Below are 1153433 nucleotides of genomic sequence, written 5' to 3'. Positions count from 1 at the left end.
GTGTATAACTACAGTTAATAACAACTAGTGTGAAAAGTGATATCTTACTCAGTAATATTTAATTAGACTTGAAAATAGCAAGTTACCACCAACATGTAGAATAAATCCTATCTAAGGAATAAGGAGGCTGTACCCACATTCTTGGTTTTTCAGTGACTTATAAGGTGATGCTGCACAAATAATATAACCACTCAAGGCTTCTCTTTCCTTATCTATCAGTTATAACACTTATTCTACTCTCTAAAATACAGAACAAAGGCTTGAACGAACTCACGTCTGTACGAGTGCTTTAATGAAACGTCACATATTACTTTACCTTGACACACATCTTTTAAAATCCACTAATTCTTCACATTTTTCAAAGTGGAAAAAATCAGGAAACAGGAGGTTAAAAATAGAAGAGGTATCTTCCAAGAGGCTGGAAAGGGTCCTAGGGGCCAAACAGCCAAGTGGGATTTACTCTGAGGCAGGCTGACTGTGGCATGTGTTAATTTTCTTAAACTTTAAGAACCCACTAACTTCAGCTAATAATGTCTGGGATTACAGCACCCAAAATGTCAAGATCACTGTATTCGCCTGTCTATTGGCCTTTGTCACATTTTCGCACCCTACATGATATTTGGCAAAATCCTTCCTGACTTTCTCCTTTAGGTGTCATTCTCAAGAATGTGAAGTTATACTGCAAAATGTGCAGCCTGAAGAATCAGAGGTTAGAGGCAAAAATCTCTATCCTGCTAATAGAGTTTCAAACGGAAGGACTCGCCAGTCCCTCTGAGATTTTGTTTTATGTAAATGTTCCTACCTCCTGGAGAGTCCTCCCTTATGACTTTGCTAGAAAGGCCATATATTTCCAGATTTCATTTAGGGAAAGCATTTGTTCATTCAGGGAAAGAGAAAAACGAATTCTCTGAGGCACACTGACATTGATGAGAAATAAAGCCAGAGCCCAACAAGGAGGCGAGACCAGGGGAACTCCAGCAAAGTAGAATGAAAGTCACAAGATGTTTTAACTGCATACAAGGAAAAGGGTGGAACCTTCTGAGAAACGGATCCACCTACTGGAAACTTCTCATGAACTGTATTTTTTAGGGACAGAGGAAGTAAGAGGAGGTTTTCTCTGGAGAGACAGCCTCTAGGGTCTTCAGAGCCAAACTTTTGGCCCAGTCTTTCTGGGTAAAGAGGGTTAAGTCTGTGTGAAGCAGCATCAACTGGCTGGAAAACTATTTGACCTTCACTGGATCGTCAGTCATTCTTTTGCTTGAGTGGCTGAATGAAGAGTATGTCATTCTGTCATAGCAAAAATCTGGAGAAGGGGAAAAAAATTAAATCGATCCTCTTCATCTCAGAAAGGCTTAGTTTCATTGGCATCTAACTGACACAAACACTCTTTGCTAGGTTTCTGTTTGCTGATAGTAATTAAATATTCCTGTCTCTGACTTCACAGCCAAATGCCCTGGCTGATGACGAGGACAGTATGCTCCACTTTTAAAGGACAGAGTTGGAAATTTGCTTATTCTAAATGCCTCTGATTATAGACATGTATATGTATGTCTGGGTTCTCTCTCTTTCTCTTTCTAAAATCTATTCCACTCACCAGATGCAAGAAAATCTTAACAAAACAATAAAATCTATAATGTGCACTACATTGACATTTGTAGTCCTATATTAGCTGTTAATTAGAGCTTATCCATAGACTAATCTGGATTTCAAATGAATAATTTTAGCAGTTTATGAACTTACACATTTTTAGTCATTTATTAAGAAAAATTAATTAAAAAGAAAGAAAAGAGAGGATAGCAAGGCAAGTAAGAGATCTAGATGACAAGGACTATTATAATTTTGCCACAAATTTTTCCAACTGAGAGACCTTGATTGCCTTGCCTTTGTCTGTTTGCTGGCTTGTTTCTGTTTGTACTTCACCACCTCCCTGAAGTAAGATGGCAATGAAATGGTGCTGTGACTGACCACAGTTTTTTTCCCAGACAATGGTAAGATATGGAGACTTTCCTCCCTTAAGAAAAGAGTGAATAGCAATTGTCTTGTGTGCCTTTCAATAACTAGTAAGATTAACCCCAGAGAAACCTCCTGTAGCCGAGACATTGATTGTTCTTTCTCATCTGGGCCAGAGTCTATTTGAGGAGACTCAGCCCCATCTTGAAAAGGGAAGGGGGTAAGGTAGAGGTCAGGAGTTAGGCAGTCTCATTTTCTTCTTTAGAATTCCTGTGCTCAGGACAGGTCTCTCCACACAGTCTAGCTGGGAATTGGGGCCATCACCCAGAGACTTTAGAACCTAAAAATGCTTTATTTAGAGACTTATATACTTTAGAGAGTTTTGCTTTTTATTTCTTGCTTCAGCTTACCTGAAGGACTCCATTCTGCTTTGCGACAATTGATCAAACAACAGTCTTCTTACGTTATCCAAAAAATGAGTGTCTGAAATGAAGCAGCAGACATCCAAGGAATATCTTGAATAATTCTAGGTGCTAGATAAATGAAATTAAGATTGTCAGGGGCTCAAAAATGAGTCTTTTCTTTTTCCCTCTTATTTTCCTTTTGTTATCTTGATTTATACAATTTGAGAAACTTTTTCATTACGATAGAAGGTATGTGAAGTAGACGGTTGGAACAGCCAAAGTCTCTTTTAGAGCATCTTTCTTGTCAATATTCAAATAAAAACATTTATGAGGACCTTTTAAGGTTTTAGGGTTCTTGTTAACTTTAGAAGTTAGAGCAATGTGAATTGATAATATAAACATGCACAATTTAAGTCACTGTGTTAAGAAGATTTGGGATTTGGTCTGAGTTGGGAAGTAATCAGTATATATAAAAAAGGACAGGGGAGTTGTGTATGCAGTCCTTTCCCTTTGCTAAGATAGCCACAGAGCTAAATCATCTAGATATGACCTCTTTCTTACCTGCTGACCTCATAAATAGATTTGTATTTATCAGGCAAAGTTTTGTTCACATCTATGCTTATATGTATAATATCTTATCTCTGATCTTCACCACAACCCTGAAAGTTGATATTCATCAAGTTAGATTGCAAAACTTGGACACAGCTTATAAGTGACCCATGTTGCTTTGAAGTCAGTATTATTCCAATGTACCTTGCTACTAATACATAATGATGTGGCATGGAAGTAAACATATGTGTTTAAAGAATGGCAAGGACTCCATGGGGGCTAGGTTGAGCGTACATGTTGAGGAGCAGCCAAGTTAACTTTGAACAGTTGGTTTAGAGTCAGTTAAGGAAGCTCTTCAAATATAAGAGGTGAAGAATGAACTCTATTCTGAAGGCCACAGAAGATCATTGAAGTAGGACCATAGTGTGAATACTACTGAGATTATAAAGAATATAAATATTTCACCATAACTTTCATTTTTCATACATAGGCACCTATGTAGAGCCAATAATATAACAATTACTAGTCAATAACACATGAAATACCACATGGAATTCAGTCATACATCTTTTTACTAGACTAATTAAAAAGTAAACTAGGAGCCACAATCAGTTCTATTCATGGGTTAGACTTCACTGATCCATTTTGATGCCAGAGGAAGGATTTGAACCTAAGATCTTCTCATTTCTAGACACTCATTAAACAATTATACCTTAAGTACTAGCCATGTGCAGCAAACATATGTTAAGTACCTGCTATTCACAACGAATTTATATTGAACACAAGCTATGAAACTGGATGCTTTATAGATATCAAGAAATGTAAAATAATGCCTCTCTTTCAAAATGCTTAAAATCTTGCTGCAGGGATTAGACTTAGTCATTTGAAAACTTCATTAATAATAAAAGAACAATAGAGTTTCACTAGTAAAAATATAAGGAAATACATAATTATGTAGCAAGTAATGGTTCAGATAATATTAACTAAATTGCCCCCTATAGCAAATTATCTCCCATGTTCAAAGGGAAGATTCCATATACCTGTTAAGGATGTCAGAATGTTAAATGCATAAACTTTGCAGACATTTCGAATTGGATGCTTAAAGTGTTTCTTACCAATATATTGCAATTACATGAAACCAAATCTGAAAAAGTATACATCGACCTGGTGAGTTCCAAGTGAAAAGAATGTTAATTTTTTATTTAGGCACTGACTATAACTATCAGATAACAAAGGAAATGATTCATGGAAATGAAAGAGATGACAGGGTCCTACCACTGTGACTTCGTAACCACACCATAAATCAAGAGTAAAAGTCCTCAATGAAGTAAACCCATAGTCTCCTCTAGAAGACTTCTTATTACTCTTTTTGCTCTTTAGTTCCATGTTTTTTGAAGTCGTTTTCATCTGATGACAGCTACTTGGGAGGCTGAGGCAGGAGAATAGCTTGAACCCAAGAGGTGGAGGTTGCAGTGAGCTGAAATCGTGCCATTGCACTCCAGCCTGGGCAACAAGAGTGAATCTCTGTCTCAAACAACAACAACAACAACAACAACAACATACACTCCTACTGATATTTGGACCTATTCCCTAGCCATAATGGACTCTGAGAAGTGTTCATTTCTTCCTCTGGTTTCTGCTTCAAGTTCAGTGTATCCATTTTGATTGACGTCACCCCTTCCTGGATCTCACATCTGTCCATGACATGTGCCTGTGTAAGCCAGCTCATCTTCCACCTAGGCAGTAAGGTCATCACTGTATCCATGGTGGAGCAACCACTTTACCAAAGGAAGCATCTCACCAATGAATAAACCACTCCCAACCACCTCCTCTGCAGAAAAGAAAAGAATGTCATCCAAGTCATCTCCCATTTCAAATCTAAATCTAGCTCTATGTATTGGATTAGAAGGTAGCTATATATTATGAGGGGCATTAGAGATGTACTCACATCCCTAAATAATCTGCAAAAGTGTGCTTCCCTGCACTCAGAAGTCCATGCATTAGTAACCCTTGCATAAGACACAGATTTAAATGCAAATGTTCTCCCTATAGAGAGACATCCCTGCACATTAGCAACTTCATTTTTTGGTTGACATAAAACCTACAATTAGATGTCTCCTGTAAGCTAGATAATTTTTAACAGGATTGAAAAATCAGGAAAGAAAATGTGACCAACACTATTGCTTGGGAGAAAAGAGCTTATTTGGGAGGAATAAGGAAATTTGTCAGGGTTCACAAGATGGTTAATAGCCGTCTGGGAAGGGAGGCATTTGTTGTTGCTGTTGTTGTTGTTGTTGTTGTTAAAATGGAGTCTCACTCTGTCGCCCAGGCAGGAGTCCAGTGGTGAGATCTCCGCTCACTGCAAGCTCCACCTCCCAGGTTCACGCCATTCTCCTGCCTCAGCCTCCGGAATAGGTGGGACTACAGGTGCCTGCCACCATGCCTGGCTAGTTTTTTTTTGTATTTTTTTTTTCTTTTTAGTAGAGACAGGGTTTCACCGTGTTAGCCATGAAGGTCTCGATCTCCTGACCTCGTGATACTCTGCCTCAGCCTCCTAAAGTTCTGGGATTACAGGCGTGAGACACTGCGCCTGACTGGGAGGCATTTTTATTTTTTATTTTTTGACTTTTATTTTAAGTTCAAGGGTACATGTGCAGGTTTGTTACATAGGTAAACTTGTGTCATGGGAATTTGTTGTACAGATTATTTCATCACCTAGGTATTAGTACCCATTAGTTATTTTTCCTGATCATCTCCCTCGTCCCACCCTCCACCCTCCAATAAGCCCCAGTATCTATGTGTCCATGTGTTGTCATCATTTAGCTCCAATTTATAAGTGAGGACATGTGGTATTTGGTTTTCTGTTCCTGTGTTAGTTTGCTAAGAATACTAGCCTACAGCTCCATCCATATCCCTGCAAAGGACATAATCTCATTCTTTTTTATGGCTGCATAGTATTTCATGGTGTCTATGTACCAAATTTTCTTTATCCAGTCTATCACTGATGGCATTTAGGTTGATTCCATGTCTTTGCTATTGTGAATAGTGTTGCAATGAACATATGTGTACATGTGTCTTTATAATAGAATGATTTATATTCCTTTAGATATATATCCAGTAATGGGATTGCTGGGTCAAATGGTATTTCTGCCTCTAGGTCTTTGGGGAATCACCACACTATCTTCTACAATGGTTGAAGTAATTTACACTCCCCCCATCAGTGTATAAGTGTTCGTTTTTCTCCATAACCTTCCCATCATCTGTTATTTTTTAACTTTTTAATAATAGACATTCTGACTTGTGTGAGGTAATATCTCACTGTGGTTTTGAGTTGCGTTTCTCCAATGATCACTGATGTGGAGCCTTCTCTATATGATTGTTGGCTAAATGTATGTTTTCTTTTGAAAAGCATTCATGTTCTTTGCCCACTTTTTAATGGGGTTGTTTGTTTTTTTCTTTTAAATTTGTTTAAGTTTCATATAGATGCCAGATATTACGTCTTTGTTGAATGTATAGTTCGCAAAATTTTTCTCCCATTCTGTAGTTTAGACAAACTCTATTGGATAGTTTCTTTTATTGTGCAGAAGTTTTTTAGTTTCCATACATCAACCACAGTCAAGCTGAGAGCCAAATCAGGAATAAACTCTCATTCACAATTGACACACACACACACACACACACACACAACCTAGGAATGCAGCTAACTTAGGATGTGAAAGATCTCTACAAAGAGAACTACAAACTACTACTCAAAGAAATCAGAGATGACATAAACAAATGGAAAAACATTCCATGCTCATGGATACAAAGAATCAATATCACTAAAACGCCCAAATTGCCTGAAGCAATTTATAGATTCAATGCTATGCTTATTAAACTACCCTTGACATTCTTCACAGAATATGAAAAAACTATTTTAAAATTCATATGGAACCAAAAAAATAAATAAAAGCCTGAATAGCCAATGCAATCCCGTGTAAAAAGAGCAAAGCTAGAGGCACAACACTAACCAACTTCAAGCTATACTATAGAGCTTTAGTAACCAAAACAGCATGATACTGTTACAAAAACAGGCACAGAAACCAATGGAACAGAATGGAGAACCCAGAAATAAGACCACAAACTTACAACTATCTGATCTTTGACAAACGTGACAAAAACAAGCAATGAGGAAAGGATTCCCTATTCAATAAATGGTGCTGAGATAATGGGCTAGTCATATGCAGAAGATTAAAACTGGACCCCTTCCTCATACCATGTACCAAAATTAACTCAAGATGGATGAAAGACTTAAATGTAAAAACCAAAACTATAAAAGCCCTGGAAGACAAACTAGGCAACACCATTCAGGACTTAGGCATGGGCAAAGATTTTATGAAGAAGATGCCAAAAGCAATTGCAACAAAACTAAAAATTGACAATTGGAATCTAATTATAATAAACTAAACAGGTTCTGCACAGGAAAAGAAACTATCAACAGGGAGGCATTTTTAAATGGAAGTTTTCATTACTGTGAAGACCCAACATTTTTTTTTTTTTTTTTTTTTTTTTTTGTATTCTACAATCTGGCCAATGGCTAGGCTATAAAGTTTACCTAAGATACTGGAGATTTTATTGAATTTGAAGACAGTTGAGCAACTGTGCCTCTTTCATTTTATCTACCCTTCTAAAGGTTAAGAATATTTAGTTATTTCTAGATTTTAGATATTATCCCTGCATTAACACCATTAACAGGACGCATGTGGTCCCATCAGTGCAGATGGAACTCACTGAAGTTCATGACCCTGCTATGGATAAGTGTTAGTTAAAGGATTCAGACCTAAGTCTGCCTCTTTATTTTAATTCATTATGTAAATCCTGAAACACTTCTTCAGATATATTCCAACTCTTCTTTATGTTGTAATCTATATGATAATGCCATGAAAATCCCATCAATAATTCTATCCTGCTCCATTCTTTGGTGATTTACAAACTGATGGTACCTACTCTGTCAGAAGACACTTCACTCCAGCTATCAACAAATACATCAATTTTTAAGGTGGTTGAGTTGCATGTCTCTATTACCTGTCAGCCAACAAAAAGTGTGACTATGTTAATATATGCCAGTGAAAGAATATAAGAGCGAGGATATTACCCTAACCATTAAATTCACCAATAATTTATTGAACTAATTTGTGCATAACACTGACCTAAATGATGCATTTGATTGTTAATGGAAGGGAGGGAGGCTTAATGATAGTTGCCATTTACTTCATTACAAGAATTTTAGAAAATTTATCTTATTTAAGAATTTCAGCACCATGTGAAACACAAATTATCCTAGATATACTTTTTAAGACGAGGAAACCAAGGCTTAGTAAGAAAAACTTTTATCAAGGCCACATGAATATCTAGTGTTGAAGCTGCAATTTAAACCAGTTCCATGTCTCTGAAGCCAGCACTTGACACTTAACCCTCTAGTATATTACTCGCTAAATAGCCCTCTTAGTACTGCCACAGAGCAAATGTCCTCCTAATCAGACTTGAGAGCCATCTTTGACATGGTAAAAATAGGTAGAAAGATGAAGCCTATTTTATTTTATTTTATTTTATTTTATTTTATTTTATTTTTATAGATGGAGTCTCGCTTTGTCGCCCAGGCTTGAGTGCAGTGGTGCGATCTCGGCTCACGGCAAGCTCCACCTTGCAAGTTCACGCCATTCTCCTGCCTCAGCCTCCCAAGTAGCTGGGACTACAGGCACCCACCACCATGCCCGGCTAATTTTTTTTTTTTTTTTTTTTTTGTATTTTTAGTAGAGACAGGGTTACATTGTGTTAGCCAGGATGGTCTCGATCTCCTGACCTCGTGATCTGCCCGCCTCAGCCTCCCAAAGTGCTGGGATTATAGGCGTGAGCCACCACGCCCAGCCGCCTCTTTCTTACAGCTTTTGTTTTTTGACTAGCAAGATCAGTGGGTAGCACATTAACCCAAGCCATATTGCTTTCTAACCGATTGTCAGGAAAGAGGAATTGGTCAGCAAGCTCAGTCACAAGGTGAGGTTTAATAACTTGTTAATACAAATCGACATAGCATCTGAATTTCTTGCAGCTATAGCCTTCTCTCTTCTATGCTCCCTTTGCCCAACCCACTGCTCCCAGTATCACACTCAGGTTAAGCAAGTATCTATGGCTTGCCTGCCTTAAATTCTATTTTATTACCCTCCCAGTTCACTCTTCTTACCCTCCTATTGAGGCCACGCTGGGAACCTTGGCCTGTATATCTTGGATATACAGGTATATATAGATATATAGATATGCCTGACTGGTTGTTAGCAGCTCTTCCAAGTAAAGCAGTGTTTCTCACTACATTAGAACCATTAAGGAAAATTGTTGTCTCCCTCTCTACCATTCATTACCTTTTCCACTCTGATTGCTAATCCTGGGTTGGATTGTAGTTTTCTATAATATGACAAAATTTGAGAGCCAAATTCTAAGAGATTCTAGTCTTCATATATCTTGCTGTAAAGTGTGATTACACCATGACTAGAAGAAATCTTGTAACCCTAGCATGTTTATGTCTGATTATATTACCCATCAAGTGGAAAAATTCACTTTGCAATCTGTAAGTTTCCTGTGAATACAGATTATGTCTGTCTTGTTTGCTAGTGTAACTTGAAAGGCACTTATAGGGCATGGCACATATTAAGTGCCCTACAAATATTTGTTTGATTTAAATCAATGGCTGGAAGACTGAACAGATGGAGCAATGGATGAATGACATGCTTGTTGGCTGAGCTAGCTTATTTCTTCTTCCCCACAACACATACCTGTTCCATATGATAGTAATAACCCTAAACTCCTCCTGAGCCTTGCAATTATGGCCTTATTATATCACATCAGGCCAGTCTATTTCCCAAGATACCTGGATAAAATGTATATGAATGATACTATGGACTAGCAGAGTTTTAGACAACCTAAGTGATATATCAAGTTCTCCTATCACTCCTCTTTATCTCCTGGGAAAGTGAGTTTGTTGTGTTACGCAACATAGTTATCAAAGTGGCAAACACATCACATATTTTCTTATCACAATTTTAATTACTTTTGTTTGCTTGCCTTTGCCTTTTCCATTGAAAGCCTTTATTCATATTGACCCACTTCAATTTTGCTTAGTTTATAAATCCCGGTGAAATTTTAGCTAGAAGTGGCATGGCCATAACTGAAGTATATATTCATAAGTAACAATATGGGTAAGAACATGCCTTTGGTTTTTATGATAGTTTTTGAATCAGATTTTCAATGACTTAAAAGTTTTCTTAAAATGTGTACCATATGCCTATATTTTTTTGACATTTATAAAGAAGGTTATTCTACGCCTGAGCTCTTTGGTTATCTCACTACTAGAGAATATGAGGCAGAGAACACTTACTGCAAAGAAAGTGTTCTTTTATAGCATCCTTTAGTATGCATTATAGCTCTGAAAGAAATAGAAGCCAAGATTTCCAAATGTATTAGTTTCCCAAAGTTATCACTCAACAATGTTTGACACAGTGGAGGCAATAGGTAAAGTTAGTACAGTCCTTGTTAAACCCTGGGTTTAATGATTTTTTTAGGACATTCGTATTAAAATGGGATCGTTAAGAATATACTGCCATTCCAGCAGCATAAAAAATGCATACAATAAGTTCACACAATGCATACCAATAATGACTCAACAAAATAAACGGCAAAATGAAACCAGCATTGCTCACAGTGTGTTTAAAATAACCTTTAGGCATTTGATGAGTTTTACTGGTAACCATTTGGTGGCAAACTACTCAGTGTAAAAGAACAGTTTAAAAGCTAATAGGAAAAATCTGGCATTAATAACCCAGTAGATTACGGTGAGAACAATAGTGAAGTTACTGTAGAAAGCAATGTATCTAGATAATTAAAGTTAAGCCATTTTGGTTCTACAGCAGTAAAAGATATGCCTGCTGGGAACATGAGAGACCCCATATGCAAAGCTGACTCTAAAAGTAAAAAGTTGGCTTCCTGGTTACACAAGTAGGTTGAAATAGAGTGTGAAGCAAGGCAGAGAAGTGTGGAGCAAGGCAGAGAAGTGTGGAGCAAGGCAGAGAAGTGTAGGCAGATCACTGGGATTCATTAATTATCCTGTCTCAGCTTTATTTTTCCTTCACTCAAAAGGTTATTACTATCATTCTATGCTTAAATTATGTTGGTAAACACTAAACCTCCCTCTTAATCTGTGCCCGAATTATGAATAAACAACTTAAATGTGCAAAAGACCTTGGAAATGCATGCCAAGATAAACTATAGATAGAATTATCCATAGCTTGAAATTAAAGTTAAAACCCTAGTGCAGTTACTTTGTCGAGATATCTGAGAATAGGCCAGTAGCATTTTTGTTTTTCCATTCTCAGTATGCATAATAATGAAGCAAATGTTAATAACACTTTCGTGATGCAGAGTGATTAATAAGCAATTAGGTCTTGCATCTAAATGATTTTGTTGGCAGTCTTGGATATGCGTTTCTTGGAAGTCTACTGTTGTCTGATACTGATTCTAATAACTAGTGTAAAATTTTTTTAAAAAAAAATTATAGGATTGTATTAATAGCTAAACCATAACAAGAGTGGGTCTGGGCTCAGGCAATGCACAGAATATGATCAGGGATGTTCAGGTATCAATGTAGAAGACACATTTGAAAGCTACCTCATCATTGATATGCAAAAAGGCCAGTTGTGGGATCATCCTATTTGTTTTATTCTATTTATTATTTTAAATTTTTAAAATTTGCAGTATTTTGTGTTTTGTGTTATGTTTTCCATCATTTTAATCTTGTCAAAAATCGAGACAAAATATTAAATCTAAAGACAAAATAAAAAAATCTAAATCTATTTTGAACACGTTTTAAATGGAACCCTTGAACTCTATATTTAAAAATAAAAAGTCAAGTATTTTTTATTCTACCTCATCTAAGCATGCCTTTAAAATGCTGAATTCAGGCTGGATGTTGTGGCTTACACCTATAATCCCAGCACTTTGAGAGGCCAAGGCAGGTGGATCGCTTGAGCCCAGGAGTTCTAGACCAGTTTGGGTGAAATGGTGAAACCTCACCTCTACAAAAAATACAAAGATTAGCTGGATGTGATGGCCTGTGCCTGAAGTTTCAGCTAGTTGGGAGGCTGAGGTGAGAGGATCAATTAAGCCCAGGAAGTCGTGGCTGCCATGAGCCATGAGCGCACCACTGCACTCTAGCTTGGGAAACAGGGCGAGATCCTGTCTCAAAAAAATATAAAAGTAATAAAAATAAAATCCTGAATTCAAAATTTGTTTAAGACTCAATAATTTCTTATACATGAAGACTACATGAAACTTTTCAGTGTGTATTATTCACATTTAGTATTTTACTGAGTAATCACAACAACTTTATGACGTTGTATAACAAAGATGAGCTCCTGTGGGCTGATAAAGAAATCAAAGTCCAGGGAGTTCAGCAAACTTCTTCAAATAGAAAGTTTAGGTCTTGGACACAGAAACTCTGCATGTTTGAATTAAACACAGCATCAGCTGTCATGATATAAAGGAAATTTTGAGTTCGGGTAATAAGACTCTTAGAATTTCACAAAATAGCTACTGAAAGTGTTCCAAACAAAAGAGTCGGGAATTTGGGCACCACCACCACCGCATATACCCAGCAAACCCAGATCATTCAAGGGAGGAGGCAGGAGGGGCATTTGCTCTGCTTCACTTCAACAAATGACCCTGAATTTGGATTCGCAATATAAACTTTCAATATTTTTATACATTGAATTATTAGCAAGGGGAAAATGTTATTATCTCCTGAATGATATTCCCAAATATACCAAAATTTATTTTATATTCTAGAAACCATCTCCCAAAAAACAACAAATGGCAGAAGAAGTAGGAGGGGGACAGATGGGGAGAGAGCAGAAGAGGGAGCAGGAAGAAGAGGAAAGAACTTCCATTCCCCACTGTGCTCCTGAAATTTTTAGTCACAGACTTAGCATCATGATGCTCTTCAGATTCAATTTAGTGTGGTTTGATTATTAGTACAGAGCACCCAGAATGAGCTATGCTAGACGGCAACAGTATGTAAGGATCACTTCCTGATACCTTCTTCCCTCTTTTATTCCTGGCTCATGACTTTGCTTTCTTAAAGCAAGAAGTATCTGCAACAATGGGGAGGGGGAAGATGCTAGACGGGAAAAGAAGAAGAAAGTAGCCTGATTGCAGCTTCGCTTTGTGAATTCAAGAAGTGTGTGTTTGAAAAATGAAGGTGCATAAGTTAGTGTAGCTCCAGGGCGCCAGCTTCCCTAGTGTTAGCATAGCTGACACACTGACAGTTTATATGGAATTTATGTGCCTATTTCCTCTGCTTTTTATGGGAAAACATGTTGTTACCTTACAGCTGCCCACATCACATGCCGCCAATCCGCCTCTGAGCCATAGAGCACCTTTCTCGAGGAAACATACATACATCAAGGGCTTATGTATTTTTTACAATGTTGTAAGGGGAAAATAATAAAATATGGGTTATTGTGTACACCATTCCATGGTTTAATTTTTTTTTATTTCACTGGCTTAATTGACTCTGACCATTTTTATTGCCCTTTTCCCCACCTCATCTCGCCATTTTAATTGTTTATGTGTTTGTGTACAATTGGATCGCATCTGGAAAAGGACAGGAGCTGTAACCACAACTTAAAAGCCAATTGCAGAGCTTTAAAAAGTAAATAAAGCATTTAAGCTGCCACATCAGTAGGAAGATATATGCAGATGTAAAAGAAGGAAATGTACGTTTTAGAGTGAAATGCTTAAAAATCAGCTCCTCTTTTCAATCACCTGCAGGAGCCCTGGATCCTTTGTGCTCTCTGACTGGTGGAAGGCAGTACACAAGGAAGCACGGCAGGGGTCTCGCTCTGCCTCTTCCCTTCCACTCCATGGGCCAGAAGCTCTGCATGGGCTAGAAGCAGAACCTTCACCCGAGCATACTTCAGAGGCAGGTCGTTCATGGCCGAAGGCCTGGGGTCACTCTCACCTATTGCCTTGCACTACTATCTTGCCCAGACTCTCAATGCCTGTGGCAGTTGTTTCAGGACACATCTCGTTTTTCTATTTAGCCTCTATTCTTATTTTTTGAATGACCTGATAGGAGAAAAATAAGCTATTTATGCCAATTTACATTTCCCACAGTCTTCTACACTTCCAAATAGAACCTCATTGCTATAAATCAATCTTTAATTAGGAAGTGAAGAATGTAATGCAATGAGAGAAAAATAATGGGGATAGATTAATGAATCCAAATCACACAAGGCAACTTCTTTGCAATACAGGGGACCAACTGGTTCTGTACCCTTCAACAGGCAGTAAATGGAAATACGGTTCAACATTTATCTTGCCAGCTGTCCTCAAACTTGTCTTCCCAGGTTTCTCAGGATACCCCTGCTTTGGGGCATGTTATTAGACAACAAACTGTGAAGGAAATTTTCACTTAAAGGGGAAAGATAATGTATGTGAAACTTAGCCTTCTGGTGAGTAGGTTGGACCCTAAATGATGTTAAGAATTCTCTCATTTCTCAAGCCTATGTATGTGTATATGTGTGTGTGTGAGAGTGGTGTGGTGTGGTGTGGTGTGTGTGTTTGTGTGTTTAGGTACATCTTGAACATTCCTGCTTGAAAATCTTATAGTCAGTGCTCTGATGCTTTTACATTGGCTAAGGCAGATAGATGCTTTAGCTCTGAATATTGTACCCCTCCACCAAACTACCTTTTGAAATAAAAAATATTTTCCAAGTATATAGAAAAAACTGTCATAACCTAAAATGCTGGCCCCAGAAGGATTGCCTTGTAGTAGTGAGAGGCACACAATCAGCACCTCCTGCAATCTGCCTGCTGATATTTCCTTTCCTCTCAGGGTTCCTGGTGAATTATGGAAAAATCAATGACGTCTTCTTGCGTCTTTTTCTCCTCCTTGTAATGCTTTATCCCCCAGAATGACACATCGCCTTCCTTTAGTACTCTGTAGCAAAACTGAGACAGAGCTAGACTATTTAACTAACACATTTAAAAAGGATCTGCAATAACAAAGCAAACCCAATTTTATGAATTAATTTGCCTGCTTGCCAAGATGCAGGTTATTCATCTTTGTATTCATTCCACCTGGGGCTGGTCCCTCCTGTAACTCCTAACCTGCCTCCACATAGCAGAGGCCCTGTTTAACCCTGCCTGTTGAAAACTCTCAAAGTCCAGGTCAAGAAAAGTCAAGAAGTCAAGATAGTTTACTTCAAATACATGAGATTCTATCATGTGGGATTTAAATTTGACTTGCTCTGTGCAGTTCTGGTGTGTGAAATTATGACCAATGACGGTGACATGAAGAAAAAGCTCAGCCCAGGATAAGTAAGAATCCTCTAATGAGCAGCTCTGGCTTACAATGGAATGAGATGCTTTTTGAGACAAGGAGTCTGAAGTAGAGCTTGGAAGAACAACAAAGACATAGACACTCGCATTTAAGGGCTGGAATGATTTTAAGTTGCCTATAGAGCAACCACCCTATTTATCTGAAGGTCTATGACTCTATCACGGTCTCAATTTAATGTTAAGATTCTTAAAGAAAGGTTTCCAAAGTAGAGGCCCGACACTGATTTAACTCACCCTCCTGTTAGGTAGAGATGGCATTTGCCAAATTCTAGATCTGCACGAATGTCTAAGGTGGGATAAATTCTGGAAAGGATGAGATTACCTGCAACACATAAGTCTTTGTGATATCACAGACAGCAGGGTGGTATTTGTTCTCTCTTGCAGTTATTTAGATAATGTTTCGGATAAGTTTTCAGTTTGGTTTTATCTATTATTGCTTTTAGGTTTCATGTATGCTTATCCTATTTATAAAAGGGTTGTATATGTCCTGCCTCACAGCTCTCTTAGCATTGTTTCCGAGGGATAGAAATATATTATGCATTTTTCTTGTCCTTCAGTTGTTCCTCCAGACCAGGAATATACACGAGAAGAAATAAGACAAATGTAATCTGCTCTCATGCAAACCTGAATTTATTTAAAATGAAAAGCCAAAGAGATCAGAAAGTCTGTGTACCAAAATTTGTACAGTGTCACCTGACTCTGACATAGAAAAACAAATAGGAAAAAACTTCAACTTCTCGCAATGGGTAATGTAATAAACAAGAAGAGTATGGTTTACAGTATGCATATGTGTATATGTCTATGTGCGTGTGTGTGTGTTTCTACTTTCATTGAAAGGAGCATTTGAAAAGCCACCCATTTTGATAGATGTTTTTCCTATATCCCCTAAATTTATTCTAAATAGAAAAACAATAAAAACACAGCAAGACTGGCCTGAGAGCAATGTTAGAGAGTTTTCAATTCAACTCCCTCATTTTATTGATGGGGCACTTGAAGTCACGGGGACGGGGTGGTAAAACGTCTTGTCCACAGTTGCACGTCTCTTTAATGGCAGAACCAATACTTTGCAGCAGTTTATTGCTCTTACCATCATAGCACCTTTTAGGCAAACCACTGACGAATTGTCCAACGGCTTGAGTGATTGGGGGTTTAATAAGATTGCTATTGAAGTTGATTTTGTGCATCAACCATAGTGAATCATGTGTTTTAAGACACAGAGAGCCGCACCTAAAATGTTTCTTTTCTTTTCTTTCTTTCTTTTTTTAACAGAGATGAGGTCTCTCTATGTCGCCCAGGCTGGTCTCAAACTCCTGGACTCAAGCAATACTCCTGCTTTGGTTTCTTAAAGTGTTGGGATTACAGGCATCAGTCACTGCACCCAGCTGAAAGTTGCTTTTCATAGTTATGCTAATGTACATGAAACTGACATGAAGCTCACTATGTTTTTGGTAGAAATTGAGCCTTAAGGACTACTGATACGACAAAATATCTGACATTTATTGAATGCTTGCCCTGCGCATCTCACTTCTGAGTATTTTCATATATTAACCCTAGATAATCCTTAATAGAGAACAACAATGTTATTACCATAAATATTCTACTTCACAGAATAAGGAAACAGACTCAGGATTGTGCCCAATTTCACAGTTCGTAAGACTGGAAACAGAATTTTAGTGTAGGCAATACTACTCCAGGAGCTGCTTTTCTTAACTACCAAACTATTTTGTCCCCCTGCAGAACTAGCATATTATGGATGGTTACCTATGTTGTGTGAAATAAAAAGAGATAACAGTTACAGAATGTCCTTTCTTTGTCTTCATCAGTTCCTGAACTTTCTAGTGAATCTAGGCAGTATTCTCAGCAGGCCTGTGTGTGTGTGTGTGCATGCGCATGTATGTATGTGTGGTGTTCACATAGGTTACATAAGAAAAGTACTATAATATTTAAGTTTATTACCATTACATGGTTCGTTGTCACTTTGGAAAAAGAGAACTCTAAAAAAGGCACTCAGGATGGGTAATGTTTTGAAATGTGTTTGGTGGAAGCACTGGAAAAATCTAGCTTCTAAAAGAATTCATCTAGAGTCCAAGTAAGATAAATTATGCTAGTAAGAAGCTTCAGAAATTTAGGGGAAAAAAGAGAAAGAAGTAGGATTCCAGAGTGAAAGAAAACAAAAACAAACAAACAAAGCAAGAAAGAAGATGCAAGGAGTTGGCAAATATATACAATACATATGCTTGCAAATATATGGGTATTACAATATGTATGCCTGTATAACTGGCTTCATAATTTATGTTCCTATATACAGTTGTTTAACTCTTAGAACTGAAATTATAGCACACATGTCCACTCCTCCTATCCTTTATTAACTGAAGTCCCATTTTATGTTCAGTGCCTCTTCAGTCTTTTCATTAAGTTTCCTGTACCCTGATTCAGGTTATTAGACCTTTACTTCTAGATTGGTGCACTAGGTTAGATATTATTACATGAATTTGTCTTTTGAACACTGCCCCTTTTTTTATTCCAATCCCTCTTATTCCATTTTAATCAAGCCATTTGCTAGTTTAAATGTCTTCTTTAAGTTTCTACCTTTTAAAGCACAAAACTGTTTATCCTAGCGTTCAAGTTCACCCACAGTCTAACCTGAACCTAACTATACAACCTGCTACTACTTTGACAGGTCCAGTCAAATGGATCCATTGGCCACTCACAGAATGTGCTCTATCTTCCTATTTCTGAAACTTTATGCCTGGCATCTCCTCCACTTAGAATTTCCTCCCCTATTTCTGACTTCTAAATCCTAACCCTTCTCAAGGTCCAGCTGGTCTGCCACCTACTTCTGAAAGTTTTCATTGTTATATCAGAAAAATAGTTTATAGTGAATTCTAAGAGATCTTTACTAACACAATGCCAATTGTGTGCTTCCCTGAATTATAGTTATTTATATGTAAGTTAAGAATATTCAATAGTGACTCAATCAATGTCTTCAAACCCCCTTTATTGCTGACACATTTTTCATAAGCGTAAATCATAATATGTTCCACTCCAATCCTGTCTCTAGAAATGTACCTGAAATTAGGCTTCATACACATAAGAAGTTCTAAATGAAGCTCTGATAAATGAATACATGATAAATGTTTCATGATCTGTCCACTTGCTGGCTTTCTGACTCCATCTTTTCCTGGTCTCTCCTATACTTATAACAGTGGAGGGAGGCTCAGCATACTGACTCAATTTTGCCTCTGAACAGCACAATCCCCCATTCCCTGCACCATGCCAGCAGTAATATCTTTTAGGTTAAAAGTTTCTGTTTAACTTTGCCTGTAGACCAGCTAATTATAGAAGGAATTTAGTTTGTAGTTCAGCTTTAAGACAAAATAATAGTCCCTTTCTCAAAACTAATTCCTGAGGAGATAAGGAAATGTATAAACAAATAATAGGATTCTGTTAAAAGCTAACAGGAACACCATGACCTGATCTACTTCATCCCAACCAAAGTCAACTGACGAAGAACAAAGAAGTGTTACAACCTCTTTGAATCTTCACTGGTGCCCAGATGTCTGTGGTCTTAGGGCAGCTTTTAGCCTCAATTCTCTCTTCTTCTCCCTTCCCTGAACATGAAAAGGAATCTGAAGTTAACACTTACTAACTTAAGATGGTCCTTTAGGATGCTATTCTGTCATCTTCTTGGTTGGCTGGCTCTCTAAATGAAGTTGCTTTCCTTGCCTAAAACCTTGTCTGTCAACTTACTGGCTGTCATGGGGGTAGTAGTGCAAGATGGGACTCAGTTACATATGCACTACTAGTAACTATGTGATATGGTTTGGCTGTGTCCCTACCCAAATTGCATCTTGAATTGTAGCTCCCATAATTCCCACATGTGTGGGAGGGACCCGGTGGGAGATAATTGAATCATGGGGGTGGTTTCCCTTATACTGTTCTCCTGGTAGTGAATAAGTCTCACGAGATCTGATGGTTTTATAAGTGGTTCCCCTTTTAGCTTGGCTCTCATTCTCTCTTGCCTGCCACCATGTAAGATGTGACTTTCGCCTTCCACTATGACTGTGAGGCCTCCCTGGCCACATGGAACTGTGAGTCCATTAACCCTCTTTTTCTTTATAAGTCACCCAGTCTTGGGTATGTCTTTACCAGCAGCATGAGAATGGACTAATAGACCATGCTTCCTTTGTGATTCCTCAAAACTTCAAGAACAGGCTCCCTCAGAGTTTTGCTCTTGTTGGAATGCTTTTCCCATGAATATCAGCCAGACTCATTCTTCCAGTGAAAGTAGGCCTCTACTCAAATGTTACTTGATTATAAAGGCCTTCTTTGACCACCTTATATAAAATTCTAGTGTTTTCACATCATTCCTGCAATTTCCCTAGCCCTGCTTTGTTTTCTTTATCCACTTGTCATCACCTAACATTTTATTCATTCATGTATTTGTTTATGGTCTGTCTTTCCCCATCTGAAACTAAATTCCATGAGAACATGGAATTTGTTTTACTCATGGAAAGCATGCCCAAGATCTAGCAGGATCTTGATTAATATCTTTTGAATCAATAAAGGAGTGAATTATTTAGTAGTTAATGTTTTGTTGGTTTTAACAGGACGTGAATTAAAGAGAATGCTGAAAGCATCACTACACCCTAATCAAGACAATTTTAAATAAAACTATAAAGCAAAGCCATATATTATACTTTAGATATGTTACCTTAATATATAGATAAAGAAGTTTGACTCAACAGTATTGAGCCAAGTTTGATCCATTCTCTGGACCCAGCTGCCAGTTTGTAGGAAATTCTGAGGACAGAGGAACATGTTGAACTGTATCAAGAGTCTCCTCTCAGCAGCAGGCAGAACATGGGGGAGTCTCTATAGGTCAAACACCCAAGAGTTTTCAGCAGATAAATTATAAAGACAAGAAGAGGCTGAAAGGAGAACTTGTAGACAAAAAGAGACATATTACGTTTAAATATAGGCAAGATAAGCTAATTTAGAGATTCACACTTGGGTGGTACACTAGAAAGCAACACATGGAGGTGATTACTATGAAAGTCAGAAAAGACACTACTTGTGGCAGAAGGGAAGGGTGAGTTAGGACACAGTCCATGGACAGACTTCTAGGGTAGGTAGTTTCATTTTTTTGACCTGGGTGGTAAGTCAGAAGAACTTGCCTTACAGTGAGAAACTAAGCTATATCTTGTGTGTGTATATATGTGTGTGTTTGTATGTATAAAAAATGAAACCTATTTTGAAGCAAAGTAAGGAAACAAAAAGCTTGGTGCCAAAGTAAAGGGTCTGTACTTCAAAATTTCAACTTATTCTCCTGCGCTATTTGCTCCATGTGTACTGTCTGGTGCCTGTGTCCTGTTATCTGCCATGAATGCATTGAACAATGCATTTGATGAATTCTGGAACTTAATCCCTCTGCCTCACTAATTCTACCCATCCTCATCTCTCTTTCACTTTCTACTTTCCCACTGAATTCCAGAATCAGTCTGTATGCTCAATGACTTGTCACTTGCTGCTTGTGTAGCCCTAAGAAAATCACTTTCTAATTTCCTTATTAAGAAGAAAAGACGGGAGGGAAGGGAAGGGAAGGGAAAGGAAGGGAAGGGAAGGGAAGGGAAGGGGAAAATGAGGAGAGAAGAAAGAGGAAGGAGAGAGGAAAGAAAGAAAAAATAATTAATTTGTATTGTGCATTTGCCCACAGCTCTACCTTGAGTGAAAGAGAGAGTGAGTTGGGTGTTAATGAAGATTCTGTTTATTCATTTATTTTCCAAATGCAGGAAACATTGGTCCTCAAACAGCTTTAGGGATAATTAAAGCAATGATGAAATATATTGATTGATTCCAAATTTTCTCACAGGAGTGATTAATTGCATTTTGGACTTTGAAAAATTCCAAAGGAGATTGCGAGAGAAGAGAATCTTGATCCTGGGCTGTGTAAGGCATTTTTTTTTTTTTTCTGCTTCTCCTTTCTTACCGTTATTAAAATTGCAGCTATGGATACACACAGAAAGGAAGAATGTGCCCAGTGCTTAAGAATATTTAAAGAAAGACCCCCACCATGTCACTGCACATCAGTGGACATGTCACAATGTGCTAGAGATGCCCAATCAATAGTTTACAAAGAAAACAATCAATATATGAATACTACAGAAGCCCACAGCCAGAGTACCTTATGGAAATGTTGGCAGTTTCTCTAATGGTGTAAAGTGATGTGATTGGGATTTTTTTGCTTCTTTGGCAACTGCAATAGAATGATTTAATTTAATATGGTCATGATCTTAAGAACACAAAGAAAAGAATTAATTTTTCCTCCTAGGGAACTACGGCTCTGGGAGCTCCTTTGGCCCATTTCCTTGGCCTGAGGGGTACATGATGGGGTTCATCCCCAAAGCTGGCAGCCTCTATGTGGCTAGGCAGCAGAAACCCTCTGATGCAGGGCAGGCGAGTCCCATAACAGGGGCTTAGACCAAGAGGGTTCTTGGTTTCTCCCAGGAAAGAATTCAGGGATGAGCTGGTGGTGTTAGCAACTTTGACTGGAGCAGCAGTAAGGAGCAGCAGCAAGGAGCAGCAGCAAGGAGCAGCAGCAGAGACACCTCTCCTTGGGGAGCAGAGCTACGCCATAGGCAGTGTGCCCAGAATAGCAGCTCAGAGGCGGTTCTGCTGTCTTATTTACACTCACTTTTAATTACCTGCAAATTAGGGGGTGGTTTATGCATAAATTTCTAGGAAGAGTCGTAAGTTCGGGGTCATGGGGTCACTGCCATGGAAAAGGGTGGTAACTTCTGGGAGTTGCCATAGCAGTGGCAAACTGACATGGCACACGGGTGGGGTATGTCTTATGAAAAGCTGCTTCTGCCAGCATTGTTTTAGCTGGTCCTCAATTTGCTCTGATGTCTGAGCCCCACCTCCAGAGTAGAGTCCTGCTTTGTTTTCTACCTCACCGTGTCCTCTGTATGATAGGAGCAGTAACTAATATTAATCATGTGTACTAAGAATTCTAGGCACTGAGCTAAGGCCTCAGATTTACTCTCCACCATCCTCTGCAGGAGACTGTACCATAACTACCATAATTAGATAAAGACACATAGGTTTAGAGGGCTTAGGAGACTGCCCTCAGCCAGAAAGACAGGAGATGGAGTTTTCAATCCAGTAGAACATTTCAAAGTCCATGCTTTCAAAAGCAAACGCCTCACTATTCATAGTTCTACCAAAATTGCACATTATTCCTCAGGTCATCGAACATCACAGGGTGAAATCTTAAAATATTAGCTTTGTGATAACACTGAAGGGGGCAAGATGAAGGGGAAATTCCATAACATCTTGTATTAGAAACCTGGATTTCAAGTCAAGGTATACACATTCACGGGCTCTGAGATCTAAAACAAGTTTCTTATTCTCTCTGGGCCACAGTTTCCTCATCTGTAAAAGAGATACTTATCTGATACCTTTTAGGTACAAAGGTGGAATAACAAATGTGAAAGCTTATAATATACTCTTAAGGGTCATGTGAATATAAGTTGTTGTCTATGAAAAGGAAACTGAGACCTAGAAATATTAACTGGCTTGCCCAGAGCCACAGAACTGGTTAGATGGTTAAGGCCTGAACTAAAAAGTCAAATCTCTTGACACACATTTGTAAACTTTTACTCAACAAGCATGCCAAAACTAAATTGAATTAATAGCTATTAGTCTTGAGGCTATTATAGGTAAAATAGTAATTTTTAACACTGTGCTTGGCACACTGTAGTTAATAAATGTAAGATATTATAATAACTATTATTACCTCATCTTAGCATTGTTCGGAAAAAGAAATTAGATGAGAAATAGAAAAATATTCTTTAAATAATAATATGCTTTACTAATAGTGTCAGGCAAAGTTAGGAGATTGTGCTCAGTATCTTGTTCGAATTTAACAACTTCTGACTTAATCACTTATGTTGAGTCCAGAATTGTTTGGCCATGATACTATCAGAAAGAGAGCAATTAATTCCTTCTGCAAAGGGAATTACCTTCCGGTCCAACCCAATTTTTAATTTGAGTATGTATCATAACCCCAATCAATGCAGACTTCCAATCTCTTCTTCCTCAGTAGCCAGTGTAGGTTTAAAAGCCTTTAAAGGAAATTCAACTATTTTCACCTGTGTTTGTTGTAACTGTAATCACATCTCTCTCTATTTGGGACTCGGAGAGAGGGTGCAGTGCCAGTAATCCTTTTGTTTGCAACCTAAGCTATGTGCTTCTTCAATGGATCCTTGAGCTAGAGGCCGTTTCCAGGGGTGAAGTGAATGAATCATTCCATAAGGACATCCACTCACACTCTACCTGCTTCAATTGCCCTCAATTTTGTACAGCTGAAGCTGGGTCAAATAAACAACTGGGTAGGCACAGGTATGGATGTGTGGTAGAAAATGGGCAGGAAAATAGGAATTAGCAGTACAATTAGGGTAAAGGCTGTTCTCATTATTTTAGATGCGGGTATTGACAAGCACAGAGCTACAATGTACCGTTAGTCCTTTTAAAGAACTTGCCACATCCTCATGAAGTTCCCTATAGTAATTTGATATCCTTATCTCTCACTCCTGGTATAGACCCCAAAACTGCAACCAGGGTTCAATTGTGTCTTGGGGGCTCACCTCTCTCTGCTGCCCCTTGCTGCACCTGAGCTCCAAATAGCTGCCGAACTTCTTATGAATCAGAAACACATGGGTCTCAATCAATTGGCCTGACTCCTCTCTCTGTAGCAGATGTGTTTCCTCTGTTTAGCCTGCACAAAACAAAAGCCGATATTGGTCCCATGGCTCCTCCATAGTCAGGAGATGGCCACACAGCTGGGTGAAGCCAATGACAGCCTCTCCCTAGAGCTGAGGGCTTTTTCCACTTGTTTTCTTTTTTAATTTGTCGACCTAAGCTGTCTCCCTGCCTTTTGAAAAGGACGTAAGAAGTCTGAGCCCAGGAGCTTCCCACCAGTAGTGCCTGCCAGGAGCTGAAAGGACCAATTAGCAGGGTCCCCTATCTGGGATTTCTCCTCCTCTGGCTGACTTGCTGGGGACTCATAAATTACCCATGCTGAGGCAGACGCCAAGACCCTGGACACTTGCTCACAGCTCTTCAGACACCACAAACTGAACAGGAGCTTCCCTGTGAGAGGGCCTGCGGGACTTTCACTAAACTTGCCTCAGTGGGAAATCAGTGGTTAACTAGGTCATAGGCAGTTGATGAAATCTCTAAAGGGAGTGAGTGTGCTAGGGACTGGCTTTCTTTAGAAGAGTTTATTCTTTAGTCAAGGAGGGAGGGTTGTAAGAAGCTATAAAAGGGGCCAATGCTTTAAGAAAGAAAGAAGAAAGGGAAGAGAGGAGGGAAGTGGGTGAGGGAAGAATACAGGAAGGGAAATTCTACATTTTAGCTGCTTCTCAAAATAAACAGAGATATTTGGGTGACTTGAGATATTAGGACCTGATATTCATATTAGAGTCTGAATGGGCAAGAATTTAGATATGTAAGTTTACAAGCAACCACCTTATATGTTATTTCCTTTCATTGTGATGGACATAAACTGGGACATAGTTGAACATAAGTCCTCTTGTTAAGAATTATATATATATACACACACATATAGAGACAGATTATATATATAGATAATATAGATAAATGTGTGTGTGTGTGTATATATACATACACACACACACACACACACACACACACACACATATGTATTTTAAACACCAAACTTTTGTATTGGTCTATTTCCTCAAGTAAAAGATTGAGGAATGTTTTCCCAACATCCTTTGTGTTCTCACTAGTAAAATATTAGTTTTCTTTGTATATGTACCTCAAACTTAATTTATTTAAAAACAACCTTCCCATCCTCTCCCTCACTCACTGCTCTGTGGGTCAGTCCCTGACCTAGGGGCATCAAGGACTTCTCCTTCCCATTCTATCCAGTCATGAGTCACATTCTGCCAAATCCATGCCTATAATGCCCTGCATATTTGTACTCTGAGTGCTTGTGGCCAGACCCTCATTTCTACTGGGTGGGATGGCTCAGACTGTCGTAATTGGCCTTACTGCTACTGGCTTGCCTCCTTTTCTGTCTTTGCTACAAACTACTGTCATAGGTCTCATTCTAAAATACCCTCAGACAACTAACAAGTATGGAATATAATCATTAATCACCGATTAGTCATTCAGGGCCTTCTACACCTAGACCAGCTTTCCCACCTTGTCTGGATGTCTCCCTTTACCCCACAAACTGCCTAATTCAGCCACAGTGGGCGTACAGTACACTGCATTTCTTTATTTCATGCTCTGCCCACTCGCTGCATTGCCTTTCCTATTATCTTTACTTCTCTCATGCAGACATCTATAAAAGATGATTTTAGATTTGCACAAAGGCAAATGTGACCTCTTGTGTCTCACCTCTTCCATCCACTGCTGAAGCACCATATCCCCAAGATAAATTTCCTGAACACTCAAATTCAAAATATTCCATTCCAACCCTTTCATTTGATTATGTTTTAGTTGTAACCATGCTATAGATCTGTTCTGTCTGGTACAGTAGCCACTAATCACAGGTTCCTACTGAGCTCTTGTAATGTGGCTAGTCCAAATTGAAATATACTACAAGGGTAAAATGCAGACTGGATTATTATGACTTAATATTTTAAAAATTAAAATATATTAACCATTTTATATTGATTACATAGTAAAATGATAATATTTTAGAAGATAATTTGGATTTATTTGTCAAAATAAAATGTATTATTGAAATCAATATCACTTGTTTCTTTTCACCCTTCTAATGTGACTGCTAGAACATTTAAAATTAGATATGTGGCTAAAGTATGCTTCCACTGGACAAAGCTGCTATAGAACATTTTACATGTCATCTTACATTAATGTGTTGGCTTCCTTCCCCAGTAGATTGTAAACCACAGGAAGGCAAGAAGCAGGTTATTCTGTTTCATCCACAGTAGTTGCATATGTCAGGAACTCAACAGAAATTATTTGAATGAAATTCCAGATGGAGGTAGGGTGTTTTAGTCCATTCTCACATGGCTATAAAGAACACTACCTGTGCCAGGCCTGGTGGCTCACGCCTGTAATCCCAGCACTTTGGGAGGCCGAGGTGGGAGAATCACCTGAGGTCAGCAGATCAAGACCAGCCTGGCCAACATGGTAAAGCCCTGTCTCTCCAAAAATACAAAAATTAGCTGGGCATGGTGGCTGCACCCATAATCCCAGCTACCTGGGATGCTGAGGCAGGAGGATGACTTGAACCCAGGAGGCAGAGGAGGTTGCAGTGAGCTGATAAGGTGCCATTGCACTCCAACCTGGGCAACAGAGGGTGACTCCGTCTCAAAAAAAAAAAAAAAAAAAGCTACCTGAAACTGAGTAATTATAAGGAAATACATGTAATCGACTCAGTTTCATAGGCTTAACAGGAAGCATGGGTAGGAGGCCTCAGGAAACTTAAAATCATGGTGGAAGGTGAAGGGGAAGCCGGCACCTGCTTCACAAGGAGGCAGAAAGGCGTGCAAGCAGGGGAAATGCCAGAAGCTTATAAAACCATCAGATCTCCTAGGAATTCACTCACTATCACAAGAACAGCATGGAGAAAACTGCCCTCATGATCCAATCACTTCCCTCCCTTGACACGTGGAGATTACAACTCCCTCCCTCAACACCCATGGATTACAATTCCAGATAAGGTTTGGACGGGGATGCAGAGCCAAACCATATCATGGGGCCTTTGCCTTTTTTAAACATTTTGGTCTTTAATAAGTTTGCTTGTTATTTGTAATTTCTTTTCTGTTCGTTTCTTTCTATTGGATTTTTTTTTTTTTGGTCCTTTTTTGTTTATTTGCAAAAGTAATTTGTATATTCTAGATACACATTTTACATACTTACGATGCAAAGCATCTCCTCTCTGTTTATGAATTGCCTTATATTCTCTTGTTAAAAGAGAGTTTGTTATGGACAAGAAATTTAAGTTTAATGCAATCGAATTTATTGACTTTTCTTTTATAATTTGTTGTCATTTTGAGTGCTATTTAGAAAACACATTATACCTATCCTGAGTCATAAAAATATTTGTCTTTATTTCTTTCTAAAATGTTTAAAATTTGACTATCAGATTTAATTTATTGATCTATCCTGAACTAATTTTTAAGATGGTGTGTTCTTTTTTTAAAAAAAATTTAGTATTGCTATGCCACCTCTATAATATCAAATTTAGTGCTGTATTTCCAGTAGATAAAAGCAGACTTCACCTACCTAGGAGCTCCTATGAGGGCAAGATAGAACGGTTTGGATAGTTCTTTTTGACAAGTAAAAATACAGAGGCTCAGCTTCTATTTGGAGAGAAGATTTAACAACTCCAGGATCAACCCAGTGGATTTTAGATTTGCACAAAGGCAAATGTGACCTCTTGCGTCTCCACATCTTACATTCAGACTGCAAGCAACCTTAAACCCTCCTTATATAATTTCAAGAATTCTAACAGTGATAGCTTCCTTATTGTCTGTTACCATTGTTTCTCAACTGTGTTTTCACTGTTACTAGGGACTTCTACAAGATAACTAAGGATAGAGGCAAAGAGAGAAAAATAGCCTTTCATCTACATGAGACAAGCCAAAAAACTATGTGGAGCTGGTAGATGGGCATATTTTGTGGGTAGAAGATACAGAAACAATTAATCCCTTACCTGTTTTCTAGAAGTTTAACAAAAAGAATTCTTTCAAAAGTTGAAAACTATATTTTTAAATACAAAAATACAGATAAATATAAAATACAAAAATATAAATTATACATATATCAATCATTATTCTAAAACTAAAATTGTACTGTTTGTACTTATTATGTATTTGTATATTATTAATATATTATGGGTATTTTTCCATGCCATAAAATATTCTTTGTGCATAAATTATTAAAGATTGTTCCATTCTATGAATGTTCCAATTCTCTTTTTGATTGGGTTTTAGTTTATTTTTTTTCCTCTCAGAGTTTTTGTCATTGTAAGTAACAATAAAAGTATATGTACATTTTAAACAGATTTTGGTTATATCATGATATTTCCTTAGAACAACTTCTGTAAGTGGAGTGATTTGATTAAAGGAAATGTACATTATAAAATCTTTGATACACGCAAGCTAGAGTAAATATATAGACTCATTTTAGTAAAAAAGCATTTTTTTGCATTTTATTCTTGTTCCAGAATGATGAACTCAACATATTTTCTGTCATATGGCAGAGATTGAAAGATTATATCTTTCTTCCTTTACTGTATGAATTGTAATGATTTGGGATCTGTGTTCCAAGGAATAGTGAACTCTATTGAAAAATAATGCAAAGAGAACAGGATTTAAGGAGAAGGTCAAAGAAATCAACAGCACTTGAGAGGGAAAGAGAGAAATGTCAAATAAAAAACAATTCCAGGCTGGGGTGTGGTGGCTTATGCCTATAACATCAACTCTTTGGGAGGCCAAGACAGCAAGATCCCTTGAAGCTAGGAGTTTGAGACCAGCCTGTGCAACAAAGCAATAAAGCAGGACCCTATCTCTACAATAAAAAATACCAAATAAACAAATGCATTAGGCGCTGTGGGACACTTGTATTCCCAGCTATTCAGAAGACTGAGCCCAGAGGATCCTTTGAGTACAGGAGTTCAGAGGCTGCAGTGAGCTATGATTGTACCACCGCTCTTCAGCCTGAGTGACAGAGTAAGACAAGGGAGGGGGGAAGGGAAGGAAGGAAGGAAAGAAGGAAAGAAGGATGGAAGGAAAGAAGGAAGGAAGGAAGGAAGGAAGGAGGGAGGGAGGGAGGGAGGAAGGGAGGGAGGAAGGAAGGAAGGAAGGAAGGAAGAAAAGAAAAGAGGGAGAGAGGGAGGGAAGAAACAAGGCTACAGGACAGTGGGATAAAAGGTGGTAGGATGATGGGACAATAAATCAGAGAAAGTTTTAAATACAAAAGGGTGAGGGGATTTCTTAACCATTTACTCCTTTATAAGAGCACAGGACTCAAGTAAAATTTAACCCTTTAAGAAGAAAGGACTTTTCTAAAACAAAATGATTAGAGAATGGTGAGATAAGTGAATAGGAGAACAAATAGGTTCCCTGAGAGAATGGACACTGATCCTCATCATCCCTAATTTGAGGCAGAGCCCACAGGAGCTGTAGTGATGACCCCCTGGAACAAAGAGGTTGCTAGGTCATCTCTGGTACACTGTCCCAGCACTATGGGATATGTCTCCTGACTTTGCCCACTGATACGGGTTGGCTGTGTCCCCACCCAAATCTCATCTTGAATTGTAGCTCCCACAATTTCCACGTGTTGTAGGAGAGACTCAGTGGGAGGTAATCGAATCATAGGGGTGAATCTTTCTTGTGCTGTTCCTGTGGTGGTGAATAAGTCTCATGAGTTCTGATGGTTTTATAAGGGAGTGTTTCCCTGCACACGCCCTCTCCTTGCTTGCTGCCATCCATGTAAGACTTGCCTTCTGCCATGATTGTGAGGCCTCCCAAGCCATGTGAAACTTCTTCCTCCTTGCCTTCTGCCATGATTGTGAGGCCTCCCAAGCCATGTGAAATGGTGAGTCCATTAAATCTCTTTCTGTAAAAATTACCCAGTCTCAGGTATGTCTTTATTAGCAGTGTGAAAACAGACTAATACACCTACAATCATCTACTTCTGCAACAGAAGTGAACAAGAGGGAAGCCTGCCTTGCCACAAGACTTACTTGTTCTTTCTGAATCTGTAGACCCCACAAAGCCTAACTTCTAGTTAAACAGACAGACATCCATGTATACAGGCTAACAAGTAGACATACAAGTAAATGAGCAGAATATGATCAGGAGCAAATAATTAGGACATCACAGTAGAAAGTAAGAAGGGTGCCTTTTTTAGATAGACTAAAGATCAGTTAGGGAGAGATTATCAAAGGAGGTGATGTTTAGGCTGAAGTCTTAGGGATGAGCAGAGCTGAATCAGGTAGAGAACAGCATTCCAGGTAACTGATGGACACTGAAGCCCCCAGGAAGGCAGAAACAGCCCAGCATTTGATGGAGGAACAGGCTAGTGCAGGGCATTGAGTAAGCAAGATGGCTAAGACCTGAGGCATGAGGATGAGTTTAGTTCATATATCTAAGTGTACAAGAAGTGGTCAAATACAGTCATGCATGCATAACAACATTTTGGTCAAATAACTGCATGTACAGCAGTGGGTCCATAAGATTATAATGGAGCTGAAAATATTCTATTGCCTATATGATGTTGTAGCCATCCTAAAGTCATAGTACAACATATTACTCATGTGTTTGTGGTGATGCAGTTGTAAAGAAACCTACTGCCTCAACAGTAGAATAAAAGTCCAGCACATACAATTATGTATTGTCCATACTATTTAATAATGGTAATAAACAACTATGCTACTGGTTTATGTATTTACTAAACTATAATTTTTACTGATATTTTAGAGTATACTCTTTCTACTTATTTTCATTTTTAAAGTTAACTACAAAGCAGCCTCAGGCATTTCTTCAGGAAGTATTCTATAGGAAGGTATTGTTATCACAGGAGATGGCAACTCCATGCCTGGTACTGCCCCTGGAGGCCCTCCCAGTGGGATCAGATGTGGAGGGAGAAGACAGTAATATTGATGATCCTGACCCTGTATAGCCCTAAGCTAATGTGTGTGTTTGTGTCTTCATTTGGGGAGGTTTTTGTTTGTTTGTTTGTTTGTTTGTTTACGTTAGTCTCACTGTCAACCAGATTGGAGTGCGGTGATGCAATCATAGTTCATTGCATACTCAAACTCCTGGGCTCAAGCCATCCTCCTGCTTTAGCCTCCCAAGTGACTGAGACTACAGGTGTGTGCCACTATGCCCTGCTAATTAAAATGTTTTTTTTTGTTTTGTAGAGATGAAGTCTTGTTATGTTGCCCAGGCTGGTCTCCAACTCCTGGACTCAAATGATCCTTCCACCTTGGCCTCCCAAAGCACTGGGATTACAAACATAAACTCCCATGCCCAGTTGTCTTCATTTTAAACAAAAAAGTTTAAAAAGTAAAAATTTAATAATAATTTTAAAAACTCAAAAAGCTTCTAGAATGAGGATACAAAGACATAAAATATTTTTGTACAGTTCTACAATGTTTGTGTTGTGTTATTACCAACGTACTAAAAAGTTAAAAAAAAATAAGTTTCTAAAAGGAATAAGTTGCAGTAAACTAAAATTAATTTGGTGTTGAAGAAATAAATTTTATATAACTTTAGGGTAGCCCAAGTGTACAGTGTTGATAAAGTCTACAGTAGTGTGCACTTACGTCCTACGTCTTCACAGTCTCACCACTCACTGACTCACTCTGAGCAACTTCTGGTCCTGTCAGCTCCATTCACAGTAAGGGCCCTATAAAGGTATACCAAATTTTATCATTGATGTCGTGTTTGTAGTGCACATTTTCTATGTGTAGATAGGTTTATATAGGTTTAGATACACAAATATTAGCATTGTGTTACAATTGCCTACAATATTCAGTACAGTAGGATGTTGTACAGGTTTGTAACCTAGGAGCCATATGCTACAACTTATAGCCTAGGTGCATAGCAGGCTATACTAGCTGGGTTGCACTACTCTATAATGTTCACAGGAGGACAATATCTTCTAACAACATATTTCTCAGAATATATCCCCATTGTTAAGCAACATATGACTAGTAATTGCATTTTTAAATGAAAGCGTTATATAATTTGTAGTTGCCTTCTAATGATGTTTCCAGCTGCCTGTGTCGGGTACAAATTGCAGGGTGACAAAGATAGAAGTGGAAGGTACTAGGAGAACAGAGATGATGGTTGCTTGAGTAACAATTAATATCTTCATGTCTCCATCATGTTGTTTTAATTGTTCTATCTTTTTATTACTTTAATGCCTAATGTCTAAGCCTCTCACTATTCTTTTTAAAAAATATTGGATATTTTTAGTTATTTTATTTTGGGAATAAATTTAATAATTACTTTATTACAGTTCATATCACCTAATAGTCATGGAGATTTTGAGCAGAATTACATTAAATCTTTAAATTACTTTGTAGATAATTCCGATATGTAGAATATTAAAATGAGTTTTTCCAACCATCAGGAATAGATATCTTCATTTACTAATTTTTAAAATAATGTAATTTTTGGTAGTTTATCATTGACATCCTAGACAAAAATTTTTTTTGCATTTATTTCCAGGTATTTTATATTTTAAGCGATTCTTGCAAATTACATTTTCTCTTTATATTTTCTAATACCATAACTTGGTATAAAGAAAACATACAGATGTTTTTGTATGTTGTTATTTTTAATGTTTTTCAAATTACTTTTATTGGATTTTCCAAATGGGTAATCACCTCATTTATCAATATTTATAAATGTCTCTCTAATTTTCCATTTTATCTTATTTTTCATCTTTCAACTTTTATTGCATTCTTATTTAATTTTATTTTATGTATTGATTGATTAGCTTTTTTATTCTGGATTCAGGGGTACATATCCCAGTTTGTTATATAGGTAAATTCAGTCTCATGTGGGTTTTGTGTACAGATTATTTTGTCACCCATGTAATAAGCATATTTCTCAATAGGTAGAATAGGTAGTTTTTCAAATACCACCTTTTACCTACCTTCCACACTCAAGTAGGCCCTGGTATCTGTTATTCCCTTCTTTGTGTCCATATGTACTCAATGTTTAGCTTCCACTTACAAATGAGAACATGAGGTATTTGGTTTTCTGTTCCTGTATTAGTTTGCTTAGAATAAAGGCTTCCAGATCTATCCATGTTTGCTGCAAAGGACATGATCTCATTCTTTTTTATGATTGCACAATATTCCATTGTGTATATGTACCACATTTTCTTTATTCAGTCTATACCATTGATGGATTGATGGGCATTTAGGTAGATTTCATATCCAGATTTTCAGTTTGAAATGTTTGCTATTATAATGAATGTGAATCAATATGCATGCATGTGTCTTTATGTTAAAAGGATTTATATTTCTTTAGGTATATACCAAATAATGGGATTGCTGAGTCAAATGGTAATTCTATTTAATTCATAATGGCTGAACTAATTTACATTTCTACCAGCAGTGTATAAGCATTCCCTTTTCTCCACAACCTCACCAGCATCTGTTGTTTTCTGACTTTTTAGTAATTGAATGGTATGAGATAGTATCTTATTGTGGTTTTGATTTGCATTTGTCTAATAGTTATGTTGAACATTTTTTCATATGCTTTTTGGCTGCATGTATGTCTTCTTTTCAAAAGTGTCTTTTAATGTCCTTTGCCTACTTTTTAATGGGGTTGTTTGTTTTATGATTGTAAATTTGTTTAAGTTCCTTAGATTCTGGATGTTAGACCTTCAGATAGATAGTTTGCAAATATTTTCTCCCATTCAGGTTATTTACTCTGCTGATAGTTTCTTTTGCTGTACAGAAGTTCTTAGTTTAATTAGGTCCCTGTATTAGTCAGGGTTCTCTAGAGGGATGGAACTAATAGAATAGATGTATATATAAAGGGAAGTTTATTAAGGAGTATTGACTCACATCATCACAAGGTGAGGTTCATTTACAATAGGCCGTCTGCAAACTGAGGAGCAAGGAAGCCAGTCTGAGTCCCAAAGGGGAAGAACTTGGAGTCCAGTGTTTGAGGACAGGAAGCATCCAGCACAGGAGAAAGATGTAGGTCGAGAGACTATGTCTCTCTAGACTTTTCAGGTTCTTCTGCCTGCTTTTATTCTGGCCACACTGGCAGCTGATTAGATCGTATCCACCCAGATTGAAGGTGAGTCTGCCTTTCCCAGTCCACTGATTCAAATGTTCATCTCTTTTGGCAACACCCTCACAAACACACCCAGGGACAATACTTTGCATCCTTCAATACAATCAAGTTGATACTCAATATCAACCACCACAGTTCCATTTGTCAATTTTTATTTTTATTGCAATTTCTTTTGAACATCTTTATCCTGAAGTCTTTTTCCAGTCCTATGTCCAGAATGGTATTTTCTAAGTTATCTTGCAGGATGTTTATGGGTATCGGTTTTAGATTTCAGTCTTTAATCCATCTTGAGTTAATTTTTGTATATGGTGTAAGGTAGGGTGCAGTTTCAATCTTCTAGATATGACTAGTGAGTTATCCCAGCATCGTTTATTGAATAAAGAGTCCTTTCCCCATTGCTTGTCTTTGTCAGCTTTGTGAAGATCAGATGGTTGTAGGTGTGTGGTGTTATTTCTGGGCTCTCCTTTCTGCTCCATTGGTCTATGTGTCTGTTTTTGTACCAATACCATGTTGTTTGGGTTACTGCAGTTTTGTAGCATATTTTGAAGTCAGATAATATGATTTCTTCAGCATTGTTCTTTTTGCTTAAGATTGCTTTGGCCATTTGGGATCTTTTTTGGTTCCAGATAAATTTTAAAATAGTTGTTTTTTTTCTAATTCTGTGAAGAATGTCATTGGTAGTTTGATAGGAATAGCATTGACTCTGTAAATTGCTTTGGTTAGTATGACCATTTTAACAATGTTGATTCTTCCTCTCTCTGAGCATGGAATATTTACTATTTGTGTCATCTCCAATTTATTTGAGCAGTGTTTTGTGATTCTGATTGTAGATGCCTTTTACCTCCTTGATTAACTGTATTACTAGGTATGGTATTCTTTCTGTGGCTATTGAGAATGGGATTGCATTCCTGATGGGGATCTCAGGTTAGGTGGTATTGGTGTATGAGAATGCTACTGATTTTTGCACATTGATTTTGTATCCTGAAACTTTGCTGAAGTTGTATATCAGATCAAGGAGCTTTTGTACAGGGACTGAGTAGTTTTCTAAATATAGAATCATATCGTCTGCAAACAGGGATAGTTTGACTTCCTTTCTTCATATTTGGATGCCTTTATTTCATTCTCTTGCATTCTCATTTTAAAGAGTAGTTTTTTAAATGTGGTAAGAGCTTCCACCATTGTGTGTGATGTTGATTCTTGATTTAAAACAAATATCATTTTTAGGAAATATTTTATTTTCATTTCACTAAGCATTTCTTCATTAATATTAAGCTCAGGTTATTTTCATTTGCATTAACATTTAGACATGAATTTTAATTATAGCTGTTTAAAAACATCTTTCATTTATCTAGTTTGAGGTTAATGTTATATTAACATAATGAATTAAAAGTTTTTATCTTCTAATATCACACAAAAGTTACCTTTTTTGTGAAAGTTAGAAATAACTTACTCATGGAGACATTTAAGTTAGCTAACATTTTAGAAAGTGATGATTTGAAAGATTTTTCCATTTCTTTTGTAATTTTCCACTACCAAAATTTTCTATTTGTACCTGGGTCTATTATAATTTTTTTGAAAATTATTAATTTTCTCCATATATTCAAATATAATGGTATATATTTTTTCCATTCTGTTATTATTTTCATTTCATTATCTCTCCATCTGTTTATTTCTCTGGCTATATTTTAATATTTATGTTCTTATATTTTTATTACTTATGTTATTCAGAATTTTGCCTCTGTTTTCAAAGAAACTACACTAATATATTACCTTTAGCTTTTCTGCTTTCTTAGTTATTACTTTTTTATTTTTAGCTTCATCCCATTTTTATCAAAAATTTCAAAAGTGCATACTTTGATTAAATAATTGTTTAGAGAAATGTTTTATACTTCTTCATGTAGTTGCACTTTTTCTTTTTTAACTTTCACTATTTATTTTAAGCTGTGTTTTAATTGAATCTCTGCATAAGATTCAGATGATCTGTGGGTCTTTATATTCTACCCAAAATAGAAAGTTTTCAAGTATATATGACATCAATTTATAATTTTAATTTTGTCTCCTTAATCTGTTAAAGACTGAAGGTTGTATTAAAATTTCCAACTATAACAGTTTTTACCATATATATTTTACTTATTTTATAGTAGAATGATAATCCCATGGTAAACTGTACCCTGAATTTTAGAGATTTTTTTTTTTAACGCGGGATGATTCCCCCAGATGTCTACACAACTCATATTTGTATAGAGATCACTGCTTATTTTCCCTTCTTTCCTTCCTTCCTTTCTCCTTTCCTCCCTCTCTCCTTCCCTCCCTCCCTCCCTCCCTCCCTCCCTCCCTCCCTCCCTCCCTCCCTCTCTCTCTCCCTCCCTCCCTCCCTCCCTCCCTCCCTTCCTTCCTTCTTTCCTTCCTCCCTCCCTCCCTCCCTCCCTGCCTTCCTTCTTCTCACCTTTCTTTCTGTCTTCTATTCTCAAGGTATGCTTTCCTTTCTGCACCTTCTGAATCTCTTAGTTTAGGCATGTACTTTTCAAAGCTTTATTTTATTATATTAATCTGAAAGCTACGGTCTAAAAAATCGGTTGAAATTCTTATTAACTGTATTGTCCAAACGGGTATTTTTAGTTTACATCATATGTTTAACGCTTGTTATGCATTCTTGCTATGTTCTTGATTTTCTATCTTTTGCTAAATGAACTGTATTTTACCTCCATATTCTGTTTCCTGCCCAGAATTTTGGAAGTACACATTTTACTTTAAATTCTACTTGTAGCTATTTTCAAGTTTTGAAAGATAAATATGTACTTTATCGTGTTTTTCTCTATTATCAATTTGTCTTACTGATATTGACTGTTAGCATTTATTTAAAATATAGAAGCATGAGATTTACCAAAAACTCTTACAAGTTATGATGGTTTTCCCCATAAGATGTCAAACCATACTAAAAAGTTCAATGACTTGAAAAATAGGATTCTATTGTGGAATACATATCTAACTGGTGGGAAGCAGGAACAAATTAAGAAACAGCCTCAGGAGTTCAAGAGAATTAAGTAGATAAGGATGCTATCATTTCAAATAGGAGAAAAAAATGATGAATTATCCAATAAACGATATTGAGGGAGATAATTATTTTTTCCACACAACATGTAGATGAGGGAGATAATTATATATTTGGGAAAAAAATGTTAAGTCTAGGCACTATATCAGCAGCATATATTCTAATGAAATAAGACAAGTTGACAAATAAGATGATTCCAATCATTTCTAAGAACACAAAAGAAACTAAAAGGATGGAGAGGGGGACCAAGTTAGGGATAGTGGGGAATTTCAATAGGACGGCTCCAAAAGATTTTTTAGCAAAAAATCAGGAAATCGAGATACTTAGGAGAAACCTATCATATACAATTTGGGAAGTATATTCTAGGCCTAGGATCCATAAGTGCAAAGACCCTGCAGTAGAAATGGGCACAGGAGGCTTGACTACTGAATGAAGGCCAGTTTTGCTAAAGCTGAGGGAAAAAAGTGAAGACCAGAAAATTAAAGTCGAATTAAAACAACAGTAATTTTAAAGCCATATTGGCAAAATTTACTTCATAGCTAATACCCAGTTTGGCAGGCATGTGGGAAAGCAATCACTGTTATAAATTCTTAGCTAGATTGTAGATTGGTAAAATCTACTTGGTGAACAATGGACTACATCCATCCAAATATGGAAATGTATATCTCTTCGCTTAAGTAGCCCTTCTTCTTAACCTTTATCTGACAGAAAAACTCACACAAATAAGCAAAAGTATATCTATTGCCACATTTGTAATACCAAAAAATGGAGACAGGTATGTTATGGTGCAAACAGTACAGTGGAAAGCAAGAAGACTGTTAGAATAATTAGAGAGATCTACCTATATGTATTAACCCGGAAATCTTCCCACCGTACATTTGTAGTTCTTGTTTTTCTTTATTTAAAATTGACTTTCGCCATGTACCTTTAAGTGGAAAAAGATTACAGGAACAGTAATACTATGCTCAATTGTCACTGAAAAATATTTATTTTATTATATATAAATATATATGCAATATTGTATATTTATGTATGAATTTGACAGTGAAGCAAGTCTAGAAATCTAAAATCAATAGGTGCTATAACAAAGACACAAGTTTTCTCTTTCATATTTTGAGTGTTATTTCTGACTTTTTAAAAATTATACTTTAAGTTCTAGGGTACATGTACACAACATGCAGGTTTGCTACATAGGTATACATGCACCACGTTGGTGTGCTGCACCCATTAACTCGTCATTTACGTTAGGTATATCTCCTAATGCTATCCCTTCCCCCTCCCCCTCCCCACAATAGGACCTGGTGTGTGATGTTCCCCTTCCTGTGTCCAAGTGATCTCATTGTTAAATTCCCTCCTACGAGTGAGAACATGCGGTGTTTGTTTTTCTGTTCTTGTGATAGTTTGCTGAGAATAATGGTTTCCAGCTGCATCCATGTGCCTACAAAGGACACGAACTCATTCTTTTTTTATGGCTGCATAGTATTCCATGGTGTATATGTGCCACATTTTCTTAATCCAGTCTGTCACTGATGGACATTTGGGTTGATTCCAAGTCTTTGCTATTGTGAATAGTGCCGCAATAAACATACGTGTGCATGTGTCTTTATAGCAGCGTTACTTATAATCCTTTGGGTATATACCCAGTAATTGGACGGCTGGGTCAAATGGTATTTCTAGTTCTAGATCCTTGAGGAATCACCACACTGTCTTCCACAATGATTGAACTAGTTTACAGTCGCACCAACAGTGTAAAAGTGTTCCTATTTCTCCATATCCTCTCCAGTACCTGTTGTTTCCTGATTTTTTAATGATTACCATTCTAATTGGTGTGAGATGGTATCTCATTGTGGTTTTGATTTGCATTTCTCTGGTGGTGAATGATGATGAGCATTTTTTCATATGTCTGTTGGCTGTATGAATGTCTTCTTTTGAGAAGAGTCTGTTCATATCCTTTGCCCACTTTTTGATGGGGCTGTTTGTTTTTTTCTTGTAAATTTGATTGAGTTCTTTGTAGGTTCTGGATATTAGCCCTTTGTCAGATGAGTAGACTGCAAAAATTTTCTCCCATTCTGTCGGTTGCCTGTTCACTCTGATGGTAGTTTCTTTTGCTGTGCAGAAGCTCTTTAGTTTAATTAGATCCCATTTGTCAATTTTGGCTTTTGTTGCCATTGCTTTTGGTGTTTTAGACTGAAGTCCTTGCCCAGGCCTATGTCCTGAATGATATTACCTAGGTTTTCTTCTAGGATTTCTATGGTTTTAGGTCTAACATTTAAGTCTCTAATCCATCTTGAATTAATTTTCATATAAGGAGTAAGGAAAGGATCCAGTTTCAGCTTTCTACTTATGGCTAGCCAATTTTCCAAGAACCATTTATTAAATAGGGAATCCTTTCCCCATTTCTTGTTTTTGTCAGGGTTGTCAAAGATCAGATGGCTGTAGATGTGTGGTATTATTTCTGAGGGCTCTGTCCTGTTCCATTGGTCTATATCTCTGTTTTGGTACCAGTACCATGCTGTTTTGGTTACTGTAGCCTTGTAGTCTGACTTCTGTGTTACAAAGATTCCTCATTGTCCCAAAGTCCTTAATTGAGGCCTAGAGTTTGCCCACATTTGGAGGGAGCAGTGCCATCTCACTCTGTGGGTGGGTACTGACTACTCTCAGAATTTGCCTCTCAGGTGCTAAGATGAGTGATTGATTGGCGTGCATTCCTACTGTCAGTTAAAAACCTGAGGTGTGTGGAAAGGAGGGCACATCTGTGTATAGGAAGGTCTTAATTGTGTTATTTCTTCTTCCAGAAACCAGCTTTATTTGGTAGCTGAGTTTCATTTAAAAAGTCATCAAACTATATTATTGTCAGATAATAAGCCTTTAGGGAGAAAGCAAGGTAGCCCCTATGGTATGGTTTCATCGTTAGCATGTTCCCCACCCCACCAAGGACTGAGCTTAATCATTCTTCTTTTTAGTGAATAAAATATCTTTCTTAGAAAAGCAAAGTTTCTCTAAATTTGTGTCTGAAAAGGTTGTTTTTTGTTTGTGTGAGGAGAAAAACTTTTTGTTTTCATGTATCTTCAATTAGCTTTTGGATCCTAGAGTAAGATTTCATTTAGCATTTAATGGCAGTGCACAGTTAAAACATTCTTAAGTGATTATAAGGAAGTGCAACAAAGCATTATGTTCAGAACTTTCACTGTCAACTTCTCAGAATGGACAACTCCCATCTCCATTACCCCCCTATTACCAAAAGAAAAAAAATAAGAGTAAAAAACAAAGTGTATTGCTATAAATACCACTTTCATTTCTTTTATCAGATAATCTTCACTTCCAGGTAAATGGCAATTGGTTTTATTCACTCAGTCAACAAGGAATAAAGCAGAAAGGGTCTGCAGTTTTTAATAACACTATTTTAGGCAAACTGGAGATGTATCACACCCCAAAGCTCACCAGCTCATACATCCTGTTTGCTGCTGTATCATTTTAAATAAGCAAGGATCTTCATAAACTTCTTGTATATGTTTTGCTCAGCTTCCTGTTGTATCTACTCTAAGCCTATTAAATTTGCCTGTTTTTTTTTTTTTTCTTTTTTTTGACACAGTCTCACTCTGTGACTCAGGATGGAGTGCACTGGCGTGATCTCTACTCATTGCAACATCCACCTCCCAGGTTCAAGAAATTCTCGTGCCTCAACCTCCTGAGTAGCTAGACTCCAGGCATGTGCCATAACGCCTGGCTAATTTTTGTATTTTTAGTAGAGGCAAGGTTTTGCCATGTTGGCGAGGCTGGTCTGGAACTACTACCTCAAGTGATCCACCTGCCTCAGCCTCCCAGTGTGCTGGGATTGCAGGCATGAGCCACCGTGCCTGGCCTTAAATTTATCTAACAGTCCTGCAAACACTCCTTCACACTTGCCATTTCTATGTCTTTATTCAGGCTTTACGTCACTGTCAGAGTGCTCACCTTTTTATCTTCCACTTAAATGAATCCTTCCCATTTATCAAGGTCTTCTCAATATTCGTCTGCATATTGAAGCATGATTCACGTCTTTATTCACCTTCCTTTCACTTTAATTTGTGCAGCACTTAGTTTATACTATATTATTCCAATGAGTAATCATATATTGTCATTTTATGTTGTTCAACTTTCCTTGCCATCACAGACTGTGAGTTCTACCAATGTACAGATAATACACCTTGGGAATTCTCTCCGGAAAAAAAGACACAAGGTATACATTTATTAATAAATAGCAGAGACCTTAATTGATTACCTAATTCATTCCAGAAAATGATGGCTCCTCAAGTATGGCTACTGCAGTGACTCTGCTGGTAGATGAGTGCACCAGTGTAGTAGTCACTGCAACAGCCGTGCTTGAGGACTATGGGGACTGCTCAAGTCAGGTCACCTGGGGACTTTTGAAATCATACGTAACCCCTGTGTCCTCTCATTCTTCCTCTATGTCTCCACTGTGTCAATCTGATGACTCTCCTTAGGAGGACATTCTTTGCGGGAATCATCAACACAGTGATGGAAATGTGTCATTGCCTTCTATGTGGTAGAGCATAAAGAAGGTTTAACCACCCAGCTAAAGCACAGAACACGTGAAGCAGAGTAATGGTATAAATATATGAAGGCTATTTTGTTTCCTTAATGAGAAATTCTTACCTGTGGCGAATCTGGAAACATGATACGCCAAATTATAGAAGGCCCTGGATAACATGTGAGCATTCTGCTTACATTTTTACAAAATACATCTTGCTTTGGACCTTGGCTTTTTTCATGGAAGAAATATTAAAAATATATCTTTGAGATTTCCATATTAATGTTTAAAAATTATGTTATTTTACTACTTCACACTTATTAGGTGTTATTTTCAGGAAAGTGGGAAATAATTGTTGGCTAAACAGTGAAGAAGTCAGAAATTTTGTATACTGTTCGTAGAAATGTAAAATGGTGCAGTCACTGTGGAAAACTGGTGATTCCTTTAAAGGTTAAACATAGAATTACTGTATGATCGATAAATTGCACTTCTTGATGTATACCCAAAAGAATTGAAAGCAGAGACTCTAGATATTTGTACACCCATGCTCATGGTCACATTACTCATAATAACCAAAAGATGGAAGAAACTCAAGTGTCTATGAGATGAATGGATAAGCACAGTGTGGTATAAACATATAATGGAATATTATTCAGCCTGAGAAAATGAATGAAATTCTAACTCATGAAACAAAATAAATGAACTTTCAAAACATGCTAAGTGAAATAAAATAGACTTAAAAGGGCAAATATTGTATGGCTCCATTGATCTGAGGTACCCAGAATACACAAACTCATACAGACAGACAGTAAAATGAAAGGTTACTTGGGGTTGGGGAAATGAGGGGTAGAGAATTATTGCATAGGGGCTAGAGAGTTTCTGTTTGGGATAATAAAACATTTCTGGAAATGTATAGTAGCGATGATTGCACACATTGTGAATGACCTAAATGCCCCTGAATTTGTACACTTTAAATAGTTTAAGTATGTTTTACTACAATAAAACAAATATCTATTTTTAAAAATGTCTTATGGATTCTATAGGACTAAGTTGGGTGTTCTTACTTGTTTATTTTTTGTTTTATTTTTGTTGTTATTTTTGTTCCAACTGTGCCTACCCCAGAATGATTTTATAGGTCATATTTATTTCTATTTGTGTCTTCTAAGTTCCCATGCATGAAAAACTTAGTCCTTTAGTCTGCCCATCTGCCTCCATCAAATGTTCTCACATGGCAATCTCTATCATACTATTGCCTCACTTTTCTACGGTGTGGCTACAATACTCCTTCACTCCTAACCACACTCCAGATGTTCAATTTAATGAAGTGGCTACCTCAGACACATGCAAACCGAAAAGAATTGCATTATAATTAGGAATCTGATTATATTGCAAATGAAATGAGACTCTGTACTGTTGCTTTCTCATAAAATATATGTTTCTACTTAATTCAATCAAGGTTTCATAGGTTTAACTATATTTCCTCATTTTAATCTTATCTCACTGTTGACAACCAAGCTGTATTGAGTCTGTGAGTTTATATTTTAAGGTAATTATTTTCATTCCAATAAGTCTTCTTCTCCGTAATTATCTAACTAATGAAGAGGTGGATCTTCAACTCAGACAAGTCTATTCAGATTACATTGTCTGACAATCTGACCAACAACTTTATGCTACCTATTTCTGTGTTTCTCAGGTAAATACTTATCATTCATTCTCAGGTAACATTAACCATTCTAATCAGTTCCAGTATTTTCTCTTGTAACTAGAAGCTAAAGTGATTATGCTTTTGGCCTAGTTACCCCAGAAACGTCTCTTCAATGACTGTCTAAAGGTTCTTTATACTTCGTAGAATTTTCCAGACTTCTATCCATTTTCTAGAAAAGAAATTGAGTCAATGTTCTCTTATCATAATCAATATATTTATTTTATTCACCATTGTTAAACACCATTTTAAATCTTATAGCAGAAGCAAACTGATTAGAAAGTCAAATTTATTGCATAACAACAAATTTGACTTCAGTTACGCAGCTATTTGCCCATAGTGTTAACTTCGAAATTTCATTAACTCAATGTGACTCCAAGGAGTAAATATTAAGCCAATACATGTTGATAGTAAAAGCTTTTAAGATCTCCTTGCAATAAATGAAAACTTTTATTGTGACAGGAGAGCACATTACCATCAGCCATAGACACATTATCTGAGGAGGGGGTATAATGAAGAAGGAAAGGGAAGAATTTCAATTAAATAAATCAGTCATCACAAATTAAACAACAATAACAGTAAAACATAAGTCTGCAATTTGTTTCATTAGGTATATGAAACATAAACTCTATCCCAAAGGCTCTTAAAACATAGTGGGGGAGATAAAACAATGAGAACAAGCGGGTTGCCCTTTTTCATTGCTGTGGGGTTCACAGAAGAAAGCTCTGAGAGAGTCAAGGCCCAGAAATGGCTTTGCTAAATTGTTAGGTACTCCAGCATCATCAAGATGGATAGGATTGGATTAATGCAGAGGAGGGTGTAACACCCAAGAAAGGGAAAGATCCGCAGCATATGGGGGCTGTGGCAGATCTGATGTGACTGGAGGTGATTAAGACCATCAGGCTGATAGGAGGAATTGATACTAAATAGAGTTATCAGTGACTCAGATGTAGTGAAGTGACTTGTGCAGACAACTTGTGCAGAAAGCCTGTATATGGCTTTGAAGTCCAAAAGATCAAACTCTGTGTTTGAGCAGGGGAGGCACCATTTTTAGGGTACACTTTTGGAGAACAAATCTGCTGGCAGCAAGAAAATATTTTGAAGAGAGAGACTATGGAAGACAACAGAAAGAGGAAAGAGAAGAAGTAAGGATGCCTAGTGTGACCTCATCGCCATGACTTTCCTGGTGGGGTGGAGTAGATGGAGAAAAGTACATCAGGTTTGCAATTTTGTGTATGTGGTGGGTAAAGCATTTTGTCCCCGTTTTTTTTTTTCCATACCTTGATATTTCATAAACTAGGATTTATGGCCAGATTCAGTGGCTCACGCCTATAATCCCAGCCCTTTGGGAAGCTGAGACGGGTGGACAACTTGAGCCCAGGACTTAAAGACCAGCCTGAGCAATAAAGTGAAACCTTGTTTCTGCAAGAACTAAAATAAAAAAATTAACCCGGCATGTGCCTATGGTTCCAGCTACATAGGAGGCTGAAACGGGGATATCACTTGAGCCTAGGAGGTCAATGCTGCAGTGAGCCATGATTGAGACATTGCTCTTCACTCTGGGTGACAGAGTGAGACTCTGTCTCAAAAAAAGAAAAACAGGATATGTATTAGTTTGCATTAGTTCATTTTCACACTGCTGATAAGGCATACCTGAGAGTGGGCAATTTACAATACAAAGAGGTTTATTGGACTTACAGTTTCATGTGGCTGGGGAGGCCTCAAGATCATGGCAGAAGGTGAAAGGCAAGAAAGATCAAGCCATGTCTTACATGGATGGTGGCAGGCAAAAAGAGAGCTTGTGCAGGGAAACTCCCGTTTTTAAAACCATCAGATCTTGTGAGACTCATTCACTATCACGAGAGCAGCACATAAAAGACCTGCCTTCATAATTCAGTCACCTTCCACTGGGTTCCTCCCATGACATTTAGGAATTATAAGAGTTATAATTCAAGATTAAGATTTGGTTGGAGACACAGCAAAACCATATCAGGATATATTATATTTTCCAATGGGGAAGTTCTTGAAGGTTAAGATCTATGGCTAAATAATGCTTTGAACTTTCCTTGTTTATTTTTGTTAGTCTATTTTTCAATTTATTGTAAGTATAAATAAAAATTTTTAAAAGTACAAATAATCCTTTACATTTTTAAGACGTGTAAAATTAAGTCAAAGAAATATTTTAAAATAACAACAATAATATAATAGCTAACATCTATTGATGTTAACTATGTACCATCTAATATTCTAAGCATTTTCCTCGTAAAATCTTATTTAATTAGTACAAAAATCTCTGTGAGATAAGTACTATTATTGTTCCTACTTTATAGGTGAAGAAACCAAGACACAGAAAGAATGAATATGTAAAAGATGTCAGAACTAGGAAGTGATGGAATCAGGAAGAGAGCCTGGACAGCCTGCCTTATGACTCACAGGTCATCTGGCCACAAAAGCAATAGGAAACAAAATCCAAGATCAAACCGCAAAGCATAGGTACTCCATTAATCAATAACAATAAGAGGAATAATTGGGATGCTATACAGTCCTTTACAAACTATTTTACCAACATATTGTTGCTTGAGATTTGCACCACTTAAGAGGAGAAACTGAAGCACCGAGGAGAACTGAGTAAGACTACTTGATAGAATCCTCTCAAAGCATTGAGTTTAAGCTTGAAGTTATTTCAGTGCTTCAATACTCTTCCACTTTACTTAGCATACACACAATTACCACCAAAATTTAGCAAGTAACATAAAAAATGTGAAATGTTCCCAAAGACAGAAAAGTCACCAGCAATCAAAACTGAAAGGAATGTCAAAACTAACAAATAGCACCTGCAGAAAATGAATAAATTGGGTACTTATAATGCTTTATTATTTTGAATTATGGCACCACTAACTGAGCTAGGAAGGGTTTTTTTCTGATTATTGTATCTTTAAAAACATGAATTCCATCTTGACTGCCTCTTTAAATAAGATTAATTCATAGCTTTCCCAATTTAATTGCTTTATCTGTTTTGGTCCATTAGATTCTATTGGAGAATATAGTTTTTATGATAAATTAAATTCTAGGGTTTTATTTTGACATCTAAGTTAATTTTTAATTCTGGAAAAAGTTCTGCTCTATGCAATTTAGTTCTTTCAGAAGTGCTGAAAAAAATGAGAGTTGCATCATTGTAAGTTTTCTATAAAACAGGTATTTCACAACCAGCCTGGCTGGATTTTCTTTGTTTTTTCTTAGGCCTTAGCCACTCCAATGAAAGCCTTCTTTGAGGGATGCTTGCATATTAGCTTTTCCTACAATTTTCAAAGAACAATTTCATCACAGGAAATTGAGTGTTTGGTACATGCCTGCCTGTCAGGAAGGATTGAATCTCTGATATAGTTTGGATGTTTATCCCCTCCAAATTTCATGTTGTATTTGACCATCAATGTTGGAGTTGGGGCTTGGTGGCAGGTGTTTGGAGCATGAGAATGGATCCTTCCTTAATGACAGTCCTCATGATAACGAGTGGAATCTTACTCTTGGTTTCCATGAGACTTGATTGTTGAAAGAGTCTGATACCTTCTCTACTCTCTTTCCTCCTCTCTTGCCATGTGATGCCTGCTGTCCTTTCCCTTCTTCTATGAGAGGAAGCTTCCTGAAGCCTTCACCAAAAGCAGATGTTGGCAGCATGCCTCTTCTAGAGTCTGCAGAACCGTGAGCCAAATAAAACACTTTTCTTTACAAAGTATCCAACCTCAGGCATTCCTCTGTAGCAATGCAAATAGACTAAGACAATGTCCATGCTGCTTTCACTTGAGCAAATAAAAATGCATTTGAAATTTCCATATAGGCCATTGTCTATGAATTAGTCTGGGTTTGGCCATGGCCACGGAATCAGAGCCACTCTAACAATTAGAGGGATGAACAAACTTAATATAGGAATCAGGGCTAACACATATGTTAAAAAAACAAAGCAGGGAGAATGAAGGTCCAGAAGGCTGGAGAAACAGTCCTCCCACTAGCACTAGCCAATATACAATTTTGACATATAATAGAAGCTTAATAAATATTTGAGGGATAAATGAAGACTGGATTTCAATTAACATTTTTTTTTTTTTTTTCAAAAGAAAGGCAGAAATATATCTTTAGGCTGAGAGTAAACTCCTCGCTCCTTGTCATGGATAGTTCCCCAATGCTAGGTAAGAGCATCACAGTTAGTGGTTAGATACCTGATCAAGAGTGCTTTACAGAGGTCTCAAACCAAAAACTTAACTTTGAAACATTAGGAACTAGGAAAAGAAGGACAAACTAAACCCAAGCAAGTGAAAAAAGGAAATAAAAAAATAATAGAGCAGGATAAACAAACTATAACATAGAAAAATTGATAGAGAAAATAATAAACTCAAAAGTTGATGTTTTTGAAAAGATCAACGTAATGGATAAACTTTTAGCTACATACGATTAAGAAAAAAAAGGCCTGGCACAGTGACTCTAACAGAGTTTCTCTTGCCTTCTTTTGGGCAGCACTGTTTCGTAGAGCCACTACTAAAATTCAGAGCAGGCCAGAAGAGCAAATGATAAACTTTCTCTAATAAAAACAAAGGAGAAGGCCTGGCGCGGTGGCTGATGCCTGTAATCCCAACACTTTGGGAGGCTGAGGTGGGCAGATCACGAGGTCAGGAGGTCGAGTCCATACTGGCTAACACTGTGAAACCTCGTTTACTAAAAATACAAAAAATTAGCTGGACACGATGGCACACACCTGTAGTCCCAGCTACTTGGGAGGCCGAGGTAGGAGAATTGCTTGAACCCGGGAGGCAGAGGTTGCAGTGAGCCAAGATCGTGCCACTGCACTCCAGCCTTGACGACAGAGCAAGACTCCATCTAAAAAAAAATAATAATAAAATAAAATAAAATAAAAAACTAAGGGAAAAATAAGACAAAAGACACAAATTACTAAAATCAGAGAGGAAAATGGGAACATTACTACCAGTTCTAGAGAAATAAAAAGGGGTTATAAGGTAGTAATGTGAACAATTACAGGCCAGCAGATTGGATAACTTGGATGAAATGAACAAATTCCTAACAAATTCTAAATCAGAAATAAATAAAAACTATGAATATAGCTATAATGAGTGAAAAGAATGAATCAGTAATTACAAATCTCCTGACACAGAAAAGCCATGGACCTGTTAGATTTACCAGTTAATTTTCCAAACATTTAAAGAACTAACACCAATCCTTCTCAACTGTTTCAAAAATATGATGAGGAGGAAACACTTTTTGATTTATTTGATGAGGCCAACATTAACCATGATACCAAAGAGGCTATAAGAGAAAGTCAACATGCCTTATTCATATTGATTTTTAAAATTCTCAACCACATTAATTCTCTAGCAAACTTAATTAAGCATTAAAGGGATTATACATTATGACCTAGCAGAATTTATTCTTGGAATGCAGGGATGAGTCAACATAGAAAAATCAATTAATGTAACATATCACATTAACAGAATGAAAGGAAGGAATCATATGATCATCTCTAATAATGCAGAAAAGGCATCTGAAAACATGTAACATCATTTTTTTTCATTAAAACACTTAACAAGAAAGGAGTAAAGGAAAACTACTTCAACATAACAAAAGCCATATATGAAAAGCCCCGAGCAAATCTCACACAAAATAGTTAAAGATTGAAAGCTTTTCCTGTAAAATCAAAAGCAAGACAAGAATAACCACTTTTACCACTGCTATGCAATATAGTACTAGAAGTTCTAGCCAGGGCATTTAGGCAAGAAATATCTCTCTCTCTCTCTCTCTCTCTCTCTCTCTCTCTCTCTCTCTCTCACACACACACACACACACACATACACACACACCTGTTAGAACTAATAAATTCAGCAAAGTATCAGAATACAAAATCAACATTCAAAGATCAATTGCATTTTATACACTAACAATGAGCAATCTGAGACAATGAAATTATAATAACAATTCCATTTACAGTAGCATCAAAAAGAAAAAAAGCTTAGAAATTAACAGTGGAGGTGAAGGACCACCATATACTGCTAAAAGAAATATAAAAAGACATAAATAAATGAAAATACATCCCATGTTCATGAACTGGAAGACCTAATATTGTTAAGAAGCCAATAGCACCCAAAGTTATTTACAGATTTAATGCAGTCCTTATCAAAACCGCCATGATTTTTTTTTTTTTTGCAGAAATATAAAACTTATCCAAAAATCAATATGGAATCTCAAGGGATCTCAAATAGCCAAAACAATCTTGAAGCAGAAGAACAAAACTGGAGGACTAAAACTTCCTAATTTTAAGACTTACTACAAACCTAAAGTAACTAAAACAGTGTGGTATTGACATAAAGACAGAAATATAGACCAATGGTATAAAAAAAAAAGCCTGGAAATAAATGCTCACATATATGGTCAAATGATTTATGACAAGAATGCCAAGACCATTCTATGGAGAAAAGGAAATCTTTTTAGCAAATGGAGCTGGGAAAAACTGGATATTCACATACAAAAGATTGAAGTCAAACTCTTCCCTCACATTATATGCAAAAACTAAATTAAAATGAATCAAAGACCTAAATGTATAATTATATAACCGCTAGAAAGAAAACACAGGAAAAAGGCTTCATAACATTAGATTCAATTATTTTTTGAATATGACATAGTGAATTTTTTTTGAATATGAGACCAAATAAATAGGCAATAAAGGAAAAAATAGATAAATTGGACTTATGAATTTTTAAGTGTGCATAAAAATGCTATCAATATAGTAAACAGGCAACTTATAGAATGAGAGCAAATATTTGCACATTATGTATCTGATGGAGGATTATAATTGAGAATAGGTAGAGAACTCCTAAAATACAACAACAAAGAAATAAATGACCAGATTCAAAAATGGGTAAAAGACTTGAGTAGACATTTCTCCAAGGAAATGTCTCAGCATCCCCAAGGAAGGATGCTCAACATTAGAGAAATGCAAATAAGAAACTGCAACAAGATACCACCACACACCCATCAGGATAGCTACTACTGGGTGAAAAAAAGTAAAAACAAAATAATAATAAGTTAAGGCAAAGTTATAGAGTATTTGAAACCTTTGGGCATTGTTAGTTGAAAGTAAAATGGTAGAACCACTGTAGAAAGCAGTATAGCAATTCTTCAAAAAGTTAAAAGTAGAATTAACACATGATCCAGAAATTGCTCTTCGGGGTTTATACCCAAAGTAATTTAAAGAATATGCAAAGAGATATTTGAATACAAATGATTACAGTAGTATTTATTTATGATAGCTAAAATGTAGAAGTACTCAAGTATCTATAGTATGGATGAAAATGTAAAATGTAGGCTGAGGTATGAGAGAATTGGGAGTTACTGTTTAATGAGTACAGAGTTTCAGTTTTACAAGATAAAAAAATTCGGCAATAGATGGTGGTGATGGTTACTCGACATTATGAATATTTAAAATCACCAAATTGTACACTAAAAATGGTTAACATGGCAAATTTTATGTTGTGTATATTTTTGCACAAATAAAAAAGTGGGAAAGAATCTTCTATGACATCTGAAAAATGTCACCAAGGAAGAAATTTCCTGTGTTTTCAATATTGATGGAACTGGCAAATTTTGGAAAAGCATGCATGGTATAATATCATTATAAGAACTATATAACTAGTTCTAAATCTTGGAAGACTGACTCATATTCCTATTTGATAGAAACATTTCTGAGGACACTAGGTTTAAAACTTTTTTGTAGTCACCTTGAGTATTCAAACAGCTCTTCAAAAACTCATCTTTTTAACCCAATAGACATTTAATCCTATACTAAGTTATGGGTTATTTTAAATTGTTGTCTTGAGTTATTATTCCCTTGTACAATCAATTAACTTTGCATAGGGGTGATATTTTTTCCTTTAAGAACTTAAGTAACTTGAAGTTAGGAATAAAATGTAATAACATTTATTTGATACTGGGTTTCGTCCAGTCCAATTCAATACATAACAAGTAGTCAAGATATATCTTTAAGTCAATTCTTGATTATTTAACTTATCTCAATCAAGTAAATGGTTTAGTGACTAGTGTGTGTTCAGCACTGTTCTATGTGCTGTTGGATGACAAATCTATGCCTGCTCCAGCATATTTGGAGAAAGAAGAGTGATGTCGCAAGGTTTCTCATCAAACACAAGGAGGTATTTAGAAATGTCTACAGTGCTTTTGGTTTTCACAGTGATGGGGCACATTGAAGCCATTAAATGCTAGAAATTTAGGGATGATCAATATCCTGCAATATGTGGGACAGTCCCACAAAAGCAAGAATTATGTTGTCCAAAATGGTGGTAGCACTCTTAGTTGAGAAACCCTGGCTGGGTATTGTGGGAATTAGTTAGAGTTATACTTTTTCATGCTGAAAAAGTAGGTTGTTATCCTTTAGACAATGGGAGCTATCAAGTGTCTTTAAGCATGGGAGAGACTTGATTAGCTTTTGATTTTAGAAAGGAAACTGAACATGTATAGGCAGAAATAAGACACAGGAAGACCACATGGTGGGTAATGTCAGTAGTGCAGCTAAGGAGTTGTTTCTTGTTTCTCGTCTTGGTGTAGCTCTGCCCAGGGCATTGTAAGACATAAAATCATCAATTTTTTTTTTTAAATAGGCAAGAAGAAGAGATTCCAGCAGAAGTGGCAAACCCATCTTTAAGCACATTTGCATGCCCAGGTGATGGGACATGCTAATTGGATTATTGTAATTGGACTAACCCTTAAAGCTAGGAATATGGTCAATCTTAAACCCACTAGCTGAGAATAGAGTGATCTTCTATGGGAATTCAGTGTTCTTTCAGATATACCGAAGAAAGAGGAATAGGAACACACAATAAGTATGTATATACAATGGGGAAATACATAAAATAGTTGTAAAATAGTATGTAAAAGTATACATGGGAATGTGGAAACTTGTTCTTCCAAAAGCTATTGGAAATCTTGCAATACTTAGCATAGAATCAAATAGGTAGTGAATCTCCAGTAAAAACCTGCTCAATTGTACTGTGGCAGGTGTAATACATCTTAATTTTATCTTCTGCAAAAGAAATACCTAAAATTGCTTATCAATTGATTGACTGCATACAATATTTTGAGATATCTATGTAACCAACAACGTACTAAACATTCTGTTCCCTGCAGAGAAATCATAATAGCAAAGGTATTTATATACTAGATAAAAAGATAAAAATGAAACATATGAAGAAAGAGAAAAATCTAGTAATTAATTGAAGACATTTAATGACAAGGATGAAAGCATTTCAGAGAAGAATGGTTGACATAAACTGGTGTAGTCAGTAAAGCCTTTGTGGAAGACAACAGCCTGGAAGAACAGAAGGAAGTTGGGTAAAAGGGTAAAGAATTGGGGCAAGCAAATGAGACTTAAACAAATTGGGTCAAAATGGTGATGTAGGCCTAGTGTCAACTTTGGTATTTACTTCTCTGCGATTGATCCTTTTTGGTCTCTGATCTCTAGATTTCTGATCTATGAATGCAACTAAAGATGTTTATCTTACAGGACTGCTATGAAGATTAACTGAGATGGTATGTGTCACAGCTGCTGGAAATGTACTCAGAATGCGTGCTCAGATATTCTCAATCATTCGTTCATTCTTGGAATGAGAACTTATAACTTTCACTGTGACAAGTCAAAACCGTGAAATGTGATTTTTAAGGGACCTAAGGATCACCTCTGACCATTTCAGCCTCCTCTAGCCATACAGCTGAGCTGCCCACACTGCAGGACTGGATGCGGCTTTATTAGAAAACGTATTTCATTTCATACTGTTTCCACCTCTATTCACAAAACACTGGGGAAAAGAAACCTGTTCTCACTACTCCACAGACACTGCCTGCCATTGCCCAGGTTCCTACATGGAAACCTCTGGTTAGAAATAGGCCCCCTTTCATCACCAAGGAGAAGGAGGCCCCCATTCTTCTTCACCAAGTGTCTTTCATTAGGTTCTTGAGAAAACCACAGGAATCAATGTTATGATGCCAGAGATGACTAAAATAAAATTCAGGACTGGAACTTCCATTGTATATCCTGATTCTTTCACTTGACAAAAATTATTGACAAGTCATTGGAATGTCTGTTTGTAAGACTTGTTTCCTTCTTTCAGTTGAATAATGTATTTTCTATTTTTCAAACATTTTTATAAGCTTTTCAAAGAATGATTTTATTATTTTTTTCAAGCAGTATATTATATATAAGTTCCCAAATTCAGGTAAATGTCCTTATTTTCCTTCTGTCTGAATTCCCTTTATAGACTCAGTTTTCCTTTTCTCTTTCTTTGGTACTTCACTCTCTGCCTTCCAGTCCTCACTCCATATGCCCTATTTCTTTCCATTTGTTGGTTTAATTTTCTGTGGTAGTTTGATTCATCTCTGGTTGATCCCAGTCAACATAAGAAAGATGGCAGCAGAGTTAGGATTGGACCAAATTCTAGAGACCGGCACTGTTCTTCAGTCGGAGCAGGTGCACGGAAGCCAGAGGGATGCTCCGAGCTGGCAGAGCCAGCAGCTCTCTCAGCGTCAAGGTAGCTGCTGCTGCCTTACTCAGAGCTCGTTACGTTAAATGGAAGTCAGCTTTAAACATTCATTCAGATCGATTTATTCAAAGGTGTTTAAGGTTCAGCTGAGTTTATTACTACAGATGTGGTTGGGGCCCTTACAGTTTAGCATAATGTTTCATCAGTTGTAGTTCCAAATACACCCATGTGGTGTCCGATGACAGGGGTACAGGGGTCTTTTATAGCAAAACAGAGATTGCCGGAGAAGGTTTGCTAGAGAACTTGTTTCCATAATACTCCGAGGGGGTTAACGTTTATGAAGAATTTAAATCTTTCCTCTTGGCTTGAATTATCTTTTTTTTTCTTTTTACCCATCCCTGTCTCCAAAGAAAGCAATAAGCCTGTCAAAGGAGGAATTAATTAAGCAAATCAATCAGTCAGTTTTATTAAGGAATTACAAAACCCAAGTGGAGCATTAATTATTCAGATAATGGGATATCTCTGAGCCTTTCTTTTCAATTATTGATAAGCTGCTATCTATCATTCAAACTGCTTTAGTACTGATTTAGCTGTGAATGAAGCCAGGTCATTCAGCCAGAGCATATGCTAGTTATGAGCAGTGCTGGGAGGCTGAGGATATAGGAACTTGCTGGGGTACTGTGTCCACCCAGTGTGAATACAAACAATAACTATCACGAGGCACAGACTGGGCTACACTGCAGATATCTCAGTAAAAGTCTCACCTCACTGGCATGACCCACCTGATTAAAAATGTGCACTGAGGCAATGAAGTCAGGGACTTCTTTTCCTTTACCAAATTTACATTTTTTGTTGGCCTTGTAAGAATGGCTACCAAGCAAAGTAACACTTCTAATAAACCGAATGCTGTTGTTTTACAGCTAAGAACAATTTTTTAAATGGCCCTGTTTTTACATCTGCAGAAACTTTAGATTTTTCCCCTCCAACATCGGGGGCAAAATATTTCCTTCAACCTCAGAAATATCTGAAACACTCCTTGTTTTAGTGTTTATACATACATCGATATGAATAGATATATACAGACGTAAGATTAAAGGTTCTGCTCAAATCTTTTCTAATTTGTATTAGGAGTTCTATCAATTATTCTCTCTCATCAAAGATTTATTTAGTACTTACTAGGTGCTGAATCCTGATCATGTAAAGACTGAGATTACAAGGCACTCATGGTGCTATGACAAAGGCATATACTAATACAAGATTTATTTTATTTTAATCATACAAACCATCAGTCTCTCACAAGGAAATTTAAGATAAGCAGAACCAAAGATCTCAGTGTGGCACAGAAGATCACAGTAATGAGTAAAATAAACAGATAATTTGTTCCTCATAAATCATAGAAGAAAATGTATAAAACCCAAAAGGTCCACCAAAATGTTAAAGAAATGCTCACGGAATAAAATGATATATGGCTAGCACTAGGGCAAAGGGAAGAGTTTCTGGGCAGAGCTTGAGAGCTTAGTAACAATCCTGACTCTTTATATCACTAATGGCTTAGTTTTGGGCTCACTGGCCACAGATAGATACATTTCTTAAGCTCTGTGCTCAAGCCAAATTTTGAAACATTAACAATATATCTCAATACTTAGAAAATTCAGGAGTCAGCAGCAGCTTATTGGAAAACTGTTAAGCAACACTGTAAAACTACCTACTTCCAAGTTGTATCTCCCTCCCCTGAACTCTTATAGCACTTTACATTACTCATATCCCACTTAACATATCCTGTGGATGTTCAGTCAAAGGCTTTAAGCCTGACACCATATTAAAAGCTCCTTGAGGCAACACCAAAAACACGAGCCATCAACTAAAACCTTGATTAATTAAAATTCATAAAATTAAAAATGCTTGCTCTGTAAAAAAACACAATTCACAGAATAAAAAGATCAAAGTCAAAGATAGGGATAAAATATTTGCAAATTGCATAACAATAAAAAGTTACATCTAAGATAGCTAAAGAATTATCAAAACTCAAAAGTAAAAAACAATTAATTAAAATGGCTAAAAGGTTTGAACATACACTTCACCAAAGAAGACATATAAATGACAAATATGCACATGAAAAGATGTTCACAATCATTAATCATTAGTAAATGCAAATTAGAACCATAATGAAATACTACATACCTACTAGAATGGACAACACTTTATTTATTTATTTATTTTTTGGACAACACTTTAAATCTGACAGTACCAAATAAATATGCAGAGCAACTGGAATTCTCATACGTTGCTAGTGGAAATACATAATGGCAAAACTACTCTGGAAAATAGTTTGGTAGTTTCCTGTATAATCAAACTTACACTTTTCATATGATCCAGCAATTTCGCTCATTACCCAAGAGTATTAAAGACATGTTCACATAGAAACTTGTAAATGAATGTTCATAGCAGTTTTATTTGTAATTGCTTAAAACTGGAAACAACTCCAATGTTTTTCAACAGATGAATAGATAAAGACAATCTGGCATGACCATTCAATGGAATACTACTTATCAATAGAGTGCATTGAGCTGTTTATACATGCAGTAATACAGAAAAATCTCAAAAGCATTATGCTAAGTAAAAGAAAAACAGTCAAATCATGCATATTGTATATTCTATAAGTATAAAATTCTGGAAAATGCAAAACTATAGGAATAGTTTTGTACATATTGTTGGCAGCCGAGGTTTAGGGGTGGAGATAAGGTTTGTCAACAAAGGAGCAGCATAAGGGAATATTAAGCAGGAGGATGAAATTCTTCTGTATATTGATTGTGATTGTGGTTACATGACTATTCATTTGTAAAAACTCAAAACTCTACACAAAAAAGAGTAAAGTTTACTATGTGAAAACTGAAAAATATATTTTGAGAAAAGAGCTTCTTGAGTGTGGGAACTGTGCTATATTCACTCTTGTAGATGTCAGAGTATAAGTATTAAGATATAGAGATGGTAATAGATTAACTCACATTTATTGAGTAAAACATACTATAGTTCAAACTTGAAACTTCCACAATTGTTCATAAATAATAGATAAAAGTTGGAATAAATTGATTTAGAATATTATGATTCTGCAAATAGTGATTTTTAAAAAAGATTTTATGTAAGTCCTGGTAACCGGATCTTTCTGCAAGAAATGCTCTTAATAGTGAACCAGACATCATGATAAAACAAGCTTGCCTTTATATTACTTTTAGTACAGTTCTTGACTCAGCACAACTCAGCACTTGACTGACAAACAAGAAAAGGCAAATACTTGTTGAACATTTGGGTTTTGCAAGGAATTTTAATAAATTTTGAACTATTTCCTAATTTGCTCTTTAAGCAACAATTACCCAAGTTACACAACTGTTAATGGGGAGAAACATAACTCAGCTGAGATCTTACTGGTTCTAGTCCCTGTCCTGTCCGTTAATCAAAGCACTTTATATCAGTAACCAGACATGGAAAGCAGCAGGAGGGAAAAAGAAAAGCAAGACATCGAGATGAATCAGGAATCAGGGATAAATCCCAGAAATTATAGTGAATTTTGAGCTGCTACTCTGAACCCAGAAAAGAGGTGAGGATTCATATGCCAGGGATTGATTATTATGCCAGGGCCAGAAGGAAGAAGGAGCATATATTAGGGAGTAAGGAGAGGGGAAAAAATCTTTTGCAGACGAGCTAGTATTTAAAGCATATCAATATTAGATGGCAGAGGAAGACAAAGTTCCAAATGTTTAATGTGTTCCTATTACATACCAGACCTTCTGGTGAGCAATAGGGCCAAAAGATAAATGAGATAGTGTCAGCCTTTAAGGAGCATAGAACCAAGTAGAGGGAGACCGCAGGGTTTGTGGCTCCTTTATTTTTTAATTAAAGCATACCAAAATATGCTGCAATAGTTGTAGGCACCAGATACAGAGTGGTCCTAACAAAAGGAACGGCCACATCTATTTGAAGGATTTAGTGAAGCCTTCAGGGAGGGAAGGATGTTGTCATAGTCTCAAAAGACGAGTTGATTAGCCAGATGGCCAGAAAAAAATGGAGATGGTACTAACATTCCAGGAAGAAGGGATAGAGGGATTAAAGTGTGAAGCTGATACTGGCATGGTATGTGTGAGGATATGAAAGACATTCAAGAGGATTAGGTCATGAGATTTGAGCCAAGAGTCTATGGAAATAAGATTAAAGTTATGGGCAGGTGCACATCATAGTGACCTTTGTTTTAGTCATGGCAAGAAAATTTGACTTTATTTAGTAACTACTTGAAATTTTTGGAGGCTTCTTCAAAGAAGCATAGTGTAATCAGACTTGCAATTTAGAAAGGTGTGGCAAATAGACTTAAGGATTGCAAAACTGGAGTATGAAATCTAGTTAGCACACTACTGCTATTCCTTCAGTCACCAGACAATGAAAGTCTTCTAGGTGAAGAAGATGGATTAATATTAATACTCATCCCCTTTGCTCTTCTCCTCTCCTAAACACCTCTCTAAAGTACAATGTTTTAAAGAAGCAATACAAAATGTAACTAACAACAAAAAATATTATGAGTAGAATCGTCAGTTCGAAAGAAATGTCGACCACCTGACCAACATGGTGAATCCCCATCTCTACTAAAAATACAAAAATTAGCTGGGCATAGTGGAGGGTGCCTATAATCCTAGCTACTCTGGAGGCAGAGGCAGGAGAATAGCTTGAACCTGGGGGGCGGAGATTGCAGTGAGCCAAGATTGTGCCACTTCACTCCAGCCTGGGCGAAGGGGTGAAACTCCATCTCAAAAAAAAAAAAAAAAAAAAAAAAAGAGAGAGAGAGAGAGAAAGAAAAAGTAAAAGACAGAAATAAATGAAATATCTTTAAACTTTTAGAAGCTGGAAAATAGACAGAGGAGAAGTAACTGATACTAAAGAACAGAAAATATCATGGTTTGAGAGCACATAAAAAAATTAAGAGCAAGAAGAAAGCTATTTATTTTGTTTCTGTAGTGCCCCAAAATGTGCCAAATTCAAGTGAAGTTTGAATATAAAAGAGTTTGCCTCCTGCTCCCTCACCTGGTTTCTTCTGCAAGCACTAGGCTTGTATACATGTTTTTCCCCTCTTCCTGATTTTCCATCCCAACATTTTGACACATTTTGTAGTGACTATAGTGGTTCTTTGCTTGTGGTGACTCCTTTTAAATATTTATTCAATGAATCAGAGTCATAAACCATTCATCTCTCACTATACTCAGCCACCTTCAGAGCACCTAATTTGAATTATCAGATCATCTGACTGCTATGTTAAAATACTGCTACGTGGTAGACATCATGCTGGGTTGATTAAAATAATTCAAATTTAATATGGAAAGGATTTGGGGAACACCACCTGTAATCCCATTCAGAGTTGAGTTGCACAATTATCAGGTAGGTTATGTGATTTCCTCAGCCTGAGCACTATGTGACAGGGAGGCTATGGTGCTTTGATGGCTTCCTGGTAGAACACCTCCCACATCACACAGAACTCAAGTGTATGTGTTTTCTTTCCTAGCCTATTTTTCATTTCTCACCTCTGTCTCTAATGATAGACCAACAGCAATGCCTTTAATACGGAATTTGGGTTTCATAAATAAATTTGAAAAAGAACTTAAAAGTGTTAAAGAATTGGGTGGAGAGGTGTCACATTGTGATTCTGACCTTTTGGTTAGAAAATGACTTCTGCATCTGTTTCCCCCACTTCACCACTAAGACATTATAAGCCTAAGAGAACAGTATGCCAACCCCAGTAGCACTGTTAAACTCTCTTGTCTTCCCAGCTTTGACATGAAGTGGTCCTCTGACTTACTCATTTTGCCTCTTGCCTCTGACTTCTCCAGTTGACCTGATATTACTCTTCCTCCCCAACAGTATTGAATTCAGCTCTGACTGCAGAAAGAGCTATTGTATTCAGGGGGAAAGGATAAAGAGGACAGACCACTTGGCCCTTGTTCTGAACTTAAATATTCTCGGCAGAGCAGTGGAGCCTTTTGAAAGCTCTGTCTGTTGGTGTTCTAGGTCTGGATTCCTCATTTCCTTCTCTGTTTGAGATGTGAGGATGAGGGGAATCTTGGCATTTGGATGCTTTCCAATGCCAATTTTTTTGTCAAAAGCTGGCTCCCCAAATATTACCAACACAACCTCTGAATAAGAAAAAAACCAAATTAATTGCTTATTATTGTAAGGGAGAACACCACTTTGCAAAGCTTTGTCAGCGTCTTGCAGAGAGAAGATAAGGTTAAAAACTATTGATTTTAGGCAAATATTTCCAAGTTGGAGTTTGACTGCATTTGGATAAGGAGTGTAATAAAACAGTCCAGGATTTGTGGAAATAGCATGGTGAATATTTTGAATTAGGAATTAAAATAATTGGAGAGCACAAAGTGTTGATGTTTTCCATTGAAGAACTGTGAGTCTATCAGGAAGTTCCTGTAATGAGCAATCAAAATATTTGCCCAGGCAAGAGACTTTAGAAAGAATAAGGCCATGCTAATGGAGACAGAGCAATAAGCAAGACAAGCTAACAGAGACAGAAAAATGGCACAGTCATGCTATTGTAGATGATAAAATGTGGTTTCGGTTCTCAGTGCCCAGGCAGAGTGTGGAGATCTACGGCTTTGGCTCTCATTGTCACCACAGTGTCTGTCAGTGTTTTCTGATTATTTTGCCCATTTATTTTTGAACTTTATTAATTATCTCACAATGAAATCATGCTCATTTATTCCACTCAGGGGGATTGAAGATATTGATATTTGATGGGCTTAAGTTTGAATTCAGGGCCTGCCATTTCCTAGCACTGTGACCTTGGTTGAGTTACTTCATCTCTCAGAGCCTCAGCTTTTTTGTCTGTAAATTGGGTGTCTTAGTCTGTTCCTGCTGCTATAACAAAATACCTCAGACTGAATAATTTATATAACAGAATAGTGTTGTTTTCAGTTCTGGAGGCTGGAAAGTTCAAGATCAATTCTCCTACAGATTTGGTTTCTGGGCAAGCTTGCTCTCTTTTTGAAATATGATGCCTTATTACTGCTTCCTTCCGTGATTAAAGAAGGCAAGAGCACTCACTTGAGACTCTTCTATAAGTACCCTAATCCCATTTATGACAGTGGAGCCCTCATGATCGAATTATATCTCAAAGGCCCCACCTTTTAACTGTATTAGGTATAGTTATAGGGTCCGTCATATAAATTGGAGAGGATACTAGCTTTCAGACTTCAGTATTGGGATAATGTTACTTACCTCAAAGAACAGTAGTTCAGATCGAGAGTAAGATTTCACAGCGTTGTGATCTCTTTGATAATGCTATGTGTATGCATTTTAACTGGGTTTTCTGTCCTGACTTTGTTTATTGTCTAAGTCCTCATTTTTGGACAATCATTTCCCTGAAAAATTGGCTACATTTTTATTTTTCACTCTCAAGTTTTGCTGCATTTCCAAGGCACTGACAATTTTGCATGAACATTTGATGTATTATTTGGCCCAACCTTCTGAAATTTATGCAGCCTTAAGCATGGTGAGTTGGAAAGATCACTGGAATTGAAGTCAGAAGTTCTTGACTTAATCCTTAACTCAGCTACCAACTCCCTCTGTGACCTTGGGCTAGGATAGCCAGGCTGAAATTTGGCTCATTTAGACCCCTAGTTCTAAATCTGACCCTGCTGAGTGTTTGGACTTTGAAGTACTTCTCTGAAGAGCCATATACTCATCTGAACAGCTTGCCAACAATTTCGTGGAGTTTCCTGACATATCTCCATGGAACTCTCAGACTTTTCAGAGCTTGGTTGGAAAACAACTGCAATGAAATCATAGCATCGAATTAACAAAACTCATTTTTTTAATCTACTCATTTATCCCACAAATATTTACTTTTGATAAGTGCCAAGCTTAATAAGAAGTCAATAGAAATGATCCTAGGGATAGAAGATAATAATTTCTTTGACTTAGAAGTCTTGTGATTCCAACATCCTTAAAATGAAAAGAAACCCTGTCTCCCATTCTACCCTACCCCCAACGCACACACACACTCCACCACCACCAAACCTGCCAAGCTTCATAAGTTCCTCCATCTCTGCACTGCTTGTTCATTAAGAGGGTGCCCCTTCAGCAGCACTGGGGCCAGGCTTCAGCTGCTCAGTCATTCTCAATTTGTCTCAGCCATATTATTTCGCCTACCAGCCATTTCAGAGCACGTCTATGCCTTCCTTCCATCGTTACTCCATCTCATTTATTTTTTAGTATTTTCTCAACAGTTCCTCCAGACGCTCTCATTAAGTGCTGGGCTAATTAACCTCCTGTTTCTGAGCAGTGGTGCTGTGGTGAGCTGCCTGGCCCTGCAGGAGGGCTCCCTGCTGCATGGGAGGAAGTCGGCCCAGCTCCAGTCTGCTCACACACCTGCAATGGCTCACAACCGGACCTGGCACCTACTTAGCAAGGTTGTTTTTGTTTTTTCATTTTTTTTTTTCCAAAACTGATGTTCTTTATTCCAGACAAGCATACACCATGGCCCCAGCCACCCTCACTCACTGACAATATTAGTGATTGAAATCTCTCAGCCCCAGAAACCAGAGGTCTCTATTAACGTTGCAGACATGTTTTCCATGCTGCAGACTCAGTAGGCACTTAGCAGCTCCTCTCCAAGATGCTCTGGTTCATGGTTAAGAGCAGCTGATACAGCCAGTACCACAGAGAGCCTGCACAGAATCAAAAGCTAGGGATCACTGGATTCTCCTGGAACTCTGAAGTATGCAAAATGACATGTCACCACTATGGCTTTTCCTCCCCATTTTTATATCCAAGCGAAAATACATTTGAATTTCTTCTCCTAGATTCCTAGCATAAGGGTCATGGTTGATGGAACAACTGTTCAATTCTGAACCCCACATTTATAGGAAGGAGAGCAGTAAAATAAACTATCTCCCTGACCTATTCCATCTATAGCCAAGAGAGGAATTTAGTATTTTGTCCATCCTTGGCTGAGTCTTTCTAGGTTGGGATAATTGATGAACCACTTTTTATTCATACATCTTTGTGTATCCTGTGGACAAACTTTTTTTTTTTTTTTCTGTAATAGCACTGTAAGTTATTAGATGCTCTCTAGTTTTTCTTCCTTGCTCTAAATAACATTAGTGCACCACTTTATAGTTAGCAAAACACTTTCAAGCCTGTCATCTTATTTATTCCTCAGTTGGATGAATGTATTAGCATCATCTGACATTCAGAAAGACTTGCACAAAGCCACCCAAATGAAAACGAGAACACCAGAAAAGAAAGGAGAGAAACTTAACCGCTTAAATCTCTGGAGGCTCCTCAGGCCTGTTAGGTTTAGCCCTGATGTTACCTCCCTCCATGCCCAACCCTTTTCTTCTCTCCCTCTCACCTCCACATTCTGCAGACCTCTCCCTTCTACCTCTACCCTCTCATTGATTCCCTGACCCCCCTTTCCCAGAGCATGGCACAAACATTTTCAAGGCATAAGTTTATTTACACATATGGCAATTTTCTTAGTGTCCTACGTCTGATACATGTCAAAGCTATTCTTCACCAGGTTTCTAATAAAAGCAGGGCAAAGCTTGATTAACACTATTGTTGAGGAACCACTTGAGAAATGATATGCATGACAGATTCATATCATTTCTACTTACATACTTTGCTCTTATTACAGCTAATAAAGCTAGTGTTGTTTTGATGTAAAAGTAGTATCCTCCCAATTCCTGCTCCGGTTGCTTCTCCAAGCTTTTCTAGCTGCACTTTTGACTAAGGGAGGTAGACTCAAATCTCATTGCTCGAAGCCCTCAGCTTCTCTCAGGACTCCTGAAAGTAGAACAAAGGAAATCAGGTTTTACAGCTAGAGAGCAATGGAGCAGGGAGTCAAGCCGTGTTTTCCGACTCTGTATGCCTCCTGTGTGACTCTGTGAAAGTCACTAAACCCAACCTGACCTCAGTCATCTCACAAGTCAATTGAGAAGATAAGCTAATATGATTTCAGAATTTGCTTCTAGCAATGAAATTTTACAATTTTATTTCATAAGGTAGAGAACGTTTTTTTTCCTCCCATTGAGCCAAAGTTCGCTCCCTTTTTACCAATTGATACAAAAAGTCAGCTTTCCCCCTTCTTCACACAATAGTTGCCTTGAGTGATCAGGGCAACTTCCACTTTTTCTGAAGTTGTCTTCTCCTAAGGCTAATTAATGTCCCAGCAATGTATATGGCTTGGTTCTGATACCTTTTGTTAACATTTTGAATAGCTTTAACATGTCTAATTAAATAGAGTATGACTTTTTGGGTAGGATGTTCTTTATAGAAAGTGCAATTACAGCCTATGGGCTGTTTTCTTTTTTTTCTTTTTTCTTTTCTTTTTTTTTTTTTTTTGAGATGGAGTCTTGCTCTGTTGCCCAGGCTGGAGTGCAGTGGCATGATGTCCACTCACTGCAAGCTCCACCTTCCAGGTTCACGCCATTCTCCTGCCTCAGCCTCCCGAGTAGCTGGGACTACAGGCACCCGCCACCACGCCCGGCTAATGTGTTTTTTTTTTTTTTTTTTTTGTATTATTAGTAGAGATGGCATTTCACCATGTTAGCCAGGATGATCTCGATCTCCTAACCTTGTGATCTGCCCACCTTGGCCTCCCAAAGTTCTGGGATTACAGGCATGAGCCACTGTGCCAGGCCTTCTTTTCTTCCTTTGTAATGTTACTTTTCCTTCTAGAAGACTATTTTTTTCCCCCGATGACATTAGAAGCACAATATATGCACCATCAGTCAATCTATGCTATGGTGTCTCTGGCCTCCTGGGGTTCCAGGTGGAGGTGTCCCCAACCTCAGATGCTGACTGCAGATCCCTGGGCAATACTGCTGATGTGTCAGACACTGTTGAAATGCTTTTCCTTCTTAAATGTTTAATAGAACAATGTGAAGTATCTCATATTTCCACCATAGGTGAAAACTGGAGGATGAGCTTGCCCAAGCCCCACAGATAATTTCACTCCAAATCTCAAGTTTTAACCATTAGACTATAAAAAGGGGTGAGGAGGTCATAAGGAAACACAAAATAGATTCCAATGTAGGATAACAATATCTCTGATTCCAACATAAATAATTGAAAATATCTCAATTCTTAGCTGAAATATTAAGGAAGGACTGAGCACATGGCTTGTAGTAAAAAGATGAAGCAGAGGTGCTTTTGATTATGATGAGGATGAAGGATTAAGAACATATAAACTGCTTTCAGCATGCTAACTTCTGCAAGCCTCAGAGTGGTTTCTAGTTGAGCAGGTAGAAATATGGATGTGGAGCGACTCTGTGGATCAATACCCTGGTTTTCCTCCCACCATGCTATCTGCTAATCTCAAGCCTCTTGCCCGTCGCCCGACTTCGAAATGCCTGAGTACCCGGCATTCTGCACACAACGCTCAGCTCTTTTGTATCCACAGTCTCTTCCCAAATGTCCTTCAGCCAGGACTAAAATCAGCCCTCTTAGTCTTGGAAACTGGAGACCAGAATTTGGGAGTCCTATAGCCTAATTAGTCATGGATGCCTCATTTTCTTTTTTCTTGTTTGCTACGGAAACTCCAACTCTTAATTTGCTACCTTTTATTAAGATGCAACTATTTGTCAGAGAGTAACATTAACTAAGTTTTTAATTGTCAATATGTTGGTTTGAATGTATTTACCCAGGTCCTTTCTTGAAATAAGCCAGTACAAGGACAAAGCTCAGCCAACATATAATGCATCATCTCAAATGTGCAGGTCTTGATGGGATGCCTCAGGAAACCAGGAAGCAGCATGAGAGAGACATGAGAAGGAGAGGAGAAGCAGATTATGGGGCCAGGAAGAAAACTGAGGGTGTAAACTCATATTAAATATCTCTGAGCAGCTACTATGTTGAGCACCCTCTGGAGCTTACCTCATTTGATCTTCACAAAAATTCTACCACATAAATATCGTTACCCATATGTCATATGTTATGGTAGAAACATTCTCAGAGAGTTTAGTTAATAGACCCCAAGTCAGCCAATCAAGGATGATGCAGAAATTTAAATCTGAATTTTCCTCCATAGCCCAAGATCTTTTTCACATACGAACTTTTCTTCCTAGTAAGGACAATGCCTAGTACTTGTAAGTAATATTTTAAATGGACGTGAAGGCTATTAGATGTTATCAGATTGTACTACGTCAACCTGTAAACCACAGCTGCATCACTGTATTGGCAGACTGATCTTTGGTACATTGTGAAGTCAGAAGAGCTGTTGGCAAAGTTTCCCTTTTCTTTCCTCCTTGCCCTAGGTGTCCACTGCTCTCCTTTCCCTTACATAAATCCGTGTGCAGTTCCCTTTTTGGCAGTGTGGTTTTCTATTCTCTCCCCACAGCTTCCCCCTAAAATCTGATATCCTCTGCACCCAGACGTTGTGGGAAGCTGGACAACCACTGCCATATTGAACGACAGTTGCGAATGGAGAGTGGCATATTTTTTAGGTGTGCTGGGTTTATACAAATAAAACCTGAAAATTGCTTGTTTTAAATGAAAAAAGAATTTAAAGCAGAATTTTCATTTTAATAGGGATTGGAATGTAAAGTGAAAGGAATACAGCTTAGAAAGCAAGTTTTGAGTGAGAGATTCACCATGGCATTTCAAGATCCCTAAGACCATGCCATCGAAGCATGCAGTTAGCTCTTGGGTTAAATTTTGATTCTTAAATATGCTTCATTGCATTATAGAAAATATAACTTATCTTTTACCCTTTTAGACATTGTTTTCAAATGTTGTCATAATCTGAAAAATAGGTTTCCTAAAGAATAAAAGATAGGTTTTTATTTTCCCCATCTTCAGCATTAGAACCTTGACCACCTCATCCATGCTCTGGTGCAGATGACTGTATTCAGAGGAGCTGCAGCAAAAGTTTGACCCCACATCTTTATGTTACTTCACTTTCTTCTCAGTTCATGCAAAGGACCCATATCCATAGCTATGTGGACTATTATTTTTTCTTCAATCAGTATTTTCACAGCAAGCTTGATTCTGGCAGCCATCCACAATAGAATCATCTGAGACTGGCTGCATACCAAGCCCCTTGGAACTTTGGTCTGCACCTAGGGAGAGGATCACTCTGGGGTTAATGCTCACTTGGCAAGTTGACCTTGAGTAAATTATTTAACCTTTCTGTGACACAATTTCTTCATCTATAAAATAGAGGCATTAATAGCATGAAGCTCATAAGGTTGAGGATTAAACACAATAATTCAATATAAAGAGCTTTTTATAGCACCTAGTACATATTCTATATTCAATTAATGTTAGTTATTAATACAATACACTCTTCTTCACTCATCTTTCTTCCTTGTCAAAACACTCCTTAACTCTCAGAAGGAAGGGAAGACACCTTCTTTCAGGAACTATAAATATTTTCAGAAGTTTCTTGTCCCAATATCTGCTTATTATAAAATAAATGAATAAATGAAAACTAAAAAGTCATTATAAGCTATCGGCCTAATATTTGTTTTATAATTTACATGCTGTGGAACATCTCACTGGTCACTTAGAGCGACTTTAGCTAGCAGGATAGAATTCTCTTTCAAGTTATAGACCAAATTGATGGGGTCATAGTAGGTAACTATCTGGTCGACCTCAAAAGTAAGCTAAATGAAACAGTTTTAGGCTCTATATGGACACTTGTAGCAATGACAGTATCTCACTCTGAATGAGCAGCTCATTGTTTAAGACTTGAGAGACACCATTGCCACTTAACTCAACTAAATTGTGATGACTACTTTTGGATATGAATTAAGCTACTACAATAAACACTACTTTACACATTTACTATGTGTACCCTTTGGGAAAGAACTAGGCAGTGCAGTTTTAGTTTTACCTGACCACTTCAACTTTGCAAGATCCTAACCTGGAAAATTCCCTCCAATGTTATATATGTTATATGACACGTCTAACTCTTGGGATTGGAAGTGATCTAATAATCTCATTACACTAAAGTGTTAAGGGCATCATGTATTAGTGTTACTAGAAGGAATTACTGTTTAAATGAGGAGTCTGTACAGGTCAGTGGTTAATCAAAAGCAGCGAAGATTGATAAACTTTCAGATATCAGTAGGTGAGATATTTGAAGAGAGGAAAATACTTGGCATCCACCAAATCGCACCACTTAAATGACTCCTTCTGTATATAAAGGTTTTTTGTAACTACTTATTTGTTCACACAAAAGTCTTTGATGAGAAGTTACTACTTGCAAGTTAGAGGTTCTGGTGCAATAACCAAGACAAGCAAGGAAGACATTTAACAATAAATTAAAGAATTACTGTAAGTTACAAAGTATAATGAGTATGTGACAGGACATGAAGGAGTTTGGAGAGTGAGGGAAGGCTTACTTGAAGGTTTTCTACTAAGTCTTGGTAGACATTATACATAAAAGCGAGTTTCACAAGGGAGAGGAAAAAGCACTTCAAGAAGATGGACTAACACTTGCGACGGTCCTAAAGTGAGACAAGAATCATTTCTACAAAGCATTGAGAGGTTGGTATAAATAAAACATACGGGGTGGGGGAAAAAGTTAATGAAATAGGAAACTAACAGAGCCCACAGGCTAAATTTGTTTATAAACTATGGTCAATGGTAGCCCCAGGAATATTTGAAACAATGGAGTAATCGGATTACATATGTGCCTTTAGAAAGCACTCTCTGGCTTCATTGTAAGGAATGGGCAGAAAGAAGGGAATAAATGGGGGAGAGACCACACAGGAAGCTATGGCGTCTTCCCGGGGAGTTTGAACCAGAGTAGAGGTTATAAATGGAGAGGAGCTGAAGGGTTTGAGAGATGGTCCCACGGTAAGAATTAATAAGATGTTGCATTTGATTTTATAAGAAAGCTGAGGGCAAAGGAGATGTCAGGAATAGCCCTCGATTCTTTGCTTGCTTAGCTGGATGAATGACGATGCCATCTGCAGAGGCAGAATTGTCTGGAAACTCCCGGTGTTTCTTCTTCAAGATGACTCTGAGTTTGTACTCTGATCACTTCTTCTGCTTTGCCACATTTTAATTATGGGCAAAATATAGAATGGGAAAACCACAAAAACGTAACTTGGAAACAAATAAAGGAAATATTTCCACAATCCAGAAATAAAAATCGAAAATAAGGTCTAATTTGTTAAAAAAAAATAATTTAAAAGGAGGGGCTAAACCTGAAGGTCATCTTTTAAACCCCAGATTTAAAAACAGGTGGTGGTGGCCAGGGATTCTGCCTTTCTGGGCAAAGGAGACCAAAAACACTGCATTTTGGAAAGTGACTGAATTCAGGCTCTTTGTTTGAAAGTACAGGACAACTTTACCACATTCATGAAAATAGGCTACATGAAACAGCTTTGACTATTAAAATCTGATTTCTATTAAGAGAAATGAAAACCATTTTGCTTACCTATAGAAAATGTTTATAGCTGCTTTACAGGTAATTGCCGAAAAATTGAATCACACCAAATAACTCTCAATTGTGAAATAGATAAGCAAGCCGTAGTCCATTCATACAGTGAAATATTGCTTAACAATAAAAAGGACTAAACTATTGACACATGCCACTACATGCATAACATTCGAATACATGATGCCAAGCAAGGAATCCAGATTCAAAAGGCTGCATACTTTATGATTTCATGTATATGACATTCTGAAAAAGGCACAACTACAAGAATGGAGAATACATCAGCGGTTCCCAGGGGCTGAATGGTAGAAATGGGAAGAGGATGTGAAGGATGTCACTACAAAAGGTAGCACAGGGGAATTTTGTACATGATGTGTTGATGAGGAATGTTGATAGAGCTGTTTTGTTTCTTGGTTATAGTGGTGATTTCAGGATTCCATGCATTTGTCAGAATCTTGACTGTACACCAAAAACAAGAAATTTTGTTCTATGTTTACTTAAAAATGAATAAAAAGTAAACCTAGATTATGATTCTCAGAATGAGGTGCATAAAGGCACGGACATAAAGGCTATACCAGGAACTGAGTCAAGACACACACTTGCTCTGCAGCTGGATCTGCAAAGGTTTTAACGCCATCACCAGGCATGACACGGTGCTTGCACTTATGAGACCTGGATCTTGAAACTAGTGGAGGTAGTTGCAAAACCACTAGGAGTGAGAGATGAGCACTGAATGGAAAGAGAACTAGAGAAAAATAATCTCCACACAACATACACCTATAACCCCAAATTTCAAAGCAAATGAAAAAATAAAATACCAAGTAAGAAAGTCAAAAGAAAAAAAAAACTCACTAGAAAAACGATTTTCTCATTTAAAACTAATGTTGTAGTGAGATGAAGGATTTAAGATAATTATGTTTTACATGATTAAAGACATAACTGATAAAATAACTATTTTAGAAGAAGAAATTATTTTTACAATGGGCTATAATAAAATATATGTGGATGTATAAAAGAAACAACTAGAAATTCTTGCATGATCAAATATTCCTATTGATATAAATATTTTATTGGTAATGGTAATTCAAGATGGGCTGCAATCATAATTGTGGTACAATAATAATACTTAGAGTTGGAAAGAATATTTTTAAAAATCCATTCCCAAAATGCAGCAGAGAGAGACAAACAGGTAAAATGAGGCTAAGATATTATAACAAGGAAAAAAATCCATTTCACTCACAAATTCAGATGCAAAACTTCTAGACAAAATATTATCCAACTGAATCCACTATCATGGAGCAAGCATAATTGCCAATGTGGGTTTATTTTAGAAATGCATATTAATAGATTAAAAGGGAATATCCATATAATTGTTTCAATAATTTCATAAAACACTTAACAAAATTAAATATAAACTAATGTTAAAAATTTCCAGCAAACTAGAAGAGAGCAAAATTCGCTATCATTAAAAAATGTGCATTATTAGCATTATTTTAAACAGGAAATGTTAGAAGAATGAGGAATGAGATTATGCACCCACTTTTATCAATTCAGCTCCTTGACTTTGTATGGGAGATCCTAGCTAGTGTGATTGAAACAAAACAAAAAGCTTAAAGTTCAGAAAAGAATAATCAAAATCTCATTAATGTAAATGATATGAGACTTTATATTAAAAATTTAAAGAAACTATGAATAAATTTTAGAATCATACCGGAGTTTAGCAAGATGGCTAGATAATAAGATAACCAAACAGAAGTCAGTTGCATTTTCATACTCCAGAAAATATAATTTAAAAGAAGACAATATTGTAAAAGAGCACCAAGTAACCAAGAATGAATCTAACAAAAGATAAGCAAACCTGTACTTAGAAAATTATATTTTATTTATTTATAGTCATTAAAGAAAGCCTGAAGAAGTGAAGAGATATTGTGTTCAAAGAAGGAAAAGATTAGTATTGTAATATTGTCAATCATTTATATGTATGAAATAATAAGAGCCAAAAATAACCAAGACTCTTTTGAAAAAGAGTAAGGAGAGGACTGGCACTATCCAACACCAAGTCTTATTGTAAACCTATAGAAATAAGTCCATAAAGCACTGGCATAGGCAGAAACAAATTGACAAAAGAAGTGAAGTTACAGCCCCATAATTGACTCATGCATTAACGAAAAAAGTGGCCTGGCATACAAATGGACAGCCATGGCCCTACAGCATTTATTAAATGGAGTTTTTCAAAATTGTCTACACACTAAAAAAACTGTTTTTGGATTTCCCACCTAATATCATACGCAAAATAATCATCTGTAGATGTGTGAGTATGTATTTAAAGGTGACCTCCAAAACAGCTCATGTGTCAAAGAGGAAATTGTAGCAATGTAAATTATAAAATATTTAGAATTGAATGATAATAAAAGCATGATGTAATCAAATCTGGGAGTTACAACTAACACAGGACTAGTTGGAAAGTTAGCTTTCTAGACAGTAATTTAGAAAGAAAAAGAAATTAAAGATTGGAAGTAAATGATTTATGTTGAATTTAGATGCTGTAGAAAAAAACAATTAAAAAAAGATAAAGGAAACAAAACAATGAAGAACATCAAATTAAAGAAAATAATATAAAAATTAGTGAAAGTAAAGGCAATTTTTAGGACTATCTCAGCAAGTCTGATTTAAAAAATACAGAAAGATTGAGAAGGGAGATAAAGAAAGAGGAAATATGTCTATAAATTAGGATTAGAAAAGAGAATAAAAATACAAACGTAGTAAGGATTTTGAAAATCAAAAGAGTGATACATAATTCAGATACAATAAATAGTTTTCTAAGACAATATATAGATTACCAAAGTATCTCAATAAAAATTTAATAACCATTAAAACATATACATGGTAGTAAAATTTCCTCTCTTTCAAAAGAAAACCAATTATAGATTAATATACAGTCAAATTTTGCCAAATTCTTAAATAACCAAATAATGTTATTTTCTGAATGTTTCAGTCTAGGACTCGTGATTAAGTTTACCAACTCCTTTTCCAAAGTTAGTTTCACTTTAATTCTAAAATTATCAAGGGCAAGTATAAGAAACAACAATTGCAGGCCAACTGTATTGATGAAAATATTGACCAATTTATAAAATACAGCAAACCAATTTTAGCATCAGTTTCATGCATTGTTTATCCTAGGAATGCAATGATTGTTTAAAGCAGAAAACTTATTAAAGTAATCCTAATGTAATTCAGCTTATTAATAATTAAAAGAAAAAAGAGCCTGGTGCGGTGGCTCACGCCTGTAATCCCAGCACTTTGGGAGGCCGAGACGGGCGGATCACGAGGTCAGGAGATCGAGACCATCCTGGCTAACACGGTGAAACCCCATCTCTACTAAAAAATACAAAAAACTAGCCGGGCGAGGCGGCGGGCGCCTGTAGTCCCAGTACTCGGGAGGCTGAGGCGGAGAATGGCGTAAACCCGGGAGGCGGAGCTTGCAGTGAGCTGAGATCCGGCCACTGCACTCCAGCCCGGGTGACAGAGCCAGACTCCGTCTCAAAAAAAAAAAAGAAAAGAAAAAGAAAAAAACAAGATCTTCTCATAATACTTATTTCCTGGTAAAATCAGAAAAACATTTCATTTAATTTTACATATGTCTATGATAAAACACTCAGCTAACAGAAGCTTCAGGTTTCTAAAGTTCACAAAGAGTACTGTATTCGATTTTTTTAAGAGCTGCTGTAACAAATTGTGACAAAGATACTGGCTTAAAACCATACACCTTTATTATCTTACAGTTTTTTGTGTTAAAAGTTTGGTACAGGTCTCACTGGGCTGAAATCAAGTTGTTGACATGGGTGTGTTTCTTCTAGAAGCTTTAGGGGAATATCTGCATTGCATTTTTTAGTTGCTAGAGGCTGCCCCTTTTCCTTTAGCATATGGCTCCTTCTTCCATCTTCAATGTCAGTACTGGCTAGTTAAGTCCTCACACTCCATCGCTCTTATCTTCTCTTCTAACTCCCTTTTCCACTTACAAAGACTCTTGTGATAACATTAGTCCCCTCTGGATAATCCAGGATAATGTATCTATTTTAAATTCATTTTAAGGTTAGTAATCTTAATTCTGCTGGTAACTTTAATTCTCTTTTTCCATGTATTTTAGTATATGCACAGCTTCTGAAGATTAGAATGTGAATATCTCTGGGAGGCCATTATTCTTCCTACCACAAGTACATGTGAGTTAGGTTTGTTTTCTGCAAAGAACAATCAAAATCCTAACAGAAAGGGCTTACATAAGAGAATCCTCACTTGTTCCATGCTGTGAGAAGCAGCAGTTCAGGATCGTATGGCAACACAAGCATGACATCAGAGTCTCCAGCCTCTTCTACTTTTCTGTTGCATAATCTTTGATGCAAAAGATGGCTGCTCCTCCTAGAGGCATCATATTTGCATTCTAGGAAAGAAGAATGTGGAAGAGGGGAGGGCCAGTGCCTATGTCAGGAATGCAAAAAGCTTTCCCAGAAACCTTAAATTTGCATGTCATTATCTAGCACTGGTCTTTTAGCTGCAATGGAGTTTGAAAAAGTCAGATTTTTAAAAAATCTGGGCATAGTGCTGCCCTTTTCAAAATCAATTACCTATTAGTAAGATGGAAGGGGGGTAATGAATACTGCATAGGAAACTAGCAGTGTCAGCTACTGAATAACTATCATCATATTTAATGGTGATATTTTAGAAGCATTTCAATTCGAGTCACAGATAAAGTGGAGATGTCGACTATCACTTCTTCTATTCATTCTTTTGGAGTTTCCAATCAACGTAATACCAAGAAAAATTAATAGAAAGTATAAGAAAAGAAAGCAGAAAATCACTGAAGATGGGCATATTGTCAGTAGGATACCATAAATTATTTAGCAAGGATTTTTAGGTACCTAGATGATATCCACATAATGTTATAGTTGAATGTATGGGTACATGAATAGAGATGTAAATTTGAATCGTAAGGGAACAATGGCTCACACCTGTAATCCCAGGACTTTGGGAAGCCGAGGCGGTGGATCACCTGAGGTCAGGAGTTCGAGACTAGCCTGATCAACATGGTGAAACCCCCTCTCTACTAAAAATACAAAAATTAGCCAGGCGTGGTGGCACATGCCTGTAATCCCAGCTACTTGGGAGGCCGAGGCAGGAGGATCTCTTGAACCCGGGAGAGAGAGGTTGCAGTGAGCCGAGATTGCGCCATTGCACTCCAACCTGGGAAACAAGAGCAAAACTCCATCTCAGAAAAAAAAAAAAAAAAAGAAAGAAAGAAAAAAAGAAAAGAAAAGAAAAGAAAAATCTCTGTAATCAAGTACAATTGCCTGGTGATAGAGAATAAGGTTAAACAGAGGGGAGGAGTTAAGACTGAACATTAAAGAATTACAATATTTAAAGACAAAACTAAGAAATGTCCAGAGAAGTAGAAGTAAATACCAAAAATACAGAGAAGTATGGTGTTGATGTCAATGACAAGAAGAAAGTTTCCAGGGGAAGAAGCTAAAAATGTTTCATTTTGCTGAGAAGAACAAAGAAGAAAAAAGAAGAAAGAAGGTAAAGTTGACTTTATGATATGGTAGGCTTTGATGACCAAGGCATATAGAGGAATGGTGGCAATTTTTATGTGAGCCTGATGAAAATGAGCTCAAGAGTTCATGGGGTCACAATAGTCAAGAAATGGAAGCAACCTAAATGTCCTTGGATAGATGATGGGCTGAAGGGTAAAGAAGATAGGATACATACATACAGTGAAATAGGCACTATTCAGATGTACAAAAGAAGGACATTCTGGAATATATGGCAACATGGGTAAGCCTTGAAGACAATATGCTAAGTGAAATAAGCAAGTCATACACACATACACACACATACACAAAACCAAATACTGCAAGAAGCCACTTATATGAGGTATCTAATAAAACACAGTAATGGAATCAAGTATTGGAATGGTAGTTTCCAGGTGCTGCAGAGAGGAAAATGGGCAGTTACTAATCAATGGACATAAAGTTTCAGTCAAGCAAGATGAATAAGTCCTACAGATTGCTTATACAACATTGTACTTAAAGTCAACAATAATATTTGGCACTTAAAAATTTGAGTATAGATCACATGTTAAGTCTTCTGACCATAGTAAAATAAAATACAGTTCAAGGGAAATAGAGACATTGAAACAGCATACAAAATCTTTAGAAAATTTTAATTTTCATGTAAGCAGAAATATAGGGCAATATTGGGGAGTGGGAATGGGGGTGGAGTTGACAGTGTAATTTTATTTATGAGAGACTAGAGTTTGTTAACTGCTAATTGGGATGATCCTATAAAAGAGTCTTGTAGAAGTTCCAATGAAGGGATTGGTGAGCAGAAATATATCGTTCCTAACTATCTAGAAAGGAATTGGTATTAAAATAAGATGGATAACTCGCCTTTTTAAACAAGTTATAGAGATAAAAGAATGGGTGTAGATAGAAAGATGAAAAGACACAAGAGTTTCCATATGACGGCTTCAATTTTCCCTGTGAAGAATAAGATCATCTGCTGAGAATTGACAGGGGCAGATGGGGAGAGCCAGAAGATTAATGAAAATGGAATAGGTTTGAAATAGCCATTGTAAATATTGGAAAGAAATTGACCAGATCAACATACTAGAATTATTGGATAGTCCTGTTATTGGAACTCAGCTGAGGTTGGCAATCATAAATTCACAATGGAATCACACTGCTATGTGCTATTTTTCCAGGAAAACATGATATTTCCTGGCAATAGTTTCATCCAAGGTTTAGATTTGTCCCAGATAAAAGCAATATAGAACAGAGGGTCAGAAGGATTTAGCATTTATGTAAGGTTTAATTGTAATATTGGGTCAAGCAATCTAAGCTGCATAGGAAGGAGAGTGACAGCAGATTTAAATCCCATGGATAGCAAAACAAATAGGGGTGAAAGCTGCAGGTCTGAACATTCATGGTAGAATTGTTTGAACAAACAAGCTGGAAAGATGGAAAATTCAGGCCAGAGAGTAGTAACTTTGAACTAGTCATTTTAAAAGTAAAATCATTTCAATATTAAGGCAAAGAGCTGGAAATAATATTTAGAAGATAATTTGAGACTATGAAGAAATACGCTGCTCATAGAGTAAACATCCCAAAGAGGAAAATAATAATTTAGGGTTGGAGTCAAGGAAAGCAATACAGAACATTTGGGCAAGATGGTGCAGTTTATAACGTGGAATGAAAACAAGGTGAACTCATCCCTCAGATATTGACCAGTAAGCATTGAGCATTGGGCAATGCCATGAAATGTGGATCTCTACTAGCCACAGTCATGAACTGAATCATGGTATGGGATCCTTTTCTATATTCACAGAATGTTCCACAAATCTTCAAATAGTACTCCCTCTGGAATGACTTGGTTCATCTCAATGATAAGTGACATCTTCTGTTATTCATCAATTTCCTAAGCAACCTAGACATACAAAACTGGGGAGCACAAATTATGCTGAGTGATAGCATGATAAAATGATTCGAGGTTGTAAGTTTGGCTCCAGAGCCAGCCTTTGACACACGAGAATTTTGGGTGCAGTTTTCTTCCACCAACTCCTCCTCCCACTTATCCATCCCACCTCCATGCACGCACAATTGACTTGTTTATCCTGACTCTTGGTTTTTCAGACCTTACCCTGTTGCCTCTCAGAAGCCTGAAAGCAGACCACAATGCTCTAGGCTCTATCCTCTTTGGTGTTCAAACCCACCAAAAGGTGACAATCTGTTTAGATTCTCATTCCTTTTGGTTCTTGTTGGTGACTGATTGGCTAGTCGGTCAAAACAATTTATGCAGATGCAGAAATGGCTGAAGGTAGCATGGTGCATTGTAATGTCCTTGTAACCAATTCTTCACTCAGGTTATCAGAGCTTTAGTCTCAAAGAGTGATTAATGGTATGAGTTTCAAGCACTGTGTAAAAGACAGTTGGAGTCTCTTTTCCAGAAAGAAAATACTTATAAGTATTTCTCAAGTTTATTATTTAATTCATGCAACAGCTGAGAGTCTATTATATCTGTTACATCCCAGACATTGCTTAAGGTTCTGGCCATAAGAAATGCCTAGGTCACTGACCCACACCTTAAATAATTTATAGTCTGGGAAGAGACAGATGCGTAACAAAAATTTTAGGGTAATAGCTGCTACAACAGAAATCTGTAAGTGTGCAAAAGAGACATAAAAGAGAAAGGGCAAATCCTCATTGTCTTATTTCCTCTGGGAACATGTTTCAATAATGATCCTTTCTCTTCTGTTTACTTTTTGTTTCTTCTCTACTGATCCTTTCTAGTCATCCTGTAACTCAAGTCCATTTCATCTAAAAACAAAATAAAATAAAACAAGAACCTATTATTAACTCTGGATATCCTTCCATTTTTATGTTTCTCCTTTATAGCCTTCTTAGCAAAAATGTTCGTAAATTAGGTTGCATATTGTAACTACCTGGGGAAGGGGACTCATGCCTGGACTTCACTCCACAGAAATTCTGTTTATTTGATCTGGGAAGTGGGCATCAGAATTTTTAATGTCTCCCAGGTATATTCTAATATGAATGAGCCAAGAATGAGAGCTGCCATTCTAAAGGACGGTAAGACTGATCACTCCCACATATGTACAGTGCAGGACATATTAAGCACTCAATAAATGACTATTACCATTGCATTAATCAATAAATACGAGTGTGCTTTGAGTGCATGGGTGTCACATTCTAGTTAACAGAAAACTGGTAGACAGATTTGCCTGACTGAGGTGGAAATGACTTAGTATTTACCAGCTATTCCAAATTTGTTTCATCTTCAAACTGTTGACAGCCAAAAGGCAAGACTCTTGGCACTCAGTTTCTCCATCTATAAAATGGGAAAAATCACTTATTCTGAATCATGGGGTTGGTTAGAGGATTAATTAACTCATCTTTGTAAAATGCTCTGCAGAGGGGCAAAAAAAAAAAAAAATCTATAAGAGCTAAGGATTATAGTCTCTCTGAAGCATCTATAATTTGTAGAGACTTTTATAGCCTGTCTGGTCAGTGAAGCCTGTAGTTTGGAGCCTTACTTTTCCTTCAATTCTTTAGAGCACAGACTCTGGTTAAACTCATTGGACTTTACTTAGCCCTCAGGAAAATGACTATAAACTTGTTGCTGTCGAAAATGTCCACGATATTTGCTCTTTACACTCTGAGCGAATGTTCAATTCTATGTGTTCCCCAAATGCCATCTTTTATGCCTTTTCTTGAGAAAGAGGGTGGTTGAAGTGAAGAAGAAGGGTAAATGGGACCCCCCTCCCTTAAACCTATCCATCAGTTGGATGATGTGTTTGGCAACTAAACTGGATCTTTACCTATTTTCTTGAAGGATTTTCTAGTAGCTGCTTTCATACCCCATTTCAGTAATATTTAATGTTGCCTCGTCTTTCCATTGTGCTCAAAGGTCTTCGTAAGGACACTGAAATAAAAACGATGATTCCTGGCATCTGCACAGAGTGAAGCAAGAGAATGTTACAAATGAGAAAATAGAGCTGGGGTCTGCTTTCTTTCTTTTGGCAAAAAACCTGCTATAGAAACTAATGTAGATGAGGGGGCACTGAGCCATATATAAGTGAGTAATTATCTACTGTTACAGGCCTTATTATCTCTCCAAATGTTTGCTAAAATTCTGTTGGGCAGCCATCTGGACCCAGAGATTTACCCGTGGATAGAGAGTAGATTGTTGTTTTAACTTGAGATAGGAAAATCTCTTTAATTCTTTTCTGTCATCTTCTGTTAAATAATTTAAGTGAATGTCTCTTACACAGCTCTCTGTGAGTCCTCAGAGTAACTGGATTCAGTGTGATAAACTCATATAAAATATTTCTTGAAAGTTTTTTTTTTCCCTTTTCCCCCACCAGAGAATCCAAGGACAGTTTGCCATCTGTTGTAAGAATTTCATTAATGCACCTATTTTCTCTTCATTTTTGCAAGAGTGGTCAGTCCAAATAATTTGTAGCCCTCTCCTGTTATGGGAAGGATTCGCTGCCCAGAAGCGTCACCCCATCACAGCTAAGTCCCTGCTCTCTCATTATGGCTTTCTCTCAGGTGGCTTTGTTAGCTCAGAACAACAAAGCCTAGGTCCCAAAGCCTGGTTGGGTATCAATAATTTAACAACATGTCATAGACAACAGTGAACCATGCTGCTAGGGTTGAAATATTCCTAGGGCTCGCTATCTATTATGCTGGGTTTTCTCACTGTGCAGTGAATGGAGTACAGGTGGGCCCAGCATTTTCCCAATTCAGAAACTTACAAGATAAGATAATGGCACAGGGGAGGGTTTATTTGCATTACAAAAGATTCCCTGATTTACCAAAGGGTTCACATTGGATCTTCTTTAAATTAAGAGCTCCTTTCCAGCAATGAAATATTTATAGGCTTAATTTTGTTTGGCGCTTTCATGATAACACTCCCCAAAAACTGCCTTATTCAGACAAGATGACCCTCCTTCAGACTTGACTGGTCAAAAGTCTGTGCAAAAAAATACTTGAAACATAATATTCAAAACACAGAACTTTTACTTCATATTTTCTTTTGGTCTAGATTTCACCACAGTCTGGTACATATAAGTGTAGCTTAGAGTCTGCTGCACCTGATTTGAACACTGACTCCAAATTCTCACTGTCTCACTTAGACACATGACCCAGTTACTCCCCATAGTGCCAGATAAAATGCCCAGGTACCAAAAGCCTCAGGCATCAATGCAGAACGTTCTGTTCTAGTAGTTACATTTAGGAGACAGAGGAAGGTTTACAGTGCAGTCCCATAGCACAAAACCGGATAGATACCCAGACATAGTTATATAATTCCTAAAGTCCCTATCCAAGCATCACAGGTCCTCTCCTGTCTGTCCTTCTCAGCAAGTGCCTAAGCTTAGGACCTGTTCTTCATCCTCCTGGAGTTTGTCGCCTCTGTTGCCACCTAAATTATGCAGAGAATTCTGCCCTGCTCAGTCCAGCTTCTGCTTCCCTACTGTCAGCCATCACTGTGTTTAGCTAAGAACCATCTCCCCAGTTACTAGAAACTCTCAGTATATACCTTCTGCTCTTTTTCTTTTATACAATGGTTTTGTTTGTTTGTTTGTTTTAGCTAAATTATCCACCTTCACTAGAAAAGTTTACTCTCTTTGAGACTGGCCTGCTGCCAGATATCAAAGAGGTCAAGCCCAAGTTTGGAGCATGACACGGGGCCATTCACCATAAATCATCAGAACGGTTTGAACACGGGGCAATTATAAATGCCCAGGAAAGCCAGAGAATCATCACACAACTGTTTCTTACACTGTCTGAGTAGTTCACACCAGATCGAGTCAGAGTGATTGAGAACCTCCTCTCCCCTCCTCAGGATGGACTAGATTGGCCCCCTGATCATAGGGGTTTCCATCAATCATGGGTTGTGGTTCTGCACAGGAATTTTGCTAAGAAGGGCTTGAGAACTAAGTGAGGAATGTGAGGGATCAAGGGTCAGATTTAGGAAGCAGAGGGTGCTCCTTTCCTCCTGCTTTTCTTACTAGGATTTATCTGGAGCTCTCTTCTCCTATAACTATCTTTGTGTTGTGGGTCTCCATTGTTATCCATAAGGGCATCTTTGCTGCTCTCCCTGGCATTCACCCTCTAAGTCCCTTGGATGTCATGGCCACAGAAATCTCACTAAAGTACCACTTCCATCCCAGCATTTCACCTGCTCAAAAACCTGCACTGCTACTTATGTTCCTGCATCAGTTATAAAAGGCATGCCCGTAAAATTTATTGCCCAAACCAGGACATATTTGAGAGTAAAAAAGGTGCACTTAATATTTATGTCAAGACCATAGGTGTAAATGGAAAATGCCTCATGTAACAGGGATATATGGTCACCTTAAACATAATCTCCCTACCTTGTGTTTGAGACTATGTTTCCATACTACTTATCAATCTAATCTTATTCCAAAGGTCAGAGCACTACTACAATACTAAAAATAATAGCAGCAATGGCAACCATAATACTAGCAACCAGTCATGAGTTCTCTTCTGTATACCAAGCACTGTGTCTCAGTGACATATACTTTTTCACTTTCCACATTCTTACGAGATCAGGTGCCATTTTTGCCATTTTACAAATGGGTAAACTGAAATAAAGAGGTTTAAATACTTGACTAAGGTCATGCAGCTGGTAAATGGCGCCCCTGAAATTTAAGTCCAGGATAGTTTGACCCTACGCTTACCACTGTTTGCCAAACCATCTCCTTACTTTTTGTTGTTGTTGTTGAGATGGAGTTTCACTCTTGTTGCCCAGGCTGGAGTGCGGTGCTGCAATTTCGGCTCACTGCAACCTCTGCCTCCCAGGTTCAAGTGATTCTCCTGCCTCAGCCTCCCAAGTAGATGGGACTACAGGCACCTGCCACCACGCCTGGCTAATTTGTGTATATTTAGTAGAGACAAGGTTTCACCATGTTGGCCAGGCTGGTCTCGAACTCCTGACCTCAGGTCATCTGCTCGCCTCAGCCTCCCAAAGTGCTGGGATTACAGGTGTGAGCTGCTGTGCCCGGCCCACCTCCTTACATTTTTAAAGTACTTTGTAAAGCACATAAAGAATATTTAGGATTACAACGGATGGAATGTTCTCCTAGTCTGGATGTGGTCTCCCCCATAATGCTGAATGGCTGAATTAACATTACCTAGCTCCTTCCCACCCTTTCATCTTTGCTTATGCTGTTATCTCTAAATTTATTGCCCTTCTATGTTTTTCGTGTCGATCCATGGTCAGTCCATCTGGCAAAGCCCAGTTTAATTTCACACCTTCTGTGAAACCATAGCTGGCTACTCAATTGACATTAATCCCTCCCACCTGTATCCTCTTAGCCTAATTATCCTTCGTATAGTACACAAATTTGCAATAAATTAAAAAATTTCCTTTTCAGTTCTCTAATGATTTTTTGTTTGTTATTCTTCTCTCCCTAACCTGTATGCAAATCCATCAAAGACAGGGAACTTCCTAGAACAAAATTTAACTTGAAATTTGGCCAGATAAATATAGTTTAGACATTTTTTTAAACAAATTCAGTTAAGAGATTAAATAACTCATCCAAAATTCATATAAAAAATGCCCTAAAAAGATTGTTTAATATTTTTTCTACCAAAAAATGAGATATTCCTAGTAGCATTATTAAGACACTTTGAAATAAGATTTTTGTTTAAGTGACTGGACACATACTAAAACAATTATCTTAAAATAAAATACTCTTGCTTTTTAAATAAATATATCCAACTGGTTTGAATGGTCTCACCTTGTGATGAGGAAAAGGAAACTTCAACATTTTCCTCACACCTGTAATGGGAAAAGCACAATATCCTGCTGCCTGGATCAGAAAAACCAGGAAGAATCCCAGGGATGTTCTGTAGTCTCAAATTCACTAGAAACTTATTTGGGGGGAACAAAAAGGAAACTGGTCTCAAAATAGCTGTGTTGACTACATTGCCCCAACAATAATGCATTGAAATTCCCGATGAGACTGAACAATAGCTAAACCATCAGTTTCACTCTGGCTTCATTCCTTTTGCTAATGAATTGGTTTGAATTTCCCTGGCCATACTGAGGTCATCTGCCAGCCTGTGACTGATGATTCTAGGTGGGGAAATAACTCAGTAAGTACTACTCAGATAGCCAGCAATCTGCTCCCATTGTCCCCAGGCCCAAGGCAGTGTGCAAGCCCTGGCTTCATGGAGTGATGGCTTTGGACCTGGTGAAATAGGCACTGGGCACATCACTTTCCAAAAATTATCAGAGAGCTCTGATGGAGAAAGAAGGCACTAAAGGACCAGGAGTCATTCTCAAATACAGACAATACAGGATATTACGGTCACTAATGTGCAAAAGATTATACCAGTAGGAAATCTTATGGGCTATTTGCAAAACACTTCCCTGAGTTACTCTGCAGGATCAGCCGGTGAAAAATTACAAAATTAGCCAAGGTGCTTTTTTTTATTTTTCTTTTGTTCCAGCATTCTTGGTACACTTCTGATGCCTAAAGTCCTTATGCTCCTCACTGTTCTTCCTCTAACACTCTATTGTTTCTCAAAATAATAATAATAGCAAACATCTAGACATTGCTTATTATGTTCCAGGAACTACACTTTTCATAGAACACCTCTTTGATCCTTACAAATTCACCTTGAAATTGGCTACAGTTTTTATCTTGACTTGAAGTTGCTGACACATTTTCCCAGAGATACAGAACTAGTTAAATGGCAGAACTGGGTTGTAAAGCCAGGCACGGCCACCCGAGTCCTGAATTTCGGCAGCCACATAAAGCATATGCCCAATTCACTCATGCAGCTATTTTTCCACCAAGAAGGAATGTGGTTTAAGAAACTAGTTTACTCTGAGATTACAGACTTAACCAATCCCCTTCCCAAGGTTGCTCATACTTAAAGAAATCTCAGAATAGAAACATTTCATGTGTGTCTAGTAAAATGTCATCCCAATGGTAGGTAAGATTTTTCTGAGTATAAGACTAGTCTTTTTTTTTTTTTTTAACTTTAAGTTCTGGGATACATGTGCTGAACGCGCAGGTTTGTTATATAGGTATACATGTGCCATGGTGGTTTGCTGCATCTATCAACTCATCATCTATGTTTTAAGCCCCACATGCATTAGGTATTTGTCCCAATGCTCTCCCTCCCCTTGCCCCCTACCCCCGACAGGCCCCAGTGTGTGATGTTTCCCTCCCTGTGCCCATGTGTTTGCATTGTTCAACTCCCACTTATGAGTGAGAACATGCAGTGTTTGGTTTTCTGTCCCTGTGTTTGTTTGCTGAGAATAATGGTTTCCAGCTTCATCCATGTCCCTGCAAAGGACATGAACTCATTTTTTTATGGCTGTATAGTATTCCATGGTGTATGTGCCACATTTTCTTTATCCAGTCTATCACTGATGGGCATTTGGGTTGGTTCCAAGTCTTTGCTATTGTAAACAGTGCTGCAGTAATCATACGTGTGCATGTGTCTTTATAGCAGAATGATTTATAATCTTTTGGGTATATAACCATTAATGAGATTGCTGGGTCAAATGAAGACCTGTCTTCTTAATCAGCCTGTGAATTATAATAGAACAAATTTAACCTCTATGGATCACAGGACTAGAGCAGTTGGTGCTCTTCTGAGTTGCCCAGAAGCTTCAAAGGCTGAAATAGATTATTTCTTTATCTTTGGATTCAAATCTTCATTATTTGAGTTCTTGTACATGTATTCCTCCCCTCCACATAGCCAGAAACCACCTTTTTAATTTATAAAAAAAATTCCTCTAGTTCGAGACTCATTATTTTCTTAATGTAAGTCCTGATCAATTATATATTTTTTCTTCTTTGAATCAATTATATATTTCTTCTTTGAATTTGCCATACATACATGACTTATAGCCTATAGATGATTCTTATACTTGAGTAATTCTATCATGCTCTTCTCTGGTAAATGTGTTTATGTTTTACTTTCCGACAAAACTCAAATGTGTTTATGTCTTACTTTCTGATAAAAGTTTCTCAGTGAATGGAAAAGCAGAGAGTTATCAATATTTGTGAGTATTTCTAGCACAAACTAAATATGAAGAAGCTTCTTAAATGAGATAATGTATAGGAACCACTTATGAGTGGCTGGCATATAGAATGTGTTTACACACACACACACATGCACACACACACATTACGTTACATTATGTACCTCTCCCTTCTTTTACCTTAAAAAAACACTTTTGGCTAAACAAACAAAAAACTAGTCTTTCTATAGTTAAATTCAAACATATATTTAGTGAAATTAAGAATTGTGTTTGCCTTAAAATCCTATGTATAACCAGGAACCGAACAGATGTTGAAAGACCTGGTCTCAGGCACATATTCCTTCGCTTCAAATAAGATGCCTCTTGATTTAAGGAGAGCAACTCCTGGGAGTCTAATTCCATCAGTAGGCTAGTCTCATCATGCAATCTCGACACATTTGAGGAATGCAGACCAAGATAATCAACTATCCTCACTTGGGCCACCATCACCTTTGAGATCAGCGGAGCCTGTCTCATTGCAATTCGCCAGAGCAAGTCTGCTCAGAAAGCATCTGGCAGGACAGCCTAATTAAGTATTTACCCTGGCAGCCAAACTAGCTCTTTCAGAATCATTATTGTTTCTCAAACAACTAAAATTAATTTCTTTAAGTGAATAGAGAAAAGATATTTTAAAACAACCTTATATGGGTAGAATATTTGAATTATCACAATTGTTAGCTATTTTTAAATTCTATTAATTAATATTATTTTATCTCCAACATATGTTCTTGTTTTTATGGAACTGTTCTCGTGACTGGTCTGGGATAAAATGTCATCAGTAGCCTCTGGCAAGTAGAGATTTCACATCTGGGTAACTTCACCTGTCCTTACTTTATAATGCATGAGCACCGGTCTGACACTCTGGAGTTCTTCCATTGCCATGCCAGCAGGTAAAGTGGGCGAGGGAGAATCTATGTTGAAGTCTTATGACACAACGGCCCAGATTTTTAAATGGGCATAAAGAAGGGGGAGGGGTCCTTGGGTTTATGTGAAAATCCTCTCTCAAGCAAGACCTTTTTAATAACATAACTAAATATGTCAACATATTAAAATATTTTTAAAGAAATAACTAGATATACAAGTTAATATCTTTCTTGCTCATTCCTGAAGTATGTCCTGTCACTGTTGATTTGTTACATTTTTCTTTGAAATTCGGGGCTTTGGTGCATCTACCTAACTAGCACATAATTATTTTTATTTATGATTTCTCATTGGCAATAGAACTTCAAAAAACAGTGTTACTAGAAATGAGGGTGTATTCACTTACAGCAATATGTGGCAAACCAGATGCTTTCCAACACTTGAAAAGGACATTAGACTAGCAAGTCACAGTAGAAAACAAAGCAATTATTTAAAATATATTTCATCTAGTTCATATATTTTTTGACATCAGGTACTTTTGTATGCTGGTTTTGCTAAGAGATTGGAAATAAAAATAACCATTCTTTTTATTGCAGTGTTATTACTCAGGTGTTAAGGTCAAATTTAACTGTCTCCATTAAAATCTTTTTTTCTTCTTCTTCAAATAAGTACTTTGGCTTAATCAATGGAGTCCCATGTTTACTCTCACCTATGTTTGCAAATTATAACCATTCTAAAACTACACATAAACTGTTTATATGCGTTTCCCACTTCAATAAAGCCTCCCACTCTCATATCACACCCTAAACTTTGACTCAACAGTAATGTCATTTCCTCCAAAATTTCACCAGTATTCCTATTTAATGAATCCCTCACACATTTATACCACTATCTCCAGCCAACAATCCATCAACATTGGTCCCTAATTCATAGCCCATCACTCTTTCATTATCAAAGACCCATTTTTTTGTCTTCTCTCCTTCCCCAGCTTAGACTCCAGAGTCAATTTCTTACTCATTCCCTTGCCCTCCGGTCTCTCCTTGGTGAACCTCCTTTTCTCAACTATCCCACGTGTCCTCTAAAGCTATGGAACATGGATTGGGAAAAATATGAGAATGCTGATTGCTTTCACTTTAAGTTTATAACAGTCCATCTCCTGTGGGGTCTTAAAATGTTTCTGCAGTCTTTCTATATATCCCTAGTTCCTCCACTCTCCAAATCTGCTCTAGAATACCTTCACAACTTTTCCTTTTTTCTCAAACTTTTAACATATCTTCACCCTCCTTACTCTGTTGATGACTTCGACTTTCATTTCTGTGAGAACACAAAGAAATCAGAAGAGAGTAACATCCTCATCGCCAATTACCAAACCCACCAATATATCTCCATTCTCATTTTACAATGCTTTTCTTTTGTTATAGTGGCTAAATTTTTCTTACCTTCACTGAGAGCCAAATATTCCTCTCCCACACTGGATCCCATCGTCTCTAAAATACTCAAAGGGTTTTATTCCTGTAACTTTACTTGTCCCTCTTTAACTGCATCATCAATCACTCCACTGTTTGTTCTCATCAGTGTAAGTACTAGTTGTAACACCTCTCATTTTAACAATTTCTGTGAACCTTCATTTCACTCACACATGTTTCTGCTCTCATTGTAGGAAAAAACTGCTGGAGATAGTTGCTTATACCCATTCTTTTCATTTCTTAAACTCCAATTTTATCTTTGAAGCCATACCAGTCAAGTTTTCATCCAGTCACTCCAATGACACTGTTCTTGTGAAGTAACCAAAAACCTCCATGTGGTTGAATCCATTAGCGAATTCTCAGTTCTACCCTTCCTCTACTCTGTAGCAGCATTTGGCAAAGTTAATCATTCCCTCATCCTTGAAACAATGTATTCACTTGGCTTTTGAGATAGCTTCCCCTCTGGTTATACATCCTAACTCTACATCCTAACTCTACAACACCTAGGCTGATTTGTCTTCATCTTCTGAACTGGTGTTAGACTTCTATTGTCTCGCCTTGTCTTGTCTTGTCTTGTCTGGTCTTGTCTTCTTTTCTGAATTATCACTTTGTGCATTGGAGTGCCACCAAGTTCATAGTTTTAAGAATAATCTGGGCTGGGTGCGGTGGCTCACGCCTATAATCCCAGCACTTTTGGAGGCCGAGGCGGGCGCATCACGGAGTCAGGAGATTGAGACCATCCTGGCTAACATGGTGAAACCCCATTACACCCTCTCTACTAAAATTACAAAAATTTAGCCAGGCATGGTGGCTGGCGTCTGTAGTCCCAGCTACTTGGGAGGCTGAGGCAGGAGAATGGTGTGAACCGAGATGGTGCCACTGCACTCCAGCCTGGGTGACAGAGCGAGATTCCGTCTCAAAAAAGAAAAGCAAAAAAAAAAAAAAAAAAAGAATATTTTGTCAACTAACACTTTCACATTTTCACACTGATATTTCTTTTCTTTTTTTCTTTTTATTATACTTTAAGTTCTAGGGTACATGTGCACAACATGCAGGTTTGTTACATATGTATACATGTGCCATGTTGGTGTACTATACCCATCAACTTGTCAGCACCCATCAACTCGTCATTTACATCAGTTATAACTCCCAATGCCATCCCTCCCCCCTCCCCCCTCCCCATAATAGGCCCCGGTGTGTGATGTTCCCCTTCCCATGTCCAAGTGATCTCATTGTTTAATTCCCACCTATGAGTGAGAACATGTGGTGTTTGGTTTTCTGTTCTTGTGAAAGTTTGCCGAGAATGATGATTTCCAGCTGCACCCATGTCCCTACAAAGGACACAAACTCATCCTTTTTTATGGCTACATAGTATTCCATGGTGTATATATGCCACATTTTCTTAATCCAGTCTGTCACTGATGGACATTTGGGTTGATTCCAAGTCTTTGCTATTGTGAATAGTGACACAATAAGCATACGTGTTCATGTGTCTTTATAGCCGCATGATTTATAATCCTTTGGGTATATACCCAGTAATGCAATGGCTGGGTCATATGGTATTTCTAGTTCTAGATCCTTGAGGAATCGCCATACTGTTTTCCACAATGGTTGAACTAGTTTACAATCCCACCAACAGTGTAAAAGTGTTCCTATTTCTCCACATCCTCTCCAGCACCTGTTGTTTCCTGACTTTTTAATGATTGCCATTCTAAGTGGTGTGAGATGGTATCTCATTGTGGTTTTGATTTGCATTTCTCTGATGGCCAGTGATGATGAGCATTTTTTCATGTGTCTGTTGGCTGTATGAATGTCTTCTTTTGAGAAATGTCTGTTCCTATCCTTTGCCCACTTTTTGATGGGGTTGTTTGTTTTTTTCTTGTAAATTTGTTTGAGTTCTTTGTGGGTTCTGGATATTAGCCCTTTGTCTGATGAGTAGATTGCAAAAATTTTCTCCCATGCTGTAGCGTGCCTGTTCACTCTGATGGTAGTTTCTTTTGCTGTGCAGAAGCTCTTTAGTTTAATTAGATCCCGTTTGTCAATTTTGGCTTTTGTTGCCGTTGCTTTTGGTGTTTTAGACATGAAGTCCTTACCCATGCCTATGTCCTGAATGGTATTACCTAGGTTTTCTTCTAGGGTTTTTATGGTATTAGGTCAAACATTTAAGTCTCTAATCCATCTTGAATTAATTTTCATATAAGGAGTAAGGAAAGGATCCAATTTCAGCTTTCTGCTTATGGCTAGCCAATTTTCCCAGTACCATTTATTAAATAGGGAATCCTTTCCCCATTTCTTGTTTTTGTCAGGTTTGTCAAAGATTAGATGGCTGTAGATGTGTGGTATTATTTCTGAGGGCTCTGTTCTGTTCCATTGGTCTGTATTTGTGTTTTCGTACCAGTACCATGCTGTTTTGGTTACTGTAACCTTGTAGTATAGTTTGAAGTCAGGTAGCGTGATGTCTCCAGCTTTGTTCTTTTGACTTAGGATTGTCTTGGCAATGCAGGGTCTTTTTTGGTTCCACGTGAACTTTAAAGCAGTTTTTCCAATTCTGTGAAGAAAGTCATTAGTAGCTTGATGGGGATGGCATTGAATCTATAAATTACCTTGGGCAGTATGGCCATTTTCACGATATTGATTCTTCCTGTCCATGAGCATGGTATGTTCTTCCATTTGTTTGTGTCCTCTTTTATTTCACTGAGCAGTGGTTAGTAGTTCTCCTTGAAGAGGTCCTTTACATCCCTTGTAAGCTGGATTCCTAGGTATTTTATTCTTTTTGAAGCAATTGTGAATGGAAGTTCCTTCAAGATTTGGCTCTCTGTCTGTTACTGGTGTATAAGAATGCTTGTGATTTTTGCACATTAATTTTGTATCCTGAGATTTTGCTGAAGTTTCTTATCAGCTTAAGGAGATTTTGGGCTGAGACCATGGGGTTTTCTAAATATACAATCATGTCATCTGCAAACAGGAACAATTTGACTTCTTCTTTTCCTAACTGAATACCCTTGATTTCTTTCTCTTGCCTGATTGCGCTAGCCAGAACTTCCAACACTATGTTGAATAGGAGTGGTGAGAGAGGGCATCTCTCTCTTGTGCCAGTTTTCAAAGGGAATGCTTCCAGTTTTTGCCCATTCAGTATGATATTGGCTGTGGGTTTGTCATAAATAGCTCTTATTATTTTGAGATACGTTCCATCAATACCAAATTTATTGAGAGTTTTTAGCATGAAGGGCTGTTGAATTTTGTCAAAGGCCTTTTCTGCATCTATTGAGATAATCATGTGGTTTTTGTCTTTGGTTCTGTTTATATGCTGGATTACGTTTATTGATTTGCATATGTTGAACCAGCCTTGCATCCCAGGGATGAAGCCCACTTGATCATGGTGGATAAGCTTTTTGATAAAAAAGCTTTTTGGTGAATAAGCTTTTTGATGGTGGATAAGCTGGATTTGGTTTGCCAGTATTTTATTGAGGATTTTTGCATCGATGTTCATCAGAGGTATTGGTCTAAAATTCTCTTTTTTTGTTGTGTCTCTGCCAGGTTTTGGTATCAGGATGATGTTGGCCTCATAAAATGAGTTAGGGAGGATTCCCTCTTTTTCTATTGATTGGAATAGTTTCAGAAGGAATGGTACCAGCTCCTCCTGGTACCTATTAATTATTGCCTCAATTTCAGAGCCTGCTATTGGTCTATTCAGGGATTCAACTTCTTCCTGGTTTATTCTTGGGAGAGTATAAGTGCCCAGGAAATTATCCATTTCTTCTAGGTTTTCTAGTTTATTTGCGTAGAGGTATTTATAGTATTCTCTGATGGTAGTTTGTATTTCTGTGGGGTCGGTGGTGATATCCCCTTTATCATTTTTTATTACATCTATTTGATTCTTCTCTCTTTTCTTCTTTATTAGTCTTGCTAGCAGTCTATCAATTTTGTTGATCTTTTAAAAAACCAGCTCCTGGATTCATTGATTTTTTGAAGGTTTTTTTGTGTCTCTATCTCCTTTAGTTCTGCTCTAATCTTAGTTATTTCTTGCCTTCTGCTAGCTTTTGAATGTGTTTGCTCTTGCTTCTCTAGTTCTTTTCATTGTGATGTTAGGGTGTCAATTTTAGATCTTTCCAACTTTCTCTTGTGGTCATTTAGTGCTATAAATTTCCCTCTATACACTGCTTTAAATGTGTCCCAGAGATTCCAATATGCTGTATCTTTGTTCTCATTGGTTTCAAAGAACATCTTTATTTCTGCCTTCATTTCGTTATGTACCCAGTAGTCATTCAGGTGCAGGTTGTTCAGTTTCCATGTAGTTGAGCTGTTTTGATTGAGTTTCTTAGTCCTGAGTTCTAGTTTGATTGCACTGTGGTCTCAGAGACAGTTTGTTATAATTTCTTTTCTTTTACATTTGCTGAGGAGTGCTTTACTTCCAACTATGTTGTCTATTTTGGAATAAGTGTGATGTGGCGCTGAGAAGAAAGTATAATCTGTTAATTTGGGGTGGAGAGTTCTGTAGATGTCTATTAGGTCTGCTTGGCACAGAGTTGAGTTCAATTCCTGGATATCCTTGTTAACTTTCTGTCTCGCTGATCTGTCTAATGTTGACAGTGGCGTGTTGAAGTCTCCCATTATTATTGTATGGGAGTCTAAGTCTCTTTGTAAGTCTCTAAGGACTTGCTTTATGAATCTGGGTGCTCCTGTATTGGGTGCATATATATTTAGGATAGTTAGCTCTTCCTGTTGAATTGATCCCTTTACCATTATGTAATGGCCTTCTTTGTCTCTTTTGATCTTTAATGGTTTAAAGTCTGTTTTATTGCAACCCCTGCTTTTTTTTTTTTGTTCTCCATTTGCTTGGTAGATCTTCCTCCATCCCTTTATTTTGAGCCTTCATGTATCTCTGCACTTGAGCAGGCAGTCTGTCTATTCTCCGATCTCAACATCTGTGCTGGGAGAACCACTGCTCTCTTCAAAGCTGCCAGACAGGGACTTTTACATCTGCAGACATTTCTGCTGCTTTTTGTTTAGCTGTGCCCTGTCCCCAGAGATGGAGTCTACAGAGACAGGCAGGCCCCCTTGAGCTGCAGTGCGCTCCACCCAGTTTGAGCTTCCAGGTGGCTTTGTTTACCTACTTAAGCCTCAGCAATGGCAGGCGCCCCTCCCCCAGTCTCGCTGCTGCCTTGCAGTTAGATCACAGACTGCTGTGCTAGCAACCAGGGAGACTCCGTGGGCGTGGGACCCTCCTGTCCAGGTGTGGGCTATAATCTCCTGGTGTGCCATTTGCTAAGACCCTTGGTAAAGCTCAGTATTAGGGTGGGAGTTACCCGATTTTCGACGTATTGTGTGTCTCAGTTTCCCTTGGCTAGGAAAAGGGATTCCCTTCCCCCTTGCACTTCCCAGGTGAGGTGATGCCTCGCCCTGCTTCACCTCTCACTGGTCGGGCTGCACCAGCTGACCAGCACCGATTGTCCGGCACCCCCCAGTGAGATGAACCTGGTACCTCAGTTGAAAATGTAGAAATCACCCATCCTCTGTGTCGCTCGCGCTGGGAGCTGGAGGCTGGAGCTGCTCCTATACGGCCATCTTGCTCCGGGATGACACACACTGATATTTCTAACCTTAGCTTTTCTAGAGTTGAATGAAAAATAGACATCAAGCCAAACTAATAGTTAAATACAGAAGTCTTGAGGCCTCTTTTTACCACCTCACACTCCAATCTAAATGTAGTTCTTTCCCATTTTCACAAATTCAGTTAGTTCTAAAGTTAAGTGTCATTCATGACTTCCCTCTTTACCTCACATCATCATCCCAAACAATATTACACAATCATTTGTTTATTTTCTTCTTTGTAGTCTATAAACCCCATCAGGTCAGGAGATTTTTCTTAGCTCATTCACCGTTGCATGGCAGTGCATAGAACAGTCTCTGTCACCTGGTAGTAAATACTGTTTGTTTGTTTGTTTTTTTCAGTAAATGAGTGAATGAATGGTTTCTTCTCATCTCTGAAAAGCTTTGTTTTGCAAGTTGTAGTTGAACATCATTCTGTTATAGTTTAAGATGTATTAATTTTCACTGTATGTGTTTTTATTTAGCATATATCCACATAATCTGGCAGTTGATCATGCAGCATTGAGTGTTATTATACAGGTGCTTTACATATATGGAGTTTTATCCCATCTAAAATATAAAGTTCCTTGTGGGAAGAAACCACACCTACATTCCTGTCTCTCTTAGTTTCTTACGTTGTGTTTAGCACGTAAGAACTAAAGAAGCACAGTTCTTCTAAGGCATTAAAAACTACTTATGATTATTTCTGATCCTGAGTTATATTCTCTAGGATCTCTAGGGAATATTTCTCTAATCTTATTTGAAATATTACCAATATTTTACTTTTGTATTTTACTTTGCCCCAAAACAAAGTAAAGGAATAACTTTTCTTTGCTTGTTTCTGGGACAAAGTTTATGCACACAGAGGCCATAAAAGACACCAGCCACAAACAACAGCAATGATTCAAAAGTTATTCTGATAAAAAATGATTGAGTGAGGTGCAACATTAAATAAGAGTATTTTCATATCTCATTAGTACTTCTAGGATGTTGAATTCTGATTATAAGTGAAATATATGAATTTAACATTTGAGATTATAGAAAACAACAACTGGAAGTCATTCTGAGAGAAAAATATCTGCTCTGGATAGCTAATGTGTGAGGGTCTTTTTGATATACTTAGTGCACCTTTTCATCCAATCTTCAGGCCAACTGGGTGAGTAGAAGGGGAAGTTAGATCATATTGTGTGAGAGATCAAAAAAGGGAGGACCAAGGCAGAGGGAAGTCCAGTCATATGGAGAGAAGAATCACGATTGTCTATACCAGTGGATTTGCGTCAAGTAGCAAACTCCTGTAGATACCACCAAGGAAGACATAACTGAGAAAAAACTAATTAACCAGTCCCCAGTTTACATTAATCATATTAGAATAAGAAACCAAATCATGTGTATACTCTTCTTCCATGAATGTTCGAACCTGTACCACCGTATATTTCTAGAGAACAGTCTGAAAACTTTTCTCTTCATAACCTCTCCCCTCCTCCTCTTTTTTTTTTTTTTTTTTTGGTTAGGGTTTGTCTGACAGCATTGCACATAGAAGTCTCCTAGTGAAGCATGAATAATACCAAAGCTTCCCTTTTAGCAAAAGAGGCAGTCATTGGAGAAGTATAACCATCTCTGCTTGCGGCTTTGATAATTGTTGGGAGGTGGAGCACTGAAGTACGATATTCATGCATTTCCATCATCACATCCAATCCTCGAAAGTTTTTACTTTTTTGCTTTGGTGAAGAGTGTGTTTGTGTGTCACCCCTCACGAATTTCCAATTCATATAGCGGTTTCTTATGTCTTTTAAATGTCTTTCCATTTTTTTGTCCTTAACTTCATTTCTCCTGTTAAGAACATTTCCTAAACTAATTCAATTGATTCCTAATCTGTTATTATTCTAATTTTCACACAGTCACTAAAGTGCTCTTTCTAAAATGCATGTGACCCAGCTAATCTCTGTTTACAGGCTTTTGTGAATCTCCATCACTCATAGAGAAAATTCTGTGGCCTCTAGCATGACACTGTAGGTCCTCAAATGGCATGGCTCCAGTCTATCTTCCCAGTTCCATCTAATGAACTAATGAACTACTACTCATCCGTAAATGACTTATGATCTAATTATACTAACCCACTTGTAGTTTCTTGGCCTTAGCATGCTCTCTCTCCTCTGCCCCATGTATTTCATTACCTCTGCAATACCTCCTGTGTGAAGTCTTCTCTGGAAGCTCCAGGCAGTCATATTTTCATACCAGATCCTATACAAAACACCTACCACATTGATGAGTGTGTTTTGCTTTTGAATTACCTGACTCTTTAACTAAACTGTCAACTCTTTTTTTTTTTTTTTTTTTTTTTTTTTTTGAGACGGAGTCTCGTTCTGTCGCCCAGGCTGAAGTGCAGTGGCGCGATCTTGGCTCACTTAAACTGTCAACTCTTAAGGCCAATAAAATATCTGGCTTATCTCTGGTCCCCTAACACTCAGAACATGAAGATAGGAAAGAGTTAAATGAGGAAAGAAGGTAAAACATGATTTTCTGTGTACATTGTATTCAATGTACATGATGTATGTTGTATTCTTTATATAGTATCTTATTTAATGTTTACCAGAGATGATATAGTCATTATTGTCCCCAGTTTATAAAATGGGGAAACTATATCTTGAAAAAAGGGTAAATAAGTTGTCAAATAAACCATTAACAAAGCAAATTCTCAAACTTACGTAAGTTTGTCTTACATTCGTTTTATGGTCCCACTGTTCCTCCCAATAAGCATACAAAGCATTCATTAAATAAATGAACTAATGATTTTTCAAGCTAAAATTAAGTTGTTATTGTAGTTGTTTCTCTCTCTTTCTCTCTCTCCAGTCATAGATGGGAACTTTGCTCTTTGGCAAAAACTGACTCTTAAAGCAAAAATCTGTATGTTGCTTGCTCTCTGAAATTTATGTGGCAAGAATTTCTGATTTTTGCTGTGGAAATTCCTTCTTCTTTTGATCAATTTATCTTTCTTCAAAACATAAGGCAAGGCACATAGCTAATTTTCAAAGTGAACCAGTGTGATGACTACATCTACATGAAATAAAACAGACAATTTTTAGTAAACCCTTACTTTCCTTAATGTATACCTTAGAGTGTCTGTAGTAACTTTCTGGATTTGAGATATCTAGAAAGTATTTCCCAATGGAATAAGACTGCTTCTTCAAAAAGCATATTCTGCACTAATTTATTGGAATTATGGAAGTATGTTTGTTTACTAGAGTTAAAATTCAGTTGTTGCTACAACCATGTGGACAGGTCACCAGATATCTGAGCTTAAACTGAATTGTTTTGAAACAGTAAAAAATAAGTTGGACATAATGATGTTTCAAATTGATAAAAGATGAAAAGTCTATGCAAAATATGTAAGAATAGCATATGCAATTGATATTTTATGTCAATATTTTGCTATATCATATAAATATTTTTGATCAAAAGGTTTTATCATGTATGTTTAGTTGAAATGTATCAACTCTCTATATATTTCTTGTTAATCTTCGTCTGTTTATTCACTTATCCTTAATTGTTTGAGTTTCTCACTTATCCAACCTAGTTCTAGTTTTTTCCCTACATAATAATTATGTAAATGTTATAAAAGTCATTGATTATCACCCTAACAAATTTAAACTTTTTTCTATAGACTGTTGTTTCAAGCAGGAAATTAATTTTGGTAGGTGGGAACAAAAGTATTTCATGATCCTCTCTTCTGCAAGTTACAAATCAAATTGAAAAAAAAGACAGGAGTCAAATATTATAGATGAACCTGTATCCATTTTATATTTGACACATTGGATGAGAGAATGTGGCTCACATGGGTGGCCATAAGCAGGCTTCCTACTACTTTCCCTTCTTGTCCAGAGCTCAAGTCAGCCCACCCCAGGAGGAATATTTGTCTTCAGGGTTTGATACACTTATCTAAAATTACTGTCCTTTACACTGGTGTGATTACCAATTTATTTATTCAACAAATATTGAGAACCTACTATGTGCCAGGTTCCAGATGCCGTAGATACTGTGTGAATCAAACAAACTAATTCCACTTAACGTTTCTAAATGCAGGAGAACAGAAACTGGTTAAGTCTATGCAAGCCTGCAGCTGGCCAGATCTTAAAATGGGAAAAAGAAAGGTCTGAGATGTAGGCTCTCTTCTTTTCTTTTCTCCTTTCTTTTTTTCTTTTCTTTTTCTGTTTCTTTCTTCTTTTTTTTTTGGACAAAGTCTTACTCTGTCGCTCAGGCTGGAGTGCAGTGGCATGATCTCAGCTTACCACAACCTCCACCTCCTGGGTTCAAGTGATTCTCCTGCCTCAGCCTCCCAAGTAGCTGGGATTACAGATGTGTGCCAATATGCCAAGCTAAATTTTTTTTTTTTAAGTAGAGACAAGGTTTTACCATGTTGGTCAGTCTGGTTTCGAACTCCTGACCTCAGGTGATTCACCGCCCCCTGCCTTGGCCTCCCAAAGTGCCAGCATTACAGGCGTGAGCCACCACACCTGGCCAGCTCTTACTTTCACCAGTCATTGAACCATTCCATATCCACCTTCAGGGAGGAGTGAGTGAGAGGATGTGAGGAAAAAGGCTGACATGTTTTTTATATGACATTCTCTCCTGGCGACCATAAGTTCCTTCCACAACATGGAAGAAGGAATATGATCAGCTTTGTGATTTAGAAAGATAGTCCTATTGGAAGTATAAAAGATAAAGAGAAGAGGGACATGCTAGTCTCAATGCCTTTTGCAAAAATCTTCTTAAATTTTTTTGGGCAAGTTGCCTTAATGATGAATGCACGATAACTATAACATGAAGAAACGCCTGTCTAGAACACAGTGCTGAAATCAAGATTAATAAATACAGCATTATCTCCAATTCCCTTTGCATAATCACCTCTCTGGTACACTAGACATTGTTTCTAGAATTGCTTGAGAATGTAAATATATTATTATATTAAGAGGCCATATCTTTACACTGCAATCACTAGAATATATGATAGAAATAATGAACAGAATTTGCAGTGAGATTTTTTATCAATGCTGAATTTTCCCCTGCTTTATGATTTTCTATTGAAAATTAGAATAACTGCCAGAGACCTTGCAATTTTACTTAGTCACAATAAATGCAGTTGCTCTTTCTGTGGTATGGTTCTCATACATCTTAAATTGTGAGACTGTTTTGTAAATACCTTTCTAAATCACTGGCACAGTTTGTTCTCATGTCTGCAAAAACTGTAAGAAAAATATTTTTCTTATACAAAACCACCATTCTCTTTAATTTGCATGAACTTTAAACAAATATTTGGGCCTGGTGCTGTGCACCCCTAGTTGCAGTTACTCAGGAGGTTGAAGCAGGAGGATTACTGAGCCCAGGAATTTAAGGGAGGAGTGTGCTGTGATAGCTTCTGTGAATAGCCACTGCACTCCAGCCTGGGCAACATATAGACACCCTGCCTCTAAATAAATAAACAAATAATAGGCTTTTTTTGGTTTTAGATTTATGGAAAATTGAGCAGAATGTACAGTTGCCTTATAGTCTTTAATCCCTTCTCCTGCTTCTTCTGCTTTTCTAGTATTAATATCACACGTTGTTGTGGTACATATGTTATAATTGATAAATTGATATTGGTACACTATTATTAATTCTAGTCTATCATTTAATTAATTCACTTTTTGCATTTTACATTCTACAGATTTTGGCAAACATATAATATAATGACATGTATCCAACTTTGTAGTATCATATAGGATACTTTCATTGCCCTAAATACTTCCTTCAATCTGCTTATCTCTCCCTCCCTCTCCCCAGACCTCTGGCAACCACTGATCTTTTTTTTTTTTTTTTTTTTTTTTTGATATTGAGTCTCACTCTGCCACCCAGGCTAGAGTGCAGTGGGGCAACCTTGGCTCATTGCAACCTCTGCCTCCTGGATTCAAGCAATTCTCCTGCCTCAGCCTCCCGAGTAGCTAGGACGACAGGCACACGCCACTACGCCCAGCTAATTTTTTTGTATTTTTAGTAGAGATGGGGTTTCACCGTGTTGCCCAGGCTGGTCTTGACTTCCTGACCTCAGATAATCCACCTGCCTTGGCCTCCCAAAGTGCTGGCATTACAGGCATGAGCCTCTGCACCTGGCTGATCTTTTGACTGTCTCTGTAGCCTTGCCTCTTCCTGAATGTCTTATATTTGGAACCATATAGAATGTAGCCTTTTCACATTGACTTCTTTCACTTAGCCACCTGCATTTAAGTTTCTTCCATGTCTTTTGATGGGTTGATAGCTCATTTATTTCTGTTGCTGAATAATATTCCATAGTATATATGTACTACAGTTGGTTTATGCACTAACCCATGGAAGTAAATCTTGGCTACTTCCAAGTTTTGGAAATTATGTGCACTGTTGATATAAATATTTGCATGCATGTTTTAAATTCATTTGGATACAAGTGTATACTTTTAAAGCTCAAGAAAGAAGAACTTAATTTTTGAAATAGTGTATCTCCATTATTTCAACTGATTGAATATCATTTGTATGCATGAAATATTTTGGAGATGGCATTATAGTTCTATATGTTTTTGACCGTAAGAGCTTTTATCTGCTGATTATCTCCTCCATTTACCCATACCTCACTATGCTTCCTAAGGTCTCAGCCCTGGTGCTTGCCTATCCATATATTTCTTACACCATCTTCACTTTATCCTTTCTACTAGTTCCTGGCTAAGCTTTGTTTTTATATTTAAAAAAATTGCAGGAGATCAGAAACATAAATTTACTGAGTTGGGGACTGTGGCATAATTAGCTCCCTCTTGGTTCATCCGTAAGTCAGCTTTCCTTTTATCTAATCCCAGTTAAACAATTGTTAATACGTGAGTTGGGTCAGGTGAATGAGCAACATTCCCTTAACCAGTTAAGAAAAAACAAGCTGATTGGGATACACTACTGGAACATGGTTGAGCTGTGGTGAATGGAGGGAGGGAGTTGAGTTTTGAAGCATTAAAAATGATAGCAGTGACAGCATTCTTGGAAAGCAGTTCTACCAGCACAGATAGTTTTGTCTAATTTGACCCACAAACTGGCCTTTCTTTCCATGAAAACCATTTGTTCTTGAGTAGTCAATGAATGATTCCGGACAAAGTAGAGCTTCATCAAAACATTGCAATATACTCTGCATCTGTGGAGTGCCATATTTTGCCTTTTCTTTTCTATTTGTTTTGCAATCTCTTTTTTTTTCCACAACAAACTTCTAAGAAAGGGAATGAGGGCACGATTCCCATTTTATGGGTGAGGAAACTGAAACATACAAAGGTTCAATGCCACCATGCCTAATGCCACCTGGGTAATTATGGGAAAACAAGAAGACAAAATCTGGTGTTCTGGACTCTTAGCCCTATGTACTCTCTTCTATAACATGCTGCCTTCGCAACTGTGGTCATTAGTCTGTGGCTGAGATTGTGATGGTGTCATGTCAGTGGAGCCAGAGCAACAAATTTAATGACACAGCTGGGAAAACTTAAAAGCCTGCCCTTGGCTGGGTCATAAGTGGAGGTTAATACAATGGTGTCATTACAGACTTTTGCCCGCCTCCCAAAACCACAGCACAGTTCAAGAGAATCAAAAAGGTTCCATTGGGGGTTGGCTCAGGTCTGAATGAGCAGCCGAGGTCAGAATGGAAATGTGGAATAGACAGGGAACTGTTGAGTCCAATGCAAAGTTCAAAACTGCTCAGTGAATCCCACATGACCCAAAGTCTACCTTCGCCTGCCAATTAAAAGATCATCCTCAGTTAGAGTTTAAATTAAGGCAGCATGCTGCTTCTTGCGCTAAAGATCTGGTGATTTAATGCAACTCATTTCTAAATCAATCCTTTTCAAAGTAATATGCTTGAAACAAGGCTCTATTACCTGTCCAAACTATTTTTAAAAATATTCCCACTGCAACTGAATACAACACTCCAAGGTCCCGTTGCACACTTCACACCCCCTACTGTGTACTATACCTTTAATTTCATAATATATGCAGTCTTAAATTCAACATTTATTTTTAACACCTATATTTTAATGAAACATGAAATATAAAATGAAACTCCAGACTGCCTTGTATGAGCACGAAGAAAAATCCTAATTACCTGTTTCAAAAGTGTGAAGCACTTTCTAATTTTCCACCAGCCAGTTTCCTTAGACAGCACCTAGTATTATAACTATTTATGCCAATTGTGCTATTTCATGCATAAAATTACCGCGTTATTGTTGGAATAGATGCCAGAGAGATATCTAAGCAGGGTGCAATCACTTCAGTTTCTATCAAATTGGGCTCCTGAAAGGTATCATAAATTTTATTAGAAGGCAAGGGGCTAATGGCAGCCAATCAGTGTTAATGCTGATAAAATTGCTGTATTTTACATTATAAAAACCAGATGATATTTTTGTCAGAGGGCCACCTTTTGTTTTATTAAGAATGCATCATGAAAACTATATTGTAATCACAGAAGATACTTAGGAAAGCTGCCTCCCTTCCTCAGGATGTGGGGGTGACATTCCTCTTGGGGTGCTCTGGCTAGCGGTTGGTGAGGCAGCCTTTGCTCTTGGCTGTCTGATGAATGGTAGCATGAAATGAAGCAATGCAAAATGCATCCCTCACACTATGGGTACCGTAACTCAATTGCATGCAGCTTTATTCTCTTAGGGTCCACTCTTTGGGAAACAAATATTAATGTTCCACTGTTCCCAGGTCCTTTATTGTGCTATAAAAAAATTGTTTTCGATTAACCTGCCAATTGAATCTGGAGAGCTAGGTGGTTTTTAAGACTCCCTCGCTTCTTCCTGAGGCACCACAGTAAAGAGTGGCAGATTATGATGATATTGAAACAGAAAAGAAGAAAGTTTGGTGCAGAGTTCAGGCCCTTTGATACAGTCCTGAGTTGCATTTTATCAATAGTAACAATAATTTCCATAAGTTGAAGGCTCAAATGTGCGACCTTGGGCAAATCAATTCCTCTCTCCAAGTCTTCTGTGTCCTTATTTCTGAAATGATGGTATAAAACGCTGTAGTCTCTAAGGCACCTTACACACACGCACACACGCGCACGCACACACACACACACCCGTGGGGAAATAACTTGTTATCTTACCTTTGCTTCTATTGGCAACTCCTTACTTGAACTGATATCTGGGAGAACTGCTAATGTTATCAGACTTGAGGAAGCACAGGTTGAATGATCTGGACTTTTGCTGCTCCATTTCAGAGAGAAAAAGCTAGACAGTGTAACTCTCTATGGTCAGCAACTAGCAACAATAAAAATAGATTAAATAATCATTCAAATGCTCTTTCAGACACCCAAAAACTTAGCACACAGGAGTTTTCTCTCCCTAGTTTCTAACAACTACATCAAGCATAAAGTGCAATCTAACTCTCAATTACAGTAGGACTTGTGTTATCTTGTGTTCAATCAGATATAAATACTTCAAGGAAAAAGACCTATTTTGTACTTCGTTTGAATACCCTTATTGCTCAACACTAAGCAGTCACTCATAAGTGACTTCAGAACTCAGTGGTTAGTGGTAAGTGGTTGACAGAACATGAAGAAACCATCAGTTGGCTTATATGATTGAGCACACTGGATTAAGCTAACTGTTTGTTAGAGGATAGTAGGCAGACGTGTTTAAAACTATGTCTTCGATTTCTATTCCCATTAGACTGTCACCATAAATCCACTTTTTTAAAAGTAAATTTCATGTTTGTTTGCTTCTCTTTAGGTTGATTCTGATGCTTCCCCGAAGAACCATTGATGGCTGCCTCTTCCGCGGTATCACAACCCACCTACTGGAGCTAATAATTATAACTATGTTACAAGTATTTCTAGAAGCTTGGGGGCATGCCTTACCAAAATAAACACATATTAATGTGACTAAACAATATATTAGTGTTTATGTAAATCAAGTTACACACGTTATATGCCGTAATAAATTACCAAGGCTCTGTGACTAATGACTATAATTTTGTAGTAACCAGACAGGGGTGCCATATATGATTGGGCAGTTTGTGTGCCACACCAGAGTAAAGCCAGGACAGTGAGTGGTGAGTCACCAAGCTGTGCATCTGGTGTGAGTGAGTAATTATCAGAAAGACACTGCACCTTTTTATTCTCAAGAAAGCATTTCCCACTCTCCCGGCCATGTACCCACAGGGAGAAACCATGTTTTTCAATTCACACAAAGGGGTTATAAACATACCAGTAACAACTAAACCAAATGATTTTAAAATTCCACTAAGAACCTCGTATGTGCTGAATCCCAACTAATCCTTAATTCAGTCCGTTTCTACAAAGCAACAGAAGCTATAATCTGAGAAATTTTAGATTTCCTGAAAACAGTTCCCAGACCCCATATCCCACTGATACCAAATGAAATCAAGCCAAGCAAGACAATTTTTACTTGGATTACCTGAGGAGGGGATAAAGATTGGAACAGATCCACAAATAAATGCTCAGAAACAAACGAAACAATGAGTTAAGAGACCAGGAGAAAGCCAGGCCTGCACCTACCAACCTGCATGTGCGACGGAGAAGCACAATGTTCTCATTATGTACATCATATGGTTGCCCCATTTTCAGATGTCTTAATGGCCTTGGAAGATTATTCCATTAGGGTTTCCTTAATTATTTTCACAGTTACTGTCACCTTTGCACCTGGCCTCTGAGTAGTTTGAAAATAGGGTATGAATGATGCTGAGATGCATTAACTATAGCTGAGCAATTACACCATTCAACCAGAATATAAAGGTAATTCAAAGTAATGAATCCTTAGCTATGTATATGACAGAAGAATTGCTTCTTCTCTATAGTCTTTCAGTCAGCCAGTTAATACTCATGTAATACAGGTTATTAGAACTAGTTATTTTCAAGGGGAGTTAAAAAAGCCAGGACATGTTCCAAAGCTAGACATTGTTATATATCACTTTTTTTGTATTTCATTTAAAATAGCCAAATAATAAAAGTTAAGTATGTTTAATTACCTAATCAACCTTGTGTGTGGCATGTAATTATGACCCTTGCCTCATGTCTAAATCACACCCTGTTCCTAAGCCCCGCCACCATCCCTCATACTATTCTTGAACCCCACACCATCCCTGAAAGTGATCACTTTTTATCCCAATTCTAGGCCACTTTCTATCTCAAACTGCCTCCCTAAGATTTAATGTTTGCTTTTAAACCAAATTAAAATGTACCTGAAATCAAAACAGAGGCTTCAAAATGCCATGTGATCAACATAACCTGGTCCCTCAAGTTGTTTAAAATACTGTTGGGAGATTAAGCCCATTAAAAATCTAACAACAAAATCTTAACAAATATTGCCCTCACAGAGTTGTCAGAAGCTGATAACTATGGCTAATATTAAATAAATGGATCTGTTAAGTGATCCAGGAGGTTTTCCCAGGAGGGACCCAGGAGGTGTGCGTGTGCTTTCTCAAGTTTTATTTCTAATTGAAAATGCCTTCTGAAATTTGTTGACACTAAGATGAGAAACCCTAAAGAAAGAAATCTTAGCATGGACTGTGATCAGTGTGATGTGAGAAAGTTTCTTATGTCAAGAAGGTTAGGTGCCCAGGTTTCCCGACAACAAATATTCTCAATAATCTATCTCACTCTTTCAGAATCTGTTAGTTCATTTTGCATTGTTATGAAGAAATACCTGAGGCTGGGTAATTTATAAAGAAAAAGCTATATGTGACCCACAATTTTGCAGACTGTACTAGAAGCATGACACCAGCATCTGCTTCTGGTTAGGCCTTAGAACGTTTACAATCATACCAAAAGTAGAGGGAGAGCCAAGGGTGTCGTACGGCCAGAGGAAACGAGAGAGAGGGAAGGGGTGCCACGCTGTTTTTTAACAACCAGATTTTCTGGTAACTCATGACCATGGGGAATGCATGAATCCATTCATGAGGGATCCACCCCCATAACCCAAACATCTCACAGTAGACTCTACTTCCAATACCGGGGATCACATTTTAACATGAGATTTGGAGGGGCCAAAATATCCAAACTGTGTCAGAATCCAAACATGGGCTGTTTGATTACATGGAAAATTGACCAGGTTGCCTTATTGCTCATGAAACTCTTTTATATCCATCCTACAGAGAGATGACTCATGGGTCAAATGAAATTCAGATCCAAGCTCTGGAGAGTGTGTGGGGATGTGTGAAAAGACTTGGCAAGTTGAACACACGGGTAAATGGAAGAACATAAAGGGGCTTTGCTTCTATTGTTTGGTAGTGATTGTTTTGGATACTGGTGTAAATTTTTCAGTTTGGAAATTGAGTAGTAATAAAGTCTCCTTGGGGTAGAAAGTTAAGAAAGAGAAGAATAAAGTGGGAACACGTAGGTCAGAGGACAGAAGCCTGCGAGTTTTACTTTTCTTGATAAACAAAGGGAATTCAAGTAAAATTGTAGTAAGAGAGTCGTGTGATTAAAGTGGGTTTATGGAAACAAAACTGGATACTTGGACAGATTATGTGGATGTGGATGATGACACACAGCATATTTATGTAGCCTGCAGCTAGTCCTTCTATAAAATTATTTTGTGATCTCATAAAATCTCAGTGGTAACAATAACATATTATTTGAATCCTCAATGGGCCAAAAGTTTCATGATTCCATCCACATGCTGATTACATGAAACCTTGGTAATATACCCATGGTCAATATATCCTAAAGTCTGGATTGATTTATAACCTTGCAGTCTATTTGTACCCATTTAATATCTTTTATATAAAATCAGACACCCTGTGTTGTCTCTGATGCTGTATCTAAAGAGTTGAAAGAAGAGGAGTTAGGCCACAGGAGTCTTTTTGGAGAGAGAATATAATGCAAGAGATCAGTAAAGCAATAAAAGGGTCTGACTGTCCCTCTCCTAGTATATGAAATTCAGTTAAAAATATAACACCAAGATTTTTTAATAAAGGGATAGAAGCTTGTGGCTCCTGTCATTGAAAGTTCTAGTGCCAGATGAATCTTTACAATTCAGATCTTGGGGAGGAGGAGGAGGGATATGGGGGAAAAAATGAATAAATCTCTACAATTTGACAAGTGACTGATCTTTGCCTTGTTAACTGGCTATGCAAAGATTTTAGTAAATTCTTCTGTCATTCCCAATTTCTCTTATTCATGAGAATTTTATGATATTTAAATGACACAATGAAAGGTAATCCTATATTTGCTTTGCAGAGCATTTTAAGACGTGCAGTCAGAGTGTATAATGTAGTCCTGTTTCCACCACTGTGCAAAGACGAAATTGTATAATCAACTCCAAATCGGGGGAGAAAAACATATGGTATTATTTTCATTGTTTCAGAATATAGTAACACGGATAACACAATAGTCCTTATACTTAGAGCTGTTTTCAGCCAAAATACCTAAAATGCATGAATTGCTGCAATCTCTTGGCCCCCTTTCTCTCTTCATGTCTGCAACCCTATCTCTATCTGCCTTTTTTCCCTTGTCTCTGTGCCTGCTATTTTTGTCTCCCTCTCCCTTCTCCGTGTCTTTCTTCGTGTTGGTTTCCCTCTTCTCCAGTTCATCCCCCTCTCCACATTCCGACCTCAATAGACACTTCCCCCTTTGCTGCCCTGAGTCTTCATAGTTTTCCTAACATGAAAAAGGAAAATAAGTGCCTTTGCTTAGATGCTTAGTTTGCATTTCCTTCCAATGTACTTTCAGAAAACTCCAAACAAAATCAAGAATTTCAATCCAAACTCAAGGGAAAAATTGCAATAAAGTGGTACAAATTAGAGCAGGGATGAGAAAAAGAAATATTGTCAAGTTCCTGGAATATTTTAAAACATTATTACTGTAGGGAATGGATGAAGACACTAGTTTTAAGCAACTGATGCAATTTTGATCAATAATTGAAGTTGAATAATTCTAAAAAAGGACTATTAGCTCACAGATTGAAGTGCCCATTTGGGATCAGAGAGGCCTCAAAGTATGGGATCAGACCGACTTCACTTCAACCCTCCCCTGTTATTTCTGGCTATATGTCCTGAAGCTACTTATTTATCATCTCTAAGCCTTGGTTTACTTACAAAAACAAAACAGAAAATAATACTATGGTAGCTGAACTAAGATAATGTAAGTAAAGTGCTTAGCACCACTCTGAAACATAATACATGTTCAAACATGTTAGTCATTATCATCATCATTATGGTTTTCTTCATTTTTATTGGCTACAAGAATAACAATTTCCACATTAAATATTTACTCTCATAAAGACAATTATACATTTAGAGCTCCATGTTCTCTTCTTTTATGAAAGTTTAGTAAGTTTAGTAAGTTCTTACTTTGATTTAATTTTTATTTGTATAAAACATATATGTACAAAGTTAAATAATCCGAGTACATATGTACAAAGTTTAATAAGCAATGTTTCTCAAAAATTGTGAAAAAATAACAGTATTTAGGCTTATCCATTTGCACTCTAAATTCTCATTTCCAGAAGTAATTCTCTTTATTTTCCAATGTTACATTTTTTCTGAATTTTCTTCTCTCCCTATGCCTAACTAATGTGTTTATTCTATTTTTTTTTTTTCAGGTTTTATTATCTGTTTAGTTCCTACTGTGGAAGATGAGAATCTCGCTCTCTTTGTAATTTCCCCACAGAAACACACACATTTCTACTTTTCTCATCCCCTCAATAGTCTATGACAATTTTTGTTAAATGAATAGTCTGCATTTGTATAATTATTACTGGATAAATACTACTTACAGTGGAACCCATTTTGTATATGATTAGATATTCTTTCTTGTAGAACTTTATGTCTATCCGGGAGTTAATACTTCTCTGATTATTTTCAGTTTCTTAATGTCCTGTATACCTGTTACTAATTTATGCTGAACTCTCCAACAGAAACTGAAATCTCCTCTTTCTATGTTTGAACACATCAGGTATTCTACAAGTTTCTTTTCTTATTTATGTATAATCCTCCTAGTGCTTTCCATCTTCCTACGCTAGTCTAAACTGGTTGTTCTCTAGGCTGGTGGCAGTGTTATCATCCTGATATTCCCATTCACCATCAGCCTGGGAATTCTGTTGGTTTTTCTCCTGTATGGGCTCCTCTATTTCCCGATATTTTAAGTTAAAAACTTGGTGTCAACCCTAATTTTCATGAGTATATTTATGCAATAGCTTTTCAGGAAAAAATACAAAAAAGCAAAAATTTTTTCTCGTGATTTTTCTTACTTGAAAATATATTTATTTCATGGGCCAGCCAACTATGGGCTGTAGGCTAAAATCCTCCCATTTGAGTGAATAATGTTTTATTAGAATACAATTACACCCATTTGTTTACTTATTACATATTATGCCACAATAGAAGATTTGAGAAATTGCAATAAAGAACATTTAGATGATAAAGCCTACAATATTTATTATCTGGGCCTTTACAGAGCAAATATTTGCTAATACTTGCTTTATTCTATATTCACACAAAATTGTTAATTTTGCTAGATATAGAATTTTAAAGGGCTTTTAAAAAATCTTCTAGCCTCCTCAGTGAATGTTTAATAGCACTACAACATTCTGATTCCTAATCCTTTATATAAAAACTGTTATTTTGTTTATTTTTGGAAGCTTCTGAAACCTTCTCCTTGTTCTTGGTATGAACACTTGTTCTTCTAATGCAATAAACACAGGATGAACCCATTCAGTATAAAATCAAAAGTGTATGTGATAATTTTTTATCTTCCTTTTTTTTTTCTCTTTTTCTGAACCAAATAGTCAAAGTATAGGTCTCCTAGACTAAATTAAAATCTTTTTCAGTCACATGAAAGCTGAAATAATTTATCACCAACAGAACTTCATTATAAGTAATGTTAAGAAAACTTATCCAGGAGGAGGGAAAATGATGTCAAACAGAAATACTAATCTCTATACAGGAATGAATAGCATCAGAAATCTAACTACATAAATCAATATGCAAATGTTTTTCTTAATATTTAAACCATTTTATAAGATATAACGAAGTTTCTTGTATAAACAAAAATGACAATAATGTAAAATAAAGCATAATGCATAGCCCTAGTATGAAAACTGAGAGGTTTATAACAATATAAAATCCATGACCATAACACAGAAACTGAGATGTGAGAAAGATAGATATATTATTGTAACATTCTAGTACTATTTGTGAATTATACAATACCTTTTGAAGAGCATCTGTGATAGATTAAAATATATTCTCTGAAAACTAACACAACCACCAAAATAACAGAACAAAGAATAATAAATAACAAGCCAACAATGACAGTAAAGTAAATCATCATTCAATAATGGAAAAGAGGTCAGAGAAAGAGGAAAAGGAAAGAAAGAACACATGGGACAAATAGAACACAAAAAGCAAAATTGGAGATCAATAATCACGTTACATGTAAATGTTCTAAACACCCAAATTGGAAATGAGAGTTTGTGAAATTAGATTTAAAAGAAAGAAGGAAAGACTCACCTATATGCTATTTATAAGAAGTGTATTCTAAATTAAAGGAGGAAATAGGTTAAAAGTAAAAGAATGGGATAAGATATACCAAACTAACACTATTAAAAAATACTCTGGAGTAGTTGTATTTACATAAAATAAATTAGATTTTGGGGAAAAGAGTATTACTAGGGTTTAATATCATATTTATAATGACAACGATTGTAAATATTTATATATCTAAAAACAGAGCTCAGAAAATTCATGAAGCAAAACTAATACAATCACAAGGAGAAATAAAAATCCATATAATTAGAAATTTTAATACCTCTCTGTCCTGATTGGTAAAACAAGTGGACAGAAAACCAGTAAATATATAGAAAACCGGTAAGTATATAGAACAACACAGTCAAGACACCTGACCAAATGATATTTATAGGACACTCTACTGAACAACAGAATAATAGGCATTATTTTCCAGTGCACATGGAGCATTTACCAAAATGTATATTATTCTAATCTTAATACATTTAAAAGGATTTAAGTCACACACAAAAATGTTCTTAGATTACAACGAAATTAAATTAGAATTAAATAACAGAATGATATCTGGAAAATCTTTTCAAATATTTGAAAACTAATTAATACACATCTTAATAGCCTATGTATCAGAGAAGAAAGTCAAAGGGGAAATGAGGAAGTATTTTCAATTGAATGCAAATAGAAAGACGTGAGAATTTGTATAATGCCAGTAAAGCAGTACTTAGGGGAAAATTTGTAGCACTAAATGCCTACATAAGAAAAGAGAAAAACATCAGATCAATGATCTCATCCCTCACCTTAAAAAAACAGAAAAAGAAGTAAAAATAAATGCAGATTAAAAAGAATAAAGGAAATAATAAAGATCAGAGCAGAAAGCAGTGAAAGAGGAAGATTAGAGAAACAAATGAAACTAAAAACTGTTGTGTTTGTGTATTTTGAGATACATAAAGGTTTATAAATTCTTCCAGATGCAACAGGAAAAAGTAGAGACAAATTACTACAAATACCAGGAATGACATAAGTGATTTCACAAGAGTTTCTATAGGTACCAAAATCCCACAAAAAGATTGCATGAAAGAATACTATACACACACACACACACACACACACACACACACACACACACACAAATAGGATCATACTGTTATTGCTAAACACAATTTTAGCAAATAAAATTCTTCTCTCTCTTTGTCTCTCTCACACACACGTTTGTTTAGTGTTAAAACAAATTTGGAATTCCTGAAATAACTCTCATTTGGATATGATAATATTGTATATTTGTGTGTATATGGTGTGTATACACATACCATATTTATATATATAATATAGATACACACACCATATATATACACACACACACATATATATGTAGCACTATACTATATATACTATTCTGTATGTTATATACACACACCATACACACACACACAGACGTACACACACACACACACACAATATTATCATGACCAAGTGGGGTTTATTTCAGAAATTCCACATTTGTTTTAGCACCAAAGAATCAATTAATGAAATCCACCATAATAAGAAAATAAGAAAAATAACATGATCATATCAGTAGCCACTGAAAAAAGCATGTGGCAAAATCTATTTCTGATTAAAACTGTCGGCAAACTAGGAATAGAATGGAATTTCCTCAAGCTAATGAAAAGCATCTACTGTAAGCCTACAGTGAACACGATAGTTAGTGGTTAAAGACTAAATACTTCTCCCTAAGATTAGGAATGTGATAAGGAAGTTCCCTCTCACCACCTTTATTCAACGTTATACTGAAGGTTCTAGCTAGTTCAATACAGCAAGAATAAGGTATGAAAGGCATCCAGATTGACACAGAAGACATAAAACTGTCTTAACTTGCACACAACATTGTCATTTACATAGAAACTTCAATGATATCTCAAAAGAACAACTAGAATAAGTGAGTTTAGCAATGTTAAATGATACAACATCAATATGTAAAAATCAATTGTGTTTTCATTTACTAGTTACAAACTATCAACATTGAAATATAAAATAAAAACATTTATTATAACATAAAATATAAATACTTAGAAATAATGCTGACGAGACATGTATGCTGAAAATTTTAAAAAAAGCTAAGATAAGTTAACCTAAATAAGTGGAAATATATACCATGTTTATGGGTCAGATGAACGAATAATGTTAGGATGTAAATTTTCCTTAAATTGTTCTATAGATTCAATGCAATCCCAATCAAAATCCCAGCAGGGATTTTTAGAAAATAGAAAGCTGATCTAAAATTCATATGGAAATGCAAAAGACCTAGAATGCCCAAAAGAAGTTTTAAAAGAAGACTGAACTTAAAGGACTAACATTTCTTGATTTTAAAACATGTTATAAAGCCACAATAATCAAGACAGTGGGGTTTTGGCATCAAGAGAGCTAAATAGTCCAATGGAACACAGCCTACAATTCAAACTGCACATATCTATAAAAGGAAGTTTTTGACAAAGGTGCAAAGATCGTACAGTAGAAAGAGATCATCTTTTCAACGAATCAAGGTAGAACAAATGGATATTTACATGCAAAAATAAAATGATGTACTTGGATCCATAACTCTAATTAGCTAAAAATGTATTATAAACTTAAATGTGCAACTTAAAGTTTTAAAACTTCCTGAAGTAAACACAAGAAAAAGCCTTTGTGATCCTGGCTTAGGGGACGGTTTCTTAAATATGACAGCAAAAGTGCAATCCAGAAAAGTTAATAAATTCAACTTCATCAAAGTTAAAAACTTTTGCTGTGTTAAAAACTGGGAGAAAATATTTTTAAATCTTATCCCTGATAAAGGTTCATATCAAAAATTATATAGAACTCTGAAAAAATTATAAGAAGAAAACAAAAAAAGTTATTTTTAAAAATAAGCAAAATATTTAAGGAGGTATTTCAAAAAAGATATATGGATGATAAACATGTGAAAAATGCTCTGCATCATTAGTTACTAAGGAAATAAATTTTAATGTATTTCTACATGCTTATTAGAAATGCTAATATTAAAAGGACTCATCATTTCCAGTGTTGTATGGATATGGAACAAGTAGAACTCTCATACACCATTGGTAGATGTCTAAAATGGTACTACTGCCTTAAAAAATAACTTAGTATTTCCCGAAGAGTTAAACATACATCTACCATTTAATCTAGCCATTCTGCCTCTTGGTATTTATGCAAGAGAAAATAAAAACAGATATCCATACAAAACTTTGTACATCAGTCTTCACAAAAGTTGTATTTTTAAGAGCCCAAAATGTGTAACAACCCAAGTATCCATCAACAGGTGACTGGATAAACAAATTGTGTTATAGCTATATTATAAAATACCACTCTACAATAAAAATGAGTAAACAATTGATAAATACAACATCTCCTTAAATAGCACAATAATTATACTGACTGAAGGAAGTTAGACAAGGAAGAGTTCATACTGTATAATTCTATTTAGATAAAACTCTAAAAATAAAAAATCAATTAATAGTGAAAAAAAAACCAAACAAAAAACAACAGACCAGCGATTGTGTGGGAATGATATGAGTATAGAGGAGAAGAAGTATAAAAGGGCATGAGGAAACTTCTAAGGGTGATAGATACGTTTCTTATTGTGATTGAGGTGATAGTTTAATGGATTCATACAAATGCCAAACTGCATACTTGAAATATGTGCAAGTTTTTTTATTTCAATTGTATAAAGTTGTCAATCTAAACAAAATACAAAAAAACTATATAGTGAAATGTTAACCTCCCATCTTTTTTCCTTAGCAACAGTTTCTTTCTCTTGAAGTAACCATTATTGCCAGTTTCTCAATGTTTCGTTGTATCTGTTTCTTCTCTGTTTTGGTCTCCTTTATCTTAAGATCTTCAAATGTCAAGTGATTCCTGATCATTTGTTCATACTGAAAGTCCAGCAGACATAGACACAGTTTGAGAAATGGTGAAATTTTGTTTAGGCTAGTTGGTCAGAGATACTATTTTTATTTATTTGTTTTTGTTTTCTTAGTAAATCTCAACTTTTTCTTACGAGAAATCCTGTTGTCTTTGGCTGGTGAGCATATCTAGAAGGCAACACTCAAATCTTACATCTGTATTGTGCAGGGATAGCTGTCAATGGCTTTGTAGAAACATGTAGATGTTATTGTTCATGGCAGGGTAATATGTTCCAGAGTGTTCTGCAAATAAGACAATGGGACACAGGAAATGTGTAGCTTATAAAGTCTTTTAGGCAATTTGACAATGTTTAACATCCCATATCAAGAAAATTACTATGACTTAAAAATATGAAAAATTATACATTAAATTGTTCATATCAATGCTTTCAAACTAACTACCTGAGAAACACAGACTCTTAATCCAAAGGTAAGATATTAGAAAAATTTCTGAAGCTCCTTTTGGACTTTCATTTGGACCCAAAAATACTTAGGAATATTCTCAATGCCCTAAATATGAATCATTTTGAGAAACAGGAAAAGGAGAATTAGATGAACATGAATATGATCAAGCTGAGGCTACAATTGTGACCTCAAAACAGGTGTCCTTTGAAAGTAGTGATACTTAAACACTGGTCCTGAAGAAAATTTTAAAAGAGAAGTTTCAAATGCATGTTGAATGTTGACAACCTCATAAGAATAAGTATATCTGCTCCCAGGATGACTACTTTGAAAGACAGCTCTCACTCAGATGTATAAATTTACATGTGTCAGCATGGGTGCGAGTAATTAGGAGGTTCAATTTATTCCTTTACAGATATACTTTGGATAAGTATAACAGGTGAGGTCAAGAAAGTTGCCCCTTTACTCACCTGCAAAAGCCTGTTAAGCTGGACTGCCTCCTGAGGATGTGTGGCTGATGACAGCAGAAGACAAGAAGGTTACTGCTTTGATAAATACCCCAAGGGTCTGCAAAATGGCAGTGCTGGGAGGCATGTGCCAAATCATGTTTGGCTTTGGCCCTATAACTTGTGAGTCTGTCAAGGACTCATCACGTCAATTGGTGGAAAATGGATTACTGTCATTCTTCAAGGCACGGCACATCATTCCCCATTGATTGGCATGCCAAATCCTTCACAAAGTAATGAGTCAGGGACGATTCAAATCATCATCCAACTGTCAGCTTGATTGCATAGCCCTCTATCAATGGGATTAAACTGGTGTGGCATCCAAAATGTAATGAAATGCATTACTTTACTTGAAAAGTTGACAAGTAGACAGGGATGCTGGACCCAGGAGGCCTAGGCATACAGAAAAAAATAATAATCATAAAAGTGGGGGAGTGAATTGATAGATAACATAAATACATTTTTTTTTCAGCCTCACAGGAGATGCTGTGACTAAAGGGAATTACTTTTCTCTTCAAAGAGAGTTTAAACTGAAAGGACATTGTAGAAAGGACATTATAGAAATCATCTAGTTGGTGCCTGTTCTTTAACAACAAAAAACAAACTCAAGTAAAGTGAGTCACTAATGTTAGTTAATGTGGAGAGAATGGGGATACAATAGAAATCATGTTCTTTGAAGGAAAAAAAAAAATAACATGGTTCTCTATCCTGATTCTTCAACCTACTAATTGTGTCATCGTAGGAAAGCTCCTTAGCCTTTGTCTCCTCGCCTTCAAAATGGGGATAATTATACTACATATATGACATACATCAATATTCATTGATACATGCAGATCACATACATCATATTACATGTATACAATGTATTTCATATATATCACAGTTAAAGAAGGATTAGGGGAGCAAAAGTATATATAAAATAACTCTTACATAGTAGCTATGTTTCTTACTAAAATTGAGACAATTAGGATACCGTATCAGTGTTTGCCAAGAAAAAAATGCTGCTGTGTGCTTAGTTCCTATGTAGCATACACACACAAAACAAAATCTATTGTAGAGACTCAAGCTGAATTTCTTATTTTTCTTCTGCCTTAGTGATCCCCATCACTTTATCTCAGGAAAAGGACCATCCCCTGGACAAACGTAACTCATGAACATTACTTAAGTTAATGCAGTTTAGGGAAATCATAAACCTTGCTAAGGTCATATACCCAGTAAGGGGTAGGGTTTTATTGATATGGCTCTAAAGTCATGAGCCCTTTTGCTCCTTGTGGTGATAATGTTCCTGGTTCTTCAGCAGCAGGGAACATTCTTCCAGTGTTTTTTAGCTCTTTCACTGGGAGCATGCTGGATCAAATATATAGTGTTGTATTCTTACAGTGGGTTGTGTTGCAAGAGGGTTGCCTTGCACGTAAATAGTCACTTAGGTGATTAAGTGAAACTTGTTCACACGTTGCTCCAACAACATTTGTTAAGGTACATTAAACTGATTAAAATTACATTATTTTAGATTTTAGAAAAAAAATGTTTTGGGGTAGGATTATTACATCTCTATCTTTATTAGCTAAGGCAATTATTTGACAACCTAAAAAACTAAGTATTTGAGAAATTGTTGGCATATTGGGTCCTGAATGGGAAGGTATCATTTTAGGAATAAAATCTCTTCCCAGTGTGGAGGCATCAAGACCAGGGTTGAAAATGTGATTCTAAGTGAAATATATTTAGATGTCTATTTCATTGTTAGAAGTTTCACTATATTTTCTGCCAGGTTCTTTACATATGGATTCTGTGCAAAGTTATGGAAACCGTATATTTAGAGTGGCATTGACAATTCATGGTGCATACAAAGAAGGGAAAGCGGCCTTTGATCAAACAAGTTGAAAAAATATTGCTCACTATGTCCCTTATAGCTCCAATACTTCCTAACATATTCAAGGATCTAAGAAGTCTTGTTGTGAAGAAACCTGTTTAACTTTATTCTCTCCAGCATTTCGACAGCGTCTTTGACAAGAGAAGTTCTTCACGTGTAGTATCCACCATAGCACCCAGAACAGAGCCTGACTAGGAGGGACTCAAGAAATAATGGGGGTAAGAATGTTGAGGAATTTCACAGTATATTCATGTCTAACAGTTGTTATACAGAAAAAGTCGGTTTGATGGTTATGTATTGTACTGTGGCAGGCACTGGGGAAAGAGTCTAAAACAATAAATATATGATATGCATTAGCCTTAAAGGAGTTTAGAGTTTAGTGGATGAGACAGAAATGTTCATAAATTACAAAATAGAGGCAGCACCACATAAATATTTAGAGCAATGGTTTTGGTCTCGGACAGAGCTGGGTTCAAGTTTCGATGCTGCCACTTGTTGGCTGGATGATCAAAAGTGAGTTATTTAGTCACTCGAAGGCTTCAGTCTTCCAACCAGGAAAATGAAGATAACAGTGTCACATATCTCACATGAATATTATTTGATGTAATGTATGCAAAGGAAAAGAACGGTATCTTATTTCACTATTCCCAGAACCATCTAATGTTGAAACATAGTCATTGCTCAAATATTTGTTTAGTGAATTAATGATGACTTAATTAATTATATATTTATAATTTCTATCTAGCACAGTGCCTTATATGGAGTAGGTACCTAAGGAAGTATTACTGAATAAATAAAACAATGAATCAGAGGGATTTTTGAAGCTCAGCTTGCACTTTCTCCTGTGTACATAACTTTCCTGCCCTGCCATTGCATTTGAAGTCATGTAAGGGTACATTTATAAATATCCACCATTTTCTATGCTCTCTGTGGCGGCTTTGTAATGTGCCAACTTGGATAGGCTGAACTTCATTTGCCATAAATAGTTTTCTAGTATGTCTCTGGCTAAAGTGAGCCAAAAAGAAATGTTCTTTCTTTTTCTTCTTCAACTTTTTTTTTTTTTTTTTTTTGAGTGGAGGGGGCAATATTGCAGGATGAAAGTAAAGGAGTAGCTACTTTGTACCTTATCCATGTTGTCATTTACTTTCTGGCTCTCCTCTGGATATAAGGTAGCAGACAGGCCTGCAGCTGCTTCATCTTCCCCTGGATTCTCCTTCCATTTCTCTGACTCCTGTCCAGATATTCATTTAGCTTCACGATGGACACCAACTTGACAGTCCCTATCAAGGTTAAAAGCAGCAAACATTGACATGAGTTTCAGTCTACTCTTGTGGGTTCCAGTTCAAATTGCATTCTAAACAGCCCATGTTTTCCCTTTAGTTAGGCAAACGTAGGGAAAAGTCTTCGTATCACATGCATGTCATTAGGGTCCTTAGGGCTCTTATTCTGCATGTCACTTCCCAACTGGAGGGGCAACAGGGCAGTGTAAAGCTCAACCCCAGACATGGGATATGGGATGTATTCCCAGCTCTCAATGTATCAACCCTTGGGGCATGAGTAAATCATGAATTTTGTGTTTCAGATTCTACTTTGTTCAATGGATGGTGTCCATTCTTCTCCTGCTTATACAACTACTGTAGAGATGAGCTATTACATGTAAAACCAATACACCTTGAAAAAATATATAAATCTCTAGTGTTTACAAATATTCAATATTATTTTGGCACTATTGCTATTATTCTTTTAAATCTATCATGTAGTGAGAACTTACTTTATACCATGCACCATACTGAGAGCACATTTCATTTTTCCATTTATTCCCTGTGGAATAGGCCTTACTGTCCCCATTACACATGTAAGAAAATGTTAGAAATGTTACTACCAATCCAGAGTTTATAGCCTACCCTATCTGCACAGCCAGAGTGCCTAGGCATTTCTTTATAACATGCAAAACACATAGAAAAACCGTGCAAATTTTGTTATTATGTGAACTATATGCATTAGTTGTACAATAGTTGTGCTATATGAAGTTGCTTACAAACCCTTTTATTAAATTGTATAATGATGCAATGCTGAATTTGAAAATTATTGCATATCACAAGATAGACCATTCAACTTCAGACAATGAAAATTGCCAAATCACTTGACTTACATCAGAAATTTTTCAGATTTAGGAAAGGTTACTGTGAACTGACAAAGTACTTCAAAGAATTCTCCCTGAGGCATTAACTATCTATCAGTCAAAAACTTTCAGTTGATATTTAAGAGTAGCTATTTAACTTCAAGTAGTATTATTTTAATTAGAGAAAATTGGAAGTGAACATCTGAATATGGTAAATAGTAAATGTGCATTAAATCATTTGCTATGTCTTTAGAAATGATAATAAGATTAATATTTTAAGTTTGGGTTTTGGAGATTAGCTTGTCATATTGATAGTATATCTGCAATTGACCAGAAGTGCTTCAGAAAAATATCAAGAAATAGAATGTGAAAAAGGCTTACATTTTGATTTAGATAATGAGGAAAAAGCTATTTGTGTAAAAGATACATACTCTTCTGGGTGAATATGGCTATGTGTAATGCGTGTATATTCTGAAGATATGCCGTGTGTGTGTGTGTTTATATATTTTACAGAAAAGCTATTATCAAATCAATATGTGTTTTATTATCAATGGTAACAGAGTTGAGGGAATTTGGTACATGTGTTTAAGCTGTTGTTAATTTTAAATCTTGCAAGTTCGAGCCAAGACTACAGATAGGTAAAAATATCCTAGGTAGGCAGTTCAAAGAAATGAACAATGTGGATCATTGAAAGCAGCTCAATCTGGTAAAAGATCTACTTCATTTTTCACATGAGGTCTAAGATTTCAGAAAATTTAAGTCAACTAAATTGTCAATAAGTTATCTCCATAAATGGTGAATCTAAAGGTAGAGCAATGATCTTTGATATTGAAGGGGAGATAAAGACAGGAGCTAAAGGGAGTAGGCTGAAATCATGAATTTTTAAAGATATTTACATAAGTGAGTTTTAGTAATAAAATGAAATTACAACTCTAGAAAAATTAGCAAGTTAGCAAATAAAAATATTGGGAAGTAATTGTAGCCATCAGAAGAATGAGTTATAGCCTAGGAAGATAAGTAAATATGTGAATTGGAAGCCTACGTAGAAAGAGAAACCAAAATTGAAAATTAGTATACAAAAGCACAAAGAAAAATATTAAGTATAAGTTAACACAAAAACACAGCAAATTATATACAGCACATGATGGTTGTTTAGACAATTCCTTTGTTAAAGTTCATGACTTTACAGCAAAAATAGGAGAAATAATGTATATACACATAAAATAAGACACATTTTAGGAAAAGCAATCTAGAATAAGATGAAATAAATAGATTCCTAATCAAAAATAGAAATTTTCATATATATATCTAATAAATAAATAAGTTCTAGCGAAATTGTGCTGTGACTAAGCAGTTATTGGTCTTTAGGGCAAGTATGTATATATTCTTCATTACACAACACTGGTATATACAGTTATGGTAATACAGAATGTACACGAGTAAAATTATGATAATGTAAATGTTGAAGTAGCCAACAGGAAGAAGTCACGTGAATGGAAAGCTCAGTCCTAATCTGTGATTAAATTCTAAGAACTATAAAATGTGTTTGGAAGTATGCTGCCTGCATTGCACAAGTTTCATACCTTATTATTATTCTCCATTGCATATGGTAGAACTTCCTCTGATTGTTTACAAACATTATCTTTCCAAACAAAGATTAGAAACTTTCTGGTGACTGAGAGCTTGGTGCCAGGACTAGAGAAAGTTCCATCCAGAATCAAATTTTTTGCCCACGGGGGATTTGGGTTCCAGTTCAAAGTAAGATGAGTTTGGAAACATGAAACACCACTTGCCCTTAGTGCCAGTATAAGGCCTGATGAGAAAAATGAAATATTTACTCCCATTTTATCATTTCGACCTACGTTTTAAAAATCTTTTTCCTTTCTAATTTCTAAGTCTCTTCCCTCCAACGCTTCTTAGCAAAGTTTCTTATATTGGAAAAATATACATAATTATTACCTTAAATTATGATAATAAAGCTCTCAAGTGGGATTTTTAACATTTTTCTAATTACAAAATTAAACTTTCCTTGTGAAAAGATCTCATCCATCACCAGCAAAAACTTGAGGTTTTACCGGAGAGAATAAGGGCTTTACATTGCCTGTGAAATCTCCACATTTGAACCACACTGAAGAACTCTCACATTCTCCAACTACTCCTTGATCCACTAGACATTGTTCTACAGTGCAAATGGCTACATGGCTAAAAGTTCCATGCCACGGTGGCACAAGAGCCGTGTGCAATGAGCATCCTCAAAACTCAGGCTTAAATGTTGCTAGTTTGGTGTGCCTGATAAATTTTTGAATTTAATCAAATACTACCTGTAGACCAGTCAAAATGTGAAATACATAGAAGGTCTTCCAATTAACGTTATTTCTTTTACACCCTGATCTCCCCGAGTCTGCAGAGGCCTTTCCATTGCACAGAAGCATGGTCCAAACAGCCTGGTAGTCTGGCTGCCTTTTTTTTTTTTTTTTTTAACCAGTATTTTAAACCTATTATTTGACCCATCTCCTCAAGGTTCTTCAACCTGTGACAGAGAATGTATGAGTAACTATTTTCAGGCCAGGCATTATGCGTAATAATGGCTTAATAAACCTTACCCTGATAATAATTTCCAGCCCAATAATAGAATAAAAGGGAGAAATAATACATTAGCTGTATGTAATTTGAGAATTTATTTTACGGCAGAGGTTCATGCAAATCATACCATACAGTCAGATATTTACATTGCTTATGTTTAAAGTTGGGTTAGGTTACATGTGCATACATAATCAAAGTGTACTCTTCAAAGTCACTTTGTATGTCCACAGCTGAAAAAAAATCCCTCTTTCCTTTGCCTGATGGATAAGAAACAGTGTGCTACATTTTTCTTAACTAAGGGTCTCACACATTGGCAATTTTGTCAACCTAGATGTAAACACCACTGCCACGTCCGAATCATAATAAATTTTGTTTACTGTAGTTAGACATTCGGTTTGCTTACATTTTAGTTAAAACAGCCAAAGATTTATCCTTCTGTCAGAGCCACTGCAAAATTGAGAGTCTTGTGCAAGTTGTAAGCTTTCTGCTTAATCTTCTGGAAACTTTTCCAATTTTCCTTTAATAACACCAGGAGGCCAGTGGTGTGCCACTTAAGGATGGAGGGGGAGGAGTTCTCCATCCTGAGTTTCCCTCCTTTGCTCAGTTGACAGGCGCCACAGAAATGAAATGCAGTAATATACATTAGCACTAACTTATACACCAAGCTGTCACCATCAGGTAAAATTGATCACAAATTACTGATTACTGAATCAAAAAAGTCATCAGTTATATTGTACTTGATTACTTTCTCATAAGAGGAATATATTACTGAATATGCTGAGATTACTCATGCATAAGAATTTGGAACTGACACTCCAGCAGCCCACACTCAAGAGGGAAGAAGAATTGTGCTGAGAAATTAGACTCTAAGTTCTATATAAAAATTATTTTAAACTGGTTCTTAAATTATGGCCAACGCCATAATGTCTACTTGAATAATTTTCAACTGTTTTATGGGGTGAAAGCTTCTTCATCACACATTCTTCTAGGAAGTACCATGGTCATGCTCATCAGCTACCCTCCATGGTAGGAAGTGCTCTAATATTGGTCAAGTTTACAGAATTAGGCTAATAGAGTTTATGGAAATTTTTCTAGGACAAGGTAAGAAATAAAACATCATTTTCTTTGTGATTTATTTTCTCCTTGAAGGCCTGTTTCGCACTTGATCTTAGCCAAAGGCCAAAAAGCAATTGAAGACCTGTTTTGATTTGTCTTACTCTTCTCTCTCCTCTCCTTTGCTATGATCACTTTAAGACTTACTGAAAACTGCCTCTCATCGAAAAGAGACCCTTCCGCCCTTGGAAAATCATATGGGCCAGACAAGAGTTCTAAGACAGATCTTAAGCAAAATATGTGAAAGAGATATTAGCATTCATACATTGTCTAATTAACTCACCTGGAACATGAAGCTGAAGTTTTCTTTTTTGATAAAGAGCACACATTTGCCCATATAGAGATAATTTTATCATTGCCAACTGATAGCAGCTGATTGAAATTCAGGCTCTGTGAAAGGAGGCTGAACATACAGAAGAAATGTAAAGTTAGGTTGACATCTTACACTTTACACCAAAATAAAATTTAGATGGGTAAGGAATGGGTTTTCCAAACAAACTCTGGCAAGATTTTTTCCAAACTGGGATATGCAGAGAGTCTCAAGGAGAAGCAGCAGTGTGGACAGGAGCATGAGAAATAAAAGAAAAAGCTGAAAACATCTTCCTAGATTGTTTATATTTTGCTAATTTGATACACTCACAGTCTGAAAACATTTAGGCCAATGTCTTATTTTTGTTTAAGTTCAGGCAGCATTATGCTTTTACCTTTAGGGAGTGATTTGCAATATCGTGTGTGTGTGTGTGTGTGTGTGTGTGTGTGTGTGTGTGTGTGTGTGTGTTTTGTGCCTATCAGCCCCATCCTCTTCACCACATCATCAGCACAGTTGGTGCTGTGTGAATACAGCTTACTCTGCTGGATTAACAGGACTCACTCCACTCCTGGTCGTGGTTTGCCAGTGATACTTAGTTCCTAGTGGTAGTCAGCTGGAGTCAACAAAAACTGGAAGCTACACAGGAGGGAGAAGATTAGGAAGCCTGTCTTCATCTCCTGGTATAAGTCTGGATGTACCCACAGCTATTGACCATATTTTTCATTGTCTATGCCCAAATTTTGTCAGTTTCCCCCAGTCATTGTTACCTTATCCCCAGCATTCTAACTGCATTGCAAGGTCATGCTATCAAAAGGATGGACACTCAAAGCCAAAGTTCCTTGCTGAATAGGCTTACTTCCTATAGATTCCTGATCCAATTCCATCCATATGTTTGGATTTCTCTGAATAAAGACACCAGCCATAAACGAACCCAAGTCAATACATGGCTTCAGAATATGGGTATTTGGGGTGGAATGCGGTGGTTCATGCCTGTAGTCCCAGCACATTGGGAGGCCGAGGCAGGCAGAACACTTGAGGCCAGAAGTTCAAGACCAACCTGGCCAAGATGATGAAACCCTGCCTCTACTAAAAATAACATAAATTAGCTGGACATAGTGGTGCATACCTGTAATCCCAGCTACTCAGGAGGCTGAGGTATGAGAATCACTTGAACGCGGGAGGCTGAGGTTGCAGTGAGCCAAGATCACGCCATTACACTCAAGTCTGAGTGACAGAGTGAGATCCCATCTCAAGGGAAAAAAAACCAATAATAATGATAAATAGGAAATGGGTATTTGGCTAACAGATTCTCCCTATTGGCTTCAGGTTTAGCACCATCTCCTTACGAATCATTACGGCATACTCTGTTCTGACTGAGAAACGAGTGTCCAGTACAACTGAGAATTTTACAATTTTGATATCTGTGAGACCTAAAGAACACATCTTTTCAGAGAGAACAGAGTCCCTTTTCAGATCACATGCCATTTGATGTTACAAAGAGAAAAATTAATAATTGTAACTTGATTGTTTATCTAATTCTTTAATGGTAGAGTTTGAAAGAAGACTCATTGTAGTTCAGAATGTTGGACTGTCTTCATGTAATTCATTATAAATATGTTCCAGACAGTGCTTTATGAAAAAAAAAATAACCCTAACCATTTAATCATCCCAGTTGGTTGTTTATAACAATAGGATATTTAATGCTATAGGACAGAAAACAAATGTCATGCAATGCAATTTTTTTTTTTGCGTGAGTTTTAGCCTTCAGTAAGATCTGACAAATATTGGCATTATATGTCACTAAAAAGTAAAAGATCATGCTCTGACCTTCAAGAATCCCCACAATATGTACATTATGTTGATGTGCCCTTTGTTTTTTCTATTTTGGTTTGCTTTGGCGGCCTCTGCAATTTCAGGATGAGGGAAGATTGTCTTACCGAATTTCAGATGTCATCATTTTAGCCAAGGAATTAACTAAAAGGAAAGTCTACTTCTTCCACTATTTATTTATTTTCCTCTGACACAGCTGGGAGTCAAGACATGTTGAAAAAGGCATAAGCCACAATATGGTCAGATGCTCATTTAGGGTGAGCCCAAAGTGACTTCACAAAAGCAAGTGTAAACTTTTCCAAAACAGTTTGGTTTTAAATTGAAGTCTCTTAAGAAGGAACCCATCTGAGAAGGTCAGAATTTGTGCTTCTTCCTTTTGAAAGGCCTTCCACTCAGATGTAAAAAATGTGCACCATCGTTAAGGGGTCAGTCACATTCCTCCTAATCCACAGAGACTTGCTCCCATCTCCCTTGCTGTATTCACTCACCTCCGCTTTCTTTAAACTCGTAATGTTCTTGTAATCTCCACTGTACATTTCATTATTTAATTATGTATTTCTTGTTATTGCATCATTGGTTTTGCCTCTAGCTAGAGGTCAAGAAAATTAAGATGAATGACCACATCTCTTTCTTATTACATGACATGGAACATGGTATATATACTCTTCATCTAATTCTTTTAATCAGCCTATGACCTAACTGCAGATTGGGTTTCAAAACAGACAGATAAGAAAATAAAATATAAATATTGTTAGGTCCCCACTTTCTCTTACAAAGTCAGATAATTTTCTTTCTTTTTTTTTTTTTTTTTTTTTTTTTTTTTTTTTTGAGACGGAGTCTCGCTCTGTCGCCCAGGCTGGAGTACAGTGGCCGGATCTCAGCTCACTGCAAGCTCCGCCTCCCGGGTTCACGCCATTCTCCTGCCTCAGCCTCCGGAATAGCTGGGACTACAGGCGCCCGCCACCTCGCCCGGCTAGTTTTTTGTATTTTTTAGTAGAGACGGGGTTTCACCGTGTTAGCCAGATAATTTTCTTTCTAATGTTAATCATGTATTTTTGCTTTTCAAAGCAAATTTATATTTACTATTATGATTGATCCTCATAAAAACTCTTGAAGATAAACAGAACTGGTGTCCATGTAGATATGAGCATGTGTTCATACTAAGTGGCAGAGTCTAGAACTCAAGACTCATAATTCCCAACTGATGTGCTTGACTCTAAATAACATTGGCATAGAGCTGGGTGCAATGGCTCATTCCTGTGATCTCAGCTACTTGGGAATCTGAGGTGGAAAGGTAGCTTGAGCCCAGGAGGTCAAGGCTGCAGTGAGCACTGTGATTATGCCATTGTAGTTCAACCTGGATGACACAGCATGACCCTGTCTCTTTGAAAACAAATTAGTCCTAAAAAACCATGGCATGACTTACTGCCCATTTACGAAAAATTGTGCCTTAGTTTTTGCCAGATAATGACATCGTTAAGACAATGTTACTAAAATGCAATGGAAAAAAGAGTTTCCATTAAGTTTGGCAGACCACAGAAAATGTTCCCCTCACATTTATAAGTGAAAAAGTAAATGGTTACACACAGCGTTAAAGTAGAATTACTGACAGAAAATTCAGTTGGGAGGCAGAAGTAAGAGAATTAGTCTCAATTCTATACATCTCCACTCTGGGCCTCCATAATCTCAAAGAAAATAAGGAGTAAATTTCAAGCATCCCTTCTAGCCTAGTACTTATGATTGACCTCTCTGTAACACTGATAATTAGGAGTAGTTTCTTTATTATTCAACTCTGTGATCCGTGTCTACTCTATTATTTGGTCATTGGCATGATACAATATTTGAGTAGAATTTGAATTGAGGCAGTATTTATTTTGAGTTCCCGGTATTGTTTACCTGGCTTACAGTTTAATTGTTTGGTTCATCTATTTATGCATATTTAAAGAGCTAACTGGTGATTATACTGTTTGTTTAAGAAGTCATGTTTCCTGGAGACATATGGCAAGTTCAATCTAGTGCTACTGAGAAAAAGAAATCCCCATTCCTTGTTAAAGTTTGACAGTGTCTTGATAAGTTGATATGTATTAAGCCCATATTCAATGCTCTATAACACTATCTGAGGCATGCTGAGAAATACAAATATAAGGAAAGGATCCTGCTCTCAAATGCTCAACAATCTTGCTAGGAAGTAAAACATGTAGACATGAATAATTTGCTGGCAACTCAAAGAAGTAAATAATAAATAACAAATTATTGGTATGTTTACTGTCAAATCATGTGCTGATAAATGTTTAACAACTGACTTTTTGGCAGGGGCTGAGGTAGGGACTGAATAACCAGATTAGGAGCATTTACCAATTTCCATGGTGTAAATATTCCTACACTGGTCAATTTCAAGTCACAAACCTGAGGTCGCTGGACAGAGTTGGGGACAGGTGCACACAACAGGCTTTGGCAAGCCAGTTCTAGCTGACTCCAACATGCCAGCACTCTTGTAGAAGTTTTGATCAAACAAAGATCTCAAGGGCCAAAGTGGTTAAGCCTCTTCTATGGAGGAATGTCTCTCATATCCGTATCTCTGAAGGACAATGGGATAAATAGGGGAGAGTTGATGTGAAAGAATTCCTGAAAGAGATGATGTAAGCAATGGTCTAAGTGTCCAATGACCAAGATAGGCTTCAAGAATAGAAATATGTCCATCAGAGCATTTATGGAGAATGATTTTAGACAGTAGGTAAAAAAAAAAAAAAATAGGAAAGAACTCTTCACTGATTTGGATTGTATCTTGTAAGTTTGCCTTTCCAAAGATGTGAACGATATTTGTGTCAAGGAAGAAAAATGAATAGTGAAAAATATCAAACCTATTTTCATTCAAAAATCAATTTGATGATTGTAAAAATTGTTATTTAAAAATATTTTGAAGTGAAAAATTCAAAATTTGTTTATAGAGAGCTCTGCAAATCACATGAAATCCCTGCATCACAAAATTACTCTGTGAAAAGAAAGTTTAAACCTCTCTTTAGCCAAAACACACTAAATTCTTGTAGTAGTTATATTCAGTACCACATTGGAGCCTTTAAAATTCTTTTTTTCCCAAAAAATAAATCCATGTTTTGCCCTAGAAGACTTTTAACTTCAGTCCTTCTTCACAGCAGAATCCACTGTTATAGCACTATTCCAAAATATTTCCATTCTTGTCAGTATCCCTGAAGATAAGGCTTTATTTTGATAATTCATGTGGTTGGATATCAAACAGCTGCCAGGATATCTACCGACATCTGCTGTTTAGTTTTTATCAGTTTGTCCCATCTGGCCTGCATTCAACAGGACCCAAATCAAGGCTGAACAAAATCACAGGACCTTCAAAAGCAATTTTACATTATTTTTGGAAGCATCAAGTATTCTTTCTCAGTTGTTAGAGCCACAGACTGTGTTGTCTATTGTCCTAGAGACAACTCTGAAACTTTTCAGATTAAACTTTTTAACACTATCCTCTCCATAAAACTTTAAAATTTCTAAACTACATGCTTAGTATTCATCTAAACTGGCTTTTATGTGGCTTAGAAACATCAAATATGTTAAAGAATAGTAAATTATTAGTATGCATAATTATTAAAGTATATGTTAATCATTAATTTAATCTATACAGATAGAGTCAAGAAAATTTCTTATCTTGGGAATTTCCAATTTCTTTCTAAGATTCCCTTGCATCTACCTCTGCTTCTCATTTGCATGTAGCAGGGGTCTACTAATATCCTCCTTCATGCCTCACATTCTAACTTGTTGTATATCTTCTCCCTCTGCCCACACTTATCAAGACAAGAAAAAGGACTAGGATTGTAAATATGGCATGTACCCTGTAACATAAAATTCCACTGTGCTTTTGACTCCACTATCTCTCAACTTCTCCTGACCTGATTCCTCTTCTGTGAGTCTTTCTAGCACATCTCCAGTTCCAGGGTCTCCCTTATGTTTAACACTGACCTGGCATTCTACCTACTAATGTGAAAATAAGATGCACGTTCTCATTTTAAAATGAAAATCGGTCACAAAGAAGGTAAATGATCTTCTCAAGGCCAAGTAGTGAATCAATGGCAGAACAAGGATGAAAACAGGAATATTTGTCTCAAAAAATCCCATTCTTCCAAGAACTTCCCAGATGCAGGCAGCAGCACAATATGTCTTTGCTAAAGAAGACTAGAAACATGTTATTTTAAAAAATAATTGCAATGTTTCCTTTAATTTCTAGGGGCACATGTGCACGTTGGTTATGTGGGCTTATTTTGTGATGCTGAAATTTGGAGTATGAATGATTCCACCACCCAAGTAGTCAGCATAGTACCCAATAGGTAATTTTTTAGCCCTTCCTCCCTCCTCCTCCTTCTCTGTTCCCTCTTGTAATCCCCAGTTTCTATTGTTTTTATCTTTATGTCCATGTGTACCCAATGCTCAGCTCCCACTTGTAAGTGAGAACATGTGGTATTTGGTTTTCTGTTCCTGTGTTAGTTCATTTAGGATAATGGCCTCTAGCTGCATCCATGTTGCCACAAGGACATGATTTCATCCTTTTTGATGGCTGCATAGTATTCCATGATGTATATATACCACATTTTCTTTATTCAGTCCATCATTGACGGGCACCTAGGTTGAGTCAATATCTTTGCTATTGTGAATAATGTTGTGATGAATGTATGAGTACATGCGTCTTTTTGGTAGAACTATTTATTTTCATTGAGTATATACCTAGTAATGGGATTCATGGGTTAAATGGTAGCTCTGTTTTAAGTTCTTTGAGAAATCTCCAAATTGCTTTCTACAGTGGCTGAACTAATTTACATTCCCATCAATAGTGTGTAAGTATTCTCTTTTCTTCACAGCCTCGCCAGCATCTGTTATTTTTTGACTTTTTAATAATAGCCATTCTGAATGGTGTGAGATGGTATCTCATTGTGGTTTTGTTCTTTATTTCAGCAAAAACTGTAGCTGAAAAATAAAAACTAATTGAGCATAAATGTATTATTTTATTCACATCCTTTTCTATAAAATCATGATGAAAATAAATAAATATATAGTTTGAAAAGAATAGCATTGTGGTTACATCCTCTCTTTTATTGTAGAATGTTTAACCACAGAATATTCATTTCCACTGTGTCTATATACTCAAGACTGAGAATTGAGATAATTCTCTACCCTAAATCCCTCTAAAGCAACTCCCACTTTCTTGTATTTGAAAAGTTTTATTATCTATACAATTTCAAGTGGATTTCTATAATTTCTTCTTCCACATTTTACCAATGGTTTAGTGGAACAAATAATCCTGTTTAAGTTGTCTGTAAATATTTAAAGGTGACGAGCAAATAATTGGTAGAATCAGGCTAACTGGTATCTGGTTTCTAATTCTTATCCTAGTAACATCCCTTCTAACACCACCTTGGGATACGCAGAACCCAGAAATTTGTTACCTAATTTCTCCAAACTCATTTCCAAGGTTTGCAAATGCCTCTTCCTCAGGTCTCTTCTTCCAAGAGCCAACCATAATTCCAGGGTGCACCTCATGTCCCCACTGGCCAAATGCTGTGAATGGGGTTTGGATATGCAGAATGAAGTGTCCACACATGTAAGCATGAACATGTGTAATGTAAACATCTGTAAAACATCTGTAATGCTGAACAGAACTGGGGTGGGAAGAACGGATCCTTGGACAAAGACTGAAAACCAGAGCCCATGGCCAGGTCTCCCACGCATCACTTCTGCATGGATCCAAGGAACCTGTGAATTCTACATTCCAATTTGATGGTCCTCCTGGTCTTTAATTTATTTACTAGTTTTTTATTGAGTTATATTTTTTTAATATTCAGATATGTGGTATGAAAACTTCCATTAGTGCGTGTTCACCAGCTCTGCAAGTGTTAGGTGTGGGTCGGCCTTTTCCCTCAACCCACAATGAATATAAATATGTCTGACAAGGAAATTTCAAGTGATTTGATTGATGTAGTCAAAAATGGACAAGAATTACTTACCTCAAAATAATAATTCTTTAAGAATTTTGTCTATACATTTAGGCAAAATTAAAATTTATGACCACAGAGAATTTTAAACTTCATTTTATTTTTCATTTCTGCAGTCAACACTGATCCATTTATTGATATGATGTGAAATTTCTATTTTGTTCATTCTATAGAGGCTCCAAAACAGAATAATTCTTAGTTCCTTTCTACTATGTCCATTCCAAAAGAGTAGCAAATTTAGCCTAGTTCTCCGTTTCTTTGTATAGAGCAATGGTATTTTTATTGAAATGAGAAATTTACATGCTCATTACAAAGTGCTTATTCTTGCTCAAAATAGCTTTGGCATAGTATTATGCAATATTTCTCCCCAAATATCAGGAAATGCTGAATTAACAGATCCAGTTTGGAGAATTTAGAGGTTGTGCCCAGTAACTTTACTATGTCTGTCAGGGAAGTCCCTCTCATCATTCTAGAGTAATTTCATCTTTGGTTGAGTGGAACTTTTGTAGCTTAATGGGTGATAATTTCCTCCTGTCAAACATCTCATGTTCTGCACGCCCCGCATCTGGCCTGTGTCACATAAAGAGGAGGGAATATAATTTTCCACCCACCTGTAGAAAACAGCTAAATTTTATTTCCTATGTGATTCCTAATACGCTGCCCCATGACAGGAATTCATTATCCACAGATGAAGTAATTATCCTCAAGAAGAGTGGAGTTGAAGCACATAAACTTTTGAGTCTGATAGGGATGGGTTTGAAGGCTGGCTCTCCCAACCCTTACATGCTATATGATCTCCAGAAAACTGCTTAATGTCTCAAAGTTTCAGATTTCTCTTTTATAAAGCAGAAATAATATACCTTTCTTTTAGAGTAATTGTGAGGATTAGATAAGACAACAGATATAAAGTTTCTGGCACCTGGTAGGCACTCAATAATTACCATTATTATTAGAGCATCTAAATAATTACCACCATGCTGCTCTGAGTATTTTACTATACCCATGACTTGTAAGTGAATGATTCCTATGTGACCCCAAGTCTTTTAATTCCAATGAGACACCTCCACTCAGATGTCTCAGAATTATCTCAATTCAATATGTGCAATATAAAACATCATCAGATTTAAAAAATTAATCCCCAAACTTCCTGAAATTAAAAAAGTAGATACTAGATACTCCCTGTTTCATTTTTTAAAGCAGTAATAAAGAAGGTGTGAAATTAAAAGTGAAAATTTCTCCCTTCCCTAGGCTCCTCTCGCATTCCTTCCTCAAATTCCCACAGCTAAGCATAGTAACAGTTTGGTATATTTCCTCAATGTCATGTTTTACTGCTCTTTCATTTTTCCAGTTTATGCTATTTATCACTAAATCCTTTCAAATGCCTCTCATGTCTGTTGCTGGTCCTCAGTTTCCCTTCTATTGACACTGCTCTAGGTCTTCATCATCACACATTAATCTAAACATCTACATCTCCTTGACACCTGATCCCTCTCATTATCCTTCTTCCTCCACTAACTTACTCTTCTGTTTAAGTTTTATTGCCTGCTGCATCCAGTAAGTAAACCAGGGTACCTGCTTTCAAGACCTTTTTGTATTTGTCCCCGTGTTTCTTCTTCACTTTGTATACTTTGATATCACATAGGTGGCAATTTTACATAAAGTGTATTTTTGTGCCTCAGATGCTTTGTTTATGTTGTTCTCTACTGTTATGAGTTGAAATCTGTTCCTCCATAATTTATCCTTTGAAGTTCTAACCCCCAGTACTTCTGATTGTAACCATTTTTGGAGACAAGGCCTTAACAGAGGTAACCGAGTGAAAATGAAGTAATTAAGGTGGGCCTTAGTCCACCATAACTATTGTCCTTATCAAAAAGGGAAATTTAGAGACAGACATCCATAGAGAAAGAACACCATGTGATCATCCAGGCAAAAATAGGGTGATGCATCTATGAGCCAAGGACCACCAAAGATGTCCAGCAAACACCAGAAGCTAAAAGAGAGACATAGAACAGATTTCCCTCACAGCATTTAGAAGGAATCAATCGTGCTGACACCTGGATCTTGGACTTCTAGCCCCAGAACTGTGAGAGAATAAACTTCTATTGTTAAAGTTACCCAGTCTGTTGTACTTTGTTATAAAAGATGTAGCAAATTATTGCACCACTCTTTCAAGTAATTGTACCTCTGCAAATGCTGAGTGTTGTACTCAAACTGAGGATATAATGAAGAAGTTGTTCCAGACCATACAAGCTGACGCTGACTTCTCTTCTCTGCCTTTTCACAGTGCCTAAGAGCTGTACCACGTTTATGACATTTAATCATGGAGGCAGATACTATCCACTCTATGTTTTAATATACAAAAGCTGTACCCCTTCATCTCTGCTTACAATAATCCTCAATTTTATTTTAAATGCAGAAAGTGTTTCCCTGATACCAGAAAATTATTGTAGATGTTTAACTCTTTTTTTTTTTTTTTTTTTTGAGGCAGAGTTTTATTCTTGTTGCCTAGGCTGGAGTCCAATGGCATGATCTCAGCTCACTGCAACCTCCGCCTTCTGGGTTCAATCAATTCTCCTAACTCAGCCTCCTGAGTAGGTGGGATTACAGACATATGGCACCATGCCCGGCTAATTTTGTATTTTTAGTAGAGACAGGGTTTCTCCATGTTGGTCAGACTGGTCTCGAACTCCTAACTTCAGATGATCTGCCTGCCTCGGCCTCCCAATTAACTCATTTTTAATAAATTCTTTTTTATTTGCCAGTGAGTTGACTAGAGACAGAACGTGAACCCTATATGATAGATAGGATATAAGGGCAAAACTTGGAAGATTTCTAGGGAGACTCTTGCTTTTCTGACAAGGGAGACAGATGTGGCTAATACTACCACCCTCCCTCTTCCTCTGGTTTTTAGTAAAGTATGCCTGGAACTACAGTAGCTATCTTATGACCCAGAAGCATCAAGGGTGAGAAAAAATGGCCAACATCCTAAGAATGGCACAGAGCACAAAGACTGTAAGTGCATGAGTCCTTGATGGCATGACTGACAGTCAAACTAATACTGGCAAACACAAATTTCCAGACTTCTTGTTACTTGAAGAAAATTACACTTTTTTTGGTTTCAGCCACTGTCATGAAAGCATGCCTAATTGACAATGTGCCATACGACTATTACATGAAGTATTTTATATGTCTTACTTACTAATAGTGGCTGGGACTTAACTTTTTCCTGGCATGTAGTAGATGCTTAGTAGATGAATATCAATGTTCTTTATGTCATGTTATATACTTTATGAAGCTGTTAACATCTAACCAATGCAGGCTTAATTATTTTGCCAAAACCCTGAGTACATATGGATAATCTAGCAAGAAAATGTTTTTATGATCTCAGCTCTGGTGGCCATTAGTAGTAGTCCCCAAATATTTCATAGTCCACCATACAGGCGCCATGGCAGAATTGCACTTGTCTACCCTATTTTAAATTAAGCATATGTATAGCACTTGCTTCAGCAAATATGAGTGGAAGTGACGTGTGTCACTTCCAGGCTTAAAAGCCAGTGCAGGATTTGTGACTATCTCTTTTGCTCTACCCTGGCAATGGCAGTGCTGCCAATGTGGGCTCCCTAGGAGCCTGGGTCCCAGGATAAAATGATATGAAGCAGAGCTCTTGGCTGACACCTGATGGACTTTTGATGTAAATGAAAGTTAACTTTGTTCTAAGCCACAGAGATTTTTGCTTCCCAGTAGTAACCTAGCCTGACTAGTATATAAAACAATCTTATCTTCTGAAACAAGATTGCAGGTTGATCTGAACACTAAAACCTCCTATGACCACCATTTTGGCTTCAGTGATCTGTGATTTAGGTCTTTTTCTATGCCTTTTATTAACATTCATATAGTTTTGTAATACTACATGGCTCTCACCCAGAATGGTTATGAATAATTTTATTAACCCAGGTCCTGCCCTCGAGGCACTTACAAGATCTATGGTGTCTTGAGTTTCTCTATAAATATTCAGTACATGCACAAACCACTGGCAAAATGTAAAGCAAAAACAGCATTAAAAGAAAAATTACCAAACACACTTGGAAACTGAAGATTTAAGGAAGGAAAAAATGGAGTAAACAATTTATTTTTCAACACTTTTAGCTTTCAATTCCATAAAACACTTTATTTTTATGTGTTACTGTAAGTGTTATTAATAGTCATATCTGAGTTCAGAGCACCTCATGGCAAAATTGCAAGGTCAGTAAGGTTTGTGTTATGGCCGCAAGCCTTGGCAGTAGGAACTGTTTCTCCATTTTCATAAAACTGCTTTCTCCAAACTCTATGCCCTGTTTCTAGTCTCTGTTTCTCCTAGTATCTTTTGCTCTTCCTTTATCAAAATCCAATCCAGGAACAAATATGTTATTCATGGCTTAAAATATATTATAATGGCAGATAATTTACATTTTGAATCTTTCCTGCAATCATGACTTGATGGGTTCTGTTACCATTTTAATGATCTAGAAGACTGATGATCTGGTAGAGATTAAATTGTAAGTGTTGTTGGACAAACTTGCTTCTTATCTCTGAAATCATATACTAGAGTTGCTTTATCCAACATATAAGTAATTAAGATTTCCTCACACTACACCAACCAGTGGACACCACAGTCATAACAATAACTAACAACATTCCTGAGTGCTGACTATGTGCTGGGCACTCTTCAGGGTATGTCCCATGAATTAATTTATTCAGTTCTGCCAACTATTCAATGGAATATATTACAATATTTGGCCCTTGTTACAAATCATTTAAGTAAATGTCCCAAGGTTGTGTGATTAGTATGATGCAAATATAGGGTTTAAATTTAGACAGTCTGGCTTCAGAGCCTCCCACCTCACTTCTCCTTCTTTCTACCTCTTTGTTATTTTAAGCATAGCTTAAATAGAGAACTGCTAGTCTGGCATTATCCATGAGGCTTCATCTAGGTGTACCTGGAAGATGAAAGGCAAGAGAAAGATTGTCTTTATTGCATTTTTTACTTCCCTACTCATCTCCTTACCCTTACACAGACATAAACATTTCAGGCTAGAATGTGTAGCACCAACTGCTCTACCATCTCCTTAGAGGCCCTGTTGGCATTTTGTATTGTTTCCACACCTGTTTTATTGGACTGAAGAATAAATTTAGTCCTTATCTTCACATTCATTGGCCAATTTCCTAACTGAGATTTAGCTACCTGCCTCTCTCCCTCTTGAAAGTCAGTTTTCTTGTTTTCCCATCCTATCACTAATTTTCCCAAATATGAAACAGAATATTCTGATTTGAGAATAATGCCTTACATTTGTGATTGGGCTATCCATGTCAGAATTTTTATTTTTACTGTTGAGAGTGGTGCTTATAGAATTCTCAAGATACAGAAGTTTGGAGTAGGTGGGATGATACCTTGAAGGGTTTTATGTATAACCATGATGGTCATAACATGGTTTAGAGAAAGACTGCAGGCTCTCTAAAGAAGACTTCTAGCCCTCTTACCTCCCACAACGATGTTATGACAGGGTGGGGCATACAATAAGAAGTCAATACATGCTATTGATTGACTTCTTAAATTCTTTGCAAAATTTTTTGAGGATTCTTTCTTCTTTAATTGTGGAACTCAAATTTATTTCAGGGAGAGTTAATTGTGTATTGGTCTGATTTATTTGCAATTTATTTTTTGAAGAAATTATTTGATGTCTAAGGGCCTTAAAAAAAAGAAGCCATTTCCTTTTGAACAATGAAATCACGTTTCACTGGCATAATTGGACTGGAACACAGACAGGCTCGAGTTTAGCTCTAAACTCAGAACCCATGAAGGTCGACTGGAAAAACGCAGTCGCCCGTCCCAGTCTTAAGTGGCACTTTTTTTTTTTTTTTTTTCAAATTGTGTCACAAACATGCATACAAAACAAGAGCTAAGTGTTACGGATTATAACCTAAAGCTTTCCAGCCCTGCCAGTTAGGAGAGAAAATCAAAGGAAACTTGTGACACTTCAATTTAACTTTCTCCGTTCACAGCGTGTAGGAGGATGAGGGGAAATCAGATAGATTTAAGGTATAGCCTACAATATGATCAAAAGAAAAAAAAATCTACTACCATGCTTTGCTTTCATTTCAGAGTCCTATCATTATGGTTACAGCCTGAACAAACAAAATCTGTCTAAGAAACATCTATTCTCATAACTACCTAATAAATCAGCAACAATAAAAGGTGTGTCCAGCTTACTGACCAATGTTCAGCAATTATATCAAGCTCTCTCACCTCGTACCTTCTTTGTTCAGCCGTCCGCACTTACCTAGTTCCTACTGCTTACAGCCCTGTCTTTATTGCCTCTGCCAACGCTATCTGGCAGGTGATTTTACTGGCCCTAAGAGCTCTGTGAATGCCATATTCATCCTTCGACTCTTCCTACTTCTGGGTCTGAGAAACTCTCCCCTAAATTCACAGTTGCCTATGTGATTGGCTTGTTTATTAGTTACCCAAAAGGATTTTCCTGATACCTAGCATGGAGAGATTCTACCGGACCAAAAGAGAAAGAAGCTATATGAAATGATAGAAAAGAGATAAGTCAATAGGATTAAAGAGACCTCTCAAGGAATTAAGTGGCAACACTGGCAGTAAGTGATTTCAGGGTAGACAAGTAGAACAAGTAGACAAGTAGACAAGTAGAAAGACTACACAAATAAAAATAAATGTGTATATATATACACACACATATAAAGATAGATGCATAGATATATGTATATATCTAAGTATGTATGTATGTATCTTATATACAAACATACATAGATGTATGTATATATCTTATATACAAACATACATAGATGTATGTATATATCTTATATACATTCTAGCCTGAAATGTTTATGTCTATCGAAGGGTAAGGAGATGAGTAGGGAAGTAAAAAATCCAATAAAGACAATCTTTCTCTTGCTTTTCATCTTCCAGGTACATCTAGGAGAAGCCTCACGGATAATGCCAGGCTAGCAGTTCTCTATTTAAGCTATGCTTAAAATAACAAAGAGGCAGAAAGAAGGAGAAGTGAAGTGGGTTGGCTCTGAAGCCAGACTGTCTTATATAGATGTATGTGTGTGTGTGTGTGTGTATATATATATATATATGTGTGTGTGTATATATATATAAAGATTGTTACCCTTAGGGGGGCCCTAATTTAATCTGGTCCAAATGTTTTATTTTATAGGTATTGATATTTATCCCCTAAAGTCAAGAGAATTAGTGAAGTTTATATAGTGAATTAGTGACAAAACTGAGGTTAAACCTAAAGTATCCTAAATTAAAGGCCAGAGTGCTTTTCTTTCCCAGTTCTCCAGGGATCCTTGTACCATTTTGTGCATTAAAGGGACTCTCTATATATTGAAGGTAGCAAACTAGGAAAGCAGAGATTGAGGGAGGAAGTAAAGAAGGAAGATAATGTATTCTGGATTCTTGAAGCAAAGAAGAAGTATTTAGATAATGCTGTGTTTTCTGGCATAGCAGGAAGTGGAGCGGAGTCAAACAGTGAAACAAGAAATACACACCAAGACTCATTCTTCAAATGCAAAAACCCAATAGGAACACACCTGGAAGCACAGGAGAAGATATCATCAAACAAAGTGGGGATGCTCCCAATCATGACTGAGAATGAAGGACAAGAATTAGGGAAGAACAAGACAAGACAAGAATTAGGACAAGAATCAGGAAAAGAAAACAGTTACATAAACCAAAAAACAAAAATATACCACAGTTGCTAAAGCAAAGTGACCAATTCTGTCTAGTGTGGCTTTTTGCACTTCTGGCCCATTGGAACAAGCCAGATCTTGCCCCACAATATTTGAAAAGTTGCTCATCACTTCATTTTCTGGACAACTTCAGAAAAGTAAGTGGAAGTTTAACAAAAATATGAATCAAAGCATGGGAAATCTGAAAAAGTATTCTGGTGTGCTGTGTTGCTTATGGTATTTCAAAAATGTAAGATGAAATTGTAGAATATCAAGTTCCTAAAGTTGCTTATAAGTGCAGATGAAAGTAAGAATCCTTCCACTGGACAGCATCTTGAAAACCTGCAGACATTTTTCTTTTTGCTATTTTTCTTTTATTACTATACTTTAAGTTCTGGAGTACATGTGCAGAACATGTAGGTTTGTTACATAGGTGTACATGTGCCATGGAGGTTTGCTGCACCCATCAACCCTTCATCTACATTACATATTTCTCCTAATGCTATCCCTCCCAACCCCCAACCCCTGACAGGCTCCAGTGTGTAATGTTCCTCTCCCTGTGTCCAAGTGTTCTCATTGTTCAACTCCCACTTATGAGTGAGAACATGTGGTGTTTGGTTTTCTGTTCTTGTGTAAGTTTGCTGAGAATGATGGTTTCCAGCTTCATCCATGTACCTGCAAAGGACATGAACTCATCCTTTTTATGGCTGCATAGTATTCCATGGTGTATATGTGCCACATTTTCTTTATCCAGTCTATCGTTGATGGGCATTCGGGTTGGTTCCAAGTCTTTGCTATTGTGAACAGTGCTGCAATAAATATACTTGTGCATGGGAGACATTTTTAAAATGAGGAAAGCAGAAAGAGCAATAGGAAACCAAACGTAATCATATGTGATGCCTATATAGTGCCCAGCCAATGGATGGCTCAATTTTGATGTGGTGCTGTGCACAAAGAAAACAAAAACAAAAACAAAAACAAACAAGAAAACCACACACACAAAAGCATCTGGCAAGCAAAATAACTTAAGAAAACAATTTAATGTTTATTATATTCCCTCATGAAAGTACTAAATGGAAAAATATTCATAATAAGGAGTAAAACATTTAAATCTTTCTCTCTCCATCAACTCTTGGGCTACGGTAGAGGCCCAAGGAATAAAAAGGGAAGAGAATTGCCACATGCTGCTCAGAGTGTCCAAGCTTGTCTGACACCCCCTAGCCTCAGTTTTCTATGATTCTAAACCACTGACTCTGCCCCTCGTGCCTCAGTGCTTCCCAGTCTCTGTAATTTAAATCCAAAAGCAACATACTTTCATCAAAGATCATCCATCACTCCAATCAACAACCTTTCAGCCTAACCATGCACTATAAACTTCACTCTTGCAGCTCACTGAAATTCTTGCTATTCTTCAGAACTTGACCTGGACACTCCCACATCATTGCCCCAAAATCTTCCCTTGGAATACCCTTCTGCCATTTTCCAGTTCTTAATAGTTTGCCTTAAATGCCATGCCTTTTCTGAAGGTGCACCTAGTGCCCCAGTCAAATCAAATTATCTCTCTTGTGTGGCTATCCACAGTGTGCTCCTACATTACAGGCTTATATATTTTTCATCTCATTCAAAAGAGACTTGTGGCACTTAGTAGCGCTATTTGTGAATATGCCTGCTTTCCCCACCAGGTTCTGAATTCCTCATGAAAACGGATGCAGCTTTATTTATCTAAAGCCTCTGTAAAATCCATTAAGTGCCCCTTGAAACAATTATGAACCTAAACAAAGTTTATTCTCTCGAATGACCTGGCCTTATCTTACCCAACTTACATTCTGTAATCTCCTGAGTGAATGGCAAGAGTTGTTTTGTTAAATGAAATTAATGCCATTAAGGTGAAATTAATTTGTTCATGGGAAAAAAATGTAGTCTCCAGGTTGTCTCCAAGCCAGTTGCCAATATTGGAGAACCACTATTTAACAATTACCAGTAAACTAGATCAGGACTGCCTAGAAGTTACCATCTGCTACCTTAGCATGGTCAAATCAGCATTTATTATGGATTTGGATGCATATAATGATTGTTTTCAGGTTAAATAAAGGAAGAAGAAAATGAAACAGAGTGGAAGAGAAGTAATCATGGTCAACAAATGATGCCTCCAAAGTAACATCAATATAATGTAATTAAAGGTCAAGAAGAAATCTTTTCATTCTGAATGTAGTTAAATTCCTTATCTCTTTGCTGGTTTGAAACATTTCATCAAACTTACACAGCAGCTATTCCCTGTGGGCCTTTACAGACACATAATAAATGTGAGGCTTGAAATTTCTGCTCTTTTGAGTTATTTTAAATACTTTTGGTTGTTTTGTGTGTAGGTGTAAGCAAGCATGCATGAACACACAGACACATGCATACACACGCACGCGCACACATACTCTGGAAAGAGCAGTGAACATTCAGTCAGAAACCAACACTGGCTCCACATCTAAACCTGACTCATTGGTGAAGTACCTTGCCTTCATGAATGAATGTCTCCTTATCTTTATAATTGGGACACTGAAAAAGATGATGTCTACATTCTTTTCTGATTTTTTAGATCTGTGGGTTCTATGCAAATGCACACCATTTAAGCAACTGCCTCATGTTGAACAGGAAAACATTTTTTTAAAATTACACCTAGTAAACTCTCTGGTAGAACCCTTAGGTTCCATGGATGGCCCTTACCCATGAAACTGTAAAAAGAGCAGGAGGAACGTCTGCTCCTCAATCACACAGGAAGTCTGATGTCTAATCTAGATCGGAATTCAGAGGATGCTATCTCTGGCCCTAAAATTAATCAGAGTCCATTGCTCTCAGCCATAAGATTAAAAGGAAGGATGTTTTAACTGAAACAATACTCTGATTTAATCTCATATCAGGGGTTGCCATACAATCTTATTTTGTCTTCTCTCAGTTTGGTTTCACACATGAAAAAGAAAGCCCTTGCAAAATGTGTGCAAATTGTTAAATGTCAGCTGAATGTCATTTTCCAAGTTTGGCACTAAAATAGGGCTCTCTGAAAATTGGCTGTCATCTGCTGAGACTTAAAGGAAAGATCTTTGAAAAGGTCCTGGGAGGCTTCATTTCCAGAGGTTTTTAAGGTCCCACATGAGCTGACTGCTTCCTCACGTAAGTCATTTCCCCGTGGTCTGCAATGTCGCAGTTCTTCCCGCCTCCGTGCCTTGGATTTTGTCACTCCCCTGCCCATGAATGCTCTCTCTTTGCACTCTGTCTATCCAAATGTGACAATTTCTCAAAGACAACGCTAAGGTACTTCCTCCGCAAAGCAGTGTTGACTTCTTCTGCCATACACAATCTTTCCACTCTACAACCTGACTGCCTGTATTTGAACCCTATACCAGTTGGTCCTGGTTTAGACTAGTACAAATCTACATAATGTTTGCATATTCTACGCTGTACCCATTTCTCTTGTCTTACTACTTGTTTGAAAATTCTTTAAGTAAAAACCCAATTTTATTCTACCATTTGTATTGTTCACCACAAAGCTGTTCATACAAGAGATGTTCCAACACACAATACTACTTCTATTTCATCTCCTGTTGTCCTCAAAAAGTAGAGAAATTTAAATGGGCTTGTTGCCTTTAAGGGTAGACTTACATAGCTGTTATTATTTTTTTAAGTTGATGGGTTACAGAGGCAGGGAATGAAGGCAAGTAATCAAATAATCAAGAGCAGAACTTACATGAGCATTTCAGCACAAAGCAACATTTGGACCTAAATTACCCCCCAAATTAAACTTACACTCCCTAGAAGCATTTTCTCATACCTTGACAACCTAGATAGAGCTACTACGGCTCACTGGGAAACGTAAATATCACCAATGCCCAAACTGAGTACCATTAGGGAATGAGGTGTGAACTGCCTAAGGACAGACACGAGTATCTGATGGCACTATACCCTCTCAAAATCCTGGGCATTTGTCTTACTGCCAGACTGACCTTCTCTTGAGAAATACAGTTATTTTTCTCTCATTGAGGTAGCTTAATCGGTGTGTTGACTCTTGTTTTTCTTCCAGGTAAATGGGACAGAGACAGATGAAGAAAAACACAGAGGGAGCTTTGATGAATCTATGCAATGTTTTATTGCTGATGCAGGCTGATTCCATACATTTCTGGAAATGTAACACTTTAGAAGAAGAGAGGGTGGGGTCCTGATTGAGTGAGGGGTGATGTAATAGAAGTTGATGCATCTTATCAGTAGTTGGGCAGACACACTTACTCTGCAGATGGACCTCGTCACATAGGAAAAATCAGATGACATAGAATAGAGCCTAATGTTTTCATTAAAGTGAGAAGAGACCTTTACTAGCCTAAGAAAAATGTCTTAACTAAAAAATAGATTTTTCAAAGACCACAGACAACAGCAAGGTAAAATGTGTTTGATTTATGGCAGGTTTAAAAGGTCTTCTTCCCACATGTGAGTCTAGAGCCACAGTAGGTGCCACAATAGGATGATAAATGAAGAAATAACTCAACAGGAAAGCAACAGGGCAGTGGGCTCTGGGGTAGTGACGGCTGCACCACTCAGCCTCAGAGTGGGATCTGAATGCTGAAGGTGAGCAACTATAGTGTGAGGTGGAAGAGGTAGATAAAGAAAAGAGGGTGACACTAGGAATCAGAAAGCTAGAATTTTTTCCCCAAGTTTCCCACTAATTTTTTGCATGACCTTGGAGGAAATCACTTTACCTTTCTCTGCCTGTACTTTTGCATCTCTGAGTGAGAATAACAAGAACATGTCCCACTACTCTCTGGGATGTTATAAAAAATAAAACACAATGTGATAATAGATGAACTAGTGCTTTGAAGAGCTCAAAAGCACCGCACAAATGTAAGGTATTAATTATGTTCTAAAGGTATCATTTCAGTGAGAGAGATAAAAAAAAAGGAGCATATTATTAAATTACATATTTGAAAAGATAAGAGACATATTGGGAGGGCTGCTTTCAAGAGATATTATAGAAGCTGGCATTCGATCTTCTAGACACCAGCCAATCCTCACACAAAAACACAGATCTGAGATGAGAAAGAAACAGGGGATGAATCGTGTATCAAGGTGAATTGCAGAAATGTACTGACAAAATAAAATTGGTGACTTACATAATGAGTATCAAAAATTAATAAGCATACAAAAGACTTAACATTACAAAGAAGAAAAGATAGAGGTTTAGGGTAAATTCAAAGCTACAAAATGAGCTTAAAAGGAAATTATTAAGAAGTACTTCTTCCTTCCCAAAGAAGGGGAGCAATAGAACAACACGTTGTGAAAAGCCAGGCCTTTAGGAAGTCCATCCTGCCAATGCCTGAGCAATAATTTCAGAAGATAACTACCCTCAGGACCAAGCAAAACAAATCATTTAGTAAATGACTTAGGCATTGGGCTTGGGGGAGATAAGAGAAGGAAAATCTGGGAAATTCTGCCCTTGTGGACACTAGAAAGAAAGGATGAGAATATAAAAAACAGTGAAGTGAGGCTTAATTGCTAAAGACAGGCTATGAACATTCTAGTTGGTTAGAAAAGAAATATAATGAGAGGGTTTGCTCTACAAGATATAAAAACATTTCTAGTCCTAAGATTCTAAAATTCTAAGAGCATTTTCTTTGCTAGAAATAACATTCAAAGACTTCTGCCTCCTGGCTCTTGAAAAAAGACTAAAAAACAACTCTAAAGAGGTGGAAGCTGTGTGCTTTGTATTCAGGAATACCAGGCCCAGCTAAGAGTGAGAGTTCATGTTGAAAACAAAGAGAAAGTAAGTGAAAGTCCATATACTGAAAACTGATGTCCCTATCCTAGCTTTCAGAACACTGGCAACCAGGCTTATATCCCCTCAAACTCATCTCTTTTATTACCTTCAGAAAAAGAGATTGGAAGATACTTTTGGGGGAAAATTCACAAATCCAAGAGGAAATGTATATGCATATATATAGATTTTGGCAGATAAGGCTCAAGACCTGCTTTGGAACTTACAGTTGAGTTCACTGCTAGTAAGGTTCATCTATACACAGTCTTGACAGCTGTAGATATGAGCAGATAGCCTGGAGTTACCAGCCAGCAGAGGACAGCCTTCACCAGAAAAGGTAAAGGCCAAAACCAAAACTCAACCAGAAAAAATTAAAGGAAATAGAAGATAGCAGAAAACTTCAGGTAGAAGAAAACTTTCTTTAAAAATCATTATAATTAACATTCTGAGAGGTTAAAAAAATAAAGTTGAACCCCCTTTGAAAGAAAAACAATGATTATGAAAAATTAGAGACATTGTCCAGGCATGGTAGCTCAAGCCTGTAATCTCAGCCGTTTGGGAGGCTGAGGTGAGAGAATTCCTTGAGCTCAGGAGTCCAAGACCAGGCTGGGCAAAATAGAAAGACCCCCATCTCTACAAAGTAAAAAAATTAGCCAGGCATGGTGGCACTAGCCTGTAAACCCAACTACATGGAAGGCTGAGGCAGGAGGGTCATTTGACCCTGAGAGGCCATGGCTACAGTGAACTATGATCACGCCACTGCACTTCAGCCTGGGTGACAGAACAAAACCTGGTCTCAAAAAATGCAAAGAAAAACAAAAAACAAAAAACAAAAAAACCGAGACATATATCAAAGGAAAGAGAGTAATATAATGAACCTTGCGTACTTCCCAGCTAGCTTTCAAAATTATCAATATATTGTCAATTTTTTTACCTCTAAAACATCACCTACTCTCTATCTCAGATTATTTGAAATAATTCCTAGATTAATAGCATGTCATCTATAAATATCTTATGATAAGTCTCTAAAAATTTAGTACTTTACAACGTACGTCACTACCACATAACTATCACACCAAAAATTATTATTATTATTTATATCATCAAAAAAATCAGTCAGATTTTGGATTTTGCTAATTGTATCACTTATTTCATTTCAGGTTATTTATGGGTTGCTCAAGTCAGGATTCAAATTGTGACATTAATATTTTCATCAGATTGACTAAACCCTTAATCTACAGGGTTCCTTTCCTTTCTCTCTTTCTCTCCCTTTTTACCTCCCTTGCAATTTATTTTGGCAGTTATTGGTTTATTTTCCTATAGAGTATTTCACAGTCTAGATTTTTCATCTCTGTGGTATCATTATTTCTGATAATTCTTTCTTTCTTTATTCCTGATAATTCTTATTAATTGCTAATTATATTTAGAGACTTAGTAAAACTTAGGTTCAATATTTAGGCAAGAATTTTCTGTAGTGGATTATAAGTATTTCAATCAGCAGGGACATATTGTCTGGTTGTCTATCTTTCTGTGACATTTTAAGCCTTGAAAATCATGCTTAATCACTAGAACTAAGTGTATTATTTCATTTAGGGTTACAGAATATTCTAATTCTATAATTCTTTCATCATTTTATTAACTGGAATACTTCTATGAAGAGAAACTTCTTTTTATCAAATATGTGTTCCCTGAGATACCTTTGCAGAAGAAAGGCATAATAAGTATTTCACTTTTACCTCTATTAATGAACTTTTACAATAATAAGTTGGTTCTCTAGCATTCTCTAAAATGATGAATGAGGTTTTTTATTCAAATATCATTATAAACACACAGAATTATATGTCATTAATTTGCAATCCTCAGTCACATTTGCTGTTGTTATCAGTGCTCAAAACCTCTTCCAGTTGGCCTCTGAGTTGATCTGACATAAGGTGGAAGTCTCTGCTTTTTGATTTGGTGAGGTGGTCCAGGCTCATCTTATACATTCCCAACCTCACACCTACATTCTTTTCACTCTCCAAAGTCATCTGGTTCTTTTCAGTGGAAAGTGGTATTTCAAAACCGTAATTCTTTTTCCTCATGTCAGCTCTTTTTTTTGCTTCTCAAGGATATTTAAAAATGTACTTATCCAGAATGTTTGGTTATTTGAGAGAGAGGATTGGCCCACATAACCTAGCCCACTATTCACACCAACTCATACTGAGACCTTTGCTAAATCCATTCACTGGCAAGTGCTTCCCCTGGTTATTTGCATGGCTTATTTCCCTAATTCTCTAAAGGTTTTGCTTAAAATTCAGATTCTCAATGAATAGTTCCCTGATTGTACAGAGTGCAAAGAAGTGAGTGTTGAATGAATGACTAAATAGTGCCTAAATAAAACACAAGGGAAGTTTGTTAAAAAGGAACACAGAAAGGTCAGAAAAAGAGATCTTAAAAAATTTAGGTATCATAACAAAATGAAGCATTCAGATTTATAAATCTAGAAGCACAGTTATCTAAACAGAAAGAAACAAACAAAAAATCTAATGATAAAGAATTATACAAAAGGGTTTTAAAACATCTTAGACATAAAGAATACTAGTTTCTAGAAAGTATTAAAAGAAAACATAGGAACAATTGAATGCCAGCATGATGGATTGAAATAAAGACTCCCATCAAAGCATATTATAACAAAATTTCACAACACTATGGACAAAGCGATGACCCTACAAGTGCTTATGCAGAGGCAAATGCGCTAATTAACACATAAGTTCAGGAGTTACAATGCCATCCGACTTCTCTGTAGTAACATACCTTTGCTAAATCTTGAGGAGAATGATTCTCAATCTAGAATATATTATTTATCAAGTGTAAGGAAGAGAATAAGGACATATTCAAACACAGATTCTCATGAAGACAGATTTCAGAATGACAGCAAGCATAGGAAACTATGAGCCTGAATAGTAGAGTAGGCTGAAGACTCACATGGAATATCTCCTAGCAGTTAAGAACAGAGGGAGAAAGAAGGGGGGAAAAGAGGAAAAGAGATCTTAAAAATTTAAAATATCATAACAAAATGAAAATTTCAGGTATCAATCCAGAAGCACAAATATTTAAAAACAAACAGACAAAAAACTACAAAACAGAAAAAGGACTACCTGACTCAGTTGAATTGATTGAAAGATTTCCACAACTTTCAGATTATTCGGCGATGAATCATTGATACATAAAAATGAAACAAATAAAAAAATTATTCAATACAAACAAAAATTTAAAGAGGATGTCAAAGAAAGGAAACAAAACTAGTATACCACATGACTCAGCAATGAGCAATGTTTAAAAAGTCATAACGAAGTAACTATTATACAATGATTTCAGAATTATGGCTTACTTACACTGGGAGAATTGGGAAAGAGAATAATAGTCTGGGCTGGTGTGTGTATACAAAGAGTAGTACATAAAAAAGTTCATTTTTGGAAAATGAGGGAGGCATCAGAAAATACTGTATTTAGCTGGAGATTTTAGAAATAACAGAATAAAAATGATATCTCTAAAAGTTAAAGTGAACACTAAAAGACACAGTTAAAACTGTTAAAAATATTACTTTGGGGAAGCAGAAAGTAGAGATGAGGAGACACTTTACTAACTAAGAAAAAAAAGCTATATGACTTTTTAAAAGTTTATTTATTTATTCATTTGTTAAGAAACAAGGCCTCACTCTGCTGCTCAGGCTGGAGTACAACGGTGCAATCATAGCTCACTGCAGCCTCGAACTCCTGGGCTGAAGCCAACCTCCTGCCTCAGCCACCAGAGTAGCTGGTACTACAAGCGTGTGCCACCATGCCCAGCTAATTTAAAACAAAAATTATTTTACAGATGAGGTCTTGCTATGTTGCCCAGGCTGGTTTCGAACTCCGGGCCTCAAGCTATCCTCCTGCCTCAGTCTCTAGAGTACATTGATCCTCCTGCCTCAATCTGTAGGTGTGAGCCATCACAACTGGTTCTTGGCTTTTTAAACTAGGTAAATGTACATCTTTAAAGAAAATGATTTTTAAATGTGTTTTAGAAAGTGAAAAGGTGTCTAAAGTGTGCATTAAGGAAATGAATTAGTCTGCTTATTAACGATTTACATAAGGTAAACACATGTTCTGTAGTCCAGGAGCAGGACGGTGACAGCTTGAACTACGTGGGACATGTGCACGCAGAGGTTTTCACATCTGAACTGATGTGTGCAGTTTCAAACACAGAAACTGAAATTTCTTGTTGGCTTGGATCCCCGGGTCTCTCTTGATCTTTCCAAAGAATAACTTACCAGTCAGGAGAAGTTCCTTACAGGTTCAGATGTCCCCAGAAAACGACTGAAACTTCTGGGACGTTGTCAATCTGGAGAGAAAAGTAGTGTACAATCATGAACACTGGGTATGGTGACACTGATTGAGACCAGGTCAGTGCAAGAAGTGATAGGCAAGTGCCAGGCCCATGACCCAGATTAAAACATAGATGTAAAACCCTTCCTATCATCCAAAAGGTAAACTCTTCCCCTTATATCTTTAGTCATTACCTCAACTTCCTCCCAAACTCTACCATGCATCCTCGTAACTCTTCTATGGTAACAAGAATGTAATGTTATAAAATCTCCTTCCCTTTATCCTTATTACACCATTTATGTATATTCAAAAAACTTGTCACCTAAGATGTTCCTCTAATTCTACATATTTAATATATTCTCTTTTTGCCTGCAAAAAACGCTATATAAAAATTATCTCCAAATATTCATGAGCATACATAGAAACCCTCAAAATGTACCTTTGTTATATATATATGTTATTGATATTCACGTTTCTTGGGTTTTAACACAAGAAAATACTCCCTTGGTAAGTACTCTTTCTCCTTTTTGCTGTCATCTTTAAAATCTTCTGGTCTTCTTAAAAAGTGGGGCCCACTTCTGCATTTATCCACATCCTTCTTGTCTACTAAGAACTATCCTTCAAAATTTCTATGAAAAACCTGAATAAAAATTATTACCTATTGAGAGTTTATCAGTAACAAAGGCAGTGCCATACATAAACTATATTGGGTAGAGGATTTCAGCAGCATGATAGAAGGAGATATTGTGAAGTCTCCTGCAATCCAACAAAGTCTACATGTCCAATGTGTCTGAATTTTCTCAGAAAGATGATTATGTTTTGGAATTAAAGAAGAGCATATTTTATAACATGCAATTTTTATGCATGCTAAGGGTGAGTATAAAACTCTCAGACTTTTATCTATAAACACATTTGAATGGTGGAAGGAAAAATAAATATAACTATCCCAGGTAACTAGGCAGGGGCAACTATTACCAAAGGGATAGGAACTTCAAGAGTTTGAGGATGTTGACCATAATTTGCATCCCAATGTTCACGCATGTCAGCCACAGTATAAAAAATCTGATTTCTGACATGGGTGGGAGCACATGCAGAAATTAAGTTACTGATTTCACATCTGTCATGCTGATATGTGGAGACCAGTGTCACGTGTCCAATCCTATAGTGACTATCTTGAGTCTGACCTCACAAGGACATCTGTGCTGATGCCCTTTCTTTATCCTCCTTTGCACATGGCCAAACTCAGGCTCAGCAACACAGAAGGCTAAAGGAATCAAACACATCTATTCACATATGGTGAATGACTGGCAGGGCTCAATGGACCCTTTGCATAGCTGTTTACAATTTATCAGTGAAAACAGAACCATAAACTATAATTTTTTGAGCTACTACCATATGGTAGGGACAGTTCTTTCAATGAATTGTTTAAACTCAAACATTGCCAAGTCAATTATTTCCCCCATTTTACAAGAGAGGTAACTGAGTCACAGGATCACCCAGCTAATAAATGGCACAGATAAGAATCACAGCCAGTTCTGCTCAGCTCAAAAGCTCACGCTGCGTCTACTGTGCTGGTCGCTTCTCACAACAAAGCACAATTTCTAACCTCAGTGACAGACTAGCGGAGAACATCATTTGGAAAAAGTGGCCCTCAAATCAGACCAAAGTGACAATTATGTAAACTGCCTTATGTGTAAGACTAGTCCTAGAGAAGAGGGTGTGTGCACATATGTAGATGTGAATGCATGTAAATACTGCAAATCCATGAGTGCATTGTATATATTAAACTTTACTATTCACTTAATAGATAATAATTTGGGGCTACTTTGTAGCATATTTAAAGCCCAACTCCCCAAATTTCCTTTACCTTTTCGTACCTTTTTATTGCTTTCACACTGTGAATGCAGCATGTGCAGACCCCTTGAGCTACCTAGATTAGTTATCTTCCTGCATAAATCCCTTAGACTTTGGACTGGGTATGGGATTTAATCCTGAGAGCCTAGAGCTAAAATAGTGAGAAAGAGATAATAAACAATAGTAAATAAAGAAAGAACAAAAATATGCCAATACAAGAAAGCAGCAATTTCTGCTTCTGCATTAACACCGTCCAAATTGGAAGCATTACCCTCCTTTAAAGTATTAATCAGCAGGGAGATTTTTAGAACTCAAAATTAATAAGATTTTTTTTCAACCTGACATAAAGAACAGTCTCCCCACCCCATGTTCATTTTGCTGACATTCGGTAACTTGATGGACATTAATAAATAGCCCAAAATGATTAACTCAGAGATTTCCAGACAAACTTGGCAGGACTTAAAGTACTGGGCTTTGGATGGGCAAGAAGAATATTAGACCTTCTGGGGTGTTATCCACCCAGTCAGAACATTTTACCATTCATCCGTCATTACTTATTTCCTCATTCCAACATGGCCACTTGCCATGACAGCCTGCCACGAGCCACCTGACAATCGTTTCCATACACATTGCACCTTTGGCAGGGAGACTGCCATTTTTGTTTAAGGCAGTTATTGGTCTCACATTTGCGATAATTTATCAAATGTCTTGCTGAAATTCTATTTTCTATGAGGGTATATAAAAGACTCATAGCATCTTTTCTCTATTTGGCGAAAATTAAAAGCTTTGAAATTTGGCCTCTTTCGAGAAGGAAGCTTAAGGCAAATCCATTCCTCATATCTTCTGAAGGGATTGGCATCACCCTCAGGGCTGTAGGGATTTCTGATGCCAAGGTTGGCATGCTGAATCGTTATTTTCTGTAATCTATTGCATTAAAATATGTAAAATTCTGACAGTTGCATTTGGAATTGGGTCGTAGTCTAACAGGCACTAGAGCACTCCTAAGTAAGTCACTCAACTTCCACCCCCACCATCTAATACATGATTGCTGTCAACTCATCTTGTACTAAGTGTGTCTAAATGCATGAATATAGAGAAGAAAAGCAAGAAAGGAGAGAGGTCTAGGCTAGGCATCAGGAGAGTGATAGGGCCCTCCAATAAAATGAAGATTGACCCATATTAGAGATGGGTTAACTGAGTCTAAGAAAAAGTAAATAATTACAAAATGATCACAAAAGTCAAAAGTGTCATGTTTCATATCAGCACTCTCTGGCTTCAAAGACTATCTTATGTCCACCTAGTGATGTGTAGGAAGAGAATATATACATTGTTCAGAGTAAATGTCAAGTCAAGAAATCTACATTTTTACACAATTGCTTGACATACAGTTGAAAAAGATTTAAAGACACCCTCCTCTTCACTGTCAATTTATGCTGAAAGAATGCATTTTCACACACACACACACACACACACACACACACACACACACACACACATATTCTAAGTACCAGATTAGTAACAGGGAGAAGCAGCATCACATAGCCACGTTGTATAACTAATGCAACAGAAATTAGCATTAAGGACAGTATAACTGAAGAAAAAGTTTTCTATAAGCATCAATTTATAAAGAATCAGGACACATACTAACAAAAACTTGACAGCCAATCTACTTTTAGAACATGGAAAGACATTTTCTTAATTTCAAGGGCACAGCCACGTTACTAAAACTGAAAATAGTAAAACTTCTATTCACTGCTATCCAATATAATCCACAAACGCGATCACAAATAAAATTTTAGATTTCGTAGCAGTCACATTAAAAAATTAAAAAGAAACAAGTAAAATTAATTTTAAGAATATGCTTTTATTAGCTTAATATGTCCAAAATACTATAAACTTCAAGACATAATCAATATATAAGTTGAATAAAATATTTTACATTTAAAAATAAATCTAGTCTGTATTTTATACTTTAAAGACATCTCAATTCAGATTAGGCACATTTCAAGTTCTCAGTAGCCACATTGAGCTAATGGCTACCATTGAAAAGCACAGCTCTTCACTCTATGCCATGAAAAAGAGATAGATGGGTCAGAATGCTATTTATTCTTTTCCTAATTGGTCCTTGGCTTATGAATAAAAGATCCAGACTAATTAGAAAACTGGGGAGTGGAAGAGAAGTAGAAGGGGCTGGGGAGAAGTTTCAAGGATAACTACAGGCAATGGCAATTGGCAACTTAATGACAGAAATAGTCCATTTACAAGTAAAATGCTGACATGGATGGGTGAGTGGGGGAGAGAAAACGAGAAACCTAGGAACCAGGGCTGCTTATAATGTGCAGATTTTCATATACCTAAGAGTATCAGTGAACTAGGCAGTGGAAAAAGTCAAAGAGCCTTGAATGACCATCTGTCTCCAAGAATAATAGAGTAGGAGCTAGGCACATGCCCTTGAGGCTGAAGTGTAGATCCCGGAAGAAGATTTGCCCCCTGCTCAAGTTGATAAAGCCATACCTTTGATTGACACGTATTTTGGTTGACAAAGATTTCTTTCCAGAAAGCAAAACAATAAAACAAAAAAACTGCACAGAAACAATAATAGCAATAATTTAAAAATAAAAACAACACTATAAATCAGTAGCAAAATAAAATATTTTTTTTAAAAAGTGGCATTGAGAACGTGAATTAGAAAAACCCTATGTATATGAAAGTGCTAAACTTTTCTTTTTAATAAAACAACAAAAAGTCAGAACAAAATATCAATATTTTCCCACGTTAGGAAAAATGTTTCTAAGCATAGAATTTATGAAAGAAAACCATTTGGGGGTGTGAGAAATAATCAATATGTTGGTATCAAAAATAGAACATCTCTGAAACTCAACAAACACCCTAAGCTAAATTAAAAACAAATGATGGGCCGGGCACTGTGGCTCACACCTGTCATCAGGTTCAGGAAATGTATCCTTTCTACAGGGTCTCCACCTTCCAAAGAGAAATCCAAGCCATGAAGGAGTTTTTGTTTTTTGTTTTTTTCTTGTTTGTTTCATTTTGGTTTTTTTCAGTCTGGATGTCTTTGTATCTAAGGTTGGGTAGTGGAAGACAAATTGTATCAAACTCTTAGACTTGTAGTTTAGAGACTCTGGTATCTTTCAATAAAAGAATTATCCTCTAGAATAAAACTTCTAAGAATAAAATAAGCAATAATTTCAGTTTAGTTCATTTAATTCATTCTTTGCTTGAGTCTTAGCCAAACACACAGATTACTTATTTGGCCAAAGTCTCAGGCTAAATAATTATTGTACTTTAATTGACTTCTTCCTGGACAGAGGCTGGATTCAAGTTATACTATTAATATTTACTTCTCAACTTCTAAGAATGTGTTCTTACTGAAATAGACATTCCAGTCAATTGCATACAGTTTGATTTTACTTATCTCAATCATTATTTTCATATCGCAGGGGTCCATTCCCTCTCTTTCATTTCTGTACCACTTGCATTCCCAACAACTCTTCCTCTTGGACATAGTTTTCTCTTTGTACCTAACTCTTTCACTTACTTCAGGGAATTGTATCTGTCTAGTATTTATCTCCTAAATGTGACCCACACTGCAACCTAAGGAGTCCTCAGCCTACATTAGAGTAAATAATCCAGGAAAAAGTCTTCTTCAAGGAAGTATCTCTATGCGGACACATGGCACATTTCCCTTTGGTTTGGGACACTGAGAAATGCCAAAATAAAATAACACTTTTATTTCTAGTAAATCCAGAGCCTAAACCTTACTGTTTGCCCATTTCCAGACACAAGTATCCTGTATGTTCTGCTGTTACAAAATCTTTTCCCCTGAACCAATCCTCTTTCAATTAGTTGCAAAGCAGATTTCAGAGGTATAATCCAAGCAACACCAGGGACCTAGCTGGGCACCCCAACCCTTGTAACTTGTTGATTCCTCAGGTGAACTTGAATTCTCTTCCTGAAGGTGAAATCTGTCTTCAGAGTCCACTGAGCCTTTTAGTCCCTTGAAAGTTCTTACAGTGTCTATAAAAATTTCTGCTCTTAACCTTTCTTGTGTTATAAAAAGCACAGCCACGTTCCTCATAACTATTTGATGTCTTATATAAAACCCTTTATAAAATAAAAAAAAAATCTCCCCAGATAGCCTCAAAAGAAAAGTTGCCCGCCGTTGTCTTAAAACGGCATGCTTATTTAATATCGGCATGAAGACAGAGTCAGTGCTCTGAATTCTGGACTGCCCATGCTGGCATTGAGGAGCACTGTTAAAACCTGCCAGTTGCTAAAATATCCCTTCTACTCCGTGGGGAGATAGTGTCAAGAGTAAAAGCCAGAAAGGGAAAATTTTGGCCGGCATCCAAATACAGTTGTAGAAAAGAAGGTTCTCTCTCCGACAGCATTCTGACATGCTTTCTTCAGTCTTGCCACGAAGTTGAAATCTTTCCTCAGGAGAGATGAGTGTATATATAAAGACAGCATGCACGTGGTGGGCTCAGGAATTTCAAACATGGCCCAGTCTGACATGAAGGAAGGAAAGGGAGAAGGGGTGGGGAAGAAATCGCTGAAGTTCCAGAAAGGCTTGTCAAAAAGTAAGCCATTTCAACAGGTTTGTCTTTGAAATATTTCTTCTGAGTGATTCTAATATAATTTGGACCCAATCCTTGTATGATTTTATATGAGGCTACTTGTTTGCTTGATTTCTGAAAGTCTGAATTTATCATATACATGAAGATATATGTGACATACATGATAAAAATAATTTTGCATTTATGCACTCATTAGAACACAACACATTAGTATCCAAAGAGCAGCTAAGATATACAGGCAAAATTTTAAAAGCACAACTAGAAGGAAGAAATGGGAAGGGATAATAGAAAAATATACAGAAAAATTCCTCCAACCTCAACTGGCAATGCCACTGTCACAGAGAAGACGATGGTAGGCCTTTGTTATCACTTGGCTTACAGAGTCTGTGAGGAGGAGGATGGCAGGAGGGTATGTCTGTGCGTGCACATGCCAACATATACAGGCAGAGAGGGCCTGGAGAGCCCTTCAAGCAAAATAAAACTTCAAAAAAGATACATATGCACCTATTTTCTACACTCAAGGCTATATCTCTACAGAGTAAAGAATACAAACTTGGCAATCATCTAAATAGTTTCATGAATAACTTTAATATTAATAGCAGGGAATGAGTATATTAGACCTTGACCAACGGTGTAGGTTTATTGAAGCTGTATTTATTTCATGTTTTCTTATGTTTTGAATTGTAAGAAAGGCCAGAGGTTCTAATCTTAAGGACCGTCTGAATAAATGTTAATAGGTAAGCAAAGAAACAGGCCATTGTATAATTGCTAAAAAATATTAAGAGTCAACTTCTAAATAAGCCTATGTAGCCACCAAAATCCACAATAAAAATATAAAGTGTCATTTTCTCGATTTGCCTATACAGTACATTTCTAATCTTGTCTTGATTCTTTCTCTGGCTAGTTGTTGATCTTCTTTATGGAAAACAACATTCCTCTGAATGTCAATTTCCTCACTGGTAAAATAGAAATAACAATAATACCTACTTCTTAGCGTTATGTGATTTCAAATGGTACAATGTGTGTATCTTTAGCAGACTATAAAATGCTGGACACATGTTGATCATCATGAATAGTAGTAATATCTCTGATCATTTCACCCACAAGATTGAAGAGAAGGGTTATTTCATAGTTTCTTAGATTTTAATCAGTTTCTAATGAACTCATTTCATGGTCATAAAATATTAGAACTGAACGAGATCTTAGATATCATTTCATGCAAACTTCCTCATTTTTAAGGACCACAGAGTTTGTGGCATCATGCTCAAAGTCAAACATCAACATGTATGGAATACAGATAGTTTTAGGATACATATATCTGGAATGCAGGCTATTGTGAGCTTGCTAAGTATTTTCTTTGACAAAATTCTCTGACTGTTTCGAAAATATTAGGTTAACAAATCTGGCCTTAAAGGAAATTTCTGTAAACTGAATTTTCTGTTTACCATTAGTTCTTATAATGCAATTTAGAAAAAAATGATCCCATGGGAACAGCAGCCGGAGACATCTTTTAAAGCTATAAATCCAATCCTCTCATACTCTTGCTTAAATCTTTCTATTGAACCTCTCTGGTCCTTATTATAAAAACCCCTCACCATCTTCTGCAAGGTTTATATGCTGTAATTCCTACTGGTATAGACAAATTCATCTCTAATGAAACACCTCCTTCACGATTACACTTTGACTATACCTGCCTTTTTTATTTTCCCCCGAAATCTGAGGTTTGGGCTGTGATTTTTCCCTATATCATTGTATGCCAAACCTTTTGTCAGCGTAAGCGTCATCTCCTTAAAGAGAAATTTGTGACTGCCCCAGTCTCTTACCTATTTCTCCTTATTTCACTCATGGTGCTCAGCCCATATGGAATGGTCTTGTTTAGGGATATTTTGCATGTTTCAGATCAGCCTCAGCCACTGGAACATAAGCTTTATTAGGGCAGCAATTATTCCGTTTCTTACACACCATTGAATCCCCAGTATTTAGCTAGACTAGCCAGGACTAGCTACACGTAATAGGCGGCACTTAATAATTAGTTGTTGGATGAAAGAACAAACGGATGAATGAATAGATAAATGAGTCCACCACTGTCACTTTTGATATGAAAGATGCTAAGATGATGATTAGGATTGCTTTCATAGTAGAATGCAATACTGACCCAATTAAAACACTTTGGCAACCAGGACTGTGTTGGAAGAATTCTGTGAGGAAGCGCTGGCACTTGATTGCAAGATGAAAGAACACCAAAGACAAACTTCACTGGCATCAGAATTTCACAGGAAAGTAGGCCTCAGTATCAGGTAGAGTCATTAATTGTATGAAAAATAAAAATGTTTCAAGCACTGTATTCTAGCTATATAGCATACAGGAGAGTTAAAAGGAAAAAAGATATGTAAGACACACTCTTTGACATAAATTTCAAATTTGCTTTGTGATATAAAGTATAAATGTAAAAGAAATTGTTTGAGAGTGAGTCAGATAGAACAGCTAATAGGTACTCTGAATTTAAGAGAGAAGTTTTACCAACTTGCACGCTGGTAAGGTTTTATTTTGAAGGAATGTTATTAAGTCATCTGCATTCATCATTTTGGGAAATAAGGGCTGTTTGGACCTCCTGATACTTATTTTATTCAGATACATAAAAGCAGAAGTGTTTATTTCCCTTTATTTCACCATATACAAATATACCCAGTGATTATCCAAAATGACAGTAGAAGCCATGTAGGTACAGGACACAGAGCTTGTTTGTGAAAAAACTGAGACATGGGTAATCTGTATGTTTTATGGCTCTTATATTACTTTTTGGGGTTTCCTATCTCCTGGTCCATTTGCAAATAACAGAAGGACTAAGGTGATCAGATGTGTTTAATTGTAGGTGACCAATTAACAGTATGAATGAGACCAGAATGATTTCCTAGCTAGAATATGAGTAAAACTAAGTCTCCTTACAGCTTTCTTCCAGTTGGTTATACTTCACATGTGATAAAGAAATAGTAACAGAGATGCAGTAGAGTATAATATTTTAGCCCTTTCCTCCAATATTATCTTGGCACATCTATCACAAATGGGGCTGGGTTGCACTGGAAGCTTCTGTCAGAGATCAAAGCTTCAGGTCTCAGAAACACTATATCTGGCAAAGGACAAGCATCCACAACTGTAGGGTCAGGGCCCAATTCTGCTGGCTTGGGTTCTGATGACCCTTTCACCTTTGCAATTCTGAGTCCTGCCTGCTAGATCTGGGTAAAATGTAGCTTGGTACAAAAGTAATTGCAGTTTTTGCCATTACACCAACCTAATACATAGTCTTCTTTACTTTGGCTCAGTTTTGTGAGCGAGCACTTTTCGTGGTATTATATATCAATGGTGTTCATCAAATATTTGGGTGGTTAGATAAATGAAGGAATGCTTGGATTTATTTGCAACCTGGCCTATAAATACATACAGTATCTGTCAGATCATTTTTTTTCCTAAGCTACAATCCCTCTTTGCTTTAGAAATCTGGGGAAATGTAGTTGAAACATAGGTATTGGAATGACTTGAGGCTTGGGTTTAATGCCTGCTCACCACTGCTAGCTTTGAGATCCTGAACAAAACCCAAAACCATTAATATCAATGAATCTCGGTCTCTCTATTTTTAAAAAGCAAGATCATACATTTACTTTCCCGTTAAGACCAATAAATGAGATGTTGCACATAACATACATTACTTTTCTTTTCCTGGCTATTTGACAGAATTTTTTTACTCCTTGGTCTTAAAATTGGACTTTTGTTTGTTGGTGGTTTGACTTTATTTTTGTTTTCCCAAATCTAAGATTGTATTAAAGTATCTGATGCTTTTATCTACACATGATATTGTCTTGCTATTTTTTTTTCTAACGCTGACCTCTGCTGGGGGCAGGAAGCCAGGCAAAGCACTGGAGTAGGGGAGTCATCTTATCCTACACCTTAATATATATAACAATATACTGCCTTTTGGTATAATACGTCATGAATAAATTTGAAAATGTGATTTTATTTATTTTCTATTATCTGCATTGTAACATTAATTGTGTAAAAAATATTCCCCCTCGTCACTGTTTACTGTTCTCTAAAATAAAACTGCAAAATTGGAAAGGTGGTTAAGCTATTTATTTTAAAGCTAAGACTCTCTCATCATTCATATCTTTCTCCAATTTCCATCGTTCTATGACTCAGGATCTTTCTCCTTATCACTGTAACACGGCACCCAGGCTTGGGGGCCGTGAAAAACCTCATCACTTCCTGGACAAGAGCATCGATATCTCTTAGCAGCAGAACTAGGTTGGACGGTTCATTATCTGAGGAGAGGGGAATCAGCACAACATTTAGAAATGCTACTGTGGCGGACTCCGTGCAAATCAAAGATTTGTGCAAATGATCACATTTCTACCACTCTCCTTCCCTCCATGGCACATTCTGCTCATTAATTCATTAGTCTTTATACCACCCTGCAGCGAAGGTAACTATTATTAGCTTGGGTTTTTAGATGGAGAAATAGAACTAAAGTACAATGAAGTTCAGCAACTTGCCCAAGATCACAGTGGGAGATGTTGTTGGGAGTGGGATCTGAGCCCAGGCATTTTGTCTCGCAAGTGCCTGCTCTAACACGGAGAAATCCCCCACCTACCCTGTCCATTAGCATAATGGTTAAGGGAAGCTGTCATTTTATTTCCTGGAGTTGCATTCACCTAAGCTGCTGAACTCTCCTGAACACACATACAGTTGAGTTGTTCTAACATTTACACTGCCAAACGTCTGCATAATTCCTCTCTTTTCCTTGCCTAGCTGTCAGCAGCTGCCCTGCCTGACAGAATGCAGCCACTTGGTCAGGAAAATATAATTTTGAAAAAAAAAAAAAAGTACTGTTACTTTTCAGCCCAGTGCTATGAAAGAAGCATGATATTGTCACCTAGTGAAACAACACATTTCCTTCTGAAAGGAAAGGCATATCATATTATTTTTACGCACTGGCCCTTTCTGCGCATCCTATCCCGAGGTGCAAATGACATTTTGGCTTATCACCACGATGCTGATGATGAAAATGATCTGACAGTCAAGATGTTTCACCTGATCAGCTTGTAACCCTTGATTTGATTTCAGGAGACCTGTAAAGATATAGATCAGAGAGGAAACCACTGGGGGCTGAGGGCCTGCCATGTGCCTACCACTGTGCTGGGCTCAATGATTGTCACAAAACTACAAGGTGGGTACTGCTGCTCTAGTTACATAGCTGGAAAAAAAGAAACTTTGAGAGGTGAACTAGCCCCAGATTGCTCAGCTACCAGCTGCAACCAAGATTTGAACCCACTTCTATCTAAATTACTCTAAATCATGTTGATATATATATACACACATATATATTCATATTTCATATATATTTTCATATATATATATAAAAAATAAGCAATAAGCATGTATCAATGATACTTACTTTTATTTCAGCTGAACTCACCTAATAGAATCTTTACTTCTGAAAGAGAAGGCCCTTGCATTGGAAATTATTTGCTGAGCATGAGCAGATGGCTGTGCTGGGTTATTGGGATTTTGTGGATGTGTACATAGTTGATTATCAGGTCAGACTGTAATAACTGTTATTCTTGAGGTAGAAGCAAAATGCACTAAAAGCGAGGTATCCCAGCCTAGGCTGCTGAGTAAATGAATCTAGAGGCTGGATATGTGGAAAGGAATTTAGGGTTTTGGTCTATTAGAATCAAGGTATCCAAGTAGACAAATGTGTATTCATTACCTACCAAGTGCCAAGCAATGTGACAGATCATCTCTCCATTCAGAGATGTTGAAACAGATCAGAGGGAGGAGGTGAGTTGTTCAAGTCACTAAGTTAGCTAGTGACCAAGCTAAGGCTGAGTCCATGTTGTCCTGACTTCTCAGCATAATTGTCACTGTGTCTCATGGTTCTGTCCTCTATAACACACCTAAATTTTCTGCACATCTGCCACCCAGTTAGAAACCGTTCTCCTTTCTCTATCTTTCCTCTTTGTTTCTCTGATAAGCATACTGTGAGAGGAAGGACAATTAGTCATTCCTGGACAATTGTTTTTAATTTCATATGTGAACTTGGGTGAAAAAGTTACTAAATGTAGTGATTTTCAGGATATTTATTTGAAAAACAGATTCAGAAACATTTGTACACCTATTTTACTATTTAGCATTTAGATATGAAGCAAGCACCATTGTAACTGCAACTCCAGTTAAGAAAATACAATAAGTCTTTTTCAGCACCTCAAAAGTTTCCATGTCACTCTTTCCTTTCCTGATAAAGGTAACCATTTTCCTGACATATCAAATAATATCCCCTATTTTTTTCTCACAATCCTAATATTGAACAAAACTGACAATATACCAAAAAACTTGTACAATGCAATTCTATTCATAAAAATCAAAATATGAAACTCTCTGGTTTAGAAGCATATATGAGGGTGGCAAAACTACAAAAAAATAAGAAGTGATGTTTTAAATAATGTAAATCAAAACCTGTCCTCTCTCTGTTATAGTTCATCAGCAACTTTTCATTACACATAAAATAAAATTGTATTTCCTTACCCTAACCCAGAAATGTGTGTGAAATCTGGCCCTGCCCACTTCTCTGACTTGACCTCAATGCATGCTCCCTGTCTAGTCTTTGCCTTCCAGAAACAACTTCAGACTGTTCCAAAAACAGAGCAAACTCACTGGTGCCCGGGGTCTTTCCCAGCCACATTCTGAGGACCTTCACATTGCTGGTACCTGTCACTCAGTTCTCAGTTTAATGTCTGTACCTAAGAGGGGTCCTCCCCCTCCACCTCCCATCTAAATTACCATCTATTCACCTTCCAATATTTTCATCATAACATTTATCATTACTTAATATTTTGTGTTTTGGTTATTACCTATTTTTTGGATTATGTCTGTGTAACTCCACTGGAACATAATTTTCATGAGGGAAAGGTCCACCTCTGTCTTGTCTGATGCTGTTTTCTTAGCAACAAAAACATTGCCTGACCCATAGTAGATGCTGAATAATGCCCGTTGAGAGAATAGTCAAAGAACAAATCGTTCCCTGCTTAGACTGCGATATGGTTAGGTTTTATGTCCCCACCCAAATCTCATCTTGAATTATAATCCCTGTAACCCCCATAATCTCCACATGTCAAGGGAGAGACCAGGTGGAGGTAATTGAATCATGGAGGTTGTTTCCCCTTTGCTATTCTCATTATAGTGAGTGAGTTCTCACAAGATCTGATGGTTTTATAAGAGGCTCTTTCCCCTTCACTTGGCACTTCTCCTTCCTGCTGCCTTGTGAAGAAGGTGGCTTGCTCTCACTTTGCCTTCCACCATAATTGTAAGTTTCCTGAGGTCTCCCCAGCCAGGCTGAACTGTGAGTCAATTAAACCTCTTTCCTTTGTAAATTACCCAGTCTTGAACAGTTTTTTATAGCAGCGTAAAAATAGACTAATACAGATGGGAATCAAACATCAAGAATACATACATGCTTCACAGAATTCTGAACTTTGGGCTGAGAGTTGGCCAGTGAGAAGAACCAGCCAGAGGAAGAGGATGAGGAACACTCTCTAAGAAACATTGCGCCAGAGGTGAGGCTGGGGCATGGAATCTCATCTTAGGATTCACAGGCAAGTAACGGATTCTACCTACTTTTTATAAGTCTCAATCCCACTCCCACCTTCTCGGTTATGGAAAGAAGCTTTTGATTATATCATCCCCTGCCCATTCTTTGTCTCCTCGCACAGCAATAACAGGGAACAGGGGGAGCTAAGGAATAGAAGAGGAATGTAAGAACTCAGTCCAGGCAAGCTGGGACTTTTGAAGACTCATCCTTCTCTGTGTCTGGTCCTAACTCATGCTGCAGCCGTCACCCAGCTGTGTTATCAATGGACCACAGGTCCTATTCAGGGTCAGGTGACCTTGTGAAGCAGAAATAATATGTCACAAAGATACAGTGTAACAAAAGATGCGTGCAAGGCTTGGCTGGCAAGCCAGCTTTTCTAAATAACATTCTGATTGCATTCGATGCCTCAGCAACCCCTCTATTCTTGCTGCCCAGGCACTCTGCAGCCAATATATGCACTGGATGATGAAAAGCCTGGGCACCCACTGGGCAAAAACCAAATCACATATCGGCAACATCGGCATAAGAGCATATAAAGCAATCCTGTTAAATATTTAGATGTGTAGGGCCCCAGAGCATGACACACACTCAACTAAAAATGTACTATTTTTAAAAACCAGGAAACTTGAGATTACAAACCAGTATAATATTGTGCCTTTAAAAGGAGAGTGAATATACGAAGGATTTGTTGCATATTGACCTATGGGATTTAAATCATCGCCACCAAATCACACGCTGGTCTGGGACTGGGCTCATTGAATCACAGAATTAATCCCATACATTTACATTTCACTTTTTTGTTACAAATCACTTTCACAAGCATTATGTTGTCTGATGCTTGAAACAAAAATCCATGGAGATAAGTTTGTTAGCAAGTTTATTTGATCCTTTACTCAGGACTAGGCACCAGATTATGCACTAGGAAACATACAAAGAATAATTCACAATTTGAGAAAGAGGACACATGTAGAAATAGACAGGTATTATCTCCTTGAGGGAAACTATAATGAAATAAGCGTCAGAAGCATATCTAAGATAAAAGTAGAGTTTAACAGCAAGAACAAGCATTCATCATATGACTGTTATCATCAAGAAACAGTCCCAGGTTTAGGCTTACAACTGACACCCTACACTGACACCCTGTATTTGTGCTCAGGGCACAAATGAAAAGATAGAACACTTCAATAGCAGAATAATTACAAGTACATTAATATAAGTAAGTGCCCACTGAGCAATCCAAATTATGAGCATGTAAGCATTTGGAAGAAGATAGGCTAAATAGAAGAATTGTAGAAGAATTGGGATTTGAGTTAATATTTGAAGGAAAGGTGATACAAGAATAGAAGTGTGAGTCTATGTTTCTGACAATGTGTTAAGGTGTTTTATTAGTTGAGGCTTACTTTTCACGAGGAGAACAATGTGAGTTTTCAAGGATTATAAAGCTAACCAGTTAGAACCCAAATACATTGACATCCCTGCTACAAAATGCTACCTCCAAATAAGTGACATGATCTGTTCATTGCAGAAATGATAGTCCCACTGACAAAGTAGGAAGCAAGAAATCTCCAGGGCAGGTAGGTGGAGATCCTGGATGAGGTATCTGAGCTGATTTAGAGCATCAATAGGAGTCAGCAAGAGAAGACACGGAATAAGGGGATTTCTGATGGAAGAAAGAAAAAAAAAATGAAAGAAGAAAGTCTTCCATGTGAAAAGCAGGGCACCTTCCTTTTGGTAGTAAGTACTATCCAGGCACTGAGCCCAGCAGGGTCTTCGTCTCTCTGCCTTTGTGGTAAGGTAAGGAAGGAAGGTCACAATGCACAGCCCACCACGAGTGAGTGCTGCAGGAATCCAGAAGCAATTGTCAGAACCCAGCAGAGGAAATTACAGCACAGGTCCTCCCATGGCCTTAACCACAGGGGCGAGCCCTGAGGACTGTGCTTGTGATGAGATCCCAAGGATGCTGCAGCTGGGAGCAGAGCTGGGGCCTCTGTGAGGCTCCTGTCCTCACTAGTCAGAACTCCCTGGGAAGGTCAGACACACTGACCCCACTGTGTCCTCCAGGCCACACACTTGATCACACTTACCTTGGACCAGAAGATGCTGCTCTTCAATTTCTAGTCAAGGTCAAAACAGAGGTTTAAGAATATCTGGGAACTGACAGCCAATAATGAAGATGAACTTGATATAAAACCTCAAGTATAAGTACATTTCTTCAGCCTTCTGTATTCTTCCTTTATCCTCTTTAATTTTCTTTGATGGTTCTTGAAGCTTTGGTCAAATAATTAAGGGTAAATATATTAGGTTTCATTGAACCACTTTTGTTCAAAGTTTAAAAATGACACTTATACTTCTCGAACTTCTCTTACTGAACCGGCTAAAGCAATGCTTTGAAGAAAGGGAATAGTCTGTAGCCATAGCTCACCACTAGGGACAATTACTCACCGAAACTTTCTTTGAAGAGAAACCCTCGGATGATCTCACCTCTTATGTTACTGATAAGACATTCAGAATAAAAAAAGTGAATAACTCATGTAAATAAATGTGACACTGTTATTTTTCCGCCATTGTAATGTCAGAGAAACAGTTACTAGATGGACACTAAGTACAAAAGATATAAAAATTAGGAAAAATCTGAGCAATCCATTCAGTTGAGCATCACTAAGTACATCAGAAGACACAGACCAGGGCACTAGATTTGCCACTTCTAAGTTGTGACTTTCTCAGAATCATCACTGTTTAATGTGGATAGCCTAATGGGAGCAGATCAATATGAAACGTGTATGCATGATCAGCGTGTGCTGAAGGTCTCCCACAACCACCAGTGTAGTTATCGCCAAGCTATTAAGCCACGGCCCCAGTGTGCCCAGACCCACACAGGAAAGCCAACTGACTGACAGATGGGGCTAGGTTAGTTTAAGACAAAGAGAAAACATAAAATTGTGTATTATTTTTACCTGCATGAAGAAAAACAACTTCTGAAATTGCCATTGTAGAAAATAATGTAACCATTTCTTCAGACTAGCTTTCATTTCTTTTTCTCTGTCTGAGGTTTTTCTGTAAATGGATTATTCAGGTAAGTAAAAAAGCAAAAATAAATAAATAAATAAATAAACAAACACTGCTACTGTTTTCAAATTACAGCAACTACCATGGCTGTTAGTAATCCTTGATCAGTGCTGCCACACTTCAGTAACAGTATCCCATACACTTCCTTCTTACCAGTAATCCTTAAAGTATGGGATGCATATATATGTATAATTTTTATCAGAGCCTTCAAAACTGCATTTATGAGAGAAGAAATCTGCTATATGAATTTGAGGTTTAGCTCTCCCGGCAAAAACACAGGAAAAAAAATAAATCTTAAAAAACAATTGTGACAGTATTGTTAAAAATATTGAATCCAGTTGACGTCCTTTCTTCTGCTTTTTTTTTCTCCAAGCACTGGGATAGGATACGGCTGTTGAGTCTGTCAACTGGAAAATCCTTCCTAAAGGGCAAAATGCCACATTATGGATCACAGTCAACCAAAAGGGGAAAAAATAAAGTAGAAAATTGTCCTCCAAGCTTATAAAAACCCACCTGCCTCCCATAACAAGGCAGGGCCATTCTTCACCACCTCCCATCCTGAAGACATTTAGAGGGTCATAATTTTCAATTCCTTTTTCTCTTATTCTTCTTTCTTTTTCTTGGTAGGAGGAGGCAGGTCTGAAAGAAGCTACTTGCTGAAGACTGAGAGAAGATGGCCTGAACTAATTCATCTTGTGACCTTTTAGTGCCTTCACACTAGGGTGATTTAATAGCACTTAATCTGTCAAAAATCTGAAGCTTTGTAATAACTGTATTTTAAACCAGTTTTTATGGAGCATTAGTGAAAGTCCTTTCAGTTTACAAAGAAAGAGAGAAAGAAGAGAGAAAACTTGCAATGTTTGTCCTCATTAAACTTCCAGAGACTCCCTACTGTATTCCTGGGCCATGCAGTGACTGACCCACAAGGCAGTCTTGTCCCTTAATTATAGGGTGTCCCAAGGAGGGCTGGACCATAACTGGCCTGACCAGAGTAGTGTAGGCTGGGTCATGCTGCTGACTTTGAAAATGAATTTCTTATTAAGAGCCACTGGAAAGAGGCATGGGCAAACTTCACACCACTGGGCCTTGTGACTCTTTTCAATCCAGAGTACTTTGTTGCAAACTGAAAGGTGTTGTGATTGGTTTGTCTTGGTGTGTGGTTTTTTCCAATATTAACAACCAATTCTCCAACACCAGTTGGGTGTCCAATAATTCAATTTAATTCTGACTTTATCTAATGAGAGTTATTGTTAGAACCCACAAGTTTAAGAGAGAAGTACCACAACACTGCCCTTACTTTGGATGCCAGCCACAAGTCCAGGTGACCAATACTTTCCCCCAGCTGACTACAAATTTGGGGGTTCCCATGATCCTTCCATAGGTTCGGTAGTTCACTAATGACTCACAGAATTCGGGGAAGTGTTTTACTTACGATTACTGGTTAATTAGAAAGGACACAACTCAGAAACAACCAAATGGAAAGACACATGGGGCAAAGTATAGGGCTGGGGGGCACAGAGCTGCCATTCCCTCTCTAAGTATGCCACCCTCTCAGCACCTCAATATGTTCACCAACCTAGAAACTCCTTAAATCCCATTGTTAAGAGTTTTTATAACCCAAACTCCAGCTCTCTTCTCCTCTCTGGAGTTCAGGGCATGAAGCTGAAATTTCCCAAACTCTAATCACCTGTTTGGTGTTTCTGGTGACCCGAACCATCCTGAAGCTATATAGCAGCACCTCCCTCAACCCCACCACCTGACTCTACTCAGGAGTATAAACTCACGTGTAGTGAAAGGATTAGAGGTTGGGAAATAAAATAAAATAAAATAAAATAAAATAAATATTTTATTTTACCACAGTCTGTGCAGTCTGAAAAAGCCAGGTTAGAAATGTTATCTTGAATGGACCTAAAATTTTACTTCTTAAAATAGTGCACTTAAATCCACCTTCTGTTCATGCTCCTGTTTGTCTCCTTGCCGTTAAGCCAGATTCTTGTTTCCATATCTGTTTAATACCATCTCTATCAACCATCTTCTAGGATTCGGTTTCAGCTCACCCTTCATCCCAGCCTTCTTTTCCTGACCTCCCAAACCTTACCACCTTTACCTCCCTTCCCCTTTTCTGAGTTCCTGTGTTACCTGGAATCTGCAACGTTAGCTTCATTCACATTAGATTGTCCCACTTGAATCATAACTTCTGTCTTGTTTGATGTCAAATTAGTAATAGATGGCACATTTAAGTCAGAATAAATTGAGGAAGATTTAATAGAATAATTATTTTAAAAAGTGGTGATCAGGTATGGGAAATCCAAAAGGACACCAAGGCTAGCAATGGTCCTGTTACCATTCCTAGGCCTGAAAAGATGGAGGAAGGAACTAGTGCCAGACCTGGACAAAGAGGGTTATACAGAGACAGATTCCTTTAAAGGTGTGATTTCTGCTAGAGAAATAGAATTAACCCCAGGTAATACCATAAAGGGGGATGAGGGAATGATTATCTCAAACCCATTCTCTAATTTCTCACTAGGGTTTGCCATTGGCTGAATCAAACACGGAACCATGGGCAAGTAAGCCCACTGATGAGTTCGTACAGGTCAGCCCCAAGGACAGAGAGAAGGCGGAGAGCAGCTCTGAAAGTACAGTATCACAGAATAGTTTAATAAACAATCTCTGAGGCATAGATGCAGAGGCCTATAGAAACTTCCCAAATCCAGATAGACTCTCTTCTATGGTTGTCATGCCCCAGTGCATCTTTGTATCCTCTGTCTGCCTGGAAAGCAGAAAGAAGCTCAGCAGAAGTTCAGCTTGCAACACCATATTTTCATATGACTTTCTTTCTTTCTTTTTTTTTTTTTTTTAGGGAAAGAGTCTTGCTCTATTCCCTGGGCTGGGATTTTAGGTATGTGCCACCACATCCAGACATTTCTAAAGAATTTTTGTAAAGATGGGGGTCTCACTAAGTTGCCCAGGCTGGTCTCAAACTCATGGCCTCAAGTGATCCTCCCATCTAGGCCTCCCAAATGATCTCTTCATTAACTGACATTTAGCACAAAGAGCCAAAGCAAAAGGGTCTATCAAGGATTTAAAGTAGCACACACAAAGGCCAGGGAACAATACTCTGCATGTCTTCTGTCTTTAAGATGCTTTTTCTCTTAGTTTCCACAAAGCTGCCTTCCATTTTTTCTCCTTCCTCACTGCAACTCCTGAGCTCTTCTGCTAGCTCCTTCTCCTTCATCTTTGGGCTCTTCTTTTTGTTGCTGTTTTGTTTTTTTAATTCTATATATATATTTTTTTTTCTTTCTTTTTTCTTGAGACAGAGTCTTACTCCCACCACCCAGGCTATAGTGCAGTGGCACAATCATGGCTCACTGCAGCTTCTATCTCCCAGGCTCAAGTAATCCTCCCACCTCAGCCTCCCGAGTAGCTGGGACTACAGTTGTGCACCACCATGCCCTGCTAATGTTTTGAACTTTTTGCGGACATGGAACCCCATGTCATCATATTGCCCAGGCTGGTCTCGAAACTGGGCTCAAGGGATCCTCCCACCTCGACTTCCCAAAGTGCTGGATTACAGACTTGAGCTACTGTACCATGCTACACTTTCTTTCTAAAAGAGGACTCAGTTGTCATGACTTTATTACAATGGATATACTTATACCATGGAAAATTTTTAAATCTCAAATCAGACCTTTGTGGTAAATTTGAAGCAAGTATATAAAGCTCCTGACCTAGTAGCTCTTGTTGAATGTCTCACATACATCTCAGGACTCATCTTTGCAAATAAACGAATTCTTCTTTTTTTTCCTAACTCATTTAACAGTAGCTCTAGACAGGGAGCTGTCCAAGCCAGAAGCGGGGGTCATATCGTGTCCTTCCTCCTATATCTCCCACCTGGAAACTATGCCAGATCCTGCAAACTCTCCCTTGCTCAGAGGATGCATATTTTTTCTATTCCAACACAGCTGTTTTCTCATTCAAACAAACAGCATCTCTCACCGAACTAGCAACTGACCTATCTTTCTGCTTCTTCTCTTTGTTCTCTGCAAATCACTGTCCTCACTGCTGGCAGAATGTGCATTTTAAAGGGCTAATCCAATTCTGTATTCTTCTTAAAGCCCTTTCCTGGCTTCCCCATGCACTTGGAATCAAATCCAAATTCCTTCCTCTGGTCTACAAGACCCTACATAATCCATGATCAGGCTCTGCCTTTCTCTCCAGACTAACCAGCCTGATTGGTCCCATAACACTCTATCTACTCTTCCCTCACTCTTTGACCTACCAAACTCATTCCTCTCAGAGAAGCTTCATTGTAGGTGCTGAATGTTCTTCCTGAAGAACATTATAGGTTGCAGTTCAATGTTACCTTCTCAGAAAATACATTTACTGATTGTTTCATGTAAAATAAATCTCTATCCTGTTGACTCTTAAATCTCCTACATGAGAAAATGGCTGTGTTGGAATAGAAAAAATTATGTATCCTCTGGGCAAGGGAAGATTTGCAGGATTTGGCAGAGTTTACAGGTGGAGAATAAAGAGGAAGATGGGGACAATATGACCCCTGCTTCTGACTTGGACAATTCCCTGGCTAGAGCTACTCTTAAATGGGTTAGGAAAAATGAAGAAGTAGTTTATTTGCAAAAACGAGTTCTGAGATGTATGTGACACATTCAACAAGAGCTACTAGGTCAGTAAGTTTCATTCTTTCAGAGCCTTGTCACTAACTGAAATTATGTAATTATCTGTTAATAATCTTCTCCGCTAGAAGGAGAATCCCTAGAAATCATCAGTCCTCACTGCCTAAGTAAAGGCTGGTGCATAATAGTTCCTGAATAAATAAATATGTCTTATTCTGAAATTAGTAGATGACTGAATAAAATAAGTCAGGAATAAAAGGAAGTCCTTTCTCTCTCTAGTATTTCTTTAATTCAATTAATTAAGCACCTGTCTATAATAACTTAGTATATATAGCTCATATAAAATATGTATTTTTCCCAAAAGTATTTCCAAATACAATGAAAGATTTTGAAGGCTGGATAATGTTTTATATAAATTTCAGTCCTTATGGCTTTCAGCATATTATTTGCAGCCTAAGTGTTGCTGAGTAAATATTTGTTGAATGAATAAGTGGAAGAATCAAATGGGAGGGAATGAAGGAACAAAGTACCTTTCTTTTCATGTGATAATAAACTCAGCATCCAAAATAAACAGCTCTAGCCAACAGCAGCTTGAACACATCTGCTCATGGCTACAATCTTCTTCATGCTTAATATTCTCCCCTGGTGTTCCTTATTTCTTTATCATTTTAGCCTTTGCACAAAATCCAAAGAAACAAAGAGGCACAACTTAAGCCCTCAGAGAAGCTTGGTTAAAGAGTAAGAAACAGAGGTAAGTGGTGGATATGATTTAAGACAGGTACTTCAGACTCCATAAATTTTCTCAGTCAGCATTAGAGCTGTTTAATATTTTATACAGCATTACTTGCCTAGGTGTGACATCCAGAAAACCTCATAAATGCATAAGCTTTCTCTTTTGATTTGTTTTTTTTCTCCTGGCGTTGGGGATGATTTTTGCCCAAACTACCTAAATTCTCCTTCTTCCCTTTGTACTTGTTCACCTCAATTATAAATATCTGCAGTTTTCTTTGATTACAGTTAAGAAAAATATTCTAGATCATTATCTTTGTTAATTTAAAGTAACACATGGAGATTACAACAGAGATAATTGCTTTATGCCACATGAACATGGGACGTCTGATGAGCCCTGCATTCATTTACTCATCCCTTAGTCAGGATCTACTGTACTAAGGGTGTCGAAATAGAAACAAAGATTAATAAAAACAGGTCTACCTGTATTTTCTTCTCATGACATGGGTGTTGGACAAAGATTTCAAACTGGATTTTAACACAACATCAAAGTCCAGTTTGTAAACTTGAGGCTTTCTTTTTCCCATAACCCACCCATATTCAACTCTATCCTATGTTCCATGCTGGTTTCTTACTGAGTGGGTGGAGTGTGTGTATATGGTAAGTGTACGTGTGTGTCTGTGTGTGTGTGCGTGCGCGTGTGTGTGTGTGCACGCATGTGTGTGTGTGTGTGTGTGTGTGAGAGAGAGAGAGAGAGAGAGAGAGAGAGAGAGAGAGACAGTTCTGCTTCCTACTGGACTTTAAGTTCCATTGAAAGAAGAGGTAATTCCTGCACATTTTACATACCTCCTGCATGTTTCCCAAATACAGTTTGGATATGTGGTAGGCACAAATAATTCTGTAACATTTCATTACATTTATATATTTTTGCAACTCAATTCAATTTGACTTCAAGCTTTCATTTGCCAAGTTTGGTGAGCTCCATTAGCAGCCACGTTCTATGCATCAATTTTACTCTCTGAGGTCCTCATAGGACCATGGGGTTTACAAAGTTTTGGAAATGAGGGCAATGCTCTGGTCATCAACCTAAGCTCTCAGTACTCACTGAAGGTTCTATTGCTAGTTGGACCTCACCGCAGGGCTGGCTATAGGCCCCCTTGTACTGTTCTATTAATTCTAGTACTTGTGATCATCCTCCATACGCATTCACCAGACCGAAGCATTTCCATCCAATAACCTGCTCCACCCTGTAAATGCTGCATGTAAGCAGGCCACATGCCTCTAGTAAAACAAATAAATCCCAGCTTTTTTTCCTCAATCTTAAGAAAGTCAGCCCTTGGAGATACTCTCCTCTGATACTCTAACATCTCCCCAGTAGTCCAGTCCCTACCTATTCATTCCAAAAATTACCTAACTGTTGGTTCTCAACCTTGTCAAGTCTAACACATCGATTTATGAGAAATGATACATTATTATTTGTAATAAATATTTTATAATGCTTCATTTTTATACTGAAATAAAATTCATAGCCTACTTGTTCACATGATTTCACATAAACCCATAATAAAGTTAAAAATTCAAAGATTTGCATTGACAAAAAGTTAGACTTGGTCAGATAGAGATGTAGAGAAATGCAAGATAACTCAGGAGAAAATACCTTGATTATGGTAAACTGTAGTGAAAAGATGGAAATATAGCATAGAACATAAAAGGCATAGAAGACACAGTAAGAGGCATACATGCTTTCAACTTGAGTCCCGGAAGAAGAGAAATAATATTGACAAGAAGTAACATTTGTGGAGAAAATAGCTGAGAATTTTCTAATACTGAAACACACACACACAAAAACACGTCACATAAAATTCAACAATTGCTACAAACCTCAAGAAAGATAAGTAAAAGAAATAAACCCTAAAAACATCATAGTAAACTGTTAAAGAAATAAAAAAGAAAAAGAAAAATCTTAAAAACATCTAGGCAAACGAACTCTACTACCTTCAAAGGAGCAACAGCCGATCTCTCTTTCTCTCAGAGAAAGAAAAGTCAAGAGAGAGTGAAATGATATCTTCAAGGTGGTGGAACAAATCCTAATAATTCATAACTCTATGTCCATTGGGGAAAAAATAATGCCCAAGAAATGACGGCCAAGTAAATAAATTTTCAGAGAACCGAGAGCTAATAGAGTTTGTCACTGTCAGTCTGCTCATAAATAAAATATTAAAAGCAGAAGGAGAATAATCCACCTTACAAGAAAAATTGCAACACATTAAACAGCTTAAATATATGGGAAATATACATTATATATATATATATATAATTTCTTTTCTCTGTGTGTATATGTGTATATATATTTGTATAATATGTATTGTACATAATATACAGTATGTAGGTCTTAGGTTGATGACCAGAACATTTCCCTCATTTACTAGACTTTGTAACCCCCTGGTCCTATCAGGACCTCAGAGAGTAGAACTGATGCGCAGAACATGGCTGTTAATGGATCTCACCAGACTTGTCCAATGAAAGCTTGCAGTCAAATTGACTTGAGTTGCAAATATATGTATATATTTAAACACACATACACATATACACATGTACATGTATATATACACACATATGTACATGTACACACACACACACAAAGAAACAGAAAAATGTATGAGAGAAATGTTGGTAACTGCCATCAGGGTCAAGAAAGCCCTAGAAATCAAGAACTCAACGGGCTTCTTGCTTGTCTTACAAAATGAATAAGAAAAATTGATTTTCATTTTTTTAGTTGACAATTGCATGATGAGAAAGAGAAAGAGAGAGAGAGATCACTTAATTTCTTATAAAGTTTCACAAATGATGGTTAAATACATAAAATAAAGCATTACTCTTGCATTCAAAGAGACTCAAGCCTGGAAGCAATAAATCACAGCCAAAAGTCACTGAAATAGAATAGAGAACAAGTGCCATACAAAGGTAATGAAAACAATTGCAAGTGGGATTAAAAAAAATAAAGGTCACTCTTATTTTTTGCTATATATATATATATATATATATATATATATATATACACACACACACACATACACACACATACACACACTCCCTGATTAGTCATAAGTATTTTTTAAATGTCACAAAAATGTTTCTAATACAATGTGAGAGACTAGAGTCAATGCTTTCATGTTCTCAAGTTGGAATATAATTGTGCACTGGTATCCTAACTATATAATTTTTACTTAAAACTTTATGCCACAAAGGTTCTTAGTATGAGGTTTGTTAAAATGGAGATCTTAGGTGCTACACAGAGATTCTGATTTGATTAATCTGGAGACTTATGCAGAAGTCTTCATTTTATAAGGGCAACAGAGAAGTTTGATGCAGGCAAAACTTAGGACTACACCTTTAGAAAGGCTTTTCTGAAGATACTTAGCATATTTATTCTGATAAGATGTATTTCCTAACTTAAATGAAGAGGGGTGGCTCCTCTCAGAAAAGCCAAGTATGTGGAGTGTAGAGAGAATCATCTATAGAGAATGGTTTACTTTAAGAAGGGAGGTGTGCATCTTCAGCCCTAATCTGGTGAGATGCCAGGCTCACTCTAGTATTGCTGAAGAGCAAAGTAAAAGGAGTCTATTTAGGGAATCAGTTCTTGGAGAGCTTCACATGTTGGGGCCTGTGAATATTGAAAGTTGTGCCTTCTTTTTTTTTTTTTTTTGTGATGGAGTTTCTCTCTTGTTGCCATCTGGAGTGCAATGGCACGATCTCAGCTCACTGCATCCTGTGCCTCCTGGGTTCAAGTGATTCTCCTGCCTCAGCCTCCCTGGTAGCTGGGATTACAACCTGTGCCTTCTTTTCTGCAGCAGTCTGAAGATGGGAAAAAGAGGGTGGAGGGTGCTATGCCAGTTTCCATTTGCCTGTAATGCATTCAAAATAATTCCTCTGTGGTTCCTGGAGCTGATTCTAAAGGGAGGCAGATCCAAAAAAACCCTAAGTTGGGAGTGGTGGGGCTGCCCGGGGAGCTATAGGCCAACCAAAACTAAGACCCGGTAGGAGTGCTACTGGGGACATGGATCGCTTCATAATAAAGTAAAAACAAGATAATACTCTGTGATCGAGATTCAGTAATAGGGAGGGCTAGGGTGAACTGGACCCTGCACCAAGGAAACTCATACGCCATCTGTGCATAAGTCTCCTCACTGGCAAAGAAAAACAGCCACTTACAGACACAGAACAAACTATAGAGAGACTGCTGTGATCTCCACACCTCTGAGTACGTGACCAACTTTGAAAGATCTCAGCCTCCCCATTCCCTTTACCCAGGTCCCACTCCAAAAAGAGGTAGGCCCAGAGTTGGTCAAGAAATGAAACTGGAGACCGTGCTCAGAAGGAAAGTCCCCCAGAGCCACAGTTCAAGTCTCTACTAATGGGAAGGTGAGGAAAAAAAGTCAAGACTGGGGATTAAAACCGTTCTGATTTAATTTTAATAACAAAGTGACGATGAAATTTTGGAATCTGCTTCCCAGAGGGAAGGGAGTTGAAACAGAGAAGAGTTGAAAGAAGTACGAGTTGGGTACCACTCAAGTGAAAATTCGAAATCTGAAAAGCTCCAAAATCGGAAACATTTTGAATGCCAACATGACACTCAAAAGAGATGCCCAATGAGGCATTTCAAATTTCTGATGTTTGGATCATCGGATTAGGAATGCTCAACCAGTAGGTATAACACAAATATTCCAAAATCCAAAAAAAATTCAAAATTCTAAACACCTTTGGTTCCAAGCATTTTGGATGAAAGATACTCAGCCTGCATTTGGATAAACAAAACCTTTTTAGTATTTGAAACTCCACTTAGCTGAGACTCCCCGATATATTGGTTCATAGCTGTTCAGTGGCAGAAGTGAGACTTAAAACTGACCTGAATCCCTCCCTCCAAGTGTCTGGACACTTTCAGGTCTCATTTTCTTCTTAGGCCTGAGTAATTCCTCTTATACTCATACCCCTTGTGATTTCAAAAAAAAAAAACTATCTTCAGCAGGTCCTGAGTGGAACCTGCCTTTTCTTTTGTTTTCATACTTGTTATCTGAGAAAGATCTTGAGCCTAAATTTCAAGAATACAACAGAGTCCATGAATTGGCAAAGTCTTGAAACACCACTGACTGCAACTGACACCAATTTGGAGCCATGGGATCACCAGATGACTGACCTTGGGTTTTCCAACACAGGCAAGGTTGGGCTAGGACTGGCTGTCCATCAACCTGGCTTTCTTTTCTCCTGCATTCCTCGGGGTGCTAAGAGCTGCCTTGCAGGTGGGGAGCAATTGCATTACCATAAGCCTCCAATTAGAGAGCCTCCCTGGCAGGCTGATCTGATTCCTTTCAAGAGCTACTGATGATGGCCAAGTTTTGCCACCGATCTGCATATTCACTTGCACAGAAGACACAACAAGTAGCAGAAAAGAGACATGGGAAAGGCATTCTGCTGAATGAATTTGGTACCTAAGGGTTGCTCACAGACCTACCTCCTAGATATGGGAAGGATTAGAAATTAGTAAGCATATCACTGTCCACTTTTACTGAGAAGACACTAATTCTCCCCTTTCTGAAACTACTTTGACTTAGGGATAATCAGAACCATCCGGGACATTTTTAGTTCTGTTGTTCCTAAGAAACTACTTGGAAGATCAGTGGGAGGACAGCCTAGCCTCTAGAAAACTAGTCATACTTCTCTATTCATCATTTTCCTAATACATAAAGAGCTAATACTGGAAATGTAGTCTCTACTGAAATAATAATAAGATCAGCATTTACTGAAAATTAAATAAAGTTTCTCTTCCAGTTCCAGCTATTTGATTCTAAAACTTAGATTCTACTATATCATAAACAAGAGTTTGTGTATAAATGTCTAAACACACATAAACCTACACACACTTTAATAAATACATACATGCTTTAATTATTTTTAATTATTAATTATATTTCATTATTAAATATTGCTCATTCATCACCTCATGTGTTTCAGTGCAATACAAGAAATACATATGAAGTGATGAATGAGGAATAACCCTTAATGTATATCACAGTAGGTAACAAATCATCCAAATTCAGATCAAGCAGTAGAAACTGGTATGTGTAAAGGTCAATGACAACATTTTCTATTTTATTTCCTTAAGTCCAAATATACCTGATGCAATAGTTAATCTAGAATAGTCAAGAACTTATCAAATCCCAGCCTTTAATAAATGTGTGCTTGAATGATATAAATCTTCCGTGAGCCCAGGGTCACTTTGATCCTTTTAGTGGCTCGTAAAGCAGCATGTAACCTCGTGCAGACAAAGGAGGCAGCCACCAAGTCAGAGGAGAGAGTTGCAGAAGGGTCTTTGAAGGGAAGAAAGGGATTTGGTTGATTCTCAGATTGCCTCCAATACTGAGACTGCAGTTTTCTACACTCGGTTTGGAAGAGAAAGACAATGAAAACTGGAAATTTTATAATTTGAACTCATCTTCTGATCCTACCCCATTGCTGTCTACAGGTTGGGGGTATGACATCAAATATTCAGTGTGGTGTTCTGATGCAATCAAATTCGTTGAATGGAGCTTAAGTGCCCCCTGAAGGATCGTCCACCTAAGGTCAGAAACTGAATGGTCAAAACAAAGGACTGTTGAGGGGGGATACACATGGCCTAAGCTATTCGGAAAGTGTTTTAGCAAAAAATGGTTTTCTCATTCATTTGCTGGTAACTAATTTGTTTGATACTTTTTTAATTTCTAAAACTTGAGGTAGGTGCAGTTTGTAAAAGTAAATCGTACTTTTACATTAAGGACTGGTTCAGATCTGAGCTGCCAGTTATCTGAGGAGACTGTGACACAGGCCAGTTAAGCAAAGGTCTAAACTGTCACACAGGCTGCTGGGAACCACACTCTCCTTGCTTACATGTAAATATGAGGTAAAGAAGCCATTTTTGCTTCCCAGAGCCCAGAGGAGGAATGATGAGATAGTGAATTTTAAAAGCCTTTTGTTGTTTTTTAGTAAAGACAGTGTATGAAGCCAGGGCATAAATATTATTGCTCTTCTTATTCTGATGCCTACTGAATAACACAGCCTTGCTGAAGGCGTGTTCTCTTAGTAAACTCCCTCTAGAGATTCCACCAAGGGTCTGATAGGTGAAAGGCCAGACTTTTCATTAGATAACCCCCAAGCAAGGTTGGAAAACATGTTTTTAATAAGATGAGACTTTTCCAGTCTAAGTTTTCAGTATGTTGACGTAGTTCCTCATATTGCAATTTCAGAATAAGTGCTTCTGGCAGGGCTGTAGCCTGCAAGTCTCCCTCTACTATTCTGGAAGAGGAACAGTGGTAAGCAGCATATCATCGCAAAGGCAGGATTCCTTCAGTCAAGGCAGGGTGAGGTGTCTAATGCTTCCGGCATATCTACTACCAGGCAAGACAAACTTGCTATGTTACTAACTTTTCTAAAACTGGATAAAAGTTGTTATTGATGTTTGTTTCTATCCATTGATTTAACCGTAATTTTTAAAAATATAATTATTTCAACAATTAAGTGGTTCTTGTCACCATTGCCTCGTGTAAGAACTAACATACAAACATGGAAAGAGATGAAGAGAGAGTCTCTATGTGGTGTATACATGGTTAGAAAAAATCATATGCTCATAATGCTTGTTTCATAAAATATCTAGAAAGCAGGAACTCTATGAATCCATGCATTTCACTGTATGCATTTTTAATTTTTATTGTAAAAATAAATATCCAAATAAGTGTGTAAGATTTATCAATAATCAGTGACTTATCACAAAATTAATGTGTTACCACCTCCCAGATAAAGAAAGCCCTCTCTGACCCCTTCCAATCATTACCCTGCTCTTCCAGTAACCACTAGCCTGGTTTAAAAGTAATCATATTAGTGTATTTTTTTCTAGGATTTGTCCTAAGCATGCATCTCTGAATACTATAGTTTGGGTTCATTTGAGTTTTGAAATTCATGTAACTGAAATTATTCTGTATGCATGGAATGCCTGCGTAAGTTCCCTTAGCCACCCTGTCTTCAGTTCTTCCAGAAGCGAAAGGGATACAACACAGATCAAAGTTTCAGGCATACCAAAATAGGTGTTTGCCATAAATCACATTGTTAGCATAAACAACATGGTGCAGCCGGAAGCCTCACATACACAAAACACTCTTATCACGCAGGAGGGGGTAAATGGAGTTAAATCTAAGGTCTTTGCACTTTCTGGGAAAAAGGTAAATTAAAAAATTAAAGATTTGGATAATTTCACTCCACAGATCCCTAAAACACCATTGCAATGAGAAAGACAGATACCTTGGTACTCTTTAGGAAGGTTGTGGCCAGGAGGGATTCTTACTTCAGTAGGGTAGTCTGTGAAAAATGGAGAGAGAGGGGCAGAAAGAGTATTGGTGGATGCCTATTTCTGTAGTCCAGGCAAGCCGATCCTCCCGGTCGGCTCATATTTTGGGTTTGGAATTTGATTTCTGGGTAAAAATATCAGGGCAAAGTCAATACGTGTTCTTGCAGTGTGTATCTGTGTGGGAATGTTGGAGCAGAGAGCATGCAGCGGGTGGGGGTTAGGAGGTATACATGGCTGCTGTCCAGTCAATGAGGACACCCAGAGGTCATCCTCTGAATCTATGAGCAAGGACAAAAGGAGTTGGCAAAGAACTCAACAGAATTTTCAGACCTATGCACCTAAATCATTGCTTCCTGCTGGAAGTTGTAGAATGTCAGGATAAGCATTATGAAGTAAATATTGTGCACAATGGGGAGGGAATTAGCTGTGCAATTCCCATTAATGCTAATGAGACTTTGGTGGTTAATTTCCCATGCCTTGTGCTGAATATTTGCCCCGATTAGTTATGTCAAGCTTGTGCCACACTCCAACCAAGTTTTCACTTTTGGGGAGGGGTGACAAGGGGAGTGGGTAAATTGTCCTCATCATTTCTTTTAAGTTCAGGTGGTGAAGGCAAGGCTGGAGTCATCTAATCTTATGTTTACTTCTTCGGATGAAAACCCTCTGAGAAGCTAGCATTTTGCCAAAACTTGTGAAATGCACAACCCCTTGGAAATCATTGTTTTCATTAGTAAGCTACCTGCTGGGGCATTCTCTTATAGGAGACGGGTTTATTTTAGCTTATTTATTTTACTCCAAAGAATAATTTCATCTCTATTCTCATTAGACCTACAGTTTGGTTTAACATCCCTATTACTTCCATGATGATGCTCCAGATAATAGGAAATTAGAGGAGATGTAGGAGTGATTTTTACAAGAGTACAATCAGATGGATCAGTCCATAATAAGCTTTGATTCTGTGTGCAAAATCGGGTTTTCTTTTTTGTTCCAAATAAATGTGTGTATCCCTCATTTAAGGTACCTCTCTCACACTTGCCTTCTATACTATATATATTTCTCATACTTTACCTACTGAAGTGTAAACTCCTGAAGAGTTGAAACTGTTTCATGTGCCTTCACATCTCCTACTAATATCAAGCAAAGCATTAGACACTTAGTTTACATTTACTAATGAATGAAAATATACACATACATAACAGATATAAGTATGGAGTAACATCAGATGGTGTCAATATCCAATAGAAATTCCCTTTAAATCAAATCTTAGAGTACATATAGCCACATTATACACATTTTCACAACTCCAAAAAATATGTTCTTATGAAAATTTATCTGGGAGTAATTTGTTAAAAAGGAAATAAGAGTGTGTTTGAAATAAAAATCAGAGTCAGAAATGAGGGAGGAAAGAAGAGACATTTTTGCAGTTCGCTTTTGGGAAAGATATATGGAAATGAGGAGAAATCAAATTCAACTTTTAAACTGGATTCAGATGGCTTTTGTGGAGTGAGGAGAGGCTAGCTTATCTATACACTACAAGGGCATAATACCACAATGGCAGGTCTTCTGTAACAAAGAGAGTGAGAACTATATAGCCCTGGGTGTTGAGGAAAGGAGGTGATGAATATAAACTCAAAGAGGCTGCCTTGAGGTTTTTAATATATCAAACCTCCCTGTTAACCCTCATAGTTCTTCTGTGGGAAGGAAGTAGGACTTGGTAGACATAAGAGAAAAACTTCTGGTCAAAAATCAGAAAGGAACTTTTAAATTTTAATTAAAAAACATGCAGGCAGAAAACTATAAAAGATTCTTCTTTATGCGTATTATCTGTAACAAAACAAAATACCCTTTAAGTGTTCCATTGAAACCTGAGGAAAGTCCGAAAACAACATTAATGAGTACAAGAAAATAAAACTAATAGCACAATATCTCATCTTATAAATGTAAGCTATTTAAAACGTCATGAATGCAGCCTTTAATCTTTACTCAGTAGATGCTCAATATATATGGACTGAATAAATGAGTAGATTGTCCCAAAGCATTACCACCCCTACACCGGTCTTGGAAGATATTAGATTTTCTGTTCTTCAAAAGTAGGTTAAGAAAAGTAATGTTCCTAAGAAGCAACTTCTGCCTGCCAGGAAAGAAGTATATCCATGTCCTAGCCATCGGACTTTCCTTTTTGTGTCATTGTGCATAAAATAATCTCAGTGTTTCCTGTGTTCCAAGCGATACTGTAATCATCTTATGGGTATTAACTCATTTAATCCTCCCAATCACCCTATGATGCTAATATTAATATTACCATTATTTTACAATTGTGGAAAATAAGGCATAGAGGGTCTTGATAATATCCCCAATGTCACTAGTCATTAAAAGGACCAGGATTTGAACCCCAGAAACCTGGTTCCACACCTTGCTTACGTTCTTTCCCTTTTTTCTTTCTTTTGTTTTTCTTTCCTTTTCTTTCTTTTTTCACAAAAAAATCTGTAATTTCTTTTTTCCCTTCCTTCCTTCCTTTCCTTTTCTTTCTTCCTTCCTTCCTCCCTCCCTCCCTTTCTTCCTTCCTTCCTTCCTTCTCTCTTTCTTTCTTTCTTTCTTTTTCTCTTTCTTTCTCTTCCTTCCTTCCCTCCCTCCTTCCCTCCCTCCCTCCTTCCTTCTTTCCTTCCTTCCTTCTTCTTTTCTCTTTTCTCTTTTCTTCTTTCTTTCTTTCTTTCTTTCTTTCTTTCTTTCTTTCTTTCTTTCTTTCTTTCTTTCTTTCTCTCTCTCTCTCTCTCTCTCTCTCTCTCTTTCTAACTTCATTGAGATGTAATTCACACACTGCTCTGGGCTTCGTTGTGCCTTCCTCCCAAATTCATGCGTTGAAGTTCAAACCCCCAGTACCTTAGAATGTGAGCATATTTGGAGATAAGGTATTTACTGAGGTGATTAAGTTAAAACTTAGGTCATTAGGGACAGCCAAAATTCAATATGACTAGTGTCCTTATAAGAATAAGAGAGGCCAGGTATGGTGGGTCACGCCTGTAATCCTAGCACTTTGAGAGGCTGAGGCGGGCAGATCACGATGTCAGGAGATCGAGACTGTTCTGGCTAACACGGTGAAACCTGGTCTCTACTAAAAATACAAAAAATTAGCCAGGCGTGGTGGCGCCCACATGTAGCCGCAGCTGCTCTGGAGGCTGAGGCAGGAGAATTGCTTGAACTCGGGAGGCAGAGGTTGCAGTGAGCGGAGTTTGCACCACTGCACTCCAGCCTGGGCGACAAAGCAAGACTCCGCCTCAAAAAAAAAAAAAAAAAGAAAAAAAAAAAGAAGTGATTTGGACACACATAAGTACAGAGGAAAGAGGATGTGAAGATACTGGAAGAATATGTCCATCTACAAGGCAAGGAGAGAAGCCTGGAACAGATTTTTTCCTCATAGCCTCAGAAGGAACCAACCCTGTTGACACTTTGATTTTGGACTTCCAGCCTCCAGAACTGTGAGAAAATTGATTTCTGTTGTTTAAGCTGTTCATTCTGCATCATTTCATTACAGCGGCCTTAACAAACTAGTACATATACCATACACTTTACCTAGTTAACTTTGCCTATTTAACATGGACAATAAGTGGTTTTTAGTATATTCACAAAGTTCTGCAGCCATCACCATAATGAATTTTAAAACATATGTCATCTCCTGAAAACTCCATACTCATTAGCTGACATTTCTCACACCTTGCCCCTGGCAACCACTAGTCTACTTTCTATCTCTGTGGATTGGCCTATTCCAGACATTTCATAAAAATTAAATCATATAACATGTGGCCTTTTGTGTGTGGCTTCTTTGACTTAGAGCCGACTTACTTGACCCCTATCTTACTGTACTATATTATTTTACTATCTTACCTCTTTATTCTTGTTTTAATCAATATATAATAATCCAACAATTACTCCTAATTCATATAAATTCTCGATAGCACTCTCAAACGGTACATTTTAAGATAAATTACTAAAACATATAACTACATGGAAGAATGGTGGTGAACTACAGTGAAAAAAATGCATTAAAAGGTAAAAATGCACTATAAAAATGAATTAATCTAGCCAGGTACAGTGGCCCATGCCTGTAATCCTAGCACTTTTGGAGGTTGAGGTAGGCAGATCACTTCAGGTCAGGAGTTCGAGATCAGCCTGACCAATATGGCGAAACCCCATCTCTACTAAAAATACAAAAATTAGCTGGGCATGGTGGTGGGTGCCTATAATTCCAGATCCTCGGGAGGTTGAGGCAGGAGAATTGCTTGAACCCAGGAGGCAGATGTTGTAGTAAGTTGAGATCATGCCACTGCACTCCAACCTGGATAACAGAGCAAGACTCCATCTTAAAAAAAAATTAATCTAGATAATATTGTTCCTTTTTCCTATGAATTATGCAAATAGTTCTGTCTGCATTTCTTTGGCCTTTAAATGTCTCCAAAGCATTTTTCCATGCCCCACTTTCTGTTCAACACATATCAATGATATAAACAAAAAAAAAAAGAGAGAGAGAGACATTTCAACCCACCATTTAAAAAGTCTTTCCAAGAGCCTCCTGGAAAAGAGAAACAAATGAAATACGTCGTTTATAGATCCTCAGGTTCACCTTGGGTAGCTCTGCCACTGCAACACTTCTATCCTCCAAAATCTAGCACTTAAAGATTAATAAGCATCCCAGCATAGAGGAAGTAAAGTAAGGCATTAGCTCTGTGGGTGTTTCTGGACTGGACATGAGGCAGAAGGAAATGAATGGTACCCTGATCCTCAGCGTTGGTTTCGATCCCATTGCATCAGCCTTGCATGAAGGAGCATTCAAATGTGATGGCGCTCCCAGGAAGAGCTCTGGTTGCTCACTGGATAAGCATGTTTCTGAAAACATGAGGTGAATTAGAGTGCACCTCGGAGGGACCTTGGGACCTGAATTGAAAGGGCTTCTGTAGTTTCAGGGGTCCACCAGGAAACTGAGGTCCATTCACCCTGCAATGTAGCAGAGATAGATAGGATAATTTTTAAAATTCATTTCAAAAGGGTAAATAGAAAGATATTGGTGTGTGGGAAAGAGAGACACAGATGGCCAGGTAATGTAGAGAATTCAACCATATTGCTTTGATTCAAACTTTCCCTTTTTTAAAAATACATAAATGCAAGTTCAAAAATGTGTATTGGAGCCGAGCCCCCCACCCCATCCCCACTATATACCTAGATCTGTGCTAGGTACTCAGTGAGTGTTTACACTAGCAAGGAGGCAGCAATGGAGCATACATACCCTAAGACAGGTTTCTTGTCATATGCAGATCACCATCTACTTGAAGGTGCCACTGCACACAAATGAATCAATGCACAAAATAGATGGTGCATGAACCAGAAATAAATTACATAGTTCAGATTGCACTGTTAAAGGGCTTCTTGCCTTTATCTTTATTTGTTATTGCCTCTAATTCACTTCCAAACATAGATTATAATATTCTCCTAAATATGTGCCTGTTTCAAAATTGTTTTCCTTAGATTATAAACAAACAACTGTACAGGGTCAAGTTTTTATTTTATTCGTGTTTAAATTTTAGAATCACCTCATCTGAGTGTGAAACTTGCACCTAGATTTAAAAAACTCCGTTAGGAGCCTGGGTTTGGTCACCGTGGATGAGGCATGTAGCCAGAGTGTTCTCATCTTATCTAGATACATAATAAAGTCATGGACATTAAATTCCACTAGCAAAAGTGTGGGGGAAGAAAAAGAAATCTAGAACACAAGATACAAAGTAAGGAACCATTGCTATTGTCATCATACAGCATCACATAGTTTATGTCCCAGAGTTTACAGGGATTAGATTTTGCCATCTTTATTACATAGAAAGAGTTTCCGAGTCCCACCCTCTAGAATTAGTATTAACTTTTCTAGTCCTCACTCTCAGGAAATGGCATAACCACTTAAGCAGCCAAATCTCTATTGGACATTTATTATATAACACTGTCCCATGTCAGAAACCAGGCCAGAGACAAACAGTTGAGAAAAGACTGTCCAAGAACTTGAGGACGATGGAGAAAACACCAACACATTCAATACAAATAGATAATAATTACATCAAAAGAGCAAGCCAGAGAAGGAGTGGAACCTTATAAGCTGGACAGTGGATCAGAGAAGGCTACAGAGAGAAGACAGATGAAATTTGACACTGACATTTGAAATGGTCAGGAGTCTTTCAGTCAACCAACAAAACCAGGAATTTATTGGTTGATGAAAACTCCAGGCATGGTGCTGATTTTAAGCATGCCTCAGTCCAAGTGCTCAAATAATGTTTTTCTCATTTTTTGTCACACTGTCTCCTGCCTGGTCTCAGCACTCCTTTCCTAGGAGTTTGTTTTCTTTCTCAGGCAACTCTTTTCACGGAAGAAAGAGGGCCACTTCCAGCTTCTGGTTTCTATCAGTCCTCACTGTTTGGAATCCCAGCAGCAAAGCATTTTTCCTCTCTGGTTTCTGTCCGTCTAATGGAATCTCGGTAGGACACCTATTGGCTCCGCATGGCTGGGAGCTCACCTTGTAGGCAGAGTACCATGGACAGAGGTGCCACAAGTATCAAATGCCCACCCCTGAGGCTGGGAGTGGCGAGGTAATATGAGTGACAGTCCTCTCGTAATCCATGAGATGGGGAAGAGCAGTCACCTAATAGAAATGAGAGTAGGTAGGTAGACATGAGCAATGACTGTCCCTGCATCTTCAACAACTGAAAAAGAATGTCCAGACAGAGAGAAGAGGTGGAAAGCTATAAAAATGTATTGATAATATATTAATTAAGTTTTACAGAAGGAAATGAGCATGGTACGTGTGTTTGGGGAGGAAAGGAGGATGTGGTATAATATATGCAGAATATATTGATTACAAAGCAAAGTCTAAGCATGGATATCATAACGTTTCTTCTTTCTCCCACTTTCCACTCCTCCTCTCTTTACAGGGTAAACCAAGCAACTCTTTGTGGAATGCCTGATGAGAACAAAAACTAATCTCATTGATCTGATATAAGATGTGATGCCAAACTTCGTGAGTTCATGTCCCAACTGTAGAGGCAATATATATACACATAGAAAGCTGTCTAACGATGGATGCTTACAGATTAACACACAACCAAGTCCAACATTCCAAAATAAATCTGCCTTTACAAGGCAGCCCCCGGGCTTGGGGTTGACACTTCAATATGAAGAAACCAGGTCCAGTGAGCTTCCCATAGGGGTCCCGCTAGACCAAAGTTGGCCTCAGATTGCAGCCTCTTCCTCACCCTGTGAAGGTCGGATTGTAGCTCAAAAGGAATCCTGGCGACATAAATTATGTAAAACAACCACTTCAGGGTGTTAAACTGAACTGAAGTCTGAATTTAACTGCCCAGCAAATCACTGAAAAGGGACTATAGCAATATCTTTAATAGATGATATAAATACTTGGGGCATAAAACTGCCTATTTTACTTATTTCTATTACAGCAATTCCCCTCCCCTCCAAGACCTGACTAGGACAGATAAACAGGCTACCAAGCTTCTGTTTTCTGGGTATGTGCATTTTTCCTAAGTTTACCACCATCTTCCACAACACCCAAACTTATTTGTTTGGGTTTTATCTGAGATTCATACCTGGGAGACCAGAAGCAGGGGACAAGACCTGCTGTTTTGGACAGGATACTTGGATTACTAAGGTTCGTAAATTCCAGTGTTGGGCACAGTTTCAGTCTGATATAAAGCCTGTCAAAATCTAGTCTGGTTCTATGTCATCCTTTAAGCTCCATATCCTTACTGCCCAACCCAATTCCCACCTCCTTTGATGACCCCTGAGCACATGAATCTGTCTTACCTCCTGTTGTGACAATGATGCCTGTGTGCTCATTTTCCATGTCTGCATCTTTTCTCTCAAGTTGAATGAGTAAAGGTTTCTCTGAATCAGAGACCACCTTTGATTTTCATTCTCCAGAGCACAGCAAAATGCCTTCAGAGGCAATATGAGGAGTTGGGGGGATCGGCAAGCAGAGTTTTGAAACCATAGAGTTTCAGGGATGAAACCACCTCTGCCACTATTTTTTTCTGCGCCACATTTGCTCCTTCTGTAAAATAAGGATAAAAATAAGGATAACTACCTAACTCCTAATTTTTAGAGTTAAAACAAAAGAGTAAATGTTTGCTTCTTTCTTGCTGTTCTTTTTCCTTTTTCTTTTCTTCATGCTCATCAGTGTACCTTCTGGATCCTTTGTGATTGTTGTTGACAGGTCCAGCTATTCATCCAAAACCTGGAGTCACACCTCACATCCTTTCTGCCTCTCAAATTCTACCAGCATTTCAAAGTCCAATTCAAGTTCTGATTTTCTCATTGTCTAACTCTTCTCACTGTTACTATTTTCTGTTGTCTCCAAGAGCCCTTTGTACTCTATTTTTCCCAATAGCTAAGTACTTACTAACTTTTTCACATTTGTTATTTTCTCATTCCCTTCAATCTCCTTGATAGCAGGGGTTACGCTTTTTTTTTTTTTTTTTTTTTTTTTTTTTGCCTTTTTTTGTGTGCCTCCTTATAAGTAGCGAAGTACTGGCCTATTAGTAGAAACAACATAAATAGGTGTTGATAACATAGACAAGAATGATGCTACAATCAATAATGTAGCAAGAAGAAAATGATCAATTATAACAGCAAGGCTACAAAAATCTGGTAGGAATCAAATAGTCTTCTAATACATTTTGCACATATTAACTTACTGAAATGAAGGCCTAAATGTATGTTTTTCAAAACTAATCACATAGGAAGGGGAGATAGTTGAATTACTTAAATTTCTCCAGAAGAAGCTTCTGTACAAAAAACATAACTTCTGAAGAAATTCAAGTGGTTCTAGTGGCAAGGCTACAATTAGAAAAAGCTTGCAGAGGTTGGATAATGTTATTTTCCTATAATATATGGTCTATCAATCAGCCAGAAAATGTGTAAAATATGACTAATTCCTCAGGGGCCACTTCTCCGGCTTAATTATGGTGTTTCTTGTGTTGCTGTGATCCCTCCCATCTGTGACCACATAGATAAGCACTTCTGTGGATACTTCTGCCTTCTTTGTGGTTTCCTGTGTGTGTGATTTTGTTTCTAACTAAATCTTAACTTTCTTTCAGAGAGAGACATTTTCCATCTTCAGAAAACCTAATACATACCTGAGAATGCATGCAACACATTTTTTCCATTAGACTCACTCAATTTCATCCATTCCAAATATCCCTGCGAAATCCAACTACATCTCCAAAGCCTGCTATCTTTCAGTAAGGAAACACATGACAGAGTGCCACTACAAACAGCAATTCCTTTTCTAAACTCCTCTAGGAAGTCAAACCATGTTGCACAGTAAAGCATAACAATTTGAAATCCTGAAATACAAAGCAAGGCTGCACACCCAGAAATGAGGTTCATCCCCCACACTGTGGCATCTGGTTACTAACAGAGGACTAATTTCTGTCCTTGGATGCCTGAGTACACCTCCTATTACACTGACTTAAATGAAAACCCCCAGGGGGGAACTTGACCCTAACGATTTATCTGACAGTATGGCCATATTAGATCCTTTCAAATCCTTTAATTTGCAAAAAGTCCCAAAGTCAGTGAACTAAACAATAGCAGCTCTCTCCCCATGCTGTGTAACTTGGGTGATATTTATGGACAGGGAAAAGTTCTGTGTTCAGCAATTTCCTAATCAAGTAAGAACAAATGGAGAAAGCAAATCCATGAAATAGGAAAGGGCAAGCCCACCGAGCTATGACTCAAAAGGTGGCAGAGAAAAGTTAGTGCCATTTGCTGCTGAACCTCCTGCACCAGTCAAAATGCATCCATCAGAGATGCTACAGAGGCTGGAACTTAGGGAAATGGCTGGACTATGTTTAAGCTAGAGCCGCGTGAAGCGTCCCTGTGGAAAAGGGCCCTGCAAATCAAAATGGGCCTGCATCTAACCTCAAATATCAATTGCATGTCTCACTGGATTCATTTTTTTAATAGAGTATAATTCATCATTGGCTGTTTCTGAGAATCTCACAAATTCCAATCCGACAAATCTTTTAAAAATACTTATTATTTGTATGTCAATACCCGGGAGAGACTGTGTAGAACCACCCAAACAGAAGAAACAATGGTCCCCATGAAAATGGAATATTCTAGGAGCTGGCTTTTGTTTGTGACGTTGCTGTTGCTTGTGCCTGCAGATGATGTGCCCTTCACTTGGAAGCCCATCTCTCTACTTTTCTGCCTTCAGCGGCTTTACATATGAAGTGCTTCAGGCCGATGAACCATGTTCTCTGTTGTTTTCCAAAAGCTCTTGCAAGACCCGGTTTCACACCATGAAATCCCCACTGCCAAGAAAATCTTCCCTGAAATATGACCGAACTGCCTCCATGCTGAATTTCCAATTTTTTCTTCTCTTCCTTTCATTCATAGGAAAGAGCATAACCCGTCTTCTTTTTATGACTCTATATTCACAGACTCGGACGTATGGAATCATACTTTTGAATCTATAACTGCAGAATTTCTCCACAGTGAGCACCAGAAGGTAAAACAATGGGAGAAAGTCAGTGCTCAAGGGATTGCAGAGTGGCTGCCTTTCCGCTCAGCTTCCTGCTGTTTCCCTCTTGGTGACCGGAAGTTTGGGTCATCTGCACAGCATCCAGTTCTCTCTTCCTCTGCAGCATTCTGGCAGTAGGGAAAGATTGGCCCCACAGACCCTACATTAGTTTCTTTTCCTCTTCTTCCATTTCGAGCAGTTTACAAAAGAGCTAAGACAAGTATGAGTTGTCTCTCATGAAAGGCAAAAACAATCTTAGAATAAAGCAAAGCTGTCAATGTCACACTGAACAGATTTTTAATTTTCTTTGAGACTTATATGCATGTATTTCAATTTTATGTAGATTACTTTGAAACCTATTTCTTCATCTCTTTTTCTCTTGTTGGCCCTAAAATCCCAACTCCAACATCCCTATCCTTAGACTTCTCTTTCTTAATTTCTTGATTTGATATGCTTATGAATCAGTACATTTTCTTGACAAGTTTCAGCAGTGCCAAGGTTTCTAGACTCTCCATGAAAAGATGTGTCTGATTTCCTACTGGCCTCAAATAATTAAAATAGGAACCAGGTGCAGTGGCTTATGCCTGTAATCCCATCACTTTGGGAGGCTGAGTTTGGAGGATTACTGGAGGCCAGGAGTCTGACAACAGCCTGGGCAACATAGTGAGACCCCATATCAACAAACAACAACAACAACAAAAAGCTGGATGTGGTGGTGCATGCTTGTAGTCCTGGCTACTAGGGTGGCTGAGGTGGGAGGATTAGTTGAGCCCAGGTGTTTGTGGTTACAATAAGTGATGATTATGCCACTACACTACAACCCGGCCAACAGAGGGAGGTCCTGTCTCTTAAAAAAGAATAGTAATAATAATAATACAAATAAAAATAAAATAAAATAAACTAGGCTATTACCCAAAACTTCCATGGTAATATCTAGTCTGCTACTCTACATGTTTGTTTTTATGGAGGGTTGTAAGTGGAAGCAAAGGGATTCAAAACATGGCTACCTTGGTGAAATAATCAGTCAGGTTTTCTGAAACCTCTAGACCAAAAATGCTTATGGAGATGGAGCACAGCATCTCCAGTGGACTTGGATCTAAGCAACAGTGAAGTTCAAATATGAAAGGTCCTGAAGTGAAAAATAGTGGTAGCAGTCACCCAAGATAAATGTTGGAGACTGGAAATGTTTAGATGATCTGGAAATCTAGACAATAGCAGAGCCAAAGATTCTCACTCATCCAAATATAAAGATCAATCTCATAAATTCCTAAAAAATTAAAACATATTGAAAAGAAAAACAGGAAAGGGTCTTAATTATAAGAATGTTTTAAAAAAATGTTTAAGGAGCTTGGTAATGGGAAAAATACAATAAAATAAGGTATTGTGATGAGGAAAATAGAAGCAAAGTCAGTTATGACCACAGACTAAAGTAAAGAGAAGCTGGTAAGTACTGAGCTATGGCTCCCCATGTTCATGACAAGAGCACTCCAGCCACCCAAGGTTCCTTCCCTCCTCCAGATTGCTCAAGTATCTCATGACCTGGAATCATGGTTAAGGATACTTGGTCACCAGGCTAAGGATAGCAATTTGCTACACTTCTTATCTCTGATTTTAGTGGCTGAACATTCTGACCAAGGCATGTGTGTCAAGGAAAGCTATGAACAGAATCATGACGGACATCTAAAAGAGTTCCACAGAACAACAGAAGCGTTTTCTAAAACAAAGGTTATACTATAGGACTAAAAGAGGTATTGTGATCCCTTGCTTCATCAGTTAAGGAATTGTCATGTTATAGCTGACAGCAGCTAAAACCCAGACGTATTCACAGGGTGAAGGATGGAGAACAGACTAGAATCAGAACATCCCACCACTCAGTGGAGGCCAGAAAGACTTCCCAGAATGCCACACTTCCCCATCTTAAGTGTGTGGCAAGAAGTCCTCCCAACATTTACAGAAACTTTAAAATCAATTAGTGTGTTGGCTTCTGAGAAGATATTGTAACCTGTCCAGAGTAATAAAGTCAGCAATGCGCAGCATTACTTTTCTCTATGAAGCGCTTGAATAAATAAGACATTTATAAAAACGAATGGAAAATCTGAAATGAATATCCCAAAAACCATGAAAAACGAAGCTAAAAGAAATTGAATTTTCTTTTGAGTCTCTAAGAGAGAGGCGGCAGTTGAGTATTTTTATACATAATTTATAAGGAAAATTGTCCCGTTCACTCAAGTATACACCGTATCAGTTTGTGGGAAAGATTAAGCAAGCTGTCTTCTTTTTAATTGAAATCAAATATAGGTGTGGAAGAAAATGAATTCTGACTGAGGCAGAATGCAATGAGTCACATGACCAAAGGCTTTCTGGAGTTTACATGAGAGTTTTGTATGTGAGTGTGTGTGTGTGCGCGTGTGTGTTTAACAGAGTAACTTTAACCTTATTTTACCTTCTTTATAGATTACTAATAAGAAAAGGCCCCAAAGTGAAATCCTACTTCATGCTAAAGCTTCCTGTTCTTATTTTCTTTCCATTCCAAGGAAAGGTGGGCCTTAGCAATACATTTCTCACTGGATGCCTATGATTTTGAATGGCATCAATAAAATACCCTGGGATGTTTATTATTGTTTCCTAAAATGTTATTATAAACTATTCAGTCCTTGGAATTTCTTACCCAAAGATAACTGTCTAAATTGTGAATACCCCCAGAAACACCACACTAACTCCTAGTAATGCAAGGTAACTCCCTCTAAGCATCAAAGTAAGAGGATTCAGGGAGGTTGGGCCGACAAAAAGAGAACAACTTTGGGCCAGGTGCAGTGGCTCATGCCTGTAATCCCAGCAATATGGGAAGCTGAAGCAGATGGATCACTTGAGGTCAGGAATTCAAGACCAGCCTGGCCAACATGGTAAAACCCCATGTGCACTAAAAATACAAAAACCAGCTGGGTGTGGTGGCAGGCACCTGTAATCTCAGCTACTCCTGAGGCTGAGGCAGGAGAATTGCTTGAAACTGGAAGGTAAAGGTTGCAGTGAGCCGAGATAACTCCATTGCACTCCAGCGTAGGTGACAGAGTGAGACTCTGTCTCAAAAAAAAAAAGAAAGAAAAAGAAAGAAAGAAAGAAAGAAAGAGAGAGAGAGAAAGAAAGAAAGAGAGAAAGAAAGAGAGAAAGAAAGAAAGAAAAAGAAAAAGAAAGAGAGAACAACTTTGGGGGAAAGCCCTAAGGCAGTGATGTCACAATTTTGCTACCAGGATCCGGGATAGGCCAAGAAGATGGATTCTAGCAATCCCTATAAGAAGCATTAATTATATTCTGTGTGTCTCTTTGCCTTGAGACCCCCTGTCATGACTTTTCCTCATCCCGAGAACATCATTCTGATACGCTTTGGATCACAGTGAGTTCCTCTAGCACCAGTGGCATGTAGGCGTTCACCTATGTACTGTTCTTATGTCACATGTTCCCTTGCCATTGTTTTCTGGGTATTCAGTATATTTTTGTTCTGGGCCCCAGTGTAACGGAAGAGCTAATGCATCTCTGTCTTCGAGAGCCCTACAGCAAATGCAACAAACCTACTCCTACTAAGCAGATTCAATATTAATAATACTAAAATGAAAAAACGGATGCAGTGCTTTAGTTTCCAGAAACCATTTATTTCTGTAATTGTTTACTTATATAAACTAAGAAGGAAATTAAGCAAGAAGGTATTATTATCCCAGGTTAACAGAGGAATAAATAACCATTGAAATAACAGCCACCACTAGCTAACTTTCGTAGAAAATTACACTATGTTAGACACTCTCTTAGGCAACCTTTTGAGTACATGATAATATTAACTAATTTAATAATTTCAACAGTGCTGTGATGGAGCTATTGTTATTATTCCCATTTTCTTAAGGAGAAAACTATAGCTTTAGGAATTTGAGCTACTTTCTCAAGATCACACAGGCAGTAGGTGGCAGAAATTGTCCCTTGAATCAAGTTCCATTGAATCAAAACTCAATTATCTTAAATACTGCTACTCTAAAGAAGTCTTAAAGTATAGATGTAATTGGTCTCAAGGTCATATTTCCTAAGTGGCAGGATATGGACTCCTTCTGTATCTAACTTTTTATCAAATGCAGTTTCAACACTACCTTGATATTTATGAAAATTCAGGCAATTTGGCTAAGGAGCAGAATGTTAAGGTACACTTGATCCTGTACCAAAACTTCAGCAAACACTAGTTCCTCACCTAGAGACTCTGCTTGACAGTGGAAATTTCCTATGGCTCTATTGGATGGCTTCAAGACATTCTATCTACAAGAAATGCAATGGATTTAATGGTATCCATTAAGCTTATGGTAATTTTAGCCTTTCCAACTTCTGGCAAAAGAACATACATTGTGAGCACAGGGTAAATTCCAATCTAAGGCTGCAATTTTGATCCTCCTATGTTATTAGCAGAGTGAGTCACTCTAAGCAGCAGTTACAGGGTACATTTTTTTCTGGTAACTTCTTAGAATATGACAATGAATGGATGTGAACCCGAGCACACTCAGATTTTAGAGTTCTACTCCTAAGTATTTAGACATGGCAACAATGTTAAGATCTGGTCATTTCCTTAATTATAATGGTTATTCTTCTTCATAGAATAGTTTTCCTTTTTCCAGTACATACATTTGGTTAAAGAAGAGAAAGCTGAATTAGATTTATATTTCTTACTTTAAAAATCAAGTCAACATATTTAACCAAATTGCCAAATGGGGTGCTGTGTTCTAGGTCTATGCTCGAATTTGAAGAATTGGTGAATAGAGAAAGTTTAGATCAGGAGCCTCCTCCCACTTGTGCAATGTTACTTTTATTTGTTCATAGGGAAGATATTTTTTGTACAGTTAAACCACAGGCTGTCAAGTGCTAGTTTGTACATTGTAGTCCAAGATTACTCCAAAATATGAAATTCATCTACATAGCACCAAAGAGAAGAGACGAGAAAGGAAATTATTTAATAAATTATATCAAATTATCTCAACTCCCTGGTCCAAATACAAAATTTGGAATGGTGAGTCTAGTGGTATGATATAAATTCACTTATAGAATTGGCTATTTTTTCTTAGATGAAATTCAGTGTTTGGTTATACTTTTCTGTCAGTAACATCATTCAATAAAATTCTATGAAAAAAACAAAGAAGAAAAAAAGCAGAGCTATTTATAGATGTAATATCAATGGCTCTTTAGGGCCTAACAGTATTTCTCAAAGTGTGACCCTAAAAACATTTACATTAAGAATCACCTGGTGGTGGCTGGTCACAGTGGCTCATGCTTGTAATGATAGCACTTTGGGAGGTCAAGGCAGGAGGATCACTTGAGTCCAGGGGTTTGAGACCAGCCTGGGCAATATGGTGAGACCTGATCTCTACAGAAAAACAAAAAAAAATTAGTCAGGTGTGGTGGCAGACACCTATAGTCCCAGCTACTCAGGAAGCTGAGATAGGATCACTTGAGCCTGGGAGTTCCAGGCTGCAGTGAGTTAGGATCATGCCACTGCACTCCAACCTGGACAACCTTTATGGGAACACCCTGACACCAACATTTGTGACATACTCTGTAAGTGATGGCTTTATATTATAGTTTGAGAATCACTGGTCAGGTTCCTAAGAAAGCTAGATATCTATGGAGCACAGAGAGGCAAAGGAGAGGGAAGGCCGCAGCAGCCACAGTGGAAGAGGAAGAAGGAAAGGCCTCCTGGCAAGAATTCCTCAGTTGTGTTAGCTCTGGTGTAACAGCTGGCCCAGGATCTTGGAGCCCTGTGAAAGGGGAGCCCCTCTGAGATAGGAACACAGGCCCAGGGAAGCTTTTGTCTTTGGGAGCATGGATGGTGAAAGGAAGAGAAGAGGAAGAGCAAGGTTATACTCTTTGCTCAGCTCTCCCCCTCCTGGGATTCCTCCCCAGGGAAGAGGTGAACTGCTTGTTTCCAAGAGAATGATTTTGAGACCAGGTAACTTGGGCCCTGCCCTGTATTTGGGGCTCTGGAAAGAGGTCAACTATCTGGTTTCCTGAATAACCTCTTATGGCCATTACCAGATGTACTCAGCAGCACGATAGGGTCAGTCAGAGGGAACAGGGTCAGCATGTGGAATGGTGCCCTGAGTTTCCTCTTTGCCTGTGAGTGGGGCATAGAAGGCAACTGAATGGAGAGCAGTGGCCTTGCCCTAAGCCCATCCTGGTTTGAGGCATCATTTCCTACCCGGGCAGCTGAGACCAAGACAGATAAAATGAGATAATGTATATAAAGCATTTATGAATGTGCTATTTTAAAAGTTAGCTAATAGTATAAAGTATGTGAAAGTGCTTTGGGACTCTATAAACTGAACAAATGAAGTGTATAGAATTAATAGAGAGAAGTTTGTAGTTCCAAGAAAATTTAAAATTGCTGTTCATCTACCGAGTTTACAGTGACTTCAGAATTGAGCTTCATAAACCCTAGCAGTTTCTCTGAAGTCCCCTCCTACTACTTCTTTTGTCCACTGTGGGGAGATGAGGCCCTAGGAGAGACTTCTCATCATCCACTTCACCTCTACTTTACCATCCTGTTGCTGATCCTACTTCTTACTATAATTTGTTTGATGAAAGTTTCTCAACAAAGAAAGTGTATGAAAAGTATTGTTCTCGAAGATAAAAAATGAAAAAGTCACCAAGACTTCAGTAAGAAAAGTAGTAATATTCTAAGATACATACCAAACATAGGCAGCCTTAAAACCCAGAGCTGTTGTCAGTCTTACCCATAATTTCTTTCCTATTTTATTTAATAATAAATGGAATTGGAATCTCAAACTATACCTCCATTGCATGCAATAGTTTATAATGCCATCAGCCCTCATCTGTTTCCAATAAAGAAAGGACACTGCATTGACTCCAAGAGTTTACAATAAAACCCACTGAATCCCTGGGTTCCCTAAGCACTGTCTTGTCACAAGCACAATGAATTGCCTCACAAAGCACTAATACTTTGAATTACTGTCAGCACCAATTCTTATCTTCTAGAAACTGATAAAACAATCAATAGAGGTTTTTTTGTGTGTATTTGTTTCCAAGGAGATAATGATGTGCTCAGGGTTATAGGGAAGGCTTCCTGGTCTCCAGAGAGGAGTAAGAACTATAAGACAAAAGCCGTGAGAAAAACCATTGGCTGTGCTTGCTATCCTTGGGTAATTTTTTCACCCTTCGTTCAAAAGTTCTCAATCTGTAAAGTGGGATAATAGTTGGCCCATTTTCCCAACACAGAGATAGGTCAAATATAAAATCTAGATTCATAGAAGACAAAAGGACCCTTAATTATTTAGATACCATTACTTTGTGATCTCAAATTAGCATCAACACTAGATTTTTATTATTCTCCACCACTGTATATTATAGTTATCCACTTACCTGTATCACCCCTATTCAAACATGATTCTGTTGAGATTCAGGGCGATGCCTTAATCATCTTTGTCTCCACAGCACCAAGAAGATAGCATCACATATCTTAGAGACTCATTTATTACTAATCATTTATTAAATGAATGAAAGAAGAAAATAAATTAATATATAGATTAATACATAAAGGTATTGAGCCATTTAAAATTCCACTCACACATCAGAGTTTTTATAAAATATCCACAAAATGGTCCCTAAGCCTTGAAACATGTGTACCAAGGAAGATGACCAGGATGGCTGGGGCAGATGTAGGAACAATGCCAAAAAGCATAACATTCCATTATTAATGGAGTCAAAGCTGCATATACTTGTTATTGGTAGTCATATCCTATTGTCATACCAAAATTAGGTAACGTCAGCCAGAACGCCCCAATATTTTCCACGTGTTATGAATTCATTTCAGTTCAGGTACCTTTTGATTCCAGAAGCAGAAGTATCTATGAGTCCATAACACATGTTGATATGTCAGCTTGGGCCCATTTTTAACTTTATATTGATATATGACATACATAGAAGAAAGTAAAAAATCAGGTGTCCAACTTGATGAATTTTCAATAGAACAACCCCAGTAACTAGTACCCAAATTAAAAAAAGAATAAAACATTACCAGCACCCTAGAAGCTCATTTTTTTGCCTTCTTCCTGTCACCATCCCAGCAAGTGCAAATGCAACCTGTATTCTGACATTGTGCATTAACTCAGCCTGTTTTCAAAAGGTGTACCCATGAAATAATATTGAGTGAATTCTGATGGCTTCTTTTATTCCCTTTTTTTTTCTCACTCTTCACCACCACCTTTTATTCTCATTACTGGTATAGTATTCCATTGTGTGAATACCCTATAACACAGTTATTCATGCTAGTGTTGATGAATGTTTGGGTAGTTTCTCATTTGGTGCCAGTAGCAATAGTGTGCTATAAACATCTTGTGCAGGTTTTTGTGGATATATGCTTAGTATTCTATTACACTCAATAGCTTTTTGAATCATAAATCTATTTCAGTCTTATCAGCTCCACCTCCAAACATATTCAAATCTATCCACCTCTGGCTTCCCTGCTCCCAAGTTAGTCTCAACAACCTCACCTCTGATTGTGGAATATGGCAATAAATCCTAACTCATCTCTGCTTTCATACTCCATGTAATCTGTTCTACACAGCCAGACATTGTTATTTTTTAAATAATGTAAATAAGATTATATCCCATGACTGCTTAAAACTCACCAGTGGTTTGTATATTTTTTATTAAAATAAAAGAAACACGCCCTAGCATGTCCTATAAGGCTCTATTCGAATGACCTCTGCCTACATCTGTGGATGGATTTTGAATATTTTGAATCGTTCTCTCTCTCCTCCTCACTCTGCTCCAGCCATGCTGGCTTTCTTGCAGGAATCGACTAGGCTAAATGTCTTCCTTCATTCTAATGCACCTGACCTAGAATCTTCACATAGCAAAATATTTTCCTTCATTCAGGACTCATATCAATGTTATCTCCTTCGAGAGACCTTCCCTGACCCTTCCTACCAATCTAAAACAGCGCCTCCCTCTAGGTCTTTTTCCATCTGGTTAAATGGAGCTCATTTCTCTGCCTAATGTGTCTGTTATCTATTTCCTTGCTTACTGACTCTCTTATTGTTTATAACAGTTTTATCGAGATGTAATTTACATACCATAAAATTCACCCTTTTAAAGTGTACAATTCAGTGGGTTTTAGTATATTCACAAAGCTGTACAAGCATCATCACTATTTAATTTCAGTACATTCCTATCCAAAAGAAACTCTGTACCCATTAGCAGTCACTCCCCATTCTCCTTCCCCTCAGCCCCTGGCAACCACTAACCTACTTTCTATTAGTATGAGATTGACTATTCTGGACATTTTATATAAACAGAAATATATAATATGTGCCTTTGTGTCTGACTTCTTTCACTTAGCATTATATTTTCAAGGTTCATCATGCTGTAGCACATAACAGTACTTCATTCTTTTCTTTTGTCAAATAATATTCCACTGTATAGATATATCACATTTTATTCAACCATTTTTCATTAGATGGACATTTGAGTTATTTCCTTTTCTGGCTATTCTACATAATGCTGCCATGAATGATTTTGTATACATTTTTCTATGAATGTAAGTTTTCATTTGTCTTGAGTATATATCCAGGTGTAGATGACTGTCTTTTGATATTAGAATAACATCTCATCTCTAGTAGCAGACAGTGCTGGCACTAGCATGTGGAAGGTACCCAACACATTTTGTTGAATTAATTAACCTAGGATCTCAAAGCAGGATTAACCAGAACTAATTAGCTTTTATAGTTCATCTTAAAAATATGGTATCACTTAGGCCTCAACTGCCTAATAAAAATGGGCCAGACGTGGTGGCTCATGCCTGTAATCTTAGCACTTTGGGAGGCTGAGGTGGGTGGATCACCTGAGGTCAGGTGACCAGCCTGGGCAACATGGTGAAACCTCATCTATGAAAAAATACAAAAATCTTCTGGGCATGATGACTGGTGCCTGTAATCCCAGCTACTTGAGAGGCTGAGGCAGGAGAATTTCTTGAATCCTGGAGGCAAAGGTTACAGTGAGCCGAGATTATGCCATTGCACTCCAGCCTGGGTGACAAAGCAAGACTCCATCTAAAAAAAAAAAAAAAAAAAAAAAATTCAAGGAAAAGCTAGTTTTTCCATGCTAGTTTTCACATTAATCAGCACATCCTGAGAATCGTGTGTTCAGAAGGATATTTAAACTTAAACACACGGTACAATTTGGAGGAGGGAGCAGATTCATGGGTAAAATAAAAATACAAAAGAAGAAAATTTAACTATGGCCACTTCTATAGATGAATTTGCTTGCAGGAACCTTGGTAAAGATTCTCTGAGACCAAACAAAAAAATTACTCTAGGCCAAACAGGTCACATCCTTTAGAATGCGCTGATCCAGTTGAGAAAATAAATGAAGCAACTGACTTTAAATATCTGGGGCTGCTGCTTATATCAAAACTGGAGTCAAATGTTTTTATCTTCATAACTGTGGGAATGTATCTCAAAATCCTCTTGGAACCACATTTATCTCTCAGCAAGATTGTTTAAGACCATCAAAGCACAAGAATTACCCCAGTGGAACCAGACCAATGGCCCATCCAGCCCAAGATCTTGCCTCTGAGAGTAGCCAGTGTGGAATAGTATTTAAAGAAAAAAAAAAAAAGTAAAAGTCCTTACTGAAATGCACCTAATTGTGCAATGTTAGAGCAGGGGGCTTGGAGCAATCTCTTCTGAGCCCAGCTGGTGACCAGCTTCTGCCCTGAAGCAGAAGGTCTGACGGCCCTTGTAAGACTTAGCCTGGCAAGTGTAACTGCCGGCTCCATTTCAGATCATGATTTCCTTCCCCTGGTGTCTTTAGAAAAGAAGGTTGGATATTTACCACCCAACAAGTTTGCTGCTATCACATTATGGTGGGCCATTAGAGTTAATCCATTAGCAAAGGGAGAAAGATCTTCAGGGAACTGGGGAGTTTAAGTTGAACATTGAGATAATTTGCTGCCACTTCTTCTAAAATAGTTATTTTATTCGTAGGCTTTTTTTTTTTTTTTTAAGAGAAATACTCTCTTCATTCTGCCTTGCTTGGATGTGTTCCCTTAAACAAAGCTGATATCTTCAGCTAACTGTCTGTGCATCATAAACAGGCCAGCTAGAACAGGCAAAGTAGTTAAGATTTGGAGCTGAATGGTTTCTCTTTAGCTTCCTGGCTGACACAATGCTTATATTTCCAGTCTTGATGAAAGAAAAGCAAATTATTCATTCATTAATTCTTCATTAAAAATTGAGTACACAGGCCAGGCACAGTGGCTCATGCCTGTAATTTCAGCACTTTGGAAGCCCGAGGCAGGCATATCGCTTCAGGCCAGGAGTTCGAGACCAGCCTGGCCAAAATAGTGAAATCCCATCTTTACTAAAAAAGAAATACAAAAATTAGCCGGGTGTGGTGGTGTGTGCCTGTGGTCCCAGCTGCTTGAGAGGCTGAGGCAGGAGAATAGCTGAAACCCGGGAGGCAGAGGCGGCAGTCAGCAGAGATTGTGCCAATGCACTCCAGCCTGGGCAACAGGGCAAAACTCCATCTGAAAAAAAATAAAAATAAATAAATAAATAAATAAGCACGCAGAGTTAGGCTAAACCCTGGGAGTACAATGGTGAAGGAAACAGATCCTCTGCTTGTAGTTACAGGGTTTCTATTATAGTGTGATGACCTGAAAAATAAATGTGAAGAGACAAATTAAAAATATATATACTTACAAATCAGAATGCAATTACATAATGGAAACAAAGAAGGCATTGAAATAAAAAGAATAATTCGGCAGCCAGGAGAGGGCTTTCACTTATGTTAGAGGTTTAAACAGAAATACTGCAATAGTGAGGAGTGAGCTCCAGCAGAGAGAAGCATGGACTGGGCTGTGAGGCTGCAATGAGGTTGGCATGCTCCTGAACTGGGCAACCACATATCTCACAAGAGCATTGTCTATGAAGAAGCAACGTGACATGAGAGTTTCAGCGATTTAGGCAAAGCCTATATATAGTCTTATATGTAATGAGAGAAAGTTTGAATTGTATTTTCATGCAATGGAGATGTTTAACTCTTGAGGCCACTATTTAACAAGTTAACAGTTACTAAATAAGTACTGACAATACAGTCAGGTTTCCCTAGGACCAGCTGACCAGACTGCAGAGCAAACCATGCATCTGACCCTTCTGAGGTTCTCTGGGTGTGGTCCTGCTAGAGAATGACCACGGGGTAAGGTGAAGACTGCTGAGTCCATACAGCTCCTTTATGTACCTGAGATCTTGATCTTTGACCTGGCTTGATATGCCGCCCTTCTGCTTGGCGTGACCCTTGAACTCGATCGATGTCTCTGTTGGATCTTGCATTTCATTCTCTTTGTTTAATTGTTTTCATTTTGTTCTGTTTTGTTTTGACAAAGTTTCATTCTTGTTGCCCAGACTGGAGTGCAGTGGCGCAATCTCAGCTCACTGCAACCTCCACTTTCTGGGTTCAAGCGATTATTAAACCTCAGACTCCCGAGTAGCTGGGATTACAGGCATGGGCCACCACGCCCAGCTAATTTGTATTTTTAGTAGAGATGGGGTTTCACCATGTTGGTCAGACTGATCTCAAACTCCTGACCTCAAGTGATCCTACTGCCTCGGCCTCCCAAAGTGCTAGGATTACAGGCATGGAGCCATCACACCCGGCCTTGTCTAATGTTTTAGCAAGGGTATCACTTCCCCAAATCGTTCTCCCTCATTATTAGCCACTTAATTTGGGGCACCTAATCCTGATGGGTAAACCCTTTTAACGCCGTGAAATCTGGCTTCCTCTCTGGGGTAATCAGTTACACCATGTGGAACACATCATTTTAAGCTTTGGAATTGTCAGGGAAAGTTGCATTGAGATAGAACCCAGGGTTAGAGATAACAATAAAAGAAGAAACTTCAGAGACTGGGAATTTGGCTAACAGCATGATAAAGTCAGGACAGCACTGATTGAGTGCTTACTAAGTGCCAAACTCTATGCTATAAACTTGATATGCATCAACTTATTTAATGCTTCCTAAAATTCTATAAGAAAATTTTCAATCCATGTTTTGCAGAAGAGAAAACTGTGGCACAGAAAGGAGATGTAAAATGTTCAAGGTAAAAAGATGTTGGAGCCAGGATTTGAACCAGAGAGTCTGATACTAGAGCCATTGTTTGTATACCCAGCAGTAGGGAAAGAGCATGGAATGAAAAGTTGGGCGACTTCGGTTCCAAGAGCAGTGCTGCTGACTCACTATGTGACATAGCGTCATGCACCCCACAGCTCTTTATAAAGAACATAAAAAATTCTGCTGATCTCCATTTCCCAGTGACTTGGGGATGTGTCTTCATAGTATGTATTGGGCACCCGTGAGCAACCATTGGCTATCTCTGCATATTTGGGAGGGAAGAGAAAAATCACACACAAACATTCACCAATCAAGTATTTAGGGAGTATTTGCATAATGCCAAACACTTTGTTAAACACAGGGAGAGACATGTCAGTAACTTAGAAGACATTCCATGTGTCCCAAAGGACTTGCAAAGTAATTGGCATAGTTAATGATGTAAAGCAGGATGAGGGATACCAATGATGAGAGATATAGAAGATCAAAAGAGACAGAAATTAATGCTACCTGGGATACGCAGTGGAAATAGCAGCAGGGCTGAGCCTCGGAAAAATGAACAGGCCTCAAACAAGTGTGGAGGAAAGCAAATTCTGATTTCCTTAATTAAAGAAAAAAAGAATTTACATGTATTATTACTTTCAGATTTCTGTTATCAAGTGACTGAGACCCAGAAAATAATTCAAAGTATACACACACACACACACACACACACACACACACAGGCTGCCCATGCTGTCTTATTTACTATTTGAATTATTAAACTAGCCTATTGCATACAAACATATTTCTCAGGGTTTAAAAGTTGGGAGTGGAGGCAGGAAATGGAGGGACGTAAAGCCACTCTGTGGTTTGTACATCAGGGCAGTTGTCTTTCAACTCACCAGAGGTGCATCAAAATCACCTAGGGAACTTTTTCCAGATATAGCTTCCTATATTCCACCTCAGGCTTGAAAAGATGAGCCTGGGAATAGGAAATAGATTTCTAGAAGATCCCAATGACCACAGCTCTAAGAAAGTGCTGTTCTATGAAACAATAGTGGGAGGTATGCCATAGAAGCCTGAAGACCCAAAAGACAAGAAATCAGAACCTGTCCTCATAGGAATGCCTCTCAAAGGAGTTTTGATTGGAAACAGGCAATATTTAGGAACTGAATTTTCAAAATTTGCAAAGCAGGAGAATGTCAGAGGCTATGGAAAACCGTATCTCCCCATCTTTCTGTCCTTCCATGTACCATACAAATATCAAATACAAACTGGTATATTCCAAACATCTAATTTCACATTCCAGGCTTCTAATTTCACATCTTTTAAAACAAGAAATCAGTCCTGGGTCCAATCATACAAAATCCTACAACAAAAGTCTAAAAAGTATAAAGGAAAAAACACATTTCCCGCCTTAAGGAACTTAGAAATGGGGCAGAAACTTTGAGTATATGAAATATTTAAATAACAATATAAGTGACTGAATGACACAGTAAATGGTTATCAGTATTGCTCTGTATCAAAGATCATAAAATGGTAGCCTATAAATCTCATTCACACATGTTTTGTTTAGCCTGAATGGTGTTTTAAAAATAAAAAATGAATTTCTATTTAAAAATTGGGAGTTTTCACCTATTGATCAAGAATGTTTAACTTCTCTTGAAAACGTTGAGGGCTCTGGCTTCATGCTGGGATCTGCCATCTTGTATGGTCACAGAGATGCTGAGTAGTGGTGGCAGTTCATTAACCAACCTTAGAGTATCCTGTTGGCCATAGTCTCCGCTACTTTTCCATGCTGTCCGATCCCACCTTCCTAACTCATTCTTGTTTCTTGCCTAGCCTCTGTAGGTATTTGTGTCTCTGTGCCTGGCTACACAAATTGAGAGGAAAGGGAAGGCATTATGTGTCAGAATGTTGAATCCCTGAAGGACAGGAATCTAGGTCTTGAAAGAGAATAAGGCACTGTGTAACTGGACTTTCGGTCAATGCAAAGAAATAGACCTTAATGTCATCATTCCCAAATAAGAAAATGTTTATTTCACCTATCCTATTTCTTCTTGAACTCATGTCAGCAGGATTCATTTACAGTCATTAAAGAATACAACCTAGGCCCGTCATGGTTGCTCATGCATGTAATCCTAGCACTTTGGGAAGCTGAGACAAGAGGATCATTTGAGCCCAGGAGTTTGAGATCAGCCTGGAAAACACAGCAAGATCTCATTTCTATAAGAAATTTTAAAATTAGCTGGAAGTGGTGGTGCATGCCTGTAGTCTCAGCTTCTCAGGAGGCTGAGACAGGAGGATCACTTGAGCCCAGGTGGTTGAGGCTGCAGTGAGCCATGACTGCACCACTGCTCTCCAGCCTGGATGACAGAGCAACTGTCTCTTTCCGAGCTTACAACTTTAAGAATTCAAGAAAGAAATAGAAATGCTTATGGAAATGTGTTCTGAGATTTGCCATCCTCTACACACTTGCATAAGTGAAGGGTACAGGCATTGTTAAAGGAGATGGCATTCATCCATCCAGAGAGTAAATGGTTGGGTAGAAAATGCTAATACTGAGACCTGACGCCCTGGAGAAATTTAGATTCACAGTGGGGAAAAATGGCCAGCAGGTGCGTACCCCTCTGTCAAGCCTTTAGAAAGGAACTGGGGAACAAGTAGCTCTCACAGGGCTTGAACTCTAAGACATAACTACTCTATTTGCTTTTGACAAAGTGTAATCTAATTGTAATCTAATGACCTCAAAGGGGACTCTTCGATGATTAAATTCAGGAGTCAAGAACCATGTACCTACTTTTTCCTTTTTGTTTCCAAACCCTAAAACTTAATGAGGTAAATTCAAGACCTTATGGAGGATTAGAGTTAAAAAAAAAAAAAAAAAAAAAAGCCTTAAAAATAAAGAAGAAAAGCCCAGATGGTCTGATCTGGACTTTTTAAAGTTGGCTGCAGACAGCATTGCTGAGGACCCAGCCATTATTTTTTAATCTCTCATTGACAAGGCAAAGCTTCCCTGCAGACTGGGATTTGGGACTTGTTATCTCCATTTTATTGGCCTCTTTGCCAAGAATAGCAGGGCCGATAAAACGCAGACTTCAGTCAGCAGGGAAAGAGGAATGGACACTGAGGCTCTGGGGACAGCAGAGAGCAGCCGCTCACATTCCCTGTGGAGTCGGGGAAGGTTGCTTATTTAGTATCTGGCAGTGAAAAAGAATAAAAGGAAAGAAGGGTTGGTGTGGTGCAGGAGAAAGAAGCTAAGACAAAAGAGACAGAGAGAGAGAGAGAGAGAAGGAAAACCAGAGGGAGAAAGAAAAGAAAGAGAAGGGAGAGAAAGTGGAAGGAGGAAACAGGAAGAATGCGGGGAGGAAGGGTAGAATAGCTTTACAAATGGAACAAAATTCTATCTCAGTTTTTTTTTTAGCTGCCTTTATTTGAAAGCAAATTATCAAGTGACACTGTAAGACAATTCTTCCTCATTTCTCCTTGTGATGTTTATAAAGAAAATTGGAGGGGCTTCCTATTACTCTTAGAATAAAGTATAAGACCTCTATATGTTTTACGAGGTACTGTAAACTTCCTCTCTAACCAATCGCACTAGACCTTTGTCACATAGTGTCCCCATGTGAAACCCCAACCTCTGAAATTCCATTAGTTTTTCACGTTAATTCTACCCATTCTTGCCTTTCTGCTTTATTTAAGACATTTCCTCTGCCTGGAACCCACTCCCATTCCTCTCCAATATGACTACATTGCTTTCAATGTCAAGCAGTGGGTTTCTTCTGAATGACTGAAGAGGGCTGGTCTTTCAGGACAATGAGATATTCTTCTGAAATGTATAGGCAAGCATTATCCTTGGATGTGGACAACATGCTTTGGGAACCAGAGAATTAAGAGAAAGGCCAGGAAATGGCGATGGGAGAAGGACTTGGGCAGGATATCTCTGAAACAATCTGTGAAATAAAGATAGGTCCGGAAGCAGAAAACATGTTGACCGTGCACAACCATAACTGACTCTAACTCTCTACACAAACGTTCTCCCTTGATCAGAGATGCAACTATGTGATAGCCACTTGTGTGACGGTGGTAGAAAATGAAAATAAAAATTGTATTTTCTATGCTTGGCCAGACTTCCTGCAAGACTATCTTGAGGACTCTGTTCATGGCTTATCCAGTAGCCTTTGCATTTTCCCAAGGAAGTGGCTCTGGGATATTCTCCTGGTCAGACGGTGCTTGTGAATCATCCATTGGAGGTTGCACAGTAAGTTCTAACTTGGCGTCTTGAAATCTGTAAGAGATGTCCCTCAAACCTCAAACACCTGCGACCATCTGTATTAGTCCGTTCTCATGGGGCTAACAAAGACATACCCAAGACAGGGTAATTTATAAAGGAAAGAGGTTTAATTGGCTCATAGTTCAGCATGGCTGAGGAGGCCTCAGAAAACTTACAAACATGGCAAAGGGGGAAGCAAACATGTCCTTCTTCACATGGTGGCAGCATGGAAAAGTGTCAAGCAAAAGGGGGAAAAGTCCCTAATAAAGCTATCAGATCTTGTGAGAACGCACTATCATGAGAAAAGCATGAGGGCAACTGCCCCCATGATTAAATTACCTCCCACCAGGCCTCTCTCAGAACATGTGAGGATTATGGGAGCTACAATTCAAGATGAGATTTCGGTGGGTACACAGCCAGATCATATCAGCATGTATAGGAGGCAGCAGCAAAACAGGGTCATCGGGCCTTAGGAAAAGTGGTCATCAGCAAAAATGGCAACAATCTTCTAAATCACAACCTGGAATATCCTGCTCTCCTGATGAACTAGCTCACCTGTTGAACTGTTCGTTAAAAACAATAAATCTGCTTTATTCAGTTTTCTAATCTCTTGGCTTTCTTTCTATCTGAACTCTCCTGTTTCTACTTTCCCCCAAACCTTCCTAGAGTCCATCGCTCCTCACTGTGCTGACCTGCTTGCAAAGAGCCCCAACTCCATCACTTCTTTTTCCCTCATTCACATTTTTCTCCCCAAATCCCAACCCTAGATAAACTGAATGCTCTTCTCTCCCCTTTTGCTCTCATAAATCATATAACTTGAAAGACAATTTACTATGAAATCATGATAACCAACTTCAAACATATATCCATCTTCACCTGCCATTCTCACTGCATTGCTCTACAATGCTCACTCTTTCATTCTCATCAAAAATTTCTTTGCTACTTGGGAGGGAGAAGTGGGAGCACTGCTTGAGGCCATCAGTTGGAGACCACCCTGGGCAGCATAGTGAGACATCATCTCTACAAAAACTAAAGAAACAATTAGCTGGGCATAGTGGTACATGCCTATAGTCCCAGTTACTCAGGAGGCTAAGGCAGGAGGATCTCTTGAGCCCAGGAGTTTGAGGCTGCTGTGAACTATGATCATGCCACTGCACACTGCACTCCAGCCTGGATGACAGAGCAAAATCTCATCTCTTTAAAAAAATGAGAGAGAGAGAGAGAGAGAGAGAGAGAGAGAGAGAGAGAGAGAGAAGAAGAAGAAGAAGAAGAAGAAGAAGAAGAAGAAGAAGAAGAAGAAGAAGAAGAAGAAGAAGAAGAAGAAGAAGAAGAAGAAGAAGAAGAAGAAGAAGAGGAGGAGGAAGGAGGGAAGAAGAAGAGAGATTAGTTTGTATTTCTCTTTTATTTTTAACCTCTTCTATATTTTGTTGAGCAAATTAGGGACCATCAGCCTGGAATTTTCACACATTCCCACATCCAAATCTTTCAACCTTCCAACATAATATCCAACATAAATATTCTTCTTGCCATTTTTTCCCTCTAACTCAGGTGATTAAGTGTCTTTCCTCTACCAAGGGAACTTGTCATATGTGCTCTGCATCACAAATCCCCTCACCTTCTCAAGGACTTTGCATTCTCAATTGTCCCCTTTCTCTCCTACATCAACTTCTCTCTTTTTACCAAATTGTTCACATTTGCCCTGCCTTCCTCACCACCCCTGGGTGTGGGGGACGGGGGGACAGTATGGGGCACATAAGGATAATCCTTCCTACATTTAAAAATAAAATAAAAATTAAATAATATCTGCCTCCCATAACTTTAGAGTTTCCTACAAACTACAGTACGTTTTCTTTGTTTTTCTTCTCAGGTGAACCTGTGAACAGAATTGTCTGACACACAGTGTCTACTTCTTTTTTATTATTTTTAGAGACAGGGTCTCACTCTGTCACCCAGGCTGGAGTGCAGTGGCACAATCATTGATCATAGCCACTGCAGCGTTGAACTCCTGGGCTCAAGTAATCCTCCCACCCCAGTTTCCCAACTAGCTGGGACTACAGGCATGCACCACCATGCCTGGCTAATTTTTCCTCTTTTTTTTTTTTTTTTTGTAAAGACAGGGTCTCCCTATGTTGCCCAAGGTGGCCTTGAACTCCGGGCCTCAATGGATACTTTCACTTCAACCTCCCAAAATGTTGGGACTACAAGTGTGAGCCTATAGTCCCACACCTGCCCATGCCTCCATTTTTTAAGCTCTTTTTCATTTTATAATCCACTCCAGTGTGACTTTTCTCCCTATCATTCCACTGAAACTGCTCCTTGTGGTGGCAGCATTGAACACAGCTCCTTATTCCTGTGTTTTTTCTCTCTTGACCTTCAAGACATCATCCTCCCATTGTTTTCCTCCCTCCTCCCTAGCTGTTCCTTCTATCTTTTATAGTTTTCTCTTCCTCTCCCTGACAGAAGAGTGTTGGAGTTCCTTCGGCACTTCACCCCCCTTTTCTATTTTTTCTAGACCCTTTTCCTTTATTCTCACAGTTTTAATTGACATTTATATTTTGATACTTCCCAAATTTATATCCTCAGTATGGGCTTCTCTGAGTTTCACACCCATATATCCTGCTGCCTACTTAACGTGTTTGAGACAGAATTTTTGATTTTATCCTAAAAATTGTTCTTTCCCCAGTCTTTCCCATCTCAGTAAATGGCATCACTATCCACACATTTTCTCAAGCCAGAAATCTTAGAGTGTGGCATTCCTCATCCCGCCCCCCTCTGAATTTACATCTGATGTTCCTTCCACAAAACTATACATTAAATCCTTTGAGCTCTCCTTATTCCCTCACCCAATATCCTCATCCCAGACACCATCATTTCTCCCAGAGCTACCATAAGAACCATCTTACAGGTCTCTCAATTCTTTTGTGGTATTTCAAATCCACATTTTCTCCACACACATTTTAAAGTTGCTCTTTAAAACAATATTAATTGTATCAGGCCACTCTCAAGATCAAAAGCTTTCAATAATTTCCCATTCCACTTTGAATCCAATGCAAATTCCCTATCATGACGCACACTATCCTTTTTATTGTCCGACTCTTATTGCATGCTACATTCCACTTTATCTTAAGAGTTTCATTCATGGAGCCCTCCATCCAGTTTTCCAAATATTCAATTATTCTTTAAGATCTCCACATCCGCCATTTTCTCAACTGGATATCTCTTCTAAATGGCTGCCTCTTTTCATCCATTCAGCTATAATCATTGCCTCCTTGGAGGTCTTCCTTTACCAATATATGTAATATGATAGTAATAGTTAACTGTACATTGTTCAACCAATACACAACTAAGTACTTTAAATTGATTATCCTATTTAATATTCTTAACAAACCTATAAGTAATGCATTATATAAAAAATTAAGGCATACAGCATACAGAAGTGAAATAACTTACTCAAAGACAACATAACTTATAAACAAAGGCTCTAGGATTCAAAACTAAATAACTCTAGAACCAAAATCTTAACCACTATAGTATATTAATTTATGTTTCCTCCTCTTATTTCTCACATTTTATAATGTCTAATTAAGCATTAATTCATTTACTTCATTTATTCATACAGCTAAAATTTATAAGGACCTACTATGTGTCAGGTCCTGTCCTAGGTAGAAAAGGCAAGATCTCCCACCTTGTGGGAACTGTGTCTAAATGGGGATGATTGACAGTAGCCAAAGAAACAAATTTATAAAATATGTGAGGCCAGGAACATGCTTTGAGATTCATGTGCCTGCTGTATTCCTGGTACATGAGAGACAAGTGCTTAATAATATTTTTATTAAATGTGAGTTTTGAGGAAGTCTTTGTTTGGTTTAAATATCAGAAGGAGAGTATTAGTTTTCTGTGGCTGCCATAACAAATTACCACAAACTAGGTAGCTTAAAGCATAAATGGAGTCTCTCACAGCTCTGGAGTCAAGAAGCCTGCAATCAAGATATGATCTGGACTGCACATCCTCTGGAGGCACTAAGGAAGAATCCAGTTCTTGCCTCTTCCAGCTTCTGGTGGCTATCTGCATTCCTTGGCTTGTGGCCACATCTTGCTCAGCTCAGCGTTCATGTCACCTTCTCCTCTGTGTTTCCGTGTTCCCCTCTTGCCTCTCTGTTAGAATGTCGCCTGTGATGGCATTAAGACCCACCTGAATAATTCAGCTAATATCATCACATCAAGACCTCAACTTAATTATCATTTTTTGCTGTATGAGGTATTCACAGGTTCTAGGGAGTAGGATGTGGACATATATTTTTTGCAACCACCATTCAGCCTACTTGAAAAAATATAGGTCTATCTGCTCTTGTAAAGGATTATCTCCCAGTGAGGTACTATGATCCTGTTTCCTCAACTGTCTACATTGTTGGAAATAAGTTCAGATCTTATCAAAACCCAGATTCACTTTTGAAACTATTAGAGAAGTGGTCTCAAACTCCAATGTATTTAAATATCATTTAAAAGTTTATAAAGTTTCTATTGGTACCTTTGTACCCAAAGATTGTAACTCTACAGTTGTCTGTTTGGCATTGCATTGTAACAAATACTCAGGTGATTCTGGTGCTGAAGATCACACCTTGTGGACAGTGCCCAAGAGAAAAATGTAAGATGGATTCAGACAGAGATCTCTAGAGATGACATCCATCTTTTACTATAAGATCAATAGGCCCAGACATTCTAGCTAACTCTTCAGGAAGTAAAGACTTGTTTCCTGAGCAGAATCTGAAATGGCTCCCATCTCTCAGGTACCTTAAGCACTTCGTTTCTTTGGGGACACACTGATGGCTTATTTCATTTTTTCTAGAGTATAACCAGTGAGAATGTATTCTTCTCAACTTTCTATGAGGCCTCTCTCAGGAACTTACCTTTTTTCTTCTCCCATCAGGTTGCGAATCTCAGGTGCATTTGAAGACCTACATGTAGGATGAAGGGCACAGCTTCCAAGAATTGTAGTGATAAATTTTGTGCTATTAGGTAAAGAGAGTATCATTTGTATCATTAAGCCAAATACATTATTTTATTTGGTTGTATAAGTGGACACAGTATCAAATGGTTTTTCAAGTGTCTGTCTTCAAGAGTCTTACACTGGTCCACTAATGCTATGTGAAACATTATCCTAATAATTTTTCTTGGAATAACAACCTCTTCTCTCCATGCAGGTAAAATGGGTGTATGATCTTGTCTAAGGTAAAGTACTTGCCTAACACCTTTAAAGTCATATTGTATGTCTATTTTCAAAAAGGAAATAAAGAAGCTTAAAAATTAAAAACATATAAATGAGATAATCAGTTTTTGTGTACATTTGTTTGCTTTTATAATTGCAGATAAATTAGGGATTAACTAGTTTGGAGAAATAACTCTTTAGGTTTATTAAATCCTCCCAAAGACATCAGAATTTCATTCAACCTAAAGATTGTTTTCCAAACTGTTACAGTCTTTTTTTCCATCCCCTTCAGTGGTTCCTCTGCTCATAGGCTCTAGTTCAGACAATGATGGAAAGTCCATCATAAACCACTAAAAAATGGAATAACCCACATATTTCAGGTGCTTCACAGAGCTCAGGTGAAGCTGTGCCTGCAGAGACACAGGTGTGTTCTCTATGCTGTAGAGTGAATCAATGTATACATAGGCTATTTTGGAAGTATTCCATAACCCAAATTCCTGTATGTCGATTTAAGTTTACATCCAGCTGGGTAAGCAGTTTACTAAATGGTGCTTGAAGAGATCTGATGGTGAGAATCTCCTCACTCCTCTGGCAAGGGCATGGAATAGCATCCTCCATTTCCCTCCACTACCTCCCATCAAGAAGCAGTCTGCTTATTATATATGATGACCTCTCTAAATTCTCTTTCAAAATTCTAAATCGTCATTTTGATTTGATTTATTCTGGCCTACACATATGGCAAGAGGCACACAGAATTTACTTTGGCACCACACATACCCTGATAAGAGTACTTTCATTCATTTACTTAGCAAATATTAGTTGAATATCTAGCATCTTTCAAGAATACAGCTGCCCCATGATTTACCTTTAAATAAATTGAAAGCCAGAGAGTTTATTTTTTCTTGGCTATACATTTATGTATTTATATTTGTATTAATACATACTGATAGAAAAGATTAATTTCAAATTTAATGTTAGCTATCAAATGTGTGGATGAAGTATATATTCACAGAGTTATTCAAAATGCTAGATATTAGCATCTTTAATTAAAAGTGTCTACTTTCACAATGGACATTAAAAATGAAAAGTGTGTTTTTATGGCCCTGTGGTTGAATTCATACCACAACATTTGGTATTTCACTCAAATAACCAAGTTAGGAAATGTTACCATGTGTTAGCAGCACTACCTCAGCAAGACCACAGACCTTAGTGAAACAAATATTTAAATTTCAGCACAGAGATATAGATTGATATTTTTTCATGCTGTAGCTAGTAGTTGTATTTGGTGATTAACTGCACGCTTCCTCTCTCTGTTTCTCACACACACACACACACACACACACACACACACACACACACACACACATACATCATGTGCCTATTATTTTCCCACAGATAACCAGAGGACAGATATTTGCCGTCAAGATAGCACAGGCTTTTGGAAGCTCAGCAAGGCAGTTTGTGTGATGCCTGTGATTCCATTTGTCACAGGAGACTTTATGAGGGAACAGAAGATACAACTTTGCTTCATTTTTCATTTCCTGTTATCTCTCAGATTTTGGTCTTCAGATGCTCTGTTTTCCTGTACCTCAACTGGAGTCGATGTTATCAGAGCACCACCTGCTACCACCGTTGCAGCTGAGGCTCTGTCAGCAGCTCCAGGAGGAGAGTGCTTCCTTCCAGAGCAGCTGAGAAGCTCCGTCTGGGCCAGAGCAAACCAAGTCCATGATGAGGTCTCCATATGCAGAGCAAAGTGAAAACACTCACTGATTAACTAAATAATTCTACCAGAGAAACATTCTTAGATTTGTAAAGCACTTTCCATTTTATGGAGAACTTTCCCATCTATATTTCACTGGATCTTCAGAGCAGCCTGTAAGACAACTGGGCTCGTACAATTATGCCCATTTGCACTTGAGTGGAGATCATGTTTTCCACATCCCCTGAATTTTGAAATGCCTAAGCTGTGGGGTGCAATTCAAGGATAAGTAACAGAGTCAGTGAGTCCGTGGTAAAGAAGTCAGGCCAAAGATACACAAGAAAAGGTAAATGGTTGCCGTGAGGCAGGAAGAAAAGAACAGTGAACTGCTGTGATTCAGCTATAATATGACTCTCAACATGGAGAAAGCTAAAGAACAGGAGAAAAGAATTAATGGGGAAAAGGAAGACAAAGCACATTACTTAGGAATTGTTGGAGGCATGCATTACGAGGAAGGACAGGAAGTTGATGGCAGTGGACTGTCCCAGCCTATTCTTCTCTGATGCCATTTCTTAGAGTTGGCTCCTCCAGGCTGGATCCTAACAAATCTTACATTGGCTTCTAGGTGCCATTCACTGTCCCCCTCCTTCTCTGAAAATTACTTTCCCCTTGGTCAGAGTTCTTTTGATTGGAGATTCTCACTGCCTCCCGAGACTGTAAAAACAGAGTGAGAGGAGGTGGTATGGGGTCTTGCCTAGTCCCGGTCTTGACAAACACATCTCTTCATCCTCCCATCACTGCTCCTCCTCAGAAACACAATCTTGCTCCCATATCCAGTGATAATTCTAACCTTGTTTTAAGATTGCTATTCAATGATATGCCTCAGTCAGATCATTGGGTCCCAGTCATTATTATATACCCATACCTCTGAATCATTTAGGACCGTGGCTCTGAATAATTCCTAACACTCCCAACAGTAACCATGTGAACCTGTAGCCTAAGGAGCTGGGATTCACCAACTACCAAGAAATGATCTCCTGGTGCTGGCTGCCTGCCAATCACCTCATCCACCAAAACTTTAAATGTCATCTGCTTGTCTTCTCCAACCTGATGTTTCTCCAGCTTGTTGGGAGACCTTCCCATTTGTTTTAAATCTCTCTAAAATAGATGTCTTGCTTGGATTGTACCCCATTGTTCTACGTTTTCAAGTATCTAGTTTTACCTACTCTAGTGGTACCTATAGCAAAATTCATTCTTACCAGCACTTATCTAACCTAAGTGGGACCTGGGCATCTAAGTTTTAATCTTACTTTTTCTAGTCTCCCCAGGCTCTTGGACTTAAGCTTTGTTATATCATATGAAGGTTATAGACCATCACCAGAGTGATTGGAAGAAAGTCAACATTTCAGAGAATATGTGCCACTAAATAGGTTAGGCCATGAGCAAGAAACAAGTAAGACCTGAAAAAAATGATCTTTTAAGAATCCATATTTGGCTGGGCGCAGTGGCTAACGCCTGTAATTCCAGCACTTTGGGAGGCTGAGGCGGGAGGATCACAAGGTCAGGAGATTGAGACCATCCTGGCTAACACGGTGAAACCCCATCTCTACTAAAAATACGAAAAATTAGCTGGGCGTGGTGGTGGGCACCTGTAGTCCCAGCTACTCAGGAGGCCGAGGCAGGAGAATGACGTGAGTCAGGGAGGCGAAGCCTTCAATGAGGCAAGATCGTACCATTGCTCTCCAGCCTGGGCAGCAGAGTGAGACTCCATCTCAAAAAAAAAAAAAAAAAATCCGTATTCATAGAGCCCTGAGAAACTACCCTACAGGTACAGGTGGGTAAAGTCTGGCAAAGGGTGTGACATGGGGCTCACTGGGATATCCTTCCATGCCTACGGTCTCCAGAAGTCTCAGTCCATGTGGCTGCTATAATAAAAACACTATAGACTGGGTGACTTACAAACTACAGAAATATATTACTCACAGTTCTGGGAATTCCAATGTCAAGGTGTCCTCCTGTGAGAGCTTGCTTCTTTGCTCATTAATAGCTATCTTCTTGCTATGCCCTCATGGTGGAAGGGAGGGAGGAGCTCTCTGGAGTCTCTTTTATAAGGACACTAATCCCATTAATGAGAGCTCCACTCCCGTAACCTAATGACCTCCCAAAGTCTCCACCTTCTAATAACATTGTATTGGGGGTTAGGATTTCAGATTGAATTTTGCACGGACATAAAAGCATTCAATCTATAGCAGCAGACTTCTGCAAGCTGTTAACATTTTGCTTCTTTGAAATGTATTGGTTCTATTATCACACATGCTACCCTCCAGTTGTACATAATAAAATTTATGACTAATTGTGGTTTGATGCACTACTGATACTAAAGATATTTGACAACTTGCTATAGAAAGGGCCCAAAAGGAATAATTCTTTAATGAAGCATTTTGCAAGGTGCTGAAGGCTATGGAATGATGATGAAGGAGAGATTATATGTATGGGTTGCACCCATGATAAGGCAAGAGGATGAAGAGAAAAAATATTTAGCACGGAGGAGCTATAATTGAACCTTCCACAGAAGTGACTATAACCATTAGAAGCTCCACTCTGTGATGGCTTTCACAAGATACCCTCCCTGAAACAGAAGGGCCTCTTGATTTCCAAAGTGTGCTATTTATTCCCTCCAGTTGCTTCATTCAAAATCATTCCTGGCTGGGAGCAGTGGCTCACGCCTGTAATCCCAGCACTTTGGAAGACCAAGGCAGGTGGATCACCTAAGATCAGGAGTTTGAGACCAACCTGTCCAACATGGTGAAACCCTGCCTCTACTAAAAATAAAAAAATTTAACTGGGTGTGGTGGCACGCGCCTGTAGTTCCAGCTACTCAGGAGGCTGAGGCAGGAGAATCTCTTGAACCCGGGAGGTAGAGGTTGCAATGAGCCGAGATAGCACCACTGCACAGTCTGGGTGAAAGAGTGACACTCCATCTCAAAAAAAAAGAGTTTTTTCTTGGAACTTCTGATAAGTTTAGAACTCTGGTGACTTAGAGCAACATTTTCCCAAGTGTGAAATGCTACAGATAATTTTAGGTGGTGCACGAGTTCGGCAAATAAAACTGAATCACATAGTGAGAAAGTTATTCCCTTTTCAATTCTCTTTTGATCCTTCTGATGACACCAAAGATAAATTCTCAGTCTGGAATTGTACATCTTTAACACCTCTCTAATGCTTGCTTTTCTCCTTTTTTAGCAAAGAAAGTACATGTTTGAAGCTCAGAGCCTTTGACAGGTAATATGTTTCCAGAAATTAATAATGTCTAGTTATATTGTATGTATTTTCATACTTACTGTCCTTTAATGGAAAATAATATTGGTCATATATTTGAGATAATGAAATTGAGATTTCTTTTAAAAATAAGTTTCTAAGTTAAAAAGAGTGAATATATTTAAGAAAAAAACTTTAATAGCTGATAGTACTATGTTATGTGGCAATAGACAATGGAAAGATATTAATGGTGATATGCAAATGACTAGTAGTCAACACCAGCTTGGGTCATACTCCCAACATTTTCACTGGGCTGCAGAATTCCTCTTTCTTATCATTCCTTACCTTTTTGCTATCCTTTTGCCCAACATAATATTTTAGCTGAAGTGCACCTTGATTGACTGGATGGCAAGCATACAACCTTCTAATGTTCATTCATTTCATGGTGGTACTACAAGTCTCACTAAAAGTTCAGATGTAGGCAAGGGAATGAGAAATTTAGTGAAGGGAAAGCCAGCATCCTCTGCCTTCAGCACGGGGGATGATAGAACAGGCATAAGGGAAAAAGCATGTCAACACAGGATGGGATATATATGCCCCTTGTAGCCTCCCCACCACCCTGCCCCTTAACGTCTCCTATTGCACAGGGGGACAGAGGGAGAGGAGAGGGAAACCATACACCAGGTATTTGGGTAATTGCTTTCTCAAAATGAAATGGCATCTTCTTTTTATTTCCCTTACTCTCGCCTAATAACACTAGCATATTATATTCCCCACACTGAAATCTGGGTATATAAATCTTTGCAGGCACAGTGAGGCCTTGTTGGGTTTGGCTGTTGTTTCTGAATAGAGTATAAGGGGACATAAAATGTAAGTGAATCAAGCCCTCAGCTAGCATTTAATTGATAAGAACTAAAGCTAATATTAGATAACAAATAAATGGTCTGTTGCACAGGCATTTAATTAAACACCAAATTAATGCAGTAATGACCTACTGGAACTAACAGCCAGGAATGCTTTACTGCACTCCAGCATCTGGACGCTTTCACCTTCCAGTCCCCCTCCTCCTTCCCCCGCCTCCACGGACAGATACATTATAAAGAAATACATTCACTCATAGCCCATGTCCTCATGTTTTCATGTCCCAACTCATCACATATAAGAATCTACTTTGCCCAAGAAAGCTTGACTATTTAGTTTACTCTCTACCTCATCTTTCCCATCATACGTCCCAAATCTCAGCACTTGAGACTATTTGAAACCCTAGTCTTGTAACCCTTGGCTGATTACATGCTGCCTTGAAGATTAATTGCAGTGTTTTAGTTAATGGTTTCAGGGAAGAGCATGCAAAATCATGAAGGAGAGTTGAGGAATCAATACGTGGCTTTGTCTGGACCTATCCAGGAGCTTTCAGTCATACAATAAAACACATAATTAGAACAGGAGATTAACTCCACTCAGATTTACTCAACTCACCCTTGTTGACTCATCTGGGCTGCAATCATACAAATCAACATCTTCATGTTGACTCATATGCACAAGTTAGAGATAAGCACTGGAGACATTTTGTGAACACCTTTTGCATACAGTGTCCACACACATCCATGTGAATGCTACGTCTTTCTTATGGTCCATGAGACTTTGCAGTTCCCTGCTGGACATGTGAACAGACCCTTTTCTTTTTCTTTTTTATTTTTTTATTATACTTTAAGTTTTAGGGTACATATGCACAACGTGCAGGTTTGTTACATGTGTATACATGTGTCATGTTGGTGTTCTGCACCTGTTAACTCGTCATTTATATTAGGAACAGACCCTTTTCAAAGATGTCCCTTAAGGGTTTCTATTTTCCTACACTCCAGTGTGACTTCAGTGAGAAGAAAGTGCTCTCTCTGTGCCAGCAGCCTTGCATCCATGCATCATTCCAATGCGGGGCTTTAAAAGTGAATGCAGGTGACTTTACTGGAACATTTCTACAGAATTCTTCAGCCCCATATGGCTTAATTCCTCCTGCTCTGAATGCTGAGAAAGCAAACCTGTACTGTGTGGCACATGCTATGCACTTACAAATTTGGAATCTGTATCCATAATTCCTGAGGCGAGGGATTCCTGTATCAAAGGAGTTTTCAATGAGTTTGGAATATTATTTTTCCTAAACTAGCACCCATCCCCTTCTCCAACATGATTGTAAATCAAACTGATTTTGACAAGCTGAGTTAAACCCTATTGACTCTAGAAGGACAATATAGAAAAATCTGTATTTATATCTATGTATCTAACATATACACGTATATTTTATATATATATATATATACACACACATATATATATATTTACAGGTTTTCATGTTAGATTTTCTTTCCTGCAGGATTCTCCTATATACCTTACCACACTCTACTCCTTTTACATCACAATATCTCTTCTAATCCCACCTTTACCCAATTCCCATCTCCATCGCCTTTATGGGACCCTCATTATCTCATCCTTCCTCAGAACTCCCCATGTATATCTCCTCATACGTACAGACCATTTCTGCCTCTGGAACTTGTGAGTCTGAAAGTCAATAGCAACTTCAATGAACTCTTTTAAGGTTTTGTTTTCTTTTGTAAGGAAACTGAAAAAAAAGTAAATCTCTAATGGTGAAGTTTCCTGAAAAATTCAAGGTGAATAGGGGAGATATCAGGGGCCTAGGGTAGAGCTTTCCTGCATCTTTTAATAACATCACACATGTTCCCCTTTCCATATAGGGTCAAGACTCTGTGGATGGGACAGATAGATTCAAGGGAATCTTATCCTACAACTTTTGGTACCATTTGCACCTGTAGTATGTATGAAGTCTTCTGAGTGACCTAGAATTTATAATAACAGCTCATATTTATTGAGGACTTACCGTGTGTAGGACACTGTTTTAACTTTGTGAGAAATGTATTTTAAAAAAAATCTATGTAATATTTCTGGATATTTGCCCAACATCTTGCTTTCTCATTAATGCATTAATCCTAAGATTTATTGTGCCATTAAATAGCTGACTAAAAGATTTCCCAAATTATTCTCCACATCAGTTGTTGTATGAAATACTCTTCTCACCCCTGTGAAATAAATTGGGCCGGTATAACTACCCCTTTTGAAATGAATGTGTTTTTTTTTGTTTGTTTGTTTGTTTGTTTGTTTTTTTGAGACGGAGTCTCGCTCTGTCACCCAGGCTGGAGTGCAGTGGCTGGATCTCAGCTCACTGCAAGCTCCGCCTCCCGGGTTCACGCCATTCTCCTGTCTCAGCCTCCCGAGTAGCTGGGACTACAGGCGCCTGCCACCTCGCCCGGCTAAGTTTTTGTATTTTTAGTAGAGACAGGGTTTCACTGTGTTACCCAGGATGGTCTCGATCTGCTGACCTCGTGATCCGCCCATCTCGGCCTCCCAAAGTGCTGGGATTACAGGCTTGAGCCACCGCGCCCGGCCGAAATGAATGTGTTAAACTCGGAGAAGTTGAAAAAATCACACAGCAATTTAGGGTTGGAACTAGAGAAGAAATCTGACTTTCAGAACAAGGTGTTTTTCATGATACCACGTTGTCCCTTTTCTTTACAGGCTGCTATGCACAGTGTTTAAATAAACTACCTGGGAAAAGGCAACCATGTAATAAACTTTAAAAATAAATAAAGAGATATTAAATTGTCTCCTCTAATTTTTGTTCTTCTGTCATATGTTTTATCCCGGGATAGCAAATTGTTTACAAGCAATTACAGTAATTAAGCATAAATACACCCCAGCGAGGCAAATATTATTATCCACTTTTTAACAGATGGGAAAGCAGAAGTAGAGAAAACTGGAATGACCTGCACAAGGCCAAACAGGGTGTCTGCTACAAAAAGACAGAGAGGGCCTGGAACCTCAGACACCCCAGCTTTATCCTCAGACTTCTAGATGGTCCACACTCTTTAAGGAGGTTTTGACATTTTAAAAAAAGAAAACAATAAATAAAGGATGAAGGTGGTTGGTGACAATGCCAGGGAGAGATATGGCAGAGGTAACAACGCCAACAGGGAAAAGGCTTGAAAGACGCGATGTGACATAGCCCAGTGCCTCAGAGATAGCTGAGACAAGGTCCAGGTTCATGTTCAGGCTTCTAGGTTTAGCAGCAACATTTATAAATAGAATATAATAGTCTACTCTCAGAAATAAGGTGGCCAAGCTTTTTTTTCCTTTACATGTTTAGAATGAGTCTGAGCCCATAAAATGAAGATTACTGGAACTACAGAATAAAACAATGTGGTCGTGATGAAGACACAATCACCCTTTCTGAAGGACTTTGGGATTTATGAGTCAAATGCAAAGTTGCATTAATATTAAGAAAATTACATCCATGGGAAAATGCTGAAAGACAAGAAGGCTAGCTTCTCATGCTGCATCTTTCTGCCCATTATCACATTTGACAAACAGATTGAATTCAAGCAGAAAGTGGACGGCCAAATGGAGTTAGACAGGATTGAAACAATGGCATTAAGAGTTAACAAAAATGCATTTGAAATGAAAAGTTACCAGACGAGGTTCATGTCACATTCCCGAAATCCAAAACAGTAAAGCCAAGACAAATACTTGTTTGATTTTTCTGTTGAAATATTTAGGAGATTTTTTCTATCCTATTTGTCATCACTTATCAATGTAAGATGGATTCGGCCTGCAATAAAACAGAGGGGATTTTAATATCTCCCTCAGACAGCTTTATGAAGTCGCATGTATAGGACAGAAAAGTATCCAGACACCCATTCCTGCAAAGAAGCAAAAAGTTATTTATGGCACTGGTTATTTCTAGGAAAACTTATACAGTCACCATATACCAACCACAAGAGAGTGAGAAAGAGAAAGAGAAGAGAGAGAGAGAATACAAGCTAGAGAGTACAGCACTTCATTGTCAAAGTTACTCATCTGCACACACCTCAGGACAGCATCTAGGCATCTCCAATTTTCTTAGAAGAGGCAAGAAGATATTGAGAAATGTATGCACCTTCTTGGAGAATTCTTCATACAAAAACATTTTGACCACGTTAGAACAAGCATGGAATATCACTGCCTATAATGAGATGATGTTAGTTGGTTCCAATAGATTCTGAAAGTTTGCTGAGGGAAAAATAACTTCAAATATTGGCTGAAATAGGCAATTCTAAGTCCTTTTTTATTGCGACTCTTACTCAGAATATTAAAAAATTATGTTTCTATTTCAGTGGTGCAGGTCTTTCCTCTCTGACTTCCACCATTCATGAGATATTTCTACATGAATCAGCTAATTTAGGAATAAAAAAGAATAGAGAGACAAACAAGACAGTTAAGCTGTATAGTTTATCACTAATTTAAAAATATTTCCACTCAATAATAAATCTTTAGATGTTAAATGAAAATGATCTCAAAGACCAAAATGTGAATAAGTAGGGCAAAGTAGGATGTTTAGAATAATAGAAATTGACTGTCAGTTCTTTTTTTTCTATTATTTTGCCGACTTGTAAACGTGGCTATTAAATTCAGCCGTGTGAATTCCAGTCAAACAAGGCCACCAGCCTGAATGAAGGGGTGAATGAATGAACGCACAAATGAATGAATTGCATGTAACTTATACCAATGTTCTATTTGCATTAGCTAGTCATTTTAGGAAATGTGATGTTTAAAATCTGAAGTTTTCTTATCCCTGTCTTAGACTGTTCAGTCATCCCACTCACAGGTGACATGTCAGTTGGTGGTGTGCAGACTGAGACATCATGCAATTCCATACAACATTCAGCTATGGTGTTGGTAGGCCAAAATGTCCCCACAGACTATTATCACTCACAAGTCTAGATTTAGGCTGGTTTTGATTTTCACTTTATATTCTACCCACCAAATAACTTCTGGGTAAGAGGATTCATCTGCCATTCAAAACATTGGACGCTGGTCTGGATAGCATCATTTTTCCCATTTTGAATACAAGTGCTTGATGAGTAATGGTGTTGCTGCCTTCCAACACACCGGAGAAGAACAGGCCCCTCTGGAAGCAATTAATAATCCTGGTGGTCAGTAGGTGAGCTATAGCTCCTGTTCTCAGACCTCTAATTCAACAATATGACCAAACATACCTGTTCTGTAGAGTTTGCAATCCACTGCGTGCTTAAAAGAGTACAGCCTGGTGAGGTAGTATTTAATGACCTCCCCAGCTGATGAATCTCTAAATTTTCAATATGACATTTGAGCAAAGTCACATTTGTACTCTGGAAATTTTTCCAGGTCCAGATTCTAGTTCACAGGTCAGTGAATCAGCTTTATTGGGTCTCAAATCTCTCTTGTACTTTCCTGCTTCTCCAAACACTCTATAATCATTAGAATCACATAGTGACATTATATACTTTATGGACAACAAATGAAAGAAACTACCTATAGCAAATTGCTAAACTATTTCTCTCAATCTCCCAATTTGACATCCAGAGGATTGAGGTATTGTAGGACAGGTGCCACTGGCTAGGTAATTATTAGGGTTTAATTAATTTATCTCTAAGCCAGCTGCCACATCCTCCTTCATTGGTCAGTATTTTAAACTTCCTTTAAATTCCTCCTGCCTTAAGCAGCAATAACAGGGATTTAGGGAAATAAAAATTAATGTTTAATTAGGAAAGAAATAGGATTTGTTTGTTTGTTTGTTTTCCTAATGGGAACACAAGACAAAAGCCCTTTGTATTTTTTTTTATAACTCATTATCTTTCCATTTTTGAAATGTGAGCATCAAGTGCATTTAGGATTCTAGTTTCTTTTATAGTTTTAGCAGTTCTCCCGCCTAGACAATATACTTCTCTCCCAACTTTGATGGAGAAAACATCAAGATGACTTTCAGTAATTAGCCAATGCATATGGATGGTTTGAGAATATTACACCTTTTCTCACATAGTAATAGTTCTTTCCAAGAAACGTGATACTAGTCACAAGCCCTGATACCCTAGATGGATGGACATTGCACCTAAGTGGATTCATGACTAACAGTGTCATGGCCCGCACACCTCAATTGAGAAAATAAGCCAAAAATACCCACCACAGAGAGTGGTCTGAATCCAACCCTGACACCCTCCACTACAGGTTGCAATGATTTTGCTGCTTAATGGGGAATCATCCAGGCTTCTCTTGATTTGGCTCCTGCCTCCACTTTGGTCTTACAGCTCAAGGTTTCTCAGTCCTACCTCTGTGTGCTAACACCACCAAACTGCACATAACCCACTGCTCCTCCAACATCCCTAAACACCCCCGCCCTGTACCCTCACATGTTCCATGCTGCTTCCACATCTCTGCTGTGTTGAACTGTCCCTTCAGTCTGGAATGTTCTAAGTGCGTTTCATTTAGGTAGTGATAATGCACATTGTGTGTGTTGCAATTTACAGTCCCTTACTAAACAAAGTTGATACAGAACTCCATGAGGTTTGCATTAAGAAACACTGAAAGCCTACTTTTTGATATAAAATTCAAGTTTCCATATCATATGGATCTATAATTCGAGAAGCAAACTTTTAATAAAAGGTTTCTTGAATATAAAATTCAAAATGAGCTTTCTCAGCTCATAGCTTTTTAGGAAGATTTGTTTGAAAATACCAAAAAAAAAAAAAAAAAAAAAAAAACCTCAACTGGAAGGTTATTAAACAATTATTTCTTCTGTCTAATCAATGCATTTAATAGGCAAATTGAAAAACACAGAGCCGAAAGCCATAGACTGTGCCCTCAAAAAGCTTAGTCTAGCTAAGATAAAATTCCCATTAATTGTAATGGGAAATTACATTATAAAATGGCAAACTTGAAGTGCCAAATGGATGACAGGCAATCAATGAGTGCAACTGGAAGAAATAGAAAAGAATTTAGGCATTCCTTAATGGAGGAACAGCGTCATCACAGATGAGGAAATGTTCCCCTGGTAGCCTTTTTGAAAGGAGTGTGGATAGGTTAATGAATTTAGAACACATCACTCTAACTAAGCAGAGGGAATGTGTTGGGAAACGGTGATGGTGAGTTTGGAAAGAAGAAACGCGACTGTCCCTGTTTATTTCATGCAGTGTCTCCTCATATTTTTCTATAAAATAAGACAGTACACACTGAAGATGATTTATAATTCCACTTTTGTCCAGCTTTGACCTCAAAATGCACCTTCTCAACAGCATGTGATTGCTTAGGCGTGTAACAACTGCATGTTCACTAGCTGATGACTCTGCTGCATCTGACCATCTCTAAGGGTTAAGTTGATTATTACCAAGCAACCTTAAGGGCTTAGCAGTCACAGCATAACAATTCATGGAGGAGGGAATAGCAACAACTTTTGCCCTTTGCATTTTTTCTTCTCTGTTTATGGGTTAGTTCAATTTACCATTAGTTTCCCCGAACTAATGTGCCTTCTCAGGGTACACTGAGACTAGCCACGTATTTCAAGTCCAGTTATGTTTTTGTTGGTCACCCCATCTTATTACCCAACTTTCTAAATTTCCAGGATGAGATAAAGCAAATATACATCAGAAACACAAACACTCAACTATACGTACATGGAGGAAAAAGAATGTCAGGTGAAGACTTTTGACTACTGGTTGAAAAAACTTAACTTAGAATCAGGAGCCCTCTATGAGCTAAATGTACTTTAAATTAAAGTCAATAAAATGCACTGTACTTTTCTGCAAATATTGACAACTAATAATCTTTAGTCACGTTCAAAATATGGACTGAATACAGAGCCAGTGAAAGTGAGTCAGCACCTATGGCATGATGTTCATGATCTGAATTATGGCTTAAATGTATAACTTTATATTTCCTAATGAGACAAAGAACAGGAAACTAACATCTGTAATGATGCATACTATTACTTAGTATCCAAAATAAAAATGGTCTTAGTTTTAATGCTACTCTTTTTTTGCTCTGAGATCCTTTTAAAATATTACATCATATTTCAAGATACTATATTTAAATTATTTTCTTAAAGTTTGTAACAGTTGGGCACAGAGGTGTGACTCTTAGAATTTTCTTTCCACTATCCCATTTTCCATTTTCCAGGAGTATTTCACATCTGCTTCTTAAGATTCCTTTTCAGTACACACTACAAAGACGTTCTTGAACTTGTCCACAGCTATTTCTAATTTGTCTGATCTTCATCAGTCAGTTTAAAGGGGCATAAAATGTCATCTGCCTCATCCGTCACTGTGTGTGTGTGTTAATGTATTTATCTGATTCACTTCCCCTGAGTCGTCTAAGCTTGATGCAGTTCTGAATCTTTCCCATCTCCTAATTTATTTCAGTCACTCCTCAGGTGTACTGGAGCTGAATTTTTCAGGTAGACTCATCTGAAAAGATGCCATGCTCTGGCAATTCTATAAGCAATTATCATCCTAATAGCTTGCAAATCCTGCATTGTATATTCACTGTTGGTCTACTGCCAGACAGAGGTCCATTTTTCCCTAAGCCCTTGACATAGTATTTTCAGAAGCCTTCCCAATGGAGGAGTTGTTTGACTCCTTTGGGATCGTTAGAAATAGTTAATGATGCTGTATCATCATAAGAGGTTGGTATGAACATTTGGTGGTAGTATGACCACAATTGCTACTACTGAAAATTTCAGCTCAACCTCCTACTGTAGCTGACATGGTGTAATGGAATGGTCAAACCTACTACTTTTCAGATAAGGCTAATATGGCTCAATACAGCGTCAAGAGAATCTTCTTCATCACCACCATCATCAAAATCTATTATGATCATAATTATTTCATCAGAATATAACATTTACTACAGGCTTATATCACTTAGAGTCTTACATTCGGTTTTATGCATACTAACGGGGGAGTGATATAATAAGATAAATATCAACTTAAAGTAGCAGATGTTGTTTCTCAAATGAGTAATATGATAGTGATTCTCGGACAGTAATGGAACAGTAAGAAAAGACACCAGGACTGTTGGGTGTTGGGAGCTGTTGGAATACCAGCTGGGCCTGAAAAGACAGGCATGAGTATGCATAGAGAAGATTGGAGAATGACCTGGTCAGTGGTGTGGCAGTCATTTTGTGCTGGGAATAATCTAGGCCAAATCAACTGATATGAAGGGCTCATGGAAAAGAATGTTGAAAATTAATACTGTATACTGAAAACTCAAGTCACAAAAGGTTTTGAATTGTGTGAACTTTTACTTTAGGCTAGAGGAGAAACTGAGAGCCACAACATTCCAAAGAGGCCCCTTGTCCAAAGACTACTATTTCCTTGGTATGATTGCTTTTCTATCCTGTGTCTCATTCAGTCTTTTATTTATTCATTCAGCAAAGGGTTCCTGACTGTGCACTATATGCCAGGAACCTTTCTATATGTCATACACACAGCAAGAAACAAAATACAAACTTCATTGTTCATTGTGGAGAATATTAGTTTGCTAGGTCTACTACAGCAAAATACCACAGACTGGGTGGCTTAAATAAAAGAAGTGTATTTTTTTTTTTTTTTTTTTTTTTTTTTTTTTTTTTTTACATTTCTGGAGACTACAAGTCCAAAGTCAAGGTGATAACTGGATTGATTTGCTCTGAGACTCCTCTCTTTGTCTTGCAGATGGCAGCCTTCTTGCTGCCTCATCACGATTGTCCTTTCTTGTGCATGTGCTCCCCTGGCGTGTCTCCATCTTTTAATAAGGACATCAGCCATATTCAATTAGGGCCCCCTCTAAAGGCTTCATTTTAACTTAGTCACCTCTCTAAAGACATTTTTTATAAATACTTTTACAGTCGGAATACTGGGGTCTGGAACTTCAACATATGAGTTGTGCAAGTGCATATTTCAGGCCACAATGTGTAGCTAACATTCTAGTGGGGAAAACAGATACCCACTCTCATAAAAATGAGCTCCTTGGGGGCCTCCTCGAGGGTTTCCCTATCACACTCACCATTCATGAACCCAGGAGTGGACATAGCTGATGCTCAGCCTGAGCTCCGTGTTACCTACACACGTATAACCCCTCTCCCACTTTCCTGGCACCATCCAGGCAAAGAGAAGGGGGCAGCAAGGACCTGTCTCTTCTATGATGTGCCTGTTGTGACTTAAATTCTCCAAATCCTTCTCGTAACCTGATTTCTCTTGACGATGATAAGGACAAAGAACCAACGCAGTGAGATTTGGCCTTAGATCCACATACCCCAGGAATGGTCCTGATCAGAAGGCTCAAATGAGAATATAAAAAGAAACAAAAATGCTTAGAAAAGAGATATACTGTGTGTAACTTGAATTTTCCAGTCTCAGCAGTCTGTGGGTAAAATAAGGTCACATTAATATTAATAATCAAATTGTCTGGCCTGCAGCCGCGCCTGCAAAACCACAGATTCTCATTCTTCATTCTCCTGGCCTACACCCCAAGGTCTTTGATTATCTCTCAGTTATTTCTTGGAGGCCCCAGGGTGAGTCTCACCTCATGTTTGTTCAAGAATAAGTACACATCTGTTCTTTCTAAGAGCCTTGTAGAAGTCCACTCACCGGGACATTTGGGGACAGCACTTCTCTAACACCACAGCTGATGATGCCTTCTGAGACAGCGCAGCTCCCTACCACTGTACCTCACCACTCCCTAGTTTCTGCCAAGTTTGGCCAGGCTGTCCCTTAAACTAATGCCCTTCTCCAACTTGGCTTGCCCTTCTTCACCTGGATACTCAGGCAATACTGCTATTGCCCCCAGTCTCAAATTCTGCTAAAAGTGACCCCTGGAAATGGAGAAATGATTCATTCCAGTCCCTGAATACAACCCGTCAACCATGCCAATTCATGAAAGCAGAAGACCCCACCAAGAGCGAGGCATGGTGGATCAGGCATAACTTGCTCTTACAACCAAACTTCACTTTGATCCACTGATATTAACCATACCATTTTCCATAGGAAAATAAATGTCATCATCATTCGTGAAGATGAACAACAATTATTTGAATAAATAATGGTAAAATTGATGAAAAACATCAAAATTACAGATCTAAAATTTCTGTGAATCCCAAGCAGGGTAAACACAAAAAGAACCACACCTAGACACATCAAAATCAAACTGCTGGAAACTGGAAATAATCATAAAAGCAGCCAGTGGGAAAAAGACACATTGCAGACAGGAGAACAGCAACGCAAAATGATGGCAAACTTATTATCAGAAACAATGAAACCCACAAGACAATGAAATGGCAGCTTTAAAGTGCTTTAAAAACAACACAAAACAGAAGAATCAACCCAGAATTCTCTATCCATTAAAAATAAGGATGAAATAAAGACATCTTCAGATATATAAAAGTTGAAAAATTTTATTGTAAGCATACCTCAATGACAAGTAATGCAATAGAGTTATTCATCCTGAATGCAAATAACATCAGATGGAAACTCAGATATATAGAAAGTTAGTAAAAGATAATAAATATGTGAGTAAATATAAAATGTTATCTTTTTTTCTTTTGCCAATTTCTTGAAAAGACAACTATTTACAGAAAAACTAGTGTTTAATGTGGGGTTTATAATGCATGTAGATGTAAAATATTTGACAATTATAACACGGAACATAGAGTGGGGGGACAGAATAAATGAAGTAATACTTCCATAAGATTTCCACATCTTACTTGAAGTGGTGTGGTATTAATTCTAAGTAGACCGTGACAAGTTGAGAAAACATATTATAATTCTCATCAACCACTTAAAAGACACAGAGGTATAGCTTAAAAGCTTGTAGACAAACAAAAAAGAAATACTATAAAAGATTATATTAAACTAAAAGAAGCCAAGAAAAAAGACAGGAATAGCAATAGATTAGTCAAATAGAAAACAAACAGCCAAACAATATCAACAACGACATGAAATATAGTGGACTAAACCCTCACCTCGGTTATATGGTTAAGTGATTTTTGGCAAAGTCTCAAAGACAATTCAATGAAGTCTTTTCAACAAATGGTACTTACACAATTTGAAAATACATGTGCCCCCGCCCCCAAAATAAGAGCATTATATCACATACAAAAATTAGCTAAAAATGAATTGTAGACCTAAAGGTAAAATATAAAAATATAAAACAATAAATCTTCCATCAAAAAATCATGACAGAAAATCCTTGTGACCTTAGTTTTAACAAAGATTTTTTTGCTTGCAATACCAAATGCACTATTCATAAAAGAAAATAAATGAATTAATTTGACCTCATCAAAATTCAAAATTTGTCCTCTTTGAAAGACACTATAAAGAAAATGAAAAGATGGTCAGGTGCAATGGCTCACACCTGTAATCCCAGCACTTTGGGAGGCCGAGGTGAGAGGATAGCTTGAGCCAAGAATTTGAGACTAGCCTTGGCAACACTGTGAAATCCATCTCTATTTAAAAATAAAATAATAATACAGGAAGTATTACGAGCCCAGGAGTATATACAGAAAGGATCACGAGCCCAGGAGGTCGAGGCTGCCGGGGGCCAAGATCATGCCATTGTGCTCCAGCCTGGGTGACAGAGCAAGACCCTGTTGAAAGGGAGGGAAGAGAAGGGAAGGGAAGGGAAGGGAAGGGAAGGGAAGGGAAGGGAAGGGAAGGGAAGGGAAGGAAGGAAGGAAGGAAGGAAGGAAGGAAGGAAGGAAGGAAGGAAGGAAGGAAGGAAGGATGAAAGGAAGGAAGGAAAGAAGGAAGGAAGGAAGAAAGAAAGGAAGGAAGGAAGGAAGGAAGGAAGGAAGGAAGGAAGGAAGGAAGGAAGCAAGGAAGGAAGGGAGGGGAAGGGAAGGGAAGTGAAAAGGAAGGAAGGAAGGAAAGGAAGGGAAGGGAAGGGAAAAAGAAGGAAGGAAGGAAAGAAAGGAAAGGAAGGGAAGGGAAGGGAAAAAGAAGAAAGAAAGGAAGGGAAGGGAAGGGAAGGGAAGGTCTTGTTGGGGCTAATGCAGATGGTCACCTTAAGTTGAAGCCAATGCACATTTACCATTCTGAAAATCCTGTGGCCCTTAGGAATTATGCTAAATCTCCTCTGCTTATACACTAGAAATGGAACAAGGAAACCTGAAAGACAGCAGATCTATTTACAAGATGGTTTACTAAATATTTTAAGCCTACTGTTGACACCCACTGCTCAGCAAAAAGATTATTTTCAGAATATTACTGTTCATTAACAATGTACCTGGTCACCAAAGAGCTCTGATAGAGATGTACAAGGAGATTAATGTTGTTTTTATACCTGCTAATACAACATGTATTCTGTAGCCCATAGATCAAGAGTAATTTTTACTTTCAAGTCTTATTTTTTAAGAAATAAATTTTATAAGGCTATAGCTGATACAGATAATGATTCTTCTGATGGAAATGGGCAAAGTAAACTGAAAGCCTCCTAGAAAGGATTCTCCATTCTTAATGGCATTCTAGGTGCCATTAAGAACATGTGTGATTTATGGGAAGAGGTAAAAATATCAACATTAACTGAAGTAAGTTGATACTAATCTTCGTGTATGATTTTAAGGGGGCTCAAGACTTCAATGGAGGAGGTCACTGCGGATATAGTGAAAATAGCAAGAGAACTAGAATTAGAAATAGAACCAAAAGATGTAACTGAATTGCTGCAATCTCATGATAAAACTTAAATGAATGAGGAGTTGCTTCTTATGGATGAGCAAAGAAAGTGGTTTCTTTAGATGGAGTCCACTCCTGGTGAACATGCTGTGAACATAGCTAAAACCACAGCAAATGATTTACAGTATTACACAAAGCAGCAACAGAGTTTGAGAAGATTGACTCCAATTTTGAAAGAAGTTTTATTGTGAGTAAAGTGCTATCAAACAGTGTCACATGCTACAGAGAAATCATTGGTGAAAGGAAGAGTCAATTGACACAGCAAATTTCATTTTTGTCTTATTTTAAGAAATTTCCACCGCCACTCCAACCTTCAGCAAACACCATCCTTATCAGTCAGCAACCATCAACAATGAGGCAAGACCCTTCACCAAAAGATATGACTTGCAGAAGGCTCAGATGATCATTAGCATTTTAGAAATGAAGTATTTTAAGTTAAGGTATGTACATCATTTTGGGGGGGTATAATGCTGTTGCACACTTTACAAACTGTGGTATAATATAAAGGGAACTTTTATATGCACTGGAAAACCAAACTATTTGTGTGACCCACCTTATTGTGATGATATTCACTTTATTATGGTCATCTGGAATAGAACCCATAATATCTCTAAGATATTCCTATTCTACTCAGCAATAAAAATGAATGAACTATTTATACACACAATAACATGAATGAATCTCAAAATACTCATGCAGAGTGAAAGATAGGCAAAAAATGTGCATGCTATATAATGCATTTGTAAAAAAATTTCTAGAAAACGCAAACTAATCTATAGTGACTGGAAGCAGATCAGTGTTTGCATGATAATGGAACAAGAATGGTACAGAAAAGAGTGGGAGGGAAGAATTATAAGGCCATAAGAAAATTTTGGGAGTGATAGATATTTTCCAAATCTGGATTGTAACCATGGTTTCATGGGTATATACATGTATCAAAACATCGAATTTTGTACCTTAATATGTGCAATAGCTATACTGCTTGCAAAAGCAGAAATATAAGCAACAGAAATGTTCATCAACAGTAAGACACATATTTTGTTTTATTAAATTTATTTACATGCAGCAATAACAATGTGAAAAAAGCCACAACTACATGCGACAATATGAATGAAACTTCAGAACACACTTAGAGTAAACATAGTAAATCATAGAAGCATAAACAATAACATTATTACAGTTGTCAAAATTGGAAATATAGCAAACTAGATGATATGTTGTTTTGGAGCACTTCCAAATGTTATTAAACAATAAAGAGAAAATCAAAGGTGAAACGACAACCACACAACTCAAGAGTAGTGGCTCTTCTGGGCAGGTGGAATGGAAATGGAACTAAGGAAGGGCACTCGGAGTGCTTCCAAAGGTAATTGTGATGTTTTATTTTTAAAATTGGGTAGTGACCAACCTGGGTGTTCCTTGGATTGTTATTCTTTATGCTGTAAAAATGGTTTGTATATATCCATTTTTAACTACTCAGTATTTAATGAAATATGTTGGGAAGCCTTAGAATACAAACACTCCATTTGTAAGGTAGACATTGTCAGATGGAATAAACAAAGCATGGCCGAGCATACACTGTCTAGAAAAGGTGAATTGAAAAATATATAGACTAAAGAGGTTGGAAGTACAAGAATTGGGGAGAAATCACAGAAAAAATAAGCATAAGAAAGCTGATGTGGCTACATTTCTACCAGTCAAAGTAGACTTCAAGAGTATCATCAACAACAAGGAGAAACATTTCACAGTAATCAGAGTCAGCTCAACAAATTTATGAGAAATAAGTGAAATAATCATCTGCAAAAGCCAAAGCAAACTGACTAAATAGTGGGGACCCTGAGTATATTCTTTGGTATCTCTGAAGTGGTGGCATGATAGGACTCTGGTTCTTGTCAACTTCATAGACCCTCATTTCAGTTCTGAATTCCCTTCTTCCAGAATTCTTTTACTTTCTATTCATAAACTTCTATCCTTTCCAAAGAGAGAGAGAAGAAAAAGAGAAAATCATCAACAACAATAACAGGAACAAAAAACAGCAAGAAATAAAAAGTAGGGTTATTAATAAAGCAATCAATGTTACACCTATTAACATTAATAATTCACAATGATGCCTCAATATTTTCTCAAATTCTAAAGACAAGTTGTTTAGGCTATAAACTTTTTATTTGTGGCTCTATTTGCAACTTGCTTTTTTGCTTAGCTATGTTTTCTCTATTTGATTTTGTTTGCACTTAAATCAGAAATACAAATATTGAACTTAAAAATAAATTGATACACGGTTGAGCCCATGTGTGATCAGAAAAATCAAAATCATTTTTCTTTTCAGACAAAAGTATTAAAATGAATTGCCATCCTGACTAACTGGAGACATTACAGTGACATGAGTAATATTCCAACTTGCTGCAAAAGGCTGCAGTGTTTGCTGATTACTCTATGGTAAGTGTGTCAGAAACAGAGCTTTGGGACAGATTTCATTTTCTAAAATTATTTGCACTCAGGAGGAGAAGCGGGCATCTTGATGACTGTGAAAGAATAAACAAAATATCTCAGGCAGCTGACACAGGCTGGAGACCAGCACAAACTACCAACTTTACGGGCCCTTGTCCATCCCTCCTTCTCTCTTAATTTACTTGTTGATTTATAGCATAAATTGATTTATTCCCTTTTTTCCCCAGCTTGTACTTCAGTTGTACAGAGTAGGAATATGTTTGCTAGTTCCTACTCCCTCAGGTAGGAGCTGCAGATCCACTTTGCCTGGGCTTGGTCACAGAGGGATCTCTGTACCCACAGGAATCTCCTTTCTTCAAGCTTTTATGACTGTGACAATCTGAAGGACTATAGGCTAGAGCTGGGGATGTTAGTAAAACATTAACATTATTTCTAGAGTGAAAATGTATTTATTCAGGCAGTGCATAACCATTGTTTAAATATTTTCTGACAGGTGAGGTATATAGGTTTGTGTGTATTTGTGTGATTTGCATAAACCACACACAAAAATTCATCACATCATTTAATGTTAGTACACACATGTGCTCACATATGGAGAGGAAGTTTAGCAATATAAATATTTTCACCATTCATCATTTCAACAAACACTGATTCATTAAATATTTATTGAGCATCTATGATATACTAGGCCATGAATTAGATACTATGGGAGCTACGAAGATGAATCAATCATAGACTATCCCCTAAGCAGCTTATTACCCAGGGTCAGAGATAAACCAAGGACTCGAAACTTTATTTCCAAATACAAAGTGATATATTCGACAAGAAGACAAAAAAAATTGCCAAGGGAGTCTTAGAGGGGGGAAACTAACTCTTCAAGTACAGACTGTGGAAGAATAACATCAAATAATGCTTTTAAATGGGCCAGATAACCTGGTCAGATTTTGATAGGGGCATGTGGTGCAGACAATAGTTACATTAAAGCAAACTTTGTGAACCAGAGCTGCAGAAATAAGAGAGTGGGGTGCATTGTCAAACAATGCATAAGCTTACAAAAAGGAGTCTTGAGATATGAAGTCTGTGATACAAGGGTTGCAGTAAATGTAATGGACAATGGAGAGTCATTCAAGGACTCTGAGTATGAAGATGACATGCACTGAGATGTGAGCTTCTTGTTTCATTTACTTTCAAACATCTCAGTACTCAGTAGAGAGCTATGCTCTTAGCAGATGTCCAATAAAGAATAGTAACATTTATAGTTTCCATTTATTGAGCTCTTATTATGTGCCTGACTCTTTTCTAAATACTTTAGATGTAGAACTTCATTTAATCCTCACTACAACCTTATGAGGTTTTTGACATAATTAGCTCTGTTTTATAGATGAAGTAATTGAGATGCAGCCTTTAAGTTAAAAACGTAACCAAGGTCACACAGCCTGTAGATAACAGAATGAGGACATAAGCCAAAGTCTCTACTAGGTTTCTCTATTCCTCAACAAACAAATATCTATCAAATAAATAAGGGCCTTAATACACTGAAGAGCAGAACATTACACTCTTTTATCATATGATTAAATGGCAGATGAAAGTAGACACAACCCACTGAACTAAATTACAGCTTTAGTTGTTACGTTCTCAGGGACATAAAAGAGGAACTGTTGGTTTGGGTCAGGTTTCTGCTGTCCTCAGGGGAATGTGACATGTGGTTTTGTCCCCGGTGCTACTGCCAGGCAGCAGCCATCAAGACCTGGCCACCCGTTATGATGTGGCTGCAGCATGTGTCATCCCGTGCTGGGCACTGTGCAGCTTTGAGAAAAACATGGCAGAATCTGCAAATGACCTTTGTGTGGAAAGGAGAGTAAAACAGAACCGCTGGGGTCCTCAGGATGTGTGAAATTGCCTCTTCTCCTGTAAGCAGAATCAAAATACTTCCTTACACTAGGATAATAAAATTATTCTGCAATTCGTTGAAGAGCTGGGAGAGGGAAGTGGGCAGGCTATCGAGTCATTTGAGGTTGGTCTACACCAGTCAGGCAAAGGGGAAATAATTATGTGCTCTTCATAATTATAAAGACAGCTTAGCTGTAATGTGTGAAGTTCCAAAAAGTCATCTTTGTCTTTGAGGTTAATTTTTCTCTTCCCAAATGATATAAATGCCTTAAATCTTTCTATGAAGACAAGGCCTTAGGGTTTCTGAAAAGTGACATCAATCCAGTCTGGAAGTACTTACTAAGCACTTATTATGAACCTGTCCAGGATCACCATGTAGGGCATTAGAAGACCATGAGGTAGCGTGTGAAGGGAAGAGAGTGTGCTTTGACACCAGATCAATCTCACTCCTGCCTTTAGTGGCTGAGGGGCCATGGTCCAGGCATTCCACTGGTCCGAGCTAATTTTTTTCATCTCTAACATAGGGACAGCAATAGCATCTATATAATTGGGAGGTGGTTGGTTGGTGAGATAACATAAATAAAAAAGTCTTATATAACCACTAAAGTACTCAATACATCCTAGTGTATGTCTGTGTGTGTGTGTGTGTGTGTGTGTGTGTGTTTCTAAGCATCAGTTGAAATATATTTCCAGTTAAGCTATTGCTGAAAATTTGTTTCTTTCACATTTACTCAGATTACAGAGCCAGGTCATCCGGGTTTAATATAATTCCAGATGCACTCATTTATAACACATTCATTGGTGGAATGGATTATCCTTTCTCAACTTTTAACAGAGTCAGAAGGATGAGTGAGTCAAAATTTCCCCAATTCTTTCTTACTCTTTTTGTGGGTTCATTGGAGAGGATAAGACTAAATACATAATAGTAAGGACACCAGAGTCTTTCGGGGAGTATTAGTTTAGAATTTTAGAATTAATTTGGATGAGATTACACAATAGGATGGCATTGTATAGTGATTCCACAGTTCTAGTTATATGTTTCTTTAAAACGTGTTTATGTATTAGTTTGCTGTTGCTGCTGTAACAAAGCACCACAAATGTAATCGTGCTTTCTTCTACAGTTCTGAAGGTCAGAAGTCTTATTGATCTAAAATAAAGGTGCAGGCAGGGGTGTGTTCCTTCTACAGCCTCTAAATGAGAATCATTTCCTTGCCTTACCTGGCTTCTAGAGGCTGCTCACCTTCCTTGGCTGGTGGCCAAAGCCAGCAATTACATCATCAATTTAGCCTCTGCATTTTTCTCTCCTGCCTTTTTCTTCCCCTAATAAAGATCACTGTGATTCCAGTGTGTCCACTCAGATAATACAAGATGATCTTGTCTCAAGATTCTTAAGTTAATCACGTCTGCAAAGTGCAAAGTCTATTTTGTCAAGTAAGGTAACAAGGGATTAACTAGTTTTTTTTTACTGCCGTTTAACAAATGTCCATTAAACAAATAGATACGTGGACATCTTTGAAGTCCATTGTTCTATTGGTAACAATTTCGTGTTGTTTTTCAGCCCTGACCTCCCTCTCCTGAGGCCAGCATTGTCACTGGGCCACAGAGATATCATATTAGCCTTTGAAATAACTCTAACCATGAGCAAAGTTGCTCACCTAGGAAAGGAAGTATTCTGAGGATGCTCAGTGGTGGAACAGGTTTGGTCCAGCTACGTAGGTTTGCAGAGCTGTTTCCCTTTGTATCTCAGCTAGGCAAGTCTTCACACTGGCTTTCTAAAAGCAGCCCCAATTCAGGCAGACATATAATACATTTTGAATTGTTCAGTTTGAGAATGTAGCCACCCCAAAGGACAGAGATGACAGTGACCTGTTGTCCTTCCAGAAAATCGGACTTGTGTGCAACACTGGTGCTCATTGAATATGGATTGTTTAATAAACCAGAATGGTCATGTTTCCTTCAGACATATTCCTATAACTGCAGCCAAAGAAAAATAGTGCTGAAGAAAAGGCTTTTATTATCTTTTATTTTACCCTCTAAAATCTAATTCGGAGCATGAGGAGAAATGTATGCACAGAGCCAAATTTCATGTTCATTAATGTAATTGGACATTAGTGCCGTAGCCACGTCCTCTCACTCAGCAGCGAAAATGACCCTCTTCCTGTATTATCATCAATAACGGCATGGTGATGGCCTGGCTGGGACTGACCAGACTGTAACAGAGCTCTCAGTCCCTTGGGCAACGGGATGATTTTTATTTACAGTGACAAGATGATCTTTACACTTGTTTCTCTTTGGACTGTACACACACAGCTCTATCCGTAAGCCAAAATACAGCCAGGCTGGCTCTTTCTGCCCTGCACTTTACTTAACTGACGAGGTGTCAGCATTAATTTCTTGACTGTTGGAAAGTCTCATCTCTCTTGCCCTAGGGATGTTTTCTTGACCTCTCTAGTCCTGTGATTGGAAGCGGTTTGGTCTTTTCTCATAAGCTCCAAACATTTTCTTTCTCTTCCATTGCAATTATTATCTCCTGTGACATTTACAAGGACCAGTACTGCTGTAGCTAGAGCTATAAACATACAAGAAGTCTCAGCGACCCAGAATTCTTTTCTGCTTGAACATGCCAGTTAATAACTTTAGGGGCTTTCAGCATGAATTTGTGATTGGAGCTCTCTAAATAAGTATGTAGCTTTAAAAGCAGTCTTTGTCAGTAGAAATTTTCGAGAATATGTTTGAAAAAATTGTAGTCAAGCATAGTTCTGTAAATAAAACATTTAATTATTCAACTCTACAACCCTCACATAATTATTGTTTTTTTTTTTCTTATAGCTGCATGAGGTTCACACAACAGCTGGAAATGGCTTTGCACTAGAGTTGATTTTGAGACCCAGGACAATGGTGAAAATAGTGCTGAGCTAGAAATGGGCTGAACCTGGACCACTAATGAGTTGTACCATCTTCAGTGACTCACCCACTTCCCTAGAACTCCATTTCCTTAATTTGCAAATAATAATAAGAGTTATAAGCTTAGTTCATCCAAAAGTTCTCTTCCAGCTCTAACATTTGGGAAATAAATAAATAACCACCCAGCACCTCTCAACCTTTATTAATATTTTTCTGTGGGAGTGCTGCTTGCTTGCAATAGATGAAGGATTAAGCAGAAGGCTACCCCTTTTGTGCTTAGTGCTGCTGACCTCAGTTCTCACATATTTTCACCACCTGACTGTAGACAAGAAGAACAAGCTGGAACCAGCAAGTGTTTGTCCTCTTCCATGGAGAGATTCATTCAGAGGCCCAGAGGTTTTGAAGCAAAGTAACAAGAGCACCCGGTAAGTCTCTATTTTCTAAGGTGGGTTCTCCAAGTTGCAATGATATCAGTTAACTGCTAGATGATTTTTAATATTCTGAAGAGATTTTGATTTTAAGTTTTGTACTTGGAGAGTGAAACTTGGTGTTCAAGCAAGAAAAACATTATTTGTCAAGGCCAATATAGCTATCCATTTTCAAAGTATCTGCTGAATTTCCCTGTCACTGCTTTATTTCTCTTAGGTTCTCCTGAAGTTAAAGCAGAAATTTGCCCATATCTGCTATCGGGAATTCACAACCAATAGAACTCACTCTGGTCCTTGGCCCCTTCTTCTGAGTGTTAATATTTGTTGTGTCCATTGCTCAGGCAATATAGATCCTGTCCCTTATGCAAGGCCCAATGAATCTCTGGTTTGCTTCCACTCTGACCCCAGCCTCTATGAACTCCATGCTATCATCTATAGCAGAAAGACATGCACCTTGCAATTTAACTTCTGATATACTTTCAAAATATTGCATTTTTTAAAAAATTCTTTTCCATTAGATTATGAAGGCATTGATAACAGACAACATACTGCACTCTTTCTAATTTGAAAATAGTAAGTGATCAATGAATATTTAATGGACACTCCATAATTTCTGCCATATGGGAGGGATAATTGTAGGTAAATATTTGTCGATATTGTTTTCAAAGTGGGATTCCTGAACCAGCGGCATCAGCATCATCTGGGACCTTGTTAGAAACAGATTCCCAGGTTTACTGATTCAGAGATTCTAGAGGTGTGACCAGCTCTGTGTTTCAGTAATTCTTCCAGATGATTTAAATGCATGTCAATATTTGAGAATCACCGTCGCAGGCCAATTTCTAAGTCTCAGAAGTCTATCTTCTGAGATAGACTTCTCAATACAATACAATTTTGTTACTTGTAACACATATGCAATGCATTTATTTATGTTTGCATTCATTAATACATTCATTATGTTGGTGGAAGTTTATTTATATGGATGCAATGTTTGCCACCCAGTCCCTCACCTGCGGTAGAGTGCACATAACAGAAATCAGTAAAGGTTTTTCTCCCCACAAAAGATCATTGCTTTTTATAAATGAAAAACATGACTAACATCATCTTGCTAGAAAGTTAATTTTTATTCACTCTCCTGTCGAATGTGGCTAAAGCCACCAAGATCCAATGCTCTTCTATGGATTACTGCGTGGAAACTGAGGTGGTTCGACTGACTTAGCTGGAGAGGTGGATGCTTCCTCTTCTCCTTTTAATCTTGAGATTTGTTCCCACCTGAGCACCCTGGAAAGAAGACATGACATGTGGTCACCTATAAAAAAAATCCCAATATATGATCAAAGTCCATTGTTCAGAAAATATTGAATTCTCTAGATTCATCCTAATGAGGAGTTGCATGTAGCCTTTATTACTTTATTTTATTTATTTATGCCTTTATTGTACAGATTATCTGGTTTCTGCCAGTGAATCTTTATTGATGTACTATTAGGGCCAATGACCCCGAAAAATGAATATAGTTACAAACTGAAAAGACCCTGAGAATGTGTGGGTTTAGATTTGTGTGTTTGTGCACGAACAAACATTATTAAGGACGACAGTGAAGAGAAAGATTGATTCCCCTAGAATACATCGCCAAGATTCCTGAGGGTTAATTACTTCTTTTGAGAAATTAGCTCCAATCTGTCACTGGCTTACTGACAGGCAGTGATTTCCTCTGGTAAACACCTGGAAGCAATTGCCTTCAGCTGCTTACCTGTGATTCCGGTATATATAGGAGTATACACAACATAGGAGTTTCTACTTAAAGTTATGCAAATTTATTAACTGGGCAAAGCACAAAATGCTCGAGAGATTTGAGAGGTTTCTACAAAAATCAAGGCATTAATTGATACAACATGTTTAAGTACTTTTCTACTCACCCCATGTTAAGCAGACAATAGACACCTTCTTCCCTGCCATTCTGGGAGCATGCCATGTAAACTGGGAGTGCAGACACAAGAGGCACAGGAAGGAGAAAAGGAAAAAAGGAAGAAAGGAAAGGTGGAAGGAAGGAAAGAAGGAAGAAAGGAAGGAGGGAAGGAAGGAAGGAAGGAAGCGAGTGAGGGAGGAAGGGAGGAGGGGAGGAAGGGAAGAAGGAAGGAAGGAAGGAAAGAAGGAAGAAAGGAAAGAAGGAAGAAAGGAAAGAAGGATGGAAAGAAAGAAGGATGGAAGGGAGGGAGGGAAGAAGGGAGGGAGGGAGGAAGGGAGGGAGTGAAGAAGGGAGGGAGGAAGGGAGGGAGTGAAGAAGGGAGGGAGTGAAGAAGGGAGGGAGTGAAGAAGGGAGGGAGGGAGGGAGGGAGGGAGGAAGGGAGGGAAAAAAAGAAGAAGGGAATACATGAGTAGAAGAAACTTAAAGGAAACAAAAATTAAAGAAATTGTATAGAAAGGGTTATATATAACACAGAAATTCAAAGAAAGAAGATTTTGCATAAGGTGAATAGATGGGTAAAATTTCCTAGAGCAGTGAGACTTGAGTTGGCCCTAAAGGAAGAATAGATGGCAGCAAAAGGAAAATGTTTTCTACCAAACAATGGCCTCTCCAATAATCTGTTCTCTTCTGAGTAGGCTGGAAAATTAGGAGAGCAGACACACACCTCTTTTATTTAAAGCATCCTGACTATTTAGCTCCTGTCAGTGAACAGATAAATTATATCACCATTTATTCCCAATCTCCCAGTGGATTCAATACTTCAGAAAGGACATTTTTACTGCAGGCAAATTAATCCATTCCTTTTTTAAAAATAATAGGTTTATATTGATATATTTAAGGAATCTGTCAATTCCTGCACAAACTGCCAAATCATGTGTGAAATTTAAAAATAGAGCTGAATACTTAAAACTCTTCAGACAGTAATAAATGGGCTTAGACTTGAAGACAGAAATATTAATACATGGAAGGCATGAAAACTAAGTTAACCAGATTTCCCTAATTTTGTGGATCTATATGGATTACAAACACTTTATGGAATGGAAACCATACATGGCTTTCCACCAATTATGCCATGACTGGCACAATGCACAATGAGAAAATTACATTTCTGTGATAACTAATACAGTTAGAAATGGCAAATAAGAAGTTAGGCAAAATTCTTTCTCTTCCATAGTGCTAGAAAACTATGGGACTCTACCTACTTCAGAAATAGCAGGTGTTTCAACATTTCTAAGATCCTTTGGTATAGAATTTAGCAAATTAGTACCTTTCACTATAGAATTTTAACTTGAATCCCATAAAGATGGTCAATATTATATTTCTTCCCTCTATCTATTCATTGTGAAGTCACTCCCTCCTCATTGCCTGGTCAATAAGATAGCAAGGAAATAGGATTTTAACTTAGAGTCTTAGTTTTTTACGAACAATAACTCATATTAATTTATAATTACTAGTATTAGCATAATTTATCTATTATATCAACTAATGTAAGAGTTATTAGATGCCACCTCTGTGCAAATCAAGAAATGGTTACACACGATCCTCAACTTCACAAGATTTAAAATTTAGTCTTGGAAAGTAGGTTAGTACTTATGAGACATGTTAAAAATACAAATGAAATTGAATAATAATTTGTGATCTAAAAGCTACAAATTATATTATAGATTAAAAAGTTAAGTGACTACATAAGAGCTTTAAAAGCAAGCATCTTTTGCAATGCTTTGAACATAGCACGCACTCATTGAATATGTGTTGAATGATAATACCAACAAAGATGCTAATGCAAAAGATATAACTTTTCTAAGTAAGCTAAAATGATCCAGGGAGGCCTCATTAAGGAAAAATGACCTAGACCTAGGAAGAACAGTTTTTTAACAAGTAGAAGTTAGAAAACAAACAAACAAACAAACAAAAAACGCCAAAATAGGAAGCATAGATGAGAGGAAAGAAGGGGAGTGAAGCCTTGGACCTGCACTGTCCAATTCCACAGCCACCAGTCAGATGTAGTTCATTTGGCCACATGAGCCACACTTCAAGTGCTCAATAGCTACTCTGGCTAGTGGCTACCATATTGGAGAGAGCAGATACAGAACCTGCACTTCTATCATTGCAGAAGGTTCCATTGGGCTGAGCTGGCTTAAACTCAAAAACACACTGAGAGAGAGAGTGTGTGTTGAGAGCAGGGAGAGTTGGATCTCTGTGAATCTATTTTCTTATCTATAAAGTAAGTAAGAAAATGATATAAACTTTGCCACTTACAGTTCCAAAATTCTGTGTCAACATATAAATTCAGCAAAGGAGAGTGAAAGTGAAATTTTAGAAAGAAGAATGAAAAGAGATTGTTGAGGGTACTTAACAAGGCTTGTATTCATCCTGTGGGCAATGATGAGACATCAGAGGCCTTTGAGGAGAGAATTGATAGTGTTGCTTTCATTTGCACTTTAAAATGTACCTTTCATTTATGTAACAGTTTTTGTCTCAACCCTCAGCTATCATTGAAAAATCTTATCTCCTTACTTTAAGCAATGATATGTTCCTAATTTCCAGATGTGTCAGTTGCATCCTCTGGGAAGCAGATACTTAGACTGAGCTAAGAGTATAAGCTATTTATTAGGGGACTAATACCTATGAAAGATAAAACAAAAGAGAAGACAGAACTAGGGAAAGCCTTCAGATTGTGATGCGCCTGTGAAAGAAAAGAGCAGTGAAAGAAGAATGGGGCAGGGAGAGAGCCTCAGATCATGATACACATCTGAGAAATTCTCAGCCAACTCAAGGGGGAGCTCAGAGCAAAGTTGGACCATTAAAGGGGTCCCTCTCTGGGCAGAAATAGCCAGGCCCTAGTACCTCTGCTGGGCTCAATTATTGGCTGGGTAGTATGTATGAGGAGAGTGGTCTTGGTTCAAAAAGGGAAGCAGATCCTGCTGGTGCTGCAACTCAAGGATGTTTGGTAACTGCACTCCTTGTAGTCGAGTGGTCAGTTCCGTAGGAAGTGGTATCTGAGTGGCACACCTCCATGGCTGCAACCCTGGCTTTCAATGCCAACAGGCCTCACAACTATTTCTCCATTCTGAAACCTCCCATTTGATTCTGTTTCGGTTCGTTCTTTCCCCCAGAACAGCAAAAGGCAGGACAGATTGAAAATAGGCTACTGTTAACAAAAGATGTGACATCAAAGAAGGAAAGGATCTTTTGGAGAATTCTCATGCCTGTGGTCCCTAAGCCATTCTTGTTAACTTGTGGTGAGCCAAAATTTTATACCCGTAACCTTTGCTCTGCTACTGGGAAGTCCTAGGTGGATTGTTATAAGGAGCAAAAAGTACATACGATGTGAAAACGGTTTAAAATTTAGTTATATAAAGGCATACCTCCTCTCTATTCACATTTATGTAATAAAGCCTTCCGTTTCCAGCAAAATGCCATAGCTTCCAAATATCCATTTCATTTGAACTGCTTTTTAGGTGATAGAGAATAACTCTTCCTCTTCCAGTTATCAAGGAAAGAAAAAAAAGTCACAAATATGCATTCCTAACATTACACCAAGGGTCCAACCTGGAAATTTTAATACATTCAGACTTTGGGCATTATAAACAAGTTCCCCAAACATAAATGAGATTGCACAGTATTTTTTGGTTGCCTTCTTTTACATAACATGAGTATCTTGAGATTCATCTACATTGCTGTGAATATCAATAATTCATTCTTTTTACTAATAAGTAGTATGCCATTATATGTTTTACTACAGTTTGTTTACCCATTTACTTATTGAAAAACACTTGATTTGTTTCCAGGTTTTGGCTAAACCTAAAAACAGGTGACTAATGACTAATGATGCTGACCATTTTTTTCACATACTTGTTTGCCATCCATTTATATTCTTTGATTAAAAAAAACTATCCAGATCTTGTTTTTATTTTTTAATTTGGTGGTTTTTTCCCTTATAATTGAAGGTTGAGAGTTATCACTTTATTCTGAATACAAATTCTTTATTAGATCTGTATTTTAAAACATTTTCTCCCAGTTCATGGCTTATCTTTTCATTCTATTATCAGTGTCTTTAAACATCAGAAATTCCTAATTTTGGTATACTTATTTTTATGTCATAAATTACGTTTTTAGTAACAAATCTAACCCAAGGTCTTGACAATTTTTTAGTATGTTGTCTTCTAGAAATTGTATCGTTTTAGGCTATACATTAGGTCTAAGATCCATTTGAGTTAATTTTTGCATAAGATATAAGGAGGTATAAATTAAAATTATATCTTTTCCTTTTTTCTTTTTTTCTTTATTTTTCTTTCTATTTTGCAATATCCCATTATGCCTTCATCCACTTGTTTTAAATGGATATCTACTTGTTTTAAAACCATTTACTAAAAAGGATAAACTTCTTCTACTGAATTGCTTTTGTAATTTTGTTGAAAAGCACATTAATATGTGTTTAGATGTATTTCTGGAATCTATATTCTGTTCCATTAAACTTCTTATCTATCTTTACTTCAATATCACCATGTATTGAACACTTTTGTTTCATTAGAAGTCTTGAAACAAGATAGTACTAGTCCTCCAACTTTATTCTTTTTTTCAGTTATTTGGGCTGTGCTGATTTAAACATTCAAATTAAACTGAATAAGAAAAATTTAAGAAATTACTGAAAAAATATGAATATATAGAGCAATTATAGCTCAATGATTTGTTTAAGAAACTTTTTTTTTTTTTTTGGAATATCAGTAATAACATGAAGAAGAGTTTTGTTATCAAAACCCATTGTGAAACTCTTCTTTAAGTGATGTAAACATATTTCCTTGCAGAAAGACTTCTCAGGACCTTTAACAGGGTAACACATGTTAGGACTCTCCAAGAAAAAGATCCAGTAAGCTGCATTTCACAAAGATCTTCCACTACTGGTGCTTTAATAATCTGATGAGACAACATTCCACAGAACTTCTTTAGGAAGCAGTTAGTAGACAACAGAGCGTCACACAACATATAGTTGCTGTTTCTGGAGAGCATCTAGTAGGATTAGCCCAGTGAGAGAGAGAGACTGAGCTGGGTAGAAAAGACAATTTGAGAGGAGCAGAAAAAGGAACAATAACTTAAGCTCTGGAAACAGGAAGTAGAACCTTTAGACACATGTTATATCTCTGGTTGTTTGTTCTATTTGCAGACAGATCATTCTGGCCTTTGTACCACAGGAGCAGGTCTCTTCTGGACACACTTCTCTGTGCCTCTGGCCTTGTCACTCTTTCCCTATCATTATGAGCCTAACAGGTTTGCACTGGATAATTCCTTAATTTTTCATTTTTCTTCTGTTTATCCTTCATACCTTCTCAACCCTCAGCTTCCATGGTGCTCCAATATGCTGTAAGGGTTGGGTTTAGAAGTGCACAGAGGATGATTTCCCGTTCAGGTATGGGGTGGGCTAGATTCTCCATCTTTGGCTTAGTGGCAGCTAAGTGAAGGGAAGCTTACATTGATCATAACTTTATATAAGTAAGAGAATGTCTTTAGTCTTTATCAGGTTCAAAGCAAAGTTACCCCAAGTAAGAGAAACAAGAAGGGATCATAAAATACCATGATATGGGGAGTGTTAGAAGCTCAGTCCAAGAAGGAATGGAAGAATTCAAAACTTTGAGCTTAACTGAGTCAGACAGATAATATTAAACACACAAAGGGAATATTAAGGGCTGTGAAATACTCAAGAGCTCATGCCCAGCCTAAAAGCATTTCATTTCATGTTGTAAAGCCCTCCTCTAGTGAAAAGAAAACACCTCCAATGGCTCACATCTCAGGTCAGAATTAAAAAGAGCTGGGCAACGAATCCGGTCAGAACCTTTACCATTCCATCCCATTCAATAAGCAGGCATTTATTAAGCAAGATCTGTGTCAAACACTAGGGATCTAATGTTAAATAAAACCCAATCCCCAACTGCAAATAGCTTACAATCTACTTGAGGGACAAATATCTGTCTGAGAAATTAAAGTGAGACTTCCAGATGAGATAACACTTGATGAGATTTTATATAACTAGGACTTACTTAGCCAATCAGATTTTAGTATTTAACAGCAGGTATGAGAATTGCTTTGCAGACAATGGGCTGTGATAACATTGTCCCATTCCTTGTGAGTGTTCCTATACTGCTTGTTTTGCTACAAAAATATCCTAAGAGCACATGAACACACACACACACACACACACACACACACACACACACGCTCACATGATCCAATAAATATCTAGGCTCCATTGGAAGTGTAGCAAGGAATACCAAACTTTACCTTTTTCATAATTTCTTCTATATCTAACCATGAAGCGCATGAGAAATGTGAATATCAAGAATGTGAAGTGCTTTTTTCTTTGACACCTTCAGAATCTAAACAAGACAATGAGTTTTGATATATTGGATAGTTATATCTATAAACAAAAAGTAGACTTGAAATTCATGATGGTTTGAGCACACCAAGATTAAATTGGATCTGACTTTTCTTATTCTTCCCATCCTTCTCTGCCTTTGACCTCCAATGCCATGAGGAATGTTCTGGACCCACGCTATTGGGAACAGAGTCACAGAAATGTCTCTGGACCCTTATAATGGCTAGTGAAATATTACTACCGTTCTGCTGAAGATATGGGCTTGTGAGGAGGGGTGGACTTGCCTGAGAACTTATTTTGTAACTAGAGCATCTTAATAGACATACAGGAATTACTGTTCTCCTCAACAGTCTCGGAAAAAATTGAGAAACCCTCATTCCCCTTGTTTGCCTCTTGTCCTCATGGATTTTGAGCAAACTTTTTGCTCTTGCCCTCCACTCAGGTAAAGTCTTGGCAACTCTGCTGCCATTTTGCCATCTTTTCACTTTGGTTTGGGGTTGGGGAGCAAATCCAAATTATAAGGATGTGTAAAAACAGAGCGTAGCATATTAGCATTTCCAGTGTACCACTCCGGGAATCTCAGCATTTTCAATATATATTTAAAATAACGGAGTGAGACAAGCTGCTGCCTTCCCTCAAAATTGCCAACGTATGCTCCGAGATCTCCTGCATTTTGCATTGTGTCAGTCTGTGTCAGAGGTTTCAGGAAAGGTAATATAGAAGATGAATGAAAGTCTATCATTGCAGTGCCAAGATGAAAAAGTGACAGCTCATAATGAAAAGAAAAATAGTTTCCATTTTGGGCCTCTGTAAGTAAGAAAGTGACAGAGTCTTGGGAACTGTGAGCCTGAAAAATGGTCCCTTTGACAGACATGCCTGTAAGTGAGAGGGCCCCGGATATAATACCACCTATAATAGAGGGAATAATGATTATTTTAGGCATTGCATGATTTTGAATAAATCCTTGACTACTCCCCAGAAAATGGAGTTGAAAGGAATCTAGCAAGAGTGGTGGGTTAATTTAAGGAATAAATGACCACTTTTTTTGTCTTTTATGCCTAAGTTGGTTAAATATATTTTTGTCAAAAATGACCAAAAGCCAATAGTATTAATAAAAAGAAATTTGCCTCCACAGAGATAAAAAATGCCACCCTAAAATTTTCCTTCAGGGTTTTGTTTCTTTGTGGCCAAATCTTTTAGAATTAAGTTCTAGATTGGCTATTGTAATCCAGTGTTTGCAAACTAATTGAATTGAACTAAATTCAAGCTGAGACAACAGTGTAAAATACTATATATTTTTAAGTTCAATTCCAAATTTCAAGATGCTTCGTATTATCTGAGAAACTATTTTCATTTTTCTTTAATAGCTGGTATTGCTTGGATGTAGCCTCAGATGTTAGCCCATTTGCAGCATTTACAATTACTTACTCTGCATAATTTCTGTATCCGTCTTAAAATAAATACAACCAGAAACACACTTCCAACTCATTTAACAAATGCTAGGTCAGTGGCTCTTCCCTGTACATTTGCTCTAGTGAGAGCACAGAGTATTGTATTGATTTCTTAAACTAGGCTATACAAAATCTATCTAAGAATTGGAGCTCCGAGAGTTTCCACTCTCTTGGTTTCAACCATCAACTAAAAGAAATAAATGATCACTAAAAAAAAGTGATTGCTACCCATTGAGAGCTCAAAGTGGAGCCTGAGGGAGAATGTGAATTTATTTATCACAAAGCCTTAGACCTGTAAGGAACTATAGTGGCCTCCAGCCTGGGCTCTGCTCAGCACTCCTGGTGGCAGGGAATTGGATGCTTCTCACACGTCTATTCCATTTCAGAGCAGCTCTAACTATCAAAAGAGCTTCTTGATTTCAAGTCCATATCAATCTTCCTCCAACAGGTGTGTTTTGTCCTGTCTGCCCCCCTGAAAATACAGAGAAAGGATCTATCTTTGTTCTGAAGAATAGCCATGTGCCTATTTGTTAGTAGATACGTTGTCCACCCTGGACAACCCTCTTACCAATCTTTTCCCCAAAGGAAAGTTGAGTTATAAAGATCACTGAGAGGAGCCACAAAGGAGAAAAGACACAGCTAGGCCGGGTGCAGTGGCTCACGCTTGTAATCCCAGCACTTTGGGAGGTTGAGGCCAGCAGATCATGAGGTCAGGAGATTGAGACCATCCTGGCTAACATGGTGAAATCCCATCTCTACTGAAAATACAAAAACAAAATTAGCCGGGCGAGTTGGCAGGCTCCTGTAGTCCCAGCTACTCAGGGGGCTGAGGCGGGAGAATGGCATGAACCCAGGAGGTGGAGCTGGCAGTGAACCGAGATAGCACCACTGCACTCCAGTCTGGGTGACAAAGACTCCGTCTCAAAAACAAACAAACAAACAACAAAACAAAACAAAACACAGCTCATGTCTTTCCTCAGTGTTCTCCCCATGCGTTGTTCCCTCCAACACTCATCGTGCTATGCAGTGACCATGTGCATATCCACGTGGTGGCCTTGGCCACAAAAGAGTGGAAAGCACAGGCTTTCTGAGGAATTGAGTTGCCATCCAGGTCAGCCTCTTGCAGTTTTTGTAGTCATAGGCCAATTATTTTACTTTCTGAGCTCCATCTGTAGAATGGCAATACTTTCAATCTGTTCCAGTTGCAAAAATTAAGTTAGTTAGAATGTATAAAACTCCTGGAAAATAGTCAGTATTCAATAAATAATAGTTCTTGTTTCCCCAAGGCTTATGGTTGAATTTTAGTTACCTTTGTTTTCTGGATAAATGGTGCATAATAGATACTCTGAAAATATTTGGGGAAATGCGAAGGGAGGAAGAGATGGAGGAAAGAGGTTTCAATTTGTTTCACAATGGGGATTGTGGAGACAGGGCAAAGTCATAGCGTATAAATGGGGCTCTCAGCTTTCTTTTATTTGGCTTTTAAATACACCATGTCCCTAAGTCACAGCAGTGTTGGGTGCTTGAATACAGTGTCTGGAATAATCACTGTGGTCCATCTTCCCAGAGACTACTTCTGAGCAAAAGTCAAAATAGGAAAGTTCATGAATAACACTGGAGAAAGTGTATTTTGGTATAATAAGTCTCAGAAAAATAAAGTCTAAAATTCTGACTTAGTACAAAGAAGCAGGTCCTGATGCTGAGATTTATTAGTAAAGGACAAACTGTCCAACTAAGTGCAGGCAGCTTCCGCTCTCAAAATAAAAGACCAGAATGGACAAAAGGCAGAGGAAGAGACTGTATTATTCTGGGAATAATGCAACTCTGAAAAGATGGTGAAGAGATGCCCTAATAGATCTTTCATTCCTCACACTCATTCACCAAGAACAAACAGCACAAAGAGAACCAGCATTTTCTCGGGGTGCTAAGAATAAGGAGAATAATTTCCTGCATGGAGCTTAATGTTAATCAAAGCAGTTTTTTTGTGCACTCATAAGGATATAATATGCAAAGGCACTGGCTTATGATTTTGAGAGGGAAAATGAGACAAGAACATGTCTCAAATACTTGATTTTTGCACTATAGTCTCCTGTCTGCCTCCTATTTGTTTACTCATCTCCAGCCAGTAAATTAGTTCTTGTACTCACCACTATGCACTCTGCTTTCATTGTTTAGAAATGAGAACCACCTTACCATCACAACCAGCACACACACACACACACACCCCCTTGTGTGTGTACACTCACACATGCACAAACTCCTTTCTATCAAAATTCAAATCACTTGCAAAGTGTGCCTCAGATTTAAATATCAGATCCTCTTCATAAACTTCTAACAGAATCAGTGAATTCTCAAAGCACAGATTGCCACTTCCATTGAGCATGACAGTCACAGGACAAGGTGCTTTATTTTAAGGAACCAACAATCAGATTGGTGAATGAAAACTTATTGAACACACACACACGCACACACACACGAGAGAACAGAGAGAGAAAGAGAGAGAGAGAGAGAGAATGAATGAATGAGAAAGAGAGAGCAAACTAGGCTTTTTCAAATGGATGGTAATGAATAAAAACACCATAAAAAAAGAGTTGTGTTGAGGGAGAGATGATGTCAGACTGAGGAGGGGGATAGGATTTCAACTGAACCTTAAAGCAAGGATCTGACTTAGATAAGCAAAGAGGAGAGGAAAGCAATTTCCTAGGTTTCTACTTGAACATTCTGCCCACAGACAGGGGAATTTCCTCTTGTTGATTCAATCAAGATAGACTCCATATTTAGCAGCCTTTCAGTGTAATGAATCATACCTGGTGGAGGCTCTCAAGACTCATATAGAATATCCAAAGCCGCACACATTGCTGCCTGCAGTTTCCAATTTAATCAAATGTATGGATTTGTATTTGTCTTGAATTTTACCCCTAGATGACAGCTTAAATGGTAAAATGGCAAGACTTGAACTCTGCCAATGAAAATCTAAATTGCTAAGCTTCAGCAGTGTGCCAGTTATTAATTAATTGCTTCTCGGCTGCAACCCCACCTTGTTTTTGTCTTACTTCATGATATTTAAGCTGTCAGCCTGCAAAGGACTTCATTTCCTTGTCAGCTGGACCAAGGAGGCTGGGTCTCACCCTCAGGAGTCCTCCTCTGAATTTCCAAGTTCCTTCTTGACCACTTTTTCTTCAGTTACTTTCTACAGTTGCCACCTCTGTTAGCCGCTAGAGCTCTTTTTCATCCCTTTTAGTAGTGAATTGCTTTTACATACTTATCAATCCTTCATATTAAGTTTTGCCTGGTCAAATTACTTGTGGGTTTCTGTTTTATAACTGAACCCTGACTAATAACAGAACTTGCTTTTCTTTAGGGGACAGCACCCTTCCTTTCATCTGTGAGATAGAGGTAAGTATGGAGGTAGTGATGAAGAGGAATGGGAGAGAGAAAGTTTTAGTCATTAGTATAATCCTGTAACCTCTTGGGCACGTTATTGGCTGGTATTAGAGATATTCTGTTGCTAATTCTAGCTGTGCCATCTATTCACCTGTTTGCTCTCAGATTCATTTTCTGCCCTTCTCCTTCTCTAGTGTGTTTCACAGGGGCTTATTCACAATTTTTGCAAACCAGTTTTTTACTAAGTTCAGTCAGTGGTGGTAAATGTTATGAAAGGAAAATGGAAAAATTCTGGTCACACCCCCAGCCTCACCACCTCATGCCCCAAGGCAGCCATTTTGAACATTGTGGCCTCTGCCCTTTGTGTCAACTCTTAGCGTAAGTTCAATTTTGGTCAGACAGCCCTGACCCTTAGTCTCTGATAATACCACCTTTCCCTTTGGTCTCTCCAGTCCTAGGGATAGTAGCATCTTCTTAGCATCTTCTTACAGCTAGTAGCCTGAAATAAATTTCTACTACTGACCTACCTGGTAGAAAGGCTCTGTTTTGCTAATTGCTAAGTAGAAAGGCTCTGTTTTGCTAATTGGACTCTGACTGATAATGCTATAGAGGTACCGCTCACATAATCTTTATCAATTCATATATTTGAAAGTTTTCTAATATAACCAAATACATTCTGTTTCTTACTTATCTAGATAGTATCATGGTTGTGACACTGACATTCAAAAGAAATGTCAATTTGTTTCTCATATAGGTCTCCTTTCTTCTTCTTTCTAGCTTCTTGTTTCAAGGATTGTGAAAATGAGTAAATAATGTAGTCGATAAGGGTGTCTTCATGAAATTCTACATCATCACAACACACCTTCATATGCTCAAAGAAAATAAAAATATATAAGAGTCTCCATTAAAGCCACTTTTGTCCTAACAAGTCTAGGTAATTGGGGCAAATACATTCCTTCCTCTTTCATTTATGCATCACTGGTCTAAATTCTCACCTAAGATATAAATTTAAAAAGGGAAAAAAAGAACTGGAAAAGAAGGAGAGTAGGTGGAGAAAGAGAACAATGACATCAACTAGAATTAATTGAATGTTATTCATATAAGTTCTTCCTTTAATTCACACAGGAAGCCATGAGTTGGATATGATTCTTATTCTCATTTTACAAATAAGATAACTGAGGCATAGAGATGTTAAATAGCTTGCCCAACGTTACACACTGGGTCAGTGTGGTCGACCTGGAGTTTGAATACAGGTCCGCCCAACTTTAAGGCCTAATTCATACACTTTGAAAGAGGACCAGAAAAAGGGAAAAGCCTGCGGCTGGAGAGAGAAAGTAAAGTCCTCAAAAGCCTTTATGGGTCATTGTGAAGGCCTAGACATGCAAAGATGAAATCCAGAAGGGAGAGTCCTGAAGGAGAGGAGGAGAGGCTGAGAGCAAATCCTGCCTACTTCCAATCTTTGTCTGGCTGCAGGTGGTAGGGAGAGAAGAGGTGAAGTGATAGCAATTGCACAGAAAACCTTCTGAACCGGAGAAGTGGTCACACGTGAGAAATGAGCTTGAACTCCAAAATGGCATCCACAAGGCCAAAGTGTCTTTTTAGCATATGCCATCCCCCTAATAGGCAGGTAATTGCTTCGGTACTCTGGTGGAGAGGAGCCTTCAGTTTGGGGTACCTTATTAAGATATTGACAGACCCTGGAGAGTTCAGAGAGGATCAGGGAGATGATTACAGGGGCTGGAGGGGTTGATTTATGAGGCAAAATGGAAAGACTGGTGCTGTTACCGCTTGGAAAAATGATAGCTAAGAGAGGCATAATGATATCTATAAATATTAGTAGGGCGGAAGCAGAGAGAAGAGAAGGGATTCATGTGCTACAGATGGAATACAATACCCTCTGTTTCCCTTTGCTGAACTGCCAGGAAAAACTTTCTGACAGCAATGTCATCAGAACGGCAGAAAAATCAGCCACAGGGGAAGGGGTGAAAGTGACAGCCCAGGAACACTGAAGACCGAGCTCCAGAAAAAATCAGTGTGTTGAAGTGCATCCTCTGCCCTAACTTAGGATTGGACTGGAGAGGCCATTGTAGAACAAGGAGGCATTGCAGAGTCCAGGGTTCATCTTGTTCTCCAACCTTCCTTCTCATCCATCCCCTTCACACCAGTCAGGTTTATGCATTGTGCCTTTGTTCAAACTTTCCCCTTACTGTAGAAACCTCCTTACTACTCTGAATCTACCCATTCTATGTCCACATGTAACGAAAGCCTCCAGTAACCATGGTACTGAGCTAAGGGGATGGATACAATGGCAAGGAGAAAATCATGATCTTCAAACTGATGGTTAGCTGGAAAGCCAGTCAAGTAATCACATAGGTAAATATAGTGTAATGAGTGGGATGATTGATGTAGGGCCAGAGTGTTCTGGAAATAAGGAGGGGAGATCCTGATACAGACTGAAGGCATGGAGTGATAATTGCCGAAATGTGACAATGTTAAACTTCACCTGAGCCATAAAAAGACAATGGTTAAGAAATCTCCCTACCCTTTCGTGTTCTGGGAAGCCAAAGCATCATCCTTTCCCCTATGACTTGGAAAAGACTTTTGGTCCACTCTTCTCACAACTCCCCATAAGATTCACAAACAACTCTCTTGTTTATCTGTGACAAAGCCAAACACAGACCTTTCTTATTTTGCCTGAACTTGCTGAAAGGTCAGACGCGGACCTTGCAGCTTCCTATTCTTCTCATGAATTAGTAGCTGAGGTTAAAAGTTGTCCCCATGAAAGTAGAAACATTTCGTGTTTGGTTGACTAACTGAGACTTTCCATTGCAAACCACCCCACCTGTAACTTGTCCACTCCTTTCTATAAAAATCTAAGACAAAGTCACACTGCTGAGGCACTCTGATCTTCAGATCTGAAAGGTTGTCCCTGTTGCAGTAACCTGAATAACATCAGTTTCCTTATTAATCTGATATTTATCTCTGACAAAAGAATCTGGAGTAGTGAGTTACAATTAAGGAAAGAAGAAGAGGAGGCATATGGAAGGGAGTCACACAGAAAGGAAGCAACTCATACACAGGCCTGGAGATGAGAAACAGAAGACTATGTTACTGCACTGCTGTGGCTGAAGTGGGAGAGGGGTAAGGTGAGGAATTAGACTGGGACAGGGCTAAAGGGTAAAGAGGAGATGGGTAAAGTGAGGAATTAGACTGGAGACGCATCTTTTGTCACAGAGCACGACCCTAGCCAAAAATCTTTCCTGACTTAGATTCTTTACTATAAAAATGAGGAAAATAATAATGAAGGAGGTCACGAGGGCCAAACTCTTGGCACGTGGTAGATGCTCAAGAACAAAGTGGCATTCTCAGGACAGTGCCTGGCATGTGGTGGATGGAGAAGTACTGCTTCCTAAATGGTTGGTGGACTGATGTTCCCATCTTACCTCCTACATTCAAGTGAATTATTGTAGCCAATTCTGTTGCCAAGTGTATTAGAAGCCAGTACAGATGTTATCTCTTGATGTCACATTGTGTAGGATGATAATTCCATCCTGCCTTAGGAGGCATCACCATAGTTTAAGCCTCTTTGAATAGAAACAAAAGCAGAGCATGTTTCACTGGAGAGCATAAACCCACAGTAAACTCTCAGAGCAGGTTGGTCAGATTGTGGACCTTAGAACCTGAGCAGGGCTGATGTAGTATGCAGACCCAAATGGTGCACACTGGATGTGATATGGCTCTGGTAAGCCTAACGATGCTGCAAAGCCAGCCCCAGTCCACCACACGGCCACTTGTGGCAGCCACAGTTTGTATGGACCGGTTCAGAGGGATAAAAATGCATTTCCCAAACCAACAGTACTCAATGCAACATATTTTTCACATGTTTAATGGAACAGAGATTTTTATTTTAACTGACATTTATGGGCATTATAGTGTTCTGTGGAGAGAGCAGAAACCTGGTGGGGAGAGATAGCAAGTATACGAATCATATTATTTTTATCATAAGATTAGTGTATTCTGTGTTTTCCTCCCTCAAGGCTCCTTTTTCCCCCTCCCAGCCTAGAAAAGCAAGTGATTATCTACGGAGGCTCCTACTATACAAAGCCCCAGCTTAGTTAACCCTTTCTCCATTGCAATCCAGGCACCAGAGATTCCATTATTTAATGCTAATATATTGTTTTCCCACTGCCTGGCTCTGAGAGATCCAGATTCTTGGCGCCACAGACTCAAGCATCAGCCAAAGCAATAAAGAGGAGACAATTCTTCATTATCATCCCTGGAAGCTACACAGTGACAATGAGGGTTCGCTAGTGTTTCTGTATACATTCAGAAAGCATATCCTAAAGTTGTGGTTTTAGTGACAATCAGCTTTAACTATTCTGGCCATCTTCTTCCCATGTTTTGCTTTTAAAAACTGGAGCAGCCAGGCTCACTGACTCATGCCTGTAATCCCAACACTTTGGGAAGCTGAGGCGGGCAGATCACGAGGTCAGGAGATTGAGACCATCCTGGCTAACACGGTGAAACCCCATCTCTACTAAAACTACAAACAAATAGCCCAGAGTGATGGCACACACCAGTAATCCCAGTTACTCGGGAGCTGAGGCAGGAGGATTGCTTGAACCCGGGAGGCGGAGGTTGCAGTGAGCCGAGATAGCGCCACTGCTCTCCAGCATGGGAGACAGAGAGAGACTCCATCTCAAAATAAATAAATAAATAAATAAATACATACATACATACATACATACATACATACATACATAAACAAACTGGGGCTTCCAGGAGGTCAACAGAGATAACAAATTTGAGAAGGAATAAGGGGTCTTTGAGACAAGTATGCCCTTTCCTAGTTCTCTTTTTCCCTTTTGTTCCCACTACACCCCAGATTAATCTCTTTTTCTTGTCTCCTCTTGTCCTGCCATCTCTGTTTCAACTGTTGTTTTTCTTCAGATGTAAGGAAAACCCTGGCTGTAAATCAAGGTTCTAATCCTTGCTGTAACCTTACCAAGCTGTATAAACGTGACTATGTCAATCAAGCAAGGCTGCAGTTCCCTCTCCTGTGGAAGTGGTCCTGAGACCTTTCCAGGTTCTCCACAGACTAAAATTCCATATGCTTCCTGTGTTCCTCAGTCTCCATGGCTTTAAAACCAATTCGTACACTGAGTAAGAACTTTTATGTCATTACTTCATTGCTGATAAGACAATGTAAAGTAATGTCCAAGTTTCTGGTGGTGCAATTGTCTTTGTAAATTGCATAATTCAATATGCATCTCAAAGTTTAATTTCTAAATAGTGTTTAGTATTTGCACAGCATAATTTGCTAAGCTTCCATGCAGCTGGCCAAACACACTGAGCTGACCATTCTCCTTGACATTGTAAATAAATGACAATTATGAATCAAAGAAATACGGACCAGTACTTGAAAAGCCCGGGGCAGTCCTGCTAGAGCAGTATCACATCTGTAGCAAAATCCAGATAAATGTTTCCTATGATGAGGACAGGCAAGGAAGTTTGTAAGACTAGGTTGGCACAAATGATAAAATCCCGTGGACACCCCATCCTCTCAGCCCTGTTCCCATCATATTCTGCTCTTTTTACACGAGTTTCAATCAGGATGTGGAGTCACAAAATATACTACCTGGCTCAGAAAACTGCAGAAAAGCAGCCTAAGTTCTTTTCAGCCTGGCTCTGATGCTTGAAAATTATACCTATTGGAACTTGTGAGCATATCACAGATGCTGAGCAGGTGAGCTTTAAAAAATGGAGTTTCATCTGAATAATCTGTCAGGCTACTGACAACAAAGAGCTATTTCTGACTGTAGCTGGAATGAGTGATTACTTTGATAACAAATTAAAACAAGCTTGGAAATTGGAAATTACCAGAATTAAGCTATCTCCAGTGAATGACTGAGCTCCCCACTTGAGTACATTTTCTTCTGTATTAGCCGTAAACATGAGCTCTTCATTAATAGAAATTGGCTCATTGCTACTAACCACAAGGGGAATCTATAGGATGTGTGGCACTAACTTCCAACCTGATCAAGAAGATAACTTGTTCTTAATGTGAGTGCTTTCTTGGGAACTTAAACATTCTTTATGTCCCCTTTGGCTTCTTGCATATGAAGCCAATTGTAATGTTCAACTTTTAAATGTTCAAATATTTTCTCTGCATGGGATGTCTATGACACCAAATAATTTCTGGATGATTACTGTTTTTAATAACCATCTAATTACCGTATTAATCAGAAATGTCCTTTTGGCTTATAGAAGGCACAAGGGACAGAGGTAAGAAACAAAGATATTCCTGTTGCAATCCACTTGTACAGAACTTCCAAGCTTCCTATTCAGATGATACAGAAATGTTGCTAAATTCTGGGCTCAATCTATGGTAAATAGAAGATGTTCCAGTCTTTTATTCAAAGCATTCCAACTAAATGGGTGTCTCATGACCTCCCAAACGCCTGTATGCCTTGAATACTTAATTGAATCACCCTTTTGTATTTTAACTTTATAAAGTGAAAAATGTTGTCACTTGGAGGAAATTTTATTCAGATATTTTCTGTTGACTGCTTTTTCTCCTGATCCCTGATCTATACATGATGACCTTATACAGCAATGAATCGGAGAGGTTAATATTCCAAATAGGCTGTGTTATTTCTTTGCGTTTATCTTAGCTTTACCAAGCTTCCATTTCATCAAATGACCCTTGCCACCTATTTAGCTAGTAAATTTTGTGTAAATCACAATAGACGTCTTCTCTGCTGCCCTCTCATCTCCTCCTCCCCTGGTGGTTTTTCTTGGAAGAGATGGAAATGCTAGTGATACCTGTCTCAGCTCTTATTCATCCCTCACTTACTTTTCTGGCAGGAGTGTGTGTGTGTGTGTGTGTGTGTGTGTGTGTGTGTGTGTGTGTATGTGTCTGTCTGTCTAAAGAAATAATGAAAAATAGCCAGAGAAAACTTTCTGAAGTCTTGGGAGTTTCATTAAAAGAATTGCACTGATTTTTTTTTTTTTTTTTTTTTTTTTGCATTTGATGAAATGGTAATTTTCCTGCTTCTCTTTCATACTGAGCTTGATGGACAGGCCCTTCTTTCATGTACAAATAATCTTTATGACCCTTGTAAGCAGGTCTGATGATACTCAGCTGAGTAATGTACCAGAACTGAAATTTCCATCTACTTGATGTTTTGCACAGGGGTTTTGATGAAGTCACTGTCACCTGCTATTAACTTAATATCAAGTCTTAATAGGGTCCCTTTCTCACCATCTCCACGCTGTTGGGGTCCAAATTAATTACAAAGTAAAAATTCTGCCACATAAATCCTCAATTCCCATGGAGGAAAAAAAAAGTTTCTAACCTCATTTGAAGGGCTCAGAGAGCAGCCTGTGCAAGAAAATTTGCCTTCAAGACACGTCTATAAAGTCTGTATACCAGTGCGAAAAACAGAGGACCCTGCAAAATGGGGCTTACTTCCTTCCGCTCAAGCGCTGTGTCTTCTTTCTTGGCATCTCATATTTATTCTCCTAAATTGTTTGACTCTTCACATAGTGCTCCAAGGTACTGAGCTATGGCTGGAGATAACAAAATCTTCCCTAAAAATAACCTATTCTGTAAGTTTCCAGTGTATCAAAAAGTATCAAATGAATATAGGATAAAATGAGCTAAATCTATTCCAATCCTTATGTTCTGTAAAAAGTTGTAAAAAATAAAAAATATAAGAATTTTTTTAAAAAAATTCTACTCAATAGTCATCTGGTATTACCTAAAATTTTGCTATCAGAAATAAATTTGTTATTAAATGATAACATCTCTAAAAGGTCAGGAGAAAGGATGAAGAGTTTGAAAGGATCAAAAGAACTTAATCTCTATTAGGCACGTAAAACTTCACATGAATTTGTTTAGGATATCACTGGGAGTGAAGACAGGGTGTCATGGTGTTTGGGAGAATATGGGGGCGAGGGTCATATATACAATAATAGTTGAAAAGATGGGAGGATCTTTCCAAAGGTATGGTAGAGCATGAAAGATAACTTTGCCTAGGTCACAATTCTGTCTGCAGATATCCAAGGGCAACAGAATAAAACAGGAGTAGGGGTAATATTAGTGTCTAAACATTGGAAAAATATGCAAAGAGAGATAATAATTAAAAGCTCAGATATACTTATACATTTCATTAATACACAGAACCCTTAACTTTAATTACTTATTAGACACTAAAAAACAGATTATTCATTTCACCCTTCCTAAAATCAAAAATTGTACTTTTGAAGCTTCCCTTAGATTCCATCGTATTCCTTTTGCTGTTTCTAGCCCCCAGGTTCCTGATTCCAGCTTACCACACCTGCAGCTCTTCTTTAGCTGCATTTATATACTTGGTTCCTAAAGCAAATTTGCCAGTTCAGGCAAACCTAAAAGTTTGTGTTCTCTAGGCTCTTAGCCAGCGAGTGAATACTAGGGCTACTCGAATATGAAAACCTGGCACCCTCACTTCCTGTGGAATGAACACAGAGGCATGACTTAAAATTCAGAATTTTCCTGGATCAGATTGAAGTTATCCTCCGCAGGTCCTTAGCTGAAATCTCAGCCTTGCTTGGCCTCTTTCCTTTTTCTGTGCTACTTCCCCACTTTCTTACTGGATTCTCTTTAAACAAAAATCATTTGCACACCATCTCAGAGCCTTCTTCTGGGTAACCCAACCATGACATGCCATTTCCAGATATATCCACCTGAAGGTCTGGACAAACTCGAATTTATCATGGCCAACACCAAATGCATCATCATGTCCCACTTACCACTTCCAATAATCATTCTTGTTAGGAATGTAACATTCTCATAGTTACTCAAGCACAGAGGTTTGGAGGAATGTGTAAATGTTTTCTTTTTACTCCATGATTTAACTAACACCGGTATTACATTTTACAGTTTACAAAACGTTTTCATTTACTTAATATAATTTGATTCTCAAAATAAACTTTGTAAATCTATAGGTTAGATTTGATCATCTCAGCCTCAAAGGGAGGTTTCAAAGGATAAAGAAAATTAAACAGTGAGTAAATTGAGTAATTGGTATGAGGACCTGTGCCTTTGACGTTGATTGACTACTTTTTAACAAAGCCAGATGTTCTTCCTTCAGGATATCTTTCAGATGCCTCTCTTTTTTTCTGTTTCTTTGATATAACCTTGGTTTAGACCCTTGCTATCCTTTCTCTGATTATAACAATTATCTCCTAAATGGTTACTCTACCTCTACTTCTCCTTGTTTTATGCCTGCATGCCCCTGCTAAATCACATCTCTTTCTCACTTTACTGTGATCTGGATCCTGCAGTCATTTCTAGGTTTAACTCTTGCTTGTCCCTTCTATCTAATTCTAGGGTTTATTTGTATACTGAATTATAGCATAGCTATACTCATGTACAGACATGAGTACCTTTAAGTGAGGTGATGCTATAACAAACATCTAATGTGAGTGTGTCACTGACTTAGAAACTGAATGATTAAAGGCAATAAAACTAATAAAGAAAAAGAAATTTAAAAGATTGGCCAGGCATGGTGGCTCACTTTGAGAGGCCAAGGCAGGCAGATCATGAGGTCAGGAGATTGAGATCCTTCTGACCAACATGGCGAAACCCTGTCTCTACTAAAAAATACAAAAATTAGCTGAGTGTGGTGGTACATGCCTGTAATCCCAGCTACTCGGGAGGCTGAGGCAGGAGAATTGCTTGAACCAGGGAGTATGGGGTTGCAGTGAGCCAAGATTATGCCACTGCAAAGTGGCTATGCATATTACGCAGTGAATAAACTTTGGTAGAACTGTTGCCTGCTAGAACTTGGACGTGAGATTACATGTCTAATTAGCTTATTGTACCGGGAGAAGAAGTTGAAAAACTGAGCTAGTACAGTTGACCATTGAACAATATGGGAGTTAGGGGAACCAACCTCTGTGCAGTCAAAGATCTGTGTACATCTTTTGACTCCTCTAGAACTTACCTACTAATGGTCAACTATTGACCAGAAGACTTACCAATAATGTAGTCAATTAACACGTATTTTGCATATTACATGTTACATGCTTTATATACTTTATTCTTACAATAAAGTAAGGTAGAGGAAAGAAACTGTTAAAATCATAAGGAGAAGAAAATATATTTGCTATTCATTAAATGGAAGTGGATCATCATAAAGGTCTTCATTTTCACTGTCTTCGTGTTGAGTAGGCTGAGGAGAAGGAAGAAGAAGAGGGGTTGGTCTTACTGCCTCCAAGGTTGGAGAGGTTGAAAAAAATCCTTTTATAAGTGGACCCATGCTATACAAATCCATATTGTTCAAAGGTCAACTGTAGTGTGTGTTGGAAAGGTGATTAGGCTTTAGTCAATAAAATGTTCACAGAAGCAATGAAGCTGCCTCTAGATCTGCACTGAAATTCACCCTATGCAGCCCTCTAGCTCTTTTCCTCTACAGGAACCTTGGAGATCCTGTGTAGAAGATAGCAGAATCTAGAGACAGTAGGACATTGGACCTCTAACTCAGTGCTAGAGGATAGTCTCCAAGAAAAACAAAAAAGGATCTACACAGGACTCTGAAATGAAAGAGAAGTAATCTGTTGTGTTAAGTTCTGAGACACTGGAGTTTATTTTTATACAAAGCATGCCCTAGAGTGTTGTGTTTGATAGCCCACGATGTCTACACCTTCAATTCCAGCACCTAGCACAGTGCTATGCATACAGCTAAATGTTCAATGCTTATTAAATCAAATAGAAACAAAAAAACTCATATTTGGAACTGATTTTAATGAGTAAAAAGTATACAGCCATTCATAGATACTAGTGCACAATTACTATATAAATAACATAAGAAATAAACATCAAGGAAGAAAATGGTAATTATGTTTAATATCTCAAAATCATTATTCTTAACAGCTATGAGTTGAATTGTTCAATTATAACAAAGTGAATAGAAAATAATAATTAGTTGAGACATTTTCAGAAGATACTCATCACAATGCCCCCAAATTGTTTTTTATTTACATAAACCATTAAGTAAGTGGATGAAATATATAGCTACACTCTTTATTACAAATTTATTGTTTTCTTAGTTAACACAATTAAAAAATCCTGGTGATTATTTATTTCCTCAGGGGGTAGAAAATATTAGTCAACAATTTTAGCAAACAGTTTAGAGCAAGGGAAATCAGGTTAACTGGGGTTTGTGACATTTACAGCACTAGAGCCTATGTTCACAAATGGCTTCTTCGCTTCTTCAATTGTTCTGGTCTATAGTGTCAGGTTCTGGTGGCCCCATCCACTGCATTAGTCAAGGTGAATTCCCTAAACATGACAAAGTCTGACACAGTGACAGTGTTGCAATCCATCACACACTGTGGATCACAAACTTTTAAAGTGGCTTTTAGAGACATAACCTTCCCCATCCTACTGGCCTCCACAGGTGCCAGTTTTGACTCAGCAGAATGTATCAGCCTCCTTCCCCAAGTCCCACTGCTGAGAATTCAAGGATCACTTGTAGTAAACTCAACCTAACACATTCTGGGCCACTATCATATGACGTCCCTCTACTCACACCCTCTGAGTGGCCTCTTCTCATTCCGTTCATATCCTCATGTCTATCTGGTTCATTTGTACCCATGTAATGAGATCATGGCTCTGTGTCAGTAGAATCTCTTCCAACTTCTCTTCAAGCTTCCCTGCTCAGCCTCTGGAACATTTAGAATTCACCCTTTTTCTGCTGCTTCCACTCATCCCATTCCTCCAACAGTATGACAGATCTCCAATCACTGCTGCAGCATACCTGTATAGAGCTGTCCAGAACCAATCCTGGCTCCAGAATGCTGATCCCCTGCCTCTGCTCAGACCTCCATTTAATCCTCTAACATTAAAATTCTTCATAGGCACACACCTGTGCCTCACATTCATGTCCTTTTTGATGTAGTTAAAGCAAATACTTAAAACACAGAACATCAAAGCCAGTCAAGAGGATGGAAATGGATGGGTCTACTTCTGAGCTGTCCCTTTCAGTGCCCCAAAGCAGAATCACTGTGTCAAGCAAGGTTTCTGCTACTCTCCTAAGACACTCTCCTAGGCCCAAATGCAGGAAACCCCAAGCCTCAGTCTTTCCTACATGTTTCCCACTCAGTCTCCAAATGCAACCCCTGTCCCACAAGATACTTGGTATTTCTTATGTAAACGGCATTAGAGAGGGGACAAGTGCGGAAATTATCTCAAAATTTGACTATTAGTAATAACAAAATACACATGAATCATCTTAGCAGAGAGATAAAGAATGATGCTATACCAATTTTGTACACAATTATTTATTCCAAGAATTAGGGAAGATAAAGAGGTAAATATTTTCCAGAATTTCTGGAAAACTGTCTCCATAAACAGCTGAGCGACTTCAGCCTAGGTAATTAGCCTGGGGGATTAACCTTAATGGACATAGCACATTACTAAAGCTCTGAAATGGTCTTAAATTTATTTCATCGTGCTTCCCATTTGTAAAAAGTTTATGTGCACATATCGCTCCTCTTTTATATTTAGAAATAATATCCAGATACTACTGTACAAATACATTATGTACACTATAAAATCCCCATAACAAATAGAAATTTTAAAGGATGAGATGAAAGAGAAAAGGAAAGAAGTGGAAAAAAAAAAAGAAACTCTCATATTTTCTCCTCTCCCAGTTGAGAGTCCTATACATTCCCTCAGTGACAGAAATCTCACTTTGGCAATGACTGTACTAAGAAAAGCATGTGGTAAGCTCACTAAAAGGATGAGTGGTATGACATGGTGAGGAAGAGACATAGGTGGGCAGAACTTTAAAGGCCTAGTTCTGAATTCCTGCTCATTAAATTTCTCTCTGCAGCTGGAAGATGCATTACTTGTGTCGTTATTTTATGAATATAAGACAGTGTATATTGTTATAGATGCCATGGACGGATCTATCGTCATAAAGAAACCTATGGGATAGTCAACATTTCCCAGTTGACTTTGTTCTCTGATTCTGTGGCCCGAATTGTTCTGGTCTGCTTTGCTTCCTTGAAGAATTCTTCCTCTCATTCCTTACAAAACTTCCTGCTTGTGGATCCATCTACAGGAATCCTTCTATGAGAAGATGTGGAGGTGTTTGAGGGAAGAGAAGACCCAAGTGCCTTGGCATTTTTGTTTCCGTATACTAGGCACCTACTAAAACCAGCTAAAGGGCATCGTGAGCTGTCCTTGACTCTCTAGAGCACAAATAGCATTTATCTCTGGGCAGCGGGCAGCGCCAACGCAGGTTTTTGTCAACCTGTCAATTTTTTTTTCCTTAAACAGAAAGCAGAGTTCAGTAAATAAAGATAAATGATTGTGCTCCTTCTCTGCAGACCCTGGAGCTAAACTGAACAGGCCTCTTATGGTTTGGCCCTGCTTCATTGACTGTTCAGACAGCCCAGTAATACGACAGATGTACCCAGCCGTTCCCTCTTCCCCGCTGTCCATTAGATTATGTTCATTTTGTCTGAGATGCCATTAGAAGTCTCAAGGTCAAAGAAGTCGCAAGGAAGAAAAGAGGATGACTAATTTTTTCCTGCAGCCCTTCATTGCCCGAAGAGCCTCCAGACAGGTGGGCTCCTGCTTTGTGAGGGGCACAAAGAGGGGGGCACCATGCAATTTAGTTGAAATAAAATGCAGGTGTGCAATTAACCCAGACACACTTCTGGCAACCAGCACGGCTTGGCATTGGAAGTTTTATTTGAATCAGGGGAGAATATTATTTGAGATATTTTCCTAAATGACAAATGAATGATTTACCTGCAGCAATGTGTTAAGGAAGAGTTTGTGGAGCAGAAAAGGCTTATATTTTCCTTTCTGTCTTGTCTTGCCTTTCCTCTTTCTTTCTTTCTTTCTTTCTTTCTTTCTTTCTTTCTTTCTTTCTTTCTTTCTTTCTTTCTTTCTTTCTTTCTCTCTCTTTCCTTTCTTCCTTCCTTCCTTCCTTTCTTTCTTTCTTTCTTTCTTTCTTTCTTTCTTTCTTTCTTTCTTTCTTTCTTTCTTTCTTTCTTTCTTTCTTTCTTTCTTTCTTTCTTTCTTTCTTTCTTTCTTTCTTTCTTTCTTTCTTTCTTTCTTTCTTTCTTTCTTTCTTTCTTTCTTTCTTTCTTTCTTTCTTTCTCCTTTCCTTCTTTTTCTTTCTTGAAAAAGTGGTAATAGTGTTTTGCTCCTAAACTGTTTCCCTTGGGATTTCTTGAGAATATCATGCAAATAGGGAATTTGTCCCTGCTTAGCAGCTATGATTATGCATGTAATGGTCCTTGAATTTATATAGTGTGTTATTCCTGAGCTCAAAGCACTTAACGCACACGGCCACATCATTAACACTTAGAGTCACAGAATGTGAAAACTGGAAGAGACTGTGAGGATTACCTGCTTCAACGCCTCCATAGACAGGAAAATACACAGTGCTGTTATATGGGGTCCTCTACTTGCTTTGTTCATGTGAGTCAGGTTATCCTTCTAAATAGGGATAGGGACTATATTGTCTTCATCTCTAAAAGCCCTCACAGCATCTAGTTTAAGCCTGAGTACAAGAGAATCAGAGAGCTGTGTGTACACTGGCAATTAGAATTATATAATCAAAAAGTTAGAAACTTAAACACCTAATCTCTTCAGAAATGTAAGAATTCTGCTCAATGCTTAGAAAGAGGCACAAAGAGAAAGTTATGTAAGAGGACTCCGAGTTCCATCACTATTAACAGATCCACTCTCATTTAATTTTTAAATATTTTGTGAGATGTGATATGAGAGTATTATTTGAAGAAAAGTTTTCCATTGCTTAGAAAATAAATTAGATAAATTTTTATATAGCACCCCAAGATTATCATATAACATTTCCTTAAGCAAGCCTATGAAAAACAACAGACTTTAATTCATATTTCACAACACCTTGTTGAGTTAGGGCCATGAAAGGCAACAGTATGTATGACACACCAGCAGAGTGACCACATGTAAGTTTGTGATGCTTTTGTTTCTATTCAATTGCATTCAACAATTAAGTATTGAGCGTTGTCTTGTGGTTTTCATTGTACTAGGCTGAAGGTTATGTTGAGAACAAAATACAACTCTATGAGCTTTTCAATTTATTTCAGCAGAGAAAACTCACGAAATCCATAAATGACCCTACTTTTAAGAATATGAATGTCAATAAGCACAGTTAAGAACATAAGAGAATTGTAAAATGACAAATCAGATGAAAAGAGGAAAAACTTGAATTGGAGCTTATTGGAGTTATAAGAGACCTTGTAGACCATTTCTTTAATGGATGAGTAAGCTGAGGCCCAAAGAAATAATGTGACTTGTCCACAATTGCCCAAGTCAGAGGAAACATAATTGATGCTGTTCCACATATCTCCTCAACCTCCAGTTTACTGTGCTTTTGTACATTGTGCTGTCTTCTCTAGACCAGGGAGAATTAGACTATTAGAAGAAATGAGGGTTAAAACCAGGAAAGGAGAGAGCAATTATCCTTCGATATAGTAGGAAGAACTAAGATACGGTGCTCTGTGGGCCATGGACCAAGATACCTGAGACAGGAAGGTCTTAGATTACATTTAGCAAGCAAACATTGAGTGAGTTCCCAGTAAAAAGCACCATGCTAGACTCAATGGGAGTGACAAAAAATAGATAATACAGTTTCTGAGCTTAAGGAACTCTCTAGAGTAGGGGGATGAGAAGTACTCAGAGATGTCTATAAATCTGATAGAGGGGCAATCACAATGCTTCAAAGGCTGACAGAATTTACATACAAATGACTGTCAAATCTCTTCTAGATTTATCTTCTGTGTTCCAGATCCATACATTCACCTGCCTGTTGGCATTCCCAACTGGATGTCTCATAATCTCCTCAGGGTCAAAAATTCAAAACTGAATTCATAACTCCCACCCCCCTGCATCTTCCATCTCCAATCCTCCTTCTGAGTTCCCATCTCAGCAACACGCTTTAGTTTTCCACCTTAGTAAGTGGCAACGCCACCCTGACACCACCTCCCATGTTACTCAAGCCAGAAACCTGGAGGTCATCCTTGACTCTTCCCATCCCTTCATGTTTTACATCCAGTCAGCTCTGAGTGGTTTCCTGTCTTAGATGGCTCTAAAAATTCAGGACTCAGTGCCAATGACCTAGTCCAAGACCCCATTATCTTCCTCCTGGATGATGGCATGAATGTACTAACTGCTATCTTTGCTTCCTAACTCTTCTCCTCTTCCAATTAAATATATAATATACACTCAAACATAAATGAACATTCTGTAACTCACATCTAGTTGTATCTTTCTTCTTACCATTGCTCTTAGCATTAAGTACAAAACTGCTTAACATCTTGCAAATCTTCTTTCCCATTTTTCCCCTGCTCATCTTCCCAATCTCATCTCCCACCGATTTTCTATCCCCTTACAATATCCCATCTTCTCCATTAATATTGGGTTCTCTTGACTCCTTCGTGTTGTCATATTTTCTTCCTTTTGTACATACTGTTTCCCTATCTGAATCCCTGTTACATCTTCCCACCCAGTCACACAGCCATACACACGAAAACAATGCAGACACGCATACACATTTCACATGGCTAGCTTCAACTCATCTTCAGATTTCAGCGTAAGCCTTACTTCTTTTAGAGTTTCCTTGACCCCCTAGACCTTGTTTCCATAATATTTTATTTGCTACCCTGTTTCTATAGCATTTTATTTGCTCCATCACAATATGTGCCTCACTTTATACTAATTTCTTAAATGTCTGTCTTCTCCATAGAACTGAAAGGTCTGACTTGTGCCTCAAATTGTCCCTGGTGCTTAGCACAAAACATGCACATGATACTTAATAAATATTGAATAAACGAATGATTACTCAATGATAACCAGAGAATTTAATCTGAGGCAAGCAAGTTCCAAGAGATAGAAAGGAGGACACTGTTTAAGTAAGAATTATGCATATTGGAAGCAATTTAAAAGGTCCTTAACCCAGCAGGATGGTGCCACGCCTGAATCAGACCACGGCTGAGATCGTCATTTTCCTAAGCATTAAATTCATTCACAAATGTTAATGGGTCTGAAAAAAATAATTACAATGGTAACAAATTAGGGGTCTGTTACACTAACTAACTTTTCTCTATTAACACAGAATTTACTCTGAAGAACAGAAAGAGCCAAGTGAGCAGATTTCATAATTGCAGAACTTTATTTTCACTTTGCTCTAACTTTCCCAGTGAAACAGAACATAAAGAAAGCTTTTCGCAAATGGATAATTACACACCACATCTCTGGATTATGAGATACTGTGTAACCTTTTCTCCTCCTTTTGTATTGTGATCCAGCACCATCATAGAGCTATTTTTGCCCTTATGGGGAAAGAAAGCACTTCAAGTCACTCTTTATGTCTACTAGCATGATTTCAGGTTTATTAACACATACCCACAAAATTTGTAATTTTTTGCAGTACCTGAAAAGATTATGTAGATCAGCTAACACAAACTTCTATTCTAAGAAGCTGAAACTAAGGTCAAGAAAAGTTAAACAACTCCTTGTAACTTGAAAATCCTGGAATAAGAGAAACTTACATCAAATGAACAGTAATGGCTGCCTTTGTAGAGACATGAAATAGAGTGTCAGCCTTAGGTGTGGGAAGAGAGGATATAGTGGAGACAGATGTCAAATCAAAAACAAATAAAAATAAATAGTAAAAGTGTACTTATTTAGCTCAGATGGCTTAAGACAAACCATTTATTTGACACTTAACCCCTGCACACACAGAAAAGTAAGTTACCATAATGTAAGGAGCACAGAAAACGGAATCATACAGACTTACCTCCAACCCAAAATGCATCCCAACCCCACAACTACAGAATTTCTCTTAGTGTATGCTCCGAGTACTCATCAAGCCCACCAATATATCATGTTTGGGCAACTCTGGCAATTATGTCCATTTTCATAACTTAAGTGTTCAGAACTTAATCATGCATGTGGGAAAAACCCCAGACAGCTCTGTAATGATGACTTTTCATATGGTTTCTTTTCCTGTCATCCAAGTGCTAAGAACTATCTATTTTGAGTCAGTTCAAATCCTTAGATTCAACACCCTGTCTCTCAAGCCCTTCGATTTGTATCTGGGTGATGGCTACCTGGATCATTGTGGGCAAATATGTGGTTCAATTGGTCATTTGAAGTGATACAGACCAAACAACAGGTTGACTACCTCTTATCTTTTCAACATGTATTGTTTAACCTCATTCATTTGAAAAGTTTTCCACAGTCAAGGAAATTAGTTCATATGTCTCACTAAACTCAAAAAACCAAACCCCGATCAAAGATTTTAGAAGATTCATCCATAGAATTCAAGGAATGAAAGATTCTTAAAGGATCTCTGTTTCATTCACCTGTTTAAGGAAATAACATGCATATTTTTTACAAAGTAATTCAACTTTGAAAACCTTTGATAAATCCACTGAAAAAACTCTTGCTAAAGTCAACAATGTCCTCTGTGTTGCTAAATGCAATGATCAAATGTTAAGCCTTGATCTGGCCCCTTCCATCAGTAGCATTTAAAACAGCTAACCACTCCCTTTTCTATGAAGCCCTTTCTTCTTTTGTCCTTTGCAACACTGCTCTTATTTCATCCTGGCACACTGGCTGCTCATTCTCATACTCCTTTTTGAATTTGTCTTCATTTACCAAACTTTAAACTTTGGGCTGCTCCGTCTAAGATTTTAGATATCTTTATTGTTTACACACATGCCCTGAGCAGTTTCATCCAAGTGTATGACTTCAGATATTATCTAAATGTTCTTGACTTCCATCTCATACCTCTATACTAAATTCCATAATCATATAACCAACTGCCTTCTCAAAATCTACAACTGGACAGCTAATAGGTATTGGACTTTAACCTGTATAAAGTAATAATACCGATTTTACCCCAACCCTGATCCTCCTGCTGCCTTCTCCATCTCTAAAAATGATTGTTGCATTTTTTCATGCACTCAGGTTAAAAACTTGAATTCAACATCTCATCCTCTCTTGAACTCATAACTTACCTCCAACTCAAAAGAAAATCCTATCATCTTCACTTTCAAAATAGAAAACAGAGTTTAGCCATTTTTCTGCCTCCAACACCTCAGTCCAAGCTATCATCATTCCTTAGCAAAAACATTGCCATAGCTTTTTAGTTGATCTCCCTATTTTTACCTATAGAAACTCAAATAATTTTTTTAAAAATTTAATTCTGATTATAACTGTCCTCTACTCAAATTCTTATAGGGGTTCCCCATTTTATCAGAGCAGAAGGTAAGTCTTCCCATGACCTATAAGGTTCTGCATAAGTGAGCTCCCCACTATCTCACTGGACAAATCTCTGACCTTTCTCTCCTTACCCTTCTGTAGCCACCATGGCTTTTCTGCTATTTTTCAAAGGTACTAAGCCTTCTCCTGCCTCGAAACTTTTCTCTTGTTATTTTTTTCCTGGACAAGAAAACAAATGTTTCTTCTCCACTTCTCTTCGTTTCTCCACTAATCTTTCCCCCAAAATAGCATGTCCTTATTCTGGGTTTTTCCTATCCTCATTTTTCTGTTATATTTATCTCCAGACCCTTGTCTCATCCAGTTTACTGCCTGTTATTTATGATCTATCTTTCCTCGTCGACCCCACTAGAAGTTAAGTTCCACATAAGCAAGAAATGTATTTTGTTCACCATCAATCCTCACTGCCTAGAATAGTACCTGGTGCATAGTAGGGAGACAATAAAATCATCATATTTGAATGAATAAATAAGTAAATAAATACATGGTAATTGTATCAAATAAGTGGTAAGCCTCAAAAAAAAAACATAGCTACTTTATAGTTGATGCTACAAAGACCCACAGGAATAGGGGCTCAAATTATTAGTCAAGATACCAGTGTTTTTTTTGTTTTTTTTTTTTTTGAGACGGAGTCTAGCTCTGTTGCCCAAGCTGGAGTGCAGTGGCCGGATCTCAGCTCACTGCAAGCCCCGCCTCCCGGGTTCACGCCAATCTCCTGCCTCAGCCTCCCGAGTAGCTGGGAGTACAGGCGCCCGCCACCTCGCCCGGCTAATTTTTTTTTTTTTGTATTTTAGTAGAGACGGGGTTTCACCGTGTTAGCCAGGATGGTCTCGATCTCCTGAACTCATGATCCGCCCGTCTCGGCCTCCCAAAGTGCTGGGATTACAGGCTTGAGCCACCGCGCCCGGCCGATACCAGTGTTATAATTTGAGGAAAGCTAAGCAAGTTATTCAGCACAAGAAAACCCCTTAAGTTGAGTGGTATTGGAACTTAATTTTTTGCCTAAATATTAAAGCCCCAGTGGAAAAAAAAAACAAAACTGTATCTCACTTACGAAGCCACAGGAGCAAAAACTGACACGTTGCCCCACATTCTAGTGACCTTAGCACTACTTATACCACAGTCAGGAAAAAAAAAAAAAGCCAGGGAGGCTGAAGCAGGAGAATGGCGTGAACTGGGGAGGCGGAGCTTGCAGTGAGCCCAGATCCAGTCACTGCACTCCAGCCTGGGCAACAGAGAAAGACTCTGTCTCAAAAAAAAAAAAAAAAAGAAAGAAAAATCTAGTTATAGTCCCCCAAACAAATGAAATCTTCAGCATTTTTCACAAATATGACTTTAGCAAAAAAAAAAAAAAAAAAAAAAGGAAAAAGAAAAAGAAGAAAAAAAGTTTTTTTCTGCTTTTTCAAAGCTGGTAATCTTGGTTAACTTTGTATTTATTTTTCTTTTAGATATTTCTGTCAGTTGATTTGGTGAGCAGGTTTTGCAATCTGATTCTCTTTATAAGTAAACATTTCCTTTTCTTTTCTCTGAGTCATCCTGTGACCAAGCTTTCCCTGAGAGTGGTATCACCATTAATCAATCATTCCTCTAAACCCCTCAGCACCCTGGTCAGTACTATACAATTTAGCACCTAATAATGTAACTTTGATGTTATTTGCTGTAATTTTATACATCCCTACCACAGCAGTTAGCACATTATGCTTCACATACTAGACATACAATAAATATTTGTTACTTTATAGGCACAATGGTATTATTTTACAAGTCCTGGATATGAAAGTTGAAAGAACCACATTTACATCCAGGGTGTGTTGCTCATTAGCTAGAAAATCTTGATCAGGCGGCTTAATCTCTCTACATTGAGTCTCTTTATCCATAAAAGGTAATAATGTCTCTCTCCCTTCACAGGGAGGAGAGTAGAGCACGTCATTCATGGGAAGCCCATAGAGCTGCAGCTTTTATATTGCAGATGATCTCTGCTGTTGGCTGGATCTGAATCCAAGTTAGTTTCCCGTAAGAGTGCAGCTTCTGGAGCCTGAGTTCACAATCCTTACCAGGTTGTAGAATCACCTGAAAGGACTTAAAAAAAATCACTGATTTCCAGGCCCCACCCCAGATTAATAGCTCCTTGGAGAAAAAATTCTAATCATGGGTAATTTTTCAAAATTGTCCAGGTGATTCTAACGTACAACCAAGATTGAGAATAGTATCTCTGAAGTAGTTCTGCCTAAATTCAGATCCCAGCTCCACCACTTATCTTTCATGCAACTTAAGGCAAGTAAATTAATCCCTCTAGGCTTCATTCTCTCAGTCTGTAAAATGGGGTTAACAATGGTACTTTTCTCACCAAGTTGTTATGAGGATTGAAAGAGATAATCCATGGAAGGTGCTTTGAATACCATCAAGGACACAGTTAGAGCTCAACAAATGAAAGCTAAGATTATTAATAAAAATCAGTTTCATATCATTCTCCTCAAGGGCAGGGACTATGCCTTATGTTCATGCCTCATCACAGAAATAAGACTGTATAACTAGTGCACACTCCATTCGTGCTTATGGATCAGTTAGAGCCTTCTTTCAGCTGTGTTACAATGCAAAACCATGCAGAGTAAAATCATAACCTAAACCATTATCCACTCACAGCTTGAAAAAACCAACTGGGCACCACTTACAGCAAAATATACACCTGGGGAAAAAATGGGAACAAGAGTATCACAAAGAAAAATTAGATAACATGCTACTTAAGTTTTGCTTTTAGCTGGTCTTTATAGGGAGCAAATATGAAGAAGAGGAAAGTCTGGGTTTTAACATATTTAAATTATGAAAAAGTGCAACTTGGAGGAATCTCAGTCTTTAAGATGAGAGAAATATCAACTGTGGGGTGGGAAAACCCTGGCAGCTTACCTGTACCTCTTTGACATAAAGATTGAGTATTCTATTACATAAATAAAGTATTAAAAAGACAACATTAAAAATCCAGTGGTCATTTGTGCTTCAATCTTCAGAGCAAAACTTATCAGAAGGATAAGCTGTAAAATGGCCAAATGTTTTCTTTATTATATTGGCACTTTATAAATTCAGAAAGCAGCACTTACCTCACATTATTTATTTTCCTTAGACAGTTCTAAGAAGAAAAATGTCAAATATTTATATTCTTGTTACTCTCTAGAATTTTCATTTGATATTCAATATGAAGAGTAATATGTGAAGATGGAAAATAATTTCTTTACCTATCTGACATAGTTTACTTTTATTACCCAAGCTCTTTATTGGAAATTTAATAATCTGCTTATAGCTTACCTTTTAATCTATGAACTTTGCATTTTGTTAATTCCCACATTAGCTATACAATATAGGGAGAGAGATTTTCAAAAAATGAGTTTGTAGTAACAACAACTAAGCTGACATACAGTGAATTGTTCTATTTGCTGGCATTTTTTTTATAGAAAAAAACATGACACTTGCTACATTATAGTAATGATGATGATTATTTCCAACATATTTAATAAAGTGCTTTAGATTTGAGTATTTCTATTAAATTAACCAGATGGTGATAGCACATAATTTCACCCAGAAATGTACATTAATTATTAACAATAAATGTAGGGCAAAACAACAGACTTCAGTAATATTACTGCGCATCTGCAAAGGAGATTGTTGGCGATTTGGAAATGCTAATTCTGTGATTAATCTTCCATTTGGCTACTGAGCAACATAAGTCATGCAAAAAAGAGTGCTAAGATTAATAATAGAGCATGCAGATTTGGATCTCAGACACCAGAAGGACACTTTGGTAGGCAGTAGAAACGTCTCACCAAAAAATATGTGTATCTTTGTCATAAAACAATTGAGAGAAAGTTGTGTTCTTTTGTCTTTATTTGAGGCATCTGGTCCTGGTAAAATAAAGGATACCTTTTCCTCCTTCTTTTCAAAGATCTCAAAACCATCATCCTACCACCTCTCTCTTTACAGAATTACTACTGTCATATAGCCTGAAATCGCTTTTCCATAACACAAAGAAAATTATCATCTACTGTTCCCAAACCACGGCATTTTGACATCTGGAATACAGCATGCAATTCTGGGCACTCCTCCTCAAGACAGACATAACATGATGAAAAAGTTCCAGATAATCGAGGGGACTGATTAAGGAGCTTCTGTGTGAGGACAGTTTAAAAGAAGAGGACTGAAGTCCATAAACCAAAACAGAAGGGAAATACAAGCAAAGTCTTTAACGCTAAAAATGATAATAGGTGAAATCTGTGTTGAATGAACAAGTCTCAGATGTTAAGGACACAAAGAATCAAAATAGAGTTCATATTGTTAGTCTTTTAAGATGGACATAACATGATCTACAGCTTAAAAACGTGGATTGGGGCAAATTTAAGAAAGTCTACTTTCTAGAACTTACTAAATTTGTAACCTAAGAAATAATATAAATTAAAAGTATAATTTTAGAAGTTTTAGTTTTAATCTCCAAAGAATACATCTATGAGTTATGAGCTGTTTTAGGAAAATGGTTGGCTAATGATAATAAATAATTTACTTTTATAAGGAAATAGGTGAACATGTTAGGCTCTGACAGTCAGTCATAAGAGATATTCCACAAAGTCTCTGTATTTCTTACTAAGGAGAAATCTTGATAATAATTACAATCAACCAAATTGATAAAACTATAGCTAAGCTGACTAATTTAAAGAGATAAAAGACTCAAATTGCTAATATCAGAAATAAAAGAACAGACATTACCACCATTCAGTAAAAAGATTTCAATGCCTATAAAAAGAATGATAAAGTAATATGAAGTACAATTTTATATCAACAGATTGAATGACCTACATAAAATGAATGAATTCATAGAAAGAGGAAAATATTAAAGCTAACTTAAGATGAAATAGAAAATCTGAATAGACCTATAACAAGTCAAGAAATTGAATTAGTCATCAGAAAGCTTCCCACAAAAAAAAAAAAAAAAAAAAACAAAGCCCACGACCGATGGTTTCACTGCTGAGTTTTACCAAACATTTAAAGAAGAATTAAGTGCAATCCATCACAAACTCTTGCAAAAATAGTATAGGAGGGAAAACATACTAACTCAAATTAAAGCCAGCATTATCCTGATATCTAAACCAAAGATATTGCAAAAAAAGAATACTGTAGATAAATATCCAATACAAATATAGATGCAAAAATTCTCAACAAAATACTATCAAACCAAAGCTAGCAATATATAAAAAAGCTTGTACCCTATCACCAAATAGTATTTGTCCCAAAATGCAACATTAGTTCACCGTATTAAAGTTAATCAATGTAATACAATTATATTGTAAAATTAATCAATGTCATCAATTTTATTTTAATATAATTAAAAAAACAAGATAATCTCAATAGACGCAGAAAAAGAAATTGAAAAAAATCCAACATTCTTTCATAACTTAAGAAAATAAAACTCAACAAACAGAAACAGAATAGGAATATCCTCACCTTGATAAATGACATCTACAAAATCCCACAGTCAACATCATACTTAATTGTGAAACACTGTAAACTTGTGATTGAAGATCAGCAACAAAATGGACATAAGAATGTCCATTTTCATCATTCTGTTCAACATTGTACTGAAGCTACTAGCTACTAGCCAGAAAAACAAGACAAGAAAATTAATAAAGGGAATTGAAAAGAAAGAAGTAAAGTTATCTCTATTTGCAAATGGCATATTCTTATTTATATAGAAAATTCTAAAGAATCCGCAATAGTAATAACACTTTTATATTAAAAAAACAAGTCCAACAAGGTTGCAGGATACAAGATCATATACAAAAATCAATTGTACTTCTATACATTGTCAATGAATAACCTAAAAGATAATTAAGAAAACAATTCAGTTTATAATAGTATCAAAAAATAAAATATTAGTAATAAATTTAACCAAAGAAGTTCAATACTTGCACATTAAAAACTATAAAACATTGATAAAAAGCATTAAAGTCCTAAGTGAATAGAACGACACCCATGTTCATGAATTGAAAGTCATAACAGTGTTAAGATGGCAAGCCTCCTCAAATTGATTTAGGGATTCATTGCAATCTCCATTACAATTGCAGCTTAATTTCTTGCAGAAATTGACAAGCTGATTATATAATTTATACTGGCCTTCAGGGATCCCAGAGAGCCAAAATAATTTTGGTAAAGAACAAAGTTGGAGGACACACATTTCCATATTTCAAAACCTTCTACAAAACCATGATAACTCATAGAATTTTATACCACCATAAAGATAGGCATCTAGATCAATGAAAAATAATTTAGAAATTACCCTGAAATAAACCCTGACATTTATGGTCAATGATTTTCAACAAGGGTGACAACACAATTCAATGGGGGAAAGAATAGTCTTTTCAAGAAAACAAAATGAACGACAACAACACAAAGAAGTTAGACATATACATAATATAGAAAAATTAACTCAAACTGGATCACAAATCTAAATGCAAGAGTTAAACTATAAAATAGTCAAAGAAAATGTAGGAGTAAATTTTTTGACCTTGAATTAGGCAATGACTTCTTTTATACGACACCAAGAGCATGAGAAACAAAACAAAACATACATAACTTGGACCTCATCAAAATGAAAAACTTTTGTGTGTGCTTCAAGGGACACCATGAAGAAAGTGCCACTATAACACAATGAATCACAGAAAGTATTTGCTAATCATATATCTGATAATGGTCTAATATACAGTTTCTATATAATGAATTAATATTTGGCAATCAAAAGGGATTAAGTATTGACACATGCTATATCATAAATTAACATTGAAAGCATTATACTAAGTTTATAAAAAGCAAAGACTAAAGTCTAAATAAAGTATAGTACCATTCATATGAAATATTCACAGTAAGCAAATCCATAGGGACAGGTGGTGGATTAGTAGTCACCAGTGCTGTGGGGATGGGACAATGAGGAGTGACTGTGAATAAATACAGGGTTTCTTTTTGGGATGATGTAAATGTTCTATAATTACATAGTGGTCATAGTTGTATAACACTGTGAATATACTAAAAACCACTGAACTGTACCCTGTAAAGTGGTGAATTTTATGGTATTTGAATTATATCTCAACTTTTAAAAATAATCTCATATTACTTATGCTGTTTTCTAAGTTCACTATTTCATGAGTACGAATAGAACTGGAATTCCTTTCAGACCGTCTATTACTACCACCACTTCCTCTTTAGGCAACTGGGAAAAAAGAGGCTTGTCCAAAGTCCAGCTCTCTGAAGTGGCCTGTCTCTAAAGGTGTCTGCTGCAATTGCTATAACCAATAAGAGTGACAATAATCACACCCAATTACAACTTTTTACATTAGGGACATTGAATAATAGAATTCCTGTATCATTGGTTACAAAACAGAAAATATTTTAAAGTGACATGATTTAAGACATAAAGACTTTAGAATATCTTCTGCCTGTATTCACTTTTCTTCTTATAAATTTTAGATATTCTAAGGGGAATGAAATGGCCCATATTGTGTTGTTTTGTGTTGTCATAGTATGGGTCATCAAATCTATTGGCTCATATAGCAAAACAGTTTCTTTGACTTGCTTTTAAAATTTTTCCTAGGGCTCCTGACAAGTGGCTATTAATACACAGTTCTTGAATAGAAAGGGTAATAGAAGGGAGGCAAAAGCTACAGTTATCCCAAAACACCTGTTAAAACAAAACTGTAGGCAATGTTAGGTTATCTGAGCCTGGTTAAGACACAGAAGTTACTTCTGTCACCTCTCACCCTTGCATCTGGCCCCCTCTCCCTGTTGTTCAGGGTTTAGTAAGGAAGTTCTGCTTATTGCTGGAGTGCTTGTACTAGAGACAGAAGAGTCAAGCCATGTATTACTTAAAAGACACTAAATTATGCTGCAATATTGGACAACCTTAAAATGTCAGTAGCTTAAAACAACAGTTTATGTCTTGTACATGCTACATGTCCATCACAGATGAGCAGAAGACTCCAATCATTATAATAACTCAGAATTACAGGCTGATAAAGATACTGTCTCAACTCATGGTTTCATGATCACAGGAACAAGATTTTAAAAAAAAAGAAAAGTGATCAAGCTTCCATTGACACCTAAAATTTGTTCTGAAGTCAGTTCTGCTCACATTCTACTGGTCAAATCAACTTTTGTGGGCAAAAAGAGTGAAATAATGTTCTTTGCAGCAACATGGATGCAGCTGGAGGCCATTACACTAAGCAAATTAACACAGAAACAGAAAACCAAATACTGCATTTTCTCACTTATAAGTGGAAGCTGAACATTGGGTCTGCACAGAAACACAGATGAGAAACAATAAACAGGAATTCCAAAAAATGGGAGGAGGGGGACAAAGGTTTAAAAACTACCTATCAAGTACTATATTCACTACTTGGGTGACAAGATCATTAGAAGCCAAACCTCAGCATCACACAATATATCCATGTAACAAGCCCGCATGTGTATCCCTTAATCTCAAATAAGATAATTTTTAAAAGAATATCAAAGATGTCTTTCTACTTTTGAGTGAAGCAAGCAGATTATAGACCAGTATATATGGTATGATCACATTAATATAGAGAAAACAACAAGAATAGTATGTTGTAGTAAAAGCTTAGATGAAAAAAAGGACTAAAATAAACAATTTTTTTAAAGTTTCAATGTCAAGAAGAGGAACAGATATTAATGAAGAATAACACTGGCTACCATGCCACTAAGAAGCCTACACAATATTTTTCTTAAGTCCTGCTCTGTCCAGTGGCCTAGACAGAAGTTCTAGCACTAACTTCCTTCCTCAAGGTCAGAAAATTAGTTGGTGATGATGCAAATGGGGATTGAGGTGACCACTTAATAAATGCTAAGCAAAAGTAAGAAACTACTGCCTTTTTAGTCATTTATTCAAAAAATGTATGTATGTGTACTATACTTCAGATACTCTCCACGTATCTTTAGCTGCACTAAAGATATTAGATAGTCAAATATCCCAAATGTGGTGTAGTAATGGTTGATTTTTTTAAAAAAATTCTCTAGTCAAGATAATCATGAGTTTTCTACATTGCTAGTCTTCTGGAGTTGAAGATAGAGGACTGTCTTCCTTAATTGCTAGAAAACCCCCATGATGTTTTATAATGCACATTGTCTTTGGACAAGAAACATCAGGAACAATGCAGGAAAAAGAGTAAGATAAGGACAAGGGGAAATTAATTAATATAAATGTTGATCTCTCTGAGGATAGTCAGCAGTTCAGTGAGTTGTGTTCTAAAAAGGAGGTAGGTTTTGTACTGGTTTGGCTGGAGAGACTTCTATTTTTTCCATCTATCCATCCAGTCAACTAACTAGTCATTCAAAATCTCACTGTGATATAGGCACTAAACTAGAAAAGGGACATTCAGTAGCTAAAGAAATAAGAAAGATATAAAAGTAGACATTGTAGGAGGAATCTAGCTAATTATTAAGCTAGGCATACGTAGATCTAAATAATAAATGCCTTACTGCATGACCATGTCAATAATTGGCAGCCAAAAAATGTCAAGCACTGTGCTTGCTGCCTTTTATACATTAACCCATTTAACCCTTACAGAATGTGAAATGGACATTATATTTTACAAATAATGAAACATGATTATTATGTAAGTTAAGTAACTTGAGATAGTGATTCAACTTGTAAGAGACAGAATATGGATTCTGATTCCAAAGACCATTATCTTTCTATCATTCCATGCTAGGCACAAAATTCCCCCATGCTGCAGGGCAGGCAAACCTAGCCAATCTGGAGTTCAATACAGAGCCATAATATTAGAAGGAAGAAGGAATGCTATGTAGTAAAAATGAGTCCATCATCCTATAGATTACCTAGCATAGAAGCACACCAGAAATCAGGTGCCACCAACCGGTCAGCCACCTAAAGGCACTGACACAAGCCTCTGCTTGTCCAGATCATCTCAGGAACTAAGTAGAGGTGATCTTGATGAAATAGGGGCATCATTAACTCCAGCTGAGGAATGTTGACACGGTGGTACTACAATTCCAGCTGAGAAACAGAGCTTGAGATATAAGTTATTCAGGGTCCATATAGCATGTTTTTATATTCTCAGGAGAAGCTGAATTTTTTTAACTGAAATGTCTTCCAATATTAAAAGGACCATCTACCTTTCTGTTCCCAACATAGAAACAATGCCTCTTCAAGCTGGCAGCCAATGAGTAAATACAAACCTATTTTATCTCGTTTCCTGGGTACAATAAACATTATTTAATTTGAAAACTTCTAATGAGGACAGCACACATCAGTGATACAGACAAACCATTGGATTGAGAACAGAAATACCAACATAGGCACAATCTCCTAATTTTCCCGTCTTTGGTGTACATTAGTTGGTTAATGGACTCAAGCCAGGATATCTACACAGACAAAACAAAGTGGATAATTGCACAATTATCTGATGAATTGAAACACCAAAGGAAGTGACTTTAGATAATTAAGATTTTGTTCTAAACTGCTGGAGCAGCTTTCTTTGGAGAAAAGTTGTGGAGACAGGAGTAGAAGTATGTTTGTGGATTTGCCTTTCACATTTGCACTGCATTTTAGAGCTGTGTAGAGAGACTTAGCAGAGCTAGGAGAGGGACCCAGTCTTTGAGCTATTTGCTGTAAGCTGCATGACTAGGAATGCCCCCTCTGCTGCCATTATTAGAAGCTGGTACATAAATAGAAATAAAACATGACCAAATCTTAGCCCTAGCACTTTCCTGTGAGCTTAGCGTTCATGATTTGAGAGAAAACCAGAACCCACCCTTTCGCAATCTGGGGTCCAAGCTTTGTGATTGCACTGATGCGATGTGCTAATACAGTGATAGGGTTCATCAGACAAGAATCCTTTGTTGGAGAAACACAGCCCCTTTCACGGTAAGATGGATGGAGGTAGGGAGAGCCGTTGTTGGGACCTAAGCTTTGTTATATGGCACTGGTCCATAACTAGTTTCCATGAGGCTTTGAAGGCAGCCAACTTCTTTGTAAGGGATCAGGCTTGGGTAGGTTAGCACTTATCTACAAGTATTATTACCCATGTTTGATAGATGAGAAAACTGAGACATAGAGAGAATGAATAGCTAGCTCAAAGACATATATTTAAAAAACAGGTAGATCCAGGGCCAAATCTGAAGTCTGTTTGACACCAAAATTGCTGTATTCTAATGACCTGGTATACCCTTAAAAATCTTATTTCCACAGAAATGAAAAGGAACTGTGTCTTTTAATTTATTACGTCCCTAAGGAATGTTTTCATGGGATAAGACAATAAGCTTAGTATGCTAAAATAGCATCCCTCTAATCCCATCATAGAGTATCTTGTCATGACTGGCTCATTGAACCACAATGATTCAAAATATTAAAAAGTGTAGCAGAGATTGTCCCTCAGAACTCAAGATAAGAATTAAGAATTGAAACCAGATAGAGATTATGGGATATGCTAACATTCTTATAGAAGGCAATTACTTGAATTATTTAAGTATACACAATCATATGTACATATTAGCTAAATATTCAAAATATATGAAAATATATATCTAACCATATTTTCATGGGTCAAAACAGATTGAACATTGATAATTCTATGTAATGAAACTGTATGCTTAAAGGGAAAATTTACGTATCTCATTCTCAAGGCAGTTTACAGGCAAGTTCAGCTCTGTGGATGCGGCCTTCACCAACACAGCCAAGATTCCTCAAAGTTTGCATACCCCTCCAAAACAAACAACGAAAGCCTAAACAAAAAAGATAACACATGACATTGTATTTATGCAACCCTTTAATAAAGACTTTTTGTATCTTCAATAACTAATAAGAAATCATATAACAAAAGTAGTGAAGGTAGTAGAGCTCAATATTAATTCTGAGAAAAAAGTTTTCTACCTTCTATGACTTCCTAGGGAGTAAAAGTAGCTCCAAATGGCACAAGTATATGTCTAGCACCAAGTATAATAAATATCAAAGTGCAAATACTTTATTTAAAATTGAGAAATGAAGGGTTATGAGTGATTATAATAACATAGGTCTTTTCATATAAAGGAGTCATGTTATAGAACTTCTACATTAAAATCTGCTTTCTAATAGCTCAGTAGTGCTCTCTTTGGTAAAATATGGGCAATGATTTCAGCAAAAATTAAAACATTCCTACTTGAAAAGCAAAGCAAGAAATGAATCACACATAAATTTCAAGAATGAGATGAAATTATGTGTCATATGTAATATGGAGTGGCAATACCAGGACACTAGACTGGGCAAGAATTACTATGAAAAATTGCCTGGTTTAAATAGCAATTAAGGATTTAATGGGTGAAAGTAATCAGGAATATGGGTGATCTAGCCAGTAAAGGAGCATTAAGTGGGTAATACAGTACTCAAAATATGCCCTGTGAATATTCATGAGTTGATCTTATTGTGACTTATCTACGTGGTGACATTTTCTAGTAGGAAAACATTTGACTATAAGAAAATAGCTCCTGAGCTTCTGAACAGTATAAAATTCATATTGTAAAGGAAGCAAAATGCAGTGCTATGCGTAAAGCTATGCGTAAATGACAGACAGTTAGATAAAATGCTGGAGAATAAGGACTTTGAGATCTGAAATGATGATTTACCAATTCAGGAAAATCCATGCAGTTTTTATGTTCTTTCCAATAAATAGAAAATACCTGAAAAGTGATTGGTTTAACAAGATAGAAATATCTTCCTGGCTTAGTTCTCAGCATTTTTGAGTATGCTTATTCACTTGAGATAATTGCTTTCATTAAAACATTTTTTAAAACTACAAAGAAGTTTCAGAATAGAAAAAAAGTTTAGGTCCAAAATAAGAAAAGTCAGCTCTTTGTTCTTGTGAAGCTACCTGGAAGGAAACAAACAAATAACAATAACAGCAACAGGAACAGCAACAAAAATCCATTCAGGGAATAAAGGATCAACTTAGTTAAATGATAATTTCAGAACCCCCAGTAGATATGGAAATCAGAAGAACTAAAATATGTGTGTGCAAGTGAAATGTTAGCTGCACTTAACTCATACAAAAGAACCTGCTGAGAAAATGCATTGAGTTTGACCTGAATTAGCCAGATGGGCTGTCTAAGGCTGTTTCTGCACATCACCAAATAGTAAGAGAAGATTAAATAAATACATATGTATTTTGTTGCCAAAGAATTTCTCATGAACAGACTGTCAACACTGTTTTGTTTTTTTTTTTAATATATATATATTTTGGCCCGCAACATAACCATCAGCCAAACTGAATGGATTTCCCATACACAGTTTTTTGTCTTTAGGTGGTAGCTGAGCATGGTTTCAGAATCTGCAGGAGGGTAATCCCCCTGCTTTGGTCTGTTCACAAACCCAATACCTGTTTCTGAAACTTCACCTTACAGAGATGATAATGGCTACTTTCTGGCATCACAAACATGAATACATTCAGCATCCAAGATTTAAACAAAGAAACACTTCTCCAGCTTCTTAATAGGAAGAAAAATATTGATTCTATCCTAATAAATTTTGCTCCTTTCAGCCACCAAAGTCCAAATTTTACCCATTCAGATTAACCAAACTTTGGGTTCACCCCAAGTTCTGTGCAGTTCCATGAGAAAAAGGAAGTGCACATTTTCCACCTCTGCTCTTTTTATCTGTAAGTTTGAGATATGCAGATCTCTAAAGTTAATGTGAAGATGAATTTAACTTAAATGTATTGAAACTTAACAAGAACTCCAAACATTCTTCATTTCCATCAAAAGTGAAATTTTTGGTCAGCTTGCTTCCTGGGGAAAAAAAAAGGACGTGATCACTAGGGAGATGGATACTTATAATTAATACACCCTGTGAATGTCAGCTTCAGCATAACTTTTCCCTCCACACTTGTCATGGTGTCGCATTCATCCTTGAGGGATCCATCAATTTACACAGAAGCATCAGGAGACCAGAAGGAAAGTTTGTCTTCATTTCTACCTTCCTTCCAAGGTTAACTACCATCGGATCACATTCAGACTAAAATAAGAAACACAAATTTTTTTTTTCCTAGGGTTTTAGTTCTTTAATGTAAAAAAGAAAAGAAAGAAAAATTAAGCCTAAAATGAGTGGGATGCATATTCATAAAGGTCAAAGCAATACTCAAGCTATTGCAGTGTTGGTGACCTTGAGCTATATCAACTTACTAACCTTGATCTGTAAAGGATCTGAAGAAATGTACGACAAAGATAGTGAATACTTGCAAATATAAAGATATATCTATACACCTCTACTTATTTAAAAAAAAAGTCTGTGTAGGCATACAATTATACAGGTATTGAACACAACAAAACAAGGACGGGGCTATGTCACTATACTGAAGATCACAGTCTAAGGAGTGAGTCTAAGAATGAATCTGATAGTCAAAAAATGTGAAAGGCAAACAGAAGCTGAGCAAAAGTCGATCTTCACTTGCTATCTTCTACCTTTTTATTTTTGTCCTCGAGCCTTACATCAGCTCTTTTCTTACTCTTGATTTGTATACAGCATTAAAAATCCTGTATACTATTTTTTTAAATATTACTTTTTTCAGCCTCAGTTTAGCCTGGGATTTATGTATCCTGGGATTTTTAAAAATAATTGTGTGGCTTTCTGTTGCATTTGTTCTTAGTCGTGTGTGTGTGTGTGTGTGTATGTGTGTGTGTGTGTGTGTGTGTGTTTTCTTCTATTTTTTTACGTTTGGGCTTCATCTGATTTTAAAACCAGCACAGTTACATTTTCTCTAAAAGAATCTTCATGCTCAGAATGTATAATCTTAATTTTATTTTTAAGTCTTTTCCATCTCCTCTTTACCCACACAACTTTCTCAGTGATGTTTGTTTAGTCAGTATCAAGATACTCTTTTAGTTCCTTCTCTGCTTTATTATTTTTCCATCTTTTTTCTCTAATTGTGCTTTCTCCTGTTCTTGATATTCCAACACCAGCAGCAATGGCTACAGCTGCTCTTCCTGGATCTGTCTTTGTCCTTGATGTGCTCTCTACCTTGGCAATATTATCCAGTTCCGTTTCTGCCTAGATACCCACCAGCAACTTAAAATTCTTATGTCCAAAACCTAGTTTACCAACCCTCTACCCAAATTATCTCCCCTTGTAGATGATCAAATATCTTTTGCAACTGGCATAAATAGCTCCAAAAAAATCAGGTTACAAATATGTTCAAATAGGGAGGATCGTAAAGAGCTCCAACATGCTTGCATAAAGAGAAATTCAGCATCTCTGTTTTAAGGTTCCCTTTTCCTACTGAATAGTTGAAAAATGCCCAAGGGTATTTAATGTCCAAAAACTGTATCATTCCAACTTGCACTCCCATTGGAATCTAATAAAACCTAATGCTGACATTATTTCTCTTGTTTATTTTGTTTGTACAGAAACCTAAAGTTAGGTATCTCCAAGCAAGTGTTTGTTGTAGCTTCGATCAGTAAGACAGAGAGATCTGGCATTGTGGAATCTCTAAGAGAGAATGAACTCACCTTCAGGTCTTTCTTTTGCCCTTTGACACCCCAGACATTCAGATGCATTATCAGTTAAGCATGAGAAATGTATGTGTGGTCTACTATGCCCTCTGAGTGATTCTATTTTTACTTTCACTTTGACCCGCCACATTTGGCACTTTCAGTTTTTCTTGCCTCTTTATTAGAAATTCCAGGATGCCATGATCCCTTTGTCCCAAGGTTTTTGTTACTCTTCTTAAAATCAAAAATAGCCCAGAATATCAGTTTCCTTTAACATCTCATAAAAATTAAATGATTACTACGTTATATTAAGTATGTAGTTTCTACTTTTAGCAAAATAAGTTATTCCACATATATGTATATCCAATATAGACATTCTATGATCTGTACTTGAAAATCATTTCCTACTTAATTATCTGCATGAGTTTTGCAGCATACTACTCCTACACCACTGATTCTTTGTTTTATTCCTCTTACTTTAGTTCAAATGCTCCCCATCATTTCTATCACTGCATTTTTATTGATTTTTTCAGTTATAGACATTTTGAAGCTATAAAACTTTTTCTCTTCTCTAAAAATTAAACTATCTTAAGAACAAATTATGTCCTTTCTTTCATAAATCTGGCCCTGCTAAGTCTCAACAGAAGCTTTGGCAATTATATTTTGTGTATGTGTGTTTAAATATAATCCTGGTTCTCTTCCCTGTGCCGCAAATAATTTATTTACTTTGAATTATCTACATTGTCTCAGATTAATCTTATCTCTGGTTTCCCTCATCAGTAACTTTTTAAAATTTAACTTAATGATACTTCATTCCCTCAACCATACTGGAATGCAGATAGTCTCCAAGTCCTTTTAATATTTTCTCTAGCAGAGGGTACAATTTCACTTGTAGCAGATTAAACTAGTATAAAACTTGGGGTAAAACAGACATCTTAAATATATGCTTTGCACATTCCTACAGCAGTCCTCTAGTTTCCAGTATTTACTGGAGTGTCAGATGAATTATATGTCTTCATTAACACCCTGTAAACATCACCTACAAATTTCCATGAAGATTTTCCTATTTCCAAGGCTTTGGGATGCAGATCCTAGGAAAATAGAAGGAGGGAGTTGTTCAACATATGCAATTTCTGGTTCCCTCTCCCCTTTTTAGGTTGCGATAACATAGTTTACCAGGCACTCAGGGCAGGATGTTTAGTCAAGTATTTACTTCAAGTTGTCAAAGGCAAGAGGCTAAGGAACAGATTAAATTTGTTGCACAAAGGAATGTTTTTACATAATCTAACTAGAAATTCCTTGAAAACAGACACATACTGTTAAAAACAATAACCACCACACAAACACACACAAAAATACTTGAACAGAAGACATTGGCTTCTTCTTCTACAACTTACCCCAGCATTTTCTCAAAGTGAATAGAACCATGGGCAAGTTTGCAACTAGGCATCTAAGATACGTTATCATGAGCAAGTTAAAGTCTGCAAGTCAAAATTCAAGTCTTCAAAGGTCTGAAGCAATCACCATGCCTATGGTTAAAGAAAATGTATATCTTGATTCTTGGAGATTAGATAAGCGAGACACTAACTCCAGTCACCACGCAGAAGAAGTGAGTGTTATTAACCCCAGGGTAAGGCTGACTTCCTCTTTGACATCTGATCTATCATATATGCTCTCTGCCTACTTGTAGATGTCTCAAGGCCTGAAAAACATACACCTAGGTAGGCCAGGGTACTGTTGCCCAGGCACATTCTGTCTATGGATAAGGTGGGCATAGAAATTTTATATCCCCAGAAATTTTGTATACAATTACTCCTTGTCATCAAGGGGATTTATGTCACTATTTGGTGAAATAAACAGCACACATAAAACAGAATTGCTACTGAAGTACTAGTTTTGAATAGGTTCAAAGAAAATGATGAAGGTGGTCTGACATAAACACAACAACAATAACAATAACATTTACTGAACACATTCTATATGCCAGACTTCATACTAAGTGTCTTATATCATTTATTTCTCACATTACACCTGTGAGTCAGATACTATCACTTCTTTTACTTACAGATCAGGAGAGCACATTAGATTAGATTACATGAAGTTAGGCAGGTAGTAAGAATTGGCACAAGTCCTGTAACCCAGAACAGTTGGACTCACAACTTGAACCCTCACGGACATCCTCAGCAGGATCCTAAAGGTAGACAGGTAGAGAGAATAGTAAAGCCTGTATTTTAAAAAAGCAGTGTCTATTAAAGGTCTATTACAATGTCTATTACAGGTCTCTATGTTGAAGCCTTCTTGATAGAAGGGTAAAATAGACATCTTAAATACATGCTTTATACATTCCTACAACAGTCCTTGTAATTTCCAGTATTTATTGGAGTGTCAGATGAATTGTAGATCCAGGCTTCTTGATAGAAGGCTTCAACATAGACCTGTAAATGCAGAATTTCATAAATTGTTGTCTTCCCCACAGATTCAGCATAAGGAATTGATAGAATTATTTCCCTCACGAGTCCAGCGGGTACTCCTTATCAGACAAACCTGAATTTAATCCTGGTCTTCATATTTCAGGATAAGACCTTTGAGAGGCCATTAAACTATTCTAAGCCTCAGTGTCCACATCTGCCAAATGGGCATAATAATAGCAAATAGGTCATAGGACTATCATGAGGATTAAGTATTTCCTACAGCACATTTAGCTCTGTGTCTAACATACAGCAATCACTCAATAAATACTAGTTATTTACACTGTGCAAGGCACTGTTTTAAGAATTAAAAAACACAAAGTAAGATACGAACCCTTACATTGTTTAAGTTGAGAAGGAGAATCGAGATGTGAATGGATACAGATAGAATGACATAGGAGAGTTGGTTCACCTTTTCCATGAAGGCTTCTAGTAATTTCAATCGAGCGAAGATTCTGTCCCTTCTTGGAATCTCATAGCATTCAGTAGGTATAACAATATGTTTATTTGTTATACCTGCAAAATGAAATATGTTCTGTGAAAACTGGGCCTGCCTCTCCTCTGAGCAGGTTACTGAGGAAAGCAGAAAACAGCATATCAAAAAGAAAAGCAGGTTTGATGCCAGAGAAGTTGCTACCCAGGGAGTGGAGGGAGATGAGAGAAGTTTAATGTTGCATCTACCAAGCTGGCACTGTTCCCCTGGGAATAGTCTCCAACGGGGAAGGGACAGAGTTAAACTAATTTAATTACATCAATTAGATTGGGGTATCCCAAATGCCTATAGTCCTCCTCCAAAATGAGAAATTTCAGAAGTTGGTTTGGAGTGACCTCTCTTCTATTTCCGCACACGTCTCCCTCCTTCTAGTGAACTCACCACTATATTTTTCCAGACACTCAATACCCTCACAGTCCTTTGTATAGAGAATACTTTTCAGTTTGCTTTCTTAGAGAGTTACTTGCACCAAACAACTTTTTGCTTTCTTACTAATTTCCTCTCACCCAACTGATTGTTTTCCAGATGCATTGAGCTATAATTGACAAATAAAAATGGTACATATTCAAGGTGTACAATGTGATGATTTGATATACATATATATTGTGTATTGATTATCACGATCAAATTAATCAACACATCCATTACCACACATAGTTACTACTGTGTGTGTATATATGATGAGGACACTTAGAAGGAGATGTTAGTCAAAGGATACAAGATTGTCTCACACGATTAACTGCATTTTTCAGTGTAGCGAGTGTCTGCTGTACATCAGAAGTGAAAGGATGTAATTAAACACATTTTTCTAAGGTATGAATGAGTGATGCCTTCTTGGTCTTGCCAGTATTACACATACTTTAAAAAAGGTATGCTTAAAATATATATGTTGAATCCTAGGGTATGTTTAGAATCTAAATTAAGCCGTAGTTTGTAGAAATCAAGCTCTTTTGTATGTTGAAGGGAAAATGAGATTTTAGGCAACGTGAGAGATTATAGAGTTTTTATGGCAATGTGGACAAGTATCCATTCTTGTGGCATGCTTGACCAAGAGCTTCTCTGTTTTATTGGGAAAGACCATCTTATAGAACACTGTTAAGTAATGCATGCATTTACAACTATAAGGAATCCTGGTTTGAAAATATTTGCCAATGGTGTTGAGTTTCCTTCTGGGAAGATGGTGACAATTCCAGAAAAAATTCAGCAACAAGAAGGCACAAGAACCAACGCCATTTGAATTGGTTTGACATAAAGAAAACCAGGTGGATGGAAAAATTCTGACTTTTCATCTCAGCTAGGGACTTACAGGCCCCCTGATGAAAAGGACTCAAGCCACAGCATTGAGGACTGCTCAATAAAGATGTTTTCCCAGTATGTGGCAGCAGTTAAAAAGCAAATAGGTTTCCGGGATATAACAAAAAGGGTTGGAAGATACAGTGGCACAATGAACAATGAAGGCTTTCTCTTCAGAAAGACTGGACGCCTGCCATCTTAGCACCTGAAAGCTATGAGGCAGGTTGAAAGAATCCTGAGCAATGCGTCGGAGACAGCTTGAAGTGAGGATGATCTATTTTGAATGTCTGGGAAGGCGAATTACTGGCAGTCAGATGGAAGGATTCACAATTATGAAAGCCATGGCAAAAGCTGATCAGATTCTGCTTTCTACTAGGCTTCATGCTTCAAAACAACCAGAGCTTCATTTTATTAAAATGCTCATCGCTGTCAGTTAAGGAGACAGGAGTCTGTTTGACAGCATTGCCTAAAAGGCATTGTTAGGGATGCTGGCAGGACTCTCAGGCCACCTGACCTAGACAGGGATCTTACTTATGCATCCTCATAGCACAGCCCTGGAAGCTAAACTACATTTCCAAGACAAGTCAGGCTGATTTCTAGATTAAATTCCCCTGTCCACTGCTGTGTGCTTCACCGAATGTGGTAAGCTGAGCGTGAACTTGAGCAAAGGGCTGTTGAGCAAATAAAGGCAGATAAAGAATGTTAAAAGGACTAAAAAAAATTATAAATTGCAAACTGTCAGATCATCCATAGCCTTAGCCAAGTCCAAATGGCTTCATTTCTCTTTTCTACCCTGGCCCTTCCGCTTGAGTCTCTCCCGCTGGTGTTTTTGGGATACAGTCCAGGCCATTATGAACAGATCCAGCAATGTGCAATGATCTTGAAGCTTGCAGAAAAGTTCGAGACTACTTAAATTACACCCCATTTATCTTTACCAGGGGATCTTGTAGTTCTGTCAAAAGTGTCTTTAGGCCCTGGTGAGCTAACTTGCCATAGTTCTACCATTTGGGAAAGATTTAGAGGTACAGCTCATAACAAATGCTGAGGATTTAGTATTTCTTTTTAGTTGAATCTTCTGTCTACTCCCATTTCAATGACTGGAACCTATTTCCTTCCATAAATTATGCCTATTTTCCCTTTGGTGTCTTTTCAGCTAGATATGAAAACATACCCCTTTGACAACCTTGACCTTCACCCAAACTTAAGAAGACTCCATACTCAACCAAGTCATTTATTAAATGTTTAATTGCCTGGGGTATAGGTGGTTCAGTTCCCCAAGTTTCTTCATATGATGTCTTTCCCTCTCCTATTAGCATTTAATAAAACAATGCTTTAGGGAAACTACTGGAGTTTCCAAGAAATCAAGTAAAAGAGTGTGTGGTGGTACGACAAGAACCCTGGATCTAGAGTCAGCGGAGTTGAACTGGACACCAAGCTCCACCCTTAGAAACTATATTTTTTTAGAAAATGTGTTTGGCTCAGCCTTGGTGTCTTCATCTGTGAAATGAGGATAATGTCCGCCCCCATGATGTTTGCTAACTACCTGATGTGATACACATCAGAGCTATTTCATCCAATGCCTTGTGTTGAGTAATTGATTTTTCCTGTTTCTCTTCCTTTGCTTCACTTTTTAACTTACTGCCTCTCCACTCTCATGCTCTACCTGTGTCATTCCCTCTCTTCCTTTCTTCCTTTCTTCCTTCCCTTTTCTGTAACCCACTATATCTGCCATGTTTCCCACCTGCCCCTTCTGCTCTTACCAGGGAGGTAATTAACATAGTCTACACATGCAGTGCACTTTCCTGTAGATTTTTTGCTTGCTTGTCCCTAGATCATGTCTACAATCACCTCTCCATTTTGGTGCTCCAAACATGTTCCAAATACCAAATGCTGTCTGTCCTTCAAAAGATTCTACCTCAGTTTTTCCTTCACCAGGACCTTGTCTGTTAATTCTACCCAAAGTTACTGTGTTTTTGTTGTTGTTTTTGTTGTTTGGTTGGTTGGTTTTTTTTTTTTTTTAATTTTACTCTACTTACTGTATTTTCCTTTAATATTTTATTCAGGTTCTGTCTATTTAGTTACATTCTAAGCATTCTAAGCTCTCAAATGGTGAGTTTGTATATCTTTTGCATTTCCTAAAGTACCTATTATATTTGTGGATATAGTTTAAGTTTTATATAAAATATGTTAAATGAATGGGGACTATTAGTCCAATTCTCTTAACTTTGGTTCTATTTATTTTAATAGCTCCCCTTACATTCCCAGGTGAAAAGAGTCTCTCATTCTCCTATAAGGGCTTCACTTCATAGGTCTATCATTGTCATGTCTCTGTTTCATAAGCATATATTTTACTGAAATGATTTTTCGAGAATAATTTTAAAAGGAAGTCAGGTGTGGTAGCTCACTCCTCTGAAATCTTAGCACTTTGGGAGGCCAAAGCTGGTAGATCGCTTGAGGTCAGGAGTTTGAGACCAGCCAACATGGCAAAACACTGTTTCTACTAAAAATAGAAAAATTAGCCAGTAGTGGTGGCAGTCGCCTGTTATCCCAGCTACTCAGGAGGCTGAGGCAGGAAAATCACTTGAACCTGGGAGGCGGAGGTTGCAGTGAGCCGAGATTGCGCCACTGCACTCCAGCCCTGGTCCAGTCTGGGCCACAGAGAGAGACTCTGAGTCAAAAAAAAAAAAAAAAAAAAGGAAAAGAAAAAAAAAACCACCTTCTGTATAAAATGACTGTTATTGTCTGTGGTTTTAATGTTAGGACACTATAATGTCCAGTGATATCTGGTAAATGTTTAATAGCCATCTTTCTGTAGAAAACAAAACAAAACAAAAAATTTCAAAACCTGATTTGTAATGTTTGCCAGTTCCCATGGTGTAAATTTTTCCATCATGGCTGATTTCAAGCTTCCAAAGTGATAACATAAAGCACAAAGAGAAGAGATGTGCACACTTAACCCCTTAATCCAGTGTGTGGCAACTCCAGCTCACTACTGAATATACTTCTATCTTTACTATGGGTGATTTTTTTCTGTTTTGGGATATTGTACAATCTTGTCTCTCCCAGGAGTCCTAAAATAGATTTATTCTGTAAATACCATTCAAATTGACAAATATAAACCAAAAACCATCAGGGACAAATTTGAACTTTCCACTTTAGGAAATTTGTCTTTGGAATTCCTTCCTAGGTTTCTTCAAGAGAGATGGACATGTTCCTTCTTCAGCGAACTTCAAGAGAACTTTTTTCCTAAAAAGGAGGCTGGCCAACTTTAGCTCATGGGCCATAGTATACCAATTTCTGCATAACATGAATATAGCCAAATTTAGTTATGATGAAGAATAGGAACTATCTCTCTTCATCTCCAGATCAAAGCTCATCTCTACAATCATAACATTGCTCTATTAGGTCCCTAATAGATGGTGCCATTTTTATAAGCATCTGTTAAAGGAGTAGAATTCACTAAGTGTTTCTTCTATGTTGAATAGGTGTTTGGCATATAGTTTTAACCTGGCACATTTGCACAAGCAAACACTGCATTTTTCATTCCATGTATTAGTCCTTGTTACTGAAAGTTCCTCCATCATGGCCAATTTCAAGCTTCCAACATGGTATCAACCAGCTAACAAAAATTCTGAAAATATGTGAGCTGATTCTCATGAGCTGAGACTCTAAGGCAAAAACAAGCCAGTTTCACCACATTACTGACCTAAGCGCACCTATAGTGGTACACATGGCAAAGTAAGTAAAGCATTGCTTCATTTCTCATATTCCATTCAGGCCATACTTTTGATCATTGGCCAAACTTTAAGGAACATTTGGATTGCATTCAAGGGTCCAAAATTCCAGTCTTCAAGATCTCCCATGGTTAGTTATAGGACTTTATGTCCATCCCTTAACCTTCTTTGTTAACAGCTTCTTCTTCTGAGGAAAAATAACTATAGCATATTTGAGGTGCTTTTCCGGCTCCAAGGTCCATTTTTCTAGTAGTCTAAGGATAGAGAAATGAGCTGTGCAACAGCAAGCTAGTAACTGCCTTTGGCATTTGTGTCAAGTCTTGCCATCTATAATATCTTCAAAGGCTATTTGAAACTCACCGAAAGACTCAATTGAAGTACAAATTGTCAATATATATTGGTCCATCAATTTGTTCTGTAGAAAATATTTCTAACTGGCATTCCACTCTCTTTCTGCTCACTTCTGCTGTCATTTCCATGACTCATTCCCAGTCAGGGCTGTTGTTTTGTTTCTCCCACTTAGACTCTCAGTGATAAAGAAAGACCTGGGAAATGGGTTTAATCAATTGCAGGAATCCATGTTACCAGCCCCCATTCCATCAGACGACTCACATGGATCTCAAAACATTTGGATCATTGCCTCTATCCTAAGTTTATATTTCTTACATACCTGGGTCTCCTTTGTCAGATAATTCTATTATTTAATATAATATGTACTAAGAGAGGTTTTTTTACACAATCAAATGTTTAAAATACTGGCTATCTCTAGCAAATATAGAGAAATTAGTTGTTTTTAGCAGAGTTGGCATCACTTTATATGACCTCTTTACTTGCCATATAGCAAACAACAACTTTGGACTAATGCAAATCAAGAACTCAACTCAGGCAACTACCCTCATACTGTTCACATCTCAAATGTGAGCACAAGCAGCAGGAAACTGGCCTGCTCTTTCTAATTACAATCATGATAAGAGTTTAGAACAAGTCTACTTAAAATCGTAAAACCTTTTGGTGCAAGATTGGTGTTTTATTTCATTGTGTATTCATATGATTAGGTTTATTTGACTGCTCAGATTTTAAAAATGCCTCTCATTGTCCAACATCTTCTTGTTTAGGATGCTATGAGAAGTAACCCATGTGCAATCACACAATGTCTAGTCCTCATGCAAATGACACAAGCATGAAAAACAAGATGATGGGAAAGGCTTATTTTCCTCCTCTCTAAAATTAATCTCTTCATTCCAGGGGGACAGCAAATCTCAGGTTCATATAAAAGTCCTTTAATTGGGTAGAATTTCTATGCAAAAACTAATGCTATTTGGACTAGCAGGCAAGTGCAATCCTCCATCTCACCAGGGAACCGCATTTTCCTGACCAAGCTGGGTCCCATTGGCAGAGGCAAAAAGTGTTCCAATTAGTGAGGCTGATTTTTTTCCCTATCACTCTTCTCTCATGTGCCACTGTGGGGTAAGTGAGGGTAGGCATGGGAAATTGCTTCAAGTCATTGATGGAAGAACCAACTGATTGACTGATATTGGGCTGAAACAATCTTTCTGTTCATCCATTGGTTTACTACTCATCAGGAAGCCAGGAGCACTGAAAGTGAGCCAAGCCTGTCAGATGTGCCACTGAGAACACTATTCTTTGCAGAATATTTTTGGATGCCAGATGCCAATCACTCATGGGACTTTGCTGCTCAATAAGAATTTCAGATGTGGACTTTAATTATAGTCAAGCAGAAAAAAGATGATGGAGGGAGCAGAAGCAGTTTTATTTTTAGCAAACCCAGCTCTTAGCCACCACAAACCCTGTGAATCTATTTTAGGGGCTTGTCATTGTTGTTCGGTGGTTTTCATCAATGTTGTTAAAAACTATCAGGTTTACAAATTTAAGGAGTTGATGGTCCTCACTCTAGGGAAACTCAGAGACATAATGGTCATATTTGGGAGGAGCCCTGATGCCCTAGCACTGACCTTACTGAGCCACTTCTAGGAGATACAGAGAAGTTGGAATTTCAAGAATCATCTGTTTGCTTTAAGGTCAGCCTCAAAATGCTTTTGGGAGAGAGAGAGAATTAGTCAAGTAGTCTACAACTGCATGAGAGACCTAAGTAGAAATTAAAGGACAGAAGAGTTCCGATTGTATTAACACTTTAATTTCTGTATGGACTCTTTCATGGACCAGTGATTTCTGCTGAAACAGACATTTGAGGATGAGGGAGTCAGAAAGGTATTAATACTGTTTGAACACAAACCTCACCCTAGGTAAGAAGAAGAGAGAGACTATTGTGAATGGCTCTTTCCTCAGGGATTTCACATATGAAATTTAAGAGCAACTTGTCAATAGGTAGAGATGTATAACATACATACTTCCACTACATCTTCAAGATATAATAGAAGTTTCACAGAAATGTTAACTGAGTTCAGCGAAATAGCAACCAATTAGATAGTGATATTTAAGAAGTTAGTTTTAAAAATATGGCTATGAGATGTCCCACCCCCACCCTGTACACACACACAAACTCCTTAGCTAGGAGCTAAAGCCTTCTTTTCAGACAATGAAGCAGCCATCAAAAGATAAAGATGCTTTGTTCTTGTTGTTGTTGTTTTGTTTTTATGGATAATTTTGTATTATCCATAGAAGACCTAAAGAGTATGTTAAGGGGTTAGAAGAACAATCAAATTCTATTATTTAAAAAAAATCCATTTGATACTGGACAAGGGCCACTCATAATACATGGAAAGGATCTCCTATAAAACCTCTTTCATGGTGTTTATTTAATTTTAGCTTTATAAAAAAAAGTTTAATTGACCAAGATTTAAAATGTCCAATGCGATGATTTGATATGTGTATACATATATAATATAATAATGATCAAAATCAAAATAATTAAACATCCATCACCACCTATTTTGTTCATTAAATCCCCAGAACATGCTCATATTATAACTGAAAATGTGTACACTTTGACCAATATCTCTCCATTTTCCCCACTTCCAAAAAAGTTGAACTCATAGAAGCCAAGGTTAGAACTATGGTTGTCAGAAGGTAATGACTCGATACTTACGAATTTTCAACCAACCAGCAAGAGATCCCCTCAGCCCATTACCATTTCCTGTGCACTGCAGCTCACTTTTTTTTTTTTAGCTTAATGTGTTATTTCTGTATTTATTAGATTCAATGTGCTGTCTCTAGATAGTCCCTCATCTTAAAAACCATGGTCTTCATAGGCCATGGATATTTACTAAACCAACAATTCTTTGAGGTTATTGCTTTGGAATTATGAAAAAATATATTACGAACAGAGGGAGAGCCTTGAAAAGCTTGTCATCAAGTGAGAGGGGGCAATTAATTTAGTGCAGGCTTCAAAACAAATGTAAAGACTCCCACAGCTTAATCCATGTTTACTATTTATTTTAATTCAAAAATGAAACATTGAACACTTACTGCATTTAATCCGTGCTGAATGATTCTGGGGATATAAAATAGACACAAGATATAGTACTTGCCATCTACTGTAATGTACGAGATTATAATATACTACAAATACAATTACATATAACTAAATGTCAAAATGAGTGGTTCAAGTAATATGTATTACATGAGATCAAATGATAGTGATACCAGTATGGGCTGAAGTATTAATAAAGATTTCAGAAACTTTATGGAGATAAGACAGTAATCTAGCTAATAGTATTAAGAATAGATAAGTTGGAAAACTTACCCTAAATAATAAACTTTTTGGACTGAATTATCTACTTTACCATGGTGATTTGATCACAAAAATGAGATATTTGCCAATAGATTTCAGATAGTAGCAAAAACCACTATTAATGAGATGGGTTTAAGTTTGAAGACATTTCATCATATTATAATGGTAATAGGCCAAGACGGCCTTTGCTAGAATGCCTTCTCAGTGCTACCTAAATAAGAGATACAGTTCCCTTTCGTGAATGGGTCACTGTCATCTGAGGTGACCATAATGCGGAGTCCAAGTTCCATGGCTTACCTTTTAGCTATGCCTGGGATAGTTTCTGTTCTCATCTATGTCCACATGAAGTGAGCAAAACCACTACCATCTGTTCAAAACAGTTACAGTCAGCTCACAGCAGTGAGTCCTAATGACATGTCTCGATCAATCCATCACAAGTATTCACCTTGGGATGTATAAGACAATCTTTATAAGTGGTGTGGAATGCAAAGAAGATTTAGACAAGACCTCTACCCTCAGGAGCTTACAATAGAATAGGAAATTAAGATATGTATACCTGAAAGCTAGCTAATTATATACAATGTGTTACTCGTGGACAGTGTCTAGGTTCTTGGCGACTTAAACAAAAAATGCACAAAGCAAGGAAAGAAAGAAGCAACAAAAGAAGAGATTTATTGAAGTTGAAAGTACACTCCGCAGTGTGGGAGCCGCCTGAGCACAGGGGCTTAAGGGAACCTTTACAGAATTGTCTGGGATTTAAATGCCCTTTAGAGGTTTCCCATTGGTTACTTGGTGTACACCCTATGTAGATAAAGTAGTGGCCTGCAATCAGTCTGATTGGTTGCAGAAGGCAACCAATCAGAGACTGAAGCGAAGTTACAAAATTACACTCCTATGCTAACGTCTGATTGGCTATAGAAAGCAACCAGTCAGGGATACTTTCAATTCTCCATCTGCCACGCAGAAAAAAGGTGGGGAGGGGGAGTGGGGACTTTGTAAAGGGAGTAGCCTCTGGTGCTTTTGTTACTTAGGTGTGGAAAGTTAGCATTTTTCTTTTGATTTAGTTCCAGGAAGTCAGCGTGAATTGCCCTTAGGTTCCCTGCCTTCAGACCGTATTCTCCTGCCTCAAATGTAGTAAATAATAAAGGCTACGTGAATAATACCAAATATACTAAAGTGAAGAAAGGGGCCAGTTTGGAAGAAATAGCTCTCCTTTTTCTAGCCCTTTAAAATTGCCAGCACATCTTGGCCCTTTCCTGCACAACAGTCAAAGGCCAGCTATAGATAGAAATTCATTTACTGATTATTGCCCAGGTTTGCTCTCAGATTGCTTTCCTCTTTAGCCTGATAAGCTGCCTATCAATATTTATTTCTACCTCCATAGTTGGGCAACTTGTTCAAATTCTCCTCTGTGCTTTAGTGAAATTGTTGCCTTCTTGACTTTCTATTCTTCACTCCCCCCTGAGTTCCATATCTTTTATATCTTCAGATAAGGTACTATCATTTTCCAGACTAAGGGAGTCTAAAAGCAAGGTCAGCTCCTGACCACTCCTGACAGACAAAAGGAATGGAAGAATAAAAATAAAAGAGCAATTAATATGTGCACAATGTGTCAAGGCACAGGATGGCCAAATTAAAGTCAATATCAAGCTGTCAAATTTTGGATTTAGAAATGGACAGGATGATTTTTCCCCAACTTGATAATTTCCAAAAACAGTCAATGAGAAGAAGCTCTAAGTCACTGCCATGAAATTCCTTTTAAAGTCATTTAATGCTGGTCAATGAGTATTTGTTGAGTTAGTTCCCAGGGCTTTGTGGCTCATCCACCTACCCCTGCTTCATTTAATCTATGTCTAATTAGCTCATGCCTTAGTTAATGGACACAGTGTCTATGGTCTTCAGCCTGCTGCATTCTCTGCCTTCATGGTTTTAACTCAGATTATTTATTGGTTCCCATTAAAGACAGAATGAAGTGGCTCCTAGAGCACAGCAGAGTTCTTAGGCACTGCAGATATTCATGTCTTCTCAATAAGTTGTAGCTTCTAATGAAAGTAACTGTGCCTTTGGTTCTAAGTCTTGAGAAGAGGAGAAAAGTGAAATGAGAACATTTAATCTTATACCTTCGGTTACCTTTCTTTTATAACCAAATGTTGTTATTCTTAATCCTCGAGGACTTTAGAAAATTGCTATGGGCATGCTCACAAGGAGTAGGAGGGCAAGGAATGAAAAACCAGTGGGTTCATTGAAGTTGTTTTTAGGAGAATGGAATAAACACATCCCTAACTGTACTTCTCAAGTAATCAGTTATGGGTGATGACTGAAGGACTTGCTCTGTGACTGTCTGATGACCACTCAGAATGTAACTCAGGTGATCAAAGACCAAGAAGACAGATGCTGTAAGATATTCTAATTGTCTGGGAATATCTCTGGGGTCAGGCGCTCAGCATGGTTGATATGCTGACATAGTGCCTTAGAGTAACACCAACAGCCCCTGTCTCCTAAAAGCAAAGCCTCTACAACAAATTATTCAGTTATTTTGCTACAGTATATAGAGTCACATGGAAAAATAAAATATGTGATCCAGTTTTACTTCATATTATTACTATTTTGATGACTTCTTATATGTCCTCTGTACACTTAAAAGTATATATTTTGGAGCCAGATACTTACATTTAAATATATGTGTGATAATCTCTTTGCATCTTTATTTCCTCATCTGTAAAATGAGGATAATAATACCTATTTCACAATTTTTAAGGATTAAATGAGATAATATGAGTAAAATGCTCAAAGCAGAGCCCGGAATATGATAATTCTAGTAAGTGGTAGCTATGAATATTATTGTTATTATTACATCCTGCTGGTTGCTTCCAGATAAATCCTCACAAAACACTCTGCTCAGAAACCTTAAACAACCTTTCCATTTAAAAAAACTCCTAGTCCTTAGATGAAAATTGTATTCAAGCCAACAAACATTACTGAAGATCTCGTTTGTTCAAGAAAGAGGAATTGAAAGAAATGAACACAAACGGTTCTAAGCTGCTGCAGTCAAGGAAGTTTCCAGTAGAGTTTTTATAGGAGAGAGGATGCTGTCCATACTTGAAATCTTAGCAGTGCAAAACTCAATTTTTGAGTTATTCTTTTTATAGGAAGACACAATATAAGCACCCTTGCCTTTCATTTGCACATATGGACAAAATAGATGGGCATCTGCCTAGAAATGTAGCGTACCTGCAATAGAGGGATCAACAGTGAACCACAGCACCTACAAACAAACAAACAAAAAAAGGTGCATTATCCTGTCAGGCATTTGTAGAACATGTTACAAAGAAGCCAAACCCCCTGAAGCCTTGCTTTACCTGCAAACAACTTTGGGCATTTTTACTTATGCTGCAATTGATTTTTCCTGCCTATGGGAAAAGGACCCCGATATCAATAAATTATACCCAATATAAAGTGCCATGGGACAAGGGCACAGAAAGGATTAGCAGAATTTGAACATTGAAAATTTCAGACTGGATCTAAACAGAAAACAAAATGTCTTAATTATAATAGGCTAAAACTTCTCAATTTTTTTCTTGGAGAGGTAATCAGAAATGAGTATCAGAGCTGTGCTATATCCTATGTATAGATTACAGCATTCTCTCTGCTTAGCTTAAATGAGCAATAAATTAAGAGAGTTCAAATATTATGTTGTAAATTTTGTTAATCTCAGATTAACTTATGTGTGTTCTTAGGAAGTTCCAAATTATAGAACCTTCTTAAGGGGTGTTAAAGGAGCCATCTGAAACAATAGGATGCTTCCTTAAGACTGGAGCCAAGATCTTGATATTTAAAATGGATAAAACTATGTAAAAAGCATTGGCTACAAAATGTTCCCTTAACACTGTGGGAGCACTAACAAGGGACTTCCACAGAGGCCTTTATTTTCTTTCTGCAGTATTATCTGCCATTTTTCCTCTACTTCCCTCGTAAATTCTATAAAAATAAACTTAGTTCCCCTCTGTGGCTTAGGTCAAAATTTCTCAGGCCTGGAATATCCTCCCATGGTCTTTATCACTTACTGAAATATTCTCTCTCCATTGGTACCCAACTCCTACCTTTGCATAACATCTTTCTTGATCATCCCAATCTAAAGTTTCTCTTATCCTCTAACAATTGTGAGCCAGTTAAGAGAAGTCACCGTATTGGTTTATCTTTGCCCTTTCCCCACCAAACCTTGCATAATGATGTTTGTTAAATAAATTTTATCACTTAAGATAAATAAAGTTATCTTAAGTGATAACTTAATCTTTAAAATTAAAAATTGAAAATTTGCCTAGAGAGAATTTATAAACTAAAATAGGTCCTGTGTGAAGTTGTGAGCCAGCTGAAGTTATACAAATGCTACTACATTGTGATTTTTTTTTTTTGCGCATATGTATATCTCATTTTGCCAGAAATATGTAAGATCTTTGAGAACAAGAACCATTACTTAAGATTTTTGCAACAGTTCAGTCTTTGGTTCAGTTGGGTTTTCGTTAGGTTACTTTGTTGATAGCCCTCAGAAATGCTTAGGCCAAAATGTAGCAGTGAAAGACAAGCCATCTCATGACAAAGGTGAAGTTTAATAAATCTTGCATGTTCATATAAGAAACATTTCCTGGGGCCAAAATCTTGAAGGGCAAGGTCAAGGATGAGGTGTAAGATGAGCAGGCTGTTGTACTTTCTGCACCTATAGCCCTGCCTAAGGAGAAATTCAACCCCAGCTCCTTGGAATAAATCGCCTGAAGCTGGCACATCTCCTGTTGATTCATTACTGCTTCTCAACCCCTGAAGTTACAGACAATTGGCTGCCCTGGGGTAGGGACTGGACCACAGAGCAGCCAGTTCATGAACTTACCAGTAACCAGTGGAAAAATTCCTGAGCTGGGGTTCAGATTCTCTTTCTCAGGAGTCTTTGAGAGAGAATCAGGCAGTTAATAGGAATAAATAAAACTGAAAGTTTACCTAGAGAGAATTTGTTAAGTAAAATAGGGCCCATGTGAAGTTGTGAGCCAGCTGAAGTTATACAGAAGCATAAAGTGGGAAAGTAGGTGTTATGAAGAAAAGCTCAGTCGATAGCAACAGGAGAACAGAGGGAACACAGTGAGGTGCCACATCCCATTAATGGCAGAGTTGTAACTTAGCAATTTGAAAACTCTTGCTACCTAATTCCTATAACTATCTGCAAGCTCCAAACTCAGAGAGGTGCTGCCCTGAATGCATCTTCTTGGATGTCTATGAAACAACATATCCCTTGGAGCTCCCGAAGACTCTTTGAAGTGGCAAACTTCCCTGATCCCTTCTTCTTCAAGGAAGGCATCAATTGTTGCCAAAAAGCTTAGCTAAAATTTCTGGAAAAAACACAAGGCTGTTAGAAATTGTCTGTGGTGTCCCCGATGTCTGCCTCTTTGCCTTTGTCCTAATACAGACGTATCCTCTGTCTTCCATGGCTATTGTTTCCTACTCGTTATAGCCAAGAAATTTCCCATAGAAAAAAATCTTAAATTCATTCACACAAAAATATAAATGACTTAGGGCCAGGCACGGTGGCTCATGCCTGTAATCCCAGCACTTTTGGGAGGCTGAGGCTAGAGGATCACTTGAGGTCAGGAGTTTGAGACGAGCCTAGACAACATGGTGAAATCCCGTCTGTACTAAAAATACAAAAACATTAGCTGGGCGTGGTGGCTGGTGCCTGTAATCCCAGCTACTCAGGAGGCTGAGGCAGAGAATCACCTGAACACAGGAGGCGGAGGCTGCAGTGAGTCCAAAAAGCACCATTGCATTCCAGCCTGTGCAACAAGAGTTAAACTCTGTCTCAAAAAAGAAAAAAAAAAAGTATAAATGGCATAAAAACAGCACCAAGTATTGGCTTAAAAATAACACCAAGTATTGGCATTTAAAAACAGAGCAGAGGTCTTGCATTAAAAGAGTGAAGTGCTTATGGTGGAATGCCAGATTCTCCCGAAGGTGTGTGCTGCACTGACTCTGAGACAGACATTAGTGTGCCTGGGGTTTACGAGGCAGTGCTCCTGGGAACAGCATGTGTGAAAGAGATGGTAAGGAAGCAGGTTTGGGCAGAGGGAGAAGTTGAGCCTTGATGAGGTCTCAACACAAACCTCAGACTGTCTATTAAGGAGTTATGAAGATATGATGCTCTTCCAGAGGTTGCTATGAGTTGGTGTGAAAAGACCAAGCTTTATATCACTTATTGATCAGTCATTGACACCCCAGTAAGCAGAGGTTGAGACAATCTCCAGCGGGGCTGACAAGTGAATATTGTCTTTCAACAGTGCTCTTACCAGCTGGAATAAACAATCCTTTATTCTGGAAGGGCCTCTGGACACCATGACTTCCATCACATCCAAAAAAAGTCATCAAATATCTTGGGGTTGGAAAAAGGAGGCAGGCAGAAGGATATTTATGCAGTAGCACTAGAAGATTGCCCCATTTACATTGCCTGTCAATATACGTGTAATAAAACTGTTTCCTGACTGTATTAATGGTCCAAATGAGTAAGATATAAAGAGAAGAAATGTAAAGGGCTTTAGGACCATTGTGATACCCAAAGAAGTTTTCACTTTTAAGCCACATGCACTGAAAATTGTGTACCTTTGACTTCATCCACTTTATCAGCAGTGTGATTTTTCTTTCTGTTTGTTGTTGTTGTTGTTAATGGCATCATCTTTAATTAATAAATGAGTCACAAAACTAATATTTTATCAATAAAACCAAAAGAAGAACTACTTTACGTTAGGTATAAAATTTTCTTTCATTTCTCCTTTGATGTCTCTATTTAGTTTGCCTTTTCTAAATGTGTTGGGCAAATTCTACCACTATGAAGTTGAGGTTATGAGACAGAGGGCCTGGCCTTCTTCAAGTAGCCTTTGCTCACCCCAAAAAACTTATCTGGTGGTTCCAAGGAACAAATGGCTTTTGCTGGGCTCTTCAATAATATGATTTGCATGCTTGAAATGAGATCGCCAAAGTAATTGTAGAATATTGCTTGCCATTACCATCATTAAAAACAGGCAGATGTAGGAGCACTCCCAGGGAAAATCTTCCTGCTGGGTTTTCATGGAGATAAGTGCACAAAATCCACTTTTGAAAAGATGTTGAATGGAATGAATTTGCCATTCACTGGCTGTCTGATGATGATTTGCTTGTTAATTGGAAGTTTAGGCTTTAGAGAAGCCTTAACAAATTTGATTGCTAAATTCAGGAGGTTTACTCCCTCCTTGCAAGTCATATTCAGAGGCATAAATCCTGCTTTTTGCATGTGTGTCTATGTACTCATTTAGAATCTCTGTGAAAAGAAACCAATCCCTAACCCTTTTGTCAGCGGCACTTTCCAGAATGACTTTACCAACAAACAAGGACAAAGCATTTTGTCCCTTTGTAAGCATCTCTAAGGCCCAAATATTTCCTGGGAGGGGAGAGGACAGACCTATGAGCTAAGCTGAGATAAAGGTTATCTGCACACATATGTCTGACAGTTGTCTCACACTATAATGCTAACAATGGTTAGGGTGGACCCCACTTGTGGACACAACTTCATTTTTATTCTAAATCAGCTCTACCGCAGTTAATAAATTCAAGTAAAACTTAAAAAAAAAAAAAAAAGCATGCTTGGAATTCCTGCTGTTTTCCTTCTCTGTTCAGACACAATGCTAAGTGTCCTCTGATCTAAACAATGCCAAGTAGCTGGCAAGGTTAGCAGCCCCCTAAGAAGGGTCTTACTTTATTTTTGATGGCCATCGTTGCTCATCTACAAAGTGACTTTATTCATCCCTGTCATCACCTATCCAGATTAGTTTCCTCTATGTAATGACAAGTTTATTGCCAGCTAAGGAGAATGACAATTGCCATGTGGAACTACATGAGCAGTTATGTAAACAGTATATATAAGAGCACTCACGTGGTGTCATATAGCATTTCCCAGATCTTACAGTTCAAGAAGAGTAGCTACACAGCCCTTTCTTCTTATCATCCTCAGGAATTTCAGTGTGTGCATTGCCTAATAAACCTGTGCCAAATGTTATTTATATAGCCAATGATACTGGCATGGAATTATACATACCATAAATATAGGATGAATTCCAGGCAGAGCCCTACAAATAGTAACCGTGTTTTAAATATTTAGTAAATTAAAAGCCTCTCCATGATCCTTGGTCCTCTGAATCTCTGTGTCATCTCAAACAGCACATGTAGGCACTTCTAGGCTGTAACAGCCAGGAGGAGGTAAAACCTGCCCCTCTGAGAATTTAAAACTCTAGTCTAAGACTCTTCTTCAGCATATGAGACAGAGACCATTGCAGTTTCATTCATTTATTTAAAAGTATTTGTTAAGTGTCCTCTATGTACCCATGTTTTTGTAAATGCTGGGAATATAATGGTGAGGATGGCCTCCGCTTTCATGGAACCAGCAGGGATGAAACGCAACTGAACAGCTGTAGCAGTAAAGCTTAACAGGGACCGACTGTAGCAGAAGAAAATCCAATCTATTCAAAGAGGTCTAGGTTAAGCCTTCCTGGAGAAAGTGTCCATTCAGTGGGCACCTAAAGAATGACTACATGTGAGTTGAAAGGAGAGGAGGGGCAAAAGACAATTTTGGCAGAGAAACATCACGTACAGAGGCTCAGATACAAGAAAGCATGTGACCCATTCAAGAACTGGATGACGTTGGTAGAGCTGAAACATAGCATGGGCATGGGGAAATGGTGGTGCTGGTGAGGGGGATGACATGGGGGGTGAGGAGGTAACAGGTTGGTGCATGAAGAGTATTGGGTTGCATCACTGGCTCTTCACGGAGTGATTGTTCAATAAATATACGTCAAATGAATGCGCGCATGTGGTTGAATGAAATATCAGGACATACATGAGATTCTAGGAATAATAATGACCAGGAAGAAATGCTTACTGTGCTCAGGGTTTAGGGAGATAACCAGCTCCCGTACATACCATTCCCATAACTCTAAAAAGGGACCAAAACTAATCCTATGAGGCAAAGCATGTATTTACATCAGAGATCTCAGTGGAGGTCAGTCATCAAACTGCACTATGAAGCTTTGCTGAGACCGTGGAGACAATGCCTTAATGAAAATGGGACTCAAAGTCTTTGCCTCTGACTTGCCCTTAGCACATCCCAGAGTGCAGCTTCTCCCTGTAAGGACCCAGCTACTTACTCACAGAGTGTCCAAATGCATCATTTCTGATTATCACGTGGGAAGTTAAAACAGATAAGATAAACACTATTTCTAATTGTTTCTAATTATATAGGGAAATTGAAGATAATTTTAAAACCTTTTAAATTTTATAACTTAAAAAAGGGAAGAGCATTTTCCCAGAAGACTTGAAAAAAAGAATAAAAAACCCCACAAGGGTAGAGAATCACAGAAGAGAAAAAGAAAAGAATTTCTCACTTCTGCAGGCTACCCCTCTATGTATCTCTAATAGACCGTTTCTTACACCACAGCTCTCTGAATGACGCTAGTCCTAAAACAAGGAATTTAATCACCTCTGAAGTCTCAGCCACACCCCAGAGGCACAGGGACGCATCCTATCACAGATACACACTGCTGCTTGCCTCGGATATGAAACAACCGATCACTGATGTGGTTTGATATGAAAATAATGCTAACGAGACCCTTGGCTGCAAAGCAGTGACTCCAGGGAAGCAGGGTTTGGAGACAGGGTCTCGTGCCATTTGAAAGCAAAGCAGCTCTCTGTCCCCTCACAGTAATTGAGTTTAGCTTCTTTTGAATTTCAAATTATAGGAAAGTAGTGCATAAGATTTTTATATTTATCAAAGAGAGGTGGAGTCTTATAAAGGCTGAGAAACCACACACAAATCGTGCAACAAGCCTGGTATCCTTCTGGGTTTCTTTCCATGGAAGATTTTTAAATAGACATCAATGGCTCCCCAATACAACACATACACATACACACACACACACACACACACACACACCACACACACACACCCCCTGTACAATAATGCCATTTTTAAGGCATCGTTTGCTCCATATAATGCTAGAGCAAATTAGTTCATTCCCTTTAATTCTATAGGAGGTAGCTGCTCTCCTGTAGTCTATGGATTTAGGATAAAACAGAGAGTTTATTCACCAGCCTTGAGGGGTTTTTAATACAGCAAGCAGAGCTAGCAAAGAGTTACAAAGTTTTATCCAAGGTCAGCTTCGCCTGTTAGTAGTAGAGCTGGAAATAAAAGCCAGGACTCCCCTTCTTTTTCCTGTCTTGTGTCCATTGGACCAAACTGCTTTCAATCAATAGGCAGCCAGTTATGACGGATTCACATTCTACCCGGTGTCAATAAAAACAAAAATCAAGTTTTAATCAAAACACATAACCAAGATCTACATTTCTCTTGGCCTCAATAAATCTTCCCCAAAGGAAGCAGGCTAAAATTCTTTACATTTAAAAAATGAGCTCCGCTGGGACTCCAAATTCCAGTTCGATTTTTGAGCCAAGGCATTTTTTTTCTTTATCATGCACTTGGTGCTGTAGTGTGATAAGAGCCCCATGCAGACCATAAAACTAATTTATCATCTGTAAGGTGTACAAAGAAAATGGTAGCTGCCTACTTGTCTGCTTGACATATGAGGTCATTTTTGCCGCTAGCTTTCTAATACTGAGCAATTTTATCAGCTATTTATATACATTAATTGTGGGTACCCATATGCTCAATGTTGTATTTAATAATGCATTGCATTGAATATGCATTCCTTAAGTTTTAGCATGCAGTGAACATCTTGCATTTAACTATTTGATTTGCCTATTAAAGCCCATTATTCAGCTATGCCATGTTACCTTCTCTCTCAACTGAATTTATGTTTCTTTAAATCTGGCTCACCCTGCTGAAACCCATTGAAATGGACAAGGCCACCTCACATGTCCCAAGGGCTCCAAGCAAAAACAAGCAGCGGAAGTGCCATGGTCCACTTAATAATACTCAAGCAAAAGGATTATTTGATGAATCCCTTTCCCCAAAGGACCGCAGCATATTCACGCTTCGCAGTGTAAATATAAATACAGTTCTCAGGCAACAGAGACACAGAATGCTAGATAAAGTGTGAAAAATACCGCGGCAAACAGCTATGCCAGAGTGATTTCTTAACTAGCAAGGGGGAATCAGTTCAAACATCCAAAGCAATCCCAACTCCCTCCCCTCCCAGCCCTCCCCAGTTTCATCCCCCAGGAAAGAAAGCGAAGTCCAGTTCAGCTGGATCCTTGGCCAACTGATTACCCTAGCCATCCCTTCTTACCGTGAATACTCACTTCCTGATAGGAGAAAAGAAGCCCAAATCATCATCCATCTCAAGAGATATCACACACACAAGCTCCCCGTCACAGGTGTTAGCATTTGCATCATAAAATTAACTGTTTTAGAACAAGACCTTAAATGGCCCTGATCAAAGACAATTTTTATGGGTATACTAATCTATAAAGTAGCGTCCCTTGAATGCTTTGGCTCAGAATAAATTTTCAGAGAGGATTTTGTTACCCAGCAATACGAAGGAAAAATATAGTCTTTATCCCAAAAGAAAAAAAAAAGTCAAGGAAGCCAGGCTCCAGTGAAATGCAGCACAAGGTCTGGAAAGGGAGTGCCAATATAGGCAAAACCAGCTCAAGAGCCCAGATGGTGAGGTGGGCAGCTGACCAAACAGTAAAGAAGTCCTGGAGCTTGTGGCCTGGGCAGGCAGACAGTCATATTCCTCCTCTTGTATAAATCTGTGCTGTATAAGGTATGTATCACATAATCTGACAATAAAGTATGTATGGAGGTCCTGCTAAAACTGGGTAATTTGAAACTACACACAAAATAACATGGTTCCTTCCAAATCCTTCACTCTAGGTCAATGTATGTGTCCTGATTCTGTATCTGCTGCTGCCACCTATATGTACAGAAGACTGTCTATAAATTCTGAAATGTCCTCATTTTGTCTACACCTATAGCTTTCATGTAGGATAAGTAAGATATAAAGAGCAAACTGTGATGAACACCCATATGTATTCTAATTATGAAGCCACCAAGCAGGACTATCTCACTTTGCTCAGCCTTACCAGATATTCTAGTGCTAAATCTTTTTATTTGACTGGATAATGAGTTAAATCCCCCTTGGCTAGTTCCTGTGATACTGTTTTTATCAGCATGATTCATAACAGCCAAAAAGGGAAAGTAACCCAAGTGTCCATCCACAGACGAATGGATCCACAGTGAAATATTATTCAGTCTTAAAAAGGAGTTAAATTCTGACACATGCCACACATGGATGAACCTTGAAGACATTATGCTAGGCGAAATAAGCTAGACACAAAAGGAGAATTATTGTATGATTCCACTTATATGCAGTACTAGGGTCATCAAATTCAGAGAGACCGAAAGTATAATGGTGGTTTCCAGAGGTTGGGGGAAATAGAAAATGGGGAGGTAGTGTTCAAGAAAATGGGGAGGTAGCGTTCAATGAGAACAGAGTTTCACTTTGTGAAGATGAAAATTTTCTGATATAGATGGTGGTGATGGCTGTACAACAATGCAAATGTGCTTAATACTACAGAGCCATATGTGTAAAAATTATTAAGTGGTAAATATCACATTATGTATATTTTACCACAATTTTTTTAAAATTGAGGGGAATTAGGGCACAGACTCACAGGCCTAAGCTATGAGTCAATTCCTGTATTTTGATAGGAAGCCTGAAGATAAAAACTATAATCATTTATCATGGGAACATTGTGTCACTTCCTTGTGATTGGCGGACATTGTAAATCCCATTTTTCAGATAACAATACTGAACCACAGGAAGGCTAAATAACTTGCTAAGGTCTAATGTAATTTGTGATTCCTTTCCAGTATCCTTACTGGGAAAGCAACAGAAGCCCTGCCAAACGTATTGTGCACAAACACTGGTCTATGTCTATGTCGTACCATGACACCCTCCACAGTAGCATGATCTCCTCCCTAGTCTAACTGCCCATTCCTTCCTCCCTTCCTACCCATTCAATGAGTAGATCCATTCAGATGTGTAATCTTTTGTCTAATCAGTTTGCCTTTTCTCACGTCTCCCTTCAGACTTAAGTCAAAACTGTACCTTCAGGGCCATTTTATGTGATTGTGGTATCTGAGAGCTAAAGAGAGTTCTTGCTCAATGACTGCTCATGATGCAGTTGACTTTGATCCATGATGCCCTTAGCCAATCACTTCCCAGAAAGGATGGAGAAATAGATGTGCACTTGCCTCAGAAATGATACCCCGTTCTCCAGTTTGTCACTGCAATCCATCCAGTGCCATACAGAGCCATACTGGACCCTGAAGTAAAAGGAAAAATCAGTCATATTGATCCTGTCTTACTTTAAATTTTTGATATTTTATTCATGTTGGATTTTGGCATTGATTTTTGTTAAAATATTGCATTAAAACATTATTTTTGATTATTAGGGTTTGGGTGCTCCCTTAAATGTATTTGAGACAAGTGTCCCTCATTCATCTCACTCTAGACCCAGCCCTAAATCCATTTTTCTTCATGACCAAAAAAGAAATAAAGGACAGAAGGAAGGAAAGAAGAAAAAAACAGAAAACATCCTTCCCTGAATCAGCTACTAAAGTGAAGTCAGGTGCCAGTCAAGTGTTCTGCAGATAAAAGATGAGAAAAGGATCAGCTATAACCCTAAGTAGAAAAGAGCCCAGCATAAATGTCTTTCATGTACATTTTTGACAAGATCGTTTCAACCTAAAATCAAAAGCTTATATTTAAACACCACAAATTGCATATCTATGAAAAATGAAGTCCCTACAGGCTAACTTTCTGCATTTTTGTTCTCTTTAAAGAAGGTATTAGAGCAATTTGGGTCGTCTTCTTAAAAGATTTTTATTGTTTTGTGATAGGGAACAGGAAGCTATCAACTGAGTATGTAGCCAACAGGTCAGAAAGAAAGCAATGTGGCTTGACTGCTAAGTATGTCTGTTCTGCCTTCAACTGACCAGAGTCTGTGTGAGTGTGTATGTGTGTTTTGCATCTCTCACCCCAGGCCTTGTTTATCAGCTCACAGCCAAGCAACCTGAAATAGCTTTGTTTTCTAAGCACTACAGAGCTTTTCTCTTTGACTAGGAAATCTGTCAGGAGACCTGGCAGAACATTCCCCCACTCAATGACAGTGGGGATGAGCAAGTCTGCTATCCCCTTTCCAGGGAATGAATTTGGAATCAGCTTGAGAACGCTCTGGTCAGATCTCAACGTGCAGGATTGTTGAGAGAGAAAAAACTGTCTCTTCATTCCTCAGGCAAGGCAAATGCCATCACATTGCAGACTCAGTGGGAGAGTGGAGATAATGAGGTATTTTGAAACAGCGGACATTGTCAGAAAGACAGAAATTGGGAAAAGGGCTGAGGTGGTGAGTGATTATTTCTCAAAGGAGCAATGGAACACAAAATGGGTCTCAGTTTGGGTTAAGCAAGGGAGATGAGAAAGGGAAGTGTGTTATGAATTATTTACCACTGGATATAGTTTAGCTTTGATCCTAGTCCTAATTGTGGAGTTGTCTTGGTGTGTAGGAACTGAAATAAAAAGAAGTTGCCAACTTTTCTGGCTGTATATTCCCATGGACACACACACACCCCGGTGTTCCTGAAAGGTTATCCATAAGCCAAGTTTAGATTCATTTATGAAGTGTATAATTCAACAGGCACTGCTAATGTGATCTACCTATAAATATTTTCTATATCCTGGAATAAAGTATCTAAAATTCTATCACTAGAGATGTGTCAATTTGGGTGAATCATTGTCTTCTCATTTGGTCTTTTTATTTGTGAGTTAAAAGGGCTCAAATCTAGAGGTAGCTCTTGTTAAATGCACACTGAAGTGTCTCTAAAAGACTATATATTTAATCTTTAAAATTTAGGATGACCATACACCCTGCCTTGCCCCAGACACTCTCTGTTTGTCTATTGTCCTGTAATAATTACTAGGAATTCATTTCATTTGTGAAAGTTATATTAAATTATGAATTATATACTCACCCTATGAAAACCATATTTTTAATAAAATCCATATTTTCAATCAGTCTGTTGGTTTGTTATTCTCAGTAACAGTAGATACTCTAGAGAAACACAACGGCAATGGGTCCTTGGCTACTATGAATTTCTGGAAAGGGAGGACTAAGAGCACTGAAGATAAATGTATTCTATAATTTTGCTTTAGCCCTGTTCTAATCTGGAACAGTTAGGCTGTCCATATCTGGTTTCCAGCTTTCCTTCATCCCATGTGGAATGTAATGCAGCATCTCTCATGCTTCAGTAAAATCACTCAAACTATCAATTACAATGAACTGAGAGAAGCACACAACAATTAAACAACACAGGTGTGCAGGAGGCAGTACCCATCATCCATGAAGCAGAAACTCCTGAAGAGTTTACGAAAGGTCAGAATGGCCACCATTGCTGCTAACAGAAAAAGAATTAGGAGAAGCAAATGGGAAAAACCTGGAAAGTTTTCCCACAAGGAATGGAAGCTTGCTATTGACATTCATTCAGTGGCATTAATTGATGAGGTCTCATAGCAAACTTGATTTCCTTCAGATAGGAGGAACTTTGACCCTTAGACTACGTCAGGTGCTTCTGTGGGATTCTTCCATAATACTTACTCCATACTATCTTTCTCATAACCTTTGTCACACTTTCATGTTGTTATTTTTAAATTATCGATCCTTTGGCTAGAATTTACAGACCCCATGGTCATAAAATAATTGTCATATAGTCATAAAATCATTAATATGTAATAGGTCAGACAGGGATCAAAGCACTTTGCATGAATTCAATAAATTCTCCCCACCAATAATTTCTCAATGTTTTCTCCGCTCTCTTCTGATTTTAAAAAATTGGGGCTCAAGTAATTTTCTCAAGATTATACAGATTCTAAGTGGTAGAACTAGTATTCAAATTCACATTGTTTTGAACAATATGCTAGGTTGTCTGCCTTGGATAGGAGCAATCAGGCTGTCCTGTTCTTTACCGATGTTCCCCCAGAGCCTAGCATAGTGCTAATAAGGCTCAAAAATATTTACAAAATAAATGAATGTATGAGTACCTTTTACATGCTGGCTACTATGAAGGTACTATTCTCAAAGAGATAAATAAGTCATAGCTTCTGCTATTTGATAAACTCCCACTCCATCAAGTCCCAATGAAACAGGTAAAGCCTCATCAATAAAATAAAGATATTGAGTGGATGTTTTAAACTACTACCTCACACCACGTATTTTAAATTCAACAGCATTGTTGCTAGCTTTAAAATATTAGTATGATTGAGCTGAAATTTAGTGTGGTGTTTTGCAAAATTATCATGTTAGAGGGAAATACAGGAGAATTACAAGAAATGTACTAGGCTCAAAAGTTACTGATATTGCAACACAAATGCTGAAAAAATTAATAATTTTGCTGTTTGTTATTCCTCTTGAAGGTGCCAGTTTGTCTCTCAGGAGCAAGTAAGTAAGCAGAGGGAGTTTTGGACAAGAATCGTTGGGACAACTCAGGGTAGGAAGTGGAACAAGCCTAGATAGCTGGAAACAAATGATATACCTTGATATGATAGCTGTGATACTTCAACACTTTAAAAATATGGTACATTTTCAGTTTTTTTAATCTTAAGTTTAATAAATAACTAGAAATTAGGTATAAGAACATTTATAAATGGAAGAAACAATACATGAAGACAAGATAGCTATGTCTTTCAAGAACTTTGAAAAGGGCTGACTATATTCAATAATAAAGAGTTGTGAGGGAGAAAATGAAATGATGGGAGTAATACTTGGCTTAAATGAATGAAAAATGAGAAGCCTCCAATTAGAGCTTGTCTGTGGGAAGGGGCTCAGTATTATGGCAGATGAGTATTCTTTTATGATTAACGTAAGAACTTTCCCAGTCATAAACATGCTGAGAATTATGTACTATGTCTTAAATCGCCTCTTGCTTGCCAATACGCTATAAGATGAATTCTCAACATTTAAGGAGACCTTTCACTTCCTCCAATCTCCAGCTGCATGTCAACTCCATCTCCACCACACTGACACCATGATGACTGACGTTGGTTTTGATTTGACATTTTAGCCGTTGAAATACACAGACACACTCACACTCACACGCACAGAGCCTTCAACTTGAGATTTGATTGGCATCAGTCATTTCATAACCTGTCTCTTGGGGATCGGACCAATGGACCTTTTTAAAGCTTGCCTTATTGAACTGACCCTTCTGATCTTGACGCATGATTCATACTTGCTAATCTTCTTGGGAGCCTTCCTTCCTCTTAACAAGCCTGCCATTTCTTTCTCTTGAAAATATTTTTCTCAAGGTGCCAGATGATTTAAAATGTTATTTTTATTCCTGTTCATGACTTTTGGGAGGAAAAAAAATCATATAAATGTATCAAAGAAGTAGCTATTCAATCTGATTCGTGAATTTTCCCAAAGGAATATAGACATCACCATATTTGTAGATTATATCCTAAAGGGACATGAGGATCCGATTCAACTCAACAAATTTGATACCATTAAAAAATGCATTTGGAAAGGTCTTCAGAGTTTAGTACAACTTTCCACCCAGTAAAAAAAATCTCTGTGTCCTCTGTCAGAGAGTTAGCCTCTATGTGAATACTTTTTATTAATATAAGTTCATTTGAAAGCCAACCTTATTCAGCGTACTTCTACCTCTTGAAATTTCTTCCTTCGTTAATTTTGAAATCAACTTCCTTTAACTTCTTCCTCCCAAATGCTAGGTTTTTTTTTTTTTGGTTTTTTTGTTTGTTTGTTTTGTTTTTTCATCTGGAACCACAGAAAGTTAAGTCCCATCTCTCCTCTACATGATACCTCAGGGCTGACCTAAGCTGGATGTCCACAGTTTCAAAGATGTATGTTTTTCTCTTCCTAAACCCAGAACAATTTTCTTCCTGCCCTCATTCTTTTTTTATTATATACTTAAATTTAATTCTTTCTAACTGAATTTTCTTTTTTTATTATTATACTTTAAGTTCTAGGGTACATGGTGCACAACGTGCAGGTTTGTTACATAAGTATACATATGCCATGTTGGTTTGCTGCACCCATTAACTTGTCATTTACATTAGGTATTTCTCCTAATGCTATCCCTCTCCCTGCCCCCCACCCCATGACAGGCCCCCGGGCTGTGATGATCCCCACCCTGTGTCCAAGCGTTCTCATTGTTCATTTCCACATATGAGTGAGAACCCGCCCTCATTCTTTACCACCTCTCACGTTCTCCATGGAGGCTCAAAGACCCACCTTGTGAGAGGCTCTGTGACCATACTTATAGGTTCTTTTAGTACCCTCAAACATGGTTCATCTCTTGCTGTCTTGTCATCTTTATTATACTCTAACATCCTCTTAGTCGCAATGTGGTCTTCTTTAAATTCAGTTGGAAGATCTCTTTTTAATGTGGAAGCAAAATATTGCCTGAATAGAAAAGATAATTGTCATTTATTGAGAAAATGTTTCAGAAACTGTACAAAATTCAAGGATGGTAAAGATACAAAGATGGGAGAAATACTATATCCACAAAAAATTTATACTATATTGGGGGAACAGAAACACCCTTAATATATAAGTAAATACAGGGCAAAATGATGCCATTCTCTCAAATGACTCAAGCTATGTACAATCATTTAGGAAGACAATGTGGTTTCTCTTCAATGGAGGAGAGGGAGGAGGAAAATATCCTCTGCCATGTGGAGTCAAATAGCAAACATAAAAAGCCACAACATGTGGAATTATCAATTACCTTTTATGTAATAGTTAGACCATATATGCAATTTTGATATACTAATGGCCTCCCCCTCTATGATTCTAAATACCACCCCAGGCTATAATTTATCCCATAAAACTCTCTTACGATATTTCTTGCATGTAATGCACCCCAAATCAAAACCTATCAATGTGCCCTAATTTCTTAGGGGGTACAATACAATAATATACATTTTCAAACTATCTTCATTCTTAACTGACTTTATTTTACTACTTACGACTCTCAATATAGTACACTGAAAAAGATTTCAATTTCAAGGGGTTCCAGTTTTGTCTTTTATCCTTTTAATCCCTGCGTGCTAAAATTTCCAAATTATTGCCTCTCCCACCTCCTAAGAAGTTGCCTCCTCCTAAGAACCTGGAAAGGGCAGCTCATAACTCTAGCCCAGGGGATGAATATCCAGATCATGCTGGCAATGCAACTGTATCTCGTCAGAATTTAGACAAAAGTCAGTTGGAAGGTAACTGGCTCTTACACTGGGAAATTGCGTTGTTAGGAAACAGTAAGCAATGAGGTAAATGGAAGGCAAGCACAAAAGGAAGTTAAGGGGAGTAGGCAGACCACTGGTGCTGTAAGCCAGCTGAAACAAGTAACAGAATGGTTTAGGCATGCAAAGGACCTAATAGAAGCAGAGACCATGTGGCTCCACCAGTAGCTGAGCGAACACATTCACTCATATCTTGTCTATTCCGATCCTTGTGTGTCCAGAATTGGTGGGTTCTTGGTCTCGCTGACTTCAAGAATGAAGCCATGGACCCTCGCGGTGAGTGTTACAGTTCTTAAAGATGGTGTGTCTGGAGTTTGTTCTTTCAGATGTTTAGGTGTGTCCGCAGTTTCTTCCTTCTGCTGGGTTCGTGGTCTCCCTGACAGGAGTGAAGCTGCAGACCTTCATGGTGAGTGTTACAGCTCACAAAGGCAGTGTGGACCCAAAGAGAGAGCGGCAGCATGATTTATTGCAAAGACTAAAAGAACAAAGCTTCCACGGTGCAGAAGGGGACTTGTGCAGGTTACCCCTGGCTGGCTCAGGCAGCCTGCTTTCATTCCCTTATCTGACGCCCCCCCTCCCCCCCCCCACACACATCCTGCTGATTAGTCCATTTTACAGAGAGCTGATTGGTCTATTTTACAGAGAGCTGATTGGTCCATTGGTCCAGCTGATTGGTGTGTTTTCAATCCTTTAGCTGGAGGCAGAGTGCTAGACTGAAAAATTCTCCAAGTCCCCACTAGGTTAGCTGGATACAGAGTACTGATTGGTGTATTTACATACCTTGAGCTAGACACAGGGTGCTGATTGGTGCATTTACAAACTTAGAGCTAAACACAGAGTGCTGATTGGTACCTCCACAATCCTTTAGCTAGACACTGAGTGCTAGACAGAAAAGTTCTCCAAGTCCCCACTAGGTTAACTAGATACAGAGTACTGATTGGTGTATTTACAAACCTTGAGCTAGACACAGAATGCTGATTGGTGTGTTTACAATCCCTTAGCTAGACATAAAGGTTCTCCAAGTCCCCACTAGACTCAGGAGCTCAGCTGTCTTCACTCAGTGTATCCTGCACCCCGGCTGCAGGCCAAGCTGCCCACCAGTCCCCAGGAGTGCCTGCACTCCTCAGCCCTTGGGCAGTCCATGGGACTGGGCCCCACAGAGCAGGGGGTGGTGCCCATCTGGGAGGCTCCACTGTGCGGGAGCCCACCGCAGAGGGAGGAGCTTGGCCACGGAGGGCTGCAGGTCCGAGACCTGCATGGTGGGGAGGCAGCTGTGGCTCCTCAAGAATTCCAGCGGGGTGTATGCGGGCGGCAGTGCTGGGGGACCCGGCACAACCTCTGCAGCTGCTGGCCTGGGTGCTAAGCCCCTCACTGCCCTGGGCCAGCAGCGCTGGCCGGCTGCTCTGTGTGTGGGCCCACTGCCCCCACGCCCGCTGGAACTCGCGCTCCCTGGTTCCCGCCCAGGCCTCTCCCTCCACACCTCTCCACAAACAGAGGGAGGTGGCTCTGGCTTCGGCCAGCCCAGAGAGAGGCTCCCACAGTGCCCCTGCGGGCTGAAGTGCTCCTCAAGCTCCTCCAGAGTGGATGCCGAGGCCGAGGAGTCCCCGAGAGTGAGAGCTGCTAGCACGTTGTGACCTCTCACTTTCATGGATGCCTGAGCAAGACTTAATTTTATGAACTTTGCTAGCTGCAACAATGCCTATTATGGCCTTCCATTAAACTTCTTTTCTATTTGAGCCAGTTTTGGTGGGTTTCTGTTCCTTGTAGCAGTCTTCCTTGAGGAAGAAACAGCTGTAGGTTCTCATCACATTTCTCTTTGAGTCCAGCTTGCTGTTAAAACCACACTATACCAGCATAGCTTTGAAAACTTTGTACAAACCAAAAATTATGGGTAAGTTTCTACAAATAGTAATATTTTGGTTTTAAATTTTTTTATTCACTGCTTAAGGTTAAGTAATAAGGGAAGGAGAGTTGCGTGTTATTTCTTTTGCATAACAAAGAAATGGAAGTGCTTTAATCTAGAGACTGATGAAAAAAAGAAAAAAATGAAGTTGAGAGATCTGTAAATGTTATCCCTCAAAGAAATAAAGTAAGTAGGATGTTATTTGAGTGTTTAGATATAGCGTAAGATAAAGTCAGGTGAGTCCTGAGCTACATAAAGAAGTCTTGTGCTCTGCACGTACCTGAAGTGATAACTAATCCAAGTGGGCAAAAATAAAGTCTTAAACCAGTGGATTTTCTTTTTTTCTTTTCTTGTTGGCTATGCTGTTTACTTACTGCAAGCGTCCCATTAGAGAGTCATCACAAGCCAAAAGAGAAGGCACAAGTGAAACAAATAGGAGGAAAAAGGATTTTTTTCACCAGAAGATACAAGCTTATTACGGTTCACTCATAAATTATTCCATACTTCTATCTTTCCAAGCAAGAAGTCAGTATACTCACAAACACACATGATGGAGAAAATTCATTCTAGTAAAAAGTAGAAAGCAATAAGTAAAAGTCAGAGTCCAGGGTCATACTCTCATTCCTCATCTGTAAAAAAAAAAAAAAAAAGAAAAGAAAAAGAAAGAAAGAAAGGAAAGAAAAAGAAGAAAATGAGAAAAATGCCTGCATGGCCTCTACCCATGGGTTGAAACCTACAGGTTAAATTAGACTCAGATATGAATGTGAAATAATTCTCTAAAATTAAAATATGCTTTAAGAATGTAAGGTACTGTTAAATGTTAAATATGTGCATGTGTGTGTTTGTTATATATATATAGAGAGAGAGCAAACCAGGAAACAGTAGGTAATAAAATACTGTAATATGCTTCTTTTATCCTCACCCTTTCCCACTTCCTTTAAAAGTTTGAGAAGTAGTTATTAAAACTTCAGATGAATTCAAAGTTTGCTCATCCATAATGTCTTCATTGTCTCCTGGCTCTTTGAATGTCAATGAGTATATACCTCAAAATTACTCCTGTCAATTATGAAGGTCCTTATCTTAGCATTGATTTTTACATGCTCAAATCAATAGCAGGATATGGCCCAATAATTAATATTGGGAAACTAAATCGTTTTTTCCCAGGCATTTAGCTTTAGCCACAGAAATATTCCTCTTTTACTAACACTATGTCTTTATATTTATCTCCTTTTCTTTATGTTCTTAAGCCAAATGCTCCCAAATGACAATATTAAATATTTTTAACTCGTCAAATGGTACCTACTGCATTTTTGTAAACAAGGCTGACACCTGAGTACTTATGAACACAGTATCATGTATAAAAATATTTTAAATGTATATTAAATTCTTTAGTTAAGACTGTCAAATTCTCTAGTTTTCCCTGTTCATTCTCTAATTAACACAAAAGTGATATTGCTTAAAGAATTTTTTCAATAAATATTACTATATGCCCACCGTTGTTGGAGGTGGTAGGGAAACAAAAATGAACAAGACATTGTTCTTTCCTTTAATATCTTCATAACCCCTCATGTTGGAAAGAGACAGGCATAATGAACACATTGTGATCTATACAGTGAAAGATGTAAGCACAGCATGCAGGGCAGGTAGTTAGGGGTGTATCTGGCTCGTACTGACTTGAGAGAGCTAACTGCATTTCTCTTTCCAGCTGTGTTCAGTGACAATGGGATCTTGAAATTGGCTATGGTAACAATATTTACACTACAAGAATAGGCAAATGCTACAAATCAGCACTTTTATTTCCTCCGGAGAAAACCAGTTGTTAAACATTTAACCACAAACTGTCCTTACCCGTTCCCGGGGTATTAAGGAAGGGTAGGGGCTGAACAGGGAGACTGACCTTAAAATCCCTTTTTTATGGTGGGTACCATGATGTGATTGAACAAAGCCTTTTATAAATTAAACTTTTGTTTATCTGTAGCAATTTAACAATTGTGGGACAAGGTCAATTGTTTGGAAGAACAGAACTGTGTTAACTTTAATTCTTTGAACAGATGACCACACTGGCCAAGAGGCAGTGTTAACTGACCATTTAAGTGTACAAATAAATATAATAAGTACATGTTCAACAGATAAGTTTTATCATTGAGTTAATTGCTATTACAGCATTGTCCAAAAAAATGACAATAATATTTTCTAGTGCTTTTAAGGCTTTACGTTATGAAAGTTTGAAACGTGTAGAGAATTACTACAAAACAAACTTTAGTGATATTTTGTCTTTGAAGAGGCACAATCAGGTAGTTAAATAACAGACTGATTGTTCAAATTCAAATGAACTCCCATTAGGATAGAAAATCAAATACAGGTCAATAGATGATAAACCTCTGAGTTTGCTGTAAGTCAAAAGTCATGAGTTTCATGTGCACCCTAAGAGTAAGCCAGAATAAAAACTTCACCATGGTGATCCAATTTCCTCTCCCTAGGGAGCCACAGCCAGTGATCTTGTCCGTGCCACCAAGTTTTTATTATTTTTTGTATTATTACAAAATATAGAGTCAGTTCCAAAAACCTGAAGAAGATCGTTCAGAAGAAATAAACAAAATAGGAGTATAAACCTGTCATCCATACATTTTCTATAACATTATAATGTACTTTCATTCACGCCTATATTTATTTCTATGCTTATGTGTGATTATGTTTCTGTAGATGTAGACAACACAGTAGAGTTAAATTTGAAACAGCGTTTGTATATTGTACATATCTTTCTGTATTATTATACATTATAAGTTAAACAAGTTTTTATGACTCACAAATTTTTGAGTGTATCAGTCACTTGAAATTCTTTTTTTTTTTGGTGCCGCTCTCTGTTTTTAAAACATTTTTAATTTTTATTTCCATAGACTTTTGGGGAACAGATGGTGTTTGGTTACATGAATAAGTTATTTAGTGGTGATTCCTGATATTTTGGTGCACCCATCACCTGAGCAGTGTACACTGTACCCAATTTGTCCTCACCCCATTCCCACCCATTTTATCCCTCATCCCATTCCCCCGAGTCCCCAAAGTCCATTGTATCATTCTTATGCCTTTGCATCTTCATAGCTTAGCTCCCACTGCTGAGTGAGAATACACGATGTTTGGTTTTCCATTCCTGAGTTACTTCACTTAGAGTAATGGCCGCCAATTCTATCCAGGTCACTGTAAACGCCATTATTTCATTCCTTCTTATGGATGAGTAGTATTCCATGGCGCATATGTGTGTGTGTGTGTGTGTGTATATACATACACATACATATATGTGTACATATGTATATACATACACATACATACCTGTATATACATGCACGTACATACACATGCATATATGTATATACGTATATACATACACATATGTGTATATATATACTCTGTATAATACATATATACATACATATATACAATTGTGATATATACATACAAATACATGTATACATATAAATGTATATGCGTATGTATATATGTGTGTATATATATCATAATTTCTGTATTTCTTTACTCGTTGATCGATGGACATTTGACTGGTTCCATATTTTTGCAGTTGCGAATTATGCTTCCATAAACATGCGTGTGCAAATATCTTTTTTGTGTAACAACTTTTTTTCTTCTGGGTAGACACCCAGTAGAGTCACGTGAAATTCTTTGTGAATTTTCTAATCATGTTCTTTGTTCAATTTTTTTTGAGAGGGATAAGACCTTCTTATCTAGTAGGTGTGCAAATTATTTTGTTTATATGTTACAAATATTTCCTTAATGTGACATCCTAATAAATTTTAGGGTCAATCCTGCTACAATGTTATTTTCCTTCAGACACTTCCCTATTGTAAAACAAATTCATTTGTTCTCTCTTACAGAAAAAAATCACCTCCTCAACTTATGAATTTTATTAGTAATAATGACAACAGGGATGCTTATTATGTTAACTTGTGTTTCTACAATGCATTGAGTTTATAGTACATTTATAAAGTACCAGTGAGCACTTAGCAGTGTTATGTTCCCCATGTAAGTTGACATGTATTATAGGAGTATCATAAACTAAATACACTTTATTATACTTAAAAATAATTTAAAATTATCTCTCAAAGTTAATGTCTATTATAGATGAGGCAGTTGAGACACAGAAAAGCTACATGACTTGCTCAAATCCACAGAAAGTTATTGAAAATAATCTCTACTAACTCCAGACTCATTATAGTGTTATTATTTTTACCCTACCACAAGATGGTCCCCCAACTGGACCCAATCTGTATTTCTGGCATTATTTCTAATTTCTCCCAATGAACAAGTCTGATTTCTCATCAGCATGACCAGCACTTTAACACCATTTTTGTTTCCAGCAACCTGAACTTGCTCAGGCTGCAACTATTCCTCTAGCCATGCCTTCTCACAACCTCTCCACATACCTGTACCATTCATTTTTACAGATGATCTCAAGTTCAACTGTTTCCATAAGATCTTCCCTTATTTCTTAGATCTGAAATAACCTAGGACTTATTTTTATTCATTTTACCTACAGTTAGGTGAGGAAACTGAAGCACATTACATATCATAGGACTATTTTAGGCTCTGTATATGGATTGGTATAAACCTTACAGAAACATATTTTGGCTTATTTATGTTTCTCTCAGCAACAAGCACAGTATTGCACATACCCCAGACATCTTATAAATGCTCGTTGAGCAAAGATTCTCTATGCTCATTGTTACCAGATTATTATTTAGCTTCTCTATCACCTGCATAAACATATTCATTATGTGAACCAGTTAATGATTGTACTATGGCAAAGATAATAAACAATAGTTTAAAATCCTTTAGTTTGTTAACTACCATTATCTTATTACCCAAGAATAGATTTATCTATGTTTAATATTGGGATAATTTAGTTATATGATTAGCATAAATTTTCTCCATCTCTGCCCTTGCTAGAACTACCCTATGAAAATTGATCACTATAAGCAATTGCTTGTTCACATTTGTTTTTGTGAGTCATGGGCAAAGTATTTCCCTTAGCTGATGAGAACACATCATAACTGCCCCAGATATGTTGTTCAAAAGAAGTTATATCAGTTTAAGTTTCCACAGAGAATGCACTAATCATATAAATAAATTATACATAGGTACAGGAAATTGCATTATAGCAAATTGGACAAATTGAGTTTAAGAGAAGAAAACATAATTGTGTAATTTTAGAAAGAAATAAATATTGACCAAAATGAACATTTTTACAAGTAATGTTATCTCTGATCAGCAAAAAACATGTTTCTGGATCAATATTTGTAGTTTGATTCATTTCCTGCCATATAGAACTTGATGGGCTTGTCAATATATCCAAAGGTTTAAAAAAATAAAAAGAGGGTTGTTTTTAAAATAAGCTTTTCTAAAAGTTTTCTTTTTTCTTCCTTTAATAAGTTTTCTAAATATCTACAGAATAATGAGTGCAGTGGGAGGTGGAATCTGCTGAAAGAGAGGAATTTTCTTAAGACACGGTTAGGGACAGGAACAGTGGCATTCTTCTCTGGGTGAGCAAGACAGCAAACTACAGATTTTCTTCAAATGTCAAACCAGCTGAGAGATGGGTAGACTATCAGCAGAGAAAGAGGGCCAATTAGAAACAGTTTGTTATTGAGTAGAAGGTGAAGAAATTTTAAATATCTTGGATTTGCACATTGCTTTCTATTTTTCAAGGTGTTCTCTTGCCCATTCAATTCAAAACTCATTTGGTATTCTGCATCAGCAATGTGATAGATGCAATTGGGGTGGAACCTGAGAGAAGGCACAAAAATGGCAATGTATGTTTCTGTCTGCAAAAACCTCATAACCTAACTAAGAAAACAGACATGTATGTATCTTATGATGTTATAGGCATGGTTGCCAAAGCACTAGGAAGAATGCAAAAGCAAAATGCAGTAGGGAAACAGAACAGAGAGACAGTCATTCTGAATGGTGAGTTCTATAAAGGCTTCCTGGAGAGCAAAAAATTTCTGAGATTTTGGACAAGAAAGGCTTCCAAGATTTTGAATCTTGGTGAAGGATATTTTGGACTAAGATAATAACATGGGACTGAGACTGAAAATATACGATCTCATTATAAAATTGTGAGGAGTCTGGTGAATGACGTATCCAGAGAGTATAAGAAAAAAGATGGATGGGAAGTTTTTGAAATTTTTAAATGCACTGCATTGATGATAAGACCTTATTTTTTATGAAATAAAAAGCCAGAGAAAAAATAACTAGCACAGAACCATCAACATCACCACAGCCCCAGGAAGTATGTAGATTTCTTTTTGTCTGCAAATGTACAGTATAGGGAGGTAATAGACCCAAGGACAGCAAAAGAATAAAAATTATATAGAAACTTCCGGGCATCTGGCTTAGTACCTCTTCCAAAGGACTATAATTCCCATTGATTTTTCCAGAATCCAGAGTTTCAGTGTTGAGAAATAATTTGATGACAAAATGCAAACCTAATTAAAAACGAATGACTTTTAGAAGTTGTCTTCAAGCATTGAACCAGGTATCCACTAAGGTCCTATCATATCTATCTGTGAACCAAGACCCATGATTAAAATTCCTTTGTTAGCAGAGATTCTTTGATCGATACAATATTTCTTTAAGAATGGGGCTCAGGTCCAACTCATTGGGATTCAAGGGAGAGGCGGATCACTATCACCATCAACATGCATGTGGTGACCTGTGGACCCCACAAGCAGAGGAATTTCAGCTCAGAACAAGGGGCAAGAATGGAAACTCACCTACAAGTCAAGCTGTAAAAAATCATATTGATTCCTGTAGGGATATAAAACTTAACATCAGCAGATACCATACAATAAAGAATATAGAATTATATAGGAATTTTAAAAAATAGTCCCAACATATGAAGCTCATATGGGGTGATCTCTGAGCATAGTTAGCAAACCCTAGCATCAGAGGCAGTTCAGCATGTGAGCAGAGGGTAGAAGACAGACAAAGCCCTGGCAGAGAATCCCACAACATCTGTCCTCATTAAATTGAGTATAAACCTAAACCTGACTTGAGCAGCTGAAAATCTGCTTGCTGGACACTATTTTTTGTAATAATCTGTCTCTAATTTTAAGACTACTGAAAGTATCAAACCTGTTGGAGCCCAATAGTTTAGATGTGAGATTTAAATTTTTTTTTTTTTTTTTTTTTTGAGACAGTGTCTCACTCTGTCATCCAGGCTGGAGTGCAGTGGTACAGTCATGGCTCACTTGACCTCCTGGGCTCAGGTGACTCCCCTACCTCAGCCTATGTAGCTGAGACTACAGGTGCATGCCACCAAAGCCAGCTAACTTTTTAAAGTATTTTTTGTAGAGACAGGGTTTCATCTTTTGACCCAGGCTGGTCTGGAACTCCTGGGCTCAAGCAATTCACCTGCCCCTGGCCTCCCAAAGTGCTGGGATTACAGGCACAAGCTACTGTATGCACCCTGCAGAGCAATTCAGTAGAGAGAGCTCCTTCTTTACTTGAATCTTCTTTGTACATTTGAAAATGTTCATTTTCAAAATGAATGTTCTTTGTATTGAGATGTGTTGGCTTCTTTATTGTAAAAGTAGTTACGCTCTATAAAAAATTTGCAAGATACCGAAAAAAGTAAGGATGGAATTTAGAAAATAACCTCTGATTTGATCACCTAGAGATAATTGTGGTAAATACTTTGAGATGTTTTCTTCCATTTTTTAAACTTTACAAATACCTACAATTTCTAGCAGATTTGGAACCTTGCTGTTGTGCCTTCGTTTTGTTCACTTAACAGTGCAATGTGATTTTCCTCTATCATTAATCAATCTTCAATAAAGGTGAAAATCAAAATATAGTTACAGAAATTTTGGGCAAACAACCAAATGAGGTTGAGCCTGCTTTAGTGCAGCATGACTGATCTACCCGGGATGTCATTTCACCCTTAAGTTAGTCTGGTAAACTCCTGTCTCACCTCTAATACTCAACTAACCCTTCAATTCTGAGAGACTAGCTGACAGACTTCCCGACAGCCTCTCTCACCTCACTTGGCCAAGCAGAGCCAGTCATCTATCCTTTGTGCTACATCTGTACCTTGCACTTTCCTTAATTAGAGTGTTCCCTTCATGAGTTAGGCACTGTGTTATGAGCTTTCCTAACATCTGCTATCTCATTTCTCTCTCATCCCAATCTTAGTGTTGTGTTGCATTCGCTTCCAAATTTTATAGATGAAGATAGTGAAAATCAGTATGTTCAACCTGACAAAGTCTCACACCTCTTAACTGGCAGAGCCATTATCCAAACTCCTATCTAACTGTTGCTAAGGTTCTATCATTCATAGCTGCTATACAGTCATGTGCATATGAAACTGCATTACTTACCTAAAAATTTAGAATTTCTGTTTTTTAAAGGCTATCATATACTCTGGTTATCTACTGCTGCATTATAAAAGTATTCTGAAATGTAATGACTTAAAAAGACATTTTATTGTAGTTCATGATTTTGTAGGTCAGGCATGCAGGAAGGGCTCAGCTGGATAATTCTTCTATTTCACATTAATTGGATGAATTTATTTGGTCGTACTCAGCATATAGGCTGGCCAAGAGAACTTCTCTAAATTGTCTGGTGCCTGAATAGAGATTGCTGGTAGACTTGGCTCAGATAGTACTGGTAACCAGAGCACCTGCATGTGACCTCTCCAGTTCTGTTGTTTCGGAGTAGTCAGACATAAAGACCCAGGGCTCCCAAAGAGATTGCTCCAAGAGACAGAAAGTAGAAGCTGCCAGTTGAGTATATCTTTCACCAAAGAAACTTACATAATGTCACTTCTACCCTATTCTATTGGTAAAAAGAGTCCCAGATCCAAGGCAAAGGGATATACACTATACTTATTATGAGGATTGTCAAAGAATGGACAACCATCTTTAATCTGCCACATCACAGAATCAGTTGATAGACTTGGAGAAAATATTAATCACGTCTAAAACAAACAAGAAACTAATATCTCTAGAAGAGCACTGTCCAAAACAACTTTGTATGGTAATGGAAATATTCTGCACTATCCAATATGGTAGCCATGTAGTAAACATATGTGGCTTTTGAGAATTTGAAATGTAGCTAATGTGAGTAAGGTACTCAATTTTAATCTTATTCAACTTTTACTTAATTTAAATTTAAATAGTCACAAATGGCTAGTTGCTACTACAATGGACAATATAGTTGAATATATGAATGATATTCCTGAAAATCAACAATAAAAAGACAGGAAAGTTAAATGAAAGTGGCCAAAAAATGTACAGATAATTTACAGAAGTGAGTTCTAACTGATTATCAAATATATGAAAGGATATTCACGTTCAAAAATAATCAAATAAATATAAATCATAATGATGAGATACTGTACACTTATCTGCATAACAAAAACTAGAATGTTTGACAATACCAAGAGTTACTGGGACTATAGAGAAAGAAGTACCCTCTCGCACTGTGAATGTGGAGAGATGTTAAATTAAGTAAACCTATAGTCTATGATTCAGCATAATGTCTACAACACCTATAAGGATATTCATTGTAGCAGAGAAAAGGAGACAACTTAGGTTTTCATAGCTAGAGGAAGAAAAAAGTAAAATGTGGTTAATGCACATTATGGAATATTACGGTGCCATTGGAAGCAATGACAACAAAAGTACATGTAAGCAAAATAGATGCATCTTTTAACACAATGTTGAGTTTAAGAACTGAGAAACATTATCAATTCCATAGCACAACATTCTTGAAAAGTAAAATTGCATATGCAAATCAACAATGTGTATTCTACAAAGATGCAAATTTAAGGATATTTAATAAATACTTTTTCATGGTTGCCTAGGCAAGGGAATAATGTGAAAATGAGGACAGTTGGAAGGCAGGAGGGAAGGAGGGAAGGAAGAGGAAGAAAAGAAATTTGTGGCAATGAATTATGACAGTTAATAATACACTAAATAATGTGTTTATTGCAGTCTTCTGAATTTGAGGTCCCTAAACTTTATGTTTGTATTCCAGTGCTTACACAATACTGTATGTTCATACTTGACACAGAGTGAGTGCTTCACGAGTGACTTCTGGTGGGTGGGTGGGTGGGTGGATGGATGGATGGATGGATGGATGGATGGCTGACGGATAGATTAGTGAATGATAAATACTATTTGGAAGCCCAGATGAAGAGGATTAGAAGAAATTAGATTAAAACTATTGGCATGGCCGGGCGCGGTGGCTCAAGCCTGTAATCCCAGCACTTTGGGAGGCCGAGACGGGCGGATCACGAGGTCAGGAGATCGAGACCATCCTGGCTAACACGGTGAAACCCCGTCTCTACTAAAAAAATACAAAAAAATCTAGCCGGGCGAGGTGGCGGGCGCCTGTAGTCCCAGCTGCTCGGGAGGCTGAGGCAGGAGAATGGCGTAAACCCGGGAGGCGGAGCTTGCAGTGAGCTGAGATCCGGCCACTGCAGTCCAGCCTGGGCAACATAGCAAGACTCCGTCTCAAAAAAAAAAAAAAAACTATTGGCAAAAGAAGGCTCATAAACAGCTATTATTACTTTATTCTTTTTCTTTCATTTTACCTTGAGAGATTGAATTCGTTTCCATAGCTGCTGTCACAAATCACCACAAAAAAAAAATGCATTGGGTTACAGAAATAAATTTGGGGGACCTCAAGTTCAGGCGACTGCAATAATCATAGTATTTAGAGTACCACTAACTGTCACAATTCATTGGTACAAATTTAATACCTTCCCCTTCCCTTCCTACTTTCTTTCCTCCTTCCCCTTCTTCCTCTATCCCTCCTTTTCTTCCTCTCTCCCTCCTTCTCTCCCTCCCTTCCTTACTTCCCTCCTTCCTTTCATCCGACACACATTCTACTCTCTCCCCTAGTAGGTATGACGATCCCTACTATCCCAACATCCAGTACTTTCCAGCAGCTCCTTTCCTATCACTTAGGCAAAATTGGAGGAAGAAAATGGTTCAGGTGAGTTTCACAGTCTGAGAAGGCATCTGCTTAACAGATGGGGAAATTCTGAGCTAAATGATCAAATACATTAGCCTTATATGGCATAGCAGCAGGAAGAACTCATAGACCTCTGTGGTAGACTACATAATGGCCCAAAAAATATTAGATCCTAATCCCTGGGGTCAATTAATATTACTATATATGGCAGAGTCTTCCTTTATGTGATTAAATTATCTTGTGGTAGAGAAGATTATCCTGGACTATTCACATGGGACCTAATGGCAATCACATGTATCCTTACAAGAACAGGCAGAAGGAGGCCGGGCGCGGTGGCTCACACCTGTAATCCCAGCACTTTGGGAGGCCAAGGCGGGCAGATCACGAGGTCAGGAGATCGAGACCATCCTGGCTAACACGGTGAAACCCCGTCTCTACTAAAAAAAAATACAAAAAGCTAGCCGGGCGAGGTGGCGGGCGCCTGTAGTCCCAGCTACTTGGGAGGCTGAGGCAGGAGAATGGCGTGAACCCCGGAGGCAGAGCTTGCAGTGAGCTGAGATCGCGCCACTGCACTCCAGACTGGGCGACAGAGTGAGACTCCATCTCAAAAACAAACAAACAAACAAAAAAGAATAGGCAGGAGAAGTGACATACACCCAGAGAAGAAAGCAATGTGAAGACTGAGCACAAAGAGATTTGAAAATGCTGGCCTAGAAGATTGAAGTGATGGGGTCATAAACCAAGGAATGCCAGTAGCCACAAGAAACTGGAAGAAGCAAGGAACAGATTCTTCTCTAAAGCCACTGGAAGGAGCATGGTCTTGCCAACACCTTTATTTCTGTCCAGTGATACTTACTTTAGACTCTAGCTTCCAGAATTGTAAGAAAACAAATTAAATGTTTCTAAGAAAACAAATTGTGACCAGCCATAGGAAATTAATAAAATCTCCCAAGATAAAACAAAGGATATCTTGAGAAATTAAGGGATTTTCTGAAGTTCAAATGCACCTACCCCAGACTGGTCTAAGACATGAGCTTATTAATCAGGGCGGCATTTCCTGGTGAGAATTACCCAATGATCATATTAGACATTTCAGAGGTACAGTGGTATAGAATCCAGAACATTTCAGGTATTTTCACCCTTCTCACTCTAAACAAAGAGATCTGAGTCCCCTCTCTCACTCATCTAGGACTCTCTTTCCAATACTCAGTTCTTAACTCTAGTCTAAAAAAATAACTATTTCCCTAAGCCACTAGCACAGTAATTACATTGCCTTCTAATAAGCCTGCATTCTCTGCAAACTCTCCCTTTATCTCTTAGAGAAGTTCAAAAGTATCACATTAAAGCACAAAACAATTATACTACAGGCATATCTAATTTTACTGTGCTTTACTTTATTATACTTCACAGATACTGCGTTTTTTTACAAATTGAAGGTTTGTGGCAACCCTGTGTAAAGCACCTCTACTAGAGTTATATTTTTCTCTTTTTTTTTTTTTTTTTTTTTTTTTTTTTTGAGACGGAGTCTCGCTGTGTCTCCCAGGCTGGAGTGCAGTGGTGTGATCTCAGCTCACTGCAAGCTCCGCCTCCCGGGTTCACGCCATTCTCCCGCCTCAGCCTCCCGAGTAGCTGAGACTATAGGCGCCCGCCACCACGCCCGGCTAGTTTTTTGTATTTTTAGTAGAGACGGGGTTTCACCGTGTTAGCCAGGATATAGAGTTATTTTTCTCAACAGCATGTGCTCACTTTATGTCTCTGTGTCACATTTTGGCAAATTTTATTATCATTATTATTATTATTATTATTATATCTGTTATGGTAATCTGTGATCAGTGATCTCTGAAGTTACTATTGCAATTGTTTTGGGGCACCACGAACTGTGCCCATTCAAGAAAATAAACTTAATCAATCAGTAAATGTGTGTGTATTCTGACTGTTTGACCAACCAGCCATTCCCCCATCTCACTCCCTCTCCCCTGAGACACAATAATATTGAAAATAGGCCAATTAATAACCCTACAATGTCTTCTAAGTATTCAAGTGAAAGAAAGAGTTGCAAGTCTCTCACTTAAAATCAGAAGCTAGAAATGATTAAGCTTGGTGAAGAAGACATGTCAAACCAATATAGGTTGAAAGTTGTACCTTTCACACCAAACAGCCGAGTTCTGAATGAAAAAGAAAAGTTCTTGAAAGATATTAAAAGTGCTATGCCAGTGAATACACAAATGATAAGAAAGAGAAATAACCAATATGGAGAATGTATTAGTGGTCTAGATAGAAGACCAAACCAGCCACAATATTTCCAAAAACTGAAGCCTAATCCAGAGCAAGGCCGTACCTCTCTTCAATTCTGTGAAACCTATGAGAGGTGAGGAAGCTGCAGAAAAAATGTCTGAAACTAGCGGAGGTTGGTTCATGAGGTTTAAGGAAAGAAGCCGTCTCCATAACATAAAAGCACAAGATGAAGCAGTAAGTGCTGATGTAGAAGCTGCAGCAAGTTATCCAGAAGATCTAGCTAAACTGATAAAGGTGGCTACACCAAACAACGTATTTTCAATGTAGACAAAACAGCATTCTGTGGGAAGAAGACTCTGTCTAGGATTTTCATGGTTATAAAGAAAAAGTTGGCCAGGCACAGTGGCTCACACCTGTAATCCTAGCACTTTGGGAGGTTGAGGAGGGTGGATCATGAGGTCAGTAGTTCAAGACCAGCCTGGCCAAGATGGTGATACCCCATCCCTACTAAAAATACAAAAAAAAAAAAAATTATCTGGGCGTGGTGGCAGGCACCTATAATCTCAGCTACTCGGGAAGCTGAGACAGAGAATTGCTTCAACCTAGGAGGCGGAGGTTGCAGTGAGCCAGGATCGCACCATTGTACTCCAGCATGGACGATGGAGCAAGAGACAAAAAAAGGAAAAAAGAAAAAAAGAAAGACGGAAGGAAGGAAGGAAGGAGAGAGAAAGAGAGAGAGAGAGAGAGAGAGAATGAAAGAAAGAAAGAAAGAAAGAGAAAGAAAGAAAGAAAGAAAAGAAAAGTAAAGAAAAAAGAAAAGAAAGAAAAGAAAAGAAAAGAAAAAAGAAAAAGAAAAGAAAAAGGAAAAGACAATGACTGGCTCCGAAGTTTCAAAGAGCAAGCTGACTCTAGTAGTAGCAGCTAATGTAGCTGCTAACTTAAGTTGAAGCCAATGCATTTTTACCATTGCAAAAATCCCAGGGCCCTTAAGAATTATGCTAAATCTACCCAGCTCATGTTCTGTAAATGGAACAAAGCCTTAATGACAGCTCCTCTGTTTATGCCATGGTTTCCTGAATATTTTAAGCCTTCTGTTGAAATCTACAGCTTAAAATAAAAGATCCCTTTCAAAATATTACTATTCATTCGCAGGGCACCTTGTCATTCAAGAACTCAGAAGGATATGTACAAGGGATTAATGTTGTTTTCATGCCTGTTAACATGTTTATTCTGTACCCCATGGATCAAGAAGACTTTCAAGTCTTATTATTTAAGAAATACATTTTATAAGGCTATAGCTGCCATGGATAATGGTTCTTCTGATGGATATAGGCAAAGCAAATTGAAAACCTTCTGAAAAAATATTCACCATTCTAGATGCCATTAAGAACCTTCATGAATTATGAGAGAAGGTCAAAATGTTATTAACAGGAGTTTGGAAGAAGTTGCTTCCAACCCCCATGGATGATGCTGAGGGTTCAAAACTTCAGCAGAGGAAGCAACTGCAGATGTGAGGGAAATAGCAAGAAAACTAGAATTAAAAGTGGATCTTGAAGATATGACTAAATTGCTAAACTCTCTTGATAAATCTTGAGCAGAGAGCATTACTTCTCATGAATGAGCAAAAAAAAGTAGTTTCTTGAGATGGAATCTACTCTTGGTGAAGATACTATGAACATTGTGGAAATGACAGCAAAGAATTTAGAATATGACTTGAACTTAGTTGATAAGCTAGCAATAGGGAGATAATTATTAGCATTTTTTAGCAATTATTTTTAATTGAGGTATGTACATTGTTTCTTTAGGTATAATGCTATTGCCCACTTTGTAGACTTCAGTGTAGTGTAAACATAACATTTTTTTTTTAGATGTAGTTTTGTTTTTGACGCCCAGGTTGGAGTGAAATGACGCGACCTCGGCTCACTGCAAACTCCGCCTCCCAAGTTCAAGCGATTCTCCTGCCTCAGCATCCCAAGTAGCTGGGATTACAGGCATGTGCCACCATACCTGGCTAATATTTTTTTGTAATTTTAGTAGAGGCAGGGTTTCAACATGTTGGTCAGGCTGGTGTTGAACTTCTAACCTCCAGTGATCCACCCACCTCGGCCTCCCAATGTGCTGGGGTTACAGGTGTGAGCCACTGCGCCTGGCCAAACATAACTTTTATATGCACTGAAAAACGAAAAATTGTGTGACTCACTTTATTATGGTGGTCTAGAACCAAACCTGCAATATCTCCATCTCACATGCTGTTACAGGAGAGATGCTCTCTTCTAAACTGTTTTTCTCTCTAGTCCATCCTTCTCAACTTTGACTGCACAGCAGAATCACCCAGAGTATTTTACAGTTTACTGATGTGTGAGTCCCACCCTCAGAGATTCTAATTCAATTGGGGTGGGGCAGAGCCAGAGAACAGGGAGTACATATATATATATATGAACTTTTGGGTATATTATTTTATTGGTATATGTCTTAGAATACTATGGTCCGCCTATTACACTTCTAGATATATATCCAAGGAAGACCAATGCATGTGACCATCAAAAACATGTACAATAATGTTTACAGCAGTTTCATTAACAATAACTAAAAGCTAGAAACAACCTAAATGTCCACCAGCAGGAGAATGGATGAATAAATGGGATAATATACAGACAGCAGCAACAATAATAAAATCCCTACTGATATGGATACACATGGAAAAATCTCACAACCATTATGTTGAGCAAAAGAAACTTCATATAAAGATACGCATACTTTGTCATTCTATTTATATAAAGTTCAAGAACAGGCAAAATTAATCTTGTGGGTCATCTGACATCCTTCCCAGATCAGATGGCACCTAACGTCTCAAGAGATAGCCATTATGACTTTTTTTTTTTTCCTTCCTGAGATGGTGTCTCACTCTGCCACCCAGGCTAAAGCGATCCTCCCACCCCAGCCTCCCAAGTACCTGGGACTACAGATACATGCCACCGCGCTCAGCTAATTTCATTTTTTTTTTTTTTTTGTACTTTTAATAGAGACAAGGTGCTGCTTATGTTGCCCAGGCTGGTTTCAAACTCCTGAGCTCAAGTGATCTGCCTGCCTTGTCCGCGCAGATTGTTGGGATTATAGGCATGAGCCACCACACCTGGCCCTGATTTTTATTACAAGCTTAGGGAGTTTTGTTTTGTTTTGTTTTATTTTCTTTGAGACGGAGTCTCGCTGTGTAGCCCAGACTGGAGTGCAGTGGTGCGATCTCGGCTCACTGCAAGCTCTGCCTCCTGGGTTCACACCATTCCCCTGCCTCGGCCTCCCAAGTAGCTGGTATTACAAGCGCCCGCCACCACGCCCGGCTAATTTTTTGTATTTTTAGTAGAGATGGGGTTTCACCGTGTTAGCCAGGATGGTCTCGATCTCCCGGCCTCGTGATCCGCCCGCTTCGGCCTCCCAAAGCACTGGGATTACAGGAGTGAGCCACCGCGCCCAGCCTAGGCACAGGGAGTTTTAAACATTCCCTAGGTGATGCTAACTTGGAGACAAGACTGAGGATCACTGTTCTAGCTTCTCTTTCCCTTCTAAACTAGTCTTGAAGAGATATGCTCTCAATTCAGTACACTTAAAAGTGGAAAGAATTCACCACATTTTTTTTTCCAAAAATGTTCATGATTTCAACCTAACTTTCATTTGTGAGTTGAACTGCTTTGAAGCCCATTAAAAGATGCACAAACCCTCAGTAGATACAGAAAGACAGGGGTCATCTTGGAGCCTTCTGGTCATGCCATAACTAAGAGGAAGCCCAGCTTCACGGACAGCTGCTTTACCTGAAAGCGTGTCAATGATGCTGAAAACCCAAAATCACACTGTCTGATCCAGCTAAGGTTATTTACTCAATAGGAAATCCACCTCCCTTTCTCTCCCCAGCCTATTGTAGCCATAGCCATGCAGCATGAAATTTTCAAAAGGAAAGCAGCTTGCTACCTGGTTTGCAGCACCAATGACTTAACTACATTTACAAAGGGTTGTGGAACTTAACATCTACATTTTCCCTCCTATGTTCTGATTTCCTGTTTCTCCACACTGTTTATGTTCACCTATTACCCAATTAGCACCCCAGTAAGCTGAACTCTCATAGTTGTTTTACCCTAACAATTAACCCTCTCCAGCAACCCCCTCTGAAAAGAACTCCTGATTAAAATTAACTGCTCAATTATTCTCCTAACAACAGGAAGCGAGCCACAGTAGACCAGAAGGAAAACGATTTATTTTTTCTTAGATATCTAAATGTGTCCAGTATTGGCTTAGAAGAAAGATTTCCCTGGAATTGTCTAGAGGACTTGGTTGAGGTTTATGGTAAGGGCACAAATTTATAAAATGTCAGCACCTATCTACCAGTTTCCAAACTATCAGCATCTCTAGTTTAAAGAAAATGCTAAGACGAGAAAGGAAATTCACTGGTTCTCCTTTTTTATTTGATAAACTGCTGACATAAATTTCTCATTAAGAACCACAGTGGCGAATAGGAAAGACATAAAGAGAAAAGTAAGGACAAAGGGAAGTTAAAGAATGGCAAATAAAAGAGATGGGAGGATATTAAATATCGAGTCACCCAACATCTTTAAAGAATAGGATGTTCTGTGTAAGCAGTATTTCTTTACAAATGAAAATAATGTGCATACTATGTATAGCTTTCCTATTATTAGAAATATAAGATATTTAACAAAGAAACTCCAGTTAATGTAACTTTGTCAGAAATGTTTGAAAGAACTTCAAATCTCAAGTGCCTGAGATATATTAATGACTATAAGAAACAATTTTGCAAAGCAATAAAGGGAAGAATAATATTGAATTGATATTATTAGTAAAATGTAAAACTTGTGGTGGATCAGAGATGTGAAGACAACGTAATTTTCCGGAAAACACCTTTATGTAAAATATCGAAGTGGGTCATAACCATATTTGCACATGATGTAGAACTGCATATAATTGCCTACGCATTTCATATGTAGGTTTTAACGGGGAAGATCGTTTTTAAATCTAGATTGCAATTTATTGGGGAGCTTTTTTGTTTTATTTTTTCTACCCGTACATTATTCCCAAGGCAAGAATCCTCCAACCAAAAGAGAAGATGGCACATTCAACCACAAAAGCCTGCGGGTGTAATTAGACTGAGGAACAATCAAGAATGTAACTTTACTTTTATCTGAAAAGAAAATACATTAAAAGCTACAATTTTTGGTACAGGATTGCCCGCCAGGCAACTGAGGCAGAAGATGCTGTAAAGAATCTCATTCTGAAAATGTAGTCAAACGGTCCTCGGCTTGCACTGATTTCCTGAAATCTTTCCACTGCAGAAAACTGCAGAATCCAGGCATCTTGGAAGACTGCTAGAATCTCAGTTTTCTCTGCCACGAATGGAGTCACCATTTTTCAGAAGGCTTCATTAACTGAAATTCTAATCCTGCTTAAAACTTGAATAAGGAAAACAAACAAACAAACAAATGAAAGACCTTCCTGCATACGGAGTGTGTAAATCCTGGAAAACGTTTACAGACAAGGAGTAGTCAGCCAGCTCATAGCTGTGACTTTTCTGTTCCGAGAGAAAGCAGCTTGCGAGCTGCAGTGTCCAGGAGCAGAGAAAAGCACAGTCACTGCTCCCTATGAAATTTTAACAATTCATTAACGGAAAAGGGCCGCATAAAGGGATGCAGGATCAGAGGCAGTTCAACAGCATCAAATTCTGAGAGAATGAAGACTGAGAAAGGGGAGATGTGGAAATTCAGACCGAGGAGAAAAGGGAAAAGAAAGAGGAGGGAGATTTGACAGAAATAGGAACAAAGACAGGAGAGACAGGAAGGCAAAAGAGTAGGAGAGATTAGAGAACAAGGGAGAGGAAAGGGGAGAAAGGATTTGAATAAAATTCAAGTCTCTAATCTGGTTTTACTTTTAATCTTCCTTCTGAGGGAGGGTATGAATGTAAAATGCTTATTGTTCCACTTTTCTTTTTTGAGTTTCCCTAACTGACCAAACCGTGTGTTAAAAACAGTTTCCCTCCTGAAAGGGATTATGCCCTTTGACTTTTAAAAAACATCCCTCCCCTTCCCAGCCTCAATAAGGCTGTGTGGTGGTGTGTGTCCTGGTGTGGAGCCAGTGGGGTGGCGGAAGGACCCGATCTCAAAGAAGTCAGCCAGGTTGGCAGAGGGAAAGCATTGTGTCATAAACACCGTTATCTCGGACAGTGTAGGCATATTTGTTTGTAAATATACGTGTTATGTATGTGCTCATGTAAATAAATAAGTTTAAATATAATTTCCAAATGAACAACATGAGAAAAATTGTCGATTTTTGAGTGTGTCAAATAATGACTGCAAACAAGGTGTTTCGCAGCCGCCAGCAGTGGGTCCATCCCTGAAGCCACCCTGCCATCTAGCGGGGTGCTGCCCAAATGAACGCCTCTTCCAGCCACAGTTGGCCTCATTTACCCTCACAGCTGGAGACAGGGAAGTGGATTCTCCTAAATGTGTTAACTTAGCAGTGCTATATGCTAGAAACAAATTAATATATAATTCTTCTGTGTCTTAAGGTCATTACTGTCAAAGCATAAATTAATAGAGCTATTCCAGTTAATTCATTTTGGCATTTCCTTCTGCATGTCTGAGCACATATGTGAAAATAGGCCTCCCCTCCATGCCAAGGGGGAAGAAGGAAGGAGGCCTAAAAGTAGCTTAGCCAAACAAGCAGACTATCTGACCTAAAAGCGAGTCAAGAGCAAGGCCTTTCAAATGCTGCTGCTTTGCCCTTCTCACTTGTTGGAGCCCAGACTAACAAATCCTCAGAACAGCCAAGCTCAAAGAGGAGTGGGTGGTGGATGGACTCTTGGGAGTCTAGGAGGAGGTCAGGGGGCACTGTTATCAGAAGGCAGTGTTTGGAAAAACACCTGGTTCTGCTTTCTAGGGCGAAGGGGATCCTGTTACAGGAAAATAAGGGCTCCTCTTTCTGACCAGGAGGTGGCATGTCACCTGACCAGCCTGGTTGCAGAAGAGACTGTGAGAATGGTCCCCTGCCCTTACTCCAAAGATGGCTGCATCTTTATCACCACTCCCTAAATCAATGGGAGATCATATACAGAGGAACACAACAATGCTCTCCTACTATGAGAAGGAACAAAACAACCCACAGCAATAGAAAGGGAAGACCAAGGCGTGCCGGGGAAGATGACATTTTCCCCCACCCGATCTCAATTCTTTTGAGAATCCATAAGGGTAGAAGGCTTGAAGAATGGGCTACACCCACTGCTGTTTACCTCCTTTCAGTCTATTCTGAGATTCTGATAAGAATCTGAAATGCCACCTTTTTCTGAAGTAAATCTCAAACAACCAGGGTTAAATGTAGATTCGAAGATCAGATCATCCTAGATTTTAATTTTCATCAGGAGTTATTGTCATGCATATAAATTCTGTATTCTCAAACAAAAATATCTAAAAATGCCTTCAGGCTTCTGCTGCTAATAAAACAATGTTCTCTTGATATGTGTGTGTGTGTGTGTGTGTGTGTGTGTGTGTGTACGCATGCACTTGTGTGTGTCCTGAGAGAGCTGGGGGAAAAGGGAAGTCCTTGCATGTCTGTCCTGATAAGAACTGCTTGATAACCACCCTAGAGAAGCACTTCTGGGGTCAGAACCATATCTTCTCCCAACATCTCTGCAAAATGTATTAACCGAAGCAATGTAGTATACTATTGATAATGCAAATGCTGTGAGAGAAAATTCTCCACCATCACTGCAGTGCCTCCTAATCTAGTTACAAAAAAGAGATTGACTCACATAAAACAAAAATAGGCATTGATGCAGAACATATCAAAACAAAATTTCTGAACCTTAACTATGCCTCTGAATCACCTGCAAGACTTCATACAAGTGCAGATCAGGCCACCCAAAATCACAGTCTCTGGGTGCAGCTTCTCTATTTTTGCAAAGTTCCACATCTAATTCTGATGTGGAGTGAAGTTGAAAGCCAATGACTCAAAATTTAAAAATAAAAATAAAAAATAAAAAGATTCTTGCATGGGTGATTCTTTTGAGCAGTCAGAAATGAGAACAAGCATATAAAATGCAATTGCAGATGGTGCAGCAGGACCTTAGCCACTGTGGGTGGTTGAGAAGAGAAACCAATGAGAGAGGGGGTTAGCACAGACACAGAAAGGTGTCCTAGAGAGGGTAGACCTTCAAGAATGGGTGGGACATACCTACAGCAAGAACATAGGAGAAGATATTCCAGGTGAGGATATCAGCACTTCTGCTGGAAAACATGCTGCAAGTTTTAAGGATCACAGAGACCTGCCTGGTAAAACTGAATGAGTATCTTGGAGAACAGTGAGTGCAGCTCACATCTGAGCCAGAAAATAGCCAAAGAAATAGCTATCGAAATAAAACGAAGTAAGTACCAAGCAGTCTCAAACATGGTCCATGTTCTGTCCCAACAAATGTCCACATTTCCCTTTTGTCCAAGGCCTCCCTGATTGCCCCACTACTGCATATGTTGAATCTCTAAGAAGTACATGGTTGGTTTTTCCCGTTGTGCTCCTATCCGAGAGTTAAAGATTTCCACTTATGAGTAAGGTAATGCACTCAGCTGCATTAAGCAATTAATTTATCCCCTTGGCTGCCTACTACCCATCCTTAATGTACTTTAAAAAGGAAATAATGCTTACCTTGCTTTAACTTGCACAGTGTCTGGAAGGAAAAAGGCATGCAGGAGATAAGACTAAAATCACTGCACTAAGAATCACCCTGATCATCATTGGATCATCATGTCAAATAGAACTTCATAATATTGTTACAGAGACATCAGAGCAGATGGGTAAGAAAGAATGTCATGTGAGAAAGTGGAGTGTTATTACTTCATTTCATCTTCCTGTACTGCAATTATAAAATGTGCTGAAATTCAGCAGAGTGACCAGTATCTCAACCTCTGACAAATGCCAGGCTTTCAAGTGTCTGAGGTAATCAAAGATACCCCATAAATGTGTCCAAGATAAACATGGCTAGGCCCTGATTCTTGAAAATTTGATCTGTTCAAGTGGGATTGCAAGGAGTCCACATCTTAATTGAAAGAACATAGTAATCTACTTGGCTAGGGAGTTAGAATGTTCCAGAAGAAATGCTATCTATCCTGGTTGGTATAATACTTTTTTATATGAGGACATAGGCTAGAAGGTGATGGTCTCAAAAGACTCCTATTAGCTCTTCAATACATAATCCTGAATCATTTAACTTTATTTTACTCAAATAAACTTTTTTTTAAATTATTTTTTATTATTATACTTTAAGTTCTAGGGTACATGTGCATAACGTGCAGGTTTGTTACATATGTATACTTGTGCCATGTTGGTGTGCTGCACCCATCAACTCGTCAGCACCCATCAACTCGTCATTTACATCAGGTATAACTCCCAATGCAATCCCTCCCCCCTCCCCCCTCCCCATGATAGGCCCCGGTGTGTGATGTTCCCCTTCCCGAGTCCAAGTGATCTCATTGTTCAGTTCCCACCTATGAGTGAGAACATGCGGTGTTTGGTTTTCTGTTCTTGTGATAGTTTGCTAAGAATGATGGTTTCCAGCTGCATCCATGTCCCTACAAAGGACACAAACTCATCCTTTTCTATGGCTGCATAGTATTCCATGGTGTATATGTGCCACATTTTCTTAATCCAGTCTGTCACTGATGGACATTTGGGTTGATTCCAAGTCTTTGCTATTGTGAATAGTGCCGCAATAAACATACGTGTGCATGTGTCTTTATAGCAGCATGATTTATAATCCTTTGGGTATATACCCAGTAATGGGATGGTTGGGTCATATGGTACATCTAGTTCTAGATCCTTGAGGAATCGCCATACTGTTTTCCATAATGGTTGAACTAGTTTAAAATCCCACCAACAGTGTAAAAGTGTTCCTATTTCTCCACATCCTCTCCATCACCTGTTGTTTCCTGACTTTTTAATGATTGCCATTCTAACTGGTGTGAGATGGTATCTCATTGTGGTTTTGATTTGCATTTCTCTGATGGCCAGTGATGATGAGCATTTTTTCATGTGTCTGCTGGTTGTATGAATGTCTTCTTTTGAAAGCTGAAACTGGATCCTTTCCTTACTCCTTATACGAAAATTAATTCAAGATGGATTAGAGACTTAAATGTTAGACCTAATACCATAAAAACCCTAGAGGAAAACCTAGGTAGTACCATTCAGGACATAGGCATGGGCAAAGACTTCATGTCTAAAACACCAAAAGCAACGGCAGCAAAAGCCAAAATTGACAAATGGGATCTCATTAAACTAAAGAGCTTCTGCACAGCAAAAGAAATTAGAGTGAACAGGCAACCTACAGAATGGGAGAAAATTTTTGCAATCTACTCATCTGACAAAGGGCTAATATCCAGAACCTACAAAGAACTCAAACAAATTTACAAGAAAAAACAAACAACCCCATCAAAAAGTGGGCAAAGGATATGAACAGACATTTCTCAAATAAACTTTTAATGGACTCCTATAATCTGCATGGTATAAACTTCTTAACAAGAGATTCAAAGCCCTTAATCATCTAGCTCAAATCTAGTCAGGTAAACTTTTTTCCACTGTCCTCCCATGTAAATTCTGTTGCATTCACGTTGATCTGCATAAGGCCCTCTGAACACACATTTCTGAAACTTGCCCCCATCCATTGCACGAGATTGGCCATCCATTACAACATTTTACCATAAAAAAATGTAACAACAAAAAATAACAACATTTTACTCATCAGACAAAATCTTCCCCAACATCCAAGTTGGTCCCTTCCTCTCCCATGGAGTCTTCCTTGAAAGTCTAATTATGAAATATCTTCCTCTGAGGATTGGCAGTGCTTGATATCTCCACTGCTATGTCACACGCTACATTATCTGGCTAATTATCTGTTTCTATGAATAGGCCTTTCTCCCTTTCTAAATGACAATTTCATAAGATCAACACCTGTGTTTTAAAACTTTCACATTTTTACAGAATCTGGTACTGTACCTGCCCTAGACTTGATGCTCAGCAGGGTCAAGAATCAGGTCATGTGTTTGCTACTATATTCCTAGACCTTGGTGTAGAATCTAGGGAGCTGTGAAAAGGAGAGCAGCACTTTTCCTTTTGGATTCCTCAAATACAAAGAACATCTGCTCCTCTCGACTCTGTACAAGTGCAGACCACGTTAGATAAATGTCAGGAGAATGCAAGTATCTACAAGTTATTTTAAGTATGTTAAAAAAGAAAACCCCATTCATCCTTTAAAGAGTAAAACAAATATTATAAATACGGTGAATTTCTATTTGGCTAACAGTCTCCAATTAAACATAGAGATAAAAATCAAAAATAATACAGAAACATAAAAATAGTTCCAGTTGTGAGATTTATTCAATAATTGCATTTGATTTTAGGGTGTTTTTGTTTTGTTTCGCTTCATTTTGTTTTGTTTTGTTTTTCTTGAGATGGAGTTTCACTCTTGTTCCCCCTGCCAGAGTGCAATGGCACAATCTCAACTCACCACAACCTCCGCCTCCCAGGTTCAAGCAATTCTCCTGCCTCAGCCTCCCGAGTAGCTAGGATTATAGGCATGCACTACCATGCTCAGCTAATTTTGAATTTTTAGTAGAGAAGGGGTTTCTCCATGTCGGTCAGGCTGGTCTCGAACTCCCGACCTCAGGTGATCTGCCTGCCTCGGCCTCCTAAAGTGCTGAGATTACAGGTGTGAATCACTGTGCCTGGCCAGGTGTTTTTTTTTTTAAGTGAAATAGTAGTTCATAACCCACTAAAAATTACTCTTTCAACTAATCACTGTTTATGGGACCTATCCTATACTGGGGACTGAATATCAAATTCATATTCTTTGTAACGTACTGAGAACAGCCTCAGCGCGAAAAAAGGGGATGAGGACAAGAATTTTTTTTATGAAAAAGTTGAAGGAAATACTCTGAAACTGAGCTCAACTTTGTACCAGTCACCAACCGCGATGGCTTTCAACATATTTCTTACAAAGTGTATCGGCATGGATTTTGTTGCATCTTTGGTAACTATGTAAATGAGAAATTTTATGTAACCCACAATAAAGACAAAGCCATGATATAGTAATGTGCTTTCTTTTCAATCTAGCCATACCTCTTTCACTGCCAGAAATGAATTTCTGAAAGAAAGTATACCCGTGATCAGTGGGTCTGCAAACCAAGACCTTGGTTATGAAGGTTGCAATGCATTACAGGAGCCAACGATGCTAAAATCTGAAATTGAGATGTTCTCATCACATTTTAGATCTTCAAAACAAAACAGAACACCTGATTCTTATGCCTTTTCTCCTCTCCCACTCTCTCCCAACCTCCGCGCACTGGATAAAGAATTTGTAATGTTGCCAACCTTTCCACTTAATGATCTGGATGCATCTACATAATGGCCTCCCGATACTGGCCATTATAAATGAGATTCACGTTATTTATAAATTAGCTCTCTTGTTCTGCATATTCCTGAGTTTATCATCATTAAGGAGCAGAAATGTTTCTCAACAAAAGGCCCAGGTAGTATGATGATAGACACAATAGTAACGCTTAGATACACAGATAGGCATGTTGCCGTTTTGGTCTTTTGTATCCATCTTCACTTGTCCCAGATATGCCATTTTCTGATTCTCAGGGTGTAGAATGTTTTGAAATACATTTGCGTATTCATGGATTGTTGGCTGTATTCACATTTTTATATTCAGCTAATATTTAAATGTATTTAGGAAACAGGCCTCAATTTAGATTTGCAATGTGGTATGAAATATCATAAAGGGAAATCACTTTCAGGCTGTTAGATCTGGTGCAGCTGGGGAGATAGAGAGGTTCAAAACATCTGTCAGCCCACAACATTTTCACAAACCCTTTCCATACTCAACAATACTGAGCAATATGCCTGCTAACCCAGAAAACATAAAGACCTGTAGAAACACTAGAGTGAGGGAAGAAATATGATTTTCAACCAATTTATTTAAATTCTTGTTGGTTCACAGGCTGAGTTCTTTTGGGCAGACTAATAATGTACAGGTGTGGGCCTGTGTCTGTGCCAGTTTTAAGACTGGTTTAGTCTGTGGCTGAAAAAGATAGAGAAGGGCTTCCTATAAGGAGGAAATACATGAAGAAAGGTTTCAAGGGAGCAAGCTGTTTTGAGAAGATATCCAGTGCCTTCATCAGCACCTAATACATAAACTGTCAGTTCCTTATTTGCCTCTAGGCAATTAGCCCAGTGGATTCATGTACAGAGCGAACAAGATCTAACCCATATAAAAGTATAGGTCCCAACTTTACACGTGTTATATCCTGTGGCCTCAGGCTAAGCTCCTTATCCCAGTTAATCATCTTGCAAAGTTAGCTGGACAGGAGCGCAACCCACTTCTACTGCTGTCAGAATAGTCTATTGATATAGAGATGGCATCTCCTGTCCATAAAAGATTCTAAATGTCTCATTTTATAGAGAACAAAGTGTCCTAACATAAACACTACTTATGGGTAGTACTTAGTAAAGTTTTGATAATGATGTTGATAATGATAATAGTGATGATGGTATTGATGGAAACAAAGATGAAGATTTTTTTTCAAGGTTCCCACCAGCAAAAGGCAAGCAATTTGTTTGTGGTCCTGCCCAAAAATAAAATAAAACAAGCAAAACACAAAAAACAAAACCAGAAAGCTTCTTTTCTGCTGTCTGTATCGTCAACGCGTTTGTGTATGTGCACGCACACATATACGTGTGCCTACTGATAAGGAACTAAACAAAATTAACAGCTGATATTGGTCAAAGCATCCAAATTCCAGCTGTGGCCTGAGATAAATGGGACATTGTGGTAGTGTTCCACTTTCATGATGTAGTCAAACGATGAAGTCACTGCCCGTCTCTGGCAAAATTTACATTGATTAGAGAAGCAATCACTCAACAAACATCCCTGGCCAACTCACATGATTCTGGAGACACATAATCTGTATTCATAAAGCATTTTGGGATAATTAAATATCGGGTTCTAGGACAGTATAAGATACAATTAATTACTGAGAAAAACGAAGAATCTCCATTCAGCTAGATGTACGGCACAGGTGAGGAGAGAGGGGGACTTAGGAGATTTTAAATCCACTTCACAAATCCACTCAGGGTCGTGGGTTTGAAGCACTCTAATTTACTATATATTGCCCCTTTTAGAAGCAACAACTTAGAAGTCAGCTAATAGATTACAAACTGAGAACAAAGAGACAATCTCGTAACCAGCCATTTCAGCATAGAAGATTCAAGATTTCACTCAATAGAAACCAAAATAAGGATTAACAGTGCCACTATTTATATCAATTATAAAATAACTCAATAGTTCATTATCTTTCTTTGAATATGGCATTTGTTTCCTTAACCCGAATGTAGGATCTTTAAATCAGGGATTATGTGATATGTTTCTTTTGTACCAAACCAGCATTTAGCACAGTGCCTTGCAATGAGTAGATACTCAATAAATTTCTGTTCATTGATAGCTTCACTAGTATTCTCGACACAGGGCTCTGATTATTATAACATTACCATACACACACACACACACACACACACACACACACACACACAAGTTGTCACTGACTCCCTATTAGCTGTAAATTACAGTCTAAGCCTTTGAACTCATTCCACACCTTGTAACTGAGCCCAAACTGACCTTTCCAACTTTAGTTTCCTGCTATGTCCCCATACAGCTCACAGTTTTCTATTTATGTGCCTCACTTCCTTGCATTGCTTGGTTCAGTTTGTTTTCTTCACATGAAATATTCCTTTTCTCATCTTTTCATATTTTCCCTGGCCAAATGTTACTTCCTTCCTGTGCCCTTCCCTATTTCTCCCTGAGACCTCCAAATTGAAGCAATCACCGCCTTCCTTAAACTTCCGTAGAATATTAGACATGTCTCTCATATGGATTCGCACATTCTGTAGAGTCATGCTTGTGCTTGTCATATTTACTCTGTCATTCCGTAAATTCTCTGAGAATAAGATCTCCAAAAGTTTGATTCATTTTTGAAAATTCCTAGGCTTTTAGCATCCTTGAAACCCCTACGGCACTTAACACAGAGAGGTTCCCAGTAGATATTTGCTGAATTAATTTGCTGTTGATTAATTTATTTATAGAAGAAGTAAAAATCCGGGTAGAAATTCTGATGAAGTAAATAAAAGTGATCTCTTCCCTTTGATACAAATTATTACAATCACATTCTGAGTTGTTCTGAATGGTGATTTAGCTCAGGAGGTATTTACTCAATACTGTGTTTAGTAACTTTAAAGAGTCATCCTAGCCACAGCAGACATATTTATATACTAACCCACACTCATCTCATTTTGTGCACACCCTACCTCACCTGGTATTTCATAGTTTTTCCTTCTTCATGCCATTCACCCAACTTCCTTCCTGTCTGGCCTCACACATATTCTAACCTTTTGCTTTTTGGTTAACCATGTAATTAAGTAGCTCATAACCTGGTTAGCTTTTTGACAACAGTTTTGTCTCCTCAGTTTTACCCAACCCAGTGGCTGCTTGACTTCCAAAGAAAATTTTTAAATCATAAGTTCACTCCCAAGATGCATAAGTTATCAGTCTTCTGCTTCCTGGCAGAGAAAGGAAAACAAAGGCAAAAAACACAAAAAGCACTTCCAACATAGGTAGTCATTTTTACATCCAGTGACAAGAAATCAATCCCTTCAAAACAACACACTTACTCTGCTTAGACGATGCCTTATAGTTTCCCAAATTTCTAGACTTCTGGAGGATATATGACTATTTTTTTTCCAGGAAGACTTTCCAGAAAGTGGTAGACTGACATCTCCATGAGGATGACTATATATTATTTACCACATCCTGTGTGTCTAGTGCAATTCCTATAATACCATGGGTCCTCTGTAAACATCTGATGAATGGGTTTATATATAAATGAATGCACAACTTTCCTCTGTAGTCCCTCACATAAATGAAGCTGGTCCAAGTGGTCCCAACATTTCCTTCTCCTGATGAGCTCTCTAAGGGGTCTATGAGAGCTCTGCAATCTGTTTGTGACTCACTCCTCGCAGACAGATGTAGCTCTACATGAAATGGGAAAATGTTGAACATAGAAGAGAATACAGGAGGAGAGGGCTTAGAGAAAAGACAAGGAACAACAAAAAAAATTTAAAAGCCATAAAATGCCTCTATTTACACAGCAATTTGCTACATTTTGCAATGATCTTTCATATGCATTTTCTCGACTGAGCTTCTTGATACTTCAGCAAGGCAGCCAGAGTAGGTATCATCCCCACCTCACCACTGTAGCTCCATGCACACAGTACATGTTATATTACAGAAGAGAAACCTAATGTCTACGGAGAGGATCCAGCTGGTGGGTCACAAATCTCCTAATTCCAGCATCCAAATCAATATTTGAAGTAAGCTTATTTTTCAGCTGTAAATCTGACTACAATTCATTGCGCTAAACAGATATACCATGTGGAACCTTCTCAGCTCATCTCTTCCCAGTTCCTCTTTTTTCCTCTTAGTCTAGATAGATGAGGGTTTCAAAACAAACACCACACATCCTTCCCTGAAATACTCTTATTTTTCCTTACAGCCAAGAATCTTTTCAGTTGTCTTGCCTGTCAATTCTGAGGCAATGACCCCCCATGTCTACCCCATGTACTCCCAGTCACTCAGCTCATTTGTTGGGAATGAATAATTGAGTCCAATTACTACACTCTTGGCTAGGCAAGTTCTGAGCAATCCCAGTGAAGAGCTTATAGCCTAGCAGTCAAGCGCTGTCTTTAGCACAGTGTGGTCAAAAAGGGTTTGGCTAAATCAGGCAGAGAAAATGCCTGCTTTCCACAAGAGTACTATGTTCTCTAAATGAAATTTCTGAGAAAGTCTCTTCAAACAGTTTTGAAAGAAGAGCATAGGTTCTTTGCCTTGCATCCATTTTGCAATTATTCTGGGATGCCTAGTGGGCAGTAGCAGATGGAAGAAACACTTAAGGGTAGACTCAGAGTCCAGGATCTTGGTTCCTGGTCTTGAGCCTCGCTCTTACTAATTAGGAGACCCTGGTTGTTCAAAATGGGCCTGGATAGGGAAGCCCATATGACCCGTTTGCCAAGACAAAGACCCTCTCATTCCAGGGCTGTAGCCCACCTTAGGGAGCCAGAGTGGCTGGCATTCAGTCCCTGCTTAGCCGCTGGCAGGCACCTTTGCTCAGGATACACACACCACCACCATAGGAAGTAGCCTTGCCTGGTTGTCCTTCACCAAGCTCTCCTCTTTATTTTTATTTTATTTTATTTTATTTTTGAGACAGAATCTTGCTCTGTTGCCCAGGCTGGAGTGCAGTGGCACGATCTCGGGTCACTGCAACGTCTGCCTCCAGATTCAAGAAATTCTCCTGCCTTAGCTTCCTGAGTAGTTGGGACTACAGGCATGAACCACCACACCCGACTAATTTTTGTATTTTTAGTAGAGATGGGGTTTCACCATGCTGGCCAGGCTGGTCTTGAACTCCCGACCTCGTGATCCCCCTGTCTTGGCCTCCCAAAGTGCCCGGCACAAGCTACCCTTTTACAACTTCAAGTATACCCAGGTGGCTCTAGGAGCCTCTGGTATTATAATGATAATTGAGAAAATTCTTCCTGATCTCTCCTTTTCACTCCTCCTCCCCTCTTTGCTGGGCTGCATGTTGCAGACCCCTCAGCTTTGCCCCGACTCATCTGGCCCCATTGAAACTTGGCACCAAAAAGATGCTATTCCAGACTGCCAATTTTTACCCCCAATTTTCAGGCTCTGGAAATCACTGCTAATTTTTATTCCCAGTTTCCAGGCTCTTCAGTATATAGCACTTCTCTCCTTTCAAACAGCTGAGAATCTCTTCATCCAATGCTTAGGCCAATGACCAAAACTAAAAAAAGGGGAATGTGCTGTGTAAAGGAGTTATCATGAAGACAAATATCAAATTGTAGCTATGAAATTATTTTGGCAAATATATAAAGGTGTGCTATAGCAATGCAATGCATGGAATTCCAGGCAGATCAGATCTCTGGAAAGTACCCTAGGTGAACAAGTGTCCAAATGCACTTGCATACTTCTACACCACAGCCCTGGAGAGGCAGGGAGCACCCAGATGGCTGCTGGCCTTCCCGCATCCCTCCATTTCCTCACCCACGTAGTAAAACAGCAAAGTTTATATTCTTTCCATTTGTGTCTGTAAAATTCGCAAGGAAAGTACTTGGCAAAGGAAGAAAGACAGCTAAAATCAAACATCAATTTTTTTTCCTCCTTCCTTTCAGATCTCCTGATTTATTCACTCCAGAAGACAAGTGGCATTTGGAATTTAAACCTTCAAGCCCAGAGGAATAAAGACTAGGAAGATGAGAAGATAAGTCAACCAAAATAGAGTAAGCTAGAAGAGGTAAAAGAGGGGGAAGTCAGGTGGAGAAAAAAGAAAGAAATGAATGAAATAAGAGAAGGAGGGGTGGAGCTATGGAAAGAAAGAGAAAGAGAGTTGGAGGGAAAGATGTGGGAGAGAGATCAAATGCAGGAGAGAGGGAAGGGATAAAGGAATGAAAGGAGAAGTAGAGGAGTGAAAGCAGAACAAGTAGAGGAGGAGGAGAAAGCTAAAGGAAACAAGGAGAAGGAGGGGGAAAAGAGGGGGAAATATGATGGGTGAATGATGCTTAATTTGATACAAAGGTAAGCTGTCATTGAAAGCACCAGATGTCTTCATTTGCCACAGCTAAGATTTAAAAGACAGAAATTCAATTTAGTTGTTCGTTTCTCTAATAAAAAAAATATGTTTTATCCCAATGGGAAAACGTGTTTCTTTCTGCCAATAAGTGTCAGCACCTAATCTGAAGCCTTCAATAAAACAATGCCATTAAATAATTTAACATGGAAAAAAGCCACGGATGTCTGTGAAATAATGTATAGATTTCAGATGGATGAAACTGTAAAATGGAAAAACAAAGTGTAAGAAATGAGCTTTGGGAAACAAAGGGGCATCTGCCACCAAACAAAAAGGAAATGCATCAGGCCTAGAGCATTGGAAGTAGCCACAGCAAGCATCTACACTAGCACAGCGTTGTGTTAAAGCACACAGCAGCCTTCTTTCAATGCTCTGAGAAATATGTGCAGAACAGAGAGCATGCAGAATGAAATTCGGGCACCAAGTCAAATTGATTATTCTTCCCCCAGAATGCAAACATTCAGTGAGATCTCTCAGAAATGTCCATAGAGGGTGGTCACCACATGGGGGCGTCTTCCAGGATTTCCAGAATAACAGAGAAAGAACCTCGATTAGATCTTAGCAGTCTGAAGTTCTAATTCAAGCTTGCCACTAACTAAAACATAGTCTTTTTAAGGTATTTATTCCCAAAGGATCTTCGTTTTTTTTTTCCATTGGTAAATTTTGATGATGCTACTTTAAAAACCATAAAAGTGTCATGGAAACACACAGTGAAGTTACTCTCCGCACAAAACTTCCCTCTAGTTACTCATTTGCTTATCCTTTCGCTCATTGGTGTCTCATCAACAGCAATGCAATTATCTCTACTAATTCTGAAGAGACCTATTTCCTTCAACACCCCCATAAAATGGTCTATAGACCAAAAGGTTTGAGGACCACTCACTCTGGAGCTCTCTTTTTCCTTCCCTCCATTAGTACCCCTATTAATCATCTAGGCCAGTGGTTTTCTACTCAAGCGCAGCATTAAAATCACCCAGGGACCAAAAATAAATAAATAAACAAAATGCAGCAAAACAACGACAACAACAACAACAACAAGGAATACCTTGATGCCTGAGTTGCACTCCGCACCAATTAAATCAGAATCTCCGTGGATTGGCACAGGCTTTCCTAGTTTTTCGGGCTTTCAAGGTGATTCGAATGTGTAATCAGTGTTGAGCACCACTGCTTCAGCTATACCATGGCAGTTTACTGATAGAAACACGTTTGACCAGTCCTTTCAAAACAAGAGGCAAATCAAAGGTGGACATGGAGAATCTTGTCATGAATAAAAACTGTACCTTTAGGACAAAGCAGCTAGGAAAAGAGGATAGGGAGAAAAGTTAAAGTTATTGAAACTCTGTCATCATCTGCCTAATGATTGAGGAAAGACTCATCTAGCATAGCTTCAATTTTTGCAATCTTTGGAGTTGGCCCTTTATAGTCATTACCCAAATTGAGGTAGTGGATGAATGATACCTGAATTCATGGTTATAGTTTTCCCAAACAGGGTCTGGGAAGTAGATAAATACAAACTTCCTTAAATGGCACAGGAAAATCAGCACAGTCCTCTGAAAACAAAGCAAAACAAAACAGGCTTTGGAATGGACAAAAGTAGCTTTGAATTTATTCTGCCACCTTCCAGCTAAGTGGCCTTGTACAAGTCATTTCACTTTTATCTGAGTCTTAGCTTCCTTATTTGTAAAAAGGGGATAACAATAACTTCTTTGAAGTATTGTAAAAATGAGAGACAGATATAGAGACCCCAAGTGTCAACAGCACAATTACATGTTGACAATTAGAAAGATGATGATAATCACCATCCTGACTGAAAACAGAAAATTGCTGGGAAGGCAGTGTACAGGAAAACTGGTCATCTTCTTGGAAGAAATCTTATGTTTGCATTACAGTGCTTCACCAAAAAGGAGATACACAAGGGAAAATGTGAATATTTATAAAGTTATTTGAAATTATAAACCTTGGATGAACCAACCTCAGTTGGTCGCTACGTAAAACTAACATGTGGGCATTTGGGAGCTACCATAGGCTTTGTTTGTACAGGTGCTTTCACATTTAAAAGATACAACAAAGCTTTTAATCACTAGATAAATACCCAGATGATCATAGCAAGTATTTTTGGCAACAAAAAAATCTATTTCCATCTTTTTTCTCCATTTCCATTCCATACCTCACTGAATTGGCAGGAAGCCAGATGCCACATTTCCCAGCTTTCTCTTTGACTAAGGAAGAAGCAAGACTTCTTGTCCCAATCTTGGCATTCTCCTTTCTCTTTTCTTTCTGACTTGATTGCAGATATAATGGCTAATGCCAGCTTGAAACAATAATGGAAAAGCCAAGAGAATCACAGAGAATGCAATCCTGACATCACTAAACCACTGACCCCGTACCCGCTTAACTCTAGATATTTTGTTATGTGAGAAAAATTTAATTCTATTTGCATAATAAGCATCCATAATCAAGTTGTGTATTACTTGCAGCTGAATACAGTCCTCACTGATAGAGTATAATTGACTAAATCTAAAAAATTCACAACTTATAGAGTCTGAGTAGCTGTCACCCACAGATCTCAAAATCGGTAGAGTTGAACACATAATGTTAATCTGTACTCAAAGAAAGGACCTTTTCTACAACATAGCAGAAATGAATTGGAAACTGTTTGTGAAATGCAAAGCAAACTCTGCTAAGAGAGAAAATGCATGCTCTCCAGCTTTGAATACTCCAGCTTAGTACAGCAAAGTAAACTATACTAAGAAGAGACATGCTCTCCAGCTTTGGATCCAGCATCAACTCACAGGCTGCTTTTAGCCTGTGTGCTCAGGACGCCAGTCTTTCATCCTGCTATGTAAAGCCTTTCCTTAACTGAGACTTTTTACTCAATTTTGATATAATTAGGGTTTCCCAACTGTCATCTGTGCATACCATGACTTTTCATGCCTTCGAGCTTATTCCTACCTTTCTCATCTGGAGGAATGTCCCACCTCATGTCTCTCCATCTGTTTAAACTGTCCATATTCTTCTAATGTTATGCCTCCTCCCTGAAGATATCCCTGATTTCTCAAATGCATAATGCTCTCTTCTTTTAGTTTTTAATTAAAAACACATTTATGAGTGCTCATGCATATTCACACACACATGCATACACAAAGTCTTCTACCTTTGTCATACATCTAAATTTGCTTCCCCCAGGTTGTGACTTTGCAAAAAAGCAGGGCCCATCATATACTCAGCATCTCCAATCTTACTGCCCATATTTATTGTTGGATCTGCACTAAAGTTACTAAAGTTAATGAAAAACTTTGAGAACTCTCAGGCAAGTGATCAGAATTTTTATGGAATCTTCAGAAGATACCACCCCTGAATTTATCTAATACCTCTGTTCAGAACATCAGACATTCAGGGCAGTCCCCAGGGAGACATTTTAGAAAGGTAGAATTGACCTGGCAACTCTCACTCTTGCGTAGCCTTAAAGAAGCCAATTAATTGAAGCACCAGAAGAATCAGTGTTATCTGGTCATATGTGGCACACTGGCCAAGCTGTCACTCTGTGACAAAGAGAGTTCCCACCATCCTGGGGAACTCCAAAAGTTTCCACTGCAGAAAGTCTTGCTTCTCATTCTTATCTGTTCCTCTTCTACACATACTCACCCACTTGGTTTCTTTCTCCTTTTTTTTCCTCCTTTCTTTCTCAATGCATCTCATCTCTTCTGTTTGCTTTCCCATTTCCCTAACATTTCTGGTTCTGCATTGCCTTTGCTTTTCTCTGTAAACTTTCACTCATTGATCATTGCTTTGAATATAATTGTGGGTTTTTTTCCATTCTATGTGTTCTCATTTGTTCAAAATTCTCAAGTTTGATTTAGCAGTCTCTTTTTTACCTGTTAGATTGGGAAGGACAAACTAGGTTTTTTTATGATGATGAAAACTAAGGCCCTGGCAGGAGAGGCATTTGCTCAAGGTCACAGTAAGTTCTTATCAATGAGGACAACCACACCCCATGAAGTTCATGGCACCAACTGTACTACCTCAGGTGTAAAAATTAATTATCTGACAGAGAGCGACCAGACGTCACAAACTTCCGAATAGTGATGGAAGACCTGATTAATTCTTCTCACAAAGAAATGACAATAAAAAGAGAAGAGAGTTAAGAAACTTAGAAAGAATGAAGAAATGAAGAACAAATGCCTCTTTTCCCAAAAACAGTGTTAGCAGGATATTAGATTTAGTAGTGAACGTTAACATCCATTTCTACACCTGCCCTACCATGCCTTTCTGTTAGCTGGGGATTTATTTCAAGGCCTTACCAATCATATGCTAAAGCTGGAACATCACTAAAACATCTTCTGGGAGGACAGGGAGAAATCCAATCTAGGATTGAAAGCTGCAACTGTCATAGATAAAAAATGCCCTCTGAAGACTGCTATTGAGTCAGACAGGTGGAAGAATTACTACAAAGTTGTCTGAGCTTCACGTAAGTTACTGGCTAGTACTCAGCCCAATGCCAGGGGTATCCATTTCTAGGGACCCTCAAGAAGAATGTAATTTTGGGCTCTTCGTATAATCACTTTCCAATGATTCAACAGTGCTCTTAGCAGGGATCCCAGAAGGAATTGGCTGAAAAGACCAGAGTTGTAAAGAGTTAGACCTTTTTACTCTGAATTGTGCATTAACAAAACTCCCAGCACTGTTCAGAAACGTTCCAGCCAGAGAAGAAATACCTTTTGAATAAACTATTCTGTATACTTCCACGTATTAAATTCATGATACCATTGTCATCAATAAACTGTTACATGAGCCCATGGTTCAGTAAGCATGCATTTGTACATTTATGTCCTGTTGACAAGAAACTCCCAATTTTTAATCATATAATCTCAATTTTCCTCATTAGAATCCCATATGCCAACTGACAGCCCCAGTTAGGGCCGTATTCCCTAGAATCCTCAGCCTTATAATCTCAGTATCTCACACACAGACTCACAAATACTCACACACACAAGCACACTCATACCTCACACACATATACAGAAATGCTTACTAGTTATATATTCTGTATCAAATTATCCAGGTCCAGCTGTTGCCTATGATCATGGATACTTCAATACGTAAATCCTTAATTCACGTAGAACAGCCTTACCTTTATTCAGTAAAAATTAAAATTTTATGACTTTAACAGGAGACTAAATGATTCTTTACTTCCTCTGGTAGCTGAGTGGTAAATCAGAATGCTCACTCAGGGACATAGCCTCTGGACAAAATTACCTAATATGCAATTACAAAATCTCTCGTTGCGGAATTTTATTGTAAAAGGGCAACTCACTCACTGGGAATGCAGACTCTTCAGACTGCTTTCTTTCATAGTCAGGGTCATGGCTTTTATTGTTCAAGAAAAGCAGAGTGGCTTACCTCTTCAAGTAAAGAGTAGCTTAACCAATTATTAAAAAGAAAGAAATGTTTTTGTGTATCTTTGAAAGAGATTTTTTGGTATCTTTAAAACCTGAAAGAATATATGGTGGGCTGCATTTAAGTCTTTAAACTGACAGCTCCAACTTGAAACTTCAGTATTCTTAATATAATGTCCTATGCCCTCAAGATGTTAAACATAAAAGGACCTTCATGTACTTTCAGCTGCGAGGTCTCTCTCAACATACCTATATACCTTCACTTCCTCCCTCTTTTTACTAACCTACAAATGCCACAACCTTTCCTTTTCCTGTACAAAAGGATATCAAACAAATTGCACTTCTTGATATATGTTGGTCCCTTCACTCAGGAAAAACGACATGGTTATTTTATTAGACAGGAGGTCTCAAGAGCTCCTGAACCCCACAGACAGTCTCATAAATTACCAAGAGCCACACCACTAGAACAACAATAAACTTGAAATGGGTTAAGTGGTTTTGTTCCTGGCTTGTCCCTCCCCCTCCGCCATCTCTCTGTGGAAAGTCCTGTAACCATACAGCTCCGTGGATGTGTAATCATTGATACCTGGATACCTAATACCCGGATGCAAGAATAACATCACCCCGACCTTGATCTACAATCAGCAAATTGATTGCATCTTTGGATAATATTCCCTAAAAAGAATTGATAGCAGCTATCCATGGATTTACATGTCCCTGTAAATACATTTCACTCCTTGAAGTTATTCATATGTTCTACCTCGACAATGATGGCATTGTGTCTAAAAATATGTAACCTTTTCAACTTTTATGTGTAATAATGTTTTCTTTTATTTGACTTCAATGTATACCTTTAAGAAATGACCTCTGGTATGAGTATTCTGTATTGATCTAGGTGAGATCGATCAAGAAGACAGCTGGAATCAGATCAGCAATGTTGCAGTCAGTGTGCCTGCTGGGTACAACTGCAACTCCAACTTAAAGAGCAAGCACAGGATTTGCAGAAGAAAAGCTCACCTGTGAATGCTGAGGACTTCCACTTCCTCTCTTTGGCTTACCCCTGAATATGAGAAATGTGTCTGCATTCAGACCTTAACTACACATGCAGCAAAAGACAGCCCTTTGAAATAGGCAGTGATCATAAGACCTCTAAATCGTAATTTTGTTTTCAAATTTGTGGCTCTTGCCCACTGCATTCATTTCCAGCCACAACAGTGTAACACACAGAATTCATTTGGAAAAGGATGACCATTTGGTTTGCTAGCAAATAAATGAACCATACCGTAGGACATGTGCTAACCTTTCAGATGCTTCTTTTTCACTCTTCACTTTCCCAAAGCTCAAAACTTACAGCAAAAAGTCACTTTATGCAGGGACATTCTCCTTTTCCTCTATGTCCTGAAAAGGATAATTTGGTATGATGGGATTTATTGAAAATGAGTGATGCAAATGGAAAAAAAATTGAAAATAATAAGCTTTGAAAAGAATTGGGTCGGAATGTGAATACCACTTCTACCTTGGTGCTGCTGAGCAAGTACATCTATCTCTCTGAGCTTCTGATTCCTCATTTGAAAAACTGGAGAGACTAATAATACCTACAGTGGTGGGCGGTTGTGAGAATGGAATGGATAATGCATGCAAAGTGCTTCCTCACCCTATGCAAGCACACGGTAGATCCTCACAAGTGTCTTCCCAATTTTGTTTCACCCACTTCTTCCCCTAGCAGAAGTAGTAACTCAGACCAGGCAAATTACTAACAGGCTGAATTTATATTTCAATCTGTGTATTATGTAGCAGAAGGTGGGTTATTACACCAAACTTTTGTAAAATAGTAAGACTTTTCCTTAGCAGATGAAACAGGGTCTCCACGGAGCTTTCCCACACAGCATTTTTGCAACTTATTCATCCATCATTTATTGAATAGTTATTATGTCTAAGTAGATCACTAAAAATAAAAAGATGAATAAGACACAAGTTCTTACTCACCAAAAGGTTTACATACACCCTCTTATTTCAGATTTGCCAACGAACTTCATGGCCTGTTTGTTGCATCGGGGCTAGATAAAAAAAACTGGGGAAAAATGCATATGCCCAGTTTTATCTGAAATCTCAAGCACAGTACATTTTGTGAGCTATTTAAACCAAACTTTACCAAAATCAACCTGATCCTCAGTCTTGACTCTTACAGGAAGAAATATTGAATTCCAGCCCATGTCAAACTAATGAATCCATTACTGTGTTCCTAATTTTGGATCTCGTAAGCCTGAGCTTTGGGAAAATTAAATGATTATATCTGTATTCAAGTTTGGAGTTAAGAAAACAGACAAAAGAACAAGGAGAGAGCTTTGAGGCAGCTGGGGAAATAATGAGGAGCAAATGCCAAGTAACAGTCACAAAATTAAAAGAAAATGTTCTTTCATGATTGTGACAATGGGATCATTTAGGTTTGCAATATCTTTTTATTTTAAATGCAATAATTTGGTGAAGATGAAGTCACAGGGCTTTGAGGGGAGCATGGTGTCCTGCAGGAAAGCACAGATGGCTGGAACCAAGCTCAGCAAAGGCCCAGCCCCACGCAGCCACTTCTCTGAAAGGCCGCAATCACCTCGCACCAAGGCCAGTCAGACTTGTCAGGCAGATGAGCGGGAAGCAGCTGGAGGAGCTGAGATTAATGAGGAAGCACAAAATGAAAAAGAGCAACAACTGGAAACCCTTGTGGTGACATCAGGAACAGAGCCAGAGAAGACAACCTTGTTATCACATCTGCTCCGTCATTATAATTAAATGGTAATGCGCCTCTCTTGTTGGGTTACCAGGGTGGAATTCCAAGTGAGGGAGCCCCTCACCACTCACCCGGACTCCCAGCCACTGCCCTTCTCATTGAAGCTGAGGAATCATTCTGGGGCGCTAATAGGCTGGGTGTCTGGAGCAAGTGTTAATTTTGGATTACATCTGAATGGAAATAAGATGAAGGTCTGGGGAATGCTTTGCCTTCACTCGGATGTTTCATTTCCATTTACTAGCATTGCAGGATACCCAGAGAGATGTTTCTACTCCAATTTAGAAGATTTCATAAGCCTTCAAACTTTTAGGTATCGATCCGAGCTCTTGAGCTTTGGAAGTGCGCAGGCACGCTCTGTGGAGGAAGAGGGTAGGTGTCCCAAAGCCCACCTGAGAAGAGCTGCCCACTCTCAGGTGGGCACACCTCCCTGCCCATGCTGAAATTCGCCCTGCCTGACCCGGAGGCCCATCAGAGGCACTCAGAACCATTAGCTCTGACTGGCTCTGTGCTGAGTAAATACTCTCGTGTCCTAGTAGAAACTAGGGCAGCTGCCTGGGCTTTTTTTTTTTTTTTTTTTTCCCCTTCCTTCCTTTCTTTCAAAATCAGCAAAGCATGGTTCTTAACCCCAAACGACTCAAATGTGCCTCTTCATAAGTATACTGGTTTCTGTACTCTGCTAGTAGGGGTTAGCCTTAATTTGGCTACACTCTCAGTTCTTTTTAATTTGGTTTTGAATATCTCCAGTTTTTATTTGATTTTGGACAGACTCATTTGCAGGGAGGATGCCAATAATCAGATTTTCACCATTAGAAGGTAAACTATCTGTACCTGCAGGAAAAGGCCACTGTCGATCATCTTTGGAATCTGTGAGCTAAATAGCTGTTGTTTGTGAAGCCTCCCACAGGAGGTTTTGAAAAACAAAGCACTTCACTCAATGAGAGCAGGGAGGTTATGGAGTGACGCTGTGCTCATGCATTATTCAGCTCAGCCTCCACCAGTGAGTATCCAGTTATCACAATGCCCCAGTACCTGGGCGTTACATGCTATATCCTCAGGGCAAGAGACAGATATAACTGAACCTAAAAGGGATTTAATTAAGAAATAATATTTGTGTTTTCCTTTACATTTAGGTTTAATAGTTTAGTGAATTAGACAATAGAAAATCGATTGAAGAAGTTTTCCTTTTGATGAAAAATTATCCCGACACCTTGGTGAGATTTAATTACTGTCACAAAACAATGACACACCAAGTGGCACAACCATGGGGTACTTTACCTGTTTAGTTTCTAGCTAGCATTTAGGCCTGCTGTACTAGAAAAGGTGTGTTAAAATTAAACACCTAGACAAGAGTTGGGAACACACTGAGTGCTCAAAAAATGCTGATCGTATTGAAATTCGGGGGGACCCAACGTAGGTTCTTTGATTCCCTCTACACTTATTCCCCTACTTTTATACCAATTTCCTCTTCAGAAACAACTGGGGGCAGCTGGGGACAGTGGTTTATGACTGTAATCCCAGCACTTTGGGAGGCCAAAGTGGGCAGACCATTTGAGGTAAGGAGTTCGAGACCAGCCTGGCCAACATGGTGAAACCCCATCTCTACTAAAATACAAAAATTAGCTGGGCATGGTGGTGCATGCCTGTAATCCCAGCTACTTGGGAGGCTGAGGCAGGAGAAGCGCTTGAGCCCACGAGCAGAGGTTGTAGTGAGCAGAGATTGTGCCACTGCACTCCAGCCTGGGAGACGGAGCAAGACTCCATCTCAGAACAAAACAACAACAAAAAGAAATGACTTGGGACAAAATTACTCTTACCATAAGTGAAATAAACAGATCACTGGCAGAAACCATTCTAGATTGCCTTTTTCTGGACATACTGTTAAATTATATTTCCCAGTCCCCTTGTGTCTCAGTGAAGCAGAGGTATGTACGGAGAAGTGATGGGTCACTTCCAGCTGAGGTAGCCGAGAGCAGGTGGTCCTTCTCTCCTCCTTCAGTGGAGAGCTGAGAGATCACAGGTTGAAGATGACAATGTCAAAAGATGGTAGAGTCCTGAGTTCCTGACTGACCACGTAGAGCAGAGCCTTGTACCTCACCTCCCCATGCTAATCAAGAATAAGGAATAAACTTTTAACGTTAAGCCACTGAGAACCAGGAGATTTTATTACAACCACTGGCATGGATTACCCTGTATGGAGTAATCCATTGAAATGGAGTGCTGTTATAACAAAACCAAAAATGTGCACATCGGCTTAGCAGTCAGGTAGCAGATAACAGTGAAGCTGCTACCAGAGGCTGGAAAGGTGGCAATTCATGTTATACAGCATCAACAGATGCCATAACCTGGAAGAAAGATCTTATTCTACCTCCTGAGCCTGTGGCTCTAAGGGAAATGGTTGGAAAGAGAGTAGGGTATTGGAATATGTTTGCAGTTATTGCTAAATTTGGCTAGTATTATAATAAATGGATGAGTTCAAGAGAAAACTGACCAGCTTATGAAAATAAAGAAAAAGTAATAGAGTCCAGCAATATGGGGTTTTGAAATGTTACAAAAATTAACATCATCTTCTACACCCCAAGAGGCAGGATTTAAAAAAAAAAAAAAAAAAAAAAACTAAGCCTTTGAACAATAGAATCTCACTAAAATTCAGCTTTGTGGGATGAGATTAAAAGTAGAAAAGAAAGAAATCCTGCAATATGCAACAACATGGATGAACCAGGAGGACATTATGCTCAGTGAAATAAGTCAGTCACTGAACAATAAATACGGCACGATTCCACTTATAGGAAGAATCTAAAATAGGCCCATTCAAAGAAGCAAAGAATAGATTTGTGGTTATCGGGGATGGAGTGGGGAGGAGAAAATGAGATTGCTAATCCACAAGTATAAAATTTCAGTTGTGCAAGATAAATAAGTTGTAGAGATCTGCAGTACAACATTGAACCTATAGATAACAATATTGTATGCTTAAAAATTTGTTAAGAGAGTAGATCTCATATTACATGTTCTTACCACAGTAAAATTAAAAATAAATAAATAAATAAGTAAATAAATAAAACCAAATAACTTCAAGGTGGCTGTCATTAAACCAAAAGTGGGAGACATGACTGGAAAAAAATAGAAAATAAATAAATAAAAGCACATTTGGGCTATATCTAGGAAAGAACCTTGGGCACCACAGTTACCGGCCTGTGGAACAATTGACTTTAGGCAAATAGATCAGAAGTCTACTAGGTTTTCAAGGAAATTGTGTTGCGACAGAAACTATAAACCAGTCAATCCCATGACTATTAAGGATTTAAAGCAATCCTTATGAGCCCAACCTTCTAAATTGGCTTGAAAGTTCCACGGCCCTAAGAAGGATATATTTCCCAATGTCTATTTCAAATGTGGAAGGGAGAATAATAAACAGCAAGAGGCGCTGTCTCCAGGGAGTGGTGACAGGAGCCATGAAGATACATTAATAGAGAAAACACTCTCAGCGGGCAGGATCGTAGAGTCTTATCAAGGGACTTCGCCACTGCCAGAGCAGACAGTTCCAAACACTAGGCCTAGAGAATTTTAGTTTACTATGAGCCAGTGATATCTGCGTGTTTTCTATTCCATTCTTTCTCCAAAAAGGAGTTTTAATTAACGCAATTCTGTTCTTATTCCATCACTGTGTGTCGATCTGATGTAGGTGGGGTGCAGATACTGTTTCTTTTCATATACAGACAAAGAAAAGCCCTATCAATACTGAGGGGGCTTAACTAGGCAACCAGTTATGGTTGCAATAATTGTATGGGGCTTGGAATTGCCTTCCTTAAGAAAAGGTATCATAAAACGAGGGCACATGACCAACCACACCCTACAAGTAATTGTGCCCTGAAATTGGCAAAAACTCCTAGAGACAGAGGCAGTATGAGTGGTAGGTACTGTAGCCTCTTCATTCTAGGACAATGCACATAAATTTAGCAGGACCATAAATCAGACACTGGGAAACACCAGATTCTTTCCAGTACGATCAGGAGACAGCAAACAATTGCAGTATGATATGGTAGATACTTGCCACAGCCGTTTCCGGCCAGCTTGACATTCATGGTTGAAAACCATTGGCTCCTTTCTTGGGGTGATTTGGGTCCTGGGTTTCTAGCCTTGGAGTTTTAACAAGATTAATTCCCCTAAATCTTCAGAGGTTTTTGAGAGGCCAACCTTTCTTTGTGGAGGGAGACAGTGTTGTGGGTTGAACTGTATCCCCCAAAAGATATGTTCAAGTTGTTAAGAGGGTAGATCTAGTATCTGTAAATGTAATCTTATTTGGTAATAGTCTTCACAGTTGCAATCAAACTATGATAAGATCATAGTGGATTAGGGTGAGTCCTAATACAATGACTGGTATTCTTAGAAGAAGAAGAAAATCTGGACACAGAGACAGGGGAGAAGGCCAAATATAGATGAAAGCAGAGTTTACAGTGATACTTTTGTAAGCTAAGTAATGCCAAGGATTGTCAGTGATCATCAGAAGCTATAAGAGGCAAAGGATTCCTTCCAAGAGCTTTCAGAGGAAGCATAGTCCTGCCAGCACCTTGATTTCAGACTTCTAGCCTCCAGAACTGTGAAAGACTATATTTACACCATTGTAAGCCACCCAATTTGTGATTTTTTTTTATGGCAGTCACAGAAAACTAATACAGTCAGCCAGCAAGCGACTTGTCTTAGACAGATTACCCCTCCCCCTTAAGACAGAATATGTTTTAGTATAGGACCAGGTGAGACAGCTGGGCAGATAGGTTACCAGAGGTCAGTCTCTGTCAGGGACAATGCTATATTTCTGTTTACTGCCGAGAAAACAGCTAGACTACGCTTCCCAATCTCCCCTACAATTATGTGGTCATATAATTAATTCATGGTCAAAGGAAAATGGGAGGAAATAGTGTTGCCACCTCCAGGCTTGATAGGCCAAAGGGGCCATAATCTCCCATGATCTCTCTTGTCCTCAGCCTTACAGCAGGATGTTAACACCCTATATTACCTAAGGAGCAACACACCGAAAACAGAGCTTCTGTCAACCTGGATCTTTGAACGGTTGCAAGCATCAGAGCCCCATTCTGCATCACACTCACCACATTGAACTGAGACATGAATGAGAAATAAATTTTATCATTTGGCCCAGTGGTGTGTGGGAAATAGTCTTACCAGCTCAGAAAAGACAATTGTTAGCCTCTCTTCCCAACTCTGCATTCAGTGACATGACATTGTTAACTTAAAATCTTAAAATCAGCCATAGGGGAAGTATTTACACCACAAAAATCAGCAAATGTTACAAGTCAAGTGTTTTTCCTCCCATTCGTTAGGATAGTTAGTTGTTAAATACTTACCACCACACAACTGGTTAAGCCTTGGGAAAATAAAGGTGTCTGTTGCAACAGCTAGCATCAATTGCACGAATTAATGAAACTCTAATTATTTTAACTCTGGCAAGATGGCTTTTGCATCATTGTGGCATCCTTCCATTTGGTCTGACCAACATTCACATGTCCTAAACTTCTGTCATCCAAACAATCTCTACTGAGTATTTACTATGAAAAAGAAACTGTCCTCAGTGCTAGGAAATCAGCAGTGAAGGAGCTGGTCATTATCTGCAGATTACTTTATCTTGGACAAGGCAGGAAAGTGGAAACAAGAAACTAAACAAATACTTATTAAATTTTGATTATGAAGAAGCAAATCAGAGTGGTATGAGAAACATACCAGATGAGGACTTGACTTAAGAACCTATCCCATTGAACAACAGCATAGATGTTCATGAGATGTTCTTAAAGAAATTCTTGTTTTTAACAGTGAAAGAAATTGCAAGCAACTTAAATGGTCATCAGTGGTGAGTAGGTTAGTTAATTTGTGATGCACCCATATTTAGTCTGTTATTTCAACAATTGAATGCCTACTGTGTGCCAGTAATTGTGCTAGTCATGTGGAATGCCAGAAACATATGGTCCTTGCCCATATGGAACCTAAATTCTACTGAAGCAGGGAGAAAACAATTATCAGATGAATAAATAAATGCCAAATATAATCAATTTTATGAAGAAAATGAGAGAATAATCACAGTGTGATTTGATATACTTAGATCAAGTGGTAAAGATACCTTTCAGAAACAATGGGTAATACAAAAGCAGAGAAAGAAACTAGCAATGAATTAAGTCTCAGAAGATAACATGTGGAAAGCCAAGAGGAAAGCAAGAACTTCTCAGACTTTGGGAAATTATAAGGCCAGAGTGGCTTGGACAGAGTGAAAAAATGGGAGTATGATAAGAGCTGAAGTCTGAAAGACAGACAGGGCTGGGTCATCCATGAGCAGGGACCCTTTAACAAGGATTTTGGATTTTACCCTAGGTGAAATGAGGAGCTCCTCACAGGTCTTCAGCCGGGAAATTATATAATTAGATTTAAATTTAAATTTAAAAGAAGGATTCTGACCACTGGTGGAGAACACATTGGAGAGGACCAAGGTATAAGTGAGAGACTGGTTAAGAGGTTATGGTAGAAGCTGAGGTGAAAGGTGCTGGTTACCCAACCTTGGATAAGGCACCAGAGAAGGAGAGAAGGAAACAGGTCTGAGATGCATTTTGAAGTCAGAATCAGCACTCATCACACTTGATTCTCTTACTTGCTTACAATTCTACATTCACTGCTGGAGGTAACTTTTAGGGATGCAAGAACCAAAAGTAGCTAGTAGAACTATGAGCTACTAGAACCATGAGCTAGTGGGGCTTAACAGGTATCTTTGGTGGGTGGCATGAAAGCTACTCTGATGAGCAATCAAAATTAAACCCTACCAAGTGACTGATACTGTTTTATTGCCTGCTGTGTTTCAGGGATTTTAAATATGTTAGTTCTAACTAATGAACAGACCCAAAGATAGGTATTAACATTCCCAAATTGAAGATGAGAAAACTGAGACTCAGTAAACCTAATTTGTTCAAAGTCACACAACTACTAAGATTCAGCCAAGGGTCATCTAACCCCACGTGTTTTTATATTATAGTATCACCCTCTTTACAAAGAGTTTTCATTTCAATCAAGACTAGAAGGGCACAAATCAACCTAAGCAAGAAAGTTTACAAGAGAGAGATATATCAACAAGTGGCAAAACAATGAGAGGAATATTGTTAACCCAAGTGTACAAATGCACCTTTTAAAATGTTATGAAATTTCCTTTTCTTTTTACAATAAATGTGATTATACATAAAAGCATTCTATATATGTTGACTATTATTCCAATTTTAACAATAATGAGATTAGAGAACACTGTCAACATTAACTATTCAGACTAGTTAGCAATTAACAAAATACTTCTCTTTCTTTTTTTTCCACTCCATTCAAAACACATAGCACATCATCAAAAAAAAAAAAAAAAAAAAAAATGTAACTGTCTGGGTTGTCTGCTAGGGCAGGTCCAGATTCATTAGCAAACGCACATGTACCCAGTAGCCTCTCACCCTAAAGTAATGAGCCATGTATCATCTAGATGTGAATGTAAACACATCTGTGACTATCTAACCTGGGAACTACCCAGTGCAGTTCTAACTCCATTTCTTTACGCTTTCCTTCTCCTAGTAGACAGAGGATGTAGCAGTGGTAGCAGCTGGGCACTAGATTTAAAAGCTTGGATTCCTCAAACTTTGCAGATTTTCTTTTCTTCTCCAGGGTTCTGAGAGCTACAGACCACCTCCTGAGTGTTCACACCTAAGGTGTTTGAAATGTACACATAGTTTGGCAAAGTAGAATCAGCCTGAGCTTCAGAGAACTGATGCCAGATAATTTTTTGAGTGTTCACAAGATGCTAGGCACTCTTCTAAATGTGTTACTTGGGTTGTTTTATTTAATTATCACAACAACGCAATGCAGTGAGTGCTATTAGTAACTTTATTCTACAAAGAAAGAAATAAAGGTTAGACAGATGGGCCACTTTTCTAAGCTTCACGACTAATGTCAGGAGCTACCCAAGGTGATCTCCAGATGTACCATGTAACCCAGTAGTCCTCCTCCTTATCTTGGCTCTAGAAACTCCATGTATTCCATCTCCTGCTTCTCTCCCCCTCCTCTCTTGACAATGCCTTTCCTTCCCCAGTGCCTAAAATTTTCTATACCTCTAGAAAGCTAAAATTAGGTCTATAAAGTTTTATTAAGTATCATCTTTAGATTGCTTTATGAAAGTGGGCTTTATTAGCCCTTCTCTGCAAAGTTATTATAGATTTTTTTCCTGAGACTATTTCTTAGAAGGACAGCAATAGCATCCACAGCCCACTATGTTAACAATAAACACATAGTTAGTATCAATCAGTCTTAGTATCAATCAGCCAGTATTTACCATAACCCATGGCAAACACTACTCATAGACACAGGAGAAATCCACCAGGAAAATAAAGAATGGGTCACACATAAAAACACAAAGTAAATAACAATGGAAAGAAATACACAATCAAGGACATTTTTAGGAGAATACTTTGAGAGATTAGCATTTTATGCAAATTGTTTTGGAAAAATTTATAACCAATCAGCATTGTATTAATACTATAAATTTAACAGGCTGGGGCTTAAGGGTGGTGAAGGAAAGGTTGTAAGGAATATTCAGTCAGTCAGGGGAGATTTCCAGATCTTCTTCAAGTCACTCTGTAAACATGATATGTCTTTCTTTCCAAATGTACAGCAGTCTTCACTCTGTATGGTGTTGGAGGAGATAATTGGATACAGTTTCAAGCTCCCCTAAAATTTATTATTTATTTTAATCCCAGGTGCCTTTGAAGAACATATTGGTAAAGAAAAAGTATTTTCTGTATAGTTGCTCACAAAACACCTTTGATGATTCCTTCCAAATGCAAGACACTTTGTGAAACATCTTTCAAACCCAAACCTGTCCCAGTTTCCCAAATTACTCAGGAATGATTCTTTTGTTGGCTCTTTCTTGATCATGTACATTAAACACAAAAAGATAAAGCAATGCTCTCAAGCCTTGCATAGTGGATAATTCTATTTCTAAGGCGCTTCAGTTACATTATTTTAACATCTGTGTAATTAAACCAAAGTGCGATTCTCCATTAACAGGTTTTCCTTTAGTCTCTTGGATGTAATATCTTCATGAACAGGAAAGTGTTTCCCCTCTTTGAGCAGCTATATTTATGCCCATTAATCCAGGGTAACTGCTGTGTGGTCTTTAATGAAGAAGTCCATCCATGAGGCGGTGAAGCCGAGGGGAAGCATCGAGGTTGCCCATCAACCCCTATTGAGCACTGCAAAGTAATAACGCTTTCTGGGGAGAGACTGACAGCAAATAGCAAAGGTGTGAAATGAGAGATGAGATTTTCTTTGGAGCTTGTCCAGATTTTGATACTCTTCTAACCCGCCTCTCTCCCCTACCAGTTTTTCCCCATCTGTAGACACTGACCTGGCCAGCCGTCAATGTTATTCCCCAAGAGCATGCCTGATGATTAAACACCTGTGGCGTATGGAACCTCCAGACTTTCTGCCACATTTGTCTGAAATTTCCTTTCAGCCATGGCAGAAAATTAAAGTCTAAATTTTGATATTAACCAAATGATCCACCATGATTATAGGAAGCATAATATTATATTTTGATAAGCCTGCATCCACTCCTTCTGATACCTGCAGTTTTTATTGGAAAATTACTGCATTAAAGGTACACTTCTTCACTAATTAATGACTTTGAGGCAGCTGAATAGAGATATGACTTCTGAGAAATGGTAGAGCATACAGTTCAGAGAGTTATTGTCCCCAATCTTATCAATAACTAATCTAGTTATTAAGCAAGGGAGGGATTTGATTGCAAAGATCTTGCATACACCTACAGTGCATTTTCTTGTTTTGGTGAAAGAGAAGTAGTGTTCAACTTTTTTGTCCCTTGAGATGAATAATGCTGTGTAAATTCTGGAATGGAAAAAACATTATCTATTCCATGCCAGACCATTTTCAGGATTGAGGCTTGTAGCCTTCACTCTGTGAATAAGCTCTGGGAAATGGCTTATTACAAATTTTCCCAAAGAATTCTGCATAGAATGCTAATCTCTCAAAACAGTCTGTTTAAAAAAAAAAAAAGTCTATGGGAAAATAACTTTGAGAAATGCAGGGATTTGCACAGAAATTTTCTATGTGAAACACAGAAAATTAAGAAGTTCAATGTGTTTAAGCTGCCTTTTCAAACTTATTTGAGCCCCAGGGGAATATATATGTAAATTATTGTCTAAGTAATACTTTTGTAAAATCTTGCCTCAGAATCTATCAGACTTGGTACTAGAATTTGATTTCTGATGAAGCTAAATATTTGTGAAAGGTAAAACCATCTGCATTCAATTATTAACACCACCATAGCAACTATATCTTCAGGTTGTCTCCAACAGGACGGCCAAGTCTATGTAAAGTGGGAAGGTGGGTGTGGAAGAAGATCAGCAGTCAACCTTCTGAACCCCAGACAGAAGGGATTAGAGCCAGGGCTTGGCTGGTGTACTGAGCAGGAGTCAAAAATGCATTCCCTTCTCTTTCCTACTCTTCAGGTCCCATGCAGGAGCGTGTCTCTAAAAAGAAGAGTCAGAACCAAAGCGTGTTCTCCATTGGGCCTTTCTGCTCCCTTCCATCTGGCCTACCTTTCTGACATTGCTATCTTGTTACCCGTCTTTATTTATTCAAAAACTAAATAGGAAACACCTGCCATATTCTAGACAATGTGTGTTACTTAGAATACAAAAGCGAATTAAGACAAGATCTCTTCTGTTCAGTCAAGAGAGACAAATGATTAAAATCCATAACTAAACCCTAGTCCATGCTTTCCAGGGTCCTCTCCATGTCCAGGAAATAAAATACCTTTTTGGGGACGTTAATAAACAACATTTCTTGCCTCTGCTTCTGTTCCTGGCCCTGCTAGTTATTATATTTCAGAAACTCTAATTTTTTTCTTTTACATTATTCATTCCTCAAAATAAAAGCATTTGGAAATGGTTTCTTTTGAGATGTGAGCATAAACCCATTGAATTAGGGACTCAGATTAAAAGGATACTAAGCATCATCTTTATAATTTCAGGCGATATAAAGGTGCCTGAGTGAATTGATCTAGGATGCTGGATTTGTTTATTAATTCACTAGTACATTCATTTATTAAAAAGAGACTTAGGAAGTCCCACTTTGTGTAAGCATGGGTTCTCTGTGGTCTCATAAAGATGACTTCACTATTACCCCTTAAAAGAAGAGGCTTACAGCTAGGTGCAGTGGCTCACGCCTGTAATCCTAGCACTGTGGGAGGCCGAAGTGAGCAGATCGCTTGAGATCAAGAGTTCGAGACCAGCCTGGCCAACATGGTGAAACCCTCTCTCTACTAAAAATACAAAAAACTGCTGAGTGTGGTGGCGCACGCCAGTAATCCCAGCTACTTGGGAGGCTGAGGCAGGAGAATCACCTGAACCTGGGAGGCGGAGGTTGTAGTGAGACGAGATTGCGCCACTGCACTCCTACCTGGGCAACAAAGTGACACTCCATCTCAAAAAAAAAAAAAAAAAAAGGCTTACAGTGGAAAATCACAGGCAGATGGGCCAAGTTTGCTTAGTCATTAACCAGTGTTCTTTTCCATGCAACCAAGTTTTCTTGATCTGAATAGTTGGCTCAAGTTCATCTGGATTACTAACACAATGACTTTGAAACCATTTGGAAACTTAAAGTGGATAGAATTCCCTAATAGGTAAATGGGCAGGAGAAGCAGTTCAAAGAAAATAAATAGACATGATGTGGATTTGGAGTTCACCTTTAGCAAAAATTAGCAGACAGACTATTACTATTTCAAATACCTTTTCCCTGCAACATGCTGTGCCAGAATCATGAAAGGCCCCAAGTATAACTTGGAATTCACAAAATTAAATTTTAGTTTGAGATATTAAAAATAAACACAGATAAAGAGACAAGCCAACAAACAACTGCTCTAGTTCTGCACTCAAGCTGCAGACCGGGAGTTAGGTTAAGCAGAACCAGAGACACTTAAAAGAGGAAAACAGTTCTCAGGCTGGAGAGATCAGAGGCAGTAGTGGTGGGGTGTAAGCTGGAACTTCAGAAATGAAGCCTATTTAGAGAAGAGATCGTGGCATTTGATTCAGAATAGTTGACCAGTCATAACAAAATTGCCGTGTTCGAAGTGATTTGCATTCGTGGACTGTAAATCACTGTGGGGTTTCCAAGGAAGGTTAAAAAAGCCTTGAGACCTTCCTCACACTCCTTGGAAATCACAGCCACTGTTTCAGAGATAGACAAGTGAATTCCCAGGAAATAAAGAAATCCTCTTTTTTTTTTTTTTTTTTTTTTTTTTTTGAGACGGAATCTCGCTCTGTCGCCCAGGCTGGAGTGCAGTGGCCGGATCTCAGCTCACTGCAAGCTCCGCCTCCCGGGTTTACGCCATTCTCCTGCCTCAGCCTCCCGAGTAGCTGGAACTACAGGCGCCCGCCGCCTCTCCCGGCTAGTTTTTTTTGTATTTTTTAGTAGAGACGGGGTTTCACCGTGTTAGCCAGGATGGTCTCAATCTCCCGACCTCGTGATCCGCCCGTCTCGGCCTCCCAAAGTGCTGGGATTACAGGCTTGAGCCACCGCACCCAGCCAAGAAATCCTCTTTATTCATTAGGACTGATTATACTGGGAATAAAAGCAGAGTGACTTCATCCCTGGCTTTCTTAGAGTCACCACTGAACTGATTGACCAGGTGTCCCAGCAAATAGCAAAAGGTGGAGAATGAAACTACAAGAGAATGAGTTCAGTCTCTCTTTCTCTCTCTCTCTGTTTCTCTACTTCTCTTTTGTTCAGTGTCAGCACTTTTTTCTTTCTCTCTGAAGAAACTTTATTTCCCTTTAAGAGTGGCCTCAAAATTACTGTTAATTTTCTACAAGGAAACTGTTCTTTGAAATACATCATATACCATTTTCTTTTCTTTTTATTCCTCCGTCTCTTTGTGATGATGGCAATGCGTTGGCTGTGAACGTGTAAGTATAGTTGCTTTTGAATGCTGCAAGGTAAATGCAGAAAATGACAGCTTAAATGGAATCATTTAAGTAGATGTAGGTAATATCTGAATGCTACCAAGCCTTCTTTGCAAGGCAATTTTTTTTCAGTTTTGGTGCCTTGCACCTTTTCAGGGAAGCTGACAACCTATCATTTCTTACTTTTTTCCCCCATTTCCAGCATGAACTCAGGGGCCTCATTTCTATCTTAAGTTACAACTTGTTGATTGGTGGAAAAAGCAAGAAATGTATACTGTTCCACCCTAAACGGTTATTTCCCGGCAGTACGGCAGTGAGCTCTGTCAGCTCATTCAAAGACATTAAGTGTGAGAAAGTCACAACAAAATTGCTACCTGTTCATGTGCTGGGTGAACCACAAAGTACAAGTTTCAGAGTGGTTTAGGACGGTTCCAAGGAACCGCATCCCAGATTTGAAGAGGCCCAGACGTACTACGAGGGAATTATAGTAAAATTTTGCATTTCTTTAAATTTGTACCATCTAATACAGTTTTTATTGTACTTTCCTAGCCTTCTCATTAAGAAGGCAGTGTGGATGTTTTTATCTCCAATAAGGATCAGGAAATGGCAAATTATTAAAATATTATTTTTCAAAAATACATTAAAAATAATTTGTTGCAATGTTAGGTATTCAGAACATGGCATTGGTTTTTCTGTTGTTGTTGCTGTTGTTGTTTTAATCAAAGACCTATATAGCACTATGCACCAAGCATTTTCAAAGTTCTTTCCAATATCAGCTCATATAATTCTTGTAGTAACTCCCTAAGGTCAGTACTATTATTATCCCTCACTTTATAAATGAGGGAACTGAGGCCCAGTATCATAGAGGTGGACGTGTTATGGAATGAGGACTCAAATCCACACTGTCTTATCTCTAGAGTTCATTCTCTCAACATCTTCCCTATGCGCCTTTCAACATACTAGAAGGTATGCTACAAAAGAAGGAGAAATAAATCCAGCTGTTGCTCTTTGATTCTGGGACTGCTAACTCTTTCATTCAACAAACTTTATAGAGAAATTATTACCAGCAAAGGACTGTGTTCAGTGTCTGGAGCATCCAAAGTAATATGACAAATGGTCTAGCCTCATTAGTCACGAATTCTACATTTGCAAATTTACTTGCTGTTTAATTGTATTTGTAACCCCGAAATCAGTACTTGTGGAATTTTGCTGTCACTAATGGACATGTGCGGACAGGCCTGGAGCAGCAAAGAATTTGAGTTGAGGATCCACTTTTCCCAGCTGAGTTCAAATAAAACGATGCTCTGCTCTCCTATCCTGTTTCAACTTTCATACAGAAATGACCAGAGGATGAAAATGGTAGGGAACAGTGCAGAGTATAAGCAGTGTGGGAAAGAAAAGGCGGGTCATGATATTGATAATTCAGAGTACTCCCTAAATCACTTTGACCACAATGACATAAATATTTCAAGCAAGAAATACACAAACACACACACACACAGACACAGACACGAGAAAGAGAGAGAGAGGAGAGAGAAAAAGAGAGAGAGAGAATGTGCATGTAGGTGCATGCACAGCAAGTGTGAATGCAGGTCATGTAACTAATTGTTTTAATTATTTAATCAATTTGTTAACATAGATCTTTCAGTATGCTGCTATTAAGTACATAAAATAAAGTATGGGCACAGAGGTACGGTCCTGGCAGAGTAGTCATAATAGAAAATGAGGTGATCTACTGATAAAACAACATTGTGCCCGAAACAACAAATCAGAATCACAGTGCAATTACTGTTTTCAAACCATGTACAGCAAACCGGTTCCCCAGCAGCCAACAGACAGCGCCACATCATTATCTCCTCTGCTCACTTGGCTACCGAGTATTAGCATCATGTCTTACAACCCTGGAGACTAAACCAATTAAGGTACAGTTTAAACAAGGCACTCATAAATATTGTACCAGGGTGGTATTGACACATCTAAATATTTTAAAAAATAGAATAAGGCTTCCAAAAATAGGCAATCCATCTTAGGAGAAGAGGTTCCACGGAGCGACTTCTGCATTATGAATAAATATGCATAATCAAAACAGTAGCCCAGCTCAAATCTCTCTCCAGCTCATTTGATATACCTCTCCATGTCAGATCTATTTTCATATAAACAACACAATAATATAACATCTGCATTGCTAAATAACACTACTATGTTCTAATTTCTTTAGGATGGCATGAATAAAATCTTTCTACTCCTGTTTATTAGAATTTATTGTTGACAATCCCTTGCAAAGTAGCAGAAGGTGTAATTAATTCTGGTACAACCCTAAGTTGGATATAGAAACTCAGCAGGGTTTCCTTTTGACTTCAAATGATCCATCACTTGATAATGTGGAGAGGAGGCAGCAGGAGGAGGGTGTGAGCCTCCATAACTTCACTCTAAACTGCTGCCATGGTGCCCCACGCAGTTAATGTTATATACACACACTATTAGTTCCATAATACAATTGTAGTTTTCTTTATTCTGTGTAGATCTTTGGATACAATGTTCCACAGGGAGAAAAAAAACAAAACAATCTTTCAAGATTTGGGCAGAAATTGTACTAAAGCAAGTATTTAGAAATCTCCCTAACTCAGCAGGAGGCTCCTCCTACCACCTGCTCCTACTATAATACATTCAATTCTCTTCTTTCTGGACATCTCCTAAATTGGGGAAAGGATAATTTCACAGTTATGCTAAATTAAAATTAATGCATCATTTCAGGAATTCTCTCACATAGGCTATTAATATATGCACACTTCTCATCAATAGAAGAATTGATCTAATTATGTTAAATGTACAGTTACTGATGCACTTTTAGCTCATTATGTGGTTGCTCAGAGGAGGAGAAAGCAAAGAGGGAAGTTGTTATTATGGGCTTGATTCTGACCAATGAAAATAATAAACTAATAATTCAAAAAGAAGCCAAAACAAAAGAGAAAGTGATTGTATCAGCCTGGAATTCATGACATGAAAGAGAAGAGCACTTGGATATGAATTATTGGGAGGGGAAAATTTAATATCAGGAAAATAGAGATATGGCACCCTGGTGAGTGGCTTTTTAAGGGAATAAGACTTGCAAGAGGTGGAAATGTCCTTAAATTGCAATTTATTATGTCTTTGAGAATTATCTCAGTTTTAAAGGTGAGCAAGCGGTACAATCCAAAGAAAAAGGTGTAGCAGTAATGATGACTCTGATAAGGGCAGATTACAAACATGAAAAGAGAGACACATTTCAACTCTCTAAAAACTATGCTATCAAAGCATGAAATGGGCTGTCTCGGAAAGTGTAGGAGGAAGAATATGAAAGTGGTCTATAGAATTTGTAAGGTTTCTTTCACTTGGAAGATTCTGTTATTCTGAGTTGTGTGGAAATCGATTTTCATTCAACATTTAAAAAGTGTTTTTAGGCAGTGATGTTAAATAATAATAACTTACATATTGAGGTAGTGCCTCATAATTTATGAAGTGCTTTGACAAGCATGATCAATTCTCACCACAGCCCAGAGAGATCATGATCTTCATCTTATAAATGAGCAGACTGAGTCCTGCGGAGGTTAATTTGCTATCCCAGGGTTACATATTTGCAGATTTCAGGGCAAGAGTACAATTGGAGGAGCGCATACTTTATGTCTTAATATCTAAAATTTATAAACCAAGTAACAAACAGTTAAATATGTCCAGCCTCCTACCTCAGATAATATAACTTCAAAGAACATTTTCAAACAATATGCTTTTTTATGACTAAAAGTTGGCAAAATATAAAAGATGACTAAATTTAATTATTTTAAATAATACTATTGTAGGGCTGGATGTTCTATTGATGGGACTGTGGTGTTTAAAAATACATTTATAGTTTATAATTTAGAAGTTATATAAATATTCCCCAAATTTATTTTCTTTATTTAATAAAATCACAAATTATGCTGTTCCCATATTTTACATAACTTGGGTTTTATTAAATGTATGATCTATAATTTTAAAATAAAATATAATTGTATTCAAATTATATAAACTTTGTATGCGTTTTGATAAAATGTAAATAGATGTAATATAAAAAGCAAAGACAAATTATTTTCATATATTTTTAAAGTTTATTTTCACCTACAATATGAAAAAGTAAGAGATTAAGTATAGATTATAATTAATGAATTAAACATTTGGAACTTTTTTCTATAAGGTCAATTGTGTAACAATTTGAAAATATAATAAGATATTATTAAACATTTTTCTTAAAAAAAATTCACTGTACTAGTTTTCAACGTCCATTTAATTGTCAGCATAAAGAATCAGTAGTACCCTTCATGTGTTTTACACCTAGCTAAAACCATATATATACAAATTTGAAAATAAGAAAAATTGTTTAATGTTACAAAATTCCTCGGCCACCATGGCAATTTGTGAATACCTCCAGAACTGTGAAGTGGAACATGAAGAACAAGAAGAAATGGACCCAACCTTATTGCAGGAATTGTTTGTCCCTACGCCCTTTGAGAGAAAAGATTTGAGACATTAATTAATTTGTCTTTCATCTTAGCTACATGCTTTCTCTGCTCAAATCCTTCCCACACTCCAAAGCACTGTCTGGCTCGGGCTTCCACAGTGTTCAACCACCAGGTCCTCATGGCACTCAGATACAGGTGTTTGTATTTTGAGTGTTTAGGAAAAGAAATGTGGAAAAGACATTCCCTGGGGCCTGAATGGTGTTAGTCATCAAGTGGATGTTTAGAGTTATAGGTGATAGTGCATCAGCACTAAGCCCCAGATCCTAAGAAACAAAGGCACTCAAACACTTCTTTTAAATAAATGCATTATGTTTGCATATACGAGATACATAAATCCCTCTAAAGCACATGGCCTAGGCCAGAGGCCCCTCTTTCCTGAACTAAGAGTGATATTAATTGGTAGAGTCAGGAGTTAATCTAAGTGAACACCCTTTTAATGAAGTCAGCAATCTTCAGGGATACAGAGATCCCTTTAATAAAGATATTAAAGTAGAATTTTTATTTAAGAAACTTATGGAATCAGTAAACTGATTTTTATTACTTATTAAAAGAACTGAATTTATTTTATATGTATATTTTTGTTTCCCCACCATTTCCATGTCTGACCACCACTACTACTATGTCACATCATAGTGTTTTATATATACCGAAAACCAAGCAAAGAGTGGAGTTCCATCTTTAAAAACTAAACAGGCATTTTGAACAACACATTTTTGGCAAGGGAACCTGGACAACATTTATCAAACATGGTAGGGAAAGTTCTCACTCTGCGTTATAAAAAGAACAGCCAGATATCAACTGTTACAGAAATGAAATAAGATAGAAAATTTCAACAAGCTGTTTAAACTATTTTCTTAAAGAAACTTTCTTCATTGCCAGAGATCTTGAATAGCCTCCTGCTCAGTCATCAGGAAGGAATTCTTCACATAATTGATTAAGTTGGCTTCCGTTTTGGGAAGAGAACCACCTTTTTCTATACTTGCTGTCAGTTTTGCTTTAATGTCTTCTACAGAACTAGGGCCTTTTGGTGTTAAGGTGAATAAGGATGAAAATGGGCACAAGTTGTCTTTATGAATGGTTAGTTTAGAGGCTGGTCCAAAGGATGAATTGCACATGGTTGAAGCAGAGGCAATGAATTATGAAGAAGACAGTCCAATTAAAGTGATTTCTAATTTGGGTTGAAATATATGATGTGTAAAGACCCTGGGATGCTATGATTAAGAAATAGTTTTAAATGTTTTCATCTCATCATCAGAGAATATATGCTTGTATAACTCACATTGAAAGATAATTTGGATTAAAGTTCTGAATTAATTCAGTGGTCACCTACAACCTGGTATAGCAGTCAAAATGAGAACATTCACAATTTTAGTGGACGTGGACCCAGTAGAGCCAATGCACTGAGTTGGGGAATTCATTTTTCAGGTTGGACATCTGAAGTAGATCCTGCTTCATGGAGAGACTCTTCTAATCTATACTTTATCCACTTACATGGAAATTCTTCTGAGCTGAAAGAGGAGTTTCAGAGTGAACTTGTAGACCTGAAGGACCCTTACTTAAACAGATAAAAACACAGTTCACTGAGGATCTGTCTCATTACAGCAGAAGAGTCAACTGAGTCATTTCAGAAAATTTTCAAAAACATTTGTTACAACAAAAAGTTTTATGATTTTCAGTACCCAGAATGCCTAACCAAACAAAATCTTCTCTTTCCCAGATTCTATGAACTAGAGAGTAAAGAGGCAGTATCATGGGGGAAGCTCACGGAATCTGGAGCCAGGCCACCTGAGTTTGAATGCCAGCAGGTAGTACCTGCAGCAGTGTGAGGTTGGGCAAGTTACTTAATCCCTCTGATTCTCCATTTCCTCATCTTTAAAATGGAAGTGATAGTAGGGCAAGAATAGTGGCACTGCACAGATCCAGAGATGCTACTCACATCGCCTCTGTGTTAATGGCGGCTTGCAGGGATGCAGTGCATGCCAGGAAAGACTATTCTCTGCTGCCCTGAATAGACCCTACCATATAGGGGTGTAGTGCGGATTCCATGAGTTAATCATGTAAAACACTTAGACTGGAGGCTGGCACCCATTAAACACTCAATGAGTTATTGTCAATCCATTTGATAAGAGAATGGTGAGGGGGAGGAAATAGAAAATAGCAAGAAAAACAAAACCAAAAAAGAGTCACTGCTCTAACTGGATACCTAAGAGAAAAAAAATAAACGAAGTTGCTTATCTTTTCTAATCTGTCAAAGGTCAATTCACAATAAGCATAGAAAGGAGTTTGTGCTCCGTCATGAATGATCCACATTTTCCTCTGAGAATACAGATATGTAAACCCCTAGGAAATCAGAGAGCCTCCTGCTAAAGTGAAAAATCAAATGACCGAATAATGAACTTTTTAAATCATAAGAGCAGAAAGTGGCCCATCTGAATCTCCAAGACTTGGGGAGGTGAATTTGACCGCTACAGCTAATGGGGAACGATTTATGACCAGTGCCCATCACCGGCAAATTATTCACCAACTGCTGACAGGGCCAACCCTTGACAGTGAAATGAGTGGGGATGATATCAGTCACTCTGTCACTGGAGTTGCAAATCTTCCAGTCAGCGTGAGAGACCTAGAAGCAGAAACGGAAAATGGAGACGCCAACAAGTTCAGCCATGGCTGGAGGCACCCCTCATAGGAGGTCAGCGAAGTGAAATGGAGACAGCAACATTAATTGCGCCAGTGTTGAACGTACGAGTCAGTACTGGCCGTGAACTATACCAGAGGATCTGAGGAGGTACACCAGGAGACAAGCAAGGGCTGGAGTGTCAGAGAAAGCTGGTTTCAAATCCCTGCTCTACCACTTAACAAATGGCCTTAGGCAAGCTACTTAATATCTCTACGTCACCATTGCCCATCCCTAAAATAAAAATAATACAATCCCCCTTACAGGGCGGGGTGCAAAGATGTATAAGATAATGAATAGGACACATCTGGCACACAATGTCTGGCAAGTAGAAGGTACTCAGTGAACCTGACTCCCCATTCCAGAAGCTGCCTTAGGGGATACTCACAGCCAGGGGAGTAGGATGGAATGCAATTAAATAAGTAGTTAACAACTAACATGCTAGAGATAAGAACAGGACCTCAGGAGACACAGGGGGATGCTTCCTTACCCAGCCTAACAAAGGCAGGAAACAGCAGAGAAAAAAGAGATGCTCAGGAAAGGCTCAAGACTAGGTGGGTGTAGACCATGGAGTTCAAGGTAGCCAGAAGGACAGAGAGCATAAGGCACAAGACCAATGCCAAGGCCTAGAAACAAGAGAAAGCACTGGACTGGCTGGATCTCAGACCTACTTCAAATTCTTGAAGTCACAGCTCCAAAATCCACTTTTTCTCTCCTTGACTTTCGTCTAGCTGATTTTCTCTGTTGGCTAATTAATGTTTAACACACTGTTAGAAAGCATTGCCTGTCCTACCACCCATAACGCAGTATTACAATGACAAACGCACAAAGGTGAGGCCGGTGGGCCATACTGGGATGGCTTAGACTGGGATGAGGGTAGCAGGCTGGGATGACTTGCTCATTGCTGGACAGGAAAAGTCCCATGATTCCAGGTCATAGTGCTGCTGCACCCTAAGGATCAGAAAATAGCTGCTGCTTTCTCTATTCTCCTTCTCAAACAGGAAAAAATATATATAAATGAATAAATATGGTTGATCTGCAAGTTGACAGGGAAACGCCAGATATCCCCACGTTCTGAATGGAGTCTTCAGCAAGCAAAGAAGAATATTTGGAATGAGTACTTATTGTCAAGGAAAGTTTCACCCAGGCCTCTATCCATCATCCTCATTAATTTCTAACAAGGAAAGAGAAGCTCTCAGTCTGATTATTAAGAGTCAGAGACATAAAGCCATTTTTTAGAAATGTCTTACTAGTGGTTGAGGTCACCATGTGTTACACCTCAGTGTCCAGGTATAGAGACAACATTCCCACTTCCTGCTCCATGTGCTAAACCCTACAGGACTAGGTTTGTTCCTTTGCAGCCCAACCAGTCATCCTGTATCTTGCCTACCTTTTGGACTTTCTACGTGGGTAGTGTCTATGCAGTCATATTCAGGGCCTGCTTTCCAGAAACAGGCCTCCTGTCCTTCTCTAACTTCTTTGACTGTATTTGCTACAACCAGGGAAAGGAAGGAGAAAATTGGGAAATATCGTAGGTACAATATCACCTTGACAATGCTTGACCATTTGCTATTCATAGAAAAGAGGGGGAGAAAAAAGGACTTCATTGGCCCAAGTCGTACTTAGTGTTTCTTAGAATATTACACTGGAAAAAGAAGGGTGTAGGAGCCTAGATACCTACAAAATAATATTTTGTCTTCTATTCTTACTGTGATTTTTTGTGTGTAGCTCTCTTTTTCAGTAATTCCAGAAAGAAGAGAGTTTAGAGTTATAAATGAGACACAAAAACTGCACCCTGCAATCTCTAACAATGATACAGATATCTTAAACTCATTGAAGTTAAGCACGAAGAACTGGAGGAAGAAAATGTAATGTATATATTTAAAGAGATAATCCAAAGCCTAGAAAAAAGAGTGATAATAAACAATGTTTTTATGATTAATAATAGAATATGTTGACTTTTATGAATAGCCAGTATATGCACCTCAAAAATGTATATCTGTGAATATTTTTAAATTACGCAGAAAAATCAATAAATGCATTCATAAATTGATTTTATTTAAATAGGCACCAATTTTGAAATCACTGGGATATTGGAGAACACAGAAACAGTCAACAAGGATGTTTAGATACTTCCTATATGCAAGGTGCTATGCTAGATATAAATCATCCAAAAGAACAACTTTTTCCTCTAGTAGTATGCAAACTGTTTCGGAACAAGAGCAATTGTTTTTGTGTCAAGAGACTATGTATCAAGTCCAGATAGTCTCACACCCTATGAACTTCAGTTTTCGCAACTTAGAAAGGGGTTAATGAGGCCGGGCATGGTGGATCATGCCTGTAATCCCAGCATTTTGGAAGGCCTACGTGGATGGATCACCTGAGGTCAGGAGTTCGAGACCATCCTGACCAAAATGATGAAACCCTGTCCGCACTAAAAATACAAAATTGAGCCTGGTGTGGGGGCACACACCTGTAATCCCAGCTACTCAGGAGACTGAGTCAGGAGAATCACCTGAACCCAGGAGGTGGAGGTTGCAATGAGCTGAGATTGCACCATTGCACTCCGGCCTGGGCAACAAGAGTGAAACTCTGTCTCAAATAAATAAATAAATAGGTTAATGAGACCCACCACATCCAGTTGTTGTTAGGATTAAAGAAGATAATCTATGTGAAGTTTCTGACACTGCCGGACATGTGGTAGAGGATCACACCTGTGAGTTTTTTCCCCTTTTCTTCCCTAGATACCTTAATCCTACCCACATGAAAGTTGATGAACGGTGCAGTACAGAACATGGCAAGGGCCAAGATTACCAAAGCAGAGAAGTCAGAGATGCAGAATTTGATAATGCCAGTCCATTGGGAGCAGTAAGGAAAGGATTCTGCAAATTGGTGGAAACTGAACTAGGAATAAATCAGGAGAGAGGGTAAGAAACTTGTGGAGATAGGACAAACCCTGTAGCTCTTAGAGAGAGTTGATCCAAATTTAGTCTGTTTGAAGAATCAGGGAATTCACATTGTTTGTCATGGTTTATGGATTAAAGGCAATCATCATCAAGGATATCATGACTGCCTGCCATGTGACTTAGCAAAAAGGGAGGAGAAAGAAGAAAAGGCAGTAAGAACAAAGAGGAAGAGAAGAAGAATGAAGAGGAGAGGAGGTTTAAGAGGAAGAGGAGAAAGAGGGATAGGAGAGAAGAAAAATGATTAGTGTCACAGACACCAAAACTATAGTTTGAAAGGGTAAATCTGAAATGATGTCATTAAATCCAGTAACTTCATCATCAATGCCACCAGATTGAGTTGTTCTAAGCAATATTTTGTTATGATATATGAGCTGGGTGAAGCTGATTAGCTAAGCCTATATCATACAGTACATGAAAACTCAACAAAGGTTTACTCATTTGAAAAGAAAACATTGAGTCTTGGCCAAGTTAGAAATGAATATTCCATGTGAAAAAAAAGTGTTAAATACAGTAATGATGGAAGAAAATCTTGCTATAATTATTGCTCCATATGTTACCACCTTCTAGGGAAAATATACACATATAATCACCCATGTGAATTTCCAGATCCATTTTTTAAAGTGAGCAACCCCAGGTTAAAAGCAAAGGAGCATTATTCAATGATTGTCAGTTGCAAGTCTTGCAGGGGATCATCCTCAACTCCAGAATAAGCCTGGAGAAAACCAGGGAAAGATAATCAGCTCTCTGGGATTCATGGATCACAGAAGGCTGGAGAGCATCATGGTTTTCTCAGGATGGAAGGAGCATTCAGAGATCATTATATCCATTCCCCTTCCTCTAGGCAGCTCCATTTGCTCTTTCATGACAAGATAATATTTTACATGCAAAATAGAGCTAGAGGCACAATGAGTATTATAAATAGGTGATGGAAAACAGGAGGAATGTAGAGGTTTCTCCCACTTAGAATTATGAGAAGTCCCAGCTGCATCTGTCTAGTACATTTCTGCCTCCCCAGTAATTACTGTAGCATCTGACACTTCATAAGTACTCAGTAAATATCTGTGACAGGAGTGAAAAAACGTCCTATGCTGCCTGGAATTTCTCTTCACTTTTGTTCTTTGAGATCTCTCAGGAAATTCAGGATTCAACTAACCTCTCTCTGGACTATAGTTTTCAAATTTTTTTATAAATGTTCAAAAATTTCTTCTGTATGATGAGGATTTTGTGTGTATGTCAGATTGCCACATACCCCAAAGGCCACATAAAATTCTTTGTGTCATTCTGACGAAGCATGTTATATTCGTCCACCTGTATTTCATCAATGCATCTATAATAAAACTTTAGAAAATCCATTAGCCATCCAGATGAGCCAATGCCACTTGTTACTAAACATCTGAATGACACTGAAGACCTATAGCTCACCTTCAGAGAATCAGGACTGGCTTCTTAGAGACACTGGAAGATGAAGAATCCTGAAGATGAACCACAGGGGAGCCAGGAAGCCCAAGTGAAAGTAGTCAGAGGGTGCAGCATTCTCAGAGACTCAGGAAGGAGACTTGAGAATTTGGCTGGGGTAAGACAAAGTGGAACAAGAGAGGAAAGGAGGATCTATTATGAAAGAACAAAAAATAAAATAGATTAAGCCAATTAGTTCTTTACATTTACAAAGATTATTAAATCAAAGAGTTCTCTATCATTTAGAAATATGAAGACTAAAGAAGAGAAAACTCACATCTGCCATTAAACCATATTTTTGTATGAGATAGAATATAAATTGATAAATAAAATATTGTTGATAGGGAGCTATGACAGATAGTGTAGAAAATTTAATGGAATTTCTAACAGATTTTCCCTCATATTTGTTTGAATACTAGGGAGCAGCTCACCTACTCCATTTCAACTGAGACCATATTAGTTGATAGACTTTTTTTTATTTTGAGATTAAAGTGTCTCTTGGGTCATACTGGTCCTGGTTCTGTCTTCAGGGATTATTCAATACAAATTCACAAAGTAGTAATTACTACAGACTTTCTGTAAGAGAGGCTCTCTCCATTTCTCCACCAAAGCATTAAGGAGGTACTTCTAGGGGAAGCAGAACACGGTCATTTTAACCCCATCATTTGACTGCACCCTACAAGGCCTTTGACCAATTAGGGCTTTTTATTCCAAGAAATAAATAAGTACTACAAGAAATAATCAACAGAGATAAATTGAGAAAAGCTAAAACGGCACTCAGCAAAATTAAGAGAAAAATTGAAGAATCCCATCATGTTAATAACTTCCAAAACTGCAAAAATTGACCTGAAAGTTTTAGACTTAGAAGAAATAATCATTGCAAAATGAAAATGGCAATGGCTAAAACTGCATTGTGGAAAAAAAAAATGTGTTATTGACTGAAATTGACACAATTATCTAATCTTCTTGCCCAAATTTCGATCTGTAGAATCTGATCTAGGACAATTGGACCTAGTAGAAATAACTATCCAGAAAGAAAATACAGACTGGTAGAAGCATTCTTGTAACATTTTATATAGATGATTGATGAATCAAATCATGTTTCTACATTTTATCATGAAGAATTGTTTCTGAATGAAATAATTTTAATTACATAAAATAAAATTGGATAAAAAGGAAAAGAGTAAATAGTTTAATTGCACATAAAGAAAGTTGGCCAAGGCATTAAATTGGCTTAACTGAGTTCAATCCTAAAATATTTTTTCAATGAAAACTCATCCATTAAAATCTATTATATCAGCATTTGTATAATTCTAATTTAGCCACTAGGAGTTCAAATGTTATTACTGCCTAAATGTTGAGGTCAACAAAGCACTGGATTGTCTGCAATGTTCTTCAAAGAACACTAAAAACTCATATTCCTATAAACAGGCTTCTAGCAAAGTTTAGACCTATCTATAATAAATCCAACATCTATGTTAAGGGAATATTAGGATCTTTGACATCTAACTCTTGTTCAAAAAGAGAAAGTTATATTAAATAGCACTAATACTGCTCCAGGGTGGCCCCTATAATGTTTCTTATATTTGAATACCACATATTCAATAAACAAATATTTACTGTGTATCTACTTTATGGCATATCCTGGATTAAACACTGATGATATAGAATTGAGTCATGCAGTCTGAGCCTTGCCCTAGGAATTTATGAAGAAGCTTGCTCCACAGAACAACTGCAAGAGATACCCCCAGGAACATATGAACTCAGAGATGTCCTTACCCAAGTCATGCTGTGTGAGTCTCCTCCCACCCACTCTTTAATAAGAATAAATATCTGTGCAAATTAACATCAAGAGCAGGTTCAGTTGAGTCAAGGTTTCTAAAGGAGAGAGTAAGGCTTCACTAGACATGAGCACCCTGAGGACAGAGATAGAGACAGCAGAGCCTGAGAGTGAACCAGAGAGATACTTTCACCAATGGCAAAGTCTGCTATATAGTAAACCTGAAATCCCCCATTAGTGGTAGCTGCTTTGGTATGATGCTGGTGGATAGGCAGTTAGGGACCTGCATATTGTACATTCTGAACTCAATCCCATGGAACCAGAATAAGTGTCAGTTACATAAATATCTCTGTCACGCCAACAGAAAGCTATAGGATCTGCTCACAAAGCCTATCAGTAACAAAGGGAGAGAAAGAAATTATTCGCAACTCTTATTTATTTAAAGTCTTATGGGGAAGACTGCCAGTGGTTCTTCATTATCCATTCTCTTCTTCTTCTTACATTATAGTTGATTTTTTCAGCTGGGCAATTGGCCATCTAGCTGGAACTGCATTTCCCAACCACATGGCTAAATTCTGGGCAATGGAACATTAATGCAATAGATATTGGCAACTTCTGGGTCATGCTATTAAAAGAAAGTTAAAGCCCATTCCTATGGCAGTAATAAGAATATAGATGACTGGCTTGAAATATGTGGATGAAAGAGATACCTTGTGTACAGGGACAAATATACTTTCTCAATAACATTTCCCAGTTACAGGGACTTGTCCCAATCATTCTAGGCACCTTGCAGATTTGTGAATAGTCTCAACTCCCAGAAGACCTTAGACTTTCATGTGAGAGAGAAGTTGACTTCTATCTTCATTGAACCAAAGAAAGTTTGGCCCCTTGTTAGAATGAAATGTATAGAAGATTCAATAAAGACATATTGTACTTTTTAATGGCAATGATTATATCTGAGGAAGTTTTTGTGTAAGGAAGAGGATATTGCAACGTTTCCATATTTGTTTCATCTTGTTCATATGCCACCTGACAGGAAATCTCAGCGCTTCAGAATTTAACAAACTCCTCATTGTTTGCACAGTTTGTTTGGAGTGAACTGTTTCAGTTCATCAGACTTTCTAGTTGACTGAATTATTTTATGCTCTTTAGGAATTAAAAGTCCTCAATAGAAGATGGATAATACCTTTTCACCCAAATATTTCACTGGATATCATTTAATCTTTAAGAAATCATGTAATACTTCACAGACTTGTTATACCACAAGAACATGATTTTAAACAACAATAATTTTTATGTTATAATTAGTAGGATTCTAATTTTTAAAACAGTAGAAGAATGATGAGAACGGAGTTAATCCTACTGTATGCACTTATTAAAGCTGCTAGTTTATCAGATATTTGTTGAGTGTTCAATAGATCCTATGTCTGGTTTTACCACTTAATTCCTGCACAAACATGGGCAGCCTATTCATTCTTTTTGGAACTTCTGATTTTTCTTCAGTGAGATGAGATGGCTGGGTTGATAATTCTGAGCTGAAGTCATTCTAGTTTTGAAAGACTATGATTCTAAGAATGGGGCTAAGGCCACAGAATGATGGCTCCTGTCGCTGTCAGACTCAGCTCTCTTCTTCTGAACTTTTTCCAGAACTCTTTCTGGAGCCAGATGTCCACAGTTGGAGATATTTCCCTGGAAGCAACATCCTATAATGGCTCCTCCACAGCTTCCTCTACAAGTTTAGTTGACAGAAGTAGTGTTGCCTCAGGGCCAAGCCTTTCTCCTGCTGAGGCTATAAATGGGTGTCTAAGCCACCAGCCCTGACTGGACACTATCTCCTTACACACGCATGTGTGCTCTTGGAATGGAGGCATTTTTGAATTCCAAATTCCCTCCCTCTGTTAGAGAAATTGCTCACCAATAATTCTGCTGACCTCCAAACAAGGCCTTTCCAGGGTGCCCAACCTCTTTCCTGCATTTCAACAGGCCGGAGGTGCTTCTCTGCTCTGCCAAGGCTGTGTTCATCTGGTCACAGTGAGAAGACTTGGCAGGTTAATTAGATACTTCAGATGGGGTGGGAATCCTGCTGCTGAAGATGAAGCGGATTTGCGGGTGAGTCAGCCAGACTCCTCTGTTGAGGTTTATTATTAAGATCAGAACTTAATAATGCACGTGTTGACAAACTGGATCCATCCAGGCCAGAACTCTGCCTCCAAGAGTAGCCCTGCAGGGCGTGTGGAGGGAAGAGTGTGACAGTTGCACAGCACAACAGCGTTGCCTCAAGATCAACATCCCTGTAAAAACAGTTTACAGAGTTATAATTCACCAATTAACCAAAAGTCTTTTAAACACATTTATGTTTCTGGACAATAGCATCTTTGGAATCCCAACCTCGCCACTTACTAACTAGGAAAATTTAGTCTAGCTATTTCATTTATGATTCTTCATCAGAAAGTGAATATTATAACTATCTCATAGAGTTATAAAGATTAACTGAGTTTATGTAAAAAGCTTAAAATGCAGTCTATGCAGCAGGTATTGCATGTTGGTTTTGTGTTTATTAATGTCAGGTAACAATGGCATAATTCTGAATTATGTATGGAAGGCAGGATGGGAGGTAGTGGGCTTTGGGGTTAGACAAACCTGAATTTGTGTCTTACCTCTGGCACTTTCTAGTTACGTGATTTAGGACACATTCTTAATGAATCTGAGCCTCAACTGTTGAATCTGAAAATTGGGATATTAATGGCTACTTGAGAAAGCTGAACATATGCATGAAACATCCAGCATGTAGTACTTACTAGGAGATCCGTAGCTATGATTACCACTCAACCACCTGCATTGTCTCTGGAGGAGTCCAAGCTTTATTGTGGAGTGAGTATGGCTTATGAAGGTGACACCAGCTTTCTTAGGATGCAAGAGCAATAACATTCCTCAGGAGATTTTTTTTTTTAATGACATTCATATTCAACTAAATTGACTTCTTGTTTCCAAAATTGGAAACAATTTTTTAAATCCTGATATTAGAGATTCACTCTTATTAGAGATTCTTTGTGATTCTCTCAGGAGCCTATTGATGTCAATAGAAAAACTGAAAGAATAACTCAGAACAGTAAAATGGGACTATAGAATGGAATTAGGGCATTCTATTTTTAGCACAAAGCAGGTAAAAGATAACTCAGACCTGGAGCATGTGGTTAATGAGCAGAGGTATTCCTGAAGTGCTACTGAGCGTGTTTCTTACTCTGACAACCTTGTCCTCTTCCAGCCAGCTTCTGATAAAGATTCACATATGCTAAATAAGTATGCTAACATCCCTAACCTTTAAAGACATCAGCAAAAGCATTTCCCATTCTAACCACGAGATTTAATTTCTGAGCGGAAAATTAAAAACATGCATTTAGATGACATGAAGCTGGTCAAGGTATGAAGCATTTAAGCATTTAAGAATGTAGAGAGAAAACGTGGGCCAGCAGGCATGAGCTCGGGGTCTTTTCTGATTATTTAATTTCCCTATTTGTATGTAATATCAATAGATTAAATATTTAAATATTAAAACAAAGCCATAAGTAACATTGGAAGAATATAGAGGAAAATATTTGGGTAGGAAAGATCTTTTTATGAAAGAACAAACCCAGAAGTCATAAAGAACACCACCACCTGTGTCTTTATAATATGACTACGTGAGGCAACTTACAAACTTCTGTAAGACAAAAGACACCATGAGCTAAGTTAAAAGACAAGTAACACACTTGGAGACAAATAGAACATAGATAATAAAGAAAGGATTAATATCTATAATATATTAAGAGCTCTTTCAGCCTATAATAAAAAAGAAAAGGAACTCAATAACGACCAAAGTATATTAGTGAACAATTCACAAAATAAACACAAATGGACAGATTCAAAAGATAAAGCAGATACCATCCATCCAGGAGATTTGTGAGTGATGGATGGGATTCATCCATGCATAGGAAGATCTTTCCTACACAATATTTCATTGAATGGATACAGTCAAGGAAAAAGACTCAATCGCTCCAGAAATCAGGGAAATGCAAATGTTAAAACAACTACCAGAATCTGTTTTGCACATTGGATACGCAAAAATCAAAAATATTTTTGCCTATGAAGACACAGAGAAACAGGCCCTCTATACACTGTGGAAACACAGTTTAGTACAGCTTTTATGGAAGGCAATTTTATACTATCTGATATGTATAGCTTTTGGCCCAGAATTCTATTTCTAGGATACAAGTCTACAGAAATACACAGATGCCCAAAATTACATGAGCAAAGATATATGCTGCAACATTTCTAATACTGACAAAAAGGGGGACCATCTAAATATCCACTAATAGGCAGAAGGTCAAATAAATTATAGCATATGGGTAAGATGGAATACTATAAAACCATTTACAAACACTCTACAGAACTCTGAACTGATATGGAAATACATCTAAGCTATTGTAGCAGATTTGTTTTCTCTAAATGTAGGCAAAAATATCTTCCATTCCACATGCTTCCCTCACAATATAACTGACTTTCCTCCTACGTAGACATGGAGTTTGTGTTCCCTCCCTTTGAATTTGAGTGGATTTGTGACTCTTCTAACCAAGAGTTTATGGTGGGAGTGATGCTATATGACCTCTAAGGTTAGGTTGTGAAAGAAGACATGGCATCCACCTGGCTTTCTCTTTTTGGGGGGTACACTCAACCTGGAGAAGCCACCATTATCCTGTGAGGAAGCCCAAGCTAGCCCACACAGAGAGACTAAATAAAGAAGTCCACATGAAGAATAACTAAATCCCCCAACCCACAGCCATACTAATTCTCCAGACACGTGAGTAAACCAACTTGCAGATGATTCCAGCTTTCAGCTTTCAAGTCCTTCAAACTCCAGACATTGGGAAGTAGACACACACCTTTCACAATGTGGACTTTTCAAATAAGGGCCAAAATGTATTAGTGAACAATTCACAAAATAAACACAAATGGACAAATTCAAAAAATAAAGCAGATACCATCCATCCAGAAGATTTGTGGGTGATGGATGGGATCCACCCATGCACAGGAAGATCTCTTTTGTGGCCTTTTCCAATTACCTGATCCACAGAATTCATGAACATCATAAATAATTGTTTTATGCCACCAAGTTCTGGAATAATTTTCTATGTGACCAAATAACTAGAACAGATACTTTACGCAAAAGATATAAAGTCTTATGGAAATATATGTGGTATAATTCCATGAGAGAGAGAGAGAGAGAGAGAGAGAGAGAGACAGAAAGAGAGAGATGTGTTGGGCTATGGTGCTCCCTGTCAAATTCATATGTTAAATCTAACCCCCAAAGTGAGGGTATTAAGAGGTAGAGCCTTTGAAAAGGTGATTCAGTCTTGAGAATAGAGCTCTTATGAATGGGATTAGAATCCTTAAAATAGGCTCAAAGGAATTAATTCATTCCTTCCACCATGAAAGAATGCAAATAGAAGGTGTCGTCTATGAGAAAGCAAACCCTCATTAGACACCAAATCTGCTAGTATCTTGATCTTGGACTTCCCAGTCTAACATTGTGCATGTATGTGTGTTTGTGTGTGTGTGCGTGTGTGTGTGTGTGTGTGTGCATGTGTGTGTGTGTGTGTGTATTTGTCTACATGCACGGACAGTTGTTTGGAAAGGGACACTAAGTTGCAAAGTGTGATCCCAAGTGATGGAGGGAAAAAAATGGGGCAAGTAGGTAAAAGATACTTGAAACTCTGACTCTATATATTTCTAGATTGTTTGAATTTTGTGCCAACAGCATATAATTTGAAGGGAAGAGGAAAGGAGGAAGGGAAGAAAGCATAAAAAGAGAAAGAGCAGGCAAATACTTTTGTTCAGGAGCTAAAAAATCTAGTTAAATCCATGAACAAATAAAATATACATAGGATTTAGGGCAAAAGGAGAACATGACTGAACCTTGATAGAGATTTGGGATCCTGACTCTACCACTTATGAGCTGTGGGAACTTGAACAATTTATTCAATCCTTTCTAAACCTCACATTTTCCAACTATAAAATGGGGAATGAACTACTTCATACTTTTAGGGTGGCTTAAAGGATAAAATAAGATGAAGTTTGTAAAGCTCCAAGCACAATGCCTAAAACATATGTTTTCTTTACCTTCTGTTTGAAAGAATGGATAAAAGGGTATTCAACTGAGCAAAAGAGGCAATTCAGGTGACAGGTCCAATGTACAGATCAAAGTAAATGAAATGAAGCTGATTTAAAGTATGTCAGAGGGTTAGAAAGGAAAATTTGAGCTGGCCATACACAGATATGTACATACTATTGTAACCTACCCTTTCTTCCCATGCAGCGCAGCCATGCTCAGCTATAATCGCACCTGTATTAGTCAAGTTGTAATTGTTAGTTGGTGTTGCAGGGTGCTGAGCACATGGCTTTCTTGATTAAGGAAAAATTCAAATTTATTTTTCTCTTACACACAAATCAGTACTTATGGCATTCCTTGGTTTCTGACCCCCTCACAATAATACAGCGAATTTCAAATCTAGGTATTCTGATAGAGACATAATCCAGGGGGAGCAGGATGTACTTGAAAACCCATTAGAAACACATGCAGAGTGTCCTTTGAAGGCTCAGCTCCATCATCCCCTGTTCTGCCCTACGTATAAGACCTTATTCCAAAAGGTTGAATGAAAAGGGAAGGTAGACTAATGACTGAAAAAAAAAATCAGATACAGCCTTGCCCTGATAGCCCACCCATCATACTTTCAAATAAGCTGATAACTTACAGTAGAGGTTATTTAGAACAAAGTGGAACTCCAGAGTCCATTTATTTGAATGTATTTCCATTTCAATTACCCTGTTTCAGAAGTTGCCTCTCCTTCCCATCACATAAGGTGAACAGATGTGATTTTAAGGACTTACTTCACAAACTCCTGCTCTGAAAAACAAAACAAAACAAAACAAAACAAAACAAAACCCAGAGCTGTCTGTACAGAAGAAATGTTGCCACTTTTGGGGCATATAATTCAGAAATTTTTAATAGTTCATTTCTAATCCTACTTTTGTGAGGGAATCATATTAGTTATCTTTCAATATCCTTAGTCATAGGTTCTGAGGTGAGTGAGTTTTTTTCCCATTCCAGGCTTAAATAGAATTAAGCTGCCTATTCAAGTGAGAAAGCAGAAATCAAGACAACTTTTTGAAATTTTTCATTTCAGTTATCATAATCATTGGTATACAAAGGAATACCTCTAACATGCGTTGAAGTTCCTTTTCCAGAAATTAGGAAAGGACAGACAAATCTGAAGAGAACCAAACACGTAATTTCTTGTGCAATATGTACTCTTGTGACAAACAGTACTTTATTTCAAATGATTAGCCAAGATGAGGGCTCTTGTCTGCCTTGAGAGTAAATATGGATACAGTTATCATGCATTTGGACATTTTAGCCATTTGTTCTTTATTTGCAGTGTGTCATAAGAACAGTAGAGACATCAGAAAGCAAGATACAAGAAAAATAACAATGTCCCATAATTGCTCACCTTTTCTACCACTAAGAAAAAGCAATGTCTTTATCAACCAGCATATCATTTTTAAGCACTGCTTATGCACTAGTATCACCTTGGGCACTCTGCAAGAAGACAGGACTCCTACCCTCACTAGGAGGAAAATAAAACTCACACACACAAAAATGAAAGCTAAAAAAATGCGATGGTGTTCTTATTTTTTTAAACGCGGTGCATATGTGGGAACAAGGGATGTAGGGGAACTATCTGTATCTTCTGTTCAATTTTCCTTTCAACATAAAATTACTCTTTTTAAAGAAAGTCCATTGTAAATAAACAAATAGGAAGATAGAAAGTCTTCTAGAATAAAACTAGGCAGAGGGTCATAGAAGGCTTTCTAGAGGTAATAAACCTAGAGATGGACCTTGATTTCGGGCTTGAGACAGGGTTGAATGAGGATGCACTTAGTGGAATCAGAAAACTACAATGAGCAGAGGCCAGGGGCCCAGAATATTTGGTCTTCCCAGAACCCACCGTCATTCTACCAAAAGGAGCATGAGGGAAAGTACTTGAAAATAAGTCTGAAGAATGAAATAAGTAGACGATAAGGACCTTGTTTTAAATTATAACAAGAATCATCATGCCTATATGATGATACCCATATATGCTACATATATGCATATATAGCTATATGTTATATGCTATAACATGCCTACTCAATAGATTCAAAACGAAGGACTAAGTAACTCCGAGACTGAAGCTCTTAGAGTCAAAGCACGTGATTTCAGAAAACTTGGAAGTAGCCTTGCACAATACTCACCTTTGACTCTAAGGTGCCCAGGCCAGCCTGCGATATCTCTAGCACAATAAAGTTGAAGATATATAACGATCACGTTTCTGTTCAGCAGTCCCAAGGAAACAAGGTAGTTTTTCAGAAGAAAAAAAAAGAAAAAGAAATCCTAAATCCTGCAGAACTTTTGCCTGGAGGGAGGGGTTTAAGAGGAGAGGTGTCAGGAGAAACTGAAGCAAACAGAAAAAAATAACCTCGGGTAACGATAATTTGAAGAGTAGGAGGAAAGTTTGTGCATTTAATTATGATAACACCAGTTTGTCAGGAAAGCTAAACTCAACAAGAAAATCCATAATCATTAACACTGTCATCCCCAAAAAAGCACCTTCTCATAACTGCCTGTTTGACAGATTCTGGAGGACAAAGAGAGCCTGCAGACAGGAACCTGTCAATCTTGCTGCACAGAACATCAGAGAATTCCCACGAATAAGGTTAGTGAGCATGAGCATGCACCTATGTGTGTATGTGTGTGTGGTGTGTTGTGTTTGCAGAGTGTATATTCATTTTTCCTTTTGCTTACCTTTTGTCCTTGAAGATTCTTTCCTCTAATTCTGTAAAACAAATTGGCAATACCCCATTTGCTCCATGGCACTTTCTCTTCTCAGTGCCTTCTGCTCACTTTCTTTCCCAGAAGGTTTTAGTCATCCTCACGGTCAGCTTCCAAGGGAGCTATGTTATTGAGAACTATTCTTAAGCCATGGTTTCTTTCCATATGCCCTTCCACACTGTCTTCATCTAACCTCAGAACAGAAGCTTCGAGACAAGGTGCATAGGTTGAGAAGTAGTTAGAGGCCACGTGCCTTGCCCAGATACCTGCAGCCAGGACCCATGCTGGCTAAGAGGTCAGACTCTAATTGGTCTCTTGCTGATTCCTGCCATATCTCCCCTCCTCACCAGCTGGGCAAGATGGCAGGTAGTTCACCAGACACACACAAATCATTCACCTCTGCTGGCTTGCAATTCACTACTCTATATCAACAGCCATTTCTTGTTCCCTTCCCACTTCTGTCAGCTCACAGTCTTAAAAAGTAACCTAGTGATTTGGAATTTGAATTTGGAAAGTTTATACTAATACCAGAGCTCAGGCATCGAGATGGGGTGGCAGTGATGGAGAGGGGAGCATGGGCAAACATTGAAAGATCACGAGTGCCAGAAGAGGTGGGAAATAGCTCTATGTCACCCAGGGAGGTATTAGAACAATGATATGAGATTGAGAAGAAGAAAACATAAGCCCTATGGCAAGAGAAGGGTTCCTAACCAAGAGTCAATTCGGCTGTGGAATGGCTTCCATGCGGAAATGGCCAGAATTGCAGTAGCAGTCATTGAAAACCAACCCTACAAAGTGCCCAAAATAAACTAAAAGAAGCATTCTATATGAAGGGCCCAATTTCATCAGCACGTGGTAATGAAAGACATTCCAGTCTGGACATCTGTCATTCTTAGATTTTAACCAGGGGAAAAACTGCTATTCATTTTCTGTACATTTGAGGAAGAATCCCTGATACTTGTGAGAGGAGAAATGTTTCTTGCTGCCATCTTCCAAAAATATATTTCTAAGATAAAGTCTAGTTTATCACAGAATCACAGGTCTTTGCTGGTTCTTTGCTTTATTTGGATTCATAAGACATTTGACAGTTAATCATACCCTGGCTTGTACCATCTTTCCAGTATACAAATATTTTACTTTTATATTGTTGGTTATTTGTATTTCTTAGCTCCTTCACAAGTTAGTAAGTTCTCTGAAGACAGAGGACACTTTATTCCTCAAAACTTTTAGCACTGAAATTTCTGTATAGTAGCCAATCACAAATATGTTTATAAAATCACAATCATCAAATGCTGTTATAAATCAACATCAATACACGTTATTGTCCATGTGCTGTATATCAGATTCTGTGGTAAGAAATTTATGTCATCATTTCATTTAATCTCTGGAACAATGTAATAGGTTTTATTGTCCTCATTTTATTTAAAAAAAAAAAAAGACCAACCTAGAGAAATAAGAAAAAAAGTTACTTAGAATCACCCAGTTAGGCAGTACGTAACTGCCTAGGCAGAGCCAGAATTTCAACCCATCTAATGCCACTGTTTCAACGCCAAAGGTCAGAGAGTAAAAACTTTATAATTTTATAGCACCTACTAATAGCTAACTTTTTTGAATGTTATACAAGAGGCATTGGGCTAAGTGCTTCACATATGCTAGTTAGTACATAATGCAGTCACTATTATTACACAAACTACATCCATGTTACAGATGAAGAAACTGATTCACAGAGACATTAAAGAACAAGGCCATACAGCTGGTGAGGAGCAGAGCAGGGATTTGCGCCTCAGTGTTCTCCTTCTAGTGCCCAGGCTCCTCGCCATGTGGTATACCACCCGCCACTCAGATGAAGGGACTGAAAATTCGAGAGGAAAACCCTCTGCCTTCAGGCATCTAGCCCCATGCCATGTTCACAGCTGCATAATTTATCGATTCAATCTTTGTTTGGAAGTGGCTTTTCCTTGAATCTCGTTTAATGTCTGCCCCTGAGTCCAGAAAAGCCTCATCCAAACTTACCAAAACAAATCAACACTGTTCCTGTACATTTTGAATTCCAAGGTAGAAACACTAAAAGTGGTCTTTGATGAGGACCAGCAATAATGCTACTGTCCAAGCATCCCTTCCAGGAATTGGTGGTGAGCTCCAGCGAGGCCATCCCTGAAACCCTGCTCAGGTTGCATGAGAGAAGATGGAATGGAGAGTGTGTAAACTGAAAGGTTGTGTTTGAAACTTCCAGTTACAAACTAAATCATTAATTCAAAAAAACACAAAGTCTATTTTCCAACGTTTCTGACCATTTCCTTTGTTGAGTCGTATCATGAACTAATATTGAATCCTAACAGAGCAAACTTTAAAACTAATACACTATAGAAAGAGCATTCCATTGAGCAACAACCAAGCCACAGTCTCCTTCAGGGCAGGCATCGTGTTCTCTGGCTCTCTTTTTCGCCCATCAGAGTCTTGGCATAGCAATAAACACATAGAAAATGCTTGACCAATGAAGGCTGAATTTAGCTGAATGGGACTCAGTGGAGGCAACAGGACCCGAGACCCAGGATAAAGGAGGACATGCCCCACTTCAGTTCATGCAAGGAGGTCACAAATCTTTTGGGTACTAGCATTGACTATAGCCTGAATAAATAATCTATCTTGTATATACATTTCATGATCATTTTTCTTCAAGATAATATAGATGTGGAAATGAACAAAATTCAGATGCATTTGGCAATGTCACTGAATTCACAGTTGCTTTTTGTAATTATGAATTTTTTTTTTTTTTTTTTTGAGACAGAGTCTCACACTGTTGTCCATGCTGGAGTGCTGTGGTGCAATCTCTGCTCACTGCAGCCTCGACCTCCCAGGCTCAGGTGATTATCCCACCTCAGTCGCCCGAGTAGCTGAGACTACAGGTGCATGCCACCATGCCTGGCTAATTTTTGTATTTTTAGTAGAGACAATTTCACCATGTTGCCAGGCTGGTCTTGAACTTCTGGACTCAAATGATCCTCCCATCTTGGCCTCCCAAAGTGCTGAATTTACAGGCATGAGCCACAGTACCTGGCTGTAATTATGAACTTGTAAACCATTATGAATGCAACTGTTACGCGGGGAATCTGGGACATTTTATGGCACTTTTACAGAAGCTTCATATTGGAAATATTAGACTAGACAACTCATATTTTTTTTCTATTCTAAACTTCTTTATTTTATGATTCTCTGACTTGAAGTAGGGTGAAATGATTTGACAGTGCCTTCCACCAGTCGGCTTCATTCTTAGAAATTGCCATGCAATGGTGACAATCTCCGCAACTTACCATCAAAACATCAGGAATTTTTCATATTTCCATATCTGGTTCTATAAACATTGTTTCCTGAAAATTTCCTGAATTAGAAAGGTAATTATTGTATTTAATTAGATTTCCTTGTCTTCTTCCAAAAGAGCTAGGTCTTTGAAAGGACACAATGAGATTTTCGACAGTGATGCAAATTTATCAGTCCCATCTGTCATTATAGTCCTCTACACATTATTTGCTCTTATCACACAAAACCATTGTTTTTCTTTTTTCTTGCAATTGCCATTCACCTTCTCACTCCTGCTGATGCATTAGCTGGGGATACAACTTCACCTCTTCTCAGCCCAACCTAGCTACCCTTGGATCTTTTTCCCATTGCATCTCTACTATTAGTCACTCTTTCCCACAGCACAGTGGTGTGTGTCTAACCCCGGGCACTCACTCTGCCAGCTGTTTTAGTTCTTCTTTTGTATGGCTCTGCACTATCTGGCCCGAAAGCCACTTCAGTACTAGAACTGCCTCTCATGTGTCTTCTTTCCTCCAGATAACCAAGCTAAGGTGATCTTTAAGTGTTCATTAAATGTCCTGAATGAATGAAATGATAAATGCAGTCACCATGGAAGGCAAATATCTTTGATTATGAAAAAAATTACACTTGAATTCAAAAAGTTCAAATTGGTTTCCAACTTGTACCTGACATGGTTTAAAATAAGTTTAAATTAAAAAAAAACTTAACCCCCTACTCCTAATTACCTGATGTTCTTTACACTTTATCGAACGAAAAGTGAAAGGAAATAAATTCTTTCTGCAGAGTTTCTACAGAAAGAATTAATAAACCAATATTATTCCTGGAATTAAAATGATATAAATCGATGGCTCCAGTACCCAGACCAAGATGTGCTGGTAGGATAAGACTCTGAGAGCATACATTTTTGTTAAAGGGAGAAACTACCTTAATTATATCACCACATATAACAAACCAAAAATTAAAAAAAAAAATAGAAAAGAAAGAAAATTACATTTCCTTTGTTGGGGTGAGCATAGACAAGGGAGAAAAAAATACATTTGTTCTTTTAAGTGGTTTCTAAACCAAGCAGAAGAAATTAAAATATACAAATAAGAATGAAGACATTTGCTAAAACAGAGTATATTGCATTGTTTGTTCTCCTTCTCTAACCTGCAGAGGGATAGTATACCATTCAACAGAGAGTCCAGGACATAGAGTTGATAACTGCTAACATGGACAGATTACTTCATCTTGGTCAGGTACTGTGCAAAGCTCTTTACCTGCTTATAATATTTCATCCTTACAATAGTTCTATGAGCTGTAAATTGAGTACTTGTATTATCTCTATTTTACAGACGAACCTTAATAAGATTAGTTTGCCCAGGACGTCAGAGTTACTAAGCAGTGAAGCCAGGATTCAGACTCAAGTAGTCTGATTTCAAAGTGCTAACAACTTTCTATTTCCAGTATGGCTGGAGAATAGAAAACGGGGAATCTAATCTCAATTTTATATTTGATCTAGATTTTGAATATTAGGCAGAATATTGACAAAACTGGATGAAGGATAAGATTTTCCAGTTTGAGAGACCAATGTCCTCATAGATGTGTGTATTGTGTGTGTGTTTTTTAATTTCCTATGTATTGTAATATATTGACATTTTATGAAACATTTCTGGCTGGGGAAGAGCCTGCTCATCCAAGAGCTAGCCAACTCTTAGAGATAACAAAGTACCAAACAAGGATGGACCACCTCCACAGCCCAAAGCCCACTGAAATTCTTCAAACTGCCAGTCCTATGCTTCTCTTGCCCTGTGTTGCCTTTTTTGGGAACCCCAATGAAGGCTGCAGCCTGAGGGCTCCCTGGGCTTGTTTTCTGCCTCCTGTTTACTCTGATGTCTTTCCCATGTGTCATGCCATGCCTCCTGTCTTGACGACCTGTACATATAATAAACTTTGCTTTCCTGAGCCTCTCCTCTGTCTCCACTTGTGGCAGCACCTAACTGACCATCATGTAAAAAAAAAAAAAAATCCAAAACAATGTGGCAGTGAGAAAACAAGAGGTATCCCCGGGGTATGGAAGTGGCTCAGTGGGACAAGAGCACAATATCTATGCGGAGCAGAGGCTGGTAAACTGGGCCATGGGCCAGATCTGGCTTAACACCTGTTTTTGTATAGCCTGTGATTAAAGAATGAATTTTATATTTTTAAGTGACTGGGAAAAAAAATTAAAAAAGAAAAGAATGACATTTTATGATGTGAAAATTATATAAAATTTGTAAACTTATATGAAATTTCAGCATTCAATAATCAAGTTTTATGGGAACATAGCCACAATCATTCATTTTCTATTGTTTGTGTCTGATTTCAGAGAATTGAGTAATTATGACGTAAACTGTGGGGGCTGTGAAACCTAAAATGTTTATTACCTGGCCATTTACAGAGTTTACTAACTCCTGATTGAGGGAATTAACAGAGGGATATTCAGAAGGGTGGGTAAATGGCAACCAGTCTTCAAAAACATGCTTGATGATTTATAATTGGAAAGGCACTAGAGAACATTGAAAGACTTTGAGGGATATGTGGCATAATCAGGATACTAGGCTTTTAAAATTGCAAACAAAAGACATTCCCAGATGCCCTATGTAGTAATAACTTATTATAAGGTCACAAAGCGAAGCAGGACAGGTGGAGCCATTCTGAGCCCCAGGACTTCCATGCCTCAAGAAAAGTAGCTCATCCACTGCAGGAGTCATCATGACCTCAGGGGAACCACCAACAGAGACTGTCTGGCTAGACTGATTTGACACCCTGTAATATGGAGCATGCCTTATTGCACAAGGTATGATGGCTGGCCTCCTGTATGCCCAGCCTGTCCATGGTCAAGACAATGGTAGAAGAGCATGTTCTTTCTTTCTCAACACTTGGTACTGGAGCCCCAGCAACTGTACAAGAACTGCTTGAGGGAATTTTCCTTTGAAGGAAGATGTGAGCACAGTAGCTCCTTAGCATTTTAAGGATTCTTTCTCAGTGTTAGAGTAAAAATCCTGCCCCCATGCCCCCATAGGCCCTGGTGCTACCTTGGGGGACACACCTACCTTGGCTGGAGTGGTGGGGGGAGCTGGGAGATGGGGAGATCTTCACATCAGCCTCTTTGCTCTCATTATCCTGCTCTAGGCTTCACAACTACTCCAAGTATCTTGTTGGTTCAAAGGATCCAAAGGTAGGTATATTAGTCAATTTTCATGCTGCTGATAAAGACATAGCCATTTAATGAATTTGCAGTTCCATGTGGCTGGGGAGGGCTCACAATCATGGTGAAAGGTGAAAGGCATGTCTCACATGGCAGCAGACAAGAGAAGAGAGCTTGTGCAGGGAAACTCCTTCTTATAATAGTTATCAGATCTCATGAGTTTTACTTATTATCAGGAGAACAGCATGGGAAAGACCTGCCCCACAATTCAATTACCTCCCACAAGGTCCCTCCCACAACATGTGGAAATTCAAGATTGGATTTAGGTGGAGACACAGCCAAGCCATATCACTCCACCCCTGGCCCCTCCCAAATCACATGTCCTCACATTTCAAAACCAATCACGCCTTTCCGACAGTCCCCCAAAGTCTTAACTCACTTCAGCATTAATGCGAAAGTCCACAGTCCAAAGTCTTATCCGAGACAAGGCAAGTCCCTTCCACCTATGAGCCTATAAAATCAAAAGCAAGTTAGTGACTTCCTAGATACAATGAGCGTGCAAGCATTGGGTAAGTACAGCCATTCCAAATGGCAGAAATTGACCAAAACAAAGGGGAAACAGGCCCTATTCAAGTCCAAAATCCAGTGAGGCAGTCAAATCTTAAAGCTCCAAAATGATCTCCTTTGATTTCATGTCTTACATTCAGGTTACACTGATGCAAGGGGTGAGTTCTCATGGTCTTGGACAACTCTGCCCCTGTGGCTTTTCAGGGTACAGCCTCTCTCCCAGCTGCTGTCACAGGCTGACATTAAGTGCCTGTGGCTTTTCCAGGAGCGCAGTGTAAACTGTCACTGGATCTACCATTCTGGTTTTTGGAGGACAATGGCCTTCTTCTCACAGCTCCAGTAGGCAGTGCCCCAGTAGGGACTCTGTATGGGGGCTCCAACCCCACATTTCCCTTTTGCACTGCCATAGCAGAGGTTCTCCATGAGAGCCCTGCCCCTGCGTAAGACTTCTGCCTGAACATCCAGGCATTTCCATACATCCTCTGAAATCTAGGTGGAAGTTCCCAAACCTCAATTTTTGACTTCCATGCACTTGCAAGCTCAACATCACATGGAAGTTGCCCAGGCTTAGGGCTTGTGCCCTCTGAAGCCATGACCTAAGCTCTATGTTGGCCCTTTTCAGCTATGGCTGGAGTGGCTGGGATGGAGGGCACCAAGTCCCTACACTGAATGCAGCATGGAGACCCTGGGCATGGCCCACTAAACCACATTTTCCTCCTAGGTCAGTGGGCCTGTGATGGGAGGGGCTGCCATGAAGACCTCTGACATGCCCTGGAGACATTTCCCCCATTGTCTTGGGGATTAACATTCAGCTCCTCATTACTTATGCAAATTTCTGCAGCCAGCTTGAATTTCTCCTCAGAAAATGGGATTTTTTTTTTCTATCACATTGTCAGGCTGCACATTTTCTGAACTTTCCTGCTTTCCTTCCCTTTTAAAACTGAATGCTTTTAACAGCACCCAAGTAAGCTCTTGAATGCTTTGCTGCTTAGAAGTTTCTTCTGCCAGATACCCTAAATCATCTCCCTCAAGTTCAAAGTTCCACAAATCTCCAGGGCAGGGGCAAAATGCTGCCAGTCTCTTTGCTAAAACATAACACGAGTCACCTTTGCTCCAGTTCCTAACAAGTTTCTCATGTCTATCTGAGACCACCTCACCTTGGATTTCATTGTGCATATTATTATCAGCATTTTGGTCAAAGTCATTCAACAAGTCTCTAGAGAGTCCCAAACATTCCCACATTTTCCTGTCTTCTTCTGAGCCCCCCAAACTCCAACCTCTGCCTGTTACCCAGTTCCAAAGTTGCTTCCACATTTTGGGGTGTATTTTCAGCAGCACCCCACTCCTGGTACCGATTTATTATATTAGTCCATTTTCATGCTGCTGATAAAGACATACCCATTTAGTGGACTTACAGTTCCACGTTGCTGGGGAGGCTTCACAATCATGGCGGAAGGCAAACGGTACATTTCACATAGCAACAGACAAGAGAAGAGAGCTTGTGCAGAGAAATTCCCCCTTATAATAACCATCAGATCTTGTGAGAGTTACTCATTACCACAAGAACAGCACAGGAAACACTTGCCATCATGATTCAATTACCTCCCACTGAGTCCCTCCCACATCACATGGGAATTCAAGATGATATTTGAGTGGGGACCCAGCCACACCATATCAGTAGGTAAAAGCTTCAGCTCTGAATTCTAATGTTGTGTCATAAAAACCTAGTCTGTTTTATCTGTTGCTTTAATGACTACTTTGTCTTGTAGCATTCTGTGTCTTTTAATGCAGGCACTTCTGTTCTTTTTCAAAAAAAGGAACAGGAATGAAGGAGAAAGGAAGAGGGAGGGAGGGAGGAAGGAAGGAAGGAAGGAGGGAGGGATGAAAGGAGAGAGGGAGGGAGGGGAGGAGGGAAAGATGGAAGGAAGAAGGGAAGGAAGGAAGGAAAGAAGGAAGGAAGGAAGGAAAGTGGGAGGGAGGGAGGGAGGGAGGGAGGGATAGGGGAGGGGAGGGGAGGGGGGGAGAAAGAGAGAGAGAGAGAGATGCCCTTCAGAGAGTATCTCTGCATTAGCAATTAAAAGCTGGCAAGGAGCTGGTCATCTATCCTCCTCTGAAGATATTTATTTGTATCACAGTTACTTTGAATAAAATAGTAAAAGATTATCTTTTTAACCAGCTTAGCAAGTCCCAACAGTTTTCAAATCTGAGTTTCTGAAAGGTCTTTGTCCTTCTCTTTTCTAAAGCATTTTCATTATTCGAATAGAGTAGCCAGAAACCAGAGTTTTTCAGGAAACTCAAAACCTGAAAAACGAAATTGTTCTTATATAATTGGCAGGGATCCTATACTGAGTGTTGAGAATTATAGAACATGCTCTTCTACCATTTTCGTAGCCATGGACAGGCTGAGCATGCAGGAGGCCAGCCATAATACCTTGTATAATAAGGCATGCACCATGTTAGAGGAAAACAAATCCATCCAACCAGACAGTCTCTGTTGGTGGCTGCCCTAAGGTCATGACTCATCCTACAGTGGATGAGCTACTTTTCTTGAGATATAGAAGTCCTGGAACTCAGAGTGTCTTCACTCCCCTGAGCCAATTGCCTTGCTGTCCCGCTTCCACAGATGGAGAAAATAGTAAAGTGAACGTGGTGAAATAACCAGGGAGAGAACCTGAATTCTTATCCTTACTCCATTACTCAACCTGTGAGATCTTGAGTGAAATCAAAACCCTTCAGGGACTCTAATTGTTCTGATAGGAGATATGAATAATAACACTTCTGTGACATACATCACAGCTGGCATTGGAGGTCAAGTGGAATTATATACCTTCCAGGCTTTAGAAATTGTCAAATATAGGATAAATCAGAATAAAGGATGTAAACATTAGTATGCAAAATGATATGGTTTTGCTGTGTCCCCACCCAGATCTCATCTTGAATTGTAGTTCACATAATCTCCACATGCTGTGGAAGGGACCTGGTGGGAAGTAATCGAATCATGGGGGCAGATTTTGTCCATGCTGTTCTTGTGATAGTGAAAAAGTCTCATGAGGTCTGATGGCTGTATAAAGGGCAGTCACCCTGCACACCCTCTCTTGCCTGCTGCCATGTAAGACATACCTTTGCTCCTCTTTCACCTTTTGCCTTGGTTGTGAGGCCTCCCCAGTTATGTGGAACTGAGAGTCCATTAAACCTCTTTCTTTATAAGTTACCCAGTCTTGTGTATGTTTTTTAGCAGCATGAAAATAACTAATACACAGAATAAATGTGACCGCATTCATATTGCCAGAATAAGTGTTCTTAGCTGCAGGAGAATGAGCCCTCATGCCAGGCCAGATTGATGAGGGGTTACTTTGTGATGATTTGGAGTTTCATGAGGGTCTTGAAGACAAGAGAAAGAGAAAGCATTCTAGGCTACAAGAAAGGTGCGGAAATAAACTTGGACGCCAAAATGTTTGATGTATGTTTAAGGAGCAGTAAATAAACTAGATTACTGGCTGGAGCAGACCAAGTGTGTTAGCAAAGTTGTGGGACATGAATGTGGAAAAAGTAAGTTGAAAACACACGATTGGAGGCCTTGAATGGCAAGTTTAGATATTTGGGTTGTTCAGAAGAAAAAGGCCAGTAATTTTAGAGTAATGACTTGGCAATAGTGTGCAACTACATCAGGGAGAGATGGGCAGCAGCCAGACCCTACTAGCAGCCATTGCTTTCATGCATCTAGGGACAGGATAAGGAATTAATCTGAAGCTATCGTTGTGCTGGCTGCTCTGAAGGACCTGGTAGCTGAAGAGGCTGTAGGGAGAATGAAGAACCACTTCCTCTGAGTTTGGCTGGTATAAGGAAATGAGATACTATTGTTGGAAATGGGGAACATATAAGAGGGAATTCTCATCCTGGGAGGAAAAATTAACTCACTTTTCATCCTCAGTGTTTGAGGGGAGGAACATATGGGTCTTGAAAGGATTCTAATTCACCACACAGAAAAGGGCTTTGAGGAAAGAAGGGGCATGAGGGGGCTTGGACCCCCTCCCCCGCTCCCAGTGAAAGACAGGAGGTAACCATTGCCAAACATTGATAGACTGAGAAGGCTCTCCAAGAAAGGCATGACGAAGGCTTAGAGAACTCCAGCAAGGAGGGAGACAGCTTCCAGAGGAACCTGAATAAGGGAGAAAGAAAGGCTGAACTCTCACATTCAAACCCTTCGTGGTCTGAGCCTGACCTTCCCTGTAGGTCTCCCACACAGAGGAAAACTGCAATTCAAGACAAATGTTTCTGAACCAGGCAAATGGGGAGTCAGACACCAAGGAGTGCTAATTTATATTTAAATACAACATTTTTATTACTTTCCTAGAAATTTGACACCAACCCTCATTTTAAACTAGACAAAGCAGCATAACTTTTTTCTTTCAAAATGATTGACACTCAAAAGGTAATACTCTTTAAATTCCTCCAATTAAAGCAAATTTAATTTTAAGTTTAATTAAAGGAAACTTTAATTAGAAGGAAGATTAAATTTTAATTAAATTTCTCTAAAATCTTCATACCGGCCTTTACAGCTAATATTTCTGTCAGAAATCAAATCCCTCCTTAATATTCTAAAATTCTTTTCTAGCATTTTCCTTCGTATTAAAACAGCATCTCACCAGCTGTACCTGCCACTGTGAAAATTATTCCCATCTTAAAATACTGGAAATACAACGGAGAAACCAAAGTCTCCCTGGGCAGAGAAGGAAAAACAACATATTCTATTATTGATGAGATTTTTATTTTCCATCTCCTCCCAGTCCTTTCTGAAGCGATTAGGTGTGATGGGCCTGCTGTGAGCCAGTTGTACTGCATCCACAGCATCAACAAATATTTATGGAACACCTACTGTGTGCATGGCCCTGCACTAAGTTTCCTGTCTAACAGGGAAATGTTAAAATCCTAGCTCAGCCAGAGACACTAGCCGACAGAGCCTAGACGACAAGCTACACCTAGTGGTTTCTTGACGGCTGCTTCGTTCCCAGAGTCAGGAAGAGAAATGCCATCTCCTCCCAGCTGGTCCAGCATCTTCCCCCTGCCCCAAGCTACTTGATGCTAGCGAGAAAGGCCTTGAATGAAGAGACATAAGTCTCAGATTCTAGACTTAAATCGTCATTAGATAACAATATTATCTTTGGGAAAACCCTAAACTTTCCATTTTTCACATTTCTCTTTTGTAAAATGGGGTAATAAAACCCAAGGATGTCATAAGGATCAAATGAATTAACGTAGATAGAAAAAGATTCTGAGAACGGCAAAGTGCCGGTTAGTGTAACTTATGAGGATATTGCTGACTGGCCTTCCCCTTCCCCCCGCAGATTCTGTCTGCTTTAAACACTCTAGCTGGGTCCTCAGCCGTCCCCGGATGTCTTCCGGTTCATTGATTGCTGTTCTCACATTCACCATGATGTCAAGGTGGTTCTGTTAATCTTCCTTCCCACAACTACCTCCTGTTACCACATTGCGTGTCCTCATTCCTTTCCTCTCAAGACCTCTTCTTGCTCTCTGTCAACCCATAACCAAGCTCAACTCCTCCCAGAAGCCAGCACTGAGCAGAGCCCCGGACAGGGAACATTCCCTTGCTCCTGATACTCCTTTAGACACGCACTCTCCCCTAGACTGCTCTACGCTCTGGATACTGACATATAGCAGAGCCCCTGCCTCCAGAAATGTGGAACATACTTCAAGACCCCCCGCAGAAGAGTGAAGTTAAAATAAAGTGAGAATAACGAATTTCATTAAGGCCTCCCCAGGCAGGGATGCCGGGGCTTGGCAGCGGGCTGAGGCAGCTCAGGGCAGCATTGAGTACTCGGGGCTCCACTCGGCTCCCTCTTGGCACCAAGATGCAGAGGAAAGCTGGCGCGATGACGAAGGGTAAAAGCCAGATCCAAGAACCAGAGAGACCACTTCCTCCCTTAGGTCCTGTGGCAGTTGTTTCTGAAGGTTGTGTCACCATAGCCATCCATGCCAAACCTGGCTCCAAACAAAATACTGCAACAGATTTGACAGCAGAGGCGGTACATGTGGCTATCGCCAGCGCCTCCATTGGAGAGGGAGGATGATGCTGAGCTTTACAGCGTATCTGTCCAAGGTTTTAGAACTCAGGAAGAGTGATGTGGTTTTGGATAAGGGTGGTACATCGCATGAAAAGGTAGTGAAGCTTTTGGACTCCACAAATCTAGAAGGAATCTTGAGGAAATTTACAAAGAAAGCTGAAAACAAAGCAAGAAATGGAAAATACATCCTTGAGAAGCTTCTATTGCTAATGATGAAGAGGTCATTACATGCACATTCAAATATATATATGACTCCAAAAAGTAGACATTTGAAAAATAATATATGTTGAACATAGGTTCTAAAATCCCTGACCCTAAACAGCCTGGAACCTGTTACTCTGATTTCATGGCATTATAGAATAACAGAGCTGGAAAGAATATTCAAAGTGACCTGATTTAACACCTTTCATTCTCTGGTGGGGCTTCTGATATCCAGGAGTTGACAGACTTGTTCAAGATCATAACATGCAAGATGGCGACTCAAACCCAACACCCTTGACTCCTTGTTGAATGCAGTTTATCCAGCTTGTAAATTAAAATTACCATATCTCCACGACAGTTCTGGAATTCTGGGGATTGCCTTCTAATCCTGTTTACAAGTAACAGAAAACCTGTTACAGTGTTCTGTAGTGTTACTTTATATTTTAAAATGCTTATGTAAATGAAAGAAAATAATTTTTTACATCTTTTAAAGACTATATTGACCATTTTATAAAAAAGTAATGAATAATCATGACTTGTAATTAAATGTGAATTGTATGTTTGAGAAAAAAAAGAATTTCATTAAATGAAAGCTATCATGAATTTACTTGACAGGAAGAAAAATCTCATCTTCACATGTTTCTAGGTTGAGTTTCCCATCCCTGTAAAGAAACCGTGCTAAGCTCTGTGCCCTGTACTCCCTGTACGTGTCAATCACACACGCCATTTCCTTCAGTTCTAATACGTGCAAGGGCCTGTGATGCATGCTCTGGAGAGAGGTTCTCTAACTTTATGTCTTATTATCCCCTAACATGCTAGATGCCTCCTCCCCAGGGTGCCTTTCGCCCTGGACTTGGAACACCACTGTCTCGTAAATCCTATCCTCACCCAATCTTCAAGATCTCAACCAAACCCAACCTCCTGGAAGTGTCTGACTCCTCAGCCCTTTCTTCTGAATTCTTGAATTCCTAGGGTTTGGTGACACAGGATGAAGTATTTGATACAGGATTTGGTGTTGTTCTTTGCTATACCCTGTGTGTCCTGTCGGTCTCCTCACCTCGCTACAGCTTTTCCAAGGAAGGATCTGTGTGTTTTGCTCTTTCGGAAGCTCTTGCTGTGCTCAGGCTGCTGCTGCAGGCATACTAGGGAACCAATAAACACTTCTTCCTTAACTGTTTTTTAAAAGGGAATAGAAGCCCTATTCTACTTTGTCTACTGGTGCAGGGTACACCAGAGATGTAGCAATTCTCACAAAGCCGCAGAGACAATGATGACATGAGCCTAGAAGCAAGCAAAAATGAGTGATAGACGGAAATAGAAAATGGAGGAACAATGAAGGTTGCTTAAATCAGTGAGTTTAGCACGAGATAGAAGTGAAAATATGGAGGCTGACTTCTTCTAGAAGTGTGTAGGAGTTTGAGAGACCCCCAAAGTGAGATCTATAAGCCAAGGGCAGAGACCACAGAGAAGATTGTGTTTCCATGGCCAGCTCTCGGCCCGGAGCTCCATCATTCAACTGCGAAATGGGTACAATGTCATTCTCACACTCCTACTTTAAGGACTTTTGCAAGACCTAATTATTTATTATTCATAAAAGGCTTTGAACTCTTCACATGAAAGACACCACGAGAAGTTCAAAGAATGAGTCAGTATCATTATTAGCTATAGTTCAACTCAAAACGAGAGGAAAAAATATGACCATTTTCAGTGCACCTGTCAGCTTGGTCTTTTTTATCATTTGTAAGATTTTTGTGGCTAAATCAGAATTGCTCTTCATTACTTTTTCACTGGCAATTAAAAAAAGATCAAAATGGGACTTGTAACAAGGAATCTGAATGCTAATTTTTGCTCTCTGTAAAAAGGTAAAACATACGTCTCAGAAATATCTTGGGAATACTTTTCTATTTAGACTATCAAGCATTTCAGGGAATAGGTGACTTTGCTGCCTCGGAAAAACTGGAGCTCAGAGAAATGGAGGAAGAAGGTAAAACTCACCAGTTTTAAATGTTGATTTTTTTTTCTTTTTTATACCAATTGCCAAACCTCCAAACTGCCAAAATTGTGGAACACTTTTTCTTAAGCTGAAGTTCTGAATAGAACTGTCGTTCTCATTATCATAATACTGCCAACAGTAAGTCCTGACATATATTCTCTCTCCTTCTATCCACCGTCCCCCTGCCCTCACCAACAGCACAGTCTTTGGGAGGTGAGTTTCTCGAAGTTCCAGTGGCACTGGAGTTTGATCATTTTCTTTGCTGTTCCGTCTCAAGCTTTCTTTGGGGTTTGTTTTCCATCAGGGGCTCACGTCTGCGGGTCATGTCCTTCTCTTGCTGAGGTCTCTGTTTGCCTCTGGCTTTCTTTATTTCTTGCCTTTTTCTTGACCTGTTTGCTTTCAGGAACACCTTTACTGAGAATCTGCTCACTTCAGTCTTTAACAAAGCGAGAATTAGGACCAACCACAGTCATTGCTCTCACCTCTTTCTAGCATTTCTCCTTTCTCTCTGACATACATTAGTTCATTCACCAAAGTGAACATGTGTGTTGGAGTTGCAGATGGAGATTAGGGATGAGCAAAATGTGTCAGTTACTCAAACACCCTATTTCCTTCTCTGTCTTAGATTAATCCTTCCTGGGAACCTGAATATGAATTTTTAAATAATGTTTAAAGATGACAAGTGGAGAATAAGTTGGCTTGAAAATAAACTGCCAAACTAGAATACTTTCTGCTTTGCCTGCCAAAACTGGGAGTTGAGATGGCTCTGTGCATCATTATCCTTCCACAGTAGCAAATGCTGTCTAAACAACAAAAGGAAGTGAGGTGGCCCACCTGGATGGACTGCTAGGTAACAATCCATATTGTCCCTGACCCAAAAGAGTCATAGGATCTTGAACTGTGCTGTGGGCTTATTAGTAATTCACCAGAGGCTTTGTATCCATATTCAGGGTATTCACAAGTATTCTTTAAGGGGCTTTTCATCCCATAGCAATAATTGGGTACCACATGACTACTCAATCTAAAATATCTTGAATATATGTTTAATAATTTCTCTCTTTCTATAAATTATTTCTCCAGAATTTGTTGTTGTTGTTTTGTTCTTGTTGCTAGGGAGATTTATATAATATAAACAACAAAAGGACCCCCATTTCAATAATACTTCCTTAAACATAATAATTTAAAAACAACACTTAATGCTCAGAGAGATACCGGGGATAGTAACAATGAGAAATGGACCTTTTAAAAGACTCCATGATATTCTTTTTTCTTTATTCTCTGGCTCAGAATTCTATTTCTAGGAGAATCTCTATCTAAATGTTCCACTTTAAACACACATACACAGGCAAATACCCTGTCCACTCTCACACCCTATACGCAGATAAACATGGTACTTCTTATTAGCTTCATTTTTAATACAAGTCCTTATTTTCAAATTTCCTCAGACATTATTTTTCCCTTACAAAACACTATACTCATCTCCGACTTATCATCCATAACCAAACATTTGAAAAAAAATTACTCAACTATTATATCCAGCACTAGACTGGAGATGGGTGACCTATATTCTGATGCCAGCTTTGCAAATAATTAGTTTAGTGACACAGAATAATTTACTCTCACTAAGTCTAATTTCTTCATCAGTAAAATACAGAACTTAACTCTCTTGTCTATTTACAAGGTTGTTGTAAGAAATACTTGAAAACTGAATATAAATTTGAAGTAGAATGCTTATTATTGTCCATATCTACCTTATGGCATCTCTGCTTCTGCCATCCTCTCTCATAGTGTCTCTGTTGATTGCTACTTCTCCCATTTATTATTCACTCGTTCATTTATTCAACACACGTTTATCATATACTAACTCTACGCCAGGCAGTGGGAACTCGCAGGCACGTGGAGAAGACTGGTATCTCAGCTGAATATGGCACCCCTGTATGAGAAGTACCCAAAGTTCTGGAAGGCACCTACCCCAGAGGATGAAAACATAAAAGGATTCGAAGCAGTTCATCATTATATATATTACGGAACAGACATGTGCCTTATCGTGCTTTCCATCTCAGTCACTCACCATTCATTCCTCTTTCCTAATAGGATTTTCTTTTGAGGAATTTGCTCTTTCTTCATTGGCCAAGGAGCAGACTCAACCAATGCTAATTGGGTTCTGACCTAACACACAAAATTTGTTCTATGGTGGGAGAGAACCTTCAAATAGTAGTAATTTACTGATTATTGACACGGCCTTTGACCAAGCTTTCTCTGACGTAAGACTGTTGCAATCATTACACGTCTTGCTCCTCTAGAACTGGCTCCATTTCTACCCTCTTCCAAGCCTGGTTCTCAGCCTTTTATGTGAATTAGCAACATACTCCACTAAATATGATTTTTCCTTTAGGAGCTGGAGTTGCGTACAACACGACAAAACTATATGTTAAAAAAATACACCTATATGCTAAATGTACTGTGTCTTTGTGAATATATCTGAAATATACAATCCTAAGGGCTCAATCCATATTTATTCATTCAACCAACAAATATTCATTGAGCATAAGCTATGCATCTGGCACTGTACCAGCTCACAGTAGGACAGGACAAACAGTTAACAGGTAATTAGAAGGATAATGTGTGGGAAGAAAAAGAAGCTCCTATTGAAGATTGTGGTGGCAGACTGGAACTGAGAGAAGGCTTTCCATGAAGAAGTCATGTTTTTCCTCAGACATAGGGGATGAGGAGGAGTCTGCTGGTTAGAGGAAATGGGGATGGAGTTCTAATGCGAGGGAACAATAGCTCCCCCAAGGTAGAAAAGCATGCACACAGCTTGCTCCTCTCCATTTCGTGCATCACCAAGCTGCAAAGCAAAGGGATATCAAGAGGAAGCCAGGAAGTAGAGTGTTATTCCTAGTCCTACAGCTAATTCACTGTGAACTTGAAAAGATAATACTTTTTCAAAAAAAATTGCAATAGTTTTGGGATACCAGTGGTTTTCAGTTACTTGAATAAATTCCTTAGTGGTGATTTCTGAGATTTTATTGCACCTGTCACCTGAGTAATGTACGCTGTACCCAATAGGTAGTCTTTTTTCCCTCAACCCCTCCCAAGCTTTACCTGCTGAGTCCCTAAAGTCCATAACACCACTTTTATGCCTTTGCATCCTCATAGCTTAGTTCCCACTCATAAGTGAGAACATAGATATTTGGTTTTCCACTCCTGAGTTACTTCACTTAGAATAATGGCTTCCAGCTCCATCTAAGTTGCTGCAAAAGACATTATTTTGTTCCTTTTTATGGCTGAGTAGTATTCCATGGTGTCTATATACCACATTTTCTTTATCCATTCATTGATCAGTGGGTACTTAGGTTGGTTCCATATCTTTGCAATTGCAATGTGCATGTGTCTTTTTCATAATGACTTCTTAAATACCCAGTAGTGGGATTGCTGGATCAAATGATAGTTCCACTTTTAGTTCTTTAAGGAATGTCCATACTGTTTTCCATAGTGGTTGTACTAATTTACATTCCCACCAGCAGTGTAAAAGTGTTCTCTTTTCAGCACATCCAAGCCAACATCTGTTGTCTTCTGACTTTTTAATTATGGTCATTCTTGCAGGAGTAAGGTGGTATTTCATTGTGGTTTAATTTGCATTTCCCTGATGACTAGTAGTGTTGAGCATTTTCTCATGTACTTGTTGGCTGTTTGTACGTCTTCTTTTGAAACATGCCTATTCATGTTTTTGCCCAGTTTTTGATGGTATTATTTTGTTTTGTTTGTTTGTTTGTTTTGCTGATCTGTTTGAGTTCCTTGTAAATTCTGGATACTAGTCCTTTGTCAAATGCATAGTTTGTGAATATTTTCTCCCACTCTGTGGGTTGTCTGTTTACTCTGCTGATTATTTATTTTGCTGTGCAGAAGCTTTCTAGTTTAATTTGCCCTCATATATTTATTGCCGTTTTTGTTGCATTTGCTTTTGGGGTCTTAGTCATGAATTCTTTGCCTAAGCCAATGATCAGAAAGGTTTTTCCAATATTATTTTCTAGAATTTTTATGGTTTCAGGTCTTAGAGTTAAGTCTTTGATCCATCTTGAGTTGATTTTTGTGTAAGGTGAGAGATAGGGATCCAGTTTCATTGTTCTACATGTGGCTTGAAAAGGCAATTACTTTTGTATGCCTGTTCTCTTGTCTGTGAAATTAGGTTGAAGAGAAACATAATTTGGATGGTTTCTACTATTTTATGATTTTGTATATTTCTAATGTCTAGTATTAGATGAATAAAGGATGGGGTGTCAGTCTCCTTTCTGCTGCTCCCTGTGACTTAAGAAGGTAATATAGGTACAGAAAATTTGCAGAAGTAAAAAGAGGACACAAAGGTTAAGATGAGTGGAGTGTAAAAGGAAGAAAGGCAAAAAGTTGTCAAAGATGCCTGCACTGGTTTTTGGTTCATCAATAACTAATCCTACATAGTATTTGTTTCTTTCTTGCTTGCTATTCATTTTAAGACAGCACGTCTTTCATGCTGCTTACACAATGCATTATATCTCTGTGTGGTGTGTCTCTGTGTTTGTACTCCTGTGATTTTTTTACCACTAATTTTTAAAATGGAATGCAGTTATAAGTAGGCCCAATGCCTCAAATCATATCCAAAAATTGGCAGAGTTGGTGATTCAGCATAACTGATGTTGATCCCATTGGATGAATTAATTACCAAAAATCCTACCTACCTCTTTAGAGAGAAATTCTCTGGGAAGTAGGGGGCATTCAGCCAAGAAATCTACCTATTGGTCATCAGTGAGGATGTGCATTTTCTCAGTTCATAGTCCTTTATCCCTAACACCATTCTCCTCTGAACGACTAAAGAGATCTGAGCAACAGACAGACCAGAGCTGGAAGATGAGATAAGTACACCCCAGGGAGGACAGCCCTATGACCAGAGAAGAAAGAAAATGGTCTGAAAAGAAACCACCCTAATAAGATCTGAACTTCCTTTGAGTTCCAAGACATAAGAAATCCTTGCAAATCACTTCCCGTGTAAAAAAATGTAAGCACAAGATTGTAAGGAAGTCTGCTTTCCAATAAAATTTACTGAAAGAAAAATGAATATTTAAAAAGCTTTGTTGATAGCTATGTACTATTCCCAGGTGTAAGAAGTAAAATCGAATTCAAACACGAGGTGAGCTCAGTTCCTACAAGGAGTTGATATAACCTCAGTAGTGTTAAGAAACACAACTTCCCAGACTGTGCAGGAAAAATATCTCACCAGAGGTCAGGAAAGCAGTGCCTCTCCAGGCATACTGTGGTGCACTCAAGACTGGGGAGCAGGACCTGTGGGGTCTGAAATGTAGCTTCATTCTCCCTGCTTTCATTCTCAATATTGCTCTTCTCATACACAATACATATCACTACCATTAAATCTTAGCTCACCCCTTTCCTACATATTGGAACTCCCTCTCCTTTTCTTCCCACTTGACTATGTACTACCCACCCCAAAGGTCAAGTTGATGTTTGGTTGGCAACCACTAGGAAGCTTTTCCAATTCAAACTAACCCTGTGTGGCATGTTTGCATCTAAATTCCTATGGCAACCACTGTATAATTCACTTATTTGGCACTTAAAGCTTTCTTATTTTATTATTTTGAATTAAATCAGGTAATTAATATGAAAATTCATTGAAACTTATAAAGTGATAACCCAGCATTTTTCAAACCATATTCCATAATAAAACAAATATTACTTTTTATTGAAAAAAAAAAGGGTTGCCTAGTAAGTGTGAGGAATGGGCAAAACTATTTATGGGGATAGAAATCAGATTTGTGACTGCCTGTGAGAAGGGAAGTGAGGGGGAAGAGGATTGACTGGCAAGGATTATGAGAAAATTTTAGAGAGTGATAGAAATATTCTATATGTCATTTGGGGTTTTGGCTACAAGAGCATATCTATTGGTCAAACTCACCACACTGTATATTCTTCTGTATGTAATTCTATCTCAGTGAAAAAGTTAAAAAGGTGTCTTTATCACAAAACTTCAAAAAGCTTCTATCAGGTTATTATACATCATAAACCTCCAGAAAGTGGATGCAGCACCTTATTTGTCCAAAGTACCCTTCTTTTCTAAAGTGTTCTTGAGATAGCAGTAATCTATGAAAAGCTCTATTCTATTATATCACATCTATTTTCTATTACTAAACTTGATTCTCCAGGGCAGAGACTGGTTTCACGACCCTCTGTACCCACAATTCCTGGCACAGGATCCCAGGGACATCCAGTAGATGTGCCTTGTTTCTGCTCTGGCTGAAGATGATGATACAGATGATAATGCAAAGTCTTATAATAAAGGTAAATGTAACTAGTCCCAGGTCACAGCCTCAAGACCACGGTAATCTTAGCCCCAGGGAGCATAAGTTCCCAGCATGAGCTCTCTTGCTACAGCAACAGAATGGCAGGGGGAATATTTTGGTGCGAGGGTTCTAATTGTGGCTCTCAGGTCTTAGGATGTGGCTGCATTCTCTAATCATGTAGAAGGTCACGCTGCCAGTTTCTAAGAACTAATTCACTCATGAGACACCCATCAAACATTCTGGAGCTGGGCACTAGGGATTCCACAGTGAATAAAATGCAGTATTTGCCCTCAAAAAGCTCATGGTCTAGTGGGGCAGTGAGACAAAGAGATGACTTAAAATGCCATCAAGCAGAAGCAAGGGCTATGTGAGCACAGGGCAAGTGTAACTCATTTAGCTCTGGGAGGATTTAGGATACTGATATTTACCAGTTGGAGGTGGTGGTAGAAGTCATTCCAAGCTGAGAGATAAAGATAATAAGGAGATACGTTTGGAAAGTACTTTACATGTCAAATGAGTGTAACTAATATGCTTTATCATCTTACACAGGTTATTTATCTTTAGCTACCTCATGCCAAAATAAACATAACAGTTGTTTGTTTGTGTCTAGTAAAGCTGGAACATAGAGTTTCTGGGGCATGAAGGAGATATGGTTGGATGAGCTGGGGCCAGGATAGGAAGCTCTTGTGGATCATGTAAAGAAAACCAAAATTTTCCCCAAGACAACTTAAAGAGAGTGGCATGATCACATACATAGTAGAATGTCACTGAAGTCTGGATCACACAGCTAATTTCATATAGATTTGGGTTCTTCAAGTGTTTCCCCCCCGCCCCCAGAATATTAGTCTCATTTCCTCAAATGTATTGTAAACTACTTGAGGGCAAGATTTTTTTTTCTTTTCTTTATTTTATTTTTTCTTTTCTTGCTCTGTCACCCAGCCTAGAGTGCAGTGGTGCAATCATGGCTCACTGCAGCCTCAACCTCCTGGGCTCAAACAAATCCTCCCACCTCAGCCTCCCTAGTAGCTGGGACCACAGGCACATGCCACCATGCCCAACTGATTTTTTAACTTTTTTGTAGAGATGAGGTCTCACCATGTTACCCAGGCTGGTCTCAAACTCTTGGGCACGAGCAATCCTCCTACCTCGGCCTCCCAAAATGCTGGGATTATAGGCAGGAGCCACCATGCCTGGCAAGAGCAAAACTATTATCTCATGAAGTAAGCAGTGACATTCTGAGGCCACACAAAATGTGCTTGATATGTATGTCTTAATTAATGCTAATACTCTTACCTAGCTTCTTTCTAGATATCTTAATAGCATTTATAAAGTTTAATACTGTCACATTATAAAGCAGAGATCAGAAATCCTAGAGCACAGAATTTTGTATTTTATACACTTTATAAAGAGACACAGTTTTTATTTTCTGAAAGCCTTTACATTCGCCCTGAGAACATATAGGTGGGTGACTGTTGGAGAAGACTAGGTAGTGAATGAGAAGGGCTGCTAATCAAAAGGTCAAGGTGGAATTGGGGAAGAGGAACCACTTAAGTGCAAGAGATCCCAAGAAAGTATATTATAAGGCAAGGAGAAACAAGAATGTGGGAGAAACTAAAAGTTGGCAGAGGGAAAAGAATAGGTAGAACTGATTAAGATGATCTTGGTTAAAGATCTATTTACTAGTGAGTACAAATTCTTCTTCTGAGACCAGGAGATTTAGTGTTCAAAGGAAATAACGAATACACAACTAAATTGAGAAAAATCAATGATGACTTTGTAAACTATTTAAGACTTGACCTGAGTGAGTTATTTTGTTTTGTTTTCTTTTGTTAATCGTTGCCTATAAGCAGAAACACATAACACAAACACACTTGGATTCTGATGTACCTCGGCCCCTCTTAGGATTCACAAGCCCTGTATATTGCCCTCTAGGCCACACAATCCTTCTTCTCCCTCACGAAGATAAATTTCATATCAGTCCGGCAGTCAGCCATCATCTATTCTCAGGGGAAGAGTATATAGCATGACCTCCCTTGAAATATTAGCTCTATTTACACGGGTTTGCGTGGACCACATTACTTATGAGTCACCAAGGGGAAATGGGGCCTCCGGTAGATAAAGTGATCAGCACAAACCTCTGTAAATAAATCGGAGATTTCAATGAAGGTCATGCCAGGCCTGATTTATTCCTCAGCACCCTATGAAATAATGTTGACCAGGTAAGTGGTTTTCATTTTTTTCCTCCATCCACATAAGGGAGAACTTTTTAGCTCTAAGGAGCTTGTCTTTTGTGTTACAATGAGCATCTCGCTAGAGAGATAATACACCCTGAAGGAAATAACCTTTCATTATTATATTAGATACTCAATAGTGAAAGGCCAGATCATCTAGCAAGAATTTTGTTAATTCAATCTGGTGGTACAAGTTCTCATAACAGAATTTTATGGAAGAGCTATTGCTCAACCACAGAAACTGTTTTTTATTCAATAAACAGAAGTGGAGCACCTTCCTTTAGGAAGCATGTAAAGAGTATGAGGTTAGGCAATGTAAGGAAGATGAAGACGGCTACACCACAGTCCCTGAAAGCCTCCCCATGTGTCCATTGGAAACCCCCAACTATTCTGAAACGTCAAGAAAATGTCTCTGGCATGTTGATAAACCAATTTGCTAAATAAATAATCATTCAGTCAACCTACATGTATTGGGCGTTTTCTTTTTTTTTTTTTTTTTTTGAGATGGAGTCTCGCTCTGTCGCCCAGGCTGGAGTGCAGTGGCGCGATCTCGGCTCACTGCAAGCTCCGCCTCCTGGGTTCACGCCATTCTCCTGCCTCAGCCTCCTGAGTAGCTGGGACTACAGGCGCCCGCCACCGCGCCCGGCTAATTTTTTTGTATTTTTAGTAGAGACGGGGTTTCACCGTGGTCTCGATCTCCTGACCTTGTGATCCGCCCGCCTCGGCCTCCCAAAGTGCTGGGATTACAGGCGTGAGCCACCGCGCCCGGCAAGGGGCGTTTTCTGATCACAAGACTTTATGTTAAATATTGGGACAAGGAAACAGGAGATGTGAAATGAAAACTGAAGAAATAATTTCTTACATTCAGAATCCTACAAGGCAGTCAAGTTTTATTGTATAAATAATCATTGCAGTGAGAAAAAAATAGCCAATCAAATTAGGTGTTGTTTTTGTTTTTGTTTTTAATTTTGAAGCTGGAAAGCCATGTATCTTTTTTAAACTGAATTTTCTACTTTTCCATCTGTCTTATTACACATTTCCCATATGTAGCAAAGAGATTTCAGGACTCCAGAGAATTGCCTTCTAAGAAGGAAAAAATAAATTCTTGAGAGAATTGTTGAGAAAGGTAAAGAGAAGGCTTGAAAATTCAAAGATAAGAACTGGACATTAATTAGTTCTTCACAGAAGAAGATAAGATGTCAATAATGCTGAAAGCATGCATCAGGAATTCTTATTCTCCGTATGACTCTTCCAGGTTTGGTTGGAATTTGTAGCATTAATGGTAACAGCCCCTGCTTTGATTTATACCCAGAATCATGATAAAAGACATCGCTTCAGTATGTGAGGGTGTCATTAGAAACTATAGCTTAGGAGAAAAGGAAGATGTCCATCCACCCAGTGTTCATCGAAACACCAATCAGACTCATTTTGAGAAAGAATTCTCCAGCTCCCTTTTAAAAACTCATTTATATGCAAACAATTGATAAGTTCCTTGGAAGATGCTTCTATCTGTTCACAAAACCTCCTCATATTAAGGAGCTCATTGTGTACCTAAGAATTAAAAATGTGGATTTTGTTGCACAGGCTAGTTCTTATTTATACAGACTTTCTTATCTTTGACCTCTCTTATAGTTTTCTAACTTTGTGCAGTTTCACTTTTCTTCTAACAAATATCTCTTCTGTTGGGGCACGGCCTCATACCCTGTAGAAAAAAGCACAAAATGTTGGTCTTTCTGTCTGTATCAACTATGATGTCCTGTAGGGTGTGAGCACCTATTCTGGATTTTATATATATATAGATATATATCCTCTCATATATAGATATATATCTTCATATATGTATATGTATAAAATCCAGGCTATATATATATATATATATATTTATATATGAGCTATATATCTCATATATATATGATAATTTTGTTGGATTTTCAGTCCCTGCTTACAAAGGTTTCAGAACATTTTAACCGGTTAGGACATTAGCAGAAACCTGAGGGCTGCTAGTTGTCATGCTGCGGCACTTGCCTGTATCTTCCGCCTTTTTTTCCATTCGATCAGGCTTTATGTGTGCTTTGATCCAGGCAAAACATAACAAAGATATTTTTCAGTTTCAAAACTCCAACTATATATCCACCGAGGGCAAAGCTGAAAACCATCATTAGGCAACAATGACGCTTTGAAATTCTGGCTGTAGAATTTTGTGGAGCATACTCTCCTTCCCCTTTATGTGAATAAAACTCTTTATAATGCTTCAAATTCACGATGCCTCCCGGTTCCCTGTAATGCAGCCTTGCTTTGTTATTCCCTCCTTGCTGCTAAAGAAACAGAGGACAAGAGTGGCTAAATAACTCGCCCAAAGTTATTCACATGGATTAAAATGAGAGTATTAAAACTATTGTAAAGAATGAAGTGAACGTTCGCTACAGTCACAGATTCTTCCTGTGGCAATGCTAATATCTATTACCTGAAATAAGTATTAGCATCAACTACCACCTGCCAGTTCAAACCTCATGCCTTCTCTAAAACTAGCTCAGGTCCCACTTCCACAAGGTCCACTTCTTCCAAATTGGCCTTTGATGAATCTCTCTAAGACTTACTAATATCACAACTGAGCTCTTGAGCCTTTACTATGTCTCTTTCTATAAAGTCCATATAGTCGAAGTCTTAAAGTTAGTAATATATCCCCTATTTCTTTCATTGTCTACAATGATACTCATCCTACATTGTGGTAACAGTAGTAGCTCAATAATTATTCCATTGATTAACCAAAAGCAGTAGATTAAAAGTGGGGGAAAAAAAAAAACATGGACTTGAATTGCCATTGATACACTCTTTTGTATAAGTCTAAGTTTCAATTTTCCATTCTATAAAATGAAAATGTTAAATGATACGCTTTCCAATAGTGATCCTAAAAGTAAAATTCTATGATTGTATTGTTTTACTTGCACATACCCTTTGGAAGTGCCCAAAGGAGGGAAGTTTTCTTATGTTTTCCCATTTCTTGCCCTTCTGCATTCCACATATTCCTTCAACCCTAACCCAACTAACTCACCATTTTCAGAAGGGCTTAGAGAGGTGTTACTGAATGACTACTAAATTGACTACTTCTAGTGTATTTAACTTGTCTACATTTTAAAACATATATTTCAAGACATACTGAAGCAAAGCTGAAGACTCTAAACAGGGACTCATCAGTTATATGTTGCTCCCTGTCTCCAGTATATGGAGAAGGAGCAGAGCCAAATACATTGTTCTAGAATCTGGAAATAAAAATAGGGCAAACAGAGATTTTTTAAAAGACATTGAAATTGCATATAAAAGTCCTCAGTCATTGAATGAGGAAGCTTGTCTCTGACATTGGTTATTTCATGATAGACAATGTGCATTCAATTTGACATCATGAGATCTGACTTTTGGTTCAACTTCTGCTATCTAAACAGATATTTGGCAAATTGAAAATAGTCTTTCATCTCCCTTCCAGCACTGACATTGTAACATTTGAGAGTCTGATGCGGTCTCCTCTATCTCCAATAAATAACTCCAAACCTAAGTTCCCAAGACCCTCTTTTCCTCCTGGGTAGTGTTCTCTTCCTCTAAATCATGCCCTCCTGAAACAGCTTCTAAAGGATGAACCTGTTCTAACAGATTCCATCTATATCAGTGTCACACGCATGTGCCTCGGCTCTTCAAAACACTAATGTAAAATACTTGACACATGAAGTAAGTTCATGCTGTCCATTCACATGCATGTGCAAAAATACAGGATCTCCATGAAATCTGTCTAGCATGGAAAAAAAAGCGACTGTTGGATCACAGGAAGGAGTCACCCATGTTCCCTCTCTGTTGACCAACTTCCTCAGTTTTCACCATGTATCTGTTTTGCCTTATAATCTGGTATGTTAAAAATACCAAATGGTGTACCAGAATTAAGAAAACCCATCTCACAAAACATTTTGCCAATAATTTTCTATCAGTTAAAATTCTCATCTTCCATAAGAAAATGATGACATAGGACAGGTGCAGTGGTTCACACCTGTAATCCCAACACTTTGGGAGGCCATGGCAAGTGGATTGCTAAAGCTTGGGAGTTTGAGAACAGCCTTCCAATATGGCAAAACTTCATCTCTGCAAAAAATAAAAAAAATTAGATGGGCATGCTGGTAGTCCCAGCTACTCAGGAGGCCGAGACAGGAGGATCGCTTGAGCCCAGGAGGCAGAGGTTGCAGTGAGCCAAGATGGTGCCACTGCACTGCAGCCTGAGTAATACAGTGAGACTGTCTTAAAAAAAGAAAGAAAAAGAAAGAAAGTGATGATGTAACATAATGCATGGATTCACAAAGACCCAAAACAAGAACTCAGTTTCTTCATCTATACAGTGAAATGGTTGCCATGTCCAAAATTACAGAAATGATTTACTAACTTAAGGTGAATCAAGATAATAGACTATCATGCAGCCATTAAAATAAAAATTACAAAAACCTTGTAATAACATGGGAAAAAAATTTCTAAGTCAATGTTACATAGTGGTAGAAAAATATTTTATTGCATTTTTGCTTCAGTAACCACACAAATAAAAATGCATACACTAGAAAAAAGGTGAGAATAACTATTTTAGAGTAGTTTAATAATGGGTTATTTATATGACTGATAGCAGCTCGAAAAATCAGCCTTTTCAATAAACAATGGAGTGGTTAGAATGATTGCTATAGTCTCATCCAGCTATCGAACTCCATGATCCTTTGATAAACGCATTCATGTTAATGTGTTCAACAAGTATAAATGAGATAAGGAGCTCCTCATCAAGATAAAAGATCCATTTAAAAGATCTGGAGAAACTGCCTTTATGAAAACGCCAAGACTATATAAATTTGTTTATTTCATATAGTTTTAAAATAAGGGAAAGATCATATGTCCTTTCTCCAAAGTTTTTCCTGAATCCAGGAAGGATTAGGCACACATAGTTCCTTCTTTGTATCTTTAGTAGAGACATCACTTAACACATGGCACAGGGACTGTCTGTTTGTATGTCTGACCTTCTTTGGAAACTGTGACCCCCATGAAAGTAAAGATAGGATTTTGTTCAATTTTGACTCTCCAGAACCCAGCACAGTGCTTGGCATACTGATGGGGCCAAATTCAATGTTAGCTTTAAGAAATGAATAAATGAATAAGAGAAAATGAGTATAGGTGGATTAGCATCCTTCCTTTCAGGACAGATATACCACAGGTGCTGAAGGACTTGGGTCCTATCCCAGGGACAGTGGTTTTCTTTCTGTTTGTTTTTGCCTCAAGCCATTTTCATATACATTGGCCACTAGGGTATCTTCTCATTGCCGGAGAAACATGATTTACACTTCACCCCACAGGCTGAAGGTTTCGCGGACCAGACTCATTAAACTTGAGAGTGTTACACGTTCCCCTTCTTTGCTTATTGTTTTAGTCAGCATTGCTAATAAACCACCCTTGCTCCTATTGATTTATTCTCTAGCTGGGCTCATCTGTACAGGGTATACTAGAAGGTCCTCCAACAACCTCTTTCACTCCCATAGAGAGGAGCATGAGTATATTGGGGGCTGTGTTGGTCCTTTGGTTCTCTTCAGAGAGAGAAACTATATTCCCTTAAGCACATTAATATATCATTTCTATCAGTGCCTCTGGGGCACCAAAAGAAGTACTCCTAGACAGGAGTTCAATTGGGTTTCTAGATACAGAAGCATATATAAAAACAATTAGATTTTTAACTTATTAGCGTTTTTATTTCATAATCTTTTTTTATTACTCAGAATACTCCCCCTCCATTCTTTATCTTTAAAAGTTCTACTTGTGCTGGGAACAGTTGCTCATCCCTGTAATTTCAGTGTTTTGGGAGGCTGAGACAGGAGAATTGCTTGAGGCCGGGAGTTCATGACCAGCCTGGAAAACATAATGGGACCCCATTTCTACAAAAATTAATTAATTAATTAACTAATTAATTAATTAAAAAGTCAGGCACAGTGGCACATGCCTGTAGTCCTAGCTACGCGGGAGGCTGAGGTGGGAGGATTGCTTGAGCTGAGGAGAATTTGAGGCTGCTGTGAGACATGATCATACCACTGCACTCCAGCCTGGGTGACAGAGTGAGACCCTGTGTCTAAAATAAATAAATCAAATTAAATTAGAAGTCATAAATAAATAAATAATAAAAGTCCCCCTGCTAATGGCTTTTCTAATCAGCATTAAATATTCCTAAATCTGTTTTTTCTAGATATGTCTTTGTCTCTCTCTTACTTCACAACTCAGCACATTCAAACTGTTGTCCACAATCACTGTCTTCATTTCCTCTCAGCTTTCACCTTCCATTCCCTCTTTAACTCGCTGCTCCACTGAAACTGTTTTCCCAAAGGCCAGTGATGATCTCTGCCAGTAAATCCAGTGACCCTTTTACTCCACAGGTATTATGTGGCTTCTGCATCTATGGACACTGTTCCCACTCCCTCACTGAAACATTTGTGTTCTCTTTCCTTGGCTTCTGGGAAACTCCAGTCATTTGGTTTTTCTTCTACCTCTCTAGTGATTTCTTCAGGGACTTTTCTTTTACCCACACCTTAAATGTCAAAGTCTATCTGAGTTCTGTTTTTCTTTACCTTTGTCTTCCTGGGTAAGTTCATCTATTCCCATGACTTCAGAATTTCCTATGTGCTGAAGATTTCCAGCCTGGTCTTTTTCCTGAGCTCCAGAACCACCATACAATATAGTGAACACCTCCATTTGAACATCCTAGAGGCAACTCAAATTCAACATGTCAAAAACAAACCCATTATTCTACTTCCACAGACATTTACCCCTTTTATATTCTTCTTTATCTCTGTGAATGGTCAGACCATCTACCCCCTTACTTGAACTAGGAACCTAGTAGGCTCTCCAATTCTGTCTTTTCCTGCTCGTTTTTCTTTCCTACATCCAATCGCCAAATCCTGTTACTTCACCTTCTTCAGTAGCTCAAATCCATTCACTTCTCTTTTTCCCACTGCTGAAAACTTAATTCAGGTTACCATCACCTTTCATCTGTACAATTTTGCTTATTTTACCCCTAAGATTAAAATATATAGTATGAGACCCATAATACAATAATTACTTTCTCCTTATAGCCAAATTTTTTCCATCGGCCTAAGTGTACCATAGTTCCGTGTGGTTACTTTGTCTTGATCTTCACATTGGTTACAGTTTTAAAATGTGGTCTTTCCTAGAAAAACATTGCATCCTTAAGTATGCAGTACATGGACTAGATACTCAAGAATGCCACAACAGTGCAATAGTTTTCTCTACTCCCTGCTATCCTTAACTTTGCAATTGGAATTCACTTTCTGCCTCAATCAAAATTTCAGCTCCAACATGGTATTAATCAACCAGGACTCAGAAGTACAGAGTATTCCAAGTGCAGGCTCTAGAACCTATAAGCTTAAGTTACAATATTTACTGCATGACTCAGGGTAAAACATTTAACATCTCTTGGCCTAGTTTACCCATCAGTAATATAAGGATATCAATAGCATCTATCTCAAAAGGTTATTAGGAGGATAAAATTTGTTACAAATGAGCACCATAAAAGTAAAGGAATTAGGTAAATGTCTGGCACACAGCAAAATCTGTTGGCCTTTTCTATAATTTTTTTGATTGGCTTATCTCTTCCCCTCTAGTTTTCCTGAGCCCACTGCTCATGCCCACAACTAAATTGCCCTCTTTCTATCACTAGGAGCACATATTCTGGCATCCCTTCTTCTCTCCAGACCAGCCTCACATCTGTACCCAAAAGTAGGTTTTATGATCTTCTTTTAGAAATGAAATCAAAGAGTTGAGGCACAGATGTGATCCTAACAGTGAAAGAGTCAGTAAATGTCAGTGATATGGTTTACGTCTGTGTCCCCGCCCAAATCTCATGTCTAATTTTCAGCCCCAGTGTTGCAGACAGGGCCTGGTGGGAGATAATTGGATCATGGAAGTGGGTTTTCCCCTTGGTACTCTTATGGCAACAGTGAGTTCTCATGAGAACTGGGTTGTTTAAAAGTGTGTAGCACCTCTCACCCTCTCTTTCTGCTCTGGCCATGGGATGTGCCTGCTCCCCTTTCACCTTGTGCAATGATGGCAGGTTTCCTGAGGCCTCCCTAGAAGTCAAGCGGATGCATCTTGCTTCCTGTACAGCCTGCAGAACCATAAGCCAATTGAACTTCTTTTCTTTATAAATTACCCAGTCTCTGGTATTTCTTTATAGCAGTGTGAGAACAGACTAATACAGTCAGAGACGGGACCAGATCCCAGTAGCTCAGAAATTTGCATTTAGGGCTCTTCTTAGCTCCTGGAGGAGATTTTTCTTTTTTGTTGAAAAGAGAATACTTCCGTGTGCTCTGCATGAAGCATTATTTCTAGATGAGAGAAAAAAGGTGGCTGTCAAATGATGGCTCCATCCTGCCGTGGTGCCTGCAATTCTCATCATTAAAGAAGCTTCCTAAAATATCCTGGAGAAACTTTCTGAAGGGAGGTCATTCTTACTATCTTCCTTCCATGCCACTTTTTTTTTTGTTACCTCAGAGTACCTTATCTATATTTCCATGAAAACTTAGCACATTTTATTATAGTGAGTTGTTTCTGTGTCTCTCCCTAAACCCCATCCAATAGATTGTGAACTGAGAAGGGAAACACATCTCACTAATCTTTAAGTTCCTAGAGCCCATCTTGAGGCCTATCCCATGGGATATAATTCAATAAAAGTGTATCTTATGATTTAATAAATATATTCTTGAACTGAATCAAAACACAAAGTATTCGAAAAATGGCAATATCCCAAGGGAATGTTTTAGATGCTGCTGCACAAACCAGAATACATCAGAACTCTCATGGGATTAAATCTAGACCAGCTGGTTTTGATGGCAGGACATGTTCGGCTGCAAATAACAAAATATACAACAAAAGTGGCACAAATTTTAAGGGTGCTATATATTGCTTATTTAACAAGATGTTCAAAGGCAGATGGTCCCTGGGCATCAGTGAACCAAAGAAGAGATGACAAGGGTACAGAAAGATCAACTTTTTCTTCTCTGAAGCATAATCCAAATTGCCTTGCCAGCTTTTTGTCTCCTCCTTTTAAACTTCCATGGGCTGGGCGTGGTGCCTCCCACCTGTAATCCCAGCACTTTGGGAGGTTGAGGCAGGCAGATCACAAGGTGAGGAGTTCAAGACCATCCTGACAAACACAGTGAAACCCTGTCTCTACTAAAAATACAAAAAATTAGCCACGCGTGGTGGCACGCATCTGTAGTCCCAGCTACTCAGGAGGCTGAGGCAGGAGAATCGCTTGAACCTGGGAGGCAGAGGTTACAGTGAGCTGAGATCGTGCCACTGCACTCTAGCCTGGGCAACAAAGCCAGACTCTGTCTCAAAAAACTAAAATTAAATAAATAAATAAATATAAAAAATAAACTTCCGTGAAACTTTCTCCTAATACTACTTCTCCATAACTTGCTTCTGTTTTATGTGCATAGCTCATCTTCCCAAGTGGATGTTCAACTGGCCAACAGGAAGAATAGTGTCTTATATGTATTTGTATCTGCCCCCGTGATATTTATTCTGCCTTGGTTGGCATTTACAGCTTAGTCATCATTTCAGTAATTGATTGATTCAAAGCTTTACTCATGTCCCACACACAAGGGATTTCCACAACAAGTAATGCATGTTTCTTATTATGGAACACAGGCATGAGGTGGTGAGGGAGCAAAGTGTGCAACTGTTCACCCAGCAAACTAACCCAAACCCACTTTCATTTTCTTGATCCTCTGGATGAATCTCTAGTGAGGATGCATTTCTGGTGAGTTCCTCAGAGCATGCCTTTATGCTGCCAACATTGCCACAATTTTATCTGGACTGAGTTGAAGCCTTGTTGATTTAATCCAGAAATTTATTTCTGACAGACAGCTGGGTAGCATTTGTCACTGTGTTTTGAATCCAAAGTCAAAGAGATTGAGAGTCGGTGTCATCACTGTTTGGGTGGTGGTGAACCACAAACATGGTTTATTTCCACCATAAATTGTTATTTGTTGTTTCTTACAATGCGCATAAACCCATAGGCTAAACAACAATAATACTTTGTACATTTTACAAATAAAGACGTGAATGCTCTGGAATGAATACTACTTTGCTATCCGAGTTTGGGTGCTTCATTCAGACTAACTGTTCTCTTTAATCTAAACATTTTCCCCACTTATATCAGTCAATGGTGCAAAAATTAAATATATGTGCCATCAAAACGTCTCCCTTCTCTTGGCACATATTTAGTAGAGGACACTGCTCTTGGCCTCACATCTCACAGATTCCCTGACAGCCTCAGCAGGGAAGATATGTGAGACTATCCATAAAAAATGTGAGGTTAGTGTAGACATTCTGTCAATGAACAGAAAAGTAATTCAGAGCTCCTGCCAGAATTCTGCTCTCTATAATATTTACCAACTGAAGTCAATTTGGAAGAAAAGTCCCCACGCAGAGAAGCCAGGAGCCCTAACCACATGAGCACATGATTTTTCAAATAATTAGATGTTTCATAACCCATCACAACAACCACCCATTATTCAGGGTGAAGGCAAACCAAACATGTTTTATCTCACCTTAAAGATTAATGAACTTGTATCTCAAGTTCAATCTCAAGGAGAGAGATTGTAAATTCATAATCTTCCAGTATTCTTAGGAGGTTGATGTCCATATGTAGAGTCAAGCAATTGTTGCTGTAAAGGAAATCTAAAAAAAATCAAATTGAGATTAGTTATTTGGGTAATTATTCATTTCTGTACCTGTTTGTCCCTAGAAGGATTTAAAATATAATTCAAAAGTATATATGGTATAATACGGTGCATTTATTTGGAGTAGAAACACAAATTTGTCTCTATGCTTTCAGAGAACTGCAACAACAAAAAAGAAGCTAGCAATCACATCATTCAGTGTTTGAAAGATAAAAATCAAGTCAGATGCACAGGAGAAATGTGATATTTTGATTCTAAGAGCAGAAGAAAAACAGTCTCATGTAGTGAACAAAATCTTTTTTTAAAATGCATCCAGAGTATGACTGCATTAATGATTTTACTAGGGTTATTTCTTAGAAAGTCTATGTGGCCATTGACATGACAATGAAGTTAAACATAGTAGTAACATTTTCTGCTGTTAATTGTATAGATAAATTAGGCATCTGATTAGGAAATTAGCGAGTGATGACATTTGTTTATCACCTGTCAGGGGAGCCTGCTGTGTAATTTTCATTACAGCTTAGAGGTGGGCATAAAAATCGAAAGCAATTTTTCTTTTTAAAAAAATACTCTAAAATTAAGAGACAGATGGGCTGTTACTGACTGTGCTGTGGCTTTTTGAAAAGCTTCCTAAGATTTCTTGGACCCAGAGGCTGTACCTATCTAAGTATCCTAAAGTAGAGATATAATTATTCAGAAACTTTGGCAGGAGAAAAAAAAGGAAATTTTCACTAAAATGGCAGTTGCATCTAAATTTATATAGTCTGGCTATGTCATCGACCAAATCACTATATAGCTTTCTTAAATTTCTAGCCCCTCTGCCAACGCATTAGCTTCTCCCAGGGTATCAATTACTGCAAGCCATTTTTGGAAGATATTCAGAGACAGCTATCCTAGCAGTTCAGTAAACTGTAACCATCACCCAGTGCAATCTGTTATTTCCATAACCCCTACCTGTGTACTAAATTTCAGTGAAATCTATCAAATATTACAGAAGATATGCGTGTTTGATAAGTTTGCTCAGTTTCCGTTTTGTCTTAAGATGAATAACACTGATTAAAAATACATCTTGATATCCATCCCATCATACAGTACTCAATTTCAGCAGAATAGGTCAATGTAGAACAAACTCATGCTAAAACAAAAAGTTTCATGAAATTCAAAGACAGCAATATTTCAGCAGGATGAAAAACCCCATGAATCACCTGCTGATAGAATGTTACACCTTTTAGTAAAACTCCAACGAGATTGTGCCCTCAAAGATCTCTGGGCTCAGGTCAACCTTCGATACTGTGGAAGAGCCCATATTGCCCTTTCTGTAACATACACAAACTCCTTATTTTTCCCAAGAAAAAGCCTACGGTAGGGTGTATTTTCCAAGACAGCTGCAGCAATGTCCCCCATCTTTTTGTCCTTTCACAGTTTGATTTTGACCCTCCCCAACAAGAGGCAGGGTCTATTCCTCTACTCTCTAAACCTGGTGGGCTCTATTGTGGCTTTGATTCATAGAATAGGGCAAAGTAATGCTGTGCCCCTTCCTGGTATAACCTTTAACTAGCCAGGCATCTTCCAACTCCTGCCTCTTGGAGCCCTTGTAAGAAGCCTATGACAGATAAGCACTTGGAGGAATACTGAGGCTCCCGACACATGAGTTAAATGTTCACCCTCTCATACATCCTGCTCCACTAAGCTTTCAGGTGATGTAGCCCCAGCTATTCTGAGTACAACTGTGTAAGACACCCCAGCAGAGCCACATCAACTCACAGAACCATGACAGATCATTCTAAATTGTTTTTGAGCCACTAAGTTTGGAGATAATTTGAAACCAGCCAAATTGTCTGGCTCTGTGCTTCTTCTCATGCCGGTTCCAACTGCTTAGAACTATATTCCTCCTTATTTCTGTCTCTTGAAATCTCACCCACTCATCAAAAGTTAACTAACTCAATTCCCCTAGCCAGCAGTAACCTCTCTCTCCTGTCTAGGTCCATAATAGTTTGTTCATATTTCTCTTCTATGGGTTTTCACTGACAGGATATAAAACTCTTTATTCATGGATTCATTCATTTCAAAGTATTTACAGAGTGCCTCCCAAGTGCTAAGCAAAAATGAATACAATACAGTGCATGACATCAAAGAAATTCCTGACTAAGAGGAGTGACACAGATACACAAGATGGAGGTTCAGTGACTGTGGTACATACAGACAGCCTTACATTAAGAAACTTTGAGAAGGGAGGGCAGGAAGAGAAGTAGGGAAATCCTGCAGGGAATAAGTAAGCCCAGCAAGAAGGGGCAGAGCATTCCCTATAAGAAAGACCACATGTGCAAGTGAGATTTCCTAGAGGTAGGGGCAATGCGGTGCTTCTGGAAACTGCAAATATTTCAGCACTACTCAGGTGCAAAACAGGAATCAGAGTGGTCGGAAGAACAGAGAGGAAGGGCATACAATGATAGAGAACTATCCTACACCATGTTAAAGAACTGGGATTTTGTCCCCAAAGAGACACCCTATGGAGACCTTCAAGAGTTGCTAGTGCCATGGTCAGATTAGTTTTATAATTTATTTCTTAGAATGTATATGAAGAGTGAAATTGAAGAGGCCAAGTATGAGAGGAGAATGTTAAATTAGTCATCCATGGCGATAGGCCATTCCAGAGATGGCACAAGCCTGTTCTAGAACAATGACTATGCTGGTGCATAAGAGAGTAAATCAAACCCAACTCATGCATTGTAAGAGAAAAAACTAAAACTCTGGGAAAATAAGAACATTTCCTCATACTCTGGCAACAATTTGGACTTTTTTTTTTTTTTTTTTTTGAGACAAAGTCTCACTCTGTCACCCAGGCTTGAGTGCAGTGGTGCAATCAGGGCTCACTGCAGCCCCAAACTCTTAGACTCAAGCAATCCTCTCACCTCAGCCTCCCGAGTAGCTGGGAGTACAGGCACCCACCACCACAACTCGCTAATTTTTTATAGAGATAGCGTCTTGCCGTGTTACCCAAGCTAGTCTCAAACTCCTGGTTCAAGCTCTCCACCTGCCTCAGCCTCCCCAAGTGCTGGGATTACAGGCATAAGCCACTGTGCCTGGCAGTGAGGCAAAATTTGAAATAAAATTCAGGTTAACTGATTCCTCACTTTTTCTATAATCATATGCTAAATTTAAAAATAATATTTTTGAATGTAATTTAAAAATAAAGTGAATAAATTTTAATTTAAAAACTTAATTTTAACATTACAATTTTAAATTATATATATATTTAATTTTAATTTCAATATCTTTAGTGATACAAGTGGTTTTTGGTTACATGGATGAATTATATAGTGGGAAAATTATATTTCTCACCTCCTAGATTATTTACTGTTTAAGTGACCAAGTACTACTCATCTTTATATTTCTCGTAACATGTGAAATAAACAATGGGTGTTTAAAAGTGTTTATTGAATTTAATTGATGTTTACTTTACATTCCAGTGATAACAACTGAATGACATATACTATCACATAGTATAATTATGTGTACTATAATAATATTCTTCCCTAAAGCAAAAAAACTATGAATGCATATCAGTTTCAAAAGACATGATTCTGATGTGAAGAGTAAAATTTTTGGTGACAAAACTGTGTCGTGGTGTTTTCTAATTAATTTATTTATTTAAAAAATAAAAATGTGTAACATGATGTTTTGAAATATCTATACCTTATAAAATGATCAAATCAAGCTAATCACTATGTACATTGCCTCACATACTTATTTTTTGTGGTGAGAACACATGCAAACTATTCTCTTAGTGATTTTCAAAAATAAAATACGTTGTTACTAACTATGGTCACCATGTTACAAAATAGATCTCTTAGACATATTCCTCTTATCTAATTGAAAATTGAGGTTTTGGCCAACATCTCTCCAGTTGTGTTCCTCCACCCATGCCCACTGCTAGCCCCTGATATCCACCATTGTATTCTGCTTCTGTGAACTTAACTTTTTTTTTCATTTTTGAGACAGAGTCTTACTCTGTTGCACAAGCTGGAGTGGGGTGATGCAAACTTGGTCACTGCAACATTTGCCTTCCGGGTTCAAGTGATTCTCGTGCCTCAGCTTCCTAAGAAGCTGGGATTACAGGTGTGCGCCTTTAAGCCTGGCTAATTTTTGTATTTTTAATAGAAATGGAGTTTCACCATGTTAGCCAGCTGGTCTCGAACTCCTGACCTCAAGTGATCCGCCTGTCTTGGCCTATCAAAGTTGCTGGGATTACAGGCGTGAGCCACTGTGCCCAGCCTATGACTTTTGATTATTGCAGCATTATTGTAATTTACAATAATGTAAATAATGTAATGTAAATTACGTTATTGTAATTTAAATAATGTAAATTGCAATATTGTAATTTACAATAATGCTGCAATGAACATGGGAGAGTAGACATCTCTTCAACACACGGATTTGATTTCCTTTATTTACCCAGTAATGAGATTGCTGGATCATGTGGTAGTTCAATTTTGAAATTTTTGAGGGACTTCTATACTGTTTTCCACAATGGCTACACTAATTTACATTCCCATCAGCAGTAAACAGGATTCTCTTTTCTCCCCATCTTTGTCCACACTTGTTATTCTTGTTATTTATTTTGATAGGTGTTAGTTGACATTTCATTGTGGTTTTCCCTGATGATTAGTGATGTTAAGCATCTTTTCAGATACTCGTTGGCCTTTTTTATGTCTGCTTTTGAAAAATGCTGATTCCGGTCCTTTCCCATTTTTAATTGGATTATTTGTTTGCTTGCTATTGAGTCGTAAGAGTTTCATAGATACATTGGATATTAACCCCTTATCAAGTGTATGATTTGCAAATATTTCCTTCCATCTTGTCGTTTGTCTCTTTACTATGCTAATTGTTTCCTTTGCGATATATGAACATTTTAGTTTGATGTAATACTATTTTGTCACAGCATTTTAAAGGAAAATGTTTATTAATGCATATTTTCTCTATCAATAAATACAAATCTGCCAAGGACCAGCTCAGCACCAACTTTACCACCCAAGTTCAGAGCCACCTTTCACTTCCTGAGTTCCTATAATACCAAATATCTTGGGTACTTTATTACTTTATTCATTCTTTCTCGCATTTTTCTATGATGGTTTCATGTATGTTGATCTTATTTCCTCAATGAAATTGTAAGTTTTTTGTGAGTAATAAGGATAGCAAGCATTTTTTTGTACTCCTTTCTCTTGCACACAGTGAGATCACAAAACATAGTTAGAAATACTTGACCAGGCGGTTTGCAAAACAGTCGTGACCTTATCCTTTCTTTTGAGGTATTTGTAAACAAAGACACGTGAAACAAATACAGAGTGTCATTTAAATGAAAAAGATGGCCAGGTATGGTGGCTCATGCTAATAATCCCAGAATTTTGGGAGGCTGAGTTGGGAGGATCCCTTGAGACGACAAGTTCATGATCAGTCTGTGCAGCATAGCAAAACCCTGTCTCTATAAGAAATTTAAAAATTAAAAATAAAGGAAAAAGGTATAATGTCACAATGGGAGGGGAATAGTGAATAAATTAATATGATTTATTGTATTTATACTCTAAACAATAGCAAAGTCTATGCAATATTAATGTTTATAAGGTGTCATATAGTATACAAAGCCATCTCATAAACATTACCTTATTTACCTTAGAAAAAGATATACTAAGGAACATAGAGTAAAAAATTGTTGGAGCTGTATATCAAGCAATGAGTTACCAACTTTATGTTAATTAGTCAAGGAAGGCTTCAGAAGTAATTGTGTGCCAAAATGAAGTTTTGTAGAGTTAAAGTGATATCATTTTATGTTTTTGTCTATGAGATCTATAAAGGATTATATCTTCTCTGAGAGAATAAGCTGGATCTTGAAGATTTCAGAAAATTATTGCAAACCTGGCATGGAATCCTGAAAGGCAACAAAAGGCAAAATGAAGACACAAAAGGTTTTCTTCAGTACCACTGCCCTGAATCTAGAAGAAAATTATTGTATATACTTTTCCACAAATAATTAAATCTGATTTCTTAGAAAGAGAATATTATGGAACTTGTAAGACTCAATTCCATTGTTTTTCTCTTTCTCCTCACACTTTCTTGATGACTAATGAAATGAGCAAATAATTATTTTTCTTCTCTTAGGACCTTCTCTGCATGGAATTTGAGAGCTCATGTAGCTAACCACTGGGGATGGCCAAAGAAAACAAATCAGGTAGAGGAAGCGGAGAACTGGATGGATCACAAAAATACATCACAGGGCTTTTATTATGACAATATTTTAAAATAATAGATCGTGTTCTAGTTCCTTAGTCCCCTCTCTACCACAAAAACAAGGATTGCCTCTTGTGCACAGTCTAATAAAAATCAGGTAGTAGATTTCCAGTATATGAAATATACTCTACTACATTTTTCCATGTTTTTTAATTCCATTTTTATGAGTTTCTGTGGCTGAGGGAAATACGGCTAAAAGAACAGAGAGTTCTGGATGTTTTAACTGCAGGCTGATATATGCTCATAGAATTACAGAGATGGAATGGACCTTGGGAATCAACTTACCCAATCCTCTTGTTTCATTGGAAACTGAGATCTAAAGCAGTACTCCCCAACCATGTTCATGTCATGACAACATAGAAAGTACCATATTTTAATGACACACTGGGACAATCTATAAAGGTATGGCCACCAAGGAGGTTATTGGGGATCAATATCTTGGCACAAACACCTATTCCCAATACTTCAGCATATCAAGGACACATCAAGGGAAACCTCTAGTCTAGAGTGCCCACATTAGAATAGCAGATTTACAAAAGAAGCAGGAGTAACATCTAAATTTTGAACTCTCCACAAAGTCCTTGTATTATCTTGGCCAAGTGGTCAGGGGCAGTGGTTACAAGTAGGATGGTCCAGAATAGAGGAGGGTTTGTGGGATGCTTAATGTCACCATTTTTCAGATCCTTCTAAGATCTTGCACCTTAGAAACTGGCAAATTGAAATTCATTGCTCTATCCCACTCTCCCTGAAGCATCCACTAACCTTATTTCTTATACATATAGCAGAGGAAGATGAACTGGGATATTGTTTTTCTACTGATATCACAGTCTCTGTGATGAGAGCCAGATGTGTTGCCTCAGTTTATCATACCTGAATGCAACATAGTCAATTAACTGACATATTCATTACAATGAGCTTTTAGTCTTTGTACTGATGTTTACACAAATAATCTGTTTTAGGAATTTCCAACTGAAGTACAAAATTGTATTAAGGGTAAAGTTCACAACAACAGTTGGCTTCATTCAGTTCTTTTTCATAACTATACAGAATGGTAATTTTTAGAATAGAAATAAATTAACATGAATAACTGATACAAATTCCACACACACAAACACACACACATGCGTACGCAAGTATTCATAAAAGTTCATCTTGAAAAGTTAACATCCTATGATGTTGCAAGCCTCATATTTATTCTAATTTGTAAAAATGTATTTCACTGTACCATTTTCTTGAACACTTATGCAGAGACAAAGTGCTTGCTAAGTCCACAGGTGGTCAGATCTCAGCCTTAGTAACCTTCTCTAAGCCAGTCTCAAAACACCTGACAAGCCCAAATAACCTGAATTATTGGTAAACTTTGTGCCTCACTAGATTAAAACCTATATGAACCATATTTTACTTTTGTATGGTGCTATGGCAGTGGCAAAATTAAAAATTCCAAGGCAACTGGGCACTGGTGTTATTAATATTCTGTTCATTAACCTTCCTTTTCTGCCATAACTGTGTCCACATTGAATTCTTTTCTGAAATTGGAAAAGATGAAAGAGAGAGGCAGAGACAGACACACAGAGAGACTACACCTGCTTCTGGAATGTCTTCCTGTATGTTACATATTTGAGACTGTAACAAAATCCTTACCATGCTGTTAAAAATTGTTAACTAAGTAAATTTCAGGTTGAAAATCAAATGACTATAGAATGATTTTTTTAAGCATTTGGAAACCTTGCATTTTAAATAACTCCACTTCCATTGCACAAAGACTTAACTATTTATTCATTTCATTTGACTACTTTTTAATCTCAGTTTTTATGAAGACACTAATGACCCTCACAGATTGTTACCCTCCAGTGAAATAACAGAGCTTTGGCAGCGGCTGGATTCCAGTTGAAGAGTTCTGAAACTCATTGTAAATCTTCCTGTTTTGTTGTTCTTCAAACTAGGCTTTGCCATCTGCCTTATGAATTGAATTTTTGTTGCGGTATTTCACATGATCTAAAATATGGTTATTGCCATCCATAAACTGAGGTTCCTGGAGAGTATTAATTAAGTCCAAAATATTGCACCAATGTGCACAATGAAATACAACACAAATGTCATGGCGTGACCATTATTATAATCCTGTCTGAATTCCACGATGGCTGTTCCCTCAAAACCCAGAGACAATTTGGTTGTAGCAGCCAACAAAGTTAAATCTGAAGACTTAAATTCAGGTGGATGAGATAAATTGAAACAGATCTTGTTGCTCCCAAACACTCTCTTGAAAATAATGGCATCTTGACATTTTATCAGTCACTCAAGCGGTCGTTCTCAGCGGTATCAGTCGGAGCTTGAAGGATAGAGCTGTAAAGAAAGGACTGTCAGCCATAAACATTCCTCAAAACCATGAAAACCACAAATGAGAGCTTAAGTAATGGAGGACGCAATACCCTTGATATTTCAACAATTACCTGCAACAACAGGCTTTGTTCAGAACCATGGTCATTTTTTCAAAAGCCTTACTTGTCAAACCTGGACTTGAGGGGGGAAGGAGAGAGATGGAGAAAAAAGAGAAGAGAGGGAAGAAAAAGAGGGAGGAGGGGAAGATCCAATTCTATGCCCTTAGGTTAAAAAGTGAACTTAAGTTGGCCGCATATTTAAGAAAGCTTACGAAAATTTTTCAAGAACAAGAACAACAACAACAACAAAACCCACTAAAGATTGATCCAAGGACATTCATATTATTAGGCTCAAAGTGAAGCTTTGAGATCATTAGAAAGGCATTTACACTGCTCAGTTATTTTCTTCGTGGCCATTCCTGATGTCAAATTACACAGGAGAAAAATAGCAGAGAATGCAGTGTAGGGAAGAGAAAGTAGTAATGGATAAGAATGTAAGTGTGGGAAGGCAAAATGAATTTAACTTCATGACACCACAGGAACATATTGCTGTGTTGTGAAATGAGAAAGACTAATTTTAAAAGGACTTGGTGCTATTATCTTGGCAATTGGGACTCAACAAAACTAAATGAAATTGAGTATACACCAAAACCAAGTCACCCAAACTCAAGAGACAGCAAACGTGGAAAGGTTAAATGCCTTAGAAATTGCATTTGTGGAGTTTCTCAACACAAGAGATTAATGGTTACTCAAAGCAATGGATAAATATTAGCTGAAGACCATTAGCCGAGGAAGACACATCAGTGCATCACTGTTCTCGGGCTTATCAGATCAATTTTAAATAGGTTTATCTTGGACTTTTCTAACATTTAACGAGGAACAAATTGTTTTTTTTTCTTCTGTTTCCTCTATCCATGTTGACTTTTTGATATTACCTAGGAGAGAACAATTAAAATAAATGGGTCTATGACAAAGTATTAATTTGGCTGTCTCAGAAGCAATTGCAAAAGGGTCATTTTATTATTGTTTCCTCCTATTACACAGTTTATCGTAAGCATTTAGATTGAATAGTGGATTTCTTAAATGAGAAGAGAGTTTGAATGGTCGTTTGGTTCGTTCCTCAGCCTTCAAGCAGCACCCACCTACACAATTTCAGCTCTCAGTCCATATCAATCAGAATCAGACTGTCAGTCTATTCTATTTATATTTAACAATAACAAATGAAAACAAACACAAAGTGTATATTATTGAGTGTCTGTCTAGTGCCAATCATTATGCTGCTCATTATGCTAGCCAATCATTATGCTAGTCATCGTGGGGGATTCAAAAAACAAATAAAGCCCAAGTACTTATCCTCAAGAAGCTTAGCACCTAGTAAACCTAATTCACTCACTTTATATAAGTCCATTTCTTCTATCTCTAGGAAACAATGAGGAGAGAAAGCACAATTATTTTTACCCATAGCTTCTGTATTGCGTATAAGAACACTGAAGTCCAAAGCTTCCCGATTAGGTTTTAACAACAACAACAAAAAAAACCCAGAGAGCAGAAAGTAGTGCCTGAGGACTGTGGAGATCTTATGGCCTTGCATTTGGCCTTAGTCCCTCTTTTTTCTCTAGCTTAACCTCAAATTGTGACTTTGTTCCCCCACCAGTAATGGGGCCTGCTTGACAATTTTTAAAATTACAAAGACTTCTAGAAGTAAATTTGTGTCTTAAAATTTACATATATATACATATTTTTTTCTTTATATATTTTTCTTTCTTTTTCTATGGTTATCCCCACAAATTCAGCTTATGAATTTGGAATATCTTTCAATAGGCAGCAAATAAAGCAACACAAATGTTCAGTCAAATGGTCCGGTTTTGAAAGTAGCAAGTGACATTTCTGCTTCCTTCAATGAACCATGCATTTTGTCTTCATTAAAAGAATCGTTTCTTTTTATTCTATGTCAGTATCTCATAATAAGGCATCAATAGAGTAGTGCTTATACACTATGGCTTGCCTGACCTGTAAAACAACTTCTCGCGACCTCAATATTTCCCTTTGTGAACAATACAGCATGAAATAGCCAAGTTCCACACATATGGAAGGCTGCGATGTCACAACAGGCAAAATAGCACAGTAGACGACCATGCTCACTTTTCATATATTGAGAACTCTTCATAGATTTGAATCTGAGTACATCTGTGGTCTGAAAACACAGGTCATGAATAAAGGGACCTTTGAGGAAACTATTTCATGAGAGAACAAAAGACAAGTTCCCTCCAGTGATCAGAAAAGAGAAAAGAAATATGTCCTCGCTTGGCACCAAATAAATGGATATTCTGAATCTTCGAAATAGTGACATTGTTGTTAACAGTGGAAGCTCTGCATAAGAGAATTTGATTGGGGTAGGAGGATACCAAGATAAAGAAGAACTTTTTACTCTATGTATTTCTTTCATTCTTCTCCCATCCTCCCTCCCTCTCACACACAAACAATTTATCTATTTATAGCTGTTTGGTTTTTGTTACAATAAGTATGCATAATTTGGTGTTTTTAAAAATGTTTAAAAGAGGGCAAAAGCCTCATATAGCTTCTAATACATAGTTTGCTTTCAATAAACATTTATAAAATATATTCTCTTCAAAAGGAAGAGTGGCCAGTATATATCCTATCCTGTACCCTTTCAGCTAGGACATAAATCTTCTTTGTCCTGCTCATAACAATAAACAAAAGCAAACACACAAAAATAATGAAAAACAGTAAGTATCCTCAAAATTGCTTGACATCCATAATATCCACTTTTCCCTCCCAACTAGATCATCTAAGTTGCATTTCCTCATTTGTCTCATTTCAGCATTCTCAGCTCCATAACCTAATTCAAAACTTGCCTCTGATCTGCTTTGGTTCTCTGCCCTCCCAGTCCGGATCTTTGTATTTCTACTATTCCATACTGTTTTTGTTTTTCTCAGAGCTCTTAATTATCCCCAGGCCAGAACCTCCACCTCTAGTCCCCAGTTCTAGGGAACCCTATCACCAAAAGATCTAATTGCTGGAATCTTCCTCTTACCCGTCCAAAGAACATAAATCTAGCAAGCTAGAAAGAATAGTTAAAATAATAACAACAATTGTTATTACTTTTTAAAGAAAATGAGAAGATCAGGTCTCAAGGATAAAGTAGTTACCAGGAATGTCTTCAAAATCCAAAACCTGGTATTATTATGGAAATCAGAGAAAGGGACTAAAATCCATATTTACTGACTAAATGATTTCGTAGAAATAAACAGAGAGAAAACACAGAATGGAAAATCTGGAATTCAAAGGAGGTTGCAACCAGATACTGACCGTGATAACATAACTCATTCTTGGAAATGTCAAAAAGTTTGAAAATCTCAGGGAGGGCATTAGATTTTAACACAAGGTATGAAACAGAAGTTTAGGCCAACCTAGATCTTAGGAAGAGACAAGATCAAAGCTTACATCTGGGTTCTCCATGTAACTAACCATATGATGCAATGTATATGTCAACTAAGCAATAAACACCCAAAAATGCTCAAGAGAAAGGACCAATCAGAACAGAGGTTCAAGAAAGGAATTTGGAGAAGGTAGAGTTCAGAGCACAAGCTTCATCTTGATCTCACTAGCTAATAAAAAATATGGCCCTTATGTTGATGCAATGTTATTTGAAAGCTGTGTCCTGGTCTCAAAGGCTTTATAAAGACACCCAAAGCCCATGGACACTGGTTACATGCAACCCCAAACCTAAAACCTGGGGTAAATAAATTTTTTTCAAAGCATCACCCAGGAGAGCTATAGCTTTCTTTGATCTTTTCACCCGCGGTCTAATGTTAGCGTCTTTCCTGTGAATTCTCCACATAGGGAATGAAGAATACAATTTTAGTATTGCCCACTTCTTATCTGGGAAAAGCAGCACTTCTGATATTGACAACTAGTGCAACCCTGAAAAAGTAACTTGACTCTCTGAGCCCCAATATTACCATCTGTAAAGGGGGAATCAGAGCAGCTACTTCATACTGTGGTTATTAAGAATTGCATGAGTCCTCGAAAATAAAGCACTTGACACAGTGACTGACACACAGTTACATGCCCAATAAATTGAGACTCTTTTTCTTGTCATAAGCCACTGTCACATAACATTACTTTCTTTCAAATGTGTGTTCATTCAGTTCTGAAAATATTTTACTTTTGGGTTTTGATTCAGTATATTAAGTCCAAACAATTTCAAAACTTTCCAATAGTGTATGGCTTCTCATTCACTCTTTCTCTTTCTTTTCTTTCTTTCCTTCCTTCCTTCCTTCCTTTCTTTCTCTTTCTTTCTTCCTTCCTTCCTTCCTTCTTTCCTTCCTTTCTTCCTTTCTTTCTTCCTTCCTTCCTTCCTTCCTTCCTTCCTTCCTTCCCTTCCTTCCTTCCTTCCTTCCTTCTTTCCTTCTTTCCTTCCTTTCTTCCTTTCTTCTTTCTCTTTCTTCTTTCTTTCTTTCTTCTTTCAAAAAACCTTGATTGTGTCATTGCTCTGGACTGGTGCTTCACAAACTTTAATATGCACAAAAATCACCAGAGACTTTGTTAAAATGCAGATTCTGATTCAATAGGTCTGGCTAGATAAGGCTGTAATTCTGTCTTTCTAAAGACATCCCAGGCGCTATGTTACTGGCCAATGGAGAACACTTTGAGTAGCAAGGCATTACTTGTTCTCAAAACCCTTTACAGTTCTTTGGTTCTCAGTATTTCCTTAAACACATAGACATAGCCGGGGAGGCAGAGGGTGAAAGACGCAAGAAAAATCGTTGCCTGCTTCAATTTGTTGACCATCTAGTAACAAAGGTTAGCAATTACTGAGAACTCTTTTTGACCGGCATTGTTCAATGCGCACTGCATTTTTATTTATTTATTTTTATTATACTTTAAGTTCTAGGGTACATGTGCACAACGTGCAGGTTTGTTACATATGTATACATGTGCCATGTTGGTGTGCTGCAGCCATTAATTCGTCCTTTACATTAGGTATATCTTCTAATGCTGTCCCTCCCCACTCCCTGCACTGCATTTTTAAATCTGATTTCATCCTTACAACAACACTGTAAGGTAGGGACTATTCTTCCTATTTTAAGATAAGGAAACTGAGCCCAGAGACACTAAATAATTTGTTCGAGGCCACATAAACTAATTAATCGATGGCCAAGATGGGAACTGAACAAAAGCAGTGTAGCATAGAGTCTAAATTCTTCCCATTCACTCTATTATGTCTTTTTATACTCTACTTACATTGCAAACTATAACTACGTTACTTCTAAGGTAATAGATTAATCTCTTGTTTGTGTATTGTCCTTACGGGCTGGAAATGCTGAACAGCTTCCTCCTGTCTACCAGGGAAAAGTGAGATATAGGTGATTTATCAAAGATGCCCCCAACAAGCTGCACTTTATCGCGGAGGATATTTACTAGCTAAATTGTTCATTCTCTAGGTAACTCACTACCACCCACTAGCTATTAGCTATCATCAGCTGATTCCTTTCTTGTTTCTCCTATTTCTGTCCCCTATAATACTTGTTTTGTATTCATTTAGCTCCATGCTCAGTCTCTGAAAGCCAGCTCTGCCCAGTTTTGAGACCTCACCCTCAGACTCATCCCCCAAGACTACTCTTCCCCCACCAATCAAGAAGGGAAGCTTGGACATTGAACCAGTCGATGAGCCATGAAAATAAATTCAGGCTTATTAATTTGTAGTCTGGAAAGGCTTTAACAAATAAGGGAGCAGTTTGCTTAGGTGACCCCATCTTCTATTTGTACCCTTAATGGAGAAACTGAAATTGTCAAATCAGTGAAATATGTTGCCTCCTTTTGCACACAAATAATTTATTTTAAGACTTTTCATGGCTTCAGGGTTCTCTTTTCTGGGTCACAAATGATAAAACACACAAAATTTTATTCATTTCTATCATGGTTCTGGGGATGTTAAAAATCACATTTTGCTTTTAATAGCTTCTCTATCAATACAGGTAGTAACCTCTTACTCAGCCTCCCGTTTCTAACTGCTGTTCATCCCAGTCTGTCTTAACTGTGGAAACAGTTCTCTTGCGTGAGCTCTCATTTATTAAGTGCCGACTATGCTAAGTGTTTCATAAAATATATACAGCATTAGCACTTTGTAGGATTCACTGTAGTTTTGTAAATTGATGACAATAATAATGCCTTACATTTATGTAGCTTTTATATTTTTGAAAAGGTTTTTTGTGTTCATTATCTTATTTAATCCAAAACCTTTTTTTTAAAGCTGGGTATGGTGGCTCATACGTATAATCCTAAAACTTTAGGAGGCCAAGGTGGGAAGATCACTTGGGACTAGGAGTTCGAGGCTGCAGTGAGCTATGACAGTGCAACCTCAGTCTAGCCTGGGCAACAGAGTGAGACCAGATTCAAAAAAAAATAAATAAATAAAAATAGAAACTACTTTTTGAGAGTAGAATAAGTATTATTCTGCCAATCTTACAGACTTGAAAAAACTGAGGATCAGAGAGGTTAAGTCACTTGCTTTGAGTTATACAAGTTTTGTCAGTGTGATGTTGGAACTTGGCATCCCCTAATTCGTTCTGTTCCTAGTTTTTTTATTTAAATGCAGAAAAGAAAATTAAAACTATGTGCTAACTACCCAAAATTAATAAATGCTATCATTTACAAGGAAAGAAGGAAGGAAGTTAAGAAGGAAGAAAGGAAGAAGGGAAGGGAAGGGAAGAGGTATTTCGGTATTTCTGGCTGGTTCGTTCACAAAGGAGATGAATTTTTTTTTTTTTTTTTTTGAGATGGAATCTTGCTGTGTGGCCCAGGCTGGAGTGCAGTGGCACTATCTCAGCTAACTGCAAGCTCCACCATTCTCCTGCCCCATCCTCCCAAGTAGCTGGGACTACAGGCACCCCCCGACCATGCTCGTCTAATTTTTTGTATTTTTGGTAGAGAGGGGGTTTCACCGTGTTAGCCAGGATGGTCTCGATCTCCTGACCTTGTAATCCACTAGCGTTGGCCTCCCAAAGTGCTGGGATTACAGGCATGAGCCACCACACACAGCCAGGAGATGAAATTTTACCTCACTCTAGAAGGACAGCTGAAATGTCAATGACTAGTAGGAGAAGGAATTGGCATGAACAAAACTGTAGGTATATGACTACCTGTGAACATGCAAGTTGAGTTTATGAAGCAATAGGGACAAAAGTTTGACTACAGCAGAAGATGTGAGAAGGAGAATTAGTAAGAAGCAAACTGAGATCAGGTGCTAGAGAGTTTTGAAAACTAAGCTAAGGATAGGGAGTTCAGAGCTATTCATATTGCATAACTGAATACTACACTAGTGTTCACTTAGCTTATTATACTTTTCATCAATGCACTAATCTCAACAATAACTACCAGACTCAGTGCTCAGCAAAGTACAAAGGGTATTGGCAGCGAGATCTTTGCATCTGAGGTTCCACTCCCACCCTTAAACACTTCTTGCCTAACCTTTGATCTGAATCTTTATAATCATACACATACAGTGCAAGTTTAGGGTTACATTTTCAATGCCTGACCATCTTTTGTTAAGAAACGTTTTCAAGAAGTATTAATACTGCTAATAAGTAAAAATCCATTTCACTGGTTCCTTCGATTAATCAGGCTTCTTTTTGTTGCAATCTAAAACTGAATTTAAATATTAGGGAAATACAGAAAAAAAGATAGTAAAACATATTATGGTCATTTTTTTAAACATTGAACTCTACATACTGTGGGATCCATTTACATTTAGCTCAACTCCAGCATCTTCTTGGTCCCCATTTCCCATTCTTGGTGATGAGAATTCAAGTTGAGAAAAAAATAGCGCCATTCTGTAGAAATTCCTTGGTAAAAATATATTGAATTATGTTCCCTGGGGCCTAGTGAATTGAAGAAATGCTTATCAACCCTGACACAAGCAGAAGTTTAGGCCTAGCAATTCTTTGTTGTGGGGGGCTCTTCTGTGCAACAGAGGCTTTATAGCAGTATCCATGGCCTCTACCCAGTAGATGCCAGTAGCAAAAATATCTCCAGGCATTGCCAAGTGTCTCCTGGCTGGCAAAATTGCCCCTGATTTAGAACCACTGGGCTGCAGCACAAAAATAACCTCAACTTAGAGAATCCTAACGATTGGTTTGAAACAAAATTAAGAAAAATAAATTAACTAGGCTCCAGTCGGTTTCCCTGAGATTCCCAGCACATCAAACTTTGCTATATAATCTCATTTGCTCAGGTAAAACCTATCTAGACCCAGAATAGAAAAATTTAGCAACAAAAACAAAAACAAAACACAGACAACACAAAATAAATCCCAGCTCTGAACTAGTTAACTAATATTCCACAGGAAGTTATAGACAATTTCCCCCAAGAAATTAAATTCCTGTACAAAAGTACCCTGAGGACTTTAACACAAATCACTCTTCTTACTTGAGACTATTTATCATTTTTTAGAGCTTATAAATTATATACACCAAGCAGCAATTTTATACACCAACAACCATAATAATCCAGACACAAAGCAGAGCAGTTGAAGGGTACGCTGTTCCAACAAGGAGAGGAAGAAGTAGAAGGAGAGGGGCATGAAAGGAGCAAATAGTGCTCTCCTCTAGAGCAATCTTCCCAGGGATGTAGCTTTTCTTTTCTGTCCTCACTGTCTTAATAGATTTCATCTTCCTTTAAAAGACAAGTCACAATCTGTCCCTGAAGACAGCGTTATCATTAAAATGCTCCACTGGGGGCAGAGGGGCAACATTACTCAGTGTGCGACAGGGCATTCGAGAAGACGGGTGACACTTTTCCTTCAGGGCCAGCATTTTGGAGAACAGAGGGGCTGAGACAGGACTCTCAGAGGTCAAGTCTTCCTCCTCTTGCCTCTGGTTGAGGCTGCAATCTATGCCATTCAAGAAGAAAAGAAGTCAATTCTTTCCATTTACATTTCCAGAATGAAGTAGGTTTTTTTTCTTTTTCATTTTACGATAATTGCAAGAGTGAGGAGTCTGCTAGAGCAATAATGCTCCTCTCCCAGTTATCATCTATGCTCACCTCAGCTATCCTGATCTGAGCATCACTTATAATGATCAAGAATCAGGTGCCAGATATTCATCTGTGCAGCACACAGAAAATACATCACTCCTGCCCTCCCATGTTGGAGGTGAAAAGAAACAAGATGAAGGACACGCACAGTGGTCAACTTTCATTGTGTTGTTCTTATCTCCCTGTTATTTTCAGTAGTAACCTACATATCATAATTAAGCCCTCACCATCTACAGAGCTGAATAGATAGAAAATAAAGTGATTACATTATTTAAAACTGGAAGGCACCTTGAAAAACCTCTGTATCCAAACTCATTTTATAAAAGGAGAAAACCGTATGAATAAGCTTTGGAGATAAAATGTACAGCATGGTGGCTATGGGTAATAATACTGTGCTGTGTACTTGAAACTTTCTAAAAAAGAATATCCTAAGTTTATTCACCAAAAAGAAAATAAAAAGCTAACTATGTGAGGTAATGGATATGCTAGTTACCTTGATTGCTGTGATTAGTTCATAATGTATCCATATCAAAACATCAAGTTGTACACCTTAAATCTATAAACTAAAATAAAGGGGAAAGAAGGAAGCTGAAACCAGAGAGGTAAAATGACACTGCTCAAGGTCATTCAGTTTATCCATGACCTGTGACAAAAGAACGTGTCCCCTAATACTGTTTCTCAGGAGCAATGACAAAATATCCAGCTCAAATTATCACCAGAAACAAGAAAGCCAAAAAAAAAAAAAAAAAACTTTAAAAGCTTTAATAAACATATCAGAAAGAGTATTTGTTTTTATTTTATTTATTAATTTATTTGAGGCTGCCCGGCAGCCATTTCTCTTCCTAGTAGCATCCCAAATTCCTTTTAAGACACTACCCTACCCTCATTCTCAACTACGTGCTTTGGGTGGATTTGGCTTCACCAAGAGCTCATGCATCTTTCTTTAGGATTCACGAGAAGCTGCATTTAGTTGTAAATGCTTCAAGGTAAATCAATTTATCAGATTGCTTTTGTATTAGTCCAGTCTCGTGTTGCTATAAGGACATACCTGAGGCTGCGTAATTTGTAAAGGAAAGATATTTAATTGACTCACAGTTCTGCATGCCTGGGAAAGCCTCAGGAAACTTACAATCATTGGTGGAAGGCAAGAGAGAGAATGCATGCCAGCAGGGGAAATGCCAAACACTTATAAAACCATCAGATCTCATGAGAACTCATTCACTATCATGAGAACAGCATGAGGGAAACCAACCCCATGACTCAGTTACCTCCCACTAGGTCCCTCCTATGACAAGTGAGGATTGTGGGAACTACAATTCAAGATGAGATGTGAGTGGGAACACAGCCAAACCATATCAGCTTTTCTCCCAATGAAAAACGTGATTGACAAAACAGTAGGCAAGTTGAAGGCGTGATTGGAATTGGCAACCCCAAATATATACTTATTTGAGGGGAGCTGACCCTAAGCATAGTTTCCATTTTTATATCCCCCATGAGACTTGGAATAGCCCAAGAGTGGGAAGATCAAGACTACTCACCAGGGGTCACCTGACAATAACTGCAGAATAGAGCTCCAATTTACTACTCAGTGTCCTCCTGATTCTACCAGGAATTGACAAAAAAAGGTCTCAGAACTCTAATAAAAAATAGGACATTGTGATTACTTTCCAAACCACTACAAGTAAACCCTCTAAGCTGAAATGAAACCCATATGTGCTAAAGGCCAATGACTCTCTTTGTTAGTGGTTACAGGTTTATGGGGCTCTGGCTGTTAATGAAAAGAAGAATGGGTCTCTTTTTATGTCTTTGTTTTTTTAAAATATTGGCCAAATAATAACAATAATCATTCTTTTTAATTTTTTAATTATAAAGGCCATATTTGACTATCAGTTTTAGCTTTTCAAAACACAATAAATACTGTCCCATTTGATACTCACAAGGCATTGTGTATCCCTATTTTATAGATAAGGAAAACTAAACTCCAGGTTCAAGGGGATTATCCAGGATTACACAGTGAGAGCATGATAAAGCCAGGACACATGGCACAGCATTAAGACATATATATTTTATAAAATGCAAAGTATAAGGGTCCTTTGTTCATTTTCCTTGAAATGGCTCCAAATATATAATTCTTTTCTGTCTTCAGAGTTTTGAAGGTTTATCTCATCTCCATAAAGAAAGAGATAGGTAGATCCTAAAGCAGATCACAAAGGAAATGCTTTTGAAGTAATAAGACATTACGAGGATAGAGGACTCTATATGGTAATGTGTGTGTGTGTGCACATGCACAGGCATACTGACGTGAAATAACAGGAGGGTAATGTGTAATAGATCATGCTATGAAAATGAAAGTCAGATGATCACATTTATTTTTTGTGTGACACTGTTAATTTTAGACTGGGATTCATCGTTTATGTATCCACTTAGGTCAACTGAAATTCAAAGTGACTCCTTACCTATGAAATTTACACTAAGATTCTTACTCTCCCCTTCTGCTGAAAACATAAATAAGTAAATAAGCATTGTAGACTATAATAATGATATTGTCACTATGAATCTGGTGATACTTTTTAAAGGCCCATGCTCTGGGAAGCAGCACTAAGTCCGTCAGAGGCATTTAACTCTGTGATCCAGATATTCATTCACATGGATCTTCCTATGTTTGCTTGTAAAACATCTTCATCTAAGATGAAGAAGATCGGCCACTCCATTGAAGTTTCAGAAGACTGAGTGGGAGATTTTGAAAGAATTATTTTCCAATTCATGCTGGAAAGATCAAAAAAGGCAGCAGAGGTGAACAGCAGCTGAGTCCTAGAGTCTGGAAATGGAAGAGCGGTCACAGGCACTGTCATGGCAGGAAGAAGAGATGGGAGCAGAAGAGATAGGAGCAGAAGAGAGGTACGAAGAATACTGGACACCACCGCTCAACCCATGCCTGCTGTAAACAGGACTGCTCCACATCTATTTGTATCATACATGGGAATTTTGCTGAAAATTTGATTTGTCAAATTCTGGTTCAACAGACACATCCAAAAATGTTTGAAAAATGTTAGGGCCACTCAGGCAACATCACTTGGCCCTTATCATCCAGTCACTGAGAAACAAGGATTCTGGGTCAAGTCATCTATATCCCAGTACAGGTTCTCTTCACTAATCCATCTCCTCTTGGCTTCCTATATCTAACTTCATTTAATCCTCACAGCAACCAGGAAATGTAGGTATTACTAGCTTTATTTTATAAATGCAAAAGCTGAAGCCCAGAACTTTAGAGGACCTTGGCTAGGGTTGGAATGCCGGCACCTCCTGACTACAAACTCCATGTTGTTTGCGCTACATGCATCGTGTCTCAGTGCAAAAGACACTGTATTTTTTTTTTTTTAAATATGTGAGTCATGCTAACTCTCTTTCCTATTTTAATTGAAATTGCCTTCTTCAGACACCACCTTGTCTCTTCTGAAATGTTCTTTGTCCTTTAGCTTCAAGTCTGTTTCTTCTCTGTGAAACTGATTGTGTCTTTGGTGCCCTTCCAAGATGACCTCTGCCTGGCACAGAAAGACATCCAACAGGCTATTTGTCACACCTCATCTCTTCCCTTTTCTGAAAGGGACACAAGGCTGTCTTTGAGCCCCCTTTGGAAGTGTTTTCATGCTAATCCAAGAATTACTGTTGTGTTTGTTTTCTAGCCGGTGCAGTGTGAAGCCATTCATGGGGCCGCATGGACCTTGTCTAGTCACATTCCAGGCCATTCTTGGAACATTTTGGGGAAACGCATCATCGCTCTGCTGGTGGGAGACAAGTCAGTGTCCCTGCCTGAGGCTGGCAGCCAATGCATCTCTGTCCTTGATTGCACATGAAAACATCTCCTGCCATCTCTGCCAGGCAGCCCACTACACACACAGGGAGTGGGGGAGAGCAGAATTAAATGTTCATCCAAAAAAAGATCGAAATCAGGAAGAAAACAACGACCTCCTAAATAGTTATCTCTGGAAAATACGGAAAGAAAGTGAGCTGAGCACTTTAGTCAAAAAAACTTAGGCTTTTTCTAAATATCTTAAGCAGCTACAGGTAACAGAAATGGATCCAGAATAGGAATCTGGAGACATGAATATTAATTCTGATCCTGCCGCTAACTAACTATGAGATTTCAGGCACATGCTTTTATTTTGCCTCATATTAGTCCCTAATATTTCAAACACCATGGGACACCGATAAAAATTAAAGGAAATACTTTTTGTTAATACACTTGGTAAACAACAAAGAATCGTCATTGCTATTGCAGCCGCCTTCTGGACCTCAGTCTCTTCACCTGTAAAACGAAAATAATGAGATAGGTCGATGTCCCCAAAGCCAGTTCAGTATCAGAAACACCTAACGAGCTTCTGAAAAATCTAAATTAAGGGCCTCACTAAAACCTTGAGGGTTAGGACCCACAATTATGTTTTTGTTTTAATTTCTCAAGTTTTTTGTGTATAGCCTGCCCTGAAATGGTTTCTAGGGACTCCTAAACTATCCACTGAAGGTTACCAGCCCAATGTTTAGTGGTTCTCAAAGACAGAATCCCTGATATAAGCTGAGGTTGCCTGTAATTTTACCATTAAAAATATGGTTCTGAATTATTAAAAGCTCATTTTCAAAAGTTCTCCATTAAAAGAAAACATCCTTAATAGGGGCAACATCCTAATTCACCACAGCTTATTTGCTGATTCTCAGTAACTGTACTAACTGATTAAAAGCATACTTAACACAGTGGAACACAAGAAATGCTTGTGTATGTTGAAAGTAGCATTTTCTACAACCTTCTCTTTATTTTCAAATATGGACATTGGCCCCAGATAAGTTATAAGTATAGTGACCATATAATATTTAACCAAAACAGGATACTTTTGAAAGTGAGAAGAAAATTATTGATAGTTACTTTAGATATAAAGAAGGCTTCTCCAGGGCACACAGGAATAAGTCCTTATCCTAGTTAAAAGTGACTTGTCTGCATTGCAAAGAAAGCTAATATTGAAAAGAGGGGGCTGGGGGCTGGCCGGGCAGAGTGGCTCATGCCTGTAATCATAGCACTTTGGGAGGCTGAGGAGGGTGGATCACTTGAGGTCAGGAGTTCAAGACCAGCTTGGTCAACATTGTGAAACCACATCTCTACTGAAAAATACAAAAATTAGCCAGGCATAGTGGTAAGCAGCTACTTGGGAGGCTGAAGCAGGAGAATCGCTTGAACCTGGAAGGCAGAAGTGACAGTGAACTGAGATCGTGCCACTACACTCTAGCCTGGGAGACAGAATGAGACTCTGTCTCAAAGAGAGGAGAGGAGAAGAGAAGAGGAGGGGAGGGGAGGGGAGGGGAGGGGAGGGGAGGGGAGGGGGGGACCTAAAAATATCAATCATGGGACTAAAAACAAAATCAATGAATAGGACTAGAATTTCAGCCTCCAGGCTTCTTCTTTATTAACCAAAGGTCACAGGCTGTGTGATTCAAATTCATTTCACTTTCGGTCCATGTTCACCCTTATTTCTCAGAATCAACCTAAGAATGTTTATCTTTTTTCTGTACTTCTTTCCTATCACCATATTCTAGATGGCCAACCTTGGGGCTTGGACCCCACCACAGTGGTAATAATCCATTGATTCAGTCACTGACACATCGGGGTTTCTTTCCTTTAAATGGGCAGAGATGGCTGCTATGCAGGTAAAACATAAGCTCATGTGAATATCAGAGACTACACGGGGACCCTTAGAAACCCCCTCAACTGAAGAAGAATGCTCCTGAGGTTATCTAATGACCCTGACAGTCCTGTAGCTAACTGTGGAGAGATGCTGTGCTTTTCCCCTCTGACTTTTATCAGCGGTCCCATAGCTAAACCCAAGCTGCCAATCTGTCAATAACCATCAGACAGCAGGAAAAATGTCTCATCCCAATATTAGATTTTCTAATGTTGCTTGCCTGACGAAAAGTTATTTTGTTTCTGGCTTTATTTTCGAGAGATGATTCCTGGGCTCGTAATGAGCCTTTTCTTAGACCTTTATTCTCAGTCAGCCATATTAAAAGGTACGGAACACCAGACTTGAGATTTAAAAAACAAAAACAAACAAACAAAAAAACCTGGTTTCCAATCCCCTTTCATGCTTGAAAGGAAATTTGTAAATTGTCAACTTGACTTAATTTTTCCTTTGGACTCACACCTATTTGCTGTAATAAGAATTTTCCCCCTGGATTTCACTCATCTGCAGCATGTGGCAGGAAAAAGAGATTCGGATTGTATTTGTCGTCTTTTTGGAGCGGATTTTCTTTGAGCAAGTCTGCTATCAATTCTGTCTGCCAAAAGAGCATTTTAATGTGTTACCTGCCAGTCAAGCATGTTCTGTAAAGTTGACTTCTGCCTCTGCTGTGTTTTCTGATGCTGTTTACCATTAATTTTTCCTCCCAGTTTTGCTGTGCTTATTATTTTTAATACAAATGTGGATTGTGCTATTTTGATCATGTGTCTAGCTCTACAAAACATTAGTTTAAATGAAAAAAGAGAAGGGTGTGGGGAGGGTAGCAGACAGGGATTTCTCTTGCTGGAAAGACTATTTTAATGAGTTTTATTCTATAGTTGGGGAGATGCTCTTAACCTCCTTGGCCCAGTAAGATGTGATTTCTTGACACTGAGCGTATTGCAAATGCATTTTTATCAGAGCTGCGTATGGTGGACGCAGAGGGGATTTCTCCAGTATTTAACAAAGCCATCTATTTGCAACACAAAGTAACGCTTTGTTTACCCTTCCTCTTCGTCCTGGGTATGGTATTATTCCAGAGGCATTGCTTCTCCCTTGCAAACTGTCAATGGCCAAGGATACTTTTCAGCGTGTTTTGGATCATAATTGGCAAAAATGTCTGCCCAGTAGTGGAGAAGAGGTAAAGGTCAGACATGACCCGATGGGGGCCATTCTCCAGTTTGTATGACACAGACACTAAAGTGTCTTGCCCATTCTCCAAAGTTCACAAACCCTTCTCCGTATTCCAGGGACACACAGCCTTTCCTCCCTGCCAGATAATTAGCAGCAGTGGCAGGCCTAGCTGACTTGTCATTGGGCACTCAATGGTGCTCCTTTCCTCCAAGCTCATTTCCTTGGAAGGTGAGAGTCATTATCGTAAAGAGGGATATTGTAAAATTCTGTTCCTTCTGCTAAACCATGGCTCTGAACAGAGAAATTTGTGTTTTCTGCCAGGGAGAAGAATAACATTTATTTAATGGCTGCTGAGCAAAAGGTATTCACATTTCATGCTTCGGGGCTTAAACCTATCCGAGATCAGAAGGGAACTTTTCCAGTCTCCAAATTGTACAACTGGGTAAGTGCTTAGTGCTAACTACCATTCTGTCCCTATCAGGCATGATCTGAGGTCTCCATCTCAGGAGTGCCCCCTGCATCCCCTCAGCTCTTGAATTTGTCCACAAACCATGTTTTATACCCCTTCTCCCACCAGCTTCTCCCACCAACTTAAGCCTAGCAGTACTTCTTATAGATGTGGCTCCACTGAATTCCAGTTATGCTTCACCAGCATCCCAGTCCCTTCAAGGGACTTATCTACAGTTTCAGAGTTGTAATACATAAGTGTTTTCTCTCTCAACAACGGGAACAGCAGAATGGAAGAAGCTTGGTATAGTAGAAAGAACACAGCTTTCAAGCTAGAAAGATTGATCCAAGTTCTACTCATTCTTGAACCCTAAATAGATGGTTAATCATGAATTGCCTACTCACTGATATTCAATTTCCTCATCTGTAAAGGATAATAATAATAAAGCTTATCTTGCAGCACTGTTGTGAAGGCCAAGTGAAGTCACATGTCAAGTGTGTGGTCCATAAAGAAGAGAAACTGGATCACACCTTCCTTTTCTTGGGCAGAAATTGAGTCTGGTTGTAACACTAACTAGCTAAGTACCTTCTGGCAAGTCATTCAAACTTTCTGTGAGTTCCTCTACAAAATGAGCGAAAGAAAACCCTCTATCCTGCCTTCTTTTAAAACAGAAATTTTATAATCCAAAAAAAAGTAAAAGTATTGCCAAAAAATATGGTATTATTATCATGCTGATGCTTACTCTTATTATCTTTAAATTCTAGAAATATTATGTTAAAATATTATCCACAATTAAGTAGGCCTATCTAAAAGTATGTCTGTACCTTTCAATCACAGGTAGATAATAGTCATAATGCTCTGATAGTGGAAAAGCTGACACAGTGTTGTGTCTTAAAAATAGATCTGCTCTGGCCAGGCAGGGTGGCTCATGCCTGTAATCCCAGCACTTTGGGAGGTCCAGGCAAGCAGATCATGAGGTCAGGGGATCGAGGCCATCCTGGCTAACACGGTGAAACCCTGTTTCTACTAAAAATACAAAAAATTACCCAAGTGTGGTGGCACACACCTGTAGTCCCAGCTACTCAGGAGGCTGAGGCAGGAGAATCGCTTTAACCTGGGAGGCAGAGTTGGCAGTCAGCCAAGATCGCACCACTGCATTCCAGCCTGGGTGACAGAGCAAGACTCCATCTCAAAAAAAAAAAAAAAAAAAAGAGAAAGGAAAAATAAATCTGCTCCCAGAGCTGGGACAAAATCATTCTTAGTGGCTTGGTCTATACATAAAATGAATACGTGATTGGAAATATTATTGTATTATAATTAGGCCAAAGCCCTTCGTGTAAACATGCAAAACATGTAACAGATGCTCACTAAATGTCGCAAATCTCTGCACATTTTCTTGATTTGAGATTTCAAGTATCTATGGTGTGCCTGTTAGCCTTGACCTTTCCTGTCACCCTCAGCTGATAGCCTCTTGACCCTTTTCCACTCTCTCCTCTCATATATTCCACCCCTCCTCAGTTCCAGCTTATTTGGACTCTGAAAGATAATAACCAAGCATTTCCAGCTACACACTCAACCCTTGCTGCTAGACTTCCTTGGGCATAAGTTTCCAGTCTCCTAGTTAAGGTTCTGCTCCATATCTTTGATTCTACTAAGGGGATTTTGCCTATGAACAAGGCACTGCCTTTGTTCAGGAGTCAGTGTATCTGTTGCTTCCATTTCCTGCATTTCTCAGTAGACATTTTTACTGCTACAATGGACTATTTAAAGAGACAAAGTGCTTGGCATAGAAATAGAAGGAAGGCTTCTAGGCTTCTACTCTTTTCTTGTGTCAAAGTCAGCGGTGTTTCAAATACAGGTTTCTTGTGCTTTCTGTGTTACAGAGGTTTAAGGGGAACCACTTTTTCTGTCTTTTATTTGTGGCCCTCGGCAGCTTTGCCACTGGGTCAAAATCATTGTGCCTAGTTCCTTTTTCTCCTCACACAAATTTTCTCCCAAGAGCCCATTTAGCTTTCATGCAAATGTCTTCTGACATGTCCTCAAATCCAGCTGTTGGGTAGGCATGGGCATGTAGGAATCTCATCTTAAACTGGGATCTTGCCACCATCAGACTTAAAGAGAAATAACTGCACTAGTGGTGAAACTAAAGTTTAAGGTTAAATAATGATTTTCCTCACCAATAAGATTATCCAAATTATCGCTCTCTGTCAGTCTTATTGCCTGATCTGGTCAACTTTGTTTTTGGAAGCAGTCTCTGACAAAGAGGAAGTTTTACCCAAACAACTTTTTTTAATACTTCACAATAGATCTGCCAGACATGGGAGTAGTTTGAAACTGGTTATATTTCCAGTTTGGACCCAATAAAAAGCTGGTTCACTGATCCTTTCTAAGGCAAGGGAAGATGGTGTATTAGATGAGACTGGGACAGGGAAAGAGGGAGAGGTTGAAGTTGAAGAGCTGCAGTAAAATACTGCAGAATGTTTGTGTCACTGCAGGCTTCGTCCTGAGCTCCTTCTCCCTGAATGCCCTGGAAGAACTGACAACTGCCTGGCCTTTACAAAATGAAATTGACATTTACAGGCTTAGGTTCAACAGAAACTGATAGGGAGGGCTGGGCGGTGCTATAAGCAACGCCTGGGCCCAGTTCCCTGGATCCAGGGCAGCAGGCCCGTAACTCTGCTCTGAGTGATGGGTCAATATCCAATAACTCGAAATCAAAAGCTGAAGTCTTCTTGAGTCAGCAGAGCTGAAGCCTCCTTCAGGGGATAAGAATACAGCACCAGCCCTTCTGACAGAGCTGGAGTTGCCAGTAGCCTTTAATCTAAGGAAACCACAGGCAAAGCAAACTTGGCATATAACTTTTCCTACATTAATTAACACCCTTCAGTTTAAAGGGGGAAAAATAATAACACTCTTGGGAGAGCTGTGAGAGCTCAAACTTCACTCATTCGGATTCTGCACACAAAGACTCTGGGGAGGGGGACGATTGGGTGGAGAACAGAACACAGTCTTGGAGAGGGAAAAGAGATTGTTTTCAGGTCAACTGAACAGTGGCTTTCAGAAGCAGGCCATTGTTTGAACTGTGTTTCATGATATTGATTACGAACCGTCCTCAGCAGTTTTTTGCCTTTTTGGTCAGGTTCTGCCTGTCCTACTGGAAATAGGAGGCAGTGTGTCCTGGAGCTGTGCTGTGTTTTTTTCTTAAATGCAATGAGCCAGCTGGGAGGACAAAGTCTGATACGGTCTGAAAATATATTTTTAATAGGTCATTGTCTAGTTAAGGGGAATTAGCTAACTATGTATATCTCTGCAGACTAGAAATCAAAAGCAAATCAGAGTGAACAAAATGATAGAACAATATGTATTGTGTACTATTTGTAGGAATGTTAAAGACTTATAAAACAAATGATTTTTCAAAACTAGCTGAGGATACACACACATCAAACTCACAGATGTGACTCCCTCTGTTGAGGACAAAGGACTAGAATTGAAACTGGTAATCAAAGATGAAAGTAAGTTTTTTCTTATTATTCTAATTTTCCTTTTTAAAAAGATGAATTGAAATTCACAAATCACTTATATAATGATTTTTTTAAAAAAGATAGACATCAGTATATCCTTCTGTTTTTCTTTTTCTTTTTTCTTTCCAAAATTACAAAGAGGAGTTGGCAGGATGTACTTATTTTTTCAAGTCACTTCCGATCTGTATATGACATTCAAGAACTGTTCTTCGATAAAACATACAGGCTATTGATTCTAAGATTGTGTCTAAATGCATCCTGTTTCAATGTGGAGACAGGTTTGAGCCTGCCCTCCCTAATTCTGCTAATGAGGCAGCAGGAATCCGGCTCTATTTGGGCAACAATGGCTTTTTCTTCAAGTCCACCCTTGGCCAAGAAGCCCATTGGCCTGTATCCATCCACCAGGGCTCAACTTCCTTTAATTTTTGTGTTTTATATTTACCTTTATTCACCAGCAGCATATTTTAAAACAATAATTTTAAAATATTTTTGAATACTGCAGACATTCAAAAATGAAAACAACTATTTAAAATTATATACTATTCTCCAGTTACAAAGTATGCTTACATCCATTATTTTATTTCATTTCATTATCATCATACACTCTAAAATGTACTAAGGTCAGCATTATTTTACCCATTTTGCAAACAAAAAAAAAATGAGGCCCCAAAACATTCAGTAACTTCTAAATCATATCCACAGTAGTAAGGACAAGAGTTCAAATCTTCCCATTCTAAACTGTCCATCCATTCTATTCATTCGTTCATTTAACAAACATTTATTAAACTCCTTCTCCATAGACTCTTTTCTATAATTCTTGTCAGTGTATCGGGTACTTGTGTTTCCATAAGTCTTTATTCTGTCAATATAAGCTACAGTTATAGGCTATGTGATTCATTGTTGTTTCATTTCCTGTGCCTCATCCTTCAACCCACCTGCTCAGTTATAAAGTCCTTGAGTAATTCTCTAGTTTTAAGACATAAACTTTCTTCACATCCCACAAGGCTTAACATAGTTCTGGATAAATGCAGAAAACCACTGTTTCTTGCTTAACCAATTTACGGATTATTGTATAGATATAAAAGCCTAGATGTTAAAAGAAAAACTCACAGAGCTCCATTTATGATAAGGAGATAGAACCCAACACCCTAATATCCCATCTGCTCCAGAGATGTGGAGCAGATACTAGAACCCAAGAGCTGGATAGCAGCTTCAGAAAACATCCTCGGTCCCTATATTACCCTAGGAACTATTCTAAGTTTCTCAGTTTCATTCCTATGTAGAGCTTGTTATATAACATTGAAAACACAATCAGACAAGACCTTTGGATTAGGGAAAAACGTTAAAGAACACATCATTGTCATTTATCAACCGGTGTTCAGTGAGCCCTTATTATATGCACAATACATTAGATGATCCCGTGAATAAACAAAGGAAAGTGCATGGACACCTTTCTTCTTCTCAATGTAAATTGCACTTTAGAGTTTATACGTTATCTCATTTCAAACTTTATAGTCCTGCATGGCAGTTATATGCCTGTGTTCTGAATCAGACATTCTAAATTTAATTCCTGGCTTTACCACATTCCAGCTGTGTGACCTCCGGCGATTTGCTTAATCTCACCAAGCCTCAATTTCTTCATTTGTACAACAATGATAATAGGGTTCTAGGGAAGATTGAAAGAGATAATTCATGTAAAGCACTTAACACAGTATCTGGCACAGAGAAAGCCCTCAATAAATGTTAGCTATTTCTATCATCATCTTTACAACTACCCTTCGAGGTAAATAAGGCACACATTATTTGTACATTAAAGAGAAAATCTGGGCTAAGAGAAATTATGTTGGTTGCAAAGGGTAACAGTGCTAGTAAAGGCCATCAACTCCAGGCTTTCTCACTTGCCTGGTGCCAGCCCCATATCACACAGTCCCCTAACAGCATAAGTGAGGAAAAAACACACAAATGTTGGGAAATGTACAAATATTGAAGATGATTGAAGGAAATATGACTGTCCTTCCTAGCTGAGCACTCCTCTGCTGTAATTAACATCTGATCTGCTACTTTACCAACAGATGAACACACACTTGGCATTAGGAAGCTGTCTATTTAAGCTTTTTTTTCATCTATGCCAGTTATCTGTATTTTAATTTCACACAAAGTTTGATTGTTGGCTTTTTGACATCACCTTGTGCCTTCAGATTGAAGTAAATAATACAAACACATATTCAAAGAATAAGTGTTGATTCATTGATGTGCCCAGAAGAATTGTGAAGGAAGCACAATTTATCTCCAGACCCAAGATACCCCCAGACTTAGTCATCAAACTTTACTGAGCATTAGAATCACAAATTCTTGGGCCCATTCCATAGGTTCTGATTCAGTACGTCTAAAGTAGATCCTGATAATTTGCATTTCTAACAGTTTTCCAGATAACCCTGCTGGTCTGGAGAACATGCTTTGAGTACTATCATAGGTCAGTGTCTCCCAATATAGAATATATAGAATACAGAGAATCTATATTCAATCATTTGGGTGATTATCAAAATTCAGCTTTCGATGTCCCACTCCAGACTTGTTGAATATGATTCTTTGGATGGGTCCTAGGAATCTGTATTGTATCTGTATTGTCTGTATTGTCACAAGTATCCCAAGTGAATTTTAAGCCCATAAAAGTTTGAGAATCATAGGCCGGGCACGGTGGCTCACATCTGTAATCCCAGCACTTTGGGAGGCCTAGGCGGGCAGATCACTTGAGGTCAAGAGTTCAAGACTAGCCTGACCAACATAATGAAACCCCATCTCTACCAAAAATATAAAAAATTAGCTGGGTGTGGTGGCATGTCCCTGTAATCCCAGCTACTCGGGAGGCTGAGGCAGAAGAATTGCTTGAACCCAGGAGGTGGAGGTTGCAGTGAACGTAGATCATACCACTTGCACTCCAGCCTGAGCGACAGAGTGAGACTCTGTCTCAAAAAAAAAAAAAAAGTTTGAGAACCCCTAATTTAAATTCTGAGTGTGTTCATGATTTAAATCTTATTGTTGTACGTCCAGAACCTAATAGAGTGTTTGGGCTATAGTAGCTACTCAATAAATATTTGTATTTAAATATATCCCTTTTTGCATGTCCTATTCCCTCCCCACTTAAAGGCCTCCCTCCTCCCACTAGGCCCTTCTTTTAAAGTGATACAGGCAGCTCCCTCTCTCAGGAAAAGCTTAGAAACCCACTCAATCAACACACACAATACGTTGTCTTAAAACAGCTTTCTAATCATCATTTTAATTATTTCTCGCATTGTTATTAAACCTTGTACAAAACTGTTTAATTAATGAGATTATAATCTCCCTGAGCAGAGTGACCAGGCTCCTTGCCTCTTCCATTCACAGAACCCCAATCTCCATCAATACATCATCATTTCACCCCAAAATAAAATACTCACTTTGTTTTATATTTTGCTTTATTGCATTGGTAACCTATATTTTTATTTATTCAATAGTTTAATTCATTACCTATGAGGTGCCAGACACTTAGAAAGATATCAGTCTATCAATTAACATAAAAGGAAATCATCAGTGAATGAATGAGTGAATATTTAGCAAACACTAATCCTCTTTCATTTTCTCAGTCTCCCCTATCACAAAACACACACTCTTCTAGGGGGCTGGAAACATTCACTGAGAGCTGAAAGGGGGCAAAGCTCTGATAACATGTGATTTCACAGGAAAGACCAACAAGCTTATCTCAATGAATATCTATGCAATTCTCATACCTACCTCACCCCAGAGAAAGAAGAAAGCCACTCATTTTTGCCCCCTCCAATCTGATGACAGACACTTTCATATCCCCTGTATTCAATCAATGTTTTATCATATCAAACTACATTGTTTTTTCACTGTGTGGCAGGCAAATGCTATAATCAGTTTTACAGGAGACTCTCCCAGAATCAAGTGGCTGTAGGCAAGACTGGCTGGCAGCATGACTTAGACATTTACAGATGCAGATCTAGCTGTGAGGAAGAAAAAAGCAATTTAAAGAGACATTGTCAAATTTGAGAGGCATAGATATTTCATCTTTAGTTTAGTAATTAGTGGCTTGAAAAGTACCCAATTAGAAATATTTTCATAAACAACTTAAGCAAATAGTTCAAGATTTTTTTTTTTTTTTTTTTTTTTTTTTTTTTTTTGAGACAGAGTCTCGCTCTGTCACCCAGGCTGGAGTGCAGTGGTGCGACCTCGGCTCACTGCAACCTCTGCCTCCTGGGTTCAAGCGATTCTCCTACCTCAACCTCCCGAGTAGCTTGGACTATAGGTGCCCACCACCACGCCTGGCTAATTTTTTTGTATTTTAGTAGAGATGGGGTTTCACCATGTTGCCCAGGCTGGTCTCAAACTCCTGAGCTCAGGCAATCCGCCCTCCTCGGTCTCCCAAAGTGCTAGGATTTCTGTAAAATTATTCCCCAAATTATAAAGCCAAGGAAAGATAATGTGCAATTTAAAACTGCCTTCAAATAAACATGTTTATTGCTGGAAGAGTCCTTAGAGATCAAGCAAGCCACACTCCCTGCAACCCTCACCCCGCCCCTCCACCTTGTGTTGAAGCTGAGGTTCCAAGAGGCAAGATTTACCAAAACTCAGGAACCTCACTGACTACCACTTTATGTGTTTCTCCAATTAGCTAAAATTTCAATGCCAGGGACTCTTAGAAACCTTAGCCAGATTATATAGTTTACAGCTGAGACAACTGGAGCAACCAATAATCCTGGATCACACAGCCAGATCCCTTCTCTTTAGCCCTGTCTTTTCCTACGCCCTCTTACTGCCTCCCAGAAGAGACGTTCCACAAGTGTCAAACAACTTAGGAAAAAAGCAGTCTATGTACACAAAGGATTTAGACTGGATATAAAAACCCCATTTTCCGTGATAAATATAGCTACAAGGAGTCTCTCCTTCTACACCCCTTCCTATTTTTCCTTAAAAGGCTGAAATGGATGCGGTGCCACATTTGTACTTTGGCAGATGCCTGTGATGTACAATTTATGAGAACTAAAAAAGCACCCATGTGCCTTGAACTCTCCCTATCATTTGCCCATCATGGTGCCTTAAGTTCTCAGCATTAGAAAATTATTCCCAAAACACTAAAATTTAAAGCATTGTATCTTCAGAAAATCCCAGTACAATGGCTACCTCTAGGAAGGTTAACACATGAACCAAACAGCAGTCATTAATACATTCACATAGCAAGACCCTGAGGGATTGAATGCGACATAGAGCCCATGAATGGAAGAGTAGAGTCTGAAGCCATGGGTGCTGACCAGGGAGGGAAAGCATAAAGATTGCTTAAAGGTGGATTCTAATGGAGCCAGATTACAATTTGAGGAGAGCAAGTAGCTGAATTTCTGAGAAAAATAAATAGATATATGAAAGAAAGAAAGAATGACCTATTTCATAATTTGAGCTATGATTAACTTTGAATGATTCCTAAGAAAAGCACAGGCTAACGTAAGCCTAATGACTCATCCAGCAAGAATGTATTGCACACTGATGTGGTTTGGCTCTGTGTCTTCACCCAAATCTCATCTTGTAGCTCCCATAATTCCCACATACTGTGAGAGAGACCAGGTGGGAGATGACTGAATCATGCAGGTGGGTCTTTCCTGTGCTGTTCTCTTCATAGTGAATGGGTCTCATGAGATCTGATGGTTTTAAAAACGGTGGTTTCTCTCCACAAGCTCTCCCTTTGCCTGCTGCCATCCACACAAGATGTGACTTGCTCCTCCTTGCCTTCTGCCATGTCTTGGGTATGTCTTTATCAGCAGCATGAAAACAGACTAATACACACACCTACTCTGTGTTACATTCTGTAAGGGATAGAGAAGATAATTTGGTGTGTTTCTTTTCTTAAGAAGATGGCAAAGGAGTAAAGAGATAAAAGTAACAGAAACCTAGCAATAGAAGAAATACAATGGCTATGGTTTAGAAGTATGCCCAATCAACATTCACTAAACCCTAATATGATCAATGGTGTGCATTAGGTGTGAAGGAAGTCGTGATGCCCTCACAGCCTGAAAGGGAAAATGGCCTATGTACAGAAATAACCCTACTAGATAGAAAATAAGGTCCATCCTAGAAGTGTAAGCAAACCCTAAGCCATAAGGATATGTGCTTGGGATGAGGAGAGAGTAGGTTATTACTTCTGTTGTAGAAAGTCTTCATTGTGAATGTGTCTCTAAACCTGAACCTGAAGTAGACCTCAATAGCTGAAGATCAGGGATGGTGCATTACAGAAGGACGCAGAGAAGATATATAATATATGTTTCTGGGACTATAAGCATTCCTACAGCCTGGAGTAAAGAAAATGAAAACTCAGGAGGTATTTCTTGTAGAAGGTCTGCCCAAAGGTCTTGGCAATCTTGACCTTTTTCTACTTTTAGGCTTCAAGAAATTTCGGAAAATCTTGAAGTGCTCTTAAACCCTTGGCCTATTTCTCTAAAGGGGCAGAGTGAATTAGATACAAATTCAAGGCCTGGCTTCATCATTTAACATGAGAGTAACTTGGAAAAATCATGTAACTTCCCTTAGCTTGTTTTCTCACCCATAAACTGGGAGAATTTTTACTACTGACTTATTAAGGTTATGAGAGCCAAATAAGATAAAGCTAAAAAAAAAAAAAAAATCCTACACAAAGCTTCACAAACATTAATTGTCATTATTATGTAAATGTGGCCAGCATGCTTGGTGGAAGCCATCCAATGTCAGTGCATGACATAGAATTAAATTTGTCTGTCCTGAAAAGACCTTATATTCTGGGAAAGTAAAGATATTACCTAAAATTGAAAATTAAGACCTAGTATATATGTGACACACATCTGGCTCCTGGCATAGAAACTCTCACTGTGTATTTATTACCTCTTTTTGTTTGTTTGTTGGTCGGTTGTTTTCTTGAGACGATCGCCCCCACTGGAGTGCAATAGCCTGGTCTCGGCTCACTGCAGCCTCCACCTCCCAGGTTCAAGAGATTCTCCTGCCTCAGCCTCCCGAGTAGCTGAGATTACAGGCATGTGTCACCACACCTGGCTAATTGTTTTTGTATTTTTAGTAGAGATGGGGTTTCACCACATTGGCCAGGCTGGTCTCGAACTCCTGACCTCAGGTGATCTGCCTGTCCCGGCTTCCCAAAGTGCTGGGATTACAGGTGTGAGCCACTGTGCCTGGCATATTACATCGTAAGTAGTGGATAAGTTAGTGCATAGGTTGGGAGCTCACCTTGACCCTTCTAGAAATCAGAATTCAACAATGTTTAGATACACAAAATGCTGTGACTGCTTTCAGAAAACACAACTATGGAATGTTTTTCTATACATCTGATTGATTAGAATCCCCTCATATGTCATAATACTAATAAGATTGCATGTTTTTTTTTTTTTTTTTTTTTTTTTTTGAGACGGAGTCTCGCTCTGTCACCCAGGCTGGAGTGCAGTGGCCGGATCTCAGCTCACTGCAAGCTCTGCCTCCCGGGTTCACGCCATTCTCCGGCCTCAGCCTCCCAAGTAGCTGGGACTACAGGCGCCCGCCACCTCGCCCGGCTAGTTTTCTTGTATTTAATAGAGACGGGGTTTCACCGTGTTTGCCAGGATGGTCTCGATCTCCTGACCTCGTGATCCGCCCGTCTCGGCCTCCCAAAGTGCTGGGATTACAGACTTGAGCCACTGCGCCCGGCCTGATTGCATGTTTTTTGATAGAACCAACATATCTTCTAATTACAGCATAAATACAATGTACAATGCATCATATTTTCCTTTACGCATGCCTCAAGGACATTACCTGTGGCTCTGAAATGTCTTAGAAGACCTTACGGTTAGTGAATGACCACTTTGGGTAAGCAAAAAAAAAAAAAAAAAAAAATAGATCGGTAATAACTGAGGCAATTTCAAGCTTATCATAAGGATATCCCATAGGATCAAGCTAACAATGTATTTAGTTTTGATGTAAATTTCTCCTGTTGCCTTAATTAGCCCCATCTCAATCCTTCCTAATGAATACTATTAGCTGTCTGCTTCCCATACATCTTTAGAACCAAGGAGAAACCAGCACCACAGTCAAGACAGTTTTTCTGGGCAACTGCACAGGATCCTCCTCTAAGAAAGACCCTATACTTAGTTTAATGTTCTTCTTCTTATAATGTTATCTTTGAACTTGTGTTTTATAAATAAGTCTGATGGGATAACGGAATATGTGTGTGAGCAAACAAATTTTAAATAAAGAAAGAAAAAGGCTTTATAGTTTAGTACCTGTCAGCAGTACATTTGGGCCTGCACCTGCCAATGACTGTATTTGCAGAACCCCTCTTAACAGAATACACGGACAATATGGCTGATACTGCAGGTGCCGTTTTTTTCAACTCCCATTGGATCTTGTTCTTAAGGCTCTAGTGTGCCTCCAGCCTATTCTATTGAAGCAATGACAATTTGTCACACTGTGACCCAACTTTCATCTTCTTTTAACCACAAAGCTATGCTACGATTTTAAAAATATATTAGAACTGGGCACAGTGGCTCACACCTGTAATCCTAGCACTTTGGGAGACTGAGGTGGGCATATCGTTTGAGGTCAGGAATTGGAGACCAGACTTAGCAAATGGCGAAACCCTGTCTCCAGAAAAAAATACAAAAATTAGCTGGGCATGGTGGCATGTGCCTATAGTCCCACCTGCTTGGGAGGCTTAGGTGGAAGGATTGCTTGAGTCTGGGAGGTCAAGGCTGCAGTGAGCCAAGATCATGCCACCGCACTCCACCCTAGGCACACAGCAAGATCCTATCTCATAAATAAATAAATAAATAAATAATATATTAGAATGCTGATTATGTTAATTTTTATTAGTCTTTTGAGTTGTAGGAATGGTGTTAATTTTCTATTTCAGTCTAGGATGAAGAAATATCCGCTACCAAAATCAATCCAGCCCTGTTTTCTTGAAAATAAAAGCCAAAGAAATAGTAACTTGTTCCGAAATTCAAAGTAAAAATAATAAGAGTTAAGATTAAAATTCCAAAATGTTGAATTGGCTTCTGTTTTGGCTTTTGCATTTCTGACTCTGCATCAGGACTGTATTTGGATTTCTCTTTCATTTTCAGTACTTTAGTACAGTCTGATTTGTTTTACACGGGTGCAGGGACACACATACACATACACACACCTAAATGTCAAGAAACACATTTGTTAAATTCATAGTCTATAGATATTGATGTTCTATTTAGAAGGAAGTCAGACAATATATAAAAGCTTCAGGGAAAAGTTTCTTTGCATAACAAAAGAGCTAATGCATCAAGTTATGGTTTGTTAATGGCATTCAATTAACACATAACTGTTGTTAGTTGATTAAAAATTAACTGTGAATAACTGTTTAACATTTAGCACTTACAAATGTTCCTTGATTTATTAAAATTGTAGAGCAAAGGAGTCTGGGGGGAAGCTAGAAATATTTGGTTAGGTTTTTAATGGAAATTTTAGACACATTGTAAAATAGTTCTTCCTCGTAAACATACATTTGTAAATCAATCTTCATGTTTTAACCACTTGTGAAGAATTTTGCAGACTTCCTGTTTTAAAGGCACTTGAGAAATAAATATCTGCCAGGGAGAGAAATCCCATCAGTTTTCTTGCTGTTCCTATACAGATGGTGGACCATACTGTGAAATTTGCTGTTCTTCGATTGCTCCATTCTGCACACGCCCCAAGGAATCTCAGAATTGTAGAAACTAGAGATGTAATAGACTAAATAGGTCATCTATTCCAATAGAAATTTTACCAGATTTATACAAGACTCTTGAATTTACAATACAACTCACTTCCAAGGGGGTCCAAATGTTGAAGAGAAAATTGGCTTTTATTCCCCAGCCTTCCTAGAGTCATATATTATGTTCTGCTATTAATCATGTTCTTCTCTTGGTGAAGATAATACACCATCAGAATGTGCACGCAGGATTTCTTTTCCAACAAAAGGATTAAGTTTGTAGTGATCCATTTCCAGGCTCTCATTAGCACCCTGACCTCTGCCCCCAGACCAATGGCTTTATTTGTAAGACAGTTGTCTGAGGTCTGATGAGTAACCCATGGCCCTGAAAGAATGTGCGAGTAGGTGGCCCTTGTGAGGGTAACATTCAACAGATTGGTCTCTTTAAACCATATCCTGACTAGGTGCAGTGGCTCACATATGCAATCCCAACACTCTGAGAAGCCAAGGAGGGAGGATTGCTTGAGGTCGGGAGATTGAGAGTAGCCTAGGCAACATAATGAGATCCTGTCTTTATACATTTTTTTTTCAGTTGCCCAGTGTGGTGGTGTAAACATGCAATCCTAGCTACTCTAGAGACTGAGGCAGAAGGATCATTTCAACCCAAGAGTTCAAGGTTGCAGTGAGCTATTATTGCACCACTGCGCTCCAGCCTGGAAAACACAGCAAGACTCTGTCTTAAAAAAAAAAAAAAATCATATCCTAACCAACCAAAATAACCGCATGCAGATACAATACATGATTACTCTGAAATCATTTCAGTATATTTTTGAACACCAACATGTGTAAGGGATAGTCAAAGCAACAAAGGAATTTGAGTCCCAAACCTTAAAGGTCTGCATTCTTGAATAGAGGGAAAACCATTCAATACATCAGAACTTTATACTACTAGGTATCATGAATGTTATTTGTTTTTGCCTACCTTTCTCATTCTTTTGTTCCTGCAGGGAACAGTCTCTGTGATTCAAATGGCACTGACTCCCCAGTAGCTCATACTCCTGGCCACAGTAATTGGTGCAAAAATGATCAATGACTTAAGTTTGGCAAATTAGGGTTCTCCCCAGGACTTCTATGCTAGAGGTCTCTCAGAAGATTCCTCATTCTCATCACAAAGTGCTAAACTAGGAGAATGAGGGCCAGAGGCTGCCAGTGGCAACTTGCCCAACACACAGAGAGAGCCTGTCTCAGAAAGAAACCAGGGTGAGAGAAGTAGAGAAATGACAAACCCCGACAATATCACTGAACAACTAAGTTCAGCTGTCCCTGAGGCTACATCCACATTTTAAATTTCTCTGGTCTAGGACTTCCCTCCCAAAATGTATAGTTTGTGGTGGGTTTCTATCACTTATAACTAAAAGAGAATGAATTAATACGTAGAGACACCTGCCAAGTGAGATATATAGATAATGAAAGGAGAATTCGGGATAGGAGTTCAAGGGAAGACTTTCCAGAAAAGATGGAAATTTGATCTATACTTTTAAGAATTTAGGAAGACAGAAAGGAAAATGAGGGCATTCCAGGTAAGATGATATATAAAAGTACAAGCCAGTTTCAAGGGTCAGAGACGATCAATTTTGGGTGAAGTGGTGGCTACATATAGGATAAGAAGTAGGCAGTTAGGCAGAATAATAAGAACAGTCTTAATAAATGTGGAATGTAATTGATAATCGAAAAGAGACGCAACGTTTGTTAATAAGAGTAAAGCTCTGAACACACATCATTTTCATCACCATTACACACACTCACAAATCAGTTTCACTCACAAAAGCTTCATTATGGACTCTCTGTTCACCTAGAGAGGATCTCGGACTGGACACAAGCACAGGACATAATCCTGTTATGCAGAGGAGTCAGAGGGCACTGGGGTACCAGCATTGCACACGCACCCTGACTCATCTACAGACCTCAGCATCCAGGGCCATCCACCCAGCATTTTTCATGATGACATAATCCTGTTAGGAAGACCAACAGAATCGACTATATATAGAGATTGCATTTTTCTCCTCTCCTGGTCTCTTATCAAGGGGATATTATTGAATTACATATTCTTTTTTCTCCCGTCCTGAGCTTTTGTTTGTCTACTTCTTACATCCCATACCCTAACTTTGTCTTGGCCAAATGTGCTTTTGCATACATGATACAGAAGAGAAGCCCTCACAATGCTTTCTTGAGCTGTATCTGAAAAGTTATTTTGTACTCATGTACAGGATGGAAAACATGTATCAAATGTCAAGGGATTTATCTAAAAACCCTGATTCTGGGGGAGTAGTGGTAAAGAGTTTTCAGTAATTTATGAAGATAAATTTTGTAAGCAATATTATCATGAATATATTTAGATATATTTAAATGTGGATTTGGATAGGGGTATGAATTTAGATGTGTAAATATCTAAGTATAGGTAGAGATAGAGAATGCCGATCATCTGAGATCACCAAGGCCATTTATACTGTTTTGTTCTGATGTCTCCCTTTCCGGTGACTCCTGGTTAAACCATGCTCCTTTTAGTTCTATAAGAACTGCTAAATAACCTGTAGCTTTTATTGAGTGAGACACCTCATGGAAGCAGAGCATTTTCCGTATGTTAGCAACAATTGGTGAAAATATCACAAAAATCGATCATTTGAGCTACCTTCTAAATGCTAGTTAGGGAAGGGCAAAAATTTGACTATGACTAAGAGAAAGAGGTTAAGTAAAACCCCTTTCTATGTCATTTTCATCTATTTATTTGGAGTTTATACACAAATATATCATAGCCAGAGAGAAATGAGTGTTCAGTGAGGGTAGAGATTAAGATGAGGAAAGGAAGCCAGTCTTATAACTTCTAAATAGTTGAACGCTAATTATTTAATTGACAAACATTGGGTACCTACTATGTTCTAGGCATCAAATTATCTGAATCATAATGACACATGTCTTTGTGTGCCTGAGTTCTAGACTCTGAGCTTGCTGAACAGGGACTGCAGCTTTCCTTTTCTGTATCATAGAATCAAAACCAATGGCAGATATGTGATAGATGCTTAGTATTTGTTCAATGGATTAATGTTATGATGATTAAACTGAATAATGCATGCAAGTCATACAATAAGTATTCCATCAATGTTACTGTGTTTATTACCATGATGTTTAAAAAGCATGTAGATGAAGAAGAACCTGCAAAGACTGAGAAGGAAGAAAAAGTTAAGAATGGAATCTGATATTTGCAATAAGTCTAGTGGTACCACATGAGCCATACCTTCTGCCCATAATACTTTTCCTCTTATGAGTGCCCCCATAACCCCTTTTGACTGATTGATTTCTAGTTGTCAGCTGCAGTTCCAGAAACCATCAGCCTGGATTACATGTTCTTTCTTTTTAGTGGTTCCAGGTTCCACACTCACCACCCCACACTTAATATTCATAGTCTCTGGAAACTACCAGAGTTCAGATGATGAAGCAGGATTCCAATGAGTTGAGCATTACTTAGATTCTCTGCTGACTTCATTTATTTAGTCAGCCAGTATATATCGAACACCTACTATATGACGAACACCAGCATGTAGGGAGTAACTGATATCACATCTCAAAGCCAGCTCAACAAGTAGGCTTTTTAAAAAGTTATAATGAACTAAGCTTACCTTCACACGGAAATATATTTTGCAAGTCACTCCTGTCTATAACTGCCCAAGTTCATTAACATCAGTGCAGCTTTATAAGGACATTGATAAAATCTGGCCAGTTTTCCTCAGGCATATTCAATAAGGTTAAACACTTCTCAGAGATCATGTAAGATGAGGTCTAAAAAGTATGCTAGATTGAGTTTCGGATGCCCTTCATACTCTCTGCCAGGAGTGTGAAAGTGTAGAGCGGGAATGGAAAGCAGAAGGCAGTGAATTGGAGCCTGAGTGTGTAAGCTCAAGAAGTTTGGCTCTTATCCAGAGAGAGAAAGAAAGGATCATTTCTACAGAGAGGTGTGGAGTATAGAGAGGTTGTTTTGAGGATTTTTTTGTTTTATGAGATAGAAGGGCTTAAACATATTGAGAGAATAAAGAAAAACAACCATTAAAGAGGAGGAAGTCAAAAATGAGAAAGGCTGAAAATGACAAAGTCATAGGGGAGAGGTCAGGGGGGATGGATCGTAAGAGGCTCTGGAGAGATTCTTCATCTGTTACCCAGGAGAGGACAATAGACTGGATAAAGGCATAAATTTCTCAGAATGTAAAACTTTGGGTCATCTGCTATAAGAGGGTAGATTGGGGGCTGGGGTTTTGTGGACATGAAAGTGGTCCTTCACAGGAGAGCAGAGATTTGTAGAGGTAGAGACTAGGCCTTACCTGAGATCAATGAGAACCACGGAGATAAGTAGGCTAACAAATAAGGTAAAATGATGCTAAACAGCAGCCTGGAATAAAATGAGGGAATCTGGAAGTCCACTCTGCTAGGAAGATAGAATAAGGGTCAAAGGCCACAGAGCCAGTTTAAGATGTTAGCTGATTAAAAGAAACACACACACACAAAAACAGTGTGATCTTGAAATTATGAGCTCGAATTAGAAGAACAAATATTGCTTTAGGTTTTAAGGCTGGTACAGGAAGGTCAACTATATTTTGTCTCATGAAGTGCTGTGTTGACAAGGATTCTAAGAATCCATCTAGGTTTAATGGAAAAGAGTGTCATAGTCAATGAGTGATATCTGCACTGAGGTAGTAAGAGTAGAAACATATGGCGTGTTTTTGCCACTTCTTACTTAGGCTGTCTATGTAAATACTGAGGTCACCTAGGACCTTAGAGAGATTCATACGGGAAGGCAGTAACCATAATCCTAAATAAAAAAGGGCGGTGAGGGGTAGCCACCAGTTGCATGAACCTAAAATAAGAGGGATTTTTTAAATGATAATGGCAGAGTAAGATCTGGAAGCAGCAATGGGGAATTTAAAAAATGATAACAAAATATCAGAAGACAAACCTCTCTGTTAACACAAGGGCAACTTTAGAAGGAAGCCAGGTTTCCATTAAGAACTTTGTTTGATATCCAAAGAAACAGAGTCCCAGTTTAATCATGCAGTTGTTCTCTGTAATATACCCTCTTTGGGCTTACCATGGTGAAAACCTAGTTTAGTTGGGTGCATACATCACTTAGGTATATATCTTAGGTCATTCTTGCATTGTTATGAAGGAATACTTGAGACTGGCTTATAGATAAATAAAAGACATTTAATTGGCTCACAGTTCTGTAGGCTTTACAGGAAGCATGGCACCAGCATCTGCTCAGCTTCTGGGGAGGCCTCAAGTAGCTTTTACTCATGGCAGAAGGTGAAGTGGGAGCAGGTACATCACATGGTAAGGGTGGGAGCAAGAGAGAGGAATGGAGGATGCCACACACTTTTAAACAACCAGATCTCATGAGAACTCACTCACTTTCTCAAGGACAGCACTAAAGGGAAGGTGCTAAGCCATTCATGAGAGTTCCTCTCCCATAATCCTACCAGGCTCCACCTCCAACATTGGAGACTACATTTCAACATGAGATTTGGTGGGGACAAATATCCAAATCATATCAGTATATCTGAGCATTGAATGGGATCTTACACAGGTAAGTAGATAAAAATAACCTGTGACCCCATTCAGAAAATGGCACTCTCTGATTCCAAACTTCCATTGAAAGGCTATATTCCTTAACTTAGTTTCAACCAAGTTTCTTGTTTACTCCACAACTCCCCTATCTAATTTTCTGTCCTAATCAGGCTGGTATGGTCACCACCAACACCTGTTCCCATCTTTTCAGCCTCGCGCCCCTCCTTCTGCATCATTCCGAAGTCAGATGCCCTCTTTGTTCCTTTCTGGCTATTAAAATCTTTCATGTCCTTCCAAGCTCAGCCCATTGTCCACTCATTTCATGAAGTCTTCCTCTGACATGAGAGAATTACAACTTTTTTTTATTCTCCTCTATCACCATTTGTACTTTCAGTTGTGATTATTTTTCTATCACCCACTCTGTTAGAGCCTTGCATGCAAGAACAATTTATACCTCCTACTTCTTTTCAGCCCCCACAGTACCTGACATACACTAGATACTTAGTAAGTAACTGATGGATGAACGCGTGAATGAATCAAAGGGAAGTTCATGTATTGCTTTCTTCCTATGTGTTTTTACCTTCTTAAGGGGGTGTGCTGAAGGGCTTTGAATGGGAAATTCTAATGGGAGATTCTAGACCCCAGACAATGACTGCATCATTATTCCAATACAGAGGGGTGGCAGAAATTCCACCTTAATCCAGACACCTGCAGAGAGGTTGGCAGTGGGAAGGTGTTAAAACCACCTGAAGGACAGAGGTGGGGAGCGGTGCACCCTCTCCTCCAAGGCTTGAAGGGTATCTCTGTCGTCACTCACCAGAGAATGTGCAGCAATTCTGGCAAGCTCCCATTATCTCATCATTCTCTCAGATGGTGGGCAGTGGAATCGATATTCCCAAGGCTTTAAAAAGCTCCCAAATGTTGTGCTGCCATTCATTCAACAACAGGGGGAGAAATAAGGGAAGAAAAAAACTGATGTTGGCTTCTTATTTTGCTTATGTTGTTAAAAGCCGCTCTGATGCTGTGGTTCTGGAGTAGGTCCCCTCTTTCTTTGAAAGCATGCTGTGTGATAGACTGTCATTTGTCCCCTGCCTCCAGAAGAGCCAGCTGGCAGCTAAGTGCTAAAGCCAGTGACTTGCATGTGTTTTTCTGACATTTAACAAATGGGAACAGCTTGCAAATCTGCATTAACTCACTCTGTCTCACAAATAATCAGGGCCTACGCAGTGTAGACGCTGGGAACATTAGCTCCGACACAAAAGAGTGAGAGGCTGGGGGGTGGGGGGAGGCAGAAAACAAGTCAGCAAATAACGGATGTTTTAACGAAGGGATGAATGTAACATTCTGGTTCAGAGGAAAGAGTTTTGAAGTCATTTTTGTTTTTCAACAAGCCACTGCTAATGGTGCTAAATCCGTCTGTCAAGGCCCAGCTTTGCAGCTTGAAGTCATCTTGCCTGCACCTCACAAATGCTGATTTGTTGGTTGCTTTCATCCTGCAAATACCATTTCAAATTTCTTATGCTTCAGAGCCAATGTTCTCTCAAAGAGGCAATGTTTGACCACAAGTGGACTTTTGCAAAGCCACACCACACAATCAGATTGCTGTCCCTACACTGATGTTGAAAAGAAAAGATATCGTACACACACAGCTGTACATTTACAGGAAAATTGTCGTATGTATGTGTGTGTCTGTTGTGAGACTTCCTCACGCTAACATCCTCCCATAAATTAGGGTATAGATCCAGTTAATGTTAGCACTGTGGATTTAAGATAAATTTAGAAGCCTATCTCATTCAGGGTGATTTGGCATTTGGGGATAAGCACTATCAATCTCTAAATGTTTCATTCAGTTTATCCAGAAGATAGTTATGCTTGTGATGTTCCAACTTCTAGCCTCAAATCCCCAAAGAAAATAAGTCCCTAAGCATGAATAAACAGAGAAATAGGTACACTGGGGAGTGTATTTGGCACAAGGCTTGGGAAATCTGTCTTCTAGAAGAGGCAAAATGAACTTGTACTTTTCCTTAAACTTTCAGGATGGAACAGCATAATCACCATCAACCCACTGGGACTCATGAGACACTGCAGCAGGCCCTAAGAGGCATGAGGGGAATTGGGGGCTCATAATTAGGTCCCTGGACCTCAGGACTATGGCATTACATGAAAGAGAAGGGATTTTCACAAAAGAGAAGAGAATGCTCTTAACCACAGGCATGGATGCCCAGAAAGGCTGTCATCTAGCCCTAGCCCTCACAAAGCATGGTCCTGCCTGGGGCCTAGGTCAGTCAGAATCATGGAAAGGACACCTCTGCATTACCCGAGGACACAAAAGAGATTCCCTTCCTTCTGAGCAGACTTGATAGAAGGCGCGGTTACCCTTAAGACCAAAATCAACTTTTAAGCATCAAAAGGGCTGGAATTAGAGTACAAATTGAGCACTGCTGGCTGAAAAACTGCCGCACTCAAAGACAAAGTGGCAACTGTCAGTGGACCAGATAGCCATCTGCGGCCCCTGTGAACTGAAGCTGAGATATTTTGGCAACAGCTCAGCCAGGAAGCAGGAAGAGAGCGCCAACTCAGACTGAGGTTCAACAACACGGGGCCAGTCGGGAGTACGGGCTCTGCCACCTTCAGACTCTCTGGCCTTGTCTACAACCTTAACTGAGTTGCTTGTGAGTCTGGAGACAAAAAAAAAAAGACAGACAAGAAGAAAATGTGTCTCATTCCTCTAGCACAGAGCATCACACATGCAGCCACCATGGGATTGGACAGGACCCAGAGTCCTCTCTGTATATCACATGAATCCTGATTTACCCCATAGCAGGGGCCTGGGGAAACCAAGAATTACAGACAATTTTAAACACAAAGGATTAGCAAATTATTTGTGTGAAACGTCAGAGTGCTAAGGAATGAATCCCTGCACCTGAACCAAGAAAAGACCGTTACCAACATAATACTATACTTCAGAAGTAGTATATCCTAAACAAATAATTTTAGGCCCCTATTTTTTTTTTTTTTTTTTTAAATTTTCCCTGCCCTTACTCTGGCTCCAAACCTTGTGTTTTTATGGCTTTTCTCTTACATAATATTACTCAATTTCACCCATCTGTTTTCATTTCTACTCACTATAAGCCACAATCATTTTACCTCCTCTACTGCAGCAGCTTCTGAATTTGTCTCCCCCAATTCCATTTTTGCTTCTGCCCAATCCATAGGCCAGTATAGCCTCTGGAAAACAGTACAGCCAGTGTGTGGCTGGGCATGGTGACTCACACCTATAATCCTAGCACTTTGGGAGGCCAAGACGTGTGGATCACTTGGGGTCAGGAGTTCGAGACCAGCCTAGCCAAGTGGTGAAACCCTGTCTCTACTGAAAAATACAAAAATTGACTGGGCATCATGGCACATGCCTGTAATCCCAGCTACTCGGGGGGCTGAGGCAGGAGAATCGCTTGAACCCAGGAGGCAGAGGTTGCAGTGAGCCGAGATTGTGCCACTGCACTCCAGCCTGGGAGACAGAGGGAGACTCCATCTCTAAATAAATAAATTAATTAATAAATAACAAAACCAAAAAAAAAAAAAACAGAAAACAAAACACAGTGTGTTCATATGAATCTCCTGCTTCAATTTCAATAACAGTTCTCAAAATGGACACTAAGGTGTCTCAAGTCTCCATTTAGACTCATAGGAGTTCTCTGAAACATTTTTAATTTTTGAGGAAAACAATAATACTCCACATCAGTCAGACACTGCACAGTTTCAACATTAGATTGCACTACATTTCTTTCAATATCATTTTTTTGTGTGAAGCTTCGGCTTTCAGTGACTGCTGTGATAAGACGGGCAATTCCACATAATAATCATTGTGGAACAAGAAATAAAGGTAGAGGTATCCAATCTGATTCCAAGATTTGAGAAACTGTGCAGTGCTTAACAGGCAGACATGTATAATTAGTAAGCAATTGTAGTTATTTAAGAATGAAATAAAAAATACTGTTTTTTATCGATTTACGTATAGTATTTTTTCAAAGAACTTTTAAACTGTTAGATCATAAATATTTAGCTAACTTTTTAATTAATGGGACTTTTAGTATTTCTGTTGGCCTAGGGGTGCTATGAACCAAGAAAGTTTAGGAATGTTTGCCTTGAATAGTTTCTAATTGTTCACAGGATAAAATAAAAAAGTCTTGATCATGACTCAAAAATCCCTGTATGGTAGCCATCTCCAGCTTCATCTTATTCTCTTCATAATGTGATCTCTAGCACTCCTAGGACCTCTTTTATGTACCCTAACTTACCTCATTTATTCTTTACTCAAGGCCTTTACACATTGTTCTCTTTGTTCACGAAAATCTTCTCTTCCGGTCCTGTTGCCCCATGCCCCACCCACAAACACCCACTTCCCTACTTAACACCATCTCAGCCCTAAGATCATTTGGTCTGAAACCTATTTTCCCGTGGAAAGCAAGTTTATTGTATGTTCTTCTTTCATGCTATACCCTTTCCTTCAAGTCAAATTTGCACAAGAGGCAGTATAGAAAAATGGTTAACAACACAAACCCTGGATCCAAACTGCCAAGTTCAAATCCCAATTCTGCTGCTGGCCGAGTTACTTAACCACTGTGTACCTCTTTCCTAAAATGGGGTTACTACTTCACAGGGCTGTTAAATGAGTTAACATATATATATGAGATTAAATGAGTTAACATATATATACAGTATTTAGGATAGTACATACTGTAAAGGCTTTTTCCCACATCTTTTCTAGTGGATGATAAGCTCCATGAAAACAGAAATCACTTTTTTTACTAACCATTATATCACTAACATCACACAGTATCCGACACAGGAGACATGCAATAAATATTTATGAAAACAGAAAAGAAACATAATCTTAACTTTTGGTCTTGGCTTCTGACTCCCTTGACCTCACAATACCTACCCATGATGCACCTGATGTAAAATAATAGCATTCTAGGAGATGGGAAGGAAGAGTACCCAACCTATTTTTTAGCTTACTTTTCCTCATGTTACCCACTCCAGTCCATTTCTGCAGTGGATAAAATGGTACAAGATAAGATTCATTTTTTTATCCTCAGTTATTATTTTCTTCTATATGTAATATTTTATCAAAATTGAGTAAGGGCCGAGTGCAGTGGCTCGTGCCTATAATCCCAGCACTTTGGGAGGCCAAGGCAAGCTGATCACTTGAAGCCAGGGGTTCTGGACCAGCCTGGGCAACATGGCAAAAATCCATCTCTAATAAAAAATACAAAACATTATCTGGATGTGGTGGTGCACGCCTGTAGACTCAGCTACTGTGAAGGCTTAGGCAGGATGATCTTTTGAGCCCTAGAGTCCAAGGTTGCAGTGAGCTGAGATCATGCTGCTACACTCCAGCCTGGGCAACAGAGTGAAACCTTGACTCAAAAAAAAAAAAAGAAAAAATTGAGTGTGCAGTTGTTGGAACCGAACTGTCGATTCCCTCCTGGGCAGGGGTCGCCGCAAAGGATCACCGACACGAGATTCACAGCAGAGAGTTATTTATTACTAGCGCGCTAGGGTCCCAAGCTCTAAGTTGGCCCTGGGACCCCGACTGCTTGTTACAGGCTGTTTATATAGGCAAACACAAGTTCAAACACAGCTTATGGCGCGAAATTCAAACAAAGCTTTAGGCGCGTGGTAATTGGGTCTGTCTATGGCCTGAGCAAGGTGTCTTGTTCTAATTGGTTAGAGCAGGACCTTATGAGGTTTTTTTTCCTGGAGTTGTTGATTCCGGGAACTTCGAGGCAGGGTGGGACCCCCGGAATTGGCAGGGTGGGACCCCATGAGGTTGTTTCCCGGAATTGGCAGGGTGGGACCCTATCGAGGCAGGGTGGGACCCTATCCAGAGCCACCTGGTGTTAATTTTTTTAAGTTCTTTTTTTATGAGGCCTAGTTTCTAAGTTTTATGCGGCCTAGTTTCACAGTAAACAAAACACTGGACTTCAAGACAGGACACCAAGATTATAGCACCTATACTATGGGTCTCCCAGTCAAAGTATCACAGTCTGTGTTACAGTGTCTGGTCTCTGCTCTGGCACATGTAACCACAGCGGATGTGGAGGAGCACAAAAGAACACAACACTGGAAGAGGCCTTGGGTGAGTGGGCAGGGGGAGAGAGGGGCAGGGAAGAAACTAGGGAACTATCTTCAGTTCCTGGACAGAAAGTATTGAAAGACTTGAAAATCCAGCCACCCTGGGGGAAGCCTAAACTAAAAACAATAGGCATTAAAAGCTAATAGGATGTTACCTTTGTAGTTTTGCTAATTGTACTATGGCTATGCAAGATTTAACATTTGGGAAAGCTGTGTGAATGTTATATGAGAATAATTTGTACTATATTTTCAATTCTCTGTAAATCTGAAATTTTTTATTTAAATACCAACAAGAAAATATCAAAATATATTTAAATAAAATATAAGTGCTATTTAAATACTATAAGAGAGTTAAGTATTGTGTTGTGGAAATTCAAGGAAAAGAAAAAAAATCACTGCCTATGGAGAGCTCATGATAATAAGTAGCAACAGGGCTGTGTTTCAGGACAAAGATTATTTGTGTATGTGGAGGTAAGTGGTAAGGAGAGGAATACAGTGTGAATAAAGACATGAAGATGGGGCACGACTGCTGGAAAAATCCCTCAAACAGAGCTCTGTCCCGCTGAGGTAGTTTGAATACTTGTCCCTGCCCAAACCTCATGTTGAATTATAGTCCCCAGTGTTGGAGGTGGGGACTGGTAGGAGGTGTTTGCATCATGGGAAGCAGATTCCTCATGGCTTGGTGCTGTCATTGCAATAGTGAGTGTTTTCTTGCAAAATCTGGTTTTTTAAATGTGTAGCACCCTCCAACACTCTCTTGCTTTTGCCATGTGAGACGTCTGCTCCCCTTTTGCCATCTGCCATTATTGGAAGCTTCCTGAGACCTCCCCAGAAGCTGAGCAGATGCCAGTGCCATGGTTCCTGTACAGCCTACAGAACCATGAGCCAATCAAACCTCTTTTCTCTGTAAATTACCCAGTCTTGGGTATTTTTTTATAGCAATACAAGAATGGCCTAATACATCTTCTATTTGTATGCTTGTCCTAGCAACCTGGAAAACTCCCATTGATAACAAAGAATATCCCCTCTGTGGGATCCCTATTTCTAGTCCTATTACATTCTAATTCCAAGCCAAGTAATTCTACCAAATCTTTCCTAGTAATCTATGGGCTAATTCAAATCTCAATTTGGGAAACCCTTTACAGGGCATTTCAGTAATCACCATTTCTATGCTCACTCTGAACTAAATTCACAAAGAGGCCTCTAGTGGCTACTTGAGCCAGCTTCTGAGTCTTGTGTGCACTGGGCTTATTTAATAGTCTCTCTCTTACTGTGAGGAGTCAGGACCTGCCACGTGACACAACTCAAGGCTTATCTGGACATTCTTGCCACCTCACAGGCCTGTCCAATATAGCAATCTTGTTCAACCAACATTAAGTTTGTACCAGGCCAGGTATGTATGTATATGTGTGTGTGTGTGTGTGTGTGTGTGGTGTCTATATACCTCTGTGGGTTTTTTTCTTGTGCTTATTTCACTTTTAATCAGTTATCAAGCTAGAAGAATGAGCTTTTGACTTACTTTTGTCACTTCTCTAAGAGTTTGGTTTCTTGTTTCCCTGCCCCTCTGATGCATATGAAATGAGTCATCACTCTTTTCCAGAATATTCATGCATCTTTTCAGCTTGTATATTTATTGAGCTTCTGCTATGTTCCAGCCACTGTGCTGGATTCCAATAAGATTGCCAGCATCCCATGTAAACAAACAGTCAACATAAAGGCCAGAAAATACTGAGTTGAGAAACTTCAATTGGAGGAGCAGCCTGGTATTCTCATCCAGGGGACTGTGTTTCTAAATTTGGATGTGCCTTTAAAGATCTGTCTATATTTTTATTTTTTCATGGAAAAATTAGAGAACAGGGTTGAATGAGTAATGTTCTTTCCAGCCCTTACATTATAAATTTAGAAATCTATTGAAGATTCTTTGAAACTGGGCATGTTCCATCAACATTATATTAAAAAACAAAAACAAAAACAAAAAAACCTTTACTTAGAATTTATCTCATCTCATATTTCTTCAAAAGACTTCTCATTTTGGCTACCAATGTCCTCTCCAATGTAATTCTATTCTGTCTTTCTAATAAAATCTCCTATGACTTAATTCTTAAAATATACAACCTAATTCCTAGGCAAATTTGATTCCTAACTATGTCCTAAAATCACCCACACTCTTCCACCCAAATGTCTTTGTATCATTGTTCTCTTGCCCTGAAGTGTCTGTGCCTACACTCTCTACTTATCAAAAGGCCATCTTTTTCTCAGTCATAAAAAGGAACAAAATAATGGCAATCACTGCAACCTGGATGGAGTTGGAAACCATTATTCCAGGTGAAGTAACTCAGGAATGGAAAACTAAATACCATATGTTCTCGCTTATAAGTGGGAGCTAAGCTATGAGGATGCGATAGCATAAGAATGATATAATGGACTCTGGGGACTCACCAGGGAAGGATAGAAAGACGGTGAGGGATAAAAGGCTACACTGAATACAGTGTACACTACTCAGGTGATGGGTGCACCAAAACCTCAGAAATTACCACTAAAAACTTTTCTATGCTACCAAACACCACCTGTTTCCCCAAAACTAATGACATAAAAATAAATAAAAAATAAAAACACTGAAAAACACACAAGAAACAGATGAAAGAAAAAAAAAAGCTACCTTTTTTCTGTATAGCTCAAGGAAAATATTCCCTAATCCATCAACTTTGCCCCACTTATGTCAGTTAACTATGATTGTTTTATACACTGACCTTCCTAGCTCTTTCTACCTTCCTTATTAAACTTTTTCTCACACCTTTTTAAGAGTCACATTTGTTACTGCCTGCTAACATAGGTACATAACCAACTCATCAACATTCCCCATCCTGTCCCCAATCTTTGTGTTCTCCATAGTGTCTTTCTTGGTGAATGATAATCTTAGAGCAGTGATGTGCTGGTAAATGTTTAACAACTGGTTTTCTAGGGGAAAAAAATTAATTAAATATTAATCAGTAAGGTGAAAGCGAAACAATGGAAATGCTGGCCTTTGCTCATTGGTCAATAACATGAGGGACTTCTTTGCTCAATTAGATAATAGATTTTAATATTTGAGGACTATTTCCTCAAATTTTGTTATTTTCATAACGTAATGGCTGCAGAGAAAACACATTTTTGGGTTATTCTGCATTATTAGCATTTTTCTATCAATTTTGGAGTCTCAAAAATCAACAAAATAATAAATCAGGGCCTGGTTTGTAGTGTTCATTTATTTCCATGGTATAAATACACCCATGATAGCTCATTTTAAACCACTAATGTGATATCAGTACACATGGAGCTCATCCTTCTGGATTCTACTCTAGTATCATCTACTCTAAAAAGGCTTTTCTGATCCCTTATGCCCATCTCAACTTTCCAAGCTACCTCTGTGTTTCTTTTTTTTTTTTTTTTCTGCAACCTCTGCCTCCTGGGTTCAAGTGATTCTCATGCCTCATGCCTCACCCTCCCGAGCAGCTGGGATTATAGGTGCCTGCCGTGACACCTGGCTAATTTTTGTACTTTTAGTAGAGACAGTTTTCACCATGTTGTTCAGGCTGGTCTCCAACTCCTGACCTCAAGTGATTGCCCACCTCAGCCTCCCAAAATGCTGGAATTACAGGCATGAGCCACTGTGCCCAGGCTACCTCAGTGTTTCTACAGCACAGGACTTAGAGTATGTCCCTTCACTTAGGTTTGAATTTCAAAGCTCAAAATAAGGTTTTGCTTTATAAACATAATAAAGGTTTGTTCTCCATCTCACCCTCCAAAAGAAGTTAAACGTTAAAAAGAAAAGAAAAATAGAGTAAGACTTCAAGGAGAAGGGTAGTATAGTTGTGTAAGGCCCTTTCACCAGCTCCTGTCTCCCTTCTGTTTATGAAGAAAGGCATTCTCTCCTTGCTCTGGGTAACAGGAAAGGTCACTGGGCTCTTGAGCATTTAATCAAACAGTAGAAGTGCTCCTCTCAAAATCTGAGGTGGAAGCTGCTCCATCTTCAAGAAGTCTCTTCTAAATGCCCCTCCTTTCAATTGGGTGTATTATAAGAAGTAGTTAGTAGAAAAATGGAATATTGAGTCAAGTTGTATCACCTATCTGAATGTGACGGAGAGTGGGGGCTTTTTCTCCCCATCAGTCTGTGGGAGACTTCTCTAGTCATATTCATAAGGTGACCCTCTGCCTTGATTGATAATTCTTAAGTAGCAATATGGTTGATTTATCTCTGGGCACTACCTCAGCCCTTAATTTACTCAACATTTTTGGTGATGTCCTCCGCTGTCATCATATTCAGCAGTTTACAGGGAAATTTATACTTTATGATACATTGATATTATAGTCTGAGTAATCTAAATAACTTTTCACTTCATAATTTTCACTCACAATGACTCATTCTCATAAACAATGCTTCTAATACTTTACCAAGACTATTCTATTGGTAGTAATGAAACCACCATTGCAAACTTATGACAGTGGGAGAAATCTGTCATAGCTATCTCCATCTTGCTTCTAATCTCTAAACTGTCCTTGTTAATTCCAGGGCATAGACCAACCTTACTTTGGGAGGAATTTAGTTTGTAGTTTAAACCTTAAAACGAGGATGATAGCCCTTCACAAATGTACCTCCTCCTTGTTCGGAGACTGAAACCACACTTGTAAACTAATGAGAGGCCACAAGATTAGGAGTATGAAAGGGGCCAGAATTCTGCTAAGATGTAGGCGTAATTAAACAACCACCAGGCATTGCTCCAGAAATCACAAAATTTGTAACTTCCTTAAGTTCTACAATAACATCAATATTGTAGAGCCTAAGATTGGTCTTTTGAAATCTTTTTCAGACTTTTGCATTTCTGGTGACCAACTGACTCCACCTGGACCCAGGATTCATGACTCAACCAGTCCTGTGGCCCCTACCCAGGGGCTGACTCAGTGCATAAGGACTGCTTTTCATGCTCCTGTGATTTCATCCTCATCCAATCAGCAGCACCTATTCCCTAGTCCCTTGTCCACCAAATTATCCTTAGAAATCCCAGCCTTCAAATTTTCAGGAAGGCTAATTTGAGTAATAAACTCCTTTTCTTCCACACAGCCAGCTTCTCGTTAGTTAAACTCTTTCTTCACAACAATATCGTGGTCTCAGTGAATTGGCCCTCTCTATGCAGGGGGCAAGAAGAACCCATTGGGAGATTACAGTAAAAATATATATACATGATGGTGAGGTGTATCAAGTAAGGACTATAAAAACACTGTTATATGCATAGTTGACCTAAAAAAGGAGAAGCTGAGGCAAAATTAATGTAAGCAGAGAATTTATCTGGGCCAAGCTTAAGAACTGACTGAGGGAGCATGGATTCAAATTGCCGTGAGTACACTAATTTTGCCTCAGCTTCTTCCATTTAGGTTGACACCATCATATGTTTTCCTGTAAAACAGAGAAGTCAAGTATGTTAAGCCCGAGTTTTCTAGACCTCATAAACCTGAGGAAAATGTATCCATAAAATGTCTAATTTAGAACCCCTGTCAAGTAAAAGATTAAAAAACCATACCTACCTCTCTCATTTTCATATCCTTCCCTCACTCTTCACTAATTATCTCACAGGTGCTACGCACAGTGAGTAGAGCATGCTGCAGGACCAAGATTCTTGAAGAGAGCAAGATACGCAAGTGTCAAATTGTGCAATGTTAAAAATCATCCTTGGGCACCAAACCGAATCATCATTCTGGCCCAGGCAAAGTCAGCACAGCACACCTCATCATCTTCACTCAAGTGAATCCCCAACTCCCCATTATAGGAATGTCCATTTTACCCATTGATTGCTTGAGAATGTCAGCCTGAGAGCTAAGCTGTGAGTTCTACCTTTTCTGGTAGATCCAGTTATCCCCCACACCAAAGTACTCCTGAAGGTCTGGATGGTGACAGGAGTCTACATGGTTCAAGCAGAACCCTCTTTGGAACTCTCCCTAGATTCGTACTCTCATTGCTGCTTAGCGCCATAACATACGTTCAGAAAGGAGAAATGTTTTTTTTGGATGAAAACTGAACTGTATCTCTTAAGAGGCAATTAATGTTGGCTTCCAGCACTGCTTGTGCAGCACTCAATTACCAGTTATAAGGCAACCCAAATGACCTCATCTTTCCTTGCTATACAAATATGACTGCGCAGTATCTAGGAACTTATTCCCCCTTCTCCGAATCTTCTGGAGAAGTGAAAAAGAGAGCATTTCTAAGATAGGAAATGAAAAACTAAGTAGAGCATACCATTCTCTTAGAATACCTACTTCCAAAAGTCTTCGTGTTGTTTGGAAAGATCCAGAAAACATTATTAAGATTTTTAAGAAAATGGTAGTTCCTCTCTCTCTATCTACAAAGATCCAAAGAAAGTGCAAAGATTAACAAGATATGATTGAAATCAATAATATTTTCATTATATCTAGTATTAGTTTTACTCATTACAGTTTACCATATAGTTTCATGTATGTCATTACTTTCTCAACCCACACAGAAGACATAATTTATCACTATTTTTCAGGGTGAAAACAGAATCAGAGAAGTGAGATTCCCATGTTTATCCAGACATATGTTGGTGGAGCCAAAATTAGAGGGCCTTCTTATTCTTAAAACAATGTGTTTCCATCACACCTCAAATTTTTTTCACAAAAGGTTTGCAGTGGTCTGAGGGGAAGGATGTATGACATTGCAGTATGTCAGAATTGGGAGAGGGAGTGGAAAGACATTTAAAAATTGGAAGAAGCAATTTTAAAATGAATGAAGTTGTTATTAAGGCAGTTTAGCATAGTTATCATACAGACAAATTCTGCAATCAGAATACCTGAATTAAAATCTCAGCTCTAAGGCAATAAACCTTTCAAAAAGCCTCAGTGTGATCATCTGTAAAATGGAGGTTATCAGAGTATCATTCCTTTCAAGGTTGTTCCAGGGATAAAATGAAATAACACATGTGAAGCATGTAGTATAGTAAAATATAATAAATACTTGAATTTCAAGTTGGAATATCAGCTAGAAATTTTAAAGTAGCTCAAAGTGATTGATATGAATGCATAGATAGCAAATCTAAAGCTGTTCTTGAGAAGAGTCAGGGTATTTAGGGAATCCTCTTAACTCCTTGACTCCAAGAAGAAGAGCCAGAGGCTCCCACAACCTCTCCTTTTGTGCCTGGCTAGAATAAATTCTATGTGGATGGAACACATATGTATTTATAGAAAATTTGTGTCTTGGTTAATACATCCTTAAGACTATTGACTTTCAGGGGGCAAGGACTGAGTCTTCTTTAGATCATCTAAAACCTTCCTAAAGACCAATAGACTGCTCTGCACTCAATAAAATAATTTTAATCCCTTATTTATTGATGGAAAAAACATGAGGTATTTGGAGAGATTTGCCAACAGCAATTGATCTTGGAAAACAGCAATTAAACTTCATCAAGCAAAGTCAATGGCAGGCAGGAACCAAGGAAATAAGCACGGAGAATATGGGAAACTGAGGCAGCATATGCCTGGCATAGAAAATATCCAGACATTTATTCTGTAATTTTACATTAAGCATTAATTTTATATTTAGCGTTACAGATGATCCTCTTGACACCTCTGAAATTTAGGGAGGTATTTTAATTTATGATAACTAAGATTCAGATAGATAAAATGGCTGACTTGAAAGCACACAGTTAACGAGTTAACACACAAAGGTAAAGCCAACACCCTGAATTTAAAAGAGAAAGAAAGAAAGAGTAAACAGCGTTTGGGGAAATGATCCTGTTTTAAATTTCTTTGTTTAAAGGCAATTATATTGACAATGATTTTCTGGCACTTTTCTCTCGCTATCAAGATAATAATACTTTTAGACTGTAGGTGAGTTTTGATTTTTAATGGCGCTATTGTTGCTAAGATGTAACACCTGATGATTTTATGACATAAGCCCTAAAAAAACATAAGCCCATAACCTGAAATTTTTTAAATTATATACATATATATAAACATATATACATACATTCTCATCTAATACCAGCTCAGCACAGCATTAACCTGATAGAAATTAGATCAAGTAATAAAAGAATGCTGTGAAAAACCCAGAAGGCCCTCAATAGAGTAACTTGAAGAGCGAGGCGTTCTGGCTTGCCTGGGAGCCTTCCTTTCTTCTTAGGTCCCAAAAACCTCTCCCATCTCTAAGCTATGCACCTCTCAGTGCTGCACCATTCAGCACTCAACAGAATCCCCCCAATCAGTGCTGGGTGAGAGGACCTGTGCTGGTCTGAACTGATCTGCCCAATTGTCCTAAAAATCCCTTAAGATCAGGTGCAATTACTTCTTCTTGTGCTTACCCGAGAGCAGGTGCTTGCTAAATATTTACTGATGAATGTATTTGGGCTAGGGAATCATAATGCAATTTAATAACTGTTTGAGGATAAATATGAAAAAAAATCCATAGAAATACACAAAAGGAAAAGTTATTTCTGACTAGAGAAGTCAGACTAGACAACATAACATTTGTAGTAGGGCCATGATGGATGAGTGCATCAGGACGGAATTAGGATAGTTATAGTTAGATAAGCAGAGAGCTGGTTGGAAACTCAGTGGTAAAGTAGTCCAGCAATCCTTTTGGTACAGTAAAATCCTTCTGTAATTTGAAAAGTGCTTTCAAAAATTTCAATCACATAAAATGCCTAGGTGCATCATTGTAAAATTGATAAAATGACAAGTGTGGCATTTCATTTGCTGGTTCAATCTGGATCTATCCAGATCCCAGTTATGGTTTAGTGCCACCTGATGGTGGTTATCTGTTTCAGATTAATATTGATGGGGCCTATCAGGGCTTCAGGGCTGGCTGGGACTTCTAAGATTGCTGTAGCAATTCCAAGAATTGTTTAATTAGGCAGCACCTGCTTCATAGGCCTGGTCAGGAGAGATTGGTCCAGGAGAATACAGACCTGCTTCCCCAGATGGGGCTGCCTACTATTTCTCTACTTAACCTCACTCCCCTGTTCATATTCCAGTGAGCTCCTCCATTCCCGTCACTCCTGAGAATATAATAAATTTAGCCAGCTCCTTTTGAAGAAGGGAATGGATAAAGGAGCCAGTTATCAAGTATGTTATATGAGAATCCCTATTATCAGGGGGCTCATTATCACAGGATTTTACTATATTTGACTCCCTCCAATGGGCTGTAAGAAGTCAGTCCACTGATGCTGTGCACCCTAGTTGCAAAAGCCCATTCCATCCTTGGATACTTTTAATTGGTGGAGAGTCATGGCTCAGACACTACTCTATGTTAACGTACATACATTAGCACTAGCTCTGTGATCACCCAGAAGGATGATATGCCATTCAAATATTGGAAAATAGAAAGCACATATTTACCAAGTTTTATCTTCTACAGGCTAAATTCCCTGAGTTCCCTTATTTGTCTGCCTTTTTCACTAATTGTGTCTTAGGTGGCAAGGGAAGTACCTGGAGCATGGTGGACACCCAGTAAAGATCTACTGAATGAGTAAGTGAATAAGTGAATGAATGATTCCCAATGTTTTTGTCCCATGGTGAGCATGTCCTCATGCATTTCTGTCTGTCTTTAAGTGTAGCCCCCAAAACAGAATCTAAAACTTCAGGTATTGTCTAAGAAGCACAAAGAACCAGATTGATCACTACTCTCATCCTGGATGCAAAACATCCATGAATGTAACCCAAAACTAATGTCTCTTTTTGAACAATCCTATTATTATGGATTCATATCAAGTTTATAGTCAGTTAAGAACCGCCCCCCACCCCACCGCCTGAGATTTTTCTTCACAGATCTACTATTAAGCTACATCTCCCCAAATTGAGTTTTCAGTCTGAAGTTCAAGACCTCACATTATTCCCTGTAAATTTTGTTTTTATTGGATTTGGGCCATTGCTCCAGCATCTGAAGACCTTTTTGAGCCTTGATTTTGACCTCTGACATATTAGATATGCAGCCTAGCTTTGTGCCACTTACAATTTGATTCCACTATCCTCACACAAGTCTTCAATACGTAGTTGGACAAGGTCCTTTACAGAGCCCTGAGACTTGCTTCAAGAGACTTTTCTCCAGATTAATGGTCTTTTATCTTGCAGTTGCATTATTACCTGAGGCCACACGGGAAGTAACAAGAGAGAGAAATAATATTTCATTAGAGCTTAGACAGACCTACTTTGTAACCTGAGCTTATCATTTACTAATTGTGTTCCTTCCAGCAAGGGATGTGTTTTGAACCAGACCGAGGAGTAAGGAGGCTATTCCAACAAATGCAAACAACAATGGTAGCCACACAGAGTTGATAAACTAAGGCAGGCCCATGGGACAGAAAAAGTCAAGATATGGTGTGATGGTGCTTAGAAAAAAAGACAAACTACAAATATACATGTATTTGCTTTTATGTTTTTTTTGTTTTTTTTTTTTTGTTTTTTTTGTTTTTGAGACGGAGTCTCGCTCTGCCGCCCAGGCTGGAGCTTTTATGTTTTTATAAAGGTTGCCTAGCCCTTTTCTTCATCTGCTATCTGGGACTCATTAATGGAAGAAAATAACCATTTTAAGTGCTGGCGTAAAGTAATTTCTCTTAGAACAAGTATTTACATGTAATGTAATTTAACATATCTAAAGAGGACTAGGAATCTGGGTTCCTCAGGAACTTGCTTTGTGACATTGGTTAGGTCATTTAATTAACCTCTTGGGGCTCCTCATCTAGAAAATAAGGGAGTTGGACTAAGGTTCCTGACGTTTCTTCTTTGGCAGGAGAGTGTGGAGGGCAAGAGGAATAGTCTATGGGACCTAAAAGCAATAAGTTACACTCTAGCTTATGCTGATGTTTGTTTTTCCTTCCCCTGATCTCATTGCTGTCAGGCCTAAGCTAGCTTAGAACTCCAAGAAATCTTTCTTTCATTTCACTTTCTGTCCCTGTTAATAGAAAATATAAGAGAAGAATTTTGACCAGAGCAGTGCCCTACCAGTCATTGCAGTATTTAAGAAAAAAGCTATGAGCTGGTAAAAATTCCATTCACTATAATTTCTCCTATTAAAAAATGTGGTAAATTGTTGTAAATATTATCTGATTCTGTCCTAAATAAAACCTTTTTCAGGGATAGGTAATACTTGTGCTTCAGATCATAAAAAGATCATGAGTTAGGATAATCAAAATTTGAATTATAGTTATATTTTCTTCCAAAAATTCTACTATCCCTATTAGAATCAGATGGCAAACTAAACTAGAGCTGGAAATGATTTAGTTAATTCCTAGAAGCAACACATGTGCCAAATTAGGAAACTCAGTTGGACTGTTTGGGGAATATACTAGTCAAGATTCTCATGGTTGCCAGTGACAGACACCAGCTCAAAACAGATGAGTTATTTTATTATTTCTTTCTCTGCTCAGCTCACAAATTTGCCTCTTTCTGCATGTTGGCCTCATTTTCTATGACTTCAGATAGTCTTTCTCCACGTAGTAAGGAGAGGAAGGAGCAAGGCTACCAAAAGTTCCAGGCTTGAGTCACCCCAGTTTTGCTATTCCAGACAAAAAGACAGCATTTTTCCATACATACAACCCAGGGAAGAACTCTGGCTGGTTTTAGATCATAAATGAATTATATGCCAGATACTATGTTTGATGAGACCTGATAACATGCTTAATCTATAACTCGAAGACCGAGAGGCTATCTTTGGCAGACCCAAAAGAACCACATGGAGTAGAAAAAGGTCAATTCCTTTAAGGAAGGAACATATTCATAGCAGAAGGAAAAAGAGTAATAGCTGGGCAGGGAAAAAAGGCCCAATATAGGAAGCCACTGGACCTGAAGACGACCATTTCTCATCAATGATCAAAATCCACTTAAATATACTTAGGAATCTTCTGGTCATCTTTGGTTTGCTTCCAGCAATAGTAGCATGGATCAATGCTATGATCTGAATATTTGTGTCCCTAAAAATGCATATGTTAAACCTCATCCCCAATGTGAGGGTAGTCAGAAGTAAGTCCTGAGACATGATTAGGACATAAAGACAAAACCCTTATGGGTGGGATTAGTACCATTATAAAGGAGGTCCAAGAGAGAGCTCTCATCCCTTCTGCCATATGGAAAACACAATGCAAAGAGGCTGACTATAAAACAGGAGGCGAGCTCTTACCACACATCAAATCTTCCAGCACCTTGTTCTTGGACCTTCCACCCTCCAGTATGCTAAAAAGTAAATTTTTGTTCTACCCAGTCTATGGCATTCTGTTATAGCAGCCCCAGTGAACTAAGACAGACAATTGGAACCAATAAGTAAGGGTACTGCTATAACAAATACTTAAAAATGTAGAAGCAGCTTTGGAACTGAGTAGAGGCTGGAGAGTTTTGAGGTGCATGCTAGAAAAAGTCAGTATTGACTTGCAGCAACTGCTAAGAGCAATTCTGAGCTAACACACACAAAAAAAGAGGAGAGATGTAGAGAAGCTTCAATCTTTTTAGAGAATACCTAAGAATTCTCTAAACAGAGTGTTTAGAGATCCTAAACAGACTGTTAGTAGAAATATAAAGGCCGTTCTGATGAAGTCTCAGATAAAAATAAGTAGCATGTTTTTAGACAATAGGGGAAAGTTCATCTTTGTGAATTGTGTTTGTGTCCTAGTGTTTTGTGAGAGGTAAAACTTGCAAGGGATGAAACTGGATCTTTGGCTTAGGAAATATCTAAGCAAAGTGTTGAAGGAGTTGTCTGGTTCCTCATCACTATTTATAGTAAAATGAGAGAAGGCAGAAATGATTTAAAGATGGAACTGTTGAAGGAAAGGAAACAGGAATTAAAGATATGGAAAATTCTCAGCTTATCCATATTGAAATGAATGAGAAAGGCTGTTCCAGAGAAAACATGAAGAGTGTAGCCAAAGATCGTCTGATAGGGTGAGCCAGCCACCTAAACAGAAGTCAGCAGCTCTTGTCAAAGACAACAGAAAAAAAGATCCTAAAGGCAACTAAGAAATAATCAGGACTGTCCCTCCCATCACAGACCCAGAGCGCAAAAGCCCCAGCAAGCACAAGACCGCCACAGAAATCCCACCTTGGGGAAACATGCAGAGAAATCACAGAGCAACCTACACTTGATTCCAGACTAGGCCAGCTATGGGCATGTGACATAGGCACGGAGTAACCATGGAGGTGAGACCACTGAAGAGAGCCAACACAAGGGTAGAGCCCAGGTACAGAGCCACCATAGGGGTGGGACACCTGGGTGGAACTCCCACCCCAGTGGGTCAGAAGGCCCGATCCCCTACCCCAGTATACCTAGAGGGAAGACCATCAAGCCAGAGGATTATTCTCAAACCTTAAGGGTCAATGTTGTTTGCTCCATTCGGTTTCAGATTTGCTCAGGATCTGTTACTCTTTTTTCTTTCCTATTTCTTCCCTTGGAAATGGCAATGTCTAATCTATGTTTGTCCCTTCCCTGTATTTTGGAAGCACATACATGTCTGATTTCACAGGTTCACAGCTAAAAAGCAATTTGTCTCAGGATGAATCATACCTTGAGTCTCACACATATCTGATTTAGATGATATTTATATGAAACTTTGGACTTTGGATGTGAGTTGATGCTGGAACAATTTAAGACTTTTTCAGCTCTTTGGATGAAAATAATGTATTTTATATGGAGGAAGGACATGAATTTGGGAGGGTCAAAGTTGGAATGCTATGGTCCAAATGTTCATGTCCCCCAAAATTCTTATGTTAAAATCTAATCCCCAATATAAGGGTATATATTCAAAGAAGGGGGGCCTTTGGGAGGTGATTAGGTCATAAAGACTGAGCTCTCATAAATAAGATTAGTGCCCTTATAAAAGAGGCCCTAGAGAAATCCTTCTACCATGTGAAGATATGATGAGAAGAGGCCATCTGTGAAACAGGAGGCAGGCCCTCCCTAGACATCAAATCTACCAGCACATTGATCTTAGACTTCCTAGCCTTCAGAACTACAAGAAATAAATTGCTGTTGTTTATAAGCTATTTAGTCTGTGGTATTCTGTTATGGCAGCACAAACACAGTAAAATATCCAAATCTTCAGATTTCTTTCTGGCATTGGTTAATGCCTCCAAGTTCAGGGCCACTGTATGAGGGAGGACTACTAACAGCAGAGAGCAATTGAACCCTTACTCTTAGGTCAGTACATGGTGTCTGCCGTCTTAGACAGTGCCTGCCATCAATGGAGCTCTGTCTCACTCTGATCTTGCCAGCTCTGGAAGCAGATTGCCTTTTGGACTTGTGGCTCTTTGCCTTACCCTTCCATGAAGGGCTACCTCTTTCCTTCATAGTGTTTAGGAACCTTTCATGCTCCTTCAATTCAGCCAGACTCTAAGCCACTTTGCTGCTCCTACCTCCAAATGATCCTCTAGCTTCTTATGCACACTTACTGACGTGTTTACTTTTTTCTGTTCTTATGTGTGGCCCTCCCCAAATTCTAACTCCAGCACTTTACCAATAATTTGCCACCATTTATTTCCTCTACACCTTTAACATATTTGGTGCTGTTGAATGCAGGAAGCTAACTAGGTTTCTGGTCATACATTAATTTATGTGGTAAAGATTAATTTTTTAAAAAACACAAACATAGGCTAAACGGTAGCTTCACAAATGAGAGGGAGGTATCACAGACACTGCTTGTCAAAACTTGCATTCTTACCATCAGAATTTGATTCCATTGCTTTATCAAACTCATGCTTTGTTTCCTATGAAATGACCATCTTCAGTTGGAATTAATTTATCAATCCTCTTCCTGAGGTAGGATTTCATAAAAAGATATGGAAGGGAGCATACAGGCTCCAAGTGACCAAGGAGAAGACCAAGAGATGCCATCCTGAGGGCCAGAGGCATCAAAGAGGGCTCCTATGTCTGGTCTTGTACTTCCCCAGCACTTGCCTTTCTGTTTCTGATTTTTCTTTACTCGTATGACCCAATCTGCTGTTTTCTTGTTGCCCTATTGAGATTTCCTGACCCCACCCTAATCTTCTTTAGGACAGATGTCCCTTTTATATCAGATCTAGTGGTACTTCAAAACGTGCGCTTACAGCAGCTTAGGCTAAACAGGAGAAAGCTGAGGCTACTGAAAGGCCAGATTAGATGAGCCCTGAAAGAGATCAGGATCAGCACAGTGGTGACAAGCTAACGGGGTTGACAAAGCTGGACCTGGCAGATTGCCAGCATCTTACCTCCCAGAAAAAGAGTTACCGTTTGCTGGATAGTTCTATATATTGATAATAGTCCTAGGATCAGAGAAATGAGGGGCACAATTAGGCAAGATTGCAGTTCCTCTAGACTTGCACTGGAATGTATTGAATTATGGAATTTTTGTTTGTTTGCCTGCTTGCCTGATTGTTTGCTGTTCTTTTTTCTTAAGATTTTTCCTACATTATTCTCAACACTACGGTTGTGGATGATGTTCACAGTTGCTATCAACCTTTGCATCATCTGAAAATGTCCAGATGAGTTGGAGGCAGCAATGAACAACCAGGCAACCAACTCTCATAAAGATGAATCAAACTATGGTGATCTGATAAGGAGACTTGTGAGATCCATTTTTTCACCCAAAAGGGTAAGAGTTATTCTATCTTCCAAAATTGTCAGTGTGATAAAGTAACCAATTGGAAGACACAATTCATGCTTCCCCCAAATGCACTAACTGGGTAAATAGAGAACCACGGCTCATGCTAGAAACCATAAATTTAAAGTTAGTATTTCAGGTCTATATCTAAAGAACGACAGAACATCATCTCTCCTGATTCATCCGGCAAGAATGCATCATCCTTTTTCTCGATCTAATCAGAAACACTTCAGCCATCTTCGTTTTTCTTTATAAGTCAAAAAGGCGCAGAAGAGATTTAGGCCTTCTCTCCTACACCCCTCCTGATTTCGCGTGGGGGAGGAAGTGGGCTGCATAACAGCAAAACCTCAGATTCTATTCTGACCACACCACAGGTACTCTTGTTTTCGCCGCAATCAATTTCAAATACTGTACACAAGTGCCATCTAGTGGTTAGCAATAAATTAACATGTCACTTTAAGGAAGAAGAAAAGACTTTAAAGCCCTTTTCATAAATAACCAAACATGTTTTTATCTTTTTTATTAAAACAGGATGATTTTTGTGTATTCTCATCTTTCTAAGGAAATTATTTCTTCCATCTGTTTCTCTTTGGTCAAGATAGAAGTATCTTGGCTCATCTTCTGTCAGTGTGCTTCAAACCATAAAATGTAGGCTGGGGTTTATGCACAAGGAAACACATTGAGAAAGAAAGCCTTCTTTATGGATAGTCACTACTCTGTGAAATAAAGTTGAGTTGGTTCTCTTGCTTCTATATTCTATTTTAGCAAGCATTCTAGGGTTGCATGATGGCTGAAATAAAAGAGAAATGTGAACATTGGGGATGGAGCAAACCACAGTCATCAGTTCTAGTGGTCCTCAGTTACTCAGAATGATAACAGAATCTCACATCCCAAAATCAAAGTCTCTCCAGTCGAACCCAACATCACCTTCTTCTTCTGTGCCCTAGTATAAAATATTATTGGCCAGGCGCGGTGGCTCACGCCTGTAATCCCAGCACATTGGGAGGCCGAGGCAGGCGGATCACGAGGTTAGGCGATCGAGACCATCCTGGCTAACATGGTGAAACTCTGTCTCTACTAAAAATACAAAAAAATTAGCTGGGTGTGATGGCGGGCGCCTGTAGTCCCAGTTACTTGGGAGGCTGAGGCAGGAGAATAGCCTGAACCCGGGAGGCGGAGCTTGTAGTGAGCCCAGATCGCCTACTGCATTCCAGCCTGGGCTACAGAGCGAGACTCCGTCTCAAAAAGTATTATCTACACATTCACCTATTCACTGACTCCTGAATATCAGCCTCTCTTCATTTTCTTATCATTGCCCCTTCTTCCTTCCTCTGATATTCTTCCTTCCCCTCCTCACACATTCAACCTTGTCCATCCTTCAAATTCTATATTACTATAACAGGATGCCAAAATGGAACTATTTTAGTCTTGGTTTTCATTGAGACTTGTATTAATCAGTTTATGCTGCATAATAAATCACCCCAAAACATAGTAGCTTTAAACTACACACTTTTATTATAACCACAAGCCTATACCGTAGCTGGGTAGTTTCAGTCTCCAGTCTTACCTAGGCTTACTCACGCCTTACCTGTGGATCAGACGGGCAGCTCTGCTATTATAGGTCCAGCTCTCCCACATGTATGTTGGTTAAGCCGGTTGTAGAACTGGTCTAAGATAGCCACAGCTGGGACAACTGCGCTCTTCTTGTAGTCTCTTGGCCTCCAGTGTACCAGACTGGGATTGTTCACATTGGTGGTGCAAGGTTATCCAGAGAAAGCAAAACCATACAAGACTTCTTGAGGACTAAGCTTGGAACTAGCACTCCACTGCAATCAGATGACCAAAGCAAATCACAAGATCAGTTCTGATTATGATGAAATAAACTCCACCTTCAGGGTTGGACGCCGTGGTTCATGCCTGTAATTCCAGCATTTTGGGAGGCCAAGGCGGGTGGATCGCTTGAGCTTAGGAGTTTGAGACCAGCCTGGGCAACTTGGTGAAACCCCGTCTCTACCAAAAATACAAAAAATTAACCAGGCATGGTGATGTTTCCCCGTGGTCCCAGCTACTCGGGAGGCTGAGGCTAGAGGATTGCTTGAGCCTGGGAGGTGGAGGTTGCAGTGAGCTGAAATTACACCACTGCACTCCAGCCTGGGTGACAGTGAAACTCTGTCTCAATAAATAAACAAGTAAATAAATAAAATTAAAAACAAACCATCCACCTTCTGATAGGATGAAGTAAAAGTCTCATTGCACAGCATTTGGATAAAAGGATAAGCTTTAAAAGAAAGTGGGGAAGGCCGTTTTTGCAATCTACCTCAAGCCTGAATAAATGCTACATTTCATGGTGAGGTGAGAGTTCGTCCACAGAACTGTAAAGGAGCTGACTGAAACTGGATTTGTAGTTATTAAACCATCACTTTCATCAGGAGCTGGAGATTAGGTGAGGTGCCGTGCTTTGAATATAACTAACACTCCGCCACCAATAAACACACCAAAAAGAGTAAGGCATGCCTTAAACTGAAGTCTAGAAATAGGTAATGCAGTGAAACCTCTTAAAGAGCTTCATATGTAGGCCGGGCACGGTGACTCATGCCTGTAATCCCAGAACTTTGGGAGGCTGAGGCGGGCGGATCACTAAGTCAGGAGATTGAGACCATCCTTGCTAACATGGTGAAACCCCGTCTCTACTAAAAATACAAGAAATTAGCCGGGCGTGGTGGTGGGCACCTGTAATCCCAGCTACTCAGGAGGCTGAGGCAGGAGAATCGCTTGAACCTGTGAGGCAGAGGTTGCAGTGAACTGAGACTGCACCACTGCACTCTAGCCCAGGTGACAGAGCCAGATTTCATCTCAAAATTAAAACAAACAAACAAACAAACAAACAAAAAATAAAAAAAAACAAGCTGCATATGTGTTTCCTAAAATCTGAAGGATGCCATGAACTGTTGTCTGACTCACCGTGGATAAAAACAGGTGGATAAAGCACTACAGTTTGTGAAGTCACTGTACTCCCACCAATGACAGGTCACAAATTCAAGGCTGCCTGTGGAGTGGATGAGAACCAAGAGCTTTAGAGAGATAGTGTGGGTTTGTCTTGGATCCTTATCAAGAGGGCAAGGAAAACCTGAGCAAGAGAAGGACTCAAGCAAAAGGAAGCAAAACGTGTACCATGGGATACCTGGAAGTCAAGTGACCAGCTGAAAAAGAAATAGTTATCCATTTTGAGAGGCCTAATGTTCAGAAATACTTACGCTGGGGGAAGGGAAGCTGGTGGAGTTCTACAGAACCACAGAAGCACCTCCAGGAGAGAAAGAATCAGCCTTTGGTACAGGAAACTCAGATCACAGTGATACCATCAGTCAAGTAAGAACTTCCTTGCTGCCACTGACTCTCCTTCATCCCCTCCCCAATTTCCAGCTCCACTGTTATAACTCACATTAAGGAAGGTGATCAAAAAGCAGTGGCGCTCACTAGGTGGCGGGGAGGGGAAAGACACACAGCTCTGTTGCAATTTGCAAGGCTTAATCTTGAGGTAGAGAGGTGAGAATGCTGTAATTTCAAGAGAAGTTTTACATTTTCAGTGTTATTCTAGACATACTCATTACTGAGCTGAAACCATGCCTCAGTTTTAACTTAAAGGTGAAGGCAAATATTAGTCCTGCAGCATATGTTTGAATAGGCAGTGACAAAATAAATCACGTTGTTTTCTAATGACACCACATGAGTTTTGCAAGTTCAGGACAATAATTTCCTTAAGTTCCTCCTTAGTGCAGCTGCCGCAGGTGCCTCTCCAGCCACTATTCTGTCTGGATTGATTTGGCCTTTGCTTATAAGAAAGCATGAGGTTAATCTAGAGCTAAAGAATCTAAATTGGAGTTATAATTTTACAGTTCACTATATGATCTCAAGTGTGTCCCCTAACTTTTCTGTTTTTTTCTTTTATGAAAAGTAAAATGTGATATTGCTTACATCCATAGTTATTGAAATATTAAATTGCATAGTATAAATCAAAAGATTTTTTAAAATATCTACTATATTACAAAATAAAATGAAAGTTTAAAATATTTATTAATTTTAAAAGTAACTTTATTTTTCAAAACAAAATAATTTAGGGAAATGAATGGCATTGTTTGGGGTTTTCTTTCACAATTTTTAAAAAATATCTGCCTGATTAGAAAACAGCAAGATTCACTAATGACTTCAGACAGTTTTCATTTAATACCCAAGATATCAAACCAAGACCCATGTCTAATTCCTGTTTTGATTTTTTTATCTGCTTGCTTGTAATAATTTTTTTCTCATTTTCTATAAACTTCTAATTTTCATTTGACTAAAAAAAGAAAGAAAATGATTAGATTCTTAAATCTTTTCTGCATTCAATCTATTGCAACATGTGGTTTGAGTACAGAACATGAAGAAACTCTGACCTCAAAGATATGTCATCAAAAGGGACTTAAATTTTAGTAGTAATTTCAGATAATTGTGGATAGTCTTCTTTGATGCTACACCAAAACTCAGCAAGTATAAATTTCTTTAAAGTCATTTGAGGGGTGAAATCTGAAACCATATCAATAACTTTTGTACTTCGTTATGTAAAAAAATCTACTGATTTGTTGTGTACTTTGACTGGATTTCTTATTCATGCATAATTTTTATAATATCAATGCTCATTTGAAATTGCTCATTTGGAAAATAATGGCTCACTATGTTACACAGATCATTCAAATGTTGACACATTTCATTATATAATATCCAAAAAAAAAAAATCACGTTGTTAATATCACTACTGGCCTCATCAGAAAATTCTTTTAAGTACTGGGAAGCTGTCATGGTTATGTGGCAAGTACAAGTGGTCCACACTGCTAATTTTTGTTTAAAAGTGCAAATGTTCTCATGAACAATAAATACTGTTCATTGTCCCCTTGAAGTGACAGACTTACACTGTTAATTTTCAAAATGTCTGCCAAATACTCAAGTCTGAATAATCATAGTTTGTCTTTCAGTATTTGAGTTCAAGCAAAATGGTGTTCATGAAAATAATTGCTAGTTAAACAACTATAAAAGTGCTTTTCCAGTGGGGAAGGGAGTGTCCATGATGTTGGCCACATTGTCTATGTCTCTTGGCCAAGTTGAGAGTAGTAGCTTTTATTCATATACTTCAACAGGAATTTTATTTTGGCCTGAATCATCCAGAAGAGCCATAGAAATAATGTCAAATTTAGTGAAACCTAGTGTGACAATGTTATATACTAAAATATATGTTATTTGGTCTTCATCCTGGGTTCCTGGCACAGAGCTTTGAAAATCTTTTTTATTTTCCTGAATGATAGGGGTGACAGGAACATCTTTTGTTTTACTATCTGGCGCTAGTTCCTAGTTCCTGAGCCAATAGCGTCTAAGACCCTTGGAATGTCTGGAGTCACGAGCATCTTTGTGTATACTAATGAGATGACTGTAGCTGGGGGCCTCTAGATAGCTCCAAGATGGGCCTGATTGCCAAAAAGACCAATTTATGACTAGAGGGTTGGAACTTTCAGTTCTACCCCAACAACATCAATGGAGGGGAAAGAGACTGGAGATTGAGTTAATCATAAATAGCCAATGATTTAGTCGATCATGCCCATGTAATAAAACCTTTATTAATACTCCTAACCTATGAGGAGTATTAGGTTACCTGAGAGCTTCCAGGTTGCTGGGGGTGGTGGGAGGGGTGGGTGGCATGCCCCTTCCTACCTACCTTGCTCTATGTATCTCCTCCATTTGGCTGCTCCTGACTTGGAGCCTTTATAATAAACCAGTAAGAGTAAGAAAACCGTTTGACTAAGTTTTGTGAGCCATTTTAGCTCACAAGGAAATTGTCAAACCCAAGGTGGGAGTCATGGGAGCTCCTGTTATAGCCAACTAGTCAGAAGTACAGGAGGTCCAGGTCTTGCAATTGGCTTCTGAAGTGGAGGCAGTTTTGCGAGACAGAGCCCTTAACCTGTAGGGTCTGACACTAACTCCACTAATGTCATTATTGAATTTAGTCATTGGACATCCAGTTGGTGTCCAGAGAGTTGGAAAATTGATTGTTGGTGCGAAGAAAAAAGCACAGATTTGGTGTCAGAAATGTTGGGAGTAAAAACAGTTCCCCTAGAATTAGAAAACATTTTAGATATCATCTAGTCCAATCTAAGAGGAAATTTTCTCTACAGCAGTCTGGACATGAGGTCATTCAGCTTCTGATCAAGCACTTCCAGTGATGTGAATCTCAATAATTCTCTAAGCAGCCCATTCCACCATTCTTGGATAGCTTCAATTATGCAGATCTTCATCATATTAAGCCAAAATATTCCTTCCTTGGTTCTGTGATGCAGAAGAGAATGAATCTACTCTCTCTTCCATACGGCTAACCTTCAAGCATTTAAACTTTAAATTTCTTTGAATTTTAAAGACCACTTTAATCCATACCTTTTCCTACTTCAATTCACACACACGCACACACGCACACACGCACACACGCACACACACACACGCATACCCTTCCATCATCATGATACCTCGTCTCTAGGATGGAACATTGTTTCTACGCTACTTGTCCTCACATGACATAGTTTCTATATCTCTGTTACCCTGTCATCCTAAACCCTTTCTGCTTACTCGTGTGCCTCTTAAAAATAGAACCAGAACACTATTAAAAGATCTCGAATTAAGTCTTTCTAGAACAGAATTCATTTTCTTCCTGTACACTGGTATTGATGCAGCCTATAATTATATTCACTTTTTGTTTGTGTGTTGGTTTGTTTTTCTGGAACCACATTAAACTGTGGGCACATGTTGAATTAGTCTTCAAGCAAAACTTCCACATCTTCCTCCCATATGAACATTGTTAATCTGCCTTTACTGTTCTCTGTATCTGCAAGTAATTTTTTAGCCTAAATGAAAGAATTTATATATCATCCTGATACATTTTATGTTAGTTTAGATCCATTTAGAATGATGTAGACTGTTTAATTTTCATCAATTTTAATTTTATTTCTGTAACAAAGAATGCATGCTGGAGATCAAAATCTACTATTTCCTTCCTGGGCACATGATCAGATTATCTTTCCCACCTCCTTTGTAGTTAAATGCAACTATGAGGCTGATTTTGGCCAATTGAATATAACATAAGTAAACAGGATGTATACTACTTTAGTGGGGAGTCTTAGTCCATTTGTGCTGCTGTAACAACATACTGAAAACTGGGCAATTCATAAACAACAGAATCTATTTCTCACAATTCTGGAGGCTGGGGAGTCTAATACCAAGGTGCTTGTAGGGTTAGTGTCTGGCGAGGGCTGTTGTCTGCTCCCAAGATGGCACCTTGTTGCTGCATCCTCCAGAGGGGACAAACACTGTGTCCTCACATGGCAGAAAAGATAGAATGGAACAAGCCCACTCCCTCAAGCCCTTTCATAAGGGTTCTAATCCCATTTATGAGCGCTCCACCCCCATAACTTAACCACTTTTCAAAGGCCCCACTCCTTAATACCATCACATTGACCACTAAGTTTTAGCATTTGAATTTGGGGGGGACATATTCAAACCAAAGCAGGAAGCTGTAAGGCAGAAGCATGTCTACTTCACCCTCTGCCTCTCCTCCTGATCCCAAACCTGGATATGATGACTCAGTCTTAACTATTTTGTTGACAAGAAACCCTTGGATATATCAGAGTCATAGACAAAAGTAGCCAGGTTCCCTGTGAATCCAGAATCTCTGTGCAGAGAAGAGTTACCTTCTGCCCTGGAAAACCTACTCTGGAATCACATAAGCAAGAAATAAACTGTTCCTTAAGCCAGTAAATTTGGGGTCTATTTTTTACAACAGCTTAGCTTACATTAACTTATGTAATATGTCACATATTTATGGTAGATATAAATATGTAGATATATGTCTTCATCTATAGGTGGATGTGTCTTCATCCACATTGATTATTTTTGTTCTGTGGTTAGAATAGTGATGAGAAATATAATATCTACCGATAAAATTAGGCCTTTCATATTTCTATGATTGATTTCAGCTCAATAAACCTATTTTATTTCCTAGAAGGTACCCCAAGTTTCTGGTTCTGGTCATATTACGCTTTTTTTCACAAGTAACTCCTTCTTTGAAGTCCTCTCCCTCTTCCCCAGGCAAAGCTAAAGGTAATCTCTCTTAACTATGCTCACACTAAAACCATGGCCAAGTGTCATGACTTGTAATTCCATTAGCAATGTTTGTCTGCTATCTTTTCATCAGAGTATGTGCTCCTGAGGATAAGGACCAGATCTTATTTATCCATGCATTCTCAGTGATGTATCAGTGTCTGACATGTAGTGAATACTCAACAAATGCTTGAGAAAGAATGAATAAATACACAGGTACCTTTAGATTCAGACCTATAAGAAAAAGAAATCAAGAGATAGTGTTGCAACATCACTAAACTTCTATTAGTGATAAATAAAGGCTGAGTCTCTAACTACAAATGGATAGGAACAGAGAAATTGATTATCTGCAGGATCTCTCTGGCATTCTGAATTCGGTGAGTTCTTTTATAATCCTATTTTTGCCTTCATTGTCCAGAACTAGTCATGATGTCATAATCATCGACAACTAGTCCATGTTCCACATTGCAATATAGAAGCCTCTGAAAACCAGAGTATGATTTTTAAACCTTGCTCATTTTTTTAAGCTCAACTAAGATGGAACCTACTGTCTCTTTATATTTCTTACTTTGGGTTCCATTTATTTAAGACTATTCATGACAGCCAGATGGCCCACTCTAGTTTCAGACGATTTATCATAGTGCTCAGCTGTTGCATTAAATCTATTCCTCAAAGGAGAAAAAACATTTTTATTATAACAGGAAGAGAGTAGGGGTCCAGACCTCTGGGATAGCCTAGATGTCAGCTCATGGCTCCCTGATCTTAAAAATCTTTATGTAGAACTTATCTAAATAACCCACATTCTATTCTATGTCCTTTGGAAATACACTTCACCAGATTTTCTCCAAATTCTAGGGAATATGACAGTGAGTGGGATATATAATTCTGATGACCTCTTGCTTAGAGGTCTTACTTCTCACCTTCTCAGGTACACACACCCTGCGTTCTATACCACATCAACTCAAGTATAAAACTAAGCCCCTTTCACAGTTCTCTCTAAACACTTGTCAGATATTCTTGATATTTGGGGGGGAAAAGAAGGGAATCTTACATTACAAAATTGCAAACAAGTTCAAAATGAATGGTAGCGTTTCAAGTAGCCTTTCTCTTAAATCTGTTTCACCCCACTCCACACGGACTCTTTTCCACTGCCCACTTCACCTGTGATACCTTAGCCCTGCATCTTCTTACAGCCTCCCGTCTCCTTTCTTCTCCTATCTCTCCTCTCTTGTCCTAATTCCTGTTTCTTTCTAACTCAGAGTAATACAGTTATCTCACTTGTGACTGATGTTTCTATAGATTCAGTAAGATCTCACCTTTCTCTTTGAATCTTACTGAGGTACCTAAATAATCCCATCATTTTTAAGTGGAATTCTAGTGCCAGCTGTAAGACAAAACACTTTAAGCCCCAATACAAACACAGGTCAGAGGTGTGGGATAGGGGAGAAAGATGGCTGATACCTATTAACAGATCTCAGTCATTTTGTATAGAAAATGTTCCAAGGGTCTACAGTACATTAGCTGATTCACAGTCACCCTGACTCCTAGTCAAGTGTCCGCTTCCCCACAGCCATATTACCAGCCTCTATAGTATGGAGTGAGCACATTTCATCCTATTCCCCACACTGAATAAACACCCTCTACCAACCTCCCTTTATTCCACAGTTTGGTAACAGTTCACCTTTCTTATTCCCTGGTCCTGTTTTCTGTCTTCACAATCTGCCATTACCTCTGTGCATCCAAGACTGGGACTCTGATACCCCAATGCATCTAAGATTAGGACTGCAATACCAGCTTTCAGTATTTTACTAGAACAGTATTTTTATAATAATTCCTTGTACTAAATTACCATATTTTGTTCATGTTTTTAAAAATCTCAGATCTGTTTTACATCTTGAGCTAAGCCTTTAAAAAGCATCTTGACCATATCTGCCTTCTGTTTAAAATCTCTACAATGTATCTTGTTATTTTAATTTACATTTACTGTTACTAGAGAGAAACTAAGTGTTTTCTTATCTTTATCAGTCATTTGAATTCACTCAGAACTAGATAACCTTGATAAAGTTTTAGAAGTTGGGATGGAGACAGCGGGAGTTAAGAAAAACCGAGGTGTATATAGTGTTAAATTAACCATAACAGAGACGAAGTGTTCAATATTTGATATCCAAATAGGGTTGGGCTTTAGATAATCAACATTCATAGATGTCCTGAGATAGAATTATCAACACTTTGTCACACGATCAACACATAATGTGAACTACACTTAAATGTTCCTCTAAACTACAATCAAGCATACTTTATCTCAGAGTTGGGTACTTCAAGAGGGGTAATAATTGTTTCAACGTGACATCAAAATATCTCCTTAAAAAGTTCATACACACACGCGTATACACACATGCACACACGTATACACATTCATTCCAGATGTGCCATCTTCATGTTCCAGGCACCTGGTTGTTTCCAAATAGCTGGGTGTGTGGCCTCCTGCAGGAGGAACATCTGGGTGATTGACTGCATTCTTCCCTATTCATCCAAAAGTTTTGGCAGCTAGTTGCAGACAGATTGAAAATCTTCTCCTGAAACAAGCATGAGTAGTCTTTGTCAGCTGAATATTGACAGGCTCTGTGGTGGGGGTTTTTTCCCAAGTCTGGGCTACTATCAAAATGTTATTTTCCAGCTGCTGAGTGCTGGTCTTTTATATCATAACTCAAGATCAATTATATTCAGAATGCAACATAAAAAATACATTTAGTAAGATTTCAGTTCTGGCAGAGGTGTTTAGATTACGATAAAAGTACAGAATGGTACACAGGACAATGTGCTTCTGAATTATCAGACTGTATTTAACATTTGAAATTATCCCTCACGACTAATTTGGGCTTTATGTACCCAGAAAGAATGAAGCTGATTATCTATTGGCAGTTAAATTGACCTTGGTTCAGACCTATGGGTGCCCATTTATTCTAATGAACAGTAGAATATCAAATTAAGGAGCTTTAGAAGTTCCAATAGAATAAACATGTGGTTTAATTTGTTTACAGATTGTCTTGTTATTAGCAACCACAAATGAATTATTTAAAATATGCCCATATAAAAGGTATGTGTACTTATTTTTCCTATATGTGCATGCATCATTCAGTTATGTGGCTTGGTGGGTAAGAAAATCTGTTTGGGCTATTGGGTTGCATATAGATTTTGGTTGCACCACCTACTATCCATATGGACTTGAAAAATTATTTATTGTCTGTGATATTGCAAACTAAATAAAAATACAGCCTAGACCATAAAGTTATTGTATTAGGGTTAAATGAGATGATATAGGTAAGGCATGTAGAAGGTGACTTGAACACAATAAGCTCTCAAAAAACATAACAAAACTGTGTGAGTGCAAATGAGAGTGTGTGAGTATATTCATGTGTGCTTAAAGCATTTGGCACTGATTTTCTGAATTTTATTCTTAAAGAGTTGTCATATGATTCACAGTTTATAAGAATACAGGGGGGAAAAACAAACCAAAAGAACTAATGGAAATTTTGTCCAAAGATAAAACGTAACTGTTAGGTTTCACTACTCTAAAACCTTCAGTAGATTTTGACCAAGTTAGTGTTCAATTACTTACAAATTATTTGACTTTGGTTCATGTACTCTGTCCTCATCTATTAATGAGAATGGGAATTCCTGTGCTACCTGCCTCTTCAAATTGTTGTGTGGGTCACATGGGAAACTAATGGACATCTATTGCTCCTATCTGCCTAACTCCTGCCTTCCTTGGAGGAACTGCCCTCTTTCTCCAGCTGCATGTCTCCAGCAGATTTGTTGGTTGCTGGGATATTGGAAGAGGCCTGATTAATTGTGGTGTTCCATTCCCATGTTCTCAATGATTGGTCCAATGACAGGCATCCAAGAAGAATCAGGAGTAATATATCCATGAATATACATATGAACAGAATCTGGGTGAGAAAGAGCCTCCTCTTCTTGGATCACTACTTGTATGGAAAATATGGGCTGGAGCTTTTGCTACTATCTTCTCCAACCATGTAACAGAAGCTGTCTATGACAGCAGAGAAGTGGATAAAATTTGAGGTAGAAAGAAGTAAATATGAAGAAAAAGTAGAAGACAGAGGAAGCCTATAGCAAACACAACATAGCAAAACCACTTTTCCAACCTTGTTATACGTCTGTAAACATTATTTAAATTATTTCTTGCTGTCTTGTATCACGGAGCCTCCAAGTTCACACCCTTACTTGCATTGCTACATTGCCACTCCTCTGCCCACCAATTTCAACTCCTAAATCTCTTTTCCTGCTTCATTTTCAAATCTTGGGTCCTTTAATTTCCAGCTTTCTTTTACCTCCCCATCCCTTACTGATTTCCTTCTCATTTGAAATGTTACCAAATATTACCATGCATCTCATATTTTAGTACTTAATGATATGCTATAATGATACTTTGGGGTGTTTCAATATCAGTCTGGATTTCGGAACCATACCTTCTTCTGTATTCCAACAGTAAATAAGACTTCTCTTACGCTATACTGGAATCAAGGCTGTTTGCTTGCCAGCTGCTTCCTAGCTTCTAAATATCCAGTGAATTTTCAGTGCAACGTGAACAGATCTTTAAAAGAGAATGCTAAGTACAAAAGTAATAATAATAATAGTAAACCAAAATGTTATGTTCACACCATTTATAGACATTAAAAATACAGACAAACACATCTAATAAAAACATATGCAAACAAAAAGGTATATCTTAGATAGAATAAAGTGGCTGTGGAAGAAAAACAGGATTATAGGAGTGGGGTACAGAGATAAAAGGGGTCTTGCTTGAAGTATTGATGCCAATATTCTATAAACAGGACAATTTTTCAAAAGTCAGTGCTGCATCTGAGTTTCTAAATAAATATGTAAATATATGCTCGTATACTGGGTCACAAATGTTACAAGATTCCTCAACAGTTTTGAGAATTGAAATCAGAACTGTGCTAAAGCACAGGTTTTGTTACATATAAGCTGTTTGTATGATAAGGCAAAAGGATTACACATTGAATGGGTATCAAACTTTAAGAAAATCCAATATAAGAAAATATGAATAAAAAAATTCTAAAACATATTTTTAAAAGGTTGGAAAGCAATTATTTCCATTGTTTAAAAAAATGTATTCTATTTAACAGATAACTTGCTGCAAGGTTAATTTAAAATTGAGCAGTCAAGGTTCATGTAAAAGCATGTTTCAATTAAAACTTTCTTTTATTTACAAAAATTTAACTCACACCAATATTGCATAAAGAGGAGCAGCTCCATTTTTGTATATGTCATTGAATGTCTGCTTTTTCCAACCTTGATTTGCACGTTACATGTCTTAATAATGAATGGAATATGCAGTATAAAATACATAATAGAAGTCTGAGAGCATTTGTTTAAGAGTAAATTAATCAATTTAAAAGTATATTTTCCAAGTATTTGTTGAAAAGGTCTTTTTGTGCTTTGTTTTAATACTGACAACAGCAATGTGAGGACCTTAGGAGCCAAAATTCATAGTGACCATTTTTGTAATTCCCAGATTTTCAGGGTCTGATGATGGCAGTGATCAAGCTAATGATGTTAATGACAGTCATAATGTTGATAGCAGAGGTATTCAAGACTGGCAAAATGAAAAATCTTACTTTTGAAATGAGCCCTTTTAAACTGTCATTTCATCCTTTTTCCCCCTTTCTCCATTGGCAATAATAGGTAGAGAATCACAAATAATTTCAAACTACATTATGTTCCTTGACACAGGAGACAATATCCTAAATCACCAGTCCTGAACCAAGGTGTCATGACATACTCATTTGTTCATAACAGCTGTGAAGTACTTTAAGATCAGTCTTAGTGTGGGATGCAATTAGATATTAATAGAGAAAGTACTTTAAAATGTGTTTTTTTTTAATAAACCAATATTATTTGAGGTTCTACCATGAATTATATTATTTTCACCCATTTGCTTTCGAATTATACTCTCTCACAAGGGGAAAAATCAAGATGTGACTAGTATGCTAAAAATTGCACATAAAACCCTTCTATTTTGCTCATGCCACAGTCCCATGGTGATAACCTTCATGTATCCTCACTTCCAGTGTTCTGTCTTCTCATAAACAAGGAAAGAGCCCGACATTTCAAGTCTGGGATCTATTCTAAATCTAATCTAAATCTAACAATATGCTTCTTAAAGGCAGAATTGGCACAAAAATCTTTTGTCGAATTCTGGATCCTGAATTTTTGTTTGAAAAATATAGTCATCATAGAAATCTGCTAAAAAAGTGTTTTTTAATTGTCAAATAAAAGAGAAACAGAACCAGAGAACCATCATCCAGATATTTACTTAGGTATAACTCAGCTACAAACCAGTAATATGAAAACCCAGATAAATAAAAATCATGTTTCATCACAGCAATTCATTTAACTGATGATTTTAACACTTTTCCTCTCCGAACTCTTTTTCACTGTGTCTATTAACAAAAGGAAAAAGAAAGAAAAAAAACAACAAGGAGAAACTGCAAAGGGCATCCAAGCTTCTAAGAATTTATAAGACCAAAAAGGGAGACATTTGGTTATATTCGTACCTGCAATAGATTGCCAGTCATTTGCAGTGCACTGAATAAAGAATTGTCATTTTCAATTCACACTGGGGAAAGAGAATGGGAACATTCTATAGGTAAAAAGGAAAATGTCACATTCACACAAAACACTAAAAATACAAAGTTGAGTGAGGAAAAAGAAAACTGATTAGGAAGAAAAGGAGAAAAGGGAAAAGAAGAGTGTGGGGGTTTGGGCAGGACTGATAGAGCGGTGAGACTGAACTGAGTTTTTAATTTTAAGAGGCGTAGGAATTAAATTCTCCACCAGAAAAATAAATCAAGGGAACTTTTATGGGGTGACTAATACATTAATAACCTACAGAAAGAGCTGAGCTCTCAGGTGAAGCCGGTTCAAGGACAAAAGGGCAAACTCCCAGTCTCCGAACACTGTCAAGGGATCTTTAATGAATTCACGGAGCTGAGACACAGAATCCAGAATTCTTAGAGATGCTCGTCCACATTCAGAAAGTCTCTTGTGTACATCTCTGAAAGGCCTTATTATTGACTAATGAGCTTGTCTAAAACACCTATTTGCTTTATTATTTGCAAGCAAACACACAATTATGCCTGAGCTAATTTGAGATTCTAACTTTTCATTTTTAATGCTGCTTAGTTAATACATAAAACCTTTCACAGTGTTCATGACAAAGAGGTTACTCTTTCTTCTTTTGTGCCAGTCAGTTTTTCAAAGCTAGCTCCACCAGATGTCATTTTCTCTAGAAACTTTTTTCCCTTTTTCCATTAGTGGAACAGTCTAATTACTGCATAATCAAAAAGAGAAGCACACACGGCCACCTGGCTTCACCACATCCACACAATGGTGAAGAATGCATCTTAACAGTCCAGTGAACTGTCAGCGGCAAAAGTAATTGGAAATTGGGGGCTATTTCTTCGTGTGCTAGTAGTGGGAGTTATTCTTGAGCTTTGTTAATAGGCAAATCACTCTCGGGAGGTTGGGAGCCTATAGCTGGTTTGTAAAGACACTTTATAATGTTAAAAAGTTAAGACGTTGCAATACTCCCTCCAAATTTTTTTTTCAATTACACATTAAATGACTTGGCATTTGAGGTAATGTTATCTAGTGTTAATTCACCTGTTAGGAAATTGCCTTTTTCTAGAACCTGGGGTTAATAGAGTGCAAAAGACCATTCTTATCAAGGGGTGGGAGAAAGGCGATTAATTTACACTATAAATTAAAACATAGAAAATGGAAAGAAAACAGATTCTGAGTTTAGGCCTAACTCCTGAAAAAGCTATTATGTTTTGTTGTTTTTTTTTTCTGTTTTAACTTGTTATTTTTATCCACTTTTGCAGGCCTCTAATCATTCCAGGCAGAACACACAGCATGGATGAAACTATACATGAAAGAATATGCTTCAGGAAGCAAAATTAATTGACATTGCAGGAAACATATTCAGAGAGTATAGAGTTACAGCTGTGTGGCTTCTATTCACATCACAGTAGAATCATTTGTCTGGTTAATATTTGCAAAAGCACATTTGAAAAGGAAAACTATGAAGTGCTAAGTAGGCTTGTTGACAAGCATTAATCCTCTTTGTCATATTTCACATTAAATAAAAATAGTGATGCTGGTAATGATAAAATCCATTTGTACTATATTCAGAATCCATTGCAAAGCAATGTAGGTCAGCTTCTAAACAAGTAAGCCTGAAAGTAATTGTTTATGGACCACTACGCAGTTCTTTGTGAAGATCAGTTATTATAAACAAAATCACTCGTGAATTAATAGTATAAATTAATAAACAAATAAAGTCATTCATTTTCATTTCAGAAGCCAGGGCTTTGTTCTCTACTTTACCTACCTACAGCATCAAAAGGTAAGAGCAGCCTTGTCACATGTAAAATTTTAAGTAAACTTACCTTTCTCATCCCCAGCTTCCAAGTTCCAGCATCCTCAGGATGCTGGGATAACTACTTTCCCAGGAGCCCACACTTAGATGCCTCAAGTTAGACCTAAACATTTTCCTTCTTCTTCCCCATTGATACTTATTTTATCCTCTTCCTTTCTTTCAAGACTCTAACATAGGTAATCAAACACAATAATTTTGCCTAACAACTGCTTGCTATAAAAATCAACTAAGTAATGTGTGTGACTGATGAAGTGTCCAGTGCTTATAAGTTCTGTAACCTTGGCATTATTGCCCAGTTTCATAAACATCAGCTTCCTCATTTGTAGAAATGAGCTGATAACCCTGTAAAGGGTCTGGAGAAGATGCATGTGAAGTTCCTATCCCAGTGCTTAGCACATAGTAGACACTCAATTAGTATAAGATATTGGATTATTATTCCCAGAGCCAAGCACGGTACATATTACACAATTGGGACTAAATCTATGCTTGTTGAGTAGGGTTAATTCACAAAGACAGGTTAGGCCAGATTGCCATCAGTACCTGAAATAACAGAAGAAGTCACTAATCAAGTAGCAATTATTTTGTGCATAAAATACTGTGCAAGCATCAATATGGTTTACAGAAGAACATCGCATTTTATACTGGTTTAGCTTCCTCCTATGCTAAAGCATAGATTACACAAAGGAGAAATATTACATGCTTTTAATAAAGTGTTAGAAGTTATCACAAATGTTAACACTCAAGAAAACAAGCCATTGTCTCCATCACTGCTACTTAGAATGATCTGAATTAGAGTTATTTAAAAATGACTCACTCCTCACTTGACAATTTTAAATGGTGGCTCAAATGGCTCATCGTTGCTATCCATTTAATCAATCTATTTGTATAAAAACAATGACCAATTTAAAAAAAACTCAATACTGCAATTAAGAAATGTCAATATATCACAAAGTAATTATTATTTTAGAAAAGTAGCTTTAAAAAGTACAAAATCAATGGAAACAATGCAATATATTTAGAGACAATAACTAAGGAGAAAAACTGGATAGAAAAAAATAGGGAGACAGGGAGAAAAAGTGCTTTTAGAAAAATGAATTTAAAGTTGAATAAAACTCTTCTACTTTCTAGTTGTATAACTTTACATAAATCACTTAGTCCCTCTCAAACTCAGTTTTCTTATCTTTAAAATGGAAATTATAATATATCTCTGCATGTCTCTTATGAGAATTAGAGTAATAAGTATTTCCCTCGCAGAAGAACCATTCAGAAAATAAGCAGTAAAGGAGCCATCAGTGGCGGCAGCAGGAGAACAACAGTGGCAGTAGGAATAGACTAGTCTTTGGGAAATCATATTTAACTACAGGCTAAATAAAAAGCAATAATTTCATGCTGTAGAAAAAAAGAAACTCATACTATTCCAAAATACATTTTTAAGTATGTAACAGAAGGGGGAAATACTCAATAAACATACAGAAAAACAATTCAATTTTGCTAGTGATCAGGGGAATGCGAATTAAATAAGATGCCATTACACACTTATCAGATTGGCAAAAAATTTAGTGTGACAATATCAACTACAAATGAGGATGTGAAAAGCAGGAGCTATGATAACCACTTTGGAGAGCAATTTGCAACATCCAGTAAAAAAGAAAAAAGCAAGTCCTCTGCTGCTCAACAGTGGCATTTCTCCACTGGAGATGTGGTCACATCTGAACACAAGGACACACGTACAAGCATTGCTTACAATGGAAAAAAAATGAAAAAACCTAAATGTCTCTCAACAAGAGAATGGATATATAAAAGTTATACATTCATTAGATGACATATGATAGAACATTTAAAATAAATGAATCAAAGCTATAGGTATCAACATAAATATTTAAAACAATGTTGAAATGAGAAAACATGTTGCTGAGTGATTTTTAAAAATTATGCTATTTTGTGTTGGCTCTGGAAAAGTATAAAAACATGAAATTATACATATTAGATTCAGAATGGTAGTTTTTCCAGGGATTGGAATGAGAAGAAGAGAATCAGGCAGCAGTACACAGTCTATAATATTTGATGTCTTTCAAAATATTTGAAGCAAATAGGACAAACGGATAAGATTTCTTAAACTTGGTACTATGTATGCAGAAAGGCCCATATAATCACATCATGTAGACAAATCTCTGGGGCTTAGAGTCACCATCTGTAAAATGAAGTGACTGGACCAGCTCATCAGCAAGCTCCCTTCCAGCTGAGAGATTCCATAATTCTGTGATAAGAAGGACTTATAATGATGAAGCAGGCTAGTCAAGTTGTTCTCTCCGTCATAGAAAGAAGAAATCAATTTAAATTTAAGTAGCAATACTACAAAGCTCCCACAATCAAGACAGTGTGGTACTGGCATAAGGCTTCACATATAGATCAATGTAGTAGAATTGAGAGTTCAGAAATAAATCCTTATATTCATGGTCAATTGATTTTCAACAAGGTTGCCAAGACTGTTCAGTGGGGAAAGAATCATTTTCAACAAATGATACTGGGATAACTGGATATCCATATGCAAAAGGATGAAGTTGGACTGATACCTCAGTTACACCCAAAAATCAACTCAAAGTAGATCATAGACTAAATGTCAGTGCTAAAACTATAAAATGCTCAGAAAAAAAAAATAGAAGTAAATATTTGTGATCTTGATAAGGCAATGTTTTCTTAGATATGAGACAAAATAAAAAAGCAAAAGAGATAAAATAAAAATGGATCATTAAAATTAAAACTTTGAATTTTATGCATAGCATCAAGAAAGTGAAAATATAATCTCTGGAATGGGAGAAAATATTTGCAAATCAAATGTCTAATGACTTGGATCAAAAATACATAAATAATTTTTACAATTCAATAATAAAAAGACAAATACCCAATTTTAAAAATGGAGAAAGAATTTGAGTGGACATGCCTTCATAAGCAAATATACAAATGAGCATTAAAAAATGCTCAACATCATTAGTCATTAGGGAAATTCAAATTAAAACCACAATGAGATACCATTAGCATGTCTATAATTTAAAAATAAAGACAATAACAAGCATTGCCAAGGATGTGGAGAAATTTAAAACCTCGCACATTGCTAATCGTATTGTAAATTGGTACACCCACTATAAAAAACAGTTTGGCAGCTCCTCAAAAAGTTAACCATAGCATTACCATATGACCCAGCAATTTCACTTCCAGGTGTATACTTAAAAGCATTGAAAACATGTCTCCATAAAAACACTTGTACACAAATGTTCATAGCAGTATTATTCATAATAGCCAGATAGCAGGAACAACCCATATGTCAATCAACTTTTGAATGGATGTGTAAATGCATTTCATCCATATAGTGAAGTATTATCCAGTCACAAAGAGAAATAAAGTACTGATACATGAATAAACATGAATAAAACTTGGAAACATTATGTTGAATGAAAGAAAGCTGGTTAGGCACGGTGGCTCAAGCCTGCAATCCCAGTACTTTGTGAGGTCGAGGCGGGGGGATCATTTGAGGTCAGGAGTTCAAGACCAGCCTCACCAACATGGTGAAACCCTGCCTCTACTAAAAATACAAAAATTAGCCAGGCATGGTGGTGCACACCTGTAGCCCCAGCTACTTGGGAGGCTGATGTGGGAGAATCACTTGAACCCAGGAGGTGGAGGTTACAGTGAGCTGAGATTGTGCCGTTGCATTCCAGCCTGGGCAACAGAGCAAGACTTTGTCAAAAAAAGAGAGGAGAGGAGAGGACAGGGGAGGGGAGGGGAGCCAAACACAAAAGGCAACCACTATGGTCTGAACGTTTATGTTCCCCAAAACTACCAAGGTGATGGTATTAGGAGGTGTGAATCTCTGTGAGGTGATTAGGTCAAGAGTACACAGCCCTAATAAACGGAATTAGTGTCCTTATAGAAGAGGCCCAAAATAGTCCCCTTGCCTCATCCACCATGCCAGGACACAGCTAGAAGTTGCCATTGATTAACCAGAAATCAGGCCCTCACCAGACACCTTATCTACTATTGCCTGGATCTTGGACTTTCCAGCATCACAACTGTTAGAAATAAATTTCTGTTGTTTATAAGCCACCCAGGTTATGGTATTTTATTATAACAGCCCAAATGGCTTAAGACAGTCACATATGGTATGATTCCATTTATATGAAATGTTCAGAATAGGCAAAACCATTGAAAAAAGAAAGTAGTGATTTTTGGGAAATAGGAGAAGGAGAGAATAGAAAGTGACTGCTGATGGGGATGGGGTTTCTTTTTCAGCTAATAGAAATGTACGAAAATTAAATAGTGGTGATGGTTGCACAACTCTGAATATTAAAATGCACTGAATTATATGCTTTAAAAAGAGTAAATGTTATGCTATGTGATTTATATCTCAATGAACTGTTATTTAAAATTTTAATGGGGAAAGTCTGGAGCTAGGTTTTTAAAGAATAATTTGATTATTACAATCATTAGAATTTCCTTGGAAAGCTCCAAGAGGATACATGAGATCATTATTGTAGGAGGGTTCCAGGAGAAAGTGTGTTAAAACCTGTCATAATGTCTTTAGACTTTTTTTAAAATCTGAAGTCATGCGGTTGGTTTACACAATTTTCTGAGATTTTTCCTAGTTTGTTCAACAGTGAATCTAAGACTTTTGTTACCAAATATTGATTTTTCTTCTGTTTCCCTCTTAGACTTTATTTCTAAATACAAAATATATTCTGCCTCTCATCAGATTTGTGGAAACCCCTTTGTAGTAATTAAAACTCAGTGTTGTTATGTTCACCTGTCCTTAAGGAAGGAGTTGCTGCACATAGGTAGACATTACAAAATAACTGAAATTTACCTGCAGCCAAGCCCCACATTGTAGTCTTCTTAATCCTACTTGATGAGAAATGCCTAAAAAATGCTATATTTCCAGAGGGCGCCATGACTGACACCTGTTATCCCAGTACTTTGGGAGGCTGAGGTGGGTGGATCACCTGAGGTCAGGAGTTCGAGACCAGCCTGATCAACATGGGGAAACCCCATGTCTACTAAAAATACAAAAATTATCCAGGCATGGTGGCAGGTGCCTGTAATCCCAGCTACTCAGGAGGCTGAGGCAGGATAATTGCTTGAACCTGGGAGGCGGAGGTTGCAGTGAGCTGAGATTGCACCATTGCACTCTAGCCTGGGAGCCAAGAGTGAAACTACGTCTAAAAAAAAAAAAAAAAAGGCTGTATTTCCCTGACTTCTGAGGCGGAGAACAGTGAAAATACTCACCTTTTCTTCATGAAACAGGGTCAGCATTATAACTAACCATTCCTTGTAACACACAACTATGCTCTGCATTGGTTTTGGGTGTCATCTCTTCCTGGTCTGTCAATAGTCGCTTCTGCTGTTATTACAAAATGACATCTGTGAAGGCTTTTCATAGATTTACAGAAAGATCAGGGACAGATAGATCAACAGACAGACACAAGTGAACATGTGTCCTAGTAAAATTAATTACCATTAAGTAAGCAAAGGTAAATATGAAGAAAAATTCAGGGCCGGGCGTGGTGGCCCATGCCTATAATCCCAGCACTTTGGGAGGCCGAGGCAGGTGGATCACGAGGTCAGGAGATCGAGACCAACCTGGCCAACATGGTGAAACCTCATCTGTACTAAAAATACAAAAATTAGCCGGTCAAGGTGGCATGCACCTGTAGTCTCAGCTACTCAGAAGGCTGAGGCAGGAGAATCACTTGAACCCAGGAGGCAGAGGCTACAATGAGCCGAGATTGCGCCACTGCACTCTAGCCTGGAAACAGAGTGAGACTCTGTCTCAAAAAAAAAAAAAAAAAAAAAAAGAAAGAAAAGATAAATTCAGTTAAATCATATCAACACTAATGATTGTTTCTTGTTTGGTATTATAGGACCTGAAAATTGTTTGGTGTATCTATTTCTTATTCAGGTTAAGGCATATGGCACATGAAGAAAGAATATTTTGTAATGGAGCTGATCAAGTCAGTTCCTCAAATTTTAAAGATAAATACACATAGACCTCATAACATTAGTAAATGAAACATTGATGCCTTCTATATGGTCAATAATGGGAATTTCCCCTATCTTTAAACATTAAGCTACAAGAGTTTGCTGTTTAACTTTTCAAGCTATGAATAATACATTTTCTCATATTTTTTTCATTCAGAATTTATATCCACTTTGAATTCAATCCTTCAAGGAATGATAGTTTGATGAGGCAGAGAGGCCCCCAGCCTGATGGTGAGAAGACTGCTGTGAAATAGTAATTCCACCTCTCTTGGTTTTGAGTCCTTGAGCGAAGGACTTAGCCTGTCTGAACCTTTGTTCCCTCATACAGATATTGATTTTAAAAATATTTAACAAACAGGCTTTCGAGCAACACCAAAAGGTATCACTTGGTTCCCGCTGGAGCCCTGAGGCAGAGGGTTGGCAGAAGTGTGTCTCCCCAGCTCTTTTGCCATTCTGTGGAACAATGTACTTAGTTGAGTGGCACTGGTTCCACCATGAAGCTGGGTTCCAAGAGAAGGATTCTGGCCTCTGTGGTGATGTTCCCTCTGGAGCTCCCTCTGTGGTGCTCCACATTGAGGATGTCACATAATCTAAATGTGGACACCAACGAGTTTGAACTTGGGTGCAGTCATTCTGAGGTTGCTGAATGCCATCAGCCCTGCAGAAAGCCATCTTAAAGGAAGCTGGTCTGTTCATGAAGCCAATCCTTAATTATTTATCAATCTGAATAATCTTTCTATTCCGGAGTAATGTCTGTCACTACCCATCAGCAAATAGAAACGTTTCCACACATGAACTATTTTGCTTTGCTACTATCACCTAGTAATAGGTTTAGCACCATTATTTTCAAATAAATATATGTTCTCCCATAAGAACCAAACCAAATGATGACTCCATTTGGCACAATGTCTACTGACATCTCTTACCACATGGTCATATCAATGCTAGTCTCCCTACTGAACTCTGAAATCCTAGAGTGAAGGTACTTTATCTTTTTCCCTTCTGTGTCACATGAACCTCCTGCGGTGCCTAAAACAGAATATAGTAGACGTTCAGTCAATGCTTATTGGTGAAGAAAACACAAAATGCTTTCTTGTAAATTCAAAAGAAAGAAAAAAAGGGAAGAAGGGAAGCAAATATTTGAAAAATAAGCATGCAAATAGGTAGCTCGGAAATGGCTTTCCACCTGGCCAAGGGTGTTTTTTAATGAAAAGAACAATAGCAATACAATGTACCCTTTCTCTCTAGCCCAGATGCTTTTACCCTTTTTAGCTAGTACCTGTAATCAGAGTGAGTGTGTGAACTTATTTAGGGTTCACTCAACTCTAATCTTTCACAAAAACATTTATGTCTTTCAGAAAATTCAGGAACATTTCAGTCATTTCTTTGAAAATTTTTCAGTCCCATTCTCTCCTCTCTTTTAGAGACTAATGATACAAATGTTAGCTCACATCCCTGACACTTTACTTTTTTCAGCCTATTTTCTCTCTGTTGTTTGGGACGGATAAGCTTTATTGATCTGTCCTCAGGTTCACTGATTCTCTTCTCTGTCATCTCTACTCTACTTCTAAGTGCATCCAGCAAGCTTTTCATTTCAGTTACTACATTTTTCAGTTCTATTAATCTTCATTCAGTTTTTTAAAAAATATTTTTATTTATTTGCCGAGATTTTCTATTGTTTCACTTGCTTCAAGAGAATTCACAATTGTTTGTTGAAACATTTGATGATGGCTGCTTTAAAATCTTTGTCAGATAATTCCAACATAGCATTCATCTTAGTTGGCATCTGGAGATTGTCATTTCTCATTTGGGTTGTGATTTTCCTAGTTCTTGGTAGGACAAGTGATGTCTGAGTGCATCCTGGATACTTGAGATATTATATTGTGAGTCTTGATTTTACTTGATCTTCCTTTTTACAAGCAGTCCAACTGTTGAAGTGTAATGACAGTGCCAGGTGGGTGTGCATATTCTGCTTTGCTGGGCCCCACCTCTCATGTCCTCATCCCCAATACCACTACTGCAAAAGTGGAGTGCTAACTCCAGCTGCCTCTGCAGGTTGGCAGAGTGAAGTTCATCTCCCACCTTGGTCAGGCTGACATCTTCCTGCAAAAGTGGGACAACACTGGCACCACAGCATTGCCTCCAGTGAAAGTGTAAACCTGGCCCCACACTGGGCCTCTTCCTGACACCAGGAGAGGGGAGGACAGGGGGTGAAGCGTCAACTACTCCTGCTTCCTATTAACTCATTCAGCCTTGTTAGATGCAAGATTTGGGGATGCAGGGGGCGACAAGTGCAGACTCACCCTGCTTTGCACTGCCTCATTCAGGCTCATTTGGCCCCAGTGACAACTATCGGGCTAGGGAGGAGCCAAGCATGGTGGTGACTGTATCCCCTCCCCTGCTATCTTGTATATACCCTGAGAATTGTTGCTGCCCAATGGAGGTGGAGGCTCAGCCTCTTATGGGACCCTGCTGCAGTAACAGGAGCACTGACTGCTTTGCTGGAGGGTTGGGGTTGGGGATGGGACATCAGTTTCCCACTCAGTCCTGTAGAAGAATGAGAGCACTACTACTTGTTTCCATAAGGTGAGCTACAGGAGAGAGATGGGGCTGGGGGGAAAGTTCAGCTCCCTGCTAAGCCCCACCGAAACCATGATTTACATGCGACCTATGGCTGTTCTCAAACAAATTTTGTATTTGACAATGTTTTTCCTACAAACTATTAAAGAATGCACACGGTATATATTTTCTCATGATACCATAAAGACCTAAAACAATAAAAAAACAACAATCATGTGTTTAGGTATATTTTAAAGATGTTGTTGGCTATTTCAGAGTAAAATGTCAACAGTTTACTCAATAACTGGTTTTTCTGTTCTGTTAAGCCACCCTTTCTCAGTGCTTTGGCTAGTGTAAACAGGCTTTTCTTGGAGCCTTTTTTTGTTTGTATCTGTTGGTGATTCCAGATTGAGGGCTTCTGCAAAACCCCATCCAGGATATATGAGAGGCAATAAGGAAATCCAAGTCTTGAGGTCCTTACACAATCCATCTCCTTCTTTCCACCATTCAGAGTATTCATGTATTTGCTTGTTCTGTTATGTATGGGCTTTTTCTAAATTGACCTCTATTTGGCCCAGAAGTTTAGGATGTGTTTCTTTCATTCAGACAAGTGAGACACTCCCCAGATTCACAGGTAGGAGCCAGCCCAACCAGTAATCTTCCTAGGCAAAAATGTTTTGGAGAAATGAATGAGTTAAAAAAAAAAAAAAAAGTGGTCATTGCCACTTGATTTAAAGAGAATTTTCCTCTCACTGTCATCCATTTCCATTTGATTTAAATATAACCACACTTTATTTTCATTTGAACACAAAAAAAGACATTTTATTAAAACAACTAGACAGATCAACATAAAACATTCTGTATTTAATTATGATATGCGAATTTCAAGATTTTAAAGAATGAATACTTATTCATTAATATAGTGCTAGGCTTGTCCTCAAATCTGACTTTAAAAATCTTTTTTCCTTAACTTTTAAAGAGCCAATTTTAATTTTTATTAGAGAAGTGATACATGCTTATCAAGGACAACTTTAAAATATGGGAAATTTTAAAGAAGAAAATAAAAATATCTTTGATCTTATTACTGTCAATATTTTGGAATATCTTTTTTTTTTTTTTTGGTCTACCTAGATGTGTTAATCATATAATGTGTACAGTTTTAAATCTTGCTTTTGTCATCTAACACTGTCCTGACCATTTTCTTATGAGATTAAACTTATTAGGAAAATTAATTTTATTGGCGGCAGATTAAAGACAAATCTTAATTCATTTGGACAATCTCTTGTTATTAAACATATTTTTTACTACTATAAATAGTGCTGCAAAAAGTAGAGTTTTTTGAACAAATGTTTATATAATTGTGATTATTTTCTTAGAATAGTTTTCTTGCCTTCCAACTTTATTTCTAAGGAAAACCTATCTCATAAAGTTAATGCCAGTAATTTGGTCTGTTCAGTAAACTTGGAGAAACAGCCAACTTTCTAGTTTTAAACTTTGCAATACACTACAAAAACATATGAATATGTACTCAGTTATATTGAAAGAGCTCTGTGTTTCCAGAGCATATTTATATCTTTATTATTAGATGTTCCAATTGAGCTTGTGATTTTTTTCACTAGGCTCAATAATTACTCTGAATTAGTGATAAATGATTCTTACCTGACATATCTAATTTTCCCACTGTAATATGAAGATTGCATTTTACTCTGAAATAACCAACAACATATTTAAAATATACCTAAACACATGATTGCTGTTTTTTTTAATTGTTTTTACAGTTTAAAATCTTTATAGTATTATGAGAAAATACATGCCATGTGAATTCTTTAATAGTCTATAGGAAAAACATTGTCAATTACAAAATTTGTTTGAGAACAGCCATAGGTAACATGTAAATCAGTGGAATCTTTAAACATCCTTGACTTATAAGAACCAGAGAGCTTAAAAAATAAGTGAACCTGTTTATCATTGTAAAGAATAATAATTAAGCTTCAATAGAAAGTGGTACACGAAATATCACAAAAGATGAAAAACAAATCGTTTGAATTCAGATGATTTGAAGATAAAAAGAAACTGATTGTAGGTAAAGTTTTCTAGTTCCTAAAATGTTCAATAGTAGACAAATTATTCGTATAAAAGAGTTTAAAGATTAAATTGCCTTAAATTGCCTTTTCTTCCTTTAGAAAATAGACACAATATGGCCCTTTGTAGCAACACATCTCTTCAGTAATTGAAATGATAAATAAATAGAGCTGGGCAAAACCGGAGGTGGTTTGGAGTTTGAGCTGTGAGTATTGCATTTACACTTTCCAAGTTTCCTTTCTTAACTTGTGACTCTGGTGCTGAAATAATAATCTCTTTTTTTCTCCTTTAAAATTAATCTTTCCCTGCTTCTAACTACCAGGGGAATATTATGAAAACATATAGAACTAACATTGCAGAACTAACACAGCTAAAAACGGTGCATCAGCGTTGTGAAAAGGCCTATAATCCCAGTGAGAGAAAAACTCCAAACATTATGAGCAGCACAGGGCTCTTTTACCGAGAAAACAGTAAGTTTGGGGTTCTTGTTGCTCATTTAACAAAAATAAACTTACAAAAAACAGGAAGGAAAGGAGGGAAGGAAGGAAGGAAGGAAGGAAGGAAGGAAGGAAGGAAGGAAGGAAGGAAGGAAGGAAGGGAGGGAGGAAGGGAGGAAGGGAGGAAGGGAGGAAGGGAGGAAGGGAGGAAGGGAGGAAGGGAGGGAGGGAGGGAGGGAGGGAAGGAAGGAAGACATACACAGAAAACCCACATAGGAAACAATTCCTTGTGGGTCTGTTCACCTCAATATCTCGTGGTCAAGTAATCTGTCACACTCTCACAGAAGGAGAATTCACATTGGGAGGAACGGACAGGGGAGGGTGGATACCATGAGAAACAGAGTACGAACTTGCAGTTTCTGAGGTGTCACCTCCTCTTCTGTGCAGCTTTGTTCATCTAGAGTGGACTACAGAAGGCAGACACCAGTTTTGTTTTTGGGGTTTTTTTTTTTTTTTTTTTTTGAGATGGAGTCTTGCACTGTCGCCCAGACTGTAATACAGTGGCGCGATCTCAGCTCACTGCAATTTCTGCCTCCCAGGTTCAAGCGATTCTCCTGCCTCAGCCTCCCAAGTAGCTAGGATTATAGGTGTCTGCCATCACGCCCAGCTAATTTTTTGTATTTTTAGTAGAGACAGGGTTTCACCATGTTGGCCAGGCTGGTCTCAAATTCCTGACCTTGTGATCTGCCCGCCGTGGCCTCCCAAAGGACTGGGATGACAGGCGTGAGCCTCCACGCCCGGCCCCAGGCACCAGTTTTATTCCATTTGCCTTCCCAGTCAGTGTGGGACTGGGCAGGGAATCACAGCTGAAGTTAAAAAGCAGATGTCCTTAGAACAATTATGGCTGTCCCCACACACATACACAAAGGTAAATGAAATGCCACCATGTCATCAAGAGGTAGGCTCATTTTGCTATTTAAACTGTAGTTTAAAAAGGCCACTGTGCATATCTGTATCCCAGTGTGTACAACTGTTTTTGGAGGGGCTGGTGGTGGTGGTAATTCTTTGTTTCACTGTCTCACCACTTGGTTATGAGCTCCTTGAGAGTTTCCTCCAATCCCTAAGACCTTGCAGAGTACCTGGCATGTGACAAGTATTCAACAATAATTATAATTGCTATACTTATCGAGCAACTGACTCTCAAAATTTATGTTAAATAATTTTACATGGATAATAAACAGAATTTAAAATAACTAAGTAACTTGCCCAGGATCACTAGCTATTTGGGGCACATCTAGCCCTAGGAGCCAGGCTCCTGACAATCAATAATGTCTCCCATATTTGTTGACTAAATATGGGAAAGTCTCTTGATTCTTTCCCCATTGTGATAACAAGTTGTGACTACAGATAACTGATATTTTTAATAGAGGAGGCTAAAATAATCTTTCCTTTTACTATTATCAGAACAAGTTCGGACTTAGATTCTGAAAAGTTGCCTTAGATCTTGTTCCTGCCCTCTAAGGAAGCTAAAATCCAGGGCACTTACATTACAGGAGGCACAAATACATAAAGGACACACTGCCTGAAGAATGGAAGCATTACTCTAATATATTAATGAACCATAGACTAATATTCAGAGAGTCTTACTTTTCAAGTTGCACTGAAAACTAATACACCCACATACATACAGGCATCCACATATATACATGTATGTAAATGTATATGTGTGTGTATACACATTGGGCGAGAAAGAGGGGCATTGTTGATGAGTGTCCTTAGGGAGGAATCCACCTCTTTATTTCTCTGGTTTTAAATCTGTAATGCAGGTTGTTGTGAGAATTAAATAAGATAAAGAATAAAATAGTTTTGATACATTCTGTACCCTGTTAGTCATTACATAGATCATCACGGCAGGAGGTAACAATTCCTCTGAGGCTAAATTTAGCATTTCAGGAAACTGAATTCTCAGAGTAGAGCTTTCAGGTACTGTCCGCCTACTTCTAAATCATGCCCATGACTAAGCCAAGCACACCAAACCTCACATTCATGTTTGCCCTGATGGGATTCAGGACACATTATGCCAAAATATGGCACCTTGATATTTGAGAAAACAGCCGGAGCAGGAAGTTCTCCCTCATCTTTCCCTGCTTCTCTCCCTTAAAGCAGGTCATAAAAATCTAGGAAGTGGCTGGGTGTGGTGGTTCACGCCTGTAACCCCAGCACTTTGGGAGGTCAAGGCAGGCAGATTGCTTGAGCCCAGGCGTTTGAGACCAACCTAGGCAACATGGCAAAACTCTGCCTCTACAGTTTTGTTTTCTTTTTTCTTAATTAGCTGGGCATGGTGGTGCATGCCTGTAGTTGCAACTACTCAGGAGGCTGAGGTAAGAGGATCACCTGAGCCTGAGAGGCAGAGATTGCAGTGAGCCATGAGCACACCACTGCACTCCAGCCTGGGTGGTGACAGAGCAAGGCCTTGTCTCAGGAAAAAAAAAAAAAAATATATATATATATATATATATATATATATAGAGAGAGAGAGAGAGAGAGAGAGAGAAAGGATCTTCTGGCTTCCCATTGAAGGTCATAAGACCCTTACATGAAAGGTACCCTCCTTATGCCTATAAGAAAGGAGAATCCTTATCTCTGAAGACAAAAGGTCACAGAAAAGAATCTGAACCATTTATTTGGGTCTTTCTTTCTTTATGAAGGTTCCCATCTCATGTAGAATTTACATTAAATAAAGTTGTATGCTTGTCTCTTCTTAATATGTCTTGTTATAGAGACCTCAGATACAAAGCTAAGATGGATAGAGAAGAAGATATTTTTCCTCCCCTACACCTTTTATTACCAGAAATCCAGGTCATCCATCATTACCTAAATTGTCATTCCCATTTGTCCATACAGCCGCTAATCTGATTCAATTTCCTCCCTGACTCACTCCCATTCCTTTCACTGAGCCTTCTGCATTCTGAGATCAGCATGGTAATCTCAGCCTCATTTCTGAATAATTCCTTACCTGTGTGTGCCTTATAAATATCCATGCCCTGATGATCACATTCTCCCTTCCAAATGGAAGCTGTTTCTTTTTTCCTCTTATATACTACCTACTTCAGGACCATGCACTAGATTAGACATACATGTGACTCCCACTCCTGTTTCTAACCATTTCTCCTTCATCCCCCTTCAAATGAGGGACAATTTATCCACTGGGCATGGAAGACACAGAGCCCAAGGCCCATGATACTTTCAGGAGAGCAGCAAAGTACTTTTTTTCTTTTAAAATCAGAAGAAAGAAAATATGTGATCTAACCTGAATTATATTATGTTTATAATGTGGTTATAAAATACACTTTTTAGTATTTTTTCTATAAAGGAAGGGGTTAATATGATTAGGACCCAGGAGTCATAATGTGTCCCTGCTTCAAACCCTTAGCTCTTTCTTTCTTGTAGAAGTAAACCAGAAAAGAAAGAAAGAAAGAAAGAAAGAAAGAAAGAAAGAAAGAAAGAAAGAAAGAAAGAAAGAGAGAAACAAACAAACAAACAAACAAACCAGCTCTTTCCAAGCTCCTGACATCGGAGTCCAATACCTCTAACTTCCCTACTCACCCACCTAAGAACCAGGATTTGCCCTTATTTATTAAGGAATGGACTCCAGGCCACTGTTTTTCTCTCCATCCAGATATGATATCTGGAGTCAGCCAAATTGTATACTGAAGCATGAATGCAAGAGACCACTAGATCAGTGTGGTTTCTCCACTGGATTGGAGAAGGTGTATGTATGTGGGTTTGGGTGGGTGCAGGAGTGAGGAGTGTGAAAAGGGTCATTGCTAGGGCTGCAACATTGAATTTCCTGTTCATTCTGGATTAACTCAGATATTGGGGAGTAATTGAATCTCCAAGCAGAATGCCTTGGCAGGCCTGAGGAAAGGGTTAGGGAAAGCAGAGAGAGGCATAGCAACTGAGGCTAGGACAACACAATCATTTGAGTTTTTCAGCATTTATTCTCTCCCTCTCTGTAGCCTTGGTCAATCTCATTTACCTAGCAGGGCTGGATGAAGGAAGAGGACAGGATGCAGATCAGTGTGCTGTGGCTCAATATTGCTAAGAATCTCCTCGCATTCCACCTTTGGCCTAGCAGACCACATGACTTCTGCCTGAGTGTGCCATTCCCTGAAAGAAGCTTGCGAGTTTTCCAAGTATTTCAGCACATCCTGCAGGGAAAGCAAATGCTCATCAAAATGGATGTAGAAAAAAATCCTGAATCCTTATTTCCCCTGAAGCTTCCTACATTCTTGAAGTGCAAAGTAGAGAGAAGAGCTCAATGTGTGTGCAGAGGGTTCTTGATGCGGTAAAAGCCAGCTCGAGAGAGTGGCAGGCAGCACTCATTAGACAGGCATAGGAGAAAGCCTTTTCTTCATAAGGCAGGAGACAAGTTAGCAGCTGATGGGGCAGACATGTTTGTTTAGCTGGTGCTTGGTCCTGGGACTGCTCTCAGTGAAGGATGATTGCCTGGGATCAGAGAATGACCCTGCCCCAGGCATCTATCTCCCCTTCCAATCCTCTCTCTCTTTCTCTCTCTCTGTGAAAATAATGATTTACATCAGGAAGCAGCCCAGCTTCATAATGATGTAGACTGCCTCTGTGCAGATATAATCTCTGATTGATGGGGTGTAGGGAAGGAAGGAGAAAGACAAAAAAAGTTTACGAATTCACTCTGAGATTCAAATCACATCAATGACCCTGCCAGCCTTCTTAAGCATAAAATTGGGCATCACAGAGATCAACATTACATGTGTTGATATTTCTCTTTTTCCACATTTACTTTGAATCTCTGTCTAATATCCTAACAACCTACTGGACTTACAAAATCAAGCTTCATCACCACCTGTCCATGCCCAACCTTCTTACATAAGGTAAAACAGAAATGGAGATTCTTGCTTTTTTTTTTCTCCCAAATCATCACTCTCCTGGGACACTAGAAAAATGTAACTTATTGGCTGACACTTGAAGAAATTTTTATCCAAGTTGCTTCTATGGGATGACCCAAGGTCATTTATTTAACTATTTGTCTCGGTATTTAAAAGGTTAGCATATTAATAAAACAGAAATTTGCAAACATTATCACCCACCTGAAGCAATTAATCAAAAGATAAACAATTTAGCATCAATACGTTTGCTTTTAGTATCAATATCTGTCAGGCACTGTTCTGGAAACTTCAGTAAATATATAAAAACATAAATCATATTCCATGCTGATCAATGTGGGCTGAAAAAACAAATACATGTATGAAAGGAAAAAAAAAAGGCAGCATACTAAATAAAAAAGTACCAATGGTTTTGTAGCTCTGGTCATCTCCATCTCTCCCATATAACATGCAAGTCCCAGGTTCAAATGATACAAAACACGGTGAAGGCCTTTTCCTTTTGATCTAAGATCATTTGTGAGGCTGAAAAAAATAATCAACAAATCAAAGACAGGATTATTCAAATCAGTATTACAAAAACCAGCATTTTAGAATGGCATCTTCTATAGAAAAGGGAAATCTGTCCAGGTGCAATGACCCACACCTGCAACCCCAGTTCTTTGGGAGGCCAAGGTGGGAGGATCGCTTGAGCAAAGGAGTTTGAGACCGGCCTGAGCAACATAAGCAGACCACTGTCTCTACAAAAGAATTAAAGGGTTAGCTGGGCATAGTGGCACTTTCCTGTAGCCTGTGTTCCTAGCTACTTGGGAGCCTGAGGTGGGAGGATCACTTGAGTCTGGGAAGTTAAAACTAAATGAGCCATGACTGTGCCACTCACTGCACCCCAGCCTAGGTGACAGAGGGAGACCCTATCTCAAAAAAAGGAAAGGAAAGGAAGGAAGAAGTAAAGAAAGAAAAAAGGAAAGATGAAAGAAAGAAAGAAAGAAAGAAAGAAAGAAAGAAAGAAAGAAAGAAAGAAAGAAAGAAAGAAAGAAAGAAAAAGAGAGAGAAAGAAAGAAAAAGAAAGAAAAAGAGAGAGAAAGAAAGAAAAGGGGGTATTCACAGCTTCTGTGCATTGCACTGAAAAATACTTCCAATACAGTGATACTAAAGTTGGCTGGGGTTGTAAATACTAAAGTGCAATCAACATGTATTCATACCACACTAAATAACTATGCATCAAGAACCATTAAAGACAAAAATAGCATGCTGTATAATTTTACCTTCAAAATATTTCTCTTTCTTCATATAGTTTTAAATTATTTTAGTTTAACTTATAAATAGTTAAATCCACTAAGACAATTTTTTATTTTTATCAGAGGGTTATAGTGCAGACAGAAGTCAATCCCTTTGCAGAGGGCCCAAATGATAATATGTTTAATCAATAGATGTAAAAACTCCAGAATGAAACTACAACTAGCCAAAAGGAAAAGGGAAAGCAAATAGACCACGTTGAAACTGAAACAAAGGTTGAAGAGGAAATAATTTCACTGTATCCACAAATTGTCAACTGCATCCTAGACTTTTCTTCAGATCTGTTTGAAGAAACTTGGAATATGGGACCCAAACAACTAAGAAAATTGATCTTTTCCAAAAACTTTATTTATTTATTTTTTAGCTACATTTTGTTGTCAACTGGATTTTTTTTAAGTGCACCTGGAACTGTTACTTATTTGTTTATTTACTTATTCATTCATTCTTGAGATGGGGTCTCACTATATTGCCCAGACTGCTCTTGAACTCCTGTTCTCCAAGGATTCCCTTGCCCTATAACTGAGATTACACGCACACACCACTTTGCAGGGCCAGAAAACTGATTTTATTTAGGCTACTGCAATAGGGAGAACACCCAGAGTCTGAAGACCAGAGTTTCTTGGTAGAATGGTTTCACCTTGGACTCACATAGGGAGGATTAAACAGGTTATAGATGGGGTGATTTTACAGTTGTAATTATTTTATAATCAGGAAGAGTCTCAGTCAGTATAGAGAGAAAATATTTATCTCTGTGTCTCGCTAATTTGGGGAAGACAAACAGTTTAATCATTTATGAGACAAACAATGGGAATGTGAAGGGTCTGTGTCTGGTCTTGTGACAGTTAAAAAGAGGTTCATTAGCAAGTTTTATGTAAGCCATGGGGGAAGGGTTGTTAATGGCAGCCATTTTCCCAGATCACAAAGAGTGGAAGTCTTCTTAACCATCCCTGTTTTCCAGGAACACATGGCTCAGATACAGTTCAGAATCATCATTCTTAGTTTGGTTGTTAACTATAACTAAACTGTCTTGTCTCTTGAGAGTTCACCTACTATGCAACCTGACTTATTTATGCAGTTGTTCATTATATTGATATATCACTCATTGAAGACTTCATGTTGCTACAAAAGATAATTCTCACAAAAAGATAAAATGACTACTTTCATACATATATAAACATGCATATGTATTAACAATTTTATTCTACTCATTAATCAATAAGGGAACTGGAACCAGGCAGATGTCATAAAAGTCCAAAAGAAAATTCAAAGACTATTCTTGATATTTTTGGATCAGGAATATTAAAATGATATACAAATTAAGGCAAAACTGGTTTTTCCAAAGGTAATGGAAACATCAATTGGAATTATCTATAGGAATTATTTTGTGTTGTTATTAGTTGTCTACAATTTTACAAAGTGACAAAATAGCTCAAAGACTATGAAAGACTAGAATCATACAAGCTAAAAGAGTCACTAGGCAATGTATAGTTCCCTGCCGAAGCACATTTTTATTTACGTTACCTTTAGCGCTATAACCTAACACAGGTCTGGTTACTGGCTGCTTGCAGAGTCCAATTAACAAGTGTGAGGTCTGGTAGAAAGAAGGTGACTTTAATTCCAGAGCTAGCCAACAAGAAGTAGTATAGGCTCCTGCTTTGAGGGTACCACTTCAACTTCTGGGGCAGAAAGCAGGGGCTTTTAAAGGGGGGCTTGGTGTGAATGGCATGCAGGGGAGGGGTGAGGAGGTGCAGGGTCTATGTGACTTGCTTAGGATGCCTTATCTATGGAGTGATCTGTCTTGCCCTATCATAGGCAGAGCTAGGTTATAAACTGAGACAATCTCCTGGTGAGAGAGAGTTCCAGGGGCACCTGGTTTGTCTCAAGGCTTGGTCTTTGGAACTTCTAAGTAAACACGTACACAAACTTGACATGGAGGGAGTGCCACGTGGAGAGAACGTAAAGGTTATAATTGCATTCCTAAAGAGCTAAGTAGGAGGTGGGAAAAAAGGAATAAAGTAAAAAAATAATAATTCTGAAAAAGCCAAAGAAAAACAAATAAATAAATAAACAAACAATTTTTTTTTCCCTTTTAAAATGGGTTACTCAGTTACAGGGTGAAATCCAAAATTTTTAGAGTTATTTCCTAACCCCTCACTCCTCTTAACTTTCCACCCTCTTTTGTGGTTTCCTCCCTCTTTGAATTATGTCCCCTTTTGAATTTTTTATAGTGAAGTCCTAATCTCAGTTACCTCATAATGTGACCTTATTTAGAAATAGGATCACTGCAGATGTGATTAGTTAGGATAAGGTCATACTGAAGTTGGGTGGATGCCTAATCCAATGTGGCTGGTTTCCTTATAAAGAGGGAAAATTTGGACCCAAGGACACACAGAGAGAACACCATGTGCAGATGAAGGCAGAGATCGGGATGATGCATTTATAAACCTGGGAACACAGAAGATTGCCAGCAAACCACCAGAAGCTAAGGGAGGCACATGAAACAGATTCCTCTTCATAGTCTCCAGAAGGAATTGACCATGATAATACCTTGATCTTAGACTTCTAGCCTCCAGAGCAATGTGGCAATACATGTCTGTTGCTTATGGCACTCAGTTTATGGTACTTTGTTGTGGCAGTCCTAGCTAACTAATACATTCTCTTTCCACTGTGTTGTATTTCTTTTGAGTCATCCTCTGTTGGTGTATCCAGGCTATTTATTCTGCCTTGAATGCTTTTCTTTCTTCCTCCCCATTTATGTTTCTCCCCAGTCATCTAGTTAACTTCTACTAATCTTAAAATCACTGCTTCATCCTTTCTTTATTTGTAAAACCTTCCTTGTTGCACCTGCCCCCAACAAAAGTAAAGTACCACTCTGATGTGCTCCCATGGAATATTGTATCACCTTCCACACTTATCATAACTAATTATAGATGGCTCTGGTTATTTGCGGTAGTTATGTTCTGAAAAGTAGTTGTGAATACTGAATTAGTGAATACTGAACCATTGCTCCGAGGAGAAATACACAATCAAATTCCTGCAAGACTCTGGTCACAACATTTTCATTAAACAATGAATATGTGACCTCATTTCATGTGTGTTTCTGTTTACATGCACCTTACTTAATATATATTTTGGATTTATTAACATCAAGCTCATGGCCAACAGTAATATAACTCATGCCTGAATGAAGGTTATCAAACACAAGTATTTACTTTGTAAGGCACATCACAGCCTTCTTACCCTTAGGTACACCAGACAGCATTTAAGTAGTACATTTGAAGTTTATTTTAAACAGTGAAATCAGCAACACAAAGTACAAAAATGCAAAGAAAAAAAGTGGCACTAAATTGACTGCTGAAAGTACACCTAAAGTGAAAGGACGCTTAGAGTATGAGGGCTGAAACAAGAAGCTAGAGCATCGCCCTGTTTGACCTCAGCTAAGAATATGCATGTTGGACTAAAACTTTTTGCTGCTCTGCACATATTTGTGAATGACCCTGAAAGCACTGTGAGTATTAGTTTTGGGATTACAGATAAACTTTAGCGAGCAGGCAAATTCACAAATACAGAAATCATGAATAATAAAGATAGACTATACTTATTTAGCTTTCTGTCTTCCCTATGAAGCTGTAATTCAGAAATAGCAGAGGCTATTTTTACATGTGTCTATTAAATATTTTCTTTCCAGTTCTATGCCTGGCCCTTGGCAGATTTGAACAAATAAATGTTTGTTGAAAGAGTTAATGAATGCAGGTACAATAATACATGTGCATGTTACTATGCTGTGGAAAACACAAAGACAAATTAATTTTGTCTCCAGGCTACTTATACAAGACAACAAATGTACATACATATCCATGCCAATAAATGTAGGATTTTTAAAGATATCTAGTAGTTTTGAAAATTTGTGACGAAGATCCAGGAGAGCTGAATGGAATGAGACTGATTCTTGACGTAAGTGGCACTTAGAGTAAAAGAAGATTTTTTATTTTAGGGAGACTATAGAACATAAGCAACAGATATGTGGTGAAATATGAGTTGCACAGCTAACTGCAGTGGGTTAGAACACAAGCAGAGAGCCCAGGCTGAGAAGCTGCAGAAAACAATACCCCAAATGGGGGCTAAAGAAAGAATGTGGAAGATGAAGAGGTCCCAGCAAGGAGACTTAATTTCTATTCCATCACGTGTGATTAGCCATTGAAGGGCTTTGAACAGGAGAGGGTCAAACTCATTGGTCTTATGTAGTAGAATGCAGGCATTATGGAAAGAATGGAATGAACTCTTATCTGAGATTATTAGAAATCCTATCAGAAAACTGCTGCTTTTATGATTTTTTCTTTGCCACATCGAGTTGTTGAAAAGAACTCTGTTTCTTTTAAAGAAGTCTTAAGACCTGCCATATATTAGAGGTAGCCTTCAAGAAACTCAAAGAGATTTGGAAAAGGAATGGAGAAAGAAAAAGCAGAGAACAGCCAAAGCAGGTCACAGCTTCCTAAGATGCCCTAACCATTAATTTAACTTGGTGCCTGTTAGCATCACAGAGGTCCATCTCCTCTATGAAGTCTTCTGGAAAACTGTAGTCAAGTTTCAACTCTATTGTTATCAGCATGACCCCCCGACAATTTACTTTAATCTCTACAGGATTCAATTTCTGCGTCTCTAAATGAAAAGGAATGGGAAATAGAGATTAGCAGTACTCAAGGCAGTTTTCGTCTCACTCATTAGAAACAAACTCTCAGGTCTCCTGAATAAGCCCACACCTACTGAATCAGAATCTTCATTTCAGTCAGATTCCCTAGTGAATCATAAGCACACTGGTCTAGAGAGCTCTTCGTTTCTCTCTAAGAATAAATATAGTCGATTCTCAGTATTCACAGATTCCATAACTGTGAATTCAACTGTTCACTAAAATCTATTTGTGACCCCAAAATCAATACTTGCGGCCATTTGTGGACATGTGCACAGAGGCAGAGCGAAAAATTTAAGTCTGATGTGCATGTTCCCAGCTGAGGTCAAACAAGGTGAGATTCTGCCTTCTTGTTTCAGCTCTCATACTATAAATAAGTATATTTCAGGAGGTTTATTCAATGCTATATATTTGCATTTCTTTTTTTCTTTTTTTTTTTTTTTTATTTTTTTGAGACGGAGTCTTACTCTGCCACCCAGGCTGGAGTGCAGTTGTGTAATCTCAGCTCACTGCAAGCTCTGCCTCCAGGGTTCACGCCATTCTCCTGCCTTAACCTCCCGAGTAGCTGGGACTACAGGCGCCCTCCACCACGTCCGGCTAATTTTTTGTATTTTTAGTAGAGACGGGGTTTCATGTTGTTAGCCAGGATCGTCTCGATCTCCTGACCTCATGATTTGCCCGCCTTGGCCTCCCAAAGTGTTGTGATTACAGGTGTGAGCCACTGTGCCCAGCCATATATATTGCATTTCTATGCTTTTCGTGGGTGATTTCGTTTAAAATATCCTCTAAATGCAGTGATAGAAGTGCTCTCTGGTGTTCCTAAGTGCAAGGAAGCTGTGATGTGCCTTATGGAGAAAAACTGTGTTATACAGGCTTATTCACGCATGAGTTATGGTGCTGTTGGGCATGAGTTCAATGTTAATAAATCACCAATATATATTAAATAAAATGCCTTTAGATGAAGACAAAGAAAACAAGTTTATGTATTTATTATTTAATGAAAATGTTATTAGCAGAGACTGACAGGAACATAATCCTATATCCCCCTAGCGGCAGTTCAGTATTTGCTAATTTAGTGTTTACTGTGACTTTACAGAATATACCTACCACAAGGAATAAGAATCAACTATACCACCATAGGTGAATATAGAGACACAATCTGAATATAGCATAAGAGAGAGGATATTATTCAGATTAAACTAAGTCTAGAGAGCTTGAACAATGCCACATGAGCCAGAACATGAAAAGCCTTTTAACATCGTATTAGGAATTATATGCTTTCAGCTGTATGTAACAGAAAGATTTTTTAAAAATGAAAGTGGCTTAATTTGTAAACATAATTATTGCTTACACAATAAGAAACTCAGATTATTAGTCCATTTCCACACTGTTATAAAGAAATGCCCAAGACTGGGGAGCTTCGTTGTTATATAACAGAGGTATTACAAAGGAACACATATGCAAATACAATTTTATTATTTTTCAGAATAACTTATGCTGTTATTCTTTCCCTTTTGCAGCTATATGAATTACCTTTATGAATGGACCCCCCGCCTAGGACTTGGTGGTTCCTGCATTAGGATCATTCATGGATATTCATTAAGCCCGTCTTTTTTCACATTGTCAGCTGAGACATGGCCAAGACTTTTGAATTATGAGTTAGGATTTTTCAAGTGCCTTAGCACTCTTGTCTGTTCTATCACGTGATTGAGTTCTAAAACACAGTTATTAGAAAACTTACAAAGGCGTTTTTTAATTAGAAAAAAAGGAATTATGAGATATATTTAATCTCACAGTATCATACTAATTTATTCTTGATGGGAGCTCAGTAACAGACGATTGCTTTGTAAAGCTGTAAGTGCATTAAAAAAAATTCCAAGCAAAGAGAATAAATTGGGTCATAGAAACTGGCAAAAATAAACCTGATTATCATTATGTCAGTCCTGGGCAACTGAAGAAATGGAAGTTGGGCATGGTGGCTCACGTCTGTAACACTAAAAACTTTGGGAAGTTGAGGAGGGAGGAATGCTTGGGCCCAGGAATTCGAGATCAGCTGGGGCAACATAGTTAGACCCTATCTCTACAAAAAAATTAAAAAAGTAGCCAGGCACGGTGGTGCATACCTGTAATCCCAGCTGTTCAGGAGGCTAAGGTGGGAGGATTGCTTGAGCCCAGGAGGTTGAGGTTGCAGTAAGCTGTGATTGCACCACTGCTCTCCAGCCTGGGCAACAGAGCAAAACTTTGATTCAAGAGAAAGAAAGAAAGAAAAGAAAAGAAAAGAAAGAAAGAAAGAAAGAAAGAGAAAGAAAAAGAAAGAAAGAAGGACAAAATTTAACAAATGGAGCGCAATCAACACATTTCTAAGCCATCATTAAAACTGGTTACTAGAATAATTAAAATAGAAATTGAAACAAGATGGCAAAAGAAGCACAAAGCCAAAACTGCAACTCCAAAGGAAAATTAAATATGGGATCACATAATAATCATTGGAATAGCCTACCACACCAGAAAAACACCTATTTCTGTAAGTGATTTTTCTGGAGACAGGCCTCCGTGGACTCTTGCAATGCAAATTGTATCCCATAATTATGAGTGTATGTTATATTTACGATTTGTGAAAATCACATGGGAAGGAAAAAAATCATTCCTCTCCTTTCAAAATAAGCTGCCTAAGGCTTCCTTTTCTCTTATACAGATGGCCTTGTTAATTGAATTCTGGTACTCACATCTACCAACCAACACTTCTCTGACTTATGGTACAAAAGGCATTGACAGTTTTGGTTTCTATAATAACTCTTTCCATGCTTCCATGAATTACCAAAATCTTGTTCCTTATTGGCACATTAGTTTTCCCTGATGTATTAACATATTTAATACAATTACAGTCAAGTTTTCTGAGATCCCTCCATAATACATTTTTAATGTTATTTTTTTCTCTTGATAATCTTTAAAAAGTTAAATCTGTCTTGGGTTCTGTGAATGAGTATCTTGTAAATAAGTACTGACATTTGATTTTCGTGCTTTTATCTGTGTTGTGTTTGCAACCGTTTTGGAAACAATCAGTATTACTTTGTTATGAGACAATGAGAAAAGGACAAAGTCAGGCTTAAAAAGATGTGTTGTAGCCCAGATAAAGCCAGAATACATCATGGTGGTTATGCAAAAGAAGAGTTCATAGTTATTTGAATAGAAAAAAGGGGCTAGAAAAATGAATTATCATGTGGAATACAGCAGTATAGATGTGCTGAATTTCAAAGAATCAGTCCTGTAAGAGTAGTCAACACTATATTCCATAATCATTTTATAAGCAATAAAGTTTCTGTAAAAAGCCCACTATCTATTATGTTAAGATTGCTAATCTGAAGTTTTTATATTTGTAAACTTGTTTGGTTGCATATGTATATAATATTATCTTAGGTTTATACATTAAATATCATTATATAGTGAAAGTAATTTATTCACCACTGGGATCAGATAATTTTGTCCTTTACACATAGTCAATATTTTATTCAAGATTGAGGTTTCACATCAAATCTCACACTCATTGCTGGAGTTATGCCCTAAACAGAGCACTTGTGACAACAGTGTTACTGTTGAATGGCTCTGATAATTAGAAAGTTCAATTTGTATTGTTTGTTGAAATTATGTTTCCTGTAAGTTCCAACCATTGGTGGCAGTTATTCTTAGGAACAAATCAAAGGTGCTCTCTTTTTGTTTAAACTTTAAGTTACAGGAGGATGACTATCATGTTTTTCTTTATTCTACTCAAATCCTTTTCTTGCTTCCATAAATATTTTTGAGAACTTATTTTGTGTAAAACATTGTGCATTAGGTATTTTTTTCCCTTTCCAGGTTAAACAGCTCCACACCTTTCACCCTTTCTTTGAAATATTTTTTTTTCTAATCTTTCAACATTCTAATTACGCTAATTTGCACATACTCTAGTGATGTCCGATTAAAATGCAGCACTTAGAAATAAAGACATAGACAGTAATTTGGGAGGTCGAGGCAGGCAGATCATCGGAGATCAGGAGTTTGAGACTAGACTGGCCAACAAGGTGAAAACTCGTTTCTACTAAAAATACAAAAATTAGCCGGACTGGCTGGCGGGTGCCTGTAATCCCAGCTACTTGGAAGGCTGATGCAGGAGAATCACTTGAACCTGGGAGGTGGAGGTTGCAGTTTGCCGAAATGGAGCCAGCCTGGGCGACAATAGCAAAACTCCATCTCAAAAAGAAAAAAAAAAAAAAGGAAAGAAAGAAAGAAAAAAGAAATAAAGGCATAGAAAATGGAGACTTTCATTCAATATCATCAGTAATAACCAGTAAGTAGGAAGTATTAAACTCAGCAATGTATTAGACAGTGAGGGGGGCAAGACACAGAAGTAAATGGCACACTAGTCTTACCTTCCAAGAGTTTTCAATCTAATTGGAAGTGAATATTACAATTTTAGATTATAATAATTATAAAAATAAACATTATAGGAGCTCACAGGGTTTAGAGATCTGTGTTCTAGAGTTATTACAGGAAGCCTCTAGGTTCTGACTTGGGTTAGGGCTTGAAACTACATTGAATTTGAATATTCCCAGTTTAAACACGCACGCAAGTATTACGTCCAAAGTAGCATTAATATTGACAACACCAAACATGAAACTCAGATTTATTTGTTCTCTATTTAGTCCTTTCCCTATTGTTTAGAGCAGAAAGAGAAAATCCTTGCTTGCGATAGCAAATTAGTGCTACAATTTCGGGGAAGGCCACTGGAATTTAAACTTGGCAAAATTCCAATTTTTGTGCTTGTAACCTGTTTAGACGGCAGCCAGTGAAAGCTGTTGTAATTCTTTTTGAATTGAATTTTCTTTTGTATTGTTTTAGGTACAGCTCAAGCTCAAATGATAGCGTCTCTTTTTCTTTAAAAAAAAAAAGTGCTGTCAAGACAGGAAAACTGGAATGTAATCGGATAAGCCGTTTCCCGTATACATTTACCCTTAAGCAAGATGGTGGGCGCCTGTGCACATGCGCAGAAGAGTTGTTTCGGCCGGGAGTTCCGCCGCGTCGGAACTCGCTCCAGGCTGGGATTGGAGGCGTGCTGGCGAGGGCGGAACCGGAAGTTCCTCTGTTGTGGGACTCAGCTGGTTCATTTCTGTTGTCGTTCCTGTAATTTTTCCGCTATAGGTCGTACCCTCGCCGACGTTGCGATGGGGGAAGCAGAGAAGTTTCACTACATCTACAGTTGTGACCTGGATATCAACGTCCAGCTTAAGATGTAAGAGAATCCTCGGGACAGGGAGTGGGATTGCTGGGGCGTAGGGGCGTAGGGGTGGGGGCTTGTTGGGAGTGAGAGGGAGAAAGTATGTGACTCGTCTCAAGGCGCGGACCTGGGGCGGCTGGGAGGGCTGTAGCCAGGGAGGCGCCAGAGAGTGGATCGTGGAGAGGGGCTCTGTTGGAAAAGGATTTAATACGTGGTCTCTATGAGAAGCACAGCGGTAGGAATAGCCCTTAAGTTCCACTGTATTTTACAGTCTTTAAAGTTTTTGCTGTTCAGCCTCTTGAGAGTTTATTACTATTTTATTGTAAATTAAGAAATCGAGCCTCTTCGTAAGTAAGAGGACGATCTTTATTTTGGAACGGGGCTTGTAGGGTGGAATGAAGGCTTCAGAAATTATGGAGAGGTAGGCACAATCAGATGCGATAGTCGAGAATAAGATGAGCACATGGTATATTAGCAGCACGGGAGGTGATAGAGGCCTAGGGTGAATCTTTGGGTAGTATGGCAGTGTTTAGTCAGGGAAGTTGGGAATAAGTCAAAGATGAGGGTGCCAGTTGCAAGGGTACCAAGAAGATAGGAGGAAAGAGTCGTTGCAGGAAAACTTTGGGGCACCACGGCTGAAGTAAAGGTCAGGAGCGTGGTATCTTGAGATGAGGATAATGGAACTGGTAGAATGACGAGGGACGGACAAAACAGAGTTGGAAATTATATCTCTTTTAAGGTGGTCATATAGAAGTGTTGTCAAAGCTATCACAAATTATTGACCACAGCATCATCCATAATTAATAAACATTTCTTGTGTATGTTCAGTTAATATTCAACAAATATGTGTTGGTCAAAGGCCTGCAGTAAGTGATAAATAAATTTTCTCAGTTGTCAGATGTACCTTTGAATGATCGTTTCATTTTATTTTCAGAAGTCCCTTATTCGCTGACAAAATCCTTTACTTTTTAGTTTGTGGTGATGGTGGTAAAAGTAGTATGTCAACAACCACGTTGTACCTTTGTATGATACTTTATACAGCCATTTAAAGTATTTTCCATAGCATACACCACTAGTAGTTTATACAGGATCAGTATTGATAAAGGGATTTCCTTCAGCTTGATGTTCAGTATTTCTTGAATATACGAATGCATTTTTTGAAATGTTTGAACATTAAAAATAAAGAAAAACCGAAAAGCGGATCCTTTTTTTTTTTTTCTTTTTTTTGAGGCAGGGTATCGCTCTGTTGCCTTTCCCTTTGAGATGACGTTCTGCATCTTTTGCTCCAACTCTTATGCATTGTTCAGGATCATTTCAGACATCTATCTGGGGTCCTAAGTCCCTTCCCCACGCCAGCCTAAGTACTCTTGAGACTCTGATTTATCTTGCTGTAATGGGAAGAATATTGGCTTTGGCCTCCCTGCCCTAGTGTTTATTCTCAGCTCTGTTACTTTGTGACTTTGGATAATGAGTTTAGTTTATAAGTCTCTGTTTCCTCATTTATAAAATGAGAATATGGTGAAAATTATGTAAGAAAGAACATACAAAATTCTGGCACAGTATCTGATGTAATCTTGATGTCTAAAAAGTGTTCCTCCCATCACGAGGTCAGGAGATCGAGACCATCCTGGCTAACACAGTGAAACCCCGTCTCTACTAAAAAAAAAAAAATACAAAAAAACTAGCCGGGCGAGGTGGCGGGCGCCTGTAGTCCCAGCTACTCGGGAGGCTGAGGCAGGAGAATGGCCTGAACCCGGGAGGCGGAGCTTGCAGTGAGCTGAGATCCGGCCACTGCACTCCAGCAAGGGGGACAGAGTGAGACTCCGTCTCAAAAAAAAAAAAAAAAAAAAAAAATTTTCCTCCCTCTGATAGTATCCTGTCCGTATCTTTTATGACTTACACCACTATTTTTTACAGAAATGATCAGACAGTGCATATGCATAGTAAAAAAAAAAAAAAAAAAAAAAGGAAAGAGTAGAATAAAAACATGCAGTTAAAAGTAAATTTTTCTCCCCAGAAGCAATGACTTAATATTTTATTGTAATACTGTATTGTTTATCTTTTCTTTCTTCTGGACTTCTATGCCCACGATAGTAAATGTTTCCTGAAAGAACAGATGAATATGTGGTCAACTTGAGATGAAGAAAATGAAACCAAGGTCTAGAAAGCTGGTGACTTCTGGAGGGTAGATCAAGGGTTGGTGGCAGGGTTTAAAATTCAGAAGTATAAAATAGAGAAATGTGTTGATGAAGATAGGACTGATATTAGGTATGTTAGGATTTTAAGAAACCCTTACCATATATAAAAATGACATTAATTGCATATACAGGAAAATGTTGTTTAAGTAGCATACCTTAACACAAAGGTAAACTCTTTTTATACTTATGCATTTGTATACATGCTTAAAGCATATATGTACATGCTTAGTTCTTATGCATATATGTACATGTTTAAAAAATTCAGGTCTAAAACATTGTTGCTCTTGTGCTTTCAGAGGAAGCTTGGAAGGGAAGAGAGAACAAAAGAGTTATAAAGCTGTCCTAGAAGACCCAATGTTGAAGTTTTCAGGACTATACCAAGAGACATGCTCGGATCTTTATGTTACTTGTCAGGTTTTTGCAGAAGGGAAGCCTTTGGCCTTGCCAGTGAGAACATCCTACAAAGCATTTAGTACAAGATGGAAGTAAGTTTTTTTCTGGCTTATGGTATGTTCCAGACTGTTCTTACCTTTCTTTATGGATGCTGCCAGTATAATTTAGTAGAATTATAGAAGAATTTCTTAATGCCTATAGGCATTGATCAAATCATTTGAAGTAGAAACATACTCAGATAAAGTACTATGCATATCAGTATTATAACTGCAGTTGAAATGGAAATGGATTTATGTTTGTATTTAGCATATCGACATTTTGATAAGCACTTGATTGATTTACATGACCAAACACATCTGTGGCATTTTACCATCTTCTGCTCTTGAACGCAGAAATACTTCTGGATAGTCTGAAATATTGTCCAACCTGATGTTTGGAGCTCAGATCTTTAGAGATAGCTCTGTTGCCATCTGTTCAGTTAAAATTTTTATTATTATTTTACATATGAAACTAATTTAGATTCATGGTTTATTCAGCATGGTACATTAGCAAAACATTGTCAAGATGCAGGGTAAATATGATGAACATGAAGTTCCTGTTTTTTCAAAAGAGTATTGTGGATCTTTAATATGACTTCTTGACACTTCTTATTTGATAGACTATATAGTGCAGTTCTGATGTTTAATGAGTGAGTGTTATTCAGCACTCTGGTAGGCTCACTGCAGGATACACAGGCTGTATGCTTTTAAGGAAAGCATATTCCTTGGGAGACAGGATGTGACCACATGGACAGCCAGACTGTGCCATAGAGGGTTCAACCCTGTGTGTCCCAGGCGTCACCAAGTGTGGCTGGAAAGGGTTTTCAGAGAGCAGAAGCCTGAACTCTGGTGATCTGGCTATGTCAAAACCAAATATTTTAATGGTGTAGTTTCTTCAGTAGTCTTTTGTGGAGAGAGATCTGTCTGCCTGTCTATCTAGTCTATCTGTCTATCTAGTCTATCTGTATTTCTATATATATCTGATATATCTGTGTGTATATATATATATATATAGAGAGAGAGAGAGAGAGATGTGTGTATGTAGATATACACACACGTAAAAAATATGTCTCTATATACTTAATACTTCTTATTCTGGGAAATTTTAAACCTATGAACATAGAATAATACAGTGAACGCCTACGTTTCTGTTATATACCTACTGTTAACTCATGGCCAATCTTGTATTCTCACCATTTTGAAACAAATCTCAAACGTTATAACAACTTAACTGTAAGTATTTCTGTATATCTGTTTTTAAAGCATAACTATAGTATCATCACCATCACATTTAAAACAATGGAGCCGAATTCCTTAATTGTATCAGAGATTCTTAAACTGGAATCAGGAAGTCTTCAAACCCCTGAAGGTGTATGCAGAATTTTGTGTCTTCTGTATTTTTTCAAGGACAGAGCTCAAAGCTTTAATTAGATTTTTGAGGTCACCTATTACTCACAAAAGAGTTAAAACAAATTTAGGTCTAGAAAGTCAAAAACATTTTGGTGAGGAAAAATGTATGGTGGGTTTTGTTGCATGACTTGACAAAAAAGGAGATTACAGCAAAAGCAAATTCTCAATTAAAAGGTTAAAGATTTTCTCCTCGTCCTCCCATTTGCCAACTCTTCTCTGCATTAATTTTTATATTATATATTTGCAAGAATGTGAAAACTCCCATGTTTGATCTCTAAAAGTTTGAATTTTAAAAATTTGTAATTTTTAAATTGTGAAAGTACTTAATAAGGAAAGTACTTAAAATTATTTAAAACTACTTTGAAATTAAAATGTCTAAGCTATGTAGACAATAGATTTAGAAAAACACCTTATTTTTGATAAAATACCATGAGAATAGACTTTTAAAAAAAATACTGTCTGGGTGGATCACCTGAGGTCAGGTGTTCAAGACCAGCCTGGCCAACATGGTAAAACCCCCTCTCTACTAAAAATACAAAAATTAGCTGGGCATGGTGGTAGGCACCTGTAATCCCGGCTACTTGGGAGGCTGAGGCAGGAGAATCGCTGGAACCCAGGAGGCAGAGGTTGCAGTGAGCCGAGATTGAGCAACTACACTCCAGCCTAGGCAACAGAGCGAGGCTCTGTCTCAAAAATAAAAATAAAATAAAATAAAGTAAAAAAAAAATAGTCTTTAGAAGACTAAGAGAAAACATTTGCACATTTTATACATCCTGCTCTTTAGCGTTCAAAAGTTGAATTTATTGGTAGTTCATCAAAACAAAAATTGCCATCCTAAAATGAATGGAGGTAAAAACTTTAAATAGTCCTTATTCTTTGTTAAGTATTTGCTTATAAGAGATACTGTATAAACCTTGGAAAGAATAAATTAGGTCATAAAGGGATCTCTTGCTGTCCAAATTTTTGCATTCCTTAGTTCAGATTGTGTTTTAGGGCCAGTATGAGATTTAAATCTGTTTGATTTCTGACTTTCTGATAGTGGGTTGTGAGAGTTCTAATAATGAGGAACTCATTCAAAATTTATTCAAGTCTATCATAGCATGTCCTGTTTTGTCCTACACTAACAGATCCCATGAGGGACACTTGTACTTTCTTTAATTACACTTAAGGTAAATTCTCATCTTTAGGTGTATGTACTGCAAATTTCTAAGTTTTTCTTATGTGAATATTATTCTTCAGGGAAGTAGTTTACATTTTTAAGAACACTTATATTTCACATTGTCTCATAAAGGTTTTGAAAATGGCTGTAGAGAGACATATTAATACCATCTAATTCAAAAATTACAAAGTTAGGATACAGAAGTATTTTAATCAGATTCGAGTGCTAGCACAGTGGTATGCGGTGATGGGGGTACTTGGTGGGGATTGGACCATCCAGATTTAGGCTCTGCAATCTTGTGATGTTTTGATTGTTGCCAGGTGAATGTAATCTTAAGGTTAATGAGGGTTAGCAGATGGGATAGGGATGATGCATGAAGAGGAAGAAAACAAAGTGGTGTCCAAAAATATACCTTTTTGGTGTCTGACTAGATTTTTCTATAACTTCTAGAATATCTGGAGCAGTTTTCAAAGTTTTTAGCTGAAGGATTTTTTTTTTTTTTTGACATGGAGTCTCACTCTGTCGCCAGGCTGGAGTGCAGTGGCATGATCTTGGCTCACTGCAATCTCTGCCCCCTGGGTTCAAGCGATTCTCCTGCCTCAGGCTCCCAAGTAGCTGGGACTGCAGGCGCGCCAACACGCCTGGCTAATTTTTTTTTGTATTTTTAGTAGAGACGGGGGTTTTACCATGTTGGCCAAGCTGGTCTCGAACTCCTGACTTCAAGTGATCTGCCCACCTCGGCCTTCCAAAATAGCATCATTTTTTTTTTTTTTTCAAAAGAATTCTTCTGCAGAAGGCTAGTATATAAAACAGATTAAGTGCAGTTGCTTTGATTGAAAGAGGTGTTGTTGCCTGGTGTTGAATAGCAAAAGGTTTGAGACAAATGATTAGTTGGTCATTGGTATTGTCTCGTTGTCATTAGACAGAATAAGAAATATCACAATATTTTCCAAAAAGAAATTGCTTATTGTTGTCTTTAACTTTAGCTGGTGTGTGGTTTATTCATTGGCAAAAGATGGCACTGCTTAGTGTTTTTCTTTTTAGCCTGCCCTACCGTGTGGCTAGTAATTAAATAATTTCATTTAGTTGTTTGAGCCTATGTATAGTAGATACTGGCTTTCTTAAGCACGTGATTTTTTAAAAAAAGTATTTCGTAGAAGAAAAGGATTTAATAACTCTTTTTCTTGAAATTGATAGCCATCCCTAATTTCTATGGCATATATAAATGATTTGTTGTTTAAGTTTTTGGAAATTTTGTTAAATATTTTATCAATACAGATGTATTTAACATAGACTAGGATATGTCCCTTAGATAATAACTTTGAATGAACAGAATAATTTTGAGTAAACAGAAATAGAATTCTATGTGTCTGCTAGGGAATAGTTTGTATAATGTTGGCACAGTATTCTTTTGGAGTTTAAAAGCCAGCTTCTCTTGAAGAGGGTTGAAATTATCGAATACAGTATGAGGTTTAAATGTATAAGAAAATTTACATAAATATATAGAGGGTTTATCTATATACATATACACACACACGTTTATTCATCTACGTACATATATACACACACATATATACACACACACGCATATATATATTTCTGATTTATGTTAACTTTATTTCCATAGCTGGAACGAATGGCTGAAACTACCAGTAAAATACCCTGACCTGCCCAGGAATGCCCAAGTGGCGCTCACCATATGGGATGTGTATGGACCTGGAAAAGCAGTGCCTGTAGGAGGAACAACGGTTTCGCTCTTTGGAAAATACGGGTAAGCAATCTGTTGGTCTCATCTGTAGGAGTGTAGCTGCTTTCTGACCCTTTTCTTTTTCAGAATGAGGGAAGGCTTTAATAGTTTATGCCCGGGCTCCAGTGTAAACCAGTTAGGTACATATGATTTGATCATTCCTTATACTGAATTTAGCATGTATTTCCTATAGGATATACAGATAGATAAAGAAATCAATTTATATTGCTCTACTGTTGGTGATTGGTAGTGTGATTTCTGCTAGAAAATAGAAGTCATTGGGAAATAGAACCTTGCTTTTAGGGAAAAGTGACTTTGACGTATACTATAACTGCTTTGTTATAGGGTTTATCTGCTTTTTTATAATATTGATAGAAAGGATGAAAAACAGGATTAAAAAGCATTCATTTGCTAATGATAGTAATGATTGTGGTAGAAAAGATAATTCAGTTTCTGAAACATGTACAAATACTAAATGTTTATTGTTAAAAAAAAAAAAAAAAAAAAACCACAGTTCCAAAGGATATTTTCGCTATATCCTTTTTCTCCAGGGACAGAGGACTCAGTCTATCTTTAGAGGACTTGTGACTTTCTATTATTATTCTGCATTTACTAATTGGAATTTTTCACTAAAGAACTTGGTCCTTCATCAAGTATTTAGTTAGTTCATATAGGAAAGACAGATAAATGTTTAATTTTCTTTCCCTTTATCAATTTCAAGACTAATGAGTTTGTGCCCTAGTAACTTGTAAAGGTGATGATTGATGGCTTTTGTACATTCTGTTTTTTATATGTTTCAGTCCATTGCTGTCTTTACTCTTTATAATGCTCAAAAAATCCCATTTTTGGTCAGTAGGAGCTCCTTCAAGTAGACCCCATGTCCTTTGGACAGTACACTAGTAGTGATTGGTAGCTTCTTTGCTTTGTGGTAGACAAGTTTTTCCAGGATCATTTGATAATTTTTTGCTCCAGACCTGAAATCTCTGAAAGAAGTTCTGGTTCCTTTCAGTGTGAAATGGTATAGATCTTAATCTGTCTGGATATTACAAATGTCTTAATTTTTGTCTACTTTAAAGTTAAAAAATGTTATTTAATTTTTACGTCATTAAGGATGAGGAAGATCATATTTTGGAGTGTTTATTGACTATTTGTGTTTATGTTTCCATGAATTGCTTTTCGAGGTACTTTGTCCTTTTTAGAAATTGAGATATAATTCACATACCATAAAATTCTTTGCTTTTTTTTTTTTTTTTGAGTTGTCGTTTTCTTATTGATATATAAGGAGTCTTTGTAGATGAATGAAATTAGCCCGTTGTGGGTTATGTTACAAATACTGCTTTTCTGGTTTGGCTTGTTCTTTTGACTTAGTATGTATTTGTTTGCTCTTCATGTATTTTAAATTGTTATCTTGAAGCTATCAGTTTTTAGTTTTTGGATTGTGAATTTAATGTTTTAGAAAGTTCCCATTTAAGGTTCTTTAAAATGCTTTCTTCTGTTATGCTTTTATTCCTTTACATTAAAATCTTTGATTTATCTAAAATTACTATTGTGAAAGGAAGGATATAGTGAGAATAGCTTTTTAGAGAAAACCAAAACAAATGGTTTGAATATTTGTCCCTACACTGCTTATTAAATAAGCCATCTTATCCAGCTATTTTAAAATAGCATCCTTATATACTCAATTCATCTTGTGTTGAAGTCTAAGAGAGGCATTTTAGTGTATAGTGCTATAGTGGTTAGGAAAGCAAGTTGTAGATTATCTGGCTTCAAATCTTGGCTTCTTTGCTTAGTATCTGTGTATCCTTGGGCAAATTACTTAATCTTATGCCTCAATGTTTTCATATGTTAAATGAAAGAACAATAGTATCTCCCTCATTAAGTAGTTTATGATTATTACATTACTAAATACATTTAATGGTCCTGATAAATATTATATCATATATTTATGTATTGAATACATATTAAAATGATCTCAATAAATATTAGGTATCATTCCTGGGCTATTCTGTCAGTTAGGATAGTATTATAAAATGTTTAAATATTAGATAGGGGTAATTCTTATTAGTCTTTCTTTTTTTTTTTTTTTTTTTTTTTTTTTGAGACGGAGTCTCGCTCTGTCGCCCAGGCTGGAGTGCAGTGGCGCGATCTCGGCTCACTGCAAGCTCCGCCTCCCGGGTTCACGCCGTTCTCCTGCCTCAGCCTCCCGAGTAGCTGGGACTACAGGCGCCCACAACCACGCCCGGCTAATTTTTTGTATTTTTAGTAGAGACGGGGTTTCACCGTGGTCTCGATCTCCTGACCTTGTGATCCGCCCGCCTCGGTCTCCCAAAGTGCTGGGATTACAGGCGTGAGCCACCGCGCCCGGCCTAGTCTTTCTTTTAAAATATTTCCAGGTTTGTTTTGGCAGATAAATTTTAATATTATTTTCTCAATTAAACTCACTGTTACTTTGTTAGAAAATCTTACTGAATTATATATGTTAATTAAAGAGAGAATTGATGCCTTTATAATATTAAACTTTTCTATCCAGAAATAGAGTGTGTCGGAAAGGCTTCTGAGCTCATCCATGAAATCTAGATGTAATCCCATTTGGAATAGCTTGGTTGCTTACTAATACCTAGGTATTTTAGTTTAATGTGGCTATTAAAGAGATATTTGTTATTAAAATCCACACAGGAAAAATAATTTCAATATAGTCTGAAACATTGTAACTTTCAGTTTTAAAATATACTTCTTGATAAAATAGCATGTTACAGCAGAATGGACATATTACTAAATCAGTATTATTTCTTTTACAGAGTATTTACCCCTTATTTTTTGTTACTAGGGAGGGGCTTGTTTGCAACAGAGAATAAAAAGAAAAATGTACAGCTCTTTTTAGTGGCTAAATGTTTTTGAGAAATAACTAGATGTTCCTCTTAGTTTTTCCTCCCAGATTCATCACAAGTGGTTTACCTTCTGGAATATCAATAGGAAGTTCTCTCATAAAAACACCTGTTAGTACTCGTGCATTTTAGAGGACTTTAGGATCTAGTTTCATGGGATTTTCTGAGTAGGATATAATTGTGGGACAATTGAAATGTCCACAGATGCAGTGAAATGACCTGCCTACATCTAAACAAACTCTCAGATTGATTTTTGGTACTGTTTTGTTTGGCTTCTGGCACTTTTTTTAAAGGTACTACACTAAATCAGTAGTAATCAACCTGTGTTTAAGAATCATCTGGGAAGCCTATGAGAAAAGCATCTTCCTGGGTTCTCACTAACTCATTGTGTCTGTGGTAGGGCCCAAGAATCAGCGTTTTAAACAATCTTCCTGAGTGATTCTGTGAAAGGGAGCCTATGGACCACATTTTGAGAAGCACTGAACTGACCTTTGTGATAGTAGTTTATTAATGTGACTTATACATACGTTCATGTGTTCCTCTTCTTTACTCCTTCCCTTGGAGCCCACTTTATTTGTAATTCTGTGTATATCCCAGTGAAAGGAAAATTCCTTTACCTCCCATCCAAACCAAGCTGCCAGCGTGCTTAAAAGATAAATCAGTAGCACTTGTTCTACTTTAAAAAAGTCATTAAACCCCAAGGATTTCTATAAAGGGAGCAGTAGCAATAAGTGAGTGGTTACTTAAATTTGTTTTCTGCCATTAACTAAAATAAGACTTTGAATCTTGGAAAGTCATCTGTTTTCTCTTAACTCTAACTGGAAAATAGGTCATCCTACTCCTTCATGTCGCGAACACATCAGATGCCCGATATGAATGAAACCTGTTAGAGAGAAGCACTGATTGCGTGAAATTATCTCACTTAAAGCTTGATTTCTCCAACTTGAGTCATTTACTTATCACTTTTAGAATTCCATTCATATCTCTTTACTAAGTATATTATCCTTTTTTTTTGAGATGGATTCTCACTCTGTTGCCCTGCTGTGGTACGATCTCAGCTCACTGCAATCTCCGCCTCCTGGGTTCAAGCGATTCTCCTTCTTCAGCCTCCTGAGTAGCTGGGATTACAGGCACCTGCCACCACGCCCAGCTCATTTTTGTGTTTTTGGTAGAGGTAGGGTTACACCATGTTGGCCAGGCTGGTCTTAAACTCCTGACCTCAGGTGATCCGCCTGCCTCGCCCTCCCAAAGTGCTGGAATTACAAGCGTGAGCCACCGCACCTGGCCTATTGTTCTTGACTTGATATTTTTATTTAACCCAACTTACTTTTTTTAAACTTCCACTTATTTTAAAAGAAAAACACGATATCCCTGTTGTACATGGAAAACAGGTATTATTTAACATTAGTGGGTAATAGTAAGACTAAATATAATGACAATAACTGTGCTATTAAATTTTAGAAATTGAAGCAAAAGAATCCCTAGTGAATACACATGATATGGAATTCATTTGATTTGCAAAATATGCCTACAGTATCTGCAAAAAAGGTCCTTTAATTAGAATGGTTCTGTTTTCCATAGTCAGATATGCACGGGATATTCAGCTCACTCTCAGCTTAAGGTGAAGATCAGGCTTTACATCATTTTCATTTTTAATCAGTTCAACTCCTATATAGTTGTAGGCAGTTATCCAAACATAACTAACATAACGTAAGATTTTTATACAGGTCTAAGATATTTTGAGGGGGTGGAGTGAAAAAAGACTAAATCACCAACTTGTATTCCCCCTGTGCTGGCGCTTGTACTGACCTTCACCTCAGAAGAAGGAATTCTAAGAAACTCTATGAAATTAAAACAACTTTTTGGTTTTTTTCCTCTCTGTCCTGCAGCCTTGCCCTGTGGGTGAGCTGCCTCGCATTGAAGAAAAACCAGGCATTCCCTAGTCCTCAGCAGGTACAGGTCTTCTCGTGCAGCTTTGATTTGTGAAAGATGATGTTCAGGATGTTCCTGGTGCTACGGCAGAGTGCAGACATCTTGTGCTGCTGGCTCACAGCTACTTCCCTGCATGGTGCTGCCATCCAGGGAGACAGGGCAATATGAATATTCTGGGTGGTCTCAGCAGGAAGCACGTGCAGATTTTCTTCCACCTGTCCTCAAAAACCATGCCATGTGCCACTACCATTCTCGTAACTTAGGGAAATACTGCCTTAAACCATCGTTTCCTCAGATGTTTCTTATGCAGTGAAATAACTCCAGCTGTCCCTCGCCTTGTCCCCTAAAGGTGTCTCATGTGTACTTAATACTGTTAAATTGCTCCTCAAGACATCTAGTATTGTAGTATTGGTAATCTTGTGACTATCAGCTCTTGCTGTTGGCTAATATCTGTTTTGTTTACGTGAGTCAGTGTGAGGCAGAACTTCTTGGAGAATAGTCTAATAAATAATTGAAAGACTGATTTGTTAGGGATAAGGCTAGAATAATGTATCATCCTTAATTTGAAAGCCTAGCTTGTGAAAGTTCAAAGTAGCTAAAGAATGGATTGATTGTTAGGTTGAACTGGCAAAGAACCACATGCAAGCTGCGGATTTCTCTTGCAGTTGTTTTTTCTAAATGTGAATCTTGGAAGTCAAGGCAGTTGGTGCTGTAGTGGCTTGGCACTGCAAGCTGGAATATCAACAGCAGCTGTTGCTGGGGCCTCTGCTGGAGTCAGAAGGAGATCCTGCTGTGCTGTTTCTTCTGTCTTGCCTGTTTGGCTTAATTTCCCAAGTGGACACGATGCTCTGAGCATCTTCTGCCTTGCCACCTGGAGGCTGTGTAACTCTCTGCAAAGTTCCATTAGTGTCAAAAGAAAGTAATACGTTCACTTGCTCATTTGAGTCACTTGGCATCACCCATACCCTCCACGTCCCCTATCCTTAAATATCTTCTCTAGCTCCATCCCAAGGCACCTAAATCATTTAGTAAACTGACTTCTTGCCAAATGTGCTTATTTTTGATTCAGTTAAGTTCAGCCAGCCAAAGTATTCACTGGGGGTTGGGAAGGTAGAAGGAAGGGAAGCCTTCTGCTATTTCTGAAGGTACATTTAAGGATATTTATTTAAAGTGATATTATCTCACTGTACATAGTTCCTTAGAGACTGCTCTAAGCAGGACTGCTTAATGTTGAATCTGTATCTCAGTTGAAAGAGAAAGAAAATTAACTTTATAAGAGGCGTGTGTATATGTGTTTTTTGTACTGTAACTTTCTTTTGATGTTTAACATGATAAATAAATATTGAGAATTTTGATTCATCACAGCCAGCTGATGCATTTTGTATGGGCCCATAAGGTAAGCTTTTGCAAATACAGTTACTAGAATTACCTGGTTTATTGCCAACTTTAGGACCTTTTAACAGATACGGTCTTTGATCTTATTGTGCTCATGAGTTTGTAACTGTCTTTTATAGTTCCCAATCTAAATGTTTATGGCATCATTACTTATACACATTATATAATGTTTAGTGAAAATCTTTATTACCTTAGGAAAATCTATGAACGAATTTTTTATTAGCCAGAACATTATAATAATGATTTGAAAAAATTTGTGTAAACCACTAGCGGTTAAGGAGACAGTTTATTTTATTTTATTTTTTAATTTGGAGATGGAGTGTCACTTTCTCACCCAGGCAGGGGTACAGTGGTGCAAACATGGTTCACTATTAGCCTCGTCCTCCCAGGCTCAAGCAATTCTCCTGCCTCAGCCCCCCAGAAACTACAGGCATGTACCACTACACCCAGCTAATTTTAAATTTTTTTTTTTTTAAAGAGACGGGGTTTTGCAATGTTGCCCAGGCTGGTCTCAAACTCTTGAGCTCAAGTGGTCTGCCTGCCTCAGCCTCTTAAAGTGCTGAAATTACAGGTGTGAGCCACCGTGCCCAGCCTGTACCTTGTTTTTTTAAAAAAGTATTAAATGTGAAAGTGTATGAAATGCTTTAGATGTGCCTGTTCATCTACACACACTTAGAGTTTTTTTCTTTCTGTTGCAATTTCTATAGTCTTTTTATTTCTAAGAGTAAGAAATAACTTATTGAGCTTTGAGTAGATGCTGTTTGAGTAGACTTTATGTTTGAAAATTCTTGTTCAAAAATATTTTTTTTAAAAAGAAAACACATTAACAGAAGAACATCTTTAACTTCCCCATCAGAAAGAAACATGGAAACTTGGCAGCAGCATAATTAAAACGTATAGTTGTCTAAAACTCTTAAGAGTTTGTTTCATCTTTATATCTCCTTGGTAGCTTTTTGACAAAAACAGGACAAAGGTTATATATTCTTTCACTTTGAAGCGGGATAACCAAGCTTAGGCTGAATTCTGGCTATATGCTAAATTTTGATTTATAGACATGGGAAATGTTTTTGTGTGAGTCTACTATTGTATTCACTTTTAGAACATGCCTTTTATGGAAAAGAAAGGAGAAAAATCAATTTGTACAGCAAAAAGACTAGTAATAGCTAACATTTATTGAATACTTACCGTAGGCCAGTCACTGTTCTAATGACTTTTTACTTGTACTGATTTATTTAATTTTTCCAGTAACCTTGTGGGATACAAGTCCTTTTATCCTATTTTATAAAAGAGGAAACTGAGGTACAGGGAGGTTTCAGTAGTTTACCCTAGGGTTATGTGGGTAATAGCACAGCTGTGATTCAAAGCAGTTTGACTATATAGTCTACTGTAATGTCATTTAAAGAAAAGTTATGTAATTATTTAAATTTTGATTTTAGTCATTGTAAATGTGACATTCTTCAATTGGTTAGAAGTTTAATCTCTGTTATTCCTTAGATCTTCACCAAAGTGATGAAATGTGTGTGCTCATTTCTCATCCTTCTCCTTCCACTCTATGTGTAGAATTCTCTGTCATAGTTCTGACTGCTTGGAGGAAAAAAGAATGGCATGTACAAAGCAGTGTGACATGGATTTTAGTTGCTTGGTTAATTGCTTTACATTCCACTGGGGGCTTAAAGCTTGGCAGTGGAGATATACATTTCCATGTGTAGAATTCTGTTTATTTTTAGGAATCTAAAATTTCCTGTAATGAACTGTATTAATTTACTTCTACCTTGAACATTGTCTTTTTCCCTAGCATGTTTCGCCAAGGGATGCATGACTTGAAAGTCTGGCCTAATGTAGAAGCAGATGGATCAGAACCCACAAAAACTCCTGGCAGAACAAGTAGCACTCTCTCAGAAGATCAGATGAGCCGCCTTGCCAAGGTAAAAAAAGTCATTTGGAACAGGTGCAAAGCTCTGACTGATGTCTATTGTAGTATATATACCTTGACATTATGAATTCTGTCAGATTTTTAAAAAATCTAAATCTAACGTTTAAATAATTGTTTTATTGAAATATAATTCACATACCATAAAATTCACCCTTGGAAAGCATACAGTCTGATGGTTTAGTAAATTTACAGACTTGTGTAATCATCACCACTATATAATTTTAGTATATTTTCATCACCCCTGAAAGAAACCGTGCACCATTAACAGTCACTCCCATTTCCTCCTCCCTGCAGTTAGTTCCAGGCAACTACTAATCTACTTACTATCTCTATGGGTTTGCCTGTTATGGAAATTTCATATAAATGGAATCATATAATACGTGATCTTGTGTCCGGAAATCTGTCAGGTTTGAAAATGTGGAGCGTTGGTGACATTTTCAAGATGACCACCCACTTTTTCTGGTGACATAGCCTTAAAGTTGTAAGTGTAACATGCTAGAGAAGCTTATGCCATCTGGAAGTGAAGATGACTTATACAATTAACTGGTATAAAGTTTCTTTGTACGCAGATGAAGTTACTACCTTTTTCTTTCAAAGTTGTTTTAATCAAGTGTTTTCACTTAGAAATATAAAAACTAAACTCTATTCTGTGCATAAATTGCAACACTGTCATTTATTTTGTGAACCTCCTTTCACAAAGCAGTGTGTTAGATACTGTTTAAGGATCCTTTTGCAGTTATCTGGTTAGGACACTTTCTTGTAATTATAACATATACTTTTCTTTTGCAGTCTTATTAGTAGGAGTGCCTCTTTAATGTCTGGAGAAAGTTTTGATGCTAAGCTTTTAACAGCTTGTTGCCTTTACTCACATATAGAAAAAATCTTCAAGAATAAGTACTTGAGTTGGCTAGGCTTTGTGCTTCAACATAGAATTTTTGTCAAGTTCAATTTGTCTTTTTGTATTGCTCTTTTAAGGAAGAATGATGTCGTAGCAACCTGATAACTGTATTGACCAATATACTATTGTCTACTTCTCCCATCCATAATTAAATAAAATTTAATGTTCGTTTCTTCTACTCATTCTGAGATTTTGTATGCATTCTAACATGGGATGTAGGAAAGGTCTCAAGCTTTTCATATGTCTGCCTTTAAGACTTTATCATAGTGATGATCTTTCATTTGAGCTACTCTCTGTCCCTTTTACAAACCTGGAATAGTTAATCTAAATTTTATTAGAATCAATTAATTTATAGCCTGTGGATCACTATAATATGAAAAAGGTTGAATTAAAAAAGAATAAAAAATAATATTTTAAAAAAGCTCTCAAATTGTCTTTTAAGAGTAGCCATTATGATTCATATTGTAGGTGAAATTCTAAGTCTGAGGGGGAATGGCCAGAGTCAAGAAATATAAAGCTTTATAGTTGCACAATGTAACTACATTGTTTCTCTGTTAAACACATTATTTACGCTTCTGTTCACAGGTTTCTAATTTTTTTCCCTAATTATTTTTGATGGAAGGTTTAAAAAATAATTTTTGTAACAACTGACATTTTTCAGGCTTCATGTATGGAGTATAATCGTTGGAATTAGTCCCAGTTGGACTTCTGGTTTTTTAATGTAGCACAACGTTAATAGTATAGATTTCTCATTTTAATCTTTTGAATTTTATAGAAAAAAGATGTGACTTAATAATGATCACCTTTTTAATGATTGAAACAGTAACCCTTAATACTTGTTCGTATTTTTCTTTTAGTTATTTGTGCACATTAGCAACTCTAAAAATGATGACTAAGCATGTGCAGAGCTCAGGGAGGTGTAGGAAAGAAGTCTTCTTAATGTGTTTGTTAATTGGTAACAATCATCACCAGTCTAAATTCTTTATATTAGAGTATTCCAAGTGGATTCTGCTTTTTCAAGAGGTAGTTATTAAAATTTATGTGCTGTTTGTATTGTTCAGAATGGTTAGCAGTTTTCAGGTAAGTTTTTATTGGTTTGTAAAATGGGAATAAAAATTAATGAGAGTGAGCAGCTTATAGTCCTCCTGATAATAATTGGAGCCTAGCTCTTTCCACATCCTTTCATCCCTAATAGAACTGTACTTTTAACTTCTGAATGGAGTAGAGACATCTGAGCTTGCTGTGCTGTGACAGCTTGCATTAGTATTAACTTGTGTTCCCCAAAGACTAAACAGAAACCATGAAAATGAGTAATTACTTTTTTAAAGGGGAAAAAGGTGTCCTGTTTGTAGCATTGTTAAAGAATTGCTCCCTCTTTGAAGGAAGCTCTTTTTATTTCTTGACGTATTGGGCTAACTCGATAGTCCCTTCTTCTTGATATAGCAGTTACTTGTGGTTTTTGAAGTTTCAGAACTGTTATCTATCCCAGCTGCTATCGAAGAGAAATGTGTTTTTAAAATGATGTCTTAAGATTTGACAAAATTGGAAGGTTGGGCACTTGGAAACACATTATAGTGGGAAGAGCAGTATACTGTGAGTCAGAGTTCTGGCCATTCTACTAACTTGGGGAAAATAATTTTTAAGTTTGCAAAATCAGATGTTTAGAATGGACGAATGACTTTTACGGTCTCATGTAGCTCTTTATATTTAATTGATTCTAAAAGTACTGATATAGGAAATAATTGAGATTTTCTACCTGGGTTTCATAGTGATTATCTTAGTAGAGAATAAAATCGTGGTTATTAATTTGCAACTTTGAATGTATGATTTTCAGGTCATTCCTTTTTTTCTGCAATATGTGTGCCTAGGGTAAAGTGTTACATAGGGCTTGCCTAATGTGAATAATGGGGCTTTGCTCTTAATTTTGTTGTTTGATTAGTGCTTGCTTCTTACATTTTTAGACAGAGTTTCTGAAAAACAACTCTTCCTCACCTAAAACACGGTCTTGCCTTATACTTGAGAAAATATATTTTGATACTTCTATGGTCTTAATTTACTCTCTTACTAGGGAGTAAGAGAGTAAGTGAAGTAAATTAATTTAGTTAATTTACTAACTTACCAGAGGCAGTATACTTTGGTACTTACATTCTTAAAATTATATCCTTAACTTAGAATTATTTTGACTAAATTTATTATTATTATACTTACATTCTTAAAATTATGCTTAGATGCTTAAATTGTTCTTAGAGTTGTGCCACAGTAGTGCCTGCTGTCTTTCACTCTCTCTTTTTCTGATTACACATTGTAAAAAATTGTTCGGTTAGATTGTCACTCTCTTTCTCAAAACATTTTGAAATTGTGTTAGTTATAATAAACTTTTAAACATGGGAAAGTATTTGTATGCTCCCTGTTTCCATTTTCGTACAGAAGGAACAGAGATGGTAGATGTAATGTCTGTATTTCTCACGCTACCATTTTAAGAAAAGAAATTAGTATTCAAATTTATGAATGTTAAGTATGGTTTATTTCTTGTTGCACTTTTATTTTCCATCCAGTGAATTCACCATGATTGTTTCTAATTTTTTAGAAGACAGTTGACTTAAGACCAAAAAGATATACATAAATCTTAATAATAGCAAAACATTTTTACTATGCATGGTATCCATGAGCCTAAATAAGTAGCGTAGTAACAGTCTTCAAACTGCAGTATAAGAAAGTTTAGTCACTTATAGAACTACTTCAGTCTTGGTTATCTAGGGATAATGGACAACAGGACTGTGAAATGAAGATTAACTATTTAATGGCCTGTGAAAAGACAGTGTTAGATAATTATTGAGCAAAGAACTTCCACTGCAAGCCGGACTTAACCCTCTTCTGATTTATTGCTCACCTATTACAGTTGAATTCCGACTACAGTATGAATAGCTGAAGTTTAAAAACCTGCTTTTCAAGTTTGACAATTTTTAAAAGTCCAGTCCTTTCAGAATGAGTTTAGCGGAATTAACCTTTTCTCATGATTTTACATGATTTTGTGAACATGCCTAATTTTGCTTGAAGGAAAAATGAGTATGAAAAAAGGAAGCAAAACCACTTTCCTTAATTTAATTCTTATTTTTTGTAACTTGAATTTTTTAGACTTCTAATAGGGAACAGAAAGAAATGAATATATTTAAATAAACTATCACCCTCCCACCCCCTGCCCCATTTTCTTCTTTTTCCCATTTCTGAGTTTCCCTAATTAATTTTTAGTAATACGGTGTCTTTCCGTTTGAATTCATTTGTGAAAATAATAAAAAACCAGACTTCTGGAGCATTTATTAAACTTTCATTGTCCATGACCCAGGCTTTTAGTGGTTGTGGGCCTTACTTGAACAAATTTACCCATTGTTCCCATCTGCTCTGTTTTTTAGCCTGTCATATTGTCAGAGTTTTATGACTAGAATGCATATCCACCTGGGATTTTGGATGTGACTACCAAGCTTTAGTGTTTGATTTATATTTGAATCCATGTCTTTAGACATGAAAGGTTAGTGCAAAAACATGCTTCTCCACTGTCTGCTTTTCATTTTAGCAGCTCTGCTTGATGCCTTTGGAATGTGCTTCAGTTTCTGTCAATTTGATTAAGGGGAGGCAAAGAGAAAGGAACGATTAGATGAAAAATGCTTTGGGTCTGTGTGGCACAGATAGGTATGGGAATGTTGTTGAGTAGAATATAGAGGTGAACACTGTTGCAGGGAAGATGTGGTAAGATGTGGTGGTGTTTCAGGCTGAACCACAGAGTGCCTGTGTGGAGTCACTGTGGGTCCAGGGTCCAGACCTCAGGTTTAAATAGGAGCTGGATTTTTTAAGTTCATTTAGAAATTGTTGCTTGAGAATAGGTTCATGCCAACCACTTCTAAGAGTCATTTATAATCTGGAGTTGCAGTGTCTAATATGACAGCCACAAGTCTCATGTAGCAATTTAGATTTGGGTTAATTAAAATTAAATAACATTAAAAATTCAGTTGTTCTGTACTTTAACCACATTTCAAATGCTCAGATGCCCCTTGTGGCTAGAAGACATCTGTGGGACAGTGCACATGTAGAACGTTTCCATTATTGACAAAAGTTCTACTGACAGCACTGATCTAGAGTGCCAATTTACAAATTTGTAGTGGGTGAGTACGTCTTTCTGGTAACCATATTACTTGTGCCTGCTATCTAGGACACCACATTTCAAGGTACTTTGGAAATTTAAGTAGTCTTCATGATATTGTTGATTTCTTAGTTAACCGTGAAGGAGCTGGAAAGGTTTCTGAGATATTTTTCTCAGTTTTGGGAAATCTAAAAAAGACTTTTTTTTTTTTTTTTTTTTTTTTTGAGATGGAGTCTTTCTCTGTCACCCAGGCTGGAGTGCAGTGGCGCGATCTTGGCTCACTGCAACCTCCGCCTCCCAAGTTCACTCCATTCTCCTGCCTCAGCCTCCCAAGTAGCTGGAACTACAGGCGCCCACCACCATGTCCGGCTAATTTTTTTGTATTTTATTTTATTTATGTATTTATTTTTATTATTATACTTTAAGTTCTAGGGTACATGTGCGCAACGTGCAGGTTTGTTGCATATGTATACATGTGCCATGTTGGTATGCTGCACCCATTAACTCATCATTTACGTTAGGTATATCTCCTAATGCTATCCCTCCCTCCTCCTCCCACCCCACAGCAGGCCCTGGTGTGTGATGTTCCCCTTCTGATGTCCAAGTGTTCTCATTGCTCAGTTCCCACCTATGAGTGAGAACATGCAGTGTTTGGTTTTCTGTCCTTGCAGTAGTTTGCTGAGAATGATGGTTTTCAGCTTCATCCATGTCCCTACAAAGGACATGAACTCATCCTTTTGTATGGCTGCATAGTATTCCGTGGTGTATATGTGCCACATTTTCTTAATCCAGTCTATCATTGATGGGCATTTAGGTTGGTTGCAAGTCTTTGCTATTGTGGATAGTGCCACAATAAACATACGTGTGCATGTGTCTTTATAGCAGCATGATTTATAATGCTTTGGGTATATACCCAGTAATGGGATGGCACACATCTCCCACCCTCTGATCTTTGACAAACCTGACAAAAATGAGAAATGGGGAAAGGATTCCCTATTTAATAAATGGTGCTGGGAAAATTGGCTAGCTATATGTAGAAAGCTGAAACTGGATCCCTTCCTTACACCTTATACAAAAATTAATTCAGGATGGATTAAAGACTTAAATGTTAGACCTAAAACCATAAAAACTCTAGAAGAAAACCTAAGCAATACCATTGAGGACATAGCCATGGGCAAGGACTTCATGTCTAAAACACCAAAAGCAATGGCAACAAAAGCAAAAATTGACAAATGGGATCTAATTAAACTAAAGAGCTTCTGCATATCAAAAGAAACTACCGTCAGAGTGAACAGGCAACCTACAAAATAGGAGAAAATTTTTACAATCTACCCATCTGACAAAGGGCTAATATCCAGAATCTACAAAGAACTTAAATAAGTTTACAAGAAAAACTCAAACAACCCCATCAAAAAGTGGGCGAAGGATATGAACAGACAGTTCTCAAAAGAAGACATTTATGCAGCCAACAGACACATGAAAAAATGCTCATCATCACTGACGATCAGAGAAATGCAAATCAAAACCACATTGAGATACCATCTCACACCAGTTAGAATGGTGATCATTAAAAAGTCAGGTGCTGGAGAGGATGTGGAGAAATAGGAACGCTTTTGCACTGTTGATGGGACTGTAAACTAGTTCAACCATTGTGGAAGACAGTGTGGTGATTCCTCAAGGATCTAGATTTTTTTGTATTTTTAGTAGAGACGGCGCTTCACCGTGTTAGCCAGAATGGTCTCTATCTCCTGACCTCGTGATCCGCCTGCCTTGGCCTCCCAAAGTGCTGGGATTATAGGCATGAGCCACACCCCCCAGCCAAAAGGACTTTCTTTATAGTATCCTTTTAATTACATTTACTTGAATATGCTGGTTGTACTGCATCTTTTGAATAAACATTGACAAATTATCACAATCACAAAATAATCCATGAAAATCAAGATTAAGATAGCAAGGAATTTTCTGGTCACATAATTAATTTTCTAAAGTGGGATTAAAGTAGTTTGACCTACTATAATATTTACCTTTGAAAGAAAGTATTTTGCATTAATCCATTGCATCAGATGGGTACTTGTCCTAAAGCACTGGTTAGAGGAGCCCTGAGTTTTTTGTACGCCTTTAGTTTTTTGTACGCGTACAAGTCTTTTATCTTCACCGTTGTCAAAGGCACACTTCTAAATGTTGAAGACCAAAAAAAAAAAAAAAAACTGTGTTACTAAGTTCCCGATGTCGTTGTTGTTAGTGTTATTGTGACTAATAATAGTAACTACATTTATAATCACTTTGCATATGTAAAGTGCTTTAATATCAACAAAACCTCTTAGCATAGATTGTAAACTAAAATAGAGAAGGGATTAAGATCGTGGCTTTAGAGACCATTTTTTCTTCAAATCCCAGCTGTGATCTTGAACTAGCTATTTAACCTTTACCAAGTCATGAAATCCTCTTCTGTAAAGTAGGAATAGTAGTTGTATCTGTTTTTGGAGATTATTGTGAAGACTAAGTGTAAATGATAAAATATTTAAAGGATTTAGCATACTGCTCAGCAAATACCGAGCACTAATAAATGTTAGCTGTTGTTATTACTTTTTTACTTGCTTTTATTTGATTCTGATAAGTGTAGGATTAGGACTTATACACTACATTGTTTTTAAATTCATGAAAAGATGAAAGCATAGAGAAGTTAAGCTGTTTATTTGTGGTTACATATTTGGTGACTTGCAGAACCAGCACCTAAAACCACGTCTTTAAATTCTTTATGGAAATCTCTTTCCAAAATAAGTATCAGTGACATATGCTTAAGATTTAAGGATTGAGAAGAATGTGTTTGCATGAAGAGTATATTGTTCTTATTTAGAAGATTAAAATTGAAAACAGGAGAAAAGGTAACTAGAATATGAAGCAATGTCTACAGTGCAGGTCCTCAAGTATGGCGTAAAAGATGATGCCCATTAAGTCAGTAAACAGTGACCTGCCTATGGTAAGCACCCATTACATATTTGTGCTATGAAAGAATTGGAGTTATGAATGATATATGGCTCTAGTTGTTACCAATACATACTTTAAAAGCAATGAAAAAAAACAGTAGATCTGCCTCAGCCTCCTGAGTAGCTGGGATTACAGGTGTATGCCGCCACGCCTGTCTAATTTTTGTAATTTTAAGAGAGACAGGGTTTCACCATGTTGGCCAGACAGGTCTCGAACTCCTGACCTCAAGTGATCCACCCGCCTTGGCCTCCCAAAGCATTGGAATTACAGGTGTGGGCCACCATGCCTGGGCTGGAAATGGCTATTTTCTTTGTGTGATCACAAAAAATGATGCAGCTAGAAAGTTAGTAATGATGGTAATGAAGTCTCATTCATTCAGCTCAGGCTTTTGTCAGATTATTGACTTGATCACAGGATTATTTTTCAGAAGTTTGAGAAAAAAAGGAGACTGCTTCTCTAGGCCAATTTTTTGTTTGTTTTTGTTTTTGTTTGTTTGTTTGTTTGGAGACAGGGTCTCGGCCTTTTGCCCAGGCTGGAGTGCAGTGGTGCATTCACAGCTCACTGTAGCCTCAGTCTCCTGGACTCAAGTGATCCTCCCACATCCTCTGGAGGAGCTGGGACTACAGGTGTGCACCACCATGTTCGAATAGTTTCTTTTATATAGAGATGGTGTCTCACTAGGTTGCCCAGGCTGGTCTCAAACTCCTAGGCTCAAGCAGTCCTCCTGCCTCAGCCTCCCAAACTGCTGGGATTATAGGCATGAGCCACCATGCTGGACCTCTAGGCAAATTTACACCACTATAAAAGAAGTGATTAATGAAAAGGGAGTAACGGGAATTTTGGAAAGAACTAAAGATGTTACATTATACTTTGGGATTGCAATTATAATCAAGGAGTACAATAATGGACCAAGATAGGGATATGTCAGTTCTCAGAAAGTTTGAGAAAGGCAAGATGTTCCCTTGATTTGAGAACCAAAAAGGAAGATAACCCAAAAGGACCAAGGGGTTCCTTGGTTCCCTTGGTCCCATTCTCAAGGGGACAGTTTGGTATGGACTTAAGAAGGTCTTGGATTGAAATTCTAAAGGAAAAATCCCTAAAGATAACAGTATTTTTTAATATTTTTTCTTTCTTTTGAATGCATTAAAAGCACATTGAAGAAGTAGGTCTGTGTTAGACACCGAATTGGTTTAGTTTATTTAGTTGAATCATAATCTTCATCAAAGTGCCCTTCAGCCTAGAAGAGTTAACCAAAAATTTAGCTAAGTAGTAATTGAAAACCAAGATTGTTGAGAAGGGGTAGCATAAAGGCACTCATTGATTTATTCAGTTTTCCTAGTCTTGGGAAGTTAACTGTCGGGGTTTTAACATTATATTTTTATCATAGAACAATTCAAATAGAAAAATACACAGAAGCATGTAATAGATGTCCATGTATTCACTATCAGGATTGAATATATGTTAACATTTTGCCTTGTTTCACATTTGAAAAAAAAAAAAGATTTGAGAATCACATAAGAAGTTCCCTCTTTTGTTTAGTTTGTAATTTACTTTTTTAAGAAAAAAGTTAATTTTTTCTATATTTATCCTTGTTAATCTGTATGACTCATGTGCTTCCATTTAAACTGCTATATATTTTTCCAATGTATGAGTAAATCAGTTTGTTTATTTTCTGAACTTCAACTTTTTGCTGTTTTTAGTGGGTACAATGTTTAATAGAAACTGTTGATTCTGGAACAGTGTTTAATAGAAACAGTAGTAGAGTCATCCTTGTTTTGTTCCTGAGTTTAATGAGAGTGCTTCTTACATTTAATTCTTTGGTAAGATGTTGGCTCTTCTTGGTAAATTTCTTCTTTCAGGTTAAAAAAAAAGTCTTCTGTGGCCAGGTGCAGAGGCTCTTGCCTGTAATCCCAGTACTTTGAGAGGCTGAGGCTGGAGGATCGCTTGAGCCCAGGGGTTTGCGACTAACTTGTGCAACATGGCATGACCCCATCTCTACAAAAAATGACAATAAAAAAAATAAGCTGGGAAAGGTGGCACATGCCTATAGTCCTCCGTACTCTGGAGGCTGAAGTGGGAGGATCGCTTGAACCCAGGAGTATGAAACTGCAGTGATCCTGGGCCAGGGAGTGAGACCCCATATTAAAAAAAAAGTCTTCTGTTATTTTTTGAAAGTTTACATGATGAATGAATATTGCAGCTTACCCCCCAAAAAGAAAAAGTTGAGATTCTTTTGATCTTACCTTTTTTTCCTTTTAATTTGACATGTGGAAGAGTTAATAGCTAGGCATGTTGGTGTGCACCTATAGTTTCAGCCACTCAGCTACATGGAAGGCTGAGGCAGGAAGATTGCTTGAGTCCAGGAGTTTGAGACCAGGCTGAGTAACATAAGAGACCCCGTCTCTTAAAAAAAAAAAAAAAAAAAAATTCACACGGCAGGCCTAAGGCTGCTGTCCTTAGAAGGGCCTCCTTGCAAGGTTGGCCCTTGGCTGATGTCTGAGAACTGATTTTCTGAAACAGTTCGTAACTGATAACAGATGTTTCATTATGTCTAGACTATTTCCACATGTGATTTACGATGAGCACTTGCTTTCTTTCTGGAAGTCTAAAATTTTGATAGTTGTAAGGCAGAGATTGCCGTTGTGACCAACTCCCAATAAAATCCCTAAACTTTCATTCTGAAATGGGCTTTTTAGAGCTGCATGTTTCCTGCCAGAGATGTGAATATACTTGCATGTTACCTCTGAAAGACTAAGATCAGTAAAGGTTTTGAGTTTAGAGATATGATTTAAGAAGTAATTTTTATTATATACTGGACATCAGTTCTTATTACAGATTCTATAATGGGTTAGCAACTTGATGATTTCTAAATCTGTACCCATGTAATGATATTTTGTAGTTGGATTTTAGAGAAATGAGAAACATGAAACTATCCAGGGAGGAGGTGTTTTGAAAAATGAAGGCATTATGTTTTATTTTACACTTTTAAGATTAGTAGAACTATCAAAACTGATGAAAGATTTAAATAATAATGGGATACATTATAACTGGGGATGAAGACTGGCATCAAGATTCCTGAGTTACAGCTCTCACTGTAAGTTACAGCTTATTGAATAACTAGCTATTTCTGTATTTCTGGGTATTTTTCATTGTTAAAATATGGTCAGATCTCCATTATCTCTGCTGATTATAGGAATCATGCCATTATTATTATTATTATTATTATTATTATTATTAGCTATTCTGAAAAGGAAAATTAACCTCAGAGACTATTTTGTTTATAAATTATAGCAAGTTGATTACCTGTACTTCTCCTGGATTCTGAATACACTTCCGCCTTGAATAAATTATGTGAAGTAATGTTCATGAATAAACTGACATTCTGGATCAAATTAATTTAACAGAATAAATTGTTTAGAAGGACCTATTAGTGATCTTTTCCCCTTATTATTGTTACATAATTTATTGTTTTCAGAATTTAACACTTAAGTTCCTAAAATTGCTTTCAATTGATTGTATATGTTAGTGCTTTTCTTGGGAAGTTGGTATTCTTTGTAAGAAATATCTATACTTGGTTAAGTCTTCACTTGGTTAGGTATATCACATAAAGAAAGTGTCCTTTCTCCATAGCTGAATCACTTAATGATTTAGGTTATAGCTAAAGTAGCTTGATAATCTTCAGTTTTCTGTTTTCTAATCAACTGCCCTTAGTTATGATGTCAACAGTACATGCAGTGCAATATTAGACTAGGTATAGTAATTTAGGAGGGTGAATCTATCATCCCTAATGATGTAACCATTACCCCATGTAGGTAAATGAATATACAAAATATATACAGTGTTCTGTTAATATGTATGTATATTATATTTACTTTTTATCCGCAATATAAACAATTCACTTTGGGAGGCTGATGGGGGAGGATAACTTGTGCTCAGGAGTTTGAAGCCAGCCTGGGCAACATGATGAAACCTTGTCTCTATAAATAAAAAAACAAACAAAAAACAATTGAGACTTGACCATTTGTAATAATGACTATAATAAAAATAATTTCATTTTCTCAAAAACAGTAAGAATACCCTTATTTATTATATCTGAAATAATGTACTTTTATCACTAGGAACAAAATAAAACTTCTGTCTTTTAAATGTATGTGTTTTAGAGGAAGAAAAATGGTGTCCTAAAGAGTTGGAGAATACATTTGTTACTTTACAAATGAAAATATAGGATCCTAGATATAACATTTGGGTTGGGCAGAAGTGTCTTATGTTTTTTTCTTCCTCAAATGTTTTATAAATGACAAGAATAAACAACAGAATTATGATAAATGCTGAAATTATTCAAGGCTATCAAATTTATTCAGTGATGTCATTGATATCACCAAGTATACCTCTTAGATACAGGTTTTTGTATAAATATCTGGTATAGCTTTTATAAACATAGCTTATTGCTTTGATTCTGTGTCGCCATTGAATTGTGTTATAACAAGGTTTTGGGAATATCTCGTAAATTTATTTTTAATGCTACACGGGTAGCATCTTTTTTATTAATCACTTTGGTTTGCTTACTGCTCAGACTGTCAAAACTTTTGGATTTGTCTGGAAACCAATGATAGCAAGTAGACTAAATTAGTTTTTGCCAGTGTAAAATTGAGCCCTAAAACAGTATCGATTTATGTTCTGTAAATCTATTTTCTGTCTTTACAGTTATAGTTTCTGCCAGAAAAATAGGAAGACACTTTTAAGGCTAGATTTATCTTCAAGAAGTTTAACTAAATGAAACTTTTATGAAGCAAATACTACTCTTCCTGAATAATAAGATTTACATGTACGGTTTGAAAGTAAAGTTGAAGATTTGTGACCAAGACTTCATTAATCAGGAAGATAGAAGAAACTAGAAGAAACTTCTTTGCTTGCCAAGAATTAAATACATAAACATATGCAAACTCTCTAACACGCACACGTACACGATTCTTTTTCTAATCTCAGTAGTTCAAATAAGTTATGTTATACAACTGCATTTGGTCTGAAGTTATAAATTACTGCATAGCTTGGCTGGGCCTGGTGGCTCACACCTGTAATCCCAGCACTTTTGGAGGCCGAGAAGGGTGGATCATTTGAGGTCAGGAGTTTGAGACTAGCCTGCCCAACATGTTGAAACCCCTTCTCTACTAGACATACAAAAAAAACTTAGCCAGGCATGGTGGTGCACGCCTGTAATCCCAGCTACTCAGGAGGCTGAGGTAGGAAAATAGGAAAATCTCTTGAGCCTGGGAGGCGGAGGTTGCGGTGAGCCGAGATCACGCCACTGTACTCCAGTCTGGGCAACAGAGTGAGACCCTGTCTCAAAAAAAAAAAAAAAAAAAAAAAAGGTATTGCATAGTTTATATTTGATTTGAGAGGCTTATTGTCTTGTTTTTTTTTTAAAGAATTACACTTTTTTAGTAATAGAATTCTAGTGCACCATGCGACTATATTAGCAGACAAATAATGCTACTCTGTTCAAGTATTCATTAATTTAGCTCAGTTCTATTTTAGACTCAAGAGAGGCATTAGAGTCAAATGAGATAAGCTATGACCTTTAACTTGAGGGAGTTTAGAGGAAGGAGATGGGAGGTAATTGACAAAATGCAACCCTGTGTAATCATATAAAGGGTTACTGGAAAAACAGTCTCTTGTATATAGTAGTACCAGACATTATTAAACACCTATTGAAAAATAGTAACATCTTCTAATTTGTATGGTTTTGTAGTTGTATCTAGGTGAAAGGCCCTTTGAAGAAAGTGAGAGAGCAATCATATTTATTTTATTTCAGGTGGTTAAGTTAATGAGATAGGGCTTTATTCTTTGAGCTTTTATTATGAAGTAAAATTGCTTTATTTAGCATTATCTTTATAAAGGCTAATCTTTAGTGGTTTTCCCAACAGAGCTTTCTCCACAATTAATTGTTTCTTAAATTACTTTAGCTTTTAAATGACTGATTTTTTCTTACTACAAAGATAATATACATCTTCTACAGTGGTAGAATATTGTTACAGCACAAGGAAGACTATGAAAGTCACCCCAATCTACCTACCACTCAAAGATAATCACTGACACTTTATATGCTTTCAGTAAATTAATAAATGTATGTGTGTTATAGATGAATATGTGTACATTTATTTTAAAATTAGAATCATACCATATCTGTGTGTTTAATTGAACCTTGCTTTTACATTTAATAGTGTCTCAAAATTGTTCCAGGTTATTTAAGATACTTCTACCACATAATTTGTAAAGGCTGGAGGGTTTTGCATAGTGTGGATAAGTCATAATTGATTTCAGCAGTCTTCTATGGTTGGATATTAAAAATGTTTGAAATTCTTGGTTCATTTTCTGTTGATTTGAAAAGTGAGGATTATATTTTTAAGTTGTTTTTAGACAACTTACTTGATTTGCTCATATCTTGTATTTCCAAGTTATCAGTCATAAGGTACTACTTTCATATCACTGTTCCAATTTATAGTTACACTTTTAAGTGCTTACTATATTGAATAACTCACTTATTTCCACCTTGATGTTCTGTTAGGGCAGAGAACTTGCTTCTTTTGTTCAACATTCTATACTCATCTCAAGGACAGAGGACATGATGGAAGTTCGTTACTTAATAGCCAGAAAGTTACATATATTTGTATTGAGAGTATATAAGGATTAGGGAAGAGTGACCAAGGGCAGGAATCTTTCTTTTTTTTCTCTCTCTCCAGCTGCCACCTCTTCCCCTGAAGCCCCAAAGCTCTTTGGGTAGAATATCAGAGTATACTTACATTTGTTTTTCATTATGTTTATCATCCTTTCACATAGAAAGTCTTTCAATAAGTATAAATTGGCATTGAATGAATAAATGCTAGCTTCTAGTGACCATTCATAGCTCTTGCACTCAGGAACCTTTTTTGTCTAGTAAAGCAGAGAAGAATATGGAGCAATGAACTGTGAGTTCTAATGATCATGGAAGTCTGTCTATTTCCAAGGATCACTGTCTGCTCCGAAATTTGTTTCCCTGCTGGTCTTATTCTTACACAGGGCAGCCAGTTGGCCTACTTTTGGCTCTGTCCTTTATACTTTTATTAGACACGTACTAATCTGAGACATCTTCCTCAAGCACATCTTTTTGTTCTTCTATTAAATCTGACAATACAGAATTAGTACTCCAAGAAGTTTCCCAGGCGTGTTGTTATTTGGATCTCGTGGATTCTTTTATTTAAATACCTTTTAAAACTCCTTGCTCTTTCATTCTTGGAGAAGTTAGGGCTAAATTATGCCATTTGTGTGTGTGTGTGTGTGTGTGTGTGTGTGTGTGTGTGTGTGAGACAGTGGACTTTTCTTCCAAACTCTTTGTGACTTCCTGTGAATTCTGTAAGAAACTTGTGTTCCTTTAAAAAGAGAGAATGAATTTTTTTTTTTTTCTTTTCCTATTTCTTGACTTGTCCCCATCCTAGAATGGGCATCCTAGTGAGGATTATTTCTTCACGGGTAATTGAAACAGATTGCCCTACTTTTACCCTGCTGCTTAACAGAATGCAGGTTTTCTCTTTGGAAAGATCCAAATCACTGACATTTCAGATCCAAAATGAAATATAAATTGTTATGCCACCTGTGTTTATTGTTCATTTTTGGTCTTTAGTATCTATAGAAGTTCCTGGATTGGGGATAACTAGAAGTTGCTTTGGACTGATGAAAACCTTTCGAGTATATCTACATTGTTATCAGCACCCATAAGAGATGAAGTGACATAGGTTATGGAGTAATTAGAAGAGCTGTTACAGCTTACATAGTGCTTTATAGTTTTATAAAATTAATAAAAATTAATGTAATTATTAATAACGATTTCACCTGCATTAAGCAGTAAAGGTAAACGGCTTTATGGTTTGAAGAAACATAAGAGACTGTGTTAGCTGGAGTTTGGTGAATGTATTGGAGAGTTGAAGGAGATTATTCTGAAGAGGAAGGCAGCGATGGATCATTTAGCAATTGTGATAGCTAGTTCTAGACTTTTTCTGCTGCCTAAAGTCCAGCCAAGAGCTGACTTTGCCATCTCTAAACTGTACACACCTGCTCCATTGCAGTGGAACAATTAATTGTACTATGTGCTTAGACTCTCTGATAAGTAAGCACTGTGGTAGCTAGTCTCTTAGGAGACTAACTCAATGAAATGAAATATGAAATGAATGTGCCTTCTGATAGTCAATGAAATATGCTTCTGATAGTCACACTCTTCCACATTATATCTATATTACCCTGTGACTCATTTTAACTGATGAAATGCAGCAGAAGTGACGCTGCATCTGTTCTAGGCAAGACAGTGTGACAGCTTTGGTTTCTTCACATGTTGGGAACATTAAGCCATCATGTAAGAAGTCCAGCTATTCTGTTGGAGTGACCAAGTTGAAAAACCACTTGAAGAGGGAACAGCACTGAGAATACGTGGGGAACGAGAGGCCCTACCACCCTGGTATCCCAGCTAAGCCGACCCTTTATCACCAAGGTGTTAGAATTGTGAGTCAAGCCAGCTTGGATGTTCCAGCTCCAACCATCCAATGAATACAATATTGTGACTACCAATGAGTGAGACTACAAGAAAAAATTACTTAAATGTCTCTCAAGAAGATGATTTTGCCAAAAAAGTAAAGAGAAACAATAAAATGAATGTTGTTTTAAGCCACTAAGTTTTAGGGTGGTTTGTTATGGAGTAATAGGTAAATAGGACAGGCAGCTAGGAGACATTTTGAGTGATAACTGTTTGAATCTGTGAAAATCATAAAATTAACTCAGATACACAGAATTTTTGCCATCAATCTCAAAGTCAGGTACAGGAGATAGACATGCAAACAACTTCCATAGCATAAATGGTACCTTTAATTTCACAATCAGTTTTGCAGTCAACAATATCTTTCCTATTAAGGCATACAGATTTTTCCCATTCTTTCTGATTATAGTATTTCATAGTGTGTGTGTAGTTTACTTAACAGTTCCTACTATTGATGGACATTTTCATTCTTTTGTGTCTAATTTTTCTGTACTGCAAATCATGGTGCACAAATGTGAATTTCTCTAGTATAATTTAAACTTATTTTCATAGTGACTGTACCAATTTGAGTACTGGCATGCTGTCCATACATTCTTTAGTGGCTCTTGTGCAATCGGTCATATTTGCTATTCAAATTAGAAAGCTAATCATATGCTATATGGGAGATAATATATATTAGCAGAAAACATAAATTCGCGAGCTAGTGAAAATGGCTTTAGAACATTTCTAATTTGTCTGAATAGTTTTAGTAAAGGAGGAAAATGTTCTCACCACATTCTCCCTCATCTAAACTTAATTTACCATTGCCAATTCTTTGCTCATAGGAAATTAGTAGTGGATCAACTATTGCATCATAAATACAAAACTAATATTCAAGAAATAACAGAAATGAGTTTCACTTAAAATTCATTGTACATCAGTAGAGAGGATAGCAGAGACTGGTGGTAGGAGTATAGGCTTTAGAATCATATAGACCAGGATTTAAACCCTAGCTTGGCCGCTTCATAGTAGTAGTTGATAGTCATCTGCAAACGGGGGTCAAAATTGTCTATGAAATAGTGTGGCTATAAAAAGTGCCTATAATTTGGCATGTAAATAAATGTTATTTTTTACTCCATTCCTCTAGGAAATATACAAACTCTTATTACTAATTGTTATTTCATTCGTACAAGCAAAGGATGTAAAATGACCTTTTATATTTTCATTTATTTGGAAAACCAATTTGCAGCATATTGCGAAGTGAGTGAGAATAGAAGCTTTCAATGACTGCATGAAATAATACCACCTGTTATATTTTGCATCTGTTATTTTATTTGAGTTTTGGGAGTAAGAATAGACGTTAATACTTTGATTTTATTTATGTGGGTTCAGAAAGGACATAGTTTGAAAATGGAGTATTAAGGTTGGAACTCTGGTCTTCCGGCTTCTCCTCTATCACTCTTTTTCTGTAGGTCACATTGCCTGATCTTTTGGTTTCCTTGTGACTATTTCTAGGTCTCTTTCCATGTTGCTAGCATATTTGTCTATTATTTCACCAGAGCCAACACAATATTTAGTTGCTGCTTTTTGTAATCATGCTAAACTTATTAATAACTTTTCATACATTTTCATATAGAAATTACCTCACATGAGAGGGAATTATTGGAAGAAAGCTAAATTGATATTACTTTTTTTTTAATTAAAATGAACTTCAGGCTTTTTGTGTGACGTTAGTATTTTTATTTCTGAAATAGTGTGACCACATAGTTGTGATGAGTTGAGGAAGAGAAAAAAGATTGATAGTGAAGATTTTTAGGTCTACAAGAGAGAGAAAATTGATGGCAGTGTTTGCTGTTCTTGTAGGAATGCTGTCATGATATGGACAATGAAGTGGAAGAAACTGATATAGATAAGCTACTATGTAAAACTTTCATGTCCAGTTTTGCTTTATACTGTCAATTTGTTTAGAAGGAATGAGAGGGGTGTTGATTTTTAGTATTACACATTCTAATTCAAAACCTGGTTCTAATTTGAGGACCTTGGAACTTACCTGGAATTCTCTATGGATTTGAAGGAGTCGAAGAATTATTATTTAATTTATAAAACTAAGGTTAGATTGGTACATAAGACCTCACAGGACTCTACCAACTGCTATTCTAGAAAACTGAAGTCTTTTACACCGTTCCCTAAAATTAAAGCATACATGCGTATGTGTAAGCTTAAACCTTAGAATATTAATGTATAAACCCAGAAAAATGCCTTATTACCTGTAACTGTCATTTATTCATGTTGGTTAGATACATTGAAAGCTGGGAAGAAAAAACTGGTTTATTTCCCATTCATGAAACTATTTATATAATTCCATCTTTTTGTAATAGTCAAAATATGAGAAATATAGAACATGGAGATAATTTCAGGAACAACTTCATTATTCTTTATCATGTCAAAATATGGCAAATTGTGGACCTTTTTAAAAAAATATATTTGTTTTTCTTTAAAAAAATCATGATTTGTCTCTTGCCAACTTTCTTATCCTGCTAGTTGCATATGGTTTCTCTTGTGTATAGGTAAGTATCATATGTGAAACAGACATTGCCATTCTGACATTCTTGGTCCTCCTTTCTACTAGATCTCTTTTAAAATTCTCATCATTGTATTTATTCTGCAGCTCACCAAAGCTCATCGACAAGGACACATGGTGAAAGTAGATTGGCTGGATAGATTGACATTTAGAGAAATAGAAATGATAAATGAGGTGGGTTATATCCCTCTTTTATTTTAAAATATTTTCTGTAAATTTTTAAATTAACAATTTTTTGATAAGAATTGTTTATTATTAGGTATCTTACAAATGTAGGATTATTAGGGTTAACCCCTGTAGCTGGGAATTCTATACTAATAACTGGAAAATTTGAGGTATCAGCCTTCCCTATATTTTAACATAATGTCAAACCATGAAGTAGGTAGTGGATATCGTAAGATGTTCTAAATATCATATGAGTGAAACCTGTGCAGGCTTAATGCCTCAGTGGTGGGTTCTCTGTCATATCAGCTCATGTTCAAGTCAGTGTTGGATAAATCTTCCATCAGCACAGTGCCAGCTTTTCACTTCAGTTACCATAAATCATTTCAGCAAGTTCTCTCTTCAATTAATTTATCGCTTGTCTATAGAGGGTGCATATAGGACTGCACCCTCTGTAAGGTTGCATGATTTAAGTGATTTTTTTTTTCTTGACCTTGTATATGAGCCAGTGTATATGTTTAAATAAAGATGGCTTCAATGAGAGTCCTGCCAGAAGTTGTAACAAGAATAGTTTCCTTTTTTGTATATTTGCTCTAAAATACCAGATGTTAGGCCTAATGTTCCACACCTAGAGAACATAAATAATAATCATATTTTTAATCAGATTAGGAGACAAGGACATCAATTTGTGATTTGTCTAATTTATAATGACCATCAGCCACAACTTACTTAATTTATATTCTCCAAATAATTTTCAGCAGGTAGAAAGAGAGAAGTTTTTAATTTTACAGTGAACCATTGTAAAAGTTAGATTTTAGCATTCTTTTATTTTAAAATAAAGGTAGTGATGTTGAACAACATTTACATTCAATTCTCGTATTTGGTCCCTTTTCTAAATTTCTTCATAATACATTCTTATATACTTAAACTGGAAGAAAGGCTTACTTTTTAAATTTTATAATAGTCAGATTTCAAAAAGTTTACTCATAATACTAACTTACGTTTTTCTCTTCTTAAACTTAGATATCACTGGGTATGGAAAATGTAATGTTAGAGTGTGCTTTGCCCAGCCTTTTTCATATTTTCACATTTTAATTTCTTTAAAAGAAATTACCATTACCACCCTATTACCATTACCAAAATAGACTATAATATGTTTCATAAAGCTGAATAATGTAAGTAACCTCTTCAGACCTTTATTATTTATTATCATTTCTTTTTTTTCTCTTTTGAGACAAGGTCTTGCTCTGTCACCCAGACTGGATTACCCTGGTATGCCCAGTGCAGCCTCAAACTTCTGGACTCAGGCAGTCCTCCTGCCTCAGCTTCCCAAGTTGCTAGGACTACAGGCCTGGCTGATATTTTTAAAGTTTTTTGTAGAGTCTAGTTCTATTGCCCAGGATAGTCTCAAACTGGCTCTATTGCCCAGGATAGTCTCAAACTCCTGGCTTCAAGCAGTCCTTCCACCTCTGCCTCCCAAAGTGCTAGGATTACGGGTGTGAGCTACCATGCCTGGTGATTTTACATATTAGAGCTCAAACCATTTATACAGGTGTTTTGGGTCAAGGCTAATTACCCCTTTAGACTTCATTGTATTTTCACTTCATCATCACCCTAATACAGTTATTTGCCTCATCACATCATTTCGTTCAACCACAGATCACATGTACAGTGGTGGTTCCATAAGATTATAGTACTTTATTTTTACTGTACCTTTTCTCTTTTAGGTATGTTTAGATATACAGGTGCTTAACTGTTTTGTTACAGGTGCCCACAGTATTCAGTACAGTAACTTGAATTAACCTGAAGTAACAAGTTTGTAGCCTAGGGGTAATAGGCTATACCATATAACCTAGGTGTGCAGTAGGCTATACCATCTAGATTTGTGTGTTTACACTTCATGATGTTCACATGACTAAACTGGCTAATGATGCATTTCTCAGAATGTGTACCTGTTGTTAAGTGACATGTGACCATGTTTGCTTTTTTATTTTAAAGGGGACACAATTATATAAATAATTTTTTTTATGTTGGAACAAGAAGTAATTATTCCACAGTATATTTAAAGTGTGGATAAAAATTTACAAGTGACAAATCATTTTAAGACCATTTATAAATTGTGAGAAACTTGTAAAGGCTCTACTTGGTAAACTCAAATGGCCTCTTTTCTTAGGTTGCACACTTTTTTTATTTTTTATTTTTGTTACACATATTGATTTCTATAGTTTAGTCATATAGGTTAAGGGTGAACTTAGCTTACAGCTGTTAGAAGGACAAACCATTCTTTTTATTTTTGAAATAGAATAGTTGTCATGAACATGTGTGCAAAATACCTTCAAGATTATAAACCCAAAGTACTGAAGACACCAAAAATGTTCAATTTGAGAAAGCAGTTATAAGTGCATGGTAGACACCACTGAATAAACAGTAGTGCTGTCTGTAATGAAATAATAGTGCTGTGTAAAACACACTACATGTATATAATAAAATAAAAATGTGTTATGTTTTGACTTGTATTTGATAGATACGTGTGTTACTGAATTGGGAAAAATGATGCATACTGATCCTTTAAGAGAATGTTGAAAATAATCATTTTTCATGAAAATCATTTTTTTTTCTTTTTCAGAGTGAAAAACGAAGTTCTAATTTCATGTACCTGATGGTTGAGTTTCGATGTGTCAAGTGTGATGATAAGGAATATGGTATTGTTTATTATGAAAAGGTATTTGCCTTGGAACTGTTTTTGGTCTCTAGAGGGGAGAGGAAACATTAAAAAGTATTACTGTTGTTCCTGCTGGGATGAATTACTTGGTTGCAGGGTAGCATCAGACAGCTGTCAGCAGCAGCTGTTTATGTATACACAAATCAAATCATATAACTACAACAAGATTACAAAAGCCGATCACTCATGTAATGCAGTTCTGGGTTACAGAATTCAGTAAGTATGCAAGTGATTAAAAACTTTGTGATTAATTGTTCTGCAAATTGGCAAGTAGGACACTAAGTAATGACTTTATTTACTAATATTATTTATTGAGAAAATGAAAGGGGGAAATTATATTTCTAAGTGGTAGGCTATTTATTGAAAGTTAAGAGTCTGTTTGTTATTTGAGGGTATGTGTAATGTCTGTATGTGGCCCTCACTAACGTATACTTATGAAATACTTCAGAAATGTTCATTTATTTGTACAGCAGATGCAAAATTAAGGCAACAATTTTACCATCAAGCTGGGTAATAACAAATATGCAATTATAGATGTGCTTTGTTCTGCCCATTATGCTACAGAAAGTAGTTCTGTGTTTAGTATGTACCTACTTGAAAGTATCTTCCTTATATTTTTGTAGAAGGTGCTTCATTTGAGTACTACAGAAATAATTATATATTTAAGTACTACAGAAAATAATTGTATGCAGGCCAGGTATGGTGGCTCATGCCTATAATCCCAGCACTGTGGTTGACTGTGCGGGAAGATTACTAGAGCCCAGGAGTTTGAGACCCGCCTGGGCAACATGGCGAGACTTCATCTTTATTTAAAATAAATATAAAAAAAATTTTAAAGTATACATAGTTTGAAACCACATAAAATGTCTTCTGTTATTGTGTTAATAGTCGACAAATGTTAAATCAGCGTAAATGATGACAGACTTTTGATACATGGCATAGTAGTAGATTAATAGATTAATATTTCTTCTAGCGTATGACCAAGCTGATATGCAGTGTATTTGTTCATTAGAAGCAGTCCTTTTAAATTAAATTTACATTTTATTGTTTGTTGAAGCTGTCACAAGTGTTTTTTTAAAATATATATACTTTTATAAATTACTGTTGGAAAGGTTTTCATAATGAAGTTTTGAGTTTTTACCGTTTATTTATGATCTTTTTTCAAGTTACTGTTCATATTTTTGTCTTTAACTTATATCCCTTCCATGTTAGTAAAAGACTAGGAAGTGTTAACTTGTTTCTGCCTTTTATTTTACAAATGGTACTCCTTGGATAGATTATTTAATACTGCTTATTAATTTATTAGAAAAAATAGATCAAAAAAGGGAAATGTGAGTGAAACTGTTCTGTCACCAGTGCATTTTAATGAAATCGTATTTTATATTTTATACTATATATCATTTCATTAAAAGCAGTATTTTCTGCCCACATAGAGTTTGTATTGCAGAAACATGCTAATGGAGAAGGTACTTTGAAACGTTGTAGATGTGAAGGATCCTTTGAAAGACAGCTTTGATAGCAGATGAAATAATAACAGAATAGAAATTAGAAGAATTTCAAGTATTTTTGAAAAGGTTCTTGACCCCTTTCTACCACTTCCTGAAAATTGCTCATAAATTAATGCCCGTCTACTCACCCTGTCATATTTCCACTTAGTGTAAAGATTGCTGGGCCAGTGTATTGAATCTAATGGAAATAGACTTTCTTGTCACCTGTCTTTTGTGACAGATAGCCTTAGTGAAGATTACTTGTCACAGTTGGGCTGATAAATGTGTTTTCTGGTGTTGTGACTGAGAACAAGCCTGTTAAACAACGGCTGTGGGAATTTGTGGTTTTCTGTAAGACTCAATTACTGAACTGAAGTAAAGTCACAGTGCTTCCCTGCTTTCAGTCTCTCCTGAGTTTGTTGCCCGTATTTAAAACTGAAAACATACTAGCATTTGGAAATTGACAGAAAAGCTTGATGCTAGATATACAATCATGAGAAAGTGAATTTTGACCTTAATTAGTTTAGCCTTTTTCCAGTATATTTGGCAGTGACATTTTTATGTTGAATTACCTTTCTCGCATTGGATAAAAATAAAAGCCAACATTCTTCAAAGGTGATAATACCAACAAAATAGGATGGCTTTATTTCTGAAAAAATGATTGATTGATTTTATTATTCAAGTTTAGATTATGTTGAGCAGGTGTACCTTTGAGAAACAATGTTGGTAATTCTCTGGCTGTGTATAAATTTGAGTAATATTAACCCCACACTTAAAATTCTGCTCCTTTGAATGGATCTCAATTGTGATACCTTGAAAAATTACCACTTAGTTTTTGCAAGTGGTGCAACACATCCATTGTGCCATATTTTACATATAGTCTGTGGTTTTTTGTTCTGAGTTTGAAAATTAGCACGGTTTTAAAAATCCACTGTTATTATATGAACGAAGTTTAAAAGAAAAGGAACAACTCAAAACAATCTAATTTCCAGACCTCATATATCTAAAACTTTAGTCACAGTTTTGTTAGAGTTTTTCTCAAAATAATTTCATAATCAACCAAAGAGAGGTACAAAGTGGATATGTATTTTATAATATTGTTAGAAGAAGATAAGGATTTCTTTAGAGATAAGAATGATGTTCATCAAATAGAATTAAAATACATTGGTGTGTACATCATATACTGTTTCCTATTGGATTAAATTTCTTTATTAAAAAAATTATTGCTCTGTAATCTAGGACGGTGATGAATCATCTCCAATTTTAACAAGTTTTGAATTAGTGAAAGTTCCTGACCCCCAGATGTCTATGGTAAGTTATTGTGCAAATTTTTTTATGAAAATACTTTTCTTCAGAGTAATTGTGAGTTAGCCACATCATGTACTTTCTTTAAATAAAGTCATATGTAACTGCCTCTGTTACCTAAAAGTGATTCATAAATTCACTTTAGCATCTAGACTCTGTTTCTGATGGAATTTTATGAAGAATATCGACATCCTAAAACTAAGGTAAGGTAGAGTAGGGTTGGGCATCCATTTTATTTGATTTGCTGAAAGAGCTAGGCAGTATAGTCCTTTTTTTTTTTTCTTTCTTCGGGTTGGGGGGATGTAATCTTGAAGTGAAGACTTGACAGAACTGGTATTTGAAAGATTGTCATCATAGGGAAGGAGAATTTGCATGTTACAGGAGGATTCTATAACTAGAATGAATGCATCAAAATTTTAGGGAGACCCATTTGTTGGAAAGTAGGGAAGATTGCTGTATCCCTAGAACTATTCAATTTGGAACATGATAACTTGGATGACGGTGGGATACCTTCTTATTAACGAATTTTTGAGATGATAGCTTTCTCTCAGGGATATGAGGATAAGAATTCATACAATGCAAAAGAGGTTTAATTAGATGACTTCAGAATTACAAACTTGTAGGCACAAACTCCTTTTAGCAGCACAGTAGATACCATGATTTTCGCAGTTACAGTTCATTTACATCATTCCAACTCTTTTGGTTCTAATTTTATTCATTTCTAATTAGATTAGTTTACCTTCCTCATCAGACCAAAGTGGATTAAAATTGGGACATTGGATGATGAAAACATGATGATTGAGATAAGTACAGGTCATGAAAGCAGGAATGGCTGGCTGATGGCCTAATATCAAAGGAAGAGATGGGCAGTGGGGAAAGTAGAGTATAAAAAGTTAAAAAGAAAAGGCCATTTGAGGATCTAGTAGGAACATTCTAAAGACCTCAACAGTTCCTATGTATAGTATAGTAGAATCCAGTTAATATATCTCAAATTGGCACTGAATTTTCAGTATAAAATCACATTATATTTTACATTTTTGATATTCAGAGCACACACTAAGTATGAAGAAATTCAGTTCAGCCTGTAGTCATAGTTATTTGTTAAACGGAGAAACACATTTTAAATGTAAACTTTGGGTAGGACTGAGATGATATACAGCTGTATCTGACAATAAAACAGACTATAATTACAATAATGTGGTACTGACACATGTATGTACACCAATATACTGGTTGAACAGAATTAAAAGCCCAGAAATACATCCAAGTATGTATGGAAATCTAGTATATGATAAAGGTGGCATTTCTTCACTAAGTCTTAAGGCTGAGGAATGGAATTAATTTGGAAAAAAAACCTAAAATTATATCCATACCTCATACCATACATAGGAATAAACTCCAAATGGATCTGTAATGTAAATGTTAGGAAATGAAACTAGGCCAAGCATGGTGGCTCATGCTTGTAATCTTAACACTTTTGAGAGGCCGAGGCAGGAGGATCGCTTGAGCCCATGAATTCTAGACCAGTTGGGGCAACTTAAGGAGACCCCATCTCTACAAAAAATAAAATAGCCAGGTAGTGGCACGTACCTGTAGTCCTAGCTACTTGGGAGGTTGAGATAGGAGGATTGCATGAACTCAGGAGGTCAAGGCTGCAGTGAGCTATAATCATGCCAGTGTACTCCAGTTTGGTCAACAGAGCAAGGTCCTATCTCAAAAAAAGAAACCATACTAGTATTTTACTGTCAGGGTAGGGAAAGACTTTTTTACTGTGACTCAGAATCCAGAGACAATAAAATAAATGATTGATAAATTTAACTAAATTTTAAAAATTACATGGCTGAAGAGACCAACAAAGCCAGAGGACAGTTAACAAACTGTGAGAAAATACTTAACTACATACATTACAGATATATTAAGGCTGGTGTATAAAGAACTCTTAAAAATGAAGGACAAAGGACCATAAAGCCAATAAAAAAATCAGGAATATGACATAAACAGACAATTCACACATGCAATAAGAAATAAATAATATAAATTTATATCTTGTTTTAGGCAATGACAGTATGGTTAAAACTAATAATTTTGTCCATGGGTAAAATAGCACCAGATGTGTATATTCAAGCGTTGTGATTATTGTCCTTGCCCTCAGTGACTGATAGCTTAAATAACTGCTACGGTGATAATACAGTGACATCACAGGGTCATTAGTAGCTGATAGGAGGAAGAAATGCTTTAGTCTGTGTTATCAGGGAAGATTTTACAGTGATGGTGATATTTGACTGGTTAGAGGATATGGAAACCCTGAATATGTGGAGAGTGAAGGGAAGATGTTTTAAGAAGCTTTAATGACATGTGTATATTATGGGACTAGTGGAGTTTAAGGCATACTTAGTTTCCCAGTCTTGAGAAGGATACATATTTTTAAGATACATAGAAGACTGCTAAAGTTGGATCAGAATAAAATATTAAATATTATTAAATGCTTCTAAGTACCTTTTCTATTTATGAATAGCTGTTGAAATTTCCTTTTGGTGAAGTTTACATTGTCAATATTTTAAAATAATTTATAGGAGAATTTAGTGGAGAGCAAACACCACAAGCTTGCCCGGAGTTTAAGAAGTGGACCTTCTGACCATGATCTCAAACCCAATGCTGCCACGAGAGATCAGTTAAATGTAAGAGAATTATGCAATGTTAATTTAAAAATAGTTAAATGGATGTTTTAGTTGAAGCTGATAGCTATCACCTCACTTAAAAATTATTTAGATGCACATTTTCTCCAGGTTGATGAATCCTGCATCATGTTCATAATTTCACAGATCAGCAGTTGTGTTATCATTTGGGGCTTTCCATAAATTTATTATCTCTGGAGACAGAACTGCAAATACTATATTCTTTCATGTCAATAGATAGTATTCTTAGAAGCTGGCCCTAAGACATTGCCTGAGAGAGGACTTAGTGTGTACACATGCCTTGTTGTATGCATTGACTTTAAAAGAATTTATTGTGTGCACATTTTTCCTTTTTCTGGTAGGGGACATTGTTATTTTGCTATATTTTGTTTCTGGTTGAATTAAATGAACTCTCCAGTTAAATATTTACCTATGGAATATGACCTTCTGTTCTTCTCCTTTAAACTGCATTTTGGACGCATAATTATAGCAAATTTAAGGCCTACTTGACTGTGTTTACATTTTCCTTGTTTGTATAATAATTGTAGTATAGAATTATTTAAATAAGTGAAAAATATTAAGTGAAATGGAAATATATAGGACATGTATGGTTGACAAAATTATTTCTTTTTCTTTTTCTGTTTTAGATTATTGTTAGTTATCCACCAACCAAACAACTTACATATGAAGAACAAGATCTTGTTTGGAAGTTTAGATATTATCTTACAAATCAAGAAAAAGTGAGTGTCGTAAATACTTTCATATATCAAATTTATCTACCAACTTTGTTATTAATGATCAAGATGAGGAGAATGCCATGGAAATCATTATTGTCACTTTAAAGTTACAGAGCAGTGTATATGATACTCCATTTTTAAAAAAAAATTATAAAAGTCTGCATACAAAGACACATGTACCTGTTTGTTGACTCATAGGCAATGTCTGAATGGGTTTTGAAGTCAGAGAGACTTGGGTTCATTTTCCAGAAGTACATCTTAACGCTTGTTTGGTAGGATGAGGCAACTTACTTTGGCAGCTTAGTGTCCTTATTATTCTAGTGGAGACAGTTCTTTCTCACAAGTAAGATAATACAGGTAAGTAACCTGGTAGAGTATCTGATGCATAGTAGGTGCAGAGTAAATGCTGGTTCTCTTCTTCTTACCTCTTTGAACCTGGGTGACTAGGAAAATATGTATGCTATTATAATAGTGAAACTCCAGAATTCTAGATGAGATGTGGCTAGAGAGAAAGTATGAGAAACATAATTTGAGTTGTGGGAATTCAGTTGGTGGAGTAGCATAGAGGTAGGCATACAGGATAATGGGTAGGTCAAAGCTAGACATTTGCTTCCTGTAATAAAACCATGGAGTGGATAAGGTTTCTGGAGAGATAATTGTGGTGAAGTAGTCATCACTAACCTGAAGTCTTTGGACACTTAGTTTTGAGTTTTACTATTGCCCCTAAGAAGCTTTTTGACTACAGGCAAATTACTTTGCCTGAATAAGCTTTAGTTTCCTCATATTTAATGTAAGACGATCATGTGATTATGAACTTTGTCTCCTAGTTTTTAGAATAGTCTGTAAAATCTTAAAACAGAGAGCCAAGGGGTACCTCTTAAGGTATCATAATAATAGCCAGCATTTTTTAAGCAGATACTATGTACCAGGAATTCTTTAAATCCCGTAACAACCCCACAATGTATGTATTACTGTAACTGTTCTACAGATGAGGAGACTTGAGCCTGAGAAAGATTAGGGGGCCTATGCAGACTCACAAAGCTTATACATGCAGCCTCTTAATATGCTTGCATCTATGAATTAGAAGAAAAGAAAGTCAGTGAAGACATAGAAAAGAGAATTATACAGAAAACATTTTCAACATCATGCACATGCCTTAGCAGGAACCCTGAAATACATTAGGGGAAGAGCAGAGAAGCATTAGGGAAATTAATATCTGTTCAGGAAGCTGTTATGTATTTATATGAGAATGAATGAATGAATTGGTATGTTTTATAATCTTGTGATATGGTCTTTAACTACTATTTTAAGTTGTTTTTCAGAACCAAATGTCCTTTCTTTAGTTTCTAAAGTAAAGATAAAAATGCAGTTGCAGCTCATCTTAACTCTTCAGCTTTTCTGCTTTGTCATTTATTGATGCCTTCAGAAGTTCTTTGTAAATGAATCATATTTGTTCTTCTTTATATCCATAATAAGAACAAGAGAATAATTTTTAATTTACTGTAGCTTTGAGTATGATTCTCTTAATCGCTGAACAAAAGGAAATACCAACAGAAACACAGGTTTGTGATTTGTGTTTTATTAAAAGATTGAGTTATTGTCATGATACTGTGTTAAATGAAGAATAACCTTGGTCACAGAAATTGCATCTTGAATGCAGCTCAGTGTCGTCTAAAATACACAGCTAGATATTGAATTGAACCTGTTAGAATGTATAGGTTTAAGACGCATATAGGAGTAGATTTACAGAGCAGAACTTTTTTAGATAGAAAGGTTTGCAAGAAAAATTATTTGTTTAAACAAGTAGTCACTTCCCACCGAAATTCAATTACTTCTATATATGTGCAAAAGAAATAAAATGTTCAAGTGATATAAAGTGTGTGACAAATTTCATCTAACTAGTTGATTTCAAGTTTTCGAAAGGTGAGTGATGAAACTTCAATTCTCAGGACATATTATAGGATTCTTATGACCACTAGAGTAGAGTGAACAATATGTTTTAGTGTTCAGAAGTGACTTTGGAGTAAACCAAATATATATAGGCCTTGAAGTGACCAAAGGAATTATTCACACAGCCACATTTGTAACCTTGTAATAATTTCAAATGGATTTTGTGAAAAACGGATACTCTCATACTCCATCCATTAATTTATTTACAGAAAGAAATTCTTTTAGCATCAGAGTCTCAGAAATTGTGATTTCGGTTACTTGACATTTGGGCCCTGGGGCTGAGAAGCTTTCCTAGAGAGAAGGCAGTGCTCAGAAAACACATTGGTGGAAATTGGTTCTTACAAAGTTATACTTTTTATTTTTTAATTAAATTTTGTCTTTCTGCCCTTTTTTTTTTTTTCTTAATGACCTGTCTTAAGTATTTCAGATGAAAACCTTCTAGTCAGGACTTGATGTTGTACCCAGAAAGTTCATAGTAATAACTTTGTTCAATTAAATTTGTTACCATTTAAATTTATGAAGTATTTTCCAATTCGTAGTTTATAGCATATAGGAAGTGACTCATTTCTGTGGAACCTGAAATGTGAATATTGTAATTTTTCAAAACTATTTGACAAAAACTGCAGTTACTTTTGCACCAACCTAATAGCTTTTACAATGGACTTTCTTCTTATAAAAATACTAATTTAAATTAATTCCATGCCTTTTGATTATGCTTGAGGGAAAAAAAGCAGTTGAAAGAGTCACATATAGTGAAGGTAATAGTGATGCACTGAGTGTTCTTATAAGGCTGTTTCTGAGACAGTGACATGAGGACAGTCATCATATTTGTGTCTCCTGACAAGAATTTGATGGTGACTCGTGGGATAAATGAATTCAGTTCAGCAAGTATTTATTATCACCTCTTGACCTAGCATTATATAAGACTATGAGGTTTCAGGTATCATGTCCTTGTATTCAAATAAATTAAAACTGTTTTGGGGTAAGAATATTTACACATAATTAAAATTAGGAAGTATAACATAGTAATTGATTAAGGGTCACTGTCTTAATAAATATATAGGTTATTAATATAATAGAAATGTGGAGGATGACAAGATCAGTGTGCTATGATATGAGGAAGGTTTCACAGAACAAAGATTGCCCTTAAAGTGTGAGCAGACTTTGATAGCATTTTTTACTTGGTGATCATTTTTTTATGGGGAAGGAAAACATGAGTAAGGTAGGCTGTTAGGTTCAGGAGACAGAGTTTTGTGTGAATGGTTATGAAATAGAAAAGATGGCATCAGATTGTGATGAGCCTCAAATTATACCCTTAGGAATTCAATTTTACTGGCAACAGGAAGCTACTAAAGCAGGAAAATGTGTATTAACAAGTGATAGTTTATTTCTCTCTTTTTTTTTTCTTTGGAGACAGAGTTTCACTCTTATTGCCCAGGCTGGAGTGCAATGATGCGATTTCAGCTCACTGCAACCTCCCGCTCCCAGGTTCAGGTGATTCTCTTGCCTCAGCCTCCCAAGTAGCTGGGATTACAGGCATGTACCACCACACCGGCTAATTTTGTCTTTTTAGTAGAGATGGGGTTTCACCATGTTGGTCAGACTGGTCTTGACCTCAGGTGATCAACCTGCCTCGGCCTCCCAAAGTGCTAGGATTACAGATGTGAGTCAGCACACTAGCCTAACAAGTGATATTTTAAGGAGTACAAACTAGGGTAGATTGGAGCAGAGCAGAAAATGAAAAAAGTGACATAATTAGGAGGCTCATATACTGACTGAGAGAACAGTTTTGGAGGGCAAGGGATGGAGAAGGAGCTATACAAGTTAGTTGACTCGTAGAAAATGATCAGGGGTTAGGCCTGAACCTGATGGATTTGTATCGTTGTGCGTTCATACCCCACTTCTGGTACCAATTTGCTGTATTAGTCCGTTTTCACACTGCTGATAAAGAGATACCTGAGCCTGGGAAGAAAAAGAGTTTTAATGGACTTACAATTTCATGTGACTGGGGAGGCCTCACAATCGTGATGGAAGGCAAAGAGGAGCAAGTCATGTCTTATGTGGATGGCAGCAAGCAAAGAGAGCTTGTGGAAGGAAACTCCCCCTTATATAGCCATCAGATCTCGTGAGACTTATTCACTATCAGGAGAACAGCATGAGAAAGACCTGCCCCTATGATTCAATTACCTCCCTTCAGGTCTCTCTCACAACACGTGGGAACTGAAGATGAGATTTGGGTGGGGACACAGCCACACCATATCAATAAGGATATATGGCAGGTGGGAAGAAAAGAATGAGGTGTTTTCATGTTTGAGTATTTGGAATCAAAAGCATTGGAAAAGCATTGGAAAAGCAGCAAAATAGAAATTTCTAAGAATTTAATTGGTAGAAATTTAAATTAGAAATATATATACGAGATATAGTATTTTCAGTTCTGAGGTGATTGTGATTCTAAGAATAGGAGATAACAGGTGATTTTCAGATCAAAGGGAATAAAACATAGTAATACGTATAGTAAAGCTAAAATTTGATGTCAACATCAGAAATAGAATAAAAATAATGAATGATAATAAACTATTTACTATGTATATAGGATACTGTCACAAACATTTTATATTCATTAACTTAATCTTCACCGCAAGCCTATGAGAAAGGTCTCTTGAAAGTTAAATAGTGTGCTTTAGTTTAATCAGGTAATAATTGATGGAGCCAGGAATTATCATTGGAACCCAAACACCCTGGCTCTACAGTCTGTGCTCTGCAGTAATCTATGGAAGTTCCAGAGAGAGAGAATTGCTCTTTAATCCTGCATGGATCAGTAAAGCATCTTTAAAAGACCTACGGTTATTTAAAAAGGCCATTATTATTGCTGTCTTCAAATTCTTATTTTTTGTCTTTCTTATTCTTTGACCCCTTGTTTTCTTCTTCATTCTATTGGCTCCCTGTTTACATTTGTAACGTTTAACATTAAAAAGTTGTGAAATTCTTTGTACGGTGCCTTATGTTCTTTGGCAGCAGCATACTCCATAAATCTTGCTAATAAGTCTATAAATCGGAGAATCTAGGTTTTAGATTGTTTCAGTTATTGAATTGAGTACATCGGCATGCTACAAGATTTGCTTATAATAAGTACATACCTGCACATTTCTATTAAGACTGCTGATGTACTGTGAAATGGAAAAGCTTTCACTGTCATTATTTAAGAAGTATTGCTTTGTTTCCACATTCAACCTAGAAATACATTTTAGAAGTGGAAAATAAATTCATGGAATAAGTTAGTAGGGCAATCTGTGTTCTATACGGAAAGGGAGCATTATACTAAATGGTGTGCAGGAAGTGTAGAGGAAATGGACAGCTGTCCTAGGGGGAATACAGCCTCCAGCTATAGAGATAAAAATGCCCACAAAAACTTTGGCAGTTAGAAGGACATCATTTAAATGACAGTAGTAAAATTTTATTTTCATTTATTTTCATTTATTTTCATTTATTTTTGTAGAGATGGGGTCTTGCTATGTTGCCCAGGCTGGTCTTGAATTCTTGGCCTCAAGCAATTCTCCTGCCTGGGTATCTCAAAGTGCTGGGATTACAGGCATGAGCCACCACACCTGGCCAAGAAGTGTGTACCTTTCTTAAAAGAGCACTTACTATGCAATGAGTGATATACTCCAAGACTATTGGCTTAACTGACAGTCTTGTGAAAACTTCCATGTGCTGCCTATTCAAAGGAGTGAGGTTCCAGAAAGATGTACAACCAGATGAATCATAGACTGTTTGCTGCTGTTTCTGGTTTCTGTACTTACCCATTTTTATACTTGTGCTTTGAGGTTTTGTTGGATTGCCTATCTTTTAAAGTAGTTACTTCACAGAGATACCTACATACTCCACATTGTTTGAGTCTTCATGTTTAAGTATCTGTGAAAGCCAGTGGTCATACTCTAGGGAGGTGGTCGAGAGTGAAGCTAGTGGTGGGAATTTCTGCCCTAGAATGGTTTCTGGCCCTTTCATTCAGTGGTTGCAGTATTTTCTATTGTAAAATGTAGGTTTTCTCTAAGGCATCTTAGAGTTTGTGAGACATGCCTCAGCTATTTCCATGTCTTGAGACCTGCAGTATTTTAAAATAACAAAATGAAGAAAAACCAAAACAAATTTAAAAATTCATAGTGCTCGCAAATAATTTGGCCTGGAAAATATAAAGATACAGGGAGCATGCTTTTTTTCTGTCCTGCGGTGCTTCTGTAAGATCGTATGTATAACTTCATTTAGTGTTTACACAAGGAGTCTATCACTGACTCCATGGCTCTGTCATTAGGACCAAGTGGAACTCTGCCTAGTCACCTTCTCTATCCCAGGAAATAGGCTATTTCTAATTTTTAAATATTTTCTGATTTTAGGCCTTGACAAAATTCTTGAAATGTGTTAATTGGGATCTACCTCAAGAGGCCAAACAGGCCTTGGAACTTCTGGGAAAATGGAAGCCGATGGATGTAGAGGACTCCTTGGAGCTGTTATCCTCTCATTACACCAACCCAACAGTGAGGCGTTATGCTGTTGCCCGGTTGCGACAGGCCGATGATGAGGTGCATTATTTATTATTCTACTTCAATGGGTCATTTTAAACTAGAGCCTAATTATAGACCATGTGTGTATGTGTGAGTGAGAGAGAGAGTGCGCACACGCAAGAGAGATTTTTAGAAGCGAACAGGATATACTAGGTGTGTTTTCAGAAGGAAAATTAAAATATGCCTCAAAGGACTCCTCTGTGAAATGAAAATTTACTTCCTGATCTGTTACGTGATAGAACAGTCTCTCCCAGGACATTTACCTGGCAGCAGAGCTTGTATTGCTCTGTCTGGAAGAAGGAATTCTAGTGAAAAATGGTTTAATGCAGCACCAGCTAGGGAATAATTCAGATCTCCTCTATCAGTCAGTATACAACAAGCCACATTTTAATTGTAGCCTTGAAAAGCCCTTGGGGCCTTGAAAGCATAGAGATGCGTGGTCATCTTCCTCTCCTTCAAACTCGCCTTTTAAATTTTCAGCTGATGACAATGATATGTATATGTAGATTTTCTGAAGGTGGTTTTGAATCCTTGGAAAGCAAAGATTGCCAACTATATGCTGGCTATTTATATATACAGTTATACATCAGTTAATGACAGGGAAGTGTTCTGAGAAATGTGTCCTCAGGGGATTTCATCTTTGTGCAGACATCATAGAGTATACTTACCCAAACCTAGATGGTAAAGCCTACTACACACTGAGGCTATGTGCTCCTAGGTTACAAACCTGTACAGCATGTTGTCATACTAAATAGCTTAGGCAGTTGTAACGCAATGCTAAGTATTTGTGTATCTAAACATAGAAAAGGTACAGTAAAAACACAGTATTATAATCTTACGGGATTACTATCATATATGTGGTCCTCTCTTGGCTGAAGCATTGTGATGTGGCACATGGCTGTACTTGTAAGGCCATCAGGGAAGGAGGAACACTTTTTTTTGACAAAAGCATTGCTGGATTTTGGGCTTTAATAATTCTTTATGAGATAGACTAATCCAGCATTTTTTTTCTTAATTTTTATAGGGTGAATATGTTCTTAAACGTAATCTAACGTTTATGCTAGCCAGCAGTACTTTATGGGATGTGGAGTAACTTCTCAAGCATATATATATATATATATATAGCAATGTTGACTGCATAGAACAACTATTATCAAATGCCTTTTTAAGAGGGAGGGGACAGTGAGATCATTTTGAATTACTGGCATCTGAATTTCAAGAAGCAAATGAAATACTAAAGTTGATAATTGTATGCATGTATTTAATTATGGTGAAATTTAAACACTAAAGTAAATAGTATAATGAATCCTGACATACAATTCATCTATCTTCAGCAGTTGCCAACTTACAACCAATCTTGTTTCATCTGTAACACTGCTTACTCTCTCCACCCCAACTCCCTAACCTCTACTAGATTACATCCTTCTGACTTCTGGCCTACTGGCTTTAGCAAATGAGGGGGCTCCCACAACTGTCTCCTTGGGTGTGATAATTGGCCAGAATGACTCACAAAAGTCAGGGAAACATTACTAGTATTGATTTATTATGAAGGGTATCTTAAAGGATACAGATGAACAGCTAGTTGAAATGACACATAGGATGAGGTCCTGAGTACAGGAGCTTCTGTCCCCATGGAGTTTGCAGTATAGCAGCCTTCTTGCACGTGGGTGCATTCTTCTTCACCAACCCAAAAGCTCTCAGAATGCTGTGCTTTTGAGTTTTTGTGAAAGCTTCATTACATTGGCACGATTGATTAAATCATTGGCTGTTGGTGATTAAGTCGGTCTTCAGTTCTCTGTTCCCCAGAGGTTGAGGGGGTGGAGCTTAAAGTCCCACCCTCTAATCACATGGCTGGCTTTTCTCTCAGCCAGCCGCCATCTTTAGGGGATTTCCAGAAGTTACCTCATTAACATAAACACAGGTGTGGTTGAAAGGGGCTTGTTAGGAATAACAAAATATAAATGCCAGCGTGCTATATTTTGTCCTTTTTATTTTAGCATGTTCTGAACTCTGTCACTGTAGATCTGCCTTATTCTTTCTAAATAACAGCATGATATTTTACCATGAATTTTTGTGTTAATTTACTTAACCATTGGGCCTCTTTTATAGTCTGTTGTTCCCATTCTTTTCCTGTCACTATAGTTTAGTGAACAGGTGTGTGAGGGAGGGTAGCTGGGTATGTTTTAAAAGTCATATTCTTTTGGTTTTTTTTTGTTTGTTTGTTTTTTTGAGACAGAGTCTTCACCGTGTCTCCCAGGCTGGAGTGCAGTGGCGTGATCTCGGCTCACTGAAAGCTCCGCCTCCCAGGTTCACGCCATTCTACGGCCTCAGCTTCCCAAGTAGCTGGGACTACAGGCGCCCGCTGCCATGCCCGGCTACGTTTTTGTATTTTCTTTTTAGTAGAGACGGGTTTTCACTGTGTTAGCCAGGATTGTATCAATCTCCTGACTTCGTGATCCAGCCACCTCGACCTCCCAAAGTGCTGGGATTACAGGCATGAGCCACCGCGCCAGGCCTTAAAAATCATATTCTTGAATAAATTGCTTGCATTAGAATTATTGAGCCAAAAGATACCTGCTTTTTACATTTTGCAGACAATCCCTGTAAGTCTTCTCTTTTTGCCCTTGTGTTATGCTTTTAAAAAATGAGTTCCTTTATAATACTTTAAATACGTGACTAGACAAATCTTTTCCTCCTTCCTTTTTAAACAATTTTATTTATAATTTTTTTACATTTGTTCTTTCCATGAATTTTAGAATTTTATCATTTTCTTAAAACTGCACCAGAATCTTAAGTAGAACTACATTATGCTTGCATATTATAAAAAATTGATACCTTTATGACATTATATCTTCCATCACAGTGGCATATGATTTTTTATTCACGCACATCAGTTTTATTACAATCATATACATTCTTACAATTTTGATTTATTCCCTGGCAATTATATTATTGTTACTATTATAAACTACCCCACCCCATTTATCTTTTATTTACATTTCTTAGTTAAAAAGAAACTGTTTCTGTTACAATATTTGTTTTATCTCGTCACTTTATTGATTTTTCTTATTCTAATAGATGTAGATGTTCGGGTGCTTCTTATATTTTCTAGGCATAGCATTATGCTAGCTGAAAAGCAGTGTATTTTTTCATTGCATTAGCTGAAAGCTGCAAGTAATAATGGTGAATAAAAGTAGTTCAATATTCATCTTTGTCTTGTTACTCATTATGGGCATGCTTTTAGTATTTCACTCTAATGTGTGTTACTTACTGGTTTCAGTCAAATGCTCTCATTTATGTTTAAAGTTTCTCCCTGTCTCTGTTTGTTCTTTTCTTTTTCTGTGTGTTTAAATCAAGAATGGCTTCTATATATTATCAAACACTCTTGACGCTTGTTCATATCATATAGTCTTTCATTTTTATCAATCTACTGTAAGTATGCTGATACATTTCTTAATGTTATATCAGCCATACACTTGTAAAATAAATCTCAATACCTGTCTGAATTTGATTTGTTAATATTTAGGATTTTTTTAATGACTATTCTTTATCTTGCATTATTTTGAAATTTTTAAATCATGTTTCTTACTGCTGTGTAGTTCAAAAGGAGAGAGATTCCATATTAGAATGTAATGAAGAAGTGGCATTTGAGTTGAAGGAAATGTAGAATTTTTACGTTTGGAGTTTATATTCCAGGTAGAGAAAGCAATGCGAGCAAGAGCAAGGGAATTGAAAGTACAGGAAGAATGGAAAGTATGTCACTTCCACAGGAGTGTAGGATATATGTAGCAATTGAGAGGCAAAATCAGAACCCATGTCTCTAACTGAAAATGCCTCTATGGAGAGTTATTCTTAATTCAGTAAGAAATGGGAAGTCACTGAGTGATTTTGATATGGGACTTCACATTTGCACTTTGAAGCATTAGAATTAACTTACTCTGGAGAAAAATGGCGATCACTATCTAGAAAAAATTTCATAGCTCTTGGGAAATATTTACAGAATTGCCTGAGATGGAAGCCTGATTTTTTTTTTTTTTTTTTTTTTTGCCTTGTTTTACTCCAATGCTTATGTCCTTCATGCTTGGAGGACTTTTATTATATTTTTCAAGATGTGACTATATAATGAGAAAACAGACTCTACTTACTATTGAAGTTAATTCATTTTCATACAAATGAAGGAAAGTATAGTTTGAATATAGAATATGAAATGACCAAGAAATCAGATGATGATAAGTGACTTAGAAAAGTTTTCTACTGAATTTCCCCTTCCTGGGGAATTTAATACTGCAGCCTTTTTTATTTTATATGGTTAACTCCTTTCTGCAATTAGGAAGGCACACAGGCAATGGATCCAGCAGCATTCGGAATGAAGACTGGCAGTGAAACTGAATTACTGGTACCTCCAAAGAAGGATACCTGTCATTAAATATATTGTTTAATTTTGTTACATAATGCTTTTTTCCTTAGGAAACAACATGTAATTCTATGTATAGTTATTAGATGCCATGAATCTCAACTATGATAATAGAAAATCAGATGTTTATTGCTCCAATTAAAAAGTGGGTTTTAGAAACAACACTGTAGAGAGACTTGATTTCCCTGACTCCTGACGTTAACATATTTGAATAAGAATTAATAAGCCACATAATCTTTCATTTAATTTATATTGATGATGAAGTCGTATGTATTACTCTTTGTTAGTGTTTGCCTAATGACCTTTTTCAAAATTATTTGGTGTGAGATACAAATTCTGAACAAAAGAGAAACATACAGTCATACCTCAGAGATATTGCAGGTTTGGTCCAGACCTCTGCAGTAAAGCAAATATCACAATAAAGTGAGTCTCATGAACTTTTTGGTTTCCTAGTACATGTAAAATTTAGACATATAACTTTGCTGTATGTTTATATAGTAAATTATATTATACTATAGTCTAAGTATGTAATAGCATTATGTCTAGAAAAACAATGTACATATCTTATTTTAAAATGTTGCTAAAAAATTTTAACAATCATCTGAGCCTTTAGCAAGTTGTAGTCTTTTTGGTAGTCAAGGGTTTTGCCTTGATGTTTATGACCACTGAATGATCAGGGTGATGGTTGCAAAAGGTTGGGGTAGCTGTGGCAGTTTCCTAAAATAAAACAAACGTAAACTTTGCCACACCCATTGACTCTTTTTTTTTCCACAAATTTGTCTGCAGCGTGCAGTGCTGCTTGCTATTATTTTGTCCACAGTAGAACTTCTTTCAAAATTGAAGTCAGTCCTCTCAAATACTGCCACTGCTTTAACAACTACGTTTATGGAGTATTTTGAATCTTTTGTTGTCATTTCAACAATGTTCACTGCATCTTCACCAAGCATAGATCGCATCTCAAGAAACTACTCTTTGCTGCTCATCCATAAGAAGCAACTCTTCATCTGTTCAAGTTTTAGCATGAGATTGCAGCAATTCAGTCACATGTTCAGGCTGCACCTCTAATTCTAGTTTTTTTTTTGTTTTTTTTTTGCTGTTTCTGTTACTTCTGCATTTACTTCCTCCACTGAAGTCTTTTTTGTTGTTGTTGAGACGGAGTCTTCCCTCTGTCACCCAGCCTGGAGTGCAGTGGCATGATCTTGGCTTACTGCAACCTCTGCCTCCAGGGTTCAAGCGATTCTCCTGCCTCAGCCTCCCGAGTAGCTGAGATTACAGGTGTGTGCCGATGCAACCGCCTAATTCTTCGTAAGAGACAAGGTTTCGCCATGTTAGCTAGACTGGCCTTGAACTCCTGACTTCAGGTGATCTACCCACCTCGGCCTTCCAAAGTGCTGGGATTACAGGCACTGAAGTCTTCAGCCCCTCAAAGTTATCCATGAAAGTTAGAATCAACGTCTTCCAAACTCCTGTTAATGTTGCTATTTTGACCTTCCCCATAAAGCTCAAATGTTCTTAATGACATCTAGAGTGGCGAATCCTTTCCAGATTTTCAGTTTATTTTGCCCAGATCCATGAGAGGAATCACTGTCTATGGAAGATATGACCTTACAAAATGTGTTTCTTAAGTAATATGACTTGAAAGTCAAAGTGACTCCTTGATTTTATGGGCAGTAGAATGGATGTTGCGATAGCAGGATTCTAAACAACATTCAACTTCTTCTGCATCTTCATCGGAGCTCTTAGGTGACCAGGTGCCTTGTCTATGAGCAGTAATATTTTGAAAGGAATCTTCTTTTCTGAACAATGGGTCTTAACAGTGGGCTTAAATATTCATAAACCATGCTCTAAACAGATGTGATGTCATCCAGGCTTTGTTCTTCCGTTTATAGAGCACAGGCAATGGAAATGTCGCTTAATTCTTAAGGGCCCTAGGACTTCTGAAATGGTGAATGAGCAGTGACTTCAACTTAAAGTCACAATCTACATTAGACCCTTACCAAGAGACTCAGCCTGTGGCTGTGAGAATCTTAGATGGCATCTTACTCTAAAACAAGGCTGTTTTCATCTGCGTTGAAACTTTGTTGTTTAGTATAGTCACCTGCATCAATAACTTGTTGCAGTTTCTCCATCAGTACTTGCTGCTTCGCTTTGTACTTTCATGTTATGGAAATGACTTCTGTCCTTAAATCTCATGAACAAACCTCTTCTAACTTCAGATTTTTCTTTTGCAGCTTCTTCTCCTTTCTCAGCTTTTATAGAAATGGAGAGAGTTAGGGCCTTGCTCTGGATTGGGATTTCGTTCATGGGAATGTCGTGGCTAGTCTCATCTACCCAGGCCACTAAAACTTCTCTATCAGCAATAAGGCTGTTTTGCTTTCTTTTCATTTGTGGTTCCCTGGAATAGCATTTTCAGTATACTTCAAGAACTTTTCCTTTGCCTTCATACCTTGGCTGTTCGGTACAAGAGACTTAGCTTGCAACCTATCTTGGCTTTTCTTGTGCCTTCTTCACTAAGCTTAATCATTTCTAGCTTTTGATTTAAAGTAAGAGACATGCATCTTTTCCTTTTACTTGAACACTTAGAGTGCGTTGTAGGTTTATTTATTGACCTCATTGCAGTATTACTGTGTCTCGGAACAGGCAAGCTAGGAGAGGGAGAGAGACAGGGAAACAGCTGGTTGGTGGATTAGGCAGAACACATTCAAGATTAATTAACTGTGCCATCCTATTTGGGTATGGTGTGTGGCACCCCTGATTACAATGGTAACATCAAAGATCACTGATCACAGATCACCATAACAGATAAAATAATGATGAAAAAGTTTGAAATATTATGTGAATAACTAGATTGTGACACAAAGACATGGAGTGAAAGTATGCTGTTGGAAAAATGATGCCAATAGACTTGCTTGGGTGCAGGGTTGCCACAAAACTCATTCTGTGGAAAAAAAAAAGCAATATATGCAAGGTACAATAAAATGAGTTATGCCGGTAGTATTAAATAAGGAAATACGGGTTGCTGGCAGGTGGTCTCTGTCCTCCTGGTTTATAAAATAGTGGAAAACCAAGAGTAAGTTATTACAAGTGCTATAGGTGTTACAAATAGGAAAAAGTGGACCATGAAATATTTGCAGGAGACTTAACCTGTTTTGTGAGCTTAAAGAGGAGACTGAAGTTGAGTTGGTAGTCCCAAAGTCAAAATTTTCTAATTATGAGTTTCAAGTGTCTAACAGGATGAATGACAATTGGAATTGGAAGATAATAGATACATTTAAAAATTTTTTGAGTTTTGCGGTTTTCTTCACTTTTTAGTTATTTTTAAAAGTAAAAATTTAAAAAGTACGTACTTGTGAAGAGGACAAGTATGTAAAGAGGACAAGCTTTATGGAGAAATACTGGAAGCATTTCCATCCTAAACATTAAAGAGTTTTATTATTATTAAGGGAAAACTCAGTAAAGTAAAAGCTACTTTGTTGACTGACACCTTTTTAGTCCAGGTTATCTCATTGGTTGTCACTTATGGAGAATTTAGGCTTAGCAATTTGTTTTGTTCAAATCTCTTGGGAGTTGGCAGGAATAGAAAGCGTGTCTCTTAATCAAATGTCTGTTTTACAGCATCTTTCATTTAAGAAGCAATCCAGATTCTCTAAAACCTGATCTTTCAGGAAAAAAGAAAACACATGAGTTTTAAAGATTCTAACCAGAAAAAGACATTAAACAGAAGTTCTTTGAAAACTTGAAAATTTGGAATTTCTTGTGTAATATTAAACATAGAATGCACTCTTGTGATCTATTACTGAAAAAAGGATCCTTCTATAATTTCTTTTTTTTTTTCTTTTTCCTTTTTTTTGAGACAGAGTCTTGCTCTGTTGCCCAGGCTGGAGTGCAGTGGCGCAATCTTGGCTCACTGCCAGCTCCGCCTACTGGGTTCACGCCATTCTCCTGCCTCAGCCTCCCTAGTAGCTGGGACTACAGGCGCCCGCCACCACGCCTGGCTAATTTTTTGTATTTTTAGTAGAGACGGGGTTTCACTGTGTTAGCCAGGATGGTCTCAATCTCCTGACTTCGTGATCCGCCCGCCTCAGCCTCCCAAAGTGCTGGGATTACAGGCGTGAGCCACTGCGACCGACTATAATTTCTTAGTTTTACGCAAAGCATCTTGAATCCTTCCCACTTTTTTTTTTTTTTTTTTTTTTTTTTTTTTTTTTTTGAAGCTACTACCTGAATCACATCATTTATTGGCCACTTAGCCTGTGCTGGACACTATTCTGTGACTTTCTTTTATTAACTAATTTTAAACCCTCATGCTCTTCTCTACAGTTTATATTATGATGTCAATTTTAAAGATGAAGGGGCTGTGGGGTACAGGGAAGTTAAGTAACTTGGTGACATGTCAAAAGTAATACAGCTGAAAAGTAATAGACAAAAGTGAAATGTTTAGTTGATATTTAGGAATAAATAATGTCTGTAATCATTTTGCATTCTTTTCCTAATATTACTTTACTTTTTGTTTCTTTTCCAGGATTTGTTGATGTATCTATTACAGTTGGTCCAGGCTCTCAAATATGAAAATTTTGATGATATAAAGAATGGATTGGAACCTACCAAGAAGGATAGTCAGAGTTCAGTGTCAGAAAATCTGTCAAATTCTGGAATAAATTCTGCAGAAATAGATAGGTATGGATATCCAGGGAGGACATATTTTCCAATTTGTTAATTTTTCCCTTTTCACATTGTTTTCTGTTTTCCTTTCCTTAGATGTACCAAACCCTAGTATTACTAATTTTGAAGTTTTACTAGTGAATATTGCATGTGTACTCACAGCACACAAGTTACTGTATTAGGAAACAGTGTTTTGCAGGCTATCAAGTCTGAATACCTGACTTAAAATCTTGACTCTGCCACTTCCTAGCTGTGTAAACTTGTATAAATTACATATTCTCTATGTGTCTCCAGTTTCTTAAGAGTGGTGATAACAGTAGTAACTTATCTTTAAGGGTTGTTTAATCATTAGGTGAATTAACACTCAGAGGAAACTATCTAATACATAGTGCTCAGTGTTAGCTACTATTACTTATTTATGTTAAAATGAAATGACAGGGGCAGGTGCGGTGGCTTATGCCAGTAATCCTAGCACTTTGGGAGGCTTGAGGTGGGTGGATCACTTGAGGTTAGAAGTTCAAAAACAGCCTGGCCAACATGGTGAAACCTGGGAGGTGGAGGGTACAGCAAGCCGAGATTGTGCCATTGCACTCCAGCCTGAGTGACAGAGCAAGATTCCGTCTCAAAAAAAAAAAAAAAAAAAAAAAAATGGATGACATGGCAGGACGGAGCATGCTAGTGAGCCCAAATAGTTTAATAAAAAGTTGTATTTTTTATTAGCTGTTTACACCTCTTTAGTAGTTATACTGAAAATAATAGCGTATTATTTGACTTAAAAGTTAGCTATTAACAATATAAAAATGAGGAGTTCCCAGTCTGTACCAGGTGGTCCACACACATTATCTTGTTACAGCTGTCTTCTCAGGTACGTATTCATGTCCCTAATTTAGAGATGAAGGACTTGAAGTAAATTGCTCAAAGTCTTATGTATCTGGCAAATGGTAGAGTTGACTCCAAATCCCATGTTTTTTTCTACTTTTTACTTTTCAGAAAATCTTAAAATTTGAAAAAAGTAGTAACTGTTGGGTGAAAAATCTTAGGCTTAGTGATGGAAAATGGTTTTGCGAAGATCATGAGGTTTGTTATTGACAAAACCAGGTCTAGATTTTAGACTTCCTGAGTAAGTCCAGTCATTTCAATTATTATATGAGCTCAAGATTGGATTTTTGAATTTTTCTTTATGATTATGGTTATGCTATGCTTTATGTTGTGTGTTTTATTTGGAGAAGAACCAAAAAAGACGATAAATAATTTTTCTTTCCCTGACTACTTTGTAGTTTCGTGTTAATATAAAGATGCTCTTTATATTATCTCTCACTCTATGTTGGAGGTCTTCAGTCTTAAGTCATGCTCATTTACTTTCTTCCTTATGCCCTGTAGAATGTTTTATAAGTAAAAGTCTATTCAGAGTTTTATGATGGGGTGAAAACTGTAACCTAGTCTTTTCCAACTTATGGTGTACTAGTCACTAATTTTGTGTGTGTGTGTGTGTGTGTATGTTTTTAGTTCTTTTTTTAAGCTTTATTTTGTTTTAAAAAAGATAAAAAAGGAGATCTTGGCCAGATATGTTTGGGAAATGCTGGTTTAAAGCCAGATGAGCTTAAACAAACAAACAGCACTTACCCAAACCTTTAATATGCAGATTTGCACATAAGTCTCCCAAGAGGCATTAGCCATCATCTTTGACCATGCGCTTTTTCCAGAGTACAGTGTGACTCTAGTGTTGCACAGAACACGCCTGAGGAAGTGTTGCATTAACCAGACACAATTGAAGTGAACTGTGCTTAAAAAAAAAAAAAAAAAAAAAAAAAAGTGTGTCTTGTCTTATGGACAGAGTATTTTACATCTCGGTGATCTGTTTTATTTTTCAGCTCCCAAATTATAACCAGCCCCCTTCCTCCAGTCTCTTCACCACCTCCTGCATCAAAAACAAAAGAAGTTCCAGATGGCGAAAATCTGGAAGTGAGTACAAAGCTTTTCCAGCTTCCTGTAGGAAAGATCCTACCGCGTAAACATTTTATGCTTGTCTTTAAATCTCAGTTTTGGTTAAATAACTAAATATTACAACTTTATTAAATAACTTACTTTATGATGCATGTTTATGACTTTTCCCCTCAGCATAAAGTGCCAGATAGTCCTCAATTCAAGTCATTTTATTGGTGCTTTGGGCATATAAATGGATTCATATGCAATATGAAAATAAACTAGGTTTAAATATTTTATTAGGGAAACTCAGAATATTTACCGTCAATGTATTTATGAACCTCACTGTAATTGTTGTCAGTGCTTGTGATTACATTGTAGAAATGTATGACTTTGATATTAGAGATAATACACTAAGCAACTTTTTAACTATACATATAAGTAGACACATTTTTGAGATAAAACAGGCCTGTTAGACTAGTGCTAATCTGAAAAGTGCTAATCTGCAGTGCACTTTGGAAAGTGCATTGTAGAAGCTGATGTAGTACATATTTTTGAATTTGTCTGTAAGACTTCTAATTTAAAAGAAATCATTAATACCTCTGATGTTGAAAACAAGTAACGCATGTTTTATTATTAGAAAAGTTCATGTGATTTTTCAGTGTGTATATATATATATTGCTTTTAGTTAGATTTTAGGAGGTAATGTTAATGACTGAATGAATATTTTAACTATTAGCTATTGATTAAAATTTGTATGTTTGCATATCTCTCGGTATAACAAAATATTCAATTGAAAGAAAGAATTTTTAAATCACAGAATCATAGAATCCTTAGACAAGCCCTTTAAGAAGCCAGTCTGCTGCAGTTAAGTTTTCCCTTTCAAAGCTAAGATATTGATTCATTGATTCAGTCATTCATTCACATATGTTTTTTGAGCTCTTAACATATAGGGAACTGTTTTGCATGCTGGGGTTGATGCAGCAGAAAACAAGGCAGTTAAATGTTTGCCTTCGTAGAGCTTATGTTCTAGAAAGCTCTTATAAGTTACTTGTTACTAAAAAGGTAACATCCCACTAAAAGTGAAGCAGGTGAGGAAACGACCATATGGCTGTCTGGGGAAGCGCATTTCAGAATGGGAGTAGCAAGTATGGAGGTCCTAAGACCAGAGTTTAAGTGTGTATGTTTGAGGAACACCAGAAACTAGTGTGCCTGGTTTATCGGGGAGTGAGCAAAAGAGAACTTGGCAGAAGATTGGATTCAAGAGATAACTGGCCATCAATTGTGTAGGGCTTGTAGGCCATTAGTCTGAATGAGTTTTCCATGTTGGTATCTTGAACAAAGGATAATTTACATTCTAGATGCAGTGAAGCGATTAGATTCTGAAAACTATGTTCAGAATATTGATTTATACTCGCCCATCGTTCAAAAATTTTAGGCTAAAAATAATGATAGTTTTTATATATTTCTGATATTTCTCTTGTGACTGATGAACCTATCTGTTGTTATTCAATGATTAAGCCATTTAACTTTTTGTCAGCTGAATTGTTTTTTAAAGGATTCAGGTATCCGAAAAAGAGTGACAATCATTCTGAGTGATATTTCTATCTTCCCCTATCACTTCCCCTAACCCATAGAGGGGATTGTACAAGCCATGGTCACCTTTAGGTTAATACACAACCAAGCCGAATTACCTCTCTTATCACAACTTGAGATACCAACATTCCTGTCTCCTTTTTGATACCTGAGCAGTGTCTTATGTCCTTCCTCGTTTTATTCTTGGAGTTTCAGGAGAACATTGTACATGTCTGGCCACATGTTTGAAAGGAGACAGAAACTCAATTATTCCCCAAATCTGCTCATATTTTATGAATTCCATGGGTTCTTGAAAAGAAGGTATATTTCCCAGCTGTTGGGTATAGCATTGTACATAAGTTACTAGAGCAAGCTTATGAATTGTGTTATTGAAATCTGTACTCTGTCCTAACATTTCTTTCTGCTTTATCTGTGAAAGAAGTAGGGCAAAATTCCCCTGTATGATGGTATAATTATTAATTTCTTCTCGTATTTCTGTTAGTGTTTGCTTTAAATATTGTGAAGCTCTCCAATTAAATACATAAATTGCATCTTTTATCACTGTTCGGTAACCCTCTTGATACCTAATAAAGCTTTTCATCTTAAAGCCTGTTTTGTCTGATGTTAATAGAGCTTTATCTTGATTAGTGTTCATGTTGATCTTTTCTTCTCAATACTTTTGTTGTCTTTGTTTAGCTTTTCCTTTGAATTTTTTTGTAGCCTTATGTTTTAGGTTTATTATATTTAGGTCCCTTGTAAATGTCACGTAGCTAAATTTTGTTTTTTAATCTAGTTTAACACTCTGTTTTGTAACTGGAACTTTTGCCCCATTTGTTTGTATTGTGGTTGTAGCTGTATTTGGACTGATTTCACTATCTTATGTAGTACTTTCTATACTTTCTTATGTATATATAAATTATATATTCTTGCTTGTCATTGGCTAAATCCTTCTCCCTCCACTCCACCCCGTCTTGTTATTTAACTCCCTTCAGATTTGATAATATTATTGTTATTATTGTATACACTCAGTAAATACTTAGAGATACTTTTCTTAAAGGATACCTGCACCTTCCTCACCATTTCCTCTTATGTCTGTGACCTACAACATGTGATCTTTTTTTATAAAGCACTTTTTTCTTTAAACTGTTTTAAAATCTTAAAGTCTTACTTACTCAAATTGAGTTTTAACATTTACAATACATACTTTCTGCTTCACAGTTTTTAAAATTCAACTTTTCTTTATGTTCTGTAAGTAATTTTTTTATCAAAAGGGCATAGTATGAAATGAAATGTGTTTGCTATTAAAATATATACATCACTGTACAAAAGTATAATGTTCTTGCCAGATAGTCAAAAGAGAACTTTAGGTCTATAGTCTGCCTATTAAACTCATGGACTCAGCTTTGTATAATGGCTTCCAGATTAAGGAGTTTTTTAAATTGGATTTTTGATGCATATTTAAAATATGTACCTAAGCTTTAAAACTGGAGATAAAATTCTTACTGAAAGCATTGGCACACCTATTTTGTAATAACAACCTCTTATTACTCGGAATTACAAAAGGACCCCTACTGCATTAAAAGTTCTAATCTGTTGATCCCTATCCTTTTTATTATTCATCACCTCCCTTCAATGTTTGCTTTTCTCTGAACATAGCTTTTATCCCATGGCTGTCATTTTAGTTATTCTTTTAATAGTACCTGCAGTTCCCCTGGCAAACATCTCAGCTCTTGATAAGCCTCATTAATTACCTACTTTCGCCATGCCTGAATATTGCTGAGGAAAAACACATAGCATAGCATGTTGGTGTCACTATAAATTCACGATCACAAACCTCACATGAGCACTCACTGCTCTCTGCCATCTTCCATGTCCCTAGACGTGTTGATCTTCCTGCCCTGCAGTGATTTTTCATACCATTTCCACTCTGTTCTCATGCCCTGCCTCCCAATCTCCAGATGACAATTCTGCCTTATACTTAATGGAAACAATAGAAACCTCTAGGTAGGAATGGTCTCTTTCCCATCAGTGGTTTTTTAGACGTGAATTTCTCCCCCATACTTTCCTTCTGTTTGCTTACACAGAAGAAACATAACTCTCTTCAAAGATGTGTTATTTTCTTTTCCTGATAGAAATACTCAAGTATGTGTTAGAATTTTCCATGTTAAAAGTTCAGAAAAACAAAACTCTCCCTTGAAACCACATCTCTTGAAACAGCACCTTGTTTTCTTACTTCTCTTCTCAAAGGAGTTGTTAATACATACTCTCTTCTTCCTTCTTTCCAGTCTTTACTCCATATCATTCTGGCTCTTGCTTAAAACTTAATTTGCTAAGTTACAAAATAACCCTAATGTTTTTGGTTGTACATTCTTTCAGCTTCTTCAGAGTATTCAACAAAGTAAATAATTTTCTTCTTGAAAAACTAACTCTTCTCATGGTTTAGGTGATACTGTGTATCTCTTGTTTTTCTCTTCATCTCTCTTGCCATTTCTTCTTAGTTTCTTTTGTCAGCACTTTCCTCTCTGCCTGACATCTTAATGTTCCTCAGGCTCCTCTTCTAGTCTCACTCAATACTCTTGCCCTAGGTTGTATTAATACACTCAAATTTATATTTCTAGCTCAGATCTTTCACCTGAGTTTCAGATTCCTGTATTCAAACATGTATTTGATCTCCATTGTGTATCTGACAGACATTTTGAACTTAATATTTCAAAATACAACTCTTTCCTCTCACTCTGTAGATAGGTAGCTTTTTGTCTGAAATTTCCATTTGTGCCATAACAAATCAATCCAGCAATTTGGGAGTTACTATTAATTCCTTTCTTTCCTTCCTAATTCCTCTCCACCAGCAGGTCCTGTTAATTATACTTCCAAGATATTTCTTTTATTTGTCTGCTTTTCACCATCTACACTCTCATTATTTACTCTCCTAGTCTACCGTAGTAGCATCTTAACTGATCTCAGGTCTGTACTTCACAGGACAACCAGTCATTTTCCTAAAATGTAAATCACATCATCTCACTCTCCTCTTAAGATCCTTTGTTGGGTATCCATTGCTTTTAAAATAAAATTCATACTCAATAATAACGTGACCTTAGAGGTCTCACATACTTTGACCTTTGCCTATCTTTTCAGTCTCTTCAGTGTTCACTGTATTTTATTTACATTACTTAAAATTCCTTGAACAAGCCAAACTTAGAGTCTTCCAGTGTCATTCTGGTCTTGCCTGAATGTCATACCTTCATTGCTGCCTTTTCTAACCTCCCAACCTGAATTATTTCCATGACCATTTCTTTTAATGTCTCTCTCCTCTACCAATATGAAGCTCCAGGAGGACAAGGAGTTCTCTGAACTGCAGTATTCTAACCACTTGCATATTGTCTGATTTAAAGTATTTTTGTATGTGTGTATGTAAGGGTACGTAAATGGCAGAAAATCTGATCTGTTACATAAGATATACAGATGAAAACTGATAGGCAAATGTAGACTTACTTATTTTCTCCCCTTAATAGTAGATGGTGATGTATAATACATTTATGTTAATTCTTTCAGCAAGATCTCTGTACCTTCTTGATATCGAGAGCCTGCAAAAACTCAACACTGGCTAATTATTTATACTGGTATGTGAAAATAATTTTCTGTTTATGTTCTTATTACCCTTAAGAATTATTTTTCTCATGCTGTAAACACAAAGACGATTTAAAATAAGATATGAGCAATCATCAAATGTCTAGATACAGTATTTTTGTATCTAGCTGTATTCCATGACAGTTGGGTTCGTGGAAACGCTTCTTGGCGCCGCCGTTTCTCTCCCTTTCACTAAGGATATAACTTTCCAAGAGCTGAGATATACCTGGGGAGGGTAATGGGTGCTTTCAGTTTGGTATCTGTTTGGCATGTAAAGTAGTTGAGTATGATATTTCACAGTTCTTCAGGAGTATGTATTTTCACATTATTTACTAAAACATTGGAATCATTTAAAAAGAGGAAGTTGCAATTAAAAGTTATGGCATTTTAAACATGAGAAAACCAAGGCAGAGGCTTGCTGTAGCTGAACTTGGTAGACCTTGATCTAGGATTAAATCATTTCTCTACTGCTTTGTCATTTTCAGGGTACTTTCAGTGACCTTTTCTCATTTGTTTCTATGAAGTTAAATGGGCATGTGTAAATGTCTCTAGTTCACATTAAAACGATGTCCTGAGTCACTTGAAGGAAAGAGAGAAACTAAGGCACAGAGTGACTAACTGACTTCTTGAGGCACAGTTAATATGAAGCATGGTTTCCTTTATTTTCCACAGAATCCTGAAGAGAAAAAACAAGTAGCTTAAGCCACAATCAGAAATATTTTGCTTCAATAAAAAAAAAAAGTACTGGGATTAAACACTAGATAACAGGGCTTCATCTAGCTTTACAGAGCTAACAAAGGGCAGAGCCAGGGGGGTAAGACCTGCCTAAAGCCTTCTTTACCTTTGGGAGAATCCTTAAAACTGCTTATATCACTTTTTAAACTTCTTGGCATGAGACATTTTATTGTATAAATGATTACTAATCTAATCTTACTGCTCAGTTTATAGCCTTAAACAAATTACAAATTAGTAGAGGTCCATCGTAAAAGCTCACTAGAGGATGAGCATACCAAATCCAGAAATCTGAAATGCTCCAAAATCCAACACTATAAGCATTGACATGAAGTGCAAAAGAGATGCTCTTCGGAGCATCTCAGATTTTGAATTTTTGGATTTAAGGTGCTAAGTATAATGCAAATATTCAAAAATCCAAAAAGAACTAGAAATCCAAAACATTTCTGATTCCAAGCATTTTGACTAAGAGATGGCTGAACCGGTACTTTTGAATAACGATGAAGTATTTTGCTTTTTGTGAGAAAATTATACAAAATACTATTTTGTTTTAAGACTGGATTTGGGAAGCTGTCCTTGTGGGTCAAGTCCAGCCTTAACTTCATTCTCCCGCTCTCCAGAGGTAACACTCTGCCGGATACTGCCCCTGTACCTAAGAAGTAGGTAACTAAATTGGAGCACTCTTTTTCTTTTTTTCTTTTTTATTATGCTTTAAGTTCTAGGGTACATGTGCACAACGTGCAGGTTTGTTACATACGTATACATGTGCCATGTTGGTGTGCTGCACCATCAACTCGTCATGAACATTAGGTATTTCTCCCAGTGCTATCCCTCCTCCCTTCCCCCCACTCCGTCACATCAGTGTGTGATGTTCCCCGCCCTGAGTCCAAGTTCTCACTGTTCAATTCCCACCTATGAGTGAGAACATACAGTGTTTGGTTTTCTGTCCTTGTGACAGTTTGCTCAGAGTGATGGTTTCCAGCTTCATCCTTGTCCCTACAAAGGACATGAACTCATCGTTTTTTATGGAGCACTCTTTTAACACACAGTTTTCAATTTACATAAACAAGAAATATTTGTTTAGTTTAAGCCTTTATGGTTCTCTTTACAATGAAGAAAAACCACTGTCAACAATCTTAAGTAAATCAGTGATTTTCTCCCCTTTGGAATCTGTGTTTATTTTTTTTTGGTGGTTGTTTGTTTTTTTTTCTGTTGGCCTCTGTAGTGGGAAGAAAAATAGTTTCCTACTTTTACTTTAGCAGTTTAATGTAATATTCATAAAACAACATTTTCCTCACGTTAAATTTCATTATGTCCTTGAAAATATAGGAGGTTTTGACTAATTGTTAATCACTATTTTTTCTTTGAAAGGTTTACTTAGAAATTCTCATATTGCTAAATTGCTACTGTTTCCTTTAAATGTCACCTTTTACCTCTAATGTTCTCTATGTTCCAATCTGAATACTTAAGGGTATGTCTATTCACTGGTCTTATGGAAAAATATTTCCTCATGAAAATCTAAATATTTGAAAGGAAGTAAAGAGAAAAAAATATTTGTGGGGTATGTTTCTTGAGTTTTTGAGTAAATATTTCGAAACTTCTTAGATATTTTTAAATTAAAATTTTATATATTTTTTAAATCATTTGCTAAGAATTCATTTACAGGTATTTTTGTTTCCTTGCAATATTCACAGAAACTTTTCTCTGGCTCAGAAATTATAGTCTAGAGTATTCACTATGGTAAGAGCTATATGTATATGTACTGATTATGTAGTGCTTTCAAGTTACATATTCTTTATGTTTGATTGTAGACCAGATTTCATTATTAAATTTGAAATGAGTTTTGATAGAATCTTTGATCTCTTATTTCAAGTAGGAAGAATTTTCTGAAAGCAGCCAAACAGTAGGAAGTCTATTAGATGAAGTTTCCAGCATAGCAGCTGTTTCTGTTCATAAGGAGCACACTTTTTTTTCCTATAAACAAAGTACAGCCCTAGTTCCCAGTCTTATAAACATTCAATCAAACTTAGATTTGATTTGTGTTTTCCCACTATATCTCTGATTCATTGAATCAATAGCATATGCTGTGTCTCTTCATTCCCTAAGGAGTAATTGTTTTTCCCATATTTACAGTCTGCCTATTACATATTCAGAAATACTCATGGGGAGAAAAGCTATTGATGTGTGGACTCTTGCCTTTAATAGACACTGCTTTTGTGAATGTAAGGTAACAATAAGGGAAATAATTTCAAGTTTAAAATGATCATTCTTCTCTTCCTTTGAACATATAAAAATAACAAAATGTGAGAATATAAATGCTTCTGCAAGCCTACTGTATTATAACAAATGTATTAAAATAGAAATTTTAATTGATTGTGCTGTTTCCTTTGAACATTTGAATTTCCTTTTTTCATTTGTTCCCTTTCTGGTGATTTAAACAGGATTCTTGCTGTAGCTAAATCCTTAGGGGCCTATAGGTGTGCAGACAATCCTTTTAAAATGAATAGTGTCAACCTTTTAAGCCACAGAGGGGAGTTACAGTCTCCAGTCTGTAAAATGTTGGGCATCAGAATCTATAAATCGTTGCAGTTTTTTATTTTTATAGCCATTCTAGGATGTTGAAGTTGAAAGTAAACTTTGGATGCTTTGACATGTTTTCTATAACTTTTAAGACCTTTCAAAGTAATAAAGGTTATTTACTCCACAAAATAAAATTGCCAGGAAACAGGTAGCCCACTGATGTCATCTTACAATGGGTACCTGGACAATTTTGTTTGCATTCCTACTCAAAGATGACAGCTTTCAAAGAAATACCTTAGAGTGTTTTATAGAATCTAGTTTATTGATGTGAACAGAAACCTCAGAAATGATTCAAATCTAGGTCTTCTAGTCTTGATAGCTAACCTTATCTCTCATATTTGGAGATGACAGTGTCTTTTTTTTTTTTTTTTTTGAGATAAAGTTTCGTTCTTGTTGCCCAGGCTGGAGTGCAAGGGTGCGATCTTGGCTCACTGCAACCCCTGCCTCCCAGGTTGAATCAGTTCTCCTGCCTCGGCCTCCCAAAGTGTTGGGATTACAGGCATGAACCACCGCACCTGGCCGGCTTGAATGATTTTTGAGAGGTGTTTGATACTTGATGCTTATTATAAGCATCAACATATATTTTCAGTAACAGAAAATAGCTGCAGCCATAGTGTTTACTTGGTGATCAGAAAGAGCAGGACACAGCAGTGGGCCTCTACATTGTGGTCAGCTATATGTTCATTTGGAAATAAGTTTACTGCATAAACACAGGAAAAGATTCTGAATACCCTAAGGTGACGGAGACAATCAAGGACTTCAACTATAAAGGGTAGAAGGGGATGGATTGGAGTTGAATAATACCATATTGACAGTTTCACTGTTTAGAACTGCTGTTTTTTGTTTTAAAGTACAGTGTTAAGATTCATGGACCACAAATTGAACAGAGGGCCAAGGAAAGTTTTAGGTAGTGCTGTGTTCTCTGGTTTGGCTACAGCCCTACCTCTCTCTCTTTCCTTCTATTTAAGTGAGTCAAACATTTGTTTCCTGCCTGCTTTTTGAGAAAAATTGAGTTTGTGAACCCTCCTACATGAGAATTCCTAGCCCAAATACCTGGGATATTGTTAGTACCTTCAATAGAGATAGAAAAAGATGCATTTAATGTGATAAGTTTGGTTTTACACATGTTCAGTTAGAAATGACAAACAGTGTCTTGAAAAGGGGATCTGGTCCTTGAAAATTAGGGTGCATGAATGTGAAAACAGGTCATGTAATGGAATTCAAAATTAGACCTTAGATGTAAAAAAGGAATATGTATTTATATTTGAAAATTATCAATAATGAGATAGTGGCCTAAATCCACAATAGTGGAATTATTCATTCAACAGTAATATGTTAATAATATGTTGAGCATCTGTTACGAGCCAGACATGCTGAAGGTATAGAGGAGAACAAGACAGGTAAGCCCTCTGCTCTCATGAAGTCGACCATCTGAATGGCTGAATACAGAGTATACTCTCCCAGTAATAGTAGAAAGGATAATAATAAGCATCCGTGACTTGAGATTTGGGAAACATTGACAGTTAAGAAGATTGAAAAGTTTCGTATGTGTTTTAAGGATAAAACAGTGTGAAAGTCAACTTAGTAAAATCAAAAAAGTCTGACCTGGGAGCCCAAAGTCCTGGGTTTCTATCTCAGTTTTATAATCAATCATACCACCATAGACAAGACACAGCCCCTCTAAGTTTCACTGTTGATAAAGCAAGCAAGTTGATTGAGATTGATGGTTTTCAAACTACACATCATCATGATTCACTGAAAGCAATTTAAAGTTTCAGTCTAGCATTTGTTATTTAAAGAAAAATAAACAGAATAGCAAATATTAACATATTGTTCACAGGATGTTGCTTTGTGAAACTTTTCAGTTTTACGCATCTATGTGCATATGTGGCTGTGTGTATCAAGCTGTGATACCTTTTTTTTTCTTTTTAAGAGGTACCATCTCCGTTTGTTGCCCAAGCTAGAGTGTAATGGTACAATAGCTTACTGCAGCTTCACATGGGCTCAAGCTGTCTTCTCACCTCAACCTCCTTAGCTGGAACTGTAGGCGGTGTCACCACACCTGGCTTATATTTAATTTTTTTTTTTAAATGTAGAGGCTGGTCTCAAATTCCTGACCTCAAGTGATCCTTCTTCCTAGGCCTCCCCAGAAACGCTGGGATTATAGGCGTGAGCCACCATGCCCAACCTGTTATTTGCTTTGGTTTGTCCCACTGGAACATTTAGAAACACTGGATTAGAAGACCTATAAAATCTTACTCAGATCATTGCTTATATGATTTTTATAATTGTATAAGCAGATTAGGTTTAAGAAAACATTTAAAATGTCTTTTACTCTCTAAAACCATAGTTTTTTAATTGGGAAGTTAAAGGTTATGTATGAATCTTTGAAAAACGGGAAACTGGATGGGAAAGAAAAAATTACTTAAAATTTTATTCATCTTTCAAAAATATAAGTGACAGGAGTAGCTTCAGAGAGGTTTTCAGAATCAGAGAGCCTTATGTAATACCAAAGTATTATGCAGATTATGAAAATAATAGTTTTTGTTCTCGAGTTACTCAGTAAATATGTGAGCTTAGATGATTTCTGAGGATGTTAATACTCTACCTCATAAATAGGAGAAAATGCTTGTTTTGGTGGCAAAAGTTTTAGAAAATTTGGGATATTACACAAATTAAGGCATTATCACTCTTAATTTACCTTTTTTTTTTTTTTTTTTTGAGACAGAGTCTTGCTCTGTCGCCCAGGCTGGGGTGCAGTGGCCGGATCTCAGCTCACTGCAAGCTCCGCCTCCCTGGTTTAGACCATTCTCCTGCCTCAGCCTCCCGAGTAGCTGGGACTACAGGCGCCCGCCACCTCGCCCGGCTAGTTTTTTGTATTTTTTAGTAGAGACGGGGTTTCACCGTGTTAGCCAGGATGGTCTCGATCTCCTGACCTCGTGATCCGCCCGTCTCGGCCTCCCAAAGTGCTGGGATTACAGGCTTGAGCCACCGCGCCCGGCCTTAATTTACCTTTTATTGATGGTTGTATGTGTTCCTCTGTAACTTTTCACTTTTAAAAGAGATGATAAAATGTGTTTTATTACTCCAATTTGATTATTTTTGCATGTGTCAATTAACCTGTTTTAGTGAAATGATAATGAGTATTTGCAAACTGAATCTAAATTTCGTTTCACATCACACGAATGGCTCAAACATATTTTTAAGGTATGTGATCGTGGAATGTGAAGATCAAGATACCCAGCAGAGGGATCCAAAGACCCATGAGATGTACTTGAATGTAATGAGAAGATTTAGCCAAGCGTTGTTGAAGGTAACCATTAAATGTGGGGGTTGGCAAACTGCAGTGCATGGGCCAAATTCAGCCTGTTGTCTGTTTTGGAACATCCCATGAGCTAAAAGTGGTTTTATATATTTTTTTTATTTTTATTTTTTTGAGACGGAATCTTGCTCTCTTACCCAGGCTGGAGTACAGTGATGCCATCTCGGCTCACTGCAGCCGCCACCTCCCGGGTTCAAGAGATTCTCCTGCCTCAGCCTCCTGAGTAGCTGGGATTAAAGGCGCCCACTACCATGTCCAGCTAATTTTTGTATTTTTAGTAGAGACAGGGTTTCGCCATGTTGGGCCAGGCTATTCTGGAACTCCTGACCTCAGGTGATCCACTTGCCTCGGCCTCCCAAAGTACCAGCATTACAGATGTGAGCCACTGCACCCGACCTGGTTTTTATATTTTTAAATGATTGAAAACCAATCGAAAGAAGAAAAATAATTTGTGATACATGAAAATTATGTGAATTCAAGTTTTAGTGTTCATAAATAAATTATTGGAATAGAATCATGAACTCATTTGATTTTATATTGTCTGTGGCTACTTTTATACTCAATAGGAGTTTAATAGTTGGAATGAAAACTGCGTGGCCAAGAAGACCTAAAATATGTTATCTTTGACCCTTTACAGAAGTTTTCTTGATCCCTAATTTAATGAAATAAACCTGTACATGGAGTTAAAAAAGAAAGAGCTTTGCTTTTTTATTTTCCTTTCTATTGTGTATCTTTCTTATCAAAGCTGTGTATATTTCCAGAAATCTGGCAATGGTCATATTGCAGATACTTTTTATATAACGTATTTTTGCCTTTTCAACAGCTTTTAAGAGAGATTTATTTTTCCTGTGTGCTTTTGATTCTTAAAGCAGTGTCACAGTTCGGCCAGCAGAGGGTGCAAGGGCAGTGAAAAGAAAGCTGCCACCCATTAATCTGGGCCTTGCCGCAGAAATAGTCTATTTCATGGCATCTTTCATCTGTTGCATGTTTCATGCTTTTAAAAATGTAAATCACATCTTATTGAACACTTTGAGACTAAGCTTTTGTATTCATTCCCAGAGCTGCTGAACATCAAACTGATTGGCAAATAAGCCTGTGGTCCTCTCTTCTAATCTCGTTTCTGTTACAGCCTTTGTCACCCTGTGAAGACACTTCAGTTTCTTCAAGTTTAAATCTCCTCATCTTCAAAGTGAGGATGATAACATTTACCCAGCTTCCCTTACCAGGGTAATTGGGAAGATTAAATTAGAAATGTATTTTATAATATTTTATGAACTAGGAATCACTACATAAGACCGTATAGCATTTAGTTTTTATGACTTATATTTTAAGCACATATTGTGGTGCTATTTGAAATTTTCTTTTTTTTTAAAGTTGATTTTTGGTTCCTTGAAGACCTATATCTTTGTTTCTGCCATATTTATGTATATATGTCCAGCACATTTCTGCATCAGAAGCCATTGTATATTTATTGAATCAAATAATGAGTGAATGTATTTTAGGATGAATGAATTCCATCTTGTCACATGGTTTATGTGGGAAAAAAAAAATGCTGTTGTAGATAGACCAGTATTTGCTGAAGACTCAGATAATTTTCAGTTGTGGATGGATTAGTGTTGTCAGTAACTAAGATACAGGGTTTCTCGTTTTTGAATCAAGATAATGTTTTTCAATTTTGCTTTCTATTTAAGTTTACAGTTATGAGAAATATAAATAAGGATTATCCATGCTGTTAAAGAAACCCTGATCATTACGCTACATAGAACTAATTTTTTCTCACTTTGAACCCTTCAGGGTGATAAGTCTGTCAGAGTTATGCGTTCTTTGCTGGCCGCACAACAGACATTTGTAGATCGGTTGGTGCATCTAATGAAGGCAGTACAACGTGAAAGTGGAAATCGTAAGAAAAAGGTAAGCCTCTTGGGTATGCTTTTGTTCATAATTTAATAGCGTCTTAGCATCAGAAAATACTGAATTTTCACTGTTGTCTTTTTGGGTTGATATATTCTGTGAATTATTATTATTATTATTATTTTTAAGACAATGTCTCACTCTGTTGCCCAGGCTGGAGTGCAGTGGCACGATCTTGGCTCACTGCAACCCCTGTCTGCTGGGTTCAAGCAATTCTCGTGCCCTAGCCTCCCGAGTAGCCAGGATTGCAGGCACCCGCCACCATGCCCAGCTAATTTTTCTATTTTTAGTGGAGGTGAGGTTTCACCATGTTAGTCAGGCTGGTCTCGAACTCCTGACCTCAGGTGATCCACCCGCCTCAGCCTCCCAAAGTGCTGGGATTGCAGGCGTGAGCCGCTGCGCCCGGCATATTATGTGAACTTCTTATCATGAAATTATAGTAATAAGAATGGTATATGAGTTTATATATATTGATATATTTAGTCTTCGTAACAACCCTATAAGTTAGGACCTATTATTATCCCAATTGTGAGGAGAAGAAAGTAAAGAGAGGTCAATTAATTTGTTTAATGTCATACAGCTAGTAAATATTGGAGTGGGGATTTGTACTCAGACATTCTTAGTCCATATTGTTATCCACAGTGCTTTACCACCTCTCATTTTAGCAAATTAGAATATACAATATATTTGATATGGAAAGAATCTGTAGAGATCATTTAGACTAGAACTCTTCTGAGAAAACAAAAGTCCAGAGTAACTTGCCCAGGGGTTCAGAACTGGTTGTTAGTAACAACACTAGCTTTGTATCTCTTCTCTCCTGGCTAGTACATCAGGCTTTCTCTCAACTCTGAGGTTTCCACTTGATGGGTAGAAGTAGATGAGTTCTTCACCTGTCATTTTTTCTGATCAGTAGCCTAAATGATACGAAGGATTCACTTGGTATGTGTTCCTAATTCCATTAGATAATTGGCAGGCCTTTCTTGGTGACCTTTGTAAAACAACACATTTTACTGTTCTTTAGACTTTTAAAGGAAAGCAGAGAAAGGAGGAAAAGATGAAGATTTGAGTCAGTGGTTCAAAGGCAAAGAATCAGGTCTAAAGAGAAATGCTAGCAGAGCCGTGTAGAAGAAGTAATGAGTAATGCTCAGCAGGTTAGAGAGGGGAAAACAGGCTGAGAGGAAACACAGTTCTGTTGAGTTGACATTTTCTTTGTTGTTGAGAAGAATCACAAACCTTGATCAAATAAATACATTTCTACTGCTGTTCCCGCCGTAGCATCTCTCCCCAGAGGTGCCTGTGTGGGAAACAGTGTGATTCCCAAATGCCCGCCAGCAGAGGGAGTGTCTGCTGCTCTGACCTGCAGTTTGGAGCTTATATTTGAAACCAGTTTGTTTTAGTGCCAGGAGCTCTTCAATTTAGCAGACACAGGAACCTTGGCAACACCTCAGTTTTAGCTCTTCTGGAGGCTGACCACCTATTTGAGACATCACCCAGAGTCTCCCCAAATAAATTTTGTGTTTCTCACATAGCCCATATTTTAAGCCAGACCATCCCAAATATAGTTTCCATATTGGCTGAAAATCTTTATAGGCATTTTATCATGATACGGTAAAAAACAAACTTAATTTTATTTACATATATTTACTAGAAACAAGCCCTGGCACCGTGAAGAAATGCAGAGAGAGCTCTCTACTACCATTATTGGCGTTAATACTAGTAATATTGAAATAGCCACTAATCATATAAAATCATATGTAGCACTTTTTCATCCCTCATAATTTATTTGCGAGAGCTATATCACAGTGGGTATAGCAGTGTTAGATCTGTGGCAGAGTAATCCCTGAGTTAAGTGTCAGATGAGTGAAGAAAATGATAATATTGTTGTTGTCTTCTTTCCTTCGTTGATCTCTAGTTTAGGAAAAATTATGTTAGAAGAGGTCTGAGTCTACATATTTGAATTCTAATAAAATGCCTTTTTCATCTACTTTTTTTTTTTTGAGACAGAGTCTTGCTCTGTCGCCCAGACTGCAGTACCGTGGTACCGTGGCATGATCTCGGCTCACTGCAGCCTCTGCCTCCCATTTTCAAGCAATTAACCTGCCTCAGCCTCCCAGGTAGCTGGGACTACGGGTGTGTACCACCACGCCTGGCTAAGTTTTAGTAAAGATGGGGTTTCACCATGTTGGCCAGGCTGATCTCGAACTGACCTCAAGTGATCTGCCAGCCTCGGCCTTCCAAAGTGCTGAGATTACAGGCATGAGCCACTGCGCCTGGCCATCTTTTCCATCTACGTTTAAAATATATTAGCACTTTCACTGTTAATATTACAAGTAGTCTCTCTTCACTTTATGATTTTTTAGGGGATATTACTCATTTATGTGTTCTACCAATATGAAATATGTATTGCATGCCTACTCTGAGCAGAGCACTCTTCTAGGTTCTTGGGATACAGTAGTGAATATAAAAATCTCTTCACTTATGGGGATCATATTCTCACTGAAGAGAGTAAATGCAATAAGTAAGTAAAATGTGTGTAGTGTACTAGATCGTGTTATGTGTTATCTAGAAAAATAAAACAGAAAGGGGGAATAGGCAGTACTTGTGTCCAGTAGTAAGGCAGTGTATCACTTCTTAACAGAGTGGCCAGGTTAAGGCCTCCCTGAGAAATTGACATTTGAACAAAGACACCTGAAGCATGTAAGAAAGCAAGCTGGTCTTCTGGAGAAGATTGTTCCAGCCAGGGGAATAGCAGTGCACAGCCCCAGAGGTGGGAGCATGTGTGGCAGTTGTGAGAAATAGGAAGAAACCCAGTGTATTTGGAGCAGAGGGAATGGGTACAGTAATAGGAGATGAGGTTAGAGATAATTGGGAAATGGATGAAATTTATCCTTGTAAATCATTATAGTCAATATTATTTTGACTGGAACACTGAGTAAGAGTAGAAGCTGTTGGAGGTTTTGAATAGATGGGTAACGTGAACTGGCTTTCATTTTAGCAGCTGCACTCTGGTTACTTTTGATAAGAAACTAGGAGGGTGAAAAGTTTGAAGAAGAGGAGCAATCAGAAAGGAGGCTATTGCAGTAATCAAGATGAGAAATCATGGTGGCTGGGTTCTTAGGGCTTATAGTGGTAGAGGTGGTAAGAAGTGGCTAGATTTCTCACCCTGTTCTTATTTTACTTTCTGATTATTTATTTATTTTAATCAGCACATCAACTAGAAATTTGTTAAGCTAGGATAACTTTACTCTCAAATTAGTTGATATTACTTCACATTAGTAGATCTGACCATCCATTTAGTTAAGGAGTAGATTTAGTGATTTTTGTAACACTTATGTAGAAATTCATACCAGTTGATTTTCAGTTGATTTTAACTTGAACTTTTCATCATTCAAGAGGAGATGGGATTATTACTGAAGGGAAATAATTTAATTTTACATCTTCTTTGTCCTTGAAACATATTATTTTTTCTGAACTTCTTTCACTGATTCCGGAGTTCTCTCCTTTGAGGCATACCCAGCAGCACAAAGCACTTCAGCTTCCCAGTAGCATCATAGTTGAAGTGTTTTATGCTGCTGGGATTGTCATGTCGAGTTTTCCCTCTTGAAGAACAAACTCACCTATTTAGGTGAGCAAGCCCTGCTCCTCAAGATTACAAGACTTTCCCAGCTTTTAAAGGAAATTGATTGTTCTTTTGAAATTGAATAGAAGAGGTTCTTCTAAATAGTATAGATGTTGCTTAATGATAAAGCTGTTTCATCATGACTTGAATTTCTTAGTTTCTGAAATATTAGCTTAATGCATTATGTATATGAGCTGAAGAAAATGTATGATGATATCCTAGGAAAAGTTTGACTGTACAGACTCAGTGAAAGTTAGAAAGTAGGGTTATAGTTCCTCCAAGTGAATTAAGTTTCCTTTTTAAACTCAAAAAATGCACTGGGGCAGCCTAATGAAATTTTTGCTTAATATTTGGTCATGCAAGATTAAACTTTGAATGAAATTTCAGTTTCTCTCTGTGGCTTCACAAGTCCTTGGAAACAGAAATTGAATCTTTAGGTCCAACTTGAATAAATTCCTGATTCTTTGTCAGCTTTAGCAAGTGAAATATATTCTCTGTCCTTCTTGTGAAAGTCCAGCCTTTCACAGTTAGGGATTGTTTGGTTTAAAGCATGCTACTGCTGTGGTTAGGGATTATTTATACGTGCTTTTCTCTCACATACAACACTATGTCCTTTATATTACTTTGGTGCTCTGCAAATATTTTTAAGTTAATAGAATCAATTTTTATGTCTTTACTGTATGTTTTATAAAATACTCTTCTATTTTAACCTAATTAATCCTTTCTGATTTGTTCTAGAATGAGAGACTACAGGCGTTGCTTGGAGATAATGAAAAGATGAATTTGTCAGATGTGGAACTTATCCCGTTGCCTTTAGAACCCCAAGTGAAAATTAGAGGAATAATTCCGGAAACAGCTACACTGTTTAAAGTAATTGTGGTGGATATTTAATGTGTATGGTTGGAACCTAAATCTTAACCTAGATCAGAGATACTACCTTGGAAAATTACTACATTGCAGAGATCATCTCTGTAATTCTAGTTGATTTAGTAAATGCTAGATCAAAGGGTACCTTTCATTTATCAGTGTGTTTCGATTTAAGATCTTCTTTTGTTACAGTACATGGGCATTTTTATATGATATGTGAAATACTTTTATATCTCTGGGTTGTTTTTTAATATTTAATTTTTTTATTGTTTTATTTTTGTAGAGATGGGTCCTCACTTTGTTATCCAGGCTGGTCTCATACTCCTGACTCAAGCAGTCTTCCTACCTCAGCCTCCCAAAGTGTTGGGATTACAGGCATGCGCCACTATACCCAACATAATATTTAATTTTTTGAGCTAATTGTTAATCAGATCCATAACTACTTTTCTTTATGTAAACTTTTTTTTTTTTTTTTAACAGGGCAAATTGCAGACATACCATGCGTTCATTCAGTTCATGAGTTCAGATGGTTAGATACGAGTCCCAGTTGACCTTTTTAACATTTCTCAGTCTGACATCTGTTCCTCTTATAGAACCTTAAGTTTTTTCTTATATTTTCACGTGGCAATTCTCTTTAGTCTTTAATAGCATACCAGGCTTGGTGTTTTTTCTATTGACTGGCCACCAGTTCAGGTAGAAACAGCTGATGCAGCTGCCTTCTCTAATCAGGCTCAAAGGGCCAAAGGCCAGAGCATCATTATCTGTCAACATCATACTGAAAGATCTTTGTGAGACATGGTGTTTTATGTTTTGTGGTTCTAGTGGTAGAAAGGCGTAGTTGCATTGAATATTAACTTCACATGAGTTCAGAAAGGGCTCATAGAACAACAACTAATGTATATACACAGGGGTGTAATTATAGTAGCAAATAGTTCACATTTTTTAAAAAGGTATGTTTCAAGGCAGCCTCGTATTTGGTCATGGGTTGCAGCCCAGCTCATAACAACCAAAACATAAGTTTCATAAAGCAATGCCTAACCTTAACTGGGTGTTATGGACGGATAGTTTCTATTATTTTAAATGTTATTCTGTTGCTTTAATTTTAAATGTTGCTTATAACTTATTGGTTTTAAAACTCTCTAACAGATTACAACCTGCAAGTTAAAAATACTGGTATTACTATATGCAATTTGAAAATACTGGTATAGGAGATACCATGCAAATTTTTTTAGTCTGTGCTTGCAATCTACTGGAGACTGAAATGTAAAAAGCTATACACAAGGTAATATACATATAACAACTGGCATTCCTTTGAGCTAGAACTCCCAAAGAAGACCAGCTTCTAATATTCTTGAACACTAAGGACTCATCAAGAGCAGTGAATCAAAAAAGTAATTTTACCATTTTTTTCCAACCATGGTAGAAAAGAGTATCTAAGACATATAGCAGGGGTTTTAAGAGTGGAGTATAAGAAGATGTATCTCCCTCTATTGGTAGGTGGATTTTAGACTCATACTCTTTTTAATTATAACATATTATAATTATGTCTTATGACATAAAATATGGGAAATCTTTTTGACCTGAATATTCAGTCTTGATTATTTTTCTTTCAACTCTTAAGTATATGGGCATTCTTAAAAGTTTTGAGTTGGAGTTCAGGGATAATGGTTCTGAGGCAGTTGCTATATAATATTAGTTATGTAGAGAGAGTTGCTACTTTGGCTCATGGATGCCTTTGAGAATCTAATGAAAGTGGTGGATTATGCACTTTAGAAAATTGCCCATATGCTTACAAATACACTGAAATTTCTGCATACACTTGCAGAGGATCTCTGGACTCCTATTGTCCTTGTGTGAGCTCCTTAGAGCTGAAAAGGCTAAGGACCCTTATTTCTAGTAGTTTTAAAAGTAATTTTGTACACCTTAATGTAACAGCCAAAGCTGGATATTCATGAGGAGTGGACCCCTTACGGCACTGGGATAAGTGCTAGTTATCCTGTGGTTGTCTTCTTGCTTTAAATTTCAGACGAAATCTAAATTAGGTGAAATCTAATTGAATCTGAAAAAAGAAATCACAACAAAGATTCTCCTACCTGTCATTTATCTTTAGGAAGATTTCCAATTACTAGAGCTCAAGGTAATTTATAAAATAACATTTTCACCAGGAGTGATAAAAGGATATTCCAAATTTAAAGTAATTTAAAGTTCAGAATTCCAACTAGAGTTTGTAAGTTTTAAACATACATTCTCTGAACCATTTTCCATGGTTTTTTTTCCCCAGCATTTTATAGGAAAGTTTTCAAGCATACAGCAAAGTTGAAGGAATTTTACAGTAGACAACTGTGTATCTACCACTTTAATTCTGTCGTTAACATTTTGCCATTTGTTTTGTCACATCTGTTCATCCTTCTGCATGATGTTTTTTGCACCATTATTTCTCTTGGTTATTACCTTTTTTTTTGTTGTTGTTGTTTTTAAATTTCTTTGACTCATTTTTTTTTCTCTGGATTAATATGTTTCTCCAAATTTTTGTCTTATATAAGTTCTTCTCGATGACCAAACTCAATAGGGTCTCTCTCTCTCAGAACAATTTTCTAACCATTTATATCCAGACTATCCATCTTAGCATGCCACTTCATGTGAGGTTTTGTATGGGTCTCCCTTTCTAAAGAGAATTTAATTTCTTTATTTTTTTGTTGTTGTTATTGATTTAAACATATACCTAAACTAATTTAGACCTACATATAATTAAGGGAAGGACTCTGGGGAAAACGTAAAATTATTCCAGAATAAAAGATACAAGTATTTGAGACCTCTTCTCATTTTATAAATGAGGAATTTGAGTCTTAAAGCTGCACAACTAGTACAGATTGAGCATCTCTAATCCAAAAATCCAAAATCTAAAATTCTCCAAAATCTGAAACTTTTTGAGTGCTGACATGATGCCACAAGTGGAGAATCCTCCAGCTGACTTTATGTCATACATTACAGTCAAAACACGGTCAGAACTTTGTTTCAAGCACAAAATTACTAAAAATATTGTGTAAAATTACTTTCAGTCTATGTGTTCAGGGTGTATGTGAAACGTAATTGAATTTCAAATTTAAACTTGGGTCACATCCGTAAAATATTTTATTTATGTATATGCAAATATTCCAAAATCCAGGGAAGTCCAAAATCCCAAACTTTTGCAAGCATTTCTGTTATGGAATACTCAACCTGTGGTATACTTGCCATTAAAAACCAGGGCTCTTGACTTTACATCTGGTACGTTGTTATGCTATACTGTTTCACCTTATTTATTTCAGTATACCTCTAAAAATAGAAAATGGTGATAGGTATATATAGAATGTCATCTCTGTATTAGGCATGATGCCAGACCTGTACAGTTTCTGATTGCCTTAGCAACTCTGCAGACGAGATGGTATCTTTATTTTACAAATGAGGAAACAAAGAATATGCACAGGACTGTTCAGCGAGTACGTGGCAGAGCTTGCAGTGTTCTAACCACATGACTGATTGCAGAGCTTGTGCGCCTTCTATCATGTAGTCTTCTGACAATTAGCTAGTTCACTGTTCTTTCCAAGATACCCTAATGTATCTCATTGAAAACCCAACTTGTTTTTTAGGTCTTGTTTACCTGTGTATTTATCTTATATATCAACATTTTCTTGTATGTATAATACACCTATATGCATTAATTCATGGCCAAATTTGAAATCAATATTTTTATTTTCCAGAGTGCCCTTATGCCTGCACAGTTGTTTTTTAAGACAGAAGATGGAGGCAAATATCCAGTTATATTTAAGCATGGAGATGATTTACGTCAAGATCAACTTATTCTTCAAATCATTTCACTCATGGACAAGGTGAACATGACCTTATGTTGGTGGGGAACATTTTTTTCATTTTGGAAGACTGTGGCTTAGTACATTTGCTGTTTATGAAACAGAAGTATTTGTAACGTTCAGGTACGATCCTAGAAAGCTCAACAGTCTCTCCTGACCTTGAAAAAATTTAGTTGCTTTTATACACTTCAGAATGGCTTTTGTGTTGAGTGTAAAGTGGAACTGCATATGTTCCATTAATTTTTTTTTCCAAATTAAGTTCTCTAAATATGGGATTTAGTAGTTTCCTTCCTCTTAGTCTATTAAATCTTTTTTTTTTTTTTAATCTTTTTAATCCCTGGCATTAAAAAGTACGTGTTTGCCCTATTTCCCTTTTACTGAGCTCTGAAGTACTCTGTGGCCAGAAAGGACTGCAGGAAGTGATAGGAACAACCCTATTGTTCATTGAAAACTGCTAACAGAGATTTAGAGTAGATGAAAAATTTGGCATATCATCATCTGAGTCCTTAATAAATTTAATTTTGATGATCAAAGTTAAATTAACTAATTTTTTTTTTTTTTTTTTTTTTTTTTTTGAGATGGAGTTTCGCTTTTTGCCCAGGCTAGAATGAAGTGGTGTGATCTTGGCTCACTGCAACCTCCGCCCCCTGGGTTCAAGCAATTCTCCTGCCTCAGCCTCCTCAGTAGCTAGGACTACAGGCATACGCTACCACACCCAGCTATTTTTTTTGTATTTTTTAGTAGAGACGGAGTTTCACCATGTTGACCAGGCTGGTCTTGAACTCCTGACCTCAGGTGATCCACCTGCCTTAGCCTCCCAAAGTGCTGGGATTACAGGCGTGAGCTACTGTGCCGGGCCTAAATTAACTAATTTAAACTTAATTTAGGTTAATTTCCTAAATCTGTATTATATAAAACTGCTATACTATTTGCCCACAAAAGTGTCTTTTAACAGTCTGTACATTTGGTTAATATATTTTACCTTTTGATTAAAAGCTGTTACGGAAAGAAAATCTGGACTTGAAATTGACACCTTATAAGGTGTTAGCCACCAGTACAAAACATGGTAAGTTTATTTTACATCATTATTTTACTTTAGTGTACATTGTGTGTACTTTTTCAAATTGAAAATTTTTAAGTATGTTAGAGATACAAATAATTTCCACTTGTAACACTGAAGACAAGTTGGACCTTCCTGCCTGCCTCCCTTCTGTCTTTCCTTCTTTCCTGTTTCTCAGTAACTACTGGTTAATTTAACTACTGGTTAATGTAGTTACTGAGAAACAGGAAATTTCAGACATTCCTGACAATCCTGTAGACACACACACACACACACACACACACACACACACATCCACATTCACAAACCATCTGAGTCTTTTGGAGATGAATAATCTTGGGAAGTTTGGTAGAAGATTCCCTAGGAATGCTTGCCTAATGCTTACTGTAAATTCCATAGTCTTGCTACCCTTCCTACTTTATACTAGTAGTTACTGAGAAACAAAATATATGCTTTAGGTTTCCTATCCTTCCGCTGGCCACTCCCAAATCTTTTTGATGCCTTAATTACTCTTCTCAGTTTCTTCTCAGAATGATCTTTTAAAAAGTACAAATGTGCATCTTTACGATCCTGCAAAAAATCATTTATTAGCTTTCATTTTCTCTTGGGACAAAGACCCCAAAAACCTTTACCTAGCTTCTAAGTGCTTGCATAGTGTGACACACCCTGTATCTATCTTTCAAGCCTCTTCTTTTTACCACCCTTCCCCTGCATCCTGGGCTTTAGCCATACTGGCTACCTTCTGTTTTATCTAATGCATTGTGCTCTAAGGCCTTCACATACACTGTGATCATTGTCTCGAACATTCTTGTCTCCATGGCCTGCTAACTTTATTATCCTTGAAAACATGGCTCAAATGTCAGATGTCCTTCGATCCCTACTGTAAGTTAGGTGTCCTTACACTACTTCCTTTCATAGTACCCTTTATTCATAGTATTTACCCCAGTGAAGCTTGTAAGCTTTAAGATCCATGTAGGCAGCGTCAAGCATCTATTTTTACTTACTTGGCAAATTTCTTCCGACATGGTCAAGAAACAATAAATACCTGTTAAGTGAATTTGTGCCAACTATTCTGTATTTATGATGCAAGAATAAATGAGATATTTCTTACTCTACAGGGGTATAGACTCTCCTAATTTGCATGCAAATTATTGTCCTGTAGGCTTACCAGAACCAGATCATGATAGTTTATGATCCTGAAATATTGTTTTCTTTATCCAGCTTTTATTTTTTAAATATATCCATTGTTTTATGCTTCTTTTGTCTTCAGATTTATCAGACTGACTTTTTCTCCTTCTCCCACATACTGTCTGTCCCCTTTCCCTTTTGGTTTTTTTTGGTAGTTTAAGGGATTTACACATCTGTCATTACCAGGAAATGACAGAAGATGGAATATTAGACAAAAGGAGCCATTACATACAGTTTTACATGCAGCTTTTAGAATTAGGTGATTGTCATCCACAATTCTAGATTTCTTATGGTGATTTTAAATTTGGAATATTTTAATTGGTATATGTTGTAAATCTATAGAAAGAAGAAATTTTTGATGCTAGATTTAAGAAGCTTACTATTAGTTTTCATTCCTCATGTTTTATAATAGAAATCAGCCTAGAGAAACATACAGACTAAATCAGCTTAATTTTTTTTTAATGTTTTCTTATAGGTCATATGACATAAATGCAAGTACAAACTTAATATAGTGTACATAGATCTTTTTAAGTTGTTCAGATATGGAATGCATTTATTCACAGATGAAGATTATTCTTAGCAGAACCTTTATTTTTCTTTCTTAACCAGTAGCTATGCTTAATGCATTGCATACGTTTCTGTGTAGGCTTCATGCAGTTTATCCAGTCAGTTCCTGTGGCTGAAGTTCTTGATACAGAGGGAAGCATTCAGGTATGGTATCAATAAAGATTATGCAATTCGTGAATATATTCTTGTCATAAAAAATTCAGTCTTTATAACATAGAGTTAAAAATGAAAGTCTCCTTTTATCATTTTTCTTTCTTCAAGTTTTTTTCTTCCTTTATTCAGAAGTAAGCATGTTTGCAGTTGAAGATTCTTCCATTTGTTACCTGCAGATACTGAATTCCTTGAACAATGCATGTGTGTCAAGGGATCAGGCATTAATTGGTGAACACAGCCTGACCAACATGGTGAAACCCCGTCTCTACTAAACTCACAAAAATCAGCTGGGCACAGTGGCACACACCTGTAGTCCCAGCTACTTGGGAGGCTGAGCCAGGAGAATTGCTTGAACCGGGGAGGTGGAGGCTGCAGTGAGCTGAGATCACATCATTGCACTCCAGCTTGGGTGATAGAGTGAGACTCTGTGTCAAAAAAAAAACAAAAAAAAAAACCAGAGTTAATTGGTGAACAAATTAAAATTTGTTAATGTTTGTACTTGCATTATATTCCAAAGACTGGAAACATTGTAATTTATTTGATATTAATTGATGAGCACTTTATTTCCAGTTTTTGTTACTCAGAACACTACCACAATGATATTGTTGCTCATCTGTCCTTTGTACAATTATTTAAGACCCCTGTCCTCTCCCTGCAACCTGTTGCTCCCCTTTAAATATGAGAAAAGGTCAGTGGTTCCTGTGACAAAGTAATGAATATGTTTGGATTTTTTTTTTTTTTTTTACCGTTTAAATACATGGATTAGTTCTTGTAACATCTTAATGGTTTATTTTTGTTTTTTTTTTTAATATAATTTTCCTGCTTCCCTATGTAAAAAAAAGGCGTGTAATTAAAACAAAAATTGATACACCCAAGATGAAAGAAACAACATAGAAGGGCTTGCTAGAAGATGTTTGATACAGCGTGTTTTTGCCTTTCCCTATTTAATTATTCCATTTATTCAGTATGGGAGTCAGATTTGTAGAAAAGTATTACTCTGATTCTTTTGCAAAGCAAGTGCTTATTCTGTTCTTTGATTTGGGGTACAGTCATATGCAGTGGTTAAAAGCTCAGGCTTATGACATCAAACTGCCTGGGACTGAATTCCACCCATGTTACTTTCCAGCTCTGTAACCTTGAGTGAACTGGTTCACTCTCTCTGCAGAGAAGAGTTAACATGGTAGCCCTAAGGTTGCTATCTTTAGAAAGGCCTGCTTGCCAGGAGTTTGGTCACTGGCTTTCAGCATGTTCCCTTTGCTTCCTAATCGATAAGGGTGGTTCACTGTGCCTAGATTGTTCAAATAATATGCTTTATACTAAACAACCCTGGAACTTTATAGTTGCTTGACAGAGGTTGCCTGGGTGACCAGTTCCCGTTAAAACCTTGGGTTCTAAGTCTAATGGGCTTCCCTTATCAGAAACATTGCACTAATGTTACTGCTTTTTAATTTTTCTTTTTGGCTATTGGAAAAGAAGCTCACTGTGTCTCTTCACAGGACAGAGAGGGCTAGGATGCCTGTGTATGAATTTCTCCAGATTTTTTCTGTGTGTGTTTTCCATGTTGATTCTACTGTGTATCCTTTCTCTGTAACAAATCTTAGTCGTGATACAGCTACATGTTTAGTCTGTAAGACCTTCTAGCAAGTCAAACCTGTCAGTGGTCCTGGGGACCCCTTTAACATACCCCTCAAGACACAGTTTTTGCATCTGTAACATTTCCGTAATAACCCATATTACTCTAGGATTGTTCTGAAGAGGACATGAAGTGTACTTAAAGTTTTTAGCACGGGTCCTAATTGCCAACGTTGTTTCATAAAGTTTTTGATTACTTATGTTGTTTTGTGTAATTATGATTTTATAAAATGAAAACGGTGACAGTTTGTATACTGACTCTTGGCTGCACATCTGATCTGTGTAAGTCATTTACCTGGATCATAGATCACATTCGGCTTTACTTGATAATTAGAAGTTGTTTTTCAGTAATTAAAAGTTGTTTTCTGAAACTGTAACACTTCTTGTTTCTCCTTGCTACACATCTTCGCGAAAATCGTAGTGTTGCCAAACTTCAAATTCTTCGTATCTCATTTTGGTTTGTTTGCATTTTCCTGATTATGTGTAAGGTTGAACATATGAAAATTTATGTATAGGCCATTTGTTTCTTCTGTGAAGTGCATGTTCGCATCTTCCTATGGCCCATGTTCCTGTTGTGTTGTTTATATTTTTTGTATAGGTTTATAGGAATTTTTAAAATATATTCCAGATGCAAATCCTTTGTCAGAATACAGGGTATTCAAAGTAGGTGAAAACATAGGATAAACTTTTTTTTTTTTTTTTTGAGTCTCGCTCTGTTTCCTTACTGGAGTGCAGTGGCACGATCTCGGCTCACTGCAACCTGTACCTCCCGGGTTCAAGCAGTTCTCCTGCCTCAGCCTCTCGAGTAGCTTAGACTACAGGTGCCCGCCACCACGCTGATTTTTTTATTATTAGTAGAGACTGGGTTTCACCCTGTTGGCCAGGATGGTCTCAATCTCTCGACCTTGTGATCTGCCCGCCTTGGCCTCCCAAAGTGCTGGGATTACAGGTGTGAGCCACCGCCTCTGGCCAGGATAAACTCATTTTCTAATAGTACGTTAATTGTATTTTCAGATAATATGGTCTGTGGTGTTTTTTTGTTTGTTTGTTTGTTTTTTGCCTCTAAATGTAAAAGAATAGGTGCAATTGGTAATCTGGGGTTGAGCGGGGGAGGGGTGCATTATACACAGTTTCCCCTAGTGGAAACTCTAGTGTATTTATTGTACTCTTACAATTCTTTTGTTCAGTCAGCGTTTCTCATACTGTATTTTGATTAAGTTTTATACTAGACACTTGTTGGTCATTGTTTATAGTTTCAAAACACCTAATTTGTTTGTTTGTCTTTTCAGAACTTTTTTAGAAAATATGCACCAAGTGAGAATGGGCCAAATGGGATTAGTGCTGAGGTCATGGACACTTACGTTAAAAGCTGTGGTAAGTGTTTCAGGCTGTTACTTTCCATTGATCAAATAAAGAAGAGCAGGCCATCCTGATACTGCCATAATCATAAACATTTAGAACATGTTAATATTTAAATGCTCTGTAGGAAGAGTAAAAGATAAATGTTGATTAAAGTAGTCATTAATGCTTTGACATAATAGTAGTAACAAGATGTAAATTGTATTTAGTCTTCAGGGATATATCTTTGCAATCACTGAACTATTTTATAATTGCAATTTGTCTCTTCCTGGAAGCTGTTAATTTTCCATTAGATTTTCTCCATTTTTGAATAACAGAAACTAAGTAGACCATGGGAAAAGTCTCAATCAGAAATAATTGTGCTTTAGATAAAGTTTAAGAGCTAAGATAATGGTGCTTCATTAAGAGGGTGCCCTCATGGTATTTTAGAGTCAGTTCTTATGGTCCATTCCTAGAAATAAGTAAGCAGTAGTAGTATTTCCTAGAAATATATAGTAAGTGACATAGGGATTAATTTTTATTCTTCAGGCGTTTATGCCTAACTTCATGAAGCTTATATTCTAGAGGAGTTTTTTTTTTTTTTTTCATTTTCTTTTGTTTTTTCTTTTCTTTTCTTTTTCTTTCTTTCTTTTGCTTTTTTTCCTGGATACAAGGTCACATTCTTGTCACCCAGGCTGGCTAAAGTGCAGTGGTGCAATCACAGCTCACAGCAGCCTGGACCTCCCAGGCTCAGGTGATTCTTCCACCTCAGCCTGCCGAGTACCTGGGACTGTAGGAGGTGTGCACCACCACACCTGGCTGATTTTTTTTGCATTTTTCTAGAGACAGGGTTTTGGCATGTTGCCCAGACCGGTCTCAAACTCCTGGGCTCAAACGATCACCTGTTTTGGCCTCCCAAAGTACAGAGATTGCAGGCGTGAGCCACTATCCCCAGTGTGTTTATTTTTTTATTTAGATGTTTTTTATAATTAGATTGTTTAAGGGAGGATTGATAAAGGAATTGGCACTAGAGTTGAGCCGTGAATGGCATAGGGTATATGATATGTTATAACTTATATAAGTGCTATATTTATGCTTATGTCCATATTTTTGCCTATACTTAAGCTGGGAGAGCAAGAAGAGGGCTTTCTAGTTAATTGTTAAGACTGTATTTAAACTTGCATGTTGTTTTCTAGTTTAAAAGTTGCTTTCCTATACATAGTATTTTTGTGTTTTTCACAACACCCCTGTGAAGTCACCTTCCAAATTATTTTGGAGCTTATTCTGAAATTTATTGTTGATGATACATTTTTGTCTGAAAAACAGAAAGAAAATGAAGTTTGAGAATATGGAAATAAAATTGTGTTTGTATATGTTACAACCCTTAATAGTTTTAATTCTTGTATTTACTGTAGGAATATAAATGTGTATTACATGTAACTGAATTTGCTCATAAACATGATTACATGCAGTATTTAAAGACTTAAAATCACTGAAGGTTTTGAGAGAAAATGTTTCTCCTTGTCCTCTTACTCTGTATTTCTCTCTCTCTTCCCTCCCTCCTTTCTTGTTTTCCTTCTTTCTTTTGAATGCCCCTTTTCTGTTTTGTTTTTCTCAGAGTTTCAAGTCTATGTTTTCTGTGATCTAAAAAATTACATATCATCTAAAGGCTCAACTAGGCTGAACATCCAAGATGGATCACTCACACGATTGGCAGATTATACTGTCTTAGCTAGGCTTATAGTGAATCACCTACACATGACCTGTCCCTGGCTTGGGCCTCTCAGAGCTGGGTTCCAAGAGCAAATATTCAGACAGACAGGAAATGGAAAATACTGGTTTCTGAAGGCTGGGGCTGGGAAGTTGGTACTATATCACTTGTGTTATATTCTGTTGTTCAGAGCAGTCCTAGAGCCTTCCTGGATGTGAGGGGACAGAATATATATAGATCCAAGCTCTGGATGAAAAGGATGTCACAGAATTTGTGGCCATTTCCCTTAGTACCTTTTTACATGAGGTGTTTTACATACCCCCAGATAATTATCTTTTATGTTTTTACTTGTAGCATAGTTATTGTAAACCTTTTAAAGTCATAAATCTGTTTAATAAAGAAATACTTTTTCCACACAAACTACATGCACATACACTTGCCCTGTCAATATTGACTAAAATTTGAAAATTCTGCTCATTTAGTAAAATTATCAGAATGGTATGTTACAGGTACGTGCTTAATGTCATACCATTGTGTCTTTTGTGTAATGGTCCATTTTTTCCCCAAGAGCTAATGAAAATATGACTGACTTTTTCATGGGGAAAGAATAGCAATTTAAATTATCTTACCTATTGGACAGTTAAATTCACATTACATCTTATTTCTCCCTTTTTTCCCAACATTTCACCTGTGTTCATCCCTCAATAACTGATTTGATGGCAGCTCTTCTCTTCATCTAGAATAGCCTTCTGTTTCCTATATGGCTTCCTGTATGACAAAATAATCTGTGTGTAACTTCCATTTTAGAAAATAATGTTTTAAGGTTTTTGCAGGGTGTAAGAAAAAACAATTGATAATAGTTTTGGTGACATCTTTTCCAGATTAAAGTCTGTATCATGCAGCTAAATGTGGGAATACTGTTTATTCTCACATACACACATATCTTTACTAAGTAAAGGGAAATAGGATCGGTGGTTTATTTGTCTTTATAATTTTCTTTAAGTCAAAGTTTTTTTTATAAAAACAATTTCAAGATGTTTTGCATCTCACATGGAGTAAAAAAACTAACAATATTGTTTTAACAAGATTTTCTTAGACAGAAATAGTGTTTCCATTATTGTATAAAGAATAATTTTCCCTAAAAATTTTCTAGCAAATTTATTTCAGGTCATCTTAAATCATTCTGAGTATTTTCTTTTTTTTTTTTGAGATGGAGTCTCACTCTCTCGCCCAGGCTGAAGTGCAGTGGCGCGATCTCGGCTCACTCCACCTCCTGGGTTCATGCCATTCTCCTGCCACAGCCTCCCAAGTAGCTGGGACTACAGGTGCCCACCACCATGCCTGGCTAATTTTTTGTATTTTTTTTTTAGTAGAGACGGGGTTTTACCCTGTTAGCCAGGATGGTCTCCATCTGACTTTGTGATCCGCCCTCCTCGGCCTCCCAAAGTGCTGGGATTACAGGCGTGAGCCACGGCGCCCAGCCCAAATCATTCTGAGTATTAATTATCTCTTCAACATTTCTGAGGATTGTCCCATTCTTACCTCAAATGTTTTGTTGTTGTTTTTCAGGATGTAGCCTTGTTTGAAGTGCTCTGCTGAGTATTGACACTTTAAACTATTGAAGCACTCTAAATTTTCATCTTTACTATTAAATATGACCCTATGTCGATACATATATTTCACTTGACTAAACATATTTATCAGAATGACCATCCAACATATTTATGACCATAACCCAATGAGGCAGGGCAAAAGACCCTTATTCATTTTCCATTTCCATGTAACAATGAAATATCACTCTCAAACAAATTTGATGATGAGTCGTTTATATAAATATTTTGCTTTATAATTAGAATTAAGCATAATTCATGTATATCTAGTTACATGAAAATTTTAGGTCAGAATTAACTGTTGCAACACGGGTGAATCAGTATTCTGTAGAGATAGCTAAACAACTTAATTAGTGACAAAAACCAATTGTACTTTATAATTTAAAAAAAAAATGAGAATAGTGAGTAGGTCTGGATTGAACAACTCAGCTGCACTGATGTACAGTGATGTTATTTTTGAAAATTGCAGGAGTTTCTCTTGTCTTCATATGCACGTTATCAGTAGTTTAGTACCCTTGAGTAGCAGCTAGATTTCTAAGAATCACATATTAGAGAACCTAAGTGTACTAAGTTCTCGTGTGTTCTCAGGGTACTCTACTGAGTTTCTCTTTAGGGATATCTAATTTAATATCCCTCAGTAAGTCACTTAGTTATTTTTCAATGGGGAGTCTTTAGTCAGTTTTGAAGTTGTATGTATTGTGGCAGTTTTAGAGCAGTGCTACTTAAAGTGTGATATGTGGACCCACAGTATTGGGTTTACCTGGGAACTTGTTTGTATTACAGAATCTTGGGCCTTGCCCTGATTCTGTGATCAGAATCTGCGTTCTAACAGGATTTTCAGGTGATTCTTATGTTCATTAATACACTCGAGTTTAGAGAAGACTTCTCAACCTTTGGTGTGCATAGTAATTTTTGAAAGCTTGTTACAGTGGAATTGTGGCTGCTGCCACTAGAAATTCTGATTCAGTAGGACTGAGGTAAGGTTGAAGAGTTTACATATTTAATAAGCTTTCGGGTGATAGTGATACTGCCAGTCTGTGGGATCACATTTCGTGTAGCAATGCTCTAGATCAAGGGTCAGTAAGACTTTTCCCCAAAGCTTTGCAGGTAGTATTTTAGGCTTTTCTGTTTTTTTTTTTTTTTTTTTTTTTTTTTTTTTTGAGATGGAGTCTCGCTCTGTCACCCAGGCTGGAGTGCAGTGGCCGGATCTCAGCTCACTGCAAGCTCCGCCTCCCGGGTTTACGCCATTCTCCTGCCTCAGCCTCCCGAGTAGCTGGGACTACAGGCGCCCGCCACCTCGCCCGGCTAGTTTTTTGTATTTTTTAGTAGAGACGGGGTTTCACTGGGTTAGCCAGGATGGTCTCGATCAATTGACCTCGTGATCCGCCCGTCTCGGCCTCCCAAAGTGCTGGGATTACAGGCTTGAGCCACTGCGCCCTTAGGCTTTTCAAGTCAGATGATCTGTGTGACTGTTCAACCCTGCCATTGTAATGCTCAAGCCAGTATGTAAATGAATGAGTAAGACTGTGTTCAAATAAACTTTACAAAAACTGAAGGGAGCCAGATTTGGTCAACAAGCCGTAGTTTTTTCTCCCTTCATCTAGATACCCTTTAAGTCCTCCTCAGTGGACCACTAAATGTTATCATTGCATTCCGCTGCAGTTAACATAATGTACATATAGTGACTTAATCATAAGAGTTTATTTTCTCTTTTGTGACAAAACTAGTTGTAAGAGGTTGCTGTTGTTCCAACTATTTAAGGTGGTTAGGGCAAGGTGAAGGCTCTGTGATTCTCTTGCCCTTTTCCTTACGGTCTCAAATAACTGCTGCAACTACAGGCATGATGTTGCAATCTAGACAGGAAGGAGGAAAGGCCTGAAGGGCTAACCTCCTAACTGAGTCAGCCCTTTGCTTAAAACTGCTCTCCGTGCATCTACATTTGCTTACATTTCATTGGACACAAATTCCAGCCCAGTGACTTTGGACAATACCATTAATTCTTGGAGCCTGAAGTTTTTCATTTGAAGGATGGTTATCATACTTAACTGGCATCATTAAAAGGGTTAGAAATGATGAATATGATATGCCTAGCTAAGAGCCTAGCCTTCAGTACATTGTAACTGTGATTGTTATTAATACTATTTTTCCAATGATGATACATTGCTTAAGTTGCTTTTGGACTTCTGGAATGGCCTTCAGAACCTGAGTTAAATGAACCGTATTATTTACTGAATTTGAGCAAGGTTGTAAGTTCATTAACAGGTCGTCCCATCTTGTTTTTACACATGGGCTGAAATAAACAGGTTTTGGTAAATATTGCTATAATTTTATATGTGTACAAGTTGTATTTATTGTCAGGTTATTAATGGTAGAAATAAACATAGTAAAAAAAAAAAAAAACCTCCAAAAAGGTGCTATTTGCTAAATTCTGTGTAAGTAGTTTCAATAAATGCTAAATTTTCAGACTTTTTTTTAGAAGAAAAAGAAAACAGAATACAGCTAGAGCCAATGCCTCTGCCTTTAGTCTTGATCATATAATTTTTCTTAATGCTTTAGAAGATTATTGCGTGAACTTCATAAATGTCTTTACCACTCAAATGAATGCATTTGGTTTTCCATCTGCTTCCATGTCAAGATTATTTTTCCACAGACTTAAAAAAAATTTAACCCTGCATTTACTTATGTTATCTTATAGATAACATGGTTATGAGTTATGAGATAATTGACAGTTGACTTTATTATGTGTATTTCTGTAGATACTTCTTTTTTGATGTCATCTTTAACTGTGTCCAATTTGATATTAGAATTGCTAGGCCCATGTTATAATTAAGGTCTCCTTAACCTAACTTAAGTTTTGATGCAAGTGACTTTTGTAATTTCACAGAATTCTGCAAGATTTTCTGTTTTAAATAGTACTTTGAGTTTCAAGTGACAGACATAGAGTTAAAGATTGCATATTTGAGAATTTAGGTGAGAAACCAGAGACATTAGAAAACAATTGATAATAAAGTTGCACAAACTGCTTTTATATTCAGTAGAATGTATAACCTGGTTTGCATTTGTTTTCACATTTTTTTAACTGTTATTGCAGCTGGATATTGCGTGATCACGTATATACTTGGAGTTGGAGACAGGCACTTGGATAACCTTTTGCTAACAAAAACAGGTAACAATTAATGGCTACCAGTAGACATACATTGTATTTGCCCATGGTTTTTACCCCTGAATCTATTTACTAACAAGATAAATTGTGGCTGGGCGCAGTGGCTTACGCCTGTAATCCCAGCACTTTGTGAGGCCAAGGTGGGCAGATCACCTGAGGTTGGGAGTTCGAGACCAGCCTGACCAACATTGAGAAACCCCGTCTCTACTAAACATATAAAATTATCCGGGCGTGCTGCACATGCCTGTAATCCCAGCTACTCTGGAGGCTAGGACAGGAGAATTGCTTGAACCTGGAAGGCGGAGGTTGCAGTGAGCTGAGGTCGTACCATTGCACTCCAGCCTGGGCAACAAGAGCAAAACTCCATCTGGAAAAAAAAAAAAAAAAAAAAAGATACATAAGTGAAGATAAATCAGAGAGTCTTAAAAATTCCTTTAAATGTTACCTTGGAAGAGGGATAGTCCTTTCCCTTGTAAGTATTGCTTTAGTAATAATCCTACAGATGGTCGTTTTGCACACACTGCTGTACTGGAAATGCCTCTTTTTATGGAAAGCCCATAATGGATACAAGCAGCTCAGTCTCTTACTGTATAGCTCTAGTTAGATTGTTAAAATGTCCTTTCTCTTACAAAGTGTGCTTAATTCACTTTAATATCTACCTTTAATTATTTGCTTTTCCCCTTGGGGTTCTGTGGGATAATCATTCTCAGCGCCCTTTGTCCTGACAACTCTTTAGCCCTATGTGTTTATCTTTATGCTGACAGCTTCCAAACTTACAGCTTTTTACCTCAGTCCGTTTCATTACCTTCAAATTGAAATATCGAACTGCTTACTTGAAATTGTCATTATATATGGCCAGTTGTAAAAGTTTATCCTTTCCTCTACTACCTACCTAAAACCTGCTTCTCACCTCATTTTCCCGTTTCAATAGATAGCAACATCACCTACACAGTTGTTCAAGCTCTAGACCTCAAAGTCATTCTTAATATGTCTTTTGGCCTCATCTCATATACTGAACCTATTAACAAATCTTATCTACTCCTCAACTCCAAAATAGATCATGAAGTTACCTACTGTCTCTTCATTTTTACTACTTTCACCCCACTTGAAGCAACCAATACATGTTGCCTAAACAATTTGAGTGAAATCTGAACTCTTTACTGGGGCCTTGTGGCTTGTCCAGGCAGGCTTTTGTCTGAATGTCAAACCACTCCTGCCTCAGACAAGAGCCTTTGTTATTTTCTCTTTCTGGAAAGTTCTTTATTCAGATCTTTGCTGGGCTGACTTAAGTTGAAATTCTAATGGCATAACTTTAGAGAAGCCCTTTCTAACTCTTTGATCTGTAATAACATATCTGCCTCTTCCTCCAATGCTCTCTACTTATTACTGTTTTGTTTATAGCACTTATCACTAACTGAAGTTACCTTTTTTGTTTAATTCAACACCTATTTATTGAACACCTAGTAGATGCTGGGAATACCAAAGTTAACAGATCAGACAGAAATCCTTGCTCTCCTAGAGCTTGTTGAGTTCTTATCATTGTCTTCTCCCATTCAGGATGCAAGTTCCATGAGAGCAGGAACCTTTGTCCGTTGGGGTTACCCCATGCCTCCGGACCTTGAACAACACCTAGCTAAGGTGTTCAATAAGTCAGTGTTGAATTAATGATGAATAAATACTTGTGTTCTTCCATGATCCTTTTTATTTTCTGGCCTAAATAATTCAAGTTTCTTCAGCCTTCTGCAGAAAACAGATGTTTATGTTACTCTTTAAATTGGTCTCTCAAAACATTTTCTGTTTTATTTGTATTTCTCCAAATTGTGATAATAATTTAACATAATACATCAAGAATAGTCTAATTATTAATATAATGACCCTATTTATGTAATTTGGAATGTCATATATTCAGTTTTTAATTATTACATATGGAAAATCATCTGATCGAACTTGCATGTGTCATGTCGTGTCTGTGTCAAAGCCAGTCAGTCTCCTTAATAAACAAGACCAAAAGAATATAATCTGATTTTCATGGAGATTCTTGGCTGATTTGCTAATTTAGCAGAGGATATTTATAAGTAAACATCATGGTGTGTTTGGAGAGAGCTGTAATTTGAAAGTTTCATGTGTTATTTTCACTAGCTCTTTTTATTGGTGGAATCTTTTAACCACAAGAGTTAAGCAGCAGAAATGATTCCATTTGTTTCTAGATTGTAATCATTTACAACTACAATGAAATTCTTTAATATAAAAAGTAATATTACATTGTAATATTATATTAAAAAATTCTTTTTTTTTTTTTTTTTTTTTGGAAATTGATGAACAGTGTAAAACTTTTTCTCTTGGACTTTGAAAAGTGCCCTCATGTATGTGTATTTGTGTGTGTGCGTGTGCGTGTTTTAATGGGGGTATTTAAGAGTAAAACCAGAAGGAAGAGTCTACGTAATATACTTTTTTGGCCCAGGTCTCAGTCTTGTTTAATGGAAATTGAATGAAATCGTAGAAACAGAAGCTTTAAGCTTTTGTTAACAGTTTTCCACTAGAGGGTGCTCCAAATTGGCTTTTTAGAAATCAAAACTTTAGCCTAAAATGTGCATAAATAAGATGCACCTTTTTTTTCCTGTTAAAACAGCGGTTCATTTTTTCTTAACTGCTCTGTAATTCTTCCATCCCGTTACGTTATGCAGTTAGCATTTTAAATCTTTGTTACTAAGATACATGTTTTCAAATTTTTAGTTTTGGTTTGGATGAAATTAGATTCTATAAGGAGAGACTGAGTATGTCAAGACAAATAGAAGTATAATGCATTCCTCAACTTCTCACAATTTAAAATATTTTTAAAAAATTTTGTGTCTCTAGTCATTTTTACTGAGAGTCTGTATTTCAAAGCGGTTTTAAGTTACATTTCATACATGTTGTAAATAGACTTTGTATAGTTCAAAGTTAATTTTGAATGTGCCTCATTGCAGGAAATATATTCCAATGTTGTTAGTTTAAAAATGCCTCAACTATCATGAAGATTTGTCCATTATATATTTTGAGTTTATTATGCCTTCAAATTGAAAACTTTGGGTTCTCTTATGTAACTGTCCAATCTTTCAATGGCTGATGGAGCATTTTTTGATAATCAAGTCACATTTCTGTTTTTCTGCAAAACATAATACCTTTGTTTTCTGTTCTCATTTGCCAGCACGAGCAGGTTTAGAGTCTAAGATTCCGCTTTAGATTAAAGTGGTTTTGAATTGTAATCAGACTTCCACTGTATCATCTGTGTCTAGTTTTTTGATATGGGGGATGGAGCAGAAGAAGGAGACATGCAGATTTCATTTCACTGATACTTTTGGGGGACTTACCCCAGACAAACTATTCCACCCTGTAAATATAGATTAAATAGAAAATGATCCAGCTAAGAACTCTGGGCGTGTGAAAGAAAATGATTCACTGCATATAGAGAATGTCAAAATCTATACAAGAGTAATGTTCTGAAATGCAAAATATTCATCGCAATTATGGATTTCCCAGACTTCTTTTTTTGGCCCATGCTTTGTTTTTGAATACTTTGAACTTGGTTGATGTTTACTCAGCTTGTGCAGCAGAGGGCGCTGTGTATCCACCATAAATGTAAAAGTGTAGAGTCAGTGTATTGTCATGTGATTAATAACAACGCTGTTTTCTTGAAACAAATATGGGGTGAGTGATATTTTATTAGTGCATTACTATCGAATTCTTATTACTATAGAATTCTTTGGACAAGAAATTACAAAGCTAGACTGTGATGTGGGGTTGAAAAATAATAGATTCCCCCCCCCCCCCCAGAGTTATTGTCCTTAGGAGAAGCTTTAAAAACCTTACTTAGGGCAATCAGTTGTGGCAGGATTCAAATGAAACGTAGTTTGAGTTTATCCCAGCTCTTTGGAGAAAGGTTAATTGTTTTGTTTTTGTTTTTGAGAGTTTGAGGAAAGAGGGAGAGGCAGTATAACTTAAAAATATGTTCATTGCTTATGGTATACTTTTTAATACAATCAGTATTTGAAATTCATTTGTAAATGACTGAAAAACCTTCACAAACGTAAACAGGGAACTGCTATCTGTACTAAATGAAAAGATCATTGTGAGTCCTAAGGATGGCTCTCCTGATCTTGAGTTGCCATTTGTGAGAGAAGTAGTAGTTTTTTTGTCTGCCTTGCCACTTTAAAGTAATACGCTTTGAACCTTTTGTCAGAGAGCTCAAAGTAAAGAAAAATGGTTATTCTTATTGTTATCTTAATTGGACATTTTCTTTCAGTATAGCTCCTGTAATACAGCGTTCTCTAGAGGGACAGAACTAATGGAATATGTGTGTGTGTGTGTGTGTGTGTGTGTGTGTGTGTGTGTGTGTGTGTATAAAGGGGAATTTCTTAAGTATTAACTCACACATTCACAAGGTCCCACTATAGGCCATCTGCAGGCTGAGGAGCAAGGAGAGCCAGTCTGAGTCCCAAAACTGCAGAACTTGGAGCCTGATGTTCGAGGGCAGGAAGCATACAGCATGAGAGAAAGATGTAGGCTGGGAGGCTAGGCCAGTCTCTCTTTTCACATTTTTCTGTCTGCTTATATCCTAGCTGTGCTGGCAGCTGATTAGTTTGTGCCTGTCTAGAGTAAAGGTCTACCTTCCCCAGCCCACTGACTCAAATATTAATCTCCGTTGGCAACACCCTCACAGACACACCCAGGATCAATACTTTGTATCCTTCAATCCAGTCAAGTTGAAACTCAGTATTAACCATCACAACTTCTATCCTGATTTTCTGTATTATTCTTTAGTTTTATGTGAAATTGATTATTTTTTAGACCAAGAAACAGTCTTTCATAGTGGGTAATTTGTTCGGCTCTAAAGGCAAATTTTGCATTTATTTTGCCCCTCACACATTGGGTGATTTTGGGTAAGTTACATAATATACCAGTAACTCAGTCTCTTCTTCTGAATCTGTAAATAATAACAGAACCGCTCTCCTAGTGGTGCTGTGAGTTTTGAAAGAGATAAGTAGACTTTTGCTTGGTATTGAGCACATACTACTCATTCCTTAAGGGCTATTAGGTTTTGTTTGCTTGTTTCTTTTACCACCGTGAGATGAATAATGCCTTTTTTTTTTTTAAAACTTATGTGGTTGTTATTTGGACTCATGCTATTAGAGAGAAGAAAATAGTTAATATATTTCAAAAATTTCTTTTTCCCACTTTCTGTAATTTGGGTATTTGACTCCTCCAAATCTCATGTTCAAACTTCATCCCCAGTGTTGGAGATGGGATCAAATGGGAAGTGTTTGGGTCACGGGGGTGGATTCTTCGTGAATGGCCTGGCACTGTGCTGGAGGTAATGAGTGAGCTCTTCTGTTACTTCCATTGAGAGCTGGTTGTTAAAAAAGAGCTTGGCACCTCCCCTCTCATGCTACTATGTGATCTCAGCACATGCCAGCTCCTCTTTGCCTTTATAGATTATTGATCTTTGATACTAAAAACTATTATTGAAAAATATTGCATCATTGTGCTTTTAACTGAGTGAAAACTGCTAGTATATTGTAAGGGTTTAAGTAATAAGTATTGGGAACAGTGAGTGGGAGTATAGATATCGGGAACCTTTTTAATTCTGAAAATACAGGTTTTGCTATAAGAATAAATTGCTGTTTGTTACCTTCTTTTATTTCTAGGTGTAGCAGTAGGGCAGTAGGAAAGATACAACATTCACATAAGACAAAAGGCATTTTAATGGAAAAAAATGGTAAATAAATGTCAGGTTATATAAAAAAAATTGAAGAGTAGGAAATTCACTGGAGTAGTGTGTCAGGGAAGATTTTTTGAAGTTGGGAATTATGTGGAATCTTTAAAAAATAGAGTTTGGATTATAAGGAACAGCAGAAGAAAGTCAAGTATAAGGGGGAAGAGTAAGAAGAGGTATGAAAAACAGAATGAATACAGTTTTGACATTGGACACGTTTAATTATTAAAATAGAAATTTAAAATAAACTTTACCATTAAATACTGTCAAAGAGAATAGTTTATATTCTCTTTAATCCAAGAATTACAAATGCCTTGAACTACGATTTTAGAAATAAGTTCATGTTATTTATGCAAATAACAAGAAAAATTAATTAGCACTTCTTACTCCCTGTGTTTTGCAAGCTGGAGACAAAAGGAGGTTAACCAGTTTATTTTATGTATACTTTATTTCTTGACTGTTTAAAGTGGTAGATTTGAATAAGATCATACTCTCTGAACTTCTTAAACATTTTTTAAATTTAATTATGTGTGTTTTTTGAACCTTTACAAATTTCGTTTTCAGATATTAACTTTAAAAAAAACCATTCCCTTCAGTATTTATGAAGATGAGTTTTCTTAAAACATTACATTAATAGGCTTTTTTTGAAAATACATGGCTATTTAACTTGCAAAGCATAATCATGGTTTCATTGTTAGATACTGAATCTTCTACGCCTTTTAATTAAGTAGTAATCCTGTTCTTTGAGAGTGTTCTGACAAGAAGGATAGAAATACACTCTTCATTTGTAACCAGTGATACATAGCCAATATTGGAATTCCAATACTTCCTGTAATGAAATGAAGAAAACTGGGATAGGTTTCCTGTTAAAAGCATGGAGCCCTTTAAATAAACCATGTGTGATGGCAGTTTTGTATCAAACATTGACCAGATTGGTCATCTGTTCAAGTGTACTGGTAACAAAGTATTATTTAAATAATTAAATAAAACTAAGGAACATTTATCTACATCTGTAATATTGTGAGCTTCTTATTTCTTTACCTCTTATGGGGCAGAATAGTGTGTATCCAACAAGGTAAAAGATAAATGAAAACTTCAAAATGAGAATAAAGTACCAAAAGAATTGCTTAGCTTAGTTGAGCAGAGGACACATACTTAGTTGAAGGTGTTAAAATGGTTAACAGAAATTGATCCTGGACTTTTCATCAGCTGTGGAAAACTGAAATCATAAGATACTCCCCTTGAACCTTAAGAGACTATAGGGATGTTGCTTTTCCAGTGGGTACTGAAGTTATCAAATTCACTTTTGTGAAACTGGTTCCTCATATTTGTTGAATTATGGACTTTACTTGGGAATCTGGTGAAGTGTATTGATCTCCCCGCAAAATCAGTTTCATTGTACTTAGAGACCATCGAAGCCCGTTTTGGGATTCCGAAAGAGTGGTTTTTCAGTCATAAATCATTCAGTGATTTCTTTTAATGGAAATGAAACCCCCCCGTGTTGACATTTTATGATCTTAAATATGTACAACATGAAACCTCATAATTGTGCTTACTCTTATATACTGTACAATGAAAACAGATTTATAAATCTATGTTACAGATTAGTAAAATTTAACAACATTAAAATGATAGGTGATATATTATTACAACTGAATTGCTATTTATGCTAAGAATATGGTTTTTTAAATTTTTCCTTTCTAAAATTTTTTTTTGAGTAATGATAAATTAGCAGAAGGATTCATCTCAGGAATAAAGAAATGATTTTCCGTTATATGAAGGACACTGTGCTTAAACTTTAGCACAAAAAATTTGCTACAAGATTCCAATTTCTGCTGATACCTTAAAATATTATCCAGGCTCTAACCGTCTTTGATTCTGAAGACTTATAAATAGGATTTAACATAGGTTACCATTACTTTGACATGATTTTAGGCATCATTTTGTCTGAATGAATGAGTTAAAATGAGTTAATTATGTTTCGAAGGCCACTCTCAAACCTGCAGTTAGAAATATCGAAGAATTTAATAGGCTTCATCTTGAACTAATATTCTTTATGAAGAGACAATTGTGCGACATATCCCCTACCAATTTCTTTAAGATAATTCTGGTAACAAATGAGTTTCTTGTCAACATCCAGGCAAACTCTTCCACATAGACTTTGGATATATTTTGGGTCGGGATCCGAAGCCTCTTCCTCCACCAATGAAGCTGAATAAAGAAATGGTAGAAGGAATGGGGGGCACACAGAGTGAGCAGTACCAAGAGTTCCGTAAACAGTGTTACACGGCTTTCCTCCACCTGCGAAGGTAAGTTGATTTGCTTGGCACAGAGAATTTGGGTAAATTTATTGTATTTTATAGAACAAGAGAAGGAGTTGTTTAAATGTATGCATTCTTTAGCATTGATCACTTTATCAAAATGACAAAGGCAACAGTATTTCCTGTCTTATATTTAATACCAATTTTGACAGATTATCAAATATCAAAGGAAAAAGACATAAACTTTCTCGCTTTCCCACTATCTCATTAGTGTATCCCACCAGGCAGGAAGCTGGCATCACATAAGATGAAGCAAACATGGAGGCTTCCAACTCAGTGGGTTGATGTCACTTTAATAAAATGTACTTTGACAGTACTGAGATAGAGAAAAGGTTAAGAAACTTCATACCATTCAGATCTGCCTGAAGACAGTCCCGCAGTAGTACAGTCACCTACTGGGTTCTCTTCCTTCTCCCTAGCTGACTTCCTATTTCTTTATCAAAGAATGTAGGATATAACTTCTTTAGAGTGATATTAGTTCAATCATTTTTATTCTTTAGCTTCCTTAGTTTTGGGTACTTTTCAGGAATATTGAAAAGTTTGCTCAATGATTGAAGTAAATGTTAAATATGATTTTTATCTCTTTTTAACACATCATCAGTCATTCTGCTACAAAAAAAATGTTTTTTCTCCATCCTTTTTTCTTCAGCGCCACTATATCTGTGCTTCCTTCTTCCTAATTTACTTAGGACTGACTATCATATGTCATCAGGAAGGAAAATAAAAGTCATGTTTGATAAACTTTTTCTTAGTCCAGCAGAAAATCCCAGTCCGGGAAACATATATACATGCTCTTCCAGGTGAAAATATAACCAATAGATAGCAAGTTGCCAGTGCATGTGGGTTCTGTCTCCTTTGTCTTCATAACCTTTGTAACCTTGATTACTCATACAGTGTTTAGTACATAGGCACTCATTATATGTTTATTCATTGAGAACTCTTCGTATTTGTATGAGAACCCTCAGAATTCCTGCTTCTGGTCTAGTGTGAGGCCATGTTCCCGGTTGATGTTGATGTGCTGGTCCTAAAAGACTGTTTTTTTTTATAGTAATCAGGTTTCATTTATGCAATGACTAGGTCTTTGTTGTAAACTCAGTCTTTTCCACGTATCACAAACCCTGTAACAGGCGTTTTACAAATGGCCGTGTTATTTATCCTTTGGGTGGCAGAATGGCTCAGTTTTACCCTCCAGAGATGCTAAAAGAATAATGAGAAAATCAGTGCTCTTTAGATTTGTTTGGTGATGCAGAAGCACTTTCAGAGAGATGACAGTGCCATTTCATATCTGGGATTTTTAATTTAAAATAGTCAAAGCCCGTAGAAAACTAAGTCGAACCATGGATATCTCAGGGAGGTGGCAGACAAGATGGTAAGGAATGATAACTAGAGAAGTGTCAAAGGTGCTCTATCTTATTGAAAGCAGAAGGAAAACAATGTGCTTTATAAACTGTCATTGGTAGAGGATTAGTAGCAATTCAATAGAATGAGAAAACAGGCAGGTTATTAATGGAGAGCCAAGGTTGACTTCCTCGCTACAAAGAAAAGCCACAGAGAGATTAAATAATTTTATGCAAAGTTTTAATGAAAACTCTGTAACTTTTAAAAATTTCCCTGTACTTCACTTTATATTATCTGGACCCAAATTGTTTGATCAACTTTTTGTTTGTTTGTTTTTTTGAGACAGGTTGTCACTCTCTCAGCCAGGTTGGAGTGCAGTGGCATGACCATGGTTCACTGCAGTCTTGACTTCCTGGGCTCAGATGATCCTTCCACCTCAGCCTTGCAGGTAGCTGGAGCTACAGGTGTATGCCACCATGCCCAGCTCATTTTTTGTGGTTTTTTTGTAGAGACGGGGTGGGGTCTTGCTATGTTGCCCAGACTGGTCTTGAACTCCTGGATTCAAGCTATCTGCCCGCTTTGGCCACTCAAAGTGCTGGGATTATAGGAATAAACCCACTGCACCCGGCCAACATTTATTTTTTCGTGTTGTATTTTAGAGTATGTTTTAGTTGGTTTTAAAAAATGCCTTCAAGGATGTAAGAATTAACCTGATAGTTGTTCAGAGCTAAGGTTATTGGTACTTTTATTAGGCTTTATAGGTATGACCAGCCCTGTTAGTTTATAGTTTTTCTGGATAATGGATCAGTTTCTTCACAAAGAAACCACTGAATAACATCGTACCACATAAGCAGAGTAGGCCATTTTGAACTTAGTTATAAATGGTTATAAAATACATTATCATCTCTTATTAATCAGTACATATTGTCTTTCTCCCAACCCACACTTATGCCAAACACCATTTTTAGACACTGATGTTACAAAGATGTTCTTTCTACATTTTTTGGTAAAGATTTTCAACAGTGAAATAAGGAATGCATTTAACCCACTGGGCATGGTGACTCACTCCTATAATCCAAGCACTTAGGGAGGCTGAGGTGGGTGGATCACTTGAGGCCAGGAGTTCGAGACCAGCCTGGCCAACATGGTGAAACCCTGTCTCTACTAAAAAAGAAAATACAGAAATTCACCGGGCGTAGTGGTGCATGCCTGTAATCCCAGCTAGTAGGGAGGCTGAGGTATGAGAGTCGCTTAAACCCAAGAGACAGAGGTTGCAGTGAGCCAAAATCACACCACTGAACTGCAGCCTGGACAATAGAACAAGACTGTGTCTCGGGGGGGGAAAAAAAAGAAACGCATTTAACTGTATCAAAGTTCTCATATTGTCTAAGAGATGTTTGCCTAGTCACGAAACATCAGTGACTTTATTAGTCACAAACATCATTAACGACATTGCTTCTCCTCTTTAAAGTAGTACACTTATTAAATAACATTTTCACAGGAACTCTGATTTTTGTGTCATGGAAAATAGAATGTAGAGGAAATTGACCTTTGAAATACTATAAGAACCTCTGTGTAGTCAATGGATTTCTGTTTTCAGTAATTAAGGTTTTTCCTGAAAAATTTAAATTATCTTTGTATGACTAGAGTGTAGCATGATAGTTGACATGAACGTGGGTAAGAGAAAGAGTTCAGTTTCCTTGAATGTTACGTGCAACTTGCTTCTTTCTAAAAACCCTAATTATGTCACATTCCATCTTGCAATCTTTGCTAGAATAGATTTTGCACACTTTCCCGCCCTATTATTATTATTTTTTAATCTTAGGTTGTCTAATACTGGTTTGTTGGCCAGGCGGCGTGGCTCATGCCTGTAATCCCAGCACTTTGTGAGGCCGAGGCAGGCAGATCACTTGAGGTCAGGAGTTCGAGACCAGCCTGGCCAACATGGTGAAACCCTGTCTCTACTAAAAATACAAAACTTAGCCTGGCATAGTGGAATGTGCCTGTAGTCCCAGTTACTTGGGAGGTTGAGGCAAGAGACTCGCTTGAACCTGGGAGGCGGAGGTTGCAGTGACCTGAGATTGTGCCACCGTACTCTAGTCTGGGTGACAGAACAAGACTCCATCTCAAAAAAAAAAAATCAAGTGGCCTTTAAATTTGTGTTTCTGGATAGGACATTAAATGACTGCCCTGTTAAGTAAACACTTGCTATTTTGGTTCACTTGTGTGTTAAATGGAAAATGCAGGTTAATGACAACAGATGTAAAAGATTAATATCAAAGGTAGTGACAAATTATTCACGAAGTATGTGGATGTCTAACCTTTATGTTTATTTCTGTTTCCCTTTGCTATAACAATAGAAGCATGGATAGTTAAATTTAAATCAGGAGATAATCCAGAAAGCATTAGTATTTACCTTTTTTAAAAGGAACATCACATTCGGCATCCATAAAGGCAGATTTTTAACATTGATCCTGGCTGCCCATTGGAATCACCTGGAGAGCTTGTAGATGAGGTGGCAAGGGGAAAGGTCTGGGCTCCCTCATATTTAATTGGTCTGAGATTGAGCTCAGGCATTGATACATTTGAAAAGCTACCCAGCTGAATCTAATGGGCAGCCAAGTTGGAGAACTTCTAATATATCTCTTCCAAAATTGACTTTGTATTCTTCTCCTTATGTTACCTTCTGGTAGATTTCCCCATGCCAAGATGGGAAAAAATTATGTACCTGTATAATCAACAAAGCGGAGTACGAATGATGGATAGGTAGTTGAAAGGGCACTTTTTTTTTTTTTTTTTATAATATGTAACAGCTGATTTGCATGCTGCTGGCATCGCATTCCTTGCAGCCTTCTCAAGTGGATCATCTGTATTTCCATAGAGAATCTAACCCGTGGCCCCCAGGCCACATACGGCCCAGGAAAGCTTCGAATACAGCCCAACACAAATTCATAAACTTTCTTAAAACATAATGAGATTTTTTTTTTAAGCTCATCAGCTATCATTAGTGTTAGTGTATTTCATCTATAGCCCAAGACAGTTCTTCTCCCATTGTGACCCAGGGAAACCAAAAGATGGGACACCTCTTATGTAGAAGCTTCGTTATCATTATAAAGGGTTTCATTCTGGACCTTTATTTTTGCCCCACCCTTACCATTTTCATCCAATCCTGTGACTTTACATATGATCCCATTACTGATGACTTTAATATCACTAGCTTTCATATCTCCTCTGAGATATATCTGACATCTCTACTAAAAATCTAGTAGGCACCTCAAACTCTACATGTCTAAAATGAAATTCTTGAGTCCCTGTCTAAAATCCTGTTCCTCTTCCATTTAGCCTTTCCTGTCTTGGTGAATAACACTAGTGTCCCATTACGCTAAATCCTTTGTGTCTTTCAGTTTCTCTATCCTGTCACCCTGACCTCCATTGAAACCATCAGCAAGGATCATCTATTTCATCTCCAAAATATAGTCTGATAGCCCCCAGGTAGTTTCTTGTCCACCTGGAAGTCTGTGATATAGTTTCTCTACTTCGATTATTATTCCCTTCAAGATGGCCAGTGTGAACTGTTAAAAATACGCATCAACGTGTGTCACTCCACTCCTTAAACTCAGTTGCTTCTCGGTGCATTTCAAATAAAACCTTACTGCCTTAAGATGCCTCTTTCTCTCTGACCCATTTTCCTGTTGTTGTTTTTTCTCTTTTAAATCTTTTAATCAAGCAGACATAACATTATCATGTTTATCAGTTTATTATATTAGTTTCCACCCTCCTCCAGAATGTAAACTTCATGAGTGTGGGGACCTTGTTTGTTCAGTTCACCACTGTCTGTATCCCTAGTGCCCACAACAGTGGATATAGTGAGTACTAAGTAAATATTTGTTGATTGAATGAATAAAAGGATTATATGAGTAGGAATGGAATAACATCTGTGGTATGCATTTATCAATTCCCACAAATAAATTAGTAACTTAAAGCTAGGTTAAAGCTGTTTAGCTATTATCATAACTTTTTTTTCCTAAGAGTTTAAGTGGGTTAGGGCCTGATTTGATTAGACTACATCAAGGTAGAAGTTTTTCATTATAGTTCCTCTTGATTTTTATGAGGAATAGAAAATTCAGAAATGAAGATAAAATAGATAACTTGAAACTCATATGGATAGTCATTTTTCTATACAAGTTCCATTATCATTACAGTATAAGTATTAAACAGTTTTTAACAGTTTGTATTTTATTATTGTTATCATTATAGATAGGCACGTAGCTGGGATAAAGATCCTGCATCATCCAAATTCTGCCCCCATCCCCTAGAGAAGACAATGCAAGGCACTTGGTTGACATTTTTACTGAAACAGCTAAAAACCTTCATTGCTGAAAACCAACGCTTTCCTTACATCCATCCTGAAGATCAAACCTGAATCTCTTTTTATCAGTGCTAAGGAGGGGCCACCAAGAGCCAAAGTGGAGAGATCCCAGTGGAGATTTATTTAAACCTTCCCCCACAAGGCCCCGCCTCTGGAAATGACCATTCAGAATAGTAACATTGTTCTCTTTGGAGGAAGAGGAAGAGTTTGAGGATTGGTGAAGAGAAACTGTTAGTTGCTGTTGGAGGCCAGCATGCTCTGATGATATTTATTTAGATATCTTGCCCATTTTTAATGCAGCAGAGTACTAGCAATTTTTTCTTCTAGAATTATTTTTATCCAGGTCAGTCACTGTAGTTCCTGAAATGATGATTGGTATATCTGGAAGATACAAGTGATTCATGGGATGATATTATTTCCCTTTCATTCATTTAGCCATGACACACCGAGGTCATCTTAAAGTAGCAGATTGTTACCTTCATCTAGCAAAAGCAGATAGATCTTAATTGTTACAAAATGCGAATTAGACATAAAGTAGATCTTCCTCAGATCCCTTCTAAAAATATATATACTTACTAAAAAATGAAAAGAATGTCATTATTGGATGATTACCCCAAAGGTCTGCCCCATGGTATAGGATTTAGAAATGGTGTTATATGAAGACCCCAAGATAAAATATTTGTCAAGGCTTGCATTTCATTGATACCAACTGATGAATTTCCTGCTGGAATAATAGTAATCACTGTAAAAATCCAAGTACCACTACTTCTAGAAATTTCTTAATATGAGAAAGAAATGCAGAATTCTTAATTATTGCTATTTTTTTTCCTTTTCTGCTCTTCTTTAGGTATTCTAATCTGATTTTGAACTTGTTTTCCTTGATGGTTGATGCAAACATTCCAGATATTGCACTTGAACCAGATAAAACTGTGAAAAAGGTAATTTTTAAGTAACATAAATGAAGAGCTCTTCTGTATAATTTTTCCATATTCCAGAATACAACAAATTCTCAAGTCTCTGCAGCCAGTTTTATCCCCTTATTTGTTCATGCCCACAGTTACATGAGTAGGTTCCCATATCTGGAGAGACAGCTTGCTGCTCCAGCTCTGCAGTCACAGGGAGGCGGAAGCAGCAGCCCAAAGCTTAAAGAACTGAGCAGAGTTTTCAGCTATTGTCCATCATAGGGAGGATTTATTTTAAAACTGAATTTACTCAAGTTAATTCCCAGCTACAATGAATCTTCACAAGAACACAATGGAATTCATAGTCTCTCTAATGTATCATTTGGAATGTCTATTATCTCTTTTTTTTTTTTTTAAATATAACTAGATGTGTGAATTAACAGAAAATGTGATACTAAGCCAATGAAAAAATAAAACAATCCGTAGAAACGCCCTGAGATGACCCATGACCACAGAAAAGGACTTTAAAACGGCTGTTATAAATATCCATGCACCTAAGGGAAAATAAATGCATAATTACGGAACAGATAGGACTATCAATAGAGACATTAAAACTAGGAAGAAAGAACAAAATGAAAATTATGGAACTGAAAGTACACTCGCTAAAATGAAATATTAATTGGGTAGGCTTAATAGCAAATTGGATTATGGCATTAGAAGTCAGTGAACTTGAAGATAAATCGATAGAAATTATTTAATTTACTTCCACACCTTTAAAGTAATGATGTGTGGAACAGAAATGTGGAGGAACAGGAATGATGTCAATCACTGGCAAAATAAACTAAACTAGATCTTCTCATATATCTCCATTCCTATAGAATTTCTCTGTATCCTTGCAAAGGACTACCTGAATAGGTCTGTAGTTTCCAAAGATGGGGAATTTTTTTTTAGTTTATAAAGTTGTGGTTGATTTACAATAGCCTTAAATATTACAATTAATTAGTATATGTGTTAAGAATCTTAAGAACCTAGAGGACAGCCTAACATAAGTCAGTAAATCTGATACCAAATAACTATTTATATACAGTTAACCTTTTGGTATAAAAGAGAATATTTTCATATTTGGTAAATAACATTATATTTTTATGCCAGGTGTATACCTTCTCTTTGTAATGCAGGCACTTATGTAAGTATGTAAGCTTTGATAAATTGGGCTAAAATTTATTTTGATTCTCCTATTCTGTAGATTTTTTATGTCCTTAAAAATAGTTCCAAAATTGTCAGATATTCTCTCTGTAAGTAGAAGTTAAGGAAATCAAAAGATCAAACTCAAGGACTATGTTTGTTATTATCTGGGATCCAGGAAATGAGAGAGCTAGTTCATTGAAGATACAGCCTTAGATGTTCCTCTACCAAATTGTTCTTGTCTTCACTTTTTACATTTACCTCTCTTTTACCTCCCCCTATCTTGAGGCTCAAGCACTCTCAGATCACCTGGTATACCTCCAGTACCATGAAGAGACAAGGGCACTGAGTTGGGGCTATGGGTTGTTACACTGTCCTTTCTTCTTTGTAGCTTTCTAGTAGTGAAACCTTATACTTGAAACCCTAAATGTGGGCCACACTTTGTCCACTTGGAAACCTCACTTTCTCCTAGCCTGTCTTTGAGAAGTATATGTGGGTTATTTACAAGAGAAAGGAGTAGTGTGTAATGGTTGTGTGGTGGCGTGGGATTGTCTGGAAGCATGTACCAGTTAAGGGTCCCTGAGCCAGCTTCATGAATTCTCTGTGCCTCAATTTCTGCATCTTATTGATGAGATACTATCTACTGTATGTTTATCATCAGTCAGATAAAATGTTGCATGTATGATACTTGGCATGGCGTTTTGCACAAAGTAGTTCTTCAGTAACATTGACTTTTATGTATATATAAAATATACACATGTAAATATAGATACTAATTTTTCTAATACTTAATGCTACTGAAAATCAACTGTAGCTTTAAATAGGAGTAAAAAATTTCTTTTATCTTTGGAAATTATAGACCTATTGACACAGTTTTGTGCTGGGATATAGGGAAATTCAATAGGAAAGGAAACCTTAGAAAATCACATTTAGTTTATTTTGTCAGTGATTGATATTGTTCCTGTTCTTATGTAGACACTGAAGGTATGGGAGAATATTAATATAATCTCACCTTGCTTCATCCATTTCGCAAGGAATAACAGGGATAAAGTGGATTATTAATAAATATGCCACAAGTTAAATCATATATAGTCACTCTAGATTTTAGATTAAAAAAAAAAAATAAGGCACACCTTTAATTAAAAGAGCAGTTTATCTGTTTTTAAAATGTAGGACCCTAAGAAAAATTTCTTCTTTTCTTTTTTCTTTTCTTAAAAGCTGTTTACAGCCAACAAGAACGAGGTGATATGCAGAGCATATAACAAAAACAGCAAACTTGTACACTCCAAAGAATTGCATTCAGCATTCTGATAAGTTACAGGTCATTTATTTGCCATAGGAATAGCTTATGTTACTTTATAATGTCTATATCAGTTTGATTCTGTCTGTTCAAAATGGGCCCTATTTTTCTTCATTGTAAAGACGAAAAGTGTTGTCTTATAGGTTCAGGATAAATTCCGTTTAGACCTGTCGGATGAAGAGGCTGTGCATTACATGCAGAGTCTGATCGATGAGAGTGTCCATGCTCTTTTTGCTGCGGTGGTGGAACAGATTCACAAGTTTGCCCAGGTAAGTTCTCTGAGTGCAGTGCATTTGTCTCGCCTTCCGTGTACTGCCCCAGAGTCCTTGGAGAGCCATACATTTCTCCTGCCAGTTGACATCTTTTCTGTTCTTCTGTCAAGCCTTTTTGACATTTCACCAGCCAGCTGAAGTGAATCGTGTTTCACATGGTACTAATTCTAAAACGTCTGCTTTTCTTAGTAATGACTAACTTTTGGAGCACCAGGATAGGTATTTTTTTCTTTGTAGTCAGTGGTGATTATACGTCCTCTTGAGAATGATTTTGGATCCAGCAGAGGCCTTGGCAATTGAAACTTGGACACTTGTTGGGTTTTGGTGAATGATGAAGTGCTGGGAAAGTTTAGAAGCTAAGAAAAGCAATCCACATCACACACCAGAAAGATCTATCCATAGACTTACTATTAGCAGTATCCACAGATAAATGAGGGATTACCCCTTCATGGTAAACTTCAGATTTAAAACCCATTTTAATTATGAGTTACATAATAAGAATGACTATGAAAATGGTTAGCAAATGGAAAAATGAGGCTGCTTTTTTCTTCTGTGCCCTCACCTTCTCTCCTGTGAACTCCTTCCTGGTGTTACACATTCACTTAATGATTTGCCTAATCTTGCAAGCTCAGAGCTTATCTGCTTTGAATTTTTCCTCAGCCATTGACCAGTATCTCACCAAGCCGTGTTTGTTTCTTTAACCGTTTTAACCCATTTCTTTTAAACTTTGTCATACCTAGGTATTTGCAGTTTCCTCACTGCCTAACAACAAAGTCCAATATCTGGCAACTTGAGGCTTTCCAGAATGTTGTGTTCTGTTCTGCTTTCCAAGCTGTTGTCTAATACTCTCTTTCTCTAAATATTTTCTTCTGTTTCATCATAGTGACAACTTTGCTGTTGTCATTTCTTCAGCCCAGAAATCACCCTTCTTAATAATGTATCTTCTGTAAACTTCTACATGCCAAAATCCAATCTGTCCTCCAAGAGCTCTTAATGCTGTTTGATTCATCTCTCTCTAAATTTCCATATATTTTCTACCTTTATTATGACTTGCACTTATGTTTTGCTTTCTTTTTTTCCTTCCTGCCACCCCTCGCTTTTCCCAGGTTAGCTGATGTTTTGCTTTTTATTATAGATATTTAGATTCCTAGGGCTGGGCAGGGTGGCTCACGCCTGTAATCCCAGCACTTTGGGAGGCTGAGGAGGGCGGTTCACGAGATCAGGAGATCAAGACCATCCTGGCTAACACGGTGAAACCCCGTCTCTACTAAAAACAAAAAATTAGCCAGGTGTGGTGGCGGGCGCCTGTAGTCTGAGCTGCTTGGGAGGCTGAGGCAGGAGAATGGCGTGAACCCAGGAGGCAGAGGTTGCAGTGAGCCGAGATTTTGCCACTGCACTCCAGCCTGGGCAACAGAACGAGACTTCGTCTCAAAAAAAAAAAAAAAAAAAAAAGGAAATTTAGATTCCCTTATAACTCCTCAGTTACAGACTTCCTGAAGGCTGGGCTTTGTCTGTCACTCACCTTGTAGTACAATGCCTTATATACTTAAAAAATATTTAATGATCATAAAGGAATTCTTGCCTCTAGATGTTAGCTTGTACTCTTTTTCTAGCTCAATAAAAAGATGTTTTTCTCTGAACACCAGTCTTGATCATATTTTTATTACAAGGGCCACCTCAGGGTCTGCTTCATGGGTCATTAATTGTAACCAATCATTTGTTGAGAATAAATTGTGATTCAGATAGTATGTGACTTGCCAAAGTCAACCAGCTTAGCTGACGGTGGATCTTACTCTACATAGAGCAGAGCAGAATATTTTAGAGCTATAGGGGAAAAAAAGGCCAGAGAGATATCATGGCTACTTGACAAGGGAGAAAACCAAGACTTAAACCCAAATCTTTTGACTCCCATATTTAGTATTTTTTAAACCAGATCTTTTCAATGTCTTGCTCATCACTATACTACGTTAGTGTCAATGAAACTTTTCCTGGCCACGGCCCATCTCTCTGTGTGTACACCTTATTTTTTTTCTTTTTTTAAGCTCAACTGGTTACAACATGCTTGCAGAAACTCTTAACTTCTGTGTCTTTGCATTTCTATAGCAGGGAATTTACCCATCATAGTTGGTCATTTATATTTTATCTTACTCTGTCTCTATCTACAAGTGTAGAAATATCTCTCCTTCATGGGTTTTCCTTATTCCATACTTACAGATTCTGGTTTTTCTCCTTTATTTTCCTGGGGAAATATATAATGGAGCTAAAACTCCAAACTTTAAATTAGTGCTGCTGGCTAACACTCATTTCAGCAATCAGTAGCTACACAAGCAACTCCAGACTTAGCAGCTGAAAAAGCAATAATGGTTTGTTATTTCTTACCTGGGATGCTTCAGTCGGGAACTTAGCTAGAGCCCAGCTATGAGGTTTCTTTGCTTCCTGTAACGTTAACTGGCTTCACTCCTTCAGTTGTATTCGACTGGTAGTTGGGTTTGTCTTGGAGGTCCACTCGCTTCACTCAACAGGTCTGGCCATTAGGTGTTCTCTACATGGACTATCTGTCTCCACTTCCTCTCTCATCATTTCAGACTCCAGCCCAAACTGCTGCTCTACAGCGTGACTGATTTCCCCAAGAGGATATGAAGGCAGAAGTGGCAGGCCTCTTAAAATAAGTCCCAAGGGCAGCCCAGATTCACGCAGAGAAAAGATACAGTCTGCCTGTTAACGGGAACAAAGGGTTGCATAGGCAGAAAAGAGAGGAATTAAGTGTAGCATCTTTGAAGATTTAACTGCCACTCTGCTAATGTGCTCCAGCTTAAAGTTGAGCCTTCAAGTTCTGTAAAATGAATTAGTGGCATGCTTTATTTTAGTGGTCTAGTTTTGAAATTCTAATGTTTATTTGCATAAGATGCCCATTTTGCTAGCTGGATCCAAAAATAGAAGGACTGTTTTTCTTAATTATCTTTATGAAAGATGGAGGAGAAAAAGAGGTTGATAATAAAGTAGTAGTTTTTAGGGGACCATAGTATTATTCAGGGGAGCTGCTAATAGAAGGACTTTGGTTTTCCAAAGGCTCTGGGCCTCAGTTTTCACACCTATAAAATGATTGACATTGAGGTTAAAACATCCATTTTTGATATAAATTTAATGTAATGTCAAAGGTTAATTGCTTTACAAAGCTAATGTTGACTACTGCAAGGTTTAGTAAATGAAATCTGCCTCTCCCCTCTCCCCATCTTAAGGATGGTTACATTGTGAAAGTTGCTGAGAACTCTGAGTTCTTGGCATGTACCTATTCTTCTATTTGTAGAGAAAATATATGAACGGCAAAACGAATTGGTAAAATTGCAATGGGCATGCTCTTAAATTAGACATTGGAGGGATCATTTTATACACATTAACAGATTATTATAATTCTTGAGAAGAAACATTAAGTCTGTTTCCTAGGTTCCTGTTTTCTAGTTCTTCATTGAAATAATAGATACGATATAGAAATCCTGTAATTAACATGACTTTAGCCTTGGTTGTTACAGGCTCTTTTGGACTAGGATAGATTATCAATAACCTTGATAATCAAGGTTATTGCCACATGAAAATAAGAGTTAAGAACAAATATTCGAATTATTCTAACAGTCTAAGGATTACCATCTTCTTAGATTTGTAAAAGTGGAGGTTTATTGCAGCATGAATATCTATGTAGATGAACTTTTTAAAGATCATTTCTTAGCTCTCCACTTCATAATGATTGACATAGTGTTTGGGACAATAACAGCTTCACCGTTTATTGGAATGTATTTCATCCAGTGCTTCCCCATTTTTAATTAAATAACCATTGCTGTGATAATACAAGTATGTTTTAGTGTTATCCCTGTTTTGTAGATGGGAAAACTGAACCACATAAAAGTTGTTTTCAGCCGGGCTCAGTGGCTCACGCCTGTAATCCCAGCACTTTGCAAGGCCGAGGCAGGCGAATCACATGAGATCAGGAGTTTGACAGCAGCCTGACCAACATGGTGAAACCCTGTCTCTACTAAAAATACAAAAATTAGCCAGACGTGGTGGTGGGCACCTGTAATCCCAGCTACTCAGAAGGCTGAGGCAGGAGAATCACTTGAACCTGGGAGGCAGAGGTTGCAGTGAGCCAAGATCACTCCACTGCCCCCCAGCCTGGGCAACAGAGTGAGACTCCGTCTCAAAAAAAAAAAATTAAATAAATAAATAAATAAATAAATAAATAAAATTTTTTTTAAAAGTTGTTAGTTGTTCTAACTTACCAGATTCAGTTCTTTTTTACCAGAACTTGAAAATGTTCGTGATATTTCTTAGATTTCCTTAAATATATAATGTGTGCTCCAAAATAAGAGTTACCTATGGATGTTTAATTTTACTGGAACTTGTTTAGGCACTGAACCATACATGGGATACTAAATAAGGTCTTAGCTTCATACAAATCTTTTCAAATAACAATTATAAAAGCATAGTTGTTTCTTAATCTCTGGAGTTTATTTTCTCTTTGAAACTCACATGTCTACATATATTGTCTAAGTATTGATACTAATAAATCATATAGGCATTCAAATTCAGATGACTAGCATCTATTTTTTTGTCACTTGTAGCCATCTATTATAGTGATGCAATATTGTTAATCGATTTATGGTAATTTTAGTACATTCCCATTAATCATTATGGATAGTAGAACCAACTTTTTAAAAAATGGGAGTAGATTGATACGTACTTACAAGAATTACAGGTATTTCAGCATAAAAGAAACAACATTCAAAAAGAAGACTAAGAATTACTAGACACAACTCTTGTATCTAAACGCTACAAAAGCTTGTTTTCTTTCATCATGCAATTCCTTAGGAAGGGTGGAGATTAAACACTGCAATATTTGTTGCCTAGCAACACCCACGCATTAGTGATAAAATGTTTCCACCGGAAATCACTTTTATTTTGGTCGTTGTCTTTGAAATTGCGTCATTGTAACCCATCTTTATGCCAAAATGATCTTTTTTGGCATCTTGCTCTGTTGCCCTCCCCCCATTGGAGTGCTGTGGTGCAGTCATGGTTCACTGCAGCCTTGACCTCCTGGACTTGAGTGATGCTCCTGCGTCAGCCTCACCAGTAGCTAGGAGTACAGGCATGCTTCACCATACCCAGCTAATTTTTAATGTACTTTTTGTGGAGATGAGGTTCCACTATGTTGCCCAAGCTGGTCTCGAACTCCTGGCCTCAAGCAATCCAATCCTCCTGTCTTGGCCTTTTGAGTGCTGGGATTACACATGCGAGCCACCACGTCTGGGCTTGATCTTTACAGTGCTTTCGAGTCTTGTTATACACGGGAAAGATAGAGGTCATATAGTTTGGGTCATGTACAGTTGCACAAGTAGGCCTTTCAATGGTTATCTCTCACACTGCAGTCCATTTCCTATTTCTGCTTTTCCCTGTCATCCTTCCTTTTCATTTATTGATAGTAAAAATCTTGAGGAAGGGGTGTGGTTTCCAGTAATGTTAATACATACTATATCTAATTAATTAGATCTTGGCAGATTAACTAGAGACAGAGGTTTTTGTTTTTGTTTTTCATGATGACAGAAAAAGATAATAATAATAACGAATAGATTGGGTTCAGAAGGTTCAAAAGTTCCTGCTCAAGATACTAGGAACATGGCACTGCTGTCCATTTAAAGGGAATCCTTACTTAGCACCTGTGGTGTTCAAGGAGGAAAAGCACAGATCTAGGCAGAGAGACACCTGATTCTATAGTCACTTATTCTTGAGTTAGACACCAGTTGCCTTTAGCTTGAGGGAATTCAACTATATATATTAGTGGGTATTTCAAAACAAAACAAAACAAAAAAGAAAATGGAAGGAGGAAAATGGTTTGGTTATTCTGCTTGAATTTCCCCTAAAGAATACATGTCCTCTAAGGAATGTGACAGTGGCTCTCTCAAAAGTGTTTCAGATATCAAGTGCCTCTCATGCATAACATGGCGTCTTACTTTGCTGAATGTGATCCCAAAATTGAAAATTCTGAGTGCTTGGTATCTGTATCATAGTTTCTAAGTGCAAACCATTTGCTGCTTAACCAACGAAATAGGGTTTTCTTGTGTCATTGATGAGGGAAAAGCTTCCGATTTTGGACTTTTAAGAGATACAGGTCTCTAATGTGCTGCCTCCTGGCGGGCTTTTCTTAAGTGATTTTTTTTTTTTTTTTTTTGTATTCCTGTTTTTCCTTTCTGTGTTGACTTTAGCACCTAAACTCAGTATAGAGTGATTTCACTTTATCTGCTGTCCTCTTTCATCTTTAATAAGGCAACTTTCTAGGTCAGTGAGTGACTCTCTTGGTTTTCAGAATTGGGAACTAAGACCATTCAAGATCATTTCTCCTTTTATTTCTCTAGGTAAAGTACAAGCATTTTGTGTTCAGAGTATGTATAAAAACATTTACCTTAGGTTTATGTGTATATTCACAGCACCTGTGACAGTTAAGAAACTGGTGTTAACTCTTCCATTTTTTAGTTACTTGAAGGTCACTATTTCGTAGGTCAGTGGAATTTTGTTTTTGTTTTCATTTTTAAGCCTTTGAATAGTAAATGGAACAATAATAAATGTTTAGATGTACTTACAACCCTAGTCTGTTAGTCTTAAATATACCATAATGTATTTTCATTTGATGAACTTTGTTTGAAATTTGATCTTACATGATACATTAGAAAAGCTAGTTCTGTTTTAGGACCATACATAGCTAATACTCTTTTTGGAAAAGGAGAACTATCACACACAGGAATTTTTGTTTATGTTTTTTTCTTTAATTTATTTAAATTCCTGACTCCCAGACTTGTAGTATAATTTTGGGTCTTGATTTCAGGTGAACAGATAAGTAGAAAATAAACTATACCTTAATTCTTTAATGAGAATATAGTGCCCTTTAACAAACATATAGTTGCCTTTAATAATAAAAATATTGATAAAACCCTAATTCATGAATTTATTCCTGCTGTAAATATTAAGTGGCATTTAATATTTAGCTGTGACATCGATACATAAGTATGTAGATACAAAATAGGACTAAACTATTGCAGAATTAAAGCATTACTAGCACTCGTATGTTATAAATATAAGTACAGATCTTTTTATATGTGTGTTTTGTTTTTATAGCATTACTTTATTCATACTAACTTTCCATTTTTTTTTTCTTTTGGTGACCCACTTTTGCCTCATATTCTCTTTGTACTTTTTGAACTTCCCTCTTTATGTAAATTGACCACTAACACTGAATTCCTTTTTGCAAATTAATGCTCTTTCCCCTTTCATGTTCCCTCTTACGTGCCAGATTAGAGAACATGAATGCTCTCTAGTTTTAAACTGTGTTTTACTTAAGTACCTACCCATACTTCTCATGAGGGCGAAAGCCATGTAGCCTTGAGTACTCAAATAACCATGTGCAAAGGTAAAAAGTTCATGTCACACAGTATATGTAATTCATATAGTCTCCTTTTATATTTAGTTCTTCTTCTTTTACCGCTTTAAACAAGTGTGACTCATTTTATAATAACTAAAATTTGTTTGAAACACCAGGTTTTATCCTAGTTTATAGATGCAAAATTATGACCTAAAAAGAAAATAATCATTTCTGAGTTTCCATTTATAGGGACCTCATTTTATAATTAGGAATGAAGAATAGCAGTGTTATATATTTCAGTGGACAAAACAAAAAGTATTGATTTTGGGGTCAAATAGAAATTCTTTTAATCTAAAACAGATTATTTTTAATTTAGTAATTAATTTTCTGCAGAATGATTCCCTTACCAGTGGCTTAAATAAATAATGTAACACCAATATATCACACACAGCTTCTTTTTATTTTGTGTCCCAGATCTAATTTATTTGAATTTTTCTTGGCAGAAATAACAACTGGAAAAAAAAATCATTAATAGCAAAGTATAGAACATTTAAATGTGCCAGGAATTATGTAAAGTTCTTTCGCTGCATCAACTCTTAATTCTCACACTTGTGAAGTAAGTGCACCACAAGGTGTGTTTTACAGATGAGAAAACTAAGGTTAATAGATGACAAAACCCAGATTCAAATTCAAAATAAAATATTTTGAGTCCCAGATCTAGTCCTATATTTATAAGTAATTATATGTAAATACATAACATGCATTTGTATATATATGTATTTTTATATAAATGTTTATATATAAAATATTTAGTAACTAGTGTCTATTTCCAGTCACCAGCTGCATTAGCCCTTACCAAGAAAGTCAGCCTGTCCTTTGAAGCCAGACTTTGACTTCTCTGTCCTCTGTGTCAACTTATTCCATCAGAAGTCTGTTTCATCTGCATTGAAAATCTGTTCTCTAGTGTAGTCACCTTCATCAGTGATCTTAGCTAGATTGTAGATAACCTATGTGCAGTTTCTCCATCAGCACTGGCTGCTTTATCTTGCATACACACACACACACACAGACATCTCAAAGCCTTAATTTATAGACATGAATAGCTTTTGTTATGAGTAGTGAGTTTTTAAATTTTTAATCTTTTAACTTTTCTTAATCTTTCACCTACCCGTCAAAGAAAGAAAAAGTCAGCTGTGCAAACAGACAAGTAAGTATGATATATAAAGGAGTCGCCAGGAGCTGTTAATCCAAGATAAATAGGATAAATGTGGGATAACATTTATTTTGCACATTGGCCAAAACTAGTCTTGAATTTCATTGACCCACCTGTGCTCTCTTGTTCCACTGCAGTCAGCATTGCTGCATAACTACCCATTAAAACCCATGATATGTAAAAAACAAAGAATACAGGCACTTGCTCTATGACAAATGTTTGCAAGTTGTAAGATTAATTATTGTAATAGCAGGAGTCAGCAGAATGCCCCATAATTTTCAGCCCAAATGCCTTCAGTTGATTTCTCATTCATACAAATTTAATTTTCTTATCTTCTCCAAAGAAGATTTTTAAACACTTGAATGTCATCCTTGATAGGGTGAATCCTTGATTCACCTTGATGTTTGCTTCATTAACTGCTTTTAGTAAGGTTAGTTTTATACTGTTGTTTTCTTTCCCTCTGTGTTCTGTCAAACCCTTTTATAAAAATTCTTCAAATGTACGGTAGTTGAATATTTTGGGACTGTCTCTGCTATATGTTTTTTATTTTTATTTTTTCCCCCTAAAGACACAGACATTTCAAAGTATTTGGGGAAAAAAGGGCATACCTTAAAGATTTTTTGAGCTCAAGTCCAGACCACTGCAATGAATGACTTCTTTGTTTTCCCAGTGCATATAAAATTTATGTTTACATGATACTATGCAGTAGCATTATGTCTGTAAAAACTATGTGCCTATCTTAAAAATTATTGCTAAAAAATGCTTAACAGTCATCTGAGCTTTCAGTGAGTTGTAATCTTTTTGCTGGTGGAGGGTCTTGCCTTGATGTTCCTAGCTGTTGACTGATCAGGGTGGTGGTTGCTAAAGGTTGAGTAGTTGTAAATCTGTGAAGTTTGCCACATCAGTTGATTCTTCCTTTCACAAAAGATCTCTCTGTAGCATGTGATGCTGTTTGAAAGCATTTTGCCCAGAGTACAACTTTTTTCAGAATTGGAGTCAACCCTTTCAAAACTTGCTGTTGCTTTATCAACTAAATTTATGGAATATTCTAAATCTTTTGCTGTCATTTCAACAATGTTCAAAGCATCTTCACCATGAACTGTTTCCATCTCAAGAAACCACTTTGCTTATCCAGAAGAAGCAACTCCTCATCTGCTCAAGTTTTATCATGAGACTGCAGCAATTCAGTCACATATTCAGGCTCCACTTCTAATTCTTGTTCTCTTGTAGTTTCCACCACATCTGCAATTACTTCCTCTACTGAACTCTTGAACCCCTCAAAGTCATCCATGAAGACTGAAATCAACTTCTTCCAAACTCCTATTGATGTTGATATTTTCACCTGCTCCTATGAATCTCAAATGTTGTCAATGGCATCTAGAATGGTGAATCCTTTCCAGTAGGTTTTCAATTTGTTTTGCTGAGATCCATCAGAGGAATTACTATCTCTGGCAACTATAGCCTTACAAAACGTATTTCTTAAATAATAGGACTTGCAAGTAGAGTGACTCCATGATCCATGGACTGTAGAATGGATGTTGAATTAGCAGGCATTAAAGCAACATTAATCTTTTTATATATTCCATCAGAGCTCTTGGATGACTGGGTACATTGTCAATGAACAATATTTTGAAAGGAATCTTTTTTTTCTGAGCAGTAGGCTTCAACAGTGAGCTTAAAATTTTCAGTAAACCGTATTATGAACAAATATGATGTCATCCAAGCTTCTGTTTCATTTGTAGATCACAGGCAGAGTAGATTTAGCATAATTCTTAGGGGAGCTAGGATTTTCAGAGTGGGAAATGAACATTGACATCAACTAAGTCACCAGCCGCATTAGCCCATACCAAGAAAGTCAACCTGTCCTTTGAAGCTTTGAAGCCAGACACTAACTTCCTTTAGCGTGAAAGTCCTATGTGGCATCTTATTCATTAGAAGCCTGTTTCATCTGCATTGAAAGCCTGTTAGTCACCTTCATCAATGATCTTAGCTAAATGGTAGATAACTTGTGTGCAGTTTCTTTATCAGCACTGGCTGCTTTACCTTGCACTTTTATGTTACGGAGATAGCTTCTTTCTTTAAACCTCATCAACCAACCTCTGCTAGCTTCAGACTTCTCTTCTGCAGGTTCCTCATCTTTCTCAGCCTTTATAGAATTGAAGACAGTTAAGGCCTTGCTCTGCATTAGGCTCTGGCTTATGGGGATGTTGTAGCTGGTTTGGGCTTCTATCCAGACCACAAAATCTTTCTCCATATCAGCAATAAAGCTGTTTTGCTCTCTTATTCGTATATTCACTGGAGTAGCATTTTAATTTCCTTTAAGAACATTACTTTGCATTTAAAACTTGGCTTTTTGATGCAAGAGTCTTAACTTTTGGCCTATCCGAGCTTTTGATAATCTTTTCTCACTAGGCTTACTCATTTCTAGCTTTTAATATAAAGCCAGAGATTTGCAACTCTTCCCTTTCACTTGATCACCTAGAGGCTATGATAGGGTTCTTAACTGGTATAATTTCCATACTGTTGTGTCTTAGGGATTAGGGAGGCTTAAAGAGAAGAAGAGAGATGGGGGAATGGCCAGTTGGTGGAGTAGTCAGAACACATGTAATATTTATCAATGAAGTTCGCCGTCTTATGCGGACACTGTTCTTGGTGCTCCAAAACATTTACAAGAGTGATAATGAAGATTGCTGATCACAGAGCACCATAGCAGGTGGAATAGGAACAAAAAATTTTGAAATATTATGAGAATTACCAAACTATGACACAGAGACACAAAGTGAACACAAGCTGTTGGAAAAAATGGCTGTGATAGACTTGTCCAAGCAGAGTTGCCACAGGCTTTCAATTTGTTAAAAAAAAAGGATCTGTGAAGTGCGGTAAAGCTAAGCACAATAAAACAAAGTATGCTGGTATATTAGAAACCTTTGGTTCTATAGCAACATTTTTGTCATACATAGATGCATACATGTGTACATATGCAGTTTTTCATTGCTTCCAAATTACTTCCAAGTTATTTAGACTCCCTCGTATGTCAGTGTAGACCCTTTGCAGTTTGGCTTTTACCTGCACTTTCAACCCTTATCATCTTCAGAAACCTTCAAAAATAACCTTCTTTGTAGCTCTGATGATTCACCCCTGCTACCTCCAGGCAATACACCTCTTCTCTTTGCATGGAATGAGTTCCCTCCTATTTGCTCAACTTTTGAGTGTGTGTGTGTGTGTGTGTGTGTGTGTGTGTATGATTCTGTCTATATTAATTTGGTCCTCGGGCATTTTGTCTTAATTTGAGATTCCCACAGTATCTGAGACACTTCCTGGCACATAGTAGGCACCAAATAAACGTGGTTTTATATGAGTGCCAAGTACCATTTCTTTAGGAAGTTGATTTTCTCTGATAATTGCCTTTAGTAAAAATATTTAAATTGCTTCTTAAATTCTAAATTACATTGTTTTTATTCACACGAAAAATAAATCTTGCCGTATTTTTTCTAGAGTGCCACTTTAAAATGTATCAGATTAAAAACCATCAGCATCTCAGCATTTTTCACATTTGTACATGTATACATGCATGTGCAGACACACACAGACACACTTATCAGCAAGGTTGTTTGCCTTCACTTTTTCTCTGAGTAATAATGAAGTGAAGGTCTTAGAAACAGAATTTTATGACATGTAAACAGCATTCATAATTCCTCCAAGAGAATGCCAGTATATTTGTATCAAACAAAAAGAGCAGGAGTTATGGATGACTCAGTGTATATTCAGCCAAACAAAGAAATCTTCGTTGATTTTATTCCTACTGGAGATATCTCAGTATTGAACACCATTAATACTGTTGGCCTCAAAACAGCTCTTCACTAGGACTCTCTTCTTCTTTCAGGACTACTTCCTTTGATTTGATTTCCAGACCATTTCTGGAATGAAGTAGTTGCACTCTGGAATAAGCTACAGGTTTTCACAGCCTCTCTCAAAATGTGGCACCAAGAACCAAGCACACTATTCACAATATTACTCATCTAAATCACTTTAGAATTCAGTGGAATTTTTGCCTTCCTAGTGCTGGGTGAGATGACTTTTGCTTGTCTCATGTTAATTGCATTCATCTTGAGCTTACAGTCAGCAAACACCCTCTACCTGAATTATTTTCTCATATAAACTGATTTTTAAGTGAAGCCTCAGGAATCCTATATGGTATAGTTAATTGCAGTCCTCTTGGTAGCATTTAACAAACTAATTTATACACTTTTTATTTTATTAGTAGTCTGTTTTAAAACTAGACTATTGTTTATCTTTGTGAATACTTAAGTAAATTATTTTCTGTTTGTTTATTTCTTTTTAATTTTTGTAGTACTGGAGAAAATGAAACTGGGAGTGACACATCAAGATGCTTGGCTCAATAAGAAAACCACGTTAGGGGCAACCTATGTATATTGGAGACTTCAGAGTAACCAGCAAGGAACAGAAAACTTAATCGTCAAGTTATCGTATTTTCCAGATATTACATGGTACCTGAATTCTACTTCCTTGGATGTCATTGCTTAGATATAGTCCTGAAGGGTTTGTTGTGAAATATTGTATATATTTTTTCAAATGTATACCTTGTTAATAAATTAAGAAATGAGAAATATTCTTATTTATTTACATGTTATGAGAGTTCTGGAGGAAGTAATATGTTGAAATAGCAAAACAGTTTAGTTTTTGAGTTTGAAATGTTATGTTTTCCTCTTATATCTTCATATCAGGACAGCAGTAACCTGAATTTAGATTGTCACAGTTTACAAGTTTTTGTTTGTTCCTTCCTTCCTCTCTCTTTTCCCACTCACTTTTGTTTGTTGTTTTTTCCTAATTTACATGTTTAAAGTTCTACTTAAAAGTTTTCTTCAAGTTTTACATGTTATGGCTCATTCTTTTGCAGTTCAAAAGAATTGCTTATATTTTTAAAAGATATTCATTTTCTCTTATACATAATTGATTTTTTGTAAACTACAGTTCATAGTTCTTTTAGCTTGTAAGTATGAATATAGTAGAATATGAAAATGTGGCTATTTAGATAACTAGCCAAAAGGTCGTCTGACCACCAGTTTTAGTATTGAGCGTAAGATATTTTTATAGATTCATGTAAGGCAATGTAAATTGTCTTTCTACAATAAAATTTTTTGATGCAAATTTAGATTTCAGAAACTTTTTGATGGTATAAAGGAACTGAGGAACAAAAGGCTTTTTGAAATAGCTCACTTAGACCTGTTAATGTAATATATTCTTTCTGAGTTAACCAAATTAATTTTTTGTTTTTTAAGACTAGATCTAATCCCTCTAGCTTTTTTGCTGGAACTTTGGGGAAAAAGAACAAATACAAATATACAAATGATATGAACAATATAGTAATAATCTTTTGCAACTTAATATGTTACATAGTCATATGACTTGGTCTTGGAAGACAAAGAATTGTTTTGGTGCTGAATAAATATTAAAAATCAAGTGACAGAGAAAATGAAGGTAAAATTGTGGCACAGTTTCAGAGAGGGCCATTAATGATAATGTGTATTTGTCTCAAATTCTTAGCCCTGAGCTTGCCTCTTTAGAGTGGTGTTACCAGCGAGAGGGCAAGCATGTAATTAAGAGACACTCTAGAGGCATATGGAATGTGATTTGTATAAAACATACCTGCTGATTAGAAAAATGGTAAGAATGAAAATACCTTTATACATCATCTTAAGAGAGTGTATATCTAAACTAAATGGGCAGGCCTCATCCTCTACCTTTCTTTTTCTTTTCTTCGCGTGTTTATGTCTTTTTTGTTGTTCAGACATTTTTATCCCTCTGCGTGCTCATTCTTGTAGTTCCATTTCTATTGGCACTTTCTCCAAAATTTTTCTCTGAATTACCTTTGTTGAAAGTGACCTTTCTTCCTTGTGAACTCCTACACTTGCATCTCCTATTTCAGGGTTTGGCATACTTTTTCTTTAATGGGCTAAGAAAGTAAGTATCTTCAGCTTTGGGGGACATATGGTCTCAATAGCATCAACTTAACTCTGCTAACTGGAAGGCAAAAGTGTATCATCTTACTCATCCATAAACTCCACAGCACTCTGCATAGATAGGAGCCTGTTTATAACGAACTCAATAAATAATTCTGACACAGACATAAAATTCTCTAAGGGCAGATAGACACTGACAACTAGTAAGAAAGGTTGATCATGAGTAACTTTGTATTCAGTGCCACCTTAGCAAGAATTGTAAAGAGGATAAACCTTTCTAAGAAGGGTGACGCGTGCTGGGTGAGGAAGGAGCATCTCTCAGGAGGGTGAACAGTAGCTGTGGATTTGCTGAGAGATTTTGGCTGTGAGTGACAAGCCTATATCAAAAAGAAAAGTGACTTATCAATCTCAGTTTTTATTGCTCAAAGCAATTCTTCACTCCTAATTTTTCCAAATTCCATTGTTTTTACTCTTTAGAGCTCTATCCTGAGTGTAGTCTGCATGTTTCTTTATTGTCATTGCCATGTGACTTCTTTGGTGACAAGTTCAGTAATATTTCAAGCATGATGTTTGTTTTGAGTTTGAGAAATGTGTTTGTGAGGACACATCACTTTAATTAAAAAGTGTGAATACTATGGTCATTAAGTTATTCAGAGTGAGATTTCTGAGTGGGGGAGAGAGAATGTAGATGGCAGTTATTGAGAGTGGGGCTATAGGAAAGAAAGAAGAAAAGTATGGTTAACATTCCCAAATAAAGGGTGATACAGTCTTGCTTTTTGCTGGGGTTAGCAAAAATCATTCTCCATATGCTAGTTTTAGATGTTCCCCAGTTCATTTGTATTATTGAGTTTTCAACTGGGTATATATTGTTATAATAGCAGTCAACATGATGTAGGGGCTCGGTATTACATGTCAGGACTATATTAATTGCTTCATGTGCCTTATCTCATTATTCTATGAGATAGAATTGTCTCCTCATTTTTTAGTTGCAGTAACTGAAGTTTAAAGCAATTGAATCATCTGCCCAAGAATAAGCTGCTGGTGAGAGCACAGTTGGGATTTAAGTCGAGTTAGGCCCCAGTGATCACAGTCTTGACTGTTAAATTCTTTCAGCCTTCATTTTTCACTGAGATAATGGTAATGATAGTCCTGACCTCTAATGTGTGCATTTGTGGGTGTGTGGTCCATTCAGCTTTAATCCCCAGAAGACAAGACATTCCTTTTCTTATTTTTGGTCATGTTTTATTTTTCCATTGCTTTTAACAGGATTACCAAAGGCACACTCAGTAGTCAGTAAACACATTTCTAAGAAAGGTGTTGTGTCATCATGCCACATATTCATACTTGCCTTGGGTTGGAAAATATATCATTCAGTAAAAACATACAGGTAAAATAAATCTTGCCAATGCAATTGTTAACCTACAATCCTAATATACCTTAAGTATATCCTTGCACATAAATATAACATTGCCATTTAAAACGATAAACCAAGTTGAGATTCTTAGGAGCATGTTGTAAGTAATTACTAATGTTTGCTTTATTTTAGATAGATCACACAACTTAAAATAAAAACTGATATAGATTGAACACCCTGAGAATAAACCTTAGTGCCAAATGGAAAATAATTTTTTACAAGTAAATTTGAAGAACAATGTGGACTTTCTATAATTATATACAGAAAATATACTGATTTACCAAATGAGTAATTTTGATATATTAATATTTCACTTATAAGAATGTATACCACCTGATCCAGGATGGGAGCAAGGAACAGAAAAAGAACATTAGGTAAAAATGAAAGAAATCTGAATATAGTATGGAGTAGCTAAAAACAAACCCCCCAAAAAAGGAAAAACAGAATAAGCCTTAGAAGATAGTGAGCATCCCACTTGGGTGACCACTTACAGAAGCTGAGGTGGGACCCCTGCATCTGATAAGAGGTTGCACTAGACCACAGGAACCACATTCCACTATAAGAACTAGGGTGGGACTGGACATGTCAAAACCTCCTGGGACCTCTATTAAATGTGCACATTCCCAATCCCCACTCCTGAGCAGCTAAATCAATCTGCAGGTGGGCCTTATGAGTTTTCCCAGGGGATTCCGATGCCTGCTAGATTTAAACAGTAGATTAGATGTTAAGTTTTCCTGTAGTCCAGAGATTCCATAGGCCAGTGTCAGGGAACAGGGGTCAGGGCTGGGAAGGCATTAGAACAGAAGATATATTTGAGGCTCTGTTACGCTGGTCATCCAACCCAACCAGATATCTCTTGTTATATGCTAACCTCATTTTCTCTTTATTGTCTATAGTGGCATAAAATAAATTTTTTGTAGCCAAAAAACCTAACAAAAAGCACTTTTCTGTATAATGAGTAGTTTATTTTAAGAATGGGTACTACGTAAATACTGGCAAGTGAAAGTTCATTTTGTTCAGTGCTATGGGCTGGTGCGTTGCATTTCAACACTAGCTTCTTACTTTTATCTACCCTGAGGGTAGATAACCCATATTCTAAAATGCAGTATCATTTTCATTTACTGTTAGTAACATTTTAAGAAATATGTAGTTTCTAAAACTTCGTATACTTTATGTGGAATATGAACAACTTTAATATAAATAGTCTAGAAAAAAACTGGTTTTTTAAGGAAAAATTGCCACGAAATCATGAGCTAAGTCAATGGTTATTTTAAGCCACTTAATTCTGAGACTAGTATTTCATACAGAAAAAGCTAATACTGATATCACATGCTAATTGCGTATAAAACACTAGGAATGTCAAAATAGAACATAAGAAAATGAATCTAGTGGACCCACTGCATAGTGTAACTTTGGGATGAATTTAAAATAATATTTAAGTCACAGTCAATTTTCTGTTGGTCTGATTTTACCAAATAACCCCCTAAATAAGGAGTCTGATTTATCTAAAATAGAAGTTAACGTAGCATCCCAGTATTGCCATTCTAAAACTCTGGCATGTAAATGGGAGAAATAGAAATAAGCTCAAACTCGGTAGAGTAACCATTTCTTCATGAACCATAGCATTTAACTAGAATTTGGCCAGCTCATGCCTGTAATCCCAGCATTTTGGGAGGCCAAGGCAGCCAAATCACTTGAGCCCGGGAGTTCAAGACCAGCCTGGACAACATGGTGAAACCCCATCTCAAAATACATATATTTTTGTGTGTGTATGTGTGTGCACAAAAATTACCTAAGCGTGGTGGTGCACGCCTGTAATCACAGCTACCTGGGAGGCAGAGGTTGCAGTGAGCTGAGATCGCATCATTGCACCCCACCCTGGGTAACAGAGCGAGACGACTCTATCTCAAAAAAAAGAATTTCACTAGGATTTATATCTTCAATGTTTGCATTAGATCGTCACCAGCACTTTCTGCCTTGGGACTGTCAGGACTAATCCTTACATTGTTTATCGTATGTCCTTTACCTCAGTTTATGTCCATCACCACAAGAAACCCAGACCTCCCTAATCATACCTTATGCCCTGGTCTTACCCGCATATGGCTCGATACAGCTGCATCTCCCCAAACCTCAGAACTCCTTGGGCCATCATTGTCAGAGACATTTGAACCAGAGCAACTCCATCTTGAATAGGGGCTGGGTATAATGAAGCTGAGAGCCACTGGGCTGCGTTCCCAGGAAGTTAGGCATTCTTAGTCACAGGATGAGATAAGAGATTGGCTCAAGGTAAGGTCACAAAGACCTTCCTGGTAAAACAGCATGTGGTAAAGAAGCCAGCCAAAACCCACCAAAACCAAGATGGGAATGAAAGTACCTCTGGTCGTCCTCACTGCTCATTATACACTAGTTATAATGCATTGGCATGCTAACAGACACTCCCACCAGCACCATGACAGTTTACAAATGCCATGGCAACATCAGGAAGTTATCCTATATGGTCTAAAACGGGGAGGAACCCTCAGTTCTGAGAACCACCCTTTTCCTCGAAAACTCATGAATAATCCACCCCTTGTTTAGCGTATGATCAAGAAATAACCATAAAAATAGCCAACCAGCAGCTCATGCTGCTGCTCTGCCTATGGAGTAGCCATTCTTTCTTCATAAACCTGCTTTCACTTTATGGACTCCCCCGAATTCTTCTGCAGGAGATCCAAGAACCCTCTCTTGGAGTCTTAATCGGGACCCCTTTCCAGTAACCTCAGCAGGATCTGTGAGTGCCAGTTTCCTTCTGTGGGGAAAAACTAAGTGCTAAGTACACTTTTTTTCCCCTTTTCTCTGTTTTTAAGAGAACTTTCTGCCCTTTTGAAGTGGCTACATTGTCTGGGGTACATACCCTGGAGTTCATTGTCACAGGAGAATTTAGGACAGACACACGAGGAGTTTAGGAAGGGGAGGTTTAATAGGTAGAAGAGAAGGGAAAGAGAAACAGCTTCCTCTATAGATATCTGCACTCACACCGTGCATACCTCCAGGCTTTAAGGCATGGCCCATAATGTGTCTCCGAGTGGAAAAAACTGATGGTCTCCAAGTGGAAAAGACCAGTTGGTGGTGAATGTGCCAGATTTTCTAGTCCGGTTTGAGAAGGTGGTTTCTGATTGGTTCCATCAGGTATGACATTTGGATAGTGCATGTGGAAGGCTGGTCGCCCCTCTCTGATCTTGTGCAAATAGGCTTTCCAGTTGATTGGGCCCATCTTGTCTAACACGTGGCTGGCAGAGAAGGGAAGATGAAGCCACCATCTTGAAAATGTCTAGTCGTTAGTTTCTGCTGGCATTCACCCATGCAAGCTCCCAGCTTGTTTGTCTATGTCTGCAGCTCAGCTTTACAGACTGCTCTTTGTTAGAAAATGATTTGGAGCTGCTTTTCGTTAAAGAGAAAAGCCTTACCGGGGACTCCCATACCCTTACTGTCTGCTTAAGTGATTTCTTCTTAACTCCTATATCACTTTTACACAGCACAAAATGATGTGTCCATAAATGAGCCTTTGCAAGATTACCATTTATCAAACAAAACCAGTGATGTTTAGTTAACTGTTTGTAATAGTAAATGGTTAGTAGAATGTCTAATTCAATAAATGTTTCATAAATGAGTAAATGAATGGTTTAATTTCAGTAAGCTCGATTCTTGATCAAACGTTCCCTTTTAAATCTAATTTTAAAAATCTGAGTTTGATATTTTTGAAAAAGGTTAATATAAATGTAGCATACAATACAGGAATTTCACTCCAGGTTATCTGCCAAGAGAAATGAAAATATGTCCACATGAAGACTTGCACACAAATGTTCTAAGCGTGATTCATAATAGCCAAAAAAAAAAAAAAAGAAAAAAAACAACTCACGTGTCCATCAATTGGTGAATGGCTAAAAATGATGTGATATAGTCATACAATGGGATACTGTTCAGCATAAAAAGGGAACTCCACCTCCTCCCACTGCAACTGGAACAGCTGGTTCTGTGGCAGCATCCACCTGGCTGCAGCTTCCTCCTCACCTCCTCTTGGTCTTCACCTCAGATCCCCCTCATCCACCTTCACCCATGCTGCGGTCACCAGCCCTGTGGCAACCTCCAAGCCTGGACATTCGCCTTCCCCTCTGGCACTGCTTACCAGAGTCAGTTTTCCTCACATCTCTGCACTGACACCATGCATACCTCCAGGCTTTAAGGCGTGGCCCATGATGACCATAAGGAGCAGTAGAGCCCAGGCTGCTGCCTGGGAACACAAGTAGCCCAAGAAGCAGTGGACTAGCCTGAGGCCCCGGGTGCTTGCTGGGCTGCAGACACCCATAGACACTTGAGTTCATCAACAGTTGGCCTGACTGCACCAGAACAAATCAAGTTTGCTAAAAAGAATCGTGATCTTGAAAGAAACTAGGGTGCCTTATTTAAGCCTCTGCAAAGATTTGAGATGAAAATGACCAATTCAGAAAACTGTTGTGAGAGTCTTATCGAGCAAAGGGGGCTTGCTGCCTGATGCATTAAAAGCCTATACTGTGACATCAGGTTTTTGTGAAAAGGAAAGCTTTATTTGAAAATCAGCACCCAAGGACACAGGAATCAAGCTCAAATCTGTCTCCCTGTGCTGGCTTTAAGGTAGTAATTGTATTACAAAAGGTTTAGAGGATGAGTACTGGCATTAGCAGGTGATTGGTGGTAGGAAAGAGGAGGCCTGCAAAGTCCCGGGGCATATGCAGTTATCTCTTCATGTCTCCTCATGGGTCCTATGTGCAAATTTGGGAAGAGTTAGTATAAACCGTGTGGTGGAAATTTAGGCTGTGACATTAGCATGCTTGTTCTGCACAAACTTTAGTTGGCCATCCTGGTTCCAGCTGATTGCAACCAGTTTTTTCATCGCTTAAGCAAGGAGATTTCTGTTTCAGCAAGTGGTTTCTTTTTCTATCTGGCATTCTACAAACTCGAAAATTTCTGTTAGTCGTTGGTCTCTTTAACTCTTTGTGGTATTGTTTCAATTTTCAAATAAAGCATGAGGCAAACATCAAACAAGCAAAGCTTAAAGAAGAAAAAGGCTGGAGTAAAGGAAGATTCCAAAGAAATAACTGGGGCAAAGCTGAAGAAAAAGAGTTTAAAGGAATTTCTGATGAGGCTAAAGAAAATTTCTGGATTTTAGTTCACTGTTTTAAAGAATATTGTTTCGATTCTGTGATTAAGAAGCATTAATGAATTTGTTGTAAAAAATTTGAAAGATGTTGAACTAAAACTCAGTTCCTGGCAAGCCCCTAAAAGTTACACATTTGAATTTCACTTTGAGCCTGGTGAGTATTTTAAAAACAAAGTGCTAACAAAGACATATAAAGTCTTGACCAGAATTTATATCAAATCCTTACCTTTGTCAGGGAGTTGAAATTCAAAGCTGCATAAGATGTCAAGTAGATTGGAAGAAAGGAAAAATCTATCACCATGAAAACCATTCAGATGGCTGGGCGTGGTGGCTGACACCTGTAATCCCAGCACTTGGGGAGGCTGAGGCGGGCAGATCATGAGGTCAGGAGATCAAGACCATCCTGGCTAATACAGTGAAACCCCATCTCTACTAAAAATACAAAAAAGTTAGCCGGACATGGTGGCAGGCTCCTTTAGTCCCAGCTCAGGAGGCTGAGGCAGGAGAATGACGTGAACCTGGGAGGCGGAGCTTGCAGTGAGCAGAGATCGCGCCACTGCACTCCAGCCTGGGTGACAGAACAAGAATCCATCTCAAAAAAATAAAAAATAAATAAATAAAACCATTTAGAAGAAGAAAAGCAGTGTGAATGGGAAAAAACAAAGTTACTTAAGTAGTTTCAGTGATTCATTCTTTTTTAGTCTTCCTATAGTTCCTGAACAAGAATACCTGGATGAAAAAGAAGCAGTTGTGCTTGCTTAGGACTTTAAAATAAATCAGATTATACATGATGATGAAATCGCCAAATCAGTATCTTACCTTACAGGAAGTGTTTCTCATGTTTCTGAAGAGGATGCTGATAATAAATATGACAGGACACTTGATGAGGATGAGGAGGATACATTTGCAAAAATTACTAAAAATATAAGAATATCTGACTAGAATTGTGTGAACTGTAAGCTATAATGTGTAACCTTGGTTATTATAACAAAGCCAACAGCATTTATAGTCTTACTGTACATAATTTTCTTGGTGGAGATAGTTTTAGAGAATATGCCAAGGAAGTTTTGAAGTATTAATTAATTATCCTTAGCTTGTATTAGTATCAGTTTCTGCAAGATGTGGAGAATGAAGTAAATTCCATAAAGCAGATTAATTTGTTCTGACATATTTACTTTGTGTGAACTCCTTTTGACAAGTACTTCTCGAACTGCAACTCCAAACGTTATTTGAACTGTTAGCAGATACATATTTACATATATATTTTGTTTTGGCTCAGTTGAAAGTTTATTCTGCTAGAGCTAGAGGTATTTTCTTTATTCTGCTGAAGCAATGCAGTGACTTATTAAATTATAAGGTAGTTTGCTTTTTAAATGTTTTAAATCAATTACTAGTCCACATTTAAGAATTTCTATTATAGTGACAATGTTAATTACTGCTTTATTATGGTTTTCTTAATGACAGTAATCTATAATTAAACTGTCACAGTGAGGTATTTACCATTATAGTATTAATATAATGTTCTTAAATGTTTGCATAATGGTATGTAAGATGAATAAGCACATTTTCTTTGGGGCAGAGCCCATGTTATATTTCATTGAAATGTTCAAAAGTACTATTCAGCAAGCTTTGTTCACATTCTTTTGTTACTTGAAAGTGTCAAAAATAAAAAACGAACAGAAGAAATAATATTTCTGTGAGAGAAGATACATTATAGTAGTTAAATAGAGAACTTTTAGCTTGGCAAACTAGGGATTTTTTAATAGCATGTATAATTAAAATTTGAGAGATTCTTTTTTTACACTGCTGTTCCACAAACATTTTGCTTGAGTAGATATAACATTTTGCTTTCTTTTGGAAACCCAAATAAGAGGGATATGATCAAAAAATAAGAAAGTGGTAAGAACACACAAACTGAATAAACAGCTGAACATACTAATAAGAGAAAATGTGTTTGTTGACTTCAGAAAGGAATTAATATGAAATAAGAGAAAGTTAACATAGTCTGTCTCTTTATCATCATTTAGAGACTGTGCTTTCTGACAGGAAGTTGCTGCTAGGACAATATTAGAGATTATTATTGTTTTCATAAAGACAATTCAAAGATGAATTAGTAATATGTCAATAATAAATGAGTAATTTATTAGTAACCAATTTTGTTATGAATGAGAGTGGGGAACTATTAGATTAAAGCCAGAAAACTGTATGATTGAATTCAGAATGGATAGAGAAGTTTGCATAAAGGCCTGAGATCCAATAATATTTGAATCCTACATTGTTTTCAGGAACAATATACAAAGGGGACATTAGCATAATGGAAATGAAAGTATCAATAGTGCCCTATATGCCAATGTTTAGTTCTGTTTTAAAAAGGGTGAAAAAGCTAAATTGAAAACACTGGTTTGAGGACTAAAAGCATCTTCCTCTTAGTTCTAAACTACTGCATCTTGCCCCTCTTGCTAGATATATGGAGGAAAGAACCGGAAGGGAGTTTGCTTGGAGTGGGTGGGGAAAGAAACACGAAGGTAGAATCTGTATCAGCCCTTGATTAGTTTGTCCACCCATTTCATCCTTGGAGATGATGGAGTGGGAAAGTGTTGTCTGTACATTAGGTTCCTATGACTGCTGTAAAAATTTACCCCCAATTTAGTGATAAATTTACCACCAACTTATCTTACAGTTTGGAGGTCAGAAGTGCAAAATGGATCTCACTAGACTAAAATCAAGAGGTCAACAAGGCTGCATTCCTTTCCTTTCTTTTTTTGTAAAATATTTAAAGAGGTTTATTTTGAGCCAACTATGAGTGATCAAGGCCTGAGGTACAGTCACAAGAGGCCCTGAGAACATGTTCTCAAAGTGGTTAGGTTACAGTTTGATATACATTTTAGGGGGACAGAAGTTACAGGCAGACATTAATCAAAAATGTTAGGTGTATATTGGTTTAGTCCAGAAAGGTGGGACAACTCGAAGGCGAGATGCTTCCAGACCGTAGGTGGACTCAAAGAGTTTGTGATTGGAAATCAGTTGAAAGAGTTACTATCTTAAGACCTGGAATCGATAGAAAGGAGTGTCTCAGTTAAGTGTTTGTGGAGACCAAGCTTCTTTTTCTTTTTTTTTCCAATAGCTCTTGGGGCACAAGTGTTTTTTGGTTACGTGGATAAATTGTATAGTGGTGAAGTATAAGATTTGAGGCTGTAGGGAAAAATCTGTTTTTTTTTTGCTTTTTTTTTCAGCTTTTAGAGGCTGCAGATACTACTTCCATCTTCAAAGCCAGCAATGGCTAGTCATGTCCTGATTCTTCTGCCTCTCTCTTTCCCCTTGAAGGACCCTTGTGTTTACATTGTGACTACCTGGATAATACAGGTAATCTATTTAAGATTAGCTGATTAGCAACCTTAACTCCCTCTTGGCTTGTAACCTAGCAAGTTCAGGGGACAAGGATGTGGACATCTTGTTGGTTAGTGTGGGCGGGGAGCGCCATTCTCCCTTCATACAGTGTAAGACTCTTTAATGCAAGTGATTCTACCAAATAAGCTGACTGAACAGAGTTGCAACTTCTACCTAGGGTTGGAAACTAGGAAGGCCATGGAAAGAGGCACCAGCTTTCTGGCACTGGGAGAGAACAGAAATGTGTTTGCCCTTAAATATTTATTTATGTTCTCTATTTTAACCCATGGACTCTGAAAAGGGCCTAAATAGTATACTTTAAAATAAACTTCAAGAATGTAATATTTTAGCCCACGTATTCATGCCCCTCATATTTTTCATTTATCAATACTCCAAGTACCTTATCCAGAAAAAAATCCTGAGAACTGTGCAATAAGCACATGAAAACATAATAGAAAGCCAAATGTATTAGGTAAGTGAGAGCCGCTATCATTAAAATGTAACATGTCTGTTTTCCAAATAGCTGCTTCAACTGTGTGGAAATATTCCATTCTTACTGGGTAGCAGACAATTTCATTTCATGACTTTTTGAAACTTTCTAGTCTGATTTTGGCTTTAAAGACCAAAACTTGCTTTTTTGTCTGTTTGTTTTATTGCTCTCCTGTTTAACTTAAAGTCTTTTCTCAACCCTAAATGCAACCTCATCTTGAAGCAAAAGATGTATGTGTAAGATACCTCCAGTAGATGATTCCTTTTTCCTCTGCTCATCCTTCCAGGTCATCATTCCCAAATGCTCTTTTCTTTTCCTGTCACCATACCGAATATATAAGCAGACACCTCCAAAGTTTTAAGTAGTTCTCCTGGGGCCTTTCTCTGTTGGCTTGAGAAAGTTCCACCTTGTTCACCATGAGGAGGGAAAGAAGGTCCTCTCTGTGAACCTTGCACTCTCCTCAAAAAGGTGACCCTGTCTCTTTCAGTGCTTTCATATGCTAGGTGCGGGTAGTAATAGTGCCAGTTCTGAAAACTTTTTGCTTCTTAAATTATGAGGGGGGAAATCCAAATTGGTATTCTGAGATACTGTAACTCTATTTCTTGGTTCTATATGAGGAATCAGTCTATTATCTTAAGATATACTCTAGGAATGTGCAGGGGTTCTAGTCCATTTCATAGAGCTGTTGTAGCAGCTACCATCAGCAGGCAGGTGGAGGTTTTTGCTTATCTTTCCTTAGGAAAAAAAATTCACATACGTGTGCTACCACAGAACCAGCATCATTTCCCAGCCCTCAAACATCTGGTTGGCATGTGTACAGATATACAACTCATGTGTACAGATATACAACTCAAATCTCAGCTCCCATGAACTTCCCTCTGAATCCAAAATCGGCCCAGAACTTGTTTTTAACTCTTGTCACACTTTCCTATGAGAGATTAATATTCTATTCTACTACAACTAAATGACCTACCTCTATCATACCTACCCATAGTCCCGGCAGTTATCCCAGAATCTATTTCAATAGTGAGCCTCTTCGACGAACCAGTGCCATCCTACGTAGTCTGTCACAAAATGAGAGCCCCAGAAAATGCAATTAATAACATCATGGCCAGATGCCCATTGAACGTCCCAAATCTGAAAATCCAAAATCTGAAGTGCTCAGAATTCGAAATGTTTTGAGTGCCGACATGATGTTCACAGGAAAAACTTACTGGAGTATTTTGCGCTTCGGATTTTGGGATTTGGGATTCTCAACCAGTAATTATAATGCAAATATTTCAAAATCTGAAGAAGAAAAGAAAAACTCAGAACTCTAAAACATTTCTGGTCCCAACCATTTCAGATAAGGGATACTCAACCTGAATTTCTTCATATCATGCCCTCTTACCTCCATGGCTGCTCTTTCTCAGTCTCCTTTTTGAACTCTTTCTACTGTTCAGCCTCTAAGTTTTAGACCACCAGAGTTCTTGTTGCTGGGACTCTTTGTTTTCTCTATCTGTACTCTCACAGTGATCTCATCCAATCCTGTGGCATTAGATGCCATTCACACATTAATAACCAGGAGTAGCTTCATGGGCATGCTACCTGTGAAGTTGCACAAGACCTCACATTCTGAAGGGCCCTGTGTTTAGTTTAATGCAATGATGTTGCTATCTTAAAAGCTTTAATAATTCATTTGATCTTTGAATCTATATTGTGTAAGTGAAGACTGATGGGAAATGGAGCGTGTGCACAGCAGGGAATATGCCGCCATGTATGTGTCTACCACCACTCTTTTGACAATCCATTTGCCTCATGAACACAGAATTCTGGTGGGCCTACAATACATGTGGTTCAGTGAGACTCAAAGAGAGAAAAAGGTACCATTTACATCTACAGTGGAATAAGTGGGGATGCTGACGTTCTCAAGAGGCCACATTTTCCATTTGAACAAGAATTTGTTTGGACATAGAACACAAAAAGCCAAGAAACCCTATCCACACCCTGAGCTCAGTGTGCTTATGTGTGAGCTGTGGGGGCAGAGGTGATAGTATGAAGGTTAAGGTCCATCCAGTGCATAGCAATGGCCATGATGAGGCTACCATCTGGCCACACTTTTAATTTCATATACCCCTGGGCTTAGTCATTTTCTCCTAAGACCAGCACCTACACCTGAAAGAGGTGACAACTTCAACTACCTACCTGATATTGACTCTAGATTACCAGCCTAGACTTCTGATTCACTCAACAATATTTTATTTGGGGATCCTTGATGTCTTCCACATCACTGGGCTTTTGAGAGAGGCACCTACTGCTATACCATAAGACTCCTTTATCTCTGAATCTTAGAAAGAGTTGCAATAAATGGCTTTATAAAAAAACAAAAAGTTCTCTGGTATCCTCATGCAACTTGCTCCATCCTCCCTCCCAAGATCTGCATGCAGAGACAGGGCCTAGAAGAGAATGCCAACTTCCCTAAGTCAGATCAAAAGTCCCCACCCTCCTTTTCTATGGGAATCATGACTTTCTGGTATATATCAGTGTAGCCTAGTGGTCATGCGCATAGGCATCAAACCCAGAGCACCTCAGTTCTAAACCTATGTTTTCTCATATCTTACCTGGGTAACACTGAGGAAGTTGCTTATCTTCCCCGTACCTCAATTTCTTCATACACAAAAAAGCATATAATAATAGAATTGACCTTATGAAGTTGTTGTATCTTTTAAATAAATAACTCAGTTTACAGGGCTTGTAACAGTGTCTGGCCTACACAGTGTTATGTAATTGTTCTGCATTTTTAATTTTTTTAATACTTTTAAGTTCTAGGGTACATGTGCACAACATGCAGGTTTGTTATATATGTATACATGTGCCATATTGGTGTGCTGCACCCATTAACTCGTCATTTACATTAGGTATATCACCTAATGTAATCCCTCCCCCTTACCCCCTCCCCACAATAGGACCCGGTGTGTGATGTTCCCCTTCCTGTGTCCAAGTGATCTCATTGTTCAATTCCCACCTATGAGTGAGAACATGTAGTATTTGGTTTTCTGTTCTTGCGATAGTTTGCTGAAAATGATGGTTTCCAGCTGCATCCATGTCCCTACAAAGGACACAAACTTATCCTTTTTGTGGCTGCGTAGTATTCCATGGTGTATATGTGCCACAATCCAGTCTGTCACTGATGGATATTTGGGTTGATTCCAAGTCTTTGCTATTGTGAATAGTGCTGCAATAAACATACATGTGCATGTGTCTTTATAGCAGCATGACTTATACTCCTTTGGGTATATCCCTAGTAATGGGATGGCTGGGTCAAATGGTATTTCTAGTTCTAGATCCTTGAGGAATCACCACACTGTTTTCCACAATGGTTGAACTAGTTTACAGTCCCACCAACAGTGTAAAAGTGTTCCTATTTCTCCACATCCTCTCCAGCACCTGTTGTTTCCTGATTTTTTAATGATCGCCATTCTAACTGGTGTGAGATGGTATCTCATTGTGGTTTTGATTTGCATTTCTCTGATGGCCAGTGATGATGAGCATTTTTTCATGTGTCTGTTGGGTGTATGAATGTCTTCTTTTGAGAAGTGTCTGTTCATACCCTTTGCCCACTTTTTGATGGGGTTGTTTGTTTTTTTCTTGTAAATTTGATTGAGTTCTTTATAGGTTCTGGATATTAGCCCTTTGTCAGATGAGTAGATTGCAAAAATTTTCTCCCATTCTGTAGGTTGCCTGTTCACTCTGATGGTAGTTTCTTTTGCTGTGCAGAAGTTCTTTAGTTTAATGAGATCCCATTTGTCAATTTTGGCTTTTGTTGCCGTTGCTTTTGGTGTTTTAGACATGAAGTCCTTGTCCATGCCTATGTCCTGAATGGTATTACCTAGGTTTTCTTCAAGGGTTTTTATGGTTTTAGGTCTAACATTTAAGTCTCTAATCCATCTTGAATTAATTTTTGTATAAAGAGTAAGGAAAGGATCCAGTTTCAGGTTTCTACTTATGGCTAGCCAATTTTCCCAGCATCATTTATTAAATAGGGAATCCTTTCCCCATTTCTTGTTTTTGTCAGGTTTGTCAAAGATCAGATGACTGTAGATGTGTGGCATTATTTCTGAGGGCTCCGTTCTGTTCTATTGGTCTATATCTCTGTTTTGGTACCAGTACCATGCTGTTTTGGTTACTGTAGCCTTGCAGTGTAGTTTGAAGTCAGGTAGAGTGATGCCTCCAGCTTTGTTCTTTTGGCTTAGCATTGTCTTGGAAATGTGGGCTCTTTTTTGGTTCCATATAAACTTTAAAGCAGTTTTTTCCAATTCTGTGAAGAAAGTCATTGGTAGCTTAATGGGGATGGCATTGAATCTGTAAATTAACTTGGGCAGTACGGCCATTTTCACAATATTGATTCTTCCTATCCATGAGCATGGTATGTTCTTCCATTTGTTTATGTCCTCTTTTATTTCACTGAGCAGTGGTTTGTAGTTCTCCTTGAAGAGGTCCTTTACATCCCTTGTAAGTTGGTTCCTAGGTATTTTATTCTCTTTGAAGCTATTGTGAATGGGAGTTCATTCATTATTTGGCTCTTTGTTTGTCTGTTACTGGTGTATAAGAATGCTTGTGATTTTTGCACATTGATTTTGTATCCTGAGACTTCGTTGAAGTTGCTTATCAACTTAAGGAGATTTTGGGCTGAGATGATGGAGTTTTCTAAATATACAATCATGTCATCTGCAAACAGGGACAATTGGACTTCTTCTTTTCCTAACTGAATACCCTTTATTTCTTTCTCTTGCCTGATTGCCCTAGGCAGAACTTCCAACACTATGTTGAATAGGAGTGGTGAGAGAGGGCATCCCTGTCTTGTGCTGGTTTTCAAAGGGAATGCTTCCAGGTTTTGCCCATTCAGTATGATATTGGCTGTGGGTTTGTCATAAATAGCCTTATTATTTTGAGATACGTTCCATCAATACCAAATTTATTGAGAGTTTTTAGCATGAAGGGCTGTTGAATTTTGTCAAAGGCCTTTTCTGCATCTATTGAGATAATCACGTGATTTTTGTCTTTGGTTCTGTTTATATGCTGGATTAAGTTTATTGATTTGCATATGTTGAACCAGCCTTGCATCCCAGGCATGAAGCCCACTTGATCATGGTGGATAAGCTTTTTGATGTGCTGCTGATTTCGGTTTGCCAGTATTTTATTGAGGATTATTGCATCGATGTTCATCAGGGATATTGGTCTAAAATTATCTTTTTTTGTTGTATCTCTGCCAGGCTTTGGTATCAGGATGATGTTGGCCTCATAAAATGAGTTAGGGAGGATTCCCTCTTTTTCTATTGATTGGAATAGTTTCAGAAGGAATGGTACCAACTCCTCCTTGTATCTTTGATAGAATTCGTCTGTGAATCTGTCTGGTCCTGGACTTTTTTTTGATTCATAGGCTATTAATTATTGCCTGAATTTCAGAGCCTGCTATTGGTCTATTCAGGGATTCAACTTCTTCTTGGTTTAGTCTTGGGAGAGTTTAAGTGTCCAGGAAATTATCCATTTCTTCTAGGTTTTCTAGTTTATTTGCGTAGAGGTGTTTATAGTATTCTCTGATGGTAGTTTGTATTTCTGAGGGGTTGGTGGTGATATCCCCTTTATCGTTTTTTATTGCATCTATTTGATTCTTCTCTCTTTTCTTCTTCATTAGTCTTGCTAGTGGTCTATCAATTTTGTTGATCTTTTCAAAAAAGTAGCTCCTGGATTCATTGATTTTTTTGGAGGATTTTTTGTGTCTCTATCTCCTTCAGTTCTGCTCTGATCTTATTTATTTCTTGCCTTCTGCTAGCTTTTGAATATGTTTGCTCTTGCTTCTCTAGTTCTTTTAATTGTGATGTTAGGGTGTCAATTTTAGATCTTTCCTGCTTTCTCTTGTGGGCATTTAGTGCTATAAATTTCCTTTTACACACTGCTTTAAATGTGTCCCAGAGATTCTAGTATGTTGTATCTTTGTTCTCATTGGTTTCAAAGAACATCTTTATTTCTGCCTTCATTTCGTTATGTACCCAGTAGTCATTCAGGAGCAGGTTGTTCAGTTTCCATGTAGTTTAGCGGTTTTGATTGAGTTTCTTAATCCTGAGTTCTAGTTTGATTGCACTGAGGTCTGAGAGACAGTTTGTTTTAATTTCTGTTGTTTTACATTTGCTGAGGAGTGCTTTACTTCCAACTATGTGGTCAGTTTTGGAATAAGTGTGATGTGGTGCTGAGAAGAATGTATATTCTGTTGATTTGGGGTGGAGAGTTCTGTAGATGTCTATTGGGTCCACTTAGTGCAGAGTTGAGTTCAATTCCTGGATATCCTTGTTAACTTTCTGTCTGTTGATCTGTCTAATGTTGACAGTGGGGTGTTAACATCCCGTTATTATTGTGTGGGAGTCTAAGTCTCTTTGTAAGTCTCTAAGGACTTGCTTTATGAATCTGAGTGCTCCTGTATTGGGTGCATATATATTTAGTATAGTTAGCTCTTCTTGATGAATTGATCCCTTTACCATTATGTAATGGCCTTTTTTGTCTCTTTTGATCTTTGATGGTTTAACGTATGTTTTATCAGAGACTAGGATTGCAACCCCTGCTTTTTTTTTGTTTTCCATTTGCTTGGTAGATCTTCCTCCATCCCTTTATTTTGAGCCTATATGTGTCTCTGCATGTGAGCTGGGTCTCCTGAATACAGCAAACTGATGGGTCTTGACTCTTTATCCAATTTAACCATCTCTGTCTTTTAATTGGACTATTTAGTCCATTTGCATTTAAAGTTAATATTGTTATGCATGAACTTCATCATTGCCATTATGATATTATGACATTAGCTGGTTATTTTGCTTGCTAGTTGATGTGGTTTCTTCCTAGCATCAGTGAACTTTACATTTTGGCATGTTTTTGCAATGGCTGGTACCGGTTGTTCCTTTCCATGTTTAGTGCTTCCTTCAGGATCTCTTATAGGGCAGGCCTGGTGGTGATAGAATCTCTCAGCATTTGCTTGTCTGTAAAGGATTTTATTTATCTTGCACTAATGAAACTTAGTTTGGCTGCATATGAAATTCTGGGTTGAAAATTCTTTTCTTTAAGAATGTTGAATATCGGCCCCCACTCTCTTCTGGCTTATAGAGTTTCTGCCGAGAGATCTGCTGTTAGTCTGATGGGCTTCCCTTTGTGTGTAACCCACCTTTCTCTCTGGCTGCCCTTAACATTTTTTCCTTCATTTCAACTTTGGTGAATCTGACAATTATGTGTCTTGGAGTTGCTCTTCTCGAGGCGTATCTTTGTGGCGTTCTCTGTATTTCCTGAATTTGAATGTTGGCCTGCCTTACTAGGTTGGGGAAGTTCTCCTGGATGATATCCTGCAGAGTGTTTTCCAGTTTGGTTCCATTTTCCCCGTCACTTTCAGGCACACCAATCAGACGTAGATTTGGTCTTTTCACATAATCCCATATTTCTTGGAAGCTTTGTTCATTTCTTTTTCCTCTTTTTTCTCTAGACTTCTCTTCTCGCTTCATTTCATTCATTTGATCTTCAATCATTTGTACTCTTTCTTCCAGTTGATCGAGTTGGTTGCTGAAGCTTGTGCATTTGTCACGTAGTTCTCGTGTTATGGTTTTCATCTCTATCAGTTCTTTTAAGGACTTCTCTACATTGGTTATTCTAGTTAGCCATTCATCAAATCTTTTTTCAAGGTTTTTAGTTTCTTTGCGCTGGTTATGTAGTTCCTCCTTTAGCTCTGAGAAGTTTGATTGACTGAAGCCTTCTTCTCTCAACTCGTCAAAGTCTTTCTCCGTCCAGCTTTGTTGCATTGCTGGCGATGAGCTGCGTTCCTTTGGAGGGGGAGATGCGCTCTGATGTTTCGAATTTCCAGCTTTTCTGCACTGCTTTTTCCCCATCTTTGTGGTTTTATCTGCCTCTGGTCTTTGATGATGGTGACGTACTGATGGGGTTTTGATGTAGGTGTCCTTTCTGTTTGTTAGTTTTCCTTCTAACAGTCAGGACCCTCTGTTGTAAGTCTGTTGGAGTTTGCCTGAGGTCCACTCCAGACCCTGTTTGCCTGGGTATCAGCAGTGGAGGCTGCAGAAGATAGAATATTGCTGCACAGCAAGTGTTTCTGATTCTTGCTCTGGAAGCTTCGTCTCAGGGGTGTACCCCGCCGTGTGAGGTGTGAGGTGTCGGTCTGCCCATAGTAGGGGATGTCTCCCAGGGCTACTCAGGCTACTCAGGGATTAGGGACCCACTTGAGCAGGCAGTCTGTCCATTCTCAGATCTCAGCCTCCGTGCTGGGAGATCCAGTGCTCTCTTCAAAGCTGTCAGACAGGGGCATTTACCTCTGCTGAGGTTTCTGCTGCTTTTTGTTTAGCTATGCCCTGTCCCCAAAGGAGGAGTCTACAGAGGCAGGCTGGCCTCCTTGAGCTGTCGTGGGCTCCTCCCAATTCGAGCTTCCTGGCGGCTTTGTTTACCTCCTTAAGCCTGAGCAATGGCGGGTGCCCCTCCCCCTGCCTCGCTGCCGCCTTGCAGTTAGATCTCAGACTGCTGTGCTAGCAATGAGGGAGGCTCCGTGGGCGTGGGACCCCCTGGGCCAAGTGTGGGATATAATCTCCTGGTGTGCCATTCGCTAGGGCCGTGATAAAGCATAGTATTACGGTGGGAGTGACCCAATTTTCCAGGTGTTGTGTGTCTCAATTTCCTTTGGCTAGGAAAAGGAATTTCCTTCCCATTTGCACTTCCCAGGTGAGGCGATGCCTCGCCCTGCTTCAGCTCTCGCTGGTCAGGCTGCACCCACGGACCAGCGCCAACTGTCCGACATGCACCAGTGAGATGAACCCAGTACCTCAGTTGAAAATGCAGAAGTCACCAGTCTTCTGTGTTGCTCACACTGGGAGCTGGAGGCTGGAGCTGTTCCTATTCGGCCATCTTGGGTGCGCCCCCTGGCATTATTAATTTTTTGAAGATGGGTAAAAAAGATTTATTCAAGTAATAGTTTATTGAATCTTCACTGTATGCTTAGTGTTGGGGGTTCGGTAGTGAAAGGAACAGACATGGTTCCCACCTGCATGGATTTTACAACCTAGTATGGCAACAGTTGGAGAGACAGACAGGAAGCAATCATACAAGCAATTTAAGTAACAGTTATAAAATGTAGTAGGTGCTTTGAAAGAAGCAAAACTGTGTGGTCAAAGAAGTTACAAGAGGAAAATCTAGCTTAGATATAATCACCAAAAAAAGTAATCTGAGGGGATAATACTTAAAGCCAAGAACAGATGATGAGAGGAACCATGCATGAAAGGCTGAGGGGTAAAGGCAGCAGGAGGGGCATTTTAATTAGAGGGAGCAGCATGTACAAAGGCCTTAAGCCATGAAAAAGCTTGTTTTGTGCAACAACCTGAAAGAAAGCTAATATGTCTGGAACCTGGTAATCAAGGTGAAAGATTAGAAAAGGAGCGTCAAGAGGTAGGTGGAATCAAATCATACATGGGCTTATAAACCATGGAAAAAGTTGGCATTTTATTTTAAGTGCAAAGGAAATCAGTGAACCAAATGATTAGTTTTGACTTATTAAATTATCACTTTGTTTATTTTATAGAAAATGGACCTTTAGGGAAATATCAGGAAGACTAATTAGTAATTTAGGAGAAAATTCTGGTGGTTTGGATTAGGGCAGTGAAAGTAGATATAGGGAGAAAGAAAATGAATTTTAAGCATGATTTGGAGAAAAACTGGATAGGACTTACTGATGGATTGACTGTGGGAGTGAAGAAAAGGGAGGAATGACAATTGACTCCCAGGGTCCCGGCGTGCGCAATAGAGTGAATTGTGGGGGCACTTACAGTGATTAAGAAGATAGAGGAAAGATGGAATATTATAGGGGGAGATAGAGAGATGAATTTTCAGTTAGCTTATACAATTTGAGATAGCTCTGAGATATTTAGCCTGGGCTTCCAATTAAAAACATAGCTTCAATGAGAGTCACAACTTCAGAAAAGAAATTTGAGAGATATAATTTTGAGAGTTATCTGTTAGTAGGTGGTATTCAGAACACGAAAATTGACAGATGCAAGTGATGAAGAATACCCAAAAGAATATTGAAAGAAAAAATTAGAGAATTCAAACTCCCTGATAAACTTACTACAAAGCTACAGTAGACAAGACAATGTGGCACTGGCTTAAGGATAGACACACAGATTAATAGAATAAATTTGAGAATCTACAAATAAACCATTAACTTATGGTCAATTGACTTTTGACACTTTTGACAAGGGTACTAAAACAATTCAAGGAAGGAAACAATAGTCTTTTCAACAAATGGTACTGGAACAACTGGATAGTCACATGTAAACCAATGAAGTTGGAATTGTACTTCAAGAAAAAATTAAAATGTGTTTAAAAATTGATGCAAAATGCATCATAGAAATTATTGTGAGGTGTAAACCTACTTAAAACATTTAGAGAAAAATATAGGCAAAATCTTTGTGACCTTGGATTTTTAGGTGCGTTTTTTATATATAACAACAAATGTGCAAGCAGCAGCAGCAGCAACAAAAATACACAAGTTCAACTCTGTCAAAGTTAAAAACATTTATGCTTGAAAAGACACCCTCAAGGAGGTGACATACAACCCATGGAATAGGAGAAAATATTTGCAAGTAATACATTTGATGTTGGTGATGGACTTGTTCCTAGAATACATAATAGAAAACTTACCACTCAACAATTTAAAAAATCCGATTGAAAAAATGGGTAGAAAATCTAAATAGACATTTAAGAGGATATACAAATACCCAATAAGTAGATGAAACGTTGCTGAACGTCATTAATCATTAAAAAGATGCAAATTAAGGCTACTATGAGATACCACTTCATACACATTAGGATAGCAGCCATCAAAAAAACAGCATGTTGGTGAGGATGTAGAAAAATCAGAACCCTTATACACTGGTTCTGGGATTGAAAAATGGTTCTGCTTCTTTGAAAAACAGGTTAACAGTTTCTCAAAATGTTAAACCTAGAGTTATCATATGGTCTAGCAATTCCACTCCTAGATATATCCAAGAGAAATGAAAACATGTCCACACAAACACGTGAACCCAAATATTTGTAGCAGCATTATTCATGATAACCAAAAAGTAGAAACAACCCAAATGTTTACCAACTGATGAATGGGTAAAGAATTGTCGTATATAATACAATGAAAATTATTTGTTAATAAAAGGGAATGAAGTTTTAATACATGCTAGAAATGGGAACCTTGAAAACATGCTAAGTGAAAGAAGCTACCTGCAAAAGGCCATATGTTCTATGATACCATTTATATGAGATGTCTGAGATAACCAAATCTATAGATAAAGAGAATAGATAAGGGATGGGGCAATAGGGAATGGAGAATGGGTGCTAGTGTGTATGAGATTTTTGGGGGAGGGTGATGAAAATATTTTAGAATTAAGTAGTAGTGTAAGTAGTAGTGTAAGTAGTAGTGATGGTTTCACAACTTTGTATTATATGTAAATAATATTTCAATAAAATTGTTATAAAAATTTGTAAGGTCCTCTAGAGAGAAAGTTTAAAAAGGTAACAGACAAACCATTAGATTTGGTGACGTAGCATTATCTTTATCTCCAATATATTAAACTGTAAGTTCCTTGAAGGCAGGTTGATAAGAGCATTAATTTATGTGGAATGGAGCAGAGACAGAGCAGAGTGGGTGGGGGGCACTCATCAATCATCCTGAAGGGTTGGAGACAATAATAATTGTGGACCACAGTTTTCTGCCTGTTGAAGAAGCAGTTAAGTGATGGGATAGCTACTAGAGGACATTGGATAAAGGGAGCAGCTTTTTTAAACATAGAAGATACTAGAACCATAGATGATGATGATGATGATTCAGTAAATGCAAAGGGGGCTGTATGTAAAGAAGTGAAATCCCCAAGAAAGTGAAAAGGCATGTCATCCCAGAGACTAGTGGAGAAATTTACTTTAGATAGGAAGAGAGTGTATCTTCCACTGTAATAGGAGGGGCATGGAGCAAGATTCCAAACTCTCCTCCTGGGATGTACAAGTGGCTTAGAAAAAGGAGATACAGGTTTTTTCAGCTTGGTATGCAGGACCATGTGAAAGCTGCCTTTAATGATAAAAAGAATTTTCTTTCCTTTTTTTTGGCAACAGTTTTAAATCTTACTTCAGATCCCCCAGGTTCAAATGTTCAACCAGAGTGGCTGGCCCTCTTTAGTATTTCAGCCAGTCAGATAGCAGCTCTGCTCAAGGTCCCAGCCAATCCAGTTTCTTGGCCCATATGTAATTGAGCTCAGCAATGAAATGACATGTTCTTCATTCCACTTCTCTAATGACCTCATTTTGCAACCCTACTCGTGCCCATTCTGGTAAAGAGGAAAGAAGTTGTAAATGGGTTCACACACACATTATTCTTGTTCCTATATACCAATTTTCCTTTGTACTTCAAAAAGATATGTTCCAATTATGCTTTATGAGAGCTTTTATGATGGAAAGGACAACCGTCTACACCCTCCTCTTTCTTTCATTATTTTCCTAAAGTTAACATCACTGATTTCACACTACTACATATTTCTGCTTAGTTGAAAATGCTCATGATTAAACATGAGTGTTGCCATTGAAATGTATCATGTTACTAAAGTGTTTTTTACAAATTACATAAAACTTATTTTCTCTTCATCAGTAGGATTGAAAATATTTTTAAAATCACGAACAGCTGGGATCTTGAAAATAATGTTTCAAAATGAAGTTCCCATCATTTTCCATGGAATGCAGGTGGCATGTCTGTTGTTAGGGAAAATATTTTAAAGATGCTATTTTCTTTTCATAAGATTTTATAAAAGGACAGTGGTTTGAACAAACGAATCTTTATGATCCATAATTGCAATACTTGAAATCATGAAATGATTAGAAATTATGGACTCTAAACGCTTTATTTTATGGAAGAAACTGAAACCCAGAAAGGTCGCATGAATGCTCTGTGTCACGGGATTTTTGTGGGGCTGAGACCGTTTGCTGACTTCTCAGCTCCTACAATGCCTCCTCGTGACAAGGAAACAGCAAGACCTTCCTTATTATGCTAGTTGGTTCACTGAAGTTGGATGTGATTCCACTTTCTCATCTATAAAATAAAATGATTGAATTATAAGTCTAAGGTTCTGCCTGGCTAGAAAACAAAATCATTGTAGTCTCTGAATTTGGACAAAAAGAAATGCAAGTTGCTGGAAGAGAATGTGCTAAATGCAGATACTCATCAGGATCTCAAATTGTAGTCATCTTTTTTTTCTTCAAAATAACAATACAAAAATTCCTTGCACTTTTGTATCATTCCGTACAGTTCTAGGGGTCCTTGCAGTTCTGGTCCATAGCATCCTCAGCAACAGTATATGTATATATACAGCAACTATATAACTCACACTTGCCCTAATCATGGTACCCAGGCATGTTATATACATATGGAATTTTGTGTGCAAAATTCCCATCTGACAGTGACTACTGGGAGAGAAACTTAAAAATTCTTTGCTTTGAGGTTACTAGCTGGGATGACATAAACCTGGAACTATCTGTAGTCTCATCCCTCCATGCCTGCACCGCAGCCTCTAACCTCCTCAACAAGGAGGAAAATGAGCAGAGGAGGAGGTACAGTGGGTGGGAGATGTGGGGCTGAGAAGACAGGAAAATGAGAAAGAGAAAGACAGAGAATCACCAGATTCTTGATTTATCTATGTCTGAAGTGTCTTCCTGGACTTCCAATTATGTGAGGCAATAAATTACTCCTTTTCTGCTTAAGCTAATTTGAATTGGTTTTCTATCACCTTTATCTGCAAGACTCTTGACTAACGCAATTACCTTTTACTCAACAGGGAAATTGAAAGCAGTTTTCAAAATAAAAGGCCTCAAAATCAATCCCAAGGATAGTAGGTAATATTCCCCCAATTATTAGACATGATCCTGAGTTATTTTCATTTATTCATTCATTTACTGAGCACTTTACATATGCAATGTACCCTATCTTAATCCATTCTGGCTTCTACAGCAAAATATCATATAGACTGGAGTGACTTACAAACAACAGAAATTTATTTCTAACACTTCTGGTGACTGGGAATCCAAGATGAAGGCACTAGCAGATTCAGTGTCTGGTGAGGGCGCATTCTCCGGCTCATAGATAGTGTCATTCACTGTGTCTTCACTTGCTCACGTAGACTCCTTGGACTTGGACTTTGAATATGTTGATGAGGGGTTAGCATGCTGTGGTGGGGAAAGATAGAATGACTCTGTCTAGTCCACAGGAAAAGGTCATAAGCTGAGATGGATGTTATCTCTTGGGTGGAGACCACTGACTTTGTCGTCTTGTTCTTGACTTTGATAAAAATACAAAACACACTGACAGTCTGAAACAAATCATCTAGAATGAGAGAGTGTGAAAAACAGAAGCAACATTGAAAGGGGAGGAGGAACTGCCAAGGACTCATTAGGACAACAGATACCAATTGCCACGTCTCCAGGTACTTGAAAAATTAGTTGAACTGCTGGTGAGGGAGCGTTTCTTTTTGAATATGACTGATGAAAAGGATCAAAAAGCAAGAGTTAGCAGAGGTTTGTGAATCTAAATAAGCTGCTTAATGTTGCTGAATAGAAAAAAAATCTAGATAAATGTTTTAAGCTTGTTTCTTAGAAGGTTCAAATACAGAAAAAAGACAAATGAGTAGTGACAACTTTCTGTGGACTGAATCCAAACAAGGCAACTCATCAGAAGAATTGAAGTCCTAGCAATAAAGTTTTCTATGAAACATTTTTTAAAAATGAAAACTAAAAGCTTAAATGTTGGATCTGCCTTTCAATTAATGTCCTTTGGAACTGGCAAGTATGTAAACCTTGTAAAAATCCATAATTATCAATCCATGACAAAGTCTCATAAAGAGTTTACTTTTGGGTTGCTGATCATGTGTTAGGAAGAACAAGGAGAGCTTAGTTGTAGGGAAAACAGAATGTGAAGGCTGGGTGCAGTGGCAGATACCTGTTATCCCAGCACTTTGGGAGGCTGAGGCAGGCAGATCACGAGGTCAGGAGTTCGAGACCTGCCTGGCCAACATGGTGAAACCCCGTCTCTACTAAAAATACGGAAGTAAGCGGGGCATGGTGGCGGGCGCCTGTAATCCCAGCTATTTGGGAGGCTGAGGCAGGAGAATCACTTGAACCCAGGAGGAAGAGGTTGCAGTGAGCTGAGATCGTGCCACTACACTCCAGCCTAGGCAACAGAGCAAGACTCCGTCTCAAAAAAAATGTTTAAGGTAACAGTCTATGATATCATAATAGTAGTTAGAAAAATATTGTAATGTTTGTTAGCAGTACATAATATAGTCAGGATGAAGCCTTGATAAGTTAGTGAATGAATAGAGCTGGGGTCTACGTAACTCTGATGGGACAGACCCCAGACCTCCCTTCCTTCAGCTGCTGCTCCAGCCCCTCATTTTCTGTGACGTAGTAATAAGTTCAGGCCCTTGCACTTGTGTACATGGTTGGGAGCCAATTCATGTGCCCTCTTCAGTTGTACACCCAATTCATGTGCCCTCTTCAGTTGTTTTCATCAAAAAATGCCTGTAGTCCAGCCCCATTCAAAACAGTCCAGGAGGTAAAACTCTCGACTGTCTTCCCAGGGACTCTGGCTTCTGAATTTTATTCCATCCTATGCCAAAGACCTCCATGTTTCTGGCAAGAAAGCTCTTGCTCAAGTGTGCATTGTCACAGTGCTTAAAAAGGTGGATGCATTCACATCACATGCAGTAAATAAGATCCTGTGAGAGCTTTCTGAGTAATCCATGGTTGGTGACATGTTTCCAGTTTCCTAAGCACAGTTGGACATCATCCTGCTAGGGAAAGGAAGGTGACTCAGAATCAGCCTAGAAGACCACCACGAGTGGCCTCTGGAGTGGCTCTGCCACCTCATTGTATTTAACTAAGGGCCCTTCTTTTTGGGGCTTAAGTTTCTTCATCTTTGAAATGAGGGAGTAGTATGAATGGTGTACAGTTGTCCGTCTTGTTCTAAATGTCATTGAATCAACAAAAACAGACTCTCCCAACTTTTCATTTTCTTAAATGAATAAAGGTTCAGCACTTGTTTTAATACCAGAAAAAGTGAAGTTGTTCTTGTGTTAGTAAAGATATAACCAGAAAAACAGAACAGGTAGGAAATATATTCAATTTATTGCAGGAAATTGGCTTATACCATTGTGGAATCTGGCGAGGCAAGAACAAAATCTGTAAGAGAGGCCATCAAGAAGGGCAGACTGGAAGCCAGGCACAGTGGTTTACACCTGTAATCCCAGCACTTTGGGAGGCTGAGGTGGGAGGATCACAAGGTCAGGAATTCGAGACCAGCCAGATCAACATAGTGAAACGCTGCCTCTACTAAAAATACAAAAAATTATCTGGGCATGGTGGTGGGTGCCTATAATCCCAGTTACTCAGGAGGCTGAGGCAGGAGAATCACTTGTACCCGGGAGGCAGAGGTTGCACTGAGCCAAGATCATGCCATTGGACTCCAGCCTGGGCAACAGAGCAAGACTCCATCTCAAAAAAAAAGAAAAAAGAAAGAAAATAAAAAAAGAAAGGCAGACTAGAACTCTTGGACATGGGTTGATTCTGTAGTTTATAGGCAGAATTTCTTCTAGAAATCTCAGTTCTGCTTTTAAATCTTTTCAACTGGATGAATTTGGACTGTCTGATTATCTAGGATAAACTCCTTTACTTAAAGTAAACTTATTATGAACATTAATCACACCTACAAAATGCCTTCTTGGCAATGTCTAGAGAGTATTTGATGGAATAACTGGGGACTAGAGCCTAGACAGGCTCACATAAGGTTGACCTCACAGTATGCATTGCAGTAACAGCCCCCATGGGACATTTATTTCTGAGGGCAGAATTTCCCTGGTATGGAGTGTGGCTTCTTTTGTCCTCACCTTAGTGAGCTTCACAGCAGCATTCAAGACTGTTGGCTGATGTCTGTTTTTCCCACCCAGTCTCCTATTTTGATTTCCTTGGCATTGCTCCTGCCTGATTTTCCTCTTACATCTCTAACAGCTTCTCAGATCCTCCTCCTCCACTTAGCCTTTACTTCCTTCTGTACATTCCATCTTTGCATAACTTCATCTCTTCTGCTGCTATTGAATACCATTCTTTGCTGGTGACTTTCCCAATCGCATCTCCAGCTCAGAACTTCCCTTTGAACTTCAAATGCATAACCAACTGCTTATGTTCCTTATCACCACTCCCAGGAATCTCAGAGTTAAAACCTTCCAAGTATAACACACTGTCTGTCTCCCACCACCAAACCTACTCCTGCATTGTCTTTCACATCATGGCCAATGGCACCATCACCCACCATTTTTCATGTCAGAAATCATCATTCTAGGTTTGATTTCTCCTTTTCCTTCACTCGTTACATCTAAACCAAGCCACAGTCCCATTTTTCACATCCGCCTGCTCTCTCCACACAATTGTTCCTGCCACTCTAGCAAAACTTTCTCACTTCTTGTCAGCACAATTACAGTTGCCTTCTAACTCATCTGCCTTCTTTACTTCTTGTCTTCCTCCAATTCATTCTCCAGAGAACACTTTTAGTGGTTTTAAAAGATGTACATCAGATCGATCACTGTGCTTGGAAGCACTTCCTGCTCTCACACACACACACAGAGCACAGTGCTTCTTGTCAGGCCGTTTGTTCTCTGGGTCTTGATCCGTCTCAGTGCTGTTTCTTTTCTTGTCTTTCTTTAGAGACAGGGTCTCACTCTGTTGCCCAGGCTGGGCTCAAACTCTGGGCTGAAGCAGTCCGCCCACCTCAGACTCTTAAGTAGCTGGAATACAGGCAAGAGCCGCACACCTGGCCTCAGTGTCATTTCTACATACTGTATCTTCTGGAATGCCCTTCCAGAATGCCCGTCTGGAATGCCCTTCCCTGGCTTTTTGCATAGCTGTATTCTCATCTTTCATGTATCTGGTTCAATGTCACCCCCTCAGAGACACCTCTTCTGGCAAACCTGTAATAATAGGTCTTCTTTATTATCCTAGACCTCAGCTCTCCTTGGTCTTGTCTCACAGCACTTGTCAGTTTGGTACATACATGTGTGTCCGTCAGTTTTACTTGTTTGTCTGTATTGTTGTGCCTTCTCTTGCATTCAATTACCTTGCAGTGCTACTGCAGAAAATTAGAAATTCAACTCTAAAAATAGAGGATAAACACATATTACCAGTTAAGATATACATATGAAATAGTATCCATGAATTCTAGGAATTACAGCTTTCAGTAAATGCTGAGTTGATTTAATTCCTTCTCTAAGCGATGATTATATTCTATAAACTTCTCTTCATCTAGTTTTTTGCAGAAAAATGGAATCCATTTTTCGTGCTTTCTTTAGTTCAGTGCATGAAGTTGGTCTGAATATTTCATAGGCACCTCCAGGTGGTTAGCTGTCTGGTCCCCTGCTTTGCTTGCTCTCAACCACAAAAATGAAAAACATGGAACTAGAGAAGAGTTTTAGTCTTAATTCTGCTTCTTTGCTGTGTAATTAGGAGCCTGTCAGCTCATTGTCTAAGTGACAGGCATTGAACAAGCTGCACGCATGGGGTGAAATCGTAAAAGCAACTTTATTTGCCTCCCTCAATCCCTTTACACTTGCTCTGTTGGGAAACTCCTCTGCTGTCCTTGATGAAAATTTAACAGATCCTTTGGGCTTTCATGTTTAGGTAATAAAATTTCCTACAATCCCTTTAAATCACAGAACATGATTGCAGTTTAATACTTAGTCCCAGGTAACAGCCAAAGCTTCCAACTTTACTCAGAGTTATAGCTGTTCCCCTTCCTTCAGTGGGGTCTCATGCAGGCAACAACCTTATAGCCAGGGAAGGGGATGGGAGGAGAGGTCATTATCCATCTTCTCTCCCCACCTCTTCTATCCCATCTTGCTAAGGTAGGTTTTTGACCCTTCAAAGGTAAGAAGGTAGAGGAGAGAAATGGGATCTGGAAATTCATTACTTAAATGATACTGTTCTGAGATCGCTTTGCTATTTGGGGGTCCAATAGGCATTTAAGATGGCCTCTTTCTCTTGTCCATGCCTCAGTGGTCTTTCAGAGGCTTCCATGAGGGACTGCCCTATCAATGACCTCCTCTAATTTGCTGCCTTGCCCTTAGGCCTGCTTCTTGGCAATTTACTTCCCAGGCCCTCTCTTTCTGGCAGTTTTCTTGCATGGGATTTAACATGGCCCCAGGACAGCTCTCTCCCATGTGGCCTGCATCTGGTCCTACATTAGAAACTTGTATGTGTTCTCTGCTCTAACAGAGCAGTGGTTCTTCTTCACTGTCTCTCCAAAGCCACACACGAGCGTTCTCTTTTGTTCTCTGGGTTTCCTGGATTTGAGTCTCTCCTCAAGCACTCTCCTTACTGCATAGAGTTTTTTACTTGTGGGCTCTTCTCTTTTTTAAAAAATAAATTTTACTGTGTGTACTTAAAGTATGCAAGATGATGAAGCTCCTTCTTTTTAACACTTGGTTACAGGGTTGGACCTAGAAGAAGCTGGACCATAAGAGAAGCTAAATGAGAAGCAGAAGCCGGGGTCAGAATCTCTTCTTCCTTTCAATCTTGAGAAAATATCTTTGAACTAAGTGTCTCTTCTCTTCCTCTTTTCCTTATATAGTTCCCTAAGGAGGCCACTCTGGAGACCTTCTAGACATGTAAAAAGAGGATAATAATAGTTCCTACCTTATAAGGTTGTGTGAAGGTTAAATGAGTTAATGTGAGTAAAGCACTTACAACAGATCTTAGCACACAGTAACTGTCATGTAAGTATCAGCTATTATCATAATTGCAGTGCTATGCTGATGAACCCTCTAGTTCATCCTTATAGTTGCATGGACTTTAGGCAGAGAGGTGGCCATGGAGATGGGAGAAGCAAAGAGAATTAGCCTTGAACAGGGGACTTGGGACTGTAAGTGGGGAACTTAAGTATTTGAGGTTTATTAACTTGACAGGAAGTAGCTAATTTAAAACAGTATTATTGAAATTTCTTTGAGCTATGCTTCATGAAAAAGAAATGTTGAGCAGACTGACAGTGAAATATTAAAATTATGCATTTGGCTGAAAGGAAAAAAAAACAATTGATGGGACATACTACCTCATTAAGTAAATGCAGCAATTAGTTCTTTACTCAGTAAACTAGATAAACTTTAAAAATCCCTATTTATATTTCAGACAGTGTCTAAATGATTTAGCTGATATTTCAAAGGGACACTGAAGCTCAATAGGAAGTAAGATGCCAAATCATTAGTGCAGGAGCAGTCAATACCTCTGTCAGCAATTGGGTTCTTGTTCATTTTAGGCATTGAGTTGCTATTGTTCTGTGTTCTTAGGCTAACAAAAGGCTCAGAGTATGCATACCCAACACAGGTAGTGCCTGGTAGTGAGTGCTCAGTAAGCATGCATTGGATATAGAACATTCACCTCCCTGACTGCATTCGCCCATTCCACAAAAGTCCCACCGTGTTTTAGGAGTCCTATGTTCTCCAAATTTTATAAAATTAGTACATTGTTTACAATCAGAAAATAAGTCCCCTGGAACTTGGACGAGTGAGCACTGTAATCAGCGTTCACCTGCGTTGGTTTTTCCTTCTACATGTTTGTGTGCCTGGGTTCTTATGAGCTCCTGCTGGCCTCCCTGTCTGCCAGTTCCAGGAGGCTTGCTGACCAGCTTAGCCTGTCACGCTCTCTCAGATCCTGCTGGCCGTGTCTCCTCTCTCCCGAGGGTTACGTGTAAAACATGGTATGTTCTGCACGCTTTAATTTAGCCACATTGATTCCATTGATGTCTTGTCAGATACCCTGAAGCCTGAGGCCTCATCAGCCACACAGGACAGATCAGAGATGGGCCCTTTGACTTTTTGACCCTGATTATTCTTTCTTTTTATTCTGGTTTTCTCTTGGCGTTACAGAATGATGTGGAAAAAGAGATCTGGGGAAGGGGAAAGGAAGGGAACAAGAAGGAGGGAGTAGGAGGTCAGAGCTCACACATACACAAGAACAAAAGGACTGCAAATTGGGATCTCTCTCCACAGCCACCTTCCCTTCTTCCCTTTGAAAAGTCGATGCTGAACCATCTGTCATCTCTCAGGGACTCCAGCTCTAGGCTGGCTTGTACCAAGTGAGAGCTGCCTAGCCAGTCACTCATCAGTCCCTCCTAGGGCTGCCTCTGTGCATTCATCCTGCCTTCCCCAGGTGGGACATTCCACTGCCTTTAGGGCCTTCACTCCCCAATTATTTATTAAGGAGACAGAAAAGAATTGTTGATAAAGGCTGTGGCTGGACAGCAGGAAGTAACCATGGGCTGCTGCAGGGGGGGCCCCTGCTTAGCAAATGTTAGACCAGGTTTGTCTTGCTGCTGTTTTTATTTTGTTTGGATGCTTTTGACTGTTGTTATTTCACACATCCAAAGATGATATGTTCCCTAATTGCATTTCCTAGCACCTTTGACAATTCTGAGAATCTATTAGTTTTTTACATTCAAGCCTTGGCATTAGAGGTTCCTACAATATTTGAGTCTGGTTTGTATGCGAAGGTGGGTTGGGGTTGGGGAGTCTGTGAATAATATATGCAATTTATAACTATCTGTGAAACTGAAAATAAAATAGATTGTATGTGCATGTCTGTGTGTGTGTGTGTGTGTGTGTGTGTGTGTATGAGAGAGAGAGAGAGAGAGAGAGAGAGTGAGTATGTCGGGGAGAAAGAGAGACTCTGTTTACATCCTCTATTTGGAATTTAGAGTTTTAAGGGAAAGTTGGTCCCTTTATCTAACCTGTCAACATTATAGATGATGCTGTGTATTTATAAAGATATTTGCATATCTTTTATCAGATGGATGCTCTTAGTTGATTTAGTATTCTAGCTTCTATCTGGAAGATAAATTAATATGGAAAATGAACATGAAAAGCTCAGGGAATTTGACTCACTGCCAGTGCCAGGGGTCCTCTTGCACTGGCATGTGTGACCTTCTGGGGTTAATGCTGGATGTAGTCAAATTAGTGAAATAGGGGCCTTCTCCATTCTTTTTCTCTTTTGTACCACCCACCTTCAGGCTTATCCTGTATCCAAATCCTCAAAGGTTTGTTCTGGTCTCTACTGTCTGCCAATCATCATTTAAGATGAAACCTTCCTTCTCTTGTGTTTTAAACAGACATTCTTAAAGACCTAAAGTATACAAAATTAAAAAGAGTAGTGTCTTTAAGAATTTCCACAAAAAAAAGCAAAACTGGTTGACAAAGTGCTTTTCAAAAATTGATACATGTTAATGCTACATATTTTGGGGGTACATGTGATATTTTGATACATGCATACCATGCTTAATGATCAGATCAGGGTAATTGGGATGGCTATCATTTCAAACACATATCTTTTCTTTATGTTGAGAACATTCCAATTTTTCTCTTCTAGGTCTTTTGAGCTGTACTTTGCATTATTATTCATTATAGTCACTCTACTATACTATTGAAAACTATCTGAATTTACTTTTTTTTTTTTTTTTGAGACAGAGTCTCACTCTGCCGCCCAGGCTGGAGTGCAGTGGCATGATCTTGGCTCACTACAACCTCCGCCTCCTGGGTTCAAGTCATTCTCCTCCCTCAGCCTCCTGATTAGCTGGGATTACAGGCACCTGCCACCACGCCCAGATAATTTTTTTGTATTTTCAGTAGAGATGAGGTTTCACTATGTTGGCCTGGCTTGTCTCGAACTCCTGATCTTGTGATCCTCCTGCCTCGGCCTCCCAAAGTGCTGGGATTTACAGGTGTGAGCCACCACGCTCGGCCCTGACTGTAATTTTGTGCAGATTAACCAACCTCTCTTTATCCCCCTCATCCTTCCTAGCCTTTGGTAACCATGAATCAGCTCTCTACCTCCAGGAGTTCCACTTTCTTAGCTCCCACATATGAGTGAAACCATGCAGTTTTGGTCTTTTTGTGCTTCACTTACTTAACATAGTGACCTCTAGTTTCATCTATGTTGCTGTAAATGACAGAATTTCATTCTTTTTATGGCTGAATAGTATTCCATTGTGCATATATTCCACATTTTCTATATACTTAAGTGTATGAAAACTTAGGTTGATTCCATATCTTCGCTATCATGAATAGTGCTGCAATAAACATGGGTGTGCAGATATTTCTTTGGTATGTGGATTTTCTTTCTTTTGAATATATACCCGGCACTGGAATTTCTGGATCATATGGTAGTTCTATGTTTAGTTTTTTGAGGAAACTCCATACTGTTTTATGGTGGCTGTACTAATTTACACTTCTTCCAACAGTGTATGAGCGTTCTGTTCCCCCTTCTCAGTACCCTAACAAAGTGCTTTTGCATAAATTATCTCATTCTGATTTTTCTTTCTAAATTGCAGAAGTCCCATTCAACAGGAAGAGTAGATTTTATTGTGCATATTTTAAAGATCATAAAGCTGATATTCAGAGAAATTATTTAAAGCCACCGTGAGCTCCAGTTCTAACATATGAAGGTTTATTTTAACTCCCTCGAAGCGCTTTCTCCCCCTGTGATATTGCAGTGTCTATCTTCTACTATGATGGAGTGTCAGGCAATAGAATGGAAAAGGAATTGAGACTTTTGGCTAGAAAAGTTTAGCCATAGTCTTGAGAATGGGCTTTTGCGCTACCTGTCTTAAAGATGAACATGGTAGACTAGACCCTACTTGGAATCAGACAGAATTTGGTTCTTAATCCAGCTCTGCAACTTGCTAGTTGTGTGATCTTTGCAAGTTACTTAATGCCTCTGATTCCTAGTTTTACCTTCTATAAAATGGAAAAATTTTGAAGAATTGTGACAAATTGAGATGTGCATATAATTTTCTTGGTTTATGGTGGATAACCAAGACATGGTAATTCTGATTATTAACACCTCACACTCGCGCTCTCCATTTTGGGGACAAGGAAAGCTCAAATAAGAAGATAATTCAGGCTATACATACAAGTGTTTACACACAGTTTGGCTTGGGGTTAAAAAAAACTGATGTAATTCTGATAAGCAATAATTTTTCTGTTAACAGCTTATTGATACAGTCAAATTTGGGTTTTCCAAACAGGGGTTTATATGAAGATAAAGTCTCATTTCATTGAGTTCTCACACCTGAGTGTCTAATACACTCATCTGGAAGGTTCATCTGAGGGACTGGAAAACAAACGAAGCAAGAAGTGTGATGTCAAGAAGTGTGAAAGGTCTCATCAGAGTTTTACCCTAATTGCAAGGTGGCAAATTATTCTACCACAATTTCATGGGCACTGACAGAACACATGAGTCTCCTGAGTCAGAGACAAAGGATTTTATTGCTCACAGCAAAGCTAGCAGCATGAGCTTCATGTTCATGTCAGTTTCTCTTGGCCCTCAAGTTCAGAGGCAACATGGAATAGCCTAGGTAGATTCTGCACACATAGTGTCACAGATGAGAAACCTTGAATTTAGGAAACCCCAATAGTTTATTAATAGACTGCAAGCAAACTTGCTCTTCCTTTTTGCAGGGAGAATCATTATCTTTATTTTACCAAACTACAAACAAACTTGCCTTTGGCTCTGGAGGGAGTGATCTTCCAATGCTCCAATGCTATACAAACATATTTAGGAGGATAGTCAAGAACAAAGGGAGTTGGGCCTCTATTTCTAAGATATGCAGAAGCAAGAAAGACCCATAGAGAATTGTCTCACTGCAAATGTCATACACATTCTTTGCTGATGAAATAATATCCACTAAAAGCCTGCTGTATATTAAGCGCTGTTCGTTTTACAACGGCTCAGTGACAAAAGTCAATACATTGCTGTATTAGTCCATTGTCGTATTGCCATGAAGAAATACCCGAGACTGGGCAATTTATAAAGAAAAAGGTATTTAATGGGCTCACAGTTCCACATGGCTGGGGAGGCCTCACAATCATGGCAGAAGGCCAAGGAGAAGCACAGGCATGTCTTATATAGTGGCAGGCAAGAGCACGTGTGCAGGGGAGCTGCCTTTTATAAAACCATCGGATTTCATGAGACTTATTCACTATCAGGAGAACAGCATGGGAGAAACCCGCCCCCATGATTCAGTTACCTCCCACCGGCTTCCTCCGACATGTGGGGTTATGGGAGCTACAGTTCAAGATGAGATTTAGGTGGAGACACAGCCAAACCACATCAATTGCCTAGAATCAAAAGTTATTTAGTAACATCCTCCAGAATTTCTCTCCTTTGAGAATACTGATTAACTTTTCTAGATTGAGCTCACTTTCTTTTCCTGGGAAACTTGCCAGACTTAATGTTTTTAAGGTTTCTCCCTCCCCAACTTTTAAAAATATTTGCCATTGAGCACTTACTATGTGCTAGGCACAGCTGAAGCTTTTCATGACTTAGTGCCTGCCTATCTCTGTTTTACAGATAAAGAAAATTCTGCTCAAGTGTTAAGGCAGCTTAACCAGGGCTACCTGGGTGTAGACTGTTTTCAGCCTCAACTACAAAAAAAAAAAAAAAAGTGTGTCTTTGATGCAATTTTGCCTTCTTGAAATATATTTGCCTTCTTGAAATACTTGGAGAGGGGAGGAATGAGTACAAGTGGAATGGGGAAGTGAGAAGCAGGAACAGAAAAACTGAGAAAAAAAATTCTCTTCACGTTTTACAGTCACCATTTAAGCTGCTCTACATACAGAGTGTGCTTGGGGAAAGCTGTAAAATAATTAATAGTGCATAGGAGGAACATTTGTATTTCAATTGTCTACATTTAAGAAACACTTTGCATATCTGTTCAAGGCTTCCAATCGTGGCCTTGAATATGAATGAAGGAGGAGGAGACAAAGGAGCCCCAGAGGCTAGAGAAAGCCTCAGGCAGGGCACATCAATCGCCATAGAATCCCAGACCTGACCTTGCTGCCAAGCCTGGAAGTCCAAGTCTGGTTATCTGTGTTTTCTCACTGAGAAATGAAGTTCTGTTTGTGGCCTCTTGTGTGATTTACCCATGATTGCACAGAACGGTGCCCATAATTTTCCTTTATAATTGGCTTGTGTGGGCCACATGCAATAAAGGTTATTGGACTCTAACCAGTCACTTCATAAACTTTCAGATGTACTAACTAGGTTTATATGTGCCACAATCCTAGAAGGAGAGAAAACCAATAACTTTCAGCCAAACTTATCTAAATTCTCAGGGCCTAGAGAATTCTGCTTTGTTAGAGTAAAAATTAGCTTTCATCTTTCAAGTGCAGCTATGAACTAATAATACAGACCCTGAGGGTTTTCAGTACTTCATATTTTTCACCCCTGTAGCTAAGAAAGTAGACAGAATAGGCACTATTATCTCCAATGTTATGCACAAGGCCACTGATGGCAGTTTAAGTGACTTCCCAGAAGCCATTCAGCTAATTGCCGGTAAAACTGAAACTAGGAACAAAGTCCTTCCACTAGATGGCGGTGCTCACTAAGCTAGAGGCTTGGGTGGTCCGGCCAACTGTCTAGGCCTTCATTCTCAGCACAGAAGCCTGAAACGTTTTTTATTTTTTTTCCCCCTTAAATAACTAAAAGAAGAAAGCTACATTATATGTTCTAAGATTTTCCATAACTTCTCTCCATTCCGCTATAATTTAATGTGGTTAGTATCATAGTGCATATCTGAACAGGGTGTTTCTGGAATAAGCTGCTCTTTTTATAGAGGATGGTGTTTTGGAGTCAGTATTTATAAAGTAAATTTCTGAAGATTGGATTGTATTTTATACTTTAATTTACATGATTAAAATGGATATGGGCATCAAGAAAAGAAATCCTACGTCTCATACAAAATATGGACTTACAGAAACAAAGATGAGAACTTAAAATAATACTGTTGAAAGAAAATCATACCATTTGGATACAGTCTAGATAACAAGAATCACTCAGAATAAATTCCAAGGAAAAATATTGTCTTGAAACTTCATTCCCCCTGATTTGCAGTTGTACAAAGAACAATGTAATAATATGTAAAATTCTAGTTTCTCTGTGTTCAGTTAATATGCTCATTCTATTCTAAATATTCTTTAAAAGCAACCCTGTTAAGTTCATCATATAAAAAATATCAGCCATGTGCTGGGTTTAATATGTGTTACTTTGCTGCTACCTCTTTGTTGACAGTGTGCATAATAAGTATTTCTGTCCTGGTACTGTTGAGACTTGCTTTTCAAAATAACCTTGTGTTTTCTATTTAATAGACTTATTTTTTAGAGTAGTTTTAGGTTTACAAAAAAAAAAAAAAAAATTACACAGAAAGAGAGCTTTTTATCCTTTTCCTCCAAGTTTCTTCATTGTTACCATCTTACATTTGTGTTAAACATTTTTATTAGTCGGTTCTCACGTTGCTAATAAAGACATACCCTAGACTGGGTAATTTATAAAGAAAAAGGGGTTTAATGGACTCACAGTTCCACATGACTGGGGAGACCTCATAAACATCGCAGAAGGCAAAAGAGAAGCAAAGACACATCTTACATGGCGGCAGCAAGAGAATGTGTGCGGGGGAACTGACCTTTATAAAACCATCAGGTCTTGTGAGACTTACTCACTATCACAAGAACAGCACAGAAAAAACTGCCCCCAGGATTCAGTTACATCCCACTGGTTCCCTCCCACAACATGTGGGGATTATGGGAGCTACAATTCAAGATGAGATTTGGGTGGGGACACGGCCAAACCATATCAATATTTGTTAAAACTGATGAAGCCATATTGATGCACATTGTTGTTAGCTAAAGTTGATAGTTTAATTAGGGTTTACTCTTTGTGTTATACAGTTCTGTATTTTTGAAAATGTATAGTGTCATATATCCACCATTATAGCATCATACAGAATAGTTTCACTGTCCTAGAGGTTCCCAGTGCTCTATCAATAGAACACATTCCACCTTCTCACAGCCCCCAGCCCTTGGAAATCACTGACCTTTTCACTCGCGCTATAGTTTTACCTTTTCCTGAATGTTGTATAATTGTGATCACAGAGTAGTTATCCTTTTCAGACTGGTTTCTTTCTTTATCTTTTTTTCTTTTTTTTTTTTTTAATTTTTATTATACTTTAAGTTCCAGGGTATATGTGCACAACGTGCAGGTTTGTTACATATGTATACATGTGCCATGTTGGTGTGCTGCACCCATTAACTCGTCATTTACATTAGGTATATCTCCTAATGCTATCCCTCCCCCCTACCCCCTCCCCACAGTAGGACCCGGTGTGTGATGCTCCCCTTCCTGTGTCCAAGTGATCTCATTGTTCAATTCCCACCTAAGAGTGAGAACATGCGGTATTTGGTTTTCTGTTCTTGCGATAGTTTGCTGAGAATGATGGTTTCCAGCTGTATCCATGTCCCTACAAAGGACATGAACTCATCCTTTTTTATGACTGCATAGTATTCCATGGTGTATATGTGCCACATTTTCTTAATCCAGTCTGTCACTGATGGATATTTGGGTTGATTCCAAGTCTTTGCTATTGTGAATAGTGCCGCAATAAACATATGTGTGCATGTGTCAGACTGGTTTCTTTCATTCAGAATATGTGTAAGATTCTTTCATGTCTTTTCATGTCGGCTAGCTCTTATTTAAAAATTGCTGAAAAATGCTCCATTGCATGAATGTACCGTAGTTCATCAATTCATTTAGTGAATTGCTATAAAGGTTGCTTCTAATTTTTGGCACCTATGAAGAAAGCTGCTATAACAATTATATGGACATAAGTTTTCAGCTCACTTTGATAAATATTTAGGAGCATGATTGCTGAATAGTATGGTAAGAGAATGTTTAGTTTGATACGAAACTGCCAAACTGTCAAAGTGACTGATTTTTGCATTCCTAACAGCAATGAATGAGAGTTCCTGTTGTTCCATATCCTTACTAGCATTTGGTATTGAGAGTGTTCTGGATTTTAGTCATTCTAATAGGTACGCAGAGGTATCTCATAGTTTTAATTTGTAATTCCCTAATGACATAAGATGTTGACTATCTTTGCAAATGCTCATGTGCTATCTGCATGTCTTCTTTGGTGAGGTGTCTGTACAGATCTTCTGCCTTTTTTTTTTTGAAATGGAGTCTTTGGTGAGGTGTCTGTACAGATCTTCTGCCTTTTTTTTTTTGAAACGGAGTCTAGCTCTGTCTCCCAGGTTGGAGTGCAGTGGCCTGATCTCGGCTCACTGCAAGCTCCACCTCCCAGGTTCAGGCCATTCTCCTGCCTCAGTCTCCTGAGTAGCTGGGACTACAGGCACCTGCCACCACGCCCGGCTCATTTTTTTGTATTTTTAGTAGAGACGGGGTTTCACCCTGTTAGCCAGGATGATCTCGATATCCTAGCCTCGTGATCTGCCCACCTTGACCTCCCAAAGCGCTGGGATTACAGGCTTGAGCCACTGCACCTGGCTCTGCCCATTTTTAAACTGGGTTATTTGTTTTCTTATCGTTGAGTTTTAAGAGTTCTTTGTATATTTGGGGTACATGTCCTTTAATAGATACATCTTTGCAAATATTTTCTCCCAGTCTATGTCCTGTGTTTTAATTATCTTTAAAGGACTTGTTTCTTAAGACCTATTTGAAAGCTAATGGGAACATTTGACTCATTTGACATAGGAAGAGATCTTTTCCTATGACCTCTTCATTTGTAAGAAACCTCTGGATTTCAAGTCAGGCTCTGCTTCAAGATAAAGGAAGACAGTTTCCTTTCTCAGCATCAATTTTCTTATATATAAATACAATAACTTGAGTTGGGTTATTTCTAAGATTGCCTGCAGCTTGAATATTGTATGATTCTATTTGATGACTACAGATTATGAGCAGACAAGGATTTTTTTACAGCTGATATTCTCTACAAGAACGTTATTATTGGGGATCTTTCTAATTCTCCACATATATTGATGTCAGAAATGGAGATTTCATTCTTCCTTGGACTGGATGCTATTTAATCCTATGTTAAAATGTTTATAATTTTGTGCAAAGGACTTATGCTGTCCTACAAAGCAAAATTTACACACACCCCAACAATGAAATAGAACCTGACTTAGTAAGGCTGGAGAAAGCAGAGTTAAGGGCAATTAGAAACTCTGGAGTATTCAAGAAGTCTGTTCTAGGAAGTGTGGTGGAAGTCAGCCTTGAAGATGATACTTAACATTTAGTTTTGGAAGGAACAAAAATGAGGCATTTTTTCTGCCCTTCACATCAAGATATTTGGGGTTAGGCTAACACTTACAAGTACACATGGAATAAACAGAGACTTCGGACTTGGAAATCTGAAAATGAGAGACCAAGTCATGGAGAGAAGAACGATCCATTAGTGTATTCAGAGTATTATTATTATTATTATTTTTGAGATGTCTCGCACTGTCGTCTGGGCTGGAGTGCAGTGGCACGATCTTGGCTCACTGCAACCTCTGCCTCCTGCGATTGAGAACCTCAAGAGATTCTCCTGTCCCAGCCTCCCGAGGAGCTGGGATTACAGGCGCCTGCCACCACACCCAGCTAATTTTTTGTATTTTTAGTAGAGACAGGGTTTCACCATATTGGCCAGGCTGGTCTCAAACTCCTGACCTCGTGATTCGCCCACCTCGGCCTCCCAAAGTGCTGGGATTACAGGCATGAGCCACCATGCCCAGCCTTAAAGTGCTTTTTCTTATTTTTAGTTGGCTTTGAGTATCCTCTAGGGTTTGGAGTTAGCTTGACTTTGGAGTTTACTTCCCATTTTTCCCTTTGCCTGAAAGTATCCCATCCCTAATCCTGTATCATCACCTGATCCCAGTGCCATCTCCTCCACCAAACCTTCCTAATGCCATCTCTGTAAAAATAGTTATTATTTCCCTGAGATCCTAATCTATTTTGTCTGTCCTTGCCTGTTTCTTTGAAATTCCCACACATTCCTCCCTGTACGAGGCTCTTGTCCACAATCAAGCTCATCCTTTTCTTAGGGCTTTTTCAGTAGCTCTTACAGACTTACAGAACTCTGCCTACAAAGTTCCTCAGGCCTGGCAATTTTTTGTCATTAAAATCTCAACCGGCTGGGCATGGTGTCTCATGCCTGTAATCCCAGCACTTTGGGAGGCTGAGATGGGTGAATTACCTGAGGTCAGGGGTTTGAAACCAGCCTGGCTAACAAGGTGAAACCCTGTCTCTACTAAAAATACAAAAAAACTGGGTGTGGAGGCACGTTGTTGTAATCCCAGCTACTCAGGAGGCTGAGGCAGGAGAATCACTTGAACCCAGGAGGCAGAGGTTGCAGTGAGCCAAAATCATGCCATTGCATTCCAGCCTGGGTGACAAGAGCAAAACTATGTCTGAAAAAAACAAAAAACAAAACTCCTCAACCAAAATCTGTTCCTTCAATGAAGCTTTCTCTGACTCTGAAAACTAATGTAGACTCTGTTACTCATTTTTGCTCCCACCATCCCACCCCATCTCCTTTTCCGACTTCTGTTAGAGTGACTGAGACTCTACAATTCCCTTTTTACTTCTACTGGTTTGAAAGTGATCCACATGATTTTCATTCTTCTGGTGGTTGCTGTTACATTTTAAATATGTATACTTAGTCTAAGAAAGGTTAAAATTTATTAATGTCTTTCTCCTCTGAAACACCCTCCGAAGTTTATTTATCATCATCTTTTTATTCTAAATCTTCAATACATATTTACACTTCTCAATGTATTTACTATCTTTGCTTATTGCTTCCTGCAATCTTCCTCTTGGGCTTAATTTCCTTCTTGTGGAAGCATATCTCTTATATAGTTATTTTATTAAGGATTTGTAAGTTGTTAACATTTCCAGTTTTTATATTTCTAAAAACGTTTTTATTTTGCGCTTTGGTTTTGAATTCAGTTTGAAATTAGTTGCCTGTTGAAATCTCTTCCAACAGTTATTTCCATGCTACTTTGAATGTGTTAGTCCTTTGTCTTCTGACATATATTATTGCTTGTAAAAATATATATCGTTGATCTAATTATCATTACTTTAGGAAATTTCTTTCTGGTAGCAGTTGGAATTTCTCTCTTTTCTATTACATTCTGAAGCTTCACTGGGAAATAGCTATGATGGATTCATTTTTATTTGTCTTTCTTCAGATTCATTGTGCTTAAATATCAGAATTTATGTTTTTTACTGATTTTGGCATCAATCTTTATTATTTCTCTTCTGCTTACATTGTGGTTCATTTATATTCTTATTCTAGTGTCTTAAAATGGAAGTTATAATCATTAATTTGAGAGCTTTTGGTGCTATAAATTTTTTTCTAAGTACTATTCTAGTTACATCCCACAACATTTGATATGTTGCTTTCTCATTTTTATTTAATTCAAAATACTTTCTAATTTCCCTTGATTTCTCCTTTAATCCATGGGTTATTAAGAAGTGTTTTACTTAGTTTGAAAATATTTGTTGGGGGCGGGGGTCTGGACATCTTTTTCTTATTCGTTTCTAATTTATTTCCATTACAGTTAGGGCAAATATTTTTATTTTTGTTACTGGTTTTTGAGAAATGTGATTGTTATGTGCCTTGAGTTAATTTGCCTCATGTTCTTGTGCTTTGGATTTGTTGAGCTGCTTCGATCTGTGAGTGTATAGTTTTTCATCAAGTTTGAAAAAGTTTCAGTCGTTATTCCTTCAACTCTTTTTGTGCCCCTCTCCCCAAAGACTCCAGTAATAGATGCATTAGGTCCCTTGGAATTGTTCTAGAGGTTACTGACGCTCTTATTATCATTTAAACATCTTTTAAATCTGTTTTTCCTTTCGGATAGTTTCTATCTGTATGTCTTCAAGTTCACTAATCTTTTCAACTGCTATGTCTATTCTGCCATTAGATACATTCTATGTATTTTTTCTTCTCAGTCATTGTAATTTTCAACTTTAGAAGTTTTGGAGGTCTTTTTTTCATATCATCCCTATGTGTAACTAAGTTTTCATGGATATCTGGAATATGGGTTTCTATTTAATGTTAGTGCTTAAGTCTTCTATTTTATTACTTGTTTTCTATTTGTTCATTCTGTTTTTTGTTCCTCACAGTATCTTTTTCTTGATTTCTTTTGAGTTACTTGAACTTCATTTTAGAATTCTGTTTTCATTTATATCTAATGTTTTACATATATTGTTAGATTTATTAATTTTTTTAGAGACAAGTTCTTGCTCTGTTAACCAGACCAGAGTGCAGTTGCATGATCATAGCTCACTGCAAGCTCGAACTCTTGGGCTCAAGCAATCCTCCTGCCTCAGTCTCCTGAGTAGGTGGGAGTACAGGCACACATCACCATGCCTGACTAGTTTTTTAACTCTTTTTTTCTTTTGTAGAGACAGGGCCTCATTATGTTGCCCAGGCTGGTCTCTAACTCTTGGTCTCAAGCGATCCTCCTGCTTTGGCTTCTCAAACTGCTGGGATTATAGGCATGAGCCACTGTGCCCACACTGTTTTTTTTAAATATACTATTGTGTAGGATTTTTTTTAGTGGTTGCTCTAGGTATTAAAATATACATATGAAACATATTTCAGTCTACCTGTATCCTGTGTGCATTTTACTACTTTGAGTGATATGTAAAAACCTTTATTTTAAAACATAAATGTTTTTATTATCTTTTGTATGCACATTGAGCACAACATTAGATGATGTTATAATTTTTGCTTCATTCATCAAATGTAATCTAAAAAACCTCACTAGGAAAAGGATAGTCTCTTTACCCATATTTTTACCATTCCATTGTTCTTTTATCCTTAAGTTTGAGACTCTATTACCATTTTCTATCTGTCTAAAGACCATTCTTTAATAACCATTTATGGGTAGGTTGTACGCAAAAAATTCTGTTAGTTTTTTTTTTTTTCTCTTCTGCATATGACTTTATTTCCCCCTTCATTGCTGAGGGCTATTTTCAGTAGCTATAGCTCAGTGTTCACAGTTCTTTTCTTTCAGCACTTAAAAAATGTTGTGGCACGTTTTTGTGCCACTTCCTTCTGGATTCCATGGTTTCAAGATGAGAAATCTGCTGTCATTCGAATAGTTTTTTGTCCTCTGTAGGTTAGACTATCTTCTTTTAAAAAAAAAAAAAAAAAGTCTTTAGTTTTCGGAAGTATGCCTTTGTGTATATTTCTTTAGCATTATTTTGGTTGGGGTTCTCTCATCTTCTGAAATTAGGTTTATCCTTTCACCATATTTGGGGGTTTTTCAGCCATTATTTCTTTGAATATTTTTTCAGCTCTCTATGTTTCCTCTTCTTTTGTAACTCAAATGTTATGTTAGATGTTTTGTTACTTTCCTACTGGCCTCTCAGGCTGCCTTCATTTTTTGTTTTGTTTTGTTTTTCAGTCTCTTTTCTCTCTGTTCTTTATGTTGGGTAATTTTTATTGATTCTGTCTTTGAGTTCACTGATTTTTTCCTCTGTTGCCTCCAATCTACTTTTTAGCCTGTCCAGTGAGTTTTAAATTTTGGTTGTTATATTTTTCATTTCTATATTTTTTATTTGCTTCTTAAAATATCTACTCTTTCTTTTTTAAGAATTTTACTTTCCATTTGTATCAAGAGTGTTCATAATTGCTATTAATAATTGAAGAATTTTTGTGATGGATGCTTTAAACCCTTGTCAGATAATTCCCATATGAGAGTCATCTCAGTATTGGCATCTATTGACTATCTTTTCTAATGAAATTTGATAGTCCTAGTTCTTGGCATGAATGACTTTCAATTCTGTCCTGGGCATTTTTGGTATATTGTTATGAGACTCTGGATTTCTTTACTCTTTTTTTTTTTTTTCTTTTTTGTCAGGAAGTCACCCTATTTAGATATAGTACATAGGTTCGGTTGGGAAGAGAATGTTTAGTTCTCTCCTAGGCCATGCTGACATTACTCTAGCAAAAGGGAAATGCTTACTCACTTGCCTCATTGCAAATAAGTGGGTGGAAGTTAAGTTTCTCATTAGGCCCTACTGATAACTCCCTAGAGAAGGCAAATTAACAACTTGTACCTCCTTGTTACTGCTTCATGAAAATATAAGCCCAGTTCCCTACTCATCCGTGCCAACACTACCCTGGTGGGAGAACTGCAGTGGCACCACCTTATTCCACTGGGTGGGATTTGGATGATCAACTACCTGCTAGGTAGGCCCTACTGAAGCCACAGTGGGGAGGAAATAAGAGTGTTTTTTCCACTGGTGTTTGACTGAAGTAGGGTGAGTATTATAAAAAAGTTTTTTTCTGTTTTCTTAGGCTAACTTTTTTCTAGGCTTCTCTAGCACCCTCTCTGAACTATATGGAGGACAAAAAAGAAAATCCAGGGAACTCACTACCATGTTCTTTCTCAATTTCCTATATCCTTTCTACCTTTCAGAATCTTCATATCATTGCTTTTTGTACTGTATCAGGGTTTTATATTTGCTGTAATGACTATACTAATGTTTTTGTTTACTAAGTGTATTAACTGTGTTGATGAGTTATTTTGAATTGTTTTTTTTCTCCTCATTAGGGGTTATATTTTCTGGATTCTATGATTGGATGCCAGACATTGTGGATTTTATTTTTTGAGTGCTGAGGATTTTTGTATTCTTTTTTTTCTTTTTAGAAAGACAATAACTACCTTTTAAAAAGTTATTATTTTTACTTCTTGGGTACATGTGCAGGATGTTTAGGTTTGTTATGTAGATAAATGTGTGCCATGGTGGTTTGCTGCACAGATCATCCCATCACCTAGGTATTAAGCCCAGCATGCATTAGCTATTTTTCCTAATGCTCTCCCTCCCCCTACTCCACCCCTCAACAGGCCCCAGTGTGTGTTCTTCCCCTCCCTGTGTCCATGTGTTCTCATTATTCAGCTCCTACATGGTGTTTGGTTTTCTATTCCTGTATTAGTTTGCTGAGGATAATGTCTTCCAGCTTCATCCCTGTGCCTGCAAAGGACTTGATATCATTCCTTTAATGGCTGCATAATATTCCATGGTGTATATGTACCACATTTTCTTTATCCAGTCTAACATTGATGGGCATTTGGGTTGACGCCATGTCTCTGCTGTTGTGAATAGTGCTGCAATAAACATATGTGTGCATGTATTTTGCAATAGAAGGAATTTTATTCTTTTGGGTATATACCCAGTAATGGGATTGCTGGGTCGAATGGTTTTCTTCATTCTAGTAATTCATCACATAAAAAGATCTAAAGATAAAACTACATGATTGTCTCAATAGATGCAGAAAAGGCCTTTGATAAAATTCAACATCTTTTTATGTTAAAACTCTCAATAAACTAGGTGTTGAAGGAACATGCTTCAAAATAATAAAAGATATTTCTGACACACTCACAGCTGATATCATACTGAATGGGCAAAAGCTGGAAGCATTCCCTTTGAAAACTGTAACAAGACAAGGATGCCCTCTCTCACCACTCCTATTCAACATAGTATTGGAAGTTCTGGCCAGGGAAATCAGGCAAGAGAAAGAAATAAAGGGTCTCCAAATAGGAAGGGGAAAAGTAAAATGGTCTTTGTTTGCAGACGATATGATCCTATATCTATAAAACCCCATCATCTCAGACCAAAAGCTTCTTAAACTGATAGGCAACTTTGGAAAAGTTTTGGGATACAAAATCAATGTGCAGAAGTCACAAGCATTCCTATACACCAACTACAGGCAAGCAAAGAACCAAATCATGAATGAACTCCCACTCACAACGACTACAATGAGAATAAATTACCTAGGAATACAGCTAACAAGGGAAGCGAACGACCTCTTCAAGGAGAACTACAAACGACTGCTCAAGGAAACCAGAGAGGACACAAACAAATGGAAAAATATTCCATGCTCATGAATAGGAAGAATTAATTATCATGAAAATGGCCACACTGCACAAAGCAATTTATAGATTCAATGCTGTTCCCATTAAACTACCATTTACATTCTTCACAGAATTAGAAAAAACTATTTTAAAATTCATATGGAACCAAAAAAGAGCCCATATAGCCAAGACAATCCTAAGCAAAAAGAACAAAGCTGGTGGCATCACACTACCCAACTTCAAACTATACTACAAGGCAACAGTAACCCAAACAGCATGGCACTGATACAAAAACACATAGACCAATGGAACAGAATAGAGAACTCAAAAATAAGATCACACATCTACAACCATCTGATCATTGATGAACCTGACAAAACAAGCAATGGAGAAAGGATTCCCTATTTAATAAATGGTGCTGGGAGAACTGGCTATCCATTTGCAGAAAATTGAAACTGGACCCCTTCCTCACGCCTTATACAAAAATTAACTCAAGATGGATAACACTTAAATGTAAAACCCCAAACTATAAAAACCCTAGAAGAAAATCTAGGCAATACCATTCAGGACACAGGCACAGGCAAATTTTCATGATGAAATTGCCAAAATCAATTGTAACAAAAGCAAAAATTAACAAATAGGATTTAATTAAACTAAAGAGCTTCCGCACAGCAAAAGAAACTATTATCAGAGTGAACAGGCAACCTACAGAGTGGGAGAAAAATTTTGCAATTTATCCATCTGACAAAGGTCTAATATCCAGAATCTACAAGGAACTCAAATTTACAAGATAAAAGCAAACAAACCCATTAAAAAGTGGGCAAAGGACATTAACAAACACTTCTCAAAAGAAGACATTCATGCAGCCAACAAACATGAGAAAAATCTCAACATCACTGATCATTAGAGAAATGCAAATCAAAACCACAATGAGATACCATCTTACGCCAGTCAGAATGACCATTATTAAAAAGTCAAGAAACAACAGATGCTGGCAAAGTTGCAGAGAAACAGGAATGCTTTTACACTGTTGGTGGGAATGTACATTAGGGCAACCACTGTGGAAGATGGTGTGGCAATTCCTCAAAGATCTAGAACCAGAAATACCATTTGACTGAAAGATCTAGAATCAGGATTTTTGTATCCTTATACCTATTTTTGAACTCTGTTTTAGTTAGAAGTTACCTGGAAACTGATCCTTTTGGTAAAGGTTTTTAAGATTTGTTAGATGGGGCCAGAACTGCTTCTTGTACAGAGCTAACTATTCCCCATGAATGGAGAAGACTCTTATGAGTAGTCTCCACATCATCTTGTGAATTATAAGGTTTTCCAGTCTGGCAGATGAGAACAGGTACTATTCCCAGCCCTATAAGACTCCTGGGCACTATTTCCTCTAATCTCAGATTGCTCTCTCTCTAGCCTCAGCTAATTTCCTCACATTCATTCTCACATGATTAATACTCAAAGGAATCTCTCTACAGGTATTCATAATTTTCTTTCTGTGCAGCTTTGTCGTCTTTGTTACTCTGTCTTGTGGACTCTAGCTGCCTTAGTTTTTCCCAGATCCTCAGCTTCATCTCTTCAATGCAAGGAGTCCACCGGGTTCCACCCAGGCTCCACTTCCCTGTGCTGCTACCTGAACAGTCTCATGTAGCAAGCTGAGACAGTCCCATTTTTAAACTCTCAGATACCACTCTCCTTTGGTGTTGGATGCCCAAACTCTTGAAAACTGCTATTTTATATATTTCATACTTATTGCGCTTCTAAAAATTGTTCCATGGGGAGAATAAATCTGGTTCCTGTTACTCCATCTTGGCCAGAGCAGAAATCCCATGGATATTCTTAAAAGGGGGAAAAAAAGAATAAGAAAATTCAACTTTGGGTAGAGGTGTGAGGAAATGAGAAAAGCCTATGTTCAGGTGAAGTTGGAGAAGTTCATGATAATCTGCAAAAATACTTATCACAAAACAATCACACTGTATTTTTCTTCCATACTTGGCTTCACCCCAAAATTATTATTTAATGCCAACAGTGAGAGGGCCCTAAAATAAGCAGCTAAGACAACTGTACAATGTCTGTTTTTAGCTTTCTTCATGGGGCAATGGGAAGAAACTAACTCTTTTCACTAATTTCCACCAAATCTTACCTTTGTTCGAGGACAAAGTCAATTCCTTCTGGATTCTTTCTGAAGCTAAACTTCCTTCCACTTTCATACAAAGTTCCATTCAGCCAAATCTCAGAATGATTAATTTTACTTTCACAGACCTAGACAATGTTATAATTGGAAGGAATTTTAAAGATCAGAAATCTCTCATTTTACATATGGAAACAGGAAACTGAGGCATGGAGAGAATTGATCCATGTAGGCCTTCGTGTTAGATACAATACAATGAAATCACCAGAGAAGATACTGTTTTTCATGTGTCGTAGATCTGGATACAGGCTGTAGACATCAGACTTGCAGACATCAAATAATTTACTCCATGTTACATGAAGAAATAGAGCTGGGGTCATTTGGTTGTAAAATGTGTGCATGTGGAATTGCATACATCTAGTCCTTTCTCAAAAAAGGAGCTCCTATTTTCTGGTCCTAGAGCTAGAACTGCCTTTGGCAGTAGCCCTGGAAAAATGTATAGAAAGTCAAAAAACTCTTGATTCAGAGGATTCTGAGAAAAGTTAATGTCATAATATTATGATGTAGAAGCCAGAGTGTGGGCATCTCCATCCTAGCTCTGAAACAGAAATTATGAACAAGGTTAATATGAGAAAGAGGAAAACCCCTTCTCCCAGTGCAACGTTTCAAAATTCCCTTCCCGTTTCAACCACTCAGTGTGCTATATTATGAGAACTTAACTCAGGGGTAGTTGCACCGGGGAGTTCTTCATAAACAGTGGGAGAGTGGGGCTTTTCTAGACTTTTTGGCACAATTATAGGCACTTCAGGCTTCACTCTCATGTCCAACATCTATAGTCTTGGCAGATATCAAAATGCATCACAGATTTATAATATATCAACTGTGTTGGAGGGGGGCATAAATGAAAGCAAAACATTCCAAAAGAAGGGAAAATTGCAGGTTATAAGTAGGTGTCTCTGTTTAATAGATTAAAAAAAAAACACTGGCAGAATGTGACAGAAACTACTAATTAAACTGACTTTGATTCCAGATCCCTGATGTTTGAGCAGGGACCTCAGAACTCTCCTAAATCCCACTGCAGCCACTTCATTTAACATTTTACACTGTTCAGGTAATCCCATTAGAGCAAATGGTTTGGAAAAAAACAAAAACAACAACAACAAGAAACCCAGAGAACAGCAAAGATAATTTTTGAATAATGAAACGATCTCTAAGTGTCAATTCCATTGGTTCATGGATTCATAGGTTCAATATTAATTAATTATTTAAGTTATTTGAGATATTATCAAAAAACTAAATTGTTGAGATAGCTTCTTAGAGTTCTTACGACTAGACTTATATTGGCCAGGAGATTTAATCATTGACTCCCTGTACGCCTGATTCCGTGTTATTCACATACTAGGAGTTTGGGCCATTTTGTGGTTGATACAAATGTCATGCGATAAAGGGTTCTTACTGTCACATAAGAAGACTGTTCCAAACAACTGATGTCATCTTTTTGGGTTGGTGGTATTTGAGCTGTGATGCCTATGCAGAGTGCAAAGTGAGACGCAGAGCTTTCACAAGTCTGACATATGTTTGCTCTGACAACTCTGACATAAACCAGCAATACGTCCTTGGAGTGCCTGAGGTTTATGTACCCGTTAAGAGAGGAATACTAGCTTATTTCTTTTTAAAAAAAATATTTATTTATTTCACCATAGTAATATATGCAACTATTTTAAGAAGTAAAATAGTTTCAAAATCTGCCCCCAATTTCTCTCACCAGAAGCAAACATGACTCTTAGACTCTCTTTTCGTGCTTTAATATTTTCTTTCTAAATAATAAGTGTGGAAAACTATATTTTTCAATAAGATCTCCATCTCATGTGCTCTTTTGCAATGTAACACTGATGCTCCTCCCACTGAGGTGTGGTGTCTGTGTTTCTTCTCCCTGAATCAAGGTGGGCCTGTGATTATGGTGAAGTGACACTTGGTGACTTCAGTAACTAGGAACCATAAAAAATGGTTCAGCTTCCACATGAGCCTCCTGGGGCAATTGCCTTCAGAGTCCTGAGCTATCATGTAAGAGGTCTGAAGCTGCTATACTATACACTAATTCACGCAGTGTAGAGAAGTCACTTGTAGGTGCTTCAGCCAACCATCCCAGTTGAGGTCCTGGCTAATTGGCAGAACCACTTCCATACAGGTGAGATAATAATAAAATGATGACTTTTGTACTAAACTGCTGAATTTTGGAGTAATTTTTATATTAATAAATAACTGAACACATTCATGTACATGGCAATCTATTTCATTAATTTAGATATACTCTATTACGTATTTTTTAATAGTACTTGATCATAAAACTCTCTTATACCATTAACTCTTTTGCTTCCTCTCCCTATACTTCTGATATAGTATTATATTATACATTTTTGTTAATCATTGCATTTGCATCCTTATGTCTATAGTGCACTTTGGTTGTTCCTTTTCATATTCTTGTATACCTTAAGTGATTAATTAGTAACTTCCTTGATTTTTAATCTGGTTAGTTTTCTTTGTATTAAATTTTTTTTTCTCTCATTTCAATAGTCTTCAGTACAACTTTTCATTAAGTTAACTATAGAAGGTAATCTAACAATTTTTTTTTTTTTTTCTGCAGTCATCCTACCTGGAAACTTCCATTTTTCTTTTATTTTGGCTTGTTGTTTTCTAGGAAATTATTTCCAGCCCTCATCCTGAGACTTTCTGCTATCATTTGGAAACTTCTTTGATGTTTAACAAGTTTAGAGTCCCTATTTCTCAGATATCATGCTTTCTTCTTACTTGGTTTAATTTTTTATTTTGGTGAAACACATCTTTCATGTTAAAAAAAAAAAATATATATATATATATATATATATACACACACACACACCCCACAGCAGAAGACCTGACAATAATAGCCCTGAATAAGCCTGTCTCTGCAGTCCAGGTTGGAATAGGTATATAAAAATTTTGGGGCCCAGCGCAGTGGCTCATGCCTGTAATCCCAGCACTTTGGGAGGCTGAGGCAGGTGGATCAAGAGATCAGGAGATCTAGACCATCCTAGCTAACACGGTGAAACCCAGACTCTATTAAAAACACAAAAAATTAGCCAGGCGTGGTGGCGGGCGCCTGTAGTCCCAGCTACTCAGGAGGCTGAGGCAGGAGAATGGCGTGAATCCAGGAGGCTGAGCTTGCAGTGAGCCGAGATCGTGCCACTGCACTCCAGCCTGGGCAACATAGCAAGACTCCATCTCAAACAAAAACAAAAAAACAAAACAAAACAAAAATTGGAGGGAGCTTTCATACCTGAAAATATCTTTTTAGAACTTGGCACTTGAAAAATTAATGTTTCTTCACAACAACTTTGCCTAAGTTTGAATGGTAATTTTCAGCTTTTGGGCAATTCTATGAACTGCTTGCTGTAAGTAGGCACATGCATTTCTGGGAACAAGCTTGACTCGTATAAGGGAAGTCAAAAAAAAAAAAAAAAAAAGTGACAGGCATCTAATACGGAGCCTGCAAAAAGTACAACTACTTTCTAGACTAGGGACAGGGAAAGTAGATAAATATATTTGTAGGAATTATAAGTGAAATAAAATTGCAGAAATTGAAGAAATTCAAACCCTTGTACATTACTGGTGGGAAAGCAAAATGATTCAGCCACTGTGAAAAAGAGTTTGGCAGTTTCTGAAAAAGTAAAGCATAAAAACACCAGGTGACTCAGGAATTTCACCCATGGGTATATTGAAAAGAATTGCAAGCAGATATTCTAATAAATATTATACAGAAATATTTATGTCTGCACTACTCACAATACAACCCATGTTCATCAATAAACAAATGGATAAATAACATGTGGTATATCCATATAATGGAATATTATTTAACTATAATAAAAGAGAATGAAACACTGACCTGCTACAAAGTGAATGAACCTTGAAAACGATTATCTAAGTAAAAGAAACCAGACACAAAAGGTTACATGTGGTATGATTCTATTTATGTGAAATATACAGACTACATAAATTGATAGGAGCAGAAAGCAAATTGGTGGTTGCCAGAGGTGGGGAAAGTGGGAAATGGGGTATGACTACTTAATGCGTATGGAGTTTTAGGGTGATGAAAACGTCCTGAAACTAGATGGTGGTGGTTGCAGAACATTGTGAATGCACGAAGTTCTACTGAATTATTCACTTTAAAATGGTTTATACTATATAAATTTCACAAGCTTAACTCAAACAAGTGAAGTAGAAAGAGGAGTTACTGGACTGGCTGTAATAATGAGCCTATAAGAAGTATCACTACTTTCTTTTTGTGTGTGTGAGACGGAGTCTCGCTCAGTAGCCAGGCTGGAGCACAGTGGCGTGATCGCGGCTCACTGCAACCTCCGCCTCCCAGGTTCAAGCGATTCTCCTGCCTCAGCCTCCCGAGTAGCTGGGACTACAGGCGCGTCCCTCCATGCCCAGCTAATTTTTGTACTTTTTTTTGTTTGTTTGTTTTTGAGACTGAGTCTCGCTCTGTCACCCAGGCTGGAGTACAATGGCTCGATCTGAGCTCACTGCAAGCTCCGCCTCCCGGGTTCAAGGGATTCTCCTGCCTCAGTCTCCCGAGTAGCTGGGATTACAGGAGCCCGCCACTGCGCCCGGCTAATTATTTGTATTTTTTAGTAGAGACGGGGTTTCACCATGTTAGCCAGGATGGTCTCGATCTCCCGACCTCATGATCTGCCCGCCTGGGCCTCCCAAAGTGCTGGGATTACACGCGTGAGCCACTGTGCCCAGCCATTTTTTGTATTTTTTAGTAGAAACGGGGTTTCACCATGTTGGCCAGGTGGTCTTGATCTCTTGACCTCGTGATCTGCCTGCCTCGGCCTCCCAAAGTGCTGGGATTACAGGCGTGAGCTGCTGTGCCGGGCCAAGAAGTATTACTACTTTCTAGGCTGGCTGGGAAAGCAAAAAATATATATATTTGTAAGAATTGTGTGTGAAAGAGAAAAAGTGAGCAATGGCATGTATATAAATGAAATGTCTATTTTGACTTTCTAGAAAATTGTCTTCCTTATGTAATGCTTTTTAGATAATACAATGTTTTGGATATGAGAACATTCTAGAGAGATGAATTCTGGCTAGATAAATTGTTCCTGAGCCACACACATTTGTTTTGTGATAATAATCTAAAAATTTGTGATCAAATGAGAATACAGAGAAGACAGATATTTAAAAATACTAAGTACAAAGCAATGTTCAAGAATTTCTACCTCTAAAGTTATGTTTGCCAAATAATTTCCTTAAAAAAACTATAATTAAAAAAATTAAAAAGAGATAAACAAATGACAAAGTGAGTACAAACCTCATCTTAGAGGGCCTCCCTTTGACCAGCCTGATGCATCTCCACCTCACGGAGTGCATTTATGTGCACAAGAGTGAGTGCTGCTCTTCTAGAAACATGCTCTGAGTAAGCGCTTGCGGAGAAACCCAGCCCAGCCAGCAACAGAGCTGTTATTAAGCTGTAGCCCTAGAGCCTCCCAGTTTTATTTTATTGTTTCTGGGATGCAAGTGCTGTGGAGTTCTTAGGCAACTCTCTTTCCAAGCAATTAAGTCCCCCATCTCAGAAGCCACAGAAAGGAAGTAAATACGAAGGGGGAGGAGGCAGCTTGGTGGGGGCTTTCAGGTTATTTATTACTTTAATAAATCTGGGCTCCTCCCAGCCCGCCTCAGATTCTTGTTTCTGTCAAGCTCCTGAGGACAAACGATTGCTTAATCGTAGGGTTTGTGGGCGGAGGTGGGCGCCAAGCACAGTTTATTGTGCAGGAAAAACTGTTAAGTAAGACGATGTGATAGTGCCCTGGCCAATAAGTCATTAAACAGAAATTAAAAGCAGAAAACTTCCCAGTACCTTCTCTGTCACTTGTATTAACCTCTTAAAGGCAGAGTCAATTGTGTTTGGAGCTGAGGATAAAAGGTAGGCCCAGGGAGAATGTTCTATCAGTGAAGAAGGCGAGTAGAAGAGGCTGACTGGCTTTAGAATCATCCAGTGTCCTGCATTCACAAGGGCGTAGCCCCTAACCAGTTCAATCTGACAACAGCTGCTATGCCTGAGAATGGGAGGTTGCCAAACTCCTGGCTACAGGTTTTCATTTGTTATTTTACTTGAACTTTATTATTTTTTCATTATTATTATTATTATTATTTTTTAAGTTCTGAAGTACATGTGTTGGATGTGCAGGTTTGTTACATAGGTAAACATATGCTTTATTACATCCTTGAGATGTATGGGGTACATTACTAACCACCACATGAGAAGGCAGCTGGAGCCATGACACTTCGTTAGGTTCCCGTCAGGTGAAAGCTGGGCTAGCCTGGAATATGGGCCACGCTGATCCCAGCTGCTGTGTTTCACGGGGAGCAGAAAACTGTGACCTCAGGGAATCGGTCGCAAACTTGAGCTTGAGTTTGTTCAGGCAGTGTGATATTCTCTGCTGGACCAGATTACTGTTTCTCCCCTCCAGGTTGAAGGAATAAAGTAATCGAACAACTTTGAATAAAGGCCAGTCACCTGGTCATTACTTCTAACTGTGACAAAGAAATCCAGAACAAGTGAACAATAAAGGAATGGAAATTTCAACTTGCCTTAACTTTCAGTTCTACCCAATTATTCTCTTTGCCTAATCCTTCCTAGTACCCACTCTTTTAACCTCATCTTCCTCTTCTTCACTCTCTCTCTCCCCTCCACTTAATAAACTTTAACTTTTAGAGAAGTTTCAGGTTCACAGCAAAATTGAGCAGCAGGTATGCAGATTTTCTATATGCCCTTATCCCACAACTGCACATCAACATCCTTCACCAGAGTGGTACGTTGTTACGATTGATGAACCTACACTGACATATCATTATCACTAAAGTCCATTGTTTACATAAGGGTTCACTCCTGGTGTGGTACATTCTATCGCTTTGAAGTGTAGAGAGGCAATAGTTTACCTCCACTCTCTTAGGGTCTTTGGCTGGGTATGAAAATGAAATAGACATCATATATTAATAGGAGAAAAGCATACAGATGTGTACACATACATGGGAGCCCCCAAAGAAAAATGAAGCCCTAAAGACGTGGCAAAACTGCAATGCAACAGTGACTGAAATATATGGGGAGGCCAAAGGAAGAAAAGAGTTATTTTAATGAAGTCTATTTGTACAGATTATTTTTTTCAGTCTTGACTTCCCGTCTCTGGAGACAGGCATGCTGCTGCTTCTTTTTATTATTTATTTTTTTTGCTACAAGAAGGGCATCCTTCACATAAGAATTTGCTCCTATCTCTAGTGATAAGTATGTTTTTTCTCTTGATACAGGGAGGGCAGAGTGAACTTTCTGTGTCTACTGTTATTCAGGTGTCTTTAGTTTAAAATAACTCTTATGCCAAAGTGGCATATTTTAAGACGATATATCCTGCCACCCTTCAAGACAAATATAGGATGACTCCATATCCACCACTATAGTATTACACAAAATAATTTCAATACTCTAAAAAGCCTCTGTGGTCCACCTGTTCATCTCTGCTACCCCCAAACTCTGGCAGTCACTGATCTTTTTATTCTCTCTATAGTTTCATTTTTTTTTTTCCAGAATGTCATATAGTTGGAATCATATGGTAAGTAGCCTTTTTAGATTGCTTCTTTTACTTAGTAATATGCATTTAACTTTCTTCCTTGTCTTTCCACAGCTTGATAGCCCATTTCTTTTGATTTTATTTAACTTTTACTTTAGTTTCAGGGGTCCATGTGCAGGTTTGTTATATAGGTAAACTTGTGTTATGGAAGTTTGTTGTAAAATTATTTTTCTCACCCAGGTACTAGTTACTTTTTTGGTGATTCTCTTCCTCTTCCCATCCTCTACCTTCAAGCAGACACCAGTGTGTGTTGGTCCTTCTTTGTGTCCGTGTGTTCTCATCATTTAGTAGCTACTTAAAAGCGAGAACTTCGCTAAAGTTGTTTATCAGCTGAAGGAGCTTTGGGCTGAGACTGTGGGGTTTTTTAGATAAATAATCATGTCATCAGCAAACAGGGACAGTGTGACTTTCTCTCTTCCTATTTGGATGCACTTGATTTCTTCCTGTTCAGGACTTCCGATACTATGTAGAATAAGTGGTGAGAAAGGGCAGACTTGTGTTGTGCCAGTTTTCAAAGGGAATGCTTCCAGCTTGTGCCTATTAAGTATGAAGTTAGCTCATTTCTTTTTAGTGCTAAATAATATTCTACTGTCTGGATGTACCACAGTTTATTCAGTCCCCTACAGAAAGGACGTCTTTGTCACTTCCAAGTTTTGGCAGTTTTGAATAAGGCTGCTATAAATATTCCTGTTCATGTTTTTTTGGTAGACATATGTTTTCAACTCCTTTGGGTAAATATGAAGCAGCACAATTGCAGGATCATATGGTACTATAGACGGAAAGTTTGTCCACAGAACAAAAAATTCAATTCATGTGTTGAAGCACTAATTTGTGTGATGGTTTTTGAAGGTGGGGTTTTGAGGAGGTAATTAGATCATGAGGGAGCATCCTCATGCAGATGGCATACATCAGAAATGATCTCTCTCTCTCTGCCATGTGAGAATACTTTAAAAAAGCAAAGGTCTGCGAATGAGGAGGAGGGCTCCCACCAGGAACCCAACCATGCAGGCACCCTGATCATGTAATTCCGGCCTCCAGAACTTTGAGAAACGAATGTTTGTTGTCCAAGCCACCAGTCTGTGGTATTCTGTTACAGCAGCCCAAAACTGCTTAAAACGTATGGTAAGGTTCATTTCATAAGAAACTGCCACAAAGTGTCCTCCAAAGTGACTGTACCATTTTGCATTTCTACCAACAGTGAATAAGAGTTCCTGTTGCCCCACATTCTCCCCAGCATTTGGTGTTGTCAGTATTCTGGATTTTGGCTATTCTAATAGCTCTGTAGTGGTATCTCATTGTTGGCTCGTCTCTTTTAAAATCTCTACATGTTGCTTCTTCCTTGTCCCTCTTTCTTGATAGTTTGTGATGTTTTCTGATTCCTCCTGTCTCGCCGCTCCTTTTCCTTGTTTCTCCTACTCTTCATTTTTGTTCCTTTGATTCCTGTCTGATAACCTACTCATACTTTTCTTTCCTGTCTTTCATTTCTTTGCCTTTTCCTACATTTCCTCCTTCTTACATTCCAATTGGCATAAGCATGAATATAAGAGTAATATATATTTTCAGTATATATTGGTTGTATTGAATACATTAGTTCTTAATTAAAAATAGCAAGTGCTGTCCATTTTAGATTTTTCTCGGGTAAATAGCACCAAATAAATCAAATTTCTTTTCATATGTAGCTCTTTATTTTTTTCAATGGGTTCAGTAAATCTCAAAAGTGATTTTCTACCACATTGTTAGTCTGCTAGTAACCTACCCACAATAATTTTTAGTAATGAAAACAAATGATTCTCAACATATTTCTGATTGTGTAAAAGATTATATACTCAATACTGTATTTCTCAGATTGAAACTGAATCCTATTTTCTCCATTCAGTCTACAGCTAAGAGTGTTGTTTTTCTCCTAATAATGTACCTAAGTGAAGGACTGAATAATGACCTTTCCATTCTAACTCTTTCTTTTGTTTTATTGATTTTTGTTTTCATGTTTGTTCTCTGCCTATGTTCTACCATTGTCCAGGAAAATTACCCAAAGTTTAAAAAAAAGGGAGAATCATTCTGTATGCCCTTTCAATGTCATCCTGGAGGGTTTTACAACAAATCCACCCAACAAATCTCTTGAGGAAGGTAACTTTGTTTGGCTTATTATTTATTTGATTAGGGCTCACGTTCTGCAAAGTTTGATGCTGGATTATAGAAGATTGATATGTTGCAAATAATTTTTATTGGGTAAAAAAGATACCTCCCAATACTGTGGTTTTATTGCCTGAGAAGACATTGCCAGTTTTCAATCTATGTATGCAATCTTATTTTTTTCCCCACTAACATATATCATTTTCTCACATCCTTCATCACATCTGCTTTGTCATAATGCTGATTCCTTCATTAAAGGACTAAGTACGTCTTTGACTCATCTGTTTACTCACATGACAGTTAATTTTTTTTAAGTCCTGATACATTCAAGTTTAGCTCAAGTGACACCTCATTCAGGGGCCTTCACGTATTACTTCTGCAACGTTTATCTCGCTTTTCATGAGGTTTGTGCAGTTGATTTAAGTGAGTTACTATCTCTATATTTACAAACAGTGTACTATTTTAGAGACAGAACCTATGTTGTGTATTTCCTCTATACTTCATTCTTAGCTATCCATGGAAACAGGGACAGGCTCCTTAAAAGTGTATTGGATTGAATAGAATTGTACTGAATCTGTCTCCATTGTCTTCAGCCTTAGGCTGCTAACAATAACTGCATGGAAAGAAAGCTTTTGCTCTCACAAAATTTTAGTTATTCTAGATCTTTCTTATCATCTCTTGGGAGTATTTATACTGGCTAGTGTTTGTTCTTATCACAGTCCATCTCTGCCCAGTTTTGGAGCCTTTCCAGGAATCTCTTGGTAAGCAGAAGAACATATCTGAATCAGATAGCTCATGCTAGTAAAATAGCATCCAGGTTCCACACTGCAGTATTGGACTAAAGCTTACTGCATCATTCTATCCTCGTCTATGAGTTTTATTCACACTGAGCTTGGTGCTGCATGTCTATAAAATATAACATTTATGCCCTTCTTTTTTGTTTTCATATGCTGAAATTAATGTGTCATTGTGAAGATTCTGAACAGATGGGGAAAGGTCAAGGTTTCTTTGTTGCTAAGTGTGTTTCCATGGCTACGGCAATATGTGTGCATTATCACAAAGCATCATTTGTTTGGCTGCCAGTGGCTCATTAGAGGAAGGAGGAGCTCCACCTTGATGGTTCTGGGTAGTTTATTTCTGTTTTACTTTTCTTCCTGTTATGAGAACCATAGTGATAGGTTGGAACACAAATAAACCTGGTGGCTGTAGGTGGAGAATACTCACAACAGGTCCACACTTGCATATAAATGACCCAAACATTTAATTGGAACAGCAGAGTCCAGATTGAATAAGCTTTGAGTAAAATGAAGCAGTGTCTAAACAACCATGTATCTGGGTTCTGCTTTTCTCAGGGGGCTCCACTTTGTGTAGTATCTGCCCATCCTGTTCTACTTCCTGGTACTTTGCAACCAGTATCCAGGGAATCCTTATCTCATTTTACCTGTTGTTTTTGTTCTGTCTCAGGTGATCTTGCTCTAAGGCATTTCTGAGACTGCAGCATAGAGCATGTGAAAGAGAATACTTTGGATCAGGCAGTATTAGGACTGGGAGAATTGACCAAGTTAATCCCTAAATACATGGCCTATAGCACAAATGCTTGGATACAAATATGTGGCAAATTGAGATTTAATTCAAGCAGAATCCAAGATATTCTGATGGGGTAAAATATAGCAGTGAGTGTCTTTGACCAGTAGGGATGCTGGAAGTCAAACCCATGTCAGGTTGTCGGTCTGGTTTTGAGCAGGGCCCTAAGTCAGTAGCTATAGATTTGTGGGAAAGATCAAATTCCTAGAGACAACTTACAAGGTGGAGTTTAAAAGACCTTCTCCAAGGGAGACTGAATTTCAAATCAATGTTTTGACCCCAAGAAGCACATGAGATGGGACAATGCCATGGATAGCATTTCAGACTTAACAGCAAGGGGAATTCCAGATTCCTCTAGCCAGTGGATCCATGCTTGCGGATTTGCTGTTCACTTTAGCAAAGTGTTGATCACCTTGACAAGGACTCATTTTAGACCTATCACAGGCCTGGGATTTATTTGTTCTGTATTTCCAGCATCTAGCACTGGGGCTCTTTTATAGCAGGGTTCAGTGAACATTTGTCAGTGCATGTTTGATCTGAGCAGGGTTCAGTGAATATTTGTCATGGAATGTGTGCCTGATGGATGAAGGATTTGTACTTCTCCCTATGAGAGAGTAGAAGAGCCATAAACTGAGAGCTTCTGTCACTTCTGTCAGGTGCAGATCCTTGCTGTGTATCCTGGTCTCTTTTGAGGATTACTGATAGTTTCTAGAGTATAATTCTGGAGTCACAAGAGGAGTATTAGAGTCACAAGAATGGGGCTATTTTCCTTTATCTACCACTGTCCTCCCCACTTTGTGTTGCTGTAACAAAATATCTGAGACTGGGAAATTTATAAATAACAGAAATGTATTCCTCACAGTTATGGAGACTAAAAAGTCAAAGATCATGTTGCCAGTGGATTCAGTATATGGTGAGGGCTGCTTTTTGCTTCCAGTATGGTGCCTTGTTGTTGTATCCTCACATGGCAGAAAGCAGAAGGGCAAAAGGCTAAAAGGAGCTAGCTAGTTCCCTTGAACCATTTTATAAAGGCACTAATCCATTCACGAGGATAGAGGCCTCATGACCTTCTAAAGGCCCTACCTCTTAATATTATTGACTTGGAGATTAAGTTTCTATCATATGAGTCTTTGGAAGGACATGTCCATTTCAAACCGTAACAACCGCTAATACACTGCATGATGTAGGACAGGTGTCCTCAGTCTTCTCATTGGTCCAATTCAGGTCTAGGCTTAATGGTCAACCTTCCATGCTTAATCACTGTAATGATTATCTTTTCCATGTATGCTGAAGCATAAGCAGCAGAAAATTGCTTAATAACAGAATTTCTACATGAAATAAGTTTTTCCCCCAAAATGATGAATTAGAGACTTTTAATATGCCCCAGCCACTTGGAAATAGCAAGACAGTGTGCAAAGATAAACTTTGCGAGATTTGATTAAAGAAGGAAAATGGGAATCCACTGGAATTCTGAAGGATACCCCAGATCCTGGGGAGGAGAATGCAGGCAAACAGCCCCAGTGATGCTATCTGGCTGAGAAAAGTGAGCAAAATCTCAGTATGTGAGAGTTAGAGAGCCTCTTTTATGATTCAGCTTTCCACTGGGGATCTAAGCAACTTAGGTCAAGGGATACCATTATGTTTCTGGCAAGCCCTGAAACTAACTTGGAAACGGCCTTGGAAAAGTTGTAGGAGAAAGACACTGGGAAAAATTACAGGCATGTTCCCAGGTCTGGAAACAAGAGCAGGACAGTGTTTTAAATCTGGGCTCATACGAAGTCAGCCATTCTTTGGTGACCTGGCAGCATGACCATGCATGAATTTTAGTCTTAGGTCAGAGATTGGGGCACCTTCTCTGCAGCTGGGTAGGCACCTCCACAGCCAGAACTGTGGAAAGTATCTCACAGTAGGCAGTGGAATTGTGCCCTCCCCTGTTGCAGGCCTGGAGTGGGAGGAGAGCTGCTACAGCTGCATTTTCTCCTGGATGATGAGACTTGCAGCCAGGACCAGCTTGGCATCATGGAACTGGTCTGTATGTGCCATTGCTGGGTGCCCCAGCCTGCTACCCTAACGTGGTGCAGTGGTCTCCTCTCTGCTCCACAACTAGGCATATCTCCAGGTATCCAGGTTACCCCCTCACCCAGATCAGCAGCATGTGCTTCCCCACTCGTCCTGTGCATAGATCATGGTACAGTGAAGCTGTCTCCACTTCATGCTGTGACAGATATCTAGGCATTTGGAACAAGCACTCACCTGGATCAGTAGCCTAAACTGCCCCACCCTTCCTTTGCAGAGATTCTGGTGCAAGAGGACCCTCTTTGCTTTATACCCAGGGAGATCCCCAGGCATTCAGACCATCTGCTTGCCTGGTTCAGCAGCCTAAGTCACCCCACCCATACTGTTCAGAGATCTTGCAGCAGGGGGGCCCTTTCCACTCCATGCCCAGGCAGATCTCCAGGCAGTTGGAGCACTGGTCGCCTGAAACAGCAGCCTGAGCAGCCCCACATTTTCTTTGCAGTGATGCTGGTGCGGGGTTGGGGGAGGGAGCCCTCTATACTCCATGCACAGCAGATTTTCAAGCACTTAGAGTACCTACTTTCCTAGATCAGGGGTTTAGGCTGACCCCCGTTCCTGTGCAGATAACTTGGGGCAAAGGAGGCCTCCCAGCTTCACATCTAAGCACACCTCTGGGCACTTGGAGGCTACCTGCTGGACTCTCCCTTGGTGCTGGTGCTTGTGCCTGCCATTGGTGGACTGGAAGACAGACCTGTCTGGTCCAGCCCTGACCATCTTGTGCCCTACCCCTCTAGGGCTGAAGAGGGAGCTCTGACCACAGTGCACCTCATGAATCAGCCCATTCCCTGAGATAACAGAGAGCTTCTGCCAGTAAACAAGGATTAAGTAGATACCCAGCTGCTTTGGCAACATTTGACTCTTACCTACAAGCTTCATCTTCTGGCTTGTAGGTCCAACTGCACAGCCCAATATAAAACTGCTGAAAGACATTCATAGGGCTATGGAAGCAAAGCAAAAGACCCACCCAGCATTCTCTAATGCAGCAGTCCCCAACCTTTTTGGCACCAGGGACTGGTGGAAGAAAATTTTTCCAAGGATGGTGGCAAGGGAGGGGAGATGGTTTTGGGGTGAAACTGCTCTACCTCAGATCATCTGGCATTAGTTAGATTCTCATGAGGAGAGCACAACCTAAACCCCTCGCGTGCACAGTTCACAATAGGGTTTGTGCTCCTATGAGAATCTAATGCCACTGCTGATCTGCAGGTGGTGGAGCTCAGGCAGTAATGTCTGCGCCCTAGCAGCTCACTTCCTGCTTTTCCGCCTGGTTCCTAACAGATCATGGCCGGGACCAGTATTTGGGACAGGGGTTGGGGATCCTTGCTCTAAAGTCATATCCTCTGTAGGGAGGGGGGAATGGGAAAAGGAAATAGGAAAAAAATAATATTATAGGGAAAGAAAGAAAAAGAAAAAAATCCTACCTGCACAAAAATAATTACAAAAATCAGAAATGCCAGCATCCCCAGATGAGAAGGAACTAGCACAAAAATTCTGGAACTGTGAAAAATTTTAATGTAGTGACATCACCAAAGGATCACGCTAGTTCTCTAGCAATAATCCATAACCAAAGCAGAAACTCGGACATAACAGATAAAGAATGCAAAGCATGGATTGGAAAGAAGCTTAATGAGATTAACAACAAGGTTGAAAATCAGCACAAAGAAACTTCTAAAGCAATCCAGGAAATGAAGAGATAAATATCTTCAAAAAACTTAATCAGAGCTTCTGGAACTGAAAAGCTCAAGGAATTTTAAGATAGAATTGAAAGCTTTATTAATAGACTGGACAAAGAAGAAGAAAGAATTTGAGAACTTGAAGACCAGTCTTTTGAACTAACCCAGACAGACAAAAATAAAGGAAAAATAATTTTGAAAAATAAAGTCTTTGAGAAATATAGGATCATGTAAAGTGACCAAACCTACAAATTATTGACATTCCTGAGAGAAATGGAGAAAAGGGAAACAACCTGAAGAACATATTTGAAGGAATAATTCAGAGGTAGATATCCAGATATGAGAAATCCAGACTAAATATGTGAGATAGCATACAAAATGAACATTGTTGAGGCATATAGTTGTCAGACTGTCCAAGGCTAACATTAAAGAAAAAAATCTTAAAGACAGCTAGAGAAAAAGGTCAGACCACATACAAAGGGAACCTCATCAGGCTAACAGTGGATTTCCCAAAAGAAACCTTAGAAGCCAGGAGAGATTGGGGCCCATTTTCAGAATTCTTAAACTCCAAATAAGAATTTCATAGCCTGCCAAACTAGGATTCATAAGCAAAGGAGAAATAAAAGTTCATGCAGACAAGCAAGTGCTAATGGAATTCATTACCACTAGAACAACCTTACATGAGATTATTTAGGGAGTTCTAAAAATAGAAATGAAAGAATGATACCTGCTACCACAAAAACACCCTTAAATGCATAGCCCACAGACCTTGTAAAGCAACCACCCAATAGAAAATAAAAAGCAACCAGCTAACAACTTCACAATAGGATCAAAACCTAATATATCAATATTAACCATGAATGTAAATGGTCTAAATGCCCCACTTAAAAGGCACAGAGTGGCAAGTCAGATTAAAAACAAAGCCCATCCATCTACTGTTTCCAAGAGATCCATCTCACACGTAACAACCATAGGCTCAAAGTAAATGGCTGGAGAAAAATCTGTCACACAAATAGAAAATAGAAAAGAACAGAGGTCACTATACTTACATTAGATAAAACAGACATTAAACCTGTAATAGAGAAGAAAGACAAAGAAGGGTGTTACATAATGATAACGGTTTCAATTAAACAAGAAGACTAAACTATCCTAAATATATATACACCCAACATTGGAGCATCCAGATTCATAAAACAAGTACTTCAAAACCTATGAAAAGACTTAGACATGTATATTATTAATAATTGTGAGGGACTTCCATACCCCACTGGTAGCATTAGACAGATCATTGAAGCAGAAAACTAACAAATTCTGGACTTACAGAAATCAAAACCAAGAAGATCTCTCAAAACAACAGAATTACATAAAAATTAAAGTACTTGCTCTTGAATGACTCTTGGATAAACAATGAAATTAAGAAAGAAAACAAAAAATTATTTGAAATAAATAAAAACAGAGACACAACATACCAAAACCTCTGGGATGCAGCAAAAAACAGTCTTAAAAGGAAAGTTTATAGCAATAAATGCCTACCTCAAATAGTTAGAAAGATCTCAAATTAGCAATCTAACTTGACACCTAGAGGAACTAGAAAAACAAGACCAAACTAACCCCAAAACACACAGAAGAAAATAAATAACTAAATTAGAGCAGAACTGAATGAAACTGAGAACTCAAAATCCATACAAATAATCAACAAAACCAAAAGTTGGTTTCTTGAAAGGATAAACAAGGTCAGTAGACCACCAACTAGATTAACAGGAAAAAAAAAAAAAAAAAAGAGAGAGAAGATCTAAATAAGCACAGTCAGAAATGACAAAGATGACATTACAACCAATCCCACAAAAGTACAAATAATTCTCCAGAGACTACGATGAACACTTTTGTGCACACAAACTAGAAAATCTATAGGAAATGAATAAATTCCTGGAAATACATAATCTCTGAAGATTAAATTAGGAAGAAATTGAAACCCTGAATGGACCAATATTGAGTTGCAAAATTGAATCTGTAATAAGAAACCTACCAAAATAAACAAACAAACAAAAGCCCTGAACCAGATGAATTCACAGCTGAATTCTACCAGACATACAAAGAAGAGCTGGTACCGATTCTAATGAAACTATTCCAAAAAATTGAGGACAAAAGACTCTTCTCTACTTCATTCTATGAAGTCAGCATCACCCTGATACCAAAATCTGGCAAAGACACATGAAAACAGAAAAGAAACCTACAGGTCAACAGACTTGATAAACATAAATGCAAAAATCCTCAACAAAATACTAGCAAAGTGAATCCAGCAGCACATCAAAAAGTTGATTCACCATGATTAAGTAGGCTTAATTATTGAGATGTAAGATTGGTTCAACATATGCAAATCAATAAATGTGATTCATCACATAAACTAAATTAAAAACATAAACAATATGTATTAGTCTGTTCTTGCACTGCTGTAAAGAGCTACCTGAGGCCGGTTGCGCTGTCTCATGCCTGTAATCCTAACACTCTGGGAGGCTGACGTGGGTGGATCACCTGAGGTTAGGAGTTAGAGACCAGCCTGGCCAACATGGTGAAACCCTGTATTTACTAAAAATGCAAAAATTAGCCAGGAATGGTGGTGCATGTCTGTAATCCCAGCTACTCAAGAGGCTGAGGCAGGAGAATCGCTGAAACTCGGGAGGCAGAGGTTGAAGTGAGTCAAGATTGCACCACTGTACCCCAGCCAGGGTAACCGAGCAAGGCTCTGTCAAAGAAAAAAAAAAAGAACTAGTTGAGACTGGGTAATTTATGAGGAAAAGAGGTTTAATTTGTTCATGATTTTATGGTTTCATAGGGTGTACAGCAAGCATGGCTGGCGAGGCCTCAGGAAACTTTCAATTATGGTGGAAGGTGAAGGGGAAGTAGCCACATATTACATGGCTGGAAGAGGAGAAAGAGAGGCGGAGGGGGTGGGGGGAAGTGCTGTACATTTAAACAACCAGATCTCATGAGAACTCTATCATGAGAACAGCACTAAACAAGGAAATCTGCCCTCATGATCTAATCACCTCCCATCCGACCCCACCTTCAACATTGAGGATTACAATTCGACATCAGATTTGGGCAGGAACAAAAATTCAAACTATATCACCCTATGATCATCCCAATTAACACAGAAAAAGCTTTTCATTAAATCCAACATCCCTTCATGATAAAAACCCTGAAGAAACTAGGCATTGGAGGAACATCCCTCAAAATAATAAGAGCCATTTATGACAAACCCACAGCCAATATCATACTGAATGGGCAAAAACTGAAAGCATTCTCTTTGAGAACTGGAACAACACAGGGATGCCCATTCTCACCACTCTTACTCAACATATTACAGGAAGTACTATGACTCACCAGAAGGAGGCAGACTGGAGAAAGAAATGAAAGGATCCAAATAAAAAAAGAAGTCAAACAATCTCTCTTCACTGATGATATGGTTCTGTATCTAGAAAACCCTAAAGAATCCTGCAAAAGCCTCTTGGAAATGATATATGACATCAGTGAAGTTTCAAAATGCAAAATTAATGTACAAAAATCAGTAACATTTCTATACAGCAATAATGCTTAAGCTGAGAGCCAAATCAAGACTGCAATTTTATTTCCAATACCCACAAAATATAAAATATCTAGGAATACGTCTAAGGAGGTGAAAGATCTCCACAAGGAGAACTACAAAACCCTGCTGGAAGAAATCATAGATGACACAGACAAATGGAAAAATATTCCATGATCATGGATCAGAAGAGTCAGTATTGTTAAAATCACCATCTGCCCAAAACAATCAACACATTCAACACTATTCCTATTAAACTACCAATGTCATTTTTCACAGAATTAGAAAAAACTAAAATTCATATGGAAACAAAAAGAGTCTGAATGATCATAGCAATTCTAAGCAAAAAGAACAAAACCAGAGGTATCACATTAACTGCCTTCAAGCTATAGCATAAAACTCAAGTAACTAAAATAGCATGGTACTGGTACAAAACACACATAGACCAAAGGAACAGAATAGAGAACACAGAAATAAAGCTGCACACCTACAGCCATCCGATATTCGACAAAGTCAACAAAAATAAGCAAAAGGACTCCCTATTTGACGAATGGTGATTGGATAATTAGTTGGCTCTATGCAGTAGAATGAAACTGAACCCCTACATTTCGCCGTATACAAAAATTAACTCAAGATGGATTAAAGATTTAAATGTAATGCCTCAAACTATAAGAATCCTTGAAAAAACACTAGAAAAAAAAACATTCTGGACATCAGCCTAGGGAAAGAATTTATGACTAAATTCCCAGAGGCAGTTACAACAAAAACAAACATTGACGAGTAGGACATAATTAAACTAAAGAGCTTCTGCACCTCAAAAGAAACTATCAGTAGAGTAAACAGACCACCTACAGAATGGGAGAAAATATTCACAAACGATGCCTCCAACAAATATTTAATTTCCAGATCTATGAGTCACTTAAACCATCAAGCAAGCAAAAGCATTAAAAATGGGCAAAGATATGAACAGATACTTCTCAAAAGAAGCCATACAAATGTCTAACAAACATATGAAAAAATGTCCAACATCACTAATCATTGAATTAATGCAAATCGAAATTAAAACAAAATATCACCTCATACAAGTTAGAATGGCTACACACAACAGGTACTGGAGAGGCTGTGGAGAAAACGGAATGCTTATACACTGTTGGTGGGAATGTAAATTATTTCTGCTACTGTGGAAAGCAGTTTGGAGATTTCTCAAGGAACTTAAAAGAACTACCATTCAACCCAACAATCCCATTACTGGGAATACATCCAAAAGAAAGTACATTGTTATACCAAAAAGACACACGCACTCATATGTTTGTCACAGGACTCTTCATAGCAGCGAAGACATGGAATCAACCTACATGCTCATCAACAGTAGATTGGATAAAGAAAATGTGGTACATATACAACATGAAATACTATGCTTTTATAAAAAGAACAAAGTCATTTCCTTTACAACAGCATGGATGCAGCTGGATACCATTATCCTAAGCAAATTAATGCAGAAACAGAAAACCAATTACTTCATGGTCTCACTTATAAGTGGGAGCTAAACATTGTGTACTCTTCTATGTAAAGATGATAACAGTAGACACTGAGGACCATTAGATCAGGAAGGAAGAACAGTAAGGGTTGAAAAATGATGCTTGGTACCTGAGTGATGAGATCCTTCATATCCCAGACCTCAGTTACATGCAATATACCAAGGTAACAAGCCTGCACATGTACCCCCTGTATCTAAAAGTTGAGGTTATAAAAACAAAATGAATGTTTCCAATCACCTACTCAGGTTTTTGTACCATCTGTAAAACTCTTGGATGCACGTAAAGGCAATTTTGCCTACTTTCTAAATGATTATTTTAAATTTTAATTTATTTTCAACTAATAGTATAACAACTGTTCCAGTTTGCCTGGGAGTGAGGGGATTTCCCAAGACAAGGGACTTTCGGTGCCCAAACTAGAAAATTCTGGGCACACTGAGATTGTGGCCACCCTAGGTAATAATGCCTGCTGTCGCAGAGGTGGCTGGTGTCCCCCACACATTGTACCATATTCTTTTCCCAGACTCCCTTGTATCTAAGTGTGACCATGTGGCTGGTTCTTGTCAATGGCTATAATGTGAGCAGTGATGCAGAAGCAAGTTCTTTTCTTCCTTCGTGATCTGGACTTCAACACCCAAGGCAGTCTTGGAAATAGCATGTATTGAAGATGTCAAAGCCTCTGTGGACCCATGTTTGTGAGTAACTGCCTGTGGCCAAGGATCTCATCATCTGCCCTACCACCACCATCATGGGGCTTCGCAAAAACAAGAAACAAGCTTTTATTGGGTTAAACCACTGATAGGTCAACAGATGTTTCAACAGTTGGTGCTCTCATAATTAATATATATCCATCCTTTTAATCCATATTTTTACTATTTTGATTTTATATTATTAAAAGACAAGGGAGTTTCAACTTAAAAAAAATGAAATGTTTATATTAGTTAATACATTCAAAAGATACTATGGAAGAACTTCACCTCCATCTGATAGATGAGAAAAATATGTCTGTTCACCCCATTTCTCCTGCCTGTTTTAGTCTGGGTCATCACCATTTTCGTCCTGGTTTATTTTCACAGCTGAAGTCTTCTCTATCTTGGTACAGCCAACTTACTGCTTCTGGAAGTATTCTTCTGAACACTACCATTTATCTGCTTAGAGTATTTCATTCTATATCCTATCACCCACAGGATAAAGAATAAACTCGTTAATTTCTGTTGAAAGCAATGCACAAGTCATCTGTATTTTTCACTACCACCAATAAAACATATTGGCTGGCTCTTTGCACTCCCCTAAACTGGCCATTTTTCCTCCCTGCAGATTACATGTCCTCATACAAGCTGGTGCTTTGGTCTGAGATGTGATCTACATCTTCATGTCACCTGACTAACATTTTGCGTATTGACTGACTCACCAGCAACACCCTAGGCATGCTTCTCTCATGGGATATACCACATTACATTGACCTTGTTTACCTACAGGGGCAGAACCTATATCATATTCATCTTGGTTACTCAGTTCTGGGCATATATATTTGATTGAACTGAACTTATTATAGTTCATGCTATTTCTCCTTTTGGAATCCTCTTTTTTTTTTTTTTTTTTTTGAGACGGAGTCTCGCTCTGCCGCCCAGGCTGGAGTGCAGTGGCCGGATCTCAGCTCACTGCAAGCTCCGCCTCCCGGGTTCACGCCATTCTCCTGCCTCAGCCTCTCGAGTAGCTGGGACTACAGGCGCCCGCCACCGTGCCCGGCTAGTTTTTTGTATTTTTTTAGTAGAGACGGGGTTTCACCGTGTTAGCCAGGATGGTCTCGATCTCCTGACCTCGTGATCCGCCCGTCTCGGCCTCCCAAAGTGCTGGGATTACAGGCTTGAGCCACTGCGCCCGGCGGAATCTTCTTAAGTCTCTCTTCCAGCCATTCCTCTCCCAGTCCTGCTGTATTCTGTGACTGGTGAGCTACTTTTTATCTTTCAAGAACCTGCTTTTACGACACCTCTTTTGTGAAACCTCACTTACCTCTCTTCTCCCAGTTTGCTTCATTGCAAGCAATTGGAGGGAAACAGCCAGGCTATTCAAAATTGTGCCCCATGATCCAAGCCCAGTCTCTCAATGTGTGCTTGTGTGATAAATGTTATTAATTTTTATTATTTCTAGGGCCCTCTACATTTTATAAAATTCATTTATGTCAAGTATCGCTTTTGATAAAACAAGACCATTATAAAAGTATGGCAGGTAGGCCAGGCGCGGTAACTCACACCTATAATCCTAGCACTTTGAGAGGCCAAGGAGGGTAGATCACCTGAGGTCAGGAGTTTGAGAGCAGCCTGGCCAACATGGTGAAACCTCATCTCTGCTAAAAATACAAAAATTAACCGAGTATGGTGGCAGGCGCCTGTAATCCCAGCTACTCGGGAGGCTGAGGCAGGAGAATTGCTTGAACCTGGGAGGTGGAGGTTGCAGTGAATGGCGATCCTGCCACCGCACTCCAGCCTAGGCGACAGAGCAAGACTCCATCTAAGAAAAAAAAAATTAGCTGGCTGTTGTGGTGAGTGCCTGTAATCCCAGCTACTTGGGAGGCTGAGGCAGGAGAATTGCTTGAACCTGGGAGGCGAAGGTTACAATGAGCTGAGGTTGCGCCACTGCACTCCAGCCTGGGCGACAGAGCAAGATTCTGTCTCACAAAAAAAAAAAAAAAAAAGTAGGGCAGGTAATATTAACCTTTTTTCAATGCATAAAGGGATTGAGATTTATAAAAAATAGAGCTAGTCACAATCAAAGTTTAAAAGAAGGGAAAGGGAAAGTGAGATTCAAACCATTATTTTTGACTTAAACGATATTATTATTATTACTTTTTTACTGTTTACGTAGTGAGACAATTGCCAGAGTTCCCTGGTAATGGACTTTAGAAATCCTACCTACCTATGTGAGATCACCTCAAGCCTTCAGTATTGTGTTTCCTACCTCCCCAAGCCTATGCCAATCTGCAACTTCTCTGTCAGTTGGCAGGGACAGGTGTTTGATGTGTATGAAAAGAAAGAGCTGGCATTTGTTAAGTTCCTGGGTACTAGAGATTTTCTGCTTGTTATGTAATTCCTACAAAACTCCTTGCTCTACTTATCACCTTTCATTAATTCATGTTGCATGTTTTGTAAGTTCTTCAGTAGAGAGTGCACGTCTTCAGTCATTATTTGCATTGAACTGTAAATAAGAGAAAAACTGGACTCAAATTTTTATTTCCGACTCTGGTTTCATAATTGGTATTTTTATCAACCACACTATCTAATATAGGAGAGTTTTATGGCCTCTTGGATGTGAGTTATCACATTCTTGATAATACACATTGGAAAAATTTCTTTTATTCTCTTCACCTTTTAGAAATTCCATTCTTCTCCTAGGGAACTAATAAGTAACCAAGCAAATACAGAAATGAAAGAACATCTGGCCCAATTTGCTCTCCATAAAAGCAGAAAAGCATTACTTCTCTATCACAAAGTGCAATTATTTTTTATTCCTGTGCACACTGCTATGTCAAAAGTAACTTTTTGCAGGAAGAGTACTTTTGGCACAAACACTGTATTCTCAGGTAAAAACCAAGCTCTACCGGGGCAAAATGGTAAGGGGGGAAAAGCATTCTCCTGGAAATACATAATCAATACGTTGTGCTTGAGTGTACCTTCTGTCATGGGCAGTGGTTTGTTTTGGGAAGTTGAGTTATTAGGGAAAAGTAGACTTTCACTAACAACAAGGAAAAAGGCAGAAAATTTGAAATAAAAAAGCAAGGGCATTTCAAAGCTATTCAACATGTGGTAACTAATGGAAGTCGGTAGACAGGATGCAATAGAAGTAATGTGTGCTGTGATCAAAATTACCCCATAAGTGAATATCTTCTGGATCTGGAAGGTCACTTTCACCATCCACATGATGACAAAAGGCCCAACTTCAAACAAAGATTAAGTAGAGGACCACTTGCTTGGAAAATCTTGAGAGATGAGAGGAATTTTAGAGTGATGGAATCATTGAATTAAAAGACTGAAAAAAGCCCTAGAGAGTATCCCCTAGAATTTTTCTTTTCAAACCAATAATCATCATAAGCCTTTAGTTAGTCATGAAATCCATTCAACAACAGCATTAAAACATAGAACAGAGCCAGGTAAAATGTCTTTTCTAAAGTTATAATTTGGGTTAATAATCGAATCAGGGATTCTTGGTCCTGGGTCATTTTAAAATGCTATCTTCTCCACCCTTCAAAAAATTACTGGTATAACTGTCATTGCGTTATTGACTTAAACAATTTTTCCATGATTTGATCATTTCCAGATCCCCCTGGGTCTACTCACCATTGCTGTTCTCCTTTACCTTGGAATAACTGGCTCAGAACTTGATATCTGTCCTCAGACCATTTGTCATCATTCTGTTCATAGTATCCTTCATCTTGCCCCCGTCATGTAGTCCTAAACTTCTAACTCCACAACCTAGACATGCTCATCGTTAACTCATCATTTTTCTATTCATTTTACTCAGTTATGATTGTACCACACTGATCATTTTGCATTCCGCTTTTTTCTACGAGTATTTTGAATGATGGTGTGTTTAATGACAATGAAATGCCTGTGGAAAGAAGACTCAACAATAGCGTGGCTTTTCAGAACACCAATTTGATAAAAGCAATTGAGTTGTAGGAATCACTATTTTTTTTTTGTAAGAGCAAAGGAGATAGTTGTTCATATCGGTGTTGAAACCCAATGGCTGTTATATATCAGAGTAACTTACAGAGAAAGCCAACAATCGTCTTTTCTTAATTGTTGCTGCTCAACATGATGGCTTGGTTCAGTCTGGAATCCCTCTCCACTTCCTCTCAGGGATAAGCAGCTGACAGCTGTAAGGGGGCAGAATGGATTCCCATCAGATAGCAAGGTGGTATAGTTACTTGTGCTGGTGGGGGAATGCAATCTCTGCTTTGTATTTGGTTCTTGTTTCTGGGACTGGTAACTTCTTCCTGTTTTGATAAATATATAAATAACTCTAAGTATCAGGAGAGACAGTAACTTAGGCTTCTTAAAGAACAGAGGGTTTTTCACAAGAATTAAACATTTTTTTAAAAAAAGAACAAAGGATTTTTACTCAGAGATGAAAGAAATGTTTGTTTCTCAACTGAAATGTCACATGGTAATTTTAATAAAGGGCATCAGATTAGAAGTAAGGGGATTTGAGTTTAACTCCTGGCTCTATCTCCTGTGGATTTGGGACCCATCACTTTCTATGTTTAAACCTCAGCTTTCATATCTGCAAAATGAACATTTGACAAGACCATTGGTTCTGAACCCTGAATAAACATCAGAATCACCTATATAATTTAAAGGAATAAACTGATTCATGTGTTCCACTTAGAGATATTCTGATTTAATTAGATTAGAATGGGGTCCAGCATTTGGTATCAAAACCAAGTTGCTCAAGTTATTGCAATGTGCAGTAAGGGCTAGATGACTTCTAAAGGCCTTTCAAGCTCTAATATACTATGATAATTACAGTGAAAGCACTATTAGGTATTAGGCAGAGAACTTTTTAGTTGTGGCAGAAATACAATGCAAACTAGAATAAGGGGGAAAAATGATATTTAGCAGCTTCTAACTTCAGGACTCCCTTTTCTCCCCAGTTTGAACTTTGTTTTCTTCTGTGGTTTGATCATATTTTCTCCTTGATGTAGTTTGGATTCTGCATGTGCTAAGGAAAGTTGACAGCCCTGGATTCACCTCCTTCAGATTCCCCGGTGGAAAAAGGAGCTGGTTCCTGCTAATGTCTGCATATCAACTCTAGAGAAATGCTTTGATTGGCCTTGCTTGGATAGTTCCCTCTGTTTGTGAATTGGGTTGTATGACTGACAGTCCCATTATACGGCAGTGGTGGAAGTGTACCATTCAGATCTCTCTTTCAGAGAACTTGCTGTAGGGAGCATAGCTGATTGACAGACTTTAGCTGCCACACTAGGGACCCACTGTGTCTTTCACACCAGGCCATGTTTTCATTGGGCTGCTCCCAGCCAATGACTAAGCATGGTGGGGATACTCAAACCCAGTCATTCCAGCCCGATGTGGGATTCCTTAGCAAATTCTCATGAGTCCAAGGACTTTCCCACTGGCCTAGCTGAGACACTCTCATAACTTCACTGTAGTCTAAGGTCCTTCCTATCCAATCCCTCCTCCCCTTTCTGCTTTTATAGATGTCAAACTCATGTTGTAGTCTGAATGAAGGTTCTCCCTGCCTTATTCCTGCTCTCTCTCTTAACCTTCAGAGGTATTTTCTCCAATAAATACCTTGTTTTCCATTGCTGGCTTGATGTTTGCTTCATAGAGGACCTGAGCTGATGCTGACTAAAACCATATGGCATGGGAATGAGAGAGTTTATCTAAAGAAGGGATGTTAGGTGTTTAAAAGAAAATACATGTCCACTATAGGCTGCATCTGTGAGTCTCTGTCCAGTATGGATCATTCTGTAGAGAGGATACAGAGCAAGTACCAAGGTATCGAGCAACTAGGCAGGTTTCAAGCCTTCAGATGATTTCTTGGAGATGACTGACACACTTGAGAGTCTGTGAGGCCACTAAGGGTCAAGACAAGACATCAGGTCTTGGTTTGTTGAAGAGTTTATGAAGCAGAATTAATCTAGCTTCACGGCCAGAGTTACTACATGTGTTGCTCTGAGCTCTCTACAGCCATCAGCCATAGAGCCACTTGTTTTATTAATATTGTGCTGTCCATTTGATGTTTTCACAGAACATTTTACTTATTTTTTAACTAAAAAATATAGCCTTCTACTCACTATTTGGAATTGATAAAAGCTACTATATATAATCTTAAAAATAAATATATATTATATGATAAAGAAATATATATAATATATACGTATATACATACATAAGTTGTATTTTTTGATTGCTGTTTAAAGATTCTAATTTTTAAAGGAAACTATCAGAATCAAGAAATGAGAGGCTTTTAGTGGAGAATTCTTCTTAATTCTACTTAAGACTTAGCCTCAAAATAGCAACCCTATGATCCCATTGATTGTTTTGGAGGTGATCCATTTGGCATTCATTCATTCTTTTTTTTTCTTTTGGTAAAGTTATTTAAAAGCCTATTGTTAATGTACTAGAATTCATGAGAGGAGTTACTTTTCAGTTTGATTGTCATTTATAAGCTCTTCAGTGCAAGCTACTTATCAGCTCAGACTTCCAGCTGGCAAATTGCTGAGAGGAGGATGAAAAGGGGGTAGTACCAAGTCAGTGAATTTGTGGGTGAGGAACAGAGATGTCTGTGGCACATGGTGATATCTCCACAGGCTAGTCTGGGAGGTCACTAGAGTCAGGCTTGTGGCCCATCAGGGGCCCCTGGGCATCTCTGGAAAGTCACTGTGAGTTGAGGAAATGGGAATATTGAAGAAAAAATGAGGAAGAATGAAGGCAGAAGTTTTTTTATTTTGTGATTTTTCCAAGGGCCTGGCTTGGACTTTGTCTGCCTGTGTAGGAAAATGTGCAAGAGGTACAATGACATTCTGAGAGAACAGGTGGTCACAACCCCCCACTGCTTCTCTCGAGCCAGAAGGAGGCTAACATCCAGCCCCTGGTGAGGCCCACTCAATTCACTAGGCAGAGCACGATGATCTGAGGATCCGTGCCAACCCTCCTGCCTGGCCAAGCTGTGAGACCAACTGTTCCTTATTTTCTAAGCATTGAGCTGCTTCTGGACTTTGCTTCTTTGTTTAGGAAATGGATCCAAATCCCTCTCCTCTGGACTTGCTTGATCCCCGAGCCTGAAGTCAAGCCAGTATTGGCTACCATCTATTCTTTCAGCCACACATTGAACAACCATAATAAACACACCACACATTTATGGGTTCACACCTTGTTTTCAAGGGGCTTCTACATACTCCACCTGATTTGATACTAGAAAAAAAGCTCTACATTGGACTGGGCAAGTGTCATCACATATTTGACAGGTATTAGGCCTGAAGAAACTGATATAAAGCTAGTGTCAAATCCAGGAGCCCAGCTTCAGCCTCTTCATCTATGGTCCTTCTGTGATGCATTCAAAGGTGCATTAATGCTTGGGGAGAAAAATGCACGTTTCCATCTCCTATTGGGCAAAGCCTAAACTCCTGTATGACTTTTATCTTCAGTCTTCCTTCTCAAGTAGCCAAATGAAGGAAAGGGTGCCTCAATAAGGTGGGGCCCAAGACCCCCAGCTTGTTAGGACAAATACAGGAACTTGTAGTGGGAGCAGATGGTCATATTTGTGATTTAATAGGAGGAACACAAGAAATAGGAATAAGAAAACCTGAAGGTTAATCCTGACTTGTTAATTAGCTCTTCAATATTTATTAACCTCACTTAACCTCTCTGAGCTTTGCTCTCCTCTTCCTTTAAGCAGGAAAAATGCTACTGTGCCATGTGTGCCCCATCAAAACAATTAAATGAAAAAATTTAATTATTAAATTAAAAACAATTTAACAATTGTTAAAACAATACTGAAACTATAAAATAAAACTGCCTTTAAAATGATAAAGCACAATTCTAATAGGAAGATTTTTTCAGCATTTTTAATTATTTGCACATAAAGGGGCTAAATAAATATATGATAAAAGATGAATTATTTGGTTTTTTGAATACTATACATCTTCATGACTTCTTACAATCTTTTTTCTTACAATCTTTTACCCCCTCCAATCCTTTCTTCTTTCCAGTTTCTCACTGATTGATGGTAGATTGTCTTCTTTACCTTTAACTGAGTGCCAGATGGACAGACACAATCTTCACCCTAGAGGTATGTGTATGTCACCAAACCCTATTCATAGACTCTAATATTAACAATCACAGCCCCCTACCAAGCTCTAAAACATTGAGAGAGTATTTCTGAACCAAGTCCCCTGCTGCCTTCATTCTTCCCTCCACCTAGCAGTTTCTAAGAAGTTGTCACCAAGTTTGGTGAATCATTAAACTCTTGGACATCCCGGGGGAGGAGAATTATTGATTCAAAGGACCTTAGAGCTCAAAACGTCCTGAGAGACCATCAGAACCACCCTCTTTATTTTACAGATACAGCTGCTGAGGATCACGGGGATGAAAAGCGTGAATCGGGCTCACACAGCTAGTAAGTAAAAGAATCGCTGAAATGTAAGGTGCTGGATTTATCAGTGCAGTGTCTTTCCAGTTGATATTTCTGAAAGAAGGCTGTGGAGAAAGAACGCTGAAGAGTCCCCAGGATTGTCTGTACTTGTGGCTTTCCATAGATGGAAGAGTGAATTTCAAAAGGTCTATCTCTGGTATCCTGCCTTCCCAGTTATGAAGATATGTCTTTGAAAACTTCCTCATCTTAGCAGTGCCCTCTAGTGCTATATCCCATCGAAGCTAACTATTCCAGGTCTTATTATTTTTCTGATTTAAACTTTAGGGATTCAGGATTTAGTGCTCACCTTTTTTGTTGTTCGCACACTTTTTATGTGCAGTTTCATTAAAAGGTGAATTCAGTTGATGACTTACCTAGCAAGCTTATTGAGGAAAATCCTAGACTGTTGATCCCGACTATGTCGAGTCATGTGGAAACAATGAGGGTTTCTTAGGTTTGATCAACATGGGACAGGCTGGGAGAAAGCTCAGTGGTCATATTTCTAGTTTCTAAGAATTTGAGTTTTTGAGTGTGCACGTTAGCCCAGGGATCATCCTAAATTGTTTTTTGGGGAGATTGGACCTCTAATATCAATTGCACTTGCAAAATGTTTCTAAAAGTACAGGTGCCAAACAGACATTCATTCAGAAGTGTCCAGGTATTGTTAAGGGTTCAAGGGCAGTCCTTTTCTCATTTTCAGGGTGACTTAGTCAAAGTTTTCTATTACTTATTAGGTAACTTTGGTTTCTTTTTTTGCAACATAATTCCTAGCTCATGGCAGTACATAAATTGCACCAAGAAGAATCTTCAGACAGAATTAGTGGTTGCTTTGGAAATAGGGTAAATTTAGGGTTCAAAAGGAGATTCCAAGTCATAATCAAATACTTTGCCTTAGTCATGGAAAAGTGTAATTTTACTGTAATTCCATGTTGATGGAGTATAATATAAATGACAATATGATTTTATATTTGTACTCTCTCTTAAGCATCCTGTTTTATTAATTTATATGAAAGCTATTCTTGAGTTCCCATTATGTCCCTGACATTGTTGATAAGGATTTTATAGATCCAATGAGGGCTACTTAGCTAAATAGGAAGGTACAAAAGCTTGAACTCATAGATTCAATGATCTTTCTGATCAATCATGTGCCAGGTCTTCTAACTTCTGCTATAGGCTTTGTTCATCCAGAGTTGTACTACTCATAGCATAAAACAATCAAATAGATGCAAAAGGACCAACTTGGGTTTGAATATTTTGGAGTAAGCATGTGGATAATTGCTGATTTCTTCACTTTTTAAGCACTTGTGTCCATGCTAAGTATTGTAAAATCATATTTCAGGCTACTTTGTCTTTTTCCTGAACTGGCGGCTCAGCATTGGGAATGTATTGACCAGAGCTATTCCAGACCCTCCTTAGCTCAGATGTAGTTTATTGATTGACTCCTTTATTTGAGTGTACCCAGTCCCATGCTAGGCTCTGGAGATGGGTCAGAGGGCTGGTGTGAGAAAGCAGTGCACAAACCTCAGTTTTCTTATCTCTAAAACTCTAAAATCTCATTTCTAAATAATAAAGTTTATTTCACAGAGTTCTTCTGTGGATCAATCAATATAAGGCTAGCAGATGCACCTAATAAATGACAACACACGAGAGAAATAAAAGGCAGTATTATGGGTAATTATGGGTATATTACAGGATAATATAAAAGACAGTGCATGTAGCATCCTATAATACATGCACAATGATCTCTAAGCTTCTGTTGTGCAGGAAGTGGGTGTTATTCATTGTTGTATTCTTGGCCTCTTGAACAGGATCTGACACGTGAAATTAAAAAAAAATTAGTTAAGTGATAAAACCGGGAAGTACATAGATTTTAAAGGAAAAATACAGAATGTAAGTTTTATGAAACTGCACAGAAATGAGGAGATTCAGTTACATGGAGAGATGATGCAATACCTTTTGTGTAGTATTAATTTAAGAAAGAACTTTCTGAAACTAGAACTGATAACCATGGAATGAATTACTACAAGATTGTCACAAATAGAAGTAAGTTTTCTACTCTAAGGTATTCAAAAGAGAACTGGTGAACCTTCCTATCAGAAATGTTCTCTACTACATGTAATAAACCTATGTGTGTTCTGCCAGATCTCAGAAAAATAAAAATAAACATGTGGGAACTTGAAATAGTTTGTGGAAAAATGAAATTAAAAGATAAACTTTATTTCTCAAAATAAGTTCCATCAAGGTGAAGATGCGTTTGTAAGCAATAATACTAGTCATTTAGTTCATCCCTAAAGTGAGAGTCCTAGGAATTTAACCAGGCCATTGCAGTCTTTTTCACATTATTAACTGAAGATAAATGGGTGCCTTCTATAGATTTTTTTAAGTTAGGAAACAAATAGAAGTCAGAAGGAGCCAAATCAGGGCAGTAAGGTGGATACCTAACAATTTCCCATCAAAACTCTCCTCAAATTGCCCTTGTTTGATGAGAAGAATGAGCAGGAGCATTGTCCTGGTGGAGAAGGACTCTCTGGGAAATCTTTCCTGGGTTTTTTTCTATTAAAGTTGTGGCTAACTTTTTCAAAACACTCTCATAATAAGTGGATGTTATTGTTTGGCTCTCCAGAAAGTCAACAAGCAAAATGCCTTGAATATTCCAAAAAAAAAAAATTGTTGCTATGATCTTTGCCCTTGATCAATCCACTTTTATTTTGACTAGACCTCTTCTATCTTTTGGTAGCCATTGCTTTGATTGTCCTTTGTCTTCAGGATTGTATTGGTAATGACATGTTTCATCTTCTGTTATAACTCTTCAAAGAAATGCTTTAGGATCTTGATCCCAATTATTTAAAATTTCTGTAGAAAGTTCTGCTGTTGTCTGCAGCTGATCTGGGTGCAATGATTTTGGCACTCATTGACTGGAAGATTTCTCACCTTTAATTTTTCAGTTACAATGGTATAAGCAGAATCAATTGAGGAGTCTATGGTGTTGGCTATTGTTTCTGCTGTTAAATGTCAGTCAGTTGGGGCAAGGACAAGATTAATCTTTTCCTTGAAAATTGATGTGGGTGGTCTGCTGCTGCAGGTTTCATTTTCAACATTGTCTTCAGCATAGCTTGTAAGTGGCAGAGCCAGGATTTGAAGATATGCCATGAAAGCCGGCATCTGTGTACTCTTAACCATTATACTATGTGATAGAGAAGCAAACTCTGATGCTAATCTGTCCCTTTCCTGAGACATATGTTACTGATGTGAGCAAACCAGAGAGTGTGTGTGCCATCCAAAGAAGGCACCAGACCCTCAATTCCAGGCACTTCTTGCCATGTTGGAATGCATGTCTACTGTTACCAGATCTTCTGAATTTTATATAGCATCACTCAGTTTTAAATATGTCAATTAAGTAGATATGTTCTTTAACATATGTATGTATATGTGTATGTACACAAATATACATGTATACGTATATCAAAGCAAAGCTCACACCAAACAAACATGTAGGCTATGTTTGGTTTACATACTCTGCATTTGGGAATTCTAACTTTCTGAAACCTAGGAACAATCTACATTTTCTAACACACACACACACACACACACACACACACACACAGATTAGATGACTTGTTCAAGGTGATAAGAATTGGTTAACTCTGGGCAAAAGAAAGGCATAGCTTTTAATCTTACTACCATATCTATTCTATACAGTGTTTATGTAAAGACCAGGTGAAAAAAGCAGCAGCTAAAGAGGGAGTTGCCAGCCCTTCACATAGAATGCATCTCAACAAACCTGTGGTAGATTAAACTGGTAACAGATTCTTTGCTATTCTTGTCATTGAGAGCGGAGTCTAATTCTGCTTTCTTGGTGATTTGCTTGACCAACAGAATGTAGCAGAATAAAATTCTAGCATTTCTGAGATTAGTCGTATGAAGTCTTATAGCATCTTGCCCGACCAAGTGTTAGCTCTCCACCTGACAGCCACAGCTGAGCTCCTAGCCGTCAGAAAGACTCAACAGTCAGGCATCCCAGCCCAGGCTTCAGGGAAGTAATTGAAGATACCGTATTCGATGTGCATCCTCCTGCTTCAGCTGTCCCAGCCCCTTCAACCACCCAGTTGAACCTTTTCTAAATTCCTGACCCAAACAAGTGTGAGTAAAATCAAAATTAAATTTTAAACCACTACAGTTTGGGGTAGTTTGTTATATAGTAATAGATAACTAGACCAATTTCTTTAAGCAATTTACCCAGGAAAATGCTCCAAAGCCATCCCCTTTACCTTCGTGTTCTCCCTAAGGAATTTCATTTACTGCTGGGACCTCACATAAGTGTGGGTGTGCAGAGAAGTCATTTTTATAAAAGATGACTTGGGAGGTTCCATTTTCATATTGAATGCATTTGTCATTTGGACACAGCTAGCAGGTAGAAACCTTCAGACAAAGGAGGTGAGTGACATATGAGTGTATGTCCTTGCCCATAGGATTTATCACTCCCTCTCTGTGGACCTTTGGAAGACAAGTAGAGTTGGAAGGATGAAAGGAGTCTCTGTAATGACTCTGGGCCCTCTTAGGATTCCACCTGGGTTCACGGTGTTGATTGGAAGTGATGCTTGTGGAAAAAGAGAGCAAAGTGTGGGCCCTGGGTTGCTGTGTCTGATGGCTGAGACTTGTGTATGCTCCAGGTAGTGACATTTCTGGCCTTAGAGACAGCTCTTCATCTTCATCTCATTGCAAGTGGGTGACAGAGGCTGAGGATATTAAAATGAACAAATACGCTCTATTCCTCAAAAAGCTACAGACTATATACTTTTATAAATACAAATGTATAAAATTAATTTATTACTTGGGCTGAGCTTTATAGAGTATAAACAGGAAATGGCTTTATTTTTCTCTCATTATTTCCTTCAATGTGCTTTATCTCTTTTCATTACCTTTCCTTGCAGTTTGATGACATCTTGAGCAGATTCCATAAGTGTTCAATCCTTTTAACCACTTTTTTACAACATAGAGTCCCTTCTGGGTTTAAAAAGCCAAATTCTGACTTTTTTAAAGCTTCAGACTCATGTTTAATTTGAAGCTTCTTTCCTTCCTTCAGATTGCACCTTGAAGACCAGAGTGGGGTCCAGTATGGTCTCTCCTCGATCTTCCTTCACTTTCTCCCACTCCTGCTTCATATTCCTTTAAGTTCTGCCCTGTGGGGGATGGGAAGGGGTGTGAGGAAACAGACATTAGAAGAATAAAGGAAACAATGACTCACATGGCTAATGGCTTGTAATACAGGCGTCTGTGCTCCTGGCTCCGGCAGGTGTTCAGATACTATGGTAAGCTGTTCATAGGGTTTTACTGCACAGCACCTTACCCTCAACATGGGAATTTCTGCAGTGTAGTTTCCTGACACAGGTGGCACATTTTCTCGCTGACCCTTTGGAACCTCCTTCTAGCCCCTGCCCCTCTGAGATCAATCCCAGGCACAGAGCCCTCTTGGGTAGGATCCCATTAAGTTGTCTTAAACTCAGCCATTCTCTACCCATTAAGCCATGCACTGGGTCCAGAGGAAACTCACATCTATTCTTCAAGCCCAACACTGCTCTCCGGCTACTGCTGCTCCTCCCTGCCATCCTGGACTGCTCTGGCAGTCCTATGCTGCCAGAGTCTTGCCAGTGGGAAGCAGGCTCCAATCTCTCTGTCCACATATACCCCCAAACTCAAGCTCTCCCATAATCACTCACTGCTTGCTTCACTGGAATCCTGAGCTGCCATGAGGCCTGTGATTCATGGCACAGTAAACATTCCTCTGGGAACTGGGCCTCCAGCCTCCCTTTCTTGCAGCCACCCCCAGAATCTACAAAAGACGCTCTTCAAGCTTCTTCCTCAGCTTTTTGGTTGAGAAAAGCCAAGTACTTTCAATTCCTTCCTGAGCCTCCTCTCACATTTCTAGTGTCTTTCACACAGCCTGGAGGATGTAGTGGTCTTCAGCTTCTCTTTCTTTAGAAAGTGTGAAGACTCTGTTGCCCTCAGTTTTGGCCCAGATTCTAGGACAATTTCATTAAATACAAATGATTTTGAACCATGTTGGTAATTGTTGAGATGGAGCCATGCCACTGAACAGATTCAGAAGGAGAAAGATCAGGAATACCTCAGGCAGCCAGGCATGGCGGGGACCGGGCTCTAGGAGAACAAATGGAGGTCCACCAGGAAGGGGAGTGACGGGGAACACTGGGCAGAGACATGAGAACATGCTTGATGACAAAAAAAGTCTTGATGAACTCAAAGCACAGCACAGTGGCTGGTCATCTGCAGGAAGAGGGGAGTCAGGACTGCAGAGGTAGCTTGGAAGCAGAACAAGGAAGTGGGGACTCCCGCTGAAGAGCTTCTCGGAGGGGAAAGGGGTGAAGTCATTTTCTAGTCAGAAGGGGCGAAGGGACACAATCAGGACCAACAATTAGAAGGCACTGGATCCTCCAGGTAATCTCATTTATCTTCAAAATGTTACCCTCTTACATATTCCTTAGGTTATTCAGTTGTCTTGTGTTCCCAAATCTCTTTGCCTTCCATATTCCCTTCTAGAAGGTTAACAGCCACTGGTAAATGGATGACAAAGGATTTATTTGGTAGTGGTGGAACAGGGTCATATGGCCACAGTCTATTTTTAGCCACCTCAGTAAGACTGAATGAAGTAAGATGTATGAAAATGTTCTATAACATTCTAACCTTAGAAAACATAGGGAACGCTTATTGTTAAGCAGTTAATGTTTGTGAAAGTCATTTGGCAATTAATTATGAATTACCTGTGACATTTCTTCTCTGGTTTTCTGGAATTGTTATTTAAGTCTATAAATCCACTTGCCTCATCCCTCAGGGCTCTATTTCTCTGTTTCCAAGGTGACAGCTAGCTAGCAGGTGGATTAACCCATGCTAATCTGTTAGTTGCTACCAAAGGAGGCAACACTGAGTGACGGCATGCATTTTAAGCCTTGTAATGTTCAGATTTCTTTTTAAATAAAAAAAAATTATCTCAGATCCAAAATATTGACCTAGATAATAATTGATTATAGTATTAATTATATAGGTATGTAGACCATTTGGGTGTGTCAGATTTGTACCATTACTTTGTATACTTACCTTCATATTGAATAAGATTGAGCCTTCATCCTCTCATCAGGCTCACAGGAATATTAATCTAATTATTTTATGGTTCCCCGAATCTCAACTGACACATCCACTAAAGGTTGTCCAAAGGTCTTGGGAGGGGTGTCTGGGGCAGTGCAAAAGCATGTAGGCCATTGGCCCTTTAATTATCAGCAAGACATCCTTATCCTCGTTTCAGAGCAACTCAAAGTCTGCTGTTCTGATCCCTTTAGGACATGCTTGAGGCCCAGGAATTGCATTCTAAAAATCTCTAGGATCCAGTTTCCTAAGGTGAACTAAGCAGCACTTTATCCATCTCCCAAGCTTGTCCAGAGAGGGAGTAGGACGTGGAGGCACCCTCAGATATTCTTCTCCTTTGAAACGGGTAAATCTGCCATCCCTTTCTCTACTTATTCTCTTACTAGCAATAATCATTGCCTTTTTTTCTCTCTTTTTGGTGTACTTAGCATGTCTCCTCCATCAGCAAAGCATTCACAAAAAGCCCTGTGTGATATGTTCCTCCAGTAGTTTTGGTTGTGAACCTGCAAATTTTCCTGATGTGACAGAACATGGGTAACTGACTACCTACTGGAATGAAAGAGGGGAGTGATGCAGATCCCAAACGCAATCTAACATCTCAATCATTTCTTCTTTGCCCATATATAGACATAAAAGTGGATATAACTTTTCAAATGACTCTAAATCTTAACAGAATAAACATAATCATTATTTTTTAAACACAAATATACAACCCAATAACATTTATATTAACAATATTACCCACATGTAATGATGATATTTGTGAAGGAAAATCATTGTTCCTTACATCAATGTAGCTCTGATTATTATTGCATGGGCCTTTTGAGGTAAGCATGAGTGTACTATTATGAATTGTGTGACGATGACTTGACTTTCCCAGTTTTTCTGCTTCAGCTACTTAGACCTTTTTTTATTTTTATATGATCACCTATGATGCAGTTTAGACTTTACATTGTGCCAAAGTCATTATTTTTGCAAAAAACATACTGTACTCTATTTAAATTATTCTGGGACAATTAAGGTAGTAATAATTGGTATAGGCTGTATCACCAACACAAACATAGGCATGGATATGGAAATTGTGGCTATTGTTTGAATTAAGATAAGACCATATACACTTATCATTTCTGTAGTACCATTGAAATGCAAATGGAAAACTAAGAATTTTGGGGGTTGAATGTTTGGAACCTCAGGCGTGTATTTTTGGAACTCCAGGACCCATGGAAGCCAGTTTGGAAACACTGCTGCAGTTGCTTGAGTATGACCTCTGGAGTCAGATGGAGCTGAATTTGAACTCCACCTCAGTTTCCACATTTGTAGCATAAATATGGTAATATTACCTTCAGTATTAGTTTCCTAGTGCTTCTATAAGAAATTACTACAAACTGGGCGGCTTAGATCAAGAAACAATTATTACCTCACAGTTCCAGAGGCTAAAAGTCTAAAAATTAGGAGTTGGTAGGGCCATGCTCTCTCTGAAGTCACTGGGAAAGGATCTGCTTAGGTGTCTCCTAGCTTCTGGTAGCCTCAGGCATTCCTTGGCTTGCAGATGCATCACTCTGATCCTCTGTCTTCACCTGGTGGTCTTCCTGTGTCTTCACATTATCTTTGCTCTGTGTGTGTCTGTCTCTGTGTCAAATTTCCCCTTTTAATAAGGACACCAGTTATATTGGATTAGAGCCCTCACTAATGACTTCATTTTAACTTGATTACCTTTATAAAGACTCTTATTTCCTAATAAGGCCAGATTCTGGGATACTAGGGGTTAGGACTTCAAAACATCTTTCTTGAGAGGAGGCACACTTCAATCCATAACACCTTTCTTTGGTGTTCTGAGCAATAGAGATAATGGATCAAAATTGCCAGGTTCATTTTAAATGCTCAATAAGGAGTCATCAGTATGTTCATAACAGGATGGTTCATTGCCCCTTTCAGATACGTATGTCATGGTCACATTTACATTTAGCATTCCAACTGTAGTTCAGAATTTCTGGCATTGCAATGTGTCAATGAGAGAAAGGCTTTTTGCTAGAGACTAAGTTTCACTAAAATGTTTACGTACGCTCAAGGCTAAGGCTGTCAGATTTCTTTGTTTACTGCGTTAGTTTTCAAAAATCATTTTGGACCAGACTCTGAGTCTTTTGATCACATTTACTGCTTTATCTTCTTTGTCTAACAGCTGCTTAGTGCATACTCAGCCCCTCAGTCCTTCCAAGTTTAGGTTGAGTTTCTTTTGCTTGAAGGAAGCAGGCTGCTATATGTTTTTTCTTTGTCTTTACTTTTTTTTCAGTTGAATTTTGGGGCTGAGCCTGACTCTCCAACAATGAAGAAAATTAATGCCAAGCTAGAGGCAGTGATAATGAGGAACATCTCAGAAAGAGGACTTTGAAGGGAAGGGGATGTGTGTGATATGCTGTCATGGGCATGGCTGACTGCATCAAAAGACCTTAAAAGTCTCTGCATTCCAATACTGAGTTATCATATTCTGTGCAGATTAGATTGCCAAAGAGAATCTGAACAGTGACTTTTGCCTCATGGACATAAAAGAATTTTTTTTTTTTTTTTTAGTCTCATGCCCATTACAGCAAGGAATGGAACCTGGCTCATCAGGCTGGCTGAGGCTTTTTCTGTGGTGGAGGGAGAGCGGGAGACCATCTTTATAGAGTCCTCTATCAGGTAGATACACATTTGACACAAGAATGCTGAGTTTTCAGGTTTTCTCCAAGGGCAGTCATATATCTTGGGAACCCAGAGCCAAATTATATTTGACATTTCATTTAAAGCCTGAGACATCTTGATGTTAAACCAGAGTCTAAGAGTGCTAAAGCAGGAGTCCATTCAGTTTGACAGAGCGGATGTTTCTATTCCTATCTCACCTGCATGGGTAATAGACAAGTCCTGATACTTCCTTATTTCATCCAGATGAAAATCACTGAGTTAGCTCCCCGCCGAAATGATACTAGCTCAAAGTTATTTTCTCTTCACATCCCTGTGCAATGTGAAAAGAGTGTATCTGGAGTCATTTGGAAGTTGAATGGTGGCTGGTATTATTTATGCCATGGGTAACAAAGTTATATTTACTTGGTTTACATTCCAGATTGAAGAGGTATGGGAAGCTTGTGTGTGGGTGGAAGATACATAAGCACAACACCCATCAAGTGACATATCCTTCAGATGTAGTGGGTGGGGCTGGGGGCTTGGAAAACTGCCTTTAACTCAGGTTGCTGCAATTTCCATCTCTTCCCTTTTCATGAGAATTTTGTATTTGTCCATGAGGATTTAGGAAGGAGGACCGGGAGGAGAAAAAGAGGCAAAAGGAAGGCTAGTTTAGTCCAGTATTTTCCAGAGAGTGTGCAAATAAATATCATCTAAAAATAAGAAAAAAATTATGTTGTGTTAGCATAATGGTATATATATATATTTCATAAAGAAATAAACGTACATATGTTGAGAGACAATGCTCAATTTGTATTTATTTTCTTTTTCTATTTAGGAGATTACATGATTTAAAATGTCTGGAGATAACCAGTCAATGGCTTTTACTGGTTAGTATGTTTAATTAGTCCCTTAGGAAGTTACAAAAACAGTGAGTCCACCTTATAGTCAGTAATTATTTTATGAATTCTTAGTATGTAAATAGTTCTGTGCTAAACTTTGCAATAGAAGCAAAGAAGTGTAAATGATGGCCCTTGTCTTCAAAGCACTCCCATAATGGGGAAGAATAAGAAGACTGTTGAATTCCAAGTTAGTTGCTGTGGGCTGGGATCATGCATCCATATTTTCATGCCAAGTTGAGCTGTGTTGAGCTTCACCAAGTAGCTTGGGATACTTAGTGAAGGGATGAAGAACAATCGATGGAGTAAAGGAATAAAGGACTGAGTGAAAAAAAGCAATGAAAAAGTGCTTTGGCAGACTAAAGCTGAGGGAGGACTCACAATGGATTGTGCTGCAGTGGTCACAGAGGACTCAAAAGAAAGAAGAAAAACCTGCAAACTGTGAGTTCCTACTTTATTTGCAAACTTCTGCAAGTGCAGCCAGTTTCTTTTTAGGGGTCCCAAATAGGTCCTCTGGCCAAAAAAGGCCCCTCCAAGGATAAGACAGATGGATTGATCCCCCAGACACTATCTATTAGCATACCTCCCTGCTCCAAAATATATGTTTTTGCCTGATTGTCATCTCCCTTTTAAAAATATCACCATAATATTACAACCAAATGTTATAGTGTTGGTGGAAGTGCCTTAGAAAATTTTAGAAAAATGAAAAAAAAAGCATATTCTCATCATCCAGAAGCCACCACTGTTAGCACCTTGTTGAATATCCACCTTAGCATATTTACAACGTTTTACATCAAAGTGAGAACATACTATACACACTATTTCATATCCTGCTTCTTTTTCCAGTAATGATGGCTACCTCTCCATTTTATTTTATTGTAAACTCATCAAATATTCTCCCAGATGACATTCACATGACCTGTGCAGTTGGTTTCTGCTGTATCAATCTAGGACCACCCTGAGCCAGGTTGTATTGTCACTTAAGCAGTGACATGTTGCAGCTGACTTGTACCTCGCACAAGACTCAGTTGTTAAGCTTTCAGGGATTTTACAAGTGGGTTGATGTCACATTGGTAGCTTGAAAGTGCCATGGTGGAAGTATTTACAATATGGAAATCAGCAAATATTGCAAATCAAATCCTCCTCATCACTCTAAATTGGCTGTGAAACATTATTAACACACCTTTGCCCCTATATGCCACTAGTCGCTTTTAATCCATAAGAGCAGAAGAGCATCCCCTTGCTTCTTTGCTCGTTTAGTTTTTGTTTTGTTTTGTTCTTGTTTTCGTTTTTGTTTTTGAGATGGAGTCTTGCTCTGTTGCCCAGGCTGGAGTGCAGTGGTACAATCTCGGCTCACTGCAACCTCTGCCTCCCAGGTTCAAGTGATTCTCATGCCTTACCCTCCAGAGTAGCTGGGACTACAAGCATGCAACACCAGGCCCAGCTAAGTTTTTTCTATTTTTAGTAGAGACAGAGTTTTGCCATGTTGGCCAGGCTGGTCTCAAATTCCTGGCAATAAGTGATCCACCTACCTTGGCCTCCCAAACTGCTAGGACTATAGATGTGAGCCACAGTGCCCAGCCTCATTTTTTTCTTTTATGGCACTGACTTGTTAATGAGAATAGGTCAGTTGTCCTATGTAATGTACTATGTTCTGTATCTGTCTGGCTTGTGGTGTGATTTAGCTCATATGTTTCTTACATTTTACATGTGTCCCATAACCTAGAAATTACGTCAAAAGGCTTATTGCATTCAAATGAAACATTTCTGGCTGATTTTCATTGATTTTAGATATATAGGATTGTAGTACACTGGAAGACACATAATATTTCATTGACCCATCGTTAATGACACTAACACTGACCTTGGATTACTGTAATGACAATTCACTCCTCCATGGTAGCATAACACTTTTCTTTTGGGACCAGACAGTAATCTGTGTAGTATTAATTTGCACTATATCAAAGTATTACTGTGCAAACCACTCACCTAGTGGTTGTGACACCAATTGATAATCCTTGCCTGAAGCAGTTAATTTAATTAGGGTTTCTCAAATGCTTTAAAATCCCACCACTCTTTCTTCATTTATCAGCCAGGATTTCTATGTAGAAAACGTTTCTTCACCAGGTGGGCAATTTTGTTACCCTAAAACCCAGTTACTAGCAGAAAGGCAGAAAAAAGAAAGATCGGTTCTTTCACTTTATTTTCCAGTTTTGAAAGAGTTGTTTTAATACCTACCTCAAATAGTGACAAAGGAGATTTCTATGACTTTCTTTTTGAAATATCATTATGGACTCATTGACTTTTCATTGATTCAATCTGTTTCAATCCACTAAACTCATTATTCTTTTTGAGGTTCAGATTGTCACAACTTTGACCTGTGGACGGCTCCACACTGGCTCCTGGTCTGTTTGTCACAGCCCCACTTGTCTGCAGGCGTCCTTGCTCTCCGGTGCAAGAAGTCCTAAGCTCACACTGCTCTTCTTCTGCCCCAGACTTGAAATCAACCATTTCTCTGAGGAGCCTTGTTTTTTTGGTTGGTTTGGATGGTTGGTTGGTTGGTTTTTGTTTTGTTTTGTTTGTCTGTTTGTTTGTTTTCCCCCATGAGGAATGGTAATCTGGCCATACCTGGATATGAAGAATATTAATTGCTATTGAGGTTACATTGCTTCAAGGACCTTTCAGGGTCTTTAAATATATATTTGAAAAATCACGAAGTCATATTTATAATTTAAATAAAATATTAACATTTGAGTGTTTTCACTTTTAAAAATTTTATATTTCTATCATTTTATGCACTGAAAGTTTTGATACCTAATATCATTAAAATAATTATTTGTTTTAATATTTATTATGAAAAATATTTTGAAAATATCAATATTAATTTTACAAAAAGCAGTACAGTTACTGAGGCAGTTTAATTTTTTGTTTATGGTTCTTTTTGCCTTAGAATATCTCATACCACATACTGACAATCAAATTACTGCACTTTTTAGTTATTTGAATGATATAATTTTGCTGTTAACAATTTGATATACAGTTAGGTTCTTTTAGTTCAATTTGTTTTCAACTTGGGAAGTTATCTTCCTAATATAATTTTCTCGAAAAAGTTAATATATTTGCATAATTAAAAGGTCAAAACAATACAAAATGCATGCACATAAATATTTTGCTTTCATTATTTCCCCCTTGCCAATTTGTGGAATAATTTAATAATTACTTTCTTGTTTATCATTCTAGTCTTTTGTTTATATAAATAGAGTTTTTCATATCCTATGTATACTATTTTGTGTCTTGCCGTTGGTTATTCTATTATAGTTATTGTGAGTTTGCTATGTCAGTACATAAATATTATTCTCACTTTAAAAATCTTTGCAAATATTCTTTATTGAGGTGCACCATAACTATTTAACCTGTCTTATCTTGCTGCATACTTAGATTCTTCCCAGTATTCCCTTATTACAGTGAGCAATCATGTATAAATGCCATTTCATCCTTATGCAGCTGTATATGTGGTATAGGGTCCTGGAAGTGGAACTGCAGGGTGAAAAAAAAATCCACTTGTCATTTTGTTAGGTATTGCTAAATTCTCTTCCTCAGAAGTGGTATCATTGTACAACCTCACCAGCGATATAAAACCATGCACTGCAGTATCTATATTCTAAAACTTTACAGAATGTGTTGTGAATTTTTAGGTAAAAAAAATAGTGTCTTGTTAGAGCTTTCATTTGCATTTCTTTTAGTGTATGTGTGATATTGAAAGTCTCCTCCTATTTTTAAAGGAAACTTGTAATTTGTTGTTGTTGTCTGTTGCCTATTCTCTGTTGGATGGTTAGTCTCTCTCCTCTAGATTTCTAGGAACTTTGTGTCATTATCTTAGATCTTTGTCTGCAATGTAGGCTGTATTTTTTTTCTGTCTGTCATTTCTCTTGGCTGTCAGTGATGCTTTTTACCAAACAAAAGTTTTTATTTTTATGTGTTCACATTTGTCATTCTTTTCTCTTGTGGCATCTGGGTTTTCAGTTATAGTTAGAAAAACCTTCTCTTCTCTAAAGTTTTGCAGGCATTTGCTTTTTTTCCTGGTATTTACATAATTTCATTTCATTTGCATTTAGATATTTGATTCATTTAGCTTGTTACTTTCCATCTGTTTTCAAAGCCCTTGACACTTCCCTCTCACACCATTGATATTTTTCACTGATTTTTATGGTACCCTAAGTTATGCCTCACTCTCTTATACTTTAGTTCCTCTATACCTCTGCTCACACAGTTCTTCTCCTCTAGTACACCCCTTTTCTCTGTGCCTTTTGAAATCCTACTTTTTCTTGGCTCTAAGCAAGTCATGTCTTCATTGATGATGTCATTGACTGCTATAGCCAATGTTTGCCTCTGTATCCTCTGAAGTTTCTGTAACATTTACCCACTTGCATCAGTGGCATGATGGAAGATTTACTGCTTTGTATTTTTAATTGATGCCTATATGAGATACCTTACAATTAAATGGTAAGCCACTTGAAATCAGGAATCATATTTTATTTTTCTATGCACCCCCTTCACCTCCTGAAAAGCCACCTGCCTCAGTGTCCTATCCAAGACCTCTGGCCATTTGAAAAATCTCATTCCAAAAAAGCAAAGGCATTCTCTCTCAGGCCTTTCTAGTTGGCTGAGAAGCTAACTGTCACTCCTACTTTGTGTAGAGAAAAATTTTATTAAATAAATATTTGGTACCATTTATTAGTGTGAACAGAAAAGGATATAAACATAATACGTGAAAATCACAATCAGTAGTTCTGATTTCCCCATGAAGGCCATTGCTGCTGGACAAACCATGGGACCAAGATCTATCCTCTGAGACAGGAAAACACAAGGCCCAGACCAGATTTTCTGCTGATTGGGCAACTCCAGAATGTACTTCCTCAAAAAAAATGACACCGTACAAAGGTATTCATTTTTACTCTATTTAGAGCCCATCACCGTCTAGTACCTCGGACAGCAACCCAAGCAGGGAAGCAGTCAGCCGTTTATTGGCTGTGGTTGGTAGACTTGGGTCTATCACAGGTAGAGAGAGAGTAAAAGTAGAAGGGGAGTTGGGAAAGCAAAAACCCACCTTATTACTTGGGAGAAATCACAACAGAGCCAGAGATAAGGAAAAGGGGAAAAGACCAGATTGATGCCAGGTGGTAAGAAGGGCATGTTTGGGGCTGGATAATGTTTCCTCAGCTTACACTAGATAGCTGCCTTCCTTCTTAGAGGCTACAATTTTCTTCAATAACTGACTCTTCCTTACTCAGTATGACAAGGTGCAGACCTGTCTGTGCTGTAGTGAGCCTGCAAATATGAGAAAGGCCAGCCTTCCTTAGACAATTTCAGGGACTTCTCCAAAGGGTTCTGATGACCCAGGAGGGGCTGATGAGTCTAGGCTTTGTATCCTGTATAGAAGGAGGCTGATGATTGCTGTTGCTGAAGTTGTTGCTTATGACTGGGTCCTGAAGTTTTGTTCTTAACTGGTGAAAATTTGCTCTTACATGGTGGAAGAATACAAAGTTCATAGCTGTTTTCATTTATAACTTCATTCGTTCATTTATTCAATATACACTATAGACTGTCTACTACTTTCTAGCAACTTAGGCTCTGAATATGTAAAGCAAAAGAAGATAGAATCTTTTTTCAAGGATTGTTTGTATAGAGCAGTGGTCCCCCAGTTGTTATTTTTTTTTAAATCTCAAGCATGAGCACTAAACACTTTCCAATACATATCCTAATTATTCTCAACAAGTTCTTGCTGTTTTCCAGGCTGGTCTTGAACTCCTGGGTTCATGAAATCCTTCCACCTCAAGCTTTCAAGTAGCTGATATTACAAGCACATGCCACTGCATCCAGCTCTTCTTAGTTATTTACAACAACATATTTTACTATCCTAATATTAATGTTATAAAACTTACACAAAAGCAAACATTACAAAGGGGTTATAAAGATACAAATCGAGTTTTAATATCTTTCTCTCTTAGAATGATTTTGTGAAAATTGCTAAATACAATACAAATGCAATATGGACTATTAAAACCTGTTGCACATGTAAGCATGAATTAGGCCAGTTAAAACAGAATTTGTCAAGGGTCTCGTTACTTGTTTAACCCTATCTAGGCACCAGAAAATCATGCTTCCAATGTCACCATGGGCTTGTCTAGCCAACTAAACCAAAGGGACCTTTTCTTTTTGATAATAAGACTTATGAAGACAATAAAATATTCTTTGGGAGAGAAAGGAGTGATAAATATGCAACATATACCACCTAGTTAAAGGCAAAAAGTCCTGAAACTGGACCCCAGTTCATTCACCATAAAGAACTGGTGCTGACTGAAGTGATGTGGCTAAGGGGCCAGTTTGGATCCAGACTTTATTTTCTTCTGGTTGCTCCACAGCGTTCTTTTCTCTAAAGTTGGATGCTAACACATCTTACTCTTGGGTAATGGCACTATTACTAAGGTATAGTCTATGCTTAAACATTTACTGAAAATAAAGGAGTTATATATGTAACTTCTATTAGCTGTTATTTGTGAAAGTGTTTCTGCCACTCCAGTGATCTCTGAGCATAGCTGCCTCTAGCTATGGAAAACTGCAACATTTTGTGACCTGCATCTTCTTGGTGAAGTAATTTCTATATGAATTGTGGTGTTTGAGGGTTCAGGTGGTGTGATCAACTCCATTTTGTACAAAGACTTACTTCCTTCTTGAAGTCCTCGTTGAAAATTAGTTCCCTCATTGTGCAAAACATAAGCAAAGTGAGATTCCCTGTAAACATTTAAAAAATTCATTAGTTTTTAAATTAAATTGATACATAATAGATGTACATATTTATTTTCAGGGTCCTGTAGAAATTATTAAATATCTCTATGGGAACAGTGAATTAGGACACTACATTCATCACACATGTTCAATATTTTGTAGGTAACAATAAGATAATAGTTACCAGTGCTGAATATGACATGTAAACTATTTTTAACTTCAGGCTTACTACCCTAAGTTCAAAGGAAATTTAAATGAAATATTTTTCAAGCGTTTCATAGGAAACTTGTTTTAGAAGATGCTTGCAAATCATTTACAAATATTTAAAAAATATCTCACTCCAATTCTCAGCATTTTACTTTGCGATATCAATATACTTAGCAAAACTCCCCTCACAGACAACTTAGAAAAAGACTTCAGCCTGAGTCAGAATTATTCAGGTTTCAAATGGTACAGTTCAAATTACTGAAGCCTTAGTTCACTTTAAGACTGGTTTAAGGTTAAGTTAAACCAAGGGGAAGTCATGCTTGGTGGTGAGACCCTTCTGCGGGCAAAAGATAGCCTCTGATGGAGAGTGTTGGCAGGTGCTCTGTTCTCTCTTTATGGGCCTACTTAGCCCCAGCCACATTGTAAACAAAACAATTGATTTCCTTACCTCTGGGGTGGAAAGCCTCAGTTGTCTCCAAGCTACAAAACTACACAGAAGATAAAAGTGACTGCAATTATGTCATTGTTTTAAACAACAGACCAACTGACAGATCCTTAACACAACTTCTGGGATTACTGAAAACGAATTTGGAAACTTAACATTTTATTAGGAAGCATTTGGTCATCCATATGGTATTAAACAGCAGAGAAGCAGTGCCTTCATTGAGATGATCATCATGACTCATTCTTTGCAGCAGTGTCCAAGAATACTTATTGGTTATTAATTGAGTATTGTGTGATGCATATACATGTCCTGAACACTCTGCACCTGCATCTTCCCTTATAGTCCTTTAATATTTGCACCTTATGTTTGAGTGATTATTTTATCAATGTCTATATTCCCTCAGGCTACCCTGAATGAAGAGACTACTTCTGATTTATACCCAGGCTCTGTACAAGGAATGGCAAGTAGTAGTGCTAAATGCATATTTTTAGAAGGAAGGAAGGAAGGAGGGAGGGAGAAGGAAGGAAGGAAGGAAGGAAGGAAGGAAGGAAGGAAGGAAGGAGAGAGGGAGGGAGGGAGGAAGGAAGATAGATGAGATAGAAATGAGAGACAGAGAGGAGAGAGGAGAGAGAGAGAGAGAGAGAGAGAGAGAGAGAGAGAGAGAGAGAGAGACAGACAGATGGGATTTGGAAATAGCCTAAATATTCTGATGTTTCATTGTTTATCTGATTATTTTCTCACCATATATAGGTAGTAGTCATCTGGCTTCATACTTCCTTGGGAGGGATAGCAGGGCCAGACCTGCCAAATGTTTAATTGCAGCTCATTGTAAAAAGAATTAACACTCCAGTAAAAATGGACCCACAAGCAAGCTGCTCAGATCATTGTAGATCCTGAATTTCAGACCTGTGAGGAACTTGGATGCTTATCACCTCATTTTGGCCTTGAGGATATTGAAGCTCATAAAGGCTAGGTAACTGGCTGAAGATCACACAGTTGGTGGCAGAACAGTGTCACCTCTATTTCATGCTGCTACTTGGGTAGACTGCAGACAAAACATGTACCAAACTTTAATTTCTATTGCTGTCAGTGCTGTGGGGATGCCAGAGTTCTTGCTTCACAACGAGTGTTCAGAAGCAGAATAATTGAGGAACATCACAGCAGGCTCTGGGAGGAATTTGTGGTCAGTCATATGAAATTTGAGTGTCTGGCTGAAACTGACTCTAGTCAATCACTAGCTGTTTCTCTGGCTACTGAGGAGGTAGTGGATTTTTTGGGTATTGCTTTAGTTGCTATTACGGGGTGATAGTTTGAACAAATACACCTTTTTTTTTTTTTAATTTCAAACCTCTATTTCTGGTAAAGTTAAATTCAGCACTTAATTTGTAGTATTCAGCACCAGGGAAAGATTAGTAACTTCTCCCTTCAAACTCAGATGTGGTTCCCAGCCCTGGTATTTAATATACTGCAGGCCATGTAGGCCATTCATCTTGATTATGAAATTATTAAAAAGATTCCGATATTATCTACTTATCAAAGGTCTCTGGAATACATACCACACCCCTCTGATTAAGGGTGATTAGAGAAATACCTGAGATCAAGCTATTTTCACATTTCCTTCTCTATTGATTGTCCAAAAGGTGATTATTGTGGCTGCTCAGCAGGCTGTTCTCATTAGGGCTCCATTGATCGTGAGCTGGTTATGGTTCCAAATGCCAGGCTAAGTGTGTTGCTTTGAACTTGTAGTGTGAGGCACCCAGATAAGAAAAAAGAAAAATTAAGGCCAGCATGTTATTCTCCAAGTTCTGGTTAAATTGTTCCACCTTCATACAGCTTCCCCAGATCCCTGCCCAAAAGAAACAACACTAATTAGTCTTTTCAGCTATGCAGTCTTTGGAAGCAATACTCTTGATCTATTGAAGGCTGCATTATTAAAATTATCTGCTGTGTCTGTCCTTAATAAGGTCAAAGAAGGAATCTATGAAAGCTGATTCATCACAAAGACCCTGGGGATACACATCATTGAGAAAGCCAATTTTATTTTCCCTACTGCAAGACAAAACTGAATTGCAACTTTCCTTGCTTATCAGGAAGGCAAAGCTCAGAGAATCCACTATTAATTTGGAGAAACACCTAATCAGGACATCTGGCCTTCTTTGTGGAGGATTCCTCATGACCAGGCTGCAGGTGTAGGATGCAGTGGTGAGGGAGGGTTTTAACTGTCTAAGTGAATGATAATTCCTCTCAGGAGATGCTTGTCGGAATAGATTCCTCTCCATGATCTCAGCCTACATTTCTTTAATAGTTACTAATGCCACTGTATCAGCAATCCTCTTCTCCTGCCATGATAAAATCTCCCCAAAGAGAATTGCTATTGTGTACATTTAGCAGGATTTAGGAAGACAAGATGCAAGGGAAGAAAATTGATTTTTCCCTCTTTCAGTAGAAGGCAATGATGGGGACATCAGTGTGTCGTGTATCACACAATCTGTAAATTACTTAGAATTGCACGGGATGTTCTCCATAATACCCTCAAAATGTAAAGTCTCCCAGCTTGACCTATTTGGCTTAATTTGTGCTTTCTGCAAAAGAGTTTATTTTTTCTTTCTAGTGAAAAATTGTAGTTCTGGAATTCTGGGGGCAGCCAGCATAAGAAAATAAAATCGTGTTTGGCCTTGTATTGCACAAAACATGTAGTAAGTCACCTGTGAATATTTGCTGAATTGTGGATACGATGACAAGATAAAAAGCTACAATTTCCCATGAGTTCATTTCAATACAGTTCCCATTTACAAAAAGCAATTAGAGCTTTGTCTTCAACATAATATATTTATTAAATAAATGTAACTGTGTAATCATGGAATCTAAGCACAGGAGGATTTCCAAGCTCCACTTCACATCAAAGGCAGGCATCATACAGCCTCTAGGTCTTGGGTTATGTCAGGGTTTTCTGCTTTCCACTTACAGACTTGCAGTTGTCTTTCTTAGAAGACATGAAACATGTTGGTCCCACCTCTAGCCAAGTAAAAACAGGTATGTGAATGAAATGAGTGTCAAAACAGGTTCTTTTTCAAAGCCTTGGAAATACTGGATTTCTCTTGGCTATGAATGTAGTGGGAGTCTTGATGACTTTGTCATATTAGAGAGCTTTTTATTCTGCATACTAAAAACATGTATCTAGCAGTTTCTAGAGGGTTCCAGATCTTTTCTTGGGGTTAAAGGAATGAAGAGGACTAAACAATGGCCTCTACCCAATCAATGCAACTGACTAGATTAGCTAAATGTTACGGGGCATGGTGGTATAAAACATTTCCCAGAAGAGGGAAGATTTTGTTCACCACATAGGCAGTCATGGGGTAGGTGTTCTACAACTAGTTGGATGTGTCAAGGCACAGTATCCTACAAAAACATAGTCTGTTTTGAAAAATTCAGTCTGCCTGAAGATGGGTGGCTGGAGAAAATCTTGAGAAGTTGGGAGGTACCAGGTCACCCAATACCTGGTTAACCAACCAGGAGAGATTGAATGACTACCTGTATAGCCAGCAGGAAAATTTAATGTGGGATACAACATCAGCTTTGCTCTTTAGGAAGTTTGTAGTCATTCATAAATCCAAAGGAAAAAGCAAAAATTCAGACCATGTTATGCCTTACATGTAAAATATCCTGCTATCCAGCCCTGGGCATGGCATTATTCCAGTAAAGCCTAATGTATATTCTTCCTAACTATTTCAATAAAAAATGTGGAGGATACAACCAAGTTGAAAGATCACTTATTTGAATTTTACCTTTTAGTGCCAAGATTGCAGGGAAAAATATCATTTTTGAGCCTCTCGGAAGGTTGGCTGATCTGCAGATGGGATAAAATATCCGGCATGTACTCTTCGTTTGATTTGTAATTTACATAGTATCTCTTTGTTCAGCAAGGAACACCCTGCATGACTTCCTGACACTGACCTGGATTTTACTTATGGCTGCCCTAAATTGTGTTATCATGCTGTACCAGTTGTTCAGTATTCAGCCTTGCTCCTCTGTAACTTAATATTATGATTTATTTCTGACTTGGCTTTTCTTTATTGAATGCTGACTTTTTCTAAGAGGTTCATGTGGAAATGTGCTACATGAAAAAAAAAAAAAAAAAGCACAGTTTGGCCTCAGGGCAAAAACATGAATACTGACCCAGGGACATGAATACAGGGCAGAAGAGAGAGTGGCACTGGCAACAAAATTAACTCATTCCTTTGCCTTTTGTGTGTTCTTAAGTGTGTGGAATGACTCAAATTTTAGCACAGAAAGTAAAGTTAGAAAGCAACCGCCGTTTGCCAGCAACCCATTCTTTAATTCTTAAGGATCAAAAATTTGCTTGAAAACTGACATTTTCATTTTCTCCTGGCCCAGTGAACGAAGTTTTAAGGTATGTGGTTGCTCTGATACCACCTAAGAAGCAAATATTTCTTGTAGTCTACTTCTGGATGTGAATGAGCTCAAAGTAAATGACTCAGAGATGGAGTAAATGTCCCTTGAAATACACCTATACTTAATAATTAGGAGAAGAGTGCTTGAATAAACACATTTAGAGTGTTATTGAGCATATACAAGCTTAGACGGTCCATATTTCCAAAAGACAGTGAGTCTATAGCACATACTTTGGAGATGAGAAAATTATGCCATAAATAAAACTGGCAGTGGAGGCATTTGTTTTATCATTCAGTTAAGTAGGAGGAATTCTTTCATACCTAGAGGGACTTAGGTAAAACTAATGAACAGACATACTTAACAACAAGAAAAACAAAAAAACAATAAAGCATTACCATTCAAGAGTGTGAAATCACTTCTCTGAGAGTCTTTTTGGATTGAATACTTTTTTTTAACTGATAATGTCAAACTAAGACTTTACCTAAACACAGATAACTAGGTGGCTCTTAGCATACCTTTCAGGGTTATGGTCTCTAATTATTCCACTCACATCCCCCTATACATTTTCAAATTACCTCTTTCAGTGTCTCCAGTGTTTAAACATGAACTGCATAGAGTGTTGCGTGGTAGTATTAAATAAAATTTAGCCTAAAGCTGTTTCCTTACATATTATAAGTTCTGTCCAAAGATTTCTCCGTGCATAGTGTACATGTAATTGGATGTGTAAACAGACTATAACCTACTCTGATGTCAATCACTGAGTTTTGGCCAATCAAAGGTGGCCAACTGCTCAAACCATATTCAAATATGGCAAATGCTGAGCTGTAACCAATCCCGTTGTTTATGTACCTCATTTCTGTTTTCTCTGTCACTTTTCTTTCTCTTTCCATAAATCTTCTTCAACCACCTGGCAGTGCCAGAGTTTCTCTGAACCTGTTCTGGCTTTGGGGATGCCTGATTCACAAATCATTCTTTGCTCAGTTAAACTCTGTTAAATTTAATTTGTCTAAGGTTTTCCTTTTAACAGTAGAGATAGGAGTACAACACACTTTGAAGTGTACAGGAGTGAGTTCAAATCCTAGCTCTGTTATTGGCTTCATTTCTCATCTTGAGCAAGGTACTTAGTTTCTCTGAGCCTTAGTTTCTGCACTTGTAAGTGTGGAGAAGTAAAACACCAGACTTGTGAGGCTGCTCTGCTCTCTGAATGAGGTGTCTGGAAAATGCTCGGCCAGTGTTGTAACTCAATCTTCTTACCCAACAGTGAGCCCCTTGGGCACCCAGACCCAGACTTGCCCTTCTAGTCTCACCTCTTGCACTCTCTGGTACATCTCACGTAGGCTCTGTTGCCTGTTGTGTTTTCCAGTCCACAAATACCCTTGGCATGCTCTCATGTGTGTACTTGCTCCATATTATTCTAATGTGAGTATGTGAAACTTCTAATGACAGTGCAGTCTTTCTAGGCAATCTCTGAAGGAGAAATATTACTAGTCCGTGGTGAATATAAAAATAGGCTTATAGGGAAAAAAAAGTGTGAAGATGTAATTCTGCATTTCCTTGGGACATACATAAATAGCAATTAGTCATTTTTTACTTAAAAAAAAAAGAAATCTACAGAAAGAAAATTTAGCTGTCTTTCTGTTGCTAACCATCCAGGAGGCTGAAGCTCGTTGGTGATAGGTTAGTGCTGCTCATTTTCGTGGCTTTCCCAGAAGCCATTCTGGAAAAGGCAGAAGTCTTCCCCTCCCATTATGCTGAGTCAGACATAGCATCTACATGACTCGTCGCCAAGTGGTTCTCCAGAATTCACCTTGCTTGCTTTTCCCCAATCCAGATAAACCCCGGGACTGGTAGCCCACCCAACTCATTCTTGCACACTGCCCTTCCTCTTTGGAGGCACCCACCATGCCTCTCTGATGCTGCCCCTCAGAGTCACATCGGAGTCTCCTGTACCTACCTTGTCTATGGCTACCCAACTCCATATAATTTCTGAAGCTGTTATAACACCCAGATGGTCTATAATGTAATCTGTGTTTAAATAATCCTCAGGTCAAAACATCTTTCCAAAATTTAACTGTAAATATGTCACTTCCCTGGGTTATATTAGTCTTTTCCATGTTCCTATGGCTCTCTGAGCTCCTGGGGAGGGGAAGTCACTCCTGGAGTTTTCTCTCCATCATTCGTAGTGTGAATCTCACCTTGGGCTGGGAGGAATTTGTGATGGGCATACAAGTGAGAAAAAGGGTGCAAAGCGGTGAGATAGCGTGTTAGTCAGGGTTCTCTAGACGGACAGAATTAATAGGATAGATGTATATACAAAGGGCAGTGCATTAAGGAGTATTAACTCACAAGATCACAAGGTAAGGTCGCACAATAGGCCATCTGCAACCTAAGGAGCAAGGAAGCCAGCCAAGTTCCAAAACTGAAGGACCGAGTCCAATGTTTGAGGGCAGGAAGCATCCAGCATGGGGGAAAGATGTAGGTTTGGAGGCTAAGCCAGTCTAATCTTTTTTTTTTTTTTTTTTTTTTGAGATAGAGTCACCCAGGCTGGAGTGCAGTGGCACAATCTTGGCTCACTGCAACCTCTGCCTCTGCCTCTCAGTACCTGAGATTACAGGTGCATGCCAACACAGCTAATTCTTGTAATTTTAGTAGATACAGGATTTCACTAGGTTAGCCAGGTTGGTCTGGAACAAACTCCTGACCTCAAATGATCCACCCACCTCAGCCTCCCAAAGTTCTGTGATTACAGGTGTGAGCCACTGTACCCGGCCAAGCCTAATCTTTCTCCCTTCTTCTGCTTGCTTTTATTCTAGTTACACTGGCAGCTGGTTAGATGGTGCCCACCCAGACTGAAGGTAGATCTGCCTTTCCCAGTCCACTGACTCAAATGTTAATCTCCTTTGGCAACACCCTCACAGACATACCCAGGATCAATACTTTGCACCCTTCAATCCAATCAAGTTGACATTCAATATTAACCATCACAGATGGCTAATAAGGGAGATATTCATGAAGGGTCTGAGAAGGAGATTTGGAAGAGACATGGACACAAAGGAAGGAGGAAAGAAAAGGGGAGGTGAGACAGGAACCAAACCAAACACCCTGTATTGCACAATTGAGCCTGGAGTTGGCCTGCTCGCCACAGAGCAGCCACAGGTTTTCAGGATGCTTTAGTGATAGCAGCCATCAGTACCTCTCATTAGGAACAAAAGCCCTGATTGGTAATAGTATATTCTACTTATTTAGAGAATAAAAGTTCCCTGTTAGAACCAGCCTTCTCAGAATGGCATTCAGGTTTTCAGAAAAGCACAGCAGCAGCGTATTTCTTATCTGCCTTGAAGGTTATAATAAATCCCTCCTTCCATTAATTCATAAATCCTTTAGCCACATGCCATTTTGGAGCCATATGCTTTCTTTCCTCCCTCTAACCCTCGGAAAGATCTTTCATATCCAATCTCTGTAGATAATCTGAATGTGAAATCGGCTATGGTTATCTTATCCCTCTAATCAGAAGGTCAGCAGTTACCTGCAGCTTTTCCATCTGTCCTCCAGCTGAATGCTGCCGTTTAGTAAATCAAAAATTGGTTACAAATTAGCAAAGCTGACTGGCTCAATGAGATCTAGCCTGGAGTTCTTGCTGGAAGGGGAGAGGTTTAAATATGGTTTGAAGGGAGATTTGAGGTGAACTCTATTTGTCAAAGCTGTGGAGTAGCAGCATAAGATGAGAGATGTTCTCCTGGGTCAAAATGTTAAATCACATGGGAAATTGGAATCTTTCACATGGTGGTTACTGAATTTTGAGCACCGCTCTGAGTGGATTAAGTATATATATGTGTGTGTGTGTGTGTGTGTATATATATATATTTTTTTGATACAACAAGGTAGCTGGAAATAATTGTTGTCAAATTGATTCAGCCCTGAAATCAATTGAGAAATCTCCCACAGGTGTCCAACACTCTGCAGGTATTAGCATGATACAGGATAAGTCTCAAAGTACAAAGAAACACACATGTGAAACAATTTGCAAACAATGAAGTGCTAACCTGTGTGATGTGAATTACAGATGCATTAGGACACCAGATGAGGAAGACAGTGGCAGCTGAAGACATTTCAGGAATGTTTCATTGATAACCTAAGTCTTGTTCTGGGCCATAAAGAAAAAGGGAGGGTGTGGTTTCTATACCAGAGATAAGAAAGGAGAAAATTGGACGCAGAAGAAACAATAACTAATCAGAGTGAACAAGGAAGAGCGAGTAAATCTTTCCAGCTGGAGTTGAAGGTAAGTGCTGGAAAACGGTGAGAGAGAGGTTAGGGGGACACTTAAAGATGGGCCAAGACATTTGGAGTTGATATTTGATATGGTTTGACTGTGCCCCCACCCAAATCTAATCTTAAATGGTAATCCCGATAATCCCCACGTGTCGAGGGAGGGACACGTTGGGAAGTGATTGGATCATGGGGGCAGTTTTCCCCGTGCTATTCTCGTGATAGTGAGTGAGTTCTCACGAGATCTCATGGTTTTACAAGCGTCTGGTATTTCCCCTGCTTGCACTTCTGTCTTCTGCCTCCTGGTGAAAAAGGTGCCTGCTTCTCCTTCTGCCGCGATTATAAGTTTCCTGAGGCTTCCCCAGCCATGCGTAACTGTGAGTCAGTTAAACCTCCTTTGTGTATAAATTATCCTGTCTCAGATAGTATCCTTATAGCAATGTGAGAATGGACTAATATAATATTTTAGATCAAAAGGACTCACTGATGTTTCTGAAAAATATTATAAGAGAAAAATATAGTTGATGGTTTAGTGTCCATCTACCTGGCCCCTGGGGTTGAATCTGGGAAGCAAGGCCAGGAAGGGTTAGCATAAGAATCTAGGCATGATTTAATGGGACTGGCCTGTGATAGTGAGGTGGAAAGAATAGGCAATGTGACGTGAAAAATATAAATGAAAACCAACAGGACTCCATCACAACAGAAAGACGACTTTCCAACCTGCAGGGGAAAAAAAGGTTATGCCTCTGGCCATCAGGAGCATTCACTTGTAATGTCTCCATTTCAGCCAAACTGCTGTGCACACATGTGAAGCCCGGGCCCCCTTTAACAGCAAGGGGTCTCTTGTTCCCCTCCTTGTGCAGGTGGGTTCAGTTAGTCAAATCGAGGTGTTGATGTAGCCTGGGGCTGCCACTCTCTGTGGAGTCGGATGGGCCTGACGGGTAGACAGGTGCTGGTGGTGATATAGGAGCCTCAGTGGTCTGAGATTTAACAGTCCTGACCTCGTGTTTTCGACTCTGGGGCTCCCTGGCCACTTGCACCAGGTTTAAGGCACAAATTTGAATTGTATGTGCTGAGAGCCAGGTGTAAAAGTTCTAGCAGTGATGAGCTTGAGTGTGAACCTAGCTGACCACCTAGCATTTGCATCTCAGAATAGCCAAGGGTTTCCTTTACCATTTTACTGTACATAGTAACTCTTATTGAAGGTCTGAATGGGGCACTGAATTTTTTTCTTTTAGAATTTTCTGTATTTTATGTCAGAAATGATATGCTAAACTATACTTTATAAATCTAGGTAATAATAAACATCTCTGAACATATTCATGAATATGAAATAAGCAGTAGAATCATATTGGGGCCTGAGCCTGTTCAGTCTTGGGGTTGCCAAGATGTGTGGGAGGGGAGATGTGGGAAGAGGCAGGGCAGGTGGTAGTCAGGGATGCGAGGTCAGGAATTCTAAGCTGGAGAGTGGGAAGGCAGCTTCGGGGAATGCCAAGTCAAGAGGAAGAGAGTTTCTTTGCCTGCAGCTGTAGGTCTAGAGCTACCTTTTATGGCAGCATTCGCTCATTTAGGAAAGAGAAGTGAGGGGCCAGCAAGAGCCCCTTTGGAGCCAAGATTGGGCCCCTGCCATTGATGAGTTTTCTGAGCTAGTGACAGAGGCAGTTCTTCTTCCTCAATGTGGCCTGGGGTTTCTGAGGCTGTCAGAAAGAAACTGAATTCTTAAATCCCCAGGGCCATCACTGTCTTGTTTGGTCCCTGCAGCAGGGGCTGAAGGCTCTGAAATGGGGCATGTAACTAGGACTTCTATTCCCCTTAGCAGTCATTTTCACACTTGCAAAAAATGATGTATTTTCTCAGGCGGGTATGTGGCTGCCTGTAGCAGCCTTCAGCTAAATGAAAGCATTTTCTTAGTCTCTGGGGAACCAGATGCTGACAGATGGACTTCCAGGATTTAAAATTTCCTAGGTTTGTTATTTGAACCTAACAAAAGAGAAAAATCCATCCTAGATACAATTAGAGCATTTTTTTCTTTGTCTTACCATCCCACCCCCAGTGAAAATAGAGAAAGAAATGTGAAGGACATACTTTTAGTGCTGTTATTGGTCATTTTAAGCTCAGTGAGGGTGAGATGGTATCTGATAACAAATAAGTTTGTGTGTCCTTTCAGCTCTCTGAAAAAGCTACAATGTCATGAGTATACTCTGAGCAAGAGGGAAATTCTCTATGTTCAAATAAAGTAAAGGATAGTTTTACTGTGACACATCATGCAGTAAGGCTTTTGTGCAGGCTAGAAGCTCCCAGAGGAAAGCAGTTTCTGAGCAACTACCATTGACTGGGAAGGGCACTTTGACCCTGAGGGGTACAGCAGAAGGGAGTACACATTTTCATTATACAGCTTCATAAACGGGGTGTCTTTCCTATAGGTATGTGGTAATCAATTGTGAGCTGTGTCCTCCCGGTCTTGTTACTGATAAAAACTGGTATATTTTTGAAATTGTTTTTTGGTAACTGGTATATTTTTGAAATATTTTGTTGACTTATATTTGCCTACGGCAAAATTTACTAATTTTACAAGCGCCAGTCGATGAGTTTTGACAAATGTGTGCAATCTTGTAATCTCTACCATAACCAAGATTTAGAATATTTCCATCACCCTAAAATGTTCCCCTTTACCCTTTTATAGTCAATCTCCTCCATTCCCTCTACTCTGTGGCAACCAGTGTTCTGATTTCTATCACCATAGTTTTGTCTTTGTTTCTCCTTCACTGTATTTCTGAACTTACGTTCTAGGTAATTACCACACTGTTTCTATAACTATGCTGATATTATTCCATTTTTGCCAAGTCTTTGACTTTAGAACCATTAAGTCTCTTTAAAGTAAATTGTAGGTTTCCACTTTGATCCATAACTTGTGATCCATACATTACTGTAGTTTAATTCTCATTTCCCCCCACCTCCCCAGTTTCTTAGTTGGGGGTACCCCTTTGTCACCTTTATTTATACTTCAAAAGTTGTGAAAGGATATCATACATATGCTGGGAGGCAGGGTGGGGTCAAGACGAGGGGCAAACCAGGAAGAGGCTGAGTGGAGAAGTAACTCTGGCCTCACAAGAGGGGCGAGCATCATTGATGGAACAGATCCTGGAGGAAGGAAGATGGAATATGCTATTGGTCTGTTGGCAATTGGTGGGTGGGTAAGGGAGGCGATAAAGACACATCTTCTTCCTAGACAGCAACTTACAATAGATAGATATTGTCTACAGGTTAACCTGAAGGTGAAGAAAATGCCGGCAAGTCGTGTGATGACAATGACTAGAATGGATAGTTAGGGATGCTAAGGAGTGTGCTGAAGGTTTACAGATACTGGAGAAAATGTAGCACAGCAATGGCTTAGTTTAAATAAATAAATTGCTAAGGAGTATAGAAGATCAGTCAGAGTGGTGGAAGAAGCTATAGGGAAAGGAACAGGCCTTCTGAAAGGTCAGAAGGCTCTGCACAGCTTCAGGGGAGAATAAGCTGAAGGCAGCTGCTCTCTGACCTTGAGGCAGAGGTTGAGGAATAGGCACAAGGGAGTGTAGTGGAATTTATCTTAAATAGGCTTGTTTACTTACGTTGTTGTCCGGAAACTGACCTTTGATCATCTGCATGCCTGACTACTGCTTGAAAAGGGGAACAATAATGTTAATTACCCACAGATTGTGTTTGCTCCAGGCTTTCAACATTATGCCTGTACTGAATAAAAGCAAGCAGCTCCAGCTTTTTGGGACTGCTCACTCTTCTGCCACTAGTGCCAGGCACTCCCCTAGCTGCTCTTACACTGCATACCTCTGAGTACTCCTTTCACCCCTCACTTGGCCAGGGTCTATGGGACAGACCCAGCAAAGGGGCATTCAGGGGCCAGTTGCTCCTTTAGGTACCACTTGGGTACCATTTTCTGTGGGTGCTTCTTTGGTCGGGCGGATCCTTAATCCTGTTCAAATAAATTTTTTATTAAAAATTTTTTCATACTTAAAGTTTCCAGAATATTACACTGTACTCCCATATTCCTTCACTGAAATGCAATGCATTGTTAACGTCTTGCCACATTTGCTTTATCTCTTTCTCTGTTACATAAAACATCCACAATATTTATTCTCATAATTATTATAATCTTGATGATTATTATATTATTATCATCTTGCTTTACCATTTGAGAGTAATTTGCCGAGGTCACGACTCTTCATCCCTTCAGCATACAATTCATAAGAAAACAAACCTTTCTTTTCTTTTTTTTTTACATAACCACCCAATAAAATTCATCAAATTTAAAAAATTTACATTGATATAATGGTACTACCTAACATATAGTTCATATTCAGTTTTGTTCAATTAAAGCTTGCATTTTAAATGATTTTCGTGGAGACCAAAATAGACTAATCACTCAAGAAATCATGCTTTTGTGACCAAGAAACAGGAAAAAATGCTCACATCACCAATCAGAAAAATACAAATCAAAACTAAAGTGAAATATCATCCCATACTAGTCAGAATGCTGTCATTAAACAAGCCCAGATGCAGTGACTCACATCTGTAATCCCAGCACTTTGGGAGGCCCAGGTGGGTGGATCACTTGAGGTCAGAAGTTCTAAACCAGCCTGGCCAACATGGTAAAACCTCATCTCTGCAAAAACTACACAAATTAGCTGGGCGTGGTGGTGCATGCCTGTAATCCCAGGTACTTGGGAGGCTGAGGCAGGAGAAACACTTGAACCTGGGAGGCAGAGGTTGCAGTGAGCCAAGATCATACCATTGCACTCCATTCCAGGCAACAGAGCAAGACTCTATCTCAAAATAAATAAATACAAATAAAATAAATAAAATGGAAAGTCAAAAAACAACAGATGTTGGCGAGGCTGTGGAGAAATGGGAATGCTTATATGCTGTTGGTGGGAATGAAACTAGTTCAGTCACCATGGAATAGAACTATCATTCTAGGCAGCAATCCCAGTACTGGGTACATACCCAAAGGAAAATAATTCATTCTATGAAAAAGATACATGCATTTGTATGTTCATTGCAGCATTATCCACAATAGCAAAGACATGGAATCAACCTAGGTGCCCACCAACAAGCGATTGGATAAAGAAAATGTGGAACATATTCACCATGGAATATTCTGTAGATTCAAAAAGGAACAAAATCATGTAATATGCAGCAACATGGAAAGAGCTGGAGGTCATTATCCAAAGTAAACTAATACAGAAACAGAAAACCAAATACCATGTGTTTTCACTTATAAGCGGTAGCTAAACACTGAATACACATGAACATAAAGATGGGAACATTAAACACTCGGGACCATTCGAAGTTGGGGGAAGAGACAGAGGCATGGGCTAAAGAACTATCTTTTGGGTTCTGGGCTTACTGCCTGGGTAACTGGATTACTGGGACTCCAAACCTTAGCATCACACAATTTTCCCCATGTAACCTGCGTGTGTACCTGTTAATCTATAATAAAAGTTGAAGTTAACTTAAAGAATAAAAACACAAAAGAAATCAATATATTTGTAACTATTTGTAATAAACAGTTCATTGCTCTATTTAAAATGATGCTTTTGGGGAGTAATAATTGATGCAGGTTGCTATTTGAGAGCAGAGGGGTAGCCATTGCCCACATTTCAACCTAGTCTTGTAGAAAGTATGCAAAATGTGTTTGTTTAATTGACCTGAAGTATTTGTACATTGGTTAAAAAATCGTTTGCCTATTTTTCATTTTTTAGTTTTAGCTTTAGGGAGCCTGCTGGTACTGAGTGAACAAGCCCAAGCCATTAGCTATTTGGAATACTTCATCTCAGCACCATTTCTCTGGCGACTTGTAACAGGCAGGACTATACAAAAGAAAATCCTTTTTACTACCCCAATTCATATCAATCAAAGACAAGGAAAGGATCCTAATATCTTTTTAAAATGTTTTCATTTATCTTGGAGTTTACCTGTCATAAAAACCGCATGTTTAAAGTGTCCGTTGGGTGTAAATGGTCCCATAAACTCTTGAAACTGAGTGACACGTGATAATGAAAGTAGCTTCACAAAGAACAACAAAATAGATCTCTTTTTTTATTGTAATCATCAAATAGTGTGCCCCAAGGTATTGATTGAATTATACATAAACCTGATATGGAGCTATAAAAAGGATGATAGCATGCTGCTTCAAAACAAACCACAAACAGATTAGCCTTTGAGAAATAACCTTAATTCCAACAACATTCACAACCTTTGCTGGATGAATCACAAAACAAAAATATTTCTGGAAGAAGATATTTCCTGTATATATGTAAACTAAAAGTGCAGTGTGAGAAATTTTAACAGCCAAAAGGTAGAAATCTGTATCCAAACAAGGAAGAGACATATTTATTTAGGAGGCAAGACTAAATACACAGGAGAATATCTGGTATCTAATAGTCCAGGTGAAATTCACAGTTTCACTTTTTGTGGTTTCTGAAGTCAACCACAGTCTAAAAACATATGGAAAATTCCAGAAATAAACAATACATATGTTTTAAAATGGGTGCCATTCTGAACAGCGTGATGGAATTTCCATTCTTCCCAGCATGTGAATCATCCCTTTATCTAGCATATAGGCTGTAGATGCTCACTGCCCATTAATCACTTAAGAACTGTCTGGGTTATCAGATCAGCTTTCATGGTACTGCAGTTCCTGTGTTCAGGTAACCCGTATTTGACCTAGTGATGGCCCCAGGCCACAGTAGTAGTGATGTTGTAATATTGTTATAATTATCAGTTATTGTTAATCTCTTATTGCGTGTAATTTATAAATTACATTTTATTATAGGTGTGTAGGTATAGTAAAAAAGCAGTATATACAGGATTCCTTACAGTCTATAGTTTTAGGCATCCACTCAGGGTCTTGGAATGTATCCCTCTTGGATAAGAGGAATTACTGTATCTTGATAAGATGCTGTAATTAAGTTGTTAGTGTTCGGAGAAGCTCAAGGTCTGGAAAAAATCTAGGGAAGACTTTGTGGAGAAGGGTGGTTTGACCTGGGTCTCTTGTTTTGTATACTTTCTACCTGAAATGTTAAACTGTTTTAAAGAAATAAATTATTTATTTTCTTTGAATTTTCCATTTTAAATTGATTGATTGAATGGGTATGGTGGACTGGTCAAGATATTAGAATTTGGAATTCTGTTTTTGTTTGTTTGTTTGTTTGTTTTACTGTTTCATTTTCCTTCAGATAAGGTAACTCTTTAAACATCCTTAGCTGCAAAGAATATTCTGGAATGGAAAGCATACTATTACTCACATTTTTCTTCAGTTTACATTTTATTCTTGTGATGTGCTCCATGATTTTTTTTGTCTTCATGCCTCTGCTCATGTATTTTATTCCTGCTAGAATTCACTTTTTCTCCCTTCTACGTGTGCAAATCCTACCCTTCTATCCTCTTCAGTGAGAAGGCTTCCCTGAATACCCTAACTGGGAATTTAAGAAAATTATTTTCTAATTCTTTCACCTTTCTTAATGTCTTTGAATACTTCTAACTGTCCCTCTCTTATTGCCCTTACCTGCTTCTATTTGGTGTGGTGGGTATGAATTAAGTATGCTTCCTATTCCTTCTAGCCTGTGGACCCCTCAAAGACAGAACTTGAACATGCTCTTTGATGAACAAATTTTTGTTGCCAAACTTGTGAAATTATTAATGAGCATTGCAGATTCAGATTCAAAGCATAACAGTCATGTCAACACATCTTTTCAATGAATTATTCTATAATACATTTAAAAAGTTGCTGTCCTGTCTGATATTTTCACAATCTGTTCTGTAATTTTAAAAGTACCTTAGGGTTTCTCTTTGAAGGCAGATCCACATATATATGGTTAATTTATTTTTTACAGAGGTGCCAAAGAAATTCAATGGGGAAAGGATAATTTTTTCAACAAATAGTGCTGAAATAATTGGATAGCTATCTGTAAAAGAAAAAAAAGGAACCTCAATCCTTGTCTCACACCATATAGAAAAATTAACTTGAAACATATTGTATTCTTAAATATGAGCTAACGGTATAAAACATTAAAAATAAAACACAGGAAAACATCTTAGTGACTTATAGTTTAGTAAATATTTCTTAAACATGATACAAAGACACAGCCTACAAAAATTGATATATTAGACTTCAAAATTAAAAAAACATTGTTCAAAATACACTGTTATAAAAAGGAAAATACAAAGGCTAACTTTGGGAAAAACATAGTAAAACATACATTGAACAGAGAACTTGTACTAGAATATATAAAGTGCTCATACAACTAAAGAGGAAGCGAAAACACCCAATTTTTAAAAAATGGGCAAAGAATTTTAGAGATATTTCACCATAGAAGATGTTCAAATGGCAAATAATCATAATATTAGTCACTAGGAAAATACAAATTAAAAGCCATAGTGAGATACCACCATGCTCTGTTGTAACAACTAAAATAAGAAGACTGACAGTACCAAGTGTTAACAAGAATGTGGAACAACTGGAACTCTCCTATATTGCTAGTGGGAATGTAAAATGGTGTAACTATTTTGAAAAGCAGTGTGACAGTTTTTTAAAAAGTTAAAAATCTACCTCTCATAAGACCTATTATTCTACTCTTAAGTATTTAACCAAGAAAAACAGGGAACATAGATTCATACAAAGACTTACCTATTAATTTTTATGTAGCTTTGTTTTCAGTAACCCTAAATTGTAAACAACCTAAATATCCATCGACAGGTGAATACATAAACATATTGTGGTACAGTCATACAATGGAATATTCTTTAGCAATGAAAATGAGTAAACTATTGATACATTCAACAACATCAATAAATCTTAAAATAACTATGTTGCATGGAAGATGTCAGATTAAAAAAAATGCGTACATATTGTATGTCTCCATTTGTATGATGTTCTAGGAAATGAGGACTACTGAGAAAAAAACAGATCAGTGATTGCCTGCAGGTGGGACAAAAAACAGGAGAAAAGAATTTCAAATAATTACAAGGAAACTTTGGAGGTGAAGATTTGGGGTTGCTCATTTTTTTATTGTGATGGTGATTTCACAGGGATGAACATATGTTAAAATTAATCAAATTGTATACTTTACACATAATGCTTTTTTTTTTTTTTTTGAGGGGATGTCCATTTTACTTCAATAAAGATATTAAGAAGATTGCTCCCAAACTGGTATTTTTGCAATCTGTTTTGGCGAGTCAAAGTGATCTTTTGATTTCTTTTTAGAAGGCAGATATGATGTAAAGCAAATGGACTGCTGAGTTATGGAGATACGAACTTGTTACATTGGTGTGCATTTTCCAGATGAATTTAGAAAATTAGCTCCTTCTCTTCTAGAATTCTACAGGAAGGCTCCAGAGAAGGAACTGTCTATGCTCAAGCATGCACAGGACTGTCTTAGTTTATATTGAACTTTGAAACTTAGTTCTTTCTCTTCTGGAAAACAAACATGATAATAACTACCACATATGATTGATGAGAAGATTACACAATGTAGGCAAAACACACAGCACAGTGATACACGGCCCTTCCCTTTCTTTTTCCTTTGTTTTTCTCTCTTTTGCACAAAGGCAAGCACAGGTTGCCTGTGTAACAAGTGTTCAATACATCTTGAATTATTCACCATTTACTGTTCCAATTCAGCTAGTTAAGGCATATAAAAGAATAAAGAATTTTCCAATCTACTTTTTTAGGTCTTGGAATAAAACAACAAAAATTTTGAGTATAAGCAATTAGAGCACTTGGGACAAATTTGATGCTTGATATAATATTCACTAAGGTAGTTATAGAAATTTGAACCACTGTTTCACACAAAGCAACTAGTCAAGATTTAATGAATTAATTAGCTTTGAAAAACTTACATAATTATTTTGAAAGTCCAGTTACCTGACTTTGTCAAAATTATACAATGCATATTTCTTTTATTTAGAAAACAGGGCAGGCACGGTGGTTCACGCCTGTAATCCCAGCACTTTGGGAAGCTGAGGCGGGTGGATCACCTGAGGTCAGGAGTTCAAAACCAGCCTGGCCAACATAGTGAAAACCTGTCTTTACTAAAAATACAAAAACAAAAATTAGCTGGGCAAAAATTAGCTGTGGCAGGTACCTCTAATCCCAGCTACTCAGGAGGCTGAAACAGGAGAATCACTTGAATCGGGGAGGAGGAGGTTGTGGTGAGCCAAGATTGTGCCACTGCACTCCAGCCTGGATGACAGAGTGAGACTCAGTCTCAAAAAAAAAAAAAAAAGTTCGACTAATTTAATCAAGCAGACATTCAGGAATGCAAGCAACAAATGCTTTCTTTAGACTTTAAGAGACTCTCTATATGGAATATGCCACACTGATGGAATTTCTTTCAAGCAGTTGCTTATTGCCTCCTCAGTCTGATATGAACGCCCAGGAAGGTACTGGGAAAGAAAGACAAGTATTCTATTTTTAAATATCTTTAATAAGGCCATAGAAAAACTTTCCTGTTAGCCTCAGGCATTCTGAAACTGTGATTGACACTTAAAGGCATGATGATAACTAACACAAATGATTGATGAAAAGATTACACAATGTAGGCAAAGCACACATCACAGTGATAGAGTCCTTCCCTTTCTTTTTTAAAGAAAAAAGAAAAGCCTATAAAATCCTGTTTTCCAGGATTGATCAGATCAGATGGAAAGTCCTTTGTATACCATTAGGTAGCCAAGAATGAGTTACAGAAAGCTGCAATCTGGGCAGAGACAATTTCTAAAAAACTGCATTAGCAGTTGGAAAAATGTAAAACAACTAAATTTCTGTGAGCTACTGTGTAGTGACCATTTAAAAAGTTACTGTCGTATAGAAAAGCAACAGACCAACCAACAAAATCCTTTACAAATTCGATATTGGTTAGTTGGTATTTGAGGTGTTCAAATAGTGCTTGGGCCGAAGTTTGCATCTGTTTAGAAAATTCTTTTGTCAAAGATTGCTAATCAGATTGTGTTTTGATTATAATGAAGATCCATAAACTATTCAAGCATATTTAACCTCTTCAAGAATCTATATATAGTTTAAAATTTCTCACTGTTAGGAGGCTTTTAGGCTTATTACAAACCATGCAATACGATTTTATCTCATTAAACGTACGTTTGTGAGATTCAAATCACTTTTTAAAGGAAGCAGGTAATTAATGAATAAATCAATAAGAAATAGGACCCTTTAGCTGACATTGTCAATTCCCTACCCACATCCCCGTGGCAATGATGCTTCACACATCACTTCCAAACTTCCGTCTACCTGCACCTGCAGCTCTGCCTGAGTGTTATCTGACTGTTGAAGCCACTGAGCAAGCCAACATAGACCATATATTCTCCAGTTCCCTTTGGGTGGGTAGTAAATACCCACATTCCTGTCCTCATGAAGTGAGATAGCTTTGAGGCCCATGTTCTAAACTGTTTTTTAGTTCCCAAGATAAATTAAGCTCCAGTTGTCTACAGTGGCAACTTTCTTGAGGACACACCCTTTGTTAGCCCTTTTATTTCTTACTTCACCTGCCTACTCTCCTACCAGTTTTCTACAATTGCCTTTCAAATAAATTCTTACACTTTAATCTTCATCTCTGGATTGTCTTCTGTTGGAATATAAACTAAGACAGAACTGTGCACACTGGAGCTTACACAGTGCCTTCTCTGGAGCATTCTTGTAGAATTCGCATGCTTCTAGGAAGGGGAATTACTCCCTAAAAACTTTATGTGAGTCCATTCTCAAGGAGTAAAGCAATATACTATTAAACAGGGCACTTCTGAAGAAAGAGAAAGTTAAGAAGGAGGGTTATTTTCAAAAGCCATATTTCCCCTTTTCACAACTCTTTGGGTGGGGAAGACTATGGACATTAGGAAACCCCTTCACTAAATGTGGGAAGGGCTTCTGAAAGGGGCACGTCTGCTTTCCGTCTTGGCAAGTGTTGCTTGTAGCATATTTCCTGACATTTCAGTAGAGAATGGGGCTCTGTGTAAATTCAGAAGCAGCCCCAGAACTACCAATTATACAGATAATAATTTGTGCTCAATAATATGTAAAAATGCTACTTAAAGCTAACCCTCAGTTATAGCCTAAAAATGATGACAAATATATTTCTCTGTTGTGGCAGGAATTAAAGGCTTGCTTACTGCTTAAGACATGATTTATTTGACGGGAAAACAAATGAATGACAGTATGTGGTCTTCCTTTAGTAACTATATTTTCTGTGGGGTTAGCATCATAACAGTGGGGAAGGAGGCAGGGTAAATAAATATGCATATGTTGTATGGTAAAGGCAAGGCAAAAGGTCTATCTGTGGATGAATATGGGGCTGATGAAGCCATGGCCAGGAGGTCAATTTCTACTTGGAGAGGTGAATTTCACGGCAAGAGAAAAGTGGTCCTGGAATACCAGGTAGGAATCAGAATTCCAGCTTGTCATGCCATGCAATGCAAATAACTTCTACCTTCATCTTCTTATAAAAATATGAATTGTTAGAAGGATACTTTAATTTCTAGTAACACCATGGGCTGTTTGCCTGCTTCACCCCCAGCTCCAATTATAGGCTAGAACTCTTGTGTGTGGATGTATTAGTCTGTTCAGGCTGCCATAATAAAATACCATAGTAATGGGTGCTTAAACAACAGAAATTTATTTTCTCTTAGTTCTGGAGCCTAGATGGGCCAACATCAAGGTGTGGTCAGGGTTGGTTTCTGGTGAGGGGTCTGTTGCTGGGTTGCAGATGACCACCTTCTGGCTGTATCCTTACATGGCCTTTCACCTGTGCTTGTGCAGAGAGAGAGCTAGCGAGCCCGATGTTTCCTCCTCTTATAGAGACATCAGTTCTATTGCATTAGAACCCTTGTGATTTCACTTAACCTTTGTTACTTCCTTGTAGGCTCCATCCCCAAATACAGTCACATTGGGGGTTAGGGTTTTCACATATAAATTTTAGGAGAGGACACAGTTCATTCCATAACAGTGGAAATTATTGGCTTAAGGGTCACAGTTCTAAAAATAATTGAATCGTGGGAGTAGTTTACCCCATACCATTTTCATGGTAGTGAAGAAGCTTCACAAGATCTGATGGTTTTATAAGGTATTTCCCTTTATCTTGGTTCTCATTTCCCACTTGCCTGCCACCATGTAAGAGGTGCCTTTTGCCTTCCACCTGATTGTGAGGCCTCCTCAGCTACGTGGAACTGTGAGTACATTAAACCTTTTTTCCTTTATAAATTACCCAGTCTCAAGTATGACTCGAGACATACTTATAAATTACCCAGTCTCAAGTATTTCTCAAGACATACTTATACCCAGACATACTTATAAATTACCCAGTCTCTAGTATGTCTTGAGACATACTTACAAATTACCCATTCTTGAGTATCAGCAGCAAGAGAACAGACTAATACAACCAGTGAGTTTACAAAGGCTTTTGGTTTTGAGAGACAGAACAGTCACCTTAGAGATAGCAAGGTCAGAAGTCTAGTAAATCACATTTTAATTACAGAAAAAGCAAATATTACCTATTCCAATTGTATTAGTATATTAGGTAATTGCATGATTGTTTTTAAAGATTGAAAACTTGAGCTTTAACATGACAATAATTACTCCTCCTAATTTAATACTTTTCCATTTCAAATATTACTCAACTGCTGTGGTGTGATACTTATTATCTTCTTTATTTTTATACTCACATTTCTTTTCTATGAATAGAATGAGATTAGAATCAGTAGACTAAAACTTTAAAATAAAACTGTTTTCTTCTGAAGCATTTTACTTGAAAGACAGTTTTGTTTCTAAGTTTCAAAGGTAATCTTTCTATTGAAGTTTAATATTAATGCAGAAAAGTACACAAATGTGTACATTTCCAGTTTCCACAAAATGAACACACAGATGTAATTAGCAACAGATAAAGAAATCAAAGTTAACTAGTTCCCAACAAAGGTCACCACCATCCTCTAGCACAATGGATTTGTTCTGCCTGTTTGTGAAATTTATGTAATAGGGTAATGCAATATGTACTCTTTGGTGTTTGGTTTCAAAAAGTGTTTTGTTTCAAAAAGTGTTTTATAAGAAATCTCCATAAGTACTAAGAATGCATTTGACTATTTCTTTTCCCAATAAAGTTCTTTTGCAATTGTATAAGCCATGCATGATGATTACAGTAAACTTAAAAAATATAGAACAGTAGGGCAAAACAACAAAGATTTATAATTCTGTCACTCAAAGACAACCATTTAGGCATATTGCCTTCTAGTATTTTATTTATACATTCATTAACTGATAAGTGTATGCATCAAATATTTATGGAACATCTACAACATGTAGACATTGTTCTAGGCACAAGAAAAACACAGGCAAACATTGTTTTTACATAGTTATAAAGAAACTATTCATAAACTCTTATACCATATCTTTTTCTTAACCTTATATTACTGGTCCCATGCATTTTCATGCTGGCTGTTTAAAACAAAGGCAAGAGGGAGGAGATCTCACAGTTATGGGTTAGTGCTCAGATCTTCAATATGTTATATTTGGATCTCATCATCTTTCAGAAAGAACAGATTTCTTGTGATCCTCCTGATGCAGGGAGTGGAAGGAGATGTGATGGAAGGGAATAAGGGAGAGGTTCCAGTGACAGAGTGACATCTCTTGCACCATGATGGTGGGCAAAAAGAAAGGGGTTTATCTGGTGATTGAGAAATAAGTGAATACAAACTTTGGGGCTTTAAAGTTAGGGGAAATCCAGGGGTTGGGAAATCTGGAAATTAGGGGAACAACTAGGGAGCAGCTAAGGAGTGAAAAACAATGAGTCAAGGAAGGTAGTCAACTATTCTTAGAAGTAGATGCAAGGAGAGTGAGTATTCATAAGGGCGTGAAAAGTAAGAAACAACAGAAGAAAAGTGCTATGGTCTGAATGTGTTCCCTTAAAATTTGTATGTTGAAAACCGATCCCTAATAGGAGGTGATTAGGACATAAGGGCAAAGCCCTCATGAATGGGAGTAGTGCTCTTATTAAAAAGACCTAAGGGAGCTTGTTTGCTGCTCCTGCCATGTGAAGACAGCAAGAAGGCAGCACTGGTGAGGGACGTGGCCCTTCTCAGACACTGAATCATCTGGCACCTTGATCGTGGACTTCCCAGCCTCAAGAACTGTGAGAAATATTTTTCTGTTGTTTATAAATTACCCATTCTAAGGTATTTTGTTATAGCAGTCCAAATAGACTTAGTCAGAAAAGTGAGGTGGCCCTGAGTCAGAAGCTTTCGTAACTGGATGTGAAGGTCAGTGGAGCAGCCTGCTGCTTAAAGGATAAGTTATAAGCTTCAGATGTATCAATTCAGCCCACTTCAGGAAAAAAAAGGAGGGCCAATATTACAGGGAGGTTTTTCTGGCCTCATCCCATTAGGTCATAAGGGATGAGGGGGAGAAAAGGAAAGAAACTAGTGATAAACTCACCTGATATTTTTAGGCCTAAAGGAGAGAATTACAGAGCCCATTGCTTTGATGAGAAAATTGTCACATTTATTTACACACACATTATCTTGTGACTCTATCAATCCAGGTAAAAATAGAACTTTTGAAACTAGTTAACACTTTAAATGATACTTTTAACAATTTAGTTCAAGAAACATTTATAGTAACTATCATTTCTATTGGTTAAAATATATTGAAGACCTTGCAGTATTCCTAATGAACCTTATTCTCATGAATCTTTACAAAGACTGTATGACATATGTAAGTCTATTCCCATTTTAGAGATGAGGAAACAGTTTCAATATGGTTAAGTACTTTGTCCAACAGACTCAGCAAATACATGGCAGAGGGAATCTATATGCCATCTGACCTTTCTACTAAGTATTATGAAAAAAATAGCTTCTTTCTTCAAGGAGATCTCGAGACTCCTCCATAGGCAAGCACCCCTGCTTACATAAGGGGAGGTGGCAGTGGGTAGCAGGAGCTCTCATTTTCTCCCTCCCTCACTCACGGGGTGGCCCATATTCACAAGGGCTTATGTGTAACTAGGACCCCCAAGCTCAGTGGGAAGCCGCAGAATACTTGTTCCTTTTTTCTCCTCTAAAGGGATAACCAGGGTGGTAGATGCTGCAGATGTGCAGCAAAATTCTAGGAAGGCAAGGATTTTATAGTTGGAATAAAAACAAATGCCTCTTCCCCAGTATAACTGCCAGGTACTTGCATGTGCCTTGCAAGGATCTTCAGAGAGAGGTTTTGTCAGGCTCCAGGCAGTCTACCTGGCCTGTCAAATTCAAAACCGGATTCCCTATGCTCAGCTGAGTTTACCTTTTAATCTGGTGAGAAGTTACCACTTTAAACATGTCTTCATGGGAATGATAAATATTTTAAAACATTTAGAAAGGCAGGGGGACTTTAAAGCTCTCTGTTCTTCCTTGGGTAATTTTGCAAGCTCCTGTTGTATCATCTCTTCCAGAAACCCCAGGAAAAGCATGAGAATATTTGTATGGCATTCTGGGATGTGCTGAGGGGATTTAGGAAATTCTTACAGGGCTTGGCTAAAGCAGTCATTACCTTTTCTTCATATTATATAAGAACACTAAATACAAAAAATGAAAGAAGATAGTAAGTATTAAATATTTGCAAAATTTCAGATGAATTTCTATTTATTTTATTATGAAAACTGAGATTTCTTCCATGAATATACCTTTTTAATGCAAAGGTTAATGCTTGAAGGAACTACATACAATTTCTGAAAAGCGTTTTTAATGATGTCTTCAATTCTTCATTGTCTTTGTAGACAAAGAAATGTTATTCCACAAATGGTTTTACAAAAAACTTAAAAGTTTTTTGTGATCATTCTACAATTTACAACAGTTGACATTACGTTGAAGGATCTAACAGCCCTTCCTTGTCTTTCATGGACTAAAATGTTGACATTTCCTGTGATAATGTGAAAAGATTCCAATCTAATTGAACTTTTTCATATCAAGTGTTGAGAAATAATGATGGAGTTCTAATTTGTAGAATGTGCATGCATTGTTAGAGCTGTCACACTGCAGATAGTTTGGATTCTATTAAAAGGGCACATTGGCTGCAAATTGATAGAAGTTTTGACACCTATGAAGGCAGGGAGTCAGGGTTCTGCCTGGCACTTAGCATACTAGGCACTTGTGCCTGGCCCCCCATATCCTCTCACGCCCCCACCACCACTCCTAACTGGCCACACCTTGGGCTGGATAGTACTCCTTGAGCACTCACAACATGACATTTTCTAGAAGTATTGTTGGCTCTTTCCTCCATTTCCACAGCAAGGCTGTGCTTTGCAGCTGGCTTCTGAGGTGTAATGCCAAGTAGTATGGCACCTTCCTGTCTGCATTTATTTAGCCTTACTGGGCACACAGCAGCAATGACAGACATCACTTTTCTTGTCAGTGGCCTGGAAGTGTGTAGTACCTCAGACCCTACTTCTCCCCAATACGCTCCAAGGAGCCTGGAAGAGGCAGATTGGTGTTGCAGTTGACCTGGCTTTGGCTACCCTAGACCCCATCTGGCTGCTTCAGGGCCAAAGACATCAATATCTCCTGAAACCTGTTGCAGCATTCATGTTTTGGAAAGTGCTCATTTACAAGGACAAATTTCTTGTTTTCCCTGAATCCTTAGGAAATTGAAGGGGATGTGTGTGTGTGTGTGTGTCCATGCATGCTAGTCCTGTTATTTTGCTTACCATCTTACTCAATGTTCTTGCAAACAGCCGATCTGGCAAGATCAGAGGCAGCAAAGTGTAATTCCTCAGAAGGTAGATTCTGGAGCCAGACTGACAGGTTTCAATTTTAGCTCAGCCAGTTGCTGGCTTCATGCCCTGTGTTCCTCTCCTAATCTATATAAAATAGAGATAATAATAGTGCTGTTTTTCTAGAGTTGTTAATGAATTAAATTAGCTGATACATGTTAATGTCTTGCAGTAATGCCTAGAATAGAGTAAGTGTCCAATAGTAGTCGATGATGTTATCATTACTACTGTTGTCTGTGATAATGTTATTGGTGTTATTAAAAAGTTGACTGTTATTACAGTAGAGAGTTGTTTGTTTTTACCAGACAGTAGTCATTGCTTTGGGTTTCTAATATTTTCCATTAACATTGCACTCTTTGTAACCAGAATGGATATTATCTATTCATTTTAACCACTTGCAATAGGACAACAAAGCAGGAGTAGGGGCAGGGTTTGAGGCATGGAAGAGTATCAAGCTGCTTACCTCTAGGAAGACTGAATCCTACATTCAGTGTCACTGAGTTGGCTAGGGTAACCTGTAAGCTAATGCAAAAACTCATCTTAAACAATGACATAAGTTTTAGAAACTGTATTATGCTCCTTGGTATCCAGAATCATCTTGATTTTTCACGTTCTTTGAACCTTGGACTCTTAAGACTAGCCACAATAATCAGGAGACCACTTACAATTTTAGTCTTAACTGAAGACAGAAGTTGGCTTCACAATTGAAATGGAAAGTCTACAGAGGGAACAGACATTATGTCCTTCCCCTATTACAGGTTTTGTCACAGAAAAGGGAATTAATATAGTAACACTTCATTGTAAATGGACATTAATGAATGCTAAATTACCACCAAATTCCTATGGAACTGCACATAACGACTACTTTTACATTCAAAGAGTTTTTCATGATTAATGTTATTGTAATGAATACCAAAGAAATTGATAACCGTTTGTCACTTTAAGAAGTGTTGCCAATTAATTTTATGCTATTTTTTTATTCTCATTTGTTATAAGAGTGAGGACCTAGAATTTTAATGTCTAATATGTGGTGTGAATTAAAGAAGTGGCCTTGCCATGCTGACCTTTTCAGTATTCTAATTTTTGCTTTGCTGACCTCTCAGACCTCTTCCTGGCAACATTATTAGGCTTTTGGGAGGAGGGAGAGCCAAGCCTGTTGGGTAAGTGAACCGAGTGAGGAAATATTTTAAGACACACTTTCATCATTCACTGACTGTATTGGAAATTCAAATTTTCAGACTATTCATTATCTTGACAAACATTGTAATGTGTGCAGAATATGGCACCACATAAATCCATTCTGGTGACAAAGAGTGTAATGAGAATGGGAAATAGTAGAAACCCAAAAGCAATCACTTTACAATCTGGAAACTGGTTCGAGTTAAACTCCCATCAGGTTTCACAGCAGTTCTTTTTGGCCCTCATAACAATTGCTTTTTACAGAAAGCACAGCATGGCACCACCACAGCCAAGTACTCATAATGGGAGTCTGGACCCATTTATTTGGAAAGCAGTCTTCATCCATGTCGAACATCAACTTAATGAATTTATGTTCTGTACTATCTGTGGGGCAATGATTTGACAACATCATTGATTTATAGTAAAAATGATTCACCTCTACTTTGACAGGACATAAATATTTTCATGTATTAATTTGTTCATTTATTATTTATTTAACTATCCACTAAATATCAAATAACTGCTGTGTGCACACCATTGTGCTAGCTAATATAAGAGGCTTAAAATCCAAAAAGATTGAATATAGATGAATGAATACTAAAATCCAAATAGCTGAGTATAGATCCCCTTGTAATGAGACATTGTGGCTATGTTTTTCTGGAAAATATGAGGGGCAGGACTCTGGCCCTGAGGAAACTTGGAAGTGGTGAGTCAATAAATGTTTACCTGGTTTCTGAAAATATGGGAATGGCCCGTTTGCATGAGAAGGGTGTCTAAAGACATGAGAAGAGCTGAAGAAACATTTGGACTTTTAGCAATCTTATAAACAATTTGGTGCACCAGTATAAGGTTTTACAATTTTTCCCAACAAGTTTTAGCCAGTCAGAATTAGTATAAACATAGCACCAACAAATGTGCCTAGCAACGATTAGAAGACCTCATCCTAGAGAATGTTTAGGGAGGTAGAAGCCAATGAGCTATGGTGTTTGACACTATGTCCCACTCACACGTACCAATATTTTCATGCCTTTGATGATCACACAACCTTATACCTAGAAGAGCAGAAAGAACCCAAAGTGACCAGGCAAAAATCATCATCTTAGACTAGGGTAGGCTTTAAATCCATAAACAAGAATCTTTTTAAGAAAATAGAAGGGAAGAAGATAGATAGTAGAAGGCAATGTAAAGACAGAAGCAGAGATGGGGTAGCAGCGACTTGGAACTAGGCAAGAGGAGTGAAATGTATTCTTCCCGAGGGACATGGAATTGAGTCTAGGAACCCATCTCCAATTTTAGACTTCTGAACATTAGAGCCATGTACAAATAGGTTGTGTAAGCGACCCATTCTGTACCAGTTTGTTATGGCAGTCTTCAAAATCTAATACAGATAATAATGCTAGTGGAGACATTGTGTGTATTAAAGGTAAACTCTGAGTTAGAATATAACAATGTCAGTGAAAATAAAACGTCTCCATTTTCAAGGTAGCTTATCCAGTGTAATGAACTTGTCACCAAGACACTGTTCTACTTTAGGTTTGGTATCATACCGAAGTATCAGCATTGGCCTCTATTGCTGAAAGACTGGATATTTATAGTGACTAGATCAGCCTTAGTGAGATCATACTGTGAGCCATCATGGCCGTTGTATCTGCCACTTTAGCTAATTCATTCTTTTTCTTTTCTTCATTTTTTATTTCCACAGGTTTTTGGTGTACAGATGATGTTTGGTTATATGAATAAGTTATTCAGTGGTGATTTCTGAGATTTTAGTGGACCCATCACCCAAGCAGTATACACTGTACCCAAATTGTAGTTTTTTATCACTCATTCCCCTCCTCCCCTTTCTCCTGAGTCTCCAAAGTCCATTGTATCATTATTATGCCTTTGTATACTCATAGCTTAGCTCCCACTTATGAGTGAGAACATGTGATGTTGGATTTTTCCATTCCTAGTTACTTCACTTAGAATAATGGTCTCCAGTTCCATCATATACTCACACATACATACCACAATTTCTTTATCCACTCATTGATTGATGCACATTTGGGCTGATTCTATATTTTTGTAATTGTGAATTCTGCCATAAACATGCATTTGCAGGTATCTTATTTTGCATAATGACTTCTCTTTCTCTGGGTAGATACCCAGTAGTGGGGTTGCTGGATCAAATGGTAGTTCTACTTTTAGTCCTTTAAGAAATCTCCACACTGTTTTCCATAGTGGTTGTACTAGTTTATAGTCCCACTGACAAGCAGTGTATAAGTGTTCCCTTTTAAGGGAACATCCAGGCCAACATCTATTATTTTTTGATATTTTGATTTTGACTATTCTTGCAGGAGTAAGGTGGTATCCATTGCAGTTTTGATTTGCATTTCCCTGATCATTAGTGATGTTGAGCATTTTTTTCATGTTTGTCATTTGTATATCTTCTTTTCAGAATTTTCTATTTATGTCCTTAGCCCCCACTTTTTGATGGGAATTTTTTTTTCCTCATTCGTTTCTTATATATTCTGGATATTTTTCCTATGTGAGACATATAGATTGCAAATATTTTCTCCCACTCGGTGGGTTGTCTGTTTACTCTGCTGATTTTTTCTTTTGCTGTGCAGAAGCTTTTAAGTCTCATGTATTTATCTTTGTTGTTGTGGCATTTGCTTTTGGGTTCTTGATCGTGAAGTCTTTGCCTAAGCCAATGTTTAGAAGGGTTTTTCCAATGATATCTTCTAGAGTATTTATGGTTTCATGTCTTAGATTTAAGTCATGGATCCATCTTGAGTTGAAATTTGCATAATGTGTGAGATGGGGATCCAACTTCATTCTTCTACATGCGGCTTGGCAATTATCCCAGCACCACTTGTTAAATAGGGTATACTTTCCCCACTTTATGGTTTTGTTTACTTTGTCGAAGATCAGTTGGTTGTAAGCATTTGGCTTTATTTCTAGGTTCTCTGTTCTCCTCTATTGGTCTATGTGCCTATTTTATACCAGTACCATGCTGTTTTGGTGACTATGGCCTTACAGTATAGTTCGAAGACAGGTAATGTGATGCCTCCGGATTTATTCTTTTTGCTTAGTCTTGCTTTGACTGCATGGACTCTTTTTTGGTTCCATATGAATTTTTGGATTTTTTTTCTGGTTCTGTGAAGAATAATGGTGATATTCAGATGGGAATTGCATTGAATTTGCAGATTGCTTTTGGTAGTATGGTCATTTTCACAATATTGAGTCTACCCATCCATGAGGATGGGATGTGTTTCCGTTTGTTTGTGTCGTCTATGATTTCTTTCAGCAATGTTTGGTAGTTTTCCTTGTAGAGGTCTTTCACCTCCTTGGTTAGGTATATCCTAAGTATTTTATTTATTTATTTTGCAGCTATTGTTAAAGGGGTTGAGTTCTTGATTTGACTCTCAGTTTAGTCGCTGTTGGTGTATAGCAGAGCTACTGATTTATGTACATTAATTTTGTATCCTGAAACTTTGCTGAATTCATTTATCAGTTCAAGGAACTTTTTGGAGAAGTCTTTAGGGTTTTCTAGGTATTCAATCATATCATCAGCCAACAGCAACAGTTTGACTTTCTCTTTACTGATCTGAATGCCCTTTATTTCTTTCTCTTGTCTGATTGCTCCGGCTAGGGGTACCAGTACTATATGAATAGATGTAGAGGTGGTAAGAGTGGGAATCCTTGTCGTGTTCCAGTTTTCATGGGGAATGCTTTGAACTTTTCCCCATGTCATAGATGGCTTTTATTACATTAAGGTATGTACTTTCTATTGCCAATTTGTTGAGGGTTTTAATCATAAAGAGATGCTGAATTTTGTCAAGTGGTTTTTCTCCATCTATTGTGGTGATCATTTCACTTTGGTTTTTAATTCATGTGGTGTATCACATTTATTGACTTGCATGTGTTAAACCATCTCTGCATCCCTGGTATGAAACCCACTTGATCATGGTGGATTATCTTTTTTATATACTGTTGGATTCAGTTAACTCGTATTTTGTTAAGAATTTTTGCATCTATATGCATCAGGAATATCAGTCTGTAGTTTTCTTTTTTTGTTATGTCTTTTCCTGGTTTGGGCATTAGGGTGATACTGGCTTCATAGAATGATGTAGGGAGGGTTACCTCTTTATCTTGTGGAATAGTGTAAATAGAATTGGTACCAATTCCTCTTTGAACGTCTGATAGAATTCAGCTGTGAATCCATCTGGTCCTAGACTTTTTTTGCTGGCAATTTTGAAATTACCATTTCAATCTTGCTGCTTGTTATTGGTCTGTTCAGAGTTTTTATTTATTCCTGCTTTAATCTAGGAGCATTGTATATTTCCAGAAATTTATCCATCTCCTCTAGGTTTTCTAGCTTACACGTAAAGGTGTTCATAGTAGCCTTGAATGATCTTTTGTCTTTCTGTGATATCGATTGTAATATCTCTCATTTTGTTTCTAATTGAGCTTATATGGATCTTCTCTCTTCTTTTTCTTGGTCAATTTCACTAATGGTCTATCAATTTTATTTATCTTTTCAAAGAAGCAGCTTTTAGTTTCATTTATTTTTTTGTTTGTTTCAATTTTATTTAGTTCTGCTCTGATCTTTGTTATTTTTTTTCTTCTGCTGGGTTAAATTTGGTTTGTTTTTGTTTCTCTAGTTCCTTGGGGTATGACCTGAGATTGTCTATTTGTGTTTTTTGACTTTTTGATGCAGGCATTTCAGGCTATGAACTTTCCTCTTAGCACCACCTTTGCTGTATCCCAGAGGTTTTGATAGATTGTGTCACTATTATTGTTCAGTTCAAATAATTTTTAAATTTCATCTTGATTTCATTGTTGGCCCAATAATCATTCAGGAGCAGGTTATTTATTTTCCATGTATTTACATGGTTTTGATTGATTCCTTTTGGAGCTGATTTCCAACTTTATTCTACTGTGGTCAAGAAAGTACTTGATATAATTTAAATTAAAAAAAAATATTGAGACTTGTTTTGTGGCCTATCATATGGTCTGTCTTAGAAAATGTTCAATGTGCTGATGAATAGAATGTATATTCTGCAGTTGTTGGGTACAATATTCTGTTAAGTCCATTTGTTCTAGGGTACACTCTAAATCCATTGTTTCTTTATTGACCTTCTGCCTTGATGACCTATTTCTGTCAGTGGAGAATTGAAGTCCCCCACTATTATTGTGTTGTTGTCTAGTGTATTTCTTAGGTCTAGTAGTAGTTGTTTAATAAATTTGGGAGCTCCAGTGTTAGGTACATATATATTTAGGATTGTGATATTTTCCTGTTGGACAAGGCCTTTTATCATTACATGATTTTTTTCTTTGTCTTTTTTAACGGCTGTTGCTTTAAAGTTTGTTTTGTGTGGTATAAGAAGAACTATTCCTCCTTGCTTTTGGTGTCCATTTGCATGGAATATCTTTTTCCACCCCTTTACCTTAAGTTTATGTGACTCCTTTCTCATTATGATTTGTTAAGCAATGGCCTTAATGGTTGTCCATCTTATTCCTGGGCACACTGTATTTTGTTACCATTTTCACTGAATAGCCCTGCCCTAGCTGCTATTCCAACCTTGCTGCCTATTATGGTAATTTTTACCACCTTGCTTATGATTATTAAGTGCTGCCAGCCACCTGGCCTCTGCTATTCCCAGCTCTATCATTCTCATCAACATAAGTTCAAGATATTTTCTAATTCTCCTTGTGATTTTTTTCTTTTACTCTTGGGATACCACTTTGGTAAAAAAATCGACTAGCTGCTGATTTGTTTTAAGACTACGTTTTTGGCCAAGCATGGTGGCTCATGCCTGTAATCCCAGCACTTTGATAGGCTGAGATGGGAGGATCACTTGAGCCCACGAGTTGAAGACCAACCTGGGCAACAAAGTGAGACCCTGTCTCTAAAAAAAAATCAAAAAGTTATCTGGGCATGGTGGTGTGCACCTGTAGTCTCAGCTACAGGACAGGCTGAGGCAGAGGATCACTTGAACCCAGGAGGCTGAGGCCACATTGAGCTGTGTTTGCACTCCAGCATGGGTGACAGAGAAAGACCCTGTCTCAAAACAGAACAAAGCAAAACAAAAAACAAAAACAAAACATACAAAGTTTTTGGAGTTCTTTTCTTAGTAGTTACTAGAAAATACAGTATACACCTCAATTCATCTCAATCTGTTTCAAGTAAGTACTGACCTAATTCCAGAAAAATATAGCAGCTATGTTCTAAAATAGCTCAATTTCTTCCAATCTCCCTGTAAGCTATAAACTCCTAGTGCAGTACTATTCTTATTGCCCTATACAATTTTATTTCTTATTATAAAAATCAGAAAATATATTTATATACTCTTTTTACTTACCTATGTTTTTACCATTTTTGTGACTCTTCATTTCTTCCTGTGAATTTAAATTGCCATCTAGTATTTCCCTTTAGCCTGAAGGACTTCGTTTAGTGTTTCTTTTCATACAGATCTGTTAACAATGATTTCTCTCAATCTTTGTGTATCTGGGTATGTTTTATTTTGCCTTCCTTTTTTAAGAATAGACTTGTTGGTTAGAGAATTCTTTGTTGACAGCACTTTGCATATGTCCTTCCACTGCCTTTTTGCCTCTATTTTTTCTGATCAAAGTTAACTTTAAATAGTACCAGTGATTCCTGGGCACAATGAGTCTTGCTGCTTTCAAGATTTTCTTTTGTCTTTGTTTTACTGCACTTTGCCTATGATGTGTTGAAGTGTTTGTCTCTTTGTTTTTAGTCTATTTGAGTTTCATTATCTTGGATCTGTGGATTAATGTTTTTAATCAAATTAGGAAACTTCAATGATTATTTCTTTAAATGTTCCTGTTCAAATAAAATTTATTTTTAGAACAGTTTTAGATTTACAGAGAATTGTGAAATACAGAGAATTCCTATATACTTGATACCCAATAATTCCTATTATTAACATCTTACATTATTATTTGTTACAATTAATGATCTTATATGGAGACATTATTGACTGAAGTCTGTACATTTTTCAGATTTGCGTATTTTATGCCTAATGTTCTTTTTCTGTTTCATGATTCTTTCCAGAATATCACATTACATTTAATCACCATGACTCCTTAGGCTCTTCCTAGCAATGACAGCTTCTTAGACTTTCTTTGTTTTTGATCTTGATAGTTTTCAGAGTTAATGCACAGGTATTTTGTAGAATGTTCCTGTATTGGGATTTGTCCGAGACTAGACAAAGATTATGACTGAGATTATGTGTTTTTGGAAAAAAGATCATTGAAATAAAGTGCCATTTTTTCAAAGTATATCAACCAACATAACTTATCACTGTTGGTGTTGACCTTGATCACATAGCTAACACGTTTGTCAGACTTTAAAGTTATTTTTTTTCCTCTCTTTCTGTATTGTATTATTTAAAAGAAAATCACTAGGTGTATCCTATATTTGAGGAGAGGTAAAGTTATTCTCTACAACCTAAGGGAGGAGTATCAGTAGAAATTACTTGGAATTCTGCATGAAAAATTTGTCTTATTTTACCCCAATTATTTAGGTATTCAATATTTTTTACATCAATATGGACTTATTTATTTTATGCTTTGGGTTATAATTTGATATTATTTTCTTGCTCAAATATTTCCAGTTGTGGCCAGTGGAAGCTCTTTCAGTTGTTCCTGTGGCCCTTTGATAATATTCCACCATTATAGTTTTGTTGCTATTTATTTTCTTGTTGTTGTTGCTCTTATTTGGTAAGAACATTTTCTTATTTTCTGGCATTGCAATTGCTCCAAGTTCATCTTACATATTTCCAGCCCCAGTCCTAGAATCAACCATTTCTCTGAGAAGCTCTGGTTCCCCTTTTTTGGAGAATCCTATCCGAAACAAATGCCTGTACATTAAGAGTGCTAGTTGCTATTTTGATGTCATTGTTTTTAGGCCCTCTCAGCTAACAGAGAAAGGAAACATATATGTGTATACTGTCACATGACTATACATATATATATATATATGGAAATATTTCCATATGTTACCATCTGTATCTTTATTAAAATAAACATGAGTCCATGCTGATGTTTCCAATTCTAATCCATTACCACATGGATCATTCTAGCCTCTTCCATGTGCTGATTTGTAAACTCTGATGACAATATTAGGAAACCTAGCTCCCACCATCCACAATTCATTTGCTTAGTTGTTCAATTCTAGTATGTATGTATCAGAATCATTAATTCATTCCTCCATTAGGGATGTGTTCTTTTTCAAGTAGAGTATAGTGCTTATGCACAGCCATATTTTTTAAAATTAATACTATTGTGTATATTTAAAAGATACACCATGAGGTTATAGGATACACAGAGATAGAAAAAACATATCTAACTGTAGTATTTAACTATAGTGAAGCAAATTAATAAATTCATCTCACATGTTTACTGTCTTTTTTTTTTCATGGCAAGGTAACTAAAATCTATTCATTTGTCATGAATCCCAAATACAGTATGATGTTATCACCTATAGTCCTCATGCTATACATTACTTCTCTACACTTTTTGCCTATTGTTTCACAGACTACTCTAATTTCCAAAGTTGCTCAGGTCAGCATCCTTTCCCCAGCTTTATTCAGTGAGGTTGTATTAAATAGCATACATTTGTAGTTAGATTGTTTCATCACATTCAACATTCCATCCTGGGATTCCTCTAACATCTGATTTTTTTTTTTTTACATTGCATCCATTAAGGTTTACTCTTAATGAATAAGGTTACTCAAAAGAGTAAGGTCTACTCCTTTGTGTAAAGTTCAGTTGGTTTTTACAAATGCATAGTGTCATGTGTTCACAGTTACCTATCATATGGAATAGTTCACCACCCTAGAAATTCCCTGTGCTTTACCTATTCAACCCCTCCTCTCATCTCTGTGGACCCCTGACAAATACTGATCTTTTCATTGTTTCTATAGTTTTTCCTTTCCTAGAATGTCATCTAATTGAAATTATAATCTTTTTAGATTCTTTTCAAATTATTTCACTAAGCAATATGAAATTTGTAATTCATCCATGCCTTTTCATAGCTTGGTAGCTCGTTTCTTTTTACCACTGAATAATATATCATTGTGTGAATAAACCACAGTTCTATTATCTACACAACTTTTGGAGGACATCTTAGTCGCTTCTGGTTTTTGTCTATTACAAATACAGTTGCTACAAACATTCACATGCAGGCTTTTGTGTGGATGTGTTCACCTCAAATTATTCTAGTGAATACGTAGGAGTAAAATTGCTGGATTGTAGGATAAGCCTATAGTTAGCCTCATAAGAACTGTCAAATTGGCTTCCAAAGTGGTTGTACCATTTTGCATTCCCACCAGCAAATGGAAGAATTTGTTTTGCTTTGCATCCTTGCCAGCAACTGGTTTTATCAATTTTTAGATTTTAGCCATTTTATTAAGTGTATAGTAACATTTTATTTTGTTTTGTTATTTTGTTTTGTTTTATTGTTTTAATTTGTATTTCCCTAGTGACAAATAGTGTTGCGCTTCTTTTTCACGTGCTTATTTGTCATTTATGTATGAGATGTCTATTTGAATCTTTAGTTCATTTTCTTAAACTGGGTTGTTTGTTTTGTTATTGCAGAGTTTTAAGAAATCTTTGTATGTTTTGGATACAAATCATTTATTAGATAAGTGTTTTGTGATTATTTTATCCTAGTCTATAACTTGTCTTTTAATTCCTTTTTTCTCTTAACAGTCTCCTTCACAGAACAGAAGTTTTCAATTTTAATTAAATCCAACTTAACAATTTTTTTCATCAATCATATTTTTGATGTTGAATCTGAAAACTCATTGCCAAACCACAGTCACCTAGATTTTCTATTATGTTTTCTTCTGTAAGTTTTATAGTTTCGTGTTTTGCATTTATGTCTATGAATCCCTCATTCTCATTAATTTTTTTTAAAGATGTAAGGTTTTTGTCTAGATTGTATAGATGATTTTTTTTCATGTGGATGTCTACTTGTTTCAGGACTATTTGTTGAAAGGCTACCTTTTCTTTATTGAATTGCTTTTGTTCCTTTGTCAAAGATTAATTGATGATATGTGTGGGGGTCTATTTCTGAGCTCTCTATTCTATTTCATCCATGTGTATGTCTATTCTTTTGTGAATAGCATGCTATCTTGATTACTGTAGGTTTATAGTATACCTTGAAGTTGAGTAGTGTGAGTTCTCTAATTTTCTTCTTTTTTAGTGCTGTGCTGGTGATCCAAGGTCTTGTGCCATTCCCTATGTAATTTAGAATCCATTTGTTGGTATCTAGAAAAAAACTTACTGAGATTTTCCCCCTTTAGGTGAGTCCCAAGGGCTAGACAGGCCTGTAATTAGGGATAGAGTTTTCTCCCAGGTAGGGATAAGGTTCTGGTAGTCTTTCTCCCTTGAAAGCAAAAGCCTGTGTTATTGAGAGCACTTTGGGTGTATTTCACAATGGTTACTTTTACCTTCTTCTTGCCAAAGCTACAAGGGAATTTTTGTTGCTGCTTCACTGTGAAAGTAACATCAGATTCCTAGTGGTTAAAATAAAAAAGTATGTATCCCTAAGACTGCAACCCTTAGGATAGTCTCACTCTCAAGTTAGTTTCCTGGCTCCAGTAATTAATCAAAATTACCATTTAAATATTTGTACCGGTTCATTGCTCCAGTGACTTCTCCTCCAAGGCAGCAGGTATTGGCTGTAACTCTTTGGATGAAGTTGTCTTGCCAGATTCGGTGTAGCAGTTTGCCTTTAGATTTCAGTTCTCTAACAGGTCTAAGAGAAGTCATTATTTTTCAGTATGTTCAGTTTTTTCTTGTTGAAAGGATGGGAGTAATGACTTTTATTATTTTTTGATATCAGAACTGAAAACAGAAGTTGATGTCAAATATACTTGTCCGCCGTTTTCTTTCTTCTGTCTTTCTGGGACTCTCATTACATGTATGTTTATATCATGGGAAAGGAAAAAATGTTTTCATCTGCTTTGCTAGGTTCTGCAACTAGGCCTGAGAATTTGGCCTGAAAATTAAACAAGACATAAGACCAATTAACAGGAGAAAAGCATATACATTTTATGTAATTTTTTATGTGTATTTGGCCGCCTTCATAGAAAAAAAAAAAGATGTGAAGAATCAGTTAGGACTGAGAGCTTATAAACCTATTTACCAAAAGAATAATAATTTTGTAAAGAAGTGATAGGACAAAGGAAAAGGGATTTAAGTTTCTGTGGTGGTGAATTGTGGGAAACTGACTATGAAATATATACAAGAAAATAATAGAAAATAAGAATTATTTTAGTAGATTTGTACAGATACATTTTGATGTTGACTCCCAGTGTATAGTGAGTAGAATATTCTTCTCTGTGGTAAAGGAAAGACAACTTTCTAATGGAAAACTTTATGACCTACTTTTAAGTGGAAAGGAGGAGTTCAGAAAACCCCTCCTGCATTTGCTGTTTCTCAAGTACCTTCAGTTCAAAACAATCAATATGCCAAAGTGGAATATTTTGGAGTGGCACATTCTGAATCCCTTCAGTATGTGTATAATTTTCTGACAAGTCTCTGAGTCTCCACTTATTTTTCTGTAACTATTTTCTTTCTACCCTTAAGGTGAATTAATTTCTAATTTTTTCTTCAAAATCATTGATGATTTTTCTGCCATCACAAATTTGGTATTAAACCCATCTAGTAGATTTTTCATTTTTGTTATTACATTTTTCAACTTAAAGACTTCCATTTGGATTTTTTTAGTCCTCTATTTTTCCACTGAGATCCCTTATTTGTTGAGTCATTGTCCTCAAATTTTTTTTTTAATTCTATGCAATATATTCAGAATAGCTATAATGAAATTTTTGCTGCAAAATCCTACTTCTTAGTCTACTTACAGTTAGTTCTATTCAGTGCTTTTTTTTTTCTAAATCTGGTCTATACTTTCTCTAAATATGGTTTCACATTTAGTATTTTTTGTGTACTCTAATATTTGGTTGGAAACTGGACATTTGAGTTAATATAGTAATTTTGCGTTCTGATTTTTTCTTTCTTTTTTCTTTTTTATAACTCACTTGAACTTTAACTGTGGAATTTATCTCCACTGTAGCATATGGCCATTTGTATATATGCCAAGATTTTTTATTTTTGTTATTTAGCCTGGTTTCCTAGGGGTCACCCCAGTGTCTGCATAGCTTAGTGGTCATCCAGTGATTTGGAATGGGCTCTACTCAAATTCCATGCAGCCATAATTCTTCCTCCCTCTACTGACTGGTCTTTGGGTGTGGGCACTAAGTTGTCAGTTTTCAAGTCTTCTGTGACTTTCACTTTAAACTCAAACTTTCTTGGTTTTGCCCCACACATGTATAGCTTCCAAGTCAGCCAGGTGTTCACGAAGAGCTTCTCTCATCACTTCTATGCCTCTCTTATTTCTAAGAGCTCTCCACTAAGTTTGTGCCTGGTTTACTATTTGCCTCAACCAGTACCAAAAATTTAGGCTACTAGACCTGTCAGTCACCCATTTATTTTCTACTGATAATGCTGCCTGTTGTAGGTTTTTGTCCTGTGCCTGAAATTGAGCCCACCTGGTCTGGCATCAAAGTTATAGGTTTCCTGGCCAGCTGCACACTAGCAATGCTGTCATTGTTATTGACCAAGCTGGGATGGGTGGTGAACATTAGCACTAGACAAGATTACTGAAGGACTAGCAGTTTTTCATAAATATATATTTCTCAAATTGTTCTTCGCATTTAGTCAAGTTTTAGAGTTCCAAGATGGTTGTTTTTGACAACTGTGTCCAGTTTTATCCTTTTTTTGTTGAGGTAAGAAGATTTGTTGATCTCTCCACTCCTCTATAGCTGTAAAGCTCACTCCCTATTTTTCCCTTTTTTGTTTGTTTTAGTAGAAAAGTATGCTTATAGATCATCATCTGGTTTCTAGGGAGAAGTCATTGCTACCGGTTTTGGTACTTTTTAAATGTATATGATAAAATACATCACAAATTCACCTGATAAAAACTTCAGATTTAAATTCAGGATTACAAGGTTTTTTTTAATGTAATCTCTTTGATCTTACATATGTATCTTTTTTTCTTATATGCCAAAAGTCCTGGTTCTTCATTATATCAATGTAATTATTCATTTTGCCTAACAATATACATGCACCAGCCTCAGAATAATAGTGTCAACATTACCACAAATATAGTTACTTAAAATGATTTGATGGTCTTTGCGTGTGTGTGTTTTTTACACTGCACTGTATGTTTTATAATATAATGGTGATGATATCTTTTGCTGCAATATATTTATATATTTTCTACAGGTACCAGATTATGTCTGCTTGTCCTGGGGAAAAAAAATCTGTACATTCTCTCTTGTCAAATCCATAAACATGCTGTGCTTTATACCATGATCAATGATACAACACATTTCAATGAAATTCAGAGCTATTTCACTGTCCAGTTCTGCTGCATGTTTTTATTGCACCATAACTCTGCTCACAACCTGATTCATTTTACATTCTGACTTTATGTCAGATGTACTAATGTACTTTTAGAATAAGGAATATTAAAGATTTTCAAAAATAGTTGTAAAATTGAGTATTTTCTGCCATTTCACAGCTCCTTCCCATTTGTGAGAGAGCCACATGCCATCAGCCCATAGGCTGGGGAGAGTGTTCCAGATCTGTCACATTTCTGCAATTCCCAGAGGCCGGTCATGAAAATCTTCCCTCTTCAGTTTATATATAAAAAAGAACTACATTTGCAGTCACAAGGAAAAATAATTTGTTAATATCATCAAATACCTAGCCATTATTCAAATTCTCTTACAAATATTATATTTTTGTAATAATTTGTGTAAATCAAGTCCAAAAATGTTTAATTCTTTCCATTGTTGAAGGAACCAGGTTATTTGTCCTGTAGAGTTTTCTGCTATCTGGATTTTGATAATTGTATCACCACGGTGTTGCTTAACATCTTCCTATAGTCTCTGCTTTTCCTGTAAATTGAGCATTAGTGCTAGTGGTTTAATCAGATACAGGTGGGTTTATTTGTAGCAATTCTACTTGATAAAAGTTGCTGTGTTTTTCCTTATTAAGCATTTACTGTCTGGTTGCCTCACTTTTAGCAGGTGATGATCAATGACTAGATACATCAGTTCATTAAAGGTTGCGAAAGGAGGCTGTTCTAACTCTATTCTTACTTTATACATCTATTAGATGTATATAGAGGTGTATCTATGGATATATTTCTGAAATAAGTTTACCAATAGAAATTTTATAAACCAAGTAACGCAGTTTGTATAGGAAAGGTGGGATAAATGCAAAATATTACAGTTCACAAATGAGTCATAAGCATAAAAGCATGTGGTACAATGCCATAGGAGAAGGAATTATCTCCAAAAAGTTTCTATCTTCCTCAGATTCTAGAAAGCCCTTTGCAATTTCTCACTCAAAAGTTCTAGTTACATATATTCCTAATATTTAAAAAAAAGTTTATAATTGTTTTCTGTCTAAAAAGTTATGCATGCTTATTTTAGAAAATATAGATCTATCTGAAGAAGAAGGGGAAATCTTCTCTAATTTCATTGTTTGGAGAAAACTACTGTCCAAGTGATTTCAAAGATCACTATTCTATAAGGGTCCCAGAACCTATTAAAGAATCAAGTCAGTAAACAATGATAATACTTGAGCTTCAGAATGAAAACACAAATGATGTTAAAAAGTACTTCAGTGGGATTTTTTCTGGAATTTTATATTGTGGGAAAATACATACAACATAAAATTTGCTATAATAACCATTCTAAACTGTACAATTCAGTAGCATTAAGTACAATTCCCATTTTGTGAAACTATCACCACTATTTAAACCCAGAACATTTATTTTCCCAACTGAAGGTCTTGTGATAGGTCTACAACTCTGTAAATATACTAAAAAAATTGAATTGTATATTTTACGTTGTTGAATTTTATAATACAATTATATCTCAATAAATCTGCTTTAAAAAAAAAAAAAGAGACAGCAGAGACTAAAATAGGAAAAAGTCCCTTGCCCTCAGGGAGTTTGCCTTCTAGAGATAGTCATTACCATTATAATTCTCTGATACCTTTAGCAGAAACACAAAGTGATAGCCATTACCATTATAATTCTCTAATATGTTTAACAAAAACACAACGAATGACACAGATTGCCTCTAGAAGATAAAGACTGGATATGTTATTCTTATAGACACCCTTGGATTTCCTGAATATAACCTCTAGTTTACTGTATCTGACCCTAGTTCCCATGCACAGATGGCCAACCAAGGCTGTAATGGGGCAATGAATCCTGTATTTTCCCAAGCTCCTACATTAAAATTTGCAAGACACATTATAGAAAGATAAAAACAGCATCTTACCGAGTGATGCTGATGTGGATTTTTAGATCCAGAAGTAGCCTTAGAGATTATTAATTTTAGCCTAATTATTTTATAAATAGGCAACTGATACCCAGGCAGATCAAGGACTTAGCCATAACCAATAAAGCACCATCTGACTCTACAAAGCAGTTATGTCCAAGGGCAGTGCTGTTCTGTTCTGTTTTGTTTTACTTTGTCTGCGTGCTTTTCAGAAGTGTTGTCTGCTTGACAAGGTATTTGTAAAATAGACTTTCCTTTGCTATCCCAGAAAAGATGGAGATTGGGTTAATACAGTGTATCAAATAAGCACTTTTAGTTTAGATTTTTTGATGTCAATTCATAATGGTGAACAGCAAAGCTGCAGAAGAATGAGAGGCAGAATTAGGAATCATTCTGAATTTTTACCTATCTCATGCATGACTGTCCTGGGGTATGGCGGGTTCCCACATGAGCTTGAAGAACAAACTTAGTCTGAAAAGTCTTCATTTTGTCCAGTTATCTCAGAAAAATGTGTACATACAGAGAAAGTGATGTCCCTGAGTGGTGAACCTCTTCCTTTTGTTCTTATCTGGTGGCAGAGTCAAAACAGACCTTCAGGCACCCAGTTGTGTACTCTTTGGTTTTGATGCTTTGCAATAGAAATAATTTCCAAATGACTAACACTTACTTATGCCTCAATTAATCTAACCTAGTGAACATGACTGAAGCTTTCCTTGACAATTAAAACCCTTGCCAAACCGCAGCGCCCTGTTTCTGATATTTTTGTTTTTGTTTGTTTTTGTTTTTTGAGGCACAGTCTCGCCCTGTCACCTAGGCTGGAGTGCAGTGATGCGATCTTGGCTCCCTGCAACCTCTGCCTCCCAGGTTCCAGCAATTCTCGTGCCTCAGCCTCCTGAGTAGCTGGGATTACAGGTGTGTGCCACCATGCCCAGCTAATTTTTGTTTTTTTAGTAGAGACAGGGTTTCACCATGTTGGCCAGGCTGGTCTCAAACTTCTGACTTCAGGTGATCTGCCTGCCTCAGCATCCCAAAGTGCTGGGATTACAGGCATGAGCCACCCACCACAGCAGGTCAGGGCTCTGTTTCTGAATGTGAGTACTCATTCACGTTGTGAAGTGTGGATTGTGGATGGAGAGAAAAAAGAATAAGGAAATTAGGCTGAAGCTATCAATTCTTAAAGTGAGACTTTTCAAGCTCCAATGGGACCACTGGCATGACTTTCAAGGAGGTTCCCTATAATTGTGGGTCACAAAGTATGGCTTCCATATTGCTTTGGTGGCAGGACCAGAAGAAGGCAATACTGAGCTTGGCCTTCCCCACAGAGGTTGCGGGATCTCTTAATCAATTTTCTGTTGCTTACAACAGAATACCTGAAACTAGGTAATTTATAAAGAAAAGGAATTTCTTTCAGTCCTGGAGGCTGAGAAGTTCCGGGTTGAGGTGATACATCTGGTGAAAGCCTTCTTGCTGGTAGGGGCTCTCTGCAGTCCTAGGGTGCTGCAGGGCATCACATAGTGGGTGGCTGAGAGCACTGACATGCTAGCTCAGGTTTCTCTTCCTCTTCTTACAAAGCCACCAGTTACACCCCATGATAATCCATTAATCCATGAATGAATTAATCTATTCAAGAGGGCAGAGTCTTCATGAATGATCCAATCAACTATTAAAGGGCCCACTTTTCATAATACCACATCGGGGATTAAGTTTTCAACACATGAAATTTGGGAGACACATTCAAACTATAGCATGAGGTAAAAGAAGCATGAGTATTTCCTTGGATTAAATGCGGAGCCCAGGAAAGGGCGGCACTGAGGCCTTTGTTTCTGAAGGGTGAGGAGATCTCAGCAGAAAGAGGCAGATGGACATGGCACAGATTCACAGTCCGTCAATTAGAACAGAAAGGAGTCTGTCAAAACTTTAATGTAGGATCTCAGATTTTAGTCCTCTAACGGGGTGGTGGGATAAAAATGTAAATTAAACTGTATGTTGAAAAACAAAATTGCACTTCGTTTCCATTCACTGTAGAGCTTTTCAACATACAGTTTAATGAGAAATTATGTTGCAAGCCTAGGAATGGGGAGGAAGAGGGAAAGTAGGGGTGGCAGTAAATGAAGGGTCCATAATTGTTGCTGAGAGCATGCTTGCTCTTTTTTTTTTTTTTTTTTTTTGAGTCGGAGTCTCGCTCTGTCACCCAGGCTGGAGTGCAGTGGTGCCATCTCGGCTCACTGCAAGCTCTACCTCCCGTGTTCACGCCATTCTCCTGCCTCAGCCTCCCAAGTAGCTGGGACTACAGGCACCTACCACCATGCCCGGCTAATTTTTTTTTTTGTATTTTCAGTAGAGACAGGGTTTCGCCGTGTTAGCCAGGATGGTCTCGATCTCCTGACCTCGTGATCCGCCCACTTCGGCCTCCCAAAATGCTGGGATTACAGGCGTGAGCCACCGAGCCCGGCCGCAGGCTTGCTCTTTTAATGGGTGCAGGCTGCGTGGTGTCTGAGTGGCTGGCATGATTTCATAAGATCAATTTGGAGTCATTATACATATATTTTTCTTTTTAAAAAATCATCTGAGCATCATAACAACTATGATAGATAGATTAGGCATATATTACCTTCATTTTAGGTGAGGTGGTCCAAAAACAAGGTGATTAGCTTTTCCAAGGTCATGGATTTGTTTATTCAGGGGTGTGAGTTAGTTGAAGTGGAGCAAGAAGTCAGATCTAAGGGTGAGCCAGGTGGCCTTATACTGATACCCTTTATCATGCTTCCTTTATCATGTCCATGACAGAACCACGTTTCTTCTAAGGACCCTCAGATTGCTAGGGCAGATCCTATATTGAAATATCTTGCTTTTGCCTACTGCCTTTGCATCAGTCTAAGAATTTGCTTGAAGGCATCTATCATGCTGATGGTTAGAACATAAACATGTTTTGGGGGAAAAGATTTCAGTTGCCTACAATAATTTGTGGTTAATGAATTGTCCTAAGGGTTTTATGTGCCCCTCTCCCACTGCTTTGCATGGTAGTTGTCTCATCCCCATTAAAAGACTTTTCTCATTTGAACTGTTTTTATGAATAGAGGCCTCTTTCATTTTCCACAGCCGATTTCCTTTTATTGTCTTTATTGCATTTTAACAGGGAGACAAATGACACCACAAACAGAGGCAAGGGAGACTGACTCCTCTCGCCTTGCCTTTATGTGTTTTTATTAACCTTTGTTCATCCCTTAGTTCAGGCTGTGGGATGTAGACCTTTAGTGCAGGTCATAAATGAACAGCCAGATTTGAAACTTGATGGAAAAGCTCTCTCATGGGACAGAGGAGTCCCTGAAACAATATTTGTTTTTAAAAATTGTGTGTGAAGTTATGATGACAATGATAGAAATATCAATTATAGTAATAAACATTGTAACACTGAGCATTGAGGTATATAGGCAGAAAGAAATATTTAGTATCCTCTATATGCTAGGCATTCTATATATTTTTCTGCTATACAAATGATATATGAATACATTTATATGATACAAACTTTAAAAGATCTGGGGGTACATGTGATAAATGGTCAAAATTATCTTTTTTCCCTCAAATACCACTAATTTCATATGTATCTATTAACAATTTCATCTACATATACATATACACATTCATATCTTAATGTTTTGTTTTGTCATGCATGAGTTCAAAACCTCTGCATATTATTCTAATTTGCTTAAAATCTACTCTGCATATTATTCAATGACATTCTAATTTGCTTAATTTTAAAGGCTTACTATTTGCACTTTATGTAAATCTTCCTTACTTTTCGTTTTTTGTTGTTGGCAGCATTTCCTTCTTCAGAGAGATTTAATGTTTTTGGTTGTTAACACAGTGAAAGCTTCAATAAACATCCTTGAACATACATGTCTTCCCATAGGATACATTTCTAGAAATGGAATGCATGTATGGAAGGATTTGTACATCTCATGGTTTGGTAGGTAGTGATCAATTCCCTGTAGCGGCTAGGCCACTTCAGACAGCCACCATATTGTATGAGTGTGACTCCCAGCTCTTTGTGTGTTCTTTTACTCCTCAGAAAACCCTGACAAAGGAAAACTCTAATCCTTATTTTTATCAATAGAGAATAACAAGCTTCAGAAATGTTAAGTAAAATTGCCTGAGGTTACACAGCTATCATGTGGAAGATGAGCTTCATTCCCCACAAAGGCCCATGCTCTTTCTGTATTCAGGACATTTTCAGCATGAAGTTCGTAATAGCTAGCTTTGCTACTAAGTTGGTTTTATGTGTTTGGGAAGTCATATCATCTCTCTGGTTCAATTTTCCTTTTCTATAAAATGAAGTAGTTGGACTAGGTGCCTTAGACTCCTTTGACTTTGAATTGTAAACCTGTTTTGGGGAGTATTTTATAAATGCCAGTGCCAGTATCATTTTTAGCTGGATTTTGAAAGTATTTCTTCTGCTTGGGATTTCACTTTTCAAGGGTGAAAGGACTTGAATTGAGGTTAACATTAGGAATATTAAGAAGGTTAATATTCATCATCATAAGTAAAATTGTTAAGCATGGCCTATGTACTAAATACTATTCACTTTTCCAAGTGCTTTACATGCATTATTTTGTACCATCCTCCCTGTATTCTGGTGAGCCAGGTATGGTTATTGTCTTAATTTTACAGATGAGTGAAAGGGTGAGGGAGGACAAGACTCTCATCTAAGATCACACAGCATGTGGTGAGCATTTGAACTCAAACTTTCAGAGACTGAGCTGAGAAGCAAATGTTTTGTGGTGTGGGAGGGGGAAGCATTTTGTGGAGGAAAAATACAGTAATTCTTCCTTGGACTATGATTAGGAAAGGAAGGGTCAAAAAACAATGAATTTTCTAGACAACTAAAACTTACCCTCTTTAGGTTCAAAAGTTAACCTTTAACAACTTGGGATAAAAATCCTTTTATAATGTGTTACATGCTCTTCTGTTTACTTTTAATTTGTTTAACACTTTCTTTTTGGGACAGTGTCATTGTATAGGTATTTATTAGTTCCTTAATAGATTCCAGCTCTTGGGAACAATTAAACTGAATAAATCATTCTTCCTTTTGTCTGAATGGTCTCGAATTGGCATGCATTTTGAGTATTTCAGGTTCTTTTTTACAGTTACGCTTCTCTTGCCTCAGCGTCAAGGCATCAGCTTTGAAGGCCACTATTGTGTGGAGAAGGTGCGACCAACTGACTGGAGACAGGCTGTGCCCTTTGGATAGGGGACCGCATAACTCAACATCCAAACTGGGATCCTGTTATTATTTAAGCAGGACAACAGGAATAAGATGAGACTGCTTATTCAAACTGGGATTTACAGTCACTTTACTTAGGGCCAGGTCCACATTCTGAGTCACTTGCTTGCTTGTTAAGGAATCTTGTCACAAATTATTTAGTTTCTCTGAACCACATTTTCCTCAGTTGTACACTGGGCACAATAATGCCAACTTGTAAGAATTAGAGAGAATGTCCATAGTAGGTGCTTATGATAGAGCTGCCACATGGGTTCTTGAGAGGATTGAAAGTCAAGGGCATAACACAGTAACTACTTAAAAAACAAAAGTGGGCTAAGGATATGAATAGACAATTCTTAAAAAAATATAGAAATGGTAAATAAACATAATGAAAATATGCTCAGCTTCACGAATGGTCAGGGAAATACAATTCAAAACCATAATGTGATACCACCTTACTCCTACAAGAATGGCTGTAATCAAAAAATCAAAATATAGTAGATGTTGGCGTGGCTGTAGTGAAAAGAGAACACTTTTACACTGCTGGTTGGTGGGACTGTAAACTAGTACAACCACTACGGAAAACTTAGACAAATTGTAGTCTACAATTGATCCGGCAATCCCATTACTGGGTATCTGCCCAGAGGAAAAGAAATCATTATATACAAAAAAGATACCTGCACACATGCATGTTTATAGCAGCACAATTTGCAATTGGAAAAATATAGAACCATAGAACCAGTCCAAATGCCCATCAATCAACAAGTAGATAAAGAAAATGTGGTATATATACACCATGGACTACTCAGCCATAAAAAGAAACAATGGCATTTGGAGCAACCTGGATGGAATTGGATACCATTATTCTATGTGAAGTAACTCAGGAATGGAAAACCAAGCACTGTATATTCTCACACATAAGTGGGAGCTAAGCTATGAGGATGCAAAATCATGAGAATGATACAATGGACTCTGGAGACTCAAGGGAAAGGTTCAGAGTGGGTCGAGGGACAAAAGACTATATGTTGGGTACAGTGTACACTGCTTGGGTGATGGGTGCACCAAAATCTCAGAAATCACCACTAAGGAACTTCTTCATGTAGCCAAACACCACCTGTTCCTCCAAAATACATTGAAATAATTAAAAAAATTATAGTTTTGTTGGCAGGAGATTTTTAGTTATTAAGATAGTTTAGCTCAGTAAGGTTTAATTTCCCACCAGCTTGCAGGGAGGAAGGGACTTCTCCAAAGCAGTGAAATTGGGTATAAAATAACTTTTATAGTATCTGGTAATTTGGGAGGTAAAGTTCCAGGTGTGAAAGTAGGAACAATCTAATTTTTTGCTTCATAGAAAAACAAAACGTAATAATTGTTAAGAAGGAAGTGAACTTAACTGTCCTTTTTATACAAAGGGAAAGAATTACAGGAGTTTATAACATGTTTATAATATGAAAGGCTCACGTAGGATAAATTAAATTCTGCTGTAATTTTCCTCTGTTGTTTAAAAATCAAAATAAGGAATTACTATTTTTTTCTATTTGCTCTACTAAAATAGAAGCAGAGACCATATATGTATTACTACTTTATCCCTAGCGTTCCACACAGACTGTGGTACATAGTAACCTCTCAACATTTAATAATTAAAAAGAATATATCTTAAATGCATATGGACAACATGTCTAGATAATTGCAATCTAGTAAATTAAGTGTTACTGTCCTCAACAGCTGTGTAAGAATATATGCAGAATAAAACGACTTTTGCTTCATTCTGCATCTTTTTCAGATAACCTGGTGACCTATTCTTAGTAGAGACTGATTATTTGGGGGATATGGAGATATCACTGCAGTGTATGTAACTAAACAGTAATAGTATTTTTTTCCTGAGCAAGAAAACATCTGTTTAAATAAACTAATGGTCCCACTGTACTTATTTATTTTACACACACTAATTCAGACACTCAAACATTTAGAGTACCTGCTATATGCCAGGCACTGTACTATGTATTAGCCATGGCTGGAAAAAAAGTGGGAGTGGTGAATAAGTCACTTTATAATTATTCGTGATGAGTATGAGTATTTTGGCTCTACTTACAAAAGCTACCCAGTGTGTGTGTGTATAGTTACTGGTCATTTTTTCGTGTGTGTGTGTGTGTGTGTGTTTGACAAGATAACAGCCATTGTTTTGTTTCCCTGTGTTTCCCATTTCTAGTTAAATGATTGGGCATCTTTGTTCTGCCCCAGAAGATAAGAGTCTGTTATATGCCTCATCACTGTAAGATGAAGTACACTCTAGACAGCCATGGTGAATGACTAACAGAAATGCTGGATGCTGGGATAGTTAATATTGACTGTCAACTTGATTGGACTGAAGGACACAAAGTATTTTTCTTGGGTGTGTCTGTGAGGGTGTTACCAAAGGAGATTAACATTTGAGTCAATGGACTGGGAGAAGCAGACCCACCCTCAATCTGGGTGGGCACCATCTAATCAGCTGCCAGCACAGCCAGGATAAGAGCAGGCGGAAGAATATGGAAGGAATAGACTTGCTGAGTCTTCCCGCCTCCATCTTCCTCCTGTGCTGGATGCTTCCTGCCCTGGCTCCTCAGTTTGCAGATGTCGTATTGTGGGACTTCACCTTGTGATCCTGTGAGTCAATATTCCTTAATAAACTTCCTTTCATATATCCATCTATCCTATTAGTCCTGTCCCCCTAGGGAACCCTGACTAATACAGATGCCCTCTTCCTTTTTGCCAGTTTTTGTTGTGTTTGGATGGAAATGTTTGCAAATACATCCATGTTCAATTGTTTTCATTAATGGTGGTGAACAGAATGTGGGTGCGCAAACTCAGCAGCAAATGTTTCCAATGTGATTTTTGGGTTTGGCATGTGGTCAGACTCTGCACAGACAACCAGCCTCTCCTCTGCCTTCTCCCTCTACCCAACCTTCCTTTCTCTCCTCCTGCCCCCACCTTAAATTCCCACTCTTTTAAATTGTTGATGATCCTTTTGTTGCTCATGTATTTTACCACCGTTTGCTGAGCCCCAGCTTGTGGTAGCCACTGTGTCAGGGCCAATGGCTCTAAATGTGGTTTCTAAGCTTTAGAAAGCTAACAGTCCAGTGAGGAAGATAGATACAAAAATAGCTAGCCATGTGAATATGTAAACATTTGTGAGAAGAATTATGAAACCCCTGAGGAGGGCTTGATTGTGCTCTCTAGGGAGTAGGAAATGGCTTCATAGAGGCAGTCAAGGGTGGACATCAGGGGCTCTGTCATTTCTAGGACCAGTCTCAGGCCATGTGTTGGGATATTTAGGCTCAATTTCAATTCTTCTAAAGAGCTGTGTGAGTTAAAGAAAATATGTTAACTTCTTGGTGCTTCAGTTTTCTTATCACGGACAGCGGATAAGAATCTTCACTGCTGTGTAGACAGAGTAAAACAATATTTGAGAAAGCTCTATGATAAGTTTTAGGCAATTCCAAATGTTATCTTCATTTCACTGTTGTAAGAAATAGCCTGGGCCATTGATAATGATGGTTCTTCCTACCCAGTTACTCTCTCTACATCTTTCTGGAAGAATCTATGCAAGACCAGGGCCCTTTCCTGAAAGATACAACAAAATGAGACATAAGGGCTTGAATTCCAGCCCTTCAAAAAACTGAAAGTTTTAAAAATGATGGTAATGATGACATTGCCTTATTGTCTTGGAACACTAAGAGCATATCCAAGCACTTACCCAGCCAGGATCCCATATGTCATTTAGGTTAGAACAGGTGTCACCATCTTTGCTTTATAGACGTGTTCACTCACTGTGGGACAAAAAACAAAGAGGATTGATTTGTGCTAACATCAGAGTAGAGTAATTGAGTGTCAACATTCTAAAAGGCAAGAGATCTTAAAAATAGCAGTGTAACCACATATAAAGAAAACAATGTGGGCATAGATGTAATAACCTTTGCAGGGTCACATAATTAATTAGGGAATAGAAGCGGACCTCCAACCCAGGGCTCTTCTGACTTGCTGAAACATACTGAACCACATCTTCATCTTGAATTCATCTTCAGTGGTTGAGCTCTTCAACCTTTGCCTTTAAATTTGATGTTGTATACTCTTCCTTCCTACCTCACAGCTTTCCTATCAATTGACTGATAATCTTAAAAACTAGGACTTAGTTGTATTAAGGGCACTTACTAGATATAGTAATCCAACATTTCGCAGATGAAATAACACATTATTTTACCATCGGTAGGTCTTCCTTTGTTTTACCAATTAGACTATTTTGTAAAGTTGAATATTCTGCTCTGGAATTTACCTAAAGCACTCTCGGCATGCCAGGAGTTGCTGCAGTCTCTGTGGACTTCAGACTTAGCCCTTGATTCCATCTTGTGCTCTGAAGGACATAAGGAGGGCAGTACATCTGCAGAGCTTCAAGTGTTAACTCTAGCTGCGCCCCTAAACCAGTCTTGGCAAAATTGACACTAGGCTCTACCCCACCAGTAAATATGCCAGACAAAAATAGATTCAATTAATTTCCTCTCATTTAGATCACTGAACTGACCCTTAAGAAGATACCAGTGTTGCTTTACATGACTTTTCGTCCTGTGTTCATGTTCTGAGATTCTTCGGCATAGATAGTAAATGGCTAGGTCTTGGGTAGTCCTCATTTCTGGGGAAACAGATATTTCCCTTTACTTCCCTCTTTCTGCAACAACTGCTCACAGGAAAGAGGGGACTAAAAACTATTTATTAGATATTGATAAAGGATGTAATGTCAATAAAATAGAATGAAGATCATTAACATGTTAGATAGAATGGCCCTGCAGGAGGGATGAGCTTTATCCTATGAGTTTACTGCAAAGGAAGAGCTTGTATTCCTCTTCCTCAGTTGCAAGCCCCTCTTAATGAAAGTGATGGTATGAAATCTTCCAGTCATTGAGGACCTGCTGCAAGCCTGGCCCTGAATACAATATTAGAGGCTGAAGATTTTAAAGAAAAATGGCATCCAAGTCCCAATGTTACTGGGGGGACCTTGTTCTTAGAGCTCCCAAGATGCCAAGATGGTGGCGGGATGCTTCCAAGATGGTGGCAAGCCTCATGTTCTCTGACCTGGGGTTCTTGGCCTCATGGGTTCCAAGGAATGGAATCTTGGGCCATGCAGTGAGTGTTACAGCTCTATGAGAAGCCGTGGGTCACGGAAGAGAACCGTAGAACCCAGTGACTAGTGTTCAGCTTGATTAGTACGAACCTGGGCACTTAGCCTTGCAAGAACAATGGCAAGCCTTTAGCCTGATTGGGAGTGGCAATGGGTGCCTTACTGCCTCGGGAGTACAGGGGACACCCTGCGGGATCCGGAGGGATGGAAGTCAGCGGCCAGTCTGTGATGGCAGCAAATAGCAGTGGTGGATGGTGAGCAAAAGCTCAGCTCAAGCCCTAACAAACATGGACCAGAAGAGAGTGCAGTTGCAAGATTTAATAGAGTGAAAACAGAGCTCCCATACAAAGGGAGGGGACCCAAAGAAGGTAGGCCTTGCCGGCTCCAGTGCCTGGGTTTATATCCCGATCATTGTCCCTCCTGCTGTGCTCTCAGGTGATAGATGATTGGCTATTTCTTTACCTCCTGTTTTTGCCTAATTAGCATTTTAGTGAGCTCTCTTTACTACATGATTGGTTGGATGTGGGCTAAGTTGCAAGCCCCCTGTTTAAAGGTGGATGTGGTCACCTTCCCAGCTAAGCTTAGGGATTCTTAGTCAGCCTGGGAAATCCAGCTGGTCCTGTCTCTCACCAGCAACCAAGATGCCTATAGTGAAATTGGAAGAAAAAAGCAAAAGACAAAGAAAGAGTTGATGAAGTTTCTTGGAGGAGGTGACACTGGAATACAGCCCTGGAAAAGGCAGAAAGAAAGACATGAGGTGGAAGGGAAAACTGATTGTGTTTGAGAAAACATCGATGAGATAGTCAATGATTAAGAACAAATTGTGGGATAAAACTTCCCAGGTAATCTGTGTATTTTAACTAAAACAGTTTTTAGTGTAACTGCCTTCCTCATTATTATTTCTTTTTGGCTGACCAAATATATTTTAATATAAGACTGTGAAAAGTTAATTTATAGAAGAGAATAAATAAATTCTTACATATAAAACATTAATTTACTAGTAATTAAAAATACAAAATAAAAAATGAACTACTTTTTGCCTATCAATTGGCAAAGATTTAAATAGCAATAAAATATACTGCTGGTGAAGATGAAGAAAAGCAAGCAATCCCATACAAGGAAGGGGAGAAATTTAGTAAAATTGTTGGGAAACCATTTGGCAATATGTATCAAAGTCTTAAAAACCCTCCAAGGCACTAATCATGTTTAAAGAAATAGTGTTTTTATAGGAGTAAATAAAAACATATATTCAAGGAAATTCATTGCAATGTTCCTTTTTTAAAAATAAGGAATATTAGAAAAAAAAAACCCTACATTTAATAACAGATGGTTAAATATGCTACATACTTAGGATATTATTCTTGCATTAGAATAAGATTTTGGCAATACTATGTAGTAATAGCTACCATGTGTTGAGGATTTACTCTATATCAGGCACTATGCTGGTAACATTGTCTATAAATCTTACTTTTAATCATTAATACAATAGATTGATTTCTCATTAAATTTTATTTAGTATTTTTATAAATTTATGGGGTACAAGTGTAATTTTATTACATGCATAGATTTTACAATGGTGAAGTCAGGACTTTTAGGGTATCCATCACTCAGATAATGTGCATTGTACCCATTAAGCAATCTTTCATCATTGTCATCCTCCCACCCCTTCACCCTTCCAAGTCTCCATTGTCTACCATTCTATATTCTACATCTAAGTGTACATATTCTTTAGCTCCCACTTATAATATTTGTCTTTCTGTGTCTGACTTGTTTCACTCAAGATAATGACACCTAGTTTCATCTAGTTTTCATTTTTTTATGGCTGAATAGTATTCCAGTCATCTGTTGGTAGACATTTAGTTTGATTCCATATCTTTGTTATTGTAAATATTGTTGTGATAAACATACAGATGCAGGTGTCTTTTTGATATAGAAAGTATTTTCCTTCCTCATTGAGTTTTATTATTGTTATAGAGGAAATGTTCAATGAGAGTTGAGCATTAAGATGTTTCCAAAACTGGCCCTGACCTACCTTGCCAAGCTTCAGATTTTCTTACTTTAGAGATGAGAAACATGAGGCCTAGAAAATTATTTAAGGTCAAAGAACAAGTCAGAGACAAAGTCAAGAGTGAAGCCTCCAGGTCTCGATGCCATGTCAACGAGTATGCTCTTCTGGAATAATTACATCTCACCTTACAAACATTTATGGAAAATGTATCATATGCCAGGCACTAGTCTAGGAATTAAACACACAATAAACATAAATCCTGTGCTCTCAGTTTACAACCCATGGGGAAGACAGTCTCACTAAAATAAATAAAATAATAAATAAACTAGCTGGGTACAATGGCTCATGCCTGTAATCCCAGCACTTTGGGAGGCTGAGGAAGGCAGATCATGAGGTTAAGAGATTGAGACCATCCTGGTCAACATGGTAAAACCCCCATCTTTACTAAAAATACAAAAATTAGCTGGGTGTGGTGGCACGCACCTGTAGTCCCAGCTCCTCGGGAGGCTGAAGCAGGAGAATTGCTTGAACTGGAGAGCAGGAGGTTGCAGTGAGCCATGATCGCACCACTGCATTCCAGCCTGGTGACAGAGCAAGATTCCATCTCAATAAATAAATAAATAGATAAATAAGCTAGCAACTGAACCACAAATCAAGTCCTTTTTGGATGAAAACAGGGTATCAACTGACAAAATGCTGTCCAGTGTGACAGAAGTGATAACAAATGGACATATTGAGCCCAGTGGTGGCAGAGAGGAGGGGCTTATTGACCTACCACAAGTGGGTTAGCAGAGACACCTCGGACTGATGACTAACATTTGTTCAGAACTTATCAAATCCCATGCACTCTTCCACGTGCCCTATGTAGGTTAACTTAGATAACCCTCGCAGCAATCCTGTGAGGGTGATACTATGATTAGTATTATTTCCCACTTTGCAGAGGATTAAATCAAGGCAATGAGAGGCTGAGTGACTTGCCCAGCGAGTCAATCAACAGGAGCTAGAGTTTGAGCTCCAGTCTCTATTGCCTGCTTGTCTCTCTCTACCCAGTATGATGCTTGGATTGGCAATCGAAGGATGTAGAGAAGAAACTAATTCTAGGAAGAGAGAATGAGGTGTTGGCTGGAGGGTGCTGAATTTGTTTAGAAAACTTTAGGAAATTCGCTTTTGGAGGTGGAGGTGATCTTTGCACAGTGGGGGTGAGGTGTGCTCGGCCATGAGGCATGAGCCTTGACAGACCTTACTGAGGAGCTTGGCTCTGCTCTGTTAGGCAACTGGAAGCCATTGAAAGCTTAAGCAGGGAAGAAACACGATCCAGCCTGCCTCTTTGAACAACTTCTCATTCATCAGTCCACAAAATGACTTGGCATGGGTTCAGTCAGCTTCTAGATCCCTGACCCTGTAACCAGGGTTCAGTTGCACTCTTCTTCCAGTAAAAAAGGAATGGCCTCAAATGGAAACCATTGCTACAGGGGGTTAATAAAATCTGCCAGGGCCAAGAAAGCTAAACCACTGTTTAAAAACCTTCCTGCACAGCTGGCGGCTGCAGTGCATAGCTTGCAGGGGTGGGTGATCTGTGTCGTCTTCCTTGACAGTATATTGCTTTGCATACTCCTTGTAAACCTTTCTGTTTGTTTTGTGGGAGGGTAAACTGCCTAACAGAACTTATCCAGGAGGAAAATAAAGAAACAGCGCACCTTAAATCTTCATCAAGTTTCAGAAACCTTCAACACAAGAAACTCTCAGATTTGGGACTCGGAAAACTGGGGACTCTACCTGCCTCCTGCCTCCCGCCTCCCTCCCATTCCTCGTTCCTGATTGCATGACACCCCTTCCCTTTCTCAAGTCTTGTCTCTGAATTCCACCTCCTAACAGACCAATGTTCTTATAGTGCCAAAACCTCATGCTGCAGTTCCCCAGGGCAAGCCTGCCCTTTCCAGAACTGCCCACCTTTCAAAATTACTTCCTTACATTTCTAGTTATAGCTATTAAACTCCTCCTGGGGCTGAGCTCAATCAAATATGTGTTAGGAAGAGACCAATTTAATTAAATTGCATCCCACTAAGGTATAAATAATGTATAGCCCCAAACCCATCCCTACAATCATCCCAGGTATGTGGAGGTCGTATTTCAGGATCCCTTAAAACACACCTCCTTTCTAGACGCCTTTGCCAGAAGCTGAGGCAAACTTGCTCCTTGTGTACTCTAGCCTCTATCCTGCAGTTTTTGAAACATTTGTCTTTACCTCCTAGTTAAGACCAGCTGCTGTCCCTTCCCCCGAACTTGGGGTCCCCTGGCCTGTTCTGTACAAACCTGTGAGTGTTTGTCTTTGATGTGTGGATCACATTCAGTCTCAGAACTCAGAAACAGGAAGGGTAGACAAATGATTAGGAGACAGGGGCCAGGCACAGTGGCTCACGCCTGTAATCTCAGCACTTTGAAAGGCTGAGGCAAGTGGATCACCGAAGGTCGGGAGTTCGATACCAGCCTGGTCAACATGGTGAAATCCTGTCTCTACTAAAAATACAAAAAAATCAGGCAGATGTGGTGCCGGATGCCTATAATCCCAGCTACTTGGGAAGCTGAAGCAGGAGAATCGCTTGAACCCAGGAGGTAGAGGTTGCAGTGAGCTGAGATTGTGCCACTGCACCCAAACCTGGGCAACAAGAGCAAGAGTCTGTCCAGAAAAAAAAAAAAGGAGAGGGAGGTGTCACTGAGAATGAATTATGTACATCTAAAAGAGAAATGCAGTTTTCTTGAAAAAACAATTTTATCAGATGTGATTAGAAGAGTTTGCAGTGACAATCAAATGACGTGACGAAATACCCAGCAAGTTTATGTTTGGGTGTGAGTTAGGACTAGGAGATGGAGGACTCTCTAATTCCAAGTTTGTTTAAGTTACCTACCATCCTTGGGTCTAAATGTCATTATCTGTAAAATGAGTAGGTTGGGCCAGATAGCTTCAGCTCCTTTTAGATCTAATTGTAATTATCAAGTATTGGATATCACATGAAGACTTTGGACATGTGTGCTATAACACTGACCTCCTGTTGTGTGGACCACTAATTTCTCTGCTGTAGTGCAGATGAAAGGCCACACTCACAGAAAGACATGGTAGAAAGGACACTGAACTTAAAACCAAAAGGCTGGGTTCTAGTTTGGGTTGGCCTAGTAATGTAAACAAGTGGCGTTTCAGTTTCTTTGTCTATAAACTAGGGTTAGCAAGTCCTCTCCTGTTTTTTCTTTTTCCATATTGGAAACCACACAGCTACATACCTATTGACTCTTTTTATTATTTTCAGAAATGGCTCTGAACTGTGTGTGGTGGCTGACATGTGTAATTCCAGTTCTTTGGAAGGCCAAGGTCGGAAGATCAAATGAGCTTAGGAGTTTGAGGGCAGCGTAGGCGACATACAGAGACCGCGTCGGAAGGATTGCCTGAGCCCAGGAGTTTGAGGCTGCAGTGAGCTATGATCATGCCACTGCACACCAGCTTGGGTGATAGGGGAAGACCCTATCTCTAAACATAATGAAAACAAATTAAAAATTGAAAAAAATTAAAAATTATAAAGAAGCCACAGATATGTATTTAAAAAAGAAATCATGGCTTTGGTTCTGAAAGTCATGTGTAACCAGAATTTGTGTTACTTGGTGGCTGCTGCAGGCAGGGACAGGCGCAGGGATGAAGATAGAGTTTCTTGACTTGGGTTTAATAGACCTTTGTGCCCCAATTACATGTAACTGGATTTCTCTTTTGTAAGCCACAAAATGGAAAATCATTGATCACATGCCTGAAAATAAAGAACACTAATAATTAAATAACATGATTGCATAGAATAATGACATTTCAGTTTTATGAGAGAAACAATTTAAATGTTTTCTTGCCTTAAATCTCTAAGTAAAATGCTGAGGACAAACAAGAAGACAAAAGATCTCCCAAGCAAAAGGGAACACTTTCAAAAGCAAGCTCAGGTCCTGGACTATCAACTGTGTCAACAGGAAGACAATAGAGGTGAGGTTAATGGCATTTTTCTTAATTCCATCTGTTTCAGGCATGGATGATCTTTGACCTTTCTGGGTTTTATCTATCACTGAAAAGATTCTCTTGGACTACATGGGTTGAGTGTCTTCCCTGATTGGAACACATGATTGACAAGCATATATTTCCCATCATAGCTAAAGGTGCTGGTTACAGGCAAGAATGAAAGGAGCTTCGACCTCAGCCTCCTTCAAGGGCAGGACCCCCAGGGAGGTCATGTTTGCTTTGCATGGTTGGGAATTGCTTACCAGAGCTTCTGCTTCCTTTGTGCTTCACATTACACAGTTTGAACGTCATCTTGATGTTATAAAAGTCACTCGGGTTAGGACTGTCTCTGCCCTTATTCACACTGTGTGCCCTCCCCCTGTTTACTCATCTTGGCAGAAAATCATTTGTGATCTCATATTGCCATCTTTTTGTGTGGCTATGCCAAATATACTGAAAGAAATTATAAGCTCTTTTGGATGTGGAGCTCTGTTTTGTACCTCTTTATCCCTTAACTATTGAATTTCTGAGTCAGAACATACACCCCTCCCTGGTTTAAATTTCTTTTTTCATCTTTGTACCTTCAGTACAGTTCAGTTGGATACAGAGTAGGCACTTTAGAAATTCTTATTGTGAAACTTAATAGATTTTTTTTAAATTTAATGAAAGCCCTCTATCAGTAAGAATATGACTCAATGATAATTCAGTCAGCAACAAATAGGGAATCTCTTTGATTTGAGAAGTGCAAAGAGATTGAGGATATCTTCAGAAGCTATACCTCTCTAAAGTTAGCCTCCTATTAACATAAGACTATATTTCTACATCTCTTGCAAGAACCCAGGAAGGACAGAGGAGGGAAGAAACCAAAAAGTCAGTTTGGTGGTACTGAAGATATTAGCTTGTGGTCAACCACTCATTTACTGCAGGGAACATTAAACTACAACAATCTCAGATCCCTGCAATTGGTGCTTGGCAGATTTTCAGAAATGATCTAATTCAATTTTCTTATTTTACAAATAAGGACATTGAGGCCAAAGGACTTAGGAGATGACTAATTTAGAAAAAATTGCTTTGGGAATAATTATATTTAAAAAAATAATTCCACAGCTTGACAAAAGTTGTTTCTGTGTTCATGTTCAGTGTTTGTGTGAAACACTTGAAATTAACTTATAACAGCAGAAACACAACAATGTATTTCTATGGCAGAGACCTCTATCCTCCAAAGATTCCTTGTTTCCTTCCATGTCACATGCTTGTTTCTAGGAAGTAGATTCTCAGCTAGGGACATTTTTTCTAGCTGTCTTCACATTTACTTTGGACCTAGGATCTAGCCTGGACCATGAGATGTAGGTAAAATTCTTATATTTCACCTGCAGAATTCACCTCCAGAAAGTCACACCATCCTCCACAATCTCTTCCCTCCATGGTCTTACTTCATCAGGAGTTACCATCATTGATAAACTGGGAGTTAAGACAATTAAGGAATAAGGATCTAAGCTCAGCTGAAATTTGCCTGTCAGATTAAGTTCCTATAGGACAGTATCACCTTGGCTGAATCCACATTAGCTCGTGGAACCTTTTTTTCCCCATCTGTCAGATTATCAAACTCAAAGTTTGAAATGTTCTTTGCTGGTGAAACTGTGGTGAAATAGGCTCTTTGATGTATTGCTGATGAGAGCGTGAACAGATACAGCCCTTGTGGAGAGCAGGAAATATGTATCAAAATTAATTATGGGGCCAGGCATGGTGGCTTATGCCTATAATCCTAGCACTTTGGGAGGCCTAGCAGGAGAATCACCTGAGGTAAGGAGTTCGAGACCAGCCTGGCCAACATGGTGAAACCCTGTCTCTACTAAAAATACAAAAAATATCTGGGCATGGTGGCAGATACCTGTAATCACAGCTACTAGAGAGGCTGAGGCGGGAGAATTGCTTGAACCCGAGAGGCAGAGGTTGCAGTGAGCTGAGATCACACCATTGCACTCCAGCCTGGGAGACAAGAATGAAACTCCATCTCAAAAACAAAAAAAATTATACACTAATTTAACCTTTGACTTAGTAAACTCGTATCTGGAATTTATTCTTTACACATACCTGTACATATTTTAAATGACATATGGGAAGAGTTATCCATTTTAGCATTATTTGTAATAATAACCTGTGAGAAATAGTCCAAGTATCCATCATTAGAGGGCTGGTTACATAAACCGTGTGTATTAGTCTGTTTTCTCATTGCTGATAAAGACATATCCCAGATTGGGCAATTTACAAAAGAAAGAGGTTTCATGGACATACAGTTCCACATGGCTGGGGAAACCTTGCACACCTTCCACATGGCTGGGGAAACCTTGCAATCATGGTGGAAAGCAAGGAGGAGCAAGTCACGTCTTATATGGATAGCAGCAGACAAAGAGAGAGCTTGTGCGGGGAAACTCTGCTTTTTAAAACCATCAGATCTCGTGAAACCCACTCGCTATCATGAGAACAGTATGGGAGAAACTGCCCTCATGATTCAGTTATCTCCAACCAGGTCCTTCTCACAATATGTGGGAATTATGGAAGCTACAATATAAGATTTTGGTGGGGACACAGAGCCAAATCATATCACCATGGCACATCTGCACAATGCAATACAGCACAGCTGGATGAAAGAACAAGGAAGATTGCTATTTATGGGTATGGAAAAGTCCCCAGGATATTCTGGGAAGTATAAAAAGCAAAGTTCAGAACAGTGTATGTACTTTGCTACCATTTGTTTAATAAAGGTGAAGGGATAAGATATATTTTCACATGTACTCACAACTGCATAAAGAAATTCTGTGTTTGAGGAGAGCTAAAAAAGGAGAAGATAGGCAGAGGAGTGAGAGGAGGGTTTCTTAACCTATACCTTATTATATCATTACTTTAACCTGTTAATTAATTGCTTATTAAAATACAATTAAATCAAAAATAAAATGGAAAAAAAAAAAAAAACTACAGAGCCTGTCCCCGTTGGGTTTTACATAAAATGGCAGAGAAGCAGGAATTACTAGCTAAATCAATGTTAAAAAATGATTTGTTATTAAAGAAAAGACAAACTTCTCTTTGGAGTGATTGCTATAGAATTACAGCTATGCTTCTGTCTGTTCCAACTGGGTCAGTATATTGCATTCATTGACTTTTGTTTTCAACTCTAATCATTTACTTGATTGATGCTTTCCTGCCTTCCTTATATCATTGATGCCTTTCAATAAATAATACATTTTGCTCCCGTGACCTTATTTGTTTAAACTTTGTAGTTCTTAGGAACTACAAAGTCTCCCACATGTCAGGTGCTATGTTTGGAACAGGAGATACAAAGACAATAAGACATGGCCCTAAGAGATCATAGTTAGAGGGAGTGGGAGATAAATATTTTGTTATGGGCAAAACTGTGTTCCTCCAAAATTCATATGTTGAAATCCTAACTCCTAGCAAACCAGAATGTGACTATAATTGGAGAGAGCATCTTTAAAAAGATAATTCAGGTTAAATGAGGTCATTAGGGTAGGCCCAATCCAATAGGACTGATGTCTTTATAAGAAGAGAAGCTTAAGACACAGACATGCAGGGAGGAAAGACCATGTGAAGAAAAAGGGAGAAGACTATCTTTGAACAAGCTGAGGACAGGTGCCTCAGGACGAAACCAATTCTGCTAACACCTGGATCTTGGATTTCCTGCTTCCAGAACTGTGATGAAACAAATTACTGCTGTTAAAATCACTCAGCTTGTGGTACTTAGCAAACTAATTACATCTATAATCCATTTCAGTTAGAGGTGTGATGAGGGATAAAGAAGCACAGCATAGAGACCCCTACTTTAACAGTTCGGACAAGGCAGAAAGATGGTACTTGAACAGAATATATGAGGCAACCCTGTTGCTCTCCTACTTTACAGGTGAGGAAACTGAAGCACAGAACTGTTATGTAAGTTGCCCAAGATTACAAGACTAAGAATAGGGCCTTCATTCACATTAAGGCAAATTTCTCTGAATTGGTGCTATTATGGGTATACTATGCTGTGTCTGATAAAACAAGTTATCAGGAAAAGTGATGGAGGAGGGAGAGCACATAGAGTGTTCAGGGAACTACATGTATGTGGCTTGAATATAAAGCAAAAGGTTAAATGGCAGCACATATGTTGGGGTGGGTCCTATGGACCTTACATGTGATACTAATTTTGCATTTTTAAAAATCCCCAATGCATTAAATCTAGAAATCAGTGAAGCCCCATTTTTGTATTGCAAAGTAGGAATTTAAGCCCCTGTGCCCAAACCATAAATATTCAACTTAGTGAATTTTCAGAAACTGATACACCCATGTAACTGGCAACTGGATCAAAAACCAAAACATTATAAGCCCCTCCAAAGTTTTCTCCTGTTCCTTTCATTTACCTTCTCCAATTATAACTACTATACTGACTTCCATGTGCATAGATTCATTCTCCCTCATTTTGATCTTTTATATAAATGAAATCATACAGAAGGTACTCTTTTGTATCTGGCTTCCTTTGTTTACTCTTATGAGATTCATTCTATTGCATATAGTTATAATGATTTCATTCTCTTTGCTATATAGTATTCCAGGGTATACTTGCCTCAGTTTACTTATCCATTCTGTTGTTGGTTGACATTTAAGTGGTTTCCAGCTTGAGGCTCTTTGAATAATGTTGCTATAATCATTCTTATAAATATGGTGAACATATGCACCTAGGGGTGGAATCACTTGTTGATAGGATATGCATATGTTCATCTCTGCTAGATACTGCCAAATAACACATGTACCTAATTGTGAAATACTGAAAGGTTGCCATGTTGACTTTCTATTGACTGGTGACACATAGGAAACAAAATTTTTTAATGACACAATTATCCATAGCTTCATAAAGCATCAATTAATAATTGGTTGATTAAAAGATATACATTATTTTCATACTGAAAAATAAAAAACATTAAGAAGAATCTATAGAAGAATATTTCATATTCCTGAGATAGAGGAGTCAATTCTATAAAGAGGTTTATTTTAACTTCCATAAACTTCCATTTCTGTAAACTCAGACCATGCAGGCTCTACATGAATGAACACACTTTCTTTTCTTTTATGGAATGCTTGTGATGAGAGCAATCACCAAATAACTTGATAGAATTTTTAAAAATTGACAAGAACAAATTTAGTTCAGTCACCTGAATTCTGTGCAGTGGTGCATTTTGAAAGGACTAGGAAGATGCCATATTGGAAGCAGGTACACCATTTCTTGATAAATCCAGTGCTGCTTATCTTTTTCTTCCAGCTTTGAAGCATACAGTTATTTCTTTAGTTAAGTATTAGATAAAGTGGTCAGCTTGCACTTAGTGCGTATTGTAAAAGCTGTGTCTGTTCTCATTAAGTTTTTCACTTAAGGGAACTAGGACCAGACTGAGAAACAGCAGATTGATAACTCCCACCTCAAGTGCACTCTGAGGCATATGCTCAATGGAGGAGAATAGCTGGTTGGGTCGCCCACACTCTTTAAATTGTTGGTTCATTTTCTCACCCTTTTTTTGATTTGTTTGCCAAACATATGTGGGTAAATTGCAGACGTTAAATGCCTATGTGCTGAGATTGCCCTATATCTGATTACATATTCTTTCTTTAACCCTTCCTACTTTGTTATGATTGCTAGCACCTCAACATTCCCTGGCTACAGGGGTTTATGATTCATTTTGGTTTACAATTGTCATGGGTAGGTGTCCCATTTTTTGGAATAACAATACAGTTATTTCTTCAAAATGGAAGAAAACAAGATGCTGGTAAGAAAAGGAAGTAACTCACTATTTCTTTTCGTGAAAATAACAGCTTGTTTCCTTGTTAAACACTTTTAGTAATTTATCAACAAAATTACAGTATTTCCCCCCCTCATCTAACAGGTTTTTACATGCTACAGTTGTGCCCGGCCAACAATGAGGCTTCTAGATTCCTCATCTTCTTGGTTGCCTTGCATGTCTGAGCAGGACAAAAAAGTTAATGAGGAGCCGGGCACGGTGGCTCACGCCTGTAATCCCAGCACTTTGGGAGGCCGAGGCGGGCAGATCACGAGGTCAGGAGATCGAGACCATCCTGGCCAACACGGTGAAACCCTGTCTCTACTAAAAATATAAAAACTAGCCGGGCGAGGTGGCGGGCGCCTGTAATCCCAGCTACTCAGGAGGCTGAGGCAGGAGAATGGCATAAACCCGGGAGGCGGAGCTTGCAGTGAGCTGAGATCCAGCCACTGCACTCCAGCCTGGGCGACAGAGCGAGACTCTGTCTCAAAAAAAAAAATAAATAAATAAATAAAAATTAATGAGGAAACAGTTAATGGGGCTGAAAAAACTGAAGGAAGTAAGAAAAATAAAATCTTGTGTTGGAGAAAGAAAAAGTGAGTGAGAAAAAGATTAGCTGCAGCTACCTTTCATAGTTTAGGACACAGAGGAATTATAGAACTTAATTACTGTGTGAGAACTTAACCATCATTTACAATAGATAGTTTGACTTTTAACAATTAAAACCAAGTAAGCATCGTAAGGTCCAAGTTTTTGAAATTTCTTGGTGCAGATGCACACAGTTTCTCCCCATGCTTCTGTTTGGTATTTTGTTAATGTTCTATAGCAACAAAAGGACTTAATTCAAAGTACTGAAAATGTAATATCTTGTGATTTACTGTTGCCCAAATTAGGGATGGTTCATTGATTTGGAGAAGCATCTTTGTGATCTTTCTCTACTTAATGCCAAACATTCCTTCAATTAATTCTGAGGAACATGGTTCACCAGATTGGTTACCTGTGTCTTTTTGGAGGCTGGAAAAAGGTGTTTTGTTTTTTATTTTAAATGTTTATTTCAAGTTCAGGGGTACATGTGCAGGTTTGTTATATAGGTAAATTTGTGTCATGGAGGTTTGTTGCACAGATTATAGGGGTACATGTGCAGGTTTGTTATATAGGTAAATTTGTGTCATGGAGGTTTATTGCACAGATTATTTCGTCACCCACGTGTTAAGCCTAGTATCCATTGTTTCTTGATCCTCTCCCTCCTCCCACCCTCCAACCTCTAATGGGTCCCAGTTTGTGTTATTCCCCTCTATGTGTCCATGTGTTCTCATCATTTAGCTCCCAATTATAAATGAGAACATGTGGTATTTTGTTTTCTGTTCCTGCATTAGTTTGCTAAGGATAATGGCCTCCAGCTCTGTCCATGTTCCTGCAAGGGACATAATCTCATCTTTTTTTTTTTTTTTTTTTTTTTTTCAAGACAGAGTCTTGCATTGTCAACCAAGCTGGAGTGTAGTGTAATAATCTCGGCTTGCCACAACCTCTGCCTCCTGAGTTCAAGTGATTCTCTTTTCCCAGCCTCCTAAGTAGCTGGGACTACAGGCATGTGCCACTACACCTGGCTAATTTTTTTTTTTTTTTTTTTGTATTTTTGGTAGACACAGAGTTTCACCATATTGGCTAGGCTGGTCTGAAACTCCTGACCTCAAGTGATCTGCCCACCTTGGCCTCCCAAGGCGATGGAATTACAGGCATGTGTCACCACACCCAGCCTCTTTTTTATAGCTGCTTGTATTCCATGGTGTATATATATCACATTTTCTTTGTCTACCATTGATGGGCATTTAGATTGATTTCATGACTTATCTATTGTGAATAGTGCTGCAATAAACATATGTGTACATGTGTCTTTATGATAAAACAGTTATATTCCTTTGGATGCAGATCCAGTAATGGGACTGCTGGATCAAATGGTAGCTCTGTTTTTAGGTCTTTGAGGAGCACAGTGATTGAACTAATTTATACTCTTACTAACAGAGCATACTGTTCCTTTTTCTCTGCAACCTTGCCAGCAGCTGTCATTTTTTACTTTTTAATAGTAGCCATTGTAACTGGTGTGAGATGGTATTTCATTGTGGTTTTGATTTGCATTTCTCTAATGATCACTGATGTTAAGCTTTTGTTCATATGCTTTTTGGCCACATACGTGTCTTCTTTTGAATAGTGTCTGTTCATGTCCTTTGCCCACTTTTTAATGGTGTTACTTGTTTTTTTCTTATAAATTTGTTTAAGTTCTTATAGATGCTGGATATTAGATCTTTGTCAGGTGCATAGTTTGCAAATATTTTCTCTCATTCTGTAGGTTGTTCACTTTGTTGATAGTTTATTTTGTTGTGCAGAAGTTCTTTAGTTTTATTAGATCCCATGTGTTAATTTTGCTTTTGTTGCAGTTGTTTTTGGTGTCTTTGTCATAAAATCTTAGCTTGTTCCTACATCGAGAATGGTATTGCATAGGTTGTCTTCAGGGTTTTTTATAGTTTTGGGTTTCACATTTAAGTCTTTAATCTATCTTGAGTTAAAGGAAGGGATACAGTTTCAGTCTTCTGCATATGGCTCGCCAGATATCCCAGGACCATTAATTGAATAGGGAATGTTTTCCCCATTGCTTGTTTTTGTCAGCTTTGTCCAAGATCAGACATTTGAAGGTATGTGGCATTATTTCTTGGTTCTCTATACTATTCCATGGCGTATGTGACTGTTTTTGTACCAGTACCATGCTGTTTTGGTTACTATAGCCCTGCAGTATAGTTTGAAGTCAGATTGTGTGATGCCTCCAACTTTGTTCTTTTTGCTTAGGATGACATTGACTATTCAGGCTCGTTTTTGGTTTCATATGAATTTTAATATAGCTTTTTCTAGTTATATGAGGAATGTCATTGGTAGTTTAAAAGAAATAACACTGAGTCTATAAATTGCTTTAGGCAGTATGGCCATTTTAACAATGTTGATTCTTTCTATCCAAGAGCATGGAATTTTTTTTTTTTCCATTCCTTTGTATCATCTCTGATTTCCTTGAGCAGTGTTTTGTAGTTCTCCTTGTAGAGATCTTTCACCTCTTTGGTTAGCTGTATTCCTAGCTATTTTATTCTTTTTGTGGCAATTGTGAATGAGATTGTGTTTCTGATTTGGCTCTCGGCTTGACTGTTGTTGGTGTAAAGGAATATTAGTGATTTTTTGCACATTGATTTTGTATCCTGAGATTTTCCTGAAGTTGTTTAGTAGCTTAAGAAGCTTTCAGGCTGAGACTATGGGGTTTTCTAGATAGAGGATCATGTAATCTGCAAACAGGGATAGTTTGACCTCCTTTCTTTCTATTTGGATGCCTGTTATTTCTTTCTCTTGCCTGATTTCTCAGAGTTCAAATACTATGTTGTTGAATAGGAGTGATGAGAGAGGGCACCCTTGTCTTCTGTCAGTTTTCAAAGGAAATGATTCTAGCTTCTGTCCGGTCAGCATGATATTGGCTTTGGGTTTGTCATAGATCACTCTTATTATTTTGAGTTATATTCATTCAATATATAATTTATTGAGACCTGTTAACATGATGGGGTGTTGAATTTTATTAAAACTCTTTTCTGCATCTATTGAGATAATCCTGTGTTTTTTGAGTTCTGTTTATGTGATGAATCACATGTATTTATTTGGGCATATTGAACAAATCTTGCATCCCAGAAATAAAGCCTATTCATCATGGTGAATAAGCTTTTTCATGTGCTTCTGGATTCAGTTTATGACTATTTTGTTGAGAATTTTTCATAAATGTTCATCAAGGATATTGACTTGAAGTATTTTGTTGCTATTGTTGTGTCTCTGCAAGATTTTGGTATCAGGATGATGCTGGCCTCATAGAGTGAGTTAAGGAAGAGTCTCTTCTCCCTCAATTTTTTGGAATACTTTTAGCAGAAATGGTACCAGCTCCTCTTTGTACTTCTGGTAGAATTCAGCTGTGAATCTCTCTGGTTTTGGTTCTAGGCTTTTTTCATTTGCTTTCCTTTTTTTTTTTTTTTTTGTGGGGATGGTGGTGACAGGCTATTTATTACTGCCTCAATTTAAGAACTTGTTATTGGTCTGTTAAGGAATTTAATTTCTTCCTGGTTCAGTCTTGGGAGGGCGTATGTGTCTAGGAATTTATCCATTTTTTCTATATTTTCTAGTTTATATGTATAGGAGTGTTCATAATATTCTGTGATGGTTATTTGTATTTCTGTGGAGGTCAGTGGTAATATCACCTTTGTTTCTGATTGTGTTTATTTGGATCTTCTCTCTTCTTTATTAGTCTAGCTGGCACTCTATCTTCTTCTTATTTTTTTTTTTACAAAAACCAGTTCCTGGAATTGTTGATATTTTGAATGGTTTTTCCTGTCCCAGTTTCCCTCAGTTCAGCTCTGATTTTGGTTATTTTTTGTCTTCTACTAGCTTTGAGGTTGGTTTGTTCTTGGTTCTCTAGTTCTTTTAGTAGAGATGTTACGTTGTTAAATTGGGATCTTTGTAACTTTTTGATGTGGGCATTTAGTGCCATAAATTTCTCTCTTAACACTGCCTTAGCTGTGTCCCAGAGATTCTGGTATGTGGTATCTTTTTTTCTCATTAGATTCAAACAAGTTGTTGATTTCTGCCTTAATCTCATTATTTACTTAAAAGTGATTCAGAAGCAGGCTATTTAATTTCCACATTATTGTATGATTTTGAGTGAATTTATTAGTCCTGATTTTTAATTTGATTGTGCTCTGACCCAAGAGATTGTTTGTTATGATTTCAATTCTTTTGCATTTGCTGAGTGTTTCATTTCTGACTATGTGATTGGTTTTAGAGTTTGTGCCCTGTGGTGATGAGAAGAATATGTATGTAATAGTCAGGGTTCCCCAGAGGGACAGGAATAATTGGATAGATGTATATATAAAGTGGACTTTATTAAAAAGCATGTACTCATACGATCACAAAGTGAAGTCCCACAATAGGCTGTCTACAAGCTGAAGAGCAAGGAAGCCAGTCCAAATCACAAAACCTCAAAAGTAGAGAAACTGACAGTATAGCCTTCAGTCTGTGGTCAAAGGCCCAAGAGCCCCTGGCAAACTTCTGGTGTAAGCCCAAAAATCCAAAAGCTGAAGAACTTGGAGTTTGATGTTCAAGGGCAAGAAGCATCCAGCACAGGAGAAAGATGAAGGCTGGCAGACTCAGCCAGTCTAGTTCCTTCCATGTTCCTCTGCCTCCTTTTATCCTAGGTGTGCTGGAAGCTGATTAGGTAGTACACACCCAGATTGAGGGTGTCAATCCTCTCTCAGTCCATTGACTCAAATGTTAATCTCCTTTGGCAATACTCTCACAGACACACCCAGGAGCAATACTTTGCCTCCTTCAGTCCAGTCAAGTTGACACTCAGTATTAACCATCGCAGCATATTCTGTTGTTTTGGGGTGAAGAGTTCTGTGTATATCTGTTAGGCCCATTTGATCCAGTACTCAGTTCAGGTCTTGAATATCTGTGTTAATTTTCTGTCTCCATCATCTGTCTAATATTTTCAATGGGGTGTTAAAGTCTCCCACTATTATTGTGTAGGAGTCTAAGTCTCTTTGAATGTCTCTAAGAACTTGTTTTTTGAATTTGGGTTCTCCTGTGTTGTATGCTTATATATTTAGGATAGTTAGGTTGAATTGAACCCATTATCAATATGTAATGCCCTTCTTTGTCCTTTTTGATCTTTGTTGGTTTAAAGTCTGTTTTGTCTGAAACTGGGATTGCAACCCTCCATTTTTTACCCTGTTTTCCATTTGCTTGGTAGATTTTTCTCCATCCTTTTATTTTGAGACTATGTGTGCTATTGCATGTGAGATGGGTCTCTTGAAAACAGCATACTAGTGGATCTTGGTTCTTTATCCAGCTTGCCACTCTGGGTCTCTTAATTGGGGCAGTTAGCCTATTTATATTCAAGATTAGTATTGATATTTATGGATTTGATGCTGTCACCATGATGTTAGCTGGTTATTTTGCAGACTTGTTTATGTGGTTGCTTCATGGTGTCACTGATCTGTGTACTACATGTGTTGTTGTAGTGGCTGGTAACAGTCTTTCCTTTCCATATTTGGTGCTTCTTTCAGGAGCTCTAGTAAAGCAGATCTGGTGACAACGAATTCCTTCAGCTTTTACTTGTCCGCAAAGGATCTTATTTATCCTTCTCTTATGAAGCTTAGTTTGGCTGGACATGAAATTCTGGGTTAGAATTTCTTTTTTTAAAAATGTTGAATATCGGCCCTCAATCTCTTCTGGATTGTAGAGTTTCTGTGGAAATGTCCACTGTTAGCCTCATGGGCTTCCCTTTGCAAGTAACCTGACCTTTCTCTCTAGTTGCCTTTAACATTTTTTCTTTCATTTCAACCTTGGAGAATCTGATAATTATGTGATTTGGGGATGATTTTGTGAAGCATCTGACTGGGCTTCTCTACATTTCCTAAGTTTGAATGTTGGCATGTCTAGCTAGGTTGGGGAAATTCTCATGGATGATATCCTGAAATATGTTTTCCAAGTTGGTTCCACCCTCCCCATCTATTTCAGGGATATGTAGATTTGTTCTCTTTATATAATCCCATATTTTTCAGAGGTTTTTGTTTGTTCCTTTTTATTCTTTATTCTCTCTCTCTTTTTTTTTTTTTTCTTTTTTTGAGACAGAGTCTTGCTCTGTTACCCAGGCTGGAGTGTAATGGCACAATCTCGGCTCTGCCTCCCAAGTTCAAGCAATTCTCCTGCCTCAGCCTCCTGAGTAGCTGGATTTACAGGCAGGCACTGCCATGCCCAACTAATTTTTTTGTACCCAAAGTGCTGGGATTACAGGGGTGAGCCACCATGCCTGGTCTCTTTTTCTCTATACTTGTCTGACTGTCTCATTTCAGAAAGCCAGTCTTCAAGCTCTGAGATTGTGTCCTCCACTTGGTCTACTATGCTATTAATGTTTGTGATGGCATTATTAAATTCTTGTGGTATGTCTTTCAGCTCTATCATGTTGGTTACATTCTTCTCTGTACTGGCTATTTGTCTCTCAGTTCCTGAATTGTTTTATTATGATTCTTAGCTTCCTTGAATTGGATTTCAGTGTATTCCTGTAGCTCAATGATCTTCATTCCTATCCATGTTCTAAATTCTATGTCTGTCATTTCAGCCATCTTGGCCCAGTTCAGAGCCCTTGCTGGAGAGGTGATGTGGTCATTTGGAGTAAAGAAGGCATTCTGACTTTTTGAGTTGTCAGGGTTCTTGCACTGGTTCTTTCTCATCTTTGTGGGTCTATGTTCCTTCAGTCTTAGAGGTTGCTATCCTTTGGATGGTTTTTTTTATATTTTTTAAAATCTTATTTGATGACCTTGAGTGTTTGATTGTGGTATAAGGTGAATTTAACTGAGGGGCTTCATTTCTAGAAGATTTTAAGGGGTCAATGCTCAGTTCCCAGCTCCTGAGCTGTGTCCTCTAACTCTGGGAGACTTGTGTTGGGCCCCAGCTTTGTTCTCTTGCTCCTCAACATTAGAAATCCACTGTGCTGGGGGGACCAATGTGCCCTCAAACCTCTGGTTACTACACTCTGATGGGTGGTATCAGCCAAAGTGTATTGTAGTGTGGTGTGGTGACCACAGGATTCATCCTCATTCACACCTGCCAGCAGCCATGGTAACAGCAGTACAGTGGGTTGCACATTTGTCAGCTGCAGCAGGGTGCTCATGGGTGCTGGAGTGCCTGCCTCCCTGCAGCTGTTCATCACAGTGACAGAGGCAATGCAGCTTTGCAGGGCGGGGGACTGTGGCAACTGTGTGCATGATCATGCTGGTGGTGGTGATGGCTTGGGGGTGGGATGCTGTCTCGTGCAGGTCTCTGTGCCTTCTCTGTTTGCTGCAAGCAGGAGTGATTGCTCAGTGCAGGGGAGGATTCACTGTTCTCTGCACCTAGTTTTACTACCGTGGCAGTGTTAGTGCAAGATTGGGCCACTGGCAGGGGCAGGGCTGGCTGGCTCTGTGCCCATCAAGTCTCCATCTGCAGTGACATTTGGGGAGGGATGGAGGTGGGCTGCACTTTCACTGCAGCAGTAGTAGAGTGGTGTGCACACATACTTGCACAGTGGTTGGACAAGGAAAGCAAAACCTGCCTGCACAGAGATGTGCAACCAAAGCATTATGGGGAGTTGTCATGAATGCAGGGTGGGGTGAGTGGGAAGCTGCAGTGTGGGGAAGAAGCATGCATGTTGGTGCATGGCTGTGGGGGCTGCACCACTGGCACTTTCCACCTATCAGGCACAGTCTGCCAGTGCAGATGCTATGATACACAACCTCAGGGCACACATGGCTTCCATGCTAGCAGATGTGGTCAGGCTGGGCCCAAGGAGAGACCAGAAGACCAAAGAGCACTCAGGTCAAACCAGCCCTGTCTGATGGGCAAGACCACCCTGCAGAGTTCAGGCCTGACATTTCCCTAGGGCTAAAATCTTCTATGGGAGCAAGTCAAGTCTAGAAGGATGGCCATCCTTGGCCATGTACTGCTGCAAATACTGCACCAAATCCTCTGGGCTCCACATCAGCTGACTTGCTCCCCGTATGACTTCTCTAAATAGCTAATTCTGCCAACTTGAGTGCCTGTGGTGATGGAGGAATCTCCTCCTGCTGGGGTTCCAGAGGCCTGTGGTAAAAGTGGGTTGCTCCTTGCCAGTTTGACTCAATCATTCCCCAAAGCTGTTGGGGGGTCAGGAATAAGTCCAGGCGTGCAATAGCCCTGTGTAGGATTCCCAGCTTTCTCCTGCTTCTGCTCAGCTTCTGTGCCTTCCTTCTGTTTGCTCTTGATACCTTCCCTCTGTAGATCTGTTAGGAGTATGCCAGTCATCTTAGTCCCTCCATGGCAGCTGTTCCACCTGGTTATGTCTAGTTGACCATTTTGCCCTCCCTTGTCTCTGGATAAAGGTTTTTATGGAATTTAACTACTTGGTAATTAACATTGGTGGATATTTTGTACTATCTTTTTTGAAGTTGGCACATTTCAAAAAATTTAGAATGCAGCAGAACTGTCCCTGTCACAAAAGTGTTTTCACTCTGAGTAATAAGTCTATGTATCATATTGATTTGTGAAATAGGTCTTCCTAATATATAGTCACACTGAATACAGTGTACATATAAAACAGAACAGAAATTCAAGTTTTCAAAGGGAATTTCATTCAGAAATGTTTAATGGATTTTATGATACAATGGAAGAGTGTAATAATATAAATGCATTAAATATTTAAGTCTGCCATTTTAAAACTCAATAGGCATACCTACTTATTCTTCTATTCATTGATCAATTAAGCAAATATTTAATGAGCATCTCCTAAATGCCAGGTATCAAATTAAATGAATAAAAACACTATCAGGAAGCCAATGAGAAAGAACTACATGTAATTATTACTTGATCCCAAAACTTGGGAGGGCCGGAACATGGTTCTTTGAGGTCAAGAACAAAAAAACCTTGATGTCACAGGACTAGGATTGGGGTAGGGACATGTATGAATTTGAATTGGCAGCGGTCTGGGGCAGACAATTGCAGAACCTTGCAGGCCATGTTAAGGATTGTGGCCTTTGCCTAACAGCTTCAGAAAGGTCTTACATGGTTTTATAGGGATGGAGATATAATCTTATGTTCATTTAGCAGAACAAATAAGAGGGATCTAAGAAGACTTTTTTTTTTTTTTTTTTTTTTTTTTTGAGACAGTCTCCCTCTGCCGCCCAGGCTGGAGTGCAGTGGCCGGATCTCAGCTCACTGCAAGCTCCGCCTCCCGGGTTCACGCCATTCTCCTGCCTCAGCCTCCCGAGTAGCTGGGACTACAGGCGCCCGCCACCGCGCCCGGCTAGTTTTTTGTATTTTTTAGTAGAGACGGGGTTTCACCGTGTTAGCCAGGATGGTCTCGATCTCCTGACCTCGTGATCCGTCCGTCTCGGCCTCCCAAAGTGCTGGGATTACAGGCTTGAGCCACCGCGCCCGGCCTAAGAAGACTTTTCTTAGAATCAGTTACTAGTTTATTTTTGTGGCCCAGGTGAGTGATAAGGAAAAGGTATCTTGGACCAGTGTTGTGGTCTTGGAGATGGAGAGGGAAAAAAGAGATGTCCAGGAAGAAAATCAAGAGGACTTGGTAACAGAGTCTTGGGAAGGAGAAAGATGTCCAGGATCACTTGTAGGTTTCTGCCTTAATGATTCCGATTTACACTATCAAGAAGGGTTTGCATGTTCATATGGGGAGACAGATGATCAGCCTCACTTTATCCTGCATAGGTTTTGTGGCTCAGTGATTATTAGCATAAATTCATAGGTCATTGCTCAATATTAACAAAACCCGCGTCATAAGTTTTACTTGACCCCTAAACAATTTAGTTAACTTTACTGTCTTGCTTGACCACAAAGTCTATTCCTCATTACCACTTTCTTGAAAAGCATGTTGATCACAAATGACCCCGGGAGGAAGCATGAAGCTGTTTCATTACAAATGTGTCTTTAAAAACAACTGAAAGTGTTTGTTCTACTGATACAGACAATGAGTTCCTTCAGAAAACTCTCAGTGCAGAAGGAATTAGTACATCCTGACTAGCCTAAGGTGAGAGGGGTGGCAGGTGAATGTATGTTGTAGATTTGTCTCTCTGAGCCTACAAACCCTTAATAAAGTATCTCAGGTGAGAGGTAATATTGGAACTCAGTAATAAAACCAGAAAAGGGGAGGAAAAATCTGGGTCATGAGATGTTCATGGGGATTAGAAAATGGCTTGGTTGACTGTCCTCCAGAGGTAAAACCCATTAGTAGAAAGCAGCCTGTTCTTTGATCCTGTGGAGCCCTTGTAATTACTGAGGAAACCATCATTCTCAGGACTTACATCAAGACTTTAAGCTTAGTGATGGATATGGTTTGGATCTGTGTCCCCATGCACATCTCATGTCAAATTGTAATCCCCAGTGTTGGAGGTGGGGCTGTGTGGGAGGTGACTGGATCATGGGGGCAGAGTTACCGTCAGTGCTGCTCTTGTGATAGTGAGTGAGTGCCTATGAGATCTAGTTGTTGAAAAATGTGTAGCACCTCCACTATCTCTCTCTTTCTCTTGCTCTGGCCATGTAAGATACTATCTGCTTCCCCTTTGTCTTCTGCCTTGATTGTAAGTTTCAGAATCTGTACAGCCTGCAGAACTGTGAGCCAATGAAGCCTCTTTTGTTTATAAATTGTCCAGTTTCAGGTGTTTCTTTATAGCAGTGTGAGAATGGGCTAATACGGTGATGGAAAGAACCAACTTCATCCTGCTCACACTCAAATCCCCAAAGCACAGCCAAGTGCCTGTCTTATGGTTGATGTGTAATAAATATTTTATGAGTGATTGAATGAAAGTGTTCCCAACCACAGTACCCAAGAGAAAGTAGACCTTAGTCATTGATTACTGCCTGTGCTCTTACCTGCTGAGGAGCAGCTACAAATTTAACTAGCAAACCCCATATTATAGAAGCCAGAGTCAGTTTGGGCAGTCTTTTTCTAAAGCTCTAGGGACCCTACCGGCATCAAGGTATAAAGATAATAGCCTAGACACACAGATAAAGGGCTAGAAAGGACCTAGACTAGCTATCAGGATATAGACTAGGTAGTCAATAGAGGCATGTCTTTCCAAACATAAAAAAAAATACGACTCTTGGGTTGACTGTTTTCAGAATTTCAAGGCTGGATGTGGTGTCTCATATCTGTAATCCCAGCACTTTGGGAGGCTGAGGTGGATCTAGAAGTTCGAGGCAAGCCTCAGCAACATAGTGAGACCTTGTCTCTGCAAAAAATGAAAAACTAGCGTGGTATGGTGGTACATGCCTCTAGTCACAGCTACTAGGGAGACTGAGGTGAAAGGATGGCTTGAGCCTGGTAGGTCAAGGCTGCAGTGAATCGTGATTGATTGTGCCACTGCACTCAGCCTGGGCAAGAGTGAGACCCTGTCTCAGGAAAACAACAACAACAAAAAAATTTCAAAATATAATAGTTTCTTTTTCTAGAAATAAATGTCCAAAGAAAACATACAAATAAGGTTATAAGAGTCATATAAAACCCAACTTCTCAGAGACAATCATTGCAAATATCTTGGCGAATACTCTTCTGGATATCTTTCCATATGTATATGCACAGAGATACATTCATACAATTTTACTAAAAAAAGAATCACACCAGTATGCTGGTTTTTTCTGAAAGCTGCTTTTGTCAACATCATCAATATTTTAATGGTAATAAGTAGAGATAAATATCATGATTTTAAATTACTGCAAAGTTACCCATCTCCTGTATATCGTTATTTATTTACTGATTCCCTAATGATAGATAACTAATTTGTTTCTTAGTATTTGGTTTTATAAACAACATACCAGTGAACATAACAATGGTAATTCATCCATCATTTTACATTTAACAAAAGTTAAAACTTAACTCAGACAAATAAGACTAAATCCATGTCAAATATTTATTTAACTCAATTATGAAAAAAAATCAGGATAGTAAAGCTGGTTCATTAGGCATTTGCACAACACATATTTACATATTTAGAAAGAAAGGGCATGCTTAAGTTTGCTAAGTTAGAAACACCATTTCAGTGCAACACAACTATAATTTTGAGTGTAATCTTATCTACTAGACAAAAATCATTTGTGCCTCTACCAGACAGGAATCTACAAATTAACATGTAACTTAAGAATGTCTGGATTGTAACAATAATACCTTCTATATCAAAATAGACCCGTTATCTTAGAGAATCAAGTAATCTTGGGTAACACCTATTAGATGTTGCTCTAGTATAAGATTGTAAGGGCTTGACTTTTTTTCCGTGTATTTCCAAGTTTTATATAATATTTCTTAGGACATATGTGTTGTCTAACTTGATTCCATTTTGAAAGATGTGGATTTTGAAATATGAGAAAGATGAGATTAGGCAGACCAAGTAGACAGGGGTGAGAAAGGCTGAGGGTACCTAGAAGGGTGACAGAGATTTCCTCAGGCAATCTGTGAAGAAGGATTTGATTAACTTCACTGTGAATTAATTAATCTTTGATTACCAACTAAATTGTAAGTTTCTCAAGGGTGGGGACTATGTCTTAATTTCTCCTGTATTCTTCAGAGCACTTACATGGGCTCAGTAGAGAGAAGCAAATTCAAAGCTATCTCTGAATGTCCATTTTAATGGAGATGAGTGAAGAGTTTCCTTCTATACAAATTTATAAAATAAAGTTTAAGTGGCTTTTGGGCATTACTGGAATGGTGGAAGAGGAAAAACTTTTTTTAGAATGTCTTAGTCCTAAAAGACTGATTGTTCTGGCAAGTAAGGGATTAAATGATGGACTCTGACATCACAAGAGGTAAGTCCTACTTTGCTACTGGCTTCATCATCAATTCTTAACCTGGACTTTTCCCCAGTTCCGGGGCTGGAATATGGAGGCCAGTTGTCAGCTTTCAACCTTTGAGTTTCTCCTTCAAATTTTGGCTTAAGTTTGGTTTCCAAAAGAGTCTCTACCCAGACAGTTGGAAGGAATTAAGATGGTTGTTTTGAATTGCCAAGCTGCCTTTACTAGAACAAGAAGAGTTTCTACGTGATGGCAGTTTTTCACTTCCCAGCTTGATCTTATTAACTCTGATCTCTGGTGATGTCTGGTACATCATTGCATGTCTATTGATAGTATTCCTTCTACTGTGTTAAACAGGATGAGTTTTTTCTTAGTGCTTTTGATTTGTTCAATTGGATGAATATTAATAAGGAAGTTTTTTGATTTTAAGAACATTAGTGTTGCTCATTCCAGTGCTTTTCTTTTTGAGTTAAGCCATTTAGAAAATGAATCAGTGAATGCGGCTGGGGACTGAGGTAGAAGATTCCAGCTCAATTGTCTGCCTCTGTCTCCTGCTGAAGGCTTCAGCAGAGAGTTTACAGAAAGTTTTCAATAGGTACAACAGTATCTTTGCTTAGAGGCAGTGATAGCATCATTGGTTTTCTTTTAACATTAAACATTTTATTGGATAATTTTCACATCCCTTAGGGAGGATGTGTGACTCCTTTTAAAATAAAGTAAAAAAAAAATCACATGATGAAATTGACTTGCCTCATAGAGCCATTCTCCCTGAAACCACTTTGAAGAAGAGTAAATGCTTTAAAGTTTATTATAGGGATTTATTAAAAAGGAAAACATGCTTTCTGGGTATGCCTGGATGTCAATATAGACTCAGGCCAATCTGCAATTCTAATTCTAGCCACAGTAGAAAAGCCCATCTAGGCAGGCCACTGTGTGGGAGGATCAATGAGCAAGGGAAATGTCCTGTTTTGGACTGACCAAGACAGGAAACTGTGCTTAGATATTTTAGTACTACAAATAGAGAAGTGATATAATATTAAGGATCAAAGAATGTGGCGGTTTGGGTCAAGCCACATGACCTTGGGAAAATAAAATCTCAGAACCTCAGTGTTCTATAGTAAAAAATAAGAATGAGGATTGTGTGATCTCAGAGGAAAAAAATTGAGTTCCCTTTGTGATGTGATTTAAGAGTCCTAGAAAACTTCCTGGTTCAGAGTCCCTCTCCGCACTACTGTATGGACTTCTAATATTAATAATTCATTTCCTGGAAATCCACTGCCCTCTCCTCCCTCTCTTGTAAATTTGAATACCCTGAAAAGGGTATAGAATGCAGTTGTTTTACCTCAGTCTCAACAGCCTTATCAGTTCATTTATGCAAAAGGGGGAAAAAAACTTTTCAACAAAGGAAATTTGGGTATCCTGGGGTGGGTTTGGGGTGGGTGTGAAATCTGCAATAATGCAAAAGTGATGGGAGAGGAGCACAGAAGTCAACATTTTTATACTTTACAATTTTGTATGAGTTTAAGAGGCATGCCCTGTCTGAAAGCATGTGTGTCTTTTAAAATATACTTTGGAATTATCCCATTTCCCCTGCTCTTATGTACTCAGATTTTCCCTCCCATTGCTTCTGTTTAGTTTTCTAACAGTATTGTTTAACTTTGTAGAGTACTTAAAATGCTGAATTTTGCTTTCAAAGACACATTATAAAATAAAGCCACAGGATATTGCATTATAAGGGAAAATGATAGGGGACCACTCAGATTGAATCTGTAATGTACTCAAGTTAGAGTCATGGGAGTTTTCGGATGCACTGTGCAAAGTGGAAGATGTGCTATTAAATCTGCCTCCATAAGGTAATATTCCCAGGTAACTTGCAATAAGAATCTCCACTCCTGCTATCAGATCACAGGGCAGAGCCAAGACCTGCTGAAAAATATGCAGTCCTCTGGCTGCTATTATATCGCACACTTGACGGGAGATAGAAAGATGTTTCCAGAGAAATGTTATTAGAAATAAACTCAGGATGAGAAAAATAATGGAAATAGCATTTTTTTCTGGCAAGTACTTTATTAATGTTTAATATTTTCAGTGTTAGCATAACAGCTGTATTCCAATTGGAAAGACAACCAGGGAATTTGTTTAATGAAACGCAGAAAAGTCAAACCACCTCACAAGCTTATTTGTTACTCATAAAAATGATGACAAAATTGTGTGTATGCAAAAGTGTTTGGAACAATGAATAATTATGTCCATGAAGAAATGGAATCACTTATCTCAAAATTTACCAGTAAATGTTAAGACATTAGAGCTAGGCATTTTTTGTTTGCTTCTTTGCTTGCTTGCTTGTGTGTTTTGCTGTTTTTTGCCTTGTATTTTGAAAACTTTAATATTTCTAAATGTTCAGTGGCCAAAGAACATTTGGAACATTGACTTTTGTTTCCTTTGAGGGCAGTCATTTTTGTGAGGGAAGAGGTAAAGAAAAAAAGGAGATAGAGGAGAAAAAGGGAGACAGACAATCTGGAATTATCCTACTTTTACTGATACTAGCAGTTTTCCAAAAACTCACATCTATGCTGACCACCCTGCTCACAATCTTTTGTTTATTCTGGAGATGAGCAAGCCTAATACAGTATTAAAATATCACAGGTATATGCTTATTGGCTTCCCTTCAGTATAGTTCAACTTAGTTTCGTTCATCAGTTGAGTGCTCAATCTTTGCCAGGTATGGGGGAATTAAAAAATGAATAGGAGAAGGTGTCTGTGAAGAGTGGGTGGATCAGACACATACACAGAGAACTGCAATGTAAGGTACCAAGTACATGGGGCCAGAGAAAGCAGGCAAGTCAGTTCTGCCTGAAAGGGAAGGAGAAGGCTTTGTGGAGGAGGTCACAGCAGACTTACATTTATTTATTTATGATTTATTATTTACAGATTTATTGGTTTATTTAGAGATGAGGTCTGACTCTGTTGCCCAGGTTGGAGTGCAGTAGCATGATCATAGCTCACTGAAGCCCTGAACTCCGGGGCTCAAGCAATCCTCCCACCTTAGCCTCTTAATAGCTGGCATTACAGATGCATGCCACTACGCCCAGCAAGAGTTATGTTTTGAAAGGTAAGGAGGCATGACATGATGAAACAAATCCAATTATGTAAACACATAGAGGTGAACAGAACTTGCTAATATTGCAGAAGGGCTGTCCTGGGGTGAGTGACACAGAGCAGGATCCTGACTTCATAGCAGTGCTGAGTGCACAGTTAGACTTGACTCTTGACTGTGACTATAGCATTGGTTCCATCAGCAGCAAATAAGAATTTTTTTCCCCCCAGGAAAAGTGCTTGTGAATAAAGCAGATAAAACTATTCTAATGCAGGTGGACCAAGAGATACAAAAACAAAATGTAACCAATTGACTGAGAGAAGAGGAAAAATATAAACAATGTAGGAACGTGTAGTATTATTGGAATAGAAGTTTACAGGTTTTTTTTTTAAGTATGTAAGCAATCGTTGAGTACTTACTGCATACCTATATGGTGAGGGCCACAAATGAAAAAGTTCTGTCTCCTGTCCTTCAGGAGTTACCTGGTTAAACTACAAAGTGCCTGGTGGGAGAGGAATACACATTATAAGAGAGGGTCTATCAGTCTGCTTTTAATAGATTCCACAACTCAACGAAGTTATACTTAGCAATCTTTTCAACTGGCCCTGGCTACAACGAAGTTCTTCCCCACTCTTTTCTTTCTGGGTGTCCTAAGGAACACCTTTCTCAACAGAAGACAAGAGAAAGTATTTTTTAAAAGCTAAATTCCTCATATAAAAACACATGATTTAAAACAAATATGTTTAGTTTCCATACCACACTCTTCTTCCCTGTCCCAACTGGATAGGAAGCTTTGTGGAAGCAGGAATTTTGTCTATACTGTTTGCCACTGACTACATGAATTTTAAATTTGTTTGTTTTTCTCAAAGCCCACCAGTTCATATACTAATACTTTACTATCAAAATTTTTATCGTTGCCCATATAATTGATGAAGCATGTCTTGTTGCTTTTTTATTATTTATGCTTCTTAGTGTGAGCACCTTTAATTATAGAGCAATCTTCCTATGTGGCTGTTAAAAATTATCTATATTATTATCCTGTGTGTCTTTATAAAGTCGGCATATAGGGCATTCATTCGTCAGTCAGCTCTGTGCCTGGAGGGGATACCGTTGAATACTATCTCATTGACATGAGATCAATCCAACCATAGATGCTTAGAAGCCATAGAAGCATAGATACTTCTCATCACCCTACAAAATTCTGCTGCTTTAATTTCTCTGTCTCATTTTTGAGTGCTAGGGCTGCTTTCTAGAGACATGTGTCTGCTATTCTGCCAGCTTTTCCATACTGCTGGGCCACTTAACTTCTTTCTTCTTCTCACCTTGGAAGGGGTAAAGGGAGGGAAGTAAAAGGAGGGTCTTAGACTCTTACTTCTGCATTTCCCCTAGTCTAACAGCTTGAGAGACTGTTTAGCCGCCATGAGGAAGCTTTATCCAACAAGGTCTAGCCCTTGTTGACACTAAAGTCTAGGGACAGATGAATGCAGGTGATTTCACCAAGATGCAGGACACCTGACCAAGCTGATATATTCCAACACCAGAAAGCTGCCTGTACCTCCGTATCACCCAGACTTCCAATACCGGAGCAATCCTTCCTCACTGACCCTCACACTGCTCAAGCCACTGTCCTCTGAGCTTTGAAGGGCACATGAAGATTACTTGAATGGCTTTAATCATGCTGCTGCTTCTGCTCCATATGCAAGCCGCCTTTAGCAAGATAGGCAGCTCTTCTAGAACTAGAATACAAAATGTCTTCTGAAAACCCTGAGATATTCTAGACTCCTAGTTGTATATTCAGAGAAACAACCATGTAAGAAAGCATAAAACGAGTCCAAGATTGCATGAGCTCATGCTTCTTTTGCAATTAATAATAATAGTGATGATAAAGAATAAGTATCTTGCTGAGATCTAAGTGCTAGCAGGTGTGCCATTGTTATTATAGACACTACTTCCTTTAATGCTTCCAGTGACCTCATGTATTAATATTACTTTTGTAAGGAAAGTAAGACTTAAAATAGAGAACTAGAACCCAAATCCCTCTGAATCTAAAGCAATACATTTTCACCTCAAAAACAAAATAGGTCCAAACATTTCCCCCAACCATCGCCTGGTAAAATTCATCCACTAGAACTTCAGAGGTGCCTTAGTTTCATCTGTCATTTTCATCTCTGAAAAGGACTCACCAAAATATTACCAGAGACAACTTGACCCGCAAACAAAGTGGCATGGACTGGAAGTTAGGGAAGGTGTTCTTTAGGAAAAGGGACTTGAGCTGTACCTGGATGTGGAAGAGAAATCAGGATTTGTGTGGAAAATAGGAGACAGGAAAGTGTTTCTAATGGAAGTAGAAGAAAGCATAGATTTAGGGAGATAAGGATGAGTGGGAACAAAGAAGATATGTCATTTTTTAAGATTTTTTTTTCTCTTGCATCTTGCAGTGATTAAAAAAAAATATTTAGAGCCATCCTGGAATGAGTATAAAGATAAGTGATTCATGTCTCAGTCACTTAAAAACAAAGAAAACAGTTCTAATGGAAACTCAAAAATGAAGCATCAGCAGGAAGAAGAGTTAAAAAAAGTGCAATTTTCTTCTGTGAAGCCTCTGATCTACTTAAAAAGTAGCTCTTTTAATTATTTTCTTTAGGTAAAAATACGCAATTAGGTAAAATCATGAATTAGTCAATGTTTGAAAATACTTTAAAGAGGAAGAAAACAATAGCTCACCAATGAATGACATTATTATTTCTATTTCCCCATATTTTGTTTTGCAACTAGAAATTCAAGAATTAATTCATGTCACCAGTTGGAAATTTCATCTCCAGTAAAAATTATTTAAGGGGAAACAAAGAATCCATTTGAAGTAGCCTCATCATTTGTGTTCACTTTTTGAATTAGCCTGTGTATATTTACAGTCTCTTTGGATGATTAGTGACTAATATGTAAAAAAAATAGCTAAATAATGATGTTTCTTCAGAAAAGAACATTAAGGAGTTTTGTGAGACAAAAAGACACAAATGTCACTGGATGATGACTTATGTCTTAGTGAATACCTGTACTGTAGATAACATCTGATCTGAAGTCTTTCTGTCTCTCTTTAATTCTGGATGAAGTGTGACAGAAAAGGGCACATTTTTGTAGCCATTTATGGAGAGGCATCCAGGAAAAAAGTGTCATCTAGAGGAAAGATGGAATTTTAGCTGTTTAGCCTAGAAAATGTAAGACAGATGAAGACAGACCTCATAGCCATCATCTAACCTTTGACGAATTATTATGTTAGTGAGAGTCAGATGTATGGTTTTGAAAACTGAAGGTTGGAAGTTACTGAAGAATTTCCTGACAATTAGAGCTGTCCAACAGTGGGACTGCTGCTTGATGAAGTAGGAAGTTCCTCTTCGATGAAGTGTTCAGACACAGGCTGGAAGACCATCTGGCAGGCTGTCATTTGCTGGGTCTGTCTCCACCACCAATCACAGTGTGTGGAAGGGCGAGGGCTGCGTGCTTCACTCTAACTGCAAGCTCTCAAATGTTGCATTTGAAATGGGACTTCATCTAGGAGGGGGATGATGAGGTCTTGATACAATGAACTCTCACAGTTTCTTTTCATCACTAAGATTTTTTGCTTTCCAAGGATATTGGGAAAGGATAAAATCAAAGACTTCTAAAAGAAATTTCAAAATCTTTGGAAAATAATTTAGTAGAGAGAAAATAATTATCGCACCTTAATTTTCAAAGACACAATACTTCTAGGAACACAGAAAGCTGGTTAACATTGTCTTTGTTTTTCTCTGAGTTGAGTTTCTCTCTCTCTCTCTCTCCCAGTTTTACCTTTTGTCACACCCATAGATTCCTTCCTAAAGTCCATCCCACCAGGTCTGTTCCATAACCAGATGACTCCAAATTGTACTTTCCTTAATTGTGTCTAAAACTCTAAAGGTAGAACCCCAAGATTTTAATTAATAGTTATTAAATTAAACATGAATCTAGGTACCACTGTGAAGGAACAGTGCCTGTAGTCCTTAAAATTAGTAAATTGTGTTTAACCTTTCAGGATTTTTTTTTTTTCTTTCTTTCTTAAAAAGAGGACCCAGGCTGGGCTTGGTGGCTCACGCCTGTAATCCCAGCACTTTGGGAGGCTGAGGTGGGCGGATCACAAGGGTAGCAGATTAACCATCCTGGCTAACACAGTGAAACCCCATCTCTACTAAAAATACAAAAAAAAAAAAAAAAAAAAAATTAGCGGCGTGTGGTGACATGTGCCTGTAGTCCCAGCTACTTGGGAGGCTGAGGCAGGAGAATCACTTTAACCCCAGAGGCAGAGGTTGCAGTGAGCCGAGATCGTGCCACTGCATTCCAGGTTGGCCAACAGGGCAAGACTCCGTCAACAAACAAACAAACAAAAACAAAACAAAACAAAAAAAACCATTAGGCTAGTCTGCCATAAGAAGGAATAAAATGGCTGGGCGCAGTGGCTCACGCCTGTAATCCCAGCACTTTGGGAGGCCGAGACGGGCAGATCACGAGGTCAGAAGATCGAGACTATCCTGGCTAACCCGGTGAAACCCCGTCTCTACTAAAAAATACGAAAAACTAGCTGGGTGAGGTGGCGGGCGCCTGTAATCCCGGCTACTCGGGAGGCTGAGGCGGGAGAATGGCGTAAACCCAGGAGGCGGAGCTTGCAGTGAGCTGAGATCCGGCCACGGCACTCCAGCCTGGGCAACAGAGCGAGACTCCGTCTCAAAAAAAAAAAAAAAAAAAAAAAAAAGAAGGAATAAAATAATGTATTTTGCAGCTACTTGGATGGATCTTGGAACTGGAGGCCATTATTCTAAGTGAAGTAACTCAGGAATGAAAATCCAAATATTATATGCTCTCACTTATAACTGGGAGCTATGCTATAAGGATGTGAAGGCATACGAATAATGTAATGGACTTTGGGGACTTGGGGGAAAGGGTGGGAGGGGGATGAGGGATATAAGACTATATACTGGGTACAGTGTACACTACTTGGGTGACGGATACACCAAAATTCCAGAAATCACTACTAAATAACTTATCCATGTAACAAAAAACCACGTGTACCCCCCAAAATATTGAAATATAAAATAAGAAGTAACTTTTTTTTTAAAGAGGATCCAGTAGGAAAATGTATGTTTCTATTGATAGAGGGCACAGGGCTGAAATTTTGAGAGGCGGAAGCTTCCTGGCACTTCTTGCTTACTCAGGTTTCCATGGATCCCAGGCCACACTGTGGCATCCCTCACAACCTCACACAGCAACCTCACCTCTGCCACATGGGTACATGGGCACACACAAACACAAGCACACATAAAACAAAGCTTCTGGACACCATACTCTCAACGCCTACTGAGCCCCTAGTTTGATAAAGTAAATCGATATATTTGCATAATGGTCCCCTGTGTAAGTCTATGGCCATACCACCTTCCCTATGTAAGTCTATGGCCATACCACCTTCCCTATGTAAGTCTATGGCCATTCCACCTTCCCTATGTAAGTCTATGGCCATGCCACTTTCCCTATGTAAGTCTATGGCCATGCCACCTTCAGTGCACTTGATCTCATTTGATTTTTGGAAGCTAAGCAGAATCAGGCCTAGTTAGTACTTGAATGGGAGATTAAAATAGTCAAATAAATACCATGTGGAGACAGCCTCTAATGAACTTGCATGTTTATTTTATAAAAATAAGCCACCATGACTTTTCATTATGTTTCTTCTTTATCCAATTTAAAGATTTGATGTGAAATCTTAATAGAATTTGACAGCTCTAACTTTTTAATCAAAATTGGTAACAAGTGTAGAGTTTTATGTATTGTATTTATTAGGTGAAGGAAGAGGACACTTTTGGGTACAAGCCACAATTCTACTCTCTTAAGATTTTTAGTATACTGATGTAGGTGGTGCTAGATTTCATGGAATATGAAATAATCATACTTTATTAAAATGTTTGTCAAAAATTAATAATTTCCCCCCCCCCCAAAAAAAAAAAAAAAACCTGGCAGAGTGAACTGTAAATCCTATCAACCTAGTGCCTTATGGTAGTAATACTTCACTGGGTAAATTTCCACTACTCTTGGTCAAGATGAATAGTAAATTCAGCAAGTTTGGTTTTTAACAAGGTTTTTGGAAATGCAGGCCTTTGCTTGTAAAAAGATAGTCACAATACAAGGCAGGATTAAGTGCCCTTAGGTGTGCAGACAATAAGAACCTGGAAGGACATTGATGGAGTACATTAAAAAGAATAAGAATAAAGTCCCCTGAGGACTTTATGCCCCAAAAGACATTGGACAGTCAGTAAAGAATCCAAGTCATTCCAGTGGCATAAGGAAAGAGAAGAGACATTGAATGTGTACATGAGTTGGGAGAACATTAGGAGACTAGCCTCGCCAGAGTAATGTTTGCAGATTGGTGGAGCTCTTGTATGGCCTGAACCATTTTCTGTGTTCAAGAGGCTGTGTCCTGTGTGATAGCACTACCCATCTGTCTCTAGACTCCTCTGTCCCATGCTAATCCTGAATATCACTCCTAATCTTGAATATTTATACATAGATGAGATTTGATTAAATAAACTAGGGAAACCTCAAAGGAGCGATACAGTCACAAAAGAGCTATCACATCAGGGGTTATATGAAGGGGAAGAGGGAAAGGGAGTGTTCTTGCTAACCCCTGGCTTGCGGGAGTGTTTCTGATGATGGTGCAGCTATGTTTGAGCCTTGACTCACTGCATATTCAGAGCACTTCACTTAGGATGCAACGTCTGTGTCCTTTTTACCTGAAATACTGCAACGCACCCAACCATAACATTAATAGCTGTGAAATATGGTGACAACATCAGAGTGATTCCTGCATCATACCACAGGCAAGTTGACCTTAAGCATGGGGGGCAAAGGTTTCTGCCCACAGAATAGGAATAGTTGAAAGGCCAGATTAAGCCATAAACATTGAACATTTCTGTCACAAGAAACCAGGATGATCTCTTGCAGCTTCCTATTCTACCTGAGGTGCCATGGTTGGTATTAAACAATATGAGATTAGGCTCTTGTCAGGGAAACTAATGAATTTTAGATTGATTTCTGTCTTCTGCAATGCTAGCAACATTTTTGACAGCTGTGATTTATAAGACCTTCCTAGGGTCTATTCATGAAAGGAGTTGTTTATTTTGGTTGATGGGAAAGCTTCTAATGTTCCCAGTGGGACATGCTGAGGGCCAAGACGATGGCCATCTTGAAGGGGCTTTCTGACTATCTGGGGCAGGCCTCTTATAAATTTGTAATCAAGAGCTCAGAGAACTAATGAGGGCAGGTTGGCTTGGAAATTGTTTTGACGACATTTGACCAGTGAAATGCTCCTGGAAAATATATGTCTGCTGTTCAGATACAGAGCCGTAAAAGGTAAAAATTCTACTTTGTATGTCATTTTACTTGCTTTTTTCTTTTTTTTGAAATGCCATAGCTGTATTCGCAGCGTGCAGCAGGAATTTTAGTTCCTTAAAGTGGTGGTGGAGAAACAATGTCATTCAAAGATTTAAACTTGGCTCTTTTTTTTTTTTTTTTTGGAAGACTTCTGTAAAGCTCATTGTAGAATATTTTTCTGTCAGCAATAATTTGAAAATTTGCAAGTGTAATGGATATTGTGGTGGACCTCCCAGAATTCCCTTCAGGACCAAGACACTCATTTCTATAAACAGGTCCTGGGAATGATAAGTCTTGCTAGCTCACAGATAGGTCTCTTTCTCAAAATTGCCCTCTGCTGAAGAGAACTGACTTGGCAAATATTATATTCCCCTCTATGTGAGTTTGCATTCAATGACTGGTCGAGACTAGGTCGAAAGGCTCCTTTTCTCTCTTCAGGATTTTTCTCTTGGATCATTCCAACACCAAGCTCCCTATAGGGTCAGCTGGAGCCTCTATTGCAAGTATATCATGGAGCAACTGCTTTCTCTCCCCAACTTTTTTTTTCTCTCGCTCCTTCATGGATGTTGTTTTTAAGAACACTTGTCGGCCAGGCACGGTGGCTCAAGCCTGTAATCCCAGCACTTTGGGAGGCCGAGACGGGCGGATCACGAGGTCAGGAGATCGAGACCATCCTGGCTAACACGGTGAAACCCCGTCTCTACTAAAAAAATACAAAAACTAGCCGGACGAGGTGGCGGGCGCCTGTAGTCCCAGCTACTCGGGAGGCTGAGGCAGGAGAATGGCGTAAACCCGGGAGGCGGAGCTTGCAATGAGCTGAGATCCGGCCACTGCACTCCAGCCTGGGCGACAGAGTGAGACTCCGTCCCAAAAAAAAAAAAAAAAAAAAAAAAATGAACACTTGTCAATCAACTTCCATAATGCAAATCTCAAAGTAGAATCTGTTTCCCAGGGAACCCAGCCTGCAACCAGGAGGTAAGGTTGAGAGGGGTGGCCATGATTAAGGAAAAGTGAGCAGGGAGCTGACTACAAATAGGATTTCAGGGATGAGAAAGGAGAACATTGAGGATGTATCAGAGCTTCCAAAGCTGGAGACCTTGGAGGATGAGAGGAACCCTACTTTTGTTGCCTTTTGAGGCTTATAGCTCAAGCAGGTTGCAGGAAAAAACAGTCCCATATCACCTTTCCCAGAGGAGAAATATCATGGAACACCTGACATTTCAGAGGTAGAGTGTGCCTGTGATATAAAATAGAGAAGAGAATGAGGTCACGGTTGATAATAAGGGAAGAAGCAGAATATACACAACCAATCTTATATATCAAATCTTTTGATAATATTTCTGAACAGTGGAGAAAGTTGGAAGATAGAATGTATGATTAGGGTAGGATCACTTAAAAAATACACAGCATCTACCAGGATGTATACATGACAGGAAAAAATATGACATGCTCTGAAGTCACCAAAACCAACCGTGATGGTTAATACTGAGTGTCTACTTGATTGGATTGAAGTATACAAAGTATTGATCCTGGGTTTGTCTGTGAGGGTGTTGTCGAAGGAGAATAACATGTAAGTCAATGGATGGGAAAGGCAGACCCACCCTTAGTCTGGGTGGACACCATCTAATCAGCTGCCAGCACGGCGAGAATATAAGCAGACAGAAAAATGTGAAAGGAGAGACTGGTCCAGCCTCCCAGCCTACATCTTTCTCCCATGCTGGATGCTTCCTGCCCTAGAACATTGGACTCCAAGTTCTTCAGTTTTGGAGCTCGGACTGGCTCTCCTTGCTCTTAAGTCTGCAGATGGCCTATTGTGTAACCTTATGAATGTGTGAATTAGTACTTAATAAACTCCCCTTTATATATATATATATATATACACACACACACACACGCACACACACACACACACATTCCATTAGTTCTGTCTCTCTAGAGAACCCTGACTAATACACCAGGAATAATATTAACAGTTTGACTGCATGCATTTTTGTATGTATTCTGGCAGTGATCACCAACTAGTGCAAGCAATGGAAGATCTCATGAACCAGGAGCCAGCCTTCTTTAAGACCAAAGGGACATTTTTCATGTCTTTTGTATACATTAAAGAAGTGGCAATTTGTATTAGGACACTTCTGCCCTAGGAATTCCTGGAAATTCCACATTTGTTACCTTTTTTCCTCTAAATATGATAGGTCTTGATTTTATTTTTTCTATCTGTCTGAGCTTAGCATAATGTAGCTATTTTATTTCCATTTCTCTTTCTCCCTGTAATATTAAAAAGATCATAATTACAAGATGTCAACAAAATTTCAGCAGCAGGAAAAATCTCAGGAGTATAGAACAACAATCTATTGAAGTGCCTTCTCCCAAAGCAAGTAGCCAAAAAAAAAAAAAAAAAAAAAAAAATAGTGGCTATCATTTATTTAATAGTTGGAAAGTAATTTTCTTTATCACAAAGTGTTGGACTTTCATTTGTAAAGGGATAGGGAGTACATATGTTTATCCAGGCTAGGTCTCACAGATAAACCAACTAGGGTAACCGCTGGTGGGTAAGTTGAAGGCCTCTGAAGAGGTTCCTTGTCTGTCAAGTCAGAAGTTAAGCAACCTCCATGAGTTAGAATAATAAGACCCAGACTTCTCTCCTTCTGGCGTGTCTGATGGGAATCCACAGTAGGATGAACTTGCTTTTGTCACTAAGTGGCTCCCTGGAACACTCTGGTAAGTAACTTTTTCATTGAGGCAGTCAGGAACAGCAAGGTTTTAATGAGCAACTTGGTCAAGGCTTCTCAAACTGTAATGTACATATGAATCATGTGAGGGGCTTGTTATAATGTAGGCTCTGATGAGGTCAGCCTAAGCCTGAGAGCCTGTAGTTCTAACAAGTTCCTGGGAGATACCAATGCTGCTGGTCCACAAGCAATACTTTGCTAGGCCACAAGCAAAATAAGTGAGTAAGCAATAAAGGGCTGCTTGTTCTGTGTCAGACATCTTAGAAATACTTGGCTCACTTTGTCATATTTCAGTAGGTTGATTTATTAGATTACTCAGCTGTAATCTAAGAATGATGTGTAATCATAACCTAAGGATATAATGTGTAATCTCAGGACAATGTGTAATGTAAGGACAATGGTGGAGAATGGGTAATTTGAAATTCCTTTCTGTGTCTTCCTGATTCACAGGAGCTTTTCTCTAAGATGGGCACCCTGTACAGGCCAGTCTGGGCATAGCAGGAGGCATGATCAATGAATGCATTCAGGTTTCTATACCCCTCTTTAGGGAGGAAGCAGGAAGACAAATGCAGCTTATTTTCTCCAGCTCAGCATCTCTTTGTGTAACATGCAGGAGGGAGAATGTGAAGGATAGAAAATATTAAGTGGGGCAGAATATGCTAAAGTAGGTCAAGGGAGAAAATGAAATAGAGTATTTTTTCTATTCTCAGAAAATGCTGTTAAAATTAGAACCGACACAGATCACAAGATCAGTATTGTAAACATTTTTTTTTTTTCTAGACAAAAGCTCTCAGCTACCAAAACTTTGATTATTAGATAAGGATTTGAACAAAGATGTGTGTCATGTACTGTGCAAGATGTGTGTGGTGCTGGTTTGGGAGCAGAGGGTGCCCATATCTTTGGCCAGGCCATGACCTTGGTAAAATATACATTGACTCAAACTGTGTCCAGCAGCTGCACTTTCTGTAACTCCTCTCTTCACACTCTTTCACACATGCCTCTTTCTCTTTGTTTAAATTAATTCACCCTAAGACGTTAATGACATGACATATTACCTTTCATAGGAGTGTTTATATTTATCCTACTTTCTAAAATTAGAAAGCAATTTACTTTTGCTGTGGTATTTGTAGTATTCTGAGGTGAGTAATACTTATTCCGAAGTACTAGGGGCAGACTTCTAGATTTGATGGCATGTGGGTTCTGCTGGTCTGAGAATCCTTTCTTCCTAGCACTATGAAATCATCACTTGTGCTCTTCCACATGAAGGGCTTTCTTGCCTTCACACACACACACACACACACACACACACACACACACACAAACCTTGTTTCTTAATGGATCATAAAAATGATTCTATAAAATTCTGGGCTGACTGACCTACCTTCCTTCCTGCCATCCTGCCTTCCTTTCCTCTCTCTCTCTCTCTGTTCTCTCCTCTTCTCTCTCACTCTCTCTCTTTCTCTCTGACAGCATCTTGCTCTGTCATCCAGAATGCTGTGCAGTGGCATCATGATCATAGCTTACTGCAGCCTCCAACTTCTGGCCTCATATGATCTTCCCACCTCGGCCTCCCAACCTGCTGGGATTATAAGCATCAGCCAGCACACCCAGCTCTGGAATCCATATTTAAAAGGTAGTTTTATTATGTCAGTTCTAACTGTCCATTTGCTTTCCTTTTATTGTCCTGTGGGTTCCTCCAACCCCTTTCAGGAAGCCTGACAGCTGGACAGGTGGGACATGTGTCATTAGACTCAGAGTTTGCATTTCGATGAGAAGAGGATATAGAAAATTTCAGTATAATACAATACACCAACCACAATAATTCTTTCAAATGAGATGGTCAGGGAGCAGTACATCCACCATCAGGGTTCTCTGTCTAATCTGTTTTTATTTTTAGTCTTTGTCTCATTTCCTTATAAATGAATACAGGTGACATCACCATGATGTTCTCATACTGAATCTGGAGACTTAAAGCTAGAGTGGGTCTAGATGAACTTTAAATCTTACTGATGAAGCTTGGGGAGTGATAGCAGGACTGGAAGATCAACTGGGGCTGAGGGATGCTGTTAGGGTTAGAAATTGAGAAAACATAGTTTATGGGACCAGGTTCTGGGTTCCTAGATGAGTGAACAAAAATTAAATCAACAGCAGTAACAACACAAGAGATTTACTGTGGAATCAGATATGTTTTGATGGGCCCTCTATTGCTCAGATGATAGACACACCCCAGTAATTGGATAGCTCAGCTGGAAACATCTTAAGAGAAAAGTTATCATTGTCTCATGAAGTTCTGAGTAGCAGGATGGCCTCGGTAGGAAAATGCATCTCTTGACTACGCTTTGCACAGGTGTGAACATTACCCACTGGTGAGTAATGTCAGCTGAAAATGGCTCTGTTGTCAGTGAGCATCCCAGAAGGAAGTCTTGAGCCCGTTCACTCTGGCTTTTGAAAAATATTTTTCTTTGAAAGACATTTTATTTTTAATAAATAAAGAGCTGTGAGTCATCTTGCTTTAGAACTGGAAGAGAAAATTTACTTCTGCTATAATTAAAGAATAATTATTATTCTTTCCTCTGAGGGAGAACTCTGGGAGATAAACAACTTCCAGATAAATAAGGCTTAGGGAACATGGGCCAAGGCTTCTGTTGATTCACAATATATTTATCTCTATCTTCCTCCCCAATAAAATATAATGAGAGTAATTATTTTTAAAAATGATTCCCTTTTTTAATCATTTAAAATTGCTGTTTTCCACTCCACTCAAGCAGTAATTGCTTTTATGGCCCTGATGTAACTTGTGGAGAGGATGGGGACAGAATAAGCAGTTGAGAAAATCTACTCCCTAGGCAGCAACTCCAAGGCACCAATTAGTATGAGCTGACCTTGAACTTGGTGTGCAGTAGGAGGCAAGAGGACTTGACCAGGGTATGAAGACTTGGATTTGGCCACTTCTTACCTGTGTATAGATTTGGTGGCAAGTCATTTAATTTCTTGGAGGATGGTTACTCTTTTGACAAATGGTTATAATTCTTAATTTATCTACCTCATTGTGTTTATCTTAAATGACTATTTTTTTAATATATATATGTAAATTACAGTAAAGCATACAAATTAGGGTCATGGAACTTTGAGATTAAAAGCATTCTACAGGAGGCCAGGCACAGTGGCTCATGCCTGTAATCCCAGCACTTTGGGAGGCTGAGTCAGGTGGATCATGAGGTAAGGAGATCGAGACCATTCTGGCTAACACGGTGAAACCCTGTCTCTACTAAAAACACAAAAAATTAGCCCAGCGTGGTGGCGGGCACCTGTAGTCCCAGCTACTCGGGAGGCTGAGGCAGGAGAATGGCACGAACTTGGGAGGCGGAGCTTGCAGTGAGCTGAGATAGTAGTGTCACACTACATTCTAGCCTGGGGGACAGAGCAAGATTCCGTCTCAAACAACAACAACAACAACAACAACAAAGAGAATGCTGGCCCTAAATATTTTCACATTTTCCAGTTTCCTTCAGTTGGATGAAAAGCAAACTAACCCTGGAATTCCTTCCTGAAGAAATTTGGAAGTGACATTTGTGGGGATACATAAAGAGAGAAGGAGTCATCTAAAATTAAAAAGGCTTCTTGAAGTTTTTATGACACGTGCAGTGCTGTCAGCTCTTTCTCAAGTGTGGAGACAGAAAGGAGCTACATCACATTTGGGTAAAAATGGACTAAACTGCCAAGGCCTTCATTAGAGCATAAGGTAGTATATTGTAGTTATTAAGCAGGTACCTGGAGGGGTCAGTCAATCCAAAGCTTACTCATTACCTGGGGATGATATTAAAATATCTACCTAATATCCTATGAATAAAATAAGTTCGTCCAAGTAAAGTACATAGGAAATTGCCTGGCATATAAAATATACTTAATAAATGGTTTATGGGGATGGCTCTATTAATTTTACAGAGAGTACATTTCTGACTTCATAGCATAATTTGAGGAACATTGAAAAACCTGATGATCCAAGTATTTCCCTTTTCAATATTTCTCAGTGCTTTCCCCTACTTTTTTCCCATTCAAAATCTTCTCATTCCAAGAGAACTAGCTATGATCTGACTTCCTGAGATCAGGTACTGTGCTGCTTTTGCTTACTACTGTGCATCCAAGCCCTTCAAGGTGCACTTGGCAAATGTTCTTGCTGAGTAGATGTATGTTAGTAACTTTATGGAAGCTGTAATCCATGTGTTCCAATCTCTGCGTGATGCCAGAATTAAAGAAGTGTCTAATTCCAAAATAATGGCAAAATAAGAATGTGTTTATTTACGTTTCTTCAACAAATGGAAAAGGATACTGCTATGGACTGAATGTTTGTGTCCCCACAAAAATGTATATGTTAAAGCCCTAATGTGATGGTTTGGGGAGATGGGCCCTCTGGGAGGTAGTTAGGTCGTGAGAGTGAACCCTCCTGAAGGGATTAGTGTCACTGTAAGAAAAGGAAGAGTGCAAACCCCCTTTCCCTACTCTCTGCTTTTTGAGAAACAGAAAGATAGTCATCTGTTTGCAGCAGGCCCTCACCAGACACTGGATCTGCCAGCACTTTGATTTTGGAATTTCCAGCCTCCAGCAGTCTGAGAAATTAATGTTTGTTTTATAAGCTACTCAGTCCATGGTATTCTGTAGTAGTAACCTGAATCGGTTCAGACTGATACAAAGTTTACAAATTACTTCTTAAAATGTTACTTTTTTTTTCTCAATTAGCTTCCCTCACAAAAGACAGCAACTCTTGTATCTTTCGCGAATTTTTCAAATTAGGTTTTGCTCATTCCTAATCCAATGTATCTTTATCTATGTCTCTTTCTTTCCCATTCTGTACCATAAACCCTGGAAGAGCTTGCCTGATAAGACAGAACCCTCATTATAGGGCAAGAGAGGTTAAAGAAAAGAAAAATCTCAGTGCAAAGCCAAAACTTGGTTTAGTCGGCAGTGAGAGAAAGCTGGAGACATTTGTATGACGATGTATTGTTGTTGATTTTGTTAACTGGACAGTTTTTTAATTAAAAATTAATTTTTAATTGAAAAAAACCCTTAATAAACTCTTATTGTCTTATACCCAGAAGCAATTGGCATACGTGAAAAGTACTTGAAAATTAATCATTCACTGCTCTTTGACAGATCTGTTTTTGTCTCTATATGTTACTTAAATCTCTTATTTTACTGAACATTTGTCCATTATGTCTTTTCTGCCCAATTAGTAGATTTTTAAGAAAATTAATTTTATGTATAATACCTAACATGGTATTTTATACATAACAAGTGTTTAGAAATATTTGTGGAGATACTTTGAAAGACTTATCTATAAAACAAATTTTATCTAAAAGGGATTTTATTCTGAGCCATTACTAGCCTTTATACGATAAATTATTTTATTATTCAAATTCAAGGTATTTAAGAAGGGATGCTTGAGGCTGAGGACATGGGGGAATAAAAACAAAATAGGGTGAGGCAAGTTGGGGAGTGTGGCTGCGAGTTGAGAGATCACTGGATTAGAACTTGCCAGAAAGAAGGAAGATAATGCCAGCAAGGAAAAGAGAGGGGCCCATTAGAGTAATATAAAGTCTTTTACATCGTATTATTGTTCCATACAATTTTCTCCTTCCTTCTTCTGGTGAGCAGATTATAATTTCCCACTCCACTGGCTTTTTCATATGGCTTACTTTGGCCAATGAAATGTGAATAAAAGGGATATGTTTTGCTTCCAGGCAAATCTTCAACAGACATTCAGGGATTTCTCTGTTGGTATTTTCTCTCTGCTACGAGCCTGGCCTGATGCATATGGGGCCTGCTCCTTCAGGCTTGTCTCAGGAGAAAAGGTAGGGAGAGCTGAAGCTACACAGCAAATACTTAATAATGTTAACATTTTAAAAATAATGTTTTCTAGAGAGAGATTTGTGCCATGGACCACTCCCTTGGTTTAGCCAAATTTGTTTTACAAACATGGAACCATAGATAGGCATAGCATTCTCCAACTTCCAGAGATAATCTGCAATTACCTGTATTAAAAATATGTAAATACGGGAGGCTGAGGCAGGAGAATGGCGTAAACCTGGGAGGCGGAGCTTGCAGTGAGCTGAGATCCGGCCACTGCACTCCAGCCTGGGCGACAGAGCGAGACTCTGTCTCAAAAAAAAAATAAAAATAAAAAAAATAAACAGATATAATGAAAATATTGTGTATCTATAAAGAAAACAATGATTAATTATGAAAATTTCTATAACTTCAAGTTATAGAGTATATGGAAAGAACTGTAAATCATTAGGATTCTGGCATGTAAAGTATTCAAAGCAGTGAACATTATTTTAGGTAATGATATACTCCCTCTCATTCCTGAACAATTTTGATTTTTAGGAATAATCAAGGAAAACCTGTTGTTGAACCTGTACAGAGTTTCATAGATGTTGAGCATTTTGAGGAAAACATCTTTTGTCTTTTGCAAGCCACCTGCACTTGCAAATCATTCACCAGAAATGAGAACAGTAGCTGAGACTGTTGAACTTCCTCTGATGCAATTAGTGGACAGAAAGTCATTAGTGTAACTCTAGACACAGACAATTGTCCAGACTTCAGACTGTTTTGGAGGCAGCTTCTAGGTCAGTAGAAGGAACAGTATCACTCAAGCTAGCCCACGTAGTCTCTAGCTGTGTCTCTATGAGTGCAGAATTATTTCTTTTTTTCCCCTCTGTAGTAATTATTATTAGATTCTGCCAATAAATTTTGTTTTTCCCTGGTTTATAATAGCTAATATTTATGAAAAATTTTCCACGGGTCAGCATATTAACTATGATTCCTTTGGTTACAAGTGATAGAAATCCCAACCCAAGTTACTCAGGTACAAAGTTCTCTTTTTGTACCTTTCTCATGTGTACCTTTCTCATGTGATCCAGCTTGCATGTAACAGAGGACTAGCTGGCTTTGAGGATGATTCAGACCAAAGACCAGCACTTTCTTCTCCCACCTCCACCTCTTTCTGTATATTGTCATCATTTTTCTTACTGTGTTCTGGCTTCTTCCATAGGCTGTTTGGGGCTCATATCTTTCCAACTGCGACCAATAATTCCCAGTTTGCCTGAGACTTTCCTAGTTTCAGTGCTGAAAATCCTGCATTCTGAGAAACCCCTCAGTCCTGGGACAACCTGGACAGGTGGTCTTCAGCGAGGACAGAGGCTTTTTCCTTATTCTGTAGTTCAAAGACGGTCTAATTTTGTCTCGATTGATTCCTCTTTCCACCCTTGAGGACCAGTCACTGTGGCTAGAAAGTGAGGTCCTGTGGTTAAATCAGCTTAGATCAGGTGCCTCCTGGAGGCTCTGATCAATCATTTATCCATCTCCAAATTTCTTCTTCTTATTGTTATTATTATACTTTAAGTTCTAGGGTACATGTGCATAATTTACAGGTTTGTTACATATGTATACTTGTGCCATGTTGGTGTGCTGCACCCGTCAACTCGTCAGCACCCATCAACTCATCATTTACATCAGGTATAACTCCCAATGCAACCCCCCCCTCCCCCTTCCCCATGATAGGCCCCGGTGTGTGATGTTCCCCTTCCCGAGTCCAAGTGATCTCATTGTTCAGTTCCCACCTATGAGTGAGACCATGCGGTGTTTAGTTTTCTGTTTGCTGAGAATGATGGTTTCCAGCTGCATCCATGTCCCTACAAAGGACACGAACTCATCCTTTTTTTCTCCAAATTTCTCAAGGCTGTTTCAAATCACTTGCCTCCTGGAATTAAGGGAAGCAGGGTGAGTAACATGATGGCATCTTCCATTCTAACCCTTGTCAAATGACAAGTGCGGGGCAAACCTAACATTCACTGTTGACTAGAGTTCGACGCAAAGCTAAGTGCCGCATCCAATTTAGTCCTTAGCAACCCCGTGCAGCAAGTACTCTCATTATCTCACTTTTACAGATGGGGGAGCTGAGATTTCTTCAAGAGGCAATGAGACAACAAATGAAACCTTAAACACCCTTATAATTCTTTCTGGCTAGCTGGTTCGGTACTAATTCCTAGTTTGTTGTAGTTTATTTTGTTTTGTTTTTAAGATTTTCTCTCACCACTACATCATGCACTCATCTCTTTCTCCCTTGAACTTCCATGGCACTAATTTGGATTTTTAAATTATAGTTTTACTATGCATGTGCCGTTTTGCTTAAAAATAGTGTCTCCTCAAGAAGCTTCTATTCTATTTGAGAGCAGATTCTACATGACCCATCTCTCTGATCATTCTGTTTGTTTGTGAGTGTTCATCTTATGTCCTACATGATAGTTCTGGATTTTTTTTTTTAACCTTGCACCTAGTTTTTTTCCAGTCGTGTGTGTGCATTTATTATACTTAGAATCTTGTTGGAATTTAGATACTTGTAAATTAAAATGACTTTTATTTTTAGCATCTTTTTTTTTTATTGCTTGGCCTTAGGTATGGTGACCATTAAATGTGCAACCTAAATGTGTGCAACAATTGCAGAAAAAGCCTGACATGATAATTAAAATAGAATCAGTACCACATACTCTGAAGTTAAATAAATGGGAGGCATAATGTAGACCAGGCAGGGATAAAAAACAGTGCAACTTTAGAAAGATATTTAAAGGCTACTTATAAATGCTTAAGCAAAATGAGAAATCTGGGAAAAGTTTTTATGCTAAATGTTTGCAGAACTTAGAATATTAAAGGAATATTCATTGAAAAGTCACTTGACAAAATGCTGATTTCCAACCTGCTTACATTTTTTAGTGTCCTATAATTTATTTTTAGATGACATGTTTTGTTTTTAAATCTAAAAAGCAAGTGTTTTAAAATAGATGTGTGAAATTTGAAGATGAATAAAAAATAGTAAGGATTGTCAATTATATGTTGTTACTTGAGGCCAGTTACTTAACTTCTCTGAGGCTCAACTTTGTTCTCTGTAAAGTGGTGGTGATAAAGTTAGGCCCAAACAACCTAGGATTGTATCTTCCCACCCTAACAGTTTTTGGTTTATTTTTTATTTTATTTCTATTGTTGGATTCTTACATTCATTATAACTGGACCAGAACCTTTATAAGAATATTAAGCACTGTTTACTGAAGACAAGACATGATAAAAATAGCTATTATTTTAAGGCCTTAACTAGATGTTCATTTTATCAAACATGAATTTTAGATAGCCATACCTATAATTCAGTTAAAAAGTGATGTTCATATTCTCATATAGATGAAGCCTAAAATAGAGGCAAAAATAACAGAAACAGATTCTATGGGTAAGGATAATCTGATGGACTTTTAGGTTTCATGATTCATATTTCCTGCCTATAATTTAAAATTATGAGAATAATTATTATCTTAAAATATGAAACCAGATGCCTTGTTTTATTCTGTTAAGAGATGTCTACCTATATGCAAGGTGCTAACTTACCTTCTTGGTTTTCTTTTAACCAGGATCTTTCTAAATTTGACATAGATTTAGTTAAATAGGTTAGATAGAGGAATTTCATTGTTTCTGGAAAGGTAACTCATGAAATTCAGTACTTTTCATGAGATATAATTTTAAGCCCTGCATACAACCTAGTGTAGTTCAGGGGTCATGATATATACTTCAACATGGTTAACTCAAAGATAATCCTTTATCCTAATATGTCATACCTGCTCCCAATGTTTGCAGCATCCAGGGAAGAATAAAAATGGAAGCTTACATTCCATATGTCTAAATATTTAAAAGTTATACATCAAGCTAGTGAATTGTTGAATCTAATGCATTCTATTCTCTCCCTCCTTGGCTAATGCATCTTTATAATAACCTGGAATGACAGGTTTGTGTTTAGATACCTGAACACACCCCTCTGGCCTAAGATCACATCTTTTGTCTTCCCACCCATGTTTCTGTTCTGCACTGTGAGGGACCTTACAAGGACATGAGTAAATGCCCCAGATTAAGCTTTACCTATGCCCTTCCCACAGCCTTCCTGGAGCAATCCTTGGGCCCAAGGACATCTACACCAGTCACTCAATCCACCCTGAATCGAACAGTACAGAGAAGAGGTTCCTGAAGAGGATTCTGGGGAATGTGGGCTCCAGGTAGACACATCCTCTTGGGTTTCTGTGGAGGGCATGGCTAGAGAAATGCTCCAGTGTGACTGGAGAGGCATCTTTTGCTTGATTCAGACTCTTTCAGTTATGATAGAAACTCAAGGAACCATATTAGATGACTCCACAAGGATAATTTATTTCAAGTTTACCGGGAAGACTGAAGACCTGGAATGTGTTGGGTGTTGGGACCAAGGACAGAATCTCCCTTTTCTCTTGATACTGTGCCTCTGTGCTTTAGTCTGTCCCCCTGCATGTAGTTTTTCTAGGTCCACATGGCTGGAAATCTGAGTACAGGCTGTTCCTAGCTGTACCTGTTTTAGTCTGAACAACCAAAAATACGCTTTTATTTCTCATTCTAAAATTCTATGGCAATGAGTTTGCTCTTCTTGGTCCAGGTTGCTTATCCTCAACAAATCCACTATGAACAGCTGGGCATGGTGGCTGATGCCTGTAACCCCAGCACTTTGGGAGGCCGAGGCGGGCAGATCACCTGAGGTTAGGAGATTGAGACCATCCTGGCCAACATGGTGAAACCCCGTCTTTACTAAAAATACAAAAATTACCTGGGCATGGTGGTGCCTGCCTGTAATCCCAGCTACTTGGGAGGCTGAGGCAGGAAAATTGCTTGAAGCAGGGAGTCGGAGGTTGCAGTGAGCAGAGATCCTGCCACTGCACTCCAACCTGGTGACAGAATGAGACTCTTTAAAAAAAAAAAAAAAAATTGCTATGAACAAGGAAATGGAGTACAGTGGTTGGCAGAGAGTTTCATGGCAAATAACACAAAAGAAATTTCATGAGAAAAAACAAACTCTTGAAAAATAAAATTTAAAACGATAAGTTGATTTTATGTTGTAATTGGAATTCTGAGCTAATTCTTGTAAGAAAAATAAAGAATATGCAACAACTTAACCATCCTTTGCTTTACATTTGGCTTTTCTAGCACCTTCATGGAGAAAGTCCTTTCTGTATAAATATTTGAGGGCTTCACCAGATAGACTAAAGAGCCCCCTTCATTCTTTGTTATTTAAATCTTTCTTTTCTGAAGCACCTATTCTGTCTTTCGGTTTTTTCTTCGTTTTTGTTGTTAACTAGTTTAACTCTACTTTATTCTGATTTTTCAAGGGCTTTTGTGTGTTCTAAGCAGTTTTCTATGATCCCTTTCATAGACCTCAGGAAATCTTGAATCTTCTGCAAAATGTGTGATTTCACTTTGCAGTCATTTTACATTCCATAATCATATGTGAATGCAGTGCAAATAAACAAGAGACACCCACCAGAATGGTAGAGCAGGAAGGATGGGTAGGTTGAGGCCAGGTTAAGAACTGTGGGGAAGTAAAAGGATTTACTTGTGTACATAGTTGACTTATTAGTGAATCTTTTCGTGTTTTAAAGAATTTTTCCTCCCTAAAATATCATTACTATGGGAATCAGCTAATAAATTTTCAGCAAATGAGGACTCCAGAATAAACATGTGACTAAGAGTAGGATTTTTTTTTAGTGGGGGAGGAATTTGAACAGTTTGGGGTATGGCTCTGCCAATTATTTGTGGTTTCCTTTCATGCAAGGAGCTTCTCTCCAGTCTGTAGTTTCCTCCTCTATAAAATGGGGTCAACAGCCTCCTTTTCGTTGTATAGTTGGAAAAATTAAAAGGGAAAATTATCTGGCACTAGTGTTTTCTCAGTAAGTGGAAGCTATTGATTGAGACACATTTCTGGTCCTCGAGGAGCTTACTTTAGAGGGGATAAAAACAAGAACAGTTAATTACAACATATCATGAAAAATGCAATAACAGTGATTTGCAATAGCCATTCAACAAACGTTTAGGAACGAGAAGTCATCCAGGAGAGGGGTGTCAGGGAAGGCTGCCTGCTGGGGTGATACCTGAGCTGACACCTCAGGCACAGAAAGAGTTATCCAGATAAAAGAGGGTGGGGAGGTACTGCTAAGAGAAGGGGTCCAGACCAAGGCCCATTAGGAGCAAAGGCACAGGAGTGACACAGAACCCACATTCAGACAACTGCTCACAGGTCTTTGAGGCTGGAGTCAGATGAAAAGGCAAGATGCAACAAGAATTCTTTGTAATTTTGTGGGGAGAAATGAATTTCAAGTTACAAATATCTATTCACAATCAACCTTGCAACTAACTACCTCATAAGTTATATTACCTTCTATATGATCATGTGAACATCTTCCCTCCCCAAACACCAAAAAATATAACATAATTCCTAATTTAATACACCCTGGTATTGGTATGGTTAAATAGAAATATTTATATACCTTTATAGAGACCTTTATAATATATATTTTTTTAATGGAGTCTGATTCTGTCACCCAGGCTGGAGTATAGTGCCATGATCTTGGCTCACTGCAACCTTCTCCTCCCGGGTTCAAGCGATTCTCCTGCCTCAGTCTCCTGAGTAGCTGAGACTACAGGCGCCCGCCACCACGCCTGGCTAGTTTTTGTATTTTTGTAGAGTTGGGGTTTTGCTACATTGGTCAGGCTGATCTCGAACTCCCGACCTCAGGTGATCCACCCACCTCAGCCTCCCAAAGTGCTGGGATTACAGGTGTGAGTCACAGTGCCCAGCCAGCCCTTTATAGTTTTTAATATACACTTACATTATCAGATATGAGCTTCACCATAACCTTGTCATGCAGGTGAGTTAACTATTAGTTTCATATTCCAGATTAGAAAACCCAGACTTAGCAATATTAAGTGACCTCCTCAAGGACACATTCAGCATAGTGCTAAGACAGGATCAGGGTCTTCTGAGAACTGGTTGAGTGCCGTTGCTTTTTCCTCTGTAACAATGGTCAACAAACCTTTTCTGTAAAAGGCCAGATTGTACACATTTCAGGCTTTGTGGGCCATACGGTCTGTGTCACAACTCTTCACCTCTGCTGTTGTAGCATGAAAGCAACGATACACAATGTAAAAATAAAAGCAAACAGGCATCACTGTGGTCCAATAAGCTTTTTTTCTTTTTCTTTCTTTTTCTTTTTTTTTTTTTTTTTTTTTTTACAAAAAAAGGATGTGGACCAGATTCAGCCCACAGTTTACAGTTTGCCAATCCCTGCCCTGCCCTTTTAAAATTCTACGGACATTTTTTCTATATTAAGTAGTGGAGAATTTTAGGTATGTGGCTCCAATACATTTTTCATGCATATTCATCCCTAGTATCTTCTATCTGGATAGCACTTATTGTGTTAGTATCACAATCTCCCCTTTGTTCTCTCCTCCATAAAGATCACCTACCTCTGGAATAAGCAGGATTTTTTTCCCATTGGTTCCTGGGTCAGTTCCTACACAAACCAGCTCCTCTTTTCTCACTAGTGTTTTCACAATCTCTTTCAGCTGCCTCTTGGTGCTCTCTACCTTGCTTCTGATCGTTGCCTGGAATTTAATGTTTCCATTCTCCCTATGGCTATTGTTATATGGGCTTCCATGGAAAGGAAATGGAGAGGAGTTTCCGTACACTAGCCTCAGTTTCCCAAAGCGCCATTGCCACAGGCTGTCATGGATAACATATTTTACTGAAGGAGTCTCACCTCCATCCCTTATGACAAACTATCATGTAGAAAAATCCCACTTTTCCGTTAGGAAACCCCCTCAAAGGGGCTGTTCTCACCACTGGGCCTAGCCTCTTCCTGCTTCCAGGACAGGTTGCAGCATACACACTGCAGAGCCTGTGCTATTCAGCCTGGAGTAATACACACCTGGCCACATGCATCCAGGCTCCTCTCCCTCACTCTCAGTGTCTCACCAGCCAGTGAATTCTCTTGCTGTCATTGACTTAATTAGCCCTCATTCTCTCTCATTTGGAATACTGTCTCCTTCTTACCAGCCTCCAGGCAATTTTTCATTATTCTCTCATTGGTCTGGTCTTCCCATCCCCTCACAACCTGAGCCATAGTTCCTAGAAGCAATGCTGATCACATCACATCCCTGCTCAAAATTCTATTCATAGTCCCTTTTACCCACAGCATACAGTGCACATTTCTTAGCTTCACTCAAGGCCTTTCAAAATCTGGCTCTATCTTTACTTACTTTCTTCTCCCACCCCTAACTGAAATAGGTCCTCTCTTCCTACTATATGTCTAATAACTCCCCATTCAGGAGAGGTCTTTCCTCAAACTCATGCCTTTAAAAACCCTTTTCCTAAGCTAGTAACATGGGTAGACAGTCTACTTTCTTCTCTACTACAACTAAAATACGGTAAATAGCACTGTTTAGCAACAGTAGGCCTGGGATAGGATGGTAAGGTATTGATGCTGTCTGTTCCAAACACCTATCCTAAACACCACACACATACACACACACACACACACACACACACACACACACTACATAGACATCAGTTTGGCCTAAAATATGCTAAACACACCACATGGTATTTAGAAGAAGAAATGGCTTACAAATATGATTTGTACAGATTGACTATTACCTATGATTACCCTCATTAGATAATTCCTCAACTCCATTGTAACTGCCTAATTTGTTTCTAGACAATACTCTGGCTGGGCGTGGTGGCTCATGCCTGTAATCCCAGCACTTTTGGAGGCTGAGGTGGGCAGATCACGAGGTCAGGAGATTGAGACCATTCTGGCTAACACAGTGAAATCCTGTCTCTACGAAAAAATACAAAAAAAAAAAAAAAAATTAACCGGGCACGGTGGTGGGCGCCTGTAGTCCCAGCTACTGGAGACGCTGGGGCCAGAGAATGGCGCGAACCCGGGAGGCGGAGCTTGTAGTGAGCCGAGATCACACCACTGCACTCTAGCCTGGGCGACAGAGCAAGACTCCGTCTCAAAAAAAAAAAAAAAAAAAAATTGTTTAATTTCTGAGTCTATGAAATTCATCACAAAATAAGATTGTGTTGACTTGGTGGTTTTCCCTTCCTCCCCTCATCACTCCTTCCCTTGTTTTCTTACTCCTTTCTTCTCTCTGTCTTCTTTCTTCCCCAATTTCATTAGTTTTGAGTTTCTCCTAGATGCACAGCATTGTTCTTTTGGTTGTGAAAAATTCCAAGAAGTAGACGTTGTCCTGGTTGATGGATGAATATTGAAGCCCTCAGGTACATAAAAGTAAGGAAAAGATGATAAAAGAAGCTATGTACTTGATAGAATAAGGTTTAGAGAGTGTCAGAGGAGAGAGAGACTGCTTCTGAGAAGCAATCTTGGGACATGTGAGCTTGAAGCAGGAACCTAGAGAATAAATAGCATTTCAGTCAACAGAGGGCAGAGAAGTGCAGCTTCACAGGGGAGGGGCACTGCATGTCATGGGGGCAGTAATGTGATGTGTGTTGGGGATATCAGTTTAGTAATGTTTAGGGAGAGAGGTAAATTTGAATCAATCTGGAATTTGTATTGTAAAGAGTAGGTATGTGAGGTTCAATTTTTCTATACATAAACATATCAAGAGGGATGTTTTCTTTGCTTTTGAAATTGTACTTGAGCTCATTCCTCAATCCAATAGAGATGAGTAAAAATCTTCCTTTGGTTTTCATTTGTTCATCAAGAGCTATTGATTGAGTGCCCATGTTTATCAAATACTGTGCCTTACTCTGTTCACGTAAGATTGTACATCAGACTTAAGTATGAATTGTATGTGAGATTGTGGATTAAATCTCCAAACCTGTATTTAACGCTATTTTCACATTTCCACATAGTAGTAAATGAGAGCTTTCCAGTCCATCTATTATTGAGGTTACCACTGCCTTGACTAAAGATAGAGAAGAAAAATTCAAAACTTGATTTTATTATATGAGCTTTACTAATTGAATTGATTTGTGAAGTTATCTACTATCTATTTTAACCATGAAGTATAATAGCTGTCACATGCATCAGTGTCACATTTATTTTGTTATGGCAGAGTACAGAAGTAAACTGACTATTTTCCCTAGAGTTTTTGCACAAAAGGGACATGGTTATCTGCTCCTAACTGAACTGCATTAGTGGATCATTCCTTATATGTATCCTAGCAACATTGAAAACAACCTAATAACTACCCAATTCTCCTCATCAGCAGACTGTGCAGTTTTCCGTGTGTTCACAGACACAATCTCAAGGTCATTGCCAAATCTCCAGTTAACTATACTATTTGAAATGATTCAATTACATTTTCCCAATTAAACAAAAGGCAAAAAATGATCAGGAAGTAATCATGTGTCCTAGGAAATAGTGTGTGTGGGAGATTGTGAGGAATATTTGTTTCAGTTATTATCTTGTGCTGAAGAGGTTTGATCCAAGGTTAATCATCTTCTGCTTAGCTTCATCCTTCCACTTGGCTAGGTGCCTGCCTAGTGCCGGGAGAGCGGAGCGACACTGGGGGACAGATGAGGCTGGGAATGATTGAGTATGGGTCTTCTCTTTCTACTTTTTTCCTATTTATTTGTGGAATGGCACCTGGCACTTTAAATAGCATCTTTAGTCAGAGTGACTTAAAGTGCTTTCCAAATAGATGCATTATCCTTATTTTATAAACAGAGGAAGACAGAGGGACAGTTATGTGACTTGCCCAAGGTCATAGAAGTGACAGAAGAGCTGGAAATAGTCCTCAGAGTATTGCCACACAATCTCAAATCACGGGTGTCCTGATGAGATGCAGCGGAGGCCAGGGAGTCACAGGACCGGGTCGCTGCCAGCTAGTTCTGTGTGACGGAGCACAGTACTCATGCTCTCTGGCTTTGGTTTTTCTTATTTTTAGAATTAATAGGGGACAGGTTTTCTCTGAGATTCATGCTAGCAATAAATTTCGACGTCATGGTTTCAGAAACATCTACCTCTTCACTTTCAAGATAACGGTAATTTGGCAGAGCTCAATTGACATTTACCTCTGTGGTTTTTTTTAAAAGAAGAATTTTCAAGTTAATGACAGTTTAAATTAAAGAAAAAAAAAGCCCACTTGTTTGGCGCCCTTGGTATCACTAATTAGAGGCAAGTGAGTTTATTCAGTAGCATTGTCTCAGGGGAGGTCTAGCTGAAGTATATTCTATTGGCCATATATTTTTATTTATTTGGCACAGTTTTTATTGAATACTATATTCAAAGCCTATGTTAGATGCTTCTGGAATGCAGAAATGAGTAAAATATAATCCTTGCTCTCTATGTCCTTACAATGAGTAGGAAAGGGTTATTAAAAAAAAAACACACGCACACACACACACACACCTCAATCATTAGAACCCAAGGAATAATTAAATAACAGTGAAATAAGTTAAAACTAGAGGATTGAGGCAATGCCCTGATAAAAATGGAATTTTGGAGTCAGGAAACTTGGATTTGAATTTCAACTCAACCATTTATTTGGTCAGTATATAGCAGTTCGCATAGATTCTATAAACCTTGGTTTTTATTGTCTGTAAAGTAAAACTAATAATAATGCCTATTTCATGCAATTAAATGACATAATTGATGTGAAAATTTTATACTAGATAAGTTTATGTATAAAAAGGAATTAGGGGCTGGGAATTAGAAAAAAATCTAAAAGAGATGGTATTTGAATGACGACTTGAAATCTCAGATAAATAGCAATAACTGAAAAAGGAGCAATGAAAATTAACACATTAAAAAGCCACACAAATGAGCAAAGGCCTGGGGACATTCAAGAATCTGTAGTCGGTAAGGATATTCACTTCTAGAGTTGGTGAGGTTGCATGCTTTTATAAACAATCACTCTTATTTTCAAACATTTCATTATAATTCCTTCTTACTAATTCAGATTGACCTCTAAGAGTAAAGCCTGTGACATTTTATTATATGTTGTATGACGAAAAAGCTATAAAACTAATTGTCATGTGCAGCCTGACACCCCACAGACAACCTTAAAGTCACATATAAACTATTTGTTATTCTTGTGTAGTTATTTACTTTCTGGAGTACCCATTTCAATACTTTCTTACTTTTCTTTTTGTATTACCCTAGACCCATTGGGAAAATCACTTTGAGGGTGTCGGCTGATTATTTCTTTGCCTCCTCTTTGCCCTATGTAAAGTGAAAAATATATTCTTGGAGTGCTTTTTGATGAATAGAACTTTGACAGGGTATTCCAAAAAGTATCTTTCTTAAAATAATTTGATTTTGAGGAATTTAAAATCGATCTAGGAACTCTCATGCATTACTGATGGATATGTAAAGTGGTGCAGCCACTTTGGATAACAGTTTGGGAGTTTCTTAAAGTGTTAAAGGTAAGTTTATCATATGATCCAGCAATTCCAGTCTTAGGTATCTATGAGAAATAAAAACATATGTCCACACAAGATCTCTACATGACTGTTCATGGCAGCATTGTTCAGAATAGTCAAAAGTGAAAACGACTCACATGTTTATCTATTGGTAAATGCATAAACAAAATAAGGTATATCCATAAAAAGGAATATTACTCAGCAATCAAAAGGAGTAAGTACCAATACATGCTACAAGGTGGATGAACCTCAAAAACACTGTGGCAAGTGAAATAAACCAAACACAAAAGACCACATTTTTTTTTTTTTTTTTTTTTTTTTGAGATGGAGTCTCGCTGTGTCCCCCAGGCTGGAGTACAGTGGTGCGATCTCGGCTCACTGCGAGCTTCGCCCCCTGGGTTCACGCCATTCTCCTGCCTCAGCCTCCTGAGTAGCTGGGACTACAGGCACCCACTACTGCGCCTAGCTAATTTTTTGTATTTTTAGTAGAGACGGGGTTTCACCGTGGTCTCGATCTCCTGACCTTGTGATCCGCCCGCCTCGGCCTCCCAAAGTGCGGGATTACAGGCGTGAACCACCGCGCCCGGCCACGACCACATATTTTTTTATTTCATTCATATAAAATTACCAGGGAAGGCAAATTTATAGAGACAGGAAGTAAACATAGAGTTGCTTCCGGATAGGAGTATGAAGGAGGGGTGAGTGCACATGAGCACACTTTTTGTTTTGAAGTGATGAAAACTTTGAATTATGTTATATAAAAGTTGCACAACTCTACCAAAAATTAAAATGGGCAAATTTATGGTATGTAAATTTTACCTCAATAAAACTAATAAAAAGCTATTTGGAAAGATAAGATACATTTAAGGCAAAATACAGGGAGCATTAAAATTTACTGACATGTGTAGTGTGTCTTAATTTTTAAGAGATTAGAAAAGAAAGAAAATCACTTTTGGTTGAGTGTTAGATAATTCTTTATGGAAAAAGTAGCTTTCTGAAGTGACTATAAAAGAGTTTGCATTTGAATTGAGTGTTGAAAGATAAATAGAATTCATTCAAGATCCTTTAATAGTTTGACCCAAAGGAAACTGCTTTAAACTCATATATTTTTTTTAGGACACTTTAGTTTTGATTAGAATTTCCCACTCACTCTTTGTTAAATACTAGTTGATATGTATCACTCTATCTTAGAGTTTTACTTTGCCTTTTAGAAGTCCCTTTATAAAAAATAATAATAGCTTATTTCTTTGTATTCACCAATAAGGAATCTATCAGAGTACATAGTTTAGTTAGTGCCCAATAAAAATAGCCTTTGGTTGCTTAAGTGACCAACTGATACCATGCCAGGCGGGTAGGTCAAAATGACAGGGGTAGGGGGTGATAAGCCTTGTACTTGGCAGAGAGTTGATAATTCATTGGGGCCCAATTAGGAGGCTCTTCAATGCCAGGTAGAGGAGTTTGGCAATCGGGTAGCAAAAGAGTGGCTAATACAGATGGCATAATGAAAAGCAAACCTGCCAGCAGTGTGAGGTTCAGCCTGTGGGAGGAAGGCTTGGCATCAATTAAGACATGATAATTTTTTTTGTGATCACAAATTTTAAAGCTCAGTTCACCTTATTGAGCATCTGGTGATTGTTTGCCTTACTTTAAATTCTACTTCCTGGAAATCATTTGTTTTTTTTCGGTTCTCCTTTGACAGTAACTTGAGGAGGCTGAGTTTATCTGAAAAGTTCCTCCAGCAGCATTCTTTGGAACAAGGCAACTTTTTTTTTTCCCCCATAAATTTTATTCCTGTTCTGCTATCATTGTTTTGAGAGGCAGCTACAGGAAATAAAATTTCTTTAAAAATATTGACCCAGACTAGATAGTGCATTGTATTTTGTTAAATAAGATACATTTGAGTTGAAAACCCCTTTGTGCTACAAAACTTGTTCACTCATGAGACTTTAGTATCATGTCCACAATATTTTATTTCTTGCTGGATAAAGAAGATTCCTTGGCGTCGCAGCAGCCCACAAAGTCCCACTGTTAAGAGCAGCACTATGATTTAGTTATTTCTAGTCTGACCTGCAACATATCTGATAGACCCAAATGAATGCCCCGAGCTCCGCAGGGCCTGAGGACCAGAAGGACGTGTGATCTTGAAGTCAGTATCAATAACCATAGCACATAAGCTCACATCCAGTTGTACATTTTCCTCCATTCTCCTTATGAAATGGTGAGTTCAATACTCTTCTATTTTGAAGGGAATTGAAGTTCATGGAACAAAAGGGCTATTAATGCTACACAAATCACACTGATGTTGCAGTGGACAGCTCCTACAACTCCAGCTGGAGCTCATAAAACTCTGAAGTCTTGTGCTCCTTAAGACCAAAAGGTGGAAAGATGCACATTAACTTATTTTAAGGTGAAGGGAAGAAATGCATCAAATCAAAAAGCGGACAAAACAGCTTCCACACATGTACTCCCCATATTTCAGTGAGAGCAGAATTTGGGATGGACTTAAATAGCCTCTTGCAGAATTAGACAATTAAAATGCTTAGCAATGACAAAGATACATGAGCAGGCTTTCCAGGAGTGAAAGCACTTTCATTGGCTGGACTTTTGGCAGGTCATTTGAGCTGGCATATTTTTTCAAACAAGTTGATCATCACTTTCTCCTCCCAGTTAAGTTTGGCAGAGCCACAGAAATCAAGGTTGGTTTATTAAACTGAACTGTCCTTATAGAAAGTTTTAGATAGATTAGTTTGACCCACAGTAGAATTGTTCTTGAAACACGCAAATATCACTCACTGAACACCTCAGGATTTAGTCAGAGAAAATTCCAGTGGTTTCGAATCGTGTTGAAACCAGCTGTCACTGTTAAAATATATTATCTAGTTGCAGTGCCAAACTAATATCACATCATGTCTACCGTTTTGCATCAAAAGCAACAATTGTGTGGTGAATTTTTGGTGTGGTAAACCTCAAATACATAAATAGGCTCCAGAGAAATGAGGTCTATGATATACTATGATTCATGTTAAATTTTTCCTCAAGGAACCCCAGCTACCAAGATATCACAGGGATGTTACTGGAAGATTATACAGAGGGAAGGCTCCCCAGGCTTAGCTGAGGAAGGGAAGAAATTGGTAACTATGGAAACAAATGAGGTGTGTGGGGGTGTGAGAGATTTGGTGACCAGGTGCAGGAGTCTGTTGTTCCAGAAAGAGCAGTGCTCCATTCATCAAGCCTTAAGCAGCCAGGGAGATCCATAAGGGAGTGGTCACATGGAGTGATCACTCACTAGCAAAAATGTAGTAGGAAGGGGGTTAACCCCCAATCTCCAATCGTCTATTTCACTGAGACCTGAAGACCTACCACAAATAATTCCTTTCCTTGTTGTAAGCTTTGCCGTGCAATATATATATATATCTCACTCTGTTGCCCAGGGTGGAGTGCAGTGGCATGACCTCGGTTCACTGCAACCTCCTCCACCTCCCAGGTTCAAGTGATTCTCCTGCCTTTGCCTCCTGAGTAGCTGGGATTACAGGCACGTGCCACTACACCTAGCTAATTTTTGTGTTTTTAATAGAGACAGAGTTTTGCCATGTTGGCCAGGCTGGTCTCAAACTCCTGACCTCAAGTGATCTGCCCACCTCGGCCTCCCAAAGTGCTGGGATTACAGGGATGAGCTACCGTGCCTGCCCCTGTAATACTTTTATATAGATAAAAATACTTCTGGGAAGGGTAACACTAGAAGTTAAAACCCCAAGAGACTTTGGATATGATTTAGTGCCATGTTTCACTTTACAAAAGAGGAAGCTGAGGCCCAGAGAGTTCAAGCAAGAGTTATAGCAAGTTCACAGTGAGTCCAGTACTAAAACTCACTTTCAGGCTTTTCTGCTATATTGAATCACCACATATGTGTGTTCATTAACATTAAAGCAATTTGACTTCATATGCCCTTCCTGTGCAGCTGTGGTTCTGATTTAAATATCATTTCTTGAGAGCCACATAGGTTATTGACTCATGTTTCTACCTATTGCCAAAAACAACCACAGTCGTTTGGGGGGGAAAAAAAAAAAAAAAGTTTTGCAGAGATACTTGCTATTCGGTTAATTTGAAAAGCATATCCTGGATGATTTCCCCTTACCTTAGAACTTCTTGTAAAAGATTCAGGAAGTTTCTGGCATTTTCTCCCTTTTTAACTTTTTCTTCTTTTATCCTGGAAAAGAATAGAGAGAAGATTGGTATATAATGAATGTTGAATGATGAGCAAGAATGATTTTCTTCCAAAGTCAGGGTTGGCAGCTGGTCACTCGCTGAGTGATAATAGCAATAAAAACAAGAGCTAACACTGATGGACCGTTTACCATGTGCCGCACATATTGTTCAAAATGCCTTCATTATTTGATTGAACTTATTTTATCCTTATGATTTTGCTACAAAAGGTTGAGCAATTTTCCCAGCTCTTAAGGGCCAGATCCAGGATTCCAACTACAGAATCTTCCTTTCAGAACCTAAGACACTAACCACTCAACCACACATAAATTTTTTTACAGAATGCAGCTGATTTCCCTGAACTTTCTTCTTGGTGATCATTGTTACAGTTGCTCCTGACCTCCATGCTGAAGGGTACATGTGTAATCTGGATCTCTAACATTTTATATGATATTAATTGCTTTTCTCTGATGTACAGAAATATTCAGATAAAGGAGGTCCTGGGGTTATGAGACTAAGATAAGGTGATGGAAAAAAGTCCAGGACTTCTCAAGATTGGTGACCCCAATGGCAAAAACTTTCCAATGGCTAGAAGCACCTCTCTATTTTGTGACAAAGGAAAAGTTTATTGTGAGAAATGTTGTCTAAGAGACCAGAGACTACCCTGTACCACTTGTGTGCTATGAGACGCTGGGCAAATTACTTTTCTTCGAGAGATCTGATTGGTCAACTTCATATTCATCTTTGTGTTTTCTTCTTTCTTCAATCATTTAGGAATTTAAACATTGTTTTTCCACATGACTCTTCTTGGAGAGTAGAATAGCTAACGCTACCTGCAGATAAGAGCCAGGGCAGGCTTGAACTCTCACCTCCATGTCCCAAGTGAGCCCTCCTCTTTTTGGCTTTATGGTGGGTCAGTGCTGAATGGCAAAGCAGACAGAGCTGCCTCCAAGACAGCTCATCACTGGCAGGAAATCATTCTAGTTCCTGGCATTACACCTACACATTCTCTTTCATTGCCCATTTCTCCACTCCCAGTCATAACAGATTGGGGGGGGGGTCCTTGTCCTATAGTCCGATGCAACTAGGAAGGTCTGGGGAGTGGAGACAGGGATGGGGAAAGAACCGTCAGAATGGTCCTCAGAGCTGCTTTTCAGCTAGTGAGGCTGGATGCAGAGGTGGTCCATGGCCATAGTATTAAAGGAAATATGATCGTCATCAGCTCAGCCACCATCACTCACCCCAGGTCTCACCACCAAATACAAAAACAGCACCCATTTCCATACCTTGCCCTCTTTGTTGACACTTCCTCCTTGCTTTCTTTTCCTGTTAATCTTTTTGTACATGTTAAATAAATTTAAATAAGTTCCACTAGCATAAGCATTAAAGTGAGAGAAATTTCACTATTCAATTTACTTTGGACTGTCAGAGATGTCAGTCAGGATTGTTCAAGTAGATGAACGGTGTAGAGATGGGCTTGGGTGGGTGTCACCTGAGGACCGGAAGAGGAAAGGGCAGAAGGAGAAATCAACACCCAGATCATCAACCAAAACCCCCATCTTTTACGTCACAAGAGTCTCTCTTTCCCATTTTCTAAGAAGGATTCAGCGTGGAAGAGGCCATAAAAGCATGTTTCTTTGGCATTCTTAAGTCTAAATAACGTGGTTGGGCTGAAAACCTGTGTCCAACACAGTCGGTTTCACCGTGAAGATGTTGAGAGTCAAACCCAGCACAGGGGCATACGCCTGCAATTTAGCTGCTTGAGGCTGAGGTGGGAGGATAGCTTGAGGCTGGAGTTTGAGACCACACTATGCAACGAAGGAAGACCACATCTCAAAAAATAAAAAATAAAAAAAAAAGTACAGGAGTCAAAACCACCACAGAGCCTCAGGTGTCCAGTTAATATAGAATGTGAGAATGAGACTTCCTCTCAGTTCCCCAATTCCCCCCTCCTCAGTCTCTGTCGTTTGATTCTTTGGGTATGACAACTTAGCACATAGAGTAAGCTCACTTCATGTTAGTTAAATGGAGTTATGAAATGCACAACATTGAGAATTTTGAGAAAATAGGGGCAACAAAAAGAGTAGGAAGGTACCATGCAAAAAGCCTCCCCACCTTATCCAGCTCATGCATATACATAAAACACAAGAAAGTTAAACAGAATTTCATGATATAGTTTGTAGTTTGTCTTAGTGAAAGAAATTAAATGATTTGCAGTGAATTTCAACCCGTTGGCAGAATTCATGGACCTATTGCTGTGCAGACACTGCTGCTTGAGGGCAATGGAATTGGAAATTTCCATGCACCAGGGCTCCATGGCCAGCAGATGGCGATGTTTCTCAGTTTTACAGGAAGATGCCAGGCCAGAGGCCGTTAGTTATGCAGGGCGTGTTTATCAGATGGCTGTTAAATCGGTTCAAAATCTGTAAAGGATGACAGATCAGCTCTTATTTATTTTTACTTAGAGTTGATGAATTCAGTGAAATTTCATGATGGGAGAATGAACGCTGTGCCTTCGTGTTGGGGATGGGAGCAGAGGACGACCCGCATCCAAAATGGTTGGGTAGCTGCGTTTTATCTCCCTCAGTTGCTTTTTAAAATGAGATTCCTCTCGCGCTGCCTTCTGGCAGCCTGAATTTAGTCAATTGGGACCAAAGGGCACACCGGCAGCAGTTTTGTTCATTTTCTTTTCTATTTCTTTATAAGTGGGCTTGTCTTCCCGGATCAACCACTTGGCCCGCAGATCCTGGGGCAGAGGCAAAATCTGGGTGAGGCTGGGTCAGGAGCCAGAGCAGGGCTGCTCAGAGTTGAGGAATGGGAGGGAGGAGAGCTGCTCCTAGGCTCGCTCTCAGCCACGTGGGAGAATTGGAGACGGATCCACTTTCTCCTCCCTGAGCACAGCAGCTATTGCACTGAGAGCCAGCATCCCTCTGGAAAGAGGCCGAACCATTTTAAGCAGAGGGAAAGAAATTTGTGGACTAAATTGGTCTTAAAATACTGCCTCCTCTGTGTGCTGACCCATTAAAGGACATGGCACCACCTGGGATCCAGGGTATTCAGTTTCTTGATTTGGAGGTGTCACTAGCCTACTGTGTGATGTTGAACTTGTTTTTTCGTCTGTAATATGAACACTTTGATGGAAATCTTACAACCATACTTAAAATTGTATTCTTCTGAACTAGCAACTCTTGTGATACAGGAGAATTTTTAGATGCCCAATTAAGTCAGAATATTTAGGGGTGGGACCTCGGCGTGCATCTTTTTTTAATAAGCTGTCCAGGTGATGTGAATGTTCAGCTGGGCTTGAGAACTATTGCTCTAACCAGGGGATCTCAAAGGAAAGTCTCAGGACAGCAGCATCAGCCTCACCTGGAACCTTTATTATTATTATTATTGACACAGAGTCTCTCTCTGTCACCCAGAATGGAATACAGTGGCATGATCTCAGCTCACTGTAACCTCTGCCTCGCAGGTTCAAGCGATTCTCCTTTCTCAGCTTCCCAAGTAGCTGCCATTACAGGCACCTGCCACCATGCCTGGCTAATTTTTGTATTTTCAGTAGAGACAGGATTTCACCTGTTGGCCAGGCTGTTCTGGACCACCTGACCTCAAGTGATCTGCCCCTCTCGGCCCCCCAAAGTGCTGGGATTACAGGTGTAAGTCACCACGTCTGGCCCAAAAACTTTTCAGAAAAGCAAATTATTAGTTGCCCTGATCAGAATCAGAAATTCTGAGGGTGAGACCCCAAAATCTGTTTTAACAAGCACTCAAGGTGATTTTGATGCAAGCTAACGCTTGAAACCTACTGTCGCGTTTGGGAGGATGAAACTTCCCCATATCTTTTGCATAAGTGAGGCCGGGGATTACTTCTGGGAATGGGATGTAAACACAGTGCTGTATGTCATTTCCTGGGCTAAACGTTTAATTGTTCGTGCATGACCTTCCATTTTCTCATCTGGGTAGGTTGTGTGATTTTAAATAGAAACGCAGCATGCTGGAGCTTCTGCTAATTCGGACCCCAGAGTTGCTACATGAACATCTTGTAAATGAAAGACAACAAAACAAAAATTTTTATGTTAAATAACTGAAATGTTGTGGCTGTTTGTTACTGCATTATAGCCTATCCTATCCTGATGAATGCAAGTACTAATGCTGTAGTTCTGACAATTTGGTTTGATTAGTGCTGATAAGAAGAGAAGGGACTCCCCCATCCCTCCTCAGTCACCAAACATCCATTTCACAGTTCTTCTAAGAACATATATTTAGGTTTAACATACTAGGATAATTTAAGACAAGCTTCTATATCTGGTTGTGGGTTGCACATGCCAAAAATGGGAATGGAATTGAAAAAAAAGACTCAGTCTCATGTCCTGATGTATCCAAATATCTATATCTGGTATTATAGTGTTCAAATATTGGGGTCCGAGTTTGCATCCTTGAAAGTTCTTTCTATAGCTCCGGATTATTATGCTGATACTAAGAATTTGATATTGCTTCTTCCCATTGCAAGAGCTCAATTCTGGGAAGGCATTCTCCTTCTCTTTAGACCTTTCCTAAGTAGACTACTTTGTCTTTCTATGACAGGAACTGCACGTTTTGTGCTCCTTTACTGAGGCGAGCGTCCCTGGGCTTGTCCTCTCCCCACCATTGCTTTTTCCTTTATGTATTTATAACCATCACTCTATTAAGACTGCTTCACAGGTTGGCTACCTTCATTTCCAATTTTATATTCATTAATAGAAACTTTCTCAGACCTCTGTTTTCATCATTTCTACCATTAATCTTTCTTGACTATTATTGTTTTGTTTGTCAGACCCCATTACTGTTGTCATCAAAATCATCATCACCACCATCATGAATATTGACAGCATAGTCAACATTTATTGAAATTTTGCTACGTCGTTAGGGTCTGAACTATTGATCATTGATCAAGGCATCATGTCTTTGACCGTCCTTTTGCCACATCAGTTTGCTCTTCTGCTCTGCTTTGTAACTGTCTCTTACCTTTTCATACTTCTGCGACATGAAATTACTGCCCTGATCCAAGATCCTTTATGTATATTTTTCTTATTCCTACCTTAGTTCATTTATTAAAAATTATAATGCTCTCATTTTCTTCATTAAGATATAGCCCTTAGGATCTTGATTTATAAACAGCAAATGACCAATTCTCATTCCTCTAGGGATCTCTTTGTGACTTAGTCCATTTTTAAATTGGGAGTGCTCAACAAAAGCTGCTGTTATATCTGCATGAGTTTTTCCCTCTGGAGTTAGTGTTGACGATCTCCCAAGAGTTTATTTGATTGGGTCATTAAGATGGATGAAATAACCATATTGACTGTTTAGTGAGCTGGTTATTACAGTAATCTTAATGAGAGAATTAGATCGATCCCAAGGTACTCCAAATCCTTATTTGATGATTGACCTACAAGCAATCAATTGCCCATGTTGCTCTATATGAATTCTCTGCTTCCATCAACCAGTCTCACACCCCACACCCCCTGCTAAACATAAACTCTACAATACTCATATACACATGTACATGCATGAGAAAACCCATGGGCAGATGCCTCATTGGAGATCAGGCTGGAACACACAAGTAAAAATGTGCAAGGGGATTTCATTTGTGTTTCCGAATGTTACTAGGACTCAGTCCAGGGAGGGCAAGAAGGGGAACTGGTGGCAGAGTGTAACCTTATCACATGATGCATGTGGTCACTGGAGCAGGGTGCTCAAAGCCTATTTGTGTGGATGTTGAAGCAGGAGGGAAATATGAAGCTTTAAAATTTACAACACACTCTAATGTTTGTGCTGCTATAGCAAAATATCACAGATGGGTAATTTATGAAGAATAGGGATTTATCTTTCACAGTTCTGGAGGCTGGGGAGTCCAAGATCAAGGGGCCTGTGTTGGTGTCTGGTGAGGGCCTGTTCCATCAATGGTACCTTCTCACTGTGGCGACCTCTCTTGGAGGAAGGCAGAAGAGAAACAAGGGGCAAACTCTCTCTGAAGACTTTTTTATGAGGACTTTACGTCTTAATACCACCAGAGTGGGGATTAAGTTTCAATGTTAATTTTGGAGGGGACATTACATTCAAACTCTCCTTCCAACTCTTCTCTTTGGGAAGTTCATCTATAAGCTGGGAATTGTGACCCTAACCCTACCAACTGTACAGGACTTGTGCTTACTAGATAAGACCTAGATGGAAAAAAAACTTTGAAAAGTATAAAGCATTGTAGGTATGAAGATACTCATACTCAAGGCCTAATATCAGCCATCAAAAGGAACTCAAATGTGGGAGATAATTTGTCAGCAATGACTAACTTAAAAAGTAAATGTTTTCTCTAATATTTTAGTAACTTCCTTGACCTCAGTTACCCAGATAATAGCCTCATATCTCACCCAAATGTTTGCTTTGCCTGTGCGCTTGCATTTTGAGTTTCCCTCTAAAGATAAAAAAGAATTTGTGTGTTTGCGTGCACACATATGTGTCTCCGATGGGCAGAATTTGGGAGTGTGTAGAATCTTGGAAGGGCACAGGGGCTTCAACTGAATGATCCAATCTGGCTTTGAAGCCATTTACAGGACTCAAAGCTCTAGACTATCCTGCTGAGACTCTCACACAGAGCAAGAAGGAGGGATGAGAAATGTCCATAAGTATTTTCACTCAAACCATGATGCAGGAAAGAAATGCCACAGACTATCAAAGAAACCACTATTGATGTCTCCTGTTTCTGAAGCGCTACAGAATTTAAAGTACTAAAATGTAAGTTTGGTCTTTTCTCATCATCTTTTATAATTGTCTTGCTTGTAAGGGGGTTTGTCCTGTTTCCCCAACTATGTTTTAATGTCTTTTTTTTTTTTTTTTTTTTTTTAACCAAAAATGCCATCCTCTGTTCCCTAGAACCTATCATTTAGGACACACGCTAGGTCTTTTTTTTCCCCTGAAAAACTTGTCCCTAAATAATTCAGTTAGTCTTAATGCATTTGCTTTTACACAACTGAGCTCTACCATGGTTTTGAATTAAACTACCTCATAGTGTAACACTAGACAGATCTCTGAATTAAGATGACAGAAACTGAAGGAAACTTTGGGGGTTCTCAGATGTAAAACCTTTATTTCACTCATGAGGAAGCTGCAATCTAGAAATCTGGACTCCTTAAAATTTACACATATTTCTACCTTGACAGAGCTTAGAAAAGAATCAGGTCCCTTGATCCCAGCCCAGGGCTCCCTCCACTATAGCATTTACTCTCAGCTCTCGTTCTGACATAAACCTGCTGTGTGGCCTCGGGCATTTCATGTGACCTCTCTTTGCTTAGCTTTCTTGTTTTTAAAAAATGAGGCTAATATAAATCTCAGTCCTTCTGTCACAGATATGCTTTGTGAATCACAGGAGACATGTGAATTCACATTTATGTGACTAGACCTAAAATCACTTTGAAATAACAAATTCTGTCCTAAAGTAATACAGTATATTATTCTATTGAGATAGTCATGGACCAGGCTTGTGTGGAATCGATACTAGTTGATGCTAATGATATTGATAATGTGCATAGATGTCAGAGTGTATGTGATGCTGGTACTAGCAAAGCGAGGAATACAGCTTTAAAACTGGAATGTGAGGGCAAAGGAAAAAACAGAATACAAACCTGAACACCTTGAAATGACTCCCCATGGACCCAAGGAATACGAGAGTTAAGGAGATTTCATTACAAGGAAGTAGAGGGGCTTGTAAAACAATAGCCAATATGTGGTAGATTAAACATCTGCTGCAGACATAAATCGAATCCCACTCGGAAACAGCCGTATCCTCTGTAGAAATAACGCTGTTCATAGGAACATTATATACGGTACAACCATGGTAAGGAGAAGACACATTAACCCACTATCTTAAAGGTTTCAATCTCATTTTTTTATTTGTATTTCAGTTTTTAATCCAGCTATAGTCATTACAAAGTATTTAATGACTGACTTGCTAATTGTGTATGCCAGGATGAAGCTGAGAGAAGTTAACATACAAACTGGTCATTAACTATGTTAAAAGTTCTTTGGGCTTATGATTATTATAAGCCATAATTAACAGTTGTTAACAATTTTTTTTCTTTTTAGTGAAAAACAAAGAAAGAAATATTCTTGAGGCTCAGACAGAAATAATGAATGCTGGCCTCACTGTTGTTTCTTCTATCATAAAGAACAGCTTCTGGGACAAGTTCTTGTTTTCTTAATCATTATTCGAGCTCTTCAAAGTAAATGCTGGTTCTGGTCAACTGAGCAAATAGGCTCTGTCCTGTCCTCACTAGAACATCATGAAGGGCTTATGCCTGGACCATACAGCCTCTCGGCTTCTAGAAATGTTTCCATCAATTCTCACGTGGTAAAAAAAAAAAAAAAAGAATTTAAAATGGTGCTGCAAACTGCAAGCTTGGGGCGCAATTTGCCCCGTGGAAAAACTCCTGGGCCTGATGAAGGCTTGCAAAACTTTAGCTGTGTTTGTGAAATTTATCTTTTCCACACTGTACCCTTTCTTCCCCACATGAAATATCTTATGGCCTCTCATTCTCTCTCTCATCGAAAACATTCTTTCCAGAATGAAACTAATGAACATCAGAAGATAAAAATGACTGATCAATAAAGTTTTAAACCACAGGTGAAGTCAACTAGTAGAAGGACTGGCTTTATCTCCTTGGCCTTGGAGGACAGAGCTCTAAGAAATAAGGGCAGAGTTGGTGGAAGGGCACAATTTCCTTCTGGAGCTCCATCCTCATAGGTTAGGACCCCAACACAAACTTATTAGTCCATTATAGTTCTACTGCCTAGTAATTTCTTTAAGCTTTTCTTAAAACACCTTGGCCTACTATAAAATGAGGGGAATTAAAATATTTATTTTTATTTTAAATGGTTTTTCTTTAATTTTCTTTCATGAATAGAGATGGGGTCTCACTGTGTTGCCCAGGCTGGACTTAACCTCCTGGGCTCAAGCAATCCTTCCATCTTGGCCTCCTAAACACTGGTATTACAAACATGAGTCACTGTGCCTGGAAAAAGTATTTTTTTTTTTTTTTTTTAGACGGAGTCTCACTCTGTCGCCCAGGCTGGAGTGCAGTGGCCGGATCTCAGCTCACTGCAAGCTGCGCCTCCTGGGTTCACGCCATTCTCCTGCTTCAGCCTCCCAAGTAGCTGGGACTACAGGTGCCCGCCACCTTGCCCGGCTAGTTTTTTGTATTTTTTTAGTAGAGATGGGGTTTCACTGTGTTAGCCAGGATGGTCTCGATCTCCTGACCTCGTGATCCACCCGTCTCGGCCTCCCAAAGTGCTGGGATTACAGGCTTGAGCCACCGTGCCCGGCCTGGAAAAAGTATTTTTAAAATGTCATTGAACTTTAAAAATCTTTATTGGGGCTGGGCACAATGGCTCACACCTATAATCCCAGCACGTTGGGAGGCCGAGGTGGTTGGATCAGTTGAGGCCAGGAGTTCGAGACCAGCCTGGTCAAAATGGTAAAACCCTATCTCTACTAAAAATACAAAAATTAGCCGGGTGTGGTGGCGTGTCCTGTAATCCCAGCTACTGGGGAGGCTGAGGCAGGAGAATTGCTTGAACCCAGGAGGTGGAGGTTGCAGTGAGCCGAGATCGCACCATTGCACTCCAGCCTGGGTGAAGAAGTGAGACTCCATGCCCCCCACCAAAAACAAAAGTCTTTATTGGAAAACACATATTAACATTAGTATTAACAACTATTTTGTATTTTTAAGTTACTCTAGAGAAAAATATTTCAGATAAAAAATATATATTTCCAAGATAAAAATTAGATTAGAAACTTTCTATGAGAACAAAAATTAAAAAATAGAGACTACTATGATCAGTGTTATATTTTATTTGATGTTCAGCAAACATACACTGCTGTGTTCCCAGTGTAGCTTGATGGTGATGGTTACAACAGGAACTGGACGTTGGCACCTCTTTCGTGGTACAGTGTGAGGGACTACTGTTGACAAGCTATGATGAACGTGGAAGCTTTGGGTCCTGTGGGAGTCTCTGTGGGTAGGGGCGGGTGGAGTCTAGCCTAGTCCAGGGTGCAGGGAAAACTTTCTGGGGAAATGAAGTTTTGTCAAGAGGCAGACCAACTGCCTCTTTTAATGAGAACTCCTGAAATCCTGGAAGAACGCAGGGCTTCTGCTAAGCGCCGTGTCAACAGCAGTGTCACAAAAGAAACAGAGGGTCATTGGATGATCAGGTGCTAGAAACAAGCCTAAAAGTGACTGCCTATAATGGAGGAGTGGTGCGAATACCTAAAAAGGAAGCAACGATGTATCTGAGTCACAAAACTTCTGTATTTATATGGTCTGAAAACTGGGGCACAATGTAAATGACGAGTTAATGGGTGCAGCACACCGACATGGCACATGTATACATATGTAACAAACCTGCACGTTGTGCACATGTACCCTAGAACTTAAGTATTATAATAATAAATTTTTTAAAAAAATATTTGAAATCAGAATAAAATGTTTTCATAAAAAATGCTTTCTACTGGAAGAGTGGAGGTTTTTGCTACTAGCCTTCTCTTAGTGACATCAGAGAAGTTGGGTCTGATTAACATTGTGTTGCATCATTCATGGAGATGAGCTCATGGTAGGTAATGGAGGCCCTGCTGAACTTCACACATTGTAAGAAAGATAATGGTTCATAGAAAATGGCCAAACCCTTTTTATATGAGTCACGTTATCAGAAGTTATCCTTTCCTGGAATTCACTTCTTTCAATAATTTTTTTAAAAATAATAACTCACGAAAGCTTTTACTAACACATTTATGAAGGATGTCCTACATGCTTCATAAAGCCTTCCAGAAATTTCCTTTTCCTAGTGTTTTTCTCTCATGTACTTGAATAGATATGGCATCTTTTGACAACTAATTATCTGACTTTTGAAGATAGCTTTTATTTACTGGGTAGTAAAACAGCGAAAAGTTAAATTATGGCACCCAATTAAGCAAATCTTTTGCTTTGGTCAGCTAAAGGGAATGGAAAATTTATTTATTTTTTCTCTACTATAACTTCTTTTTATCAGTAACTTGACAAATGGTGTCACTAAGATGGTAAGTTTTTTATATTGAAATGATAAGACTGAATTTTAGAAACTGTTAACTTTTAAGAAGTGTACATAATTGGATTCTTTTTATTTTTCTAGTTTTATTCTCATATATTCTGTATTTCATGGCTTTGCTTTTTATTGCCTTCATTCTGAGTTAAATATACAGTCAGCTTTGTGTGGAATTAATATCTAAGATGTTGGGATAATGTAAGCTGCTCCTAACAATGGATCACAATTCATTTTAAATTAGTGAGTTCATTTAAATGAAATAATTGGGTCATTATTTACATATACACAGTTGTTTCCAAATTTTATTGGGAATAAAATAATAAAAGAGTTGGCACTGACAATTTTGACATCTCTATAACTCAGGACAAGAGATGACCTATTTTCTCTCTCCTTGTATTATAGTCCCATAATTTCCCCAATTACTACTGCATAGAAACGTCAAGTTGGTGTTGAGTAGTTGGCAAATAAATGAGAGTGCTTGAATTGTAGCATTGTTCAGCTCAGAGATAACTGCATTTTATCATGTGGAAAGGATCTGTGTTGCTAAAGTGAGGGTAACACAGAAATATCAACCAAACCCACAATAGAAGAGAAATCCACACTTTTAAGAAGACTCGTCCTCTCCCCTGACTTGACATTCATCAGCCTCCTTGATCACTCCAACCTTTGCTCCTTGGCTCTGTATTCATAAGACATTTTCTGTGTTAGTTTTTATTTAGCTGATGTGAGTCGGTCTTTGCTTTTCCCCAAATAAAGTCTTTAAGAATAAGTACCATTTAAAATTATTTTCTTTTATCTCTCCCAGTCAGACTCAGCTAAATGTAGGCAAATGTAATGGCCAAATAATCTAATAACCAGCATGTTATGGGAATACAGGAACTGACTCTGTGTACTTGAAGCCTGCAATGGAACAGGCTCTGGAGGCCCCTGCTGTGCCTAGTACTCACCCTTTAGTTGCTGGATTGTGAGAATATCCAGTAAGTGCCTGAGAAGGGGCTGGAATAGCCAAAGACAGTGGCTGTTTCCTAATCAGTTTGGAAATATTTCAATATTTTGGGTAGACTAACAACTCTAGCTATGGGAAAGCATTATGGTTGCTAGAACTCAGATGTTTCAGCCTTCAGCAGACTGTGACTAAAACTAAGTTTCCTTTTGACATCCAAATCATCATGTTGCAAGCCTGTGAAAGCTCACACATTTTTTTTTGTTTTTCTTCTCAGATATCTCTGGACATGTCTAGGATGGCTGAAATCCCTCCAGGTAGTGGTTCCTACTGCTGCTAAGTACCAGCTGCAGGCCATTGTACCATTCTTCAGAAGTGCTACAGGTAAAGCATCTTTTCTCAGGCACCTGTTACTCCCTCTGCACCTCTTTATTTAATGTGTGGGTCAAGCCTTGCCTGTAATTTCACAGAGTGATGGCTAAGGACAGCTTCTAGTGCTTAGACTTTATAAAAAGTTGAAGAAAAAATGGAGAAATCCAAACCTGGAAAGTGATATGACTCTTCTAAAAGTCCATTGGTTGTGGTCCCTCCTTAAGGAAATTTCCAATGGGTCCCTTAGCTCTGGTCTATTGCAGGAACCAACTGCACCTACTAGGTAGCTTTTGATCAAGGCTCTTCTCAAAGCCTAAGACTCACTTTTCTGAAATCCAGAGGGAGAAAAGTCTTTTAAAAAATTCCTATCCAAAGCTGACTCTTCTATCTGCTTTACTTGTCTCTTCCCACAACTCTAAGGCCATTCCCAGCTTCTAAAATTTTCTAAGTTAGGGTCACTGCATTAGTCCATTTTCATGCTGCTGATAAAGACATACCTGAAACTGGGCAATTTACAAAAGACAGAGGTTTAATGGATTTACAGTTCCACGTGGCTGGGGAAGCCTCACAATCATAGCAGAGGGCAAGGAGGAGCAAGACACATCTTGCATGGATGGCAGCAGGCAAAGAGAGCTTGTGCAGGGAAACTCACATTTTTAAAACCATCAGATCTCATGAGACTTATTCACCATCATGAGAATAACATGGGAAAGACCCACCCCCATGATTCAATTACCTCCCACCAAGTTCCTCCCATGACACATGAGAATTGTGGGAATTACAATTCAAGATGAGATTTGGGTGGGGACACAGCCAAACCATATCAGTCACTTAGTCCTGGATCACTTTAAAAATGGAAGGCTAGAACTCTACTCCAGATTTCCCTAAACCCAACTCTGTTCTACCCTCATATTGTCTTCATTTCACCCTAGAGAAAAGGAGCGAATGTACTGCATATTCTTACTAAGTTCTCTCACAACTTCCTGATTCCAGCTATTGAGCTGCACATGTGCATGCATCTCAAAAAAAAAACAACTTTCAGTTAAGGGGGGGTTTAAACTCTGATTTAGGGGAAAATGTAATAAGCAGATTTGCATAATTTTGCAAAAGCTAATACCTATTTTCTAGCACCCGAATAAAGAGAGCATGATATCTGAGTTTGAAGTGCCTATGTTCAGATTCCTTCATAACTTTCAATTCTCCCCCCAAATAATGGGAGTAGTAATCGTAGATAGGAATAAATAGGACCATCCATCAGAGTGACCACTCCCAGAAAAAATGCTGTTTCTATTAGCAAAAATGACTTCCTCAGCTTCCAGATCACTCCTCCAACAAAAACAGAAGTTCCATTCTTTACCAGGTATTTTGATGAATTTGATTTATTGTTAAAGAAAGTTAAAATTGTAAAGAGAATTATTAATAGAATTATTGTCTATCTGAGTACATGTGACTGTGGAATAGTGGGGTCTGTAAGTTACTGATGGCCTCTAAGAGTGAAAATGTCAGAGCCATGGGGCTTTATAATGAAAACAGAGAATGGTGGGGTAGAGAGTTATGAATAGGTAAACTTGGATGGAAAGTTGTGAATAGGTAATGTGTGTGTAGAGAGTGTGACAAGCCTGTGCTGTTTTACTGCCTGAGATATATTTTAGCACATACATTAGGATGAAATTTTCAGATATTAACAGGGATTCCTGTTATTGAACTTCTTTAACTCTTTCTCATCTCTTGGGGAACAGTGGGAGCTTTCTGTAGGCACTGCCCTCAGGGGAAAGGCAGATTTGGTGAGTATGAGGAATCTTTGGTCAGCTTTGAGGTTGTAAAGCCCACAGCAGAAACAACAGTTTAGAAATCTATGCTTTCCATGTGCAAGAAGCAGGATTTTTGAAATTTTTATAATGGTTTCTATACATAGGTTTCAAAGAGTCAGATCTTGGAGGACTAAGTACAGTTTTACTTATTCGGTTTACTAAAAGCTAAAGCAAAGGGCAAAGGCAACTTGATAAACTACGCATTGGCACTCAGTCTGCCCAGCGGTGACCTACAGACACTTCCACTCATATTCCAGTGGCCAAAGTGAGTCATGTGGTCCTGCCAGGTTCAACCACGGAATGGTGTCTAATCCTCTTACAGGTAGGGCACCACAGAAGAGGATGCCAAATATGGGTAACTAGACACACAGTCTGCCACACAGACAAATGTACATTTCAGCAACGCCGTGTGGAGAACAGAGTGGGCACACCTCTGTGGACTGCTCAATCCCTGCATGCTTGACACCGCTGGAGTTCAGACCAGTACTGTGTTTCTGATTAGACCTGGGAGGGCTGAGGAAACCACAGCTTATGTAACTCCTCCTACAGAGAAATTTTCCTCTAGAAATATTTCCAGTGAGCTTCGTTTTTTTCCCACTTCTGTCAAGAAGAAAACAACCTGACAATAACGGCAAGGGGGACAGGGGAGAAGCACAAAGTCAAAATGACAGGCATGGAATGAAAGAATCAGGCCAGTAGTGATGTATGAAATGTCCTACTTTTGATTTTTCATGTAGGAAACACTTAAAATTGATTTGCATTATCTCCGTCAATATTCTTCGCCCCTATTGTCTATTTCTTGTGACAGGATGGATATCCTGTCTCCCTCCAGTCTTCTGCCTCCCTATTTTCCGTCCCCACTTTCCCATGTAGTTAACACTAGCCATCCTTATATGTAGTATAAAACATAGCCTATTTACATATTAATCCAGCAACCACAGAGGACATCAGAAAACCTAAGGATGGCTGCATTTAGGGCTCAGTGTAACAAGGCCCTTTGAGTCTTAGACTGTGATAAAATGTGAAGTGACATTTCGCAGAAGGAAAAGCTTCTATTTTTACCTTAGTGTTTAGAAATGGCCCCTGGGAGGAATTGTTGCTCCATCTCAGGGCTTCCCAGATGTGTCAGATTAGAGACCCACCCACTGGAAACACTTCAGGAAGTAGTCAGCCACTCCCTGGGGCTTTCCTAATGACTGGCCATCTTGTCTGAGTTGGTTAACTCAGCTGGATGCAGTGTGTGGTGTTAATTCAGTGGGGCTAATTAGACCAAGGTCATGGGTTTGATTTTCTAGTTTTTTTGTTTGTTTTGTCTTTGTTTTCTCAGAGAAAATCATTTCTAATCTCTTATTGGCTAACTTAAAAATATGTATTATTGTCCTAAGGAAAGCAAATTAACATATAGCTGTACAAACTACAACTCACCCCTCCCTTCTAGAATACAAAGAGAGTATTTCAGTATGTGTGATGTGCTATGAATAAGCATTAGCTGCAGTTTAGTAGGATAGGCAAAGGTAAAGGTTTGCAACATGCTTTGGCTCATTTCCGCTGCTACTGTGCAGTGCTAACAGTGGCTATGTTACTAAGCCGTGCACTGCAGTTCAGTAATGATGATCATTGAATGTAACTGGTAATGGTCAATGAGATTTCTCATTGGATGATGCCAGTCAAACCACAAACTCCTCTAGATGGCATTGGTTGGGCCATCTGCGTCAGTGTGCCTGGAAACTGTGGTGTGTGGCTTCCCTTATTTCATTAGCAGCAGGTTGTTTCCTATGTGTCTGGCCTTTCTAGCTCTTCCAGGGCATGACCTTGACTCTGCACCAACTTCTAGAGTCTACCTCACTGAAACACTCCTCTGAAAACCTTAGGCCTTGAGAAGTGGCACAATCTATACATTAATATTACCCCCCCACTTTAGTGACTGTAGCATCACATTTCGCCACGTTGTTTTGAAATTTTCATCTGTGCCATGAATAATTTGATTGTTAACCTAGAATAGGCACAACTCAAAATAATTAGCCAAATTTCCCCCAACACTTAGTATGAAACCCTTATGACAGGAGATATTTATTGAGTACTAATCTACATTGTCAAGAAGGGCTTTGCCATTTCAAGTTTCTTCTCTCTCATGTTGCATTCCCCTCTGAGAATCATCATCATTGTATTTACGATCTGGACTTGTTGTTAGAGAGACTAACTCCAACAACAAGTCGCCAAGACTTATATCTCATGTAGTGAGTTCATTTCTCCAGAAGCCAAGATTACTTCTGAGAGGTCTTACCAATCTGTTGGCCTTAGAAACCAGGAAAAACCCCTCTGTTTTGTAATCATAAAACATTTGGACACAACCAAGTCACTTAATGATATTTTCGATTAGCCTTTAAGAGAATCAGCCCAGGGAGCACTAATGCCTTGTCCTGTGCAAGGGTGAGCGAAGCTAGTGAGTGGAAGGTTGAAGACAGTAACCTAGGAATCAGGAAGTCTAGGATTTGCTGAATCTGGCACAAATCTCTTTGTGCCTCATTTGGCAAAGTGACTGATGCATGTAGTAGTTAAAAAATTAGATCTTTTCCTTAAAAAGATTCAGAGAATAGTCCATCCTTCTTATCCACAGATTCAGCATCTGTGAATTCAACCAACTGTAGATTAAAAATATTATGAAAAAAGTAATATAAATTACAATACAGTAATTAATAATACAAATAAAAATGCAGATAGCATTTACATTGTATTAGTTATAAGCAGAGATGATTTAAAGTATATAGGAGGATATATATATATATATATGTATTCTTAACAGTCCTGAAACCAATCTTCTGTGGATACTGAGTGAGACTGCACTGAGTAACCGTAATATTTAATATGCTTTTATTTTGCCTTGTTAGTAGACCCACCACAAAAGCCTATCTGATATTGTTGATGCTTGGCCGTCAGCAAACACTCTTCTGCAAGGGCAGTGAATTACCATGCTCCATTGCTGTGTTACTCTGTTTTCACACTGCTGATAAAGATATACCCAAGACTGGGCAATTTACAAAAGAAAGAGGTTTAATGGACTTACAGCTCCACATGGCTAGGGAGGCCTCACAACCATAGTGGAAGGTGAAAGGCACATCTCACATGGCAGCAGACAAAAGAAGAGAGTTAGTAGAGGGAAACTCCCCCTTAAAATAACCATCAGATCTCATGAGACTTATTCACTATCTCAAGAACAGAATGGGAAAGACCTGCCCCCAGGATCCGATTACCTCCCACTGCGTACCTCCCACAACACATGGAAATTCAAGATGAGATTTGGGTAGGGACACAGCCAAACCATATCAGTTTCCCATTTGAGACGACACCTATAGATGCTAGAAACACCAGCCCACCTTTTTCCTTCTGCCATCACTTCACCAAAGGAAACAAGAGTGTCAAAAGAAAGTCTTTTACATATAGCTATTAGGTTATCTGTTTGATCTATTTAGTAATTTATTTGATGTTTAGTTTAACCTAATTTCATGTGATTGAATAATGTTGTGGAAGAGTTGAAATAAGGTATACAAAAGTATGAAGTTCGAATGTGGAGGTCAAAAGAAAATGAAAGAATAGAAGACCGTAGGTTGCAGCACTGATTTATCAAACCTTCCAAAACTCCTGGAAAGCCCACCACATTTTTCAGTGAATACTGAATCCAGTAACATTTTAATGCTTTGAAAAAGCCAATCAGCTCTACAGGGGACCAGTCTCTATAGCCGTGCTGCCCAGCTGAATAGCTGCTAAGCACATGTGACTATTTACGCTTAAATAAAATTAAAAATTTAGTTACTCAGTGGCATTAGCAACATTCAAGTGCTCAATAGACAGATATGTTAAGTGGCTAGAGACTTGGACAGTGCACATATAGAACATTTTCATCATTGTTTGGAAAGTTCTACAGGACAGAATTCTAAAGAATTTGAGAATCAGAAAATTCACTCAGATGATAAGTGCACGTTAGATAAATATGCAACACTTTTTCAGGAAAGGTTTTTTTACTTGTTGGAGTAAGCAACTGCTGCTCAGGTATTTATGATATACTGCATGACATTGAAATGTTTTCTCCTCATATTGATAAGAGATGTTGGAAAGGGAAGATTGTTAATGTTATTGAAATACCTTGTATGTGTGCTAGACATTTTGCTGCGTGTATTAAATATCACCTCACTTATGACATAGCCAACCTTAGTAAAGTTTTACAATTAGCTGGATTTTTACAAATGGGAAGAAGACCCAGGTTCTACAATTAATAAATGGAGAAAAAGCAGTTCGTCTGACATTAAAATTAGTCCCTGTAACCATCTCTCTCTCTCTCTCTCACACACAGAGAGAAAGAGAGCGAGAGAGAGAAAATTACTGTGTTAAAACAAATTTTACCCTCATTAGAATTTGCCAGATCCTAAGCATAAAGTACTAGACTTACTTCTACATGAGTTGTATGGACCTAAGAACTGGATTAAAAAGAATTGCTATCAAAGCATGAATTGAACAAAATTTGCCATGATTAAAACTCATTTTTCCATTTGGAAAATCTTCCCTTCAGGACAAGATGAAAAACATTCAGAATAAAATGCATGTAGATTAATATAATCTTCAGAGACCAAGACAAGAAAGATGTAAAAGAGAAAACAGAAAACAACAACAACAAAAAATCAGCCATTTGTTCTAATTTTCTGGTGATGAGGAGCTTTCCTGTACTTGTTATGCATAGCTTGAGAAATTCATTTCTCAACTAGACCAGCTGGGATACATGGGGAACAAAGACCAGCACATCTCAGATGTGTATAAAGGCTCACTTAATTTCCAATGACTACATTCCTGACATGCAAAGATCATAAAGAAGCACGTAGCTAGTCAACTGTTGTCTTACAAACAAGGTAATGAAAGATCCTTTCACCATAAGATGTCAGGCATGTGAAGAAATAATACTTATTTCTGCAGTAATGAAGTGTTTTTACAGAGTCCAGATGCAGCCTGTTTGATTGTTGAGAAGCTCTACTATGGCCCTGAAGTCAGACAGACTTGAGTTTGAATCTGGACATGACTCTTTAATTGTGTGGGGTTAGGTAAATGACTCAATTTCTTTAACATTTGGTTCTCCCATTTCTAAGGATGGAGATACTACAGTTTATTCTACACAGAGTTGTGGCAGGAACCAACTGAGAGAATACCTGTAAAGCTTTTTGCACTATGATTGGCTACCTGAAATACTCAGGATAAGCTATTATTATTAGAATTATTAGCAAATCCTTTTTATTAAGACTAAACTGCCTCATTTATCTAAAACCCATTAATCTTATTGGGCCCTCAGGATTCAAAAAGGACAAACTGACTCTACTGTATGGCAACAAAGTCTAACACACCAATCAGGTCTAGGTCTCTCAACAATTCCTCATATGACATAATTTTCTAATATGATATTATTCATGGTAGCCTACTCTTCTGTGCATTAATGACTATTGTTCTTCTTTAAAATGTGATTCTGTAAATAAAATTCAGCACCTTAGATATGGTGTGACAATGCCAGAGTACAGTGGAACTATCACTTTGAAGGACTGATATGCAATATGTTTGTTACTGACAAATCAGTTTACTTTAAAAGTTAGCCATAAGAGGCCGGGCGCGGTGGCTCAAGCCTGTAATCCCAGCACTTTGGGAGGCCGAAACGGGTGGATCACGAGGTCAGGAGATCGAGACCATCCTGGCTAACACGGTGAAACCCCGTCTCTACTAAAAAATACAAAAAACTAGCCGGGCGAGGTGGCGGGCGCCTGCAGTCCCAGCTACTCAGGAGGCTGCGGCAGGAGAATGGCGTAAACCCGGGAGGCGGAGCTTGCAGTGAGCTGAGATCCGGCCACTGCACTCCGGCCTGGGCGACAGAGCCAGACTCCGTCTCAAAAAAAAAAAAAAAAAAAAAAAAAAAAAAAGCCATAACAGATCTCTTGCATCTGGGAAGATGGAGTAGACATATTTCCAAATTCCTCCCACTAATTGTACTAAGTACAATTAACGACCCCAGACATTATGCATATAAGAAACAAAAATACTGAAAAGTAGAGGGAAGTCAGATCAACTGAGAAATCAGGGAGCCACAGATTTATAAAGTAGTGAGTTCTCTGGGTTTTCTGCAGAAGAAAACTTTTATATATCCCAATGGGTGTGCACCCATTGAGGGATAAAAGTCTACTCTCTCTAGCTAAAGAACCAGGAAAACAACAAGAAAACTCTCCCCCATCTTGCTGAGATAGCATTAGATAAAGCCTAATGGAGAGTCAAAACTTTTACCATGCCCCAGTAATAATGGGGCTACCTTCCCCTCTGCCCTCTGGTTTTAGCAAAGGCAGAATGGTGACTACAAATGAAGCACTTCCACTCCTCCTAGCCAAAAAGATATCTGTAAAGGTATAGCAGAGAGCTAGAATTATCATTCTACCTAGTGGTATTGAGGAGCTTCTCCCCATTTAGGTGTCAACAGAGGTTGAGTGGAAACCTGCACTTCTGCCCCTACCTGGCAGTGTTGAGAGTAAGGAGCTGATACCTTGTTCCCTTCCCCTGACAAAGTATTGTCAGGACAAGGCAGTTGAATAAAAAAAAATTAAATAAGATCTACAACCTCATAACATAATATCTAAAATGTCAAGGTTTTGATTGAAAATCACTCATCTTACTAAGACCCATAAAGGAGTCACACTAAATAAAACAAGATAATCAATAGATGTCAACACTGAGATGGCAGAACTGTAAGGATTATCTGAGGGAAAAAAGTAAAGCAGCCATACTAAAAATGCCTCAACAGCAATTACAAACAAACACAGAACAAAAAATAACCTCCGAAAAGATATATGAAGTCTCAACAAGAAACGGAAAATAAAAAGAAGAACCAAATAAAAAAAATAGAACTGGAAAATAACCAAAATAAAAAGCCTAGTAGATAAACTTTACAGCAGAATGAAGGGAGGAAGAGTAGAGAATGTGAAGACAGAACAATAGAAATTACATAATCTGAACATCAAAGGGTAAATAGACTAAATTTATGAAAAGAACAAAGCCTCAGAAACCTGTGGGAAAATAGCAAGAGACATAACATTTCTGTCAGTTAAGTCCCAAAAGGAGGAAAAGAGGACAGAGACAAAAAGTACTCAAAAACCTAATGGCTGAAAACTCAAATTTGGCAAAATATATAAATGCATAGATTGAAGAAGCTGAGTGAACATTAAACAGAATATACCCAATGAAATCCAACCAGGAAAATTTATAATCAACCTTCTAAAAACTAAAATCAAAGGAAAGGTTTTTAAAAAAGTGATAAACAACAGCTTATCTATGGGGGAAAAGCAATGTAGATAACATTGTATTTATCATCAGAAATTGTAGAGGCCAGAAATAAAGAGGCACAATATTTTTCAAATGCTGAGGAAAAAATGGCTTGCAACCCAGAATTTATGCTCAATAAGACATATCCTTCAAGGAAGATGGAAAAATCAAAACATCAAAATATTCTCAGATAAAGGATTACTAAGAGATTTTTTTTACCAGCATACCTACCTTAAAAAAAACATGACTGAAGGAAGTTCTTTAAACCCAAAGCAAATGATAAAAGAAGTCGTCTCTGGAACATCAATAAAGAAGAAAAAAACAATTAAACAAATGACTAAATACAATAGATTTTTCTTCTTCTATTCAGTTTGCTATACAATGTTTGACAGTTAAAGCAAAATTATAACAATATCTGTGCTTCTAAATGTATATGGAAGAACTTTTATGAAAAATGAGGGGGAAGAGATATAAAGGGAATAAGATTTCTGTTCTTCACTCAAACAGGGATGATGACATCAATAGACTGATAAGTTATGTATGTATAACGTAATACATAGCACAACCACTAAAAAAGTCATCTACCAAAACACACTCAAAACACTATTAATACATAAAAAAAATTTGAAAAATATTTTGTAACCCACAGGAAGACAGTAAAAGGAAACAAAAACTCAGAACAAAGAGAAAACACAAAACAAAAAGGCACACTAAAACTGTAGCATATCAATAATAACACTAAATGTAAATAGTATAAGGGGCATTAATGAAAAGACAGACATACAGATTAAACAAATATGATTCAACTACGTGTTGTCTACAAAAAATTCACTTCAGATACAGAATGCAGGGAGGTTGAAAGTACAAAGATGGGAAAAAATACATCATACAAGCATGAATTAAAATAGAGTAGAATTTACTAAGAAGACATAGCAGTCCTAAATGCCTATACTCCAAAAAACAGAACCTCAAAGTATGTGAAATAAAAACAAAAAGAAGAAATAGGCACATCCACAATTTTAGTAGTTGCATTTCAACACTCTTCTATCAAGAATTGATAGAACTACTAGATAGGAAATCAGCAAATATATAAAAAAAACTCAACAGCACCATCAAACAGCAAAATCTCAGCATAACACTCCATCTCCAAAAAGCAGATAAATATTGTTTCAAGTGCTCAAAGAATATATACCAAGGTAGATCACATGCTGGACCATAAAGCATACCTAACACATTTAGAAGCATTGAAATCATACAATGCATTATCTGATCACAATGGAATCAAACTAAAGATCAGTACAGAAAGATAACAGATAAATCTCCAAACTCTTTGGAAATATATAGTTTATTTGTAAATAGTTCATGGATCAAGGAGGAAGTCTCCAGGTGAATAACAAAAGGATATTGAACTGAATAAAAATGAATTATCAAAATTTGTAAGATACAGCTAAAGCAGTACGGAGAAAAATATTTTGGACCTTAAATGTTTACATTAGAGAAGAGGGAAAAAAACTCAGATCATTAATTTAAGCACCCACTACAAGTACCTAAAACAAGAGAAACAAAATAAATCTAATGTAAGGAGAAGGAAAAAAATAAAGATAAGAGCAGGAATCAATAAAAACAATACAGAAAATTAGTAAAACAAAGAGCTGGATTTTTTAAAGTCTGAATAAATCAACGAATCTCTAGCAAGACAGGCAAAAAAAAAAAAAAAAAGACAAAAATTACCAATATCAAAATGAAATAGAGGGTATTACTACAAACCCTGAGTACATCAAAAGGATAATTCTTAGAGATTGGTATGACCATCTCTACAAACATATATTTGACAACTTAGATGAAATCTATCATTTCCTCAAGATACACAAACTACTTCAACTCACTCAATATAAAATAATTTCCATATCCCTATGACAATTAGAGGAATTAAATTTATACTTAAACAACAACCTCCCTCTGAAAATATCTCAGATCCATGTGGTTTTATTGGTAAATTTTATCAAAAATTTAATGCAGCATGTAATCTAAATTTTCCATAAAAATAGAAGAGGAAATAATTCATTTTTTGAGGCTAAAATTAATGTAAAAAAGAAAAAACTACATGTAAATAAAAGAGATCAACATCTCTCATGATGTTAGACACAAAAATTATCAACCAAATGTAGATGATTGAATTCAGTGATTAGGTGGGATTTATTTTGGGTATGCCAGAATCCTTCCTTCACCGGTTCAGATATGCAGTGCCTACATGATTCTCTCACTCCTTTTTTTAAAAAATCCATCCCTCAGCAAAAGGTGACACCAATCATGTACTTTGGAGGCTACTTTTGTTTATGGTCAATTGCCATTTCAGTTTTGTCACATTCTTCTGCCCCCTGCCCCATCAGGACCTTGGAGAATTCTCCTTCTCCTGCTCATCTAGAAGAGAAGACACCCTTCCCAGAATACCATGTCCTCTCTTCCAAATTCGGGGTCAGTCCTGTTTATACTTTAGTATAGTGATGCTCAGTTGCCATTTCAGCCTTGTCTTTAATTCATAAAGAAATGGCTTGGCTACCTTGACAAAGTGAAGTCAGGCATATGTGAACCAGGAGGAAGCTGACTTTTGAGCAAGGGGCCTTCCTCTCCTGAAACTCCGGAATTGGGTGTTCTAGGTGATTGGACCCACTTGAAGAGTCAACAATGTGTAATGTCCATATTGGAATCGAAAAGATTCTGGCAGTCATGCTTTGCGTCTTTTAATTGCTGAGCCTATGATACTTACATTTAGTTTTATTGCACTTTGGGATCCATCCCGATTTACCCATTCTATTTAGTCAACTCCAGCCTAGGCTTCATAACTTGCTTGCGTTTGGTGCATGGTAGCTTATTAGAATGGCACATATAATGATAGAGCCTGAAGGAAATTCTCCCACTTCTTCAATCCGCCTTATCACTTTTACAGGCAGCATCACTTTATGAGCACTTCAGCCTTAAGTCAGTGGCATCTCCTAGATTTAAAAAATCAGACATCACTCAATTGCCTTGCTATGTGAAGAGAAAACAATCACTCCGGTGTAATGCTGTTTCTTCCAAGATGGCTGTTACCTCAGGCTGCCAAGAATCCTCTCATTAAGAAAAAGTGACAGCAGCTGAGTACCTCCATCTAAGTCTTGAAGCACATGCCTCTTCATCTTTCCCAACCACCAAATCCAGCACCTTGTTTCTTGCCTCTGAGGTACTGCATGGTAAGGTAGCTGGAAATCTGCTGTCATCTCCTATTCCTCTGAGAAGAGAGACAGTTCCTGGACAGAGGCTTCTGATCTTTACTAAGCCTGACGTGAAACTCAGAGGGTTGTGGTGCACTTCTGGCTTATCAGAAGAAAGTTACAGTAAAATCATTGTTTCTCACAGATTTCGATTCTTAAAATGTCTTAAAAATAAGAAGAACACTACAAAATAAGCAAAATAAGACAAACCATAAAAAGGTAGATAAAATCAAACTTCTGTCATGCATTTGTGCTTAATATGTATAAGTCTCAGGGAATTGGGGCATACCAAAGTATAATCAAGAATGACTCCAAGTTTGGAAGAGAGAGAACATGGTGTTCTGGGGAGGTCTCTTCTCTAGAACAGCGGGAGAAGGAGAATTCTCCAAGGTACTGATGGGGCAGGGGGGGCACCATGAATGTGATGTCACTTAAGGAACTTTCTTTGACCCTTGAATACACCTTTGCCAAAGCAAAACAAAGAAGATGTACCACTCATCACTTTTGAAAACATTTGTGTTAGGATTTCAAAGCACAAGTGAAACTGCCATTGCAAAATTTACAACAGAGACAGTGAAAGAAATCTGACCTAACCAACTCCATCCTGCTTCTAACCTCCAAGCTGTCCTTGTTCATTCCCCAGTGTTGGCTGAACTAACTTTGGGAGAAACTTAGTTTATAGTTCATAGTTTAAAACAGACAATAACAGCCGTTTCCCAAAACAAAACCCCTTCTTGCCTGGGGACTCGACAGCCTTTGGAAGACTAACAAATTAGCAACAGGATTAGAAATTATGGTTTAGGAATCATGCAGCTGGAGACTATGAGATTCTGACCTTCCCCAAATTTCTCCTGGGGATAACATCACTATTGTAAAACCTAAGATCAGTGCTTGAGATATTTTGCAGGCCCTGCACTTGATGGATCAGCTGGCACCACTCAGATTGATAAACTGGCTCATCTAATTGTGACCCCACCCAGGAACTGACTCATTACAAGAGGACAGCTTTGACTCCATATGATTTCATCTCTGACCCAACCAATCAGCACTCCCGACTCACTGACCTCCCCCCACCCACCAAATTATCCTTAAAATTGCTGACTCCCCAATGCTCACAAGACTGACTTGAGTAGTAATAAAACTTGGGTCTCCCACACAGTGTGAATTATTGTTTCTCTATTGCAATTCTCCTGTCTTAATAACTTGGCTCTGTCTAGACAGAGGGCAAGGTGAACCCATTGGGCAGTAACACTAGTTAAGTTTTTATTTTATTTATATTTTCATTTACAGCTTTCTTAGTATAGACAGTTTTTCCTTGAGAGTACCTAAATACCAAAAGCACAAGGCAGATGGACACTTCTTTAGAAAATGTTTATTTCTGGCACGACATGGTGGCTCATGCCTGTAATTCCAGCACTCTGGAAGGACGAGGAGAGATGACTTCTTGATGCAAGGAGTTCAAGACCAGCCTAAGCAACAGAGCAAGACCCCTTCTCTCTTAAAAAAAAGAAAAAAGCTACAATGGTGGGACATGCCTGTAAATCCCAGCTATTCAGGCAGCTGAGGCAGGAGAATTGCTTGAGCTCAGGAGTTCAAGATGACAGTGAGCTATGATGATACCTCAACACCCACAGCTTGGGCAACAGAGCAACACCCTTCCTCTACAAACAAAAAAATTAGCCTGGTGTGGTGACATGCACCTGCAGTCCTAGCTACTTTGGTGGGATAATTGCTTGAGTTCAGGAGCTTGAGATGACAGTGAGCTATGATCGCACCACTACATGCCAGCCTGGGCGACAGAGAGACCTTGTCTCCAGGACAAAACAAAACAAACAGACAACAACAACAACAAACAACAGAAAAAAGGAAAATATGTATTTCTGCTCCTTTACCTAGAAAAGAGCAACAGAGGTTAGGGAAGGAGGTAGTGGCAGGTCACATGTTATTCTAATTCTTGAATTGAAAGATGAAGTCTTCCTTGTGGAATCTCTATTTTTTGATGATGTAACAGGCATATCTGAGCAGGTTCTTTGGTACTGACTCTCAAGGGGAGAAGCTGTCTCTTGTGGAGTCCTGTGTAGGAGGCTACTGGAAAATTTTACCCCTTTAGCTGAGTGTTGAATGCTGTAAAAGAGATAACCAGGAACTTGGATGGTAACTCCCAGTTGTCAAACCCTGACCAAAGGTATTTCTTTCCTCTATCAATGCAGCTTCTCCCTCCTTATTGGTACTCTGTGTCCTTCGATTTGACAGGTGGTTTATATATTTGATCTCATAGACAATTTTGTTTTTTCATCTTAGCTTAACATCTTATTCAACACCTTCCTATGTCATTATCTTGTTAGCTTATAGAGCCAACCATTATTTCAGACACATACACACCCATACTCATATATAATAAACAGATTCTGTTAATACAAGTTATTTTCCACCTAACAATTTACACACGTTACTCCATACTCAAAAGTGTTATTTCTACTGCATACTTCACCCAACAATGGTGTCCTTAAAATATGCAATGATTGAAAAAGTGGAAGTCTACACAATTTGAGGATTTTTCTACAAAGTCTCCAAACTGTTGTAAAAATGCATAAAAATAATTTATTTGTTTGTTTGTTTATTTTTTGAGACAGAGTGTCACTGTCTCATCCAGGCTGGAGTGCAGTGATGTGATCTTGGCTCACTGCAACCTCTGCTCTCCTGGGCTGAAGTGATCCTCCCAACTTAGCCTCTTGAGTAGCTGGGATCACAGATATGTGCCACCACACCCGGCTAATTTTTTGTATTTATGTAGAGTCGGGGTTTTGCCTTGTTGTCCAGGCTAGTCTCAAGCTCCCGAGCTCGAAGCGATCCACTCACCTCGGCCTCCCAAATTGCTGGGATTACAGGTGTGAGCCACCATGCAGGCCCAAAATAATTTATATTTTGATATGCTCTTTTGTAGTTTACATGCATTACTTATGTGTGTGTTATGTTGACTGTTTTCTCTGAAAAATCAGTGTGAGAGGCAAAAATAAGCAAATTGAATTTCAGAGAAATTGAATAGCTGGTCTAAGTCCTCAGAATTTGAAATTGACTAGTATCCCCAACTTCTGATTCTCAGTCCAACTATGTATCCTATCAGATCTCCTCTACACTCTTTCAGGTATGTATTGTCAATACGTAATCAAAATCAGTTTGGGGACATAACATAAAGGCCAGGAAAGGAACCATGTGGACCCCTATTCCTGTCTTTTTTCAATATCTGCTTATGTACCAGTGTACTCTTTTATCTTCCTTAAAAAAAAAGTTCAGTATCTTATGTATCTTATGCTTGACACAAACAAAACAACAAATATTTTAATGAATAAATGTATGAATTACAAATTAGACTTCTTAGAAGAGGTGGCAGGTGAATGGAGACATTAGAGTAACTATTAGACCAATAAAAAAGCAGTATTGTCCCCCATGTGTTATCTCTCAATACCTAATCTATTTGTTGTCGGCCAGATAACATCAAGCTCAAAAAAGCACTGCCAGACCTCCTAAGGGAATGACTCTTATAAACACACTCCTATGTTCAAGTTTATAACACATCTGCCCAAGAAAACTTACGTGCCCTGCAGATCCTAGGAGAACTAAATTGTTTGACATGTGGATCTAAACAAGCCCTTTACAATTTATTCCACCATGAAATGAACAGTAGAAATGAATTCAGAATTTGGACTCTAGCCCAGTTTCTTTGTCAGATTAAAATATTTTAAAATTTACCTGGGCATGGTAGCTCATGCCTGTAATCCCAGAACTTTGGGAGGCCAAGGCAGACAGATCACTTGAGCCCAGGAGTAAAAGACCAGCCTGGACAACATGGAGAAACCCCATTAGCCAGGCATGGTGCTGCGTGAATGTAGTTCCAGTTACTCGAGAGGCTGAAGAGGGAGGATAGCTTGAGCCTGGGAGGCAGAGGTTGCAGTGAGCTGTGATTGCACCACTGCACTCCAGCCTGGGTGACAGAATGAGACCCTGTCTCAAAACAAAACAAAAAAATGAACAATTAAATTAATATATAAGTAGATATTCATTGTAAAATGTTTCAAGCTATAGAGAGATACATACAATAAAAAAGTAAAAGGCTTATCCCTGTTTAAAAAATACCTGTATAATATTTTATAGTATAGATGAAATATGACCTACACCATTGTACTTGCCATCATTTTTCTTATATGGCAAACGATGGCATAATAGACATTCTTAATATTTGTCTTTGTGTACATGTATAATTATTTTTATAGGACAGATTTCTAGAAGCAGAAGTTCAGGGTCAAAGAATATGTCTGTGAGTAATTTTGATAAATAATACTAAATTTCCTCCTAAAAAAAAACTGTATCCCTTTAAAATGTCACTCATTTCTCACATACTTTTCAACACTGGAGTTTGTCTTTAAAATCTTTAAAATTTCTATCAATGTAGCATAGTCTTCCACAGTAATGCTTCCTGAGACCTTAAACAATCTTTTTGTTTTGTCTTGTTAGAAGATTCGGTAAAAATGGGTTCATAAATTCTACTTCAGGAGAGCTGTGAAGCTCCAAAAGGGAATCACTGTGTCCTGTCATTGTTGCATATTCTCATGAAAACCAAGGGAAAAATTGCATTTACCAATGCAGCCGAAAGCACTGTTTTTAAACATTAAGAGATAAAATTGTTCTTCATTCAATACTGTTCATGGGGAATCAATTGTATAGTTTGTCAGAAGTACAAAGGTATAAACCAGAAATGAAATTCTAGGGCCACCACCCCAACCAACTGAATGGACTCCTTTTCTCAGCTGATGGCATTCCAAAGTTAACCTGAAACAAAAGTTCAGGCCGTGATGGGAATGGGTGGTCAGACATGCCTCATTATGCCCTGCACCTTTTGAATTCAGAAACAACTCACCAGCATTAACGTTAAAACAGACCTTAAAGATTATCCATTCTCTTTGAAGCTTGTTACCTGGAGGCTTCATCCACATAATAAAAACCTTGGTCTCTACAACCCCTTATCTTAACGCAGGCACTCCTTTCTATAAATTCGAAGTCTTTATATAAACTCTTTCAACCAATTGTTAATCAGATTTTTTTTTTGAGACAGAATCTTGCTCTGTCAAGCAGGCTGGAGTTTAGTGGAATGATCTCAGCTTACTGCAACCTTCACCCCTCTGGGTTAAAGCTATTCTTGTGCCTCAGCCTCCCAGAAAACTTTTGCCTCTACCTATGACCTGGAGCCCTCCCACTGACTCCTTGCCTGCCTTCAAGTTGTTCCTTTTTACTGGGTGGAACCGATGTACATATTACATATACTGATTGATGCCATATTTCTCCCTAAAATATATAAAACCAAGCTATCACTTGAACACCTTGGGCACATGAACTCAGGACCTTCTGTGACTGTGACAGGGGCATGTCCTCAACTTCGGCAAAGTGAACTAAATTCATTGAGACCTGTCTTGGATACTTTTGGTTTGCAGACCCCTTACATGACTGTATACATGCAATCATCAAATATGGCATGGCGCATGAGGGGGGGCTATAGAACCCATTCCAATTTACTCAGGTTTCTTGGGTGTCCTGTGAATGGGCTCACATTTTCCCTCTGGAGTTTTTCAAAGCACCAATGCTGTGAGAGTTCTTCATAGGACCATACGCTCCTCTTTGTGGAATGTAAGAGTAGACTAAAAATACTGATGCCCACCCGCCAAACATTTCCATAAATGTTTCCACTTCTTATCTGAAAACATTGGCATTATGTGATCACAGTCAAAAGCAGGGCACCATTACTTGCTCTAAAATTTAATTTAGGAGACTGTAACCACCCAATGGGTTTACCTTGCCCACTGCCTAGACAGAGCTGATTTATCAAGACAGGGAAATTGCAATAGAGAAAGAGTTTCACTCATGCAGAGCTGGCTTTATGGGAGATCAGAGTTATATTATTACTCAAATCAGTCTCCTTGAAAACTCGAGGATTGGGGATTTTCAGGATAATTTGGTAGATAGGGACCGATGAGTCGAGAGTACTGATTGGTCTAGTGGGATATAAAATCATAGGGCATTAAAGCTGTCCTCCTGCACTGAGTCAATTAACCTGAGTCAGGGCATAAGACCAGATGAGCCAGTTTATTGACCTGCGTGGTGCCAACTGATCCATCAAATGCAGTGTCTGCAAAATATCTCAAGCACTGATTTTAGGTTTTATAATAGTGATATTATCCTCAGGAGCAATTTGGGGAAGGTCATAATCTCATAACCTCCAGCTGCATAACTCCTAAACCATAATTTCTACTGTTGTGGCTAATTTGTTAGTACTACAAAGGCCCAAAGTTAGTTGGGCCTACACCCAGGAATGAGCAAGGACAGCTTGGAGGTGAGAAGCAAGATAGAGTTAGTTAGGTCAGATCTTTCGGTGTCATAATTTTCTCAGTTATAATTTTGCAATGGCAGTTTCAACACTCCAGTGCTACAAAGAATCCTGGCATTCTGCCTCCTCACCACAAAGGAAGCAGGATAATAGCTGTTGAAGTACATTTTTAGTCTGAATGTGCCAATATTTTAGAGTCTTCACAGAGGAAATTTTCTAGCAGTGATCTTTGATGTGTCACCATGACTCTGACTGTAGCCCATTCTTTGACTGGAATGGACCCAAGGAATACCCTTCTTTATTGCCTATTGAAGAGGCTAAGCAGGAGATGGGTGCTTTTCATGTTAGCCAGTCAAGAGATATTTATAGAGATCTGTTTTGTGACCAATCCTGTGCTACATGGGGTTGCGGGGAATAGTCTCTCTCCCAGAGTTATTTTGCACAAAACATTTGGCAAACAGTTTAACATTTTGCTAGAATGGCTGGTACAGGTAGGTCGGAGTTGTTTTTGGCATCTCTGCCTGACATTCCCATTGCTACCACTCTGGTTTAGGTGTTGTATTTTCTTAAGTCTGTGGACATCATTTGCAGTTTTCTTTTACTTAAAAATATATATTGCTACAATTTTAGTCTTTATGTAACTTCTGTTCAAAAGCCTTCAAAGGCTACCCATTTTCCCAGAGTTTAAATCCAAATTTTTAATACTTTTGATTCAAGGTGTGAAGGGAAAATGTGGGGGCCCCAAAATTACTAAGCTAAAGGGAAAAGTCAAGCTGGGAACTGCTCAGGGCAAACTTGCCTCCCATTCTTTTCAAAGTCATCCCTCTGCTCACTGCAATAGATGCATCTCTGATTGCCTCCTTTGGAAAAGTTTAGCAGAAACTCAAAAGAAGGCAACCATTTGTCTCTCACATACCTGTGACCTGGACGTCCCCTTCTTGCTTTGAGTTGTTCCCATCTTTCTGCATGGAACTAGTGTACTTCTTACATGTATTGATTGTTGTCTCGTTTCTCCCTAAAATGTATAAACCAAGCTGACTCCCGACCACCTTGGGCACATGTCATCAGGACTGCCCGAGGCTGTGTCATGGGTGTGCATCCTCAACCTTGGCAAAATAAACTCTAAATTAGCTGAGACTGTCTCAGATATTCAGGGTTCACAAAGGGTATACATTACCTGATTCTCACCATGCTTTCTAGCCTTCACTACCTTTGTACTCAAGTTTGCTCAGTCTACCTATTTTAGTCTACTCATGGTTCTGCCAACATGCCACCAACTTCCCTCTGTAGCATTACTCATTTTTTCTAAAGAGTCCTCACCTCAAGGCTTGTCAAACTATTGCCACCTCCAGGAAGTCTTTCTTGATTATTTACAACAGCAATTCTGCCTCCTATTTCTAAATTCCTATGGCATTTGGTTTGTAAGTCTCATGATACTTAACATCCTTTTCCCTTGGGTAGGTGTTATAGGCTCTGGAACGGGGTAAGAACCTGAAGGGGAAAGATAAAGTGTTCTTCTTTGTATATTCTTTCTAATAGCAGAGATTGGTAAATAAATTTAGTAATGATATAAAAATATAGAAATTCAGAGAAGAGGGCTATCAGTGTAAGCTGAGGTAATTAGTGGAGCAGTAAACATGAACATAAATTTTTCAGGATTCCCCACAGGGTCAGCCACCAGTCTCTGTAGGACTTCTCTGAAGGCATCTGAAGTCTTTCCTAAGTATTTTTGGAGACAAGTATAGCCAAAATCCTATAGCCACCTAAACTCAGCAGTTGATATTATAGGATGCTGCATGAGATCTATTTGCAATTTGTTTGAGGCCACAGCACAGCAGCATAACATTTTATGGTCCCATTTTATACAGTGGGGTTTCTCATTTTCGAATAGACCCATTAAAACTCTTATTAAGCTATTAAGTGTCTACAAGGTGATTTCACGGCTGTCATTACAAATGCTGTCTTCATGGCAGACACTTCGGCAGAAGACCACTTGCTCCCACCTTCACAGAGCACACTTTGCTTTTAGCTTCTTCCCAAATGTAACTGCCTATTTCAATTTTGCCTTTTTCAGGGGGAAAAAAATTCAAAATGTTTACTATTTTTAAAGAAGAAAGTCACCTTGCTCAAAGGAAACTTGGAACTCATATGAACTCTTGAAACATTTCTCTTCTTTAGTGCATCAGTTTCAGAGGGGTGACTGTGGACTTTCTTTATACTCGAAGGCAGGCATTTTCCCAGAATATCACAATGCTACCACAACAGGTTCCTGTCTGTATTGACCCAATAGCAGGAGCAGAAGGCAAGTCAAGGAATATGGCAGCTTCCAGATTAGCCTCTGGATGCTGTCCATTCCAAGGCATGTGGGGGCAGATTGCTAGTACATTTCAAGCCCACTTCTGCCTCAGAGACTTTGTACTTATTCTTTCTACCTAGAGTACTCCGCCTAGATATCTGTGTAATATACCTCCTATCTTGTTCTCCTCTCTGAGGTGAAATGACTTTACCAGCAAGGACTTTACTGACTACCCCAAATAAAGAAGGATTCTGCTTCCTATCCCATCGCTACTTCCAGAATTCCATACCAGATTCCTTTTATTCTGCTTAATTTATCTTCACAGTACTTTCTACAATCTAACTTGATACGTATTTACTTATTTTCTTTTGTACTGTCTTTCTCCATCCATTAGAAGTTAAGCTCCTGGAGGGAAGGGTCTTTGTTTTAAATCAAAGTATTCCTAGGGTTTAGAACAATGCCTGACACATGTTAGGCACTAAATAAATGTACCTTGAATTTTTAAAAACTGTTCTTTAAAACTCAAGAAAATAATTTAATTCTAGTGACCAAAAACATCTTAGAAATGATTTAGGGCAACCCTCTCCCTTCACAGAGGGAGAAACTGAAGACCAGATTGATGGAATGACCTGCAGGGTGACTTGGTGATCAGTTGTAAAGCTGGGACCCAGCTCAGTTTGTCTGATTTCCAGACCACACCCTTCAAGCACATGGCCATCTCAACTCCAAATGAGGCGATTTCTCACATTTTAAGTGTTTCGGCAAGAAAAAGAAAGAAAAGGAAAAAGCTAGAACAGAATCAAGGTGGGTCTCAGGGGATTTGGTCATTTGCCAGGGCAATGAGCAAGTCCCACATTATTGAGAACCCAAAGATAAACCCTCTGTATCTACTCTGCGTATTTAACATACGCGTTGTTGTTGTTGTAACCAAAGCAACTGAGCAAGTAAGAAACACACTGAGAAATCCATATCCCTTGCCACTTAATAACAACACATCATTTTGTAAAGTAGCATGCTACGGCCTGGTGGCAGCTGATGCCATTTGTTCTTCATGGTGACATTCTGTAAGGTATAAGAACTCATTATGCCTAGTTAGCAGATGTTCTCTGAGTTCCTTCAAACCAGTTGATAGAAAAATTTGCCAAGAAACATCCTGTTTTGGACAAATTATTGTGATCTACTCAAATAAAGACATTGTGATGTTTTACTGTAATTATCATGTGACTCATTTTCTTTAGTGCTGGCATCAAACTCAACCAGACCCCATCAGCCCTGACAGTGCTATGTCTCTGTGATGCTCATGACCATGGTAACCCCTGCAGACACCTCCTCCTCCTCCTCTGTGGTTCTGGGGGCCATTCTGTGCCCCTAAGGTCCTCCTTTTTTCTCACCAATACATGTATTTTCTGTCCTTCATAACTCTATTAAACCTCACATTTGATGGTTGTTTTCTTAAGCTTCCTTTACTTGGCTCCTGCATTATTTATTCCTTCCCAACACAATCCATAGTAATGACATTCCTATTACATTCCTCTCCATGCTTAGTCATGAATGTTCTTTTGCCATATCAGCATCTACCGTACATTGACAGGAAAGAGAGAAAAACGTGTCCTTGTCTTCAAAGGAGTTTGAAAATTTCTTGAGAGGGAAGTCTAACATCATGAAGCAATAAAGGGGGCAATTAATGGCAAATTGTGTAGCACTGACAAGATGCTGTGCATAGGGGGGCCTGCAGTATAGTGGAGAAGAAAAAACATTTTGGCATCTAAATCTGAATTTAAACTTTTTTTCCTCTTACTAACTGGATAACCTTGGGCAGGTAACTTAATCCAAGATAATAATGGGAGAAAAAGCACAATTTCTACTTTACCTGATTGCTGTGGAGTCTAAGGAGGAAAAATACGTGATGCATGTGGCACAGTGCAAGGCCCAGAGATCTTTGCTGCTATTGTGCCTCTAGTTAAATCACAGGTCCCCCAAAACCAAGAGCCCCCAAATTTTGTCCAATTCTTGTTACGATTGGATGTGACATGGGGATCCTGATTAAAAGGAAAATGGCTGCTGATCAAGAAAAATGTTAAAGGCACTGGTGGAACAGTAATAATACAAGGTGTTTGCAGGAGAATGGAGAATTCCAACTGGGTGCAGTGGTTTATGCCTGTAATCCCAGCACTGGGAAACTGAGGCAGGCAGTTCATTGGAGCTCAGAAATTTGAGACTAGCCGGGACAACAATGCAAAACCCCATCTCTACCAAAAATACAAAACCGGGTGTAGTGGGCATGTACCTGTAGTCCCAGATACTCAGGATGCTGAGGTGGGAGGATGACTTAAGTTTGGGAGTTCGAGGCTGCATTGAGGTGTGGACCTAGCTGGGTAAGACTGACTGAACCTAATATGGCACTGGATTTGACCTAGGTTTCACCTAGGATCTCATTATATGTTCATTAACATACTAAATCACACACACCCCAGTACCATGACAGTTCCAGGAACATCCATATTTGGTGTAAAAATGGGTGGCACCACAGTTCCAGGAAACCTCCACCTTCTTCAAGGAATTTTCATGAATATTCTACCCCTTGGTAAAAGAAACCCATAAAGGTAGCAGCTCCAAAGGCCCTTGGGCGTGACTGTCTCTTGAGTATGCCCACACTCCCTTTACTGAGTATGTACTTTTCCCTTTGCAATAAATCTCTATACTTTCATTGTATTTCCATTGGTCCTTGAATACATTCTTGCAGTGGTCTCAAGAGCCTGGACAGCAGCTGGGGTTGAGGTCCCACTAGTGTTTGGGGACCTCCAAGTGATACCCAGGTAGTGATACCTGCCCACTGGTATCACTGAGACATCCCATTAGCCTACGAAAGTTTTCTGCCATGTGACTCCTGAAAACACACCTTAGGTATTGACTCCTTTGATCTAAGCACTTGCCTCTCTTTGAGGGTCTTCTCTTCAAATGTGCATGAATGAGAGACTCTTCTATTCACAATATAGTTGGATCTGTTCACAGCCTGAGGCTTGTTCCTGCAAAGTACTGGAAGAGGAAGATGGGAGTAGGAGGATCCAGAAAAGCAAGGAAAAGAAAGTCACCCCTGGTGAAAACAGTCTATCTCTTCTTAATTCACAAATTTTGTTCAAAACTATCCCAGCATATATGAATTTTTCAGAGAACCACAAGTCCTACTTTATGCCTTTTTAATAGGGTGAGCAAGAAAAGAAATACTTAACTACATTTGGGGGTGTAAATGCTTTAATACAGGAATATTTATTGTTTAAAATAATTTGTTTCCTTAGAAAAGGTTTAGTAGTTTTTCTGAGTTTCAGAAATGTCAGCCTTGCTCAAATGGAATCCATAATTGAGACATGACACCATCACTCCCAAATATTTACTGGGAGTTTGCCTCAGAAAATAACTGCCTAGTATCACTGCAAGATGTGCAAACAATGCAAAGCAAATTGGGTTTCCTCCCGATGAAGGTGTGGATGTAATGCAGCATGAAGAATGATGGGGCTCAATCTGGTGTAAAAGCAGCACCAGCAAAAGGGCCTGGTGATTTGTTACGAGGCAAAAATCCTGTCTATCCTGATGATTAAATTAAAACGAGGTCCTACATTGTCACTGTTGGTAAAATGACTTATCTGCTTGCTCCTATCCTTCTCTACGCAGTGCTAGTGTGTGGGACGGACATGGAATGAGCTGCTTGAAAAGAAAGACATGAGCAAATTTTTCTCCTGTCATTGAAATTTCAATGCGAATCTCTCAACAACATGGAATGCTCCTGTTGGAGCCAAAAGCCCAGTTATCATCTCTGGAAAACTGGAATAAAAGAAGAGTTCAAATCACAAGGCTCTTCCAAACGTACCCTCTCTCCCTTGCTTGTACTCTCTTCTTTCAAATTATTTATCTTCATCAACACAATGCTGGAGGCAAGCGCGTTCTTGGCTGGGCACACGATGCTATGGGACCTTAAAAACAAATGGACTAGCTGCAGGTTTAAATAATGCTATAGTCCTCAGATGCTCTATATTATTCATGGCTCTTTCAGCTCTATTATCTCATGTGTTCCTCTCAGTGGCTCTGTGAATTACCCAGGACAGGAAAGAAATGATAGAATGTGAAGATAGAAGAGTCAGTAGAGGTCAGAACCCTTCCCCAGCCCCTCAACTTTTTTTTTTTTTTTTTTTTTTGAGATGAAGTCTGGCTCTGTCACTCTGAAGTGTAGTGGTGTGATCTGGGCTCACTGCAACTTCTGCCTCCCGGGTTCCAGCGATTCTCCTGCCTCAGCCTCCCGAGTAGCTGAGACTACAGGTGCACGCCACCACGCCCAGTTAATTTTTGTATTTTTTAGTAGAGATGGGGTTTTGCCACATTGGCCAGGCTGGTGTCAAACTCCTGACCTCGTGATCCGCCCACCTCAGCCTCCTAAAGTGCTGGGATTACAGGCATGAGCCACTGCGCCCAGCCCCGCTCTGCTCTTCTTATTGAGGAGCCTGAGACAGAGAAGGAAAGTAACCTCCCAGAGGTTACAGACAGGACCAGAAATCACATTGCCCAACCGTCAGTGCAGGTTTTCATAACTGAAAACTGATGAAAAGACAAGCAAGAAAACAGGCAGACAACATATGTATGTAAATAAATTATGTTGATTCGTGGTTAATTAGGCAGGGAGAAAGGGGCCTTCAGAATCTTGGGCAAGGAAGATAAAGGAAGCTTTATATTTTGAAAAAATTGACAGAGGATGTTAATCCACACAGCCCTCCCACTCCCCTGCTGTAGAGGGGAAAAAAATAGCATTTCATCCTTCTGCATTTTTAAATGTCTATCCCAAGTTGTGGAAAGGAAAAAATGCATAGGAAATGTGGGAGGAAGTGGGAGAAGGGCTTACTGAATGCCCAGTGACCAGGCATCCACAAAGTGCTGGGTAACTGAGGACTGACATGATGCTGTAAGAACTGTATTTGAGGTAGGTGAAGGCTTGGGTCTCTGGCTCTCCTAAGACTTTTTCTGAGACTCTCTGATTTCTCCTGTCTATGATCACTTTTCAGGCAGCCTCCAGGTTGTCCTCATGGGAGACGGCACACATTACATGGAAAATTATGAAGTTTGAAGTACAAAGAATTGGATTCCAATCTTATTGGCCATTTACTAGCCCTATAATCTTGAGAAAGTTATGGTCCCATTTTGCCTCACTTTTGTCATCTGTAAATTTTGGAGGGTAATACCTTCCTCACTGGGTAGCTTTGAGGAATGCATGAGCTAGATCTGAGTAGTGGAGGTTGTATTTTCAGGCTGCCTAGAACTCTTAAACACCCTCACTATGCATGGGGAATGTGTCACCTTAATAATTCCTTCTCTTATAGAAGGAGCTAGGAATTATATCCCGGTTTTCATGCAAGCAATAACACAAGCTTTATCAGTGATGTGCATTTTGTGGGCCATCAGTAGTTGTAAAATCCCGTTTCTGGTCTACAACTGGTATCAGTGCTAACAACATTTGTGGTTCCTGGTAGTTATTATCCAACATACTGGTTGACTGGTTGACTTAATCCAGTCTCTTTTTTAAGGGTGGGTTAAGTTTTTCAGTCTTTTTTTTCCCTGAAGAAATGTATGTAAGTATATATGAATGTGTGTGTATATATATGTTTTATTCTTGAGCCTAGGGCTCAGTCCATTTAGGTTTATATCAAAAACAGTAGGAAGTAAGGTGATTCTCTTGTTAGAATGTTTCCTAAAGGATCCTTGAGGGGCCTTGACTTAAACTGAGTGACTATGTGGACTTGCCAATTTAGGTTTTCATATTCCTAATCACTGAACATTCGATTTTGGTCTTCTTCTCCATCCTGGTTTTCAAGGTTTTAATTTTTTTTTTCTTTTCTTTTTTGTTCTAGGATGATTACTTACTTCCTGCATTCTAATTTGGATTCTTGAACCCATCATTTCACTCCCATTTCTTTTCATGTTTTATAGCTCCAGTGCCATGACAGTTTTAATCTTCTGGCTCCATCTGCATAGATTTCAGTCTCTAATTGAGGAAAATCATCTGTTTTTCTCAGGAGCCCCTTGATTCAAGTTTACACAAAATTTGCCTTTGGAGACTATCCTGTTAATTAAAACAGTTCAGATCCCACTTGTATGTGAGACAGATGCTTCTCTGGCCACCAGACAGGTACCACTAAAGGAGGTACAGGTAACAGATCATTTAATTTAATTACATTTTCACATGTCAGAGAAAGGATGTATGAGATAATATTGCACAGCCCCTGCCTGCCTGCCTTCAAAGAGTCCATGGTTTAAAGGAATTACACATAACAAAAGTAATGTGGCCATGATAAGAATGCACAGAGAAGGGGCATTTTGTTCAGCTTCAGTGTGTGGGGCTAGGGTGATGTCAGTAAAGGCTTTCTGGAGATAATGCCTGAGAGGAGGCTTAAAAAGTAAATCAACATTTTCCCAGGGAAGATGGGAAGCAAAGATACACCGGAGTGGTAGAGCTGGGGACACTACTGTGACTTAAGATGCAGAAGCATGAAGCAGCCTGGCTGGCTAGGATACTACAAGTAGTACTAAGAGGTAAAGAAGATGGCAGAAAGTGGCCATATGGGCTGAGCAGTTGTTGAGAAATATGAAACAGAGGGTCTTCTTTCTGATCATGGGCACAGATGCTTTTCTATGACATGAGGCAGACCTGAGTGAAGACAGGCTTAAGTGGAGGCAGGCATAGCTTACTTCTTGCCCTTGAACTAAGGGCCAGTGTGTTAGTCTGTTCTCACACAGCTGTAAAGATACTACCTGAGACTGGGTAATTTATAAACAAAAGAAGTTTAATTGACTCACAGTTCTGCATGGCTGGGGAGGCATCAGGAAACTTACGATCATGATGGAAGGCAAAGGGGAGGCATGGCATGTCTTAGATGGCAGTAGGAGATAGAGGGAGCACAGGGGAAACTGCCACTTTTAAAACAGTCGGATCTTGTGAGAACTCCCTTACTATCATGAGAACAGCATAAGAGATCCGCCCCCATGATCCATTTACCTTTTACGAGGTCCCTCCCTTGACACAAGAGGAATACAATTTGTGATGATATTTGGGTGGAGACACAGCCAAACCATGCCATTCTAACTCTGGTCCCTCCCAGATCTCATGTCCTCACATTTCAAAACCAATCATGCCTTCCCAAGAGTCCCTCAAACTCTTAACTCATTCCAGCATTATCCCAAAAGTCCAAGTCCAAAGTCTCATCTGAAATAAGGCAAGGGCCTTCTGCCTATGAGCCTGTAAAATAAAAAAATAAAAAAATAAAAAAAAAAAACAAGTTAGTTACTTTCAAGACAGAATGAAGGTACAGACATTAGGTAAATGTTCCCATTTCAAATGGGAGAAATTGGCCAAAAAAAAGAGGGCCATAGGCCTTATGCATGTCCTAAACCTGGCCAGGCAGTCATCAAATCTTAAAGCTCCAAAATCTCCTTTGACTCCATGTCTCACATCAAGGACACACTGATGCAGGGGGTGGATTCCCACAGCCTTGGGCGGCTGTGTGCCTGTGACTCTGCAGGGTACAGCCCCTATGGCTGTTTTCACAGGCTTGTGTTAAGTGCCTATGGCTTTTCCAGGTGCATCATGCTAGCTATCGGTAGATCTACCTTTCTGCAGGGCCCTCTTCTCGCATCTCCACTAGGCAGTGCCTCAGTGGGGACTCTTTGTGGGGACTCCAACCCCACATTTCCCTTTTGCATTGCCCTAGTAGAGGCTCTCTAGGAGGACTCTGACCCCAAAGCAGACTTCTGCCTGGACATCTATACATTTCCATATACCCTCTGAAATCTAGGCAGAGGCTCTCAAAGCTCAACTCTTGTTTTCTGCATACCTGAAGGCCCAACACCACATAGAAGCCACCAAGGCCTGGGACTTGCACCCACTGAAGCCATGGGCTAAGCTGTACCTTGGCTCCTTTTAGCCAGGGCTGAAACTGGAGTGGCTGGAACACCAAGCTCCATGTCCAAAGGGTGCACAGAGCATCAGGGCCCTGGCTTGGCCCATTAAACCATTTTTCCCTCCTAGACCTCTGAGCCAGTGATAGGAGGGGCTGCCTTGAAGATCTCTGAAATGCCCTGAAGACACTATCCCCATTGTCTTGTTGATTAACATTCAGCTCCTCTTTACTTATTGAAATGTATTCAGCCACCTTGAGTTGCTGTGCAGACAGTGAGTTTTTGTTTTCTATCACATGTTCAGGCTGTGAATTTTCCAAACTTTTATGCTCTTCCTCCCCTTTAAACATAAGTTCCAAATTCAAAACATCTCTTTGTGAGCACATATAGTTGTATGCTTTCAAGAAAAGCTAGGTCACCTCTTGAATGCTTTGCTGCTTAGAAATTTCTTCTGCCAGACTCTCTCAAGTTCAAAGTCCCACAGATCTCTAGGGCAGGGGCAAAATGTCATCATTCTCTTTGCTAAAGCCTAGCAAGAGTGACCTTTGCTCCAGTTCCCAGTAGATTCCTCATCTCCATCTGGGGCCACCTCAGCCTGGACTTCATTGTCCATATCACTATCGACATTTTGGTCAAAACCATGCAATTCTCTAGGAAGTTCCCTACTTTCGCCCATCTTCCTGTCTTTTTCTGAGCCCTCCAAACTGTTCAAACCTCTGCCTGTTGTCCAGTTCCAATGTTGCTTCCACATTTTCAGGTTATCCTTATAGCAGTGCCTCTCTCTGCCAGTACCAATTCTCTATATTAGTCCATTTTCACATGCTATAATGATGCTAACTGGGTAATTTATAAACCAAAGAACTGACCCCCAGTTCCATATGGTTGGGGAGGCATCAGGAAGCTTACAATCATGGTGGAAGGCAAAGGGGAATCAAGGCACATCTTACAAGGGAGCAGGAGAGAGAGGGAGTACAGGGGAAATGGCCATTTTTAAAACAAATCAGATCTCGTGAGAACTCCCTCAGTTTCACAAGAACATCGTGGGGGAACTACTTCCGTAATCTAATAACCTCTCACCAGGCTCCTCCCTTGACGTGGGGGTATTACAATTTGTGATGAGATTTGGGTGGGGACATAGAGCCAAACCATATTAGCCAGCCTCTTGGTGGGAACTTATTTCTTTTTGCAGGTGCCTCTCTATTCCTAGCTTACTCAGAATACCCTCCTTCCTCAAGCAAGTGTGACTTAGGTCATCTGCATCATGATTTCTCACGTCGCTAAGATGAGAAACCTCCAGAGATTACCCACAGCAAGGCTGCAACCTGTTGATATGACTTTACCTTTCTCTGCCACGGGTAGTTTGTCTCCTTTGTTCATTTACTCTGAGGACACAAATCTTTCTTGTCATCTTTGGGGTGGAGGGATAGGGTAATTCTACTTTTTACCATCAGCCACTTTCTGCCTAATCAATACTTCAATCTCCACCCCAGAAAGAGTCATTGATTTTTTTTCCAGATTATCCTCTGACTTGTTTGAGGCTCCCCTATCATGTTATATATCACCTCCCATCTAGGGCACCCTCTACAATTCATGAAACATTCTAGACTTCTACATTTTAGTAGGATCTGGGGAATCAAATTTAAACCTTGGATGTTTCAAGCCTACCAGGGTCAAATATTAACTTTACAATTAGAACCGTGCTTTGACACTTGAATGAGTTCTCACTGCAGGAATGCCTTTGAAAAGCGATCTGGCTTCTTATGATTGATATATGCGGTGGAGCTTCTTAGCAAACTACTTCCTTTAGAAGTTAATAGAAGAACATCCATGTTCAGGAAATCACTGTTTGCTGGTAATTGAGACAATCAGATGTTTCAAAGTAGGTGAACTGTGAACAAATGAACTCCTGAATGACAGCAGGTGACAGCGTGTGGCCTCAATGTTTATACTGTGTAACCATGATCACCAAAGCACTCTCATCTATTTTAAAACAGAAGAAACTATCATCAGTGGATAAAACTGGATTTAAAAGCAAGCCACCAAAAGCTCATGATTTTTTGAACTGAGCATTTTTCAAGGATGATAACATACATACAGTCAAGCTACTTCTATAAATTTTTTAACTTTGATACCTTTTTGGAAAACAGATCCCACAGAACCATCTTAGTAATATGGATTATTTTTATAGGGGAAAACACCAACAAAACCCATTAACCCTAGACTCTCCACTTGTGGCTTAATATTTATCAATTCTTTTTTATTATTTCTTTTATATTTTCCCAATTATTTAGATTTTAGAGCTAGAAAGATTATTCAGTAATGACATTTTAGTGGCATTTTAATTAGTGGGTTCACAGTTCAGGTCAGTGTATTAGGTAATGGTTGTAGGTTGGAAGCAGGCAAAGGCAAACATCAGCCCTAACTCATGTGATATCTGGGTTAAGAGAATCTTTGTGTATAAATAGCCTCTCTGTGAAGAAGGTATAACAGCATGAGTCACGCTTTTTTTTTCTTTCTGGGACTCTGAATGATTTTATATAAATGTTAATGAGTCCCCAACAATTCAAGTTTTCTTTGAACTCCTTCATAAGTATTCCTAACTTCAGAGTCTCCTTTTTTCAACTATTTTGCATATTAATAGCAATTATCCCACACAGGGAGAGGAAACAGCGTGCCAAACCCTGCGTTAGAATCATTAGCTCATTGTAATATTAATCCTGAATACAACCACAGTTACTACATCAACCTCATTTAAAAAAAAAAAAAAAAAAAGTCTCAGCGATGCTAAATAACTTGCTCAAGTTTGGACAGCTATTTTGAGGCTAAGTTAGGATTCTTTTCTTTTTTCTTTTTTTTTAAGGCACTGTCTCACTCCATTGCTCAGGCTGAAGGGCAGTGGCACAATCACGGCTCACTGCAGCCTCGAACTCCCAGGCTCAGGTGATTCTCCCACCTCAGCCTCCTGAGGAGCTTGGACTACAGGTGTGCACAACCATGTCCAGCTAATTTTTGTATTCTTTGTAGGGATGGGGTTTTGCCGTGTTGCCTAGGCTGGTCAACTTCTGGGCTCAAGTGATCAGCCTACCTCGGCCTGCCAAGTTGGTGGAATTACAGACGTGAGCAACTGCACCTCATCCCTGAGTTGGGATTTAAAAATAAATTTAAAAATAAAAGAACACGCTGCTGTTCTACAGTATTTTTCCTTCTGTTATGGTGAGTTTGCCTGATTTTTCTTATTTAATTTAGGGTGGTTCCCAATGATTGCCTTTAAAATCTACTTGTTTAACAGCCAGCCTTAGAATTTTGCCAGTGAGGAATGTTAAGCTCCTGAAGGTAACTGGATATTCTTTCCATGTTTTCTGTCCTGGGCTTCTTATACTTTAATAGATGTCCTGCACATTCTTGTAAAAGATGTTTTTTATTTTTATTTATTTATTTATTTAAGAGAAAAGAATAGCTGCAGGATAGGGGTGTGTCCTGCCTGTTCTCTGTAACCTACCAGTATTACCTGATTTTGAGTTGCTGCCAACATCTGTGACTGTAGCATTCCCAGTTCTCTCCCCATGCACATTACAGAGATTTCTCCATCATTGTCCTGCTGACATTTGACTTTGCAAATCTGTTCAAGTTCACATTTAGGTTGAGCATCAAGAGTAAATACGTGTAGGGGCCAAAGGAAAACCTTCCCTTTGTCGTCTAAAGGTTTGCTGAAAAATCAACTGATAAAGAGTAGATTAATAGGAGAAATGACGTACAAATGTATTAGTATGCATGAGTGGAAATTGCAGAGCGATTGCTCCATCTCCCAATAGGGCACAGATACTTGTATAATTTACTTCTAAGGGGAAAGGGAGACGGGGAAGTGTGGATAATTTTACAGGGTGGTAAATAATTTTTAGGATAATTCAAAGGGCTTGAAGAACATACATTGGCCTGGGACAAAATCTGTTGAGCCTGCAGAGCAGACAATGGCTTTTGACAAAAGTCTGTTGACAGACGTTAGCCTTTCTTCCTGCAATATGAGTTCAGTTACTGAAAACTCAGGGAAGGGACCAGAGATAATTGTTTTCTTCTTTGGCAGGTCCAGATGTTAGGCAGATAAGGGAACTTCAGGTAACAATTTCATCTTGTCCTTTGGGAGAGACAGGATTAAGAGATAGTGGGAGCTGGGGTCAGGGGTTAGGGAGTGGAGAACAGAGAGACCTTGAGGCTTCTTTTTCAGTTGAGCATGTCAACATGCCATTTTTGGAGGGTATTAGTTTCTGAACCCCAACACATGGAAGTGGCACAGTTGATAACTTGTGTCAGATTAATGTATTTAAAGACAATCCTAAACAGGGATTCCATTCTCTCATTGGAGGAACCTTTCTTGAAATAAGGCAAATTTATCTATCTTCTAAGCATTTTTATGTTAGCAAGAGACTGAATGTAATATTCAGGGGAATATACTTAGTTTTATTATTTTTTCTTCCTGTATGAAACACAGGTTGGAAAGGACATTTGTCATAAGAGGACTTTTTCCCCAGGTCGTTGTCTGTGCATTAATCTTCAGAATGTGATGGACCATGTGAAACATTATAATTTGTCTGTGGGATAAAATCCAATGGGAATCCAGAAAGCCATTCATGCAGAAACACTCTTGGAGACCTTGGTAGGCCAACTTTGAATACAGACTTCGTCCTTTCATCTTTGGCAACAGCCAACTACTCTTTTCGCCTTGTTATGTTCAAAGAGTTTATTATTAAAATAGAGCTAAGCACAGTTCTGTATTCACCATCTGCTGGAAGGTGGATTGCTGCTGGTATGTTTACAAACTACCTTACATACTCTTTATCACTGGCTTATACCTAGAAAAAAAATATATATATATATATAATCTTTTTTATTGTTTTTATGTAAACATACTGGGTGACAATATGGTATTCAGCTTGGTCAACATTTGGTGTAATGAATCAATAGAAAAAATATTTACATTTTTCCTAGTGGCTAATGTATAGGCATTTTTACAACTTCTGACTAAGTCAAACCAATTGATTGTACTTGTATACACAACAGTATTTATTGGTGTATGGGTTCCAGGGACCTTTTCTTATCTAACCATATGATGCCCAGATATCAGTTTGAATGAAAAGCCTAGCCAATATTAGGGCTCAGAAAACAACACTGGAAAGTGTGGTGTTTTGGCATGCTGAGCACTTTGAATGAAAATAAATGGGGATGTTAGGGGCTGCCTCAGAACTAAAAACTTTCTATCCTTCTCTTGTTTGTCGTCTCTCAAACTCACGAAGGTACTCTGTCTGGAACTTCCTTTTCTGACTGAGGAAACTTCTTTCTAAAAGAAGCGCCATTGCCCTAAACCTGGTTCCCACAGAATCCCATTGCAAAAACAGGAAATATTAATCACAAAAGAAAAGAAGATACTAAAAATCCTCAACACACCCAGTCAGATTTTTCATCTATTCTTCTAAGGGCATCTTCCAGAGATTACCTAAGAGACTTTATCTACATAATAAGGCAACATTTTTTCACAGGGCACTTCCACCCCTCAACTTCCTATAACTTGCCAGTCCCATTCAGTTTCCAAAGGAACCATTTATAAATTATTGTCTGTATTTTGGGCCCATTAAACTCTACTAAAAAATCATTTACTATCCCTGAAAATTGTCTACATACTCCCATTTCCCCCTCACCTATGAAGAGAGTACATTTAAACCTCAGCTATCTGACCCTTCTTTGAGTCTCATATTTTTTATGGTTCCTGGGCTCATGTACATTAATATATTTGTATGCCTTTTTAGCCTGTTAATGTTTCTATTGTCAGTTTCTTTCAACAGAGTTGAATTTTCAGAGGGAGAGGAAAAATTCTCTTCACTCCTTTACCAATCAGCTATATATTTTGTTGATATAGTAAAAAACAATAAATAGTAAAAAATAAACTTTTATATTTTCAGGAATTTGTTTAGGAAAAATATTTGAATAAACTGAATATTTTGCTTAATTAGCAATTATCACACTATAAACATTATATGTATCACACAGATGATTATTTTCCAGATAAATAGAGTACAATGGAATTAATGTATGACTAAAATTCTGTTAAAAATCATTGACAACCTGATTTAAAATTTGAAGACCTTTCAAAGCTTTAGGCTCACCATTCTAAATATATATTTAATTACTGAGAATCTTAGACAGAAGCAGGGATTATGTGGAGGTAGGATTTTATTTGCAAATTCTGGAATATATCCTGGAAGTTGCTTTGTTTCTCTAATAAATTCCACAGATCAGGTTTGTGACTTGATTATAAGAGCCAAGTTATGCAAGAACAAAATTAAATCAGATATTTGAATTCCAGGTTGAGAGAGAATGATATGAGAATAATTTCGCTTTATCTTAAGATATAGATGATTTGGACTCTAACCAGAGCTCCCACAACAGGATGTGAGGTGAGGTATTTTCTTTTTTTTTGCTGGTCATAAGCACTTATGAAAGATAATAAACCCTAAGCTTTTCAAGGACAGTCACCAAGATATAAACAATTGTTGCTGTTTTATGTATTATCCATGAGGAAAAATGAGATGCATTACAATAGGAAAAGCTACTGCATTCGCCTTCCAGACTGTGTCTTACAAGACCAGTCAATCAAAATTCTCAGGGAATAGCACCTCTTCCAATGTTCAGCTTAAGTATATGTCTGCGAAATGCATTTGAAAGCTTAATGTGTGTCTTTTGGAGTGACCATTCTTTGAATTTTCATTGTCCATTTCATTTCCAGGAATGGTAATCCTTCACTTTATGTTTGTAAGCACTGCCCCATCCTTGGTATTATTTGATTTGCATAACTATGTACTGTGGGAATAGAGTTATAATTCCTATGTACTGGTAAAAAAAAAAAAAAAAAAAGAAAGAAAATGTCTCTGAATCCAGTACAGGCAGAAAAGTTGTATTTGAGAACCTACCAGGTAAGAAAGAGGCAGGTTAGCCAGCAAGAGGGAGAAATAATCACTTATGATTTCCTTAATGACTCACAAAAATGGCATTGGTCATTAAAATGCATTATACAGGTGTAGTTTTATTTAAGCCGCATGTCAGGTTATCTTCTTTTTGTTATTTTTTTTTCAAGATTTTATTAACCAAATATTACAGGCTAAGCATGGTTCTCATCACTGGAATGGCTACCACCTGTGCTGCTTTTGCAACTAGAGGAGAACCATGATCACTCACTCCAACCATGAGTACCAGCGTAGAAACTCCTCTCTACCATTGCATCCAGATGCAGGGGTCCCTGTGGTTTGTAAGAATAAATAGGAATACAAAATAAGAGGCTCAATTCTCCTTGTCAAATATAAGGGAGGAGACTTCTCTCTGCCTCCCTTTGTTAGGTGATTTACTATAGAAAACTTGTAAATTCTTTCTCTATCTCTTTAAAATGTATGTTCAGTTTCTTAGGCATTAAATAAGGGCCTGCCGGCGTTATGACCTAGGAATGTCTTTTTCAAGAACCTGGGGGCCCTCTTTTTGAAATGGAAATGTCAAGGGAGACAGTACCCCTGTATCCCGATTTCTGTGGGAGGGTAGGAGCCTAACTTCAGTGGGTGCCTGGCTCCAAGCTGCAAAACTACCTTCTGTCAAAAAGATATGGAAAGTTTATTTTTCCTTTGTATAAAACCAATTAACTAACACAGATGGTCACCCCAATTAACAGGTAAATTTAGGATAAACTATATGTAATAAATGGCACTGTCAAATCCTCTTACTTGAGGACTAATTATTGTCTATTTAGAGAGCGTGTAGATAATGAGTTTTATCCGGTTGGCTTTATAAAAGGGTTAGATTTCTTTCTGTCTTTGCAATCTCTTAGCAGATTGCTTGTGATGTGTATCACATTCTGGTTTAATGCTTATTCAATAATAAAACTGTTTTCTTTCTCTACTATCTTATGGAGAGGTTTTCTGGGTTGAGGGAAGATTTTGTTTTAATTGTATTTATCCAACAGTCTTACATGCAACTTTAAGGCCTTGTGGGAAAACATCCTAATTAGGAGGTCAAATGAGGTAGAAAGAAACAATTCCAGGTCAGAGCAGGCGTTGTCACTCAGACTGAAGTGTGAGTCTTGGCTGACTGATGGAGGCTCTGGGTAGAGGCACTAGTTACCACTTACATGAAAATGACAAAGCTAGGTAGCAAGTTCTCCTTAGTTTGATCCCTTCCTTGGGCATTTAAAACATGTCCCTTATACATGCTCTCTCTTTAGTCTACTTTTTCAAGCACTTCTCAGACTACCAAATCTGTTCCACAAAATCTCTTCAGGACTGGGTTCCAGACTTCTGGGCCTTTCCACTCAAGACTTTAGCACCTACTTTACCCCATAGTTAAATTAACTTTTTCTTTCATTCCTCAATGCATTCCCTTCTTATTCCCACAATTGCTCTCAAATGATCTTTCCAAGAGTTAATGGCCAAATACTTCTTCTGACATCTGTTGAGATGATCATATGGTTTCTATTTTGTTGATGTGGTGTAAATTAAAACAGAAGTCAAACTATTAGCAGCACAGGACTCGTTTGAGGCTTTGATTTTCAAAAACCAATAGGACCTTGACAATGATAACTGTGGTGGTACTGGTGGTGTTGGGGACAATAGGGCAATTTTTCCAGGTACAGGTAAATAATAAACAAAATTAAACATTAAAGTGTTATGTTTTTTAAAAAGTTGAAATTTCCAAGCCTTTTCCAAGCACATTTAGATCATTGCTTTGCTTTGTCTGAATCCGCATGGGACTTTCTGGAACAGGATTTGTGTGCCTTGTAATTCACCCAGTCAAGACACTTCACCCATCTTCCCTTCTGTGATAGTGTTAAAAGGAAACCTTAGATAAATTAAAGGTAATAGAGTTTAATTGGGCAAAGACAATTTGCCTGAATCAAGGAGCCTCCCAAGCCAGTGTAAGCTCAGGGAGACTCCAGCGCATCCATGTGGTAGAAGGTTTATGGACAGAAAAGAGAAAGTGACATAATGGAAGTGAAGTGCAGAAACAGCCAGATTGGTACAGCTTGGCATTTGCCTTATTTGAACACAATTTGAACAGTTGGCCACCTTTAATTGTCGAAAGCTTGGTGATTGGCACAAGGGTAAGTTAATCTGCTTGCACATTTAGTTAGGGTTACTATGTACAGAGGAATCTTTAGGCTGAACGTAAAATATGAAATGAAGCAACTTTAGGCTAAACTTGATTTTACAATAGTATATCCTGAATTCAAGGCAATCTTCACAAATTTGGGCACTTCCTTACCTTGATGCTGTATTACATCTCAATACAATTATACCTAAACATTAAAAAGCAATAAATTATGTAAGCAGTATTTGTGCCATTTGGATAAAGTATCATTTTATTGTGTTTCTCAGTGTGACTTTTTATTATTTCATTTGTCTCCAATGCATTTCATACGTAACAGTCAAGAAGATTTTCTCTCTTAGCATCCACCTCCAAGCTACTTCATGGCTTCCAAATTTTGCTTTGGTGTTTTCCCAGCCGTAGAATGATACATTCTTCTCAATACCTTCCATATTAGGAGCTAGCACTGATAGCCTTTAATAATGCCATTGTTTAATATTCACATTGACCATTTAGATATAGTGTTTCCGTCTTTTTTCTACATGCTATAACATATACCAGTTTATAATAACGATAATGATAACAATAGTATAATTTGTCATTTTTTTTGAGCTTTTATAAAGTATAATAAATTTCATGGTCATTTTATATACATGAGTTTATTTGAATTCTAAAACCATATGAAATAGGTATGATTTGTATCTCTACTATCCAGAAAGAAAAACTGAGGGTTAGTAAGTTGAAGTAACTTGCCCATGCTTACACAGTGAAGTACCCTATTTTGGATACTTAGCCCCACAGCTAGACCCTTTAGTCATGTTGCCATACTACTGTAAAGTAGGTAGAGTTTTTGTTTAGTTACTAACCTTCCTTCAAAAGGGATTCAAGATAGCGTTGTTGTTCTTTTATTAAGCAGATAACAAATCTGTATTTCATAATAATTAAGGATGTAGCTTCTCTGTCTGAAGGCCTGTGTTAGTTGTTTCTATTACTGTTATGCTAGTATTAATGAATAAGAAATTTTTTTAAAAAATTACACTTTAAGTTCTAGGGTACATGTGCACAACATGCAGGTTCGTTACATATGTATACATGTGCCATGTTGGTGTGCTGCACCCATTAACTCGTCATTTACATTAGGTATATCTCCTAATGCTATCCCTCCCCGCAAGAATAAGAAAATTAAAAATACTCCTTAAGTTTGGGTAAGAGAACATTTCCAGTCAGGAGTGGGTCTTTTAACCCAACAGAAAATTTTTCTCTAGACTGTTGCAACAGAAGGAACAATTTTGTTATTTGGAGGCTGTTATCCACAGAGCCAACCCAAATCACCAGCTTCATCCATTAACACAAAATCAGTAATCTGAGAAGCAAAATGGATTTGGTTTGTCTAATAAAGGGACAAACTTATGATAAAAATATGAAATGAGTTCAAAATAGTACCAATGCGGACATAGACCTATTATATTTTGACATTCAGTAATTTGGTAAAATCCAAATACTGTGTCATTTCAGTTAATACTTTTTTTTTTTTTGAGACAAAGTTTCACTCTTGTTGCCCAGGCTAGTGTGCAATGGTGCGATCTCGGCTCACCTCAACCTCCACCTCCTGGGTTCAGGTGATTTTCCTACCTCAGCCTCGCGAGTAGCTGGGATTATAGGCATATGCCACCATGCCCAGCTAATTTTGTATTTTTAGTAGAGACGGGGTTTCTCCATGTTGATCAAGCTGGTCTCAAACTCCCAACCTCAGGTGATCTGCCCACCTCGGCCTCCCAAAATGCTGGGATTACAGGCATGAGCCACCATACCCAGCCCAGTTAATTCTTCTGGTGTCCTAATTTTAGACCTTCAGACCTCATTCCAGGGATATCATATGGCATTTTAAAATAATAACCTCCAAGAATAAAATATTTAACTTAATCAGAATATTGAACAATACTGAGTAAGAATCTTTAATGGGCTACTACCTGAATTTGAAAAAGGAGGAATAGGCCGGGCGCGGTGGCTCAAGCCTGTAATCCCAGCACTTTGGGAGGCCGAGACGGGCGGATCATGAGGTCAGGAGATCGAGATCATCCTGGCTAACCCGGTGAAACCCCGTCTCTACTAAAAAATACAAAAAACTAGCTGGGCGAGGTGGCGGGCGCCTGTAGTCCCAGCTACTCGGGAGGCTGAGGCAGGAGAATGGCGTGAACCCGGGAGGCGGAGCTTGCAGTGAGCTGAGATCTGGCCACTGCACTCCAGCCTGGGCGACAGAGCTAGACTCCGTCTCAAAAAAAAAAGAAAAAGAAGGAATATCAGTCAAAGATATATGAATAAAAGAAAATTGGTAAAGTCCATGAAAGCAAGAAATTGTCTTCTAACACTCAGGACTTACATACAACCAGTTAGCCCTATGCAAAGAAAACTCTCTGTCTTCTCTGCCTAGTATTGATAGAGGCAGGAGGCAGAGAAATTCTAGGCAGACAGGGGCAGGTCCCTAGTGAAACCTCACCTTCAAGTCAAAGTAGCTTGAGACCTGCACCCAAAAGTGTGAACCTCTATCCCTGTTTGCCCACTTTCTCCTGGTTGGTTCTTTCTGAATAATGTCTTTTTTACCAATTTAATGTTGCCTTTTCCAAAACCACCTCTGGCTTGCCCCACCCCCATCTTGTGCCTATAAAGACCCCAGGCTCAGTTGGTAGAGGAGAGATGGCTTGACTTTGGAGAGAAGACTACTGGACTTCAGGGAAGACTACCAGCTGGACCCATACTCTTTCCAGCTCCCCTCTCTGCTGAGAGCCATTCCCATCTCTCAGTAAAATTCTTCACCTTCACCATCCTTCAAGTGGCAGCAGGACCTGATTCTTCTTGGACGCTGGACAAGAACTCGGGGCCCACCGAGTGCAGGTACTCATAAAAAGGCTGTCATAATGGCCCTTTGCCCTCGCTGGTGGACAGCTGCACCATGTGACAAGGCAAGGGGCCAACTGAGCTGTTAACACACAGCTGTCTGTGGAAGGTGGAACTAAAGAATCGTTGTAATACACCCTGTGGGGCCTTGGGGTCACACATACCCCCCTACACAGACACCTGGGCACTGCCCCTTGGAGCTTGCTCCTGCTGGCGCCTAGAGTGGCTTGCTGGTTACTGCACTATCTCACTGGTGCCTGGTCTGGCCATGGGCCCCGTATAGAGCTTGCCCCTGCCAGCACCAAGACAGAGAGACCCTGGCCAGATCCAACATTCACTCGCTCATGTGCTCCCTCCCACTAGGGGTTGAGCATGGAGAGCTGAGTAAATGGAGCACCCCTGTCACGAGTCTGATGATGAGGCTGAGAAAAATCCTGCATCAGTATGATGACCAACCCTTAGCAAAATACATCCTGGTTTTCAACAGCAAATTCTCTTTGATGCCTTACAGGGGTTTTGCTACACTTCATTTTTAAACATAAAACAACAAACGTACTAGCCTGGAGAAAAGTTCATTTTTAGCTAAGCTGCCTTTTAATTCAGGTATAACACAGTGCCCCAAGACTCTTCTAAATTTGTCCTGGTAGATATTTGCAGATCTATTTATCATGGTCACAGCATGAAGTAGTTTCGGATTTATGTGGTGAGCTTTAGACTTTTGGTATTTTCTCTTGTGGCCTCAATCTATCAGAAAGCAGCCTGCATCACATTTAACACCAATATAGCAGTGTTGATAATGCTCAAGCAAACAGCGTGCACAGCAAAGAGGACTCTGGCGGAGATGGAGAGGTTAGAATGTTAGCTAGAAGCCTAAGCAGCATAAACTGAAAGATTTTTCAAATCTATAGGATTTTTATATATTTGAGGGGGGAATAATGTGTGCTGCTGAATTAGAAACCTGGATAAGATTTCACATATAAGTGGAAAATCACAGTTAAACTCTATGTGTTTGGTATGGTTTCAGCAAAAGGCTTTCAGAAGGTTTCAATGAGAGAGAAAATGGGTTTCTCAGAGGTCTGGGTCAACCAGACCATAAGCCTCAGCATCATCACTTTCCCACTATCTAGTATAGAACCTGCCATAGTAAAGGTGATGATAACTACAGTTTAGGTCTAACTCAAAGTCAGATCATGCTATAGCTGCTTGTAACCTCTAGATTCCTAACTTTTACCATATCATCACTTCACACCTATGTTTTGCTTCGGATGGCACCCAAAATATTTCAAGCTGCTTTCCTATCCAATTTCTCATTTCTAGCTAGGGAGCCATGTTATGTCCAAATCCTAGTAGAGGTTATTTTGGCTGAAGAGAGCCATGAAACAAGTTATATATTTGTAATTGAGCGTAAATTCACTTTCTGAAGCCTAGCCAAATTTTTGTCATGCTATTACATTGTATCTCTGCACATGCTAGATACTAGGTGCTCAGTAAATTTGCTGACAACTTTAGACAAATGAAATGGAAAAAGAATGAGGGGCTGTCATGTGGATGCTAGAGTGTTTATAACAAACATTGGCCAGAAAACATTTATTGCTTCAACAAATATTTACTGAGTATATACTATGTGGCAGACACTCGACTTAACGCTGAGATGTAGTCTTGGCACTGGGAGCTCAGAGTCTATTGTAGATAACACCCACATTAACAGAATAATTATGTTCTGGAGTGGTGGAAGCTGTACCAGAATGTGAGAAAACTAGGAGGACAACAAAGAAATGATGTGGGGGTTTGGAAAGAGATTAATATAAGAAAGCAAAACCAGTCTCATAGAATTGTTTACCTCTTCTTGTAAACTTTTATTTTGGTGGTGGTTGTGAGATATAACATGCTTATACAAAAGTGTGTAGAACAAAGATATACCATGTAGTGATTTATCATAAATTGAACATTTATGTTAAAAAGTGCTTTTCAAACGATCTGTAATGACAGACCAGATTTTGTTTTTGTTTTGTTTTTCCTAATCCATCAGTTAAAAAATACAATTAAAATGAAATACTAAAAAAGGAAAAGGAAAACACATGTTTTTATAAAGACACAAACTTTTGAATAAACCAGTAGAAAAGAATTACCAGAAAAATAAAAGAGAAAGAACAAAAATAAACAAAATCCAAGTCAACATTTTAAATTATTGTATCCAACAGGCATAAAATTACTTGGTAAAATAAAGTTTCTGAATATCTATTGTGAATTCTTGTACTTATGTGAACCCATGGACTAATCATGGCAATTAGGCAAGGTTCAACTGTTAAAAAAAAACTGATAGGACCCAAATTGACAAAGCTTACAAAAATTCAGTCTGTTCCAGAAGAACATACATTATTGCAGTAGCATTAAAGTAAAGCTACATATCATGGCCAAAGGCTGTCTCCCAGCAAGATGTCCAGAGAGACAAGATGCAGGTTCCAATTGTCTTACCTCTGTAGCATCATATGGGACACACTTTCTTTTGGACCATTAACATACATATCGAATATTTAGATTCTGGGATCCCCAGATGGAGTTTTGCTGGTGCTTCTTATGGTCATATAGGCATATTCTTGCTATTAAACCAGTCCCAGTAACAGAGTTCTTCAGTGGTCATACTGGAACCAACTCTAAATCATTAATCTCAATGTTAACAATGAACAATGCTGACAAGTTGGCACAAACCACCCTAAACTCCTTAGACTCATGTTAACAAAAAAACACACACCATCATCAGTACCTTGATCAGCATCTTGAAGGTACTTTAGCCAAACAGCTCAGGCCAATTCCAGGCCTGTTGGAATTAACTTCACAGTGTTGGAGCCAAGGGAAGACTTTCCTTTCATTGTCTCAAGGTTCACTGAAAATCACTGACAAGAGGCAGATTAATAGGAGAAAAAGGATATAAATGTATTTGATTCTAGTTTTATGTGACACAGAAGTCTTCAGAATGAAGACCCAAAGGTACAGGGGAAATTATCCATTTTATGCTTAGGTTCAACAAAGTATGGGAAACTATTTTTAAATATGATTGGACAAAAGAGTCTGATCTGATCTTAACAGACTGAGCAGGGGAACCCAGCAAGGCCTGTCTGTCTAGTTTTTCTTGTCCTCTCTGAGCACGTATTTCTTCCTTCTGTGCATGGGGCAGGACTCTCTCTGGAATGCGGGTCTTATGACCTACAGTCAAACAAGGCACATCAGATAATTTCTTTTTGGCCAGGTTTTTTTTTTTTTTTTTTTTTAATACTTTAAGTTCTAGGGTACATGTGCACAACGTGCAGGTTTGTTACATATGTATACATGTGCCATGTTGGTTTGCTGCACCCATTAACTCATCATTTACATTAGGTATTTCTCCTAATGGTATCCCTCCCCATACCTCCCACCCCATGACAGGCCCCGGTGTGTGATGAGCCCCTCCCTGTGTCCAAGTGATCTCATTGTTCAATTCCCACCTATGAGTGAGAACATGCGGTGTTTGGTTTTCTGTCCTTGTGTTAGTTTGCTCAGAAAGATGGTTTCCAGCTGCATCCATGTCCTTGCAAAGGACATGAACTCATCCTTTTTTATGGCTGCATAGTATTCCATGGTGTATATGTGCCACATTTTCTTAATCCAGTCTATCATTGATAGACATTTGTGTTAGTTCCAAGTTGCTATTGTGAATAGTGCCGCAATAAACATACGGTGCATGTGTCTTGATAGTAGCATGATTTATAATCCTTTGGTTATATACCCAGTAATGGGATGGCAAATGGCCAGCTTTTACCTGAAAGGTGGTGGTAGCGGGGAATTAGAGTATTTTTAGGTTTTATGATGACTTTTGAAGAGAAAGCTATTTGGTTTTTATGACCTGTCTTGGGGAAGAGAGCTTCTATGGCTAACCTTCAAGGGGAAAGAGACTCAAAGATAGGAGGGTGGGAGAAGGTCAGAGAAAAACTTTTGCTTCCGAGGCTGTTTCTGAGGTCTTCATTTTGGTGCATGATTTTCTGAGTCCTCAAAACATCATAACTCACAGCAGTATATGGATGGGTACTAGGTTATGGACCACGCTTTGAGTAACAGTGATCTATGGAACATAAGAATGGAACTAAAAATAGAATGGAACAAAAAACAGAATATGATAAGTACCCCAGAAGTCTTTATTATGCCCTTGCAATTATTAATCTCTCCTTGTCTCAAAGGTAAACCAACTATCCTGAATCCATGATGATTACTTTCTTTTCTTTATAGTTTTTCACATCTGTCTCTTTTTACATTTTAAATAAATAGAATCATAAAGCATATATTACTTTGTGTATGGATTCTTCTGCTCAAAATCATATTTACAATATTCCTTCAATCTCTTAGGTAGTGTTGTAGTTTGTTCATTTTCAGTGCAGTAATGAACTCCATTTGTGGCTCTACTATGATGTATCCATTTGAATATTGATGAACGTTTGGGTGGTTTTAAATTTTTTACTATCATGAATAGTGATGCTGTGACCGTTTGTGTTCATGTAAATTTTGTAATTCTCTTGCATGTATAACTATAGTTCAACTGTAAAGTCGCAGGTTATATATGTTTAGCTGTTGTGCTTGCCGCCATATAGTATATTAAAAGAGTTGTACCAATTTACTCTTCCACTAGCAATATAAAATTTCCTTTTGCTTTACATTGTTGGTAATAACAGTATTATTAATTTTTAAATTTTTACCACTTTAGAGAATGTAGAGGATAATTATACTGTGGTTTTCATTATATTGCCCTGATTATGGAAAAGAAAAGGTTGAACATTTATTGGCTATTGAAATAGAGGCTTTACCTATTCAGGTTTCTTGCCCTTTTTTCTACTGATTTCTATTTTTTATTGACTTGTTGTAGTAGTAGTAGTAGTAGTAGTAGTAGTAGTAGTAGTAGTAGTAGTAGTTGTTCTTCTTCTTCTTCTTGTTTTTTTTTTTTTGAGATGGAGTTTTGCTCTTGTTGCCCAGGCTGGAGTGCAATGCCGCGATCTTGGCTAACTGCAACCTCTGCCTCCCAGGTTCAAGCAATTCTCTTGTCTCAGCCTCCTGAGTAGCTGGGATTACAGGCGCCTGCCACCACACCCAGTGAATTTTTTGTATTTTTAGTAGAGACAGGATTTCACTATGTTGGCCAGGCTGGTCTCGAACTCCTGACCTCAGGTGATCCACCCACCTTGACCTCCCAAAGTGCTGGGATTACAGGTGTGAGTCATCATGCCCAGCCAGCTGTTCTTTTTATATTGTGGATATAACTCTTTCTTCAGATATATGTGTTGTAAATATAATCTCTTATAGTGTGGATACCTTTTAAAGGCATCTATTGATGATAAACATTTTTAATTTTAATGTAGTAGCACAGTATGTAAGTACTTTCCCTTTACAATATAAAAATGATATTATGCTATATTCACCTTTTGCCATCCCAAGATCATCAAGAGTTTACAGAAGCCTCGTTGCTTCGCATGTCACACATAGATATGTTTTTTATTGTGTGAGGTAAGAGTCGTTTTATCATATTTTTCACTTTGATATTCAGTTAATCCAGAACCATTTATTGAAAGGAATATTCTTTTCCCATTAGTCTACAGTAGCAACTTTGTCATTAATCAATTACTTATTTATTGTGTGGGTCTCTTTCTGGGCTCTTTCCTCTATTTCACTAATTTAATTTTCTATCTTTGTTCCCCTGTTACACAGTCTCAGTGACGAATTTATGGTAATTCCTGCTGCCTGGTAGAGTAAGTCCTTCTACTCTGTTTTTCTCCATTAGTGTCTTAGCTGTTCTTGACCCTTCACATTGTCATGTAAATTTTAGAATCAGCTTGACAAGTTTCACATAAAAAATTGATCAAATTTGGGGATCGCTGACTATCCCTCCATTTATGCCTGCTTTCATGTGTCTTACTTAATAGTATTTTATCATTGTGAGGGCTTGCACACATTTAATAGATTTTTTCCTGTGTATGTGTTGCTGTTCTGGTACTTGTTCTAAAATTTCATTTGAAAATGCAACCAATATTTGTGTTTTGATTTCTGTATCCACAAACCTTGTTAAACTCATTTATTAATTATAATGATTCATCTGTCTTTTGAGTTTTCTATATCTACAGTCATATCAACTATGAATAATTACAGATTTATTCATCTTGCCTATTGAAGGTTAGATTCCCCATACATAGCCCTGAGACAAACATTCAGGTGTAAGTGATTTATATGGAACTTGATCTCAGAAACATTGGAATGGGAGTAAAGAAGTGAAAGATGATAGCTGATACAGGGTTCACTCTCAAGAAAATTACCTTGAAAGCTCAATCCAACTGGGGAATTAATTAATCAATGTAAAAAATTTGCATCCGAGTTTTCACATTTAAGGGGTAAGCCATGTAAAGTACTTATTGTAAATGTTCTGTGGACCTGTGGTTAGAGATGTTACCGGGAGTGAGTTCATTCTCTGGGGTGAGCCATTTCTAGCCTGCTAGTAGGACAGGTGAAGGGACTCCAACAGTGAAAGAAAGACTTCAGAAAAGAAATGAAGGTGCTAGTAGTTGACTGGTGTACACTGAAGTGGTAAAGTCAAGGTGGTATAGATGCAGTACCAATAGCACCTACTATAGTGTTCAATTCTTACAGAATTTCTTTCTTTTTCTTACATTGCTATATTGGCTAAACCCCTAGTCCATATTGATTAAAAGAAGTGATAAAGGTCATTCTTGCATGCTGTCTGATTGCAAAGGAAAAGCTTCCCCATAAGTTTACTATAAATACCTTTATCAAATTATGGAAGTTTCTTCTATCCACATATATTTTTAAATTATGTATGAGTGTTAAATTATATCAAACATTTTTACTTATCTAAAGAGACAATAGTGTTACTTTTCTCATTTATTCTGTAAATGGGCTAAATTTCATTGATGATTATTATTTTTGAAACCTGGCCTCGCTCTGTCACCCAGGCTGGGGTACAGTGGTGCCATTATGACTCACTGCAGCTTGGAACTCCTGGGCTCAAGTGATCCTCCTGCCTCAGCCTCTTGAACAGTTAGGACTACAGGTATGAACCATTGCACACATCCTAATGTTTGAATACTTAATTAATATTGCATTTATGGAATAAACCCACCTTGTTTGTTTTGGTTATTATATTACAAAAACATTTTGGTAATATTGAGATTTTTGCATTTATATTCCTGTATGAGATTGGCTAGTACTTTTGTTTCCTTTCTCTTGATTTGCCCATTAAATTTTCCTAGAAAGGTTATGCTGGTTTACTGAAATGATTGAGAGGTATTTTTTCTTTTGCTATACTCTTGGAGAATTTGTATATATTGAAATTATCCTTTCCTTAAATTATTGGAAGTATTTGCTGAAGACATCTGGGCCTAGAGTTCTATATGGAAATATTTAAAATTATATATTTGATTTCTTTAATAGTTATATAAATATTTATACTTTTGATTTCTTCTTGTTTCAGTTTCATTACATTGTATTTTTAAAGAAATTTTTTCATTTTATTACAATTTTAAAATTTGTTCACAAAGTATTTCATGAGAAATTTTTATTTGGTTTATAATAAAAAAGACTTCTACATTCTTAACATTGGTTATTTGTATCTTTTAACTTTTATTTTTCCTTGATCAGTGTCACCAGGGATTTATTAAATTTATTGGTCCTTTCAAAGAACCATATATGGCTTCATTGACCCTCACTATTTTATGGTTGTTTTCTGTTTCATTGATTTATGTATGTTATTTGCTTACTTTTCCTGTTTTGATTAACTTTACACAACCTTCTGTCACCCTCAGGAAGAAAGTATTTCTAAAAGTCAGTCTCTGCATTTTGGCCTGATAATTATTTACTATCTTGTTAGTGCTTCAATATTTTCAAGCAGATGTTTTAAATTTTTGTATCTAGCTTTTCTAGTTGTCCTCTGAGAAAGTACGGGCCCAATTTAGCTAATCCACTATTACCCAAGGGGAAAGTCTCCACTGGTTTATTTTTTGACTTTTTTTTTTTTCTTGGACAAAGTGTCATGTTTTTATCTGAAAGCCTTTCCAGCAGTCTTTGGATAGAATTGAATTCTCTGATTAAAACTGCATTAATTGGTAAAATAAAACCTTTTACAGGGAATGCAGTGTAGAGGAGGGGAATAAGGGCCTGAGACAGTAAGGTATTACCTGCTGTAATTGGCTTGCATCTGTTCTTAGGCTCACCTTTAGGTTCAGGACCTCATCTAAAGTGTGATGGGAGCTATTACATGTGAGGAGGAATAACATTCTGAGTGTTCCCATACCTTCTTCCCCTTTCCTTTAATGTTTCTTGCAGCTCTTTTTTACATGCCAGAACGAACTGATAAATATGAGCCACCCACTATAAAGTATAAACAAGAGCTGTAAATATTGATACCTGAAACAAACTTATGGCTTAAGTGTAAGAAGAAAAACTTCAGATGCATACTTACTGGGACTAGATAAAAAGACAATGGCTGAAGTGAGGACAAAGGAGTGTGATAATGTGGATAGCAGAAGGTGGGACTGAGGAACCATGAGATCCACTGGGGAAAAAACCATCAGAATTGGGAAGCTTCATGGAAGCTGGATCACTATAAGTGGTGTCTTTCATCAATGTCTGGTGAGGCCAGTTGCTGATAATGGTTAGTGTGTTGTTTGTTTCAGTTGAAATAGTCTTACCTGCATTGTATGATTCTACCTTACCCTGGTGCAATGTATGCCTTGTGAACAGCATTCCATTTTTTCTTTTTTTTTTTTTTTGAATTGCACATTTATTTCTCAGCATTTCCCTGACAGCAGAAGAGAGAGGTCTTGAATTCTTCAAGGGATGTTGGTGACATTAAGGTAAAACCTCACTGCTGACCAAATTGTGCCACCAGAACTAATTTGTAGCAATTGTGTGGTGGTAACAATAAAGCATATGGCCTTCCCTCTATATGTGTAAAATGTATACTTAAATGAGCACTCTTATATTGGTAACTCAGTTTTTACCCTTGCAGAATTTATAGCATAGTTCAGGAGGCAAGACACACACACACGCACACACACACACACACACACACACATGCACGCACACATGCACGCGGGGGCGCAAAGAAAAGCCATTGGGTTAAATATCCATCAATAGCACAGAAGTCGAAGGCAGATAGGTGTGGGCTGGAGTTGTAAGGAAGTGTTTATGCAAGATATGAGATCATCTAGGTCTTAGAGGTTATAAAAAGATGAAGGACAGGAGATTAATAGATTAAACAAGATCAACATCTTGACCTGTACCCTATGAACAATGGCCTTTTACTCAAAATAGCATATATCCTTTAGCTTACTACAGATATGACTCTCACTGCTACACTATTTGAAATAGGATTAACTCATGCATCTCAGTTTAGTTCTTTCTTCTTTGATTTCTCTACATTCTTTTTAGAGTTATTTTAGGTCTAGAATATAATAAATACTTAATTTAGATTGGAGATTTTGAGCCAGCACAAAGGATATTATCTTAGAATAACATATTTTCTATAGAACATTAACAGAATAGGTTGCCAAGATCTGAATACCTGTAGTCAGGTGAGTTGTCAGATTGATTTCTCAGTGAGTCATTTTTGGTTGGTTGATGAACCATGGCTGCCTTCTGTAGGTGGAGATTTATAGAGCTATAACTTCAGACGTTCTCAGTTTTATCCTAGGTCGGGAAAGATAAGTCAATGGTAGATATATAGACATAAGTCTATTTTCTTTTTTCTTTTTCTTTCTTTATTTTATTTTATTTTTTTTAGATGGAGTCTCACTCTGTCTCCCAGACTGAAGTGCAATCGTGTGATCTCGGCTTACTGCAACCTCTACTTCCTGGGTTCAGTCGACTCTCATGCCTCAGCCTCGCAAATAGCTGGGATTACAGGCACATGCCACTGCAGCCAGCTAATTTTTGTGTTTTTGGTAGAGATGGGGTTTCACATATTGACCAGGCTGGTCTTGAACTCCTGACTTCAAGTGATCTGCCTGCCTTGGCCTCCCAAAGTTCTGGGATTACAGGCATGACACATCATGCCCAGACGACATAAGTCTATTTTCTTCTCTTGGCTCAACCGTAGCTCTTGTTCCACCAAGATTATTAACACCTCAAGATCTTTCTCAACAAGATCACTGAGGCATTTCTATCAATCCATTAAAACTATAGTAAATTTTGTCTTTAGGATGGCAAGCTTAAAGCCATAGCAAACAATAAATTTATAATTCTGGGGGCTTCAATCAGTAGATAATAGTAGCAAGAACCTATATGATTAGGCTCTGAGCAAGGAAAACAGAATATAATCAAGGTGATTAAGTTTTTGTTCTATAATGTAACTCAGTGATGATAATTTGGAGTGTTTTTTTTTAAAAAAAACATAAATATCTGGGATAATATCAAGTAGTTTTTAAAATGAAGTTTCTATCATTATTTCATGTAATCTCAATAAATATCACAAGGTAGATATTTTTAGTATCAATATAATTTTTACTAGTTTGGAATAAATTTGGTTGTTTGTAATAAAAACTCCACTGAAAGTGGCTTAAATAACAGAGTTCAGTTAACAAAATCTCTCATAATAAGAAGTTCCAAAAAGGTGGCTCCCAGACTGACTAATTCAGCAGTTCAACTCCATCAGGTCGCATTTCTCTTTTTTGCAGTTCTTTTATCTTTCTTTTCATGGCTGATGGTTGGACAATATTGGATTCAAACATGACCTTCTCACACAATAATATTCAATGCAGGTAGGAAATGGGGAGTGTCTGGGGATGGTCTTCGTATGCTTCACTCTATTTGTCAGGGAGGCATGTATTTCTAAGAAATCTTCAGCAGTATTTCTCTTTGGTTTTATTTAGTTTTGTGCTTTTGTCTTGCTGTTGGGCTGAGAGACAGCCTTTGAGTGGATTTGGGCATTTCCAACCAGAATAAAAAGGCAAGGGGAATTGTGACCAACAGTATAGCTGCCATATTTACCAAGACTGACAGAGAGAATATGATCTTTTAATATTCTTGTAGGCTTTATTTTGAAGGTGTCTCATCATGGTAATAGAGAAGTAAGAGAGAGGAATTGTTTTTATATTAATGACAATATAAATTACAACATTAATTGCTCTCACTTATCAGCACCTACTTTCTCCTAGGAACTGTGCTACTTGGTATTCTTTGCATAGATTGTTTCCTTTAATCTTTTCCCCATGAGACAGTAAATATAATTCATCTCAATTTATAGATGAGAAAACAAAGACTTAGAAAGGTGAAATAATTTGCCCAATATCTCTCAAGTGGAAAAGAAAAAACTGAGTTCAAACCCAGGCAATCAGTTTTCAGATTATGAATTCCTAATGACTTACCATTCTACTTCCCTGTGAAATAATAGTGTTTCTCCAAGAAGTCATTGGTTTTCTCCTCTCTGAAAGGATTGGAATGTTCAGAAAAAAGTTCAGGGCCCACACTGACTGCTTGAAAACTTCTATTTCCATAAGCTGTGATTGATCTATTTCTCAGGGTATGGTCTTGGCAGAGAGAACAGAAATGACCATGTGCAAATCAATTGCTGAGATTTAAGGGGCTCCTGAAAGTCTGCAAGAAATAAATCTTGCCTCTTTTGTTCAAAATAGTATTCCCAGTGCCTAGCACAGCACCTGCTAGGCTTCTAAACCGTATTTATTTATTTATTGTTTTTACTAGCAATATATGTATTGCTTCTCTGACACCTCACTGCATGAAATGATAGATGCAAGCATTTAAAGTTTTTCTTTTTTATTATATTTTAAAACTACTAACAATTTAAAACAATTGAAATACAATAAATAAGCCATTTTTAGATATAAATTAATTCATTAGGTCTCTCTATCTTTTTCTTTAGGATATTTAGTTGAGACTTAATACTTAATCAACATAACAGGAAAGGTAGTTATGGGGCAGAAGTAGAGGGGAAGTATGAGGATGTTTAGAGGTTGAATATTGCCCAACAGGGGTGAGTGTGGATAAAGCACTAAATAAGGTGGCTCAGTAACATTAAGGCCTTGGATTAATGGGATATGTGTCACCAAGAGAGGAGAGACCACAGTTATTTTGATCAGTATTATTTCTACCTGAACTATGAAACTACCAAAACTTACTGAGATGTCATAGAAAAAATTTCAGATAGAAAGTTAAAGACCTTTAATTTTAGACCTGATTCTATCAGAAACTTCTTTAGTGACTTTTGTACATTTCTCTACTGAAGTGGAATTAAAAGGTATTTTTTCTGGGATACAAGAAGCAAAACTGACATTCTATGATTCTGAGACAATGGCCTAATTTACCCATTCTAACTAATCAGAGATGGCAAATGTGTGACTAACACACAGGTCACCATTCCTAGCCCTACTCCTATTGTGAGCATCACTAATCAAGTGCTGCATTGTTTCCCACTTAATTGAGATTTAGCCTCAGAAATCAACACAGAATACCAAGAGACCTCTGCTTTTCAATCTAAGCTGGCCACATAGAGCAAAAAGAGAAAAAAAAAAAAAAAAAAATCACTGCTGGGCCAGGCGTGGTGGCTCACGCCTGTAATCCCAGCACTTTGGGAGGCCAAGGCAGTGGATCACGTGTGGTCAGGAGTTCAAGACCAGTCTTGCCAACAAGGTGAAACCCGTCTCTAATAAAAATATAAAGAATTAGCTGGGTGTCATGGCGGGTGCCTGTAATCCCAGCTACTTGGGAGGCTGAGGCAGGAGAATTGCTTGAACACGGGAGGTGGAGGTTGCAGTGAGCTGAGATTGTACCATTGCATTCCAGTGGGCAACAAGAGGGAAACTCTGTCTCAAAAGAAAAAAAAAAAAAAAAAAAGGAGGAAAAAAACTGCTATATGACTTTTGTAGGTAATAAATTTATTTCAACGCTGATATCACTTATTTAAAATAATTAATTTTTTTTCTTTACAAATACAATCTCGCTATTTTTCCCAGGATGGTATTGAACTCCTGGCCTCAAGCAATCCTCCTGAGTCAGCCTCCCAAAGTACTGAGTGTATAGGTGTAAGCCATCACGCCTGGCCCTCTTTAAAATAGTTTTTGTTGCAATTTCAATTTTTCTATTGCTGCTCTAAGAAATTACCACAATTTTTGTAGATGGAAACAACACACATTTATTACCCTACAGTTCTGAGGTCAGAAGTCAAAAATGTAGGTGTGTCCGCAGGCAGGGCTCTGTTCCTTCTGGAGGCTCTAGAGGCAATTCTATTTCTTTGAGTTTTCCAGCTTCTAAAGATCACCTTTGTTCTTTGGTAGTGGATCCTTCTTTCATTTTCAGAGCCAGCAGCGTCGCATCTTCAAATCCCTGTGACTTCTGCTTTCATATCTCATTTTCCGACTCTGCCTCTCTCTTATGAGGACTCTTTAATTACACTGGGCCCACTAAGATAATGCAGAATAATCAGCCCCTCTCAAGACTCTTAATCACATCTATGAAGTCCTCTTTTTCATATCAGGTTCTGAGGATTAGAACAGGGCCTTTTTGTTTTGTTTTGTTTTGAGACAGAATCTTGCTGTGTTGCCCAGCCTGGAGTGCAGTGGTGTGATCTCAGTTCACTGCAACCTTTGCCGCCCGGGTTCATGTTATTCTCATGTCTCAGTCTCCCGAGCAGCTGGGATTACAGGTGATGACTCCCACACCTGGCTAATTTTTGTATTTTTAGTAGAGATTGAGTTTTACCATGTTGGCCAGACTGGTCTCAAATGCTTGACCTCAAGTGATTTGCCCACCTTGGCCTCCCTAAATGCTGGGATTACAGGCCTAAGCCACCGTGCCCAGCCTGAACAGGGACATCTTTGAGAGGGCATTCTTCTGCCTACCACAGTGATTAAAGTCTTTCCAGAGCCCCTCTTTTCTATGTTATTTACTGCCTCTAGCATATTGTGTTAAATATTCTCAATTATAGAAGTGCATGTCATGTCACCAAATATCTTTCAGAATCAAGTTTGATCATCAAACTAGGCAAAACTATTTGAGGTCAAAAATGAGATTTACCTACGAAGTAATGAGACATTTTCTTTTGTAGCTACGAGTCTGGTTCTGAAAACATTTCCTAAGGGGGTTACCCAGCAATATAAGAAAGAGCACTGCTGTTAAAATAAGTGTAAATATCCCAAACTGAGTGTTTCAAATGGCATAGTCGTGCAGATGGCATATTATAGCGCCAAGGAAAATGACTGAGTTTAGAGAGGTTGAACTGCTCTTCCCTGTAAAATCAGCACCTATCACAGTGCCTCACTCATACATAACACTAAATGATTGAATTAATAAAATAATGGTATAGACACCCAATGTACATGGAAGTGAGTTCACAGTTCTAAAACTTTATAAAAATGGAAAACATCTTTATGAGCATCCCAAAATATTAAGGATGGCCATGATATTAATATTCAAGCAGATAAAATCTATTTAAAACATTTCCTAACTATCTTGTCTTCTTAAATGTCTTGCAACTTAAACGAAGGGAAAATAACAGGGATTAGCTCACTTCTATTGTCTGCTTTTCTGTCTTAATCAGATTTCACAGTGAAAAAAAAAATATAGCATCCTTTAAAGGCGGAAAAATAAGTGCAGTCCTTGGTGATTTTAATCACTTCTTAACTGCTTTCCTGAGAAAGCCCCATCTGCCCTTCCAGTCCATCTGCTGGTTGTTAACACTTAGTCAGTCACTTGACAAATCCAAAATCTGAACTGAGATTGGGGAGGGGGATGTGAGATCATGGTTTCTGATGATTACATGTTGTGATTGACACACACACACACACAAATCAAGATGCCTTTGTTCAGGCTCAGCTTGAGCAGGACCTGGAGCCAATTTTGCCCAGGAAAGTAATGTCAGTGTGGCCAAGGGAAGATGCACCATTGCAAATGTTCATGGTTCTGCTGGACATTTCTTTGTTCAAGAGTTAATTTTTCTTTGTCATGAAGGCTGGTGATCAAATTATTTAATCATTTAATCACCAGTACAATAAAAAAAGAGATGAAATTTGATCCAGTTTCCTGATAGAAAACGTGGCTGTTGGACTCCTTAGACTGATTTATTTAACACCAATATCTGTCAACATTCAGAACAGATTCTTGAACAGATGGCTTGAATGTACTTAGAAAAGGAAAGGCTGTAGACTCTTCTATTTGAAAAGGGGCATTGTAACTATCCAGGTGGGTCTTACTTTACAGCCAGGAAAACCAAAGTCTAGCAAAGTTGAGGGAGCTACCATGGGACATTTCTAATGCTTATCAAACACTAGTTACACAGTAGCCTTTTGTCTGGTGGAGTAGAGCACATTCTTCCATATAACCCTTGAACCTTCTTCTTGCAGTCCACATTTCTGAGCTGTGGAAACTCCACATGTGAAGCTGATGTACCACTTCACCTGACATATTTTCACTTTAGCTTGAAGCTTTTAGCAATGAGATAGCTGTCAACTTCAGCTTGAACAAAATCAGTTTATGTGATCATCTCTTTGGGGCAATACATTTTATTGGATAAGTTCAACTTGCAAACACCTAACTAAATAGTAACTTGTGTGGAAAATACTTGTAGATATTTCTTTAATTTGAGCCAAAATTATAAGTGATATTAAATATCACATTATATATTAACATAAACTTAGAGTTTATTACTAGCAATATAATGCCATGATTAAGAAAACTAGCTATTCCACTCAAATATGCATTGGTGGTATGACATTTAGAGTATTGTGCTTTGATCTGATGATCACAATCAAGAGAACCTTTGATAAAATGCTTAGAATCCAGAAGGAGGCCAAAGGAATGACCAGGTTGTCTGAAAACCATGTTACGTGAAGAACAATACATAGAATGAGACGTGTTTGACTAGGAACAAAAACATGTTAAGAGAAAGACATGGTATCTGCCTTCAAGTAAATGCAGTACTATCAGTTAAAATAAGTTGGAGTTGGTTTGTGTCACTTCAGAGAACATAACTAAGACTTGGTTGGAAGGTGCTGCAAAGCAGATTTTGTCTTAGTACAAATAAAAAAGAATTTCTTGAAAAGTAAATCTGCCAACAGCATAATGTTTAACTGCTTCAAATAAAGGCCAGAATGCCTGGCATGAGTAGAGATGTCTTTTGAGGAAAGAGTTCCTTTAAGTTTCACCCAATTTAGATGCTAAGATAAGGAATTTCCAAGGATCTACTATGTAAAATGCACTGTTAGATTGTATGGAGTTTCAAAAAGAAGTATACAACAAAGTTTCTTTTTTAAGATGCTTGTACTGTAGTTTGAGAATTAAAATATGAAAACATGAGCATCTACCGTAGCCTTCTGGAGAATATGTGTTATCTAATTAAGAGAACAGGATAATCACAATAGACAGGGAGAGTCAGAAAAGAATTTGTGGGAGAGGCCTTAAAAAAAAAAATGGTAAGAGAAAGAGTGATGAGAATTGTGAGGCAGAGAGATTGTGAAAGTGTGACTATATATGCTGTGATCAGAGAAACTTTGATCAGGTTACTGGGTTGTTTTGGGAGAGTTGAGACCGTAACAGAAGAGAGATGATTGTGAATAGATTTCGGTATAACTTGAAAGGCATATTTAGGAATTTAAACTTTTATCTTTATGCAGTTGGCAACCATTTTATGCCTTTACATGGACAGGGAAATCGTATGATGAATATGGTATTGAAAGAAAAAGACTTGGATGTGCTTGAATAAGAAAAAGCTGAAAGCAGCAAGCACAATGAAATAGGCTGCATCCTTGGAGAAACACAGACAGCATTCTTGGAATGGCAAATATGCTGTAGGTTGCTTCAACCACTTCAGGCATCAACAATTGCCTTGACACTCATTTAGCAACTTGTCTATGTCAAATAATGAGAGTTACCTCTTTGGAGCCTTTAGCAACCTAGCAACTACAGAGCCATAACAATGTTGTTTATCATCTCCTTGTCCAGCCTAATGATGCATGATTCTGTTGCTTCTTAGACTGAATTGGAAAAAAAAAAATTTCTGTTGGAACACACAGGAATTTTACATTTTTCAAAATAGACAAGGCTATTAGCCTCCTAAGTCTGAGAACTCATTTTCATTTCTAATTAGTTTCTGGAATCGTCAGAGAACACACGTCTTGCCACTTTACTATATTTTGGGGCTGAGTAAATTTAACAAGGCCATGAAAAAACCTTTCTTTCCGCTCATCGTAATTTCTGAGCATAGGTAAATAAGTAGGATCTTTACATTTATATTAGCTATGGAGATATAAATGTCAGTAATAGTCACATACTATTCCAGCTCAGTCAAATCATACCGTAACCATCATATAAATCTTTCTTGCTTGAGAAATGGTTTTCCACTTGTTTAATTTCATATTAAGTTTCCAAGATTCATCTTCTTTACAAAATCCTTTCTCATTTTATCTTCACAATAATTCCCTAATGAATTCAGATAGAAACAGAAGAAGAAAATTGGATTTTGAATCAGGAATCCAGAATTTTAGTCTTGTCTCTGCTGCAAACATGCCTTGGTATAGTCATGTAAGCTTTCTTCTTCAGTTTTCTTTCTTTTTATGTTAAAAATGGTGACGTTACCTTTTTTGACATAAAAGTGTACAAAAACTTTTTATGTTAAAAAGCTCAATATGCAAACACCTGAATAAATAATAATTTATGTGGAAAATACTTACAGATATTTCTCTAATGAGAGCCAACATTATAATGCCCAAGCAAACTAATAATGCTGCTTTATCTATTTCAAATAAAACACCCTGAGTAAGCACATACTGTTGCTCTATCTATTTCAAAAGTGGTTGTGAGCATCTGAAGAGACAGAAAAAGATAAGGGAACATTTTGATAACTATTACACCTGTGCTTATGACTGTCATTATTTTCAGAATTAACACCAGTGTAGGAGGAGAGATTATAAGTATGAGAAGGAATTGTGAAGGTTATCCTGAATTCTGTTTTATTCCTCAGCTACTGCACTGAAAATAGCTAAGCAAGTCATTGAAGTTCTTGGAAACTTCACATTTTAAAATCAAAGATAATGGAGTGGAAGAAATAGGTCTATGCACATGTACAAAGTGAGCAGGGACATAAAAACTGGGATGGACTCATCGAAGGAAGTATTTCAATTATATTTGTTTTATTAAAATTACAAAGCCCAAGCTGTATGAGTTGTATTAAAACATCCAAAAAAAAAAAGGAATATAAAAGAAAAAGAAAAACAGATGAATAAATTAAAGAAAGAAAGAAAAAAAACCAAACAGGTCTATGAGAATTTATCTGGTTACCAGGAGCATTGCCAGCAGCTAGTATAGAGTATTTGAGCGTGTGAATCTCATAACTATGCCCCTTTTATGTATATAGGGGGATCCAATTTGAAGAAAGATATTTACATCAGTTTTCTATGCTGTATCACATATTACCAAAAATTATTGGCCTAAAATCATACATATTTATTATGTTGCAATGTGCATGAGGCAGGAGTCTGGACGTAACTGAGTCTTCTAATTAAGGTCTTCAATACTAACTGGGCTGTGTTCTTATCTGGAGGTTTGACTGGAGAAGAATCTGCTTTCAAGTTCACTCAGTACATTTACAGAATCCATTTCCTTGAGGCTGTGTGGCTGAGAGCCTGGCTCCTTATTGGCTGTTGGCTACCCTCAGGTCTTAAAGGTTTTGACTGTTTGCTGCCACATGATTCTCTCCATATGCAGTTCCCAGCATGGTTGTTTGCTTTTTCAGGGTCAGCAGGAGAATGTCTCTCTCCAGTTTGTTAGGACATTCTTATACAGCATAAATAAATCATGGTGGCGATATCCTACCACCTTTGCCTATTTATTGGGTAGAAGCAAATAACAGGTCCTACTTGCATTTAAAGAGGGGGTTATACAGGGATCTGCAGCAGAGGATGGAGAGCCTGAAAACATCTTAGAATTTTGCTTACCATGGCACTAAGCCAAGCCTAAGTAGCTTTGATTCACATTGAAATAAGTTTTAATTTCTTTCTTAAAGATTGCATTTATGGTTTATGTATTATTGTGTAATATAATATGTATATTATAATATATTATGTGTTATATGTTATGTTATAAATGGCATAAAAATCCCTGATCACATTGGAGTACACACTGCCAGTCCAACATTTGTCATAGTGAAGTATTTCCAGGTTTTTGCACCTGTCATGGTCAAGATAGTATACAGCTACAAAATACCAAAATGAGAGAGAGAGAGAGAGAGAGAGAGAGAGAGAGAGAAGACTACCTAAAGGGAGTAAGAAATAAAAAATGCTGTTGAGATAAGAACAACTCTGTTTGCCAAAGTTTCCCACTGAAGTTGCCCACTTCAGTTTTCCAACTTGATCTCCTCTCTCTTCAAGAATACAACTTTCTTTCTCAATACTTTCAAGCCAATTTAATATAGCTGTGTCAAGCTGTATACAACAGAGTTGCTGATTTAATAGAATTAATCCTCTAATTTGGAGAATTAAGAGCTTCTTAACTATTTCAATATGGATTTGTTTTTATTAAGTTAGGCTGATTTCCTAACTCTGCCACTGATGTATACATGAGTAATACCTTCCTCTCTTATCTCTCAAAACTCCAAACAGTCTTTACTTATATTAACCCCAATTAAAGTCTGAATGGTGTCATTTCAGAAAAATATGAAGGAAAGTTAAAGATAGGCTAACCAGGTCAGCAAAAAGGGAGACAAAGATTCACCAGGCAGGGCTCTTCTTGACCTATGTGGTTCCCCAAGTCACTCTCTCACTCTCTCCTGCTCAGTTGGAGTCAGGTACTATTTTTTAAAAAAATTATTTATTATGTAAGAATTTCCAGTACAGGTAAAATTACAGTGGGCTGTGTAATAGGAAAAAAGGAAATTCTCGCTTTCCTTTTCAATGAGCGTTTCTAAGAGTGTTCAGAGGAAAAAAAGTGAATTTCTGTCTAAAAATTTTTTCCACTTTTATAATCCCAGAAAATTAATTTATTAATTATATGATTAATTTAGGAATACAGCTATATTTGTAATTTAAAATTATATTGATATTTTCCTTTCATAGATTGGGTGAGAATAAACCTGAAATATGATAAATTATAATATTTTTAGACTCCTGAGCCCCATTTTTTTTTTTACATGACCTGGTAGCAATATTAATACCTGATTAACCACCTTCCAGGAAATATTCTGCATAGTTCAAATTAATTTGGTTATAATATTTGTTTAATTACAGCACTTAAATTTATAGTTGGTTATTCAAAATGCATGCTTGTTTGATTTTAATTCAAAAGGAAAGAGAATATTTATCACTCAATTGACTTCTCTTGTAGTCATTGTGATTTTACAAGGAAATTGTTGTGATGCAATTTCCCAGAAGGCCCAGTGGCTTAACTAGAAATTCTCTCCCATATTGCTTCTTAGAATAACTGAAATGCTGTCATTAATCATTCATGCATTCACTTATTCTTTTCATAGAAATTCAATAGTTCCTTGATTATTGTATGTGCCCAACTTTTTGCTAGGAGCTTAGAAGTGGTGACAGTGGGAATGGGTACACAGCATGGGTTAGATAGAGACCCTGCTACTAGGTAGCCCAAATTGAATAAGGACGGTAGAAACATAAATTACCAATTATAATAGAAAGCAATTAGTTATATCATAGAGTTATGTGAAGAAGACAATGGTAGTGTAGAGGAAGAATCAGCTCCCTCTGCCTGGGGTAAATAGAAAGGCTTTTTTGAAAAGGCCATGTTGTCCTTGTAAATTTTCTTGGAGAATACCACCAAGGCAAAGGCACGTGGATGTGGCAGAATCAGGTATATTCCATGAGTAGGAAATGGTTTTGTGCTGAGGTGGAAATTGTAGGGGCAAAGGGAGGACCTCCCATTTGCCCTCTGAAGGTTTGCTAAAAAATCAACTGACAAAAGGCAGATTAGTTGAAGAAAAGGCATACAAATTTATTAACATGCACATGGGGGAGAACCACAGAGTGATTACCCCAAACTCCCAATGGGGTTCAGAGCTTATATACCATCTTGAGGTTACAGAAAGAATGGGGGCTTGGATCATGGTAAAACAGGTTTTGATGGCAAGACACGTTATAGCAAGGGAAGAAGAGGGGGTCTGGCTAGCAAAGGTGGTCTTGTTATGTAGATGAAACGTCACAGAAAGCAGCCCTCTGAGAGAAGAGATGGTTAATGTTTGTTTTAGATCTTTAAAGGTGTCAGACTCTCAGTTAATCTTTCTTAAATCTGGACAAGGGAAGGCCTCAGAGAAAACCTGGCTATATTAATGCAAATTTTCTGATCAGTGTAAATCTTCCCCACAAAAATAGCTTTGCAGGGCTAATTCTGTTGCAGGCCCTCTGAACAACCACCTCAAAATTGGTCAGACAAGAATATTCTGAGGTGAAATATTTTTATTTCCTTCAAAACCAAGGGAGGTAGGGAACTTGCCAGATTTGATACAGGTTGAGTCCAGCTTGTGGAAATCTTGAGTATCGTGGTACCATGAGTTTGTTTTTTAGCTGAAAGAGAAGGATGCCTTGAGGAACAAATGGAGGAATCATTAGGATAAGGTTAATTGAAGAACAAAATGTTCGAAGAGGTATTATAGAGTACTGGTTGTAAGAATGAAGGACGTGAGGCACGAAGGAAAGAAGAATGAATAGAGACAAAGATGAGTGTTGAGTTGGAAAGGTGAGAGCTAGAATAAGATTATAATTTGGAAATGTGTTTATATGCTCTATAGTAGCACCTTATTAAAATGCAGATCCTTTTTAGGTGTAACAGAGAGCTCTTTCTGATTAATATGTTAGTAGGGAATTCACTTAGCCACTGAGGGCGAGGCCCTTTGAGAATGGGAGATGGGACAGTAACTGGCCATCATCAGGGATGATAGAGAATGGGAGCCAAGGATGTGGCAGAGAGATGAGAGAGGGACCTAGGAGTAAAAACTGGAGGTCTGGAAAAGCCAAATTAGTCTCTTACAAATCCTTTCAAGGGCTGGTTCTATAAAATTGGTGCAAAAGTAATTGTGGTTTTTGCCTTTACTTTCAAATGTAAAAATCACAATTACTTTTGAACCAAACTAATAGTTCTTAAAATACAGCATTGCCTATGGTACCAAGTGCTTAGGCATTTCTAGACTAGTGTGTGGGTCCTTGTCTGCTCCTCTGAAGCATCAATGGCCCATTAAGCCCTGCTGGGCCATAGGATGACAGTCAAGATGTTTGGGTACTAAGAGAGTTCAACTTGCGTGGTGAGATGAGAAAAGAACTTTTATCTGAGGAATGTCAGTCCTTTTAAGTCACTAGGCCTAGAGAGGATTTAAAATGAAGTAGCAATCATGTTCTACTCCCTCACTTTTAAGCTGTAGAATCATCTCTGGAAACGGCTTGCTATTGCCACAAGTGGTTATAAATTTAAATTTTTAAAATTTGTATTTTAATAGTTTTTGGGAAACAGGTGGTTTTTTGGTTACACACATAAGTTCTTTAGTGGTGATTTTGGAGATTTTGGTACCCCCATCTTCTGAGCAGTTTACTCTGTACCTAATGTGTAGTCTTTAGGCCGTCACCTCTCTCCCGCCCCTGAGTTCCCAAAGTTCATTATATCCTTCTTATGCCTTTGTGTTCTCATAGCTTAACTTCCACTTATAAGTGACAATATATGATATTTGGTTTTCCATTCCTGAGTTACTTCACTTGGAATAATGGTCTCTAACTCCATCCAGGTTGCTGCAAATGCCATCATTTCATTATTTTTATGGCTGATTAGTATTCCATGGTGTTTCATATATATATATTACATTTTCTTTATCCACAAGTGGTTATAAATTAACCTAATAATGCCATATTAGACATTATAACTCACACCCTATAGCTTAACAATGTGTAGTCAATCAGTAGTTTTTGTTATATTAATGTGAATTATTGGTAAACAACCCAGGAACTGCCTCTTCTTTCCCTTTAAAAGTCCACTTGTAATTGTTACTAATTGAAGTGTATATTCAGAGAAATTTGAATCTATATATCCATGTTGCAGTCCTCAAGCTAGGCCCAAATAAACTCTCTACTTACATTAATTCTGCCTCAACTTCTTCCTTTTAGATCTACGCCAGCTTGCCTTAACTGTGATTTCCACTGATACTGGGCCCTTGCAGGGTTATACTGTGATTGGGGATGATGTTATACATGTATTTGGGGGGTTTTATTACAGCTTGCATCATTACAGAACTATGAGCAAACAGGACTTAAATGACTCTAAATGCCCTCTACATCATATTGTGAATTCCTGGGATTTCATAAAAAAGAGAAAAATACTCATCAACTAAACTCTAGATGTTGCTTGGTGTTGAGGGAGGAAGGTATAAGTTAGTACCAATAGAATAAGTGTGATTAATTTTCGAGTGCTCTACTTTTGCCAGAAGGTCTGAGTTGGTGTTCTAGTTTTGTCAGTTGCTGCTTTCTAATTTTTTTTTGAAGCAGTGAGAACTGAATAAGATATTGTTTCTGAAAAACCTTTGTAAACATCAAAGAGTTGTACATGCATAACACATTTTAGTAATACTGCTTTTGTTTGTGAGACACTCAAATATCACGTGCCACATCTAACACATATGTGTGAGAAATTGTCAGTCTCAGACTTAAATACAAACAGAATTCATATTTCACATATTCCATATTTTAAAAATCAAGGTTATTTTTATTATAAAAGTAATGCCTGCTTATTATAGAGTTTACCACATCAAAAGTAGAGAAAAAAGTTGATTGTCTATCACTCAAAGCTAGCACAGAGAGATTTCCTGTGAAAATGTGTAGTTTGTTTGTTTTATGTAGTTGTAATTATACTTTATAAGTTTTGAGTCCTGACTTTTTCATTTGACAGTGTAGTATAAGGATATTCTCATGTTATTTTAACCTTAAGGAAATATTGTTTTTAGTCATTTCATAAATTTCAGCCATTGGATATATCATAGTTTGCTCTTGAGTCTCATAAGAAGTTTAGCAGTCTGTGATTTTTGCCATTATAACTTGCTCCTATGGTAGCATATCTTAAGTTATTCTTATGTTAGTTTATATCTGACTTTACAAGTATAAAACTCCAGAATGAGGTGGGTAATTATGGGAAGAGTTAAAAAAAAAAAAAGAGGCTAAATACAAATACTTTCGTTCTTGTTGTCTTGACAACAGAAGAAAAGAAGACTTTCTTTTATTAAATGGAATTATCAAGATCAAAGGTGGGCAAAGAGGCCTGTAAAGAGGCAGATAGTAAACATTTTAGGCTTTGTAGGCCACGTAACCCATTTCTCAATTACTTACCTTTGCTTGTGGTGTGGAAGCAAACAATATGTAAATGAATGGGTGTGACTGTGATCCAATACAGTTTTATTTACAAAAATATAGGTTGGGCTGAATTTGGTCCCTGGGCCGTGGTGTGCTGACCCCTGCTTGAAATTGTGATTTCAATTATGTACATTTTGAGTGTGCTATATAGACTTTAAAATGTGAATTTCAAGCTGAAAAATGTATTGTTTAAAGCATAACTAGAGTAAGGTCTTTGGAGTGATGGGCCTAGTCAGTTATTCTTCCTAGAGGAGTGCAAATTCAGGGAGGGACAGTCTTCATATATTTATTCCATGTAACAAATACGTAGCTCTTTGTATATGCCAGATACAGTTCTCGGTGCTTGTGTTAGTCTGTTTTGCACTGCTCCAAAGAAATACCTGGGACTGAGTAATTTATAAAGAAAAGAGGCTTAATTGGCTCATGACTTCACAGGCTATACAGGAAGCATGGCAGCATCAGCTTGGCTTCTAGGGAGGCCTCAGGAAAATTATAATCATGATGGAAGAAGGCACAGCGGGAGTCAGTACTTCACATGACAGGAGCAGAAAGAACAGAGAGAGGAGGGGCAGGCATTAGACACATGCTTTTAAACACCCAGATCTTGTGAAAACTCTACCATGAAAACAGCATGAGGGAATGATGTTAAACCATGAGAAACTGCTCCCATGATCCAAGTACCTCCCTCCAGACCCCACTTCCAGCGCTGCGGATTATATTTCAACAAGAGATTTGGGTGGGGACACAGATCCAAATCATATCAGTACTTTAGGTATATTAATATAATGAAGCTTGGGTAAGACTGTTGAGTTCGCTTAGTGTCAGGTTTATTTATTTGTTCTTTTTGATTCCTTGAAGATCTTTCCTCCTCTGCTTCAATACTCCAGTGAATGTGAGTTGCCCTGATTATCCAAACTTACTATTAGGAAAGAACCACGTACGTCATTTACACTAGAGGTCGTGGTAATGAACATCAGGAAATAGTATCTCTTGGTATGCTTTCTCACTAACGAGATTTGAAACAATCTCTCTTTGTCCCTAATTCTAATTTACAAAATGGGGACTGTGATTAGATGGATGGTTTTTACAGCTCACTGTAGATCAGAATTGAAAAAGGATTGAAAAGTGTCTCTATTTTAAAAATATCTCTTACTAAGTGTTTACTAAGTGCTTGGTAAGCTTAGTGCTTACTATGCTTGTTAGATTCTTATGAAGCCAGCCCAGTGGTCCTCAATCTTGCTGTACATTACGCTCAACTCGGAAGTTTTACAGACACTGATACCTCAGTCAAACCCTTAGAGATTCTAATTTCATTGGCCTAAGATATAATCTGGGCATGAGGATTTTTATAAAGTTACACATGATTCTACTGTGCAGCTGCTGAGCTAGTCTGAACTTAATCATCTGATTTGTGTTTGCAAATGGGTTTGGAAGAATTTCAACATATTTTCTTTTCCCCATTATGAAGAGTCCAGGACTTTATATTATTAACCCAATATAATATAAAAGAATATGGTAATTGGGTTATTATAACCATATTTATCCGAGGTTGTGTTCAAGTTACTGTTTCTTTAGAGTATACCAAACTTATCTAAATGATTTTGAGAGTGCTGTATTACTGCTCAAGGCCTTAATAAATTGTTTGTAAAATATTTGAAGCATAACACAAACTAATGTAAGTCAACATGTTCTCATGGAAATCAAAATGTACATGTGGCATGTTGAATAACTGTATTTTTAGATCACTTCAAGTAAAATCCTGAGACCATGTTGAAGAGCAGTGTCTGTCGCTGGTTGTTTAAAACTAAATTGAATTAGAAGACCTGGATTTGACATTAGAGGCTGAAGATTCAATGATTAATCCATCAAAAAACTAATTTATATCCTACATTGGTGTAAAAAAGGTACCATACTCTTGGCTTTGGCAGATGCCAAACTGAAGAAAATATAATCTTTGACTTTGGGTAATTTGTAATGTTAAATAAAACTTAAACAGAGAACAGGATAATAAGTGCCAATTTGTAACTGCTATATGAATTCAGAACAGCAAAGCTGATAGGTAGACAAGGTGTAATTAGAGTGGCTTTCAAAGTGAGACCTGTAGGCTACTTGCACAAGAATACTTTATCCATGGTAGCATGAATACATGGCAACACCTTATACCATGGATTCCTGGCATTCTCATCCAGGACTACTCAATTAGTCTCTGGGACAGGGAATGGAAATCTGCCTTTTAAACAGATTCTTCAAGTATGTATTATATATACTCAGCTTGAGTACAATAGATTTAGCAGGTATATGAGCCAGGCCTTAAAAGATGGTTTGGAGCTATGTAATTATGATAGCAGTTAACATTTGTTAAATCCTAGATACTTTCTAATATTATACATGTATTACATCATTTAATCCGCATAAAAATGTTAGGCATTTTATTTTTTATTATAGACCCAGAGGGTACATGTGCAGATTTTACAGGTTTGTTACTTGGATGTATTGTGTGATGCTGGGGTTTGGGTTTCTGGTGAACCCATCACCCAAATAGTGAACACAGTACCCAATAGATAGATAGTTTTTCAACCCTCACCCCACTCTCTCTCTCCCCACTTTTGGAATCTCCAGTGTTTATTATTCTCATCTTTATGTCCATATGTATCCATTGTTTAGCTCCCACTTATAAATGAGAACACACAGTATTTGATCTTCTGTATCTGGGTTATTTCACTTAGGATAATGGCCTCCAGATCCATCCAAGTTGCTGCAAAAGATATGATTTCCTTCATTTTTATGGCTGTGTAGTATTCCACATGTATATATACCACATATTCTTTGCCTGATTCACTGCTGATGGGCACCTAGGTTGATTCCATGTCTCTGCTGTTGTGAATAGTTCTGCAATAAACATATGAGTGCAGGAGTATTTTTGATGACAATTATTTCTTTTCCTTTAGGAAGATACCCAGTAGTGGGATTGCTGGGTTGAATAGTTGTTCTATTCTAAGTTCTCTGAGAAACCTCCATGCTGTTTTCCATAGGGGTTGAACTATAAATAGTTTACATTCCCATCCACAGTGTATAAGTGTTTCTTTTTCTACGTATCCTCGCCAACATCTGTTGTGTTTTTGACTTTTTGCTAATAGCCATTCTTACTGGTGTGAGGTGGTATCTCACTGTGGTTTTAATTTCCATTTCTCTGATGAATATTAATGATGAGCCCTTTTTCATATGTTTGTTGGTGTTTGTATGTCTTCTTTTGAGAAGTGTCTGTTCATATCTGTTGCACACTTTTTAGTGGGTTATTTGGTTTTTGCTTATTTATTTGTTTAAGTTTCTTATAGATTCTGGATATGAGTCCTTTGTCAGATGCATAGTTTGTGAATATTCTCTTCTATTATACAGGTTGTCTCTTTATTGATTGTTTCTTTTGTTGTGCACCACCTCTTTAATTAAATCCCATTTGTCTATTTTGGTTTTTCTTGCATTTGCTTTTGAGGCCTTAGAAGAGTTTTTCCTAGATTTTCTTCTAGAATTTTTATAGTTTGAGGTCTTACATTTAAGTCTTTAATCCATCTTGAGTCAATTTTTGTATATGGTTAGAGGTAGATAGGGACCCATTTTCATTCCTAGGCATATGGTCAGCCAGTTTTCCCAGCAACATTTATTGAATAAGGTATATTTTCCCCTTGGTATATTTGTGTAGACATTGCTGAAGACCAGTTGGTTTTAGGTGTATGGCTTTGTTTCTCAGTTCTCTGTTCTGTTTCATTGATCTGTATGTCCATTTTTGTACCAGTACTATGCTGTTTTGGTTACTATAGTCTTTCAGTATAGTTTGAAGTTGAGCAATATGATGCCTTTGGCTTTATTCTTTTTGTTTAAGATTGCTGTAATAGTCCGTTCTCATATTGCTATAAAGAAATACCCGAGACTGGATAATTTACAAAGAACAGAGGTTTAATTGACTCAGAGTTCTACATAGCTGGGGAGGCCTCAGGAAAGTTATAATCATGGTGGAAGGTGCCTCTTCACGGGGCAGCAGAAGAGAGGATGAGTGCCAACAGGGGAAATGCGAGACACTTATAAAACCATCAGATCTGGTGAGAACTCATTCACTATCACAAGAACAGCATGGGGGATACTGCCCCCATGATTCAGTTACCTCCCGCTGGGTCCTTCCCACAACATGTGGGGATTATGGGCATTACAATTCAAGATGAGATTTGGGTGGGGACACGGCCAAACCATACTAATTGCTTTGGCTATTCAGGTTCTCTTTTTGTTCCATATGAATTTTAGAATAGCGTTTTCTAATTGTGTCAAAAATAACATTGCTAATTTGATCGGAATTGCATGAATCTTACATTACTTTGGGCAGTGTAGTTATTTTAATGATATTGATTCTTCCTGTCTATAAGCATAGGATTTTTTTTTCACTTGTTTGTATCATTTACAATTTCTGTCATCAATGTTTTATAGTTCTTCTTATAGAGGTCTTTAATATCCTTGGTTAGATATATTCCTAGGTATTTTTTGGAAGGGGTTTGAGTTCTTGATTTGGTTCTCAGCTGTAGCTGTTAGTGTATAAAAATGCAACTTGTTTTTTGCACTGATTTTGTATCTTGAAATTTCATTAAAGTCATTTATCAGGGTAGGAGTTTTTTGTGAGAATCTTTAGGATTTTCTAGGTGTAGGATCATGTCATTAGTGAGCAAAGATCATTTGACTTTCTCTTTTCCTTTTTGGAAGGCTTTATTTCTTTCTTTTGCCTGATTTATCTGGCTAGGACTCCCAGTACTATGTTGCATAGGAGTGGTGACAGTGGACATCCCTTTTCTTGTTCCACTTCTTAGGGGGAAATGCTTTCAATTTTTCCCCATTCAATATGATGTTGGCTGTGTGTTTGTCATATATGGTTCTTATATTTTGAGATATATTCTTTCAGTGCCTTGTTTGTTGAGGGTTTTTATCTTGAAGGAATGTTGGATTTTACTGAATGTTGTTTTTTTCTGCATCTATTGAGATAATCAATAGATGCTGCTATACTATTTGGAGGGGTTGAATAAACAGAATTCTGCCATCTGGAAACATGATATGAACAGCTTTAATACAATTATAGTAGAATCAGGAGAGTGGCCCAAATATAAACACCAAACCAATACAATTTAATGATCAATACTTCCTCTTTTCTTGAGGCTAGAATCAGGTAAACTTATGGTAAGGAAAGTGAAGTTTTTCTTTAGATGGTGGAAAATACATATGTTGGGGACGTTTTAGGCTTTAACAAATGTTGTATTCATTGGGCATTCTGGAAGTCATCATGGGAAACAATGATGCAAGTTGTGCAAACAGACCAGAAGCAGAGGCCTGAAGATGGTTAGTGGGTAGAGTGGCAGCTAGTGGCAGCAGAAAAGAAGCTCAGACGGTCCCAGGCTAGATCAACACTGCTTTCTACATGTTAGGACTGGCAACATAAATCATATCTGAACAGGCAAATGCACCGAAGGGGTGGGATAGAGCCAACAAGCCTTGGTAATGAAGTGAGAATATTAAAACTTTTAACTCACTGGTTTGCAAGGACCCTTCTTCCTTTTTGGGTATTATAGTTGACCTCTCAAATAAACCCTTTAAGTATTCAAGAATAGGTTATTATAAAGTCCATGTGAAACATGGGTACATCAAAACAGAAATTTGTTGGCTAAAGTGACATTTAGCATTGCTCTTGGTTTTATACAGTCAGGACCCAAAAGTAGGGATTATCCGTAGTTGTGAATGTTGAATGTTTTTGTTTAGGACCTAATGTCAACAATAAAATTATTTGTTTAGAATGACTAAACCAATGAACACTGTGGTAAGACTTGATCTTTTTGCATAGATTTTAATCAACCTATGGAAAGGATGGTTTATTGTATACTCTAAGGAAACAGCCTAGTGACCACTCACCATCCACATTTCATTTGAACTGAGCTGCTCCTTCCTCTTTTTCATCTACAATTGGGAGAACTTCCATAAACTCCAGGCATCTGAATTCATCCTACTGTATGCTGAAGCTGTGAGTGCTTGAGTTTCCTGATTATAAACATTTATGTTGAATGATTACTAGATAAATGATGCAATACAGTTTGTCTTAGTCAATATACATTTTACTAATTTTATGAAATAATTTTAAAGTTTCATAGATTAAGGATCTGAAAGAGTCACTTAATTTGTTTGTATAATACTCTATTGTATTTTAAGAGAAAAAATAAATGACTCGGATGTTATTCATAAATTGAGAATTCCCCAGTATCTCAGGGACACATCATGTGAGATTATCAAGTGTTTAGTGTCTATAGGTTTTATTACCTAGTACCTTAAAATCATTGTATAAAACATACTACAAATATTTTAATATGGGGTTCTTTTTTTAGAATCTTAATTTGAATTGTATTACAAAGGAAACACATACTCTGTAGAAAATGCTTACAAGTAAAACAAATCTCAAAGACAATTACTTCTTAAAATTTTAAATGTATCATTTCAGATATAAAATATTTTAATAGACAACTGAATCACTCCATGGGTGCCTACTATTTTTAACACAGACTTTTTCATTTAATAGTATGTCATGAATATACTTTCATATCTAAAAATAGTTACTACATGTTAATGGCTAACATCTCCTTTTATGTTTACACTAAGATTTATTTAAGCAATCCTCTATTTTAGGGTGTTTAAATTATTAAATATATCATTAACTTCCTTTGGCTGAATGATTAGAACTGGGAATGATGAATCAGGGAAAATTCATTTTCAATTCTTTTAAGGTATATAAGTCAAAAATGACTCCTGGAGAATGATGTAATTTACACTCACTTCACAAATACAGAAGTATCAATTTGATAAAAAGGGGTAGTCCTTGTTTCATTTATGTTTCTTCCATTACCTGTAAGTTCTATCTTTTTTCCATGTGTCTGTTGTTAACATAATGCCTATCCATATCTTTGCCCTTTTGTCTTTTAGTCGGCTTATAATTTGTATTTTCTAGAATTCATTAACTATAGCAAATTTTTTTGGGTCCTGCATCATGCACTCTTGACCTGCCTCTAATATCAGTCATAGCTGTGGATGACAATCCTGTTCAAGGTCAAATTCTCATCAGCATGCATGTCATATCTTTCTGCCTTCCGTTTCTGGGCATTCTCCAAAGTCTTGCAGTCTACTTGGTTAGAAGGAGGTAATACTCAAGCAATGAGGGATTGGAAGCCGTGGATCACAGCCCCAGCACACCTACACTGGATGCTTAATCCTGGGAAACATATTGTGTGCTTCTCAGAGGTCTCAGTGGCTCCTGTGGCCTTTAACGGTGACTTTGTTCAATGCCAAGTGTATTAGTTTCCTCTTGCTGCTATAATACATTGATACATATTTAGTGGTTTAAAACAATCTTAAAAATCCATCTAATAGTTCTGTAGGTCAGAAGTGCAAAATGGGTCTCACTAACCTAAAATAATAGTGTTGGCAGGCCTTCATACCTTTTTGGAGGCTCTAGGGGAGAATCTATTTCCTTGCTCTTATTTTTTTTTTTTTTTTATGTTCTAGAAGCTGACTATATTCTTTGGCATATGGCTGCTAACTCCATGTTGGGATTTGTGTATCACTTGCTGACTGAGTACCTTGAAAAAGGTGAACGTTATTGATTTTATAAGATTGAGTCATGTTCTGCCTTTCACAGTACAGTAGTAGGCTTAGTCTGTGGAAGATTCAAGTCTGTAACAAAGCTGAGTATGCTGGAGTAGAGGGAGAGAAAGAACATCTTTGGAGTTAAAGATAAATTTAAAGTCTAGTTCTTGGACTCACTTTCACGTGTTCTTAGATAATGTGCTTCACTTCTCTGAACCTCAATTTTCTCATCTGGTAATTGGGGATGTAAATAACATATTTCATAGTAAAGGAGTAATTAGGAAAATCATGAAATAGCATTTATAGTAAAGCATCTGTCATGGGCTTGATGAATAGTTGCCATTTTAGAACACTACTCCAGCAATTCTCCCCCTACTTCTGGCACTGTAAACTTTTCTCTCTCTACTGCCTCATTTAAAGCAGCATAAAAATTGGCAGTATTTCTTCTATCTATAAAAAGGCTCTAACTTAAGCCCACTCTCCCCTTAAGATAACACTCATTTCTCCACCCCTTTTTAAATTCACGGTAACATTCTCCAAAGAGTAGCCCATACTCTGTTTCCAGTTGTTCTTCCTCCCTCTTTGGGTCTCTATTTCTCCCTAAACTATAATTTATACGCCACAACATTTACTAATTTTTCAACTACAACTCAATGATTTTAATGAATACTTGCTCCTGAAGGGATGCTGTTGAATGGTGTAGAGGACACTTTTCTTGGTCCGCTCACATCACCTTGGATCCCTTTTAGCTTATCTCTTAACCTGCCCTCCAGCTTTGGGGAGGCTTTGCTGCTAACAGAGGGCATCTGCAACCATGACAGAGTCATTCCAGGGTACTGGAAACATCTTGATTCTCTGGAGAGCAGGAAGTACCTGAGGCTTCATGTTACCACCCCAACCCTGAAACCCAGGCCGTAAAGGCCAATGGCTAGCTGCTGTGGGAGGACAAAAGCCTGGCTTCTTCATCTCAAGTCACGAAAAACTCTGAGGTATGATTTATATTCCAGAGCTCCCCAGGGGATGAGGCTGAGGCTGAGACACGTGTAGCTTCTTTCCCTTTATTATTCTGATCCCCTTGCTCCTTAAATGCTTTTTTTTCCTGGGGATGCTTCTTAGGAAATCACTTCTACTTAACCCCTTGGCTCTGAGTCTGCTTCTGGAAGAACCTGACCTCCCCAGATGACCCAGTGTCAGAACTGGTCACCCCCACAAGCAGAATTTATGTTATATGCATGGAGGGAGCAGGCAGGCATCATAAAAGTCTAAAACAATGTGGCATCCTGTAGTGGGAGATACTTAGGGGAGATAGAGAAGACCAGGGTCTCAGATGAGCAATGTGAAGAGGTCCTCTGAACAGTGATTCAAGCGGACAGCACTCTGGCCTTACACATCATCTAGTTTCATCATCTCTTCCTAGACCTAGCTTTCTGTCTCTGAGGCCAGGCTTTGTTAGTACATGCTTAGGTCACTGATGTAACTTGCTGCCCTTATAAGTCTAGTAACAACCTGTATTTGTATTTGGGCCTTCTCCAAGGTCCATATTTTGTGACTGTGAGGAACTGAGAAGGAGACCTACAGGACTTATTTCCCAGTCCTGATAGGATAAAGTAAAGAAACTGGCAGGAATCAGCAGATGGCAACCAAAACTACCCTGGCTACCCTCACTGCTCATCAGCATGAGACACTGTCACCAGCGCCTTGACAGTTTACAAATGTGATGGAAACAACCCGGAAGTTGCCACCTCTTTCCTAAGAAGTTCTAAACAACCTGCCCTTCAGTTTGCATTAACTCCACCCCTTAATTTGCCTGTAATTGAAAGGGGTATATTATACAATTGCCAAGAGCCCATAGGCTGTCGACTCTGGGCACACTGCTTATGAGCTATACCAGTCAGTAAAACATTGCTGTCTAACAACATTGGCTCACACTTGAATTCTTTCTTCAGCGAAGCCAAGAACCCATCTGGGCTAACCCCCAATTTGGGGGCTTACTTCTTCCTGCTTTGGAACCTCCTTGGAGTTTCTAGATTCCTTCTTTAAAGTCTTTTTCCCTCCTCAAGATCTGTATTCCCTGACCTTGGCCATAAGAGTTACCTAGTTTCAGATAATGCGAGTTAACTGTAAGACCTTGAGTTCAACTTTATATTACATAAGACAATACACACAATGGCAGAAGAAGAGGACTTGCTGGAGAAAGAACAAACAAATATCCACATAGCAGGTTGGGCCCTGTCCATCTCAATAAGTCACAGAGTGTCTTGATTTTTGACTCAGTCACAGTCAGGCAGGCCTGAAGTAGGTCTAGTAGGTTCTGTTTCACGTGGTAGTGTGAAAGGAAAATAAATCTTGGGACAGAAAAATCACGAAGCCAGGGGAAAAGACAGGCTTGGCATAATGTTAGGCAAACTGGCGACCCATTTTATTCCTAAATAAGATAGCTACAAAGATAAAGAGCTACTTGCCTCCCTCATGATTTACCCACAAAGAAACTCCTTGTGGACAAAGTATAGACAGAACTCAAAGTCATCCCTCTAAGGCTCACCTGAGACAAATCCATATCTAATTGTTTCCTCTGCCCTATTGTTTATTTAAAGTGCAGATTCACTGAGCCAGACTAAATTGTGTATTCAGTGGAAGGCTGATCAAGAACTCAAAAGAATGCAACTTTGTGTTTCTTATTTACTTATGACCTGGAAGCCCCCTGCTTCAAGTTGTCCTGCCCTACCAGAGTGAACCAAAGTACATCTTACACATATTAATCGATATCTCATGTCTCCCTAAAATATATGAAAGCAAACTCTAGCCCGGCCACCTTGGGCACATGTTATCAGAACCTCCTGAGGCTGTGTTATGAGCATGTCCTTAACCTTTGCAAAATAAGCTTTCTAAATTGATTGAGATCTGTTTCAGATATCTTTGGGTTTACAGTAGAAAAACATATGTCTTTAAAACATTGCCAATGAATTTGAATGGGTAAGTATCTAAGGATTTGAAAGTCAGTTTTGTGGAATACTTACTCGTGGACATTAATTATCTTTTGATTTTTACTGTTTTCTGTGTGTTGAGTTGTACCCAAGAGTGTATTTGCTGGAGTTGACCCTTTAGGAACTTATAATTTTTATTATCTGCACTGTGCTGTTTGCATTTGATAATTACTCATTACATGCTTATTATTAGTCTGGCTGTGTCAAAGTATCATCTTGTGTTCATAAGGAGTTGACCTTCAGAGGCAGGGTCCTGTCTAATGATTCTCTGACTTGTAGTTAATAACCATTTGTAATAACTTATCAGCAATATTTTCAATTGATGCCCAATCCTTGTTATCTTAATTTGTGCCCTCTTCCTTTTTAGTAAAATCTCTCATTTGTAATAAATTATTTTGATGTTAATAAAGAAAGCCAACCTGATACCTGCCGAGTGTTTGGGCAGTGTCTTTCCTGATATTTTCTCTCTGAGGCTTCAGATGACTGAGCAGCCCCACCTCTGCTGGTGGTCAGAAGACAGGATATCCTCTTGCTTGTGTGGTCAGGGCGGAGATGTCTCCTTGACAAACTAAGGCTTAGCAGTGATGAGCAACCAGTCCACTGAGCTCCAAATCTCCCTTCCGTGTCATAGCATCTTTCTGGAGCCTATGGAGGGTGTTGTGAAAGGGCAGAAGTTTCTGACAAAGTCAGGACCAAGGGGAGTGAGGGAGTGTATCTTGTCATTGCAGTCGTACAAATAAAGAACACTGAAGGCCGGGCGCGGTGGCTCAAGCCTGTAATCCCAGCACTTTGGGAGGCCGAGACGGGCGGATCACGAGGTCAGGAGATTGAGACCATCCTGGCTAACACGGTGAAACCCCGTCTCTACTAAAAAATACAAAAAACTAGCCGGGCGAGGTGGCGGGTGCCTGTAGTCCCAGCTACTCGGGAGGCTGAGGCAGGAGAATGGCGTAAACCCGGGAGGCGGAGCTTGCAGTGAGCTGAGATCCGGCCACTGCACTCCAGCCTGGACCACAAAGCGAGACTCCGTCTCAAAAAAAAAAAAAAAAAAAAAAAAGAACACTGAAATACTGATGTCCTCATTAGTGGCACAGGATATTGGGAAATTCGCAGCTGCTTCCTCGTGAACCTCATGTTGGTTGTCTGTGAAAGCTCACTGTTCCCTCTGCTCCATCATATCTACTCTCTTTTTCTTTTTGTTTTTGCTCATTTCTTCTTGGCAGTTGTTTCCTATGTTGTCTGAACTTCTTGAATAGTACTAGGAAAAGAACACAGGTAAGATAGAGCAAAAATATGATTCTGTTGTAGACAGTCAGGAAACAGTGGAGGAGACGTCTTTTGTTGTTGTTGTTGTTTTGTACTTCCTACATGTTGCATATTCAGCCAATATTTTACATATGTTGATTCATTTAGTCTTCATAACAGTTAAATATTATTTCCCACAATATGATGGGCAAATAAACCATGGTAAGTACTTTGTCCATGGCTCTACATGGACAGGATTTTCTTATTGCAAAGCCACTAGTTACTTAGTATTTCCTGCCATCTCCCATGCTGAGTTTTGATACAGTCTCATGAAGAGGGATTTTCCTGCCTGATAATCAAGAAGCTATGTAGTAAGAAGATTTGGCTACATTGCGGTAAGAAGCAGACTAGACCTAGAATTAGAAGACTTAGGTTGGAATTCCAGCTCTGGCACTCATTATCTGTGTATGCTGGATAAGATAATGCAAGATAAATCTGAAAGCAATGGGCACATGCAAGATAATCATTTATTCAAAACAATCTGTTGCTGTGTAGCTTTGAGTAAGTCACTTAGCCTGTTATTTTCAGTTGCATCACCTCAAAAGTGAGGTTAGTTGTATTCCTGAGTAAACAGGTTCAGAGATGCTTAGATGCTTAGCCCTTGGCCTTCTGCAGGACTGTAGAGTGAGAAAATTTGAATGCCGAATTTCTCATTCTCTCTTTTTGATGGCGATATGCTCTTGAGGGACCAATAACCCTATATCCCCTTGTCTTTCTTTTTACTTGCAAGCATTTAGTTTTAACTCTTTAATTCCCATTGAAATTTGATTTCTTTTAAGGATTACGCATTTGAACAAGGGTTGTTGTAAGGGAAGATTTTAGTCTTGAACAATGGGAAAGGTGCTCTTGAGAGCAGCAGCCCCACCTTGGTTTCCTCAAATTATTCCAGGTGATTTGATATGTGTAAGGCTGAGTCTTATGGCTACTATTTTGATGTCAGGCTGAGAATCACTGTGAGCTGAATAATGACAGTCCCTAGCACTTCTGTAATGTTCACTGTGTGTAGGCATTGTGATCATACATCACATGCATTACCTCATTCAGTTTTAAGAGACTCCCATGAGATGGGTACTAATATTTATTTCCGTTTTCTAGAAGATGAAATTGAAGCCTAGGGAAGTTAAGTAACTTGTTTAAGGTCACGGACTAATAAGAGACAGTGGCAGGACTTACCCTGTGCAGCCCCAGTGCATACTGTTCACATTCTGCTTCATGGTCTTGGGATAAACTCAGATGAATCACTGTATTGGCATATTTATTTTTGTCATCAGCAGAAAGTAGAGCTTAGGAACTTGGAAGAAAGGGATACTTATCAGTCGGTATTTTCCCTTGAAAGACACTTATAATACAATATTAAATTCTCTCTTTGAAGTTCATCCATTTCAAATAATATTAAGAATAAATAGGGATCCACAATCCTTTTTCCATAATGCCAAAATCAAAAAAGTACCCCACACCAAAAGTTTTCATAAGTTTATGGCAGAATGATTTGACAGCCAAACCTGATCTGAACTTGAACAGGGTCATGTATAACTTTATACCACTTAGTTTAAATATGTTTATGTTTTGCTGCATAAAATTAATACATTTAATGTGTTTGAATCAAAGTTATACATTATGTAATATACAGCATATGCACAGTATTGTCTTTGTAAAATAAAAAGAATTCAGAATCTGAAACATAAATGTCTCAAGTTCAGAAAAGGGCCTCTGGGTCTGAATATTTGGTACAAACTGGCCCTGAGTAATAATTTTTCTACTTTATGATGGTGCAAAAGTGATGATAGCCAGTACACTCCTCACCTTACCATGATAGGTTTATCAGGAAATAGCCTCACCGTAGGTCACAGACATCGTGTAAATTAGGCTGAAGGATCTCATTGTCGACTGTGAGGTGCTGCAAAGGTTGAATATGATGTAGGTTGTCTTTGTCTGGTATGACATTGCATGGAATCACTAAACAGGTCCTATTAGAGAATGATGCATACTCTATCCCTTCCCTCATACCCCAGTTCACAACAACTTTCACTGCTCAGTGTATCTACTGGCAGTTGAAAATGTTGGCAGCATCTGTAACAAAACTGGGAAGATTCCCCAAGAGTTTACCTTTCTCGGAATGCACAAAGCCATCTGTAAATAATCTGTTCTAGAAATTTGCTGGAGTTTGATGTCCACCCAGAAATACAGAATTTGGACTTTTCCTTTTTGAAAATTGATACTTTCACCCCTACCTTGTTGAGTTATTTTCTCATTCCTGCTTCTATCTATCCTTATTTTCTCTTGCCTCTTACTTTCTTCTTTCCACTCCTCTCTTTTCTCAATCTGGGAGGATGGGGAGATAGATGGCATTTTCTAAGGGAGCCAGATAAAATCTAGAACTCAGAAGTAAAGGAGGGTCTAATTCTAGAACAGACCAGGAGCAAAAGCTGGAAGATTAAGTAGCACATATAACACAAAATGAGAGAGAGCATTACCTTCAGCATTACTTCTCTCAGGCTCCTATCTTTTGAAGTAGTTCTTTAATTCCCTTTCAGGAGAATGGAGCCATAGCTCTGGAATTGTAAAAGCAGAGGCTGATCAGAGAGAGAGTGTAAGTATATGAGTATTTGTCAGCTGCATGAGGAAAATCACTCACATTAAATCACAGATAAAGTTTGTGTGTTTCCACAGAAACTTGGGGTGTGGCCTGAAGGCAGAAGATGGAGCACTACACATATCTGAAATCCTTCAGGATGATGTTATTTTTTAAAATATATACTTTAAGTTCTAGGGCACATGTGCACAACGTGCAGGTTTGTTACATAGGTATACATGTGCAATGTTGGTTTGCTGCACCCATCAACTTGTCATTTACATTAGGTATTTCTTCTAATGCTATCCCTCCCCCTGCCCCACACCCCCTGACAGGCCCCCATGTGTGATATTCCCTGCCCTGTGTCCAAGTGTTCTCATTATTCAATTCTCACCTTTGAGTGGGAACATGCAGTATTTGGTTTTCTGTCCTTGTGAGTGTTTGCTCAGAATGATGGTTTCCCGCTTCATGCATGTCCCTGCAAACGACATGAACTCATCCTTTTTTATGGCTGCATAGTATTCCATGGTGTATATGTGCCATATTTTCTTAATAAGGTCTATATTTGATGGACATTTGGGTTGGTTCCAAGTCTTTGCTATTGTGAACAGTGCCACAATAAACATATGTGTGCATGTGTCTTTCTGGTAGCATGATTTATAATCCTTTGGGTATATACCCAGTAATGGGATCGCTGGGTCAGATGATATTGCTAGTTCTAGATCCTTGAGGAATCGCCACACTGTCTTCCATAATGGTTGAACTAATTTACACTCCCACTAACGGTGTAAAAGCGTCCTATTTCTACACATCCTCTCCAGCATCTGTTGTTTCCTGACTTAATCGCCATTCTAACTGGTGTGAGATGGTATCTCTTTGTGGTTTTGATTTGCATTTCTCTGATGTCCAATGATGATGAGCATTTTATCATTTGTCTGTTGGCTGCATAGATGTCTTTTTTTGGGAAGTGTCTGTTCATATCTTTTGCCCACTTTTTGATGGTTTTTTTTTTTTTTCCTTGTAGATTTGTTTAAGTTCTTTGTAGATTCTGAATATTAGCCCTTTGTCAGATGGGTAGATTGCAAACATTTTCTCCCATTCTGTAGGATGCCCAGTCACTCTGATAATAGTTTCTTTTTCCATGCAGAAGCTCTTTAGTTTGATTAGATCCCATTGGTCTATTTTGGCTTTTGTTGCCATTGCTTTTGGTGTTGTAGTCATGAAGTCCTTGCCCATGCCTATGTCCTGATTGGTATTGCCTAGGTTTTCTTTTAGGGTTTTTATGGTTTTAGGTCTAACATTTAAGTCTTTAATCCACCTTGAATGAATTTTTGTGTAAGGTGTAAGGAACAGATCTAGTTTCAGCTTTCTGCATATGGCTAGCCATTTTTCCCAGCACCATTTATTGAATATGGAATCCTTTCCCCATTGCTTGATTTTTTTCAGGTTTGCCAAAGATCAGATGGTTGTAGATGTGTAGTGTTATTTCTGAGGCCTCTGTTCTGTTCCACTGGTCCATATATCTGTTTTGGCATTAGTACCATGCTGTTTTGGTTACTGTAGCATTGTAGTATAGTTTGAAGTCAGGTAGCATGCTGCCTCCAGCTTTATTCTTTTTGCCTAGGATTGTCTTGGCTATGCGGGATCTTTTTTGGTTCCATATGAACTTTAAAGTAGTTTTTTTCAATTCTGTGAAGAAAGTCATTGGCAGATTGATGGTGATGGCATTGAATCTATAAATTACCTTGGGCAGTATGGTCATTTTCATGATATTGATTCTTCTTATCCATGAGCATGGAATGTTTTTCCATTTGTTTGTGTCTACTTTTATTTCATTGAGCAGTGGTTTGTAGTTCTCCTTGAAGAGGTCCTTCACATCCCTTGTAAGTTGGATTCTTAGGTATTTTATTCTCTTTGTAGCAATTGTGAATGGGAGTTCACTCATGATTTGGCTGTTTGTCTGTTATTGGTGTATAAGAATCCTTGTGATTTTTGCACATTGATTTTGTATCCTGAGACTTTGCCGAAGTTGCTTATAAGCTTAGGAAGATTTGGGGCTGAGACGATGGGGTTTTCTAAATATACAATCATGTCGTCTGCAAACAGGGACAATTCAACTTCCTCTTTTCCTAATTGAATACATTTTATTTCTTTCTCTTGCCTGATTGCCCTAGCCAGAACTTCTAACACTCTGTTAACTACGAGTGATGAGAGAGGGCATCCTTGTCTTGTGCTGGTTTTCAAAGGGAATGCTTCCCATTTTTGCCCATTCAGTATGATATTGGCTGTGGGTTTGTCATAAATAACTCTTGTAATTTTGAGATACGTTCCATCAATACCTAGTTTATTGAGAGTTTTTAGCATGAAGGGCTGTTGGATTTTGTTGAAGGTCTTTTCTGCATCTATTGAGATAATCATGTAGTTTTTGTCATTGGTTCTGTTTACGTGATGGATTGTGTTTATTGATTTGCATATGTTGTACCAGTCTTGCATCCCGGGGTGAAGCCAACTTGATTGTGGTGGATAAGCTTTTTGATGTGCTGCTGGATTCGGTTTGCCAGTATTTTATTGAGGATTTTCGCATTGATGTTCGTCAGGGATATTGGTCTAAAATTCTCTTTTGTTGTTGTGTCTCCGCCAGACTTTGGTATCAGGATGATATTGGCCTCATAAAATGAGTTAGGGAGGATTCCTTCTTTTTCTGTTGATCAGTATAGTTTCAGAAGGAATGGTACCAGCTCTTCTTTGTACCTCTAGTAGAATTCGGCTGTGAATCCATCTGGGCCTGGACTTTATTTAGTTGGTAAACTATTAACTCTTGCCTCAATTTCAGAGTCTGTTATTGGTCTGTTCAGAGATTCAACTTCTTCCTGGTTTAGTCTTGGGAGGGTGTATGTGTCCCGGAATTTATCCATTTCTTCTAGATTTTCTAGTTTATTTGTGTAGAGGTGTTTATAGTATTCTCTGATGGTAGTTTGTATTTCTGCGGGATCAGTGGTGACATCCCCTTTATCCTTTTTTATTGCATCTATTTGATTCTTCTCTCTTCTTTATTAGTCTTGCTAATGGCCTATCAATTTTGTTGATCTTTTAAAAAAACCGGCTCCTGGATTGATTGATTTTTTGAAGGGGTTTTTGTGTCTCTATCTCCTTCAGTTCTGCTCTGGTCTTAGTTATTTTTGCCTTATGCTAGCTTTTGAATGTGTTTGCTCTTGCTTCTCCAGTTCTTTTAATTGTGATGTTAGAGTGTCAATTTTAGATCTTTTCTGCTTTCTCTTATGGGCATTTAGTGCTTTAAATTTCCCTCTACAGACTGCTTTAAATGTGTCCCAGAGATTCTGGTATGTTGTGTCTTTGTTCTCATTGGTTTCAAAAACATCTTTATTTCGGCTTTCATTTCATTATTTACCCAGTGGTCATTCAGGAGCAGGTTGTTCAGTTTCCATGTAGCTGTACATTTTCAAGTGAGTTTCTTAATCCTCAGTTCTAATTTGAATGCACTGTCGTCTGAGAGACAGTTTATTGTGATTTCTGTTCTTTTATATTTGCTGAGGAGTGCTTTACTTCCAGTTATGTGGTCCATTTTAGAATAAGTGTGATATGGTGCTGAGAAGAATGTGTATTCTGTTGACTTGGGGTGGAGAGTTCTATAGATGTCTATTGGGTCTGCTTGCTGCAGAGATGAGTTCAATTCCTGGATATCCTTGTTAACTTTCTGTCTCGTTGATCTGTCTAATGTTGACAGTGGGGTGTTAAAGTCTCCCATTATTATTGTATGGGAGTCTGAGTCTCTTTGTAGGTTTCTAAGGACTTGCTTTTTGAATCTGGATGCTCCTGTATTGGGTGCACATATATTTAGGACAGTTAGCTCTTCTTGTTGAATTGATCCTTTTACCATTATGTAATGGCCTTGTCTTTCTTGATCTTTGTTGGTTTAAAGTCTCTTTTATCAGAGACTCAGTTTGCAACCCCTGCATTTTTTTGCTTTCCATTTGCTTGGTAGATCTTCCTCCATCCCTTTATTTTGAGCCTGTGTGTGTCTCTGCATGTGAGATGGGTCTCCTGAATACAGCGCACTGATGGGTCTTGACTCTTTATCTAATTTGCCAGTCTGTGTCTTTTAATCAGGGCATTTAGCCCATTTACATTTAAAGTTAATATTGTTATGTGTGAATTTGATCCTGTCATTATGATGCTAGCTGGTTATTTTGCCCATTAATTGATGCAATTTCTTCATAGTATTGATGGTCTTTGCAATTTGTGTTGTTTTTGCAGTGGCTGGTACCGGTTGCTCCTTTCAATGTTTAGTGCTTCCGTCAGGATCTCTTGTAAGGCAGGCTTGGTGGTGACAAAATCTGTCAGCATTTGCTTGTCTATAAAGGATTTTATTTCTCCTTCATTTATAAAACTTAGTTTCACTGGATATGAAATTCTGGGTTGAAAATTCTTTTCTTTAAGAATGTTGAATATTGGCCCCCACTCTCTTCTGGCTTGTAGGGTTTCTGCCAAGAAATCCCCTGTTAGTCTGATGGGCTTCCCTTTGTGGGTAACCCGACCTTTCTCTCTGGCTGCCCTTAACATTTTTTCCTTCATTTCAACCTTGGTGAAACTGACAGTTATGTGTCTTGGTATTGCTCCTCTCGAGGAGTATCTTTGTGATGTTCTCTGTATTTCCTGAATTTGAATGTTGGCCTGCCTTGCTAGGTTGGGTAATTTCTCCTGGATGATTTTCTGAAGAGTGTTTTCCAACTTGGTTCCATTCTCCCCATCACTTTCAGGTACACCAATCAAACGTAGATTTGGTCTTTTCACATAGTCCCATACTTCTTGGAGGCTTTGATTGTTTCTTTTTACTCTTTTTTCTCTAAACTTGTCTTCTCACTTTATTTCATTAATTTGATCTTCAATCACTGATACTCTTTCTTCCACTTGGTTGAATTGGCTGTTGAAGCTTGTGCATGCATCACAAAGTTCTGGTGTCATGGTTTTCAGTTCCATCAGGTCATTTAAAGTCTTCTCTACACTGTTTATTCTGGTTAGTCATTCATTTTTTCAAGGTTTTTAGCTTCCTTGCAATGGATGAGAACATGCTCTTTTAGCTCGGAGAAGTTTGCTATTACTGACCTCTGAAGCCTACTTCTGTCAGCTCATCAAAGTCATTCTCCATCTAGCTTTGTTCCATTGCTGGTGAGGAGCTGCGATCCTTTGGAGGAGAAGCGATGCTCTGGTTTTTAGAATTTTCAACTTTTCTGCTCTGGTTTCTCCCCATCTTTGTAGTTTTATCTACCTTTGGTCTTTGATGTCTACGGATGGGGTTTTGGTGTAGATATCCATTTTATTGATGTGGATGCTATTCCTTTCTGTTTGTTAGTTTTCCTTCCAACAGTCAGGTCCCTCAGCTGCAGGTCTGTTGGAGTTTGCTGGGGGTCCACTCCAGACCCTGTTTGCCTGGGTATCAGCAGCTGAGGCTGCAGAATGGCCAATATTGCAGAACAGCAAACATTGCTGCCTGATCCTTCTTCTGGAAGCTTCATCCCAGAAGGGCACCCACCTGTATGAGGTGTCTGTTGGCCCCTACTGGGAGGTGTCTCCCAGTTAGGCTACACGGGGGTCAGGGACCCACTTTAGGAGGCAGTCTGTCGATACTCAGAGCTCAAACGCTGTGCTAGGAGAATCACTTCTCTCTTCAGAGCTGTCAGACATGGAATTTTAAGTCTGCAGAAGTTGCCTACTGCCTTTTGTTTAGCTATTACCTGCCCACAGAGATGGAGTCTAAAGAGGCAGTAGGCCTCGCTGAGCAGCAGTGGGCTCTGCCCAGTTCAAGCTTCCTGGCCCTTTATTTACCTACTCAAGACTCAGCAATGGCGGATACCCCTCCCCCAGCCAGGCTGCCACCTCACAGTTCAATCTCAGAGTGCTGCACTAGCAGTGAGCAAGACTCTGTGGGTGTGGGATCCGCCAAGCCAGGTATGGGAGAGAATCTCCTTGTCTGTCAGTTGCTAAGACCTTGGGAAAAGCACAGTATTTGGGCAGACATGTCCCATTTTTCCAGGTACAGTCTGTCACAGCTTCCCTTGTCTAGGAAAGGGAATTCCCCCAACCCCTTATGCTTCCCAGGTAAGGTGATGCCCTGCTTCAGCTCGTCCTCTGTGGGCTGCACCCACAGTCCAACCAGTCCCAATGAGACGAATCAGGTACCTCAGTTGGAAATGCGGAAATCACCCATCTTCTGCATTGATCATGCTGGAAGCTGCAGACCAGAGCTGTTCCTATTCAGCCATCTTGGAACCCAACTCAAGGATGATGTTCTTGAGGGATACATTCAAGACTTCCTCCACTGCTATTTGTAATATGTTGGCACATGCTTCTCCCCAGAGCTATTCTATGTGCATGTAGTTTCTCTCTAGGTCCTGGTATACTTGCTTCAGTCATGTTGTGCGTTGGAATCTGCCTGACTTGCTTCATGCACAAGCATGGGTACCCATGGGTGTGATGGCTTTTGGGCTCTAGGTTTGCGTCTTCATTTCACTAAGTATAACTTCTACTCATGCATCATGGTCTGACAAATGAAGGTGAGCAGTAAGCTCAGGATATGATATTTGAGTCCTTTTTTTTTTTTAAGTTGATCATGATAAGTATACAGAAAATGTCATAACCTTCTGGGTGTATGTTACGCTGGCTTCCCTTATCAGATGCAGTGTCTTGGAAATATAAATCCCAGGCTTGTAGCTGAACTAACAATACCAAAAAAGACTTTTGATCTCTGCCACTTTACATGTGCACAGTTGTTAATAAAACTTCTTTACCTCTTTCAGCTTCACTTATAAAAATGGAGATTGTGAACTATTTGAGCTCTAAAATTTCTGTGTTGCATGTTTAATATTCTAAAACAAAGAGCTTGGAATTGGCAGTTACCTGGTAAAATTAGAATAAATCTCTATCCAACAACTTCATCACTATGGTGATCATATACTCTGATTTGCCAAGGCAGTTCTGATGGATGTCTGTTGTGCTGGTATAGTTATTGACACTATACCAGTAAAGGGATATAGTAACCCCTTTATTCTCCAAGAGGTCTCCAGTTTAAAGGACAATTTACATGGTTGTTCTATAGATAACACCCATTGTCCCTAGTCAGACTTTTTTGTCCCTAGTCAGAACATCCTCATGAATGTTCTCTAAATAAGGCCAAGTTTTGGATGCACTGCTGAGTCCTGTGTCCTATTAGGTTCCCTTTTCCTTCTGGCCCTGACAGGTGATAAATAAACAAAACAAATGGCCTCTCGGGAGCTGTTGTCAACTTTGCTCCTACCCAGCCCCAGTTTGAGGTGTTTTTTGTTCCTGTTCCCATCACTCAGGCCTTGAAGGCTGATAGATTTCTGATTTCTTCCTTGAAACATGACATGATGAATAAGGCTGCATGCTTTACTGCACAGTCCAAGAGAGAGAACTATAAAAAGTGATTGTCCTATACAATGGGAAATTATTTAACAGGGCTGGCCTTTTGCATGGGGAAAAGTAGGAGCATGATTTCGGAGTTCAGAAAAATTTTCTTCCCCAAAAATATCTCTGGGGAATGAACAGTCTTAAAATTTTCTTGAACTAATGTCAAATCATCTGCAATGAGAGAACTGGTTTAAATTGTATACATTTTTAGGAAAGTAAATTTCATGGCATTCAAACTGTCATTTTACCCCCAGCAACCTAGGTCCCATAAAGAGAAATAGAGTATTCATATCTCCAGAGGTGAGATGCCAGTTCTTCTGTGCCGTGCATTTGTTTGGTACACAATATCTAAAGTAGTGTGATCAATTTTAGGTGTCTCATCTACAAATACTAAAAATGTCCAGCACCATTTTTTTTCTTACTTTTTATAGTATCATCCCTGTGTCTAGGTGTGTTTATTTTTGTTTTCTAATTTGTATTGATCAGATTGCTTTTCTCTCATCATCTGACATATCTCAGCATAATGAGGACCGGGAAGTTGGAGTTCTGAAGAAGCAGTGCGGGAGATCAGAGAAAGGACAAGAATATTAGTTTGAAACTTGAAACCTTCAAAGAAAGTTGCCTTAGTTAAAATGTTCCAATGATATAATTGAGTGGTCTGGGGACAACAAGAGCTACTGCCCAGAATTTCTCACTGCCTCATCCGTGCTTTGGTGTCTGTCGACTTTCCTCTCTATTGCCTCTACCTTAATCATAAATTTATTGAGCATTTTACGTGTAATAACTTATTTAATTCTCATAAAAACCCTGGGAGGGAAATTCTATTAATACTGCTATTTTATAAATTATGAACTTGAAGCTTGGACAGGTGAAGCAACTTGCCCAAGATCTATGTTACAGCTTGTATGCAGGAGAGTCAGGATTCCAGCTCACACATACATTCCAAGCCCACACTCGTTTTGTTTTGTTTTGTCTTTTGTTATTTTATTTTTTCTTTTACCTTTTTATTTTTACCTAATTTCAGACTTACAAAGAAGTTGCAAGAGAAAAAATCCTATATACTCTTCACTTGGATTTTCCAAATGTTGACATATCACCATATTTGCTTTATTATTTTTATTCTCTGTGTTGTAGTTGTGAGATACCTCTTTGCCCCCAAATACTTCGGTGTATTTTCTAAGAATAAGGATTTCACTTACATAACTATCGTATAATTAAAATCAGGGTATTAATATTGTTGCAATAGCTAATCTAATCCAAAGACTTTATTGAGATTTATATATTCTATAATGCCCTTTTATAGTCCAAGAAAATCCTGCATCACACATCACATTTAATACTCATTTTTTTTAGTCTCCTTTGATTTGGAACAGTTCCACAATCTTTTTTATTACATGATATTAACTTAAAAACTACTGTCCAGTTATTTTGTAGAAAGTTCCTTATTTTGGATTTGTTTACTGTATTATCAGGCTATGCATTTTGGCCAAGAATACCAGAGAAGTGACCTTGTATTCTTCCCGGTGCATAAACATGTGATTTGGCTCTGTCCTATTACTGCTAATGTTAACTTTGGTCACTCAGTCCAAGTGGTATCTTCTGAGTGATTCCATTTTAAATGTTACATTTTTTTTCCCTTTATGATTAAGAAGTATCTTGTCAGGAGATACTTTGAGACTATATAAATGTCCAGCTACTAAACAAAGTTTCACCCACTATATTTAGCATCCACTGGTGATTCTTACCTAAGTCAATTATTATTATAGTGGTTGTCAAGAGTTACTTTATTAATTCCAATATTGGTTCTACATTTAGTTAGTCATTCTACTATAAAGAAGAACTTTCCTCCTTTCCCTCCTTCTGGCCTTTCTTCCTTCCTTTTTTTCTTTCCTTCCCTTATTCCTTTCTTTCTTCCTTCCAGACTCTACAAACCTAACACTCAAATATAGGTTTGGAATGCATTATCCACCAGGAGGAACTGTTCCGTTCCCTCCCTCCCTCCCTCCCTCCCTCCCTTCCTCCCTCCCTCCCTCCCTCCCTCCCTCCCTTCCTTCCTTCCTTCCTTCCTTCCTTCCTTCCTTCCTTCCTTCCTTCCTTCCTTCCTTCCTTCCCTCCATCCTTCCCTCCCTTCATCTCTTGTTCTATCATTATTTCTTCATATTAATAATAGACTCATAGGCCATGCACAGTGGCTCACGCCTGTAATCCCAGCACTTTGGGAGGCAGAGGCGGATGCATCACGAGGTCAGGAGTTCAAGACCAGCCTGACCAACATGGTAAAACCCCGTCTCTACTAAAAATACAAAAATTAGCTGGGTTTGATGGCATGCACCTGTAATCCCAGCTACTCAGGAGGTGGAGGCAGGAGAATCGCTTGTACCCAGGAGGCAGAGGTTTCAGTGAGCTGAGATTGTGCCACTGCACTACAGCCAGGGCGACAGCATGAGACTCTGTCTCAAAAAAAAAAAAAGACTCATAACGTATTATTTAAAGGATTATAATCCATTGCTATTGCTTTAAAGAAATTGATACTCACTTGTCCTAGATTTGGACAGAGGGTACTCCTTTAAGCTAATGCCTACATATGAGGTATTTGTCAATACTCCATCATTCTTCAAGCACAATCTTACTTTGAAGGTGTTCTAGGTTTGTGTTGTATTTCCCCAGCCCTGGAATCAATAGTTCTTGTTCTTTCTGGTGGATAATGCACTCCAAACCTATATTTGAGCATTAGGTTTGTAGAGTCTGAACTCCTAACCACTGTGATCACTGTGTCTCCTAAGTTCTCTTGTTTCTTCTCTGGACTCTGTGACAGCATGCTGATGATGTCCCTGCAGCCACCTTGCTCCACTCCAGTTTGTTTTCCACACTGTAGCATGATGTTCTTTTCAAAATGCCTCCATGATCTTGTAAACTTTCTGCTTACAAGACCTCTTCATGGTGTCTCTTGGTAATGAACTAAAAATATGTTTAATCTGCTTCCTGAGACTACTCCTGGCCTCTGAGACAACTCCAGCCTCTTCTCACTCTGTTCTCTTCCTTACTTTCTGCCCTCCAGGCAGAGAAAGACCTCCCTGGTCTTTCTTTTGGTTACCTGAAACTCCTATGTTCCTCCTAGTTCAAGGCTCTGCTTGTGTTCACTTCTTTGTTGAATGCTCTCACATGCAGCTCTCCACCCAGCACAACTCCTCAGATCTCAGCTCAAATGTCACTTCATTAGACTTCAGCCTAGATTAGAGTCTCTCACTGGGCCCCATTTCTTTATGTCTGTTTGTGATTATACACTCAATACTGTGATATTTAGATTAAATTTTCTTCCCTACTCTTCACTCTAAGCTCCATTCTCAACACTGTTTCCTTAAAAACCTGGACAGGGTTTGGCACATAGTAAGAGTTTTATACAAATTTGGTGAATAAAGTATATACTGCCCACATAGAAGCAAGGATTGACTGAAATACTACTACATTGTAAATGCCCAGAATTAGACTCTTTTTGTTGTTTTTTTATAATAGTCTTGAAATAATTCTGTTGCTATAATGAGGTTGCAGAAATATTAAAAAGCAATGTAATTTTAGAAATCAATATACAGAGGGCAAATATGATGCTTTGTGTTTTTCGATAATAAGACTGTGCATTTGGCTGAAACAAGCTTTTGATTTGAAAGAGATATCAACATTTTAAGTAACAGTTCTTTGAGAAAACAATAAGTCATTCTAAGATGAGATTTAGAATGGAAATACGTTTATTTTCAACCTACTTAAAGACAATAGTTTGGCTGTCATTGATATTAGATTCCCAGCATTATTGTTAGAAGCACCATAGTATTAATTTGAATCAATAGTACCTTAATTACAGTACAATTTTCTAAGTAACATCGTCGTCCCCCAAGTCATTGTGATCTCTCTAGTTAAATGTGTTTTTCCATGATAAAATAATCATCAAGCTATGTCCATCCCCTAAGACTCAGAATGTTATTCAGTCTGCACCTTATTCAGCATCAAACCACTATTACTGTCAATTAAGTTTCACTTTAAAATGGTAGAAGTGGAAGAAGTAGTCAGTTCCTTCGACACTTACAAAGCTTTTTTTTTTTTTTTTTTTAAATCCTATTCCAGCACCATCCTTCCTAAGGATTTTTAATTTTCTTCTATACCAATTTTTAATAAACTAACAACCCACAGATGAGAAATAAAAACCCATATAAAAGGTGATTAAAACATAATGGAACATTATTCATTCTCACAAGTATCCTGAATTCCCATGGCAAATTACCAAATTTTACAGTTTTAAAATAGGGAAATGGATATGAAGTTAGTAGAAAAATTTGCATTGGTGATGAAAATCATACATATGCATAATACCCATAAGAAAGACAATTACTGCAGCTTTGCTCATTGGCCAGTGGGCATTTGCCTGATATGCGCTTAAGTTCTGTGGAAGAACCAGGCTTATTAGTCAAATGCCATCTGATGAGAATAAGGATCAAGAGTTTACTGAGGCATTTGTTTCCAAGCATTGTGTAGAGTCTTTGTCTTTAAGAGCCTGCCTGCCTTCCTTCCTTTCCTTCCTTCCTTCCCTCCCTCCCTCCCTTCCTCCCTCCCTCCCTCCTTTCCTCCCTCCCTCCCTCCCTTCCTCCCTTCCTCCCTTCCTCCCTTCCTCCCTTCCTCCCTTCCTCCCTTCCTCCCTTCCTCCCTTCCTCCCTTCCTCCCTTCCTCCCTCCCTTCCTTCCTTCCTTCCTTCCTTCCTTCCTTCCTTCCTTCCTTCCTTCCTTCTTTCCTTCATTTTTTGAGACAGAGACTTGCACTGTCACCTGGGCTGGAGTGCAGTGGCGCAATCTTGGCAAACTGCAACTTCCGCCTCCCAGGTTCAAGTGATTCTCCTGCCTCAGCCTCCCCAGTAGCTGGGACAATGGGACTACAAGTGCCCGCCACCACGCCCGACTAATTTTTTTTTGGTATTTTTAGTAGAGACGGGGTTTCACTATGTTGGCCAGGCTGGTCTTGAACGCCTGACCTCGTGATCCACACACCTCGGCCTCCCAAAGTGCTAGAATTACTTTTGTGAGCCACCACACCCAGCTGTCTTTAAACTGTTCTCCCTAATTGAGACTTGAGTCTTCAAAGGAAGCCCTTAAGCAAAGATGGGAGGTGAACGTGAATTCTATTTAGTTCCTGTGTTTAGAATTATTGTTACCTTTTGACACATTAAAAAATTGATATAACACTACATGGTTAGCATATGTTGTGTGCATAGAAAATTACATAAAGTACACTAATATTATGAATAAAGCTCAATGAGTATGGACATATGTACACACTCATTTATCTACTACCCAGAAGAAGATATGGGACATTTCTAGTGCCCTAGAAGGCTCTCTCATGCTCCTTTCCAGTTGGTGGCCCCCCTCCAGCCCATAATTACTACTCTGATTTCCTTAATGAAGTCATACATTATACATCTTTTGCATCTAACTGAAAGTTACCCATATTGTTGCATGCATTAGTTACATTTTTAAAATTGTTATATAATATTCAATTTCGTGGAAAACTACCATTTATTTGTCCATTTTCTTGTTGATTGACATTTAGATGATTTTCTTATTTTGATCATTATAAATAAAGCTATTATGAACATTATCGTACACATCTTTTGGTGGCCACATGCACTCGTTTCTCTTGGATATATGTCTAGGAGTAGAACTTCCATTTAATGGGTAAGTGTATTAGTTTGTTTTCATGCTTCTGATAAAGGCATACCCAAGACTGGGTAATTATAAAGGAAAAAAGGTTTAATGGACTGACAGTTCCATGTGGCTAGGGAGGCCTCACAATTATGGTGGAAGGCAATGGAAGAGCAAAGGGATGTCTTACATGGTGGCCGGCAAAAAGAGAATGAGAGACAAGCAAAAGGGGAAACCCCATATAACATCATCACAACTCATGAGACTCATTCACTACCATGAGAACAGTATGGGGGGAATGGCCACCATGATTCATTTATCTCCTACTGGGTCCCTCTTACAACAGATGGGAGTTATGGGATCTGTGTCGCAAGATGAGATTTGGGTGAGGACACAGCCAACCTGTATGAATAAGTATTAAAAATGTTGCATTTAAAGGTATTGCCTTTTCTATGATAAAGGCAATGATCATTTTGCATGATAAACTAATCATCAAGCTATGTCCATCCCCTAAGACTCAATCTTCCAACTTGGTTATACCATTTTACATTCTTGTAAACAATGTGTTGACACTTCCAGTTACCTCAATCCTTGCTGATATTTGGTATTGACAAGTCATTTTAGTTTTAGCCATTTTGATGATGTGCATATATATTTTTTGGTAACTTCTGGCTTTAGATTTTTGTATGGTTTTTAGATCTCCAGTTTCATTCTCAGATTTAGCACCTCGGATTTAGCCCATCTTTGTATCTAGTACTGGTGTAACAGAGTACCCCCATCTTTCTAGAGGTGATTTAACTATTTTTTTTCTCTCTTCCCCAACTTCCTGTTTTCTACTTAGCCCTTCTGAAATGCAAATATAGGCTTTCACCTCCCCCCTGTCACCAGACATTCTTTACAGGCCAAGTTCTTCTAACTGTGTGTTCCAAGACAGATCTCTCTGGCAGAGTTGACAGTCAATCTGCAGACCAAAGCATAGTGCCATGGAAATTTCATCTCCAGCGAGTTGTCTCAGAACTTCCATCCTCCCTGGGTCACCTCTGAACTCACACTCACTAGCAAGGCTTGCCTAATGCATGCCCACCTGTCCACTGTTATGACTTACTTCTGCCCAGGAAGGCACCAATTCAAAATCCTGTAGATAAAAGGTAGCAGGGGACCCCTGCCCTTGCTCCTTTCCTTCCCTACCTTATAAAAATGTCTGCTTTCTGCTCCAAAGGTGAAATAGCACCTTTGAAGGCAGGATGCTTTGTGTCATCTTCCCCTTTCTGAATAAATTCACTGTTTGTGTATGTCACGTCTTACTCTTGTTAAATGAGCTATACATACAGGGAGCAACTAACCTGCTTTTCAGTTACACCAGTCACCTTCTCTGATGTTACTTTTCCTGATTTCCTCCAGTGTATGTTTGTTTAGAATCTCATTCTATAGCTACAACACTACCCCAGTTTTATTTTTATTATTACCTAGGCATTAAAAGGTAGCAGTTATTTGGATGTACCTGGAAAATAAGGTAGACAACTTAGATAACTGCTTGCTTTTTTAATTAAAAGATCAGATAATACATACAGACAAATATAGAGAGAAAACAAATGTGCTACTGCATGCCAGCACCATCTGCTTTCCACACAGCTAATCTGAGATCACTGGAAAGAATTAGGCTGACATTATTTATATAGAATTGAGTCGAATAGAAACTGGTCCTTAAATGACGGATAGGCTTTGTATAACTGATCCAAAGGCTCATCCCAATGGATAGAGATGGAAATACTTCAGTGTTTTTGTTTCTGATAGCAGAGCTAGAAAAAAATAGAAATGACCATAAAGATTCAGTTAACCAGCACATACAAGGTGCGGGAAATTTGGTCAATAATATCTCATGAGGAATCAAATATCTAAACCAGATTAACACATTTTTGTCAAACTTTCTGATGGGCATAGTCTTAGTGTCCACGTTTGTTTTATGTCTCAGTAAGGAGAGGCTATTGAACGTGATTGATTTTGTCTCTGCAGACTGGGGACCTTAAAGAGCTTTGGCGACATCTCAATGGCCCTGAATTCTCAGTGCGCTGTATTAAACATAGAGACAGAGAATGAGTTCACACCCAATCTATGACCTTAGGATTTGCAGTGCATTTTTGAAGTAAAATGCTCCATGTTGGTTTTCTTGTCTACTGCTTCTTTCTCTTAATCCGTTGAACTGAGAACAATATTACATTTGCCAGGTGGTTACTTCAGTTTCAATTAATTGAGGCTGCACCATCATTTGCTAATAAATATACTTTCCTAAGGTGGGAAGCCAACTAGAAAAGAGACATGAAAATCAAAAAGTCACACAAGAACACACAAAGTCAATATTGTGTTATGACTCAGTGAAGTCCACTTTATTAGGTAAAAGCAACAAGTTCTGAACTTATCTCGGGACTGGAAGAATTAACTTGATCTTGATCTTGATCAAGTAGGTATATTTTCTTTTCTTTTTTTTCTTAATTGAGATAGAGTTTCACCCTGTCACCAGGCTGGAGTTCATTGGCGCAATCTCAGCTCACTGCAACCTCCACCTCCCGGGTTCAAGCAATTTTCCTGCCTCAGCCTCCTGAGTACTGGGACTATAGGTGCACACCACCATGCCCAGCTAATTTTTGTATTTCTAGTAGAGACAAGGTTTCACCATGTTGGCCAAGATGGTCTTGATCTCTTGACCTCGTGATCTGCCCACCTCAGCCTCTTAAAGTCCTGGGATTACAGGTATGAGCCACCGTGCCCAGCCAAGTAGGTATATTTTCTTGAAAATAACATGAAATTTTGAAGTTCAGTGGTCAGGGTCCAAGTTCCAGATTTAGTGTGACATTTAGCATGATGTTAACTTTTTTGTGAACCAGTTTTGCCAGCCAAAACAGGAAATAGTAACAATAATACTTAAAAATTATTGTGAGAATCAAATTAGAGATACACATGAAATATCTGTATGATTGGTGAAAGCTTAGGACAACAGAAGATATCATTATGGTATCGAATGAAACCATGGAGTACAGAGGGGTTTTGATAGCGTGTGAGGTAGTGTCCTTACTGTGCTCATTTGATCATATGTATGGAGGTGAGATGATGTCACTTTTAGTAATTAGTGAATTACTCAAAGTCTCCTTGAGCTTGTTTGTTTGAGAGAAAGCAGCTGGGCTTACCTTCCAGTTTGAATTCTAATTGCTTTGGTTGTAATAAAGAAACTGAAACTCACCTGTTCAGGGGTTATATCCAATGAGGGAAACATTACCTTAAGTTATCTGATTAAGCATAATTTGGGTGAGAGAAACTGGCCATCAGTGACTTGCTCCAAGGGCTGGAGGATGCCCCTTAGCTGTACTTGTAGGCTGAAACAGATGAAGACCTGAGCAGTACAGATTTCCAGGAGAGGAGAAAGGAAGGTTTGGTGCACTGAAAAGAATGCTGGTCTGAAAATCTGGAAATCTGGATTTCAGCAGCAAGGAGGTGGAAGACCTTGGCAAATTGGCCTCTCTCCTTTTTTTTAATTCCATCCTGTCTGTCTGTCTGTCTGTCTGTCTGTCTCTCTCTCTCTCTCTCTCTCTCTCTCTGTCTCTCTCTCTCTCTGTCTTTCTTTCTTTCTTTTGTTTTTTCAAGATAGGATCTCAGTCTGTCATCCAGGCTGAAGTGCAGTGGCATGATCACGGCTGCAGCCTCAACATCCTAGGCTCAAGGAATCCTCCCACCTTAGCTTTTATTTATTTATTTATTTTCTTAAGAGAAGGAAGAATTCACTGTGGTCCTCATCATTATTTCTCACTGTGTTTCCCATGTTGGTCTCAAACACCGGAGCTCAATTCTCCCATCTCGGCTGCCCAAAGTGCTGGGATTACAGGTGTGCATTACTATGCCTGACCTTTCTTCTTTAGACCTCCCTCTTATGTGTGAAATGGTTGGGATGTCCTCACATTCTTCATTCTTGTCTACTCCCCAGTGTAGTATCCTTATGGTGTCTTTTTGCCCTCCATTAAAATCGATCAGGAAAGGATTTAAAAGCCATCCATACTAAACTACACACAACTGATGAGATTTCCACTGTAGAAGAGATGGAAGTTTTAAGCTTAAGGAATGAAGCACCAGCTGTAGAATTCCAGGCATTAATCAAAAGGTAATTATTTTGGAAGCAAACAGAAACTTTCTGAGAGCCTACAATCAACACTTGGAGGTAGCTGTGCTTTTTTTTCTATGCTGTCATCTGGCATGAGTGGAAAGATAAATATGAGAGAAGCAATGTGTTTGGGAAGTTCATCACAGCGTGCAGGCCCTGTATGGATGCCAAATAGGGAAAAACAACTCATCATCCTGCCCTGCTTGGCTGGTTTGTGCCCCGACTTCCTTCTTAGGGGTTGCAGAATATTTTATTTAGTTTCAATGTCTCGTTTTTGAAACTTATACTCTGTAAGTAAATAAGATTGTACCATTCTAAAAGAGAAGAGGCTTGACTAAGTATGTTTGGTCCCTGGACAGCAGTAGCAGCATCACTTGAGAACTTGCTAGAAATTCAGAATCTCAGGCCCACCCTGGACTCACTGAATTAGAATCTACATTTTAACAAGATCCCTAGGTGATTTGTGAGCACATTAAAGTTTGAGAAGCGCCGAATTCATGTATCAGGACATTTATTCCCCAGTAATTAAAATCCCTGGTGAGTGTCACCAAAGGCCCTTTTCTCTAATTTAAGCGGTTCTTCTTGCAATGCTGTTTTCATCCTCTGGCTACTAATATACAGTTGTCAGATCCCTCAAGCCCGCTCAGAATTGCTGTGAAGCCCAGCCTTACATATTTAGTTCTTTTAATGTTTGCTCATAAATCAAGTCCTCCGTCCCCTTAATCAATCCAGCAACTCTCCACTGAATTTGCAGCAATTTGTCAACATCTTTCTATATCTGAGAAGCTCTAGGCCTGAATGTAATTTTCTATGAGGAGACACAGGTATTATTTACAGGATTTAAAATTCCTTTAAGATATGTGGTCAAGGCTAATAATCAAACAAAGTGAAGGTAGTGTATGTGCAAAGACTAGACAATCAATTAGAGATACATTTGATAGTAGCATCATCACCATGGTCCTCATCATCATAAACTGCAATCAAACGATATCTCTCAAACTCTTATGTGTAAGCATGGTGGCAGGTACTAAGGATAAACAGAGGTATCAGACAGGATTCTATTTCTTGGAAAGGTTTGAGTCTCAGAGACAAAGGTTTGCAATAAAATAAGTAATAGGAAGTAAAATAAGTGATTGAGGCCCAGTAAGGAGAAGAGAATTATTGTGGACCAGGGTGCTTAGAAAAGTTTTGGGGAGGTCTTAAGAAAATGTAGCAATCTAGATTAATGGAAAAAAGTAGAAAGAATATTCTAGGCAGAGCAAATAAATTGAAACTATGGTTTTAGACAAACAAAAATTTTAACTCTTAAAAGTAGACTCTCCACCCACCACATTCTAGATTGCCTATTTCTTTTTCTCTCTACATTTTTCATATCTTCTAAAGGTTTTTATTAATCATGTATTACTTTAAAAAGAAAAGTAAATGATACTTTATGAAGCAGAGAGAAAAAAATAACTTAGTTTATATATTTTTAAATCTTACTCTCTCTCTCATCTAAGAGAAGGGAGAATTCAGCAAAACAGTGTACACAGAGGGAAAGTCAAGGTTCCCTTAACTGCCCTTTTCTCATCTTCAGGCTGGCATAGGAAGGGAATGGATCTGCAAAAACAGCCTCCTACAACATTTTCCAGTGAAACATTTGAAATCAGGCTCGGGAGCTCTGAGCTCCACAGCTGGTTCGGTTGTGACTGAGTTGCATGATGTGGGGTGTCACTTATTCTTTCATATGCCAAATGGGAGTTGTATTATGTTTATCATGGGTTTCATAGTAGTCTTATTAGGATGATAAGACCTTAATAAGGGCTTCTAACATCCGGAGCTAAGTCTGTAATATAGTGGTATCAAATAACTGTGTGATTTATTGTCCAAATTCAGATGTCTTTGAGAATGAGAAGGGCTTTTGTTAATATTCACACCACAGCAGCCCGTAACAATGAGGCCTGTCCCCGCTCGTAGGTCTGTTTGGTCAACCCAGCGGGTACAGACCAGAGTATCACTACAACTCTGTTGTGGGAGAAAGAAATGTTCTTTTCTAGTAACAGATTGTTTGGTTTTTGTGAGACTAAGATTCCCCCCGCCCCCCCAGTGTAAGCAGCTCTGCCCAGAACCCATGTTTTGGGTGAAGAACACCCTTAGTCTATGGAGTGAGCAACAGGGATTTGCTGGATATAACAATTTTCCAGCCTCTCCCTCTCACCTCTGCTATTGAAGATTGACTTAGACCTGCTCTCAAGGCCACAGAATAGATTGTTGCATATTCTAATTCCTAATGCCTGTTGGGCAATAACTCAGGCTGATTCCTTCAGCTACAATAACAAGGTTTATTTTATTGCAGTTTGAAAGCTGTTTGGGGCCTCACTAGGAGAACATGTCCCCTGGCTCAAATAGGTTAAACATCTGCTAACTTTCCTCCCAACTTTCTCCTTAACTTTGTTTTATTGTTATTGCCCTCATGAGGCCACTAAGCAGGAGTTCATGGGAGGAAGAATGGAAGTGACATTTCTATCATTATTCAGCACATTCAGGCAGTTTATTATCTGGAAACTCATTCCTCCTCAACCCCCAAGGAACTTAATATGAAATAATATTAACACATTAAGCATGTAATGTGAGGCTGCATTAATTAATATAATGTGCAGATCTCTTACAATTTGTGACCCAACTGTACTCCTATTACTGAGCTCAGACATGGAGGCGGGTGTTACGTCCATGTTTTTTTAAGAGAAAACATGGTGTCCAGAGGGTGACTAGGCACGTGAGATGCCTAAAAACAACCTTGTTCAGTGTGCAGGAGAAGAGAGATGTGGAATTTCTCTTCTGGAAACTGAAGGCTTGCCATGGGGAAAAGAAGTGCATTTATGTTAGTGATGATCCAGAAGACAGAATGAAAGCAACGTAAAAAATAACTTCCTGCAAGGTAGATCGGAGGCCAGCCTATGTATATGGGAGATATTTTAGAAAAGGCTAGTTATTAGGGGTGAGGCAGTTTTCTGCCCTGGATAAGTGCAAATCTGTAAAGAAACTCAAAATCTAGGATTCTGTGGTCTGTAGTTTGTACTGTAACTTGAAGTTTATTAGTCCTTCTAAGCTAGAAACCCACTTGAACTTAAAGCAACTGCATGTCAACTTTTAGGTTACTATTCTCCACATGGGTTCTTTCTACTCTATAAAGTGGTAGTTTGCTTTATAGTAACTGCTTTCAAATTTTGAGAATATTTCTTCTAATTATAATTGTCATGAACATTTCCTGTTGCCTGCCAAACATAAATTTTCTCCTTTTTGGCAGATTTTACTCAGGTTTCTATCTTTCTCTTGTGCAGCTATGTTAACCTAGAAAAGCTGAGCCCATCTCTAGTTTCAGAGATGGGCTCTGATTAGTTGAATTAATCGTGGTAATGACTTACCAGTCATTGATCTGGGAATAGACATATGACCTAATTCTGACCTGTGAGACTTAAGATGAAAATGGTTGGAGGCATTTGCAAAGATTCTACTTTTATGGGAAAGGAAAAGAGGGTCTTTTTTTTTTTTTTCTTTCTCAGAAAAGACAAGAGGCATCTTGGCCTCAAAAACTGATATCCATCATAAGATCATGATGAAATACAGCCTGAAGCAAGTCCACAGTGAGAAGAGAAAAGAATCACAGAAATGGGGCTGGAGTTTCAACTGTATTAAGCCAGAAGGCTGCCTATCTCCAAACTTTCAAGGCACCCACACAGTTTCTGACCGTTTAAACTAATTTGAGTTGGATTTCTATTGCTTGTATCTAAAAGTATCCTAACTGGTAAGATAAACCTTCTGGAGTTGATAGTTAGGGACTTTATTTACTATTCACCTTTACTTATTATTATTTTACTTTTAATTTAAAGTAATTTTAGACCAACAGAAAAGTTGACAAAAATAGTAGAGTTCATATAAACTCTTCACTAATATTACCATCTTACATAACCACAGTATACTGATCAAAACTAGGAAATTAACTATAGTACAATACTGTTAACTATGAACTTTATTTGAATTCCACTAGTTTGGCCACAAATATCCACTTTTATGTTCAAGGATCCTATCAAAGATCCCACATTGCATTTAGTTTTAATGTCTCCTCAGTTTCTTCCAATCTGTAACAATTCCTCAGTCTTATCTCTTTCAATATCTTGACACTTTTGGAGTGTACTGATCAATTATCTTTCATGATTACTGGTTGCAGGTCTCCTCAGCTCTGGTTTTGCAAACTAAAAAGTCTTGTGACTTTTAATGCATTCATGAATATAAATTACTCAGTTTTTTGGCTTCTTTTGTAGTAGTCTCTCTTGGAAACATTTCCTTTTCATGATTATATTATATTTTATTTTATTTTATTTTTTTTGAGACGGAGTCTTGCTCTGTCGCTCAGGCTGGAGTGCAGTGGCCGGATCTCAGCTCACTGCAAGCTCCGCCTCCCGGGTTTACGCCATTCTCCTACCTCAGCCTCCCGAGTAGCTGGGACTACAGGCGCCCGCCAACCCGCCCGGCTAGTTTTTTTTGCATTTTTTAGTAGAGACGGGGTTTCACTGTGTTAGCCAGGATGGTCTCGATCTCCTGACCTTGTGATCCGCCCGTCTCAGCCTCCCAAAGTACTGGGATTACAGGCTTGAGCCACCGCGCCCGGCCCATGATTATATTTTAAAGAGGACATCATCAACACAGTATAAGAGTTTACTTGGGATTGTCCTCTGGTATTATTAACAAAAGGGTTGCTGTTTTAATTAATTTGTAGCTTATTTCCAATGGTCATTTTGAAGGTTTTTCAAAAGTTTGTTGGACTTTTAGGCCACAAAAAAAGACATTCAACAAACATATATTAAACTCTCACTTTGAGCAAGAAATTGTGCTTCTTGTTTGGAATACAAAGGTGATATGGCATAGCCCATTCTCTCAAGAAAAACAAAATATTGGGAGACATCTTCAGAGAAAGGTAGATTGTGGTCCTTAGATCTGTTTTAGCAAGTGTGGTTGAAAATCTGTAACCTGTTATTTTCATCAACATGGGGTGTGTCTGGGCCAGTTGCTTAGGGAAGAAACATGGTCCTAAAAGAGTAAAGGAAGAGCATCTTTCACTTCATTCTAATATACACACACACACACACACACACACACATTATATATATCTTAATGTATAAATACATATTCTATAAATATATCATAGAAATATATATGCAATTGAGAACAGGCATATCTACAGTCACCAGAACCAAGAAATCTGTTTACTTTCATGCAAGATTTAGGCAGATTAAATTTTCTTCATATAATCTCTCCAATATTTTGCAAACTTTGTGTCTGGTGGTTGGACTGTCAGATCTTATGACCATTTACTGTAACAGTCATCACCAGACTATTGAAAAAAATGTGGACTTAACATTATTATGGCCTTTACAAAGGCAAGATACTAATGAAATGTACCTTGCAATAATTTTGGGCATTCAAATTAATTAGAATTAAAATGAACATGCTATTTTCCTAGAAACAATAGTCACTCTCCAAAGCTCTACAAATACTGTAGTTATAAAAATCATAATTTGTTCTGAAATAGCTAAAATGTGTGAAGCTTAATCTGTAATGCCTTGTAGCCAGTGAAGCTGTGTCAAGTTTCTGCCGTTGATTAAATGTAGTAGCAGAGCTGGAGCTTTTAATCAATCATAAAAGCCACTTTAATGCATTGTATCACTCTAAAGCTAGAGCGATTAGGGCAGTTGCACTGCAGGCCAGAATGCAAAATGCAGAACAATAAAAGGGAAGGAAAAAGAGTCTATGTCCAGGTCTTCATGTTTCAAAACATGCAAATGGATAGTTTTGTATGCATTATGTGTGTCATTTTACTGGCACAGATATGGCAAAGCAATCATTATTTGCAATGTGTAGAGCTATGTCTGCACACATATAAGTGAGCATAAACAAGTATAGTAGTTTGAGAGAAAAAAATAATAATGGATTTTGAACAATGATGAAATTTTATGCAGTATGTCACTTCTGAAAGTTACTTAATTCCCACCTAAATGAGAATTTCTAACGTTACACATACCACTGCCATAGGAAAAAAGAAGGTATTGACAGAAGAAGAAAGAAGAGGAGAAGAAAGAGGTATGGGGAAAGAGAAAGGAAGGAAACAGGGAGAGGAAGAACTGAGGCCATGTGACTGGTATATCAGATTTGATATAATAGGATGGTCAGTGTAGGGATCACCATGTGGCATGGAATGATAAGACCAAAGAAAGTAATGATGGGGTGAGACCATACAAAGAAAGAAGGTCGATGAATTATCTATTTACATGGATGAATGAGGATTTTTCTTGGTCCATTTTGAGGAAGAATTATAGTGAATACCACAACCACATGGTATTGATAAATTGCTATTCGTTTTACCTACATATATAACCTATATATATATAATATTATAATTTAGTTCAGAATTAATCTGTGTATATCATAGTATTCGATTATTGTGCATATTCAATTAATTCCTTTGTGATCTTTGTCAAGTCTTGAGGCAATAGAACCTCAGCATTGCTGAGGAGATATTCCTGAAAGAGTTGGATCCAAACTGACATTTGAAGTTGAAACTATGGATTCCAACGCTGATAGAAAGGCAAATTATCCCTGACAATGATCTCATGTTGTATCACTCTGCAGCATTTACTGCCAAAATGTTTACCCATTTGTACAACTAAACTGAAGAGGAATCTGGCTTCGCAGCAGTTCTATGGAGCCTTGCCCTCACCTTTTCTTCATGCTCAAATTTTAGCTTTAATGTTTTGGAATATATTGTGAGTTTTGATTATTAATCATACCTGTGTGCCTTCATTATTTTGACTGGATGCCAAATTTGATTGTATAATGACAGTTGTACAATAAGCACCATGTAAATACTTAACAAAATTACCTCCTTAAGTTTGAAATTTTGAGCTGCTACTGAGCATATTAAATGACCACTGTCTTCAAGGAATTGTTAATATTACCGAAAAGCCAATGTTAGTACGTATGATATTACATGTAAATATCTTGTATAATAGAGCATATAAATGCAAATTGCAGGCTAAAATTGTTGTAAGATCTGAGAGAAATTCAAAGACAAATATGGCCAGTGAGAACCAAAGTGATCAAGGAAGACTTCAAGGGGGAGGTAGGATGAAACCCAAGCCATCATGATAAATTAGACTACTTGAAATGAGTAGAAAAATTGATCAAGAGAATTTAGAAGCATCATAGGCTTAAGAAGCATCCCATAGTTTCCTGTCAAACAACTGAGGGAACACAGAATTTAGGGGTGGATCAAAAACATTAGAGAAGACAAGGACCTGAGCATAAGTGCTTCAGAAGACAATATTTTCCAAAAAAAGTTTCAAGGTGAATATTTCTAATGTGGCATCTGTTCATGCATTTCTTTTGTTGACACAGTGTAACCATGCTGAGGAAATTCCTGAGAGAGTGGGACCAAGGAGGGCACTTGGTTTTTATTCAAGTTAAAGAGTGGCTTTGAGTGTGCACAGGATTATCCTAAAGGCGCTGAGTGTTTGAAGACAGTATGGGGTCGTGGGGGTGGGCAGAGAGAAGTACTTGGCTTTGGAAGACTGACATATTTTATTCAGTATTTCATAGCAGGCTCTGACTATCCACATACATAGCTGAGATGCTGTTTATCTCCCAGTTTTTATCCTCTATCTTTTCCTTTTAGAATTAGAGCCTCTAAATTTTAACTGGACACATGCTACCCAAAATAAAGTCTTAAACTTCCAGACTTCTTTATACTTAGTTGCAGCCATTTGTCTAAGTTTTGGCTAATGGGATGAAAACAAATTCATATTTTGAGTTTCCGGGTTATGCCCTCGTTGTGGTTTGAATCTGTATCTCTGCTAAATCTTATGCTAAAATGTAATCCCTGGTGTTGGAGGTAGAGCCTGGTGGGAGGTGTTTGGATCATGGGGGAGAATACCTCATGAATGGCCTACCACCATCCGCTTGGCGATGATGGAGTTCATGCAAGAAACGGTTGTTTAAAAGTGTGTGGCACCTCGCACTCTCTCTTGCTCCCACTAGTTTCCATGTGACATGCTGCTTCCACTTCACCTTCCCCCATGATTGTAAGCTACCAGAGGCCTTCCCAGAAGCTAAGCAGATTCTGGCACCATGCTTCCTGCACAGCCTGTCAAACTGTGAACCAATTAAACCTTTCTATATAAATTACCCCATTTCAGACATTTATTTATAGCAATGCAAAGAACAGCTTAATACAGCCCTTAAAAGAGAATGGACATGATCTTTATGTCCTCTTCTTCCCCTTTCCTGCCGGGTTGAATGTGAACGTGGTGATGAGCTATCTTGGACCATGAAGGACAAGGGCAGCACACTAGGAAGGGCAGAGCTGAAAGATGGAAGGAAGCAAAATCTCGAACTGTGTTGTGTCATCATGCTAGCCTTCGACTACCTAACATACTCATGTAAGAGAGAACTGCACTGCTGTTTAACTTAGGCCAGTATATTTGGGGGTCTTTTTCCTTCTGCAGTTGTTGGCAAGATGTAAATATTTTGATGATTGCTTACTAAAGGCTTATTGATTACTTGAGTAAATTAAGAAGGGCTGTTTCAATATTCACTCATAGCATGTGCTTTGATCACATTTTACTTGTAAGGAATTTGGTTTTCTTCTCAGCCTTGGACGTAATTCACTCTGCAGGAAGATAGGCAGCTATGTGGCCCCATCTTTATTTTCCCCATATTCATTCACATTGATAGTAGAGCAAGGCACCATGAACATGTGGCTGGATGTTTCTGAGTGTTTTGTGTCACTGCTTTTGTCACTAGAATAAGACAGCTGCTTATTTATCGATCCTTATTTTGGAGGTTCTTTTGAAATTAGTTTGAACACATTGAAGCACATACCTTTTTTACAAAGGTTATCATGTCTCTACTTTGAACTTTGAAAAGAGTCGAAGAGATGTAATCATTTGCAAGCAGCCGTTGTGTGGGGTCCTTCATGTCAGCAGGTTGTCACAAGCAGAGACACAGAGGTTTGTTCTCTGTTGGGTTTCATAATTTCATTTCCCTGACTTCATTAATACCAGAAAATTGATGGCTATGACATTTAAAAACATGTGGGTGTTGAAGTCAGGCCTGGGTGATGTTCTCAAGAGAACAAATGCTTTCCAAAAGTCACTGGGTGTTACCTCTTGCTTCGTTACCTCTGCTGCTACCATCTGCGAATTTCAGAATCATTTCTGACTGAGGCAAAGGATTAGCACCTTTGCTACAGTGCCCTTCCAGGCCAGCAGGGTGAGCCCTCCCTGTACTCTGAAGGAGAGAAATGTGGTTTAAATCAGGTTATAAACCCACAGACTCTGAACTAATCAGCAGTGGGAAATTTCTGGGAAGGCAGGTCCAGGGTTATCAAACTCTATTAGAAGCAAGAGCATCGGTTATGCAAATAGCATCATATTAACAAAGTCAAAATCCCTGGGGAAAAACATTTTTCTTTCACACTTCTCATCGAGATATAAAATGCATTAACATTTTAAAAACAGCATTATTGAGGTATAATTGACATATGATAAACTGCACATATTTAAGTGCACATTTTTAAAGTTTTGACACTTACATATTTGGGAAGTCACCACCACAGTCAAAATAATCAGCATGCCCATCAGTCCCAAAAATTTTATTTTTAAATTATATAGTTTTTTTAAGTTTTATTTTTAGTTGACATATTACAATTTTACACAATTAAGGGATATAGAGTGATACTTCAATACATATGCAATGTGTAATGATCAAATCAAGGATATTAGTATTTCTATCACCTCAAAGATTTATAATTTGTGTTGTATACATTCATAATCCTTTCTTCTAGCTTTTTGAAAACATGCAATAAATAATAGTTAAGCATATTTATCCTACAGTGCTGCAGGACCCAATAACTAATTTCTCCCATTTAGCTGTAATTTTGTACCCATTAACCAACCTTTTCCTATCCTCCCCTCCCTACTACCCTTCCTAGCCCTAAGAACCACAATTCTACTTTCTATTTCTATGAACTCAAGTGTGTTTAGCTTCCATGTATGAGTTAAAACATGTGGTATTTATATTTCTGTGCCTGACTGATTTCACTTAACATAATGTCCTTTAGCCACATCCATTTCTCCACGAATGACACGATTTCATTCTTTTCTCTCTCTCTTTTTTTTTTTTTTTGGCCGAATAATGTTCCATTGTGTATATATACCACATTTTCTTTATCCACTTATCTGCTGATGAACATTTAGGTTGATTCCATATCTCAGCTCTTGTGAATAGTGCTGCAATAAACAGAGGAATGTGGACATCTCTTCAACATACTGATTCCTTTACTTTGAATAAATACCCAGTAGTAGAATTGCTAGATTATATAGTAGTTTTATTTTTAGTTTTTTTTTTAAGAACTTCCATGCTGTTTTACATAATTGAATTTCAAATTTACATTCCCACCAAAAGTGTGTAAGAGTTCTCTTTTCTCTACATCCTTGCCAGCATTTGTTATTTTTTTTCTTTTTGATAATAGCCATTCTAACTAAAGTGAAATGATATCTCAAATGTAGTTTTGATTGCATTTCCCTGATGATTAGTAATGCTGGAAAAATTGCATTTTTGCTTCTGCTTATTTTCTTACCTTTCTTTCTTTCCTATGTTCTACCACTCCACCTTCTTCTTGATGAAGAAATAGTACTTACAAGGTCACATGGGAGGTGAACATAGTAGGATGTGAGGAAGTGAAGGTTCAGTAAGAGTTCTGTGGTATGGAAAGATAGGCACACATGTCTGCAGAGCTGCCTATTCTTCCTGCTCCAGAAGCAGCCCTGCTCAGTCTCCATACTTAGCAAGGTGCCCGGCAAAGATTCAGTGACATTCAAGTCTATCAAGCAGATTTCCTAATTTATGTATGTGGGATTTGCAAACTTCACCATAATATATTGTGAAAGTTTTGCATTCTTTCGACAAGATATATTGAATCTCAGGTCCTGGTCTCTGATTGATCCCAACACTGGGGTCATATATTAGAGTGTTACACAGTTCTCTGACAAGCCTTTATTATATATTGTAAAAGGCTAACATCCTGGGTGAAAATCCTCAAAGGTCATTCCTGAAAAAGGGCCTAGGCTTTTGAGTTGGGTGTGAAATGCGGAGCTGTTTCCACTCACAGTGTTGGCCGTACCAAATACATGCTCCTGGCTCCAGCTGCCTTTATCAAGGTGTGGGATGCCTGTTTGGAGAGAACTGCCTTAAACCAAGGTCATGACATTCATTCTCAACATGAGAGAAATTGATTTTTTAAATTTCTGTTTCATAGCTTTAGAGTACTTGTAGCCTAGGCTAGGCTACTCCAAGTAAATATCCTGGGAACAAAGAGGACCCCAAAGGAGCGTTGATGTGGCATGCCACCAACGGCTTCCCTTGGAAAAATCGGGAAGTCAGTAAAACTTAGAATTTTGCCTGTCGTTTTACTCAGATTTCTTCCTTTCTTGGGTCTCTATTGGATGACCAAATCTTAGAAATTTCCGCAAAGGATACTGGTAATAACACAAATTGTGACTACTAACAGAGATTTAATAAATGTCTGGAGGTTTAAAAGCCCCAAACCTCAAAGGAATAAAGCTGTAATGATTGAATGAAAGCCTATTTGTTTAAGGTTTGGGGAAGGAAACTAGGACACAGGCCCTGTAAATTAAATCGCTGACAGGCTTCCATCCAGCCTAGATGACCCAGTTCCTCACCTGGGGTAAAGAAAGCAAAACACCAATAGTAGATCAAGAATACCAGCTGCATGCAAGGACATTATATGCATTAAAAAATTATCTCAGGGTGGCTGTCACGGGCCCTTTCTCCGACTTGCTGACTCACCTTAGAAATATTACTTCCCCATTGGTTTGCCGAAGAAGTTAGGATAGATGATTTCATCTAGCCGCTTGAAGTGAATCTCTTTTCCTCTCTGTCTGCTGTGGCACACAGGAATCAGTGAGAGAATGAGGGTAATGGTAACTACAGAAGCACTGGTAAAATTTTCTTAGTGTATGCCAGTCTGTGTGAGAGAAAAAGATGTCTTACTCAAGGTTAGTTACAGGGAGACGTTGCTCCCAACACTCTAGGATTTATGACAGTCCCACTCACTATTCTGGAGAGCAGACTCTAACCTTCCTCATTGGATACAGTTTGTGGAATTGCTGCAAAGTGTTATTCTTTGCAACAGATGGCATTCCAGGCATGTGGCAAAATTACTCTATTTTATTTGGGCATCAATCAAATTTTAGAAGGGTGAAATGAAATGATTTGGAACAAATGAGGTATTTTTCCCCACTCCATCAGGTACAAACTTTTTAAAATAAAATTGTTTGCTGGGAAATACATTTTATTTAAAGTTACAGAATACTAAGAGAAAGCTTTTCAGATTGTGTATCCTCTGACTTGGAAAGGGAGAAGTGGCACAAAGCTAAGCAGCGATATTATCATTGTTTAGCCTGGGGAGAAACTTAAAGCCTAGGAGTAGAGCTACCAGTTTTAGAAGGTAAAGAAAACCAGCTTCTTCCTCTGCGTGATTTGAGAGGTGATAATAAGGTCCTACTAGACGAAGATAATTTGTGAATTATAGGAAGTTAAGACTTTAACGGTCCAATTGAGTTTTCACTGTGGGATGATGGTATGATACTAAACACATGAAGATGCCTTAGAAAACCACTAGAGACATGCTATCCATTCAATCCATTTCAGTTTTCATCATTGTAGTGATTATTGTTGCAATCACAATGTTTCCCTGTGAATGTTTCACCCTTTGCACTTTCCACAATAATTTACCATTGTTTATTTATGTGACTTTCTCCTTATTTGTCTGGAGCTCCGTGAAAGTAGGAGCTGAGCTTGAAGGCATTTCTTAGCATTCCATGCTTATCTAACCTTGAATATTAGAGATAAACAAAGCAAGTGTTATTTTGCACATTGAAATTTCCTTCTTTCTGCAGACATTTTTCTCTTTTCAAAGAAAAATAGCAGCCACAGCAGCACTAATAGTCAGGGTTCAAATAATAAATAAGTTTTATATTAAAACTATATGTGAATCAAAAGCCACTGCATATAGGTAAACATGACTCTTGCAGAATCTGAAGACTGATTTACTCAACACCACTGCAACTCTGTTGTAGTATGTTTCCTGTAGCCAAATGCTACAATTACCAGACTCCCATAAGCTCAAACTATTGCTGTGATCTGAGTCAGCCAAATACACCTGGATGAGACTTGGAAAGCAGACATAAACATCAGAACACAGAAATGTACAGTTTTGTAAAAGTATATTCATGGAAATACTTGTGTTTTGTTTATTTCCTTTTGTTCTGTGGCAGTTGTTCTGGAACTTCTGGTGTTTAACACCCTAGTTAACAGCCTAACGTTTTGGGTGTTAAGCAGTAGGTGACACTATCACTGGCATTTTCATTGGAATACCTCAGTGATGTATATGGGTATCTATCTCTGCTTAAGTTAAGCTAAGAATAGACTGTGTTGCCTGCAGCTAAGAACATTGTATGCCCACTGACCCATACAATAAGTGGGAACAGAAGTGGCAGGTAGGAGATCCAAAAAGGAATGAAAATCTGAAATGGGTTCTCTAATTTGGAAGGGGAAGGATTCAGTTACTGTTAGAGGGTGGGGTATTGGTATTATTCCATGCCACTCAATGCAAACTGTGATGTTTAAATTATCTCTTTGGGCCACCAGAAATGAAAGAATGGTTTTGATAGACTGAAAGAATTCTACAATAGAACATTACAAAGAGAACAATAATGATGGAAAAGACTAGCTACTTCTACTCATATTGAATAATTAAAGAGAAAAAAAAAATAACAGACTCAGGATCTTAGATTCCAGGCTAAGTTAGAAAACAAGAGAGTTTCTGTGACCTACCTAAAACGATGTCCTGTAGGTCCAGGGCTAATGTGTGCACCAGTAGTCACAGGACCTGATCATATAGGTTGCTGAATTTAAAATACTTAAATTTACAGTTTATCAGGTCTCCCAGGCAAATGTTAAGTCATTGATTGGTAAAGAATTAGATTCCACTGGATTAGAATTGGGATGCTTGGGGAAATTTCAATAACTCTGAATCCCCTGTAACTCCTAGGGCTGGCAGAAGCAGTCCCCATGTCCTGTCAGATAAGACTGATCCTGTGATGCTTGAAGACATTGTAATAACTTAAAAAAACAGGGTGCTAAGACTCCCCGTCTTGCTCTACTACTTCACCTGGCATCTGAACGTAGATCCCAGTATGCTCTTGAGGATCAATTAAACAAACCAAATCTGGATGTTGACTTATGCATTTCAATATTTTACATCAGCAGAAGACCTTGGATATGTGTGTAGGAATTGGTCCTAAGGGTGCTAGACCAAAGAGGGGAAATTACATTTTACATCAGGTTAAAAATGTCTATATTGGTACACTTATAATAAATTCTGGACTTAATGTGCTAGGTCAAACTAGCCCAAATAGCTGGAAGTAAATTCTATAATTTTCTTGTACTTCTTTTTTCTTATTAAAGATGGATCAAATGGTAGTAGTCTATATCAAATGAAGTGAAGATATCAGAAATGTTTTGGTTTAATATAAATCAAGAAATCCAAAGTCTTAAGAAAATATTGGATTTTAGGGTAGATTTATTACGTGTGACTTATTCATCCTTTCAAAACATCTAGTCCTTCCTGAAAAACAGCCTAGATGTTATTTCTTTTCATTCAGAATAGAAAAATACATTGGTGAGAGAAGCAAAAGAGGCCTTAAAAAGTACTTCAATGACTCTCCTCTTTAGGGTGCGATAAAGGTGAGAAATGTAACCATTTAAATGGCTTCCTGATCTTAATGATAAGGTTGGGTACTCAGAGTAACAATGACAAAGTAATACTTGTTAATGCCCAGAAGCAAGATGGGCATGCTATGTTACCATTGAAAACAGCAGGCATAACTGATAATCAGAATAATACGACTTACATGAAATTTTGGCAATGACTAATAATTGATCATGGGGTTCCTAGAGTTTAAATGGGTAGACATTTCATCAAAATTTGACTTGATTTGCATACCTAAAAGAGAATAACTCAGGGCTTGGTGAATAGAAGCTTGACTTGAATCAATGGTATAGACTCTTGTAGGCCCTCAACCAACTTATAATCCTGACCTAGCACCAGTTGAATGAAGGGAAAGTTGAACATGCTTAAGGAGGGACTCTGTCTCAGTCTGTTTTGTGTTGCTATAACAAAATATTGAAATCTGGGTAATTTTTAAGGAACACAAATTTGTTGTCACACAGTTCTGAAGGCTGGAGAGTCCAATATCAAGGTACCTGTGTCTGGTGTGGGTCTTCTTGCTGCATCATCTAAAGGCAGAAGTGAGAACATGAAAAAGAGCAAGGGGAGGTAGAGCTTGTTCTTTTATAATGGCACCAATCTCATCCATGAGGGTGGAGTCACAATGGCCTAATTACCTCTTAAAATTCCACTTTTTAATAGTATTACAATGGCAATCGTATTAGTCCACTCTCTCATTGCTATAGAGAAATACTTGAGACTGGGTAATTTATAAGGAAAAATGGTTTAATTGGCTTATGGTTCTTCAGGCTGTTTAGGAACATGGAACTGGCATCTACTTAGCTTCTGGGGAGGTCTCAGAAAACTTATAGTCAATGGTGGAAGGCAAGGAGGGAGCTGACATTTCAAATGGCCAGAGCAGGAGAAAGAGAGGGGGAGATGCTATACACTTTTACACAACTAGATCTTATGAGAACTCAAGACAATACAAAGTGGGAAATCTGCCCCATGATCCAGTCACTTCCCATCAGGCTCCACCTCTAATATTGAGGAATACAATTTGACATGAGACTTGGTGGGGACACAGATCCAAACCATATCATTCTGCTTCTGGCCCATCAAATCTCATGTTTTTCTCACATTACAAAATATAATCATGACTTCCCAATAATCCCCAAAAGTATTAACTCATTTCCAGCATTAACTCCAAAGTCCAAAGTTCAAAGTCTCATCTGAGACAAGGCTAGTCCATTCCACCTATGAGTCTGTAAAATCAAAAACAAGTTAGTTACTCCCAAGATACAACGGATGTATAGACATTGGGTAAATACTCCCATTCCAAAAGGGAGAAATTGACCAAAAGAAAGAGGCTATAAGCCCCACAGAAGTCTGAAACCCGGTAGAGCAGTCATTAAATCTTAAAGCTCCAAAATAATCTCCTTTGACTGCATGCCTCACATCCAGGATATACTGGTGTAAGGAGTAGGCTTCTAAGGTCTTGGGCAGTTCTGCCCTTGTGGCTTTGCAGGATTAAGCTCCAATGGCTGCTCTCAAGGGCTAGTGTTGAGTACCTATGGTTTTTCCAGGTGCAGGGTGCAAGCTTTCAGTGGACCTACCATTCTGGATTCTGGAGGATAGTAGTCCACTTCTCATAACTCTATTAGGCAATGCTGCAGTAGGGACTCTGTGTGGGGGCTCCAACCCCACATTTCCCTTCTGCACTGCCTTAGAGGAGGTTCTCCATGGGGCTCTGCCCCTGCATTAGGCTTCTCCCTGGGCATCCAGATTTTTCCATACATCTTCTGAAATGTAGGTAGAGGCTCCCAAGCCTCAACTCTTGCACTCTGTGCACCCTGGGGCTTAACATCACATGGAAGCTGCCAAGACTTATGGGTTGCACCCTCTGAAACAGTTGACTGAGCTGTACCTGGGCTCCGTTGATCCAAGGTTTGAGCTGGAGCAGCTGGGACATAGGGAGCAGTGTCCTGAGGCTGTACAGAGCAGTGAAGCCCTTGGCCTGGCTCACAAAACCATTCTGTCCTCCAAGGCTTTGGGGCCTGTGATGGGAGGGACTGCTGCTAAGGTTTCCAAAATGGCTTTGAGGCCTTCATCCCATTGTCTTGGCTATTTCCCCTTGGCTCCTTTTCACTTATGCAAATTTCTGCAGCCTACTTGAATTTCTACCACCCCTAACAAAAATGGACTTTTTTTTTTTTTTTTTTCCTACCACATGGCTAGCATGCAAACTTTCTAAAGTATTATGCTTTGTGTCTCTTTTAAATATAAGTTACAATTTCAGGTCACTTCTCTGCTCACACATATGAGCATAGGCTCATCACCTAAATCATCACTCTCAAGTTCAAAGTTCCACAGATCCCTAGATCAGGGACACAGTGCAGCCAGTCTCTGCTAAGGCATAGCAAAAGTGACCTTTATTCCAGTTCCCAGTAAGTTCCTCATTTCTATCTGAGACCTCCTCAGCCTGGACTTCATTGTCCATGTCATTATCATCATGTTGGTCACAACCATTCAACAAGTCTCCAGGAAGTTCCAAACTTTCCCTCATTTTTTAGTCTTTTTCTGAATCCTCCACACTCTTCCAACCTGTGACCATTACCTAGTTCCAAAGTTGCTTCCACAGTTTCAGTATCTTTCTAGCAATGTTCATTCCTTGGTACCAATTTTCTGTATTATTCTGTTCTTGCATTGCTATAAAGAAATACCTGAGACTGGGTAATTTAAAAAGAAAAGGGATTTAATTGACTCACAGTTCCACAGGCTGTACAGGAAACATGGCAGCATCTACTCAGCTTCTGGAGAGGCCTCAGGAAAGTTACAATCAAGGCAGAAGACAAAGAAGGAGTTGGCTTTTCACATGGCTGGAGGAGGAGGAAGAAAGAGAGAGGGGAGGTGCTATACATTTGTAAACAATCAGATTACATGAGTACTCAGGACAGTACCAAGGGGGAAATCCACCCCCATGATCCAATCACCTCTCAGCAGGCCCTCCCTCCAACACTGAGGATCACAATTCAACATGAGATTTGGTAGGAACACAGATCCAAACCATATTAGTAATTAAATTTTACTATGAGTTTTAGAGAGGGGAAGCAAATCACTACAGACCCTGTAATGACTTTTCAAGTATTAATTATACATTTTTCTCTTAGCTTTTCCCAAAGAGATTGCTGACAAATCTAAGGTTAACTTTGCCTTAATTGCCCCCTGGTCTTTGGAGAAGTTACTGGACGTTGACTCTATGACCATACTGTTCACAGGTAAATCACAACAGTACTGTGGTCCAGAGGTCATAGTTGAGACTTATGAGTGAATATCAGGTGGTTATGAGAATTTATGCTTGATATTATGTCCTAGTGGGCCCAGAGGATTCACAAACTCATCCTATGGCTACTGTGGTATAGATGGAAAAGATATATACTCAGCAATAAGCAGCAGTTCCATGTTAGCCTTGAACTTGTGGAGTGGAAGCTATTAAAAGACAAGTGGATGTAAATGACGAGTTAATGGGTGCAGCACACCAACATGGCACATGTATATATATGTAACAGACCTGCACATCATGCACATGTACCCTGGAACTTAAAGTAAAATAAAAAAATTTTAAAAATTAAAACAATTTTTAAAAATTTAAAAAATAAAACAATAAAAAAAGACAAGTGGAAGTCCTTGTAACAGAAAGAAATATTCCTAGAATAAATGCAGAGGTTGGTTCATAATCATAAACTCGAAAGATACAAAGATGGTTGTTTCTATTATATTCCACTTAACATTGTGATGACTGTGTAGTGAAAGAAGAGCCTTGGTAATGATAAAAGATTATTAATGTAAGTGTAATTAAATGATGAATCCAATTGTAATTTTCCAGATATATTATCTTTGTTATTAGCAGATAATCCCAGCTTTTGGCTCCTGTTCTTTAGCTATTTAGCTTGAGAGGGTTTTTAATGCCCCCTCCACCCCATCCTAATAAACAGAAAATGCCAGAAAAAGATTTTTTCTGACACCTGGAAGGAACACCAGTGTACCATAACCGTCTTTATCTGGGCTTAGTCAATGGCTACATGCCTTGATTTTGTCCTCAGGAACTTTCTCCGTCATATAATTTCTCAGGATAACATGTTGGTCTACAAAATTGATGGCATCATGTTGATAGAACCAGGGGAGCAGGAAGTAGGGTTGTCTTAAATAGTTCAATAGGAGTCATGTGTGCTTGGCACCCCAGTGAAGATATCTGGTGATACATACTTTAACGTTCGAGGCTACATCTTCCAAAGAGAAATACAAGTTGCAGCACATTTTATCTTCTCTCATTAGGATAGAGGCATGATGTCTAATGGTCCTATTTGAATTTTGGAGGCAACACATATCACATTAAAGTGTACTGTTTGAACTTATTTGCCCAAAATGCCTATAGCCTTGGGCAAGAGGAAGGTCTTATATATAAGCATCCGTCTTGTATATAAGCAATGCTGCTAGTTGGCTCTCATGACCCAGAGAATCCAATGGTGCTAAAAACATCTGAGGCAGATCAGTATGTTCTGTGGGCCCTTTGACAAGCTCTCTGGGGAATTATAGTTGAGGCTCCGGTTTTGGAGCAAAGTCAAACCCTCTTCTGAAACAATTTTCCTTTAAGAAATAGTTGTGAGCTTGCTAATGAATCATAATGTAGAAGAAATCATAGGACATGTTTACATTTAACCTAAGTTGCTTGTCTTTAACTAGGTGTAGTCTAATCTACTGTGTCATAAAGTCAGATGAAACCAAGAGCTTTTTATCAATAAATTTAACTATTAGTTAGAATATTATGCAAATTACATAGGATATTGCTGGCCAAAAGCCAGCTGCTAAAAGTGATGCCTCTCACCCCAATATGTCTGAGTGGTTGATGTGACTGGTACTCACTGGGATGGTGTCCTAAGACGTAGCTCTCTCTCTCCTTGGGCTTTGACTTCCATTCTCTGGAATGGGAAATACCGGATACTCAGTTTACCATAAGCCACATCCACGGGGGAAGGGTATGCCTAGATCTATTTGTTTTAGAGAATACGTTGTGATGTGTCTTTTTTTTTTTTTCTATTTATTTAGACACATGAGGAACTGAGAATAAGAAAGGTTAAATGAATTTCCCAAGGTGACAGTTTTAGGAAACAGTTCAGCTGATGCTAAAGTTCTCTCATTCTTTATGCAATGTGCTTTTCACTACAATTCTGTTTCACTTGGGCTTTAACTGTTATTACTTTAAGAACTCTCAGATGATGCCTTTACATAGTACTAAAAGATGTTACAAAAAATCCTTATTCTTTTCATTTCCCAGGGACTTCTCTTTTTTCCAATCCCAAAATTACCTTCCGCCCTCCATCCCAGTCTGTCACTGCTCCATCTTACTCTAAATGCATCAGTAGTTTGTTTTCTGATTAGGCTACTTTTATCTTTGGAATTTTGCAGTGTAATTTCATCATCATCATTCTTTCCCCTTGCTCTTGCCAACTTTAGGCGTACTGGTTTCTGTCCATTGTTTACTTTACATCATAAAAGTCCAGCAATTGGAAAGGAAGATTCAAAGAAAAATTAAGCAGACCAAACCTAAATGATTAGACTATAATCCTACAGAAAATAATGATCCTTATCCCAAGGCAATACTCTTTCAAATATGTGAAGACAATAGTTATTTTCCCCTTTGAGTCTTCTTTTCCCCAGGCCTTCCTGCCTTTGCAGGACTTACTGCCTTAGTCCTTCTAAAGCATTTTCACAAGCCCTAGTTTTGCTTTCTGTTTACTAATCTTGTGGATGTGCTCCCATTTTTTTTATATAGACAAGTTGACCAACTATGCCACTGCCAGTATGGAAGAAAAAGATGATATTTTCTCTTGCTCTGACCTCTATATTTCTATGAAGAACGTCCAGTTTTATTCTCACTTTTTTCCTCAGTAATGTCACACTTTGTATCTCTTTTTTTCAGCTGAAACTTTCAATGTGTTTTTACCTTGTATCTTCCTTTAGCATTCTTGAGTTGTTTCACATTCCTGCTACATAACTAATATTATCACCACCCATTGTCTTGCTTTATCCTATGGGATGTGCTCTTTATTACAACTACTGGTAAAATTTCCCTACTGTGACCTCTCTTCCAGTTCCAGAGTTACGTAAAGATACTTGCTTACAAGCCTGGATGTGGTCCAATCGGCTATCTACACTAATGTAATCCTGCTTCACATCAAAGGCACAATATCTGCAAATTTGCTTTACATCTATAGCTTGAAACTGACATATTCTTATTTTGGTTTTTTGGGAAGACATTTAGTTCTTCTTGGTCCTGTCTGAACACTGTCAAAGAGAATTCCCTCCTTCCCCTACCCCATGACTTTCAGAAAGTTATTGTGACATTTAGACAGCTATAATGTTGATAGTATGTTTCCTTTATTTCCTCCTCTGACTTAGGTAGAACTCTACAGAGCATTGGAGACTCCTGAATCAATGGTGCAGATATTCATTTTTCACTAACTTTGACAACTGTCTTGTACGTTTCCCTTCCCCATTTGGCCCAGAGCTAACCTGTGCCTCTCTTGCTGGAATATGGGGACCTGGACGTTTCACAGGCTGACAGGGTGAGACAAAAGCAAATGCAGCTGACCTGATGGGGATGTTGTCAGATGCAGTCAACCCCACTGGAGGTATATTCACTCAGAGAGGCTGGTCCTGAGTGCTCCTCCCATCTGCCTCCGGGTCCCATGGTTGTGCCCTGGCTGCCCCAGGCTGACAGTGGGGCTAGCCAAGCATAGCTGTTGTGAATATCTCAAGACGATTCAGACAAAAGCCCAGACATCATTTTGCAGAGGATATTATACATACAGACTTGGAAGCAGTTTTAGGAAAGGTGGATAAGGTCCAAGGCAATTTTTTTTAGCTCTATTTGAGGGTGTAGGGGGGTGAGTGGGAGTGAGGGTGGGGTTGCAAGTCCAGGGAAAAGATACCTGACTTGACTGACCATCTTGAGTGCAAATTATTAACTATAAAAATCATGAGTGGTTGGCAGCTACTGTTTTTGTTTGTTTGTTTTTTGAGTCAGAGTCTTGCTCTTTTGCCCAGGTTGGAATGCAATGGTGTGATCATAGCTGGCATCAGCCTTAAAACTCTGACTAATTTATTTATTTATTTATTTTTAGAGATGAGATCTCACTATGTTGATCAGTCTGGTCTCAAACTCCTGGTTTCAAGCTATTCTCCCACCTCAGCTTCCCTAGTAAATGGGAGTATAGGCGCAAGCCACTCTGCCTGGGTCTTTTTTTTTTTCAAGCCAGATTTTTCCCTCGGTAAAGAAGTTCCTCCCACTTTCCACCAAACCTGGACTTCGTGGTTGTCACTTTTATGCATTATGGAAGGGACAAATGTGAAGGGAGTGAGTATATTTTCATATATTTAAGAGAGTGTCTATCTTTTATTGCATTATGAATATGGCATTTGGTCAGGGAAGCTGAGTCCCCTAGACAGTCAAAAAAAAAATGACCTGTAGACACTGTTCCAGGTCCCAGGCCTTCTTCAGGCTGCCAAATATTAGCTTTCTTCAAGGCTTACTTCATATTCCACCTTATTTTGGAAGCATCTGCCTATTAACTCACCCAGCAGAAATTATTCTCCCTCTGAGCTCGCCAGAGCATGCACATTGTCTGTGATGTCACTTACTTGGTAGATTTTGAAAGAGGCAACTTGTTTTGCTCCTGTGTGCTTCCAGTCTTGAAGCTTCCCTGGCTACCTGTGTGGCCTTGGGGAAGTTAGTTAGCCTGCCTGAATCCATATGCTCTCATCTCACCCAGACAGATGATAACATTGCCCCACTGTCCTAATCCTTGGGTATTGCCATGATTCGTTGTTACTATGTTAGTGCCATTGCTTCATAAGCTGTGAGGAATTCCAAGAAAGTCAGTAATGATTATTATGACATCATATAATTTCTAAAGTGGAGGCATCTTTATTTTTCCCAACCATACTGACAACTACTTGAGATCAAGGATTAAACATTATGAATCTCTGCTTTCCTAACAGTGTAATGCTATGAACATAGTAGAAAGTTAATAAATATTTATTGGGGGCCAGACGGGAGTCATGATTCCCTTGAAAAATTACAAACTGTTGACATATCATCACCAACTTCTTTCCAGAAAAAGAGTAAGTAGATTAAATGATGATTTATTTTGCAACATTGTAACTTTAAAGTCGTTGTACTGTGGAATTTGTGAGTCACAGCTTCTTGTCTACAGTATCAACTCTAAGAAGAGACTATAAAATAATGACACCAGTTAGACAAATTTGCCAGAACTTTCCATATCTAAATGCTTCAAAATATTTACTTTAGGAGGTTTCTCAGTTATTTCAGAAGCCATTGCTCACCATAATCAAATCCTAGTACAATTCAAAATAAAAACAGACAAACAAAAAGCAATCATTGCTCTGCCCAGAACAATGTCTACCCATCCAAATTCTTCAGTCTTCCAATCAAGGCCCATCTCAAGCTGGCTTCAGCCAGCTTTTCCTCTCTTACTATTCACTAAGCAGATTTAGCATGGTGAAGGTAATGTTAGATTTGTAAGAAATGTAGGGGCAAAATCTAACTCTGTCTCTCATTTTTCTATGACCTTGGAAGAAGTGTCTCATCTATCCTGAGTCTTAATTCTTATATCTATGAATGAAGATACTGATGTTTTTCTGTCTCAGCATAAGGATTAAATAAGATGAAACACAACATATGTAAAAGTGTCAGTTTGGGAAATATAGTAGGGTCCTAACAGGTGCTAGTTCCCTTTTTTGGCATTCTTTAGACAAATTCCTGATTTTCTCCATACTCACTGATCTCAGCGTTGGGAATGTCCACCCAATGTCTCTCTTCCTACTTAACTTTTACAGACTAATTCAAGTTAGTTTTACTGGGCAAAACCTCTACTGTCCCCTCTGACCAGAAAGGTCTCTTTTTCTCTAAACTTCTTTAGTACTTGTAAAACTAATCATGTATTTGCCCTTTGCTGATCCATATTATTAAGTAAAAAAAAATTCATTTCCTCCACAAGATTGTAAGTTACCTAGAAGACATGGATTTCTCATATATATTTATATTTCCTTTATTCTGTAGGAAGGTGTCATGCCTATAGGGAGGCAGCTCATTGTAGGGGAAAGAACCAACGCTTTCACATGAGGCAGACCAATTTCCAACTACAAAGTGGACAAAGTACTTGAAAGATGTTATATTCATATACACAGTCAGGTAGATGAATGTTTGATTTCTCCTATTAAGTACATATGTGTCCATTAAGTATAGCTATACATTTTTCTTTACAAGTATAGATAAGATTGGGTATAGAAAGTTATGAGTAAATAAAAAAGTTCTGGTAAAAGTCAAAACTGAGCCAAGAACAGGAATTGCCAGGCAGCACCAGCAGCCCTTAAGAATAAGCAGGATGCTGTGTAAGATAATGGATCAGACAAAAATGCCAATAAAAGAATTGACTGAAAAATTATCTTTTGCATCTCTTGAGTAAATGTCATCCTTGGCTCCCTCCTGCTTCCACTCCTCATATTTAAATCCATTCTCAAAATATGTTCCCAATCTGTCTACTTTTCTCTGTTTCCACAGCTGCTACTCCACATGAAGCTACCACTCTCTATCATCAGGATTATTTTACAGTCTCTTACCTGTTCTCCCATTTCTGTCCATTTTTCCTTTCTTTACAGAAGAACCAGATGACTCTTTAAAAACATAAATCAAATCATGTCATTACCTGCAAAAATACCTAATGGCTTCCCTTTGAAATAGAATATTTTAATCCTGGCTTACATGTTTTTTAAAGCCAAACAGCTTTTTACCAGAAGATGGTATTACACATGGATGACTGGCAGATATTTCTCTGGTAGAATAAGATTTGATGCTGATGATTTGATATATGGCCAGGGGTCAGAGTTCAGTCAATACTGCAATTTGTATTTAAAAAGAAATGATATTCTAGGCATTCAATATGGAGGAAATTTTTGTTTCAACATGGGCCGTACCATACATATACTTTGTATTGATGCAGGAGTTTTTCTTGACATCTTCATCAGACTTGCAATGGGAGTGCCCTGCTTACTTGGGCTGCTGTGCTGCACCTCTTGCAGGAGGGAATGCATGAGCTAGTGAGTGTGGAATCTAGCTGGCCATTTTGGGCACTGGCAGGAACAGGCTCCATGGGCGGCCCCACGGTAGTGCCCAGCTGGGTGTGCCTGCCACCCCTGAAGCCCCAGAGGGTGTGTTACAGTGGTATCTTAGCTCCACCATCCATGGACAGCCGTGTGTTATCAGCTCAGTGGGTCCCTTACCTCATCGTGTAGGGCAGCTGCCCTTTGCCAGTGAGGGCAAAGGGCCAATGTGACAGACATTTTTCAGTACCTGGCTAGGTGGGTCCTGAGCTTTTGTCTGGTGTCTAAGAAGAATGAGGTCGAATGGATACTTGAAGGATGGTGGAGATGGAGAATTTTATTTAGTCATGCTTAGGGCTGTCAGTGGAGAGGGGAGCTGGAGAGGGGACAGGTCAGGCAGATAATCTTCCCTGAAGTCTGGCCATCTCCAGCCAGCCCTTCTCTGAAGTCATCTCTTCTCTGGAGTCCAGTCATCCCTCTGAAGTCAAGTTGCCTCTCTGCAGTCAAGCAGCTTCTCTCCCTCTACCAGCTGAGTCTGGGGTCTTTATAGGCACAGGATAGGGAGTGGGACAGGCCATAGGCAATTTTGGAAAAGCCAACACTCAATTGGAAAAAATCCATTATTCAGAAAGAACCAATGGGGAGAGAGCAGGCAAACAGGGATATAAGTTTTTACACTAGGCTGTGGGTTTCAGGCTTTTCAGCTCGGAGGTGGGGTTTTGCCAGGGACCTGCCCATATCTGCCTAGCATTTCTCTGCCTCCTGCCTCTATCAGTATGGAGACAGTGAACAAACCAGAATGATAAGTAGCCCTTGAACCTGGCTTTCCTCTCTCAAGTCCTTCCTACTCTGTTCCAATGAAATCCTCCATTGTGTCTATAAAAAGCAGCTGAGTTTTTGTTTACATGTCTAAAAGCCAAGAATGAATAAATACTGCAGTGTGGTGAAAACTGCAGGTCACTTTGTGGTATTTGTTTTATCTGAGTTTTACAAAGCTTCCTGATAATTTCACAGAAGACAAAAAATCCCGTGAAAGCTGAGACCTTTACATTTTCTGAACTTATAAAATGTCTTTATTTGGTTCTAAATGACTTCTAATAACATGCTCATGGCAGGAGTTGAGATTCTATGTACCCTCTACCCACCCCCTTCCCAAATGCACTGAAAGTTCTTCTTTGATAAAAATTTATAGTTCTTGGAATTTCAGCGACCTACCGTCCTACCAGATCACTTTCTTGGCTTTACTGTCATCTATATTTAAAAGCGGTTCCTCTTGTAGCCACAAACTGCAACTTGAAATGTCAACATAATATTTTATGAATGTTTATTATAATAAACAATGAAAGAAAAAATACAAGCACAGGGTTATACTCTAAGGATCACAGGATATAAATAAGCATCGTGGCTTACAGAAGGAGAGAAAAATGGAAGTGCCATGTTTGGATATAGAAAGAGAAGATTTCTTAATAAAAAGTGATTATAAGACAGAATCACCAACTATGTATTATTGAATGAATCCAACATACCCTAACTAACTGTGTATATCTTTTAAAGCAGTATAATTAACAAGTTAAGTTTTAAAATAATGTAGACCTGTCACTGTCACTGTTGGAAATAGTCAAATAATCTTTTTTTTTTTCTTTTACAACATACTTTTGCATAATTTGTTCTGTAAAGTAGACTAAATCATGTTAGAGAAAGTCATATCAATAAATATTTTGAACTCCTACCATGTTTTCTGTTCTTGAATAGGTAGTAAATAACAAAGGACTGAAAATACTTTCTTTGCTTTTCAGGAGCTTGCTACCTTCTAGAAGAGATAAGTCTATAAACAAGGCAGGAAAGCATCAAATGTTAGAATTCTCGGAATAGATTTCAAATGCTCTAGCATTTTCCATTTGTAGGGAGTCATATTTCAATAAAGCAGATGAAGGCCATTCAAGGTTTGGGCAAAATAATTAATGTAGAAAAGATGTTGTCTGTGGGGTGTATCAAGATGTCCACCTCTCTTTTCAAGGAATATTATATGACCTATATGGCTGTGAGCTCAAGCTCCACAAACGATCACACAAATCTTTTCCAATATTCTATCTGAAAGTATTCTTCCTACAATATACTGTATGGAAGATGCATGTAATGATTTGATAAATAAAATTACAGATGATTTTTATTCTCGGTGGCTTTTTAAAGCAAGTCAAACGAAAATTATTTTCAGTCTAACTGCAGCAATTTTATTTACTGTAACTAAATCTGATGGTAATCTGACATACAATGTGAAGGAAAACTTGAACTCGTTATATTATCTTTCTTTTATTTGTGTCATTCTTTCAAAAGAAGAAGGGATTTTTACTAGATTATATCAAAAGTCCTTCCCTAATTGAAATGTGTCTTTTAAAATCTTGTATGTTTGAGATATTCTCTAAATGTCTTAATGTTTTATCATTTAAAAAAATCTACTGATTATATATATGCATATATATGTGTATATATATATGCATATATGTGTGTATATATATGCATATATATGTATAGATGCATATATATATGTATATATATGTGTGTGTGTGTGTGTGTATATATATATGGTAAATGGGGTACCCATCGCCACAAGCAATTATGCTTTGTGTTACCAACAAACAATTATACTCTTTTAGTTATTTTAAGATGTACAATTAAATTGTTATTGACTATAGTCACCCTGTTGTGCTATCAAATACTGTCTTGTTCATTCTAATTATTTTTTCTGGTGTGTATATATATATATATTTGAGACAGAGTCTTGCTCTGTTGCCCAGGCTGGAGTGCAGTGGCGCGATCTCGGCTCACTGCAACCTCTGTCTCCCAGATTCAAGCTCTTCTCCTGCCTCAGTCTTTCAAGTAACTGGGACTACAGGCCTGTGCCACCATGCCTGGCTAAGTTTTTGTATTTTTAAGTAGAGAGGGGATTTCACCATGTTAGCCAGGATGGTCTCGATCTCCTGACCTCATGATCCACCTGCTTCAACCTCCCAAAGCATTGGGATTACAGGCGTGAGCCATGGCACCTGGCCGATATATTTTACAGTTATATATATTCTCATACTTCTGGGTGTCTTTTAGGTATTAAATTTTGAAAGATTCAGAAGACACCAAGTCTAGTAATAAACTAACCATCTAACTTTTGACATAATGCTAGGACATATGTCCAAATTCAAAACTCAAAAAGACTTTGTGGTTTATTTTAAAATAGAGTCTATGAATAAGATAGTATCTATCTATCTATCTATTATCTAACATCTATGTGTCTACATATATCTTATTACTCTTAATTGCCTATATAGGAAAATTGACATTATAAAAACCTGAAGTTTTTTTTTTTAAATTTTAACGTTTGTGGGTACATAGTACATGTATACATTTATGGGGTACATGAGATATTTTGATACAGGCATGCCATGCATAATAATCACATTAGGATAAATGGGGTACCCATCACCACAAGCAATTATGCTTTGTGTACAAACAACTCAATTACATTCTTTTAGTTATTTTAAGATGTACAATTAAATTGTTATTGACTATAGCCACCCTTTTGTGCTATCAAATACTAAGTCTTGTTCATTCTTTCCAATTTTTTTTTGTACCCATTAATCATCCCCACTTCCCCCAGCTGCCATGCCCCCACTACCCTTCCCAGCTTCTAGTAAACATCCTTCTACTCTCTATCTGCATAAGTTCAATTATTTTAAATTTTAGCTCCCACAAAGAAGTAAGAACATGAGAAGTTTGTTTTTTTTTGTGCCTGGCTTGTTTGACTTAAAATAATGATCTCCAGCTCCATCCATGTTGTTGCAAATGGCAGGATCTCATTCATTTTTATGAGTAAATAGTACTCCATTGTGTATATGTCCCATATTTTGTTTATCCATGTATCTGTTAATGGACGGTTAGGTTGCTTCCAAATCTTGGCTCTTGTGAATAGTGTTGCAATAAACATGAGAGTGCAGATATTGCTTTGATATACTGATTTTTTTTTTTCTTTTGGGTAGATCTAGCAGCGGGATTGCTAGATCATATGGTCTCTATTTTTACTTTTCTGAGGAGCTTCCAAACCATTCTCCATAGTGGATATACTAATTTACATTCTTACCAACAGTGTACAAGGGTTCCCTTTTCTCCATATCCTCACCAGCATTTGTTATTGCCTGACTGTTGGATAAAAGCCATTTTAACTGGAGTGAGATAATATTTCATTGTAGTTTTGATTTGCATTTATCTGATGATCAATGATGTTGAGCACATTTTCATATACCTGTTTGGCATTTGTATGTCTTCATTTGAGAAATGTCTGTTCAGATCTTTTGCCCATTTAAAAATCAGATTATTAGAGTTTTTCTTATACAGTTTTTGTTAGTTCCTTACCTATTCTAGTTATTAATCCTTTGTCAGATGGGTAGTTTGCAAATATTTTCTCTTAATTCTGTGGGTTGTCTCTTCACTTTGTTGATTGTTTCCTTTTCTGTGCAGAAGCTTTATAACTTTGTGTGATCTCATTTGTCTATTTTTGCTTTGGTTGTCTGTGCTTGTGGTGTATTACTCAAGAAATATTTGCCCAGTCCAATATCCTGGAGAGTTTCCTCAATGTTTTCTTTTAAGAGTTCCATAGTTTGAAATCTTAGATTTAAGTTTTTATTCCATTTTGATTTGATTTTTGTATATGGAGAAAACTAAGTGTCTAGTTTCATTCTTCTGCATGTGGAAACCCAGTTTTCCAGCATCATTTACCAAAGAGACTATCTTTTTCCCAATGTATATTCTTGGCACCTTTGTTGAAAATTAGTTCACTGCAGGTGTATAGATTTGTTTTTGGGTTCTCTATTCTGTCACATTGGTCTATGTGTCTAATTTTATGCCAGTACCAAGTTGTCTTTGTTGCTATAGCTCTGTAGCATAATTTGAAATTAGGTAGTGTGATTCTTTCAGTTTTGTTCTTTTTGCCCAGTATAGCTTTGGCTATTCTGGGTCTTTTGTGGTTTTGGAAGAATTTTAGGATATAAAAAATTTTGTGAAGAATGTCATTGGTATTTTTATAGGGATTGCATCAAGTCTGTAGATTGCTTTGAGTTGTATGACTTTTAACAATATTTATTCTCCCATTCCATGAACATGGAATATTTTTTCTTTTTTTGTGTGTTTCTTTCATTAGCATTTTACAGTTTTTATTGTAGAGATCTTTTACTTCTTTGGCTAAGTTAATTTCTAGGTATTTTATTTTATTTGTAGCTATTGTAAGTGAGATTACTTCCGTGATATTTATTTATTTATTTATTTATTATACTTTAAGTTCTAGGGTACATGTGCACAACGTGCAGGTTTGTTACATATGTATACATGTGCCATATTGGTGTGCTGTATCCGTTAATTCGTCATTTACATTAGGTATATTTCCTAATGCTATCCCTCCCCCCTCCCCACAATAGGCCCCAGTGTGTGATGTTCCCCTTCCTGTGTCCAAGTGATCTCATTGTTCAATTCCCACCTATGAGTGAGAACATGTGGTGTTTGGTTTTCTGTTCTTGCGATAGTTTGCTGAGAATGATGGTTTCCAGTTGCATCCATGTCCCTACAAAGAACATGAACGCATCTTTTTTTGTGGCTGCATAGTATTCCGTGGTGTATATGTGCCACATTTTCTTAATCCAGGCTGTCACTGATGGACATTTGGGTTGATTCCAAGTCTTTGCTATTGTGAATAGTGCTACAATAAACATATGTGTGCATGTGTCTTAATAGCAGCATGATTTATAATCCTTTGGGTATATCCCCAGTAATGGGATGGCTGGGTCAAATGGTATTTCTAGTTCTGGATCCTTGAGGAATCGCCACACAGTTTTCCACAATGGTTGAACTAGTTTACAGTCCTACCAACAGTGTAAAAGTGTTCCTATTTCTCCACAACCTCTCCAGCACCTGTTGTTTCCTGATTTTTTAATGATCACCATTCTAACTGGTGTGAGATGGTATCTCATTGTGGTTTTGATTTGCATTTCTCTGATGGCCAGTGATGATGAGCATTTTTTCATGTTGGTTGTATGAATGTCTTCTTTTGAGAAGTGTCTGTTCATATCCTTTGCCCACTTTTTGATGGGGTTGTTTGTTTTTTTTTTCTTGTAAATTTGATTGAGTTTTTTGTAGTTTCTGGATATTAGCCCTTTGTCAGATAAGTAGATTGCAAAAATTTTCTCCCATTCTGTAGGTTGCTTGTTCACTCTGATGGTAGTTTCTTTTGCTGTGCAGAAACTCTTTAGTTTAATTAGATCCTATTTGTCAATTTTGGCTTCTGTTGGCATTGCTTTTTGTGTTTTAGACATGAAGTCCTTGCCCACGCCTATGTCTTGAATGGTATTACCTAGGTTTTCTTCTAGGGTTTTTATGGTTTTTGGTCTAACGTTTAAGTCTCTAATCCATCTTGAATTAATTTTAGTATAGGAGTAAAGAAAGGATCCAGTTTCAGCTTTCTACTTATGGCTAGCCAATTTTCCCAGAACCATTTACTGAATAGGGAATCCTTTCCCCATTTCTTGTTTTTGTCAGGTTTGTCAAAGATCAGATGACTGTAGATGTGTGGTATTATTTCTGAGGGCTCTGTTCTGTTCCATTGGTCTATATCTCTGTTTTGGTACCAGTACCATGCTGTTTTGGTTACTGTAGCCTTGTAGTATAGTTTGAAGTCAGGTAGTGTGATGCCTCCAGCTTTGTTTTCTTGGACTTCCTCTTTTCCTAATTGAATAACCTTTATTTCTTTCTCTTGCCTGATTGCCCTAGCCAGAATTTCCAACACTATGTTGAATAGGAGTGGTGAGAGAGGGCATCCCTGTCTTGTGCCAGTTTTTAAAGGGAATGTTTCCAGTTTTTGCCCTTTCAGTATGATATTGGCTGTGGGTTTGTTACTTCCGTGATTTCTGTTTAAGATTCTTCACTGTTGGCGTGTAGAAATGCTATTGATCTTTGTATGCTGATTTCGTATCCTGCAACTTTACTGAGTTTATTAGTTCCAATTGTTTCATGGTGGAGTCTTGAGGTTTTTCGCAATGTAAGATTATATCTTCTGACTTTGGGAGGCTGAGATGGGCAAATTGCTTGAGCCCAGGAGTTTGAGACCAGTCTGGACAACACGGTGAAACCTCATTTCTACAAAAAAATACAAAAAATTAGTCAGATGTGGTGGCATGTACTTGTATTCTTCACTACCAAGGAGACTGAGGCAAAGGAATAGCTTGAGCCTGGGGGGCAGAGGTTGCAGTGAGTTGAGATTGTGCCCCTGCACTCCAGTCTGGGCAACAGAGCAAGACCCTGTCTCAAAAAAAAAAAAAAAAAAATTGAACAACAAGAAAAAAGATTACATCATCTCCAAACAAGGATAATTTGATTTCTTCCTATCCAATTTAGATGCCTTTTATTTATTATCTTGTCTGACTGCTCTAGCTAGGACATCCAATACTATGATGAATAGCAGTGGTGACACTGGGCATCCTTGTCTTGTTCCAGATCTTTGAGAAAAGGTTTTCAGTTTTACCTCATTCAGTATGATACTAGTTGTGGGTCTGTTGGATATGATTTTTATTATGTTAAGGTATGTTTCTTCTATACCCAGCTTTTTTAGGGTTTTTATTATAAAAGAATATTAAATTTTATCAAATGTTTTTTCACCATCAGTTGAAATGATTATGTGGTTTTTGTCCTTCATTCTGTTGATATGATGTGTCACATTGATTTACCTGGGAATGCTGAACCATCCTTGCATCCCTGGGATAAATCTCACTTGGTCATGATGAATGATCTTTTTAATGTGTTGTTGAATTCAGCTTGCTCGTATTTTGTTGAGGATTTTTGCATTAATGTTCATCAGAGATAAAAGCTGGTAGGGTTTTTTTTTAATGTGTCTTTTTCTGGTGTTGGTGTAAAGGTAATACTGGCCTTGTAGAATAAGTTTGGAAATATTCCCCTCTTCTTGTTTTTCAGGGTAGTTCACGTAGAAATAATATTAGATCTTCTTCTTCCTCCTCCTCCTCCTTCTTTTCTCCTCCTCCTCCTCCTCCTTCTTCTTCTTCTCCTCCTCCTCCTCCTTCTTCTCCTCCTTCTCCTCCTCCTCCTCCTTCTTCTCCTCCTTCTCCTCCTTCTCCTCCTTCTCCTTCTCCTCCTTCTCCTCCTTCTCCTCCTTCTCCTTCTTCCTTCTCCTTCTCCTTCTTCCTCTCCTTCTTCCTCTCCTTCTTCTTCTTCTCCTCCTTCTCCTCCTCCTCCTCCTTCTCCTTCTCCTTCTCCTCCTTCTTCTTCTACTCCTTCTTCTTCTTCTTCTTCTCCTCCTTCTCCTTCTCCTGCTTCTTTCTTCTTTCTTCTTTTTTGAGATGCAGTCTCGCTCTGTCACCCAGGCTACAGTGCAGTGGCACAACCTCAGCTCACTGCAACCTCCACCTTCCAGGTTCAAGTGATTCTCCTCCCTCAGCCTCCTTAGTAGCTGGGATTACAGGCACATGCCATCAAGCCCAGCTAATTTTTGTATTTTTAGTAGAGATGGGGTTTCACCATGTTGGTCAGGCTGGTCTCGAACTCCTGACTTCATGATCTGCCTGCCTTGGCCTCTCAAAGTGCTGGGATTACAGACATAAGCCACTGTGCCCAGCCATATTAGTTCTTTCAGTGTTTGGTAAAAGTCAGCCAGTGAAGCCATTAGGTCCCAGGCTTTTATTTCCTGGGAAACTTCTTATCGTGGCTTCAATCTCATTATTGTCATTGGTCTGTTCAGGTTTTGGATTTTTTTTTTCAGGGCGAAATCTTTGTAGGTTGGATGTGTCTAGGAACTTATCAGTTTCTTCTAGATATACCAACTTATTGGCATGTGGTGGCTCATAATAGCCACTAATGATCATTTGAATTTCTGCGGTATTGATTGCAATGTTTCCTTTTTAATCTCTGATTTTATTTGGGTCTTCTCTCTTTTTTTCTTAGTGTGGCTAAAGGTTTGTCAATTTTTCTTATCTTTTCAAAAAACCAACTTAATGTTACCTTCGTCTTTTGTATTTTTTTTTTCCATTTCTATTTCATTTATTTCTGCTCTGATCTTTATTATTTTTATTCTTCTACTAATTTTGTGTTTGAGTTGCTCTTGCTTTTCTAGCTCTTTAAGATATATTGTCAGCTTAATTATTTGAAGTTTTTCTTCTTTTTTGACAAAGGCTCTTATTGTTATAAACTTCCCTCAGTACAGCTTTCACTGTATCCAATAGGTTTGGGTATGTTGTGTTCCCATTATCATTTGTTTCAAGAAACTTTTAAATTTTCTTCTTGTTGTCTTCAGTGACCCACTAGACATTTAGGAGCATATTGTTAAATTTGCATATGTTTGTATAGTTTGCAAAATTCCTCTTGTTATTGATTTCTACTTTTTCTAGTTTGAATTTTTTGTTTGAAAGGTCACACATCTGTCCCGTCTTGGTCCCTTGTGCCGTGTGTAGTTCATTTTGTGAGGTCATGTTTTTCTGGATGATCTTGATGCTTGTGGATATTCTTTAGTGTCTGGGCATTGAAGAGTTGGATATTTATTATAGTCTTCACAGTCTGGGCTTGTTTATACCTGTCCTTATTGGGATGCTCTCCCAATATTCAGTGGGACTTGGGTGTTGTTATCTAAACTGTATCTGCATTAGGGGGCACTCCAAGCCATGTAACACTGTGATTCCTGTAGACTTATAGAGGTACCATCTTAGTGATTTTAGATAAGAACCAGAAGAATTATCTGAATTATGAGGCAGAGACTCTTTTTATCTTCCCCTACTTTCTTCCAAACAGTCTCTCTCTTTGTGCTGAGATGCCTGGAGCTGGGTGTAGGATGACACAAACAACCTTGTGGCCACCACCACTGGGAATGCACTAGGTCACAGCTGAAGCCAGCAGAGCACTAGCTCTCATCCAAGGCAAGCTGTATTCACTACATGGCTACCATCTTTGTTTGATCAAGGCCCTAAGGCTATACAGTCAGCAGGTGGCAAAGGCAGGCCTGTTTGCTTACTTTTAGGATGGTGAGCTCCACGCAGCTTCAGGTGGGTTCAAAGATAACATCCAAGAGCGAGGAATTGGAGTCAAAAACCTAGAAATCTATCTGGTGCTCTATTCTACTGTTACTAAGCTGGTGCTCAAACCACAAGACAAAGTCCTTCCCTTTCTTCCCTCCTCTTTCCACAGTCAGAGGGCCTCTTCCTATGGCTACCACCATCACAAACCCATGGGGAACACTGCCAGCCTATTGCTGATGTTTACTACAGGCCCACGGGCTCTCCAGTCAGTTTGTGGTTAATGCTTCTAAACCTGGAACTCACCTTTCAGGGCAGTAGGCTCCCCTCTCATCCACACCAGGTCAAGAAATGCTGCTCAAGAGCCTAGGCCTGGAACTGGGGACCCCAAAAGCCTATTTGGTATTCCACTAATCTGTGGTCAAGCCGGCACCTAAGGTGAAAGAGAAAGTCCCCTTTACTTTTCCTGCATTTTTCAAGCAGAAGTAGTATCTCATCATAACTACAACAACTGGGAATGTGCTGGGTCTCACATGAAGCCAGCATGTCTCTGAGTCTCACCCAAGGCCCATGGTGTATTGCTGCTGGTTCTTCAGGGGCCAGGAGTTCTTAAGTTAGCAGGTGATAAATCCTGCCAGGACTGAGGCCTTCTCTTCAAGGAAGTGGGTTCTCTTCTGGCCCACCATGTATCTATATGTGTTTTCCAGGGGCTGGGGCCTGAAATGGAGGCCTCAGAACTCTGCCCAGTTCCCTATTCTACTGTGACTGAGCTTGTATCCAGGATGTAAGACACATTTCCCTTTATTCTCTGTCTCCTCTTTTTAAGCAGAAAGAAAGAGTCACTTTCATTGCTGCAAACTGCACTGCCAAGGGTTGGGGCAGGGGTAGTACAAGCACTCAGCCTTCCTGCCGATGTCTCAGTAGGATGTGTGCCCCCACATTCACTGATTCTGTGTCCAACACAGCACTCAGACTTGCCTAGGAATTCTGGTCCTTGTGGCCTAAACTGCCTTTCAAGTTTTATTTAGAACCGCAGAGCACTTTAGCCTGCAGTTGTAAGTCTGGCCAAAACTCAAGTTCTGACAACTGGCATGGGCAATGGGCAATTCCCTTTGGCTAAGGCTAGTCTAAATGCTCCCTCTGTGGACGAGCAGCAGCTGAGTTTAGCCTGGTTTTACTTTCCACTGTGACAGGGCAGCGCTGACTTCAATACAGGGCCCAACAATTGTTGCACTCTTCTTCCCCCAAGTGAACAGATTCTCTGCATCATGTGGCGGCTGCTGCTGCTAGGTGGGAGTGGAGGAACAGGGGAGGGCTGGTGTTAGCTATTCAAGGCTATCTTTCCTATCCTCTTCAGTTTCTATTTCTGCAATATGAAGTAAAAACAAGGTACTGTGATTGCTCACCTGATTTTTCGTTCCTATGAAGGTGGCTTTTTTGGTGTAGTGGTTAAATTTGGTGTTCCCGCAGGGAAAATCATCAGTGAATGCTTCTATTCAGCCATCCTGCTCTGCCCACCTCTGAAGGAATTTTTGATTCAGTTATTGGCTTTCCACACCCAATCCTGGCCATTTGTCTTCAGTTTCTCAGTACATATATTCATCCTCCTAAACTGTTCCTTCTACTTAACGGCATCATAATCTATTGCTCTTTGGAACTAGAAACCTTCTTATTTACTCTGGCCACTTACTTTCTTATTCAATGTCACCAGATCCCATTGATTTTAGTTCAAATCTTCATCATCAGTCGAACCTTCTGCACTGATAGGTAAATTCCACTGCTAAGCAGTTCTAGTCCTTAGTAAGCTGCCTCACTTCTCAATGTCTTGTTTCCTCACCTCTTAAGTGGAGATGATAGTAAGTTCTTTCTCATTGGTTTATTATACGGATTAGGTGAAATAATGCAATAATATGCTTAGAAGAGTGCCTGGCACCTATTAAAATAAATTCTATTTATGACTATATTATCATAATTTGCTAGACTTTTAAAAATACCTTCCTTTATCACTGGCTTGGCGTCAGTGTTTGAATTGAAACTTGTCTTCCTGAATAAAACTAGGATTCTCTTTGTAAAACCAGGTTCTAATTATGCTACCATGGTCTAAAAGTCCTCAGTGGTTCCCATGCATGTATAGTAAAGTCTGAACTCTTACCAAGGTGAGCAGAATAATAAAAACTGAAATTATTGCTCCACTCTTATCTCTACATATCAGTCAACTTTTCACCAGGGATGTTGTTTACTTTTAGGACATGTGGACAGATAAGACTCATGCTATCACGAGTTTCATGCTGTGCTGGGACTACACTGCATCCTTATGTACTTTCTTGCATCTAAGCTTTTTCACAGTCCTCTTTCTGCCTTGAATATCCACTCGCCTCCTTTCTGTGTCTAGTGTATGTGAACTCAACCTTCTAAGACCTATTTAGATGACTCCTTCATTTTGAAGCCTTTTCTATGATTCAAGTATAGGCAATTGTTTGAGCATTAGAGTTTCCACAACACTTTAGATATATTTTTATTATGGCACTGAACACCCTGATACATTCTTGCTTGTTTGTTCTTTACTTCCATTATCCTGCATTATAAATCAATTGAAAACAATGGCCTTGGCTGGGAGGAGGGTAAGGGTATGAGATGAATGTAGGCTATGCATTGTTCCAGATATTTTTCTTATGCTGTTCCATTTAATCCTCACAATTAGGCTATAAGAATTAATGAGCCCAAAGTAACTTTAGGAGGTTAAGTTACTTATCACAGTTATGAAGTATAAAAATTCAAGCTAGTTGTGAACTAGGGAGGCAACTATTCTTTCAAAATTACTGAATGCATTGCATTGATAAACAGAAAGTTTTTTTGGATAATTGACGTCTATACTTGTCTTCACCAAAATCTAGCCTTTTTATCCTGATGATGAGAACACACATTTATAGTAACTCCTTCGTACAGAGCAGAACTTTTTAATGCTCATCCTCAGAAATCCAGGATTGTACACATCTGCCTCTGAGCCCGCTTTGGAAAGTAGAAACTACAGCCTTTTTGGCTTTAATCCTCTTTAGGTGGAGAAACTATAGTCTCAAAGCCAACCACAAATAAATGATAAATCAATTTCTAATTTAATTCAAACTCAATGTAAGTTATGCCAAACCATTGGGAAAGGCCAGAGGGTAAAATCAAAGGGTTGGGGAATGAAATTTTTTGACTTTCAATTTTACCCCAGGCTTATTTGGAGCTCCAAAAACAGGGCAGCTGTATGGCGGAGGGAAAGTGACCACCTAGATCACCAGGGGGAGGAAGGAGGACAGCTGGAAGCTCATTCACCCAGACTCCACTTTTGATTTTGGGGGAACTTTCAGTATAAACTTAGTGGCCACAACTGAATGCAGTACATGTAGCTTTTGCGGCAGGGCAGATCAGCTCTCTGGATCTATTTTCATGGTTTCTGCTTACTTTGCCGTGGACAATCCTTCTCTTTAATAAATCTAATGTTGCTGAATAGGTGTTCAATTTCCCATCTCCCATCTGAGGCTAGCTCAGGAAGAGATTTATTCCTGTCTATGTGGTCAAGCAGCCCTGCAGACAGTGTCAATAGGAAAGGTCACCTGATGATTGGCTGCCACGCAGCTAGTTCTTCAGGACAGATCTGCTGCTGCTGCTGCATTGAAATGTGTTCAGCGCCTCTTCAGGGACAGAGGCATTAAAGTTAAATGTTACAGATGTGAACGGATGGCAGCGAGTAGTTGGGTTTGCAAAAGAGCCCTGACTCGGGATGAAAATGTTGCCTGTGGTGACAGAATGTATTTTCGAAGCAAAAGGAGTTTTTAAGGATAAAAAGAAAAGGAAATTAAGAAAGGAAACTTGCCTCCCTCTATAATCTGACCCCATCCTACCTGTCCAACCTTGTTTTTCCTAATGGAGATCCTCATCTCTGGTCTCCTCTCTGAAAGTCTGTATGCATTTCATATCTGGCTGAAAGGCCTCCTCCTCTGCCTCCTTTCTGTCCATAAGCTAAAGACTCAATGGGTATTGGTAACTTGATTTGTCATGCAATTCTTTGTTGTTGCTGTGGCTTTTTTTTTTTTTTTCAAAGTCAATGCTATTGATTTTTTCTCATTTTAAATGCCTACCTTCCACAGAGCTTTCTTTATTATTAAAGTTATTATCATTTTTTAATGTGAAGATTTATGGGGTCACATGGCCCAGGAAAGATATAACTACCCAGGCCATGAGATTCATATCTTAGGACCCACTGAGATCCCATATTGCAAAAATAGCTAATAACATGCAACTGGAATTGGCAATTTATAGAATTTCCTTGTCAGCGCTGTAAGAGACCACTGATACAATCTTTTCTAACTGTCTGGTGTGATTAATGAGCAAATTCTTTTATGTCCAAAAGGAGATTATCTGCCCTTTATGAATAGGGTATACACTTGGTCTGATTTTCTAAAAATAGAGATGGTTAAAACTAAGAAACCCATCGACTGTTACCTAGGTATTTTTGTAATCAATACTTTAAATTTGTAAAGTTAATGATTGGGATTTTCCAAAATAGAGGTAAAATTATAGAGGAGTGTACTGATAAATCTGAACCAAACTTGTTCAGAGTCCCAACAGTAAATATTAAAAGAAAGTCTCCATGGATAAGAAGTGAGTATCCATAAGTTTGAGAAGCTTGTACCATGGATACAACCAGAATTCATGGTGTTACCAGCAGGATTCTTGTTTTTGAAAGTGGGTATGAGAATAAGGCTGGGGCCCAGTTCCAAAGAAGCCAGGATACATTCAGGTTTCACAGTAAGTATATAAATGCTCCAAGTAATAAGAAAGACATCATTGCTAGGGATAAATTATGACAAGAACATTCATCAAGTTTGTAATTTCCACATAATCCCTACTTTATGTGCTGGCATAGTACAGTCCTAGACAATACATTGTATGGTGGCATATTCAATTTTACAGAAAAGACAAAGATGACTTTTTGACTTTAGTTAACCCAGTATTTCCCAAACTCGTCTTTAACCATGGTTCTTTTGTGTGTGTGTGTGTGTGTGTGTGTGTGTGTGTGTGTGTATGATATGCCTATTAACCACTCACAGACTTGGCATGCAACTAAATCACTTTGGAAATGCAGATCTACAAGTCCTATGTTTTAACTGCCTTGTGGTCTGGACTGAGAAGGCTTAATGGCTTCAGCTATGAGGTTACAATGCACATGGGGCAAGGGACTAGGCAGACTGTGAGATGAACTGAGTAAAGGTATACCTGCAGAAATTCATATACCTCAGTATACATTGAGGAGGAGATATAAATAAGGGAAGTAAAGATGGTGAGGAGAAGACAATATTTCTGTATTGATAAACTGAATAGGTAAACCTGGTGGATGTAGTTGAATGTGGTAGGAAAGAAGGGTTGTTATTTTAAACATGGAATGGTAAGTATAAAATTGTATTAAAGGATAATCTACTGTGATGTCACATATGATGAACTGTAGGAAGAGAAGGTAGAAGATAAGGCAACTGAATGACTTGGTTGAACTAATAAAGCATGGAATGATATAGATCTGAAATTGGGTGATGACATTGTGAATGGAACCAAATGTAAGAAGGAATGAATAAAAGACCAGATATGGTATCTATCATGATAGTTGAAGAAAAAAGAGTTAAAAATTATTTTGCAATTTACACTTCCCGTGATTAGAGAAGTGTATTGGGGGAACCCACCCCCAGTATTTCAAAGTAGGTTTTTTTTTATTTTTCCCTAAGTATTGGCTGGTCTGAGAAATAAAGAGAAAGAATACAAAGAGAGGAATTTTATAGCTGGTCCGCTGGGGGTGACATCACATATCAGAAGGTCCATGATGCCCACCTAAGCCACAAAACCAGCAGGTTTTTATTAAGGACTTCAAAAGGGGAGGGGTTGTACAAACAAGGAGTAAGTCACAAAGATCACATGCTTCAAAGGGCAAAAAGGAGAACAAAGATCATGTACTTCTGCCAATAAAGATCACAAGGCAAAGGGCAAAGCAAAGATCACAAGGTAAAGGGTGGAATCAAAAACTCCTGATAAGGGTCTATGTTCAGCTTTTCACGTATTGTCTTGATAAATATCTTAAACAACAGAAAACAGGGTTCGAGAGCAGAGAACTGGTCTGACTTCAAATTCACCAGGGTGAGGTTTTTTTCCCCACCCTAATAAGCCTGAGGGTACTGCAGGAGACCAGGGTGTATTTCAGTCTTTATCTCAACTGCATACGACAGACACTCCCAGAGCAGCCATTTATAGACCTCTCCCCAGGAATGCAATTCTTTTTCCAGAGTATTAATTATCAATATTCTTTGCTAGAAAAAGAATTTAGCAATATCTCCTACTTGCACGTTCATTTATAGGCTCTCTGCAAGAAGAAGAATATGGTTCTTTTTGCCTGACCCCGCAGGCAGACAGACCTTATGGTTGTCTTCCCTTGTTCCCTAAAAATTGTTGTTATTCTGTTCATTTTCAGGGTGCACTGATTTCATTTTGTTCAAACACATGTTTTACAATTAGTTTGTACAGTTAATGCAATTATGGTGGTCCTGAGGTGACATACATCCTCAGCTTACGAAAATAACAGGATTAAAAGATTAAAGTAAGACAGGCGTAAGAAATTATAAGAATATTATTAGGGAAGTGATAAATGTCCATGAAATCGTCACAATTTACATTCCTCTGGCACGGCTCCAGCCGGTCCCTCTGTTTGGGGTCCCTGACTTCCTGCAGCAGGAGTGGATGGTTTTCTAACAGAAATGATACTGTTCCACAGGCAACCAGAACTCGAAATCTTATATGTAAGGAATGAAAAAAGGAAAAATCACATTTTTCTGAGGACATCAGCAAAGATAAATAAGTATGTTAGTAAACAAGTTTAGAGTAATAATTATAATTAAATGTCTGCAGCATCTATATAAAAGTGATACATAAGCAATGTTATGTGTTGGTTAAGATTATCCAAGGTTTTTCTTTTTTTTACTGTTACAAAATGTCTGTGTTGACCATATGTTTATGCCATGAAGTGGGAATTATAGCCAACTTCTTCTTTTTCTTCTTTTAGAGTAAACCTCTTTCTTTTTCATTTCTTGATATAGACCAAGGATGAAATTTGGAAATTGTTTTTAAACACATTCTTGTGCTTTTATGGGGTATAGCTTGAAACATGTCAGAGGGATGTACCATCTTTGCAATCTTTAAACAATAATGTTGGAAATATTTTCATCCACTTACACAATTAATAAGCTAAAAAATTTTGAATATAACAAACTAAATTTCTCCAAATATTAAACATTGATTGAAAACTTAATTAAATGTTGTATAACTTCATATATCAGTTTCTCTTAAAAGCTTTAAACTGCTTAAAAGATTATAAAAGCTGATTTAGCTAAATTAATTTAAAAATTCCAGTAGTCATAATGGAATTATGACCATTTTATTTATTTGCCATAGAGAAGTTTTGATAAGATGGTATCTGTCAGATGGGTGGGGATTTTGCTCTTTAGTATGTGGAGGGCTCCCCAGGCATTGGTGAGAGAAGCTACACTCTGGGTCTTTTCCACATGATACTAAGCTTCTGAAGATATGTTAAGCTGGTTTTATGCTTAGACTCCAAAGTGGTGTGAAATCATTTAAAAAACTTAATTTAGTCAAATAACTAGTCGAGAATCGACTTTTCTTATGATTGTTAAGTATCTGATCATTTGCAGATATTTAACGTTTTTGTTAAAAATAAATGCTCATTTAACTGAAGCAAATTTATGTAAAACGTAATTGAATGTATTGGCCTTCCTAAGAATGGACCTATAATTACAAATTGTATAAAATGAGAATGGTGTGTTAGAGAACAGATAAAAACCCTTCTGCCAACAGATGCACAGTGAAAATTATTCCAAGATTGAAAATTACTATATATCCTGGCTCTCTTATCACTTCCTGGTTGCCTTTTGGTGTGAAACTTCAACATTCTGAGTCCTGATCCCTCATCTGTAAAATGAAATGATAACTAATGTCTTACATGGTGGTAACGGTGATTAAATTAGATAATAAATGTAATAGTACCTGCACAATGCAAGTCCATATGTTATCCTCTGCTTTGGGTAGCTAACATGTACAAGTATGACTAGATAATAATCATAACAGCTGATGAGACTTTATTTCTCCAAATTCAAGATGAACTTGAAGTGAATATGAATGGATAAGAACTGTTTTATTATAACATAAGATGACTTCTATGGAGGGTGAATGGTCAGAAGTAGCATCACTAATTCTTCTTGTTTTTTTAGGTGTCATAAACTTTCTAAGATAGTACCTTTCCTGAAGACTATGAGTTTCTGTGCACCCTAGGACCTCTATAGAAGTTAGATAATTCTTGATGAAGTTAAACAATCATATTGTAAGAAACTCCTCAAATCAAGAGTAAATAAAAACAAGAGTAGCCTTAAAATTTACTGCAGAGTACATTAATACAGTTCAAATCTAAATATCTGCTCTTGCATTTCTGTGACTTTTCATGCCATGCTGAAAATCTGGAATGGAAACTCTCATCCATCTTGGTGATTTCCTAGTGCCCTGAGGATGGTTTCATTTAAAAGCATTTGAAGATTTAAGTTCTTTCTGAGATGTGCTCTTGTTTTCAGGAATAAAAGTGGCATTATGATGAGTTACTACGAAGTCCCTATTCATTAACCAGTTTTAGGCTTCCGAAAATTAGCTGTCATTTTCAGCATTTAAATTCTTAAGCTTATAAAATGGACTTGTGTGGGACTCAATGATTAGTACTGTGTAGTTTACCTCCCACATACTTGCTGCTCTCCCTTTCACCTGTGCATGCTGTCTTTTCTGCCTCAGATGCACTTCTGCAAAGATTCAGACAATCATTGAGGTAGTAGAGAAAGGTCATGTAAAGTCCTTGAGGGTTTTGTCAGAACTTTGGCTCTTGCTTTGAATGACTTGAGGAATCATCAGATGTTTTTAAGCAGAAGAGTGAGATGATCTTCATTTAAAACTGAAACTCTGGTTACAATGTAAAGAACAGATGGTGAGGGACAAGGTTGGAAATAAAGACTAGTTGGGAAACTACTGAATTAGCCCAGCTGAGAGACAATAGTGGCTGAAGTTGGTATACTATGGAGATTCTGGATGTATTTCGGAGTTGGGGCCAAAAATACTGACAGATTGGATGTGAGAATGACTTGGAGATTAACATGATTAAAAATAATTTTGGACTAAGAAAACTGAAAAGAATGGAATTGTGGTGTACTGACAAGGGTATAACTGATGAAAACCAGGCCTTAAGAGGAGGATGTCAAGAGTTAGGATTTAGATGTGTTAAGTTTGAACTGCCTGTTAGACATCCAAATAAGGCTGTCCTGTGTGTTTTGGATATGTCTGGAATTTGGAGGGTAAGGTACATAAAGACGACAGGCAAGGGTGGGCAGGGTGCTATTTTATATAGGATTATAAGGGAAGACTTCTTTGCCAGTGTAACATGTAAGAACAGATTTGAAGAAAAGAAATAAATTAATAACTAGAACTATCAATCTGGGAGTTTTGGGGGATCTATGTAGTATTTTGTAGCCACTTGACTGGATGAGATTGCCTAGGCAGTTAGTATAGGTACAGACTAAAGAAGTCCAAGGACAGAGCCGTGGGACTCTCCCACATTTAGAGGTTGGAAAAATTAGAAGCAATCAACAGAGGAAGTTGAGGAGCAGTCAGTATAGTGTTAGGCAAACCATGAGGGAGTGATGTCTTAGAAACCAAGTGAAGAAAGTTTTTCCAGAAAGAAGGAGTGAGGCCGGGCGCGGTGGCTCAAGCCTGTAATCCCAGCACTTTGGGAGGCCGAGGCGGGTGGATCACAAGGTCAGGAGATTGAGACTATCCTGGCTAACATGGTGAAACCCCGTCTCTACTAAAAATACAAAAAACTAGCCGGGCGTGGTGGCGGGCGCCTGTAGTCTCAGCTACTTGGGAGGCTGAAGCGGGAGAATGGCGTGAACCCGGGAGGCGGAGCTTGCAGTGAGCTGAGATCACGCCACTGCACTCCAGCCTGGGAGACACAGCGAGACTCCCTCTCAAAAAAAAAAAAAAAAAAAAAAAAAAAAAAAAAAAAAGAAGGAGTGAAGCACTGTGACAAACACTACAGAGAAGTTATATGAGAACTGAGAAATGGAAATTAAATTGGGCAATGTAAAGATCATTGTGATTTTGATGGAATCTATTTCTGTGATCTGGGCTCAGCTTACCAGCCCAGGGAAAGCTTCTTGTTTCTGATTGTATATGATTCCTGGTAATCATTATTTTTCATCTTTAGCTACTAGGTTATAAAGAATAGTTTTCTTTTACATCACTTAAAGGGATTAGAGTTGTGGGTACCCTTGGTAGACTAGTAATTTGATGCCCTTTCAAGATGATATTATTGAAATAGTTAAGATGAGGAGGAACTTATTTTAATGTACCGTATAAATTGGCCCCCAGACAGCTACCCATCTAGCTCACTCCTTAACAGAGCTCTCACCCAAATGGCCACTTATAGTGACAGATGGTTGAAGTAGTATGTAAAGGCATGGGAGGTGGAAGGAGCGATGGGCCAATAATCAAGAGATGTGAACCCTGGCCTGGGCCCTGTCACTGCCCAACTCTTCTATCTGCAACTATTAGCAAGTTATTTGATCTTTATGGGTAGTACTCTTCTTAGAATTGAATTAAATAATCTTTAATATCATCTTTAAATTCTAAAAAGAAGGCACTTTCATTATCAATCATATACGCATATTATTGAAAGAGATGTAGCTACAGGAAGAGGGGAAATAACACACTGAAGAAAAATGCTGAATGTCTCTTATATCTAAAATGAATGCTGGGACCATCTTCCCAGCTGCTGCCAGCCCAGAACACCTGAGACACAGTTCATTTAGCAGAGAGCTTTACATCACCTTCTGGTGTCCATTGTGAATCCCCTCTGAGATTGTTCTAGTAAGAATATCTTGGGCTCTTTCTGGGAGAGAGAAGAGTCTCTGTCCCTAGGTTATTCTTGCCTGGAAGGCTAGTTTTAAAGTTAATAGAAAGATTTTCCAGATGCAGCAGTCTCTGGTTTTTCTGACTGTCTATGCAGTTCTAGGTGTGGAACTATATATTCCTGCATCTTTCACCTCAGTCTGCTGCTGACTGCTCAGAGTGACCTAAAGGCTTGCATCCCACTCCTGGCCAAGCTGATCGAAACACTAATTTTAGTTATGACATGACCCAGTTATGGTATAAACAATCCTTTATCCACAAAGTATATTTAAATCTCCTGAGGATGACTATATGCTAACTTCATAACCTAGAGAGGGCAACAATACATGCTGTGTAAACACATCACATTGTAATGAATCGAACTGAATTTATTAGAATCCATTATGTCCCTCAGGACCAGAAATGTTCTGGCTAAGAAGCAAGAATCACATAGGTGATTTTGCCAGACCCTAGCACAAATAGAAATCAAATAATTTGTGCGAATTGAACTGTTAAACTGAATTTCTTCCATGGAGACCTATTTTATGTCTTAATTGGCTCAAAATAAATGTATTACATCATTGTCTTGGTAAAGATTCTTTGTTAATGTCTACTTTTCCTTATGCCCTATTCTATCCAAACACATATGATTCTTGACCAGTGCATTTAGCAAATATGAGAATTGACCATTTTCAATTGTTTTGGCATTCATGAGGATGTTGATAAAGGTAGGGGTTGGGGGCAGAGGTGATTCTTTAATGATTTTCTGCAAATGAACGTTGGCTAAGTTTCAAGAGAATTAATGTGAAATTAAATATTACAGTAAGGCTATTATCAAAAGAGGTCACGGTGATGAATGGCATATTTAAATGAGACCACCAGAAGGAATTAGAGCTGAAGCCTATTAATCCCAGTCAGTCTGCAAGACTCCATTTTTATGTAGATTAAACTATATTTCAGGTTGATAAATCATCATGACGTACTCTGTGACAAGAGCCAAATTTCTTTCCCTTTCTTGATTTCTGTGTGGTTAGGGCTACAGCTGGGTGGATACAGTTTAGTGAGAACTTCCCTGTAATGGGCAGCACTGATTGAGATGAGTGGCAGATGATGATTTAGTTCATATTGTTGGACCTCTGGTTTGACTTCCTTTCCTTTTAGCCAGTGAATTTGGAGCTGCCAATAATTGCGGAATTATTTATGTGTTTTTTCTTGTGTGTGTGTGTTGGCACTGTGTGCTGTTCTTATTCCTGCTGCTTTTCCTTAGAAATCCAGTTGCACTTCCCAGATTTTCTTTTTCTCTTTGGAAAACTTGGTGCAATTAATGTATTTTCCCTTCCTTAAATTAAGTGAAATTTAATAAAATATTTCTGGAAAAACTGGTGTGCTTTATTTTTAGGTTCCAATTAAACCACTGTAAACATAACACAGATGAAGTCCATGTTATTCGCCCAACTGAAAATGGTTGCTCCAGAACATGTGATGGAAATGGGATGATGGATAACACAGCTGGGAGCGAGGGCACCTAGCTTAGCCCTACACTAACCAGCCCTCTGACCTTGGACAAATCACTAAAATTAAAACATACAGCATAGTACATTGTGCATGATAGGTTCTCAATGAATATTTAGTATTAGGTGGAGTGTACTGAACTCCTCTAATTCCAGACTTCCTTCTGAATTAAGCATCATATCTTGCATGGATGGAAAATGTGACAGCTGCAATTGACCCACCTGCCTACAAAAATGAGCCTGCTGGCTCTCACTGGTCTCGACAGATTCATGGTATGAACAACTTCCTAGCTTAATTTAGCATTATTTCGATTTTTAAAGTTTTTGAGAATACTTTAATCTCTTTTATAGTAGTAGTCCCTGCAGCCTAGGAAGAACAGGCATTGTTATTCACCTGAGGAAGAACCAGAGCAGCAGATATTTGTGGCTTCTCCAAACGGAAGCACAATTCTAGTGCTTCAGCTCTCCTGAAGTACAAGAACTCTGATCCCCAATGTATAGGGCTGTGTACTGTCCTGTGCTGCTACTAACCCAGGTTGTAACTGTTTCCTTGCAAAACAACTTGGGGGGTAATATTATTTCATGAGAAAAAAAAATGTGGTCAATGAGAATTAATTACCTTTTGGTCCTGAGGGCCATGGACATCTGAGAGGGGTTGAAATTGGGGTTTGCCACGGTATTCCTTACCATCATTGTTCCTTGGGTGTGCTTCTTGTCATTTACCATACCTCTAACTGACCCATTGAGCAGTGAATGGGCTGGGGAAGGCAGGAAACTGGCTTGTTCCCCAGAAGCATCACATTGTGGTTGTAGCATGACCCAGTTATGTCGTGAGCAGCATGTCTCACAGAGGGAAATAGCTTGGAGCCTGGCCAGGGCAGGAGAGAAGCCACATGGTCGGTGAGTACTGGATGCTCTCTCTGTGGCAGGAAGCAGCCTCCTAGCTGTGTGCCATCTTGGGAGCTTGCAATATTGCCAAAACAAAGTAAGGGCCTTCTTGTTTATAGAGGTAACTTTATAAGGACTATTGTAATTCTCCACTAAATATATGTGACCTTCACCTGATACGGGTATCTGAGATTCCCTTGTTGGAGAACAAAGACTTTTGATTCTATTGCTGGAGTCTAGGCATAGAGTGCAAAACCCCTGATACAGAGAACATGTTGAGTTTAAAGTTATTCATATCAGGGAAGTGTACATGACTGCACTAATTTCAGAAGGAGGGTGAAAACTGGGATTCTCGCGCATGTAAACACACACACACACACACACACACACACACACACACACTTCTACATACTCTTGTTTTTCTTAAGCTGTTTCCTCTGCCTAGAATCTTACTATGCCTAATTTCTAGTCATCTCTCCAGACAGGGCTCAGAGCTTACCCACCTTGTGATGTCTTCCTTCTTTCCCATCTCGTTGCCTGATTTGACTTTACCCTCTTCCTCTGGGCTTCTACTGTACCCCATGCATGTTTCTACTGTGGCATGCATTATGCTATATTTTCATACATGATTTTTCTCAAGCATGTTCATAGATGTACCTTTATAGAAAGCATTCTTTTTTGTTTAAGTTTTGAGACTGTATTTGACTTATTAAATTTAAAAATGTAAAAATCTACTTCTGGGAACATAATTTTTAGAGTTAATGGAAAGGAACACGAGACATCTATATATTCATTAACTGAAATCAATTTTATTGTCCTTCCTAGATTTCATAATAAGGTTTTCATAACATCCTGGATATGGATAAGATTCAGGTCCCAGCGTTCCCATGCTACTCTGAGCCATTTGCTTATGTCTCGCACCCGTATGATGCAAGGAATCATGTCTCACATGAGGGGAACTCATGAAGACTTGTCAGTGGGACAGAACGACCCTCCAACCTGAGAGCAAGGTTCTCTTTTACTCCAGTGTCAGAGGTTGCTTGGTTCTCTAAAGAGATTCAGCTGGACTTCTAGACAGTTTGTTGGAACACAATTGAAATTAGAAACATTTGGAATATAGCTATGCAGTGATATGTGTAGGGAAGAGATAGCTGTTGAGATGCTTATGGGTGAGGTAGCTGTTCCTCTGAAAGAGTAAGGGAAAGGAGCAGCCATGGGGATGGGGAGGCAAATTCAGCCTCACACAGAAGCCATTATTCTGTCCCTTCACAATTATAACTGTGATACCCACTGTCCTAATGAGTCAGCTGAGTCTCTGTCCTGCAAGTTCATAGATTTGACTTCCCCATGCCTGGGTACCAAGGTATTCTCAAATTGTGATTCTAAAATTCCTAGGAGTTCAAGGCTTAACCCTGATCACATCACCAGTGCTAAATTAACATGACGTGATTGATTCTTCTAGACCTCTGCCCTTACTCTAAACCTAGCTATTCCACTAGCCAACCCATCACACTACTGTCTCCTCTAGCAGATGATTTGTACTCCACGCACTGATATTATTCTAGAATGCTGTGGAGAGGAGATTTTTAGCTCAAATATAGGAACTAAAAAAGTCCCATTGTTGGTCCTCATGTCACTTGTCTGTCTACATGCATCGATTTTAGAAGTCCAAATCTTACTTGGCTCTGAGTCTTTGTTCCCTCACTTCCTTAACTGAACTTCTGATCCGTGTCTTAGCTCACTTTCTGGACATGATGTCTGGCCTATCTGACATACAGGATTTTTATAAACTCATGTAAATATCATTAGAAACTAGTAAAGGAGAGAGAGAATTGGTGAGAAGAGTGGGTCTCACAGTCTGGAAACTGATTTTCAATTGACTACCATAGTTCCTTGATTCTGAAAAGCACACTTGTTTTCTACAATTGTGTATCTCTGAAATCAAGATGTCCTGTAAATAAGAATTAAATCTAATGCAGAAAGTATCTTTTCTTTCTGAAAAACTTTTAATGCATCAGTGTGTTGAATCTGTGCTCAAATCTAAGAATGAAGAATGAAGGAAGTATTATATACCTGCAAGTATTTTGGTTATGTTGATTTGCTAGCCCTAAGGGCATTAAGGTATGTGGTACAGCTAGGAAAACTGAGATGAGTAAAGAGAAGACAATCAGGGATCAGCCAGGGAGCATAGGGCTAGTTTTTCATTTTGACCTCCAATTCTTTCTTAATTATTTGCTCTGAGCATCTGAGCCTCCTTCCTGGATCTTGCATGCTTCAGGCTGCTTCTTTGTCTTTGTGGTTGAGGTTAGTGGAGGCTGTGTCTGAATTTAATATCCTGCTTTCTTATAGTGAGCTGATCCTTTCAAGGCACAGGTAATTCAGCAACACCTAAAATATTATTTGCCTTTGTGGGGGTTGGCGGTAGAGTTCCTATATACCAGAGCAAGTGCTTTATGGGTGTATACAGTTTATAATTTAATTCTCAGAACAAACCTATGAAGTGGTAACTATTTTCTCAGTTTTACATATAGGGCAGCAGGTCTAAAGATGCTCAGTAAATTACCTGTTTTTGACCCAAGGAATTTGCAAAGAATTTAATGATGTTAGTCTCTGAAATCCATTTTATGGTCATTATGCTGACCCTCAATAGACCTTTATAGCACCTTAATTGGATATAGTGAAGATGAATATGTTCGCAATCTCTCCCACATATGCATGACACACACACACACACACACACACACACACACACACACACACACACAATTTATCAGCAAATTTATTGAGAAATAGTTTAAGTCTGGAGACAGGAGGTAGGGATACGAAAGTACCTGGTACATAGATATGGAGAAAGGAATTGAATGCAGGCCAGAGAGCCTGCAATCTTCAGTACTGAGTCAGAACAGCTGTGTGCACACAGGATAGGAAGCCATTGCAATGCTGAAAACCGAGGAACAAGAAAGGATCCTGGGAGGTCATCTAATATCTTTCCTGTTTTCAGACAGTTCCAGATTTAAGCTGTTCTGAAAGCATTTATGTGGAATTTGAAATGAAATGTAGCTGCTTAGTCTTTAATAGAAGACAAACAAAATGCAGGAACTTGTGGGTCGATTCTGAATAAGGTATCTTTTTTTAATGCATCACACTGGTGGGTGAACACATATTTGAAAGGGCTTAGAATGCACACAAAGACTCTGTACTTTGACCTTGACTAATGTCAGAGAATGCAAATCCCCACAGTAAGAAACTACCACCCAGAACTATAAATAAAAAGGAAATGAGAAATAAATGAGCTACATTTTGGTATTTTGTGACACATCCCCCAGATTGATGAGAAGAAAACCACAAAAACGCGTCCTGGAATGTTGAGATCCATAACATATGTACAAAATGCAAAAGCCAGGCTTCTTAATGCTTCTTTACGGGCTGCTTCTCTACGGACTGCTTCTCCATGGGGGTTGTCCCGGAAAAAAATGTGTTTTGGGAAGTAAAAGAGAACCTTCACTCTAAGATCTTAGTTCTGCAGTGCTTAAATCCCTCTCACAGTGACAGAGACCATAAATGATGCTTTTGAAGTTAGGTTTAATCTAAGAAAAGATTCTTAAGCTTTTAATAAGACTCTGGATAGAATAGCTGGATCAGGATTTTATTTTTTGTATATCGTCTGAACGTCACTGAACAAAGCATTTGGAGACAGAGGAAGTGTAGGGCATTATTAACTGGAGGAAAAGTGATGACTTTTCCCTTTTTGTTCATTCTTAATAAATTATGTGCTTTCAGCCAAAATAAATGGGCTCAGGATTCATAACCATTTCACACTTCATGTTAACTCTTTTTGTTGTTCCTCAGCTCCCTGTGAGCCAAGTTCTTTATGAAGACTTGCTTTTATTATCTGAATTAATCTAGAGTTCTAGGTAGTAAGGATTATCCCCTGAAACCATGAATGAGAAAATGGATATAGGTGAGGTGCTTTTCCTCTGCTGCTTATCATAATTTACAATGATCTGGATTGCAAGTTTTAGGGGAGAATTTGTTCAGTTGTGTATTGGTAGATGTTTAACAACTGGCTCTCCAGAAAAGAAAAATAAATAAATAAAAAGAGAAAAAAATCCCCACTGATAACCGTGTTTGGCCATTTCCTTGGTATAAATACTCTCACCAGTGTTGAATTAACCTACCAGTGCTTTAATAACTGGCCAAATTTTGCCAATTGACAATTGTTAGAACTGACTTTGACCTTTCATTACCTCTTTTAGTTTTGCTTCTCAAAATTCTCTCAATTAAAATTGGAAAGATCATTCCAATAAGCGGAAACCACCACCGCCATCATCACCACCACACTACATTAAGTCAAGCAAAATCACTATGTACCCATAGGTATGTGTAATTATCACGTCACCTACAATTTTTTAAAAAATAAAACATGCAAAAAAAATGTCAAACTGAATATTGAACCCTGCAACACATCACTAGGGAATACAGTATGTCTTATTTAAACTTGCCTATAAGTTTTTGGATATACTGTATGTTATAGAAACTTAACTCTTGTTTATATCAATTAACCCTATGGTAAAATTGTTTCTTTAATGCAGTACATTGTTTCCCTTGAAGTCAAACTTTTCAAAAACCTATTGACAATATTAAGTGAGGACTCACTGTATACCCTAGTTTACTTTTATGTCTATTTAAGGGCCACAAAGAGTATCAAAAATATAAGCCCAGTCCTCACTTCTGGATGGCTGTGAATAATAAAACATATCCTCTTCTTTATTTTTTTTTTTAAGTTCAAGCAATTTTTACATAAACAAAAGTGATTTATTGCCTTTAACCAAAAGTCTGTATTTTGGCAGGAATATTGAGTTCATCATTGTACAGTTCTAACCCCTGAGTGCCTGCTTACTCTGCCTGAAATATTCCCTTGCACTTTCCGCCTGTCACAGATGACTCTTCTTCTTGGTCATCAGCCAAAAAAGAACACAAGATGCTTAGCTGGTGAGGTAACCTGTTGATTTTAGCTTTGACCTTTTAAACCTCAGTTTTTATTATTTGGTTTGTTCAGGAATAGGGCAACATTCTTGATGACCATACACTCAGTGGTCAGCTAGGGCAATAACATTGATGCTCCTGTAATTGCCAAGCAATGCAAAGGAAGTGATAAAGAATACTCATGGCTAGACTTCAGGCAGCTAGGGCAGGAGGGTACAGTTTGGAAATGATGGCTGCTTGGTTCGTGTTAGCACAAGAGTCAGGCAGAAGAGCATTTAGGGAGAAATTAGAGGAATAAGATTGCATGTGTCAGTCCAGGATAACATAGTCTAGATAAACTTTGTATCTCTAGTCCTAATTATTAACTTAATGCCATTACATTATCTCTTTGGCTTAGAAACCTGGTTATTTCCATGGAAACAGGGCTAAAATATCAGGGCATAAATAAGGAGAGTCTGTATGTGTTATCCTGATAGGGTGGTATATGAGTTTATTCTTGCATTGCTATAAAGAACTACCCAAGACTAGATAGTTTATATAAAAAAAGAGGTTTAATTGATTCACAGTTCTGCAGACTGTATAGGAAGCACAGTTGGGAAGGCCTCAGGAAACTTCCAATCATGGCAGAAGTTGAAGGGGAAGCAGGCATGTCTTACATGGCTGGAGAAGAAGGAATAAAGGGAGGGGAGAGGTGCCATACACTTTTAAACAACCAGATTGTGTGAGAACTCACTCACTATCATGAGAACATCAAGGGAGAAGTCCACCCTTGTGATCTACATTATCTCCCACCGGGCCCCTTCTTCAACACTGGGGATCACAATTTGACATGAGATTTGGTTGGGGACACAAATTCAAACCATATATTTGCAACCCTGCCCCTTCCCAAATCTCATGCCATTCTCACACTGCAGAATGCAATCAACCCTTCTCAGCAGTCCCCCAAGTCTTAACTCATCTCATTATCAGTATTAACACAGAAGTCCACAGTCCAAATTCTCATCTGAGACAAGGCAAGTCCCTTCTGCCTGTGAGACGTAAAAATCAAAAAGAAGTTAATACTTCCAAGATACAATGAAGGCACAGTGATTGACTAAATACTCTCATTCCAAAAGGGAGAAATAGACCAAAACAAAGGGATACAAGCCCCATGCAAATCTGAAACCCAGCAAGGCAGTCATTAAATATTAAATCTCCAAAATAATCTCCTTTGACTCCATGTGTCTCACACCCATGTCACACTGATGCAAGGGGTGGGCTCCCAAGGACTTTTGCAGCTCTGTCCCTGTGGCTGTGCAGGGTGTGGCCCCTGCAGCTGTTTTCAAAGGCTGGAATTTAGTGTCTGTGTCTTTTCTAGGTGCATGGGGCAAGCTGTTGGTGGATCTACCATTTTGGGGTCTGGAGGATAGTGACCTTCTTCTCACAGCTCCTCTAGGCAATTCCCTAGTGGGGACTTCGTGTTGGGGCTTCAACCCTAGATTTTTGCTTCACACTGCCCTACTAGAGATTCTCCATGAGGGCTCCATCCCTGCAGCAGACTTCTGCCTGGATATCCAGGTTTTTCCTTTCATCATCTGAAATCTAGTTGGAAGCTCCCAAGCCTCAACTTTTGCCCTCTGCCCGCTCACAGACTTAACACCACGTGAAGGCTGCCAAGGCTTATGGTTTGCACCATCTGGAGAAGAAGTCTGAGGCATATCTAGGGCTGTTTTAGCAATAGTTGGAGTTGGAGCAGCTGGGCCACAAAGAGCAGTGTCCTGAGGTTGCACAGGGCAGCAGGGCTATAGGCCTGTCCCTGGAAACCATTCTTCCCTCCTAGGCCTCCAGGCCTGTGATGGGAGGGGCTGCCACAAAGGTCTCTGAAATGCCTTCAAGGCATTTTCCCCATTGTCTTGGCTATTAACATTCAGCTCCTCTTTACTTATGCAAATTTCTGAAGTGACTTGAATTCCTCTCCCAAACATGGGGAGAGGAATTCTACACGGTCAGACTAAAAATTTCCTAAGCTTTTATTCCCTGTTTTCCTTTGAAATATAAGTTCCAGTTTTAGCTAATCTCTTTGCTTATGTATATGACCACACACGAAGCAATCACACCAAATCTTGAGTGCTTTGCTGTTTAGAATTTTTTTCTACCTGGTACCCTAAATCACCACTCTTGAGTTCAAAGTTCCACAGGTTCCTTGAGCAGGAGCAGAATGCCACCAGTCTCTTTGCTAAAGCTTAGCAAGAGTTTCTTTTACTCCAGGTCCCAATAAGTTCCTCATCTCCATCTGAGACAACCTCAGCCTGGACTTCAATGTCCATGTCACTATGAGCACTTTGGTCAAAACAATTTAACAAATCTCTAGGAAGTTCCAAACTTTCCCTCATATTCCTGTCTTCTTCTGAGCCCTCCAAACTGTTTGAACCTCTGTCTGTTGTCCAGTTCCAAAGTTGCTTTCACATTTACAGTTATTTTTACAGCAATACCCCACTTTCTAGTATGAATTTTCTGTATTGATCTGTTCTCACATTGCTGTAAATAACTAACTGAGAGTGAGTAATTTATAAAGAAAAGAGGTTTAATTGACTCACAGCTCTGCAGGCTGTACAGGAAGCACAGCTTGGGAGGCCTCAGGAAACTTACAATCATGGTAGAAAGTGAAGGGGAAGTAAGCATGTCTTACATGGCCAGAGAAGGAGGAAGAGAGAGAGGGGAGCGGTGCCACACACTTTGAAGCAACAAAATCTTGTGAGAACTCACTATCATGAGAACAGCAAGGAGGATGTCTGCCTCCATGATCCAATCACCTCCTACGAGCCCCCTCCTCCAATATTGAGGATTACAATTCAACATGTGATTTGGGCAGAAACACAAATTCAAACTATATCAGGTGACCAACTTGTTCCTGTTTGTCTATAAAAATGGAAAATATTTTTCCCATTTTAGAACTGAAAACACCTTGTTCTGGAAATGCTCTCCATTCACAGGAAAACAGGAACAGTTGATACCCTAGATCCTGAGCATTCAGATCACATTCCCATAGTAAGTGTATGTTTGTGTGTGCATGTGTGCACTTATTGAATCAGATTTATAAACTACTATATGACACATCCATCAATTAACATTTTGGGGTGTACAATTGTTTAATCAGATATTATCTATCTGTTTATGCCATAATTAAGTCCATAAATTTTCAACTTGTCAAAAAATATGTCATGAGGGGCTTGTTTTTCTGACATCAGGATATAAGAAATTAATATATCAGTTGTGCCATTGCAACAGACACATTAAAAATGACATAAATGTCATAAAATAATATTTTTGAAAATTTGACAGAAATTAATATTAAACTCTCTGTTCAATAGAATATAGAACCTCCTAGGCCTATAGGCCTCTTTTCAATTTACTATCATTTACTTTTTACTTTACTATCAGTTTTGTGCTTTTAAAGAATACGTGGCTTTGCAATTTAGGCAGAACTTGTGTTAAATCTTGTATCTTCCACTTGTACAAGTCATAACCTCTATTTCAAGCCATTCTATCTTTCATTTCCTCTATAAAGTTGTGCTTTTTTGAAGACTTATATTTAATTGAGATAATACATGTAAAAGGTTTGATCCATAGTATATGTTCAATAAACATTAGTTTACTTCCTTCATTTTTAAAAAGCTAGTACCATGTTTGGCCATATCCTGTTTTGTAATCTTCTCATAATTCTTTTGTAATGATTGACGATGGTTTTGTAAAAATATAGGTCAGCTAGTGATATGACAGATAGGACAGTAATTTATAAAGCAAAACTTTTATTTTCATAACACTAGTGCATAAAATACTAATAACAAATGTATCTGATTACTGCCTAATGTGAGACTAAGGATTGAATACTATTCTGTGCTCTTTCATTTTCATTCTGAAAATGAAAACATTTACTTGAGGTGTGAATATGCTTTTGATGACAATAATGAATCCTTTCTTTCAAGTTCATACTAAACTATGTTTGAATATTATTTAAATACTGGTGCGTCTTAACAAGCTGACTCTAATTACAGTACAGTAAGTCAAGGTGCCAGCCCCTGATTGATTAATTACTTGGTTGACTTGACTGAAGTTTGTCAAAGTTAACTCTCAGTATATTTGTAGAGCCAGTAATGAAAATGAGTGGGGGATACTAAATACAAATACTAAATAAAATAAGATATTAAAGATATGTTTAGTTTATACAAACTTCTCATTTTAAAGAAGAAACAAAAAAGTAAGTGTCAGAAAGAGCAGTCCCAAAATCACACAGAGATTTAGCAACAATTAGGAAAAAAATTAAGAATCTTGGCATCCTAATCAACACTGTCTCCACCACATTTTATATTTTATAAAAGAGATTCAGTGAGAAGCTTGAAAACAATGTCTTTTTTTCCAATATTCAGAACACATAAATTTTTTTCAAGAAAATTTGTATTCTAAAATTATCAAATACAGGGTCACTAATTAGCAGAGTGGAAGGATACAACTACATTCTCGTTGGAACAATTCTATAGGAGTTACTCTACTAATTGGGTTTTAGGGGTTGTTGCCCTGGCCAGTTGACTGCTAACCCCTGCAGACAATGGTATTATGTGATAGGTATCTATTCTTACTCCTTGTCCAGTTACATTAATTGACTGATGTTGATAAATCTTTATTTAATCACATCACGAGAAATAAGAAAAATGGTCTATTTTAGAACATCAGAATAAGAGCCTTTTCCCAATGCAAACCAAGAGGATTGTAGCTCAAAATATCTATCATTATCTTAAAAAGTGATCTTCTTAATGAATATTGTAATTGAATTTAGTACCAATAACCAGAAGGAAATTATACAAATTTAGTTATTAAAGGAGATTATGTTTACATTCTCCAAGAGCGTTGTACAAAGTTGCAATGAGAACTAAGAAAATAGAGAGAAGAAAAAAGGATGCATTACTGAAATTCTCAACAGAAAAAAAACAGACCAACCTGGACCTGAGAAGAACAAGATGAAGGCTGAGGGACCCATGAGAAGTGTGGCGTTGGGGGGATGTTGGTGAAATTCACCAAAAAAATGGATTTTGGGAGGCAGAGCAGCTTATTTGAAAAGGTTGGGTCATAAAGAGTATATACTTTAGGTGTGTTAAAATCTTATTACATGAAGTTACATAAACTTATATTACTGAGGTGGGAAAGTTCAGTAGACAGTATAAGTCATGGGCATTGAGATTAAGGTAGAGAATGCAGTTGCAGCAATATCTTCCAGAGTCACTGATATTTGCATGATACCATATTCTCACCATGTATCAAACCATGTATGTTATAATAAATTACCTTGTCCAGACTCTCCAGGGATTTGCTCATACTTCAGTAGAGGAAGCAGACAAATAAATCAGTGAAAATAGAGAGTGATAAAAATCACGGTAAAATAATATATAAATGTCCTCTGGGATCCAGAGGGAGAAATTGCCTCTAATTTGATATTAGAATGGAGCATAGAAATTTGTTCATTGCAGAGTGGTGGAAGAGCAGACCAGGGAGAAGACCAGAGTTGGTAAAGCCACGGAGGTGGAAAAGAAAACACAAAATTTTGAAGGAGCTCATTATGGATTCATCATAGATGGTAAAGAGTGAATCAAATAACATGAACTGAAGAGATAGCCAGTAGTACCTTGTGAAGGTTGTTGTTAGTCCTATAAAGAATTTGAACTTGTTTTTGTTGGGGCAATCATTAAATCATTTTCATCAGAGAAGTGACATGATCAGATTTGTATCTCAGGAAGTTCAGTTAGGTTTTATGAGAAATGAACTAGAGTGAAACAAGTAGAAAGACTAGACAAGAGGCCATTTCAAAATCTAGGCAGGTGATGATCATGGCTTGAAACAAGAATTTTGATAGTTATTTAGGGGGTAGAATTAGTAGACTAGGTGAATGAACGAATATAAAGACCAGAGAATAATAATAATTCACATCTAAAACACAGGTTGTGGCATGATGGGGTCATTCATTGAGATAGTGATAACAAGTAACCAAGTAAAGAAAGAAGGATGTGATCTTGAACATACTGAGTTTGAGGTACTCATGAGAATCACGAGTTGTCACCTTGACATATGCGTTTGGAACAAAGTACAAAGGCATGAGATGAAGTAAAGACTAGGAATTATTACTAAGCTTTAGTTTTTAGGGTTTTTTTTTAAAAGCCTCAAAAGTAAATTAAATCTACTATGAAGAGCATGAAGAATGAGGAAAGAAGAGGTCTTCATGCAAAACCCTGAGAAACCCTAACATTATAGGCAGAGGTAGAGAAACAACCTGTAATGGATTTAGAGGAGGCATCTATGTATGAAGAAAACCAGAGAAATGTGGTGGTACAAACTTGAATATAGATAAAGTGGACAGTTGACTCTACCTTGAGGTGGAACAATACTGGATAGATGTAATAAAGGAAATCTGGGGCAACAATTTAAAAATTATGGTAAGATTGTTGCAGTGATCAGAAAATGGTAGCTAAGAGAGCCAAAGAAAGAAAGACATGAAGCAATAAAAAAAAGTGTCAAATCCCAGAAATTCTCAATAATGTCAAGATATAGGTAAAGAGAGTAACAGAGTATAAGAAAGATAAATATTGTGGTAAAGAGTTTTTTTCATATATATGCATTTAAAATTTCTACAAATAATGTATACATACATTCTTATTGAAAGCAATTCAGGACATACAGAACTACAAAGGGTGAAACATTAAAATGTCTCCTTATTGTCCTCATTATTAACCTTTTTCCCAAAGAAATCACTCTCAGCCCTTTATCCTTTTGGAAAATTTCTATACATTTATACATACACACAGCTGTAAATGTTTTATTTGCACAAAAATGGATTGTAATATTCTGATAAAAGTCCATTAAGGTACATTGTTAATTGACTTTTTTCATTTAACAATATGTTTCAGTAAACTTTCATATCAGTATATTTTTATCTACCTTATTCGTATAAATAATTGCATGATATCCTGTATTATGCAATGACAATAATTTAGCCATTTCCTATTGTTGGGCAATTAAGTTATTTGAGAACTGAATTTAAATGAAATGTTTCAGAAGTAAAATAACACTGGGTAGTAGCAATGTTTAGGGTGAGGGCAGTGAGTGGATGGCAGAAATAGGGTGGGGGAGGCATTGGTGATAAAAACACAGAGAGGAAGTTACCAGTTGTTCAGTGGCTTAAAACAAGGGGTACTGAGGACACCTGGGGTGAAGACAGAAATGGAGCTGGGCCAAAGGGTGGTATGCTCTACACTAAAGGAAGCAATGAAGAAGGATGAATGACCAGGCGTATGATAGATATTACTGATGAGGAGGTATTCAAATTATATGATTAGGTAAAAAGAGCTGCAAGAGTTATTTTTCTTTGTTATTTTTCTGACTAAGGTCTAAATAGAAATATCCTAGAAAAATCACTAGAGAGAGGGTAATGAGAATGATGACCACTTCTTTGACCTAGAGGCAAGGAAAATGAAGGAGAAAAAGAAACGTTCATTTGAGACGCATTTATTACAATTTTTATCCTTCAGGCACTTCCAGATATCTTTTAAGGCCTGGAAGGGGCAAAACAATTCAGGAAGCAGTTGAAGATAAAGAGGTTTACAATGGAAGAGAAGATCCAGGTGCCTTCAGGGAAATGCTTGTGGTTAAAAAGAGATGAAGATGAGTATCCCTGGAAAGAGGAAGAGCCAGCCAGGTACGGTAGCTCATCCCTGTAATTCCAGCACTTTGGAAGGTGAAGGCTGAGGCAGGAGGACCACCTGAGGTCAGGAGTTGAAGACCAGCCTGGTCAACATGGTGAAACCCTGCCTCTACTGAAAAAAAAAAAAAAAAATTAGCTGGGCATGGTGGTGGGTGTGTGTAATCCCAGCTACTCAGGAGGCTAAGGCAAGAGAATCACTTCAACCTAGAAGACAGAGGTTGCAGTGACCCAAGATCGTGCCACTGCACTCTAGCCTGGGTGACAGAGCAAGACTCCTTCTCAAAAAACAAAAAACAAAGAGAAAGAACCAAGCAATGTGGAGTTGAGAGAAGAGGCAGGATGTGAACAAGGGTGCTGGGAGTATGTGGGAGTATGAGGTGGTAGGTTGAGACAGCCTGCTGATTCCTCAACTTAGTCCTTCCATTGGCCAAGGAGGAAGTGGGAGTGAGCGGATTCAGGCCTCTTAAGTGTTATTCATGACCTGGAGAGAGGGTGCTCATGAGAAAATTCCGGTTACAGCAAAGAGGCTGACAATTGAAACCAGTCCCTGCAACTGCCACTTTGCACTAGAAATAGCGCCTCTCTCCTGCAGACGGCAATGATATAGGGAGCAGTGTCTCCATACCAGGGTCGTCTCTGCAAGTGATTCTCCCAGTCTGGGTGCAATTTCCTCATTTTAAAATAAGTGATTACACTAAATTATATCCATAGTCAAAAATAAAAGATTCCACATATTATCCTTTAGTGCATAAAATTTTCTTTCTTTTCCTTTTTTAGGAAAATTATACCATCAGCAAGACTGGCATCAGCAAGTAGTTCGCAGTGTTGATTGTTCTTGGTTTCGTAGGATTTTATAGGAGGTATGGCACTTATTTAAATGGATTTGTTTCTTTGCTACTCCTATTCTATGTTGGCTAGACAGCTTTCCTTGGGGTCTCTCATCTATTTCAGTGCCATTCCATTCATCACTCACAAATCATTAATTTGCCTGTGTTGTGTTACCTCCTGAGATTTTCTGTTTCTGAGTCAATAGAGTTGAGAGCTAATGTACATTTCACAAATATTGCTGGGAAAAGGGCTTAGAGCAATAATTGAAGAGACTTTCTATTTTAGTATTGTATGTACCATAATAACTCATTCCTTTTATATGAGCGTGGAAGAAGGGAACTGCCAGATTAGAGGCAAGTGCATCAAAATCATTCCTCCATGTATTCAGTCAGACAGTTATGTTCAGCTGAACTTAAATCATAAGCAGTTATTGACCACCAATAATATCCTTAGCATTGGGCTTGGCTAAGATAATGGAAGGAACATGAAACATGGTTTTTCTCTCAAGATAGTCACAATTAGTTGGAGAGACCAAAAACAACCATATAAACAGATAAATAAAGATCAAAAGTAAATAATATTAATTGTTAATAAAAGAAAAGGTATTACAAAGCAGAACTTAATGAACAAATAAATTATACAGATAGGAATTGCCATAGACTTTGAAAGGAAATGGGGATATTTCAGGCTATAATAAATAGTGAAGATTTTAAGGTAAAGTTTAGTGTTAGATCTTAGTGTCTTGAGTATATAGCTTAAAGTATAGGCAGGATTTGAACATATGAACAGAATTAGGAAGGAGCTATGCAAGGTGGCTGTTTGAGAAAGATCTGAACAAACACATTACAGTGAGAAATAGCACTGTACATTTGCAGTAGAGGACATATGAGTGGAAGCATTAGGAGTTGGAGTCAGATGATGGAGGCTACGGGAGATAAGCCTGAGGGTTTTGGTTTACTCTATAAGCAGTCTTTGTTCAGGACAAGGGAAATAGAACTCTGATACAGAGAGACATTGTGAGTGTCAATAAGGAATGAATAGAGCTTGAAAGCAAGAAGACCATAAGATTGATGAGAATAGAGCAAAGTCCAAGGGAATAGGCCTGAACAGATGCAGTACAGTGGGAAAAGGTGAAAGAAACCCTGGGAAGAGGAGGACTGACTCACTCACAAATGCCTATCCTCTTTCTGCTTCCTACACATTATTCTCAGAGCCATTGTACTAGTTGATCTCTCCATCTGCCATAATCTTCTTTCATAGCTTTGCATAGTTTTTTTTTTTTTTTGTCTTTCATGCTCTCAAAAAACTGTCTGTAAAAGTGCCATACATTTTCTATCACATTCCACTGTCTTATTTTCTTCCTTATTCTTCATTCGTTCATTTTTTTTGCTTGCTTATAGTAATATGGCTCCCTTGAAAAAGCGTAAGCTCTTTGGGAGGCTGAGGCAGGAGAAGCACTTGAACCTGGGAGGTGGAGGTTGCTGTGAGCCGAGATCATGACACTGCACTCCAGCCTGGGCGACAGAGTGAGACTCCGTCTCAAAACAACGATAACAACAACAACAAAGTGTTATTAATCACTGCTAGTCACCTGGAGTACATTAGTCATGCTGTTCTCTTCTTCCTACCCTTTTGTAAGGAAGTCATTCCACCTATTGCAGAAACAGGATAACCTATGCTCAACCCTCCTGCTTAGAGGGTGTGGATGGTCTTGAACTCTAATTCTTCCAAATAAGGTTGCATTGGTGGCTGTTCATGAGACTAAAACACAAGCATGCTGAAATGTTCCAGATGGCTTCTATCCAATATTTTATTTGTAACCTGCATAAGAGATGTAAATAAAACTGACTTTTATCTTGATTCAGTCACTCCTCAGTTAATCACAAATGCCACAAATCACAAATGCAAGAGTTCAAACAAACAGAACTCTTGCCTACAAAGTTCATAACTGTGATCTGCAGCACCCAAAATAATAGCTGGCACACAGTAGGTGCTTAATAAATACTTGTTGATGAAGGAATGGCAGTGAGAAAAAAAGGTGCAATGATGTAAACATCATTTCTGAAGGCTGTAATTCACATTATTATCATATGTGTAATGTGTAATGATGAGTCTGTGCTTAAAGAATTCCAAATTAAAGTCTTGATGCCAATGACTAGCCGAAAATATTACCCCAGGAAAATTAAATGTTGTACCAAAAAATAAGAATATTTATTCCATTAACTTAAGTGCCCATAGGACTGGTGTAGAATTCCTTCAAATTTATTGAAAGAATGCTTCAGACAGGTTCTAATATACTAGCAGCAGTATCTCTAAGGTCTCCTTCCTTCCAATGCCAACACTCTTATGATTTTAAGTTACTGGTTTCATAATCCAAATCAATATTATTTTTATATAAGTACTCAGCAAGGGTAGCCACACACTTATTCCACTAAAACTTCAAATATCTAATATTTATGAATGTTACCATGGGGAACAATATTCATAGCCTGTTTCAAGAACCACATAATTAAATATATCTCATAACTTTATATGCTTCAGTTTTTGTTTAAAGTTTTATGAGAGAAACCACTAATTTTTTTAAAAAACACACATTGAGGCACTTGTTAAGACTGAATCAAATTTCTTTAACATAATCTAACACTGTGCAGTGATAAGTTAGAAGTATAAATTGAATTTCATGTTAAATTGTGCATTTGTGATTAACTGAGGAGTGACTGAATCAAGATAAAAGTCAGTTTTATTTACATCTCTTATGCAGGTTACAAATAAAATATTGGATAGAAGCCATCTGGAACATTTCAGCATGCTTGTGTTTTAGTCTCACGAACAGCCACCAATGCAACCTTATTTGGAAGAATTAGAGTTCAAGACCATCCACACCCTCTAAGCAGGAGGGTTGAGCATAGGTTATCCTGTTTCTGCAATAGGTGGAATGACTTCCTTATAAAAGGGTAGGAAGAAGAGAACAGCATGACTAATGTACTCCAGGTGACTAGCAGTGATTAATAACACTTTGTTGTTGTTGTTATCGTTGTTTTGAGACGGAGTCTCACTCTGTCACCCAGGCTGGAGTGCAGTGTCATGATCTCGGCTCACATCAACCTCCACCTCCCAGGTTCAAGTGATTCTCCTGCCTCAGCCTCCCAAATAGCTAGAATGACAGGCATGCTCCACCACACCTGGCTAATTTTTGTATTTTTAGTAGAGATGGGGTTTTGCCATGTTGGCCAGGCTGGTCTCGGACTCCTGACCTCAGATGATCTTCCCGCCTCAGCCTCCCAAAGTGCTGAGATTACAGGCATGAACCACCATGCCTGGCCAGAAAATTGCTACTTAATCTAAGCAGAACTAAATTAGGTAGAAAAGTCAGAAACCTAATTTTGATTGCAAAAGAGTTTGCTCTTATTCATTCACTGCTATATGAAATATTTTTAGCAGAATTCTAAGCATGCCAGGATGATGTTTAAAAGGAAACTTAAACAATCCTTTTACAGAGATAACTGTGAGCTAAATTCACAGAAAGCTGTAATCGAGTGGTATGAGCATCTTCACTAAGAACATTATTTGAGAAGTATGGAGGTAGGAAGAATGATAAAGGAGAAAAAGAAAGAAATAGCTCAATAGGAAGAGAATATGGAACAAGCAAATCAGGGTTGAAAAAGGACTGTGTTTAACTTTACAATTTCGCTTCTAAAAGTCACTTTCTTTCAAAAAACAAAAACAAAAAATAAGGAAAATAACTATAAGCAGTGGTTCTCTTCTCCACTACAAGGTTCTGCAGTCTAGCTTAAGAAAATTCCCTTGATCTGGAAATAAGTTAGATAAAAATCCCATGGGGTAAAACTATTTTGAAGTGATTATGAGCTTTCTGTCCTAAAAGGACCAGCCACCAAAGTGTACAATAGCACAATCAGCTCAGCCTCTGTGAACTGCTTCAGGCGTGTCTCAGTGGATCCAGTGTAAGTGTTTTTACCATCAGGGAAAAAATGGTATTCCTTAGAAAATGAGGGTTCCACAGACTATTTAACATAGACATGAGAAGTGCTACAAGGCAGAAGAAGAAGTTATGGCTTGACCCTGTTAGATGATCTTCTGAGGTGTTTATTAATAAGTGATAGGTTGTGTTTTTTGTTCAATGATATAGCAAGGATTTTTATCTTTTACAAGATATCAAAGGAGTTTGACTCTCATTTTCCCTGTGGATATTTGGTGGAGAGTCTCTAGATTATGGTGATAACAACACCTTAGATATTTATTCAAGAAGTGCCCCTTGTCCCTTCCTTCAGAGAATTCACAAATCTTTATTCAATTCTATCAGTCTCTGGCAAGGGAAATGCCATTTAGTCCAGTGAACAATTAATAAATGGTGCTCAGTAAGTGCTAGTTGATGATAATGATAATAATGTTGAGATGATGATGATGATGGTAATAGACATCTTGATTCAAAAATAAATATGTGTAATGTATCTGTATATATGTTTATGTATATATGTAAATATACATGTTTCAAATGCTCTTCAGCCTTGAAAATGAAGATTGCACATTTTTCTTTACCATATGTAAAGGAATGCTTTCAGTTTCTGGTTTCCTATGTAAAAATTCTAGAATATTTTATCATCAATGCTTGCACTTAGTTTTAATGAGCAGTCATTTCTCAGCTGCATATAAAATGCTTCAGTAAAATAAATAGAAAAAGTTATTAGTCTTTAGTTCTTGGTGCAAAAATGATTTTCCCCAAAATTGTAAGGATTAGAAAAGTATGGTAAAATAGTAGATTTTTAACTCCTATCCAAGCCATTAATCTCTTCTCAATCTTTAGGATTCTGTAAACTTTAACATGTACTGAGTTTACTCTTGAATACTCACAATCACTTACTCTCCTTCAAGCTCTCTCAGCCACAAATAAGATAGACAGCTTTCATGTGTGGTTGGGAAATTTCCTCTTGTAGGATGGAGTTGTGCAGGCAAGAAATAACTCTTAAGATAGTCTGGGGAATGAGTCTAAAACATGGGCAGACAGAGGGTAATGTGAGACTGTATAGGGGGATGTTTGGGGGCATAATAAATAGAGGAAGAGTGGTACACAGACATATTTTTGTCCTAGGAAAATAATGTAATGTAAATTTAGTAAAAATATGTTCGATATTTATTCCAATGTATCTCACAATAAGCTAAGAGAAATACAAAATTTGATGTCTTGTAGTTAAAGAGTAAACAACAAGGACTGTAATTTTCTTCTCCTTCAGTCAGCCTGCATAATAGGGAGAGCTATTACCAATTCATTCATTCATTTGACAACTACTAATTGAGCTTTAACTATGTGTCAAGCTTTGCAATAAGATCTGCTCTTTCAAGTCAGAATCAAACACTGTCCTTATCTGAAAGGAACTCCCAGCTTGAAGGGGAGGAGGTGTATACATATGCACTTAGGATATTGAGATAAGTGAGGAGGTGGTTTGTAAAGACCCCGGGAAGTATAAAGAATAAAAGCACCCATTTGTAAGGTGGGGCATAAAGTGTCAAGGGCATCCACAGACAGGAGATGATAACCAAATTGAAGGATGAGTAGGAGCTTATCAAGCAGAGTGGAAAGGCCATTCTAGAATCAGAGGCTCCCGGGCACAGGCATGATGCAACGGGGATGATTCAGGAAGCTACAGGGAGTCTGGTGCAATTGCAGTAGGTGTCGTCTTGAGGGCAGTGATAGGTTTTGAGGTTAGAGAAATAGGCAGGCACCAATTCACAGAAAACTTTTTTTGTAAAGCTATAAATTTTGAGTATGAGGCAGTCCTTAACTGTATCAAATGTGAGGATATTTCTTAAAACCACATTTTTTTCAGATGCACACGTGACAGAATAGTTACTAAATGAGAAAATATATAATGACATAGGACCACAATTAATGATGCACTTAATAAATTTATACTTTACTGATCACTACCAAAAAATTTACTGAACACTTATATTTTGCCCTTCATGGTACTGGGAAAGGAAGAGGTGCAATTTAAAAGAGACAGTTCTGGTTCTTGAATTGCTTAGCATCTATTGAGGGAACAAATAGTTAACAACCCAAAACAATACATTGTGAAAATTTCAATAATGGAGGGACCTGTAGGTGTAAAAAGGATTGCAGAGATAAGAGAATCCTAGGTTTTCTTAGAGGTGTCAGGGAAAGTGTCACAGAAGGAGGCTTAGCTTACTTTTTGCAAAAGGAGTAGGAATTCTCTAGAAAGAAACATTTCTATGAAGGAGGCAATAGGGCATTTTAGGTGGGGGAAACAGCTTGTGCAAAGGCGTAGAAGTTGGGAAAGGCAAAACATGAACTTACAGGAATGGCAACAAGGTCAAAGGGCTAAGAAATTATGACTGTGAAGATTTCTTTTTATCTAATTTGGAAAATGAAAAGAGTTAGTTATCCAGCATGTAAGAGGTAGGCAGATTCTTGACCAACTAGTTTGGCATTGGGACTCCTGGGCATAAGAACTTTTAATTAGAACATCTAGTTATTATTGGAATCTACAGCGATTCTCTGCTTGCCTGAAATATCACAGCGAAAACAACAGAGGAAGCAGCTTTGTAGGAATTATACAACATTATAAAAATGGAAATAAAACTGAAATTATATACACTTCTAATTTGAAAATGCAGATCAGAGAGAAAATATCAAAATGATAATAGCTGCATTTTAAAAGCACTATTTGTCACTACTTTGCAACCTACTATTATTGGACTATTACCTCGATGATTAAACTTTTCAATTACATGTTGCATTGTATTAGACTTTATACAATCATTAATTAGTTCACTCACATAAAACCCAGTGAGGAAGCTGAAAGATTTTATTACCCACTGTTTTACAGATGAGAAAACAAAGGCAACAAGGTTAAGTGGCTTCCTGAATTTTTCCTATTGGGTCTGAGGCCTGCAGGATGGGAGTCTGGCCCCCTGCATGGCCTGCCTGGCATGGCTCCCTCAGTTCTGCTCCCAGCTTCACATGCTCCACTAATTGGGGATGGATACCCCTGGTGTTCTCGAAAATTAATTATATTCAAAGCTACAAGATGTATCTGTCGTAGTCTATGTTTGTTTACTTGTGGCAATTAGTGACCATCTGCTCTGGAGGTGATGGTATTAGGCCCTCCTTTGGAAATGGTAACTTCTAGGAAGGAGAGGCCCAGGCTATTAGGGAAGGAGGACTGACAAATGAATGGGGTCTTGGGTTCTCCAGAGGGTGGAAAGGCTGCATGTCAGACGTGTAAGAAAAAAAGCAAACTGAGTCATTTACTCTCTTCTCTTGTGGCCTCTCCTTTTTCTCTGTCTTCTCTCATCAAATCATGGTTATTTGCCCAGAGTTTCTGTCAGTCCTCTGAGCCCAAGCTAAGCCATCATATCCCCTGTGACCTGCACATATACATCCAAATGGCCTGAAGCAATTGAAGATCCACAAAAGAAGTGAAAATAGCCTTAACTGATGACATTCCACCATTGTGATTTGTTCCTGCCCCACCCTAACTGATACATATATTCTCCCCCTGCCCTTAAGAAGGTACTTTGTAATATTCTCCCCTGTCCTTGAGAAGGTACTTTGTATTATTCTTCCCCACCCTTAAGAATGTACTTTGTATGCCTATCCCAAACCTATAAGAACTAAAGATAATGCCACCACCCTTTGCCGACTCTCTTTTTGGACTCAGTCCGCCTGCACCCAGGTGAAATAAAGAGCCTTGTTGCTCATCAAAGCCTGTTTGGTGGTCTTTTCACACGGACACATGTGACAGTTTCTATTAGAGTAACAAAGAGCTGCTGAGACACAGTGTGATCCCCTCGATTTTGGCCCTTCTGCCCAAACAACTGCACGTGGCTGAGTTCCTAGGATGAGCCTGTATCTACTGTGCACTTGCTGTGCACCTAGAGGTGGCCATGGCATGGGGGTGACATGGAGAAGCTACATGAGAGGAAAACGTCAATACCAGATGAGGGATAGGAAATTAGAAAGGAGTTGCATGATTATAAAGAATGTCCCTGGTAATTGTTTTATGGGAATCTTCTGTACCTTTTGGGATGATGAAGTTGTCACTTGGCCTCTGTCAGGGGCTCTCATGCCTGCAAGAAGGCCTAGCCAGCCTGGGAAATGTAAGAGAGTACTTTTTAAAAAAGAAAATTTAAGCTGCCTGGCTGATCTACAAGATAACAAATCCCCAGGTGTCCTGGCTCGATTTCCTCAAACAGTCTGCCAACCTGAAACGTGACTCTGGTGAAGCTTTGACTCCCAGGCTTACTGCACGGGCCAAGATCTTGTTCTGGTTGCTTGAGATTAGGCATTTTCCCTTTTTAAAAGGATTTTTTCTTCCATTCTCAAGTCTGTCTTTTTTTGCCTGTATGCCTGGGGTCTCCTTCTTGAGTCTGATCACTCATTTACTGACAAGTAAAACATACCTGTTCCATGTCTCCTACTCATTATTGGTGCTGTTTTCCTCCAACCTTTTTCATTTGTTGTAAGAAACTAGCACCAGGGAGACCACTGGCCTTAAATCTAATATTATAGGAACTCTGCTGCATCCTTCCCAGAACATTTACATTTGTAAAGATAATGGAGATGGCCAACTCAACAAGCTGCTTTTTCAGGAGAAAGGTTCAGAATTCCTGATGATTTCTAATGGCCTTGGCGGTAGAGTGCTGGGCCAGTTTCCATTGGTTTACAAGAACTAATTGTACATACCTCTTTCTTTTTCCATGTCTAGTAACCTTACCCTGGTAGCCTAAATTTAGCTATGGTGGGAGTATTTACACAATGGGAATTGGTAAACCCTACACATCAGGGCTTCTTTTCTTGGAAAGCCAATTTACCAATACCCCATTACCTTTAGGCTCCATTGTGTAGATGATGTCCTTCTGTGTGGGTGATTAAATGTGGTCTTGTTTGCTCACCCTTTTGTATCTCATAACTCAAAGCTGTAAAGTGTTCAATATGTTGAGCTGCAGAACTCATAGTGTTTCTGGCCTGAGTTTTACTGGCGGCAGGTTGTAGAGGGAGCTTGAGGAGCACAACCTAGCCCAAGCCACATTTCAGGTGGCTGGTTCATTCTGGGGAAGAAAACTCAGGCTTGGAGTCAGGAGCCCCAGACATTTGTCTTTCTTCTCTCATGAATCACCAGCATAGAGCAATTATCTGTTAGATGGGGACAATCATTTGTTCTCACATGACTCTTACTAGTTTATCCTAAGAAACACATGGAATGATGTCTTTTAAGTGAGCAGGTTGCACATGGCCAGGGTGAAGAGCATGGATTTAGGAATAAGATGGACTAGGTTCAAAATCTGGGCTTGTCTATGAGAATGAGCTGTGTGACCAATTCCATCAGTTCTAAGGTGCAGCTAATGACAACAACTTATCAAAGTAGCTGTAATGATTAAATGAAGTAACCATTTAAAAATGTTCGGGACTCAATATATGGCTGCTACTATTATGAATAGTAATGCTTTGAAAATACTATACACATTTGAAGGCATGACTATTATTTTATTTCAGTACATGGAACATCTGTAGTGATCACTTGCTCTGCTACATGACTTACAGTGAATGTTTAGTAACTTTTTAAAGGATTTGTAAAATTAAGCAAGGTTATTTTCAGTACATTTCAAGTTCAGGTGAATTACTTTCCTAAGTAACCACAATCCTCAGAGTGGGGAAAAAACAGTCTCTGCTTCAGACAAAATATTTTTGGCAAAGTGACTGAAAGTTGTCCTTCAAAAATCTAAAGAACCTAGGTAAGTGAAACTGGCTGGTAATAAACTGCCTTAATAGATATGAGACATTGTAGATTTTATCATGGGGACTTGAGAGTTGTCATAAACATGGCACTTACATTCTAATTTCTTTAGGGGTTGTTTGTAAGATTCTTGTAAGTGTTCCCTTGGGAACTAACCTGTTCACATTCAGGCTGAAAACAGAAGTGTGCTTGGCTGATTCCTTTTAGAAATGTAAATTGAATAGAGTTATACATTTATACAATCCCAGGAAGGCAGCATCCTTTTCCCATCTCCCCCAGAGTAGAAACAAATGAGGATTTGATTTGTTATTCTCTGTGTGTATACTACTAGGGAAGAGCGAGGCCCATATATGGCAAGAAAAATATTTCACTTATCAGGGTCATTTATTCCAGGTTAACATCTCACTTCTGAAGAGAAAATAATCAGGAAATAGTTGCTAGGCTGCCACACAAAAGGCTTTCATTCTCTCTGTTGAGCTGGAGGAGCAATGCTGAGGGTTCCTTTGAGGAAGGGGTGGAAATGTTTGGTGGAATGAGCCTTAGCTTTGAGGTCCCCTAGAGCACTGGGGAACCTTGGGCTAGTTGTTTAGTTTCTCTGAGTCCCAGTTTCCATGTTTGAAATACAAGGGAGGCATTTGCTACTTTCTGGAGTAATGATAAGGATTAAAACAGCTAATGTATGTGCAATAGAATGTCTGACACAGATCTGGAACCAATATTAATCTTTACCCCAACAACCAAGGATTTTAGTTATTAACACCTTGGGTATATTTGTTACTGATTTCTGAAATAATAGCAGATTCCCTCAAAGAAGGACTGAGGTAATAAAAAGACCCTGAGCTAAGGGTATTGCCCTGAGGGGTGGAACTGTGTGGCAAGGCTTGAACCTCCAGGTGGCCTGATTGTGTCAGGGGTGAGTACAGCAGAAGAGGGAGGAGCCTAGGGAAGTTGAGGGTAATCCTCCCCTACTTTGCAATTTTGCCTGGAAGAAGTCAAGGAACTTGGAAACCTCCTGCTTCTGTAACTGTTGCAAACATTTCCTACAATTTTGGAATTTTACCTGGATTATCCTAATTATTGTTATTATTTTTAGTAAGGTGTTCCTCCTGAACCAGAGGAAATGAATCTGGTGATTGGCAGTTTCATCCTGCAAATTAAACATAAAGGGAAACAGAGCTACTTTGTTAAAGGTTTGAGAAAACATAATTCTTGTTTAAAAAAACAGGCAAGACCAGCCAGACGGATAAAGATGTATGGGTTAATTGCTGAATCTGCGTCTCACCTGCATCTTTTATGTGGCAGATATGAATACTTTATAGGAAATGAGGTCCTCAACAGGAGAATTATGGCCTAATGGCCTGACATTTGTAAAGCTGTAAAATGCAAGGGGAGATTTAACAAGCAAGATGAGCTGCCCTTCCGCATATTAACACAGCTATGTACCTAAGCACACATCTAGGTGTAAATAGTGTATTTATAGCATTAGGATTCTCCGAAGAATATTAAGTAGATGAATGTGGATTTTAGTTTTTTGTTTTGTTTTGTTTTGTTTTATTACAAGAAAACCTTTCTGTTTGTCTGGAAACTTTCGGGGGCTCTGAGTCTTTTTCACTCTTTCAGAGGTCTCTGCCTCTGTGATGTGTTTTGTAGCAGGGCTAGCAGGACTGACAGTGCACTCAGATTCCGGGAACTGAGGCTGGGCGGTGGGTACTTCAAGCTTTCTAACATAAAGATGCTGCTACACTGGAGGCCAGAGGGCCTGGAAGGCCCACCCCATGTAACTGACTTTGCTTGCAATATTTGGCTTTTCTGTTCCTTGCCTAACTTTCTTTCTTAAAGCTTTTGGAGTTTTTAACAGTGTGAGATTAGCCTAACTCTTGAAATATTTTTGATTTAGAGTCTAAGAGGAAAGTGACATTGTTGGACCACCAGGCAAAATGAAACAGGTTAGGAAATAAGTGTAAGAGGGAAAGAATATTTCAGCACTGCTTTTCCCTTGAACCGTGGTTTTCTTTCATGAACCTATAGCCTCTTACCTACCCCAGTAAGCGCCACTGAATTACACAAACTAAAACATGATAAAAGAAAAACTGCAACCAAATTAAATTTAAAGGAGTTTAACTGAGCAATGAATGATTCACGAATAGGGCAGCCGCAGAATCACAGCAGATTCACAGAGACTCCAGCAGAGCCATGTGGTGGAAGAAGATTTATAGACCAAAAAAAAAAAAAAGGTGGGGGGAGGGGGAAATGACCTACAGAACTAGAAAGCCAGGTACAGAACGGCCAGATTGGTTACAAGTTAGCATCTGTCTTACTTGAACACAGTTTGAAAGCTCAGCACTATAGGAATGGTTGAAGTATGGCAGCCGGGATTGGCCAAGACTCACCTATTGTTACAGGCGCATACTGTTAAGTGAGGTTTTCAGTTTTTTCCTGCCTGTTAAGCTAGGTTGCAGTTCATCCACAAGGACTCAAATACAGAAGTGAGGAGTCCTTCTCAGGATTTTAGTTCACTTTAACAAAGAATTCTTATTTTCTCAAGTCCCAAATCAAGGTGTCACGAGGTCCCTGATCCCTTAAAGACTTAAAGAAAATACCCTTTCTTGCCTCTTCCTAGCTTCTGGTGGCTCCTGAAAATCCTTGGCTTTCCCTGACTTGCAGCTGCCTCACCCAAATCTCTGCCTCTTTTCTCACATGGCTTTCTTCCCTGCGTGACTGTGTCCCGCTGTCTATAAAGAAAGACACCCTAAGAATCCCTGTAAGAACCTCTGCCATTAAGAACACTTGTCATTGAATTTAGGCTCCACCCTAATCCAATATGACCTTATCTTAGCCTCGTTGTATCTACAAAGACCCTATTTTCAGAAAAAAAATCACATTCACAGTTTTCTGGGGTTAGCATTGTAATATGTTCTTTTGGGAAATACAACTAAACCCACAACATTCGAGTAATAAAAATAAATTCATGATCTACTTTCAGTATGAAACATGAGTTGTGAACACATGTCCACACTAATATTTAACATTGTGAAGCAACAGCCAATTTTAGAGATGGATGTGTAGTTTGATAAGTTCCACAATGTTTCAGCAGGCATTTTCTTTGCTAGAGAACAGTTGCTTAAGGATGGAGAAAATCAGGGTGAAAGAGTTTTACAGTTCCCACTAAATCTGGACTTCATTCCCAATCTTCTCTCTGTATTTATTTTTTTCCTCATTAAATAGAGAACCCTCAGTCCAGCCAGGTGGTATTCTCCTGTAGTCCTACCCCGATTCTGTTCTCATATTTTATTATAGATTTAAATTTCTGATTTCTTTTTTTCCCAGAGTAATTTCCCACTGAAAACTTCCTCTCTAATGAAAGGAAAGACTCTATTCTTCCTCAAAAAAGAATTGTAGACATGAGTTACAATGAACAGATTAGGGCGGTGTTTTGAAGGGAGGTTGGTTTCAGTGCTCTTATCATCAGCAGGAATGCCAGTTCTGATTAATGTCAGTTCTTTGTGCATAGATACACACTCAGAGGTGTTTAAGCAGACTTTCTCCTTTGCTTGATTGTCTGGGTGATTTTTTTTTCTCATCGTTCACCTGTTCGAGGTAAGAACTAGGGTATCCAATTGCAGAAAGCCAAAGCCATAGACAATGCCATAGTTACATACTTCTAGCTCCCTCTTGTATCTCAAAGAGCTTTTCTGCTCACCAAACAGCACTTGTTCCACTTACAGGACTCAGTTGAGAGAATGGATGAGCAAGAATTTATTGGCTGAGTCAGAGCTTGGAATAGAAAGCTGCCTTATTCACCTTCATGAATCCAATTAGGGTGGGTGCAGGAGAGAGCAACACATCATCTTTCCTTTTAAAATTCTGTAAAAGTAAAGGCCATTCTGACAAAAGTTTTCTATAACAAAATTTTGTCTTTATTTCAGAGCGTAAGCCTTGGTGAAAATTTGCTGATCTGGTTATAGCACATACACAACAATGGAAATCCATATAATTAATAATCACAGGATTTTATTCTTGGTCCAGCCCAGGAAGCAGTCACTGTCTATAGTACAAATTTTCATGTGCTCTTGGCACTGTTTCACAACAGAAGTGAAAGAGTCTATGGCTCTGTAACTCTTTCACTTTTTTAAAAAGCTATTTTATTCATTATTCTTAGCTCCTCCAAATCCAATATGATTTTCCCAAATTTACTATTTCTTCTCCAAATTGGGCCCCTAAATATGGTAAATTTTGGCTGGAATAATTTTTCTATCTTATGTAGAGTACATCTACTCACTCATATAGAAGCATAAACAGAAAATTATTACTTTTTCAGTTTGGGAAGCACTTACTATTAGCTAGGCAGTATATTACACACTAAAGATAAAATGATTAATGCTTGACAAAACCCTGTCTCTGCCAAAAATACAAAAATTAGGCAGACGTGATGGCACATGCCTGTAGTCCCAGCTACTCTGGAGGCTGAGGCACGAGAATTGCTTGAACCTGGGAGGTGGAAGCTATAGTGAGCCGAAATCATGTGCTGAAACTCCAGCTTGGGTGACAGAGGGAGACTCTGTCAAAAAAAAAAAAAAAAAAAGAGGAAAGAAATATGAATGCTGCTGGTCCATGTACCCTGGTAGCTCAGGGGTGTGTGTGTGTGTGTGTGTGTGTGTGTGTGTGTGTGTGTCTGTATGTATGTGTGTGTTGGGGGCAAGAAGAGTTGAGAGTAGGGGAGTAGGGTATATAGAAAGTGTAAGGATGAAGATGGAGAGGAGACATGTTAAGTAGAATTAAACAAATGGTGTAAGTGACACACACGGGAGGGAAAATGTGTTGTGTACAAAATGGGCCAGGGAGGGCTTCTGGAAGAAAAGAAGGCCTGAAATGAAAAATGCCTTACATATAACCAGGCCAAGCTGTGAAATGGAGTTTTAAGAAACAGCATGTACAAGAGGAAGGAGCTATATTCAGAGGCTGGCAAGTGGTTCAGCTTGGCCATCAGTAGGTATTCAATTTATAGATTGATGTCTAGGGAATCCCTCATTCTAGTCCAATTCCAGCTTAACAAAAGAATGTGAATGCCCAGTGGGGTTCATTAAAATGGATGTGAAATATGTTGCATGCAGAAGTGTGAATGTACATTACTGTAGGTTGTAGTACATTCACATATATTTAAAGAAATGGAAAGAAAACCCTGGTCTTCTGTGATGAGCTATGTCACTCCCTCCCATTTAACGTGATTAAAGTCAACGTTCAATAGGTCCATGGAGCTTTCTGTGCTGATCCATATCTCCTGGGTAGCAAGCATTTTCTCTTATCCTGCATATTAGGGTACAAAACAGCAGTGTGGCATCAGTTATAACAGAGAATCTAGGTTAAAAACAAAACCATGCAGTCCTGTGATTCTTTGAGTTCAGGATTATTAGGCATGTTTTACACAAATGTCCCTGCATTTCCAGTTAGGAGGGGGAAGTGTTCTCTGTTGGCATTGCTGTGATCTGCTTCTAAGTTCAAGATTGGAGGGTCAGCAGCAATGCCAACAGTTAGACCTTTCACTGCCCACTGTGTGTGCCTTCTAGTCTCTGGACAGTGTGAATGAACTGCAGGTGTGTGTGTGTGTGTGTGTGTCTAGGTAGGTAGGTAGGTGGTTTAGGAAGGTAGAGTATCCCAGAGGCTTTTTACCAAAGGAACCTGAAGAGAACGTCTGTGTGTGTGTAATTTCACATGTAGAATGAGTCAGCCAGCCTTAGAACTACTAGATGGAAAAAGATAGTCTGGGAGAAGTGGTGTGAGAAGTGATGGGAATTGCCAGAGAAGTATTTTAAAGGTAAAATAAAATATGTTTTTCATACGTAAAAGAAAGGACCACCTAATGTGAAGATACATACATTTAAAAAAGGTATTAATTTTGTCTTATGTATTTGGGAGGATTGCACCCCTGCACTCCAGCCTGGGCAACAAGGTGAGACCCTATCTAAAAAAAAAAAAAAAAAAAGAAAAAAAGAAATACAGGAAACAAACCAATAAATATAAAGGATGATCATTTGAACTCCTTCTGTAGGTTTGTGATAGCCAATTCAGGAAGATAAGGAATAAATGGGGTGGGAATATAACTTCCCAGGGTCAATGGTTGCTATCAAAACTTGACATGTGCCTCTGGAAAGTCCTGCTTCATGGTCTTTTTTCTTCTTTCCTTTCCTTTCCTTTTTCCTTTCCTTTTTCCTTTCCTTTTTCCTTTCCTTTTTCCTTTCCTTTCTCCTTTCCTTTCTCCTTTCCTTTCCCCTTTCCTTTCCCCTTTCCTTTCTCCTTTCCTTTCCCCTTTCCTTTCCCCTTTCCTTTCCCCTTTCCTTTCCCCTTTCCTTTCCCCTTTCCTTTCCCCTTTCCTTTCCTTTCCTTTCCTTCCCTCCCTCATTTCTAGAAGATGCTTCTGAATAATGCTGTTTCATGTTATTCATCCTGTGAATCCTGATGGTGGCAGTTAACTGATTTGTCTTTTTCTATCTTTGTTTACATTCAAAGAAAAGTTTATTTTTAGTGCGCACTCTGTGTCATGCAAATATGTGGGTGTAACTTGTTGGATAATAGTATTAAGAAAGCTGCTATTTGTTTATGGAGCACTTTGAAGTTCTCAGTGTGTGTATGCCTCCGATATCCCTTCTGATTCTTATGATGCCTTTAAGAATTGGAGGACTGGTTAGAATTCCATTTAACTACAGATAAGGTTGCAACAACTCAGGTGAAGTTATTTGGCCAAGGTTATACAGCCAGTTCCACTTAAGGTCTGGATTGCAAATCTAATAATTCCAACATTTCATATTTTTTCACAATTTCTTAAATTTCTTAATTTACTAAAACAACTTTTATAGATTTTAGTAGATAAAGAAAGGTCAACTTCTTTGTAGAAGCTCACATTTTAAGGATGACCTTGCATGCTTTAAACTGAGAGAGTCATTTCCCAAATAAAGTGTTCCAAGTGTCATAGCACACTTTAGATGGCATGATGGTGTCAGAAAGTTCTTTCCTCATACACTTGGGCTATTACTTAAGTCCTGCTTATAATCTTACTGATTTCAATCATGTGTTCACAAATTTTCCATAAAAAGAGTGTACTGTATGCTAGATTTATAGATGATTTCAGTAAAGTAATTTACATGAACAATTTTAGTTAAACTTACAGTAACTCTGTGAGGGCTGTTAGTATCACTTCTTACTACCACCACCCCACCCTGACTTTTTTAAGAGCTGGTGTTTTGCTATGTTGCCTAAGCTGGTCTTGAACTCCTGGCCTTGAGTGGTCCTCCTGTCTCAGCCTCCCAAAGTGCTGGAATTACAGTGATGAGCCACTGCACCTGGCCCGGTATCTCCATTTTTAGGATAAGACAACTGAGACCGAGAGATAGATGTTAATTAACAAGGCATCAGGCAGCTGGCAGATTAATTTTCACATTCAGGTCTGACTTGATCAATGCATGGAAATGCTTGTTACACTTCTGATTAGTTCATAACCTCAGTTATTTTCGTGTGGCCCAGAGCTGGTGTGCATTACCTGAGGCTGTTTCAGAATCATATTTCTCCTACCTGCTCTGCTGGTGGTTGATATTCCCTTGTATTCTCTTGATGTCTTTCTCTGTTGTCACCTGGAGCAGCCACATCAGTGGGGACAGAGTCTGCACTCGGAGCCCCTGATCATCCCAGAAATGTTGCATAATGACCTTGTCTCATGGGACTGGCCTGGTCCCCTCTGTCCCTGCATACCACAACCTTACTTTCCCAGTCCCAAAGGAGAACGTGAAGTCCGGGTAGCTTTTGATAGCAGGTGTACCTTACATCAAAGTCAGCCTGTTAGCTGCAGCTGAATGGTTCTCTTTAACAGAACTTATTGCAACTACCATCATGCCTCTCAGATACTCCCAGCTTTTGTTATGTTTAAAGTCGTATTTTTCCACGCAGAAGAGTGACATTCTCATGTCAGGGTCTGTGTCTGGCTCCACCGAAGCATAACAACCTTTAGCTAGAGGACAAGACTTCCATGGATTGCTCAGCTGCAGTGCTCAATTAGTCTTCCAATGTATATTTTTTCCCCTATTTTCCCCTAACATGCTGTCAAACATGTCAAACACAGAGCAGCTTTTTGATGTGGACACTGCCTCATTAGGCCCCAGCTGAGATCATTAAATTCTGTTTCTTTAAGGCTGATGGAAAGGGCAGATTTATGTTTCCTTTGATAGAGCTGGTCTTAAATTTCCTCCCTATTGTGAGACGGATAGCTGGTGATGAATCAGTGAGATTTCAGACTCCACTGGGGGCAGATTGGCTGTTCATAGGATTGAGGTTTCTGGGCTAGAACAGTAAATGGGAATCATTGAGTGAACACACACATTTCTGATGTTGCCTCCTGCCGTGGGCCAGTCTTAGTGGCATTACCTGTCACCTTTAAGACAGGGTTTCTCAACCTTGGAGGTATCAATGTTTTGGACCAGGAAATCCTTGTGACAAGAACTGTTCGGTGCATTGCAGGATGTTACCAGCATGCCTGACTTCTACCCATTAGATGCCAGTAACACACCCTCCAAGGTGTGCCAACCAAGTGTCCCCAGACATTGCCAAATTTCCCTTGAGGGCAAAATCACCTCCAGTTAAGAAACACTTTAAGATATTCCAGGAGTTAGCTCCCTCAAGTCAATTACCTAAAGAGAATAAACCATGAGTCTAATTTATACGGTGGTAGGCATGGAAACATCAGATGGTGCTCGAAAATATGGCCAGATGAGCAGACTGGGAGTCAGGAAGAAGTGTTTGTAATGACTTCTGACTTCTGTCTTGTTTACCTCTCCTTGCACTCTTAACCCCTCTTTACCCTACTTGCTGATACTTAGTTCTCATCTGCTATCTTGTAGCACAGAGTTTGCTGCTATAGTTTGGGCCAAAGTTGGATCCCCTGGTGACTCTGTACATTCTCCGGGCTGTACTTTTCTTCCCACAGTATCTATGAAACATTACTTTTATATGTTCTGTTCTCCAAGAATCCTGCTGACTAGAGAAACAATATACATACTCGTAATTGAGTATTAATAGTTGTTAAGGGTTGAATGGTTTCACTCTCCCAGTGTGTGTGTGTGTGTGTGTGTGTGTGTGTGTGTGTGTATAATTTCAGTATAAAACAACTGAAAAATGTGTGAAGAGATATTTAGATACCATAGTAGGACTACAAATAGGTTATATGACGAGCAAGACTCCAAATCACAGATCTACCTAACTATGAGAGCAATCTTGGGTTTTGTAGTTCAGGATTGGGGTATCTTTTAATAGAATTTCTTTACTTCTGATCCTATAGGACAGTTCTTCAAACTGTGTTGATAATGCAATATCTCAAAAAATTGAAAAAAATGTGTGGGCCTCAGTATGTGTATCATTTGTAAATTATATAAGTAAACTATTTTTAATCATACTATATATTAAGGATTAAATTCTATAATTTTTGGATAATTTTTACAAGTTGACGTTATATATTTTTTCCATTCCCCACAAATCATCCTATTATTCTGAAAGTGCTTAAACCCCTACACTGGAAACCTCTTCTTGGTCCTCCATGGATGAGGTTCAGGAGGCCTCAAACCCTCTAGAATTGGGTATATAATTTTGTGATCCTAGGCACAAGTTGCATTTTTGTCCATGGCATTCACACCATTTAAAAAGAGGTCCATACTCTAAAAGTTGTTCAAGACCATATATGGTGACCTTTGAGAGTAATCAAGCATCCATTCAGTGGAATGTGGTAGAATTGACATCTTTATGTAGGGATGTAGGAAACAGAGCAGCTTTCTCTTCAAACACTGGTCCTTCTTGGCCCCTGATCCTGAATCAGGGGAGTTTTCTCGGCCTCCATTCTTCTGTGGTCATCATGAGCTAAGTCTTTGAATTTTAATTTTTCAAATATGCAATTACCGTGACATAAAGCTAGAGGCAATTTTGGATATCCTATAGTTGTCCTTTCTATTTTTAGAGATGAGAAAAGCATAGCTTCCAAGGTCATCCAAGTCTTCTGCTCATGTACATATATGTTACACTGGTGCTCTCCGGGGATTATTTTTATAGTTGCTTCACTCTGTAATCATTTTAATGTTAAAAAAAGAAAGTTGCCACAAACCAATGACCTCTGGTGTGCAAATGTTAAGAAATATTTAATATGCTTCTGGAATTCATCTTGAATTTCGCTGAGGTCTGGGCACCTGGACAGAGTGACTGAAACAGCAAACTTATCATTAAATGGATGGAAGTATCTGTGAAAGTATTTGAAGGGAAACAAGTGGAAATGATGAGTAAAACAATGTCTTTAGTAGTTAAGAGGAACTTATTTCATTTAGTCTGTGATGAAGCTGTTTTAGGGATTGCATTGCAAGTGTGTGCATGCATCTACACACACATACGTATTAACACATCAGAACTGTATTTTAAGTTAAAGGAAATGAGGAATGGCATGAATATTAATTCCCTTTTCTAGATACTGCCATTGAAAATCATAGGACCTGAAGCTTAGAGCATTTTTGCTCATCTGTGAAACCTGTTGCTCATCTCGTGTTTCAATCTCTGTCCCCACAGGTTATCCCCACAGGCTGTAGTTGCTTTCATATCTGCTCCTCCCCAGGGTCAGAAAAATGGGTAGTGTTGTGTGCGATTATACCCTCACTACTATGCTGCATTTCACTCTGCTCAGATGACTATTGCTCCCATGGGAAGACTCCTTCCTGTGAGTTAGACATCCATTACCGAGCCCAGAGCCCATGCCTTCCTTCTTCCCTAGAGCCCTGCTCATACTGAGCACAACCTGGGGATGATTGTGGGTAGCATTCTTCTCACTGTGCTTCTGAGAGCCTCTGTAAGGGCTGATAAAGCCATGATACTCTTATCGGTTGCACACATTGGGCTTCTGAGTGAGCCTGTCCAAAGTTTGAAAATTATTGATTTTGTCTACCACCTTCGTTACCCAGAGACAGAGAGTGACTTCTCTGTGGTCACTTCCTATGGCCACTCCTCTATGGTCAGAAGGAATTCAAGTTCTGCTTCCCATCAGGTCTTTATTCTATTAATCTCCACAGTCTTTCTCTGTGTTTTCCTATTCTAATTATGAAACTAGACAGTGGGTTTATATCCCAGATGAACCAGTTTCTAGCTGGAACAAGTTATTTAACCCCTATGGTTCAGTTTATTCACTTGAAAGTTGGGGTTACAATGGAACCCACATCTTGGGTTTAATGTAAAAATTAAAGAAGACCATGTGTGTAAGCACAGGCGTGGGCAAATTCATTTATTATTCAGTTCATTTATTCAACAACTAGTGATTGTGTATGCTGAATGAAATTCTGCTCTAGGTTGTGGGAAAAGAAAACTCTGTACTCATGGAGCTTATATTGAGAGGGGCAAGACAAAAATAATAATGAAATATTTACATAAATGACATAATTCCAGACAGTGCTCTTGAATACAAGATGCAGGGATGGGGAGAGATGGATGGGGAGAGATGGATGGACGTAGGTGGGAGGGGTCACTTTAGATGGTGGTCAAAGCTCTGAAAAAGTACAGTTGAGAAGAGGCTTTGTATTACTCTGTTCTCACACTGCTAATAAAGACATACCTGAGACTGGATTATTTATTTAAAAAAGAGATTTGGGTGGGGGCACAGCCAAACCATGTAAGGCCTGCATTATGTGAAGGAGAGAGCTTTGAAAGGATTTGACCTGAGAGCAGTCAGGTAGTGGGACAGAGAGAATGGAAAGTCCTTGTACCTTACTGTCTTCTAGGAACAAGAGACCAGTGTAGTTGGAGTGAAATGAGTGAGAGGAGGATACTGTGGTAAAATATGAGACTAGAGATAGCAAAGTGTACAGATAAGAAAATGTTTCAAGTCCTGGTCTTAAAACAGTCAGTTTTCTTTCTAAATTCTAACCATGAAATATAACGTCTCTGAATTGATTAGAGTGTTTTTTTCCTTACCAGCTCAAACTAGAAGAATGTATTTTATTGGGTTTGCTTAATTGTAGAGTCACCATGATGTGGTTGCCAAGGTTGTCTAGGGCTGGTGCTATCAATGTACTTCCTCTTTGAAGGTAAGCTGACTGACCTGGACATGTGTAACTCTAGGGCTAGAGGGGTACCATCCACACTACTGACTCTAAATAATCTCAGTACTGGCTTGAGTCCTCTCCATAACTGTTCTAAAATTTAACATCTGTATGCTCTCCTATGTATAACTCATGGTATTTTTATTGTGTAAGATGTTGACAGTGGAAAATATTGAATAATTGGCCATACAAGTCCATCCTACCAGATCATTAGTAATTGTATTCTTCACATCTTTAATATTCATGGCCTGTCAGCTCACTGGGGTCACATAATGACCAAATCTTACTTAATATCATGTGAATTTTTTGATTTGGCTCAAAGTATTAGCCTGCAGTATAGGAGTAGGCAACGTGGCATCTTGAGCCTGAGTTTATGTGTTTATAAGGAAAAGGACACTTTAAAGAATCCAGCAAAGGTATATTCCATGGGGTGTGTGTGTGTGTGTGTGATTGTGTGTGTGTGTGCGCGCGCATGCACACGTGTGCATGTGTGTGTGTTTGGAGAGAGAATGGAAGGGACCATGGGGGAGAGAGAGATTTCTTTAAACCAATTGTGTATATGTATATGTTTATCTCTACATGGATGAGGGTTGAAATAAACAACAAAACACACTTAGTTTCAAAACAGATAATTTACTAAAAGTATCTCCCATTTAGATGAATTCTCTGATATGTGAACAGACTTATGAATTACAAATTTCTGGACAGAGAACATAATAAAAAAAAAAGCTCCGCCAAAGTTGGCATATTCTGAAATGCTCCCTTCAAATGTGACCAAGGTGTATCATGGAGAAGGAGTAAGTTCTCAAGAATGGAGCCAAGAGTCTTGAAAAGCTGTGGGCTGGGGAGGTATTCTCAGGCAGCAAAACTGAAGCCTAATCAAGGAATATTTTCTGTCCCCAGGTACTATCACAACATTTCATCAGGGGAATTTCAGAATTGCTATGGACTAGTAATTGCTCAATGCTGCTCAGAATTCTCCTTTCTGAATCAGTTATGGAGACTGTTCCCCCTTTGTATGTTAATTGTGTGTGTGGAGGGAAACAACTTATTGCTCTTATTTTTTTTCCTGTTTTTCTCCTTCCTCCTCCTCCTCCACTGCTTCCTTTTCCTCTTCCTTACTTTTCTCTTCCTTACCCCGTCCTTTTCTTTCTTTTTCTCCTCCTTTTTCTCATCCTTCTTCTCCTTCAAGTTCACCTTATACTTCTGTTTCAACTTCTTATTCCCCTCGTTCTCTTCCTCCTTTTTCTGGTTTATGATTCTCCAGATTAAGAAGAGCCATATATAGAAATATTGTTGCAGATACCATCATAGGAGCTAAAACTTTGAGTGTGATGATCTAATAGGATAAAACTTTGGGGGTTCTTCCTTGAAGATAAGGTGAGTATATTTGTGTGCAAGATAAACAGAGGAAACATGGTGAACAGGAGGGTGACTATGATAGATTGTATTATTCAGCAAATAGTCATCTCTGCCTCTCTGCTCATTGATTGTGAACTTGGCCATGAAATTTATTTTTTACCAATGGAGCATAAATGGACAATACGTTCAGTATGTTCAATCCTGGATCCCATAATGACAAGACCTAAATGTAGACCTGATCCTGACCCTTGACCTGGAACTGAGCCCAGAAAATGCTACCAGGAGTAAAGCCAACCTGCAGCAAGCCTAAAGATCTATGAGTAAAAAATAAATGCTTTTTGTTATTAGCCATTACGTTTTTAAAAAAATCCAACATATCTTCTTTGAAAGTTAACTAATATAAGCACTTATTAGTGTCAAAGTCTGTTCTGAATGGTAGAAAAATAATATCAAGCAAAACAATCAAATATTTATCCTCCAAAGAGATATTCTGTGTGTGTACACCTACGTGTGTGTGTGTGTAGTGTATGTTCATTAGTATTTTATATATAATATATAGATACAAATGTCTTCAGTTGCGTGAAATGTAAGAAGACGTGCTCACTTAACATGTCAGAAATAGTTGACCCAGGGAGGTGGAGAGAAAACAGTAATTAAAACATCGAATAATTTTTAAATCAGGTCTTCCAAACTTCAAATCCTGTGCCCTTTTCTCTATATTATCCAGCTTGCCACTGCTGTTTTTTCACACTTTTCTGATTCAGGGAAATTCCCAGGGCAGGGAGCCAATAAAGATTTTACCATTTAAAATGTTCTAGAAGGGTCCTCCCTCACCCATATGACAGCAAGCACAGCTTGCAGTCAAGAATAGCAGAAGTAACTTCCATCCAAAGACAAAATGCTCCCAGGTTTCCTTCTCTACTTGTAGCAGCCTGGGTATAATATTGTTAATCTTTCATTACCGGGTAGAAGAAAAACTTTAGAAAAATGTTTGCCCTATACAAGTGACTTAATAAGGCCTTAATATACAGACGAAGACTTTTGTTCCCAGGAAGCTAGTAAGCGTGCATAATTTTATATTCCTGAGAAAACTTCCCTCTACTGATCAAGCAGGTTTCAGTCTACCTGTATTTATCTACACAGTTGCAAAATTACCACAGGTCAACCATGGCAGTGTAATCATTTGTGCCCTCACAGAAAACACGGAGGCTGACTAAAAACAATTATGTAAATGTTGTTTCTATAGTTATAGTTGTATGTTTCTCACACTTTGACATACTTAGCACATACATAAATATGTCTTTTTAGAGCATATTATAGTTTTCAACCATTTTTACATATATCACCTCATTTCACTTTCCTAGCAGCCTTGCCATATAGGTAGAACAGGGTTTATTCTGCAATTCATAAGTGAGCCCAGGAAATTCTAGTGGTTGACTAAAGTCAACACAGCTACAAAACACAAGGTTGGAATATAAACCTGTTTTCAACCTCATTGTCTGATAGCCTTACCATTTTTAAATGCCTAGCCACCACTTCCTGTCCGTTTTGTAAATATCTGAACACTTTGCAATTGAAAAACAAAAGCAGTTTCCTAAAAGAAATAAATAGTTGCTATTTTATAGGTGAAAGGCACTACTGAACTCCTTTCCCTGTAGAATATTTAAAGAATGAATTTGAACAGGGTCCAAAATAAGAGAAAGGGTAGAGACTTAGCCCTGGAGGGTAGCAGCACAGTTTTCTTACATTATTTTATGCTGGGTGCCTACTGCAGAACCTGGCACAGGATGAGTACTTGGCACATACTTCCTTGAGTGAATGAATATATGCACGAATAAATTTTGTAATCCAACTACACATTGTGATAACCAAATGTAACTCAAGTCTCGTGGGGTGCATACTTAGGAAAAATAAGGTCCTATTTGAATAGGGTGGCAATCTTTTATAAAAAAAAAAATGCGTCAATGAATAATCTTAACCAGCTTCTGTCTTAGCATCCTCACCATTCTCCTCAACGTCTTGCAACCTGGTTTTCCTGCTGTTGAACGGTTGTTGCTGTAGTCCACAGTGACTTTTTTTTTTTTTTTTTTTTTTTTTTGAGACGGAGTCTCGCTCTGTCGCCCAGGCTGGAGTGCAGTGGCGGGACACTGCAAGCTCACTGCAAGCTCCACCTCCCGGGTTCACGCCATTCTCCCGCCTCAGCCTCCGAGTAGCTGGGACTACAGGCGCCCGACACCACGCCCGGCTAGTTTTTTGTATTTTTAGTAGAGACGGGGTTTCACCATGTTAGCCAGGATGGTCTCGATCTCCTGACCTCGTGATCCACCCGCCTCGGCCTCCCAAAGTGCTGGGATTACAGGCTTGAGCCACCGCGCCCGGCCTTTTTTTTTCTTTTGAGATGGAGTTTCGGTCTTGTCACCCAGGCTGGAGTGCAATGGTGCAATCTCGGCTCACTGCAACCTCCACCTCCTGGGTTCAAGTGATTCTCCTGCCTCAGCCTCCCAGGTAGCTGAGACTACAGGTGCTTGCCACTGTGCCCGGCTAATTTTTTTTTTTTTTTTTTTTTTGAGACAGAGTCTTGTTGTGTCGCCCAGGCTGGAGTGCAGTGGCATGATCTTGGCTCACTGCAAACTGCCTCCTGGGTTCAAGCAATTCTCCTGCCTCAGCCTCCCAAGTGTCTGGGATTACAGGTGCTTGCCACTAAGCCTGGCTAATTTTTGTATTTTTAGTAGAGACGGGGCTTCATCATCTTGGCCACGCTGGTCTCAAACTCCTGACCTCACGTGATCTGCCCACCTCGGCATCCCAAAGTGCTGAGATTACAGGTGTGAGCCACCGTGCCCGGCCAACAGTGACTTTTTTCCTCTTTAGGGTTTCTTGCATCTGCCTACTCCTCTCCAGCCCTATGGCCACCACCTGAGTTCATTTCCTCAGTAAGACATGTCTGAGCTACTGCTGGGGCATGACTTCACTGGCAACCCACCAAAGCTGTGAGCTACTGCTCTCTGAATGATGAAGGTTGTACTTGAGTGTCTGTTCATTGGCAATATATCTCTTTTGCCTGCTTTTAACGCATTTTCAAGGCATCACTCAATCCACAGATAAAGTTCCTCTTCGTTTGCTAACCCTCCTGAGTGATTCTGAGTCCATCAGGGCAAATGGAAAAGAAAGAAAACCAGAACATCTGATGACCACTCAGTTGCCACTATTTGCTAGATGTTGGTCTCTGTGCAGCCAATGAGCTCCTCAGGCCCTACTTGAAGATCAGGTTTGTGGTATAAAGAAAGTATTTTAGCACTTTCTAAACTGTAAAATTCTATTTAAATGTAAAATAAAAGTTGCTATATTGAACATCTACCCATATGGAAGCCAATTTGGTTTTTTAAGTCTATAATCCTAAAATCCTAAAATGAAACTTCTATTTTACAGATAGGGAAACAGAACTCTCTCATAGAGGGCTTACCCAGCTCTAAAATATTTGATCCCAACCATCACATGCTTCCACTTATTGAAAATATGACTCTGCTCAGGTCCTTTAATATCTCCTCACTGAACAGCTGATCCAAGTTGAGTTTCTTGGTCTAACATACCAGACCCTTATATCAACTGGTCAAAAACTTTTATGCCTGACTTCTGAACATTTCATGATATTTTTTTCTGACTCTCGAACATCTACCCTTGGTTCTGGCTACTACAATTTCTTTATTATGCCTTCTCCCTTCCAAACATATTGTAAGCCCCTGCCTAAGACTTCTACAATATGTTTGGATTTCTGGACAGAAAACAGGATGAGAAAACTGCTCTGCCAAGGTGGGTATATTCTGAAATGCTCCCTTCAAATGTGGCCAAGGAGTAAATCCAGACATATTGTAATCCCCTGCCTAAGACTTCCTTTCTTCCTTAAACCTTCACAGAATAACACCCTAGTCTGGTCTCTTACTCATAAAAAAGGTGGCAAGAGAACTCAACTAATTCACAAAGACATGCTGTTGTTTCAATCATTTTTGAGAATTGCCCTCTGTTTGTTTTATGTGTTTATTTGCATGTTTCAAACTAAATAAACTGTAAGCTTTGAAGAGCAGGGGAAATACTGATTTTTAAAAAAGCTTTCTTAACACTTTACAGAGAACTCTCAATTTTAGACAGCCTTGCTCAATGAATTATTTATCTGAACATATCTTGAAAGGTGGATTTTCCTCAGAAAGCTACATTTTTGACTCTCCTTTGATGGCACCTACTTACTTCCTAAAGCTGTTTAATAGTAACACACTCTGTAAAATATTCCACTTTCAAAGACCCTTTTTAGGTAATTGTTGAACTCAAACAATCACCACATAAGGCATCTACTGTCATTCCTATTTTGTAGATGAAAAACCTAAAGCCTAGGGTCTAGATGGATTGACCAGGGTTAAACAGAGAGTTACTGAGAAAGTCAGAATTGGAAGGAGGTTTCCTGCTACCCACCCAATTCAGCATGCTTGCACCATGATGCCTTTCTACCTCCTGTTGCCCTGCACCCAGTTGGAGCTTTATCCATCGGCACCTTTACATTATGGTGTTTGTAAGGATGACAATAAGAGTATGCACATTAGCATAATAAAAAGTGATGTGCAATGGCTTGACAGATCCCTCAGATTTCCTAATGAGAAAGGGATATTGAATTTGAAATTCATAATTTTGATGAGTGAAACCATTCTACCCTTTTGTGTAAACAAGGTTACAGGAAATATTTCCTGACAAGCATGGTGATGCATGGGAACCTGACAGGGCTCGTATGTCATCTACCAGTTATGACTTTTTGACCTTAAACCATTTCTTTTGTGTCCTGGCCCTTTTCTGCTCCTTTTTAAAGGTGCAACTCATCTGTAGGATGCATTTTTATTCCTTGAAGCCCATCTATCAACTTACTGAAATACAGTCAAAGCCCTTTCACTCTTACACACAGTACATTTGTAGGCCATCAGTGGAACTGCTTGAAAATTACAGGGCACCATAAAACCCACACTTCTCTGAATTCAGCCCATGCTCAGCAGTTTTCAATTTGCTTCCTCCATTATTTCTTACAGGTGTGCTCAGGGTTATGCAATTAGATCACATTACACATTTAAAATTTTCCCCCTGACTCCATCCTTACCAGATATGTAAAAGATAACGTGTTTTGAAGAGCTAACTAAAACTAACAGAATCTGGTAATAGAAATATTACTTAGATGTGTGTGTGTATATATATATGTGTGTGTGTGTGTATGTGTGTATTTGAAGCTTTTTTTGTTTTGGTGAGGTGACACATACCACAAGACTGTCCTAGAATCAGGAACATCACTATCTGAGTTATGTAAGAAGATTAAGGTTTCCAGAAGTTTGATTTTTACCCCACTTTGGTCACCAAGGTAACTAAACAAATATAGCAACTAAATATAATATAAAATGCAAATATGCTTATTTGTTTTAAAGATGTTTCTTAATTAGTGCATCCAACAGAAATATAACATGAGCCAAATATGCAATTTTACATTTTCTAGTAGTCATATTAAAAAAGTAGTTAATTTTAATAGTATGTTTTATTTAACTCAATGTATCTAAAATACTAATATTTCAACATGTAGTCAATATAAAGATGTCAAGATATTTTGCATCTTTTTTGTGTGCTAAGTCTTCAAAATATATTGTGTATTGTATGCTTAAAACACATTTCAGTTTGGACTAACCATCCCAGTGGAATGCTGAGACCAGGTCTCATTGGATTCTAAGAGCTAAATTTTTGGAATTTCATGAGCTAGTTGATGGTAGGTTGAAATTGCCCACTGTGGGAGTGTTTATTCCAGAGAACTATCAAATGCTGCAATTTCTGATTGTGGGTGGGATTGGGGAGCATACTGTTAAACGTTTACTAGCATACCACCTCTCAATAGTCACTGTGGCTAGTGGCTACCATATTGATAATAGTGCATGCCTAGGTAATAAAAATAATTGTATATTTATTAGACACTATTCTTAAGCATGCTTAGAATTTTCTTTAATGTTTTCTAAGTGTGGTGACAAAATGGTGCATTTCACAATGGACAGCAGGAATAATAAGCATGACTGAGTGTCTATTAGCAGCAAAAGCCACACTGCTCCACTGCTCCACACAGTCCCAGGCAGGGTTCGGTCTGGGGAAAGATGGCTTCTTGTGTACTTTAAGAATAAGTCTATTCATGAGTGCTGGCATTGTTGAGGAGACAAGTAAGAGAAGCGGATTAGCATAAAAACATGAGCAAGACACTTTCTTATAACGTTGTAAGCAGCAGTTCTTCTGTTTTATGAGGAAAATAGAGATTTTATGTAAAGATATTAGCTTATCTATTTAAACCTCATAAAGAGTTATTAAATATTATTTATTAAAGAGCACATAATTCATTGGGTTTTAAAATTACCTAATATACTTCTAATAAATTAAATTTAAATAATTAAATCTAATTTTAGTGGAGCAGAATATGGAGAAGGTATTCTAAGGTGTTCTATTGCAGAAGTCTCTGATATATGTAACAAATATATACTCTTCCATAAAACAATAATATTTTGCTTTCATTGGGTGTGTAACTATGTGCCAGAGACTTTAAATATATATTTCAGTTGATTTACACAACGGTCCTAAGATGTGGGATTAATTATATGAATTTAAAGAGTAGAAAATTGAAGCTCAGGAAAGTTAGTGAGTTCAGCCAGCCCTCAGGTAAATGGTAGATCTGAACAATGAACTAAGGTCTTTCTTATTTCAAAGTCTGGACTTTTTCTCTAGATCATATTGCCTCCTTAGGAGTTTAATTCATGTTTATTGGATTTTTCTGTTTTCCTTCACTGGGAGGATAGGAGTAAAGGAAGGTTGGAAGCCTCATGATGTTATAAATACTAAAGCCTCTTATGTTCAAATGATAAGGTTGGCAGGAACTGAGGAAAATAACAAGCTCAAACATGTAAAGCACAATATGAGCTTTATCTTGTTCACCCTGGTATCCCCAGTAAATATCACAGCACTAGGGCATGATGGGTACTAAATACCTATATGGAGAACAAATGTGTGCTCTTACAGAAAAGCAAAATAAAACAGAAAACAATAACAATAGCAAAACCCTTACTCTCCAGGAATGATCATGGCAGGCGGCATTTCCCTAGCACACACCAAACAACAGGCACTGTTCTAGAGGCTTCACTTGCATTGCCTCATTTAATCCTCACAACAATTATATGAGGTTAAATACAACTAATATTTCCATTTTACACATAGGGAAGGCTGAGACACATGAAAGATACAAAACTTCCATGCTACAAATATATAGCATTATTGAGATTTAAACCCAAGGAACCTGAATCCACAGTGCACACTCTTAGCTACTACATCCTACATCTGCTTTTTATTTATTTATTTATTTTTAATTGAGACATGATCTTGCTCTCTCACCCTCTCACCCAGGCTGGAGTGCAGCAGCATGATTCCAGCTCACTGCAGACTAGACTTCCCTGGCTCAATTGATTCTCGCCTCAGCCTCCCAAGTAGCTGAGACCGCAGGCACACGCTACCACACCTGGCTACTTTTTGTATTTTTTCTAGAGACGAGGTCTCGCCATGTTGTCCAGGCTGGCCTGAAACTCCTGGGCTCCAGTGATCTCCCTGCCTTGGCCTCCCAAAGTGCTGGGATTACAGGTGTGACACTGTGCCCAGCCACCTATATCTGCCTTGTTAGTTATATAGCAGACAAGTCATAGGCACCTCAAACTTTTAACAATAACATGATGAAAATACAAGTTCAAAGTGACTATGAAAAAGAGATATATGTGATTTCATATATTAGTTCAATATTAATTTGCCATACTAGAAATAAGAAATGATTGTGGGGAGAGAAATCACTTCACACTCTCAAACTATGGAAGATAGCAGAGCTGGAACTTAGGTTATTGAAGGATAAGTGGGATTTGTATAAGCAACAGAAAATTAAAGCATATCTAGCCAGAGAAAACAGCATGAATATATACATAAGTAACAAGCTCTAAATCATATATGGGCCTGCAAATTTTGGAAATGTTGGAGTGGACAATAGCAGTGGAAAAGTGGTTATGGGTGAGAGCAGGCTTAGGTCTACCTCATATGCAGTGAGGAATTCAATTTTCCACACATTAGGCACTCCTATTCATGGAACCTCCATCACAGGCAATATGAGGATTTTAACACCTCCAGGAAGGTATGCATATTCTAGTGTGCTATATGACCGATAACTCTAACATAATGTAAAGTAAGGTAAGTGGTCTAGCAAGCACAGTGCTGTGGAAGAAAAGAAGAATATGGGAGTTTAAATAGGGAGACGCATATGGTACTGAAGACTGTAGGAACGGCTTCACAGATCATGCTGTATTTGGAGAACATCATTTGGTTCGTTAATGCATCATATGTTATGTGATGAGGAACAATGGTAAATGACACTAGAAAGATCAGTTGAGATCATAGTGTGGAGAATGGCAAATGCCAAGTGTGAGGAACTTTGCTTTATCAATAGCAAGTGAGTAGGTAGCCTTGATGGGTTTCGAGCTTCACAGTCTAGAATTACATTTCCATTTTCGGAAAATAAATCTGACAGTTATAATGGGACAAAGAATAATAGCAGGATTTGTAGGCAGGAATTAATGTTGGTGGTTATTCTAGAAGGTTGAGCTAGCGATAATGACATTTGCAGATAAGATAGTGGCAGTAGATATAGAAAGAAGAGGATGTGTGAAAGTACTTTGGCTACTAAAAAAATTGTTCTCAGTATAATGAGGACAAAAACAGGATTTGAGAGCAGGGAAATGGCAAAATCAAAAGTATATGACTTAGAAATTCTCTTGCTCTGTTCTTCATCCTTTAGTATGTGCTGAGATTCAGATAAAACAGGAATGGTGGAAGTTTAAGAGTTTAGGGATGGCAGATAATATCTAAAACATTTGCCCTCCTTTGAGCAGTCAGAAAGAAAGTTGATTGCCTAATATAGGTGTGGGGACAAGGGAAAGCCATTTTTCCAAAATATTGTGTGAGAATGTATTAAACAATTCATCTTTTAAAAGGTGATATCACTGTATTCACTAGCAGAAATGCTACACAAATGTTATATTCGTTTTTTTCTTGGTCGACTTTAGCCATCAAAGTATTTTTGCAGGGTAGACATCATGTCTGGATAAACTAATATTGCCACTTCTCATATAATCTGTGCTGAAGGATCTCTTTCTTTTTTATAAAATTGCCTGCCCATCACTGACCAATACTGGAAATTCATAGACAAAATAAAATGAATAAAAAACTGACATGTAACTTCAAACCCCATTTATTATTATTTCATTCAATCGACACCAAATTACTCCATCAGATTGCTAAAAATTCTAAATTACTCCATTGAATAACTGTAAAAATTTCTAAATAGTTTCAGTTTCTGAGCTTGTCTCATCGTATCAGTAACCAACATCTCAGGCACCAGCACCTCCCTGCTCTGCTCATTCTTCCAATCACTCTGGTGTGTTCATCGCTACAATGTGATTTCAAAGATTTTAGGAAGAGTAAGGTTCTCTTTTTTCCTGTTCTAATACTCTAATTCTACTTTGCCTATCTTCTGCGTATTGTGAGGGAAAATATTACACTTTTTGTCATCTATGTTTTTAGCTTAAGGAATAAGTGAGAACCCACATACCTTTGCAATGACATATACTTTGTACCACCCTCATATATACTTTGCTGAGAAGAAGTGTAATCAATAACTGATGGATAGAAAGGAAACAAGACAATGCCACTACTCTACACAAACAAACCACTCAAGCCTATGTCGCTTGTTCACTATCTACCAAATTATCTTTCAGCCATTTGCTTCTTACACTACTTCCATTTAACAAGCTCCCCATTTCCCTCCACTTACTAGAATTTTATCCTACTTCATTGCCTCAACCAAGTCATAGCTCCTTCATGAATACAATCATGGCCCAATGCAACCCATAATCATTTCAACCTTCTCTGACATTTTTAGAATGACTGTACTCTCACTTGGTATTATTTGTAACATATTGCCTAGTGCTTATTCTTGCTCTCTTATTGTTTTCTCTATTTAAAAAGACACATATTTCCTACACATATTTAGAGTTTTCTTTTTACATACCTATATGCACACCGAGGGACAATAATAAATCAAGCAACTTTCAAAGAATAACCAGGTAAGAAACAAAATTACTGAGACTATGCAGAAGGCCCTGCATGCATCAGCATTTGCGTCCTCCTACCTCTACCCCAAGAGACAACTACCATCCTGATCTTTATGATAATTAATCTCTTTCTTTTCTGGACAACTTTTCTACCAATGAAAATATTTACAAATGAATTAAATATATACAAATATATGCACATAAATTTATGTATATATTTTAAAATATAAATATATTCCTATAATTATATAAATAAGTATACATACATATATATGTATGGTGTATACTTACATATTTTTACAGTTCTGTTTTTTATGAACCTAATAGGAATTAAATCATGCTGTAGGCATTTTTCTTTCCTCAATATTATATTTATTGTATTAATCCACGTTAATTTGGGTGACTTAGGTCATTTACTTTCACTACTCTATAGAAATTATGTGCATGAATACATAATTTACTATCTATTATATTGTGAATGAATTTTTCGTTGTTTACAAACCAAATTTTTGCTGTTGTGAACAATGATTCTGTAGACCCATGTCCAATTTCTCCTGGTACACATGAAGTATTCTATAGTATAGAACCATGGGTCAGACTGCTGCATTGCAGGGCATGAGCATGGTTCATTTAACTAGATAGTGCCAAACTTTTATCACATTAGTCGTACCAATTTGTACCTTCTCCAACAGTGTATGACAGTTCCCATTGATCCATAGACTGGACATCATTTGGTGTAATAGATGTTACTAGTGCCCATCAATATTTCCAGGACACCTCTTCTTTCAGGGGACAACAAGGCTGATCACACTTCCTCACCTCTTTAAAGCTAAGCAAAAGCATGTGACCATGTGACTTAGTCTTTTCTTTGGACAATGGCATTCATTTCTGGGCGGAAGCATCGAAAGACCTTATAATTCTCCATGTTGTTTTTCTTCTGTGGCAAGTCCAGATGGCAGGGTCATAATATGGTGAAACGTCTTTCAGCCTTATTTACCATAGCTTTATAATGAGTTGTGATAGATAATGAGTACCCAACCTCAATCTCTCTTTTTAAAACATTTGACTGTTCCTGATCTTTGCCCTTACAAATATATTTTAAGATCAATTTGTCAAATTCCATGGTTAAGTCTGCTGGAATTTAGATTGGAGTAACGTGAACTTAATAGGTCAGCATGGGAGAGAACTGAAATCTTTACAATATTTTATCTCCTAATGTAGGATCCAAGAACAGATAATTTTCCTTTATTTAGGTCTCATTTAGTGTTTTTCAATCAGGCTTTATAATTTTCTTCATAAAGTGTTTGCAACACATTTGGTAGATTTGTCTTAAGGTACTTCATATTTTTGATGCTACTGTAAGTGCTAATTTTTAGATTTTTCTTTTTTTCCAGGTATTTTTGACATATGGTTATTTAATTTATTTTCTTGTGGAATAATGGAATAATTTTGTGCCAGCAATCTTATTAAATATTCTTATTAATGTAAACATTTTATTTACAGCCTCTTTTGGGCTTTTTAATACAACAAACATATTACCAATAATTGTCCTTTGTCCTTTCCAAACTTTATGCCTTTTATTTTAATTTTTTAAATTCATTATTATGCTGGCTAAATAGAAGTTGTGATAAAAGTCATATCACAAAGGCTTTTCTTCAAAGAAAATGCTTTCAATGCATTTTTTTATTCATTCATTGCAGGGCATGAGCATGATTCATTTAACTAAATAGTGCTCAAATTTGTTTTATGAGGTTTTCCTTCTTCTTTCTCTCTCTGTCTCTGTCTTCCTTTCTAGATACCTGTATCAGGTTAAACATTTTTCTTCTTTTCATAGTTGACCAAGGGTTTTTTCATCGTGAATACATGTCGACCTTTAATAGATATTCCTCCAGATTTTTTTGAAGAGGTCCTATAATTATTTTTAATTGTGTTCAGTAATTCATATTAACTTTAACTAATATAAATTAATTAATGTCAAATCAATCTTTAATTGTTACGATAACCCAACTTGGTCATAGTTTTCATTCTTCTCATATCTTGTTATATTCAGTTCATTAATGATTTGCCTTAGATAGTAGTTATGTTTATAAGTCATTTTGAGCATATTTTTCATTCACATAATCTCCTTGCCAAGATTTTGTATCAAGCTAATTCTAGACAAGCAGCTCTCATCTGGGACTTATTTTTGCCTCCCAGGTTTCACTTGGCAATACTCAGAGATAATTTTGATTGTCACAACTTGTGGTGAAGGTACTATTGGCATTTAGTGAGTAGAAGTCAGGGATGGTGATGAATATCCTGTATTGTACAGGACAGCATTCCAAAACAGATCATTATCTGGTCAAAAATGTTAATAGTGAGAAATCCTGTTCTACCTTCATAAAATTGCATAATATATCTAAAACTGAAATTATTTGTTTTATAGAACTCATCAATGAAGATACAGAGGCTAAGAGTTTTTTTGTGAAATATGTTTGTCTTTCTGTTTTTCTTTGGTTATAGAACAAGTCTGGTTTCTTTTGGGAGATTTAGTAAATCATATTATCCTGATAATTAGTTTGCTTCATCTAATATTTAAAATTTATTGTCTAAAGATGTTTATTGTTCACCTTAACAACTTTTAAATATCTACAGTACCTGTAGTGATTTCTCCTTTTTATATTTCATATTTTTTCATTTGTCTCTATTATGTTTTTGTGTGTTTGTTTCTCTTGTCAGTGTAACTAAGGTTTCTCTGTTTTATCAGTTTTTCATAAAACTGTTGATCCTTTTGTTGCATATTTATTTTCCATTTCATTGTCTTTTCACTTATGTTTACTATTTCCTGTTTACTGTCCTTTTAAGATTTATTTTTCTGTTTTTTAAAAGTTCTTAAGATAGATACTTGGTTCACTAGAGTTAACATTTTATATATTCTACTATAAGTATTTTAAGGCTATAGCTCCCCCTCTGGTTTTACTTATAGTTGCATGCTATTTATATTATACATTTTTAGTGAGCTTGAAAATATTATGTGTTCTGTAACTGGTGTATAGTATCATCTATATCTCAGTAGCTCCAGTATATACTAATTACACTATTAAACTCTTCTAAATCAATAACTCTTTTTTATTATTTATATAAAATATATGTCATCTCTCATTGTGATTGTGAATTGCCAATTTCTTCTTGAAGATATCTCAATTATTTCTATACATATTGAGACTGCATTATTAGTTATATTTTAAGTTTAAAATTATATCTCAAACTGATATGCAACTTCAGCAAAGTCTCAGGGTACAAAATCAATGTGCAAAAATCACAAACATTCCTATACACCAATAACAGACAAACAGAGAGCCAAAACATGAGTAAACTCCCATTCACAATTGCTACAAAGACAAAAATATACTTAGGAATACAACTGACAAGGGATGTGAAGGACCTCTTCAAGGAGAACTACAAACCACTACTCAAGAAAATATGATAGGTCACAAAAAAATGGAAAAACATTCCATGCTCATGGATAGGAAGAGTCAATATTGTGAAAATGGCCAACCTGCCCAAAGCAATTTATAGCTTCGATGCTATTCTCATCAAGCTACCATTGACTTTCTTCACTGAATTGGAAAAAACTACTTTAAATTCCACATGGAACCAAAAAAGAGCACACATAGCTGAGACAATCCTAAGCAAAAAGAACAAAGCTGGAGATGTCACACTACCCGATTCCAAACTATACTACAAGACCACAGTAACAAAAACAGCATGGTACTAGTACCAAATCAGATACATAGACCAATGGAACAGAACAGAGGCCTCAGAAATAACCCCACACATCAACAACCATCTGATCTTTGACAAACCTGACAAAAACAAACAATGGGGAAGGAATTCCCTATTTAATAAGTGGTGTTGGGAAAACTGCCTAGCCATATGCAGAAAACTGAAACTGGATCCTTCTTTACGCCTTACACAAAAATTAACTCAAGGTGGATTAAAGACTTAAACGTAAGACCTAAAACCATAAAAACCCTAGAAGAAAACCTAGCCAATACCATTCAGGACATAGGCATGGGCAAATACTTCATGACTAAAACACCAAAAGCAATGGCAGCAAAAGCCAAAATTGACAAATGGGATCTAATTAAACTAAACAGCTTCTGCACAGGAAAATAAACTATCATCAGGGTGAACAGGCAACCTACAGAATGAGAGAAAATGTTTGCAATCTATCCATCTGACAAAGGGCTAATATCCAGAATCTACAAATAACTTAAACAAATTTACAAGAAAAAAAATCAAAAAGTGGGCTATGGTTATGAACAGACAGTCTCAAAAGAGGACATTTATGCAGCCAACAAAAATATGAAAGAAGAGTTCATCATCACTGGTCTTCAGAGAAACACAAATCAAAACCACAATGAGATACCATCTCACACCAGTTAGAAAGGCATTCATTAAAAAGGCAGGAAACAACAGATGCTGGGGAGGATATGGAGAAATAGGAACACTTTTACCTTGTTGGTGCGAGTGTAAATTAGTTCAACCATTTTGGAAGACAGTGGGGCGATAGAAATACAATTTGATCCAGCAATTCCATTACTGGGTATATACCCCAAGGATTATAAATCATTCTATTATAAAGACACATGCACATATCTGTTTATGCAGCACTGTTCACAATAGCAAAGACTTGGAACCAATCCGAATGCCCATCAATGATAGACTGGACAAAGAAAATGTGGCACATATACACAATGGAATACTATACAGCCATAAAAAAGGATGAGTTCATGTCCTTTCCAGGGACATGGATGAAGCTGGAAACCATCATTCTCAGCAAACTAACACAAGAACAGGAAACCAAACACTGCATATTCTCACTCATAGGTGGAAGTTGAACAACGCGAACACATGGACGCAGGGAAGGGAACATCACACACTGGGACCTGTTGTGGGGTGGGGGGCTAGGGGAGGGATAGCATTGGGAGAAATAACTAATGTAGATGACAGGTTGATGGGTGCAGCAAACCACCATGGCACGTGTATACCTATGTAACAAACCTGCACGTTCTGCACATGTACCCCAGAACTTAAAGTATAATAAAAAAAATTATTTTACTTATGGATGAATTCAACTTATTAATATTATGAACTACCTATATCTAGTAATGCTTTTGCTTAAAAGTATATAGTGATAGGAAAACCATTCCTGTTTACCCAGTCACCGCACCTGGCCTGTATCATTAGGTTTTAAACTTATTGCAAATCACAGGTGGTTGGATTCTTTTCAGTTTGGTTGATTTTTTTGAATTAACTAAATTTTTATTACTTTAATTGGAATATAATATCTAATATATTGGAATTTGGATCAAACATCTTATTACAAGCTTCCCATTTCCAAAATATTTTGTGCCATGTTTTCCTTCCTTTCTGCTTTTGGAATTGTTGAGATTAATTTTTTAGCCATCTCCTGACTTATCCTTTCATGATTTTGTACTTTTTTTTTCTTTTTTTGAGATGAAATCTCACTCTGTCTCCCAGGCTGAAGTGCAGTGGTATAATCTCAGCTCACTGCAACCTCCACCTCCCGGGTTCAAGCAGTTCTTCTACCTCAGTCTCCCAAGTAGCTGGGATTACAGGCACGCACCACTACACCCAGCTAATTTTTGTATTTTTAGCAGAAATACGGGGTTTCGCCATGTTGGTCAGGCTGGTCTCGAACTCCTGACCTCAGGTGATCTGGTCTACTTGGCCTCCCAAAGTCCTGGGATTACAGGCGTGAGATTTTGTACATTTTATAAGCAAATATCATCAAACATGGCTATGTTAAGCAGTTAATGTTTGTTTAAATTCACTAACAAATTTATCACATTAGTGTCCATCATTTTTTCATCTCAGATTTGATTGTCCATCTGTTATCACTTTGCTCATTATATACTATTTACTATTTATTTATTTATCTCTAGTTAGGGTCTGTTGATGTAAACTCAGCTTACATGTTTCAGAAAATATCTTCATATTGCTATCATAAGATATTTTTACTCAGTGTAGAACTTTTAGTTGACATTCCTTTTTTCTCTGGGCATATTGAAGATATTATTCCGCTGTATTTAACTTTTAGTTTTGCCAATGAGATGTCAGCTGTCAGTGTGTTATTTCCTGGAAGATAATTTCTCTTTCTCTCTTTCTCCCTAGCTGTTTTTTCTTTTTATTATTGGAGTTTTATGTTTTAATTCTATTATGTTTATATTGTTTAGTATTTATTGGATTTGTTAAATATATATACAGATACACACACACATATACACACACACACACACACACATATAGATGTCTTTCTTCGATTCTGGAGAATTCTCAGCCATTTTTATTAAAATATTGTCTCTGCCACTTTTTCTTTTCTTCTCTGGAATAAACATAGATATTTTTCTCTCTATCCTCTATGCATCTTAGCTTCCTTTTATATTTTCATCATTCTACCTCCTTTTACTTTATTCGTGATAATTTCTCAGATCCCTGCTCCACTTTGATAACTTTCTCTTCCATTATGTACACTAAAGTTTTAAGTTTCAAATAATGTATTTTTTTAATTTCTGGAATTTCTATTTGCTGCTGCAAAATCTGTGTTTTTCTTTAAGGATGTTTGTCCTCTGCACATATTCAAGCTTGCATTTTATTTTGTTTTAAAATTAAGCAGTTATTTTTTTACTTTCCCTACTGCCTAGTTGTTTTGCTTTTGGTTATATTTTATTTTGACTTTAGAATGTACATTTGGTTTTGTATGCTTCTATTTCTTTAGTGAAATTTCCTGTTATTTAAGTTGTCATCACATCTTTCCTTTAATTCACTCAATAGAGCTTACTTTAATTCTTTTACTAAATTTATAATAAGTGCTTAAAATCTTTGTCTGCTAAATTCATTTTCTGTGTCCCCTTGGAGTTAAATTTATAATGGCTGATTTTTCCCTGAGCAGTGTAGATCATTCTTCTTATTTCTTTGCCTGATATATATGCACTTTGTTAACTGGACAAAGCTAGTCAACCAGGAATGTGTGAAGAGCTTCTCTCTTCTCTTCTGTGGCTCTCACAGGATCACCCCATAAAATATATGATGGCCCACTGCCCACCCCCATCAGCATCATAAACTTCGGCTCCCAGAACTGTAGGTTTTTCTCATTCGTTTGGTAGCAAGTTTGTTACTTTCACTGACAACACTACTGTGCATGTTCACCCTCCATTTAAAATTGGGCCTACTCTTGCTGGAAGACACAGCCCTAGTTTTCCTGGCCAGCCCACACTGGTAACTACTGTTTTTGTTGCTGGAGCTGGTAGAGGGTGGATGGCAGCAGCTCCATGCAAAAGGATTGCAGACTCTGCAGCTCCTACTCAAAGTTCTAGCAACTTTTCATGACTAGCCAATGCTCAGGATTTTTTGTTTTTCTTTGATAAATTGCTGGAGCTGCAAAATGGTTGTTTTGACCATTTGGAGCAATTTGATCATTGCTTTTAGGGGTGGGAATTCACCATAATCTTCATTCTACCATAGTCTTACATTAGATATCTAAGTTGCTTTAAAAGTAAATAGTTATTCTGTAAACTCATTTTAGTTATTTCTATATCTGAAATCTTTAAAGATCTTTTAAAACCCTCTGTTCATTTCTGCTGGTTCTTGCTCATGGTATCCTGTGTATTTAAAAAATGTATTTTTGTCTTTGAAATATTTCTTGGAGGAAATTACTTGAGGCCTTAGACGAAGATTGTTTCTTCCAGAGAAGATTTGCTTTTGCTTTTATTGGATATCTGAAGGTACCACCAGCCTAGTGACACTCAGAGTTAAGTTTTTTGCCTGAGGTATTTATGGTTCATGAATGGTATGAATTTGGGATATAAATCTATGTAAGGGCTGACTTGCATGTCCTGCTTTCAGTAAATATTTTTTCCATTCTGCTCTTCATCAATGCTGAGAAGCATTTACTTTTATGACCCTCAAGGTGGATGGGAAAAGGGTTTGGTTACCATACCAACTTACAGTGAGGATATAGTTGTGTGGGCACCTCCTTTTAGACTCTAAACTAGGGTAGATTCGGGACTTACTGTTGTTGTTTTCTGTTCGGTCTGTAAGAGCCGTCTATAGGATCTAAAGTTCAGCAAATTGGCAAATGGCAAAAGCCGACTTCAAGTTCCCTTTTTAATTCTTTGAGTTCTTATTTTACTCTGTTTTTTGTTTTTTTTTCCCACTTTTTGCATAAGAATATCTTACACTTTTGTGACATTTGGATGAATTTTAGAAACTGTGTATGTATTTGTATTTGTAGTTATAGTCCAGGATTTTTATTGTGTCAGCGGCAGGATCAGTGCAAGTCTCTAGTCTACCATATTACTGGAGTCCTGCCTTTTCTACAAAAGGAAAAGCAAATGAAAATATCTATGTTTTTAACTACTCACCTATAGTGCCTAGCATAATCTCTTATGTGTAATTGATATTCAGTATACATTTTAAAATACATGAACTCTTTTTACTTCTTATATCAGCAAAATATACCATTAACGTCAATGTATAATGTCTTTTATTGTAGATAATCTAGTCTCACCTTTATATGATTCTTAAATGGCCTCATTAATATTTGTATCATAAGCACTTATAGCCTCTGCTTCTGTTTGTGAATAACTCCAGTGATCAGTAACTCCTTTCCTCCTTTAGGGGCCAATTCTATTTCTAGTTAGTTCTACTTTTTGGGAAATGCCATTTATGCTGATCTGAAAAACCCTGTAAGAAAGATGTAATATACGTAAATATCTGCATTTCAAAGCAATGCATACATGCAATTGGTAAGATAAGAACTAAGTGCAGAGGCCAGAGAAGGCCCATTCTGGTTGAGATGATGAAGAAAAGTACAGTAGAGAAAGGATGAAGTTTGGTATTAAAAGATAAAAAGGACTTCAATAGAGAATAGAGATACAGAAAGGGCAGGTAAATGAGTGAAAGCAATGAAAGAGTAGTGGTAGAAAAATGTTACTCATGTTTGGAAAATTTTAAGTAATGTGAAAATTTTTGTGTAGGGTAAAGTTGGAAAGGTAGTTCCAACTCCTTTAGAATCAACTTCATAGAGAACTTCGAAAGTTTCCAATAATTGTTGTTGTTTGTTACAGTAGAAGGGTCTGCTTTAATAATACTAATTACCTATTGCTGTCTAAAATACATTAGATCATTGAGAGTCTGAAAACAAGAAAACATATTAGGAATAGTTATCAGAGTCTGAGCTTGAGGTTATCAAAAATTGGATAGAGGCACTTGTACTGAGAATTGAAGTAAAGAAATGGATTTAGGAAATACCATGATAGAGGACATGTCTTGAGTCCTGATTAGATGTAGAAAGGATAAAGAGAAAAAACAGTAAAATTTAACTGGGATTTTGGGAGGAGTAACAAGAAAACATGTTGTCTCACAGCCAGAGAATATGAGCTTGGAAATATTTTGATAGTGAAGATGATGAATTCAGCTTTTATATATGCTGAGTTCAAGACACATAAGACACATAGATAAGAATGTACACTTCTTCTGTAAGAAGACATATAAGACTGTAATCCATGAGAGAGGGAAGTCTAAGATGACAGGTTTGGGAATCCTTTATATGGACATGATAGATGAAGCCAAAGAGAACAATGAAATGATTCATGTTGAGTTATTTGACATTTTAAAAAGTATATAAGTATTTTAATAGTGTGACCATTTGTGTCTGGAAATTTTGAAAAGCACAACGATCTACAATGATTTATTTAACTCTATACTGATCTGTAGGAAGTTTTTGACATGGGAAATTGTGCTAATGAGTATTTGGAAACAAGAAGTGTATTAAGTAAGGATTTACAAGATCATTAGACTTTCATTTTGCAGACTCAATCAGATCTGTTCACTCTAGTCTCCTGTTGGCATAATTGGTTTCCTGAGGACTTATTACCTGTAGATGCACAATTTTTCATTCCAACAATGTTCTGCATTCCTTTTGGACTTTCCTGTCTTGAGGATCTCTTTAAAGAGCTAAAACCTCAGGAACTTCTTCTACTTGTTTCTTTAAAGTCAGGATGAGAGACAGAATAAAGCATCCAGCCATGATGGTTTTTCCCCAGGTTCTTCTCTCATGCTAAGCCCTTTATGGTACGATGTGCCTCTCAAAGAGAATGCAGATCTAATACTATTGCACCACTCTGAAAGAAGCATGAGGAGAAGGCAGAAGAGCTATGAAGAGAAAAACAATCCTGATACTTTTATTATTCTCAACAAAGGAGCATATTTTCTAGAGTAACCTAATTTTGTGTCTTTGGTTCTTGGCAGATAGTAATGTCCTGGGTTCTTGGAAGTAGAAGGTAGATGGATATAGAGATAATAGGGATACAGATAGAGATGGAGAGATATTATTTACCTTTATGACTGTGTATTAGGGAAATAGCAGTGTTGAGAAAATATATCGGTTGATGCTGTGAGTCAGTAGTTGACAAAATTGGCTGCCTCGTGGAGTAATTTGCATAGTTCTTCAAATAATAATCACATGGACCACATTTCTGAAGAGTCTAACTCAGTAAGTCTAAGCTGGAGTACTCCCTGTGAACAAGGTTTCGCCTTGTCCACAGGTAGTACATTCTAAGACCCTCAGTGGATGCATGAAACTATGAATAGTACTGAGACAACATATACTACATATTAACTTATTTTTCGTTTCTTCACAATTTCATGGATAGTAGATTTGTTCTTATGTGGATCTTAGCAACCTCAGCATTTATGTTTTTTCTTTCCTTATTAAGTTGAGAACTTTCACCTTTTCATGTAAAGAAAGCACTTAGCAACTTCTCTTCGGCATATCTGAATTGCTAGCATCACTACTCTTGTGCTTTGGAGCCATTATTAAGTAAAATGAGGGTTACTTAAATACAAACACTGAGATACCTGCACTGTTAATCTGATAAATGAGACAGCTACTAAGTGACTAATGGGCAGATAGCATAGACAGCATGGACATGCTGGACAAAGACAATCCTCATCTCGGGCAGGATGGAGTGGAAAGGAGAAGGACATTGTGTGATTTCATCACACTACTCAAAATGATCCACAATTCAAAACTTAGGAAGTGTTTGTTTATGGAATTTTTCATTAATATTTATAAACTGCAGCTGACCACAAGTAACTGAAACCGTGGGAACAAAAACCATGGATAGGCAGAGGATTCCTGTAGGTGTCTAAGATAGACACGGAATAAACCAGTCTACCTGACAAACAAGCTTCCTGAGTGATTCTGAGGGGCAGGGCTCCTGTTAACTTACAGGGCATCTTTGTGCAATTAGAGAGGTACATGATCCTCCATCCCCAGGGCAGATACAAACTTATACCGAGATGCAGAGCTTGGTGAGTACGGTATTGACTAGATTTAAAGTCTTATCTACCTCCTCCTTGACTGAGTACCTGTGTACCATGCATACACTGTACAACCAATAGTATCAGCCCTGCTCATGGGCACTAGTTGTCAGATCTGCTTCTAAAGGTCACTGAATATTAAGGAGTTTCAAGTATAAAAGTCCCCTATGTCTTCCCAAATATCAGCCACAGCCTTGGTATGAAATTCCCTTTGGCAGTGGAAAAAGTCTTTTTCTGTGTCACTGTGCACCGTTTCCCCTATCTAGTTTCATCTTTTCTCACAGACTATCCCCTCTCATGCAATACTCTGACTATTCCAATTGCTGAGATACTCGCTGGGAATGCTCTCTTACTCCTGCCAGCCATTTGTCCTGAGATTAGCCTCTCTCAAGAGATAAAGAGGAGTTCATTGGCCTTATTTAAATGAACTTGTAAAATAAACTTATCATATTTTGTTTAATTTGTAGGACACCAACAATGGACTCACTGTATTATATTGTCCTATTACTTTGTCAGGTGTAGGTGAGCTCAGCAGGAATCATGCTTAAAGTGATTTACTGGCACTGCCAAGAGAAAATGAAAGAAGAGTGGGCACTTTCACTATTTTCAGTCAGTGATAGCGGTTGTTCCTGAGGGAGATAAAGGTGGCCCGTGCATCAACCACATAGCGATGTTGCTAAGTCATGAGTCACCTTTAGGCTGATGTTATAAAAAGGATTATCCTATATTTGCAAGTAAGTGATAATGCTTATATTTGCTTTCACTCAACCCACCTCATCTGTGAGAGAATATAAAGGCCTGTGTCATGATAGTAGAAATGAAATGAGACTTGCTCAAGTTTTTCCAAATGTTCCCATGTGTTCTTCCATTGAGTCCTGAAACTCTGCCCTAAAGAACTGATTTCTGAATTATAAAGTATTCTAGATCATATTTCATTTGAAAAAACTACGGCTCAGAGGAGTGAATTGCCCAGGGCCATACAGCTACCTGTCCACGAAGCTAAGGCAGAACTCCTGGATTCTAGTCCTATGTACATTTATTATGTCATGTTGCATTTACCCCATTGCTCTTGCTGGTATTCTGTTTAGCAATCAGATAATCTCAGGAGAGACCACATAGTATGTTCTTAACACTTCAGTCTTAATGAGTTGTAAACTTCATGATAAAAGAAATCAGAGTAAGACAGAAGAAACCAGGGTAAGATACTATTGGATTCTAAGAAACAAAAAGGAGTAAAGGGGAGGAAAAGTTGAGGAAAGAGAGATTCAAAGTGAAACCTTGGAGTGACAGAAGGAATTTTTGTCCTACCTGATTTTCAGTTTTGCTTTGGGTCAAACTGGCCTTGTGAAATCAAGAGTTGTTCATTAATCTGCCTGCTTCCCAAGGCCAGTGTATTATCACTATGTTTATTATCTGTGAAGCTCTGCGTTACCAGTTCATTTTATTCCTATCCTTTTTATTCTGAGGAAGACAAACAATTGTGCTATCACCCAAGTAGGCAGTGTCATCTGTGAAAATGTCCTGCTTCCAGGAGTCGGGGATCGGTGCTCTTTGTAAAAGAATTTTAAATCAGAGGAGACTGTCAACCATCACAAAGAGGAACTTTTTGTTTCCTTGAGTTCCCACTACCTTTTCTAACATGCCACAGCAATCTTCATATAGCTGAAGGAAGTCAGGCATGAAATGGTGTTCTATTTAGTTTAATGGTAAACAGACAACTTCAACAGCCACATTCAACACATTAGCCTTGTGTTGAAAGACTTGATAGTTTTTAATAAGGTCAAAAAGTGTTCTGTATATAACCCTACTGTATAGCAGAAGTATCCTTGGCTGTCTATTTCTTTTCTTTGTCACAAAATATATTGCAGAGTGAGGTTTCATAACAGTGTTTTTTTAGCTTTTGCTTTCACAAAGTGAGTAGCTCATGGTTCCATGGAGTTCAAAAAGAGAATTAAAATGGAAGAACTTCCTCCAAATGTTGAAAAGATCTTAGCTATCTTCTAGTCCAAGTCCTTTTATTTGTTAAAGAAATCAAGTCTAGAAAAGTTGAGTGACTTCAGTGACTCAATTTATTAATGCATGGCTTATTTTTTTCTCCTTCCCTCATTTTCTCCTTTTCCTTCACCTTTTCTCGCTCCTCTTCCTTTTTTTATTCTTTTGTGCCACTCACCCTTTCATTTCCCTTTCTTCCTCTCTACCCTCCTTCCTTCCTCTTTCCCTCTTTCCTTCCTTTTTATCTTCTGTCTTTCCTTCCTGTGTTTCTTCTTAATGCTATGATATTATTTTTTTACCTCTCTTTCAATTTTATTTTTGTTTTCAGTATAAAAGGCTGCTTCTCCTCACACCCACACAGTGGCTATTTTCCTACAAGATGAAACGCCATTTTCCTGGAAAAGAAGAGAAAGCAGTGTGTAATACCTGATTTTCTCTTATTTTCTAATTATTATGTTTCCTAGTCCCAACATGTCTAACTTCTAAGTTTAACTCTAAACATCTAAGTTCTCGGGGCATCATGTTTCTTTTGGTATTCATTTATTTACTAGGTGAATAAATAGTTTGCTCTAAGATTACATTAAAACTTCATCTTCCATCTGATAGAATTAAGAAAACTCGAAGAAAGAGCATAATGATTGATTATTTTGACTAAAACATGAAATATATTTCAAATATGGATTATTACAATTATTTTCCATGGATGTTTAGCATTATTATCTCATGTAAGTCTTGTGATCATCTTCTGGGGATAATATAAAGAATATGACATTATCTTAATTTTCATAAATGAGAAAATGGATTTCTAAGATTTCACATGACTTGGTAAAGGTCATATGTCTCAGCATTAGACCGATATTGGAAACCAGACTTTCTAACACCCAGCTCAATATTCTTTCACTGTACCAAACACTTCTCCTCATGACAGTAACTTCTGTTTGATTATGTACTTAATCAGAAGCTGTGACAGAGAAACTGGGCTGAGAAAGAGTCTTGGGAGGGTGAGACGTGGGACAGCATTGTGGAGGAGAACGGAAGAGAGGATTGTCTCATTTAACTTTAGGTCTGTACAGACATAGTGGCAAGATAGAAGAGAAGTACCTGGTTTATACGAGAGACTCCACATCATTATGAAACTGCAGATTCGATTAGTCCAGAAAATTTATTTCAAGGTTGGAGGTAAGCACCATAGACAGCTCAAAACAAGCAAAGGACTGCAGCAAAGGGAACCCATGATACAGATCAACGAATCTGACAGTGGGAAAAATAGTAACCAGGACAAATAAAATTATATAGTACTATGGAAGGATTGGATCTTTCTGCTTTTTGGTCTTAGGTAAATTGCCTATTCAAACAAATTTCCGTGTGTGTGTGTGTGTGTGTGTGTATAATTTATTTTCTTCTTTTGCATAATCTGCATCAATGAAGGGCTTCCAATATGTTCAGTGCAATATGATCAGTTCCATGAATGATATCCTTGCATGCCGCATTCTCAGATTCTTCTCATTCTAGGGCTCTGTGTCAGAAACTGTTGTGTGGAACAAGACCCACTAACTTGGGACTTAACAAGTGTTTACTTGACTTTGCATTGGCTTCATATAGGCTAGCATCTTGTAGATTAACAATTTACTCCAAGAACAATGACATGTCACAGCACTGCTTAAGATGCAAGTAACATTTTCCTTCACTTGGAGGGCCCATTTAACAAGATGGTCTAAGGATATGGTTTGAGTGTATGCTATCTCATGAGCTATCACTGTAGGTTTATGTTACTAATTTTATTAAATATACAATAATTAATGTTTCCAAAAGGTATTAGTCTCTCTTTTAAAGTAACAATCATGGGAAGTTGTAAGCAAGTTTAAATAATATACTCATTTTGGGAACTCTTTTGGAATAATTTTAAAAATGTACCAGAGTGCTTTTATTGGAACTTGAACTCTAAGTGCCCACCTAATGCCTGTTGGTTAATATAACTTATATCATAGGACCATAATAAGGAGGACAATAGATAAAGTTCTTCCAAAAACTCCAGTGATTCTACTAAACCCTGTTCACGTCCTTTGTTGCAAGTCAGAGAACACAGTTTCTGGTCTAAACTATTTCATTAATTGTGTAGTTTGAGACAAGTGTTTTAACCACTCAATATCTTTATCTAAAAATTGGATTATATGATCTCTTAGTTTCCTGCCAGCTCCATCAGTCTGTGTTTCTGTGGTCCACTTGATGTCAAAGTCAGTATTCAAAGTCAGGTTCACTTTGGGAAAGTGTGATCTATTTTTTTAAAGATTGTCTAGGTTCACAAGTTTAATGGAACCCTGCCTGTGCCTTGGAAATACTGTCTATGATGGTTAAGCCATTTTATAATATGCAGGTTTAAAGTGATCTAATAACTTCTCACAATATAAAAGAACTTAAAAATATTTTTTTAAAATTTTGAACATAAGGAAATTTACCAACTTTAATTCCACTGGGTAGAATTAAATCTGCAAATAAGTGGCTAATTGTATGTACTTATTGTCAATTGGGACTTCAGTAAAGAGCACTGCCAAGCTGTATGCTTTGGATAAGACAAGCAGTGTGGAAAGAAGGAGCAGGGGAGCAGAAAAAAAATAAATAAGAATAATGGAATGATTGACGAGTTTTGAATATCCAGGAGAATTATTCAAATAAATAGCACTGACACATTTTTAAACAATCATAGATAGATTCAAGTAAACATGAACAGAAAAGTAAACAGAAAGGAGAAAACTCATCCTGTGACAGTCTGTACATTTTTTTAACCTAAAACATCATTGGGAATAAACACAAAAATGGAATATAACTTAAATATTAACAGAGGTCATCGTACCTAATGAGAATAAAAAACAACAAGCTCAGTTAACCCACTCTCTACCCTCCATTCTATGAGATGCCTCATGTCTTTTCCAAGACTTTGGGAACATTTCAAGGTCTTGTAATTTCCAAAAATTCCAGGGTTTTGCAATTTCCTAAGAATCTCTGGCCTGGTGTCTCCCCTCCAGCCAAGCTTGAACAGCGTTATAATGCCCATCTCTTGGTGTATCTCCTTCTTAGGCTTTGTGCTCATGCTCAACGTCGAGCTCAATCTCCTGATGTGGCTATCCATTAAAGCCATTCCATGAAATATCTACATATACAAAATATTGGCCGGGCGCGGTGGCTCAAGCCTGTAATCCCGGCACTTTGGGAGGCCTAGACGGGCGGATCACGAGGTCAGGAGATCGAGACCATCCTGGCTAACACGGTGAAACCCCGTCTCTACTAAAAAAAATACAAAAAACTAGCCGGGCGAGGTGGCGGGCACCTGTAGTCCCAGCTACTCGGGAGGCTGAGGCAGGAGAATGGCGTAAACCCAGGAGGCAGAGCTTGTAGTGAGCTGAGATCCGGCCACTGCACTCCAGCCTGGGCGACAGAGCGAGACTCCGTCTCAAAAAAAAAAAAAACAAAAAACAAAATATTTTGGGAAATATAGTGTTCATGGCAGCAACAACAAAAATTTAAATCTTTCACATAGCTATTGTGGTGTTTTGGAGCTGTGCCACCATTTTGGAGCTCTTTCTGTGGTTCTTGGGCATACATTAAGCCCTCTCACTTTCAGGAAAGATCTCCCCCTGCTCAATTCCCCTTCCTCTAACTAGCTACTCTGAGGGTGTATGTCCTCCCTTTAACAAGAATGCAGATTTTAACTTCATGTGGTTGATGGTCAGGTTTTCCAATATCAAATAAAACCTTGCACTGAGTTTAGAGAAGTTGATCAATAACAGCATTAGCTAAGTAAACAAAATAATATCTCAGACTGTTGAGTTTGGGAAATGATTCTCGAGTTTGCCTCCTGCAATCTTAACAACTGCACATGGCTATCAGACCATGAAACTACTAGAATGCTTATTGTTTAAACATTTCCCCTCCAACTGCACACACATTTTATCTAGAGATGAATTTAAGCATGGAAACTTTAGTACCGAAATGAAACACTAAACACAAAGTGCAAAGAAGGCAAACACTACTCATCTGAGGAGAACATGGTAGTGATTTAAAATCACATGTTTTTGTCAAATAAATCTTTAGGCCAAAGGGGTGAAGTACTCTCGCATTCTTTGATCCTTTGCAAGAAGACTATAAATGTCAGGAATGCCAATGACAACAGAAAAAAATCTACATTATTATGCCTAAATTATCATTTGATTCTTTTAAAATGGTCTTGCCATGTTATATTATTTCTTAACACACCAAGATACATGCTACATTGGATTATAAATTACTTTGAATCTCAGAATCCAAATTTGCAAACTGCTGTGAGTTGTCAGACTGCTATACTGATTAAATGAGCAATCTAAACATTTGCATGAAGAAGAATTCCTAGGGCAATACTCAACTAGAAAACAAGTTAGAAAGAGAATAACATGACTAAGAGCTGTAGGTGGGAATCACCACCAAGAAAGTGGCAATGCTGTGTCACAAATTTGGGGCTGTGGCTATGTATGAAAACCAGCAGGCAGGTATTAGAGAGAGTGAATGGTGAAAGAAAAGAGGGAGGGAGAGAGTGAGACTTAGAGGGTAGAAGGAGAAGACTGGAGGATGAACGTGGTTCTGAGTGAGAACATAATTACCATGTAAGTGGTCACAGCCTCCCTTCCTCAGAAAGAATTTTGAGTGTCAGTATAGATTCCCTTTCTTCTCATATCATTTCCCAACAATGTTGCCAGTATCTTCCTTGCTCCACTCATTTTCTATCCAAATAGTATGTCAAGTTAGAGTGTCAACTTTTGATACATGGCCCCTAGTGGAGTTAGTTCAGTTGGCAAGACTAAGAAAGAGTTGAATAGCCTGTAATCCCAGCACTTTGGGAGGCTGAAGCAGGGAGATCATGAGGTCAAGAGATCAAGACCATCCTGGTCAACATGGTAAAACCCCATCTCTACTAAAAATACAAAAATTAGCGGAGTAAGGTGGTGCACACCTGTAGTCCCAGCTACTCAGGAGGCTGAGGCAGGAGAATGGCCTGAACCTGGGAAGCAGAGGTTGCAGTGAGCCGAGATCGTGCACTTCAGCCTGGTGACAGAGTGAGACTCCATCTCAAAAAAAAAATGAGTTGAATAATTCTGAAAAATTCTTTAATTGGACTATGAAGTGAGTAAAAAAAAATACAACAGCCTCAGGCCACCGTAATTTTACCTGTGAAAGCCACCAGCCTTAAATAAAAACAGGACTTAGAATAGAACATCTGGTCTGTTTGCATCTTTTGACACACCTGGAGTAGCTAATATCCTTTACCCACAATGTTGATGCCTGCAATCTTAATTGCAGGAGTTAATGTTTCAAGGAAGAGTTAGAGTAAGAAATGTGAGTGGCAACAAATCTGTGCTGTTTTTCATGGAGCTGCAATCAGGCATTCTTTTGCCAAAGGAAGAACAGAGTTAAGTTAATTAAAATGGCTAATATTGACTAGAGATAAGATTTTGTATTCCAGCAGGTGCTCTTTAAATTTGCCTACTTATACGTTATGATTAATCATTCTTCTCTAAAGAATCCATGTATTTCAAAATTGCAATTACCTTTATATATTTGACTAATTTTATACAATATCAAATTATGGATTTTGTACACATTGTTCTCCAAAATTGCTAGACAGATGTGACAAAGTCAAAATTATTAAACTTAATCTATCTTAAATGGTCAAAAATGATTATGTTGTAGGTTTAATTGGAATTAGAGAAAGGGAATTTCATAAGTACACTATTGTCTTAGTTTGGGCTGTCATAATACAAAACCTTAGACTGGATAATTAAGAAATAACAGACATTTATTTCTTACAGTTCTGAACACTGGGAAGTCCAAGAGCAAGGCGCCAACAGATTCAATGTCTGGTGAGAACTACTCTGCTTCCAAGATGGCACTTTCTTACTGCATTCTCACACAGAAGAAGAGACAAGTACTGTGTCCTACCATGGTGGAAAGGCAAAGAGGAGCCAAACAGGCTCCCTCGAGGCCTTTCTTTTTTTTTTTTTTTTTTTTTTGACAGAGTCTTGCTCTGTCTCTGGGCTGGAGTGCAGTGGCGTGATCTCGGCTCACTGCAACCTCCACATCCCAGGTTCAAGCAATTCTCCTGCCTCAGCCTCCTGAGTAGCTGGGACGACAGACATGTGCCACTACACCCGGATAATTTTTTGTATTTTAGTAGAGACGGGATTTCACCATGTTGACCAGGATAGTCTCGATCTCTTGACCTCATTATCCTCCCACCTCGGCTTCCCAAAGTGCTGGGATTGCAGGTAAGAGCTACCGCGTCTGGCCCTCAAGACCTTTTATGAAAGTACTAATCCCATTCCTGAAGGCAGAGACCTCATGACCTGATAACCTCCTAAAGGCCTCACCTCTTAATACCTTCACACTGAGGATTAAGTTTCAGCATGAATTTTGGAGGGAAACAAACATTCAGACTATAGCAGTTACCAATCTTTACGGGGCTACTGCCCTCAAAGTGCACTCAATTTACATCATATCAATTGCTATACTAATTGACATTGTTTTCATCATGTAATTTTTTTCCACTTTTGCTCTGCTTTTTTCCTGCCATTATTTTTTAGTATTGCTATTAAATATATGCATTAAAACATCATTATCATGTTACATTTCTTTTAACAAATATTTAATGAATTTCTCCCCTTCATTGCCTGCAGGATAAAGATCCATTACTTGGCTTTTAAAACTCTACAGGACATAGTCCTATGTGAAACACCATCTTTTTATGGGTTATAGTAACAAAATTGGTGCAAGCCTTGTAAGAATGCTGACCTGAGAACCTAGTCAAGGTAACTTAATTTTTTTTTATCCCATGGATAAAATATAATCCTATATCTCAGTTTTTAAGTTTCCACATGATTGCCTCCTGCCTAATCCTTTATCAGCTGTGACCCAACTTCCCATACTTTATCCAGTACACTTATGTGTAGCATTAATGACATTTTGGTCAATTACGGCCCACGTATACAAAGATGGTCCCATAATGTTATAATGGAGTTGACAAATTCCTATTGTCTAATGACATCATCATTGTCATGTCATAGTACAAGACATCATTAACATGTTTGTGGTGATGCTGGTGTGAATAAACCTACTGTGATGCCAGTTGCATAAAAGTCTAACATATACAATTAGGTACAGCACCTAATAATTGATAACATACATAAACAACTATGTTACTGGCTTATACTTTTTATTGTAATTTTAAAGTGTACTTCTTCTACTTATAAAAAAAAAGTGTTAAATGTAAAGCTGCCTCCAGCAATTCCTTCAGGAGGTATTCCAGAAAAAGGCATTATTATAGGACATGAAATCTCCATGCATGTTACTACCTCTGAAAATCTTTCAGTGGGACAAGATGTGGAGGTAGAAGATAGTGATATTAATGATCTTGACCTTATATAGGCCTGGGCTATGGTGTGTGTTTTTGCCTTAGTTTTTAATAAAAATGTTTAAAAAGTAAAAATATGTTTTATAAATAGGAAAAACCTTATAGAATAAGAATATAAAGGAAGAAAGTATTTTTGGACAGCTGTGCCATATGTTTGTGTTTTAAGCCAAGTATTATAACAAAAGAGTCAGAGTTAAAAAATTAAAATGTTTACAAAGTGAAAAAGTTACAGTAAGCTGAGGTTAATTTAGTACTGAAGAAAGAAATTTTAAAAATAAATTTGGCTTAAGTGTACAGTGTTTATAAAGTATACAGTGTGTCCGGTAATGTTCTAGGCCTTCACATTCACTCACCACTCACACACTGACTCACAAAAAGCAACTTCCAATCCTGCCATTTCCATTTATAGTAAGTGCCCTATACAGGTGCATCTTTTTTAAAAATTGTCTTCTATAGTGTATTTTTACTGTACTTTTTCTGTGTTTAGGTATGTTTAGATATACAAATACTTACCATTGTATTACAGTTGCCTGTACTATTCAGTACAGTAACATATTGTACAGGTCAGTAGCCTAGGAGCAGTAGGCTGTACCATATAGCCTAGGTATGTAACAGGCTATACCATCCAGGTTTGTGTAAGTACACACTATGATGTTAGCACAATGATGAAATAATCTAGTGACTCATTTTTTGGGGGGAAGTAATCCCTGCTGTTAAACAAAGCATGACTATAGTTAAAACTTCTGTTGTTCCCTCTTTGCTCTGGGGCCTTACACCTGCTGATCCCTCTGCCTGAAAGTTTTTGCCCCAAGCCTCCTTGTTAGCTCTCTTATTTTAGCCTCCCTCCTACCCCTATTTTATGTATCAAACAACTTCCCCTTTCTCTGAGAACTTTTTATGGATAGCTCAGCTTGGACTAGGTGCCCATACCATGTGTTTCCATGCCATTCTGTGCTGCCTTTATTATACAAAGATATTGTCACACTTCATTGTAATTGGTACCATGCCTTCCCATAGACTGTAAAAAGTTTGGATCACTTTCATTTTATTCATCATTTTATTCCAGTATCTCTCCACATCCCATCATTTCTGGCTTATAGCATATGAATAAATGCAATTTCCAAGTTAAGGCTATGAAAAAATATTTTTGAGAGCAGAAAGAAGTAGCAAAGTCAAAGTGATAAATGCAAATTATAACATCAAAAAGCAATTTTTCAAACATTGTTTTTGAGTGGAAAGAGTGGCAATGAACAAAGTTCTAAAACCAAGAAGACTTAGCCAAGAATTCTACACTCCATCCCAAAGCAAAGTGGATCTGTATTTCCTCCAGGTTGTTTGAATCCCTCTTATACTATGACTGTAGTTTCTAGTTTATTTCTTTGCTGATTTTGTTTTTCCAGTTTTTAGTATTTCGTTTCCTCCATTTACCTGAGTTCTAAATGGCAAAACCACAGCAATTTTCGTTCTTGCCAAATATCTCCTCTTACACAGCTATCTTCCCCCAACCTTAAGTTACTTTCCAAGTATTGATTTTATTGTTGATATTCTTATTATCTCCAGTTTGGTTTTAAGCTCTACCAAGGAAGGAAGAGTGCCTTGTGCATTTTGGGGTTCTCGCTTAAATTACCTTGGGTACTGTCCAGCACATGGTTAATAATCAATAAACAAACAGCCCACTGGACTTGCCAGTTTTCCTGGGAGAAGGCGTCTTTTATGTCAGGAACAAAATATATTTTACAAGCAAAGAATGCATAGATAAACTTATTTTAAAAGTTCTATATTTTTATATTACTTATTTGATTTGTTAGTGTTATTCTCTGCTTTATTCCAACAGAATGTGATGTGGGTGAGAAAGGATGATAAAGTCAAAGCTACCTTGGACACTAATCAAAAATTTAGGTTAAACTGTATAAGTTGTCTGAGCATCAGTGAGTTATGCAAGCACTCTGGGCTTCAGTTCTCTCACTTGCAAAATAAGAGGCTTGGGTCAGAGAATTTTAATGTCTCCACTAGCTACAACAATTCTATGATTACTTTCATATTATGCAAACAGAGATCTTTACACCTGCCGAGAATCTCAGTGTTTATCCATGATAGTTAAATAATAATCCATTGATAGTCAAATGCTCTTGTTAAAAGATTTCAATATGTTTAATGAGTATGTTTATTACCAATTGGAAAACACTGAGTGATATAAAAAAAATTCTATCACTTACCATAGAACTTCCCTTCAGCACACAAAATCAACCACCAAAACTCTAGTATTATCATGTATCTACAACTCGAATTCAATTTTACTCTGCTGCTGCAAAGAGTTCTACAAAAACACACTGTGCTTGGCTAACCTCTGGACACATAGTCACACCTATTTAATGTGGAGGAGTTTGCAAGTGCCACTTTCCAAAGTACATTGTGGGAAAAGCTTTCAGCAAGATAAGTCACAGCTAAATGCATTCTTGAAGATTAATTATCACTTGGGTCTTTTCAGCTTTCAAATATACAATTGCATTAAGCATAAATTAACTACCTTGGAGCTGCATAATGGACACTGGGTAGAGGACTTTCACCTTTATGTCTTTGGTTGGAATCTATCCCCAGCTTAAGATTGACTGAAAGTCATTATCCTTTGTCAACTGTTCGGTGACTTATGAAATGAGTTATTGGTCTTAGTTAAGATCCTAGCGTAGCCAAAAAGACCTTCACAATTGATGATCATCAGGAACTGCTGGGACTTGAGAAAGAGGGTCAGAGATTGAATTGGTCATGGAAATTGAATTAGCGTTGCCCGGTCCACCTTCCAAATACTCATTGAGGCTGAGTTTTGCCCTTCTCTGGAAAAGAACGATTTCAGTCTTTAGGGTTGCTGACTGGACGTCTTTCATTAGCATAACATGATGGAGACAATTTATGGCTTTTTCTTCTAGTTAGGGCAGCATAATTCTCCCCAGTTCTTTTCTTCACATAAAGAGATATCTGAAGGCTTAGTCAACTGTGGAAAAGATTTTATTTTGTTTGTTTTAAGTATCACAGAGTACAGAAAAGCTACTGAGATTCCATAATATATCTCATCATTATTGTGTCTACGGAGGCAAGAACATGTTGGCATCAGATTATTATTTTTATCTGTCTAGAAATAACATGGTTCAGGAAAAGGCGTCCTTGTTATGTGAAGGCTTTTGTTGTCTGAGTTTTTTGTACCTGCCCTGCATCTGTCAGTGAATGGAGTTTGAAGCTTTGGTTTCCCCACATATGAAGTAAAGGATATGAGACTGGATTTTTCAAAGTCTCTTCTGACTTTATTGGGTTCTAGGATTGACATATTTTCCTTTTCCTGAAGGGCCTTCAGTAGTCCTGGGACTATATGGAAACCTGGGGCTTTTCTCTTAGGAAGACACTATTATTTTAATAGTTGAACATTAGATAGGATGTAGCTTCATTTGGAAGTCATTAGCTGAGGAACATAAAAAAAATTTATATTAAATGAAGAGTGGGAATTATTAACAGTGACGATAGAGAACAGATAAATAAAAACTAGAGTTAGAGTGTAAATGGGTAAACAATGCTTTCTATCATATCCCAGGAGGGTGAGAATGTAATTCAGAAGGATTGCAAGAATCATTTCAAGTGTAAAGATGACAATCAGAGGCCCAGCGTAGAGACAGCAGCTGAATCTGTGATGGTCAGAGGCCAAAAATTGGTGCCTGGGAGTTCAGAGTTCTTTCTCTTCTTCTTCCTTCCCTCCCCTCCCCTCCTGTACCTTCCCTTCTCCTCCTCTCCCCATTGTAAAATACATATTTAAAAACCAGAGATTGGCCAGGCGTGGTGGTTCAAGCCTGTAATCCCAGCACCTTGGGAGGCTGAGGCGGGCAAGTCACCTGAGATCAGGAGTACGAGAGCAGTGTCGCCAACATGGCAAACCCCCGTCTCTATTAAAAATCCAAAAATTAGCTGGGTGTGGTGGCATGTGCCTATAGTCCAAGCTACTCAGGAAGCTGAGGCAGGAGAATGGCTTGAACCCTGGAGGCGGAGGTTGCAGTGAGCCAAGATCGCTCACTGCACTCCAACCTGGGTGACAGAGTGAGACTCTATCTCAAAACAAAATAAATGAATAAATAAAATAAAATACAAAACCCCTGAGATTTATACTTGATTCTTGAATTTTTCTTCACTCTGCTCATATAGATTCTACTATTAAGTTCAGTTGATTTAATTGAATTTTCCTATTACTCTTCATCTCCACTGTCACGATTTTAGTCTAGACACCTGCCATTTCTTATCCAATTTACAGGGATAAATTTCTTTCTTTTTGATTCCAGTTAGCCCACTTTCCCATCTTGAATCTTTTCTCCACATAGTTGTATAAATCATCTTTTAAAAAACATATGTTAGAAAACAACTTATGTTCTTAAAACCTTTCATAGTTTCACATTTTCACGAAATCCAAATTATTTACCATGACTTAAGTATTCTGCCTTGAACTTTTACATATCTCCAATATTGCTTTATGTCACTGAGGTCGACAGAATAATGTTCCCCACTTCCCCACCAAATGTAGACATTCTAATTCCTCAAACCTGTAAATATATTACCTTACCTGGCAAAGAGAACTTTGCAGAGGTGAGTTAAGAATGTTGAGATAAGATTAGCTTGAATTATGTGTGTGGGCTAAATGAAATCACAGGGTTCCTCAGAAGAAGGAGGCGGGAAGGTCAGAGTCAGGGAAGGAGAGGTGATGACAGAAGCAGAGGTTGGAATGATGCGATTGCCAGAAAGGGGGACCATAAGCAAAAACAGGCTGCCTCTAGAGGCCAGAAAAGGCAGGGACATGGATTCCTTGGCAACCTTGATTTTAGCCTAGGGAGACTCATTTCAAACATCTGACCTCCAGAACTGTAACTTGTGTTGTTTTAGGCAACTAAGTTTGTGGTATTATGTGACAGAAGCAATAGAGAGCTAATAAAATCACTCTTTTCATTCACAAGCAATGCCCTACCTATGTGTCTTTTCTCGGTTCTTGGAATACAACATGGTTTGCAATGCCACGGGGTCTTTGTACCGACTATTAGCCTGTACTTGTGTAATTCTATCCATAATTATGGGCTAATTTCACTTACTCCTTTTGTTATCATCAGTTTAAATGACATCTCCTTGGATAGATCTTCCCCAACCTCTTCTTTTATTTTCTTTCAGCTCCTTCTTTTCGTTTTTGTTTTAATAGGATGCCTTTGTCCTGACAGTTGTTTTGTTTATTGTATACTACTTGGGGCTTTTTGGTCCATTTTATGGGTTTTTCCCTCTTTTCTTGGTCTACTGCTTTCTGTAGAACTAAGTTCCATGACAGAAGAAACTGTACCTATCATGGTTAGCCTCGTATCTTTAGAACGGTGTCTGGCACATAGTAAATACCAAATGAATATTTAAAGTCTTCTTGGCAGACAAAGTGAATGATTTAGGGGGAAGCAGCATATTAGGAAGAGACTCTACTCTAAGAAAGGAAAGCTACTAAATGCTAGCCAAGGATCCCCAACCATTGCTAGATTTTAGGCTTGATTTTGTGCCACAGTGGAGATCAGGCCCTAAGGACAACAGGACAAATGCTAAAGGGGAGTTGTCAGAGAAGAAGCCCAATCCAGGAAACTAAGCAAATCTAAATGGGACTGGTCTGCAAAGGTGCTGTGTGGGGCTTAAATTTCAGACAGGTGTTTGTGCCTGAATGTTAGATCCTTGGTCAGGTGAGGCTCAGAGGCCACACAGGAACTCAGCAAATGGAGCAAGTTGTAACTCCTAGGATAAGGGAAAAAAAGATGAACCTAAGTGGAAAAGAGGGCAGAGACCACTACTCTCTTGTCCAACTTGGAATCCTGAAAATTTGATTTAATGCCAGGCACTTAAGAAATCCCTAATAAAAATAGGACAAATACGAGTGAGGGATGAATGAATGATGAATCTATGTATATAAAAGTAATTACCATAATACTTGACGTATTAGACATTCCCGCTCTCTTTCTCTTTTATAAGTTGTAGCAAATGATGGAGCTGGTGCTGCCTTCTATCTTGTCAGGGACGGCTGTGGAATTGGGGATGGGCTTTTGAAACGCCAGCAGGTCCCATGGTGGAAAAACTGGAAAGACAAAGACAGAAACAAGGCAGGGTCAGCAGCAGCAACTGATTGCTTCAGGGAAGAGGCTGCTTAGAGGAGATACTAATACTGTCGCTGTTTGAGTGACGTTTCTTCAAGATTTTCCTCAGTAAAGTGAGTTAGATTAAGCTTAGTATAATTAACCCAAAGAAATGAGCTTTAATCAAGTATTCAATTCTGTAATTTTCTTGTCTGCTTGATCTCTCTATTCCTTCCTAATCCTTTTGGCATTCAATCCTATTTTATTCTAGATTGATATCTGTTGAATCAATTTCCCTGGCTATCTAAATGACATTTGCTCCAAAGAGAAATAGCAGGCCTTAATTCCCCTAGTGTGTTAATTTCCTTGGGCTGTCATAACAGAACACCACAAACTGAGTAGCTTAAAACGACAGAAAATTATGTATTCTTTAAGGTTATAGAGTCTAGAAACCAAGACGTCAGCAAAGCCACGATCCCTCTGAAGGGTCTAGGAAAGAACAGTTTTCTCTTCCTAGCTTCCAGTGGTTGCCAGCAATCATTGGCATGCTTGTTCTCATGGCTGCATAATTCCAGTCTCAGCTTCTTTCTTCATATGGCTTTTTCTCCTTGGTTGCTCTGCTTCCAAACTGCCCTCTTCTTACAAGGCCATCCATTATATTTGTTTTAGGGCTCACCCTAGTCCAGTATGACCACATCTTAACTTGATGACATTTGCAAGGACCCTATTTCCAAATAAGGTCATATTCACAAGTTCTGCATAGGCACGAATTTTTTGGGGAAAACTATTTAAACCACTACACACAAAAAGAAAGAAAAGTACTATTGTGGGATATGCCTAGGTTGAAGACTTTGTTGAGGAAAGCCTGGGGAATTTTTCACAGAGAGTTTTGTTTCCTGTATACTTTCTCATAAGGGACTGTCCCTTAATCATCTTTATATTCTCTGTTTGTTTTTTTTGAAACTTGTTCTTTACACAGAGGTATTTATTGAATAATACAAAAGCAGTCTTGAATAAATGGACATTAATAATGATCCTCTTGGCTTATGACCCCAGCAGTCCTCCAGTACTAATGAACTAGCTTTGTATTGACTCAGGATCTAGGCTGGGGAATGCCTGATTCACATGTCTTGGCCTCCTGGGATCACCAAACTTTGCTCCTGACATGCCTGTCACCTGGGTGATATGTTCATGACTCCTTTTGACACCTGAATTTTGAGCAGTGCTTTGAGAAATGAAACCTACAGGATGAGGAATTTTTTTGTTCAACAATGTTAGTAATAGACTGGTGCTTAAATGAACTATTTTAAAGATAATATTTATACAGACAATCTACTTAAAATAAGAGGTTGATACAAAAGAGTTGTTCTTCAATTTATAACAAGCTGTCTGGCTAAATTCAACTATGTTGTTTCTAAAAAAGCCTAAGAAGTATAAATCTAAACTTTAAAACAAATGAGCTGGTAGAAACAAACAATGCTAAATAATATGTTACATTTTCTAATTGTTTCATTTGATCAGTACCCAGTAAATAAGACATGAAATATTTTCTTCTCTTACCAAACAGGAAACTGAAGCTCAGAGAGGGTAAGTGGTAATGTTAAAGATAACAAGGGAACAATGAGTGGCAGGGTTTTATGTCTCCATATTCTGGTCCCCTTCCATTTCCAGTACATCACTGCTTCCCATTACCTGGGGTTACAAGGTTCTTTTCACAATGTCTACTCAGCCTGTAGCTATATGTTACAGCCCACTTCTCCATTTAACTTTGTCATAATATGGATTTTGTTCAGAGACTACTAGATTTTTCATGTTCAATTAGTTTTAACATTATTTTCTTTGTTTACAGTCTTTTAAAAAATTACATCTCAAATATAAACATAAAATTAGAGAACAGAGAAGTCCTGTGTACTTGGCCCTAAAGTATCCAATTCATAGTCCGACAGCCTGGGTTTAAGTCCTGTGTGATGTAGGGTGAGCTGCTGCACTCAGAGAGAGAGAGAGCAGTCATGCTGAGCCAGTGTGGGCTCCTGAATTTGCCAACCCTGTGACATGCCCACATCTGGATATGAATGAGGAGAAGAGCTCCAGCAGGAAGTATTTGTAAGTAAATTGGTCATTCTGGTTGCATTGCCAATTAGACTTTGCTCGGCACGTGAATGACTTTGGGCCTATTGATATTTGCTGTGACACTTAAATGTTCAGCACATTATTGATTCTGAATGTCAAGCCCTCTGCTTAGATGCTGTTTCTATGTGATGAGCAGATTACCACAGAATACTAATTGAACCAATTAAACACACACACACACACACACACACACACTTTTTTTGTGTGCACAGTGCTGACAAACAGCAATTTTAGTGCACATTTTATCAGAGCCTCTTCTCAACTTTAACAGAAGCAAACAAAAAGCAGTCTTTTAAGTGTTGCTGAATGGTTTGTGGTTATTTCATCAAGAATGAAATATATTTAAAAGATAAATTGCTTCCTACCAGCATATATATTTCTATTGTTTCCTACTACAAAATAATTGATGAGAATATTTCATAAATATAATTTCAAAGAGTTAAAAGACTGTTTTTGGTAAGTATCTAGCAAAGACATTTCAGTTGATAAGTGTTAGTCTACAGTGTTGTAAGAATACTTCTTAATATTTTGCAATTGATGATTTGGCATCTTGGAAATCATAGGCCAAATTAACAGCTAAAGTAGTTTACATTCCTACCATCTTGTGTTTGCACAGGTGCAGAAAAATCATATTAAAAATCTTCCAGCCACAAACCCCAACACCTATATTTTGCTTCCTGCCCAATAGGAGGTATTTCCACCTAACAATGTCCTGCCACTATAGAATTAAGGGCTCTCATTCACGCCTTCCCCTAACTCTTTTCTCCTGATAACCCTGGTGCTTGCCCACGTGGTCCCACAGGATGGTATGCCTTCTCTTTTTGGGTACTAGAAGTAATAAACTATTCTTTCAATGACATTGGCTTCTCTATGTCATCACTCAGTCACCTTCAAAGTAAATTCCAGGTACATTTAAAAGAGCTATTTAAAAAGTACAATTTTAAATGATTCAGTTGTAAGCTATTTCTCCCTTTTGACATACCTACGTATATAGATACATACACATACACATATCTAAAATCATTTTAAGTACATACTTCTAGAAGCTTAGTTTAAAAATAGCAAGAAAGTCTTTAACACACATTTACTTGAAATAATGCAAGCTCTTTACCTCAAAGAATCAGAAATCTTTTGATTAAAATTAGACTAACTTGTTTTATGATTTAAGGAATTAACAGTGAAGTTCTACCAGGTCTATAAATCATATGAGAAGTCATCTTTAGCCTCAGTCTCTTCTGATTCTGACATAATAATCAGGACCAGAAGGACCTACCAATAAAAAATGAGTTCTTTTTTGTCTCTCAGGCAAAATTGCCCCATGTTTTTCCTAAACATGGATTCACTAAAATATCCTCAGGCTTTTGGGAAGGGAAACATTATGGCTTACTATACGACGACAAAGATAGCCACCAGGAAACACACCTGACAACCAAAAAGCACACCAGCAAAATTATTATCTCTGTTTGTTTAAGATCTATTGTCATAAACCATGGTTTCAAGTTCCTAGTTTCTGAAAGCTGAAACAACATTGAAATCTTCAGTGGATTTGTTATAAAAAAGACCAATTCAATGCAGACATTTTATGGAAAAATAAATGCCTTGTTGTTATGGCTAGTGGAGCATCATCTACAATAGTGACATGATGGGTTTCACCACTGTAGCATCAAATTCAACCCTCACATTAATAACACAAAACCACGAGCTGATATTGAGTGTTAAGGGTGTCCTTTCATGTTCCCTCATGAAGATGAGGATTAACTGTGGCTTGCCAAGCATTTACAGGATAATCTTGTCTTTAACTTCAAAAGGGATGCTAAATGTGATAAAGCCAGATAGCATAGCACTCTTATTTGCAATGTTATCTACTTTGGTGCATACACACAGCTGATGCACTTACGCCGTCAGGAGACTTTAATAGGTCACACTCTCAGAAAAAAAGATGGAGTTTCAAAGGCTGTACTGGGACCTGCTAAGTGTAATCCAATACAGTAGGTCTGATCTTGTCAAGTATATAAGACACTCCCGAAGTTGTCAGGCAGTCTGACAACTTCAGGAGCTCAGGAAGAGCCCCCTGAGCTTCCTTGCTTCTGGTGCTGTGTGATTGTAAGGCCAACAAGACAATGGCATCCAATCAAGTATCACCAACAAGGCACCAACAATACTGTCAACAAAATAAGGCATTTCTTTCAGCTCCAAAGACTGTGCAAGTCAGTGCAGTGGCCCTCGCCTATGATCCCAGCACTTTGGGAGGCTGAGGAAGGAAGAGTCCTTGAGGCCAGCCAAAGCAAAACAATTAGACCCCATCTCCACAAAAATAAAAAATAAATAGCCAGGCATGGTGGCACACACCTGTAGTTCCAGCTACTGCAGAGGCTGAGGCAGGAAGATCATTTGAGCCTAGGAGTTCAAGACTGCAATGAGCTATGATCAGGTCACTGCACTCCAACCTGGGTGACAGAGTGAAACCCTGTCTCTAGAAAAACAACAAAAACTGAGAGGTGCTATTAAATGAACCTCCCAATTAGCTATTTGAAAAACAACTGCTTATTTGAATTAATTAATTTTGTTTCTTTGTTTTAAATAAATTTGTAAGTAAATCTAGCTATCAGGAAAAAAAGTCCTTTTGGATGTCATTAATAGTTGAGTCATTAATACCTGACTTAGAGAAAATGAAACACTTTTCTCTCAGTTTCTTCAATGTGGTGGGTACAATTCTAAGTTCATAAATACAGTTTGCAAGACATATGACTTTTATTTTCTTAAATCGTGTAATTACCAAACCTGAGAGTTTGCCTTGCGGAGGTTGATGGGAAAATTCGCTTCAGGTCATTTGAGGTTCAGGCCCCACAGCCTTGTCAAAGGTTATGCCAAGGTTCCATGTTTGTTCCAGAGAGACCCCTCCGGTCATGGGTCTTTATGTCCATGCTTGGAATCATGGAGATGGCTGTTGTCTTAGCTCCCATGGATCCTTAAATCGTGGATTACCACTCTTTTGGTGTCTTGAAATAGATGTGGGCATTTTTTGTGGTGTGGGGTCTGAGATGTGCACATCAGAGACTTCAAAGTCCTCCCCTCTTCCCCAGGACACTTCCACAGAATAGGGAGAAGGCACCTGTTTCACCAAGAACCCAGGCTCCTTTATCTTCAATTCTGCTCAGAAGTTAGCCTTTCCTCCTCAGGTCCAATTTTATTAATCATCAAGTCAAATTGCACTCAAGGCCAAAGAAGTAAATTGCTGAGTGAAGTGAGTAGGCAGAGACCATCCATGATTCTTATGAAATGAACATTGTCTTAGCCAGTGTGGGGTGAGCCAATCCCCTTATGACAGGGGTATGGGCCCAGTGTGGCCCAAGTGCTGATGTCTGTAAGATATTTCAGAAGCAGATTGTTGTGTGAAATTTACCAATTCTTAGTGCTGACAAGTCTCATTTTAAAATAAATTAATTGATTGGCCTTTAAGACTATCTGCAAACTGTCCAGGTCTAAAATGACCTCTGCCCAGGATGCTTAGGTTTATCTTTTCAATTAAGTGGAATTTTTTATTGTTTGTTTGTTTTGGAAATGAAAGAGAGAGGAAAGTATCTTCCCAACAGATTCTGCCTTCTACTCAATGACAAATCCCCTCCACTACAAATTCATTCCTGTCCCTCAGGACAACATGCCAGGGCCTGAAACTGTTGTGTAGAGGAATAGATAAGGGAGAAATATGAGAAAAACAACTCTGAAAGCAGAAATGTATCTGCCACACTCTCCATGATAGAGCACCACCCCTCTCTGATTCAGAAATGCAACTTTGGAGTAACATTTTATTTCTTTATTTTTATCTGGAGTTGTATTTTACTTCCCAACTGAGCTTCTGCTGGGTCTCTCTTAGGTCTCCGTCTTCTTACTTTTTGCCATTCTTCCCTGCCTTATACCCCCAATGGCCTCATACTGCACCGATTCCTTACTGAATTGAAGTCTTGGAATTGAAACTGCTCAGAAAGAGAGGTTTGGGTCTACAATCCAAGTGTGAGTTCATGATGGTTGCCTTGAGGGCTTGGACGTTTTCTATTTTTCCTCATGGCAGTCTCAGTGCAGGTCCTTTTTGTTGAATGAATAGATTTTGCCACTGTTCAGGGCAACATGATTGGAGTGTCAGGATGAGCCCACAGAGGTTCATGATTTCGTGCAGCCCTTCAGACACATCTTTACAAAGTTCAACTCCTTCAGTTCGTATAAATCCAATACCATTTTAGGTGCTTTACATGTACTTTTCCTAAAATGCAGCTGGGGTTATGACCGCCTCCCTATAGCAGCTGGACTCTAATTGCTGCGCGTAAACAAACATCATCTGGAACAGGGCCACCTTATAACACTGGATGCTATTCATTTTCAAGACTACCAAGGTCATTTATCACTAATGGCAGGAGTCTGTAGCTGGCTGGAGTTGGCAGAGTCCTGTTTCTATGCAAGCTGCATTTCAAACTGGCTGCAAGCATCTGGGAAAATGAACAGTCTAAACTTATGGCTCTCAAACCTCTATCCAATTTCCATGACCTTGTCTTTACATGATGTCTTCGTATGTCACAATATCATCCATTTGTTGTCTACATAACCAATTAACATGCAGTTGTGTATGAGTGTCATATGCTATTTACATTCTTATATGTCTATATCATATATCTTTAGGATATAAGTGGGATCCCTTTGGGAAGCTTAAAGTATTAAAAGCTATAAGCACAGAAATTTGACATTGTTGAATGTGTAGAAATTAATAATCACTGAAGCATAGGAAGGGTCATCTCATTCTAACCCTTGAGTTGACAGTGAAGGAAGGGCAGAGTGTCAGTGGAGCCCAAAGAGGAAAATGATCCATTTGTTGGGCCCCTGAATGTCTTCCTTTGCAGAAGTCAGGGATAACAAATTCACACACTCAGCCCTACATACACATACTCAGTAATATGATTTGTTTTTCAAATTAGAATACATTTAAGGAAAATTATGGCACAGAATTCAGTATTCTGGTGGCTCAGTCTTAACCTGGACCCACTCTAATCTCATATCTAAATTTTTATGATTTACAGTTTTATTTTCTATGCTTCTTAGACCAAAACCTCTTAGTGTGTATGCTATAGCTCATAACAAGTTACTGATTGATTTCCCTTTGTAGCTCTAGATGATATTTTCTGGGGATTTGTACCATGTACCAGATAGCATTTTAAGTACTTTACACATACTTCCTTCCTTGAGCCTCCAAAAACCCTGTGAGTTATGTAAGATGGCTTTACTTTATATTTGAAAATCTTGAGGCAGAAATAGGTTGTGTTTTTTCCAAGGTCTCACAGCCAGTGAGACCCAAGATTCAAAGCCAGCAGCCTAACTTCAGACCCCATTCTTATAAACACCCAATTTATATCTCTGACTTGATTTATGGAAATATTACTAGTTGTTGCATCAACAAACAAAATTGGACACTGTCTAGTTCCCATTGCTGGAGTCAGGGTACAGATGGCTAGGAGGTCAGTCATTGAGGGCTTGGCCGAGGGAGGTTCCAAGGCTGGTCCTCAGTTAAAGGGAATGTTTTTTTAGTGAAATGAAAGAAAAGTAAGATCTGACTGTTGATATGGATCATATTCCAAGACAGAGGATAGCAGTTGGTGTTAGAGGAAATGCTCCTTCTATTAGATCTGATGAGTTAGTGCAATCAATAAGCACAAGTTTAGAAAAGGGATTTGATCCAGCACTTTGGGAGACCAAGACAAGAGGATCGCTTGAGGCCGTGAATTTAAGACTAGCCTAGGCAACATAGCAAGACCCTGTCTCTATTAAAAAGCAAAGCAAAGCGAAGCAAAACACAGCAAAGCAAGGAAGGAAGGAGGGAGGGAGGGAGGGAGGGACGGAGGAAGGAAGGAAGGAAGGAAGGAAGGAAGGAAGGAAGGAAGGAAGGAGGGAGGGAGGGAAGGAAGGAGGGAAGGAAGGAGGGAAGGAAGGAGGGAAGGAAGGAGGGAAGGAAGGAGGGAAGGAAGGAGGGAAGGAAGGAGGGAAGGAAGGAGGGAAGGAAGGAAGGAAGGGAGGAAGGAAGGAAGGAAGGAAGGAAGGAAAGGATTTGAATTAATTACAAAGAGAAGTAATGAAAACAGCATTAAGAAGGTGGCTGGAATGTGACTTACAAGGGTGAGGTAGACTGACCGCAGGAAAACACAGCAGGTAAGTAGACAGACATAGCATGATTAGCAAATAATTTTGCTGGTAAGAAGCAAGGCCTTTACAAACTGTTGGTTTCCAGAGCTAACTCCAAGCCTTTTTGTCTGTGAGGAGAGGAGCAGAAACAAAGTAGGCAGGGCTAAGAGACCATAAAAAGATTTGGTCAGACAAAAGCCAGACTTAGAATCTTCATGCGTCTGCTTTTTCTCTAGGGTACATTTATCCTGGCTCTTTCCCATCCTCTAGAGAGGCTTCGTCTAATGCCCAATCTATGGTAGTTATCTCTGTTTCTCTTTTTCATGGCAACAGTGCTTCTTTTTCCTTGTATAAGGTTACACAAAATGTGTACTGTATACTCATTTATACCCATTTATTTGTTTATTGGTTGTCTCCCTGTCTCAAATACAAACGGTATGAAGTTAGCAATCATTTCTGATTTTTTCAAATTGTGCGCTCAAGGACTGTTCATAAGTAAGCACTGAATAAATGAATGAATGAACAGGGCTCAGGCACAGGGATAAAACAGATGAGCCATGTAATGTACCAAGCCTAGAGCTAGGGAGGAGCCTTTGGAGGGAAAAAATGATCACTTATGTTGAATGACCACCTGACTATTATTTAGCATTGATGAACTATCTAAGATCCCTAGTACTAAATGTTATAAGCATGTAATGAAGACAGAAGACAGACACGTCTGCAATGGCCTTTTCACAATGTCATCACTGGGAGGAGCTTCATCCTCGATATAAATTTTTGGAAGTTCTGCTTACTAGTGTGCTAATATAGAATATTCACCAGAATGAATGTATATTGAACTAGTATTTTCAGTAAACCACCCCTGAAAGTACAGAATAAAAAGTTTAATGGGGTAACTTATTCCACTTAAGTGTATCTGACATGAAGTGTAAGAGTATTACATTCTTTCTATCTGTTCCTCCAACCTAGCATACACACTAAAGCTTCTCCTCCTCCTCTCCTCTCTTCCCCAGAGGCTCTGATCTTTTCATTACAGAAAAATCACTCTCACAGGGTTCTGCTGAGGGTGTGTGATTACAGATGATGCCAAGGAGCACTCCGGGAACCTCTAATGGGGAGGACACAAGACAAAGCAAATGGACAGTCATTTTTCCAAGAGATGGGCCCCCTGCCATGAGGAAGCTCTTCAGGCTGCGTCTCCTTTTTGTGTTTTTATTTGATCTTTAATAAAGAATATTAAGACTGAGCTGACTGCCTGCTACAACCCTCTAAACACAGACTTACATTTGAGAGGCTGAAGGGAGGAAATGACAGCCCCGTGGTAAGCAGGGAGCTAAGAAAACAATATGCAATGAACTTCTCACCTCTGCTCCCTGTCTTGAGGCACAGTGAAAACAGGATGCCTCCTATTAAAAGGTTGTCTGCTATATGGGGTCTTGTTAGAGGTCTGGGACTACAATTGGCAGGCCTGTGCAGATCTTATTTATCTATTATTGATGCTTGCTTTCACCTTCTTCCTTCTCAGAAAGTTTCTGCTTTTGCCAATCCTAAATCTCAACCTCTTTTTATTAAACAAGGGCCAGAGTTAAAAACAAAGGTTATGTCAACAGAAATAAGCAGCATAAGGCTTTATAGTTATTCTGCCACTTCTTAACCTCGCATTTGCAAGGATTGCTTATCTACTTTCAGATTCGAATGAGACAATCGTGCGATAACTTCTGAACTTTATTATTTGTACTTCAGTTCTTGTTTGTAGAACTACATCTAAGAGGTAGGAAGGATGGTGATCAAAGTGTTTAATAGTCGTGGAGATGCAGTCATGTCACCTGACCTTAATTCTAGCTCCATTCCCCTTAAAAAGAACTGTCGGTTTCAAGAATTAGTGGCCAAACTTTGGAAGACATTTTCCCGGGGAAGGGGCTTGCCTCTTAAGCCCTTGCCCAGACTTCCCCAAGTCTCTTCTAGTATGCATGTCATTTGATAACTTATACTTGCAATTTCATTAGTAAAAACGTCCTTACATTGTTCTGGTGGACAGTTTATCCACCAAAAGCTGCCCTTAGATATCCAAAGCTTAGTGCAAATGAATTCCTAATGCTTTGCAAAAAGCAGATCTTAGAGAGAACAGAAAGGAGAGGGTCTCTGGACACTGACCACCATAGAAAGTTAAAGAGGACAACAGCCCATGGAAAAAAACAAAAAGATACGAGAGGGCTACAGACCTGAGAGGCTGTCACTGCCAATTAGGATGTTGGCTTAATTGACACTTTACCAAAGATCCTCTCCTCCTTTATTCTAAAATTCAAATTGGGCAATAAGCCCCCAGAACCCTCTGTTTGGTGCTGCTGGTCGAAAAATATATACAGATATTATCTCGTGGCTGATGCAGCCTAGCCTGGAGCCAGAGCAAGAAGGAGACAGTGAAGGGCACAGCAGGAGCTCCATTATAGGATGATATATAGTATGACATTTAGATTTTGTTTTTAAATAGATTTACAATGCTCCCTGTAGTTTTTTTTTTCTTCTTCTTCTCACTTGCACTTTTTCTTTCTTTTTTTCCAAATATGCTTACACATTCTCCTCCAGACTGGGTCTTTCTAATGTTAAGGTGAGTGCACAAATACTAGATTTTTTTTTTTTTTTTTTTTTTTTCAGTTCATGATGAATGGAGTTCAGGATCAGATGCCAGAGAAAAAAATGACCAGATAATCAGGTTTTGAATTGGTGCAGTCTCCCTGCGACACTGCTCAGCCTGTCTCCCGTTTCACATTTCAGTGTCTGTAACAGCCCCCACCTGTTTCCCAGTGCCAGGCCTGCCTTCTCAAGACAGCTGAGCCTGGAAGATTGTACCCACTAGAAGGATAAGGAAGTTCATTCCTCAGCCAAGTGTTGGTGCAAACTCCTGCTATAAAATAACACTGGGAAAATGACTGTCAAGTCATGGATCAGTTTTGTAAAAAAAAAGATTTAATAGGTGAAGAAAAAAATGCAATTTTCTGATGGAAATGTTTGGGAAAGAACAGTAGATACAGAGCCACTTTCTTAGGTTGGCTACTAATTAGAGACCTCGTCCTGGGGTAGTTGCTTATTGTGGGAGATGATTAGGCTTATGTGCTCTCATGAAGGAGTAGATTAAGACAAATATGCTCTAATGTCTCCTCCTCTTTTGTGTATGTGGTTTTGTGAGCTTTCATGGCAGAATAGTATTCATTTCTGTTGGTTCTACCAACATCCCAGAACTTGACACCCGTTCTCCCTCCTCTTCCTACATGTCTGTGGTGGGATAAATTCTCTGCAACCCACTAGCTCGTGCAGTTAGAAGTCACTACCCATAATGAAATACTATGAAAAGAAAAGCTATTAACAACTTAAAGAACTACTTCTCATTAAGATATTTGGACAGTATTATGATTCTTAAGAATGGTTCTGAGGAACGACTTTTGAGACAGTGATAAATGGTGGAGTGGTTATTTCTGATCGGTTACCATTTCATATTAAATCACAAATGCTCTACTTCCTGCAAAAGTCAGTCTTACTTAAGTGACTCAACTACATTTAGCCCATGTCTCCATTTAGACTAGTCTTCATTTCTTTATTTGTTCTTTTGAATACTTTTATTGATTACGGAGGCCCGGTGTTCCTGTCCATGTGCTTGGTACCTGGTAGGGAAGATACAATCCCTGTCCTTAAGCAAACTGCAGGTTTTCAACAACAGCCTCCTCTGAAATTGAAGGAGAGACGCATTGTTTTCCTGTTTGGCCCAGATACTTTTCTGAATTATCAGGAAAAAAATGATGGAGGATGGGGACAATATTTTTCTGAAGGAAAAGAAAACAGAAAGAGGATCTAAATTAATAAAACGTTTTTAATCAAAGGAGGAGATTTACTGGTGGCTTACCCTGTCTCGTAACTTGTGAATTAACAAGGGTGGCATTGATCAAAGGTCTAACTGGGACATTGTCTTTGGCTCTTTGCAAAACAGCCTGATCAAGTACTGCTTTGTGTGGTGTTATCTGAGTTCACAGAAAAGAGAAATCCGAATTAGCTTTGGTTGCCTTGGGAAGTTTCTTGGTGAAGTGGGACTTGAAGTGGTCGGACCAACACTAGGCAAAAAGGAAGTCATTCCAAGAGGACTAGTGGCATTAGTGAATGCAGGATTAAATGTTGCACATAGATGAGATGAATAGTATGGCTAATGCTCTTTGTGTCTTAGGAGCAGAAAACTCAAACCTCTGCCGAAATTAGGAATGTCATATAAATGATTTAAGAGCAGAGGGTGAGAAATAGAGGCTGATTTAGCATTCGCAGAATTTGGGTCCAGCATAGAGAGAGAGTTCTATTGGTCAAGAGAATTTAGAAAGCTGCCTTTGTCTTTATGCATGTGTAATTTTAACTGTTGACAGTTTAGTTATGTTTTCAAATCCATGTGGTGCAAATGTAATGCATCTGTTGGGTAGATCTTTTCTAAACACTACCAGCTTGCAACCTCTTCACAAAAGGATTAAGATTGGATTGGCGGACTTAGCAGTCTTCTCAAGAGATCTTTGAAGAGTAGGAGACAACATTGTGCTCATAGTTAACAATACTTGACCACACACTTAAAAATTTAAGTGGATAGTAAGTGAAATAACTCAGGAACAGGAAGTCAAATACCTCATGTTCTCACCTTTAGCTGGGAGCTAAACAATGTGTACACATGGACAAACAACATGTAATAATAGATACTGGACACTCTAAAAGATGGGAGGGTGAGTGGAGGTGAGGAATGAGAAGTTAACTATTGGGCACATGTACACTGTCTGGGTGATGAGTACACTAAAAGTTCAGACTTCACCACCGTGCAATATATCCATGTAACAAAACTTACTTGCACTCCCTAAATATATCAAAATTTAAAAAACTAGAAAAATAGCCTTTAGAATAAAAAAATTAAGCGCATAGGTCTCATGTTATCTGTGCTTACCACAATTAAAAAAAAATAAGTATGAAATCAATTAGCATGATGCTACCGGAATCTGTTTATACAACGATAAAACAGAACAAAAATGAAAACTCCAAGGAAAAAAAGTGTTCTATTGAGAATGCATCTTTATGTACTATGTGTGCTATTTCTGAAAGTCACAGTGATTAGCTTTGAGGTTGAAAACAAAGACAGTAAGAAGCCTATTTGGATATGTTAAAGACTTTTTCTCTCTTTACTTTTCTAAACAGTATCAAGTGATTTTATGGTATCAATAACTCTTCTTTATTCATTTCTGAACAGTGACCTCCTGGGAAAGATAACATTTATTTGGGTGAAGTTGTAAATGCATAATTTGTATCTGAAAATCAAAACTTGACAGCAAGTTGTTTGTATCTTTTTTTTTTAAATCAAACATTTCTGAACTTAAAAAAAGAGAACATTTCTCATTTTTATAGCTAGAAACAGTATCGCATAATGAGGATAGTGCTTTTCCATTGTGAAAAATGATGCCAAGAATGACTAGAAAAGATAAATTCTCCACACATACTCACAAAATGTTACAACTTTCATGTCATGTGTATCTATTTTTCTAAGATGGCCTTAAGCTACAAGGAAATATATGTTTTCCCAGAGGATAGGGTCCAGACTACTTGAGTTAAATATCAGATTTTGCTTTCTACAAGGTCCTGCAGTCATGAGTATTCACCATAATGCCATGAAATCACACCATAAATCTATGTAACCACTTCCTTTTACATTCATTATTTGAGAGCAGAAGCAACTCTCAGAATCAGAAGCAGCATCTATATGGTCAGGAAGGAAAGGCTTGCCATACTATTTTTTTTTTTAATAAACTTAGCACAAACTTATAAACACATTATTCTGAAATGGGAATGTATTAATCCAATTATAGCAGACATATTTGAAAATATTTCTTAGCTGATAAAAATGCATTTAACTGATAGTTGATGTATCTATATATTCACACAGTATAATTATTAAAGGAGAAATTTCAATGATATAAGAAAAATTCTGATGCATTCATGTTGTCAGTCAAAATTTAAGTTTGAGATACAGTGGGATACATAATCAAAAGTGTAGGATACAATTGCTACCCTTAGGACCAGCTTCCAAGCAAAATCATGTTTAAGCAAAGTTCCCCTTGACCACCCGTGTTTGCATTCAGACTCCTCTTTCTGTGTTTTGGGGGCCAGTCTCTGACTCATGCCTCTGTTCTCAGATACCCGTTAGGAGAGAACTTGCCTCAGGATCTCTCACTCATCTTCCCTGTTCCTATGGCTCTTTAAATGGGCTTTTAGGTTGTTAATTAACAATCTAAAGGTTGTTGTAAATTAATTCTATTTAATTCACTGGTGAATCTTTGTGCACTTCACTAGGCAATTTCCTACCCAGTTGAGAATATTCTTCCAGAAAAAGAAAATATTCAGACACCAAAATAGATATCTTAAAGATGCCAGAGTTAACCCTATTTTAAGTGTTAATTACATTTATCAAATGTCGTACATTCCGTTGTTTTATTGAGGGATTGAAGAACTAATGCTCCCAAATTGAAATGATGCTTACCATGTCATATACAATCAATATAGTTAGGACAGACAATAAAATCTCTTTTAAAAGCACCTATGTAGAAGACTGAGTTGTTTGGTCTAGCAATGAAGCAGGATGCTTATCTCAACATTTTTACTCTTTCTTGTCTCAAAGACAGTTTGTACTTGTGTGTTACATGCATGCAAATGTGAGTGTATGGGACTATGTCTCTAACTTTTTATTATTAATATTATTATTATTATTGAGATGGAGTTTTGCTCTTGTTGCCCAGGCTGGAGTGCAGTGGCACAATCTCGGCTCACCACAACCTCCACCTCCCGAGTTCAAGCGATTCTCCTGCCTCAGCCTCCTGAGTAGCTGGGATTACAGGCATGCGCCACCACACCCAGTGAATTTTGTATTTTTAGCAGAGACAGAGTTTCTCCATGTTGGTCAGGCTGGTCTCGAACTCCCAACCTCAGATGATCTGCCTGCCTTGGCCTTACTTTTTAACCATACCCGATTCTTTTCTGTTTCTTTTTTTTGCAGAAAAAAAAAAATCCATATTTCTTATGCTAATAAACGCAACGGTATTTATCTAATACCAAAACAGATACTATATAAAATGACAATAATTAAAACTATCCACCCTTACATTTATTTACTAAAAAGCACAGAAACAAAACATATGCTTGTCAAAATTTAGATTTGTAAAAATTTGATTAAGAGAAATTAGGTATAATGAAAATGGCAAATGCAAAAGTAACAACATAGGAAAAAATATCTTTACATTATGGTGTCATTTTAAAATTTAATCATATTTATTCCAAATTGACATGAGTTTTTAAAAATTAATATTAAAAAAAGATCGAAAACAGTTTGCTCTGTGGAAAATTAATCATGGAATTCAATTGAGTTCATGCAATTCAATTTGGAAAAAACGTGTAATCAATATTAGCATAATTCACATGAAAATGTTTTTACAATGCCCTCAGGATCAATATGAGCAATGTCAGAGTGGATCACAATATCCTCACAAGCTCAATTTGAGATGGAGTACAGATATAAATATAGAATAACAATAAAGTTTTTAGAAGAACAAATTTTAAAAAACCATCATTGTGACCTTGTAGTAGGCAAAATTTCTTTTAATAGAATACAAAAAGTTAATAATCATAGAAATTGAAAACAACTACTGTCAAAAGACATCAAGAGTGAAAAGACACCCCATAGGAGAGAAGATAATCATAAAGCATATGTCAAAAAAAAAGATTCACAGCCAGAATGTATAAATACATAACTTCTACCAATTAACTAAAAAAACCAATGGAGAAATGAAAAAAAGGCTTGAGCAGGGGCCTAGGAAAAATGGATATCCAAATGGCCAAAAGCACAAAAATTAATTTTGAAGAAATACAAATTAAAACCATAATGCCATAATGCCATACACAAAAACTATTTTTTTGAAAATAGTTTTTCAAAAAAAACTATTTTATTTTATTTTTTTTAAAAGAGAGATAATACCAAATTGCTGGCATGAGTATGGAGTGACTGGATCTCTCATGCTTTGCTAGTAAGAATTTAAATTGGTATAATTGCTTCAGGAAACATTACATAATATCTACTAAAGCTGTACATATGCATATCCTATGACCCAGCAAATCTACCTGAGAAATATACCCCAAAGAAATGAGTGCTTATGTCCAGCACAAGACATGCAATTTAAGTATTACCAATGGCCAGGCACGGTGGCTCACATCTGTAATCCAGCACTTTGGGAGGCTGAGGTGGGTGGATCACGAAGTCCAGAGATCGAGACCATCCTGGCTAACATGGTGAAAACCTGTGTCTACTAAAAATACAAAAAAATAGCATGGCATGGTGACACACGCCTATAGTCCCAGCTACTCAGGAGGCTGACGCAGGAGAATTGCTTGAACTCGGAAGGCAGAGATTGCAGTGAGCCAAGATTGCACCACTGCACTCCAGCCGGGGCGACAGAGCGAGACTCCATCTCAAAAAACAAACAAACAAAAAACAAAACAGCAACCAAAAAAAAAAAAAACCACGCACACAAGAAAGTATTACCAATAATATTAGTGATATGAAGCATAGGATGGATAAGTATATTGTCATGTACTCCTACAATGAAATGCCATACAGCACCCAAAATGAATAAACTCCAAGTACATGCAACAGTGTGGATAAACCTCTCAGACATATTATTGAGTGAAAGAAGCCAGACATAAATGATCTGACACAGTTGGATTTCATTTTTATAAATCTCAAAAAGAGGAAACATTAATCTATATGATTAGAAATGAGTGGTTTCCCTCAGTTGGAGTAGAAGATAGATAGCAACCAGAAAGGAGATATGCCTTCTGGAGTCTGTTGATATTCTGTTTCCTGATCAGGGTGTTAATTACATGACTGTGTTCACATTTTGGAAATTTCATTGAATATGATTTGTGCATTTTCTTGAAAATTAAATGTGATGTGTGTACTTTTTGTATATGTATGCGATATTTCAGTGAAAATTGAAAAACATATTAAGATTAATACATTCTAAATGTCTCCCTACCTTATTCCCAAGGTCTGTTTTATGAGAAAGTAAGAATAAAAGTGCATCACTGAAAAAGAAATGTTCTATGCTACTTCCCTTTCCTTCTCAGTGTGAAGGTGCCTTGAATTTAATATGGGAAGTATGCAGTGGGTGGGTAAACATTTCCTTTGCTGAAGGGGTAAAAGTTAGTGATAATCTTCAGTGATAAATTTTCTGACATTTCCCCAAGAGAACGGGTTGTACATCATCTTCAGCCTAGAAAATATGTGGCCTTCAATACAACCTCTTTTATTGTCATAATGGGGAGAATAGAGTACATGATCTAGGAGCTCCAGATAGAAAATTGCTTCACTTTCTTCAACCAAAACTCACTGTGCCACTGCAAGGCTAGGAAAGGAACCAGAAGAAGAGGTATACAGAAACAAGTCTTCTGTGGGAAAACTTTTGAAATGCTCACATGTAATGAAGCAACCTAAATTTCTTGGCTAGTGGAGCTCAGCCACAAACCAATGGGGAATGTTGTAGGGAAGCACTCCTTTCTTTCAACCCATGCCGATCTCCACTGTGTGTAAACTCTATTAGCGTATTCTAATGTATTTACATCTGAAAATAAAGATGTACAAATCATTTGAAGCATATATGTGAGTACTCAATCAAATTCTTAAATTGTGGCATTTACATTTGTATGTAGAGAAACTTGGTTTGTATGACTTTCTTTTTTTTTTAAGTTCTTATCAAAAATTTATTTTTGAATATTACTAAAATTTCTATATCTTTTGGGGTACAAGTGATTTTTGATTACATGGATGAATTACATAGTGGTGAAGTCTGAGATTTTAATGTACTTATCATCCGAGTAGTGTACATTGTACTCAATACGTAGTTTTATATCCCTCTCTCCTTTATTTTTTAATATAATACTGTTTATTTAACTTCAAAAACATTTCAGCATTCTAAACATACAAAAAAATGGAATATTGCAAATCATGTTTAAGTACAGAAGGTTTTTGAACTTTCTTTTTTTATTATTATTATACTTTAAGTTCTAGGGTACATGTGCATAACGTGCAGGTTTGTTACATATGTATACATGTGCCATGTGGGTGTGCTGCACCCATCAACTCGTCAGCACCCATCAACTCGTCATTTACATCAGTTATAACTCCCAGTGCCATCCCTCCCCCCCCCCACCCCATAATAGGCCCCGTTGTGTGATGTTCCCTTTCCCATGTCCCATGGGAATGAGATTCCCATGATCTCATTGTTCAATTCCCATTTATGAATGAGAACATGCAGTGTTTGGTTTTCTGTTCTTGCAAAAGTTTGCTGAGAAAGATGGTTTCCAGCTGCACCCATGTCCCTACAAAGGACACGAACTCATCCTTTTTTATGGCTGCATAGTATTGCACGGTGTATATGTGCCACATTTTCTTAATCCAGTCTGTCACTGATGGACATTTGGGTTGATTCTAAGTCCTTGCTATTGTGAATAGTGAGTATGGCTTACTTTCTACAGTGGCTGGCACAGGGAAGCCATTGCCTGCCATCTTGAGAATCCAGTGTTTTGGCCACACAGGAATCTTATAATCATGTCTAATACTTTCTGAAAAAAGAAGCTGTCAGAACAAGAGAGTTCTTTATAGAGAGTTTTCCACAGAAACCTAATCATATATATATAATTAAAAATATATATGTGAGGCCGGGAGCAGTGGCTCATGCCTATAATCCCAGAACTTTGGGAGGCTGAGGCAGGTGGATCACGAGGTCAAAAGTTTGAGACCAACCTGGCCAATATGGTGAAACCCCGCCTCTACTAAAAATACTAAATTAGCTGGGTGTGCTGGTGCATGCCTGTAATCCCATCTACTTGGGAGGGTGAGACAGGAGAATCGCTTGAACCTGGGAGGCTGAAGTTGTGGTGAGCTGAGATCGTGCCACTGTACTCCAGCCTGGGCAACGAGAGCGAAACTCCATTTAAAAAAATATAAAATAAAAAATATATATGTATGTATATATTATATAAAATATTATATAGTATGTTACATAACATATATAAAATATAATTATATATACCATATATTACATAATATATATATTGAACTACCAGGATACAAAAATAATATTAAACAATATGATATTATCTATTTTCATTTTCTGGTAACATCTCATCCTCCAATAGTCTACTTCATCCCCCTTTTGCTGTCTCACTAGACTAAGTTCTAATAGCTACTAGGTGGAGAATTGGAGCAGTAATTCAAATAATTCAGGCTCAAAAGACAGGACACAACTGATTCATTATTTCTCACAATACTGATTTTATTGGCCTGATTCATTATTTCTCACAATACTGATTTTATTGGCCTGAATAACCTTAATAACTGTCCATTTGGCCTTGATATTCACATACAAAGACAGCTTTCAGCAATTATCAAACAAAAGATGAAATTTAAAAATCTTTTGGAGTGTTCAATTTCTTTTTGTCCTACAGCATGAAAGCCAGGCTTTATTTTCATGGTCATGTCAATCACTGTGTTTCAGACAATATGGCTTAGAAAATGCAGAGGTGGGGTAGAAATTATCCTTGAAACTCTTACTATTTCTAGACCATAAAAGATTTCTTCATCTGAGCCTGATCAGCATTAACTCAGAAGAGACATTTCTGAAAACTAATGATAACATCAGGTATGCTTCAACATTTACATTTCCTATTCAATTGAAAATTAAACACCTCCTCCTCCTCCTGAAAATGCTGGATATGTGCATATTTAGATAAGTTTTATTAGCTAATGAATTAGATTCTAGGAAAGTCAGCATCTTCCAAGTCACTAGTTTACATACTTAATTAAAACTCTATTGACTTCATTTGTTATGCAAAATAATGATTTTGGGATTTGGGGATTAGAGGACTTTTGTTAGGGAGCTAGAATGTGCTGATTTTACGGGCTTCCTTCATAGATTTTGTGACTCACATATACAGAAACAGTTGTCATACATTTCATAAAGCTTTGAGGCAAAGAAAGAAGAGATCAGGGTTTGGGGAAAGTGTTTTTTTGCAATATTTCTCCTTTTATAGGTCTGCGGTTAATTTTAGTTTTCAAGAAAAACAAAAGTACAAAAAAAAAAAAAACCTCTTAAATGAGGTCCTCTCTTTTTGATCAGGAGGTAACAAGTTATCTACTAGTTACAGATAGGGACTTCTCTATTGGAGGCCAGATCATAACATGAAGACAGACTGTGCAGTGTGGGTCTCTGTGGTTATTTTAGGGCTTCACACTTAAGAAGAAATGTGTCTTCACTCCTTCATCTATTTCTTGGCATTGTTTAATGCTTTAAACAATTTCCAACGTATTTAAACACACATGTTCTTACATTCCTCATTGCTGGCCCATGGGCTAGGTAGGGTAGCTTATGAACTCTATTTTTAAGTTGGAAAACTGAAGTCTAAAGGTCCTGAGGTTTCCAGTCTCTGTGGTCAAATTTGCACACAGAGCAGAGGTTGTAACTCATGGCTGGACACTGTCCTCAGTCTCTGTGAGTCTGGTGTCTGATGTCTTAACAAAACACCTAAGCATGACTCACTCAATTGAGTCACATGTGGCATATGTGAAGGGAAGAATCAAATTGCATTTGAGGGATAGGAGGGATCTCCGACTGTACTCAGTAATGACCCTTCAGAGGCAAGAGGAGGAATACTGGAACCTTCTGTATATTTTCTTTTTTAGCTGTAGTTATGGATGCTGATGTGTTTTTATTGTGGTCGTTGTTGCTCTGTTTTTCAAGTCATACTTTTTTGATGCCTAGAAAATATGCAAAAACATCTATTTTAGTTTCATACAGAAAATAATATTACAACTTATATACATCATGTTGTTGTCTCTGATTACTTGCTTAAATGATTAGAAGTTCAATAGATCAGGCAAGAATAATTAATCATTCAAAATGTATTTATTTAGTAGTTACTCTGTGCCTTGTTCTGTATTACCTATTCTACAAGATACAGAAATTATAAAACACTCTCTCAGTCTTGGCACTGACTATGTTTTATGAGGTGAGACACTCATACATGAGTCCAATAACATTTAAATTATTAAATATATGACTGACAGTAAAGATGAAATAAGAAATCAGTATGGTGACAGACACTATTAGACAGGGGCTAAATGCAGGCACCCTGCAACTGGACTATCCAGATTTTAAACCCTGGTTACACCATCCACTAACTCTATGGCCTCACTCTTTTATTATTATTATTAATTATTATTATTATCCTTTAAGTTCTAGGGTACATGTGCACAACGTGCAGGTTTGTGCCATGTTGGTTTGCTGCACCCATCAACTCATCATTTACATTAGCTTTTTCTGCTAATGCTATCCCTCCCCCAGCCCCCCATCCACTGACAGGCCCTGGTGTGTGATGTTCCCCACCCTGGGTCCAAGTGTTCTCATTGTTTAATTCCTACCTATGAGTGAGGACATGCAGTGTGTGGTTTTCTGTCCTTGTGATACTTTGCTGAGAGTGATGGTTTCCAGCTTCATCCATGAACTCATCTTTTTTAATGGCTGCATAGAATTCCGTGGTGTATATGTGCCACATTTTCTTAATCCAGTCTATAATTGATGGACATTTGGGTTGGTTTCAAGTCTTTGTTATTGTGAATAGTGCCACAATAAACATACGTGCACATGTGTCCTTATAGTAGCATGATCTATAATCCTTTGGGTATATACCCATAATGGGGTCACAGGTCAAATGGTATTTCTAGTTCTAGATCCTTGAGGAATCACCATACTGTCTTCCACAATGGTTGAACTAATTTACCAACAATGTAAAAGTGTTCCTATTTCTCCATATCATCTCCAGCGTCTGTTGTTTCCTGCTTTTTAATGATTGCCATTCTAACTGGCATGAGATGGTATCTCATTGTGGTTTTGATTTGCATTTCTCTGATGACCAGTAATGATGAACATTTTTTCATGTGTCTGTTGGCTGCATAAATGTTTTCTTTTCAGAAGTGTCTGTAGAAGCTGTTTAGTTTAATTAGATCCCATTTGTCTATTTTGGCTTTTGTTGCCATTGCTTTTGGTGTTTTAGTCATGAAGTCCTTGCCCATGCCTATGTCCTGAATGGTATTGCCTAGGTATTCTTCTAGGGTTTTTACAATTTTAGGTCAGACATTTAAGTCTTTATTCCATCTTGAATTAACTTTTGTATAAAGTGTAAGGAAGGGATCCAATTTCAGTTTTCTGCATATAGCTAGCCAGTTTTCCCAGCACCATTTATTAAATAGGGAATCTTTTCCCCATTTCTTGTTTTTGTCAGTTTTGTCAAAGATCAGATGGTTGTAGGTGTGTGGTGTTATTTCTGAGGCCTCTGTTCTGTTCCAGTGGTCTATATATCTGTTTTGGTACCCGTACCATGCTGTTTTGGTTACTGTAGCCTTGTAGTATAGTATGAAGTCAGGTAGCGTGATGCCCCTAGCTTTGTTCTTTTTGCTTAGGATTGTCTTGGCAATGCGGGTTCTTTTTTGGTTCCATATGAACTTTAAAGTAGTTTTTTCCAATTCTGTGAAGAAAGTCATTGGTAGCTTGATGGCGATGGCATTGTATGGCCTCACTCTTAACCTCCCTCTGTCTCAGTTTTCTTATCTGTCAAATACAGGTAATAATAACTATTAGTACTACTGTGAAAATTAAATATATTAAAACATGTAATTTTCAGCACAGAGTACATGACCAATTATTGTTTGCTATTATTATGGGCTGGGACATACCTAGAGGTCTTAGACAGGAGATGAGACTTGGAGTAAATTATTTATAATAAAATAATTCGAATGAAGGACAGAATGGATTCTGGGTCAGGTTAGTGACATGAATACATAAGTAGCTATAGTAGGGATGGAAGTAGCTAGCTCATGGATTATGGAAAACCACATCATCAGTAGAAGAGGAAGCAAAAAGAGGAGAAATAGTGCTGAATAGATGGGGAGGTTTGGAGGAACTGACTGAGGTTCATGAAGAGCTGGCCTGTCAGAAAGCTGGAGCAGGAACTTTGCTTTGGCTATTGCCTTCAGTCTCTCCTTGGATTCAAGGACATTCATTTACAAAGATAAGCCTGGCTGCATGGTTTTTTATTTAATTGTGAACAAAGTAACATAGTTATTTCAAAGAAATTCTAAACTGTAAGAATTAATACTTTAGTAGTTTTTCCAGAAACTTCCCTGGACAACATTATGAATGAAAGAAAGAAAGCATGAATGAATGAATGAGATCTTTAGTTCATGGAAAGCTATCTTCATGTAGAGTGTTCTGTTAGCACAGGGAACCTCACAGTGTCAGTCCTTAAAGGGGGAATGTGATATATTTTAGAAGTAGTCAAGGTTATATACAATAGTTTTTCTTCTTGTTTCTTCTGGCCACTGTCACTCCTTATGAGTGTCCATTGTTCCAGACCTTTACATTATTTACTATTGTTTCTCCTTCTCCCCCGGTCAATCTTTCCCCAAATTAAACATTTCTGACTTGTGTCTTAGTCACCAAGCTCTTTCTGGGAAAATTAGCAAATAATATATACAGCAAACAGGTAATGATTCTTTATATTTATTTACATTGTATATATATGTGTTATCTATATGTGTATATATATGTGTATATATATAACACACACATATATATATAACAATGTAAATATGTGTGTGTGTGTGTATATATATAACATTATATGAGTTTATTTCTACATCCTGTTCAATAGATTTTATGGTGCAAGCCTAGAAGCTATGTATATCAATGACTGTCTGTGGCAATATGAGGAGCTTGCACCAGAATATAAATCTAAACATTGCTTCCCTTCTCAAGAAAGTTGTGTTTCAAAAAAGTAAGGCTTTATGGCTTCAGCTCTGATATATAAAGAGCTTGGAATTCATCATCCCCTTCTTTACACCAAAAATGTACTTGAGCAATTTAAAAATCAACAACTTTTTTTTGGCCAATCAGAGAACTGAGGTTGCAAAGCAAATTGGCACCCCAAAATCTGGAAAGGCAGGTATATCTGAGGAGTCACAGCTTATATCTGAGGAGTCATCTGCTTACCTGAAATGGAAGCCACTGGATCCATAAACTAGTAAGAGTACCAAAATGGTAATTTTGACAAATTGTTGGAAGCTGAGTGTGAACTAGTGTGGAAGTGAGAACATATGGGGTTTGAGAGAGTCACAGTCTTACAGGAACTCCCACAGTTTTGTGGCTTTACCCCTGGAAACTTCATGTTTTCAGAATGAATATCGAAGTAATATTTCCTCATGGCTTGAGGGAAAGGGTGATGGTGTGAGGAGAGTAACTACTGTGAAATAAGCCCAGAGTGTTCTCCATAATGAAGACTTACTCTGCAGGGAAGAAGATTTTACCAGAGTCTTAGGTAAGCTTGGAGAAAGGCATTCATTAGAATCTAGCTCCCTCTAGACTTCCTGTCTCACCAAAGTGGGGAAATACAAAAGCTATACAACAGGAGAAACATTTGAAAAGTCACAGCTCATATACAGTACAGAAGGCCACTAAATGACTGTTCAATCATAAGATTACAGAACATTCTTTCTCCCCCACTACCATCCTTACCACTAGACCAAAAAGGCTCCAGTACAGTAACAGTGGGTTAGAGCTGAAAAAGGTGCAAGACACAGACTGTCTCTGAGAAGGACAGGAGGATTGGAATAGTCTTCTATAAGGCATGTACTTTATATAAAGTGGAACAGTGTTATTTGAGGGAGAGATTATTAGTTGAAAACGTGTATTGGAAGCTGTAGGGCAACTACTAAAATAAACAACAAAGGATTGTAATTGATATGGTAAGAGAGGAAATAAAATAGAATAATATGAAATACTAAATTAAAACTAGAGAAGACAGGAGAAAAAATAAAAGCAACAAATAGAAAATAGTTACACGATACATATTAATCACACCATATAGATGATGATATTAAACATGAGATGTCTAAATACACTAATTAAAAGATAGAGGTAAGCAAGTAAGACTCAGCTCCATGTGGTCTGCAAGAAGCCCGCTTTAAATACAAAGACATAGATAGGTTAAACATAAAGGAATAGATAAAGATATACCATGCTGACATTAATCAAAATGAATCTGGAATAGCTACATTAATTTAAAATCAAAAGGATGTTTGGGAAAAAATTATTAGAGAAAAAAGGAGCACTGCATGATGGCAACGGGATAAATTCTCCAAGAAGACATAAGAATTCTAAATGGGTGTGCACCTAACATACATGTCAAAATACATGAGGTCAAAACTGATAGAACTGAAAGGAGAACAGAGAAATCCACTGTTATAATTAAAGATGACAATACCCCTTTTTCAGTGATAAAATAAAGTGATACCTAAATAATAACATAAAATAATGAATACACACATAAAACAATAAAAATATTGTTAGATTGTAATTTAAAGTATAAAATAGACATCTATGAGTCCATGGTAATATGAATAAATGCTTGAGTAAATACATGTGGAAGAGACTAATCTCCCATGAAAAATATTCTAATTGATTTATGTAGATACTCAACCCTGAAGGAAGCAGCACACACCCCTCCTCTGTTTAAATGTGGGCTGCACATAGTGATTTCTTCCGAAGACTCCAGTGTAGAAAAGGGGGAAAGAATGCGTTTGCAGTGGAGAAACCTTGCAAACATGATCTCAGCCAAGTGCCTGAGGTAAACTTCAACAGGGAAACCATGTTGTTAGCATGTACTCTTCATACGATGTGATACAAATGGTACTTTACTTCTGTGATCTTTCTCCCGAAAACACAATCACAGTCTAGTAATGAGTAAAACATTAGAAAATCAAAATAGAGAGACTTTCTACAAAATATGTGACCAGCACTCCTCAAAACTGTCCAGGTCATCTTAAGGAAAGTCTGAGAAACCGTCACAGCAAGAGGAGCTTTAGGAAGCATGACTATTTAATAATTACAAAGTGATATCCTTCATGGGATTCTGGAACAAATAAAAAGGATGTTAAAACAAAAACTAAGGAAATCTGAAATTTCCTTAGTTTATAAAATTATAAATTTTCATAATAATAATGTATCAATATTGAATAATTGTAACAAAAGTAACATATAAGCATAACACGTTAATAATAGGGAAATGGGTATGGGGGGTATGGGGTACATGGGAACTCTCTGTAAAATCTCAATTTTTCTAAAAAACCAAAACTGTTTGTAAACAATTTTTTAAAATAGTCAAACCAGTGCTGTTAATGACATGGAGGAGAGAAATGCTGGTGCAAATATGTTTTTATATTACCATAGACCAGTAATTTGAATTCATTTTTCTGTTATCCCCACACTTGGGGCAACTCTTGTGCACATCACTTTTCACATTCCATGAAAAAAATTAATCTGATGGTCCCAGTGAAATTCAATGAAAGCTGCAGAACAGTTTTCCTGTGTGATCAGAAGGAAAATGTAGCAGTTTACTGAACTTATAAAATGTCTCTGCCACATGCTTTCAATGGATCGTTCTGGGGACTTTGGGAAAAGACTCAAGTGGAGGTCAGGGAGGAAGCCAGAAGCCTGTTTAGCATTCTCCCCTTGCTGCCTGAAAAATTCCTAGCTCGTGTCTGTGACTAAGGGTTTCTTCATCTGAAGGCTTTCCTTGACCTTCCTAGGTACATCTTTCTGTTTTACACCCTCATAGCACCGGACAACACAATTGCAATTTTACATTTCTGTGTATGATAGGATAATGTTTGTTTCCCCCGTTAGATTATAAACTTACACAAATTATTAAAAATATTATATAATTATTTAACATTTTATTAAACATATTAAAAATGAGGGCAGAAACTGGATCTGTATTTGCTGATTTTTTTTAACATTAACTGCGTACCTATGGATGATCAATGCTCACTAAATATTTGCTAAATTAATGGATAGAAATTATTTTGAATGCCATATTACTTTGCTAGGGTTGACATACAAAGTATCACATATTGGGTGACTTAAACCACAAAAAATGATTTTCTCACAATTTTGAAGACTAGGACCAACATGTTAGCTGAGTTGGTTACCTTAGGGAACTTTTTCCTTGGCTTGAACATGGCCACCTTCTGTTTGTTTTTTTTCAGATGGCCTTTGTGCATGACTGTGTCCTAATTTCCTTCTATAAGAACTCGGACAACCCTATATCCAAATACAAATTCTGAGGTACTGAGGGATAGGAGGTAAACATATAAGTTTTTTGGGGGGTCACAGTTCAACCTACAAAAATGCATTATTAGCATTTGAGCCTAAAGACAAGTTTAAGAATCAGTGACCTGTTTAGGTGTCACTTAGATTCAGAGGGTCAAGAGTCCATCCTTGATTTTCTTACTTCTTATTTTATATTTCTATTATCTCCTCTTCCAATTAATTCTTTACCTGTTTACTTTGACCTGAGCGTTTGTGATGGGATCTTACACTTCTGAATGTCTTCAATGTTTGGATCAGTACTTTATCTTTAACAGATAAATGTAATTCACATGTGCACTTTTTGGAGGGCTTTTTCTTTATATCATGTGATAATGCATAGATATGATATTATTTTCCCCATTTTACTGATGAGCAATAGGAGCAAGTTGTTCACAGTCACGCAACTGTAATTATCCCATTAAGGGATCGTTATAAAAAGAAACATGTCTTCAGACTCTGAAACAAGGTCTTTCTAAACATTTTAATTGTTTATATAGTAAAAGCTTTCATATTCCTTACAGAGTGTTTCCAGAAATCCTAAAGTGAGTTGCAGAATAAAACTCACCGGAACCCCAAACTTTACTTACAAACATTTAATTTCTGTGGTATTAGTCCCTTTGCATCAATTTCTGCAAGAGCTAAAAATAATAAGATTAATGACAGTCATGCACTTGCATCCTTCCTTCTCAGAACCAGTCTGAGTGGGTTATATAAGAGGGGAAGGACTTTTTAGACTTCTGATTGCTCAGAGAAGCTAGAAGGCCAACCGTGCTGGGGTTTGTCCAGGGCTAATGAGAGCATACTGTAATGATGGGATTTCTGTACCTCAGTGCTGGCTCCCTAAGCTTCTACCCTTGAGGTTGTTTCCCTTCCCTACCAACTCATGGGGTGATTTATGCATCCCTCAAGTGTCTGTAGTCAGCCTCAAAGGCACAGGTGATGGGAGGGCCTCAGAGTCCAGCTCGGTGATAGACAGTTTCCTGCTGTTGGGCATTCCATTTATGTGAAACACTTACATGTGAAATACCATCTCACTCACAGATTGAATTATTTTCTTCTTTCTCATTATGATGACTAAGGAAAGAGAATGAGGTGATTAAAATTTTTTTTTGGAATAGCATGTTAAAATATGACTATTAAAATATTAAAATAGCATATTAAAAGTATTAATCTCCTCTCTAAATGGGGCCACTGTGTGCTTTCTAATGTCCATCGGGATATGAGAAGCCTCCTTCTCACCATTTTCTTTCACCTCCAGGCATCAATCACCAATATTATTTAGAATCGTGTGTGTGTGTGTGTGCGCGCGCGTGCGTGCGCGCGCATATAGGGTATGTGTGACCATCTTTGTGTAATTCTGTTTGTGCACCTTGAGATATACAGAGGATTTCTATTTCTCTTTTTGCCTAAGAATGTATAATTAGTGTCATTTTATTGGGGAGAAACTTTTTTTGTCATTTCTCTGAAGTTGACATTTGATGATTGTATTCTGAATTCTACCACTCCTCTAGGAAAAAAAAAATTCTCAAATGAAGATTGTACATTTTAAGTCTTGGTTTTCCCTCTTGAGGTATGCTATTTTTAAGGTCATTAATTCAAAATAGAAACATTTCTTTAAAGCACTAGAGTAAAAAATTTTAAAATATGGTGCTTTGATGTAATTATGAGAAAAGTGCCTGAATCTTAAAACTAACTGTCTATAAAGTCCGTATAACAAATGATTATATATATAACAAAGTAAAAGCAAATAGTGTAGAATATTAAAGTTCTCTTCCAGGACAATGGGTATTGTGGGGGATTAAACAGAAGCCCCTTTGCTCTGATCAACTGCAAAGGAGAGAAACTAAATATGATTCGGTGATAAACAAAAATAGCAAAGACTGATCAGGGCAATGAGAAAAAGCTGTGCAAGGACAGATGCTCATCAGGCCAGAGAATTTTAAGTGCTAGTAGCTTTACTTCTGCATATTCCATCAGTAGAATCAGCTTTGTTCTTTTAGTCTCAGTGACACTTTGAAGGTCTTTGCATTCATTACACTTTTATACACTGCTTTTCTTTTCTCTTTGTTCTTTTTATTTCATCCAACACACTAAGAAAGGAAGAAGTTTATTGATACATTGCCCAATAAAATACAAATCTGTTGCAACACAATGCATACATTTTATTAGCATTCTTGTTAGTTCTAAAAATCAATTCATCCATACACACTTATTCCCAGCCTTCAAATGGAAAGCTCTCTTTATGCAAGAGAAAAAGGTATTTAAAAGTGACCAAATTTTCAAATGAGGAATTGGTTATGCTGAATTTCTGTTCCAAGATCACTAGGTAAAAATTCCATATCTAATAATGTATTTTAGGAACAAGCCAAGGTTGGTTATTAAGACATAGTAACATTAAACTAATATTTAAAAATAGATTTAGCTATATTTACTCCTGAGAAAAAGATTTCTGTGGTCAGGACAAAACCCACCTTGATCTTAAAGGGACATTAGCAGTGCCCATATCAGAGCCTTCTCACATTCTTGGAATAAAGTAAACCACCCCAGAGAAGGTGAGGTCACCAAATGGATCATTCTTCAAAATGAAAGGCAGTCTCCTACTTTCTCTTGAGACATTTCTTCCCTATTTGGGGATTTTGTGATTGCTGTTCTGGAGGACACACATGTTCTTCTTCCATACAGGGCAAATCCCTCTCTTGGGTTTGGGCAAAAGAAGTGAATCCACCTAACAGCGTTCTGATTAGATAAGAATATCATTGGATCTTATCCAGGGACAAGAAAGTGGCATGACCAAAGGCTCTCCTTATGTCTCTTTCTCTAAATGATGTCCTAATTTGCAAAATGGTACTAGATAGAGTAGTTTCTGATAAGGAGCTTTTTGCTGTGGTGTCTGTTCTTCCAGGTTAAAGGCACACAAAGCCTTCTGTGGTTCACTTGTGCTTGTCTTCTGAATTCACTGAAACGTGGCAGAATAAAGTTAAGGGAAAATGAATTTTGACTTTACATAGTTAAATGAGTAGGAGTTATGGCAATGAAAAAAAAAGAGATTATAAATAAGTTTTGACTTAGTAAGGGCTCTTTTTCAGAGGAAGAGTCAGAAAGAGACTTTTCTGATAGCGGTTATAATAACCCTGAGCTTGAGAGCCCATGTGCTGCTGAAAAGGATTATGGTTTTTGTATCTTAAAGACATTAGTTGCTAATTGGATTAGCCATCCTTATCAGTTTTGGACTGAGAAATACCCTTGTAATGACACAGCCCTCCATAATGAAGTACCATGTTAATGTCTATCGGGTAGTAGGTTAGAAATATAGTTTTGAAGAGTGAATAATGACAGTAGTCAGTAGTCACGTTCTTCAATCTGAATATAAAGAATTAAACTGAAAAATACTATTTTTAAATGTATCTACAAATATGTAAGATTAATGTATATTAGTAATGCATTTAATAAACCATACTCATTAAAAATAGAATTTATAAAACCAGAACATTTTGAAAAAATCCAGACATATGGTAACTTTATGGTTGATGCAGTGAGTAAATATCATCCAATTTTTTTATTTTTAATATCCCTTCTATTATAGATTGAGGGCTCCTGGCCTTAGTTTGTTCAGGTCCCTCCTTTTACACTGACTTTGAGCTTGGTCATACTACTTGCTTGGACAGTAGGATGGAAGTAGGCATGATGCCTAGAGACTTGACATGCACTTTTTCACGGTATTTGCCCTATTCCTGTTCTTGGAATCCTGCTACCAAGTGAATGAGTCCAACCTAGTCTACAGGAGGACGAGCGTGCACACACACACAATCGTACTCCATGAGACATTTCTGTCAACAATGGACCACATATGCAATGGTGGTACCAGAAGATTATGAGATTATGATACTGTATTTTTAATATGCCTTTTCCAGGTTTAGATATGTTTGGATACACAAATACCACTGTGTTACAGTTGCCTACAGTATTCTGTACAGTAACATGTTGGACAGATCTGTAGCCTAGGAGCAATAGGGTCATGCCATATGTCCTAGATGTGTGGTAGGCTATGCCATCTAGGTTTGTGTAAGTACACCCTACAATGTTTGCACAACAATGAAATTGCCTGAGGACATATTTCTCAGAATTTCTCCACATTGTTAAGTAACACATGAATGTGTGTGTATGTGTGTGTGTGTATATTACATTTCTTTATCCATTTATTTGTTGTTTAACATAGATTGATTCCATATCTTGGCTATTTTAAATAACATTTCAATGAACATAGGAATGCAGATATATTTTTGAGATACTGATTGCATTTCCTTTGGATATATATCCAGAAGTGGAATTGTTGGATCATATGGTATGTCTATTTTTAATTTTTTTAGGAACCTCCATACTGTTTTTCCAAAATGGCTATATCAATTTACATTTCCACCAACAGCATACAAGGGTTTCCTTTCATAACACATCTTTGTCAACACTTACCTTCTGTATTTTTTATGATAGTCATTCTAATGACTGGAAGGTAACATTGTTGTTTTGATTTACATTTGCATGATGATTAGTAATGTCAACTTTTAAAAAATATGACTGCTAGCCATTTGTATGTCTTATTTTGAGAAATGTCTTTTCAGGTTCCTTTGTTTATTTTTAGACTGGGTTATCATTTTTTTTTTTTTTTTTGCTATTGTGTTGAGTTTTTACACATTTTTGGATATTACCTCCTCATCAGATGTATAAATGGTCAATATTTTTTCCCATTTTGCAGGTTTTTCCCTTTACTCTGCTGGTTGTTTCCTTTGCTGTACAGAAAGAAACTTTTAAATTTGATACAATCTCATTTGTCCATTTTTGCTTTTGTTGCCTGTACTTTGGGGGCCATATCAAAAAAACTGTTGCCCAGAGCAATCTCAGAAACTTTTTTCCCTTTTTTTTCTTCTAAAAAGCAGCGATTCTTAATGAAATTCCTTATGTTCTTCTCGGGGAGAAAAATGAGACTCTAAAGCAAAGTTTCTCAGTGTGTGGCCCGCGGGTCCCATACATCAGTTCTATATGACTATTGAAAATTCAGATTCCTGAATACTACTCCCATAAACTGAACTAGAATTTCTGTGGAGCACCTGGTGAAGGGGAGAGGGAATGAAGCCTGGGAAGCTGTATTATTCATTAAAAATCCATGTTGTGGTCGGGCGCGGTGGCTCAAGCCTGTAATCTCAGCACTTTGGGAGGCCGAGACGGGCGGATCATGAGGTCAGGAGATCGAGACCATCCTAGCTAACACGGTGAAACCCCATCTCTACTAAAAAATACAAAGAACTAGCCGGGCGAGGTGGGGGGGGCCTGTAGTCCCAGCTACTCGAGGCTGAGGCAGGAGAATGGCGTGAACCCGGGAGGCGGAACTTGCAGTGAGCTGAAATCCGGCCACTGCACTCCAGCCTGGGCGACAGAGCAAGACGCTGTCTCAAAAAAAAAAAAAAAAAAAAAAAAAAAAAAATCCATGTTGTTAGACTTTTGGACCAGTGCTTTAAGAGAATGAATTTTGACAAAAACTGAAGCAATTAACATCACCAAATAAAACTAAGCTACTTGAGACAAATGAGAGAAAATTGGAAGCTCCCTCCTTAGCTGAAGGGCAAAAGAAGAGAACAGGAGACAGAGTAGGAGGCTTTGGCCTCTCTGCAGACACATAATCAGCCAGGAACCTCTGACAGGAGGACTGACAGAACATTTAAGCACAGGAGCATTTTCTCAGCAAGTTCAAGGCGATTGTGTTGCTGACATGGTGAACATTCCCCACCTAGTATTTTCTATCTCCATTTATTCAGTTACTGTCATCACAGTTTTAGATGTTTTCATTACTTTTTTTTTTTTAATTGCTTTTGGTTCTGATAGTGTATGTGTTTGTGAGCAAGATCTGGCTTGGTGATTCACAGGTGAATCAGTGCTGTGGGGAACAGAGAAAGCAGGTTGGAAGGATACACTCGAAGGCGAAAGACATCCTGAGACTCTAAGCCTTGACAGAACTAGCAGAAGTCTAAGGGACAGCTTTGCATGTCCACACAGGGTGTATTAATGTTTATAGTCAATATCATCTCAAAGATCTGGGAGGTCTGGAGGGTAACTAGGTCACACAATTAAACCATTGCCAGTAGCCATCTTCTGTTTGGTTTGTGTTGTGCCAGCCAAGGCCTCCGGGCACAGTTAGTGGATACTATTAACTGCTACTTCTTCTACAGATGGTGATACGGTTTGGCTCTGTGTCACCACCAAATCTCCTCTGGAATTGTAATCCTCATGTGTTGAGGGAGGGACCTGGTGGGAGGTGATTGGATCATGGGGTCAGTTTCCCCCATACTGTTATGATAGTGAGGGAGTTCTCATGAGATCTGATGGCTTAAAGGGGGCAATTTCCCCTGCACTCTCTCTCCTTCTGCCATGTAAGACCTGCCTTGCTTCCCCTTCCTCTTCCGCCATGATTGTAAGTTTCCTGAGGCCTTCTGAGTCATGCAGAACTGTGAGTCGAACCTCTTTTGCTTATAAATCACCCAGTCTCAGGTATTCTTTATAGCAGTGAGAAAATAGTCTAATACAGATGGTCTCTCTTGAATAACCTCCGGTAGCTGAGAGGCAACATGTTTGCAGCCCTGAAGATAAATGTGCCATTGTTCCTTTCCTGCATCCCAGTCACAATGCAGTATTGGTTAGTCCTAAATGTGCCATTGTTCCTTTCCTGCATCCCATTCACAGTGCAGTATTGGCTAGTCCTCTAATCTGACAGTCCCTCCATCCAGCTTTTGAATCAACAACCTCAGCAAAACACAGAGTGGCTCTCTCAGGGATGAGTTTTTTTAAGCAGCCCAGACATCTCAACTTCCTTTTTTCTGATTCGCTAGAGGTGAAAGAGTACAGTACAAAGAGCAAGAAAGGTGAACAACTTTTTTCTGCAAGCCGAGAGCAAAGTCACAGGATTGTTGATATTCTTAAAAAATCATGCTAGCATACAGATACTGCAAGAAGGTCTTGGGCCTTATTTACAATGAACATTGGAAGAAATTACTTCTATGTAGGAAGTAAATAAGCATGCTACGCATTTGGCAATTTGTACAGATAGCTTTGTAAAGGGAACAGATTTTTGAGATTAGGTTAGTACAATCTCTGTTAATGTTAAGAGAAACTGAGCTCCAAAGAAATTAATTACTTTTCTGAACTCACAGATTTGATTGTTGTACAGGTAAAATGATCAATAAAAAAGAAGCTCAGGTTATTTTTTTTCTCCATTATAAATCAACTTATAATGAGTCAACAATAAGCCTAGAGTTAAAACAATATGAACAAAGAAGTCAAGACAGTGAAAACATTTTCTTGATGTAAATACACTTAAATTTATGGCAACTCTATAAAGAAAAGATGTTTTAAGCAATTGCCTACATAATTCCAGCCACATAACAAAAGCCTCATTCTTTTGCATTTTAAAATCCTGATTTAATAGATTGTTTCCAATTTGTTTTGCTTGAGCTATATCTACACCATATTTAAAATCTGTTCTATTTTCTTAGCCATTGCCTTAGAAGAGTCTCTAATTTTCTTTTTTTCCCAACCATAGAAAATGCTTCCAGACTGGTCTGCTTGCTCAATCTGTGCTGTAGATTGTTGCCATTTTCTAAATCATTGCCTGATCATGATCTTGCCCTGTTCAAAGCCCTTGATAATTTTATTTTACTGAAATATTAGTATAAAAGCAATATTAAGATTAGTCCAAACTGCTCACAATTTCAGTTTGCTGCCACAGAATCTTTTTTTCATTTTTTTTTTTGTGTGTGTGACTCCTTACCCTCCATTCCTTTCCAAACTTCTCTCTCAATATTTCATGCATTCTATGCTCCAGGCACAAGAAACTAGGCATGATCCTTGAATATATCAAGAGCTATTCCTTCTGTCTGTGAGATCCTTCTTCTCTTTCTCTAAATGTCTAAATCATTTCCATCCATGATCGCCAAGGTTATATGTTAACTTTTCTATTACTTTGAATCCCTTCTGCTTAAATTATTTGTCCTGCTTGGGTTTGCACTGCATATTTTGTTTTTCTTTTTGTGTGTGTGGAATGAAACTTACAAGAGTCTGATATAAAGTTAGTATGGCATGCTTGTGAAGTGAAATTGCTTTCTTAGAAAAAAAAATAATTCTCAGACTTCCAAATTTGACAAAAGAACTTATGTATTCCTGTAAGGAACTGGTGTGTAAATGTTAAAAGAATGCTTTTGCTTCTAGAACCCCAGAATTCTGATGCTGGGGTTTAAGCACTGACTTTAACGCCTACCAGCTTTGTGAAAGTAGGCAAGTTCTTTGCAATTTTTGCTTCTGTTTTCTCATCTAAACAATACTAATTTCATCAGGTTTCTAGAAGTGTTAAATGTGTTGTACAATGTAACTCACTTACAATAATATCTAACAAGAATAAGTGCCCCAAAATATTATCTATTCTTATAATAATAGAGAGTAAGCCCAACACACGAACAAAGGTTTTGTTCTAACAGCGACCCTTTTACTTGTTTTCTTCAAATATGTTTTAACCTTTAAAAATAGTTTTATTCATGAGCTGAAATAAGTAATCTTGTCTTTTATCTCCTTAAGCATAGAATAAATAAATATTATTCTAAAATCTGTACTTAAAAATTCCAATTAACTAGATTCTTAGAGGTCTAATTCTAATTTATGTTGTTTTTATTGGAGCTCATAGATGTGGTCTTGTGTTCTAATAAAAATCTCACTTGATTTTTGTTCATTGTTTGTTTTAGACATTGCCATTTACTGTATCACCAGAAATAATAAAATAGCTAGAAATAAATTAAGCAAGGAGAGAAAAGGCTTATACAATGAACATTACAAAACATTGCTGAAAGAAATGTGTCAAGAAATGTTTTAAAGAAACATTTTTATGTTAAAATGTTTTAAAGAAGGACTAAATAAATGAAAATACGTGCAATAGTCATTAATTGGAAGATATGATATTAAGATATAATATTGTTAGTACACTATTAACCAAAACAATTTACAGATTCATTAAATGTCAACAGCATTTTCTTAGAAATTCAAAAGCTGATCCTCAAATTTATGTGGAACTGCAAAGGACCACAGTGAGCCAACACAATATTGAAAAGGAAAAACAAAATTGATCACTCAGTCTTCCCAATTTCACAATTTACTACTATGGTAATAAAAACAGCATGGTACTGGCATAAAGATAGAAATACATATCAATAGAATAAAATGAAATGTTCAGAAATCCATACATCTATGGTCAGTTGACTTTTGGCAAGGGTTTTTAAGACTATTCATTGCAAAAAGAACATTTATTTAACAAATAATGTTGGGACACTGGTATCCACACACAAAAGAATAAAATTGGATGCATATCTCATACAGTACACAAAATTTAAAAATCGATCAACAACCCAAATATAGAAGTTAAAACTGTAAAGCTACTGGAAGAAAACATAGAAGTCAACCTTTATGACCTTAGGTTTGGCATTGGATTCTTTCTTTTTTTTTTTTTTTTTTAGGACACATCTTTTCTTTTTTTATTTTACCTTATTTTCTAGGGTACATGTGCACAACATGCAGGTTTGTTACATATGTATACATGTGCCATGTTGGTGTGCTGCACCCATTAACTCGTCATTTACCATCAGAGTGAAACGGCAACCTACAGAATGGGAGAAAATTTTTGCAATCTACTCATGTGACAAAGGACTAATATCCAGAACCTACAAAGAACTCAAACAAATTTACAAGAAAAAACAAACGACCCCATCAAAAAGTGGGCAAACGATATGAAGAGACACTTCTCAAAAGAAGACATTTATGCAGCCAACAGACACATGGCATTGGATTCTTAAATATGATACCCAAAATATTGTTACCATGAGCAACAATGACAACAAAAACAGGAAAATTGGACATATCAGAATTTAAAACTTCTGTGTATTAAAAAAGATTAACAAGAAAGTGAAAATATAATCTACAGGATGGGAGAAAATACTAGCAAATGACATAGGGTCTAATATGTATAAAATTACAGAACTGTTACAACTAACAAGAAAAAGAGAAACAACCCAGTTCAAAAATAGGCAAAGAATTTGAATAGGCATTCTGTGAAGAGCATATACAAATGGCCAACAAACACATTAAAAAATGCTTAACAACATTAGTCATTGGTAAAATGCAAAACAAACTACAATGAGATACAATTTCACACCCAATAGGATGGCACTAATAAAAAATAGGAAATAACAATTGTTGGCAAGGTGGAGAAATTAGGACATTCATACATTGCTGGTAGAAATGTAAAATGTTTTAGCCACTGTGGAAAACAGTTTGGCAAGTCTTCAAATAGTTAAACATAGAATTATCATATGATCTAGTAGTTTCACTTCAGATATAAACCCCAAATAATTAAAAGCTGATGCTTGAACAAAGACTTGTACACTCACATTTAGAGTATCATTATTCACAATAGCTAAAACATGAAAATGACTCAAATATTCATAAATAAGTGAATGAACAAAGTTTTGCATACATATAAAATAGCATATTATTCAGTTATAAAAAAGAGTTCATACTCCTATTGACTATTACATGAATAAGCTTCCACAATATTTTGCTAAGTGAAAGATACAAAGGGTCACATATTGTGTGATTCCATTATAGAAAACAGAAGGCGAGTCCATAGATACAGGAATTAGAGTGGTGTTTGCCAAGGACTGGGGGCAGAGAGAAATGGAGAGTTACTATTTAATGGGTACAGTTTTTTTTTCTTTTGGGATAATGAAAATGTTTAGAAATTAAAATAGAGATCATGGCTATATAACATTGTGAATATCCTACTAAATTCTTAAATGCTTCAAAATGGTTCAAAATGGTTAACGATTCAAAATGGTTAAATGCTTCAAAAAGCTTCAGAATGGTTAAATTTATTTTAATCTCAATAAAATAAATAAGAAAATGTATTCATATTTATTTATGAAGTTTTTTCTAGTTTTTTTCAACATAAGGCTTAGACAGAATTGCCCAGTCAGCTTTATTTTTTATTTTTTGTATTTTACCAGTGTGCCTTTATTTATTTAATGCAAATTATTTATGTATTCTGCTTTCATTCAGGGTTCCCCAACCTTAGCACTATTTATATTTTGGGCCAGATAGTTCATTGCTATGGGTGATTGTTCTGTGCAATGTAGAATGTTTAGCAAGATTCCATCCCCCACCTACTAGATGCCAGGAGTATCCTCAACCCCAATTGTAGTGATCAAAAATGTTTCCAGGTATTGCCAAATATGCCCTGAGAGGCAAATGCGCCTCTGGTTGGGAATTCTGCTCTGAATTAAGATGTTCTTGGCCTTGTTTGCATCAGCTCCTAGAGCATGCAAGGAGTGTCTATGAAAACTCTACAGTTGTATACACCCAGAGGGAAAGTAGAAAAAGAGTTAGTAATTTCATGTGAAGAAAGGTTTAGAAAGTTAAAAACAAATTTGAAAATTGTTCTCCTTCAGGAGTCACAATACAGTGATACGATGAACATGTCCATGGATATTTCTAATGCCATATGAAAGAATATGATAGGAGTCTAGGATAGGAGGAAGCTCTGATTTTAAACACCAGTGCTACAGCAGAGGAATTAGCCTCCACCACACATCTGCCTTTTTAGCTGATATCCAAGTGCATCAAATTAGGGGAACCTGAATCACATCCAAATCCTGGTTGAAAGTAAATCAAGGAAATGTAGGTTTTTTTCCTCCTTTTTTTTGTGTGTGTTTTCTAAATTTTCAACTAAGAGGAAGTTCAAATTTGAGTTTCAAGAACCAATTCAAGTAGCTACTGTGTAAAGAAATTCACTTAGATGATGGGTTGCATGAATGTCAATAAATATACGAAAAAAGTACCTAAAATTATTTTGAATTTTGCTTATATACCTTAACATTATTGAAAAATAGTCATTTTTACTAATGTGCAAATGAATAGGATCTGGCACAATTTTGTAGTTCAAACTGGGACAGTGTAAATTTCTGAAAACTAACATATCTATCTCTTTAAACACTGTCACATAAACTACAGATGTAGTTTTTTGTTGTTATATCCCTGTGTCTCTTAACCCTCTCTATTATATCTTATGTAAACTTTTACCTGAATAATCCAAATAATTTTTACATCATTTTCCCTATTTGAAGTTTGTCATGTAGAGCAGAGTACTAAAGCTTCTTGGTGAAAGTTGACTTGACTCAAATGGCCTGTCTTTCTCCATAGATAATAAAGTGTTTTATTTTCCAATAATCCTTACTGAAGTATATTTTAAAGTGAGAGAAAGCTGGAGAATCTTTATTTTATTGGAATTCTAACCTACTAATTTTCACACTGGGCAGGCAAGCTGCCACTAACCTCAGGCAAGTCAATTTTCCATTTGCCTGACTCTCACAGGTAACTAATGGTGGACAAGGGCTGACTGCATACTTGCTGTGCTGACTCGCTTTGAGGATTACCTGCTATGTAAAATTGACTTTAAGACACTTTATTATTATTCTCCTCTTACAGCAATATAATAACACCCCCACTTCTCTCCCATTAGATAACTCTTGTTCTAGTGAAGCCCATTGGTCCTCCTAAAACTGGTGAAATTAATCTTATTAACTAATTTAATTGTAAATTCTTATAGCTTGATGTGTTATCTTTCTTTGTCTTTATTTATTTATTTATTCATATTTATTTATTTTGAGAGAGGGTCTCACTGTGTTGTCTAGGCTGGAGTGCAATGTCACGATCATGGCTCACTGTAGCCTCAATTTCCCAGGCTCAGTTGATCCTCCCACTTCAGCCTCCTGAGTAGATGAGACTACAGGCATGCACCATCACACCTGGCTAATTTTTGTACTTTTTGTAGAGGTAGTGTTTTGCAATGTTGCCCAGGGTGCTCTTGAACTCCTGGGCTCAGCCACCCACCTGCCTCGGATTCCCAAAGTGCTAGGATTACAGCCATGAGCCACTGTGACCAGCTGGCATAATGTATTTTAAACTCTATCCAGCATTATTCAGGTGTGGTTGAGGAAGATGTTTTTGATCAGGACAACTCCTAAATCACATTTTATAGATTGCAGTATTATATCTGCCTGCTTTACTACATGAACAAGAGATTTATTGAGTGATATACGTAAAGATCAATTGTTTGTATAGGCAACTGAGGGCTACTCATCAACATACAGATTTATACTGATTGTAGTAATATCTTGGTTATATGGAAGACATAAAATTATTGCATTTTAAAGATATGACAGCAGAAATAGAGTATCTTTACAAGTTAACCAGATATTAAAGAATTCAAAACAAAGCAATCCAGTCTATGAATCAAATGAGATAGAAGGTGATTCTTTATATAACATATTGTTTACTAATGTATACCTCAGATAAATTTTTTTCAATAGAGAGTATGTCTGCAGTAGTAAATCTGCTTAAATATCAGTGAAAGCATTCCAAAACACACTCAAGCATTAGTAAATTATACTCTCATTTTTAAATGAAAAGACTGAATTTTTTATGAATTTTAAATGAAATGAAAAGTTGTCCTGATCTTATGTTACAAGATTGTTTGTTTAACCCAATAAATATTCTGAGAACTGAGTGAGCAATATCTGCAAGTATCACTTTGTCCACATTGTGTCTTTGGATAAAGTAAATGGTTGATTGTCAGGGCCCTTTTTATGAAGAAGGAGATGTCAGGAGACAATGTCCAAACATTGACCAGACTTTCTTACATGGCATATAAAACTTTGGTAATATGTCCAAAAATGATATACTCTCAGTATGCACTAAGCTCCAGGTAACTAACAAAGGATGAGACCACCAATCAATACCCCAAACACAAAACACAAAGAAGAAAAATAATATATTGCTTATTTAAGTGAAAAAGCCTATGCTGGTCAAACATATGCTTTTAGAGCAGAGCAGGACTTTGCTCTTAAACATAAATTTTATGTGTAAGATTTTTAGGAAGGGAGGAATTCAGAGTCTGCCAGATTTCAGAGGTGGGAGTGAGTTGTTTTTAACTACAGATGTATGCCTGATCAAGTGAGACTTCCTCATTAGTTAACATTCAGAAGCATGTTCATAAGTGTTAATCTACTTCTGATTGCCTAACTTTTAGAAGCAAAGTGCTGTCACTGGTTGGTTGGCTTGCAGAAATATATTCATTGAGTTGTCCACATTGATAAATAATGATATGGCTACATAATTATCAGATTTTTTTCCCCTAAAAGTAGAAAATGTTTTTTCCCTTTAGCATAATTATCTTCAATAATGTAGAGAGTAGCAAAGTTATGAAAAAAAGCTGATCATCACTGGTCATAAGAGAAATGCAAATCAAAACCACAATGAAATACCATCTCATGCCAGTTAAAATGGCGATCATTAAAAAGTCAGGAAACAACAGATGTTGGAGAGGATGTGGAGAAATAGGAACACTTTTACACTGTTGGTGGGATTTTAAACTAGTTCAACCATTGTGGATGACAGTGTGGCGATTCCTTAAGGATCTAAAACTAGAAATACCATTTGACCCAGCAATCCCATTACTGGGTATATACCCCAATAATTAGAATTCATTCTACTATAAAGACACATGCACATGTATGTTCATTGTGACAGTATTCACAATAGCAAAGACTTGGAACCAACCCAAATGCCCATCCATGATAGACTGGATAAAGAAAATGTTGCACATATACACTATGGAATACTATGCAGCCATAAAAAAGGATGAGGTCATGTCCTTTGCAGGGACATGGATGAAACTGGAAACTATCATTCTCAGCAAACTAACACAGGACAGAAAACCAAACACTGCATGTTCTCACTCATAAGTAGGAGTTGAACAATGAGAACACATGGATACCGGGAGGGGAACATCACACCTCAGGGCCTGTTGGGGTGTGAGGGGCTAGGGGAGGGATAGTGTTAGGAGAAATACCTAATATAGATGATGGGTTGATGGGTACAGGAAA

The 1153433-nt window shown here is 38.0% G+C and overlaps 1 protein-coding gene, 4 long non-coding RNA genes and 1 pseudogene across 15 annotated transcripts; 4 read left to right on the top strand and 2 right to left on the bottom strand.

Moving 5' to 3' along the window:
* Window positions 1-408655: 408655 nt before the first annotated feature.
* LOC105499757 (UPF0235 protein C15orf40-like) lies at window positions 408656-409484 on the top strand (annotated as a pseudogene).
* Window positions 409485-459682: 50198 nt separating this feature from the next.
* LOC105499270 (uncharacterized) lies at window positions 459683-479256 on the bottom strand. Of its 2 annotated transcripts, none has more exons than XR_011616728.1 (3): window positions 479199-479256; window positions 462823-463055; window positions 459683-460717 (listed from the first exon to the last, which is right to left on the bottom strand). It is a non-coding gene; the product is annotated as an uncharacterized lncRNA (long non-coding RNA). The 2 variants fall into 2 exon arrangements; XR_011616727.1 differs by lacking the exon at window positions 479199-479256 and adding an exon at window positions 464665-464896.
* On the top strand, window positions 466470-477980 carry LOC139359960 (uncharacterized). The gene is made up of 2 exons (XR_011616726.1): window positions 466470-466923; window positions 476422-477980. It is a non-coding gene; the product is annotated as an uncharacterized lncRNA (long non-coding RNA).
* A 60644-nt stretch (window positions 479257-539900) lies between the features above and the next one.
* On the top strand, window positions 539901-1103224 carry LOC105499299 (phosphatidylinositol 3-kinase catalytic subunit type 3). 10 transcript variants are annotated; one of them, XR_011616915.1, is made up of 32 exons: window positions 539901-540061; window positions 542541-542729; window positions 546872-547015; window positions 554999-555128; window positions 574365-574451; window positions 577066-577161; window positions 579888-579959; window positions 582527-582631; window positions 583276-583368; window positions 589707-589892; window positions 598811-598965; window positions 600822-600912; window positions 606001-606068; window positions 612595-612700; window positions 614504-614620; window positions 618978-619109; window positions 622847-622975; window positions 623951-624020; window positions 625849-625913; window positions 628844-628928; window positions 635305-635379; window positions 643269-643437; window positions 650004-650094; window positions 652687-652812; window positions 665782-665938; window positions 677235-677364; window positions 745819-745898; window positions 746171-746225; window positions 891130-891236; window positions 1049433-1049599; window positions 1050383-1050465; window positions 1103086-1103224. XR_011616915.1 is itself a non-coding variant. In XM_011771834.3 (25 exons), exons 1-25 carry the CDS (start codon window positions 539994-539996, stop codon window positions 665794-665796), a joined length of 2664 nt encoding a protein of 887 aa, XP_011770136.1. In that variant the 5' UTR covers window positions 539901-539993; the 3' UTR covers window positions 665797-668052. The 10 variants fall into 10 exon arrangements, 1 of the variants encoding a protein (XP_011770136.1); XR_011616916.1 differs by lacking the exons at window positions 1049433-1049599; window positions 1050383-1050465; window positions 1103086-1103224 and adding exons at window positions 885381-885571; window positions 912072-931636; XR_011616917.1 differs by lacking the exons at window positions 1049433-1049599; window positions 1050383-1050465; window positions 1103086-1103224 and adding exons at window positions 726527-726633; window positions 912072-931636.
* Window positions 717344-751289, bottom strand: LOC139360030 (uncharacterized). Its single transcript, XR_011616927.1, has 3 exons — window positions 751160-751289; window positions 741855-741960; window positions 717344-717434 (listed from the first exon to the last, which is right to left on the bottom strand). It is a non-coding gene; the product is annotated as an uncharacterized lncRNA (long non-coding RNA).
* On the top strand, window positions 1000549-1016026 carry LOC139360029 (uncharacterized). The gene is made up of 3 exons (XR_011616913.1): window positions 1000549-1011428; window positions 1012387-1012518; window positions 1015223-1016026. It is a non-coding gene; the product is annotated as an uncharacterized lncRNA (long non-coding RNA).
* Window positions 1103225-1153433: the final 50209 nt, after the last annotated feature.

Source organism: Macaca nemestrina, chromosome 19, assembly GCF_043159975.1.
Source record: "Macaca nemestrina isolate mMacNem1 chromosome 19, mMacNem.hap1, whole genome shotgun sequence".
In the NCBI taxonomy this organism is placed as follows: Eukaryota; Metazoa; Chordata; class Mammalia; order Primates; family Cercopithecidae; genus Macaca; species Macaca nemestrina.
The sequence above is the reverse complement of the archived record's forward strand: the minus strand, read 5'-3'. Positions and strand labels throughout refer to the sequence as shown.

What these genes read in the sequence shown, in the direction of transcription:
- LOC105499299 (XM_011771834.3), top strand. Translation starts at nt 539,994, where the DNA reads ATGGGGGAAGCAGAGAAGTTTCACTACATCTACAGTTGTGACCTGGAT. An exon ending in GCATTTAGTACAAGATGGAA is followed by an intron (nt 542,730 to 546,871) that starts GTAAGTTTTTTT and finishes TTATTTCCATAG; the next exon opens with CTGGAACGAATGGCTGAAAC. An exon ending in AATTCTGCAGAAATAGATAG is followed by an intron (nt 598,966 to 600,821) that starts GTATGGATATCC and finishes TTTATTTTTCAG; the next exon opens with CTCCCAAATTATAACCAGCC.